Source organism: Mustelus asterias, chromosome 5 (genome assembly GCF_964213995.1).
Source record: "Mustelus asterias chromosome 5, sMusAst1.hap1.1, whole genome shotgun sequence".
NCBI lineage: Eukaryota > Metazoa > Chordata > Chondrichthyes > Carcharhiniformes > Triakidae > Mustelus > Mustelus asterias.
In genome coordinates this window covers 64,446,816-65,600,248 of record NC_135805.1, presented here as the reverse complement: position 1 = coordinate 65,600,248, position 1,153,433 = coordinate 64,446,816, and the positions used below count along the sequence as shown (strand labels likewise).

At 42.8% G+C, this 1,153,433-nt stretch overlaps 6 protein-coding genes and 1 non-coding gene across 7 annotated transcripts; 2 read left to right on the top strand and 5 right to left on the bottom strand.

Annotated features, from left to right (window-relative positions):
• Positions 1 to 393,801: 393,801 nt before the first annotated feature.
• Positions 393,802 to 512,268, bottom strand: frk (fyn-related Src family tyrosine kinase). Its single transcript, XM_078212705.1, has 8 exons — positions 511,754 to 512,268; positions 434,525 to 434,646; positions 419,521 to 419,684; positions 412,453 to 412,621; positions 410,603 to 410,761; positions 399,851 to 400,032; positions 398,008 to 398,173; positions 393,802 to 397,668 (listed from the first exon to the last, which is right to left on the bottom strand). The coding sequence occupies exons 1-8, from the start codon at positions 512,101 to 512,103 to the stop codon at positions 397,454 to 397,456; spliced, it is 1,527 nt and encodes a 508-aa protein (XP_078068831.1). The 5' UTR covers positions 512,104 to 512,268; the 3' UTR covers positions 393,802 to 397,453.
• Positions 512,269 to 559,980: 47,712 nt separating this feature from the next.
• LOC144493577 (uncharacterized) lies at positions 559,981 to 591,482 on the bottom strand. Its single transcript, XM_078212686.1, has 3 exons — positions 591,279 to 591,482; positions 591,058 to 591,147; positions 559,981 to 563,267 (listed from the first exon to the last, which is right to left on the bottom strand). Exons 1-3 carry the CDS (start codon positions 591,298 to 591,300, stop codon positions 561,466 to 561,468), a joined length of 1,914 nt encoding a protein of 637 aa, XP_078068812.1. The 5' UTR covers positions 591,301 to 591,482; the 3' UTR covers positions 559,981 to 561,465.
• A 5,906-nt stretch (positions 591,483 to 597,388) lies between these two features.
• Positions 597,389 to 1,142,834, top strand: nt5dc1 (5'-nucleotidase domain containing 1). The gene is made up of 12 exons (XM_078212694.1): positions 597,389 to 597,538; positions 606,258 to 606,349; positions 619,857 to 619,928; positions 625,784 to 625,893; positions 626,236 to 626,315; positions 643,360 to 643,441; positions 992,407 to 992,581; positions 1,029,332 to 1,029,429; positions 1,075,415 to 1,075,533; positions 1,096,273 to 1,096,437; positions 1,108,603 to 1,108,771; positions 1,140,976 to 1,142,834. Exons 1-12 carry the CDS (start codon positions 597,446 to 597,448, stop codon positions 1,141,095 to 1,141,097), a joined length of 1,377 nt encoding a protein of 458 aa, XP_078068820.1. The 5' UTR covers positions 597,389 to 597,445; the 3' UTR covers positions 1,141,098 to 1,142,834.
• On the bottom strand, positions 651,044 to 699,535 carry LOC144493924 (uncharacterized). The gene is made up of 8 exons (XM_078213504.1): positions 699,406 to 699,535; positions 696,312 to 696,389; positions 695,269 to 695,346; positions 694,476 to 694,553; positions 690,406 to 690,492; positions 686,403 to 688,217; positions 655,938 to 655,991; positions 651,044 to 652,803 (listed from the first exon to the last, which is right to left on the bottom strand). Exons 1-8 carry the CDS (start codon positions 699,533 to 699,535, stop codon positions 651,044 to 651,046), a joined length of 4,080 nt encoding a protein of 1,359 aa, XP_078069630.1.
• LOC144494569 (U2 spliceosomal RNA) lies at positions 692,048 to 692,240 on the top strand. The gene has a single exon (XR_013498106.1). It is a non-coding gene; the product is annotated as a U2 spliceosomal RNA (small nuclear RNA).
• Positions 732,939 to 749,179, bottom strand: LOC144493576 (uncharacterized). Its single transcript, XM_078212685.1, has 3 exons — positions 748,937 to 749,179; positions 737,563 to 737,634; positions 732,939 to 737,193 (listed from the first exon to the last, which is right to left on the bottom strand). Exons 1-3 carry the CDS (start codon positions 749,046 to 749,048, stop codon positions 735,353 to 735,355), a joined length of 2,025 nt encoding a protein of 674 aa, XP_078068811.1. The 5' UTR covers positions 749,049 to 749,179; the 3' UTR covers positions 732,939 to 735,352.
• On the bottom strand, positions 766,296 to 830,610 carry LOC144493923 (uncharacterized). Its single transcript, XM_078213503.1, has 7 exons — positions 830,585 to 830,610; positions 830,094 to 830,208; positions 818,528 to 818,599; positions 811,839 to 813,659; positions 779,936 to 779,995; positions 769,060 to 769,155; positions 766,296 to 768,850 (listed from the first exon to the last, which is right to left on the bottom strand). Exons 2-7 carry the CDS (start codon positions 830,191 to 830,193, stop codon positions 767,019 to 767,021), a joined length of 3,981 nt encoding a protein of 1,326 aa, XP_078069629.1. The 5' UTR covers positions 830,194 to 830,208; positions 830,585 to 830,610; the 3' UTR covers positions 766,296 to 767,018.
• Positions 1,142,835 to 1,153,433: the final 10,599 nt, after the last annotated feature.

Below are 1,153,433 nucleotides of genomic sequence, written 5' to 3'. Positions count from 1 at the left end.
GTGCAGAGGAGATTTACAAGGATGTTGCCTAGGTTGTGGAGCATATCTTATGAGGATAGGTTGAGTGAGCTTGGCCTTTTCTCCTTGGAGAGACAAAGGATAAGAGGTGACCTGATAGAGGTGTATAAGATGTTGAGAGGTATTAATCGAGTGGACAGTCAGAGGCTTTTTCCTAGGGCTGAAATGGTTGCCACAAGAGGACACAGGTTTAAGGTGCTGGGGAGTAGGTACAGAGGAGATGTCAGGGTAAGTTTTTCACTCAGAGGGTGGTGGGTGTGTGGAATGGGCTGCTAGCAACGGTGGTGGAGGCGGATTTGATAGGGTCTTTTAAGAGACTTTTAGATAAGTACATGGAACTTAGTAAGATAGAGGGTAATAGGTAAGCCTAGTAATCGCTAAGGTAGGGACATGTTCGGCACAATTTTGTAGGCTGAAGGGCCTGTATTGTGCTGTAGATTTTCTATGTTTCTATGTTACTATGTCCACATCCATCCATTGGGATATTGTCCCTATTGGGTAGATGGGAACAAGGCCCCCAACCCTCATCCGCCTCCCCCCCGCCTCCCCCCCGCCTCCCCCCTGCCTCCCCCCCGCCTCCCCCCTGCCTCCCCCCCGCCTCCCCCCTGCCTCCCCCCACACCCACAGGCCCTCGCTTCACCTCAATGTCTCCGAAACACTGTCACTCCATGCCACCCCCACCCCATGTCCCCATGTCACCCATATCCCCTCCATATCCAACATGCCATCTTAGTCAATTTAATGGTCATTTACCTATTAAGAACAAAGCTTTATCGTCAATTGCTTTATCAAAGAACATCTGTCACCTATCAAACAGCATTACATTATGACACGAGAAGTTGTCAACACCTTTTTAATTCACCTATCAAAAAGTTCCCTACTCCAGACTCTGGATCATCCGCCATGGTTCACAACCTTTGAGCTGGTGTGAATCACTTCACACAGCAGCTGGCCCAATACCATCAAAATTGTAAGGGCACTGATTTGCCCACATCTGCAATGAAGCTGTAAAGGTCAGCTATGTTGATTGCCTGTTTGCGACCTGCACCTATTTGACAGTCACTATCAGCTTTTACCAGAGGCATGATTGAGGTTGCTCAGTTGCTATGGTCCATTTTCTAATTATGCCTTCACATTCATGCAATCTCATTTTGCTGATAATCCTTATAAAAGTATAGGCTTATATTTACTTTTATTGTATGATGATATGGCTGGATTCTTGTGGCTGTACCAAATCTCGGACTTAATAAGGGCTTCTGTTCTTTCAGGAATACATCCATAGATTTTCAAATGGTGATCTTTTAAATAGTGGTCATATTTAACTTTAGCCTACAGAACCAATCAGGACCCTTTAGTCAGGAAACTTTTCTTTCAATTACTATTAAAGATAATTATTTTCTGAGATCGTTGGGGCTTTTTTGACATTTATTTCTCGATGACTGGGGTGCCCAGAGAAACCTTTTAATAAAATGTCATCTATTTCTGGTAAGATAATTTTCTGAACCTTTCCTCGTGTACTTTTAATGACATCATCATTATTACAGCTCCCACATCCATTTCAAATCCATATTTAACACTTTCGATCCAGACATGAACCACAATTCTGTTGGCTCTTTTCTGTTGTGGAATCTTCTTCATTGATTTTACCTTGTGGAATGGTTTCTTCATCTCGCTCAACAAAGGAATCAACTTGGTGGACATTAGATTTTTGTTATTTATATTTTGTTCATGGGATGTCAGTGACAATGGCAAGGCAGAATTTGTCCTAATTGTCCTTGAGAAGGTAAAGGTGCAGTACATGTGGTGTAGTTACACCCATATTGTTCGGAATGGAATTCCAGGATTTTGACCCAGTGACAGTGAAGGAACAGCAACATAGTTCCAACTCAGCATGGTATCTGAGGGGAATGTACAAAGGCTTGTGTTCCAATGCATCTGCTGCCCTTGTCTTTCAATCTGGTTGAGGTTGCGAGATTGGAAGGTGCTGTTGATGAGCTACTGCATTGTATCTTGTACATCATAGAATTCCTACAGTGCAGGAGGAGGCCATTTGGCCCATCGAGTCTGCACCAACCTCAATCTCACCTAGGCCCTAACCCGTAACCCCACATCTTTACCCTGCTAATCCCCCTGACACTAGGGTCAATTTAGCATGGCCAATCAACCTAACCTGTACATCTTTGGACTGTGGGAGGAAACTGGAGCACCCAGAGGACACGGATGACACGGGGAGAATGTGCAAACTCCACACAGACAGTGACCCAAGGCCAGAACTGAACCCGAGTCCCTGGCGCTGTGAGGTAGCAATGCTAACCACTGTGCCACCGTGCCACCCATAATTCACACTCTTACCATTCTTGATTTCTCTTGACATTATGATATGACTTGGGGCTTCCTTTTCTTCTCCCTTCCTGCAGCACTGACTGACTTCTGGCATCACCTAGCTAAATGGCCCAATTCATAGAATAATAGAATCCCTGCAGTGCAGAAGGAGGCCATTCAGCCCATCGAACCTGCACTGACTACAATCCTACCCAAGCCCTTTCCACGTAACCCCACGTATCTACCTTGCAAATCCACTAACACTAGTGTCAATTTAGCATGGCCAATCAACCTAACCCGCACATCTTTGGACTGTGGGAGGAAACCGGAGCACCCGGAGGAAACCTACGCAGATATGGGGAGAACGTGCATACTTCACATAGTCACCCAAGGCCAGAATTGAACCGGGCTCCTCGTGCTGTGAGGCAGCAGTGCTAACCACTGTGCTACTGTGCCATCCCAATGCAATTATGGCCATTAGCCTTCTTATGAAAACTTTGAGGGACGTATTTTACACAGAGGGTGGTGGGGGCCTGGAATGTACTACCAAGCAAGATGGTTGAGGCAGACATGCTAAGATCATTTAAGACTTATCTAGATAGCCACATGAACAGACTGGGAATAGAGGGATACAAACGGATGGTCTAGTTAGGAACATATGACCGGTGCAGGCTTGGAGGGCCGAAGGGCCTGTTCCTGTGCTGTATTGTTCTTTGTTCTTTATTCTTCTGTCAGCTTAATGATTATTTTTATCAAATCCCCAATATGTTTGAATAACTCTGATCACTCAAAGATAGTGGAAATTGTGGCCTACAATTCCCTAGCATACCTCTCAGCAGTCTCCATCCAAGCACTCTTTCCAGAGCTGAAACACATGTGAATCTATCTTCTGCCAATACCTCTCTAACAACTGTTCATTCAAACTATAGATCTCAAATGGACTTGAAACATTAATTTTGTTTTCTACGCCTACAGATGCTGCCATACCTGATTAGCTTTTTCCAGCATTCTCTGTTTTTCTTATAGATAAGCCTTGTTGCATTGTCAAAAATAAAAACAAAGTCATATGTTTCCTCAGTTCAGTCATAAACTGAGAAATACTTTTACCGTCACTTTGCCTCCTCTGGTTGAAAATGAACCATTTTGCAATAACATCTCAAGTTCAGATGTCAAAGAACAAAGAACAAAGAACAGTACAGCACAGGAAACAGGCCCTTCGGCCCTCCAAGCCTGTGCCGCTCCTTGGTCCAACTAGACCAATCGTTTGTATCCCTCCATTCCCAGGCTGCTCATGTGACTATCCAGGTAAGTCTTAAACGATGTCAGCGTGCCTGCCTCCACCACCCTACTTGGCAGCGCATTCCAGGCCCCCACCACCCTCTGTGTAAAAAACGTCCCTCTGATGTCTGAGTTATACTTCGCCCCTCTCAGCTTGAGCCCGTGACCCCTCGTGATCGTCACCTCCGACCTGGGAAAAAGCTTCCCACTGTTCACCCTATCTATACCCTTCATAATCTTGTATACCTCTATTAGATCTCCCCTCATTCTCCGTCTTTCCAAGGAGAACAACCCCAGTCTACCCAATCTCTCCTCATAGCTAAGACCCTCCATACCAGGCAACATCCTGGTAAACCTTCTCTGCACTCTCTCCAATGCCTCCACGTCCTTCTGGTAGTGCGGCGACCAGAACTGGACGCAGTACTCCAAATGCGGCCTAACCAGCGTTCTATACAGCTGCATCATCAGACTCCAGCTTTTATACTCTATACCCCGTCCTATAAAGGCAAGCATACCATATGCCTTCTTCACCACCTTCTCCACCTGTGTTGCCAACTTCAAGGATTTGTGGACTTGCACACCTAGGTCCCTCTGTGTTTCTATACTCCTGATGACTCTGCCATTTATTGCATAACTCCTCCCTACATTATTTCTTCCAAAATGCATCACTTCGCATTTATCCGGATTAAATTCCATCTGCCACCTCTCCGCCCAATTTTCCAGCCTTTCTATATCTTGCTGTATTGCCCGACAATGCTCTTCGCTATCCGCAATTCCAGCCATCTTTGTGTCATCCGCAAACATGCTGATTACACCAGTTACACCTTCTTCCAAATCATTTATATATATCACAAATAGCAGAGGTCCCAGTACAGAGCCCTGTGGAACACCACTGGTCACAGACCTCCAGCCGGAAAAAGACCCTTCGACCACTACCCTCTGTCTCCTATGGCCAAGCCAGTTCTCCACCCATCGAGCCACTTCTCCTTGTATCCCATGAGCCTTAACCTTCTTAACCAACCTGCCATGTGGGACTTTGTCAAATGCCTTACTGAAATCCATATAGACGACATCCACGGCCCTTCCTTCATCAACCGTTTTTGTCACTTCCTCAAAAAACTCCACCAAATTTGTAAGGCACGACCTCCCTCTTACAAAACCATGCTGTCTGTCACTAATGAGATTGTTCCGTTCTAAATGCACATACATCCTGTCTCTAAGAATCCTCTCCAACAACTTCCCTACCACGGACGTCAAGCTCACCGGCCTATAATTTCCTGGGTTATCCCTGCTACCCTTCTTAAACAACGGGACCACATTCGCTATCCTCCAATCCTCAGGGACCTCACCCGTGTCCAAAGAAGCGACAAAGATTTCCGTCAGAGGCCCAGCAATTTCACCTCTCGTCTCCCTGAGCAGTCGAGGATAGATGCCATCAGGCCCTGGGGCTTTGTCAGTTTTAATGTTCCCTAAAAAACCTAACACTTCCTCTCTCGTAATGGAGATTTTCTCTAACGGGTCAACACCTCCCTCCGAGACACTCCCGGTTAACACGCCCCTCTCCTTCGTGAATACCGATGCAAAGTATTCATTTAGGATCTCCCCTATTCCCTTGGGTTCTAAGCATAATTCCCCTCCTTTGTCCCTGAGAGGTCCGATTTTCTCCCTGACAACTCTTTTGTTCCTAACGTATGAATAGAATGCCTTAGGATTCTCCTTAATCCTGCCTGCCAAGAACATCTCGTGCCCTCTTTTTGCCCTTCTAACTCCCCGTTTGAGCCCTTTCCTACTCTCTCTGTATTCCTCCAGAGCTCCATCTGTTTTCAGTTGCCTGGACTTAACGTACGCCTCCCTTTTCATTTTAATCAGATCCTCAATTTCCCTGGTTATCCACGGCTCTCGAATCCTACCTTTCCTATCTTTCCTTTTTACAGGCACATGCCTATCCTGCAGCCTTATCAATAGTTCCTTAAAAGACTCCCACATGCCAGACGTGGACTTACCCTCGAACATCCTCTCCCAATCAACATCCACCAATTCCTGCCTAATCCGGCTATAGTCAGCCTTCCCCCAATTTAGCACCCTGCCCGTAGGACAGCACTCATCCTTGTCCATTACTATCCTAAAGTTAACAGAGTTGTGGTCACTATTTGCCACATGTTCCCCTACCGAAACTTTGACGACCTGACCGGGCTCATTTCCCAGAACTAGGTCCAGTATAGCCCCCTCTCTAGTCGGGCTATCTACATACTGTTCCAAAGAACCTTCCAGTACGCATTTTACAAATACTCCCCGTCCGGTCCCCCAGCTCTAAGCACTTTCCAGTCTGTGCCAGGGAAATTAAAGTCCCCCACTACAACAACCCTATTTTTTCTGCACCTATCCAGAATCTCCTGACATATCCTTTCCTCCACTTCCCGTGGGCTGTTGGGTGGTCTGTAGTACACCCCCAGCATAGTGACTGCACCCTTCCTGTTTCTGAGTTCCACCCACAGCGACTCAGTACATGACCCCTCTAAGTTGTCTACCCTCTGCACCGCGGTAATATGCTCCTTAACTAATATCGCTACTCCCCCACCTTTTTTAGCCCCTCCTCTGTCTCGCCTAAAACACTGATACCCCGGAATATTCAGCTGCCAGTCCTGTCCTTCTTTTAACCAAGTTTCCGTCACCGCAACCACATCCAAATTCCGCACAAGCATTAAGGCCCTAAGTTCGTCTGTTTTACCCGTTACACTCCTCGCATTGAAGCAGATGCACTCCAGACCTCCAGGCCCAGTCAGGTCCTCCTCCTCCAGAGTGCTCCTCTTCTTAGCTAGCCTTGCCCTGGCCCCCAGCTCGACCCCAGCCTCAGTATTTACTGACCTCCTGTTTTGTTCCCCACCCCCCTGCCACACTAGTTTAAATCCTGCCGAAACACTCGAGCAAAACTCCCAGCCAGGATATTTGCTCCCTTCCAGTTAAGGTGTAACCCACCCTTTCTGTACAGTTGCCATCCTGACTTGAAGATTTCCCAGTTATCTATGAATTTAAAACCCTCCCTCTTGCACCAGTCCTTTAGCCACGCGTTCAACTGTAGAATCTCCCTGTTCCGAGCCTCACTTGCACTAGGCACCGGGAGCAGTCCAGAGATTGCTACACTGGAGATCTTACTTTTTAGCCTAGCACCCAACTCCCTGAATTTCTCTCGTATGACCCCCCTGCTCTTCCTACCTACATCATTTCCCCCAATGTGTACAATCACATCCGTTTGACTACCTTCCTTTTTAAATATGCTTCCTACCCTCTCGGAGACATCCAGTACCCCGGCACCAGGGAGGCAGACTACCATCCTGGATTCTCGTTCAGTCCCACAGAAGCGCCTGTCCGTGCCTCTAACTATTGCGTCCCCCACAACTATCGCTCTCCTAAACCCCTTCTTTCCCTTCCGGACCCCTGAGCCTGTCTCCGTGGAGGCGATCTGGTCCTCGTGGCTTACCCCTGGAGGGTCATCCCCCTCCACAGAATCCAAAACAATATACCTATTGTGGAGGGGGACAACCACAGGGGATCCCTCCACAGACTGCTCACTCCCTTCCCTTCTCCCATCTGTTGCCCATCCCTTTCTCTTATGGGAGACTGCCACTGGGGTGCTTTCTGGCACATCACCCTTCTGACTATTACCCCTCCTAACCGTGACCCACGTGTCTTCCTTCCGAGACCCTGGTGTCACTACCTGACTATAACTTTTATCTATGACTCTCTCATTTTCCCTAACTAAACTGAGTTCATCGAGCCTCAGCTCCAGCTCCCTTACACGATCCTTCAGGAGATGCAGTTCCACACATCTGGCACAGATATGGACTTCCGGGAGGCAAGTTGTCTCCAGGAACTCCCACATCCCACACCGAATGCAGTATACTGGCCTCCCACTCATACCAGCCATGTCCTTTTTAGTTTTGGGGATAAAACAAAAAGGGGGTGTAACCAAAGAAAAACAAACAAACAACCTTCCTCGCCGAAGCCCTGTGAGCCAAAGCCCTTTTAGCTCTCACTCTGTCCCCTGCTCACTCCACTGCCCGCTAACGACGCTGCCCGCTCAAAGGTGCGGCCTACTTTTAAACCCTCCAAAAACTTCCCAGGCTGCTGCTGGGCCTATTTCCTGTTTAGAAAAAAAACCTCCGATTTTTTTCACTAATTTAACTGAAAAATAATTAAATAAATTAGTGCACAAACAAGCTCCCTTACCCTCAGCCTGCTCCTGTGGAACAATGAGGCTGAAACCTCCAAGTTAAGCACTTTTAAACCCTCCAAAAACTTCCCAGGCTGCTGTTGGGCCTATTTCCTGTTTAGAAAAAAAACCTCCGATTTTTTTCACTAATTTAACTGAAAAATAATTAAATAAATTAGTGCACAAACAAGCTCCCTTACCCTCAGCCTGCTCCTGTGGAACAATGAGGCTGAAACCTCCAAGTTAAGCACTTTTAAACCCTCCAAAATCTTCCCAGGCTGCTGCTGGGCCTATTTCCTGTTTAGAAAAAAAACCTCCGATTTTTTTCACTAATTTAACTGAAAAATAATTAAATAAATTAGTGCACAAACAAGCTCCCTTACCCTCAGCCTGCTCCTGTGGAACAATGTCCTTTGATGAGTTCAGAGTAACCTCTCAGACAATGATATTTTCTACATACTCAGTGCATCTTGATCCTTTGTCGACATTCACCATGATTGTTTCACATATTACAGCCATTCATTTGGATATTTTCATGAATTCTAATAACCTTTTCCTTTCTTTCCGCCAGATTGTTTCGACAGATCCCCACATTAGAAGTTGGTGTACACCCATCCCTTGTGCACATGGTTGAACTGAAAGACCACAGAAGAATAATATTATTAGAATTCATGAAAATATCCAAGTGAATGACTAAAATGCATCAAGCAGTCACACTCCTTAGCAACAGCGATTCCACATGGAAGAAATCAAAAGCAATATCAGCATCACGAAATAATATAAAAGCATAGGAATAAAATTCAAGAGCTCCTGAAACTTAGGAGAAAATTGTTCCTGATCACCATCTGAAAACATCACCATGTGGTTTACATAAGCAAATGCAAATAACACTTTTGACCCTGCAATAACATTTCAGAAGCTCCAGGACAATGGAAAGCAATTGTTAGTGTGATCTATGTTCCATACTAAGGGGCAGGCTCTCTTGCTACAGCTGTGGTACATTCTGCAAAGGACCCCAAAAACCAAGTGAACTTTCAGCTAGCAATTGGCCATTATTAGTATCAAATGATCAGGTTATGAATTATCTATGCTCAGTCATGATCAGCTTTCATTTTTTTAAACCTTTGTAAATTGAATGGCAAAGAATGAGAAAGACAAATCTCATTCTTAGCCCATGAAGGTTTTTTAAAAATTTGTTCATGTTGCGCATCACTGGCTATGGCAGCTTTTATTGTCCATCCCAAATTGCCTTCGAGAACGTGGTGGTGAGCCACCTTCTAGAACCTTTGCAATCCGTGTGTCGTAGGAAAACCCACAGTGGGGAGGGAGTTCCGCAATTTCGACCCAATGACAATGCCGGAACGCCGATATAATTCCAAGTCAGGATGTTACGTAGCTTGGAGGGGAACTTGCAGGTGGTGATGTTCCCATGCATCTGCTGCCTTTGCCCTTCTAGGTGGTAGTGGTTACAGGCTTGAAAAGTGCTGTTCATGGAACCTTAGGGAGTTGTTGCAGTGCATCATCTTGCAGATGGTACACACTGCTGCCACTGAGCAATGGTGGTGGAGTGAATGGATTTTTGTGGAAGATATGCCAATAAAGCAGGCTGTTTTATTCTGGATGGTATCAAATTTCTTGAGTGTTGTTGGAGCTGCACTCATCCAGGTAAGGGGAGAATATTCCATCACATTCCTTACTTGTGCCTTGCAGATTTTGAACAGCCTTTGGGGAGTCAGGAGGTGAGACATCCACTGCAGGATTCCTAGCCTTTGACCTGCTTGCGTAGCCACAATATTTATATGACTATTCCATTTCAGTTTCTGGTCAATGGTCCCATCCAGGATGTTGACAGTGGGGTATTTAGCAATTGAATGTCAAGGGGCGATGGTTAGATTCTCTCTTTTTCAAGATGGTCATTGCTCGGCACTTGTGTGACATGAATGTTACTTGCCACTTGTCAGCCCAAGTCTGGATATTGTCCAGATCTTGTTACAGTTAGACATGGACTGCTTCAGTGTCTGAGGAATTGTGAATGGTGCTGAACATTGTGCATCAGTGACAATCCCCACTTCTGACCTAATGATGGAAGGAAGATCATTGATGAAGCAGTTGAACATGGTTAGGCCTTGACTCTACCATGAGGAATTCCTGCAGTGATGTCCTGCTGCTAAGATGACTGACATCCATGAACCAAAACCTTTGTACTACGTCTAACACCAACCAGTGGTGAGATTTCCCCTTGATTTCCATTGACCTTAATTTTGCTAGGGTTCTTTGATGCCATACTTGGTGAAATTGGGCCTTGATGTCAAGGGCAGTCACTCTCACATCACCTCTGGAATTCAACTCTTTTGTCCATGTTTGAACCAAGGCTGAGTGACCCTGGAGGAACCCAAACTGAGCAACAGTGAGCAGGTTATTGCTGAGCAAGTGCTGCTTGATCGCCTTCTTGATGACTCCCATCCATCACTTTACTGATGATCGAGAGTAGACTAATGGGGCAATAATTGGTCAGGTGAGATTTGCCCTGCATTTTATGCACAGGACATACCTGGGAATTTTCCACATTGCCGGGTAGATGCAAGTGTTGTAGCTGTACTGGAACAGCTTAGCTTGTTCCAGGGAGGCAGCAAGCTCTAGAGAACAAGTCTTCAGTACTACTGCTGGAAGAGAGTCAGAGCCTATTGCCTTTACAGTATCCAGTGCCTTGTGCCATTTCATGATTTCACATGGAGTGGTTCCAATTGGCTGAAGAGTAACATCTGTGATGCTGGGGACCTCCAGAGGAGGTTGAGATTGATCATATGTTGGCACATCTAGCTGATAATTGTAGCAAATGCTTCAGCCTTGTGCTGATGTGCTGGACTCCTCCATCATTGAGGATAGGGATGTCTGTGGAGCCTCCTCTTCCAGTGAGTTGTATAATTGTCTGCCACCATCCACAGCTGCTTAAGGTTGGAATGCAGAGCTTAGATCTGATCCGCTGGCTGTGGGATCGCTTAGCTCTGCCCATCACTTGTTGCGTATGCTGTTTGACATGCAAATAGTCCTGAGCTGTAACTTCGCCAGGTTGGCACCTCATTTCTCGGTATGCCTGGTGCTGTACCTCGCATGTTAGATTGGCAATCTAGTTGTGTAAGATTCCTTGGAAATAAGCAACCATAATATGATAGAATCCTTCATCAAGGTGGAGAGTGACATAGTTGATTCTGAAACTAGGGTCCTGAATCTAAATAAAGGAAACTACAATGCAATGAGGCGCGAGTTGATGATGATGGATTGGGGAGTGTTCCTTGTTGGATAGGCAATGGCAAACAGTCAAAGAGAGCATGGGTGAATTGCAACAATTATTTATTCCTGACTGGCGTAAAAGTAAAATGGGTAAGGTGGCCAAACCATGGCTTACAAGGGAAATTACAATATATTAGATCCAAGGATTTTGTGTATTCATGTTGCTCCCAGTTGGAACAAGAGCACTTTAAGGGACATCACATGACACCATTGGCTGTTTGAGTGGGCAAACAGATAGTCTATCCTAACAACCTGTAGAGCAAAAACCTTCCCAATTAAAATCTTGTTTGTTTGTATCTTTGTGTTCGACAACTCTGTCAGACAGCCCATGGGAATCCCGATGCCACACTGAATGGGGCGTCAGGCAAAGATCAGATTCCCACTGATCCTGGAGGGCTCGGTGAATCGGGATTCACCTGACCCACCCCTCCGGCCTGATTGGTGACAATTATGCAAACCGGCTAATTGTAATACCGTTAAATGCACTGGGAGGGTTTTGGTGCTGGTAATGACCAGTGTGGATCTGTCATGCTGGACACCGAAGGGGGGGTCAAGGAAGTAGGTCCAGTGGGCATTTGCCCCCCTGCCACTGCCAGGCTGCAGAGGGAGGGTCCTCCAAGGATCCTGGGGGTTGCCTGGGCTCTTGTTGGGGGTAAAGGACTGATCTAGTCACTGTCCCTTGGGATGGGTGTTCCATAGCTGAACTGTCCCTTCTAGCCCTGGCAGAACCTGAAGATCTTCAAGAGTAACAGCCATAACTAAGGCAACTGTACCTGAAAACGTCAATCAACTTCATTCTTTTTTGGACTTATTAAACTATTATGGAAGGTTTGTCCCTAATACTAGCAACTATCCTTAAGCTTTTGCACAAGTTACTGTATCAAAATGGGAAATGGAAATGAGTGGATCAATGCAAGAAAGCTAAAGAGGCGCTACTGAAGTCAGAAGTCCTGACACACTTTGATCCAAATCTACCTTTGCAGCTTATTGCCTTATGGGATGGGTGCAGTGGATTCTCACATAATGCATAATGATTAAGAGAAGCTGATAGCTTTTGCATCAAGATCCTTGAACTAAGCAGAAATTAACTATGTACAGATCGAGAAAAAACTCTAAGGATCATTTTCAGTATCAAATGTTTCTACCACTACCTATATGGAAGGACATTTACTTTATTAACAAATCATCAACCACTGACAATGATCATAGAATCCCTACAGTACAGACGGAGGCCACTTGGCCCATCGGGCCTGCACCGACAACAATCCCACCCAGGTCCTATCCCCGTAACCCCAAGTATTAACCCGCTAATCCCCCTGACACTAAGGGGCAATTTAGCATGACCAATCCATCTAACCTGCACATCTTTGGACTGTGGGAGGAAACAGAAACATTCAGAGGAAACCCACGCAGACACGGGGAGGATGTACAAACTCCACACTGACAGTCACCCGAGGCCAGAATTGAACCCAGGTTCCTGGAGCTGTGAGGCAGCAGTGCTAACCACTGTGCCACCCCTTTGGGCCTCATACTGAGATTCCATTCCTGGCAGGGAGCTGGATGCAGCGATGGGCATTGCTGTTGTCAGCACACACGTATACAATAAAATTCTGTCAGTCAAATCTCCTTCGAACACTGATGGACTCTCCCAATTAACTTTACCCAATGAGTCATCAATAAACAGTTCAAGTGGAAACATTTTCTGCTTCGAGCAAGTAACACTCTGTAACCACAGGACAAGTTACGAAGTATACCAGAAATGATCCACAACTATCAGAACTTATGAATATGGTACTTTGTAGCAAGACCATGGGAGTTGAAGCCATATGTCACCCAAACCCTCAAACTATCCGTACAAACTGGTTGTCTCCTCTGGGGAATGAGGGTCATCATTCCGCTGTTATTAAGGAACCATTTACTAAACTAACCACACGAAGGTCTCTGTGGTATAGTAAGAAAGAAGGACATAGCCAGAAGCCATGTTTGGTGACCAGGGCTTGATTCCAAAATCAAGGAGAAGACATGGGAATAGCCAGAAGGGCCATGGCAAAGTCTTCATATAGATCGTGCCAAACCATTCGAAGAGTGTATGTTTCTCTTTGTGGTCAATGCACACTCAAGAGACCCGTTATGAAGACAACGTCCTCAGAAAGAACAAGAGAAAGACTGGGTGAGATTTTTGGAAGATTCAGTTATCATGAATAACTTGTGAGTGACAACGGGCTACAGTTCATTTTGCAATAATTCCCAAACTATTTAAAGAAGAATGGGATTTAACACATCTGATCTGCTCCTTATAATCCTGCTACAAATGGGCTGGCAGAACTTTTGTTCAGACAATTAAACATTTGCTTAAGGTGAATTGAAAGCAAGGTTCATTATCTAAACTATTGAGCCTATTTCCGAAGACATACACCTGCCATGATGGGATTTGACCTCGTGCCCCCAGAGCATTACTCTGAGTCTCTGGATTACTAGTCTAGCGACCATACCACTACGCCACCACTTCTTCTTGTGGTCTGAAACAAACTGTAACTGACTCCATGGTTCATATATTATGGAGCTTGGGGGAGGGAGAGGGCAACAATGTCTCAACACCCAGAGCAAAGTCTCTCTCCATGCCAGCCCACCTCACAGCCATAACATGCTGTGGTTGGGCTAAGTTGCCTGACAACGTGACTTCTATCCCTCATTGAGAAGGACGTCCTGCCCTCAGAAGCTGTCATCCTGTCTGATCGGCTAGTAGCTCCAGTTGTCCTGACAGTGCCAAGATCTCATTAGTGGGCACTGCCAAGACTACAACCGGTCTTAACAAGAAGGACCAATGTATCCTGGAGTAAAGTGGGTCTGGGGTAGGAGACTTTAGCCAGCTTAGGGAGGAGGGTGAGAAGGTTTGTTAGGTGGGTTTGGAGAGCAGGCAGGTAGGAAGGAAGGGAGGGTACAACCATAGGGGAGCTGCCCACCGAAGGACAAATGGCCCCACCTGAAGATATACCCACCCTCCCCCACTTCCTTCCCGCCCTTTGAAATCTTTTAACTAAAATTGGCCTGCCCACTCCCGGCCGATTGCCCACACATAAAATGCAAACCTCAAGTCTCACAAATTCCACAGGATTGCAAAGAATACTCCAAGATTTTATTTATTTATTAGTGTCACAAGTAGGCTTACACTAACACTGCGATGAAGGTAATGTGACAACCCCCCTCGTCATCATACTCTGGCGTCTGTTCGGGTACACTGAGGGAGAATTTAGCACGTCTTTCGGACTGTGGGATGAAAACTGAGCACCCGGAAGAAACCCACGCAGACACAGGGAGAACGTGCAGACTCCGCACAGACAGTAACCCAAGCCAGGAATCGAACCCGGGTCCTTGATGCTGTGAGGCAGCAGTGCTAACCACTGTGCCACCATGCTGTCCACAAATATTTCAACATATTGTGGGTGGCACAGTGGCACAGTGGTTAGCACTGCTGCCTCACAGAACCAGGGACCTGGGTTCAATTCTGGCCTCGCATGGCTGTGTGTGTGGAGTTTGCACATTCTCCCCTGTGTGTGAGTGGGTTTCCTCCGGGTGGTCCGGTTTCCTCCCACACTCCAGAAATGTGCAGATTAAGTGGATTGGCCATGCTAAATTGCCCCTTGGCATGATAAATACATGAGGTTAGGGCCAGGGTGGGATTGTTGTCTGTGCAGGTTCAATGGGCTGAATGGCTTCCTTCTGCACTGTAGGATTCTATGATAGTCTTCAAATCGAGAGCTTTCACTAAGAGCCTTGTCTTCCCCTCCATCTGGTATGGTACAAACCCTGCAGCAGCCTTCAGGGGCCTGAGTGGTAGATTAACCATGATAAGTGCATCACCTTTGTTTTCTCTGACCTGTTTGACTGGTTGTCTTTGCCATCATTCCCAAGTACCAGTCAAGCGGGCAGACAAATAGCTCGAAACACACTGAGAAAACCTTCACCATCTGGACTGTCTATTAGAGGACAAGAAGTATCTATATCAGCAATGCAAGGAAATATAATTCAACTAACAAGATTTGAAAAAATAAGTGATAACATCAAACAAAGTAGATTCGTAAATGAACAATTTATTGGGAAATTCTCTTTAAAAAGGTCTGTGTTTTTCCTTCCTGGCAAAGTCACAGGGGCAGAACATGTGACCATGTGACACTGCCAGAATATGGTTTCATTTTTTCGGAGGCAGGTAGAGAATTTTATGTACACTGTGCTTGCAACAGTATTCTCAATCCTGACTGGCTAACTTCATCAGGAAGGTGAGATGGCTCTGGGCAGCTGCAATAGATAAAATACTGCCGCAGGGCTTGACATGACAGATCATTTTTTTAAATGGGAGCACAGAGTCCAGGAGTCCATTTTTTAGAACAGCCTTGAGATTCTCCCATGCCTCCACTGGCATCCTTTTGGCAGAAGTACAGAGGCAAGAAGAGAGCATCTCCTCACGACAGGAGACAACAGAACTATAGAAAGGGGGTTCACATCTGGAATTAAGGATCTACTAATGACCATGAAACCATTGTCAATTGTCAGAAAAACCCATCTGGTTCACTAATGTCCTTTAGGGAAGGAAATCTGCCTTCCTTACCTGCTCTGGCCTACATGTGACTCCAGAGCCGCAACAAGGTGGTTGACTCTCAACTGCTCTCTAAGGACATCTAGGGATGGGCAATAAATGCGATGCGCATGTCCCATGAATGAATTAAAAGAATAAAAACAATTGTGGGTAAAGTTGACAGTATCACACCCACCATTTTGTGTGTGACTACACAGTGCTAGAAAAGATTTGACAACTTCATGGGGTTAACCAACATAAATGAGAATGCATCCGTACACATATAAACAACAACATCTTGCATTTCCCTTTAACAGTGTCAGCATCATACCCACATGCCCTCATGTATAAAATGCAAAATGAATGTGACAGTTAATATTCAAAAGAAGCTTCATGCTGTCCACAAGCTCCTTCACTACCGTAGCGTTGTGGCGGCTCTCAGTTCCTGAGATCAAGGGTGACATTGTGTTGTCACCAGCGAGGCACATTTCAGCCACCTCATCTGAAATGTAAATTATTCATTACTGCTATTTCTGCTTAATGAAATCAAAATGTCACAAGCTCGAATGGTTTGCTTCAATGAGCATCACTATACCTGTAAATCCAAGTACTAAAATTAACTTTCAGAGAGTTGAGCAGCAGAGATCTGTCAATATTACCGTAGAACCACAAGAAATATTTCTATAATTTCAGATACTTAGTCGAATTGTTTTCTCTCATCATTTCTGCATTAACCCCCAGTAACAAGCTTATTTTCCATGATCTCAATTTTATACGTTTTCAATAACCTGCCTTTATGTGACCCGGACTGATAACGATCATCTTATTTGATGTAATCCAATTCATTTTCCAGGACATTTTCTCGAATTTAATAAGTATTCTGTAACTGAGAGTAAAAATAAATAAACAACACAAGAATTGAATGAACAAAGATCAAACTTTGAGCAAAGTCACCCTGAAAGACTGTGAACACTCATCCACTGAAACATTGGCTGTGCTGTTTCTGATTTTCCACCCCACTCATTGCAGGATAGTCCAGTTAGTTTTTCTGTAATTATTGATGTTAATCCACTGTTAAGAGTTTGGGGCAGTCTAACTCACAACAGTTGCCACGAAAATTGATATTGCAGGATGTGGCCAAACGGGTCACCTAAAATGGCGCTTTGCAAAGCACTCTGGGACAATTGGGCAAGAACTAAAATGACAGGCTGCAGTTTAAAAGACAGAGACAAACAGGCTGCAACCCTGACGAGTGAATAAACAGGATATGTTTCATCTCCGGGACGAAAGAGACTTTCTGGTCACCCTGGGTTGTGTACCAGACATGAGGGTGCCATGGCCCCTTGTTTGGGGGGGAAGGTGTGAACTCTATGTGCCTCCAGCACCTACAGGCATGGCTGTTGGGTACACAGTAAGAAGTTTAACAACACCAGGTTAAAGTCCAACAGGTTTATTTGGTAGCAAAAGCCACACAAGCTTTCGAGGCTCTGAGCACCCAGAGATCGGTGTGGCAGCACCTGATTGGACTCTTATCGATCAAGGTGATCAAGTCCTGATCGATTGATTGGCAGTGGCCAAAAAGGGGCGTGAAACCCAACGGGGTATAAAGGGTGCTGCTCAACCAGGAATCTCTCTCTCTCTGACCCCACGAACGAGCTACAACAACGGTGACCAGCACGAGGAGAACCACCACACCTGAGAAGGAAGGAAGGAAGACCAGAGCCAGAGTGCCAGACCAGACCAAAGGACCAGACTACGCAGAGGATGACCGAGACCAACGCACAGATAAAGGCCAATATCTGCTTGGCTACTTGCCAGTCACGCAAAGTTAAGTCAAGGTCTTGTATTGGACTTGAATTCTAGTATTTTCCTGTAAGATAACTTATTGTTGGTTGGGTGGGTGATTATTGATTGTGTGGGTTTAAATAAATATTGATTGTACTAATAAGACGTCTACTCATGGTTATTTGTCCACCGTATAAGGGTTAAAACAGACTGTGCGGCAGATAAGAGTCAACAAGGAAATGACAGGTCATTTTGAATGCATACAGGTACAAGGGAGGTACTATTAACATCATACCATTAAGTCAAACCATTGAAGCAGGAACATCCATGTTGGTCTTGAAAAAGTCAATCAATTCATGAGATTGCTCCTACAACAATAAAGTTTATTTATTCGTCACAAGTAGGCTTACATTAACACTGCAATGAAGTTACTTTGAAAATCACCTAGTCACCACACTCCTTTGCCTGTACAGGTACACTGAGGGAGAATTTAGCGCAGCCAATGCATCTAACCAGCACATCTTTAGATGTGGGAGAAAACCAGAGCGCCTGGAAAAAACCTATGCAGACACAGGGAGAACATGCAGACTCCACTCAGACAGTGACCCAAGCCAGGAATTGAACCCAGGTCTCTAGCGATGTGAGGCAGCAGTGCTAACCACTGTGCTACGGTGCCACCCCAACAACAACTTACAACAGCAATAACAACTTACATTTATATAGCACCTTTAGTGGAATGAAAGATCTCAGTGCAGTTCACAGGAGCATTATTAAACTAAGTATAGAATCCAGCCACTTAGGAAGCATTAGGTCAGATGACCAAAAGCGTGTAGGTCATAAGGAATAACTTAAAGCAAGAAAGTGAGGTAGAGAAACTGGAAGGTGTAGGCTGGGAATTTCAGAGCTTGCGGCCCAGGGAGCTGAAGGCATGGCCTTCATGGTGGAGCAGGTGTAATTGGGAATGCATGCAAGAGACCAGAATTAGAGGAGTGCCTATATCCCAGAGGGTTGTGGGGTTGGAGGAGATTATAGAGATAGGGAGGGGCAAAACCAATGGGCAATTCATAAACAGAAATGAGAATTTTAAATTCAAATGTTGTTTGACCGAGAGCCAATGTAGGGGTGATAGAGGAATGGGACTTACTGGAGTTAAAGCACTGGCAACAGAGTTTTGAATGATTTCAAATTTACAATGAGTTAAATGTAGGGGACCAGCCAGGAGTTGCACTAAAATAGTTGAGTCTTGAGGTAATAAAGAGATGAATGAGGATTTCAGCAACAGATGGGCATGGGTGAAGTTAGGCAATTTAGTGAAGACGGAAATAGATGATCTTTGTGATGACATGATTACGAGGTTGGAAGCTTATCTGAAGATCAGATGTGACACCAAGATTGCGAACAGATTGGCTTAATCTCAGACTGTTGCCCGGGTGACTGATGAAGTAGATAGCTAGGGAATGGAGTCTTGAGTGCGAACTGAACATCATGGCTTCCATTTTCCAAATATTTCATTGGGGTAAACTACTGCTTATCCAGTACTGGATGTTGGATAAGTAAGCTGATAATTTAGCAATAGTGGAGGAGATGAGAGAGCTGGCAATGGGATAGAGCTGGGCGTCATCAGTGTACATGTGAAAACTTGAAACTGTGCTTTTGAATATGTTGCTGGGGGGCAGATTGCAGGTGAGAAATGGGAGTGGCAGTGGGGGGGGGGGGGGGGGGGGGAGTGTGGGGTTGTGCGGGGTGGGGGACAAGGATAAGGACACTTTTGAGGGACACCAGAGTTAACGGTCCCAGAGTAGAAAGAGAAGCCATTGCAAGTTGTTGTCTGGCTACAATTATGTAGATATGAATGGAACCACATAAGAACAATTCCACCCAGCCGGACAACAATAGCGAGGCATTGAAGGAAGATGATGTCATCAAACATGTTAAAGACGGCATACAGGTCGAGATGGACAAGGAGGAAACATTTACTTTGTCATAGTCACAAAAGATGTCATTTCAAAATGGATAAACTATTAGCTGGTTCAACTCACTGAAAACACTTATAATTAACATCAATATTGTAATTATCAATTAGTAAGCCCAATTTGATATGGGATCACATGATGCTTTTCATCTCATTAACAGCAGCTATGGCTTTGATGCTAATTGGAATCAAAATAAGCACGATCCCTACATTTAGAAGAATTGCTAAGGAAGCATAACTCTTTCAGAAACAATGACCTCTTTCCAGACAATTTGGCTTCATGATAAGATGAACAGTCACCATCGTTACACAACTATTTCAAGACAGACAGAAATTGAAGGAAAATGCTAAAACTGATCATAATACTTTGTTTATTTTCATTATACAGGTATTTGTGCAAATGAATTCCGTATGATCACATGCTGGTCCAGATCGCTCAGTATTATTTTGTGGAAGTGTAAACTCTCATCTTGCCTTTGGTTGGTGGGCAATGAAAATGTCGAACACCGCATCATACAAAGTGCTTTAGATTCTTTGTCACTGAATGTTTCAGACAGATTATGATGGTACTGATAGACCATGTGGCTACTTCACTGGATCTCTGAAATAACACTTTGAAAGGGCAATTTAAAACCCAGTTGCCATTTCATAGAATAATTATTTTTGATACCATCATTTAAACCTTTTTCTTTCCAAGAAAGATAAGACAACATTGTGCTGTGGGAGTAGTTGACAAACATAGAGCCTGTATTCCAGAAGCAAGCTAACACCCTTCAATTTTGGACTAAACGGCGATCAGCTCTTGTAGCTCACACAATGGATATAATTGTTTAATAATATTTGTACATATAAGTGTGTCAGTGACAGGACTTTACTCTTTCCGCTTTAAGTCACTACGTGTGCATGTGAACAGGAACCAAGGACAAATATAGCCACAAAGATCTGTGAGCATTTTAATCTCCTTTTCAAAGTGGAGATAGCACTAGGTAGTTCTAACTATCTGAATACAGCTCCAAATGGTGCTGTTTATTGATCAGCCAAAGCTGTTGATGTCACAAATGTGAACACATTTATTTAATATGAACAGATTTATATAGATGCTGCCAGACCTGCTGAGATTTTCCAATGTTTTCTGCTTTTATTTTAGATTTTTATGGGAATTGTGAGTGTCAGGTTAAATCTTTCTTGCCCCACAGATTGCAATATTTAAATAAAGAAATGGCTGAACATATTCCTGGTAGGATTCTGGGATTTAAGGGCCTGCAGTGGTGGGACAATTATTTTCAGAGGCAAACATTTCTGAATAATCATGAAAGTGGAAACATGATTCAGAGAGGCGCTAGTGCTTGGAAGTGCAAAAGAGGGTGACTCTGTTTGACACTCAGTGCTAGCATTCAACTGGCAGCTGCACAGGAAGCAGTGTTGCACATTAACTGAATTTTGAACTCCAAAATGATTATAGATGAGGTACAAAGTGGGCATGACTAGGCAGCTACTGTATGACGTTAAAACCTCTGTAAAGACTGATAACATTTAAAAAGATATTTGAAGTCCAGTGACCAGATTAAATAATCATACAAGAAGATTTCACATTTGAAGATTTTTACAGAAAGAAACAAGCTAAAAGGAATATTGATTAAAGGCTAATTTCAAAGGCAAATCATACTATAAACTATAGAAGCATTTCACCCTTTAACTTTTTAAGTGAGCAAAAATCCCCTGCTATGGTTATACTTTACAATGTCCCTCGATGTTCCTGATGGTCTGCTTCCATTTCCCTTTCCAGCTGGCTAACTTCTAATTCCTAAGCAGACTTTCACTGTGAGGGTCACACTGGAGACTCTTTCCACCTAGCCAAAGTTAGGCAAATCTTTCAGCCTCACATATCCTCACAAACTCAATCTTTTCAATTTGGGTGCAAGGTACATCTGCATGGCGAAAAAGAGAGTCAACATTATCTCTGCTTTGGGTGTAGGACTGCCTCTACCTCCTGTTTTCACTTTCTCTTTCAGATTCCTGCAGACTCACTTGGGAATGTGAGGTTTTGTGATATCTTAAGAAACACTGTAACCCGATACTACGATGGTTTGGTATGAACTCTTTCCTTCCCAAAGCCCACCTCGATGGCAATGTGAATCAGATGTTAATTGGCTATACTATGATTACCATATAAATTTTACTATGTTAACTATGTTTACTATGTAAGCCAGATTACTATGTAAATTTAAGGATTGCGGATAGTGTCTTGAGATGGGTAGAAAGCTGGTTAGCAGAAAGGACGCAAAGAGTTGGAATAAATTGGCAGGCAGTACTAGTGGGTTACCATAGTGATCTCTGCTCGGAGCACAACTGTTCACATTATATATTAATGATTTGGAAGAGGGAACAAAATGTATTTTCTCCAAATTTGCAAATGATACAAAGTTGGGTGGGAGGTGAGCTGTAAGGAGGATGCAAAAATGCTTCAGTGCGATTTGGACAGGCAGAGAGGGTGGGCATCTGCATGGTAGATGCAGTATTATGTGGATAAATGTGAGGTTATCCACTTTGGCAGCAAAAATGGAAAGGCAAATTATTATTTGAATGGGTGTAAATTGAGAGGTGGATACTCAGTGGGACCTTGGTGTCCTTGTGCATCAGCCGCTGAAAGTCAGTGTGCAGGTACAGCAGGCAGTGAAGAAGGCAAACGGTTTGTTCACCTTCCTAGCGAGAGGATTTGAGGATAGGAATAGTGATATTTTATTACAATTGTATAGGGCATTGGCGAGGCCACAGCTGGAGTATTGGGTGCAGTTTTGGTATCTGAGGAAGGATGTTGCTATAGAGGCAGTGCATAGAGGTAGTTTATGAGGCTGATTCCTGGGATGGCAGGACTGTCATATGAAGTTGGCTATGATTATAATCACTGGAGTTTAGAAGAGTGAGAGGGGATCTCATAGAAACTTATGAAATTCGAACAGGATTGGGAAGAATAGATTCAGAAATAATGTTCCCAATGATGCGGGAGTCCAGAACTAGAGGTCATAGTTTGAGGATAAAGAATAAACCTTTTAGGATTGAGGTGAGGAGAAATTTCTTCACCCAGAGAGTGGTGAATCTGTGGAATTCACTACCACAGAAAGTAGTTGAGGCGAAAACATTGTGTGGTTTCAAGAAACCATTAGATATAGCTCTTGGGGCTAAAGAGATCAAGGGATATGGGGGGGGAGGGGGGGAGAAGGATCAGGGTTCTGAATTTGATGATCAGGAATGATAATAATGACTGGCGGAGCATGTTCAAAGGGCCAAATGGCCTAATCCTGCTTTTATTTTCTATGTACGTTTCTACGCTCTGGATCCCCATTTCCATTCTAACTTGAAAATAAATAAACATTTTAAAGTATAATTGTTAATAAAATATGGCATTCATTGCACCGCCCTGTGTGACATGGAGACTACTAGTCTACCCAGTCAGCACAGATGCTCTCGCCATTGTCTGCCAATGCAAACATCTGATATCTACCAACCTGTCTCTTTACTTGGGTCCCATTGTCCCATTAGCAACCAAGCCACCCAGGCTTGTTGGGGAGAATTCAGAGCAGGTCTCATGACTTTTCAATTTCTCCATTTTACTTTAAGTTAAACAGACAATCCCAAATCATAACAATCTCCTAAATTTTGTGATTTAAAAAGAAGCAAACATGCATGATGGAAGGAACAACTCTGATTTGATGAAAGCCAGGTTCCAACCACCTCATATCCTATCTCGGTGTACCCGAACAGGCGCCAGAACATGCTAGTACTGTACCCACGTTCAAAATATATAAAATATGATTTGGTGAGTTTGTTGCTAAAGCTATCTGCAGACACAAAAAGAGAGGGATACCACCTTGGCATGTCTGTGTGAAGTAGTCATCATTGGCAGTCCTGCACTTGATAGGTGCTGTGTCATCAACTGGAACCTGATCTTCAGATGAAGAACATGCAAAAGAAGCACAAGATTATAAATACATGAAATGTACACGACGGGCAAGGGGAAGTCTTATGTTCTAAGTCACGAATAGGTATTTTTAGAAGTGTCTCCTGGGAGGAAAGGAGGCAAAAAACAGCACAAGCCTAATCTTTCCTCATGGGTCTGGGAGAGGCACTTTTGCCCCTTCCTGCCAAAAAACAAAAGTTTAAAAAATTGAGCTTCAATGGCTTCCTGTGATCCCCAGTCCACATCCTGCTACATTCATCATAGCTAGTTCCTCATGGGAGCTAGAGTTAAAGTTAACCTGGGCGCCTCTTTGTCTATGTTCTGCTGCTGTTCATGACTAAATGGTAACAAGAGCATTCAGCTTTGTGACTGGAATGATCCTGAAATTGCAGAATGTCATGTAATAAAAACACTTTGCCTGCTAACTGAAAGGAGCAGTTCACATGTAGGATCTAATTTTGTGATTACGAATGAGCTGCACCTTGCTGGACCGAGTGCAAACTCACATGGCCAGAAAATTGTGTTTAAAGTTTTAAGTTTATTTATCAATGTCACAAGTCCCTTCACTGCAATGAAGTTATTGTGAAAATCCCCTAGCCGCCACACTCTGGCGCCTGTTCGGGTACACTGAGGGAGAATTTAGCATGGCCAATGCACCTAACCAGCACATCTTTTGGACTGTGAGAGGAAACTGGAGCACCTGGAGGAAACCCATGCAGACACGGGGAGAACGTGCAGACTCCACAGAGACAGTGACCCAAGCCGGGAACTCAACCCGGGTCCCTGGCACTGTGGGGCAGCAGTGCTAACCATTGTGCCACCATGCTGCCCCCTTTGTGCGCAAGTCACTGCGGGGTCTCAATGATGCCCTACACTTTGGGAGATTAAAAATAAAATGCAAAATACAAAATGGAAAAAAGTGACTCCTTATGCTGCTGGTTGTTTATTGTTGCCATGACAAAATTATTCAACACAGCAAAAAAATACGTACATGAAACAAAAATATTGCTGGTGCCCCTCAGCAAGGTTGGAAAAATCCATCAGCATAAGAAAATCAGAGCTGCATGCACTCACCTTTATAACCATTGGCAGCATCTTCACCACAGTGGAGTTCGTCTGAAGATCAGTTTCCAGTTGATGACACAGCACCTATCAAGTGCAGGACTGCCAATGATGACTACTTCACACAGACACGCCAAGGTGGTATCCCTCTCTTTTTGTGTCTGCAGATAGCTTTAGCAACAAACTCACCAAATCATATTTTATATATTTCGAACGTGGGTACAGTACTAGCCAAATGCTGAACGGTTTTTAAATGATTTGTCATTCATGATATTATATGAATTAGTCAAAATGATTTCTTCATAAAGCTCAATCAATACTCAATTAGACCTGCAGTCAACTTTAAATTAGGTAAATTAATAATCAATGAACCATTTTACAAATGTATTCCTACAAGTAAAAGCCATTGCATTCTTACACAGATGTCCAACTGCTGGCTTTCTTGCGATACTGTTTGTTTCTTTTGCACTCGCAAGTATGGTAAATTACTTAGCCGTAGTCCACAAAGGACTGAGGCATCTCACCATCAGCATTGGGCAGTTGGTTAGAGATAACTTGTGGGGTACCACTCTGCAAGTCTGGGACAAAGTGAGAAGCAAGACTCCAACTACCATAGATCGTACAAGGATTGAACCGTTGCCATTGGCATTTTCCTGCAACATACTCCAGCCAATTGAGCTAGCCAACCCTGCCATTGCATTTACAACGGTGCAACCTCTACAAAGCAGCCCTAAATTATGCCTGGAGAGAATAATTTAAATAATTAAAATAAAGAAATTGACTACTTGCTTCTATCAGTAGCGTGGTATTAATTCTGATGTGCCCTTTTCCAAGTTTCAAATGATTCCTCCATTGAAAGAAAGAATGGCACCCTACCTGTAATATAAACTACAATAACAGCCATCTGCTAAATGATGGCCAGGATTTTGAGTTAAGTATAACAATGAGGTTATTTGTATCCACCATTATTATGGAGTAGATTGGGCAGCCATTTCCAGAGTCTGCATTTGCAAAATTAAACACGGAAATCTGGAGGTTTCAGCCAATTCCTCATATTCCTCCACAAGCCGCACTCTATCTCATCAGCCATTTAAATCCATGTGAGGGCATAAGGTTGTAGTTCTTATCCATGAGTTACCGACTAAATGTGCCAGAACAAAAAAAAGTTGGTGCATTCAGTGCAAATGAAATATTTTTTATTTCAAAATTCAGTTCTTGTTGGAGATTTTGAAAAATATTTTCAAAAATGTAATTTTTTTTTACTTTTATGTTTCTGTACTTTTTATGTCTTTTAATCCTATCTTTCGTTCCCTCTATTTATTATTTTGATATACGTACATGATTTTGCAATGAATTAAGTACTCCAATTTATATTTCCAGTTTCATAGTTCCTGGTTCAGATACTGGTTAGTTGAGTGAGGATTCTTCAATTGGATTAAAGGGCCATACTGTTGCTTGATCTTCTCACACACTTCATAGATCCCCTGCAGAGGGCAGCACACTGAATCAAACACCTGAAGCCAAAAACCCACGAAAGGTCCATGGGCAGCAATTAGTATAGTGAATGGCACACAGTGTTCCTTCACCGCTGATCACAAATGCTGAACCAATATCTTTCTGTTTCTTGATCATAACTAAATATTTGCCTCGGGAATTAAATGTAGGAACATGGTATTTTTAAAGTGTTTAAGAAACAGGACATTTGACTGATCTAGTATTCTAGTACATTAGGAGAACAAAATATCAGAAGATATGTTTTATCATTATGGACAGCCTTAAAGTATAGACACAGGTTTGAGTTAAGCGTCAGCACATTGTGTTGCAAGTCCAGCCGAGCTGCATTACATTGCCAGCTGCTATCGAAGGAAAACTGATCTCTGTCCATGTATGTTTGCATGAATATGGTAAAATTCCATTCAACTACAGTCAAATGTTGCAAAACTTTCATGTTAAAAGTGTGCTGGTGATTCCATCTCTGTTAACGGTAATACGATTTTCAAAAAGAATATGTATGCAGCAGTCCCACCTCAGCAACCTAAATTGCTTTTGGGTAACGTCACACCTCAATTTTACTAATCAACTGCTTTGATACAAAGTGTGACCTGTTTTATATTGATGTGAGCTGCGACACATAACAAGGCTTCATGCAGTTGTCTGATATTTCACGATATTTCATACAAAAGTTACCATTAAAATAAACATTTTGCTAATATTGAATACATCAAAGATATTGAAATAACACACATTTGCTCATTGTCATTTAACATATTTCATATGAAATTGCTTAATAAGAACATAAGAAATAGGAGCAGGAGTAGGCCATCTAGCCCCTCGAGCCTGCCCCGCCATTCAATAAGATCATGGCTGATCTGACGTGGATCAGTACCACTTACCCGCCTGATCCCCATAACCCTTAATTCCCTTACCGATCAGGAATCCATCCATCCGCGCTTTAAACATATTCAGCGAGGTAGCCTCCACCACCTCAGTGGGCAGAGAATTCCAGAGATTCACCACCCTCTGGGAGAAGAAGTTCCTCCTCAACTCTGTCTTAAACCGACCCCCCTTTATTTTGAGGCTGTGTCCTCTAGTTTTAACTTCCTTACTAAGTGGAAAGAATCTCTCCGCCTCCACCCTATCCAGCCCCCGCATTATCTTATAAGTCTCCATAAGATCCCCCCTCATCCTTCTAAACTCCAACGAGTACAAACCCAATCTCCTCAGCCTCTCCTCATAATCCAAACCCCTCATCTCCGGTATCAACCTGGTGAACCTTCTCTGCACTCCCTCCAATGCCAATATATCCTTCCTCATATAAGGGGACCAATACTGCACACAGTATTCCAGCTGCGGCCTCACCAATGCCCTGTACAGGTGCATCAAGACATCCCTGCTTTTATATTCTATCCCCCTCGCAATATAGGCCAACATCCCATTTGCCTTCTTGATCACCTGTTGTACCTGCAGACTGGGCTTTTGCGTCTCCTGCACAAGGACCCCCAGGTCCCTTTGCACGGTAGCATGTTTTAATTTGTTTCCATTGAGATAGTAATCCCATTTGTTATTATTTCCTCCAAAGTGTATAACCTCGCATTTCTCAACGTTATACTCCATTTGCCATATCCTCGCCCACTCACTCAGCCTGTCCAAATCTCTCTGCAGATCTTCTCCGTCCTCCACACGATTCACTTTTCCACTTATCTTTGTGTCGTCTGCAAACTTCGTTACCCTACACTCCGTCCCCTCCTCCAGATCATCTATATAAATGGTAAACAGTTGCGGCCCGAGTACCGATCCCTGCGGCACGCCACTAGTTACCTTCCTCCAACTGGAAAAACACCCATTTATTCCGACTCTTTGCTTCCTGTCGGATAGCCAGTCCCCAATCCACTTTAACACACTACCCCCAACTCCGTGTGCCCTAATCTTCTTCAGCAGCCTTTTATGGGGCACCTTATCAAACGCCTTTTGGAAATCCAAAAACACCGCATCCACCGGTTCTCCTCCATCAACCGCCCTAGTCACATCTTCATAAAAATCCAACATGTTCGTCAAGCACGACTTTCCCCTCATGAAAGTCGTGCTTCCCCTCACTATTTTAACAGAGGTGTTAAACTAAGTCAAGGCCTCTGTTAAAAAGTGGAGGAAAGAATTTGGTGTAATTTTAAGATCTTTTTAAGATACAAATTTTGGGATCTGTTGTTTTATTAATGTAATTTATTGCAATGGAATTATAATATGCTTGAATCTAAGATTAAATATAAAATTTGATTAATTTCAATAGTTTAGATATGCAATATTCTGAAAGTATTCTTTTTATCTGCAACTGTCTCATCCATATATCTAGTTTGCGGCATTAACTGTAGCTAGAAAGTTTAGAAAGAAGTCATATTTTAAAAGATAGTGAAAAGACTGATTTCAAGAACAAATGCTAAACCAAAAGGAAAAAATGAAGCAAGTTCAGCTTTCACTGTAATAATTTTATTTTCTTCTGAATATTAAATGGCCAGTATATGTATCTATTGTCAGGGACTGACTATTATTCCAAAAAAAATTACTTTCTTTGTGAGATCTCTTATTACTGCATTTGCATTGTTGTTTTCTTTGAGGTTTAGTCACTTCAGAACTACACTTCAAACGGCAATTTAAAATTTGACATTGAATCAGATTTTAAGGCGCATTGTTACATAAAAGATTGAGCATTAATTGAGATTCAAAATACGATAATGATTCTTCACTGAGAAAGCCAAATTGACAGTGTGAAGATTATAAAAAAGAAAGCTAGCATTTGTGTTATTTTTTTTGTCTAGCTAATAAATATGTATAAATGCAGTCATGAGTGAGGTTGGTGAACACTAACAACCTATGTGACATCTGGGGAATCATAAGCAAACCTAATTTTGACTTCAGTTAACTCCTCGAGCCATACACTTCCCTCATGTGACAATGGATAGTGGGTCGGATTTTCCGACCTCGTCCGTAGCCTAGATTCTCTAAATTGTTCATTCTCACTGGGATTGGCGGCGGGGCGTGAACGGCCAGAGAATTCTGGCCAGTGACTAAGAATGGCAACTCAGCCCAATCTCACTCCCCATCCCGTCCCCCTCAAACCAGGAATGCTGAGACCAGTTGTAGTTATCATACTATATTTTTGGTTGAGCTGTATCACAGAATCATAGAATTACAGAATTGTTACAGAGGAGAAGGAGACCATTTGGCCCATTGTGTCTGATCTGGCTCTCCAAATGAGCTATTCTACTGCTATTCTCCAGCCTTCTCCCTGCACATTCTCCCTTTTCAAGTTGCAGTCTAATTCCTTTTTGAATGTCTCTATTGAACCTGACTGCACCAACCTCCCAGGCAGTGCATTCAAGAGCCCAACCACCCACTGCATGAAAAATGTCTTTCTCATATCATTTTTGTATCTTTTGCCAATTAGTTTAAATCTGTACCCTCTCATTCTCAATCCTTTCACTCGTGAGAACAGTTTCACCCTATCTACTGTCCAGATCCCTCATAATTTTGACTACCTCTATCAGATCTCCTCTCAGCCTTTTCCTCTTCAAGGAAAACAGTCCTAACTTCTCCAGTCTATCTTCATAAATAAAGTTCCTCTATCCTGGAACCATTCTCATGAACCTCTTCTGCAGTTGCTACATGACTTTACATCCTTCCTAAAGTGTGGTTTCCAGAACTGGATGCAATACTACAGCTGAAGCTGAACTAAGATCGAAGATCATTTAAACTTTACATCCTTGCTTTTATATGCTATGCTCCTGTTAATGAAACTTAGGATATTGTATGCTTTAACTGCTCTCTCAGCTTGTCCTACCACCTTCAATGACTTATGCACAAATATACCCAGGTCCTCCCATTCCTTCCCCCTTTTTAGAATTGTATTCTTTATTTAATATTGTCTCTCCATGTTCTTCCTACCAAAATTCATCATCTTACATGTATGCACATTGAACTTCACTTGCCACCTGTTCACCCATTCCACCAACTTGTCTATAATCCCTTTGAAGTTCTTTGCTATCCTCTACAGAGTTAACAGTGTCTCCCAAGTTTCGTATCATGTGCAATTTTGAAATTGTGCCCTGCATACCGAGGTTCCAGTCACTAACATATATCAGGAAAAGCAAGAGTCTCAACATTGACCCCTGGGGATTGTTGTAAAAACCCATCCAGTATACTAAATTATTTAGGGAAGGAAATCTGCGGTCCTTGCCCAGTCTGGCATACAAAAAAGTCCAGAACCACATCAATGTGTTTTAAATCTTAACTGGCTTCTAAAATAACCTGGCAAGCCATTGAGTCTGATTCATTAAGGTAGTTCAACAGCACCTTCTTAAAGGAAAGTAGAGATGAGTAATAAATGTTGGCCTATAAGAGCTGGCCACACTCAGCGAATAAATTAAAAATCTTCAACAAAATTGACAGGACAATCAGGTGTGCAGGCCAGGCCTATAACACAAGGGTTCCGCCACTGCCTCAAATTAAAATCAGTTCTTTGGTTGAGGGGAATGATCTGCATCCAACAACAAAGACACAAGTTTCAGGGAGCAACCTTTAAACAAATGCTGAGCACTGGGAAGAATTGCATCTGTTACCAGGTTTCCTGCAAGCCATGTTCACAGGTACACCAGTTAAGCTAGAAAATCAGACCAGATGGCAACATGCAAGAAAGGTAATGGGCTTTCAGCATCCTCACTAACATTCCAGAGCCCACTGAAGCAAGGCATTTATTATTTTATCAGCATTGGAAATGTCCATGGCAGTGATCACATTGGTAATGCTCTGACACATTGTGGCTTGACAGCATTGTGCATGATTATGAAATTTGATTTGGAATTGCTAGCAGAACTGATTGGTTTTCCAGCCAGTCTGCCCACAACAATGAAACAAAACCAGCAACTCACAGTTCCACGATGTTGTGATTCAAAGCTATCTCACATCTTCTGAAATTGATTCACAATACAGGATTCTACAATATTATTCTTTGATTGGTGGGTAATCCCAAAGGTTAGCAGCCAGTGCTCTATGTATTTTCTCAAAGGAACAAAAGCACAGATTTATAGAATGTAGGCTATCATAAAACCGCTCTTTTTTTATTTCTCATTTTTGGTTGTAGAACAGCTGATTCCAACAGTGCTGCACAGCAAGAGAAAATGAAAGCTACACAGCATTAACAAAAATACCCAAAAGATTAATCGTAAGAGGACTAATATTTTGTTCAATTGCATATGACACTCTGTATACCTTTAAAAGCTCCATCACAGATGCAGCATGGGTTAGATGCAGTCAAATGTCAATTCGCAAGAAAGGGTGATATTGCACTTTCAGTGAAGTTAAATATTTTAACACAATTTGATCCCTTTCGAAATTTTTCGTGAGTGTACTCTTAGCGAGCAACCTTACCTAGATATGAAACAGTGTGCACATTGCACGTGGGCAGAATTAAACATAATTCTTGCACCTCTATTTCCGGGGCTCTGCTCACCATATTAACACAGCACAACTAGTGAATCAATTTCCAAATTTTGCCCAAAGTTTAGATTTCTTTATATTACCAAAGGAACTAATTCACCCAAGTATTTCAAACCCCAAATTTCCAGTGTGCATCACTTCCCAGCTTTAAAAGATAAAAAGGTGGGCAGAGACCCAGAGTGCCAGATCTCCACCCCTTTAGCATTGCCTCAGGTGTTCCAGAAGTGAAGAATTAGCACCTAGTTCGAGATTTTAAAATGCTTTGCTTTGAAATCTTGCCAATTATACGCCAAGGAACCAAACAAAACATTAACACCCTCGTTCATCTCCTGATCAGAAGGGTAGCTATCAAGGTCGCTTGATAGCTACCGGCTGTTCATGCCAATGGGATATCCTGGTCCAACCAATTGGCATCCCCGCCATCCGATTGACGGTGCCAGGACCAGAAAATCCCACCCCTGACCAATTTGCGCTGCCTCCTGCCGCGAGAAACACATTGCGGTGAGACCAGAGAATCCACCCCCAAGACTGCTACATGTTCTTGTGGTCTTTTGGATCCCTGATGCTGGTAATAATCACACTTCAAACTTGGAAACATAAAAGCTCTTTGTGTTTAATATTTAAAAATATTAATACTAAAAAAGGGCTGGTTTGAACTCTTTCTGTTTATGTCACATGAGTCTCTAGTGCAACTTGTGAAATGTAGCCCCTGAAACACTTATACATAATGATTCGCTCCCAGTTAATTACTTCCGAGCTCTTTATAGATATTTACAGATAATACAACAAAATAAAACATTTGATTTGACTTCATTTGATTTATTATTGTCACATGTATTAACATACAGTGAAAAGTATTGTTTCTTGCGCGCTATACAGACAAAACATACTGTTCATAGAGGAGGAAATGAGAGAGTGCAGAATGAAGTGTTACAGTCATAGCTAGAGTGTAGAGAAAGATCAACTTAATGCAAGGTAAGTCCATTCAAAAGTCTGACAGCAGCAGGGAAGAAGCTGTTCTTGAGTCGGTTGGTGCATGACCTCAGACTTTTGTATCTTTTTCCCAACGGAAGAAGGTGAAAGAGAGAATGTCCGGGGTTCATGGGGTCCTTAGTTATGCTGGCTGCTTTGCCAAGACAGTGGGAAGTGTAGACAGAGTCAATGGATGGGACGCTGGTTTGTGTGATGTGTTGGGCTATGTTCACGACCTTTTGTAGTTCCTTGTGGTCTTGGGCAGAGCAGGAGCCACACCAAGCTGTGATACGACCAGAAAGAATGCTTTCTATGGTGCATCTGTAAAAGTTGGTTAGAGTTGTAGCTGACATGCCAAATTTCCTTCGTCTTCTGAGAAAGGAGAGGCAGTAATGGGCTTTCTTAATTATAGTTTTGGCATGGGGGGGCCAGGACAGGTTGTTGGTGATCTCAATACCTAAAAACTTGAAGCATCACTCTTTCTTTAAAACTTAATGCCCCAATCAATGTCGCTATTCTCGTCATGAATTTTTCTGAACTAAAAAAGATTACCGATAAACTTTGGAAATAAACTGAACCCCTCCTAGACTTCTTAGCGTCTTCTATAAGCTGTATTTTTTCTAAAAATATTATTCAGGTACTGCTTAGTAAAATATTGTAGCTCCATCTTGTAGATTTGGCATTCATTTCTCTTGGTGGTGAGTTGGCACACTGCACAGACGATGTGTGTTGTTCCTGGTGTTATAGGGGGTCTGCTCGTTGTTGCCAATGTTGTTATTTGCTGCTAATGTTGTTGATGTTGTCTCCCTGGATATTAATATTTCTGGTGTTGCTGATGGTCTTTTCTGTTTTACCAACTCTGGTCTGGGCTGAATATGGATTCTGTTTCTTTTCATTTACTTACTGGTTTTGGTCTTAATTATGCGTCACCTTTGTGTCTCGGCTTCAGAAACAACTTTTGCTGGGCTCCGGGTTTTCATGATTGATACACCCTCTACATGTGCACTTTGTCCTTTCAACAGCTCAGGTAGGGATTTAGCATATTTGATATTTGTGGAACTGCTGCCCTCCTCTTTCCTGTGTTTCAATGAGTTGTTTTCTCACTTCCTCCAGATCATTTGGAGGATGTATTTTGCTTGGCAGAGTATTGTAATGTTTTCTTCCATTCAACAACACTGCAGGTGATTTCATGCCAGCTTTGAAAAGTGTGGATTGGAGTGACAATAAGGCAATGTTTGGATCTCCCTTTCTCTCTCAGCATTTCACAAGGATTATTTTGACTGTCTGAATTTGTCTTTCAAGAAACCTGTGTCCTTGAGACTAGTGTGGTGATGAAGTGATAAAGTTGAACCCATACTTCCCTGGATATGAACTGGATGTCATTGTCGCATATTAATCTTTCAGGAACCCCTTGCTTAGCAAACAGAAGCCATACTCCTGAGATGATTGATGTGGCTCTTAAGTCTTCTATCTTCTGGATAAAAGGAAACTTTAAGTAGTAGTCTGTGACTATGAGATAACATTTATTGTGAATAAATTGGTTCCCTCAGTATGCCTTGGACTGGATGGTACTTCTCTAGCTATCATCTCTTCTTTCTGCTGTGTGTTTCTGTACATCTGGCATACGTTGCATCTAGACATCATATTTTCAATGTCTTTGCTTATACCTATCCTGTACACATTTTAGAACATAGAACAGTACAGCACAGAACAGGCCCTTCGGCCCACGATGTTGTGCCGAGCTTACCATTCTCTACTCCCATGTTGCCTTCATGTATCTTCTGGAGAAGTTCTTCCTGCATTGATTTGGATACGATTAGCATAGACCTGGCTAACAGAACACCATCTTCTGCTGAGATGTCAGGGGCAATTCGCCGACCCCTTCAGATGGCTGGTGGGAATCCCAATGCCAATCTGTGGTTTCACTCCCTCTTTCAAGTGGTTTGCAAAAGAGGAAGTGAAACCACAGGTTGTCAATCAGGATTGGACTCTGTCTACATTGCAGTCAGGATCAATGAGGTACTTGAGGTGCAGTCAACCCTGAATCAAAATAAACACAGGTGGTTGGAGGATGATAGACATCCATTGATCTGACAGCTGAATCTTTTACGAGGTGCTGAACTTGAATTTATTATAGATCAAAGGTTTCAAATGCAATGGAGAGGGTTTCAATAATTTCTGCTTGGTGGGGAGCCACAGCATCTTCAAATCAAAGCTGTGTGTGTATATTGGGGTTGACTGCACAGCTGGGGAGACTGAACTCCCCCCCCCCCACCCCCCCCCCCACCCCCCCCCCCCCCCAACACCCCACACCCCCCCTCCAGATGAAATTGACATCTCCTCTCTGTCAGAGGACTTCAAAGGGGTCTTGCTCTCATCTGCCACTTCTGGCAGGAGAAAGGAAAATCTCTGTGACAGAGTGGAGTGCTGCAATGATTTAAAAGCCAGCCAGGTGACAGGGGGGCACGGAGATTAAAGTTCCCTGCCAATTCTGAATTTGCACAACTGACAGGCAGCAATACAGATATTGATCACAGGGCTGCCTGAAATCACCATGCTTGAAGTGATCTTCAGATCTGCCAGGGCTAGAAGGGGCAGTTCAGCCACAATACACTCATCCCCATTTAGAGTGGAAAAATTAATCCTTTCCCACAGCCTGAGCCCACCCAACCCCCAGGATCCTTGAGGGAGCCACTCTCTGCAGCCTGGAAGCAGCAAAGGGGCAAATGGCCACTGGACCAACCTCCTCGAGCCCCCTCGGGGCTACAAGCACCAGGCCAGGATGTCAGTGCCAGGGTGCTGGGGGCAGTTCCCTGGTGGCACTGCCAAGGCGCGTGGCCTGAAGTGAGGCCGGGTGGGGGGTCTGAGAGGGAAGGGGGCTGTGTGGGGGCTCTGAGGGGGAAGGGGGCTGTGTGAGGGGATCTGAGGGGGAAGGGGGTCTGAGTGGGGGGTCTGAGGGGGAAAGGGGTCTGTGTGTGGGGAGAGGTGGGCCGGGTCACCCTCATGCCTGCGTGGTGTGCAGGGGATTTAACCCATTATTGTTGGGGGACAGTGGGGAGGATGCCCTCTTTAGTGAGGGGTTGGTGGTGCTCCCCTGGTTAGTATAGGGGGCACCATTTCATTTTTTGCATGGAGGGGGGCCTGCCTCCGAGCCCGGAGATTGGAAAGCCATTTAAAAATGGCAGCCCAGTCTCGAATAGTAGGGCTTGAAATGAGTTTATTGGCATCTTTCAGGTGGGTGAATCATACCTGAAAATGCTGCCAAAGCCAGCAGAAAACATTCCCAATTTCCCGCAGGAATGGGCACTTAGCCTCAAAATGGGAGAATTGTGCCCGTCTTCTCTGCTGGACCAATACTGCTATATTGCTGGCTGTGCTTGCTGTGTATTATCAGGCCGTCCCAGGATCACCAGTTGAGAGAGATCTGTAACTCTTCTTCTTTACTGGTCTTATCTCTAATTTGACTCAGTTTCAGTGGTGTTACGTTCACTAGGTGATGAATCTGTATATCTAGATCGTCTATCTCATGTTTCTCCTGTGGTGAGAACCGAGGTACGGTATCTGCCGGCATAATTTCTAAACCTGATTTGTATTTAAGAGTGAAATCTGTAGCCTCTAGAATAACCTGTGCAGTCATGCTGGTGCTTTACACTGATTTTTCCTGCAAATTTGCTACAGTAGATGACAATCAGTCTCCACTGTGAAGCTTCTCCCGTAGAGATATGCATGGAATTTCTCACATCCTTATACGACTGCCAAAAGCTCTCTTTCTTTTGGCATATCTGGACCCAGCCGAGCTTAGAGCTTTGGATGTGAATGCTATTGGTTTTCCCTCTTCGACTGAGGCAATTCCCAGACCTTTTTTAAAAGTGTTAACTTTTAGAGTGTCAGGCTTCTCTCTATTGTAATATGACACTCTTGTCTCCTGGCTATTACCTCACTGGTACTCTGCATCTTCTTTCATCAGGTTTGCTGTGTGCTCTGATATATGCGAGATGGAGAAGCTCATTTATTGGATCAAGCCAAGGAAATTACTCAACTATCTGTCATTTCTTGGGGCTGAGGTAGCCATAATTCCTTCAGAGCTCAGCTTGGTTCCATCAGGTGTGTACACCATTCTGAAGAACTGGCATTCTGTTACTTTCATAATGCACTTAAAAGTATTTAACTTATTCCAGCTTTTCTGATTCTCTCTATGGCTTCATGTGGAAGGTAGTCAATGATCTTTATCATCCACACCGTACATCTGGATATCATCAGCTCTGCTGGCTGCTCATTTGCTTCCCCAGTATGTCCCATCAACTATCTGCTTGAAGATAAGCTGGCTTACATAAGAAAATAAGAACTCGGAGCAGAAGTAGGCAATTCAGCCCTTCAAGCCTGTACTGCCATTTTATACAATCATGGTGGATCTCATTTCAGCTTCATCTCCACTTTCCTGCCCACTCCTCATAATCCTTCATCCTCTAATAATTAAAAACCTATCTATCTGCCCCTTAAATTTATTTAGTGTTCCAGTGTCTACTGGGGTAGAGAAGTCCACAGATTCAAAACCCTTTGAGTGAAATAATTCTTCCTCATTTTTGTTTTAAATCTGCCACCCATTAAGCCTAAAAGTATGGCCCCTCATTCTAAAATGTCCAACAAGGGCCCTGCTCTACCTCCATCTTTAACCCCTTGAGGATCTTATGCACCTCAATTAGACCTCTTATTCTTCTAAACTCCAGCGAGTATAGACTTCAACTGCTCAATCTCACTTCATAAGACAAGTCCTTCATCCCTGGAATCAAGCCAGTGAACCTTCTCTGAACTGCCTCTAATGCATTTACATCTTTCCTCAAGTAAGGGGATCAAAATTGTCCGCAGTACTCCAGATCCGGTCTCACTAATTCCCCATACATTTGCAACAGCACTTCCCTACTTTTATGCTCTATTCCAAAAGTAATGAATGCCAAAATTCCATGTGCTTTACTTATTATCATCTGTACCAGCATACTAACTTTCTGCGATTCGTACACAAGGACAACCAGATCCCTCTGCACCAAAGCATTTTGAAGTTCTCTCCATTTAGGTCATAAGTTACCTTTTTATTTCTCCTATCAAAATGGATAACCTCACACTTATCCATGTTAAATTCCATCTGCCAAATTTTGGCCCATTCACCTAACCTGTCCATATCTATTTGTAAATTTCTTATTTCCTCATTGCAATTTGCTCTCTCACCTATTTTAGTGTTGTCTGCAAATTTGACTGAATCCAAGTTGTTAATATAAATTGTAAATAGTTGGGGCTTGATGATCGAATCCTGTGCCACACCATTAGTTACATCTTGCCAACCAGCAAAATACTTATTATCCCCACTCTATGCTTTTTTTTGGTTAGCCAATTCTCTGTTTAAGTTAATATCTTACCCCCAACGCCCTGGAATCTTCTCTTGTATATTAACCTTTAGTTATAGCACCTTATCAAATGCCTGATGGAAATCCAGATACACTACACCTACAGGACTCCTCTTATCCACTTTGCTTGTTGCATCTTCGAAGAACTCTAGCAAATTAGTCAAACACGATTTATCCTTCAAAAAACCTTGCTGACTCTAATGGATTGCATTTTGACTTTCCAAATGTCCTGTTACAAATTCCTTCATGATGGATTCCAACAATTTCCCAATGGCAAATGTTAAACCAACTGGCCTGTAGTGTGGGGAGGCAGTAGCTAGTGGTATTTTCACTGGCCTGGTAATCCAGAGTAATGGCCTGGAGACCTGGGTTCGAATCCCATCCCAGCAGATGGTAAAATTTTGATCCAATATTTTAAAAATCTGGAATTAAAAGTTCAATGACCATGAAACAAATTGTTGATTTCTCATAAAAACTCATCTGATTCACGAATGACATTTAGGGAGAAAAATCTGCCAACATCCTGAGTGGCACAGTGGTTAGCACTGCTGCATCACAGCACCAGGGACCTGGGTTCAATTCTGGCCTTGGGTGACTGTGTGGAGTTTGCATGTTCTCCTCGTGTCTGTGAGGGTTTCCTCTGGGTGCTCCGGTTTCCTCCCAAAGTCCAAAGATGTGCAGGCTAGGTGGAGTGGCTGTGGTAAATTGCCCCATAATGTTGAGGGAATAGCAGGGTAAATACATGGGGCTAAGGGGATAGGACCTGGGTGGGATCGTGGTCAGTGCATAATTGATGGACCAAATGGCCTCCTTCTGTACTGTAGGGATTCTATGATTCCTCCTTTCTCCCTTTTTGTATGGGGGAATTACATTAGTGTTTTTCCAATCCATTTGTGGGGTGCATACCTGATGCATGGATTGATTGTATTAATTGTAATTACAATTGCTTGCTGTGTTTGTATAGCATTATTGAGTGCCTGTTGTAAAACGGTAAAAGCATGGATTATGCCAAGTGCAAGTGTACAGGCAGAGGGGGCAGACATCCTGACAAAGGAGCAAGGCCCATTCGCCGATAACATTTGGTTCTGAATTGGTCATGGGGCCATGTTTGGACCTGGCCCGACCAAAAGGGGGGAATGAAGATGGGAATGGGTTAATGAACTTTATAATACTTAGAGACTTGTAACAGGCATTGTAGAACTTCCTTTCATGTCTGTAGAACTTGTTTTCGTGTATCCAAGAACAGATAAGAGAAGCAGCTGTCCTTACTGTTGTATACAAGCTTATGATTTTCCGAGCTAATTGTGTTCAGGAATGTGGCTAACCCAGCTAGTATAAGCTAAGCTAGAATCCATTTTGTGTTCTTTTATATTATGTACTTTGCTGTTTAACATGGTGGAGCTTACATGCATGCCTTCTGTGATCGTATAATAATAGATTCATATATATTCATTATATATTATTCATCCTCACCGATATAAATTGTTATATAGGCCCCTGTATTTCAGTTAATCTATTTGTGCAAACTTATAATCTTGTATGTTGGATAAACAAACTACAGGTGTCCACATAGAGGCGACAGAACAGATAGTCGCAGCCTTGAGATGGCCGGGGTTACATGGGAAGGACGGAACTGCCAAGGCAGCAATAATTGTGAGAAAATGCGGACGTGACCAGGGGTGAAAATATATGTATAAATATTTGCTCTCAACCTGTATTCGGGGAGAAGTCTGGAGACCGCGTTAGGGATCGGATATCTCCCACAAGCTTGGGAAAATAAACCACCGTACTTTGACTCACGACTAGTCTCAGAGGTATTATTTACCTCCAACAAATTGGTGCAGAAACCCGGGATCTGTTTACAGGACCGGTCGAATGGCCACGACCAGGATACCAGAATAGAAAACCGAACTTAATCGGGTGGGTCAAAATACAGTGGGTGATCATCTGTGATGAGAGAGTGTGAGAGTGAAAGACGTCTGAACTGAGCATATACGGACAAGGAGGCAATTGACTCTAATACGCAGCCTTAGACTGGTTGTTAAGAGGGGAAATCCCCCACGCGATTGTCAGGAAATTGAAATGGGTGTTAGAGTCTGGAAAATGGTTGCCTGAGGTGTGATGTTCAGACGTGAGTGAGAAAGAGACTGTCTGAGTGATCGACGGAGTTGAAGGAAAAGCCTTCATGTTAATTGTATAAGCGGTGGTACGGGGGGAGCTGATCACCCCTGACAGGTGTCACCAGACTCGGATAAGCAACCTAGGAGGGGAGAGCGAGAAGGGAGAATAGAAGACTCCAGGGGGTGAGTATAACCTTATCGGTGTTATGGCGGGACAAAGACAGTGGGGACCCCCGGATCCCTGATAAACGAATATCTGACTAAGAGGGACAAACTCATTAAACAGATGAGCAAAGGGGGGTGGGATTCAGCCCACTCACTAGACCAACAACGAAAATGGTTGGAAAAGGAAAAGAAAGACAGAACTAAGAAAATTGGAGTTCTCTTAGTTCACCAATTGGCTGGATTAATCGAACAGGTCTCAGTCTCGGGTAAGAAATGGACAGATGACAAAGCAAAAATTAAAATGTTGGAAACACGCAATAGAAAATTAGAAAAGAGAAACCAACATTTAGAGGACCCCGGCTGGGGATCCTTGCCTCCCTATGGGCCGGCCGTACAACCCACGGCACCCGTAGGAGACTCCGATGAGGAAGAGGTCCATGATCTTGCTCCCATAACTCTGGGTGGGACATTACAGAATCCCACTGCCCGACACAAACCCTTTACCCCAGGAGAAAGACAACAAGTTTTGGCATCCCTAGGAAGGCTCCAGCCCCGGAGTAACAATAGCAAATTTTGGGCAGAACTGGATACCATTTGGGTTGGACACCAGTTACATTTGCGGGATATACACCAGTTGGTACGGCCCGCTTGCCCACAGGATAAGTGGAGACTAATGGGTGACGGAGCGGGTCAAGCTGACGCCGCAGAACGAGCTCGGTTAGATTACCGAGGCAGAAGGTGGACGTACGCGACAGAGACAAACACCGAGATTGAGGCAATGATTTAATCGGTTTAAGGCGGAAGTCCAACGAGTCTTGGGTAATGCGCCAACCAATTGGTCCAGAATTACCAATATTAAACAACAAGGGGGTGAGGGAGCCTCCGAATTTGGGGAGTGACTATTTAGAGTATACCAAGAATGTTCGGGAATGCCCGAAACTGCCCGAACAGATAGAGCCTTTTTACAAGCTTTCAAAGACGGGCTGTCACCAGCTCACCAAAAAATCCTTAAAATGGGAGTTCTCAATACCCAGAACTATGATGAATTGGTAGAATGGGCATCTGGAATTAGAAACGGACCAGATGAGAAACGATACCCATGAATAAAACGGGAAAATGTTAGTGCAAACAGTGGAGGAGCTAAACCAAAGGGTGCGTGCTACAATTGTGGGAAATCTGGTCACTTTGCCAGGGGCTGTAGGGCTCCAAAGGGGGGTAGCAGGAAGGCCCCACCTGCCTGTTTTGCAATAAGGATGGCCGCACAGAGGCCACCTGTTGGAGCAAACACGGACTTCCTCCGCCACCACAGGAGGGGGCAAACTGACGAGCAGCCCCCGCGAGTTTGGGTAAGAAGGAGGGTAGAATCTACGTCCCTGCACGAGTAGGGGGCCAACAATGTGAAATGCTGGTGGACACGGCCATATCTATCACTGACCTACCCTTACCTATAACGAATAAAATGATCTATGTCAAAGGAATTAACGGACAGAAGACCCCTGCCTACTTAAGAGAAACAAGACAAAGAAGATAGGAGTATTGTTAATACATCAGTTAGCTGGACTAATTGAGCAAGTAGTCGTCTCTACTAAAAGGTGGAGTGAAGATAAAGAAAAGATGAGAGAGTTAGAATCCAGAGTAAGGGAACTGGAGAAACAAAACCATGTGTTAGAAGAAAAGCAAATTCTAAACCCTTCACCCAGTTTAAAGCAGAGATCCAGAGGGTATTAGGGAATGGAGCAGAATTACCACAACAAAACAGTTAAGAGGGGAATAATGCACATAGGAGAGGGATCAGTGAATGTGATAATGAGGGAAACCCTAAAACCTGGGAAATGTTGAAGTGGGAATGTGAGGAGTATGAGAAGGACAAAAGAGATAGAGCAGAACAAGAGAGACTGCAAAGGAAAAGACGAGACCGAGAAAAAGGATGAGAACAGCAAGCCGAACAAGGAAAGATAAAAAACCGGAGGTATCTGGCATGCCAATGTTGTTCCAAAATACCGATACGGATGAACAGGAGGAGGAGAATTGGTGGAATGGACCCAGTGCCGCTGCAAAGACAGAAGGGAACTCAAATCAGGTTAAATTGGTTGGTCTGAAGCGTGATAGACCAAAGAGGGGAGTAAAGGGTTAAAAGAAACAAGCAGGTTGTAAGACTCTGTATGACACAGAGAGAGAGAGAGAGAGAGGATGTAATTGTGTGATCAAGAGCCTCATGTGGTGGAATAGAGTATAGCAGATCAAAGTGAATTGCTTCTCGGTGTGCGAGTTTAATAAATTACTTTCCCCCAGTTGAAATTTTACGATAGTGCAATTGAGAGCACTTGTGGAGTGTTTGTTACAGGCAGTGGATGCAGTGCTTTGCATCTTGGTTCAGCCTCGGGGTGGGGGGGGGGGGGGTGGTGGGGGGGATGGCTGGGGAAGTGTTAAAACTGTTAGAGATTAAAGTGAGAAGATTTCTTGAATTTACTTCTGTTTTGAGCTTAATTACAGTTTGGAAGAAAGAAGAATAAAAGCGACTGTCTTAATCAACGTTCTGTATTCTTTTTAAGTGTTTTACTTTCATCCCAGTTTAAGATGTTAAGTTTGAATGAATGTGTCTGTGTGTGTATTTAACAAAGTGGTTGCGTGGATGTTTTGTTGTCATTTGCTTTAATGTTTTAATGTTAAGAAAAGATTTAAACCTTGGAAGGAACCATGTGCTCTTTCCTTTGTCTCAAAGTGAAAATCATTAGAGTTAGTTGAGAGAAGAAAATAAGTAATTTTGTGAAAAAGTAGAAAAGCAGGAACAAAAGAATGAGGTGAATATATTGTCTATGAGTCAGTTTAATGTATATCAAGTTAGTGAAATGAATCGTAGTTCTGATTACTCCAAGTTCCAGCAGGAGATTAATCAATTAAAACCTCAGTTGTCAATGCAGACAAGGAAGTTGTCGTTAAGTATTTTTAATCTGCATTTGTTACCAAACATTGCTAAACTTTGTAACACCATGAATTGTTGGAACTTGTGTTGCCATCAACTGGCCATCAGTCCTTTTACTGGTTCTAAATAACATTGGGAAATTCAAGGCTTGTATTATGTTGTTTCGTTAACATGCAACAAATTACATCGCCTAACATTGATGATTACATCGTCTAACATCTGACTCATCCAAAGGAAAACCTGACTACAGTACTAACTTCTGGAAACCAACACCAATGCAAATTGCCCAGTTAGAATGCAGTATTAAGATCCACAGAATATAGTGATTTACGAACGTCTGATAGTTTGGTATTCTGTAACTGGTTAAAATTATGCACTGCCGTTGGAATCTCATGTGCCATCTATTGATCAAAGTTTGCCAAATATAAAAACACTGCAAAGCTTAAAACCTAGCCAGTCAAGAAGCAAACCAAAACATTTCTAATCACTTAACTAATATGTATTGTACCTACTTTGATTTTGATTTGGCGCCTGTTATTTTCCTAGAGTGCGGGGGTTTGATCTGGAGCTCAGTTTAAAAATGGAAACGGCTTATATTAATAGGGTTTGGATATCATAGTTATGATTGTGTAAAGTGGCATGATACAACTGCCGCTTGATTATTATACAGTATAAGCACTGCCATATAGACCCGAGAATAAAATCAAATCCTGAAAAGCCTTAACCAATTTCACATAATATATATATTGTGTATTGATACAAACATAATTCTGTAGGAGAAAAGGCTATTTATTCCAAGCTAAATGCTGGTGCTTGGCAGTTGAATGCTCCAGGGAAATATTCATCCTGGAGTTCAGTTACTAGTGGTGTACCGCAAGGATCTGTTTTGGGGCCACTGCTGTTTGTCATTTTTATTAATGACCTGGATGAGGGCGTGGAAGGATGGATTAGTAAATTTGCGGATGACACTAAAGTCGGTGGAGTTGTAGACAGTGCAGAGGGAAGTGGCAGGTTACAGAGGGACATAGATAAGCTGCAGAGCTGGGCTGAGAGGTGGCAAATGGAGTTTCATGCAGAAAAGTGTGAGGTGATTCACTTTGGAAGGAGTGCCAGGAATACAGAGTACTGGGCTAATGGTAAGATACTTGGTAGTGTGGATGAACAGAGGGATCTGGGTGTCCATGTGCATAGATCCCTGAAAGTTGGCACCCAGGTTGATAGGGTTGTTAAGAAGGCGTACGGTGTGTTAGCTTTTATTGGTAGAGGGATTGAGTTTCAGAGCCAGGAGGTCATGCTGCAACTGTGCAAATCTCTGGTGCGGCCGCATTTGGAGTATTGCGTACAGTTCTGGTCGCCGTATTATAGGAAAGATGTGGAAGTATTGGAAAGGGTGCAGAGGAGATTTACCAGGACGTTGCCTGGTATGGTGGGAAAATCATATGAGGAAAGGCTGAGGGGCTTGAGGTTGTTTTTGTTAGAGAGAAGAAGGTTAAGAGGTGACTTAATAGAAGCTTACAAGATGATCAGAGGATTAGATAGGGTGGATAGTGAAAGCCTTTTTCCTCGGATGGTGATGGCTAACACGAGGGGACATAGCTTTAGATTGAGGGGTGATAGATATAGGGCAGATGTTAGAGGTAGGTTCTTTACTCAGAGAGTAGTAAGGGCGTGGAATGCCCTGCCTGCAGCAGTAGTGGACTCGTCAACATTAAGAGCATTCAAATGGTTATTGGATAAACATATGGATGATATTGGAATAGTGTAGATTAGAGGGGCTTTAGATTGGTTCCACTGGTCGATGCAACATCGAGGGCCGAAGGGCCTGTACTGCGCTGTAATGTTCTATGTTCTATGCACTTCTTTGTAGGTAGGGTAGTGGCATTTTGTGAAGTACTGTAATGTGGCGTTTGCACGCAAACAAATGATCAAATTAGATATAATGTAAAAATACATCACATAAAGATCAGAGCTGTATGGCATGTGATTTTAATGGGGAAAGCGATGTCTTTTGATATACAAATGAATGGATGTCCGGCTGCAGCCAAAAAGCCAGTACAAAGTGTTATTTGATTCACACTAAGCTTTCTATGGAAGGGGGATATGTAATTAAATGTATAATGCACTAGCTAAAGCTATACAAACATCGGGAAAAATGTGGACATAGGTATTGCCCACTATACTAATGAGATTAAGGGCTGCCACAAACCGGACAACTGGATTAACCCCTTATGAACTAATGACAGGACGGGCGATGCAATTACGAGAAAGCATCATAACAGGTGGGATCGATGTAGGTCCACTAAAAGACAAAATCAGGAGATATGTTTTGGAACTAAGCACCCAACTAAAAGGGATGCGCAAATTGGTAAAAGACAATCAGGAAATAAGAGACGTGGAGAGAGAGCTTGAAATGCTCCCTGACTTCCCAACAGCGGGAAGTCATGTCCTGGTAAAAACATTACCCGGAAAATCGGGGTTCGCCACCAAATGGAATGGCCCCTATGAGGTTATCATCAGTGGAGACGCTTGTGCCTGCATAGATATGCAAGGCAGGGGCGTCTGGAAACATTAGACTCAGTTGAAAGAATATGCTGAAACTAATTAGAAAAATATGTGATATACTTCAATTGCAGATATAAACAGACAATGGGCCTGATTTTACCAAAGCTTCGTGCCCGAAAACAGGCGCGAAATCGCGGTAAACTTGGGCGCGGGCCTATACCGCGATCTGCACCCAATTCCGAGCAGATCGCGGCTTTACCGATACCCGATTCGGGCGCGGGTCCGGCCCCGGCCCAACAATTTAAATGCATTAGCATGCATTTAAATCGACTTAATGAACCGCGCGCCCAACTCTACCGCCAAATCCCACTTTACCGCCTTCTGGCCCAATCCAGATCCACGCTTTTAATGACCTGGTAAATAAAAGTCTGAAGTCGTTGCTGCAGCTTCCGAAGAGCGGGCTCAGAGCCTGCAACGGCTCTCTGACCCAGGTCATCCTCTGGTTCTGTGTGTGTGTGGGGGGGGGGGGGGGGGGGGGGGGGTGGGAGAGGGCGGGGGGGGGGGAAGGGCGGGGGGGGTGGTACCCAGATCATCCTCTGGTCGTGGGGGGCGTCTGCTGCCAGTCTGCGGCCGATTGGTGGGGAGAGAGGGGGTAGGGGGGTCCGCCGCCACTCTGGGGGTGATCCCTCCTCCCCACCGGAGGAACGAATCCCTCATGCCGGAGTGGACGTGCGGCCATGCCATCCCACAAAACCTTCAGGATGAAGCGATTCCTCGCTAAGAAGATGAAGCAGAACCGGCCGATTCCACAGTGGATCCGCATGAAAACCGGCTACAAGATCAGTACAAGTCCAAGTGGAGACACTGGAGAAGAACCAAGCTGGGCCTGTAAAGAGATACACCATGACTGGTACACTACAATCTACAGATTACTCTTCCCTGCAGGGGCAAGATATAAATCAGTTGGAGACTTGGGCGGAGAGGTGGCAGATGGAGTTTCATCCGGACAAATGTGAGGTAATGCACTTTGGAAGGTCTAATACAGATAGGAAATGTACAGTAAATGGCAGAACCCTTAAGAGTATTGATAGGCAAAGGGATCTGGGTGTACAGGTACACAGGTTACTGAAAGTGGCAATGCAGGTGGAGAAGGTAGTCAAGAAGGCATGCAGCATTCTTGCCTTCATTGGCAGGGGTATTGAGTTTAAAAATTGGCAAGTCATGTTGCAGCTTTATAGAACCTTAGTTAGGCCACTTAGAATATAGTGTTCAATTCTGGTCGCCACACTACCAGAAGGATGTGGAGGCTTTGGAGAGGGTACAGAAAAGATTTACCAGGATGTTGCCTGGTATGGAGGGCATTAGCTATGAGGAGAGGTTGGAGAAACTTTGTTTGTTCTCACTGGAGCGACGGAGGTTGAGGGGAGACCTGATAGAAGTCGACAAGATTATGAGAGGCATGGACAGAGTAGATAGTCAGAAGTTTTTTCCCAGGGTGGAAGAGTCAATTACTAGGGGGCATCATTTAAGGTGCGAGGGGTAAGGTTTAAAGGAGATGTACGAGGTAGATTTTTTACACAGAGGGTCGTGGGTGCCTGGAACTCGTTGCCGGGGGAGGTAATGGAAGCGGATACGGTAGTGACCTTTAAGGGGCGTCTTGACAAGTACATGAATAGGATGGGAATAGAGGGATATGGTCCCCAGAAGGGTAGGGGGTTTTAGTTAAGTCAAGCAGCATGGTCGGTGCAGGCTTGGAGGGCCGAAGGGCTGTTCCTGTGCTGTAATTTTCTTTGTTCTTTGTGACAATGATAAATCAAATCAAACAATTCATATTTTGTTTTCATACGATTCACTCAGTTTTTTCTTATGGCGCAAATGTGGGTTGATTTTCCAAACTAGCACCCAATTAATTTAATACGCATTTGATTTAATCACAGACACTTACTGCTACCATGTTGGGTATTTTTGTTGTCTTTAGGATCTCTGCTATTAGTAATAATCACACTTTAAGCTTGAAAAGATGAGAGCTCTCTCGGTTAGCCACACAGACCCCCGCTGACTATAGCAAGATCTGCAAGACATAATAGGCTACAAGATGAAGGCATGTAAGATTGCTGGCTCCAACACACCCCACCCTGATGAACGCAATGCATTCTATGCCTGTTTTGAGCAAGAGGTCAACGAGAGCATTCTCTCCACCCTGGAAGCCCTGGATGAACCTGAATCTGGGGTCACCATTGCAGATGTCAGAGCAGCTTTCTCGAAGGTCAACCCACAGAAAGCGACTGGCCCAGATGGGGTACCTGGACAAGCACTCAGATCATGTGCGGATCAGCTGGCGGGAGTATTCGCAGACATATTCAACCTCTCTTTACATCAATCTGAGGTCCCCATCTGCTTCAAGAAGATGACCATCATCCCAGTACGTAAGAAAAACCAAGCAGCGTGCCTTGATGACTATCGGCCGGTGGCTCTGACAACCATCATTATGAAGTGCTTTGAAAGGCTAGTCATGGCACAAATCAATTCCAGTCCCCCAGACTACCTGGATCCACTACGGTTTGCCTATCGCCGCAACAGGTCCACAGCAGAGGTCCATCTCCCTGGCCCTGCACTCAACCCTGGAACACCCAGATAACAAGGACACCTATGTCAGACTCCTATTCATTGACTACAGCTCAGCCTTCAACACCATTATTCCCACAAAACTCATCTCCAAACTCCGTGGCCTGGGCCTCGGCACCTCCCTCTGTGACTGGATCCTGAACTTCCTAACTCACAGACCACAATCAGTGAGGATAGGCAACAACACCTCCTCCACAATCATCCTCAACACCAATGCCCCACAAGGCTGTGTTCTCAGCCTCCTATTATACTCCTTATACACTTATGGCTGTGTGACCAAATTCCCCTCCAATTCGATTTTCAAGTTTGCTGATGACACCACCCATAGTGGGTCGGATCTCAAACAATAACGAGACAAAGTACAGGAATGAGATAGAGAATCTGGTGAACTGGTATGATTACAATAATCTCTCCGTCAATGTCAACAAAATGAAGGAGATTGTCATTGACTTCAGGAACGTGTAAAGGAGAACATGCCCCTGTCTACATCAACGGGGATGAAATAGAAAGGGTCGAGAGCTTCATGTTTTTAGGTGTCCAGATCACCAACAACCTGTCCTGGTCCCCCACATGTCAACACAATAATTAAGAAAGCCCACTACACCTCTACTTTCTCAGAAGACTAAGGAAATTTGGCATGTCAGAAACGACTCTAACCAACTTTTTCGGATGCACCATAGAAAGCATGCTTTCTGGTTGTATCACAGCGTGGTATGGCTCCTGCTCTGCCCAAGACCGCAAGGAACTACAAAAGATCGTGAATGTAACCCAATCCATCACACAAACCAGCCTCCCATCCACTGACTCTGTCTACACTTCCTGCTGCCTCGGCAAAGCAGCCAGCATAATGAAGGTTCCGGTGCACCCCGGACATTCTCTCTTCCACCTTCTTCCATCGGGAAAAAGATACAAAAGTCTGAGGTTACATACCAACTGACTCGAGAACAGCTGCTGTCAGACTAGCTATGACTGTAACACTACATTCTGCACTCCCTCATTTCCTTCTCTATGAACGGCATGCTTTGTCTGCATAGCACGCAAGAAACAATACTTTTCGCTGTATGTTAATATATGTGACAGTAATAAATCAAATCAAAATCAAAATATTTGCCATGCTGCCTTGTACATAAAACAGGGCTGGTTTGAACTAGTTCTGTTGTACATCACAAATCTCTGGTGCAGCCATGAAATGTGATCCTCTAGAATGCTTGCACATAACAATTAGTTCCTAGGTAATTCGTTCCTAGATCTTTAGAGATAGTACAACAATGTATAGCAACGATGAAGGTGGTCTAAAAAGGGAGATAGCCCTATTTACAATGCGACCCTGAAACCTTCAGGATGGCAATCCTCTATTGTACTCTGGATTTTCATCTCCAATTCTGGGCACAGGCTCCTGCAGTTGCTAAGCCAGGCCCCAGGTCATTCCAGCAGCTGAAATATTCGGTCCAGGCAGATTTAGATCAGGAAGAGAGTCATAGACGTCAGGTAAAATATCAAACTTTTATACAATGTGGATGGAAGAGCGATTATTTATAACAATAAAAACTAAAGGGCACATTGTCTAACTTAACAGAAAATCAACTGCGCTTCTGAAATCTGATGTTACAAAAAAAATCAACAGGTAGGAAAATATCATTAGGTATAAAATGTGCATAATAGCAATAGGACATTGACATTTTTTTTTAAAAGATTGATTCTCAAGAAAGGTAACAAGGGCAGAAATCAATACTGCCAAAGTTTCCCATTCTAGGCAACAGATGTAACTTTGTCATTCTTAATCTGCGGATATGGCAAATGATATTTCCAATTTTAAAATACATCATTGAGTACCCTTGCAGCTACTTTAATCATTTACAATAATCTTGCTGATAATATTTAATATAATCTCTGTAAATATATTACATAATGCTTTTTGGAAAAGCTTTACTGCAAAGAAATTGATGTTCCAGGACAGACCAAAGCCAATTCAGAAAAATATTTTTCATTTTTTGAAAAGATGATGATTTCATATTCGCAACCTTAATCCAAGACATCACTCTCCAAGAACGTGGCAACAAAATACCTGGCAAAGTGCAGCATATCAGGTTGCCTGCAAATAAACAGCCTTGAGTTCAGTTCGCATGCTGTACTGTTGACCTACGTGATTTCATCCTTGCTGCAGCATCTGCTTGGGGAGCATCTCGGAAAAAGACCATGTAAATCAGACAATCAAGAAACGCCGAGGCAGGAATTCATCAGTCACAGTGGAGGCATGTTCCAAACATATTACAGCATTTAAAATACCCATGAAACTGCAACCTAATATCATCCAGATGCAAAATAGCACGACAATATTGGATCACAAACTACAATTTGGCTGTGTACATGCGCCAGCGCAAAGTTGGCTTTAACTTTAATTTGCTCATCACACTTGTCAAAAATCAGCAACTCTCCTACTCACAGCTGGCGTCGTTCAGAGCTCTGAAAGCCAGTCGATGGTAGTTGTGGGTGCAATATCCAGATTCTCTGTGGCTGATTTTATTCAGAGCGTGAACCTCTGGAGTATTAATCAGATGCTGTTGTCTCCCAAAGTTTGGCAAGCAGTTCATGGTAAATTTTGAAACATGGTGCAGATTTTCAGACATACAACGGGACATTTATTTTTAATTTCAGTGCTCCCGGCATGCAGTATTTTGCTGGAAATATTTATTGCACTCTCAAGAATAATTATACGTTTTCTTCATGTGCACAATTTTACTTGCTTGTCAATTTAATGCTAATGTTTGGAGACAGCCGAGTGGAACATGTCCCTTCCCATTACTGTATATGATAGGAAACTTGCAGCCTGTTGGGATACCAGACATTTTCCATCCTCCACCCTGTTTCCTTTTTATTTGCATTCTGCTCCCACCTGACCATGTGGGCCGCTCCCAGCTGTGACTCTGTGTCATGACTTAAAACTGCCAGCTCTCAACCACGTTTTCCAGCCTTCAGCCCTGCCCTTCAGCTGGATGCTGCTTTCACCTCCAGCACGCTTCTCCCACTTGTTTTTGTGGTCTCCCATTATCCATGGAGTTTTCAGTTCTGCTGAACCACTTGCAACTCTGTTCCATTACTGGAACATTCAAGCTGCTTTCTCCTGAGTAAGGGCAAAGATACCTTTCTTGGACTCATGTGGGTCGATATTAAAGCCGTTTCTCACCCCATGCTGGCTGGGAACAGGTTGGGGTGGAGTGAAATTAAATCGAACTAAAAAACCATGTCTGTGCCTGTTTCTATCTGAGCTGGGCGTTGATTATTCTGTGTAATCCACTCTGGAGAGGGGACTCTGTCATTCTAATATATAAATGAGGATCCCTCCATGAGAACATGGCAGCAATTTAAAACTAACACCTCCTGTGGGCTTCAGAAAACCCATTAGTGTCTTGTAGGCAAGACTGAACAACACTTCATTGGGATGGTTAAAGACCAGGAGCGTGATCTTACCCGCTGTTCACATTACGCTCCCGCTGCAGCGAGGATAAGAATTTGACGCCCAGCTAAATCTCCATTCACTGCAGCAGGATGGGAAAATCCCGCCGGTGTAAGATTCCAGCCCCAGAGTACCAAAATAAATAAATGCCAGAGTGACAACAGAGGGAGAAGAGAGGATAGCAGCATCCTGCCATACAACCATTGTGGCAGGAGTGGCACATAAATGCTTGCATGACTGCTGGATTGCTGTGGCATCCTAAAAGCCCCTTTTAGTACTGGTATTCACAGTCATGATGACAGGAGCCTGAGTCAACGTGGTAGAAAGCCAAGTTTACCCCTGCAGCACTGAGACTTTGGAGACTTCTGCTTGTGCTGCAATGTGAGCCAAACAAATTGGCCATCAGATGTTGCATCATAAGTGAATCCATGAGTGTGCTAATGAAATTGGGCTCCACCCTTTGCACAAAGCTGTGTGCCAGTTGTTGCCAGATTCCTCCATGTTCCTTGGCATTGACCAAGGGTTTCTGGCAGGCCTGCTGTTTTCTGAAAACTGCCCCTTTGAACTGTTCATCTGGCCCCTCTGGAGCAGATCTTATGTTCAACCTCACCCTGTGGGGAGCTGGAGCTAACGCTACCCTTTCCCCATGGCCTAGCTGCAACCCACCGATGCCCTGTGCAGATTTCATCTCTAAGCTATCCTTTAAAATACGCACAGTTTTAGCATGTAAACTGGTGGCTACAAATGTCAGAGTGCAAATACATAAAGGGCTCAATTTTACCATCACTTTGAGGATGGGCTGGGAGGCATAAGTCTGTCAAATCGACATAAGAAGGCAGTAGGTGGTGTGCCTTTGTTATTATGCCACAATGTCATTTTGTTAATGGTGAGAAAGGTGGCAGGTGGCCTGTCCAATTGAGTCACAAATGGCCAGTTAAAGGTCTTTTCCTCTCATGTTTGGTCATCATGTTTGGTCATTTTAGTGGATGAATGCTGAAGGTGGAGGAAGCAAACATAGTAGAAATCTGCAGCCCCTTCACTTTGCCCCCCGTGTATTATCTACAGAGGGTTCCTGTCCCTGCTGAAGCCTTCAGTGGAATACTCTTCTGGTCTTGGAGGCCCTTTAAAATTCCTCCCCACCTTGCTTGGTGTTGCAATAGTGTTTGGATGGCAGCAGTCCCTGCATCTTCCCAAGGTCCCACTTGCTGTTAGGAATCTCACCAGTAACCTGCCATCAATACATTACATCCCTCAACTCCCAAAACTGGATTTGGTGATGATGAGGTCAGAGCAGCAGGCAGTGTCCTGCAAGGTGAGGAAAGGAAAATCTAGATCGGAAACTGATTGTGTAAAATGGGTAATGTTGTTATATATCCACAACACAGTCAATGTGTAATTTTCCACCTGGGAATGACGGTTTGGAAAAAATATAATTGAAAAGGCCAAACTCAAATATTTACAGCAAAATAACCGCAGGGACATTTACAGCAAAAAACAAGAAAATGTTTATCCCTTGTGAAGATCTTGAACATTTCACCCTAACCCAGCTACTGTAATCCACTTTCTGTTCCTTATCTCATTCCTTGCAGTTTGCTCTCTGTGTGTCATGGCCCTGTGCTCACTGAATACATAAGGGTGACTGTGAGCTGGTTTGATAAATATATGTGTTTCTCAAAGAAAACTGCAGGCGGATGTAAAGATATAAGAGATTTAGTGGGTTCAGCAAGTCAAGGCTTTCCTAGAGCATGACAAGACCAGCAATATATCCTCACTATTTCCCAAGTCGCAGTTGCTAAATCATGATTAGAAAGTGTTAAGAAATTTTAAAAATTATTTTAACATGATAAAAAGGTTGAAGGTTTAACATTTAAGAGAACTAGTCGGATGTCTTGTAGAATAAAGGGAAGATTACATCTTTTTGAAGGCTTCTACCACCTTAAATGCAAAACAGCTAAACTTTGAGGGTAAGGCCCTTGCAATTCACAAGATGGGAAATAGACATCACTAATATAAATAAATAAATATTGTATTATATAAAGTAAATATAATATCCATTTCTACTTTCTAGATATGATATTTTGTTCATGAGCAGTAAAGCAGACGTTTTTTCCTAACAGGCACCATGTAAGTACTTTGCAAGATATATTAGATCCAAATTTCTGCAAGACTCCTAGCCCTTGTTGGAAGTAGGGCAGAAGTGTGATGAAAGGCCCCTGAATTCATAGAGTCATAGAACCAAAGAATAATATAGCACAAAAAAAGGCCATTTAGCCTAGTATCTCTGTGCAGACCCTTTGCAAAATTTGTCCAATTAGTCCTGCTCCTAATCCTTCCCCCATAGCTTTGCAAACATTACTATTTCTACAACTTATCAAATGTCATTTTGAAAATTACTATTGAATTTGATTCCACCCCTGTTTCAAGCAGTGAATTCTTGACACCACAGGGGTTCATTCCTGGGTTTTACCATTGACCAGAAACTAAACTGGATTAGCCATATAAATACTGTGGCTACAAGAGCTAGCCAGAGGCTAGGAATCCTATGACAAGTAACTCACCTACTAACTCCCAAAGCCTGTCAACCATCTACAAGGCACAAGTCAGGAGTGTGGTGGAATACTCCCCACTTGCCTGGATGGCACAGGAACACAGTTGTTAGCACTGCTGCTTCACAGCGCCAGGGACCTGGGTTCGATTCCCGGTTTGGGTCACTGTCTGTGTGGAGTTTGCACGTTCTCCCCATGTCTGTGTGGGTTTCCTCCGGGTGCTCCGGTTTCCTCCCATGTTCTGAAAGACGTGCTGGTTAGGTGCATTGACCTGAACAGGCGCCAGACTGTGGCGACTAGGGGAATTTCACAGTAACTTCATTGCAGTGTTAATGTAAGCTTTACTTGTGACTGATAAATAAACTTTGAGTGCAGCTCAAACAACACTCAATAAGCCCATCCACAAACATTCAACCCCTTCACCACTGATGCACAATGGCAGCATTGTGTGCCATCAACAAGATGCACTGCAGAAATCAACAAGACTCCTTAGCCAGCACCTTCCAAACCCATGACAACTACCATCAAGAAGGAAAAGGGCAGCAGACAGATGGGAACACCACCACCTGGAAATTCCCATCCAAGCCACTTCCCATTCTGGCATGGAAATATATTGCCGTTCTTTCACTGTTGCTGGGTCAAAATCCTGGAACTCCATCCCTAACAGCATTGTAGGTGTACCTACACCTCAGGGACTGAGGCAGTTCAAAAAGCCAGCTCAGCACCACCTTCTGAAGATCAATTAGGGATGGGCAATAAATGCTGGCATAGCCAGTGACGCACACATTTCATGAATAAATAAAAAACTTGCTGGATAAAAAACTATATTTTCCTGTTAACTGTGTTTTATTGCCAACTATCTGAAAGCTGGATCCTGTGGTTATTGACTCTTTTGTTACTGAAGCAGTTTCTCGTTACGCCACCACAACTCTTCATGATTTTCAACACCTCTGTCAAATCTGCCTTTACCCTTCTCAGATTGGGGAGGCAGTGGTGCAATGATAATATCACCAGACTAGTAATACAGAGGCCCAGGATAATGCTCTGGGGATGTGGGTTCACATCCCACAACATTCAGTCAAAAATCTGCAATTAAAAATCTGGTCTTGGTAATAGTGACCATGAAACCATTGTTGATTGTCATTAAAAACCCATCTAGTTGACTATTGGTCTTCACAGGAGGAAATCTGCTTTCTTTACCTGGTCTCGTACACATGTGACTCCAGATTCACACCCACAGCAATGTGGTTGAGTCTTAAATTCCCTCCAAAATGGCCAAGCAAGCCATTCAGTTGCATCAAACTGCCACAAATCTTACAAAAAGGAATGGAAACCCAGCATCAACCTAGGCATCATAAATGACAATGTTCTGTCAACCCTGCAAAGGATTACTAACATAGAATCATAAGAAATAGGAACAGCAGTAGGCAACTTAGCCCCTTGAGCCTGCTCCGCCATTTAATACAAACATGGCTGATCTCATCTTGGCCACAGCTCCACTTTCCTGCCTGTTCAGCATAGCCTTTCAAACCCTTATTAATTAAAAGTCTGTCCACCTCTTCTTTAAATTTACTCAAAGTCCCACTGCGCTCTGCGGTAGTGAATTCCACAGTCTCACGGCCCTTTGAGAGAAGTAATTTGTCCTCATCTCTGTTTTACATCTTTTATCTGAAAACTATGACCTCTTGTTCTAGATTGCCCTACAAGAAGAAACATTCTCTTCACCTTTTCTGTCAATTCCCTTCATCATCTTGTACACCTCAATTAGACCTCCTCTCATTCTTCTAAACTCCAGGGAGTATAGGCCTAAACTGCCCAATCTCGCTTCGTAAGTCAAACCCCTCATCTCTGGAATCAATCGAGTGAATCTCCTCTGAATTGCCTCCAATGCAACTACATCCCTCCTCAAGTAAGGGGACCAAAACTGCACACAATATTCTACATGTGGGGCCCGATTTTACCAAACGGGCACGAAATCGCGGTAAGGTTGGGCGCCAGGCCTATACCGCGATCTGCACCCGATTCCGAGCAGATCGCGGCTTTACCGACACCCGATTCGGGCGCGGGTCCAGCCCATGCCCGAATTGGGCACCCCGATGATTTAAATGCATTTGCATGCATTTAAATCGACTTAATGAACCGCGCGCCCAACCCTACCGCCAAATCCCACTTTACCATCTTCTGGCTCATTCCGCATCCGCGCTGTAAGCGACCTGCAAAATAAAAGTCTGAAGTCATCGCTGCAGCTTCCGAAGAGCGGGGTCAGAGCCTGCAACGGCTCTCTGACCCAGGTCATCCTCTGGTTGAGGGGCTAGGGGGGGTGGGGGCGGTGGGACCCAAGTCATCCTCTGGTCGGTGGGGGGGGGGGGGGGGGGGGGGGGGGGTGGGAGGGGGGGGGGGTGGGACACAGATCATCCTCTGGTTGGGGGGGGGGGGCTTCTGCTGCCAGCCTGCGGCCGATCCCTCCTCCTGGAGTGGACGTGCGGCCATGCCATCCCACAAAACATTCAGGATGAAGCGATTCCTCGCGAAGAAGATGAAGCAGAACTGGCCGATTCCACAGTGGATCCGCATGAAAACTGGCAACAAGATCAGTACAAGTCAAAGAGGAGACACTGGGGAAGGGCCAAGCTGGGCCTGTAAAGGGATACACCATCACTGGTACACTAACAGCCATAGCCATCTCTCCGGCTCTCTTGCCCCTGCAGGGAAGAGTAATCTGTGGCTGGTAGTGTCCCAGTGATGGTGTATCCCTTTACAGGCCCAGCTTGGTCCTTCTCCAGTGTCTCCTCTTGGACTTGTACTGATCTTGTAGCCGGTTTTCATGCGGATCCACTGTGGAATCGGCCAGTTCTGCTTCATCTTCTTAGCGAGGAATCGCTTCATCCTGAAGGTTTTGTGGGATGGCATGGCCACACGTCCACTCCGGGAGGAGGGATTCGTTCCTCTGGTGGGGAGGAGGGATCACCCGCAGAGTGATGGCAGACACCCCCCAACCAGAGGATGATCTGGGTCCCGCCCCCCCTTCTCCTCCCACCCCCCATCCCCCCCCCCCCACCCCCCAACCAGAGGATGATCGTCAGAGAGCCGCTCTCGCCGCTCTCTGCTTTTTTTTTTTTCGCGCCCGGGCGCTCTCTGTCAGATTTTTTTCGAACTGCGCATGCGCAGTTCAGAGCTCCAACTGATCCGCCAGCACTAAGCCCCGCCCACAGCGCGGATCAGACCGGAGCCGGCAAAACGTGTATGTGCGCGCTGCAAAGAGGATTCCAGGCTCCGATCTATTTGACGCCCAGATTCGGCACTTAGACTCAAAATGGTAAAATCAGGCCCATGGTCTCACTGATGCTTTTCACAGTAACAGCAACACTTCCCTACTTTTATATCCTATTCCTTTAGCAATAAATGCCAAAATTCCATTTGCTTTCCTTATAACCTGCTTTACCTGCACACTTGTTTTCTGCGATTCATGCATGAAGGCACCCAGACCTCTGCACCAAAGCGCTCTGAAGTTTCCCTCCATTTAGATAATAATTTGCCTTTGTATTTTTCCTACCAAAATGGATAACATCACACTTATCCATGTTAGACTCCATCTGCCAAATTTTGCCCCATTCACTTAACTTTTCCACATTCATTTGTAAACTTATTTCATATTCGCAACTTACTATCCCACCTGTTTTAGTGTCATCTGCAAATTTGGCAATGGTACCTACTATCCCTGCATCTAAGTCACTAATATTGATTGTAATTATCTGGGGCCCGAGGACCGAACCCTGTGGCACCCAACTAGTTACACCTGCGAATTTCTCTCAAAATTGGGAGAGCTGTCATGCAGATCAGTCAAGCAATAGCCGGACAAAATGCTATTCACAGAATTATACCTGACAGACACTGTCCCAAGTACCACCATCACCATCTCTGGGTATGCCCCATTCTACTGGCAGGATAGACCCAGCTGAAGAGACACAGCACAGTGGCATACAGTCAGGAGGGAGTTACCCTTGGAGTTCTCAACATTGACTCTGGACCCCATGAAGTCTCAGCGCATTAGGTCAAACATAGGCAAGGAAAACCGCTGATCACCACTTACCGTACTCTCTGCCTCCTGTCAGCTGATGAATCAGTGAACCTCCATATTGAGCAGCACTTGGAGGAAGCAATGAGATTGGACAGGGCACAGAATGTGCTCTGGGTGGGCAACTTCAATGCCCCTTCACCAAGAGTGACTTGGTAGCACCACTCCTGACTCAGCTGGCCGAATCCTAAAAGTCATAGCTGCTTTACTGGGCCTGCAACCAGCAAGCGGGGAAAACTTACTTTACCTCATCCTCACCAATTTATCTCTCACAGATATATCTGTCCATTACAGTATTCGTAGGAGTAACCATCGCACAGTCGTTGTAAAGGCAAAGGTAAATAGGTAAGATTTTGAACAGATCCAGCAACTCAGAACTGGGCCTCCTGCAGCTGCAGAATTGTATACAGCCACAATCTTTAACTTCATGGCCCAGCATATCCCGCACTCTATCATTACCATCATGTCAGAAGCAGCACCAGGCATACTGAAAAATGAAGTGTCAACCTGTTGAAGCTATATCACAGAATTACATGCATGCCAAACAGCAAAAGCAGCAAGCGATAGACAGAGCAAAGCAGTCCCACAACCAATGGATCAGATCTAAGCTCTGCAGTCCTGACACATCCAGTCCTGAGATGTATTATTAGGAACAATGTATAATTTTTAAGTTGAATTTATCTATATATATTCACATGTCAAGCCAAGTAAAAAGGGTTCCAGTTTTATTGAGGTTTTGTTTGTGAATCTTGGTGTCAGGAAATCTGGATGGACGCCTGATTGAAAAGTCAGATCTTTTGGGGTTTTTTTTGTATCTGTGCATTTTTAATGAGATTTTACAACTCATGAAGTAAATAGATGGGTTAAACGTTTAGTGATTTTGGAAAAAGAAACTGTAGTGTTGCCTAGTGTTGCCTATTCCAGATACACAAAAAGAGACAGGAGAGAGTTCAGTGTGTGTCAGAGAGAGAAGACATGAATTTTCACCTCAGATTTTTAAAAATTGCAAGGGTAGTAGGGACAGTAGTGACTTAAGTTATCAGGTATAGAACTCAGTGAAATGATCAGTTTGGCAGAGATGCTACGGAAAGATTGGGTTTAGAGTATTGTTGTTGGGTGTTTCGGAGAGAGATATGAGATGGGTGAAAAGCATTGAGTGAATGTTCAATAATCAACTGCAAGAAAACTGTGCCAATCCCAAGTGAAGTCTTTGTATGTCAAATTAATCACTGGCTTGTGTGGCTGTAAGTATATCCCTGGGGTAAATCTTCCTGTATTTGTATTGAAATCTTTCCAATCTTTTTTATTTGCTGTAACATTGTTCATTTTTCTTGTTTAATAAATATTTTATTTTTTGTGTTAAAGGTTCATCACTAAACTCCCTTGAATTTGTTCAATATTTTTTCTCTAGAAAAAAAGGTTGGCATCTATCAAGCCAGGTTTCATCCTGGGATATGACTTGTCCAGTATTACATCAGCTGGGATTCTAACAGCATGAACAGAGGTGAATCCCCATACTTCTATCAAACATCCATGGGTGTGTGATGGTCATTCCTATGACTATTGTGATGGGCTGACAATGGGTGAGATTTACTGTGCAACCCATTGCATGTTTAACCCTGGTGCTGCAGCTGAAGAGGACCCCACTATAATTAAATCACGTCTGGGAAGCTGCAACCCAAAATTGATCCACCCAATGTTGACTTTACACCCAAAGAAAGGGAGGCAGCAATGATGAATGTCTCCCCCATACACATTGCACAGAAACCTCAACCAATTTTTGCGTATTTCCATTCTTCTAATGCATGGTTAGCATTTGTCTTCCCAGCAGTTGCTCGTGACCATACGCAATAAGGCGCTCAGACTCCCACTTGGAAAGCAAGGTAGAGAGGGAATTCCAAAGCTTAGGGCTGAGGCAGTTGTAGGCATCACCACCAGTGGTGGAAAGATTAAACTTGGGGATGCCCAAGAGGCTAGATAACATACAGGGTTGTAGAGCTGGAAGAAGGTACAAGGCCATGGAGGGATTTAAATACAAGAATGAGAATTTAAAATCAAGACCTTGTTTGATCAGGAACCAATGTAACTCAATGAGCACAAGAGTGATAGGTAAACTGGACTTGGTGAGAGTTAAGAAACAGACAGCAGTGTTTTGGATGGCCTCAAATTTACAAAGAATTTTTAATGGAGGTGCCAGCCCCAAAAAAGTTAAAACAATAACAGTACTGTCCGAAACGGAGTTCCATTTTAAGATATACAAGACTAGTTCAGACAAGTAGCAATCATTTTCCAAGTTATACTACTTTCCCTTCGGGTAATTGGCATACTGGGTGGTAGTCAGGCTCTTTAAGCTGGAGGGTCAATCAGAAGCCTTCCAGCTTCAGGAAAGCAGTTGGCTGCATTGAATAGAAATGATTGAGAGGGTGCTTCAACACCCTCATATCTGGCAGTCTTTGGTTGCTCCCAGACGCAAGCAGGCAGGAAAGGCCTGGAGGCCTGCCTGGATCATTGCCCATCCACCTCCTCCCACCACTTTACCTCTGCCATGTCACTGCTCGGAGCTCATCTCCAGCCTGTTGAGCTGCCTCCTCTCCCCCACCATTTTCCAGTCGCATAAGGTGCATTTTTTTTACCGGCTAAAAAAGTTGAATTTCAAGACCCTCCTCAAAGTTCCACAAGCAGACAAAGTTAACAGAAATTTCCAGCAGTGATTAATGTGATCTGTTGGACTGGCCAGTTTTGTGGGTGGAGGCAGATTCTAGCACAATGGTTTTAAACTCGAGCAAAATATCACAGAAACTCAACTTGTCTGGAGTGCAATTCGTGGCTAGAATTCTGCAATCTCTTGAGTTAGTTTGACTGATTTGGGTGAATTGCACAGAGAGAAATCAGTGCAACCTATCAGAAACTCCTACTGCTTTGTGTCTGTTGTGATTAGAATGCAAACGTGCCAGGAAATACGATCGCATCAAACAACTTTTCTCTAAAATCATTACATTTTGCCTTTTTAAACTTTTCTATGCCTTTAAACCATCGTATTTCCAAAATGACATTCTGTGCTGTCTGTTTTCTCGAACTTCATTTTTTAAGAGTGGAATGTCATCTGATCAGATAACATCTATACAACATCAAATACTCAACATAATTACATGCTCTGCAGTTTGGCCTCGAGAATATAAACTGTGCTGTAGACATCCATCATGTGGACAAAGATCTGGAAATTATTCCGTCAAGGAAAGTATAGCATGTTGTCCTGATGACCCTTCCTGGGACCCAGTGGGAAATGATGAAGTAAGTCTGTCGCATATTGAAGGACTTGTCATGCAGAAGCCACAAGATGCCTGCCAGGGAACAAGTGATTCTATTCTGTTGGAAAACAGGAAAGGGTAGATTTTCCGATTTTTAAAAATTCTTCCACTGAACTTGGGCATCACTGGCTAGTCCAGCATTTTTATTGCCCATCTCTAATTACCCTTGAGAAGGTGATAATAAGCTGCCTTCTTGAACCGCTGAAGCCCATATTGTGCAGGTACACCCACAGTGTACCTGCACACCCTCAGAGTGAGATCTAGGATTTCGATCCCACAACGATATAGTTCAAAGCCATGATGGTGTGTGGCTCGGGGGGGGGAAACTTAGAAATGATGATGTTCCCATGCATCCGCTTCCTTTGTCCTTATTGGTGGCAGAGGTCACGGGTTTGGATGGTTTGTTGCTGTGGTGCATCTTGTGGAGGGCACACACTGCTGCCATTGCGCATCGGTGGTGGATGGAGTGAATGTTGGAGGTGGTGGATTGGGTAGGCTGCGTTGTCCTGGATAGTGTTTAGTAAACTTCTTTCATGGAATGTCTGCATCACTGGCAAAGTCAGCACTTTTTGCCCATCTATAATTGAACTGAGTTGCTTGGCTCAACTACTTCAGAGGGCGATTAAAATGTCAACCATTACGTGAGTCCTAAGTCTTGTCTGCAAGCCAGCAGATTTCCTTCCCTGAAAAACATTAGTGACAATTGATGATGGTTTCATGATTAATGATACTGGTTTTCAGTTCCAGATTTTATTTCTTTAAGTTCCACCTGCTGCCGTGGTGGTATTTGAATCCATGTTTCCAGGGCATTAGTCTGAACTTCTGGATTACCCATTCACAGATATTACCACTTCACCACCACTTACCTGTCAACCTTCCTGAGTTTGTTGGAGCTGCACTTATCTAGGCAAGTGGAGAGTATTCCATCACACTCCTGACTTGTGCCTTGTAGACAGTGAACAGTCTTTGTGGAGTCAGGAGATGAGTTAGCTATCGATGAATACCCAGGCTCTGATCTGCTCTTGTAATCATGGTATTTATATGACTGGTCTAGTGAATGTTTTGGTCGGGGGTAACCCACAGAATGTTGATAGTGGGAGATTCAGCAATTATAATGCCATTAAGTATCATGGGGAGATGATTGGATTCTCTCTTATTGGAGACAGTCATTGACTGGCACTTGTGTGTTTTGTACATTATTTTCCACATGTCAGTCCAAGTTTGAATATTGTTCATATGGATCAGGACTGCTTCAGTATCTGAGGGGTCATGAATGGTGCTCAACATCATGTAATTCCATCCTCACCTCTGGCATTATGATGGAAGGAAGGTCATTGATGAAGCAGCTGAAGATGGTTGGGCCTGGGACATTACCCTGAGGGACTCCTCCAGTGATGTCCATAGACTGAGATGATTGACTTCCACCAATCACAACCATGTTTCTTTTTGCTAGGTATGAATCCAAGCAGAAGAGAGTTTACCCCCAATTCCCATTGATTTATCTTTTGTTAGCGTTCCTTAATGCCGTACTCATCAAATGTGCCCTTGATGGGCAATCAAACTCACCTTTTGCGTTCAGCTCATTTGCTAATGTTTGCACTGGGATAAAGGCAAGAGCTGAATGGCCCTGACGGAACCCAAACTGAGGTCCAGTGAACAGGTTATTTCTGAGTAAGTGCCGCTTGATAGCCCTGTCAACAGCACCTTCCATCACTTTGCTAATGTCCGAGAGTAGACCATTCTTTTGTATCCCTCCATTCCCACTCCGTTCATATGGCTATCTAGATAAGTCTTAAACATTCCCAGTGTGTCCGCCTCCACCACCTTGCCTGGCAGCGCATTCCAGGCCCCCACCACCCTCTGTGTAAAATATGTCCTTCTGATATCTGTGTTAAACCTCCCCCCCTTCACCTTGAACCTATGACCCCTCGTGAACGTCACCACCGACCTGGGGAAAAGCTTCCCACCGTTCACCCTATCTATGCCTTTCATAATTTTATACACCTCTATTAAGACTCCCCTCATCCTCCATCTTTCCAGGGAGAACAACCCCAGTTTACCCAATCTCTCCTCATAACTAAGCCCCTCCATACCAGGCAACATCCTGGTAAACCTCCTCTGTACTCTCTCCAAAGCCTCCACGTCCTTCTGGTAGTGTGGCGACCAGAACTGGACGCAGTACTCCAAATGCGGCCGAACCAACGTTCTATACATCTGCAACATCAGACCCCAACTTTTATACTCTATGCCCCGTCCTATAAAGGCAAGCATGCCATATGCCTTCTTCACCACCTTCTCCACCTGTGACGTCACCTTCAAGGATCTGTGGACTTGCACACCCAGGTCCCTCTGCGTATCTACACCCTTTATGGTTCTGCCATTTATCGTATAGCTCCTCCCTACGTTATTTCTATCAAAATGCATCACTTCGCATTGATCAGGATTGAACTCCATCTGCTATTTCTTTGCCCAAATTTCCAGCCTATCTATATCCTTCTGTAGCTTCTGACAATGCTCCTCACTATCTGCAAGTCCTGCCAATTTTGTGTCGTCCGCAAACTTACTGATCACCCCGGTTACACCTTCTTCCAGATCGTTTATATAAATCACAAACAGCAGAGGTCCCAATACAGAGCCCTGCGGAACACCACTAGTCACAGGCCTCCAGCCGGAAAAAGACTCTTCCACTACCACCCTCTGTCTTCTGTGACCAAGCCAGTTCTCCACCCATCTAGCCACCTCCCCCTTTATCCCATGAGATCCAACCTTTTTCACCAGCCTACCATGAGGGACTTTGTCAAACGCTTTACTAAAGTCCATATAGATGACATCCACGGCCCTTCCCTCGTCAACCATTCTGGTCACTTCTTCAAAAAACTCCACCAGGTTAGTGAGGCATGACCTCCCTCTCACAAAACCATGCTGACTATCATTAATGAGTTTATTCCTTTCTAAATGCGCATACATCCTATCTCTAAGAATCTTCTCCAACAACTTCCCCACCATGGACGTTAAGCTCACCGGTCTATAATTACCCGGGTTATCCTTCCTACCCTTCTTAAATAACGGGACCACATTAGCTATCCTCCAATCCTCTGGGACCTCACCTGCGTCCAGTGACGAGACAAAGATTTGCGTCAGAGGCCCAGCGATTTCATCTCTCATCTCCCTGAGCAGCCTTGGATAGATTCCATCAGACCCTGGGGATTTGTCAGTCTTTATATTCTCTAACAAACCTAACACTTCCTCCCTTGTAATGGAGATTTTCTCCAACGGTTCAACACTCCCCTCCGAGACACTCCCAGTCAACACATCCCTCTCCTTTGTGAATACCGGCGCAAAGTATTCATTTAGGATCTCCCCTACTTCTTTGGGCTCCAAGCATAATTCCCCACTTTTGTCCCCGAGAGGTCCGATTTTTTCCCTGACAACCCTTTTGTTCCTAACGTATGAATAAAATGCCTTGGGATTCTCCTTAATCCTGTCTGCCAAGGACATTTCGTGACCCCTTTTTGCCCTTCTAATTCCCCGTTTGAGTTCTTTCCTACTTTCTTTGTACTCCTCCAGAGCTCCCTCCGTTTTTAGCTGCCTGGACCTAACATACGCCTCTCTTTTCTTTTTGACCAGTCCCTCAATTTCCCTGGTTATCCACGGTTCTCGAATCCTACCCTTCCTATCCTTCTTTTTTACAGGCACATGCCTGTCCTGTAGCCCTAACAACTGTTCCTTAAAAGACTCCCACATGCCAGATGTGGATTTACCCTCAAACAGCCTCTCCCAATCAAGAGCTGCCAATTTTTGCCTAATACCACTAAAGTTAGCCTTCCCCCAATCCAACACCTTATCCTTGGGACACCACTCATCCTTTTCCATCACTATCCTAAAGCTAACAGAATTGTGGTCACTATTTGCCACATGTTCCCCTATCGAAACTTTGAAGACCTGACCGGGCTCATTCCCCAGTACGAGGTCCAGTATAGCCCCCTCTCTAGTCGGGCTATCTACATATTGTTCCAAAGAACCCTCCTGTACGCATTTTACAAATTCCTCCCCATTCAGAGTCCCAGCTCTCAGCGATTTCCAGTCTATACCAGGGAAATTGAAGTCTCCCACTACAACAACCCTATATTTCCTGCACCTATCCAGTATCTCCTGACATATCCGTTCTTCCACTTCCCTCGGGCTGTTGGGGGTCCTGTAGTATACCCCCAACATAGTGACTGCGCCCTTGGTTGGAACTCAACTCAATTTGAAGTCCACCAGCTGGGTGGTGGACTTTAAATTAACCTGGGTATTACCAGTGATATTACCACTACGGCACTGCCTCCCTCATTGGTATCCGATTAATGGGCATGGAACTGTTGGAAAAGTCAAGGACTAGAATTTTTTTTCCACCCATTTCAGGCCTCATCAAATTTTCTAGTTGAGTCTCATACTGACAGCAACTGCGCCCTCCAAAATGTTATTAAAATTACCTCTGGAAATTGTAATTTTTACATCTAAGCAAACGTCCAGCATTTACATTCATCACCTACCTGCCTATGTGGTATGAGCAGCAAGTTGGTGTTATTTATGGAAAGGCAAAGAGTTTTAGACACCATTTGAGATACCATTGCCCAAATCACTTTTTCTCTTCCTATCTTTGTGTTTCACTTAGTTGGTCAATACATTTTGTACCTCGTGGTTCTGGCAGTGCAATATTTTTGACATATGCACAAAACCGAGACAGCAGTGGGGGTAGAATTTGGTATACATGGCACCTGATTTCTGGGGAAAAAAATCAAGATGAGGAGAACAATTTTAGACAGTATTATTCTTGTTCAATCGCCACAAGGTGTGTCTGCTGCCAAATTGGCAGCCAATAATTGCCAAATACCCAGGTGCCTGTTTAAAACAGGTAGACGGCACTTTATCTACACTATGTTTTAGGACTCTGATGTCAAATTGGAAAAAATCTAAGCCAAACATTGCAATTCCAATTCTCTTGCCACTCCTAGTGGCACACTAAGGCAGGCGATCATCTGTTTCCATAGCTATTTATTCCTAGAACAGGTCACTAGTCCATTGCCAGGAGCCAAACATGCTCCATTCAATTTTTCTGGAACTCCAGCAGCCTGTGAAGTGACTGTTGAAGCCTGTTGAAAATAAGAAGCACGTTTGTCTCCCTTGACCCGAGTGTGACCTGAAACCTGAATTTGGATGCAGCCACTCGTTCTGCAGCTGACTTGGAGGCTGTGTAACCATTTTTCCCTTGGCCATGCAGCAAACCCAGAGAAGAGAAAAACACAGAGACAACAATATTCATGTTACAAGCTGAATTATTGTCCCACATGATCAGTACTGGGCCAAGCAACGACAGCCTTACAATACAATGCTGTTCAAGGTTTACAGAATAATAGTCAGCTGCTACATGCTGCTTTGCTTTATCCTGATAAAACCTTAGAATACAGGTTGTTTACCAACATAACAAAGCCATGGAAAACAAGATGAAAATGCCTTTGGATTAACAGCAATGACAACTAAATACTCAGCACAATATTCTAATCAAATGTAATGCATTTATTTATGTCATTGTCTAGTGTATGAATGTTGGCAGCCTGAGTTTCCATTATGTGTGTCCCTTGGTACTTGAGCTTTTATTCGTAGACAAAATCACGTAGGTGTATCCAGCTTTGTTACTCTCAAAACCTTTCAGTAATCCGCAATTAACTTCAACAACTGTTTTTAATCCATTCTTTCACTTGATTCCTGACCAATTTTCTCCTCTTCTCTCAACCAGAATTTTACCAGCCCTCTGGCAAACAGGCTGGGAGGAGGAAGGACTCATAAAACAGCATCGGAAATGAAGCCCAATGTTTTCACATGTCCACTGGATATTTCCCAAGGCAGAAGCAACAGAGGTATGGCTGGCTGCCTGCCAACTAAAGTTTGGGCGGCCAACTATTTCAATCAAGTGGCTCATTCGCAGCAACTTCTTTCCTCTGCTGGCATTTTTCAGGTGTCAAGATGGGCCCCTGTCTTGTGGAGAGACCACCAGGTATAGCGAGACAATCTCCTTGTGGCTTCCCAGTGGAGGCCGGCCTTTTTCCCCAGAGGCTCCAGGGTCTGAGGAGAGGCCTCTGGTCACCGCCACAGCTCTCATACCCCTCTAATCACTGCTGCCTGCCCGGCTGGCCCCAGTACAGTAAAACAACTCAGTACGCGACTGTTTGGAGAGACCTTCTACTTTTGTCTGCAGCCTCAGCAGTTACCTCTATTGGTAGCGCTGCTAAATTGCCAACTTCTGATTGAGCCAGCAGCTACAAGGGGCATTCATTCAAAAGCAAAATGCATCAATGCTGGAAATCTGAAACAAAAAGAAAGAATTCTGGAAATGTTCAGTGGGTCAGACAGCAGCTTGGGAGAGAAACAGAGGCTCTGATTCTATTCCCTGGATTGGGTTCACCGAGTCAGGAGATCTCTCAAATTGGTGAATTCTACCTTTAGAAATAACCGCCTGAAGTGGGATTTTTGGTTGGGGGCAGGGCTGAAACAAAAGGATGGGCAAACAACCCCAGAATGAATCTGCAAACTCCTGAGCATGGAGGTAGGCAGGGCACATGACCTGTTTATGTGCCCTGGCACTGTCTTTAAGTAAGTAAATATTAATAAACAAAAAATCCTACCAGCCCTTACGTCTCACTCCCTTCCCTCCCCCCACACTCTTCCTTTGCCCCATCCATGCCAACCTATGACAATCTATTCCCCGCCAACCACCCCTCATGTCCCCCACACTCCTATGCCAAATTAGTGCATCTCTACACTCACCCATGGCCCTTTGCATTCTTATGCCAACTTAATATCCCTCTACCCATCCCATTACCCCAAAACCCTTCTGCCAACTTTGTACCAACACATGCCCCACTACCTTTTTCCTTTTCTCTAGTATTCTTGGACAGTTACTTGACAGCTTTGACATTTCCTGTGTAACCCTTCTATACATTTGACAATTTCCAGATAGCTTTGTCAGATATCATAGCTGGACAGCTCCTCAACATTTCCTTGACAGCTGGATAGTTCCTGAATGGCTGAACAGTTCCTGGACATTTCCTTGGTAGCTGGATAGCACTGTAATATTTCCTTGACTTTTGGACACTTCCTTGACAGCTGGATAGTTCCTGAACCTCTTTTCCAGCTTGACAGTTCCAATGAGTCTCTGTAAAAAGTGCATAATCATGTTTCATGTTCACATTTAACAATCTCAAAGGGTACCTCGCGAAGAGTGACCTACCTCTCTGAAAGTGTACCGTACCTCTACAAAGGTGTTTCAGAACTATATCCAAAGATATAGTCTGTGACCAGTGGTGTTCCGCAGAGCTCTGTACTGGGACCTCTGCTATTTGTGATATATATAAATTAATTGGAAGAAGGTGTAACTGGTGTAATCAGCAAGTTTGCGGATGACACGAAGATGGCTGGACTTGCGGATAGCGAAGAGCATTGTTGGGCAATACAGCAGGATATAGATAGGCTGCAAAATTGGGCGGAGAGGTGGCAGATGGAGTTTAATCCGGATAAATGCGAAGTGATGCATTTTGGAAGAAATAATGTAGGGAGGAGTTATACAATAAATGGCAGAGTCATCAGGAGTATAGAAACACAGAGGGACCTAGGTGTGCAAGTCCACAAATCCTTGAAGGTGGCAACACAGGTGGAGAAGGTGGTGAAGAAGGCATATGGTATGCTTGCCTTTATAGGACGGGGTATAGAGTATAAAATCTGGAGTCTGATGATGCAGCTGTATAGAACGCTGGTTAGGCCACATTTGGAGTACTGCGTCCAGTTCTGGTCGCCGCACTACCAGAAGGACATGGAGGCGTTAGAGAGAGTGCAGAGAAGGTTTACCAGGATGTTGCCTGGTATGGAGGGTCTTAGCTATGAGGAGAGATTGGGTAAACTGGGGTTGTTCTCCCTGGAAAGACAGAGAATGAGGGGAGATCTAATAGAGGTGTACAAGATTATGAAGGGGATAGATAGGGTGAACGGTGGGAAGCTTTTTCCCAGATCAGAAGTGACGTTCACGAGGGGTCACGGGCTCAAGGTGAGAGGGGCGAAGTATAACTCAGATATTAGAGGGATGTTTTTTACACAGAGGGTGGTGGGGGCCTGGAATGCGCTGCCAAGTAGGGTGGTGGAGGCAGGCACGCTGACATCGTTTAAGACTTACCTGGATAGTCACATGAGCAGCCTGGGAATGGAGGGATACAAACGATTGGTCTAGTTGGACCAAGGAGCGACACAGGCTTGGAGGGCCGAAGGGCCTGTTTCCTGTGCTGTACTGTTCTTTGTTCTTTGTAGCTTGATTCTCCAAAGGGGTATTCTAGCTATCCATAACCATTCATGGTTATGTTCCTGTATTAATAAAGCCTGTCTTAATGAGCTGAGAAATGAGTTCAAATCTGCACACTCCACATTCCACATTCTTGTTCTTCCAAACATCTCACTTCAATGGAGGCAGTTGCTTCTGTTAATCATGCATCATGAGCACCGACCCAATTCCGGGCAGCATGGTAGAACAGTGGTTAGCACTGCTGCCTCATAACGCCAGGGACCCGGGTTCAATTCCCGACTTGGGTCACTGTCTTTGTGGAGTCTGCACGTTCTCCCCATTTCTGCGCGGGTTTTCTCTGTGTGCTCCAGTTTCCTCCCACAGTCTGAAAGACGTGCTGGTTAAGTGCATTGGCCATGCTAAATTCTCCCCCAGTGTACCCGGACAGGCCCCGGAGTGTGGCAACTAGGGGATTTTCACAGTAAATTCATTGCAGTGTTAATGGAAGCCTACTTGTGACACTAATAAATAAACTTTAAAAACTCCAGTCCCAACCCACAAAGGTGGGAAATGCAAAATTCAGGGGCGGTATTTAGGAAATTTTGACCATTTCCAGGATTTTTCCCACAATAGAGAGGCTATTCACCATGACAGCCTGGGACATTGCCAGGCTGTTGTTTAACTATTCTGTAAGACTGCTCTCCCAGTTCTGGCACCAGTCTCCAGGCATGAGCAAGGAGGATTTTGCAATGTCGACTGAGTTATGCCTGCATTTGTTGTCCCTCAATCTGATACATCATTAGGTGCTGGTTGGTCCATCTGGTTTTGGTTTTGTCACAGCTGTTTGGTGCAACAGATGGCCAGTTAAAGTCAACCACCTCGGATATGGTTCTGGAATCACAGATAGACCAGATTGTGTAAGACTGGCAGATTTTCTTACCGAAATGACATTACGGAACCAGTTGGGCTTTTACAACAATCTGGCAGTTTTGTGGTCATCGTTACTGTGAGTAATTCTTTTTATTCTGGCCGTGGGTGACTGTCTGTGTGGAATTTGCACATTCTCCCCATGTCTGCATGGGTTTCCTCTGGGTGCTACGGTTTCTTCCAACAGTCCAAAGATGTGCAGCTTAGATGGCTTGGCCATGGTAAAATTGCCCCATAAGATTTGTAGGTTAGATGGATTAGCCATGGTAAGTGTGTTGGGTTATGGGGGCGAGCAGGGCGGGGGAGACGGTCTGGGTAAGATACTCTGTCAGAGACTCGGTGCAGACTCGATGGGCCAAATAGCCTTCTTCTGCATTGATTCTAGTAGGGATTCTACGATTCTATTCCATGTTCATTAACCTGAAAGAAATTAACTTTTGCAGTGATGGCATTTGAATTAATTTCTCAGGTCATTAGTACAGGCTTCTGGATTATTAGTCCAGGAACATAATCATAATGCTGCTGTTCTCACCAATTTAAATGTATTTCCTCTTATTTCGCTTTGAAGTGATATTCTAAATTTAACTACACAGTTTGCTATTTTTATACCTCAGTGAAATCCTCTTTGACCACCTGCTCTGTGGAATGCAGAATTTATAATTGCTGACTATGATGCAAAGGGTTAAATTAATTACCAGTTTTATAGATTATCAGATTGAGTGGTGTTATTAAGAGTTCAAATTATAATTTGAAAATTATCGTTCATCTCTTCCACAGAGTAATCCGCACACTGACATTTCTTCAATCTAACTATTCTATTCTGGAATACCAGACCTTAATTTTTCCATTCCAATGAATCTTTATACAAGGCAGTGAAAGCCAACTGAGATCCTGCAGTTTGACAACTAAGGTCCATAGTAACTCCATTCAATTGGAAGAGACAAAAAATATTCTGACAGTTTCAGCCTAGAGTAACTTCCCTGGTTCATCACTTGCAATGCAACTTTAGGTTATAGTTTCTGTGAGCACTGAAAGAGCTTCAGCTAGACACAGCTATAATTCTAGTCATTAGAAAAATCTAAATAATTTGTATAACAATGTCAATTCATAGTTGCATTAATAGTTCCTGTGATTGCATTTGCCCAACAGATTAGACCTCTTTGTCAATCACTCCTTTTTACTAATTCCTTATTTCATCTGCAGAATCTGCACCAGTTCCCTCACTGATCCCCAAGCCAAATACTTCTTCATTGCTTTTACAAGAATGTCAACTAGGTTTAGTCAGTGATCCGTATAAACACATCTGCTATCACATGAGTTAATGCCCGACCTCAAATTACCAACTTCATGCATTAGGTTCCTTGAGGCTCACTGTACGCTTGTGTCCTGGCAGCTTGTGACGATGGAGCAGTGACAATCCAATCTCAGTGCTTTGGTTGGATAACCAGTTCCAGGAGCGCTTTCATGAATTAGAAATGGCCAATTCTTCTGAACCTTCTAGCTTTGACCTTTCTTCATGGTCAACACTTAGCCTGGATTGGACTTTGTGCAGAAAGCTCACCAAAGGGAGGGGGAGTCCTCCCTGCTCATGAGGACATCATCTCCACATCATGTGGACACAACCATTTTGAATTGCTTATTCTACTGCTCAGTTTCATGGTTGCACTAAAGCTCTGTGTTTTCACCTAAACACTGCTGATATTGTGATCCTGGTTATGTGCCAACCTGAATGAACAATGTGTTGGAAGCATCAGAATGTTTTCATGCCTCTCATCAAAGATGTCTTCTTCCTTGTTGATGATTTCACCTGGGGAAGAGATCCAAGAATAACCCACTTCATTAATTCAGAGGCACAGAGGTGGCAAGATGACATGCGCTTCCAAAGCTAAGAGACCCAGTGCCCCAGTCAAGCATTCTTCCCAATCTGCTCACCAGGCTGATAGATCATTGCCTTTACACGTTGTTGGTGACTGACCTTTACTTTGGCAGTAGCAGTCCTGAAGAATTTCCTCACAATTGGCAATGTAAACTATGCTCTGTTGTGATGTGATCTGTGCCTAATCTGCCTTTAAAACTGTCCTCTGCCCTAAGACTATTATTATTCTGCAATGGATTCAGTCTCAGGGCACCTTGCAAGCTGGTCCACACCATGTGTAAGAGTTTTAACAACACCAGGTTAAAGTCCAACAGGCTTATTTGGTAGCAAATGCCATTAGCTTTTGGAGCACTGCTCCTTCATCAGATGGAGTGGATATCTGCCTCAGATATCCACTCCATTTATGGTTATGTTCCTGCCTCAGATATCCACTCCATCTGACGAAGGAGCAGCGCTCCGAAAGCTAATGGCATTTGCCACCAAATAAGCCTGTTGGACTTTAACCTGGTGTTGTTAAAGCTCTTACTGTGTTTACCCCAGTCCAACGCCGGCATCTCCACATCATGTCCACACCATGTGGCCATCCTCTACCTGTTGTGTTTCTGTCTTCTTTATGCAAGTTCAACAATCATGCATAAAGGATTGGTAAACTAAGTTACATTTATTTGAAGGCTAGAATTAATATATCTGCTGCAAGAGAGTTTAATACAAAGGCCAACTCTGGGGATTCAACATCACAACTACTACCAGTAACAGCAATAGCAACTCAGCTTGCTGGTCACATGCTGCTTCACCTCCTGATTCCGCAATGACATGTACATTGGTTCTATACTCGAAGTAATATCTTAACATTCCCATTTTTTCCAGAAATAGCAGTACAGATAGCAAGAGTAAATATAAATGCATAGCAGGATGATTGCAAAAAACTACTCACACAAACGATAGGTCCTTTCATTATATAAGAGTTTAACTATTTAATTGTAGCAAAAGATTGAAACCACTCAAGTCTGTAAATTGCTGTAACTGAGACTATATTCAGAAATAATGCTTAGGAGACATAGCACTGCTCCTACAGATTGCCTGCCTGGGACCAAGGCTGCGCAACATATTTATATCTTTTGGTTATCACCTTTACATCATAAATCCTAATAAGCAGCATTATACTTGCTGTAGCTGTAATTTAACTCACTGAAGGCCAAAGTCGATGCTTCTTATCACTCTTTTGCTTCCCCATCTTGTGGAGGTCATTAAGTTTGGGATTGTTACTTTCCCGGCTTGCTGAAAAAGGGTTCCAATAACTTATTTTAAAGATGTTAATGCTCAAAACTACACTTGCCAGCTTCAAAGCCATGAATGTTGAATTAGTTCAATGACAACACTTCAATTTACAATAATATGTGGATAAGTTATACATCCTTCTGAATCTCGTTATTATATAACCTTCCTGAGAGCAGAATTTTCCCAAAATCTGACAGGTGGCGAGAAAACTGTGCGAACAGCACTGATATGTCAGGCATGAATCAGATCACAACCATCTCACATTTAGTGCACTGAAAGAGCCCCACATGAAACGCGCCAGTATGTAGTCCCCAGACATGTGACTCACCTGAACTGGCTCACAGCTGTCCAGTGTTAACAAGGGGGAGCTGCATTTAAACGCTCCCTCTGCACTCATAGCCAATCAAGCCAGAAGGATGGCAGTGTGGAGAGCAGCACCATGCTTCATGGAGGCAGACCTCGCAAGACTTCTGGATGCAGTGGAGGAGAGGTGGGCTACCATGTGCCCCCGAGTGGGTAGATAACCCAGAAGCAGGGAAGCAAATGCGGCCTGGAATGCAGTGGCTGCAGTGGTCAGTGCCAACAGCTTGACACTGAGGACTGCCACCCAGTGCCGGAAGAAAATGAATGACCTCATTTGAGCTGCAAGGGTGAGTGTCCGTCACCTCCTGGCATCAGTCCCATCTGTCACACCTGGAATGTCCACATCAATCCACTCCCTGACACTCCATGGTCTTACAGCACCCGGCACCCAGCATCTTCCTCATATCCCTCTGTCGCTCCTTTTCCCAGCCCCTTCCTGCTTCCCGTCGAGGCATGGTGCCGACATATGACACCTATCCCCAGCCATCAGGCTCCTAACTATCCCCTTTTGTCCCCACAGGAGAAGAAAGCCCACGACAGAAAAGAGAGTGAGAAGACTGGCGAGGGAATTCCTGAGTTGCATCTCCTCACCACGATTGCAAAGTCTGGGTGGTACACTCCTCAATGGCTTGCGCCAAATCATTTCTGATGCCTTGTGGTCTGGTTAACACAATGAACCATTTAACAAACAGGTATGTGTGGAATCTAATGATACTGAATATCAGAGGTACATCTCGAATTGTTTGAATAGTTGGATTGCATTTGGGATAGACTTTTAGAGCCAAGTACAATTGGTTTTTCATCTTACATAAAGCATGCTCCCAAATCTTTCTGTGATCCATCAATGTCTAAGACCATTTTAGTATTGTGCAAAGTATGTTTCTTTTGACAATGCCTGTTTAAGTGACTTCAACATGTGTTGATGGTCCTCTTGTGAAACAAAATAGACATCCTGCCTTAAAAACTCTGTAAGTGGCGATGCCCTATTGTGTGGGGGGGGCGGCGGGAGGCGGTCCACCGTTGGCCAGCACCGCTGTCAATGGGATTTCCCATTGATTCCAAACCCCCCCACCACACCACCGGGAAACCTGCAGTGGGGTTTTGCCATTGACAGGACCAGAAGATCCCGCCGAGGGGAAGTGCCAGAATGTCACTCCCGTTGTGAATATATGGTAATAAGAAGCTGGATAATCCAAGCCATCTCTGCAAGTCTTCTCTGTCCTAGAGGTTAGGCATATGTCATACATTTTCACATTTGCCATGGGTCAGGACAGATCCCAAAACTCAAATAAATAGAATCAAGAAAATCAACCTGACCCAACAGACCAGACATTTGCTACTTTTGAAGGTCAGACATTCACAATGAGCTGCTATTGGTAAATTTCAGTCATGCTCTTCTTTGGTTGACATGACCAATATTATCAACAATGCAAATCCACCCATTTTCTGTAATGTTGTCCACAGATCTTCACTAATGGCCAAACCAAAAAGTAATCGCTAGAAGCAGTACCTTCAGCATCTTATTCTGAAAGTAATGATATCTTGAGATCCCTCTACCAAAATAATCTACCAACACCCATGTTTGGCATCCAATTTGGAGAAAAACTGTCCCTATGAATTAGGGATTTAATTCCTAACTTTTGTACATTGTGTTGGCATCTCTTTAGAGTAAGATTTAGACATCTTGGGTCAAAGCACACCTGGAATGAACCATCTATTTTCAATATGCATGTCATAGAGTCATAGAGTCATAGAGGTTTACAGCATGGAAACAAGCCCTTCAGCCCTACTTATCCATGCCGCCCTTTTTTTAAAACCCCTAAGCTAATCCCAATTGCCTGCATTTGGCCCATATCCCTCTATACCCAGTAGAGCCAAATCAGTCCTTCTGCTGATGCACATGAAGGATAATGCCATTATGCTCCATGTTATCCAACTCACTCTTAATTTTCCCCCTGTACGTGCACACTGGACTTTCTAGGAGGGTCAATCCACAGGATTGCATCTTCTCTGAAGTGTAGTACAGCATCACCTCTGAAGCTTCCTGTAGTATTTGATCTGTCTGAGGTATTTCTGTTGTAGGTCGCAGGCTGACTCAATGTGATTATTTTTGACTTCTACCATGATTAGTGCATTGGTATTCTTGTATATGGTCACGATGTTCAGTTCTGCAGATGTTGGTGACCCTGATACTGATGGTCTGCTCACATCCACCAGGTAGAATACTTGCGCTTTCCATAAGACTTGCTGTAGTTGCGTTTCAATGGCAACCGATGGTTGACCCATTGTACTCAGTCAGTTTGGCTGTTATAAGTCGTATCATCAACTCCCACCAGTGTAGACACCTATCCTTCAGAATTCTGATTGGTAAGGTGCTCATTCTTGCCCCTGTGTCAACCTTGGTTGTAAGCATGTGTTTGACACATCTTTGGACAATTGATGATAACAGTAGCAAAAGCCCCTAACTATATGACTTCATACACACATTGGGCCCGATTTTACCAATCGGAGCCTAAGGGTGGGATCCGGGCGTAATACGGATCCGAGCCCGGAATCCTCTTTGCAGAGCGCCCATACGCGTTTTGCCGGCTCCGGCCCGATGCGCGCTGTCGGTGGTGCTTAGCGCTGGCGGACCAATCTGAGTTGTGAACTGCGCATGCGCAGTTCGAAATAAATCCGAAGCAGTGCGCTCGGGCGCGAAATACAAAACAGCAGAGAGGGGGGGACGGATGGACTTGGGAGAATCTTGCAAACTGCAAATAATGTAGCATCCTCTTTGTGCTGCCTAATTATCTATGGGAAAGGTTATTAAACCACAGTGTCCTAGTGAGCAAGTAGTGACCTGTATAATACATTTGTGGTCTGTAACTGGATTGTTGATGCTCAAATGTTCAGAGTCCTGTGGTGAACTTGGCAGAATTGTCCCCATGGTGGAACTTGGTTGGAAATAAGATTCAAGGAGATTACTAAATCTGGGAAACCAACCATTGTGAAAAGAAGCGTGTATTAGCAACAGAGACGCCACGGACCCGGGACAGCGGAATGGCCGCGACTCAAGACACACGTAAGTACCGGGGAGCCTCCGAACGCAACGCAATGCGCCTACCTCCTCGCCAACCCTCACTGAGGAAGCGCTGGCTTCTGACTTTTATTTACCAGGTCGTTAAAAACGCGGATGCGGATTGGGCCGCATGGTGGTAAAGTGAGATTTGGTGGTAGAGTTGGGTGCGCGCTTCATTAAGTCGATTTAAATGCATGCAAATGCATTTAAATCGGCGGGCCGCCCGATCCGGGCACGGGCCGGGCCCGCGCCCAAATCGGGTGTTGGTAAAGCTGTGCTCTGCTAGGAATCGGGTGCGCACCGCGTTAAAGGCCCGACACCCAACTTTACCGCGATTTCGCGCCCGTTTTCGGGTGCGAAGTTTTGGTAAGATCGGGCCCATTATGTCACATTAAGAATGTGGAAAGCCTGTGTGCTTTCGAGAATCATAAACTCCCTACAGTGCAGAAGGAGACCATTCAGCCCATGGAGTCTGCACTGACTCTTTGACAGAGTATCTCTTGCAGGCTTTTTCCCCTCTCTTATCCCCATAACTCCACACATTTTCCGTGGCTAATCCACCTAACCTACACATCTTGGGACACTGAGGGAGAATTTAGCGTGGCCAATCTACTTAACCAGTGGGAGGAAATCGGAGAACCTGGAGAAAACTCTCACATACACAGGGAGAATGTGCAAACTCTACACAGTCACCCAAGGCTGGAATTGAACCTGGTCCCTAGCATTGTGCGGCAGCAATGCTAACAATTGTGCCATTGTGCCTTCTTGTTGAAGATTTCTCCACTCTGAATCTCCACCTGAGTCTGTCTTGCTGCTAACCTCATGTTTGTGCTTGCATTTATGTTGGTCTCTGACACATTCCCTGTAGTTGCTGTTAATATGCTACACATACATCTTGGTTGCATCTTTATGCAACCTGCAGTCGCACCTCTGGAACCAGATTTCCTGAATAGGCGAGCCAAATGTCCTCTTACACTGCATGCTTGCAAAAGTTATGGAACACAGGATAGCTTCACAGTGGACGCAGGCAGTCACACTTCCCATAGTACTTAATTGGTTTCTGCATCACGGCTTCTGTGACAATACTGTTCGCTGCACCCAATACTTGCAGGAATTGTCCTGCTAATCAATTGTTTCTTGTGTATGTGGCCTGTCAACTCCAGTAAATGCATTCATAAGTTCACTATTACACAGAGCATGTTCCATAATGTTCACTATTACTCCAGCATGTTCCATAATGTAATAGGATGCTTCTGCTCCTCCTCTGAGTCCTTCCTCAGTGTGCCTCAAAAAACACCCTTGGATAATGTTGCTGCTGGATAATCGCTGAGCAAGCTTCCAATTGGCACAGTCAGGTCTTTCACTCACTGAAACCATTGCCCTTCCCCATCCAGATGTTTAACCCTGGGTCGTTACAGACATACTGTTAGAAAGCACAGCATCGCATCCACCCAGTACGCAACCCATGACAACAGACTCAGTGCCATACCGTAGGGTCATCAGGTCAGCTGGCTGCCTTATGAAATTAAAGCTCTGTCCATTGCAGTCTGAACAAACACTTCAGCTCATTTACTGTGCAGTCCAAGCACTGTTCTTTTCTCCTCATTTCCAGCAAAATGTGTGTGCATATCTTTCAAACTGTACTCAGGGCAGAATTTTCTGCCAGTCCCCAAGCCACCACCTTCATTTCATTGGTCAGTGGCTACCATGCCTCTGTCAGACACTAGCTGGATATGTGAATAGCATGTTGGACTTTACAAGCCACGATGTGCCTGACTGTGGTGACCCCACTCTTCCTTCATGGGCCAAAAATCACATTTGGCTATTCACTGGGTAACCATTGATGACAGTGTGTTAAGCTGAACAAAACTCCCCTTCACCAACAGGCCAGCAGGGATAGCTATTCAGTCTGAACATCCCCTCATTTGTTGCAAGCATGCCTACCTGTTGCAAGTCACCTGCCCTTCAAAGAAGCTTAGCAACATTGACAATATCAATCAGTAGCTATGGGTTGCTAAGATTGAACATAATTGTTTACTCATCATTCAATGCAATGAACCCCTTGCCTCCTCCAGAGAATGCATCATTACTTTGCATAACGTTCTGGAAGGCCTTATCGCCACTCTCCACCTATTCATCATGTCATCTGCTCACTGATATTTCCATGCAATGGACATGGATACCTCCATTGAATGGGTCATAATTAACTGCCAAACTTGTGTCTCACCATCCATCACACTCCCCCATTTTCAAGTGATCTTCCAGAGGTGGTTAACAACTCATTTGCTGCTGACATTATCATGCATGATTGACAATTTATTTTAGTTGCATAAGACTGCGTCACTTCTTACACAATTGCTTCACACGCACCATTGCTAACAAACACAGGAACTCAAGAATTAAGAACAGGAGTAGACCACTTGGCTACTCATGGCCGCTCCGCCTTTCGATAAGATCATGGCTGATCTGACTGCGGCTTAATTCCACTGTCTTATCTGCCCACCCATAACCCTTGACTCCCTTGTTGATCAAAAATCTATCTAACTCAATCTTGAATATACTAAATGATCCAGCCTCCACTGTTTTCTGGAGAAAAAGATATCCATGGGCCAATGACCTCTGAGAGAAAATAATTCTCCTCATTTCGGACCTAAATGGGAGAACCCTAAGTTTTCATCTGTGTACCCTAGTCCTAGGCTCCTCCACAAGGGGAAACATCCTTTCAGCATCCACCCTGAGGATCTTATATATTTCAATAAGATCAACTCTCAATCTTTTAAATCCCAATGTGTATCAGCCCAGGCTGCTTAACCTTTCTTCATAAGATAAGCTCTTCATCCCAGGAATCAGCTGAGTGAACCTTCTCTAAACTGCTTCTAATGCATTTATATCTGTTCTTAAGTAAGTAGGCCAAAAATGCACATTGCACTTCAGATGTGGCCTCAGTAAGACCTGGACAGCCGTAGCAAAACGTCCCTACTTTCATACTTGATTCCCTTTGTAATAAACATCAACATTTAATTTGCCTTCTGAATCACTTACTGTACCTGCATGCTACTTACTTGTGATTAATGTACTATGGCACTTAAATGTCTCTGTACCACAGCGTTCTGCAATTACTCTCCATTTAAATAATATGCTGCTTTTTCATTCTTCCAGCCGAAGTGGACAAGTTCACGAAGATAAAAGTAAATTACTGCGGATTCTGGAATCTGAAACAAAAACAGAAAATGCTGGAAAATCTCAGCAGGTCTGACAGTATCTGTGGAGAGAGAATAGAGCCAATGTTTCGAGTCTGGTCATCGAGATGTTATGATGTGGAGATGCCGGTGTTAGACTCGGGTGAACACAGTAAGAAGTCTCACAACACCAGGTTAAAGTCCAACAGATTTATTTGGTAGCAAATACCATAAGCTTTCGGAGCACTGCTCCTTCGTCGGATGGAGTGGAAATCTGCTCTCAAACAGTGCAAACAGACAGAATCAAGTTGCTGAATACTGATTAGAATGTGAATCCTACAACCAGCCAGGTCTTAAATGTACAGACAATGTGGGTGGAGGGAACATTAAACACAGGTTAAAGAGATGTGTATTGTCTCCAAACAGAACAGCTAGTGAAATTCTGCAAGTCCAGGAGGCAAGCTGTGGGGGTTACTGATAATGTGACATAAATCCAACATCCCGGTTTAGGCTGTCCTCACGTGTGCAGAACTTGGCTATCAGTTTCTGCTCAGCGACTCTGCGCTGTCATGTGTCGTGAAGGCCGCCTTGGAGAACGCTTACCTGAAGATCCAAGGCTGAATGCCCGTGACTGCTGAAGTGCTCCCCCACAGGAAGAGAACAGTCTTGTCTGGAGATTGTCGAGCGGTGTTCATTCATCCGTTGTCGTAGCGTCTGCATGGTTTCCCCAATGTACCATGCCTCGGGACACCCTTTCCTGCAGAGTATCAGCTAGACAACGTTGGCCGAGTTGCAAGAGTAGGTACCGAGTACCTGGTGGATGGTGTTCTCACGTGAGATGATGGCATCCGTGTCGATGATCTGGCACGTCTTGCAGAGGTTGCTGTGGCAGGGTTGTGTGGTGTCGTGGTCACTGTTCTCCTGAAGGCTGGGTAGTTTGCTGCGGACAATGGTCTGTTTGAGATTGCGTGGTTGTTTGAAGGCAAGAAGTGGGGGTGTGGGGATGGCCTTGGCGAGATTTTCGTCTTCATCAATGACATGTTGAAGGCTCTGGAGGAGATGCCGTAGCTTCTCCACTCTGGGGAAGTACTGGACGACGAAGGGTACTCTGTCCACCGTGTCCCGTGTTTGTCTTCTGAGGAGGTCAGTGCGGTTTTTCGCTGTAGCGCGTCGGAACTGTTGATCGATGAGTCGAGCGCCATATCCTGTTCTTATGAGGGCATCTTTCAGCGTCTGGATGTGTCTGTTGCGATCCTCCTCATCCGAGCAGATACTGTGTATTCGGAGGGCTTGTCCGTAGGGGATGGCTTCTTTAACGTGTTTAGGGGTGGAAGCTGGAGAAGTGGAGCATCATGAGGTTATCCGTGGGCTTGCGGTACAGTGAGGTGCTGAGGTGACCGTCCTTAATGGAGATGCGTGTGTCCAAGAATGCAACCAATTCCGGAGAGTAGTCCATGGTGAGTCTGATGGTGGGATGGAACTTGTTGATGTCATCATATAGTTGTTTCAGTGATTGCTCACCATGACTCCAAAGGAAGAAAATATCATCGATGTATCTAGTGTATAGCATCGGTTGAAGGTCCTGTGCGGTGAAGTAGTCTTGTTCGAACCTGTGCATGAAGATGTTGGCATATTGAGGTGCGAATTTGGTCCCCATGGCTGTTCCGTGTGTCTGGATGAAGAACTGGTTGTTGAAGGTGAAGACATTGTGGTCCAGAATGAAGCGGATGAGTTGTAAAATTGCATCTGGAAACTGGCAGTTGACGGCATTGAGTACTGAGGCCGTTGCAGCAATGCCATCATCGTGGGGGATGCTGGTGTAGAGTGCCGAGACATCCATTGTGACGAGGAGTGCTCCTGGTTCAACTGCTCCATGTGTGCTGAGTTTCTGTAGGAAGTCTGTAGTGTCGCGACAAAAGCTGGGGGTTCTTTGTATAATGGGTTTCAGGATGCCCTCGACGTAGCCGGAGAGGTTCTCGCACAGGGTTCCATTGCCTGAAATGATGGGACGGCCGGGTGTGTTTGCCTTGTGTATCTTTGGGAGGCAGTTGAGATCTCCAATGCATGGAGTACGTGGGATGAGAGCACGGAGGGTGTTTTGAAGGTCCGGATCAAAGGTTTTGATCAGAGTGTTGAGTTGACGGGTGTGTTCTTTGGTCGGATCTGTGGGTAACTGTCTGTAGTGTTCCTCGTTGTTCAGTTGTCGGTACACTTCTTTGCAGTAATCCGTTCTGTTCAGTATGACGATGGCCCCTCCTTTGTCTGCTGGTTTGATGACAATGTTGCGGTTGGTCTTGAGAGCGTGGATGGCGTTGCGTTGTGCTTGGGTGATGTTCGGGGCTGTCTTGTGAGAGCGGCTGATGAATTTGGTGTTGACGCACCTCCTGATAGCTTGGGCATACATGTCAAGTCGAGGGCAGCGGCCTTCCGGAGGAGTCCAATTCGACTCTTTCCTCTTCGGTTGCACTGCGGATCTCTCTGTTGGCTGTTCCACCCACATTGTCTGTACATTTAAGACTTGGCTGGTTGTAGGATTCGCATTCTAATCAGTATACTGGACCTAGTTCTGGGAAATGAGCCCGGTCAGGTCGTCAAAGTTTCGGTAGGGAAACATGTGGCAAATAGTGACCACAACTCTGTTAACTTTAGGATAGTAATGGACAAGGATGAGTGCTGTCCTACGGGCAGGGTGCTAAATTGGGGGAAGGCTGACTATAGCCGGATTAGGCAGGAATTGGTGGATGTTGATTGGGAGAGGATGTTCGAGGGTAAGTCCGCGTCTGGCATGTGGGAGTCTTTTAAGGAACTATTGATAAGGCTGCAGGATAGGCATGTGCCTGTAAAAAGGAAAGATAGGAAAGGTAGGATTCGAGAGCCGTGGATAACCAGGGAAATTGAGGATCTGATTAAAATGAAAAGGGAGGCGTACGTTAAGTCCAGGCAACTGAAAACAGATGGAGCTCTGGAGGAATACAGAGAGAGTAGGAAAGGTCTCAAACGGGGAGTTAGAAGGGCAAAAAGAGGGCACGAGATGTTCTTGGCAGGCAGGATTAAGGAGAATCCTAAGACATTCTATTCATACGTTAGGAACAAAAGAGTTGTCAGGGAGAAAATCGGACCTCTCAGGGACAAAGGAGGGGAATTATGCTTAGAACCCAAGGGAATAGGGGAGATCCTAAATGAATACTTTGCATCGGTATTCACGAAGGAGAGGGGCGTGTTAACCGGGAGTGTCTCGGAGGGAGGTGTTGACCCGTTAGAGAAAATCTCCATTACGAGAGAGGAAGTGTTAGGTTTTTTAGGGAACATTAAAACTGACAAAGCCCCAGGGCCTGATGGCATCTATCCTCGACTGCTCAGGGAGACGAGAGAGGAAATTGCTGGGCCTCTGACGGAAATCTTTGTCGCTTCTTTGGACACGGGTGAGGTCCCTGAGGATTGGAGGATAGCGAATGTGGTCCCGTTGTTTAAGAAGGGTAGCAGGGATAACCCAGGAAATTATAGGCCGGTGAGCTTGACGTCCGTGGTAGGGAAGTTGTTGGAGAGGATTCTTAGAGACAGGATGTATGTGCATTTAGAACGGAACAATCTCATTAGTGACAGACAGCATGGTTTTGTAAGAGGGAGGTCGTGCCTTACAAATTTGGTGGAGTTTTTTGAGGAAGTGACAAAAACGGTTGATGAAGGAAGGGCCGTGGATGTCGTCTATATGGATTTCAGTAAGGCATTTGACAAAGTCCCACATGGCAGGTTGGTTAAGAAGGTTAAGGCTCATGGGATACAAGGAGAAGTGGCTCGATGGGTGGAGAACTGGCTTGGCCATAGGAGACAGAGGGTAGTGGTCGAAGGGTCTTTTTCTGGCTGGAGGTCTGTGACCAGTGGTGTTCCGCAGGGCTCTGTACTGGGACCTCTGCTATTTGTGATATATATAAATGATTTGGAAGAAGGTGTAACTGGTGTAATCAGCAAGTTTGCGGATGACACAAAGATGGCTGGAATTGCGGATAGCGAAGAGCATTGTCGGGCAATACAGCAGGATATAGATAGGCTGGAAAATTGGGCGGAGAGGTGGCAGATGGAATTTAATCCGGATAAATGCGAAGTGATGCATTTTGGAAGAAATAATGTAGGGAGGAGTTATGCAATAAATGGCAGAGTCACAGGAGTATAGAAACACAGAGGGACCTAGGTGTGCAAGTCCACAAATCCTTGAAGGTGGCAACACAGGTGGAGAAGGTGGTGAAGAAGGCATATGGTATGCTTGCCTTTATAGGACGGGGTATAGAGTATAAAAGCTGGAGTCTGATGATGCAGCTGTATAGAACGCTGGTTAGGCCGCATTTGGAGTACTGCGTCCAGTTCTGGTCGCCGCACTACCAGAAGGACGTGGAGGCATTGGAGAGAGTGCAGAGAAGGTTTACCAGGATGTTGCCTGGTATGGAGGGTCTTAGCTATGAGGAGAGATTGGGTAGACTGGGGTTGTTCTCCTTGGAAAGACGGAGAATGAGGGGAGATCTAATAGAGGTATACAAGATTATGAAGGGTATAGATAGGGTGAACAGTGGGAAGCTTTTTCCCAGGTCGGAGGTGACGATCACGAGGGGTCACGGGCTCAAGCTGAGAGGGGCGAAGTATAACTCAGACATCAGAGGGACGTTTTTTACACAGAGGGTGGTGGGGGCCTGGAATGCGCTGCCAAGTAGTGTGGTGGAGGCAGGCACGCTGACATCGTTTAAGACTTACCTGGATAGTCACATGAGCAGCCTGGGAATGGAGGGATACAAACGATTGGTCTAGTTGGACCAAGGAGCGGCACAGGCTTGGAGGGCCGAAGGGCCTGTTTCCTGTGCTGTACTGTTCTTTGTTCTTTGTTCTTTGTTCTATTCTGCAACTTGATTCTGTCTGTTTGCACTGTTTGAGAGCAGATTTCCACTCCATCTGATGAAGGAGCAGTGCTCCGAAAGCTAATGGTGTTTGCTACCAAATAAACCTGTTGGACTTTAACCTGGTGTTGTGAGACTTCTAACTGCATCGAGATGTTGTCAGAGCTGCTGAGATTTCCAGCATTTTCTGTTTTGTGTTGGATAAGTTCACTATTCTCCCCACTGTTGAGCCCTATCCAAATCCCTTTGTGTGCTCTTTATATCTTTTTTACAACTTGCTTTCCTTCCTATCTTTGTATCATCAGTAAATTTCATAATCATACACTCGGTCCCTTGACACTTTAACGGATACTCTAACCAGTTTACATTGGATTTCATCCACTAGGTGGTTCCCAAGCTGTGACGTAGACTGATCTTGCCCCTGGATTTTCCCACCTGATAGGAGACAAGTTGCTTCAGGAACACAGCATTGCCATTGAGCTCAGGGGAGTGAAAGACCCCAACAAAAACTCAATAGCAGAGAAGACATTAGTTAAGAAAGTCCGCCAATGCCTCTACTTTCTCAGAAAATTAAGGAAATTTGGCATGTTCGCTACGACTCTCTCCAACTTTTACAGATGCATCATGGAAAGCATTCTTTCTAACTAGGCTAACTACAGCCAGATTAGACAGGATTTGGTGGCTGTTGAGTGGAGAGGCTGTTCGAGGGTAAATCCACATCTGGCATGTGGGAGTCTTTTAAGGAGCAGTTGATAGGACTGCAGGACAGGCATGTGCCTGTAAAGAGGAAGGATAGGAAAGGTAGGATTCGGGAGCCGTGGATAACCAATGAAATTGTGGGTCTATTCAAAAAGAAAAAAGATGCATACATGAGGTCCAGGCAGCTAAACACAGATGGAGCACTGGAGGAATACAGAAGAAGTAGAAAAGAATGCAAACAGGGAGTTAGAAGGGCAAAAAGGGGTCATGAAATGTCCTTGGCAGACAGGATTAAGGAGAATTCGAAGGCATTTTATACATACGTTAGGAACAAGAGGGTTGTTAGGGAAAGAATCGGACCTCTCAGGGACAAAGGAGGGGAATTATGCTTAGAACCAAAGTAAGTAGGTGAGATCCTAAATGAATACTTTGCATCAGTATTCACAAAGGAGAGGGACATGTTGACTGGTAGTGTCTCAGAGAGATGTGTTGACCCGTTAGAAAAAATCTCAATTACAAGGGAGGAAATGTTAGGTTTTTTAGGAAACATTAAGACAGACAAATCCCCAGGGCCAGATGGCATCTATCCTAGACTCCTCAGGGAGGCAAGAGATGAAATTGCTGGGCCTCTAACAGAAATCTTTGTCTCTTCACTGGACACAGGTGAGGTCCCACAGGATTGGAGAATAGCAAATATGGTCCCGTTATATAAGAAGGGTAGCAAGGATAACCCGGGTAATTATAGGCCGGTGAGCTTGACGTCCGTGGTAGGGAAATTGTTGGAGAAGTTATTTAGAGATAGGATATATGCGCATTTAGAACTGAATAATCTCATTAGCGATAGACAGCATGGTTTTGTACGAGGGAGGACATGCCTCACAAATTTGGTTGAGTTTTTTGAGGAGGTGACAAAAACAATTGATGAGGGAAGGGCCGTGGATGTCATCTATATAGATTTTAGTAAAGCGTTTGACAAGATCCCTCGTGGCAGGCTGGTGCAAAAGGTTAAATCCCACGGGATAAAAGGTGAACAAGCTAGATGGGTGGAGAACTGGCTTAGCCATAGAAAGACCAGTTACCCCAGTCCAATGCCGGCATCTCCACATCTTAGCCATAGAAGACAGAGGGTAACAGTGGAGGGGTCTTTTTCCGGTTGGAGGTCTGTGACTAGTGGTGTTCCACAGGGCTCTGTACTGGGACCTCTGATGTTTGTGATATATATAAATGATTTGGAGGAAGATGTAGCTGGTGTGATCAGCAAGTTTGCGGACGACACAAAGATTGCTGGAGTGGCGGATAGTGATGAACATTGTCAGAGAATACAGCAGGATATAGATAGGCTGGAACTTCGGTGGTTGGTAAATTGATGGAAAAGTCCTTAGGGATGGGATTTACGACCATTTAGAAAGATGCGGATTAATCCGGGATAGTCAGCACGGATTCGTGAAGGGCAAGTCGTGCCTCACAAATTTGATTGAATTTTTTGAGGAGGTAACTAAGTGTGTTGATGAAGGTAGGGCAGTTGATGTCATATACATGGATTTTAGTAAGGCGTTTGATAAGGTCCCCCATGGTCGGCTTATGATGAAAGTGAGGAGGTGTGGGATAGAGAGAAAGTTGGCCGATTGGATAGGTAACTGGCTGTCTGATCGAAGACAGAGGGTGGTGGTGGATGGAAAATTTTCGGATTGGAGGCAGGTTGCTAGCGGAGTGCCACAGGGATCAGTGATTGGTCCTCTGCTCTTTGTGATTTTTATTAATAACTTAGAGGAGGGGGCTGAAGGGTGGATCAGTAAATTTGCTGATGACACCAAGATTGGTGGAGTAGTGGATGAGGTGGAGAGCTGTTGTAGGCTGCAAAGAGACATAGATAGGATGCAAAGCTGGGCTGAAAAATGGCAAATGGAGTTTAACCCTGATAAATGTGAGGTGATTCATTTTGGGAGGACTAATTTAAATGTGGATTACAGGGTCAAAGGTAGGGTTCTGAAGACTGTGGAGGAACAGAGAGATCTTGGGGTCCATATCCACAGATCTCTAAAGGTTGCCACTCAAGTGGATAGAGCTGTGAAGAAGGCCTATGGTGTGTTAGCTTTTATTAACAGGGGGTTGGAGTTTAAGAGCCGTGGGGTTATGCTGCAACTGTACAGGACCTTGGTGAGACCACATTTGGAATATTGTGTGCAGTTCTGGTCACCTCACTATAAGAAGGATGTGGAAGTGCTGGAAAGAGTGCAGAGGAGATTTACCAGGATGCTGCCTGGTTTGGAGGGTAGGTCTTATGAGGAAAGGTTGAGGGAGCTAGGGCTGTTCTCTCTGGAGCGGCGGAGGCTGAGGAGAGACTTAATAGAGGTTTATAAAATGATGAAGGGGATAGATAGAGTGAACGTTCAAAGACTATTTCCTCGGGTGGATGGAGCTATTACAAGGGGGCATGACTATAGGGTTCGTGGTGGGAGATATAGGAAGGATATCAGAGGTAGGTTCTTTACGCAGAGAGTGGTTGGGGTGTGGAATGGACTGCCTGCAGTGATAGTGGAGTCAGACACTTTAGGAACATTTAAGCAGTTATTGGATAGGCACATGGAGCACACCAGGATGATAGGGAGTGGGATAGCTTGATCTTGGTTTCAGATAAAGCTTGGCACAACATCGTGGACCGAAGGGCCTGTTCTGTGCTGTACTGTTCTATGTTCTATGGAACATTGGGCAGAGAAATGGCAGATGGAATTTAATCCAGATAAATGCGAAGTGATGCATTTTGGTAGATCTAATGTAAGGGGGAGCTCTAAAATAAATGGTAGAACCATCAGGAGTATAGACACACAGAGGGACCTGGGTGTACAAGTCCACAGATCCTTAAAGGTGGCAGCACAAGTGGAGAGGGTGGTCAAGAAGGCATATGGCATGCTTGCCTTTATTGGACGGGGCATAGAATATAAAAGTTGACATATGATGTTGCAGCTGTATAGAACGTTGGTTAGGCCACATTTGGAATACTGCGTCCAGTTCTGGTCGCCACACTACCAGAAGGACGTGGAAGCTTTGAAGAGAGTACAGAAAAGGTTGACCAGGATGTTGCCTGGTATGGAGGGTCTTAGCTCTGAGGAGAGATTGGGTAAACTGGGGTTGTTCTCCCTGGAAAGACGGAAGATGAGGGGCGACCTAATAGAGGTGTATAAAATTATGAAGGGCATAGATAGGGTGAACAGTGGGAAGCTTTTTCCCAGGTCGAAGGTGATGAACACAAGGGGTCACGGGTTCAAGGTGAGGGGGGCAAGGTTCAACACAGATGTCAGGGGGACGTATTTTACACAGAGGGTGGTGGGAGCCTGGAATGCACTGCCAAGCAAGGTGATTGAGGCGGACACGCTGGGATCGTTTAAGACTTATCTAGATAGCCACATGAACAGACTGGGAATAGAGGGATACAAACAAATGGTCTAGTTGGGCACATGAGCGGCGCAGGCTTGGAGGGCCGAAGGGCCTGTTCCTGTGCTGTATTGTTCTTTGTTCTTTGTTCTTTCTGGTTGTATCACAGCTTGGTATGGCTCCTGCTCTGTCCAAGACATCAAGAAACTACAAAAGGTCATGAATGTAGCCCAGTCCAGCACACAAACCAGCCTCCCATCCATTGATACCGTCTACACTTCCCACTGCACCAGAAAAGCAGCCAGCATAATCAAGAAACCCACGCACCCTGGGCATACTCTCTTCCACCTTCTTCCTTCGGGAAAAAGATCAAAAGTCTGAGGAACCATACCAACCGACTTAAGAATAGCTTCTTTCCTGCTGCCATCAGACTTTTGAATGGACCTACCTCACACTAAGTTGATCTTTCTCTACACCCTAGCTAGCTTGGTTGAAAGAGGCACAGGACTGGCAGCTGAATATTCCGGGGTACAAGTGTTTTAGGCGAGACAGAGGAGGGGCCAAAAGAGGTGGGGGAGTAGCAGTATTAGTTGGAGAGCATATTACAGCGGTGCAGAGGGAGGACAATTTAGAGGGGTCGTGTAACGAGTCACTCTGGGTGGAGCTTAGAAACAGGAAGGGCGCAGTCACTATGTTGGGGGTGTACTACAGGCCCCCCAACAGCCCAAGGGAAGTGGAAGAATGGATATGTCAGGAGATACTGGATAGGTGCAGGAAAAATAGGGTTGTTGTAGTGGGAGACTTCAATTTCTCTGGCATAGACTGGAAATCGCTGAGAGGAGGGACTCTGAATGGGGAGGAATTTGTAAAATGCGTACAGGAGGGTTCTTTGGAACAATATGTAGATAGCCTGACTAGAGAGGGGGCTATACTGGACCTCGTACTGGGGAATGAGCCCGGTCAGGTCTTCAAAGTTTCAGTAGGGGAACATGTGGCAAATAGTGACCACAATTCTGTTAGCTTTAGGATAGTGATGGAAAAGGATGAGTGGTGTCCCAAGGGTAAGGTGTTGGATTGGGGGAAGGCTAACTTTAGTGGTATTAGGCAGAAATTGGCAGCTCTTGATTGGGAGAGGCTGTTTGAGGGTAAATCCACATCTGGCATGTGGGAGTCTTTTAAGGAACAGTTGTTAGGGCTACAGGACAGGCATGTGCCTGTAAAAAAGAAGGATAGGAAGGGTAGGATTCGAGAACCGTGGATAACCAGGGAAATTGAGGGACTGGTCAAAAAGAAAAGAGAGGCGTATGTTAGGTCCAGGCAGCTAAAAACGGAGGGAGCTCTGGAGGAGTACAAAGAAAGTAGGAAAGAACTCAAACGGGGAATTAGAAGAGCAAAAAGGGGTCACGAAATGATCTTGGCAGACAGGATTAAGGAGAATCCCAAGGCATTTTATTCATACGTTAGGAACAAAAGGGTTGTCAGGTAAAAAATCGGACCTGTCAGGGACAAAAGTGGGGAATTATGCTTGGAGCCCAAAGAAGTAGGGGAGATCCTAAATGAATACTCTGCGCCGGTATTCACAAAGGAGAGGGATGTGTTGACTGGGAGTGTCTCGGAGGGGAGTGTTGAACCATTGGAGAAAATCTCCATTACAAAGGAGGAAGTGTTCGGTTTGTTAGAGAATATAAAGACTGACAAATCCCCAGGGCCTGATGGAATCTATCCAAGGCTGCTCAGGGAGACGAGAGATGAAATCGCTGGGCCTCTGACGCAAATCTTTGTCTCGTCACTGGACGCAGGTGAGGTCCCAGAGGATTGGAGGATAGCTAATGTGGTCCCGTTATTTAAGAAGGGTAGGAAGGATAACCCGGGTAATTATAGACCGGTGAGCTTGACGTCCGTGGTGGGGAAGTTGTTGGAGAAGATTCTTAGAGATAGGATGTATGCGCATTTAGAAAGGAATAAACTCATTAACGATAGTCAGCATGGTTTTGTGAGAGGGAGGTCATGCCTCACTAACCTGGTGGAGTTTTTTGAAGAAGTGACCAGAATGGTTGACGAGGGAAGGGCCGTGGATGTCATCTATATGGACTTTAGTAAAGCGTTTGACAAAGTCCCTCATGGTAGGCTGGTGAAAAAGGTTGGATCTCATGGGATAAAGGGGGAGGTGGCTAGATGGGTGGAGAACTGGCTTGGTCACAGAAGACAGAGGGTGGTAGTGGAAGGGTCTTTTTCCGGCTGGAGGCCTGTGACTAGTGGTGTTCCGCAGGGCTCTGTATTGGGACCTCTGCTGTTTGTGATTTATATAAATGATCTGGAAGAAGGTGTAACTGGGGTGATCAGTAAGTTTGCGGACGACACAAAATTGGCAGGACTTGCAGATAGTGAGGAGCATTGTCAGAAGCTACAGAAGGATATAGATAGGCTGGAAATTTGGGCAAAGAAATGGCAGATGGAGTTCAATCCTGATCAATGCGAAGTGATGCATTTTGGTAGAAATAATGTAGGGAGGAGCTATACGATAAATGGCAGAACCATAAAGGGTGTAGATACGCAGAGGGACCTGGGTGTGCAAGTCCACAGATCCTTGAAGGTGACGTCACAGGTGGAGAAGGTGGTGAAGAAGGCATATGGCATGCTTGCCTTTATAGGACGGGGCATAGAGTATAAAGGTTGCGGTCTGATGTTGCAGATGTATAGAACGTTGGTTCGGCCGCACTTGGAATACTGCGTCCAGTTCTGGTCGCCACACTACCAGAAGGACGTGGAGGCTTTGGAGAGAGTACAGAGGAGGTTTACCAGGATGTTTTCTGGTATGGAGGGGCTTAGTTATGAGGAGAGATTGGGGAAACTGGGGTTGTTCTCCCTGGAAAGACGGAGGATAAGGGGAGACTTAATAGAGGTGTATAAAATTATGAAAGGCATAGATAGGGTGAACGGTGGGAAGCTTTTCCCCAGGTCGGTGGTGACGTTCACGAGGGGTCATAGGTTCAAGGTGAAGGGGGGGAGGTTTAACACAGATATCAGAAGGACATATTTTACACAGAGGGTGGTGAGGGCCAGGAATGCGCTGCCAGGCAAGGTGGTGGAGGCGGACACACTGGGAACGTTTAAGACTTATCTAGACAGCCATATGAACGGAGTGGGAATGGAGTGATACAAAAGAATGGTCTAGTTTGGACCAGGGAGCGGCGCGGGCTTGGAGGGCCGAAGGGCCTGTTCCTGTGCTGTATTGTTCTTTGTTCTTTGTTCTTTGTTGACTGTAACACTACATTCTGCACTCTCTTCTTTCCTTCTCTATGAATGGTATGCTTTGTCTGTATAGTGCGCAAGAAACGATACTTTTCACTGTATACTCATATATGTGACAATATTAAATCAAATCAAATCAAATCATTACAGGAACTGGAGGATGACATTCTATGACACTAAGCATATGTCGGCCTTATCACATCTTTGCACCAGTTTACTGCCACTGCACAATTCAATCTCACCTTCATTTCCAAGGCCTTTCTACAACAGAGATCCCGCTGTCCATTGACAAGGTTATTGAGATTCAACATTGCCTTTACCAGGTTAATCACCCACATAGTCAGAATCTCAATGTCCCGTTCCCTCCGCAAACCCCCTCCCCCCACTCCTCCTATCCCCAACCGCCACCCCCCCGCCCCAAATCCCAGGATGTAACCAACATTGACCTCAATTAATGTTGGTGATCAGGTCTACCTTAGTACCGATTGCAATGTTTTACAGGCTTGCCAACATTACTTTGTTACCACTATTGTTGCCTACTGGAGCAATATTTGCAAGTTCACCGGTTCCCAGTTACGGAACACAGCTTAAGTCAAGAGATTGAATGCTACAAGATCTGTTCCTCCTGCACTGGGTCTTCATCCCACTCTACAGCTGGCTATGGTACTACCAGCCATGTTGAAAACTCCCCACCCATTCAGCCTGTTCCTGAATACCATAACTTATCAGTTGAGTTTCCAATGCCTTTCACAGCTCCAAGACTGTCAATACAAATTCCATAGCCTATGATGGAGCCCCGAGTTCTGCCCCAATGACTGACTTTGGGAGAGATCCGTGAGCAACTCACCACAAAGCAATGGTCCTTATCTCGAAGTCCAGTTGCAGTACCCAGCGCAAGCCTCTGTTCTGATGCAGAAATCTGATCCAGCCTTGCAGCTCAAGCAACAGATCCAAAGCACCAGCTTTTAAAACACTGGCCACTATCCACATGTACCACTAGCCTTGATCCCTCAATGTCTGGTGTGAGATGCTACATTCATTAGAAACCATAAAATCCTGCCTGAGGTCACCGGACCTTCCAATTGTCTGCCCCTCACCTGCTTCGATGCCCATGGCGGGTGGGATGGTAAAATTCCAGCCATAGATTCAAACTAAAAACAACCGATTATTCTAGGAGCTTTTGACTGTGTTGGGAGAAACTGAAATTGAAACAGCAGCCTGTGCAACACCCTAATGACATCACTATCAAATCATGTGACTAGCTCTAAAAGCAATCATGCAACCACCTAAATATGTAACAGCACTGGAAATGGCAATGGCAAACTCTGTTGACATTGCAAAGTCCTCCTTACAAATATCTGGTGGCTGATGCCAATATTGGGAGAGCTGTTTCACAGACTAGTCAAGCAGCAGCCTGACATACCTCACGGAATCATACCTTTATAGATATTGTCCCATCAGCAAGACACACCCAGCAGAAGTAGCAGCACAATGCTATATAGTTGGTTACAAGTTGCCCTGGGAGTCTTCAATATTGACTCTGGATCCCACAAAGTCTCAAAACACCAGATCAAACATTAGCAAGGAAACCTCCTGCCGATTACCCTCAGCTGATGAATCAGTACTCCTCCACATTGAACATTATTTGGAGGAAGCACTGGGGGTGATAAGGACACAGAATGCACCCTTGGTTGAGGACATCAATGTCCATCATCCAAAATGGCTTGGTAGTAGCACCACAGACCGAGCTGACTTGGTTCTAAAGGACATAGCTGCTCGACTGGGACTGCGATAGGTGGTAGGGGAATCAACGAGAGGGAAAAAGATGCTTAATCTCATCCTCACCCCAACCTGCTTACTGCAGATGCATCTGTCCATGCCAATATCAGTAGGAATGAGCATTCTACAGTCCTTGTGGAGATGAATCCCATCTCCATATTGAGGATACATTTTATAGGGTTATGTGGCACTACCCTGTGCTAAGTGGGATAGACTTCGAACAGACCTAGAAATTAAAGACTGGGCATCCATGAAGCATTCTGGCCGATCAGCAGCAGCAGAATTGTACTCAACCACAATCTGTAACTCATGGCTCGGCATATCCTCGCCCAAGCCAGGGGATTAACCCTGGTTTAATCAAGTGTGCAGGAGGGACGACCAGGGGCAAAATTGTGTACCAATCAGCAAGTTATTTTTTCAAAGCATAAATATATTGCACAGCGCTTCCTGAACTGTATAGCAAGGTTACATTCTCAGGTTTTGTGAATATAAAGACTGTCTATAACTCTCTGCTCCTTCCTCTCAATGTACAAGGTCCCTCAATTCATGAAATTACACGGAAAATTTACAATGAAGCACCCATAGTCATGCCTGTCTTTTATGATCAGCTATGTGTTCTGCTTAACTCTTGTAATTTCATTTAAAGTTAGTTTTCTGGTGGTTGCAAAAATGATTTTTCTTTTTGTTTCTTATATAAACATTCTCTTTACATGCTAATGACAAAAATGACATTCCTCTTTATTAAACAAAATTTAAAAGAACAAAATGTGTTGAAAACTTATCTGAAATAACAAAAACAAATTAGAAAAGAAAGGTCTCTACCCAGTCCCTACGTGAACTTGTAATTCGGTTCACGTCAGATGGGTAACCATAGTGAACTATGTAATGTTATTTAGATCTGATGCAAACTCAATGAGGGACCATTAGCATCTTTTTCAAATGTATTATCAGATTCAAGTGGAGTTTTCACACAAGTAATGCAAGAGCACGTATGGGTGATTGAGAAAACAAGCCAAGTAATTTTGTGCTCTGCTCATTATGTAGAGTTCCACTGAAAGAGTTTTCCAGCCAACATTCACTATTAATTGGTACCCTCACCTTCTACGCAGACCCAAAAGCTGTTGTATGTAAATTGATGGCTCAGATACTATAGCACAATAGGCCTGATATAAAGGAGCATTGGCTGAATTAGACTTAGCTCTATCAATGAGAACACTGTCGCTATGAAACCTCAATATGTCACTTTGACACTACTGTAGAATAGAATCAATACTTGACTGTAATGCACAAAACGTAAGTTTTTATTATTAGCTTTAATACTTGATGTTTGAGAGTGGTGATGGGATGTTTACAACACGACCGCAAATTTTATCTGACAGAATATTTTGAAACCACAGTTCTCATGATTCATTCAGTTCAACTCTCTAATACCCCATCTCACAAAGTTACGTGCACTGGGTTTAAAGCTGAAGAACAGACTGTTAATCAAATTCATTTGTAAGCAAAGAAATCAATGCTGCAACCAAATGAACAGAACGTCTTGATTGTGGTACGGCTGTCAGTAGAAATGTATTTGTGACCAAGGCGCAATTGTATTGTAATTGATTTGTGGCTGGCTTTTTGTGCATTAATGCTATTTACAAATTAGAAGAAAATTGCCTTTAAGAAGACGTGAAATTTGGTATTTGGCAGTCTGTCAATCCATTACAAATAACAGCCTTCCTACTTCAAGTGGGCATTTGTAGCAGAAAATGTATATTAAACATTTATTTTGAATTTAAGAAAACTGATTTGAGCATTGCAAGTATTGAGTCTGCCTGAAAAATATTGAATATAATTTTACTGCTTGGAATGATAAAATCTTTAAAGCAGTCAACTCATCCAGTCTGTAGCTTGCAACAGTTATAACTCACCTACAAGGAGAATGTTCTCTGAAATGCTAAATTAATATTTTGGGATGAAGCATATGAACAATATAAGACATCGTATGCAGTAAGCGCAGCACACTTGGAAGGAAAAAAAGGTGACTTTGGAACTTTAATGCCCAAAGCCTTCCACCACTGGGGTTTTCCTCATTTGATTTCTGGGTCTGTTACAGACCAATTGAAAAAGATTGATTGTTATGAATAATCAAAAACTCCATTATCATTGTATCATGCGGCCATCAGGATGATGGAAGGCAAATTAGATGAATCTTGATCTTTTTAATCAATGTTCCGATTCAGTCAAGCTTCAGTTTTGAGGATTTTGGTTGTAAAAATTCTCAAAATGAAATTTGAGGACTAATATAGAAATATCAATACTTTTTGCCACTGCTGAATATTCCTAAGCTTCTTCACTGGTCATTTGCAACCTTGCAGATTGTAGCTGCATAGTTGAATTCAATAAATTGTGGCCTGGATTTTGTGGTTAGTGGTGAAAAAAAGACACTCGCTGTTCATTGCATTTGTGCTCAGCCCACAGATGTTCAGGGGCACTTCATGCTGCAACTTGCAGTGGCTGGAGAGTCGAACCAGTATAGCACCTTCCACAGAGCAGCCAGGGCCTGTATAAATAGGATGAGCAATATAATGTCTTCTTAACCAATCAGATTGAAAAATGGAAGAAAACGTAATCTGTGCAAGTGACATATACACATAGCAGAATATATTCCAAGCCATAGCATAGGGCTGATCTTGGGAGTTTACATTGCTAGTGTCTGTGCATCTCAGGAATCTGTGCGCACACCGTCCTTGATGTCCTGTGCAATAAAATGAACGAGCTGCTTATGATTTACTGATATGAGCTGCTGACTAGTGAGATTTTACGTCAGCAGTGTCAACTTGGGAAATTACCCCAAAGATGTTTCTAGCTTGAGACAACATTGAGAAATCACTTGCGCTTTGCTCTCCTGAATAATATGAACTGAACCCTTTGTTATTGCTTTGCAGCAGACTTCACAGTGTGTACTGACCTGAAAATAATCGTTGTAAAGGTGCCACCATTTATTTTAAAGGATTTAAAAATGCGGGTGACAAGAGCACCGCTTTCCCATCCAGTCAGAAATTCAGATTAAAATCAGCTGAGAAGGCCATTTGTTTCAAAATTGTACCAAAGTCTGACATAATTAATGTCTTAAATTTAATGACAGCAACATCCCTCTCTCTATAGATATATATATATATATTTATATATAGTATATAGGTGGTGGCGTTGTCATCTAATACCCAGCGTACTGCTCTGGAGATGGTGAAATTTGAATTCAATAAAAATCTGGAATTAAAAGTCTAATGATGACCATGAAACCATTGTCAATTGTTGTAAACACCCATCTGGTTCATTAATGTCCCTTACTTTACTTTTAATTTGATCTGATTTGATTTATTATTGTCACATGTATTAATATACAGTGAAAAGTATTGTTTCTTGCATGCTATAGACATACCGTTCATAGAGAAGGAAATGAGAGAGTGCAGAATGTAGTGTTACAGTCATAGCTAGGGTGTAGAGAAAGATCAACTTAATGCAAGGTAAGTCCATTCAGAAATCTAACAGCAGCAGGGAAGAAGCTGTTCTTGAGTCGGTTGGTACGTGACCTCAGACTTTTGTATCTTTATCCCAAAGGAAGAAGATGGAAGAGAGAATGTCCGGGGTGCGTGGGGTCCTTAATTATGCTGGCTGCTTTGCCGAGGCAGTGGGAAATATGGATGGGAGGTTGGTTTGCGTGATGGATTGGGCTACATTCACAACATTTTATAGTTCCTTGCAGTCTTGGGCAGAGCAGGAGCCATACCAAGCTGTGATACAACCAGAAAGAATGCTTTCTATGGTGCATCTGTAGTGGACATGCCAAATTTCCTTAGTCTTCTGAAAAGGTAGAGGCATTGGTGTTGAACTTGGTCTGGCCTACATGACTCCAGGTCCATAGCAATGTGGTTGAACCTTAACTGCCCCTCAAGGGTAATTAGAGATGGGCAAAAAATGCTGGCTCAGCCAATGATGCTAACAATGCATGAATGAATTTTTAAAAAGTCAATATCCCTCGAAGTTAAACTGAGTTTGGTTTTGTCACTCTGAAGTACTCATGGCCGTAAACTCCAGGTTTCCCAGCTTTGGATTTGGAGGGTTCCCCGTAATTGTGCCATGGAATGCCTGCCAGATCTTTGCAGGTAAGTATTTGCATTACAATTGTCCAGAAGTGCTAACTTCCTCTGGACAACTACGCTGCACTAAGAACGATCCAACAAAGCGATTTAAATCACTAACTTTGGATGGCTCTGCCAAGGTTACACTAAACGTTACTCAGAAAAGCTTAGAAAAAATAAAATCTCTTCCAACTTCTGTGTAACTACTTCAAATACCCAGACCCATCTCGGCATGGGACTCACCCTGACCCCCTGGTGGACTCTCCTTCCTGCGACATGGGACCACTCACCCCAAGATAATTCCCATCCCCTGACCCCCGACCCACACAGAACTCCCATCACAACCCCCCCCCCACCCCCTCTCCACACCCCTTCCCCCCTCCCAGACATGGGCACACAACTCTCAACCCGGTTGTGCCCCAACTCCCCAACCTGTCTGGGCTCGCTGGACCTGCCAGACCCCACCCCCTCAACAACCCGGTGCCTGACCACCTCCTTGATGTCCAACCACCCCTCCATAGTCCCCTCTGAACCCCTCAATGCCCTGATGTCAGATTCTTCTCACCCTTCTGACAATGTTTGACTCCCTCACCCTCTCGAAGTCCAAAACCCTCTCCATGCCTGACTTTCCCTGATATCTGACACCCATCCACCAACCCAGATGTCCAAAACCCTTAGCCGTCTCTGAGCTCTGATACCACCACATCCCCATCCACTGACCTCTGAGTCACCCAACCTCTGAACCCCGCAGCCCACCCCGACATTTGATCCCTTACCCGACCTCCAACTCTTCACTCCCAAACTCCTACTCTTCTGACCACCCAAATCCCACCACTTACTTCAGACATTTTCCTCTTGCAGCCTGTCAATTTAACTGGGCCCTTTAAGCTTGGTTCTTAACAGCAATACAGGCTTCAAGCAGCTCTGGCCATCTGAGGCTTCAGCGCTATTGTCAAGGGCAGGTATGTGCACTTTTAAGTATTGTAATTGAAGTAGGCCATTGCTTTCCAACCAATGTTAGTGGGAAGTCATGGCCCAAACATATCCAGAAACCTATCACCAGACCCTTGCCTGAACCGTAAAATTTGAGGTTTAGTGACACCACTGGCTGACTCATTCTAACCGTTCAGTGCTGGTTTTGCCGTCCTGGAGCCAAGTCCATCTCGCAAAGACCACGGCTCCCTCCCTTGAAGAGGATCGTCACATCTTGATGATTGGGCATTTTCTGAACCCTTGTCAGGTGGACAGAAGGTACGGAACTCTACAAGAGCAACACAGTAAGCAACTGAGAGAATGATGGAGTGCATTGTCACCCTCCTCCGTGATGCAATATGAGTGCACACCAGGTAGGGGTGCAGAAAATTAGCAGCAGCATCTGACTTCCTTGTAACATAATAACAAAACAAATTGAGCCCTGAATTAATTTTTTTGCTTCGTCATGGGATGTGGGAATCGTTCGCCGGGCCAGCATTCATTGCTGATCCTTAATTGCCTTCAAGAAGGTGGTGAGCTGCCTTCTTGAACTGTTGTAGTCCATGTGGTGTAGGTACACCCACGGTGCTGTTAGGGAAGCAGAGCCTTATATTGATTAGCAATGTCCTCATAACTAACATGCAGCTGCTGTTCAAAGTCTCAGAGCTTTCAGACAGAGGTCTGCCTTTCACACAGTGAAAGGATCGATCTGGTGCAGCTTACATTGTACCAGTCTCTTACATCAGTATTCCAAACTCACAATTGAGGTTTACTCATCACTAAAAATAAAACTGACAGATCACCAATAATTATGTCTTACAACTTTACAGGTCTGCAATAGATACTTTCACAGAAATGTGAATCCATTTATTTTCCCTTCATTGAACCATCACCTCTAAAATAACAGGGAAACATTTCAAACATCTTAAATATTTATTTGCATAATTCCTCGACCCAAGTGTTTGCAGGCTTTCCAATAAATCGGTTTTAATCTGTAATATTTGAAAACATGGAGCGGGATTTTCCAGCCTGGCTTGCCCCAAAACCGGAAAAGCCCGCCCAAGGTCCATGGACCTTCCCATGTTCCATCCCTCGCCCACTCCGATTCCCGTAGCGGCGAGATGGTAAAATTCTCCCCATAGTGTGGAATGGCATGAAGCAGGTGGGGAGATGGATGCCTCTTCAGACAAGGAGGAAGGAAAAGAAGCTGATGTTCATGTGGGAATGGATGGTGCCCTTTCAGCTGCAGATACCAGGGAATGGAGCGACATACCAGACAAGCTAATGATTCCAGCCAGAATGAGGCCCCTAGTGATCTCTTAAGCTGGTGGAGGGCGCAGGAGAATGACATAATGGTTTATTCCCTGAGTTTTGTGTCTCTTCATCCTCAGAAGTGAAGCTTGCAGAAGGTTGCCTCTTCCTATTGGTTTTGCTGTGAAGACCTGCAGTGCAGAACACAAATAATTAGTTCATGCACAATCACTTTTCTGGTCAATGTTTCAGACATTACTCCTGTATGTTTAGTTGTTTACACCATACTGGAAGCATCTTCACTCAAATATCTTGAATTCCCAGCCACTCCCTGGTACACAATCGCTCCTGATATTCCCCAGCCAGTTCTCATACGTCCTCTTCAGTTGGGATCAATATGCAAATATCAGGGAAACCTCCACCAGTCTTAGAGCACTCCCTGTGGTTAGGAGATCTTTTTGTCCTGCAGGCAGAAAGAATGATTGAGAAACATCCCAATGGATGCATAACAGCTTTATGAGCATCCATGCCTATGACAAATCCCGTGTACTCACTAGTCAATGTTCCACACACCCTGTCCTGCAACTGGGACAAGAACAAAGAACAAAGAACAATACAGCACAGGAACAGGCCCTTCGGCCCTCCAAGCCCGCGCCGCTCCCCGGTCCAGGATTGAATCCTGAATCCAGGATCCCCGCCCAATTTTCCAGCCTATCTACATACCAATATCCTATCCACCGAGCTGTCCCTCACAGCTACGATGCTTTGTTCATTACAACCTATTAACTTACCCCCACCCCCCCATTCCAGACCATGTGATCTCCAACTTTCAGAATATGAAGTGTCTCCCACACTTCAGTCCATGTGTTCCACCTGCAATGTGGAGGTGCCGGCGTTGGACTGGGGTAAACACAGTAAGAAGTCTCACAACACCAGGTTAAAGTCCAACAGGTTTATGTGGGAGCAAAATCCTCTAGTTTTCGGAGCGCTGCCCCTTCATCAGGTAAAAGTGAGAGTTCTATTCACAAACAGGGCAGAAAAGACAAAAACTCAATTTACAAAATAATGATTGGAATGCGAATCTTTATAGGTAATCAAGTCTTAAAGGTACAGACAATGTGAGTGGAGAAAGGGTTAAGCACAGGTTAAAGAGATGTGTATTGTCTCCAGCCAGGACAGTTAGTGAGATTTTGCAAGCCCAGGCAAGTCGTGGGGGTTACAGATAATGTGACATGAACCCAAGATCCCAGTTGAGGCCGTCCTCATGTGTGCGGATCATGTGTGCGTCCGCACACATGAGGACGGCCTCAACTGGGATCTTGGGTTCATGTCACACTATCTGTAACCCCCACGACTTGCCTGGGCTTGCAAAATCTCACTAACTGTCGTGTCTGGAGACAATACACATCTCTTTAACCTATGCTTAACGCTCTCTCCACTCACATTGTCTGTACCTTTAAGACTTGATTACCTATAAAAATTCGCATTCCAACCATTATTTTGTAAATTGAGTTTGTGTCTTTATATGCCCTGTTTGTGAACAGAACTCCCACTTACCTGATGAAGGAGCAGCGCTCCGAAAGCTAGTGGATTTTGCTACCACATAAACCTGTTGGACTTTAACCTGGTGTTGTGAGACTTCTTACTGTGTTTTCCATCTGCAACCCAAACTCCTGTCTGGCATCCCTCTCTATTTGTACATTTACATTGCTTGATGCCACTTTAGGTGCCACTTTGCAGTGACTATGCAGAGTGTAGGCCATTGTTCATCCTTTTCCTGTGCTGGACCCAAGTTTTTGTATGGAAGTGAATCGAGACTGCCTCCCAGGGTGCCTGGGTCAGGAATATCATTGAACGGCTGCACAGCACCCTGAGTGTGGAGAGGGAACAGCCTGTGTACATGGTCCACATCATACTAATAACAGAGGTAAAAGTGGGATGTGGTCCTTCAGTCAGAATTTAGTAGGCTTGATAGGAAATTAGCAAGAATATGAAAACAATAAACTCTGGATTAGTCAAGGTATCATGCGCAAGTGAGTATAGAAACAGGATAGACCAGATAATAGCATGCCTGGAGAGATGGTGCAGGAAGGAGTGTTTTAGATCTCTGGCACATTGGGACAAATTCAGGAGGAGAGGGGATAGTTGCAGGCCAGATGGATAGAGCCCAAACAGAGCTGGGACCATCTCCTCGTAAGGTAATTTGCTAATACTATTGGGGAGAGTCTAGAAGTAGAAAGTTCAGAAGGGAATTAAAAATGCAAATAAAATAAGCCAAGAGAGAGTGTGGGAAAGCATTGGCAGCGAACATAATAGGGAATCAAAAAGTCTTCTATCGAAGGGCAGTTAAAGGAGCAGTGAAGCTGATTAGGGTCCAAAATGAAAACGTACGCGAGGAGGCAGGCTGAGGTGTTAAATAAATACACGGCATCGCTCTTTACCAATGAAAAAGATGCTGCCAAGCTCATGGTAAAAGAGGAGGTCATTTAAAATTGATAAGGAGGTGGTGGTATTTAATAGACAGATAATAAGACACTAGGACCAGATGAGATGCATCCAAAGACACTGAAGGAAATAAGATTGGAAGTTATGGAGGCACCGCCTATGAATTTCAAAAGATTCAAAAAGGATGTAAAGATAAACCCAGAGCAACATGGATATGAAATTGGCTGAGTGACATGAAACAAAGAGCAGTGGTGAATGGTTGTATTTTTGGATTCCAGCAAGATTTATTTCCAGGGATTAATATTAGGACTCCGGCTCTTCCTGGTAATTTAGACCTTGGTGCACAGGGCACAATTTCAAAATTTGCAAATTATACAAAACTTGGAAATATTGTGAACCATGATGAGAATAATGCAGAACTTCAAAAGAACCTAGGTCAGTGATATGGGCAAACAAATGGCAGGTGAAATTTAATACAGAAAAGTGTGAAGTGATTCAGTTTGGTAGAAAGAACACAGAAAATATAAAATAAAAGGTACAATTCTAAAGAGAGTGCAGGAGCAGAGGGACTCAAGTCCTAGCAGCACTGGGGGTGTACCTACACCAGATGGACTGCAATGGTTCAAGATAGCAGCTCCCCAAGCACAATTACCAATGGACAGTGAATGCTGGCTTAGCCAGTGAAACCCACATCCCTTGAATGAATAAAACAAAATGTGTGAGATTCTTTGAAAGTGACAAGACAGGTTGATAGACTGGTTAATAAAGTATATGGCATCATGCGCCTTATCAATAGAGGCACAGAATACAAAAATAAGTAGGTTATGTTAAAGCTGTATACAACACTGGTGCAACCTCAACTTTAGGACTGCGTTCAGTTCTGAGCATCATACTTTAGGAAAGATGTGAAGGCATGAGAGAGGATGCAGAAAAAATCATGAGAATTGTTCCAAGAATAAGGGACTTTAGTTACAAGGAAAGATTGAAGAAATTGTGAATATTCTCCTCGGAGAAGGGAAGGTTGAGAGGAGATTTGATAGGAGTATTCAAAATGATGAAGGATCTGAACAGATTACTTAAGCAGAAATTGCTCTCATTGGTGGCAGGTTTGCGAACATGGGGCACAGATTTAAAGTTGGCAAATGGTGACAGGTGGAATTTCTGTTTGACGCTGCGAGTAGTTATGATCAGGAATGCATGCCTGAGATTGTGGTGGAGGCAGGTCCAATCAAGAAATTCAAAAAGGAATTGGATCATTATCTAAAAAGGAAAAAAAATGCTACGGGGGAGAAGGCAAGGGAGTGACACTAAGTGAATTGGTCCTTCAAAGAGCCAGCACAGATACCACAGGCTGAATGGTCTCCTTCTGTGCTGTAACCATTCTATGATCCTATAAGTCAATGAGGTATTAGAGTGTCACGATAAAGATAGGCGCTCAATTTTTTTTAAAAACGCTTTCAAAAATGTTTTAACTTTGAATTGGAGTGCGCACAAAAAATAAATCATTTCTGCAACAGTGGCCGTATTAAGCAGTGTGGATGACAGCTATTCACTGTCATAGAGATGTATTTAATATTGTGCTGGAAGTGACACTACTAAAACATTAAACAGGAAAAGGAGAGCCAGCTACAGCAAAGTGACATTGAGAGCTTTCAGAGCCTGTTACTGTGTTCATGCTCCAGAAACTCTTAAAGTGCATTAAGTCGCAACATTCACTTTGGACGTTTCGCCATACTTGAAAATATATCAAGAAGCCATTAAGGATGTTACAAAGAGCAACGCAATGAATTTTGTAGAACAGCATTTGAAAACGCATTACGTGGAACTGCCATTGGATCAATTTGTTTTTAATGTAAGATGACAAATAGTCACTTTTTACAAACTTTTTGCAATCAAGAAGTTGCTTTGTTCAGAAATCTTTTTATAGATTTTTCAATACTCTTGGGATATGGTCCACGCATTATAAAACGCAATGAGTGGGTGCAATGAGTCCACTGAAAATCAGCTCTGTATAGTGTATTTTGGGTTCCACATGCAAATTGCTTATGTTCTTTTATAAATGTTTACTGTAGCAAAAGCCAAACAGAGACATTTTGCTCAAAGTTGGTCACAGTTTTCTTAAATCATATTTCTAGGTAAACATTTTGGCACCTCACGTTTACGTGTCAACGAAATTGGATTTGCAAACTTGTAGCACGCTGATTGCAAGCTGGAGCAAGCTTCATTATTGGAAGAATAATGAGGATGTTTTTGTTTAGCAATCAATCAGTTTGACTGTGAAGTAAAGGCCAAAGATATCATTCACATTCCCAGATGCAGACCTTCCCATTCATTGCTGCCATCGCATCTTGTGACTCTACTCACTTATATAAAATTAACATTTACCTATTTTTAAAAATGTACTTTATCTCACTCTTCAGGCACAAGAATCAAGCTTATCTAACTTCTATGTATTATCCTACTGTAATTTACAAGAAGCTTCAATTTGAACAGGATGGCTTCTATTTTTTATAACTTACGTCTTATAATTCTGAATAAGTTATCCTTCCTAATGCAATCACGTCTGTCTCCCAGCTCCAGTCACTGGTTCAGGGTGGATTGAAAGGCATGATGATGAATCTGTCATTTGGATCATACAAATCAAACTTTAATGGGCAGGAGGGTCACCACTACTGAGGTAACAAGAGTGATCTACTTTGATTTTTTAATATTTAGATTTTAATAATATTGGTAATGGGAGAATCACAACATCTTGAAGGTGGAATCAGATGACATCTATCATTGATGTCACAATTCATTCGCCATTTAAGCACGCAGTTTTAGAAAATGTTTCTTTGAGCATGTTGCATCTACAATTACAAACGTTAAAGGTACATTGTTAAAAATATTCTGGGCTATAGTTTGTGGTGTTGGTGGCAGCTTTATAGCATCTTTATGTTCATAAACAAAGTGTGTTGCCCCCACCCCCAACACATCCCCATCCCCACCACATGGAGCGAAAATTGAACCATCCAGTGCTTTTTCCACTATTTCTCAACTCAAGCTACCCACCACAGGAGTGAAATTCTGGTCTTGCATTTTAGATGGAAGACTGAAGAAAAATTATTCACTCAGTAACTTACAGGTATCTTAATAGTTGTCAATATTAGCATGATTTGGAGTTCAAATGAGCCAAATTTAGGTATTTAGTATATAACAAGATGTGGAAGCATTACTGTTTTAGCAGTGTCAATGTTACAGAGAGAACATGTACCCTAGCATTGATGTGCCACAGCGCAGTGTTGCGTTAGCTCTGGTGCCACCAAGCTGAACTACATTTTTGATTTGTGATGCCTCTACAGCATTTTTGTGCTGGTAGATTCACCATCTGAAGGTTATGCTTACTTTCAAACTGTGGGAACTTTTAAACACCATGGCCACAATTTCCCCTGTAGCCTTCACCCCACCTGATTACTGAAAGTATATCAGAAAGGGTGGCATGGTGGGACAGTGTTTAGCGCTGCTGCCTCACAGTGGCAGGGACCCAGGTTCGATTTCAGCCTCGGGTGACTGTCTGTGAGGAGTTTGCACATTCTCCCAGTGTCTGCGTGTGTTTCCCCCGGGTGTTCCGGATTCTTCCCACAGTCCAAAGATGTGTAGGTTAGGTAGATTAACCATTGTAAATGCAGGTAGTTACAAGGATAGAGAGTAGGGTGTGGGCATATGAGTGAATGAAAAATTTAAGAATCATTTATCTATTTATCAGAGGTTTTCACATTTAATTGAAAATGAAATCATGCAGTGGTATCTGCAACACATCAACAAAAATGCAGAAACCTCTTAATATAAAGGAAGCTTTACTTATTTAATTACTATAAATTGGTAATATATCACAGAATCATAGAATGATACAGAAGGAAGCCGTTGGACCTAACATGCCTCTGCCAACTCTTTGGTAGGACTATTCAACTAGTAGTTAGGATCGGCAACAAAAACAGAAAACGCTGGAAAATCTCAGCAGGTCAGACAGCATCTATGGAGAGAGAACAGAGCCAACGTTTCAAGTCTGGATGACCATTCGCCAGAGTCCAAGCTCTGTCAGACCTGCTGAGATTTTCCAACGTTTTCTGTTTTTGCTTCAAATTCCAGCATCTTCAGTATTTTGCTTTTACCTTAGGATCTGTAACATGCTGTGTAAGGGTGTGGTGGAAGCAGATTCAATCATCACCTTTAAAAGTAAGTTGCATATGCACCTGAAGAGAAAATCTTTGCAAGGCTCTGATGAAAGGCCATGGGAATGGGATGGGCTGATTTGCTCTGGTATAGAGCCAGCATTGACGCAACAAGCTGAATTACTTTTTCTCTGCTGTAAACATTCCAAAATTCTATTGATTCAGCTCCAAATACCCTTCCAAGCAGTGCATTCCAGATCACTGCATAAAACTATATCCTTATCTTTGTTGTCCAGTTCTTTTACCAATCAGTTTAAATCTCATATCCCATGGTTTCCAATCCTTCTGCCACTGCAAACACTTTCTCACTACCTACTGATGATGAGTCTGGGGAAGGGTGTGTAGATGGTTTGGGTCATGTTGAGATCAAAAAGGAGGAAGTATTGGGGTTCTTGAGAAACATTAAGGTAGACAAGTCCCCAGGGCCTGATGGGATATACCCCAGAATACTGAGAGAGGCAAGGGAGGTAATTGCTGGGGCCTCGAGAGAAATCTTTGTATCCTCACAGGTTACAGAGGAGGTCCCAGAGGATTGGAGAATAGCCAAAGTTTTACCTTTGTTTAAGAAGGGTAGCAAAGATAATCCAGGTAATTACAGGCCGGTGAGCCTTATGTCAGTGGTAGGGAAATTATTGGAGAGGATTCTTCGAGACAGGAGTTACTCCCACTTGGAAATAAGTGGACATATTAGCAAGAGGCAACATGGTTTTGAGAAGGGGAGGTCGTGTCTCACTAACTTGATTGAATTTTTCGAGGAAGTGACGAAGATGATTGATGAGGGTAGGGCAGTGGATGTTGTCTACATGGATTTCAGTAAGGCCTTTGACAAGGTCCCTCATGGCAGACTGGTGCAGAAGGTGAAGTCGCATGGGATCAGAGGTGAGCTGGCAAGGTGGATACAGAACTGGCTTGATCATAGAAGACAGAGGGTAGCAGTGGAAGGATGCATTTCTGAATGGAGGGCTGTGACTAAGTGGCGTTCATTCCCCAGGGATCAGTGCTGGGACCTTTGATGTTTGTAATATATATAAATGATTTGGAGGAAAATGTAACTGGTTTGATTAGTAAGTTTGCGGACGACACAAAGGTTGGTGGAATTGCGGATAGCGATGAGGACCATCAGAGGGTACAACAGGATATAGATCGGTTGGAGACTTGGGCGGAGAGGTGGCGGATGGAGTCTAATTTGGACAAATGTGAGGTAATGCATTTTGGAAGGTCGAATACAGATAGGAAATATACAGTACACGGCAGAACCCTTATGAGTATTGATAGGCAGAGGGCTCTGGATGTACAGATACACAGGTCACTGAAAGCGGCAATGCAGGTGGAGAAGGTAGTCAAGAAGGCATACGGCATGCTTGCCTTCATTGGCCGGGGAATTGAATTTAAAAATTGGCAAGTCATGTTGCAGTTTTATAGAACCTTAGTTAGGCCGCACTTGGAATATAGTGTTCAATTCTGGTCGCCACACTACCAGAAGGATGTGGAGGCTTTGGAGAGGGTACAGAAAAGATTTACCAGTATGTTGCCTGGTATGGAGGGCATTAGCTATAAGGAGAAGTTTGAGAAACATGATTTGTTCTCACTGGAACGACGGAGGTTGAGGGGCGACCTGATAGAAGTCTATAAGATTATGAGGGGCATGGACAGAGTGGATAGTCAGAAGCCTTTTCCCAGGGTGGAAAAGTCAATTTGGAGCTCCTCTATCAAATCACCTCTTAGCTTTTCCTTTTCTACAGAGAACAACCCCAGCCTCTCCAATCTATCCACATACCTGAAGTCCTTCACATCATCCCAGGAGCATTTTGGAAAGTCTTTTCTGCACCCTCCCTAAAGACTTTATATCCTTTCTAAAGTGTGTGATGTTCAAAATTGCACACAATATTCCAGTTGAGGCTGAACCAGTGCTTATAAAGTTTTGTCATAACTTCTTTGCTCCCTGAAGCTCAGGGACCTGTATGCCTTTTAACCACTTTCTCAAGCAATCCTACCACCTTCAAAGATTTATATATATTCAACCCCAGGACTCTCTGTTCCTGTATTCCATTTAAAATTATACCATTTAGTTTGTATTTCCTCTCCTCATTCTACCTAACCAAATCTATAACTTCACGCATCTCAGCATTAACTCTGCCATGTGTTTGCTCATTACACCACTCTCTGTCCTGAAGTTTGTTACAGCCGCCTCATCGCTTGTTTACTTTTCTAGTTTTGTATCATCTGCAAACTTTGAAATCAGGTCCTCTATATTCAAGTCAAAGTCATTAACTTATATCAAAATGAACAGTGTTCCCGACACCGACCCTGGGGAACTTCCCTCCAGTTTGAAAAATAACCACTGATTACTACACTCTGTATCCTGTCCTTTGAACTGTTTTGTATCCATAATGCCATTGTCCCTTTCATTCCATGTATTTTAATTTTACTCACAAGTCCATCATGTAGCACTCTGTCAAACATCTTATGAAAGTTCATGTACACAACAGCAACTGCACAACATTCATTCACCTTCTCCGTTACTTCATCAAAGAACTCAGTCAAGTTCCCCTAACATAAATTACTTTGAACAAGGCTGTGCTGACTTTCATTTATTGATTTTTCTTGAACTTGCACTTATTAGTGCATACTTTTCCAAATATGAATTAAGCTTAGCCTGGATTTATTGTCTCCAAAAGGTTTCCTTTCACCAACATTAAGCTGATTGGTCTTTACCTGTGACTTTATCACTATCCCCTTTGTAAGGCACATTTTGGACAATTTAAGTTGTGAGCTATGGACCAGATGGTCTTTTCCTGCCCGACAATTTTCGATGCAAGACAGCGAGGCAAGACCTAAAATAGCACTGGAAAGACAAAAGCAGATATTCAGTCAGCAGAATTGGGCATTGCAGATTAAGGAAAGTCGGTTTAATTCATTGAGTGCTGCAAGATCTATGCAAAATCTCAAGAGCCTATCCTATTTTTAGTACTAATGTTGACATTCAAATACTCATAAACATTGGCATTTAGCACTACTTAAAGAATAATTCCTTTTTAAAATCCAATGCCTGGATTTTACTTTACCTTCTTAAAGTTACTGGGCAGAAGTGTAACCCTTTATACTTTCACCTGACAAACATGCCACTCAAAACCTTGAAAAGAAAGCCTACAACTTTGCAACTAAACTTAATAGCTGTTCTTGCCACCTCTAATTCATCTACATTCTTCAGGCACAGATTTTTCAACACATTCTTTTTTAGACAAACCAGAGGAATATATACAAAAACTACCAGTCTGTTATCTAGAATAGAATCCTGCAGTGCAGAAGAGGCCACTCCCCATCATGTCTGCACCGACTCTCTGACTGATAATCTTACACAGGTCCTTTATCCACCCTAATCCTGTAACGCCACATATTTCCCATAGCTAATCCATCCAATTTACACATCTTGGGACACTAAAGGTCAATTTAGCATGGCCAATCCACCTAATCTGCACATCTTTGGACTGTGGGAGGAAACAAAACACCCAGAGGAAACACACACCGTTGTTTAAAAAAGGTTCCAAAAGAAATCCGGGAAATTATCGGCCAGTAAGTTTGACGTCGGTGGTGGGCAAGTTATTGGAAGGTGTGATACGGGATAGGATCTACAAATATTTGGATAGACAGGGACTTATTAGGGAGAGTCAACATGACTTTGTGCGTGGTAGGTCATGTTTGACCAATCTATTAGAGTTTTTCGAGGAGGTTACCAGGAAAGTGGATGAAGGGAAGGCAGTGGATGTTGTCTACCTGGATTTCAGCAAGGCCTTTGACAAGGTCCCTCATGGGAGGTTAGTTAGGAAGGTTCAGTCGCTAGGTATACATGGGGAGGTAGTAAATTGGATAAGACACTGGCTCAATGGAAGAATGTGGAGAGTGGTTGTGGAGGATTGCTTCTCTGAGTGGAGGCCTGTGACTAGTGGTGTGCCGCAGGGATCGGTGTTAGGTCCATTATTGTTTGTCATCTATATCAATGATCTGGATGATATGTGGTCAATTGGATCAGCAAGTTTGCTGATGATACAAAGATTGGAGGTGTAGTGGACAGTGAGGAAGGTTTTCAAAGCTTGCAGAGGGATTTGGACCAACTAGAAAAATGGGCTGAAAAATGGCAAATGGAATTTAACGCAGACAAGTGTGAGATATTGCACTTTGGAAGGACAAATCAAAGTAGAACGTACAGGGTAAATGGTAGGACTCTGAAGAGTGCAGTTGAACAGAGGGATCTGGGAATACAGGTACAGAATTCCCTAAAAGTGACGTCACAGGTGGATAGGGTCGTAAAGAGTGCCTTTGGTACATTGGCCTTTATAAATCGGAGTATCGAGTATAAAAGTTGGAGTGTTATGGTAAGGTTATATAAGGCATTGGTGAGGCCGAATTTGGAGTATTGTGTACAGTTTTGGTCACCTAGTTACAGGAAGGATGTAAATAAGATTGAAAGAGTGCAGAGAAGGTTCACAAGGATGTTGCCGGGACTTGAGAAGCTGAGTTACAGAGAGAGATTGAATAGGTTGGGACTTTATTCCCTGGAGCGTAGAAGATTGAGGGGAGATTTGATAGAGGTGTATAAGATTTTGATGGATATAGATAGAGTGAATGCAAGCAGGCTTTTTCCGCTGAGGCTAGGGGAGAAAAAGATCAGAGGTCATGGGTTAAGGGTGAAAGGAGAAAAGTTTAAAGGGAATATTAGGGGGGGCTTCTTCACGCAGAGAGTGGTGGGAGTGTGGAATGAGCTGCCGGATAAAGTGGTAAATGCGGGGTCACTTTTAACATTTAAGAAAAACTTGGACGGGTTCATGGATGAGAGGGGTGTGGAGGAATATGGTCCAAGTGCAGGTCAGTGGGACTAGGCATAAAATGGTTCGGCACAGACAAGAAGGGCCAAAAGGCCTGTTTCTGAGCTGTAATTTTCTATGGTTCTATGGTTCTACATGGGGAGAATGTGCAAACTCCACACTGGCAATGACCCAAGCTGGAATTGAACCCGGGTGCCTGGCCCTGTGAGGTAGCAGTGCTAACCACTATGCCGCCCTTACCCCATAAATAAGCAGGATATAAGTGAAGATATCATTGCATATTCCACCATTAGACAATGGCCTCATGCATTGAAACAATTATTATCAAAGTCTTCCGTTGCAGTAGTATTTGTCAAAATGTGATTAGCCTTTTGGAGTTTGATCCTATCCTTAGAGAATTGTAATTCTGCAGGGCAGACAGTTCTAGTCTATTCTTGGAATGAATCTGCATGCGAGACTCGCCACAATCAAGAATATTATGGCCTTAGCAACACTTAAAAATAATTAATAATAATTAATCATTAATATTCTGATGAAAGATCATTTCAAGCTAAAAAGTTAACTCTTTCTCTCCCTAAGTTTTCACTTTGGATTTCCAGTATCTGCATTATTTTGCTTACTTAGTTGTTATTAGTTTTGGAGACTGATCTACATTCCCAACAGGGATGTCTCCTTGCCTTCCATTACATATCTCCATCAGTTGCTTCTTTACATTTTTCTTGTAAAATTGTATTTGATGACGATGATTACAAAACAATTTCATTATTTGTTCTCGCTTTTCCTTTCCTTGGCTTAATTAAAAACAGAAGAAGTTTTATTTCATACACTCATTCGCCTCACCATGAATTGGGGATGACGTACATCAGAAAAACACATGCTTCACATTGTGTTCCACATCAGACCTTTATTGGGCTAATTACAGTGCACATTTTAGCCTATTTAAGGATTAACTCTGAATTACTCAAAGTTTTGGCAGGCTGGGTGAACCAGCTGGACTTTTCCCGCCTGTCAATTTTGTATGTAACGAATGATTACGTACAATTACGCACAGTGGTTAGCACTGCTGCCTCACAGCGCCGGGGACCCGGGTTCGATTCCTGGCTTGGGTCACTGTCTGTGTGGAGTTTGCGCATTCTCCCCATGTCTGTGAATTGGCCGCGCTAAATTTCCCCTCAGTGTACCCGGAGCAGGCGCCGGAGGCGCCAGCAACTAGGAGATTTTCACAGTAATTTGAATTGCAATATGAATGTAAGCCTACTTGCGACTAATAATTAAACTTTAATTTTTCTGTTTTCAGTTTGTGGGCTGAAATCTGCAGTATACACGTCCACGCGTATCTTCAATCAATGAAAAAGAAAAGCTCTGATCATCTTCATTGTGGGCGGCACGGTGGCACAATGGTTAGCACTGTTGCCTCACAGCACCAGGGATCTGTGTTCAATTCCAGTCTTGGGTCATTGTCTGTGTGGAGTTTGCACGTTCTTCCTGTGTCTGCATGGGTTTCCTCTGGGTGCTCCAGTTGCCTCCCACAGTCAAAAGATGTGCAGGTTGGGTTGATTGACCATGCTAAATTGACCCATAGTGTCAGGGGGATTAGTAGGGTAAATATGTGTGGTTACAGGGATAAGGCCTGCATGGAAATGTTGTCAGTGCATGCTTAATGGACCAAATGGCCTCCTTCTGCACTGTAGGGATCTATGATCAGCTGTGAGTTCCAACTGGAATTCTGCCAAGCATCTAAAACTGTGCTAGGGAGTCAAATGTAGATTTTCATTCTGCTGAATTAAGCATCATAGATGAAGGAATGCCAATTTAGTAGGTGCAAAGACTCAGAAAGTGGAGGTGGACTATCTATTGAACTGATGATTAGGTCCCTTCCCAGAAGCACTTGCTGCAACATGGAACAACTGACTGAAGGCCATGAGCAACCGTCAGTTACCATGGGACGGGCTGATTCACAATGCAGGCCAAGTTGATGTAGGGTCACCGGGCTCCTAGCACACTGCTGGTGCAACACGGCAACAAATTTCAGCACTCAAATGAAATCAAAGGAGTGACAAGGTTAGCTGTCACATATTTGAAACAAAACATGAGTTCCAACGGCTTGTGCCACGTCAACTGAAGCTGGCAAAATCCACACTTTGCATAATGGAGGGAATAAGTTTCCACTTTTTGACTTGGGAATTATTCTAAGTATTTATTTGTGTTTAATTATAACTGTAGTCTAGCATAAGATGCAAACAGACAGGAAGAGTTGATTGTGAAGGTGTAAGGAAATGTAACTAATTAGTTGGTTCTTGTGAAATTCCATGCTATGAGTGCAAGCTCATAAATTTTGCCTTTATAGTGTGATGCACAAACCACTGGAGAAGGTGAAAGTGGATTTAGCAGTTGTACAATCAGCAACAACTGGCTGCTGGGCCAATCCTGGAGGTTCCTGTTGTAGGACACATAAGTGGCTACCTCATGGGGCCTACCTGTAATCTAGAGTTCCTTATCAGCAGAACTTTTCCAGTTCTTTAAGAGCATGCACAGTACCTTGCAAGGAGTGTTCAGTGATGTTTAAGCGTGCAGGTTGACATTCATGCTGGAAGAAAAGAAGTTTCAAAGACCTACACAGCTCCATAGGTTGCCTGACAACTTAACGGCTGTAGAGTTCCTGCAGTTGAAGTCCTAAGAAGTCTGAAACCAAAAGAGAAAATGCTGGAAAATCTCAGCAAGTCTGGTAGCATCCGTAAGGAGAGAAAAGAGCTGACGTTTCGAGTCCAGATGAACCTTTGTCAAAGCTAAAAGGCAAAGGAAGTGAGAGATATTGGCCGGAATTTTACCGGCACGACCGCCCCGATTGGGGGGGGGGGGGCAGGCGAGGCTCGGAGAATGGCATTCTCCATTGGCCTCGGGCGGAATCGTACGAACCTCAAGCCGATATGCCAGTAAAATTCCGCCCATTATCTCACACTCTCCATGCCTTTTAGCACACAACTGCCAGAAGTTGCAGGGCTCATCACGAGAGGGTACATAGCCACAAACATTCCCAGTTATGAACCCCCCGTGGACCTGACCCTCCCCCACAGCCCCAGACCCGCCAGCAGGCTAAGCCTCCCTCCCCACCCCAATGGGCAACCCCGATCGCCGGCCTCCCCTCCCCCTCTGATCCCGACTGCAGAGTGGCAGTGGGACTCCCCACCCCCACCGATCGCTCCATCAGGCCCTTCCCCATAGGCCTTGCTCCATCAGGCCTTCCTCCATAAGGTCCTGCCCCCAAACCAATAGGTCCGCCCCCTGGCACTGCTCCATGTCCAATGGGCAGTGCCAAGGTGCCCCTTGGGCAGTGCTGGAGGCCCAGGCTGGCATTGCCAGGGTGTTCATGGCCATAGGGCACTGTCCCCGGGCGCCTTATCCTCTGGGGGGCCCTGATTGCCCCCCCTTTCACTCCAACTGACCAGCTGCCAGCTTCACGCAAGTGGGGAGCTCCTGTAAACCCTGCTGAAGTGAAACACTCCTGGCGGGGGGAGAGGCTAGTGAGCCTGGAGATTTCAGTCCCGGGCCCGTTAATTATATTTAAAATTAAATCAATCCCTGCATATGCAATGCAGCTCCGCGTCGACCTCCGGCGCTGAGCTGACAGCACCAGAAATCCAGCGCTGGGAGAGGTGCTCAGGGCCGGGTGCCCAGCGCAGATCGCGCTAATCCGGCCCCACTTAAATCTCTCAGCCTGCTGCACTGAAAAGTCAGTGCAGCGGGATGGGAGGAGAATCGCACCCTCCCCGCCCCCGCCCCCCTCACATGTTTATATACTCCACTATCAAGGCCACGATTCTCCCGAATTGGGACCAAGTGCCCAAGCAGTGTGAAACCTGGAGCGCTTCCCACTGGCATTAGCAGCGTCCATCAGGTGGGGGAGAGAACAACCCGCTGGCCAAGACCAGGCTGCCATTTTTAAATGGCGACTCAATCTCGGTGCTCAGAGACAGCCCCCCTCCCAAAAAAACATAAATGGTGGCCCTCACACTGACCAGGGGAGCACAACAAACCCTCACCAAAGAGGGGCATCCTTACCCCACCCACAAATAATGGGTAACCCCCAACACCACGCAGGCATGAGGGTGACTCAAACTCACCCCCATCCAACTCAACTCTCCTAACCCCACAGGTCCCCCACTCAGGCCCCCTCTCCCCCATGGACCCCTCACTCAGCACCCTCTCCCTTCAGACCACCCATTCAGCCTCCCTTCAGGCCAAGCATCTTGACAGTGCCAACAGTGCACTGCCCCCAACACCCTGGCACTGACAACCTGGCCTGACACATTGGGTTCCATGGTGGCTCAAGAGGATAGGTCCAGTGTCCATTTGTCCCTCTGCTGCTGCCAGGCACTCAGCCTCAATGTATGCCCACAGCTTTGATCTGAAGTTGCTGAGGCTTCCCAGCAAGCTGAAATTGTTGAAACCCTCTCCATTGCTGTTGAGGCCTTTAATCTGTAACAAGTTCAAGGTGCAGTTCCTTGTAAAAGATTCAGCTGTCAGATCAATGGAATTCTATTATCCTCGAGCCACCTGTGTTTAATTTGATTTCCTTTCATGGTTGGCTGCTCCTCAAGTACCCCATTGATCCTGACCACAATGTAGGCAGAGTGTAATCCTGACTGACAGCCTGTGGTTTCACTTCCGCTTTTGCAAACCACTTCAAAGAGGGACTGAAACCACAGAGTGCAATGCAAATATTGATCTCAGGGTCTGCCTAAAAATTGCCATGCCACGGAGCTTGAGTGGGGGATCGACAAAGAAAGGAGTCTAACTGGGGGATCTGATGGAGAAAGGGGGCTGAGTGGGATGTCTGGGAGGGAAGGGGGGAGTGGGAAGGGGGCCGGTGAGGGTCTGAGGAGGGAGGGGGCATGAGTGGGGGTTTGGGTCAGATAAACCTCATGCCTGCCTACCCCTCAGCAATGAGAGGCATCCCTTCCCCCTAGGGTATGGGGAAGGGATGAATCTCATTGTTGAGGGGTAGGCAGCGCTTCCTCAACCCTAGAGGTCCAACACACTAGGTCCTCACTTGCACACAAGCCCGCCCACTGCAGATCCTGCTGGGAGGCAGCTGAATAGCGAGAGCCATTTGTCTTGGGCTGCAAGCCCACTAATTATATTTAAATTTAGATCGGGTGCTAGTGGGCCCGGAGAATCCACCCCTTCCCCATATGTTTCTTCTACCAGGGCAGCACAGTGGCACAGGGGTTAGCATTGCTGTGTCACAGCTCCAGGCACACGGGTTCAATTCCGGCCTTGGGTGACTGTCAGTGTGGAGTTTACACGTTCTCCTCATGTCTGTGTTGGTTTCCTTGGGGTGCTCCAGTTTTCTCCCACACTCCAAAGATGTGCAGGTTAGATGGATTAGCCATGGGAAATGTGTGTGAGGTTCCAGGGATAGGGAAGGGGAGAAAGCCTGGGTAAGATAATGTGTCAGAGAGTCGGTGCAGATTAGATGGGCCGAATTGCCTCTTTTGCACTGTAGGGATTCTATGATTCATGGTTCTATGATACTGTGACAGCACCTAGAAAGAGCACACAGAATTAGAAATCCAAAGGTATTCCCTATACACTATCATTAAGGGAAACATCAGAGTGCCAAGCATGAGATGAACATATACAGGTTATTATTAGGGACATAAAGTGGCAGCACATGACCTGAATGTAACTGTGAGCTTCTGTTTAAACAGAGCCATATTAGAGTTACAGCAGATGGAAGGTGGAAATTCCCATGCTGAGTTACTTGGCTGCTGCAAGTTAAATAGCAGCTGACAATATGACTGCTATGTGAAAAGCAATTGCAAATAATTACCCCTAATCAGCAGCAGTAACTGATGCAAAAATACTGAAAGGACTTGTCTTTATCTAGTGTTTTTCATGGCTCCAAGACAGCACTTTACACATCCTACTTTAATGTAAGGAATGTAACATTAAGCAGCTCATTTGTACAAAGCACAACCCACACACAGGAGTGTGATAGAGACTGGAGAGTCTGTTTTTTGTGATGTTGGTTAAGCAGTAAGTATTGACCAGGATGTTGGGGAGAACTCCTTTGCTTTTCTTCAAGAAATGTCATGGGATCATTTATATCCATACTGCACAGGGTGGTTGGGGGGGTGGAGTGGGGGTGAGGGTGGGAGGGGGGGGGGCGGCAACAGAGGGTGGGAGCAATGCATAGTGCTACTGTCACTGGACTGGTAATCCAGGGGTCCAAGCTAATATTCTGGGGACACAGGTTAAAATCCCACCACAGCTGCTGGTGGAATTTTAACTCAATTCATGATGTGGAATTGATAACATGGAGGACTGTTTTGGTTCTCTTACCTCAAAAAGGATATCACTGCCACAGAGGGAATACAATGAAGGTTCACTAGACTTGTTCCACAAAGGGCAGGACTGTCTTATAAAGATAGATTGGGAAATTAGGTCTGTGTTCTCTAGAGATTCGAAGAATGAGAGGTGATCTCATTGAAACCCTACAAAATACTTCAAGGAAGAGACAGGATAGATATGGGTAAGAGGTTTCCCTTGTTTGGGGAGTCCAGAACCAGGGGGAACAATTTCAAAATGGGGGAGTGGGTTGCCATTTAGGACTGAAATGAAGAGAAATTTCTTTACACAGAAGGTTGTGAACCTTTGGAATTCTCTACCATAGGGGGCTGTGGAAGCTCGGTCATTGAGTGTGTTTAAAACAGAGATTGATTTCTCATTAACAATAACGCAAAGGGTTATGTGGATCGAGGCTATAAAAGGCATTGAAGTATCCGAACAGCCAAGATCGTATTAAATGGCAGAGCAGGCTTGATGGGCTGAATGGCTATTCTTGTTCTTATGTTCCTATAGCTTGTCTCAGTACTGATAACCATGGAACCATTGTCGATTGTCGTAAAAACCCATCTCGTTCACGAATGCCCTATCAGGAAGGAAATCTCCATACTTACCTGGTCTGGCCTACATGCGACACCACACCTATAGCAATGTAGTTGATTCTTCACTGCCCTCTGAAACGGTGTGGCAAGGCACTCATTGAATGGCAAAGAAGGATGGGCAACATGGCCTGATTAGTGACGCCAACATCCCATGGACAAATATATCCACCTGACAAAGCTGATAATTCACCAGTTCAGCATCTTATTTATAGGAGGCAGAATATAATAAGAAAAATGCAAGAGAAAGGTGTCCAATAAGCAAAAGAAAATAAATAAATTTACCACACAGATTTAAGACATTTTTTTAAGTAAAGGGTTAGGATTTTATGGCCCCTCCCACCTAACGGGATATTACGGTCCTGCCAAACTGAATGGAGGTTTAAATGGCTCGCCACATCCGCCGGGTGGGAGACATGCTGTGGTGGGCTGTAAAATCCTGGCCAAGGGCAAAAAGTCAGAACATACCCATTTTATTTCACTGGGTAGCACAAGGAGAGAAAGAGAACTACGTTGCTCCAAAACATTCCCATTTTGGCCACTGGAAAATGAGAAGTGTTGTGAATGTTGAACAATCCTCACTTACATTGAACAAAGCTCCACACTCTCAGTGAGCAAACCATACAAAAACAACCTTTGAATGTGAAAAGGACACATAATCAACTAATCACAAGTAATAATTTCACCCATTCATAGATGAAGAAAATATTTTTCTCTGTTCAATCTTTCCTTAGAATGAAAAATAGAACAACTTATTTTTTTACAAAATATGTTACATTCTTCAATCTTGGTCCTGATCAAAACTGAAATGCCAGAATTGGAAAATTCATAATGCTAAAGTGCAAAGGGACTTGGGAGTCCTAGTCCAGGATTCTCTAAAGGTAAACTTGCAGGTTGAGTCCGTAATTAAGAAAGCAAATGTAATGTTGTCATTTATCTCAAGAGGCTTGGAATACAAAAGCAGGGATGTACTTCTGAGGCTTTATAAAGCACTGGTTAGGCCCCATTTGGAGTACTGTGAGCAATTTTGGGCCCCACACCTCAGGAAGGACATACTGGCACTGGAGCGGGTCCAGCGGAGATTCACACGGATGATCCCAGGAATGGTAGGCCTGACATACGATGAACGTCTGAGGATCGTGGGATTATATTCATTGGAGTTTAGGAGGTTGAGGGGAGATCTGATAGAAACTTACAAGGTAATGAACGGCTTAGATAGGATGGACGTAGGGAAGTTGTTTCCATTAACAGGGGAGACTAGGACGCGGGGGCACAGCCTTAGAATAAAAGGGAGTCACTTTAGAACAGAGATGAGGAGAAATTTCTTCAGCCAGAGAGTGGTGGGTCTGTGGAATTCATTGCCACAGAGGGCTGTGGAGGCCGAGACGTTGAGCGTCTTCAAGACAGAAATTGATAAATTCTTGATTTCTCGAGGAATTAAGGGCTATGGGGAGAGAGCGGGTAAATGGAGTTGAAATCAACCATGATTGAATGGTGGAGTGGACTCGATGGGCCGAATGGCCTTACTTCCGCTCCTATGTCTTATGGTCTTATGGTCTTATGGAAGTGGAATTCTATGCAGCGGATTCCTGTCCTGAGTCAAGTTAAGACAATCAAATCTCAAATCACACGTGTTTCCTCAGGGCTGTCAGTAAGACCTGACATGAAATCCAATGTGTTGTCTTGCATTAGACCAAAATCTGAATCTTTTGTTGTGAAAGTCACTGATTGACGAATGCTTTGGTATTGATCATAGAATCATAGAAACTCTACAGTGCAGAAGAAGACCATTTGGCCCATTGAGCCTGCACCGACAACAATCCCACCCAGGCCCTATCCTCGTAACCCCATGTATTTACCGTGCTAGTCCCCCTGACACAAAGGGTCAATTTAGCATGAAAATCAACCTAAATTGCACATCCAAACCCATTTGGTATTCCAGTTGTGTGAATTCTTTGCTGAAGTTTTACCAGCAGATGTACCATGAAAGCACTTTTTAAATTTAAAAACCTAATTTTTATAGGCATGCAGGCCTGGCTACAGGCCATGCAGTGGGTGATCAGCTCACCTGTGCTACCTGTCTTATAGCTACTTATAGTGAGCGATTCCCTGGATCTGGATTCAGAACCTTACAGCAAAAATCATTGTGATGCCTGTCATGCCATAGTTTGCTGACGCTCACCTACCAGTGCCATTTAGGTCCAGTGCAGTATGACACTGTAAAACAATTCCAGTTTAATTGCAGCACTGACTATGTTTGCTTCAAATTGTCAGTTTTATTAAGTCATTTCATTTTAAGAATGCTTGCTATTCTTTTCCACATCCCTTGAAATAATAGATATACCAAATGTAAACCAAATAGTTCCACTTTTTAAAGGCATTTTTTAAAAATTCCGACAATATCTAATAAAACAAAAATAAACACATCTGAAAATTAATTACATCCCTGCAGCTTCCTTGTGAAATAACTTGAGTATGACCTTGTTTCCTGACTGTCTCCTGACCTCTCCTTCCCCCCCATCTGATTATTTTGTCTAGGCATCATTATGATTGTGTGGCATCTTGCCAGTCCAATTTGACTCAATTACTTCAGGTCCCATGAATGACTGAATCTCGGTGACAATTCTTTCCCCTCATCATATGAAGTTGGAAGTCAGCAGTGTTTCAAATGCTATGTCTTTTGCTATCCTTTTGGTTTGCAAGACCTAGATTTCCCTGCTGTAAATATGCCGAAGTATACTGTCAAGTAATGGCACAGGTCAAATAACAATACAAGTCACACCATACCCACACACAATTTTGGTCCTAATTGCAGTTTGCTATAATTTGAACATGCCTGCAGGTGTTAAACCAGGCACCGACAGGTTTAGTACTCAAATTCTGATTAGATGAAATTTTCATGGAACAGTATCTCCTGACTGGAACAGAATGCCACATTGCTAAATGGCTCAGGGACCGAGGGAAAGCTTCTCAGAGGTGACACTGAATGTTCTGGTGGAGGAGGTCCAGAGTAGGGATGTCCAGTAACATTAAAGGGGAAGGATATCAATGCAAAATACTGCAGATATTGAAAATCTGAAATAGAACAAAAAATGTAAATATCCAGTCGGCCAGGCAGCATCTGTGGAGAGAAATAGAGCTAATGTTTAAAGTCAATGGCCTTTTACTGGAACATCATCGAAAGGATATCACCTCGCCCTCTTGTCCATCTCTTCTGCTGCAGATTCTATTGTTCTGCCTAGGCTCATGTCCTCCTCTCATTCCTCTCACAAGATGTCAATGATTAAGCGTTCTGTTTTACCTGCTGTCTCCTGTAAGGTGTTGAATAAGGTAGAGTAACACAGCACTTACTCTTTTTAGGTGACGTACTCAAAGAATTTTGCAAATAAGCTTGCTAGAATGTAGCTGAAGTCCTTCATCATCCCCAGAAAGTTTCATGATGTGTTTCAAACCTCCTCTTCGGAGATCCAGTTGCAATGAACAGTGAAGTAGAAGTCAAATTACTCTGCAACATCCAGGTTATCCTCTGTTCGGAGAGGGTGTGAGATCAAGTGTTAGCCACAACAGTACCATTCAGCCACGTTAGGGGAAGCTAGAAGACAATTTAAGTATTTAAATGGCAATCAACTGCTTAACAGTCCTCTGAATGGTCAATCCTTGCACCAACTTCAACTTCTCTCTCAAGGTGGCGTCTTGCAATAAACAGGGCTGAAACCAACTTTTCAGCTTAAGATCCCATCTTGGTTATCTTGTATGCTCTTTAGTGCCTGAAGTAGCTGGGAAAATCACCTCTTTCCACCTGCAGGTCCCATCCTCACCCCATCCTCACCTGCCCCCAAACCAAACCCCACCCTGCCACTGGCTATAGTTAATTATTTTTCTCAATAAGTAAGTTACTCCTGGGAGACATTGCTTTAGTAAATTGCTGAGCACCAAGATGATTTGAGTCAGACAGTCTGTCCTTGAGCCTTTCGGTTAATAAAGGCATTTATTTTCCTCTTCAACCTTCCATTTCTGACAGGCACTGTATCATATTTCAATCCCAGCATCCAGAACACATCAAAGTTTTCTTATCCCACCACTTCATGATGACACTTCTTCCATCTCACTTACCCTCTTGTTCTCTCATTTCCCATATTGAAGCAAATAGTTTTGTTCCCCCCCAGCTCCATGCAAGTTGGGGTTGTTCTTCACCTCAGATTAACCTGAAACTTCCTTCCTGTCTTCAGTTAATGCTTGCACTCTCCACCACCACCCCCAACTTTGCCCCGCCTCATCCTCAGTTCAAGGGAAGATAATTTTCTTTGTCCCACTTCAGTTCAATTTGGTTGTTTTCTCCTCTTTCCTTCTTATTTCAAGCTTCCATTCTTCACCCCATGCTCCTCAGTTCATGCTTGTGGCACTCCTTCCCCATTTGCACTTGTATTTATCTCCCCAGCTTCTTCCACATCCTCAGTGTCACTTAGAATCATAGAGGTTTACAGCATGGAAACAGGCCCTTCGGCCCAACTTGTCCATGCCGCCCTGTTTTTACCACTAAGCTAGTTCCAATTGCTCGCATTTGGCCCATATCTCTCTATACCCATCTTACCCATGTAACATCTAAATACTTTTTAAAAGACAAAATTGTCTTTTAAATCAATCTTTATAAATACATCAACCTTTCTCTCTTGCCTCCTTCATCAGTGCCCTTTCAACCCCAGACTCCCACATTGCTTCAAGAGATTGAATGTCATTACAGTGGAAGAGGAACTCTGGATTTCACAAGTAATGTTTCCTGCACAAGACAGCTGGAGCAAAAGGAGCAGTAAGAATGGCCAGGTAATAAGAAACGGAACCAGGAACAGCACTGGTTTTTGTCTGTGAATGTGGCAATTCGGACACTTCCCTGAAAACACTGGAAATAATAAACTAGTATCAGTAAGAAAGTGACTATGAATCTGTTGGATTACCATAAAAATCAAAGTGGTGCACTAATATCCCTTTGGAAAGAAAACTGCTGTCCTTATCATTTCAGCCTATATACCATAAGACCATAAGACACAAGGACAGAAGGAAGCCATTCGACCCATCAGATCTGTTCCGCCATTCAATGAGATCATGACTGATCTGATGTGATAATCCTCAACTCCACATTCCTGCCTTATTCCTATAACCCTTGATTCCCTTACTGATAAAAATCAGTCTATTTCAGCCTTTAACATATTAAATGACCCAGCTTCTACATCCCTCTGCGGTAAAGAATTCCACAGATTCACTATCCTCTGAGAGAAGAAATTCCTCCTCATCTCTGTTTTAAATGGATGACCCTTACTCTGATTTTATGCCCTCTGTTCCTGAACTCTTCCATCAGGGGATACAACCTATCAGCATCTACCCTGTCAAGCCCCATGAGAATCCTATGTGTCTCAATATGGTCACCTCTTATTCTTCTAAACTCCAATGAGTACGGGCCCAAGCTACTTTACCTCTCCTCATAAGAAAATCCATCCACACCCAGGATTAACCCAGTGAACATTCTCTGAACTGCCTCCAATGCCAATATATCTTTCCTTAGATCAGGGGACCAAAACTGTTCACAGTATTCTAAGTGTGGTCTAGACTCAGTCTTGACCAATTTGGTGTATTTTAACTGCTCCGTGAAGTGACCAAATAAACCAGTCAGTTGCATGAAAACACTACAAGTAATTGGACTGCCACAATTGAAGATGGCCCACTATCCCACTTCAGGGCAACTTGGGACAGGCAATAAATGTTGGCCTTTCTAGCACACTCACAAACTATGAATAAATCAAGAACTATGGATCATTGATACAAAAGATCAAAGATATCTGAGGTGTCATGATCTCTAGTAATAATCAACCTACTCACACTTACAGAAAGGTTTCATGCAACTTAGAAGAGTACAACTATGTATGAATGAATAAATTAGGAGCATGAGTAGGCCATTCGGCCTGTCGAGCCTTCTCCACCATTTAATAAAATCATGACTGATCTGATTAACTCCACATTCCCAGCTCCCCCAAATACCCTTTGACTGACCAGTTAGTCAAGAATGTATCTACCTCTGCATTAAAAATATTCAATAGCCCTGTCTCCACCATCCTCTGGGGAAAGACAGTTCCAAAGACTCACAATCCTTTGAGAGAAAAAAAACTTTCTCCTCAACTCCATCTTAAATGGGAGACTCCTTATTTTTAAACTATGTCCACTCGTTTCTGGTCTTTCCCACAAAGGGAAATATCCTTTGAGCACCCACCCTGTGAAGTACCTCAGAATCTTACCTTTTTCAATGCGATCATCTCTCTTTCATCTAAAATCCAATGATAAAGGCCCAGCCTGTCCAACCTTTCATCATAAGATTACCCTCCTGCTATCCCAGGTATCAATCGAGTGAACCTTCTCTGAACTGCCTCAAATGCATTTATATCTATTGCAAGCCGAACAAACCAATAGCTTAAATGTAATAAGTGGATTTAACACATGGGGAAACCAACATTGTCCACAGTTGGATTAAACTCATTCAAATCTGAAACTCCAGCTGTCCTCTCACAGACTAACCATAAGTTGCCTGAAACAAAATTGGCTTCAACTTGAACGTCGTCCCATATTACATTTATTACGACAGTTAAATTTCCTGAATCCTGCTGGAAGTACTTCCTGCTAATCTGTGTGCGTGCTGAATAAAGGACTAATATTCAGCTCACTCGTACTAATCTCCTTTTGTATCACATGGAATTTCAAAAGACATTACACTGTGGCAACAAAATAAATATTTTGCAAGTCGTGGTTCAGTCAGACAGATTTGTCTCTGATTAAATATACAGGGTTAAATCGACAATGGATAATTCTTGCATTGTTTTGTTATTTTAATATATAGGTGAACATCAAAGCAAAAGGAATCGGAACCAGATTCCAATTTGGTCCTTTGAGCCTTTTCCATTATTCAATAAGATCATGGCTAATTGTCTATCCCAGCTCCACTTTCCCGCACTATGTCCCCCATATCCATTAATTCTCTTAATATCCAAAGATCTATCGCCCTCTTGAATTATACTTCAACACTGAATATTCACAGCACACTGGAACAGAGAATTCCAAAGATTCACAACTCTTTGAGAGAAGAAATATTTTCTAATTTTAGTCCTAAATGGCCAGCCTCATGGGTTGAATTTTCCAGTCCCTCCCACGGTGGGTTCCTCAGTGGCACAGCCAGCAAACAAAACAAATGGCCACTGACTTTGGCGGGACTGGACAACCCTGCTGGTGGCCAATGAAGAGCCGCCTCCACTGCTGAAAAACCTGCCGCTGGTGGGCCGGAAAATCCTAGCCCACATCAATACTAGGGAATAAAATGTTCTTCCATTCCTTTGCGTTGCTTGACGGATAATTTTGTGATTGTCTACTCCTGATTCAGGATCTTGTCCACTGAGAGCACATAACCGACACACACTCAGTATAATCTTCCAATCAAAATCAGGTTTTTAAAATTTGTACATGGAGATGTGTGTGTCACGAGCAGAAAATGATCCCTCCAGTGTCAGTATCAAGCACTCCTAGGTTAGGTAGAACATGAGCTAAATGGGGAGAAAATAATTCACTGCTCTACTGCACAGCGTGAGTTTTCTATTTCCTACATTAACCAGTTTTGCAATTCTTCCGAGTAAAATTGGCAATGTAGGCCTAATTAGTAATGGGTGTGACTCATTTTGCATTGAGAACACATGTCCACTTCGGAATTGTGAGACTGTCCAGATATATATTTGTAGCACAGTTGCAGCTGCTGCGCCAAAGGAGCTACCAGCCAAACAATAGAAAAAGTCAACAAGAAATGGCTTTCGTAATAATATAGATCAGCATTTTAAAAGCCAACATTCACATTGAGAATGCATAAATAAAACAATGCTGGAGCGAGAGTACTTGTAGTCCTTTTATTGAATATAAGTAACATTGATGTAACAAGTATGTAATCAGTCACCTACAAATATATAAATTTAAATGTCAGACGTGCATATTGGGAATTCAAGTGTAGGAGTCCCCAGCTCAGGACGACCCTGTTACTGAGCGGTCTAGCCTGCTGGCCTCCAAGCTACGAATATATGTCATTTGGGGGATGGGGGTAATTTCATCTCACCAGGGGAGGAGCACAGTGGCCCAGGCTGGGTTTGTGGAGCTCAGGAAACACTGTTCCTCCCATGCTCATAAAAAATGGAGATGCCTCATAAGAGCCCTGTTCTCATTATAAAAGGCCTGACTCAGGTGGGAGCTGGAATTCTTGCACCAGTGCGGAAAGATTGTGGCAGCCAAGCCAACAGCAGGATGAGATAGCAAGACATTCTCCTCTTCCTTTGTGGCTGTGCCGGCATGTTTATGCTGATCAGGACATCTCCGAAACCTCTCGAAAAAACTTTGTACTTCAGCACTGTGAGCAGTGAAGCAAATATAATAGGGCATGCCTATCAATTCAGTTTAATTAAAATCAACCAAATCTTATTCCAGGAGCAGGTAAAATTAAGCATTAGCATTTAAATTCTATACACACGTTAGTGTATTACATCATGATGATATTAGTACAGTTTTCTTTCTATTTTTCATAGGATGTGGGCTTTGCTGGCTAGGACAGCATTTATTGTTCATCCCTCATTGCCCTTGAGAAGTGGTGGTGAGCTGCCTTCCTGAACAGCTGAAGTCCATGTTGTGTAGGTAGTTACTGTGAAAATCCCCTAGTTGCCACACTCCGGCGCCTGTTTGGGTACACTGAGTGAGAATTTAGCATGGCCAATTCACCTAACCAACACGTCATTCAGATTATGGGAGGAAGCTGGAGCACCCAGAGAAAACCCACGCAGACACAAGGAGAACGTGCAGACTCTGCACAGACAGTGACCCAAGCCGGGAATCGAACCTGGGTCCCTAGCACTGTGAAGCAGCAGTGCTAACCACTGTGCCATTGTGCCTTGATGAGTTACTATAGCGCATTTTATAGATGGTATGCACAGCTGCCATTGTGCATCAGTGGTGGAGCCAGCTAAGCAGGCTGCTTTGTTCTGGATGGTGTCAAGCTTCTTGAGTATTTTTGGAGCTGCACTCCTCCAATCAAATGGAGAGTTATCCATCACATTCTTGACTTATGCCTTGTAGATGGTTGACAGGCTTTGGGAAATCAAGAGGTGAGTTATTGTCTACAGATATCCCATCTGCTGACCTGCTTGAGCCACATTATTTATATGGCTAGTCCAGTTTAGTTTCTGGTCAATGGTAAGCCTCAGGATGCTGATAGTTCATATATATTCGTAGAATGGAGTTGCTTTAAAATAATTTCCTTGCTAACATAGAAAAAGCAATTTGTGGTATTATTTATTTAGCAATTGAACCAAAAATGCAACCTCTGAGGAACTCAACCAGATTGGAGTGGTCTGTTGAATCCAAGAAGCTGTTTGTTTGATTTGGTTCCAGGATTTATAATTCAAACATTCTCCTTCAAAGACAGTCACTTTCACACTAGTACAGTCTTTTTCAATCTGAAAACACTTTAACCACCCTCAAGCACTAAAGCCAACAAGTCAACAAGCTCAAAACTACTGGACAGCCCTGGGGCGGTACAGTGGCACAGTGGTTAGCACAGCTGCCTTACAGCAGCAGGAACCCGGGTTCAATTCCGGCCTCGGGTCACTGTCAGTGTGGAGTCTGCATATTCTCCAGTTTCCTCCCACAGTCCAAAGATGTGCAGCTTTGGTTGATTGGCCATGCTAAATTGCCCTTTAGTGTCAGGGGGATTAGCAGGATAAATAAACGGGAATAGGGACCTGGTTGGAATTGTGGTCGGTGCAGACTCGATGGGCCGAATGGCTTCCTTCTGCACTGTAGGGATTCTATGATCCTTAATCATCCAATAAGCTTATATTTATTCAACCTGACTCTTATCTCTTCATTTTGTAGCCAAATCCGCTTCGTACAGGAGGAGGACTAGAGCAAAACAGTTCTTGGAATATTTGGACATTTGACCCCAAGGTTGAAGTACAGAGAAGTTCACATGGAGAATAATGCATAAATTGTGATTTATATAAATGATCTGGAGGAAGGAGTAACTGGGGTGATCAGTAAGTTTGCGGACGACACAAAACTGGCAGGACTTGCAGATAGTGAGGAACATTGTCAGAGGCTACAGAAGGATATAGATAGGCTGGAAATTTGGGCGAGGAAATGGCAGATGGAGTTCAATCCTGATCAATGCGAAGTGATGCATTTTGGTGGGAATAATGTAGGGAGGAGCTACACGATAAATGGAAGAACCATAAAGGGTGTAGAGACGCAGAGGGACCTGGGTGTGCAAGTCCACAGATCTTTGAAGGTGACGTCACAGGTGGAGAAGGTGGTGAAGAAGGCATATGGCATGCTTGCCTTTATAGGACGGGGCATAGAGTATAAAAGTTGGGGTCTGATGTTGCAGATGTATAGAATGTTGGTTCGGCCGCATTTGGAATACTGCGTCCAGTTCTGGTTGCCACACTACCAGAAGGACGTGGAGGCTTTGGAGAGAGTACAGAGGAGGTTTAGCAGGATGCTGCCTGGTATGGAGGGGCTTGGTTATGAGGAGAGATTGGGGAAACTGGGGTTGTTCTCCTTGGAAAGACAGAGGATGAGGGGAGACTTAATAGAGGTGTATAAAATTATGAAAGGCATAGATAGGATGAACGGTGGGAAGCTTTTCCCCGGGTCGGCGGTGACGTTCACGAGGGGTCATAGGTTCAAGGTGAAGGGGGGGAGGTTTAACACAGATATCAGAAGGACATATTTTACACAGAGGGTCGTGGGGACCTGGAATGTGTTGCCGGGCAAGGTGGTGGAGGCGGACACACTGGGAACGTTTAAGACTTATCTAGACAGCTATATGAACGGAGTGGGAATGGAGGGATACAAAAGAGTGGTCTAGTTTGGACCAGGGAGCGGCGCGGGCTAATTGTTCTTTGTTTCTCGTTTCAAGGCTTCATTCTATGATCATCTTGCTGGTGCCAGTGCAGAGCGAGACTGCGGATAGTTGGGAACCTGTCTCGGGGGCAGGGAATTCAGATGGTGTTCGTAAAGCAGAAGGGGAAATGAATAGGGTTGGGAAGCATTTTCTGATCTGGGCCAGTGTGATCTCCTGGACTCGTTTCGATCGCCTCAGGGGGTCGGAGAGGAATTTCCCAGATTTTTTTTCCCCATATTGGCCCTGGGGTTTTCACTCTGGGTTTTCGCCTCTCCCTGGAGATCACATGGTCTGGAATGGGGGGGTGGGGGTGAGTTAATAGGTTGTGATGAACAAAGCATCGTAGCTGTGAGGGACAGCTCGGTGGATAGGATATTAGGATGTAGATAGGCTGGAAAATTGGGCGGGGATCCTGGATTCAGGATTCAATCCTGGACCGGGGAGCGGCGCGGGCTTGGAGGGCCGAAGGGCCTGTTCCTGTGCTGTATTGTTCTTTGTTCTTTGTTGTTCTAACACGTTCCGAAAATGACCTCACTTTTCAAGGGCTATTAAACTTTCAATCAACTTAAGTCATCGTAAACATTTTCATATCTGATGAACTTTGGAGTAATCTTACCACCATTGACACAGGTGGGATTTTTCCATCCCGCCACAGTGAATGGAGATTTGGCTGCCAGTCAAATTCACCGACTTCGCTGCAGTGGCAGTATGGTGTGAACGGCAGTTAGGATCGTGCCCATCCCAGCATAGACTTTCAATCCCAGTTAGAATGGTTAAGTAAATTATGGCTGGACTTCTCCTGATTGTTTGCTGTCATTTTGTTTGCACCATTTCTCTGTAGGAACCATTGATCTTTTACCAAAGTTGTGAGCAGCACAGTGGCACAGTGGTTAGCACTGCTGCCTCACAGCACCAGGAACCCATGTTCTACTCCCGGCTTGGGTCACTGTCTGTGTGGAGTTTGCACGTCCTCCCCGTGTCTGTGTGGATTTCCTCTGGGTGCTCCAGTTTCCTCCCACAGTCCAAAAGACGTGCTGGTTAGGTGCATTGGCCATGCTAAATTCTTCCTCAGTGTACCTGAACAGGGGCTGGAGTGTGGCGACTGGGGATTTTCACAGTAACTTCATTGCAATGTTAATGTAAACCTACTTGTGACTAAAAAATAAAATAAACTTTAGATGATTGAAAGTACTCATGTGAATGTTGCAAATGGGCACGTTTTACATTTATAATCAAAGGTTGTAAATTCATGAAGATTTTATCTTTTCGCATTTGAATGTAAATAATTGCATTTGAGCAGAACACAGAAAGGAAAATTGAGCTGGAAAAACTCTACTTACACACAAAGCTTGTCCTATTTTTGGTGGCAGACCAAATGCCACCAAAAAATCAGCCCTAAAATTTTTGCTGTGTTCTTAGATATTAGCCTGCATTACGAGAGCAATAAACAAACCTGGCAACTTCCAGCAGAGTCAATCGGTCAGTGCCAAATGTAAATTGGCGTGATCTTCTAAACCAGCCCCAATACCCAAAACAAGCCCATGACTAAGAAAATGATGTGGCCATTTTATAGCCACAAGAAGCACAATTCTTTTTATTCATTCGTGGGACCTGGTGTCGCTGACTGGTCAACATTTATTGCCCATCCCAATTGCCCTTGGAGGGCAGTTGAGAGTCACTTGTAGGTCAGACCATCTGCCAGGATGGCAGATTTCCTTCCCTAAAGGACATTAGTGAACCAGATGGGTTTTTCCACAATTGGCAACTGTTTCATGGTCATCATTAGATTCTTAATTCCAGATTATTTTTATTGAATTCAAATTCCGCCATCTGCTATGGCGGGATTCGAACCTGGGTCCCCAGAACATTTGCTGAGTTTCTGGATTAATAGTCTAGCAATAATACCACTAGGCCATCACCTCCCCAAATTGGAACTCTTGAGGATTCCTTCAAATCAGATGTCAGCAATCATGCCTATTCCCCTGGCACACCTACATAATTGAAGTGTACCCTTTAACAAGAGATAAATACTGACCCTGGCTTTTTCAACTGTCATCGCATTTTGCCCTATACTCTGCCCAAGAAATATCCAAATACCATTGTAATGATATCTTTCTCTGTCACCATAAAACAAATCAACTTTAGTCCAGTGAAGTATTCAAATATCATCCAATTATGACTATTAAAGGCCAGGTAAGACCAAGGAACACCAGTATTTGTTGTCTTGCTTAAATTAAATGGATTCCTGCTTGTAACTGTCTTTCTTGGCATTTCCCATGAATCAATAGTGCAAGAACTTGCACTTATGCAGCATTTTAAAATAAATGTTCCAGGGTAAGGGAGCAGGACAAATGAAGGCTCTGGCAGAAAAATGAATCTGAGCAAAGGGTGGATGGAAATAGGGATTCAGATGTTTGGAAAGAAAGGGAGCCATTTTGGAAACCGCAATGAGGAATTGGACATTTTTGGTTTGTTTCATAACTTCACTCAGTTATTCCCCTTTGGGCAAATTGAAAGGATTAGTAGGTTGATTGTCAACCCATTTGAACCATTTCATGAAAACTCTTTTTGCAGCCAACAGGTACTGGGACTTGAACCGAGAGTTTCTGGCTCAGATGTAGATGTAACACCCACTGAGCCACAGCATGGTGAAGTGGTACATAAGATTCCATAGGATATGCTGCACAGAAGCAGGCCATGAGGAATTCTGCAGAAGGAGTGGTGATTGGGGTGGGAGGGAGGGAAGGGAACTCTGCAGAAAGGGTGGCGATCAGGGTGGAAGGGACAGAACCTTGCCAGTAGGGTTGATCAGCGGGGGAGGCTTAAGTTTATTTATTAGTGTCACAAGCAAGCTTATATTAACACTGCAATGAAGTTACCATGAAAATCCCCTAGTTGCCACACTCCAACACCTGTTCAGGTACACTGAGTGAGAATTTAGCATGGTCAATCCACCTATCCGGCACATTGTTCGGACTGTGGGAGGAAACCAGAGCACCTGGAGGAAATCCATGGGAAGAACATGGAGACTCCACAGACAGTGACCCAAGCCCAGAATCGAACCCAAGTCTCTGCGCTATGAGGCAGCCGTGTTAACCATAGTGCCACTGTGCCACCCCACTGTACCACCCGTGCCAGTTTGGTGATGTCTGTGGGGGAAGAGTTTGTGGCAGGAGATCTCCCAGTACACTGAGAGATTGGGCCACTGGCGTAATGGTGTCCCTACAGCTCAGCAGCCGGCTTTCCCAGCAAGCTCAAATGCCACCCCACCCCCCCTCCCTGCCAACTCCCCCCCCCCCGCCGCCAGCTCCACCCCCCCCCCCCCCCCCCCACCCCCCACCCCCTGGCCCCCGCTGCTGGAAATCGCATCCTGGCTTTTTTTCACTAAGTGCCATAAGATTGCGTTTTCAAATTGGCCCAAAATACCGGTCTGAAGCTCTCCCATTTTCTTGCTTGTTCAGCTCTTAGAATTTTTTTCATAAGATCACACCCGAATTACGTTTAAAAAAAGACACTGTCTCCCGAAATTGCAGTTTACCTGGGCCTAACCCCACTGAAATTTCAAGACCATCATGGGAAAATTATGCTTCAGCCATGGACACCAGTGAACTCTCTGGGCAAAGCTTTGCTACTTTTTGGCAAAGTGTTATCTCAGATGGGAAAAGCAGAAGGTAGCCTGCCGGCGGCGTTGGCAGGTTTTCCCGTTATATTTTTAAACTGATGGACAAAAGGAATGTATGGGGCAGGTTGCAGAATGTAATGCTGGCAGAGCCCGCCATGCCAGCAACTTAGATTTTAAAATGATTTAAAGGGTGCCTCAATTAAAAGAATAAAACTGAAACTCTCCCCCACTATGGAACAAACCCCCCCCCCCACCCCCATCCACCATCATGGGGCCTCCCCACACAACCCCAAACCGCACACAGAAACAGAATACCCCAACTCAAGGAACAACGCCCTCCCCCCTCCAACAGAACAATCCTCCCCTGAAACTACCCCTGTATTTTTATCTGTGTTGGTTTTTGGATCAATGAAAAATCTAATTTTGTGTTTTAAACCCAAGAAAACCTGCCAGACTGTTTTTTTCTTTGCAATCAGCAGGTAAATGGGTAAGCACACATAGTGAATGTGTGTGCTTACCTAGAGCTTTCAACCCAAATTTGCAAAAAAGTCCTGTCATACTTGGAGTGGTAGAATAGGAGAGACATTTTTACTTCTCTTCATGTAGGCAAAATCAATTAACAGCCTATCCACAGAAATGAAGCTAGAGAAACCAAGGAAGAGTAGGGGAGTGTTGGTGACGTTTCTTGCTCCATAGATGCTGCCAGACCTACTAAATATTTCCAGCATTCATACTTATATTTTTTATATATATGTATGCACATGTTGTGTCTGTTTTTTTCCAGGTATCTCATATCTGCAATACATTGTTTTTGTAGAGGAGTTTCCAACAGCATTCAATAGCTATTGCCTGAGAATTTTGCACAGTTGCACGTGCCAACCTCATGAAAAGCATGGTCCTTCTACTGATTCTGTGTAATCCAGTAAGATCAGTGCGACAGGACACTAGTGTATAGAACCCACTGGTGATAGGGTCCGCTGGATGCAATTTAGGGGATTGTGTCGTCTCTTTTTTTTTCAAATAACATATCCAATTTATGTCAGAAGTCTGCGGAAACAATGGAAGTAAAATTGCATATATTATCAAAGAAGTGGCTGGTTTGGTAAAAACAGATAATGGCAAACATTCAACTGCAGTTTCAGTTAAAGTGAGCTACCATCTGGCCCTGATTGCTACAAAATCAATCCACATACAGCAACATCTGATTTATACTGTCTGGCAGGAATTCTGGTTCTACATTGTGAATGCAAGCATATTTGCACATACAAAACTCCATTTCTTGACTGCAATGTTTTGATGTTGTGGACAGGAATACACACACTTTCAAAGTATTGTAAAAGCTCTGCTTAAGTTAAAGTTAAAGTTTATTTATTAGTCACAAGTAGGCTTACATTAACACTGCAATGAAGTTATTGCGAAAGTCCCCTCGTCGCCACACTCCGGCGCCTGTTCGGGTACACTGAGGGAGAATTTAGCATGGCCAATGCAGCTAATCAGCACATCTTTTGGACTGTGGGAGGAAACCAGAGGAAACCCATTCAGACACAGGGGGAACAGGGAGATTCCGCACAGACAGTGACTCAAGCCGGGAGTCAAACCCAGGTCCCTGGTGCTGTGAGGCAGCAGTGCTAACCACTGTGCCACTATGCTTACAAACTGCTTAGGTTTTAAGTTAATTTATTAGTGTCCCAAATAGGCTTCCATTAACAGTGCAATGAAGTTACTGTGAAAATCCCCTAGTTGCCACACTCCGGTGCCTGTTCGGGTAGACTGAGGGAGAATTTAGCATAGCCAATCGACCTAACCTGCACATCTTTCAAGTGTGGGAGGAAACCGGAGCATTCAGAGGAAACCTGCACAGACAGGGGGAGAACGTGCAGACTCCACACAGACAATCACCCAAGCCAGGAATTGAACCCCGGTCCCTGACACTGTGAGGCAGCAGTGCTAACCACTGTGCCACCATGCTGTCCATGGTTCTGTAACAGCCTGCAGAAAACTATTGAAACCTACATTGATATCAGACTGGAATTATACCCTATATGCTGTCCAGCCCAATGGATACATTGGTGGTCATCTTCCAAAATTCTGTAGATTCTGGAAAAATTCCTGTGGATTATAATGTAGCAAACGTAAACTCACTCTTTAAGAAAAGAGGAAGAGAGAAAATGGGGAACTGCAGACCTGTTAGCCTGGCAAAAATAGGAGGGAAAATGCTGGAATCTATTAGCGGCATGGTGGCACAGTAGTTAACACTGGTGTCTCACAGTGTCAGGGACCCAGGTTCAATTTTGACTTTGGGGGACTGTCTGTGCGGAGTCTGCATGTTCTCTCCATGTCTGCGTGCGTTTCGTCCGGGTACTCCGGTTTCCTCCTACTGTCCAAAGATGTGCAGGTTCGGTGGATTGGCTATGGTAAATGTGTGGACTTACAGGGATAGGATGGAGTACAGGGCCTCGGTCAGATGCTCTGAGATTTGGTGCAGACTCGATGGGCCAAATGGCCTCTTCTGCACTGTAGGGATTCTATTATGGAGGATGTAAAACTGAACACTTCAAAAATAATAGTAAGATTGGGCAATGTCAACATGAATTTATGAAAGGGAAATCATGTTTGACAAATCTGTTAAAGTTTTTTGAATATATAACGAGTAGAATTGATAAGGGAGAACTGGTGGGTGTGGTGTATTTGGATTTTCAGAAGCCTTTCAATAAGGTCCCACACAGAGGTTAGTAAGCCAAATGGGAGTAAGCAAAAAGAGCACATGATTGGGGGTAATATACCAGCATGAATTGAGGATTGGTTAATAGGAGGGTGAGGATAAAGGGGTAAAGATGTGCAGTTTACATAGATTAGCTGTACAAAATTGCCCTTAGTGTCAGAAGGACTAGCTAGGGTAAATGCATGGGGTTTTGGGAATAGGGCCTGGATAGGATTGTGGTCAATGCAGACTCGATGGGCCAAATGGCCTCCTTCTACATGGCAGGATTCTATAATTCTCCTGTTGGCAGACTGTTACTAGTGGGTCACTGCAAGATCTAATTTTCTCAGCTGTTCACAATATATGTCAATGAGTTGTATGTTTGCTGATGACACAAAACTCGGTGGGAATGTGAGTTGTGAGGAGGGTGCAAAGACTCTTCAAGGGCATTTAGACAGGCTGAGTGAGTAACCAGATGGAATACATGGAAAAATGTGAAGTTATTCACTTTGGCTGGGAAAAAAATAAATGCAGAATATTTATTAAATGGTGTTGATATCCAAAGGGACCTGGGTGTCCTTGTTCATGAGTCACTGAAAGCTAACATGCAGCTACATCAAGCAATTAGGAAGGCGATGGTATGTAGGCGAGGGGATTTAAGTACAGGAGTAACAAAGACTTGCTGCAATTGTATAGAGCCTTGGTGAAACCACACATGGAGTATTGTGTATAGTTTTGGTCTCCTTACGTAAGAATGGATATACTTCCTATAGAAGGGATGCAGCAAAGTTTCAGCGGACCGACTCCTGGGGTTGCAGGATAGTCCTCTGAGTAGAGATTGAGGATATTGGGTCTGTAGTCTCTAAAGTATAGGAGAGGTGATTTAATTGAAGGATAAAAACATCTTACAGGGTTCAACAGGGTAGATGCAGGAAAGATCTTTCACCTGGCTGGGTTGGGGGTGTGGTTCTAGAATCAGGGGCAGAGTCTCAGAATAAGAAGTAGGCTATTTAGAACTGAGATTCGGAGGAATTCCTTCACTCAGAGGATGGTAAATCATTGGAATTCTCTGTCCCCGAGGGCCGTGGAGGCTCATACTCAAGACAGAGATAGAAAGATTCTGGGATATTAAAGATATTAAGGGACATGGACAGTGTGGGAAAATGGCCTTGCGGTAGAAGATCAGCCATGAACTAGCTAAGTGGCATAGCAAGCATGACAGGCTAAATCTGACAGCATCTGTAAGGAGAGAAAAGCTTTTGACAAAGGGTCGTCTGGACTCGAAACATCAGCTCTTTTCTCTCCTTACAGATGCTGCCAGACCTGCTGAGATTTTCCAGCATTTTCTCTTTTGGTTTCAGATTCCAGCATTGGCAGTAATTTGCTTTTATGACAGGCTAAATGGCCTTCTCTTGCTTCGATGTTCCAATATTCCCAAGTGGTGTGTGCTAAGTTCCCTGAGGCTAGTGGGTGACTCAGATTAGGATCTGATTTGAATTTATAGTGTGGCAAAATAATGACTGTGGAAGATTTTGCCTAGTTGTCTGACCCTGCAGTGATCCCCACCCATTCTCCTAGGTCAGGGCAAGTCACCAATTGGATTTTCACTGTCAACAGCATTGGTTAGAGTTCAGTAGGCCTGACAAAGGCTTCATAGCCAGGCATCAGGTAACTGTAAGTCTTTATTGACTCTTAGTAAAATTACAGTAAACCATAGAATCATAGAATACCTTCAGTGCAGAAGGAGGCCATTTAGCCCATCAAATCTGCACTTACTCTCCAAAAGAGTATCTTACCCAATCCCACACATCCGCCCTAACCCCATAACCCCATCCATTTACCATAGCTAATCCCCTAACCTACCCATGTTGGGACACTGAGGAGCAATTTAGCATAGCCAATTGACCTAACCTGCACATCTATCGAGTGTGGGAGGAAACCAGAGCACCCGGAGGAAACCCACACAGACACAGGGAGAACGTACAAACTTCATACCGACAGTCACCCAAGGCCGGAAATGAACCCAGGTCCCTGGCGCTGTGAGGCAGCAGTGCTCACCACTGTGCCACCTTTCCACCCTAAAAAGTACAAGCTCGAAGCTGACTACAAGCTTGCTGGTATACACAGCTATGTCCAATATTAAATTCACCTTGGGTGTGCTCTTTTACATCAATGTGTGGATGATACTGTACAGAGTTCCACATTAACCCCATGGCTGGAACTTCAAGCCCTTCACGCCTGAGGGATTTTTCAGTCCTGCCAATGTGAATAGAGATTTCAATGGCTCGCTGGCCCTGCTGCAGGTTCACCAGCCTATATGGGCCAGACTCTCATACTTCAAAGAGATTCTATCTTTTCTGCGCCAGACACAGAAGAACCTGGGGCGAAAGTAAGGTCAAAGGCCTGATTTGGATAGCAAGGGGTTTCTCCTCTGCCTTCCGCTCAAAGTACAAGCAGTACTTACTGCCACGATCACTTTCCTCCAGGTGCTCTTGAATGGCAGGAAGGTGGATAGCTGGCAAGATAATCTGACAGGACTCAAAGCTCTGCCTCCTGTTGGTATTTGTGTTTGTCAGAGAAGAAGAATTGGCAATTGCAATCCCAGCAAGAGTAGAAGAAGAGGAATCCATTGTGGGGGAGTTGGAATAGGCCTTAGTCCGTAGATGTGTCCCATTTTCTGCTTCTATGTTCAGACAAGACAGCAGAGGAAATTTTCAGGCTGTATGTGACTATTTCTTCAATGTGAATTGGAAATCATTTAGCACTTATGGATAACTGCACCAGTATATTCCTAACATGGCTCATTTGCATATTATTACCATTCATTTAAATACTGTACAATTGCAAATTCTTCTGAGAAAGTTTAATAAGCAAGACTACAGGGGTTTTTAATAAACCTCCTGCAATAGAAACTTGGCTGAAAAGTTTTAATGACTGGGCATTTGTTCTTGGATATTAATTAAAGTCCCAACTGCTAAATTTTAATTCAATCCTAGAAAGCTAGTTAGCATAAAAAACATTTGCAAAGTAGCAACTGTAACTCAAGGCGGCTTCATTAAAAATGGTGCAATCTAATCCCATGGGACTTTTCTTTCAAACGAGCATGAGAAGCTACTGTACACTTCCCTTTTGACTCTTACATAAGATGCCATTGAAAATTCCCCATGTCTCACCCAGCGTTCAGCATTGCACCCGAGGGTAAAGTTGCTTTTGGAAATTGCAATATTATGGAGTATTTGTTTCCAATTTATGGACATATGAGATGCTGGGTAAGAAAAGACCAGATAAGTCAATGCTCACGCCATGCTATAGTGCGTCACCCTCCCTGATTGTTGCTAATGTTAACTCCGAGAGGTTATAAAATCCCAAAGAAACACAAGTTAAATATTACAGCTGTTTCCCTTTTTACAGGTCTAGATTGAGCTAAAAGATGATTGTGAACTGCTTTGGATTTTCAATTTAAAAACAAAGGAACTGTTCACAATGCTCTGCTGGGATCGATTGAAAATATGGGCTGCCATTGAAATCACAACTGTTCTACTTGAAATGCTGCATGGAACATTTCTTTGGCACCTGCCTGACCCATGCCAATAGAGGTCCATGAGGTTCTACTCCAGGATTTAAAAGATATTTTTTTTTTTATTCTTCCTGTGCTCTAAGTCACTTCTTGCTGCCATTAATCTGCCAGTCCAAGCTGAGTCTCAGGCATTAGAATGCTGTCTCAGAGAGTTACTCCTCTTAGATGTTATCCTAACTTGGAAATTTTTTTTAAATTTATTTATTAATGTCACAAGTAGGCTTCCATTAACACTGCAATGAAGTTGCAGTGAAAATCCCCTAACTTTGCCGCTGGTCCACCATTCACCTTGAAAAGATGGAGACAGACAATGCATCCCTAACAATCAGGAAACTCTGAAACATGACAAAGATCTGATGTAGCAAGGTCTTCCCCATTTCTTGTCTTTCTGCTAATCTGCCTTTTAAATTACAGCAGGAGACCAGTAGAACCTTGTGCTAGTTTACTGCCTGTATACAGACACTCAAAAGGCACTGTCACTACAAACCCTTGTACTAAGATACCGCTCACTGAAACAATGCATAAAACCCTTATATAAGCATGGTATTATTGATACAGTGTTGTGACAATTTTGCCAAATATTGTTGGGTGTTCAAAAGCTGATCATATTCCTATTCTTATTAAAGTTAGCAGAATGATTTTGTGTGACAATATAATTGCAGTCATTTGTAAGCATCAGAAATAATGTAGTTATGCTGTCAAATGCAGAATAATAATTAACTTTATTGTGTTAAAATGTGAGGAAAGAATAACTGACATATTAATTTTAGCTCTATGAGTCACTTCTGTGTTGCACCAAAGAACCTTGTTAAAAATGAATCAAGTGGTTGACATTTTTTGTGGCTTATTTCCAAACAAGGACCAGATCAATGCTCGCCAGATAGCAATGGATGTTGCAAATATGTCAAGAAAAATCTAAACATAATGCCAAATTGAACAAAGCCTATTCGTTCTTTGAGCTTGTTATGATGGAAACATTGTTGTTTTAAAATGTATTTTTTTTAAATCAAAAACAAAAATCTTTTAATTGTGCATGAATGTCGAAGTCAGTAATTATGTAGAGAAAATCTAAGTGAGGTTTACCTGTCAAAATAACAATTGGCAATAACTCACAAAGAATGGTAACTGCCCAGAAGGGGACCTTTTGGTCCATTGTCTCTGCGCGAGCTCTCAGAGGGATCTATGCACCTACTGCTATTTCCCTGACTTCTGCCAATAATCCGACATATTCATCATTTTCAGATAATAATCCAATTCCCTATTTAGTGTCTCGATTGAATCTGCCCCCACCACACTCTCAGGCAGTTCATTCCAGATCCTAACCACTCACTACTTGAAAAGGTTTTTCCTCATTTTGTAACTGCTTATTTTGTCAATGACTTTAATCTTTTGTTCTTGAAGCTTCCACTAATGGGAACAATTTCTTCCAGTCTATCCTCTCCAGGCTGCTCATGATTTTTCTACCTCAATCAAATTTCCTCTCAAACTTCTTTCTCCATGGAAAACATGTCCAAACTTCTCCGAACAATCTATGTAACCATTTTGTGAATCTTTTCTGCACATCCTTGCTAAATTGTGGTGGCTAGAAATGGATGCAATACTCCAGTAGAGATTGAACCAGTGTTTTATACAAGTTAACAATAACTTCCGTGTTTTTATACTCCGGGTGTGATTTTATGGCCTCGCTCGTCCCGAAACGGTAAAATCCCGCCCAAGGTCAATGGACAAAGAACAAAGAACAAAGAACAGTACAGCACAGGAAACAGGCCCTTCGGCCCTCCAAGCCTGTGCCGCTCCTTGGTCCAACTAGACCAATCGTTTGTATCCCTCCATTCCCAGGCTGCTCATGTGACTATCCAGGTAAGTCTTAAAGGACCTTCCCATTGTACGCCCCTCGCCCATTCCAATTCCCGTGGCAGGCAGGACAGTAAAATTCCGGTCTCTATGTCCCTATTAGTAAAGTCGATGCTGTATGATTTATTAACTGCTTTCTCAACCTGTCCTGTCACCTTCAACAATTTGTGCACAGAAACATCCAGGTCCCTCTGCTCCTGCATGCCCTACAGATTTGCAACTTTTATTTTATATTGTTTCTGTGTTCTTTCCACCAAAGTTAATGACTTCTCACTTCTCTGCATTAAATTCCATCCGCCACTTGTCCTACATTCCACCAACCTATGTTCTTTTGAAGTTCTATCCCATGCTTCTCACAGTTCACAATGCTTCCAAGCTTTATCACCCGATAATTTTGAAATTGTGCCCTATACACCAAGGTCTCTGTGATTCATAAAAATATCAGGAAGAGCAGGGGTCTAACACTGACCCCTGGGGAACTCCACTACTAACCTTCCTCCAGCTCAAAACACATTCATTGACCACTACTCTGTTTCCTGTCACTCTATTGTTGTATCCATATTGCTCCTGTCCCTTTTGTTGCATGAATTCTAACTTTGATCACAAGTCTGTTCAGCCCATTATCAAATGTATTTTGGATATCTATGTGCACTACATCAACAATATTGCCCACATGAACAACATTGCCCACATCAACCCTGTTAGCTCATCAATAATTCCAGCAAAAGTTACTTCAGCACAATTTTTCCTTAACAAATCCTTGTGGCTTTCCTCAATAAATCGGGATTCTCCCAGAAAAATTCTAAGTGTCAAATTTGAGTAAATCACGTTGGTTTTTTCAGCAGGATTTTCAAATGAATCTATCACACTCGGTGCATTGTAGAGTGCACTAACATGAATATCATTAAAATCAGGGGGCGGGGCCTATTCCCGCTGGAGAGGCCGGCAGCATAACGTTAAGTGGGCCACTGCGCATGTGCCAATCTGTCAGTGTCAGATCAGCGCATGCGCAGTAGCCCCGCACTGCCAGCCTTCCGATTGCGGGACAGTGATTGAGTTGGCCAGCCCCATGACCTCACATTGCTGGCTGTGCGATTCCCACACCCCAATCGCTGGCCCCCCCAGACATGTCCAGTCTTGACCACCCCACCCCCCCGGCCTGCGGCAGTCCCAGTCTCTTGATTCCCATCCCCACCACTGGCAGCCCTGACCAAACCGACCCCCCCTTCCCTGCCCTTCCCCGGCAGTCCCAAACCCCTCTGGTCCTCTGTACTTCCTTGCATCCTACCATTCATCGTATGTTAATAAACTTGACCCCCAAAAGACATTAAGCTGCACTCCCCATCCAGCCTCCACATCACACCCACCCCTCCTGTTTGTGCCAGTCCTCCCAGCATTCCTCTCCCCCATCTCTCTCCACCACAAAGACTATTGTTATGGTTCAGGTTAGAAACTCCAAAGTGTTTTATGAAGCCCACCTGAATCATAAATTTTGCATCTTGAATTTGGCTAGGATAAGCATGATATATTCCACTTCAGGTGTGATTCCACACTAGGAAGCTTCTATCAAACAAAGTTTATTTAAGAACATAGTTAACATGTACAGTAAGAAAATTAGCAAGAACTTTTATCAATTACAAACAAGAAACAAACAATCAATGTAATGTATAACTCTTAACAAAGATATCTACAATGTTCCAATCAAACCAAAGCTCTTACCATGGACAAAACACTTTAGCGGGTTCAATACAGCAAAGTCTTGCTCATGTGATAACCGAAATTGAGTCCGTAGGTTAAAGTCTACAGTTCTTTAGAGTCATAGAGGTTTACAGCATGGAAACAGGCCCTTCAGCCCAACTTGTCCATGCCATCCTTTTTTTTAAACCCTGAAGCTAGACCCAATTGCCCACATTTGGCCTATATCCCTCTATACCCATCTTACCCATGTAACTGTCTAAAGGCTTCTTACAAGACAACATTGTACCCGCCTCTACTACTACCTCTGGCAACTTGTTCCAGACACTCACCATTCTCAGTTTGAAAAAATTGCTCCTCTGGACCCTTTTGTATATCTCCCCTCTCACCTTAAACCTATGCCCTCTAGTTTTAGACTCCCCTACCTTTGGAAAAAGATATTGACTATCGAACTGATCTATGCCCCTCATTATTTTATAGACCTCTATAAGATCACCCCTCAGCCTTTTACGCTCCAGAGAAAAAAGTCCCAGTCTATCCAGCCTCTCCTTATAACTCAAACCATCAAGTCCTGATAGCATCCTAGTAAATCTTTTCTGCACTCTTTCTCGTTTAATAATATCCTTTCAATAATAAGGTGACCAGAACTGTACACAATATTCCAAGTGTGGCCTTACCAATGTCTTGTACAACTTCAACAAGACATCCCAACTCCTGTACTCAATGTTCTGACCAATGAAACCAAGCATGCCGAATGCCTTCTTCACCACTCTGTCCACCTGTGACTCCACTTTCAAGGAGCTATGAACATGTACCCCGAGAGCTTTTTGTTCTGTAACTCTCCCCAACGCCCTACCATTAACTGAGTAAGTCCTGCCCTGGTTCAATCCACCAAAATGCATCACCTCGTATTTATCTAAATTAAAAGCCATCTGCCATTCGTCAGCTCACTGGCCCAATTGATCAAGATCCCGTTGCAATCCGAGATAACTTTCTTCACTGCCCACTATGCCACCAATCTTGGTGACATCTGCAAACTTACTAACCATGCCTCCTATATTCTCATCCAAATCATTAATATAAATGACAAATAACAGTGGACCCAGCATTGATCCCTGAGGCACACTGCTGGTCACAGGCCTCCAGTTTGAAAAACAACCCTCTACAACCACTCTCTGGCTTCTGTCAAGAAGCCAATTTTGTATCCATTTAGCTACCTCACCCTGGATCCCATGAGATTTAACCTCATGCAACAACTTACCATGTGGTACTTTGTCAAAGGCCTTGCTAAAGTCCAAGAAGACAACATCGACTGCATCTACCTCATCTACCTTCTTGGTTACCCCTTCAAAAAACTCAATCAAATTTGTGAGACATGAATTTCCACTCACAAAGCCATGCTGACTGTCCCTAATCAGTCTTTGGACAGTTTGAAGACAAGACAGTGTTGCCTCTTATCTACCGCACAGTCTGTTTTAATCCTTATACGGTGGACAAATAACTACGAGTAGATGTCTTATTAGTACAACCAATATTTATTTAAACCCACACAATCAATAATCACCCACCCAACCAACGATAAGTTATCTTACAGGAAAATGCTAAAGTTCAAGTCCAATACAAGACCTTGACTTAACTTTGCGTGACTGGCAAGTACCCAAGCAGATATTGGGCTTTATCTGTGTGCTGGTCTCGGTCATCCTCTGCGTAGTCTGATCTGGTCTGGCACTCTGGCTCAGGTCTTCCTTCCTTCCTTCTTGGGTGTGGTGGCTCTCCTCGTGCTGGTTGTCGCTGGCGATGGTCATCGTTGTTGTAGCCCGTTCATGGGGTCAGAGAGAGAGAGAGAGAGCGAGAGAGAGAGAGCGAGAGAGAGAGAGAGCTTCTTCTGTTGTGCAGCAGTTTTTATCCCTCTCTGGTTTCGTGTCCTTTTGGCCGGTCTCCTGATTCTTGTCAATCAATCGATCAGGGCTTGATCACCCTGTTCGAGAAGAGTCCAATCAGGTGCTGCCACACCGATCTCTGCGTGTGTACCCAACGCCTCTGATATTCGGGTAAGCGTTCTCCAAGGCGGCCTTCGCGACACACGACAGCGCAGAGTCGCTGAGCAGAAACTGATAGCCAAGTTCCGCACACACGCGGACAGCCTCAACCGGGATATTGGGTTCATGTCACACTATTTGTAACGCCCACAGTTGCGTGGACCTGCAGAGTTTCACTGGCTGTCTTGTCTGGAGACAATACACATCTTTTTAGCCTGTCTTGATGCTCTCTCCACTCCCATTGTTTTGTTTCTTAAAGACTTGATTAGTTGTAAGTATTCGCATTCCAACCATTATTCATGTAAATTGAGTCTGTGTCTTTATAAACTCTGTTTGTGAACAGAATTCCCACTCACCTGAAGAAGGGGCTTAGAGCTTCGAAAGCTTGTGTGGCTTTTGCTACCAAATAAACCTGTTGGACTTTAACCTGGTGTTGTTAAACTTCTTACTGTGTTTACCCCAGTCCAACGCCGGCATCTCCACATCATGTGTACCCAACGGCCATGCCTGTAGGTGCTGGAGGCACATAGAGTTCACACTTTCCCCCCAAACAAGGGGCCACGGCGCCTTCATGTCTGGTACACAACCCAGTGTGACCAGAAAGTCTCTTTCATCCTGGAGATGAAACAACCCAGTGTGACCATAAAGTCTCTTTCATCCTGGAGAAGAAACATATCCTGTTTATTCACTCATCAGGGCTGCAGCCTGTTTGTCTCTGTCTTTTAAACTGCAGCCTGTCGTTTTAGTTCTTGCCCAATTGTCCCAGAGTGCTTTGCAAATCGCCATTTTTGATGGCCAGTTTGGCCACAACAGCTTCCCAAAACACCAGACAGACTCTGGTCCAGCCCCAACAACAGCAGATTTTTACCCTCAGGAAAACAAGATCCTGCCTTCAGCTCACCACTGGTGCCTCCAAAACAACAGGAAGAGAGGGAAAACACTTCTTTTTAGCCTGCTGTCCCTTCTAAAACTAAAAACTCAAACCTGCAGCTCCAAACTGAAAATGAAAAAAACTGTCCAAAAACACATGACCGTCCTCCTAACAATGCAGGATCATAAAACTAATCCCAGATTAAACACAAACAATCCAATTAACTCACTTAAGTAGCAATAAAAGAACATTGCCAGCCAAGCCATCAACAATGACATCACTGAAACTGTGAGCTAAGAAACCACTGAAGCTGTGAACTGCAGAAATCATGTTCAAAAAAAACCTTTCTTAAAGGGACACTAACATCACACTATCAATACACTCCATTAACAGCAGCAATCCATTAACATGCTGCTTGATTATCTATTCACTCAATGCCCCATCCTCTCGACGCTCCATCCGATGGCATTGGACTATGAGATCCAGTTCTTTGGGCACAAAGCAAAGTTTCCCAAATGTCAGTGTCAGGGGTAGAGAAGCTAAAATGGAAATTGGTGGGGGAAGTTGCTACAGAAGCACCCACCAAAGGCTCCACTGGGTCCTTATCCTGAGTTCATCAATTCTGACAGAATCAGTAACAAGATACCACGGTCAAGACGCTGATAACTGTGCTTATCCTCATTTATTTTGGCTCATGGAACTTATTGGGACTAGCTGCAAGTGTCTACATGTAAAGGTAGGTAGAAACCTTTCTAAGCTGTCAGTTTAGAACAAGCGTTATGCACCTGTGGTGACACTGACCCTCACTGAGCTCGTGCTAATTAGATACTTTCTCCTGATTCTTGCATTTCTCCGGAGGATCTTTGCTGGGGAGTATGGGAGACACAATCTTGCTGTTAAGTGCTCGGATCACAGCCTGTGGTCATTCCCATTTTGCTGCCAGATTCTTTCAGATTGCTATTTTTCAGGAATTTCAATAGTCTAACTAATTGGAAAATGGGTCAATTATACCTATCCAAATGGCTTTCAGAGCACTCATTTGCAGATCAAATAATGACTGGCAGTTTCAGCACTGTTCACCCTTATAATCCTTCCTCACCAAAAGTATCCAGAGCTTTAATCTCTCTTTTCTAAATGTGCACAACAGCTATAATCCATCTTTATCAGGTCTAATAATTTCAGGGTTGAAAAATTTTGTGTTTCTGAAATCAAATGGCTGCCCCAATAACTGTGCACATTGAATCCCAGAAAGTGAACTGTGTGTGACAAATATAGTCTTCCCGCTTCAAGTTTATCTAGGTACCTTTCTTATATCTAGGTAACCCACAGTCTAATCTCTTTAAAGGGATGAGAATTTTGTTTCCTTCATTGGGTTGTGAAAATTGTTTAAACCTCCAGAGAATACCCTTATGAGATTTTTACTGATTGTACATTTTATGAATCGAGTGGAACTTAATAACCTTATGTCAGATGAAAGATGCCCTCACTATTACTAATCATTGTTAGCAACCAGACAATAATATTTCAGCACACCAGGTTGAATTCAAATATTTCCAGAAAGATTTAAGATCATGGGCCTGATTTTACTAAAACTTCGCGCCCGAACACGGTAAAGTTGGGTGTTGGGCCTATACCGCGATCTGCACCCGATTCCGAGCAGATTGCGGGCTTTACTGACACCCGATTCGGGCACAGGTCCAGCATGCATTTAAATCGACTTAATGAACCGCGCGCCCAACTCTACCGCCAAATCCCACTTTACCGTCTTCTGGCCCGGTCCGCGTCCGCGCTGTTACCGACCTCCAAAATAAAAGTCTGAAGTCGCCGCTGCAGCTTCCGAAGAGCGGAGTCAGAGACTGCAACGGCTCTCTGACCCAGGTCATCCTCTGGTTAGGGCGGGAGGGGGGTGGGAGGAGGAGAGGGGGTGTGACGTACCATCCCCTGGGTGGGGGGGGGGGGGGGGTGGGGAGGAGAGGGGGTGTGACCGATCATCCCCTGGCAGGGGTGGGGGGGGGGGGAGGGGGTGTGACGTCTCATCCTCTGGTCGGGGGGTTCCGCTGCCTCCTGGCACCATCACTGGTACACTACCAGCCACAGATTACACTTCCCTGCAGGTGCGAGAGAGCGGGAGAGATGGCTGTGGCTGATAGTGTACCAGTGATGGTGCCAGGAGGGATCGGCCGCAGACAGGCAGCGGAACCCCCCCCGACCAGAGGATGAGACATCACACCCCCTCTCCTCCCCCCACCCAGGGGATGAGACATCACACCCACTCTCCTCCCCCTACCCTAGGGGATGATCGGTCACACCCCCTCCCCTGCCCAGGGGATGATCGGTCACACCCCCTCCCCTCCACCTCCCCCACCCCCCCGCCACCTCCCCCCCCTCACCACCTTCCTGACAAGAGGATGACCGTCAGAGAGCCGCTCTCTCCGCTTTCTGCTTTTTCTTTCGTGCCCGGGCGCGCTCTGTCAGATTTTTTTCGAACTGCGCATGCGCAGTTCAGAGCTCCGATCGGTCCGCCAGTGCTAAGCCCCGCCCACAGCGCAGATCGGGCCGGAGCCGGCAAAATGCGTATGGGCGCGCTGGAAAGATGATTCCAGGCACAGATCTATTTGACGCCCAGATCTGGCACTTCGACTCAAAATGGTAAAACTCCCCCCCATGTAGCTCACTCATCAAGCATCAATGTCAAGCACCATTTTTTCTACACAGCCCAAATTTTAACATGTTTCTCTTTAAATTGACTGTGCCTTATTTACATTTTGAAATTCAAATTTTGTCATCATCTGAAACAGATATGTAAATCCTGTACCAAAACAGAAATCACTGTGGGAAAGAGGTCATCAAAGGGTCAAAGGACCCTTTGTCAAAGGGTCGTCTGGACTCGAAACGTCAGCTCTTTTCTCTCCTTACAGATGCTGCCAGACCTGCTAAGATTTTCCAGCATTTTCTCTTTTGGTTTCAGATTGCAGCGTCCGCAGTAATTTGCTTTTATTATGTAAATCTTATGTTTTAATAGAGAAAGCCTCTAACCTTCTGCATAGCTCATACATTTTCCCCTTGGAATATCTCTTTTCTGTGTTGTCATTCAAGATTAGAACTATCTGCTCTGCTATTTGATTCCTTCCTCTATTCCGTCCTTCTCTTCCCACCTTCCTGTGACTCAATCCCAACCTCTTCATTCATAAATGTTCTATCATTTGTCCTCAGCCATCACTAAAATATCTCAGGGAGGCACAGTGGCTAGCACTGCTGCCTCACTGCGCCAGGGACCCGGGTTCGATTCCCGACTTGGGTCACTGTCTGTGCAGAGTCTGCACGTTCTCCCCATCTCTGCATGGGTTACCTACGGGTGTTCCGGTTTCCTCCCACAGTCTGAAAGACGTGCTAGTTAGGTGCATTGGCTATGCTAAATTCTCCCTTAGTGTACCCGAACAGGTGCTGGAGTGTGGCGACTACGGGATTTTCACAGTAACTTCATTGCAGTGTTAATATAAGCCTACTTGTAACATGAATAAATAAACTTAAAAGAAAATTCATTCTTAAAACCAACCATTAATCCTCAATCTACAATATTGAAACTCCACTGGCCAACATTTGTTTTGTGGTCAGCAGAAAGCTGGTGGCAGTAGATCAGCAATCCATTATATGCTTCATCTCATGCTATTTCCAATAACTTAGTTGAAAAGGAAGATCAGATAGGATATATCATAAGTGGTTAATCTCCTGCTGTCTGTTTTTTGCCAACGCTCAAAGTGAAAATCAATCCCGTTGTGAACAAAATTGGAACCAAAGATTTCTATGCCACAGTACAATACAATCATATTAACAGAACATGAATTAGACTGAAGCAGAACTGAAAGCTGAATATTCCTGGTTCCAAATATTCATGGGGGTAGACTAACGAGGGAGAAGCGTTGGCAACATTAGTCCAAGATTCATTATGGTCCAAGAACAGATGAACGATATAGGGATTTCACAAAGGCCAAAATCATTGGAATAGGAGGGGGAACTGTCTTTCTTATCGGAGCATATTACAGAGTGCCAGGAAATAAAGGAACAGATATCTAGACACATTAGATAAAAATGTTGAAATAACAGGATATTAATAATGGGTGACAAATTATCTAAGCATAGACTATGGTAAGAATAATATGAAAAGCAAGTAAGAAATACCGTTTCTACAAAGTGTTCAGGCTACTACCTAGATAGGTACAATCAGTGCAACAAGTGAAGAAACAATACCAGATCTAGTCCTGAATAGTGAAGAAGGGAAAGTATGGGATGTAACAATAGGGGAAATGACAGCAATAATATCAATACATTTGATAAAAGGTGAGAGAACAGTTAAAATTTGAAAAACAACTGTTTCAATAAGATTAGCTCAAGAAAGTTAGCTCACTTAAATTTTGGCAAATTTGTCAGTAAGCAATGATTAAATTGCAGTCAAGAAATATTACCACAAAACGTAATGGTAGCAAAAAAGAATCCCTTGGATGAGTAGATGAATGAATATGAGACTTGAAAAGAGGCACATGACAAATCTGCAGGTAATAAACAAGAAAAGAACAGAGTATTGAAAATAAGAAAAAGAATGGTTGCTTCCTCTGTCTCTCCTGGGTTTCCAATGAGCTCCTTCTCCAAAGACGTAATTCTGAGCCAATGTCAAAACTGCAGTTTTCACTATTATTAACTCTCTCCATTAAACGCTTTGTCCCAATTTAAAACTAGTGCACAGTCCTGCCAGGAGTAAAACTAACAGCAACACCTTCCCTAGATAATACTACAATAATTGTCCCATCATGCCTAATGTTATTTGGAAATGCACATTACAAACTGCAAATGAAAAAAAAGACTTTAGGTAATATACTTTACATGTAATATAAACTGTTCTTTTTCTATCTGAGCTACTCTGCTGTGCGAAGATTATTGTGCCATTATTGCCTCGTTTAAACATGCCCATCTGTCCTGTTGCAGGTGCTTCTGGCAATAGCCAGACATTACATTAGGAGATTGGCCAGATGAAAAAGTGGATGGCGATCAGACGTTACAGATCCTTACCCAAGTTTCCACTTTCCTCAACATCAGAAAAGCTTGCCAGCTGTCACCAAGGGTGATTACTGTGGAAACAACTATTGGCCATTCACAAACAAGATTCGGAATGTGGTTGCACTGAAGCTGTGTATAGAAAATGTTCATGCAAAGCTTTGAAAGCATTTTTCTTAAGGTGACAGGAATGAGGTACTTGTCAGCTGTCTGAAAGATTAAAGACATTGCAAGTGTGGGCATATTTGTGGGGTAGACAGAGATGTGCAGACCAGGATTATTATGCCAGTGACCAGAATTTCCTGAGAGCTTGTTAAATGTCCTTTGCAGCTGTCATGAGGTTCTGCTCAGACTCCACTTTCTGCTCATCCCGTTGATGCATCTGGAGACATTTCTACTTCAGGGCTTCTGCTGTGAGAGATAAAAGTCCAATAAAAGGAAAGCCAGACAGAGAATAAAATGGGCAATCGACCCACAATTGTCCATTCTCCACCACTACCTAAAGCGAAAATCTACCTTATGGTTACATTTAAATGGAAAAAATTAAAATAAAGGTTTTAAACATACAATTACTCAGCTGGATTCCTCTTCAGGTGGTTAATATATTTTTTCACATATTTCTTCAGTTGATGGTACAGCCAGGTGTGAGCTTATTTATCTGTTTGATCAGCTCTCTAATTACTGTGTTACAGGCAGATGAGTATTAGTGGCAGAATGGCTCCCTCCCTTTCCACATCTCAGTTGACCACAGCAGGTGTGTAAAAGAGAATCTGTTTGCCAATTCAGTGAGTGTTTAACAGTTTAAACGCTGTGACTGTAAAAGACACACACAGACAGGCTTTCTTGTCAGTTATAAAATAAAACGAAATACTGCAGCTATTAATTGTACTTAACAGCTGATATGCAAATATTATTTTGATATGTAAATATAATTTCCAACCACCACTGGAGAGGAGGTCCCGTCAATTGGATTGGCCAGTGCTCCAGCACTCCTGACAGCACCAAGTGCACTGCCAGGACAGCAAGCATGAGCAAGAAGACAGTCCATGGATCCTGGAGCCAGTTAAGTCCCAGGTATTGTATTGAAGCGCAAATGGGGAGGAGGAAAGGGGGAGTTACTATTTTAGGGGTGCTACACCCCAATGTATAAAGAGCACCTCTGAATATTGTAATCCCCCTACCTTTCTGCCCTTTGTAATAATTTATTTTCAAAATTGCCTGCCCGCTCCCACCTACCTGCCCATGCCAACTGCATTATGTTGTGGCTATGTATTATTTGGGTCAAGTTGCTTGTTTACAAGCTGAATTGACCCGTGGTTAGTCATTTGAACATAGCATGCAAGTTGCCAATTTCAGTGCTTGCCCACTGCACTATAGGGTGAGCCCAGGGGTTGGTAGGGTGATGGGATGGGGTACCCACTCTAACTTACGTATCTCATGCTGTAAACATACCCAGTGAGGGCACATAAAAGTGATAGAGTTTAATAGCTTGGTCCTCATCCATCTGAATAATTAGATTATGGGTGGAATTTTCCCATTCCACCCACCATGGGAATTGGAGCAAGCACGGGGGAGGGGGGGGTGGACCATGCAAAGCTCCATTGTCCTTGGGCAGGGTTTTCCGATTTTGGGGGCAAGCGCAGCTGAAAAATCCCGCCCTATGTCTGAATAATTCAGGAGATGGAAATTTACACTCAATGTTACTGGGGGCGATCTTACCAGTTTGTCCCATTGATCAATCAGCATGGCGAGCCAGTAATATTGGATGAGAGGCATAAAATCGGGTTTGTGCCTGGTTTTTCGCCTTTCGTGATGTTCTGGCCCTGTTTTGCTGATGAAATCGGGTTTGTGCCTATAAAGGGTGCAAAACCAATTGCAATACTCTTAACTTCATTTAAATATAACTAGCAAGTTCTGGACACTACCATCTGGACTCACTTGCCCTTATCTGCTCATCAGTCAAGGTCCTCACCAGTGATGATCATGCATGGTCCCCATTGGTGGGCACCATGACATGATGGCCTCACCAGTGGGACCGGAGGCCATTGAAGCCCCCCGGGTAGTCAGGGGCAGGACTGGACAGTGCCCCTTGTGCAGTGCCAGCCTAGAACCCTAGCACTGCCCACTGGGCACCTGGGAACTGCCCACCGGGTGGGGGCTTAGGGGGTGGGGCCCAAGGGTCGGGGCCTGAAGGGGACAGTGGGGAGATTCGTAGGGGAAGGAAGGGAGGAACTCTGCAATCGGGGGATGGGCATCAGCCAGGGTGGCGATCAGGAAGGGATTGATCAGCTGGGGTGGCGATCGTGGCGGGGGGGGCGCGCGGGGGGGGGGGGGGGGGTGGCGATATCCAGGGAGGGGTGGGGGGCAGTGACAGGAGATCTCCCAGTGTACTGTCTACATTGTGTGTATTGAGTAGACTGGGATATCTAGGTGCAGTGGTGCCCCTAGAGCTCAGTAGCCTGCTTCATCAGCAAGAGTAGGCTCTGCCCTGCCCCCTAATGGCTTCTTTTTCTTAGTGTGTACGATTGCGATGGAGCTCACCCAAAATATCAGCACGATTCTCTCCCATGTTCACGCTCGATCGGGACTTGGAATGTTTTTGGTAACGTCACCTCCCCACTGTCTTTGGTGAACTGTGACCCAGACAACCCATCTCCGTTCTGTAAATTGTCACGTGCAGCTATTTAGTCATTTTGAGACTCACTTCAGTCTTTTTCAAACTTATTCTGTGGTTTCAGCCCCCTCAATCAGCAAAGAGCAAAGTTTTCAGTTCTGGAGACTAAGTGTGGTAGTGAGTGGGACATTGATGTGAATCCTGCTGGGCAGCAAGATGGATTCATTGTTGCGACCGCAATTGTGTATGATTTACATAGATGATTTGGAGTTGGGGACCAAGTGTAGTGTGTCAAAATACGCAGATTGGCACTAAGATGAGTGACAGAGCAAAGTGTGCAGAAGATGCTGAAAGTCTGCAAAGGGATATAGATAGTCTAAGTGTGTGGGTGAGGGTCTGGCAGATGGAGTACAATGTTGGTAAATGTGAGGTCATCCATTTTGGTAGGAATAACAGCAAAATGAACTATTATTTAAATGGTAAAAAATTGCAGCATGCTGCTGTGCAGAGGGACCTGGGTGTCCTTGTGCAAGAATCTCAAGGAGTTCGTTTGCAGGTGCAGCAGGTAATTAAGAAGGCAAATGGAATTTTGTCCTTCATTGCTAGAGGGATGGAGTTTAAAAACAGTGAGGTTTTGTTGCAGCTGTATAAGGTGCTGGTGAGGCCACACCTGGAGTACTGTGTATAGTTTTGGTCTCCTTACTTGAGAAAGGATATACTGGCACTGGAGAGGGTGCAGAGGAGATTCACTAGGTTGATTCCAGAGTTGAGAGGGTTGGCTTATAAGGAGAGACTGAGTAAACTGGGGCTATACTCATTGGAATTCAGAAGAATGAGGGGAGATCTTATAGAAACATATAAGATTATGAAGGGAATAGATAAGATAGAAGCAGGGAAGTTGTTTCCACTGGCAGGTGAAATTAGAACTAGGGGGCATGGCCTCAAAATGAGGGGAAGCAGATTTAGGACTGAGTTGAGGAGGAACTTCTTCACACAAAGGGTTGTGAATCTATGGAATTCTCTGCCCAGTGAAGCAGTTGAGGCTACCTCATTGAATGTTTTTAAGGCACGGATAGATGAATTTTTGAACAGTAAAGGAATTAAGGGTTATGGTGAGCGGGTGGGTAAGTGGAGCTGAGTCCACGAAAAGATCAGCCATGATCTTATTGAATGGCGGAGCAGGCTCAAGAGGCCAGATGGCCTACTCCTGCTCCTAGTTCTTATGTTCTTATGTTCTTATTCTCACACCAGATCTCTTACCTTTTAGCTGAATAATTATGCATCAGCCAGGAGTTCATCAAATCTTGTGGCAGGGCAGGCAGTGATTGGGCCACCGTCGTTACCTCATGGGGGGCAAAGGTCTTGGTACTATATTTAAACAGCAGCCACACAGACATTCATTCACTGCAGCTCTACTGGAGCCACATAGCTGAGCTCCTATCACACTAATATGAGGACTTTAATGTGTTCAGTAGCGTTTATGCTTCTGGAAAGCTGCCATGGCCGGTGAATTTTCACTCCAGGGTTGAAAGGACTGCACTTCCTGGACTACCCCCTTCCGTCATACCTCCATCTTCCCCTTTCCTTCCTCTGTTCCACTACCTCACCCTCAGTCATACCTCCATCTTCCCCCTTCCCTCCTGTCTTCCATTGCCTCATGGGCACCAGCCTTGACGCAGCTTCTGTGAAGCCCTTCAATCTGGCAGTGCCACTGCAGCGTCTCTATACCTCAAAGTTGTTGATGAAGTGAAGCCCGCCAAGCGCACGCCATTTATATACAGTTGGGAAAGAGACCATTTTAATTATCTACCAGCGGGACATGTAATTTGGAGGGAGAACGTAATTCCAGCGAGGTGGCCTTTCAAAGAGCATTCATGAGATGCAAGTGAATGCAAATGTTGTTCCTGACAGGAGAGTTAACCTGCCTTTAACCCCCTATCAAAGTCAGGAGAACAAAATTCCAAACTGTTTCCCACCAGCGGGAAACAGAACTTTGTCATCATTCTGTATTTTCTGCCTGTGCCAGCTATGATTCCCAGCACTAGTGGGAGCAGAAAATTCTGCCCAAAGGTTTTTTTGATATAAAGAAAGGGCGGCACGGTGGCACAGTGGTTAGCACTGCTGCCTCACAGCGCCAGAGACCCAGGTTCAATTCCAGCCTTGGGTCACTGTCTGTGTGGAGTTTGCACATTCTACCTGTGTCTGCGTGGGTTTCCTCCGGGTGCTCTGGTTTTCTCCCACAGTCCGAAGATGTGCAGGTTCGATTGATTGGCCTTGCTAAATTGACCCTAGTGCCAGGGGGATTAGGAGGGTAAATGTGTGGGGTTATGGGAATAGGGCCTTGGTGGGATTGTGGTCGGTACAGACGCGACGGGCCGGATGGCCTCCTTCTGTACTGTAGGGATTCTATGAGAAAAAATAGATTTTTATAACAGCAGTCATTGGAATGCTTTCTTACTAAATTTATAAGTTGTTTAATTCACTATTTTGTATCTATAGATTTAACAAATCTGTTTATTATTCCATTTAATTCTGACATTAACGTATTAAAACAGGAATTTATCAAGGATTATGGAATAGTTTTTTTGTTGCAGACATTTCCTTTGTTCTAAATTGCTTTTTTAGCTTCTAATAAGATCCCCTGGCTCTTCTAACCCAGTTGATACATCATCTTTTCAGAGGCTCGTACTGTCCAAATGAATGATCCTTTGCTTGATTTTGTCGTATTCCATTTATCTATGAGTGGCCAGCCCCCTGCTTACTTACTTATTTCAGTGCAACCCTGAAGTGAATGGTCTTTCAGCACAGAGAAATGTCTCAAATTAAAAATAAAGTCAACTGCTCAAATTTTACAATGATGAGGTTGAGTTAGCCCAATGTGTAGACTTGCTTTGTGTACAATTAGGTGACTTGGCTGAGCCTTTTGATGGGAATCCCACCCTTATTTTGAATTGAGGACAGGCAGAATGCCAGCAAGGTATCAAACTTTACACTCCCAGTGTAGTTGAAAGGTCTGGTGTTAGTATTATCCTATCCACCACAGCTAAATGGCTGCACCAATACCTAAATAGGTTTTCCTAGGAACAATCATGGTTTCAGATTTAACCAAAAGGTATCCCACGCTGTTAAACTTACTGAGAGGAGTTCTAAAATTCATGAACCATCTTGCTTGGAAATTATTTGAAAAACAAACTGCTGAGAAAAGGCAAGATTCTCACTCTGTTCTGTATGCGCACAGACAATAGCAGCCCGGGAATTGCAGACACATCTTTCATGTCTTCAGCAGAGCTGGCAAGGCTCCAATCCCCCTTGTCTGAGACTGTCCCACATCATTTTCTTTTTCCGCAATGATAGGGCTTCCATCTTAAGAGGTGCCAGATGAGGCGAGTTTTCAGGGCTGATCTAGTCTGTCTCCAACAGGCAGCAAATTCTTAATTATACAGAAACATAAGTACCTTTTTCTCTTTTTGAGACAGCAGGTCAAGTATTTTGAATGTGTGGACCTCCACACAGACAGCCATTACTGTTGCTGTGGACCACCTAAATGCGAGTTGTATGTGTGAATTTGCATTCAAACGGTTTTATTTAAAAGTTTTTTTTTAATGCCTGAACTACAAGAAATTAAATACAGGCTAGACTTGTGGGACCCAAGCACTTGCAGTATTGTTTGCAGGACTAACACTAGTGAGTTGAGACTCCCATCCACCACTGACTTTGCCAGATTTAGAGTCATCAATTGACTGGCATAATGCACCAGAAGCACAACTCCCATGTAAGATGCAAATAATTTATGTGGAGAGAAGGAAGGATTGAAAAGAGAGGTCCAGAAGTTCTGTTCTTGTTGCCCCAAGAACACAAGTTCAAAACTTATTAGTGGAATATTTTAAAGTCCTTCAAAATGGACCAAATATCCTAGCAAGCTTTGTTTTAGCATAGAAATGGTTAGCGTTTCTTTTCTGTATAAACAAACTCAGCTGAACCATGAAAATCAATCATTGAAATAAGCGGGCAGTTGCTAAGTCTGCATCTAAAACAGTAAAAGATAGCATTGAAAAACTGCTGAAGCTAACTACCCTTAAACACCACGTAACATAATAAAGCAGAGATGAAGGCCAGAAGACTAATAAGTGGAGTAAACACTTCAATAGGTAGCCTCAGCAGTCATGAACCTATGCATAACGGAACATAGTCAAACAGTATGAGAATGGAACCTGTTCCTACCAGAAGGATAAAGTGCTTTTCGAACAGTCAGAAGTTGATTCATCCTAATGGTGGCTCAGGAAAGACTGATCAATAATGACAGCAAAGCTTGCATTTATAGCACCTTTCACATCATAAAATATCCCAAGCCACTTCACAAGAGCATTACCAAATAAAATTTGACACTGAACCACACAAGGACCCGTAAGGGCAAATGACCTAAAGCTTGGCCAAGGAGCATCTTAAAGGAGGGAAGGGAAGAGGCAGAGAGTTTTAGGAAGGGAATTTCAGAACGAAAGGTCTTGGCCACTAAATGCGGAGCAATTTAAGTCAGAGGTGCTCACGTGGACAGAACTAGAAGAGCGTAGATACCTTGGATGGTTTTGGGGTGGAGGAGAATGCAGAGATTGGGAGCAGGCATGAAAGGTGCAGAGAGCAAGGGTATGAAAAGATTTGAAAACAAAGATGAGGATTTTAAAATTGAGGTATTGTTTACCGGGAGCAATTCTAAGTCAGTGAGAACAGGCATTAAGGATGCAAGCAGTAGAGTTTTGAATGACCTTACGTTTACACAGAGTAGGGAATGGAAGGAGGGGGGCCATAAGGAGCTGCATTTTACCACCTAGGGGTGGGATGGGAGATGTTAAGATTGTAAAATTGAGAAGGAAAGCAGGAGGTAGAGTGCTCTTTATATTCCCACCACTGCGGCATTTTACCAGCCGTCGGAAAGGTGGAGGACCATTCAAGACAACTGAACCACTTAAGTAGACAATTAAGAACTTCTTTCTGCCACTGCTGATCTTTTACTTGGTGAACTACCTTCAGGCTCAGTGTAGAATGGTACTCCTTCAATTCAGGCACTCTGTGGTGCATGGAGGCCCCTCGCCCCCCCCCCCTCCCTCCCTCCCTCCCAACCCCCACCTCCTCCCCTCCACCTCAATAGTAAAGGCCACTCCTGTGGCTGCCCCCTTCCTGTACTAACCAAGAAACACCTTCCTTGCTAATGCTTATTTGGCTGGTCCTGGTGCACTGAACCACGTTTGTCTGGTTGGGAGTGAGGCCTGCTTCCATGGCAAGTCTCAGCCGGGTGCAGTCCCAGCTGACTGCTGCCAACCCTCCAATCGGCCAGCAGCGCCTGTTCGGGGTAGTGCCTGTTCTTTAAAGAACTAATTGGTTGCCAGGCAGACGAGAAATGCGGACAGTGGGTTGCACAAGCATACAAGACAGATTCTGGTGTGTAGGTTAATGCTGAGTGGTGCATCTAGTTTCATTTCTTACAGACTTGGTTGTGGTTTTCTACAACTGAATGGTTTGCTCAGCCATTTCAGAGGGCAATTAAGAGTCAACCACATTGCTGTGGGCCTGGAGTCACGAGTAGGCCAGACCAGGTAAGGATTACAGATTTCCTCTCCTAAAGGATATTGCAACAAGTTTTTATGTCAATTGACAATGGGTTCATGGTCATCATTAGACTTTAATCCCAGATTTTTACTGAATGTAAATTCCACGATCTGTCACAGTGCGATTCAAACTCAGGTCCGCTGAGTGTAACCCAGGTTCTGGATTATTAGTCCAATGACAATACTACTCTGCCACTGCCTCCCCTTAACAGCTGCAATACTGGAATTCTCCCATTTACAGAAAACAGAAGCATCGATGAGGGTTTCAGCAGCAGATGAGCTGAGGTAGGGTAGAAACAGACAATTTTACAGAGGTGGAGATCTTAGTGACAGTGCAGTATATGCTTACAAGCTCATCTCATGGTCAACTATGATAACAAAGTTGGAAGCAGTCTAATTCAACATCAGACCATTGCAAGGGAATGGGACTGAGTCAGCAGCTAGTGAACAGAATTTGTTAAATGTATCTTGTCAATATTTAGTTGGAGGAAATGTTTGTTCATCCCATACTGGATATTAGACAAGCAATCTGATACATGTGAAAACTGCTGCTGTTTTTTGGATGATGTTACCAACATTAGAAATAGGAAGGGGGGCAAGGATAGATCCTTTGGCAACACGAGAGGAAACTGTGAGGCAGGAGGAGATATCATTTCAAGTGATTCTCTGGCTTTGAATAGACAGATGGAAATGAATGGAACTTGCAGTTCCACCTTGCTGGACAATGATGGAAAGGCTTTGTATGAGCTTGGTGTGGCTAATAAGCAAAGACATGTCAGGATGCACAAGGAGGGATAGTTCACCATTGTCGCAACTACATAGGATGTCATTGTGACTTGAATTAATTTAAATGGGACCACATGAAGGAAACAGGTTGTAATAATTACTCTCCATTTAATGCAATACTGTAAACAATTGTGCAAAAACAATACTGTAAGACTATGTATATTAAAGCTTGTTATTTAAATTCACTCAAGCCTGAATTAAGTGGTGATTATTGTTGCAGGACTAACCATACTTTGCTTTAACCATGAACCTGGGAAATCCACAAATACTAATAAGTCTTCTTGGCCTCCACTTCTCCCTGAAATGTTTTAATGAATGGTGTGGCCATGGTAGTGGTGAGAATATAATTGGGATCCTAATGACATAATAGAACTTTGATTTGCATTTATTAATGAGGCTCTCAGCTGAGTCATATGGGCCCTCAGCCACCTTAGAAATAGTGATGGGCAGGAAAGGATGGAAGATTTTCAATAGTGATTTTAATTGCATGGTTCTCCCACCTTTGCTAGCCGCGTGGGTTAAAATCACCTCTGTTTGTGCAATTGTGCACAAACTCATGCAATTCATGAAAATACTTCAATGTGCTGCAATAACACTCAATTAGACTTTCAATCACAGCATATCAGTAACTTTAATTACATAGGATAAAAGGACATATCCTCTATCTATTGTTTTAAACAAATGGGTTCAACATTTTACTAATAAAAGTAGAGAGAAGAATTTGGTATGAATGCACTGAATGTCAGTACAATAATGCTGTGTAGCCTATATGTCCAATCAATGACTCCCATTAATGGACTTACCACCACATAGGAGACAAACTCCCTGATTAACAAACAGCAAAAGAAAGTCACAGAATTTGCAAAGTACAGGAGGCTATGCAGCCCATCACATCTGTGCCAGATGCGATGGGCTGCATGGCAGAGCAATTGACCCGGTGCCGCTGCCCTTTCTATTCTTCCTTCCAATTCCCTCATGAATGCCTCAACTGATACCACATCCACCACTTTCGGGTAGTGCATTCCTAACCATTCACTGCATGAGAAAGAGTTTCCTTGCCAATGCTTCTTTTGCCAATTACCATGGCCGGAATTCTCTGACCTCACACGTGGCTGGGACTATCCGGTCCTGCTGCTGTGAACTGAGATTTGACTAGGACGGCAGTGCGGCGTGCAAGACCAGAAAATTCCGCCTTCATGTCTTTCCTTTATTGTAGTGCACAGTACTGGTCACAATACTCCTATGAGGCTGAACAAGTGTTCTACACAAATTTAACATAACTTCCATGCTTTTAGACTATATCATCCTATTAATAAATCCTAGGATTCTGTCTGCTTTATTAGCTGTGTTCTCAACCTGTCCTGACACCTTCAATGATTTATGCACATACAAAGCCAGGTCCTCTGCTCCTGAATCCCCTTTAGAATTGTACCCTTCACTTTATATTGTCTCTCTGCATTTTCCTGACTAGAATAAATCACTTCACAATTCTCTGCATTAAATTCCATCTGCCGCTTGTCCAGCATATCCACTAACCTGTCTATGTCCTTTAGAAATTCTGCAGTCACAGTGCACAATGCTTGCAAGTTTCATATCATCCACAAGTTCTGAAATTACACCATATATACCGAGCTCCAGTTTATGAATATATATCAGCAATAACAAGGATCCCAACACCTACGGAACACCACAAACCTTCCTACAGTCCAAAAAAAATCCAAAGAACATAGAACATAGAACATTACAGCGCAGTACAGGCTCTTTGGCCCTTGATGTTGCGCCGACCTGTGAAACCAATCTAAAGCCCATCTAACCTACACTATTCCAATATCATCCATATGTTTATCCAATGACCATTTAAGTGCCCTTAATGTTGGCGAGTCCACTACTCTTGCAGGCAAGGCATTCCACACCCTTACTACTCTCTGAGTAAAGAACTTACCTCTGACATCTGTCCTATATCTATCACCCCTCAATTTAAAGCTATGTCCCCTCATGCGAGCCATCACCATCCGAGGAAAAAGGCTCTCACTATCCACCCTATCTAATCCTCTGATCATCTTGTATGCCTCTGTTAAGTCACCTCTTAACCTTCTTCTCTCTAACGAAAACAGCCTCAAGTCCCTCAGCCTTTCCTCATAAGACCTTCCCACCATGCCGGGCAACATCCTGGTAAATCTCCTCTGCACCCTTTCCAATGCTTCCACATCCTTCCTATAATGCGGCGACCAGAACTGTACGCAATACTCCAAGTGCGGCCGCACCAGAGTTTTGTACAGCTGCAACATGACCTCATGGCTCCAAAACTCAATTCCTCTACCAATAAAAGCTAACACTCCGTATGCCTTCTTAACAACCCTATCAACCTGGGTGCCAACTTTCAGGGATCTATGCACATGGACACCAAGACCTCTCTGCTCATCCACACTACCAAGTATCTTACCATTAGCCCAGTACTCTGTATTCCTGTTACTCCTTCCAAAGTGAATCACCTCATACTTTTCTGCATTAAACTCCATTTGCCACATCTCAGCCCAGCTCTGCAGCTTATCTATGTCCCTCTGTAACCTGCAACATCCTCCCGCACTGTCTACAACTCCACCGACTTTAGTGTCATCCGCAAATTTACTAACCTATCCTTCGACTCCCTCATCCAGGTCATTTATAAAAATGACAAACAGCAGTGGCCCCAAAACAGATCCTTGCGGTACAACACTAGTAACTGAACTCCAGGATGAACATTTCCCATCAACCACCATCCTCTGTCTTCTTACAGCTAGCCAATTCCTGATCCAAACCGCGAAATCACCCTCAATCCCATGCGTCCATATTTTCTGCATTAGCTTACCGTGGGAAACCTTATCAAATGCTTTACTGAAATCTATATACACCACATCAACTGCTTTACCCTCATCCACCTCTTTGGTCACCTTCTCAAAGAACTCAATGAGGTTTGTGAGGCACGACCTACCCTTCACAAAACCGTGTTGACTATCCCTAATCAAATTATTCCTTTCTAGATGCTTATAAATCCTATCTCTTATAATCCTTTCCAAAACTTTGCCCACAACAGAAGTAAGACTCACTGGTCTATAATTACCAGGGTTGTCTCTACTCCCCTTCTTGAACAAGGGGACAACATTTGCTATCCTCCAGTCTCCTGGCACTATTCCTGTAGACAATGACAACATAAAGATCAAAGCCAAAGCTCTGCAAACTCCTCCCTAGCCTCCCAGTGAATCCTAGGATAAATCCCATCTGGCCCAGGGGACTTATCTATTTTCACACTTTCCAGAATTGTTAACACCTCCTCCTTATGAACCTCAATCCCATCTAGTCCAATAGCCTGTATCTCAGTATTCTCCTCGACAACATTGTCTTTTTCCTGTGTGAATACTGATGAAAAATATTCATTTAGCGCCTCTCCTATCTCTTCAGGCTCCACGCACAACTTCCCACTACTGTCCTTGACTGGCCCTAATCTTACCCCAGTCATTCTTTTATTCCTGACAAACCTGTAGAAAGCTTTAGGGTTTTCCTTGATCCTACCTGCCAAAGACTTCTCATGTCCCCTCCTGGCTCTTCTTAGCTCTCTCTTTAGGTCCTTCCTGGCTAACTTGTAATTCTCAAGCGCCCTAACTGAGCCTTCACGTCTCATCTTTACATAAGTCTCCTTCTTCCTCTTCACAAGAGATTCAACTTCTTTAGTAAACCACGGTTCCCTCGCATGACCACTTCCTCTCTGCCTGACAGGTACATACTTATCAAGGACATGCAGTAGCTGTTCCTTGAACAAGCTCCACATTTCAATTGTGCCCATCCCCTGCAGTTTCCTTCCCCATCCTATGCATCCTAAATCTCGCCTAATCGCATCATAATTTCCTTTCCCCCAGCTATAACTCTTGCCCTGCAGTATATACCTATCCTTTTCTATCGCTAAAGTAAACGTAACCAAATTGTGGTCACTATCACCAAAGTGCTCACCTACCTCCAAATCTAACACCTAGTCTGGTTCATTACCCAGAACCAAATCCAATGTGGCCTCGCCTCTTGTTGGCCCATCTACATACTGTGTCAGGAAACCCTCCGGCACACATTGGACAAAAACTGACCCCTCTAAAGTACTCAAACTATAGCATTTCCAGTCAATATTTGTAAAGTTAAAGTCCCCCATAACAACTACCCTGTTACTTTCGCTCCTATCCCGAATCATCTTTGCAATCCTTTCCTCTACATTTCTGGAACTTTTCGGAGGCCTATAGAAAACTCCCAACAGGGTGACCTCTCCTTTCCTGTTTCTAACCTCAGCCCAAACTACCTCAGTAGACGAGTCCTCATCAAACGTCCTTTCTGCCACCGTAATACTGTCCTTGACTAACAATGCCACACCTCCCCCTCTTTTACCACCTTCCCTGATCTTACTGAAACATCTAAACCCCGGAACCTGCAACAACCATTCCTGTCCCTGCTCTATCCATGTCTCCGAAATGGCCACAACATCGAAGTCCCAGGTACCAACCCATGCTGCAAGTTCACCCACTTTATTCTGGATGCTCCTGGCGTTGAAGTAGACACACTTCAAACCATCTTCCTGCCTGCCGGTACACTCCTGCGACCTTGAAACCTTATTTGTGACCTCACTACTCTCAACCTCCTGTACACTGGAGCTACAATTCAGGTTCCCAGCCCCCTGCTGAATTAGTTTAAACCCTCCCGAAGAGCATTAGCAAATTTCTCCCCCCCAGGATATTGGTACCCCTCTGGTTCAGGTGTAGATCATCCCATTTGTAGAGGTCCCACCTACCCCAGAATGAGCCCCAATTATCCAGGTATCTGAATCCCTCCCTCCTGCACCATCCCTGTAGCCACGTGTTTAACTGCTCTCTCTCCCTATTCCTCTCCTCGCTAGCACATGGCACGGGTAACAAACCAGAGATAACAACTCTGTTTGTTCTAGCTCTAAGCTTCCACCCTAACTCCCTGAATTTCTGCCTTACATCCCCATCCCTTTTCCCACCTATGTCTTGGGTGCCTTTGTGAACCACGACTTGGGGCGGGTCCCCCTCCCCCTTAAGGATCCCAAAAACACGATCTGAGACATCACAGACCCTGGCACCTGGGAGGCAGCACACCAGCCGCGAGTCCCTCTCGTTCCCATAGAATCTCCTATCTGTCCCCCTAACTATGGAGTCCTCAATGACTAATGTTCTACTCCTCTTCCCCCTTTCCTTCTGAGCAACAAGGACGGACTCTGTGCCAGAGACCTGTACCCCATGGCTTACCCCTGTTAAGTCGTCCCCCCCAACAGTATCCAAAACAGTATATTTGTTATACAGAGGAATGGCCACAGAGGATTGTACATTGTACATTAACCTCTATTCTCTGTTTGCTATCACTCAGCCAATATTGTATCCAAGTTGCCACTATCCATTTATTTCATGAGCTCAAACTTTGATCACAAGTCTCATGTGCAGCAGTCTATCAAATGCCTTCTGGAAGTCCATGTATACCACATCAATAGCATTACTCTCATCAATCTTCTCTGTTACCTGAGCCAAAATTTTTTGCAAGTTAGCTAAACATGATTTGTCCTGAACAAATCCATGCTGAAATAACCCACGTTTTCCTAAGCGACTACTAATTATGTCCCAAATTATCATTTCTAAAAGCTTCTCAGCTACTGATGTTAAACTGATTGGTAGTTGCGGGGCTTACCTTTGAACCTCCTTTTCAACAAGGGTGTGTTATTTGTAATTGTTCAGTCCTCTGACACCACCTGAGTCGAAGGAAGGCTGGGTAATGATGGCCACTTCCTCTGCAATTTCCACTCTCACTTCCTTCAGTATCCTTGGGCGTATCTCATCTTGAAACTCTACAAACGAGAAGTTAATATATGCACTAAGTTAGGAAAATCTGTTATGCAATCTATCCATATTCAGAACTGGTTATAGCACCACCATTGGCAGAGCAATAAAGGAAACTCAGAGGTTTGGCTAATTTCAACACTGTTAGATATAGAACAAAGGTACCAATGTAATCCCATGGTTCAGGTTTTCAATGAAGTACTTAAATCACGAAATCTCTGTGTTCAACAGTGCCTGTAATGAAGGGACTGTGTTTATAACTTGAATATAATTGTAATATCCCATCCACCATTTCCCTATTGTTTGCTGAATTTGTTTATATATTTTTGTTACTGCGTATTTGGCATGTTTCTCTGTTTTTAACTTGATTACTTAGTTAATTTTCTTTTGATGCAAGTTTCACTGTAATTCAACCTTTGGGCTTCCAATGTGTTTCCTGAACAACGATACCATTAATAGATACCTGCCTGACGTTGCTGCGATTCAATACTCACAAACATCCGAGTAAAATGCATTTGTTGCCTTTCTTAAAACTGTCAGCTTTGGTGAACAAACATTTTCCCCCTTACCTAAAATTCTGCGCAAGCTGTGACTTTTGTCCCAGATAATAAATTAGTATTTATTTTAGCAATGGCTTTGTCGCTGGGAGGAAAAGAAAATGGACATATCAGTATTTTCATTTTGCAATGTTTACTCTGGGCCGAATATAATAAAACGATCACAATGTCAACGTAGATGTCATATTTCGATGGTTCGCAGCTATAATTACACTGCTGACTGATGATCCTCTTGAAGATGAAATACAACCCAAAGTTAGGCAGTTACTAGCCTGCCCTTCCTTCTGATTCACTGTGAGCCTTTTGGTGAGCGAAAAAGCAGAGGGTGAGTAAAAGCAACTCAAAATTGGTAAGTCCAGTCTGTCACTTGTCAAGCCGGGCAAAGATTGTATGTGCCTTCGAGCAGAGGTAGCTTCATTATCATTTCTTCACGCATTCAAGGATGGCACTGGTGTTGGACTGCGGAAATGAAACAGAATGACTCAGCATCATCCAAGCTATTTTGGCCAGAAAGAAAAATACACCCTACCCTGATCATCTGGAAGGAGGTGTGTGCAGTTCTGAAAGTCAAATAATTCGGTTTGACCCAAGAGTAATTAATCTCTGTCTGTGTTTATGTGAGGGACCCAAACACTTTGCTTGGCCCTCAAACTTACTTGTCTCTCCACTTTTAAAACCAAATCAATCAAGATTTCCCATGCAGGAAAATGGTGGAATAAAGAGACAATGGTGTGGAATGGAAAGAAGCAGGATTGATAGTGTCAGTGTGTTTTTCGACAGGCTTCTGTGTGTGACTCGTACAATCTCTAAGCTTCACTAAAAAAAATATTGGTGATGTCTAACCACTCTTCAAGCCACATTTCCTGCACCCCCCCCCCCCCCCCCCGCCACCCCCACTCCCCCAAAAATGCTTTATTAATGTATAAGAGAATGAATACTGATGAGAAGGAAACCATCATAGTCAAGGGCAAGAAAGACAGCAGTAAAAACATCCATAGATCAACTTCAGATGAATGTTATTGCTTTGTAATGCAAATGTGTGGTAACAAATTAAGTCTTGAGGCTGGGAAAGCTGACTAGTCAACATGTGAAATAGTGCTGAACTAAGTATCAGCTTGCTGGATGAAGACTTTTTTTCAAGATTGTCTAATTCATGCAGAAAACTTTGGTGCGGCTTATAACTAAAGCACGTATGGGGTTTGCATATGAAGAGTCATGCATGGACACTACCTGTAGGTCATGTTCGAATCCAATAGTAGAACAATAACCCAGAGTCAACTGAGCAAAAGAGATAAGGGGGCCGCAGCAAAGCCTGAAACTGAGAAACAATGCAACAACAAATGACTCCAGCTAAAACTGAGAGGATTAAAAGGGAAGCAGGGTGCCATTGATGCAAATGAGGAAACATGCAAGAAAATAAGCCAATAAAATAGCCTGACAGTAATAGATAGTGCAACAGCAGCACTAGCTTCTGAGTCTGAAGTGAGCTCCCTTGTTGAAATGCATTCCTTGTTCTGCGATACGTCAATTAAATTTCCTTGGTAGAGCAATGGGAGAAGCTGGCTGAAGTGTATGTCACATTGATCTGCGTTTGTTGACTAACCTCGGGCAAAATAAAAAGAAAGCTATGATTACCACTGAGAAATTGTCGATGCCTGTAGGAAGTTTTGTATTACAGCATGAAATAACAATGTGGCAACAGCTAGTAATCTGGCCTCGGAAGAGGCCATCATTAGAAATTATGCAGTCAGAATGCAGCAACAGAACCGTCAGTGAGTTTTTGCACCATCTGTGTCACAGCCATTACCAACTTAAAACCAAAGTAACAATAAAGAGACCAACTGGAATCATAACAATTCTCCCGTGTTTACTGGGCAACCCAAGGGACATATGAAGAGAGATTTGATTGTCTGCAGATGGTGCAAATACATTATGAAGAAAAAAAAACAGGATTCTAAGTCAATAGCGTTGCTGGCACGTGGCTAATCAAAATGTTTGTTCCATATAGACCCTTATCAGTTAGGATAATGGTTGTGATATTTTTGCCGTGATTCTCCTGAATGAATTCTAAGTGCTGCCGTCAGTGGGAAAATCGGTGTATGTCCCACTGGTGCTGGCGGCGCTACTGAGTCGGATTTAACCACTTTAAAACTCCGAAAAATACCCGCACGTAAATCACATCGGGCCAAACACAGATACGAGTGAGGCTCCCGTATAGGCGATCAGCTATCCAGCTGACACTGAATAACACTTCCTGCTTTTCCTTCTCTCAGAATAACTGAAGGAAGAATAACCCAGCCTCACATTAATGCAAGAAGCATTCCGTGTTAGATCTTTTATGAGACCAATCTTTTTGAATTATAACTGTGGATTTACCTCTGACAGTTTGTACTGCAGCAAGAGATTGAATCCCTCCATGGCAGGTGGTGGAATTTGAATTCAATAAAAAATATCTGGAATTAAGAATCTACTGATGACCATGAAACCATTGTCGATTGTCGGAAAAACCCATTTGGTTCACTAATGTCCTTTAGGAGGGAAATCTGCTATCCTTACCTGGTCTGGCCTACATGTGATTCCAGAGCCACAGCAATGTGGTTGACTCTCCACTGCCCTCGGGCAACTAGGGATGGGCAATAAATGCTGCCAGCCAGCGATGCCCATGTCCCACGAATGTGTGAAAAAACAAACCCAGCCTATAACTGGACTGTTCCCCAAAAATTGAATTCATTACAAGTCTGATTAGATATTCAACACAACGTCCATTTAAAATATGCATCAAACCTCTAGTTTTCCCCATGACAACTGCATCTCAATGGTTCTACCTTTCGCACATACCCATGCTAATAGAATGAGGTGTTGTTCTGAAATTGTACCGAGTGCAGGAGCATCAGTGTGACAGTACACTAGGTTTTGAGCTTGTATACAATAAAGCAGAGTGATATAGATTAGCACATATCATGCTCCATGGGTTTCCAATCTCATCAATCAATGGAAGGCAAACACTCTCAGGGAGGGAGAATTACCACAATACTAGCCCTTGCATACCTCCTAGTGACCAGCTGCCCACCACCTCACTCATAGATGCTGAAAATGATGAAAAAACCATCATAAAAAGACTTGCATTCTTGCATAGCACCTTATCATGTCCTTGTGGTGTCCCAGAGTGCCAATTAGTTACATAGAAATATTAACAGTTCTTAAGTAGGCGAACATTGATGAGAAGAAATCAAACTCATGTGGAAAGAATCTGGTGTTTTAATTAACAGTTTTTACATGTAGGACCTGGCATGTTTGTTAAGTGTGGTATTGTCATAACTCTAAGCTCAATTTCAAATCCAAGATAGCCCCAACAAAGGTCAGACATGTGAAACCTCTAAGAGCGAATGAAATACTAAATGAGCCAATGTTCAAAGAGATCCTGATCTCATATGTCAATGGCAGAATTATTCTGATGCATCTTATAATTAAATGAATGATCCTCCTGAGGATCTTGTTGGAATAAGTGAGGAGGTTGGCTATAGGATATATAGCTAATAATAGTGGGGAGGGAGCCATTCAGTCTATCAGATATCTGCCAGCTGAAAGAGATTCATTTTTCAGACATTGGCAGTAGTCCCGTAGATCATGGTACTTCTAATAGATAACCATGCGCTGCATGTTTTTGAAGATTTCTGCCTCTAGCCCCCTCCCCACCCCTACTCTGTGCTTAAAATAATTTCTCGTTAGCTCCTCTTTAATTCCTAAGCCTATCACTTTTAACCTATGTTGCTTAGTGACTCCTCTGCTTTTAGAAATAGGGTCCTTCCATTTCTACTCTGTCAAGGCCCCCTCATTATTTTATAGACTTAATTAAAGTTGAAGCCTCCTCCATTTCAAAGATAAAAAAAACTCCAGCCTATCCAATCGTGAAGTTTGGCAGAGTTTTTAAAAATACAGTAAGAGAAAAAAGTATAATCTGAAACTTATGGGTTTAGTGATAAGCTTTGCAGGCAAGAATAAGAACCAATGGTAAGAAAATTGTATTAGAAAACAAAGACAAAATACTGCAGATTTTGGAATCTGAAACAAAAACAGAAAATGTTGGAAAATCTCAACAGGTCTGATAGCATCTGTGGAGAGAGAATAGAGCCAACATTTTGAGTCAGGATGACACTTCATCAGAGCAGAACAGTTGGCTCAGTGGGTAGCGTTCTCACTATTGAACTGAAAGGTTGTCCCACTTCAGATAATGAAGCACGTAACCTAAGGAGATAATTCCATTAGTTTATCGCAGGTGGAGATACTGTCAAGGAGAATGGTGGCCCCATTCTCTCTCAACAGATGCTGTCAGATCTGCTGAAATTTTCCAGCACTTTCGGTATTAGAAGCATATCTGCTTTCTAGGAAGAGTCAGGAACTTGAAAAAAAAACTGCAATAGGAGAGCCCTGAGGCCTGGCAGCTACAGAGGAGCCCATGGGCACAGTTGGAGGCAGTACTCACCCTCTCAGAGACAATGGTGCCTGGTCCCCAATTGTCAGGACCAGAACTAATTGACAACTACATGACTTCCCGCTGGAGAGGTGAGAGGACATGACATCCCAGGAGGCTGCTGAATCAGGCTGCCAGCCTACTCATCTCATTCAAATATATTTTAATGAGTTCTAATCAGGTTCCCACCTGCTCAGTATGAGAACTTGCTCTAACCAAAGAACAAAGAAAATTACAGCACAGGAACAAGCCCTTCGGCCCTCCAAGCCTGCACGACCAAGCTGCCCGACTGAACTAAAAACCCCTACCCTTCCGCAAACCATATCCCTCCATTCCCATCCTATTCATGTATTTGTCAAGGCACCCCTTAAAAGTCACTATCATATCTGCTTCCACTATCTTCCCCGGCAGCGAGTTCCAGGCACCCACTATGTAAAAAACTTGCCTCATACATCTCCTTTAAACCTTGCCCCTCACACCTTAAACCTATGCCCCCTAGTAATTGACTCTTCCACCCTGGGAAAAAGCTTCTGACTATCCACTCTCTCCATGCCCCTCATAATCTTGTGGACTTCTATCAGGTCACCCTTCAACATCCGTCGTTCCAATGAGAACCAGGGGCAGCAGGCTGAGAGATTTACAATGGGTTTGATGCACAGTGAATATTGCCAGGCCAGATTCTCCAGCCGATCACTGGTGGCAGGATTCTCTGGTCCAGCCGCCAGTGCATCCCCACCTGTGGGTTTCCCGGCAGCATGGGGTGGTTACAATGGGCAATCCCATTAGCTTTGATTTGATTGGATTGGAATAATTATTGTCACATGTACTGGGATACAGTGAAAACTATTGTTTCTTGCGCGCTATAGAGACAGAACATACCATTCATAGAGTATATTGGGGAGAAGGAAAGGAGAGAGTGCAGAATGTAGTGTTACAGTCATAGTTAGGGTGTAGAGAAAGATCAACTTAATATAAGGTAGGTCCGTTGAAAAGTTTGATGGCAGCAGGGAAGAAGCTGTTCTTGAGTCGGTTGCTACATGGCCTCAGGTTTTTGTAGGCCAGAGAATCCTGCAACCAGCGAATGACACACTGCCTCCCACCATCGAGAAACATGGCTGGGAGGCTGGAGAATTCCGCCCCCTATTTGGCCCTCATGCCCAATTCAACAGGAATCCCGTTTGGAGCTAGCATCTGAAGAATCACCCTCTCCATGTCATGTAGGAACAGTGAATATCCTAGTATCTTACTCCAAAGGAGAACCACAATTTTTTTTTAACCTAGAATTTGGTGCAATATTCTGTATTTGATCCCTTCACAAATGAATTCAATGAATTCTGGTTAGATATTTGGGGCCTGATTTTTGTTACCAAGGCAGATAGCTCAAGTTGGGATATTTCCTGACTCAACAGACCTGCCTTGATATAAAGGGCCTATTCACACACTATTTTCACCCCTGAGAGGCAGGGTGGGATCAGATTGGGCTGGCCAAGCCAGAAGCAGATCAAGGGTGGCCATGCAGGCAGGCAAGTACCAGGGTGGGCTGGTCAGAAGGCCTGCCTCATTTCTCTGGGACTTCATCCCAGTTGTTTCAAAAACTGGTAGGCCCTCTAGCCCTCACACCCCCTAAATCTAACCTGTTCCCCATGCCCTCTCCATGCCTTCCTTGCCAACGCATGCATCCCATGCACCCCATGCCCCCTCAGATACCCTCATGCCACCTCCATGCTCCCTTATGCCCCCATGCCGCCTCACCCAGCTACTCACCCAGTATCAAACATGAACAAGCCTCAAGAGTCATGTGAGATGAAAGAAAGAAATTTCTAACAATCTAATAGAGCTCTCACTCATCCACATTTGATACAAAATAACGTCTCTTTCAAACAAACAGTGAGCAGGACTATAAAATACATAATGTGGAGATGCCGGCGTTGGACTGGGGTAAACACAGGTGTTGTTAAAACTCTTACTGTATAAAATACATAGACAGGCCAGTGGAATGGGTACAATACAGTTTTGCAGCAATATAAACAAGGAATGCAAGAATGCACTAAATAGAAATTGTTGAACAGAGAGAGACCAAGAGAGTGCATCATTTAAGAGTTGATTTTAACTCCAAGGGAAAGTTGACAAGGGAGACAACAAACCTTTTTGGCATATTTTAATAGTCGAGCCTCAGTTGAAAGTCATGGGTTGGAATTTTCCAATATTTCGTCAAGAGTGTCAGTTTCAGCGAGAAAACCGGCATGTAACTCTCCAGCTCCACAGCCAAGTTGTCATCCAGATTCTTTGGCACTCTGCATAGAGAATCTGGAAACGTGATTTTGCCATCACTCTGGCAGGACAGGGCTTGAAAGAGCTGGCAACACCGGCTCCACAGAGATCGGGGTGCCATCTTTAAAGGACACTCTGACCTGTGTTCGAAATAAACTCCCCCACCCTCCATGGATACAGTGGGGGGAGGGAACAGAAGCATCGTGGCACCCCCCTCTCCCCCCAAACACACAAATACCAGGGTAGTGCCATAGTGTCAGGGCATGTCCCTCGCTCCCAGGAGCTTTACTGACTTTTGCACACACTGCGGGTTCCCCTCGACAGCTTCAAATTTCACAGACTTTACTTTATCTTACTTGGTGAGCTGCAATATTGCAAATTTACAGGTTAATTACTCAAGTGCTGGAAGCACTAAGTACAAGAATTTTATACAGCATTATTTCAAAACGGATTAAAATCAAATCATTCTAATTTATGTCAATTAACTTGCAGAATCAAACAGAAATTTGGTTAATGATCTCTTTGGGTTTTCTCATTGAAGACCATGTGATGTCACATCGGCGAGGGGGGAGTTCCCTACCTGGAGGGAACATATGGTGGGGAGGCCACAACATCCATAATGTTACTTAAATGTGTTTAAAGGGGGTTCCCTGCTCATTGTGGCCGGGAACCTCATTGCATCACCAGCGAGGGGTGGGGAAAACCTGAGAATGAGATCTCATCAGTGAGATTCTCCTTCCCGCAGTCTCGTGGGAATTACCGCTGGTGTTGCCATTTTTGCCCGTGCGAACGCTGGATAAAAATCTGCCCTCAATTGCTCCTGTGTTTCAGGCAGAAATTGGCAACTGAACAGCAAGGGGCAGATGGAGATCAGATGGCCTAGAAGTTAACACCAAGGAAAGGTAGTAAAGTGAGAATGAAGGTGGCATGTGTGGGTATTGCAAGGGTCTCATAAAGGCCATAAGAGTAACCTGTGTCAGCAGAGGTTGGAATTCCCTTGTGTGACCCGGAGACAGAGTCTAAGCCACCATTCCCTCTTATAGAAAAGTGGATAAATATTTGAAGCAAGAAAAGAAACATGAAAAATGGGGAAAGCAAGTAGGGCAGTGCGATTAGAGTTTGATTGGCCTCATAAAATGCCGGGACAAACAATGGTGCAATTGACTTCTGCACTGTGAAATTCGATGGTGCTATGGTACTTTGGCTAAATTTATCAAAACAAGAACTGAACACATTCACATTGGCTGTAAAAACATGAACAATTATGAATGCAATCTTATCCGATCCCAACATTTTTTTGATAGGCACAGCCTCAGCGGGAATTTATGTCGCAATGGATTTTCTCACATATGATTGAGACAGGTTAGTGGCATTTTCATATTCTAATCTGTAGTCCTTTGTAAATTGGGCTGTTGGTGAAGGGATAACTAAATAGGAATTACTGGCATTTTGCTGCAGGAATGTAATCTCCCCAGTGGCAAACTAGTGAAATATAAAGTGAATCTGGAGCTCAGCATCAGGAGGAATAATTGGGACATCAGTATTGAAATTCCCACTTATTTATTTTACTGTGCCTTTAGCTTAATTTATTACCCGTTTTTGTTGTTCAATACTGGAGCAGTTTAAAACAGTTTATTTACTTACTTATGGGCTGCTTTAAGTCAGTGATAGTTTAATTAATTGCTTACTTAAGTGATGTGTGATTAGCTGTTCTCAGGTTGGCAGATGAGCTATTATGGAATTTCAGACCGGTTAGAACATCCAGAGTATTTTGCTTTCATTTTTTTAGATTAATCTTGTGCTGAGAGACCTAATGGAATGGCAAAAAGATCAAAACATGGGGTTAGCTTCAGCCAGAGTTCAGCCTCAGAACCCGAGTTCATTCTTGAGGTCCAGCTGGCTGAAAATTCAGAGCTAAACAGTGTGCGTTTAATTTTATTAAACTACTAAGAGAAAATTTGAGTTGTTACAGGGAAACAGCTGACGTCTGCAATGTGTGAAACATGTAAAATCTGGGAAATCTCGGATGCTTTATGTTTCTGCAATGGCAGAAAATATGACAAGTGTCTGGGTACACAAGCTTAAAGTTACTGAAATTGAGGAACATCCTGTCATATTCAAGTGGCTGAAGAAGTGTTGGAATGCACGATCCAGAAACGGTCACACCACTGATTTTTTTTATTCATGGGACATGGGTGTCGCTGGCTGGCCAGCATTTATTGCCCATCCCTAGTTGCTCTTGGAGGGCAGTTGAGAGTCCATAAGACATAGGAGCGGAAGTAAGGCCATTCGGCCCATCGAGTCCACTCCACCATTCAATCATGGTTGATTTCAACTCCATTTACCCGCTCTCTCCCCATAGCCCTTAATTCCTCGAGAAATCAAGAATTTATCAATTTCTGTCTTGAAGACGCTCAACGTCTCGGCCTCCACAGCCCTCAATGTCAACCACATTGCTGTGGCTCTGGAGTCACATGTAGGCCAGACCAGCTAAGGACAGCAGATTTCCTTCCCTAAAGGACATTAGTGAACCAGATGGGTTTTTCCGACAATCGACAATGGTTTCTTGGCCATCATAGGGTCATAGAGGTTTACAGCATGGAAATAGGCCCTTTGGCCCAACTTGTCTATGCCGCCCAGTTTTTACTACTAAGCTAGTCCCAATTGCCCACATTTGGCCCATATCCCTCTATACCCATATTACCCATGTAACTGGCTTTTTAAAAGAGAAAATTATACCTGCTACTGCCTCTGGCAGCTCATTCCAGACACTCACCACCCTCTGTGTGAAAAAAATGCCCCTTTGGACCGTTTTGCATCTATCCCCTTAAACCTATGCCCTCTACTTTAGACTCCTCTACATTTGGGATTGATGGATTGAAGTTCCCCAATGTACCTTCGGTGCCCTTGCCACCCTCAGTGCTTCCTCCAAGTGGTGTTCCACATGGAGGAGTACTGATTCAACAGCTGAGGGAGGGAGACAGTACATTGTAATCAGCAGTAGATTCTTAATTCCAGATATTTTTTATTGAATTCAAATTCCACCATTTGCCGTGGCAGAATTCGAACCCAGGTCCCCAGAACATTAGCTGAGGTTCCAGATTAATAGTCTTGTGATAATACAACTAAGCCATTGTCTCCCCACATAGGGTGACCATGCACTGGGATATGATGAGTAGACAGAATTGAAGTCCTTAGAGTGCTGAGGTGACAAATGACACTGAACATGGAAGGGGAGAAGAACAGATTAGGAAGGTAGAAAGAATTGGAAAATGGGCATGTGCTGTTTTTAAAACAATAATAGCAGAAGGAGAAAGTTTTAAAAGCTTCAAGAGCCATAGGTAGAATAAAATGATTGCCCATCCAAAAGTTAATTAAGGACAACCCGCATGGATTTGTAAAAGACAAGCCATGTCTGAAAAATGTAATCATGTGCTTTAAAGAAATAATCAAGTGTACTAATAAAGGAAAAATAAATTTTACCCATGTGGACTTTCAACAGATGTTTCATAATCACAGGATTGCTATGGTGCAGAAGGAAACCATTTGGCCCATAATGTCCACACCAACTCTCCAAATGAAACACTCCCTTGAATCATCCACCCACCTTCTCCCCATAAGCTGCAAATTCTTCCTTTTCAGATAACAGTCTTTTGAATGCTGCAATTGAACCTTCCTCCATCACACTCTCAGGCAGTACATTTCAAATCCTAACTGCTTGTAATGTAAATAAGTTTCTCCTCATATCACTTCAGTTTCTTTTACTACTTAATTTAAATCTGTGCCCTCACACTCTTGATCCTTCACAAGTGGGAAGAGTTTCTCTCTATCTACTCTGCCCAGGCCGCTTATGAGTTTGAATATCTCTAATAAGTCTCCTCAACCTTCTTTCTCTAAGAAAAACAGTCCTAACTTTTCTAATTTATCTTCATCACTGAAGTTCCTCAACCCTGGAATCATTCTCATGAACCTTTTCGGAACTCTCTCTAATACCTGAACATCCTTCCTAAAGTGCATCACAAAGAACTGGATACAATACTCTAGCTGAGGCCAAGCTAGTGACTTATACAAGTTCCACATGATCTCCTTGCTCTTGTACTCTATGTCCCTATTAATAAAGCTCAGAATACTATATGCTTTATTAACTGCTTTCTCTACCTGCCACCTTCAATCACCTATGCACATATACACCAAGTCCCTCTGCTCCTGCATCCTCTTCAGAGTTATGCCTTTTGTGTTCTGTGTCCATGTTCCTCCTACCGAAATGAACCACTTCATATTTCTCAGCATTGAACTTGATTTGCAACTTGTCCTCCCATTCCACCAAATTGTCGACATCCCTTTGCAGTGCTACACTACCTACCTCACAGTTCACAATATTTCTAAGTTTTCTATCATTCACAATTTTTGAAATTGTCCGCTGTCTGCCAGGGTCTAGGACATCAACATATATATGGAAAAGCAAGGATCCCTACACTGACGCTGGGGAACTCCACTACAAACCTTCCTCCAGCCCAAAAACATATATTAGCCACTACTCTCTGTTTTCTATTGCTCAGCAATTCAGTATCCTTGTTGTTGCTGTCCTGTTATTCTAGGAGCGATAACTTTCCTCACAGGTCTGTTGTGTAACACTGGGCCCGATTTTACCATTGCGTCGCGCCCATTTTCAGGCACAAAAACGTGGTAAAGTCGGGTGTGAGGCCATTAACGCAATCCGCGCCCGTGTCCGTGCAGATGGTCACTTTACTGATGCCCGGGAATGGCCGCGATCTGATTCGCACCCGAAACAGGTGCAACGGCGATTTAAATGCATTTGCATGCATTGAAATTGAATTAATGAACTGCCCGCCCAACTTTATCAGCATTTCCCCCCTTACCACCGCATTGACCAATCCGGAATCACGTCGAAATGGACATGCTGAATAAAAGTCTGTTTCGGGCGCTCCAGCTGCTGAAGAGGTGAGTTCAGAGCTTCCAACGGCTCTCTGATTCAGATTGGTGGTGGTAGTGCGGTGGGTGGGTGGGGTGGGGTGGGGGGGGGGGGGAGGCGGGGGGGGGAGTGTGGGGGGGTTGGTGGAGGCAGGTCAGATCATTCTCTGGGGGGGAGGGAGGAGGAGGTGGGTCAGATGTATCTCCGGTGAGGAGGGGGGGGGGGGGGGGGGAGGGGAAGGAGGGAGACCCGATCGTTGTCTGGTTGGGGGGACGGGGGGAGGGAGGCCAGATCATTTTCTGGGTGGGTGGGGGGGGGGGGGGGGGGGAGTGAGGCCAAATCATTCTCTGGGGCGGGGACAAGGGGGAAAGTGAAGCCAGATCATTCTTGGGGGGGGGTGCGGGGACTGAAACCAGATCATTCTCTGGTTTGGGGGGCGGGGAGGAGGGAGGCGGGTAAGATGTATCTCTGGTGGGGAGGGGTGGAGGCCCAATTGCTCAATGGTGGATCTCTGGTGGAGTGGAGTGGGGGAGTCCGCTGCCACTATGCGGGCGATTGGTGGAGGGGAAGGGTCAGGAAGTCGCAATCAGTCTGGGCAGCGGGGGGGGGTGGGTGGATAAGGGGGACAGTGATGTTGTGGGGGTGGGGGTGATGTGTGTGGCGGCCATCGCTCCCGGGTCACTTTATCCGCTTTTTGCGGCCCGGGAGCGATCTAACACGGGCGCGCTTTTTCAAATTTTTTTCTAACTGCACATGCGCAGTTCAGAGCTCCGATCGTTTTGGGTGTGCTAAGCCCCGCTCACAGCGTGATTTGGACTCATGATTTTTTTTTCAGACTAAGTGCGCATGGGGGCGCCTGAAAGCAGATTTCTAACTCAGATCTGAATTGCCCCAGATTCAGCACTTAGAATGAAAATGGTAAAATCAGGCCCACTGTGTCAATGCATTTTGAAAATCCATGTACACCACATGAAGAGAATTACCCTCATCAAACCCCTCTGTTACCTCTTCAAAATATTCTAGCAAGTTAGTTAAATATAATTTTCCCTTTAGAAATCCATGCTGACTTTCCTTAATTAAACCGCATTTGTCTACGTGACTATTAACTTTGTCCCAAATTACTGGGTGGGGTTTTCCGGCCGCACTCGCCCCAAGACCAGGAAATCCCGCCTGACATCAGACATCTGCATGGTTCGTGTCCCAACCACTATAATTCTTGTGGCGGGTGGGATGGGAAAATTCCACCTCTTGTTTATAGACGTTTCCCCACCACTGAAGTTAAACTGACTGACCTGTAGTTGCTGGGCTTATCTTTACACCCTTATTTGAATAAGAATGTAACGTTTGCAATTCTCTAATCCTCCAGCCCACCATTGAGTCTAAGACTGAAAATTATGGCCAGTGCCCCTGCTATTTCCACTCTTACATCCACCAGAATCATTGGATGTGTCTGATCCGATCCTGATCCTAAGGAACTGGATAAGAAGTTTATTCATAATATAAAGGAACATGACATTATTCAAGAGAGATAGGAAATTGGGTAAAGGACTTAAAATGAAGAGCGATGACTAAAAGATGTATTTGCAGCTGATTGAATGCAAACTGGGCAAAATGGGGCGGCATGGTGGCACAGTGGTTAGCACTGCTGCCTCACAGCACCTGGGACCTGGGTTCAGTTCCCGGCTTGGGCCACTATCTGTGCGGAGTTTGTATGTTCTCCCCGTGTCTGCGTGGGTTTTCTCCGGGTGCTCCGGTTTCCTCCCACAGTCTGGGACGAATGTTCTAGTTAGGTGCATTGACCCGAACAGGTGACAGAGTGTGGCGACTAGGGGAATTTCACAATAACTTTATTGCAGTGTGAATGTAAGCTTTACTTGTGACTAATAAATAAACTTCAACTTTAACTGTGGTATCCACTAGTGTTCAATGTTAGGACCATTTCTCTTCTTAATACCTATAGATGAATAAAGTTGAACAGAGCATCATAATTTACAAGTGGCACAAAAAATAAGGGGCATGGATGATTGTGAAAAGAAATTTCTGCAATTAAGTCAATCAGATAGAAGTCAGATAAAATTTAATGTGAGAAATTTGAGGCCATACATTTTAGGAGGAAAAGTAAAGAAAGAATATATAGTAATTATAAAACTCCAAAAGAAGCAGAGAAGCTTCAAAGCTCAGGTGCGAAAATCTGTTAAAAATAAAATTGTTACATAAAAGGTTATGGGGTCCGAGGTTATGTAAATATAGGTGGAGTGCAAAAGCATAGGGCGTACGTTTGTGGATGTGATAAAGGTCTTACTTGCTGGCTGAAGGGCCACTGAGAGACCCATATTGTCCTCTATGGGAAGGCCTGATGAATCACAAGCCAAACAGGCAGTTGAGAGGCCTTTGTCTGGAATTAGGACCCTGGGTCCAGAGGTCCCACTAGGAAGCTGCCAACCAATCAGAAGCTAACAGCTCTTTTGCTCAGCAGCATCACTAGTTAGGTAGTGGCTGTTTTCAGAACAACAGTCACCAAAAGTCTCAAGATCACAGAGCAACACAGGCCAAAGACAAAGAATGGCAGAGTTTTCATGGGGTAGGGGTTGCAGGGTAAGGAGCTGTAGAGGATGTAGAGGGATCAGAAGCAAGGGCAGTGGTGTGGCTCATAGTGGGAACCTCCCACTCCCCCTCACCTCCATCGCCTCCCCCCACCTATCCTTCTTTACCGATGTTAAGTCCCTCGATCCATTGAGTGCCTTGAAGGTGGGAACATTCCACTCCCCCCTTCCCCCAAGCCTGGGAGACAACTAGAAGCCCACACAGATTTGCCTGTCATGCATAACACATGGAAACAGGCTCACTCACAGCTGAGCTGTGGCAGAATGAGGCCTTTAAATGGTGCTTGATTGTCCACTTACGGGCCTCTATTAGTGGAGGGATGAGACGTTGAAAAATAAGGATGTTCATCGGCTAACCTTCCACCTGATTAAATCGCCTCCCGATCCCCAAACACATCACTGGGGAGAAAAAGGCAATTAGGCACCTTTACAAATTATTAGCAGCAGCAGCCAGAGCAGTGGCACCACAGCTGACTCTGTTGTTAAGCAGGGAGGGAAAAAGAGCATTAAGAGCAATAGTTATAGGGGACTCTATAGTGAAGGGTGCAGATAGGCGCTTCTGTGGACATGAAAGAGACTCTGGAATGGTATGTTGCCTTCCTGATGCCAGGGTTCAGGATGTCTCTGGACACAAAGCATTCTGAAAGGAGAAGGTGAACAGCCAGAGGTCGTAGTACATATTGGTACTAATGACATAGGTAGGATGAGTGATGAGGTCCTACAGCAGCAGTTTAGGGAGTTAGGGCGAAAGTTAAAAACATGGATCTCTAGGTTTGTAATCTCAGGATTACTCCCTGTGCCACATGCCAGTGAGGCTAGGAATAGAAAGATAGTGCAACACATGGCTAAACAGCTGGTGGAGGAGGGAGGGTTTCAGATATCTGGACCATTGGAGTCTCTTCAGGGGAAGGTGGGACCTGTACAAGAAGAATGGGTTACATCTAAACTGGAAAGGCATAAATGTTCTAGCCGGGAGGTTTGCTAGTGTCACATGGGAAGATTTAAATTAGTTTGGCAGGGGGGTGGGAACCAAAGCAAAGGTGAATTAACTGAAGGGAAACCAGAGAAAGAGTAGGCAGTGTGTAGTTGCTAATCAAAGAGGGTCTGGTGGACTGAAGTGTATTTGTACCAATGCAAGAAGTGTAACAGGTAAGGCAGATGAATTTAGAGCTTGGATTAGTATTTGGAACTATGATGTTGTTGTTATTACAGAGACTTGGTTAAGGGAAGGACGGGATTCGCAGCTTAACATTCCAGGATACAGATGTTTCAGGTGGGATAGAGGGGGATGTAAAAGGGGTGGGGGAGTTGCACTACTGGTTAAGGAGAATATCACAGCCTTACTGCGGGAGGACTCCTCGGAGGGCTCACACAGCGAGGCAATATGGGTAGAGCTCAGGAATAGGAAAGGTGTAGTCACAATGTTGGGGGTTTACTATAGGCCACCCAGCAGCCAGCGGGAGATAGAGGAACAGATATGTAGGCAGATTTTGGCAAGGTGTAAAAATAACAGGGTTGTTGTGGTGGGAGATTTTAACTTCCCCTATATTGACTGGGACTCACTTAGTGCTAGAGGCGTGGATGGGGCAGAGTTTGTAAGGACCATCCAGGGGGGCTTCTTGAAACAGTATGTAGATAGTCCAACTGGGGAAGAGGCCATACTGGACCTGGCATTGGGAAATGAGCTCGGCCAGGTGGTTACTGTTTCAGTAGGGGAGCAGTTTAGGAACAGTGAGCACAATTCAGTAAGCTTTAAGGTACTGATGGATAAAGAAAAGTGTAGTCCTCAAGTTAAGGTGCTAAACTGGGGGAAGGCTAATTACAACAATATTAGGCAGGAACGGAAGGATGTAGATTGGGGGCAGATGTTCGAAGGCAAATCAACATCTGGCATGTGGGAGGCTTTCAAGTGTAAGTTGATAGGGATTCAGGTCCGGCACATTCCTGTAAGGATGAAGGATAAGTATGGCAAGTTTTGGGAACCTTAGATAACGAGAGATATTGTGAGCCTAGTCAAAGAGAAAAAGGAAGCATTTGTCAAAGCAAGGAGACGGGGAACACTCGAAGCAAGTGTGGAATACAAGGAAAGTAGAAAGAAACTTAAGCAAGGAGTAAGGAGGGCTAAAAGGTGTCACAAAAAATCATTGGCCAGCAGGATTAAGGAAAAATCCCAAGACTTTTTATACATATATAAAGAACAAGAGGGTAGCCAGGGAGAGGGTTGGCCCACTCAAGGACAGGGAAGGGAATCAATGCGTGGAGCCAGAGGAAATGGGCGAGGTATTAAATGAGTACTTTGCTTTAGTATTCACCAAAGAGAAGGGCTTGGTGGATGATGAATCTGGAAAAGGGTGTGTAGATAGTTTGAGTCATGTTGAAATCAAAAAGGAGGAGGTATTGGGGTTCTTGAGAAACATTAAGGTAGACAGGTCCCCAGGGCCTGATGGGATATACCCCAAAATACTGAGAGAGGCAAGGAAGGAAATTGATGGGGCCTTGAGAGAAATCTTTGTATCCTCACTGACTACAGGGGAGGTCCCAGAAAATTAGAGAATAGCCAATGTTGTTTCTTTGTTTAAGAAGGGTAGCAAGAATAATCCAGATAATGACAGGCCGGTGAGCCTTATGTCAGTGGTAGGGAAACTATTGGAGAGGATTCTTCGAGACAGGATTTACTCCCATTTGGAAATAAGTGGACATATTAGGGAGAAGCAACATGGTTTTCTGGAGGGGAGGTCATGTCTCGCTAACTTGATCAAGTTTTTCGAGGAAGTGACGAAGATGATTGATGAGGGTAGGGCAGTGGATGTTGTCTACATGGACTTCAATAAGGCCTTTGACAAGGTCCCTCATGGCAGACTGGTGCAGAAGGTGAAGTCGCATGGGATCAGAGGTGAGATGGCAAGGTGGATACAAAACTGCCTCGATCAAAGACGACAGAGGGTAGCAGTGGAAGGGTGTGTTTCTGAATGGAGGGCTGTGACACATGGCATTCCTCAGGGACCAGTGCTGGGACCTTTGCTGTTCGTAATATATATAAATGATTTGGAGGAAAATGTAACTGGTTTGATTAGTAAGTTTGCGGACGCAGACTTTGGATTTGCAGATAGCGATGAGGAGCATCAGAGGATACAGCAGGATAAAGGTCAGTTGGAGACTTGGGTGGAGAGATGGCAGATGGAGTTTAATCCGGACAAATGTGAGGTAATGCATTTTGGAGGTCTAATATAGATAGGAAATATACAGTCAGTGGCAGAACCTTAAGAGTATTGATAGGCAGAGGGATCTGGGTGTACAGGTACACAGGTCACTGAAAGTGGCAACGCAGGTGGAGAAGGGAGCCAAGAAGGCATACGGCATGCTTGCCTTCATTGGCCGGGGCATTGAGTTTAAAAATTGGCAAGTCATGTTGCAGCTTTATAGAACCTTAATTAGGCCGCACTTGGAATATAGTGTTCAATTCTGGTCGCCACACTAAAAGAAGGATGTGGAGACTTTGGAGAGAGTACAGAAAAGATTTACCAGGATGTTGCCTGGTATGGAGGGCATTAGCGATGAGGAGAGGTTGGAGAAACTTGGTTTGTTCTCACTGGAATGGCGGAGGTTGAGGGGCGACCTGATAGAAGTCTACAAGATTATGAGGGGCTTGGTCAGAGTGGATAGTCAGAAGCTTTTTCCCAGGGTGGAAGAGTCAATTACTAGGGGGCATAGGTTTAAGGTGCGAGGGCAAGGTTTAAAGGAGATGTACGAGGCACGTTTTTTACACCGAAGGTGGAACTCACTGCTATGGGAGGTGGTGGAAGCAGATACGATCGTGAATTTTAAGGGGGGTCTGGACAAATACATGAATCGGATGGAAATAAAGGGATATGGTCCCTGGAAAAGTAGGGGTTTTTGGTTCAGTCGGGCAGTATGGTCGGTGCAGGCTTGGAGGGCCGAAGGGCCTGTTCCTGTGCTGTAATTTTCTTTGTTCTTTGTTTTTTTATTCGTTAGGGCACAGGTAGATCATCAGGCCAGTTTTGACTGTATTATCTTCGGAATAATGCCAAGTCTATGGAACGGACGCAATGGAGATTCATCGAGGTGATAGCAGGAATACGGGGCTTTATTTTTGCAGAGGGACTAAAGGAACTGGTATGCTTATCATTAAAACAACGAAGCATAAAAGGAGATCTGATTGATGTTCTCAAAATGATGAGAGGTATTTTCCTACAAAATAAATTTGAAAAACTTATTAGCACCAGTCGTTCAATCTGAATTGAAGCGCATAAGATCATCACTAAAAGAATGAAGGAAGAAGGTAGAAGTTGAAAAGATCTTTATCACACAAGATCTTTATCCCTGAAGAGTTATTAGGATAAATAACACGTCAGCTGCAATGGTGTTGGACAAAGGCCCAGAGCAGATTTTCAAACAGAAATGAGTAAATATTAGAAAATCATAATTTTTGGGAGGAAATTGGGGAGGGGCAGGGAATCGGAATTAAACGGAATGCTCACTCAGAGACTGCAGGTGGATAACCTCCTTCTTTGTTGTAATATTCCATAATGATGAATTTGGCGATTATTTGCGACATGTGACAATTAACCCAAAGGGATTTGGAAACCATGGATTCCTGTCCCAAGGAGTATGTACTGTTTTCCAGGTTTTCCAAACCACTCCTGTTAAACCTCTCAAAGTTATGGTCGATGAGCAGCAGAAATTTACCCAATATGACTCAAAATCCAGCACAGCCAGCTGAAATTATTTTTTAAAAATAGAAGACCGAACTGGGAAAATGTTGCCAGCCTCAGCAACTCCCTGCTGTTTGTAAGAGAACAGAGCACTGGTGGTGTGCATGTGTGTGAACATGTCAAAAGTGCATTAAAATTTTAAAAAAGATAATGTCTGTTAATTGTTTATCAATGGGGGTTAATTGGATTCAGGTGGTGAACATTAATTAGGGAGTCATGTGCTCACATTTAAAAAGGAACAGACTGAAAATGTGTTTATTGGTGAGAGGTGTATGATATGATGTGCCATAAAGATTCATAGAATCCCTACAGTTCAGAAAGAGGCCATTCAGCCCATTGAGTCTGCACCAACCCTCCAACAGAGCGTCTTACTCAGGACCACCCACCACCCTATCCCATAACCCCATTTACCATCACTAATTTCCTAATCTACACATCTTTGGACTATGGAAGGAAACCGGAGCACCCAGAGGAAACATACACGGGGAGAATGTGCAAACTCCAGACAGTAACCCAAGGCCAGAATTGAACCTGGTTCTCTGACGCTGTGAGGCAGCAGTGCTAACCACTGTGCCACCATGCTGCACTATAGATAAACTAAGTGTATGAACGCTAACCTCCCCAGCTATCTGATTTCGAACAATGCAGGCCACAGTTCTTTGAATTTGCCTGGCTACTCCATAGCGTAGCATACAAAGATTTTGAGTTTGGATACAATGGGGAAGAATTAGCATAATTGAAGCTATAATCAGGCCTTTTTTAGTTCCGGTCAGGAACTAAATCTGCTGGTAAGTCTGCTTTGATTCTGTTCCATGTAATTTTAGTCACAATATAAAAGCAGATATTTCTGGCATGAAGAAAATGAGGTTTAGAGGGCAGAGTGAGACATAAAAGGCATTATCGGGAGCTGTGATATGGATGCTTTCTTCTCTCTTTCTTCAGGCACATTTCCCAACAGTCAGTGTCTGTTCCAGTACTGATGTACTTCCCATTAGTAACAAATTGTCTTTTATTTGTTTTAAGTGAGTAGCTTTATTTGCTTTTAATGGGGGTTTCAGAGAAAGAGTACTTCTTTTCTGGAGCGAAGTAGGTTCTAGTTCAAAGCTGGTGAGTTGTGCGTGTATTAACATTTTGTACATTTTTATGGATAACCTCTAGTGGTTCTTGTAAACCTCCTGAAAGAAGAATGAATTCTACTGCAAGAACCTGAAGAGGTCCAAATCCAAGGTAAGTCAAGGCTGGTATGAAACTAGGTGAGAGGGAGAATTTTTATAGATTTCTTTTTCATGCTGATTTATTCAGGACAGAAGAAATCGCCAATGCTTTAGTCATATTATTATTTCCTGGGGTACGATTTGCCCCTTCTCTGGAATGGGTCACTCTATTTGATTTATTATTGTCACATATATTAACATAGAGTGAAAAGTATTATTTCTTGCGCGCTATACAGACAAAACATACCGTTCATAGAGAAGGAAACAAGAGAGTGCAGAATGTAGTGTTACAGTCATAGCTAGGGTGTAGAGAAAGATCAACTTAATGCAAGGTAAGTCCATTCAAAGGTCTGACAGCAGCAGGGAAGAAGTCAGTTGGTACGTGACCTCAGACTTTTGTATCTTTTCCCGAAGGAAGAAGGTGGAAGAGAGAATGTCCGGGGTGCGTGGGGTCCTTAATTATGCTGGCTGCTTTGCCGAGGCAGCGGGAAGTGTAGACAGAGCCAATGGATGGGAGGTTGGTTTGCGTGATGGATTGGACTACATTCAAGACCTTTTGTAGTTCCTTACGGCCTTGGGCAGAGCAGGAGCCATACCAAGCTGTGATACAACCAGAAAGAATGCTTTCTATGGTGCATCTGTAAAAGTTGGTGAGAGTCGTAGCTGACATGCCAAATTTCCTTAGTCTTCTGAGAAAGTAGAGGCATGGGGGGACCAGGACAGGTTGTTGGTGATCTGGACGCTGAAAAACTTGAAGCTCTCGACCCTTTCTACTTCGACCCTTCTAATACCTTCTAATACTCTTTTAAATTCTCTAACAATGCTTTAATGCAATCTCTTACAGATTTGGCGCTCCTTAGGACCCTGGAGACACCTGACCTGACTGACCTGGAATTGACCCGGAGCAGTAGGATCCAATAGGTTATCTATTGTAAATTAAATACATATTGTGCTTTTATATTTTGTCAGGTATATGCAGCTGCCTTCAATTTTCCTTACTCCTCAGTGACAACTCCAGAGCCTGGCTGTATTGCCTCAGCGCAGGATACCAAAGGCAATAGACCCTCTTATTTCCCTGAAAGTTGTTTACTTATATCTTAAAACCAGCGATATGGACACATCCCCAGTAGTGAACTGTGAAACAGATCTCTCCAGATAAGGCCTGCTCGCTAATTGTCCTGTCACTATTCTCACGGCACTCATTCAACCATCTCCCATCTGGATTTAACTTTTATGCATTTCCATTATCAGCTACAGGGAAAACCAGGTGAGACCAGCAAATTTCCTTTCTTAAAAGGCCTTCAGTGAACTAGTTGCATTTTACAATAATCTGTGCTTCACAGTGACTTGGAAATAACTGATCATTTGTGCCAATCTTCCTCATAATTGCCCGTTTGGATACCTCCAAACGGATTTCCACCCCTATCAGCGTACAAAAAAGACTCTGATCAAAGTCACAAATGACAACCCTTGTGACAGTACCAAAAGTAAACCATCCTTCCTTGTTACTTTCAACCTGTCAACACCCTTTGACTCAGTTGACTGTACCATCCTCCTTCAACACCTCCCCACTGTCGTTCAGCTGGGTGGGATGGCACTTGCCTCATTCCATGCTGAAATGATCTACTCGTAGGCCGGAGAGTCACTATCAGTGGCTTTTCTTCCCATTCCCACACTGTAATGCTTGAACTGTTACCAGGATTCAGATTTGAATCAAATAAATAATGACACTGGCAAAGGCAGATTACAACATTCTTGAACTAATTTGACTGAGCTATGTTTCAACAACACAAGGATATTAATAGCACACTGATAGCTGATGAACAGGCAAATAACATCATGCAGGACCGATCAATGAAAAATCAGAAGAAGTTTCAAGATTTTCTTAATGAGGTCCATCAGGGTGGTGTCTTGATAATAATAGATGTTGCACAATTGGAATATTTCCTGATTCCTTATAATTATAGATTTGTAGTCATTTTGTTGCCTATATCCTGCCTGTGGGAATTCAGCGCACAAAAATATTTCATCCTGATATTCTGTTAAATGCATGTTTCACAGAAGAATTGACCTTTATTATTTTTTCACTCCCTTAACCACGTATTCCCACAAAGATCAAGCTAGCAAATTCAACAGTGGCTGGTTTATTTTATCCAATCGTGTCTTATATACATTCTCACAGCATAACCGGCTAGCTATAAACATAATATGTAGCCTAAAATTCATCAGTTACATTGTCAATTCATGCTTTTCAGTCTATATTTTGGAGATATTCAAGTCCTCCCAACTAAAATATCTTCCCGAGAGGAGGAGAGGTGATAAGAGGGGGGAAAAGGCTTCCATGGCTAAACAAGGAAGTTAAGGATAACATAAAGACAAAAACTAAAGCATACCGTATTGCAAAGGCCAATGGCAGACTGGGAAACTTCTAAACATCAACAAAGGGACACGAAAAAAATTAAAATAACAATGGTAAATTATGAAAGAAAACTAGCACAAAATATAAAAACAGACAGCAAAACTTCTGTAAGTATATAAAGAGGAAGAGAGTAGCTAAAGTGAATGTTAGTCCTTTGGAAGATTAGGCTGGGGAGTTAATAGTGGGGAATGCAGAAATGGCTGATATACTAAATCAATATTTTGCCTCTGTTTTCATGACAGAGGACACGAGTACCATTCCAATAGGAACAGAAGAAGCAGAGGTTATAGAAAGGGAGGAACTTAGAACTATCATCATCACTAGGGAAAAAATACTGAGAAAGCTATAGGCCCGATGGCCTACATCCTAGGGTCTTAAAGGAAAGGGCATTGGAGATAGTTAAGGGAAAGGTTCTGGTGGATTGGAAAAATGTTAATATAATACCCTTATTCAAAAAGGGAGGGAGACAACGGGCCCTATTTTACCATTTTGATTCTAAATGCTGGGCGGACTTGAAACCGGAAGTGTTTCAAATCCGACTTTTAGATCCATTCTGAGGCGTCCCCATACGCATTTTTTCCTGCTGATTCTGGATGGGCGAATGCAATGGTAAAGGGGGGAGTGCCGGTAAAGTTGGGCGTGCAGCCCATTAAGGCAATTTAAATGTATACGAATGCATTTAAATGACCATCGCGCCCATTTCGGATGGGATACCGATCGTGGCCATTTTTGGGGGAACCAGCACGGAGGCGGGTGCGGATCGCGCTACTCACCTCACACCCAATTTTACAAATTTTCACGCTCAAAAGCGGGCACAATGCGATGGTAAAATCAGGTCCAACATGTAGGAAATAATAGGCCATTTCGTTTAACATTTGTCATTGGGAAATAGTTACAGTCCATTGTTAAGGAAGTAATAACAGGGCATTTAGAAAGTCAAAATGCAATCCATCAGAGTCATCATGGTTTTATGAAAGGTAAATCATGTTTGACTAATTTGCTTGAGTTCTTTGAAGATGCAACAAGCAAGCTGGATAATGGACGTCCTGTAGTTGCAGTCTATCTGGACTTCCAGAAGGCATTTGATAAGGTACCACACAATACACAAGGTTAGTTCACATGGGATTAGGGGTAATTTATTAGCTTGGATAGAGACTGGCTAACCAAAAGAAAGCAGAGAGTCGAGATGAATAGGTCTTTTCTGGGTTGCTAACTAGTAACTAGTTGGATGCTACAGGTTTTGGTCCTCAGGTCCCAACTATTTACAATCTATGTTTATGAATTGGATGCAAGGATGGCAGGTACCATAGCCAAATTTGCAGATGACATAAAAATATTGGAACTGAAAGTTCCAACAATGAAAACAGAAATTTACAAATGGATATGGGTAGGTTAAGTAAATTGTGGAAAAATTTGGCAGGCTGGAGTTTAGGCTGGATAAGTGTGAGGTTATCCATTTTGGTTTTAGGATAAGGGGTAGCAAATTTAAAACAGAGATGAGAAATTGCTTCTGTCAAAGGGTCGTGAGTCTGTGGAATTCATTACCCCAGATTATGGTGAGGGCTAGGACTTGGGGTAAATTTAAGGAAGAGGTGGACAGACTTTTCATTGATAAGCGTTTGAAGGGCTATGGTGGACGCACAGATAAGTGGAGTTGAGGCCAAGACAAAATCGGCCATGATTATGTTGGAGGAGGCTTGAGGGGCTGAATTGCCTATTCCCACTCCAAGTTACCTCTGGGATTCCCTTAAGATTTACTTTTCACTTTATTCAGTTCCTCACTCGTATGCGGTCCTTCTGTGACATCATCTGAAGATATCTTATTCACATTGAGTCCCATCTCTTTTCTCATTGACTCCTAGTTAAGGAATGCCTCAATGTTACAAATCTCTCCTGGACCTTGCCTTTTCCTATTGCTGAAGTCTCCAGGCCACAACACTCTGAAATATTCACACTCTTCTTTAATCTGTAGTCTTGCTCAACCTTTATCTGTCATACCTTTAGATCTATGAGCCCTCTGCTCTCAAATTCCTAAACATCTCCACGTCTCTACCTCCCTTTTCTCCTTTAAGCTCAGCTCTTTAACCAAGCTTTATTAGCTGACCCAATATTCTCTTTGTGGATTGGTGTTAAATTTTGTTTGATAATACTCCTTTGAATTGCCTTTGGACATGTTATTATATTAAAAGGTTCCATATGAATAGAATTTGGTGTTCCAGCACGTCAGACACTTGAGCACCAAAATCTAGACTGATACGCCAGTGTCCTATTGAGAGAGTTCTGCACTGTTCGAGGTGCTGTTTTTCAGATGAGATGGTGAATTGAGGTCCTATCTGTTTTTTAAGTTAGATGTAGAAAATACCATCACACACAGAGCAGGAAGGTTATCCCTGGTGTCCTGTCTAATATTTATCCTTCAATCAACATCATATAAACAGATTATCTAGTTGCTATCACACTGTCAGCCTTGCGCAACTGGCTGCATTATCTACATTACGACCACATTACACTAGGAGTAGTGGGGAAAGTACTTCATTGGCCATAAAGTGCTTTGAAATATCCTGAGGTTTCAAAAGGTCCCATATTTATTTATTAATTTCCAAATATTAAAATCAGACACAAGTTGAATGTTCAAGTCTGTGTGGAGTTTGCACATTCTCCTTGCGTCTGCGTGGGTTTTCTCCGGGTGCTCCGGTTTCCTCCCACATTCCAAAGATGTGCGGGTTAGGTTGATTGGCCATGCTTAAATTGCCCCTTAGTGTCCTGAGATGTGTAGATTAGTGGGATTAGTGGGTAAAATATGCAGGGATATGGGGGTAGGGCCTGGGTGGGATTGTGGTCGGTGCAGACTCGATGGGCCGAATGGCCTCTTTCTGTACTGTAGGGTTTCTATGAAGTTCTCATGGTAAGATTTAAATTTATGTTCTTTTGATTATTAACCCAGACTTTTGGATTACTACTTTAATAATATGAGCAACACACTGCCATGCCCCCTATACTGTACAATTGGTGAAAACCAGTGGTTAAAATCAGTGTTAACTGCTGCAATGGGCAGGAAATCAACTCATCAGAAACTCACTCACTCCACGTTAAAATTCACTCCTACATTTCCATATGGAAATAAACATTTAAAACTGTTAACATTCTTGTGGCCTTTGGACTGATAATAGATGGGCGCAGCTGTTACTACAACAACAGAATGCCACCTAACGCTCTGTATGGAAGCTGTTTGAAAGCACAAATATGTTGATAATAACACCAGGGTTGACAATGTGATGGGAGATGCCATCAAGTGTGCAGCTTCCTCCACAACTGATGCAGCTAGCGCACCCTAAAAAATACCCCCTACACCTCAGTGCAATTGTAATACTTGGAATATGTGCTCATGAGGTGTACAATGGTCATTAAGGCCCCTGAAAACATTTAAGTCAAAGGGTTTCTGCATATTGCAAGCTGAGTATCCTGACAATACCTGTAAAATAAAATATTGCATGTGGTGCATCTGAACGGCATTCCAAAGAAGACGCCTGAGAGAGCAGGGAACATTTGTGATCCAGACTAGCCCTCTTCTTTATATAGTGTCTCGCCCTACCATTTCTCTGGCTTCCACTAACCTGTTCTGCCATGTGGACTTTGTGCGCAATCAGTAAAATTGGCAGGTAGCTAACTTTCTCTCAATGACTAAGCTGACATTGTAGCCTCAAACTGGCCATTGTGTACACAGTGGCTCATGCACTATACATCAAGACCACCACTGGAATATTGAAATGAAACAAGCTCACAATGTTGTGCAGGTTCAGCTCATTTCCATGGAGTGCCTACAGGGCAACGGTCCCAGTAGCTCTTTACCAGAACAACATTATCAACCCATTTATTTGGAACGTCTGAGACACTAAGAGTTTTACTTCATTGGCTGGCAAGAAATTTCTTTTGTATAGATTTTAGGCTCTTTTGGAAGGGAGAAATGCACTCAGCTTATTAAATTAGGACATGCAGGAGGCAGTTATTTCCATTTACTCAAACTTCACCCTTGAAGACTGGAAATAGGTATTTTAGCCTGTGCTGTTGGCATCTTTCCGCCTATCAACAGGCAGCGAAATAGAAAATTGTGTTGAAACTAGGCATATGGCAGAAACCCAATTCCATGTAATGGTTCAAAATGTGCTTCAACATCAATTGAAATTACATTTATTTCTTTGCATTAAGAGATTTTGTCATACGGAGGCAGCAATACTGTTGGCAGTTGATAATGAAAGAGAACTGAGGAAGATTTCAAAATGCACCTTAAGAGTATCAAAAGCACATAAAGGATTTGTGCCTTTAGCAATGGGAAATTATTTATGATGGAAACAACACAAGTTGAGTGAAGGAAGAGCTGATGAATAACATTCATGCCATGCAAGTGCCAGGCAATGACCATCTCTAACACGAAAGAATCCCACCACCCCCCCCCCTCACCTCCAGCGACCAGTGCGCCCCGCATCATACCCATGCAGACTCACTGCCATGCTCTAAAGCTCTAGATACTGAGAACTAATCACTGCTACTCATCTCCCCATCACTTGCTGCACATCCAATTATAGGCTGTTTTCTCCACATATTTGCTGCTGATGTGTTGTCGCTAGTGAACCTCTTCCAAATCCACTTAGCGGTTCTACTATGTATCTTGGACAATGCTTGGCAAACAGCATACTCAAGCATGTCTGGCCAGATTCTGGTCTGTGGGCTACCAATGGGGCAAGCATGCTGTAGCACATCTTTTAGATGGTGCACACTGCTACCACTATGAGCTGGTGGTAGAGGGAGTGAATGATGAATGTGATGGAAGGGACACCAATCGAGCAGGTTGCTTGGACATTCAATAGCATTACCATCACTGAATCCTCCATTATCAACATCCTGGCGGTTACCATTTACCAAAAACAAAACTGGACCATATAAATACTGTGGCTGCAAAAGTAGGTCAGAGCTAGGAATCTGGGACGAGTAACTCACCTCCTGTCTCCCCAAAGTCTGTTGACCATCTACAAAGCACAAGTCATGCATGTGATGGAATATTCTTCACTTGTCTGAATGAGTGCAGCTCCAACAATACTCAAAGAACTCAGCACCCTCCAGGACAATAAAGCAACCTGCTTGATTGGTGTCCCTTCCATCACATTCATCATTCACTCCCACTACCACCAGCTCATAGTGGCAGCAGTGTGCACCATCTAAAAGATGTGCTACAGCATGCTTGTCCCATTGGCAGCCGAAGACCAAAATCTGGCCAGACATGCTTGAGTATGCTGTTTGCTAAGCATTGTCCAAGATATATGGCGGAACAGCTAAGTGGATTTGAAAGAGGTTCACTAGCAACAACATATCAGCAGCAAATGTGTGGAGAAAACAGCCTATGATTGGATGTGCAGCAAGTGATGGGGAGATGAGTAGCAGTGATTAGTTCTCAGTATCTAGAGCTTTAGAGCATGTCAGTGAGTCTGCATGGGTATGATGCGGGGCGCACTGGTCGCTGGAGGTGGGGGGGGGGGGGGGGTGGTGGGATTCTTTCGTGTTAGAGATGGTCATTGCCTGGCACTTGCATGGCATGAATGTTATTCATCAGCTCTTCCTTCACTCAACTTGTGTTGTTTCCATCATAAATAATTTCCCATTGCTAAAGGCACAAATCCTTTATGTGCTTTTGATAGCGGTGATTAATTCTCAATATCAGAGCACTGGAGCATGGCAGTGAGTCTGCATCGGTATGATGCGGGGCCCAGTGGACATTGGAGGTGGGGGAATAGGGCAGGAAGAGGCCCACTGGTCAGAAGCAAAAACTTCCACTACAGAAACTCACCAAGGCGTCTTTGACAGTACCTTTCAAACCCATAACCTCTACCAACTTGAAGGACAAGAGCAGCAGATACATGGGAACACCACCATCTGCAAATTCCACTCCAAGCCACACCTAGCTTCGACCTATATTGCCATTCCTTCACTGTCGCTGAGCCAAAATCCTAGTACTCCCTTCCCAGCAACACTGTGGGTGTACCTACATCAGATGGACTGTAACTCTTTATGGAGGCAATTAATGGTGGGCAGTAAATGCTGGTCTCGCCAGTGATGTCCACATCCTGTGAAAGAATTTTTTTAAAGTTTATTTCAGTACTGGGGCTAGGACATGAGAAGGCTGGGGAAATGAAACCCCTCTCAGTTTGCTGGTTGCAAAGGTCTCAGTGAAATGACTTTGGGCAATCCCATCTAATTTCCTGATGGGTGCAGGTTACAGAATAAAATTGTCTTAAACTGGCTTTGGGTCAAAAGCCACTTGTTTCCTGAAACAAAACTGTGGCAAAAAAGTTAAGCTGTACTCACTTACAATGCCACAGTGCAAACCATCTGTGTTATGGATCTTTGTTTCAGATCTGATTCAGCAATAAACACAACTTCTGCAACCAATGTGACTAAACTGCAGATGGGATCTGTACATCCTTTATATTAATGTTGAGCTGGTTTGGAACTCCCTTGAAAATTTCGAATTTATCTGGCTGCTTTTATGCTCGTCTTCCTGCAGTAGGCTGATCATGTAGAGTTTCCATTGGGAAGCCCATTGTGCAGACCTCAGTAATTCTCTTGAAATGGTGCACATGCCAAAGGCAGTGCAAAGTAGAGGTGAAGACTTCCTGAATACAAGAGTGAAAACATTTTGCAATAGCCGTGATGAATCCCAAGATACGGCCAAAATGCTCCAAAACGCTCTCCATTCAGCAGTATCCCTTTAACCAAATATTTCCACCTTGAGGAATAGGCCCCCGCACATCAGCCTTTTAAACATATTCTCAAGAGCGAAGGCAGAAGCCATTATATTTAGGTCAGGTAACACCATCACATTATAACACCATCATTTGCTGGAGCCTGCCTGTGTGTGGGCATGCACTTGTTGGAACAGACCGGAGTGTGTGCCAGTGCACATCTCCATCTGGAACCCGGGCCCATCAAAATCTCTTGACCCCCACAAAGGCTAAATTCACAGCTTAATATTAGTCCCTCTTCCAAAGGCAAAAATTTTAGGCTGTAATTTTTCCCATGGCTTTTGTTATTGATCATGAAATTCATTGAGTGGAACCCACAGCAATAGTAGATATTTCACCTTGTCTATATTTCATTGCACAGTTCCCTAACCACAAAATTGAATGGAACAACATTACCACTAGTTTATAGTAAAATTCTCAGCAATGAACGGTAATGATGATGTATGAGCATATATGGGTGTTCCTTTTCAGAATGTAACTTGCTTGAGCAATCAGTATCTGGAAATGTGATAATTGAGTGACTGATTTGACCTTGAATGCTCTGGTCAGGATTAGAGGGAGAGACCAGAAAACCAGAGGTGCACAATGGGGTTTATATTTATTCAATTATTTACAGCAATGGGTGGACCTCTTATGCAGATTATTGGCTGATGAGGATAGGTTTACAATATATGAAAATAAATTTGTTTTGCTCCAGATGTTAACAAAATGAACTGCATCCTTATTTGCAGATTTAACTTTTGTAGAAATATGAAGTGTAAACAAATTATACATCTTGGAACACAAGGGGATAATTTAGCATGGCCAATCCACTTAACCTGCACATCTTTGGGGTGTGGGAGGAAACCAGAACACCCGGAGGAAATCCACGCAAACATGGGGAGAGCGTGCAAACTCCACACAGACAGTGACCCGAGCTGGGATCGAGTCTGGGTCCCTGGCGCTATGAGGCAGCAGTACTAACAACTGTGCCACCGTGCCGCCCTTGAAATTCTACTTGAAATTTCCGCAGGGCTTTTCCCAAACCACTGTCATACCCACTGTGATGGGTAATTGGTGGAAACCCTGGGAGTGACAAGGAGGTTTAGGTTTACATACAACATCATCTTCAATGGATTCAGCATCCACAGTGGCCAAGGCCTCAACAATGTCATTCACAGTAATGGTCAGCACCGTCTCCGCCATGACAGTTTGAACATGCAGGTCCCCCTCTACCCCTCAGTTTAGTCTTTTGCTTCCTCCGGCTGTGTACCACCATCTCCTGCAAGAGAAAAAAAGTATTACGTAAATGGAAGATGTGACTGCCGTGGTTGAATAGTTGCCAGTATGTGCAAGTGAGATGCAGGTTTGAGGCTTGCAATAGTGCGAGGTGTGTAAGGGTGAAGTGAACCATATGATTTTAAATGATTTATGGAGATTGTTGGTAGGTTAGTGATGGGTTGAGTTGCATTGAATAGTGTCTAAGACAGTCATTCCCAAAGGGTGTGGCGCGCCACACTGGTGCGGCAAGAGAGGATGGCAAGTGTGGCGGGAAGATTTGAGGACAATCAAAGAAACATTTAAACATGGATTAGATATTTTTCCAAAGTAATTGTTTTATACTTTCTGGATGTCCCATGGTCATATTATAAAGTAGTTGTGTTCTATGTTATGAATCAAGCACTGCTAGGAGTTGTTTTTTTTTGTTTTTGAATATATTTCTTATCAATAAAAAATTCGGTGTGGTGCGAGCAAATTTTTATTCCGAAAGTGCGGCCCAGTGAAAAAAGTTTGGGAACCACTGGTCTAAGAGCTGGATTTTACCTGACCCTGCCGGGTGTGTTTTCAGCAGGAGGGCACATAAAATAGGGTGGGCACCCAACTAACTACCTTGCCACCCAGCCTGGAGCTTATCCCCATAACATGGTTGGTGGGTAAGTACCCAACCACAAAGTTTTAAAATAAGAGTCAATTAACTTCATTAATAGCCAACTGACCCCGATAATTTACTGCCCACACCATAAAGTTTCTTCTTAAAGTTTATTTATTATTGTCACAAGTAGACTTACATTAACATTGCAATGAAGTTACTGTGAAAAAACCTTAGTCACCATAGTCCGGCGCCTGTTCCAGTACACCAAGGGAGAATTTAACATGGCCAATACACCGAACCAGCACGTCTTTCAGACTGTGGGAAGAAATCAGAGCGCCCGGAGGAAACCCACGCAGACAAGGGGAAAACGTGCAGACTCCGGACAGGCAGTGACCCAAGCATGGAATCGATCCCGGGTCTCTGGTGCTGTGAGGTGCAGTGCTGACCACTGTGCCACCGTGGTATGGGCAGGAGGGCAGGTCATTTTTAAAAGTTTTTAAAAGGTCGTGAAAAAAAGGCAAGATACTTTGGGGGTACCTTTTGCTCATCAGGGCACCCTCCAAGTAGTAATGCCCTTCCTTCAAACCCATCTACTCTCCAAAATCACATTGACTGGCAGCTCCTAAGGGCAGGACTTCCTCCCCAGCAAGGGGCACAAGTCCCACTGTCAGCCAATTTAGACCACGTGTAGAACATTATGGTTTGGAGTGGGCTTGCAAGGAGTGGGTTGGCTTCCAGCTGAGAATCCTTCTGGATGGGCGAGCCATCTGTGCCCCCCACCCCAACTCCTTCCCCCTGTAAAATGCAACCCTAAGGCTAGTGGTGCAGTTGGTAGGGTATGCTATTTGAAGATGCATTCACTGACCTTGACTATTCATCTGAGATCATCAAATTTCTTCAGGAATTACATCAAGATACTCAGTGCTAAAGGGTCGTGGCATTGATTTCCGTGGCTATCTGTTCCAACTGCCTTCTCATCATCTGTCTGGAGGGCCACTTGGCCCTTAAGGATACAGGGCTTCTCTCCTCCTGTCCACTTCCTCCCCCTAAAACCTCCAGGGCTTCATCTGAAAACCTGGGGTCTCATGCTCTCCCAGAGACCACTCCATCTGACAAAGGAGCATTGCTCCGAAAGCTTATGGTATTTGCTACCAAATAAACCTGTTGGACTTTAACCTGGTGTTGTGAGACTTCTTACTGTGCTACTCCCATGGTAAGCCATTGTTCTCCATTTCTCAGGTCAAATGCCATCGCAGAACAACTTCCAATGCCTATTGCAGCTACAGTGCACATATTCTTTAAGAGGGGCAGCCCAGCTTAGCTTTTCATGAGGAAGGTCTTTAGAAAGTGCAAGTTTGTAGCACTATTCAGTACCGTGCTGATATTTGCAATGAGCAGCGTGGGAAATATTGGCGTACGCAGAAATTATTACAATTAGTAGGCAGCATGAAGTTGATGTGCTGCCTGCATTCCACTCACTGAGTGCATATTAACCATGCCTCGTGATCCTTGCACCTGTTTTCAAAGGCGAACCATTTTCTTGCTCCTGACTAGTACAGGCAGCCGATACATGGCAGCAGCTCATGAAAATGAAAAGCTCGAAGTGATTTGGTGTTGAATGAGAATTTAAAGGCAAGATATTTGCATTTCCATTAAAATGAGTTATGGACAATTACTTGACTTCAGATACCTCCAATTCTAAGCCTACAGTCATCCATCCTGATTTCGCACAGAATCACTTGACATTGTGACCCATATTGACTTTGGCAGATTGAATCGCAGGAATGTTTCAACACGTTTTATTAATTAACAATGCTCTGATGGTTTTGTGGGAATATAGATTTCTGGGTGTGCCAAGCCACTTTGTGCTGGAATGTCCCACATTTGATCTTTGCTCTGCGCTGAATTGACCTCCGCTGCGGCAGCAGTTAGATTACAAGTCAGCCATTGCATGCCTGAGTAAGGAAGGGGGAAACTCAGCAAGACTTTTACTCCTCGATGTTATCTAGTGATTTCTGCGCATGGATGCTTTTTCCTATCCCACACAAAGCCCTCTACATATCTTCACTTTCAAGCTGACCCTACCCCATCTCAGTATATAATTTTCCAGCTCCAAATATCCATTTTTCAGCCAGAGGACTCCTCAACATCCCTTTCCCTTCACCTCAACATCACTGGCAGAATCTAAAACTGCCTTACCCCAACTCTGTGGAATTCTGCCTTGAAACATTTGCACCTCTCTATCCACCTTTCAAAGCCTCCTCAAGACTAATTTCTTTGGTCAGGTTTTCAATCACTCTCATAAATTAATCCTTCTTGATCTGGTATCTACTTTTATGCCAATTTGTGAAATGCCTTAGGATATTTCTTTGGTTTAGCGGTGTTATTTGAATGCAAGCCATTGTTCATGTTGTTGTCGTAAATTTGTAAACAGCTATTGGCTCACTTAACTGTGTTAAACATCTGGGGATTATTAAAGGACATTTGGAGGATTGTGAAAGACTCTCAGGCATATTGTAGAATTGGTTCAATAAAACCTCAGACTTATTTTGTAGGTGCAGGTAAAAGAATTTCAAACAAAAACCTATAATCTTACTTGGCCGAACAAATTGTATGTCATTAAAATTGCACTCCATACAAAATTGCTCCAACAGATTTGAATGATAGCAATGATTTCACCCAATATTTTTAATCTAGTACATTTTGATATTTTAATACATTTTAACATTTTAAAAGGTGACCTCCTTGAGTAGCGGAAAATACATGGGATTTCGTAAAGTAAAATGCAACTGAGCAACTGACAGATTTGTTGCAGTAATGAATGAAATGTGCTCTGAAATTCTAAATATCTGACAGCATGTCAGTGGCATTGCTGCAAGCCACTGAATTAGAAAATAAAAGATTGATCGTTGCAATGGATAATCCCTTCAGCACCAATAATTCCATGTCAGCTTAACAACAAAACAAATTGTGTTAAATAATATTTGTCATATGGTATCACAGAAAGCAACAAACAAAAAATGATTGGTTAAGCAGAAGCAACTATTGCTTTTCTCCTTATTTTGTTAGCTATTAAGCAGGTTTTCAAGGCTGAACATCTTGAGAGGACAGGGTAATGATCCCCAACCATCTTGATAAGTTTCCCTTTGATTAGATCCCTTCTAAATTTCATGTGCTAGAAGTATCATACTATGTACTGTTAGATATTTATAAAATCAACATTTGCCCCTCTAATCCATTGAATAGGACAAGACCTGAAGGTATTTGCAACTAATTTTAATTATTCTGAAATTAATTAAAAGGCAGTATGTTGTCTTAATGAATCTCAAGTGGCCCCAATTTTCCTTAGGTCAATACCCAAGTGAGAACATCTCCACAAGCAACTATCAGAATGAAAAGGCCACCACAAAGTCTAATTTGCTAAACTTACATAAAAATAATTGCGCTTAATATAAATTGCCACTGCTGGCCAGCAGGGAATTATTTTCAGATTGGTGGAACGTAAGGGTTTCCTGCTTAACATCCCACATGGCTTATTTCAGCAGCTGCAATCCATGCCAACCCGTACAAGGTGTATTCATTTCGGATGCTCTGGCTCTGAGACAGTTTCAGAATCGGCCTAACTGGCCAAAATCCTTGAGGACGTCAGCATTCATTGCTGATGTGGTTTTAGGGTATCAGACTGAAAGAAGGAGGAATCTTTGAGTATATTTCATATGACAGTATTTTTCATTACTGGTATCGGTAATTTAGAATTCACACATTATTTCGGGCAGGATTTTACGGCCTCGCTCGTCCTGAAACTGTAAAATCCCACCCGAGGTCAATGGTCCGCCCCTCACTCGCTCCGGCCAGTAAAACTTTGGCCTTATAGTTGAAACACACTGTGTGAATGTACTGTGAATATCACCTTAAAATGAATTATATCCTATTTTGACCAATTTATTTTTCTGGTGAATTACGGTTAGTTCCTGTTTCTATATCACAGATGTAGAGATGCCGGCATTGGACTGGGGTAAACACAGTAAGAGTTTTAACAACACCAGGTTAAAGTCCAACAGGTTTATTTGGTAACAAATGCCATTAGCTTTCGGAGCAGCGCTCTGAAAGCTAATGGCATTTGCTACCAAATAAACCTGTTGGACTTTAACCTGGTGTTGTTAAAACTCATACTGTCTATATCACAGGCCAGGATAATGTGCTGCTTGTTGCCTGAGTGCATCATTGCTGATGCACGTCGGGAGCAGGAGTTGAGGCCTGCTGAGCACTTGTTGACCATAATGTACAACACTGCACAGGAGATCATAGAATCCCTACAGTGCAGAAGGAGGCCATTCGGCCCATCGAGTCTGCACCGACCATAATCCCACCCAGGCCCTATTGACATAACCCCACATATTGACCCTGCTAATCCCCCTGATACTAGGGTCAATTTACCATGGCCAATTAACCTAACAGCCCTATGACATCACCATATCATATGATCAGCTCTTAAAGCAATCATGCAACCAGAATGTTTTAAAGAGAGACAGAGAGGTAGAAAGGCAGAGAGGCTTAGGGAGGGGATTTGAGAGCTTAGTGCATTGTCAGCACATGACCAAAATTATTTGAAACATAGTGTCCAATAGAAATGGTTGAACAATGTTGGAGAAAAAGCACGGGAGCACAATGGTTAGCATTGCTGCCTCATAGCACCAGGGACCCGGGTTCAATTCCAGCTTTGGGTGACTATCTGTGTGGAGTTTGCATGTTCTATTCGTGTCTGCGTGGGTTTCCTTCCACAGTCCAGAAATGTGCAGGTTCGGTGGATTAGCCATTCTAAATTGCCCTTAGTGTCCCAAGATGTGCAGGTTAGGGGAATTAACAGGGTAAACAGGGTTATGGGAATAGGGCCTAGGTAAGATACTTTGTCGGAGAGTCAGTGCAGACTCGATGGGCTGAATGGCCTCCTTCTGCACTGTAGGAATTCTATGATTCTAAGGGTCTCTGTCTGATAAAAGTGACTGAAGAGGACTCAGCTATTAGATACCTATTGTGTACCTGTGAGCATTCACCTTGCAGATGAAGATGAACCATAAACTTTTACAGTTCAGCAAGAGTCTATATTATTCATTGTGTCTCGGACAAAGTCTCATTCAACATTACCCCTCTGGTCATAGGCCTACATTGGCCCCAGTTAAACAAGGCCTCATTCGAAAATTCTCATCCTTGTTTTCAATTCGCTCCCTTTCCTACCTCTTTACTCATCAGGCCTACAGCACTCTAAGGTAGCTATGCTCCTCCAATTCTGGTGTGTCTCAAATATCCTTGATTTTAATCACTTCACCATTGGTGGCTATGCCTTCAAGTGCCAAAGCCCTACCTTCTTGTTCTCCCTCCATAAATCTCTACCTCTCTACCTGCTTTTCCTCCTTTAAGACATGAATGAAACCTACCCCTTTGACCAAGCTTTAGAATATCTGCCCTAGTATCTCCTGGTGTAGCTCCGCGTCTCACTTTGATTTCTAACACTCCTGCGCAGTGACTTCCGAAGTTTTATTATGTTAAAGGTGCTGTATCAATGCAAGTTGTTATTGTTATTGTTGAGGGGAAGTACTTGATGCCAAAACTTGGCTCACTTGAACCTTCAGACATGAACAAATCCAGATTATGCCAATATTTACTCCACAAACTAAGGGTGCTCAACCAAGTGATTGACTCAACTTCATCTGGCTGTAATCATCAAATAGGATATCAAACCGCAACAACTATGCATTCATATTTCCTTATTTGCACACTTACAAGAATGCAGTTTGAAGCATCTTAGTATTGACAGACTGCTCAGGATAATTGGATCAATGTTATGAACTAACAGAATATCAAGGATATCACATTATTTAAATATATATTGAGCTCTACTGATATGAGACACACAAATATGGATTTTTCTTGGTTAACTCAGTCAAATTCAGATAGTGCAGGAGTGACCCAGCACTGCTTTCATAGAATCATGGAATCCCTACAGTGCAAAAGAAGACCAATCGATCTTCAGTCTGTACCGACCACAATTCCACCCAGGCCCTATTCTCATAACCCCACACATTTGCCCTGCTAATCCCCCTGACACTAGGGTTAATTTAGCACAGCCAATCAACCTAACCAGCACATCCTTGGACTGTGGGAGGAAACCGGAGCACCTGGAGAAAACCCACACAGACACGGGGAGAATGTACAAACTCCACACAGACAGTCACCCGAGACTGGAATTGAACCTGGGTCCCTGGCACTGTGAGGCAGCAGTGCTCACCACGGTGCCACCGTGCCACTCACTTTCCATTTGCTTCTGCTGGTGAAGACAGAGTTAACATCATCATCTGCATGAGAACAGACTGAATTGTCCCAATTACATCACATAAACTGTTGAGTTTGGAATACTTCTAAGGGAATTAATGGGAGTGGCTATGGATGTCACTCTGGGGGAGGTAAAATAATCTTTCTTAGAATCTGCTCCTTACATCTTGTTGCAATGACAATCTCCTGCCTGCCATGTTCACCAGAGTCTTCTTCGTGGCTTGACATATCTCCTGCAGTGTGTCGCAGAAGTGAATCATGGATTCCTCCAATTTATCTCCTATCACAAACAGTGTTTTTTTTTCTGTTCCCTTCACAGAAAAGAAAGCAGATTATTCATCATTTCCTGCCAGCTCCTCCCGATCACTGGTGCCCCATGTACTTGCTGATTGAAAAGGTGAGGTGCCATGATAGTGTCATGAAGATATGCTATATGGAATTAACCTGATATCTCATCTGATATACAGTTTCCCATATTAAACTATTTTAAAAACAACATTTCACCAGAACATGAAGACACTGACTTTAAATGGCTGCCAAATTGCATTGGTATAGCCACAGTCCATTTCATGCACTTGAGGCCCCAAGAGATAATGACCCCCCCCCCCCCCCCCCACCCCCCACCCCCCCCACCCCCTGGAGTTGTGAAAAATTTCCATTCTATCTCATCCAAATGGAAGAATGAGCTATTCAGGAGCTAATTGCTGGAACATTAAAAATTAACCAATTTGGCTATCACAATGGCTAAGAGGAGCTGTGCCAGACATAAGCTGATCAACTTCCCTTTAGAATATCAAACTGGCATGGAGAGAATCATGTGATACAGCCTTTTGCGCGCAGATGCTTGAATTTGGGACTTGGCAGAGATATTCCAGTTGGTGGACAGAGTGACTATCTTTTGCTCTCTCTCTATACGTTTTTCCATCTAAGCTTTGAACACTGTTTTGCTGAGTCAGAAATGTTTCTACATTGCTAGAGCAGACAGAAATTCCCTGTTGAAAGTGTTTCCAGGAGTAAAGGGACATAACTCCCACAACTTTAAATAAATAGTTAAAAGCAAAATACTGCGGATGCTGGAATCTGAAACAAAAACAGAAAATGCTGGAAAATCTCAGCAGGTCTGACAGCATCTGTGGAGAGTCTCAGAGGTTCCTGTGTCTTTGAATATTTCTAAGGCAGATGTGGATAGAATCTTGGAATGCAAGGAGGTGATAGGTTATCTGAGCTCCTCAATTGTCTGTTAGTTTATAATCCCTTACTGTACGATCCAGTTTAAGGATAGTGACTATGGGTGCAACCCACTTGGAGAATTGTATGGGCTTTATGATACCAAATCCTCCAGTCTTCCAAAATTGGACTTGTGGCATTTCTGAAAAAACGGATCTGAAACTCTCCAGTTTTCACGCTCATTCTGAGAATGTTTTTGGTAAGATCACCCCCTTTGTGTCTGGAGCATCAAGCAATATTAGACTTCTCACTAAGCTGTCAGTCTGTGGGCCCAGACTATGAGTAGAATAATCTTTCACTTTTTTTCAGCTGTTATTTCATTTAGGAACATAGGAACTTTGAGCAAAAGTAGGCAAATTCAGCCCTTTGAACCTGCTCTGTCATTCAATCAGATCAAGGCTGATCTCTCCCTGGTCTCAAATCCATCTCCCTACACGTTCTCCATAACACTTTAACCCGTTTTTTATTAGAAATATATCCATCCCCTTCTTAAACCATTTGGTTATTCAGACTCCACCGTGCTACAAAGAGGTAACGCAGCCCTTCAATATACTGTCCCTAGTTTTCCACTTCTGTGTCAAATGGTTCAATCTTTCCAATCAAAGACATTTTAATGTGCGAATGTACCTTGCTTCTTCTATGCTCAAGTCTCCTCCCCCTCTAGCTGTACTCTGTGATCCCCCAAAAATATTGAAAGCTTTTCCTTGTCACTAATGTAATAAATTGAGGGTTACTCGATGTGGCTCAAAGTATGGAAGGGTTTATTACCAAGGATAAAGTGACTTACAAACAAGGATTTGATGGAACTAACTATGCGGCGATCTGCCATTTCTTCCTGGTTCCAATTAAGGATCTTCCCCGGCCCGGGATATGCATCTATGCACCTGACTGGCTCGGCTTCCAGCCCCGATGTGCCATAGGGTCCAACCCGATCACGTGGCCCTCAGGGGCCACGCTACCACACACTGCAACAATTGTAGCATGAAAATGGTAAAAATGTTACTGTTCATGAACTTTGATTAATGAGGGTAAGCTCCACAATTTTCAACACTTTATACAGGCTTGCCTATTTTTCTAAAATGTTCTTTTACTCTGGGTGCAAAAAAAATGATGAAACCATTCTTGAAATATGTCTTTGTCCATCTATGCATTACAACTAACTGTGCAGCTCCTTTAAATGACCTAAGACGCTTAAATTTTCCAACCGTTAAAAGCTTTACTCGATGTGAACCTGTAGCATTTGCATATTTAAGCACTGTAACTCCATCTTTGCTCTGGCTGGGATTTTCCGGCCATGCTTGCCCCAAAACTGGAAGATCCCACCCGAGATCAACAGACCTTTCCATGGTCTGACCCTCGCCTGCCCTGATTCCCGTGGTGGGCGGCGGAACAGGAAAATTAGCCCCTCTGTTTAAAAAGAGTGGAACCAGATTCATTCGCACCTGCCAGGGTAGAATTCAACAATCATCACCAACATAAGCCAGTTTCATTTGCGGCATAAGTTCGATTGAGAGACACATTATGTTCAACAATGAATTTGCTAAACTATTGATAGTATTTCAGCTAATTTTTGTGCATCAGGTACATCTAACCTGCTAATGCTGTGACAAAGTTTAAAATACAAAAGCAATCCATCAGAAAATGCACATGATTCAGTCAATTTCATTTCCTCCTGAAATTGCTTTGCCTTTTCAATGAGCATTGGGCCAGAAATAGGGGCACCCTTCAAAGATTTCAATGAAAACTATCCATATAAAAAACACTGTCGAGCTGCTCTAATTTAGGTGTATATGGAGTGCAGCTTTATTTGATTTGGAACTTGTAAGAAACTTCAGCAATTGTTCTTATTGATTCCTGATATCTGACATAGTGGAGGAGTCAACATTACATTCTTTCATTAAAACCTTCTGATTCTCAGTCTTTACAATATGTCTCCCAATGTCAATTTTCTGCTTTGTTTGTTTTTTATTCATTCGTGGGACTTGACTGGATTGCCTGCATTTATTGTCCACCCCCTAGTTGCCCTTGAGAAGATAGCGGTGGATACAACTGGGTGTCTTGAATGGCTATTTCAGAAGACAGTTGCGAGTCAACCACATTACTGTGGCTCTGGAGTAACTTGTAGGCAAAGCCAGGTAAGGATGGCAGATTGTGAACCAGATGGGTTTTTCCGATGATCGACAGTAGTTTCATAGTCATCAGTAGATTCTTAATTCCAGATAATTTTTTAAAAATTAAATTAAAATTCCACCATCTGCCATGATGGGATTTGAACCTGGATCCCCAGAACATTAGCTGAATTTCTGGATCAATAGTCAAGTGGTAATACCACTAGGCCATCACCTCATTGAGTCAACAGAGTGCCTGCATTTCTGGTCTAGGCTTTTATCTGGTTTATTGGATGCCTTAATTGCAGGATAGTGTTTATAATTCACACAATAGCAAAAATAAGCAAACAGAAAGGACTACCTGCACTTATACCAGACACTTGTCTTGCCATACTGAGGTGACCTGGGAAAGCTTTGGTTTCAGGATAACTTCTGAATGACTTCCAGTTGCTAAAGTGATGAGTCACATTAGGGAAATGTCAGTAATTCTGGTTAGTAGCAAATTCCAGTTGATAGAGTGTCGGATAACACAAAGTTTACAGGACAACCCTTGAGATTTGCAGTGAGCTGCTTCTCTCTGGAAGTGAGGCAGTCAATATTGCTGTCATGCTTAATCCAATTACTATTGCGGAACAGCTCTGGTGGAAGCTTGAGAAATGTTGGACTCCCAGCATGTTGATAGGGAAGATATAAATATGGGAAATATAAAAAGATGAATGAATTGCAATTAGCTCATTGTGATGTGTATTTTGCGGTGACATTTAATACAATCAAGGGTTAGTACCACAAACCTTAGCTGATTTTGATATGTGCCACAGATCAACCAAAATGTGGGTAAAGGGCAGAGTGTCGGCCTCACCCAATGATGTGGGCTTGAATCCCACTCAGATTTCTTGGTCCTTTTATCTAAATATAGGAGATGAGCTGTTGGCACTAATCATGCTGTTTATGGGAAGTTCTCCATTTAAAAAGACAGGAAATACAGCAGGATTTCTTAAAGTTGACTTTGCATTTTTAAAGAGAACTGGCAGGATACTGAGACAGCAAGCATAGAGCTTGAGTTGCCAATCAAATGATGCATTCTCTGAGGCACAGGTGCTTTACTACTTTAATGCTTGTCAGGGCTCTCAGTCAAGCATACACAATGAAGCTTGGCTGAAAGCCCAGACAGCTGTGCCCCAGAGAAAACATTGTTTGAATGACAGCTCAGCACTCTGATCTCTGCTGACAATTTCACAATGTTTGTTTACATAAATTAAGTGGTTTAGTCTTTTGTTAATGATTCTTTAAGTGGTCTGGGTGATTGACACTTTTATTAGCTTGTGATGCATTTATTTTTTTTCAATATAGGAGAAAGTTATTGATGCATTGGCATTAGACTGTTTACAGCGGGTCAATGGGCATGGACGTGCCATAACTAAGCATAGAGGGCATGAGGGTAAATGGGAGTGGGTTGAAGGGCAGCGCTTGACCAAGGAGGCATGATGGGCCATAGGGGATGAGTGGAAGTGGAGAGCCTGGCATGGGGGGCATCAGGGGCCATTGGGATGGGCAGGGGGCATGAAGTGATATGGATGGGACATGGAGAGTTAGCCATGCAAGTGCTACAAAGACATGCTTAAGGGAAATCCAAAGTGGTGTGGCATCAAGCCTATTGAGCTAGAAGAACCAGCATGAGAAGGAACTCACTGGAGAACCCTGTTCTGTGAGGCTTCAGTCACCTTTGAAAATGATTATCGTCAACATCTTATTTCTGCCTGAACAAAGTGTCCATGTTCAGGAAAAGGGACTGTGAGGAATTTGCACAGTTTGACATTGGAAATGGGGAGATATTCCTGGCTCTGATGGGCTTAAAAATTGACAAATCCCCTGACATGGATGAATTGCATCCCAGGCAGCTGTGGGAGGCAAAGCAGGAAATTGCAGGGACTCTGACACAAATTATTAATTCCTCTCTGGCCACGGGAGAAATACTAGTGGCGTTTGCTACCAGATAAAACTGTTGGACTTTAACCTGGTGTTGTTAGACTTCTTACTGTGTTTACCCCAGTCCAACGCTGGCATCTCCACATCACGGGAGAAATGCCAGAGAACTAGAGGATGGCTAAGGTGGTTTCACTTTTCAAGAAGGGTGGTAGAGATGAACCAGAAAATTACAGTCTCACATCAGTGGTAGGGAAACTATTGGAGAAAATTCAGAAGGAGAGAATTAATATCCACTTGGAAAGGCATGGGTTAATTAAGGATAATCAGCATGGTTTGTCAGAGGGCGGTCATGCTCAACAAATTTGTGAGAATTTTTCAAAAATGTGATCAAGAGTGTGGATGAGGGAAGTTCAGTTGATTAGGTTAAATGGATTTTAGCACAGCTCCTGACAAAGTCCCACATGTGAGACTGATTGAGAAGGTTAAAGCATATGGAATTCAAGGAAACTTGGTGAGATGGATCAGAAACTGGCTTAGTAATAGGACACAAAGGATAGTGGTAGAAGGCTGTTTGAGTGACAGGGGGCCGGTGCCAATGGTGTACCACAAGGATTAGTACTGGGACCCTTATTGTTTGTTATATATATAAATGATATAGATGAAAATGTGAGGGGAATGCTGAGCAAGTTTGCAGATGATGCCAAGATTGGTAGGGTAGTTAATAGTGAAGAAGATGTTTGTAGGTTACAGGAAGGTATAGATGGATTGGTCAGATGGGCAAAGCAGTGGCGGATGTATTTAACCCTGATAAGTGCGAGCTGATGCACCCTGGAAGAAGAAACACGACAAGGGAGTACTTAATGAATGTCAGGACACTGGGAAGCTCAGTGGAACAGATGTATCTTGGGGTACTTATTCACAGACCCTTGAAGTCAGGAGAGCACGTGAAAGGAATAGTTAAGAAGGCATATTGGACACTTGCTTTTATCAGTCGTGGCATAGAGTATAAGATCAAGGAGGTAATGTTGGAGTTGTACAGAACATTAGTGAGGGCACAGCTGAAGTACTGTGTGCAGTTCTGGTCACCTCACTATAGAAAAGATGTGATTGCACTAGAGGGGATACAGAGGAGTTACACCAGGTTGTTGCCTGCGATGGAGCATTTGAGCTATAAGGAGAGACTGGATAGGCTTGGATTGTTTTCTTTAGAGTAGAGAAAGCTGAGAGGGATATGATTGAGTTTTATAAGATTATGAAGGGTATGGACCAAGTAACTAGGAAGCAGCTGTTTCCTTGGTTGAGGAGTCAATCATGACAGACATAGTTTTAGGATAGGGGGCAGGAGATTCAGAGGGGATTTGAGAAAACGTTTTCACTCAGAGGGTGCTGGGAATCTGGAATGCACTGCCGAGGAAGGAAATGGAGGCCGGAAACCTTAAAATCTTTTTAAAATATTTGTATGAGCACTTGAAGTCTCATGGCATTCAAGGATATGGGACTAATTGCAGGAAAACTAAGTGCAGGAAAATGGGATTAACATGCCTTCAGTGATGGCTATTGTGGGTGCAGACTTGATGGGCTGGAGGGCCTTTTCTGCCCTGTACGGCTCTATGTGCGGGATTTTATGGCCTCACTCGAGCGAGACCGGAAATTCCCACCCGAGGCCAACAGACAATTCCATTGTCCGTCCCTTTCATGCATTGATTCTGCGGCAGGCGAGGTGGTAGAATTCCAGCACATGACTCTATGTCACAACATTTAAGCTCCAATGCCCCAACTGTTTCCAACTCTGTGCATCCATAACCATCCCTATGTTCAGTGTTGGTGATACATCATACATCACATATATCATCTTCTTCAAATTCAAAGGACAACCATCATCAGCTATTCCCTTCGCCTTTGTATGCTTGTTCAGCTTCACTTTAAATGAATCTATACTATTCGCTTCAACCATTCTCTGTGGTAGCAAGTTCCACACTCTTACCACTCTTTGGGCAAAGAAGTTTCTTCTGAATTCCCTAATTGGATTTCTTGGTGACTATCTTATATTGATTTCATCTAGTTAAGCTCTTCTCCACAAGTGGAACCATTCTGTCTCTGTATTAACTTGAGTAATTTTAACATTTGGTCACTCCTCAGCTTTTTTTCAAGAGAAAAGGGACGTAGCCTGTCAAACCTTCCCTGTCATGTATACCCATGCATTTATGGTATCACATTTGCAAATCCTCTCTGCACCTGCCCTCAGTGAGGAGAACAGATCTGTATGAATTGAAAAATCCAAAAATTTGTTTTCCTAGAAATTGCAAAATAAAGTTAACTGGAATGAAATGTGATGGGTGCATTTTACAGTTTACTGAAGATAACTTAAGGAGCTGCGTGGAAAGAACAGAGGAACAGGTCTCAAAGAACCAGCAATGGCCCTCTTTTTGCTGCACCATTCTACAATTCTATGTAAAAGCTATTTGAACTACAGTCCTGATCCACTTGTAACATGCGCTTGTAATTTGATTAAATTAAAAGATTCATTTCTGGTTTTATGCCTGCTATTTTCTCATTGGCTGAGCATTGAAAAGTTAATTAGCTACCTGATTGAAAAGAATCCCACCCGATGTAACAGTATGTAGATACTTGACATGACTATAGACCTTGATCTGATGTTAGGCTGGCTAACAAAGGATGAAACTCAGTTTTACACCGACACTTCTCCGTGAGTACATGGAGACACGGGAGATTGAACTCTTGATATCAACATATAAAATCGTATTAAACTTGTCATTTCCGACCACTCACTACTCAGATAGTAGCTTGACTGTAATTGGAATGACATTTGATGCAGATATATGAAAAATGTAAGTTTTAAAGTGCACAGGATCATTTTCCATATCCCATTTATTTTTATTAGTTCAAAATGTGCAGCTTAGAACAATAAACCATTACAGAGTGGAGTTGTTTTATATAAAGATTTCAATGGCGTGTCTCTAAATTTCAGTAGCCTTCTTATTCATTGTGCCATGTTTATTAATATTTTGATTATTCATAGCTCAGCACCAATATTAGCCCACTGCGAGAAATGAAAGGTAGAAACTCCATGAATCAGGGTGATGGACTGGAGGTGAAGCAGGGTGCGGAGTCCTGCCATCCATTGCCTCGGTCACACCATGACAATTATCTCAAATTACAGAGACGCGATCATGGGTTGAACTGCACCTGCGGAAGCATGGCCTGCTGTGGCAATGTAAAGTCAGACTGGCATTGAGAATCAGGCTGCCAACAGTCGAAGATTGCCCCCAGGTATCTTATAATTAAAACCTGAAATTATGCTGTGCGATGTCAGTCTATGAATCCTTAATGCATTAATAATTCCTTCCCTCCACCATTTTAACAGAAGCGTGAAACAGCTCCCCCCCCTTTCCTGCGCCACCCTCCCCAACCACCCACCCCTTCCCCATCCCTTCCCCATCCCCAGCTCAGCCCTGTTTAAAATAAATGGGTTGGCTTTTAAGCTGAAACAGTGGCGAAAGGAATTTTTAAGTGTTTTTACCTCAGTATCCCAAAGTGCAATTTCAGGGCCATGGAGTGCAATTGATGGTGTAATCACGAGGCTCTTATCTAATCAAGAGATTTTAGGTGATTTTGCAAAGCAGAGGAACAAACCTAGAGTCACTTATGCATGCCATCTCAACCTGAGTATAAGAGTTCACCCTTGTAATTCTTCCCCTTTTATCTGTTGTTAGTAAAAATGTAGGAGTGATTTTGAAGAGTAATGGTTACAGAATCAGGGCGGCGCTGATTTTGAACTCACGCTCCAGCGCAGCAAGGGTCCACTCTGGTAACGATGTCTCAAAATTATGTAATTGTGACATTTTTCATAAAGCTTCCCATTTTGGGGGGAGGGGGGGTACTTTTTAGAATCTGTATGAGGCAAGCAAGCAGTGTCTATATTTCGCACTGGTTAGTAATTATTTTCTTTTCCTGTGCTTTCACTGTGCTGCAGTTCCCCTGCTGGTGGAGAGAAACACCTTCCCTCTTATCAGTGAAACAAGAACCGACAGAAAATAACAGATGGATTCCATTTCTAAAAACCGTTTTTACCGCTAGAATTTTTCAAGCACTGATTTATTTTAGGCCTTTGCAGGTTTCTAAATTGATTTGACAACTGGTAGCGTAACATTTAAAGGGGGTTATTAAAGGTGTTTGTGCGTGCACTGGTAAAATAAAATAATGAGCAGTTCATTACAGGCAAATTCTGTGCTTGTTATAAGTATTAATAGTGTACAGTGTATATATTCTACCATACATTCTGCAGGCTAATAATGTAAAGTCTAAATCACTGATAGATACAAATACTACCGTACAGGTCTAAGGTCACAAGATGAAATTACATGACATTTGCTGTTATTCAGCATTGATGGGATACAGGATTGAGTCTATATTCACTTCAGAACCTTTTCTGATATTTCTCCTAATAACATTTTGTGCTAATATGTCATATACTTGTTTGATATAATCTTCTTGATAATCTCCATTAAGTCATTTATACGCCCTGAAAGTAATTGACAATAATAATTTGAACATGTATTAAATGAGTAGTGCAATTTAATCAACAGCTTCCAGTAAGAATCTGGTGAAATGTGGGATTTTACTTCATTTTATCAGCAAACGTTCTTTTTATTTTTCCATAGTGTAGTGGAGATGCCAATTAAACCTTCACGTTAATATTGTTACTCTTGTATGAAACACAGTATGAATTCTAGACAGCTAGGGAACTATTAAACTTGAGATATACATAGGTATAATTTAACGTAAGAAGCTTTATTTAGCCTTCACATTCCAGTTCTCTACATAATTTGCTAATTTGATGGATATAATTTAGCCGCATCAATACAGACACAGACAAGAACAGGTAACCAAAATAACCTCTTTCAAATTAACACACAATGCAAATTCTGCCATGAATTATTACTTTCATCCAAATATACGCCAAAGAACTAACTAAGGTTATTTTAGAAATTTGTGTGCCCCAATTATGGGCAGCACGATGGCACAGTGTTTAGCATTGCTATCTCACAGCGCCAGGGACATGGGTTCAATTCCAGCCTCGGGTCACTGTCTGTGTGGAGTTTGCACGTTCTCCCTGAGTCTGCGTGGGTTTTCTCTGGGTGCTCCGGTTTCCTCCCACAGTCCGAAGATGTGCAGGTTAGTTGGATTGGCCACAATAAATTGCCACTTACTGTCCAGATTTTATCTACGTAGTTGGATTAGTCAGGGTAAATGTGGAGGGCTACAGGGGTGAAGTGGTAGGCCGAGGTAAGATGCTCTTTTGGAGAGGCAGTGCAGACTCCATGGGCTGATTAGCTTCCTTCTGCCCTGTAGGGATTCTATGACGCTATGAAAAACAATTGTTAGGTGTAAAAATCAATAATTAGATATCCCCCAGCCCACACACTCATACATGCCCTCCCTCCTACATAGAACAAAGAACAAAGAAAATTACAGCACAGGAACAGGCCCTTCAGCCCTCTAAGCCTGCACCAACCATGCTGCCTGACTTAACTAAAACTTCCACTACCTCCCCCGGCAACGAGTTCGAGGCACCCACCACCCTCTGTGTAAAAGATCTGCCTCGTACATCTCCTTTAAACCTTGCCCCTCGCAGCTTAAACCTGTGCCCCCTAGTAATTGACTCTTCCACCCTGGTAAAAAGCTTCTGACTATCCACTCTGTCCAAGCCTCTCATAATCTTGCAGACTTCTATCAGGTCACCCCTCAACCTCCATCGTTCCAGTGAGAACAAACAAAGTTTCTCCAACCTCTCCTCATAGCTAATGCCCTCCATACCAGGCAACATCCTGGTAAATCTTTTCTGTACCCTCTCCAAAGCCTCCACATCCTTCTGGTAGTGTGGCAACCAGAATTGAACACTATATTCCAAGTGCGGCCTAACTAAGGTTCCATAAAGCTGCAACATGACTTGCCAATTTATAAACTCAATGGCTCCTATCCCCACTCAATCCCCACTCACTCACTCATGCTCTTCCTCCTACCCCACTCAATTCCCACTTGCTCAATCATGCCCTCTTTTCCTCTCCACTCATGAATCAACTCCTCCTTCTCCACCTTTGCCCCTACATGCATTTCTCCACCTTATCCAGATGTGGGAAATCTCCCACCCCTCACCTGCCCCCTCCCACTTCACAGATGAATCAAACCTACCACCAGTCACCTATCGCTAGGCCCAGGACCCTAGCTGTACCTTTCCACCCAATTGATAGCTCAGGCCTACTGCTAGCCATCAGACCCAGGACCCTGGCTGAATGCCCCCTGCCCACCATAACACTGACTCAGGCCTGCAGCATGGATCACACCCCACTCCCATCCCCATACCAATCCCACACCTCTCTTGGCCTGGCTGCTCCTAATGGCGAGACCTATATTCCTATGTTTGCCGAACCCATACATATCCCAGTGGGAGTCAATGCATGTGGCAACCAACGTGTCTCTGCAACCCGTACAACAGCGAAAGTCAGTGTCCGTGCAACCCATACAGCAGCATGATTCCATCTCTGTGGAACCCATACCCAAGGGAAAATCTGCATATGTGGAACCCTGGCCCCAGTAACAGACTGTGTGTGGAACCTGAGCACCAGTGAGAATCAGTATATGTGGAAGCTGTGCTCCAGTGAGAGACTGTGTGGAAACTTGGCCCCAGTGAGGCACTGTGTGCAACTCGGGTCCCAGTGAAAGAGGGTATGTGTGGAACCGAGTCTCAGTAAGAGAATGTGAGCCCGATTTTACCATCAAGATGTGCCCGTTTTCGGGCGCAAAAACGTGGTAAAGTCAGGCATGAGACAAGTAGCCCGATCCGCGACCATTCCCCCTTTACCAATGGCTGAAAATGGCCGCGATCAGGACCATACCCGAAATGGGCGCGGCAGCAATTTAAATGCATTTGCATGCATTTAAATTGAATTAATGGGCTGGACGCCCAACTTTACCAGCACTTATCCCTTTACCGCCGCGTTTGCCCATCCAGATTCGGCGCGAAACAGACATGGTCTGCAAAGGTCCGATTCGGGCGCTCCTGCTTCTGAGGAGGTAAGTTCAGAGCTTCTGGTGGCTCTCTGACTCAGATCGGTGGTGCGGGGGAGGAAGGCGGGTCAGATGGCTTTCTGGTGGAGGGGGCAGGAGGGAGGCGGGTCAGATGGCTCTTTGGTGGAGGGGACGGAGGCGGGTCAGATGGCTCTCTGGTGGGGTGCAGGGGGAGGCGGGGGGGTGCAGAGGGGGTCAGCTGCCACTCTGCATGTGATCGTTGGGGGAGAAGTGGGACAGGGGCTGCGATTGGTCTGGGTAGCAGGGCAGTGGGGGGATAAGGGGGACAGTAATGTTGTGGGGGTGGGGCAATATCTGTGGGGACCAGGGGGGAGGCATTATCCGGCCCAGGAGCGATGTGGCAGGGGAGCGTTTTTCAATTTTTTTTACTGCATATGTGCAGTTGAAGGCTCCGATCGGAGCAGCAGCGTTTCGGGCACGATAAGTCCCGCCCACAGGCTTGTGCAGCGCGATTCAGAATCACTGATTTTTTTCAGGCAGAGTGCGTATGGGGGCGCTGGAGAACGGGTCTAAAAGTCGGATCTGAAAGACTCCCAGATTCAAGTTCGCTCAGCACTTAGAATCAAAATGGTAAAATCGGGCCCTGTAAGTTTGGAACCCATACTCAAGTCAAAATCAGTCTGTGCAGAACCCAGGCCTGAGTGAGAGTCAGTGCATGTGGAAGCTCTACCCCTATGAAAGTCTGTGTGTGTGGAAGTTCTAACCCAGTGAGAATCTGTGCATGTGGAAGCTCTAACCCAGTGAGAATCTGTGCATGTGGAAGCTCTAACCCAGTGAGAATCTGTGCATGTGGAAGCTCTAACCCAGTGAGAATCTGTGCATGTGGAAGCTCTAAGCCAGTGGAAGTCAGTGTGCTGCATTTTATGGGAGAAGTAGACGGCTCACGCCCCGGAAGAAAAGTCAACTGGAAGCTGACTTGTTCCATGCTAGCCAACCCTGCAGCAATATTACACTGCGGGCAAACTAAATTGACTAACAGTGGGACATACACCCCCTCACCTGCCCTATTTTATTTGCCCCCCCCCCCCGCCATCCAAAACCACATCTGGCAGGGACACAAAAAATCCAACCCGGTATCTGTGAAGCCCATACCCCTTTATATTTAGAACCCTTATCCCTTTGAGAATCTGTGGTGGTGGAATACCTGATGAAAGTCAGTGGAACCAGTATCTCAGGGACAGTCAGTGTGTGGGATCTGTACACCAAGGAGAGCCAGTGCCTTTAAATGCCATACAACAATGAAAGCTATTGTGTGTGGAGCCTTTATCCCACACTGACTCATACTGGAGTACAAGAGCAAGGAGGTTATGCTGAATTTATAGCAAGACTCTCATGTATCTGTTGCCCATGTCCTTCTAGACATTAGAAGTTACAAATTTGGAAAATACTATCCAAGGAGCCTTGGTGAGTTCCTGCAATGCATCTTATGGATGGTACAAGATGCGGTCACTGAATATTAGTCATGGAGGGAGTGAATGTTTGTGAATGGGGTGTTAGTTAAGCAAGCTTCTTCATCCTGGATAGGGTCAAAATTCTTTAGTGTTTTTCGAGTTGCACTCCTCCAAGCAAGTGGAAAGTATTCCCTCATACCCCTGACTTGTGTCTTGTAGATGGTGGACAGGCTTTGGGGAGTCAGAAGGTGAGTTACTCTGCACAGAACTCCTAGTCTCTGATATGCTCTTGTAGCCACAGCATTTATAGGGCTCGTCCAGTTCAGATCAATGGTAACACCGAGGATGCTGATAGTGGGGGATTTAGAGATGGTGATGTCACTGAATGTCAAGGGGAAATGGTTGGACTCTCTCTTGTTGGAGATTGGCTATGCCTCACACTTGTGTGGTGCAAAGTTTACCTTCCACCTGTCAGCACACAACCTGGCCAAGTTGCACTTGTGTATCTGAAGGGAGAAATTTAAATGGGTAGGTTGTGGTGTGGGAAGGGTGAGGAGAATGGTGCGTGCTTACACTGCCTCATATATCAAATAAGAGTGTGGAGTAAGGTAAAATGGGATGAGAGAAAGATGATTGGGTATGAGGATGCCGTCATGTTAAATGGTTTTAACCCCCCCTCTATAATGATCATCCTGATAACGGTCATCACTATCTCCTCCATGGGGGTGAGACATGCAGGCATACATCTGTCTACCTTCAGTTAGTTGCTGCTGTCTCTGATTGTTCACCATAGTTGTTCACAAGACAGAAAGAAATGTCCCAGTGAGTATTGTGTAATCTGGCTAATGTGTCAGTCATCATTGAATAGCTGGCAGTGCGTGCAAGCTGTAAAGTGTGAACTTGAGGTTTGCATTAATCCGAATTGTGTAAAGGTGCAGTGGAATATATGAATATCAGGTATAGTCCTGATTGACGGAGATTGTTGGTTGAAGACTGATTGGAGTGTGGTGAATTCAGCAGCGTTTGAGGTTGGTGGTGTAAATGTGATACGGCATTTGAAGATTTCCCTTCCTAACAGCACTGTGGGTGTGTAACCTCCACCAGATGGATTGCAGCAGTTCAAGAAGACAAGGGCAATTAGACATGAGCAGCAAATGCTTTCCTTGCCAGCAACATTCACATCCCATGAAATAACTAAGAAAAATGCAAGACTTGTGAGATCATTCGGAGAATTGACCTCCATGTTTATCTGCTTTCAATGTCTTTTGAGTATGTTTACAGAGGGCCTCTTTGCCCTGCAGAAATAGGGCATCTCTCCAGTTTTCTAGCTCCTCAACTAAGGCCTCCACTACAGCCAAAAGCCTTGGATACTATTCTCTCCCACATTGTGCCATTCATGTTTCCCAGGTCAGTTTCAGCTCATAAGAGATTTTCAGCACTTGCTCAAGCCACAGTGCAGCCCCTCACCAACTTTAAGAGGTGCAGGCTGCCTTATGTTCTGTAAGCTACCTTTAAATGGTGCCAGTCACTCACCACGGTCCCCTGCTCAGATTTCCGCTCAGTAAATAGTGCAGTGAGTGCTGGCTGGATGCTGCAGTCGGCAGCATGAAGTTGGTGAGCCAGCTGTTGTTACAATCTACAGACATTGGTCAACCTGGCATCACAATCCCTTCACTTGGATTCCAAGGTGATTGAGTTTAACCCATGGTGTCCCTTCCTGACACAATCTACTTCATTTGACTCAAATCACCACAATCTACAGACTTGATCTCCCTTCAGAATTATCAGTTTACCATTACTTGAATCATCCAACACTTACTGGTTTATTGCCCTCCACCACCCTAATTATTTGATTTGATGTCTGTTCTAACAATGTGGTTCCTTCTTCCTCTAATGCTTAGTTGAGTGCCCCATGAATTGAAACACCTACCTCCCACTTTGCCAGCCATGCACTTTTCCCCGCTTTCAATGGGGATGCAGGCATCGTTGGTAAAGTTAGCTTTTATTGCCCTTGAATTGAGTAGCGTACTAGACAATTTCATATGAGTGTTAAGAGTCAATCATATTGCTGTGGATATAGAGTCCAGACAAGGACCTGATAACGTTTTACAACAATCAATGATAGTTTCATAATAACTATTAATGAAACTAGTAATTTATGAATTGAATCATCTGCTGAGGTGGAACACATGTCCCCCACAACATTAGCCTGGGTCTCTAGTCGAGTGACATTACTACTATGCCACTACCTCTCCAATGACTTCCAGTTTGTTTGCCTCCATGCCAATTTGTACATGGCTCAGGTAGTAACTCAGTGATTAAGACTTTTAAAGTTCTTCTGTCTATTTTGACCCCAGCTCCTCATACTCCTCAGCAAAACCTCATTCCTAGTTCTAACTATGTTGGTTCCTATGTGGACAATCCATCTCGAGTTCCAAGTTCTCCTCCAGCACATGATGATATCCTTAACTTTGGCATTGTATAGGTAACGCAATCTTTGGTGCTCCCAGTCACAGCCACCCGTAACTGCATTGCAGCGAGTCTTTATAAGTCTAAACCAAACTAACAAAGTAATCTTCTAACATCCTTATATTAATTATCAACGTTTATTATTCATTATTTTATTATTATATTAAATTAAGCTAATGGAACAGATATGATTATTAACTCTCCACAAGGATGAAGATCGAATTGAATAATTACAGTAAGAGTACAAATGTGATCTGAAACAAATGTGTCTAATCAGTTAACGCGAGCAGACATAAAGTACATTAGTTCAGCTAACACGCCATTTTTAATGTTGCGTCTTTATTTGTATGGGAAAGGAGTTTTGAGAAATATATTTAAATCCATCTTGCTTGAGCTTTGGATGTAATGATGGTGTTTGTGAGTAAAGCTTTGAGACAATTTAGTCATGGCACTCAATGCACTATTAGATTAAACAGGCACAAATGAGATTCATGACTGCATGGGCCGGTGAGATATCACATTAGGATGGAGAATGAAGATATATTTAAGTGACTGGAGAAAGTTTCTTTCCTTTGGCACAGTCAAAGCTCTAATGCTCTTTTGATGAATAGTATGCATCTAAAAATTGCATTATGGTGTTAAAATATTAGCAATTCCTTTCCAAAATTAATATTCTGGTCAATTTCATTGACAGTATAAACAATCTAATTAACAGTTTAGGTGGTGCAACATTGAAGCATTAGCACTAAATTAATAATTGAATAATTTTTGTCCTTTTCCTCTTCCTGCTCTGAAGGAATAGTCTGTAGTTCTGTAGAAGGATCATTTAGACTCGAAACAAAATTCTCCAGCTGTTTGTGCCAACAGGATTCTCTGGTCTTGCTGCAGTGAACGGAGATTTGGCTGAGCGCCAAATTTTCCATCCTCACTTGCAGTGGTGGCAAGAATTCCAGCCCCTGTTTCTCTACTCAGATACTGCCAGACCTGCTGAGTTTATCCAACATTTTCTGTTTTTATTTCAGATTTGCAGCATTCTGCAGTATTTTGCTTTTATTTACTGAAGCAATGGTCTGCTGGGGGGGAGAGGGGGCGGAGGAGCGAGGGGACGGGGGGGGGGGGGGGGGGGGGAGTGAGGGGGGGCAGTTGGGGGTAGTCTCCAATAATCTGATTTTGTGGCAAGTGACCAAATGATAGCAAGATGTTCAACAATTCCCTGAGAAAGAGAGAAGACAACTCCCTTTTATTAGACAGCCTCAGAGATAGATATTAAAGGAGATTCTGACGAGGTGCACTCAGGATGTCATAGAAAGAAGACTGCGCTGGTCAATGTATCCTTGATCTGCTTTTAAAGATTTGAAGACATGCCAGAGCCCTGAAGGAGGGAAAAAGACCTCTATTATCTTGGACTGTCATGGAAGTTACATGTAATAATTTGCGAAAAGTGGTGCCTTTTTAGCAATAGCGCAGAGGGAATGTTTAATATTTAGGGCAGTAAATTTACCAATGTATCAGACTGATATTGGATATCAATCTTGAACAACTTTTCATACGTTCCAGCTTTCTCTCCTTTTTCCCCAAAGAAAATCATAATTATTCATCCCAATAAAAATATTCACTTGGGCCAGAATTCAACACTCCTTTCAGCCCTCACTCTGCCCAGCAGGATCTGAGGAGGGAAGGGAGTGTAAAATAGCATGGACATGTTTTTCCTTCCAGAATCTTCCCTGCCCCAACCCAAACGTGATTTTATGGCGAGGTGGACAGGGCCTCAGACAGTAAGCTTGTCCTTGCCTCTTTTAAAGCCCTTAAGTGGCCATTTATTGATCACACCAGCCTTTTCCTGCCATTTTTTGGGTTGGCAGGCAAATGATGAAAAAGCTCCAACCCTTGATCTCATGCAGAAAGGTGGTTGGGGGCACATCTCAATCGGAAGGCCCTTTCAGACGGGAAGGAGCCCTTCCATCACAAACCCTCCTCTCCCACCACTCTGGCCTACTTCCTGATACCAAGTTCACCCCTGCCCCCACCCTCCTGCTGACCCCCAGGGCAGAAGTGCAGCTCCAGGATTTAATCTAAGGCATACTGCTCCGTTACCTCATCTGGCCACTTCAGCACTGTGCCTGGATGGTTCGGAGAACTTTCAGCCAATCTGTTGGCCAATAGCTTTCTAAGGCAGGATTTCCATCCAAATGCAGATGGAGGTCCCACCTACTGCCAATCAGAGCTCAACTGAGCGTGAAATGGCAGTGGGGTTCTTGGAGTCAGAAGGGATGCATTCCCCACCGACTCTCCAGATGATGGGCGCTGAGCAGTTGCTATCCTGAAAATCCAGGCCATAACTAATGAATGAATCATTCAGTCAATAGAATGCAATAAGAATACAAATTTGGATGCAAACCAAACTTGATTGTGTGTTCTGCAGAAATCTCACACCACCGTTCACAACATTCCAACTAATAGAATTCAAATTCAAATGGTCAGGGTTTGAAGCAGCCCAGTGGTTCTCTATCAGCTCTTTTTGTGTTGCTACTAGAGATCAATTTCACCTCCATTATCCAAGCACCTTTGCATTAAATTATTTGCATCTCAGCCAAAATTTCAAAAGATACATTTCTCCAACTTCTATGTCAGCTTGTCTATTTTGTTGATGCAATCATCCTTACTCCATAAACATACTGTGGTTTCTGCATGGTGAACAATGACTCCTGCTGTTTGTGGTGAAAGATTTTGAGCTAAAGATAAAATGGAGAGGACATGTATCTGGCAAGCTTCTTTTTAAAATTTAAAGAAGAGTGCTAACTTGTCAAATGTAAAAAGTGTGCAGACATAAATCACAGAAGCACAGAATTGTTACAGCGCAAAAGGAGGTCATTTGGCCCGTCCTGTCTGCACCGGCTCACCAAATCAGTTTTATGCCTTAGTACCATTCCCCTGTCTTTTCCCCACATCTCTGTACATAATAATCACCTAATGTGCTCTTGAATGCCTCGATTGAACCTGCCTCTGTTGAAGTGGAAATTTTCCTGCTTCGTGACTGAAAAACTCAACAAAGTTCGTTCAGACAAAATAACTAGTCTTTATTTACGAAAGACTGCATGCAGTATTGGCTGACAACTTCAGTTCAGAGAGCAGTTGGTACAACTTGCTAATTCCTCCTCAAGTCCGCAATTGCACAACGAATCAGTTCAGTATTTATACATAATCATTATCAGTTTGCGTGACCAGAGCATATTCAGGAATTCGATTAGTAATAGAATCATAAGCAATGTCATTAATCATGTCGTAACTTGCTGGCCTCCTAGAACTCTTTGTCTCAACATTCATACTTTTATCTTGTCCTTTGATGTAACAGAAGAAGGTCGGTGACTCCGTCATCCCTGACCTTATCTTGTTTTATTTACTCATACGGTCTTTAAGTTATGCGGAGGCAGCCTTGCTTATATTGTACCAAATAGCTGACCAATTTTCCCATCATGCTATTCCTTAGTTCGTACAACTTCACATTTCCTCCTTTTGTCATATCATGACAACTAATTATATAGGTATATCCATGACCTGATTAAAAATGCATTTGCACAAGCAACCAAGCAATCCTAACCCCAGTAGCAGTAGTAGTAGTAACATGAAGGCCTTAAAGATCCAATCAAATAATCCGTGACCCAGCCATCCTAAGCAACCCGGTGGGTCATAATCATGAAATTCACGGCCAATCTTTTGAATTTGATCAGCCTGTCTCTTAATATGGTCGGCCAGGTTGGCGATATTTTCAGAGGCATCTGGGATATAAGTACAGCATTCCTGACCTACAATGGCACACGATCCTCCCTGCGAGGCTAACAGATAATCCAAAGCCAGTCGATTTTGTAATGCCACGGTCCGGACAGCCACCAGCTCAGCTGAGACCTCGGCCAGTGCCTGTCCAGTTGCCCTGGCTTCTGCCGCTGTTACATTTGCCAGTTGTTCCAATGCTGAGGCCATAAGAATCAGTTTGTTAGCTGCCCTGCCCCTTGTTAGATAGGTTTGCTACTGGTCCTTGCCACTCAGCTGTAAGGTTACATCTACTTTGCCCCATCAACTTTCCTTTCCCTGATTTACTAAAACATAGGGAACCTCGCACATCATTCGAAGGGACGGTAAGGGAGGGTGGGAGCAAGGCATGATTATAAGCAGGCTGATACCAAGCCAAAAACCTAGTCATTTCATAGCCAGCCGATTTCCATTCTTTCATATCTCCCCCGATCCCTGTTTGGTTTTGACGTAGAATCCATTCAACTGTCTCTCCTATCTGGAATGGGAGGGATTGGAGAGGTATTCCTTCCCTCGAATGGACGGGGATGTGGGTACAAACCCAACACTTGCTTACATTCAGTTTTTCAGCATAAATATATGACATATATAAATAGGTATTGGCATGCAGTCCCCGGGTAATTCGCTTTTTCACTACCGGGTGGCATTGAGGCCATATAGTCCAGAAAGTCCAAAAATATAATGAAGATCTTCATCCTGTGTTCGTATCTGGGTTGGAGACAATCTTCTTGCCCCTGGCAAAAACGTTAATAAAAAAAATTCCTGGTACCAAAGTCAAATCACAGGGTCCCTGACCCAAACTATTCAAATCACAGGGTCCCTGACCCAAACTAAGCCTATGTAACCCTGATCCGGATGTAAACCGAGATCAAGGGGTCCCTGACCTTAGGCTAGCCACAATCGGGTCCCTGACCCTAAATACTCTATCGGGTCCCTGACCCTAAATACTCTACTCACAATCCAATATAGATTCGAATACCGTCACCTGTTAGTGTCCTCCGTCAGGGACGAGGGGTCATAGCACCGATCCGAGAGAGAGAGAGAGACCAAGGTGAATCTTACCTTGTGCCGGCGTCCATCTCTTCCCTCTGGGTCGTGGCTCGATCACTTCTTCAGTCCCCCACGGAATTCACTCAGGGTATTGGTTTCTGCTTTGCAGCGCCAAATGTTGAAGTGGAAACTTTCCTGCTTCTTGACTGTGATAGAAAAACTCAACAAAGTTCATTCAGACAAAATAACTAGTCTTTATTTACGAAAGACTGCATGCAGTTTTGGCTGACAACTTGAGTTCAGAGAGCAGTTGGTACAACTTGCTAATTCCTCCTCAAGTCCACAATTACACAAAGAATCAGTTCAGTATTTATACATAATCATTATCTGTTTGCATGACCAGAGCATATTCAGGAATTCGATTAGTAATAGAATCATAAGCAATGTCATTAATCATGTCATAACTTGCTGACCTCCTGGAACTCTTTGTCTCAACATTCATACTCTTATCTTGTGCTTTGATGTAACAGAAGAAGGTCGGTGACACCGTCGTCCCTGACCTTATCTTGTTTTATTTACTCATTCAGTCTTAAAGTTATGCGGAGTCAGCCTTGCTTGTATTGTACCAAATAGCTGACCAATTTTCCCATCATGCTATTCCTTAGTTCGTACAACTTCACACCTCCTCCACACTTCCAAACAGGGAATTCCAGACCCGAACCACTTGTTTTGTGAAACAGTTTTCCTCACATCACATTTTCTTCTTTTGCAAATCACTTTAAATCTATACCCTCTTGTCCTTGATTTTTTTACGAGTGGGAACAACTTCTCCCTATCTACTCTGTTCATCCCTCTCGTGATTTTGAATATCTCTGCCAGAGAACAGTCCCAACCTCTCCAGTCTATCTTCATAACAAAAGTTTATCATCCCTGGAACCATTCTTGTATAGCTCTTCTGGACTCTCTCCAATGTGCTCACTTCATTCCTATAGTGTGGCACCCAGAACTGTATAGAATACTGCTGAGGTCTGTATTTTGAGGTCTGTATCTTTTGAGCTTGAGGTCTGTATCTTGTAAAAGTTCAGCATCATTTCTTTGCTCTTGTTTTCTCTATTACTAAACCCCAGAATACTATATGCTTTATTAAATGATCTCTCCACCCGTCCTGCCATCTTCAACGATCTATGCAAACATACACCCAGTTCCCTCTACTCCTACACCCCTTAACAATTTTGCCCCTTAATTTATATTGCCACTCCATCTTCTTCCTACCAAAATGCATCAATATACATTCCTTCGCATTGAACTTCATTTGCCACCCATTGGCCCACTCCACCCTTTGTCTATGTCCTTTTGAAGTTCTATACTCTCATCTTCCCAGTTTACAATACTTAAAAGTTTTTTATCATCCGAAAACTTTGAAATTGTCCCCTGAACACCAAGATCTAGATCATTAATGCATATCAGGGAAAGCAAGGGTCCCAATGCTGACACCTGGGGAACACCACTACAAACATTCCTCCTACCTGAAAAATGCGTATTTTCCATTACTCTCTTCTTCCTATTATTCATTCAATTTTGCAACTACGTTGCTACTGTCCACTTTATTCCGTGAGCTATAACTTTCCTCACAAGTCTGTTGTATGGGACTGTATCAAATGCCTTTTGAAAGTCCAAGTACAAAACATCAACAGTATTACCCTGATCGACCCTTTCTGTTACCTCCTCAAAACATTCCAACAAGTTAGTTAAACACAATTTCCCCTTTAGAAATCTATGCTGGCTCTTCCTAATCAACTCACATTTTTCCATGTAACTACCATGGATAGAATTATTTGGCAATTCTATCCAAATAATTGTTTCTCAGAGCTTGTCCACTTATATTAAACTGACTGGTCTATAATTGTTGAGGCTACTCTTGCAACTTTTTGTGAATAAGAATGTAACATTTGCAATTCCCCAATACTTTGCCACCTCCCTTCAGTCTAGAGAAGACTGGAAATTTATGAATAATATCCCTGCAATTTCCATTTTCACTTCCTCTTCCATGTTCTTGGATGCATTTCATCCAGACCCCGTGCCTTGTCAACTTTCATTTCCAGCCCCCTATTTAACACTTCCTCCTTATCAATTTTGTTACCCATCTAGGGATATAGTTTCTTTCCCTAAAAGACATTAATGAACTACATAGGTTTTTACGACAAACAATAATTTTGAATTATTAATTCCAGATTTTTATTGAATTCAAACTTGCCATGGTGAGATTTGAACCCGGATCCTCAGAGCATGACCCTGGGTGATGCTGAAAAGATGGGCAACTTCTCAGCTAAACTGCAGGACCCTGAAATCTCAAAACAAGCTACTCAACTACTGAAGTCAATGCTATTGGAATCATGAATCTCACACAGCTGCAATATTTCACCGTCTACTCCTCATGGACACATCATAGACTGATTGTATACCTTTATTTAGCTTATTTTTGGACTTCTCATTTCTAATCTGTGTGAATGCATACGCATGTGTTTTATTATATTTGTGGCGTTTAGTACCTAATAGGCTCATTGTCTCTTTAACTCAATAAAGCCTGGTTAAGTTAATTCCTTTTCAAACATTAAAAATTGGGACTGGGAAAAGGGATCCACAAGGGAAGAGATCCTTTTTGAAGTAATCTTGTTGCAACCAACCAAAGGGGTTGAATGAAGAAAGGTAGCCAGTTTATCCCTCCCCACCCGGAGCCGTAACAATTGGTGGGTATCCCATCCGGAACTCACAAATGGGTGCTTGTGCTGAGGTTTCTACAGAGGGGATGGAGAGTAACAAATTTGGGGACCTTGCCTGGGGATCAGTCGTAACAATGGCAACGGGATTGTACAGGAAGGTTACGGCCGTGATGCAGAACCCCCACTCTGTTTGTCTAGGAGACTCTTGTATAGCCTGTCCATACCTGCGGCATTGTCAGCTGACGGCAGGATTCACGCCGTCATGTGACCGCACACGTCTTCCATGCATGCTGCCAGTATTTAAAATTTTAATTGTAATCCATGGGAACCAGCAAACGGCAAGGGAACTGACTTTCTCTTCTTTTCCCAGAAAATATTCTGTTCAATATTGTCCCACTATGAGGCAAAGAAGAATAAATAAGTGGAATTTTCCCACTAAACAAACAGGATCTGTATCAGTGCATCAATTCAAGTGAGCAACCACTGATGGTAACAACGTTTCCCATCAGTGAGAGCTGGAGTCATTTGATTTTAACTCCATTGTGTTTAAGGGCAGTCGCATCTGTTCATCTGGCAATGCCAAGAAATTATGATAGATCACAGTAAAGCAATCAGAAGAGCGTCTGCCACTGAGCTGATGATGTAACATTAAACATTTCAATATGTGCTATCAGCAAAAACAAAAGGGTTTCCCTGTACCCAAGCCTCCCCTGCACATCTCATCACTCCCCATTCCCTGGCCTTGAACAGCATTCGGTCACAGTTGGTTACATTATTACTTGCCTACCGTGCTGTTCAGACACTTTGGGAGAACCATATGGTCCAACAGCAGGCTTAGACTAATCCATCTGAAGCTGACATTGAAGCTGTTAGGAAAGGTCCCAAATGTCAAGTGATCAGAGGGACAGCCCATTGAACCATCACCTAAACTCTCTGCTCTGACCTTACCTCAGGTGAAAATCCCCTGAAGGGATGTTTTGTCGTTGGCAGCCTTGTCTAATGGATAGTTTGACATCTGTTCAATTGTATGGATTAAACACATGGAGATATTGTTATGTTTTATTTTCTGAAGAAAGCCACCACAGGGTTGAGCAAAATTAAACTGAAGCTCTTACTTTATCATTTTCTGCCGTGATACAGAGGCTTTCAATAGATAGGGAATATTTTATCAACTGCACACAGATCTTCATAATTAAACTGCAACGTTGCTTTTGCCACTATCTGCTTTGTCAGTTTCAGGCTCATTTGATAATACAACTGAGCATCTAATTATTTTTACATATTTGAGTAAATTTAAAAGCTGAGAAAAACAATAAACATATTTTGTGCAATAAAATTAGATTATATATACAAAATGAAAAACTTGAACTTTTAGCACGCAAATAAAACAAGCATTTGTCCACGAATCGGATATTCTATTTTTATATGAAGATTTGACTGCTAAATCATGCCAGCTGTCTTATGCTCTTTATCTCATCCGCTTTTCCTCCGACATTTTGAGTTGTGGGCATCAACCTTTGGAGATTTCCATTATGCATGCGACAGTATAGCGCAGGCACTAATCTCATTTATGGGGAACTGGCACAAAAGCACATTAGGACCTGTTACTGATAATAAGCACTTTCAAAAGACAAAACCATAACATACTTAAAAATGTTCAACCTGGTTTAACTAGCATCACAGCATATGAGTGCATAAATCAGCACTGATCAATTGCCATTGAAACAAACTATTTTCAAAGCTTTCAAAGTTAATGCCTGGCACACAAATTCATTTTTAACATACTTTATTAATGAAACTGTTGGCTTTAAATTATCTTTTTTTGTTTTGTACATGTAGTTGTGATATGACACAAAAACCAGAAAGCCACATGCCTCATCACAGGTCTGAATCGTTTCAATTCTTGGCATGGTCCAAAATATATCATAAAGTTCCAATGAATATTTCTGTGTTTATAAATTACGTCAATGGCTCAGATTCAGAAAATCAATACAGGATGGTGTGATGCAAATACAAATTTGAGAAAGATACCAAGCTGACAGGACAGTGGAATCAAGAGACAGAACTTGCACAATGAATTGAATAAAATATGAAAGTGGGAAGAAAATTGGCAAACCATAATTAATGTAGATAATTGTAAAGTACTATGCATAGGACAAATGATTTAGTGGCACATGTATCCCAACAATGGTGTCCAAATAGATAACAATGAAAGCACAAGGACCTAAGACTCTTAGTAGATTCAACACTCAAGCCAATGCAGAACAGCAATCTCCAAAATCAGTGCATTAGAAAACAAGTCAAAGAAAGTAGTGGTCAAACTGCATATTGCTCTAGTCCCACTTCACCTTGAGTTTTGCATCTAATTCTGCTGATCAAAATTTAAGCTAAAATATAAGTGACAGGAAGGGAACACTTCTGCCTGGCAATTGTCGTGCGGTGTCCGTTCATCCGTTGTCATCGCGTCTGCATGGTCTCACCAATGTACCACACCTCAGGACATCCTTTCCTGCAGCGTATCAGGTAGACAATGCTGGCCGAGTCGCATGAGTATGTACCGTGTGCCTGGTGGGTGGTGTTCTGAGGTGTGATGATGGTATCCATGTCAATGATCCAGCACGCCAGGGAACACTTCAGCAGTCAAGGGCATTCAGCCTCTGATCTTCAGATAAGCGTTCTCCAAGGCAGCCTTCAAGACATATGACAACACAGAATCGCCGAGCAGAAACTGATAGCAAAGTTCCACACGCATGAGGACAGCCTCAGCCGGGATCTTGGGTTCATGTCACACTACATGTAAGCCCCACCATTTGGCCTGGGCTTGCAAAGTCCTACTAACTGGCCTGGCTTGAGACAATTCACACTTCTTTAACCTGTGATTATCCCTCTCTCCACTCGCACTGTCTGTCCCTGTAAAGACTTGATTACCTGTAAAGACTCGCATTCCAACCATTATCTTGCAATTCGTGGGGGCCTGGAATGTGTTGCCGGGCAAGGTGGTGGAGGCGGACACACTGGGAACGTTTAAGACTTATCTAGACAGCTATATGAACGGAGTGGGAATGGAGGGATACAAAAGAGTGGTCTAGTCTGGACCAGGGAGCGGCGCGGGCTAATTGTTCCTTGTTTCTCGTTTCAAGGCTTCATTCTATGATCATCTTGCTGGTGCCAGTACAGAGCGAGACTGCGGATAGTTGGGAACCTGTCTCGGGGGCAGGGAATTCATATGGTGTTCGTGGAAGTGGAAATGACTAGGGTTGGGAAGCATTTCCCGATCAGGGCCATTGTGATCTCCTGGACTCGTTTCGATCGCCTCAGGGGGTCGGAGAGGAATTTCCCAGATTTTTTTTCCCCATATTGGCCCTGGGGTTTTTCACTCTGAGTTTTCGCCTCTCCCTGGAGATCACATGGTCTGGAATGGGGGGGTGGGGGTGAGTTAATAGGTTGTAATGAACAAAGCATCGTAGCTGTGAGGGACAGCTCGGTGGATAGGATATTGGTATGTAGATAGGTTGGAAAATTGGGCGGGGATCCTGGATTCAGGATTCAATCCTGGACCGGGGAGCGGCGCGGGCTTGGAGGGCCGAAGGGCCTGTTCCTGTGCTGTATTGTTCTTTGTTCTTTGTTTGTTCTTTGTATCTTTGTCTATATATGCCGTGTTTGTGAAACCTACCTCTTCACTCACCTGATGAAGGAGCAACGCTCCGAAAGCTTGTGATTCCAAATAAACCTGTTGGACTTTAACCTGGTGTTGTGAGACTTCTTACTGTAATTAAGGTAAGTTTAGGATAGATATCAGGAAATTCTCATTCACAGGGAGAATGATCAACAGAGTAATGGAAAAGAAAACCTTAATTTTTTTTAAAGAAACAATTGAAGGATGCAACCGGATCTTTCGGATCATTATGGGAAGGTCCTTCACGATGGGCAAATGGTCTTCCTTCTCATCATATGAACTCCCATTCAATAAGTAAAATATTCAAGCTCAATTACTAAGACAGTGAAGAAGAGACCAGCTCTAAAATTCCATTTCAGACCTTTAAAACTACCTGTCAGAAGAGTTCAAAAGTAAACAATAACTTTGGCCCTGATTTTGCTGTCAATATAATTGTGAAGCCAATGGCGTTTATCGTTATTTATGAGCAAATAGTACAGCAACTACAGGCAAGGGGTAGATGCATTATTAAACTCAAATGTCCAAAAGCTGATGTCTGAGTTGTGTTACTTCACCATTAGATCTGCAAAAGCAGCATCTCGCTGTCTGTCTCACCAGTAAAATGCATTGAATGGCATGAAGTTGCTGTATTTGCATAGTAAATATGAACTAAACTCACCACAGCAAGTTACAGCTGATCTGAAGTGAGACAAAGAGGCTAATTGGAAATATTTTAAGGTTTGCACATATTTAGTTAAGCTTGGGTTTAGACAAAGAGAGCTTTTAGTTGTTTGTTTTCACAATGTGCTAAATTTTAATTACTGCCAATCAATTACTGACACTAAAAATTACAAGCATGGTATCTTATTCCTTCAGGTTTTAATTGGAGAAATTTGAAATTTAATTTCTTCTTACTTATCCTGCTTTTCTCCCTGTGTAATTCTCTTCTCATTTTTCTTTCTATACCTGATTTGATATTGAATTCAACAATTCTTTATGTTGTTAATTCCATAATGCTTCAGTCTAATTAAAGAGGTATGCAATTGTTTGCCCTGTTCACTCAGGTCCCAGATGTTCTGTTACACTGCTACCAACTCACACTTTCATCATTCAAGAAAAAGTAAAAACTTAAATGTGCAAGTGCCAATCTAACTAACAACAGATGCCGTTAGTCAGAGCGTCAACCCCCCCACCTTCTCCCCGATCATCAGTGCTTCCCCACTGCCCTACACAGTTGGGGATGGCACCTATCCCTCCTTCCCCCAAATCATCACCCTTCCCCCCCTCACACACCATAGTCAGAGCCAGAATTCACCCCCACCCCCCCTTCACCCTTCACCCCCCACAAACAACCATCACTGGCATTCCCTGTTCCTCATCTGCTCCAGCCCAACACCACATACAAATATGTCCCCTCCCTCCCCATAAGGCTCCCACTGGGCCTGCCCTGGGCACAGATTGGCATTGCCATGTTGGCACTGCCAGGGTGATGTGGGCCTAGTGCCAACCTGGCAGTGTCAACCTGTGCCAAACGGTCAATGCCAGCCCACTGCCTGACCAGGCCCTGTCCCCCAGGGCTACACTCAGCTTTACATTGCTGGGGGGATCCTCACAACAGGTTCAATTCTGGGTGAATCATAGAATCATAGAATCCTTACAGTGCAGAAGGAGGCCATTCGACCCATTGAGCCTTCACCGACAACATTCCCACCAAGCCCTATTCCCATAACCCCATGTATATACCCTGCTACTATGCTAAATTACCCCTGACACTACGGGGAAATTTAGCATAGCCAATCAACCTAACCCACATATCTTTGGACTGTGGGAGGAAACCGGAGCACCTGAAGGAAACCCACGCAGACATGCAGAGAATATGCACGCTCCACACAGACAGTCACCAAGGCTGGAATTGAACCCAGGTCCCTGGCACAGCAATGCTAACCACTTTAAACCCTCGGTTTAAAAATGCAATGGGGGATAGGTCAATATTTGGCAAGTGCAGGCAGAGTAGAAGCATTTAATAGCTGCTTAGCCAGTGAATGAACTATTGTTTGTTGTAAGTCCTTGTTCACCAGCCTTTGGGAACCCAGCACCTCTACATGGGGGATAGTTTTCCCATCCCATCCGGAATCATAGCCAATGGGGGGCAGACCATGCAAAGATCCATTGACCTGGTGGGGTGGGGGGGCGGCGGGGGCGGGGGGGGAGGGTTCGAGCTTTAGGGTGAGCGTGGCCGGAAAATCCCACACATGGTGTCAGGAATTGGCAGTACGGCATAAGGACTCCGCCGTCTTGACCCGTTCTTTGCATTCAATGAAAATATTGCAGACAGCTGTGCCAAATTTGAAAAGGAGTGGCATATGCCTTACAGTGCTGGTTTATCGGATCCATCAAGCAAACATCTTATTAAATCCAGTGAACCCGGAGGCCGTTGAGAAGTTTGAGTCTTTTGTATTTCAAGTGGAGGAGGAGAACGATGACCCTGAAATAATTCTGAAAAAGCTCGAGAACACTTGCACGCTTTTGACTTCTGTGCTTGCCCGCTGACAAGCAAGCAGACAATTTAGCCCATTAAAGGGCCAATTGAACACAATTTTATGTGACTCGTCTGTTGGTGGGTGGGCCTATTGGCCGGGCGGCCTTTACGTTTCAGCTGCAACTTCGATCCAGGGTGGGATGAATAGTCAGTGCGAAAATAAAATTTAAATAGATGTCTGTGGACTGAGGTTTCTGCTTGAATGTGCTGCACAGTCACTACTTGTAGCATTTTTCCAGCACAATTTATTTCTTACAGGTCAGCAGCTCCCTGAGACAGCCCCGCAGCAGCAGTCCCCCTGAGGGAGCACATTACAAGCACCAGCCCACACCTGCCCACTTCCGCCCTCCTTGACAGCTGCTTATGGCCGGAGGTGCGTTTCGAGACCGTTTCTGGGTCTGCAGAGTGTGTGCGCCAGATGGGCAAAAAATTCAGGCCAGTGAATTATCCAGTATTCGTTTTCAACCCACTGACCTGTGTGAAGGAATGCCTCATTGGACATTGATTTTGGTTTCTGGAACTCACATGAACCAATACGTAGTTGCTTTGTGGTCTCTGTACTGTAACGCCTTATTTTCTCAATCCCGTTCTTTAGTGTCTGAATCTGGTGGCAGTATTGCAACCCTCTTTTTGAATGTGTGCAATAAACTATCCCTCTTTTAGTCAATCCTATCTCTGTTTGCTGTGGGGTTGTTAATAGAATAACACAAAAACCAAGAGTTTGGGACATAGACCACCACTTGTGAAGAGGAAAACAAATCGAAGCATCTTTCTGTTTATGGATGGGTGGTGAAAGGAGAACTTAGTGCTGTTTAAATTAACCCTCCTGTCTGTAACATGTGTAACTATGTACATTTATACAGGGTATAGTCCAAGCTATTAGTGAACTCCATGCTTGCTTCCACACAGCTCTCTGTTTAGTCCACAATTGACCCTAGTCTCATGTCATTTGTCCACACTGTGGGCAGTAGTATCTCCCAGCCCCATGTTAATCCTTGCTATGTCAGATACCCTTAAATTACAGTACATACTGCTGTCACTGTGTGTCAGTGGTGGAGGGAGTAAATGTGGTGAATGGTGTGCAAATCAACTGGATTGTTTTACCCTGGATGGTATCAAGCTCCCTGAGTGTTGTTGGAGCTGCACTCATCCAGGCAAATGGAGAGTATTCCATCATAGTCCTGACTTGTGCCCTGTAGAAGATGGCCAGGCTTTGGGGACAGGTGGTGAGTTACTCAGTGCAGAATTCCCAGCCTCTGATCTGCTTCTCTCGCCAAATATTTATATGACTAGTCCAGTTCAGTTTCCGGTCAATGACTACCCCCAGGATGTTGATAATAGGGGATACATCAATAATATAGCCATCGAATAACAAGGGTTGATGGTTAGATTGTCTCTTGTTGGAGATGGTTATTGCCTGGCACCTGTGTCGAACATTGTGCCATCATCTGAGCTTATGATGGAAGGAAGGTCATTGATGGGTGGGCCTTGGTCAGAGGAACTCCTGCAGTGATAACCTGGGACTGAAGTGATTGACTTCCAACAACCACAACCATCTTCCTTGGAGCGAGGTATGATTGCAACTAGTGGAGACTTTTCCTCCTGATTCCCATTGACTTCAGTTGCTGCCTTAATGTCAGGGGCAGTCACTCTCACCTTTGAACCAAGGCTGTAATGAGGTCAGAAACTCAGTGGACTTGGCAGAACACAAGCTCAGTAACAGTGAGCAGGTTATTCCTGAATGAGTGTCGCTTGATAGCCCGGTCAATGACTGTTTTCATCACTTTGCTGATGATTGAGAGTAGACTGATGGTGCGGTAATTGGCTGGATTGGATATGTCCTGTTTTTTTGTGGACAGGACATACCTGGGCAATTTTCCCCATTGCTGGGCAGATGCCAGTGTTGTACTAGAACATCTTGGTTGGAAGCACAGCAAGTTCTGGAGTACAAGTCTCCAGCCCTATTGCCAGAATGTTGTCAGGGACCTTAGCTTTTGTAATATCCAATGCCTCCAACCATTTCTTAACATCACATGGAGTGAATCGAATTGACTGAAAAATGGCATCCATAATCCTGGGGGGAGGGTCATCTACTCAACACTTCTGACTAAGATGATTACAAATGCTTCAGTCTTGTCTGTTGCACTGATGTGCTAGTCTCCCCCTTCACTGAGGATGGGTTTTTTATGCAGTCTCCTCTCCGTTAATTTTAAAATTGTCTTCCAACATTCGCGACTGGATGTGGCAGAAGTGCAGAGCTTACCTCTGATCTGTAGGTTGTGGGATCACTCAGCTCTGTCTATTGCACGCTGCTTCTGCTGTTTGGCATGCAAGTAATCCTGTGTTACAGCTTCACCAGGTTGACATCCCATTTTTAGGTATGCCTGGTGCTGCTCCCATAATGCCCTCCTGCACTCCTCATGGAAGCAGGATTGATCAAATGGCCTGATGGGTAGATGCTGGGCCATGAGGTTACAGATTGTGGTTGAGTACAATTCTGCTGCTGCTGATGGCCCACAGCGCCTCATGGATGCCCAGTTCTGACTTGCTATATTTGTTCAGAACCTATCCCATTTAGCACGTTTGTAGTGCCACACAACATGATGCAGGGTCTGCGACAGGTAGATTGGTGAGGATAAGGTCAAGTAGGTTTTTCCCTTTTGTTTCTCACGGCCTGCCACAGACCCAGTCTAACAGCTAGATTTCTATACCCAGCCAGCTTAGACAGTAGTGGTGCTACGAAAGCATTCTTGGTATGGACATTGAAGATCTCCATCCAGAGTATATTACTGTTCCCTTGCCACTCTCAGTGCCTCTTCTAATTGATGTTCAACATGGAGGAGTACCAACTATCAGCTGTTGGGAGGCGATAAGTTTTCTTGCCCATGTTTGACCTATTACTGTGAGATTTCATGGGCCCAGATTCAATGTTGAGGACTTCCAGAACAACTCCCTCCTGACTGTATACCACTGTGCTTTTACCTCTGGTGGATCTTTCCTGCTCGTGGATCAGGACATACTCCGGAATGGTGATGGTGTTGCCTGGGACATCGACTGTAAGGTATGATTCAGTGAGTATGACTATGTCAGGGTGCTGAGTCGGTGGGACAATTCTCCCAGTTTTTCACAAGCCTCAAATGTTAGGAAGGGGGTCTTTACAGGATCAACAGGACTGGGTATGCTGTTGTTATGTCTGGTGCCCAAGTCAATGCCAGGTGGTCCATCCAGTGTTGGGGAGGCGATGGCCTAATGGTATTATTGCTAGACCGTTAGTCCAGAAACTCAGCTAATGTTCTGGGGACCCGGGTTCGAATCCCACCACGGCAGATGGTGGAATTTGAATTCAATTAAAAAAATCTAGAACTAAGAATCTAATGATGACCATGAAACCGTTGTTGATTGTCGGAGAAAATCTATCTGATTCACTAATGTCCTTCAGGGAAGGAAATCTGTCATCTTTACCTGGCCTACATGTGACTCCAGAGCCACAGCAATGTGATTGACTCTTAACTGCCCTCTAAACAAGGGCAATTGGGGATGGGCAGTAAATGCTGGCCAGCAGCGATGCCCATGCCCCACGAATGATTATAAAAAAAATTCCTTTTTGATTTTGTTGTGATTTGGTACAACTGAGTGGCTTGCTAGTCCATTTCAAAGACATTTAAGAGTCAACTACATTTTTCTAGACATTTGCATTAAGCCTGGATAGAAGTCACCATTGGACTGGAAGAGGGAGTTAAAAGAGTCAAATGATAGGAAGATCAATGTTATACTTGTGGATTGAATGGAGGTGTGGTGATTGTCCCTTTAAGGGCAACATAGCAGAGGAGGGTTACCTGGCTTGGGGGATCAATTGGGACCGAGAGTGGGTAATTACCCCAGGAGGTGGAGCCCTCTCTTGGGCAGAAGTCAAGCCGAAGACATCTAGAAGACATGTGGAAGACATGTAGGGATAGGGGCAACCGGTTATTAAATACCTTTTGTGTTCCTGATGAAGCCTGTGAGCGTGCATCACTACAGGAGATATTCAACAAAATGTTCATATATTCTGCAATTGCTCTCTTGTTCAGAGAAAATACTGCATTGCAAGCAGCAAATTCACTATACTAGAGAAGAAACAGAGATTGCAACTGATTGCCTCAAATTGAATGAATGTAGATGGCCCTGGACCCCTTCCTGAGATGATTTGGCCTTACTGGGTACAGCTTCACAGCTCCTACTTGTCATCTTCTGTTGCCTCATGCATTTCCCCACAGAAGGAATTTAAACGTATCAAATCACCCTGGGCCATTTACACTCAAACCTAGGGGTTTAATGAACTGCATCCCTGTACTCCCCATGAGTGCCCTTTCTTGCTGGTAATTTTCAATCAGAAGATCAACCCCACTATCCTAAAACCGATACTCCAAGTGAAAAAAAGTGTTCAGACTGAACAGATATATTTGTTATTAATCAACCAGGAAAAAGAACACAGAAAGAAAAAAGCAAGAGACAATGAACAGATACAAAAAGAGAAAGACAGACAGAGACAGAATATTCTTTCATTCCTATCCCTGGCAATATTGCCTTTCCTTTCTAAACAGGTGCTGCAAGTCACAGGAACCAACAATGGCTTACCTAGGGAGACAAACCTGCAATTTGCCTCCGGCTGCATTATAATTACAATGGACTGCAATTCAACGCATTTAGATGACTGAGATTGACAGGACACATATTTCACCTCCAGGATGTACTCCCCCACCAGAGTGGCAGCAGAATGAACACTGCCAGATAAAATTGAATAAACAAATTAACTATTAAAATAAACTTTAAACGTTAAGATGAAAGAATAAGATGCAGTGGGCCAAAGAATACCTGGTAAAGTACATTTAAGGAGAACCTTCAAGTGTGGGACACCATCTGGGCTGGAACGAAAGAGATGATATTGGACAGGGACTAGTGGCAAAGTCTTGTTGTCTATTGTCCCACAAGGGATTGGAGGCATCAAGCCTAAGTGTAAGAGGCAGTAACAAGCTGAGTTTGTGGATTCTAGTTTGGAAAAAAAAAGATGAAATAAAGGCCATTGCCTGATGGCAGCATTTTGTAATCATTACTTTATAAGGTAATTATTTTTTCCACAGCTTAATAGAGTTTTCAACATATAACCAGAATTTATATTACTAAGTAATTATAATGCATTTATATTATCATTGTTAGAAATAGTAAAAAGGTCAAAATGATAAATTGTGGACAAAAATATCCAATGAAAGCAGCATGAATTGTTTCAGTATCGCTTAACTGCAACATAAGTCACCTTATAAGAATTCTGTTCAAAGTGAGTATAGCCAATTACTTATGAATAAATTAGCAAATACAACTGCCAGAGCCATGCAAATGATTTGTCAGCATCCAGCTTTTCTAACACTGAATTTGTTAACAGCTTGTGGTGTAAGCCATTTCCAACACATGGTGAATCTCATCAATAGTAGCCATTTACTTCTGAACAGGCATTTGTTTGCAATATTCTTTCCAATCTGATGTGTTAAATGACCTACAGATTTAGAGAACAGCAAACAAAAACTTGGGAACGGAACAGTTCTCAACTCTTAAGGTTAAGCGCGTCGTAACCATGGTTCCTTGAACCAAACACCAGGCCTTTCCATCAGTGATGCTGCTTTGTGATCTTTCAGCAGTAGAAGACATGATTCTGTGGAAACTAGAACCCACCCTGCCAGGAAAAAAATGGAATTTCCTTTCGGTGTGCAGTCATCCTGTGAACAGCCTGCCTGGCAGACACACTGCAGTTATGGGCTCTAATCTCAGTTTATTTCTGCTGTTTATGGTTGATTTAGATAAAGGGAGGTATCTAAACTCCTTCAGCACTTAGGTGCAAGTTTATAGCTAAAACCCGACTCTATTATCTCTCATACAGTTCATCTTTAATTCTGCAAAGCACCATCACTTTAAATTATTCTTGCAAAGATCAATATAAAATAAATGAATCGTTAGACAATGGATTTCACTTATCATTTTAGGAATGTTTCCTGATGATTAATTTTAATCTAAAATGCATAATCAGAAGCTCTCTTTTGAGGATTTAAAATGTCAAAGCCCAATTGATCAATTCACTTATTTTAACAGGTCTGATCTATTTAGCAACTCGATACAGGATACAGATGGTTAACACAGGTGCCTAGTATGAAGTGTTTTTAAGCACAACTGCTGCAACATGTGACATATTAAAACTGAAATACAATTACTGCCCTTGAAAGCTATACCATAATGCTTTTGCCTGAGGAAACAAGAGGCTGTACGTTAATGTATTACTTGCCAGTTGAATTCAAATAACTAGAATTAGAGATTACTAAAGATAAATAGCCAGTATCGTGTTAATCTTAAAGCACAGGTTGTACTATGTGTCATTGAAAATTCCTTGCACAGTGATGGAGTTTACAAATTAGATATCTACTCAAATAGGAGAAATAACCCGTGACACTGGCAAGAAAAATTAAATTACAGTCACTAATAGCAGGTCAGGAGAGCCTGAGCAGAGCTAATGAAAGTGACCACAAGATAAGCAGACCAAGCTTCGCTGCAATAACTGCCTTCGAGTAACTGTGGCAGACATTCATCTATTCGACGATCAATTCACAAGCGAGACACAAACATGTTTACGGCACAATATAATGAGCAAAGCAGGACTGAATCTATCAGCGCTGGCAGGAAGCTACCCTGATTCCCCGGTGAAAGCCATTAGGAAGATCCAAGACTGTATTGGTGTGCTTCAGCAGGGCCATTCCATCATTCAGAGTCCATACTTCTCTATTGCGCTTTGAATGCCGTTTTGAACCCTTTGGTGACCTTTGCCTTCAGAGTGCTCGCATTTTGCAGAAAGGAAGAATAATCTATATCTGGGAAAACAGAAACAAGTGGCAGTATCTGAAGGGTAATGCTGTCTTCTACAGCATTTGTATAAAATATTTTTATTTGTAGTTGATGCTGGCAACTGCAAAATCTGTCACTTGTCTGGTGATTAGATGCTGATATTCTAGTCAAGGTTGCCGAGTACTTCAATGTTTTGAAATTTTATACCCACACTGATTTCAGAGCCATTGCAGCCGAGGAACTGCAAATATTCAGCCAGCTACTTAAGACAAAGCAATTTTTTTATATTCATGAAATTGCTGATTTAACATACCTTTTTAGTTCTATTTTCAAGAGCATGCAGGATGCAAATATTTTATGCACAACGGCTGTTTTTAATATTCGCAGCATTGTTTTTTTTAGCTGGTTGCAAATCATAGGGACAGACTAGCATAAAATCAATTGATTTATACCTTGCAACAGATTAACCGAGCAATAGATCCGGTGGCATGACAGCTTGATTTGATACGTTAACTTTCTATTATATCACATGCATTACCAATGCAATACCCGTTAATGATACCAGATTAGTCTATTGATGGCTTGAAGAAGATTTTGAAGCCAAGGAGGGCTTCATGTCACAGAGTATGGCAAAAGTACTGCGAGGATGACCAATTATAGAGGGCAGACATTTTAAAATCTCCCAAATGGTGCAACATTTATTAAGCTTGAAAGGATGTTTTTTATTTCCAAAATTAGGTATTTTGTTCAGATTAAAAAATAATTATAATGACATTCCTCAAAGTTGGGCACCATTGGGCAAGAGGGTATCAGCTAGACAGCACTTTCTCTTCTCATTATTTGCAAGCTGCAGAGGGCAAGAAATTGAGTCCCCCAAGGATCTGTCCTTAGCCACCTGCTCTTCTTGACTTGTATATTAGGCCTTAGTGGCACCTTCCACAGACATGGGGTTAACTTCCACATATGCACAGAGAACATCATAATCCCTCTGTTACCTCTCTCCACATCTCCGTGGCCTCTATGTTGTCAGACTGCTTATCTGATATACAATCTTTAATCTGCCATGATTTATTTTGGTTAATCATTGGGAAGGTTGGCGTTCCCAACACCTCAGATTTAAAATTCGCATGCTTACATTCCTTGATGGCTGTGCCCCTTCCTATCTCTGTGATTTCTTCCAATCTTATAACATTCCCAGAAGAGCCCTTCCCAAACTCACCTTTTGTCTGACTCTGGCTCTTTGTGCAATAATCCCACCATTTGCTGGCACATCTTAAGCTGTGTGTTGGAGTTGTGCCAGGTGGAAGATTAAAGTGTCAGAAATCTATTTCACATTTCTACCTCGCCTCCAAGCTGCCCATGTCTGCCTTTCACTGAAGCTGAAGGCCGCAGGGCAGCCAATCTGATTTATGCAGGAAAAGTGAATCTTTTATGATCTCCATGGGCGAACTATAAAACAAAATAACCAAATTTACTGAAGGACACCCAAATGAATAAATTACCATCAAGATTCCACTTTTTATAGCTTTTACTTTAACACAAATCAAAACCAATGTATATTAAACATGAATTAACAGGCAAATAACATTTCAAATTGAAAAATAAATTTCAATTTAAACAGTTGAGATGACAATAATGACAAGTACCCACAGTACTCCCTTCACTACATGCAGATTCAAAGTTCTCTAACCTGGCATCTGGTACAGGGGATCTCTCACTTTCCCACTTAATCAATTCAGCTCACAAGTTGCATTAATCGGCAACTTTATTCTATCTGAAGTCTCGAGAGATGGTTGCCACCTGAATGCCGCACTCCTTAGTTAGGTTCATGACAGTCTTGATGGCACAGAGACCCTCGAAACTGCTTTATCCATTAATAAGCCTTTAATAAGCCCATTAAATTGACCAAATCACAATGCCCTAACCCTGTCTTTGTGTCTTCGGCTTTGTGTCCTATTTAATTGTACTACACACACACATACACACACACACACACACACACACACACACACGCGCGCACAGAGCTCCTTGCAATTGTACCTTCTCTATTCTTCCCTCTGCTGCAGCTCTTCTTTGTCTGCAGGTCTCCTTTGTGTCTGCATTTGTCCAATGATCACCTTCTACCACCAGCTCCTCTGCTTGTGGCTCTCATTTTTGTCTGCCAGCCAAGTGGCTTCTTTCTTAACCTCCTTCTTGTTGACACTTCTTATTGGCCAAGGGTTCCAAGGTCATTAAGATCATTATTTCTTATCATCCAAGAAAATTAAATTGGTCGCTTTCTAGTTGATGCAAAGTCCTTTTCAAACATTGTTAAAAATAGATTTCACACAACTTCTAAAAAAATTGCAAAATTTACTTACTGCACTGCCTCTGGGTCAGATGTCATCACAATATGATGATGAGTTGGCAAGCTTTATTGTGATCCTGCTTTTGAAATTTAAATGCTGTTGGCCATACTTCCAGAGAACCAGGGATCTTGGCAGCTTCCTCAAGATGAGTGGGAAAGTGAGAGATCCCTTGTACCCGATGCTGACTTTGGAACTGCATGTGGGGCCACATGCCTGTGGGAGTGCTGCGGGTGCTTGTGGTTGTTGTTGTATCAACTATTTAAAGTTAAATTTATATTTTTAAATGGGTGGGGAATTGGACAAAATGCAAGCTTTCTAAGAAGATGGTCTGCAGTGGTTGGCGTAGCTTTATGAATTAGCATGATATGGTATTTGGGGTTGGATGTGGGTGAGGGGCTGTCGAGAATATTTAAAAGTTTGCTTGCTACTCCTAATCTTTTATTTGTGGAATTGATGCTCCATTTATTTCTTAATTTAAAGTGTAATGCGATATCTTCATAAAGTTTTGGATGACTAAAGTAGTACAAGTTGTTTTATTTTCATTACATCAATGATGTAATGAAACTTTTTATTTAAAACATATTTTAAAATTCTGAACCAATAGATTCACAGAATGGTTACAACACAGAAGACCATTCAGCCCATTGTGCCTGTGCTTGCCCTCAAATCACCTCATGCCAATCCCTTGCCTTTTCCCCGTAGCCCTGCAAATTTTTCCTTCTCAGGTAATGATCCAATTCCCTTTTGCAAGTCTGAATTCCCCCTACCTCTACCACACTCTCAGGCAGTGCATTCCAGACTCTAACCACTCACCATGTAAAAAGGTTTTTTCTCATGTCACCATTCATTCTCTGGCTAATTATCTTAAATCGGTGTCTTGTGGTTTCCAATCTTTCACCAATGGGAACAGTTTCTCTTTCTACTTTATCCAAACCGCTCATAATTTTGAATGCCTCAATCAAATCTCCTCTCAACCATCTCTTTGCCAAAGAGAGCAGTCCCAATTTGTAACTGGAGTTCTTCATTCCTGAAACCATTCTCGTTAATCTTGTTTCATGTTCTCTAATGCCCTCACCACTGCAGCAATTTCTGGCCATTCCACAACATGCCGCATTCATCAATCACTTCAGCCTAAACTAATAGACCATCATTATTTACATTATTATCTCATTTAGCTACTGGAAATACATAGGCTGCTGAGTTAATATCAATTGTAACATGGAATCAATTTTAACCCGGAGTAGCTTTCAGGTGGGTGAGTGAAATATTTGTTTGTTGACCAGATTTTAGATACAGAGTAATCTAACAGCTTCATCTTTAACAGTTGACTGATAGGTTTTCCACTCAGTTGATTTGGGAAGAGGAAACTTCCCACTTTCTGGCAATAATGTCCAGCAGGCCACCAAAGTTCTTTTTCAATTGGAGATGCACCTCTTAAAGGGAAGGTGCATTCACTTCTGGAAGATTGCCACAAAATGATTACCTTATGTACAAATGACTGAGGCCTTGTGGCACAGTGGTAGAATCCTTCTCTCTGGATCAGAGCTCTGGGTTCAAGTCCAATGATGTGGAGATGCCGGCGTTGGACTGGGGTAAGTACAGTAAGAAGTCTCACAACACCAGGTTAAAGTCCAACAGGTTTATTTGGTAGCACAAGCCACAAGCTTTCGGAGCACTGCCCCTTCATCAGGTGAGTGTGAGTTCTGTTCACAAACAGGGCATATATAGATACAAGCTCAATTTACAAGATAATGGTTGGAATGCGAGTCTTTACAAGCAATCAAGTCTTAAAGGTACAGACAATGTGAGTGGAGAGAGGGTTAAGCACAGGTTAAAGAGATGTGTATTGTCTCCAGCCAGGACAGTTAGTGAGATTTTGCAAGCCCAGGCAAGTCGTGGGGGTTACAGATAGTGTGACATGAACCCAAGATCCCGAGATGGCTATCAGTTTCTGCTCAGCAATTCTGCTTTGTCATGTGTTGTGAAGGCCACTTTGGAGAACGCTTACCCAAAGATCAGAGGCTGAATGCCCATGACTGCTGAAGTGTTCCCCAACAGGAAGAGAACACTCCTACCTGGTGATTGTCGAGCAGTGTTCATTCATCCGTTGTAATAGCGTCTGCATGGTCTCCCCAATATACCATGCCTCGGGACATCCTTTCCTGCAGCGTATCAGATAGGCAACATTGGCCGAGTTGCAAGAGTATGTACCGTGTACCTGGTGGATGGTGTTCTCACGTGAGATGATGCCATCCGTGTCGATGATCCGGCATGTCTTGCAGAGGTTGCTGTGGCAGGGTTGTGTGGTGTCGTGGTCACTGTTCTCCTGGAGGCTGGATAGTTTGTTGCAGACAATGGTCTGTTTGAGGTTGTGCAAGAAGTGGGGGTGTGGTGATGGCCTTGGCGAGATGTTCATCCTCATCGATGACATGTTGAAGGCTCCAGAGAAGATATCATAGCTTCTCCGCTTTGGGAAAGCACTGGACGACGAAGAGCACTCTGTCCGCCGTGTCCCGTGTTTGTCTTCTGAGGAGGTCGGTGCAGTTTTTCGCTGTGGCGCGTCGGAACTGTCGATCGATGAGTCGAGCGCCATATCCTGGTCTTATGAGGGCACCTTTCAGCGTCTGGAGGTGTCTGTTATGATCCTCATCCGAGCAGATCCTGTGTATACGGAGGGCTTGTCCGCAGGGGATGGCTTCTTTAACGTGTTTAGGGTGGCACAGATCCGGAGGTCCTGCAGCCTTTTCCATTTCCAGCTATTTTCAGAGGAGTGGGAAAGAAAGAGGGTTGGAAACCCCACAGACTGTTGTTTCAAAGTTGCCAGCACTATCCTGGAAGAGGGCATTTCAGATCTTCTGGAATTTTCAACAAGGTGGCTGCATTTAGGCAGCCTTTCAAAAATCCATCCAGTGAGTTGAAGCATGAACCATGGATTAGAGGCAGAAAGATTATAAAATAGTGTTGCTTACTTTTCAGTTCATCAAAAAATGCTGCAGCATGAGTTATACGTATATTTACTAAAGTGATGGCTATCAGTGCTGTGATTTGAAATGGTATTTTCATTCAGTCAAATAATGTGATTGCCAGGTTGTCAGACAATTGGCAAGGTATCAAACGAAAGAACAGCATTGTAAAAGTGGAACAGTCTTCTGATACAGACCATCCCATATCTCATAAGAGGCAGATACATGAGATGATTGACAAACCAGAAATTGGAGATGATGAGCATGGTGAGACAAAGCGGGGTACAGACCAGTTTCACACCGTCAGTCTATTGGAAAACATAGAGACTGCCACACCATCTGAAGTGTTTGCTAAGATTCAAATTATCTGCCCTAAGAAAATTAGTAACTTTTCGTTATAGGTCAAGATTGACACAGGAACAAACCCCTGCAAATTCAAAAACACATATATCCACGGACATGGAAGGCCATGGTACAGCGGTTCACTAATTCCATGCACAACACCCAGTCCTGGAGTGCAAGTACAATCAATTCTCCTGGATGTCATGGATGTTCCATATTGTGGAGACTAAAGGCTCAGAAGCCAGGTCTACCAGGAAACCATGATCTCAAACTAGTGATGATCCATGGAACTATTCAGACTTCACAAGACAGATCAAACTCAGAAACTATTCCTATCACCTCAGTTCACAACCTAACATCAAACTATCCAGAATGTTTCAACAAAACTGGCAGTTTCAAGAGAGCTGCAACATTACACAGAATGCAAGTGCAGCATCCAATTGCAAGAGAAATTGAAGGTCAAACTAGACAAAATGAGGAAAGACTGAATCACGAGAAGAGTACAAGAGCGTACAGACTGATGCAGCTCCATTATGTGTGTCACAAAGAAGGACAGAAAATTGAGAATATGCCTCAATCCACGATGTTTAAACATGCCTTTGAAAAATCGTCCTTACATTAGAAGAGCTAAGTCCAAGATTTGGAGGTGCCAACTTTCTTTTGAAGCATGATGCTAAACATGGCTACTGGTCCACAGGACCAGGCTGAGGAGAAGGCAGTTGGTTTGTTCACTACATTTATTTATTTATTTTAAGTTAAAATTGTGTAAAAAATCGGAGGTTTTTTTAAAAACAGGAAGTGGGCCCAGCAGGAGTCTGGGAAGGTTTTTGGAGGGTTTAAAAGTAGGCCGCACTTTTGAGCGGGCAGCGTCGTTAGTGGGCAGCAGAGTGAGCAGGAGGCAGAGTGAAAGCAGTAGGGCTTTGGCTCACAGGGCTTGGGCAGAAAGGGCGAGCAGGGGTGAGTTAATTCATTTTTTGCTGTTTCTACCTGGTACTGGCAGGGTATCTAGAGAGGATGGGTGTGAAGGCAGTGCAATGTTCCTCTTGCACTATGTTCGAGGTGAGGGACGACGTCAGTGTCCCTGCTGATTATACCTGTGAGAAGTGCATCCATCTGCAGCTCCTCCAAAACCGTGTAAGGGAACTGGAGCTGGAGTTGGAGGAACTTAGGATCATTAGGGATGCAGAGATGGCCATAGACAGAAGCTTCAGGGATACAGTTACTCCGAGGAATGAAAATAGATGGGTGACGGTGAGAGGGGCTGGGAAGAAGCAGTCGGTGCAGGGATCCCCTGTGGTCGTTCCCCTTAGCAATAAGTATTCCGCTTTGGATACGGTTGAGGGGGACGACATACCAGTGGTGAGCCGCAGTGAGAGGATCTCCGGCACTGAGTCCGTCCCTGTGGCTCAGGAGGGTAAGGAGGAGAGCGGGAGGGCAATAGTTATTGGGGACTCGTTAGTTAGAGGGATAGATAGGAGGTTCTGTGGCAGCAAAAGAGACTCGAGGATGGTTTGTTGCCTAGCGGATGCCAGGGTCCGTGACGTCTCGGACCGTGTTTTCCGGATTCTTAAGGGGGAGGGGAAACGGTCACAAGTCGTGGTACACATTGGTACCAACGACATAGGTAAGAGAAGGGACGGGGATTTAAAACAGGAATTTCGGGAGCTGGGCTGGAAGCTGAGAGCAAAGACAAAACATGTGGTCATCTCTGGTACGCTACCGGTGCCACGTGATAGCGAGTTGAGGAACAGGGAGAGAGTGCACTTAAACATGTGGTTGCAGGGATGGTGCAGGAGGGAGGGTTTCAGATATGTGGATAATTGGAAACGTTCTGGGGAAGGTGGGACCTCTACAAACAGGACGGGGTGCACCTGAACCAGAGGGGCACCAATATCCTCGGAGGGAAATTTGCTACGGCTCTTCAGGGGGATTTAAACTAATTTGTCAGGGGAGTGGGAAAAGGAGTTGTAGTCCGGAAGTCAGTGTTGAGGGTGGTGAGGTATTGGGGAAGGTATCAAGGTCAAGGGTGGGTACCGGTAGACAGGAAGATGGGTTGAAGTGTGTCTACTTCAATGCAAGGAGCATCCGGAACAAGGTGGATGAACTTGGGGCGTGGATTGCTACTTGGGACTACGATGTTGTGGCCATTACGGAGACGTGGGTAGAACAAGGGCAGGAATGGTTGTTGGACGTTCCGGGGTATAGATGTTTCAGTAAGTGTAGGGAAGCTGGTAAAAGAGGTGGAGGAGTAGCATTGTTAATCAAGGATAGTTTAACGGCTGCGGAAAAGCACTTTGAGGGGGATATGCACACTGAGGTAATATGGGCTGCAGTTAGAAACAGGAAAGGAGCGGTCACGTTGCTAGGAGTTTACTATAGGCCCCCAAATAGTAATAGAGATGTGGAGGAAGAAATTGCTAAGCAGATTATGGATACGTGTGGGGGGCACAGGGTAGTTGTCATGGGGGACTTTAACTTTCCAAATATTGATTGGAACCTTTGTAGATCGAATAGTTTGGATGGGGCACTTTTTGTGCAGTGTGTGCAGGAGGGTTTCCTGACACAATATGTGGATAGGCCGACAAGGGGTGAGGCCACATTGGATTTGGTACTGGGAAATGAACCGGGCCAAGTGTTAGATTTGGTTGTGGGAGAGAACTTTGGAGATAGTGACCACAATTCGGTGTCTTTTGTTATTGCAATGGAGAGGGATAGGGCCGGACGGCAGGGCAAGGCTTACAATTGGGGGAGAGGTAATTATGATGCGATTAGGCAAGAATTAGGGGGCATAAGATGGGAACAGAAACTGTCAGGGAAAGGCACTGATGAAAAGTGGAACTTTTTCAAGGAACAAACACTGGGTGTCCTTGATAGGTATGTCCCTGTCAGGCAGGGAGGAAATGGCCGAGTGAGGGAACCGTGGTTCACAAAAGAGGTGGAATGTCTTGTGAAAAGGAAGAGGGAAGCTTATGTAGGGATGAGGAAACAAGGTTCAGATGGCTCGATTGAGGGTTACAAGTTAGCAAGGAATGAGCTGAAAAAGGGGCTGAGGAGAGCTAGGAGGGGACATGAGAAGTCCTTGGCGGGTCGGATCAAGGAAAACCCCAAGGCTTTTTACTCTTATGTGAGGAATAAAAGAATGACCAGGGTGAGGTTAGGGCCGGTCAAGGACAGTGGTGGGAACTTGTGTATGGAATCAGTAGAGATAGGCGAGGTGATGAATGAATACTTTTCTTCAGTGTTCACCAAGGAGAGGGGCCATGTTTTTGAGGAAGAGAAGGTGTTACAGGCTAATAGGCTGGAGGAAATAGATGTTCGGAGGGAGGATGTATTGGCAGTTTTGAATAAACTGAAGGTCGATAAGTCCCCTGGGCCTGATGAAATGTATCCGAGGATTCTTTGGGAGGCGAGGGATGAGATTGCAGAGCCTTTGGCTTTGATCTTTGGGTCCTCGCTGTCCACGGGGTTGGTGCCAGAGGACTGGAGAGTGGCGAATGTTGTTCCTCTGTTTAAGAAAGGGAATAGAAATGACCCTGGTAATTATAGACCGGTTAGTCTGACTTCGGTGGTTGGTAAATTGATGGAAAAGGTCCTTAGGGATGGGATTTACGACCATTGAGAAAGATGCGGATTAATCCGGGATAGTCAGCACGGATTTGTGAAGGGCAAATCGTGCCTCACAAATTTGATAGAATTTCTTGAGGAGGTAACTAGGTGTGTTGATGAAGGTAGGGCGGTTGATGTCATATACATGGATTTTAGTAAGGCGTTTGATAAGGTCCCCCATGGTCGGCTTATGATGAAAGTAAGGAGGTGTGGGATAGAGGGAAAGTTGGCCGATTGGATAGGTAACTGGCTATCTGATCGAAGACAGAGGGTGGTGGTGGATGGAAAATTTTCGGACTGGAGGCAGGTTGCTAGCGGAGTGCCGCAGGGATCGGTGCTTGGTCCTCTGCTCTTTGTGATTTTTATTAATGACTTAGAGGAGGGGGCTGAAGGGTGGATCAGTAAATTTGCTGATGACACCAAGATTGGTGGAGTAGTGGATGAGGTGGAGGGCTGTTGTAGGCTGCAAAGAGACATAGATAGGATGCAAAGCTGGGCTGAAAAATGGCAAATGGAGTTTAACCCTGATAAATGTGAGGTGATTCATTTTGGTAGGACTAATTTAAATGTGGATTACAGGGTCAAAGGTAGGGTTCTGAAGACTGTGGAGGAACAGAGAGATCTTGGGGTCCATATCCACAGATCTCTAAAGGTTGCCACTCAAGTGGATAGAGCTGTGAAGAAGGCATATAGTGTGTTAGCTTTTATTAACAGGGGGTTGGAGTTTAAGAGCCGTGGGGTTATGCTACAACTGTACAGGACCTTGGTGAGACCGCATTTGGAATATTGCGTGCAGTTCTGGTCACCTCACTATAAGAAGGATGTGGAAGCGCTGGAAAGAGTGCAGAGGAGATTTACCAGGATGCTGCCTGGTTTGGAGTGTCGGTCTTATGAGGAAAGGTTGAGGGAGCTGGGGCTGTTCTCTCTGGAGCGGAGGAGATTGAGGGGAGACTTAATAGAGGTTTATAAAATGATGAAGGGGATAGATCGAGTGAACGTTCAAAGACTATTTCCTCGGGTGGATGGAGCTATTACAAGGGGGCATAACTATAGGGTTCATGGTGGGAGATATAGGAAGGATATCAGAGGTAGGTTCTTCACGCAGAGAGTGGTTGGGGTGTGGAATGGACTGCCTGCAGTGATAGTGGAGTCAGACACTTTAGGAACATTTAAGCGGTTATTGGATAGGCACATGGAGCACACCAGGATGGTAGGGAGTGGGATAGCTTGATCTTGGTTTCAGATGAAGGTCGGCACAACATCGTGGGCCGAAGGGCCTGTTCTGTGCTATAATGTTCTATGTTCTATGGTCCATACATGTCATAGAGAAGTCCCAAGAGCTTACTAGATGTTATACCATCCCATTTGAACGGTACAGATTTCAATAACTTCCTTTTGGACTATCTGTTAGCCAGATCTCTTTCAATCTCACATGGACCATATTGTGCCAAGATGCATTTGTGTCACCGACGACAATGCTGTTGTAGGCAGAACAAAGCAAGAACATAATTATAATCTGTTCCTATTGATGGAAGCAGCAGGTAATGAAAGACTGGTGTTCAACAGTCTGAAATGTGCCAGATCAATTTGTATGGCTTTATTAGTTCCAGTGCTGGCATACATCCTGGGCCAAGAAAACTAGAGCATATTAAAGCCTTACAAACACCTCAAGATGAGGATGATTGTCAAAGATGTCTAGATTTCTTTAATTTCTTGTCTCCATGTCAGACTTCTCAGTTCACTCAAAAATCATTATCACTAAGGAATTGTTGAGAAAGGATGTGCCTTTACTCAGCCATGAAGAACAGCAATACCTCTTCAAAGCACTGAAACAGTCACTATCAGAAGCATTGGCACTGAAATTTTATCATAGCATCATAGAATCCTTACAGTGTAGAAGGAGGCCATTCAGCCCATCAAGCCTGCACTGACTACAATCCAACCCAGGCTCTGTCCCCCGTAACCCCACCTATTTGCCCTGCTAATCTCCCTGACACTAAGGGGCAATTTAGCATGACCAATCAACCTAACCCATACATCTTTGGAGTGTGGGTGGAAACTGGAACACCCAGAGGAAACCCATGCAGACACAGGGAGAATGTGGCAATCTCCACACAGACAGTCAGCTGAGGTCAGAATTTAACCCAGGTTTTTGCCACTGTGAGGCAGTAGTGCTAAACATTGTGCCACCATGCCACCCCTATGATCCTAAGGAGACAACTACACTGGAGATAAATGCCTCACAGAAAGGGTTGGGCAGAGGCATATGACAAAATCTCTGTTTGTAACACAATCCAACTACTTCAACATCAAGCAGGAAAGATTAGCTTTAGTATTGTGTTTCCCTGTCTATCTGCTTGGCAAAAGAGTTGTGGGAGGGACAGATCACAAGCCACTCGAGATGATTTGGTAAAAAACATTGACCAGTGCACTGTCAAGATTGCAATGTCTCTTGATAAAGATTCAAGGTTATGACTGTGAGATTGGATACAAGCCAGGTAACTTGATGATTAAATACTCTTAGCAGATTGCCTAACCCAGCGTAAACAGAAGATATATCCTTGGATCTACATGTTGGCTTCACTGACATCAAACTTGAAGACGTTCTCCAAATTGATGTCACATTTTGCAAAACAAAAATGCCAGCAGCTATAAGAAGAAAGCAAAAGATTCCACACATCAGAAACTGTGGAAAACCATCATTGAAGGATGATCTGATTCAATTTAGCATGTCCACAAACACATGAGATGATTTCGGCATTATCATGACAAGCTCAGTATCCCTTGGGGAGTGATTACTAAAGGCAGGTTGGTGATCATACAAAATTCTTCGCAACCTTCAACAACTTCATGACCCACACATGGGCAGAGATCAGATGACAATACTTGCAAGAGGAACAGTCTATTGGCCGGGTATGAACAATGACATTTAAATTATCGTCAACAAATGCAAGACATATCAAGAACATATGCCAAGTCAGTGCAAACAACTATTCATACCATATGGAGTTCCTACCCATCCTTGGTTCAAAATTGCATCCAGAACTCTTTAATGTCCATGGAACTGACTTCATTGTCACCATTGATGACTTTAACAAATACCCCATTATTCAACACTTGCATAATACTTCAAGCACTACTGTCACATACACGCTAAGTGCTATCTTCGAGTTATTTGGTGTACCTAGAGACATAATCATGGATTTTGGTCCACAATTTATTGCTATGCCATTTCAGGATATGTGTGAGAAATGGAATATCAATAACACTACTTCTCATTACCCTTGGTCCAGAGGTAAAATGATGGAAGGGGTCATAAACAGTGCTGTCATGTGGCACTTACTCAGCAAAACGTGTTCACTGATGCTCAGTTTGGGTTCCATCATGACCACTCACTTCCTGACCTCATTACATCCTTGGTACAAACATGGACAAAAGAGCTGAACTCCAGAAGTGAGGTGAGAGTGACTGTCCTTGACATCAAGGTCACATTTGACTGAAAACAACATCAAGGAGTCCTTCCAAAACTGGAGACAATGGGAATCAGGGGTAAAACTCGCTGCTGGTTGGAGTAATACCGAGCACAAAGGAGGTTTGTTTGTCATTGTTGGAGGTCAATCACGTCTGTTCCAGGACATCACTGCAAGAATTCCTCAGGCTAGTGTCCAAAGTCCAACCATCTTCAGCTCCTCCATCAATGACCTTCCTTCCATAATAAGGTCAAAAGCAGGGATGTTCGCTGATGAATGCACAATGTTCAGCACCATTTGTGATTCCTCTGATACTAAGCCATCCATGTCCAAATGCAGCAGGACCTGGACAATATCCAGGCTTGGGCTACAAGTGGCAAGGAACATTCATGCCACACAAGTGCCAGGCAATGTCCATCTCCAACAGGAGAAAATGTAACCATCACCTCTTGGCATTCAGTGACATTACTATCGCTGAATCTCTTGTAATCAACATCTTGAGGGTTCCCATTGACCAGAAACTTAACAAGATTAGCCATGTAAATACTATGGTACAAAAGCAGGTCAGAGACTCAGAATCTTGTGGGAAGTAACCCATGCCTTGTTCCCCAAACCCTGTCCACCATTTATAAGGCACAAGTTAGGAGTGTGATGAAATACTCTCCACTTGCCTGAATGAATGCAGCTCCAACAACACTCAAGAAGCTCAATACCATCCAGGACAAAGCAGCCCATTTGATTGGTACCCCTTCCACAAACATTCATTTTCCTCTTCATGGAAGCACAGTAACAGCAATATCTATCATCTACAAGACGCGCTGCAGGGATTCACCAAGGCTCCTTAAACTGCACCTTCCAAACCCAATATCAACACCATCTAGAACAAAGAGCAAAGAACAGTACAACACAGGAACAAACTGGACTACCAAGTCTGTGCCAGCACAGATGCTTCTCTAATCTAATATTTTCTTTTCTTTTCTAGCATGACAAGGCCAGCAGATTCACCACCAGCAGTAAATTTCCTTCCAGGTAATTTCGTGACTTGGAATTATATTGTCACTTCTTCACGCTCACTAGATCAAAATCCTAGAACTCTCTACGTGGGCACGCCTACATGGAGTGCAACAGTTCAAGAAGGCAGATCTCTGCCACCTTCTGAAGTGCAATTAAGAATGGGCAATAAGTGCTGGCCTAACCAGTGAAGCCATCCTAACTGAAGGAACAAGTCACACAGTGAAATCCCTAATTCTCAAATGAAGACAGACCAGCGAGAGTGATGCCTTTATATGCAACTATTCCATCACCAGCAGAGCTCATGTTTGGCAGACTGATGCATATCAATTCACCCACACTTACCCAGAAACTAAAGAGCAACTTTTAAAACTGTGAAGAGATGGCCAACAAAATGCAGCACAAAATAACGAAGTTTACAGTTGGGACAACGAATTCACATCTATTACATCCAGGATCCCACAGAATGTATGTGGCAACCAATCGAGTTGACAAGGATGTGTTCGGAACCAAGGTCCTATGAAGTTATTACACACAAACACTCAACGGTGTCCCGTAACCAAGGTAAAATCAGATACATTCCAGATCCTCAACCATTATGCGGTTCTATTGCATCTAGGACAAATGCAACTAGGAATGACACCCAAGAATTACAATCCCACAAATCACTGTGAGCAATCAAAGAAACCTCAGACAAGGTTACCATTACAAGATCTGGATGTACTTGTAGGTTATCTCTCCACTTTCAAGATCATTGATTCATCTGTTCTATATCCTCACGTAATGGTAAATAATCATAAACATGTATTCTAAATAGTTATATTTCATTAGATGAGGGGGGAAAATATTTTTATAAAGAAAGGGGGATGTTGTAATATGCCTTTAAGGGATAGCAGCGTGCCATAATTTTAAGGAAAATGTGTCATGTGATCCACCCTCAGTTTCATTTTGGCCTGGAGTAGAACATAGACATATAGCTCTGCAGCTCTGGTGTCTTAAAGGTTTCTATCCATGCCTATATGTTGTTTACAGGTGCCCAGAATTAACAAATGAACACATAGTGTATTTGCACAATCCCTTATGAGCAATTGGTGGCTTTATATCAGAATTAACGTGCAGAATATGGCTTTAATTCATTTTTTACATAGCTTCTCAGCCATCTGTTCAGTTGTTTGAAAGTTTTGACAGATGATTGAGTTTTTGCTATCTCAAAGGCACTAATGGATTCTGCACTGTACAGTGTGGTACTAGCTCTATGCTGGAAATTTTCAGATTTATGCCATGGCTGCCTTTCAAGCTATGAATGGATTCTGCACAATGGAGTTTGCTTACACAGTTGTCCAAGGAAATACAGGCTTGTTTATATTGACATATTTATGAGCATCTAAGAATATAGCCGCTTTTTTGGTGTCAATTCAAATGATGTTAATTTTCCTTGGCAGATTTATGGGCTATTCAATAACTTCTAAATATTATTATAGGGTTCATGAGTTCTGTTTATAAAGTGGATACTAGGTGAATGAGTTAGCGGGTGTGTGGTAGCATGGGAGTTAATGGGGGAGTGAATGGTGAAGGGCTGAGGGGATGGGGCTGAATGGGGAAAGGGGGAAGGGGAGAAGGGGATGAAGAAATGTGAGGGAATAGGTAGTGAGCTGAGGGGGCTTTATGCTAATCTGCAGAATGGACCATTGTCCCTGCAAATGGAGGTGCACCTTTTAACCCTGCCATTTTGGCTTCAACCCTCCTCTGTCTCCATCTCAGGCCTACCATCTCCAGTGACAGGTCTTAGGCAAATGTATTATGATCACTATTTCCCTGGGATCTGTCACTTTGAGTTACTAATTAACCCTGTCTCATTGCACAATGCTAGAGATTAGAAATACCTTTAAACCTAGTTAGTTCCACAATGTACTATTCCAGAAAACTGTCATGAAAATATTTTACAAATACATCTTCCATACCATCTTTGCCTATTTGATTGGCCAGTCGGTATGAAGATTAAAGTGCCCATAATTATTACGGTAACTTTTTTTACAATCTCCAATTGTTTCTTGTTTAATGCCCTGTCTAATAGCATAACTATTTTAAGAGACCCTATCAACTATTGCTACCAGTGGTTTCTGACCCTTGCTATTCCTAATTTCCACCCATATTGATTTTGATTCCTTATTATCTGAGCAAGGTCCTTTCTCACTCATGTCCTTACCTCATCCTTTATTATCAGAGCTACCTATTCTCTTTTTCCATTCTGTCTGTCTTTTCAAATTGTTGTGTACCCTGGAATATTTATTTCCCAATCTTGGTCACCTTGCAACCATGGCAATTAGATCTAAACTATTTATTTCTATTTGTGCCACTACTTCACCTATCTTATTGTAAATGCTTCATGCATTCAGATCATGAGCCTATAATTTTACTTTTGTTACAAATATTAATTGTGTGTCTACATATGACAATTGGCCAAGTGGAAGTATATGAGGGACCAGATGGATCTATAATGGGGAGCCACCTGCCGTAGACTGGGTGGCCAGGAAGGAATATAATGGATGGATGACCGAGTGGGTGTATAATGGATGGCCAGGTGGGTGAAGCCAGGTGGGTGTGTAATGGTGGCCAGGTTGGTGTGTAATGGAAGCCAGGTGGATACGTAATGGGTGGCCAGGTAGGTGTACAATGGGTGGCCAGGTGGGTGTGTAATGGGTGGCCAGGTGGGTGTATAATGTGGCCAGGTGGTTGCATATTTGGTGCCAGGCGGGTATATAATGGACTGCTGGGAATGTGTAACATACAGTTGGATAGATGTATAATGAGCAGCAGGGTGGGTATATAATGGTCAGCAGGTGTAATACAGCAGTTTTCTGTCCCTATCAAAGATGAAAATAACACCTATTGTTTGTGAGCACATTTTAAAGTTCAAAAAAGAACAAAGAACAAAGAAAATTACAGCACAGGAACAGGCCCTACAGCCCTCCAAGCCTGCATTGACCATGCTGCCCGACTGAACTAAAACCCCTTACCCTTCCGGGGACCATATCCCTCTATTCCCATCCTATTCATGTATTTGCCAAGAAGTCCCTTAAAAGTTACTATCGTATCTGCTTCCACTACCTCCCCTGGCAGCGAGTTCCAGGCACCCACCACCCTCTGTATAAAAAACTTGCGCAATCAGTGATCCAAATGCACAAAGGTAATATCAACATACATGTTGATCCAACATTGATTCCACAGAACATAGTCAGGAACAAAGCTAGTTTAACATTCTATACCTCTTTCTAAATTACACATGGAAATCTTCAAAAATCACGATGTTGCAATCCATTGAATATAACCTTTTAAGACAAATTGTTTACAAAGATGCTGCAGATAGTCATATCAAAACATCAGTTATGGGTTTTAACTAACAGTCCAGCCAATTTTACGAATGGGTTCACCCATCTATTTTGTTATCAGCGAAGAAAAGCACTGGATTATAATGAATCAGTACTGAATTAAGTTCCACTTAGTTTCTCACTCTAATTAACATTAGAGGATTAATGGCCAGAATCAGTGCTTGCTCAAGAATTAATTAATAAGGCTAATGTATCCACCCACAGTAGGTCAACTTGCAACAATATCCTGGTCAATTTTATTGCATGCAATCAGAGTAAACCGGAAAGAAAAAAGGCCAGAAACAAGCTCTCGCCATGTAGATGTCCATGCTCATTTACTAGCAGATAGTAAACAGAGGCGCAAACTATCCTCTTTAGTCTAACCATCATGGACATGTAGAATATAATGCCACCTAGTGATGATGTTGGTATTTGGTTGAACAAGTCAGGAGGAAAGTGGCTAAATTTTTGATTCACAATAAGCAAATAAATGTGGGGGCGAAGACAAAGGAATTTGCTAAATTAGGCCCCAAAATTAATTCAACCATCATACAGCACCTTGGCTCAGAAAGCTGTCTTGTGGGGGGGTGGAGGGAGAGGAGGATAGAAATGTGGTAGCAACAGGAGACTCTAAGGGGATTAATAGCATCTTCTGCAGCCAGAGATCCTTGGAGGGTGTATTGTCTACACAGTTGGGATATTTCACAATGACTAGAGAGGAACTAGGAAAGGAATGGAGTAAAGCCAGTTGTTGTGATCCATGTTGAAATAAAAAACATGGTTAGGAACAGGGATGAGGTCCTACTGAAAGAGTATTATGAGTTAGGCTCTCAGTTAAAGTGGAACTTCAAAGGTATTGGCCTGAGGCATGTGAAAGTTGGCATAGGAGCAAACCGGTCCTAATGGGCAGGTATGGGAGGCAAGGCTTCTTTTCCTGGACACTGGCACTAACTCTGGGACAGGAAGGGGTTGTACCTATGGGAGCCTCCATTTGAACAGGCATGGGACCCATGTCCTAGCAGGAAGGGTAAAGGCTTTAAAATAGCAGGAGGCAGGGAAAGATCTACAAGAAATGTAAGCAGCCTAAATCTAAACACAATAGGCAGGAGAACATACAAAGAAAGTAAAAAGACTTATGGGACAGGAGTCTAGAAAAAAGGTTAAACATAGGCCTATAACTTTCTTGGGGTGACAATCAGCATCGGGTCAGGGTGAGAGCCCAGTCCAGGTTGGGTCAGGTTGGGTGGGGGGGATGGTTGGGGTTAGGTAGGGGGGTCTGGTCAGGTGTAGAAGCCCGACAGTGTCAGATTAGGGTGTCAGGTTGAGGGTGGATGTGGGGAATCAACACGGGGAGGGGATCGTGGGTTGGGAATATCGCGGGGTGGGGGGGCCACTTCATGGGCGTGTGGTGTTCCCAGAGAGGATTGGAAGTGTGCGGATTGTCTCATTCAGGGACCGGTCTGGGTGTTTTAAATAGTTACGCTCAAGTTAGAAGTGCTTTTTCTTATTCTAACTCTTTCAGAGTAACAATTACTGAAATACTGGCAGGACCATCTGGAGTAACAATTTAAATCACTTTGTCAGATGGATCCAATCACAGCATTAATTGTCCAGCAGAAGTTAGCACTCCAGGACAATTGCTGGATAAACCCTCACCTGGAAACTTCTGAAAGGGATTCCCCAGCATATTTTTGGAGTATCCCCGAATCCAATATTGAGGAGCTAGGAAGTTACGGAACTTTGGAGGGGAAATCCTGTTAAAAATAACTTAAAATGTCTGAGGCATGGCTATGGAAAAATCAGGGCTGAAAATTGAACATTGCAGGGTATAAAATATTTAGAAAAGACAGAAAGCAAAAAAAGAGCTGGAGTAGCTGTACTTATTAGGGATAACATAAAAGCAGTAGAAAAAAGGAATTCAGTTTCAGCAAGACAAAAACAGAATGAATTTGGATAGAGATAAAAGATCAATCACACTAACAGGTGTAGTCCATCCGATAGTGCAAGAGAGGGGGAGGAGAGATATGAACATAAATTCGGGAATTGAGCAAAAAAAATGGGAAAAAATCATGGGGGATTTCAACAACACTGATATTAATTGGGCAGAAGAGGTGATAAGGGGTTTCTACAATGTGTACAGGATGCCTCTCTATCCCAATATTTAAAAAGCCCAAACAGGGGAACCATTGGATCTCATAGTGGCGAATAAATCAGATAGGGAAAAGAAGCAAAACCATAGAACCACAGATTCCCTACAGTGCAGAAGGAGGCCCTTCAGCCCAGTGAGTCCAGATCATCTCTACAAAAAAGCATCTTACCCACCACCCCACCCCGCGCCCCCCGCACCTCCCCCCCCCCCCACCCCCCCACCCCTTCCCTGCCCTATTCCCACAGCCTCATGTATTTACCATGGCTAATTCCCTAAACTACACATCTTTGGACACATGTGACACTAAGGGGCAATTTAGCACGGCCAATCCACCTAACCAGTACATCTTTGGACTGGGGAACATCAAAGCAATAGCAAACATAATATAATAAATATTAAGATGATGATTGGGAAAGATATGAGTATGATGAAAACCAGGTTAATAGATTGGAGAAAAACTGATCTTGAAGGGCTGAATATCAAACTTGAGCAAATAAAATGGATAACAATACAGGGAAACAACGATATGGAACAACAATGGTAGATTATATTCCACTAAAAAAAAATCAAAATAAGCACTATTGAAACTCCATGATCAATAAGGACATGAGAGAACAATTGCAGGTTAGGAAAAATAGCATACTTTGAGTACAAAGACAGGAAAGTATTGCACCATCAGTGAGAATACAAAATGTGTAGGAGAGAAGTCAAAAAATTAATTAGGAAGGCAAAGAGGAACAATGGAATTGAATTATCAGTGAACATAAAGCAAAAGCATAAAATATTTTACAAGCACATCAATAAAAAAAGAAGGCAGCCATGGGAAGAGAATCATTAATGGGTAAATAGAATAATATCACAGATAATGATAAAGAGATGGCAGAAATATGAAATAATTATTTTGCTTTGTTATTTACAAGAGAGAAGTAGGTTGACATTGAATGGTGTGATGAAAAATGAGATAAATGCATTTAAAATTAAAAATGGGGTTTTATTAAATAAACTAAACAGATTCAAAGATGATAAATCCCAAGCCCTGGATAGATTGTGTCCATATATTTTAAATGAATTGATGGAAGAGGCATTACCATGGAGACAACCAGAAGCAGTAGTTGAGGAAAATTTGTAATTTCTTTAAAAGGCTTGTAGATCTGTGACTATATTTTAGAATGTTTAAAAATAGCGTAACTTTAAAAGTTTGCATAACTTGAAAGGGGACCTGGAGACACTTGACCTAGAAGCAGTACTTACAAGAAAGAAGTTAAGATACAGAGGCCATGTGGCTATACACAAAGGAGGCCTGTGTACACAAAGGACAGTTAGAACCAGAGGAGCTGGAGGGTGAAAGCACAGATACAGACACAAAGAGACAGACAGAGGAGCACACCAAATTCTTGTGAAGAGTAGAAACAAATCTCTCCCTGGAAGTTTTTTGCTTTGACAGAAAAGGAGATAGAGCTCTTAGAGGGCAATGTGTAAGCTGGCTAAAGAGACCTAAAACCTGGAAAGCTTTGAGAATAGCTTGGAGATGCTAAAGAGCTGGGTATTTCACCACCGATAGGTAAACTTGAAATTTTAAAGTTTATTTATTAGGGTCACAAGTCGGCTACATTAACATTGCAATGAAGTCACTGTAAAAATCCCCTGTGAATTTGGGTGTTAATAGTTGGTCAGTTAAAACAGAATTCTGGAAAGCTATATCATTATGGTGTTGATAACCCAAGAGAGAGAAAGTTCATAGAAGTGTGCCTTGCTGATAACTGTACCCGTGAAACTCAGAAATGAAAGTTGGTGTCAGACAGGATTCCTAACCTGCATTACGTGATCAAAGAAGAGAACATTGTGGAACTGTAGATTTGGAATGTCACACAAGCTGAAAGGGAATGCTTGTGGTTAGGTAAAATGCATCTTTGTTGCATCAGTTCTTTTAAAGTGAAATGTACCTTTCTACTTGAAGCATTATTTGCCTGTTCATTCATGTTTAATTGATATTGGTTCTAATTTGTGTTAAAGTAAAAGTTACAAAAAGTGAAATTGTGTTGGTAAATTTCTTTATTTATTAATGTCACAACTAGGCTTACACTAACACTGCAATGAAGTTACTGTGAAAATCCCCTAGTCGCCACACTCTGGCACCTGTTCGGGTACACTGAGGGAGAATTCAGTATGGCCAATGCACCTAACTAGCACGTCTTTTGCACTGTGGGAAGAAACCAGAGCACCCGGAGGAAATCCACGCAGACACTCATCACGAGCGCGCACTCGTCAGATCCAGAATGGTCTCCAGCCGTGAGCAGCCGCTGAGTATGATTTCATGCCGGCTGGCCAATTAATGGGCAGCCAGTATGAAACAAGCAGCGGTAAAGGTTCTGCAATGCCAGGGAGGGCGGAAGTGGGCAGGTGTGGGCTGGCGCTTGTAATGTGCTCCCTCAGGGGGACTGCTGCTGCGGGGCTGTCTCAGGGAGCTGCTGACCTGTAAGAAATAAATTGTGATGGATAAATGCTACAAGTAGTGACTGTGCAGCACATTCAAGCAGAAACCTCAGTCCACAGACATCTTTTTAAATTTTATTTTGGGTGGCACGGTGGCACAGTGGCACAGTGGTTAGCACTGCTGCCTCATAGCGCCAGGGACCGATTCCCAGCTTGGTCACTGTCTCCATGAAGACTGCACATTCTCCCCGTGTCATGCTAAATTCTTCCTCAGTGTACCCAAACAGGTACCGGATTGTGGCAGACTAGAGGATTTTCACAGTAATTTCATTGCAGTGTTAATGTAAGCCTACTTGTGACACTAATAAATAAACTTCATAAACTTTAAACAATGGCAGGCCATGGCGTGTCAGGAATGCCATTTCAATACATTTGCATCTCATTATGCAGCCTGCACATCAGAGTCATTTCCCCATGCTAGATCATCCAGGCACATCAACGTGCAATTAGAACAACGTGTTTCACAATGGTACATAAGCACCTGGTAACCTGCTCTTCACTTCTAGTTTAGTTGCCTACCTTGCATTGCACTGCTTTCATGGGCATCAGCAGTAGGCTTCGCAGACAAAACTACATCACTTTCAGGGTGGTCTAACAAGCAAGTCTCTACCTACCACACCAGCGCTAAGGCGAGGGTAGGTTTTCATGGGCTAGGGCTGCTCTGGGGTGGGGGGGAATGTGGTGGTGGGTATAAGTGGAGAGGTTGCATTTAGACACAAGACTGGGTGGAGGATGAGGAGGATTAGAATCTTCTGTACCAAAATGGGGAGAGAGAGAGAATGTTACAGATTGACAGAAGCCACTTGGGGCCTGAATTGGAGGAGGACTGAGTGAAGAAGTATTTCAGTTTATGTTGTTGAGTTTGCAAGGACTGTTCTTGTTCCAGTCCAGGGAGGGGGAGGGCAAGTTGGGCCAGAATCAATCATGCCCAGGATGAGTGTCAGGATTACAGTGCAGCGAATGAGGTCACAGAACCTGGGCTGAAAGCAGAAAATTAAAGAATCTGGTCAAAGCAATGTCATAGCAGTCAGTCATATTAGGTGGGGGTGGGGGGTGGGGGGAAGAGCATGATACATTCCCTGCACTGGTCTTCATTTCAAGGGCAAGTACTTTTTGGCACTGGAACAAAGTCTTTGAACACATTCACTGACAAGTCATTTTCAGAAAGAGGACCTTTGGAGATGAATGCTGACTCTTGTCTGCTTGTCTGTTTTTCACTGAAATTGCAGAGAGAAGGCCATCAGGAAGATTGAGTCTACATTTATCACTGCCAGTATCATTGCATTATTGTAGTCACTTTTCTCAGCAACATAAGATGCAGTTTTAGATGAAATGTTGCAGAGGGACAGAGGGGGAGAGACAAACCACTCAATCCAGCAACTAGATTATCTCTGTTTAGTTTAAAAATGTATTTATTAGTGTCACAAATAGATTTACATTAACACTGAAATGAAGTTACTGTGAAAATACCCTAGTCGCTACACTCCGGCGCAATGAGGCAGAATTTAGCGTGGACAATGCACCTAACCAGCACGTTTAGATCCCAATTCCAGCAGCCACACAAAAGATTGCATCACATGACCTCTGTCCATGTTGGTCATGTATTCCAAAGATTATAGAGGACTAGCTCATGTCTTGCACACCTTCCCTGTAGAAATTGTTACACAGCTGAGTTGATTAAGGTTTTTAATGTCCAGCCATTAAGCCATTAATTCCTAAATGATCAGATAGGAAGCAACTGTTCACACTCCGTAGGCTTTGCCTCCCCGTGCAATGGAATGTGACTTCTCAGGAAGCTACTTCAAGTCAATGTTCTGTGTTTAACAAATTGTCTTTTTTTTAAGGCTCTCTCTGTCTCTCATATATATATATTATATGCATATGACCAGTTGATGAAATTGCAAACAAATATTCCATCAGGATGACCAACTATCCCATATTTTGTAGTGTTATCCCATAATCAAGCCCATTGCCATGTGTCCGGGCTGCATGCATCCGGGATGCCCTTTTTCCTGTAATTTGGACCTTTAAACCTGCTCTGTTCCAGTTTGTGTCCTCTCACAACCCTGGCAGTTACCCCCCTCCCCCGCACCCCCCCCCCCACCCCCGCCACCCGCCCCTAATGGATTCCATCCAGAAAGCCCCTTCATTTCTCCATGAGAGTTGGTCACCCTGTATTCAGCATAGCACATCTTCCTAACAGGTCTGAGAGCCGCTATTGCCCGTACCTTTCTTCCCTGAATGGTGGTGAGTTACACAGGGTGATGTAGTTATCTACTATACTAATAGGGGAAGTTGTTGATACCTTTAATGATTAAATATTGTGTAGTAAAAATGTTCTTTAATGTCAATAACGAGACATGAAAAGTAACTTGTATGTATTTTGTTGCAATATTTTGTTATGCTAATACTTTGAAATTCATAGTTATACAACTATTTTTTGTAATAATTGTTTTTGGAAATAATCCCGAGGATAAATGCTTCTACACTCTGTAGCTAATTGGGTGATTGTGCATGAACAAATGCCATTAAAATGAATTATGTTTGAGCAGTTGACATTAAGCAAAGTAATTGCACATGTTTGAGTCAGAAACAACAATGTGATCATTTCCAGCACACATAATTGTCTTTTTCACTTAATATTAGTTTGTCGTCCCTCTACTAGATCTGTTATGTTGCCATAATGTGGATGATATAACAGATGACAAATCATTCACAGATTTTCTTGGGCTGTATTGTGCTCCAGTTTGATCTAGGAATATCATAATGTATGTTTAATTTTAGGAATAATTGCTGTGTCACATTGTTCATGAAGTTGAATTCAGCACTATCCCAAGTGCTCATATTTTTAAAGCTGTGTTACTACTTGTTGGGAAGATCTGATGGAATCGTTTGACAGGTTTGTGTTTATCAGATGCAAATAGCAACAAGTAAAGGATCTTAAAGCTTCCTTAATCAGCAACTGATAAGTCTTATTCTCCAACTGACTCCACTTCTTTCTGTACTCTTGATTGTAGCGTAGAGCAGGACTGTGGCTCGGAAATAGATTTCAGTAAAGATAACAGCAGCATTGTAGCCATGCCTGACAGCAGAGCGTACATTACCATCAAGTGGCAAACAATGCAAGGGAAAGCATAGTGTAAGAAAAAGAGACAAGTGAGACAACAGGCTCTCATCATCAGAGACTCCATTGTCAGGCACACCAACACACACTGTGCAGAAATGAATCTTTGTCCATGCGCTTTTGTGTTTACATACCTTAATGCACTTCATCCTGCACTCATCTTCACTTTCGAGATGGGGCAGTCTTATGCGCTCCCTCGCCTCCATTTGCTGAGAAATTCACTAATAGGTTCCCCACTTCTGTCTATATTATTATTATCTTCCTATTCACCAGTAAATGTAAACATGGGCATTCGCATAGCTCCATCTGCTTATTAGCAATCTTGTAAATAGGGCCCTAGTCATTTGCTCACCTTGCAATCTTGATGAACAAATAGAGTGAATTTATCCATAATTTGGAAACAAGTCATCCTCGATTCCAAGGAACTGCCTGAAAGGAGAGAGAGGCATTGGCCCTGAGTTAGTCTCTCGCTGGGTGTTGTGGAATGGAGTTGAAAACATCTCGTCAACAGTTGATTCTTGATTGAAAAAGTCTTCAAAATGTTCCCTCCAACCAGCACTGACAGCTTCCCTCTCCTTGATCAGATCTCCCCCATCCCTAGGCCTCAGTGGAGCTGGACCTGAGTAATGGGGCCATAAATGATCTTTGTGGCAGTGAAGAAGCCACAGATATCATTCATGTCAGCGAGATGTTGATTTTCCAGTCTGCCTACTGTATGTTTTACAGGTTGTGGGTGGACCTTTGTCCTTCATCCTTTGCTTGTTGGTAAGCTAACTTCTTTTGCTTTAAGTTTTGTTCATTCTGTCAGGTGCAGAATGCATTTGTAATCAATCAGTTCATTGATATCCTGATCAATTTCATCAATTATTAATATAAATTCCAAATGGCTCTTTCCAGGCATGGATGATACTGAACTTAAGGACATTCCAAGCGTTTTTTTAAATTCATTCATGGGAGATGGCTCTCTGGCTTGTCAGCATTTATTGCCCATCCTGAGTTGCACTTGGAGGGCACTTGAGAGTCAATCACATTTCTGTGGCTCTGGAATCACATGTAGACCAGACCAGGTAAGGATGGCAGATTTCCTTCCCTAAAGGACTTTAGTGAACCCGATGGGTTTTTCCAACAATCGACAATGGTTTCATGGTCATCGGTAGATTCTTAATTCCAGATAATTTTTATTGAATTAAAATTCCACCATCTGCCATGGCAGGATTCGAACCCAGGTCCCCAGAACATTAGCTGAGTTTCTGGGTTAATAGTCTAGTGATAATACCACTAGGCCGTCGACTCCCCTAATTTTTATTGATGCTTGAAAGATTTTCCCAGAAGCTACTGTTTGAATCAGTCTTTTTTGATTGGGCCCTTCAGAGATGCTACATGAAGCTTTAGTGGACATCTCTTCAGTTGCCTTGTTATTTGGGAGCTAGGTTATCGGACATAATTGAACAAATAAATTGGTGATCGGTCCAGCAGACGTCAGACTTTGTCATTACTCTGGTGGTGTGGACAGTGTTGTGATTCCAGGCTCAGACAACAAAGTGATCGATCAGGTACCAGTTCTTCGACCATGGGTGTTGCCATGATGTTTTGTGCTTGTTCCTCTTGGGGAATAGGCTATTGGTAATGACAAGCTGATGTCCTGTGCATTTGTTAAGAAGAAAAATGCCATTGGAGTTGACATTTCTATTTCCTACCGTGCCAATAGTTCCTTTCCATGGAATAAAATCTCTTCCGACTTTGGCATTCAAGTCTCCAAAAAGAATACATTAGTCCTTCTTTGGGACCCCACAGCGACCTTGACTAAGTTTGGCTCAGAAATCTTCCATGGTTCCCCCGTCTGCATCCAGAGTTGGGACATTAGCAGTGACTATGGTAGCAAACTAGTTCTTTCCAGTTTGAAACAATCATCGGAAATCTACCGCCTTGCCTGCCACGGAATCGGAATGGGTAAGGGTTGGACAGCAGAAATGTCCGTTGACCTCGGACGGGAATTTCCAGTCTCACTCGAGTGAGGCCATAAAATCCTGCCCAAAGAGTCATGAGATGCTCATTTTGTCCAAGAGGGAACTCATGAAGCTGATTCACAAGCTCATTCTTGATGACAAATCCAACTGTGAACTCTACATTCCTCTTACTGATTTTCCTTTGCAGAGAAAATGTAGTCACCTCAGAATCCCCTGAGCTGCCCCTCTCCAGCTCTTGAGGTCTCACTCAGTGCAGCAATGTTGATGTCATATTGTCACAGTTCTCAGACTATAAATGTAGTGTGGTATTCTGAATGTTCACTCGTTGGTCTGTCCATGGGGGTCCTGATGTTTCAGATCCCAAATTTTATTAATGTGTCTTTTGTGTATTTTTACCACAGAAGCTGATCTCTTCCCTAATAAAGGGCGAGTAGAGTGGACCAGAAAGAGGGCTTCTCAGTCACAGTTACAGCTGCCGAAGGGCACCTGCTGGGAAGATAAATGTAGGGGGCGATTCTTCCAAAAAAAACTAAGTGCCCAATGGGTGGGGAAATGGGAGTTCAGTGAGACAAGGTGGCTCACTGTATAAGAATCATCAGGGAGGATTTTAGGAGAAATCCAGAGACATTCACTTGTGTTCATTATCTTGTGTGCTTAAAAGGGACTTTGTTAATGAGACCATTGTAGTTTATGATGTACTTTGTAATCCGTGTTAATCTTAAAATCTGTAATTGCTAAACTAAAGAAAGAGTAAAGAAGTATTATATCATAATCCAATTTTTTAATGTTTAATTTTTTTTTCTTGTCGCTGTAACTAATTAGTGATCCTGTGACTCTGTTCCTCCACATTTTATTAAACAAAGTAAAAGTTACAGTCTTTTGATCCAGGATTCCAGTCTAGGATCTTCCAGTTATAACACCAACTGGGGTCGTACCCCACCCTTGCTTCGTCCGAGTGCTAGATGACCACGGGGCGGCACGGTAGCACAGTGGTTAGCACTGCTGCTTCACAGCTCCAGGGTCCTGCGTTCGATTCTCGGCTCAGGTCACTGTCTGTGTGGAGTTTGCACATTCTCCTCGTGTCTGCGTGGGTTTCCTCCGGGTGCTCCGGTTTCCTCCCACAGTCCAAAGATGTGCGGGTTAGGTTGATTGGCCAGGTTAAAAATTGCCCCTTAGAATCCTAAGATGCGTAGGTTAGAGGGATTAGCGGGTAAATATGTGGGGGTAGGGCCTGGGTGGGATTGTGGTCGGTGCAGACTCGATGGGCCGAATGGCCTCCTTCTGCACTGTAGGGTTTCTATGATTTCTATGATTTCTATGATCTTGTAGCTGCCACCTCTGCACCAGATCATGACTAGAAGCCAGACAACACAATCCTGCTCTTGTCACCATTTGCTGCTTGCCAAAGGGTTTGGGAGATGCACTTGGAAAGGAAGATCCATGTCTGTGACACTTTTCAGTGTGGAGAAACCGACGCATGCCAACTTCTGCACGTGTCTGGACAGAACAAAACCTTGATCCAAACGCAAAGAAACCGAAACGTTTGGAGGTTTTGTTCTGCTGCAGTCTTTGTTCACTTGAACAGCCATTGAGATGTTCCAGATGACATATCTTCCTCCGCCTTTTCTGTCGTCGAAGATTTATTTGCCGGTGGCCTACTTATTTCTGGGGTACTTAACAGGCCTTCACAGTAACCAAAGCTGCCCCAGGTCATAAGGAGTCCCACTGTACTTCCCCCTGTTTTTTCCACCCTTTCTCATTCATTGCCCATGGTTTGCAACAAGGGCAAGGGGATGGACTTTGAAACCTTTTATCTAACATCTGCAATGGTTCAGTGCAGCCTTAAGTCATTTGCTGATCTAGAATGATGGAATTACACCTTAGACTGAAAAAAGGATGGCATGTCCATCAGTACCAAAGAATACTTTTTAATAACCACTTGTTCCCAGATTAACCATCTGCCCTTTGTATCGTTATTTTAATTTCATTCTGTTAATACAAAAATTGGCTGTAATAAAGCAGGGTTAATGATAGGTATGTAACTGCATGCAATTAATACCTGTAAGCATTTTTAAAATCTGTTCTTTGAAGTTTTCAGTGACAAGGAATTGCACTCAATTAGCACCAGCTACTAATATTTAAGTCATTGACAATGTATTGGTTGGATAATAATTATATTTATTAATTATTGGCTTGCTAATGGATAACAATTTTCCCCACTCAAATCATTGGAGTGGGTATAATTCTATAGCAAAATTTGTACTCTGCTTAAAATAGTCCAAGAACAACCTTTATGAGCAATATTTTGAAGTGAATGGATGCTCCTATTGTACTGGAATGCCATATTGATTTATAATACTCAGTATATTGGTTAGTGTGCCAATTTGAGAATGCAGTGTACTTTGTGGAATCTGAGTGAGATTAAGCACTATCGTGAATTCCATTGTGTGAAATAATTTTTCAGCAACTAAGGAAATTCCTGATTAATAATCTATACACCGAGCTAATTGCCACATTGTTTTAATATATTCATCCTTTCAGTGTTCGGCGGAAAATGGGTGAGCATCTGCTTGTCTAATTAATGTAAGTAATGTCTCAATCCTTTGGATGATATTCATAACTAAATGCATATGTCAATGTACCCGATATAATATTACCTACATCTATTTAAAGTTAACAACACTCTTTTGATGAATGACCCATTAGCTGATGAGATATAAATAGTCTTATAAACCTGAATAACTGGAAACAAAGTAGGAGCATCGTCTGTCCATTTTGGGGTGTCAGCTTTATTTGTTAATCATGGATCATTGAAGCTCCATATTCTTTATTGATTTAGCCCTGTATCGATAGAGCAAAACCCCAAAATAATCCAATTAATTTTCTAACATTCCTTTTACCAAGCTTAGGCCTCCCTAAACAATAGCTAATGCTGACCATGAAACCATTGTCGATTGTCGTAAAAACCTAGCTGATTAATGTCCTTTAGGGAAAGAAATTGACTGACACGTGACTCCAGATCCACAGCAATTAGGTTGACTCTTAAAAAATGCCCTCTGAAATGGCCATGCAAGGCATTCAGTTTCAAGGCAATTTGTGCTGGGCAATAAATGCTGGCTCAGCCAGTGATGCCCACGTCCAATGAATATTAAAAAAAACTTTAGTGGAAACATGGTCAGCAAATCAGTCTCTTAAATAAGAAGAGAGAGCAATCGTACTTTTGAAGAGGAGAATAAAGCACAGAAGAGTTTAATGCAATTGTTTCAGGCCAGACAAATGGCAGCTAAGCTAAAATATGTTCACACTTTTGCATTGTCGCTAGACTAGTAATTCAGAGACCCAGGGTAATGCTCTGGGGACCCAGGTTCATATCCCACCTCAGCAGATGGTGAAATTTGAATTCAATAAAATTTTGGAATAAAAAGTTTAATAATGACCATGAAACCATTGTTGATTGTCATAAAAACCCATCTGGTACACGAATGCCCTTTAGGGGAGGAAATCTGCTGTCCTTACCTGATCTGGCCTACATGTGACTTGAGATCCACAGCAATGTGGTTGACTCTTAAAACACTCCTGAGGCCATAGCTGATTCCCATGCCTGAGGGAGCAATATGGTGGGGACTAAAAGAGGCTACATGCACCCTGACAGGCCACCTCCAGGCATGTGCCAGGTTTTGGCTTCAGCAGGTGGCCCATCTTCTGCGAGGGAAATCCCGACAGAATCACCAATCTCCTCCTAAGTGAGACCTTAGGGGTGGCACGGTGGCACAGTGGTTAGCACTGCTGCCTCTCAGCTCCAGGAACCTGGTTTCAATTCACGGCTTGGGTCACTATCTGTGCAGAGTCTGCACGTTCTACCTGTGTCGACCGGGTTTCCTCCGGGTGCTCTGGTTTCCTCCCACAGTCCAAAGATGTGCTGGTTAGGTGGATTGGACATGCTAAATTCTCCCTCAGTGTACCCGAACAGGTGCCGGTGTGTGGTGACTCGGGAATTTTCACAGTAACTTCATTGCTGTGTTAATGTAAGCCTACTTGTGACTAATAAATAAACTTTACTTTAAACTTTACTTAAATATGTAAATTGGCAGCCTCACAGTGCTAGGTGTTTAACCATTGCTGGTTTTACCCCACTTCCGGCAAGTTTGGCTGGAAGGTGGGAATGCAAACCTGATGCTCTCACATCCTACCTTGTTCCAAGTCCAGCCGGTAAAATCTGACACAGCGAGACCAGGAAGATTCCACCTATAACATGCCACAGTAACTATCCATTTTTTAAACTTTGTCACTAAAATTCATGATCAAATATTCAAACAAATAGAGACTAAAGAAAAATTGGCAAGAAAATGTAAGTAAGAATATACACGGTGTTGGGCCCTGATGCTTGTAAGAACTCATCATGTATAGCCCTGGTTTGCATATAGCCAATGCAGATGCACTTATTCACTTTCTGTTCCTGGACAACCCTGCCAACACAGGGTGGCATGGTGGCACAGTGGTTAGCACTGCTGCCTCACTGCATTAGAGACCTGGGTTCGATTTCTGACTTGGATCATGGGAATGGCTTGGCCATTCTTGGGTCAGACTGCATATTGACTATGTGGGACCATTTGTTGCAGCCATCTTCCTGTTACTCATCAACATACATTCAAAGTGGCTTGATATCTATAAGGTAAAGATGGCAATTTCAGCTGCAACTATTGAGAAGCTGCATCATTCCTTTAATTTACATGGCTTGCCTGAGATTATTTTCTCTAAAAAAAGGAACAGTTTTCACCAGTGCAGAATTTCAGAGGTTCTCAGACCTGAATAGCATCAGGCACATAAAGACTGCTCTCTGGCATCCTTTAACAAATAGTCTTGCCAAAAGAGCTGTTAAGGCCTTTAAAGCCGATATGAAGACGTTGTCTGGAGATACTTTTGAATCTCGTCTGTCCAGATTCCTTCTGTGTTACTGTGCAGAACCACAAGCTATTACTGACTCCACACCGACAGAGCTGCTGATAGAACAATGCTCATGGCTGGATTTGGTGCTTCCCAATGTGAAGGGGAAGGTGAGACAGAAACAAAGCAATCAGAAACTAAACCATGCCCTCCACACCGGTGCCCGTATATTCAAAGTAGGTGACTCTGTGTACGTGCGTAACTTTGGAAGTGGACCATTCTGGACTCCAGGAACCATCATTTCAGAAACTGGTCCATTGTCATTTTGAGTTCAGGTTGAGAAGAAATTAGTGCACAAACATGTGGATCACATTCAAGCAAGAGAAACATCCCAATGAATACAGGATCAACCTGTGATTGATGTTTTACTGTCAACATCTGAAGTTTGTGGTCGTCCTCTACTTGTTGTTCCTGACACATCCAATGAGCTTTTGAATACTGAACCACCCAGTTTTAGTGATGCATCTTATTGTGCTTCCAATAAAAAGATGGAGACAAGTGTGTAAGCATCGCAATATGTGTTCTCAATCAAAGGTACATTTATTTACACCAAACCTGCTCTTCCCTCAAATTATTACAAACTTGCTGCATAAAAAATGTTCTTCCTTCATATTCCCCCTGCATTTCTTGCCTAAAATCTTAAATCCTTAGCCCTTGTACCATGAGCTGATAGGAAGTTTTCCCTTGTTGAATGTACCTAAACCTGTTATGATCTTGTACATCTCTGCCAAATCTCACCTTAAACTCCTTTGTTCCAAGAAAAAAACCCCAGCTTCCCCAGTCTAACCTGATAGCTTAAGTCCCTCAGACCTGGAATCATTCTAATGAATCTCCTCTGCATCCTCTCAAACGTCCTCAGATCTTTCCTAAAGTTGCATTATATACTGTCTTTCATGACCTCAGGAATTTGCAGCCAATGAAGTATTTCTGAATTCCAGTCACTTCAGTAATGTACGCATACATACATTCTCTCTGCCCAAGAGGACAGCAGGGCCATTTGAAAGGAAACTCATATCCATGGCAACACTTCTAATTCTTGTGAAACTGCTATTTTTTTAAATGAAAGATTATCAAACTGAAACATTGAGCTGGATCTAATGCAGCTATAGAACATAGAACATAGAACATTACAGCGCAGAACAGGCCCTTCGGCCCACGATGTTGCACCGACCAGTTAAAAAAAAAAACTGTGACCCTCCAACCTAAACCAATTTCTTTTCGTCCATGAACCTATCTACGGATCTCTTAAACGCCCCCAAACTAGGCGCATTTACTACTGATGCTGGCAGGGCATTCCAATCCCTCACCACCCTCTGGGTAAAGAACCTACCCCTGACATCGGTTCTATAACTACCCCCCCTCAATTTAAAGCCATGCCCCCTCGTGCTGGATTTCTCCATCAGAGGAAAAAGGCTATCACTATCCACCCTATCTAAACCTCTAATCATCTTATATGTTTCAATAAGATCCCCTCTTAGCCGCCGCCTTTCCAGCGAAAACAATCCCAAATCCCTCAGCCTCTCCTCATAGGATCTCCCCTCCATACCAGGCAACATCCTGGTAAACCTCCTCTGCACCCTCTCCAAAGCCTCCACATCCTTCCTGTAATGTGGGGACCAGAACTGCACACAGTACTCCAAGTGCGGCCGCACCAGAGTTGTGTACAGTTGCAACATAACGCTACGACTCCTAAATTCAATCCCCCTACCAATAAACGCCAAGACACCATATGCCTTCTTAACAACCTTATCTACTTGATTCCCAACTTTCAGGGATCTATGCACACATACACCTAGATCCCTCTGCTCCTCCACACTATTCAAAGTCCTCCCGTTAGCCCTATACTCAACACATCTGTTATTCCTACCAAAGTGAATTACCTCACACTTCTCCGCATTAAACTCCATCCGCCACCTCTCGGCCCAACTTTGCAACCTGTCTAAGTCTTCCTGCAAACTACGACACCCTTCCTCACTGTCTACCACACCACCGACTTTGGTGTCATCAGCAAATTTGCTAATCCACCCAACTATACCCTCATCCAGATCATTAATAAATATTACAAACAGCAGTGGCCCCAAAACAGATCCCTGAGGTACACCACTTGTAACCGCACTCCATGATGAATATTTACTATCAACCACCACCCTCTGTTTCCTATCCGCTAGCCAATTCCTGATCCAATTTCCTAGATCACCCCCAATCCCATACATCTGCATTTTCTGCAGAAGCCTACCATGGTGAACCTTATCAAACGCCTTACTAAAATCCATATATACCACGTCCACTGCCTTGCCCCCATCCACCTCCTTGGTCACTTTCTCAAAAAACTCAATTAGGTTAGTAAGGCACGACCTACCTGCCACAAAACCATGCTGACTATCACCTATCAATTCATTACTCTCCAAATAACTATAAATCCTATCCCTTATAATTTTTTCCAACATCTTGCCGACAACAGAAGTGAGACTCACCGGTCTATAATTCCCGGGGAAGTCTCTGTTCCCCTTCTTAAACAATGGGACAACATTCGCTAACCTCCAATCTTCTGGTACTATACCAGAGGCCAACGACGACCTGAAGATCAGAGCCAGAGGCTCTGCAATCACTTCTCTTGCCTCCCAGAGAATCCTTGGATAAATCCCATCTGGACCAGGGGATTTATCTATTTTCAGACCCTCCAGAATATCCTGCACATCCTCCTTATCAACTGTAATACTGTCTATTCTACTCCCTTGCAACCCAGTGTCCTCCTCAGCTATATTCATGTCCCCTTGCGTGAACACCGAAGAGAAATATTGGTTCAATGCTTCACCAATCTCCTCCGGTTCCACACATAACTTCCCTCTGCCATCTATAACTGGCCCTAAACTTGCCCTAACCAACCTTCTGTTCTTGACATACCTATAGAACGCCTTAGGATTCTCTTTAACCCTATCCGCCAAAGTCTTCTCATGTCCCCTTTTAGCCCTTCTAAGCTCGCTCTTCAACTCCCTCTTAGCCAATCTAAAGCTTTCTAGTGCACTACCCGAGTGCTCACGTCTCATCCGAACATAAGCCTCCTTTTTCTTTTTAACCAACAAAGAAACTTTTTTGGTGCACCACGGTTCCCTAGCCCTACCAATTCCTCCTTGCCTGACAGGGACATACCTATCACAGACTCGCAGTAGCTGCTCCTTGAAAAAACTCCACATGTCGGACGTTCCCAGTCCCTGTAATCTCCTAGTCCAACCTATGTTTCCTAATTCTCTCCTAATAGCCTCATAATTACCCTTCCCCCAGCTAAAACCACTGGCCCGAGGTTCATGCCTATCCCTTTCCATCACTAAGGTGAACGTAACCGAATTGTGGTCACTATCACCAAAATGCACACCAACTTCCAAGTCTAGCACCTGGTCTGGCTCATTTCCCAGCACCAGATCCAATATAGCCTCACCTCTAGTTGGCCTGTCTACATACTGAGTCAAAAAACCTTCCTGCACGCTTTGAACAAAAACTGACCCCTCTAACGAGCTAGAGCTATAACAATTCCAGTCAATATTAGTCAAGTTAAAATCCCCCATAACAATTGCCCTATTACTTTCACTCCTAAGCAGGATTGACTCCGCAATCCTTTCCTCAACCTCTCTAGAACTTTTAGGAGGTCTATAAAAGACTCCCAACAGGGTGACCTCTCCTCTCCTATTTCTAATCTCCGCCCATACTACCTCAACAGATAAGTCCTCATCAAACCTCCTCTCTGACACTGTGATACAATCTCTGACCAATAATGCTACCCCTCCCCCTCTTCTACCTCCTTCCCTACTTCGACTAAAACATTTGAACCCCGGGACCTGCAGCATCCATTCCTGCCCCTGCTCTATCCATGTCTCTGAAATAGCCACAACATCGAAGTCCCAGGTACTGATCCACGCTGCAAGTTCACCCACTTTATTGCGAATACTCCTGGCATTGAAGTATACACATTTCAAACCCTGCTCCACCCCACCTCTGCAATGCCGTGCATTGCAGTCCCCATCCATGCATCCCTCACTTTCAGCCCCACTACTCAGGATCCCTCCCCCCCCCCGAATCAGTTTAAACCTCCCTGCATGGCCTTAGCAAATTTACCCCCCAGGATATTGGTCCCCTTCTGATTAAGGTGTAGACCATCCTTCTCATAGAGGTCACACCTTCCCCAGTACGAGCCCCAATTGCTTAAGTACCTGAACCCCTCCCTCCTGCACCATCCCCTCAGCCATGAATTCAAACCTTCCCTCTCCCTATTCCTCTCTAAACTATCCCGTGGTACAGGCAAGAGTCCAGAGATAACCACTCTGTCAGTCTTGGCCTTTAGTTTCCACCCCAACTCCATAAATCCCTGCCTAATATCCCCTTCCCCTATCCTCCCTATGTCGTGTGTCCCCACATGTACAATAACTTGTGGTTTATCTCCCTCCCCCCTAAGAGTCCTGAATACCCTGTCAGACACATCCCGGACCCCAGCCCCTGGTAGGCAACACACCAACCCTGAGTCCCTACCTTTAGTTCCGACCCTCCTATCTGTCCCCTTAATTGTGGAGTCCCCAATCACAAGGCCCAGTCTTTTACAGCCCCTATCACATTGGGAAACATGGCAGAGGGTCCACTTTGTCATGATGGAGACCCCATATCAGTCTCTCTCGGTGTGACAAAACTTCCTCCAACTAAGTCACAGGGAGGCGTAAGGAGCTGACACTGGATTCCCAGCCATTGACAGCAGGATTTCAATTAGCCTCATTAATGAGCTAATTAACACCCATTATTCTTGAGCCCTCCAAGATTTAGTGGTGGCTTGGGGATTAAATGGAGGGTGCATGGTTTTCCTCACAACCTTGGAAGGCCTCCTGTGGGCTTTCCCAGGAGTGGTCCCTGAAAGCCACCTCTCTGCTCTTGACTCCACCCCCCTGGGGCCCCCTCTTCTGCAACCCCCACTCTACAAATCCCTATCCTGCCATCACTCATCTTTGGTCTAGTATTCCACAATGATCCTAAACTTCTGGTGGGTGCATTGCCACTGGCCACCACTGTTCCTGTTGGTACGAGTGACATGAGGAGCTGCTGGCCTGTGATTGGCCAGAAGCTCATGGCGAGTAGGACTTCCACAACTGAGGACCTCAATCACAGGGAAGGCCCAGCAGTGGCCACGTAAGTGCCGAAAAGGCACTTAATTTCATTTGGCCTCCCCCTGGGAACTGAGTGGCTTTCCCCACCAATTCTCCATCCACCAGGTGAGACCCCTGTCGGCTGGATAGAAACCCGACTGTTAACTTTGTTTCTCTTTCCACAGATGCTGCCAAGCCTGCTGGACATTTCCATAACTTTCTGTTTTTATTTGGATGAAGTTTGGATGAAGTTTAATAAGTTATCTTGTTTCAGAACTCCTAAAAATGCAAAGTACCTGATGACATATAGCTTTTATGATATGGAATGTGCAGTTTATTTATACAAGGTGACAGCACTTAGCTTTCCAGCAAGTTCTTCTTTGGCTTGCACCAGTTCTTTATAAATTATTTATGCAAATCGATTACACGTATTCTGTATTATCATACATGAAGTAATGGTTGCCGAGTGACTTAATATCCATGGTGAATCATGATTATCCAGAAAGAAATTAGAAAGGTTGTCACCTAACTACCAAGTTTTTTTTATTTATTAGTGTCACAAGTAGGCTTGCATTAACACTACAATGAAGTTACTGTGAAAGTCCCCTAGTCGCCACACTCCGGTGCCTTTTCGGGTACACTGAGCGAGAATTTAGCATGGCCAATGTACCTAATCAGCATGTATTTCGGACTGTGGGAGGAAACCAGAATACCCGGAGGAAACCCACGCAGACATGGGGAGAGCATGCAAACTCCACACAGACAAAAACCCAAGCCAGGGATCGAACCCGGGTCCCCGGCACTGTGAGGCAACAATGCTAACCACTGTGCAATGATCAATACTACATGGACTGTGTGAATAACAGCCTGCTGCATAGTCTGGCCCCTGGGAATTCAACATGTAAATTCCCATGCAAAGCCACTTGAAGGAACACGACTCAAACTAATTTCTCTCTCTTGCATCTGGAAACTTTGGTAGAATTTTGAGCTTTATCAATACAATGGGTATGCCAACCGGCTGGAAGAGTGGGTGTAAAATTGGGCACAATGCCATGGGTGCCATTCTTAGAGCCTAGCGCCCACCCCCATCCACCCTGCTGCAGTTTTCCCCGTAGCAGGGGGAGTTGTTGGGAGGCCTTCCCCGCTCATGGGATATTTAAGGCTCCAAAGTGTCCAATTGAAGGCCACTGAATCTTTATGTTGCTCATGGGATTTGATCCATGGCAGGCAGAGAGGCCGGAGCCAAGTATGAAGCCCAGCAGCTTTCACTGCTCTGGCTGGTAGGACGAAAGATGTAATGATAAACATTAAATTTATGATTAGACAATTTTATGAATATTGATTTTATACTGTGATTGGATTACTCCATCTAATTCCAGTGATGATTTTGTTTGTAGGTGTTGTTTTAGGCATGCAGACGTAAAAATGACTGGTTTTATTGTTCCAGGTATTTTGAGAGTATTTTTCAGCTGCGATCAGGTAGGGCTCAGAAAAGAAGACATGTTCATGTTCCATTTTGGGTTGGCATTTGCCCATCATTAGTAAACATTGAAGATTTTTATAATGTCTTTCAAGTGAAGGGAATAGTGGCCATTTCTTTGATATGGGAGGGTCAATTCTGATGGTGAAGATTAAAGTAAAACTACTTGACATATGGCATGAGATATAGTGGAAGATAGTGACGCAGAACATAGGATATTGTTGCTGACAGTGATGTAGAGCCTGTCATACGGCAAGGTTATTCCTGCAGTAGTTTACACTTGTTGATATATGAGGTGGAGCGAGGAAAGTGAGAGAGAGCAAAGGAGAGTTAAAGATTCACCTCACAACAAGATAGAAGTGATACCACAAGATAGTGTTCTAGGCTGCAAAAAACAATGGCTGGCGTTTTATGCTGAGCCAGAATCACTGCCCCTCCACTGTAAATGTAGTGGGGGTGGGGGAATGAGTTCACCCAACTTGACTTTTTTTGGACAATCAAATTTTATTTTGAAAAACGGAGCATCACAAATGTTTGTTTCTTTCCAGGAGAAGATAGAAAGTTCTTCTTGGGTCTGGATCCATCCATCAATATGTATGATCCAAAGATGTACGGATTAGGATGATTGGCAATGCTAATTTTGACCCTTAATGTTAGGGAGATTTGCAGGGTAAATACATGGGGTTACGGCGATATGGCCTGGGTGGGATTGTTGTCGGTGTAGACTTGATGGGCTGAATGGCCTCCTTCTGCACTGTAGGGATCCTATGATTCTATGAATAGTCATCAAACTGTTAATTCTTTCAGGTCTAGAGCATGGGGAGGAAGTCCCCTATGACTCCAGGAATCATAGAGTCATAGGGCAATACCACATGGGAACAGGCCCTTTGGCCCAACTGGTCCATGCTGATCATGGTCCCCTCCCAGCTAGTCCCAATTGCCCGCATTTGGCTCATATCCCTCTAATCCTTTCCCATCCATGCATTTATCCAAATGCTTTTTAAATGTTGTTATTGAACCCGCATCTACCACTTTCTCTGGCAGCTTATTCCATATAAGCACCACCCTCTGAGTGAAGAATTTGCCCCTCGGGTCCCTTTTAACTCTTTCCCCTCTCACATTAACCCTATGCCCCCTAGTTTTCAATTCCCCTGCCCTAGGAAAAAGACCATGTGCATTCATCCTATCTATACCCAGGCAGAGCATAAATGTATGGAGCAGCACAGTGGCACAGTGGTTAGCAGTGCTGCCTCACAGCACCAGGGACCCAGGTTCGATTCCCGGCTTGGATCGCCGTGTGGAGTTTGCACATTTTCCGTGTGTCTGCGTGGGTTTCCTCCAGGTGCTCCAGTTTCCTCCCACAGTCCAAAAGATATGAAGGTGCATTGGCCATGCTAAATTCTCCCTCAGTGTCCCTCAGGTGCCAGAGTGTGGCGACTAGGGGACTTTCACAGTAACTTCATTGCAGTGTTAATGTAAGACGACTTGTGACACTAATAAATAAACTTATGACTTTATACATCTCATGACTTTATACACCTCAAGAAGGTAACCCCTTATTCTCCTACTTTCCAATGAATAAAGCCCTCGCCTTGCCAACCGCTCCCTATAACTCAAGCCCGCTAGTCCTGGCAACATGCTCGAGTCAGACAATCAAATGGCAACTCTAGTCCCAGCAGCACCACCAAGTGGCCCATAAAGGAAGTACGCTCTTTGCGTGCTACCAGCGAGAGCAGTGAAAGCTGCTGGGCTTCATACTTGGCTCCGGCCTCTCTGCCTGCCATGGATCGAATCCCATGAGCAACATAAAGATTCAGTGGCCTTCAATTGGACACTTTGGAGCCTTAAATATCCCATGAGCGGGGAAGGCCTCCCAACAACTCCCCCTGCTACGGGGAAAACTGCAGCAGGGTGGATGGGGGTGGGCGCTAGGCTCTGAGAATGGCACCCATGGCATTGTGCCCAATTTTACACCCACTCTTCCAGCCGGTTGGCATACCCATTGTATTGATAAAGCTCAAAATTCTGCCAAAGTTTCCAGATGCAAGGGAGAGAAATTAGTTTGAGTCGTGTTCCTTCAAGTGGCTTTACATGGGAATTTACATGTTGAATTCCCAGGGGCCAGACTATGCAGCAGGCTGTTATTCACACAGTCCACGTAGTATTGATATCACTGAAGAAACATGTGTGGATCCACAATGGTATCTGTGCTATCTGCGCCCACTTGAATCACCGGTATTTGATTTGATTTATTATTGTCGCATGTATTAACATACAGTAAAAAGTATTGTTTCTTGCACACTATTCAGACAAAGCATACCATTCATAGAGAAGGAAATGAGAGAGTGCAGAATGTAGTGTTACAGTCATAGCTAGGGTGTAGAGAAAGATCAACTGAATGCAAGGTAGGTTCATTCAAAAGTCTGACGGCAGCAGAGAAGAAGCTGTTCTTGTGTCGGGTGGTACATGACCTCAAACTTTTGTATCTTTTTCCCGACGGAAGAAGGTGGAAGAGTGAATGTCCGGGGTGCATGGGGTCCTTAACTATGCTGGCTGCTTTGCCGAGGCAGCGAGAAGTGTAGACAGAGTCAATGGATGGGAGGTTGGTTTGCGTGATGGATTGGGCTACGTTCATGACCTTTCGTATTTTCTTGCGGTCTTGGGCAGAGCAGGAGCCATACCAAGCTGTGATACAACCAGAAAAATTGCTTTCTATGGTGCATCTGTAAAAGTTGGTGAGAGTCGTAGTTGACATGCCAAATTTCCTTAGTCTTCTGAGAAAGTTGAGGCATTGGTGGGCTTTCTTAACTATAGTGTCAGCACGGGGGGATCAGGACAGGTTGTTGGTGATCTAGACACCTAAAAACTTGAAGCTCTCGACCCTTTCTACTTTGTGGGTTGGTGCTGAGAAATAAGAATAAAATCCATTCCAGAGGGTTGCCCAGTGCTGTCTCACTTCCTGGCATGTTTCCATGGTGGGCCGCTACAGGAATCAACAGGAGCATGTTCTCCTCTACGCTTCCTGAAGTCAATGCCAACCTCCTTCATTTTGTTGACATTGAGGGAGAGATTATTGTCACCGCACCAGTTCACCAGATTATCTATCTCATTCCTGTGCTCTGTCTCATCATTGTTTGAGATCCGACCCACTATGGTGGTGTCGTCAGCAAACTTGAAAATCGAGTTGGAGGGGAATTTGGCCACACAGTCATAGGTGTATAAGGAGTATAGTAGGGGGCTGAGAACACAGCCTTGTGAGACACCACTGTTGAGGATGATCGTGGAGGAGGTGTTGTTGTCTATCCTTACTGATTTGGTCTGTGGATTAGGAAGTTCAGGATCCAATCACAGAGGGAAGAGCCGAGGCCCATTCAACGGAATTTGGAAATGAGTTTCATAGGAGTAATGGTGTTGAAGGCTGAGCTATAGTCAATAAATAGAAGTCTGACATAGGTGTTTTTGTTATCTAGGTGTTGCAGGGTTGAGTGTAGGGCCAGGGAGATGGCGTCTGCTGTGGACCTGTTACAGCAGTAGACGAACTGTAGTGGATCCAAGCAATCTGGGAGGCTGGAATTGATTTGTGCCATGACTAGCCTTTCGAAGCATCATAATGATGGATGTCAGAGCCACCGGACGCTCGTCATTTAGGCACGCTGTTTGGCTTTTCTTTGGTACTGGGATGATGGTTTTCCTCTTGTAACAGATAGGGACCTCAGATTGTTGTAAAGAGAGGTTGAAGATGTCTGCCAACACGTGAATGAACTGTTTCTCCAAATGTATTTTAAAATAAGGAGAGAACTAAACAGCAGTTGTGCTTACAATATGGGTAACACTCTGCAAACATGCCACTCAGACAGATAAGTGATGATATTTGTGATTGATCATCGAATAAAATACAGGGAATCAGGCAAATTTGTCAGGTTACTAGATATGAAATGCCATATAAGGTCAGTGCAGGAAAGAGACCATTACTGAGGAAGTCGTAGCAAGAGATAGTATTTCGTCAGTCAGTAAGTGAGAGATTGCACACTTACCTTTGTTACATACGAGGGCCAGAATTTTGCCAGCCTCGCAGAAGCAAGTGAGGGTGGGTTGGTGCTGCGAAATAAGAAGAAAATCCATTCCAGAGGGTTGCCCAATGCCGTCTCACTTCCTGGCATGTTTCCATGGTGAGCCGCTACAGGAATCAACAACCACCTTCAGTCAATCAGGCAATTAAGACCCCATTTAGAAGCCATTTCAGAAAGCGATGGCATTCTCTGGCATTGAACAGGCCCCCTGCTGAGTCCAGAGGTTGGCAGCAAATTTGAGGCAGCCTTTTTATAAATTAATTTATGGGACATGGACGGCACTGGTGAGGCCAGTATTTATCGCCCATTCCTTGAGCAGGTGGTGGTGAACCGTCTTCTCGAACTGCTACAATCTATGTGGTTAAGTGCACCTTGGTTGCTATTAGGGAAAGAGTTCCAGGCTTTTGACCCAGTGACAATGAAGGAAGTGTGATATATTTCCAAGACAGGATGGTGAATGGCTTGGAGGGAAACTTCCAGGTGGTGGTGGTGCATCCATGCACCTGCTGCCCTTGTCCTTCTAGATGGCAGTGGGCTTGGAAGGTGCTGTCTCAGGACCCGTGGTGAGTTCCTTCAGTCATCTTGTAGATGGTAAAGATAAAGTCGCCTCCTCTTTGAGGGGGAGAGCTGACTGGTGGTGATTTAAACTGAGAATCACCACACCTCAGGTGTGCAAGATTGTGAAGGAGTGCCTTCATGAATAACCTCAGGCACTACAGGAATTGAATCCGTGCTGCTGGCATTGCTCCACATCACAAACCAGCCGTCCAGCAACTGAGCTAACAAACCCCCTTAGATTGTACACACTGCTGCTACTGTTCGTCAATGGTGGGGGGAATGCCAGTCAAGTGACCTGCTTTGTGTTGAATGGTGGTCAAGCCTGAATGCTTTTGAAGCTGCACACCTGACTTGTGCCCTGTAGATGGTGGACAGGCTTTGGGGTATCGGGAAGTGAGCTACTCACCACAGAATTACTAAGTCCAATTCAGTTTCTGATCAATGGTAATGTCAAGGGTCAATGGTTAGATTCTCTCTTGTTGAAGATGGTCAATTCCTAGCACTTTGGTGGCACAAATGTTACTTGCCACTTTGCAACCCAAGCCTGGATATTGTCCAAGTTGTGCTGCATTTGGACATTGACTGCTTCAGTATTTGAGTTGTGAATGGTGTTGAACATTGTGCAATCATCAGCAAACATCCCCACTTTTGACTTTATGCTAGAAGGAAGGTCATTGATGAAACAGCTGGAGATGATTGGGTCTATGACACTATCCTGATGAATTCCTGCAGTGATATCCTGGAGCTGAGATGACTGACCTCCAACAACCATCCCCCCCCCCCCCAAACCCCAACACCCCCCCACCCCCCCTGCCCCCCCCCCCCCCCCCCCCCCAACCGATTCCCATTGATTTGCGTTCAGGGCGCACACGTGGTCAACTTCCATCTTGATGAGTCTCCTGGTTGTGGGCAAGTGGGTTATCAGTGTCTCCTCTATGAGCCAATCTTGTGAAGAAGCTCCTGCTTGACACTAATGGCCCTCGCAGCTGTGGACTTCAAAGTGTCATATTTTCATTAATCTTTGAGACTGCCTCCATGTTGAGGTGGTCTTGTGCTTTGTTGTCTGTCTCCACCATTGCAGTGCTGCAGCTGGCTAGCCATTGCCACAGGCCCTCTCATTGGGCCTTCTGCCTTACAATCCTGCCCAAACGGGGCGAATGCGGAGGCAGCTAATTAAGAGGCCATCTGATGTAAAGTTGCACTTGCAGGTACCTTGACAATAAGTGTGGGCTTGGTACCCACATATAGTCCCAAAGTCACGTTGCTGACCCCTATGAGAAATCTTAGCGCTTTGACTCCTGTCACAATGATGGGAAAAATCTAAATTACCAACGGACATATTGAACTTCTAAATAAGACATTTTTTTTTAATGGACACGCAAGCCAAGGATGACTGAGAAGGTAATTTCTGAGAATGTAAATTCATTTACTTTCTGGATTGTTCTGGTATGGGTGGTACTAAGAGAGAAACAATGAAATGTCGCGCGCTGTCTCCGACAGATTACAATAAGAAGTTTCACAACACCAGGTTAAAGCCCAACAGGCTTATTTGGTAGCACGAGCTTTCAGAGCACTGCTCCCTCATCAGATTGAAAGGAAGAAGCCATGCAAACCTGAACTGCCATCTCCTGTGGACTTGTGTCAGGTGTGTCAGAGTGTGTCACAGAAACAAAACAATCAGTCAAAGACTGATTTGTACATCTTTTTAAACTTACTTTTGGACTCACTTCAGAGCTCTGTTGAAGGGTCATCTAGACTTGAAACGTTGGCTCTATTCTCTCCCCACAGATGCTGTCCAATTTTCTGAGATTTTCCAGCATTTTCTGTTTTTGATAAGAAAGTCTTCGATAAGTCTTATTTTGTTTTTGTTGGATCGGAGAGTATCTAATCCTTTCACTAGCACACAGTGGCAGCAGTGTGCAGCATCTGAAAGATGCGCTGCAGCAAACCCGCCAAAGTTTCTTTAACAGTACTTTGCAAAGCCACAACCTCCATCACTAAGGGCAAGACAGTGGCACATGGGAACACCACCAGCTCCAAATCTCCCTCCAAGTTACATTCTTCTGTCTTCAAAATATTTTGTTGCTCCTTCATCGTTATTGAGTCAAATCCCTGCAAACCCCTCCCTAATCGTAATATGGGAGCATCTTCGCTACATTGACTCCTGCGGTTCAAGATGGTGGTTCAACATCACCTTTACAAGGACAATTAGGCAAGAAACGTTCATCTTACTGACAGTGTTCACATCCTGTGAATGAATAAAAACACCATATTTGTCTCAAGCATCATTTTCTGAAATATTAGACTTACATGTGGTGAGATAACGCTGTGAAACCAGCTCATCATATGCTTTCAGCTATCGGAAATTGTCCACTATATTTGATTAGCATTATCCACACCAGCCAACTTCCTGTCCATAATTGCTTTTAGCGTAACCTTCAATTGAACATCAATATGCTCTCACTGTTGTTCTTCGCTCATTGGATCGAGCAATTGGAATGGAAAAATACAAGTTTCTTTATTGGCAACATAAAATACTGGCAATGTCAACTGCAGAAATGTTTGTAAATGAATATCTGGAATTATACCATCCATCACAGTTCTTTCTGGAAGAAACAATGATGCAGAATTTACTGTGAAAGTAACAGTAAGATTAGCAGTTACTTCTGTGCAAATCAGAAAACTCATCTGGCGAGTACCCATGCAGGAAGTTGAGGTCCAAAAATGGTCTGCTCCTCCCAAAGCTTTGTGGAAAGAGTACCTTATCATCAAATACATTGGACAGAGTGAAGTCCCTGGGACCATGTATTAGACATGGATTAAATTTGTTAAAAAGGTTTTTGGTGAAAGGAAGCAGATCTGAAACATTGGCTCCATTCCTCTTTCCAGACGCTGCCAGATTTGCTGAGTTTTTCCAGCATTTTCCGTTGTAGCACAAAAAGTTGTAGCTTATCCGTTCCAACCCAAGTCCCCTTTTTAATGATAATTTTATGTTGCTAAGAAAGAACATTCTATTTTTCCATTCAATCCACTGAGATAATTCCGATAACATTAATTATCACCAAATAACCTCACTGACATTGAAAGCTAACTTTTACAAAAGCAGAGTCTCATTCCTTCAGGTTTTAATCATTCTTGGAGATTGGGTTAAAAAAAATTAAAGTTTTTAACATTTTATTTGCTTTTTTTCCCTCTCTTTATCCAATCATTCTTTTCTCTTTTTTATTTTCCTTCCTGCACCTAACTTTATTTGGGTTCGAGGGTGGATTTTATGAAGAGATCTGCATTGCCTCTCTTGGGAATGGGTTCAGGTCGATCAGGAAATTAACAGGCTGTTGGCAGGCCTTCCATGAGATCGAGGACCCCAGGGGAGGAAGGTCCCACCTACCAGTCAGAGGTTCTTCTGTTCAGTGACATGGTGAGTACTGAGAAAAGTACACCCACTGGAAGCCAGGATCATGAGTGACCTAGGGTTGAGTGATGGCAGGAGGGATTTCACAAGTTGGGGGTTGTGGGGGAGAGTGGGCACCAAGTGTAGGTGTGTGAACCTCAGCAGTCCAAACCCCCCCATCCCACTTCCTGATGTTGGCTTCTTTGAACAGGTACTGAGTGCCTTTGAATAAGTACCCCCTCTACAAGTGAACCACAAGCAACCCACACAGGTTTATCTGTGCACTCTGCATGGAAGCTCCCCCCGCCCCCTTCCCGACATACTGCTGAATTAACACCAGTGTGGGGGATGGTAGGATGAGACCTTTGTGGGCATTAATTGTCCACTTAAGGGCCTCAATTGGCGGGGGGGGGGGAGGGAGAGAGGCAGTCGAAGGGCCTTCCCGCCATAGGCTTAATCGGAGTGGAGGTGAGAATGTGGCAAGGTCTCTAACCATCATCTTTCTACCTAATTATGAAGAGGATCTACCTTCAATTCTCAGTAACTTGCAATGCAAAATATTGCAGAAACTATGGGTAATAAAATGGTCAAATGTAATTGTAACACTCATAGTAAATTCTGACTCAGTATATTGAAGTTTTTTTTCATATATCCAGAGAATTTTTATGCCTTTTGCAACATAGGCCAAAATTTTACCAAAGCTGTGTGAGCTTATGAATGTAGCAGAACTAATGGGATGAGTGGGGGGTTGGGCAGGATGGTCATTTTGAAAGGGACATAGAAGGTAAGGAGTGCTTGCTCACAAGGAGGTAGCAAGAGAAACATTTTTGGGGTGGGCTGCAGAGAAAACACAATTTAGTGAGCATGTTCAGACCAGCCAGCAAGGGCAACACACAAAGCAGACAAGGGACTCATTGACATTCAAAAGCTCCCTTACATCAGGCAAATGAATAAAGTATTGAAGATCATTCTTTTAAATGGGAATTTAATTTCCCCTGCATAAGGGATTTAAGGGGCATTTTGATTGAATTGGCACATCCTGTAGAATTATACTAAAAGCAGAAGATATGAACTTACCAGGAACTTATCAGACTTGGTTGGGACTTCAAATTGGTCCTGCTAGTTCAAAAATTGCTTTAAAGCTTTAAGTTTGAATTTACTGCCTTCTCCGTGGCAGGCAATCATTCTGTATTAGACTGCATTAGTCCACTAAGACTAAACCAGCTTCACGCAGACAGCTTCACACAGACATACATTTGCAGCGTGGTATGGAGCTAAAGCTCATGGAAATTCTGAGTGTTGGTGAAGAAGATTGATGGAATGACTGGCTCACCCCTCCGCCCCGATTCTGGCAGAATTTTAAAATGTTGGACAATGGGGTGGGAATGCGGAATAATGGGTGTGTCCCCAGTTCATGCCTTTGCTCAGATAACAGGGCTGATGTAGCACAATAAGGTGGCATGGTGGCACAGTGGTTAGCACGGCTGCCTCACAGTGCCAGAGACCCAGGTTCAATTCCGGCCTTGGGTCACTGTCTGCATGGAGGTTGCACTTTCTCTCCGTGTCTGCATGGGTTTCCTCTGGGTTCTCCAGTTTCCTCCCACAGTCCAAAGATGTGCGGGTCAGGTGTATTGGCCATGCTAAATTGACCTCATGTCAGGGGGATTAACAGGGTAAATGAGGGTTACCGGAATAGGGCCTGGGTGGGATTGTTGTCGGTGCAGACTCGATGGGCCAAATGGCCTCCTTCTGTACTGTAGGGATTCTGTGATATCCCAAAGCACTCGGGATCTCAACCTTTAAATTTACCAGAATCTTCCAACAGTGTTGTGGCAAATCGTTATTGTTTCTGATTCTGCAAAGATGTAAAGGAATGACTGGAAGATTTATTTTCGTCTGCAGCTACAGACTACACTGAACCTATCTCAGATTCTAAACATGTTGTAACCTGGAAGGATCAATAAATCTGCATTTGTTATTTTTTGTGTGCTCATTAAATGAGGTTCCCAAATCACCAGCCAGCCATATTTATGCACTGTTCCACTTTCTTTTTTAATACTCGGGGTCTCAGGGCTCCAGATTTTGAAAAGAGACTAATCGAACTGAACTTATTTCCTGTTCCAGAGCTTTTTTAAATATCGATAGGCATTAATAATGCACAACAGTAAAGGATACAAAGGCACAATAAACAAGCTTCAATTGACGCTAATAATTTTGAAGGCGACTCTTTGTGGCTTCAAGTTATAAAGTTTATCACCAACAATGTTTATAGCACCTTCCAAACCCACGACCACTTCCATCTCGAAGGACAAGGACAGCAGATACTTTGGGAAGGGACATAGAAGGGACATACACCTGCAAATTCCCCTCTAAGCCACTCACCATCCTGACTTGGAAATATATCGCCATTCCTTCGCAGTCCTTCAAAATCCTGGAATTCCCTCCCTAATGGCATCGTGGGTCAACCCACAGCACGTGGACTGCAGCGTTTCAAGAAGGCAGTTCATCATCATCTTCTCAAGGGAAACTAGGGATGGACAATAAATGCTGGCCAGCCAGCGACGCCCATGTGCCACTATTGAATTTTTAAAAATGGACAAACATAGGTCTGACAGAACTGCAATATATATCCACTCTCTTCCCCTCCCTAGCTCCAACTGAGGTTCCTACCAGACCCAGGACATGCACCCTTGCACCCAACTGGGCAGTCTCCCATGCTGCCTTCAGTGCCGGGTTTAGACTTGGTGAGGCCCTAAGCTATATAAAGCTCGGAGGCCCCTTGTTAAAAAGTTACACCAAAAGGTCTCACAAAGTTGCGTACCAAAACAGGACCTTGGGTCGCCACAAAAATATTGAAAACATAATTAATGCCTTTTAATTATTTAACAGCAAGGTATTTAAAGTGAAAAATACAAATTATTTTCAAATGAATGCATTTACTGATTACATATTTATCATTTGGCTGGCTTGATCTCTCTCATGGATTTTGGTAATTTTGGTAATTTTTTGAGTTGCTCTTCAAGCTGGTCCTTTCTTTTTCTTTTCTGGTATCCGCTCTTAAATGTTCTCTTCATTGTAAACCTTCTGAAATTTTGTGAGGCCCCTGTGGATTGTGAGGCCCTAAGCTGTAGCTTGTTTAGCTTATGCCTAAATTCGGCACTGCCTGCCTCAGTGAAGAATCCGCCTGATGCGCGTTATCACACACGAGGCTTGAGATGCTCAGGAAATAAAGGCTTTTATTTGCTGTTACAACGAAGCTACTAATTATATACACGATCCCAGACTGAGGGGTCCCAGACAGAGCAGTGACCTGTATACCTCTCCCAGGAGGCGGAGCCCGACTGGGATGTACCACAATAACTATAATACAAGGTGTAACAGCCCAACCCTAACCCCAACAGCAACAAGTAGAACAACCCATCCCTAACCCCAACAGCAACATATATACATACTTGTAGTACTGGCCAGACCCTGGCTCAGTACTATCTAGTGGGAACCAACGATGGTTCACCACATCCACCCCTCCTTTGAAGACAAAGGCCGGCGGGGTACAAAAAAACAGAATAGTTTGTCATCAGTCTATAAGTTCAGACGGTCAGGGGGACCGCACCGTCATTGTGACCTCCTCAACACTGGCAATGACACCGGAGTAGGCACTCGTGGTGGCGTTCTCCCCAAGGCGATGTCCAACGGTTCCTCCACAGTCTCACGGGCCGGTTGACTCCGAGGTGATGATAATCCGTTGAGTTCCGATGGTGACCATCTCCTGGGCTCAGGCAAGCTGTACACGGGAGTAAAAGGGTTAAGTAATGGTCCCGATGCTGCCCGCGCCGTGTCAGGAGGGGAAACAATAGTTGGGGGGTTTCTAACAAGGAGTATGGGAGCGACAGGGGTTTCCACGTCCCCTGCTGGCGCCAGGTCTCGGATTGAGACCGTGTCCTCTCGCCCGTCAGGGTATGCCACATAGGCATACTGAGGGTTGGCATGGAGGAGATGGACCTGTTCGACCAACGGGTCGGACTTGCGGGCCCTTACATGTCGCCGCAGGAGGACAGGTCCTGAGTACGTCAACCAAGACGGTAATGAGGTCCCAAAGGAAGCCTTCCGAGGGAATGAAAACAGCCTCTCATGGGGAGTAGCGTTGGTTGCCGTACACAGGAGTGAGCATATGGAATGGAGCGCATCAGGGAGCACCTCTTCCCAACGGGAGACTGGAAGGCTTTTTGACTTCAACGCCAGTAAGACAGCCTTCCAGACTGTAGCATTCTCACGTTCCACCTGTCCGTTACCCCTAGGGTTGTAGCTCGTGGTTCTACTAGAGGCAATCCCGTATGAGAGCAGGTATTGCCTCAAGTCATCGCTCATGAACGACGAGCCCCTGTCACTGTGAATGTAGCTGGGGTACCCGAACAGGGTGAAAAGATCACGGAGTGCCTTGATAACCGTGGCAGCGGATGTATCAGAGCAGGGAATAACAAAAGGGAATCTCGAGTACTCATCAATGATGTTGAGGAAGTACACATTCCGATCTGTTGAGGGAAGGGGGCCCTTAAAGTCGACACTCAGTCTTTCGAAGGGATGAGTGGCCTTGACTAATTGTGCCCGGTCAGGTCGGTAAAAGTGCGGTTTGCATTCCGCGCATACCCGACAGCTTCTTGTTATGGACCTGACATCCTCCACCGAGTAGGGCAGATTGCGGGCTTTTACAAAGTGGTAGAGCCGAGTGACCCCAGGATGGCATAGGTCATTATGGAGAGCCTGCAAACGGTCCTCCTGTATACTGGCGCATGTTCCACGCGACAGGGCATCCGAGGGCTCATTGAGTTTCCCTGGACGATACATGATGTCATAATTATAGGTGGAGAGTTCAATTCTCCACCGCAAGATCTTGTCGTTCTTGATCTTGCCCCTCAGCGTGTTATTGAATATGAACGCCACGGACCGCTGGTCCGTGATCAGGGTGAACCGTTTTCCCGCCAAGTAATGGCGCCAGTGCCTGACGGCCTCCACAATGGCCTGGGCCTCCTTTTCCACCGCTGAATGCCGAATTTTGGGGCCTTGGAGGGTGCGGGAAAAAAAGGCGACGGGCCTGCCCGCCTGGTTAAGTGTGGCGGCCAGGGCGAAATCAGATGCATCACTCTCCACCTGAAAGGGGATGGACTCATTAACAGCGTGCATCGTAGCTTTCGCGATGTCGGCTTTTAGTTTATCAAAGGCCAATCGAGCCTCTGGTGTTAGGGGAAAAGAAGTGGACTTGATGAGCGGACGGGCTTTGTCCACGTAATTGGGAACCCACTGTGCATAATAAGAGAAGAAGCCTAAGCATCTTCTCAGTGCTTTTGCACTAGTGGGCAGGGGAAGTTCAAAGAGGGGACGCATACGGTCTGGATCAGGGCCAATGACCCCGTTTTCCACCACGTATCCGAGGATGGCTAAACGGCGCGTACGAAACACACACTTCTCCCTGTTGTAGGTCAGATTCAGGCGAGATGCAGTGCGTAGGAAATTCAGGAGATTTGTGTCGTGGTCCTGCTGGTCATGGCCGCAGATGGTGACGTTATCCAGGTACGGGAAGGTAGCCCGTAGCCCGTTCTGGTCCACCATTCGGTCCATAGCACGCTGGAAGACCGAGACCCCATTGGTGACACCAAAGGGAACCCTGAGAAAGTGATACAAGCGACCATCCACCTCAAAAGCCATGTATTGTCGGTCCTCTGGGCGATTGGGGAGTTGGTGGTAGGCAGACTTGAGGTCTATGGTGGAGAACACCCGGTACTGCGCAATCTGATTGACCATGTCAGATATGCGCGGGAGGGGATACGCATCCAGCTGCGTGTATCTATTAATGGTCTGACTATAGTCAATGACCATCCGGGGTTTGTTCCCACTCTTGACCACCACGACCTGCGCTCTCCACGGACTAGCGCTAGGTTGTATGATCCTTTCCTTGAGGAGCCGCTGAACTTCAGATCGAATGAAGATCCGATCCTCAGCGCTGTAACGCCTACTCTTAGTCGCAATGGGCTTGCAGCCTGGCACAAGATTCTGGAACAGGGAGGGTGTGGTAATCTTCAGCGTCGAGAGGCTACAGACCTCTCCCCAATTGCGTTGGGCAATTTGGAAGCTGCTGTTCTCCCACTGAAAGCGGAGGGAGTGGCCCACCGTACTGTAGGGTTACACTCTTCAAGTGGACCATGAAGTTTAGTCCGAGAAGTATTGGCGCGCAAAGGTGCGGCAACACCAGGAGCTTGAAGCGCTCGTAAACCGTGCCTTGCACCGTTAAAGTTACCACGCAACTCCCTAGCACGGTGACAGACCGGGACCTTGATGCCATAGAAATTGTCTGTTTGACAGATTGAATCTGGAGTCCACACTGCTTCACAGCATCTGGGTGGATAAAACTCTCAGTGCTCCCGCTGTCAAACAGACAATAAATCAAGTGGTTGTTTACCTGAATGTCCATCATAGACTTGTCGAGTCTATGAGGATTGGCCTGGTCCAGGATGATCGACGCCACCGTTGGTTCATGAGCGCCACTGCAGGCAGCTGAGATTGACGAGGAAGACCCCTGCTGGTCGTTCGCGGTCGGTGCCGACCAACATGGCCGCTCCCATAGGTCGCACGTGGGTGATGGCGCCAAAATCAGCGACCCCTGGTGGTCACGCATCTCCGACTCCGTCGACCGTAATGGCGTCATCCTGGCCTTGCACGTGGATGAAACCCTCGAAGATGCCGACGACGAAGAACCGGGCTCCGAGGAATCACAGGCTGCACTGCTATTCCTAGAAGCAGGTTTAGATCGGCATACTTTCGAATAGCGCACCTTCTTACCGCAGGCGGAGCACAACACAGCTTTAGTGGGACACCGTTGCCGAGTATGCTTCACTCCCCCTCAGAAGTAACACCGCGGGCCGCCCGGAGCTGCTGCCGTCGTCAGGCCCGAGTGTGGGCATGCCATCACGCAGCTTTTCGAACCCGAGGGACGAGGAGGGATCAGCGACTGCTCCTGCCATGTTGTCTCCACGTGGTCTTCAGGATACAATACTAGGCCTTTGGAGGCCGTCTCCAACGTATCCGCTAGTTCTATCGACTTAGTGAGATCGAGATTACCTTGCTCCAACAGTCTGAGTCGGATATAAGATGATCCGATTCCCGCCACAAACGCATCTCGAGCGAGGTCGTTCATATTCTGGTCTGCCGACACTGCTTTGCAGTTACAGCCCCTGGCTAGCTGTAGGAGCTCGTTCGCGTATTCTTCCGTCGTTTCGCCGGGCTGCCGTCGTCGAGTGGCTAAGAGGTATCGAGCATGCATTTCGTTTGGCGGTTTAATGTAATGCTTCTTAAGAAGCTCGAGGGCCTTTTTTTAGTCGGTGGCCGCACGGATCGTGAGGTATACGGTGTCGCTTACCCTCGCATGGAGGACCCGGAGTCTGTCATCGTCTGTGGTGACCGCTGCAGAGGCTGCCAGGTAGTCCTCAAAACATTTCAACCAGTGGTCGAAGGTGTTAGAGGCGCCCGCCGCACGTGGATCCAGTGTAAGACGTTCAGGTTTCAATATCTGCTCCATACTCTCTGTATCGTTTTTTTTTACGACGAGAGTTTACTTAACAGCAAATAAAATTGGTGCGCGTTATCACACACGAGGCTTGAGATGCTCAGGAAATAAAGGCTTTTATTTGCTGTTACAACGAAGCTACTAATTATATACACGATCCCAGACTGAGGGGTCCCAGACAGAGCAGTGACCTTTATACCTCTCCCAGGAGGCGGAGCCCGACTGGGATGTACCACAATAACTATAATACAAGGTGTAACAGCCCAACCCTAACCCCAACAGCAACAAGTAGAACAACCCATCCCTAACCCCAACAGCAACATATATACATACTTGTAGTACTGGCCAGAACCTGGCTCAGTACTATCTAGTGGGAACCAACGATGGTTCACCACACCGCCCTAATCACATGACCCTCAGGAATCATCCTCTTAACGGGGCCACGCTGTCATAGATACCCAAGTTTCTATCCAATTTTGGTGACAGATAGTTACAATTTTAAGTCCTATGCAGATCCTTGTCCTCTCACTCACTTATATTAGGCTTCTCAGGCTCAGGAGCACTGCCAATTGGCTTGACTAGATTTCCAATTCCTTTTCTGGCTCCTTAACCACGCTCGGGGGCTTCAAGCTGCCCCAAAGCTCCTGCCACACTGCCCCTCATAAGCCCTGGATTAATCCATGCTGCTTTCTCCCTCACCTCATGGCATCTGCTTCATCCCTCAACTTGTCAAAGATACTGTTCCCTGCAGGAAGGCACCCACAGTGGCCAGCCAGTTCCACTGCTTCGTGCTGTCCCCCAAAATGGTCACCTGCTGCTCGAGGCTCCCCAAACAAATATTTCAAGATGAAACTGGATAAAAAAACATTCAGGTTGGGAATGGATTGGGGATTATAGGGATAAGAGCATGGTGGTTCCTGTGCTACTAAAATGCATGGAAATGTAAAATGCAGCTGAGCAGAGTTGAATAACAAGCTGTGTGGGCATTTGGAGTTATATTGGAATTTTGTTGGATTCTCTTTCGGGGTCAGGAGGAAATTATGCAGAATTTCTTCTCAGAAATTTAAATATAGAAATCAGGATAGGGTAGATTTTACATGGTCTGTGGAAGTGTGGGCTCGTTGGACAGAAATAGCTCATAACCCTTGCGAAATACAGTTACATAGTTCCAGCTGAACGCATCCAGCAAACAGTTTTGATATGGGAGTGATTGCATGAACTGTTGACATTTTGTGAAAATATTTATGGTTGCAATTGGTATTCCGAATCATCTATTCGTCCTGGAGGATGTACTCTGGAGGAATACATTCTGGAGGATGTACCCTGGAGGAATACATTCTGGAGGATGTACTCTGTGTCAGAGGAGCCAGCCCATAAAATCTTAGAATTTCACACCACAAAAAGAAGCCATTTGGCCCACTATGCCTGTACTGGCACCAATTACTCCAACTTCCCAATTCTTACCTCACAGCTCTCCAATTCTTCCCTTTTCAATTTTACATCCAATGCAGTCATATTTGGGAAGCAGAAATGAACTGACTGGGCTGTTCTTTGTATGTTTAATAGAGTCATAAAGATACAGAAGGAGGCCATTCTACCCATTGAGTTTTACCTGCTCTCTATAGAGCAATCCAGTCAGTTCCATTTCCCCCTCTTCTACCTCTGTCACCCTACAACTTTATTTCCCTCAAATGCCCATCTAATTTCTGTTTGAAATCATTGATTGTCCTTGCTTCCATTATCCTCCGAGGAAATGAGTTCTAGTTCATTACCTCCTGCTGCATAAAAAAGATCTTCTTCATATCATAGAATCATAGGTTCCCTACAGCGCAGAATGAGGCCATTCGGCCCATTGAGTCTGCACCGACTCTCTGACAGATCACCTTATTCAGGCCCACCCCCCACCTCATTCCCCAGCTCCAATACTCTCTGCTTCCCAAAGGTAAGTGATGGCCCTAAGCCTCACATTCCCTTTATCCTCCACTCCCAAAAGAGGGTCCCTCACAGGTCCCTCTCTGCTCCCCAAATGTAAATGAGGGTCCTAAGCCTTGCACTCCCTTTATCCTCCACTTCCAGAAGAGTGTTCCTCACAGGTCCAGTGCTCTAAGTTCCCCAAAGGTAAGTTGTTGATTGGTCCCCTGAAGACAACATGGATACACTTTTGCAATTGCTTAGGTCTCTCCAGTTGTGAAGTAACAAATGAGTTATGCATGGCAAATAAGGCCACTATGCCCTGTTTAATGTAATGTTGCATCTATCAAACGGCACCATCACTGGCCTGACAAGAACCTACACAAAATGGTGTTAATCACCATTTTGGAATGTCGAATGTGAAATGTTGTCTGAAGGTGCGGTCTCCATTTTATCACAGTTTGCCTTCCTGTTGAATCATGAAAGATGAAGACAGGACTCCGCTGAACTGCTACTGTAGCTGCACCTGGGTTGTATGATATAACCTGGCCATTGGGGGATGGGCACCAGGCAGATGCTGCAACAATGTGTCAGCTTCTCCTCTTTCTCTGCGAATCCTTTATACAAATTCAGGGTAGAGTCTATCCAGGGTCAGCAATGTTTGCAGTTACAGGGGCAAACTGGTGAAAACAAAAGTGCTGCTGTAGGAGGTGTGGACTAAAATGAATGCTGAATTGAAGTAAAACAGGCTGGGATGAGGGCGGGGGGTGGGTGGGGCGGGGGGATGGTGGTGGTGTGGTTTGAGAACAGCATTGGTAAAAATGCAAAGATTTCAGTTCATAAATACACAGCAATCAGAATATAACTCACACTAACAAGTGGTGGAGTTCTTCAACAAAGTAAAGTAAAAAAGTTTATTTATTAGTCACAAGTAAGGCTTACATTAACACTGCAATGAAGTTACTGTGAAATTCCCCTAGTCGCCACACTCCAGTGCCTGTTCGGCTCAATGCACCTAACCAGCACATCTTTCAGAATGTGGGAGGAAACCAGGGCACCCGGAGGAAACCCCCGCAGACACAGGGAGAACGAGCAAACTCCACACAGACAGTGACCCAAGCCGGGAATCAAACTCAGGTCCCTGGCGCTGTGAAGCAGCAGTGCTAACCACTGTGCTACCACGCCGCCCAGAGCTGGCAAGCCTTTAGCACCCATACCTGTGCTCAGTGAATCAAGAGGTGCACTGCACAACATCAAGAGTACATCAATTAATGTAACATTTATGGGCCTGATGTACCAGAACATAAGCAAAGTGCAGATTCAGAATCTTTTAAAACTCTTCTCACAGAATCGGAAGTTCAGCACCAGGTGACTGAGGCGTATCCATCTAATCCCACGGGCTGAATATGTTGTTGACAAGGAGTCACTGCCTGAGTGCATCACTGCAAAATCAGTCCCGGAGCCTTTGGAATTCAATGGAAGAGCTTTATTCATTGATCTGGGCCAAGTACTTTGAGTACCTGCAATGGATAGCAATTAATAGATTGCCCAGTCAGCTATTGAAGACACTAATCCAGAGAATGACAGCAATGAGTCTACATTCTGTCAGTATTACCATATTAAACCCTCCTTCGTTTGACAGAAAGCAAAACACAATGCATATTAATTGACTTGACCTGCCAGAGTGAAGTGTGTATTCCTGGTCTTCACAGAAATAGCTAATGGAAATTAATATTAACCTTGCCTTAGAAATTTTGATCAAGGTCTGGAGAAAAAAACCATAATCAAATCTATTTTCCCCACTCTAAAACCTATTGGTGTTTGTCTATCTGAGACTGGAATTTGAGACAGAATCTGCGTCTTCTCACCTTTATTCAATTAGTTATTTGCTCGTGGAAGGAGGAGGGAATGGATGGTACTTCCATCTGTACCCCAATGTCAAAATTTAGGGAAGTTTCTCTTCCCACTCCAGCCTTACAAGTTTCAGGCAAACTCTAACCATGAGAGGCCTACTGAGCACCTAATAAAGGCCTAAAATGCTTACAGAGAAAATATAATTGATTCCAGAGCAAATCAATTACTTTCAGGGGATCTTCCAAGGCATTTGCTCTACCTTTCGAGCAACTTTCCAGTTGGTGGTTCCAGATGGAAAGTGCTGAAATTCTCTCATTGGTAAGTACCGTGTGCTAACTGCACATCTTCAGACAACTCCATTCACATAACTGAGGATGGAGTTTGTATCTGTCCACTCTGTTCAATTCATGTTCATTCTGTCAGATATAAATCTGCCTTAACAGAAACACATAAACACAGCACCCATACCTGGAATCAAGAGATGCATTGCACAACATCGAGAATACATCAATTAATGTAACATTTACGGGCCTGATGTACCAGAACATAAGCAAAGTGCAGATTCAGAATCTTTTAAAACTCTTCTCACAGAATCAGAAGTTCAGCACCAGGTGACTGAGGCGTATCCATCTAATCCCTGTGTCTGTTGTCGACAAGGAGTCAAATCGAGCAGGACTTTGCTGATTGTCTCCATTCCTGGAACATGGATGGCAGGACTTCTGCAGCATTCTTCCAATGCGCAGCCATTTAATGTCAGGGCTACAGGAGGGCCATCCAAGGAAAGGGTGGAGGATAAAAGTGTATCTGCAGCCTTCACAGTGGTTGCTCATAGAGAAGACTGGAAAGCAGCTCGTTAGTTGTATCTCCCTGGAGATGCTCCTGGCGATGGTTAGGGAAAGAGCAGGGGTACAATTTCCTAAGAATAGGAACAGGATGCCATTCAGCCTCATAAAGAAGGCCTGGCTTGAGGTGGCCGAAGATATGAGTAGTTGCAGGAATGTGGCATGCACATGTGTGCAGTGCCAGAAGCATTTAAATGAGCTCGTGAGAGTTAGCAAGATGAGTGACCTACTTATGTGAAATGGTGGCTATAATGTGTGTAGTGACGTGAATGGCCCATGCCCATACAGGACTGAACATGGACTCATGTGTGCATCAAGATAGAGGGTAGTGTCACACCAGAACACCATGACCAATCATTAGGCCTCACTGCAATGCCAAACATAGATGAACATGTGCAACAGACCTCCCAATGTCACAATGATGATCATTGAAAGTGGCACAACCTTGTGAGAGTGACAGGGCAGGAGTAGTACTATAATTTGTTGTAATTGCAGGGGAAGAGATTACATAATGCGAGACAGCAGAGCTGGTAGCTGATCGTGCTCCCTTCTGAGCAATTGTGTGAAACTATGCTTTATGTCAAAAAGTGATTTTGAATTTACTGGCTGGAAATCCCTGATTGATTTTTTTTTAATAATGGAAGCCACGTTCCAGTGAATTTGGATCACAATCAAAGGTGGCTGTACACCTTTCTATAATCCAATACTATCAAAATGGAGACTATCTGTCTGCAAAGCTGCATTAGGAACAATTGTCTTCAAAGAGATGAATTGGGAGCCATCATCTATCCCATTAGTAAAGCATACCGACAATCACCTGGTTATTCAACTGGGCAGAGACAAACAATTAGAAATAATTATTAGTAATATTATTTTTAGAATTATTTGGGCTCAAAGACTCTTTTCATGTGAAGCAATACTTCACATGCATCTCCTTTAATCTGGTCTATTGTATTTGCATTTCCCAATCCGGTCTACTCTACATCGGGGAGACCAAACGCAGACAGGGTGACTGCTTTGCTGAACACCTCCGGTCCGTCCGCAAGCAGGGCTCGGATCTCCCTGTCACTTGCCATTTCGTGGTTTACCTGTAAAGACTCGCATTCCAACCATTATTTTGTAAATTGAGTTTGTGTCTTTATATGCTCTGTTTGTGAATAGAACTGCCACTCACCTGACGAAGGGGCAGCGCTCCGAAAGCTAGTGGCTTTTGCTACCAGATAAACCTGTTGGACTTTAACCTGGTGTTGTGAAACTTCTTACTTGCCATTTCAACACACCACCCTGCTCTCCTGTCCAAATGTCCGTCCTCAGGCGTTTGCAATGTTCTAGTGAAGCCCAATGCAAACTGGAGGAACAGTACCTCATCTTCCGATTGGGGAATTTACAGCCTTCCGGGCTGAACATTGAGCTCAACAACTTCAGAGCATGAACTCTCTCCTCCACCATCATCCCATTTCCATTTATTTTATTTCATTTCTTCTTTTCATCTTTTTATAACTTTTTTTATTTTTCCTCTCTGAAATCTCTCTCTCCATCTTGTCGTCCAATTTTCCTGGTCTTCAGCTCTGACGAATGGTCATCCTGACTCGAAACGTTGGCTCTATTCTCTCGCCACAGCTGCCGTCAGACCTGCTGAGATTTTCCAGCATTTTCTGTTTCAGATTCCAGCATCTGCAATAATTTGTTTTTATTTTAGGAATTTTAGCGACTGCATTCTTTTTCAGTGAAGAAGTTATAGGCACAAACCCGTCACACTGCAGAATTGCATTTTAATTATGAGTTGCAAATATATTGTAAAGTGTACATTTTCCAGATTAAGATAATGCTTGCTTGAACTCTGCCATTATTACATTTTTAAGATATTAATTTTAGGATCCTTAAAGATAGCCTAAGGTTGCTAATTATGTACAAAATTAATTTGGTTCAGTAAGTACATTTTATTGAAAACTAATACATTTTAAATAGACTTTATAAATCAGTAAATCATTTTCGTTCTATTGCAGGTGACCTTTACCAGCAAAAGGATATATGATTAAGTCCTTTATAAATGTTGGAAGCTTACAGTGTCAAATCACCATACACTATTCATTCTAAATGTTAGCAACAGTCTGCTAAGAGCTATGGGGAAAAATCTATTCAGAATGAGAGAGGATCCTAGTTACACTTTTTGAAAATTAGGATGATTTAAAACTTGCCAATAATTCTGTTTATGTAATTCAGCCACCAAAGCATTAAGAGCTGAAAATATCCTTCTGCATTAGGATCATTGTATGCACACACCCTTGGTCTTTTCTATCTAGAGTAGCAAATAATAAGGAAAGACTCAACATATATTGCACAATCAGTCGTGAGAACAAATTTGTTTGTAGCAGATGGCTTTCATTTAAGAAACAATAATGGTGCAGTGAGCAGGATAACATAAATAAGAGCAAGCCCTTCAACTCTGCTCTCCCATTCAATACGATCACAGTTAAACCTTTATATCAACTCCATTTCCCTGCATAATCCCCATATAGAGGTTTACAGCATGGAAACAGGCCCTTCGGCCTAACTTGTCCATGCCGCCCCTTTTTTAACCTGTAAGCTATCACCATTGCCCTCGTTTGGCCCATATCCCTCTATACCCATCTTACCCATGTAACTGTCTAAATACTTTTTAAAGGGCAAAATTGTACCCGCCTCTACTACTACATTTGGCAGCTTGTTCCAGACACTCACCACCCTCTGTGTGAAAAAATTGCCCCTCTGGACCCTTTTGTCTGTCTCCCCGCTCACCTTAAACCTATGCCCTCTAGTTTTAGACTCGCCTACCTTTGGGAAAATATATTGACTATCTAGCTGATCTATACCCTTCATTATTTTATAGACCTCTATAAGATCATCCCTCAGCCTTCTATGCTCCAGAGAAAAAAGTCCCAGTCTATCCAGCCTCTCCTTACAATTCAAACCATCAAGTCCCGGTAGCATCCTAGTAAATCTTGAATATCTAGAATATCCCTTGATTCTTTTGGTGCCCCAAAATCTGTTCATCTCAGACTTGAGTGTGCTCATCAATAGAACATCCACATCTTTTTGGGTAAAGTTTTCAATCCTCTGAGTGAATACATTTTTCTTCTTCTCAGTCATAAATGATTGACCCTTTATCCTGAAATTTTACCCCTGAGTTCCAGACTCTGGAGCTGGGGCAACAACCTCTCAGCATTTACCCTGTTGAGATCTTTATGCATTCCAATGACATTGCCTCTTCTAAACTTAAGAGAGTAGAGGCCCATTCTACTCAATCTCTCCTCATAGGACAGCCCTCTTCTCCATTGAATCAATCTAGGGAACTTTTGTTGCAGCCAAGGGAAGTGTATCCTTTCTTAGGAAAATAGACTGCTCTCTCCACCTGTCCTGCCACCTTCAATGATTTATGCATATACACCAAGGTCCCTCTGCTCCTGCACTGCCTGAAGAATTTTACCCCTTATTTTATGTTGTCTCTCCATGTTCTTCCTACCTAAATGCATCATCTCACATTTCTCTGCATTGAACTTCATCTGTTACCTTTCTGCCCACTCCATCAACTTGTCTATATCATTCTGAAGTTCAATACTGTCCTCTTCCCATTTTACAATACTTCCAAGTTTTGTGTCATCTGCAAACTTTGAAACTGTCCCCAGTACACAAAGACCTAGATCAATAGCATATATCAGGAAATATCAGGATATATAGGGTGGCACCGTGGCGCAATGGTTAGCACTGCTGCTCACAGTGCCAGGGACCTGGGTTCGATTCCCGGCCTTGGGTCACTGTACGGAGTCTACACATTCTCCCCGTGTCTGCGTGGGGATGCTTCGGTTTCCTCCCACAGTCCAAAGATGTGTGGGCTAGGTGGATTGGCCATGCTAAATTGCCCCTGAGTGTCAGGGGGAATGGGTAGGGTAAATGCATGAAGTTATGGGGATAGGGCCTAGGTGGGATCGTGGTTGATGCAGACTCGATGGGCCGGAAGATCCTAATACTGACCCCTGGGGACCACTACTACAAATGTTCCTCCAGCCCAAAAAATATCCATTGACCATTACTGTCTGGTTCCTATTACTCAGCCAATTTTGTATTCAAATTGCTACTGTCCCTTTTGTTCCATGAGGTACAATTTACCTCATGAGTCTGTTGTGTAGCACTGTATTGAATGCTTTCTGAAAGTCCATGTACATCATATCAGCAGCATTACCCTCAGCAACTCTTTCTGCTACCTATTCAGAAAATTCCAGCAAGTTAGTTAATTTCTCCCTCAGAAATCCATGCTGGCTCTTCCTAATCTGCCCATATTGTTCCATGTGACTACCAATTCTATCCCAAATAATTGTTTCTAGAATATTGCCCAACACTGATGTTAAACTGACTGGCTTGTAATTGCTGGGTCTATCTTTACAACCTTTTTTGAACAAGGGCGTAACATTTGAAATTCACCAGTCCTCTGGCATCTCCCCTGAATCTAGAGTTGACGGGAAGATTATGTCCAGCACCATTGCAATTTCCATTCTCAGTGCCTTCAATATCCTTGGATGTATCTCATCCAGTCCAGTGCATTATCAACTGTCAGTACCAACAATCTGGGCAACACTTCCTCCTTATCAGTTTTGAACCCTTCTAGGGACAGAATTTCCTCCTCTGTCACTATGTCCTGGATAGCATCTACATCCTTGGTAAAGACAAATTCAAAGTAACCATTTAATATGTCAGTTATGCCCCCGCCTCCATGTGTAAATTCCCTATTTGTATGGTCCAGTTCAGTTTCTGATCAATGGTAACACGCAGGATGTTGATAGTGGAGGATTCAGTGATGGGAATGCCACTCAGTGTCAAGGGGAGATGGTTAGATTGCCTCTTATTGGTGATGGTCATTGTCTGCACCACTCTGGCACAAATATTACTTGCGACTTATCACCCCAAGCCTGAATGCTGTCCAGGTATTGCTGCATAACGGCACAGACTGCTTCAATATCTGAGGAGTCGTCATTGGTGCTAAACATTGTGCCATCATCAGGGAACACCCCACTACTGACCTAATGATGGAGGAAAGATCATTGATGAAGTAGCTGAAGATGGTTCGACCTAAGACACTTCCCTGAGGAACTTGTGCAGCGATGCCTTGGGACTGGGATAATTGTCCTCCAACAGCCAATCCATTTTCGGATGTGCTGACAAACTGTCATCCACACTTGAAACATTGGTTCTACTTTCTCTCCACAGATGCTGTCAGACCTACTGAGATTTTCCAGTATTTTCTGTTTTTGTTTCAGATTCCAACATCCGCAGTAACTTGCTTTTATTTATGTTCATTTGTGCTAGGTATGGCTCCAACCAGTGAAGAGTTTTTGCCTGATTTCCATTGACTTCAGTTTTGCTAGGGTTGATTGATATCAAACTTGACTAACTGCTACCTTGATGTGAAGGGCAGTCACTCTCACCTCACCTCTTAAGTTCAGCTCTTTTTTCCATGTTTGGACCAAGGCTGTGATGAGGTCATGTGCTGAGTGACCCTGGAAGAACCAACCTGCATGTCAGTGAGCAGGTTATTGCTGAGTAAATGCTGCTTGATGGCTCTGTCAATGACACCTCTTGTGACTTTGTTGATGATCAAGAGTAGACAGGAGGGGTTAATTGAAACAGCACCAAATTCTCCTCTCACCACCCATATGTAAACGGAAAGGTGCTTTTGATTTGTTTCTCTCTGTTTTGGCGGTGGCATATTTCCCAACGCCTCAGTGTTTGTGTGGTCCAAATTTCTATTAATTATCCCACAGCAAACTCATCCACTCAGCACTCCTGACTGAAGATCAAAGAACCATAGAAACAGAATCCATACAGTACAAAAGGAGGCCAAAAGGCCCATTGAGTCTGCACCAACAACAACCCCACCGAGGCCCAATATATTTACCCTGCTAATCCCCTTGATACTAAGATGCAATTCAACATGTCCAATGAACCTAACCTGCACATTTTTGAACTGTGGGAGGAAACCGGAGCACTTGGAGGAAACACATGCAGACACGGGAGAATAGCAAACTCTACACAGGCAGTCACCTAAGGCCAGAGTTGAACCCGAGTCCCTGGTGCTGTGAGGCAGCAGTGCTAACTACTGTACCGTCCCATGTTATGATTGATGTTACGATGTGGAGATGCCGGCGTTGGACTGGGGTGGGCACAATAAGAAGTCTCACAACAGCAGGTTAAAGTCCAACAGGTTAATTTGGAAAATTTGTGATTCCAATTAAACCTGTTGGACGTTAACCTGGTGTTGTGAGACTTCTTACTATGATTGATGTTGAGGGCTTTTATGTCTTTTGTGACAGCATTCTTATACTGGAGCTTTTGGCAACCAGCTGGTCTTTTGGCATGGGCTACAGCATATCCTTCAGAGTATGGCATCATCCATCTTGTGCACACGCCCAAGCCAGCAAACTTTCTTTGCTTGTTTAGAGACAGCAGGTTCAGCATATCTGCCCTAGAAAGGATTGCTTCATTGGTGACTATCCTTTCATGTGATACTGAGGATGCATCGTAGACTTCAGAGATAGAAGTTATTGAGCCTTTTCCCTTGGTAGGTGGAAGTTGTCCAGGTTTCACTGCCACACAGCAATGAGGTGAAGATATAGGCTTTGTAGATATAAACATTTTACCTGTGGCTCTCTGTTGTCTGTCTATGACCATTTTGCTAGTCAGCCAAAGTTGGTGGCTGCTTTTCCAATGTGTGTGCTGAACTCTTTGTCGAGGGACAGGTTGTTTGAGGCAGTGTGGTCACAGGCAGAGACACAACACTCTGTCCCATAACTACTGTTTTCATGACACTAATGGTGAAGGAGAATGTGACAAAAGCATGGACCAGACGATCCATGAGCCTTTGGAGCTGCCTTGACAGCTTGTGCAGCATTTCAGCAAAGAGAAGTTCTTGAAGCAGGATGTGCCAACTTTTCTCTTGTCTTCCAGTCTTAATAAGTGAGGAGTTTCTCATCTGATGATATGTGGAGGTACATTCCTCACATGCCAGGAGGATGAGAAAAAGATACAAAATGGGCTAGGGGATTTTAAACAAAGGTTAAGATTAGATTAGAAACCCTACGGTTCAGAAGGAGGCCATTCGGCCCATCAAGTCTGCACCGACAACAATCCCACCCAGGCCCTATCCCCGCAACCCCACATATTCACCCAGCTAATCCCTCTAACCTCCGCATCCCAGGACACCAAGAGACAATTTAGCATGGCCAATGCAACTAACGTGGACTGTGGGAGGAAACAGGGACACCGGGAGGAAACCAACGTAGACACGGGGAGAATATGCAAACTCCACACAGTCAGTGACCCAAGCCAGGAATCGAACCCCAGATCTGTGAAGCAGCAATGCTAGCCGTGTCGCCCCTGTACCACCGTGCCGCTCCAGGACATTTTGTGTTTGTGTAGATATATGCAAATATCAATTATATTTATTAACTCATTATTGGCAATACCAAAGAACCATTTATTAGTAGCAAATCAAAATATAGGAGGCGATTGTCCCAGCCCACTGCGCTGCTTTAGCCTAGGTCATTTAGCCGGTTCCCCGCTGGGCACCACGGCCTCCACGAGTCTCTGGCAGGTGGATTTCTGGCACCATCAGCTCCATGCCAGAAATCAGCATAAATTATTTAAATCCTGGTTTTAATATATTTAACACATGATTAGGGGGGCCGGGACTGAAGTCTCCGAGTCCGCTAGAGTCTCCCCGGCCCTGCCAGGTGTGTTTTTCTCCAGCAGGGTTTACAATAGCTCCCCACTAATGGGGAACTCGCAGCCCGACTGCGCTGGAGGAAGGGGGGAGTTGAGGCCCCCCAAGAGGTCGAGGGTAAAAGGGGTGTGCCCCCTGGGCAGTGCCAGCATGACCCCTTGATGCTGCCCAAGGGGCAAAGTGCCAATACCCTGGGGGCATCTTGGTACTGCCCATGGGGCCTAATGGGGAGGTGGGAACTCTGGGGAGGGGTGGGGGTCCTGCTGCCACTTTGCACTGTGATCAGTGACAGAGGGAGGGAGGCCAGCGATTGGGGCTGGGCATGGGGGTAGGGTGGGGGTCAGCCTGCCGAGGGATTCGGGGCTGCAGGGGGTGGGTGGGGGGAGATTGAGGCAACCCGGGTCCAGGAGTCGGGGTCAAGGCTGGCCCGGACATGTTTGGGGGGCCAGCGATCGTACTGTGGGGGGTATCGGAGGGGTAGCGTTGCAGGCTCACATGGCTGTCCAGCAACCGGGAGGCCGGCAGTGCTGGGCCACTGTGCATGTGCCGGTCTCAGCTCTGACAGATCGACGCACGCGCAATGGCGCACTCAGCACAATGCTGCCAGCCTCTCCAGCGGAAATAGGCCCCACCCCCTGAGTTTTCACGTGAATCACACTAGTGCACTCTGCAATGCAGAGTGTGGGAGATTCATTTTGAAATTCTCGCTGAAAAACCCAGTGGGATTTACTCCAGTTTTCATACAAATTCGACACTTAGAAATTTTTTGGGAGAATCAACCCCCATAGATTTTGACCAAGTAAATGGGATAATTTGCTATTATGTTTTGTGCCTTAACTCTTTTGATGCGATTTCCTTCAAAAGGACAAAAGGAGAAAATTGTACCTTCTCCCGCTACATTGATAAATTGAAAAATTATATTTTCCTTTAGCTTGGATACATCTATTTCCAGTCAGTGTTCCAGCCATAAAAGTGTGTAGAAAATTAAAGTAATCACAAGATGTCAGCTGCAATTTTTGGAAAAAAAGGAAGAAAGTGCCTTTTGAGAACAACAGCAAGCTGGTACCTGCTGAGCCTAGAACTGGCTGAGTGGCGAAAGGTGGCTGGAATATATTGTCCCAGAAATCAAATGAATAGGAGGTTAAACGGACAAATGGGGGTAGGGTCAATGAGTTTATTTCATGTGCAATGATGCTCAAATGTTGGGAATATAATGAATAATTAGCAGACAAAACCAGGTTAAAGTAGATTGCACTTAATTCAAAACACAGTAATGGAGAGTGGATTTTGTTTACTTTCAATACACTGATCCACTTTTGGAAATACATCTTTATCTTAATAGTTGTTTCATCAAGAGGTATGCTGTAAAAATAACCCTGATTTTATTACGACACACTATCAGGCAACAAAACCACAGCATTGTGTCATATATACTCCTGCCTGAATTTAAGTCAGTCACCATTTAAATAAAATGATAAATTTAAATAAAATAGCTACATGATACAAATTGTTTGTGGTGTGCTCCCCACCCATGTGATGTTAGAGACTCAGTCCATCTCTACAAAAGAGGCTGAGAGAAAGAACTGTGGAAACTATGAAGAAACATTGACAATTGTTAAAGAGCCTCTCAACAGATGGAAGGAGGCCTTCAGGTTCAGCAGTTCTTATCTGGAGGTAATACTGGGTGCCCCAAGGACAAGGAGAGTTGATCGTTCCCCACAAGTGGGTGAGTTCCAGATTCCAACCTACGTGTGTGCGAAAAAGTGCTTCCTCGTTGCACTGCTCGATGTGGTAGCTCTATTTTTAAGATCATCTTCCCTCCTCTATATTTGAATTTCCCTACAAAAGTATTTCCTTATGTACCCTATCAAAAACATTTAGAATTTTAAACACCTCACTTAAATGATCCTTGAACCATCTAAACTCAGGAAACACAAACCATGTTTATGCAACATGTTCCCATAATTTAACCCTTTAAGTCCAGGTATGATTCTGATGAATATATCCACTCCTCGGCCAGTATGCCATTCCTGAGATGCATTACCTCAAACTGAGCATAGTATTCCAAATGGGATCTGTCCAATGCTCTATGCCATTTCCTCACTTTTACATTCTAACTCCCTTGAGGTAAAAACCAACATTCCATTAGCCTATATGTTTTCTTATGCCTTTGTGTTGGGTTTTAGTGATTTGTGTACCTAAATCTCTTTGCTCCTCCATTGCTCATGTTCCCTCAACATTACAAGAATTCCAAAGTATCCCAATTGTCTTTCTCTGAGACCACCTTGCAAATCATTAATCTGTTTCCAGCCATACAACTATTTCTAGCTATACAACTTGCCATATCTCCTAACTTAGTTTCCACATCTTTCCTTGTCTATTTCATCATCCAAATCATTAATATACATGATAAAAAGTTGAAACACCAGTCTAGATCCCGATAAAAAGCTGAGACACCAGTACAGATCCCTGGGGAAACTACTTGTCACTTCATGCATGTTGGAGAATGTCCTCTTTATGCTTACTTTCTATCTCCTACCTTCCAACCAATTACCAACACACGTTACATTTTTTTCCCCAATTATTAGTTCCGATTATCTTCAATGTCAGGCGCAATATTGGTCAAGAGATCATCAGCTTGATTGAAATGAGGCAGATCTGCCCATCTAGCACTAATCCAACTTAGAGGGTGCAAATTGGTGCACATCATCCTTCTACCAGGTCTGTGTGTATCTGAAAAATCAGAATGACCAATTCAGAATATTGCATTTAAAGCTGAAGTAGAATAGCCTTGGAGATGGCAAAGCCAGAGGAGGATAAGTAAAGTGGTGAGCCATAGGAAAGTCAAGATCATACTTGGAAACCAAAGATATTCAGCAATGTGATTTCCCAGTTTGCAATTGATTTTCCCTGTGAAGAGATCATTTTGTGAGTAATTAATATGTGTATTAACTTGGAGGCAGATGTGCCACTGTCTCACACAGGAGTGTTTGAGAGCTGTTCCCACGCTAATTTCACTAGAAGTGTACTGAAAACTCTTGTTTTCACATGTACGTGGGGTTTCTGCTGCACATCTTCCCAAGTTATGTTTATAGACCATGAGCAGCTCCAAAGAATTTCACAGTCAATATGTTGATGGAAGTGTTGTACGTGAAGTGTTATTCCATAAAGTTCCATTAATAGTTCCCATACTGATATAGTTGATTGTTCAGAAATAGACATCCTACAAAATAGAGAACTTAATAAGGTGTGAAATGTTCTGTTCAATCTCATGTGACTGAATAAGTGCAATAATTTAGTCTTTGGAATTGATCAAAAGCAAATTGAATGGCAGGTGCCACAGTGATAATATTAACAAGGTATAAAATATTCTGTTTAAAGTAATACAGCTAAATCATTGTCAATTGCAGCACAAAATTATTCACTGAATTGATTAATTGAAATTCATTATGGCAGATCTTCCTTTGAATAGGAGAATTAATTGAGGCATGAAATAATGGGCAAGATTTGGACGCAATCAAAACTCTATCCACTTACATAAATATAAAGAAATGCCCATCAGTTTCCACCTTGGCAAAATTTAACATTGCAGAATGGAGCAAGAGCCAGGTTTTGAAATTCTCAAGTGGTGGCTGGGTGGCCTTCATCAAAAAGGATGTCCTTTTTAAAACTAACAGATTGTTGCTTTGAAGTCAGGAAGAATGGATCTTCATAGTGCAAGAACACACCCAACCCCTGTGGCAGATCCACACATCCACCTCCATGTACAGCCTGGGATATGATTTTCAGCCTGTTGTTGATAAGGTAAGCAGACTGAAATTCATTCCTTTCAGTGGGACTGCTGCAGGACTAGGAATCCTGTGATGACTAACTTATCCCCAACTCCCAAAAACATGTCCCCATCTATAAGAAACAAGTCAGGAGAGTGATGGAATACTCTCCACTAGCCTGGATGGGTGCAGCTCCAACAACACTTAAGAAGCTCCACACCATCCAGGACAAAGCAGCCCGCTTAATTGGTGCCCCATCCACAAACTTTTACTCTCTCCACCATTGACACACAGTGGCAGCAGTACCAAGGCTCCTGAGACAGCACTTTCAAACTCACAACTACTACCATCTAGAAGGACAGGAGCAGCAGATACCTGGGAACACCACCACCTGGAAGTTCCACTCCAAGTCACTCATCATCCTGACTTGGAAATATTCCTTCACTGTTGCTGGGTTAAAATCCTGGAATTCCATCCCTAACAGTACTGTAGGTGGACCTACACCTTGTACTGTAGCAGTTCAAGAAGGCAGCTCACCACCGCCATCTGAACGGAAATTATGGATGGGCAACAAATGCTGGCCCAATCCATGACACTCGCATCCCACGAATCAATAAAAAAAGAAAAATGATGAGCCAAGTGGCTGCCTTCTATAGTGTGACGATTCTGTGCTGCCTGGACCTCTCTGGCGGACCTCTCCATAATGCATCTTAAAGAATCTTGAGAATAGAGGTCTGCTATGTGACGCAGAACCTCACACAACCTCAGATGAGGATGATTGGAGGGATGTATCAGAGCAGGAAGGTCTGCATGTTCAGGCCTCAGGATCAGATGCCTGTGGGATGAAGGGATACGTGAGGACGGCCGCTCATTCTGAAAAGGTTTCAGAAGGCATGTTGCCTTTGAAAACCAATTGGCCCTGTGTCTAACACCCACACAGCTCTGCCACCCAACATCAAGTCACCTATTAACATCGATAAGCCACACCATCCAAATCATCAAGATGTCAATACTTCCCTTTCACCCATCCAGGATTGCCTCTTCACATGCAAGCAATTGCCCTGCAAACCAGGTTCCAATCATAGAATCATAGAAATCATAGAAACCCTACAGTGCAGAAGGAGGCCATTCGGCCCATCGAGTCTGCACCAACCACAATCCCACCCAGGCCCTACCCCCACATATTTACCCGCTAATCCCTCTAACCTACGCATTTTAGGATTCTAAGGGGCAATTTTTAATCTGGCCAATCAACCTAACCCGCACATCTTTGGACTGTAGGAGAAAACCGGAGCACCCGGAGGAAACCCACGCAGACACGAGGAGAATGTGCAAACTCCACACAGACAGTGACCCGAGCCGGGAATCGAACCCGGGACCCTGGAGCTGTGAAGCAGCAGTGCTAACCACTGCGCTACCGTGCTGCCATCCAATAAAACCATCCACTGCACAGGAATAAAGGGAACAAGGTTATGTAATAACAGTAAGATAAAGGAAAATTACTGCCGATGCTTGAATCTGAAACAAAAACAGAAAATGCTGGAAAATCTCAGCAGGTTTGACAGCACCTGTGGGAAGGGAATAGAGCCAAAGTTTGACCTGCTGAGATTTTCCAGCATGTTCTGTTTTTGTTCCAGATACATCCTTTTTGGTCTCGGCTACTGGAAGCACTGGGGTCATTGGCACAGAGGCTGAGGTGCCCACATCTGATGTTCAGAGTGCCCTGAGAGGAAGCCCCTGAAGAGGCTGGTTGGCTCTTAACCTCCATCTCAGTGCACAAGGGCAAACCCCTGTCTACCCGAGGAGGAGGTGCACCTGGAGAATGGTCCAATGCCTCATCCACCTATTGGCACACTACCTAAAACCAATGAGCAGAACGGTGCCTAGCAGTTCCAAACTCATATCCAGAATCCACTAAATATTCTGCTGGATCTGGTTCTCCATGACAGTCACCAACTGGAGAAAGCCAAGCACTTCCCCACCAGAGACATACGAGAACTCATGGTCTGGATGGACTCCGCCATCTTGCGCACATGTCTGCACTGTGGCTTTGGCATATCCACCAGATGTTCCCTTACCTGTTACTGCATCTCCAGAATGTTCCATGTGGCTTTCACCAAAGGCCAGTCATCAGACTAGTGTTCAGCATGGGCCTGTCCTCCAACAGCCCTTTGACTGACAGGCCCATTAGCTGTCACAGCCTTTTTATAAATTTATTTTATGGGATGTGGGCTTGCTGGCTGGGCCAGCATATATTGCCTGCCCCTAATTCGCCCTCCATTTCAGAGGGCATTTGAGAGTCAACCACTTTGATGTGGATCTGGAATCACATGTCAGCCAGACCAGGTAATGGCAGCAGATTTTCTTCCCTAAGCAACATTAGTGAACCAGGTGGGTTTTTACAATTGACAGCGGTCATTATTTGACTTTAATTCCAATTTTTTATTGTATTTATATTTCACCATCTGCTGTGGTGGGATTCGAATCCAGGTCCCCAGAGCATTATCCTAGGTCTTTGGATTACTAGTCCAGTGACAATAACACTACATTACTGCCTTCATCAGCTGCTCCTGCTTGCCTGTAATATACTTACCTGATTGGGACTCCAATTCTAAACATGATCACTTACCCACTGAGGTGAACAAATCTGTGCTGGTGGAGGATACAAGGGAACCATATGAAGGCATAACCTCTGAGAATACAACACCCTTCTCCTCAGAGGTGGACTGCAGGGTCATGGACGATGGAGCTGGCCGTCCCTCCAAAATGCAAAGACCTGCTTTGCAGAACACAAAGAATTTTGAGGAAGTTATTCAAATCCCTCTTCCCACTCTCGCTGCACTATAGCGCAGTGGAGTCTGAATTGTTGAATGGTTTCAAGAAGGAGATTGATACATTTCTGATTTTAAAAAGGGATAAGGTGATAAGGGGAACAGGGGGGGAGGTGGAATTGAGATCAGGGAGAGATTCAGCAATGATCTGATTGAATGGCGGTGCAGGCTCGAAGGGCTGAATTTGCCCACTTCTGCTCCTAATTTCTATGTTCCTATGAGGCATGTCTCCTTTCTTCCCAGTGGTCAACACCAAGTTTGAAATCTCTTCATTCTCTTCTCTCCACACTCTGACTTCACCATCCATGAGAATGCATCTCATCTTGATGGACACCTAACCTCTTATCAGTATGTATTCCTCTGATAGGTAATGGGTCTTCCCAGGCAACCCGTTCACACCCCTCCCACTCTCACACCATTTGGAAGTGTGGGCCTGCAAATCCTGGTTTACATGCATCCAGACTTCATGATGCATCTGCTGCTGTGCCTTACACTGCATAGTCCCTCCTGCCTGTTCCAGCCCTCACTAAAAGACATTGTTTGTTAGCTCATGAGAGCCACGTTCAACTAATGCTGCCATTCTACTCATCTGAGGCATTGCAAAGTAGGTCATTAACCCTTTCTTTGCATTAGACACAGGTGTGCACTTGAACCCCACCACTCTTAACCTCCGCTGCAATCTCTGTCCAGACCTCTGTAGTCAGGCAGGAGGGTCTCCTGTTGGGGAAGAGCACCGACCATCGTTCCTGGAGAGCCTGGAAGACAACCTGTAGGGGGCATCACTGAACCATGTATTGTCTGGTCTGAGACGTTTGCCAGGTGAATGTGAAAGTCAAGGGGATCTGTGGCAGAGAGGGAGGGAGGTTGAGGTTTAGGTGATGCTCCTGGGATTGCTATCAGCCTCTGTCACATCCAGGTTGCTGACGTGTTAACACTGGAGCCATGTCCATGTTTAAAAATGGCATCCGGGTCTCCAGCCCTATCAGCTTGCAGCAGGTTAGCAGCACCCTGCCCACCCTACAGCACAATTGGCCAGGCCCTGCATACTTAATAGGCTGGCTAATCACAGACACAGTAAGAAGTTTAACAACACCAGGTTAAAGTCCAACAGGTTTATTTGGTAGCAAAAGCCACACAAGCTTTCGAGGCTCTGAGCCCCTTCTTCAGGTGAGTGGGAATTCTGTTCACAAACAGAACTTATAAAGACACAGACTCAATTTACATGAATAATGGTTGGAATGCGAATACTTACAACTAATCCAGTCTTTAAGAAACAAAACAATGGGAGTGGAGAGAGCATCAAGACAGGCTAAAAAGATGTGTATTGTCTCCAGACAAGACAGCCAGTGAAACTCTGCAGGTCCACGCAACTGTGGGAGTTACCATTCCTCCACTGTCGCTGTGTCAAAATCCTGGAATTCCCTCCCTAACAGCACTGTGGGCGTACCTACATCAAATGGTTCATGTAAGTATTCGCATTCCAACCATTATTCATGTAAATTGAGTCTGTGTCTTATAAGTTCTGTTTGTGAACAGAATTCCCACTCACCTGAAGAAGGGGCTCAGAGCCTCGAAAGCTTGTGTGGCTTTTGCTACCAAGTAAACCTGTTGGACTTTAACCTGGTGTTGTTAAACTTCTTACTGTGTTTACCCCAGTCCAACGCCGGCATCTCCACATCATAATCACAGACAGCCAGCTGCTCCTGCCACAAGCAGGATTTGCCATTCGGAAGAACAAAATTCCACCCTCTGTGACAGACCCCATCCTTCTGCCTGGCCATCTTCTAAGGCTGAACAAGACTGTTCACAAGCTGAGTCCTAAGGTTGTGAGTTCAAATCACACACCAGAGACTTGAACGCAAAACCCATGCTGACCCAATACAGCTGAAAGAATGCTGCACTGTCGGAGGTGTCTTGTTTTAATAGGGACGTCCTCAGGTCATGACAGGTACTATATTAATGCAAGTCTTGAGTTTCTGAGTCCATCTTCTTCACAAAGACCAGCTTCTGCCACCTCTCTAATATCACCCACCTCTGCCCATCTGCTGCTGAGATCTTCACTAATGGTTTTGTCTTCTCCAGATTAATTTATTTGAATGCTGCCCCCTCTATACTTTATATTTCATTAAACAGCTCATATCAACCTGTACTGGCCAAATCCCAGCAGTCCTCAAAAACTTCCATTGATTCTGATCCCCCAAAGTCCCAAGTTAGAATTTCTTGTTTAAAAACCATAACCAATTTCTTCCTGTTCCCACTAACTCCCTCCAGCCCTGTAACATTCTATCCCCTTGAACTCTACGTTCATCTGACCCTGACTCTTGTGTATTCCTCCCTTTACCCCACCGTTAGCAGCCTTGTTTGTAGCCTCCTAAATCCCATGCTCTGGAATTATTTTCTTAACCTCTGTGCCTACATCTCCCTGTGCTTCTTTAAATAAACATTAAACCCATTTTTCCACAAAGCTTTCAGCCATCGGTCAGTCTTTGATTCAGTATCTATTTTTGATTGCTCCTCACCTTGGGACAATTTCCTGCATCGAAGGCAATATGTAAATGCAATATTTCCTTCCTAATTTAATGCGTTTTTTTTCAGCTGCAGCCAAACTAAATGTTTATAACTTGACATAAAGTTGACTGGATCTTGTACTGGCTAATGAATCGTCCTGACTTACTGACAATCCCACTGTAAATATGACACATTTTTTTATTCATTCTCAGGCTGTGAGTGAAACCGGCAAGGTCAAATTTATTGCTCTTCCCTGGTTATCTTGAGAAGGTGATGGTTCGTCATTTTACATGTACCTCTTCTAATGGGGAAAAATGCCTCAGGAAGACATTCACAAAACAGAGGCAAGCTGGTCCTTAAACTGACGTTGAACAACAAATGAGTGATGAAAATTCCATTACACGCTGAGTAAAAATATGGATGTGTACTTGATCTATTTCATCTCAGGTCTCAGATAGAATTGAAATGTGAGTCATATATTGCACAAGCAACAGGCTGAAGCAGAGCAGTCACAGGAGAGTGAATTTCATTAAAAAAACACAACAATAGAGTCAATTTTCTTCTTTCAAATATGTCAGAGATAAGTATCAGTTACCGCAGAAGGATTTGTATAAATACTAGTTAGATGCATACTGCAGCGTTAACCCTTCCATCTCCTGTTGAATTGAGCTCATGTGTTTAACTGCAGATGCTATGGAGACTGTAATAGGATGCATAGGCCTGCTCCCCTTATTTTTACATTTCAACTGTGATAAAAACCCACTGGTAATTCCCCTGCAGCCCTGACCCCACAGCAGGACAATCAGCCCCCCCATCCCCCCCACCTCCCCCCACCTGCCCCAATGGCCAGCCCCGATCACTGACCTCCCTCCCTCTGTCACTGGAATGTACAGCGTGGCTGCGGCGCCCCCCCCCCATCCCACTCCCACTGATCTCACCCCCAAAACACCCCGTCCCAGGCTCGCTAATCAGATGTTAAAAATATTAAAATTAGGATTTAAATAATTTATGCAGCTCCGAGCCAATTTCCAGCGTGGAGCTGACAACTTCGGAAATCCGGCTGCCGGAGACTCGCAGAGGCATGGCACCCAGCGGGGAGCCCGCTAAATGGCCTCCACTTGAGCCTCCTGGCCCGCTGCGCTCCTTTAGCTGGGAGAATTGCACTTCCCCCCACCCTTGGGCTTGGTTTGCAAAGTACCCATTCTCAGGAGAGATATCTACTGCGAAATAAGACCTTTTTGGGACAAAATGTGGAAATATGTTCCATACAACTAGAAAGACAACTGAAAAAGCGGCTGCAATGTGGCATCACCACATTGAGACCAAACAAGGAACAGTTAATCGTATACTCTAATTTATTTTTTCATTAACTGTAAAAATCCTATAAGCTTATCCTCTTATTCTGGTGTATCTGTACTGGTCTGTGTGTGGGCCCAGAAGAAATTGTGAGTTTGGATGAATGGTGGTTGCAATTTACGGAATTATTTTTATAATTATAGAGTCATAGAGCTTTACAGCATGGAAACTGGCCCTTTGGCCCAACTTGTCCATGCTGCCCAGTTTTTACCAAGTTAGTCCCAATTGTCTGCATTTGGCCTATATCCCTCTATACCCATCTTACCCATGTAACTGTCTAAATGCTTTTTAAAAGACAAAGTTGTACCCACCTCTACTACTACCTCTGGCATCTTGTTCCAGACACTCACCACCCTCTGTGTGAAAAAATTTCCCTTTTGCACCCTTTTGTATCTCTCCCCTCTCACCTAGGTCCTTTAGTTTTAGACTCCCCTACCTTTGGGAAAAGATATTGACTATCTATCTTATCTATGCTCCTCATTATTTTATAGACCTCTATAAGATCACTATCAAGCCTCCTACACTCCAAGGAAAAAAGTCCCAGTCTATCCAACCTCTCCTTATAACTCAAATCATCATGTCTCGGTAGCATCCTAGTAAATCTTTTCTGCATGCTTTTGAGTTTAATAATATCCTTTCTATAATAGGGTGACCAGAACTGTACACAGTATTCCATGTGTTCCTTACTATTGTCTTGTACAACTTAGCAAGACAGTCCAACTCCTGTATTCAGTATTCGAACCAATGAAACCAAGCGTGCTGAATGCCTTCTTCACCACTTGTGACTCATAGAAACATAGAAACACAGAAGATAGGAGCAGGAGGAGGCCATTTGGCCCTTCGAGCCTGCTCCACCATTCATTACGATCCTGGCTGATCATCTAATTCAATAGCCTAATCCTGCTTTTTCCCCATAACCTCTGGTCCCATTCGCCCCAAGTGCTATATCCAGCCGCCTCTTGAATAAATTCAATGTTTTGGCATCAACTACTTCCTGTGGTAATGAATTCCACAGGCTCACCACTCTTTAGGTGAAGAAATGTATCCTCACCTCCATCCTAACTGGTCTATCCTGAATCCTCAGACTGTGATCCCTGGTTCTGGACTCCCCCACCATTGGGAATATCCTCCCTGCATCTACCCTGTCTAGTCCTGTTAGCATTTTATAAGTCTCTGTGAGATCCCCCCTCATTCATCTGAACTCCAGCGAAAACAATCCAACCTGGTCAAAGTCTCCTCTTACATCAGTCCTGCCATCCCCGAAATCAGCCTGGTAAACTTTCGCTGCACTCCCTCGAGAGCAAGAACATCCTTCCACAGAAAAGGAGACCAAAACTGCACACAATACTCTAAGTGTGGCTTCACCAAGGCCCTGTATCCCTGCTCCTATACTCGAAACTCTCGCAATGAAGGCCAACGTGCCATTTGCCTTCTTTATCTCCTGCTGCACCTGCATGCTTACCTTCAGTGACTGGTGCACAAGGATACCCAGGTCCTGCTGCACACTCCCCTCTCCCAATTTACAGCCATTCAGGTAGTAATCTGCCTTCTTGTATTTGCTTCCAAAGTGAATAACCTCACACTTATCCAAATTATACTGCATCTGCCATTGATTAGCCCACTCACCCAACCTGTCCAGATCATTCTGAAGGATCTCTGCATTCTCAGCACAGTTCACCCTCCCACCCAACTTGGTATCATCTGCAAACTTTGAGATGTTACATTTTGTTCCCTCATCCAAATCATTAATATATACTCCACTTTCAAGGGGCTGTGAGCCAGTATTCCTAGATTTCTTTGTTGTATAACTCTGATGATTCAAATATCTCCGCCAGGGGACCCGCAATTTCCTCCCTAGCTTCCCACAATGTCCTGGGATACATTTCATCAGGTCCCGGGAATTTATCTACCCTGATGCGCTTTAAGACTTCCAGCACCTCCTTCTCTGTAATATACACAATCCTCAAGACAACATTATTTATTTCCCCAAGTTCCCTAACATCCATGCCTTTCTCAACAGTAACTACCGATGAGAAATATTCATTTAGGATCTCACCCACGTCTTGTGAATCTGCACATAGAGGACCCTGTTAATCCTTAAAAGGCCTTACTCTCTCCGTAGTTACGCTTTTGCCCTTTTTGTATTTGTAGAAGCTCTTTGGATTTTCCTTTGCCTTATCTGCAAAGCAATCTCATGTCCCCTTTTTGCCCTCCTGATTTCTCTCTTAACTCTACTCCGACAACCTCTGTACTCTTCAGCCTCCCGGACTACCTGGATCCACTACAGTTTGTCTACCGCTGCAACAGGTCCACAGCAGACGCCATTTCCCTGGCCCAGCACTCAACCCTGGAACCCCTAGATAACAAAGACACCTATGTCAGACTCCTATTTATTGACGACAGCTCAGCCTTCAACACTATTATTCCCATGAAACTCATCTCCAAACTCCGTGGCCTGGGCCTCGGCACCTCCCTCTGCGACTGGATCCTGAACTTCCTAACTCACAGACAACAATCAGTAAGGATAGGCAACAACATCTCCTCCATGATGATCCTCAACACCGGTGCCCAACAAGGCTGTGTTCTCAGCCCCCTATTATACTCCTTTTCCACCTATGACTGTGTGGCCAAATTCCCCTCCAATTCGATTCTCAAGTTTGCTGACGACACCACCATAGTGGGTCGGATCTCAAACAATGACGAGACCGAGTACAGGAATGAGATAGAGAATCTGGTGAACTGGTGCGGCAACAATAATCTCTCCCTCAATGTCAACAAAATTAAGGAGATTGTCATCGACTTCAGGAGGCGTAAAGGAGAACATGCACCTATCTACATCAACGGGGACAAAGTAGAAATGGTCAAGAGCTTCAAGTTTTTAGGTGTCCAGATCACCAACAACCTGTCCTGGTCCCTCCCCCACCCCCCATGCCAACATTATAGTTAAGAAAGCCCACCAACGCCTCTATTTTCTCAGAAGACTATGGAAATTTGGCATGTCACCTATGACTCTCACCAACTTTTACAGATGCACCATAAAAAGCATTCTTTTTGGTTGTATCACAGCTTGGTATGGCTCATGCTCTGCCCAAGACTGCAAGGAACTACAAAAGGTCGTGAATGTAGCCCAATCCATCACTCAAACCAGCCTCCCATCCATTGACTCTGTCTACACTTCCCACTGCCTCGGCAAAGCAGCCAGCATAATTAAGGAACCCATGCACCCCAGACATTCTCTCTTCCACATTCTTCCTCCTGGAAAAGATACAAAAGTCTGAAGTCACGTACCAACCGACTCAAGAACAGCTTCTTCCCTGCTGCTGTCAAACTATTGAATGAACTTACCTTGCATTAAGTTGATATTTCTCTACACCCTAGCTATAACTGTAACACTATATTCCGCACTCTCTCGTTTGCTTCTCTATGAACAGTATGCTTTGTCTGTATAGCACGCAGGAAACAATACTTTTCACTGTATGTTAATACATATGACAATAAAACTCAAATCAAATTTGATCCCAGCTGTCTATGCATGCAATATACCTCCTTTTTCTTTTTGACCAGGGCTTCAATATCCTGAGTCATCCAGAGTTCCCTGCTTCTACCAGCCTTGCACTTCACTCTAAAAGGAATGTGCTTACCCTGAACCCTGGTTAACACACTTTTGAAGGCCTCCCACTTACCAGACATCCCTTTGCCTGCCATCAGACTCCCCCAATCAACCTTTGAAAGTTCCTGTCTGATACCATCAAAATTGGCCTTACCCCAATTTAGAATTTTAACTTCTGGGCCAGACCTAACATTCTCCATAGCTATCTTAAAACTAATGGAATTATGGTCACTTGTCCCAAAGTGATCTCTCACTAACACTTTTGTCACCTGCCCTTTCTTATTTCCCAAGAGGAGGTCAAGTTTTGCCCCCACTCTAGTCAGGCCATCCACATACTGAATGAGAAATTTCTCCTGAATACACTCAACAAATTTCTCTTTATCCAAGCCCCAAATACTGTGGCTGTCCCAGTCAATATTGGGAAAGTTAAAGTCCCCTACTATTACCACCCTATTTTTCTTGGAGCTATCTGTAATCTCTTTACATATTTGCTCCTCAATTTCCCACGGACTATTTGGGAGCCAGTTCAGGAGACAGTTTTAATGAACTTATCTTGTTCTTTATTTAACCTATGAAAACCTGTCTGACTAATGGGTGGCATAGCTCCAGGGACCTGGGTTCGATTCCCGGCTTGGGTCACTGTCTGTGTGGAATTTGCACATTCTCCTCGTGTCTGCGTGGGTTTCCTCCGGGTGCTCCGGTTTCCTCCCACAGTCCAAAGATGTGCGGGTCAGGATGCTAAAAATTGCCCTTAGTGACCTGAGATGCGTAGGTTAGAGGGATTAGTGGGTAAAATATGTAGGGGTATGGGGGTAGGGCCTGGGTGGGATTGTGGTTGGTGCAGACTCGATGGGCCGAATGGCCTCTTTCTGTGCTGTAGGGTTTCTATGATTCTATGATAATTCTTTACAACCAAAGAGCATAAAGAGTTGAACTCTTACAGAATTGGCAAAGCACATCCTTTCTAAATTCACATAAAACCCTGTGATGGTCAAACACGGAGTGGGAGAATAGGGAAGATGTTTCACCCCACATTAAGTGGCCACAACAGGCACTGTATCGAATGCCTTATGGAAATCCAAGTATAATACATCTACTAGTTCCCCTTTATCCATCTTACTCGTTACATCCTCAAAAATCTCTAATAAATTTGTCAAACGTGATTTCCCTTTCAATAAACCATGTTGACATTGTCTGATCATACCATGATTTTCTAAGTGCATTATTAAGTCTTTCATTATAATAGATTTCAGCATTTTCCCAATGCCTGATGTCAGACTAACTGAGAACAGCAGGTTAACAACAAGGAAGCTCAGATCTGAAATGCTGAGCAGCCACAAGGGATCAACACATCCATACACCAGCAATCACTAGCTTCCTCCCTATGTTCACAGGGGAATCCAAAGGCTCCATAAGTCAGTCATTAAGCAGTACTCAATGAATGAAGGACTTCATAGTGAAAGCAGAAACACAGTTTAATCATACACAAGCAGCCATATATTACAGCAAAGATATAGATAGAATAAAGACAGAAAGTGCTAGAAAGACTCAGCAGGTCTCGCAGCATCTATGGAGAGAGACACAGAATTAATATTTTGAATCCAATGCACCTCTTCTTTGGAACCCATAGATACTCACGCCACCTTGGTATGTCCAAGTGCTCAAGCCTTTTGTTTTGCTGTGAAGATGTGCATAACCAGCCTCTGCAACTAAGGTGGAAGCAAATTGCCGGTTTCCATGCCAACTGACCAATTGTATAGGCTGTTCTCTGGTTGTCCCAAGTCTGGAGAGCCCTGGCAAGTTGAGGGGCTCTTGCACCAGTGCAGAAGCCTCTTCCGTTTCTGCTTCTGCTTGAGGGATTCAGGTCACTGTTAGAGGGGCTGGGAAGCTCCTGTCCACCATGAAAGCAGCTTGAGAGGAGCCCCAGACGTGGCCGGCTACAAATCCGCCAACCTCTCAGTGTGTGATGGCACCTCTCTGTTTTCCATAGATGGACATGTACCAGGTGGTGATGCCTACATGCACCATCATCTCTCACTGGCCCACTGCAGGTTAGTGCTCTCATACCTGGCATCCACTGCATAGTCTACTGGTTCTGGCTTATCGTGATAGTCGCCAACCTCTGCTTGGAGGAAGCCATGCACTCACATGCCTAAGCAATGATAGAAGTCATGGCCTGAATGGACTCCTCCATCGTCCACACATTTTTTGCTCAGTGCCTCAGAAAGCTCCACCAGATTCTCCACTGATCTTTACTGCAAATCCAGCAGAGTGAATGTGGCCAACACCAGAGGCCTGTCAACAGCTTAGGGTTCTTCATGGGCCTGTCCTCCAACAGTTCAGTAACTGTCAAAGCCCTTGGCTATAACAGCCTTATTAACCTGTACTGCCACCTTCAGAGATCTGTGACAAGCGCTCCAAGATCCTTCTGTTCCTCTGAGCTTCCTAGTGTCCTGCCATTCATTGCGTATTCCTTTGACTTGTTATTCCTTCCAAAGTGCAACAACTCGCACTTTTCAGGGTTAAATTCCATCTGCCATTGATCTGCCCATCTGATCAACGCATCTATATCTTCCTGCAAACAAAGACTTTCTTCCTCACTCAGTCTGCAGAGCTTCCTCAATGGTTTCTCCACATCCCTCAGAAGTGCTTGCACCTGTAAGGGAGAAAACAAACAATTAGCTCCTTCAATGCCCTACTCCCATCCATTGCTGCATGATTCTCCTTTGTGCCCAGTGGTGGCATCAAAGCTATTATCCTTTTCACTCTCTAAGTCCATCACTCAATATCTGCCTTGGATATGGAATGAGAGCACTGCCCTCCAACCTGGATGTCTGACCTCCATCTCAGTGGAGGTCAGACATCCAGGCCCTGATTTTACCAGCACATCCGCCCCAAAATAGGGGTGGGCAAGGCTCGCAGAACAGCATTCTCCATTGGCCTCGGGCACGATCTTATGAGCCTCCGGCGGGCATGCCGGTAAAATTCTGGCCTCAGTGTCTCGTACTGCTCCTCCCTTTTCTTCATCCTTTCCCAATTGTTGTGGGCCCTCTTCTCTTGCAGGCAGAAAGGGAAAGTGAATCTCCAGGTGATGAGATGGACCCCTTTTCTGCCTGTCCTCCGCCATGCCCCGTCTCTCTCACATACCCCACTGTCAAGGGGTTTGGAAGACACTGGCACAGAGAAGCAATTGTCTGTCATCCATATATAGCCATTCCTCCTGAGGCATTTGCTGCTGGGGACAAATTTACATGCAGCCGCCCTTACGATTACTTCCAGGTTTTTGATTCTTCCCTTCTGGCCCTCCCTGCAACCACAGTACACAAAGCATTCACTCAATTTCACCCTTGCGGTACAGAGTGGGTCTTTCTGCTCTGTACCCAGTCTCTTTGCTGCAACCCATAGCTGCTTACGCCCATTGGGACCTCTGTTCGGACTTCCTCAGTATGGTCTCTTCCTTCCATCATCATCTTTCCTAGACCACTCAGAGGAGGACACTCAGGGAGGCATCATGTGGGGCTCTTCTGTTTACATTCTATGACTTGTCTTAAAACGAAAGAGATAGTCATCGACTTCAGGAAGTATAGTAGAGAACACACCCCTGTCTACATCAATGGGGACGAAGTAGAAATGTTCGAGAGCTTCAAGTTTTTATATATCCAGATCACCAGCAACCTGTCCTGATCCCCCCATGCCAACACTATAGTTAAGAAAGCCCACCAATGCTTCTACTTTCTCAGAAGACTAAGGAATTTTGGCACGTCCACTGCGGCTCTCACCAACGTTTACAGATGCACCGTAGAAAGCATTCTTTCTGGTTGTATCACAACTTGGTATGACTCCTGCTCTGCCCGAGATTGTAAGAAACTACAAAGGGTCATGAATGAAGCCCAGTCCATCACGCAAACCAGCTTCCCATCCACTAACTCTGTCTACACTTCCCGCTGCTTCGGAAAAGCAGCCAGCATAATCAAGGACCTCATGCACACCGACATACGCTCTTCCACCTTCTTCCGTCGGGAAAATGATACAAAAAGTCTGAGGTCACTTATCAACCGACTCAAGAACAGCTTCTTCCCTGCTGCCATCAGACTTTTGAATGGACCTACCTCGCATTAAGTTGATCTTTCTCTACACCCTAGCTATGACTGTAACACTACATTTTGCACTCTCCCCTTTCCTTCTCTATGAACGGTATGCCTTGTCTGTGTAGCACGCAAGAAGCAATACTTTTCACTGTATACCAGCACACATGACAATAACAAAGCAAATCAAATAGTGGGTCCTGTTTACACCGTACTCTCTGATTCTGAGAGCGATGCTCATTTTGACTTGGAGCTTTCAGACCCACACTCAGTGATGCCATTCTAAAAGTTAAAGTGTGCTGCTGCGACATTCTCCTTTCTTTTTCAATTGTGAAGACTTTGAATGAATTTCAATTGTGCAGGCCGCTGTTTGAAAGTGACTCCAGTGGCTGCACACCCATGAACTGCCACTTGGCATTTCCGATCCATGGCTTCTGGCCGTTAACTGGCCAGCTGTTATACGATCGCATTTGGCCAGCCATTGGCATTCCGCACAATACTGCCACCCACTTCCGGATCCGTTGCATGAACTGCATCACGATGATTAAATTCCATCCTGAATCTTTAGATCAGACACTCACCCTTCTCCCTCTGTCAGTTCTATTTTAGTAAATAATTCATTGCTGGTTTCAAAGAAAATCATGTTGGGCTGCCTTCCATAATTGACATTTCAAATTTGAAAAGATGTTTATTTTAATTCAAAGAAATGTAGGTTGTCATATTTGAGATTTCAACTTTATATTAATTTGTTTGACCTTACTGCATTCAGGTAGACTCCTTAGTCAGTGGGTGTTGCTATAATTGAGCATTTCAGAATTTTTTTTTAATTGCTGTAATTTGCTTCTGGTATTCAGTTAAAGATGTATTATAATCAGAAGTGCCTATCTTGGAAACTAGAAATTACAGTCTATACAAATCTGTGTTACACAGATGGCCTTAGATATAGAAGCACTTCACAGGTTTTATAATAAATGAGACCTTTTGAATTTGTGTTTCCCCTGTGAGGATTATACTGTTGAACGTGGCATAAGCAAATTAATTTGGGGTGAAACTAGATTGCCACTTTTACACTGGTTGCAATACCCCTGAAGTTGTGAATTGACACAAATGTGACAATATTGTCCAGAGGTCAGGCTCTCATCAGATTTCCAATGTGTGGAAGTTATAAGACCACATCTTGACTGATGTCTGCAGCACAACTGTGGCCTTATGCAGCCAGAAACAACAGGTAGCAACGTCCCTTCAGTTATTCCTGTGATTCACAGTCCAAATTAATATGCAGCTTAATTGGAATAAATGTGAAATGGTGTTGTTCACTGTTAAAGTTATGATGAGTGGATAAAATATTCAAGGAAAATTACATGTTTTTCAATGATTTCATGGATTTACTAATTACTGAGAAAGATTCAACAATGCGACATGGTTTGATAAGGAACTATGGCTGCAGCACCTTCTTTGATCAGTATTACTTTGGCCTGTATAAGTCATATAGATCTTCATTAGATGATAATTTTGGGGGTGTTACTTGGCTATCAGTGCACTCTATCAATATACTACTTTCCATAGGCTAACCTTCTGGCAGAACGTCAGAATCAAAATCACCACATTGTAAAACCTGCACCAATTTATCTCTGAGACAATACAGGTGTATATCACTGAGACAGCCGAGCTTGTTGATCTGCAGGGAGTAACACCTCAAAGTCCTTAAAAAGGATATAAGGTGGGGTACTAGACAGGAGGCTATGGAGTGATCTATATTGGGAACCCGGTGAGGGAATTAGAAAGCACTGGGCTACCAAATAAGTAAACAGCAAGTACTCAATTTAAATGAACAGCTAAAATGTTTAAAATCGGTTTATTTATTCATATCTGTACTTGGGAGAATTGGATTTTTCCATGAAATTAATGATTTGCGTCTAAATCTTCGTGCTGCAAGATTGCAATTAAAAATATAACGATTTGATTCAACTGAAAGTCAAATTTCATGCACATTTCTCTGTTTTTAATTAAAGCTCCTGGGTAAACCATTTCTCATTAAACCATTACTGATGTCTCATGGGCAATAACATTGGTGCAGTATTTATTTCTGATGCTGTTCATTTTTGGGAAACTCGAGATAAGTAGGCAGGTATCTTGCTCATTCTAAGTTTATCACCCTATCGAGGTGCTGTTAGTAGAGGAACTTCATAATGAAAAAAGCCCTGAAGGCAATGCTTTGGTGCGTGTTATTTTGATGATTAGATATTTATCTTTACTGGATTTGATTTCTGAGGTTGCAAAAAATCCAACTTGCATTCAAAATGAGTGAATGGCAGTGTTCCCATTTCAATTGATTTGGAGTTAGAATTGCAACCTACTTGGTCACAGAATGACTGCCTGATGATGTAGGTATGCCATCTGTCTGCTCCCATGGATAATGGTATGCTCAGAGCAGCTGCACAAACAGCCCGAAGTATCTGGAATGTGTAGTGCAGATGTACAGCGTTTTACTGATGGACCTATCCCAGGCAGGGCAGATGTTCCTCATCACAATATTTGTTACCTTTTCATTAATGTATATAGATTGATCATTCTTACATCAGCAAGCAGTTGAGAAATGAAATAAAAAGCAGCTAAAATCACAGTTTCTATGGCCAGAATGTTACCACCATTCATGCCGGAGGGATTTGCCCACCCCGCTGCAGTTAGCGGAGATTTGGTGGGGCGCAAAATTCTCCAACCTCGCGGGAGCGTGGCATGAATGGCCGGTAAGATCACGCCCTACATTTCTATTGGAATTGTAGCAAGTGTTTGGATTAACAATTACTTTTCAGGTGAAGTTAGAAGTTAAAGACTTAAAAATAAGACTAAACATAATAAGGGTGATGCGCGACAATCAAGCACGAGGTACAAGGCTTCAGCGATTGAAGGCTTTTATTGACAAACAATGGAACTATTTAACACGAGTACACCAATCCAGACTGGAGGGGTCCCGCCTGAGCAGAGGGTCTTATACCTCTCCCCAGGAGGCAGGGCCCGACCGGGATGTGCCATAACAACATCCACCACAGGTATATTAATCCCACAGTGTAAACACCCTAACCCAACAACATTATAACAACCCCCACAGTGGCAACCCCCTAACCCAACAGTAACATTGGAATAACCCCACAGTGGTAACCAACGATGGTTCACCACATTCACCCCTCCTTTAAAAACAAAGGCCGGCGGGGTGCGAAAACAGGTCACATATATACAAAATTCACAAGTCCAGACGGTCTGGAGGACCGCACCATCGCTGTGATCTCCTCAACACCGGTTGCGACACCGGAGCAGGTGCTTGCGGTGGCGTTCTCTCCAAAACAGCGTCCGGCTGTCCCCTCGAGGACTCCCGGGCCGGTTGACCCTGGTGAGGCGGTGGTGCAGGGGATCCTGGAACCTTCTGTGGTGGCGCCGATCTCCGAGTCTCAGGCAAGCTGTACATGGGAGTATAACTGTTATGCACTGGTCCCGGTGCTGACCGCGCCACGTCTGGGGAAGAAAGAAGTGAAAGGGGGTTCGTGACAGGGGGTAAAGGAGCGACAGGAGTTGCTACGTCCCCTGCGGGCGCCAGGTCTCGAATTGAGACCGTGTCCTCTCGCCCGTCAGGATATGCCACATAGGCATACTGAGGGTTGGCGTGGAGGAGTTGGACCGGTTCGACCAAGGGGTCGGACTTGCGGGCCCTCACATGTCGCCGCAGAAGGACGGGTCCTGGGTACATCAACCAGGCTGGTAAGGAGATCCCCGAGGACGACTTCCGAGGGAATGAGAACATCCTCTCGTGGGGAGTAGCATTGGTTGCCGTACACAGGAGGGAGCGAATGGAATGAAGCGCATTTGGAAGGACCTCCTGCCAACGGGAGACTGGAAGGCCCCTGGACTTCAGCGCCAATAGGACAGCCTTCCAGACTGTAGCATTCTCTCTCTCCACCTGTCCGTTACCCCTAGGGTTGTAGCTCGTGGTTCTACTAGAGGCAATCCCGTATGAGAGCAGGAATTGCCTCAAGTCGTTACTCATGAACGACGAGCCCCTGTCGCTATGTATGTAGCAGGGGTACCCGAACAGGGTAAAAAGATCACTGAATGCCTTAATCACTGTGGCAGTCGACGTGTCCGCACAGGGGACAACAAACGGGAACCGGGAGTATTCATCTATGATATTGAGAAAATAGACATTCCGGTCCGTTGAGGGAAGGGGGCCCTTAAAATCCACACTCAGCCTCTCGAAGGGGCGAGTGGCCTTGACCAATTGTGCCCCGTCCGGTCGATAAAAGTGCGGTTTGCATTCCGCGCAAATCCGACAGCTTCTCGTTACTGACCTGACATCCTCCACCGAGTAGGGCAGGTTGCGGGCTTTTATGAAGTGGTAGAGTCGAGTGACTCCAGGATGGCACAGGTCATTGTGGAGGGCCTTCAAGCGGTCCTCCTGCATGATAGCGCATGTTCCGCGCGAGAGGGCATCCGAGGGCTCATTGAGCTTCCCTGGACGATACATAATATCGTAATTATAGGTGGAGAGCTCAATTCTCCACCGCAAGATCTTATCATTCTTGATCTTGCCCCTCTGCGTATTACTGAACATAAACGCCACGGATCGTTGATCCGTGATCAGGGTGAACCGCTTCCCCGCCAGGTAATGGCGCCAGTGTCTGATGGCCTCCACAATGGCCTGAGCCTCCTTCTCCACCGCTGAATGCCGAATTTCGGGACCTTGAAGGGTGCGGGAAAAAAACGCGACGGGCCTGCCTGCCTGGTTTAGTGTGGCGGCCAGGGCGAAATCCGATGCATCACTTTCCACCTGAAAAGGGATGGATTCATCCACCGCGTGCATCGTGGCTTTCGCAATGTCGCTTTTCAAAGCCTTGAAGGCCAATTGGGCCTCCGGCGTGAGTGGGAAGGTCGTGGACTTGATGAGCGGACGGGCTTTGTCCGCGTAGTTGGGGACCCACTGCGCACAATAAGAAAAGAAGCCGAGGCATCTCCTCAGTGCTTTTGTGCTAGCGGGCAAGGGAAGTTCAGCAAGGGGGCGCATACGGTCTGGATCAGGGCCGATGACCCCGTTTTCCACCACGTATCCAAGGATAGCTAACCTGCGCGTACGGAATACACACTTCTCCCTGTTATAGGTCAGATTCAGGCGAGATGCAGTGCGCAGAAAGTTTTGGAGATTCGTGTCATGGTCCTGCTGGTCATGGCCGCAGATGGTGACGTTATCCAGGTACGGGAAGGTAGCCCGCAACCCGTTCTGGTCCACCATTCGGTCCATAGCACACTGGAAGACCGAGACCCCATTGGTGACACCAAATGGAACCCTAAGAAACTGATATAGACGACCATCCGCCTCAAAAGCCGTGTATTGTCGGTCCTCTGGGCGGATGGGGAGTTGGTGGTAGGCAGACTTAAGGTCTATGGTGGAGAACACCCGGTACTGCGCAATCTGATTGACCATATCAGATATGCGCGGGAGAGGATACGCATCCAGCTGCGTATAACGGTTAATGGTCTGACTGTAGTCGATGACCATCCGGGGTTTGTTCCCGCTTTTAACCACCACGACCTGCGCTCTCCACGGACTAGCACTGGGCTGTATGATCCCTTCTTTGAGGAGCCGCTGAACCTCAGATCTGATAAAGATCCGGTCTTCAGCGCTGTAACGCCTACTTTTAGTAGCGATGGGCTTGCAGCCTGGTACCAGATTCTTAAATAAAGAAGGTGTAGTGATCTTTAGTGTGGAAAGATTGCATGCGGGGCGCTTTGGGCAATTGGGAGGCTGCGGCTGATTCCCTACTGCCAGTGAAGGGAGTGGCCCACCGTACTGTAGGATCACACTCTTCATGTGGACCATAAAGTTTAGTCCGAGGAGAATTGGCGCGCAAAGGTGCGGCAACACAAGGAGCCTGTATCGCTCGTAAATTGTGCCCTGCACCTCTAGGGTTACCATACAACGTCCTTGGATCGGTACAGACCAGGACCGTGATGCCATAGAAATTGTCTGCTTGGCAGGGAGAACCCGGAGTCCACACCTTTTTGCAGTGTCAGGGTGAATAAAACTCTCGGTGCTCCCACTGTCAAACAGACAATACACAGTAAGACCATTTACCTTGATGTTCATCATCGAACAGTCAAGCCTGTGATGCTTTGTCTGGTCCAGAGAGATCGACGCCACCGTTGGCCCCAGGGCGTCACTGCATGCAGCCGAGGTTGATACTGAGGACCCCTGCTGGTCGCTCCTGGTCGTCGTCGACCATGATGGCCGCCCCCATGAATCGCACGTGGGTGAGGGCGCCAAGCGTAGCGACTCCTGGTGGTCATCCTCCTCCTCCGTCAGCCACGATGGCGCCGTCCTGGATTCGCACGTGGTCGGGCCTCGCGGGTACTGCGACGCTGAAGGAGATTGTCTCCGCTCTGGAGGGTCACAGGCTGCACTGCCGTTCTTGGACTTCGACCTGCAGACTTTAGCATAGTGCCCCTTTTTACCGCACTGACTGCAGATCGCCGTTTTTGCTGGACACTGTTGCCGTGGATGCTTGGCTCCTCCGCAAAAATAGCATCGCTGGCCGCCTGGAGCTGCCGCCGTCGTCGGGTCGATATGGGAGCGCGAGCCCGTGGGGCGAGGAGGGATTTGTGCTTGCTCCTGCCACGTTGTCTTCGGGGTACAGAGCCAAGCTTTTCGACGCTGCCTCCAGCATCTCAGCCATCTCCATCGCTTGGGTCAAGTTGAGGTTCCCTTTCTCCAATAGCTTAAGCCGGATGTACGAGGACCCTACCCCTGCTACGAACGCATCTCGGGCGAGGTCGTACATATACTGCTCAGCCGACACAGCTTTGCAGTCGCAGCCCCTGGCAAGCTGCAAGAGCTCATTGGCGTAGTCCTCCATGGTTTCGCCCGACTGCCGACGTCGTGTAGCGAGGAGGTAACGAGCGTGAATCTCGTTGGGTGGTCTCGTGTATCGTTTCTTCAAGAGCTCGATGGCCCTCGGGTAAGTGGTGGCCGCACGAATCGCAAGATAGACCGTGTCGCTTACCCTCGCGTGGAGGACCTGGAGTTTGTCGTCGTCCATAGTAACTGCTGCAGAGGCCGCCAGGTAGTCCTCGAAACACTTCAACCAGTGGTCGAAGGTGTTAGAGGCACCGACCGCACGTGGGTCCAGCGTCAGACGCTCTGGTTTCAGCATTTGCTCCATACTCTCTTTACTGTCGAGAGTTTTGTGTTTGTCAATAAAATTGATGCGCGACAATCAAGCACGAGGTACAAGGCTTCAGCGATTGAAGGCTTTTATTGACAAACAATGGAACTATCTAACACGAGTACACCAATCCAGACTGGAGGGGTCCCGCCTGAGCAGAGGGTCTTATACCTCTCCCCAGGAGGCGGGGCCCGACCGGGATGTGCCATAACAACATCCACCACAGGTATATTAATCCCACAGTGTAAACACCCTAACCCAACAATATTATAACAACCCCCACAGTGGCAACCCCCTAACCCAACAGTAACATTGGAATAACCCCACAGTGGTAACCAACGATGGTTCACCACAAAGGGTAATTATATAATTTTGAACACACAAACCGCCGAGGGAGATAAGGTGCCTTTAAGGATAAAACATACCAGATGCAATGGCAAAAGTACAATAACAGGAAATTCAAACGTTTCAGGAATTATTGCTTAATATTTTGTTTTCAGAAGGTATTAAGTAATAAATTTTCCAATTTAACACTAGAATTGTAAGTGACAGAAGATACTAAAATTTGGGGATTGAAAGGGAACAGATTGCAATTTACTGCTCACACAATTTCCCATCCATTGTGATGGACAGAAAACCATAAGCAACAGAAATTGGGGCACATTAACCTCTGCCCCAAAATTGACAATCCATGCTGTCATTGCTCAAACACTGTGCCAAGCACACTAAATTGTCAAATTTACTCAGGAAACTTCAAAAAGATCGTTCACATCGAGGATTCATCATAGGAGTTTCTGATTCCAGCTTTGCTGTTACACGAAAGTAAGGAAATAGACCAGGCACTTCCAAAATCATTTGTGATGTTTACAAGCATTTATCACTTAGCAACTTTATACATTTAAAAGAGTTGTAAGAATTCGATGCATTCACTACATTTTTATTTTGATTAAAAAAGTATAATTATTGGCCCATAACTTCCATTCCCAGGGGGCATCATAACTGTTAGAACTTTACAGATGTGTTGAGAACATCCCACTCCACCTCCAGGCAGTCCACACATAAGGATTGCACAGCAATTGCCCAGAAAATTCAAACTTCCGTTGGACAATTGCCCTGCAATGGGAAACATCCGACACTCTGATTTAAATTGCAAACCTCAGATGGTTCCGACAGCCAGGAAAAGTTAGAGAATGCCATGACAACGGATCGTAACCCCAAATTACTTACAGACATATTAAACTTTTAAATAAGACATGTGTTTTCAAAAAAAGACATACAAGCCAAAGATGGCTGAGAATATAAATTCTGAAAATGTAATTCAGTGACTGTTTAGAAAGTTCCTGTGTGAATTATACTAATTCCCAAGAGAAACAAAGGAATGTCACACTTTTTTTCAGAAAGGGACACTTCAAAGGAAGAAGCAATGCAAAAACTGAACTGTAACCTCCTGTGGAGATAAGAGAGATGAATTACCATCTCAGCAGAAACCATCCCCTTTTATATCCCAGACTGTTAAACTTTAAAGTTTATTTATTAGTGTAACATTAACACTGCAATGATGTTACTGTGAAAACCCCATTGTTGCCACACTCTGGCGCTTGTTTGCATACACTGAGGGAGAATTTAGCATGGCCAATGCACCTGACCAGGACATCTTTCAGACTGTGGGAGGTACCCAGAGCACCCAAAGGAAGCCCATGCTGACACAGGGAGAACATGCAGACTCCACACAGACAGCGACCCAAGCCGGGGATCGAATCCGGGTCCCTGGTGCTGTGAGGCAGCAGTGCTAACTACTGTGCCACTGTGCCATCCTGGATGGTTGTGGACATGATGTGAGTTGAAAGAAAGGAGTTTCTGATGTTTTTCCCCTTCCAAGAATACACCAGAAAAGGGGTTAAAAACCAACTGCAACCCTGTGTCAGCCTGGTGTTCTCGTTCTAATGTGTTTGTGAGTGCTGTGAAAGTCACATCTGAAGGACATCCACTTGGCATCCTGGTGATTGCAGGTAAAAAAAACTCTCTGTCTCTCTCTCTCTCTCTCTAATTGCTGGAAGCAAGTCATAAGTCAGCAAAGCCACAGTCGAAAAGGAAACAGGGAAACTCCTGTCAGCTAACCTGCAGAACCTAGAATATCCAAACCAATTGCTCAACTGCCAAAGTCAGTGCTACCAGAATCACCCAGCTTCATGGCCACAACATTTCACCATCTAGTCCTCATGGACAAGTCAAAGACTGATTCATATATCTTTTTAACTTTGATTTTTGGGCTCACTTTTCATTTCTAATCTGTCTATGTGTGTATGCATTTTTTTGTGTTTTTGTAACTAATAAACTCACTCTTCCTTTAACCGAAGAAAGCCTGGTTAAATTGGTTCTTTTACAACCGAAACATATTTGGACTATGATGTGGAGTTGCCGGCGTTGGACTGGGGTAGGCACAGTAAGTAGTCTCACAACGCAGGGTTAAAGTCCCACAGGTTTATTTGGTAGCACGAGCTTTCGGAGCGCCGCTCCTTCATCAGGTGTGAAGCTCGTGCTACCAAATAAACCTGTTGGACTTTAACCTGATGTTTGGACGAGGAAAAGGTATTCATGAGGAAAGGACAAGTTTTAAATTAACCTTGTTGTGACCAATTGAAGTTGCTGAATAAAGAAGGGAAACCACTTCATCCCACCTCACCCTGGATCATAACAATATAAGAGACCTCGACCAGGGGCCAGTCATAACAAAGCATTAAAACCACTCCTAACTTTGGGTAATTATAGTACGAACCCCCTCTGACCACACTGCACGGGGCTTCCCACATCCAAGGACCCTCCACAGGACACCCACCTTGGAGGAAGAATGTCAGGTGATCTTATTGAAACATATAAGATTCTGAGGGAATTTGACAAGGAAGATGCTGTCAGGAAGTTTTTCTTCATGGGACAATCTAGAATTAGGGGGAACAATTTCAAAATAAGGACCGGGATTTTCCCAAAACAAAACTAAGCGCCCAACAGGTGTGAAAATGGGAGAGTGTCCTGCCCGTTTGTTGGGTGTACTTACCTGAATGATTCTCCGACACTCTGTGCATCACAGAGTGCCTTAGACTGATTCATGCTGAAAAGTAGGGGCAGAACCTCATCCCGCCCAAGAGGCCAGCAGCATAGTTCTGAGTGGGCCACTGCACATAGGCCGATCTGTCAGTGAGGAGATCGGCGCATGTGCACTGGCCAACCCTATCGCCAGCCTCCTGATTGCTGGCTTTCTCCAGAACTTCCCTGATAGCTGGCCTGAGCCCACTAATCATATGGAAATTCAAATTTCCACATGATAATCGGCGTGGAGCTGATAGCACTAAAAAAAGCTGGATGCCAGTCGCAAACCTCACGAAAGGCCCTCGCCGCTGTGTCTCCTGGCCCGCTCTGCTGCTCAAACAGCGCAGCGAGCTGGGAGAATTCCAGATTCCCATTTAAGACAGCAATGAGGAGAAATTTCTTCTCTTGGAGGATCATCGGTGTTTGTAACTCCCCACAGTGAGCAGTGGAGGCTGGGTCATTTAATGTGTTCAAGGCTGAATAGACAGAATTTTTGTTGACAAGGTAGCAAAAGGTTATGGGGGAAAGACAGGAAATTGGAGGTAAGGCCACACCAGATCATCCATAATCTTACTGACAAGCAAATCAGCCTCAAGGGGCCGAATGACCTATTCCTCCTCCTATTTTTAAAAATATTTTTATGAGTGACCTTTAAAAAGGTTTCAGTTCGGACAAGGGCAAGGGCACCCTAGCCTCACCCACTGCCTGTAAAATCATGGTGAGGTTGAGAGAGGGCTGGTAGGTGGCAGGAAAGTTTCACTCGCAATTTTGCAGGCTCCCCCCGACACCTAACCCCATTCACCCACCCTCCCACCACTACCCCGGCCTTACCTACAAACACACCCATAGGATAACATAAAACTCTGCCCAGAGTTTCATTATGAGCATGGCTTTTAATCAATAACAATATTCGCAGCTTGTCTCTGCAGAACAATTACTTTATCAGAAATCTGAGTTGACTCAATGCCAAAAGCACATGCAGTGACACAGTGTGTTCTGAAGTTCCACAGGACTGATGGGATTCAAATCAATTATTAATAGCAAGGTTATTTGATTCACAGAGAAGAAGAGAGAGAATTCCGTTATTATGATGCATGATTTTCCATTTAGAACAGAAAGACGCAATAATGGCATAAAACCTTTCATTATGAGGGGATGAATTTTCGCATTTCTCCCACCTGCCTGCTGTAATCAGCAGAAAAATCACAGAAACCTCCAGATTAAAACTGAATCCAGGATTTCCGCAGCACTTCCATTGAAGTTATGAAAGTCACCAGACCTCCAAAACTGAAGGTGCTGTCTTCTTACTCAAAATCACTGTGTCAGCTCACTTTATCTGCCACGAAAGCTTTTGCTTATCATCAATTAACTTAGAAGGTATGTGTGATCTCAGTAATACTTTCCCATGAGAATGTCCTTGTTTTATCTTCTCTTGTTCCAAAGAGAGAAATGGCATCACGGAAGGGGCGGCACAGTGGCACAGTGGTTAGCGCTGCTGCCTCACAGCTCCAGGAACCCGGGTTCAATTCCAGCCTCAGGTCACTGTCTGTGTGGAGTTTTCACATTCTCCCCGTGTCTGCATGGGTTTCCTCTGGGTGCTCCAGTTTCCTCCCACAGTCCAAAGATGAGCGGGTTAGGTTGATTGGCCATGCTAAATTGACCCCTGTGTCAGGAGATTAGCAGGGTAAATATGTGGCGTTACGGGAATAGGGTCTGGGTGGGATTGTGGTCGGTGCAGACTCGATTAGCCAAATGGCCTCCTTCTGCACTCTGGGGATTCCATGATTCTGAGGATAACCTGAGGAAGACCATTGTCATTGAAAAGCTGACTTTGCTGTTCTACCTGACTTTGCTCACATGCAGGACATGGATGGCTGTATACATATCAGAATCCAGCTTGAAATACACATCAGTAGAAAAGGATGTCTATTCAACATCATCCAGTGGTTCACCATGGAAATAACGTCATCCAGGTCTGTCCAAGGTACCCAGGAATTACTACCTTCAGACACTTCACCAGGCCATTGATATTAGATCCTGTGAGGAACATGACAGGATGGATGCTTGAGGACAGGAAATATAACCTACATGACCTAGGGCAAAAATTTCCCATCTGGGACTAAGGCCCACGGTGAGAGCAATGATGGGGAGTGCTTCCTGCTGCAGAGGCTGACGGGAAACCACGCCATATCTTCCATTAATTATGCATTCGGCGGTTTAGCACTGTGTTCTGTGGCAGGGAGGACTTGATTTCACGCATCCTGCCATCATATCCAGGAACCATATTTGAAAGGCGCCCAACATCATTGACCCACTGTTGAAGAAAGAAGATGGACCTCCTGTAGGATCTCCAGGAACACCCTGAGTCTGGAAGATCCACCTGATAGATGCTCCCGCTACCCACTGCTTGTGGTGTTCCAGGATCCAGCGTCATTGGCGGCCTCCATCCCAAACTCCGGAAGCAGCCCCAGGCATGCTTTAGGTAAGTCCAGACTACTGCACGCCATGTTCTGGACATGATCTGAACCAGCATCATGGATAATCGGGAAAAGGAAGAAGATTCTGGCTGTGTCTTCTGCATTCCACTAGCGGATGCAAATCAGTTTTGCCCTGGCCACCAATGGATTTTTTGATCCGCCAAGGTGGGCACCAGCAGAAGATCCCATAGGAAAGTCACACCGGCATAAAACCCAATTTTTGGTCCCCTGCCAAATTCTCCCCACCTCCACACCTGCCATTGAATCCACCGGCAATGGCATGGAAGAATTCTGTCCAAGAGATGAGGTAAAAAGTCACCAGAATCCCAAATTACTATTTGAGGGGGATAGCTGACTGATGGTGATTTAACCTGAGGTTCACCACATCTCAGGCAAGGGGCAAGGTTGAGAAGGCGGGGCCTTCATGAATAACCTCGGCCGGTACGAGAATTGCACCCATGCGATTGGCATCGCTTTGCATCACTAACCACCCATCCAGCCAACTGAGCTAAACCAGTGATGAAACCTCTTCATGGCCATACTACACCCAAGCATCATAGATAAAACTGAAGTCAGGGTACAACCAGGATTTGTGTAGAGCACATAACTGGAATGCTCCCACAGTGATTTAGTTGCCAGAGCTGTTTGGGAGGCTCCCAGAGGTATCTCCCATTAGATTTAGGGAAGATGATGGCATAATGGTAATATCACTGGACTAGTAAGCCAGAGATCCAGGCTAATGTCCTGGGGCTTGTCTTCAATCTCCATCATGGTACCTGATGGAATTTAAATTCAATTAATAAATCTATAGTTGATGTCTAGTCTCAATAATGCTGATCATAAAACTATCATTGATTGTCGTAAAAACCCTCTAGCTCACTAGGAAATTGGTCACCCTTACCTAGTCTGACCTATATGTGACTCCAGATCCATAGTAATGTGACTGACTGTTAACTGCCCTCTGAAATGGTGTGGCATGGCACTTAGTTTGAGAATAATTAGGGATGTGCAACAAATGCTGGCCTTGCCAGTGATGCCCACATCCCATGAAAGAATAAAGAAAAAAGAAGAGAGTGTCATGCATCACTGTGGTGCTCTACAACATGATGTGGAGTTGCCGGCGTTGGACTGGGGTAGGCACAGTAAATACTCTCACAACACCAGGTTAAAATCCAACAGGTCTATTTGGTAGCTCGTGCTACCAAATAAACCTGTTGGACTTTCACCTGGTGTTGTGAGAGTACTTACTGTGTTCTACAACAATAAAGAACAAAGAACAGTACAGCACAGGAAACAGGCCCTTCGGCCCTCCAAGCCTGTGCTGCTCCTTGGTCCAACTAGACCAATCATTTGTATCCCTCCATTCCCAGGCTGCTCATGTGACTATCCAGGTAAGTCTTAAACGATGTCAGCGTGTCTGCCTCCACCACCCTACTTGGCAGCGCATTCCAGGCCCCCACCACCCTCTGTATAAAAAACATCCCTCTAATATCTGAGTTATACTTCGCCCCTCTCACCTTGAGCCCGTGACCCCTCGTGATCGTCACTTCTGATTTGGGAAAAAGCTTCCCACCATTCACCCTATCTATCCCCTTCATAATCTTGTACACCTCTATTAGATCTCCCCTCATTCTCCGTCTTTCCAGGGAGAACAACCCCAGTTTACCCAATCTCTCCTCATAGCTAAGACCCTCCATACCAGGCAACATCCTGGTAAACCTTCTCTGCACTCTCTCTAATGCCTCCACGTCCTTCAGGTAGTGCGGCGACCAGAACTGGACACAGTACTCCAAATGTGGCCTAACCAGCGTTCTATACAGCTGCATCGTCAGACTCCAGCTTTTATACTCTATACCCCGTCCTATAAAGGCAAGCATACCATATGCCTTCTTCACCACCTTCTCCACCTGTGTTGCCACCTTCAAGAATTTGTGGACTTGCACACCTAGGTCCCTCTGTGTTTCTATACTCTTGATGACTCTGCCATTTATTGTATAACTCCTCCCTACATTATTTCTTCCAAAATGCATCACTTCGCATTTATCTGGATTAAATTCCATCTGCCACCTCTCCGCCCAATTTTCCAGCCTATCTATATCCTGCTGTATTGCCCGACAATGCTCATCGCTATCCGCAAGTCCAGCCATCTTCGTGTCATCCGCAAACTTGCTGATAACACCAGTTACACCTTCTTCCAAATCATTTATATATATCACAAATAGCAGAGGTCCCAGTACAGAGCCCTGCGGAACACCACTGGTCACAGACCTCCAGCCGGAAAAAGACCCTTCGACCGCTACCCTCTGTCTCCTATGGCCAAGCCAGTTCTCCACCCATCTAGCCACTTCTCCTTGTATCCCATGAGCCTTAACCTTCTTAACCAACCTGCCATGTGGGACTTTGTCAAGTGCCTTACTGAAATCCATATAGATGACATCTACAGCCCTTCCTTCGTCAACTGTTTTTGTCACTTCCTCAAAAAACTCCACCAAATTTGTAAGGCACGACCTCCCTCTTACAAAACCATGCTGTCTGTCACTAATGAGATTGTTCCGTTCTAAATGCACATACATCCTGTCTCTAAGAATCCTCTCCAACAACTTCCCTACCACAGACGTCAAGCTCACCGACCTATAATTTCCCGGGTAATCCCTACTACCCTTCTTAAACAACAGGACCACATTCGCTATCCTCCAATCCTCCAGGACCTCACCTGTGTCCAAAGAAGCGACAAAGATTTCTGTCAGAGGCCCAGCAATTTCATCTCTCGTCTCCCTGAGCAGTATAGGATAGATGCCATCAGGCACTGGGGCTTTGTCAGTTTTAATGTTCCCTAAAAAACCTAACACTCCCTCCCTTGTAATGGAGATTCTCTCTAACGGGTCAACACTGCCTGCCAAGAACATCTCGTGACCTCTTTTTGCCCTTCTAACTCCCCGTTTGAGTTCTTTCCTACTCTCTCTGTATTCCTCCAGAGCTCCATCTGTTTTCTGTTGCCTGGACCTACCATACACCTCCCTTTTCATTTTAATCAGATCCTCAATTTCCCTGGTTATCCACGGCTCTCGAATCCTACCTTTCCTATCTTTCCTTTTTACAGGCACATGCCTACCCTGCAGCCTTATCAATTGTTCCTTAAAAGACTCCCACATGCCAGACGCGGACTTACCGTCGAACATCCTCTCCCAATCAACGTCCACCAATTCCTGCCTAATCCGGCTATAGTTAGCCTTCCCCCAATTTAGCACCCTGCCCGTAGGACAGCACTCATCCTTGTCCATTACTATCCTAAAGTTAACAGAGTTGTGGTCACTATTTGCCACATGTTCCCCTACCGAAACTTTGACGACCTGACCGGGCTCATTTCCCAGAACTAGGTCCAGTAAAGCCCCCTCTCTAGTCGGGCTATCTACATACTGTTCCAAAGAACCTTCCAGTATGCATTTTACAAATTCCTCCCCATCCGGAACCCCAGCTCTAAACACTTTCCAGTCTATACCAGGGAAATTAAAGTCCCCCACTACAACAACCCTATTTTTTCTGCACCTATCCAGAATCTCCTGACAAATCCTTTCCTCCACTTCTCGTGGGCTGTTGGGTGGTCTGTTGTACACCCCCAGCATAGTGACTGCACCCTTCCTGTTTCTGAGTTCCACCCACAGTGACTCAGTACATGACTTAGCCCATACTTAGCCCATTTCACTGCTTTCCAGAATTGCTTATCTCCTTCAGTCCTTCCTTGCTCCGATAATTTTCGGAGAGGCTTTTAAAATGAAGCTTGGTGCTTCCTGATTAACCTTGGGTTTTTTTTGCTTTTATTTATCAGCTTTGAGTAGTTGACAGCATTCTCCCCTTGGATCAGGCAAATGTGGGATTGAATTTCATACCAGCACTTCAGAATAATCTTTGATAATGAATTCAATACAATGCTGGCAGAGTGCTTTATTATCAGGAGTTCCAGTTGGGGCTGATTAATTACTTGTTAAAAAGTACTTGAATTATCTAGCTAACCTCTTCTGGTAAGAAACTGTGAACTAACAGGTTAACGCAGAATAGGATTTTGGGATTAATGTATGGAATGGAAAGTGCTGAGTGATCTAATAGTAATCTGACCACAGGGCCACAACCTCATTGAACATCAGCTAATGTCTGTCCGAACCTTTAGAATGATGTTTGCTCCAATCTTTAAAAAAAATTGGATCAGCAAATAAAATTCAAATGTCGATGGGGCTGCCAATAAAGCAAAATTGGAAAGGGTAAATGGAGAAGGAATCACCCAGGCAAAGAATATTTAAGGATTGTAGATTAGGCTGCATGTAGGCTCATGAGTTCCGGAACATAGCCAACATTCAGGGCAGCTCAATTATGCATAGAGACTCACATATGGGCACCGTGATCTCTATTTGCATACATCAAGCCCAGTTAGGGATGGACAATAAACGCTGGCCTAGCCAGGGATGCCCACACCCCAGTGAATGTAAAAGTTTAAAAAATGGTCTGGATTTTACAGTGAGCAGTAAAGCAAGAGAAAGCAACTTATAGAAACTTATAAGATTATGAAGGGAATAGATAAGATAGAAGCAGGGAAGTTGTTTTCACTGGCGGGTGAAACTAGAACTAGGGGGCATAGCCTCAAAATAAGGGGAAGGAGATTTAGGACTGAGTTGAGGAGGAACTTCTTCACACAAAGGGTTGTGAATCTGTGGAATTCCCTGCCCAGTGAAGCAGTTGAGGCTACCTCATTGAATGTTTTTCGGCAAGGATAGATAAATTTTTGACCAGTAAAGGAATTAAAGATTAAGGTGAGCGGGTGGGTAAGTGGCGCTGAGTCCACGAAAAGATCAGCCATGATCTTATTGAATGGCAGAGCATGCTCGAGGGGGCAGATGGCCGACTCCTGCTGCTAGTTCTTATGTTCTTATGTAAGAGTGCTTTGGGAGAGAAAAATTTTGCTTTCCATCTTGCTCCCCCCCACCCCCGCAACCCACTAGGGTCACCTGCTACATGCCTCAGGTTGTCCTTTGACACTCTGCACCTTTGTTCTGCCATCTATACATTTCGATCTTTTAATGAGCCGCTATCAGCGCACTTCTCAGCCACGATCACCACCATTTACATTCCCTTTGTCCTTTTGCCTATGGCACCTTTGTCAATTACACCCCTCCACTTTCACCCTTACAGTATAAATCTTGTCCAATTTTCTTCGTTTTCAACTCTGACGAACGGTCATTCAGACTCGAAATGTTAACTTAATTCTCTCTCTCCAGATGCTGTCAGACCTGCTGAGATTTTGCAGCATTTTCTGTTTTTGTTTCATTGTTGAATGTGTATCATGTCCTTGTGGTGTTCCAGCATCCAGGGCCTGAAAAGTGTAGGTCAGCACCAGGAAGGCAGCAGGACCACAAGGGGCAAGTTGCAGCCCTCATTTAAATTTTCCCCACCTTTCAGAAGAGTGAAAATGGAAGCCAAATCCTCTATCTCCCTCTATCCCCATGTGACATCAAACCTGAAACAAACCATCTCATTTGTCAGTAAAGTCTGCACATAGGAAACTGATAGGATTTTAATGTTGGGAGAGGTGAAAATCTCATTGTTGGATTCATAAACAGTGCTGTCATTTGAATGAGACTCTACCTGCCACTTCTAGTAACACAGCTTGGTGTAAAGGATTCAAGTTGCTTTAGAAGAACAGTCAATTCCCCCATTTCCTGGGAAGAGTTTCTCCCTTAATTTCAGATCATATTCCAGACATTGCTATTTTTGGAATCGTACAGTGTATGCGGCTGTTGTAAAAATAAAAACAAATTCCTGCGGATGCTGGAATCTGAAACCAAAAGAGAAAATGCTGGAAAATCTCAGCAGGTCTGGCAGCATCTGTAAGGAGAGAAAAGAGCTGACGTTTCGAGTCCAGACGACCCTTTGTCAAAGCTCAAAACTTAGCTTTGACAAAGGGTTGTCTGGACTCAAAACGTCAGCTCTTTTCTCTCCTTACTGTGGTGAACCATCGTTGGTTACCACTGGGGGTTGTTATTATGTTACTGTTGGGCTAGGGTGTTGTTACTGTGGGGGTTGTACAATGTTGTTGGGTTAGGGTGTTTACCTGTTATAAGTGTTATCATGGCACATCCCGGTGGGGCCCCACCTCCGGTGGCGAGGTATAAGACCCTCTGCTCCGGCAGGACCCCTTCAGTCTGAACTGGTGTATTCGTGTTAGTAGTTCCATTGTTACACAATAAAAGCCTTCAATATCGAAGCCTTGGTTCCACGTGCTTGATTGTCGCGCATCAATTTTATTGTGTAACAGAAAACTCTCAGCTGTACAAAAAAAGAGTATGGAACAGATCTTAAAACCAGATCGTCTGGCGCTGGACCCACGTGCGGTCGGTGCCGCTAACACCTTCGACCACTGGTGGAAGTGTTTCGAAGACTACCTGGCTGCCTCTGTAGCTATCACTACAGACAGTGACAAACTCCAGGTCCTCCACGCAAGGGTAAGCAACACGATTTATCTCGCGATTCGTGCGGCTCCCACTTACCCGAGGGCAGTCGAGCTCCTGAAGAAACGATACACGAAACCACCCAACGAGATACACGCTCGTTACCTCCTCGCTACACGACGTCGGCAGTCGGGCGAAACCATGGAGGACTACGCCAATGAGCTCCTGCAGCTTGCCAGGGGTTGCGATTGTAAAGACGTATCAGCCGAACAATATATGTACGACCTCGCCCGAGACGCGTTCGTAGCAGAGGTAGGGTCCTCGTACATCAGGCTTAAATTGCTGGAAAAGGGGAACCTCGACTTGACCCAAGCAATGGAGATGGCTGAGATGCTGGAAGCGGCGTCGAAAAGCTTGGCGCTGTACCCCGAGGACCACGTGCAGTCAACGTGGCAGGAGCAAGCTCAGCTCCCTCCTCGCCCCGCTAACCCGCGCTCCCAGATCGATCCGACGATGGCGGCAGCTCCAGGTGGCCAGCGATGCTATTTTTGTGGTGGGGCCAAGCATCCACGGCAACAGTGTCCGGCAAGAACGGCAACCTGCAGCCAGTGCGGTAAAAAAGGCCACTACGGTAAAGTCTGCAGGTCGAAGTCTAAAAACGGCAGTGCAGCTTGTAACCCTCCAGAACGGAGACAATCTCCTTCAGCGTTGCAGTACCCACGAGGTCCGACCACGTGCGAACCCAGGACGGCGCCATCGTGGCTGACGGAGGAGGAGGAAGACCACCAGGAGTCGCTGCGTTTGGCGCCCTCGCCCACGTGCGATTCATGGGGGCGGCCATCATGGTCCACGACGACTAGGAGCGACCAGCAGGCGTCCTCAGCATCAACATCGGTGGCATGCAGTGACGCCCAGGGGCCAACGGTGGCGTCGATCTCCCTGGACCAGACTAAGCACCACAGGCTTGAGAATTCCATGATGGATATAAAGGTAAATGGTCGAACTGTGAATTGTCTGTTTGACAGTGGGAGCACCGAAAGTTTCATACACCCTGAAACTGCTAAAAGGTGTGGACTCCGGGTTCTCCCTGCCAAGCAGACAATTTCCATGGCATCACGGTCCCGGTCTGTACCGATCCAAGGACGATGTATGGTAACTCTTGAGGTACAGGGCACAATTTACGAGCAATACAGGCTCCTTGTGTTACCTCACCTTTGTGCGCCAATTCTCCTCGGACTAAATTTTATGGTCCACATGAAGAGTGTGATCCTACAGTACGGTGGGCCACTCCCTTCACTGGCAGTAGGGAATCAGCCGCAGCCTCCAAATTGCCCAAAGCGCCCCGCATGCAATCTTTCCACTCTGAAAATCACTACACCATCCCTCTTTAAGAATCTGGTACCAGGCTGCAAGCCCATCGCTACTAAAAGTAGGCGTTACAGCGCTGAGGACCGGATCTTTATTAGATCTGAGGTTCAGCGGCTCCTCAAGGAAGGAATCATACAGGCCAGTGCTAGTCCGTGGAGAGCGCAGGTCGTGGTAGTCAAAAGTGGGAACAAACCTCGGATGGTCATCGACTACAGTCAGACCATTAATCGTTATACGCAGCTGGATGCGTATCCTCTCCCGCGCATTTCTGATATGGTCAATCAGATTGCGCAGTACCGAGTGTTCTCTACCATATACCTTAAGTCCGCCTACCATCAACTCCCCATCCGCCCAGAGGACCGACAATACACGGCTTTTGAGGCGGATGGTCGTCTATACCAATTCCTCAGGGTTCCATTTGGTGTCACCAATGGGGTCTCGGTCTTCCAGCGTGCTATGGACCGAATGGTGGACCAGAACGGGTTGCGGGCTACCTTCCCGTACCTGGATAACGTCACCATCTGCGGCCATGACCAGCAGGACCACGACACGAATCTCCAACACTTTCTGCGCACCGCATCTCGCCTGAACCTGACCTATAACAGGGAGAAGTGCGTATTCCGTACGCGCAGGTTAGCCATCCTCGGATACGTGGTGGAAAACGGGGTCATTGGCCCTGATCCAGACCGTATGCGCCCCCTTACTGAACTTCCCTTGCCCGCTAGCACGAAAGCACTGAGGAGATGCCTCGGGTTCTTTTCGTACTATGTGCAGTGGGTCCCCAACTACGCGGACAAAGCTCGTCCGCTCATCAAGTCCACGACCTTCCCACTTACGCCGGAGGCCCAATTGGCCTTCAAGGCTTTGAAAAGCGACATCTCGAAAGCCACGATGCACGCGGTGGATGAATCCATCCCTTTCCAGGTGGAGAGTGATGCATCTGATTTCGCCCTAGCCGCCACACTAAACCAGGCAGGCAGGCCCGTCGCGTTTTTTTCCCGCACCCTTCAAGGCCCCGAAATTCGGCACTCAGCGGTGGAGAAGGAGGCTCAGGCCATTGTGGAGGCAGTCAGACACTGGCGCCATTACCTGGCGGGGAAGCGGTTCACCCTGATCACGGATCAACGATCCGTGGCGTTTATGTTCAGCAACACGCAGAGGGGCAAGATCAAGAACGATAAGATCTTGCGGTGGAGAATTGAGCTCTCCACCTATAATTACGATATTATGTATCGTCCAGGGAAGCTCAATGAGTCCTCGGATGCCCTCTCGCGCGGAACATGCGCCATCATGCAGGAGGACCGCTTGAAGGCCCTCCACAATGATCTGTGTCATCCTGGAGTCACCAGACTCTACCATTTCGTCAAAGCCCGCAACCTGCCCTACTCGGTGGAGGATGTCAGGTCAGTGACGAGAAGCTGTCGGATTTGTGCAGAATGCAAACCACACTTTTATCGACCAGACCGGGCACAATTGGTCAAGGCCACTCGCCCTTTTGAGAGGCTGAGTGTGGATTTTAAGGGCCCCCTTCCCTCAACGGACCGGAATGTCTATTTCCTCAACATAATAGACGAGTACTCCCGGTTTCCGTTTGTTGTCCCCTGTGCGGACACGTCGACTGCCACCGTCATCAAGGCATTCAGTGAGCTTTTTACCCTGTTCGGGTACCCCTGCTACATTCATAGCGACAGGGGCTCGTCGTTCATGAGCAACGACTTGAGGCAATTCCTGCTCTCATACGGGATTGCCTCTAGTAGAACCACGAGCTACAACCCTAGGGGTAACGGACAGGTGGAAAGGGAGAATGCTACAGTCTGGAAGGCTGTCCTACTGGCACTGAAATCCAGGGGCCTTCCAGTCTCCCGTTGGCAGGAGGTCCTTCCAAATGCGCTCCATTCTATCCGCTCCCTCCTGTGTACGGCAACCAATGCTACTCCCCACGAGAGGATGTTCTCATTCCCTCGGACGTCGTCCTCGGGGATCTCATTGCCAGCCTGGTTGACGTACCCAGGACCCGTCCTTCTGCGGCAACATGTGAGGTCTCGCAGGTCCGACCCCTTGGTCGAACCGGTCCAACTCCTCCACGCCAACCCTCAGTATGCCTATGTGGCATATCCTGACGGGCGAGAGGACACTGTCTCCATTAGAGACCTGGCGCCCGCAGGGGACGTAGCAACTCCTGTCGCTCCTATTCCCCCAGTCACGAATCCACTACTCCTCATTGCTTCCCCAGACGTGGCGCGGTCAGCACCGGGACCAGTGCATAACAGTTCTACTCCCATGTACAGCTTGCCTGAGACTCGGAGATCGGCGCCACCACCGAAGGTTCCAGGATCCCCTGCACCATCGCCTCACCAGGGCCAACCGGCCCGGGAGTCCTTGAGGGGACAGCCGGACGTCGTTTTGGAGAGAACGCCACCGCAAGCACCTGCTCCGGTTTCGCAACCGGTGTTGAGGAGATCACAGCGTCGGTGCGGTCCTCCAGACCGTCTGGACTTGTGAATTCTGTATATATGACCTGTTTTTTCTTGCACCCCGCCGCCTTTTGTTTTTAAAGGAGGGGTGAATGTGGTGAACCATCGTTGGTTACCACTGGGGGTTGTTATTATGTTACTGTTGGGCTAGGGTGTTGTTACTGTGGGGGTTGTACAATGTTGTTGGGTTAGGGTGTTTACCTGTTATAAGTGTTATCATGGCACATCCCGGTGGGGCCCCGCCTCCGGTGGCGAGGTATAAGACCCTCTGCTCCGGCAGGACCCCTTCAGTCTGAACTGGTGTATTCGTGTTAGTAGTTCCATTGTTACACAATAAAAGCCTTCAATATCGAAGCCTTGGTTCCACGTGCTTGATTGTCGCGCATCACTTACAGAAGCTGCCAGACCCGCTGAGATTTTCCAGCATTTTCCCTTTTGGTATGTGGCTGTTGTGTTTGCCTACATTTATATTTTCCTCAGGAAAAGATCATGGCAGCAAGGATGAATTTATTGTCCTTTCCTGATTGCTCTGGACAGGTGATGGGTGAGAGGACCTCTCCGAACCTCTTTCTTTGGTACCCTTACAATTGGATTATTAGGGAACTCCAGGTTTGGCTGCCTCAAAAGGTATCCAGAAATATTTCTAAGCAATGTGATAAGGAATGAAATGACATTTCACCTTTAAATTGAAAATCTTTGTCTTACTGTTTTAAAACTTGGCCATGTCATGAACTATGAGCCTTCGCCCTTCATACTGGTTTCTCAACATAAAGACATCAAAGCAGTAATTGTGCTAATTTTAGCTCTTGTCCTATTTTCCCAAAATCTTTACCATTGTGCTGAAGATTTCTCTAAACTGCTGTAAGATTTGCTATAGGTATCTTGTCAATTGAAAGCCTGCGACATTATCCTCATTGTCACAAACTGTGAAAAATAAGGTATTTATTGTTTCGCTAACAGGGACAAGAGAAGTGAATGAAAATAGGTTGAGCATTTTAAAGCAAAACAGATTGGTAAATGACATTGGTCGACAGAAGGTCATTTTGACTTGTAAATCCACATATATTTCTAATAATTAGCTTGTAGTAACTGGATAACAAAAGTTAATTATCTGGGTCAGGAAACAGACTATAAGCATCTTGTGGGAAGGGGAGAAATTTCACCATTTCAAGGAAGGGCAATTGGGTGCCTTTGAGACCTTGCATTTTCTAGTTGGAAAAGGTTAAAAGGGGTCTCAGAATACGATAATAACTCGAAGGAGATATTATTAGGTTCAGCATTTCAGGAAATGAAAGCTGTAATAAATGTTGTCCTTGAATGCAAAGGGTCGTAATGTTGTAAATGAGCTGGTATTTACGATAGCCAGCTCGAAGCTTTTGCTAACTTTATTCACACAAGTTAATTGCCTTAATTAGAAAAAACAAGCTGTTACAATTCTGCAATGACATGAAAGGATGTAAAAAATAATAATTTTTCAGTTTTTCTGGAGATAGAGCTATATTCATTAGGACAGAAAGAGAATTGCAAACTTACCTTCTTCCATTCACAATCTTTCCACAGATTGAAATTTTAACCTGCTATTTTGAGCAGGTAATTCAGGTGGAAAGCTATCCAGCCTTGGAGCCCTTCTTTAAACATACAGCCCAATCTTCCGGTCCCCAGATCATTGGAGACCAGATATACAACCCAAGATGCACGTCAGGACACTACAGAAGTGCCGATATACACAGATCTCAGTAGGAATTACCCAGAAAATTTGAACTTCCAATAGTAATTCCGTTGATTCCCAGGACCCTGTGTGAAAGTCCAAATCTGAGTTAGAATCAGAGATTTCAGACAGTTCCGGAATACTTACCTGAAAACGTACCCAGGAAATGTTAGACTGAAAAATCCTAGTCTAACTCTTGGATAACCAGAGAACTGACCCCCCGCCCCACAATCATTCACACTGACACTTCCCACTCCACCCTTGCCCCTCTGAGAACTACCCCAAACCCCCGACTATGCCCTATGACCCCCAATTACTGCCATGAACACCCAGAAATCCCCAGAATTGATTCAACCCAACTACCCCACCCAATCCAGTTACTCCCTGACCCGTTGACTACTTCTTTAACTCCCCAACCAACTTCCCTGACTCGACCCAACTACTAATGTGGTTGACTCATAACTACCCTCTGAAATGGCCTACCAAGCCACTCAGTTCAAGGACAATTAGGTATGGCCAATAAATGCTGGTAAAGCCACTAACGGCCACACCCTATGAACAAATAAAAGAAGCCCAACCCAATCCGCTCCAACTGCCTCACTTCCCCACCTATCCCCAGGCATCTACCAACTTAACCACCTCACCCAGTTCACTCATCTTACACCCTACCCACTTTACCCACCTGCCAGTTCACTCAACTTCGTCCTACCCACCTCCCACCCATCACCCTATCCACCTAACGCTTTACCCACCTGCCACTCTATCCACTTCACTCACCCATCTACCCATCATATCACCCTACCCATTGACTAACATTGACACTGGACCTTTCAACATACCTAGTGTCATAAAAACTCCATAATGCCAGTCCATTGCGATGGAGTACTTTGATGGACTGTACATTCTGCATTTCTGGAGAAGCTGGGCTTGGAAGACCTAGACTGAAATGCGAGACGCATTGAGGAGGAGAACAGTATGGTCAGAGCAGTAAAAGATCCAAGCCACAGATTGGCTGCCGATGACAACTTTAGGGACAGACCACAATTTTAACTAAAAGCTAGCCTGATTTTCTTTGCATTTCAAGCAAATAGTACCGGAGAAGAAGGGGTCCAGAAAGCCAAATTAATGTCAGTTTATTTTTGTTTCTTTGTGGCCAAGAAAAGCAGCTCCTGCAGCCCCAACTGAAAACATGGGGGCAACTCTGCTTTCCCCTGCCCAATCCCTCCTGAACCACCCACACACCGTTCCATTCCCCTCCACCTATACCTAATCAATGGAGACAATTCCTTCATGGCCCCAGCTGTGACCTCCTGCCGATCCAAATCCTCTCCCAGCTATCCAGCCTTTTCATGCTTCCCACTGGCTTCTGTTGGGTGATATTCTAAGAGTTAAGGTTTTCTGGGCCTCAGCTCCAATCTGCATGGTTTGCACCAGGTATTAAGACCCAGTGAGCCTATCTCTTTATAAAAAAGATAAAATGAACAAATGTTCCTGCTCCTGGTTGCTGGCACCTGGAAGTGTGTGTGTGTGCGCGTATGTTTGTACTTGTGCGTGTGTATATGTGTGTTTGTGAGTGTTTGTGTATGTATGTGCATGTGTTTGTCCATGTGTGTTTGTGTATGTGTGTGAGTTTATGAGTTTGTGTATAGTGTTTGTGCATGTGTGTGCTTGTGTCTTTGTGTGCATTTTTGTGTTTGCGTGCGCATTAGGTGTATATGTTTATATGTGCGTATTTCTGTGTGCATGCATGTGTTTGTATGTGCGTGTTTGTCTTTGTGTGTGTGTGTGCATTATCCATGACTTAATCAAAACTAACTGTGAACTTCCTACACATACCCTGTTCACATCACTGTCTAGATTCACTTATGAAAGTAAACAAGTTAAGTCTGCACATTAGTACCAGCACACATGATCCACAACAGAGCTTCACTCATCTTTTTAACCTGTCATACTCTTTCTCCTGGATCGCAGGGAAATTCACTGGTGCTAATAGGAGCCGTTTCAAACACTCAACCGTCCTTTTGGTTTCCACCCAAAATCACTCACTCAACTTACATTGCCGTCACATATGCACATAAAGAAACAAGGTACTTTCTTCTTTCATCACCAACACCTGCTTAATTTATAATGGGACATGTCTCCAGCACACTCACAGCTCTTGTCATTGTTTTCTTTCCATTCACTTGAAAAAGGATATATAACCAGAGGGTGGCAACTGTCACTGAAAACCCAGCAGACATTACAGATAAATGGATACCAAAGCTAATAGAAGATGTGGAAGTTGGAGGTTATCTGACAAGAGAAGGGTGCTAAAGGCTTGGCAAGTCTCATCATGTGCTGTTTCAGTTCCCTGTGTTTCCTGTAATCACTGCATTGTTCTTACACTTGTCCACCATTTCCTAAAAGACAAATATCGCAGTGTGCACAGTTAACAGAATTTGTCTTTCTTTTATATTTTAGAATGATTATTGCCCAGACATGTCCACATCCAGAACTGCTGCCACAATTTAATCACCTTCATCTCAGCATCTTACCTGCACAGACATTACCAGATTTTCCACTTGTGGAGAATTCATTAGCCAGACAGAAATATTGGGCTGAATGTAATGGCTACAGTGGTAACCAGAGAGTCGGTGACAACTCCAACATTGCCATTTATGGGAACTCTGACAGGATTAAATGCCGATCAGTTAACTGCCTGCCATTAGGGTTCTCGGAGCTTTGGAACCAATCAGATGGCTGACAGCTCTTCAGTCCCAATAGCGCCAACAAAAGCGGTTGCTATAGTTGGGACCATAGCAGGCCCAGGACCAGGATCATCATTGAAGGCTTAAAGTACAAGTGTGTGGAGTGGGCTTGACAGGGCCAATCAGGCATGGGAGGAGCTGAGGTCAGTGTGGAGAATAGAGAGGGGTCTCCTCATGGTGGTGACCCTTACAACCAGTGGGCCCCTTGTAGGACACAGGACGCCCGATCCAATGGGCCCTTCCTGCCCCAATTCAGCACCCTAATCAGTTAGCCATTTAAACAATTCAATGTTCCTTGAGGCAGAGACACTGTCCTCAATTTTCCCTGCCCCTGAATTAATCTGGGGCGGGGGGAGGGGGGGAGAGGGGAATGCAATGCACATTCCAGCCCACATCTTCCTGTCCGATTGTTTGGCCTCCCAATCTAGGCTGGGGGGTGAGGGGGGGGGGGGGGGGGGGGGGGTGGGGGGGGGGGGGGCGAGCAGGGGGTGCAGTGGGTGATGGAAGAAGAAATAAGATGACGGAATATTTAATGAATGGCTGGACAATGGGAAGCTCAGAGGAACTGAGGGGTAATTATTCACAGAGCAACTCAGAGGGCTGCAGGAATTTGGGATGCACTGCCTGGGAACGTAGTCAATGTCGGAAACCTGACATCCTTTAAAAAATATTTGGATGAGCACTTGAAATATCATAACATTATATGGGATAAGTACAGGAAAATGGGATTGGTGTGCCTTTCGTGGTAGATATTGTCAGTGCAGACTCGATGGGCTGATTGGCCTTTTCTGCCCTGTATGACTCTATGACTATGACTCTATGGATAGAGATGAGCATTAAATTCCAACCATTATGACCAGGTGAATCATTGAGCACTTTGAGGATGAGGAGCTGCAGGGGTTAATGAGAGAGAGAATGTCATTCCTCAGAAAGTGGGAAGAAATGACCCGGTTAACTGAGAAGCCCAGAACCCGGATCTCAGTGAGCCAGCCTTCAGAAGAAAAATGAATGATTCAGGAGCACCAATCTAACATGCTGCTACAGTTATGCTTGAAATGATGGCTAAGCAGGAGTCGTCCACTGCCCGCTTGTGTAACACATGGTTTATGATGTCATGTAGAACAGTCTAAAGGCAGTGGCAGCGCAGGACACTGCATCAACGTCAGGATGTCAGGAAACACGGCAAAGGCCATTGACAGTTCCTAGAGTGACAGTTACCAATGCTTCAATGTAAGGAATGAATGCAGATGTCACTGACTCTCCAGGATAATCTATTTCCTTAAAGACCCTGCAATGCCTTCACATGAGAGAACTGTCAGTTGTGCTTTCTCTGCTCTGAAAGCTGGCTGCTGGCTATCTTCCTTTTCACCCTTTTCATACTCTGGTCTCTCAACTGTGCTGAGTGAGTATCTATGTGAGACATGTTTCAGTAGTCACTCTAAGAGCCTCCAGCCTAACCCTTTCCCATGTGTACAACCCATCCTTATTTTCAGAGAATCAAACAGAAGTATTTCAGTTGTGAAACCCATGTTCAAAAGCCGCACTTCTTATGTTGCTTTTGACCTTTAAGAGTGAATTCTGGTCTGCTCGCTCCTCAAAATTGTAGTATTAGGGTTATCAGGGCTGAAAGCTTAATGTATGGGACTGTAGGAGAAACATTAGCACCCACATGATAATCTAAGGGAGACACAGGACTTGATGTCAAGAAGAAGCAACCTCTTGGGTTAGACTGAATAAAACTTGTAGTCTTGTATATCTGTGCATAGTTCTGTTCATCCAATAAACCAGTTATTGTTCAGACATACCTATGTCTCTGCAATCATTCCTTCGCCAGTCACAACCAATATACAACAAAAATTGACAATAAAGGGAATAAAGAAGTCAAGGTCAAGTGCTGTAAATCAGGTCATATCGAGTTAGGGGGCAGGACAAGAGACAAGGAGGCAAATTTGAGAGTAGAAGAATAATAGACAAAGCCAGGGGTAGGAGAAGAGAGGGAGATAATGGAGGGACAAGAGGGTGATGGGAGAGAGAGAGAGGGAGGGAGGTGGAGGAAGTCATGAGTGAAAGGGGAAGGGCACAGGATGATGGGATGATGGTGGGAGGCAGAGAAGAAGAGGAATCAAGAGAAGGTGAGGAAGGGAAATGAGAAAGAATGAAGAGACAGGGAGGAGAGAAGCAAGGGAGGAGAAGCCAGGGAGGGAAGATAGTACCAAGTGTGGGTTAGGAGCATGTTGTCTCTGAACGTCATAGCAATGTGGCACAGTGGTCAGCACTGCTGCCTCACAGCATCAGGGACCCAGGTTCAATTCCCAACTTGGGACACTGTCTGTGTGGAGTCTGCATGTCCCCCCAGTTGCCACACTCCGGCACCTGTTTGGGTACACTGAGGGAGGATTTAGCATGGTAAATGCACCTAAACAGCACGTCTTTTGGACTGTGGGAGGAAACCAGAGGAAACCCACATAGACACAGGGAGAACATTTGATTTGATTTGATTTATTATTGTCACATGTATTAGCATACAGTTAAAAGTATTGTCTCTTGCGTGCTTTACAAAGCATACCGTTCACAGAGAAGGAAATGAGAGTGATGAATGTAGTGTTACACCCTAGCTATGACTGTAACACTACATTCTGCACTCTCACATTTCCTTCTCTCTGAACAGTATGCTTTGTCTGTATAATGCGCAAGAAACAATACTTTTCACTGTGACAATAATAAATCAAATCAAATCAAATCAAATGTCTAAGTGAATGGGCGAGGATCTGGCAGATGGAGTACAATGTTGGTAAATGTGAGGTCATCCATTTTGGTAGGAATAACAGCAAAATGGACTATTATTTAAATAGTTAAAAATTGCAGCATGCTGCTGTACAGAGGGATCTGGGTGTCCTTCTGCAAGAATCACAAGGAGTTGGTTTGCAGGTGCAGCAGGTAATTAAGAAGGCAAATGAAATTTTGTCCTTCATTGCTAGAGGGATGGAGTTTAAAAACAGCGATGTTATGTTGCAGCTGCATAAGGTGCTGGTGAGGCCACACCTGGAGTACTGTGTCCAGTTTTGGTCTCCTTACTTGAGAAAGGATATATTGGCACTGGAGGGGGTGCTAAGGAGATTCATTAGGTTGATTCCGGAGTTGAGAGGAGTGGCTTATGAGGAGAGACTGAGTAGACTGGGGCTATACTCATTGGAATTCAGAAGAATGAGGGGAGATCTTATAGAAACATATAAGATTATGAAAGGAATAGATAAGATAGAAGCAGGGAAGTTGTTTCCACTGGCGGGTGAAACTAGAACTAGGGAGCATGGCCTCAAAATAAGGGGAAGCAGATTTAGGACTGAGTTGAGGAGGAACTTCTTCACACAAAGGGTTGTGAATCTGTGGAATTTCCTGCCCAGTGAAGCAGTTGAGGCTCCCTCATTGAATGTTTTTAAGGCAAGGGTAGATACATTTTTGAACAGTAAAGGAATTAAGGGTTACGGTGAGCGGGTGGGTAAGTGGAGCTGAGTCCATGAAAAGATCAGCCATGATCTTATTGAATGGCGGAGCATGCTTGAGGGGCTAGGTGGCCTACTCCTGCTCCTAGTTCTTATGTTCTCCCCATGTCTGTGTTGGTTTCCACCGGTTTCCTTCCACAGTCCAAAAGACGTGCTGGTTAGGTGCATTGGCCATGTTAAATTCTCCCTCAGTGTACCCAAACAAGTGCCGGAGTGTGGCAAACAGGAGATTTTCACAGTAACTCCATTGCAGTGTTAATGTAAGCCCACTTGTGACTAATAAATAAACTTTAATTTTAATGCATTTAAGCAAATCACCCACACACTCCAAAAAGCATTAGATCATTAGATGGTACATTGGTTGGGAATTCTTTCCACATAATTGTGCTGGCGGGTGGGGAGATGAGGCGCAAAGTGACAGGAAGCGTTGTGTTCAGTAGCTCATATTTTCACAGTGTCCTATCCTGGAACTGTTCCTGACTGGTGTGTGTGTGTGTGTGTGTGTTGGGGTGGGTGGGTGGGGGACTGCGAGGAGGAGTTGAATTTCAATTTAAAGTCTAATGTCAGAATTTCTGATCAATGGGAGGGAATGGGGGAAATGATAGTGGTGGAGGGGTGGGTTGATTAAGGCTGAGGTTAGGGTCTTTCCTCAGTATTTCTGTTTAGTTAGTCAGTAGAGAGTAGAAAGTGGCTTTGAGGATTTTTGCTCACCTTAAGGTTGGACCATAAATTGTCAGTGATGTCCACATGGCACATGAATAAATTACAAAAATAGAGGTCTGCTATATATTCATTCCAAGGAAAGAGTTGCTGCAGCACCACCTGGTGAACAAAGATGGGAATGATCCTAAAATTAATCGGGATATTCAAAATCACAAGGAGTCTGGACAGAGTAGAGAAGGAGAAACTGTTCCCACTCATGAGAAGCTCGGGAACGAGGGTGCACCGATTCAAAGTTTGATAAAAGAAGCAAATGTTTGGAAAAACCTTTTCAAGCAGCGAGTGGTTAAGGTCCGGAATGCATTGTCTGCGAGCGTGGTGAAGGCAGGTTTAATCGATGGATTCAAAAGAGAATTAGATTGTTAGCTGAAAAGGAACAATGTGCAGGGTTTTAGAGAGAAGGCAGGAGAATGGCACTCATTCAAAGACAGTAAGAAGTTTAACAACGCCAGGTTAAAGTCCAACAGGTTTATTTGGTAGCAAAAGCCACACAAGCTTTCGGAGCTCCAAGCCCCTTCTTCAGGTGAGTGGGAATTCTGTTCACAAAAATCACTGTGTTTACATACTGTGATACTGTGTTTACCCCAGTCCAACGCCGGCATCTCCACCTCATTCAAAGAGCCAGTGCAAATGGGCCAAATGGCCTCCTTCAGCACGGAAGTAAGAATTCTCTGATTTCACAGAAATAACAACAACTTATGTTTATACAGCAACTTATTGTAATGAAACATCCCATGACCCTTCACAGGAGTATTATAAAACTAAACAAAACAGTGACATTAGGTCAAAGCTTGGTCAAAGAGGCAGGTTTTGAGGAGCGCCATAAAGGAGGAACATAAAGGCGGGAGATGGAGAGATGTAGGGGGAGGATTCCAGAGATTTGAGCATTGGCAGCTGAAGACAAAGCCACCTATGTGGGAGCAATTAAAATTAGGGATGCACAAAAGGCCAGAATTAGAGGAGTGTAGATATCTCAGATGTTTGTGGAACTGGAAGAGGTTGCAGAGATAGGGAGGGGAGAGGTCATGGAGGGATTTGAAAGCAACAGTGAGAATCTTTGCTCATTTGCATGAGTGGGAGTCGGTATAGGTCAGCAAGCACAGGGGCGATAGGAGAACAGGACTTACTGTGTGAGTTAAGACATGGATAACCTTGGAGGATGGAATGATGAACAGCAGCCAGAAGTACATTAGAATAGTCCAGCCTCGAGGTAATTACAGGGTGGAGACGGGAGATAGGAGCGATTCAGCAGCAGAACAGCCGAACTAGTAGCAAAGTCAGTCAATGTTATGTAAGTGGAAATAAGCAGTCTTAGTGATGGCACAAATATGAGGTTGGAAGCACATTTTGGGATCAAATGAGACACCAAGCTTTTAAACAATCTGATTTAGTCACAGACTATTGGCAGGGAAAGGGATGGAGTCAGTATTTAGAGAATGGAGTGACTGAAAACAATGGTTTCACAATATTTAATTGGAGGAAATTCATCTTTATTCAATACGGGATGTCTGATAAGCACTCTGATAATTGAGCAACAGTGGAGGTCTCAAGAAGGGTAATGCTGAGGTAGCATTGGGTGAGATCAGTGTACATATAAAAACGAATGCTGTACTTCTGGATAATGTCCCCAAGGTGCTGTACACCCATGAGAAATAGAAGGGGGCTAAGGATAGGTTCTTTGGGGATTCCAGAAGTAATGGTGAAGGAGCAGGACAGGAAGCCATTGCAAGTGTTTCTCTGACTGTGATTTGATAGGTCAAAATGGAACCAGATGAATGACGGAAAAGGTATTGGAGGAGGATGGTGTGGTCAACGATGTCAAATGCTGCAGACAGCCCGTGAAGGACAAGGTGGGAAAGTTTATCTTTGTCACAGTCGCATAGGATGTTATTTGTGACTTTGTTAAGAGCTGTTTCAGTACTTTGGGTGTGGTAGAAACCTGATTGGGATGATGGGACGATTCAAACATAGAGTTCCAGAAAAAACAGTTATGGAAGGCAACAACACTGTCAAGGTCTTTGAAGGGGGGGGGGAGAGGTTGGTGGTGACGGCACGGTGGCACAGCGGTTAGCACTGCCGCCTCACAGTGCCAGGGGCCCGGGTTCGATTCCAGCCTCAGGTCACTGTCTGTATGGAGTTTGCACATTCTCCCTGTGTCTGCGTGGGTTTCCTCCGAGGGCTCTGGTTTTCTTCCACAGTCCAAAGATGTATAGGTTAAGTTGATTAGCCATGCTAAATTGACCCGAATGTCAGGAGATTAACAGAGTAAATATGTGGGGTTACGGGAATAGAGCCTGGGTGGGATTGTGGTCAGTACAGACTCGATGGGCCAAATGGCCTCCTTCTGCAGTGTATGGATTTTATGATTCCATGAACATAAAAGCATAACATAAGAACTAGGAGCAGGATTGGGCCATCTGGCCCCTCAAGCCTGCTCCACCATTCAATAAGATCATGGCTGATCTTTTTGTGGACTCAGCTCCACTTACCCACCCGCTCACCGTAACCCTTAATTCCTTTACTGTTCAAAAATTTATCTATCCTTGCCTTAAAAACATTCAATGAGGTAGCCTCAACTGCTTCACTGGGCAGGGAATTCCACAGATTCACAACCCTTTGTGTGAAGAAGTTCCTCCTCAACTCAGTCCTAAATCTGCTTCCCCTTATTTTGAGGCTATGCCCCCTACTTCTAGTTTCACCCACCATTGGAAACAACTTCCCTGCTTCTATCTTATCTATTCCCTTCATAATCTTATATGTTTCTATAAGATCTCCTCTCATTCTTCTGAATTCCAATGAGTGTAGCCCCAGACTACTCAGTCTCTCCTCATAAGCCAACCCTCTCAACTCCGGAATCAACGTAGTGAGTCTCCTCTGCACCCCCTCCAGTGCCAGTATATCCCTTCCCAAGTAAGGAGACCAAAACTGTACACAGTACTCCAGGTGTGGCCTCACCAGCACCTTATACAGCTGCAATATAACCTCACTGTTTTTAAACTCCATCCCTCTAGCAATGAAGGACAAAATTCCATTTGCCTTCTTAATTACCTGCTGCACCTGCAAACCAACTCCTTGAGATTCCTGCATACGGACACCCAGCTCCCTCTGCACAGTAACATGCTGCAATTTTTTACCATTTAAATAATAGTCCATTTTGCTGTTATTCCTACCAAAATGGATGACCTCACATTTACTAACATTGTACTCCATCTGCCAGACCCTCCCCCACTACTTAGACTATCTATATCCCTTTGCAGACTTTCAGGTCCTCTGCACACTTTGCTCTGCCACCCATCTTAGTGTCATCTGCGAATTTTGACACGCTACACTTGGTCCCCAACTCCAAATCATCTATGTAAATCATAAACAATTGCAGTCCCAACACTGATCCCTGAAGCACACCACTAGTCATTGATCGCCAACCAGAAAAACACCCATTCACCCCCACTCTCTGCTTTCTGTTAGTTAACCAATCCTCTATCCATGCTAATACATTACCCGTAACGCCGTGCACCTTTATCTTATGTAGCAGTCTTTGCTGCGGCACCTTGTCAAATGAAAGGGAAGTTGGAGATGGGATGGTAGTTTACAAAGATGATGGAGTCAAGAGTTTTTTTATTTGAGGAGAGCGGTGATAATAGTAGACTTAAAGAAGAACAGGACACACCTGAAGAGAGAATTGTTTCTGCAAAAGAAGTAAATGAAATGTAAGAAAAAACCTTTCACTCAATGAGTGGTTCAGGTCTGGAATGCACTACCTGGACGTGTGGTGAAGACAGGTTCAATCGAGACATTCAAGACGACATTAGTGATTATTTGAAAAGAAACAATGGCCGTGATTCTCCCATCGTGACCCACAACTTTTCTGGTGGGTCGCAGTGGGAGATGCTCGTCACTGACCTTGTTCCGGGATTTGCGCATGTGCCAGGAATGCATGCGCATCTCCCAGAGCCGGAGAAGAGTCAGGTCAGGCCAAGCTGGAAACCGGCAGGAAGGCAGGAAAGTAATTTGAATCTTCTTTAAATGTATTTTAAATATGTTTTAAATCTAATTATCGGGAACTTTCGGGACCTGATTGAATCTCCCGCCCCGCCAGGAGTACTTCGTTCTGGCAGGGTTTACACTAGCTCCCCACATTTGAGGAACTAGCAGGAAACCCCGCCAGAATGAAGGGGGGCAATCAGGGCCCCTCAGGAGGTCGGGCGGTGGGGGGGGGGGAGGGAGTGGTGCCCCCTGGGGCATGGGCACCCTGGCAGTGCCAGCCTGTGCCCCCGGCACTGTCCAAGGGGCAAAGTGCCCATGCCCAGGGGACACCTTGGCACTGCCCGATGGGGAGCGAGGCCTATTGTGGGCGGGCCTAGGGGCGGTCGGTGGGGTTGGGGGGTCCTGCTGCCACTCTGCAGACAGGATCGGTCTGGGGATCAGCGGGCGGGAGGGGGTAATCAGGATAGGCTGAATGGCCTTCGTCCAGGGAGGGGGTTGGGATCTGACCCCAGGGAGGAGTGTGGGGGGGTCTGCCGGGGTGGGGGGATGGGGGGATCGTCACAGCTGGGGGGTGGGCTGTGCATCAGGGTGCTCCGGGATGGGGGTGTCAGGGCTGGCCCAGGAATTGTTGTGGGGGCTGCGATCGGGCCATGGGGGTGGGGGGCTGGTAGAGCAGCACTGTGGGTGTCCCAGGCTGGCCAGCAGAAGCTGGTATAGACACGATAGGCTGGATGGCCTCCTTCTGTACCGCAACAATTCTGTGATTCTGTTTACACTTTCAGCTAACATCAAAACTCTAAGATTAGTTGATTTCCAGTCACACAAGGTTAGATAGGATGCTGCAGAGATTAATGAAACATGTAATACTATCAGACCAGGCCTGCCATATGCCAGGCCCTGAGTATCTCAACTTCAAGGAAGAGCAATGTGTCAGGTTGCATGCATTTCACCAAAGAGGCTATCACTGAGCGCAGCTTCCTGCAGCAGCCAAAACCCAAGTCCCAAACTATGGACAGCATTGCTGTGGCTGTGGATGCAGCATGTGACATCTGAGGTATCTCACGGTTTCATAGTCATTGCTTTATCAGGATGATGACCAAGATTCTCGACATCAGATGTAACACATAGGTTTTATTCCTCATAGACCAGAGAAAGCAGGAAAAGAGGACTCTCGGCTTTTCCCAAATTGGAGCCAGCCCACTGTTTAAAGTGCTGTAAAATGCACCCACATTACCTTCCTTGCTTCCCCTCAGCAGCCTGACAAGTTTCTTAGTGGAAATGAATCACCAAGCTGCACAACTGACCCATTATAATGAGATCCTATTCTTAATTTCTCGTGAGACTCCACCTCAGCTCCCGAGATACACCCTCCCATCCCTTGTCTGTCTGTGTGCCTGTTTCTAGACATTATCTAATTTTGGAGCCATAATTTCTACACAGGCAAATAAGAGACACAACAAAGCTCAAATACCTCACTAGAGTGTTGTTGTGCATTTACCTCTGGATTTCAAAGGAGTTAATTATGAATATCAAAAAAGTGTCACATCAACTGGCACAATCACATTGAACAGTGACTTCAATTCAAAGTACAGGTTTATTCTACTTCCCCAAATCTGAGTGTAATCCTTTCAATTATCAGTTGTATAGTGCAGTGCACACTGAATAGTCTCAATGCATTTCATGTGTATGCAGACAAGTCCCAAACTTATGAACTTAACTTAGACATTAGCAGTAAATATCACTAAATAATATCCGAAGGCTGCATCTGAGGCCAAGTCTATTCAAGAATTTTTCAACTCTTCCCCTCGTGTTCAACACACTCACTGGGCTGCATTGGTCCCTGGATTCCCCATTCCGCATGCCTCAGATTTTAAATTTCCATTGTGCAAAAATTGTATCACTCGCCTTCACCAATGCAACCGCCTCCTGCCCCTAGAATCCCTCATCCCAAAAATTATTTTATTTTGTCTTTAGTTTCTATTGCATTTATCTCCCTTATTACAAGATGTATGATCTAACACCACCCATTACAAGTCCAAAAATTCACACCACTGCGTGGTTTCTTGTTCCTCCTGCCCTGCGGACTCAGTTTCTCCACCTCATCTGCTCTGATGACTCTATCTACACATAGTTTTATAATATGACAGCTGCAAATTCAAGTGCAGTTTTAGCCAGCAGTAAGCTCAACTCAAAGTTGTTTGAAAACAAAAGAATTACTGCAAATGCTGGAAATCTGAAACAACAACAAAAAAAATTCAGAAAGTGCTCGGGTCAGATGTGTGGTTAAAATAAGTTAAAAAGTAAGAAGTCAAAAGTTATTGAAGTCCACAGTCTGTCATTTAGGAACATTCAACTCTCCAACTTGCAGTCTTGGAGGAAATCAATATGTTACTTTAAAATTGTTAATGCAGGTTTTATACCTAAATAAATCTTTATCCAAAAAATACACAAAACATTTGATCACAGTATTATTCTGTTTCAATTGCATTTTTCATGATTTCATTGTAAATTCACAGCACTGCAACACAAAAATATAAATAAAGCTGTCCAAAAAATATAAGAACATAAGAACTAGCAGCAGGAGTAGGCCATCTGGCCCCTCGAGCCTGCTCCGCCATTCAATAAGACCATGGCTGATCTTTTTGTGGACTCAGCTCCACTTACTCGCCCGCTTACCATAACCCTTAATTCCTTTACTATTCAAAAATGTATCTATCCTTGCCTTAAAAACATTCAATGAGGTAGCCTCGACTGCTTCACTGGCCAGGGAATTCCACAGATTCACAACCCTTTGTGTGAAGAAGTTCCTCCTCAACTCAGTCCTAAATCAGCTTCCCCTTATTTTGAGGCTATGCCCCCTACTTCTAGTTTCACCTGCCAGTGGAAACAACTTCCCTGCTTCTATCTTATCTATTCCCTTCATAATCTTATAGGTTTCTATAAGATCTCCCCTCATTCTTCTCAATTCCAATGAGTATAGCCCCAGACTACTCAGTCTCTCCTCATAAGCCACTCCTCTCAACTCCGGAATCAACCTCGTGAATCTCCTCTTCACCCCCTCCAGTGCCAGTATATCCTTTCTCAAGTAAGGAGTATTTATGTGTAGTATATGCTATTTATAGTGTATATTATGTACATGAATATAGCATTTAACAAACCTTGAAACATAACAATCCAAATATAAATTCACTTACATTATTTAAGATGATCAACGTGACAGCAAACTAATGATGTTTTCTTGTTTGCAAAAATGCTTATATCTTGACTTGAGAAGCAATTGCGTGGTGATGAGAAAGGGAAAGCAGTTAACAAAGGAGTTTTGCCAAGATCTTTCGACTTAAGGATACAATACATTGAGAAAAAATTGCTCTTCAGAAGTGCACAATTAAAATGACTTGATAGAACTCAGATCAGAAAGGGAGAGTGCAAAAACGTGTAAATCCAGCAGAAAGGGCAACACAATTAAATCTGTCAGCTTTCAGGAAGTCCCTGGCTCAGGTGGTTTAATAAAAAAATTCTGTCATATTTTAAACCTTTGCTCTAACCACTTATAATGAGCTATTAGAAAAAGGCTTCTTTTCAGAATCAGTGTCTTGTTATTAATTTAGTCTAAGCTGACAATATTACTTCTGCCTGTAAAGAAAGCTCCGATTCATTTCCCTCATTGTTATATATGGTGAAAGACGTGCAAAATATTTTGCCTCTGGGTACAAAAATGGTGAAAGCATATTCTGCTAGAAAAGGTCAAATGGGTTTTATTAAAAATTATTGTGTGGCACATAACATGCAGCAATTTATTGACATGGCAACAGCAGGCAAAGAGTTAGCCAACCTTGCAGCTGTTTTCTCCTCTGAGATCGAAAAAACATTCAACAGGGTTGAATGAATATGTTTGTTCTTTATTTTCTTGGAGGATTTATTTTCAACCATACTTAGTATAAATCAGTAATTTACACTGCCCGCTTGGTGTCATTACTGTCTCCTTCCAAAGTTGTTTACTATCACCTCTGCCATTCACCGTATCTCCGCATCCTATCGCGATTGTCCTAACACAATGCAAACCTCCATAAGGTGCTCACATTGCCTTGTACAATCCTACACTTACTACCATGCCACTATCAGTTTAAAATTCATTGAAGGATCATCAGCCTTTAAATTAAAAATGATAGAGGCTTCATGGAGACCTTGGAACTGATTTCTATGCTGAAGTTCCAATAGGAACCCCCTCTCCTCCCCCGCCCAAAGCCAGTTTGCCTCTTTACCCTTTTGGTTGAAGAATATTATGTGTTGTGACCATTGATTGCATTGCATTTGATCCAGCTCTGGTCAAATACTCAGTTACAATCCAGCTAAACTGTTGATATAGAAATCAATTGAGGTTGATGGAGAACAATTAACTGAAACATGAAACCTTTTTCATAGAAAGTAACTTACTCAAATTATAGTTTTTGCACAGGGAACATCTTACTACCACTAAAATGGCACAATGAAACTTAGACCACGTAATATATGACTGCTTTATGAGCAGGAGTTGGGATTGTTGTTATACCAGCTATACATTGCATTGACTTTTATTTTAAAAGCAAAAATATTTTTGAATAAACTTTATCAATTTGTACTTTTTTCTTATTTGTTGTGTTCACATCTAAAAATAATGCAGTATTATAGGAATTATAACTAATAAACATTGTATCCAAATTTTACCAAATGTTAAGTTTAGTGAGTTATTCTTGGCAAACTAAAATCATTAGCAGAGTGTACATATTAAACATAATCTCAATCAATTACTGTTAGAGATGATAATTTATTATAGTAGTTACCTGCCTATAAGATGTGCTGGAAGATTAGCTCTCTGTTGACTGTGGCAACAATTGAAGACACATAAAAAAATCAAGAGGTGGAATTTTTGTACCAAGTGCTGGCTCAGGTGAGAAAATCGGCATGCAACTCGCCGGCTGCAGGGTCAGCATTTCTCATCAGATGTTGCAGCACTTGGTGCAAAAGAAGATGGGGGCATGGCCAACACCATTCCAGGCAGGGCAGGCAGGGCTGGAAAAAAAACAGCAATGTCAGAAATCCTGAGACTGGGGGCGCCCTTTTTAATATGTGCCTCAATTTCCAATAACAAAAATGAGAAAGCCCCATCACCCCAAGCCCATAGAAACATAGAAACATAGAAAAACTACAGCACAATACAGCCCACAAAGTTGTACATGAAGACCTCCCAACCCAAACATGGGCAAACCCCCCACATGCACCTCCCCACCACAGTCAAGGGAATCCCCATCCCACAGATATGGAAAATATCCCTATGGAGCTCCCCAGAGGGGGCCCCCCTTGGCACTGCCCCCCGCAGGTTAACAGATGGAAACTGCTGATATCCTTGCAACTGTCGGCTGAAAAAGCAGTTTCTCTGCAGGCATAGAGTCATAGAGGTTTACAGCATGGAAACAGGCCCTTCAGCCCAACTTGTCCATGCCGCCCTTTCTTTTTTAAAACCCCTAAGCTAATCCCAATTGCCCGCATTTTGCCCCATATCCCTCTATACCCATCGTTCCCATGTAACTATCTAAATGCTTTTTAAAAGACAAAATTGTACCCGCCTCTACTACTACCTCTGGCAGCTTGTTCCAGACACTCACCACCCTCTGTGTGAAACAATTGCCCCTCTGGACACTTTTGTATCTCTCCCCTCTCACCTTAAACCTATGCCCTCTAGTTTTAGACTCCCCTACCTTTGGGAAAATATATTGATCTGTGCCCCTCATTATTTTATAGACCTCTATAAGGTCACCCCTCAGCCTCCTATGCTCCAGGCAAAAAAGTCCCAGTCTATCCAGCCTCTCCTTATAACTCAATCCATCAAGTCCCAGTAGCATCCTAGTAAATCTTTTCTGCACTCTTTCTAGTTTAATAATATCCTTTCTATAATAGGGTGACTAGAATTGCACATAGTATTCCAAGTGTGGCCTTACCAATGTCTTGTACAACTTCAACAAGACATTCCAACTCCAGTTTTCAATGTTCTGACCGATGAAACCAAGCATGCTGAATGCCTTCTTCACCATTCTGTCCACCTGTGACTCCACTTTTAAGGAGCTATGAACATGTACCCCTAGATCTCTTGGTTCTGTAACTCTCCCCAACACCCTACCATTAACTGAGTAAGTCCTGCCCTGGTTCAATCTACCAAAATGCATCACCTCGCATTTGTCTAAATTAAACTCCATCTGCCATTTGTCAGCCCACTGGCCCAATTGATCAAGATCCCATTGCAATTGGAGATAACTTTCTTCACTGTCCACTATGCCACCAATTTTAGTGTCATCTGCAAACTTACTAACCATGCCTCCTATATCCTCATCCAAATCATTAATATAAATGACAAATAACAGTGGACCCAGCACTGATCCCTGAGGCACACTGCTGGTCACAGGCCTCCAGTTTGAAAAACAACTCTCTACAACAACCCTCTGGTTTCTGTCAAGAAGCCAATTTTGTATCCATTTAGGTACCTCACCGTGGATCCCATGAGATTTAACCTTATGCAACAACCTACCATGCGGTACCTTGTCAAAGGCCTTGCTAAAGTCCATGTAGACAGCATCAACTGCACTGCCCTCATCTACCTTCCTGGTTACCCCTTCAAAAAACTCAATCAAATTTGTGAGACATGATTTTCCACTCACAAAGCCATGCTGACTGTCCCTAATCAGTACTTGCATCTCTAAATGCCTGTAGATCCTGTCTCTCAAAATACCTTCCAACAATTTACCCACCACAGATTTGAGACTCACTGGCCTGTAGTTCCCAGGCTTTTCCCTGCAGCCCTTTTTAAACAAAGGCACAACATTTGCCACTCTCCAATCTTCAGGCACCTCACCCGTGACTATCGATGATTCAAATATCTCGGCTAGGGGACCCGCAATGTCTTCCCTAGCCTCCCACAATGCCCTGGGATACACTTCATCAGGTCCCGGGGATTTATCTACCTTGATGCGCTTTAAGACTTCCAGCACCTCCTTCTCTGTAATATGTACAGTCCTCAAAGCATCACTTATTTATTTCCCCAAGTTCCCTAACATCCATGCTTTTCTCAACAGTAAATATCGATGAGAAATATTCATTTAGGATGTCACCCATCTCTTGTGGATCCGCACATAGATGACCTTGTTGATCCTTAAGAGGCCCTACTCTCTCCCTTGTTACTCTTTTGCCCTTTATGTATTTGTAGAAGCTCTTTGGATTCTCCTTTGCCTTATCTGCCAAAACAATCTCATTCTGAGATTAAGGTATTGCCAGTTAAAGATGTCAGGGTGTATAAATATAGATGTTGCCATTTTAGAAGGTTCGGCCAATCAGACTACACTGCCTGATGATCAACTTGGCATGTTTTTTATCATGCATGATTCATACTGTGATTGGGGATAGGCTCAAACATTACAGTTTATCGTGTAATCACAATCTTAGTGATGCAATCTGGACTACTGCATCAGCTTCCTTAGGGAAGAAGGATTTCCAGCAGCATTACCTGTCTGATAAAATGGGATTTTCTCAGGTACAGGCAGGTGGGCCCCATTGTCATGCGATCCAAATTGACTGTCATTCCTCATTGCTGCTTCCCTTCTCCCAAATAGGTGAGATGCCAGGAGTTCTCCAGGAAAACTCACTTGTCTCCAGAAGCAAAGCTGGAGAAAGCAGAAATAATTGATATTATTTGAGACACACACTACTGAACCAAATAGCAATGAGAATAAAATAAAATATAATGAATAAATGGTTATATTCAACATACTGCTAGCTCTTTTCAATTACCTCCAGGTTGCTTATCTCTACCAAGTAATTTAGATATCCATTTCACATAGGCATTCATCCTTTTTTGCACTAGAACAATGGGAAAAGGTAACAAGCCCCAATTAAACATTAAAATAAAACTGACTCCTTGGAAAATGCGAACCCTGCTCTTCCGGCCATGGTTCCTTTTCCAAAACGTGGGACAGATGAATAAGATCCAGACACGAGCCTCTGGGTACCTAACCCAATCTCTGCTGTATCAATACTTAAGCTGTGACATCATATCTACAGTTAAGGCTGGAATTAACAGATTTTTGGTCTCTGAAGGAATTAAGGGATGTGAGGAATGGCCGGAAAAATGGAGTTCAAGCCCAAGATTACCCTGAATGGCAGACCAGGCTATATGGTCTACGCCTGCTCATATTTCTTGTGCTATCCAGGAGGTAATCCCTACAGAACCAGACTTGCAGATTTCTTTAATCCTATAAGAATCTTAACATGTGATGGCCTTTATAATTACCATTATTTATAATTTACTAATTAATTAAAGACGGGATACAATTTTTGACATGTCATTCTAAGATTGTAACCCAGTTATTATAGAATACTCGAAAAGCCACTGCAGAGGTTCCTATTTATTGTGATCTACAGCACCATCCAATGGTACTGCTTGAAACAGCAGCACTGCCCTTCGCCAACAAGGCACCTACCTGATAAAATAAATGTAAAATCTTAACTCCCTGTCCCTTCCCACAAAAGAAAGTCAAACTGGGAGCCCAGTATACTGAAATTACACCTGTTCCTTGGATTTAAAACTTATTGATACTGAGAGAGTGAAAGTCTTCTTGCTTTAATAGTTGTAAAAATTAAATTGTCCTGAGACAATCTAAATCCAGTTCTTATTATATTTGAATCTGCACTGCAAAGCTGTCCTTACCTGGCACTGAGCTCCCAGCCTCCTTCTGACGTGCAGCTGCGGTGCTGATGACTGACGTGCCAGCTTAACACTTCCATCCATCACCACAAAGAGGCATTTGTACCTCTGAGCAGTTGAGGCTTGAGGTTGTAGCAAAATAGAATAAGACTTACTTCATTCAATTGCTGTTATGCCGAGCTGGAACGCGTAGGATGATAAGGTCGACTTTGCATATTAGTGATCAGTGTTTGATGCTTTAGGGGTCAGGAGAGCATGTGGGCAATTGTTATGGGGGATTTTAACTTGACTAATATTGACTGGAATTGTTATAGCTCTAGCTCGTTAGAGGGGTCAGTTTTTGTTCAAAGCGTGCAGGAAGGTTTTTTGACTCAGTATGTAGACAGGCCAACTAGAGGTGAGGCTATATTGGATCTGGTGCTGGGAAATGAGCCAGACCAGGTGCTAGACTTGGAAGTTGGTGTGCATTTTGGTGATAGTGACCACAATTCGGTTACGTTCACCTTAGTGATGGAAAGGGATAGGCATGAACCTCGGGCCAGTGGTTTTAGCTGGGGGAAGGGTAATTATGAGGCTATTAGGAGAGAATTAGGAAACATAGGTTGGACTAGGAGATTACAGGGACTGGGAACGTCCGACATGTGGAGTTTTTTCAAGGAGCAGCTACTGCGAGTCTGTGATAGGTATGTCCCTGTCAGGCAAGGAGGAATTGGTAGGGCTAGGGAACCGTGGTGCACCAAAAAAGTTTCTTTGTTGGTTAAAAAGAAAAAGGAGGCTTATGTTCGGATGAGACGTGAGCACTCGGGTAGTGCACTAGAAAGCTTTAGATTGGCTAAGAGGGAGTTGAAGAGCGAGCTTAGAAGGGCTAAAAGGGGACATGAGAAGACTTTGGCGGATAGGGTTAAAGAGAATCCTAAGGCGTTCTATAGGTATGTCAAGAACAGAAGGTTGGTTAGGGCAAGTTTAGGGCCAGTTATAGATGGCAGAGGGAAGTTATGTGTGGAACCGGAGGAGATTGGTGAAGCATTGAACCAATATTTCTCTTCGGTGTTCACGCAAGGGGACATGAATATAGCTGAGGAGGACACTGGGTTGCAAGGGAGTAGAATAGACAGTATTACAGTTGATAAGGAGGATGTGCAGGATATTCTGGAGGGTCTGAAAATAGATAAATCCCCTGGTCCGGATGGGATTTATCCAAGGATTCTCTGGGAGGCAAGAGAAGTGATTGCAGAGCCTCTGGCTCTGATCTTCAGGTCGTCGTTGGCCTCTGGTATAGTACCAGAAGATTGGAGGTTAGCGAATGTTGTCCCATTGTTTAAGAAGGGGAACAGAGACTTCCCCGGGAATTATAGACCGGTGAGTCTCACTTCTGTTGTCGGCAAGATGTTGGAAAAAATTATAAGGGATAGGATTTATAGTTATTTGGAGAGTAATGAATTGATAGGTGATAGTCAGCATGGTTTTGTGGCAGGTAGGTCGTGCCTTACTAACCTTATTGAGTTTTTTGAGAAAGTGACCAAGGAGGTGGATGGGGGCAAGGCAGTGGACGTGGTATATATGGATTTTAGTAAGGCGTTTGATAAGGTTCACCATGGTAGGCTTCTGCAGAAAATGCAGATGTATGGGATTGGGGGTGATCTAGGAAATTGGATCAGGAATTGGCTAGCGGATAGGAAACAGAGGGTGGTGGTTGATAGTAAATATTCATCATGGAGTGCGGTTACAAGTGGTGTACCTCAGGGATCTGTTTTGGGGCCACTGCTGTTTGTAATATTTATTAATGATCTGGATGAGGGTATAGTTGGGTGGATTAGCAAATTTGCTGATGACACCAAAGTCGGTGGTGTGGTAGACAGTGAGGAAGGGTGTCGTAGTTTGCAGGAAGACTTAGACAGGTTGCAAAGTTGGGCCGAGAGGTGGCGGATGGAGTTTAATGCGGAGAAGTGTGAGGTAATTCACTTTGGTAGGAATAACAGATGTGTTGAGTATAGGGCTAACGGGAGGACTTTGAATAGTGTGGAGGAGCAGAGGGATCTAGGTGTATGTGTGCATAGATCCCTGAAAGTTGGGAATCAAGTAGATAAGGTTGTTAAGAAGGCATATGGTGTCTTGGCGTTTATTGGTAGGGGGATTGAATTTAGGAGTCGTAGCGTTATGTTGCAACTGTACACAACTCTGGTGCGGCCGCACTTGGAGTACTGTGTGCAGTTCTGGTCCCCACATTACAGGAAGGATGTGGAGGCTTTGGAGAGGGTGCAGAGGAGGTTTACCAGGATGTTGCCTGGTATGGAGGGGAGATCCTATGAGGAGAGGCTGAGGGATTTGGGATTGTTTTCGCTGGAAAGGCGGCGGCTAAGAGGGGATCTTATTGAAACATATAAGATGATTAGAGGTTTAGATAGGGTGGATAGTGATAGCCTTTTTCCTCTGATGGAGAAATCCAGCACGAGGGGGCATGGCTTTAAATTGAGGGGGGGTAGTTATAGAACCGATGTCAGGGGTAGGTTCTTTACCCAGAGGGTGGTGAGGGATTGGAATGCCCTGCCAGCATCAGTAGTAAATGCGCCTAGTTTGGGGGCGTTTAAGAGATCCGTAGATAGGTTCATGGACGAAAAGAAATTGGTTTAGGTTGGAGGGTCACAGTTTTTTTTTTTAACTGGTCGGTGCAACATCGTGGGCCGAAGGGCCTGTTCTGCGCTGTAATGTTCTATGTTCTATGTTCTATGTTAAGAATATCCAGATATCTGTTCCTCTGCTACCATTATTATTTTCTCTTCATCTGCAATTCACCAAGAGCTATCTTCCAAATGTCAGCAAACGTACCCTGTGAAATGTGCAGCTGAGGTGGAGTTTGCAAATGCTAATGAGGTGGACTTGGGTGATGTGAGCTCCTGTCTTTTCCTGATGCCAGCTTAAGATTGTTTTTTCGGGTCCTCCTCAGTTATAGAAAAGAATATATTTTAGAATGATAGATGCATTTTCATTTCATTTCGGGCGGCACGGTAGCACAGTGGTTAGCACTGCTGCTTCACAGCTCCAGGGACCTGGGTTCGATTCCCGGCTTGGTCACTGTCTGTGTGGAGTTTGCACATTTTCCTCGTGTCTGCGTGGGTTTCTTCCGGGTGCTCCAGTTTCCTCCCACAGTCCAAAGATGTGCGGGTTCGGTTGATTGGCCATGCTAAAATTGCCCCTTAGTGTCCTGAGATGCGTAGGTTGGAGGGATTAGCGGGTAAATATGTAGGGATGTGGGGGTAGGGCCTGGGCGGGATTGTGGTTGGTGCAGACTCGATGGGCCAAATGGCCTCTTTCTGTACTGTAGCTTTTCTATGGTTCTATGGTTCTATGTAAGAAACATGTTCAAGCAGAACTTTCCTTGAAATATACTGAATGGTAAAGTTGTCTGAGGGCTTGACATGGGGTTGTTACTGGTTGATAGACAATTAACCATTTGGTATTACAGAACTGTAGTACTGCTGAAGCTTGCACTCATCAGGACAATCGCAAGAATACCAACATTGGGGGAAACAACAGCATTATATTAACATAGATGAATACACAGAGCCTTGCTCTTTACAGACAGAAAGAAGGTGGTTGTTGTGACAGTCATACCCATCCGCATAACTGTCAGTCACCAATAACTGGTATGTTCTCCATGGTAACACTTCCACCATCAGAGTCCATGTGCCAACCAATTAGCGACCTCTTTTCATACAGTCATAAAGTTATTCTTTCCCCACATATTGGTACTCTTGAAACCATCCTGATGAGTGCAAGATGAAAAGCTTTGTCAAAATGTCTTTTAATAGAAAATATTGCATGGAATACATTACTGATGCACAGTACAACAAGATTTCTTAAAGTGCCTATGTCCCCAACTCCTGGAGGTACTGCACAAGATTGAACCTGACTGTCAAATCCTGCCAGCTAGAATTCACTGCAGTCCTCTGAGGAGAATACCTTGGAATAACAAATGTGCAGCCACCTCATGCACTTTCATTTCAGTAACCATGAGACAGAACTGTCAACACACTGTGGGGGCAATTATCAACTGCCAGCAATCTGTTTCAGACTTGAGAAATGGCCAAGTGACTATTGAACATTGAGGGGATGGTGTCACACCAGTCCCACCTTGCATAACTGAGTCCTGCTTTTTGCACTTATTGGGGCAGCCTTTAAATATGAATTCTGCAGCCTGTTTTAGGCAACTGCCAACACGCAGTCCTTTGTTGCTTGTATATTCAAGTGCAAGTGGGCTGAGGGCAAACAGCACATGTTCCACCCATTTGTATCAGCTGGTGAGCAGCCTAACCAATGCTTCTTAACGGGGTAAGTGTTGGCCACTCCAGAAAGGGCTCAAAATCTTTTGAGCAGAATTATTGTGGAGTCAGGCGAAAGAGGGATGCTTCAACTGACTACAGAAAATATTGTGGCTCCTTTCCAGCCACTTTTCTTCTGTCTTTGCTGCCTCACGCCCCCGCCCCAAGAGGTCCAATTTGCTGGTTGGCTCACTGTGAGTATTGAACAATTTCTTGTTCCTCCCATAACCAATGAGCAGCAGTTACAGTCAAAATGAACTGCACCCCCGAAAATGGCTGAGGCCTCCCAATACCAGCTTCAGGCAGACAGCAACACCTCTGAGGAGGAGCTTTGCCTGTTTCAGTTCATAGAATCCCTACAGTTCAGAAGGAGGCCATTCAGGCCCAATGAGCCTGCACCAGCAACAATCCCACCCAGACCCTGTCCCTGTAACCCCACATATTTACCCTGCTAGTCCCCCCTAACCTACACAATTGTGGACACGAAGGGGCAATTTAGCATGGTCAATCCACCTAATCTGCACACCTTTGGACTGTGGGAGGAAAACAGAGCACCTGGAGGAAACCCACGGAGACAACGTGCAAACTCCACACAGATAGTCACCCGAGGCTGGAATTGAACCCGGGTCCCTGGCACTGTGAGGCTGCAGTGCAAACTACTGTGCCACCATGCTGCTGTTGGTAGTGGGAAATGCCAATCCATGTGCCTAGGTCCATCACACGCTCACTTATCCCATTTCATGCTCCCACAATTCTCTTCCTAGCCAAAGCAGAATCTCAAAACTTCCAAATGTGCATTTTCAAAATGTACAACCTTTTTCTAGGTTCTCCCATTTTGTGATTCTAAAATTAGTGATAAGCCACTTAGGAGTGAAATCAAGAAGCACTTTTTCACACAAAGAATAGTAGAAATCTTGAACTCTCCCCATAAAAGGTCTGGACCCTAAATCAATTGAAAGGTTCTAGACTGAATTTGATATCTTTTTTGTTTGGTAAGGGTATGGAATTGAGACACAGATGATAATTAAATGGCATATAAGGCTCAAAGGCCTACCTCTTCCCTACTCTGGCCTTTAAGTGGCCTCATCTGTTTGAATATCAGAGCAACATTTTAATAACTTCAGTTTCACATGGTTTTATGTGCTCTGCCCACTTTAACAAACTCATTGAGAAATATGCATGAACCCTGCTTATGTTAAGATAATTTTTTCAAAGATTATCTTGGGCCAATCACTGCCCTCTTCGCCCAAATTCCTACTGTGTGAACCTGTTTTCGGCAAAAATAAAAGGACTTGCATTTCTATAGAGCCTTTCATGACCTCAGGACATCCCAATGCTTTCTGACCACTGGAGTACTTTTAGCCCCAGCTGTGATGTTAATATAACAAATCATGCAAAGGACAGCACCTCTGATAGTGCAATCAGCCCAGATCGAGTCTTCAAGTCTTTGACCTTCTAACTCGGAGACAAGAAACAAAGAAAAATTCTAAGAAACCCTTTTGTGTTAATGACTCACCAGATAAAAATATGATGAGGTATGTTGCATCAGGATGAAACTCTCTTCGTTTGATTACCTGACACGGAGGAGGAATCATCATATGTACATTGGCATTTACAGATTCCAGCTAATTTCCTGCTAACAATAGGATAAAGGTTGTATTAAAACAGAAAGTCAGTTACAAAGCTTCGGTTAAATAGCAAATGATGAACAGCCAGGAGTGAATGTATGACAGCAGTCTCACTAATAAAGCTTAGGTGATGTCACAAGCTGCCACAGCCAAGCTCAGCAGGTCATGACCATCATTGGGAGCCACAGATGAGATTACAGGCTTGAAATTGCTCAAATGTAACTATTAATTTTATATTTCATACTATGGAGTTCACAGCTTTATTTCTATCCCCAGTACTTCATGGCAAGAGGTTAGCATCAGCAGTTAATGGTTCTAAAAACCCACACTGCAAAAATTAATGATTGTGATGTAATCACTGTAAGGGACTTAAGTGATCATGCAAAAAATGCACTCTGTAAATATTATGCTGTAATTAAATAAAACATACATAAGGCTATTGAATTTGTTAAATGTTTGGTTATCAATGCACACACCAAATCCCAGGAAGCTAATTTTCAGAAGGAAATCTGTCTGGTAAAAGCAGATTAAGTGACTTTATGAAGTCAGTGTAAAATCTAATGAAGCATTTTAAAGTTATTCATGTGACAGGTACTTATATTTGAATGGCAGTCTGGGAGTGCTAAAACAGTTTCTCCTGCATGACTGAAATCACAATATTTTAAAATTACTTTGATCTTTGATTTATGAAATAGTTCATCTAAATGTGATACCTTTCAGGTAACCTGAAGAGTGATTAAATCTTTGGCAATTAAAAATAATTCAGATGTGGCTTTCCAAATTAATTTCAACAATGGCTATAGAAGTAACGAGATCATAATTCAGTTGTTACTGGTAATATACTTCACACCATCTTCAAGAGGGGTTCGGATTCTTTCAAAGAGACAATTGTAAATGAGTGGTTAAAATAAAGCTGCTACCTTATGAAGGTGGAGTCAATTGCTGTTTTAATGAGCAACTTGCACTGACATGTATCATATTTCTTAAAATAAACAGCGACTGGAAACGTTTCTGGTATTGACATGGTTTGAGATAGAATGGCACTTTGAAACATTTCTAGTGAATGTTTAAGTTTCTTGGGTGTGGCTATTGATATGCCTTCAAGTCACATAAAGACATATTGAAGTGAATTGTCCACTCTTGAGCTTCAATTGTAGGGCTGTTCTCCATTTTGTCTTGATGTGGAGATGCAGGCATTGGACTGGGGTAAACACAGTACAGTACTGGGGTAAACACAGTCAACACAAACTCAAAGTTTGTGTCTTTATATGCCCTGTTTGTGAACAGAACTCCCACTTACCTGATGAAGGAGCAGCGCTCCAAAAGCTAGTGGCTTGTGCTACCAAATAAACCTGTTGGACTTTAACCTGGTGTTGTGAGACTTCTTACTCCATTTAGTCTGCCAGGCAGTGGTGCTCTTGTGGACTTAGTCAATTTTTTATCTGATTTGATACACCAATATTTTTCCTTTCGAGAAAGCAACTTCATCGAGGAAGGGAGAAAAAACAGACCCTTTTTCACTGTTGCTGAAAAGTCTACAGCTTAGACAGTGGTTTCCCCACAACTGAATGAGGGCAGAGAAGTGAACTCGAAAACTGTAAAGGCTAGAAATGTGTGCCGGAGAAGTTGTAAATTTGAAACACATTACTACAAATTTAAAAAGAACTGGTAAAATATCATTTTAGGCATTCCCACAGGAGCAATGGCCAGAAAATTATACGAAGGCGGTGGTATCAAATTCCACGTAAAACTCCACCCATTGTCATCAGTTTCAAAGGCTGACTAATTGCCAAGTTTCAACATCTACCCACTCTTGTATCACTGAAAACAAACTTAGCATTAACTATTTTGCTCTTTGAGCGTTTAATTCTGTGATGTATTACTTCAAAAATAAGGTGTAAAATCAGAAAATCACAATGTTGACAATGTTATTCAATAACACAGATGCTTGTGGAAAGATATTGTTCATAATAAAAGTATTATGTCAGATGTAGTTAAAAAGTTTCACCAAACTAGTTCACTGACCGAGTGCAGCAGTAATGAAAGAACTGATTTCTTCAAACCTTTCACTTTATTTTTGTTTTCACCATATTTCAAATGTTGCCAAAATTGCACACCTCTTGTGTGTGTGACACTTCCTGTTGCAGCTTCCATGCCACATTTTTCCTGTCACACTTTGTCCCTGATATTGCTGTGAACAGTGTATCGCCTTGCTCACTGTGACCAACTCTACAGAGAGTTGCTGGTTTCTTGACATATTTGTAGGGTAGATATATTCTAAAAGCCTGTCCTAGTTGAACAGTGGAAAGGTTACAGAATGTTCCTTTTTATGGTAGGGCAAGGCAACTATCATACTGCAAATACGTTGCTTGGCAAAAAAAAAGACAGGTCTCCTTTGGGAGGGTGAACTAAGTTTGCAGCAAGAGTGTTCACAGCAGATTAGTCATCTGCATTTTTGTATCTGGTACAAAATTGGCTTTGAACATTCCATGAAGATTGTTGTACACTTGAGGCGTCGTCTTTTTGTAGTTTATCAATCAGATATAGTTGATATTGTAACTATCAAGGAGATACGAATGGGAGGCGATGATTAGAAAAAAGATCCTTAATATTCTTAAATTGCCTCTTAGTGTCAGGGGACTAGCTAGGGTAAATGCACGGGGATAGGGCCTGGGTGGGATTGTGGTCAGTGCAGACTCGATGGGCCAAATGGCCTACTTCTGCACTGTAGGATTCTATGATTCTATGTTGGGCAGGTTTCTCTGATCTCATCCATTCCAGCTCCACTTCCAGCGAGAAAGGAGAATTTGGCACTCAGCCAAAACTCAATCAACTGCAGCGACACCGGAGAATCCCAGCTGTAGATGAGGTTGGAGGTTTCCAGCAGGTGTCTCTTTGAGTTGCGATTATGATGGAGTTGGAGCTTCCAAGTGTCTGACCTGAATTTTTGAAAAGACCTGAGGCGTGATCATACCAGCTGATTACACCACGCTCCAGCTGCAACAAGGTCAGAGAAGGGGGTGGGTTGCAGTTCACAGAGGCAGCTGCCCATATAAAACAGCTACCGCTTCCAGTCATGTCGAACTAGGGGTGGGAAACATGATGGGCAAGATTCACCAGCCTCCCAGCCGTATGTTTCTTGCTGGCGGGAGGTAGCGCATTGTTTGCTAGCGGCGGGATTCTCTGGTCCGGCCACTGTCAATGGGAATTCCCATTGACATCACCCCACACCAGCAGGAAACCCACGGGCAGAGGTGGGCTGACGGTGGGACCAGAGAATCCTGCCAGCGTGAGCGGCTGGAGAATTCTGGATGGCGTGCAGATTAAATCTGATAGGAGCAATTCTAAACTTTGAGGAGTTGCTTGAATAGCAGAGGGAGGTCAGGTGCCCTTTGGGATTGTTAAACATAGATCTGAATATGCATAAAAAGTGCATAAACTCATTGGAATTGTCAATCTCATTGGAACGGGCAAAATGAATTGTCAAACTGAACCATCAAGCCATCGAGGCATTGAAAACTCCTGTATGTAAATATTTGCAAAAGCAAACGTTGTCAGCAGTCTTTTTAAAAAATCAGTACTTGCTATTTCCCTCTATCTGTTGACATAAGCTGAGAGCTTTCATGATTGAATATTTGCTGGATGACTGAATTCATAATCTTCCATTATGAGAGTGGGTTGCTCCTCAGTTCACAGTTTTATTGCCAGTTCCAAGTTGTCATAACCTTTTTGAAGTGGGACCATGAATTCCAGTGCATGTTTTTAAAAGGGATTAAGGAAGTTAAATGAGGTGGATAGGTTTTCATCAGTAAAAATGATTTTTTTTTGGAAATAGTGAATTATTGAAAGGACATTAAGGAACTTCATTTTATCTCATCACAGCATAGTCCCAGAGTTCGGCCTATGGTGAATGCAGGGTGAGTTGGCATGGTAGGTGTACGGGCAAAGGGTGGTTGTTGGAGTACATGGGTTGGCATGGGTTGGCATAGGGGATAGAAAAGGCCATGTTGGATTAGAGGGGCATAGATAGGCATGGGATATTAGGGGCCATATGGGGTTGGAAGGGCCATGAGCTAGCATGGATAGGGCAAGGGGACTATGTCGGGGTGTCAGGGGTGGAGGGCTGTTTTATGTTCTGTTGTTTTTCGAAGAACTTCAACACAATGCCAGTGCACCAAGATAGGCCTTCTGCCCAGCTCACCTCCTCAAGCAGCAGCCATTGCATTCTCTCCGGGGTTGCTTGGTACAACTCCCATTTTCACCCACTCCTTTAGCCTAAAGATTCAATCTTTTGGGGCAGTCCCCTGGTTGGGTTTGCGGTACATGAGATTGTCCTGACTCTGTGCTCCCAACTTGCGAACAAAATTTGTTAGCCTTTCCCAGATCCATTTCCTTCTGTCAATACAGGCATTTTTAGTTAGAGTACTGAAATCTCTCAAGCATAATCTTTCAAAAAAGTGTTTTATAAACTGTGGTAAATATCACTGATTGCAAGCTTATGGTTTAGATGGAGTGCATGCCTGTTCATTAAAAAAAAACTGCTGCAAAGATAAGCAATATTGCAAAATATTGACTCAGCCACCTATTCCAAAATTTAGGCCAGATCTTTCAATGGAAGCAGTAGTGAATGTTTGAACATTCACCACTGTTGTGTAATGGGACCTTGCGGATGTTCCAGGTATTTAGCTGGGAAGTTTAAACTTCTGATGAGCAAGATTATGCTGTCTGGACTCCCCAAGAATGCCTCTATAATTTAGCTTAGTGTAGGAGACATGATGCATTATACTTTTGTATATATTATTCTCATCCTATTCCCACTGTTAATCTCAGGTGTAAGACAATTAAACACTTACCCCCCACACCCCCCTCCGCTACACCCCTTACAAAGTTCATTCCCCATGCCCGAACAATGCTCAATCCCCCTCTACCCTCAAACATCTCCAGCAATGCTGAGGAGACCCTCCACATTCCTGTAAATGCCCAACCCCACTTCACCTCCCTCACAACTATGCTCATCCCATTTCCATCGATGCTCACATCCAATCCACCTCCCAACTGTGTTCATTTCCATCCCTTCCAACAATGATAAATGCGAGGTTATACACTTTGGAGGAAATAATAACAAATGGGATTACTATCTCAATGGAAACAAACTAAAACATGCTACCGTGCAAAGGGACCTGGGGGTCCTTGTGCATGAGACGCAAAAGCCCAGTCTGCAGGTACAACAGGTGATCAAGAAGGCAAATGGGATGTTGGCCTATATCGCGAGGGGGATAGAATATAAAAGCAGGGATGTCTTGATGCACCTGTACAGGGCATTGGTGAGGCCGCAGCTGGAATACTGTGTGCAGTATTGGTCCCCTTATATGAGGAAGGATATATTGGCATTGGAGGGAGTGCAGAGAAGGTTCACCAGGTTGATACCGGAGATGAGGGGTTTGGATTATGAGGAGAGGCTGAGGAGATTGGGTTTGTACTCGTTGGAGTTTAGAAGGATGAGGGGGGATCTTATGGAGACTTATAAGATAATGCGGGGGCTGGATAGGGTGGAGGCGGAGAGATTCTTTCCACTTAGTAAGGAAGTTAAAACTAGAGGACACAGCCTCAAAATAAAGGGGGGTCGGTTTAAGACAGAGTTGAGGAGGAACTTCTTCTCCCAGAGGGTGGTGAATCTCTGGAATTCTCTGCCCACTGAGGTGGTGGAGGCTACCTCGCTGAATATGTTTAAAGCGCGGATGGATGGATTCCTGATCGGTAAGGGAATTAAGGGTTATGGGGATCAGGCGGGTAAGTGGTACTGATCCACGTCAGATCAGCCATGATCTTCTTGAATGGCGGGGCAGGCTCGAGGGGCTAGATGGCCTACTCCTGCTCCTATTTCTTATGTTCTTATGTTCTTATGATAACCCTCCCCTGAGCCCCTGACAATGCTCACTCATCTCCCAGCAGTGCACACCACGTCCCACACATTCACACCCAGCCCCACAATCCTGACAGCATTCACCATCCCCTCCCCTGACAATGCTCACCCTCTCCCAACATCCAAGGATGCATGGCACTTGGGAACAGTGACGTATTTACTCCAAAGTTTGCTCATTTTTACAGAGACAATTCTTCATCTCTAAAATCTACATAACGCGGCTTAACTGAGGGCCATGGCTCTCATGAAAGTTTGAACTTTGTTGACACAGCCTGGAAGATGGGAAACTTTACCTCATTGACACCTTTTTGATTTTTTTATTTATTAATTCATGGGATACGGATGTCACTGGCTATAGCAGGTTTATTACCCAACCCTAATTGCCCTTGAGAAAGTGGAGGTGAGCCACCTTCTTGAATCTGTACAGTCCATGAGTTATTAGGAAAGGAGTTCCAGGACTTTGACCCAGCAACAGTGAAGGAACAGTGATATAGTTCCCAGCCAGTGTGGTGTGTGTCTTGCAGGAAAACTTGCAGGTGATGATGCTCCAATGAATTTGCTGCCCTTATCTTTCTAGGTGGTCGAGGTACAATTAGCTATTTTTTCAGTGAACTGTTTTGCCAATGGATCAATGTTTATTTGCACAAACTAAAGAGGTGATCAGGTGCTGTAGCTTCTGATATTGATACTTTAAAGGTCTGGTTCATTGACACTTTTTGGATTGTAGCAACAGTACGTTTTATTTAAGAAAATTATGCATGGGTGTTTTTAAACAGTTCCATGCATGCCATTCTACCAAGGAGTTCATGGGCTGTGTGTAGAGTGTATACTGGGTGAATAGACATGCAAGTGTCATGAGTTGGCATGAAGGATATGTGGGGCCTTTGGGGGCATGGGTCAGCATGAATTAACACGAAAGTAGCATGAGGAATGGGTGGGGGTGTGAAAGGTGACAAATAGAGGGCTTAAATATTAACAAACTATTGGGACCAGAGAAATGGAGCAGGCCTTTCAGTCTGTCTTGGCACTCAGACACCTCTGTGTCCACTTTCAACCTGTTTCAGGGGGAAGCGGGCCCAACTTTATCCCACACCCGCCCCTCTCCCTCCCCACCTTCCGAGTGAAAATTGGGTCTGACAGGCCACAGAGGAGGGTCTGCCAGGTCAGGAAACTTCACAACTCCAGCTACCCATCTCAAAGGTGAAAATCCGGGCCATATTCTCCATTTTCACTTCCCCGCCACACTTTCTTTATTCCTCAGGATCATCTCAAGTATTGTTAACCTTGAGTAGAAGTTTATCCCAATCAAAAAGAGGGATTCCAAGAGAAAGAGGCAAAACCCATGATTAATAAAGAAGGTCAAGGATAATATTAAATTGAAAAGCAGTTTATACAAAGTGGCAAGTGAGGTGGGAAAAATATACAGAAGAGTACACTTTAAAAATGACTGCCTGGCACATAAAGAGTTAAGACCACAAACAGGCACTGACTCTTAGCCCAGACAATTACTTAGGATTAAAGACACTCAGACTACTTGTAAATTAAAATATGCAGGAATTAGATACTGCAGGAAGCCAGTGGAAATAGGGACAAAAGGGTCTGGTAAAGAGATTAGCTATAGGTGGGATCGGGAATACAAAATGCAGGAAAACCAATTACTGTAAACTACTGTATGAATAGACCGAAACTAAAGTCATTGATAGTCACTGACATAGGAAATGTATCCATTCATAGAACAATGCGATGTTAACATGCTTATGTCTGTATCTGTCTGTATTTGTCTATAACGATGTGTTTAATGAACAATCACCTACTTGATTACAACGATGTGATAATGGCTAGATGTCCGGTCCATCTATTGTGTAAAGGGTATAAAGATGGGCTGCTCCTATTGTCTCATTGAGAGAAGGTAGCTGTCTAGAAGCACTGTGGAGTGCCAGTGCCTTTTCTCCACAAAGCTTCGTTAAAATAAAACTGTATTGTTGAAACCTTCAAGCCTGACTCACAAAGTGGCATTTTTCCCACAACACAAGGGATAGTGATTGACCAGAGGACTGGGAAGATTTTTAGGATCCAGAAGCAAACAACTAAAGGGAGAACATGAATTTTGAGAGAAAACTTGCATACAGCATAAAAACAAACAGGAAGAACTTCTATGGATATATAAATAGATAGCAGGCAGCTAAGATAAATGTGGGATCTCTACTGAACAAGGCTGGTGAATTGGTAACAGCAAACAAAGAAATGGCAGAAATGCTAAATAAGTTTTTTGCATCAGTCTTCACTGCGGAAGACATTACAAATGTCCTTAACCTATCAGAGAGGCTGATTTCAAATAACATGGTAGACCTTACAAAAATCCCAATCACAAGAGATAGAGTATTAAAAAAACTCAAGGGGCTAAAGGTGGACAAGTCGCCAGGACCCAATGAACTGTACACTAGTTTTAATGGATATGGCTGCAGAGATAGTGTTGAAATTTTTCATAAATCACTAAATTCCAGGATGGTACAAGAAGATTAGAAACAATGTAACTCCCTTGGTCAAAAAGGGAGATAGGCAGAAGGCAGTGAACTATAGGCTAGTTAGTTTAACATCTATTATTGGCAAGATACTGGAATCAATAATCAAAAGAAGAAAAAACCTAATCATTTAAGGAAGCTGGATATAATCAAACCTAGTCAACATGGTTTTATGAAAGGTAAATCGTGTTTAAGAAATTCGCTAAAAATCTTTGAGGATGTAATAGGGAGAGTTAATTGAGGGGAACCTGTAGATGTGGTGCATTTAGATTTCCAAAAGGCATTTGACAAGGTGCTGCAAAAGCAGTTGCTGCATAAAGTAAAAGCCCATGGAATTGATGGGCGTGCGTTAACATGGATAAAAAATTGGCTGTCACATTGAAAACAAAGAAGCTTGGAATAAATGGATTCTTTTCAGAATGGGAAGATGTAACTAGTGGAGTACCGCAGGGATCACCTCTTGGCCTGTAATTGTTCACTATTTACATTAATGACCTAGAGGAAGGAATAGCATGAAAGGTTTTCAAATTTGCTAATGATATGAAGATAGGTGGAAGGGCATGTTGTGATGAAGGTTGTGGTGAAGATATTGTGGTTCTTCAATAGGATATAGATAGATTGGGCGAGTGGGCAAAAACCTGGCAAATAAGTTTAATGTGGGGAAGTGTGAGGTCATGGACTTTGTTAGGAGGAATTAAAAGGCAGATTATCATCTAAATGGAGAGAGACTGCAGGTGAGTGAAGTACAGAAAAATCTAGACGTTCTACCGCTTAAATCATAGAAAGCTGGAAGGTCCAACAAGTAGTTGAGAAGGCAAATCACATTTTGGCCTTTATTGCAAAGAGGTTGGAGTTCAATTAAAGGGAGGTTTTGTTCCAATTGTATAGGATATTCGTGAGGCCTCATCTGGAATACTGCATACAGTTTTGGTTCCCTTACCTCAAAAAGGATACAGTAACATTGGAGGCAGTCCAAAGGACATTCACCAGGCTAATTCCTGGAATTAGACCATTGTCCCATCAAGAGAAACTAAATAGTCTGGGTCTGTATTCCTTGAAGTTTAGAAGAGAAAGGGGTGACCTTATTCAAACATATAAGATCCTGAGAGGGCTTGACAAGATAGATGGTGAGATATTTTCACCAGTGAGAGAGTCATGAACAAGGGAATATAGCTACAAGATATAGGGCTGGTCATTTAAAACTGAGGTGTGCAGAAATTTCTTCTCGAAGAGTGTGGTGAATCTTTGGAATTCTCCGCCCCAAAGAGTGCTTGAGGCTGGATTATTAGAAGTATTTAAAGTGGAGGTGGATAAATACTTGATCGATTGAGGAACAGAGAGCTATGAGGAAATGGTACAGAAAAAGAATTGAGGCTGGCATAGATCAGCCATGATCACATTGAATGAAGGGGCAAGCTTGAAGGCCCTGGTGGCCTCCTCCTGCTTCTATTTCTTGTGTGTTTTTATGTTTGTAAGTTTATTCATGAAATAGAGCTGTAACTCAGGAGGGGTGGGATTTGAAAGTTGTAAGGCCTGCAGTGGGCGGCAAACTCGCTGGCTCCTATGGCATGAGGGCTGGGTAAATTTAACTCGGGCCCTTTTTAGATATGCCCTGAGTTTTCATAGAATCCTTACGGTGCAGAAGGAGGCCATTCGACCCATCGAGTCTGCACCAACCACAATCTACCCAGGCCCTATCCCCCTAACCCCATGTATTTACCCTGCTGGTCCCCCTGACATTACGGAAAAATTTGGCATGGCCAATCAACCTAACCCGCACATCTTTGGACTGTGGGAGGAAACCGGAGCACCCGGAGGAAACCCACACAGGCAGGGGGAGAACGTGTTAACTCCACACAGTCACCAGAGGCCAGAATTGAACCCGGGTCCCTGGCGCTGTGAGGCAGCAGTGCTAACCACTGTGCTACCATGCCGTTTGACTCCTGCCCATAGCTGGGAATAAAGTATCCAACTTGCAGTCAAATGCACGGGTATTCTGAGGGACCCACGCTTCCAAGATAAGTATGGATTTGAAGGAGAGGTCTGCAAGTCTGTTTCTACTGTCCCACCCGAAATCTTTTTAAAATATGCTTTCGGCCTCTTCTGGACTGGGTGCTGCCAAGTGGTGCTGAGGACCAGGACTGTAGGGCCTTTCATCACAGCCACAGCTAAAATAGTGGGTCTATCTCAAGAGCATCAACAGCCTTGTAAATCAGGTTCCAATTTCTCTGGGGAAGGTGGTTTTCCAGCTGCAGATTTCATTTCCTGTAAATTCTACAAGTATCTGTGAGTGCAGAATCGCAAACAATATAAAAATTGTTGCTGCCAAATCCCCTGAACAGCTACTACAGCACTCCAATATTCTGCATCTGTGCGTGAACTCCCAAAGGTTACCCACTGAACAGGCAGGAGCAGCAACAGTGAAAACATGGAATGAAAAGGACAGTCGTTAACAAGTTGCGAACGGCTTGCTGTGCACAGTTTCAGCCTTGGGAGTGCTCCAGTCAGAATGTTTACTCTTCTATTCCTTTACTTAATCACGGGAAGGGCCACTGATTCAGTGACTGAATGAGTCAAATTCTATTTTTATCACAATGGGACTCGCTGGTGCTTTGTGCGCTGATCCACATAATCATAACAAAATGATGCACTTGCTCGACAATTATACAAATTTTGATGACCAAAATGAAATGCAGTCCACTGGAGTTTTAATTTGCAGAGGCATATAGAACGTTTGAGAAACTGCTGAAATTGTCTTCGACCTTGAAGAATAAATATCTTAAAGCTACAGAGAATCCATTAATTGAAATAGTTTATTGGAGAGGAGAATGTATGAAGGTATCAGATCATGTAATTGAAACTATTAATAATTTAATGCTGTAACATTTTTAAAAAGTAAACATACTCAATAGGAACAAAATCTTATTCACCAGTCACACTGTTGGATATAAATGAAAGATTTAATATGATATGATTTTGGGCAAGCTGCTCTTTCTTCCAATTTTGATAGTTGATTTTATTAAAGTTAATTTAAACTTTCACACGTATTGTGAAATACGTGTGTCCAGAAATGGGGAAAAAATACTTTTAAAATAAAACAGAGGCAATCCACTCCATCTGATCATCATCCAGGTGGTGAGATGCAATCTACCCCACTCTTTGCCCAAATGGAAATGAGAAAATAATGTCAGTGTCATAGCCAAGAAGACATAAAGAAAAAAAAATCAAAAAGAAATGTTTATCTTCCATATCCTCTTGTTTAAATTATGTTTTTTTTTGAAAAGGACAAATGGTTTGGGTTGATAAAATGTTTTCAGCTTATCACAAGATGACAGTTCCAGAAGTTTCTGAGCTGGTTAAAAACAAAGGCTAACCCATCAAATTCCTGGAATATGACACTTCTTGCATTGTACGAACGTTCCAGCCAAGCCAACGCAAAGAACTAGTGGGCAAGATGCCTACATTCTAGCCAGCTCTGGATATAAATATCTGATAGATCGAGGAATAGAAGAGGGCTGTGGGGAAATGGCACAGAAAAGGAGTTGTGGCCGGCATGGGACAGCCATGATCGTATTGAATGGCAAGGCAGGCTTGAAGGGCGTGGTGGCCTCCCCCTGCTTGGCTGGAATGGTTTTCAAATCCTTGTTCCATTTTCATCAACATAAATCACCGATCAAATGCTGCTAGCTTTGCCCGAGAAATTCCACAAAAGCCAGACTCAATGGCCAGAATTTTACCGGCATGCCCACCCCGATTCCGGGGGGGAGGCAGGCAATGCTCGGAGAACGGCATTCTTCGTTGGCCTCAGGCAGGATCGTACGAAACTCAATCGGACTTCCCAGTAAAATTCTGCCCAGTTTCTTTCTTAAATATCTAAGTTTCTGTCTGTAAGCATCTGGCACTAACTCATAAACATTGAGAACAGTGGTTTTCACTGCTTCATAGTGACCAGACTGCTGGTCTGAATGAAACGAGTACACCTTCAAAGATTTCCTCGTGGGTACACACTGCAGTGAGACAGTCTAATTTTCTTTTGACCACTGCAATTTGGACACCATCCCTCCTTCCTTCCCCACTCCCCCATAATCACACCATCAAAGCCTTTCTCCGTCCATTCAAACTATCTTTCTTACCTTTCTCTCCGGAGATGATGGTTTTACTTTTCTTTTCCCCTTTCTATTTTTAACTTTTTCTCTATTTCAAATTCAAAGATTTCCTTTCCTCTTGGTTTCTGGACCAAGTTGTTGCATTTATTTTCCTTCTTTTTCAAATTCAAGTTTTTTCATTTCTCTTCCTTTCACAAATTCAAGTTATTCCATTTATATTTGAAGTTTAGCTTGAGTGCTTTCAGGATCATCCTTAAACTCCTCAAGGTTCAAGTGCTGAGCCAGTACTTCAACAATCTCTGCTGCGTTAGACACCGATTTCATGTCAACCCCTAACTTTTTTGCCACTGCTTTCAAATTAATGTTTGTTAACTGTTGTAACTAACAGATATTCTCTTTCCAGAAATGTCTGTGCAATATTCAACCATGAAAGTAAATGTGAAACCTTGTTTTTTAAACTTTGGAAAATTCCATTTTACAGCCTTTGGGTTTTAATCTCCCAAGAGCTCCCGATTTGTTATGATCCCCATGGAGAGCAATACTTTCAAACATAAACTAGTTTCCCTGCAACCGATAAAAAGAACTTTCCACATTTTAAGTATTTTACTGGGACAAACAGACCACAATCAACAAAGATCAACTGTTACATAACATGCAACTAATACATCAAACTAAATAAAATGTACTCCGAGGTTAACTAATCCAATCAAAATACGGCTTACAAAACATTTTAATACCATGCCTCCCTTCTGGCAGATATGTAACATTACAGGAACTCCAGTTGCTCCCCCAGCTCTCCCAACAGGCTTATTTCTCCCTTCCATGCCAGGTCAAAACTGTGCGTGTTTTGACTATTGCTCCTGAGTTTGCTGGATCCAATTATCATGAGTAAGGCATATCTCGGTGACACTCCATCCCTTTTATCTTTAAGAGCCTCATCTTTTCTTTTCCCTTTCTTCTGAGCAGAGTCCAAACTCTCAACAGCATCTTGCTTGGTCAGCAACACAACACACCACACCTGCAGCTTCTTTGTTTCTGTATCTCCACAGTGGCTGCCTGTGAAATCCTATAAAAGCTGTTAAAAGCAGCACCAGACACTTCAATGTTCAAGTTTCTCTGGCAGCCAAATGACTTGAATATGTCTCCTAACAGAGAGGCATTTCATTATGACTCTACCATCCTGCACTCGCCCCAAGGCCGGAAAATCCCTCCTGAGGTCAATGGACCTTTGCATGGTCTTGTCTGGGAATCGTAGCGGGTGGGACGGGAAAATTCCGCTCATAAAACGGACTTGAATCCACAACCTTCTGACTCAAAGACGAGTGCTACCAACCGAGTCACACCTGACATCATGGGCGGGATTTTCCACGTAATCCACTGTGAACCAGCCTGCCATTTGATCCTGCTGTTGTCAATGGGTTTCCCTGTTGAATGCATCCCTCTCCAAAAGGAAACCAACAGTGAGGTTTACCATTGGTGGGACTGGTAGATCCCACTAGCGTGAACAGCCAGATAGTTCCCGCCCATGTAATAAATATATTAGCAATGGGGAGAAATGAATGACCCAATATCCATCAAGTGGATAATCAATAACAGATGTTCAATCTCCTTTTACGTTATACTCTAACTCATTTTTCTATTTTGATTTTCTTATAATGTGGTAAATTGAAAACATGACTTTTCGGTTGGAAAGAAAAGTTCAAATCCTAAATGCAATGTGCTTGGAGTGTGTAGACATAAAGGTTATTATCTTAATAAAAGCTGAAAAGAGACATGCTGCTATAACCATTTATCTTGCACTCAAGACAAACGTAAGAATGTCAAATTTAAAATAATCACAACAATTTATACTACAGCCAAAAAAGATGCTAATTGGTTGGCAAGTCGACTCTGATTGGCCAAGACATTGCCATGGAGAAGGCAAAAGGGAATGACAGGCTCCTTAAGCTCCCAGTTAATTCAAAAAAGACCCAAGGTTTGAACACATTCCTCTTGTTTGCAGGGGACTAGTCCCTGCGTATGAATGTATATCGCTTCCAACAAGCATTAGTGAGCTTGACTGATTATCTTAAATCAGTTGTTAATGTAGTTATTAGCACACACAGGATTGTTCAGGAAATGTTGACCTTTCACAAAATTACATTTAATGGGAGACAACTTATTTGGGTTTTGCAATCACGGGCTGGCTGAGTATAGTCTGTACTCTGCTTATTACACACAACCGAAGGAACATGCTCTAATCAGTTTGTGATGTATGACCTATGTATGTGGCACCACACCAGCACTGAAATTCATACATGACATTGCTCAGTTGTGTGGTGGGGGGAATGTTTTTTGAACTGATGGCAACATTCTGTTGGCAGAAAATACCACTCACGTAGTCATTGCACAACAGCAACATGGCACGGCTTTAACCTGTCATTCAATGTTTTGAGGTACTTTTGCATTTCCAGGGAAATTTCAGGCCGAAGATGTCAATGTTGAGCCAATCTGTGAATTTGCATGATACATGGATGATACTTCAACAATGATTTTTTTAAAATCTCTTTAAATCCATTTTTATTAAAACTGACATGATAGAAATTCTACAATTTTTTTCATTTGATACATGTGTTCATTTCCAGCATAAGTGATAAAGTACTCAGATTTTATAAACAAAATCATTACAAAAAAGCAATTTTCAACAGCCCTTATCCAAGTACAAAGTTCGTTGGCAAACTGCACCCATCACAGACGTGAACAAATAATTCTAAAAATAAACTTCAATATAACATTACACAATATAAAAAAACAAGACTATATAACATCCTTCTTTATCATAACAGTCTGGAATTTAGCCTGGAGATGAGTTCTGGGGGTGAGGGAGGAAACTGTTGCAGGGTTTTGAAGCTCAAGACCAGGTTTCCCAAATGTCCTGCACAATTTAACTAGGGCTACTTGAATTTGTTTTTCTATGAAAACTCTGTATATGGCAGCCTGATTAACAGGCTGGAGCCTGCAAGTGTGGGTAGATGTTTTGGGGATGTGAGATTAGTGATTAGTGAGGGAGGCAGTTGCCCAGTTTGCAGATGAAGGGTTGGATCATTTTCCAGGGTTTCCCAATCATGGGGGTGAGAATCCGATGGTCATATGGGCTTTACAATTGTTTGGCACGTGTCAGGAGTGGAGGGGGGAATTGGCATCCGATTTTGGTCAGGGTCACGAGCACTGAGCAGTGTGGCAGCTATCATGTACTGGGTAACTGGTTAGGCTGCACCAAGCACTCTTGGACCACTGCCATTGGTGTTAAGGTATATCCCATACATTAGGCCCTTCTAGTCTATTTAGCTGCCAAGTTTTGAGGCTTGGGAAACACAGTATCCTGTATTTAAAAATTGAATGATTTTTACATTGAAGGCACGTAGTCTCATGTTAATATTTTAATAGCCAACACATTTCCCAGCAGCAGGCTGAAAGGGCTGAATGGCCTCCTCCTGCTCCCATTTCTCTACATATCTTCCCTCTATGTATGCTCCTTGTCCAAACGCCACTAAAACCAGAGTTTGGTGCATTTGGTTGCTGTTCCAGATTTTTTGCATTTTAACTTCTGACTAAACCTCAAACCACTCATTTTTTTGAGAATTAAGATCCAGCCCAAATGATCCACAAGGCAAGTGAACACAAAAATAATTTGTCACATAGTTGGGTCAAGTAAATAAATCATAAAAGCATTAAATAATCCAACCCTACATATCACTTTTAACTAAAATATTCTTACATGCATTGAAGAATTTCTTTAAATTATAGAAACTAGAGCTTGATATTGCAATGCCCATGTGTTATCTAAACTTCCCTTGCTATTTAAGTGGATTACATTAATCCATTTAAATTGCACAGCTCCACTGAAACAGCTGAGAAAGGAATTTCAAATGAAGATATTAAGTTTTCATACACAGTAGTCCTACAGAATAATCTTAGCGCTCTAGTTAATTTCAGAACAGATTCTTATGGTAAAATTTAATCATGTAAAATTGTAAGTACCATGTGGTACAATTCATGTACAAAATTGTTTGAATATAAAGTCCTACCTGCAATAAAATAATTTGGTATTCATGGCACAAACAGCTAATTTAGCAATTTTCACTTTTTACAAAAGCATTACTTATAATTTTCATGTAAAATTCCTGATAATATATCATGAGAAAACAGACTAATGCATTATTCAAGCAATTTTGGGCACATGAGAGTACAGTCGTGCTAAACTAATTAGAGGCAGGATAAGTGAAGGATAAGACTGAAGGTCAAGGCCATCAATCATCAAGCAGATCCTTAGTTTAGTAAGAGAGTACATATAGAATCCATTATTGGTATCTTGCCACAAGGAGGCTTATTTTCCAGTTAATATTGCAACATAGAAAAATAATCAAGGATATTGTTTACAGAGTTCTGTCATGTCCATGGTTGAATCTAGAATATTAGCACGTTACAAATATTATTTTCATTCCACATCACTTGTCTGGGGGTAACGATTTAAGGTTGCTTTCAATCAGATTTAAGTCTTCTAATTCCATGAGCATTTTGCTCCAGTGGCTGATTTAGCAATTATTAAAAGTTACATGAACATTGAAAGATGAAACTGTCAGAAAATAGTTTAAGATATGAATTAACCCAAAAGGGAGAAGTGATGATGTGGTAAGTATAACTTACTTTTGTTTCCAAACTTATACATTCAGAACCACATTCCCTTTTTTGGCATTTGGTAATCGAGCAATTGCAATTCAACAAAGGCACTTGTATAAACTTTGGGCCAGATTTTACTGGTGTGGGACATCTCAAGCTGTGTCCCATTAATTATCCTTACAATTGCACATTTAGTTTTTTAAAAAAAATATTTGCTCACAAAGTTACTGAAAGTGAGAGTTGATAGTAGCACTGAATAGGATGGATAAAGGGGAATCAGTAGTTGTAGTGTATTTGGATTTCCAAATGGCAATCGATTATATGTCACATAGAGGTTATTGCATATGTTAAGAAATTGTGGTGCTGGGGGTAAAATATTAGTTTGGATAGATTAGTAGCAAGCTCATAAAAAACGGAGAATGGAGATAAGTGGATTATTTTGAGGTTGGCAAACTAGTAACTAGTGGGATACCACAGGGACCAGTTCAAATCATAGGCCTCAACCATTTACAATCTATATTAATAACTTGGATGAAGGGACCAATGCATCATGGCCAGATTTGCTGAAAATACAAAGGTGAGTCGGAAAACAAATCATGTGAGGATACAAAGAGTCTGCAAAGGGATATAGATACGTTAAGTGGCAGAAAAAAATTGGCATATTCGGTATAACGTGGGAAAGTGTGAGGTTATCCACTTTGGCCGGAAGAATAGGAAAACAAAATATTATTTAAATGGAGATGGCAGAATTCAATGGTGCAGAGGACAGAAAACCTAAACTTCAGCATGGAGGTGCAGCAAGTAATTTGGGAGGCAAATGGAATGTTGGCCTTTATTGTGAGGGGGTTGGAGTTTTAAAGTAGAGAAATCTTGCGACAATCTTAGGCATAACTCATGAGACTACACTTAAATTACTGCCTAGAATTTTGGTCTCCTATTTAAGCAGAGATGTATCTATATTGAGGATGTTCAGAAAAGGTTCATTAGGTTGATTCCTGGAATGAAGAGGTTGTCTTATGAAGAAAGGTTGAACAAGTTGGTCCTCTCCTCACTGAAGTTAAGAAGAACGAGAGGCGCTATTATTGAAACATAAAATGTTCTAGGGTGGGGGGAGGGGGGGGTGGGGGTGTTGGCTTGATAGGGTAGATACTGAAAGGAAGTTTCCCTTCGAGGGGGAATCTAGAACTGGGGCATAGTTTCAGAGATTTTCTATTTAAAATCAAGGTGAGGAGGAATTTCCATTCAGAAGGGTGCTAATCTTTGAAATTTTCTACGTGAAAGAGCATTAGAGGCCGAGTTAATGATTACTTTGAAGGTTGAAATAAAGATTCCCGAACAATAGGAAATCAAGGATTATGAGGAACAGGCAGGAAGTGGAGTTGATACCAAGATCAGATCAGCCATGATCTTACTGAATATTGGAGAAGGCTCAATGAGCATTATGACCCACTCCTGCTCCGATTTCTTATGCTGTTAGGGTGCAAAAACTGGGCTTCTGGGAGCTTAGTGAACCACTGGACATCAGTATACCTCCTTAAACAATAAAATTGAAGAATTGAGGAATAAATAAAGGGAAGAGTGAGACAGAAGATGAATTAGAGTGGATGAACTTGATGTCAAATCAGATAGAGAAAGAGAGGGAAAGCAGGATTTTTTCCCAAGAGAGACAAAATAAAGGAAAAGCAAGAACAAGTGTAAACATTTAAAATTCCACTTTTAAAAAATCTCCAACAATTTACAGAAACTAAAAGCAGTAATAGGGCATTCGGGCCTTCAAGCCTGCTCTGCCATTCATTATGATCATGGCTGATCATCAAGTTTAACATCCTGATCACAATTTAAAGGAATGCCTAGAAAAGACAGGGTGATTGACAGTCATCATCAGTTATCCTGTTAATTGCTAGCTTTAACTTTCTGTGGCACGTTTAGTTGAAAATTAATATACAAATAGAACCATTTCATGGGACGGTTAAAGGTGGGTACGTTTTCACAAACCTAATGGTGGAATGTGGACAAGTTGTCCAGCAACTAGCAGTGAGTCCCTACTCACAGGGCATCTCTTCCCCTTCACAAGTTGCTAGTCACTGTTGCTCATTAATAATAGCATGCATTATTCAGACGTTATCTTATCAGCAAAGTCTGGCCCAGTAATTTCATTTAAAATTCAGCATGAATTTCTACAGTATATCTGCTGTAAAGTTGGGTAATACTGCTCTTTGGTTCTAAATGTTAAAACCAGCCTCCAAACATTAATGTCTTGTGGAAGTGAATCTCCGACAAATCACTCTGAAAACGGTAGATAGTTTTTTAAAAAGCTGAATACTCACATTCAGCTGTACAAGATCAGACAATTACCAAATATTTCCCAGGTTAGTCACAGATTTAGGACGAATCTGAGCCCTAAATCAAACGTCATGAATTGGGATGAGTGTGGATTGTAATATCTCTACATCTTAATGCACCAACTGGAATAGTCCAAGGTTCAAGTCATTTTCTTGGTCAAAATTTACAAAGCATACAATTAGTTGCAGCTTAATTTTCATCAATTATATCTAGCTTTATATACATCTCAATTCCTAGCAGCACAATAAAAATAAATTGAATTCTGTATCCACATGGAATGTAAAATCATGTACACATTATGAAAGTATCATTATGACTATATGGAATGTAGTGAGATTTGATTTTGATCACAAAGTAGGTTGCTGAGGATGTGCTCCAGTGCTTTGGTCCTGTGAGTATAGTCCTATATTTGTAGATTTTGTGTTTATTGAAAGAGACAAGTAAGTTTAGCAAGTTACAAAAAATACATTGATGAGTGAGAAATATATGCCAAAGGGCCTGACATGATTATCTATTTCTGTGACAATCATTTATCTAGCTCGAATATTTATAGAACTAATGTGTGAATCTCAGGGGGACAGTGAGGAGAGAAAAGAACAAAAGCTGACAACTATCATTTGAATACAGCTAGGCACAACTGGTGAAATATGTTACATATAATGTGCATTATGTAGTATCACCGTTGCATACAAAAGTTACTCCTATTTTCTTACATATTCTGAAGAAAATAGAGATGAAGCTGAATTTTGGTTGGGGTACAAATTGGGTAAGAGTGGATTGGTCACCTGTCATGTAACCCCACTCGACTTTCCGCTGTATTCCTCTAATTTAGATACTGATGTCAGAATAGGATGCTGCAGGTGCATTTCATCCCCAGCAAAAAAAAACACATACATATGACAACCAATGTATTTATCATCCCTTGTCTATCTCTTCTGAAGGCACTGCCTCACATAAAAGTACAGCTTCATGGCCAAGGGACACTTTCTGGTTGTTCATCCAACTGGTCACTGTCTTGCACATTAACTATCAGTAATAGCGAGGCTATTTGAACTCAAGAAACATCACAGCCAACCCCAATCCTGTTCTGATCCCACATCCGTACGTAACCTTTCCAGCCAGAATTCAAATTGATCAATTCCTCCCTAGCCTTGGAACGGTGAAAGTCTTTGAACAACAATAGCCTCTTCATCCACTTCCAATGATGCCACACCAGGCATTTTCGATCTACATACATTATATAAAATCATGTTCAGATTAAGGTCAGTAACATGGAATTTGTTGCAGCCTTTGTGCTCATGTGTGAACTTATGGCTAAACTGCTGGGATTAATTATACTTATGCATTCAGCAATAAATTAAAATGAGCCTAGTATGTACGTACGTATACACCAGTCCTAAATTGATTAATAGCTGAATGTACATGTATATAATTTAACTGCTGGGATAAATTACAAGAAGTATCAAGATGTGAATGCTAAATCAATTCTGATTGGAGCAGGTAATAAACTATGTACATTAGCTCACAAAAATATTAGCATCTGTATAGGCTGAAAGATCAGTCTCAAAGAAGTCCTCCAGCTTCCACTGCAGTGTTTCAAATGTTGGCCGTTCAAAATCTGTGTCTTTCCAGCAATCTAACATGATTTCATACAATGCTGGGGGGCATTCTGAGGGACATGGCATTCGGTATCCTCTCCCCAATTCCTGGATAACTTGGTAATTTGTCATCCCTAAAAAAAGAAAGCCAAAATATTACAACATGTTACATTTTAGTTCCTATACATTCATGATACCAAAAAAAAACTCTTCAAAAAGACCCCTTAACAATTCTGTCTAATGCATCACTAAACTGTCATCTCCCAAAGGTAACTGCCACTTGCATTTAATCTGTCCTCGGTAATATTTTGCATTTCTGATAAAACTGTCATTTGCCTGAACTATAATGATAAACACCCATACGAGCTGTACCTCAGCTTCCAACTTTGGTACCGGTTTTCCACAGCTTAAGTAGAAAAATGAAACACTAGTGACGATGTGATTCTAAACATGCCCAGATGTAATAAACTAACCTGGATATGGCATCTTTCCAAAAGTGATTATTTCATACAGCAGTATCCCAAAGGACCAAACATCAGATTTGATGCTGAACTTATTTGAATGGATGGCTTCAGGTGCTGTCCATTTTACAGGAAATCTTGCTCCTTCCTTAGCTTCATAAACATTTTCATCATCTGTCTAATGGTGTTAAAAAGTTTATAATTAAAGACAGCTTGAATGATATAGTCACAATTCCTTCAGGAAAATAATGGGTATACATTTAAATTCAAACCCCTTTTAAAACAAGCAATGCCATAAATATAAACACAAGTCTAATTGCACAACGATTCACAAACCCTGCAAGAGGTAACTTTCTAAGTTTCATTTTTAAACTGCTCTCTTTTATTCCCATATTTTGCATTAGGTAGTTACCACACCCCCAGAAAACCTGTACACCAACAATTGCTTTTTGCATTTGTGAAATGATTTTCAATAAACTCACATTTCATGATTTCATAGGATGCTATTCAAAATTGAAAGTTACATCAACTACAGGAGCCTGAGAACAGCAGTGAGGTAGCTCAACCAGTTGTTGTTTTAAACTACGTATTGATATAATTTCAATTGACAGATTTAAGACCAACACCCCAATCTCAGATATTAACTCTTAAAGAAAAAGTTCACAGATCATTGATTTCTTTTGTTTTCTTTAACTCCACTGTTCAGTGCAGGGAATGTAACTTCTTGTTTGAAGTGGGGCTTGAAAGCTTAAGAAAGTAAAGACCAAATGATATCAATCCTTGAAAACAACGCTTTTTCTCCAGAGTGATATTACGGAACCCACAATACATTTCAATCTGCTTCAAGTCTTCATTAATCTGCATCACAGCCATTAGGGTAAAGCAATAAGTAGTTAAGCCATGGTCCACAAAGGACAACTTCTTCCATTAGAGAGAGACAAATGAATAAAGTTGAAAGTTTATTTATTAGTGTCACAAGTAGACTTACATTAACACTGCGATGAAGTTACTGTGAAAATCCCCTAGTCGCCACACTTCTAGCGCTTGTTTGGGTACACGGGGGGAGAATTTAGCATGGCTAATGCACCTAACCAGCACATTTTTCGGACTGTGGGAGGAAACCGGAGCACTTGGAGGAAACTCATGCAGACACGGAGAACGTGCAGACTCCTCACAGACAGTGACCTAAGCCAGGAATTGAACCGGGGTCGCTGGTGCTGTGAGGCAGCAGTGCTAACCGCTGTGCCACCGTACAGCCCTTATATGTAGCTCGAGGGGTACCACTCCATAAGTAGGGGTACATCAAGGAGGAGGGTCACCAAGAATGACCACAGCCAGTAGGGGATTTGAACCTGCACAGTTGACGTTATTTTGCACTGTACTTTATCCACCTACCCAATTCAGCTAACCAACCTTACTTTGGTGAAGTGAACATGTCAAAATAAAGGTTTGGAAATCAGGAAATTGCCGAGAAATTAAGATAGCAAAACAGTAATGCTGAATTTAATACTACATAAAAAGAACATCATTTTGATGGCAATATTAAATCAAAGCAAAATGCTATATTAATTTATATTTAAACACAACTTGTCCCATCTTATCACTTTCATATAAAACCAAAATATTTCCCAAAATTGCCAAATCTCGTATAATGCCCTAGCCTTTATTGTCACCTGGTTATATTCTAGCTAAACTGATCTCTCACCTGAATCACAACTTTCTTGGTGCCTAGGCTGATAAACATTCCACTATTTTTATTTTAAAAGTACTTAGTTGACCAAATGCAGAACAGGCGATGTCCCTTTAAATCTTTAACAGAACAATTACACCGATGGAAAATAATTATTAGTCTTACTCTAAAAACTCGGGCAAGTCCAAAATCAGCTACTTTACAGATGTTGTTCTCTCCAACCAACACATTCCTGGCAGCTAAATCCCGATGGATATAATTCTGAACTTCCAGATATGCCATGCCTGATGCCACCTGTGCAGACATTTCCAGCAGGTCATTTATGGCCAAAGCCATGCCCTGGTTTTCTGTTGAAATTAATACATTTTGTAAATGTTAAATTTCGCAAGTTATTTCCATAATTCAAAAAAACTTGTAATCTGGTAAAACATAACTAAAGGAAAGTCAGTTTGAGCCTCACTTCACTGAAGCAGTAATGATAGCAGTAAATTTCAATGCATGATTTACCGAAAATGGGAATGAACCCACAGTTTCAGAGTTCAGAATATTTCTTTTGTTAAACTCAAAACGAATGAAGAAATTTGCATTTAGCATCCAGAATTGTTCTGCATGTAATGACTCTGTTTTATGGCAGGAAAGTCTCAAGTGACTTATGCCATGCCACAATTTCCTGGAACATATGTGTTGCTCTGGTGAATACTTAGCTGAAGCAGTTGAAGGTTAACTGTAAAGTCAATCACAATTGCCAACTTGCTGAATTTAAACCATTTTGACCACCACTGCCACTTAAGATTGTTGCAGAATGAAGCAGATGAGCTCAGACATTTGACAAAAGCACAGGAATAAGAATAAGCATGAGCAATTCGGTTTTGAAATGCAAAATACTTCCCATTATTTGAATTAACCAACTCACATGGCAAGTCCATATTAGATTATCAACCCCCATACATACATTTTTAAAATTGACATGATATTGGAAAAATACACGATACTGTACAATAGTATACAGAATTTATAATCTTGCTCAACAATGGTGTTAACAAACATTTATTACATTTCAGAAAACGATACATATATCTTTACAACTTGAGTGAAAATGAATGCATAATCATTGCTAAAATGTACAGAACCAATTCAAATCAGAATCAGTTTGCTGCTATCCTAGTGAACCAAGACTGTGTTGCACCTTACAGATCCTACAAAGGCCAGCTAAAAACACAACTCTCTCTGGCTGGCACTGACCAACAGGTGTGGGAGCGGCACAGTAGCACAGTGGTTAGCACTGTTGCTTCACAGCTCCAGGGACCTGGGTTCGAATCCCGGATCAGGTCGCTGTCTGTGTGGAGTTTGCACATTCTCCCTGTGTCTGCGTGGGTTTCCTCCGGGTGCTCCGGTTTCCTCCCACAGTCCAAAGATGTGCAGGCTAGGTTGATTGGCCATTCTAAATTGCCCCTTAGTGTCCCGGGATGCATAGGTTAGAGGGGTTAGTGGGTAAATATGTAGAGATATGTGGATAGGGCCTGGGTGGGATTATGGTTGGTGCAGACGCGATGGGCCGAATGGCCTCTTTCTGCACTGTAGGACTCTATGATTCTATGAGCCAGAGGTTGTTAAGCAGACAACTGGCACACAACAGCCAGGAACTGAACTTACAAGCTTGAATCAAAAAGCCACAAGTTCACTGAAGAACGGCACAATGAAAGGAATCTGTTTACATCAGAGTCCGTCCAGACCAAGAGTTGCTGTGTCCCGTCTGTTCAGAAGCCAGCAGATCAAGGATTAGCCTCTTCAGTCACCAACAACGGAACAGACTGCCACAGAGATCCCATGATCTTCGCTTGCAAAGAATACACTTAACCGTAATCCCACATCATCCCAGTGAATAAAAAGTGAAGCAATTTTTATTCATTTGAAATCACCAGATACAAAGAGCAATTGTCTAAACATGACTTGGGAGTATGACTTCCATTTTGGATATCATGGCAGCCTAAATATTTAGTTAGTATTGTATTTAATATTTAAGAAAATGATCACATTTAAGCAAATGACGGCTTCAAAAAGTAAAAAATGCTCAACTTTTATGGTGCAAGTGCCTCAGCTGTACACATGGCTTTTGTGTAAGAAATTTCTCATGGATTGATTTAGCAGGTAAATGGCTTTCACTCAATGGCTGCCATATAAATATACCAAGGTGGAATAATAGAACATGAGAATGCATAACAGCACAGCACAGGATTTGGCCCTTTGCCTACGATGTTATGCCAAACATGATGCCAAATTAAACTATAATATCAAGGGTAAGCTCTTAGCAGTGTAGAGGATCAGAAGGACCTTGGGGTCCGGGTCCACAGGACTCTTAAATTGGCCTCGCAGGTAGAGGAGGTGGTTAAGAAGGCATATGGTGTGCTGGCCTTCATCAATCGAGGGATTGAGTTTAGGAGTCGGGAGATAATGATGCAACTTTATAGGACCCTCGTCAGACCCCACTTGGAGTACTGAGCTCAGTTCTGGTCGCCTCATTGGAGGAGGGATGTGGAAATGATTGAAAGGGTGCAGAGAAGATTTACAAGGATGTTGCCTGGATTGGTTGGCATGCCTTATGAGGATAGGTTGAGGGAGCTCGGTCTTTTCTCCTTGGAGAGACGAAGGATGAGAGGTGACCTGATAGAGGTGTACAAGATGTTGAGAGGTATAGATCGGGTGGATTCTCGGAGGCTTTTTCCCAGGGCTGAAATGGCTGCTACGAGAGGGCACAGGTTTAAGGTGCTGGGGAGTAGGTACAGAGGAGATGTCAGGGGTAAGTTTTTCACTCAGAGGGTGGTGGGTGAGTGGAATCGGCTGCCGTCAGTGGTGGTGGAGGCAAACTCAATAGGGTCTTTTAAGAGACTTCTGGATGAGTACATGGGACTTAATAGGATTGAGGGTTATAGGTAAGCCTATATATAAGCCTAGGTAGGTAGGGACATGACCGGTGCAACTTGTGGGCCGGCGGGCCTGTTTGTGCTGTATTTTTTCTATGTTCTAATCCTTCTGCCTTACCTTGGTACATATCCATCTATTCCTTGCATACTCATGTGCTTATCTAAAAGCTCCTTAAACGCCACTATTGTATCGGCCCCCACCACCATCCATGGCAGCACGGTCCAGACATCTACCACTCTGTGTAAAAAGCTCGACCGTCACAGCTCATTTGAACTTTCCCCCACTCACCAAAAGTGCATGCCCCCTAGTATTAGACATTTCAGCTCTGGGAAAAAGACTCTGACTGTAAACCCTATCTATGCCTCATAATAACACAAAATTTGCACATAATAATACATTTTAAAAATGAATCAGGGTTCTTGTGTTAGATGCCTTTGTCTTATGTGGGAGAGCACTTTGGAGATAGTGACCACAATTCGGTGTCTTTTGTTATTGCAATGGAGGGGGATAGGGCCGTACGGCAGGGCAAGGTTTACAATTGGGGGAGAGGTAATTATGATGCGATTAGGCAAGAATTAGGGGGCATAAGTTGGGAACAGAAACTGTCAGGGAAAGGAACTAATGAAAAGTGGAACTTTTTCAAGGAACAAATACTGGGTGTCCTTGATAGGTATGTCCCTGTCAGGCAGGGAGGAAATGGCCGGTGAGGGAACCATGGTTCACGAAAGAGGTGGAATGTCTTGTGAAAAGGAAGAGGGAAGCTTATGTAGGGATGAGGAAACAAGGTTCAGATGGCTCGATTGAGGGTTACAAGTTAGCAAGGAATGAGCTGAAAAAGGGGCTTAGGAGAGCTAGGAGGGGACATGAGAAGTCCTTGGCGGGTCAGATCAAGGAAAACCCCAAGGCTTTTTACTCTTGTGAGGAATAAAAGGATGACCAGGGTGAGGTTAGGGCCGGTCAAGGACAGTAGTGGGAACTTGTGTATGGAGTGAGTAGAGATAGGCGAGGTGATGAATGAATACTTTTCTTCAGTGTTCACCAAGGAGAGGGGCCATGTTTTTGAGGAAGAGAAGGTGTTACAGGCTAATAGGCTGGAGGAAATAGATGTTCGGAGGGAGGATGTCCTGGCAGTTTTGAATAAACTGAAGGTCGATAAGTCCCCTGGGCCTCATGAAATATATCCTAGGATTCTTTGGGAGGCAAGGGATGAGATTGTAGAGCCTTTGGCTTTGATCTTTGGGTCCTCAGTGTCCACGGAAATGGTGCCAGAGGACTGGAGAGTGGCGAATGCTGTTCCTCTGTTTAAGAAAGGGAATAGAAATGACCCTGGTAATTATAGACCGGTTAGTCTTACTTCGGTGGTTGGTAAATTGATGGAAAAGGTCCTTAGGGATGGGATTTACGACCATTTAGAAAGATGCGGATTAATCCGGGATAGTCAGCACGGATTCGTGAAGGGCAAGTCGTGCCTCACAGATTTGATAGAATTTTTTGAGGAGGTAACTAAGTGTGTTGATGAAGGTAGGGCAGTTGATGTCATATACATGGATTTTAGTAAGGCATTTGATAAGGTCCCCCATGGTCGGCTTATGATGAAAGTGAGGAGGTGTGGGATAGAGGGAAAGCTGGCCGATTGGATAGGTAACTGGCTGTCTGATCGAAGACAGAGGGTGGTGGTGGATGGAAAATTTTCGGATTGGAGGCAGGTTGCTAGCGGAGTTCCACAGGGATCAGTGCTTGGTCCTCTGCTCTTTGTGATTTTTATTAATGACTTAGAGGAGGGGGCTGAAGAGTGGATCAGTAAATTTGCTGATGACACCAAGATTGGTGGAGTAGTGGATGAGGTGGAGGGCTGTTGTAGGCTGCAAAGAGACACAGATAGGATGCAAAGCTGGACTGAAAAATGGCAAATGGAGTTTAACCCTGATAAATGTGAGGTGATTCATTTTGGTAGGACTAATTTAAATGTGGATTACAGGGTCAAAGGTAGGGTTCTGAAGACTGTGGAGGAACAGAGAGATCTTGGGGTCCATATCCACAGATCTCTAAAGGTTGCCACTCAAGTGGATAGAGCTGTGAAGAAGGCCTATAGTGTGTTAGCATTTATTAACAAGGGGTTGGAGTTTAAGAGCCGTGGGGTTATGCTGCAACTGTACAGAACCTTGGTGAGACCACATTTGGAATATTGTGTGCAGTTCTGGTCACCTCACTATAAGAAGGATGTGGAAGCGCTGGAAAGAGTGCAGAGGAGATTTACCAGGATTCTGCCTGGTTTGGAGGGAAGGTCTTATGAGGAAAGGTTGAGGGAGCTGGGGCTGTTCTCTCTAGAGCGGAGGAGGCTGAGGGGAGACTTAATAGAGGTTTATAAAATGATGAAGGGGATAGATAGAGTGAACGTTCAAAGACTATTTCCTCGGGTGGATGGAGCTATTACAAGGGGGCATAACTATAGGGTTCATGGTGGGAGATATAGGAAGGATATCAGAGGTAGGTTCTTTACGCAGAGAGTGGTTGGGGTGTGGAATGGACTGCCTGCAGTGATAGTGGAGTCAGACACTTTAGGAACATTTAAGCGGTTATTGGATAGGCACATGGAGCACACCAGGATGGTAGGGAGTGGGATAGCTTGATCTTGGTTTTGGATAAAGCTCGGCACAACATCGTGGGCCGAAGGCCCTGTTCTGTGCTGTACTGTTCTATGTTCTATGTGGCAAAAGTAAACTTTTCCACCTTGTCCTGCTCAAACTGTCTACAGCCTTTAACAAGGTTGACCACATCATCCTCCTCTTACACCTCTCCACTGTCATCCATCTGTTTGGGACTGTTCTCACATGGTTCCATTCTTATCTATCTGATCATAGCGAGAGTATAATTTCTCTTCCTGCTCCTACATCATTTCTCCAGTGTCCAAAATGATCTATTCTTGATCCCCTTCTTTTCTTCATCCAGAATCCGCCTCTTGATGATATCATCCAATATTCTAATTTTACAGACAGCAATTGGAATAAACATTTTATAAATTCATGTCAGAACTGTACAATTAGTATACAATTACAGCATTAGCTTTACACACGCTGATGACATGCAGCTTTACCTCACCACCACCTCTCTCGACTCCTCCACAGTAGCTAATCCGACATTCAGTACTGGATTTGCAGAAACTTCTTACAATTACTTATCAGGAAAATTGAAGCCATTGTTTTCAATCCCCACTCCAAACTCCACTTCTGAACTACTGACTTCATCCATCTCCTTGACAACAGTCTGAGATTAAACCAGTTTGTTTGCAACCTTGATATTACATTTGATTGAAGTGAGCTTTCTGCCATATTCATGCCATCACTGAAGCCATCTATTTCCGCCTACTTAATACTGCCTGACTTTGCCCCATCTTCACTTATCCATTGCTGAAACTCACATTCATGCCGTTGGTACCTCTGGACTTGACTATTCCAATACATTCCTGCCTACTCCCCCACATTCTACACTTCATAAACTTGAGGTTATCCAAAACTTTTCTGTATGTGTCTTAACCCACACCAAGTCCGTTTACCTGTCAACACTGCGCTTTCTGAACTACACTGATCTCCAGACAAGCATCATCTTATTTTTGAAAAATCTCCTCCCTTGCTTCAAGTTCCATTCTGGCCACGTCTCTCCCTGATTGATGAGGGTAGGGCAGTGGATTTGGTCTACATGGACTTCAGTAAGGCCTTTGACAAGGTCCCTCATGGCTGACTAGTGCAGAAGGTGAAGTCACATGGGATCAGAGGTGAGATGGGTGGTTCGATCATAGAAGGCAGAGGGTAGCAGTGGAAGGGTGTGTTTCTGAATAGAAGACTGTGACAAGCGGCATTCCTCAGGGTTCAGTGCTGGGACCTTTGCTGTTTGTATATAAATAAATGATTTGGTGGAAAATGTAACTGGTTTGATGAGTAAATTTGCGGGCGACACAAAGGTTGGTGGATTTGCGGATAGTATGAGGACCATCAGAGGATACAGCAGGATATAGAATGGCTGGAGACTTGGGCGGAGAGATGGCAGATGGAGTATTGATAGGGGCAGAGGGATCTGGGTGTACAGGTACACAGGTCACTGAAAGTGGCAATGCAGGTGGAAAAGGTAGTCAAGAAGGCATACAGCATGCATGCCTTCATCAGCCGGGGCATTGAGTTTAAAAATTGGCAAGTCATGTTGCAGCTTTATAGAACCTTAGTTAGGCCACACTTGGAATATAGTGTTCAATTCTGGTCGCCACACTACCAGAAGGATGTGGAGGCTTTGGAGAGGGTACAGAAAAGATTTACTAGGATGTTGCCTGGTAATGGAGGGCATTAGCTATGAGGAGAGGTTGGAGAAACTTGGTTTGTTCTCACTGGAACGATGGAGGGGGTGACCTGATAGAAATCTACAAGATTATGAGGGGCATGGACAGAGTAGATAGTCGGAAGCTTTTCCCCAGGGTGGAAGAGTCAATTACTAGGGGGCATAAGTTTAAGGTGTGAGGGGCAAGGTTTAAAGGAGATGTACGAGGCAAGTTTTTTTTTTACACAGAGGGTGGTGGGTGCCTGGAACTCGCTGCTGGGGGAGGTAGTGGAAGCAGATACAATGGTGATTTTTAAGGGACATTTTGACAAGTACATGAATAGGATGGGAATAGAGGGATACGGTCCCCGGAAGGTTCAGTCAGGCAGCATAGTTGACACAGGCTTGAACGGCTGAAGGGCCTGTTCCTGTGCTGTAATTTTTTTTGTTCTTTCTTTTATGTCAGTAATCTCACCATCTCCCCAGCCTCATAACCCTCTGAAATATCTGCATTGCTCTAATTCTAGCTTCTTCAGCATCATCAATTTTACGTGCTCGATCATTGGTGGCCATACCTTCAGTTGCATTGGCCCTAAGCTCTTGAATTCCTTCCCTTTGCCTCTTGATCTCGCTTTCCTCCTTGAAGATACTCCATAAACCAAACTTCTTGGATGAAGATTGTGGTCATCTAACTTAATAACTCCTCATGTGGCTGGGGGTAAAATTTTACTTCATAATGGGACATTTTATTACATTAAAGGCACTACGCAAAAATAAGTTGGTGTGTATTTAAATTCCACAAATAAACATTACTGTTCAACTGTGGTCAGGAACTCATTTATGTAAAACTTCCTTTTGACCCAAATGAGAGTGGCATATTTAACTTCATATTTGATCAGGATTTCACAGGAAAGTAAAAGTGATGTAAACATACAATACAGAACAGTGAACTAAATATTATTAGGAGGTGCAATTTTTTAAAATGCGAATCTCTATAAATAAATGCTTTTGAAAGTGTGTAAATATCCTTCACTACCTAGCTTCTGGATATAAATGATGCACAATGCAATCCACTGAGTCATTTGGGGGCAGCAGCCATTTCATTTTTGAATGTACCTAAACGTCATTGAGCAACTTAGAGAAAACGGTCTGTAAAATGATATATGGAACATGCCAGCACCAGACACCAATGTTTCCTGAACTGAACACCAAGTCATAGTAAAACTTGAGTCAGCAAGCAGTAACTTCAAACATTTCATCCCATTAAAAGCAACTGAGAAAAAATAATTGTGATGTTCCAAACAAAATTGAAAACCAAGTAATTCAAGCGACATTATGATCAATTCTGAACACTAAAATATACTCTACAGTAGGTTGAAGCTAAATGCTACTGGCAACTCTCACAAGTTGCCAGTCTGTCAGGCAAGTCTCGGATACATATACATGTTAGAACATAGAACATAGAAAAAATACAGCACAAACAGGCCCTTCGGCCCACAAGTTGCGCCGGTCATGTCTCTTCCTACCTAGGCTTATATATATGTAACCCCCTGCTGACCACTATATGGGGCTACTATTTAAATATTCAATCACCAGGATCCCGAATTCCTAGCGGTTGATGTTGATTTGGCTAATTCCCTGTTTACCCATAAATGTCAGTACTGTAATCGGGATATCAAAAATAAATTTAATAACACATATCATTAACAGACATAAAACAGTGAGCTCTGATCTATAACCGTTGGGGGCCATCCGTTGGTGCACACATGGGGAAACTCATCCTCAGTAACACATTTGTAGATACTGATCCAGTTGGACTGTATAGTCCCCACCAGTTACTCATGACACCCACTCACAGTCCAGGAGAGACACACGTGTGGAAGATGATGCCGCAGGAGGCAGAAGTGCCGCGAGCTATCCGTGCAGCAACATAGGTCGAGTGCGCTGAAGGCTGTCCTCCTCGTCGGTGATGAAAAGAACAGGCAGGGGAACGCCTGGCTGCCTCTCACTGCAAACCGAATTCTCCCTGCCTGGAAAAAGCTCTCTCTCTGTAGCTGCTTCACTTCCTGGCGCCTTTTTTTCCTCCCGCCCCCAGAGCAATCCCATTGGCCCAGCCCACATCACTCAACCAACAGCATCCTGTTCACAGCACCCGCCCGGCAAACAGGACACTGAAACCCACCAGGGACAAAGAACACTGGTAACTGTCTTCCCCACAAATTTTCCTCAGTCCCTTACATATAGGCTTACCTATAACCCTCAATCCTATTAAGTCCCATGTACTCATCCAGAAGTCTCTTAAAAGACCCTATCGAGTTTGCCTCCACCACCACTGACAGCAGCCGATTCCACTCACCCACCACCCTCTGAGTGAAAAACTTACCCTGACATCTCCTCTGTACCTACTCCCCAGCACCTTAAACCTGTGTCCTCTCGTAGCAGCCATTTCAGCCCTGGGAAAAAGCCTCCGAGAATCCACCCGATCTATACCTCTCAACATCTTGTACACTTCTATCTGGTCACCTCTCATCCTTCGTCTCTCCAAGGAGAAAAGACCGAGCTCCCTCAACCTATCCTCATAAGGCATGCCAACCAATCCAGGCAACATCCTTGTAAATCTTCTCTGCACCCTTTCAATCATTTCCACATCCCTCCTCTAATGAGGCGACCAGAACTGAGCACAGTACTCCAAGTGGGGTCTGACGAGGGTCCTATAAAGTTGCATCATTATCTCCCGACTCCTAAACTCAATCCCTTGATTGATGAAGGCCAGCACACCATATGCCTTCTTAACGACCTCCTCTACCTGAGAGGCCGATTTAAGAGTCCTATGGACCCGGACCCCAAGGTCCTTCTGATCCTCTACACTGCTAAGAGTCTTACCCTTGATATTATACTCCTTCATCCCATTTGACCTGCCAAAATGTACCACTACACATTTATCCGGGTTGAAGTCCATCTGCCACTTCTCCGCTCAGTCTTGCATCCTATCTATGTCATGCTGCAGCTTCTGACATCCCTCCAAACTATCCACAACACCACCAACCTTCGTGTCGTTGGCAAACTTACCAACTCATCCCTCCACTTCCTCATGCAGGTCATTTATGAAAATGACAAACATCAAGGGCCCAGAACAGATCCCTGGGGCACTCCACATGTTTTTGAAGGACTTTGCTGGAATCTACCTTTGACTAAATATGAAGGCTACTTTTATTGTAATTATTTTTATATCATCAGCTTTAGATAGTCACAACAATTTAAAAACATCTAAAATAAGTAAAATGCAATTAAAGGGCCTTAAGTTTCCCTTATTAAACGCTTTTGTACCTAAAACAAAATTATTGACCATATATTCATTTTAAAAGCATCACAAACAGATGCTGTCAACATCATTTCAACCCACTGTAAAAAAAAAAGCTGCTGGTCATCAACATAACCAAATAAAATGGCAGCATCCAGGGATGTGTTCATGGCATGAAAGAGCATAAGCTCTTTCAAAATGGCCACCAGGATAGACAGTCTCATCTACATAGCAAGGGAATAGGTGGAAAGTGCTAATCTTCTACTGATCCTTTCCTTTCGGAATTAATTGCACAGTCCTTATCTTCTTGATGAACTATTGCTGTACACTGTTACAATGTCTTGCTGTGAGCTAAAGCCCAGCTGATTGTGGAATGTTACTATACTTACTGTGTAAGTAATCAAGCAAGCTCCCATTTTTCATCAGTTCAGTAATAATGTAAATTGGTTCTTCTACAGTGCAGACAGCGTACAGCTGAATAAGCTTGGGATGTCGCAACCTCTTCATTATTTGTGCTTCTCTGAGGAAGTCTTCTTTGGCCATTGCACCTAAAAATGGGCATAAAAAACAAATTTATTTATGCACTCTGATCCAGTGACATTCACAATTAAATCTAACAGGACGGCCGTAATTCATATGTAAGGAGTTAATAGCATTATTTTGGTGTGGCCCAAAATTTTCAAATCTCTATTCCATGTCAGCCTGGTTCAGTGATAGTATTCTCATCTTCGAGTCAAAGGCTACTGGGTACAAGTCCACTCCAGAACTTGAGCCCATAACCTAGGCTGATTGAGCATGCAGTACTGATGGAGTGCTCATGCTGCCTAAGTGTATGATAGGCAAGTATATGATAGCTTAACTAAGGAATGTAACTTTAAGACCCTGCATGACCTGAACTAGAAATCATGCCTTTTGCATGTGCTTTCACATATGTCCTTCCCCAACATATTGAAGGCAAACTGAGAAATGTAGTCACTGAATCACAGAATGGTTACAGCACAGAAGTGGCCACTTGACCCACACAATTCATTCCAGGTCCCTGAGAAAGTAATTTAGCTCAGACCCACTCCCCCGTCCTTTTCGCATCGCCCTACAATTTTCTTCACTGCAATTGCTTATCCAATTCCCTTTTGAAAGCCTTGACTGACTCCGCCACACTCACAGGAAGTGCATTCCTGATCAGAACCATTGCTTAAAAATTCTTCCCTCATTGCACCTTTAGCTCTTTTGCCAATCGTTTTACATCTAGTTCTCTGATTCCCAACCCTTCTGTTATCAGAAACCGTTTCTCTCTGCTGACTCCCATGTAGACCGCTTATCATTTTGGGCACATATCAAATTGTTTCTCGAACTTTCTCAGGAAAACAACTCCAATGTCTCCCATTTATCCAGAGATGGATTCCTTCAACCATGGAACCACTCTCATAAATCTTTTCTGCACACTCTCGTGGCAAAACCAAAGTCAAATACAAATTGGTAAGCTGCTTCATTTTACAAATAGTAAAGAAACATACAGGGAAATAGTCAAAGTAAATTCTACTTACTTAGCCCAATCACTTTTCTATCATCAACAACAGGGGAACAAACAATTAATATCTTGTCCCTGCCCTTTTTATTAGATGAACAATTAACTGTATTGCCCCCAACCCTTTTGTCAGCTCCCCAGTGGATGGAATTTTTCAGCCCTTCCCATAAGTGGGATCTGTGAATTGTGCTGAAGTTGACCCCTGTTCCGGGCTCCCCGGTAACATGATGAGCGAGCGATGCAAAACGCCATTGACCTTGGCATGACCAAAAATCCCACCGGCGGCCAATGGCAAACTGCGGGAAAATTCCGGCCTCTGTTACTGGACGCAAACCAAAAGAATGGGTTTGCTTTTCTTACTAACTGGTATAAGCATTTTAATGCCCAAACTTTCATATCTACATATCAAGGGCCCTCTGCTTCACTATTCAGTTTAAAATCTTACCAAAATGCATTATTTTTCACTTTACTGAACTGAGCAACGTAGCTCAATGCATCTGCCCATCCTGCCTGCCTACCTATCAAGGCTTTCAGAATCATCACCATTTTTTATGTCCTCCAAATGTAACACCACTCATTTATATTTTTCCAATCTCACATTTATTTCATCACCATATTTGAAATTGAAACTAGTAGCAATAAACTTTAATTGTTCATTTTAAAAGTTAATTTTGTTAACAGTAATTGTTAATTTGATCGAAGAAGCGAACGTACCAGTTTTGAGTGTTTTTATTGCAACTTGAGTTCTGTCATTCCAAACGCCTTGCCATACTTCTCCAAATGTTCCAGCACCTAATTTCTTTATCAGTTTCAGAGAATTGCGAGGAATTTCCCATTGATCCACAGTGTTGTAGGATAATCCAAAAGTTACTGGTGTTTCGAGCTGATAATTTAAAACAGAGTCAAACATTTTGTATGTTTCAATACCGTATACAGAGCCAAATGATAGAATTCATTAGATTATGGAATAATTAAAATAAAGATTCACATCATAAAATCTATAAGAAATTCTTGCCCTGACTTTGGTATAAATGATAAATATGTATATTTGGTATAAATATGATATAAATATGTATATTTGGTATAAATATGTTTAAATGTTTGGAGACAATACACATCTTTTTAGCCTGTCTTGATGCTCTCTCCACTCACATTGTTTTGTTTCTTAAAGACTTGATTAGTTGTAAGTATTTGCATTCCAACCATTATTCATGTAAATTGAGTCTGTGTCTTTATATGCTCTGTTTGTGAACAGAATTCCCACTCACCTGAAGAAGGGGCTTAGAGCTCCGAAAGCTTGTGTGGCTTTTGCTACCAAATAAACCTGTTGGACTTTAACCTGGTGTTGTTAAACTTCTCACTTTGGTATAAACACAGAGCTAACACAGAAACACAGGGCGGCACGGTAGCACAGTGGTTAGCACTGCTGCTTCACAGCTCCAGGGACCTGGGTTCGATTCCCGGCTTGAGTCACTGTCTGTGTGGAGTTTGCACATTCTCCTCATGTCTGTGTGGGTTTCCTCCGGGTGCTCCGGTTTCATCCCACAGTCCAAAGATGTGCGGGTTAGGTTGATTGGCCATGCTAAAATTACCCCTTAGTGTCCTGGGATGCGTAGATTAGAGGGATTAGCGGGTAAAATATGTCGGGATATGGGAGTAGGGCCTCAGTAGGATTGTGGTCGGTGCAGACCTGATGGGCCGAGTGGCCTCTTTCTGTACTGTAGGGTTTCTATGTTTAAAGCAACATTTTATAAGGGATTAGGCTGTGTGATGGATTTCTCAAAACATAACAAACTTCATTTCTAATATTCTGGGAGAAGCCAAGTGATAAATATTTCTACTGATGGGTTCAAGTATACATACCTGTGCTCTGTTTCTGCTGAAATTAGAATGACCCACAACAAGGTAATAGAATGTAGTGTGGCACGGTGGCACAGTGGTGAACACTGCTACCTCACAGTTCCAGGGACCCGGGTTCAATTTCAGCCTCAGGTGACTGTGTGGACGCTCTCCCCGGTGTCTGCATTGGAGCACCCCGGGGTGCTCCAGTTTCCTCCCACAGTCCAAAGGTGTGCAGATTAGGTGGATTGGCCATGCTAAATTGTCCCTTAGTGTCCCGAGATGTGTAGGTTAGATGGATTAGCCATGGTAAATGTGTGGGGTTACAGGGATAAGCTGGGGGAGAGGGCCTGGGTGAGATACCCTTTCGGAGAGTTGGTGCAGATTCAATGGGCCAAATGGCCTCTTCTGAACTATAGAGCTTCACTGATTCTACGATAACTCACATCTGCTGCCTGAGCACCACATTAAAAGGAAAATCAGAAAGAATTTGCATTTATATAGCACTATTCATAAATTCACAATGCTCTGAAGTGCTCTACTAAAGGAAAAAGCTCCTTCCTATCTAGCCTATATGTCCTTCATAATTATGTATACCTTGATCAGGTCCCCCCTCATCCTTCTTTGCTCCAAGGAAAACAAACCCATCCTAAGCAGTCTCTCTTCATAGATGAAATTCTCCAGCTCAGGCAACATCCTGATGAATCCCCTCTGCACCTTTTCTGGTGCACTCACAACCTTCCTATTGTATGGTGACCAGAACTGCACATAATAAATAAATAGTACTCCAGCTGTGGCCGAACAAGCATTTTATACAGCTCCATCATAACCTCCAGGCTCTTGTATTCTATGCCTTGGCTTGTCTCCCAAGGAATACAACCCTCAATTACGCAATCTCTCTTTGTAGTTTAATTCTTAGAGTCCAGATATCATTCTAGGTCATCCATATTGCACTCCCTCTAAGGGGAATGTATCCTTCCTATAGCGTGGTGCCCAGAACTGCTCACAGTACTGTAGATGTGGTCCAACCAGGGTCTGTATAAATGTAGCATGACTTCTAACCCCTGTAAGCTAATCCTCTTGAGATAAAGGCCAGCATTCCACTAGCCTTTTTGATTATTTTCTGAATTTGTCCATGAAGTTTAATGATTTAAGTACCCAAGTCTCTTTGGGCCTCCATTTTCAAGCTTTTCATCATTTAGAAAGAACTCTTCAATTTTTGCTGATAGTATTTTATGAAGGGCACCACCAATGCCTTCTTCGAGTCCATATAAATAACATTCTTTTTAGGTCTGACCATTTACCTACACTGAAATCATTTTGCCACAGTTTTGACCATTAGCTTAATCTAATAATATATTTTTGTAATTTTAAACATTCCTTTGCACTGCTTAAAATGCTACTAGCTTTATGCCCTTGGAAATTTGGATGTGTGGTTATCAATCCAATCATCCAAGTAGTTAAAGAATACAATGAATAATTGAGGACCAACACACAGACTCTTGCAGGGCACCACTAGTCACTTCCTGCTAAATAGAGTACTTCTCCATTATTCCCACTCTGTGGCCAGAACTTGAAAGCTAGTTACACTGGCGGGATATTCTGGTCCCGCCAATGGTGCATCCCCACCGTGGGTTTCCCAGAGGCAATGGGAAAGACAGGAAATACGAAACATGCCACGGGGGAGGCCAAAGAATCCCACCCTGAGTGTCTCTTTCCACTCAGCTAGTCTCTTAACCAGGGTCAAATATTTGCCTTTAATTCCATGAACTCCAATTTTTGCTAATAGTATTTTATGAAGGGCATCATCAAATGTCTTCTTTGAGTCCATATAAATAACATCCATAGGCATTCATTTGCCTATTATTTTTGTCACTATCTTTTACTTTAAACTCCAGCAATTTTCCAAAAACAGATACAATGCTAACAGGGTCTATAATTCTCATTTTCTTTCTCACCTTTCTTAAATAGCAAAGTGACATGCACAATTTTCCAATCTAAGAGAATGGTTCCTGAATTGAGGGAATTTTGCAAGATTATAATTAGGACATTTGCAATGTTCTCACTGACTTCCTTTAAAATCCTGGGAGAGAAACCATCTGGTCCTGGGGATTTGACATTCTTCAGCGTCATTATTTTCCTTGTGGAAAATGTATGAGCTGTTCAAAAGACCATTGACTTCGGTGGAACGGTAAAATCCTGCTGGCAGAAGGGGCTGGAAAATTGCACCCCTAGTTTTTACTTAAATGCACAAAAGCCATCTGCTGTGGCTGAGTGGCTAGTACTCTTGCAATCATTTTGTTTTTGTTAATTTTGAGGAATTCCAACCCTGATTCAATATTAGTTTCTGAAAATGACACTTGCAACAAGCAGCACGCCTTCAGCATTGCACTGGAGTGTCAGTCTGAATTATGGATTCAAATCTCGAGTGCAGAATTTGAATCAATGAACTCGGACTCAGAGGCAAGAGTACTAACCAGTCAGCCACAGCAGATGGCTTTTGTGCATTTAAGTAAAAACTAGGTGCAATTTTCCAGCCCCTTCTGCCAGCAGGATTCTCCAGGCCCGCCGAAGTCAATGGTCTTTTGAACAGCTCACGCATTTTCCATCAAATTCCACCCTTGATGTCCAGGAGAGGACAGGCAATAGAATGAAATGGGAGCAGAGCAGAGGTGATAAGTAGAATGGGAGAAGATTCACATGAAGTACAAAAGTTGACATTGATCAGTTGAGCCTGTTGATTTGATGTAATTCTGCATTATTCATTGATTGCAGTGTTATAGGAGCTTTCAAAGTAAGTTATTATTTACATTTCCTTGAAGCATTTTAGTACTGTGGCTGACATACAAGTCAAAAATAATCATCTTGAAACTGCTTAGCCCACAGCTAAAACAGTGTGTCCAGCTTGGCCATCCTACTGTGCGAAGGATGTCAAAGTCACATAGAGGATGCGGAAATGATTTATTAAGATAACACCAGAGAAGGGGGAGTCATAAGGTCAGACAGTAGAAACAGGGCTCCTTTTCATTAGAACAGCAAGGTCAAGACAAAATATGATCAAGGTATTCAGAATAATGAAGATGGTTGCGTAAGATAAATAGAGAATAATTATGGCCAGTGGTAACAAGTCAATAACTTCAAGCATAACAGCAGCTTACATGTATACAGCACTACTACCGACTTCAAACCATCCAAAGGAACTTCATCAGGGTGATTATCTAACAAAATTTGACCATCGTGCCACACAGAGGAATGTTAGAGCCAAATTGTTGTCAAAGAGGTGGATTTTAAGGAGCATCTTAAAGGAGAAAAGTGAGATTGAAAGGCTTAGAAGTATAGGGAGAAAATTCTAGAGCTGAGGGCCCAGACAGCTGAACGTATGGCTACCAATGGTGGGGTGTATAAGAGGTTAGAGTTGAGAGAATGTGGGTGTTGGAAAACCGTAGAGCCGGAGGGGTTTGCAAAGACAGAGAGTCCAAGGCCATGAGCAGACTGGAAACAAGTATGAGAATTGTAAAGTTGAGGCATTGCCAGCTAGGAGACAATGTAAGTGTAAGAATGATGGGTGAAAGACTTAGAACATAGAACAGTACAGCACAGAACAGGCCCTTTGGCCCACGATGTTGTGCCGAGCTTTATCTGAAACCAAGATCAAGCTATCCCACTCCCTATCATCCTGGTGTGCTCCATGTGCCTATCCAATAACCGCTTAAATGTTCCTAAAGTGTCTGACTCCACTATCACTGCAGGCAGTCCATTCCACACCCCAACCACTCTCTGCGTAAAGAACCTACCTCTGATATCCTTCCTGTATCTCCCACCACGAACCGTATAGTTATGCCCCCTTGTAATAGCTCCATCCACCCAAGGAAATAGTCTTTGAACGTTCACTCTATCTATCCCCTTCATCATTTTATAAACCTCTATTAAGTCTCCCCTCAGCCTCCTCCGCTCCAGACAGAACAGCCCTAGCTCCCTCAACCTTTCCTCATAAGTCCTACCCTCCAAACCAGGCAGCATCCTGGTAAATCTCCTCTACACTCTTTCCAGCGCTTCCACATCCTTCTTATAGTGAGGTGACCAGAACTGCACACAATATTCCAAATGTGGTCTCACCATGGTCCTGTACAGTTGCAGCATAACCCCACGGCTCTTAAACTCCAACCCCCTGTTAATAAAAGCTAACACACTATAGGCCTTCTTCACAGCTCTATCCACTTGAGTGGCAACCTTTAGAGATCTGTGGATATGAACCCCAAGATCTCTCTGTTCCTCCACAGTCTTCAGAACCCTACCTTTGACCCTGTAATCCACATTTAAATTAGTCCTACCAAAATGAATCACCTCACATTTATCAGGGTTAAACTCCATTTGCCATTTTTCAGCCCAGCTTTGCATCCTATCTTTGCAGCCTACAACATCCCTCCACCTCATCCACTACTCCACCAATCTTGGTGTCATCAGCAAATTTACTGATCCACCCTTCAGCCCCCTCCTCTTAAGTCATTAATAAAAATCACAAAGAGCAGAGGACCAAGCACTGATCCCTGCGGCACTCCGCTAGCAACCTGCCTCCAATCCGAAAATTTTCCATCCACCACCACCCTCTGTCTTCGATCAGACAGCCAGTTACCTATCCAATCGGCCAACTTTCCCTCTATCCCACACCTCCTCCTTGGCACGTTAGGATATAGGGAGCAGAATGGGTGAGAGCAGGTTTCTGGAAGTGAGTGGTGATAGGCCAGCTAGGAGAGCATTGGACTAATCAAGTCTATAAATAACAAGGGCATAAGTGAAGGTTGCAGCAGCGGATCAGCTGAGGCAGGAACAAAGATGGGTGATTTTACAGAAATGTAACAGAGGATCAGACTCTGGGAGCTCAGCTCTGGGGCAAACAGGATGCTGAAGATGTGAAGAGTCTGATTCAGGCCCAGAGTGTTTCCTGGGAGAGGGATTGAATTGGTTTGGAAACAAATTTAAGACCAACACTGAAAGGACAAAAGGGAGAGGTTTACTGTTCAATTTATGCCCTTTTTCCCTCTATTTTATTGCAACATTGCAAAAATCCTTACTTATCTGTGGAGTCACCCACCTAAAATGTTAACTTTTCATTTATTTTTCTATTTGAGTGGCTGGATGCATGGTTTGTTTAATTCAGATTTCCAATTTATTAATTTTCCATAATCTAAAAATTCACAAACTTTCATAGAATCCCTAAAGTGCAGAAAGAGGCCATTCAGCCCATCGAGTCTGCACCGACAACAATCCCACCCAGGCCCTATCCCTGTAACTCCATGTATCTACCCCTGACACAAAGGGGCAATTTAGCATGACCAATCCACCTAACCTGCACATCTCCAGAGTGTGGAAGGAAACCAGAGCACCCAGAGGAAACCCACGCAGACACGGGGAGAATGTGCAAACTCCACACAGTCACCCGAGGGCAGAATTGAACCCAGGTCCCTGATGCTGTGAGGCAGCAGTGCTAACCACTGTGCCACCCATGAAGGTTCATCCGGGATTTGAACCTGGGGCCTTGCACAAACTCTACGACTGCAGCACCCAAAGCGAGAATCATAGCTCTATACCAATGAGCCGACACTTTTCTGCTTGGTGGAAAGAGTAATCATTAACCTGAGCTTTTAGCCATTGCTGAATATTTACATGTATGGTGGGGCAATATGGCAATGAAATAGTGGATTATCCACCAAAACAAAAATAGATCATACTAATGAGAAGAATCCTTTGTTTCATTGAGCACCTCTCAAAAGCCTTTACAAACCACTGAACTACACAGCTCATACCTAACCATTTGCAACTCCCAGAAGGTTTTTGATTTACTCTGTATCAATATTATACCGAAAAATGAATGAATAAAGGAGTCAATATAGTAAAATAAAGTTTTTGATCAAATTAAACATTCAAAGTCACACATCACGTCACCTTCCGGCATGGAGCGTTAAGCTTTGTACACAAGCCATCTTGATTTTGCAAGTAGTGGCTGACGAGCTCTGACAAGTTTTGGAATGTTGCTCTTTTTGTGATAAAAAATCCACCTCCGTCCAACCGTCTGATTTTATAATGTTTCACAGTGTCTTCATCACGAACTATAAAATATATATTAAATGCACAAATAAGCAACATAGCACTCAAAATGCATTTTATTCAAAAAGAGTGAAAATATTAACATGGTGGCACAGTGGTTAGCACTGCTGCCTCACAGCGCCAAGAACCCCGGTTCGATTCCCGGCTTGGATCACTGTCTGTGTGGAGTCTGTACGTTCTCCCCGTGTCTGTGTGGGTTTCCTCCGGGTGCTCCGGTTTCCTCCCACAGCCTGAAAGACGTGCTGGTTAGGTGCATTGGCCATGGTAAATTCTCCCTCAGTGTACCCGAACAGGCACCAGAGTATGGCGACTAGGGGATTTTCACAGTAACTTTATTGCAGTGTTAATGTAACCCTACTTGTGACACTAATAAATAAACTTTTTTTGGGTGACTGCTTGGAGAACAGGAAAGTGAATGAAATGGCATTAAACCTAAGCCGCTTTGATTTGAACTGTGCCTAAACCAAAGATGTGCCTCCTCATAAGGGAATGTCAGCTGAAACAAAACTAACCAACCAACACAGAAAATAAAAAAATTACAAAAGTAAAAAGAGTAGTTTGATGGAGTGGGGTTGTGAGCCTATTCATGCATGCTTGTGGCAGGACAACCCTCACTTTGGACTCTGCCTTTGACTTTCATTACAGTAGAGTAAAACAGGTTCAACGACATTCTTAAACTTCATAAATGAAGCAGAACTAATTCAGGGTGATATTCTACTTCTTTTCTTGGACATTTGTATTTTCCACCCGGTGACAAGTTAGTGTGGAGTCACCCACCTAAAATGAAAACTTTTCATTGATTTTTCTATTTGACTGATTGGATCATGGTCTGTTCAATTCAGATTTCCAATTTATTAGCTTTTAATAATCTGCAAAAATTCACTAACTTTCATAGAATCCTTAAAGTGCAGAAGGAAGCCATTCGGCCCATCGAGTCTGCACCGACAACAATCCCACTCAAGCCCTATTCCTGTAACCCCACGTATCTAGTCTGCTAATCCCCCTGACACGAAGGGGCAATTTAGCATAGCCAAATGCCTCATTTAATTCTTCAGGTGGTGTCCACATTCATAGTGACTGTTAGCAAATGAGCAGCATTGGGGGTGGAATTCACCCAATAATGATAATACTTAAAAGAAACTTGTATTTCTTAAAGGTGGAGGTGTACTTTGTCTTTGCTGCAAAGTCCTATGCTGTAATGAAGACACAGTGGCTGGAATTCTCCGCCATTCAGGTCAGCAGGATTCTCTGTCCCGCTGGCAGCCATAGGCTGCTCTCCCCTTTGAGGGGGAGAGCTGACTGATGGTGATTTAACCTGAGAGCCACCATACCTCAGGCAAGGGGCAAGGTTGAGAAGGTGGGGCCTTAGTGAATAAGTAAGTTATCTGTTAGCCGGTACGGAAATTGAAGCCACACTGTTGGCATTGCTCTGCATCACTAACCAGCTGTCCAGCCAACTGAGCATTTGCGGGTTTCCCAGCGGCATGCGGTGCCTTCAATGGGAAATCCCATTGACAGCAGTGGGACCGGATAATCCCACCACCAGTGAATGGCATGTCACCTTCCACTGCCAAGAAGTACACGGCTGGGAGGCCAGAGAATCTCGCCCATGACGACAGCAAAGATCCAAAGATTTGTGCCATGAAGATCCTTATGCAGAAGGTCTGCAGGCAGAAGAAGCATCTCTTCACAGCTGATGGCAGATGGCTATCAACTGTAAACAGAGGTGGGCAAACAGGAGAATGTTTACAGCATCACAGAGACCAGGCACCAGTTCAATATTTGCTTCAGTACTCACTAGCCACTTGCACACTCTGCACCTCATTTTCCCATAACTGCTTCTTTCTCTCTCCATCCAACTATGCTTTTCTAACAAACACATCCTCACAACTTTTCAACGTGTTATATATCCCCCAATGCACTACAACCTGCTTTCCCTTTTGCAAACACCAGCTCATAAACTGACACACCATGGACAACAGTGTTGGTTAGAGGAGACTACACATGATGGATCAGCAAGCACAAGTGAGCTGGAGAAAGGGCAGGAGGAAAAGATGACCCATGAATCAGCTCTTTGGCGGACTTGCGCGAAAATATATAGCACAAGTAAAGCCTTTCAGTGGCCAGCCATGCACAAGCAACTGCTTGACGCATTGGACAGCCAGAGAATTTCTGCACCATGACAGATAGTTGGAAGGAGCCCAACTACAACTGATACGGGACCTTCACATGCAGCATCAATGCAATATAGTCACAACTGGAGCATGTGTTCATCTCTATGCACACTACGGCCTCAGTTAGAGAGAGTCAAATGTCTCTATGAAAGGATAAAGCTTCTATGCAATGTACATCAGATTTCAATCATGAAACCATTACCCTTTATAGTTCATAAGATATAGGAGCAGAATTAGTCCATTCGGCCCACTGAGTCTGCTCTGCCATTTGATCATGGCTGATATGTTCCTCATCCCCATTTTCTTGCCTTCTCCCCATAACCACTCAACCCATTACCAATTAGAAATCTGTCCAACTCCTCCCTAAATTCATTCACACCCATGCGGGTGATGATTCCCGCATCCACCACACTTTGGGGTAGCAAATTCTACAGATTCATAACCCTTTGGGAGAAGTAGTTTCTCTTCAACTCTACTTTAAATTTGCTACCCCTTATCCTAAGTCTATGACCTCTCATCCTAAAATGCCCCACAAGCGGAAGCATCTGCTCCATGTCTACTTTATTATACCTTTTATTATCTTGTATACCTCAATTTGATCTCCCCTCATTCTTCTAAATTCCAGAGAGTATAGGCCTAAACTGTTCAATCTCTCTTCATACGACAAACCCTTCATCTCTGGAATCAAACCAGTGAACCTCCTCTGAACTGCCTCCAATGCCACTGCATCTTTCCTCAAATAAGGGGACCTTTGATGAACTATTTCCTTCATTTCTTGGAAGCAGTGGGCAATGCTTCTGGAAAGATATAAATGAGTTCAGTTAATTTATAGAGGACTTTTATTGAGGACTTGCAGTAACTGAAACCATGGTCGACCCATTACTGTTCCTACGTTGTGAAATGTAAAAAAAAAATCGAATAATTTAGGAGCAGAGGACAACAAGAATTGTTTCACAATAATATTTAATGATTGTTTAAATGACCAAAACTACTGTGGTCTATACAATGGAATTCTCAGTTGGAATTGTTCCACCCTTCAATTATCTGATCTAATTGTGAGCATTGCTACTTCATCGTCATGTTGTCATCCATTCCCGGACTTGCTTTCCCCCTTTCACAGCAAGAATATTAAACATCACCAGCTTAGAAAACCACGTTTGTACTTTTGAAAAGAATTATGAGATCAACAATGCATTAAAATGTGTGGATAATTCATGAATAATGCATTTGGAGATTGTTTGCAAGGCAGACAAACATGCACATGGAAATAAATATTAGTGATGCTGCTTTTCATGTTACAAGAGTGAACTTGGATCATAAGAGTACAGTTTTGAATATTGTCGATGAGAGAAAACACAGCAGCATGGTAAATAGTGAGCGCACGAGGGGCAGGTTCAGGAGAACATAAACAGAGCAGTGAAATGGGCAGACACATAGAAGCTGCGGTTTCACATGGATAAGTGTGGTGATACATTTCGGGAGAAAACCTGGAGAACCAAAATAATACAGCTCGTACTTTAATTGGACGGGAGAGGAGATGCAAGGTAATTAATGAATATAAATTATTTATTTGCATTGCAACTCAAATTGTCAGAGTTGTGGTTCCTTTCAGTTCTGTTTTTATGTCAGGTATCCCTATGCAAGGATAAAGCTCCTGTGCAACTTTTACCGGATTTCAATCAAGAAGCTATTCTCCTTTAATAAAATATCTGCTAACATTGATTTGGCAACGCCCCAATGCTGGAGATTGATATTCACAAATCTTTAAAAGTGGCATGACCTCAGCTGGAATTCTGTATACCAGTTTAGGAAGGATGTCAAGGCCTAGAAAGCCTTTGGAGTAGATTTATCAGGGTGACGCCAGGGACAAGGGAGTTCAGTTATATGTAGAGACTGAATCAGCTGGATTGTTCTCCTTCATGCAGATGAGGTTAAATAGAGATATACTTTTGATGGAGGAAGCAGAGAGAAACTATTTAGTAGGTCAGTAATATCGGGTCATAAATTTAAAATACTTGGCAAAAGGACTGGAGGGTAAACGAGGGGAAATTTCTTCACAGGGGGAGTTCTTATGACCTAAATCGCATTACTTGAAAGAGAGTCATGGAGTCATAGAGGTTTACAGCATGGAAACAGGCCCTTCAGCCCAACTTGTCCATGCCACCCTTATTTTTTTTAAAACCCCTCAGCTAATCCCAATTGCCCGCATTTGGCCCATATCCCTCTATACCCATCATACCCATGTAACTATCTAAATGCTTTTTAAAAGATAAAATTGTACCTGCCTCTACTACTACCTCTGGCAGCTTGTTCCAGACACTCACCACCCTCTATTTGAAACAATTGCCCCTCTGGACACTTTTGTATCTCTCCCCTCTCACCTTAAACCTATGCCCTCTAGTTTTAGATTCCCCTACCTTTGGGAAAAGATATTGACTATCTAGCTGATCTGTGTCCCTCATTATTTTATAGACCTCTATAAGGTCACCCCTCAGCCTCCTATGCTCCAGAGAAAAAAGTCCCAGTCCATTCAGCCTCTCCTTATAACTCAAACCATCAAGTCCCGGTAGCATCCTAGTAAATCTTTTCTGCAATCTTTCTAGTTTAATAATATCCTTTCTATAATAGGGTGACCAGAATTGCACACAGTATTCCAAGTGTGGCCTTACCAATGTCTTGTACAACTTCAACAAGACGTCCCAACTCCTGTATTCAATGTTCTGACCGATGAAACCAAGCATGCCAAATGCCTTCTTCACCACCACCTGTGACTCCACTTTCAAGGAGCTATGAACATGTACCCCTAGATCTCTTGGTTCTGTAACTCTCCCCAACACCCTACCATTAACTGAGTACGTCCTGCCCTGGTTCAATCTACCAAAATGCATCACCTCGCATTTGTCTAAATTAAACTCCATCTGCCATTCGTCAGCCCACTGGCCCAATTGATCAAGATCCCATTGCAATTGGAGATAAATTTCTTCACTGTCCACTGTGCCACCAATTTTAGTGTCATCTGCAAACTTACTAACCATGCCTCCTATATTCTCATCCAAGTCATTAATATAAATGACAAATAACAGTGGACCCAGCACTGATCCCTGAGGCACACCGCTGGTCACAGGCTTCCAGTTTGAAAAACAACTCTCTACAACCACCCTCTGACTTCTGTCAAGAAGCCAATTTTGTATCCATTTAGATACCTCACCCTGGATCCCGTGAGATTTAACTTTATGCAACAACCTACCATGCGGTACCTTGTCAAAGGCCTTGCTAAAGTCCATGTAGACAACATCAACTGCACTGCCCTCATCTACCTTCTTGGTTACCCCTTCAAAAAACTCAATCAAATTTGTGAGACATGATTTTCCACTCACAAAGCCATGCTGACTGTCCCTAATCAGTCCTTGCGTCTCTAAATGCCTGTAGATCCAGTCTCTCAAAATACCTTCCAACAATATACCCACCACAGATGAGAGGCTCACTGGCCTGTAGTTCCCAGGCTTTTCGCTGCAGCCCTTTTCAAACAAAGGCACAACATTTGCCACTCTCCAATCTTCAGGCATCTCACCCGTGACTATCGATGATTCAAATATCTCGGCTAGGGGACCCGCAATTTCCTCCCTAGCCTCCCACAACGTCCTAGGATATACCTCATCAGGTCCAGCAGATTTATCTACCTTGATGCGCTTTAAGACTTCCAGCACCTCCTTCTCTGTAACATGTACACTCCTCAAGGCATCAATATTTAATTCCCCAAGTTCCCTAACATCCATGCTTTTCTCAACAGTAAATACTGATGAGAAATATTCATTTAGGATCTCACCCATCTCTTGTGGATCCACACAGATTACCTTGTTGATCCTTAAGAGGCCCTACTCTCCCCCTTGTTACTCTTTTTCCCTTGATGTATTTGTAGAAGCTCTTTGGATTCTCCTTTGCCTTATCTGCCAAAACAATTTCGTGTCCCCTTTTTGCCGTCCTGATTTCTCTCTTAACTCTACTCCTACACCCCCTATACTCTTCAAGAGATTCACTTGATCCCAGCTGCCTATGCATGTCATGTGCCTCTTTCTTCTTCTTGACCAAGGCCTCAATATCCCCGAGTCATCCAGGGTTCCCGACTTCTGCCAGCCTTGCCCTTCACTCTAAGAGGAATGTGTTCACCTTGAACCCTGGTTAACACACTTTTGAAAGCCTGCCACTTACCAGACATCCCTTTTCCTTCCCACAGACTCCCCCAATTAACTTTTGAAAGTTCCTGCCTGATACCATCAAAATTGGCTTTGCCCCAATTTAGAATATTAACTTTTGGGACGGACCTATCATTCTCCAAAGCTATCTTAAAACTAATAGAATTATGGTCACTGGTCCCAAAGTGATCCCTCACTAACACGTCTGTCACCTGCCCTTCCTTATTTCCCAAGGGGAGGTCAAGTTTTGCCGCCTCTCTAGTCGGGCCATCTACATACTGAATGAGAAATTCCTCCTGAATACACTCAACAATTTTCTCTCCATCCAACCCTCGAATCAGATGGGTTTAGATTCCATTGGGAATTCCAAAAAGAAAGTGGACGTCCATTTAAAGAGGATGAATTTGCAGGGTTTGGGGTAAAATATACTCTTGGGATAAAATTGGACATCTCTTTCAAACAGCTGGCATGGACAGAACTGGTCGAATGGCCTCCTTCTGTTTTGCAAGATTTTATGATTGCTTTCTCTTTGGTAATATCAGACAGTCTCTATATAAAACACATTTCATAAACAACTCACAAGGATTAAAAGGATTAAATGCCAATGAGTATCCAGACAATTTTGAAAAAAAACTTCAAATGCTGAAAATTGGAAGTACCCTGGAAACTGGCTTTGGAAAGGATAAAGGATTGATTTTTTTTTTAAAAAGCAGTCACTCTTTTGCCAGAACATTGAAATGATGTACAGTTTCAGTGTCACATGCACAGACATTCAGCATTCCAAAGTAAATTGTGCAGCCTCACCTGAACACACAATGCGATTTCAGATTTGCATGTGACTAACCAAATGAATTTCAAATATTCAGTGTCAGCATGAAGATTGGGGTAACAATTATAGGTCATTAGTCAGTGGTGGAAAATAATTTCACTTTGAAACAGCACTTTACATTCCAGAACAAACTGGGCACTGTATCTTTTTAAAATCTGTATTTCATAAAATGTAACAAATAAGAACAATGCAAAGGAGTCAAATGTTCTTGATCACACAATCGGACCACCACCATAATACCACGGATCCACTGCACTGGTTAGAAGAGAGACCAGCGCCAGTAATGCTCGCGATTCCAACCTTCATTTCAAATTCTGGTTCAGGCTAGTAAGGGGTGGAGTCTCAGACACCCTTTAAAAAGCAGCTTAGTTGGAAGAGGAAGTATCAGTGGTTCCCTTCACTGGCAATTCCTGCTTTCTCAGCCCGCAGGGACTGAACATATCGAAGCAGGATGTTAAACCCAGGGGAAAGAGGCACATAGGACTCAAGAAAGTTGCAATGTCCTGCACCAAGCATTCAAGCCACGCCAATGGCCTGGACACATATAGTATTGGGCCATTTCTTAATTGATCCCATTCTCTCTCTCCCTTCATGTATTTATTGCCCTTGTCGACTGAGGATAGTTCCTTAGGGCTCGTTTCTGTGCCAATCACAATGGGGCAAAGAGAAGACACGGACCCCAATGACTACCTTAGCCAGGACAGGGACAGAACCCAGCTGTTGGTATTGTTGTGCACCACATTCTAACTAACTGAGCTAACCCTCCCTCTTTTTGATACTATTACACAGGAGAAATAAGGGCTACAAAGCATGGGAATATCCAGGTTGGGCCCAATCATAGCTGGACTTTGGAATTTCTGGCAGTTAGGGCAGGACCAGTGGCACAGTGTAAATGAGCAGCCTTTCTAATCACCCTGAAAATGCTGATTTTAAAAGGGTAAATGCTGTAAAACAGCATCAGAAAAATGAAATGAATGAGTCAGTATTACGGGGCACAGGAGAGTATTGTTGCAATTATACAAAGCATTGGTGAGGCCGCACCAGGAGTATTGTGCACAGTTTTGGTCCCCTTATTTGAGAAAAGATGTAGCGGCATTGGAGGCAATTCAGAGGAGGTTCACTAGATTGATTCCAGAGATAAGAGGTTTGCCGTATGCAGAGAGATTGAACAGTTTAGGTCTATACTCTCTGGAATTTAGAAGAACGAGGGGAGATCAAATTGAGGTACACAAGATGATAAAAGATATGAATAAAGTCGACGTGGAGCAGATGCTTCCTCTTGTGGGGCACTCTAGGACAAGAGGTCATAATCTTAGGATAAGGGGTAGCAAATTTAAAACAGAATTGAGGAGAAACTATTTTTTCCAAAGGGTTGTGAATCTGTGGAATTCTCTACGCCAAAGTGCGGTGGATGCTGGGACAGTGAATAAATTTGAGGAGGAGTTAGACAGATTTTTAATTGGTAATGGGTTGAAGGGTTATGGGGAGAAGGCAGGAAAATGGGGCTGAGGAGCATATCGGCCATGATCGAATGGCAGAGTGGACTCGATGGGCTGAATGGCCTAATTCTACTCCTATATCTTATGAATTTATGAGTTTAATTCGGGTGTAACTGCCAGGATTACAGCAGTGGATTTTTAGGATCAAAGTGCTTATACCTCCCCTACCTTATTGCAGTGACACTGACTCTGCATCCACGGCTCTTAAGAACATAGAACATAGAACAGTACAGCACAGAACAGGCCCATCGGCCCACGATGTTGTGCCGAGCTTTATCTGAAACCAAGATCAAGCTATCCCACTCCCTATCATCCTGGTGTGCTCCATGTGCCTATCCAATAACCGCTTAAATGTTCCTAAAGTGTCTGACTCCACTATCACTGCAGGCAGTCCATTCCACACCCCAACCACTCTCTGCGTAAAGAACCTACCTCTGATATCCTTCCTATATCTCCCACCACGAACCCTATAGTTATGCCCCCTTGTAATAGCTCCATCCACCCAAGGAAATAGTCTTTGAACGTTCACTCTATCTATCCCCTTCATCATTTTATAAACCTCTATTAAGTCTCCCCTCAGCCTCCTCCGCTCCAGACAGAACAGCCCTAGCTCCCTCAACCTTTCCTCATAAGACCTACCCTCCAAACCAGGCAGCATCCTGGTAAATCTCCTCTGCACTCTTTCCAGCGCTTCCACATCCTTCTTATAGTGAGGTGACCAGAACTGCACACAATACTCCAAATGTGGTCTCACCAAGGTCCTGTACAGTTGCAGCATAACCCCACGGCTCTTAAACTCCAACCCCCTGTTAATAAAAGCTAACACACTATAGGCCTTCTTCACAGCTCTATCCACTTGAGTGGCAACCTTTAGAGATCTGTGGATATGGACCCCAAGATCTCTCTGTTCCTCCACAGACTTCAGAACCCTACCTTTGACCCTGTAATCCACATTTAAATTAGTCCTACCAAAATGAATCACCTCACATTTATCAGGGTTAAACTCCAGTTGCCATTTTTCAGCCCAGCTTTGCATCCTATCTATGTCTCTTTGCAGCCTACAACAGCCCTCCACCTCATCCACTACTCCACCAATCTTGGTGTCATCAGCAAATTTACTGATCCACCCTTCAGCCCCCTCCTCTAAGTCATTAATAAAAATCACAAAGAGCAGAGGACCAAGCACTGATCCCTGTGGCACTCCGCTAGCAACCTGCCTCCAATCCAAAAATTTTCCATCCACCACCACCCTCTGTCTTCGATCAGTCAGCCAGTTACCTATCCAATCTGCCAACTTTCCCTCTATCCCACACCTCCTCACTTTCATCATAAGCCGACCATGGGGGACCCTATCAAACGCCTTACTAAAATTCATGTATATGACATCAACTGCCCTACCTTCATCAACACACTTAGTTACCTCCTCAAGAAATTCTATCAAATTTGTGAGGCACGACTTGCCCTTCACGAATCCGTGCTGACGATCCCGGATTAATCCGCATCTTTCTAAATGGTCGTAAATCCCATCCCTAAGGACCTTTTCCATCAATTTACCAACCACCGAAGTAAGACTAACCGGTCTATAATTACCAGGGTCATTTCTATTCCCTTTCTTAAACAGAGGAACAACATTCGCCATTCTCCAGTACTCTGGCACTATCCCCGTGGACACTGAGGACCCAAAGATCAAAGCCAAAGGCTCTGCAATCTCATCCCTTGCCTCCCAAAGAATCCTAAGATATATTTCATCAGGCCCAGGGGACTTATCGACCTTCAGTTTATTCAAAACTGCCAGGACATCCTCCCTCCGAACATCTATTTCCTCCAGCCTATTAGCCTGTAACACCTTCTCTTCCTCAAAAACATGGCCCCTCTCCTTGGTGAACACTGAAGAAAAGTATTCATTCATCACCTCGCCTATCTCTACTGACTCCATTCACAAGTTCCCACTACTGTCCTTGACTGGCCCTAACCTCACCCTGGTCATTCTTTTATTCCTCACATAAGAGTAAAAAGCCTTGGGGTTTTCCTTGATCCGACCCGCCAAGGACTTCTCATGTCCCCTCCTAGCTCTCCTAAGCCCCTTTTTCAGCTCATTCCTTGCTAACTTGTAACCCTCAATCGAGCCATCTGAACCTTGTTTCCTCATCCCTACATAAGCTTCCCTCTTCCTTTTCACAAGACATTCCACCTCTTTCGTGAACCATGGTTCCCTCACTTGGCCATTTCCTCCCTGCCTGACAGGGACATACCTATCAAGGACACCCAGTATTTGTTCCTTGAAAAAGTTCCACTTTTCATTAGTTCCTTTCCCTGACAGCTTCTGTTCCCAACTTATGCCCCCTAATTCTTGCCTAATCGCATCATAATTACCTCTCCCCCAATTGTAAACCGTGCCCTGCCGTACGGCCCTATCCCTCTCCATTGCAATAACAAAAGACACCGAATTGTGGTCACTATCTCCAAAGTGCTCTCCCACAACCAAATCTAACACTTGGCCCGGTTAATTTCCCAGTACCAAATCCAATGTGGCCTCACCTCTTGTCGGCCTATCCACATATTGTGTCAGGAAACCCTCCTGCACACACTGCACAAAAACTGCCCCATCCGAACTATTTGACCTTGCATCAGTGACCAGCAGCACAGTTGTCCATCTGACCAACTGTAGTAGTCTATTTGTTTGTGGGCCTTCCAATCAGCTGTCAAATTACAACCTCCCTCTTTGGCCTTCCAAACATGCTTAAATATTTCAGAATCATCAATCAGTATGTTTAGAGAAGCTATTCGCATGCTACAAAACTAAGCAATCCCATAACCAACTGTTCAGGTCCAAGTTTTGCATTCCAGCCACATCTGGTTATGAAAGAATGAAGGCGGCTCATGAACATCCTCACCCACAACAATGGCAAAGGTCCAGTACATCAGTGCACAGGACAAGGCCAAAGCATTTGGACCATCTTCATCCAGAAGTGCAGGATGCAGCTCCCACGTCAGCTTCTTCCTGAGATCATAGTCACAGATGCCAGTCTTCAGCCAATTGGATTTACTCCACATGAGCAGGACAAATCTAACCCAGCCAATTACTGCACCATCAGTCTACTCTCAATCATCAGCCATGTGATGGAAGGGGTCGGTGACAGTGCCATCAAGCTGCACTTAATTAACAATAGCCTCCTTACTGATGCTAAGTTTGGCTTCTGCCAGGGTCACTCAACTCCTGACCTCATTACAACCTCAGTCCAAACACAGTGAGAGTGACTGCTCTGGACATCATCAATGCAGCATGTGAACAAGTGTGGCATCAAGGAGCCCTAGCAAAAATGAAGTTAATGGGAATCAGGGGGAAAACTTATCATCAACTTATCAGTGATACCTAGGACAAAGGAAGATGGTTGTGGTTCTTAAAGATCAACCATCTCAGTCCTGCAATATCACTGCATGAGTTCCTCAGGGTAATGTTCTAGGCCACTTCCAATTGCTTCATCAATGGCACTCCCTCCATCATATGATGAGAAGTATGAATCTTTGGTGACAATTGCTTAGTTTTTCATTCCTTAGTGTTTAGTTCCATTCACAATTCCTCAGTTCATGCCAATATGCAACAAGATCTGGACAACATTCAGGCTTGTGCCAATAAGTGAGAAGCAACACTCACAACACATAGGTGCCAAGCAATAACTATCTTCAACAAGACAAAGTCTAACTATACACCCCCCCTCCGACATTGAATGCAGTGCCACCACTGTATCCCTCACCACTAATACTGGAGGAAAGCGGAAGCAGGCCTGGAAGAAATTGGGAGCACTGGTGAGAAGCTAAATTGAGACTCAGACTCAGAGTCTATCAGTTACCCGCGGAGAATTGGAAGTTTGAGGTATTGAAAAAAGTGTGGCATCACAGAAGGCTGCGAGTTGAGTATAGCTGCTATGTTTCCCTTTCTCCAAAGTTAGAGAGTTAGTCTCAACAGCTGGAATCTTTTTTAGAAAACTAAAAGTTAAGTAAAGCATTCAGCTATCTCATATCTAACTGGCATCAACAGAAGAAAAGTGGGTAACTGGTGTGTCTCTCTCTTTTTTAAGTCATAACATTTAGTAAATGTAGTAAGGTTGACAAGCAGCAGCAAGGTTTATTACCTAATAGATTGAAAAATGGCAGGACAACTCTAACCTTGTGAGTACATATCCTATGCTATGTGGGAACTCCAGGACATCTCCCATGTTTTGGATAACCGTATTTGCAGGGAATATCATTCGGTGCAGAAGCTTGTGCAACAGTTGGCATCACTGCAGCGCATCCCTAAGATAGCATGTGGACAGCATGTTTATAGATGTGGTCACCATGCAGCTTAAACGTATGCTGGGGGACAATGCAGTAAGGGAGTCAAGAAGAACCAGACAAGTAGTGCAGGAGTATACTGAGTACGTCTCCCTCTCCAACCTGAATTCAGCTTAGAATGCTGCTGGAAATGATGGTTCATCTGGGGTTGGCAGCCAGAGCTAAGTTCATGCTCCCAGAGTGGCTCAGCCTCAGCTATACAGGGTGCACAAAGACTGAAAGAGCAATAATGATAGAAGGTTAATTGTGATGGGAACAGAGAGATGTTTCTGCAGTTACAGACATGAAACCAGGATGGTACGTTGCCTGGCTGAACTGTAATTCCTCTGTGAAGGAACCCTCACTGGACTCTGACTTTCTAGCCTCTGGCAATCATGTGAACTGTTATCTGTCCTTATTTGATCTGGTCTGTATGTGGCTCCAGACCCACAGCAATATGGCTGACTCTTAACTCCCTTCTGAAATGGCCTAACAAGTGGAAGGGCCATTAGGGACGGAGAACAAATACAGGCCCACATCACATGAAAGAGTAACAGAGCTCTAGGTATCTATAACAAAGCCAGGGGTGAATCTCCAAGGATCTGGGACTGGATACATTTCAGGTGATTTTATCAGTTTCATTGACCTCACAATTTCCTCACAGATTTAATAAATATGATACAACTTGAGTAAATACTTTTGTGTGACCTTTGGAAGATGCAGGTTTGATAAGCTAAATACGATTTCTGCATTCAATGATAATTTATTCATCTACATTGTCACCTTAAAAATCCCTGCAGGTATATGTTTATATCCTTGTTCTTTAGTCCTCTGTAAGGCCACCCTTTGATCTTTATTAGCCCACTAATTAATCAGTAGAAGAACAGCAGCAGCAATGGATAAAATCAGAAGCAAAATTGAAGTACGTTATTACCAAACACATCATATTCTTGCATTGTTATCAAGGAGTTAACAGTTTTGCAGTGAGCCAATAATGGGTTTGTCTGAACAATAAGTGGACATGCATTTTGTAAAGGGGCAAAATACAGCAGAATGGTCATCAATTGCACCGGGGATTTAGATCCACAAATGGAAATCTAAAATGAAATGTTGCAAAAGTTGAACAACTTGAGACTGGGGGGCTTAATTTTCAATCCAGAGTCAAGACCCCACACCGTAATCATCAAACGTAAGTGCCCTAATTGAGCGATATGGTGGCCAATTAGTGACACTGAGTATTTGCAGGAGATTGGAGCTGCCTGCAAAAGAGGCGGAAGCACTTGGAGGGCCAGCAGCCTCACTGCAGACAAAAGTGGATAAACAGCCAAAAGATAAAGCAGACAATCCAGCTTAATATTGCCCTGCTCCAAAATGTTTTCAGCATTAAAAAAAAACTTATTTCTTCCTCCATTGAGCCCGATAACCGTACAGTAATATGCGGGAAGCAGTTAAGGTTCAGCAATTTACAAATTGAAAATTGCTTTCTGACCCTCCCCTCCTCAAGGAACTTAAGAGGTTGCTACTTGGAGGTGAGCAGGTGCCCAGCTCCCCCACCTCAACCCCCACAACCGTTCCCATTTAGAGAGGTCGGGACACTGATGCACCATTCAGGTGCGCTACTTGCAAAGCATGCCCACTTGCGTTCTCGTCCCCATGGACATCGAAAAACCCTGGCCTAAACGCGAACAAATGATCTTAACCATACACTTCAAAAGACAATTGGCAGATAACTCAATAAGATTCTGGTAAAGCCACAGATCAGCACTGAAATCAATAGCATTACAATTAAGAGCAAAAGATTTTATAAAGTTAATAAGTATCGCAAGTATATACCTGAGAGTGAGAAGTCACCCATCTTGCTTTCACTTTCCCGGATTATAAAGAAGCCATTTCCATTCCCGGCCATTAACAGCTGTTTCTCTGCATCAACTCGTTTGATCCCTCCAAAGAACCATCTGCAATGCAAGAGAAAAACATTTTTAATGTGAGCTGTAGGTTTTAGAGAAAGATTAAAGTCCAATCTTCCTCTGAAACAAAAGGGGAGACTTTAAAAATTATGTAATTGAAGTTTTCAGATGAGGAAGGGTATTGGTGAAATTAAACCAGGCAGATTGCCCATGTTAAAAGGTTCAAGCACTGGAGGCCATTAAAAACCGAAAAAGTTACGAACAAGGAGGGGCAGGCAAAACTGTTTTACCCACATGAGTAGCTTATTCCAAAACTCATTCAGCGTAAGCAACAACAAATTGTCTTACTGGAGAAATAAGCAGATGATGAATGGACCAGTCAGTGCAGCTTATCTATAAGAGACAAGGCTTTGAAATAGATGGATGTACTTTGTTGTTACTACAATAAAATGGGAGAAATCAGTTGTACGTTCTTACATGAAATCTCAATAGAGCTGAAGCAGCTGTAATTGCAAGATTTCATTGGTAGCAGCAAGCGCTGCTGTTTTCTACACATTATGGGGGAATATTCATTAGTGCCACAGGTGTACATACATTTTACAGGTCGGCTGCGAAACTGAACAGGGTTTTCAAACCACCTTGTAGGAATCATTGCTCAAAGCGGCCATGTGGACACAACACTTCCTGCTTGCCAAAACCCAGTTAAGTTAAACTTGCAGGTTTTCCAACTGATTTGATGATCCAAATTGTATTGATCAGTATCAGGCGGTTGCACGAATTAAAATGGACTGGGAAGAAAGTGGTGATGCATTATTCATCTTTTCAATATTTTCTCTGATGGAGCATTGACAGATAATACAGCATTTAAATAGCTGATGCAGTGCTGAAGCTATCATAAAACATACGGAATGTGGAATGACCAGCAAGCACTCCATTCCAGCTTTAAAAGATTACCTAAAAGTTGAACTCAAGCTTCATGGGAGTATAACAAAGAATAAAGAAAATTACAGCACAGGAACAGGCCCTTCAGCTTCCAAGCCTGCACCGTCCATGCTGCCCATCAGAACTAAAACCCCCTATCCTTCCGGGAACCTTATTCCTCCATTCCCATTCTATTCATGTATTTGTCAAGGCGCCCCTTAAAAGTCACTATCGTATCCACTTCCACTTCCTCCTCCAGCAGCGAGTTCCAGGCACTCATCACCCTCTGTGTAAAAAACTTGCCCCATACATCTCCTTTAAAACTTGCCCCTCACAACTTAAACCTATGCCCCCTAGTAATTGACTCTTACACCCTGGGAAAAGCTTCTGACTATCCACTCTGTCTCTGCCCCTCATAATCTTGTAGGCTTCTATCAGGTTGCCCTGCAACCTCCATCGCTCCAGTGAGAACAAACTAAATTAGATGCTTGCAGTGCTACTCAGTTGTCACTTGTGAATTATTAGTCACTTATTCAGTTATAGTGCCTATTGGGGAACTTTCCATATTGCTCACTATAACTGGATTCCATCATAAAAACAGAAAAATCTTGGTTTTTATTACCAGGCCTACGCAATGGCAGCTTGTAAATATGGGGCCTTCAGTAAAATCCACCAAAATGCATAAATATTGGATCAAAGTACAGTATTTAAAGATACTATCAACAGCTTGTATTACACAGCATATTTAATGTCATAATACATCCCAAGGCACTTCACAGCAGAGGTATAAAACAAACCTCTTTCAGCTCCTTGGAAACACCGCTTAAAATCTACCTGTCTGACAAAGCTTTTGCTCATGTATCTTAATATCTCCTTATGTGGCTTGGTGTCAAATTTTGTTAGATGATGTAATTGTGAAGTATCCAAGGACATGTTATTAAGCTACAAGTGTTTTTTTTACATTCATTCGTGAGGCATGGGCATCGCTGGCTGGCCAGCATTTAGTATCCGTCCCTAGTTATCCTTGTAGGGCAGTTGAGAGTCAACCACATTGCTGTGCGTCTGGAGACACATGTAGGCCAGACCAGGTAAGGATGGCAGGTTTCCTTCCCTAAAGAAGATTAGTGAACCATTAGTTTTTCCAACAATCGACAATGGTTTCGTAGTCATCGGTAGATTCTTAATTCCAGATTTTTTTTAATTGAATCCCGTGGAATGGTTTTGAATTCAGGTCCTCAGAACATTGGCTGAGTTTCTCGATTAACAGTCTAATGATAATACCACTAGGCCATCGCCTCCCACTTAGAGAAATGCCAAAAGAGAAAACGCTGGAAAATCTTAGCAGGTCTGGCAGCGTCTGTAAGGAGAGAAAAGAGTTGACATTTCGAGTCCAGATGACCCTTTGTCAAAACTCGAGAAATGCCAGTTGTTCTATTCCTTTATTCCTCCTGTGTTTATCTAATTTCCCCTTAAACACATCTATGCTCATTCCCTTCACTACTTGTGGCAGTGAGTTCTATATTCTATTTTTTCCTCATTTAAGAGGTTAAATACTGTGCACAGTAAGCAGGGCGAGGGTGGCGTCTTGAGTTAGTTTTGATCGACAAACGGATTTTGCCAGAGGATTTTTCCAGATTTTGCTTTCTCTTAATTTAGCTTAGATTGCTGATCCAATTTTCTTTTCACCCCTCCCAAGAAATTACATGGCTTCTTGTTTAAGCAGAGTGTATTGTCATACACAATAATTTGGAGCTGTGTTGAACAGTCTCGATGGGCCAGTGAGTCATCTTGTGTCATTGTAATTCATAATTTTTGTGGCATGACTACACTTCAGGATTTTCACACAATGAATTCTGTACATTGCCCAGTGTGACTTTTGCAAGACAAGACTGGTTTGTTGACATCTTCAGGTTTGAAATAAAAGTTGACAAGTATTTGTACTGCTGTGATTTGATATTGGAACAAAAATGCATCTAGCATGATACAGCACAATAGGGGGTCAAATGCTTGTCCCAATTCTTTGAAAGAATTATCCAGCCAGGCTCATTCCACAATCCTGGATATGTTATTCATTCAAGTATTTATCCAGTTCTATTTTCAAAGTTACTCTTAAATTTGCTTCTAACCACACTTCCAAGCAGTGTACTCCAGATCACAACAACTTGCCACACAATTGATTTCCTTATGTCACCTCTATTTCTTTTATCAATCACTTTAAACCTATTTCCCCTGCTCAGTGGTTAACACCTCTGTGTCACAGCACCAGGGACTTGGGTTCAATTCCCACCTTGGGCGACTGTCTGTGTGTTTACGCGTGTCTGCATGGGCTTCCTCAGGGTGCTCTGGCTTCCTCCCACAGTCCAAAGATGCGCAGGTTAGGTGGATTGGCCATGTTAAATTGCCCCTTAGTGTCCAAAAATATGTAACTTAGGGGGATTGGTGGCGTGAGTGTGTAGGGTTACAGGGATAGGGTAGGGAGGTGGGCCTGGGTAAAATACTTTGAGAGAGAGCTGGTGCAGACCTGATGGGTCAAATGGCCTACTTCTGCACTATAGGGATTCTATACCAACTGGTCTTAGAATTAGCATGATCCATTGGAAACCATAAAACAATACTCAGCCAAGTTTCAGTAAAGATATGACGGTTCAATATCACAGAGTGCATGTACCCCTATCCTATATTCAGTGCTGGCACAAACATTTTGGACTATGGTAATGGTGATAGGTCACATGTTTCAAAATAAATCATGAAAATAACTGACACCTGTGCAGGCAGTAAAATGTGGAAGATATTATTCTTACAAAATAAGCAAGATGTGTGGATCAATAAAATTATTGTCCATTTTTCCTTGTAGAATTTCAATTGACTATTTGTTTGAATAAATGGGTTTGTAGTGGTGGAGAGGGTTGCAGATGTTAGGAAGGGGGCGGCCATGGAGGAATTTAAAGAGAGGATGCATTGAATTAATATTTCAGAAAATACCGAGGGGTATACAATTAAATGCACAAAACTGCTATCACTGGGACGGAAGTGTGGGGCTGTGAACAAGGCAACCAAAATGCTGACAGCATGTTCCGATTGTGAACTTTTGGCAACTATGACTCAAACTGTCAAGGTGGGAGAAAATATGTAAGATGGTTTGTGTTCTGATATCATCAATAGTACAGTTTTGCAATAGCTCCCCCCCCATGACACAAGATATGCTCAACGCACCATCTGATCCCAGAAACAATGCAGCCAATTAACATTCTAAGAGAGCCCGAACTGGTTCCAAGCAAAATGCAACACTTGAATTAATCACATTCAATTGGCTGCATAAGACCAAAATTAATTGGTAGATGCCTCCTGCACATTCCAACATTGCTGAACAGCAAATGGAGGTTCAATGATGCAGATCGTGTACGCAAAGCACAGACTATATAGAAAGGCATTCATCTAAAATGTTGTCTCACCAGCACCTGGACAGCTGATTTCAGATGAGATTTTAGAACAGGCCAGAGCACTTATTCACCTGAATTTCATGTTGCAGATGTTTAAATTGAGCAACATGTTCCTGCTGACCAGATAAATGTCACACCATGATGAGACAAATCCACTATTAAGCTCCTGTCAATTCAGTCATAGGAATGTTACTGTGGTGGAAAGCACCCTCCTACTGGTGATTGTTGAGCAATGAGAAAAGAATGTCACCGGTGCAGGATATTATGTCTTCCTGGTTGTCAGCCATCCTAGCATTAACCTTTACAAAAATCCAAGGTAGCTCCATATTCATCCATAAAAATGTAGCCAGTCAAAACAGCACAAATCCATAGTACTCATAGAATCATAGAATCCTACAGTGCAGAAGGAGACCATTTGGCCCATCGAGTTTGCACCAACCACAATCCCACCCAGGCCCTATACTCATAACCTCATACATTTACCCTAGCTAGTCTCCCTAACACTACGGGACAATTTAGCATGGCCAATCCACCTAACCTGCACATCTTTGGACTGTGGGAGGAAACCAGAACACCCAGCGGAAACCCACGCAGACATGGGGAGAATGTGCAAACTCCACACAGACAGTGACTCAAGCCGGGAATCGAACCCGGGTCCCTGGTGCTGTGAGGCAGCAGTGCTAACCACTGTGCCCCGTGCCGCCCTGAGGTAGAATTACTGAGATAGAATTTACCGGGCATGCTTCTCCAGGTCTCTCTCCATCCTTAGAAGGCTCCTCAAAATCCTGCCAATGATTGCAGTTTTTTCCACTCACACAGACATACGAACATCTTCTGCTTTCTAATCTTCTACTTTCCAGTTGACTAGCCATTTTCTTTACCTTCAGATAAACGTCAACATGGAAAGAAATCTCTTCCAGTGCTTCGTCATTTTCTTTTGCTGACCCTGAATCCTGCAAGTGGACAGTTTCTACTGGTGTGTTTTCTGTGAAGGGCAAACCTCTGTCTGCCAGATCAACAAACAACAATGGGCGGCACAGCGGCACTGCTGCTGCCTCACAGTGCCAGGGACCCGGGTTCGATTCCCGGCTTGGGTCACTGTCTGTGTGGAGTTTGCACTTTCTCCCCATGTCTGCGTAGGTTTCCTCCGGGTGCTCCGGTTTCCTCGCACACTCCAAAATGTATGGGTTAAGTGGATTGGCCATGCTAAATTGCCCCATAGTGTCAGGTGGACTAGCAGGGTAAATGCTTGTGGGGATAGGGCCTGGGTGGGATTGTGGTCGGTGCAGACTCGATTGACTGAATGACCTCCTTCTGCACCGTAGGATTCTATTCTAACTTGATCTACCATTCATTTGTCTTCCTTTAGTAGTAGCATAAGTACAGCAGTAAAGGAGGATTCTGTTTGGAGTGAATTCTCTGAAATATTAAACTGTTAAAGAAAATTGATGGCAAGCAAATCAAACTGAATGGACAAATCGATTATTACAGTCATCCTGCTTTATTGCACAGCAGTGCAGAAAGCTGAACTGCTAAGAACTGGGGAAATCGACATATAATTGAAGACATATGCCCTGATTATACCGACACGCCACCCCGAAATCAGGGTGGGCGAGGCTCGCAGAACGACATTCCCTGTGGGCCTCGGGCACGATCTTACGAGCTTCGGGTGGCCGTTCTGGTAAAATCAGGGCCATATTGTCCTGAACCATGGGTCTCCCTCTAGTAGTCATCTTCAAGCATAAAATTCTTGAACAACATGCACACGAGAACTGTGAACACCCAGCAATTTAATGGGAGAAACAGACATTTGGGCCTGGACTTTCGCATAGGTGCACATTGTTCAGACATTTCCCAGCTCTGCCAACCAAACCCTGGGAAAAGAGGACCACAAGTCGGGACTTTTGTCCAGGTGTTTGGGGGGGGTGGGGGATGAGCAGGCCTGCTGCCTTTGTTGCCCTTGGTACTAATGTGGAGGCTGCCAGGTGTGGAAGCAGGCTGATCAGAAGGCCCATCTCACTGCCCCAGCACTTTGTTAAAATTAACAAAATTATAAAAAGAATAAAATGAAAAACATTCCCCCAGCCCTCATCTTACACATCCCCTCAACCCCCACACACTCCCCATGTCCCAATTTATATTATTTCATGCCCCTCTAACCACTCCCACATGGCCTCTCAAACCCCAAGCTACCCCATGTCTCTCTTACCACACCCCACACCATCTATGTCAACCCATGTCCCCATTCATCCCCCGGCCCTTTACAGCCCCATGTCAACTTAGTGCTAACTCATACCAACCTATATCCTACCACCCCTTTCCCTTATTCCCTCTGTGCCAACACACTGAGTACCCACTGTGGGCAAACCTCAGGAGATATGCTGCCATGGGGTGTGAAATGCAATTTATAATTACCAAACCCTCAGACTACGGGGGGGATAGAATTTCAATCCAGGAACCTGATGCCAGGATCTTTTCTGTGTCTCAAACCAATGCAACATCTGTGTTATTAACGCAACGCTGTTTTAAGATGCAACATTGGAGGGTTTGCATATTAAAACAGGCAGGCTCGGCACATGATTATTGGGCGTCAGGTGCTGCCTGGAAGCAAAAACTCTGGAGTTGCAGTGTCCAAAGACAGATGGCAGCCATGGCTAGATTTGCCATTGCACTGCCTTGTAGATTGGTGCAGGCAGGAGAACAGAGGAGTCAGCAGGCTCATGGAGCATACAAGTGGCCAAATCTTAATCACAAGGTACTTGGCCCCACTCTGTTCAAGTGATGGCAACAATGTGCCATTGCTTGAGCACTTCAGTTTGACTAACTCTTTAATTCTGCAACAGCAAATTATGGCACTCCACATTGCTCCCGAAATGTGTGCACTAACATCCCAGACTATTTACTCTTCCCGGTCTCTCCTTTGAAAATTTCCTTCTCACCATCTCAAGGCTGCTAACAATGAGCTGAACAGTCAGTTGATTTGAGGTGAGCAGGTTGCCAGCTCCTCACCACCCCAACACCGTGCCCCTCCACCAATAGCCCGTCCTTACTTTAGAAAATTGTAATGTATTCCAGAGGTGTCAGAAGACTGACATACCAACTGGGAGCACTTTTTCCATAGTGCAACCACACCTGACATCGTCCAACCACACCTGACATCGTCCCCACTAGCATTTGAAAATCTGGTCCTTGGTTTTAGGTACTCCTGCAGCCTCTCCCAATAAGATCATGGGTGATCTGTATTCTCATTCCATCCAATGACCTTGGCTCCAAATGCTTGGTTAGCAAAGATAGAGTGATCATAGATTTGAAGTTTTTCCAACTGGGCTAGCATCTACTGTTCTTTGTAGAAGAGTTCTCCAATTCTACCACCCTTAATGTGAAGATGTGTTTCCTAACTTCTTTCCTGAATGGCCTGGCTCTGCTTTAAAGGCCACGTCCCCACCAGCAGGAAAGCTTTCTCTCTATCTACTCTATTAATTTTTTTACAAAATCTTATAAAATCAATCACATCACCCATTAACCTTCAAGGGAATACAGGCCTAGTTTATGTGATCTCTCATCATTAGCCAATGCTTTGAGCCCTGGTAACAAGTCTTGTGAACCTGCACAATCACACTCCTTCCAATGCCAGTATGTCTATCCAAGGTACAGTGCCTACGACTGTACCGAGTACTCCCAATGTGGTCTAACCAGGGCTCCATATAGCTGTAGGAAAACCTCCTCCCCTTTATATTCTTGTCCTTTAATAAAGATTATTGTTCCATTAGCAGATCTGGCAGCATCTATGGCAAAATAAGTAGTTAACATTTCAAGTCAAGTAAGACTCTTCTTTGGAACTGAAGGGAGGGTTTTTTTCAATTATTTACTACTGTCATAAGTAGGCTTACGTTAACACTGCAAAGAACTTACTGTGAAAATCCCCTCGTCACCCACTCCGGCGCCTGTTCGGAGACACTGAGGGAGAATTTAGCATGGTCAATGCACCTAATCAGCACGTCTTTCAGACTGTGGGAGGAAAGCACAGCACCCGGAGGAAACCCACGCAGATATGGGGAGAATGTGTAGACTCCGCACAGACAGTGACCCAAGACGGGAATTGAACCCGGGTCCCTGATGCTGTGAGGCAGCAATGCTAACCATTGTGCCGTAGGTAGAAACATGGTGAGTTTAATGCTGGGGTGTTGAAAAATGAGAAGATCTGGGTGGGAAAGGTTAGAGGGCGGGAGAGATTAAATAACAAAGATGCCATGAATAAAAGGCAAAGGGAGTGGTAACATTTGTACTAACGAAACAAACCATTGGCCAGAATGAGTGTGAATGGCAGAGTAATTGAACAGCTGTGTCTGAAAAATGTGGGGAAAAAAAGACACAGACTGGCACTTGGAAAGAAAATCAAAAATCAAAATGGAGAACAGAGCTCAGGATCTGAAGTTGCTGAACTCAGTGTTGAGCCCAGAAGTCCATAAAGTACCTAACTGCTGTTCCTGAAGCTTGTGTTGAGCTTCACTGGAACAGTGCAACAGGCCGAGGGCAGAAATGTGAGTGAGAGAACAAGGTGATGAACTTCACAAGAAACGGAAGGTGGGGGATCATGCTTGCAGACTGAGTGGAGGTGTTCCGTAAAGCCATCACCCAGTTTGCATTTGGTCTCCCCAGTATAGAGAAGACCACATTGTGAGCACCAAACACAGTGCTAAACTGGCAGACGGACAAATATATCGCTGCTTCAGTGGAGCCCTTCTGCTCAAAGTCACAAAGAGTTTTAACAACACCAGGTTAAAGTGAAACAGGTTTATTTGGTAGCAAATAAACCTGTTGGACTTTAACCTGGTGTTGTTAAAACTCTTACTGTGTCTACCCCAGTCCCACGCCGGCATCTCCACACAAAGTCACAAAACCAGAGTATCTGGTCATTATGGTATTATTATTTGTGGGGCTGGTTAGGTGCTCTGGCCATGTTAAATTCTCCCTCAGTATACCTGAACAGGCGCCAGAGTGTGACGGTTAGGGGATTTTCACAGTAACTTCACTGCAGTGTTAATGTAAGCCTGCTTGTGACTAATAAACTTTACTTTGCTGTGTGCAAATTGGCTGCCACATTTCCTTGACTACAGATCAAAGTGCTTCATCCACTGAAAAGTGCATTAAGATATCTGGTAGTCATGGAAAGCACTACATAAATCCAAGTTGTTCTTTCTTTTCTGTGCTGTTTAATACTAGGCATTGTATTTATCACTGAGTCACTGTTTCTTCCTTTTAAACAAAATTAAATAAACACGCCCACACATAGACATATTTCTTAGGAACCCAGAAACTTGATATAATATAAATATCTGACTAAAACTGTATTCACAACAATCATATTCTGCCTTTGAACTTGCAGATAAATTATTATAGATTCCAAAACCATACTGCATCACTGATTAAATGCACACAAACATTTATTCGCAAATAACTTCCTGTTCTGGAATATTTAATTTGCAGGAACAATAATTACACACAATAGCACATACGAGATGTCTTTTTTAATTCTATATTCTCAGGCTAGATCACCCAGGAACAAATGGATAGCCAAAAGAGATTAACAAGGCAACGGGCTAACTCATAGATTTTTGTATTCACTCCAAAATGTTACATGTACAGGTAGATTTGATTTTGAACAATAGCCAGTTGCTTCAGGCAAGTAGAGAGAATAAAAAAGTGCTGGTCATTTCATTTGGCTGTTTTTTTTTTAAACTGGGTCACACTAGGCCTCAACACGCAGAGCTTGTAAAGCTGCTATCAATCAAAATAAAGATCCCAGATTTATTAAAATGACAGCTGGACCGCCCACACCCAGTAACTTCAGGGATGCCAACACTTTCACAAGGCATGCATAACAGAGGCCAATTACACTGGCATGTAGCTCGCACATCATTAGAGTAGCAACAGTGCTCCAGATCATTCAACAGCCACAGAATCTAAAGCTCAATAAAAATAAAATATCTTTTAAAATTGCGAATGCTTCAAATTTGAAATAAGGAAAGAAAAATGCTCAAAAAATATGAGGATCCGGCAGTATCGAAATAAACAAGAGAACAGAACAGATGTGTTGTCGTTCTGGATGAAGAAGGTAAGACTCAGTTTTACCCTTGTCTTGGCAGAAAAAATTGGAAGGCGTGTTCCCGACTCCAATCTGGATGTATCTCGCATTGCTGAGACAACTGCTGGCTATGACTTTCCCCACCCACCTGGCGCAGGCAAATATTGCTGGGGACATGGATACCAGGCTTCAATGGGAATAAAAAAATCAGATCATGTGTGTAGCAATCAACCGACAACCATGACCTCATTGAGTTCAGATCTGCATACGTACATGCAAACATATGAAATAGGAAAGAGGCCATTCGACCCCTTGAGCCTGCTCCATCATTCAATAGATCATGGCTGAGCTGTGTGTGTTGAATTCCACATTCTCCATCTACCCCCATAACCTTTGATTCCCTTGCCCAACAAGGATCCATCTACCTCTGCCTTTAAAATATTCAATGACCCTGCTTCCACCGCCTTCTGTGATGTTCCAACATCACACAACCCTCAGAGAAAAAAAATCAACTCCTTGCTGTCCTCTAAGTGCAACTGCTAATTTTAAAACAGCACCCTCTAGTTCTGGACTCACCCACAAGAAGAAATATCCTTTCAAGGTCTTTGTCAATACCATTCAGGATCTTATATACTTCAATCAAGTCATCCCTCACTCTTCTAAACTCTAGTCAAAACAAACCTGGCTTTTTTAACCTTTCCCCATAAGACAACCCACTCATTCCAGGTAGCAATCCACTAAACCTCCTCTGAACTGCCATGCTGCCAATGCATTTATATCCATCCTTAAACAAGGAGACCAGAACCACGCACAATATTCGAAACGTGGTTTCAACAATGCCCTGTATAACTGAAGCATAACACGGCACGGGGTGACACGGTGGCACAATGGTTAGCACTGCTGGATTAGCGCCAGGGACCCGGATTCAATTCCGGCCTTGGGTCACTGTCTGTGTGGAGTTTGCACTTTCACCCCATGTCTGTGTGGGTTTCCTCTGTGTGCTCCGGTTTCCTCCCACAGTCTGAAGATATGCAGGTTAGGTTGATTGGCCAAGGTAAATTGACCCTTAGTGTCAGGGGGATTTGCAGGGTAAATAAGTGGGATTACAGGGATAGAGCCTGGTTGGGATTGTTGTCAGTGTGGGCTTGATGGGCCGAATGGCTCCTTCTGCACTGTAGGGATTCTATGATTCTTATATTCAATTCCTCTCAGAATAAAAGATAGGATTCCATTAGACTTCTTGATTACATGCTGCACCTGCATGACAACCATTTGCGACTCATGCATGAGAACACCTAAATCCCTCTGTACCTCGGAATTCTGCAGTCTTTCTCCACTTAAGTGATACTCTGCTTTTTTATTCTCCGTCAAAGTGAACAACTTTACACTTTTCCACATTATACTCCAACTGCCAGATTTTTGCCCATTCACTCAACCTATCTAGATCCAGCTGCAAGCTCCACACCTTCTTCACAACATACTTTCCTACCTATCTTTGCAGCATCTGAAAATGTAGCTATCATGCCTTTACTCCCCTCATCTAAGTCATTGATGTAAATTGTAAAAAGTTGAGGCCGCAGCACAGAGCCTTGCAGGACTCCATATTCAGCCAATCAGACAAAGACCCATTTATACGTACTCTCTGTTTTCTGCCAACCAGCCAATCTTCAGTCCATGCTAATATGTTACCCCCTACACCATGAGCTTTTTTTTTTGCAATAATCTTTGATGTGTTACCTTATCAAATGCATTCAAGAAATCCAAGTACAGTATATATCTGCAGGCTACCCATGATCAACCACACGTTACTCCTTCAGAGAACTCTGGTAAATTGGTTAAGCATGATTTCTCTTTCATAAAACAATGCTGACTCTTTCCAATTACCTTCAGCTTATCAACATGCCCAGCTATAACCTCCTTAATGATCGATTTGTACACCTTCCCCATGATAGATGTCAAGCTATCTGGTCTATAATTGCCTGTTTTCTGCCTCCCTCCCTTCTTAGCTGAAGGGGTTGTATAAATAAATACTTAAAGTAAGCCAGCTTCAAGAGGGTGCATTTGGCCGCTGCTCCAAAGATTAAAAAGGTTAAATTGAAAGACAGGAGCAACATTGGCTGGGTCAAACAATCGCTTGATTTGATCTTTCTACCCATCATCCTTCCACTTCCTTGTCTCTCAAAGCCATACACACAAGCATGATTTCTATTTTCTACTTGGCACATTCTGCATCCTTCAGATTTTAAAATAACAACGAGGAAATCAAAGACTAGATTCTGGGAACCGAAGGAGATCTTGCCGCATTCCATATGATTCATCATCCAACTATCGGCGGTTAGAAACATGCTGTCGCCATACAATGGCACATTCAAACAATCATTGTAATATTACACACACTTGTCAAAGAACCAAGAGTATTCAGCAGTACAGAGGGAACGATGTGAGAAAAATAATGGAGAAAAGTGGCAGCAAGAGTTGTGTTTACCAAGTAAAACTCTGCTAAAGAATAGTGTGATTCATCGTGAACTAATAGTTGCTTAACCATAGGTATTCTATTCAGCTGATAACTAAGTGGCAGTACTTCCCAAATTCCATGATAAGGGTTCAATTTCTAGAGTAAACAACTTAAAAGGTAAAGCTCAGGAAGAAGTCAGGTACCTGATTGGTAATATTTTAAAAAGCACTCACATTCAAATGATTCCTTGCACCCAATAGCAAATTGTAAGATTTTTTTTTCAGAGACACAGATAAGATAAATGAAAGAAGACCCATACTGATATGTGCACTCAGCATAAAATTTGCAGTTACCATTTGTCATTTGTGATAATAATTATAAAACAGATCATTTTCATTTGTAGGAAGGGGAAAAAATTGGTCAAAAAATATCAGCTGCTCACTTTACACTTCATCCAAATGTTCCTTTTTATTTTACTTCCATAAATGTAAAGCAGAGATTGACTATCTTGTTCTCAAAATAAGACCTGAATTTCTGACAAATTACACTGCCTTAATAACTCTGAAATGATCGTGAAAATGGAGTCCATTGTTGACTGCATAGACACCAGGAAGTTTGTGCTTCAAACAGAGACAACCTTTTGTTCATTCATTTTATGAGATTTGGGCATTGCTGGCTAGACCAGCATTTATTTCCCATCTCTAGTTGCCCTTGAGAAGGTGGCAGTGAGCTGCTTTCTGGATCTGCTGCAGTCCCTTAGGCATAGGTACACCCTCAGTACTGTTAGAAAGGGAGTTCCAGGATTTTGACCCAGCGACAGTGAAGAACGGCGATATATTTCCGAGTCAGTATGGTGAGTGGCTGGGGATGGGCAACTTCCAGGTGGTAGCGTTTTCAGGTATATGCTGCTCTTGCCCTTCTAGATGGGAACGGTCATGGGTTCGGAAAATGCTGCCTAAGGAACCTGAGTGAGTTCCTGCAGTGCATCTTGTAGATGGTACACACATTTGTCACTGTTCGGTGGTGACGGTGAGAATGAATGCTTGTGGAAGAGGTTGCAACCAAATGGATTGTTTTGTCCTGGATGGTGTTAAGCTTCTTAAGTGCTGCAGGTGTTGCACTCATCCATGCAAGTGGAAAGTATTCCATGCACTCCTGACTTGGGCCTTATAAATGGTGGATAGTCTTTGGGGAGTCAAGGGGTGAGTTACTCACGCAGGATTCCTCACCTTTGACCAGCTCTGGTAGCCACTGTATTTATATGGCTCATCAAGTTCAGTTTCTGGTCAATAGTGACACCAGGAGGTTGATAGTGGGGGATTCAGCAATGGGAATACCATTGAATGTCAAGGCATGATGGTTAGATCCTCTCTTATTGGAGATGGTCATTGCCTGCCACTTGCATGGCACAAACGTTACTTGCCACTTGTCAATCCAAGCCTGCATATTGCCCAGGTCTTGCTGCATTTGGGCATGAAACTGCTTCGGTATCTGAGGAGTCGCAAATGGTGATGAACATTGTGCAGTCATCAGTGAACATCCCCACTTCCGACTTTATGATGGAGGGAACTGAAGATGCTTGGACCTAGGACATTACCATGAGGAAGTCCTACAGTGATGTCCTCCCTAGATTCGGCTGGTTGTTTCCTCATCATCACCCTCCCCATTGAACAATTCACCTCATTGTGGTGTAAATTGAGAGAAAGCCTCCAAAGCCAAACTGGATAGCTGCCACCCTTGTTCAACAGACCAAGAATAAGAAAATGAGCCATAACACTCTACAAACTAGCTTTACTAGTTTTAAAATAGAACTTCAATGCAGGAAAGTAAAAACAACCACACTAATACGTGCTTTGAAACACAACATTAAGCATTCTTCATTTTCAAATCCTTTCCATGAAAGAAATAATGTGACAAAAATCCCCCAAAAGGTTACAGCGGGACATTAAATTGTTTACTTTCAAGGCACATCAGTTTATCCAGATAAAAGTATGCGGTTTGAACCATACACAATTAGTCATGCCTGTACATGTACCCGGCCTCCAGGGTGGCAGTCAGAGAGGAAATCAGAAGGGGGCTTGCATGCTGAAACACGTTGGTTCCCGAATCTTGAACCTGAAGCAAAAGTGCCACCAAGACCTTGTTTGGTTGACAGACCTGGAACTAGCCAAAAGTGGTCTGATCAGCAACAGCTCTCTCGCACCAAGCTCTTGGCCGCAGACTCAGGAACAATATGCTTCGACAGGCACCTATTCAGGCAACAGGCTACAGGCAAGGCAAGGCCACTTCGGACTCCAAGACCAGGAGTATGTTGAACTTTGCTAGAAAACACATTGTTGCTGTTTTCTTCTTTTTTATATATATATATTTTTATTGAAGATTTTTCCCATTTTTACAAACAATGCAACAAACTCTCAAAGATTGGTACAGTCCAGCTTAATCATTTTTCCACATATACATGCAGAAAAAGACAAGAGAGCACCAACCCTTTGGTTCGGATTATTCATTATAAACAGAACCCCCAAAGTTATAAACAATGAAAGAATGTTTCAGAGATTGAGGGAAAACAGGATAAAGCCATGAGTATGTGGCATTATGGTCCACACCCTCACATACAGGATACTAGAGATGGAGCCACGTCATTTACATTCCAGGATTTTCAAAATAGCTACTGCCATTGTGTATTCAGCCAAGGAGATTATCGGATATTGACACAGGTATAGAAAAGGCTGATCAACCAAAGATTCTCGCACCACATTTAGGCACATACCAAAGCATACTTCCTCAACTCTAGCTATATCAGGGGTGCCACTGATATCAAACAGTGTCTTTTCCCAGGATATGTGAGTCCATTTACAAGAGTCCATCAGAGATTCTTCGACCCAAAATAACAAAAGCACAGAAACAAACTACACTAATAGTTTTTTTTGGGGGGGGTTCCTCACCAGCTCTGAGGACATGTTGGGCAATACCCACGTCTTCATAAGCCCACCCACCTAACACCCCACAGTGGTGTGACTCATATTAGCCATGACAAGAGTAAAGGACACCATATAGTATATAACATTATAAATGCAAGGATTTTAAGAAAAGATGGATAAAAATTGCATAGCCCCCGTGCTATACAAGCTGTCCTGCATGCTCCCCAACACTCTCAAGCTCTTTAAGGATATTAAATCACTAGAATTCAATTTTGACACAGGTAGTTCCCTGTGCCATCTTGCACCCCTGGTGTAACAAGCACCTGACAGAGGGTAGCAGAGGGATGACAATGAGAGGAATTCTGGGAGACGTCGGCGCAGTCACCACGACTGAACAGCAGGTCTCGACAAGATGCTTTCCCCGGTCAACATGAGGAAGAGCAGCCTACAGATGGTGGCAGAGGTACATCACTGAGAGGAAAAATAAAAGGAAGCAGGAATGATCCAGGGAATTAAAGTAAAGTAAAGTGAAGTTTATTTTTTTAGTCACAAGAAAGGCTTACATTAGAGTACAATGAAGTTACTGTGAAATTCCCCTAGTCGCCACATTCCGGCGCCTGTTCAGGCCAATGCGCCTAACCAGCTCGTCTTTCAGACTGTGGGAGGAAACTGGAGTATAGACACACAGAGGGACCTGGGTGTGCAAGTCCACAGAACCTTAAAGGTGGCAGCACAGGTGGAAAAGGTGGTGAAGAAGGCATATGGCATGCTTGCCTTTATTGGACGGGGCATAGAGTATAAAAGTTGGCATATGCTGTTGCAGTTATATAGAACGTTGGTTAGGCCACATTTGGAATACTGCGTCCAGTTCTGGTCACCAGAAGGACGTGGAGGCTTTGGAGAGAGTGCAGAAAAGGTTTACCAGGATGTTGCCTGGTATGGAGGGTATTAGCTATGAGGTGAGATTGAGTAAACTAGGGTTGTTCTCCCTGGAAAGACAGAGGTTGAGGGGCGACCTAATAGAAGTTTATAAAATTATGAAGGGCATAGATAGGGTGAACAGTTGAAAGCTTTTTCCCAGGTCGGAAATGACAAACACAAGGGGTCACAAGTTCAAGGTAAGGGGGGCAAGGTTCAATACAGATATGCGGGGGATGTATTTTACACAGAGGGCGGTGGGGGCCTGGAATGCACTACCAAGCAAGGTGGTTGAGGCAGACACGCTAGGATCATTTAAAACTCATCTAGATAGCCACATGAACAGACTGGGAACAGAGGGATATAAACGGATGGTCTAGTTAGGAACACATGATTGGTGCAGGCTTGGAGGGCCAAAGGGCCTGTTCCTGTGCTGTATTGTTCTTTGTTCTTGAACCGAGTAAGAGCAGAAGGATTTTTTTTCATTTAGTTAGAGTATCATGATCGGCACAGGCTTGGAGGGTTGAAGGGCCTGTTCCTGTGCTGTACTTTTCTTTGTTCTTCAAAGGTGTAGTAGGATCAAATCTGTGTCTTAAGCTTGGAACAATTAAAAGGAACATGCTGAGGGATACATTCCATTATAAACAAATAGATGTTCCTGGTTTTCAAAGGATAACAGGCAAAATTCACCTCAGCCCTCATATACTAGATCACCTCTCGCTACATGATAAATAACATCACACAATCAAAAAAGGAACGTAATGACAAGAGGCAAAGTCCAGGATTCGCTGCAGCTTATGTTTAAAATTGTTGCCACCCACGGTGTTTACAGAAGCCAAATCCTTCATAGGATTGTCAACCAGCCTTAAGGATCTATTAGATGCCAGCTTCAGGGTAGCAGGATAAAGCAGCTTTACCCGAGCTCACCATCAGCTCCTTCTGGAAAGACAACACACGGACACTCTTCCTCTGGCCCTGACTCTCCAGATCGATCAGGATATCTGACATACCATGTAACTGATTTTCCAAGGATTGGAAGCAGGCCTCAACTGAAGAAATTTCATTCACGGTAATGAGAATTCTTTCCTCCGCTTCATCCACCTTCTTTTCGGTATTCTGCAGTTTTGTTTTGTTCATTCATGGGTTTCTACGATCATTGACAATGGTTTCATGGTCATCACTAGACTTTTAATTCCAGATTTTTATTGAATCCAAATTTCACCATCTACCGTGGTGGGATTTGAACTTGGGTCCCCAGATCATTGTCGTGGGTTGCTGAATTTTTAGTCCAATGACAATACTACTATGCCACCACCTCCTCTAAGTTCAGCAATATGAGCACTGAAATTGTGTGCCAAACCGCCAAGTTTGTTGTCTATAAACTTAATCATATGGGCACTCATCATCTACAATGCCTTTGACATAATCAGGTCGAGAGCCCACTGCTCACTGACCAAATCACCATATTGAGAGCTTGGCCTCCGACGGGATTTTCATGACGTTACTCAGCACTTTGTCCCAAAACATAACCAGAAATCTTCCAGGGACATAGCGAAGAGCAGCACGGTAGCACAATGGTTAGCACTGCTGCTTCACAGCTCCAGGGACCTGGGTTCGATTCCCGGCTTGGGTCACTGTCTGTGTGGAGTTTGCACATTCTCTTCGTGTCTGCGTGGGTTTCCTCCGGGTACTCCGGTTTCCTCCCACAGTCCAAAGATGTGCGGGTTAGGTTGATTGGCCAGGTTTTTAAAAAAAATGCCCCTTAGAGTCCTGAGATGCGTAGGTTAGAGGGATTAGCGGGTACATATGTGGGGATAGGGCCTGGGTGGGATTGTGGTCGGTGCAGACTCGATGGGCCGAATGGCCTCCTTCTGCACTGTCGGGTTTCTATGAAGAGCTTTCACTCCAGGATTAGGTACTTATGAGCTGTGCATGAGGATAAATTAAAGGATTAAATGATGAGTAACACTTGAGAACACAGCCATTCCTGCGCTCAAATCACAGGACCTCCAATATTGGTTTCAAGCCTTTGCTGGAGCTGGAATCAGGACTTTCCAAAGCAGTTCCCAACACTGTCCCTTGCAAAGACAGGAGGCAGCCAGCTGCTGCTGAAGCTGCACAATCTCTACCAGTATCATTGCACTAATACACTCAAATCTAAAGGGAGCGTTGTGTGCTTCTCAACAAGGCTACTTGTGAGAAGCTCCTAGTTCTTGCTGTCCATCAAGCAGGGCCTTCGATCCACATTTGTGTGTTCTCTAATAACCGGGACTCCCATTGTCTCTACAGAATTCACCCCAATGTTAACAATTGCTCAAACTGTATCTTGTGTCTTAAGCTCTGTGATAAACTCTGCACAACACAACCTTTTAGAAGAGTTTAATTACATGTTAAAGAGAAAAATGTGCTTACATCAACATATCAATATATGTGCATTGTACTAATCTAAGTCACATTAAAAATAAACAGGAGGACCTTGGATGGCAATTTGCTTAAACCTATCAGTTGTGATCAGGAATAGTCAACTGTGTTAAGCCTGTTTCGAAAATCAAATTAAGATATTAAATTGATTCATACATCTGAATGATTCATGGCAATACCATTAACAACTCCCTTCTACTGTACAAATTAAATAACTACAAACTGATTTACCGTTAATATGTTATTAAAATATTGGTCTGGACCTTGCTGAAGTGAGGCATCTTGTGGCATACATTTATAGCTCAATTTCTTTTCTGCATCCTTCAGCTAAAAACATTAACAGCATAGCTTGTTGGATATGTAACCAATAAAAGCTGTCTCAAAGACATTGGGTCAACTGGGCAATGTTAGGAAGAGAGATCCAGGATTTAGATGAGTGGCAGTGAAGGAACAGCAATAAAGTTCTAATTTAAAATGGAGATGTGGTGAAATCTTTTCTCTCAGAGGGTCTTAAGTGTTTGAGACTTTCTTCCCTCAAAAGGTTGCAGAAGCAGTCTTTGAATATTTTTAAAGTAGATTGATTCTTGATAAGCAAGGAGGTGATAGGTTATTGAGGGCAGACAGCAAGCAGGACAGGTTTGAGGTTACCATCAGATCAGCCATGGTCTTATTAAATATTGAAACAGGCTTGAGGGGCTGAATGGCCTGCTCCTTGTTTGTATGGGAACCCAGTGAACAGTGGGACCACCAGATAGCCACCAGGCTATCTCCTTGAAAAATTTGAAAGAGCCAGAAAGAAGTAGGCATAATGGAGAAGGATGGTAAATCAGAATCAAACCAAGTACTGAAGGAGAAATAAGAGGAGGCAAAAATATTAGATTGAGAGAGAAACCAAACAGAAAGACGCAAGGATCAGCAAGAAAAAAAAAGAGAAAATGCATTTTGAGTCAGCTCTCACAAATGCAGGAGTTCAGATTTTTATTTAATGTATTCTTTCACAGAATGTGACATCGCTGGCGAGAGAAACATACATTTCCCATTCCTAATTATTCTTGAGAAGTTGGTGGTGAACCATCTTCTTGAAGTGCTGCAATCTATGTGGTGTAGGTACATACACAGTGCTGTTGAGAGGAAAGATCCAGGATTTTGACCAAGTGACAGTGAAGGAATGGTGATATATTTCCAAGTCAGGATGGTGTATGGCTTAGAAGGGAAATTCCAGGTGGTGGTGTTCCCAAATGTCTGCTGCCATGTCCCTCCAAGTGAAAGAGATCGCAGAGTTTCGAAGGTGCTGCTAAAGAAGTCCTAGGGAGGTACTGAAGTGCATCTTGAAGATGGTGCACCCTGTTGCCACTATGTGTCGGTGGTGGAGGGAGTGAATGTTTAAAGTGGTGGATGAGGGTACCAATCAGACAAGCTGCAATATCCTGGGTGGTGTTGAGCTTCTTGAATGTTGTTGGAGCTGCACTCATCCAGTCAAATCAAGAGTATTCCATTAGACTTGCCTTGTAGGTAGTGAGCAGGCATTGAGAAGCCAGGAGGTGACTAACTCACCACAGATTTTCAGTCTCTGTCCCTCTCTTGAGGTGGCAATATTTATATGGCTGGACCAGTTTCTGGTCAAACCCTCCATGATGCTTATAGTGAGGGATTTATGGCAAAAGTAATGCCAATCAATGTAAAGGGGAGGTGCATAGATTTGCTCTGTTGGAGATGGTCATTACCTGATACTTGTATGGCACAAATGTTACTTGCCACTTATCAGCCCAAGATGAAGTGAGCAGGTCTTGTTACATATGGATATGGACTGCATTAGTATCTCTGGTTTGCGAATGATTACTGAGGTGTGCACATAGTGGATCCATTGGTTACAATATTCAAACATTCTCCAATTGTGGGAAAGGTTCCAGTGGATTGGAAAAATGCTAACATAACACCCTTATTCAAAAAGGGAGGGAGGCAAAATGTAGGAAACTAGACAAATTTGTTCAACATCTGTCATTGGGAAATTGTTAGAATCCATTATTAAGGAAGTTATAACAGGACATTTAGAAAGTCAAAATGCAATCCCTAAGAGTCAGCATGGTTTTATGAAGGGTAAATCATGTTCGACTAATTTGCTCGAGTTCTTTGAAGATGTAACAAGCCAGGTGGAAAATGTCAATGTAGTATACCTTGGCTTCCAGAAGCATCTGATAGGATGCCATGCAGAAGGTTTAACACAGATATCAGAAGGACATATTTCACACAGAGGGTCGTGGGGGCCTGGAATGTGTTGCCGGGCAAGGTGGTGGAGGCGGACACACTGGGAACGTTTAAAACTTATCTAGACAGCTATATGACCGGAGTGGGAATGGAGGGATACAAAAGAGTGGTCTAGTTTGGACCAGGGAGCGGCGCGGGCTAATTGTTCCTTGTTTCTCGTTTCAAGGCTTCATTCTATGATCATCTTGCTGGTGCCAGTACAGAGCGAGACTGCGGATAGTTGGGAACCTGTCTCGGGGGCAGGGAATTCATATGGTGTTCATGGAAGTGGAAATGACTAGGGTTGGGAAGCATTTTCCGATCAGGGCCATTGTGATCTCCTGGACTCGTTTCGATCGCCTCAGGGGGTCGGAGAGGAATTTCCCAGATTTTTTTTTTTCCCCATATTGGCCCTGGGGTTTTTCACTCTGGGTTTTCGCCTCTCCCTGGGGATCACATGGTCTGGAATAGGGGGGTGGGGGTGAGTTAATAGGTTGTAATGAACAAAGCATCGTAGCTGTGAGGGACAGCTCGGTGGATAGGATATTGGTATGTAGATAGGCTGGAAAATTGGGCGGGGATCCTGGATTCAGGATTCAATCCTGGACCGGGGAGCGGCGCGGGCTTGGAGGGCCGAAGGGCCTGTTCCTGTGCTGTATTGTTCTTTGTTCTTTGTGAATGCACAAGGTTAGTTCACATGGGGTTGGGGGTAATCTATTAACTGGGAAAGAGGATTGGCTCGCCAACAGAAAGCAGAGTGTCGGGATAAATCAGTATTTTTCTGGATTTGCAAGATGCAACTCGTGGGGAGCCAGAGTTCGGTCCTCAGGCACCAACTACTTACAACCTATATTAATGACTTGGATGCAGGGATAGCAGGTATCATAGCCAAATTGTGATCACGAAATAAAAAAAACTTACAAATGGATGTGGATAAGTTAAGTGAATAGGACAAAATTTGGCAGATGGAGTTTAACGTGGATAACTGCGAGGTTATCCATTTTATAGGAAAAATACAAAGGCAAATTATCTAAATGGAGAGAAACTTGAGAGTACTTCAAAGCAGAGAGATCTGGGTGTCCTTGTGCATAAATCACAGAAAATTAGTATGCAGGTATAGCAGGTAATAAGGAAAACAAATGGAATTTTGGCATTTATTGCTAAAGGAATAGAATATAAAAATAGGGAAGTGTTGCTGCAACTGTACAAAGTATCAGTGAGACCACACTTAGAATGTTGTGTACAGTTTTGGTCCCCTTACTTGAGAAGGGATGTAGTTGCATTGGAGGCAATTCAGAGGTGGTTCACTAGATTGATTCCATAAGGGGAGGGGTTTCTCTTACGAAAAGAGATTGGGCAGTTTAGGCCTATACTCCCTGGAGTTTAGAAGAGAAGAGATCTAATTGAGGTGTACAAGATGATAAGGGGGATTGACAAAGTGGATATTTCCTATGGTTGGGCAATAAGAGGTCATAGTTTTAGGATATAAAACAGAGATGAGGAGAAATTACTTCTCTTAAAGGGTCATGTGTCTGTGGAATTCACTACTCCAGAATGTGGTGGACATTGAATAAATTTAAAGAGGCGGACAGATTTTTAATTAACTATGGTTTGAAGGGCTATGGTGAACAGGCAGGAAAGTGGAGTTGAGGTCGAGATGAGATCAGCCATGATCATATTAAATGGCAGAGCAGGCTTGAGGGGCTCAATTGCCGGCTACTGTTCCTGGTTTTTATGTTCTTATGAATGGTGCTGAACATTGTGCAACCATCAGCGAACATTCCCACTTCAGACCTTATGTCAGAGGGAAAAATCATTGATGAAGCAGCTGAAGATGGTTAGACCTAGGACACAGTCTGAGGAACTCCTGCAGTGATGTCCCAGGACTGAGATGATTAGCCTTCAGCAACCACAATCACGGCTCCAACCAATGGAAGATTTCCCCTGGATTTTGTGGACAGAGTAAGAAGTCTCACAACACCAGGTTGAAGTCCAACAGGTTTATTTGGTAGCAAATACTGAGACTTCTTACTGTGTTCACCCCAGTCCAATGCCGGCATCTCCACATTTTGTGGACAGGACATACTTGGGCAATTTTCCACATTGTCAAATAAACAAAGAACAGTACAGCACAGGAACAGGCCCTTCGGCCCACCAAGCCTGCGCCAATCACGTTGCCCTATCTGGACCAACTGCCGGTATCCCTCTATTCCCCGCCTGTTCATGTGTCTATCCAGATAAGTCTTAAATATCGCGAACGTGTCTGCCTCAACCATCTCTCTTGGCAGTGCATTCCAGGCCCCCACCACCCCTCTGTATAAAAAATTTCCCTGCACATCTCTACTGAACTTTCCCCCCTTGCCTTGAACTTGTGCCCCCTTGTAATTGTCATTTCTGCCCTGGGAAAAAGCTTCTAATTGTTCACCTTATCTATACCCCCCATAATTTTATAAACTTCTATCAGGTTGCCCCTCAGCCTCTGTCTTTTCAGGGAGAACAATTCCAGTTTATTCAATCTCTCCTCATAGCTAATACCCTTCATACCAGGCAACATCCTGGTAAACATTTTCTGTACTCCCTCCAAAGTCTCCACATCCTTCTGGTAGTGGGGCGACCAGGATTGGACAAGAGTATTCCAAATGTGGCCTAACTAACATTTTATATAACTGCAACATAATTTGCCAACTTTTATATTCAATGCCGTGGTGGATGAAGGTAAGCATGCCATATGCTTCCTTCACCACCTTTTCCACCTGTGCTGCCACTTTTAAGGATCTGTGGACCTGTACTCCCAGATCTCTCTGTGTGTCTATGCTCTTGATGGTTCTACCATTTATTTTATCACTCCTACCTGAATTGGATCTACCAAAATGCATCACCTCGCATTTGACGGATTAAATTCCATCTGCCATTTCTGCACCCAAATTTCCAGCCTATGTCCTGCTATATTCTTTAACAACCTTCATCACTATCCGCAATTCCGCCAATCTTAGTATCATCCGCAAACTTGCTAATCAAACCAGCTACGTTTTCTTCCAAGTCATTTATATATATTACAAACAGCAGAAGTTCCAGCACTGATCCCTGCAGAACACCACTAGTTGCAACTCGGCCAACGTTGTCTACCTGATACGCTGCAAGAAAGGATGTCCCGAGGCATGGTACATTGGGGAAACTATGCAGACGCTGCGACAACGGATGAATGAACACCGCTCGACAATCACCAGGCAAGACTGTTCTCTTCCTGTTGGGGAACACTTCAGCGGTCATGGGCATTCGGCCTCTGATATTCGGGTAAGCGTTCTCCAAGGCGGCCTTCGCGACACACGACAGCGCAGAGTCGCTGAGCAGAAACTGATAGCCAAGTTCCGCACACACAAGGACGGCCTCAACCGGGATATTGGGTTCATGTCACACTATCTGTAACCCCCACAGTTGCGTGGACCTGCAGAGTTTCACTGGCTGTCTTGTCTGGAGACAATACACATCTTTTTAGCCTGTCTTGATGCTCTCTCCACTCCCATTGTTTTGTTTCTTAAAGACTGGATTAGTTGTAAGTATTCGCATTCCAACCATTATTCATGTAAATTGAGTCTGTGTCTTTATAAGTTCTGTTTGTGAACAGAATTCCCACTCACCTGAAGAAGGGGCTTAGAGCCTCGAAAGCTTGTGTGGCTTTTGCTACCAAATAAACCTGTTGGACTTTAACCTGGTGTTGTTAAACTTCTTACTGTGAACACCACTAGTTACAGACCTCCATTCAGAAAAACATTCTTCCACCACGACTCTGAATCCATCTAGTTAGTTCACCCTTGATCCCATGTGAGGTAACCTTTTGCACCAGCCTACCATGAGGGACCTTGTCAAATGTTATACCAAAGTCCACGGAGACAACATCCACGGCCCTTTCCTCGTCAATCATTTTTGTCACCTCCTTAAAAAACTCAATCAAATTAGTGAGATATGACCTCCCTCGTACAAAACCACGTTGTCTGTCACTAATAAGGCCATTCAGTTCCAAATGTGTGTAGATCCTACCCCTAAGAATCTTCTCCAACAATTTCACCATCACTAACGTCAAACTCACTGGCCTATAATTACCCGGGTTATCCTTGCTACCTTTCTTAAATAACGGGACAACATTGGCTATCCTCCAATCCTCTGGGACCTCACCTGTGGCCAACGAGGTAACAAAGTTTTCTGTTAGAGGGCGGCAATTTAATTTCTTGTCTCCCTCAGTAATCTGAGATAGATCTCATCTGGCCCTGGGGATTTGTCTACCTGAATGCTTTTTAATACACCTAACATTTCCTCACTCATAATGATGACTTGCTCTCGAGGGTTTACATACCCTTCACAGACATGATCAATCAACATATCCCTCTCCTTTGTGAATACCGATGCAAAGTATTAAGGGTCTCACCCACCTCCTTTGGTTCCACGCATAATTTCCCTCCTTTGTCCTTGAGTGGACCAACTCTTTCTCTAGCTACCCTCTTGTTCCTAATATATTTATAAAATGCCTTGGGATTCTCCTTAATCCTGTCTGCCCAGGGCATTTCGTGACCCTTTATTGCCCTCCTAACTCCTTGTTTGAGTCCTTTTCTACTTTCCCTGTATTCTTCAAGTGCTTCATCTGTTTTTAGTTGCCTGGACCTTATGTATGTTTCCTTTTTGACTTGACTCGCAATTTCCCTGGTCATCCACGGTTCCCGAATCCTGCCTTTCCTGTCCTTCTTTTTCACAGGCACATGCCTGTCCTGCACTCCAATCAACTGCTCCTTAAAAGACTCCCACATGCCAGATATGAATTTACCTTCAAACAGTCTCTCTCAAGCAACAGCCTCCAAAACCTGCCTAATCTGGTTGTAGTTCGCCTTCCCCCAATTTAGCACCTTAACCCTAGGACAACACTTGTCCTTTTCCATGAGTATTCAAAAACATATGGAAGAATGGTCACTGTTCGCCACATGTTCCCCCACTGCAACTTTGATGACCTGGTCAGGTTCATTCCCTGGTACCAGCTCCAGTATAGCCCCCTCTCCAGTCAGACTATCTACACATTATTCCAAAAAATCTTCCTGGACACACTTAACAAATTCCTCACCATTCAGACCCCTATCCCGAAGAGATTTCCAGTCAATAGGAGGAAAATTAAAGTCTCCCACTACAACAACCCTATTTTTCTACATCTGTTGAGAATCTCCTTAGATATCTGTTCTTCAACTTCCCGTGGGCTGTTGGGAGACTCTTGTACACCCCATCACAATGACTGCCCCCTTCTTGTTGATGCCAGTGTTGTAGCTGTACTGGAACAGCTTAGCTAGGGACATGGCTAGTTCTTGAGCACAAGTCTCAAGTACTATTGCCAAAATAACATCAGGGCCCATCGCCTTTGAAATGCCTTCAGCCATGTCTTGTTATCATGTGGAATTAATTGAATAGGCTTATGAACGAGTACTTTGCGGGGTTAGCAGGCATGCCCTCGTCATTTCTGATGTCTCAGTTGATAAGTGGTCTGTCTGGTTTCATTCCTTTTTTGCAGTGGATTGATAAAAATGACTGGTATGATGAGAGCAATTAAGAGTCAACCACATTACTGTGGCAGATTTCCTTCCCGAGACATCAGTGAACCAGATGGATTTTCTACTCTCATTTCATGGCACCATTACTGAGACTAGCTTTTAATTCCAGATTTATTGGTTGAATTTAAATGCTACCAGCTGTCATGGTGAGATTTGAACCTGTGTCCGCGGGTTATCAGCCTGGCCCTCTGGATTTCGAGAACATGACCATGACGCCACAGCCTGTCCTTCAGATAGCAATGGATGCCAATGAACTCAAAAATATAAATCTGCAAAGCTGAACTTGAGACTGTTGCCTTTATTATGAGTGTAACGTGCAAAAAAACAAGGAAAATAACCATAGAATAATTCTAAATTGAAATTAATTCTCCAAACTCAAATGATTTTATCATTTTCATATTAAGGGCAGAGTTAATAGAATTAAAATCTTCCACAGAACATGTGATCTTAAGGATACACTCAATTAAAACTACACTTTTACAGCAATTACCAAAAATATTTAGGCAGACTAAGGTATGGTTCTTCAGCTTGTCACCCACATATAAAACTGGCATTTCAATTGAAATGGAAAGCATAGTGGTTCCTATAGAGCTGCAACAAAGTTAAAAATCTATTCCAATCCTTTTAGAGTTGATCAGGAAAATTTTATAGAGAAGATGAGGAGAAAACCTTTTTCAGTCAGACTTCTCAGAATTTGGAATGCTCCATCTAAAAAAAGTGTTCAGTGCTGATTCCAAACTAAAATTAAATGGTGTTTAACAGATTCTTAAGGATGAAGAACTTACATGTTTACATAAAAAGTGGAGATACAGAAATAAACACAATTACGCTGTTTAAGGGACGACACAGACAATCAGCTGAAAAAGCTCCTTAGAATCATAGAATCTACAGGGCCAAAGGAGGCCATTCAGCCCATCGAGTCTGCACTGACCACAATCCCACCCTGGCCTTATCCCCATAGCCCCATGCATTTACGCTAACTAGTCCCCCTCACACTAAGGGGCAATTTAGCATGGCCAACCCACCTAACCCGCACATCTTTGGAGTGTGGGAGGAAACCAGAGCACCCGGAGGAAACCCATGCAGACACGGAGAGAATGTGCAAACTCCACACAAACAGTGACCCAAGCCGGGAATCGAACCTGGGTCCCTGGCACTGTGAGGCAGCAGTGCTAACCACTGTGCCACCGTGCCAACCTTCTGAGCGGTAAGTTACTATCTTTCTACAATTACAAAATTATCCAAAAATTTTGACAAATATCAGTGGCTAGATTTTCATCTTGGTGGCAGGAATCATGAATTGGGCCATTTTAGGACAATGCGATCCCACCTCCTTCCCAGCAATGCCAGCTATCCTCATGGTGGGATAGAGAGGGTATGCTGGAGTCTGGGCTACCAGCTGCGGAAACAGACCCAAGGCAGAAATGGAGGTGGGTGGATGCTAAGGCAGACAGGTCAAAAGGCCCACATTCGTTCAGTGGGATCTTGTCCCAGTTCTATGGAAAGGCCCTTGAACTCACATCTCCGAACACCTCACCCTCTCCATTTACCCTCTCCCTCACCTCCATACCCCCTCCACATTGAATCCATGCCCCCTTTCCCTATACCCATTCACCCAGTGACCACTTTGTACATAACTCACAAGCCCTATAATAGCATTACACAGTCACTGGGGTGCTCATAAAACTGTTGGGATAACACAGTTATACAAACATCATTTCATGATTTCATTCCTCTATTAAAAGGTCAGAAAACTATGAAAATAACCAAACAGTCCCCTTAACAGCGGTATGAATAACTCTTGCTGAGTTGAATTCATTTGTGTTTGGAGCTCAGCCAAGCATTGATAATAAGAGTCTATCGCACAACTATATCAACAAAATCTTCAGGGCTGGATGCATTAAAGCCTTTTAAGTTATGAAACAGATGGGTGAGCTGTAATCCAAAGTTCTCAGACATCTGTTCAAACTTTGAAGCAGTGAAAGAGATGTCAGAGTTGAAATTTAATGGAAAGAATAAATCACAAAGGCTAACTGACACAGTAAAAGCTGAATTGAAATTATTCAATTGCAGGTGTCATGGTGGCACAGTGGTTAGAACTGCTGCCTCTCAGTGCCAGGGACCCGCGTTCAATTTTGGCCTCAGATCTGTATGGAGTTTGCACATTCTCCTCATGTCTGCATGGGTTTCCTCCAGGTGCTCCAGTTTCCTCCCACAATCCAACGATGTGCGGGTTAAGTTGGCCATGCTAAGTTGCCCCTCAGTGTCAGAGGGATTAGCAGGTAAATGTGTGGGGTTACGGGAATAGGGCCTGGGTAGGATTGTGGTTGGTACAGACTCAATGGACCAAATGGTCTCCTTCTGTACTGTAGGGATTCTATGATTCTAGAAGAGCAATTTGTCCTGTGCAAAATGTACTCAAATGCATTTGAAGACTTTCAAAATGCTGGTCACTTCAATGCTCATTAATCTTTTAAGAACAAAACCCTATCATCAATCAAAAAACTCTTACAACTCATGACAACATTTTACCACTTTTTGAATTTATCAGTGAAAAGGCTTCTCATTCCTGAACAGGATTCCCCCATGGTTCACAACACCTCTAAGTTGGTATAAAACATGTCACCTTCAAAAGCGAGCTGGACTCAATGAAAATTGCGGGGGTTCTGAATGGCCCAGTTTTGCAGGAGAAGATCCTTATCCTGTGCCCTTCAAAATTGCTGCCAATGGAATTGGGGACAGGAATGCCAGAATCGGGTCCCTCTCAACAGTTTTAACGCTCACCTGACATGGGTTTGCCCAATGTCAGGACAGGAAAATCTGGCCCTAGGTTATAAAATCTTTAAGGCCTTACAATTATTCTTCTGAAGAATCTTTCCTGTGATGGACAAAGAAAGGAAGAGGAATATTGGATTAACATAGATGGAACACTCAATTTTTGAGATATTCAATGTCGTCAAGATATAAAAATGTCTTTAGGGCATTGAGATTCCTTCACATTTCAATATTTTATTGTATTATCTTGTGCCCATTAGAAGATGAAGATTGGTAGATTCACAGAAAACAGGGATTTAGTTGCAGATGCAATGCAAAGGAGGAAGTCTAATATACGTAGGATAGATCATTACATTCTCAACTCCAAGACAAATGCAAAGCAGAGGAAAAGTTAACTGTGTTTTGCAGCATATATATAATTAAAAAGATTCTCAATCAAATTACAACAAATGTTTCAACAATGTGAAATGGACGAGGAGCAAAAGAATGACAGACAACACAATGAAAAATGAAACGCAATTACAAAAGAACTAATTTCTACAGCGGTTCATGACGAACTATCCTTGAATTTTGTAAAATACAACCTTGAGGTAAATATTACCATTTAATTTGCTCCAAGAAGTCTTAAAGTGCATCAAGGTAGATAAATCTCCGGAACCTGATGAAGTATATCCCAAGACGCTGCGGGAGGCTAGGGAGGAAATTGCAGGTCCCCCAGCAGAGATATTTGAATCATCGACAGCCACAGGTGAGGTGCCTGAAGATTGGAGGGTGGCAAATGTTGTGCCTTTGTTTAAGAAGGGCTGCAAGGAAAAGCCTGGGAACTACAGGCCGGTGCACCTAATGTCTGTAGTGGGTAGGTTGCTAGAAGGTATTCTGAGGGGCAGGATTTACAGGCATTTAGAGAAGCAAGGACTGGTTAGGGACAGTCAACATGGCTTTGAGAGTGGAAAATCATGCATTGCGAATTTGATTGAGTTTTTTGAAGGGGTAACCAAGAAGGTAGATGAGGGCAGTGCAGGCAAAATTATCTAAATGGACTTTAGCAAAGCCTTTGACAGGGTACCGCACGGTAGGTTGTTGCATGAGGTTTATTCTCACAGGATCCAGGGTGAGTGCAAAATTGGCTTGATGATGGAAGAGGTGGTTGCAGAGGGTTGTTTTTCAAGCTGGAGGCCTGTGCCTCAGGGATTGGTGCTGGGTCCACTGTTGTTTGTCATTTATATTAATGATTTGGATGAGAAGTCAGGAGGCATGGTTAGTAATTTTCCAATGACACCAAGATTGGTGGCATTGTGAACATTGAAGAAGGTTATCTCGGATTGCAATGGGATCTTGATCAATTGAGCCAGTGGGCTGATGAATGGCAGATGGAGTTTAATGTAGATAAACACGAGGTGATGCATTTTGGTAGATTGAAACAGGGCAGGACTTACTCAGTTAATGGTAGGGCATTGGGGACATTTATAGAACAAAGAGATCTAGGGGTACAGGTTCATAGTTCCTTGAAACTAGAGTCACAGATGGACAGGGTGGTGAAGAAGGCATTCGGCATGCTTGGTTTCATTGGTCAGAACATTGAATACAGGAGTTGGGACGTCTTGTTGAGGTTGTACAAGACATTGGTAAGGCCACACTTGGAATCCTGTGTACAGTTCTGGTTACCCTATTATAGAAAGGATATTATTAAACTAGAAAGAGTGGAGAAAAGATGTACTGGGATGCTACTGGGACTTGATGGTTTGAGTTATAAGGACAGGATGGATAGACTACGACTTTCTTCCTTGGAGTGGAGGAGGCTTGGAGTGATCTTATAGTGGTCTATAAGATAATGAGGGGCATTGATGAGGTAGATAGTCAACACCTTCTCCCAAAGGTAGGGGAATCTAAAAGTAGAGGGTATAGGTTTAAGGTCAGAGGGGAGGGATCCAAAAGGGTTTAGAGGGGCAATTTTCTTCACACAGAGGGTTGAGAGTGTCTGGAATGAGCTGCCAGAGGTAGTAGTAGAGGCGGGTACAATTTTGTCTTTTAAAAAGCATTTAGACAGTTACATGGGTAAGATTGGTGTAGAGGGATAAGGGCCAAACGCGGCTAACTAGGACCAAATGGTAAAAACTGGGTGGCACGGACAAGTTGGGCCGAAGGGCCTGTTTCCAACATTCTATGATGAATATATTTCCAACATTGCTCAATTGACTAGCTTCAGCTGTTTTGTGCTCTGAAATTAACATTTATCTGAGCACCCACCACAAAACAGATGGTACATTAGTTACAAATCATGGAATGGAATGTACCAAAAGCAACAAAACGTGTGACAACACTGCCATCACCACTGGTTACACCACCAACTAACTGTGCACAGTTTGAGAACAGATTAATTAAAGGTAAGATGCACTGAATGTAAAAAATAAAAATCATTGTACACAACTGTATTTTCCAAACATAACTACATGAAACACTAATTTGTCCAGTTTTCTTCACACTATAAAATGTTATTATTGCAGCTCATTGTATTCTGGTCTCATTTGCAGTTCACAAACTAAACTTTCAACATGGTTTATAAATCTCACCTTGCAGTACATACATTCTCATTTTGTGCTGGTTAATTGACAATAAAATGTAGCTGCTATGTTTGAACAAAGGACAAAATCAATTTTTAGAAAGAGTATAAGGGTACAATAAACTCCTCGCTTTCTTAAGATCTGGAAACCCTCAAGCCGTCCAGAAACCTGATTACATCTTAGCAAACACTATTCTTTGGACAAAAGGTTTTAACTTGTATCTTTGACTCTAACAACAGCTTTAAAAGGCAGATTGGAAATGCACTCTAAAAGGAGGGACGGGAAAATTACCTGAAAGCTTTGGGCAGAATTCCCCCATTTTGAGACGAAGTGCAGTGGCGGGCGGCTATGACAGTGCCTGTCCCGCCAACCAGAATGGAGGAATCCCGCGCCACATTCCGCGCTTGGAGCCTCATTGATTTTGCACAGGCGAGATCCCTTCCAACCCTCCTGGCAGGCTGGCAGCTGATTTGCCGCCCCACCTTCAGCTGGCAGGTTCGAAGGTCCTTGTGCCATCTTAATTACCAATCCAGCTCATATCACTGTCTCCGGCCCACCTGCCTTCACCAAATCGTGCAGGGCATCAGCAACCCAGAAGAAAAAGGCTAGCAGCCTCAGGAAGATGTTTGTTCCTCAATTTATCCGCCCTCCCTCCAAGCCCATCACCTGCGAGGCATGTCTACCCACCTCATCTGGAGTCTTTCTACCTCCCCTCCAGTAAACAATGTGATATTCCTTTGACCCCTCCTTATTAGTGAGCTTTTCGTGCAGCATTGTCAGATTCCAGCTTACCTCCCCTCAGTCTTTGCTCTGCCTTGCATTGTTTGTTATCCTCACCTTGCCCCTCTGCCTGCCATCGTGCCCTTATCCTGCCCCCTCCTTGTATAGTCTCCACATTGCCCCTCCTTGTATTCATTACACAACAATCTGCCCCCGACACCCTCCCCCCCCCACCCCGACACCCCCATTAACTGAGCCCCCGCACCCCTGTCTGCCGTCCTTACCTCATATCCCATCTCCGGTCATACTTCAGGCCATTGTAATGGTGGCTGCACGAGTCCCGTAGCACAGTGCTGTCCAGATAGACACTGGTGTATGGCACTAGGGGGAAGAAGACCCCTGTGCTCCCCAACCACAGTCACAGCACTGATCTGAGATGGTGACACAGGAATGTCTGTGGTTCCTGCAGCATGTGCTGTCCCTGAAGACCAGCTCAGCATGGAGATAGGGGACAGGAACCGGTCTGTGCCAGTACAGTAGTGTACAACGTATCAGGAGCTGCACAGCACTATGGCTGAAGTTGTTGTGCGCACCCCAAAGTCTCTGATGAAATGAGGACCACCTTGTCCAAGCCATTCATTAGCATTTGCATTTGACACCAGCATAATTTCCCACTCACGTGATGCAAGATTGGCAGACCTCTTTGGATGCCAGCGCGCAGCTGTTTCAATCATTCTTTTTTATTCATTCGTGGGACATGGGTGTCACTGGCTGGCCAGCATTTTTTGCTCAACCCTTGTTGCCCCTGGGAAGGTGGTGATGAGCTGCCTTCTTGAAACGTCACAGTACGTGTGCTGTAGATTGACCCCAATGCCATTAGGGTGGGAATTGAAAGATTTTGACCAACTGCAAACGAACAGCGATATCTTTCCAAGTCAGAAGGGTGAGTGGCTTGGAGGGGAACTTGCAGGTGGTGGTATTCCCATGTGTCTGCTGCCCTTGTCCCTCTAGATGGAAGGACAAGGTGCTGTCCAAGGATCTTTGTATTTCTGCAGTGCATCTTGTAGACAGTACACACTGCTGCTACTGAGCATTGGTGGCAGAAGGAGTGGATGTGATGCCAATCAAGCGGGCTGCTTTGGCTTGGATGGAGTCTAGCTTCTTGAGTGTTGTTGGAGTTGCACCCATCCAGACAAGTGGGGAATATTCCATCACAGTCCTGACTTTTGCCTTGCAGATCGTGGACAGACTTTGGGGAGTCAGGAGATGAGTTACTTGCCTCAGTATTCCTGGTCTCTGACTTGCTTTTGTAGTCAGTGTGCTTATGTGGCAAGTCCAGTTGAGTTTCTGGTCAATGGTGACCCCAAGGATGTTGACAGTGCGGGATTTGGTGATGGTATCACCATTGAATGTCAAGCGGCGGTGTTTAGACTGTCTGTTATTGGTGATGGTCATTGCCTGGCATTTGTGTGGTGCAAATGTTACTTGCCACTTGTCAGTCCATCATGAGGTGCAAATTAGTGCAGGTGGCATTTGTGCCACCAGCCAGCGGCCATTACCCCAGTTCTGGGAGAATTACAACATGATTTTATGCCAGCAGGTGTCTGACCTTTTGCCTCTCGCCACATTCGCTGCACCCACCCGCTACCGAACCCACCAAAGGTGTTTTAGGAAAATTCTGTTCTTTGTCAAACAATGGTTTTTCCAAAGGTTTTTAAGAAGCGGAAGTGACTGATTTAGAGAGAATGATACAACCAATTCAGCTGGCACCTCTGCCACCATGGAAGGGTGAAGGGAGAGGAGATGGACAAGAAACTGGAGGCAGATGAACGGTGGGATACAAGGCTGAAAGTGATCACAAAAATTAGAAGGGGCAGGGTTAGGAAAGCATTTCTGGACAAGAAAAGCACAATCAAGCGTCGGATCAAGCACAAGATGGGGTGCAATGCCTCATCTTGTCAGCTTGAATCTTGTTTGTCTTCCTTGTGGGGACCTTGATTTGGATTCAATTGGATTTTAAATTTGGTTTTTGGAGCAAGCAAGGAACGAGTTTGACTTTGCACAGTCCATTCCGAGCATTGGTTTTGTAACTTTAAGAGTGGAGTAAAAAAATTTTTTTAAAAGGACTGCAAATTGAAAATTAAAAACACAAACAAAACATGATAACTTTATTTCTCCACTGCCCTACTTGTGTAAATACACTTCAGAGGACTGACAGCTATAGCCCATGTCAAACAACTTAGGTCAGTGGGTTCCCAAACTTTTTTCACTGGGCCGCACTTTCGGAATAAAAATTTGCTCGCGCTAGACCGAATTTTTTATTGATAAGAATTACATTCAAAAACAAAAAAAAACAACTCCTCGCAGTGCTTGATTCATAACATAGAACACAACTACTTTATAATATGATCATGGGCCATCTAGAAAGTATAGAAGAATGCTTGTTTAAACCATGTTTAAATGTTTCTTTGATTGTCCTTGAATCTTCCCGCCACTCTTGCCATCCTCTCTCGCCGCACCAGTGTGGCGCGCCGCACCCTTTGGGAACCACTGACTAAGGTGAACACGCTAATCTGGTGTTATCTGGAGTGGAACTGTGGGCTGCAGACAAATAACAGCACACATCTGAATTCTTTGATATCTTTGCACATTCATTGAAGGCGAAAATTGCTTTAAAAAGGAGGAATTTAATCATCTGTGATGACTGTAAAAATTAAAGCTGAACAGGGCTCTTTGAAAGCTTCAACTATCAGATAATTAACTGCATCAAATCATTTTCTTCAAAATGTTCAGACTAACAAAGGGATAATGCAAGTGCAGTACTGCGGCATTTGCACTGTTCATGCTAATCACAATACAAACCGAACAATGAGATAAGTGCTGAAATGTTACAATTGGTTGTGAAAGGCTGATTACAGTGGAAATGTTTAATGGAGCACAGATAAAAATGGTTGTCCTCCTTTCCAGAATGTAAATAGAACTTATGCAACGTTAGACCAATTTATTCATTTTCTGCAGAAATTGTCAGTTCCACAAATGATTCACAAAACATCATTTGTGTGCGTGTTTAGTTTCCGTAAGTCATTTAAAATATTTTAATTGCAAACTGCTCTTTAAGTTAAAATATATAAACTCCCAAAGTCCCAGGTCCCACTGTAAATCTGCTGTGAATACTGTTTGGGATTCGTGCTCTATCAGCTGGTTAGCAACATTTAATGTTGCTAGGTGGAATAGAATCATAGAATCCCTACAGGGCAGAAGGAGGCAATTCGGCCCATCGAACATGCACCGACAACAATCCCACCCAGGCCCTATCCCTGTAACCTCATGTGCTTACTCCACTAATCCTCCTGGCACTAAGGGGCAATTTAGCATGGTCAATTAACCTAACCCGCACATCTTTGGACTGTGGGAGGAAATCGGTGCACCTGGAGGAAACCCACACAGACACAGGAAGAATGTGCAAACTCCACACAAACAGTCACCTGAGACTAGAATCAAACCCAGGTTCCTGACGCTGTAAGGTAGCAATGTTAACCACTGTGCCACCATGCCATCCTAATAAATACACCAAAAGAGACTGGAAAAATTCACGATGATGTTTGGTGAGGGAGGGTGTTTGTTGAAGAAGATTTGTGAAGCTGGAGATGCTGCACTTCAAACTCAAATATTTTTAAAGCCCTGCCTGCCTGCAGAGAAAGGAAGAGAAAGCCTGAAATCAAAGAATCACAGAACTGCTGCTTTGAAAAGGAGGCCATTTCACCCATGGTGTCTGTATCAGTCTCCAAATTAGCAACACACTTTGTGCCATTCTCCCGCCTTCGCCCTGCAATCCTGTAACTGCAACATTCTTCCATTTCAGGTAACAGTCTACTTCCCTTTTAAATGCTTCAATCGAGCCTGCCTCTCCCATACTCTCGTGCAGTGCATTCCAGACCTTAACCACTTTCTGCATGAAAATTGTTTCTCATATTGCTTTTGCTTCTTTTGCCAATTACTTTAAATACGTGCCTGCACAGTCTCAATCCTTTCACGGATAGGAACAGTTTCTCTCTATCTGCTCTGACCAGATCCCGCATGATTTTGAAAACCCCAATCAAATCTCTTCCCAGCCTTCATTTCTCCAAGGAAAACACCTTCATAAGTAACATTCCTCATCCCAAGAGCCATTCTCATGGATCTTTTCTGCACTCTCTCCAATGCCTTCACATTTTTCCTAAACTGTGATGCCCAGAACTGGATGCAATGCTCTAGTTGAGGCCAGACTAATGTCGAACACCAGTTCAACCCAAGACTGAAAAATTGTGGCTTGTGCCTCTGCAATTTCCACTCTCACTTCTCTCAATTTCCTTGGATACATCTGTCTGGTCCTGGTGCCATATCAACGTTTAATTACAGAAAACCTATCCAAAACCTTCTCCTTAACCATTTTGAACCCTTCTAGTGTCTGAATGGCCTCCTCTTTCACATGGCAGGGTTAGCATCTTCTTCCTTAGTAAGGGCATATGCAAAGCATTCATTCAATACATCGTCTTTGCCCTTCTGCCTCCATGTGTAAATGCCCCGTTTAGGTCCCTAATTAGCCTTAATCCTCCTTTTGCCACTTATTTTACTCTTTATAAGGTTACTGAAATCTTCAAGATTCCCTTTTATGTTCGTTGCCTGTCTCTTGGTGTCTACTTATTGAAGTCCATGTTGTCTACATGGACTTCAGTAAGGTCTTTGACAAGGTCCCTCATGGCAGACTGGTGCAGAAGGTAAAGTCGCATGGGATTGGAGTGAGCTGGCAAGGTGGATACAAAACTGGCTCGGTCAAAGAAGACAGAGGGTAGGAGTGGTAGGGTGCATTTCTGAATGGAGGGCTGTGACAAGTGGCGTTCCTCAGGGATCAGTGCTGGGACCTTTGCTGTTTGTAATACATATAAATGATTTGGAGGAAAATGTAACTGGCTTGATTACTAAGTTTGCGGACGACACAAAGGTTGGTGGATTTGCAGGTAGCGATGACGACCATCAGAGGATACAGCAGGATATAGATTAGTTGGAGACTTGGGCGGAGAGATAGCAGAAGGAGTTTAATCTGGACAAATGTGAGGTAATGCATTTTGGAAGGTCTACAGATAGGAAATATACAGTAAATGGCAGAACCCTTAAGAGAATTGATAGGCAAAGGGATCTGGGTGTAAAGGTACACAGGTCACTGAAAGTGGCAATGCAGGTGGAGAAGTTAGTCAAGGCGGCATAGAGCACGCTTGCCTTCATCGGCCGGGGCATTGAGTTTAAAAATTGGCAAGTCATGTTGCAGCTTTATAGAACCTTAGTTAGGCCACACTTGGAATATAGTGTTCAATTCTGGTCGCCACACTACCAGAAAGATGTGGAGGCTTTGGAGAGGGTACAGAAAAGATTTACCAGGATGTTGCCTGGTATGGAGGGCATTAGTTATGAGGAGAGGTTGGAGAAACTTGGTTTGTTCTCACTGGAACGACGGAGGTTGAGGGGGGACCTTATAGAAGTCTACAAGATTATGAGAGGCATGGACAGAGTGGATAGTCAGAAGCTTTTTCCCAGGGTGGAAGAGTCAATTACTAGGGGGCACAGGTTTAAGGTGTGAGGGGCCAGGTTTAACAGAGATGTACGAGGCAGATATTTTACACAGAGTGTAGTGGGTGCTTGGAACTCGTTACCTAGGGAGGTAGTGGAAGCGGATACGGTAGTGACTTTTAAGGGGCGTCTTGACAAATACATGAATAGGATGGGAATAGAGGGATATGGTTCATGGAAGGGTAGGGGGTTTTAGTTAAGTCGGGCAGCATGGTCGGTGCAGGCTTGGAGGGCTGATGGGCCTGTTCCTGTGCTGTAATTTTCTTTATTCTTTACATGCTTCCTCTTTGCTTCTCTTTTTTGCTTTTTTCACCTCCCTTTAGAACCTTCTACACTCAGTCTTCTTCGCAATTGTACTTTTCTACCTGACATCTGTCATAAGCACACTTCTTTGTCTTAATTATTGCCTTTTTTGTTATCCAGAGTGCTTGGATTTGATTGATCTTCCCTTTTGTGGAAAACTGCCTTGACTGTGCTCAAACTATCTCTTCTGTGAACGCAGCCAATTGCTCAATTACTGTTTTGCTGCCAACCTTTGACTCCAATTTATTTGGCCCAGATCCATTCTTACCCCAGTGAAGTTGGCTTTCCCCAGCTCATTACTCTTACCCTGGAATGTTCTTTGCTCTTTTCCATTGTCAGCCTAAACCTTATGATGGAACGACCACTGTCCCCCAAGTGTTCTCCCACTGACAGATACTTGGCCCACCTCATTCCCATGAACCAGGTCAAGCAGTGCCTCCTCCCTCGTTAGACTGGAACTCTTATACCCTTACACTGCTATTATCCCAGTCTATATTCGGCAAATTAAAGCTCACTATTATAACTATTTCTTATTTTTTGCACCACCGTAATTTTCTTGCAAGTTTACTTCTATATGCGTCACAATTATTGGTGGCCTAGAGACTACGTCAAGTAATGTAATTACAATTTTTTTGTTCCTTCAACCTCACCAAGTAGACTCCGTCCTTGACCCCTCTGGAGTGTCCTCTTTATCCAGCACTGCTATGCTCTCCTCAATCAATATCGACGACACCCCTTTTCTTCCTTTTCTATCTTTCCTGAATACCTCATATCCAAGAATATTTACCATCCAGTCCTGCCCTTCTTTGAGCCAGGTCTCTGTAAGAGCCACAACACCATGTTTCCACATGGAAATTTGCGCCTATATTCAGCAATCTTATTTAGCACCTTTTGTGCATTCACACACCTGCACAGAAATCCTGATTAAGGCTTTATTACTTTCTTCCTTACTCTGACCCCACCTCATAATTTACTATTCCTTATTCTAGTGCTATCTACCTCTCCCGGAATTCTGTGTACCTTGGCATTCTTCTCTGGTCTTATCTTCTGGTTCCCACACTCCAGCCAAGTTAGTGTAAACCCTCCCCAAGAGCACAAACGAAACAAGTACAAGCATAGAACTCAGACCCTGTTCTATTTAGGTGCAGCTCATCCAGAAATCTCTCAGTGTGAGCCTTAAATATAATTCTGATTGAACTTCAGGACAGGAGTTACAAATAGTGGAAGTGATTGCCAAGGGACCTGCCAATTAGGCCATGGACAAGGAAGTGACACAGATGGTAAGCAACAACTCTTTAAACTCCTGGACCTTCCTCTCATGCAGGACAAAGCATAAAGACCTCAAGTTCCGAAAAGGTAAGTATGTATGATGGCTGAACCTGCTGTGATTGGATATTTATGCATTTCACAGAGCAGGTTTAAATTTGCCCTAAATGTTTCACCAATCCAAAAACGCCATCTTGTGCAATAATAAATACCCTGTCATAACACCTACATGTGGAATACTTCAATTAAATGGATAGAGAACCCTGTAATACCTGCATTCCCATTGAAACCTCACTATTTTGGTGAGAATTGCATAAGAGGTGATGAGAATTGCCAATTTATTGTGAAATTCAACAACCTGTGACCAACTTTTCTTCCCTCCATTCTTTTATCATGGAGGGAATCAGCGTGCAAAATTCGCTCCATCAACAGCCAAGGGAGAGGACAAAGAAAATCCTGTGATCTGCTGAAAGGAATAGAGGTGGAAGAGTCTGCACCCACAGACAGAGAGTTGTGCTGACCAGATGCACGCTGCCAAAAATCAGAATTAATTTATTTTACTTGAAAGACACATGCTTAAGAGGACCTAACAGGATGGAAATAATAGGCAGCAGGAAGCTCATTACACTTCTCATTCTTCCAGAAGTAAGAAAAAGGCTGCAGAGAGAACAAATCAGTCGCGAACCCCATCATATGAACGCACCAGCTCAAGTGGGTTAACTTAGGGTGACGTAGATGAAAAGTTGACATAGGGTAACCCACAAGTCATGAGGAAACTTGAGAATGATGTATTGCATAGGTTGATCTAAGGTCCTGACATGAAAAGACAAATGCTTATAAGAGTATCAAGTCCATATGAAGGCACTGCAAAAAACCCTCTAAAAATGTACAGCAAATGACAGTCATTTTGAAGAATCCAATACCATTCTTTGTGGTCCTATCAAAGAGATTACTCTATATCATTACATCATTACATCATTAAGAAGTGAATGACAGCTCCAGGAACATCTGCATATGTCCAACAAAACACAAACCTTCTCAACAAATAAACCCGTGAGCATATTTAGAAAAGATCTGGTGATTCATATCAACTAAAGACTCTGGATCTCCTGCATAGTTCCTTAGGAAAATTGCTTTAGGTTGCTTTCTGTTCCTCCTCCTTTTCTTTCTCAAACAACTAAATGATAAAGAAAGAAAATGAACGATAACTTAAAAAGTGGCACAAAACAGACATGTTTTCTGAAGTATCAAATTCCACATCAATACTCAAATCGACCTGCCAGATGTACACCTACCAAACCATCAGAACTTCAGGCCCATTAATGTTTACAGTATTCATTCCTAGATGTTCCGTAAGTGCTGAGTTTCTCTATTAGCTATCTCTCTATCTTTCTTCTACCATATATCTCTTATTCTAAACTGGTCTTTCCTCCTCTGCTTCTCGTCTGACAACATTTTTCTTTTTTTCCCTTTTATCTCTTCCTCACTTCTTGTCATATTTCCTTTTCAGTGGAGGTGCTGGGAGGCACAGCAAGGAAAGCTGCCAACCAATGGCTGTAGACTGCATTTAGGTGGGTACTTTGGAGGAAAAGTGGTCTTCAATGGCTCCTTTCCCCTCTCTTCCAATCCCTTTTTTTTTTCAATCTCACTCCGATCAAATCACTTACCCCTTCAATCTTTCATTACATCTTTCCCTTCTTACATTTCTCTCACTCCCATTATTACTACAGTGCTTTTATGTTGATCTAACTGTTTAAGTCTTATGTCCTATCTTACTATCTCTAGTGTCATTCATCGCATTTACGCCCATTTAACTATCAAGACCAATTACACATAAAAAGACATTTGAACTTCCAATTAATAACTGAACAGGACAACTCAAAACTTCACATTTTAATACTTTTTCTGCAACAAATGACTAAAAATAATTAAGCACTATTTCTGTAGGAAACTCTACTTTAAACTACAGAAAGGAACATTCCTCTTGTATAATTAGTACACACTGCACTCTCTGGCATCAAATAGGTGGCACAGTGGCACAATGGTTAGCACTGCTGCCTCACAGCGCCAGGGACCCGAGTTCAATTCCCGGCTTGGGTCACTGTCTGTGTGGAGTCTGCACCTTCTCCCCGTGTCTGTGTGGGTTTCCTCCAGGTGCTCCGGTTTCCTCACACAGTCTGAAAGACGTGCTGGTTAGGTGCATTGGCCGTGCTAAAATTCTCCCTCAGTGTACCCGAACAGGCGCCGGAGTGTGGCGACTAGGAGATTTTCGCAGTGACTTCAGTGCAGTGTTAATGTAGGCCTACTTGTGACTAATAAATAAATTCTATGGCATAACAGTCCTTACATAAGGAGTTTGCAGATGGATACAGATAGGTTGAGTGAACGGGCAGAAATCTGGCAGATGTGTGGGGATGTGGGAAAACGTGAAGTTGTTCACTTGGCAGGCAGGATAAAAAAAAGCAAAGCATTGCTTAAATGGGGAATTGCAAGTTGTGCACAAGTCACAAAAGTTTAGTCTGCAGTTGAAGTACGTAATCAAGAAGGTTAATGAAATGCTATCTTTTAAAATTATGCTTTGGCTGTCCAGGGCAGTGGGAAGACCACATCTCAAATACTGTGTGCAATTTTGGTCTCCTTATTTAAGGAAGGATGTAAATGCAATGGAGGGAGGTTAGAGAAGGTTTATTTGATTCAAAGGCTTGACTTCTTTCCATTGGAGTTTAAAAGAGCCAGGGGTGACTTGATTGAAGTATACAAGATCCTGAATGGTCTTGACAAGGTGGATGTGGAAAGGGTAGTTCCTCTGGATGAATCCAGAATGAGGGGGCATGTTTTTAAAATTAGGGGTTGCCCTTAAAGGACAGAGATAAGGAGAAATTATTTATCTTAGAGAGTAGTCTGATTTTTGAACTCTGTCTCAGAAGGTGGAATTATTGAATATTTTTAAGGCGAAAGTGGATAGATTCTTAGGGTATTGAAGATGACCAGGGGTAGATGGGAATGTGGAATGGAACTCAAAGCACAAACAGATCAGCCATGACCTCATTGAATGGTGGAGCAGGCTGCAGCGGCCGAATAGCCGACTTCTGCTCCTATTTGTTAAGTTCATATGTAAACAGCCCGCTGTCACTTCCAGCTTCATTCTCCTGATTTCACAATTTGACCAAATAGTAAATTCAAGTTTTCAGTCTCCAGGTTTTCAGTCCCACATTCCCTACCAGCAGTAAAAGCCACCCTGATGGTTCTTCTTCCCCAGGCAACACCAGGATGTACCTCCCGGATTCCCTGGATGACTGCAGAATGTATCTCTTTAATTAGAGACAGCCTGTCTCCCACATCTGGCTTTGATTGTTCACAAGAAGCTGCAGTCTCTTCTCTCTGCTGACCACACAAACTGTTCTTTCCCTCTTTTTCTTTCTGGCCCAAAAGCTTGGAGTCAGCAAGTCTATTAACTGTTAGCATAGCTGCCCTTGTCCTTTTTTTTTGCAGGCGTGAGATCTTGGCACCTTGTTCAGCTTGTCCTTTGATTAAATCAGGAACGTCATCAGTCAGAATTCAGGGTAGTCACATGGCCCCCTTCACTTTAACTTACTCCGAAAATCTGTGTCCTCATCCAGGTTGAGGCTAACCATACCCTCAAGCAATTTTGTTAATGTTTTCCCTTCTGTTTCCCTCAGGAGAATCTGCTGTTTTCAAAATGTAACTTCTTTACAATTCACGGTTGCACAGTGGTTAGCACTGCTGCTTCACAGTGCCAGGGATCCAGGTTTGATTCCCGGCTTGGGTTACCGTCTGTGCAGAGTCTATACGTTCTCCCCGTGTCTGCTTGGGTTTCCTCTGGCTTCTTCCCACAGTCATAGAACATAGAACATAGAACATTACAGCGCAGAACAGGCCCTTCGGCCCACGATGTTGCACCGACCAGTTAAAAAAAAAACTGTGACCCTCCAACCTAAACCAATTTCTTTTCGTCAGTCGGAAAGACATGCTGGTTAGGTTCACTGGCCATGCTAAATTCTCCCTCAGTGTACACGAACAGGCGCCAGAGTGTGAGGACTCGGGGATTTTCACACTAACTTCATTGCAGTGTTAAATGTAAGCCTACTTGTGGCATTAATAAATAAATATTGTGAAACGAAAGAAGTTACCTGCAAGCTTTGTGTGTATTTGTCTTTATATCTGTCACTACCCTCTTCTGTCTCATAGCTATTAAAAATTAAAATCTCAACTAGCAGTTAGAATTGATTAGCATTAACATTGTGAGAAAACAGCTTATTGTGCATATCATGACTTTAGTATTGAAAATACTCATCACAGGATCGCCTTTAGGGATAACAGATACTTTTGAGCTTTCCCTAAAAAAAAATGCACACTGCACATATCAAATTTAATGCAATAGTTTACATGTTACAGCATTATAGATTATTAATTCCTGGAATGAGAATATTGCTGGAAAAGCCAGTTTATGTGCCCAGCATCTTCCACAGCAGCTTCTAAACCTCGTGACCACTACCACCTGGAAGGACAGCGGCACCAGACACATGGAAAAAAATCACCAACTGCAAGTCACACAACACCCTTATTCGTGACTATATTCTAATTCCATCTCAGTTGCTTGGTCAAAATCACAGAACACCCTCTCTAATAGCACTGTGGATCCCAGAGGTCCAAAAAAGGCAACTCACTGTGTTAAGGACACGTCTTGATGGTAAATACAGAGTTGTTCAAATTCCACAAGGGGAACTTGAAACAACTGCCCTCAGCTGCGGGTTGAATTTTATCGCAGTGGGATTTTCTGGTTCCAACAAATTCAATGGACTTTTCAATGGTCCGCCGCATCTTATGGCTCCATCCCATCACTGCAGGGCCATAAAATTCTACCCTGTTCTCCTGCAGTTTGGCATTTCATGAGGAAAGGTTTTAAATCCATAAAATGACATCCCAGACTTTGTGTGATGCTTTTAATAAAATAAATATTTATTAAGAACTAGAACAACAATAAAGTAAACTTAGAAGTACGCCTAACTAAGACAATGTCTATACACAGCATTATTAATTTATCTTATAATCTTAACTATCTCCAGAGCGAACTCTCCCCAAACCGTTCCACAATAACTTATAGAACATAGAACATTACAGCGCAGTACAGGCCCTTCGGCCCTCGATGTTGCGCCGACCAGTGAAACCAATCTAAAGCCCATCTAACCTACACTATTCCAATATCATTCATATGTTTATCCAATGACCATTTAAATGCCCTTAATGTTGGCGAGTCCACTACTGCTGCAGGCAGGGCATTCCACGCCCTCTCTGAGTGAAGAACCTACCTCTGACATCTGTCCTATATCTATCCCCCCTCAATTTAAAGCTATGTCCCCTCGTGCTAGCTATCACCATCCGAGGTAAAAGGCTCTCACTATTCACCCTATCTAATCCTCTGATCATCTTGTATGCCTCTATTAAGTCACCTCTTAACCTTCTTCTCTCTAACGAAAACAACCTCAAGTCCCTCAGCCTTTCCTCATAAGACCTTCCCACCATACCAGGCAACATCCTAGTAAATCTCCTCTGCACCCTTTCCAATGCATCCACATCTTTCCTATAATGCAGTGACCAGAACTGTACGCAATACTCCAAGTGCGGTCGCACCAGAGTTTTGTACAGCTGCAACATGACCTCCTGGCTCTGAAACTCAATCCCTCTACCAACAAAAGCTAACACTCTGTTCGCCTTCTTAACAGCCCTATCAACCTGGGTGCCAACTTTCAGGGATCTGTGCACATGGACACCGAGATCTCTCTGTTCAGCCACACAACCAAGTATCTTACCATTAGCCCAGGACTCTGTAATCCTGTTACTCCTTCCAAAGTGAATCACCTCACACTTTTCCGCATTAATCTCCATTTGCCACCTCTCAGCCCAGCACTGCAGCTTATCTATGTCCCTCTGTAACCTGAAAAACCCTTCCGCACTGTCCACAAGTCCACCGACCTTAGTGTCATCTGCAAATTTACTAACCCATCCTTCTACGCCCTCATCCAGGTCATTTATAAAAATGACAAACAGCAGTGGCCTCAAAACAGATCCTTGCGGTACACCCCTAATAACTGAACTCCAGGATGAACGTTTCCCATCAACCACCACCCTCTGCCTTCTTACAGCTAGCCAATTCCTGATCCAAACCGCTAAATCACCCTCAATCCCATGCCTCCGTATCTTCTGCAATAGCTTACCATGGTGAACCTTATCAAACGCTTTACTGAAATCCATATACACGACATCAACTGCTTTACCCTCATCCACCTCTTTGGTCACCTTCTCAAATAACTCAATAAGGTTTGTGAGGCACGACCTACCCTTCACAAAACCGTGCTGACTATCCCTAATCAAATTATTCCTTTCTAGATGATTATAAATCCTATCTCTTATAATCCTTTCCAATACTTTGCCCACCAACAGAAGTAAGGCTCACCGGTCTATAATTACCAGGGTTGTCCCTACTCCCCTTCTTGAACAAGGGGAGAACATTTGCTATCCTCCAGTCTTCTGGCACTATTCCTGTAGACAATGGCGACATAAAGATCAAAGCCAAAGGCTCTGCAATCTCCTCCCTAGCTTCCCAGAGAATCCTGGGATAAATCTCATCCGGCCCAGGGGACTTAACTATTTTCACACTTTCCAGAATTGCTAACACCTCCTCCTTATTAACCTCAATCCCGTCTAGTCCAATAGCCTGTATCTCAGTATTCTCCTCAACAACATTGTCTTTTTCCTGCATGAATACTGACGAAAAATATTCATTTAGCGCCTCTCCTATCTCTTCAGGCTCCACGCACAACTTCCCACTACTGTCCTTGACTGGCCCTAATCTTACCCCAGTCATTCTTTTATTCCTGACATACCTATAGAAAGCTTTAGGGTTTTCCTTGATCCTACCTACTAAAGACTTCTCATGTCCCCTCCTGGCTCTTCTTAACTCTCTCTTTAGGTCCTTCCTGGCTAACTTGTCACTCTCAAGCACCCTAACTGAGCCTTCACGTATCATCTTTACATAAGTCTCCTTCTTCCTCTTCACAAGAGATTCAACTTCTTTAGTAAACCACGGTTCCCTTACTCGGCCATTTCCTCCCTGCCTGACAGGTATATACTTATCAAGGACACCCACTAGCTGTTCCTTGAACAAGCTCCACATTTCAATTGTGTCCATCCCCTGCAGTTTCCTTCCCCAACCTATGCATCCTAAATCTCTCCTAATCGCATCATAATTTCCTTTCCCCCAGCTATAACTCTTGCCCTTCGGTATATACCTATTCCTTTCCATTGCTAAAGTAAACGTAACCGAATTGTGGTCACTATCACCAAAGTGCTCCCCTACCTCCAAATCTAACACCTAATCTGGTTCATTACCCAGTACCAAATCCAATGTGGCCTCGCCTCTTGTTGGCCCATCTACATACTGTGTCAGGAAACCCTCCTGCACACATTGGACAAAAACTGACCCATCTAAAGTACTCGAACTATAGCTTTTCCAGTCAATATTTGCAAAGTTAAAGTCCCCCATAACAACGACCCTGTTACTTTTGCTCCTATCCAGAATCGTCTTTGCAATCCTTTCCTCTACATCTCTGGAGCTTTTCGGAGGCCTATAGAAAACTCCCAACAGGGTGACCTCTCCTTTCCTGCTTCTAACCTCAGCCCATACTACCTCAGCAGACGAGTCCTCATCAAACGTCCTTTCTGCCACCGTAATACTGTCCTTGACTAACAATGCCACACCTCCACCTCTTTTACCACCTTCCCTGCTCTTACTGAAACATCTAAACCTCAGAACCTGCAACAACCATTCCTGTCCCTGCTCTATCCATGTCTCTGAGATGGCCACAGCATCAAAGTCCCAGGTACCAGCCCATGCTGCAAGTTCACCCACCTTATTCCAGATGCTCCTGGCACTGAAGTATACACACTTCAAACCACCTTCCTGCCTGCCAGTACACTCCTGCGAGACTGAAACCTTATCCATGACCTCACTACTCTCAACCTCCTGTCCACTGGAGCTACAATTCAGGTTCCCATCCCCCTGCTGAATTAGTTTAAACCCTCCCGAAGAGCATTAGCAAATTTCCCCCCCAGGATATTGGTATCCCTCTGGTTCAGGTGTAGACCATCCCGTGTGTAGAGGTCCCACCTACCCCAGAATGAGCCCCAATTGTCCCGGTATCTGAATCCCTCCCTCCTGCACCATCCCTGGAGCCACGTGTTCAACTGCTCTCTCTCCCTATTCCTCTCCTCACTATCACGTGGCACGGGTAACAAACCAGAGATAACAACTCTGTTTGTTCTAGCTCTAAGCTTCCACCCTAACTCCCTGAATTTTTGCCTTACATCCCCATCCCTTTTCCCACCTATGTCTTGGGTGCCTTTGTGAACCACGACTTGGGGCGGGTCCCCCTCCCCCTTAAGGATCCCGAAAACACGATCCGAGACATCACAGACCCTGGCACCTGGGAGGCAACACACCAGCCGCGAGTCCCTCTCGTTCCCATAGAATCTCCTATCTGTCCCCCTAACTATGGAGTCCCCAATGACTAATGCTCTACTCCTCTCCCCCCTTCTGAGCAACAAGGACAGACTCTGTACCAGAGACCTGTACCCCATGGCTTACCCCTGTTAAGTCGTCACCCCCAACAGTATCCAAAACGGAATACTTGTTATACAGAGGAACAGGGGATCCAGGGGATCGCTGCTCTGACTGCTTCTTACCCCTTCTAGCTGTCACCCACGTATCATCATTTCTATGAGTAGCTACCTCCCTGTAGCTTCTATCTCTAGCTGCCTCTGCCTCCCGAATGATCCTGAGTTCATCCAGTTCCAGCTCCAGATCCCTAACACGGTCTTCAAGGAAATCATAGAAATCATCATAGAAACCCTACAATAGAGAAAGAGGTCCTTCGGCCCATCAAGTCTGCACCGACCACAATCCCACCCAGGCCCTACGCCCATATTCCTACATATTTACCCACTAATCCCTCTAACCTACACATCTCAGGACACTAAGGGCAATTTTAGCATGGCCAATCAACCTGACCCGCACATCTTTGGACTGTGGGAGGAGACCGGAGCACCCGGAGGAAACCCACGCAGACACGAGAAGAATGTGCAAACTCCACACAGACAGTGACCCAAGCCGGGAATCGAACCCAGGTCCCTGGAGCTGTGAAGTAGCAGTGCTAACCACTGTGCTACCGTGCCGCCCCCTGGAATTGGGTGCTAAGATCGATGACAATCCAGTAACTGTCACCACACCGTGCAGTTACATCTCTTGGGGTTGCTTCTGAGGTAAACCAGCAGCTTGCTTTTCAAATCAGGTTTTCTTAACATACATTGCTTGCAGGAAGTGAAAACAACTACTCCTGCTGTTGATTGAAATCTCCAAAACAACAGCTCCCTGCATAGGTTTAGGAATCTTCTTAAGTGTGTATTTCCCCTCTGATATTTCCCTTATCTGACATAGCTTCTTTAGAATTACGCTTCCCCAGACTTACTTATCTTCATCTCTTGATTATAGCATTTGAGAGTCTAAAAACAAAGTGAATTCACTTTATGAACCTATGACACCTCTTCTTCATGACTTGTATCCCTTTCTTTTGAACTCTTAACAACTTATTTAACTTCTTAGGGACCAGATTAGAAATTCCAAGGTATATTATTAAGTCAGACTAGACCCCAACTATTTTTGATTTTGACATTAGTGTGAGCATAAAGTATTTCACTCCAAGTGTGATTTTATTCACCCACCAGGGAGCTTTAATTAAAACAAACTTTATTTAACAATACAGTTTAACTACAACAAAAATAATATGCAGAATTTTTACCAATTGAAATACTTAAACATGACAAGGCATAATTCTTAACTGCTAGCTATCTCTATTAGTTCCAATTTGAGCAATATTCCTAATAGAAGTAAACTCCTCTTCAGAATCCGTTTGCAAAAACATATAGGCTAATGTGAGTTGCTAGTTCTCCAGCCTTTTAATACCTCTGGACAGAGATACAGAGACACACCGGTCTTCTGACTCTCAGACAGCAGCCTCCAGAGAAAAACCTGTCTTCAAACAGCAGAATTCCCGAGAGAGAGTGAGGGGGGAGAAAACACCTCTTGCAAACCTCTGCAGAGAGATAGCTATTTTCTAGCAGGTTCAAAGCTTCAATTTCCAGAGAGAGGGAGAGACAAAGAGAAAGAGCTGCTCCTGCTTTCCCCTCTGCAAATCTAGCACCGTCCATTCATATGATTTTCTCATCTTGTCAATCAACCCAATTAAACCTGACCTTGAAACTCCAGAGGATAGCCCTAAAAATTACAAAAATGTATTCGCTCAGATTAAAACACCCCAATAACTAGGAGCAATTATTCTTCTGCACTATCAGCATGTGAGCTGCTAGTTGTAGACAATTAACACCGTAATCAGAGCTGAAGGATAAAACAGTCCCCTCACAAGAAACATGGCACAAATACATTTCTTAAAGGCACAGTATCGTCACAAAATCTATACATGTTCTGTCCCCCTAATCTACCTTAGGTGAACATCTGTTTTCAGTGTTGTGGGGCTCATCAACATATCAAAAGCACCAGTTCCATTCGTAATGTCATTCTGTTTCTGCTTTATTTATCTTACATTTTCACACAGTTTAAAATGTATAACTGAACATTACCAGCACAAAATACTCCAATTTCTTGGATTTTGCTGATATTTTCATGACACCAATATTTTCCTGACAACTGCCACCTTCTCACAGGAACTGAGAGATGGGCAATAACTACTAGCCTTGCAGGCAACACTCACATCTCAGGAATAAATGTAAAGAAAATGATGCTGACGTGTGAAATATACTGAGTGGCTAGAATTGTGAACAATGTGTAAATGATTCCAGCAAGAACTTGCATTGTTGTATTCTGCTGTGTTATTCACTGTGCCAGCTTTTGTTTCTAAAATTCACATAAGGGTGGATAAAATTTCCATCAGCGTTCTCAGTCTCCCGCTGTTTACAGCTCCTCTCTGCTGTTTCAGTTGCAGCTACAGCCAGATTGTGGTATGGGGTATCGCTGTAGAAATAATCTCAATGTAATCTGCTCCTATGCAGAGCCAGCATAGACACGATGGGCTGAAGGGCCTCCTCCTGTGCTCAAACAATTCTGCAATTCCATTATCTTTATACCCATCTCAATTTATGGTTGATTTTTTGGAATACTCTTTCGTTCATTTTTCAGACTAATTTCCCCCATCCGATACCCATAACCCTACACGTTTACCATGGCTAATCCATCTAACATAGACATCTGGGGACACTAAGAGGCAATCCATCTATCTTGCACATCTTTGGAGTATGGGAGGAAACCAGAGCACCCAAAGGAAATCCACGCAGTCATGGGGAGAATGTGCAAACTCCACACAGACAGTCATTCAAGGTTGGAATTGAACCCCCCGGGTCCCTGGCACTGAGAGACAGCAGTGCTAACTACTATGCCACCATGTCACCCTTGGGTCATTGTTCTGGTATCAGGCTATATGTGGATGGTTTTGCATTTTTCACTTTTTCCACTGAGACAATGTTGAAATTATATTTTGCATCTCCCGAGGGACTTTAAAGTGACTCATTTCATTTCTAATGATTTGGCAATTCGTATTCAGTGTGGGTAGAATACTTGCCAATCCAACACAAATATTAATTAAAAATAAAGTAAACAAAACTACAATGCATGAGGGAAAAACATGTGTACTAACCGGCTAAGTCACTTGATTCATTATGTAAATAGAAATTTTTACAATAATGCATGAGATCATAACAAAGTTGGAGGATAATCAAGAGGTTTGGAACACAACATGAATAAATAGCGTTCTAAAGTGGGAAGGTGATCAGCCAGATGTCGTGGTACACATCGGTACCAATGGTGTAGGAAGAAAGAGTGAGGAAGTCCTGAAGAATGAGTATAGAGAGCTTGGAAGGAAGTTAAAAAGCAGGACCCCGAGGGTAGTAATCTCAGGATTGCTACCTGTACCACATGCCAGTGAGGGTAAGAGTAGGATGTTTGGACGGATGAACACGTGGCTGAGAAACTGGTGTAGGGGGCAGGGTTTCCAATTCTTGGATCATTGGGACCTCTTCTGGGGCAGGTGGGACCTGTACACGAGAGACGGGTTACACCTGAACTACAAGGGGACCAATATACTTGCAGGGAGGTTTGCTACTGTTATTGGGGAGCGTTTAAACTAGGTTTGCAGGGGGATGGGAACCAGAGTGCCAGAGCAGATAGTGGAGCAGTGGTGAAAAGACAGGTTAGTTCAAGCAAAATCACAAATAGGAGGGTTGAATGTGGTGGAAATAATCTTTTGAGGTGTGTCTATTTCAATGCCAGGAGTATTGTGGGGAGGGTAGATGAGCTGAAGGTGTGGATAGACACATGGAAATATGACATTATAGCCATTAGTGAAACTTGGCTACAGGAGGGGCAGGACTGGCAGCTCAATGTTCAATGTTTCAGGCGTGATAGAGGCAGAGGGATAAAAGGTGGGGGGGGTGGCATTGTTGGTCAGGGAAAATGTTACAACGGTACTCAGGCAGGATAGATTAGGGAACTTGTCGACAGAGGCCCTATGGGTGGAGCTGAGAAACAGGAAAGGTATTTTGACCTCATGGTAGGTTGGTGCAAAAGGTTGGATCTCATGGGATAAAGGGGGAGGTGGCTAGATGGGTGGAGAACTGGCTTGGTCACAGAAGACAGAGGGTGGTAGTGGAAGGATCTTTTTCCGGCTGGATGCCTGTGACTAGTGGTGTTCCGCAGGGCTCTGTATTGGGACCTCTGCTGTTTGTGATTTATATGAACGATCTGGAAGAAGGTGTAACTGGGGTGATCAGTAAGTTTGCGGACGACACGAAAATGGTTGGACTTGCAGATAGTGAGGAACATTGTCAGAGGCTACAGATGGATATAGATAGGCTGGAAATTTGGGCAAAGAAATGGCAGATGGAGTTCAATCCAGATAAATGATAAGTGATGCATTTTGGTAGAACTAACGTAGGGGGGAACTATACGATAAATGGCAGAACCATAAAGGGTGTAGATACGCAGAGGGACCTGGGTGTGCAAGTCCACTGATCCTTGAAGGTGACGTCACAGGTGGAGAAGGTAGTGAAGAAGGCATATGGCATGCTTGCCTTTATAGGAAGGGGAATAGAGTATAAAAGTTGGGGTCTGATGTTGCAGTTGTATAGAACGTTGGTTCAGCCGCATTTGGAATACTGCGCCCAGTTCCGGTCGCCACACTACCAGAAGGACGTGGAGGCTTTAGAGAGAGTGCAGAGGAGGTTTGCCATGATGTTGCCTGGTATGGAAGGGCTTAGTTATGAGGAGAGATTGGGTAAACTGGGGTTGTTCTCACTGGAAAGACGGAGGATGAGTGGTGACCTAATAGAGGTGTATAAAATTATGAAAGGCATAGATAGGGTGAACGGTGGGAAGCTTTTTCCCAGGTCGGTGGTGACGTTCACGAGGGGTCATAGTTTCAAGGTGAGGGGGGGAGGTTTAACACGGATATCAGAAGGACGTATTTTACGCAGAGGGTGGTGGGGGCCTGGAATGCGCTGCCGGGCAAGGTGGTGGAGGCGGACACACTGGGAACGTTTAAGACTTATCTAGATAGCCACATGAACGGAGTGGGAATGGAGGAATACAAAAGAATGGTCTAGTTTGGACCAGGGAGCGACGCGGGCTTGGAGGGCCAAAGGGCCTGTTCCTGTGCTGTATTGTTCTTTGTTTGTATGACCACATTAATGGGGTTGTATTATAGACCACCCAATAGTCAGCGAGAATTGGAGGAGCAAATTAGCGGAGAGATAGCTGACAACTGCAAGAAACACCAACTTGTGATAGTAGGGGATTTTAATTTTCCACATATAGATTGGGACTCGCATACTGTTAAAGGTTTAGACGGGGTAGAGTTTGTAAAATGTGTTCAGGAGAATTTTCTACATCAGTATATAGAGGTGCCAGCGAGAGAAGATGCGATATTTGATCTCCTATTGGGAAATGAGTTAGGGCAGGTGATGGATGTGAGTGTGAGGGAACACTTTGGTTCCAGTGATCATAATGCCATTAGTTTCAACCTGATCATGGATAAGGATAGATCTAGTCCTCGGGTTGAAGTTCTGAACTGGATAAAAGCCAAATTTGATGAAATGAGAAGGGATCTGGGAAGTGTGGATTGGCACAGGCTATTCTCTGGTAAGGATGTAAATGGAAAGTGGGAGGCCTTCAAAGGAGAAATTTTGAGAGTGCAGAGTTTGCATGTTCCTGTCAGGATTAAAGGCAACGCAAATAAGAATAAGGAACCTTGGTTCTCGAGGGAGATTGTAACACTGATTAAGAGGAAGAGCGAGTTGTACGAAATGTACAGGCAGCAAGGAGCAGATCAGATGCTCGAGGAGTATAAAAAGTGCAAGAAGCTACTTAAGAGGGAAATCAGGAGGGCTAAAAGAAGACATGAGGTTGCTTTGGCAGACAGAGTGAAGGAAAATCCAAAGAGCTTCTATAGGTATGTTAGGAGCAAAAGGATAATGAGGGATAAAATTGGTCCTCTTGAAGATCAGAGTGGTAGACTGTGTATGGAACCAAAAGAGATGGGGGAGATATTAAATGTTTTTTTTGCATCCGTGTTTACTGAGGAAACGGGCATGGAGTCTACGGAAATAGGGCAAACTGGTAGGGCGGTCATGGAACCTTTACAGATTAAAGGGGAGGAGGTGCTCGCTGTCTTGAGGCAAATCAGAGTGGATAAATCCCCAGGACTGGACAGGGTATTCCCACGGACCTTGAGGGAAGCTAGTGTTGAACTTGCAGGGGCTCTGGCAGACATATTTAAAATGTCAGTATTCATGGGGGAGGTGCCGGATGATTGGAGGGTGGCTCATGTTGTTCCATTGTTTAAAAAAGGTTCCAAAAGAAATCCGGGAAATTATAGGCCAATAAGTTTGACGTCGGTGGTGGACAAGTTATTGGAAGGTGTGATAAGGGATAGGATCTACAAATATTTGGATAGACAGGGACTTATTAGGGAAAGTCAACATGGCTTTGTGCGTGGTAGGTCATGTTTGACCAATCTATTAGAGTTTTCCGAGGAGGTTACCAGGAAAGTGGATGAAGGGAAGGCGGTGGATGTTGTCTACCTGGATTTCAGCAAGGTCTTTGACAAGGTCCCTCATGGGAGGTTAGTTAGGAAGGTTCAGTCACTAGGTATACATGGGGAGGTAGTAAATTGGATTCGACACTGGCTCAATGGAAGAAGCCAGAGAGTGGTTGTGGAGGATTGCTTCTCTGAGTGGAGGCCTGTGACTAGTGGTGTGCCGCAGGGATCGGTGTTGGGTCCATTGTTGTTTGTCATCTATATCAATGATCTGGATGATAATGTGGTCAATTGGATCAGCAAGTTTGCTGATGATACAAAGATTGGAGGTGTAGTGGACAGTGAGGAAGGTTTTCAAAGCTTGCAGAGGGATTGGGACCACCTAGAAAAATGGCAAATAGAATTTAACGCAGACAAGTGTGAGATATTGCACTTTGAAAGGACAAACCAACGTAGAACGTACAGGGTAAATGGTAGGACTCTGAAGGGTGCAGTTGAACAGAGGGATCTGGGAATACAGGTACAGAATTCCCTAAAAGTGGCGTCACAGGTGGATAGGATTGTAAAGAGTGCCTTTGGTACATTGGCCTTTATAAATCGGAGTATCGAGTATAAAAGTTGGAGTGTTATGGTAAGGTTATATAAGGCATTGGTGAGGCCGAATTTAGAGTATTGTGTACAGTTTTGGTCACCTAGTTACAGGAAGGATGTAAATAAGGTTGAAAGAGTGCAGAGAAAGTTCACAAGGATGTTGCCGGGACTTAAGAAGATGAGTTACAGAGAGAGATTGAATAGGTTGGGACTTTATTCCCTGGAGCGTAGAAGAATGAGGGGAGATTTGATAGAGGTGTATAAGATTTTGATGGGTATAGATAGAGTGAATGCAAGCAGGCTTTTTCCACTGAGGCTCGGGGAGAAAAAAACCAGAGGGCATGGGTTAAGGGTGAAAGGAGAAAAGTTTAAAGGGAATATTAGGGGGGGCTTCTTCACGCAGAGAGTGGTGGGAGTGTGGAATGAGCTACTGGATAACTTTTAACAGAAGAAAAACTTGGATAGGTTCATGGATGAGAGGGGTGTGGAGGGATATGGTCCAAGTGCAAGTCAGTGGGACTAGGCAAAAAATGGTTCAGCACAGACAAGAAGGGCCAAAAGGCCTATTTCTGAGCTGTAATTTTCTATGGTTCTATGGTTCTAAAGGTTTGACCTGAATCTTGCAACCCCAAAGCTATTTCCTCAACCTTATAATTTGCAAACACTTTAAACTATCAAGCATTACTATTTTCAGTCACGGCTACATGTCTGGAAGCTGAACGAGGTAGGTGTGCTCCTTCTGTGATGTAACCACCCTCTGATTTTAACTGTGCCTGAACTTATTCAGTTTCAGTAAGTAGTCTCACACCAGGTTAAAGTCCAACAGGTTTATTTGGTAGCACAAGCATTCGGAGCGCCACTCCTTCATCAGGTGACTCACCTGATGAAGGGGCAGCGTTCGGAAAGCTCGTGCTACAAAATAAACTTGTTGGACTTTAACCTGGTGTTGTGAGACTACTTACTGTGCCTATCACAGTCCAACGCCGGCAACTCTACATCATGGCTTATTCAGTTTGGTAGTTTTTCGTTCCACCAGATTTTAAGTCAAATTGCTACAATGTTACAGTTAGTACTGCCATCAAAATGATTCCAGCTTTGTCCCAATTGATAGGTATACTTGCAATCAATACATTGTAAATCAGTGAAACATTCTCATTTTCACTGTGGGCCAAGTCTGTTTGCTGTCCTGGTGTTTGACAAACAAGGATATATTTTACAATCAGATCGTGAGTGCCAGGATCCAAAACTCTTTGGCAATTTCCAATTTTATTTGCAGTTAAATAATATTTGTAACAGGAAGGTCAGAGGATAATCTGAGATTCAGCAGCGTGGTTATCTCTCATTACCTTGAGCACAAACTCACTGACTATAATCTTCAAATCACCTTTAATAAACCACTTTGCTGCAAAAAAAAACTGCAACGTGGAGAAAATAAGTCTCTGTATAATTTAGGGATTGATTCAACCTTGCAGTTGACAGAAATGCCATGTCATTGAGCATGGTACAAAATCAATCCAGGCTAGGTGCTGAGATGCGCTTCATTAAAATAAACACACAAGATGTGTTTCTGCTCTTCAGTTCATCATCTTCACAGCTGATGTAATAACATTAGCTGAAATGTGCAATTTACACAAGATGAGGTTTCATTAAGTACACTGCCAAGCAGCTACAGTGAATGATGCTGCCAAGACAGATTTAAGCAAGAAGGCAATTTTCTTGATAGGTTAGCTGTAAAGCATTTGAAGGTATCAAAATCCTGCTTGCAATAATTCAGTGGAAATAATAGAGAATGGTTTATAGATTGTAATATGACTTGTCAGGTAGAGATTTAGTGCGAATTGAACTGCAACAGCAAGATTGAAGTGCATTTTATTAACTTCCATTAGGATGTAAATCAGCTGATCCCAAATGTTGTTGCAGAATGTGAAGATGTTACAAAATACTTTTGAAATCTTAAGTCTATTGGTATTCTGCCAATTTTCTGGCATAGATTGGTGGGAGACAGTGGGGCGAGACCAAGTAACCACCCCCAACCTCGTGCCTCCACTTTCCAAAAGTGGCAAGAGGTGTCGAATTTTCCCATCACATTGGGCAGGAAGTCACCAGTATGCACGACCAGGTGAGAAGAAGGGAACGGACTCCCCTTCATTCAGCCTCCCCGGTTGCTCACAACAAAGGTTTCTAAATTGCTTTTCCCCGTAGATGCTTTTTTCACTATCTATGCAGTGAAAAATAAGAAGCCAATCGACACAACTTTCTGACATCAAAGGAAGAGCAAGTTTATTCGCCACTAAACCGGAGAGAAAAGATAAAAGACACAATGTCACATTCATTCTGGTGTCAGAAGTAGGAACATTAGAGTCTAAGTAAAAGTTAGATGAGAATACAATTAGAAGTCTTTTACTTGTCTTCAAGGCATTCATTATTAAGCATCCAGCTGATTAAAGTTATCTATGATGTGGAGATGCCGGCGTTGGACTGGGGTAAACACAGTAAGACGTTTAACAACACCAGGTTAAAGTCCAACAGGTTTATTTGGTAGCAAAAGCCACACAAGCTTTCGAGGCTCTGAGCCCCTTCTTCAGGTGAGTGGGAATTCTGTTCACAAACAGAACTTATAAGACACAGACTCAATTTACATGAATAATGGTTGGAATGCGAATACTTACAACTAATCCAGTCTTTAAGAAACAAAACAATGGGAGTGGAGAGAGCATCAAGACAGGCTAAAAAGATGTGTATTGTCTCCAGACAAGACAGCCAGTGAAACTCTGCAGGTCCACGCAACTGTGGGAGTTACAAATAGTGTGACATAAATTCTGATCAGAATTTATGTCACACTATTTGTAACTCCCACAGTTGCGTGGACCTGCAGAGTTTCACTGGCTGTCTTGTCTGGAGACAATACACATCTTTTTAGCCTGTCTTGATGCTCTCTCCACTCCCATTGTTTTGTTTCTTAAAGACTGGATTAGTTGTAAGTATTCGCATTCCAACCATTATTCATGTAAATTGAGTCTGTGTCTTATAAGTTCTGTTTGTGAACAGAATTCCCACTCACCTGAAGAAGGGGCTCAGAGCCTCGAAAGCTTGTGTGGCTTTTGCTACCAAATAAACCTGTTGGACTTTAACCTGGTGTTGTTAAACTTCTTACTAAAGTTATCTAGTCCTTGGAGCAGGTATATGTAAAAGATGGGGCGGCATGATGGCACAGTGGTTAGCACTGCTTCCTCAGAGTCAGGCACCCGGATTCGATTCCTAGCTTGGGTCACTGTCTGTGTGGAATCTGCACATTCTCCCGTGCCTGCTCTGGTTACCTCCCAAAGTCCGAAAGACATGCTGGTTAGGTGGATTGGCCGCGTTAAGTTCTCCTTCAGTGTAACTGAACAGGCTCTGGAGTGTGGCGACTAGGGGATTTTCACAGTAACTTCATTGCAGTGTTAATGTAAGCCTATTATGGGCGGTACGGTGGCACAGTAATTAGCACTGCTGCCTCACAGCGCCAGGGACCCAGGTTCCATTCCAGTCTCGGGTCACCGTGTGTGTGGAATTTGTATTTCTCCCCGTGCCTTCGGGGCTCCAGTTTCCTCCCACAGTCCAAAGATGGGTGGGTTAGGTTGATTGGCCATGCTAAATTGACCATAGTGTCAGGGAATTAGCAGCGTGAATGTGTGGGGTTACGGAAAGCGAGTCCGGGTGGGATTATGGTCAGTACAGACTCGATGAGCCAAATGGCCTCCTTCTGTCCTGTAAGGATTCTATGAATCTATGTTATAATCCTTGCTAGATCTTGGTTTGTTGGTAGTTCTTTGGTAGACGGATTTTGGGAGGAAAAAAGAGATATCAACTTCTGCCTGTTTCTCTGCTGCAGTCTTTTTCCCAAAATCTCTGACGGTGTTTGTGTCGGCTTGGTAAAACCCAATTCTTAAAGCCCAGCTGTCGGTATATATTCCAAAGCAATGTGATTATTCTGTCTGTGGTAGCCATTGTTGTACAACAAGTCATCACATTTTGATGTTTTATCTCAGAAACATTGGACACATTTCAAGACAGTGAAAACGATCAAGAAATGGAGTTCTTTCATCCTTCACAGGAAGTTGAAATATCGGCCGGTTGTATATTTTGTCTGGTTAGCAGTTCCACATTGTCTTGACAAATCTTTTCGTACTGGGTCATGACACCGCCGCCCCCGCAGGTGCAATCCACATAGTAACTTCTCAGAAATGGTCCATTTCCAATTCCACACATCAGGTGGCAGCCAAATTTCGGGCAGAGTTTTCCCTTGTATTGTAATGAAAAGATCTGCTTTAAACAGTGGTGAAGCCATAGGTAGCTACCACACAGTCACGGTTTCCCACGGTTGTGACAACACCATGATGGCACTTGTGCCCAGCTGTTACACATAAAGGAGCTGCCCTCTTGCTACCCCAGCAAACTCTAGCTGGTTGGCATTGGAGAGTACAAGAGCGCCCTGAGGGATTTCAGCCCGTGTATTAGGTTCTAAAGTGATTGGCTTTGGCACTTGGTATTCTTTCTTTCCAATTTAGCAGTGCCCAAGGATAATTGTTGTAGTTCTACTTCTTCCTAAAAAGGACCTTGCTTATGTCAATTAGAAAGACTTATATTTACAAAACACCTTTCATGGCTTCAGAACACCCCAAAGTACTTTGCAGTCAATTAAGTAGTCACTGTTCTCAGGTAGGAAACATGACAGGTAGGGCGGCATGGTGGCTCAGTGGTTAGTACTGCTGCCTCACAATGCCAGGGACCTGGATTCAATTTCGAACTTGGGTGACTGTCTGTTTGGAGCCTACACGTTCTCCCCATGTTTGCATGGGTTTCCTCAGCGTGCTCCAGTTTCCTCCCACACTCCAAAGATATTCAGGTTAGATTGATTGGCTGTGGTAGATTGCCCTTTCATGTCAGGGGGAATTGCAGGGTAAATATATGGAGTTATGGGGATAGGGCCAGGGTGGGATTGTTGTCGGTGTAGACTCAAGGGGTTGAATGGCCTCCTTCTGAATTGTAGGGATTCTATGACACACAGTTTGCACACAGCAAGTATCAACACAAATATCACAAGTATCAACATGATGGAAACCTGATATTCTTTTTTGCTATATTGGTTGAGGGAGAAGTATTTGCAAGGACTTCCCTGTTCTCCTTCAAAATAGTACCATGTTATCTTTTCGATCACCTTTAATGTCTGATCTGAAAGCTATCACCTCTGACAGGATAATATTGCACTGGAATGTCAGCCAGGATTGTGTGTCAAACTGTCTGGAGATGGACTTGAACCTAGCACTACTACCTCACAGCGCCAGGAACCCGGGTTCAATTCCGGCCTTGGGTCACTGTCTGTGTGGAGTTTGCACATTCTCCCTGTGTCTGCGTGGGTTTCCTTTGGGTGCTCTGGTTTCCTCACACAGTCCAGAGATGTGCAGGTTAGGTGGATTGGCCATGCTAAATGTGTGAGGTTACTGAGATAGGGAGGGGGAAAGGGCCTGGGTAAGATACTCTGTCAGAGAGTCAGCGTAGACTCGATAGGCTGAATGGCCTCTGCACTGTAAGGATTCTATAACATTCTAATTCAGTGGCAAGGGTGTTACCAATTAGGTTCTCCATAGCCCACACCTATAAAAACCTCCCCTACACAACAGTGAGACACGTAATGAACTTATATTGGTTGACAGCTACAGTATTCATAACAATGCAAGTTCTTCAGTCTTTAGCAAGGGTTGGTCTCACTTCTCCCTGTATCTTTAACCTCTGCAATCTAATTGTATTCTGGTCACTGCTGCTGAAACTTTTCAAGCTACCAGCAAGTATGGAAGGTGTTCAATTACTCAAGTATTTGATGTCACTGAATACACATTCTGTAGAGGTCAGAAGTCGACAATATTTATTCAAATTAAAACCAAAAGATTTTCAATTACCGTAAGATTTTTGTGAGTGAGAAATATATTCACGCTCCTCCTCTTAAAAAACGTAACAGAAACTTTTCTCCTTTTGTGCATCATGCGGAAGTCACTTTAAGAATAGTTGGTTAGCCCAACCAATATCTGTTCCAATGGGCTGGGTGTTACCAGCCATCTGGGAACAAGCTAGGAGGAGGGAGTTCCTGAAAAATGGTGGTGGTGGGGTCCCATTGTTTTGCTGCTGCCATGCCATCTCACCAATGGGTGGGTGGGGAGGGGGATGAGGGGGTGGTGGCACACAGTCCTCTCACCCTGTGGCCAAATGAGCCACAAAAGTGGCCAATTAAGGGACTCTTCCCATCTCCACTGCCATTTATCAAGTGGTGAGAGAGGCCCTCCTCTGCTTGAGGAGGCCACCAGGGTTCCAGCAGTTTTGTGTTGCAAGTGTCTCTCATTTCTGGACACTCTGGCCCATGGATGAATGCCCTGGCGAAAATGACCAACCCTGTGTTAACTGTGCCATCACCCTTCGCCTGTCCCCACCTGCCTGACTGGCCGCAGCATCCCCAGACTCCACTTCCCTGGTTCTGAGGGCACGTGTTCATTACTGCATCCACTTCCTCCAGCCCCAGCAGTAACCTCCCTCCCAGTGGCAATGCCGAACGTGCAGAGCTGCAAGCCCAATGATTGGTCAGCAGCTCTTGCAGAGGGCTTGTTGTCTTCAATCCACTCAATGGCAGCAATTAACTGGCTGACACTGACAAGGTACCACCAACCCCCAGTCCCAAAGACAGCCGAAGCAGGTTCGCTCCGCACCACACCCCCGCACCTTGCTTTGGGCCCAGTGGCAGGACCAAATCCACCCACTACTAAATTCATCTTAATGGGTTCATGTTCAGCCAATCAGTATCTCAAAACTGCATTGGGATCCTGTTAACTCGTTACTTGAAATGAGTGACTTTTGAGCCAGGCTGGGAAAAACGCCAATGAAAATACTAGCAAGTGGGGACTCAGCAAAAAGGGTCACGATGATTTTTGATGCAATTCCATCCCGCAACCACCAAGCAGAGACCCTCAAAAAACAGGCAATGTCCTCAATTAAGAACCACATAAGCTCATTTGCTGCCAGCATTCCTGATTAGTTTTTCAGTAACCTTTGGCTACTTCTGTTTCAGTTCACTGTTCTCATCCCCTGCTGAGATCAGCTCGCAGACTGATTATCCATCCCACATTCAATATGCTGGCTTATGAAGCCAGTTCTAGCTATAAAATGGTAAACATGCACACAGTGGGGGGTATAATTACGTTTTAGTAAATTTTGATTCAATTCTTACCGAGTTTAACAGTGCTGCCAGTCACTGGCCTAATGAACTGCGGAAACGTTTACATTGCACACAGTATTCCTTCCAGGTTCAGGAAGGTAATTTTTGCATGTTGCTTTTCTGCATTTGGGAAAATTGGTTTGAGCGACTGGGTTCTACTTTTCGGACAAAATATTACCAGGTAAAAAGTGAGAGACAGGCTCTCTTCCTTTCCATTAATTGTGAAAATCCATTTCCTCATTCAATGGCAGAACTGTAGTTTCACATTTTTCTTCCATAAATCATTTCTTAATCTCTTCTGGAGGAGGTAAGGCCTTGAGGCAAATACAGAAGGAAGCAGTGCTCGATATTTGAAGAGTAACACAGAAAACTGAAAAAAAGTAGTATTCCTAATGGAGAGACTAGATTTTATAAGAATACCAAGGTGAACCATTTAAAAGGAACAACTGTCAATCAGGACTATCCTTGCACATATTGTTTGAGAATGAACTTTAATAAGAAAAGTATACACCAAATCACAAATTGGTTCTTTGACGTTTTAATTTGAGTCAAATAAAATGTTCCCTGCAATCCAATGCAGAAACACTATGCAATAATGCTCTAAGCTATTGCCAATTGTACAGAAGAAGCTCCTTAATGGGAACACCCAGTGTTAAGCAACATGTTCTTTTTACTTAAACATTTCTTTCAGCAAACACTGCCAGAGCCATTGTTTGCTATTTAAGCCTGCTAATCAAACAATCTGCTCTGTGTTCTCCATGAAAGACAAGCTGTGGACTTCCATTCATTTAACATTACAGCATATGAATGAGTAGTTCCGTATGAGAAATTTAGGAAAAGAGCTGTTTTATATTTTTAGTAAAAATGTCATTAAGCTCACAAGGGATACAAGATAATGACTTTGTCTTTGATCTGTCAGTGTCATCTGACATGCAAAAGATGAAAGATTCTGGGTTGTACATCAGTAAACGAGGACAACTGGAATCATAGCATATTTTATTATGGTGTGTTCCTCAAATAATTATAACTGTTTTCTATGTTTGTTTCCATGGGACACCCTGCTGCAGAATAAAATTACCCTTGCGTCGCTCTAACTTTGGTGAACTTTCACTTCCAAATGCGTCAATATGATTTTAATTTTATTCATTCCTCACAGCAACCTTCCTTTGTGGGAGAGGTACTGGCTAACATTTGGCCAAGGCAACAATTCAAATGTCACAGAAGAGACAGAATGTAATGGTTTAAAACATTTTACTCAGCCAATAATTTGAATTAAAATGATTTTGAAATAAGAGGCTACTTGTTGGAGGCTCTGCATGTCAGATTGAAATAACATCTTTCCAGTTATTTCATTCCTAACTGTAGTATTATATGTATTGCACAGTATATGGTAAATGTTGCAGTTACCAGTTTGCAATAACTGACGATTAAGGGACTAACAACAGTAAGGGTTTAATAACAGTTCTCAGCAGCTCTTGTATGCAGTGTTTGCCCGTGCCCAACGGGGAACTTCTGCGCTTCTCTCACGTGACTTCCTTTGAATCCATGTCATCCCAGTGTCCATGTGACTACCTTAAATGTGCAGGAATGTAATATCACAAAAGATCTGTATCCATAAGTAAATTTAACGTTATGATTGACATGAAATCACTAGAATTCAACTATTATCAACCACATTGAAATTTATAACTTCTACACATGCTATACCTTCTGGTACAATCTATGCCTCCTTTTGCACTGTAAGGATTCTGTGATTGGTCATGCCCAATTGCTCAAGCATGATAAGAATTAAGTTCTAGCAAAGTGTATTTGTCCTTTGCAAAGCCTCATCACTATCAAGTTAAACACATCCCTTCATACCCATTTTCCAATGCTATAAATCATCAAACAATTATAATAAATAGAATGAAAGTGTTTGAAGCAAAGGTTAGCCATTATTTTTGAAAAGCCTGGTAGTAATTCGACACATGTTGACATTTTAGTTAAGTTTATAAAATTGGACTGGGGAGATATTGTTGAATCCCACATTGAAACTAAATGCAAAATAACTGAAACTGAATTGATAATTAAGATATCAAGATTGCGGCAAGACATTTTATCAGATATATTGGACTTGGACTTCCTTGGAGTGGCAATCAGCATGATATTGTCACTCTATGGCCAATTTCTCTGGTGTTTTTTTACCCCAGCATGTCTCGTCCAACCTTCCAACTCAGGTTGGGCAAGCTCCCAGCAGTGCAGGGGGTGCCTAGAGCCCACATCGAAGCACAGGACAATTGGAGTGAAGAGGCCATGAATGATTTTTTATGCCACTAGTTGCTTTAAACCAGGGAAGTTGAAAGGTGCAGTGAAATACCAGGCCAGGGAGCAGCTAAGTGTCTAAAATAAGTGAAAGGGATTTGGGGGTTGGGAGAGGGGGGATCCAATGTCTGGGGAGAGTCAAAGATTGGGGTGATCAAAGCTTGAGGGGTAGGTGGTCAGGCCTTGGTGGGAAAGTGGGGGAGCCTCAGCAGGCGGGGTAGTTACACATTGGGGGGGGGGGGGGGGGGGGGTGGATGATGTTCAGCCTTTGGGTCCAGCCAAAAACCATGATTCTATGGAATAATTGTTCTAAACGATACGCTAAGAACCAATTATTTGCCAGGCTTTAACAGCAAGCTGTGTTGAACAAAAAAAGGTGATGAGATGGAGCATGTTTTTCTATTAAGATGAAGGGTGATGCCCATTGTGCAGAACTTCAAGGTTGAAAGAAAGGATACAAATCAGGGAACAATATTTTGGTGACACCAGTTTGCATGTTAAAACCCTGATAGGATGGAGTGAGAGAGAGTACAGAAAATTGTTCAGAAATGTTCTGTCCATAAAAGAAACAGAACAAATTCAATTGAAAAATTACTACCTCCATTGATTTACTCTCAGTCATCACTAGCAATGCTATGATCCAGAGATTACAACCCTTGGGGTCTTGTTCTTTAGCTTAGCTTCTTGCATTCTCAAAACAGAACCTCTTACCTATCCCTCCAATATGGACCACAATCACTGGATCCTTTCCCTCCAATATGTTTTCACATCAGTTTAAGACATCACCCTGGCACCAGATAAGCAACATACCCTGTGGGATCATGCTTCGTAAGGATGCGATCTTTCCTCCTAATTACTGAAGCCCCTATAACTATCACTTTACATTCCCCTTGCACTCCATATTCTCCCCTTTGACAGCTTCCTGTTTCAGGATGTCAATGTCAGCAGTCTCCCTGTCCTTCTGAAAGTCTTTATCCTTGTTCTCAAAGGTAGCAAGTACATTATACCAGTCGGATCGGATCAGTTTCTGTGGATCCTCACTCACTAAATCACCCGAGTGCTATTAATCAAACCAACCCCATTCGGAACTTGACCTCACTACCAGGTATGAGTGAGTTCAGGAATAAACTCTCCAGATACTACTTCACCCTTACGTATCAGAATATCTCAAACTCAGCTTAGTAATTCTGAGCTGGAGACATTTACTGCAAATGCATTCCCTCAGGTCAGCCTTACTATCCACATACTGTGATGCAAACATAGACTCGGCTGCACCATATCTTAGTTTAGCTTACTTCTACCTACTTTTTAAAGTTTGTTCTACATCATAAGTTGCATTAAATGTTAACTGCTGGATAAAATTTTAAGTACTTATTACCTCAAGCTTAGTCAAATCACTAAGTATTAAAGGCAAAAAGCAGCACCGCCTTACCCCCCGCATCAAATTCTCATTCACACCATATTACCAACATTTCATTCCCTTTACAATAGGTTCCTTTAATGAACATTCTGTGCAGCCATTTGTAATGACCTAGCTTCCTTTCAAATACATCAAAACTGTTCACCTCAACCTTAGCGACTACTCTGTTACATTTCAGGGTTCAAGATATTTTGCCACTGCATCTTTGACAAAGATTTCAGTATCTTTCCTACCACTGAGTTTAGAAACATCCCGAATTATTCTGGACTTTCCAAGAATTCAAGATTATTCTTCTGGAGGTTCTTGTGAGCAAGGCAGCTGGAGATGGAAGATCATTGCTGAAACCTTCAGGAATACATTTAATCAGAGTTGGCAACTGGACCTCAAACATTCAATGTGTAGAAAGTTCCACATTCTACTTTCTCCAATGCTTCTATAATCTTAATATAATATTCAGAACAAATCTGTGCACAATACTTTAAATGTGGTCTAAGCAAGATACTTAGCAAGTTTAACATTAACTTGTCTGTTTTTGAATTCCATCCCTTTAGAACTTAGAAATTAATTCCAGTGCTTTGTTGGTAATTTTATGACTTTGTTAATCTGTGTTGCTACTTTTGAATGATTTGTAAATCTGTATCCCGCGATTTCTTTGTGCTTGTACTCTATTGAAACTATATTCCAAATAGGTGGCCTGCTTATCCCTCCTAGGATGTACCATTACAGAATAGTTACAATAAAATTCATTTTCCATTTATGCATCCATTCAGCAAGCATGTTAATGTCTTGTATTTCGTCACAGTCCACCTCAATATTAACTATGCCTGATAAACGGGCAGTGCTCCGAAAGCTTGTGTTACCAAATAAACCTGTTGGATTTTAACCTGGTGTTATGAGACTACTTACTGTGCCTACCCCAGTCCAACGCCAGCAACTTCACATCAGAATGTCTTATAATGGATGCTTTGCTAATAGTGCCTTGCCTGATGAATCCTTCTGGAAGTTAGTTATTTTTAGTTCAAAGTCAACGTGCACCCTTAATTGTTCTTTTATAAGTTTCTTGCTATATAATAGTGAAAAGACTTCCGACTGCTGCCCTTGGTACAGCTAAATTTCATTTGAATTTTCTCTTTATCCTTCTGATTATTATTAATTTGGATTTTTTGGGAGGTTCAATTCCAGGCACGTTTCCTACAATCATCTGACCTTAGTTTCTTCTGCATCCTGTCTGTCCCAGTCATCCTCACTTGGCAGCAGAGCTTTCAGCTGTACACATCATACTTCTGGACCACATCTTACCTACTTTACTTTGTTTTACCTCTGGGTCTTTGAGACATTGTTCAAAATCTTATCAATCCTCCTCACTCTTCTGCACTTGCTTAGGCTGCTTATCCCTCCCACCTGAAACAGCTGGTCATCTTTAATTACATTTGAACAGTTTTTTTAACGTATATTGTTGTTGGCTCTCAAGTAGTTTCTCTCATAATTTTCCTCACCTGCTTGGTTTGTTTTTCTTACTTATTTCACTGTGTGTCTTGTAACTTGCTGCAGAATAGTGAAACTTTGGATTCTCACTTGTATTAACACCAGAACCTGAAAATCATGAGGTGCAACTCTGAAAGAGGAGTCTCACTCTCTCAGAGCACGGTTCAGGAATGTGGCAACAAGATTTATGTGCATCACTTCTATTTCTCTGGCCAATTTCAGGTATAATGTAACCAATAAAAGAAACAGCAATTGAATCAAGAAAGGTTACATGGTAACAAGCAAGAAAAATATAAATCTAACCAACAGCTAGTGCCTTGTTTCCTTTGTGAAAAGTACTTTTTCAACACCGATATAGCTTTATATAGCAACAATTCCAGAGAGATGGATACACAATTAGTATTTTGTCACCAGCTGTGCAACATGTTTATAATATTTAATTGGCTTATGCAATTTTAACCTTCTATTCAAACAACAATATTTTGTTCTGTACTCTCGTGTTAACCAATCTGGAAGCGTGTTTCTAAGCGGGGCGGCGGATTTTATGGATCCTGCAAGAGCAGGAAATGTAGCGTGTGGGGTGACTGAATTAGGCAGGAGCTAAAATATTGATTTCCCAATGGCAGTCTGAGATGCAGAGATTATGCCAGTGATGTGTTAGTGGCATGTCAGGCCTCACACTGTTCAATGGCAGCTTCCCATCTGTAATACATTTGCATGCCATGAATACTTATTAGCTTAAAGCTATTTTTAATTACGTCCCACCTTCAAGGTCAAGTCAGCAGCGCAACAAAATCTGTGGCACACGGTTCAGGTTTGTTTACTTGTGGCATGCAACAATTGGCTTTGCATTTCCCTGTTGAACTCTGCGGTACAAAGGCAGGGAGCAGGAGAATGGCAACTTGCATGGAGGCTCAGCAAGATGAGGGGTGTGGTGTGTGGAGTGAGGATAGGAGCATGGAGAAGTGGAAGAGGGAAGAGCCTCCCATCAGTGTATGGTGGGAACAGCCAGTCGTGATAAGAAAATGAGGGGCAGGAAAGACAGAGTCAATACAATCCACATGTGGGCCCATCTCAGGGTGTTGATTGGCAGATTCCTATAGGGATTTCAGTTTACCTATCACATTTCAAATACTTCAGTGAGAGAGTGATCTTGGGCAATATCCCTTAAAATGTACAGAATGGAGGGCCAGCTGAGTGTGTGAGTTCAGCCATGTCCCACAGAGTATAACAAAGAATAAAGAATGAATGCAAAAACACAATCATTTCTGCAGAATAACGCAATGACCCTAACTTCCCTGAAACCATTAATTTATGCCAATGAGATGTGCCAGGACATTTTGCTCTCTGACTAAGCTAGTCTCAACAAATAACCATGATGCATGCTTGAATAAATTGAAGCAATGTCATTATTTTATTCTTTCAAAGACGTGGGCACCCCTGACTAGGTCAGCGGTTATTGCCCATCCCTAATTGCCCTTCAGCAGGTGGTGGTGAACACCACCATGGGGCAGATGAGCTGAGCTCCCCCTTCATTGAGGATAGAGATATTTGTGGAGGCTTGTGTTAGTTGTTTAACTGTCCACATTGATGTGGCAGGACTGCAAATCTGATCTGTTTGTTGTGGGTTCACTTAGCTCTAAAGTGCTGTGTTGTAGCTTCATGAGGTTAACACGTCATTTTTTATGCCTGGTGCTTCTGCTGTGCCATCCTGCACTCTTCAACAAACGTTGCTTGAGGATAATGGTAGAATGGGAGATATGCTGGGCCATGAGGTGATAGATTGTGTTTGGATACATTTTTTGCTGCTTCTGATGGCCCACAGCACCTCATGGATGTCCAGTCTTGACTTGCTAGATCTGTTCACAATTTATCCCGTTTTGTATGTTATTATTTCCACACAACCATAATGAAAGATATCCTTAATGTTAAGACAGGGATTTCTTTATCTCCACAAGTACTGTACAATGGTCACTCCCACCAATACTGTCATGGACAGATGCAGCTGCAACAGGTAGATGGGTGATGAAAAGGTCAAGTTGGCTTTTCCCTCACCACCTACTGCAAACACAGTCTAGCAGCTATTTACTTTCACACTCAGCCAACTCAGCCAGTAGTTCTGCTACCAAGCCACACTGGGTGATCGATACTGAAATCACCCACCCAGGGTACACCCTGTATCCTTGTCACTCAGTGCTTCCTCCAAGTGGTGCCAACACCAAGGAGGACTTGGCAGGATCATGTGGCTGGATGTGCAGTTGTTGTTTCTGGTGCCTAGGTCGAAGCTGGATGATCTGTCCAGTATCATTCCTTATTGACTGTTTGTAGCAATTTGATACAAATGAATGGCTTGCTCAGCCAGTTCAGAGGTCACCTTGGTCCTCCAGGACTTTGTCCCAGTTGTTAAAAACATAAACAGCAAAATCAAAAACAGCCCACAAGCCCTCGCTTCTCACACCCTCCATACACTCTCCATGCCCCATCCCTGTCAACTCATGCCATCTGCACTCCACAAAGCCCCTCCTACCTTCAGTGCCAACCTATCCCCCTCTACCCAGCTTCCATGGCCCCTCATACCCTACGTGCCAATTTAATGACAACTCATGTCAACCCATGATCCCCCAACCTTTTATATACCCAATGCCAACCTAGTGCCAACTCATGCCAATGCATGCCCCCACTCACCACCCATTGCTCTTGCACACTCCATGCCAACTCACTTGCTATCCACCATGTGCAGACGTTAGAAGCAATGGTGAGATTAAATAAAATAATGTTCTAAATGTTTAAAGTGCTGATTATGAGGAGAGGCTGAGCAGATTGGGTTTGTATTCGTTGGAATTTAGAAGGCTGAGGGGGGGATCTTATAGAGACCTATAAGATAATGAAGGGGCTGGATAGGGTAGAGATGGAGAGATTCTTTCCACTTAGAAAGGAAACTAGAACTAGAGGGCACAGCCTCAAAATAAAGGGGGGTCAGTTTAGGACAGAGTTGAGGAGGAACTTCTTCTCTCAGAGGGTGGTGAATCTCTGGAATTCTCTGCCCACTGAAGTGGTGGAGGCTACCTCGTTGAATATGTTTAAATCATGGATAGATGAATTCCTGATCGGTAAGGGAATTAGGGGTTATAGGGATCAGGCGGGTAAGTGGAACTGATCCACTTCAGATCAGCCATGATCTTATTGAATGGCGGGACAGACTCGAGGGGCTAGATGGCTTACTCCTGCTCCTATTTCTTATGTTCTTATGTTCATTACAGATTTCACAATATTAAAAAAACACTAACTGATAAAGACTCATTCAATATATTTAAATCACTTGGAATAGTTAATCCCTTAGAAAAATAAATATGTCCCCCAAGTACTTAATCTCTTATAAAAACAAATATTTCTATTCATAGCCCCACAAAGATCTTGAAGTTGATGTTCAGGAACAAATAGTGAGCTCTATTTTTCCAGAATTTTATTGAATTAATATTGAGCTTGGGTACTAGAGAGTGAAATACTTTTAAAAATGAAAGGCAGGACAGTTTGTTTTAATTCAGTTGTCAATAAGTGATTAAAGTTTATAATAATACTGTATGGAGTGAAATTACTAAGCATTTGAAAGAACATAAGTTTAATCAGTATTCAGTGGGAATTTCCCAAAGGCACAAAATAACCTTGTACAATTTTTTGAAGAAATAACAGATGATACTTAAGGCAATATGATGGATTTGGTCGCTAATCATTTTCATAAACATTTCATAAGATCAAAGAGAACATAAGATTAAGGGGAGTTTGGCAACATGCCAATCATTGGATGGTTAAAGAGCAAAAGGCAAAGAATGGTGTTCCACCAGAGTCAGTTTTGGGATGTTCTTACTTGTCATAATGCATCATCATGTAAATGATACGACTACAGAAGCAAAACAGTTGATCCAGCTATATCACAAGGTGGCTGGTAGGGTAATTCAATGGAACAAAGTTCATTATACATTTTGAAATAATAATGGAAGTAAACAGGTCTTTAATATAAAGATTTTAAATAGTATGGAGGAATAGAGAAAGCTTGACATGGGAGGTACTATTACCTATATATGCTGCTGTCTTTAAAGGCATAAAAATTTGTGTACAGAGGCTTAGAGGGCAATGTTGATCTTCTACAGACCTTAGTGCAGCCACTGTTTAGCACTATAGGAAGTTGTCATGTCAAGCAAACATGAAGATATTATAAATTGTTAAAAGCTATATTTTCTCTTAAAAATGGTCATTGTTGGACTTTTGCATTGGCTGCTACAGATCACCTGGGTGGATTAAAATGATGTGGAGATGCCGGCGTTAGACTGGGGTAAGCACAGTAAGAAGTCTCACAACACCAGGTTAAAGTCCAATAGGTTTATTTGGTAGCACAAGCCACAAGCTTTCGGAGCACTGCTCCTTCATCAGGTGAGTCACCTGGTGAAGGAGCAGCACTCCGAAAGCTTGTGCCTTGTGCTACCAAATAAACCTATTGGACTTTAACCTGGTGTTGTGAGACTTTTTACTGGATTAAAGTGCCCAGAGCCTTGTGGAATGCCACACTTAACATTGTCAAGACTCACCCCAAAACCACAGTAAGCCTCAGATGACCTGTTTCCAGAACTGCAAGGTAACACAGGGGAACTAACTAAACTGATTTATGCACAAAAAGTTCTAAGGACTCATTTCTGCCTCCACTGTATATCAATGGCTTTGACCAAGAGAGATGGAAGCTTTTTCATTAATATGAGCCGACTATTGATTGCTTCAGAAGGTCTTGTGGCACAGTGGGTAGCGTCCCTGCCTCTGAGTCCGAAGCTCTGGGTTAAAGTCTCAACCCAGGACTTGATGGGCAAGAAAGGGGTGTTCATAATACGGCCAGAGTGAGAGTCAACCTGCAAATCTTTCCAACATGCCAATGGTTGGTGGTAAGAGTGGGAGAGACTCCTGGTCAGCCCTGCTTGTTGTAGAGTGGTGCCCCTCAAGCTGTAAGGCTCTGCCAACAGACTAGTAACCCATTCCAGGAATTACCAGCTATGGAAACAGATGAAAATCTGCCTGAGTGCACCACTAGGTGCAGGAAGAAATTTGGAATTGGGAATTGATTGCTTCCCACTGTATATCAATGGCTGAAGTTCTTTCATCCCTGAAAGCCCTTTTATGACATGTCCTACTTCTTTGCATACACATAGGCAGCATGACAGAATGGCGACGTAACATCACTGCAGAAACCTGGCTACAACATCTAGCCTTTTTTAACTAAGCCACAAGTTTAAGGTCTCCTCGAAATCTGTTTCCAAAATATCCTAAAAGTTGCCTGCTAAAGTAAACAGGTCCTCTGGCTACAAATATTATCAAGGGTGCCTCTCTCAACTTGCTGCACATCGCTTATTCTGAAGTAAATTTCACAATATCCTTTATTCACTTACTTGGACTCGCCTGGATTAACAGCTGAGTGACAGGATCCCTCTCGCTGGATTCTGATAATAATGTGAACTGTGAACTAGTCTGTGTGGTTTTAATATTCACAGAAGTGAAACTCTATTCTCTTACTGTATTCTTTCTTTTGCATATAGTATGTGTATGTAGTAGTAATAAACCTTTTCCAAGATAGTGGATTTAAAAATCCAAGCAAGTGTACTGCTCGTGATTTTGTAAAGAAAAACAATTGTATATAAACAGGGTGTTGGAAACATCTTTCTGCCTTATCATAATTAAACCACTCATTACGGACTGAAGGTTCGAAGAATTAATGGGTGCAGTCTGTCTCTGTCCCTTGTCTGTAACAAAGTACATAAATGCTACAGAAAAGTTGCAGTATAGATTCACTGAGAAGTTAGCAAGTGTGAAGAATTGCTGTCATGAAAAGAGAGTGGAGAGACTAAGGATGTTTTCTCTGCTAAAGCTAAGAAAGTTATCTGTAGCCAAAAGGAGGGCATGATAATAAGGAGGGATAATTTCGAATAATGTGGAAATTAAAAATATTTAGAATTTACAATTAGAATGTGGAATTCTCTGTCTCAAGCTGTAACTACAGCAATATCTGTGATTTTTTTTTAAAAAAGAGGATAGCTGCTTGAAAAATATTAAAATATTATGCAAGCCAGCAGAGGAGTGGGATTAGGCAATGTAGTGCAAAGGGAGATAAACAAAGCATTTAGCATTAGTGTTTATATGCTGTAGCAACCTGCAATTCTCTTTCAAATAAATTGGGATATTTTGAGAGTGAATTGGTTAAGTTTATCAAGTGATGTACTCTGGGTAATCACAGACTCTTGAAACATGTTTATAGAATCAAGGCAAAATTTCACTCATTTTCTCACTAATAATTTCCATTGCTTCTTTTTGGACTCCCCCAACAGTTAGCATTACCAATGTGCACATTACCAGTGCTACCAGTGCTCATAAGGTTACAAGGTGGTCTTGTGGTGCAGTGGATAGTGTTCCTCCTTCTAAGCCTGAAGCTACAGGTTCAAGTCCCACTCAAAATCTTGATGGCCAAGGAAGGTACATTCATAACATTGCCAAACAGGTTGAGTATCAACCTGCAAACCCTTTCAAAACACACCAATGCCAAGCAGTAAGAGCAGTAGAGATTCCGGGTGAGGGAAGGAAAATTGGAGCTTGTGCCGTCACGACAACATGAATGTCAAAGTGCATGTTGCCATAGCAACTAGGACTCGCAGTGAATTGTAATACACTGCATAACCTATAGAGTGAAACCTGATGAATCTATATTTCCCTTTACCTTGATTATGGTATGAGATATCTACCACCTTCAGTAAAAAGAATGTAATCACTGATCAGCACGGACTGACAATTACCAATTTTGGCAATGTATTCTAACTTGCTCACACAGTCATGGAAATATTCCTAATCACTCCATGAGTCATTTGTTAAGTAGTGCTTGAAGGCAAATGAGCTCCTGTAAACTTAAGACTTAATCCTCATTAAGGAATATCATATGTGAAGAGGCAATTGAGATGACAAAACAGGGCACATTAAAGCAGCCGGATTTGTAATAGCTAAATCTCTCTCTCTTTCACCCCTCTAAAATAGGATTATACATTTTTATAAGTAAAAGTGCAGAGGAGAATAGGGAAATATTTAGGACACCCTTATCAATGGTTTTAGGTCATTTTAAAATCAGAGATGCAATGTGGCAAATAAATATTAGGCAAGTCCCGGGCTTGGACTTAATACAATGTGGCAAATAAAAACAGGCAAGTCCCAGGCTACAATCGACTCAAATACTTGTTGCGGTACTTATAATGCAAGAACACAAGACACAGGAATAGGAGTACACCACATAATCCATCAAGCCTGCTCTGCCATTCAATAATATCATGACTGGTCTTAGGTTTCAATGATGGAACATCCTCAAACCTCTGTGGGAGACATGATGTGGAGATGCCAGTGTTGGACTGGGGTGGACAAGATGAGAGGTCACACAACACCGCGTTATAGACCAACAGGTTTATTTAAAATCACAAGCTTTCGGAGTTTATTTGAAATCACAAGCTTTTGGAGTGCACCTGATGAAGGAACAGCACGCCGAAAGCTTGTGATTTCAAATAAACCTGTTGGGACTATAACCTGGTGTTGTGTGACCTCTCCCCTCTGCGGTAGAGAATTCCAAAGATTCACAACACTTTGAGTGAAGCCTTAACTAAATACTGGATAGGTATTGATTTAAATTATCTCAAGTTTGTGACAATGGATACTCTTTGACTTAGCTCTAAAGTGACTATCAGAAGTGTTTTGCAATGCGACTGCATATATAGAAACATTCACCCACGTGCCAGGTTAATTGTTTAAAATATATCCTCCCACTTGTTTCCAATTATTGCCCTTTTTGTGTACCTTCCTAATTATTTTCCCTAGTTTCACAGTCGTCCTCATGTACCTTCATAACTTACATCTCATTATATGGAGCTTTAACAATCACAGCCAGAACTTCAACAACAAGTCCCCTGAAATGTTTGGTTTCTGACACTTAATTGACTAATGCATGAATTTTTTAATTGTAAGCTGAGCTGCTAGCGTACTGAAACATGTTAGTATCTGCCTTAAAATAGCAAAGGAGTCCCATTCAAATATTAATGCAATTGTGTACTGACGTTTGATAATGCAAACGCTCACTAAGTCCCAATAGACTGCAACTACAGCACATGATCCACCAACTATTTTGTTTATTTCCAGCGCAATACAACTTAACAATAAATCATGCAATTGCATTTGTTAGAGAAATCAAGAATGACAAAGAAAATATGTACCCAGATAACAGTAGTTCATAGATAACATACCCTTTGTGTGAAAATTCATTCATAACTAAGTCAATCAAAAGATTCATTGTTCAGAACCACAACTTGTTGAAATGCAAATCTAAAAAAGAACCATGCAAAGTAAACCGTAGAGGATAAAGTTATCCAATGGCACTCCAATACCGGATTTATGTGGTGATGAAGCCCAGGGAGTGAATTTCAACAGGTCATTTATTACACCACAGGGATCAGAACAATTTTCTAAATGTAATAGTTATTGATCAGGATTCAGAAGCCTGGGTGATGTCCAGGACTATTCTGATATCCTGATCTGCTCTTTGGCAGAGGTCAGCTAATCGGGCACAGACCCAATATTCAATCAGGAGGCGAGTGGAGCTCAGGACCCTATGCTGACGTTTCTGTTAACAGGGACTGAACGCAGTGTTGTCTACTCACGGTTCTGCCTCGATGCTGCTGTCGGGCGCAACATAGTTGCTGGGAATGTAGCCTTGCCTGCCGTCCTCTCGCCACAGTGACCGAGCCAGCCACCAGTTGTCCAACGACTGGTCGGTCACCTCCAGCCTTTCCCCGGCTTCGAAGCTCAGGTCCTCGGGAGTGCGAGCCGAGTAGTCGTACAAAGCCACGTAGATCTTGCGCTGCAGCGCGGGTTCTGGCGGCAGCGGCCGGGACGGGATGGTCATTTTGTTCTCGACCACCCGGTCCGGCTCTTTGGGCTTGGGCGTGTCGAAGACACAGGGACAGATACACCTGAGACACACACAGTGAGTCCGTATGAAATTGCCCATGACTGCCCCTCCTCACTCGGTCCGCTCTATTCTCTCTCCCAGGGGGAAGACATTCGTAAAAAAGAAAAGCAGCGAGCAAAGATCTCTTGAAAGTCTTTCAATAGGATAGGGATAGACCTGAGACAGGCTTCTGCCAGTTCCCTTCGCTTTGTTTCTGGGCGCAAACCTTTCCCCTCTTGGAACTGGAAACAGGAAGTGTTTCTCTCAAAATCAGGTGCCAGAGAATCCGCACTGAAACTTGGTCCCAGTGTCGACACAACCTAACCCAGATCAGACAGGTCCTGTAAACAGAAACTGCTTTCATTTCCTGGTCCTGGGTTCCACCGAAAGCTCAAATCATTGGAAAAATTGCATTTCAATCGGTGAACCTTTTAAAATACTCTTTTTACGTTTATTGTCACTCGGATTGAAGTTGATGGCGGAAGATTCAAGTAATAAGCTTAAATGAACTTTATAGGCTCTGCCACCTAACATCCACACGTTGTTAATATCGCAATAAATTAAAATATATGCTATTAATTTTAAAAAACTGCGTACCCCTCCCCCCCCCTCCAAGGCGGCTTCTATAAGTATTTTATTATTAATGATAATCCGATTGGTCTTTGATTTTTTTTCCCCTTTGGGGAGATTACAGCTGTTACGATTATCAAGTATGATTGATTGCAGGCTGAAAAATGCTTCTGCTTTGAAACTTGAAAGAATTCAGTGATGCAGGTAAGTCTGAACAGATTTTTATGAAAGTTCCGAATAAAATTTTACTTCATTCTAGAAAAGCTGTCGGGTTATTTGTTTTGGAACAAAACATGCTGTTAAACTCAAATACTAATTTGTGGCATTGCCTAAGCTTCTCCATCTCTCCTTATAAGATGTTCCCTGAAACTAAATTCTTTGACTTAGCATTTAGTCATCTGTTGTGACATCTTGTTACAAGAAGGCAGCTCATCACCACCTCTGGGCAATTAGAGATGAGCAATCAATGCTGGCCGACCCCGCAAAGTCCACATCCCATGAACACAAAAAAAGTCACATTTTATTTGATAGTGCAGGAGTAGGCAACTTGGTCCTTCGAGTCTGCTCCACCATTCAATATGATCATAGCTGATCTGATTGTAACCTCAATCCCACATTCCTGCCTACCCCCAATAACCTATCACCCACTAACTCATCTGTCCATTGACTTTCAGCAAGGCCAGATGACCCCCGTGGCAGGCAGGGCCGGAAAATCCCACTCCCTGTTTCTCTACTGTTTAACTAGCTAGACTGTGGGGTTTCCTTTGTCCAACGGTTTACCTTCTACTCTTAAAATGTACCTGTGCTGCACACAGAGTTCAGACTACTGCACCAATCTGGATTGCTTTCTCAAGGGTTAGATCTTCGTTCACTTGCAACATGTCTGAGTGTGTGTCATCTGTTACTCCTACAACTATCCTATCCCTGTTGGTTGCAGATTTTAGGAGGAGGTGATGGCCTAGTGATATTATCGTGAGACTATTAATCCAGAAACTCAGCTAATGTTCTGGGGACCCAGGTTCGAATCACACCACGGCAGATGGTGGAATCTGAACTCATAAATATCTAGAATTAAGAGTCTACCAATGACCATGAAACCATTGTCAATTGTCAGAAAAACCCACCTGATTCACTAATGACCTTTAGGGAAGGAAATCTTCCATCCTTACCTGGCCTGGCCTACATGTGACTCCAGGACCACAGCAACATGGTTGAATCACAACTGCCCTCAGGCAACTAGGGATGGGCAATAAATGCTGGCCAGCCAGCAACGCCCATAAAAATAAAATATTTTAAAAATTCAAAGCTTTCAACAGTCCTGCACAGGTCATTAACATACAAGGGGGAAGATACTAGGAATGTAAAAATAGATAGCAAGAGTTTCTACTGGTAATTAAACAGGAAAAAAGGTAAGTAAAGCGAATGTTGATCCTTGAGAGAGTGAGAGTGGGGGGTTTATAGTAGATAATAAGGAAATAGCAGATTAAACAAACATATTTTGCTTCTGTATTCGCTAATGAGGATACAAGAAACATTCCAATAATAGCTACAAATCAAAGTGAAACTTGGTGAAATTAAAATAATTAGGGAAGGGGTACTGAGGAAACTGATGGAGCTGTAGCCTGACAGACTTCATGCATGGGTCTTAAAGGAGGTGATGAATGTAATAGTAGATGCAGATAGTAGATTGTTAATTTTCGAAAATTCATTAGATTCTGGAAAGGTTTCATCAGTCAGAAAAGTAGCAAATATAAGCCCACTATGCAAGAAGGGAGGGAGGCAGAAAATAGGCTAGTGAGCTTGACACCTATTGTGGAGAAAATGTTAGAATCAATCATTAAAGAGGTTATAAGGGGCACTTAGACAAGCTTAAGGTAATTGGAAAGAATCAGCATGGTTTTATGAAAGAGAAATCATGTGTAACCAACTTGCTAGAGTTCTTTAAATGAGTCACATGTGCTGTCATGAGGGAAGCCTGTAGACACAGTGGATGGGATTTTACAGCCTCACTTGAGCGAGAGAGTACAAAACAGAGAGTACGCATAAATGGATCTTTGTCTGATTGGCAGAATGTGATGAGCGGAGTTCCGCAGGGGACTGTGCTGGGGCCTCAACATTTTACAATTTATATAAATGACTTAGTTGGGGGGGGTGAAGGCATGGGAGCTAAATTTTCAGAGATTTGTGAATCTTGGGAAATGTTATGGTTCAGGTCAGAAATTCCAAAGTGTTCTATGGAGCCCGCCTGGATCATATGTTTTGCATCTTGAATTTGGCAAGAATAAGCATGAGATGTTTCACTTCAGATATGATTCAAGTGATCCACTAGGGAGCTTTTATCAAACAAAGTTTAGTTAAGAATATAGTTAACATGTATAGTAAGAAAATTAGCAAGAACTTTTATCAATTACAAACAATCATGATAATGTATAACCTTTAACAAAGATATCTACAATGTTCCAACCTAACCAATCCCATAGACAAAGGACCCTTTTCACTGTTTTAACACAACACAGAGTAATGCTCACATGTGCTGGAAAAAGAGTCCTTTGGTTGAAGAATTGAAAACCCTCGGTCTTGATTCACTCAGAACAGTTTGAAGACAAGACGGCTTCCCAAAACACAAGAGAGACTCTGGTCCAGCCCCCAACAACAGGACGTTTCCACCCTTCACGAAAACAAGATCTTGTTTTCAGCTAACCAACAGAATTTTCAAAACAACAGGGAAAAACACTTATTTTTAGCTTGCTGTTCCTTCTAAAACTGAAACTCAAACCTGCAGCTCCAAACTGAAAATGGAAAAAAACTGTCCAAACACAATGCAGGATCGTAAAACTAATTCCAGAGTGAACACAAACAACTCCATTTAAGCCACTTAAGTAGCAATAAAAGGACATTTCCAGTCAAGTTGGCAACAATGACATCACTGAAACTGTGAGCTAAGAAACCACTTAAGCTATGAGAGCTGCAGAACTCATAATTTTTTTAAAATCTTTCTTAAAGGTACACTGACATCACAGAATTCAACAACTCGGAGGGCTGTGGATGCTTAGTATATTACAGGCAGATATTGGTAGATTTATGGATTCTAAGGGAATCAATGGATTAAGTAGGAAGGTGAACTTGAGTTAGAAGTTCAACCATGATCTTATTGAATGACTGAGTAGGCTTGAAGGCCTTACAAACTACTCCTCTTTTTGATGCCCTCGTGAACTGTGGTCCATGTGATGTTCTCTAGTGGAAGCTATGGGCTAGGTCTATGACCCTGCCCCAGGACCAGGAATTAACCACATAATCTGTCAATGACACCAGTCACTGATAACCTTAATCAGTCACCTATGATAGGCTGTCATGCAGAAGTGCCAGAATGTGATCACAATTCCCCATATTGCCTCAGAACCTTGATGGAAGGCTTATCAAATTAGAACCCCTTGCATGAAGAAAGGGTAAGTATCTCATTCTTTTCCTTTAGCAAAACCGAAGATGTTGAACCCTAAATCTTATTTGATATCAAAAATTCCTTTGACTTAATATCATCATTTTTACATAAATGATAGTAAACCTCTACCATCGCCTGGGGTATGACATCTCATTTAGTGAACAGTTGTATGAATAAAATGCAGAGTGTGAAGATATTCATGGATATATCACGGTGTCACGTGCGGAGAGGTAATAAACAGAAAAAAGGCAGTCAAAACGCTTTACCCAGTGAATTTTACTGACAGATTCAAATTTTGTTTGAAAAACGACATTTCCTGCAGCAAACTGGCAGAAAAAAATTGAGAGAAGGAACAATGCTAATTGTTCTCTTTCATGCTTTGGGAAGGTCACCGAGAATAATTGGGGCAGTAGTGAAGTTCCTTCTACGGCTGTTATAAACTCTGTTATTGCTGTGATGAAATTGAATGAGCAAGAGTGTACTTTAATCATCAGATCCATCAGGAACTTGGCACCCTTTGAAAAGGTTCAGTGAATTTAACAATTTTAGTCCATTCACTGACTGCACACAGCTTTGATTTTGATTGTGGATTCACCAATTCTCTGGTGTTGAGCCTGTTTTAATTTCAGCACAGTCATGGAGACAATGATCTGTGGAGGGTTGGGGTGGGGTGGTGGTGGCGGCGGCAGCAGTACTGCACTGAAAGGCATACCTCGATCCTCCAAACATGGTGTTTCACGATGTTCATGACATGCTCAACAACTATCTTAGTGGTTGCATTGGCTTTGTTGTATTTGCTCCTGGCTGCTGTATGTATGCCTTTACTCATCAGTGAAAGGGAACGTATTCCTTTCAGTCTTCCTTGATTTTCAATTAAGTCCGGAATGAATGATTTTGAACAAAATTAAAACATTGGGAGAACTGCCTTGAAAAGTAAAATTTAACCTACCTGATATGGTGAATGCCTTTTCTGCAGATCGCTGTCCAATCCAACTTACAATTAGACAAGTGCTAATTTAGATCCAGACCCGATGTGCATTATTGGTACCATTCCTAATTCCATCCCAATCCTGAATTTCAAGCTGAATTGCGCCGCATGAGCCAGCACATCAGGGAAACCAAATGTTGCTAAGTTTAAATGTCTATTTCCTATTATATAATCATTAAAATTAGCAGCACAAGGGGAAGCTTTTGGCTCCACAGTCTTGTGGTCAGTTCTCTGAAAGATCGATCCATTCTATCTCCATGTGCGTTCCTCATATCATTAAACTGTTCTTTTCCAAATAATTAGCCATTTCCTTCAAATTCCTTTATCATTGTCCTGTGCAATCAGTCAGGGTAAGTTTTACATTCAGAGTGACGAAAGGTCATCCTGACTCGAAACATTGGCTCTATCACTGTGGTCCTTAATGGGTTCTACTCTTTCCCTAGTTATCCTTTTACCCTTAAGGTACTGATAAAATAACTTGGGATTTTCCTTTGTTTAACATGCCAGTGTCCTTTCATGTTCCCTTTTTGCTCTCCTAATTGCTATTTTAAGCTCCATCTTACGCATTCTATACTCCTTTAGGGGTTCTGTTGTTTTGAGCCCGTGATGTCTGCCATAAGCATCATTCTCACAATATGGCCAAGAACCAATGCCTCATATGACTGAGCCTCACATGATAGAGGTCGCTGCTAAATTCTGCTGCCTCCAGGATCAAAGCTTCTTTTCCAATGAAGCAAGTGGGTTGCTTTGAACCGTCCAGACATCTCCCACCAAGATTGCATGCTATATTTTCCTGCAAAGAGAGAAAACAGAAAGATGAGAGTTTGGTCATGGAGGGAGAGGAATGAAGGCCACCATTTGTGGAGGATGACTGAGGCATAAATGCAAAAGATCCAACCTAAGTATAAATTTGAGCATTGGTCGTTCAAATTACAGCCTTGTTTCACTACACCAGGTTAAAATCCAATGGGTTTTTTTGGTGTCAGGAGCTTTCAGAGCACTGCTCCTTCATCAGGTGAGTGAAGGAGCAGCGCTTCGAAAGCTCATGATACCAAATAAACCTGTTGGACTTTAACCTGGTGTTGTGAGACTTCTTACTGTGCCCACCTCAGTCCAACGCTGGCATCTCCACATCACAGCCTTGCCTCAAGCATGAGCTGAATGCCAGAGGTGAAGTGAGAATGACTGTCCTTGATGTTAAGGCAGCATTTGACCAAGTATGAATTCAAAGAGCCCTAGAAGAACTGGAGTCAATGGGAATCAGGAGGAAAACCCTGATTCATACCTGGCACATAGGAAGATGGCTATGGTTGTTGGAAGTCAGACATCTCAGCTCCTGGACATCACTGCAGGAGTTCCTCAGGGTAGTGTCCCAAGCCCAACCATCTTCAACTGCTTCATCAATGACCTTCCTTCCATCATAAGGTCAGAAGTGGGGATGATTGCTGATGACTGCACAGTGTTCAGTACAATTTAGGACTCCTAAGATAATGAAACAATCCATGTCCAAATGCAACAAGACCTGGACACTTTCCAGGTTTTGGCTGCCAATTGGTGGGTAACATTTGCACCACACAAGTGGCAATCAATTACTATCTCCAACAGAGAGGATTTAACCATCACCCCTTTACATTCAATGGCATCACCTTCACTGAATCCCCCATTATTAACATCCTGGGGGTTACCATTGACTAGAAACTGAACTGGACTAGACATATAAATACTGTGGCTACTAGAGCAGGTCAAAGGTTGGAATACCATGGTGAGTAACTCACCTCCTGACACCCCAAAGCCTGTCCAACATCTACGAGGCCCCAGTTGGGAGTGTAATGGAATACTCTCCACTTGCCTGGATGAGTGCAGCTCCAAAAACACTCAAGAAGCTCAACACCATCCAGGACAATGTAGCCCAATTGATTGGAACCCCTTCCACACACATTCAATTCTTCCACCAACGACAACCAGTGGTAACCGTGTGTACCATCTACAAGATGCAGGACATCACCAAGGATCCTTAGGCAACATCTTCCAAACCCACTGCCACTACCATCTAGAAGGACAAGAGAAGCAGATACCTGGGAACACCACCCGCTGGAGGTTCCTCTCCACGTCACTCACCATCCTGACTTGGAAATAATTGCTATTCCTTCACTGTCGCTGGATCCAAATCCAGGAACAGCACTGTGGACGTACCACTCACCACTACCTTCTCAAGGGCATCTAGGAATGGGTAATAAATGCTGGCTTAGCCAGCGATGCCCACATCCTGTAAATATTTTTTTTTAATGGTGATGTGAGATGCTTGCGAGAGAGGAATGAATAGTGCTGCAAGTTGTACTGTGATGGAGGAGGAAGCTGATCAAGTTAGAATGTGGGTTTGACACACAAAAGTGAAATAGGTGAAATGCTACTCACCTTTCCTGTTCTGCTGAGGTTTGAAATCCTCTTGGTGCAGTCTCCAGGTTGGAGGGGCTACACTTTTACTGTTGACTTCCTCGGCCGCTTTCCTCCATGCCTGCTTGGTTGGAGAGGTTGTCCCCTTCGTCTGAATTCCCCTCATTGCAGCAACTTGCAGCATGCCCACCAGGTAACAGAGCTGAGGCATGGGGGAAGCAGGAAGTGGAATCTTACCATATTTCCTCTCCATTCCTGTGGTTGCTGCAGCTTCAGGAATTCAAGTGCACTTTTCTTTTGCAGGTGTGATCCCTTTAAATAGAAATCCTTCTTTTGGCAGAGTGGATACATCGTCACAGCCAGCATCCCTGATTGAGCAAAACAATTGACATTCAGATAAGAGTTGCTATAGGGACTTGTGCGGTTAGAGTCCATCCTCTGAGTTCAAATTCCGCCGTGACCATTTGAGAGCTGAATGTTGATTTAAGAGAAATCTGGAAATCAAAAACTTGTGTCAGTGAAAGTAATCATGGAGTTGTCACATTGTCAAAATTTCATTAATTCACTAATGTCCTTTAGGAAAGAAAACCTAGCCTGCTTATTCAATCTCGGGTATATGTGTGTATCTGACTTCCTTCCAGACCAACATGATTGAAATTCAACTGTCAATCAAAGTGGCAAAACAAAGCCACACGGTGATGCCAAACTGCTACAGCAGTGTTCCAAGAAACCCACCAGTCTTTCAAGGCAATAAGTACCAGCTTTGCCAGTGACGCCCACATCACCAGGCTTTGTATTTAACAATGTCTTTCCAGCATCCTTCTATCTATGAAAGGCAATGGACATGCAGCAAACAAATCCACCTCAGGTGGGGTGTCTACACATTGCACGCCTTTACTGATGGCTGGAGAGGCCAATTGGTGAGAGGTATGTTCTGCCACAAGTGTCCCACGTGAAGTGACAAAGTGCTGTTATGGATTTTGTTTTCACTGTTGACAGTTGCCAAGTCAGTGTAGCCACAGGTCATATTGGTCGTCAGCTACTGCCTCCCAGGTGAGATAATTCATGTTGAGGACCTACATGTCATGCTTGCAAGCATCCTCTAAATAGAGCTATGGGCATCCTACTGATCATCTTGCTCCAGCTACCTCACTATGTAGGAATGTCTTGGGTATGCGATCATTTTACATCCTGTGGATGGGTCTGAGCTAATGAAGCCAACTTTGTTTGATGAGTGCTAACAAACCTGGAAGCTTTGCGTTTACGAGGATTGATGCACTTGTGATTTTGTACTGCTAGAATATATCCTTAATGCACACCGCAAACAGTGAAGTGGAAATTATTGAACTTCTTGATAGTGTTCTCGACACCAACTGAAGATTTAAGAGCTTCAAATACAATGGTCCACCACACATTAACATCTCTTGCACAGGCAATGCTGCCAATACCAGCAGTTTGCATTGTCACTGGAAAAAATACTACCCACCACAGGTTTACCAAGAAACATCAATACTAGTATCGATCAATGAAGCTTGGAATCTATGAAGCAGCAATTTCTCAAAGGCAGAATTCGCAACAAGGATTGGTTTAATGTTAGCATATGCATTAGGAATATTGTAGCCAACAAATAGGTTAGACCAAGGAGAGCCAATGGATGTTATCTATCTTGACTTCCAAAAGGCCTTTGACAAGGTGCCTCACGGGAGACTGCTGAGTAAAATAAGGGCCCATGGTATTCGAGGCAAGGTACTAACATGGATTGACGATTGGCTGTCAGACAGAAGGCAGAGAGTTGGGATAAAAGGTTCTTTCTCAGAATGGCAACCGGTGACAAGTGGTGTCCCGCAGGGTTCAGTGTTGGGGCCACAGCTGTTCTCTTTATATATTAACGATCTAGATGACGGGACTGGGAGCATTCTGGCCAAGTTTGCCGATGATACAAAGATAGGTGGAGGGGCAGGTAGTATTGAGGAGGTGGGGAGGCTGCAGAAAGATTTAGACAGTTTAGGAGAGTGGTCCAAGAAGTGGCTGATGAAATTCAACGTGGGCAAGTGCGAGGTCGTACACTTTGGAAAAAAGAATAGAGGCATGGACTATTTTCTAAACGGTGACAAAATTCATAATGCTAAAGTGCAAAGGGACTTGGGAGTCCTAGTCCAGGATTCTCTAAAGGTAAACTTGCAGGTTGAGTCCGTAATTAAGAAAGCAAATGTAATGTTGTCATTTATCTCAAGAGGCTTGGAATACAAAAGCAGGGATGTTCTTCTGAGGCTTTATAAAGCACTGGTTAGGCTCCATTTGGAGTACTGTGAGCAATTTTGGGCCCCACACCTCAGGAAGGACATACTGGCACTGGAGCGGGTCCAGCGGAGATTCACACGGATGATCCCAGGAATGGTAGGCCTGACATACGATGAACGTCTGAGGATCGTGGGATTATATTCATTGGAGTTTAGGAAGTTGAGGGGAGATCTGATAGAAACTTACAAGATAATGAACGGCTTAGATAGGATGGACGTAGGGAAGTTGTTTCCATTAACAGGGGAGACTAGGACGCGGGGGCACAGCCTTAGAATAAAAGGGAGTCACTTTAGAACAGAGATGAGGAGAAATTTCTTCAGCCAGAGAGTGGTGGGTCTGTGGAATTCATTGCCACAGAGGGCTGTGGAGGCCGAGACGTTGAGCGTCTTCAAGACAGAAATTGATAAATTCTTGATTTCTCGAGGAATTAAGGGCTATGGGGAGAGAGCGGGTAAATGGAGTTGAAATCAACCATGATTGAATGGTGGAGTGGACTCGATGGGCCGAATGGCCTTACTTCCGCTCCTATGTCTTATGGTCTTATGGTCTTAATTGTGGTTAGTCAGTGATTTCCATTGGACATTGTGTTACAATTTGATTGAATGACAAATGGGAAGAGCTATTGTCACATTGCAGTGGAATGACACTATAACATGATACACAGGAGGGTATATAATCAGAGAAGTTATACAATTCAAAAACAATATGTCACAAATTAGCCACCACATTTGCTCACAAAACTAAAGTGTCCATATATTTCAGAAGTAATTCAGTAATATGACACATTTTAAGATTTTCTGGGGATGTAAAAGACACAATAAAAATAAAAATCTTTTTGTACAGGTCTTTAAAGGTGTAGTAACTGAACTGGTTGCCCCACCCTCCTGTCAATCAAACATCAGGGTATCATTCGCAGAGTGGCTTCTGGTAGAAAGATGGCGACAAGCATGTGTGCATCATAATGTGTCTTCTCAAAGGGAGGCAGTGGCACAGTGGAACTTTCACTGGAATAGTAATCCAGAGACGCAGGGATATGCTCTGGAGACCCGGATTCAAATCCCACCTCGGTAGATGGTGACATTTGAATTCAATAAAAATCTGGAATTAAAACTCCAATGATGACCATTGTCGATTGTCATAAAAACCCATTTGGTTCATTAATGTCATTTAGGGAAGGAAATCTACTGTCCTTACCTGGTCTGGCCTACGTGTGACTCCAGGCCTACAGCAATGTGGTTGACTCTCAAATGCCCTCTGAAATTGAAGGCAATTAAGAATGATCAGTAAATGCTGGTCCAGCCAGTGACGCCCACATCCCATAAAAATGAATGAAAAAAAAGAAGTTAGGTTTTTCTACACCAAAGCTGCTCCTCCCTCAAGTTATTACACTGGCAACAAGTTGAAATTCAACTTAAGCTACATACTTAAGTTCCCTACTTCTATCAGCCTTGCCCTTCACTCTAAAAGGAATGTGCTTATCCTGAACCCTGGTTAACACACTTTTGAAGGCCTCCCACTTACCAGACATCCTTTTGCCTGCCAACAGACCCCCCCAATCAACTTTTGAAAGTTCCTGTCAAACACCATCAAAATTGGCCTTTCCCTAATTTTAACTTTTGGACCAGACCTATCATTCACCATAGCTATCTTAAAACTAATGGAATTATGGTCACTTGTCCCAAAGTGATCCCTCACTAAAATTTCTGTCACCTGCTCTTCCTTAGATACCAAGAGCAGGCCCCTCTCTGGTCGGGTCATCCATGAACTGAATGGGAAATTCCTCTTGAATACACTCAACAAATTTCTCTCCATCCAAGCCTCTAATACTATCATTGTCCCAGTCAATTTTGGAGAAGTTAAAGTCCCCTGCTATTGCCACCCTATTTTTCTTGGAGCTATCTGTAATCTCCTTACATATTTGCCCCTCAATTTCCCACTGACTATTTGGGGGCCTCTCGTACAATCCTATCAAAGTGATCTCTCCCTCCTTATTTCTCAGTTCTACCCATATAGACTCAATGGGCGAACTCTTGGATATATCCCCTCTTAGTACTGCCATGATGTTCTTCCTAATCAAAAGGGCAACACCCCCTCCTCTCTTACCTCCTGTTCTATCTTTCCTATAGCATCTGTACCCTGGAATATTAAGCTGCCAGTCCTGCCCCTCCCTTAGCCATGTTTCAATAATAGCTATAATATCCCAGTCCCACGTACACATCCATGTCCAGAGTTCATCTGCCTTGCCATTCAGCCTCTTGCATTGAAATAAATGCAGTTTAATCTAGACTTCCCTTGCTCTCTGCCATGCTTTCTCAGATCATCTTGCCTGTCATGTTATGTACACACTCTCCTTGTGTTTTATTTCTCTTAGCTTTACTGGACCCGTTGATTTCCCCACAGTCTCTGTACTGCGGACCTTTTTTTGTCTTTTGATTTTTGTCTTTGGTTTCTCTGCCTTCCACGTTTCCCCTTACTGTCTTTCGTTTCTGTCTCCACTTTACTTCCCTCTGACTTCCTGCATCAGTTCCTATCCCCCTGTCACATTAGTTTAAACCCTCCCAACAGCACTAGTAAACACTCCCCCGAGGACATTGGTTCCAGTCCTGCCCAGGTGCAGATCTGGAGTCGCTCGCCTGAGGTTACTGTCTCCAACAATAAAACAGTTTTCACCAGTGTAGAATTTCAGAGATTCTCAGATCTGAATAGCATCAGGCATATAAAGTGTGCGCTCTGCCATCCTTTGTCACCTTTGTCAAACGGCCTTGCTGAAAGAGCTGTCCAGACCTTTAAAGCCGAGATGAAGAAGTTGTCTGGAGATACTTTAGAATCTCGTCTGTCCAGATTCCTTCTGAGTTACGGCACAGCACCACAGATTATTACTGACTCCACACCGACAAAGCTGCTGATGGAACAATGCTCATGTCTGGATTTGGTGTTTCCCAATGTGAAGGGGAAGGTGAGACAGAAACAAAGCAATCAGAAACTAAACCACAGCCTGCACACCGATGCTCGTACCCTGTATACATGCGTAACTTTGGAAGTAGAGCATGCTGGACTCCAGGAGCCACCATTTCAAAAACTAGTCCATCGTCATTTTGAATTCAAGTTGAGAAGAAATTAATGCACAAACGTGGATCACATTCGAGCAGGATCAACCTGTGATTGATGTTTCACTGTCAACCTCTGAAGTGTGTGGTCGCCCTACTGCTGTTTGTTCCTGACACATCCAATGAGCTTTTGAATACTGAACCACCCAGTTCCAGCGACGAATCTTTTTGTGCAGCTTAAGACTCCATTGTTTCTGTTCCAGAATCTCCCCCAGTAAGAGCTGCGTCACTCTGACCATTCCCACAGAGCATCTCAGATACTTCATTTGTAAAAGAAGAGAGAATGTTCCGTTCTTTGTTTATAAGACAAGTTAAAGACAAGAGACATTACAAATGTTTTATTCGTTTTAAGGAGTGCTTTTGTAGTAAATGTATAAGGAACTTAAGGAGGTGGAAATGTTGTACTTAGATTGGTTGTCCCTCCCTCCCGTCAATTAACCGGGCGGTGGATTTCAATAGTCCTTGGAGAGAAGAAGGCTAAGAAGAGATTTGATGGAGATATTCAAAATCATGAGGGGGCTGGACAGAGAAGATAGGGAGAAACTGATCCCACTCGTAAAGGGATCAATAACAAGAGAATTTGAATGTCAGTACAAATGACATTGTTCGCTCTCCCTCCTTTTGTAGTAAATTAAATGCAATGCAGTCTCCTATCATTGATGAAATAAATAGATTAATGAACAAAAAATATCCAAAGGGAGCAAAAATGTTGGATCTATATAAACCCAAAAATTCAAAAGAAAAACAAGCATACCTCACAATAGTTTCATTGCATTATTTTGAAGAAGGCAGGCCATTCATTTGGATAGTAGCTATTATCCCAGCCTTCCCTTCTTCCAAAAACTGGGATAAAGTTCACGATGTATTTATCCTGTTCATAAAATCAACCGAATAATGTGCAAGTATGATAAATAAATACCCCTTTTTGGCCAAGTATTGTTTCCAGTGGGTTCTAGTAGACAGTTGATTTAATTATCCATTGACAGATCTCACTATACCACTGTCAAGCTCTATTAGGCTTTACTCTGCACTACTATAACTATTCACAACTGCGGAATTATCTTTAAGGGAAATGATAACTCCAGACTCCTCCTTTCTGCTACTTGTATCTCCTTAAATACTTCTCTCTGTCAATTCCATCTTCACCTCTAATAACATGTGAGAGAGAAGTATTCATTTTTTTGTCATCAAGTTCTATTCTGCTGCTTATCTCACCCTGTCAAGGATAAGCTGTTGGTCAATTTGTTTCCTTCTATGGTTCGTTGTGCATGCTTTGAGTAAACACGGGACACTTGATTAGAGGATACTGAGCAGACTTTATTCATACACAGCACAGAGGAGTGACCTAATCATATGGGCAGAGGAAAAGAGAGAATCTTTTTGGTTTCTCTATGTTTGAGCTCTTCAAATTACTGTTGCTCTTTTAAATGCCTTAGTTTGCCTGCATCAAAAGATACATCATGTCATGATTTATCTGCTTCCAAATTATTTGAAAACCATCTATTTACATAACCAGTCATAGATGTTTACTTCAAAGATGCTTCTCTCAAAAAGACTTTAAGTGTTCTTGAATCCTTTGAAAAGTACTGTAAGTTCATTACAATGCATCTTTCTGTATTTAACTTCAATAGTTAGTGAATCCCTATGCCTATTTTTATTCCACTAGCCACCAAAGTTATATTTTAATCACCAATAGTTAATTTTATTTACATATCTTATTTCCTTGCACATATCTCATAGATATTAGAAGTGGAAGATGAGGCTTCTCATAGCCCACTGCTATCTTGTCTTTTTCAGAAAGCCTGTTGCTCCAATGTATAAGTTCCATTTTTAATGGATAACTCCCCAAGCTGTCCAGCATATTCAAGAGAATGGAACATTATCTGAAGAGGAAAATAGTACAGGCTATAGGGAAAGGTGAGTGAATGGCACAGGGTGAAATGCTCATGCAGACAGCTAGCACAAACATGAAAGACAGAATAACCTCCTGTGTTGTAACCATTCTATGATTCTATAGAACCGGGTTGTCCAGCAATAACCCTACCCACAAATGTTGACACCATTTTTGCTTTCAATGGTCTCAATTGCAATTTGACATAAATAGTTCTCATTTGGGATGAACTTGGTACCAAATTTGATATAGTGCTCAAAGCTATCCAGCGCACTCAAAGTTATCAAATACACTCAGCTACCTGCATTGAAAAATACAAGGAAATCAGTTACTTAGATAATATGATTTATTCAGTTTATCATTTAGTCCAAAAGTATTGTTCCTCTATTCAGGACATGCTTGAGAACATCACCTGATCCCCATTGGTTAATTCATTTTATTCTCCGGATCTAGACTCTCCTCCCACTCCCCAAGTCTCCGGGTCTAAACATGCCCCTCCCACCTCCTCCCTTTCTCCCTCCAGTTTTTATGCTCGCTCCTCACTCCCTCCAGTCTCTGTGCTCACCCCTCACTCCCTCCAGGCTCTGTGCGCTCCCCCTCACTCCCTCCTGGCTCTGTCCTCTCCCCCTCGCTCCCTTCAGTCTCCATGCTCTCAACCCCTCACTCCCTCCAGCCTCTGTCCTCTCCCTCTCACTCCCTTCAGTTTCCATGCTCTCAGCCCCTCACTCCCTCCAGCCTCTGCACTCTCCAAAGTTTTGTAGCTGACAGTTATCCATGTTAAATTGTATTTCCTATTTCACTATCTATTCTGCTAACCTGGTTTGTTTCCCAGAAGTTTTTGAGAGGCCTCTTTACTGTTAGCCAAACCAACATTGGTGTCATCAGTGAATTTCCATATTATGTTCCCTCGAGTTAAGTCCAAATTAACTTTAGGTACTGAGAACTGAAGTAAACACAGCACTCATCTCTGGGGTACATTGGTTCCAATCCATCTGCAGTCAATATCCTTTCACCTTAACTCTTTGGGCCCTATTTTTTCATTTTCATTTTAAGTACTGGGTGGACTTGAAACTGGGAGTGTTTCAGATCTGACTTTTAGGCCTGTTCTGAGGTGCCCCCATATGCACTCTGCCTGAAAAAATATCAACGATTCTGAATCGGCTTGATGCACACGAAACCCTGCAGCTCCGATCAGAGCCTCCAACTGCGCATGCGCAAAATCAAATGATAGAATGCAGCTCCATGACACACCCCTCCCGGGTTGGATAATTCTTCCCTCTGGCCCCCATAGACATTGCCCCACCCCCCAACATTACTGACCCTCTTATCCCCCCACCCAGAACAATCATGGCCCCCTTCCCGCCACCAATCTCAGGCAGATAGGTAGGAAGAGGGAAGGGGTCATGAAAAGAGAATATAGGGAGTTAGGTAGACAGCTGAGAAAGAGGAATGCAAAGGTAGTAATCTCGGGATTGCTGCCTGTGCCGCGGGAGAGTGAGAACAGGAATCGGTGGAGAATGAATGCGTGGCTGAGGGACTGGAGCAAGGGACAAGGATTTGGGTACTTGGATCATTGGGACCTCTTTAGGGGCAGGTGTGACCTGTTTAAAAAAGACGGGTGGCACTTGAATCCCAGGGGGACCAATATCCTGGCGGGAAGGTTGGCTAAGGCTACTGGAGAGACTTTAAACTAGAAAGGTTGGGGGGAGGGAATCGAAATGAGGGGACTGAGAGCGAGGAGGTTAGCTCGCAAATAGATAAGGAATGTAGACAGGGTAAGAGGGAGGTTAGACGAGTGATGGAGAAGGGAAGTGCTCAGGCTGAAGGTCTGAGATGTGTCTATTTTAATGCCAGGAGTGTAGTGAATAAAGTGGATGAGCTTAGAGCGTGGATTGCTGCTTCGAATTGTGATGTGGTGGCCATTACGGAGACTTGGATGTCTCAGGGACAGGACTGGGTGCTTCAGGTGCCGGGTTTTAGATGTTTCAGGAAGGACAGGGAGGGAGGCAAGAGAGGGGGGGGAGTGGCACTGTTGATCAGGGATAGTGTCACGGCTGTAGAGAAGGTGGACACCGTGGAGGGATTGACTACGGAGTCTCTGTGGGTGGAGGTTAGGAACAGGAAGGGGTCGGTAACTTTGCTGGGTGTTTTCTATAGGCCGCCCAATAGTAACAGAGATGTTGAGGAGCAGATGGGGAAACAGATCCTGGAGAGATGTAGGAATAACAGAGTTGTCGTGATGGGAGATTTTAATTTCCCAAACATAGATTGGAATATCCCTAGGGCTAGGGGTTTGGATGGAGAGGAGTTTGTTAGGTGTGTCCAGGAGAGTTTCCTGACACAGTATGTGGATAAGCCTACTAGAGGAGAGGCTGTACTTGATCTGGTGCTGGCTAATGAACCTGGACAGGTGGAGGATCTCTCGGTGGGTGAGCATCTTGGGGATAGCGATCATAATTCTATCTCCTTCACGATAGCATTGGAAAGAGATAGGATCAGGCAGGCTAGGAAAGTGTTTCTCTGGAGTAAAGGGAAATACAGTGTCATCAGGGAGGAAATTAGACGGGTAAATTGGAAGGAGGCATTCTTGGGGAAAAGTACCGAAGGAAAGTGGAGGATTTTCAAGGAATGTTTGTCTGGAGCTCTGCATGACAACGTTCCGATGAGACAGGGGGGTGTTGGTAGGGTACGGGAACCGTGGTGCACAAAGGTTGTGATGAACCTGGTGAATAAGAAAAGAGAGGCGTACAGAAGGTTCAGAGAGCTAGGAGGTGTTAAGGATTTAGAGGAGTATACGGGATGTAGGAAGGAGCTTAAGAAGGAAATTAGGAGAGCGAGAAGGGGTCATGAGAAGACCTTGGCGGGTAAGATTAAGGAGAATCCCAAGGCTTTCTACAAATATGTCAAGAGTAAAAGGATGAGATGTGAAGGCATAGGACCCTTAAAAGGTGAAGGGGGAAAAGTTTGTGCGGAACCATTAGAAATGGCGGAGGTGCTTAATGAATACTTTACCTCGGTATTCACGGTGGAAAGGGATCTGGGTGGTTGTGCTGCTGGTTTGCGGTGGACAGAAAGGATCGAGCATGTGGACATAAAGAAAGAGGATGTGTTGGAACTATTGAATGGCATCAAGGTTGGTAAGTCGCCGGGACCGGATGGGATGTACCCCAGGTTACTGTGGGAGGCGAGGGAGGAGATTGCGGAGCCTTTGGCGATGATCTTTGCATCGTCGATGGAGACGGGAGAGGTTCCGGAGGATTGCAGATGTGGTCCCTATATTCAAGAAAGGGAACAGGGACAGCCCGGGAAATTACCGACCGGTGAGTCTAACCTCAGTGGTTGGTAAGTTGATGGAGAGGATCCTGAGAGACAGGATTTATGATCATCTAGAGAAGTTTAGTATGATCAAAAGTAGTCAGCACGGCTTTGTCAAGGGCAGGTCGTGCCTTACGAGCCTGGTTGAGTTCTTTGAAAATGTGACCAAACACATTGACGAAGGAAGAGCGGTGGATGTGGTCTATATGGACTTCAGCAAGGCGTTCGATAAGGTCCCCCATGCAAGACTTCTTGAGAAAGTGAGAGGGCATGGGATCCAAGGGGCTGTTGCCTTGTGGATCCAGAACTGGCTTGCCTGCAGAAGGCAGAGAGTGGCTGTGGAGGGGTCTTTCTCTGCATGGAGGTCAGTGACCAGTGGAGTGCCCCAGGGATCTGTTCTGGGACCCTTGCTGTTTGTCATTTTCATAAATGACCTGGATGAGGAAGTGGAGGGATGGGTTGGTAAGTTTGCTGACGACACCAAGGTAGGTGGTGTTGTGGATAGTTTGGAGGGATGTCAGAAGTTGCAGCGAGACATAGATAGAATGCAAGACTGGGCGGAGAAGTGGCAGATGGACTTCAACCCGGATAAGTGTGTGGTGATCCATTTTGGCAGATCCAATGGGATGAAGCAGCAGTATAATATGAAGGGTACCATTCTTAGCAGTGTAGAGGATCAGAAGGACCTTGGGGTCCGGGTCCATAGGACTCTTAAATCGGCCTCGCAGGTGGAGGATGCGGTCAAGAAGGCGTACGGCGTACTGGCCTTCATTAATCGAGGGATTGAGTTTAGGAGTCGGGAGATAATGCTGCAGCTTTATAGGACCCTGGTTAGACCCCACTTGGAGTACTGCGCGCAGTTCTGGTCACCTCATTACAGGAAAGATGTTGAAGCCATTGAAAGGGTGCAGAGGAGATTTACAAGGATGTTGCCTGGATTGGGGGGCATGCCTTATGAGGATAGGTTGAGGGGGCTTGGTCTCTTCTCCCTGGAGAGACGAAGGATGAGAGGTGACCTGATAGAGGTTTACAAGATGTTGAGAGGTCTGGATAGGGTAGACTCTCAGAGGCTATTTCCAAGGGCTGAAATGGTTGCTACGAGAGGACACAGGTTTAAGGTGCTGGGGGGTAGGTACAGAGGAGATGTCAGGGGTAAGTTTTTCACTCAGAGGGTGGTGGGTGAGTGGAATCGGCTGACGTCGGTGGTGGTGGAGGCAAACTCGTTGGGGTCTTTTAAGAGACTTCTGGATGAGTACATGGGATTTAATGGGATTGAGGGCTGTAGATAGGCCTAGAGGTGGGGATGTGATCGGCGCAACTTGTGGGCCGAAGGGCCTGTTTGTGCTGTGGCTTTCTATGTTCTATGTTCAAAGTGGCACCACCCCCCTTCTCCCTCACCAATCTCAGGCAGAGTGACAGCGCCCCCCCCCCCCCCTTAACCTTCACTGATCTCAGGCAAAGTGACAGTGTGATCCCCTTCGTCCCCCCCAACCCGGACCCTCCTGCGCAAGGCCCCCATCTCCCCCGACTGTGATGGCTGTATGACACCTCCCTCTCTCTCTCCTGTCCCCAATCATTGAGACACTGATCAACCCCCCCACCCCCCCCCCCCCCACACCCACCCATCCACCATCAACACACCTGTAAGTGCCCACTTGCCTTCCCCTCAATGCTAACAAGCAAACTGCATGGAACTTGCTGGAATGCTCTGCCAAACTGCCTGCAGCTGATCTGCCCTAACGAGGGACAGCTCCATATAAACCCAAAGGATGGACAGGCAGGCAGGCAGTGCATGAAAAAGATGACCACACAACCAGCCCCCAGATTCACTGACGGTGACCCCAGGAGGCTGTTGGATGCAGCAAAGGTGAGGCGGGACACCGTCTTTCCCCCAGCAGGACACAGACTCAGGGAGGCTGACAGCAATGCAGCCTGGGATGTAGTTGCCGCTTCCGTCAATGCCATGGCACTGGTCCCCAGAACGGGGAAGCAGTGCCGGAAGAAAGTCAAAGACCTCATCCGGGCAGCAAGGGTGAGTGCTGAACCCTATCTAGAATCTTCCCTCAAATCGCCCCCAGATCCTCCCATCCTTCTAACAGAAATCTTTGTTTCTTCATTGGACACAGGTGAGGTCCCAGAGGATTGGAGGATAGCAAATGTGGTCCCGTTATTTAAGAAAGGTAGCAAGGATAACCCGGGTAATTATAGGCCAGTGAGCGTGACGTCTGTGGTAGGGAAATTGTTGGAGAAGATTCTTAGAGATAGGATCTATACACATTTAGAACTGAATAGACTCATTAGCGATAGACAACATGGTTTTGTATGAGGGAGGTCATGCCTCACAAATTTGGTTGAGTTTTTTGAGGAGGTGACAAAAATGATTGACGAGGGAAGGGCCGTGGATGTCATCTACATAGATTTTAGTAAAGCATTTGACAAGATCCCTCATGGCAGGCTGGTGCAAAAGGTTAAATCTCACGGGATCAAAGGTGAACTAGCTAGATGGGTACAGAACTGGCTTGGCCATAGAAAGAAGTCGAACAACACCAGGTTAAAGTCCAACAGGTTTATTTGGTAGCAAACGCCACTAGCTTTCGGAGCGTGCTGCTCCTTCGTCAGGTGGAGTGGCAGATCTCCCACTCCACCTGACGAAGGAGCTGTGCTCCAAAGGCTAGTGGCGTTTGCTACCAAATAAACCTGTTGAACTTTAACCTGGTGTTGTTAGACTTCTTACTGTGTTTACCCCAGTCCAACGCCCGCATCTCCACATCTTGACCATAGAAGACAGAGGGTAGCAGTGGAGGAGTCTTTTTCTGATTGGAGGTCTGTGACTAGTGGTGTTCTGCAGGGCTCTGTACTGGAACCTCTGCTGTTTGTGCTATATATATAAATGATTTGGAAGCAGATGTAGCTGGTCTGATTAGTAAGTTTGCGGACGACACAAAGATTGCTGGAGTTGCGGATAGTGATGAACATTGTCAGAATACAACAGGATATAGATAGGCTGGAAAATTGGGCGGAGAAATGGCAGATGGAATTTAATCCAGATAAATGCGAAGTGATGCATTTTGGTAGATCTAATGCAGGGGGGAGCTATACAATAAATGGCAGAACCATCAGGAGTATCGATACACAGAGGGATCTGTGTAAGTCCACAGATCCTTAAAGGTGGCAGCACAGGTGGAAAAGGTGGTGAAGAAGGCATGCTTGCCTTTATTGGATGGGGCATCAAGTATAAAAGTTGGCATATGATGTTGCAGTTATATAGAACATTGGTTAGGCCACATTTGGAATACTGCATCCAGCTCTGGTCGCCACACTACCAGAAGAACGTGGAGGCTTTGGAGAGAGTACAGAAAAGGTTTACCAGGATGTTGCCTGGTATGAAGGGTATTAGCTATGAGGTGAGATTGAGTAAATTAGGGTTGTTCTCCCTGGAAAGACGGAGGTTGAGGGGCAACCTAATAGAAGTTTATAAAATTATGAAGAGCATAGATAGGATGAACAGTTGGAAGCTTTTTCCCAGGTCAGAAATGACAAACACAAGGGGTCACAAGTTCAAGGTAAGGGGGGCAAGGTTCAACACAGAAATGCGGGGGATGTATTTTACACAAAAGGTGGTGGGGGCCTGGAATGCACGACCAAGCAAGGTGGTTGAGGCAGACACGCTAGGATCATTTAAGACTTATCTAGATAACCACATGAACAGACTGGGAACAGAGGGATACAAACGGATGGTCTAGTTAGGAACACATGATCGGTGCAGGCTTGGAAGGCCGAAGGGCCTGTTCCTGTGCTGTATTGTTCTTTGTTCTTTGTTATCCCCAGCACCTTGCATGCTGCCTGCTCCTGACCCCAAGCACCTCCTTCCCATATCCCCCCCTCCAAGAGTAGCCCTGCGCTTGCCCTCCAAGGGCCACCACCTGATACTCTGCAGGAGTCACGCCACCATTTCTTTCATGGAGAAGGCCAACCATAACACCCGGGAGAGGGCGAAGGCAGGGGGTGGTGAGTCAGACCTCCCCGGGTCCTCAGTCCCTTTGAAGAGTAGGCGCTGGAGCTGTCCAGGGAAGAGGAGATGTGGTCTGTCAGTGTCAACATGGTCGGGCTGGAGTCAAGAAGTGAGCACCAGTCATTCCTCCACTCAATTTGAGGCAACTTTTGGGGGACATGGGTTTGGGTTTGAGGGGCAAGGTTTAAAGGAGATGTACGAGGCATACTTATTTGCACAGAGAGGATAGTGGGAGCCTGGAACTTGCTGCTGGGGGAGGTCACGGAAGCAGATACAAGAGTGACCCTGAAGGGGATCTTTACAGCCACCTGAATGGGATGGGAATAGAGGCAGATGGTCCCCAGAAGGGTGGGGGGGTGTTACAATTCAGATAGGCAGCCTGGGTCGCTGTAGGCTTGGAGGGCTGAAGGGGCTGTTCCTGTGATGTAATCTTCTTTGTGCTTTGCTCTCTGGTCAATGGAGGAAAGTGAATCAAGTTTTTTGCATCCTGTATTCCTCTCCCTCCCTTGCACTTAACCTTGTGTCCTGTGTTGGAACAGGTACGGATGCCCTGGGGCCTTCTGGCATCATAGCCCCCATGGTGGCTCCCGCCTGCCTTGCTCCAGACAGTTCGGACGAGTCCTCGGAGGATATGGGTGAAGAGACCTCCAAGGGTGCCACTGTTTCGGTGTCAGCTTCCACCTTGCAGTCCACCATCCCAGGTACTGACACTTCGGTAGGTCCAGTTAGTAGTTAGTCTTCTGGTGGGCATGACACATCTTCTGATGTACATTGGGTGGAGGAGGGAACGTCCGAGGCCTCTGGCACGCGGGGGCCTGCCAGAGGCAAGGACTCAACTGGCCCCAGGCGACATGCTGGGCCTCTGAGATCACTTCTCCCTCAGCTGCTGGAGATGCAGCAACAGAGCCAGCGAATGCAGGAGGGGCTGAAGGCCACACTGGACCAACTGCGAGGCTACTGGGAGGAGTCCCAAGGCTTTCAGATGGACCAGCTATTGCCTGTCTCGCATGCTTCCCAGGCCAACACTGCAAGGGTAGTGTCCGCAGTGGAAAGCCTGGGGCAGGGAATCCTCACCATGAGTGGCAGGCTCCAAGCGATGGCCGAGTTACAGCAGGCCACAGCTGTGCTCCAGAGGAGCTTGGCTGAGTCACAGCGGGCCACAGCTGGGGGACTGAACAGGATTCTCCAGGTTCTGCAGCCCATGCCTGAGAGGCTCAAAAGCTTGCACGAGACCCAGAGGGACAGCGCTGAGACACAGCAGGCTAGGGCAGCAGCCCTTGAGAACATGGCCCAGTCTCAGAGGGCACTTGCTGAGGCATTGACAGGTGGCCCCCGACTCAGGTGGCCATCACTGAAGGCTCGACCACCATGGGTAAGACGCAGGTTGTCCTCCTGGAGCTCACTGCAGAAGCACCACCGTCCCATCAAGTGACCCAGGGGCTCACAGGAACCCCAAGGAAGGAGGAAGGGCTCAAGCCCATGCCGGGGCCTTCCAGCCAGGAGGCTGTGGCTGTGGCTACACCTTCTGACTCCCCACTTCCTGACATTGGGGCATCGCAGGGGCAATGGGATGAAGAGGGTGTCACAGAAACGTCCCAGATACCCAGAGGCCGGCCAGGGCCCTCAAGGTCCAGGGCCTCCAGAGGACCTCCGCCAGGCACATTACAGGCAATGGGGCATTGTAGGCTGCTGGCCCCCTCCACCTCCGATGTGCATTCTGGGGAGACACTGAGACGTAGTGGTAGGCCACGTAAGGTTAGGAAGTTATAGTTGCACTGAGATGGCACAGGTGAATGGCTGCACTAGTTAGATAGATCTTTAAGCACCTTAACGTTTTCCGTTCACACATTTTTATGTTAGAACTTATGATTTAAACACATTTATTGTAATCATTAAATGTTTTTTCACCACCCACCTGTGACCAATTTGTCTCAGATTTGTCTCGAACAGGCATCCTCTTCCATTGATGATCGCCGGAGGGATGCTTCATGTTGATGTCAGTTGGGGAGGCCCCTCAATGCTGTGTCACTGAGAAAATGAAGCCATTTGTTCCCCAGAACCCACGAGCAATTCCCTCCCCTCCCCCATCCCACCCACTCCAGGGCCCTGTATGGGGGTTTCAGATCTCTTACCCACTGCTCAGACGTGGGCCCAGGTGCCAGCGTGCATGCGGAGCTCAGATAGGAGTCAGACTAATCACCAGAAGATGACACCAGAAGGTCTAATACAGATAGGAAATATACAGTAAATGGCAGAACCCTTAGGAGTATTGATAGGCAAAGGGATCTGGGTGTACAGGTACACAGGTCACTGAAAGTGGCAATGCAGGTGGAGAAGGTAGTCAAGAAGGCATACAGCATGCTTGCCTTCATCGTCACTTTGACACTTTATAGAACCTTAGTGAGGCCGCACTTGGAATATGGTGTTCAATTCTGGTCATCACACTACCAGAAGGATGTGGAGGCTTTGGAGAGGGTACAGAAAAGATTTACCAGGATGTTGCCTGGTATGGAGGGCATTAGCTATGAGGAGAGGTTGGAGAAACTTGGTTTGTTCTCACTGGAGCGATGGAGGTTGAGGGGAGACCTGATAGAAGTCTACAAGATTATGCGAGGCATGGACAGAGTGGATAGTCAGAAGCTTTTTCCCAGGGTGGAAGAGTCAATTACTAGGGGGCATAGGTTTAAGGTGCCGGGGCAAGTTTTAAAAGAGATGTATGAGGCAGATTTTTTACACAGAGAGTGATGGGTGCCTGGAACTCGTTGCCGGGGGAAGTAGTGGAAGCGGATACGGTAGTGACTTTTAAGGGGCGTCTTGACAAGTACATGAATGAGATGGGAATAGAGGGATATGGTCCCCAGAAGCGTAGGGGGTTTTAGTTAAGTCAGGCAGGTCGGTGCAGGCTTGGAGGGCCGAAGGGCCTGTTCCTGTGCTGTAATTTTCTTTGTTAGAAACATAGAAACATAGAAAAACTACAGCACAAACAGGCCCTTCGGCCCACAAGTTGTGCCGAACACATCCCTAACTTCTTGACCTACCTGTTACCCTCCATCCTATTAAGCTCCATGTACTCATCCAGGAGTCTCTTAAAAGACCCCTATTGAGTTCGCCTCCACCACCACTGACGGCAGCCGATTCCACTCACCCACCACCCTCTGTGTGAAAACCTTACCCCTAACATCTCCCCTGTACCTACCCCCCAGCACCTAAAACCTGTGTCCTCTCGTAGCAGACATTTCCACCCTGGGAAAAAGCCTCTGAGAGTCCACCCGATCTATGCCTCTCAACATCTTATATACCTCTATTAGGTCTCCTCTCATCCTTCGTCTCTCCAAGGAGAAAAGACCGAGCTCCCTCAGCCTATCCTCATAAGGCATGCCACTCAATCAGGCAACATGCTTGTAAATCTCCTCTGCACCCTTTCAATCTTTTCCACATCCTTCCTATAGTGAGGCGACCAGAACTGAGCACAGTTCTTTGTTCTTTGTTCTTTTATAGGAGTCACCAGGGCATCATCATGATGGTGCCTAGTGAGTCGTCATCACCCTCCTGCCTGCCAAAGAAACTCACTAACACAGAGTACCCAGGCCCACCACTCTAGTGTGACAATGTTGTAGGAGGTAGAAGAACTTGGTTGGGGGGTGCGGGGAGTGGGTGGGAGAGGAGTGGTGGAAATGGAATCCACGTGCACAGTCATAACCCCCTAGTGACTGAAGCGCCTGGTGATCAGGGCCCTCCTAGCTGCCCTCACCTGCCTCATTCGAGCTGCCAGCCCTCCAGTGCCGGGGTAGTGTTGCTCAGCGTGCTCTTCCTCTTCTTCCTCCTCCTGCTGGGTGGCCTCCTCCCCAGTGACGCCCGGCTGGTTGGCCTCCACGTCCTCCTCCTCCTCCAATAGATCACCTCTCTGCTGCGCCAGGTTGTGCAGGGCACAGCACACCACCACAATGCGGGAGGAGATCGGGGGCTGGATAGCAGGGCCTCACCAGATCAGTCCAGGCACCGGAATCGCATTTTCAAGAGCCCCATACACATCTCCACTATCACGCGAGTGGCTACATGGGCCTCATTATAGCGGGTCTCCGCCTCAGACACAGGCCTCCGCACAGGCGTCATCAGCCATGTCCGAAGCGGGTAACCCATATCATCTACAAGTCACCCACACAGCCTGGGCTCTTCTTCAAAGGCGTCCGGTATGTCAGAGCTCCTGACAATGAAGCTGTCATGTATGTTGCCAGGGTGTCTTGCGCAAACGTGCATAATGTTCATATTATGGTCACACATCAGTTGGACATTTAGGGAGTGGAACCCCTTTCTGTTGACAAATCTTTGTGGATTCTGCAGCGGGGCCTTGACGGCGACGTGGGTGCAGTCGATGACCCCCTGTATGTTAGGCATCTCCGCAACGGCCACAAACCCTGCAGCCCAGGCTGCCTAATGGGCCTGGTCCAGGTTAAACTTGATGTACTGCCCAGCTCGGGCATGCAGGGCTTCCTGACCTGCCTCACACAGGTATGCACAGCTGACTGGGAAATGCCACATACATCTCCACTAGGGGCCTGGAAGGAGTCAGTGGCGTAAACGTTCAGAACGGCCATCAATTTGACAGCCACCGAGAGTGTGTGCGTCCCTCCACCACTAAGTGCCAGGTCCTGCAACAGGTGGCACAGGTGTTGCACTGTCTCCTTTCGGAGGCAGAGCCATTGGCGGCACATGGTGTCTGACATTTGTTCAAATGATACTTGTGCACAGAACTGCCGGGGTCTCCACTCCCTCCTTCTCCTGCGTCCCCCCTCGAGGCGAATGGCGGCCACTTCCTGCCTCTGGTGGCCATCTCCCTCTACTCCTGCAAGTGGTAAGACCTGAAATTCTTCTTCCAGCTCCTCCTCCTCAGCTCCAGCAGCAATCAAAAGAACAACAAGATCAATCAATTGCATCACAAAATCCATCTCATCACTCTGAAGGGGGGGCGGGGGGAGCGTGGTTGGAGATGGAGAGGAACACATGTAGAGGTTAAGAAACGCTGCTTGTCCCTAGCCCAGCAGCACACACTGTCCAGACTGAACATTCCCCCACCCACATGCTCCCCAGCAATGCAGACCCCTCCATTCCACACCCACATGCCCCTCAGAATCACAGGTCCTTGAAATGTTCTGAGGCTGCAGCAGTGCAATTTGTAAGGGCTTTGTGCACATCCTTCAGTGCTGAGTGCACTAGGACCCAGCAGCATCCATAAGACCCGAGGTCAGTGCTGAGACCCGGGCCCAGGCTGCGAATTGGACATTGAGCACCGTGCTGAGCAATAGCCCCCCCACCCCGTCCCACACACTCGCAGAGCCCCCCCCAGACCAAAAAAACAAAATGGCCACAACAAAAGGACCCCCATAAGCAACACAGAGCCGTCGGACGTTGGATACTTACCTCCTCACTGACCATCACTGATGGACCGCCCGAATCGCACTTTTATGGAGCATGTCTGATTTGCGCCGATTCCAGATTGGCGAACATGGTGGTAAAGGGAGACGTGCCACTAAAGTTGGGCATGCAGCCCATTAAGTGGATTGAAATATATGCAAATACATTTAACTGGCCATCGCGCTCTTTTTGGGCATGTTCCCGATCGCGGCCATTTTCAGGGCTTGGTAAAAGGGGGAACCGGTGCGGAGATGGGCGTGGATCGCACTACTCGCCTCACATCCAACTTTACCAAGTTTTTGCACCTGAAAACAGGCGCAACACGATGGTAAAATTGCCCCCTATGTTTTCACTTAAACAACCTAACAGCTTCCCCAAAACTGATATCAAACTACCTGGTTAAGAGTAATCCAGTTTATTTTGCTGGCTACTTGAAGAAGGCTGTTACATCACCATCCATCCCCTTGATAATTTTTCTCTGCTCTGTCTTGAGATCTCACTTTCTATCTCGTAACTATTTATCCAACAATACAAACTGAGAATTATGCCAATTCCCTTCCTATTTTTAACCTAAGCATATCGAGTCTGACTTGATACAACCCTCTAAAATGTCCTTAGACTCTCATTTTTAATAGAATTCTTTGCTAGCATTACGGCACCATCACTTGTTTTTGCCTCTATTCCTGTTGAAAATGCCACAATTTGGATGATTAAGTCCCCAGTCCATTTCAAACTTTAGGTAAGTATCCATTCTCGCAACAGTATCATATCATTCCTTATTAATGCTACTCACTCTCCAATTTTATTTTAATGCTTGGCTTCATCGCATACGTTCCACTCAATCCTGACTCCAATTGTTTGAACATATTCTAGCCATAGGATATATTATGAATCACAAAATATAGAACAAGTGTAGGCACAACAGCACACCACAGGTGCAAATTTAGAGTACAACGTCATTTAATGTAAATAGGTTATCATGTATTTTTGCACTTTGATCTGAAAATGGTTTGAAAGAGCGATACCTCTGTTGATCTTGGTCTGGTATGTAATAGTTGTGGCCTGGGTTCATTGATAAAGCTGGAGGCGATACTGTTAGCAAACTTTATCTTTTATCTAATCTTGTGCCAACTGTTTACAAGGTAGCCTCTACACAATGTCGCACATAGAACTATCTCTCGCTATGCTCCTTTACACTGTGATCTTGTGTCACTGGCATAGACTATATATTTATATATTCATCATTAACCCTTTATACTGCCTATTCCCCTAAGTCTCTAACTCAGGAAATATCATTTACATAATCCTTCATCTCTCTCTATCCCCCTTTCATTGCACCCCCACTCCCAGTGTCTCTGGCTTCATCACAAGTTCACGAGCTTGCAAATCTTCAGAGACTAATGGGGTCAGGGGCGATTCTCCCATCCCACTGCGCTAATTTTTTAGCACAACGGGCCGGGAGAATTGCACGTCAGCCAATTCGCGGGTTTCCCGTGAGCATTCGCGCCGCGCTTGCATCTCCCAGGCCAGGATTTCCAGTGGCGTCTGTGTAGCACCGGAAATTGGCTGGGAGGTGGGGCTAGCATTTAAATAGTATTTTACATACTATCTAAATGCTATAAGTAGGCCCGGGACTCAATTCTTCAGGCCCGCTAGCATATCCCACCCCGCCAGGAGTATTTCACTCCAGCAGGATTCAGATTAGCTCTCCACTTTCGGGGAACTAGCGGGATGTCCCAGCTGGAGTGAAGGAGGGGGAGGGCAATCAGAGCACCCTGGGGATTGGGCGGCGGGGGCTGGTGCTCCCTGGGCATGGGCACTCTGGCAGTGCCAGCCTGTGCCCCCTGGCATTGCCCAAGGGGCAAAGTGTCCATGCCCAAAGGGCACCTTGGCACTGCCCACCAGGCATGGGACAGTGCCTAAGGGGCAGGGCCTGTTGGGGGGCAATTGGTGGGGTGGTGGGCCCCACTGCCACTCTGCATCAGGGCAGGGGGGAAGCCAACAATCGGGCAGGCTGGGGGTGGGGGTGGGGATGGGGGTGGTCAGCCGAGGTGGTCTGCCTTGGGGAGGAGGGGGGGGGTTCGGCCCGAGCAGCATCTGCACTGCGGCGGTGTGGGGGGATTGTCACTGCTGGGGAGGCGGGGGGGAGGTACTGGAGATCAGGGCAGGCCAGGATGGGAGGGCTGGTTCAGGGCTGGCCTGGGAATGGTTTCGGGGGGGGGGGGGGGATGGCTGTGATCGAGCTGGCCAGCAAACAAGAGACTGACACTTCGGAGCCATTGTGCATGATCAGAGGCCCACTGGTTTCAGCCTCTCCAGCATGAATCGGCCCCATCCCCTGAAATCTAATGAGGCTGGTGGCCTCTGCAGTGCACAGAGTGGGAGATTCTAGTCTGAACTCCCACTGAAAAACCAATGTGAATTACTCCAATTTTTCCACAAATTCGACACTTGGAATTTTTTTAGGAGAATCCCCCAATCTTGTTGATATGGGGCGGCATGATGGCACAGTGGTTAGCGCTGCTGCCTCACAGCGCCAGAGACCCGGGTTCAATTCCGGCCTCAGGTCACTGTCTGTGTGGAGTTTGCACATTCTCCTTAGGTTTCCTCCGGGTGCTCCGGTTTCCTCCCACAGTCCAAAGATGTACGGGTTAGGTTGATTGGTCATGCTAAATTGACCCTTGTGTCAGGAGGATTGGTGGGGTAAATGTGTGGGGTTGTGGGAGTGGCCTGGATGAGATTGTGGTTGGTACAGACTCGATGGGATGAATGGATTCCTTCTGTACTGTAGGAATTCTATGAATCTATGATTCTATGAGTGTCCTTCTATTTCTTCTCATTATCCCGTTCTCTGTTTCAGAAGATAAGATGTCAGACTTTATGTCTTTTCCAGTACTTCACTTCTATTCTGGACTCTAATCCAGACTGCTTCACCTGGTTGGAGTTCTGATAACACCTTCACTCGATACAAATGGTTGTAATTCTTTATCTGATTTGCATGATACTCATCCTCCTCCCCCTTACTCTCTAACAAATGGTGAAGAACAAGAAGTTGTGTGTGTAATTTTCTTCATGACACTAGTTCTGTTGGAGCTAATCCATTCTGTAGCAGTGTGGAATGGAAGCACAACAGTGCTAAATTCAAATCATTATTCTTTTTCAACAAAGCTTTGACTGCTCTTACCCCTCTCATTGCTTCACCATTTGCTTGTGGGCACCTGTGCGAATTAGTTGTGTAGACAAACTGTGGCCCATTGTCTGAAATTATAAGATCTGGAATGTGTGGCGGAAAATTCTTTTGGTGAATTGTTGACTGCTTCTGAAGTTGTTCCGCAAAGACATTTACCCTCAGTCCATCTGGAGCATTCATCAAAACGATGAGGAATTTCTTCCCGTTCTGTTCATATCAGTCCATTCTTAGACATTCCCAGGGTCCGGATGGGAATGATGATACCATTAAAGGTTGTTTCTGCTCTTGGCAATGGATTGCACATGTGATATGGTTCAAAATCATATCCACTAGGGACTTTAAAGTTCCTGGCCACAAAACTGAATTTCACACACTAGCACATTTTGTAATGCCTAGGTATCCCTGGTGTATTCTTTTAAGGATTTTAAGTCTGAGAGCTCTTGTTATGACCAATCTCTTATCATGGATTAATAGGTCATCCACCATACTGACATATCTGTGTTGCTCAAAGTACTATTTTAAGATGATATTGTTGGGAAAATAATCTGGCCATCCGCTTTTGCAGTATTCTCTGATTTTAGCACCATTCTTTCTCTATTTTCTGTGCTGGGCATATTTCATTCAGTTGTGCGGTTGCTGGTAAGAACTCTAAATAACTCTACCTCCTCAGCAAGATCTCTGTCCTCTTTTTCAGCCTTCCCAACAGGAATGTGGGTCAATGCATCTGATGTTATTTGCTGTTTGCCTTGTACATGTTTGTCTGGTTCCTTCCCCTGCTGTTCCAAGGAAACCTTTTGCCTGATTTTGTCTAGTTTTTTTCAATTCATCTCCTTTAAAGATAAGCTGTAGATCTATGCAAGCTTTCTGGTTTAATAGTGGACATTCTTGAGTGTTGATCAAATATAGGGTTTCTGTGGTATCTCTTCCTTTGAGTTTAGCAGTCAACTGTCCATTGACTTTCAGCTGAATGCCTCCTGGACCATGGAGACTTATGGTCGATGGCTGGAGTATCTCTGGTTCTAATAGTGGAACTGGCTCAAATGGCTGGACAGCCTATTCCGGTTCCCAGATGAGAGGAGGTGATATTCACCACTCTTTACCAAAAGTCTACAAATATATTTTGGGAGACAATCTGCTCAGCTTGGTGGGTGGAGGTGGGGAGGAGCAATTGGATCCAGGAAGTACAAACTTCCGTCAGACAACACCACCAGCAACCCAAGATTCTGCCTTCTTAGAAACAGGATGTTGGTGCATGTCTTCAATCTTGTCATTGTCCAATATTTTGCCCAATTAAGAGGGTTACTAACCTTCCCTCCTGCTAGTACACAATGTTATTCTGGCTTGGTGGGGTCCATTCCACCAAGAAAATTAACTCCCCTCAACAAGATGTGAGAGAGTTGCTGTGAAGACATTTCCTCAAAAATGTCTTCCGGGTGGCACAGTGGTTAGCACTGCTGCCTCACAGCGCCAGGGATCCAGGTTCAATTCCAGCCTTGGGTGACTGTCTGTGTGGAGTTTGCACATTCTCTCTGTGTCTGCGTGGGTTTCCTCCACAGTCCAAAGATGTGCAGATTAGGTGAATTGGCCAAGGTAAAATTGCCCCTTAGTGTCAGGGGAACTAGCAGGGTAAATACATGGGATTACGGGGATAGGGCCTGGGTGGGATTGTTGTCAGTGCAGGTTCGATGGGCCAAATGGCCTCCTTCTGCACTGTAGGGATTCTATAAGATGTGACACCAAATTCAACTCATCAGCACTCAAGTATAACACATCTTTAGCATTTGGGGTGTGATATTGCTCCCACAGAGAAGAAAACCTTGTGCTGTGGATGGGTGAGCATTCCAGCTTGTGAAACAGCGGCAGACAGGTAATTCATGTCAGACATTGACAGCTGGCAGAGTGCGGAGAAGTCAGCAACAGCAATTTGCATTTATCCAGTTCCTTTAAATTAGAAAATCTTTTAAGGTTCTTTGTACGAGCACAATTAGACAGAAAACATCACCGAGACGATGAGAAAAAATAGGAAGGGTGACTAAATTTTTTTGAAGTATCGGAGAGGAAATTCCAGAGATTGAAGTCTAGCTGACTGAATGCAGAACTACCATTGTTGAGGCCAAGGTAGTCAGCGTTAAAGCAGTAGCCCTTCCATATTGGGACGAAGGTGCTGTGGTACAAAGAGTTAGAGGATCACAGAGTTCTTGGAGGTAGTAGGGCTGGTCTAGGGCTGGCAAAGGTTACAGAGATAGTGGGTGGCATTCTCTGCGCTACCCACTTCGTGTTTTGCGGTGGTGGAGGTGATCCGCCATTGGCCAGCAGTGGGATCCAGTTATAACATAAAATGACAGCCAGATAAAACTTATCAGAGAACCGGTTATTCTTAGCTGCTTTCTAAAAGGCTTCCTTAGCAACAGAAAATATTCTCTAATTGACCCTGTGGAAGTCTTGACACGTGGACTTATGTGGGAATTGCCCGCGAAGTCTCAACTTCTGAGGGGCAATTACCCCGGTCTCCAGGAACCTCCGCGAATGCCTCCAGTTATAGACCAATGATATTTGTTTAAAGTAGACACAGTGTGAGATTTAAGATACCTCATAATAGAATAAAGCCACAAGATTCCATGAAGTTTAAACAAACAAAGCTAAACTTCACTGTGCAAAGTCAGAAAGATTAAACAATTTACAATTTCTATCTTATACCCTAGCATTTAAGGTAAGCATAAGCGATGTATGAATTAATAGGCAAATTGTGATCAGATGCACCACACGACACAGTGATGTGACCAAAACAGATTCCATGGATTTCTCAACAACACATCCAGGCATTTATCACAGTTTGAGTCAACCAGTTTCACTGAAAGTCAATCTCTCACACAAGGGTTTGCCTTGGAATTCTCTCCAAAGGTCTCTCCAACTTGGATGGTTTCAATAATGACGCAACTTACAGGGTTTCAATTTCGTCATCTGAAATTCTGTTCTACCTGGATTCCCAAATACACTCAAGCATCACCTTATGGGCATGATTTCAGCTTTTTGGCCATGCCAAGCAGAACTCCACTGCTCCAACAGACGGCAACATGGAGTCACAAACATTTGGTTACCTTCCCAGATCATCAGGACTTCTCTTGAGGTCTGTTTGATTACCTGAATTTCTCCTGAGTCCACTTCACTTAGTCTGCTCCCCATAGCCCTTACTCCAGTTTGGAGTCTGTTTCCCTGGTGCTCCTTTTGAACTTAAATTAACCGGGGTATGTCATTGTCCCCCGCCTTTGTCCCTTACCTAGGTCGTTCTTTTGGGACCTCTCAGTGTCTCTCTCCCCATCCCTCTCTCTGGGCCACTTACTTCTGTCCTCTCCCTTCACTTGTCCCTCACTCTGGGCCACTTCATTCAGCACTCGCCCTCTCCCCTTCCTTGTCCCTCTCGCTGGAACACTTACTCTGACACTCTGCACCCGTTCACATGACATGCCATTTTTATCTGTGTGCAGGAGCATAGTGCCTGTCCTGAGTGTGAAGAAGGCAAAGATATCAAATTGCACATGTGAAGACCATTCCTGACCTGCGCATGCACAAGAGGTCTGGAGAATGTCAGGACTTGGGGTTCCTGACTGCCATTCCCAACGGGTAAGTATACTTACCATACTGCAGCTAATGCCATATAAAGGAACTGGGTCCTATCTTTCCCCAACTCTGCTCCGCTCTGATGGAGTTCCCCAAGGAACATTGTGCTGCACATTTCTGTGAAAGCCAGGACTGGAAGACCACGGAGAAATGCACAGCAGTATTGAGTCGGGAAAAGAGGACCTGACGACAATAACCACCACTTAGAGTAACCACCACCTAGAATAGTGGATGAAAAGAGGACCTGGAGACAGTAACCACCACCTAGAAGAGTGAGTAACCGACAAGTGTGGTGACAATCTGCTTGTTATTGCCACTGCTCAGAGGATTCAGACCTTTGAGTTTCATGTTATGATGCTCACTTCCTCATAAAACAGCTTATCATCTGATTTGGTGTGAGATCCAACAGTATTGACTATAATTTTTTATGCTCTCAATAAAACAAGGCACATCTGCAACCAGCTGCATATACCAGGACTGAACAATAGCATTTTGATTCGGAGATATTAATTTAGGGCCAGTGCTCAGTTTGTTATCTGTTTGTTTAATAATGTTGGGATTAGACTCCATTTTAAAATATTGCAACAAACTCAATGCAGCATTGTATTATAGCCCCATCTGGTGGTGTGCGTGCTGCATCCATTTGAGTTCGAAACTTCCACATCATTTTCAAGTTTGTTTCCACGAACAACAGGTACACAATTCAAACTTGTTTCTGTTCCACCCATTGGTCACAATTGTAAAGAAAGATTGTAGTTTCAAAGAAACTACAATGATTCAGAGAGAATTAAGGGAAGATTCAAAGGATATTTTCAAAATTATTAAACATATTGCGTGCGGAGACACAGGATTGTTTCTGCTGGTTGGCCAATCAGAGAAAATTTACAAGAAGGTGAGAGGAGGAAGTTAGAGAAAAGAATGTTAACACAGGGGGTTATTCGAATCTACAAAGCATTACCACATGATGCAGATATGGTAACATCACTTAACATGGAATTGTAAAGGTATTTGAAAAGGAATTAAAAGATGTTTTAAAAATTACAGAAAAGGACAGGGGATTTGACTGAGACTGGACTAATCCACTTTAAGGACTAACTCTGGCACAATTGGCCAAATGGCTACCTGTTGCGTAATTTCTTTGCAGCGTATCTCTTCCTCCTCAGCATTCCTCTCGTGACCTGTGATGTTTCGTCTTCTGCACATTCCTCACATTGCCTTCTCTCATTTGTTTGGTTTGCTTCATTTTCATTTACCTTTGCTTCTCCTCTCTATGCATGAGACATTTGTCTTCCTCATTCAAGTCTTTCCAAATCTTCTGCTTCCCATCACTCCATCTCTCGCTGATTCCTTTTCCTCCCCATACTTTAATCTCATTTTTCTCACTTCTCATGTCCTAATCCCCCCATGTGTTTTTGCTTTCCATTTACTTGAATCAGCATAACTGTCATTTACTTTAATTTTTCTAGCTGACCAAATGTTTGGAGTCAAATGTATGCCACCATCATTCGGATATTTATATTTGTTACTGAAGTAGTGGGGGTTGGTTAACTGAATTGGTTCGATGGCAAGCAATGAATCAGGTTAAGTCGATAGCATGACGTTCAAAAGAGAAAGTGCTGGAAAATGTCAGCAGGTCTGGCAGCATCTGTAAGGAGAGAAAAGAGCTGACATTTCGAATCCAGATGACCCTTTGTTCCCCTCCAAGTAACTCATCTGGACAAAGGGTCATCTGGACTCGAAACGTCAGCTCTTTTCTCTGCTTACAGATGCTGCCAGACATACTGAGATTTTCCAGCGCTTTCTCTTTTGGTTTCAGATTCCAGCATCCGCAGAAATTTGCTTTTATATAGCATGACGTTCAATCATTGTTCCTGTTCAGGTTGGCTTGGGTCTTGCCTCCCTCATTACACATTACATAGAGAACACTCAGTAAAATTATTAAAATTCAAGCAAGTTCAAGGACAATCAATTTCAGCTCAACCATCTTCAGCTGCTTCATCAATGACCTTCCTTTCATCATAAGGTCACAAGTTAGGAAGTTTGCTGATGCCTGCACAATGTTCAATGACTCATCAGATATTGAAGCAGTCCATATCCAAATGAAGTAAGACCTGGACAATATCCAGGCTCGGGCTGACAAATGACAAGTAACATTCATGCCACACCAGTGCCAAGCAATGACCATCTCCAACAAGCGAAGATCTAACCATCGCCCCTGAAATTCAGTGGCATCACTGTTGCTGAATCACCCATTATTAACATCCTGGGGTTATCATTGACCAGAAACTGAACAGAACCAGACATATAAATACTGTGGCTACCAGGGCAAGTGAAAGGCTAGGAATCCTACAGTGAGTAACTCATCTCCTGACTCCCCAAAGTCTGCCCACCATCTATAAGCACAAGTCAGGAGTTTAATGGAATACTCTTCACTTGCCTAGATGAATGCAGCTCCAACAACACTTAAGAAACTCGACACCATCCAGGAAAAAGCAATCCACTTGATTGCTATCCCTCCACAAACATTCAATCCCTCCCATCAGTGATGAACAGTGGCAAACGTGTGTCCCATCTACAAGATGCAATGCAGGAAGTTTCCTTAGGCAGCACCTTCCAAACCCACAACCAGTACCATCTAGAAGGACAAGAGCAGCAGATACCTGGGAACACCACCACCTGGAAGTTCCCCTCCAAGTAACTCATCATCCTGACTTGGAAATATATCACTATTCATAGAGTCATAGAGGTTTACAGCATGGAAACAGGCCCTTCGGCCCATCTTGTCCATGCCGCCCTTTTTTTTAAAACCTCTAAGCTAATCCCAATTGCCCGCATTTGGCCCATATCCCTCTATACCCATTGTACCCATGTAACTATCTAAATGCTTTTTAAAAGATAAAATTGTACCCGCCTCTACTACTACCTCTGGCAGCTTGTTCCAGACACTCACCACCCTCTGTGCGAAAAAATTGCCCTTCTGGACACTTTTGTATCTCTCCCCTCTCACCTTAAACCTATGCCCTCTAGTTTTAGACTCCCCTACCTTTGGGAAAAGATATTAACTATCTACCTTGTCTGTGCCCCTCATTATTTTATAGACCTCTATAAAGTCACCCCTCAGCCTCCTATGCTCCAGAGAAAAAAGTCCCAGTCTATTCAGCCTCTCCTTATAACTCAATCCATCAAGTCCCGGTAGCATCCTAGTAAATCTTTTCTGCAATCTTTCTAGTTTAATAATATTCTTTCTATAATAGGGTGACCAGAATTGCACACAGTATTCCAAGTGTGGCCTTACCAATGTCTTGTACAACTTCAACAAGATATCCCAACTCCTATATTCAATGTTCTGACCGATGAAACCAAGCATGCCAAATGCCTTCTTCACCACTCTGTCCACCTGTGACTCCACTTTTAAGGAGCTATGAACATGTACCCCTAGGTCTCTTTGTTCTGTAACTCTCCCCAACGTCCTACCATTAACTGAGTAAGTCCTGCCCTGGTTCAATCTACCAAAATGCATCACCTCGCATTTGTCTAAATTAAATTCCATCTGCCATTCGTCATCCATTAAACTCCATCTGCTATTCCTTCACTGTTGCTGAGCCAAAATCCTGGAATTCCCTCCCACACAGCACCATGGGTGTACCTACACCTCAGGGTCTCCAATGGTTCAAAAAGGCAGCTCACCACCACTTTCCTTTGGGAAATAAATGCTGGCCTGGCCAGCAATACCCACATCCTGTGAATGAATAAAAAAAACTATACCTTCTTAATCAATTGACATGTACAATCAGTAGATCTTAAAGTGTGTATGTAGAACAGTGTGTTAAGCAAATAGCCCCTCATTTACATGTGTTTATCAGCTTTTGTACTTTGCTTCACAAAAAAAATCCAAAACACTTCGAAATGCAGACTTACTTTGTTCATTTCCTTGTGTTTCTTTTTGTCTGAAGATGCTTAGTAATGTCACCCGACTGCCACGAGCAGGGGAAAATCCGTTGCACATGTTTGACATATAATCCGGGTTACCTGATTGTTGTCCATTATGAAAAGGTCTTTCTGTATGTCATCATTTAAACAGCGGGCACATTTTTGAAACATTTCAAGAGAAAAGATTGAATTAATTGCATGTAGTTATCGGGTTTAAATCTTGATGGCCCTTTCTTCCAATGCTTTGCATCAGCACTGATTCAGGTTGTCCAAAGCAACTGCCTCCAATGCCACCTGTTACACTGATTTTCATGCAGCAGTGAGTGATGTGGCATTGTGGATATACATGTGGATATACACATGACAATCTAATTCCTAAATCACTTTGGAAACAATCCCATGTTGACCCTTTGTTTCAGAAATAGTAGCCTTTTGGCAAAGTTGGATATTATGAAATGGGATCGACATCAGGAAGCACAGGCAATTTGTTACTTGCTAAGAAAACAAATCAGGATATCTACAATAGGGCTTAAATATGGGATTGTCCCTTTAAAAATGGGATATTTGGCCATCTATATATGAAAGCAAGTTGAATAAAGTATTGATAGGTAAAATAAGGTTCATGCAGTGTGGTATTTATGATACACTCAAACAGATTAGTATCCTTTATGCATTGCTCTCCACATTTTGTGATGTTCTGCTGCTTTTATTGTTGCTTTGTTGGAGATCAGTTTCTAAAGTGGAGGCCGTGCGTGCTTTTTCTTTTTTTTGTTCTTTCACAGGATGAGGGAATCATTGGCTAGGCCAGCATTTCTTTCCCATCCTTAGCTGCTCCTGGTAAGATGGTGGTAAGCTGTCTTCATGAACCGCGTAAGAAGTTTAACAACACCAGGTTAAAGTCCAACAGGTTTATTTGGTAGCAAAAGCCACACAAGCTTTCGAGGCTCTAAGCCCCTTCTTCAGGTGAGTGGGAATTCTGTTCACAAACAGAATTTATAAAGACACAGACTCAATTTACATGAATAATTACATGAATTATTCATGTAAATTGAGTCTGTGTCTTTATAAATTCTGTTTGTGAACAGAATTCCCACTCACCTGAAGAAGGGGCTTAGAGCCTCGAAAGCTTGTGTGGCTTTTGCTACCAAATAAACCTGTTGGACTTTAACCTGGTGTTGTTAAACTTCTTACTGTGTTTACCCCAGTCCAACGCCGGCATCTCCACATCATTCATGAACCGCTGCAGTGCATGTGGTGTAGAAACACATATGGTGACATCAAAATCATGACATACTAATGAGGTTTCACATTAATGTAAAACAATACTGCCCAAAAGTTCAGGAAGAAATTTCTCCAAATAGTTTGCACAGTTGAACCCAGCACACACATTGGAATCAGTATGTATAGAGCAAGCTACAGAACTGGTTCCATAAGTTTGATTAGAACATGCAAGAACATCTAAATCTAATTGGCCATGCAGATTTCCATCTCCTGACATGATAGGATTGGTAGGGTTCCTGTGCTTTCTATTTGTCTGTGCTACTGTCAAGAGTACCATATACCAGCCATCAATAGTACTCTCTGGAGAGAACTGCCTGATACTCATAATAAAAGGGTCAGAATTGCTGTGAGTATTATTTAGAAATTATTTATGTTAGTAACAGTGAACTCTACATATATTTTAATTTCAGTTAAGTAGGTACGTTAGAATTTTATGACCCTACATCAGAGAATAAAGATTTATCGTAAGACAATTACGCATCCACAAGGCTTCTTCTCATATTTGTGTTACTGAATTCTGTCTATGGTTTTGCAATAGAATAACAGCTAAATTCAACTGGTAGATAATGATCTTCTGAAATCTGATCAATAGAGAAATTACTGTATTGACAGAAACTTTGCACTCTTACAGCATCTTATCAGATCTAAAAGTACTTCATGCATAATGGGGCTGAAATTCAGAGGCTTCTTTGGCAATAAAGTAATGTAGTTCTGACCTATTAGCCAAAATATGGGGTATACTTCAGGTAAGGTCGAGTTACAAATTACAAAATAATCACTGGAAGTGGCGCCATTAGAAAATGCACCCAACGTCAGTCCTTTTCTAGAAATTCCACAGCTCACATCAGAATTGAATCTGACTTAAGTGGAACTTTTAGAAAAGAGGACATAGAGGTATATTTCATTAACTCGGAAGTAGTTGATGTTCATAGGCTATGAATGTCCACAATCTTTATCCGAAGCATCAGTTCTTATTTGAGTGATTGGAAAAATATTTTCTTCAACAGGCTTTTAAGCAAGGATTCTTACCTCCAGACATTGAATTGTTGTAGTCCTGCTGCTGGCTTCATTAGACATTGTCAAGTTGTGCCGGACAACCTAGATTTGTGATACTGACAGTAACTGATTTAAAATTAATGGATCATCACTGTGCAACAACCAAATAAAAGGCATTTCCTCAAAGCAGTTTTTCAGCTGAAATTTGTGTGTATATGTTGCTCCTTTAATTTGTGAGTAATTCAGTTTAGAAAATAACCCAGCACTCCAGCTTTATTCCTAAACAAAATAAAGGTTAGTTTCTTTTGAAAGTATCACTGAACGTTACTTAAGTAAAAGTGGTGAAATTATTAACAGTTAAAAGATTAAAATGCAGATAAAGAAAATAAGATACTTGATGAGATTTCCAATCAGTCTCTGCGGGCTATCATTGCTTGAATTCCTTCTTTCCAAAGTGAAGGTTTAAGTTTGAGGTTCGGATTAGCAGCTGCAATGCCTTCTGCAGTCAACGAGTTGGTGTTTGCTTTTTTTCAGATGGGCTCAGCAGGCCAAGCAGGCTTTGGGACAGAGGGAAAGTTTCTTGTTCCTTCCTCACTAGTTCTGTGGTTATGTCACTTGAAAACTTTCTAGATTATTCTCAGCAGGACAGCAGTTAATTTCTGGATAATCTTCCTTCTTGACCCTCGATGTCAGAAAAAAAACCCACTGATGATGCCTCTCAGAGTTGTTCCTGGGGGCTTCTTCTCACATGGCTTTCACAGCCTGTCTTTATCACAAACGAAAACCAAATGGCTAATTTTGATGAATCATTGTTCCACCAAGCAAATAAGTTAAGTACATTGGGTCCTTTGAAGTCTCTTCCAGTCTGCTCTTCCCTTAGAAGTAAAAGGGTTTTTGCACCTTTTAAAAGATTAAATGGACATCCCTGGAAGAGTTTTGTATTTTTAATGACCCTCTGTAGCCAACTCAAGAGATATGTTTCTGACAAGGCTTGAACAAATGCAATGTGGTGCCATGTTGGCTGTCCGTACTTCCATTTTGAAAAAGGCTATTAATTCAATGTAAAGGTTAGAAAACAGAAATGTACCTTTTAAAACAGTTGTCCTTAGCAATGTGAAAGTTCAGGCTTGACAGAGCGAAACTTGGTATGGTTTGCAGTAAATTCTTAAAATAAAATCCGGATTGGAAAGAGTCAGTCTTGATTACTATACAGAGCGCTGTTTTACCACTTCATCCAGTTCTTCAGAGCCCACAAAAAGTGACAGCAAACATTGAGAGAGTTTTATGTAATGATCAACAGTGTACAATTTTTATAGTAACATTTATTCTCCTGTGATTTTAACATTGCAACAAACAGTAGAGTGCCTGAAACTACTGTGTTTCATTTTAAAACTCAAAAGTAGCAACTATAGAACTACTGCTATGGTGTTTAAAATGTAGATGCTGTGAATGTGTCAACCGGAAAAGGAGAATGGTGTATTATATTTTAATGAGGAAAGGTGATAACATTCATATACTTATAGTGTAACATTTATATATCTGTAGTATAATTCATCAAGCTACAGATGGTACATTGAGAAAAAAATTATTAATTCGGAGTGGAACTACAATGAATTTCAACATTGTTTTAAGAGGGATCTGGGTTACATCCTACCTGAATTGTAAGTTAACAGATTTTTTTTCTCTGGCAACTCTATGAAGGGAGTATAAATCAATGCATCACAGATTCTCATGCGCAAGACCCACAAAACAGAATTCTGCCCAGTTAATTTTGGGGCTCATACCTGAAAAGTTCATGACTGGTTCTTTGGCCCAAAAGTGACTGAGTTTCCAGTCCATTGAACAAAACACTGATTAAATAAATGAGATCAGCTTCCTCCATACGAAAGGATACAATAATTGCCACGAACAAAAAGTGTGACCATTTTTATTTTAAATATGTAGTACCACAGAATTCTGAACAGGATACTTTTATTTTCTTAAGAGTCCAGAAGCTGTAAAGAAGTAAAGGAATTAGCAGAAAGGTTAATGAAATGTTAGCCTTTAACCCCAGGAGATTGGAATTCGAAAGTAAGAAAGTGATGACTCAGTTATACAGAACCTTGTCAGATCCCCTTTGAACACTGAACCTAGGGAAAGCTATGTTGGCATTGAAATAGGCACTGGAGCAGTGTCTCAAAACTGGCAACCTCGGGATCGAGTTGATGCTGGATTTCAGATCTTGCCAGTTTTGAGTCGGGCTGTTTGGGCCAAGTCAGGTCCAGCAGATCAGGCCGAACTTGGAAGGGTGGGGGTCAATCTGACGGGAGAACCCATAACAAGATGGCACAATCATCGGGTTCAATCTACATCATTCAGGAACAAAATCTGGAAGCACCATTTCACACACAGGCTGGGGGAAATCTGGAACTCTTTTCCCCAAAATGGATGATCTTGCCTCCATCTATTGTTTGAAAACCACCTTCTTCCAGCCCACCCTGTAGATTGCAACTAATCCTGTCTCAAAGGATACACAATTTATCATGAAATTAACCTCCCCATGAGAGTGGTGAATCAAGCAAACCAAGCAGTTCTTTTCAGGACCAAAAAATTACATCTTGGCACAATCACCCAAATATACTAATTTAATAGTGAAGGCATGTATTGCTCAGAGGTTGCAATAAAGTTAAACATTACACTACAGCAATATGATTAAGAGAGCTAAAGATCACCAATGTCAACAGTACACCACTAATGCAGTGGCCTGAGCCACCGCTGCCTCCTGGTCAACACCCATCCTTCCATTCATCTCGAAGATGCTAATAGCCAATGGGGCTGGAAGAAGTCAAATCTGATGAAACAGTAATTGTACATGGACTCCACTAGAGAATAAAATGCTTCTTGATGCCAAATATTGAGATGCATTCCAATTGACGAGGTGGTACAAAGATCTAGGTTTCCTCTCCAAATGTATCAAAGAAGAACCAAGCATTGCTTCCAGTACAATACTTGTGGATTTTCCCAACATTCAACACAAGCCCTCATTTATGGATATTGGTGCACATCAACACCAGAGTCACGCAATAGAAACATTTGAAAAGTCTCAGGATAGTGTAAAGCCAACAAGAGATGGGATCTTTCACACTTCCCATAGGGCTGATTGTCTTTGTTTCACCATCCCACTTGGTGGAATGTAAGCTGTATATTTTAGCCATCTGGACAGTCTCCATTGTCTTATATAGGATTTCAGGTTTTTTTAAAATTCCATCCAGAAAAGAAAAGTAGGAGTGGTATGTTTAAAAAAAAGCACATACTCATAACGCATTGCTTGATTCAATGTATAGTTAACATGAAATATATATATATATATAAAATTTAAAATTAAACATTTGGATAACTTATAAGTTCACTGTTCACATGGAATTTCCGTGAGAGTGCTGGATCCAAAATTCATCCTCCAAGAACAAGATGCAAACTTGCACATTGCTTTGTGTACCCAAGGGCAAATGCTAATGCAGGTTTTAATTTCTCCACATGTGCACTCTTTACTGTTTAGTTGATAAATTCTCAATTCCCCCGAGGTTTTTGCTCATCAGTGTGCACTAATGTATTTCCTGGTAATTCCATCAACGTCTTGTATAAGTAGTTCATCTTCCCTGAAGGAATTAAAGGTACTGCCCCAGTGAAATGGTACCATTGAATTCCATCAGTCACACTGAGAATTCACATTCGTTCAGTATTTTCGGCAAGAAAATGTTAACCAAATAAAATCGGGTAGTCTGACAGATGTGTTAGAAGGATAAATTTGACCTATTCAAGGGGAAAGAGAGAAGGAAGGTGCAGTAAAATGTGTGGGTATGCAGTTAGGGCTGGTAGACAACATTGTGGAAGTTTTATTCATTGGTCTTGTCAAGATGTGTTCTCATAACTCAAAGTGGTGTGCACCCTTAACTAGAGTGAATGATTAGCATTTGAGTGTTGCTTTAAGAGAATTAAAAGTATGATGATCCCTAGTTTATGTTATATGGTTACACATTTCACCTAATACATTAAAACTGCCTTGCACATTCCCAAACAGCTTCCTTCAATCTAAGATGTTCACTTAGCCCAGCATCTTTGTGCTCCTGATGAAGCAGAGAATATATAAGGTGCATGTTCCATGGTCTCCTTTTTGAGCTACCTAGTTTATTGAGGTTAATTCAGACAGCTCTATCAGGGGCTACAAAAAGCAGTGACAGATGACAAATTGACACAGATTCCATGAGTGTTTCCAGAAGGAAAGCATGTGATCAGCTTTCAGAAAATCTTCCTCTTAGCAAAAAATGACAGTCACTTATGTCTGAAGCCAGCTCTAGTCTTTTCTTTTATAGTTCTTAAGCATGATTATGTAGAATGAAACCCTTATCCCAAGAACCGAATGCAAGAGGGCGGGCAGTATTTGGACCAAAAAAAAATCCAAGCAGCTTTTTTGGCCAAACCATCTGCAATTAGAATGGTCTAGTTTGGACCAGAGAGCGGCACGGGCTTGGAGGGCCGAAGGGCCTGTTCCTGTGCTGTATTGTTCTTTGTTCTAATTACTTAAGGGTGGACCTTTCTCCATTCTAAGGCATTCAGAACTCTGGTAATAAAATAGATCCATATTAGGGATTGGACAACATCTAGGCTTGGATAGAGTTGTCTGAAATGGCTGCTGCTCTGATTCAATTTTAATGCATTTGGAGGATCATTGTTATACTTCGCTCAATATTTCTTATATAATATGTCATGTTTTCAAAGAGAATACAAGCTTTATAATGGTAAATATGTGAGTTTACATTATTTTTTATCATCTTTACTCTCCAAGCAATGATAATGATCTGACATTAAGCTCTGGGATAATAGGTATGATTTTGCTTTTCTTTCTATTCCACTCTCACCATTTTGCAGTAAGCGCTAATGCCCTCTTTAAAATAGGGAAGAGAGCAATTTGAGGCAAATGTGTTAAACATTTGTGACACAGTATTTCACATTATCATCTCGAAGTTAATGTTTAGTAATAGATATAGCATTTTTAATTTTAACGTTACATAACAATATATTACAAATGCAAACACAAATTCATTAGAGATTCCACAAGGTTTGTAGTTCACCACTGCAAATTACATTATGTAACACAAGATTCATAGCTCAGTCTTGCAAAATTACAAAAAAGAAATAATATATTCATCCTTGAATGTTTTTAATTTGCTTGCAGAAAGTGATAGGTGCAGCTGAAGGACTGTGTAAAATGTGCCTTTTATATTAATTTCAATATACTCAGTGTTATCGAAGTAAGGCTGGAATATAAAGAGTTGTGTTGAATGGTGATATTGCATCTTCAGGTGCATCTGTCATGCAGAAACATTGGTCATTTCAGTTTGGTTCACATGTGAGCATTGTAATAGTCGAAATCTGACGTTTTGAGTTGGCACATAGCAATAAAGTGAAAAAAATGTATTCTGAAAGTGACATTCCATAGAATCTAATGACATAATCAGCATTTATCATTGAAATGAGCAGATCTGGAAAATCAACCTACTCACCACATTGCTGAGTACTGCTCTTTCCTGAACTTCGAATTCAGTAATTTGTTTATATTTATGATATTAATCTGCACAGTGGAGAAGTTGAGATTATGTGAAACAAGTGTGGCTGTATAACATCTGATAATGGTCGCTTGTTTAGAAAATTAGAACTGGCTCCATCATTTGTCTATTCTGTGCACTTGTTATAAAGCTACCGACCATTAAGTACATTTTTAAAAATTTAATGATGACTTATTTACAAAACCGGTTTGGATGTAAGTGCATGGATGCACTTTCAACTATGCCAAGTCTCAAGGCTGATTGAGTCCGTGCAGCAAAATTTTTAATTTGTCTTGCTGATAATCTCAGTTTCTCATACCGCACAGTGATTATTGATACTCCTTACAGCCCAGGTTTTCACCATGACAAAGAGCCTCACCATCATGTTGAAAATCTCAGAACTGGCCAGAAATTCCAAGTCCTGCCCCGATCACAGCATATTCCATTTTCACAAGGATAGGAGTCCGCGGAGCCAGGCTAAGGATTGCACATGCACAGTTTATGGAGCCAGCTGATTATTTAAATCACCAGCTGCCTCCACTGAAGTGGTGGTAGGCCAAGAGTGCAAAACCCAAAGTTTGTAGACTAGATCAGGTAGGAGGAGGTCTGAATTTGGTGGATTCATTTTGATAGCCAGGGTATCCCTTTGAAGAGGTAAGGTATCTCTTTGGATAAGGTTCCATGAATGCCTCTGGGAGAGTTAAAGTACTTTTGGGGGAGGGAAGGCACCCTTTGGGATTATGAATAGTAAAGATGATTATGTGTAAAAAGCACACAAGCTTATTTGAACTGTCAAGCTGTCAAGGAACTGTCAAGTTGTCAAAGAACTGTCAAACAACCATAGTGCTGTGAAGGAGCTGTCAAGTTGCGAAGAAAATGTCATGCTGTCAAATAACTCTCAAAGCTGTCAAGGAATCATCAAAGGATACTAGGTGAGCAGGCAGAGTGTGGGTAAAGGGCAAAGGGTAATGGGTGGGAGCATCGGTTGGCATGAGTTGGCACTAAGTTGGCATTGGGGCAATAAAGGACCATGAGAATGTGAGGATATAGGGAGTATGAGGGGCCATTGATGAGTGGATGAGGAGCAGGCAGTGCCATAGGTTGATATGGTTGGGATATGGAAAGTGTGTGTGTCTGTGTGTGTGTGGAGGGGGGACATGAGGGCTTGAAAGCTGTTTTCTTCTTTTTAACGCACCCAGCAGCTTCACCACCATTTCTGGGGCAACAGATCTGACTTCCAATCCAGCATCATCCCTCTACCCACTGCCTCCCTCCCACCAGCCACCAGAATGCAATTCCAACCTGTTGGTGACCATTTTTAAATTACCTTAGTTCTGCACACCCGATCCAGGAGCAGAAATCTGGACCTAAACGCACTCATTTTAAAACTCTTAGGGCAGGATTTTTATCTCTCTCCCAGGGCAGGAAAGGAGGCAGGGTCAGCAACAGGTGGATACCAAAAATAGCACCATTGATCAGCACACCAGTTTCTTACCTCCATCCCACCCCTAGGCCATTTTCTGGAAGGTGGGATGGCGATTGGGAGGGCCACAAGAAGTGTGTAATCAATTGAGAGGCATTTGAAACCAGTTGTCAGAGACTTACTGGGATTTTCCAGTCGGCCTCCAGGTCCCTGCAAACAGCAACAGACAGCATGGCTGCCTGAAGCCTGAACTTCTCAAAGGGAGACCAGGGAACCAGTGTTTCAGGCAGGCTTAAAGGCCTTCCCTGGCTGCCCAGATGCAGTAGCAACTGCAGTCCGCCCTGTGCAGAGGCTTCCTGCCAACTGTGGTGACCTGGTTTTTTTTATTTGAAATTTGAAAAGGTTGTAGAGACATTTTAGTATTCCCTCGCCCTCACATACAGTTGGAGAGAATGGATGAACTGAGTCTTCCAAGACCATTTCGAGCTTCAACAAAAATGGCTTTGTTCAACATGCATGAGAGAGAGCAGAACTCAGACTGTAATTCCAGCTTGCTTCCGAGCTACTCTGTTAATCATCGGTTCTTACATACTCCTATACCCTTTTCTTTACATTACAAAGCATTACATTTACATTAGGCCATCATATCATTACTTTGAATTGGTTACAGTTCTGTTTCTGATCACATATGGATCCATTGTCCTGTGTGCTTTAGCTTCAACTGTTTCCTGGACATTTCCTGTCTACCTGTTTACAATATCAAAGTGTTGTGTTTGTCAAATCAATTTCAATGGTTTGTTAATTGTTCCCATCTCCCTGATACTTGATTCGTTTTCCAGAGGCACAATGGCTCCTCTAGGCTTTTTGGAGCCTTGGTAAGTGATATCGATCCTCTTATTGTTGTGTAATCTCGGAAAGATTTCACCTGGGTTGTGACTGTTTTAATGCCATCTGAGATGTAGCTATTTGTAATTTGTCATGTGTCTGCCTGCAGTGAGTGTGGATACTCCAGTGTTGTCTACAGTGGATACGACAGTGCTGTCTGTTTAACCCTTTCCATTCATTCCTCTCCTGTTGCAGGCCACATTCCCTGGCTTTGCCCTCTTACACTTACCATGGGACTTTGCTGCAGCTTAAAGAGCCCAGCCTTCTGCATCCTCCATTGAATGGAAATCCTGGCCTCTTGCCACTATTTGGCTAATTCTAGGACAACCAAGGTGAGTAACTTTCCCATACAGTATTGGCTTCTGACCCCCATTTGAACTTGGCAGTGAGGTCTTGCAGTCCAACAGAAAACCCTTGGTTTAGGAAATGATTGAAGAGGGAGTTGAATCACCGTAGCCAGAATTGAGCAGTAAATCTGTTCTCGGGAACGATAAAAATGTAAACTTTCAAGAGGTCAGGGAACGAGAAATTCAATCCTCATAATTATTGTTGAAATATAGCATTGCTGAGACATGTAATAGAATTTTGAAAAATACAAATTCTCATAATGGAGCTGAAGATATTAAAAGCCTCTTGCGTGTTTGTAATAATAGAGAATACAATTCATATGTTAAAATGCAATAAGATGTAAAGTTATTATATTTTCTAGCATTTGTAGTACATTTGAAGGTGTTCTTCCAAATATGGCATTTAACTTATACAGGATTCCTCATTAATTTTTCTCACATGTGACAGAAATGTTCTTTTTGATAGTTTTCTGATGAGTATTTTTTTATGTAATGAGTAGCATACACATGAGCACAGGTACAAACTGCAAAACAGCAATATTTTGTCTGAAATAAATTCATTTACCATATAACTCCAGTACAAAGCCATATTAAGTAAACAAGCTGCTCATTAAGTGACAGTTCCACTATGTATCAATCCATCCTATCCTATCCTGTAAGCCTGTGCATTCATATTTTATTTCCTAATCCTTTATTATCATTCAAAGTGTCCTGCATTGGACCAACAACTCACAATTCAACTTATTCCAATTGATTGGTTCGGTGAACCAGAAATCCTGAGAAGGATGATTGCATTCTATTGGAGGAATATAAACCAGTAAACTGTTCTGAAGGTAACTGTAAATAAATTTTATCTATTTCCTGGAGCTGTAGTACAGCACTCCCTGAAGCTTGATCAATCTTTTTTTCCTTGTAGTCATCATATGTATATAGAACTGGTTCACCATTTTTATACAACGCAATGTGAACACTTCTACCTTTGACATGGATGTGATACGAGAAATAGTAGATGCCTGGTATTTGACATGTAAAAATGCCAGTTTCTGAATCATAGACATTGGCTTGATTGTACAGTATTCTGTCAAAAACTATTGGCATTCCTGTTGTAGAATATGGTGTGGAGAGAATGGCTTTAAAACCTTGATCAGCATTTGACATTGGCTGTATTACAGCTTCCCCTGGTGGACCTGGTGGACCCGGCGGACCTGGAGGACCAGGGATGCCTGGAGATCCCTGGAGTTCTACAACACTAGATTTTTTCTTATCTCCTTCCAATGGGGTTCCAAATAGGAAAGGGTTAAAAGGACCTGGTGGTCCTTGTTTTCCTGGATCTCCTCTGATGCCTTTTTGTCCTGGGGGACCTCGAGAGCCACTTGGACCTTGTAGGCCAATGTTTCCAGGAGGTCCAGTTGGTCCATTATTGCCTTGAATCCCCAATGGTCCTTGGAAACCATGATCGCCTTGTATACCAAATTCACCAGGTCTACCACTGGGACCTTTATCACCCTGTGGACCAGGTGCGCCCTGTTTTCCAGGTGTCCCTGGAATACCTTCTTCTCCTGGAATTCCTGATTTTCCTGGAGCGCCTGTTGGTCCTTCATCGCCTTGTAACCCAGAAACTCCAGGCAGCCCTAATGCACCTGGTTCTCCTGAAGATCCTGGATTGCCATCTTTGCCTGGGACACCTTGCAGACCTGATGAACCTGTTGGCCCTGGATATCCTTTGGGTCCTGCAATACCAAATTCTCCATTTACTCCTGAATCTCCTTTCTCTCCAACATTGCCATACATGCCTCTGGAACCAGGCTCACCCTGCAGACCTGGGAAACCTGGATTTCCAATAGCCGGTGGACCATGTTTACCCGGCACTCCTTTTGAACCAGGAGGACCCTTGACCCCAGGAATCCCGGCAAGACCTGGTTCACCATCTACTCCTGGCATTGAAATTGACATACCAGGTGGACCATGTGAACCTCTTTCACCAGGTAGACCTGCAGCTCCAGGTCTACCAGATTCTCCATTTTCACCTTTCTCTCCTGGTGTGCCATGGATACCAGGAACCCCTGGTGGACCTGCGATCACTTCTCCAAGAGGTCCTGTCTCACCTGGTGGCCCTGGATAACCTTTTGCTCCTGTTAATCCAGGGGGGCCATTTTCAACGTCACCCTTTTCCCCACGCAGACCCAGACTTCCTGGTTCTCCAATTGTTCCACTTTCACCTTTTGACCCTGGAGAACCTGCTAATCCTTGGGAACCAGCCTCACCATCAACAGATTTTGTACTGACTCCAGGAGCACCTACAGATCCTGGAGGCCCTTGTATTCCTTGCTGCCCTTGAGGCCCCATGTCACCAATTAGTCCACTGAATCCTCTTGCACCCTTCTGTCCTGGTATTCCTGGCATTCCCGGCTGTCCCATATAGTTAATTCCTGGGATTCCTGACAGTCCAGGTGATCCACACATGCCTGGAAGCCCTGATTTGGCAGCACCTGCTGCTCCCGGTGGGCCTCTTGGTCCTGGTAATCCCCGTGGACCTCTGATACCTATGAAACGAAAAGGGCAATATTTACATCGTGACGCCAATAATATGTATTCCACATCATGTAACATTATTCTCCCGAACTTTACTAACTCTTACTGTTTTAAATCCAATAGGGAATTCAGGAAAAAATGCCTGCCCAGAGAATGGTTAGAAAAGGGAACCTGCTATTATTTCATAAAATGTGGGCATTAGAGACAAGGATATATATCCAGTGTATGTTAGCATAGTGGATATGTTACCGGTCCAGTAATGCAGAGGCCAGAACTAATAGTCCAGAGTTCAGGTTTCACCACAGCAGCTGGGGAATTTAAGTTCAGTTACTCATATAAATCTAGAATAAAAACAAGTATTGGTAATAATTGTTATGTAACTACTAGGTGGTGGTAAAATCTGTTTGGCTCACTAATGTCCTTTAGGGAGGAACCTTGCCATCCTTACCTGGTCTGGTCTATATGTGATTATAGACCCCAGCAATGTGGTTGCCTCAACTGCCTTCTGAAAGCCTTTCAGTTGTATCAAAACCCAGGAATTGCAGTAGTTTAATAAAGTGACTCACCACCATCTTTTCAAAGGGCAATTTGGGTAGAAAGGGGAGTGGGCAGCAACCGATGCTGACCTTGCCAGTGATGCCCACATCCTATGAATGAATAAATGAAAAAAATGCAGAAATACATTTAAACTAAAGTTGAATAAACACATGAGGTAGAAAGAAGTAAAAGGTTATGCTGATTGCATTAGATGAAGTGAAGAGTGAGGGGGGGTCAGGGAGAGCATAAACAATAGACACAGACTAGTTTGTCTGATTGGCCTGATTATTTCTGTGCTATAAATTCTACATCATTCCAAGCCTGTCAATATGTTCAGCCTGTTTTTGTCAATACACTTGCCAGGTATCATGCTCGGCTGAACTGTTTACACAGATACAAAGGAAACAGCTGGCTTTGTTTTATTGGCAGTTTTGAGATTGTAATACGTTTCACTGAAGTACTTTTTAATGCCTTGTTTATTTGGACAAGGTTAGATGTTAATGGATTGAGGTTTTATTTCCAATAGGACTTCCACTAACTGTGTTTGATTGACAATTTTATGAGCTTGCAAGGCGGTGAAACTTTTCAAAGGGAATTTTGAATGGTTGTAATTGCATGAGTATTTCAAAGTCCCGCCAGTTTTATTATATGGTTCATTAATTTTTTATCTAGTGGCTACTGGGGCAGTGCTTCAAAGTCTCAGAAGATGTCAAGATGTGAAAACCAAAGCATAGGGTCCCTTTTTACATTCACATCTGATTCTCCAGACTGTAGAATGCAGAAGAGAACTTTATCCACTGGAAAAGTATTCAAATGCATCTGATCTCTTATGTAATGATTGTCAAATTGTCTCTTACCTTTTAAAAACTCAGCTCTTTCATCAATCACTGCATTGATAAGATATTTAACTTTCAATTCTGACAGTTGAAGTTGTCAAGAGCTTTTAAACTTACAAAAGGTTCCTGACTCCACCCACCTTCCCCCAAGGTTCAGAAACTGACTTAGTTGGTATGGATTCTACAGCCTTCTGGAACCCAGTTCCCTCCACAAAAATAGTAACCTAAGAGAAAATGGAATTTGGAGCAAAATTTTTAAATTGCGACCCAACGTTAATGACGAATTGCAAGTCGCCTGCCAGTGGTGAATTTCAAATTTTCCAACCCAGTGAAAATGATGGTAGTGAAATTACAACCGCACATGCATAAGACCATAAGATAGAAGGAGCAGGTGTAGGTAATTCGGTCAATCAAAGTCTACTCAACCATTCAATGAGATCATGACTAACCTGATATGATAATCCTCAACTCTACTTTCCCACCTTATCTCCATAACCCTTGATTCAATTACTTCTGTCTGGTCCTCCTGATGTGGGTTTGCTCAGCATTGGGAGATGAAAATTTGGCCCATTGTCCAGTCAAGCATCCCTGATGACCTATCCAAACCCATGTCCTTTACCTACTCACACATGCATTTGTACCCCAAGCCACTGTGCCCCAAGCCCTATTCCTGGACAGTGTCATTGTACAGACCTGGTAGGCACTTACTGTTCACAGTCAGCTGGTGCCCAACAATACAGCCTACCAGGCATGCTATGAGAGGTGGACCACCATGAGGATCATTAAATTATGCATTAAAACCGAAGCAGAATACCACAGACCTTCCAAATCAGAAATAAAAACAAAAACTGGTGGAAAAAGCATTTTCTGTTTTTATTAAATTAGGCATTATCTGGCAATGATATTCCCATTGTTCCAGCCTCTGGTTCCTTTGTCACCAACTCGAATATTGAATCATATTCTGGTTACTGTGACACAAAGAGTACATTCAAATTCTTGTAGCTATTATATAGAGCAAAGTTGATCGCCAATGATAGAGAACTTGGTTGGGAAGAAACTTGGAAGGAAATTGGACAATCTGATATTATGTATGACAGATGTGGTACAGAAAAGTTAGACCTAGAACATTACCTTAAACTAGAATTATTATAGTGGGGACGAGGATACAAATTCAGAATAATCAAGGATAAGCTTAGGACTGATGACTCCAAAAATGTGCGGGTTAGATTGATTGACCATGCTAAATTGTTCCTTACTGTCAGGGGGATTAGCAGGGTAAATATGTGGGGTTACGGGGATAGGGCCAGAGTGGGATTGTTGTCGGTGCAGGCTTGATGGGCCAAATGGCCTCCTTCTGCACTGTTGGTATTCTATGACTCAATGATTCTTCTATGATGTTCTTGTTGATACAAAAAGTAATTAAGATAATAAAAGTTCTTCTGGATAACAGTTGAGGCAAAAACTTGAGTAAATAGCAGGAACAGTTGTACATGGTAGCTGAATTAAGAAATAGCCCTCTCTTGAATTTGCCCTTTTTCAAATTATTTGTTCGTGGGATGTCAGTGTTGCTGGCGAGACAAGCATTCATTTCCCATTCCTAACTGCCCTTGAGAATGTGGTTGTTAGTCACCTTCTAAAACTGTTGCAGTCCATGTGGTGCAATAACTGGTAGCAAGGGAGTTGCATGATTTTGATCCAGTGATTTTAATGGAGGGGCAATATAGTTCCAAGTCAGGATGGTGTGTGGCACTAAGGGAAATTTGAGCTGGTGGTGTTCCCATGCATCTACTGCACTCGTTCTGCTAGGTAGTAGAGGTTTTTGGTTTGGAAGGTGCTGTTGAAGGAAACTTGATGAGTTGCTGCAGTGCCTCTGGTACACACAGTTGTGACTGGTAAAGAAAATAGATGTTGAAGGTGGTGGATGGGGTCCCATTCAAGCTGGCTGCTTTGTCTTGGATGGTGTCAGGCTTCTTGGGTGCTGTTGGAGCTGCACTCATTCAGTTAGGTGGAGAGTATTTCATAGCACTCCTGACTTGTGCCTTGTAGATAGTGGACAGCTTTAGGGGAGTCAGGAGGTGAGTTACTCTCTGCAGACTTCCCAGCCTCTGACCTGTTCCTGTAGCCATAGTATTTACATAGCTGGTTCAGTTCAGTTTCTGGTCATTGGTAACACCCAGGAAATTGATAGCAGAGGATTCAGCAATAGTAATGCCATTGAATGTCAAGGGAAGATGGTTGGATTCTCTCTTGTTGGAGATGGTCATTGCCTGACACTTGTCTGGCATGGATGTTACTTGCCATTCTAAGGCCAAGCTTGAATATTGCACATGTCTTGCTGCATTTGGACATGGACTACTTCAGTATTTGATAACCGCTAAACATTGTGTAGTCATCAGTGACCAACCTCACTTAGAATTCCTACAGTGCAGAAGGAGGCCATTTGGCCCATCAAGCCTGCACTGACAATGATCCCACCCAGGTCCAATCCCTGTAACCCCATATATTGACCCTGCTAATACCCCTGACACTAATGGACAATTTATCATGGCAATCCACTTAACTCGCACATCTTTTGAGTGTGGGAGGAAACAGGAGTACTCGGAGGAAACCCACGCAGACACGGGCAGAATGTGCAAACTCCACACAGACAGTGACCCAAGCCGGGAATCAAACCCGGGTCCCTGGCGCTGTGAGGCAACAGTGCTAACCACTGTGCCACCGTGCCACCCTTCTGACCTTATGATGGAGGGAAGGTCATTGATGAGGCAGCTGTAGATGTTTGGGCCTAGGTCACTCTGAGGAAGCCCTGTGACAATGAACTGCGACTGAGCTGATTGATCTCCAACAATCATAACCACCTTCCTTTGTGCCAGGTATGACTACAACCAGTGGAGAGTTTTCCCCCTGTTCCCCATTGACATCATTTTGCTACTTTGTCCCTGTTGAACCAAGGCAGTAATGAAGTCAGGAGCTAAGTGACCCTGGCGGAACCCAAACTGAGCATCAGTGAGCAGGTTACTGCTGAGCAAGTGCCACTTGATGGCACTGCTGTGACCCCTTCCATCACTTTACTGATGATTGAGAGTCGACTGATAGGGCAGTAATTGGCCAGGTTGGATTTGTCCTGTTTCTTGTGTACAGGGCATACCTGGACAATTTTCCACATTGCCGGGTAGATGCCAGTGTTGTAGCTGAATTGAAACAGCTTGCTTAAGGACACAGCTAGTACTGGAGCACAAGTCGTTCACACTATTGCTGGAATGTTGTCAGGACCCATAACTTTTGCAGTATCCAGTGCCTTCAGTCATTTCTTGATAGCATGTGGAGTGTATCACATTGGCTCAAGACTTGCACATGTGATGCTGTTGACTTCAGGAGAAGGCTGAGATAGATCATCCTCCTGGTACTGCTGTCTGGAGATTGTTGCTTCAGCCTTTTCTTTTGCAGTGATGTGCTAGGCTTCCCCATCACTGAGAATGGGGATGTTTGTGGAGCCTCCTCTTCCAGTTAGTTGTTTAATTGTCCACCACCATTCACACACAACTGGACGTGGCAGGACTGCAGAGCTTTGATCTGATCTGTTGGCTGTGACCAAGGCTGTAATGAGATCGGGAGCTGAGTGACCCTGGTGGAACTAAAACTGAGCAACAGCGAGCAGCTTATTGCCAAGCAAGTGAAAGATTACTAATCCAATGATAGCACTATGACGCCACCGTTTCCCCTTTGTGAATTTAGAAAACCACTCTCATGTATGCTGGAAAATCCAGTCTCTTCACCCCAACGCATTTGAGAGCCACGTGAACATTGTACCAGCTTCCTTAATTCCTGTTTTTTGTTCTTTCAGGTCTTTTGAATGATGTGGGCCCACGTGATCAAGTTAGATATTTTAAAATCGAACAGTAAGTAGGTTTCATACACCACGATAAAAAATAGGCACATGAAAAATGTACCACAACAGAGAAAAATACAAAAGGAAAGGAAATCAAGAGAGCAAAGGTTTTCTTCAAGTTAACACGGAAACTTGGGAACAATCATTAGTACTGGCTTTTTACCAGCAGATGATGCTGTTGTGCTTTATTAAAATTCAATGTCAATTTTATTTCACACGCGTCTCGATTCCTCTATCTTAAAGTGATTGAAGTTTCTAATTATACACGACCCAAGTATTTGCCCCTCTTTTAATCACGCTCTTTTTGTGCTGTTTGGGAAATGATCTTAGTCCTATCCTGGGAATACTCAACAGGTCACAGGAAATACAGGAACATTGGACAGGTTGGTGCTCTGCTCCTGCTTTAGTTTGTCAGCATCACAGGTTTAACATCCATACTCCGACATTTAAATGCATAGCGCTATATAAAACAAGCATGGCCCGCTGAAATAGTAGTCCTGATAATGAAAACCTTTAAATGGAAATAATCTAAAGGTGGGTCTTGAAGATTCACATGATGGAGCTGTGACTGTTGTTTGGCAGCTTGTTCCATTGTGGGATTGTCCCTGTGAAGATTGTTGATATACTGTCTTGGGGACAAATGGTCTTTATAGATTGTGTGGATGGCTACCTTGGTGTTTTGACATTGCTGGAAGGTACCAGGGTACGTGCTTCTGCCAATTCCTACCAGTCCAGTCCATATTTTGTAGAACATAGTCGACTTTTTTACCTCCATTTCTTTAGTGATTCCCATTCCAAGTCTTTGATCAAGGATGTGACACTGGTGTATTTCCCATATTGATTTGTGCAGACGTGCATTGGATCACTTCAATCTTATTTATACCTCTCACTATAAAATGATCCCACACAACTTACATACTCCGTGATTGGACGAGCAAGTGTTTGGTAAGTTATAACTCTGATATTTTTAGTGCAGGACCAAAGATTCCTCACTGCCCTGGTGAAAATCATCCTATTTTCCATTTTTCATTCTGCTCAGACAACCTAGTATGGCAACGTGCAGGAACAGCAAAATGTTCCTAATATACATGAATCAAACAATGGTTGCCCATAGTTTTCTGAGGCACAACTCTGGATTACATAATTGTAAAATTAATCTTCTCATTAATAAAATATATTTTTCTTTTTAAAGGTTTGAACATTTTGTGTGGTTCAGAAGTCCATTCTATTCCTCCTGGCCCCACAAGGAAAATCAAAAGAAGTTAAAACATGAACCTTTTGGGGCCTCTTACTGCCCTAGATTCTCTTCCTGTGAGGCTGACTTGGTGGGAAAAGCTTCACCACATAGGCCTCTGATTAAAATAGCAGTCAATCCCTGCTCACATAATCAGAGCTCGACTAACTTAGTTAAAGAAGGAGGCCGGCTGTTATTTGGTGGATGGCCCACTCATTTGCTTGGAAGTGAAGTTAAAATCGGAAGCTGCAGAAAGGGAGCGGAGTCCTTGACAGGTAAGTCCCAAGGGTAATTTAAGCTATCCATGTGTTTGGTTTTGTTCCAGGTAGCTAGAGTTAAAATGACCCTTTTGCTGTTACAGTAAAACAACACTTATGTGAGGGATCAATGTATTCTGCATCTGTTTTGGTGCACAATTGTCAGTGCGAGTTTCAGTATCAACTACAAAATGTATACCAGATTTATGTTGTTAACTGTGTTTGGCACAGCCGATGGAGATTGTATACAGGAGCTGAACAAGCTAATTTTCCCCATGCATTTTCAGGACTTGGTAAAATAGAGTGACAAGACACTCTTCCCACATATTAACTAAATAAACTTGGGTGGATTGCCAAGGGAAGATTTAGAACAGCATGAATTGAGGTCTCCCACATGGTAACCATGAGGGGAGAGAAATGTGCAACAGAAGACAGAAAATTATTTGAAAGAAAGGGATCGGAAAAGTAAAATTCCATGCATCCATTTTTAAAATTTTTTCTGGCCATTTTTTCTGGGCAATTAACTTCTATCCTGGATAAACAGACTCTTTGAGTATTATTTTTAAATGCTTTCTTATACCTTACCCAAGTGAGCACTCATCACTTTGGCATCGAGCTGGTTATTCAACCACAGTGAGCATCACAGCTCAGCTTGATTCTATTCTTCCTAACATTCTTATACATGTACAATTATCTTGGATTTCTGGTTGCCGATCAGAATCCTCAATCAATTTCTTTCTCTCTCTAAACCAGGGGCACCAAGGCCAATCGTTGGGCTACTATTCCTATCCTAGCTAAGGTAAGCATACTTAGTACAGAACGAGAATTAAAAGTGAAATGTTCCTTATCTGCAAGGACTTACAATTGCATTTAAAAATGTTACAAACAGTCCTATCTATTATTTGGCAAGTTTAAAATACTAGGAACATATTCATTGCTTGTTTCATATGCGCTTCATCAGCAGTTTGAGCAGACTTCCTTTGAAAAATTAGATCAATGTTTCATGTCAAAAATCTATCAGAGAATCAGTGTACAATCAGGAAAAATAGGATCTGTTTTAAAACTTCAAATTAACTGAAAGCACATGATTTTAAGTCAAAGGATCTCTTCAAGTTTTTATAAAAGATTCGAGTCATAGAATTTTACAGCACAAAATGAAGTCCTTTGGCTCATTGTGTCCGCCATCAAACACCTATCTATTCAAATCACATTTTCCAGCACATGGTCTGTAGCTTTGGATGCTATGGCATTTCAAGTGCTCATCTAAATGCTTCTGAAATGTTGTGAGGAAGGCAGCAGCTTTTATTTTTCTCTTTAAATTTTATCAACAAACAGTGTGCTTAGTTTTCCCTAATCTGTTATTTGAGAATCAAGGTGAGTTTTCAAACTCTTTCCTGATTAGTTTTGCAGTAGCTTATTTTATGTCATTCAATGCAACTCCATTCTGAGGTTCATACAGTGGGTGTGATTTTTTTGGCCTCCCTGCAATCTGTTTCTCGCAGTGGGAGGCAGTGTGATCCGATAGGATCTTCTGGTCCCGCCACTGTTAATGGGATTTCCCATCAGGAAACCTATGGCGGGTATATGCTGTTGGCAGGACCAGAAGATCCCGCCGACGTGAACAGCCAGTGAATTCCAGTTCATTTACATAGGAGCATAGAACAGAAGTAGCCTCTCAAGCCTGTTCTACCATTCATTTAGATCTTGGTTGCACAGAACATAACTCCATTTTCCAGTCTCTGTTTCATCTTTCTTGACCCCTTCACCAAACAAAAATTATCATTTCCAGTCTTAAACGATTCAATTAATGTATTGTCTGTCACATTTTAGGAATTCAGTACAAAATTTCCATTATCCATTGCGTCAAAAAATGCTTCCTGATTATAAAAGAGATATGAGAACATAGATCATAGAACATAGAACAGTACAGCACAGGAACAGGCCATTCAGCCCACGATGTTGTGCCGAACATGATGCCAAATTAAACTAATCATTCCGCCTGCCCTTGGTCCATATCCCTCTATTCCTTGAATATTCACATGCTTATCTAAAAGCCGCTTAAATGCCCCTATCATATCTGTCTACATCACCATACCTAGCAGCACGATCCAGACACCGACCAATCTCTTGCTTTTATGTCATTCAATGCAACTCCATTCTTAGGCTCATACAGTGGGTGTGATTTTTTTGCCTCCCTGCAGTCTGTTTCTCGCAGTGGGAGGCAGTGTGATCCAGTGGGACCTTCTGGACCTGCCACTGTCAATGGGATTTCCTGCCAGGAAACCCATGGCAGGGATATGCTGTTGGCAGAACCAAAAGATCCTGCTGGTGTGAACAGTCCTTCACATCTCCTTTGAACTTTCCCCCTCTCATCTTGAGTGCATTTCCCCTAGTATTAGACATTTCAACTCTAGGAAAAAGATTCTGATTGTTAACTCTATCTATGTCATCATAATTTTATAGACTTCTATCAGGTCTCCCATCAGCCTCCACCTCTCCAGAGAAAACAACCCTAGTTTGTCAAACTTCTCCTTATAGCTCATACCCTTTAATCCAGGCAGCATCCTGGTAAACCTCTTCTGCACCCTCTCCAAAGCCTTCACATCCTTCCTGTAATGTGGTGACCAGAATTGCATGCAATACTCTTTTAAGTGTTACGTAACCAAAGTTTTATAAACCTGTAACATGACATCCTGATTCTTGCACTCAGTGCCCCGATTAATAAAGGCAAGCATGCCATACGCTTTCTTTACCAGCCTATCGACTTGTGTGGCCATTTTCAGGGAGCTATGGACTTGAATCCCAAGATCCCTCTGTACATCAATGATGTTCAGCATCCTGCCTTTAACTGTATACTTTTGATCTCCCAAAGTGCAGCACCTCACACTTGCCCCAATTAAACTCCGTCTGCTATTTCTCTGCCCATATTTCAACTAATCTATATCCCACTGTACCCTTTGACAACCTTCTACACTATCCACAACTTCACCTATCTACAACTTCACCTATCTTTGTGTCATCTGCAAACTTACTAACCCACCCATCTACATTTTCATCCAATAAAAGCAAATTACTGCCAATGCTGGAATCTGAAACCAAAAGAGAAAATGCTGGAAAATCTCAGCAGGTCTGGCAGCATCTATAAGGAGAGAAAAGAGCTGATGTTTTGAGTCCAGGTGACCCTTTGTCAAAACTAAAAGGCATAGAAAGTGGGAGATATTTATACTGCAGGGTGAGGGAATGAAAGATGAGCCATAGCCACAGAAACCAGGGAAACCAGCTTATAGCTGTCCACAGAGAGAATAAAGGGTGTGAATGGCCAAACGGCAGAGAAGCTAAAGTGAAGATGTTGGGGGTGGGGGGGGGGGGGGAAGGAAAACGGATGGGACAGAGGTAAGATTTAGATTTAGCTCCTTTGCCTCCGCCGCACCTGTTCCGATGATGCCACCTTCCAAAGAGGTGCTTCTAATATGTGCTCCTTTTTCCTCAACCGTGGATTCCCATCTACAGTTGTCGACAGGGCCCTCAACAGCGTGTGATCCATCTCTCTCACCACGACCTTCACCCCCTCCCCTCCCTCCCAGAACAAGGATAGAGTCCCCCTTATTCTCACATTTCACCCCACCAGCCTCCGCATGCAAAGCATAATCCTCCGTCATTTTCGCCAACTCCAGCATCGTACCACCAACAAACACATAAGAACATAAGAACATAAGAAATAGGAGCAGGAGTAGGCCATCTAGCCCCTCGAGCCTGCCCCGCCATTCAATAAGATCATGGCTGATCTGACGTGGATCAGTACCACTTACCCGCCTGATCCCCATAACCCTTAATTCCCTTACCGATCAGGAATCCATCCATCCGCACTTTAAACATATTCAGCGAGGTAGCCTCCACCACCTCAGTGGGCAGAGAATTCCAGAGATTCACCACCCTCTGGGAGAAGAAGTTCCTCCTCAACTCTGTCTTAAACCGACCCCCCTTTATTTTGAGGCTGTGTCCTCTAGTTTTAACTTCCTTACTAAGTGGAAAGAATCTCTCCGCCTCCACCCTATCCAGCCCCCGCATTATCTTATAAGTCTCCATAAGATCCCCCCTCATCCTTCTAAACTCCGATCAGGAATCCATCCATCCAACGAGTACAAACCCAATCTCCTCAGCCTCTCCTCATAATCCAAACCCCTCATCTCCGGTATCAACCTGGTGAACCTTCTCTGCACTCCCTCCAATGCCAATATATCCTTCCTCATATAAGGGGACCAATACTGCACACAGTATTCCAGCTGAGGCCTCACCAATGCCCTGTACAGGTGCATCAAGACATCCCTGCTTTTATATTCTATCCCCTTCGCAATATAGGCCAACATCCCATTTGCCTTCTTGATCACCTGTTGTACCTGCAGACTGGGCTTTTGCGTCTCATGCACAAGGACCCCCAGGTCCCTTTGCACGGTAGCATGTTTTAATTTGTTTCCATTGAGATAGTAATCCCATTTGTTATTATTTCCTCCAAAGTGTATAACCTCGCATTTCTCAACGTTATACTCCATTTGCCATATCCTCGCCCACTCACTCAGCCTGTCCAAATCTCTCTGCAGATCTTCTCCGTCCTCCACACGATTCACTTTTCCACTTATCTTTGTGTCGTCTGCAAACTTCATTACCCTACACTCCGTCCCCTCCTCCAGATCATCTATATAAATGGTAAATAGTTGCAGCCCGATACCGATCCCTGCGGCACGCCACTAGTTACCTTCCTCCAACCGGAAAAACACCCATTTATTCCGACTCTTTGCTTCCTGTCGGATAGCCAGTCCCCAATCCGCTTTAACACACTACCCCCAACTCCGTGTGCCCTAATCTTCTTCAGCAGCCTTTTATGGGGCACCTTATCAAACGCCTTTTGGAAATCCAAAAACACCGCATCCACCGGTTCGCCTCCATCAACCGCCCTAGTCACATCTTCATAAAAATCCAACATGTTCGTCAAGCACGACTTTCCCCTCATGAATCCATGCTGCGTCTGATTGATCGAACCATTTCTATCCAGATGCCCTGCTATCTCCTCTTTAATAATGGATTCCAGCATTTTCCCTACTACAGACGTTAAGCAGACCGGCCTATAGTTACCCGCCTTTTGTCTCCTTCCTTTTTTAAACAGCGGCGTAACATTAGCCGTTTTCCAATCAACCGGCACTACCCCAGAATGCAACGAGTTTTGATAAATAATCACTAACGCATCCACTATTACCTCTGACATTTCTTTCAATACCCTGGGATGCATTCCATCCGGACCCGGGGACTTGTCCACCTTCAGTCCCATTAGTCTACCCAGCACTGCCTCTCTGGTAACATTAATTGTATTAAGTATTTCTCCTGCTGCCAACCCTCTATCGTTAATATTTGGCAAACTATTTGTGTCCTCCACCGTGAAGACCGACACAAAAAACTTATTTAAAGACTCAGCCATATCCTCATTTCCCACTATTAACTCCCCCCTCTCGTCCTCCAAGGGTCCAACATTCACTCTATCCACTCTATTCCTTTTTATATATTTATAAAAACTTTTACTATCATTTTTTATATTAGTTGCTAGCCTAGCTTCATAGTCTATCCTTCCTTTCTTTATCGCTTTCTTAGTCTCTCTTTGTTGTTTCTTAAATTTTTCCCAATCACTTGTTTCTCCACTATTTTTGGCCACTCTGTACGCAGCTGTTTTTATTTTAATACTCTCCTTTATTTCCTTCGTTATCCACGGCTGGTTCTCCCTTTTCTTACAATCCTTGTTTTTTGCTGGAATATATTTTTGCTGAGAACTGAAAAGGATCTCCTTAAAAATCCTCCACTGTTCCTCAGCTATCCTACCTGCCAGCCTGCTCTCCCAGTCTACCTTAGCCAATTCATCCCTCATCCTATCATATTTCCCTCTGTTCAAACAGAGGACACTGGTTTGGGACCAAACTTTCTCCTCTTCCATCTGAATCAGAAATTCGACCATATTGTGGTCACTAGACCCAAGAGGGTCCTTCACAATAAGATCCTTAATTCTACCTACCTCGTTACACAATACCAGATCCAAAATAGCTCGTTCCCTCGTCGGTTCCGTAACATGCTGTTCAAGGAAACTATCCCGACAGCATTCTAAGAACTCTTCCTCCATTCCACCCTTACCGACTTGAGTCTGCCAGTCAATGTGCATGTTGAAGTCCCCCATGATTATTGCCGTTCCGTTTTTACACGCATCCCTTATCTGCTTGTTTATAGCCCTCCCTACCTCAACATTATTATTTGGGGGCCTATATACCACACCTACTCGTGTCTTTCTCCCTCTACTATTCCTCACCTCTACCCATAATGATTCCACGATTTGTTCCTCAGAGCCTATGTCATCCCTCAGTACTACCCTGATATTATCTCTTATTAATAGCGCGACCCCACCACCTTTTCCTTCCTGTCTATTCTTCCTAAACGCCTGATACCCCTGGATATTCATCTCCCAGTCCTGGTCACCTTTCAGCCACGTTTCTGTAATGGCCACTAGATCGTACCCACTTGTGCTGATTTGCACCATCAACTCATTTACCTTGTTCCGAATGCTTCGTGCATTCAGGCAAAGTGTCCTTATTCCAGCTTTTATCTGGACCCGCTTTGATGAGTCGCGAGCACCCTCTCCCTCTACTCCCTTATCTAAATTACCGCCTTCATTCACTTGCACCCTCTCCTCTACCATTAATTTTGTAATTCCCCTTACCCCTGCATCCTCCCCCCCATCAATTAGTTCCTTGATCCTAGTCAACTCTTCTAGCTCCCCTCCCCCCAACCTATCCAGTTTAAATTCTCCCCAGTAACCTTAGCCAACCTACCGGCCAGGATATCGGTCCCCGTGTGATTCAAGTTCCACCCGTTTTTTGTATACAGATCACCCCTGCCCCTAAAGAGGTCCCAATGGTCCAGGAACCTGAATCCCTGCCCCCTGCACCAGTCCCTCAGCCACACATTCATCTTCCACCTCACTCCATTCCTGCCCTCACCTTCCCGTGGCACAGGCAGTAATCCTGAGATTACTACCTTTGCTTTCCTCTTTCTCAGCTGTCTCCCTAATTCCCTGTACTCCCTTTTCATGACCCCTTCTCCCTTCCTACCCACATCAGCGGTACCAATATGTACCGCTACCTCAGGCTCCTCTCCCTCCCACCTCAGGATTTCCGGGACGCGACTAGCGACATCCTGGATCCTGGCCCCAGGGAGGCAGACCACCATGCGAGAATCCCGCCTACCTCCGCAGAAACGCCTGTCTGTCCCCTTCACCATCGAGTCCCCGATTAATACCGCCTTCCTCCTCTTTTCCTTAGCCCTCTGACTTACAGGGCTGGACTCCACTGCGGAGACACGGCCACTGCTGCTTCCCCCAGGCGGGCTGTCCCCCCAGCAGTACTCAAGCAGGAGTACTTGTTGTGCAGGGGCAAATCCACTGGGGTGCTCTCAACCACCCTAGCCTTACCCTTCCTGGCTGTCACCCACTTGGCCTCCTCCCGTGGCCCTGGTGTGACCACCTGTTGATAGCTCTTGTCTATCACCTCCTCATTCTCCCTCATCAGCCTAAGATCCTCGAGCTGCAGTTCCAGCTCCCTAACACGGTCCCTCAGGAACCGCAGCTCGACACACCCCTCACAGATGTGGATGTCCGGGAGGCCAGAGGCCTCCCTTCACTCCCTCTGTCAGCATTCCACAGAGACCGTTCCCTCCGGGATAACCTAGTCCACTCCTCCACTATACCCAACACTTCATGGCACCTTTCCATGCAATCGCAGAAGGTGTAACATCTGTCCCTTTACCTTTCCTATGCTCACCATCCAAGGTCCAAAACATTCATTCCAGGTTAAGCAGCGTTTCACTTGCATCTCTTTCAATTTGGTCTATTGCATTCACTGCTCCCAATGTGGTCTCCTCTATGTCGGAGAGACCAAGCATAGACTGGGTGATCACTTTGCTGAGCATCTTTGGTCTGTGTGCAATCAGGACCCTGACCTTTCGGTTGCTTGCCATTTTAACACACGATCCTGCTCTCATGCCCACTTGTCTGTCCTTGGCTTGCTGCAATGTTCCAGTGAAGCTCAACGCAAACTGGAGGAGCAGCATCTCATCTTCCGGCTAGGCACATTACAACCTTCCGGTCTCAACATCGAATTCAACAACTTCAGATTTTTTGCTCTACCCCACGTTGACCCCTTTGTTTTCATTCTATTTTATTTAATTTTTTACTGTTCTCTACCTTTTATTTCTTTATTGTCTTTCTTCATTTTTCTTCCTCCCCCCGCACTTTTTCCCCCTACTTTACGCCCCTTCTCTTACCTTTTCTCCCCCTTTGCTTCTCCTTTTCTAAATCTTACCTCTGTCCCATCCATTTTCCTCCCCCCACCCCGCAACATCTTCATTCTAGTTCTCAGCTGTTTGGCCATTCACACCCTTTATTCTCTCTGTGGACAGTTGTTAGCTGGTTTCCCTGATTTGTAGCAATGACTCATCTTTTACTCCCTCCCCCTGTAGTATAAATATCTCCCACTTTCTATGCCTTTTAGCTTTGACAAAAGGTCGTCTGGACTCGAAACATCAGCTCTTTCTCTCCTTACAGATGCTGCCAAACCTGCTGAGATTTTCCAGCATTTTCTCTTTTGGTTTACGTTTTCATCCAAGCCATTTATATATATCACAAACAATAGAGGTTCCAATACAGATCCCTATGGAACATCACTAATCACAGACCTCCAGCCAGAAAAACACCCTTCCACCACCACCCTCTGGCTTATATGGGCAAGTCAATTCTGAATCCAAGTAGCCAACTCACCATGGGTCTCATGCACCTTACTCTTAAAAACACTATAAACGCTGTAGAAAGTACAAAAAAGATTTACTAGAATAATACCAGAACTGAGAGGATAAACCTATCAGAAAAGGGTCCCCTTCTCTAGAAAACAGAAGATTGAAATCAACATAGGACTTCACAATTTTGAACGAGTTTGATAGGGTAAAAGTGGAGAAGATGTTTCCACTTACAGGCATGACCAAACTGAAAAGCCATAATTATCAGACAGTAGCTAATAAACCCAATAGGGAATTCAGGAAAGAATGTTTTTACTCTTGCAAGTGGTTAGAATATAGAACTTGCTGCTACAAAAAATGTAATTGAGATGAATAGCACAGATGTATTTGAGGGGAAGATGGATAAGTGTTCACAAGGGAAATAAATAGTAGAGTATGAAGTTAGATGAAGACGGTTAGAAGGAGGCTTATGTGGAAAATAAACACCAGTATGGGCCTGTCGAGCTGAATGGCATGTTTCTGTGCTGTAGGTATTTTTTTTTACAAAGGTTTTTAATTGTATTCCTAAATGGCCTAGCTCTAATCTTATGTTTATGTCATACTTGTTTGAATACATAAATGAACTGGCGGAAAATGTAAGGGGTCTGATTAGTAAGTTTGTGGATGACACAAAGATTGGTGGAGTTGCTGATAGTGCCGGGGATTGTCAGAGGATACAACAGGATAGGGATAGATTGGAGACTTGGGCACAGAAATGGCAGATGGAGTTTAGTCTGGACAATGCGAGGTGAAGCATTTTGGAGTGTTATGGTGAAATCAAAGTGATGGACACAAAATGGTTACCTGGCACACAAAATGGATTCTGGGAAAAGATATTAAGAGGCAGTGACTTTAGGCACAGACAGTTACACAAAGAGTTAAAACCTGTAGTGTCAAAATTGCTGCAGGAAACTGGTCAGACCTTGAGGCACCCTAAGACTTGAGATAAGAGCAGACCCAGAACAATGAGTTTGATAACAAGATCAGCCACTGATGGGGACATAGAACATAGAACATAGAAAGCCACAGCACAAACAGGCCCTTCGGCCCACAGGTTGCGCCGATCACATCCCCACCTCTAGGCCTATCTATAGCCCTCAATCCCATTAAATCCCATGTACTCATCCAGAAGTCTCTTAAAAGACCCCAACGAGTTTGCCTCCACCACCACCGACGTCAGCCGATTCCACTCACCCACCACCCTCTGAGTGAAAAACTTACCCCTGACATCTCCTCTGTACCTACCCCCCAGCACCTTAAACCTGTGTCCTCTCGTAGCAACCATTTCAGCCCTTGGAAATAGCCTCTGAGAGTCTACCCTATCCAGACCTCTCAACATCTTGTAAACCTCTATCAGGTCACCTCTCATCCTTCGTCTCTCCAGGGAGAAGAGACCAAGCTCCCTCAACCTATCCTCATAAGGCATGCCCCCCAATCCAGGCAACATCCTTGTAAATCTCCTCTGCACCCTTTCAATGGCTTCAACATCTTTCCTGTAATGAGGTGACCAGAACATAAATGCATAAATGTAACGAGATCAGCCACTGATGGGAACATAAGTACATAAATGTATATATCGAAACCAGTCATTGATAGAGGACATAACTGCATAAATGTATACAATGATGTGTTAACTGGCAATGTGCGTACCTGTCTGCTTGTAACGATGTGTTAACTGCCGATGTCCGTATCTGTCTACTCAACTTGTAACAATGTGCGAACGGCTAATGTCCGTACTGTCTATTATCTAAAAAGTATAAAAGATGCTCAACTACCATTGTGTAGTTGAAAGGTGGCTGCCAGTACTGCGGAGTACCAGCGCTTCTCCCAAAGCTTTGACCAAATAAAACTGTTTTGTTGAACCTCCAAGTCTGACTCCAAAGTGGTGAATTTCCTATAGCAAATTGGCGTAGTCAGCAGGATCTCACTACTGGTGGTAAGTTCGATCGATTGGCCACGATCGGAAAACCGGGGTAGAGATCGTTGAATCTATGGGAGTCAGAGTGGGTCAATAATACAGTTTAAAAGGGGTTAAAAATTAAAGGGTATTATAGAGATAAGTACTGATTGTTGATGGTATAGTGATAAGTATTGATTGATGTTACTTGTGCTAACCGACTAGAGGACAAGGAAGTGCCTGTCTCAAACGTGCAGCCTTAGACCGGTTGTTAAGATGGGAAATCCCCCTCGCGAAGGTTAAGACCCTGAAGTGGGCGTAGAGGCACCAAGGGCACTTAGGGTTGTGAAGCACAAGTGACAAAGGTCGGTTAACATCAAACTCTGTAGTGGTGAACAAACGCACAGTTTGCCACCTGTTTGCATGAAAGTTTGTATAGTTGGGTACTGGACTGTCAATATTGTAAAGCAGTGCAGAAAAGGAGCTGATCAACTCTGACCTAGAGCCGGACTCCGGTGGAGAAACACGTTGCCGAGGTGGTAATAGTGGCCGTGAGTATAAATAGAAACCCTGAGATAGTAGAGAAACACGGTACTAGGATAGTAATAGTGGCCGGGGGTAGTGAAGTCCCTACGGTAGAGAAACACATTGCTAGGAAGTAATCGTGGCTGTATGGTGCCTAAAACACGTTGCCAAGGAGACAATAGTGACTGGGGGTAAGTGAAGTCTGCGAGATGGCAGATAAAGAAGTTAAGAGAAGACCTGCAGGATCTCTTATTGAAGTGTACATGACAGACAGACAAGCGTTAATAAAGAGGATGCAAAGGGATGGCTGGGATGCTTCTCAGACCTTAGAACAGCAGAGAAAGTGGATAGATGGGGAATAGAGAAACAAGACAAAGAAGGCAGGGGTATTATTAGTACATCAATTAGCGGGACTAATTGAGCAAGTAGTCGCCTCCACCAAAAAGTGGCGTGAAGATAAAAAGAAGATTAGAGAGTTAGAATCCAGAGTAAGGGAACTGGAGAAACGAAACCGAGTTTTAGAGGAGAATCGATGGAGAGGGGAAACTGCTCCTCTACCCCCTTATAACACGACAGGGACCAACCACTCCTCCAGAGGAATGGGAAGCGCTAGAACACAACTTAGCGCCAGTAACCCGAGGGAGAACAGATGCGCAGCCAAAAGCAAATTATAAACCATTCACCCCAGGGGAAAGGCAGCAGATAATGGCTTCCCTGGGTAAACTACAAACTAGAAGCGCAAACATTAAATTCTGGGAAGAATGAGATACAGTTTGGGTAGGATGCCAACTACACCTGAGAGACATACACCAACTGGTCAGGGCAGCCTGTCCAGCGGATAAGTGGAGGCAGGTAGCAGGTGGACCCGCCACTCCTCCAGCACAAGATTATAGTGGGGGACGTTGGACACATGTAGTCGCCCGAACAGCAGAAATAGATGCCCAACAGGCACCCTTCGCCCTGTTTAAAACAGAAGTTCAGAGAGTTTTAGGAAATGCTCCTACTAACTGGAGCTTAATTACAATGACCAAGCAGCTAAAGGGGGAAGGAGCTTCTGAGTATGGGGAACGGTTGTTCCAAGTATACCAGGAATGCTCAGGGCAAGGGAACCCAGGCCGTGGGGATCGAGCATTCATCCAGGCTTCCAAGGATGGACTCTCTAGTGCTCACCAAACCATCCTAAAAATGGGAGTGATTATGTCCCAGGATTATGATGAACTAGTAGAATGGGCTAGTGGTGTACTGGGAGGCGGAGAGGAGAAATCTTAGTTTTTGTATTTCAGTGTGGTCTGGTTGCTTGTTGAGTGTAAGTGGTTATTGTTGCATTAGATTGAGAGCAGGAGTTGATGAAGCCTGTTTGTTCTTGTGGAATGTTTGTTGCGGGCAGTGGATGCGGTGCTTTGCGCTTTGGTTTAACTTCGGGGGGGGTGCTGGGGAAATGTTAAAACTGTTAAAGATTTAAGTATAAGATATCTTGAATTTACTTCTGTTTTTGAGTTTAATTACAGTTTGGAAGAAAGAAGAATAAAAGTGACTGTCTTAATCAACTTTCTGTGTTCTCTTTAAATGTTTTATTTTCATCCCAGTTCAAAATGTTAAGTTTGAATGAAAGAGGAAGTGCCGTGGAATGAATGTTGGAAGCTTCCATGTTAGTCTGTGTGTGTTTAACAAAGTGGTTGCGTGGATGTTTTTGTTGTTGTTTGCTTTAATGTTTTAATGTTCTTCCCATAATTGTGATTTTACAACAGTGGGTTTGATACAGAGTTTAAATAAAAATTGGAAAGTAAATTGAAAGTTCAAAATCAAAGTACATAAATTGAAGTTTGAAATAACCAATTTGAATTTTGAATAATCCTGGGTTCAAATTTTGTTAAGAAAGGATTTAAACCTTGGAGGGAACCATGTGCTCTCCTTTGTCTTGAAGTAGAAATTATGAGAGAGTTAGTTGAGAAGTTAGGAGAAGAAAATAAGTAATTTTGTGGAAAGGTAGAAAAGCAGGAACAAAAGAGTGAGGTAGATATACTGTAAAATTATGTACTGCCATTGGAATTTCATGTGCCATCTATTGTTCAAGGTTTGCCAAATATAAAAACACTGCAAACCTTAAAATCTAGCCAGTTAAAAAATCAAACCAAAACGTTTCTAATCAATTAACCAGTATGTATTGTACCTATTTTGATTTTGATTCGGCGCCTGTTATTTTTCTAAAACGCAGGGGTTTTAATCTGGAACTCAGTTTAAAAATAGAAACAACTTAAATTAAAAGGGTTTGGATATCACGGTTATGATGTGTAAAGTGGTATGATACAACTGCCGCTTGATTATTTTTATGATACAGTATCGCACTGCCATATAGACCTGAGAATAAAATAAAATCCTGAAAAGCCTTAACCAATTTTATATAATACATTTATATATTACATATTGTATATTGATAAAAACATAATTCTGTCAGAGCTTCCTGTTTTCCTCCATGAAAAGGCTACTTACTCCAAGCATTTAACCATTCTTTGCCATAATTTGTAATAACTTGCACAACACTGCTAAATGTTGGTGCTAAGCATTTGAATGCACTTCTTTGTAGGTAGGGTAGTGGCATTTTGTGAAGTACTGTAATGCGGCGCTTGCACGCAAACAAATGATCAAATTAGATATAATGTAAGAGTACATCATATAAAGATTGGAGCTGTATGGCATGTGATTTTAATGGGGAAAGCGATGTCTTTTGATAGGATTATATACAAATGAATGAATGTCCAGCTGCAGCCAAAAAGCCAGTGCAAAGTGTCATTTGATTCACACTAAGCTTTCTATGGAGGGGGTTGGGGGGGGGGGGGCTTCCGAGTACTGAATACATACTGTCCCTCTCCCTGACACTGGTAAAAGTGATCCACTTCAAATTTAAATACTGGGGGTTTAATCAAGAATTGTACAGAGCTAGAGAATATTTCTTTAAGTTATTATGCGAAGAGCAAGATTTTATAATTAAGTTTTACTTCAGTGTTCAGTATTCTAAGGGTTAATGTGACTTGCCGTTTCTTATGTCTGAATCTGTAACTTTTCAAGTTTTACTGTCCTGGCTTTGTACTTTGATAGAAGAGGAATGGGCAGAGAGAAGAGGCTTCATATTCTGGTCTAATCAGAGCCACCACAAACCGACAACCGGATTAACCTCTTATGAACCAATGACAAGATGGGCGATGCAATCACCAGAAAGCATCATAACAGGTGGGACCGATGTAGGTCCACTAAAGGATAAAATCAAAAGATATGTTTTGGAACTAAGCGCCCAACTAAAAGGGATGCATAAATTGGTAAAAGATAATCAGGAAGAAAGAGACGCACAGAGAGAGCTTGAAATGCTCCCTGACGTCCCAACAGTGGGAAGTCGCGTCCTAGTAAAAACATTACCCGAAAAACCAGGGTTTGCACCAAAATGGAATGGGCCATATGAAGTTATAATTAGTGGAGACACCTGTGCCTGTCTGGACATAAGAGGGAAAGGTGTATGGAAACATTGGACCCAGCTGAAATTACACAAGGAATGAATGAATGAATTAAAGTGACCAGAGTGCTTTCCCCAAAACAGGTGATGACTGCAAGCAAGAGTAACTGACGCATTCGGGTTGACAATATAACTTTTGGAAAATTGTATAACTTGAAGTAATAAGATTGATACTTGCTTGTTGCGGACAAGCATGAGATCATGTATGTAACTGTATCACTTTGCGTTGTCGCGACTGTAAACTTGACTGGGCTAGAGGATAACCTATTTTACAGGCCCATATGCATTTACACGGGAACCGAACTGTATGTTACCCATTAGCCCAATCGGTAGAAGCCCTATTTGTGGCCACCCCTGGGTGGACCCCCCATGACTTATATACAGTAGATACATCAGACACACCCTATAAGGGACAAATTGGCAAATATAAAAGGGGTATACAGGGAAGATGTGTGGAACTTGTAAATCCCACAGATCCTGAGTGCAAGGGGTGGGAGGAAGAGTGTGCTCTGATAATGCAAGCTATTCGCTTTGTTTTACGGGGCAGGGATGGGGATGTGCATATGCCTTGGTCCCCAAGAATGATTCCTGCGTACAGACGCAGTGTGTCCATCAGCACTGTCGGGTAAATAGGGGTCAGTTTACTTGCACCTGTTATAAAGCAGAAATGCCTAAATATAACCGCGGGGAGACAGCTCATTTGTGGACAGTGTAATGGGACGCATGTCAGGTCAGCTGAATGGACATACCCGTTTGATACTTACCAGGTGGTGGGATCAAACGGGGAGTCAAGTAAACCGGGCAACTGGCGGTATTCACAAACCAATAATCAGGACACTAAATGCTACCAGGCTAAGAAGGGATTTATATTCCTCTTCAATGGCACCTACACGACAGCAACACCAACCCTCCCGATCCTTTTTGCAGTAGGAACAATAGGACCACTCACTGTTCCATGCCCTCAGAAGGGGCATATCCGGAGAAAGATAGTAACCCGGGCCATCAGCAAAGAATTCTGTGCTGATTGGGAAACCCCGGGCACAATGGGATCATCACTGGGATACGGGTTCCTTGGAGCCCTATCTCTGGGGTGTGGGGGGGGGGGGGGGGGGGGGGGCGGGCAGCAGGAGTAATTAGTGCAATAAATGGGAATCATATTATCTGTGGACTAACAGTCCTGGGAAACAGTACATCAAAAGCACTGGAAGCTGTCAACCAAGAAATGGCTGAATTGAGATTATATGCACAGCAGACCCGATATGCAGTAGACTACCAGCTAGCACAACAGGGGGGAGTATGTACAATCATAGGAGACAAATGCATAACCCATGTCACAGACGAATCCTATAACATCACCCAAGTCATTAATAACATCAGAAAACAGCTTGATGATTTCAGACAAGGACCCAAGAAAGGGAGTAGCTGGCTGGAATGGCTAGTGGGGTGATCCTGGGGATCCTATTTAATGCATGGACTGATCATTCTCATTGCAATAGTAATTGTCTGTTGCCTAATTGTTGGATGCCTTAATGTCTGTTGCGAAGTAATGGTGACACGAATTGTGCCAGGGGCCAGTGTAACCATCGAGGAAGAATACATGATGGGAACCTCTGAAGACATCGAGAGCTACGAGGAAGGAAAGAAGAAGATGGACATCTACCTGTAAAGATGCTGCTGTTGTTGGTCTGTGGATTATTAACTAATAATCCTGACCAAAAGGGGGAGTTGTTATGGTGAAATCAAAGTGATGGACACAAAATGGTTACCTGGCACACAAAATGGATTCTGGGAAAAGACATTAAGAGGCAGTGACTTTAGGCACAGACAGTTACACAAAGAGTTAAAACCTGTAGTGTCCAAATTGCTGCAGGAAACTGATCAGACCTTGAGGCACCCTAAGACTTGAGATAAGAGCATACCCAGAACAATGAGTTTGATAACAAGATCAGCCATTGATGGGGACATAAATACATAAATCTATATATCGAAACCAGTCATTGATAGAGGACATAATTGCATAAATGTATACAATGATGTGTTAACTGTCAATCTGTGTACCTGTCTGCTTGTAACGATGTGTTAACTGTCGATGTCCGTATCTGTCTACTCAACTTGTAACGATGTGCGAACGGCTAATGTCCGTACTGTCTAAAGTATAAAAGATGCTCAACTACCATTGTGTAGTTGAGAAGGTAGCTGCCAATACTGCAGAGTACCAGCGCTTCTCCAAAAGCTTTGTCCGAATAAAACTGTTTTGTTGAACCTCCAAGTCTGACTCCGAAGTTGTGAATTTCCCACAACAGGATCAAATTTAGGTGTGAATTATACTGTAAATGGTTGAACCCTTAGGAACATTAACATACAGAGGGATCTGGGTATGCAAGTTCACAGTTCCATAAACGTGGCAACAAAGGTGGCCAAGGTGATTAAGAAGGCATATGGCATGCTTGCCTTCATCAGCCAGGCCATTGTGTACAAGAGTTGGGAAATCATATTGCAGCTATATAAAACCTTGTTTACGCTGCATTTGGAGTATTGCATGCATTTCTGGTCACCACACTACCAGAAGGATGTGGAAAATTTGGAGAGAGTGCAAAGAAGGTTCACCAGGATGTTGCCTGGTCTCGAGAGTGTTGACTATGAGGAGAGGTTGAATAAACTAGGATTGTTTTCACTGGAAAGATGGAGGGTGAGAGGAGACCTGATAGAGGTCTACAAATTATGAGAGGCATAGACAGGGTGGATAGTGAGAGGCTTTTTCCCAGGGTGAAAGTGTCAATTACAAGGGGGCACAGGCTCAAGATGAGAGGGGGAAAGTTTAAGGCAGATGTGTGGGGAAAGTTTTGCATGCAGAGAGTGGTGGGTGCCCGGAACTCACTGCTAGAAAACGTGGTGGAAGTAGACACATTGACAACATTTAAGAGACATCTGGATGGACACATGAAAAGGGAGGGAAAAGAGGGATACGGACCAAGTAAGGGCAGAAGGTTCTTTTTTAGTTTAGTAGTTTATTTAGGGCATCATGATTGGCACAGACTTGGAGGGCCAAAGGGCCTATTCCTGTGCCGTACTTTTCTTTGTTCTTTGTTCCAGACTGCCAGAGCAGAGCTTATCTCTATCGGCCCTGTTGAATTCTTTACATCACCCTTCTATCTTCTAAATTGAAGGAACGACAAGCCAGATTGATTCAACCTATCCTCATAATTTAACTCTTGAAGCCATGATATTACTCCGGTGTATCTGTTATACCCAATCCAAGGGCAATTTACATTTCCTGGGTTTCAGTGCCAAAAACTGAGCATAGTACTTTAAAAAATCATAGACTAAGGGGGGAATTTTCCCGTCCCATCCGCTACGGGAATCATAGCGGGTGGGGGACGGACTATGCAAAGGTCCGTTGACTCGGACGGGATTTTCTGGTTTTGGGGCAAGCACGGCTGGAAAATCCTGCCCTAAGTAATCAAGTTCAAAGCATAGAAACACATGATATACATGTAGTAACAAAAATAGACAAACACATTTAGCAAGGAACAAGCAAGTGGTGGATGGGTTATTAAAAAAAGTAATATTAAATTTGCATTATATTCAAATTACAAAGCGGTAAACCATTCCTACATTACAGGCACTGAAGGTCATATAGATTCCATCATCAAGTACTTCACTGAGGAGCCATGTAAAAATTTTCTGGGGTGAAATTAGTCGGCCATCCGACTTGTCTTTATTACTCTGCCTGTGGTAAGTTGTATAAGGGATTTTACAAACGTGGTACAAATATTAACTCTTCTTGTTTGTAGAGTTTCAAGCTTTGTGTTATGAAGGGTACTTTTGTACAGATGGTACTGAGGGCCTAAGATCAATCTCTGTGCAGCATCTGTATTCTTTCAACCAGGGAAGACGATGGCCTAGTGGTACTATTGCTAGACTATTAATCCAGAAATTTAGCTGATGTTCTGGGGACCAGGGTTTGAGTCCTGCCATGGCAGATGGTGGGATTGGAATTCAATTAAAAAGATCTGGAATTGAGAATCTACTGATGACTATTGTCGATTGTTGGAAAAACCCATCTGGCTCACTAATGGCCTTTAGGGAAGGAAATCTGCCATCCTTACCTGGTCTGGTCTTCATGTGACTCCAGATCCACAGCAATGTGGTTGACCATCAACTGCCCTCGGGCAACTGGGGATGGACAATAAATGCTGGTCAGCCAGCGACACCCATGTCCCACCAATTAATAAAAACAAACTGAGGGATTTGTGCATGTGTGGGACCAGAGGTCCACATGCCCTAAGGCATCATATATAGTGAAAAGATCAGACCCCAGTTTGTATCACAGGGTAATATTGTTTGTCCCATCCTGTCAGTCGGAGAATATTGGCTCCCTGTCTCCAAACACCTAACCAATTACCAACCCATGTTACAAGGTTATTCTATGCACTTCTATTTTCACAACTAAGCTGCAAAAATATACTTGCGATTCATATTATTTTCCCTGATATTTGGTGAATACAGAAATGATCATTAGTAACATGAAATTTACAGTCACTTAATTACTTAAAAACTTAAATTTCTACCACTGGACTTGTAATATTTTTAGACTGTAGCTGTCAGTGTAACACCAGTCAATTAGAAAATCAATTTGAACCTGGCAGAATCTAATTAACGCTGTCTGGCTGAATGCCAACTGAGACATATTGAGACTGGAGAGGGAGTAGCCATACTTTCAAAATCTTTAAAACAATATGATTATTGAGTGCTCAAGGGAGCCCCAAAGTAGTTTTTTCAAACAGGGTTAACACCCACAGAAGAGTCATAGTCTGTGTGTCATAGCCAAGCAAAGGAAGACACCTTCCCTCCAGGGGATTTGTACACTGCTGCCCCCTGGAAACAAATTAGTGCCTGGTTCTGGCGAGTCAGACTGTTAATTTTACATTGCTGTACTGCAAAGCAGAAATGTTATTCATTTCATGGGCATAATTGGTAGCTAGATGGAATAGAATAGAGAGGGAAAGTGACAACGAGGTAAAGATAAACCAGACCAAAGGTGTCTTATCTTCTCTCCAGTGAAAGGTTGGGATAGATAAAGAAGATAAGGATAAAACCACATAAAAACATAAGGAAGCAAGGGAGTCATACAAAATACATTGTTTGTTTATAGATACAAGCAAAGGTCAGTTTACCTAGATCTGTAGATCTGTGCAGTACACGACAATGCTGAATCATCTTGGGAGCAGCAAATACTGGAAAACCAAAGGGGCAGCAGGGATGTGATGGGGGCTGGGTGGTTGGAGGGGGGGAGGGAGGGGTGAGGAGGGTGGGATGGGGAGGGGGGGTGTTGGGAGTGGAGGTTGGTGTGGAGTGGGGGTTGCTGCTGCTGCTGCTGGTGTTTGAGGTACATACTTTGAAAGGAACCAACATGACATTCCACCAGATGAATTCAGTGTGCCTGGATACTGACCCAGGAAAATCCCTATTTCTTTTACAAAGCAATTGTTCAAATACCATGAGTAGCAGAAAAAATGAAATTGTTCCTTAAGAATTGAAAAGCATAAAGTAATAGCAGATGATGCTTATTTTACCTCTAAGATGTGGTTCTTAAATCATTTCAGCTCCATGATACCTTCCCTGTCCTCACCTTTGGAGTTTGTTGCAAACTGTCTCCTGTTGTTTGTCACCCTCCCACTCCGTATTTTGCACTTTCTTTATCAGAATTTTACAGTCTCAGCCCCTTAAATTGTATTTTGCCCACATCATAAATTTTAGAATTGGATTATTATTGTGGTGCTGCCAACTAATGCCTCCTCTCAGGTAAACCGAGCTTTTTCAGAATAAAAATACTCCTCTCACAACACATTTACTTACATAAGGAGTTTGTTAAAATTGAGATTAACATTGTAGAATATTATTACTTGGCTAGCAGTTTGCAATTAAGTGAACAGAAAATGTCTCCAATTAATTTCTTCCCACTGATGATGTCCCATCTCCCTTTTAATTTTGTGGTGGGGGGGCGGGGTGCAATCTAGCAAACATTTTCCATGTTCCCAGAATAGATAGATATGCCACAGAATCAAGATATTTCTAATGTATTCTTCGGTTTCATTTCTTCTAATTTTCCAGCAGTTTCAAGTTAGGAAAACCATCAGGAACTCACATGAGTTGCATGATATTAGAGATGGACTACAAATGTTGCCTTTGTCAACAATGATCACATACCACAAAGAAAATTAAACAGCATGAAAAATATTATTTTGGAACTATAACATACCGCAATAATATGTTCCAGAGATGATGTTCACAGAAAGCAGCAGCAGAATTGAACTGATTTCGTTCCGTGCCATGTTTACAGGATCACCTCCTTAAATGATTCATAGACATTGTCACAATGCAATTAAAAACAATACTTTCAGTGAAAACTGGTCAAATGCACCAAAGGTTACATAAGTATAAGGCTGTAAGAAAGTAAAATGATCACTAGTACAGTAATACCTGTGTGAGAACGAAAAAACATCTACTTCCCACTTCAGATTGAGGACCATACAGATCATAGGCAGGAGAAAGGTTGTATCGGATCGCGAGGCAGGTTAATGTATTTATACACAGCTTATTCAACAAGTAATTTAGTAAGTAAATCACAACGAATCTTCTTCACCATATAATTATGAATGTGCTGAGCATGTTGCTTTTATGAACAAGTCATGTCAGGTGAGTACACATTTGACCAAATTGACTTAACACCTTGGCAGCAATTCTTAGCTTGCGCAAACCCCAGCCTGAAGAATTTGTCATTCACTCCAATCATGTCTGGCTGCACCCTGTCGTAAGCCAGTTAATGTGCTATGGTGTTGCTCAAGGTAAGATTGAGTTTATTCTCATTTACAATGCTGAGCATTCCAACATGCATGTCTCATCAGCTGCCCCCAAATCTTGGCTTTTTGTTTTCAAAGTCAGGGTACTCAGCCCGATTCTGAGTTTCCTTTCCGCATTAATGGTTTGCCCTTTTGGGTTTTGCAGGTTTGGAAGTTGAAAAAGAACTATTTTTAATAATGCAACCTCATTTGCAAATGAATATTAATTATCAACAGTTAGATCTGTCAGTAGCTGTGTCCTTAGGTACATACAAATTAGTGAGAACTTGGATTTTTTAAAATTCATTCATGGGATATGGGTGTCGCTGGCTGGCCAGCATTTATTGCCAATCCTTAGTTGTCCTTGTTCAGAGGGCAGTTGAGAGTCAACCACATTGCTGTGGCTATGGAGTCACATGCAGACCAGAACAGGTAAGGATGGCAGATTTCCTTCCCCAAAGGACATTAGTGAGCCAGATGGGTTTTTCCGACAATCGACAATGGTTTCATGGTCGTCAGTAGATTCTTAATTCCAGATATTGTTATTGAATTCAAATTCCACCATCTGCCATCGTGGTGGGATTCGAACCCAGGTCGCCAGAACATTAGCTGAGTTTCTGGATTAATAGTCCAGTGATTAATAGTCCAACCAGGCTATCGCCTCCCCTTTAAAGCCTGATGTGGATGGTGTGGCAACAGGCCGAAAATGACAGCAGCAATTACCACCCTATTCTTGCTCCCGATACAGTCATTCTAATTTCCAACCTTTGTTTGAAATGGGCAGCCACAAACTGTCAGTTTCAGTTGGGAGCCCATGTTAAATATGTAAACATATGCTCTATCCTCATTTACATATTTTAAATTACCAACTGGCAGATTGTGCACACGAAAGCTCCTCATGGCTCCACGTAAATGTTGTAGCCTACTACTGACCTGCCCATAACCCAGCCCCTGCTGCACCCCACAATTACCTCCTACCCGTTAGCATGAAACTTCCAGCCTGGCTCCATTTGCCACAAAATGGTAGGATGCTATTAAAATGAACGTTTGTCTTTACAAGTAAAATCTGTTCCAATTGATTTACAAGTAAATCAGTTTGGAACATCCTCACACATCACATCAGCTGGGTTTCATAACACAACGAGGAGGCCCTGGGATTGCCACCAGTCCTCCTCTCTCCATCAACCGTAAGCAGCCTGTGAAAACTGCATAGGCAATAACCAAATGAGGTCAGTCCCTCAACATTGGTTGCCTCTGCAAGAATTTCAGGTAGGTGTTAATACATAATTGGAATAAAAACCGGGGTGGGGGAGGGCGGGTGGTGGTGGTGGTGGTGGGGGAAGAGGTAGCGTAAAGGGTTAACACCAGAAGCGCATGATGCTAATGTTCGAATATGTATATACTAGCTGTGAATAAAAAGTGATGGTTTTAACAGACTTGTCTCAAGCAACTTATTTTCCGAGAGAAGATGAACCCTGATTAGACCCTGAACACACAACAAAACAGTAGGCAGTGGAGGTGGTGGATCTCATCTCGAGATGGGGAGCAGAAAACCCTGGGCCACAGAAAGTCATCAAGGGACTGGACTGGGAAAGGGCTTCAAGACTTGGAGAAGAGGTCAGGAGGAAAATTGCCTTCCCATCCAGAGTTGGCCACCATCCACAAAGCACAATTCCAGCTGACAGGTGGGGCTCACCATCATAGAAATCATCATAGAAACCCTACAGTGCAGAAGGAGGCCATTCGGCCCATCGAGTCTGCACCGACCACAATCCCACCCAGACCCTACCCCCACATATTTACCCACTAATCCCTCTAACCTACGCATCTCAGGACACTAAGGGGCAATTTTTAACCAGGCCAATCAACCTAACCTGCACATCTTTGGACTGTGGGAGGAAACCGGAGCACCCGGAGGAAACCCACGCAGACACGAGGAGAATGTGCAAACTCCACACAGACAGTGACCCGAGCCGGGAATCGAACCCGGGACCCTGGAGCTGTGAAGCAGCAGTGCTAACCACTGTGCTACCGTGCCGCCCACAAAGTAATGGGAGGGAAATAAGAGCTGTCATTGAATGAGCGCTGTGTGTGAAAGTGAGCGAGTGCATGTGTGAACGAGTGAGGATATGTGAGAGCGAGCAAGAGAGTGTGAGCGCAAGCAAGTGCGTATGAGAGTGAGCACGTGTGTAAGAGCAAGTGAGCGCAGATGCAAGTGCGTGTGAGAGTATGAAGGTGTGAGAGCGAGAACATGTGAGAGCCAATGAGTGCCTGAGAGTGAGTGAATGTGAGAGTGAGCAAGTGAATGTGAGAGCGAGCGAGTGCACGTGAGAGCGAGCGAGTGCACGTGAGAGCAAGCGATTTTGTGTGGGAGCAAATCATTGTGTGTGAGAGTGAGTGAATATGCGAGAGAGCAATAGAGTGTGTGAGGAGAAGTGATTGTGAAAGTGAGTGAATACTTGTGAGAGAGAGAGTACGTTTTTAGTGAGCAATTGCGTGTGCGAACGAGTGAGCTCAAGTGACAGCGAGTGAGCACGTGTAAGAACAGGTGCATGTGAGTGCGAGCAAGTATGTGTTTTAGCGAGCGAGTATGTGTGAGTGACATTGAGTGTGTGAGAGCAAAAGAGTACATGAGACTGAGTGAGAGCAAGTGAGTGCGTAAGAGAGCGGGTGAATGTGTGAGAAAGTGAGTACATGAGAGAGTGAGTGAGTGAATGAGAGCGAGTGAGTGTTTGTGAGAGTGAGCGAGACTGGGAGCGAGTGTGTGTGAGAAATAATGATTGTGTAAGAGCAAGTGAGAGTGAACCCTGAGTCTGGGAATGAGCTGGCACACACACAGACACACACACACACACCTGCCCCAGTCCCCTCCACCTTAGCTGGTGACCAGAACTTGAAGCTGGTTTGCTTCTTTCTCGCTCTACTCATGTGAAAAGGCAAAACATAGAATTGTCGAGCGCAGAAAAGGCCTTTCGGCCCATGGAGTCTGCAGCAACAATAACTACCACTGAAGTCATGCTAATCCCATTTTCCAGTACTTGTTCCATGTCCTTGAATGTTATGATATTTCAAGTGCTCATCCAAATACTTTTTAAAGGTTGTAAGACACCCAGCCTCCATTACCTTCCCCGGCAGTGCATTCCAGATTCTTACCACCCTCTGAGTGAAATTTCTTTTTCTCAAATCATCTCTGCCCCTCACCCTAAAACTATGCCCCCTCATGATTGACCCCTCAGCCAAGGCGAACAGCTGCTTCTTATTCGCCCTGTCCAAACTCCTCATAATCTTGTACAGCTCAATTATGTCCCCCCTCAGCCTTCTCTGCTCTAAAGAAAACAATCCAAGCCTATCCAGTCTCTCCTTATAGCTCAAATGCTCCATCCCAGGCAACAAACATCCTGGTGAACCTCCTCTGTATCCCCTCTAGTGCAATCACATCCTTCCTATAGTGAGGCGACCAGAACTGCACACAGTACTCGAGCTGTGGCCTCACAAACGCACAACCGTTTTATCAGTTATCTCTGCTGCTTGGCACTTTTGAATGGTCATTTTTATTAATTATTCATTTTGAAATTATCAATGTATTGCTTTGACATTGACTTATTTTGCTGAGCAAATTGTTTTTGTGTTTTTCATACCCTAATTTACAGAAAAATCACGTTTAATGTTGTGCCAAGCCAGATCTCAGACAGTTGCTGCTGGGTTTCTTGATGAGGCAAATGAGAAGCTCGTAAGAGTCTGATTGATTTTTAGGGGGCTGACAAAAGGACTAATTGTTGCTTCACAGCAGAAACAGGAAGTGTAGGAAATGCTGGTCTGGTGGCATCTGTGCAGAGAGCAACAGAAGTCAGTAACCCTTTGTCCGAACTAGTGCAGATCATGGACCTCAATCATTGAAACTTTATTCTTTCCATAGATATTACCTGGCCTGCTGAGTATTTCCAGCATTTGTTGAGGTCTATCCCCAGGTTTCCAGCACCATCTTCCCAGGTGCCCAGGTTCCTCCCCAGAGGTGCAGGCCCCACTCCCAGATTTTGAAGCTGGCCACCAGGTGTCAAGACACTTCCTCCTGATCCCTAGGTCCTGTCCGCAGGTGCCCAGTCCCTCCCTAGGTGTCCAAGCTTTTCTGCCAGATGTTCAGGGCTCTCTCCCAGATGTCCATGTCCATCTCATCAGGTGCTTATGCCCTGTCTCTAGGGCTGCCTCTCCCCAGTTGTTGAGGCCTAGCCACCAGGTACCCATATTTCTCTCCCACAAGTTGCAGCCATGCCCCAGATGTTGGGGTGTTAGGACCCTACCGCAGTTTGAAGATCTCTCCATACGTTGAAGGTCCCAACAACACGTGTCCACCCCCTTGTCCTGGTGTCCAAGCCCTGTTCTCAGGTGCCCAGGCCCCTTCCCCTTTTGTTCAGGTTACAACCCCAGTATTCAGGCTCTGAACCTGATGTCCCTGCCCCAGGTGTCCGGGCTCCTTACCCAGTTGCCCAGGCCACTTCCCAAGCAGCTGAGACCTGACCACCAGGTGGCAGGCTGATCCCTCACGTGCCCAGGCCTAAACCCTAGGTGCAGAGCCTCTATCCCAGTGCACAGATGTCCAGGCACCATACCATGTGCCCAGGCCCTTCTCACAGGTGCCAGCCACACCCCCACCAAACAGGTGTCTGGCCATTTCCCCAGATGTCCAGGCTCCTCCCTGAGCTTTTCATGCCCCTCACGGCGTAGTCCAACCCACTTCCTGGTACATAGGACCCGAGCCCCAGATGACCTGGCCCGTCCCTGACATGTTCCGACCCATCCTCCACAGATTATCTTCCCCAGGTGGCAAGGGCCTGTCTTTCAGATGCCCAGCACTCCACACCTAGAAGTCATTTGCACTCCTTCAGGTGCTCAGGCCCCTCCCACTGGACACCCAGTTGCCCAAAGTCTTCCAGGCCTTAGCCCCCAGTGGCTGAAGACCCTTCCCTGGGTGCCCAAGACCCATCACCCCATTACAAAGACCCTTCCCCAGTTTTCAATGGACTCCCAGGTGTCCAGGCCCTAGCCTAGGTCCACTAGGTTCCTAAGACAATCCAGTGATATCCAGACCTCACCCTCATTTGCCCAAATCCCTACCCCAGGCCTTCCCTCAGATGTCCAGACCCTAGATGTTCTGGCCCATCCCTCACATGTCAAGGCCCCTCTGCTTATGTCCATCCCCATCCCTAGGTACCGAAGACCCTTCACCACATGTCGAGGCCCCTCCCAAAAATGTCAATGCCTCTCCCTCAGATAATCAAGCTCCTCCCCAAGGTGCTCAGGCTCCTCTCTGTGTCAATGACCCATCCCATGTGCTCAGGCCCCTCCCCCATGTGCTCAGGCCCCTCCTCATGTGCTCAGGCTCCTCCCGCATGTGCTCAGGCTCCTCCCCTGATGCTCAGGCTCCTCCACCGATGCTCAGGCCCCCTCCTCGCCCAGATGCCCAGGCCCCGCCCCCCGGCGCTCAGGCCCCTCCCCAGTGTGCTCAGGCCCCTCCCCCGGCGCCCATGCTCCTCCCCCTGGTGCTCAGGCCCCGCCCCGGGTGTTCAATCCCCTCCCCCAGGCGCTCAATCCCCTCCCCCAGGCGCCCAGACTCCTCGTGTGTGCCCATGCCCCTCCCAAGGTGCTCAGGCCCCTCCCCCAGGTGCCCAGGCCCCTCCCCCAGGTGTTCAGGCCCCGCCCCGGGTGTTCAAACCCCTCCCCCAGGTACCCATGCCCCTCCCTCCCGCTGACGCGGTGCTGCGGCAGACGGCAGTTGGAGGGAAGGTTGGTTGTTATCGTCATCCCGCTGCCATGGCGGAGCACTTCTCGCTGGCGGACTGCGATGTGATCGGCTTCGACCTGGACCATACCCTGTGCCGGTACAACGTGAGCGACACCTTCGCGGTGAGTCGTTAGCGGGCGGCCCCGGGATGGATGGGTGAGCCAGCCGGCCGGCCGGCGGGGAGGCCTCCTGGAGCCCGGTTGCAGCAGCAGCGAGCGGGGCACGGGGGTGGCGGGTGAGGCCGGGGCCCAGCGCCGAGCTGTCGCCGGGCCAGCTGGGCTCAGTCTCTGCTGGGCCAAGTGTGCTCCTGAGATGCTGCATTGTAACCACCCCCCTCCCCCCGACTGAGTTCAAATAATAAACATCCCTCAGACACCAAAACATTTCAGTCCCCAAAACATTACAGCTCCATCACACACTGGCCATTCGGCCCAGCTGCTCCATGCTAGCTCCCAGAAGCTCAATCACAGTTATTTACTTAGCAATGAAATTGATAATGTCCAAAAAATCTCTTCCCTCCCCCCGCCAATCTCTTTGTACGCAGGGTCAGTCCCTTAAAAAAACATTCTTCTCCCTCTGCCTCCACCTGCTCATTTCTAACCATCCTTTTGAGCGAATGTGGATGTAAAGGCTGGCTGGTGCATTTATTTCATTCCCTTCACGTCCCCGGGACAGCCCATGCTTACATAGGATTTAGGGGCAGAAGAAAGCAAATGCAGCCCTTCCAGCCTGTTCCGCATGCTTCATTTCATTTGTAATGACTGAATTGTTATTGTTAGGTGCACTCCTTAAACACAACAGACAAGTTACACACACATCACAAGGTCACACAGACCGCAATGATCAGGATTGTTGACCAGTACTTCGAGAAGTGTTTTGTGCAGATTGGAACTGAACCTAATGCATTTCTCAATCCTGTCATCTGCAACAGATCTCTTAAACAGTGAAACAAAACAGAAAATGCTGAAAGAACTCAGCAGGTCTGACAGCATCTGCGCAGAGAAATAATAGAGCCAATGTTTCGAGCCAGGATGACTCTGCTGTCAGATCTGAGTTTTTACAGCATTTTCTGTTTTTGTTTCAGGTTCCAGTTTCCACAGTGTTTTGCCTTTCTCTTAAAAAGTGAGTTATTCTCTTGTTAGACACTTGGTGGATATCTGATCAACAGGGCCATCCTTCAGTCTTTTTAATCACATGAAATTATAGGAATTGTATTCTGGTTTTTAAAGTTATGTCTATAATGGGTCTGCTGGTTCGTGAGGATATGGCATTTTTGGGTGTTCTTCAATTGCTTCCATTTTTCTATGAAAAATTATTGTGATGCTCAGCAGCAAACTGCACAGGTTTATGAAGAAATTTGTGGGATATATATTGTGCTGCAACAGATCACTTGTCCTGGTTGAACACACATTTTTGGGCCAAAGATTATTATTCCTGGCAGTAAAAACAGGAAATGCTGGGGAGAAAAAAAACTCAACAGATCTGACAGCATCTGTGGAGAGAGAAACAGAATTAACGTTTCCATAGAATTCCTACAGTGCAGAAGGATGCCATTCGGTCCATTGAATCTGCACCAACTCCAAAAGAGTACCCTGCCCTATCCTGGAAACCCTGTTTATTTACCATGGCTAATCCACCTAACGTGCACATCTTTGGACTGTGGGAGAAAACCCATGCAGACACGGGAAGAACGTGCAAACTCCACACAGACGGTTACCCAAGGCTGGAATGGAACTGGGGTTCATCACACTGAGGCAGCAGTGCTAACCATTATGCCACTGCTCTGAGCCCATATGACTCTTCAGAGCTAAAGAGAGGGACAATATAATGGAATATATGCTGTACAAAGAGGGGTGGAGCAGCTGGAGCAGAGTAGAAGGTCAGTGATAGGTGGGATCTTGGCGAGGTTGCAACAAAGGTATGTTGGACTCCATAAGACACAAGACAGGAAGCATTAATGGTGAAAGGCTGAACAAGGTTCTGATAAAGATAATAAAGGCATAAAGGTAAGATAGCAGAATGTGTCAATGGGAGAACAAAGGTGGAAGCAAAACTAAAGAATTATTAGATTTATTATGCTTAAAATAAACATTGTCAAAAATACAGTACAAATTACATTAAGCAATCAGTGAGCTAGAGTGTTGGAATTATAGGGTTCATACCTTGAACAGACAATCATGCAACAATTATTAACTTTTTTGTGCTGGGGGGATGAGGTGGGGGGAAGGAAATAAAGGCCCTTGACTTTTCTAAAGTGCGAACCGTTGCAGAAGATGATGATGTGGAGATGTCAGCGTTGGACAGGGGTAGGTACAGTAAGAAGTCTCACAACAGGTTAAAATCCAACAGGTTTATTTGGTAGCATGAGCTTTCAGAGTGCTGCCCCTTCATCAGGTGAGTGGAGGATTGGGTTTACAAACAATCCTCCACTCACCTGATGAAGGGGCAGCACTCCGAAAACTCATGCTACCAAAATAAATCTGTTGGACTTTAATCTAGTGTTGAGATTTCTTACTGTGCCGACCTGAGTCCAACGCCGGCATCTCTACATCATGGCTACCACTGACACCATAAACTGCGACTCAAAGTGGAGAGGATCTCCAAGAAGATCGTGCATATCGACACAGACATCAAGTTTCTACAAATTGAGTCTGTATCTACATATACCTTGTTTGTACACCCAACCCTCCACTCATCTGCAGCACTCCGAAAGCTTGTGCTACCAAATTAACCTGTTGGACTTTAACCTGGTATTGTGAGATTTCTTACTGTGCAAAAGATGATGATGAGGATCTGGCCTTCTCAAACATATGTGATGTTGAATTCCTGTTTTCATAATTGTGCATCAGTGGAGGTTGTATCCAGGCAACACAGCAAGCAGCATTTACACGAAAGAATATGAAACCATTCCCAACACTTGCAATAATCAGGGATTGGTGCAAGTGAACATTTAATTAAATTGTTCCCCACAAGCTACATTGAAAATATAAATGACATGCAGCCATTATTAGTGTTGTATTCCTGCATATCTAAAGTCCTCTTATAGGAAGTGTGCATGTTTGTTTTTAAAATAAGATTTTTAAAATGCAAACCTAAATCTCTCTGACTCCTATCTAAAGGTATAATCATTAAGGGGTAATAACTTTTAGATTTCTGTTACATTCCTGAGAATAGAATCCCTACAGTGCAGAAGGAGGCCATTTTGCCCATGGAGTCTTATCGACTGTCTGACAGAGCATTCCGTCCAGGCCCATCCCTCGCCCTATCCCTGTAACCACATGCATTTATCCTGCTAATCCCCCAAATATACACATCTTGGGTCACTAAGTGGCAATTTAGTATGGCTAATCTACCTGACTTGCACATCTTTGGACTTCCATAGGATTTTGTGGTAGTAACAAATGCAGCAATTTCTAATTGCAATCGACCAAGCCACAACAACTTGTATTTGCGTCTTTAATGTAATCCAACCTCCCATGATGCTTCACAGGCACATCCCACAGGAGCTTCCTAACCCACAGGTCACAATCAGTAAGGATAGGCAACAACTCCTCCTCCATGATCATCCTCAACACTGGTGCCCCACAAGACTGTGTCCTCAGCCCCCTACTATACACCTTTGACCGTGTGGCCAAATTTCCTTCCAACTCAACTTTCAAGTTTGCTGATGACATCACCATAGTGGGTCAGATCTCAAACGATGACGAGACAGAGAATCTGGTGAACCAGTGTGACGACAATAATCTCTCCATCGATGTCAACAAAATGAAGGAGATTGTCATCTTGTCATTGACTTCAGGAAGCGTAGTGGAGAACATGCCCCTGTCTACATCAACGGGGACGAAGTAGAAATGGTCGAGAGCTTCAAGTTTTTAGGTGTCTAGATCACCAACAACCTGTTCTGGTCCCCCTGCCGACGCTATAGTTAAGAAAGCCCACCATGCTTCTACTTTCTCAGAAGACTAAGGAAATTTGGCATGTCAGCTACGACTCTCACCAACTTTTACAGATGCATCATAGAAAGCATTCTTTCTGGTTCTAGCATAGCTTGACTGGAGCCCAGTCCATCACTTAAACCAGTCTCCCATCCATTGACTCTGTCTACACTTCCCACTGCCTCGGAAAAGCAGCCAGCATACTTAAGGACTCCATGCACCCTGGACATACTCTCTTCCACCACCTTCCGTCGGGAAAAAGATACAAAAGTCTGAGGTCACGTACCAACCAACTCAAGAACAGCTTCTTCCCTGCTGCCATCAGACCTTTGAATAGACGTACCTCGCACTAAGTTGATCTTTCTCTACAGCCTAGCTATGACTGTAACACTACATTCTGCACTCTCTTCTTTCCTTCTCTATGAACGGTATGCTTTGTCTCTATATCAAGAAGCATGCTAATACATGTGACAAATCAAATCAAAGGAACGTTATAAATCAAGATATGACATTGAGCAATATAATATATTAGGTCAGGTAACTGAAGTCTTGGTAACGGAGGTAGGATTTGAGGAGTATCTTAAAGGAAGAAAGTGAGGTAGAGAGTTGGAGATGACAGTAGTGACGGTATTCCAGAGAATGGGGCATGGGCAGCTGAAAGCAGCGCCACCATTGGTGGTGCGATTAAAATGTGGGATGGTCAAGAGGCTAAAATTCGAGGAATGCAAATATCTGAGGGTTGAGGGAGAATTAGAGATGGGGAGAGATTTTAAAATAAGGATGAAAATTTTAAAATCAAGATGTTGCTTGACTGGGGACTGATGTAGATCAATGTGCATGAGGGTGATAGGTGAATGGGACTGATGCAAACTCGAACATGGTCAGCAGCATTTTGGTTGACCTCCAGTTTATGGAGGATAGAATGTGGGTGACCATCCAGGAATGCATAGCAGTAGCGAAGTCTAAAGATAATAAAGGCGTCAATGAAGGTTTCAGCAGTAAATTAACTGAGGCAGGGGTGAAGTAGGACAATATTATAACGGTGTTAGTGATGGTATGAATATGTGGTAGGAAGTTTATCTTCAAGTTAGATACGAAGATTGTGAACACAAACGCAAACTAAGTAATCATTCATTTATAGTGATGTCTTTTTTTAAAGCTGATTGCTTAGTTCTTGTGAAAAGCCCCTTTTGGATGAAGTGGAGCTACTACTCCAAGTTACAATTGTCTCTTCCATGGCTGTAGTTATTGGAACTCAGAGCGCAGCATTCAAATGTAACTCAATGTTTTCATGCATTTAGCTAAATTTCTATTTAAGGTTTCATGTATGTTGGCAAAAACAACTTTAAAGGGGTACTGCAAACCTGACATTTCTGTGTAAGTCACTTTGATACAGTGTGTACTTCATAAGCCTAAATGTTCATCTGTTATTCAATGACAATTATTCAGGCTGATTCCATGGTCGAATACATTTAGGGCTGGAATGGACAATTTTTTGGTGTCTCAGGTAATATGGGGAATGGGTGGGAAAATTGAGTTGAAATCCAAGATCGGCCCTGATCGTATTGCATGCTGGAGTGGACTTGATGGGCTGTATGGTCTACTACTACTCCCATTTCTGAAGTGAAATGATCTTTATATAGAAGGCTTAATGTGAAGATTTATTTGTCTTGACTCAAGGAGTGATATGGGGAAAAATTGCAGTTGACTTATGTATGTGTTGGGAGCTAATGTTACTGCTCAGGCTCTTCATGGTACTGTAAATGCTTGCAGCCCAGACTTTCCTGAGCGAAACGTATGTTTAATTAGAAGCAAAGGAAATGTAGGTTTGCATTTTAAAATCTTATTTTAAATGTAAACATTATGCAGAATACAAAAGGTACAATGTGGATGCAGTGGGTAGACTTTGTTTAATTTGGTAAGTTTTATTCTCTTTTGCCTGTGTTGATAGGATGAGGATGTCAGTGCTTCATCAGTGTTAATCTGAGTGTGAGTTGAATATTCCTTGGTTTAGACAATGACATCCCTCTTCGACTGTACCAATGCTGTCATGTTACGTTGAGAAGATAGCCCGCAGTTTGAATATTCCCTGTCCTTATGTTCTTTGAGTGAGATTATCATTTCGTCCCTGTTTATCACAGAAACCTAAGATCATTTCAGATCCTTCTGCAGCAGGCCGAGAGAGAAGAAATTCATCAAAGCAACCTTGGTTGAATTTGAATGAATGCAGTTTCCAGGAATGAAAGTACTGTGGCACAAGTTCTTATAACTCCTGGTTGCATATTTTGATTGAGATTTCAAGGATCTGTTGGTATGGATGTCAGGACATCGTAAGAAGTTTAACAACACCAGGTTAAAGTCCAACAGGTTTATTTGGTAGCAAAAGCCACACAAGCTTTCGAGGCTCTGAGCCCCTTCTTCAGGTGAGTGGGAATTCTGTTCACAAACAGAACTTATAAGACACAGACTCAATTTACATGAATAATGGTTGGAATGCGAATACTTACAACTAATCCAGTCTTTAAGAAACAAAACAATGGGAGTGGAGAGAGCATCAAGACAGGCTAAAAAGATGTGTATTGTCTCCAGACAAGACAGCCAGTGAAACTCTGCAGGTCCACGCAACTGTGGGAGTTACAAATAGTGTGACATAAATTCTGATTCTAGGATCGCATGATAAAGACTCAGGAGGAAAAAAGCAGAAATATTTATGTGAAATAGTGTGACATAAACCCAATATCCCGGTTGAGGCCGTCCTTGTGTGTGCGGAACCTGGCTATCAGTTTCTGCTCCGCGACTCTGCGCTGTCGTGTGTCGCGAAGGCCGCCTTGGAGAACGCTTACCCGAATATCAGAGGCCGAATGCCCGTGACCGCTGAAGTGCTCCCCAACAGGAAGAGAACAGTCTTGCCTGGTGATTGTCGAGCGGTGTTCATTCATCCGTTGTCGCAGCGTCTGCATAGTTTCCCCAATGTACCATGCCTCGGGACATCAACAGGTTGTTGTAAAATTGAGTGATCGTGGCAATGTGCATTTATGCTTCAGCATTCTTAGTCACATAAAATATGATTTCTAATTGATGATTCCATAAACATTGAGTCCAAGACCTCTTAAATATTGCAATGAAGTCAAGCAGATTTTAGAACTAAAGGCATTTCTTTGGATGAAAAAGATCAGAGAACCTTTTTATGAAATCTAAGGATATTACTTTAATTGGGTTAAATATTCCTAATAGATTTGCAGATTCATAACAAGAAACAAGAATTATTTTTGTCAGAACAATTGACAGTTACCAAGGTAGAGGATTAGGACATGAGAAGACATGTAGAGATTCAAGTTGGTAGTTTTTTTATTTCATGGGAAGTGAGTGTCATTGGCTTTGCCCATTCCTAACTGCCTTTGAAATGAGGGCATTTAAGGGTCAACCACATTGCTGTGAGTCCTAGAATCGTACAGTGCAGAAAAGGCCCTTTGGTCCATTGAATCTGCATCGACAATAACTACCGCTAATCCCATTTTCCAGCATTTGTCCTATATCCTTGAATGTAATGCTATTTCAAGTGCTCATCAAAATACTTTTTGAAGGTTGTGGGATTTCCAGCTTTCCCTACCTTCCCAGGCATACATTCCAGATTCTCACCACCCTGTGAGTGAAATTTTGTTTTCTCAAATCCCCTCTGAATCTCTTGCCACTCACATTAAAACTATGCCATCTCGTGATTGACTCCTCAAGAAAACAGTCCACGCCTATCCAGTCTCTCCTTATAGCTCAAATGCTCCATCCCAGGTAACATCCAGGTGAATCTCCTCTGTACCCCTTCTGGCGCAATCACATCCATCCTATAGTGAGGTGACCAGAACTGCACACAGTACTTCAGCTGTGGCGTAACCGATTTTCTGTCCAGCTCCAACATAAAACCCTTGCTTTTGTACTCTATCAGACTGAAAAAAGCAAGTGTCTCATATTCCTTGTTAACTACCCTATCCACTTGCTCTAATGCCTTCAGGGATCTGCCGATAAGTGCCCCACGCTCCATCCTTTCCTCTGAGCTTCTTAGTGTCCTACCTTCGTCTTGTTTCCTCTTCCTCTTCCAACATGCAAAACCTCGCACTTATCAGGGTTAAATATCATCTGCCACTGCTCTGCCCATCTGACCAGTCCATCTATATCTTCCTATAACCTATGATGTTCACTATTAACCACCCTACCAATCTTGGTGTCATCTGCAAACTAACTTATCCTTCCCCCTGGCATTCTCATGTATATCATTTATGTATATAACAAACCGCACTGATCCTTGTGGTATGTTACTGGATACTGGCCTCCAGTCACTCAAACAACCTACTAACAGCCATCCTTTGTGTCCTGTTACGAAGCCAATTTTGGATCCATCTTGCCAAATTTCTCTGAATTGCACGTGCTTCAACCTTCTCAGTTAGTCTTCCATGTGGGACTTTGTCAAAGGCTTTGCTAAAATCCATATAAACTACATCAACTGCACTTTCCTCATCCATATACTTGATCACTTTTTCAAAAAATTCTATCAATTGTCTAACAATTCTATCAAAAATTTAGAGTCTCATGTAGGCCACAGCAGGTAAAAACGGCAGATTTCCTTCCCTCGGACATTAGGGAACCAGATGTGTTTTTATGATGACAAACGTTTCATGGTCATGGTAGATTTTTAATACCAGATTGTTATTGAATTCAAGTTTCACCATCTGCAGTGGTGGGATTGAACCCAGGTCCCCAGAGCATTATCCTGGGTCTCTAGATTGCTATCGCCTTTCCATAGTGTTCCTCTGTTGAAGAACTTTTTGCACTGTGCATTTGGCTCTGTTATAGAGGAATAATAATTTTGTTATTTATTGTAAACTAATATTTTATTTCTGTTTGAATTTTTCAGCTGATATATGATAGCTTTGCTCAGTTCTTAGTTGAACAGAGAGGCTATGATCGAGAACTCATGAGCGTGACTCCTGACTGTTGGGATTTTTGGTGAGTGAGTCTCTTTCTATGTTTCTTGATGCAAAAAATTGTATTTGTCTTTTTAAATTTTCAATATTTTTAATATTGGTGTTTAAAAAACAGGGTCCAGTGAGACTTTTCTCCCCTCTCCCTTCAGCTTGACAATCGTTTGTGCTATAAATTGCTGGAAGTGCAAACTGATAACACAGTGGCAAGATCAGCAGGGCATCTGGGACCCTGATGAACAATGGCACCATCAGACTGGGGAAAGAAACGGAAGTATAGAGAAGGAAGCAGGGTGACCTGGAGTTAAATTTGGGAGAGAAGGAGAAATATTAACAAGAGGGAAAGAAAGATTGATGTGGGGAGAAAAGACAGAAAGAAAAGTAAGAAAGACATTAAAACATTTAAAAGTTTAATAATCTCTAGGAATAGTTTACCACTTGAAAGAATGAGACTATATAGTTTCAGTTGTTCCTTATCTGGGCTGAGCAAGTTGATCCTGCATTAAGAGGAACATAAATCCCAATAAAATTCTCTTGCCAGCCCTGTCATTCATATATTTCATATTTACTCTGCAAATGCAGCCATTTCTTGAAACCCATGGGTATGTTGACAGAGAGCTGACACTTCTGCAAGATTAACAAGGGAGTTTTAAAAAATTATTTTCATGGGATGTGAGCATCACTGGCAAGATCAGCATTTGTTACTCACCCCAGCTCTTGAAAATGTGGTGGTATGCCACCCACTTGAAGCATGTAGGCTGTGTCCTCAGCCCCTTACAATACCCCTTATACACTTATGACTGTGTGGTCAAATTCCCCTCCAACTTGATTTTCAAGTTTGCTGATGTCACCGAAGTGGGTCTGATCTCAAACAACGATGAGACGAAATATAGGAAAGAGATAGAGAATCTGATGAACTGTTGTGACGGCTATAATCTCTCCCTCAATGTCAGTAAAGCGCAGGAGATAGTCATTGACGTAAGACAACGTAGCGGAGGACATAGCCCTGTCTACATCAATGGGGATGAAGTGGAAATGGTCGAGAGCTTCAAGTTTCTAGGTGTCCATATCACCAACAACCTGTCCTGGTCCCTCCATGCTGACACTATAGTTAAGAAAGCCCTCCAATGCCTCTACTTTCTCAGGAGGCTAAGGAAATTTGGTATGTCCACTATGACTCTCACCTATTTTACAGATGTACCATAGAAAGCATTCTTTTGGTTGTACGGCTCCTGCTCTGTCCAAGACTGCAATAAACTGCAAAGGGTCGTGAACGAAGCCCAGTCCATCTCACAAATCAGCCTCCCATCCATTGACGCTGTATGCACTTCCCGCTGCCTCGGAAAAGTAGCCAGCATGATCAAGAATCCCGCACATCCTGGACGGACTCTCTTCCACCTTCTTCCGTTGGAAAAAGATATCTAAGTCTGAGGTCACGTACTAACCGACTCAAGAAAGGCTTCTTCCCTGCTGCCATCAGATTTTTGAATGGATCTATCTTATATTAAGTTGATTTTTCTCTTCACCCTAGCTATGACTGTAACACTACATTCTGCACCCTCTCCTTTCCTTCTCTATGTACGTCATGCTTTGTCTGTATAACGCACAAGAAGCAATATTTTTCACTGTATACTAATACACGTGACAATAAATCAAATCAAAGTAGTCATCTGATGTAGGAAATGCCTACAGTGCTGTTAGGAAGGGATTCCAGGTTTTTGACTTAGTGACAATGAAGGAACAGTTCCAAGTCAGGATGGTGTGTGGCTTGGAAGGGAACTTGCAGGTGGTGGTGCTGCCATGCATCTTCTGCCCATGTTCTTTGCGGTGGTTGAAGTTATGAGTTTGGAAGGTGATGTTAAAGGAGCTTTGCAGAGTTGATGCAGTGCATATGTATATGGTACTGGGGTACTGATCAAGCATGTTGGTTTATGTTGAGCTTCTTGAGTGTTGGAGTCATAGTCATCTAGACAAGTGGGGAGAATTCTCTCACATTCCTGACATGTCTTGTCGCTAATGGACCTGCTATGGGGAGTCATGAGGTGAGCCTTTTTTCTCTTAGGGTGTGGATGTCGCTGGCTAGGCCAGAACCTAGTGCCTCTCATTGCCCTTCAGAAGGTGGTGGTGAGCTGGCATTGTGAACTGCTTCAATTCATATGGTGTAGGTACACCCTATCCACCACCTTAAACATTCACTCACTCCTCTGCCACTTAAGCACAGTGGCAGCTGTGTGTACCATATATATATGCACTGCATCAACTCTTCAAAGCTCCTTCAACATCACCTTCCAAACTCATGACCTCAACCACCGCAAAGAACATGGGCAGAAGATGCATGGCAGCACCACCACCTGCAAGTTCCAAGTACATTCTGGAAAAGAGTTCCAGGATTTTGACCCAATGACAGTGAAGGATTGGTGATTATAGATCTGTGTCAGGATGGGGTGGCTTGGAGGGAAATTGTAGGTGGTTCCCATGCAGCTTCTTGCCAGAGAATTCCCAGCCTCTGATCTCTTCTTGCAGTTACAGTACTTATATGGCTAGATCAATTATTTTTCTGGTCCATGGTAAGTCCCACAATATTAATGGTAAACCCAAGGGGAGAAGGTTTCAATTCTCTTGGTGGAGATTGTCATTGTCTGGCACTTGAGTATGAATGTTACTTGCCACTTATCAACCAAGCCCGAATGTTGTCCAGATCTTATTGCACACACAGGCAGATTATTTGGCATCGAAGAAGTTGTGAATAGCACTGAACCTTGTGAAATCATCAGCATACATTCCAGTTCTGAAATGTTTTAATGGAGGAAAGATCATTGATGAAGGAGCTTAAGGTGGTTGAGCCGAGGAAATCGCTGTGAGGAATTCCTGCAGTGATGACCTGGAGCTGAAATGATTGGCCTTCAACATCCACTGTCATCTTATTCTGTGCTAAGTATGACTGTAAGAGTTTTAACAACAGGTTAAAGTCCAACAGGTTTATTTGGTAGCAAATGCCATTAGCTTTCGGAGCGCTGCTCCTTCGTCAGATGGAGTGGATATCTGCTCTCAAACAAGGCATACAGAGACACAAAATCAAGTTACAGAATAGTGATTAGAATGCGAATCTCTACAGCCAACCAGGTCTTAAAGATACAGACAATGTGAGTGGAGGGAGCATTAAGCACAGGTTAAAGAGATGTGTATTGTCTCCAGACAGGACAGCCAGTGAGATTCTGCAAGTCCAGGAGGCAAGCTGTGGGGGTTACTGATAGTGTGACATAAACCCAACATCCCGGTTTAGGCCGTCCTCATGTGTGCGGAACTTGGTTATCAGTTTCTGCTCAGCGACTCTGCGCTGTCGTGTGTCGTGAAGGCCGCCTTGGAGAACGCTTACCCGAAGATCAGAGGCTGAATGCCCGTGACCGCTGAAGTGCTCCCCAACAGGAAGAGAACAGTCTTGCCTGGTGATTGTCGAGCGGTGTTCATTCATCCATTGTCGTAGCGTCTGCATGGTTTCCCCAATGTACCATGCCTCGGGACATCCTTTCCTGCAGCGTATCAGGTAGACAACGTTGGCCGAGTTCCATCTCCACATCCTAAGTATGACTGACCAGTGGAGAATTTTCTCCCAGATTTCCACTGATAGTTTTGTCAAGGTTCTTAATGCTGCGATTGGTCAAATGCTCCCTTGATGTCAAGGGCAATCACTCTTATCTCACCTTGAGTTCAGCAATTTTGTCCATATTTCGATCAATGCTCCAATGAGGTCAGGAGCCAAGTGGCCCTGGCAATGAGTAGGATTTGCTATCTAAGTTCTGCTTGATAGCACTGTCAACAATGTTTCCGTAACTTTGGTGACTGAGAAGAAATTGATTGGGTCGTAATTGTTGGATTGGATTTGTCCTGCTTCTTGTGGACAGTACATTTCTGGTTAATTTTTCACATTGTGGGTAGGCGCCACTGTTGTAGCCATTCTGGAACAACTTAGTGATGTCGCTAAGCTAGAGCATGTCTTCAGTATATTTCTGGAATGTTATCAGAGCCCAAAGCTCTTGCTTATCCAGTGCCCTCAGCTGTTTCTTGATTTCATGTGGAGTGAATTGAATTGCCTGCAGACTGGCATTTGTGAGGCTGGGGATCTCAGGAGGAGGCCCAGATAGATCATCCATTTGGCACTGATGGCTGAAATAGTTAGAAAGCATTTCTCCTTGTCTTTTACACAGGGCTCCCCCATCATTGAGCATGAGGATATTTGTGGAGCTGCCTCCTCCAGTTAATTACTTAACTGTTGTTATGAACCTCGCTGATATTTAACGCGAGCGCATCCCAAATCCCAGAAGGGAAACTTGGAATGCTGGTTCTTAACTACTTTTGCAATTTGGAAACAATGTGAGAGAAGCAATGAAGCCTGGTGAGGAAACGGATGTCTTTTTGTAAATTATTCAAATAACAAAACTTTTATTAAACTTTAAAACACACCAAAGGCAACAGTAAAGAACAACATTAACAATTAACTACAACAATGGTTGCTCATACAGTATGCTTAAATTATTCCCCCAATTTAATCTGTCGACTTCCCTAAACTCCAAGAATACACCTTCCCCAAAACAGCATCTCCTTGGTTTTAACACTATAAGCCAAATTATCATACAGGACCCGCAGCTTTCTTTAGGCAATCTTTCTTCTAGTTTAGAGGAGAAAATATGGAGTCTCTCACAGACTGATTATTTCTGCACAACAGCTTGATTCTCTGAGAGCGTTTTTCTTTGCAACTGGCTATGATCTAGGCCCCTATTCTGCTTGTCTCTACTTTGCTCAACAAAGTACTTATGTTTTTTTATTCATTCGTGGGACATGAGCGTCGCTGGCTGGCCAGCATTTATTGTCCATCCCTAGTTGCCCTTGAGAAGGTGCTGGTGAGCTGCCTTCTTGAATCGCTGCAGTCCATGTGCTGTAGGTTGACCCACAATGCCGTGAGGGAGGGAATTCCAGGATTTTGACCCAGCGACTGCGAAGGAACGACGATATATTTCCAAGTCAGGATGGTGAGTGGCTTGGAGGAGAACTTGCAGGTGGTGGTGTTCCCATTTATCTGCTGCCCTTGTCCTTCTAGATGGAAGTGGTCGTGGGTTTGGAAGGTGCTGTCTAAGGATCTTTGGTGAATTGCTGCCATGCATCTTGTAGATAGTACACACTGCTACTACTGAGCATCAGTGGTGGAGGAATTGAATGTTTGTGGATGTGGTGTCAATCAAGCAGGCTGCTTTGACCTGGATGGTGTCAAGCTTTTTGAATGTTGTTGGAGTTGCACACATCAGGCAAGTGGGGAGTATTCCATCACACTCCTGACTTGTGCCTTGTAGATGGTGAATAGGCTTTGGGGAGTCTGGAGGTGAGTTCCTAGTCTCTGACCTGCTCTTGTAATGTGATGAGTCCAGTTGAGTTTCTGGTCAATGGTAACCCCAAGGATGTTGACAGTGGGGGATTCGGTGATGGTAACATTGAATGTCAAGGGCTACTATTCTAATCTGCATCTCTCAAATCCTCAGTGCAGTTAAATCCCTATAGTTTCTTTTTCATCCAATTCTTTACTTTTCATTTCATTCCAACTTCCTAACACTATCTAACACTATTCACAACAGAATGTAGCAGGATTGTAGGCTTTAACTCTGTCTATTGCATGTTCCTTCCACTGTTTGGCATGCAAGCAGTCACCAGACTGACGCATTTTCAGATATGCCTAGTGAAACTTCTAGTGTGCTCTCCTGCACCTTTCATTGAATCAGGGTTGATCCATTACCTTGATGGTAACGGTAAAATGAGGGATATGCCAGGTCACAAACCGACTGATTCTGGTACTGCTGATTGCCCACAGTGCTTCATGGATGCCCAGTTTTGACTTGCTAGATTTGTTTTGATATCTATTATATTTATTATGATGAGAGTGCCGCATAATAAAATGAATGGCACCCTCAGTGTGAGACAAGACTTTGTCTCCATGAGGACTGTGTGGTGCTCACTATTACCAATATTGTCACGGACAGATGCATTCGAGACAGGTAGAGGCTGAGGTGTTGCAGGATTTTCTCTCTTGGTTCCCTCATAGCAGGTCTCAGCCAACTTGGATCAGTAGCGGTGTTGCAGAGCCAACTTTGGTGATGGGCATTGAAATCTCTCACCCAGAGTACATTCTGTGTCCTTGCTACCCTCAGTGCTTCCTCCATGTGCTGTTCAACATGGAGGAGCACTTATTTATCAGCTGAGGGAGGGTAGTAGGTGGTAATTGGCCATGTTTGACCTGATGCGTGAGACTCCATGGCATCTGGAGTCAATGTTGAGGACTCCAAGGACAGGGCTCCCTCCTGACTGTGTTGTTGTCTCTGGGGTGTCCATTCTGCCGGTAAGGCAGGATATTCAGGGATAGTGATGGAGGTATCTGGGACATTAGTTGAAGGTTTCGTGAGTATGACTGTGTAGGATGTTGCTTGACTAGTCTGTGGGATAACCCTCCCCAATGTTGATCAGGAGAATTTTGCGGAGATACCGAACGTGCTGTGCCATCGTTGCAGTGCCTAAGTCAGTGCTGGCTGGTCCATATGGATTTATTTTCTTTTTGACTTTAGTGGTTTGGTACAATTGAGTGGCTTGCTAGACCATTTCTGAAAACCTTAAGAGTCAACCACATTGCCCTGGGTCTGTAGTAATTTGTACCAGGCTAGGTAAGGACGGCAAATTTCCGTTCTTTTAAAGGACTTTGGTGAAGCAGGATAGTTTTTACAACAATTTAATAGTTTCAAGTCACCATTACTGAGACTTTTATTTTATTCCAAATAAATTAATTGAACTTAAATTCCATCAATTCTTGTGGTAGAATTTGAACTCTTTGTCTTCAGAGCTGGGTCTCTAGATTACTAGTCCAGTAGCATTACTATAAATGTCCCAGATGCGCAATAATTTGTAGACATGGTGCATTTATGGGATATTGCATCGTCGTTTTACACACTGGCAACAACTGTTATTTTCCCACCAAATCTTGGGCCTCTCTTTGACTTAAGGATGAATTACAAATATTTTGGAGTTCCAAACTTTTTTATGGTTTTAATGATAAATTAGCATAATACTTTTCAATAAATTATCCAAATAGTTGACTGAACCTGCTTCATGTTTGCACCTGATATTCTTAAAATGCTAAAATACATATTTAGTGGATAGTATTTGGATGCCAAAACAATTTTTATTTGCCTTGTCGGTACAACAGTTTAAGCTTTATTGATCTTTATTGATTGATCTTACCTTTGGATTTAGGTTACTGATTTAGGATTCAGTATTTTGTTTTGACTCTGGAATCCACCATACATTTTAGTTGGTACCTCCCAAATATTTGGCCATCTTTCCCAGAAATCTATGTTTAAATGACTCCAGTCAGTATTCCATCTCTCACTACCAAACAACCTTTATCAAAATAAAACTTGCATCACGTGACGATAACTATGATAAACAATCCCTTCTCATCTTTCTCTGTCTGCAGCCTTTGATATGATCTGAAGCAGTACAGAGTTAGTGATGTGCAATAGGCCAGAATTGGAAGAGCACAGATATTTTGTAAGGCTGAAGGAGATTGCAGAGATGAGGAGGAATTTGAAAACAAGGATAAGGATTTTAAAATTCAGGCATTGTCAGAATGAGAGCCAGTATAGTTCAGTGAGTACATGGGTGATGGGGGAAATGGATCTTGGTTTGAGTTAGTATACGGGGAGCAGAATTTTTGCTGAACTCAAGTTATGGAGGCTTGAAGTTGGGAGGCCGCCAGAAGTGTGCTGGGATCATCAAGTCCAGAGGTAGCAAATGATTTAACAAAGGATTTTTACCAGATGAGCTAAGATGGTGCAGAATAATGTTATGGAGCTTGAAGTAGACACTCTTGGTGATGGAGTGAATATGTAGTTGGATGTTCATCTTGGGGCAGGACATGACATTAGAGTTGCAAGTGATCCACATCTGCCTCCACAGTGCTGGAAGGGGAATTGAGACTGGTTAGAATTAGAATTTCTGCAGGAATCGAAGACGGTGGCTTTGATCTTGCTAATGTTTAGCTGGAAGAAATTTCTGCTATCTAGTGCTGGATGTCGAACAAGCAGTCTGACAAGTTAGTGACAGTGGAGCAATCAAGTGAGTTGACAAACTAGAGCTGGGTTTTCTCTTTATACAAATGGAACCTGTGCTAGATAGATAAGAATATAATCAGCGAGTGCAGTTCTGTCCAACTGGATGATGAAGATGTTAGAGGATAGTGTGGTCAACCATATCAGAGGCTGCTGACAGAAGGATAAGAATTGGGTTGTTTACCACAATTGCAGTCACGTGTGATGTAATTGTTGACTTTAATAAAGGCTGATTTGGTACTGTGACAAGTGGAAACCTGATGGGAGGGATTCGGGCATAGATTTCTGGGAAAGATGGGCAGAGATTTGGGAGGGAAACTGCATATTCAAGAGCGTTGGAGGTTCATCAACACTGCAAGGATGTGGAAAAAGGATTGAAATTTCTTGACTTAGCAACATTATATTGATGTATTGACTGCTTGAGTATATTCTATGCAGGCTAACTAATTTTGTTGAATTACTAGGGCAGAGTGCAATCGATTGATTAGCTACTGCGCTTATATTTATTAAGTTTTTAGTGAGGTCAAGTGAAAAATAATGAATTATTAAACCTGGGAGAACTAGGAATAAGCAGTGCATTTCTGTTTATGAAAAATCAATAAAGCAGCTAACCATAGTGAAATTATAAATGAACAGGTAAGGAAGAATTAAACCACCTTTTTGAAACCTCACTCAAAGCTGAGGTGTTTGTGATTTGAAAACCCACCAGGAGACCTCATTGCTGCCAACAGAGAATTCTTAAAGGAGAATTCCAAATCAACACCACTGTCTCTCAGAGAAAAGAGAATCAACCAGCCACAACTGAATCAATGAGAAACACAGAAAGTGACCCTTCAGCTGCAAACAAGCATCTGGACAATCTATGAATATTTTTTCTGATATTAGCTTTTACTTGGCCAGGTTTTAAGATCTGATACTCTGCAGAGTTTTTTTTTGCATGCTTCAGGGAGGGGGGTGTTGTTTATGTGACTTTTTGCATGAGTGGGTTGTTGGACATATTTGTCCATTTTAAATATTTTGTTAATTATTTCTGCCTTTTTACCTGAATAAGTTTTAGTAATAAAACACATTCTTTACTTGTTAATTTAAGGAGCACGGCTGGTTTATTTTATTTCTTACACTGAGCTACATACAGTGAAGTATATATATGGAATTAGCAAGATCATCTTTGTAATTCAAACTCTTCGTACCAACCCAACAGTAGGGCAGAGAGAGGAGTTGTTCAACCCTCCCAACCAGATCGCAGCACAGTGCACAAGTGTTACAAATTTCTGTGTTACACTTCCAAAGAAAATATCTTTAAAAAGCAAGTAATTTAATATGAAATCGAAGCCGAAGTAGGTCATTTGACCCATGGAATGCTTCAATCCTGAGTAACCTTGCTCATCCTGGATTGGAAAAAAAGCTGTTGTCATGACATCCAGTTTGAAGACGAAGTAAAACTCTGACAACAGTTGCACCTTGTGGTCTCAATGGGGAACAGCTGTGTCTTAACAGAGGAATAACATAACCTTCAGTATGACATAGTCCTTCTAAAGCAACAATTCATCCAACTTAGCATGTACAATAACACTGGGAAGTGTGTAGTAAAAACAGTTTGGGTTACAGCTTTTACAGTTCATTACAGATGCACAATCATCTTAAAATCCTTTGTGTTTCTGAACTCCAGCATGAAACTGAAGGCTGTGTTTCATTCTGTACCCTTCCCTGCAAAAACCAAAACAATGGGTAAACTCAAGCTGAGTTCAGATATGCCAAAGGGCCATAGAAATTATGCAGCTTAGAAGAGGGCAATTCAGCCTATCTTGTCCATGGCGACCCAAAGACACTCTGCCCTTTCTAATCCCATCTTCCTGCACATGGCTCATAGCCCTGCAACTTACAGCACCGAAGGTGCAGATCCAGGTACTTTTTAAAATGCATTTGAACATTGTAACCATAGAGGAGTGTGCTTAAATGCAGATCTATACCAGCAAAATAATGTCATGTATTGTAATAATCCTGATTTTCCAATTGTGAGCAACACCACAGGAAATCAGCAATTTTGAAATGAAAATTAAAAATGTGAGTTATTCAGATGTGACTTTTCATCAGAATTCAAAGAAAATACTTAAAATACGAAACTACTTTTCGATCAAATGCCATCATATTCTGAATTTCTAACGTTCAATTATTTCTCATTGTTTAATTTTTTGGGTTTTTTTGTACCAATGCCCTCAAGAAATAAAGAAAATAATTGAAAAAAATTAAGGGAGTTGTTGACGTTTGGCAGCTTGTAAGACAAAATGTATCTTTTTCTTATTAGTGGTTTAAACCTGGATGTTTATAAAGAAGAAAGACAAAGCATCACCATAGACTTTTTTGTACCTAAACATAAGCCAACATCAAAAAAGAAACAGATGGAACATTTAAACTCATGAGGGGCAATGAAAGCGAAGAACAATAGCAAAGGAAATGTGTTACAAAATTACCAACTTACGAAAGAGGGAACAGTAACAGCTTAATACTTCGTCGATTTGATAAACAACTAAAGTAATAGAAAACAAATTCCAAAACGACAAAGGACAGAATAACAGGTTTCAGCTGAAAGGAATCAGGCAACAAACATAATTTGTAAATGTACACTTGTTATGCTATAACTGCCCAAGTGATTCAATAAACATACAAACACGTGAAGAACCTGATCATCTGTTAACTAAAATCCTGACTGATCTGATCGTAACCGTAACTCCACATTTGAAGAAATTGTTGTGTCAGATCTGGAATGAAGCTTTAACATGTCCCTGAAATAAAGCAGGGTGAGATTTTCATCTCCAGGGATATTCTCTCTTAGTCCTGGCTCTGATTTAAACAAAATGAAATACTTTGCAGTAGTGTTATCAATATACAAATGTGGCTTTATTGAGCTCAGTTAGTTGCAGGAATCTGAAGTCCCACTGCCAGGGTCAAAAGTGGGATCTTGCCCTGCTTTGCTAGGTGGTGGGACACCAAGGTGATATTTTGCTGCTGCTGGCTGGGACCACCGTTCAGTTGAGTATTGAAGTGCATCCCCTCAAGCTGCTGGCCAAATCAGAGGGCTTGCTGCTCAGCAGTCTTGACAGTGTCATTGCTACTGGTGGATACTGTTGAGGCTGAAACTCCAGGATAATAGCATCTGTCTGGGTGGACTGTGCCCTGGTACATGTTACTTGTGTATTGAACATCGTCTCTTGTGGCTGTCGAGGCTGATTCGTGAGTGACAGTCAGTTCTTCAGCTGGCAGAGAGAATAATGTTGGCTTGAGGTTAAAACAAAAAACAAAGAAAAATACAGCATAGGAACAGGCCCTTTGGCCTGCCAAGCCTGTGCTGATCATGATGCTCTAACTAAATTAAACAAAAAACCTCTGTCCTTACTCGGTCCGTATCTCTCTCTTCCCTCCCTATTCACGTACCCATCTAGATGCCTCTTAAATGTTGCTAATGTGCCTGCTTCCATCACCTCCTCTGGCAGCACGTTCCAGGCACTCATCCCTCTTTGCATGAAAAACTTCCCCCGCACATCATCTTCAGCTTCCGCCCCCCATCGCTTTGAATCTGTGCCTCCTTGTAATTGACACTTCCACCCTGAGAAAAAGCCTCTGATTACCCACCCTGTATATGCCTCTCATAATTTTGTAGACATCTATCAGGTCTCCCCTAAGCCTCTCTTTCCCAGTTTATTCAACCGCTCCTCATAGTCAACACCCTTGAGACCAGGCAGCATCCTGGTGAACCTTCTTTGCACTCTCTCCAAAGCTTCTATGTCCTTCTGGTAGTGAGGCGACCAGAACTGCATGCAATACTCCAAATGCAGCCTAACCAAGGTTTTACATTCATCAGCCAGCCAATGTTGGCTGATGAAGGCAAGCATGCCATATCCTCAATCACCTTGGCCACCTGTATTGCCTCTTTTAGGGAACTATGGACCTGCACGCCCAGATCCCTGTGTATGTTAATGTTCCTAAGGGTTCTACCATTTACAGTATAATTGATCCTCCAAAATGCATCACTTCGCATTGTCCGGATTAAACTCCACCTGCCATTTCTGTGTCCAAGTCTCCAATCTATCTACATCCTGTTGTATCCTCTGACAATCCCCAGCACTATCATCAACTCCACCAATCTTCGTGTCATCTACAAACTTACTAATCAGATGACCCAAATTTATCTCTAGATCATTTACATATACTACAAACAACGGAGGTCCCAGCACTGATCCCTGCGGAACACCACTCGCTCCAGATCTCTATTCTGAAAAACACCCTTCCACCTCTATTCTCTGTCTTCTATAACCAAGCCAGATCTGTATCCATCCAGCCAGCCCGCCCCGAATCCCATGTGATTTTAGTTTATGTGGGACCTTGTCAAACGCCTTACTAAAGTCCATATGAACTACGTCTGCAGCTTTTCCTTCATCATATCTTCAAAAAACTCAATTAAGTTGGTGAGACATGATTTTCCCCGTACAAAACCATGCTGCCTGTCAGTAACTAGTCCATTTTCTTCCAAATGTCCTTATATCCTGTCCCTCAATATCTTCTCCAAAAGCTTTCCCATTATTGACATCAGGCTCACCGTCCTATAATTTCCTGGATTATCCCTGCTTCCTTTTTTAAACAATGGAACAGCATTGGCTATTCTCCAGTCCTCTGGAACCTCGCCTGTGGTCAAAGAGGATGGGAAGATATCTGTTAAGGCCCCAGCTATTTCTACCCTTTCGTCCCACAGTAACCTGGGATAGATTCCATCGTGACTGATGATTTTTCCATCGGTGGATTTTTTTTTCTTCATCTTTAGCATAAGGGTGCTCGATGAAGAGGTGCTGTCAAAGATCAGGTGGATATTTGCAGGAGGTTTTCGGCAGGTGTGAGTTTGGGGGGCATTGATGGCGGGGTGGGTTATGATGCATCAATGCAATGGCATTGGTGCTCAGATGTGACTACTGGGCCCCACAAGCTAGGAACACATGGGAAATTCACTAGGCGGTCTCCCCACATGGCGCTCCCAGTCTGGGTAGACTACAATTTGACCACCTGTGGCTGAATTAGTCCCCATTGCTACAAAGGATCTCTCTGCTGGCAATATGCCGTGGCAAGGGGAGGATATTTGACTCTCGATGCCTTCCTGGTCATACTACCTGCCCTCCTGTCTCCCTACTGGACTTCAGTGGGCAAGGAAAATTCAACCCCTTGTCAATACCATTCATAGCGTGATTGCTGGTCAAAAGAAGTTTGAGAGTGTGCGCAATGCAACTCTTCAAAATATTGAACACTCATATTGACAGGAGTAAACAGCTAAATAAATAAATCTCATGATTGAATGTCTGAATTTGTGTTGTCAGTCTTCAGTATTTCTTGTTCTTTTGATAGTTTCAAAGGCTTGCTGTTGGATCTGGAAGATGGAAATTTACTGAAATTGGATGAAGATGGGACAGTTCTGAGGTGAGTATTTTAGTTTTTTTTCATTTTTCATTTGTATTATAATACAAGTCTCCAAACAATGAAAGAAAAATAGAGAGGGGCAGATCTGCGGGGAATCACCAATATTGCAAAAACTATAAAGTGGTGATATTGGGAGACTTTAGTTTCACAAACATAGATAGAGATAATGTTAGAATGAAGGGAAAAGAGTAGGAGGACTTTCTGATGTGTAAAGCTGCACCTCCTTGATGAGTATGTTGCTGCATTTGACGCTGGGAATTCAGGTGCACCAAGTGTGTGGAGGGTCACGTTTGGTTACAAATGATTATCGTATTATAAGGCTTAGATTAGTAATGGAGGCGAGCAACAAACACTCCCTAATATAGACCTTCTAAATTGGAAGAGGGATAACCTCACTGGGATGACAGAGGATCTAGCCAGAGTAAAATAGAACCACAGACTTGCAGGGTAAAATCTAATTTAAAATCACAGAATCTTTGCAGTGCAGGAGGAGGCTGTTTGGCCCATCAAGTCTGCACTGGCTCTCTACCTACTCCCATCTTATCTCCGTAACAGTGCACATTCTTTATTTTTAGAAAGAAATCCAATTCTCTTTGAATATCTCAATTTGAGCCACCTCTCAGGAATTCTGTTCCAGACTCCAACCACCCTCTGGGTGAATTTTCTTCCCCCTCATCACTTTTACTCCTTTGTCAATTATTGTGAATATGTGCCCTCTAGTACTTGATGCTCCCTTGGGTGGGAACAATTTCTCACTACTTACCCTGTCCATAGCATTAAGGATCTTGATTACCTCTACTCCGTCTTCATTTCTCCAACAAAAATAGTCCCAAACTCACCAGTCTATTCTCATAGTTACAATTTTTTAATTTCTGTAATCATTTTTGTGGATCTCTTTACTCTCTCTAGTGTCTTCACATCTTTCATCAAATATAGTGTCCAGAACTGGACACAGTACTCCAGAGTGTCTTACACAAGTTCAACATGACTTACATGGCTTCCTTACTCTTGTATTCGATGCCCCTATTGATAAAGCTTAAGCTACTATGTGCTTTATTAACTGCTCTCAACAGGATCTCAACATGTGACCCCTATTGAACTCCACTACAAATCTTCCTCCAATCTGGAAAAACAACCATTGTCAATTTCTGATGCAAGTGTCGACTTCCCATTTTATTTTGTTCACAAGTCTGTTGTGTGGAACTGTATCAAATTCCTTTTGAAAATCCATATACACCACCACGTCAACAGCATTGTCCTTATCAACCTTTTCAACAAAAACCACCAGCAAGTTAGTTAAATATAATTTTCCTTAATGATTCTATGCTGACTTCCATTAATTATCTTGTACTTCTGAGTGACCACTGATTTTGTCCTGAACTATGGTCTCCAGATGCTTCTCTACCATTGAAGTCAAACTGAGTATTCTGTAGTTGCCAGCTTTATCCTTGCACCTTTTTTTGAACAAGGTTGTAACATTCGCAATGCTCCAGTCAACTGGTACCAGCCCATGTCTAAGGAAGACTGTAAGATTGTCACTGATGCCTCTACAAGTTCCACTGTCGCTTCCCTAAGTACCCTTGGATGCATCTCATCCAGTCCTGGTACCTTATCAATTTTAAGTATAGATCGCCTTTCTAACACCACATCCTCATCAATTATAAATTTTTCCAGCGTACCAGTTACCAACTCTCTCATCTCAGCCTGCATATGTTACCCTTCCTTTGTAAAGACAGATGCAAAGTACTATTTCTCTTGTGTAGCACAGTAGTTAGCACTGCTGCTTCACAGCGCCAGGGACCCGGGTTTGATTCCTGGCTTGGGTCACTGTCTGTGTGGAGTTTGCATGTTCTCCCCATGTCTGCGTGGGTTTCATCGAGGTGCTCTGGTTTCCTCCCACATTCTGAAAGACGTGCTGGTTAGGTGCATTGATCTGAACAGGCGCCGGACTGTGGCGACTAGGGGAATTTCACAGTAACTTCATTGCAGTGTTAATGTAAGCCTTACTTGTGACTAATAAATAAACTTTTTACTTTTACATATGCAAGTCCCCTTTTTATCTCTAGTCAATCTTACTTTCTGTTATCACCCTTTTATTATTTATAAGGCCCTGGAATTCTCTTTTATGTTAGTTAGTTTCTTTGCATGTTCTCTCCTTGCTTTTCGTATTAGTTTTTTCATTTCCCCGCTGGTCCTTCAATATTCATCCTGATTCTCCATTGTATTTTCTATCTGACATCTGTTGTACGCACATTTCTTCCTTTTCATCTTCACCTTTATATCTTTCTTGTCAAGAGTGCTCTGGATTTATTTGTCCCAGTTTTCTCCTTCAGGTGACTAAATCTTGACCTTGCCTGAAATATCTTTTCCTTGTAAGTGGCCCCTTGTTCAGCCAACATTTGATTCCAACTCACTCAACTCAGATGCATTCACATCCATCGAAGTTGGCTTTCCCCCAGTTACTTATCCTGACTCTGAATTACTCCTTGTCCTTTTCCATGGCCAACCCATACATTATGATACAATGATTGCTGTCCTCTAAATATTTGATCCACTCGGATCAACTCATTCCCCAGAACCAGGTCTAACAGTGCCTGCCCTCTTGTTGAACCGGAAACACACTGGTGCAGAAAATGACCTTGAACACATTCCAGGAGCTCTTGTCTCTCTTATCCTTTTGCATTATTCCTATCCCAGTTTATATTTGGCTAATTCTGGGCAGCATGGTGGCACAGCGGTTAGCAATGCTACCTCACAGCTCCAGGAACCCGGGTTTGATTCTGGCCTTGGGTGTCTGTCTGTGTGGAGTTTGCACAATTCCCCCTTGTCTGCATGAGTTTCCTCTGGTTGTTCCGGTTTCTTCCCACATACCAAAGACGTCCAAAAGTTTGGTGGATTGGCCATGGTAAATTACCCCTTAGTGTCCCAAGATGTGTAGTTAGGTGAATTAGTCATGGGTGGGGTTACGGTGATAAGGGGGGTGCGGGGCACAGGACCTTGGCGGGATGCTCTTTCAGAGAGTCAATGCAGACTTGATACGCTGGATGGCATCTTTCCCCACTGAAGGTATTCTATTCTATGGTTAATTGAAGGCCTTCATTACAATTAATCTGTAATTCTTGCACCTCTCAGTAATTTCTGTGCAGATTTGTTTCTCTACATCCCTTCCACTAGTTAGTGGGAAATTATTTATTGTCTCGCCTAAACAATTGTATCCAGGGATATTTAAAACCCAGTCCTGTCCTTCTATGAGCCAAGTCTCTATTGTTAGGATGCTGGACCTGAACCCCAAGTTACGTTAGAAAGCCAGGCTAGATCCCAATCATTTTTTCTTTTTGGCATAAATTAGAGGATAGGATATCTCTCTCCAGGAGTGATTCCACTGGCAAAGTATGTATCTTTTATAGTAAAACAAACTTTATTAAATAACACAGTTTAAAGATGACTGTAACAAATCAATCCGCTTAACCATTACCAATATTTAAAAACAAACAGAAACAACTTTACTTTCTTTTGATTGCCCCAGTTCCATTCGTGCATAGATCAAACCCACTTTTGAATAAATACAGTTAGCAAACCCAAACCTACTGGCTTTAAAATTTGTTGACAGTCTTGAAACTTTCAGAGAGAAATAGAGTCCCAGAAACCTGCAAAATCCTTCTAACCTCAACTTGGTGTCAGCTGCAACTAATTACTTACTGCAAAGGCTTTTTTATTTTCCATTGACCCAATTCTGCTCATAAACCACATCATCACTTGATGCTGTCAATCACTCTAATCAGAAATCCCAGGGGAATTCAAGTAAACAAAAGTCCGTTAGCTCTACTTAAAATAAACATTGGCAAGGCTGAAAGGAGTAATTATCCTGCTCTTGCAAAATCTGAGCTGCATTCCCTTCAGTCATACCAACTGCCTGCAGAATGAAGCTGCATTTTTAAACATCTTCCCTCTATCGCAAATATTTATTTGTGCAAATCTGTTTGTGTATTTATTCGCAGTTTGTGTTTTTGAAAATTCGCTCATCCGAGATTTAGCATATACTAGTGCAGGAGACATTACAATAAATTGCCTAATTCAGCAAAACACACAAGTTAAACACACCAATGACTCTCGTTTTACGAGGCATGTTAGAGCATTAGCAGAAGGAAGGTTAAACTCTCATCTTTCCCATATCTTTCCCATGTGGAAAACAGGCATTGTGCATGTGCCATCTCTGCACATGTGGAAGTTCACCCTTTGCAAGTTTTCCTCCTTGCGAGATTTCATGGGACCAGGATCCCTGCAAATGATGAGAGTTGACTCTAGGGCTTTGGTGACATCACACCTGGATTGCTGTGCCCAGTTTTGACCGCTGTATGTAAGGAAAGATGTAGTTGCCTTAGAGGTGGAACAGCAAAGGTTCACTAGATTGGTACCTGAGGATGTCAGTGTTGTCCTATGATGGGAGGCTGAGTAAATGGGGCCAATCATAGAATCATAGAAACCCTACAGTGCAGAAGGAGGCCATTCGGCCCATCGAGTCTGTACCGACCACAATCCCACCCAGGCCCTACCCCCACATATTTACCCGCTAATCCCGCTAACCTACGCATCTCAGAACTCTAAGGGGCAATTTTTAACCTGGCCAATCAACCTAACCTGCACATCTTTGGACTGTGGGAGGAAACCGGAGCACCCGGAGGAAACCCACGCAGACACGAGGAGAATGTGCAAACTCCACACAGACAGTGACCCGAGCCGGGAATCGAACCCGGGACCCTGGAGCTGTGAAGCAGCAGTGCTAACCACTGTGCTACCGTGCCGCCCAACTGTGCTACCGTGCCGCCCATACTCTAGAGTTTAGAAGAATTAGAGATGATCTCATTGAAACATATTAGGTTTCTTCCAGATTGTGGAATTTAGTAAATGGAGCACAATCCCAGGTTAAGGGGCTGATCATTTAGGAATGAGATGAGAAATTTCTTCAATAAGAGGGCTATGAGTCTGGGGAGTTCTCTACGCCTCCCTCCCCCAATCAGTCCCCTAGTATGCTCCATTGTTGAATATATTTAAGGCTGGTATAGAGCAATTTTGGTGTCTCAGGGAATCAAGGGATAGGGAGAGTGGGCAGGAAAGTGGAATGAAGAAGATGATCAGCCATGCCTATAATGAAAGATGGAATAGGCTCAAGAGGCTGTATGGCCCACGCGTGCTTCTTTGTCTTATGTTCTTATGTATTGCTGCAACAGCCATCCAGAATACTGTCAGGACTCGGAACATTTCGTTGTGTTCCCTTCTTGTTATTTAGAGAAAAACCAACGTGCTGGATTTTGCCATGCTAATGATAGGAGCTGTGGGCAGGTGGAGTAGAGGGCATGATTTCCTACTATCCATTTTTGGCTGACAGCATTTCCAAATGTTTCGAGTCGGGTTCGGATCTGAAAAAGCCCGGTATTAGATCCTTGGGAGGAGACTGTTGCATTGCTTCAGTTTGACTTGTAAATGGTAACATGAATGCAGGCAAATTGTAATGGTTTAATTGTGGGTTGTTTTGGTACTAACCAAAATATATATTGGCAGTTTTCTAAGTTGATCGTTTTTTGTGACGCAATCCCAGGTTAGATCTGAACTATGTTCTTGACTTCAGTCAGACAAATATTTCAGTGGTGCTAAATTAAAGATATGCCTCAAAGTTGCAAGATTTTGAAATATTTGTTCTAGTTAACATTAACATATGGCATGCCATTTATTTACTTAGTTGTGTATTACAGATAACTTCACAGATATTCTAAAAACAGGTGGTCACAGAATTTCTAATGAACTGCTTTTATATAAGTGTAACTTAACGAATCACCGACGTTTGATATTTCGATTAGAGCAAGTCATGGCACAAGAATTTTGACAGGAGAAGAGATATTGGAAACCTATGGAAAGAAGAGAAAATGGAAGCACTTCAAAACTATCAATGGAACATTTGCACGTTCAGGTATGGAGTAAAAGATGGGTAAAACATTAAGTTGGGTTACTTCATTACAATTAGCAATGCTTCTATATGTGTGAGTCCTTCAGATGCTGAAATGCTATTTTTTCAAATAATTGGGTTATTGATTGGAAGAAAATATATTTACTGATGTACAGTTCTGGAATAATCATAAAAATGTTGAATTTATTCATTGGATTGTAAAACTTGTTAAGAAATAGCACTGTACCATAGCTGTCAAAAATGTTCATCTGGTAAACCAAATGTTAAATCTATCAATTGTATTTTGTAATAGCAAAACAATACAGTAAAGACATTTTAATTGACCTTTTTCTTCTTCTTTGCCAGGCAAATATCATTTCTATGACAATTATTTTGACTTGCCAGGAGCTTTGCTATGTGCTCGCGTAGTGGATCTGTTAGATCAGGTAAGACAATATTAATTTTTGACCTATAAGCAGAAAATTTAGAGCAGAGAAGTCATTTATCCCACTGCATTTATTCTGGTTATTAATTCTGAATGGAATTATTGAATTTCAATCCTCAGTGGTATCTCTGCATGAGATTTTCTTCAGCAAAGACTAAATGGTAATGTCACTGAACCCAGGTTAATGCTCTGGTAGCGTGGGTTCAAATCTCACGTTGGCAACTGGCGGAATTTGAATTAAATTAATAAATTGGGAACACAAAGCTTGTTCAGTCTCAGTAATAGTGATCATGACAGCCAATGATTGTTAAAAATCCATCTTATTCATTGATGTCCTTAAGGAAAGGAAATCTGCCATCCTTCCCTGGTCTGGCCTAGATGTGGCTCCAGATTCAAAGCAATGTTCCTGCCCTCCAGAAATGGCATAGCAAGCCACTTAATTAGGGATGGGCAACAAATGCTGGCCTTGAGAGTGGCACCCTTATCCCATGAGAGATTTTTAAAAAAGGCAGTGTTTGATTTGCTATAATAGTTGATTCCGTTACAGCAAAAATTCAATCAATTCTGCAAATTAACTCTCAAAGTGAAACATAGATTGTTTTTGCTAAACATTTGATAAGTTTAAAGTTTTATGCACAAGCAAAAGTAAAAAATACTGCAAGCTGAAAATCTGAAACAAAAACAAAGCTATGGAAACATTGAACTGGTCAAGTCCATCCTTGAAATGTTAACTTCTCCATAATGTCTATTTCCAGCATTTTCTATTTTAATTTCAGGTTTTGGAGGCAGGGCAGCCAGTGTTGTAGGTCACCGATTATTTTGATCAAAGAGCTAATGGTGACTAAGTAATTTTAAAAAACAGCATGAAAATGATGATAATTGAAGTCTGCATAATAGAATTGTCTCAGCTTTCAGAAACTAAACACAATTTTAATTCTTATAAGGCTTTGCTTTTAATAGTCATTCTGCTCAGTTTTATGAACTTGCATATTAGATATTACTTGAATCTGCTAGAATTTGATTTGGTTGAGTTGAAATCTGGAATGCTGTAGCTTGAACATTTTTAAGTGATTTTTTTTTACCCAAAAAGGATATTCATATGAAACAATTCATTGTGGTGTAACCCCATATTCGCAGTTGCTAAAAATGTATTTCAGTTCAAGAAAAGATATTTTTCTTGCAAATGAACACTGAAGAAAACAAAAACAGGGAAGTGGTTAGAGACATTTTAACCACATTGCGGTGATGAGGATTCCACTCTGCCTCAGTTTTCTAAAAGCTTCTGTGAATATTGTTGGTACAGTTGAATTGAGCGAGTCCACATGGACGAGTGGAGATTTTTCCAATCAGCATTTCATTATCCCATTTGGTCCCACATGTATGTGAGGAGTGGGTTGATTGGCCATGCTACATTGACCCTCAGTGTCCCATGATGCATAGGTTAGAGGGATTAGCGGGGTAAATATGTGGGGTTACGGGGATAGGGCCTGGGTGGGATTGTTGTCGGTGCAGACTCGATGGGCTGAATGGCCTCCTTCTGCACTGCAGGGTTTCTATGACTTCTATGTTTTAACATAGAACATAGAACAGTACAGCACAGAACAGGCCCTTCGGCCCACGATGTTGTGCCGACCATCATCTGAAACCAAGATCAAGCTATCCCACTCCCTACCATCCTGGTGTGCTCCATGTGCCTATCCAATAACCGCTTAAATGTTCCTAAAGTGTCTGACTCCACTATCACTGCAGGCAGTCCATTCCACACCCCAACCACTCTCTGCGTGAAGAACCTACCTCTGATATCCTTCCTATATCTCCCACCATGAACCCTATAGTTATGCCCCCTCGTAATAGCTCCATCCACCCGAGGAAATAGTCTTTGAACGTTCACTCTATCTATCCCCTTCATCATTTTATAAACCTCTATTAAGTCTCCCCTCAATCTCCTCCGCTCCAGACAGAACAGCCCCAGCTCCCTCAACCTTTCCTCATAAGACCGACACTCCAAACCAGGCAGCATCCTGGTAAATCTCCTCTGCACTCTTTCCAGCGCTTCCACATCCTTCTTATAGTGAGGTGACCAGAACTGCACGCAATATTCCAAATGTGGTCTCACCAAGGTCCTGTACAGTTGCAGCATAACCCCACGGCTCTTAAACTCCAACCCCCTGTTAATAAAAGCTAACACACTATATGCCTTCTTCACAGCTCTATCCACTTGAGTGGCAACCTTTAGAGATCTGTGGATATGGACCCCAAGATCTCTCTGTTCCTCCACAGTCTTCAGAACCCTACCTTTGACCCTGTAATCCACATTTAAATTAGTCCTACCAAAATGAATCACCTCACATTTATCAGGGTTAAATTCCATTTGCCATTTTTCAGCCCAGCTTTGCATCCTATCTATGTCTCTTTGCAGCCTACAACACCCCTCCACCTCATCCACTACTCCACCAATCTTGGTGTCATCAGCAAATTTACTGATCCACCCTTCAGCCCCCTCCTCTAAGTCATTAATAAAAATCACAAAGAGCAGAGGACCAAGCACTGATCCCTGCGGCACTCCGCTAGCAACCTGCCTCCAGTCCGAAAATTTTCCATCCACCACCACCCTCTGTCTTCGATCAGACAGCCAGTTACCTATCCAATCGGCCAACTTTCCCTCTATCCCACACCTCCTTACTTTCATCATAAGCCGACCATGGGGGACCTTATCAAACGCCTTACTAAAATCCATGTATATGACATCAACCGCCCTACCTTCATCAACACACCTAGTTACCTCCTCAAAAAATTCTATCAAATTTGTGAGGCACGATTTGCCCTTCACAAATCCGTGCTGACTATCCCGGATTAATCCGCATCTTTCTAAATGGTCGTAAATCCCATCCCTAAGGACCTTTTCCATCAATTTACCAACCACCGAAGTCAGACTAACCGGTCTATAATTACCAGGGTCATTTCTATTCCCTTTCTTAAACAGAGGAACAACATTTGCCACTCTCCAGTCCTCTGGCACCATCCCCGTGGACAGCGAGGACCCAAAGATCAAAGCCAAAGGCTCTGCAATCTCATCCCTCGCCTCCCAAAGAATCCTAGGATACATTTCATCAGGCCCAGGGGACTTATCGACCTTCAGTTTATTCAAAACTGCCAATACATCCTCCCTCCGAACATCTATTTCCTCCAGCCTATTAGCCTGTAACACCTTCTCTTCCTGAAAAACATGGCCCCTCTCCTTGGTGAACACTGAAGAAAAGTATTCATTCATCACCTCGCCTATCTCTACTGATTCCATACACAAGTTCCCACCACTGTCCTTGACCGGCCCTAACCTCACCCTGGTCATTCTTTTATTCCTCACATAAGAGTAAAAAGCCTTGGGGTTTTCCTTGATCCGACCCGCCAAGGACTTCTCATGTCCCCTCCTAGCTCTCCTCAGCCCCTTTTTCAGCTCGTTCCTTGCTAACTTGTAACCCTCAGTCGAGCCATCTGAACCTTGTTTCCTCATCCCTACATAAGCTTCCCTCTTCCTTTTCACAAGACATTCCACCTCTTTTGTGAACCACGGTTCCCTCACTCGGCCATTTCCTCCCTGCCTGACAGGGACATACCTATCAAGGACACCCAGTATTTGTTCCTTGAAAAAGTTCCACTTTTCATCAGTGCCTTTCCCTGACAGTTTCTGTTCCCATCTTATGCCCCCTAATTCTTGCCTAATCGCATCATAATTACCTCTCCCCCAATTGTAAGCCTTGCCCTGCCGTCCGGCCCTATCCCTCTCCATTGCAATAACAAAAGACACCGAATTGTGGTCACTATCTCCAAAGTTCTCTCCCACAACCAAATCTAACACTTGGCCCGGTTCATTTCCCAGTACCAAATCCAATGTGGCCTCACCCCTTGTCGGCCTATCCACATATTGTGTCAGGAAACCCTCCTGCACACACTGCACAAAAAGTGCCCCATCCAAACTATTTGACCTACAAAGGTTCCAATCAATATTTGGAAAGTTAAAGTCCCCCATGACATCTACCCTGTGACCCCCACACGTATCCATAATCTGCTTAGCAATTTCTTCCTCCACATCTCTATTACTATTTGGGGGCCTATAGTAAACTCCTAGCAATGTGACCGCTCCTTTCCTGTTTCTAACTGCAGCCCATATTACCTCAGTGTGCATATCCCCCTCAAAGTGCTTTTCCGCAGCCGTTAAACTATCCTTGATTAACAATGCTACTCCTCCACCTCTTTTACCAGCTTCCCTACACTTCGTGAAACATCTATACCCCGGAACGTCCAACAACCATTCCTGTCCTTGTTCTACCCACGTCTCCGTAATGGCCACAACATCGTAGTCCCAAGTAGCAATCCACGCCCCAAGTTCATCCACCTTGTTCCGGATGCTCCTTGCATTGAAGTAGACACACTTCAACCCATCTTCCTGTCTACCGGTACCCACCCTTGACCTTGATACCTTCCCCAATACCTCACCACCCTCAACACTGACTTCTGGACTACAACTCCTTTTCCCACTCCCCTGACAAATTAGTTTAAATCCCCCTGAAGAGCCGTAGCAAATTTCCCTCCCAGGATATTGGTGCCCCTCTGGTTCAGGTGCACCCCGTCCTGTTTGTAGAGGTCCCACCTTCCCCAGAACGTGTTCCAATTATCCACGTATCTGAAACCCTCCCTCCTGCACCATCCCTGCAACCACATGTTTAAGTGCACTCTCTCCCTGTTCCTCAACTCGCTATCACGTGGCACCGGTAGCGTACCAGAGATGACCACATGTTTTGTCTTTGCTCTCAGCTTCCAGCCGAGCTCCCGAAATTCCTGTTTTAAATCCCCGTCCCTTCTCTTACCTATGTCGTTGGTACCAATGTGTACCACGACTTGTGACTGTTTCCCCTCCCCCTTAAGAATCCGGAAAACACGGTCCGAGACGTCACGGACCCTGGCATCCGGTAGGCAACAAACCATCCTCGAGTCTCTTTTGCTGCCACAGAACCTCCTATCTATCCCTCTAACTAACGAGTCCCCAATAACTATTGCCCTCCCGCTCTCCTCCTTACCCTCCTGAGCCACAGGGACGGACTCAGTGCCGGAGATCCTCTCACTGCGGCTCACCACTGGTATGTCGTCCCCCTCAACCGTATCCAAAGCGGAATACTTATTGCTAAGGGGAACGACCACAGGGGATCCCTGCACCGACTGCTTCTTCCCAGCCCCTCTCACCGTTACCCATCTATTTTCATTCCGCGGAGTAACTGTATCCCTGAAGCTTCTTCTTTGGTACTGGGAAATGAACCGGGCCAAGTTTTGATTTGCTTTGAGTCAAAAAACTTTGCCAATCTCAGCCTTGAATATACTCAAAAGATTGAGCACTCACATTCCTCCTGGGTAGAGAATTCTAAAGAATCAAAACCTTCTGCGTGAAGAAATCTCAGCCCAACGTTGCTGTCCCATTATCCTGAGAGTATATCCCCCACACTGGTTCTCGACTCTCCAGCTAGAGTAAGTGTTCCCTGAACTTCAGCTCTGACCCCCTCAAAATTTTAACAAGATCAAGTCTCATTTTTCGAAACTGCAGAGTATAAGACCATAAGACGTTGCAGAATTACACCACTCGGCCCATCGAGTCCACTCCGCCAATCAGTCATGGTTGATATTTTTCTCATCCTCATTCTCCTGCCTTTTCCCCATAATCCCTCATCCCCTTATTGATCAATAACAGATCTATGTCTGTCTTAAAGACCCTCAATGACCTGGCCTCCACAGCCCTCTGCGGCAAAGAGTTCCACAGATTCACCACTCTCTGGCTGAAGAAATTCGTCCTCATCTCTGTTTTAAAGGATCGTTCTTTTAGCCTGAGGTTGTGCCCTCTGGTTCTAGTTTTTCCTACTACTGGAAACATCCTCTCCACATCCATTCTATCCAGGCTTCGCAGTATCCTGTAAGTTTCAATAAGATCCCTTCCTCATCCTTCTAAACTCCGAGTACAGACCCAGAGTCCTCAACCGTTCCTCATACGACAAGCTCATCATTCCAGGGATCATTCTTGTGAACCTCCTCTGGATCTTTTCCAAGGCCAGCACATCCTTCCTTAGATTCGGGGCCCAAAACTGCTTACAATACTTCAAATGGGGTCTGACCAGAGCCTTATACAGCCTCAGAAATAAATCCCTGCTCTTGTATTCTGACCCTCTCAAAATGAATGCTAACATTGCATTTGCCTTCCTAACTGAACCTGCACGTTAACTTTGAGAATCTTGAACAATGACTCCCAAGTCTCTTTGTGTTTCTGATTTCCTAAGCATTTTCCCATTTAGAAAATAGTCTATGTCTCCATCCTTGCTTCCAAAGTACATAACCTCACATTTTTCCACATTGTATTCAATCTGCCACTTCTTTGCTCACTCTCCTAACCTGTCCAAGTCCTTCTGCAGCCCCCCTGCTTCCTCAATACTACCTGTCCCTCTACACAGAACATAGAACATTACAGCGCAGTACAGGCCCTTCGGCCCTCGATGTTGCGCCGACCAGTGGAACCAATCTAAAGTTCCTCTAATCTACACGATTCCAATATCATCCATATGTTTATCCAATAACCATTTGAATGCTCTTAATGTTGACGAGTCCACTACTGCTGCAGGCAGGGCATTCCACGCCCTTACTACTCTCTGAGTAAAGAACCTACCTCTAATATCTGTCCTATATCTCTCACCCCTCAATTTAAAGCTATGTCCCCTCGTGCTAGCCATCACCATCCGAGGAAAAAGGCTCTCACTATCCACCCTATCTAATCCTCTGATCATCTTGTATGCCTCTATTAAGTCACCTCTTAACCACCTTCTCTCTAACGAAAACATCCTCAAGCCCCTCAGCCTTTCCTCATACGATTTTCCCACCATACCAGGCAACATCCTGGTAAATCTCCTCTGCACCCTTTCCAACACTTCCACATCTTTCCTACAATGCGGCGACCAGAACTGTACGCAATACTCCAAATGCGGCCGCGCCAGAGTTTTGCACAGTTGCAGCAAGACCTCCTGGCTCCGAAACTCAATCCCTCTACCAATAAAAGCTAACACACCGTACACCTTCTCAACAACCCCATCAACCTGGGTGCCAACTTTCAGGGATCTATGCACATGGACACCCAGATCCCTCTGTTCATCCACATTACCAAGTATCTTACCATTAGCCCAGTACTCTGTATTCCTGTTACTCCTTCCAAAGTGAATCACCTCACACTTTTCCACATTAAACTCCATTTGCCACCTCTCAGCCCAGCTCTGCAGCTTATCTATGTCCCTCTGTAACCTGCCACTTCCCTCCGCACTGTCTACAACTCCACCGACTTTAGTGTCACCTGCAAATTTACTAACCCATCCTTCCGTGCCCTCATCCAGTTCATTAATAAAAATGACAAACAGCAGTGGCCCCAAAACAGATCCTTGCGGTACACCACTAGTAACTGAACTCCAGGATGAATATTTCCCATCAACCACCACCCTCTGTTTTCTTACAGCTAGCCAATTCCTGATCCAAACCACTAAATCACCCTCAATCCCATGTGTCCGTATTTTCTGCAAAAGCTTACCATGGGGAACCTTATCAAACGCTTTGCTGAAATCCACATGCACCACATCAACTGCTCTACCCTCATCCACCTCTTTGGTCACCTTCTCAAAGAACTCAATAAGGTTTGTGAGGCACGACCTACCCTTCACAAAACCGTGCTGACTATCCCTAATCAAATTATTCCTTTCTAGGTGATTATAAATCCTATCTCTTATAATCCTTTCCAATACTTTGCCCACAACAGAAGTAAGGCTCACCGGTCTATAATTACCAGGGTTGTCCCTACTCCCCATCTTGAACAAGGGGACAGCATTTGCTATCCTCCAGTCTTCTGGCACTGTTCCTGTAGACAATGACGACACAAAGATCAAGGCCAAAGGCTCTGCAATCTCCTCTCTAGCCTCCAAGAGAATCCTAGGATAAATCCCATCCGGCCCAGGGGACTTATCTATTTTTACCCTTTCCAGAATTGCTAACACCTCCTCATTATGAACATCAATCCCATCCAGTCCAACAGCCTGCATCTCAGTACTCCCCTCGACAACACTGTCCCTCTCCAGTGTGAATACCAACGAAAAATATTCATCTTGTGCCTCTCCTATCTCTTCAGACTCCACGCACAACTTCCCACCACTGTCCTTGACTGGCCCTAATCTTACCCTCGTCATTCTTTTACTCCTGGCATACCTATAGAAAGCTTTAGGGTTTTCCTTGATCCTGCCTGCCAAAGACTTCTCATGTCTCCTCCTGGCTCTTCTTAACTCTTTCTTTAGGTCCTTCCTGGCTAACTTGTAACTCTCATGTGCCCTAACTGAGCCTTCACGTCTCATCTTAACATAAGTCTCCTTCTTCCTCCTCACAAGAGATTCAACCTCCTTAGTAAACCACAGTTCCCTCACACGTCTGCTTCCTCCCTGCCTGACAGGTACATATTTATCAAGGACGCATAGTCGCTGTTCCTTGAACAAGTTCCACATTACAATTGTGCCCATCCCCTGCAGTTTCCTTCCCCAACCTATGCCAGCTAAATCTCGCCTAATCGCATCATAATTTCCTTTCCCCCAGCTATAACTCTTGCCCTTAGGTATATACCTATCCTTTTCCATTGCTAAGGTAAACGTAATTGAATTGTGGTCACTGTCACCAAAGTGCTCACTTACCTCCAAATCTAACACCTGGCCTGGTTCATTACCCAGTACCAAATCCAATGTGGCCTCGCCTCTTGTTGGTCTATCTACATACTGCGTCAGGAAGCCTTCCTGCAAACATTGAATAAAAACCGACCCCTCTAAAGTACTCGAACTATAGCTTTTCCAGTCAATATTTGTAAAGTTAAAGTCCCACAGTACAACTACCCTGTTACTTTCGCTCCTATCCAGAATCATCTTTGCAATCTTTTCCTCTACATCTCTGGAACTTTGCGGAGGTCTATAAAAAACTCCCAACAGGGTGACCTCTCCTTTCCTGTTTCTAACCTCAGCCCAAACTACCTCAGTAGACGAGTCCTCATCAAATGTCCTTTCTGCCACCGTAATACTGTCCTTGACTAACAATGCCACACCTCCCCCTCTTTTACCACCTTCCCTGCACTTACTGAAACATCTAAACCCCGGAACCTGCAACAACCATTCCTGTCCCTGCTCTATCCATGTCTCCGAGATGGCCATCCTTGTATCATCTGCAAACTTAGCAACAGTGCCTTCAGTTCCTTCTTCCAAATCATTAATTTATACTGTGAAAAGTTGTGGTCCCAGCACCGACCTCTGAGGCACACCGCTAGTCACTGGCTGCCATCCTGAAAAAGACTCCTTTATCCCCACTCTCTGCCTTCTGCCAGCAGCCAATCCTCTATCCATGCCAGGATCTTACCCGTAACAACATGGGCACTTAACTTATTTGTTTCTTATTTGTAACTTATTGTAACTTATTCCAACCATTATTTTGTAAATTGAGTTTGTGTCTTTATATGCCCTGTTTGTGAACAGAACTCCCACTTACCTGCCGAAGGGGCAGCGCTCCGAAAGCTAGTGGCTTTTGCTACCAAATAAACTTGTTGGACTTTAACCTGGTGTTGTGAGACTTCTTACTGCACTTAACTTATTTAACAGTCTCCTATGCAGCACCTTGTCAAAGGCCTTCTGGAAATCTAAATAAATCACATCCACATGTTCTCTTTTACCTAACCTACTTGTTACCTCCTCAAAGAACTGTTAACAGATTTGCCAGACATGACCTCCCCTTGACGAAGCCGTGCTGACTCAGTCCTATTTTATCATGCTGTCTTGCTGACCTTGACTTCCCTCGTCAGCCATGGATGCCTCGTCCTCCTTTTAGCATGTTTCCTCCTCCTTGGGATGAATTTTTGTTGTGCCTCCCGAATAACCCTCAAAAACTCCTGCCATAGCTATTCCACTGTCTTCCCTGCTAGGTTCCCTTTCCAATCAACTCTGGCCAGTTCCTCCCTCATGTCTTTGTAGTTACCTTTATAGAGTGTATAGATTCATTCTGCGCAATATCTCCTGAGAGGAAATCCTCTTATTCCAAGAATCAACCTGGTTATCTTTTGTTGCACCCTCCTTTAGACAAATATATCCTTCCTTGGGTACAAAAACCAAAACTGCCCACAGTACTGCAGGAATGGTCACACCAGAGACCTGTGCAGTTGCAGCAAGGCTTCCTTAGTCTTCAACTCTAGCTACCTTGCAATGAAGGTCAATATACCATTTGTGTTTCAAATTTCTAGCTATACCTGTGTATTAACTTTGTGCTTTTTCTATAAGGGCACCTAATTTCTGAACATCAATATTGAATGGCTCTTCATCCTTAAAAAATTGATTTTCCATTATTCTTATCAAATTGAATAAGCTCACATTTTCTTGCATTATAATTCATCTGCCACTATCTTCCTCAGTATTTTAATATGTCTGTATCCCTTGCAGCCTCCTAGTGCCCCTTTATGGCTTATTTCTCCACTTAGCTTTGTATTGCCAGCAAAGTTAGATATATTACTCTCAGTTCCTTCAATGAAGCAATTAATATCGATTGTAAATCACAGAGCCCCCGACACTGATCCATTAGTATGGCCTGCCACCTGAAAATGGACCTTTTCTTCCTGCACTTTGTTTTCTGTCCTTCAACTAATTTTCTGTCCATACTAATATTTTACCCACAATCCGTCAAACATTTATCTTGTGCAGCAATATTTGGTGTCGCACCTGATCAAATGCCTTTTGAAAATCCAAATTTGTTATATTCGCTGGTTCCCCTTTATTTATCCTGTTAGTTATATTCTCATCTAATACTTTTGTCAATAAACAGTTTCCCTTTTTTAAAACCATGTTGACTCTGCCTAATCATATTATGATTTCCTAACTGCCCTGCTACCATTTCTTTAATATTGGCTTCTCACATTTTCCTGATGTTTCCATTGCCTGTATTCCATTTTGCCCCTCTTTCCTTTGTTGGAGAGTGTTGTTATATTTGTTACGAGTCCACTGGGATCCTTACAAAATTTTGGAATATCGCAACAATGCATCCACTATCTCTCTTTTAGAACCCTGCTCTGTAATCTGTCAGATACGGTGGATTTGCGGACTTTGAGCCCTATTAATTTCTTAGGTAATATTTCTCTGTTATAAACTGGAGAATAAGCAAAGGTGTTTTTGAATTATTTTAAAATAGGCTGCTTGTGTGGTCCAGCTTATTAAGTAATGTGCAACACGTTTGATTAATTCAGAAGGTTAGTTTATTTTACATTCAAACCCTGGTATGTGTGCGCACACACACAGGTGCACATGCATGCACATCCACACATACATATACACACACAAATAGGGAGACAGAAAAGAGAAAATTTTACAACCTATGGATAGCAACACTACAAGAATCACAGAAATGAATGTTAGTTTATGTGATTTTCCGAGTCCAGCTAGTCTAGTCCAGAGGGTATTTCCTTCTGTGGCAAAGCTTAGTTTAGAGAAGTTCTTGGTGGGAGATAGCAGTGTGAAAATCCTTGAAACAAATGACGATACAGCACAATGGGATTTCTGTGCTTGGACAGTCAGAGACTTTTAAAATCAAACAGGCTTTGAGGAGTTGAGACAGGATGACCAGCAGTTGGTCAGCTGTGAGTGCTGCTGAATGTCTCTTCGGTTGCTGCTAATTTAGCAGACTGCTTGTTTCTCAGTTATTAAATGAATTTAGAGATTTCAAAATAGTCACTCGTGTTATATGACCTGCTTTTTCCACAATGATTTAAAAAGGGATGTCTGGTGTCTGGCACAGCCTTTGTTTAATGGCTTATAATGTCCCAATCATTAGCCTCTGAAAAATTGCCATCCATGTTGAGGATCTTGTTTCAGGAAGCCACTATCTGGGTAGACCACCTGACTCCACTAGAGAGTAGGCTTATCAAGATGCAAATTATGTCCTTTGTCCCCTCACTGGTCCCAACTCTGTCGGGGTAAAAGTTTCAGTTCTTGTTTCGTGATTACAATGTTCTTAACATGGAATGTAAGACTCAACAAGGATGCAAGAAAAACTCTTTTGATCTTATAACTCCTGTCGGAAGCATTCAGGACAGATAGCCAATACTGAGTCGTGACCTTGAGCATTCATCTCTTAGGGAGTGAGGTAGCAGATTGCAAAGCAGGACCTCAAAGTTTGTAATTTCTGGATTACGACCTGTGCCATGCGTCAGTGAGTCTAGGAATAGGAGGATAGAACAGATGAATGTGTGGCTGAAGAGATGGTGCAAGAGGGAAAGCTTTTGTTTGCTGGATCACTGGATCTGTTTCTGAAATAGGTGGGACCTGTACAAGCCGGATGGGTTGCACCGGGACTAAAATGGGACCAACATACTTGAAAGGAGGTTTGCCAATACTGTTGGGGATTGGCAGGGGAGGGGAGTTAAACTCATTTGGCAGGGGAAGGGTCTGAGTGTGGAGGTATAGTGGGAGCTGAGGGGGGGTGGGTGCAATGCACAACCTAATATAGAAGAAAAGTCAAGTCAATTTGGAAGGCAGTGCAAAGAGAGACATGTTAAGGCACAACAATATGGCAAGGCTGGATGGCATTGTTTTAATGCAAGGAATACTCTAGGTAAGGCTGATGAACTGATGGCAGTGATTAACACAGGTATGATATTATTGCTATCACAAAGACATAGTGGTGGGAGGGGCTGGACTGGCAGCTCAATATTCCAGGGTACAGAATCTTCAGACGTGTCAGGGAGTGGGGGGATGTAAAAGAGGATGTGGTGTTGCAATATTGATCAAGGAGTCAATTTCTGCAGTGAGTAGGATGATATTGCAGCAGGCTTCTCAATTGAGGATATATGAGTGGAATGTAAAAACAAAAAGGGGGCAATCACATTGCTGGGAGTGTACTATAGGCCTCCAGACTGTCAGGGAGAGATAGAAGAGCAGATATGTAGATAAATTTCAGAGAAGTGTAAAAATAATAGGGCAATAATAATAGGGGATTTTAACTTCCCCAATATTAATTGGGTTAGGCAACTTGTGAAAGGTTCAGAGGGGGCGGAATTCTTAAAGTGCATCCAGGAAAGCTTTTTGAGTCAGCACATAGAAAGTCTCATGTGAGAGGGAGCAGTACTTGACCTAATTTAGGGAATGAAATCGGGCAGGTAGTAGAAGTGCCCAGTGGGGGAGCATTTCAGTGATAGTGACCATAACTCGGTAAAATCTAAGGTAATTATGGAAAAAGACAAATGTGGACCAGAAAAAAGGTTTCTGAATTGGAGGAAGGCAGATTTTAATAGGATAAAACAGGAACTTGCTAACCTGGAATGGGAGTGGCTACTTGTAAGAAAATTCAGTTGGAGCCACTCAAAAAAGAATTAGAGAGCGTACAAAGGTAACATGTCCCCATTAAGAGAAAGTTTGTGACCAACAAATCGAGGGAACCCTGGATGTCAAGGGATATACATCATTGGATTAGGGAAAAAAGGAGTCGTATGGCAGATTCAGCGAGCTCAAAATAGTAGATGCCCAAGGGCAATATAGAAAGTGCAGGAGGGTACTGAAAAAATAAATTAATAGAGCAAGAAAGGGGCATGAAAAAACATTGTCAGGCAAAATGAAGGAAAATTCCAAGGTGTTTTATAAAGTATATTAAGAGGATAACCTTTAGGGACCGAAGTGGCAACCTGTGTGTGGAGTCTGAAAGGCATTGGTGAGGTATTAATAGAGTACTTTGCGTCTGTATTCACTATGGAGAAAGACAATGTATGAAAAGCAGGAAGGGGTCTGATATATAATTAAACAGATTAACATTGAGAGAGAAGTGTGTTCAAAAGTGGATAAATCCCTAGGCCCAGATGAAATGTATCCTAGGCTGCTGCAAGAGGCAAGAGAGAAGACTACAGGGGCTCTGACGCTAATTTTCAAATCCGCTCTGACCACAGGAGAGGTGCCAGAAGACTAGAGGACAGTCAGTGTAGTACTATTATTCAAGAAGGGAAGTATGGAAAAACCACATGATTATAGGGGAGTAAGTAACATCAGTGGCAGGGAAATTATTGGAAAAAATTCTGAGGGACAGAATTAATCTCCACTTGGAGAGGCAAGGGTTAATTAAGGATAGTCAATGTGGCTTTGTAGGGGGGAAATCATGTCGACCAAATTTGATTTAATTTTTCGAGGAGGTGACCAGTTGTGTGAATGAGGGCAGTACATTTGATGTAGTTTACATGGAATTCAGTGACACTTTTGACATGGTCCCGCTTGGGAGACTGATCAAGAAGGTAAGAAAGAGCCCACTGAACTCGGGGCAATTTGGCAAATTGGATCCAAAATTGGCTTCGTGGCAGGAGGCAGAGGGTAATAGTCGGAAGTTGATTTTGTGCATGGAAGCCTGTGTGCAGTGGTGTATCGCAGATATTGGTGCTGGGTCCCTTGCTGTTCGTAATGTAAATTAATGATCTTGACATGAATGTCGGGGCTATGATCAGTAAGTTGGCAGATACACAAAAATTGATGATGTGGTTATTAATGAGGAGGAAAGCCTTAGATTACAGGATGATACAGATGGGCTGGCCAGATGGGCAGAAGAGAAACAAATTGAATTGAATGCATTTTGGAAGGCAATACACAATGAACAGTGGGACGTGAGGAAGTACAGAGGACCAAAGGGACCTTGGAGTGCATGTCCAAATATCTCTGAAGGCAGTAGGACAGATAGATAATGTGATTAAGGAGGCATATGGGATACTTGCCTTTATTGGATGAGGCATAGAACCTAAGAGCAGGGAGGTTATTGTGGAGCTGTATAAAACACTGATTAGGCTGCAGTTCTAGTCACCATATTATGGAAAGGGTGTGATTACACTAGAAAGGGTGCAGAGGAGATTCACCAGGATGTTCTCTGGGCAAATGGATGATGACTTGAAACAACATAGCATACAAAGAAATGGACCAAGTGCTGGAAAAGGGATCAGAACAGATAGGAATATGATCCTGGCACAGACACGATGGGCTGAAGGGCCTCTTTCTGTGCTGTAGAACTCGATGGACTTGATCAATTGGGCCAGTGGGCTGATGAATGGCAGATGGAGTTTAATTTAGATAAATGGGAGAATTTGGTAGATTGGGCCAGGGCAGGACTTACTCAGTTAATGGGGAGAGGTACAGCACAAAGAAACCTCGGGGTACAGGTTCATAGTTCCTTGAAAATTGAGTAACAGATGGACAGAGTGATGAAGGCATGCTTGGTTTCATTGGTCAGAACATTGAATACACGAGTTGGGACGTCTTGTTGAAATTGTACAAGACATTGGTAAGGCCACACTTGGAATACTGTGTACAGTCCTGGTCACCCTGTTATAGAAAGCTTATTATTAAACTAGAAAGAGTGCAGAAAAGATTTACTAGGATGCTACCAGGACTTGATGGATTGAGTTATAAGGAGAGGTTGGATACACTGGGACTTTTTTCTCTGGAGCGTAGGAGGCTGAGGGATGATCTTATAGAGGTCTATAAAATAGAGATCTATGAAATAATGAGGGGCATAGATCAGCTAGGTAGTCAATATCTTTTCTCAAAGGTAGGGGAGTCTAAAACTAGAGGGCAGAGGTTTAAGGTGAGAGGGGAGAGATACAAAAGGGTCCAGAGGGGCAATTTGTTCACACAGAGGGTGGTGAGTGTCTGGAACAAGCTGCCAGAGGTAGTAGTAGAGGTGGGTACAATTTTGCCTTTTAAGAAGTGTTTAGACAATTACATGGATAAGATGGGTATAGAGGGATATGGGCCAAATGCAGACAATTGGGACTAGCTTAGGGGTTTTTAAAAAAAAAAAAGGGCGGCATGGACAAGTTGGGCCGAAGGGCCTGTTTCCATGCTGTAAACCTCTATGACTCTCTGACTGTATTTTCCTGTCCCGCCTGCTGCGGGAATCGTAGCAGGTGGAAAACAGACCATTGCAAAGGTCCATTGACCTGGGGTGGGATTTTCCGGCATTGGGGCGAGCATGGCCAGAAAACCCCGCCCTACGACTCAATGACACGTTCCCAGCTATGATCCTGGAACTACTTGAAAGCTCCAAGTGCTCACCGAAATGTTACTAATTGAGTACTAGTGCGACAAACGTGTTAAAGAACGAAAACCTCCCCAGGTCACAACTGGGAATGGAGATGTTGAATCAAAAACAGAAAATCTCAGTAGGTCTGACAGCATTTTTGGAGAGAGAATAGAGCCAACATTTCGAGTCTGGGTGACCCTTCAGAGCTCTGACGAAGGGTCATCCAGGCTTAAAACATTGCCTTTATTCACTTTCCTCAGATGCTGTCAGACCTGCTGAGATTTTCCAGCATTTTCTGATTTTGTTTCAGATTCTAGCATCTGCAGTATTTTGCTCATATCTTAATGGAGATGTTGAACTTTACTCGAGGGAGTTTGTGGAAACCAAGGAAAGAGGTGAATTGGAGAAAACTGTCTTGTCGCTGCAGCTGAAAAGTAGGGAGAGGCAATAGAAAGGCTAAACCACTGTATTTTGCAGTTATCAAGCTGGGACAACAGTTTTGTCGTGCCCTCTATCTAAGAGTTGGCCTTATGACGAATCAAATCAGGCTTGCATTGAATAGTTAAATCCTCAACATTGCAGAAGTGATGTATTTGGAAGCACAGGAAGTATGCATGATACACGAGATTTAATATGATTCAACGATAGATACTTAAAAATCAAGTACACACTGCACTCAACTGTTGAATGTTGTAATTTTTGAATTTCAGAATAATTAAGATGCCCTAACTATTTTTCAGAGCAGTAATTTCCATCTTTGTGTTTTCCAGAGCATTTTACCACACATATATATTATATATATATATATATATGTATATTACCTATGGAATTACATTGATTCTAGCTGCATTTATGACTTTTATGTTTTCTTAAACAATTGAACTGATGTGTTTTGGGGTACTTAAACCATTGTTCCTTCACAGAATAGAAATGTGAAGAAATATGAATTCTGGAAAGATGTGATTGCTTCCATTGAATACAATTACAAAGCATCTGCCTTCAAAGGTAAGTCATCATTTAACAATTCTAGAATGCACAGTGTGATAGTAATTAGCATTTTGGTTTGCCAATTCTTAAAACAAATTGCACATCTGGAACCTCAACAACTGCAACTATTCCTTCGAATACTTGTAGGCTATTTGAAGCTTAATTGTTGCAGCTGATTTGGATTTTCTTCCGACTATTTGACCTTTATTTGGGACCACTTTTGAAAATGGTATGCTTCGAATTTCTTTGACCATTTGTATCACATCTTATTTGTGCTAAAGCTGTTGTGATTATGGACATATCCACTTTGCAAACCATTGCCACAGTACTTGTGCTGTTCTTTGTTCAGGATGTTATTAAAGTATGAAACTTTAATTGTTGGAAGGAAGAAATATAAAGTTTATTTTTTCATTCTATTACTAGTATGCAGGTGTAACACTAGGGTGGAACCTCTCAACAATTTATGCCAGTGAAACAATGTAAGAAGGGCACAATACCCGCTTGTAGTTGAAAGTTGGTGTAAATTCAGTTGTAATTGATTTACATCTCTTCTTCTACTTCTATATCTTGTATAGCTGTCTGAAAATCCCTCTGCTTAAATGCATTGTAGCTCATGAATGTGGCTCTGGTCCCATGCTAAATCGCTGTTCACATGGTTGGGTCCTAAATCTTTGGTCAAGCAATAATCAAAATCATTTTTCTGGTTTAAGATTGATAATTTGAAAGCTATTTTATTTGCTATTCCCTTGAAGAACACTGGACTTTCTGTTTCTTTGACTGTACATTTATGGAATTAGTATACATCACAAAATTGAAAAGCTTCCATAATAGTGTGTTTTTAAACATGCTATGTCTAATGTACATGAAGGACAGTTTGCACCCTTGAATCTTTCATTTTCATACTGTTCAAATGGTGTGAGTTCAGTGCTTGTCTTGAGCTCCAATTGTTTGTATTTTATTTTTTCTGGTGGTTTACATTCCCTTCGTGAATTTGGCAGAAAATATCAATGTAAATAAACATCGACGGAAGGGCTATAATTTCCCCATCACATTCCCTAAGGCAATTCCACTCAGCATATTATTTAATGTTTAAGTGTGCTAGGTTAGTTTTAAACTAAATTTACTCTATTTGCTACCTTGTTTTTCAATGTGAATGAAATCCAGCAATTATAGACCAGTCAGTATAACTTTAGTGGTAGGGAAACTTCTGGAAAAATTATTCAGAATAGAATTAGCAGTCGCGTGAAAACGTGGATTGATTAGGAAGAGCCAGCATAAATTTCTGAAGGGGAAATGGTGTTTAACTAATTGCTGAGGATTTTGAAGAGGTAATAGGGTTGATGAGGGTAATGCTGTTGACGTGGTTTGCATGAATTTTCAAAAGGCATTTAATACAGTGCCACACGATGGACTTGTGAGAAAAATTATAATGAAACAGACAATAGTAATGTGGATACGAAATTGGCAAAGGAAACCGAGGAACAGTCAATAGATATTTTTTGAGCTTGAGGACAGTTTGTATTGGAGTTCCCCAGAGGTCAATATTGGAATTGTTGATTTTCCTGATATATATTAATGATCTAAATCTTGGTGTGCAGGGGACAATTTCAAAGTTTGTGGATGATGCAAAACTTGGAAGCAATGTAAACTGTGAGGAGGACAATGTAGAATGACAGAAGGACAGAGACAAATTGAAGTGAATAATAGGTGACAAATGAAGTTCAATGTGGAGAAGTATGAGGTGGTGCAGTTTGCTGGGAAGAACATGGACAGACAATATAAAATAAGGGGTAAAATTCTTAAAGGATTGCAAGAGGGACCTGGGTGTATATGTGCGCAGACCATTGAAGGTGGCCGGACAGGTGGAGAGATCATAGAGTCATAGTCATAGAATCCTACAGTGCAGAAGGAAGCCATTCGGCCCATCGAGTCTGCACCAACCACAATCCCACCCAGGCCCTATCCCCAAAACCCCATGCAACCCTAGCTCGTCTCCCTAACACTGAGGGGCAATTTAGCATGGTCATTCCACCTAACCTGCACTTCTTTGGACTGGAGGAAACCGGAGCACCCGGAGGAAACCTACGCAGACACGGGGAGAATGTGCAAACTCCACACAGATAGTGACCCAAGCCGGGAATTGAACCTGGGTCTCTGGCCCTGTGAGGCAGCATTGCTAACCACTGGACCATCGTGCCATTAATGAAGCATATAGTATTTTGGGCTTTAATAATAGGGGCATAGAGTATAGGATCAAGCAAGTTATGCTGAACTTAGATAAGACACTAGTTAGATGTCAGCTGGAATATTATGTATAGTTCTGGGTACCACACTATTGGAAGGATGTGAACACATTGGTGAGAGTGCACAAGAGGTTTACAAGAATGGTTCCGGGGTGAGAAACTTCAGTTATGAGGAGAGATTGGGACTGTTCTCATTGGAAAGAAGGCAAAGAGGATATTTGATGAGAGATGTTCTAAATTATGAGGGGGCTGGATAGAGTAGATAGGGAGAAACTGTTCCCCCTCGTAAAAGGATCAAGAATAAGAGAACAGAGATTTAAAGTGATTTGCAAAAGAAGCAAATGTGATGTAAGAAAATCTTTTTCACACAATGAGTGAATTGGATCTGGAATGCACTGTCTGGAAGTATGGTGGAGGCAGGTTCAATTGAGGCATTCAAGAACGCATTAGATGATTATTTGAATAGAAACAAGCAGGGGTATGGGGAAAAGACACTCATTCATGATGTTTGTTTGGAGAGCTGGTGGAGACAAAATTACCTCATTCTGTGCCGTACCAATTCTGTGATTCTATGGTATATGTTTACTTTGATCAGCCGCAACAAGTTGGCTGATAATTGTGGCGGTTCAGACTAGAATGATAATGCATTCTTTTAATGGACTTTCTCTTGGATATCAAATTAAAAGTGATGAGAATGTTTTCTAAAATTAGGGCCGGGATTCTGCCGAAAAGATTCTAAATGTCAAATTTGCATGAAAACTGGAGTAAATCACGCTGGTTTTCTCCGTGGGAGTTTCAAAATGAATCTCCCACACTCTGTGTATTGCAGAGTGCACTCGTCTGATTCACATTGACAAGCTGTGGGCGGGACCTATTCCCGCCCAGGAGGCTGGCAGCATAGCACTGAGTGGGCCACTGCACATGCACTGATCTGTCAGCGCCGAGATTGGCGCATGCGCAGTGGCCCCTGTCTGCTGGCCTCCTGATTGCTGGTCAGCCCTGTGACCCCACAACGCCAGCCCTCTCAGCCCCTCATGGCCCTATCGCTGGCCCCCCCATGCATACCTGGGCCCAGCCTCATTCCCCGCTGCCCCGGCAGCCCTGATTTTCCCCCCTCCCCCGGCCCCAGCAGGCTGCCCCCTGCCCTGATGGTCAGCCCCATCGCTAGTCTTCCTCCCTCTGTCATTCAGCCCAAGTGCAGAGTGGCAGCGGGACCCCTCTCACCCTCACAGATTGCCCCTAGACCCCCCTCCCCATGGCACTACGCTATGCTTTGTGGGCTGTGCCAAAATGCCCCTGGGCATTGGCACTTTGCCCCTTGGGCAGTGCCAGGGAGCACAGACTGGCACTGCCAAGGTGCCAATGCCCAGGAGGCACCTCCCCGGCACCTGACCTTCTGGGGGACCCCGATTGCCTCCCTTCACTCGAGCAGGGTTGGGCCACCAGCTCCCTGAAAGTGGGGGGCTACTGTAAGCCCCACTGGAGTGAAATACTCTCTGACGGGGGAGAGGGGAGAGGCTAGCGGGTCTGGAGATTTCAGTCTTGGGCCCACTAATGACATTGAAAACCTTATTTAAATAATATGTGCAGCTCCACGCCCATTTCCGGCGTGAAGCTGACAGCGCCGGAAATCTGGCGCTGGGAGACACGCTTGGGACCAGACGCCCAGCATGGATCACGCTAATACGGCCCCACTGAAGTCTCCCATCCTGCTGCGCTAAAAATATCAACGCAGCGGAATGGGAGAATCACCCCATGATCTTTGGTCTCATCTCTTTATCCCAGACAGGAGAATGCTGCTATACTGTTCTGATGAGAATAAAGGTTTGACAGTTTGTAGGTGAGATAAGAGCCTGGATATGATTTGGGAGCTGCCTTGGGATAGATATGATATGGTGTTGATTCAGTGGCTATCTATGGCTGCTGTGTTGCTCACTTCATGGAGGGATTTGATTCTAGTGGACAAGATCAACAAGAATCAATAATTAAGAACAAACAAAATCTTCTTACAGTATTTATGAATTTCATAATTTTAACACTGTCAATGCATTTGTCAGGGTTGTCAGAAACTAAATACCAAGTTGAATGCAGCAAATTCCATCTATATTTGCAGTATGGCTATTTCGTTCGACCCAAACATAATCTTGAAGTACATGTATTGTGTCTCAACTACCTCAAAGCAAAAAAAGGTACAAGGAATCACATTAAAGGACTATGATTATAATGGAAATAAATTTTGTGCACAGCAGTGAGATTGTTTTTGGTTTATTGATGGAAGAATTTTGATCGAAGTACAGTAAGAACTTCTGAATTACTTGGAACAGTGTCAGGGACTTTTAATAACAGCATTTCCACTGGTTCAATGATCCAGAGACCCAAGGTAATGGGTCTCTGGGAACCTGGCTTCAAATCCCACCATGGCAGATTGTGAAATTTGAATTCAGTACACATCTGGAATCAAAAGTCTTAAGATGACCATGAAACAATTTGTCATAAAAAGCCATCTGGAAAGGAATCTGCTATTCTTACTTGGTCTGGCCTACATGTGACCCCAGAGCCACAACAATGTGGTTGCTTCTTAAATGCCCTCTGAATGGCCTAGAAAGTCACTCCGTTCAAGGGTATTTGGGGGATGAGCAATAAATGCTGACCAAGCCAGCGATGCTCACATCCCATGAACAAATTTTTAAAAGATCACGCCGAGAAGGTGATACTGCACTCCTTCAAGATACTATTTTTTTGTTTCTTTATACTTAAAATCAATTGGGCTTTCTGTAATTTTGCGAATAATCAGAATGATAGTAAAATCAATAATTCCATTTGAAATTATAATTAACTATAGCCCAACTTAATAGGTTATCTGCAGGTCATATGCTAAGCATGTACTTGAAAATATCTTCATTGCTTAGTGATACTTAAAACCTCAAAACATTTTCCTAACCTAAAGGTAATTTGATCATTGTGTCAGTCTGTTGGTGCCAAAAGTTTTGGACAAAGTCTTTCAGCTCCTTTACAGGAGTGGCTTTGATTAGACGTAAATTAGATTATTGCATATAGTTTTCTGGGTGGAGGTGGGTTGTGGATGGTGAGGTGAGGGTTAAAAGACCACTACATGTTAGCAAAAACTTAGATGACAGTCAATTGGGACAAAATGCAAGCAGTAGTGACTTGGATAAGTTGGCATTTTTCGACACTGGAGGCTGGAATATTATTTGAGTATGAAGGCTTACAAGAGAACCTGAGAAAAATTGAATCTAAAGATGATAAAAGCCTGGCTAAAGGCTGAGGCAAGCATTGGGAGTGGATAGTAAGTAGAATCAGTTGTAAGTGATGATAGATAGATTACTTGGGCCACGTTAAACCCTGGATTCAATAGGATACTGAGCACTTTCCAAACCTGCAACTCGACCACCCTCGAAAGGCAAGGGCAGCATATGCATGGGAACACCACCCCTGCAAGTTTCCCTCCATCCTGATTTGGGTCTATATCAGTGTTCCTTCCCCATTGCTGGAAGAAGATCCTTGAACTCCCTTCCGAACAGCATTTTTGCTGTACCTACACTAGATAGATTGCAGTGGTTCAAGAAGGATCTCATCACCTTATCAGACAATTAGGGATGGTGACTGCGCCTGTGATGCTCACATTGCATGAACAAATAAAAATGACTTGTTCTGTTTTTTAGCTTTGTTAACATTGAATGTTGTGATGTTGCTGTATTTGTGGGATAGATAAAAACTAACTTCAATTGCAGAAAATTAATAGCATATTGAACCAGGCCGATTGAACCAGGGCAGGACTTACTCAGTTAATGGTAGGGTGTTGGGGAGAGTTACAGAACAAAGAGATCATGGGGCACATGTTCATAGCTCCTTGAAAGTGGAGTCACAGGTGGACAGAGTGGTGAAGAAGGCATTTGGCATGCTTGGTTTCATTGGTCAGAACATTGAATACAGGAGTTGGGATGTCTTGTTGAAGTTGCACAAGACATTGGTAAGGCCACACTTGGAATACTATATACAGTTCTGGTCACCCTATTATAGAAAGGATATTATTAAACTAGCAAGAGTGCAGAAAAGATTTACTAGGATGCTACCAGGACTTGATGGTTTGAGTTATAAGGAGAGGCTGCATAGACTGGGACTTTTTTCTCTGAGGTGTGATCTTATAGAGATGTATAAAATAATGAGGGGCACAGATCAGCTACATAGTCAATATCTTTTCCCAAAGGTAGGGGAGTCTAAAACTAGAGGGCATAGGTTTAAGGTGAGAGGGGAGAGATATAAAAGTGTTCAGAGGGGCAATTTTGTCTCACACGGTGGTGAGTGTCTGGAACAAGCTGCCAGAGGTAATAGTAGAGGCAGGTACAATTTTGTCTTTTCAAAAGCATTTAGACGGTTACATGGGTAAGATGGATATAGAGGGATATGGGCCAAATGCAGACAATTGGGACTAGCTTAGGGGTTTAAAAGAAAGGGCGGCATGGACAAGTTGGGCCGAAGGGCCTATTTCCATGCTGTAAACCTCTATGACTCTGAGAATTGATACCTGTGAGTCCTTCTAGTACTGAAAATTAAGGTATTAATTGTTGTGGGTTTTAAAAATGTCAAATAAAACTTTTCACTTTTCCTATTTCTCTGTCAGTACAATCCTTTTTTTTCCTCTTTTCCTTCTGGGCTTGATTTTTCATTTTATTCTACCCTGTTCTAATTTACAATATTGTCTATTTCTCAATCCTTCAATTTGTTTGGTTACGGATATGCCCTGTTGTTTGCCCTGTTCACTCAGGTTCTGGACGCCCTGATTGCCTTGCTGCCATATTATCAGTTTGCACTTTCACAAAACTAATGAGGAAAAATGTGTTGAGCTGAAATGGAAGGCACATCCAGCTGATGGTAGATACTGTTAAATACCCTTTGCCCATTCCTTAAAAATTTGATCCGGGTATGTGTAAATTCATTCAAGGCACTATCCGTTATTAGTAGACTTTTTACAATTAATTTTGGTGTGTAATAGAGTAAAAACTTGTTCACCTCAGCAACAGGAAGTATTTATTTAACTGCAGAAATGCCAAGTTCACAGTACTAATACACAAAATTATTTATTGTTAGGTCTTTGTCGAAAGATGTGCACATTTAAAAATTTCAGTCTGATAGCCAGAGAACTTTGTTTCAAGTAATTTTATTGACATGGATAATGGCATCTGAACATTTTCTCTTAAACACACAATTCTCTGCTAACGCACACGTTAATTTGACCTTTTATGCTTGTTATTTTGTTTCTAAGTATGATCTCTAATCCAAGCTCTATGTTTTCCAATCACATTACAATTCAGTCCCACCATCCATTTCAAATTGCACTTTCTTCAGTTGATGGTCATCATGATGGAACAATTAGATATCCTGAAAAAGAGGAACTTTTCTCTTCAGATGAATATAAACCATTTAAATCTTCTGAAGGTAACTGAAGGTAAACTTTGTCTTTTCTACGTAGCTTTAATATAGCACTCCCTGAGGCCTGATCAATATAATCTTTTTTATAGTCATCATATGTGTACATTACGGCTTTGTCATTTTTGTATAATCCAACCCAAACACTTGCTCCTTTGACGTGTATATGATAAGAAAATTGATAGATGCCAGATATTTTGCATGTAAAAATCCCAGTAGACGGATCATAATTATCATTTGAATTGATTAAAATTTTGTCAAACACTATTGGTTGGTCTGTTGATGAAAATGAATGAGAAAGGATGGCTGTAAATGCTGGAACAGAAACATCATCATTGTCATGCACGGTCGTTTTTCCAGGTGGACCTGGTGGACCAGGAAGTCCTGGAGGACCTGGTGGTCCTTGCCGTCCAGGTGAACCAGGTAGGTCGCCTGAAATCTTTCCATAATAATTACCCGGAGGACCAGGAGGACCAGGTTCTCCTTTTTCTCCAGGATATCCAGGAGATCCTTCATGTCCAGGTTGCCCTCTTGGACCCTGTGCTCCAGTAGGCCCGGTCGGTCCTTCTTTTCCAGGGTATCCAGGTGACCCTGGAGCGCCTGAACTACCTGATTTACCAGGTGACCCAGGTTGTCCTGGGTCACCCTTACGACCAGGAAGTCCTTGTTGACCCTCTGGACCTGAGCTACCTGGTTGACCTGGAGATCCTGATTTTCCTGGTGCACCACCTGGACCTGGCTGGCCCTTTAGGCCTTGAAATCCTTGTGGACCTGGTGGTCCTGGATTACCTTTTGATCCAGGTGTACCATTTAGTCCTGGATGTCCTTTTGGACCCATCTGGCCTGGTGGACCAGACCGCCCACTTGGCCCTTGTGCTCCAGGTTGACCTGCCTCTCCTTTTTTCCCAGTTTCTCCAGGATAGCCATTTGCACCTGCAGAGCCACGCTCTCCCTTCGGACCTTGGTTTCCAGGTTTTCCAATGCCTGGCATTCCTGGTGCTCCTGCTGAACCTTGTTGACCCTGTGAACCCTTTGGTCCAGGCAATCCTGGTGATCCTGGTTCTCCGTCAGCTCCAGGACTTCCAGTTCTTGATTGCCCAGGTGATCCTGGTGACCCCTTTTGGCCTTGTGCTCCTGGCTTTCCTTGTGAACCTGGGCTACCCTTTTCACCATTTGAACCTGATTTTCCGGGTGGACCTGGTGGCCCAGGTTTTCCTATTCCGTTTGATCCAGCTGGACCTGGTGGCCCTCTAGGTCCTGGAATGCCTTTTTCACCTGGACGTCCTGGGGCTCCAGATCCTGCTTCTCCCTTGGATCCTGGTTGACCTGGACTCCCTGACTTTCCTTTTGCTCCGGGTGGTCCTGCTGATCCTGGACGACCTGGTGGCCCTTGGGAACCTGCTTTACCAGGGACTGACAATCCAGGTGAGCCGGGTGCTCCTTTTGGTCCTGCACTGCCCTTTTCTCCTGGTTTCCCAGGAGCTCCTCTATCACCTTTTTCTCCAGCGGATCCTTTTTCGCCTGGCCTTCCTGATGCTCCTGGAGCACCTGATTTTCCTGTAGATGACTGGCCTGGTGGTCCTCGTGGCCCAGGGCTACCAGGGGCCCCTCGCAGTCCAATTCCTGGACTTCCTGGTGGACCTCGTGGCCCTGGAGGACCTGGGCGGCCACGTGGCCCACGTTTTATTCCTTTGTTAAAGAGAAAGAGAATATAGTTTAGTTGCTTTTGATAATGCTAGTTCTTTTCATTTTGACCACTTTTCTTGTATTGATCAAGACGGTAGCAATGGTTAATGAAGCATGTTTCCAAAAATAAATTCTCCCGTTCTGTCTTAATATTATATCATAACCAGAAATTTAGTACAACTCTGGCTTGATACTGGTAGAGTGATCTAAGTACATTGATATCACAGCCTGCCTACCTGCATATAGATTGCTAATCACTCTGAAGCAGGACTGTTTTCTAGTGATGGAACATGTTTTAATGATAGTCTGCAATTTTAAAGATTTTCTTGGCATTAGATTATTGCCAGATTATTGGAATTTTTCTTTGTTGAAGTTGCCATATAAATACAAGTTGTTGAGAGAACATTGCTAAGTTAAACTTAGTTGATCGACAGTAAACAAAATTCTATTACATCTTCTGTCCCTGGCCTCTATTGGCCAAAATTGTAAATGGTGCCCTTTTTTCAGAAACTGTCTCCTGTCTCCATTTCAAAATTACTGCCACTTCATGTTTATTTAAAAAAAACCTTGACTGCTCTGTTCTTGAATACTGCTGCCCCCATCTCCAATCTGCTTTACATTTTCAAAGAGGTTGTTATATCTCAAATCCATGTTCACCTTTTCCTCAGCTCTTATGTTTGAATCTCTCCAATCAACTTTCTGTCCTTTCCACAGCACTGACATGGCTGCAACAAAAGTAATAAATGCCTGTGTCCATGCTCAGTTCACCTTCCTAAACCTCTCCACAGTCTTTCAACAGAACTAAGCATCCTCCAAAGCCACCTTCTGTTGCCCTGCTCACTTAGGCTACTTTTTGTTGGCTCCACAGCAGTAACTTCCCTTTCCCAACCTGTACTGTCACCATTTGAGTCTCCCAAGGATCTATCTTGGGTTTCTCATCCATGTTCTGCATCTTGGGAATTTTACTTAATATTAATAATCTGTTGTGAGCCATATGATTCATTCCTCTGTTCTTATACTTCACATTTTGTTGCCTGTACTGGAATAGTTGAACCTGCAAATAATGCATATCTTGATGGAATAGCTTCATTATGAGATGCTCCATATTTTTCTTCACACTAGATAATTATCTGTTATATATTAAAAATAATAAATGGGTTTCAGCAATTAACGCAAACTACAGTGGAAAGTTCCATATCCAACTTTGTCAATGGTAAAACTCGCTATACATGTGTCAGCATTTAACTACTATACTTGCAGTTGAAACAGCCATTGTTTTTTTTTAAATGTCACACAGCGTTGGCTGCTAAAATGATAACTGTTGCAAAACGCTGACAAGTTGTGGGGTAAACAAAACTGCCTGTGTCTGCTTACATGGTTCTGACAGTAAGAAGTTTAACAACACCAGGTTAAAGTCCAACAGGTTTATTTGGTAGCAAAAGCCACACAAGCTTTCGGAGCTCTAAGCCCCTTCTTCAGGTGAGTGGAGACTCACCTGAAGAAGGGGCTTAGAGCTCCGAAAGCTTGTGTGGCTTTTGCTACCAAATAAACCTGTTGGACTTTAACCTGGTGTTGTTAAACTTCTTACTGTGTTTACCCCAGTCCAACGCCGGCATCTCCACTACATGGTTCTGGCCATTGAGTGCTGTGTTGGGGCAGGCTACATCTCTGTACCACTGTTGTATAATTATTAAGCATATTGCTAAAATTGAAGCTTAGTAACATCTTGTTTTTTTTATTTTGCTAATGGGATTGCATTTTTATTTAATTTCTCTGTTAGAAGTTCATTAGTTTTCCTCCTGGAGGCTCATCCTTTAATTTTGCTGCTCTGCAAAACATATCAATTCATTAACCTTGTGTGGTTACTTCATTCATTTTCTCCAGGTTTTTAAATTTATTTGATTTTTCCTATCATTGTCAAGTTGCCTTATTTAATTTAAATTTTAAAATAATGTATTTTTCATCCTTATTTAATTTTTATTTGAGTTTAATTTTTATTTGTCTTCAGTCCTTTCCTAATGTCATATGGTAGAAACAAATTCACACAATTCTCAACAGATTGAGGGTAGTTTTTTTCTTCTTTGTTTAAGACATTAGCTTTTACATTTTTAGAATTCAGGAAGCAAAATGACTGACAAGAAATATATCATGCTGTTTCTTCACTGTCGCTGGGTCAAAATCCTGGAACTCCTTCCTTTACAGCACTGTGGGTTTATCTACACCTCAGGGACTGTAACGATTCAAGAAGGCAGCTCACCACCACCACCTCAAGAGCAACTAGGGATGGACAGTAAATGCTGGCCTAGCCAGCGATGCCCACCTCCCATAAATTAATACTTTTTTCAAAACTTCAATTTTTATTTTTACTTGTGAAGAGGTTATTTTTTATTGTATTTTACTTTAAATGGATTTAGTTTGGGAAAATCTAGCATGTCTTGCACAATTGTGTGAATGAGTCAACACAATGCATGTAAGTATAGAATTCTAATTTGCTTTTGAGTCATGGGATGTAGAAGGCCTTATTACTTAGTGTGTAATTCCAACACAAATGATCTGGTCCTGTATCATGTCCTAATCAATTGTGGGAACAGTTAAATCTGGTATCTCACCAAATCCATCCATAGATCCACCAGAGTAATTATTCTGCCTATTGTAACAGGATGTTGTAAAAAGTTACACTTGTTAAAAAATTCTTTTTTTTCCCTTATCTCCCATGTCAATAGTAATGTTGGTTACGTGCATTGCATTATACTGAAGTATTCTACAGTGAATTAATTGAGCTAATATTTTTACAATACATTTTCCTACACGTTCAGCATTAATATCAAATTAGTACAAGATTAGTTTTATCCTCAGCACATCATACCTGAATAAATTTTAGTCTTTGTGCAGTACACGGAACATGTTAATGGCAATTGCTATTGCCACATTACAATTTAGTTTGTGAAATAAATTTGATGAAAGCAACCCGAGTTAAAACTTACTATTTTTCTAGAAATATTTCGGTGTTTGAAGCTAATAGGGAGAATATACTCTCAAATGTGTGTTGAAAACACTGTGTGGTTGACTAATTGACAGCTCTGCATCTAAATACAAATTGTTTGCATGAGATTCCAAAATGTCATTCCACTTAGTACCTTCTGAACTGTATGAATCATCTCCATCTGAATCGATTCCATCTGAATCACTCCCTATTTTAGAAAAATAATAATAAATATTCAAATAATCTTGACTTTTTAAAAAATTACATTGAAAATGAACATTAATTTTTCACAGGCCTCATGATCTGCATTGTAAATTTCAATATAGAGCATAATTACAATATGGAAAATTCAGTTACATACTCTAATTAGTTGCACTACTGTTTGCACATTAGATACGTAGAAAGCTTTAAGAAATGGCATAATAAGGGCTAAAAACTAATACGTGAAAACAGATACAATTCAAATAACAAAACAAAATGAACAGAATATAGCACTTGACTAAATTCATGTTTTAAGCTTCTTTTTGAATGTACTTTTTTAATTAACAGTTACTTTTGGTGGCACATTCAATGGAAGTTTTCACATACACCATAACCAAACAGCAAATTGCCTTTATTTATAAAGCCGAATAAACTGTTTCCTTGATACTTCGATGTACAATACTACTGGACCTAAAATGCCAGAATGGATCACTCTTGTAGGTTTTAGTTAAAATTTAATTGGTTACACTAATTATCTGTACACCAATAAAGCTGATGCAACTGGAGATTGAAGATTTATTTTTTCTTTTTTGTGAACCAGTGCCTCCTCTACTATGGGATGGGTTGATACAGGTTAAAGTTCTGTTATAAAGCTAAACAGTTCTGAAGAAGAGTTATATTCAACCTGAAATATTAACTCTGTTTCTCTCTCCACCGATGCCAGACCTGCTGTTTTCTGTTTTTATTTCAGAATAAAGTACCGTGTCCCAGCAATATGCCTGACCCCCAATCTTCATTGAACAGACATACAGAGACCATCGTTGTAAATATTTCTATTTCCTATCCTTATTAAATCTGAGTGAATATGTGCCCTTTTGTGCCATTGAGATATCATTTTTCAGAAAATAATTGAGACTAGCTAAACTTATTTTGCATAAGACCTTTTGAAGAGAGTTGAAATGAGTCTTTGATCTCTCTGGGCTAGATTTGACTCAGTAGTTAGGACTTTGTCACCAGTTTGGCAATTACGGCCCCCGCCTTTTATAACATTTGTTACAACTATTGTAAACTATACGTTTTGATTGAAGACAGATAAAAATTGAACTTAGTGGTCCTAAGTGTGGATGTGTAAAAGCTTTTGATTTTTAGAATATTAACAGATTATTGCCATAAAATGTGGAACTTAATATGGAATTAAATTAAATTATCTTTATTAGGACAAATGTCATTTTAAAAGATGATTTTGGACCTCAACAGTTCAAGTTTTTCTTTAGGATGGTAGCCAAATATCTTTATCTAAGCAACATTATTATTCATTCAGTTTCATAAATCAGCAAATTTGTCATTCAATAGTGTAAATACTCAGTATTTCTGTAGATATTAAACTATCTTGAATTTCTTTCTGTTAGCAAGTGTTCTTGTGCAATACAACAGAACACCTGGTGTGGCCATCTGTTTTAATGAAGTAATTCAACCTATATTGTCAAGGTGTAATGTGTGAATGTTTTAATTATTCATAAAATCTATAACTTTTTTTGTAGAAAGTTATTGTAATCTAATACATTGTGCCTAGATTGGTGCTGTGTGAGTGACTCTAGTGGGTCTCTATCTACCTAACTCATCCAGCCATTTAATGGAGGAAAGATTGGAAAGCAAAAACTTGTCTGCTGTTTGGGTGAACTTTGTTAGTGGCTAGTTATGCAGGAGCATAAACAAAAGGTAAAATGAGGTTAACTCATGCATGTAGTTGTTACAGGCATTGACGGCATTACACCGGAAACTTGAAAATTGGATGGTGACTGCAACAAATGGTAACAGAATTATGTGATGCTAACACTGCTTGCACAACAAGGATGCAACCACAATGTCAGCTCCCTCAACCACTCAACACCATGTCTAAACTTGACAGTCCAAGGTTTAGCTCCATCTAAGTCACCCGTTTGCCTGTTCCCAAGTACTCAGAACCTCTTTGCTTTCAAGATCTGGTCGCCTGCCCATCTTGGTTTCAGGAAGACTACTGTATAGTATGGAAATTCAGTGGATATAGGCTTCTTCTATTCCTATTTTTCTCATCTAGTTGTGGCTTGGAAACTTTGATATTTGCTGTCAAACAATACAAATAAAGTGATGACAGCTTTTATTACCTGATGTTGAGTGTGTGCAAGGTGACCAAGGCTGACTGAATATCCAAGGGTTTTCAACATAGATAAAAAGGGAAAGGGAGTAAGATGGTTTTGTTAGTTAAAGATGAAATCGGTGCAATAGCACAAGAAGATATTGGCTCAGAAAATATAGATGTAGAATCAGTCTGGATAGAGCTAAGAAGCAACGAGGGGTGGAATGCATGAGTGGAAGTTGCCTATAGGCCTCCAAGTCGAAATGGGAAGATAGGGGATGGTAATAAACAGGAATACGGATGCACATGACAAGAGTTCTGCAGTAACCATGGGTGACTTTAATCTGCATATCAATGAGTAGCAACCGTACTGTTGCAGGTGAATTCCTAGAGTGTGTACAAGATGGTTTTTAGACTGGTATGTTGAGGAACTAACGAGGGAATGTGCTATCCTTGATTTGGTATTATGCAATGAGAAGGGGGTTAATAAATAATTTTGTTGTGCGAAGTCATTCAGGGAACAGTGACCGTAACAAGACAAATTTCTTCATTAGGTGGAAAGTGACGAAGTCTGATTTGAAATGACTAAATCTAAACAAAGGAAGCTGCAAAGGTATGAGGTGCGAGTTGACTAAGATGGATTGGGAAACTTCTTATAAAAGGCATGATATAGATTGGCAATGGCTAATTCATTGCAGAATTCTCTACCACAGAGGGCTGTGGAGGCCACATCACTTAATGTATTTAAAAGGGAAACAAATAGATTTCTAGACGTTAAAGGTGCCATTGGCTTTGTGGAGAACGCTGGAGTTTAGAATTCAGATAGAGGATCCGCTATGATTGTATTGAATGGTCTTGAAGGGCCTTTTGACCCATTTCTGCTTCTATTTTCTTTGTTTTTATGTATGATATATTGTGTCTGGTGGAAAAAGGACATGTCATTTAATGCTAGTGTGTATGTATACACACTCTTGTGTATATAAAATACAGTATGTGTTACAGTATTGATGTAGTTTTCACAGATATGTACACATTTTATACCATAAATATAACCCTATAATTTGTGTATATGAATGGTAAGTGTGTGCACATATCTGTGTTGGGTAAACCATGGGGACACAGAAAGGGAGAAAAATAATGATAAATGGTGATTGTTATTTGAGCACATCAGCAAGGAAGCGAGAAGGAGGAAAGAATTGAAGTGGGAGACAGACAGAGAAACTGTAGATAGAGAAGAGCAGCTGATTGCAATTGTCTGACCACCCCACCTGAATTTTAAAAATATTGCGTATGTAATAAATATAGACATATGTTTAAAGAATTTAAACAATAAAATACGAGTAAAGCCAACTTCAACATGTACTTCACTCATTTTCCAGCTTTATCTTTTACAGACCAATGTGAATGCCAGTGATCTTAAATGAAGTTCAAACTTACCACCATAACCTTTCTGACGTTGGCGTGCAGCATTGTACCCCATTCCATAGATCAAGTTCAGTGTGAGCAATAAGAGAAGCACGGTGATTTGTTTTGAAACCATGGTTGTAGATCAGATCAGATCTGTAAAGAGTAAATAAGAATTCTTACAATCATTAATGGAAAGAAACATAATTTAAATTTATTATTCAGTACAATTTCAAGAATTAGCACTCGAGTGGAATGATTTAAGTTATTGTGGAATTGAAATGCCTATGTACTGCAACAAAATATTTTTACTCTGCATTATGTATGACTTTCAAGGTAGTTATAAGGCCTGGTGTAAGAAATTTTCTGTTACTCAGACCATATCTTGTTTGATATGTAGATGCTTTACCAATAATGTCTCTGCATCCCATAGCTGAGTAATGTGGCGGTGTGTCATATATACTGATGCATTTGTTGTAGCATTCTGTAAAAAAACAAACTGGTGTGATAAGTCACTACAAACCCAGAACAATTGATCTGTTTGAGCTTTAACCAATTAAACATTATTGTGAAGTTGATGCCCACACATACCAGCATATTTTGATGTCAGAGCCTTGCTTCAGTCCAGTATCCCTCACTGGTTACTCTCTGAAATTATGCAGAGAGTGATGGAGTGCCTTCAAAACAGTGTCTGTTGTCGTATTTATATATGCAAGATTTTAGCTCTGCACTACTAAAATTTGTAACTCCTCCCTTTCAGAACACAAGTGCTCATTATGCATTTTATATATATATATACTTTTTGTGTCAAAAAGTTAGGTCAAGCTAGTGGGTTGTTTGTGGTTAAAGCTTCCTTGCCATCTTTGGGATTGGTACCTATCTCATGTTGACAGTTTCAAATCCAAATGTGGAACAGATAATTTATGTCTCAATATTTAAGAAACAAAAACATTTTGTTTTTTAATTCATTTAAATCATTCATATCTGACAAACTTGGAGTAACATTTTACTCATTGTCAACATAAAGCAAAATTTCATGTATTCAGTCAGTTTTGTAGAATTGACATTTTGCCATTTGTCAACTTGATATTGCTCAGGCAGAAAGGAACCAGCAAATATGCAAACTGTTTCATTCTTAAAAATATTGTAAACTAGAAAGTACTTTTAACAAAAGTTTCTTGAGTTTCGGCCAATCCATGGATTTTGTTTTCTCTGATGGTAAGGTTGAATGCTCAGCACAGCATGGTTGCAGAAGAGAGTGCGTTGCACAGTGGAAAAGTTGTGAATTTCGTGGAATGGGAACTAAGGTGCAGTGGGGGAGGGGGGGGAGACAAGTTGCTTTTTTATCCAGTGCCTTTAATGGTTCGTGTTACAGTTAAATATTTAATTTAACCGACTTGTAACTTAAACCTGACCAGGTAATTAGTTAGAAATCAAGAAATAAGAGAAGCTTATGGCAAAGGCAATGCAATATTTGCCTGACACTTCAATTTTCATATATGTAGCCTGTATATGTTAGGTCAGACACGTGCTTTACCAAAGGCAAGACTAAACCAGTCATATAGAAATCAAAACCACACCATTTATTTGGATGTATTAACTATGTGGATATACAGTAAAGACTTAATATACTTCAACTGTACGTTCCATTATCAAAACTTTATCCATTAAACAGGTATGCAGACATTATACCTTTACCTGTGAATGGTCAAGCCCACATCATACAGTCATAGAGGTTTACAGCATGGAAACAGGCCCTTTGGCCCAACTTGTCCATGCTGGCCTTTTTTTTTAAAACCCGTAATCTAATCCCAATTGCCTGCATTTGGCCCATATCCCTCTATACCTATCGTACCCATGTAACTATCTAAATGCTTTTTAAAAGACAAAATTGTACCTGCCTCTACTACTACCTCTGGCAGTTTGTTCCAGACACTCACCACCCTCTGTGTGAAAAAATTGCCCCTCTGGACACTTTTGTATCTCTCCCCTCTCACCTTAAATCTGTGCCCTCTAGTTTTAGACTCCCCTACCTTTGGGAAAAGATATTGACTATCTCGCTGATCTGTGCCACTCATTATTTTATAGACCTCGAAAAGATCACCCCTCAGCCTCCTACGCTCCAGAGAAAAAAGTCTCAGTCGATTCAGCCTCTCCTCATAACTCAATCCATCAAGTCCCGGTAGCATCCTACTAAATCTTTTCTGCACTCTTTCTAGTTTAATAATGTCCTTTCTATAATAGGGTGACCAGAATTGCACACAGTATTCCAAGTGTGGCCTTACCAATGTGTTGTACAACTTCAACAAGACATTCCAACTCCTGTATTCAATATTCTGACCGATGAAACCAAGCATGCCGAATGCCTTTATCACCACTCTTGTCCACCTGTGACTCTACTTTCAAGAAGCTATGAGCATGTACCCCTAGATCTCTTTGTTCTGTAACTCTCCCCAACGCCCTACCATTAACGCCCTAGAGGTGGGGATGTGATCGGCGCAACTTGTGGGCCGAAGGGCCTGTTTGTGCTGTGACTTTCTATGTTCTATGTTCTATGTTCTATTAACTGAGTAAGTCCTGCCCTGGTTCAATCTACCAAAATGCATTACCCCGCATTTGTCTAAATTAAACTCCATCTGCCATTCGTCAGCCCACTGGCCCAATTGATCAAGATCCCATTGCAATTGGAGATAACTTTCTTCACTGTCCACTATGCCACCAATCTTAGTGTCATCTGCAAACTTACTAACCATGCCTCCTATATTCTCATCCAAGTCATTAATATAAATGACAAATAACAGTGGACCCAGCACTGATCCCTGAGGCACACCGCTGGTCACAGGCCTCCAGTTTGAAAAACAACTCTCTACAACCATGCTCTGGCTTCTGTCAAGAAGTCAAGAAGTCCCTAATCAGTCCTTGCGTCTCTAAATGCCTGTAGATCCTGTCTCTCAAAATACCTTCCAACAATTTACCTACCACAGATGTGAGGCTCACTGGCCTGTAGTTCCCAGGTTTTTCTTTGCAGCTCTTTTAAAACAAAGGCACAACATTTGCCACTCTCCAATCTTCAGGCACCTCACCCGTGACTATAGATGATTCAAATATCTCGGCCAGAGGACCCGCAATTTCCCCCCTAGCCTCCCACAACGTCCTGGGATACACATCATCAGGTCCTGGGGATTTATCTATCTTGATGTGCTTTAAGACTTCCAGCACCTCCTTCTCTGTAATATGTACAGTCCTCAAGACATCACTATTTATTTCCCCAAGTTCCCTAACATCCATGCTTTTCTCAACAGTAAATACTGATGAGAACTATTCATTTAGGATCTCACCCATCTCTTGTGGATCCGCACATAGATGACCTTGTTGATCCTTAAGAGGCCCCACTCTCTCTCCCTTGTTACTCTTTTGCCCTTTATCTATTTGTAGAAGCTCTTTGGATTCTCCTTTGCCTTATCTGCCAAAACAATCTCGTGTCTCCTTTTTGCCCTCCTGATTTCTCTCTCAACTCTACTCCTACACCCCCTATACTCTTCAAGGTATTCACTTGATCCCAGCTGCCTATGCATGTCATGTGCCTCTTTCTTCTTCTTGACCAGGGCCTCAATATCCCGAGTCATCCAGGGTTCCCTATTTCTGCCAGCCTTGCCCTTCACTTTAAGAGGAATGTGTTTACCCTGAACCCTGGTTAACACACTTTTGAAAGTGTGCCACTTACCAGACGCCCCTTTGCCTTCCCACAGACTCCCCCAATTAACTTTTGAAAATTCCTGCCTGATACCATCAAAATTGGCCTTGCCAATTGAAGTCTTATGAGCAACTGACCAAGTCATTCTTCCTTTGGCTGCATCAAAGTCACTCTGGTTCTTCAGACTTCTGTGTAGTTAATGGATGGGGAGAGGCCTCCACTAGTGATTGTTCCACCCACCACTGGCCCCAAAGCCAACACTCCAGGTGCCCCAAGCCTGTCATGTAGCCCAGTGGTTCCCAACTTTTTATATGTTCCGGTACATCTCTATACTACAAAGAAGTTTTGAGGCACACCTCCTATTTTCTCTGAACAAAAGACTTTTTTGGGGCAATTTTCAGCCCGTGTTCGCTGTCCAAGAGAATGGTGACGCGGGTTGAAAATCCGGGGAGAGAATCGGGAAACACGTGTCCATGTTTTACTGTGCATGTATGAATGCCAAATGTCTGATTTCACCATAATAATGCTGAGCACTAATAGTTTCATTTCTAACTATCACAAAACCTGTTGACTTGGAAAAATGTAAACAATACAATATAAATGCAAACTGTACAAAGGAAACCTTGACTTAAAAACACAGTTCATAAATATGTTATCCAGTTCATACAAGATTTAATATTTTGTAATGATTATCAACATGAATGTTGACTTTTTTCCACAGACACTGCCTGATTATCTTTAGTTTTTCCAGCATTTTTCCTCCTTATGCCAGATTTCCAGAATTTGCCGTATTTTGCTCTTGTATTAATATTTTGAGTACTATTACTTCAAGTAGAAAAATAAAGTATGAGAAAAACGGTAAAATAATTTAAAAAGTAAGAGGAGGAAGCTGAAGTGCAGGACAGAAGTCTCGAGCATAATGCTAATCTCATATCAAGGTATTAGCTAAACATAACTATAGATACAAGTTATTGGCATTGTTTCAGTATTGTGATTTTGGGAACAGCATATACCATGTTTTACCCGTCACTTCTCCCAGGGTTTTTGTGCCCTTTTTGAATTTTCACTTTTAGTGCAGGCGCATGTGGTCTTTGTCTTTAGCTGCAAGTCCTGTTGGTTATACACATGAGCTCTTTCATGGTCGGCGCATGTGAGGAAGGCCTGAGGTGGTTGGGTCTTCGTGCCGACTACTGAAGGTGAAGGTTCATTGTAGTGTAATGACATGAATTTTTAATCATTTTGAATCTATTTTTGTGGCACATTTGAGGCACACTTCAAAGGCACACTAGTTGGGAACCACTTGTTTGCAACTCTTGGCAATTGGTTGAACCTCCTTGGACCCAACAGATGTTTTTACATCAAAACAGAAAATGCTGGAAATACTCAGGTATGGCAGGGCATCTGCAGAGAGAAAAGCAGAACACAACCATACTGAAAAGCTGTGTTAGGGTTTTCATTTAACCTTGCTTAATCAGTTTGTTGAAATAAAATACTTTACTGAATAACTTCATGATAGAGCAGTTTGATAAGAAACAAGGACATTGGGCTAAATGTCCATGAATCAATAGCTTGTTAACAGGCCTTCTGAACAGCTTTAGATGTGGGTAACTGACAGTTGAAGGTGCAAATTGTGAAACTTCTGCAAGTTAGCTTTAAAGGCTGAAATGGAATGTTTCTTGGGAGAATGGAACTAGCCATGGGGAATGGCTTAAGATGAGATTGGGAAAGATTGATGTAAGGGTTTGATTGATCAAAGACGGACAGTTATGTGCGAATGGTGGGTGAATAACATTAAAGTTGGACCTTTCAACTTGAGGTATAGACAAAGCTTTCAACTTTTTAATCAGACATTTCAAAATAAAGTTGGTCATTAGAGGATGAAAAGCTCTCATCAATCAATCCGGGCCTACCTCTGAGAAAGGGTATAAAGTAAGAGACTTTGGGAGACCTCAGTTCAATCGGTATTGGAAGGAAATTCCAAAGGATGGATCCATACTAACACTTCTTGGTAGTTTGAGAAGTTGAAGATGTGAGGCACCAAGAAGAGGAAGACTGGTCACTTTGAGACCCACCCCTTCTCTAGCAGTAATGCGCAGACTGTCTCAGTGTGCACCTCACACGCTGACTTGTTTTTAGAATTTAGATCTAAATTTTCCACAACTACACTATATTTTTGCTGTTCCTGTTGTTGGTTTATATCCTTCCAGCTATTCTCTCTCTATCCTTAAATTGTTTTATTCACTTTCCAGACACAGCTCTTTTATGGACCACCTCATAGAGTCATCGCGGTTTACAGCCTGAAAACAGGCCCTTCAGCTGAACTTTTCCATGCTGCCCAGTTTTAACCATTAAGCTAGTCCCAATTGCCCGCTTTTTGCCTATACCCCCAATACCAATCCTACCCATGTAACTGTCTAAATGCTTTTTAAAAGACAAAATTGTATCCGCCTCTACTACTACCTCTGGCAGCTTGTTCCAGACACTCGCCACCCTCTGAGTGAAAAAATTGTTCCTTTGGACCCTCTTGCATCTCTCCTCTCTCACCTTAAATCTATGCCCTCAAGTTTTAGACTCCACTACCTTTGGGAAAAGATGTTCACTATCTACCTCATCTGTGTACCTCATTATTTCGCTCTCATATTTCTCATGTTCCTAAGAACCAATCCACTGCAGCTTCTCTATCACTTGCTCAACTCCTCTATCTCTTTTCTTAAACAAATCGTTTCACACACACCATTTTTAAATTGCTTCTATTAGACCATCAACCAGGTTACTTTCAAAATGCTTTTTTACAAATGAGCTCCTGTGTTTCTTTGGTCATAGAAATATGGAATTAGGAGCAGAAGTAGGCAAATTCAGCCCCTCGAGCATGCTCCGCCATTCAATCAGATCAAGGCTGATCTCTCCCTGATTTCAAATCCACCTCCCCACATGTTCCCCATATCCCTCTTTCCCTTTTTTAATGTCAATCATTGGTTACAGGACATTTAGAAAATTGTGATGATTAGACAAAATCACCATGGTCTTGTGGAAGGAAAATCATGTTTATTAAATCCATTAGTATTTTTTTGAAGGTGTAAACTATCAGAATAGATAAAGGGGAACTAGTGAATGTCATAAATTTGTATTTTCTAAAGTTATTTGATAAGTTGCCACATGAAAGGTTGCTGCGCAAAGATAAAGGCTTGTGGTCATAATGTCCTTTAGGGAAGAAAATCTGCCATCCTTAGCTGTCTGGCCTACATGTGACTCGAGAGCCACAGCAATGTGGTTGACTTTCAACTGTCCTCCAAGGGCAACTAGGGATGGGCAGAAAATGTTGGACAACCAGCGACGCCCATGTCCCACAAATGAATAATTTAAAAAAATCATATATTAACATGAATAGAGAATTGAGAAAGGAGAGGACTCGGTGATTTTTTTTCAGGTTGGCACGCTGTTAATAGTGGAATGCTACAAGGATCAATGCAAGACATGTAGCTATTTACAATCAATATTAATGTTTTAGACGAAGGATCTAAGTATATTGCATCAAAGTTTGATACAAAATTAGGTGGCAAAATAAGCTGTGCCGAGGGTGAAAAGACACGGATTTAGACCATTTACATTAGCGGGCAAAAAGGTGGCAGATGGAGTATTGTGTGGGAAATTGGGAGATTATTCACTGCTGGTGAGAAGAGAAAAACTGAGTACTTTTTACATGTGAGAAACTATTAGATGTTGTCGTTCACATGGATTTGGTGTCACCGTACAGTAAACACAGATAACATACAGATGCAGCTAGCAATTAGAATGACAAATGGTATGTTGGCCTTTATTAAAAGAGTCAAGATATATTACTTCATTAATAATGGGTGGCACAGTGGTTAACACTGCTGCCTCAGCACCAGGAACTCCGGTTCAATTCTGACCTAGTGTGACTATGTGGGTTTCCTTCAGGTTCTCCGGTCTCCTCCCACAGTCCAAAGATGTGCAGGTTAGGTGGATTGGCCATGCTAAATTGCCCCTTAGTGTCAGGGGGATTAGCAGGGTAAATACATGGGGGTTACAGGGGTAAGGCTTGGGTGGGATTGTTGGCGATGCAGGCCTGTGGGCTAAATGGCCTCTTTCTGCACTGTAGGGATTCTATAAATTCTACAAGGCTTTTGATAAGACCATCCTTGGAGTGCTGTTCAATTTTTGCTTTCTGCATGTCAGGATGGACGTATTTGTCATTGAGTGTTTGCAACTAAGGGTTCACCAGATGATTCCTGGGATGAGAAAGTTATCTTGGGAAAGATTGAGTTGAATGGTCCTAAATTTTTTGCAGAAGAATGGAAGATACATGATTCTGAGAGAAAGTTCTTAACAGAGCAGATGCTGAGAGGTTGTGTCCTGTAGCTGGCAAGTGTAGAACTTGGAAAAAAATCTCAGGATAAGGGGGTTGAGATGAGGAGCAAATTCCACAATCAGAGTTGGGAATTTTTGAAATTGTTTTACTGCAGAGAGTTGTGAATGTTCAGACAATGAATGTATTTCACACTGATTGATTGACAGATTGGGGTTGCCATTTAGCCATGATTTTATTAAATACAGGAGCTAGTTTGAGAGTTCATCGGAGCTACTCTGCCCCCTGTCTCTTATCATTTTATTTTATAACAGTGAAACACTGCAACATACTGTACTTGATATCTGCTATTTGGATACTGGAATCAATGAAATGCTGGAAAATCTCAGCAGGTCTGACAACACGTGTGGAGAGAGAATAGAGCCAATGTTTCGAGTCTGGATGACTCTTCATCTTTGACAGATGCTGTCAGACCTGCTGAGATTTTCCAGCATCTGCTAATGGGAGTAAGGTTATGCAGTTACTTGCTTTTTTGAGACTTAAATTGCTATTACTGAATTATCTGTTGTCAGAACTTGGGGTGTTATAGCTCCCCGTTGCTTTCTTCATGGCAGCATCTTGGCCAATCTGAGTTGACTTGTCAACCAATCAGCGTCTTTATTGCTGTATTATAAATTGTGATTGTTTGAAATTTGGCATTCTTATATTTATCCTGATGTGTTTAGGGCAAAAAATTTAGGCATCATGTCTCTCATTCCAGTAATATTCAAAATCTGTATGAGCTTATGCCAGGAAATCTCTCATGGTATTATTTTAGTGAGTTGGAAGGTATACTAACTTGGAAAATTTGAAATGTGATCAAGCAATATGCACTATATACAAGGTTTCTAACACGACAGGATGTGTATAGCGATTATATATAATCTGGCTAATTCAGAATGATTGCCATTTGATTACGTCGATCTACCAGAGTAATGAGATGTTTTGATTGTGTTGTGCCATCTTTCGTTTCCCTTGTTTTTCAGTTCTTGGCTTTTGTTTCTTGTAATGCTGCTATTTGCGTTGTATAATGATCCTTTACAATGCAGGAAGACGTTTTGTGTTATAATTGTTAAGTTTTCTAAATTGCTTAATTGCACTGGACGTTGTTTCCGTTTTATAGCGAAAAGAGGGTTGATTATAATGTTTGTGTTGAAAGTAATCAGAGTAAGATACAAAGGAAAAGTTGTTTTGTTCACTACTGTTGTATGGCAATTTTGACCCAGGTACATAGCTGGCAGCAAATAATGCTGCTATTAAATTGCAGGTAGGCAATGCTTCAGAGACTTTATTGCCAACTCTGTTGTTCCCAAATTGGGGGAAATTGAGCTCATTGTGTGTACTGTAAATCTGATCATCAGAGATTGCAGTATAGAAGTTGAACTAACGGTAAGATTTTTGTTGGGAACTATATATGCCTAAGATAGGCAGTCGTGCAATTGTAAGTAATTTTAAGGTAGTTTATTAAGCAACAGTTTAGATATGATGGATTAGCTAAATAAAAAGGTAAAGTACTTTTATTGGCTATCTCTCGTGAGCAAAGATGATCTTCCAAGAGTTCGAAGCTGGCTGAGGCCAATGTGGGATCTGCAGATTTTATGTCACTTAGGGCATTTGTTGCATTGTGAGATATCTGGTTGTGTATTATCATTTTGGGTCATAGTGTGATATTTTTGCCACTTTTGTTTTTTCTCTTCGTTTTGTCATTGTTCTCAAAATGCTGTGATCCTTCCCATAGTCTCTGCTGTCATCTGGTTTAATCCAAGGTGATGGCCTCCCAGGAGTTGCTGTCATTGTTGCGTTTCTTTATGTTGGCTCTCAGCACATTCTAAATTGTTTATTTTGACCTTCTTTGGTGCGTCTGTCCTGACTGAGATGGGAGAAGAAGAGCTGTTTTGAGAGGCTGGTATCTGACATCCAAACTGCATGACCAACTCAGTAAAGCCTGATCATTGCCTCCATGATTGTGACTGCCTGTGAGAGGACACTGCTGTTCAAGTACCTGTCCTTCCACTCAATATGCAATTTTGCAGGCAGCATTGATGGTATGACTTGTTTTTGAGATGCCTCCTAAATGTTGTCCATGTTTGCAATCCATGCAATAAGGTAGGGATCATGACTGCATGGTAGACTATGAGCTTGCTTTCAGTTTTGATGCTGCAATGGCCAAATACTCCCTTCCTCCAGTGGTCAAAGGCTGCACCGGCAGATTTCAAGTGATGCAGATTTTCCTTGTCAATGTCAGGCTTCTGTGAAAGATAACTTTCAATGCACTGGAAGTATTCTACATTTTCCAAGCACTCATCATTAATCCTGATCAGTGGAGCTGGGGCATCTACATTTGGAGCTTGCTGATGGAGGACTTTGACTTTCAGTTCAGTGCAAGTCCCATATTCTCATATGTCTCAGTAAAAACGTAGATGAGGTAGCCATACATTCTTCTGGAAAGGAAAATAGAAAGAAAAATGCAGATTTCACAGTTGGATTTGCCATCAAGAATGAACTTGTGAACCAGTTTCGTGAGTTCCCTCTTTGAAGAAATGAGTACTCATGAATGTCTCAAACTGGCAAGGAGCCAATTCCTCATCATGGTCACTACTTATGCCCCAACATCGGATGTCGATGACAAAACAGGAAAAGTATACAGCCCCTGACAGTTGAAAGCAGCGGATGATCGCACGGTTGACACAGTGTGTTGATGTCAGTAGCTTGTGATGGCAGCACTCTGCTTGATAGTTTAAGTTTTCGGGAACTCCTGCTTTGGTTTTCTTCCAGCTTCCCTGGTCCATCCTCCATCTGAAGAAGGAGGCTGCCTGATGAACTTGACTCCCTATCTCTGTCCACTTGTTAATATACTTCATTTCTAGGGGCTGATTGTTTAACCTGTATCAGTCACTCATTTGAACCTTTCTAATCATTGTATACATGGCGGATGTTACCTCCCTGCTGTGACATCGAGATTACTTTTTAGTTTATCTCTTCCTGAGCAGCATTTCTAGCCATTGCACAGCACTCGTATAGATAGAAGGGTACAGAAGGTACCATCCTACTACCTTAGAAATGTCAACATGGAAGCCGGAACCAAAGGACTTTGACGTTACTAGGGACTTTGTGTTTTCCTGCTGGAATAGCCGAATGGTATGCCTAGCAATTCCGTAAGAATTTTGTATTCATTCTGAAAAGTATAATTTATTTAAAGTTGATTCCCGGCTTGGGTCACTGTCTGTGTGGAGTTTGCACATTCTCCTCGTGTCTACGTGGGTTTCCTCCGGGTGCTCCGGTTTCCTGCCACAGTTCAAAGATGTGCGGGTTAGGTTGATTGGCCATGCTAAAATTGCCCCTTAGTGTCCTGAGATGAGGTTAGAGGGATTAGCGGGTAAATATGTAGGGATATGGGGGTAGGGCCTGGGTGGGATTGTGGTTGGTGCGGACTCCTGGGTGGAGGCAGAGAGATTCTTTCCACTTAGTAAGGAAGTTAAAACTAGAGGACACAGCCTCAAAATAAAGGGGGGTCAGTTTAAGACAGAGTTGAGGAGGAACTTCTTCTCCCAGAGGGTGGTGAATCTCTGGAATTCTCTGCCCACTGAGGTGGTGGAGGCTACCTCGCTGAATATGTTTAAAGCGCGGATGGATGGATTCCTGATCGGTAAGGGAATTAAGGGTTATGGGGATCAGGCGGGTAAGTGGTACTGATCCATGTCAGATCAGCCATGATCTTATTGAATGGCGGGACAGGCTCGAGGGGCTAGATGGCCTACTCCTGCTCCTATTTCTTATGTTCTTATGTTCTTATGACTCGATGGGCCAGGTGGCCTCTCTCTGCACTGCAGGGTTTCTATGATACTATCCATTTCTTACACCGCATATAAGATGGCCCAATGTTTTGAGCGCCAAAATTCAAGTTTAGGCTTATTCTTTGCATATAAATGGAACCCCCACCCCTCGCACCCTGGCTAAGAAATGTTATATTCACATTAGGAGTTAGATTCGATTTTTCACCTCCGAAATGCATGTCGGTGCCTTGGATGAAGCAGGTGATATGGGCCATGTGGCATGAGTTTGAGACGTCAGTGAAAGGGGGAGGGCTAGGAAGAATAAAAGGGAATTGTCAGAGATAGGATAGAGAGGAGGAGACATTAAGTAACAAAGGTTTTAATGTTGTAAAAGTAAGAGTGGTAATGGGTATAGCAAACAAACAAACACTGTATTTAGATTACAATTTTTTTTATTGTTTGTAGTAGTTTTCAAACATAAAACCGTACCTAAAATCAGACTCCCTACATGTTTGTGATAGCGGTTGAATGGCTGAGGACATAATGAAGTTATGAGTTGATAATGTTTGGACTGAATGTCCAGGTGCCCCATGCAAAGAACGCAGCTTATTGGCATGGGGCATGTTCAGATTCATATAAACTGAGATCTAGATGTGCCTGTGAATAAATAACACCCAAATTTCATTTATATCAAAGGCATTGTTTAACCTTTTGGATGTATGCCTCAACATGCTCTTCAAGGATCAAGTTCATGCTGAATGGAATAGGTGTCTGAAGATAAAACATTTATAAAGAGTGGGAATAAACGTGCTGCCTCGCTTGATATTTTATTATCAGATGATGGGAGGCCATTAATGCACAAACTGCCGTCAGATCATCAAGAGATATGGAATATGCAATTCAGTGGATGGAGAGGAAGATTTGTTATGGAAGTATGAAATATGATCCACATTGGGATCTTTACGATGGTGACTCAGAATGAATTCAATTAACTCTTTGAATTGGATGCCTAAGATGATGAATTTGATGATTTTTAAAATGTTTTGATTGTACTTAAAGTTATCCTTGTAAGATTAACATATTCAATAATATGTGCCACATTGATTTAATTTGAATTACTGGTGTTGTGTGTTTTTCACATTTCAAAAGACAACCACCTAACCAACACCAGCAGTCCACATTTCCTACCCTGTGTATTTTGGAAGGATTTTTCAAGGCAACAAAGACCACAATCTACTTCAATGTTTGCAAAAATGTTTGCATGTTTCTCGAGATCATGTTTCTCGAGATCAAAAACACAGCTAACCTACTGTTTTTTATGGTTACCTAACATTAGACTTTACAAGGTAGCCAGCAGACCATATAGGAATGCTTAAATTTGAATTTGAGCAATTATAATAGATTATCTCGTCACTTAGTCCATTCAGGCATTAACTGGGGCTCAATGAAAGCACTCATACAATTTAATCAGAAAGCTGTGGGTTCAAGGCCCACTGCAGAGTTTTGAGCACAAAATGTAAGTTAATGCTCCAGTGCAGTACAGAGGGAAGACTATATCATGTTTCTCGAGATCAATTTGTATTCAGGAATTTTTAATGGTTTCTTATTGGTACTTTTCCATCCCCTTTTTGTTTTGCTGCTGTTTTATTTTTGACTCCATCAACAAAGTGTGATAGTATATAAAGAGCACATAAAAGAACTTCATTATAAGCGTGCTTGGTGCTTCATTAACAACATATTTAATACAATTTGTAGTTATGAGTCAACATAAATGTTGGTTAGTTTTGTTATATTGGAAGTATGAATATGGTTAATTGTACCTCTTCCAGTCAGATTTAAATAACATGGTCGTTTTGATTTATTATTGTCAAATGTATTAGCATACAATGAAAAGTATTGTTTCTTGCACGCTATACAAACAAAGTATACCGTGCATAGGGAAGGAAAGGAAAGAGTGCAAAATGAAGTGTTACAGTCATAGTTGGGGTGTAGAGAAAGATCAACTTAATGTGAGTAGGTCCATTCAAAAGTCTAATGGCAGCATGGAAGAAGCTGTTCTTGAGTCCATTGGTACGTGTCCTCAGACTTTTGTATCTTTTTCCCGATGGAAGAAGGTGGAAGAGAGTATGTCCGGGATGCGTGGGGTCCTTGATTATGCTGGCTGCTTTTCCGAGGCAGCGGAAAATGTAGACAGAATCAGTGGATGGGAGGCTGGTTTGAGTGATGGCCTGGGCTTCTTTCATGACCCTTTGTAGTTTCTTATGGTCTTGGACAAAGAGGAGCCGTACCAATCTGTCATACAACCAGAAAGAATAGTTTCTATGGTGCATCTGTAAAGTTGGTGAGCGTTGTAGCGGACATGCCAAATTTCCTTAGCCTCCTGAGACAGTAGAAGCATTGGTGTGCTTTCTTATCTATAGCATCCACATGGAGGGACCAGGATAGGTTGTTGGTGATCTGGACACCTAAAAACGTGAAACTCTCTACCATTTCGTCCCCACTGATGTAGACGGGGCATGCCCTCCACTATGCCTCCTGAAGTTGATGACTATCTCTTTCGTTTTGTTGACATTGAGGGAGAGATTATTGTCGTCATGCAAGTTCATCAGATTCTCTATCTCCTGTACTGTGTCTCATCATTGTTTGAGATCCGAACAACAGTGATGTCATCAGCAAAATCAAGTTGAAGGGGAATTCGGCCACATAGTCAAAAGTATATAAGGAGTATGGTAAGGGGCTGAGGACACTGCCTTGTGGAGCACCAGTGTTGAGGATGATCGTGGAGGAGGTGTTGTTGCCTACCCTTACTGACTGTGGTCTGTGGGTCAGGAGGTCTAGGATCCAGAAGGAGGAGCCCCACAAAGTTTGGAGATGAGTCTCGTAGGAATAATGGTGTTAAAGACTGAGCTGTAGGAAATGAATGCGAGTCTGACATAGATGTCTTTGTTATCTAGGTGTTCCAGGGTTGTGTGTAGGGCTAGGGAAATGGCGTCTGCAGTGGACCTGTTGCAGCGATAGGCGAACTGTAGTGGATCCAGGCAGTCTGGGAGGCAGAGATTGATTTGTGCCATGACTAACCTTTCGAAGTACTTCATAATGATGGATGTTAGAGCTACCGTTCGATAGTCATTAAGGCATGCTGTCTGGCTTTTCTTTGGTACTGGAATGATGGTCGTTGTCTTGAAGCAGGTAGGGACCTCAGATTGGTGTAAAGAGAGGTTGAAGATGTCTGCAAATACCCTTGCCATCTGGCCTGCACAGGACCTTCGTGCTTGCCTGGGTACCCCATCTGGGCCAGTTGCTTTCTGTGTGTTGACCTTCGAGAAAGCTGCTTTGACATCTGCAATGGTGACCCAAGGTACAGATTCATCCAGGGCTTCCAGGGTGGAGGGCATAAAATGCATTGAGCTCATCAGGGAGGGGTGCATTGGAGCTGTCGATTTTACCTGCCTTCATCTTGTTATGTCTTGCAGACTTTGCCATAGTTGGCAGGAGTCCGTGTGGCTAGCCTGGGATTCTAGCTTGGTCCGGCACTGTCTTTTGGCATTTTTGATGAATCTCTGTAGATCATATCTGGCTTTCTTGTATAGATGTGGAGATGCCGGCGTTGGACTGGGGTAAACACAGTAAGAAGTCTAGCAACACCAGGTTAAAGTCCAACAGGTTTATTTGGTAGCAAATGCCACTAGCTTTCAGAACAGGCTGTTCCTTCGTCAGGTGGGTGGGAGTTCTGATCACAAACAGGGCACAAAGACACAAACTCAGTTTACATGAATAATGATTGGAATGTGAGTCTTTGTTAGAGGTCCCCGCATATAGACTTGCTGTAACATGCAGGTGCGGCGGTTCCTTTGGTTTCCAATACAAGCTTCCAGGTGACTGGAAACTGTCCTTGGCTGAATTACTACAAGAGGATTGTCCTGTGAGCAGAGATTGAGTAGAATCAGGCTATAGTTTTGGGTTTAGAAGAATGAGACATGATCTCTTGAAAACGAATAAAATCCTGCAGTACTTCATAGGGTATGGGCTGTTTCCCCTGACTTAAAGACTCTTGTCTCACGGAAAAGGATCAGCCATTTAGAACTGAGATGAAGGAAGTAGAGTTGAGGCCAAGAATCAGCTATCATCTGATTGAATGGCAGGCTTGAGAGCCTGTGGCCTTATTCCTGCCCCTGTCTTTGTCATTTACATCTGTAAAATTATACTTGTGCTTTACATCTGTAAAACCTCCATGATGCATAAATCTGAAAGGTGCACTTGTTGTGATGTGTATATTATTAATATTTGCAGTACTCTTGGGGTGTGTATTTGTTGCTAAATATTTAAGTCGAGAACAAAGTGCATTATTGCAGCATGTGTGCTAATTTGAAAATTAATCATTGGCACGTGGCTGAACAAACTTTAATCTGTTACATTAGTTGGATGGTACACTGAATTGCTGGAAATGTTTTGTCATGGTATTTATGGAATTGAATTCAACCGAGGTGAATTACTGTGTACCTAGTTTGAGTTCACAATATCTGTCATTGGAGGGAAAGGACAATACCATCCCATGTGAGTAAGTTTTTAGAGATGCAGAGACTATCACGCAAACCAACCTACCATCCATTGACTCTGTCTGCACTTCCCGCTGCCTTGGCAAAACAGCCAGCATAATTAAGGACATTCTCTCTTCCACCACCTTCCTTCGGGAAAAAGATACAAAAGTCTGAGGTCACGTACCAACCGACTCGAGAACAGCTTTTTCCCTGCTCTTGTCAGACTTTTGAATGGACTTGCCTTGCATTAAGTTGATCTTTCTCTACACCCGAGCTATGACTGTAACACCACATTCTGCACTCTCTCGTTTCCTTCTCTATGACTGGTATGTTTTGTCTGTATAGCGCGCAAGAAACAATACTTTTCACTGTATGTTAATACGTGTGACAATAATAAATCAAATCAGATCAATTGAAGATTTGAGTCCAAAAGGAAACATTTCTTTTTCAAAAAAAGTATGAGAATAAAACTAAGAATGCTGAATGCTTTGTACAATGTTTTTGATGTCTGGGAGTGCATTGAAGCTGTGACATGATAGTCAGAACCACAAAGGAACCTTTGACTTGTTATGGGTAATGCCAAGCATGTGTTGAATTATTGCAGTCCTGTACTTTAGATGACAGTTTCATTTATTTTGTATTGTACCATAGCATTATTGCATTGTAGTAATGAGAAGTTATTCTATCTATTATCCTCTTGCTTGAAGCTCTTTTTTTCCAATGCTGCATTTTGGAAACAAGCGTCTGATTTTGTTTCGTTGTTTCTGACCTTTTTGTTATCTTCCAACAAAAGGATGGCAATACAATTGCTTTGTAAACAAGCACTTTGTATACATTGAGGATATATTGGAGATCTTAATAGAATGGTTAAAACACAGAAGGAGGCCATTTGGCCCATTGTATCTGTGCCAGCTCTCTCCATGAGCGGTGTACCTGGTGCCATGACCCTGTCTTTTCCCATTGCCCTGCACATATTTTCTCTTTAGATAATGATTTATCATGTTCTTTCCTTTAAGTTAAATAAATAGTTTTTTTCTAAATTGTTACAGACAAGAGGTAGCCCAGTAAAATAACTTCTTTTGACATTATGCAAGAAAATTTAACCCCGAGTTAGTAAGGTTTCATATGTTGGGGAAGCATACTCACTTGGTTCTGATAATTTAGTATTTTCCTTTACAGCTTTAACCTGCAAATTCTAGACCAAGTATACGGTTTGTGAAATTTCTCGGGAGCTGAATTTGAAATATTTCAATTCTGTTATTATACTCCAAATAATGTTTTGATTTATGAAGCATTAAACTATATTCCACAATGCCTTGTTCCAAACAGGGAACTGCAGTGCATAAGTGAAGACTGGGCTACAATATTATTCCACTGATAGACTGACTTATACCTCCTGTAAATGTAGGTTCTTGCTGTGAGAGTGGGATCATAAGATTATCCCTGCAGACAGCTTCCTCCTTCCCCAGTAGATCATACCTATTAAACATTCTTCAGTTATTTGTTACATATTAATCCATAAAGATAGTTGCATTCACAGAGTAATTTTAAATTGCTTCCAGAAATATTTCATGAGAAATCGTCAATTTCTTCATGACCAAGATCAAGACTATCCTGGCTGCTGCCCACATGCCATTCTTCTCTTCGCTCCAAGCTCCCAGATAATCCCCGAGCTTCTTTTCCACTTTCAGGGACCTGTAAAGTACAATTAAAGTTGCCATAGATGACCATAGGCTATTCTCCCCTTTAAGGGAGAGAACTGATTGGTGATGATTCAACCTGAGGATCACCACACCTCAGGTGAAGGGTAAGGTTGAGAAGGCGAGACCTTCATGAATACTCACTAACCAACCATCCAGCCAACTGAGCTAACTGACTCAAAGGGACTTGTAATATTTCGACAGTATCCCTTCCACATCTCCTCCTTTGCTTACTTTACACTGTCCAAGATAATTTTGTCCATCGCACCCATGTTTTGCTCTCCTGTTCCCTTTGACTGGTCATTGTATACTGAGCCAACAAGGAATGTGGTTTGTACATTTCCTGGAAACCCAGCAGCAAATGTTATTCTGTATGATTAAAATTCCGCTCCTTCCTCCATCAAATTCCTAATCCTGAATTTGCCTCAAGTTTAAAAAAAAGATATTGAATAATGTTCATTTTTTTTAATGCCTGGAGAACATAAAATCTTTTTAGATCATTGTGCCCGGTTATTTCGATGCTACTTAATTGACCACATTGAGTTTAACAGAATGCAGAAACAGCATGTCTATTTTTAACTTTTTAATTATAATTTACAGCATAAAGTAATCAACAAGTGGTATACAACTGTATCATGTACCCCTTCATGCCAGTATGTTAATCGTCCATGAAAGCAGCATCATGTGAAGGCCAATCCAAAAGCAAAAATCATATTCACAGCCACCAGAACAACAGCAAAACCACCATCATGAACCTAGAAAATCAATCAGAGAGCTGAATCATTCAAGGCAACTCAGAGAAGACCCAGCTGGACTGAACTAGTAGATATTGTTATCCTGCATTGACATAAGAGACGCCAGCCCATTATATGTAGCGTATGTTTTGTGTAATTGGATTAGGATGCTAGTGGTGGTTAGTTCACACCTCATGGTAGCATATATGAATTTAAATGAAATATATCTGGTAACTTATAAACTAGTTACAGGAAAAACTAGCATCATAAATGTAGTCTAGCTCATTAATGTCCTGGCCAATCTGTACTGCATATCACTAATGCTATAAAATGTGTTTGACCCTTAATGATCTTTTAATGACAGCTGAGATTCATAGAGAATTCCATTGTCACCTTCTCAACATCCGCAAAGGATGGACATTACAGTGTTGTTATCCAAAAAAGGATGTTCAGCTCTGAGTATGACATACCCAGAAATGTGGGAGCATGGGTCTTAAGTTTGGCAAAGTGCAAATAGCAAAACAGACAAAGGAGAGAAAGGTAAAGCAAGCCAACCTGATAGTTTTTCTCTTTAAACAGTAAGATACTGTGCTGAAGTGTGCAAATGATAAAATGCCAGGTTTTACCTGCATCCTCGGCTGGATTGCTGGATCTCAACCAAAGCTGTAGCTGGGGCACAGCAATTGTTTTCTGAGCCCATAGGGTAAGAATGATAAAACTATCTGTAATGGTGGCTGGATTGCTATCATTGATTCTAACTGTGATTCTGCTTATACTGACTGCTGTACCAGCATATTGCAGTTATATAGCATATTTAAGACAAAATGCCACTAGGTGCTTTTTAGGAGCATTATTAAACAAAAAAGACACATAATAAGATATTCAGAAAGGTAACTAAAAGCTTGTCCAAAATTAGATGTTTTAAATATCTTAAAAGTTGAGTGAGTCTCACAGATATTAAAGGAGATAATCTCAATGCACAAGGCCTAAACACTGAAAACTTAGACACCAATGGTGGGACAATGAAAAGCAGTTTCAATTAATTAGGTTCAGCAATGACATATCATGGGCCAGGTACTGAAGATCTATGGAGCCATATCCCAGCAAGAATCAGGACCTTTAAAGAGGAGAAGAGAAAAAATCCAACCTATTCATCTTTGCTTTATCTTTAACTTGTGATTGGGAAATGGCTGCTCTTTCTTCTGGAGAAATATTTAAGAATGCAGTCACAAAGTTTTTTTTTCCTGAAATGGAAAGATGAAAGCCCTTTCCAAATAATCAATTTCCAAAAATTTGGTAGGATGTTCTTGAATATCGTTATTGACCATCTAGGAAGATTCTACAGAGGGAGAAGGAGAATGCCACTGGAAAAAGATCTGAACACTTAAAAGTGTTGTAATGTCAGGTGCAGGTGAAGTTGGTTTTCTGGCTACTGATTAGTTCTGGCCATCTGGAGCAGGAATTCCTAAACATAGAGAGGGACGTCTTAAAATATTTGCTTTGCCCCCAGGATCCACAAGGGATTTTTCCCAGAAAATACAATAGGAGGAAGAAAGTCTCTCCTGCTGCCTTATTTGTGTGGCTGTAATAATGGATCTTGCCTGGCACCAGACACATTTTGCTCCCTACATCTGTACCTCAGAAAATCCAGGGCTATGCTAAAATCGGAACCCGATAAACTGGGGAAAATGGGGCAAAGGTCAGAAAAATCGGATAGAGAAAAGAGTGGCAAAACCGATCAAATTGACTTTCAGTTGATGATTTTTTTTCAGAGCAAAAGAATGAACTGTGAGAAAACTAAAAGACATTTGAAGGTGGGCCAAAGCAAAGTGTATGAAATGATAAATGATGCAGGTCAAGTATCTTTTATCCGAAAGTGGAATTTTGGTTTTTGGATATCTTATATAAACTTTTGTTATGTTGTGTAAGCCTCGGCTAGCTATAGTCCAAGGTAAATAAAATGGCTGGAAAAGTCAGAGGAATACCAAAAGGAAAGGTTGGAATCCTGGATGTGGACCCCTTGGGTTAAGGCATTTGAGAGAAAGTGTTGAATGGGGAGAAGATATGAAGCGTGTTCTTCAAGAGAAGAGTTTGGAAACCCTTGTGTGAACGCCAGAGTTCCAATGAGACAATTGGCTCACAGTGTGATAAGCATTTGGGGGACTTCATGTGAAATCACAGAGGTTATCTTGGGAGATATCCGTCACTTGGTTTTAGAGTGTGATGTGTCAGACCTCATTTCACCTATTGGTTTACACTGACTGTGTGCTTACTGCAAACATTAGAGTATAAGATTTTTTGTAACTTGTATTATTCTTACAAATCTGTATATATCTGTAAGGTATATTTGAGGTGAAGGAGTATATTATAGGAGGAAGGAAGGAGTGCATTACATTTAATCTTGCTAAATAAATGTTCTATTCTTTTGTTATAAGTTAATCAGTCTTGTGACTGTTTATCCACATCTTGAAACAAAAAATAAAACTTAGGATCTATCAAGCCAGGTTCCTTCCATCCTGGGATCTAACTGCTCCAGAAGTAACATCAGCTGGGAAAATAACAAGACAAAACAACTAGATTTTCCATGATAAATGAGATTCAAAAAAAAGTGCAGTAATTGGATGTGTTTAGTTTTTAGGTTATAAATAAATGATACTCGATCTGTACTGATCAGCAAAACCTAAGTTATTACTTAGTTAAATTAATGCTTAAGGACAAAAATGAAATATGGTTGAAAGGCAAATCTAGAATCAATATAAGGAAAAATATCTTTACTCAGAGTAGTTTGGAAGATATGTTTGAAATAATCTTCTAATTAAGGAAAAATACCTGAGTGGTTTTTGGTCTGGTATTAGAGGAATGTGCCCATGGCTTTTTCTTAGAAAAACCTGGTTTTCCTCATTTTCAACCACAATCAAACTCACAGCATTCTTTGTGTGCATTTAGGCAGCAAAAAGCAGCATTTCATTCATGGATAGATTTTCTCCAAGCAAGCTAAAATCCAAACTAGACAGGTGATTTTTGTTTTTCATGCTCGATGGCCTGAGTCTTTCGAATCATGTAGTAGAGAAACAGATATTCAAGGGCCAGGATTGATGTTATCCAGTAACTGAGATTTGAAAATGAAGGCACAGTCAAAATCTCTTTGCACATATAGAGGTGGTGGGGGAATAAGTGGATGGTGATGGTGAAACTGTGTCACAAAGTGAACCTTCTACTGTTCATAACTTCACACGCTTCTTCCTAGGAGAACGGTGTGAAATAGTGGAAAGATTTTGCAGGCTGACTCAGAACCTGCGTTGAGCCTCATGAATGCTCTTTTTATCACCAACAAGTCCTGAAGTAAGACTTGAACTCGAGCTCTTCTGAATCAGAGGCAGAACTGCTACCAGCTGAGCCACTCACGTGCAGAAAATAATGTCTTAAGAAAGATAAGGGCTACAGAGAAATCCTGCCATGGGAATGAAGTAAGTCTTGTCACATATAAGCGATTGATATAAGCATCTGCTAACAGTGCAAAAACGATATCATTATGCAAGTGCAGAGGATGTAATGCTGACAGTAAAATAGAAAGCCAGTGACTGTGAAATAAAAATAGAAAATGATGAAAATGCATAGCTGGTCAGTCAGGATTTATGAAGAGAAAAGTTAGGACAGATTGATGGCACTTACAAACTATTCAAACTTATATTTTCTCTTCATTGGCACTATTTGAGCAGCTGTGAATTTCTAGTACCTTCTGTTTTAATATCATCCTAAGAATTCTGTCAAAATTTTATCAAATCCCCGAAGCAAATGTTGATTAATTTAGTTTGGTAAAGCAGCATAAGCAGAAGGTTAGAGATATAATCTAAAGAATAACCTGATTTCTCCAGAATGATGCAGTGGAGGCAACCCACAGACCTGATAATATAATCCATTTTTCAGTAAAACAACCTATGAGATAAGAAAGCAAGGGTTAACCATGGAAAACCAGTTGAAACTTTAAATATGCAAAGATCACTGACAAAAGGGATCATGTTCTGTATCCGTCTGAGAAATTAGGAATAAGTTAACATGTCTCTTTCATTTATAGTTGTAAACTATTAATATGCCACACAAATAAATGAGTCATCTTTGCTTATGGAGGCCTAACCATGACCTTTAGGCATCCTATTTTATTTGGCCTACACATGACTCCATTCCCAAATATGTGGTTGACTCTTCATCCATGGCACAAATAAAATAATTGGGATCGATTGACTGTATGGTTGGGGGTGGAGTGGTGTGGTGAGAGCAGGTGTTAGGGAGAGAAGGAAATGAGGCTTGCCTCTATTGGAAAGGTTTTCAGATTTTGACATTATGCCATCTGTACCAGCTTACTCAACATTCACTTAACAATGAGTACTAATAATCTGTGATGACATATCAGTTGAATTTATAGGATTACACCAGGCATGTGGTTGTGCATGCATCGAAATGGGCAAGTTGGTTTGATTGATATTAAGATGAGAAAAGTGCAGCACGTCCCAGCCCATATTTGTATTTTCTTGCAAAATGTTTTAATATTGAATGGTCCAAAATTTCTGTGTGAGATAACTGTGGAAATCTTGTCAACAGAATGCAATATCCTCAACTCCTACATCTGAGAAAGATTTTTCTGCTCTGCCTTGAAAAAGGTACATCTTGTCACAAAGCTCATTATGCAAGAAGAAATATTTTTAGCACTTAATGATCATGTACATTTCAAAAGACCTTTGGTACTCAAAAAGGTTAATCTGCTCTGAAAGGCCATAGACATAACAAATATTGCCAGAAGGTTCATGATTATAGTAACCAGAATTAATTTGGAATTAATGTAAGGGCATAATTGTCCCGCAGGAACTTACAAAATTTAATCTGCCTAATTGATATCCCCATTTAACCTTCCTTTGTGAGCCATGTTTAAAATGACTGAGTGTTGGATTTTTTCCAGCTATTCACTTGAATAATACATGTGATGACTATGTCTATATCATGGAAGGCAGACATTGTTCAATAGGTTTTTTGTTGCAATGCATTTTTCATTGTTTTACTTTTCGTCTGATGAAAAATAAAATTCTTCTTGATTTGCATCGATTTTACATGGAACTTTCAAGATGGAAACAGATCTTTTAGCTCAAACAGTTCACATTGATGTTTATCGTCCACATGAGCAGTAGCCCAGTCCCATGTTCCCACTTTGTATTCATATGTCCTATTGTTTGACTTTTCCTTCAAATATCAATCTAATCTAACCTTGAATGTTACCATGGTCTCCAAACATTCCGCGATGACTATGGAATCATTGGTTGTGAAGATTATGCATTGGGAAAACAGTATGCAAGATGGTCTTTGATAACTTATGAAATTGCACCAGTGTGATTATTGATTTAGGTAACAAGTTGTTCTGAGTTGGCGGGAAAATGGGTGATACTGGTAGATAAGCCCAACAGGAAAGTATTTCTGATACTGCTGATATTACTGTCATTTCTTTATGGTATGATGTTCCACTAATTTTTACTGTGCTTTTAAATTATTCCACTCATGTTTTGTTACTCAAGTTATCTAAATGTAAAAACTTTAATTTGTGAGCTTTTGCCTTACAAGTGTTCAGATTGCAAAAAAAAAACGTGCATTTCACATGTTGGTTGCAGACTCTCATATTATGGATAGCATAATTTTTTCAGTACCACTTTTTCAGAAACTGGCAACAATTTTAGCTATGATCTACTTTTTTATTGATAGAGGTATCATTTGGTTGAATTTCACAGAAAAGGGGTGGTGGTTTCTCTGGTGGGGGGAAAAAGGGTTTACTTAAAGTAAATCACTGAACAAAATTTAATGAACTAGAAACTAGAGTGTATCTTGTGTTGTTCCTTGATGACATGAACATTTGACTCACTCCATAACCATAATTACAAGTATCTTTTCTCAATCATGTGTAAGGAGCTAATGTGTAACACTATTTCTCCAAGCACATTCGCTGGACTTGACAACTTGGTGACAAAGATCTTACAGCTGACCTGGAGGTGTAGGGTCTCATAATCCCAATAACTATTTTTATGTTAGAATTTTGTTATACTCGATTTGTTTGTAAAGGTTGAGCAAATAATGAAGGAATTGTGCCTAATGTAGCATACATGAAAAAACATTTTTGCGCTGCCCCCCTTCCCCCCCCCTCCCTGGCCAATTCCACATGCTTCCTCTCATTGACTTGACATGGAACTCTGTTTTAGAGTTCAGTCATTTTAAATTTTCTGGCTTTCTGTATGATAATTTTACTGTGTATTTGGAATACTTGTTGCTTTAAATTTCATTGCTTATTTCAGACAAAGATGGCTTAAAATGAGACTGCTGCAGACAGATATATATAAGGAGATTTCATATGCACAAAGGTAGTAAGTAGCACTGGTAATTTTACTCGGTGGGACACTGAAGGATTTTATGCCTATATGTGATGATGCAGGGCACTTTGTGCACTCTTGTAAATGGGAAATTCAGAACCTAGAGGATAACAGGGCAAAACGTTAATCAGAAGAGAACTTGAAACTGCTGATCACACACCTATCTCAAAGAATAATTATTTTCAATGAGGTTATAACGTGTTATCTCCATTAAGGAAAAAAAGGACTGTATTTATAAATTATGAAAACATTTTATCAAACTAAAGTGCTAATTAGTTCAGTGGATTGTTGTGGTACAAATCTTAAATGGAGGGTTGAACCCTACATGGTTTAACTTCTAAATGAAGTAACACAGCAAACACAATACTGCTGCAACATTTATGCCAGTATGTACTCAGAAAAAAAAGTTGCAGATCTAAATGACAGCATCTCTGGTCATTTCCAATTGGTGTCAAGAACAAATTGGTGAAAGGTAATCTGTTCTGTGAGATCAGTATCTTGCTCAGCATTTTGTTCATAGGCTTATAGTTATACCAAGTGACCATTTTGTCAAAATGTAGTATAGCAATTCAACATTGTGTTATGATATCTAACATGTTCATGTTATTATAAAATCAAATATAAATATGCTCAATATTATTAAGTTACATACACTTCTGCAGGCAAGGATAGTCAGATATAAACAAAGTTATATATGGCATAATTTATTTACACACAACTTTTCTAATTCTTCATTAATATCATCTGAAATTTTAATAAATGTTTTCATTTCAAGTGTAATCATTAAGAAAAATCAAAGTTTGCATTTGAATGTTTATTTTGCTTTTCAAGAAAAGGCAAGTTATAAACAGAACAATGGAATCATTATATTAATATTTATTGATCTTGAAGAAATAGTGGTGTTAACTAAAACATGGAAATCATACAACATGTTCGAATCCCTAAAGTTCTAAAACTTCAGGTATTATTTTTAAAATAATGGATATTGCAAACTGTTTTTAGTTGGAAGACAATAACAGTTTAAGACTACACTTGAGGCTGTAGTTACACTGTAACTAGCATTTGCGCAAAACAGTTTTGCTTCATGCCAACTCTAAAACTGCAACATGAATCTAGAATCTTAGGTTTCCCTACTTTTGGAGCAAAGTTGATGTGAGACTTCCAGATTTGCACAACGACTTCAAAACTGCTTTTCACCAATGCTGCAATTGGAATGTAAATGCAGCTCAAACTGGCATTTCATGCAGCTGGAAACATACTTTTCACATTGACATATATTGTTTGCAAAGATGCTAACAAGGTGAATATCCTGAGACCATGCAGTCAAGCAGAATAGCATTATAAAATGACCAGTGTTTTCATGAAATATTCTTCAGTCAAAAATTTAAAATGACCAATTGTCAAGAATGCACATAATTTCTGATATAATTTGTGAAAAGATCAGTTTTTTAGCTGTTGGACCTGTATGCACACAGAGATTTTAAAATCTTGTGGTCAACAAACGTGCTACTTTGATCAATGTAGTAATGTTCACTTTCCTGGAAGGCATAAAATACTGCAGTGATTTGTTACATTGACATTTGTTGGATATTTATGTTATTTTTCATAAATTTCCTTATGATCTTAACTGACTGAGTCAGGTTTAAACTTTCAGCTCCATTTTTAAAGTTGACATACATCATGATGGTGTTATTAACAATCCAGAAAAAGATGAATACATATATTCGGAAGAATATACGCCATTGGACTTTTCCGCAGGTAGTTGGACATAAACTTTGTCATTTTCATCCAAATGTAAGATAGCAGTTCCTGAGGCATGATCAACATATTGCGGTGTATATTCATCATATGTATACATTACAGGTTCATCGTTTTTATATAATGCAACCCAAACATTTGCTTCCTTGACATGTATATGATAAAAGAATTGGTAGATGCCGGATATTTCACATGTGAAAATTCCTTTTGATGGATCATAGTTGTTATTTGAATTAGTCAGTATTTTGTCAAACACTATTGGTTTCCCTTTTGTAGGATAGGGCTGAGAAAGAATGGCTGTAAATGCTGGAACAGGACTCACCACATCACCTGAATCGATGTAACCATTATAGCCTGCGTACTTTCCTTTTGTTACCATCATTTCTCCTGGTGGGCCTGCGGGGCCAGGGGCTCCAGGAGCACCTGGTGGACCACGTGCTCCTTTGGGTCCAGGTGGACCACTTGGCCCCTTAACAATACTTCCATCAAATTTACCTGGAGAACCTGGTGGACCTGGAACCCCAGGATTTCCTTTAACTCCTGGGTGTCCTGGAGACCCTGGAGACCCAGTTGAACCAACTGAACCAGGCACTCCAGGAAGCCCTTTCTTTCCAGGTTCGCCTGGATAACCTTGTGGCCCTTGAGGACCTGGAGGACCTGGACTACTTACTTTTCCACGTGGCCCAATAAGCCCTTTATCACCTTTTTTGCCAGCTGGACCTGGCTCTCCTTTTTCACCCTGTTCACCTGGTTTTCCTGAAGATCCTGACTTCCCTTGCTCACCTTTTGATCCAGGCTCACCTTTAGGGCCTGTAGGTCCATGTGGACCCACTAGTCCCGGATGACCTTTTGCTCCTGGTGCACCGACATTCCCTGGTGGACCTTTTATGCCTCTTTGTCCTCCTGGCCCAGGTGGTCCTGCATTGCCACGATGTCCAGGTTCTCCAGGTGACCCTTTCTCTCCTTTATCGCCAGGCTTTCCATTCAAGCCAGGAGAACCTGGGTGTCCTTTCAGCCCTGGCAGACCTGGCTTTCCGATACTTGGCAATCCCGGTGAACCTGGCAAACCTTGCAAACCGGGGTGCCCTTTCATACCAGGAACTCCTCGTGGTCCCTGCATTCCTGGTTTTCCAGTTCCTTCTTTTCCAGGAGATCCTGGTGGACCAGTTGGGCCTTGTTTACCTGGATGGCCAGGTGTCCCTGGCAATCCCTTTTCCCCTTTGTGCCCTGGTTCACCTTTGTGACCAGGTTCTCCTTTGTGTCCTTTACCTTCTGCACCAGGTGGTCCTTGTGGACCACGTGGTCCGGGAGCACCTTTATCACCGGGGCGCCCTGGACTTCCAACTCCTCTGTCTCCTTTTGGCCCAGGTAGACCTGGGTATCCTGGGTCCCCTTTTCTTCCAGGAAATCCAAGTGTTCCTGGAGGACCTGGTGACCCTTTAGCTCCTGGTTTGCCAATAACAGATAACCCAGCTGGTCCAGGTGGTCCACTGGGTCCTGGAGGGCCTCTTGGTCCTTGCATCCCCTGAGCTCCTTTATCGCCTTTTCGTCCAGGAGCTCCTGGTACACCTGACTTTCCTGGTTCTCCCGGACGGCCTGCTTTTCCAATAGCTGATAATCCTTGTGGTCCTGGTGATCCAGACTTCCCAGGATGTCCTGGCAGCCCAAAGCCTGGCTTTCCTGGGTATCCTGGTGGACCATGTGGTCCAGGTGGACCTGGCGGTCCTGGTTGTCCATATTGTTCTTCTGTTAAAAAGAAATAAAGGTCATTCAGATTATCATGTGAGGAAGCAGTTAGTCTGCGCTGTTATGTTGTATGCTAATGAGAATTAAATTCCATTGTTTTAATTTTGTACTTATTCATATGTAACACATGAAGTACCTTGGGAACAGAAACTATTTGCCTCGAAAATATGTTTCTCCATATTTTTACCACAGATGTATAATTTACGATAGGTAAGTATGACTGCAAGTGTCAGAGAGTGAATAATGAGATGTTAAACTGACCTTTTTGGATGAACAATGCAGTATCATTTGTTGAAGTAGCAGTAAAAAAATCTGCTTAAATAGATCAGGCTTTCATATGAATAGGAAATGTGTGGCTTTACCATGATATTCTTCAGCAGATTGTGAACGCGGTATAAGTTTAAAAACAATATAGCAAAGTACTGAGTGTTTACAATACTGAGTCCTAAAATCACCTCTGATTGACTTATTTAAATGCACATGAATCTTTGTATTACTAAGATCAATACTTCCATACAGACATGATGATATCTTCACACCACAAAATAAAACCAGCTATATTTATCTTTGTCTTTGATCTATCAACAGAATGTATATTTTTGTAATATATATGTATTGTTATCTCTCATTTGCAGCATGTACGTGATCAAGGTGGCTGTTTGGGATCCAGCATATCATTGGTCCTAAATTACAGACTCAACAAAAGTTTGATCAGTACAGAAGTGCAGGGAGGATCTATTGATTTAACAATATTAGAAGTCAGGTTGTAACAACTGGCTGTATTAAAGCAAATCAAATTTTGGAAAGGAAAGAATTGAAACCTTCTGCCAGTCACCCTGGTGGAAATCTTAAAGACTTGGGTGGTTTCCCCCCCGGCACATTATCAAGGTGCATTTTGGGCTTTTGCCTTTTCACACAGGCAGGAAAATTGTCCACTTATTGTGATGAGTGTAGTGTTGGTAAAGGAATTGTGGGTGGTGTGGGAGAGGTGGTCTGCCTGAATCCCCAGAAAGGAAACAAATATAAAGGAAAAAAGCTAATCTTTTAAATATCTTTCAAGGATGGTCTAGGCTGTGGTGTAGGCTTGGACCCCAAGCAGGACACACATCTGCTATCTAGCACACCTGCTGTTGAACCTGCTGGCCTTTCAGTGGCTTGGAAACATGAATCTTCTGTGTTTAATAATCCCCAGTCTTGTCATTCCTAGGCTACTTGTCTTGTTTGAAATCTGCACTCACCCAATTTAAAGTTGTTATGCAATATATTTATGTTCTGTTCACGTCGGTTTTTTGTGGCTGGAGTTTGGCAAAAGTGACATGGGTTTTTAGTCCCATTATTTCAGAACAGGATTGAGGTTAGGGGAAGGGGTAGTGGTAATTATTGCACAGTGGGTTACCACATTGTTTGAAAATTGTCAAAATTTCCATGAAGGGATCCAAAGTGAAATGAAACTAGGTATTCTCAATCAGGAGCCTATTAGATAGGTAGGTTAGATTCCCAACTCTCATTGTCTCGATCACAGATAATACCACTCTGATCACTTCATTGATATTTATTTCCTCTACCCTCTTTCTACCCACTTCCTCCTACGTCTTCCCTGAGGGGCTTTGCCCCCTAGTTCTAGTTTCACCTGCCAGAAGAAACAGTCTCCTTGCTTCTATCTTATCTATTCCCTTCATAATTTTACATGTTTCCATCAGATCCCCCCTCATTCTTGTGAATTCCACTGACTATAGTCCCAGTCTACTCAGTCTCTCCTCATATGCCAACCCTTTTCACTCCAAAAAATCGAAATTGTTTGCAACTTTTCTTATTGCTGCTTTGTAGTTTTAATTAGACTGTTCAGTTTAACATTTAGTATTTATTTTACTTCTAAATATTAATTGTACTTTATTTCCATGTCTCCATTCTTGATCTGGGAACAATGGTTGTAAAAATATGTTTCCTGGTTGGCTGAACATTATGCTCAAAACACAACTGAATTGTGAAATTGTTGAATATTGACTGTCACGCAAGTGGCCAGCTAAATCTTGACAAGTTTCCAGAATGAAGTGGATCCTCAGACCTGCATTCCAAGTTAATACATGAGAATGGTGAGCAATAAAATAAATTATTGACATGGCTTATATAGTCTTGATAGTGTTTTAAAACCATGCTGTTCTCTATGTAATAATTTTGTATGGCCCACCTGAAGAAGAGGAGGAAGAGGAAGAGGAATAATCAGAGTCATTGTTTTCCACAATGTCTTCCAAATCATGGCCATTAGATTCATCACCTATTTTGGTAAAGATTAAGAGTTTTTAATCACATTGCTAATGTTGTTTTCAATGAATGTCTTTTTCTGCCTGCATCATGGTTTTCGCAAAAGGAAGTTATGAGCACAGTTGCAAAATCTCAGCCAGGTAATAAAATTTGAATTGATATTTTTCACACAGACATCAACAGAGTTTGCTTCTGCACTGGTCAGTGATTAGTCAAGTCCAATCTTGACCAGTACAAGGCACGGTGGCACAGTGGTTAGCACAGCTACCTCACAGCGCCAGGGACCCGGATTCAATTTCGGCCTCGGGTGACTGACTGTGTGGAGTTTGCACATTCTCCCTGTGTCTGTGTGGGTTTCCTCCAGATGCTCTGGTTTCCACCCACAGTCCAAAGATGTGCATGTTAGGTAGGTTGTAATGCTAAATTGTCCCTTAGTGTCAGGGGGGATTAGCAGGGTAAATATGGGGAGTTACGGGGTAGGGCTTGGGTGGGATTGTTGTTGGTGGGATTAGCAGGGTAAATATATGGAGTTACAGGGTAAGGTTTGGGTGGGATTGTTGTTGGTGCAGACTTGATGGGCCAAGTGACCTCCTTCTGTACTGTAGAAATTCTGTGATGATTCTATGAAGTATAAAGGAAAGATGTGTTTTTCATGGAGAAGATAGAATTTATCAAGATAAATTTTGAAAAGTTGTTCCTTCACTGCATCTGAATTTTGAGCTGACAGTAAATAAAACAATGTGATTTTAGACTAAAATTTCAAATTATTTGAATTTGATTCCCCAGAATTCATGAGAATTTGTATCTTGATCATGCCTCACCTAAAGTATGGTTTCATGTTCTAGTTGCCAGAATGGATGGCCATAATGACCAATGCAGGCTGTAGGTGTGATGCAGAGGAGAACAATCTTCAGTGTTACAAGGAACAGTGGTGGAGGATAAAGTGATGAGCTATAACGGTCTTGGAAAGTTGAGAAGAGTCCCCATAGAAGTATTTGATATTTATTGAAGTAGAGATAATGGGTGTAGAAGCCATGGTTCAGTGGTTATGGTACAGGATGAATAATTCATTGGCAATGAATTAAAAATTTGACCATGGCACCTTGTGAAACTGAATTAAACGAATCTGGTTATTGTAATCAATTTCACAAGTTCTGCAAAAATAAAATAATAAAAACCTTTTAATCCTCCCCAATAATGTTTAGTGGGAACTGGGTGAGCAGTGCACTTATTAGTCGAGCAATAACCTGAAAGTTGTGCCCTCAGAAGTATATTTTATCTGTCAACTTGGCCTTCTCCATTATCATCATCAACCCTGAATATATTCTGTTCTAGCAACACATTGGTATATAGTTGAAAATCACCAAGTTTCACTCAGGACCTCATGTAGTTTCAGGTCAAACAAGGAAAAGAAAATTGTCAATTAATTACCACGTATGGCTGATGTCAGTGATACTTTTCCTTAAATATGTGAAGGGAGCAAGTGTGCAGATTGTCCACATCCATGAGGAACGGCTAGTACAATGCTGACTGTTTCCTTGATATCTTAATTGCCAAATTGCACCTGTTTCGCTTCTCGGCCTTTTGGCTAAGATCAAGTGTAGTATGAAGAGGATGCTGCGCTTGGTTGAGGCCATTAGGTTACATTTAAGCTTCATATTCATATGAAGCAATTTTTAAAAGCGGCATCTCGGCCTTTTGGCTAAGATGCAAATGAGATCAAGCCTTGGAGGAGGAAACCTCCCCCTCCTCCAATCAGCTTGGCTCATATAGATCAGGCCCAAGACAGGTGTGAAGGCCCTGTCTTGTCAGCTTGGATCGGAAATGTCTCAACTTGTTGAGACTCTGAATTGGACTTCATTTGATTGAATTGGAAAAGTATAAAATAAAAACATGTTGCTACTTCATTGTTGTGGCTTTATCAAGTTGACACTTTATTCTTAGCTGCTTCTGCAAAACTGCTGACGTGTTCTTCTAAATTTGCCAGAGAACCAGAATTCATGGTGATGCAGGGGTGAGGGATTTGCCAGGCCAAGTTAACAGATTGTAATACAATGCAAATTTATGACTACTCAAGGGTGCCCTGCTTTGAGTGACTAGATCTGTTATGAATTGATCCAACACAGCACTGTGGTGGTTCCACAAAACATCATGAAGGGTGTCCTCCATGTAAAGCCCCAGGACTTTGGGAGAGACTCCGGACAATTTCACCCCTGGTCTCCACAATGCTGTGCGGTGGTTACTCCTATTAATTATATCACCACTGACACCTTTGCAACAGGTCGATCAAATAGGTTGTTCCCTTCAGTTGGTTCTTTCACCATCATGCCTAACCCTTAAGGACTTTGCTTTGCTTGGTACGACTCAAAGAATCCCTACAGTGCAGAAGGAGGCCATTTGACCCATCGAGTCTGCACTGACAACAATCCCACATAGGCCCTATCCCCGTAACTCCACGTATTTACTCTCTTATCCCCCGACACTAAGAGTTGATTTAGCATGGCCAATCAACTTAACCTGCACATCTTTGGAATGTGGGAGGAAACAGGAGCACCCAGAGGAAACCCATGCAGACATGGGAGAACATGCAAACTCCACACAGACAGTGACCCAAGGCCAGAATTGAACCCAGGCCCCTGGTGCTGTGAGGCAGCAGTGCTAGGCACTGTGTCGCTGAGCTGCTTTTGGAGACTGACATTAAATTCCTCCACCAGAGTACGTTCTGCTCCCTTGTTGCTCTCGATGCTTCCTCCAAATAGTATTCCACAGGAAAGAGCACTATTTCACCAGCAGAGGGACTGCCATACATGATATTTGACAGATCTTCTTCAGAATGGAGACTTTATGTTAACTGTTTCTCTCCACAGCTGCTGCCAGTCCTGTTGAGTTCTGTTTTTTATTATACGAAGTTTGCTTGCCCAGTTTGACTTGTACTTAGGACACTTCATTGATCGGGTGTCAATGTTGAATATTCCCAGGGCCACTCTCACCCAGTTATATATCACTGAACCCACATCTCTAGAGGATTTACACTGCTTGTTGAGCAGAACATTTATGGGGATGGTGATGGAGAAAACTGGGACATTTACTGATGGGTACGATTATATCAGGCTGCACTTTAAATAGTCTGTGGGATAGATCTCCCAACTTTAGCTTTGGTCCCCAGGTGATAGTGATGAGGGCTTTGCAGGGTCAACCTGACTAAGTGTGCTTTTATTCTGCCTGCTATGATGCCTGCCTAGCTAAGTGGTCCAATTCTTATTGCTTGTAGTACAACTAAGTGACTTACTACGCCAGTTACAAGTTTATTGGTCAAAGATGGGACATTTCTTTCAGCCAGTGGGTTTTATATGATGATCCTACGGCTTCATGATCATGATTCAGTTCTAAGGTTTTCAAGTGGTCCATTTAATTTTGAAATGCTGCTTTATTCTGGCTGAATATATGTCATGGCCAAATATATTGAGGTGACAGGCTAAAACAAGATATAAAACATGAAATTTGCAGCATCGAAGTAGGCAATTTGACCCACTGAGCCTGTGAAGCTTTGAAAGAGCTATTCACTAAATCCCTGTCATTTTCCATCCATTAAAAACAATCCAAATAGTTATTTTCAGAGTTATGGGTTCTACTCCTACTTCTGTTTCTTAGTTGCATTTTTACTTTGTGCATATAAATAATGTTGTTAAATGAATTGCCTCTTTTTAGAAAGAGGAAAAGGATTCTACTGCAGTTTATCCTGTTGATGGATTACCATCAAAATATAATGATTGAACAGTTTGGGTTTCAAAACAAAGTAATAAAATGTGCTTCGTTTTTGTGCTTTGTCTGAAAAGTTTAAAATCCCTTTTATATAACACATGTGAAAACTGCCAATGCCTAAAATTAGCAAATAACATGCTATGTCAAAGAATGAAATTTTACGATGGATTGTATGTCTTTGTTCCCTACTTCAAAAAGATGAATTTTCCTTGTGTATTAAAATGCATGGCTTACTTGTAGAATTGGCATCATTATCTTGTTCACTTTCTTCAGAAGATGATCTCCTTGAATACTGTCCCTTGGTCTGATGACCTGTTTTGAAAATACAATAAAATCAAACTTAGTGAATCTACTTTTTAGTTTGAACAATAGTTATTGCACATAACAAAATCATTAATTCCTGGTCTTAAATATGACTTCACCAGAAACTATTTATATCTGAATTTTACAGAGGTAAATTTAACTACAAGTTGTAACTAACATCCATCCATTCTAATTAATAGACTACGACTGAGCATTGAATTATCCTATATAGCCTGCAGAGCAACTCTCCCAACGTGGCCACCAGCTCACAGATTTTGCAGGCTCAATTAGAGTAAGATTGCTTTAGTCTAAATCTATTATATTAATGGGACTGTTATTCACCTGTCCATCTGCTAAATCATTTATTTGTTGTCAATTACTTATGACTGAGTAGCTACATTGCAGAATATTAAAAGTCAGCCACATAGCATAAGGACTGGTTTCACTGGTACGCTACATTGAGTAAAGATGATACTTTCCGTTCCCTGAAAAAATTCTGTGGCCTAGTTGGATTTTCACAACTGTCTGGATTAATTGAATTCCACTTCCCAGTTTGCCATCAGAGGATTTGAACCCTCAACATGTGGATTAACAGTGTCCTTAACTCCACCTTCATTCTATACAGGTTGCGAAGTAAAGATGTCTTTGCCTCATTGCTAAGCTAGAAATATGCACAAACTGGTAAAAAACAGCGCTATTATACAGTAATAAATGACTTGCTTACTGCCGGAATCGTGATCGCCATTCTGTTCATTTTCTTCGGAGGAAGATCTCCTTGAATAATGTCCCTTCACCTGCTGACCTATTTTGAAAATGAAAAAATAAATGAACTTAATGAATCCTCTTTTTAGTTTAAATATATGTTAATATACACTACATAAAGTAAAATTCTTAAACTAAAACATAGCTGATGGTCCACCAACAACTGTTTATTTCTATCATGAGTTTTACAGAGGAAATTTAAAGTATAAATGTACTTGTCCTTCTACTCTGACTTTCGCCATGCATTGAACTTTGCATTTACAAGTCTGTAGGGCAATTCCACCAACTCATAGACTTGGCCAGGTGGACTGAAGTGAGATTGTTTTAGTCTTACTCTGGTATGATAATGGATCTGTTGTTCATCAGTCTATTTGATTTTATTACTCAATTCCATGGCAATTACTGACTATAACTGAGGTGCCTGCTTGCCCACTTAGAATACTAAGACTCGGTTCACCTGTATGCCACACTGAGGATGATATCTCCCTTCCCCAAAAGAATTCCACGGCCCAGTTGTGTTTTCACAACAATCTGGATTAATTGAATTCTGTTTTGTAGGGGATTTGAACTTTCAACATGTGGGTTAATAGTGCACAGTCCTTGACTTGACATTTATTCTGCACAAGTCCATCTGATTTTACTGCTAAATCCTTTACTTGTTGTCAATTACTTATTTCCGAGTAGCGATGTTGGAGAATATTAAAAGCCAGCCACATAGCATAAGGACTGGTTTCACTGGTACGCTGCACTGAGTTGAGATGATACTTTCCCTTCCCTGAAAGAATTCTGTGGCCGAGTTGGATTTTCACAACCATCTGGATTAACTGAATTCCATTTCCAAGTTTGCCATCAGAGGATTTGAACTCTCAACATGTGTGCCCTTAACTCCACATTCATTCTATACAGGTTGCAAAGTGAAGATGTCTTTGCCCTATTGCTAAGCTAGAAATATGCACAAACTGGTAAAGAACAGCGCTATTATACAGTAATAAATGACTTGCTTACTGCCGGAATCACGATCGCCATTCTGTTCATTTTCTTCGGAGGAAGATCTCCTTGAATAATGTCCCTTCACCTGCTGACCTATTTTGAAAATGAAAAAATAAATGGGCTTAATGAATCCTTTTTAGTTCAAATATATATTAATATACACTACATAATGTAAAATTCTTAAAACATAACTGATGGTCCACCAACAACTGTTTATCTCTATGATGAGTTTTACAGAGGAAATTTTAAGTATAAGTTGTACTTGCCCATCTACTCTGACTGCTATGCATTGAACTGTTTCACATTTACAAGTCTGCAGGGCAATTCCACCAACTCATAAACTTTACCAGGTGGATTGAAGTGAGATTGTTATTTTAGTCTTACCCTTGTATGATAATGGAGCTGTTGTTCATCAGTCTATTTGATTTTATTACGCAATTCCATGGCAATTACTGACTATAACTGAGATGCCTGCTTGCCCAGAATGTTAAAAGTCAGTACATACTCGGTTCACCTATATGCCACACTGAGGATGATTGTCTCCCTTCACCAATAGATTCCGCGGCCCAGCTGTGTTTTCACAACGATCTGGCTTAATTGAATTCTGCTTTGCAAAGGATTTGAACTTTCAACATGGGTTAATAGTGTGCAGTACTTGACTCCACATTTATTCTGCGCAAGTTTACCACTGTTACAAAGTGAAAACTTTGTTGCGCCATTGCTAAATTTGTAGTCTGTCTGCACTGATAAAGAACAGAAATAAAGTGACTTGTTGCTTACCACCAGAATTGGAGTGACTATTCTGTCCATTTTCTTCAGAAGACCTTCGTGAATATTTTCCTTTTGTTTCAGGGCCTTTTTTTGGAAAGACGAAATAAGCATGATACTGAAACTTTTCATGGACAATTACATAATTTTACAATTACGTAGTTATTTTACAATTAATATAAGTTGTTATTTTTGGAATGTATACTTTCATAATAGAACATCCGAAACACGGTTATAAAATGTAAATCCCGGTAGCACTTTTGGCTGTTATGTGTTTTAGATATAGATAACAGCAGCTTGCATCTTTGTAAGTAATATCCTTAAAACTATTAAAATTTTTACTTATACAGATTCACGGGGATTTGTGAATCCTGTTAAACAAAATGATTTACTAATTTTTGGTGGTCAGGAAATAATCACAGAACTTTTATAGAGCAGAGGTAGGCCATAGGGTCCATTGTATCTTCACTGACTCTCTGAACGAGAAATTTACTTAGTACCATTCTCCTGCTTTCTCCTATTCAAATAACAGTCTAATTCCCTTTTGACAGCCTTGATTGAACCTGCATTCATCACATCCACGAGACACAGCATTCCAGACTTTGACCACTCACTGCATGAAAAAGCTTTCTCCCTTATCGCTTTTGCTTCTTTTGCTAATTGCTTTAAATCTGTACTCCCTCATTCTGAATCCTTTCATGAGTGGGAACAGTTTCTCCCTATGTACTCGGTGCAGGCCCCTTATGATTTTTCGCACCTCAATCAAATCCCTTCACAACTGCCTTTTCTTCAGGGAAATTAGTCCCTACTTCTCCAGTTTCTTTTTCAAAACTTAAATTTCTCATCCCTGGAGTAATTCTTATAAACTTTTTCTGCCTTCTCTCCGATGCCTTCAAATGCTTCCTAAATAGTGTAGCAAACAGAACTGAACACAATACTCCAGCTGAGGCTGAACTAGTGCCTTATACAAGTTCAATATAACCTCCTTGTTCGTGTACCATGTGCCTCAATCAGTAAAGCCTAGGAGATCATACACTTTCTTAAAATCATTCTCTCAACTTGTCCTGCCGCCTTCAATGATTTATGCTTCTACACCCCCTTTAAAGTTATACCCTTTTGTTTTATTTTTATGTTAGGAAAATAAAGTAACTTCTCTGTTGTTTTAACATTTCATACGCTAATTTGGACTCTTCTGAGATCTCATCTAACTATACACCATTCCCAATGGCGAAGGTGAGAAAGCAATTTCCTTCCTGGATTCTTCTTTTGCTCCTTTGTGAATGTGACCAAACTCTAAGATGGGCAACAGTGATTTTGGCTGAGCCACTTTCCAATTTCGTCTATATTCCACTTTGGCTTTGCTGAGATGGGATTAATATGCAGAAAATTACCCGGGTCAACAGCAATCCCACAGCTTTATTGCTCAAAAGACTGAGCCCAAGACTCTGAAATTAATAGCTTTGAATGCAAAATGTATGTAATTGACTATACGCAAATAGTCATGTATTCAATCTGGCTAACAAAATACTCTAACGAATGTGCACTGATTATTTGTTATGCCTGCCATATATGTTATTGACCATTTGGATGGATGGGCATAACGATCGGAAAAAATGAGCAGCTTTTGCCCACAGCAGTGTAGAGCACTTGAAGTTCAATTTTCTGCTTCTGTAAGTTTGTGCATGTGCTGTGCTCAGTTTTCTGATCATTTTAAAAAAACAGCCAGGAAATAGTGTACAGTGCATCTCTGATTTTTGATGCATGCTGCAACTGTGGGAGATTCCTCGACAGAAATACAAAGTTAGAATATGACCCCCGGCGCATCCATACTGAAGCTGCTTACTACTTAGGACTGTGAAAAAGTTCAGATGCAGCAACTGTGTGCAGAAAACATTTTGTGCAATGTGGATTTTAGAACAGTACTTGCACTATTTCAAATATATTTCTGAGCAGGTATAGGAAGCAATTGAGAAATTGCTATAGATGCAAGGCTTTATTTAGTTTGTTTCAGAAAATGAAATTAAAAAATGACAAAATGGAACAGCATATCTATCATATATTTTATTAAAAACAATCACAGGCAATTAAATTATGGGTAAATGTACCACTTTTGGTATGGTACAACATTTTAGGAATCAGCAATGTTTGTTGTCTGCTGAATTAGTAAATCTCAACTAACAGAGCAGAATGGATGTTACTTTTTATCCAGTCAGCAAAGGGAGTGTACCATGCAGGGTTCCTCTTGCTGGACACTGACATCTGCTGGAAATCATGAATGTTTGTCTGCCTAACAAGATCTGTGATGAGGCTGGAGTTGCAATCTTTCGAATAAACATTATACTAAATTTTTCTAGAGCATACATTATCACAAATTCTTGGACATCATTTATCCACTCAACCAACATGACTCCACAGCGCAGGAACTTGCCGAGTGTTGCTTGTTTGTCATGTTTCTCTACTTCAATGACCATCTACCACCTCGCCCGCCATGGAACCTGAGCGGGTGAGGGTCTGACAGCGGAAATCAGCATTGACCTCAGGTGGGAATTTCTGGTCTCGCCCGAGCGAGGTTGTAAAATCTCGCCCAAAAATTATTTCAAATATACCTCCGTGATTGTGAAGCACTTTGGGATGTTTGGAATCTCTGAAAGATGCTAAATAAATACATATTATTTCTTGGACGAACAGGCAGGCATTTAAGGAAGATGCCACAAATGCAGCATATAGATCAAGGAGGACGAGGAAGGAAAATGCACTGATCATCGTTACATGATGCCAGGCAGGACTTTGACAAAGGCTGTTTGATTGCTAAAAAGATGAAGAAGATGGACTGGAAGTTGAAACAAGGAATTTTAGGACATAAGGGCATGAAGATCGGAGGCATTAAAGAACATTAGAGAGGAAAGCGAGGTTGATGATGAGGTGTTACCCTGAGAAGGGGGGTAGACAATGCAATTTAAAGCAGACAAATATTGGGAATTTAATTGAAGTGAAGCATACCTCAGACTGAGCACATGGAAGCCAGTAATATTTTAATGTGGTTACTTACATTGTAATGAAAACAAAGATATAAAATATGGCTTAAAATATTTGGAAAGATCTGTTGTAGCATGTTTATTGTTCATGTTGCTCATTATGGTTAAATTACTGGACTCTGCTGTGCAAATTTTTGTTTTTAGATGTTGCTCCAAAACATCTATTAAAGAATTAATTAAAAGGAAATATAAAAATTACAGTCAAGTTGTAGCACACATTTCTTCTGAATGTTATGTTGTGGGTTGCATTTTTACTAACCAGACGGACTATATCTGCAGCGTAGCTATTCCTCCCTGTTTCTTTTGAAAGTTATTCAACTGCCCTTTTATCAATTTTACTTTGTCGAATGTTAAGTCCTTGTTTGTTCTCTGCAAGAATAATTTAGCTCATCCCACTTTGCTGCTCTTCCCCGTAGCCCTGCAATTCTTCCTCTTCAGGTGCTTAAAATCATTTTGAAAGCCATGATTGAATCTACCTCCACTAGCCTTTTAGAAAGTATAGTCCAAATCATAATCATTCACTCCATTGAAAATAAAAGGTTCTCTTCCAATCAAGTTTGGTTCTTTAGTTAGTTACCTGAAATCTCTACTCCATTTTGCCAACCCTTCCACCAAATGGCATTAAAAATGCCAATGTATTCCTGCCTTGTGCTCCTTCTCAGCTGCCACACATCCTGCTCTCTGGCATGATGTGCAAGCTGTTGATCATGTGACCATGGACCTCCTGTTTTCCACTCAGCCCTTCCCTTTCTGATTTTCTGCTTTCAGGCACTCAAGAATCCAGGAGAAAGAGAGGGTTCAGCACAGGTTGAGCTGCTGGCAGGTCTGGCAAAAGGATACTCTGCATGCCAGCTGTACTATAGAGGACTCTGATGTGGATTTCAATGGGGTGACATGCAGGAGAACTATAATGTGAATGTAGACTGAGATGTTGGGTGTATTGACCAGCCTGCCAGACAGTCTCCTGTCACTAGCAAGGAATGTAGATGATTCTGACTCCACTTGACAGCGAACATCACGCAGAGATTTCCCCCCTCAGGGTACAAAAACAAGAAGGGAGCTTCAGTTCGGCACATAGATTGAAGAATTTGGGGCTGTTTCTGGATGAGAAGATTGAGAGGTGATTTGATAGAGGTATTCAAAATCATGAACGGTCTGATGAGAGTAGATAAGGAGAACCTATTCCCATTGGTGGAAGAATCAAGAACCTGAGGATACTGGTTTAAGGTGAAAGGCAAAAGAAGCAATGCTAAGATGAGGAAAATCTATTTTACGCAGCAAATCGTTGAGATCTGGAATGTACTATCTGAGAGTATGGTGGAGGCAGATTCAATCATAGCTTTCTAAAGCAATTTACACCACTATCTGAAGAGGAAATAAATTGCAGTCTATATGGATAAGGCAGGAAAGTGGCACCAGGTGCATTGCTGTTGCAGAGAACCTGCACAGTAATGACTTCATTGTATGATTCCACAGCCTCTGGTCCATTTCCCTGACATGTTGCAGATTGAGAAGTTCTGCAATACCAGCCCTGTTGCAACTTTTGTGTGAACAGATCAACAAACCCTCTACCCCCTCTGTAAACAAAGAACAATACAGCACAGGAACAGGCCCTTCGGCCCTCCAAGCCTGCGCCGCTCATGTGCCCACTAGACCATTCTTTTGTATCCCTCTATTCCCAGTCTGTTCATGTGGCTATCTAGATAAGTCTTAAACAATCCCAGCGTGTCCGCCTCAATCACTTTGCTTGGCAGTGCATTCCAGGCCCCCACCACCCTCTGTGTAAAATACGTCCCCCTGATATTTGTGTTGAACCTTGCCCCCCTCACCTTGAACCCGTGACCCCTTGTGTTCATCACCTCCGACCTGGGAAAAAGCTTCCCACTGTTCACTCTATGCCCTTCGTAATTTTATACACCTCTATTAGGTTGCCCCTCATCCTGCGTCTTTCCAGGGAGAACAACCCCAGTTTACCCAATCTCTCCTCATAGCTAAGACCCTCCATACCAGGCAACATCCTGGTAAACCTTCTCTGTACACTCTCCAAAGCCTCCACGTCCTTCTGGTAGTATGGCGACCAGAACTGGACGCAGTATTCCAAATGTGGCCTAACCATCGTTCTATACAGCTGCAACATCATATGCCAACTTTTATATTCTATGCCCCGTCCAATAAAGGCAAGCATGCCATATGCCTTCCTAACCACCCTCTCCACCTGTGCTGCCACCTTTAAGGATCTGTGGACTTGTACACCCAGGTCCCTCTGTGTGTCTATACTCCTGATGGTTCTGCCATTTATAGTGTAGCTCCCCTTTACATTAGGTCTACCGAAATGCATCACTTCTCATTTATCTGGATTAAATTCCATCTGCCATTTCTCCGCCCAATGTTCCAGCCTATCTATATCCTGCTGTATTCTCTGACAATGTTCATCACTATCCGCAACTCCAGCAATCTTTGTGTCGTCCGCAAACTTACTAATCAGACCAGCTACATCTTCCTCCAAATCATTTATATATATCACAAACAGCAGCGGTCCCAGTACAGAGCCCTGCGGAACACCACTAGTCATAGACCTCCAACCGGAAAAAGACCCCTCCACTGTTACCCTCTGTCTTCTATGGCTCAGCCAGTTCTCCACCCATCTAGCTAGCTCACCTTTTATCCTGTGAGATTTAACCTTTTGCACCAGCCTGCCATGAGGGACCTTGTCAAACGCTTTACTAAAATCCATATAGACTACGTCCACGGCCCTCCCTTCGTCAATCGTTTTTGTCACCTCCTCAAAAAACTCAACCAAATTTGTGAGGCATGACCTCCCTCGTACAAAACCATGTTGTCTATCGCTAATGAGATTAGCGAATTAGATTAGTAAAGAGGCAGCAACTCTCCTTGCCAAATCCAGTATCTCAACTCACCTGCAAAAACATTCCACAATCGTTCCAGAAACTTTGCATAGCATGTGTTAGTCTATATTACCTTGTCTTCAGGTGTGGTGCCTGGATTTTTAAATAGAACTCGTGGTGGTGCTTGTTTCAGCTGTATGACTGTTTTTTGGTGAGTGACAAACCAATTTATTGAGTGGGCCTACATAGCCCAAATTTCTACTGGGTGAACTGAAGTCACAATCTCGCCAGTTGAAAACCTCTTCCACATGTATGGTTTCCCCATGTGAATGCCCATCCAGCATGGCTGCTACGAACTCAACTGGGAGAGTCTTAGCTTCCATAGCGCTGGCTCCAATAACACTCTGGAGCTTAATTTCTTGACCACTGCCTCCTATCTCTTAACTAATTGTAGACACATCACAAGGCTACCTCCAATCCCATGTGCTCTCACTGTTATTGATCACTTTTGCAGAATCTTATCATATACTTTTTGGAAGTTGGCAAGGGCGGCATTCGTAGACACTCTCCTATCCATCATGCTATTGGTCCTCAAAAATAAATTGTACGACTGTCAAACTTTGACCTACGCCTCACTGATATTGTAAATGCTCAGTTGCCCTTGTCTTTGATGATTCCTGAACTTCCTTACAATAAGTGTTAAATTGGCAGGTTCGTCGTTACCTGAATGGTCCCATTTCTTAAATAAGAGGGTTGGAAGATTGTGAATGTAATTCTAAGCTACAATTCCTGAATCAAGAAAGTTTTGGGAAATTGATTAATGCATCTGACACTTACACCTGACATATCTGGGGTAATCAGAGGTCATCTGCTGTAAATAATCCAGTCAGTTGCTAACCTGAAGAGGTAAGCAGGAAAAGCAATGCTATCCAGTCACTTTATACTCTTAATGGGATGTGAGCACCGCTGACAAGTTCAGTATTTGTTGCCCATCCCTAATTGTCCATGAACTGGATGTCTTGCTAGACTATCTCACAGGACTTGAACACCTGTTGTCTGTACCAGCCTAAAATATATGTCGATCTCATTGATTCAGATATTATTTGGAGAATCCACGTCTGGACCTGAGGTTTAGCACCGTATATGCCAGACCAAGTATCAGGATGCCTAATTCTTTTTATTCATTGGACATGGGTGTTGCTAGCTGGCCAGCATTTATTGCCCATCCCTAGTTGCCCTTGAACTGAGTGGCTTACTAGGCCATTTCAGAGGGCAGTTGAGTCAACCACATTGCTGTGGCTGTCGTGTGCAGGCCAGACCGGGTAAGGATGGTGGACTTCCTTCCCTAAAGGACGTTAGTGAACCAAATGGGTTTTTCTGACAATCGACAGTGGTTTCAAGGTCTTAATTCCAGACATTTTTATTGAAATCAAATTCCACTATCTGCCGTGGTGGGATTTGATCCTGGGTCCCCAGAGCATCAGCTAAATTTCTGGATTATTAGTCTAACGATAATACCAATAGGCCACCGTCTCTCCTACAATCTGTTATATAGTGGCTGACAAAATGTTGGCAAAGGAAGGAAAATCCTAATTAGGAAATGCATTCTCCTTAGCCTTTCAACTTCTGATATTAGGGGACATGTCTGGAGTAGCTGGTGGTTTGACCCCAAACAAACCCTCCTGGAAACTGGCAAGTAAAGCCAGGATCCATAGCACACAGGAACTTGACCAATTTTTCAGCCCTTGCACGAGGCTCCAGTCAGACTTGCGGCACTAGATTGTGGGTTTATCAGGTTGGGTTTTCTAATTTCATATTTAAAATTGATAATTTGAGCTTTAACCAGTGAATATTCTCAACTTAATAAACCTGTTATGATGCGTAAAGATTAAACTGTACGTACTGGCAGAATTAGAATCGCCATTTTGTCCATTGTCATAAATCCTCCATGAATACTTCCCCTTTATTTGATGACCTATTTTGGGAAAGAATAATAACCATAAATGCCCCACAAAGTTTTGTATTTTGTACAAGAAAATTAAGCTGTTGATATAAATATTGTAAGAAGTATTGGCATCATCACTGAATTATAACTTCTGAATTCACAGTATAAGAGTAGCAATAAAGTATTGTTATTTGCATCGTTCATTTAATTGTCTTCCATGTGAACGTTGAATAAAGCTTGTGAATATTGAACAGAGCTTACTTGCAGAGTTAGAGTCATCATTGCTCGGTGTATCGTGCCCTTTTACTTCTTTACCTGTTTTGAGGAATTAAAAAGATTAAACGCGTTTGAATATTTTAACTTTTTTGGCCATGTTACAACATTTGAGGAAAGCTTAGGAAGAAATTCTTAACATCCTATCTTCTTCACAGATTTTTAGGAAAGGAAGTTCTGAACACAGTGGCAAAGCAATAACAGAAAGAAGTCTTATCTAATTCGTAACATTGCTGCAGATATTGGATTTAGTAGGAAAGGAAACAATCATCCCAATTCACGTAGTATCATGATTTGTGCATAGTTTGAGAAGTGAACTGTAATTGAGGTGACTGTAGAATTGTTACTGGGGAAAGAAATATAAAAGTAAACATTTTGTCCTGGAGTTTCTTTCTGCCTTCAGTATAACAAAGAAGTTAGTTAGATCTATGTACCCCAATCTCATTGGAATATGTCCAAACTTCGAAGAGCATACACCAACCTTCAAAGAGCAAACACCAACCTTAATAATCAGGGCCCAAAGAAACACTGAATACACACCAGTATATTTTGTCATTGAGCCATAAATCTTTAAGTTGCAATTTGTTTAACCAAATGACATGCATGTCAGGCATTCAAGTTTAAGAATCTGTAATCAAGGAAACATCTCAGTTTTTAAAGTGACTTAAGCCATCAAAATCCATTAAAAACAGAGCAGGTCTCAGAGGAGACGTTTTGAACACTCAAAAATTACAGTGAAAAGATTAGAAGAATCCTGATCCTAAAAATATGGTTAAAAAGTTGAGAGATTTTCCAACAATTTGAGGATTCTTGCATTTGAGAGTTGGGAACGTCATTAGTTTAGTAGGCAGAGGTTCATTCAAATAGGGAGTTTGATCCAAAGGATATCAAAGATTTAGGAGATTTGGGGGTGGATTTTAATTATGCATGACTCATTTGAGCCTAAAGTTAAATGGTTATTTAAGCTAAATAATCTTGTGCCAACATTACAGGTGTAAGTGAGTGAAAATCTCAAGGGAGCTTACTCAGTGACAATTAAAAAATGATAGTTATTCTTTTCTTAACATCTTAACAGAAATAGGTCTCAATGCAAGTCTTCAGTGAGAATAGGTCTCTGTGATGATAGTCAATTACTATGTGTTGGTTTTTTTATGTTTCTGTAGAATGTTTAAAATTTCAGCCTTATTCGACAGGTAGTCAGTGTGTCTGGTAAACATTTTGCTCAAGTTTTGTAAAAGCAAGTTAATTATCATTTCAGCTAGATAGAGCTAATGGACTTTTGTTTACACAAAAGATTCCTTGGAAAGTTGATTGACAGGGTCAAGTGATAATGTGGTTAATGTGCAGAGTGGCTCTGTAGTAGAGAGAAAGAAGTGCTTGCAGTTTAGAATTGGAGTTTTGGCTGAAAATTGATTGAATAAAGAGGCTTCTGCAAGTTACCCTGAAACTCATCCATCTCATAAAATTCCAAATCTATCCACATTTATTATAGCAAGTTTATTTGTGATTGCCAACTATATTTAAAGTGGCCATTAAGTTTGTAAGAGGAATGTTGCTTATTTGGAACTGGAATAGTCATAAACTAGAAAATAAAACGGTTTCCTTTATTTTTAAACGTTGTTCAACTGTTAATAGTTAAGTAGTTTCCTATATTAGAGTTAAATTTAAACTCTGTTATGAATAAAGATTGTTTTGATATTAAAATCCCTATTTTGTCAGTGGAATCAATCCTGAAGTGAAGTTTCCTCACATTTGTGCCAAAAAGGGAGAATTGTTGGGGTCTAGTCTGGCTTCCTACTATATCTTGGGGTTCTGGTCCAGTACCCCAACAGTCTCAAAGGACAGATACCAATAACAGAATGGATGCATTTATTAGCAAAGGAAGACAAAGGTTTGTCTTGTTTTGTTTGAAGAGATGGATATGATGAAATACAATGGTTTTCTGAAACAGTTTTCAAGGACAGAGCATAGACCTTCAGTGGGAGAAACCATCTGAGAAAAGATAAAATGTCCCATCTCAGAAAAGCAGGTCTCCTAAAGATCTTAATTGAAACAGAAGATGTCCGAGTCTTGGTTTGTGTAAAATTAATTTAAACTGTCCCAAGTATTTAGGGGAATGAGAACCATCTTTCATCTTGACTCAATTGGCTGTGAGAAAAAGCTGTAGATGTCTCGTTAACATGGAACTATAACACACTTTGGCATAAAGTAGACCAATAAAGGGCTGAAGAATGCTTCTTTCATGCCATCCCTAGTTGCCTTTGAGGAGGTGGTGATGAGCTGCTGCCTTGAATCGCTACAGTCATATGCTGTGGACCCACAATGCTGTTAGGGAGGGAAATCCAGGATTTTGACACAGCGACTGCGAAGGAGCAGCGATATATTTCCATATCAGGACGGTGAGTGGCTTGGAGGGAACTTGCAGGTGGTGGTCCTGTGTATCTGCTGCCCTTGTCCTTCTAGATGGAAGTGGTTGTGGGTTTGGAAGGTACTGTCTAAGGATCTTTGGTGAATTGCTGCAGTGCATCTTGCACACAGTACACACTGCTGCTACTGAGCGTCAGTGGAGGGAGGGAATGTTTGTTGATGTGGTGCTGATCAAGCAGGCCGCTTTGTCCTTGATGGTGTCAAGCTTCTTGAGTGTTGTTGGAGCTGCACCCACCCAGGCAAGTGGGGAGTATTCCATCATGCTCCTGACTTGTGCCTTGTAGATGGTGGATAGGCTTTGGGGAGTCAGTTGGTGAGTTACTCACCGCAGTATTCCTAGCCTCTGACCTGCTCTTGTAGCCACTGTGTTTATGTGGTGAGTCCAGTTGAGTTTCTGGTCACTGGTAACCCCAAGGATGTTGACAGTGGGGGATTCAGTGATGGTAACACCATTGAATGTCAAGGGGCGGTGGCTAGAGTGTCTGTTATTGGTGATGGTCATTGCCTGGGATTTGTGTGGCACAAATGTTACTTGCCGCTTGTCAGCCCAAACCTGGATCGTGTCCAGATCTTGTTGCATTTGAACAAGGCCAGCTTCAGTGTCTGAGGAATCGCGAATGGTGCTGAACATTGTGCAATCATCGGCGAACATCCCCGCTTCTGACCTTATGATGGAGGGAAGGTCATTGATGAAGCAGTTGAAGATGGTTGGGCCTAGGATACTACCCTGAGGGACTCCTGTAGAGATGTCCTGGAGCTAAGACAACTGACCTTCCACAACCATCTTCCTATGTACCAGCAATGACTCCAATCAGTGGAGAGTTTGCCCCGATACCCATTGACTCCAGTTTTGCTAGAGCTCCTTGATGCCACACTCAGTCAAATGTGGCCTTGATGTCGAGGGCTGTCACTCTCACCTCACCTTTGAGCAGTGAAGTGAGAGTGACAACTGTGAGAGTTTATGACGCAGTTGAAGACCAGGATAGCCCAGGCTCATTCTCTGGGGCACCAAAGCAAGTGGAACTTCATAAGGATTGGTGCATGGGAGTCTCGGTCTGCAGAGTTCCCAATTAATTGAATTTTCCAAAAGGTGCAGCTGGCAAAGAGGAAATGATCCTGGAGCGGATGAAAGTGATGCAATGAGTTTTTACATTTTGGCAATGTTTTGAAGTTGGAGTGTGGTGGCTTTGACAGTGGATCTGAAGTGGGGCTAAAGACTCAACTGAGGGTTGGACTGAAATTGAGGTTGCACACCTTCAAATTAGAGCAAAATGAGGAGCAAAGAACGTGGAAGAAGTCAGAGCTGGAACCATATAGCTGCCACTGCCAATAGACAAGATGGTTTCCGTCATGAAGAACGTTTTGATTAAACAGAAATGTTTGCCTTCCAAACGGTCATGTTATACAGCACTAGCCAATCGTTGTGGTGCCGGCATAGAGTTGGGTCTCAACAAGACAGATAATTTGCTATTCGAATAAATGAAAAGCATTGCTATTAGAACACTGCTCCGGTGCTCTTTAACCACAAGATACACAATGGGTCTGACGATAGTTGATTTGCCTTCCAGTTTCCCCTGCCATTCGATATTAGTTTTAGTAACATTGGAACATCCTGTGGGGGAACCCACTCTAGTGAGCTCAGATTCCGCTGCAGCAGTGTGATGTGGTAAACTCCCAGTGATTTCCAAAAAAGGAAATGGTGATGAAAGTGGTTAAATGCATTTGTGCCACAGGCATTATTTATACTGGCTTAGACATAGGCATCAGCTACCACTTCCCAATTTGTGTTCTGTTCACACAGTAGCTTGAGTATGAAAAGCATTCCATTTTTAGACAGTTTAAATACTTATGCAGTTTCTTCCCACAAAGTACCTTAAAATCAACATAAAAAGGCACAAATAATTCAAATGCTCTCTCAAATGTATATTTTTAAATCAAATATATCAGAACATGCAAAACACACTGGGAACTTGTGATTTATGAAGAAAACTCTCCTTTCCTGACAGTTTAGGAAGGAAACAAGTGTTCTGATGGTGGCCAATTGGAGACTTAAGTCACCAAATATTAACCACCAGTGTATATACTGTAGACGTTGAATAAATCAGGATCTTGTTGACCACTGTTTACAAAATAAACCTGTTGACCTAACTTGTTGCAAAAATATTTTAACGCTCAATATTTTTCCATACTACAGACATTTGTGGGTAGTGGAGTTATGTAAAAAAAAAATATCTACTTTGTTAGTCTAATTTGTTGAAATTACATCTCGTTACTCTACTTCATTAATGTAGTTGACATCGTTTGCTACCGATAAATGACATTGCTTTAAGATTCTTTTTCCCTGACAAATGGCATTCTCCTCGGATTGACTGTTTTCTAGCATCTGGTTGTGAGAGCATTGGCATCTTCAAAGATGTGCAGGTTTGGTTGATTGGCCATGCCCCTTAGTGTCAGGGAGATTAGCAGGATAAATACATGAGGTTACGGGGATAGGGCCTGGATGGGATTGGTGTCAGATAAGGCTGGAATGGGCCACATGGCCTCTTTCTACACTGTGGGGATTCTATGATCTTCCAGTTTCTTGCCCAAGTGGCTGTCATCCACTGTGTGAGCCTTGAGAGTAAATAACAGCATAAGGGATTTGAGTTGGAATAAGATGAGGGACTGGGAAAGCTGATCAACTGTTAGATTTTAGGAAGGTGGTCATAGATGCAGCACGATGGATGAGTTGAAGGATACATTTCCAGAATGCATGGTCCAGTTAACTACAGGCTGTGCTCATGGCGGAGAGGGGAGGGAGAACATTTAGCAATTAGCAGGATGGAGAATGTGTGCAGAGAAGGGGAATGCAGAGATTTGGTAAAGAGAGACTGTAGAAAAGCATATATGTGACAGTAAGGATTTTAAGTATCATTACGTGGTGGGGAGGGTGGGTGCATGGGGCAACATGAGCAAGACGTAATACAAGACAGAAGTGAGTGGTCAAGCTGTATACGAGTTGGATCTTCGGATGCAAGTGAGAATGCTGTTGGAAAAGTTAGCTCCAACACTGACCAAGTCACAACTGTATGTTTCAGGAGTGGTGGAGGTGAGCTCACAGGAAAGATGATTTTAAGATGAGTTCAGTCAGAGGGAGTAGCAGGGAAAGGAATGGAATCAAGGGTCAAAGTATTAAATTTCTAGAAGGAACCAAACTGGTTGGCTTTATTCTTTCGGGTGTTAAGCCTTATCAAGATCTGGCTTGCCCATGATTTAATGTCAGAGAAACAATCCTGGTAATATAAAGCTGAGCATCATTTTGTATGCGCAGAAGTTTTCTTTGCAATATATTTTCCCAGTCCATGACGATAGATTCATAGACCCATAAAGGTTTGCAGCAGATGAAGAAGCCATTCAGACTGCCATGTCTGCACCGGCTCCATGCTAGATCAATCCAAAACCAATCCCACTGCTCGCCAACTCTTATTCCCCTATCTTTGTCTGCTTCAAATATTTATCCAGTTTTCTCCTGAAAGATACAGCAGTCTCTGCCTCATCTATATTTTTCAAAGACTTGGATTAAACAAAACTGTGCATCTCTTCATGTACCAGCTGTATCTTGTGTTATGCATTCTTAGAGTTTCCCCACAATGAGGCCAGATTAACTGCTGCAGGAATGCCCAAACAATTGTTTTGAATGTGCCCTCAAAATGGGTTCACTACTCAGACAATTTCTTGTCTTTAATAGAAAAGAAGCCATTTAAGATCACAGGAGCGCAAACACTTTCTGCATTACCTAGAACTCTGCGTGAGTCCTATTTTGCAAAGACTTGAAAAGCTAGGGTCTTAATGACTGAGCTGGTGTTTAAGTACCAGCATTTTATTGATTTGGGTTCATCAAGTGTACCAATTGAGTTATATGATTGACACCCAGAAGGGTTGAACTTTTCCAACATATTTAAAAGAACAAAGAAGTTATAAAAGCTAGCACAATTTATATATTTCAAGAGGCTTGGGGGGAAAAAACACTAGAAATCTGCTACTCCTTTCTGACTTGCAGCAAGGTCAGGATCATATAACTTTGCTTGGAGTCCTGCTAACCTTTGCAAATGTTGAGGAATATGGACTTTGTTAACAAGCATAAACATTTTTTTATTAATGTTTGTAAACCTATATTTGAAAGGTCGAGCTAATGCTGATCATTAGTCCTTCATCGGTTTCTAATTAAATCTAGTTAGAATGATTATACAGGAAAATAATTCTGTGCTGTTGCGTGAGAATAACAATCATTTTGATAAGTTGCATCGAGGGCATTACCTTCAGACAGTTTAAAAAATATATGATTAAACATTAGAATTATTTTCATAAATAAAGCACAGTTCAGCTCTCCAAAAACTCTGCTGCCTAAAATACAAACAGTCAATGACAAGGAGATGTCATCACATGTAATTTTAATTTGCATAGTTCCATTAAGCTTATGTCTGTTTTAAAGAGCAACACTGTCCTGTGTACAAATGCTTTATATGGCTTACTTGGAGATTTTGAGTTGCTGTTGTGCCCACTATCTTCATTGCTCAATGAATGAGGAAAGTCCACTTCATTACCTATTTTAGGAAAAATAAAATGAATTAATGTTCATTTTATTCCTTGTTGTAGAAGTCCCATAACCATAGGTTGTGAAAAGTTTTGGAAAAAACACCAAAAATCCTTTGAATTTCTTTTTTTTTCAGTTTAGAGTCGGGAGTATGATGATAAAACAGCTTAGCTACTCTAGTAGAATTATTTGGTTAGATTAAGGTGTGACAATTTGAGTTTTAATCTCAAACAATAAAGAAGCATTTTGCAATGTAAATGTTGGCTTGTAGCCTATCCAACAAACATAGAGTTAAAATCCCAGAACATGATGCAAAATGTTGCAATAAATTTCAACTACATTTTGCATCTTCCGTTCCAAGTAGTACACTAAACAAAAGCAGGCAACAGCTTTATTCCTCCATGTTGCACACCATTGGAAGGAGCACTGAAGACAGCAAGGGCATAAAGTATACTCTGGGTGGGGGATTTCAGTGTCCGCCATGGTAGTACGACAGATGACTGAGCTGGCTGAATCCTGAGGATATCAAGGTCAAATTGCATGGATGCAGCACTCAGAATACAGCCTGTGACATCCCAGATGATATGCAAGAGAAATGATGGTTCATATATTTTCCCATTTTTCTCTATCTTCAAATGATTTACATTTGAGAAAAATCATATTCTAAAATTTGTCAGAGTATATCGGGGTAAGTTTTATATTGGTTGCACCACAAGTATCACCTCTGATTATTCACTCTTCCTGACGTGTGCTCTGTTCACACAAGAAATTTGGATGAAAATAAATTATTCAATTTTTCCCTCACATGCAAAATTACTAAGATGAACCAAGTAAGCAAAAACCTAACCCACAATCCTTTGGACAATTAATTCAACCTGTTAAAGTAAATGGAACAGACAATTGGTATTACATGATTCCTGAAAACTTTAAGCACTCTTGTTTTGGGGAAAAGTGCATTCTAATATTTAAGTAGATACAACTTGGATAATGGGACTGAATATATGGTTCGTAAATTTAACAATGGCACCAAAATATGTAGGAGAGTAATTTGCCAAGAGGTGGTAGAGAGTCAACAAAGGAATATAGAGAGGTTAAGTGAGTGAACAAAGGCAGCTGGAGTATAGTGTGGGGAAATGTGAACTTGTCCATTTTGGCAGGAAGAGTAGAAAAATTGAGAGAGATTGCAGAACTCTGTGGTACAGAAAGATGTGAGTGTTCTAATACATGAACCACATATGGGGAGGTGATGGTGTAGTGGTATTGTAGCTAGACTATTAATCCAGAAACTCAGCTAATGTTCTGGGGACCCAGGTTCGAATCCCGCCATGGCAGATGGTGGAATTTGAATTCGATAAAAAATATCTGGAATTAAGAATCTACTGATGACCATGAAACCATTGTCGATTGTCGGAAAAACCCATCTGGTTCACTAATGTCCTTCAGGGAAGGAAATCTACCATCCTTATCCGGTCTGGCCTACATGTGACTCCAGAGCCACAGCAATGTGGTTGACTCTCAACTGCCCTGCAAGGGCAACTAGGGATGTGCGATAAATGCTGGCCAGCCAGTGATACCCATGTCCCACGAATGAGTAAAAAAAACACAGTTGATATGCGAGTGATTAGGGAGGCAAATGGAATATTGTCATATTTTGCAAGGGGAATAGAATATAAAAATGGAGAAGATTTACAGTATAGTATTTTACTGTACAATTTACTGTACAGTCGTACAGGGCCTTGGTGAGACCACATCTGGAGTACTGTGTACAGTTTTGTTTCCTTATTTGAAAAGGGATATAATTGTGTTAGAAGCAGTTCAAAGAATGTTCATTCAACTTATTCCTGGGATGAGGTGCTCATCTTGAGTGGTGATTTTATTGAAACATTAAGATTCTCAGAGGACTTTGATAGGCTGGGATGAGGTGCTGAGCTTATGAAGAAAGATTGGGTTTATGTCCATTGGAGTTCAGAAGAATGAGTGGTGATCTTATTGAAACATATTAAGAATTAGGGATTTGATAGGTTGGATACTGGGATGAGGTTTCCTCTTGTAAGTAGAACTAGAGGACATGGTTCAAGAGTGAGGTATCTCCCATTTGAGGCAGAGATGAGGAGAAATTGCTCCCCTTAGTGTTGTTTGTCTGGAATTCTCCCCCAGAAAGCAGTGGAGGCTGGATCATTGAATTTATTCAAGGCTGAGTTAGATTTTTGACAGAAAAAGGAGTCAGTGTTATTGGGGCAGAGAAGAAAGTGAAGTTGTGACCACAATCAGATCAGCCATGATCTTATTGAATGGTAGAGCAGGCTTGGAGGGCTGAATGCCCGAGTCAACATAAAATTTGAAATTCTGCAGGTGTGTGGGAATCTCTTGATCGTTTACTATAATATCAGCACATTTACAGACACTCCAGAGAAAGGGCATGAAAGCCACTTCTCTGGGTTGGAGATAATAATCGAGAAACTCCTGTAAAAACTAATGGCAACAAACTACCAGGTAGCAACTATAGGCCTGCTATAATAATCATAATAATCTTGTATCTGTGTAACATTTTGCTGTAGTTTCTTGCTGTCAACAAATACAGGCGTAAAATTTTCTGTATAAACGCACTCGAGTGGTTACACGATTTCATTCATGTGTCAATTTTACCAAATTACACTGCAATTTCCTGTGCGTCGAGATAAACAGCGTCAAAGCATTAAAACAAAACCTAATTGCATTAGCTCAGAAATTGTGTGATGTGAGTCGGATTTTTGCCCCCCCCCTTATTCCTCAGATTGCGACACGTGACACAAATTTCTGGACAATGTTAGCTGATAACAGCATGATGAGGACCTCATAAACATTGGGAGTAGCATTTTATAACCAATGAAATTGAATGATAGAAAAAGAAACAGAGCAAATGACAAAAGTAAAATGGATGAATTTGAGTTAAATTAAATATTAAAAGGAAAATGAAGATAGGGGAATTATAAAAACGAATTAGCAGAAAAAGACAGGAAGGGAAAATAAGAAAAAAATATAAATTAAAAAATCCTTATGACCAATTTACCATCTATGGAAATGAGATTTCATAGCTTCTGTTGTTCCCTTTCTTAGCCTCCGAGATTAAACAGCACCAAACCTCTGCTGGCAACAACAACAGCCTGGTACATTTAGTATATTTAACGTGCTAAGTGTCGCGGGATGCATCACAGGAATATTATAAAATAAAATATGACACCAAGCCACATAAGGAGACATTCTCTGGAATTTACCGCCCCCTTCCCGCCGCAGGAATCATAGCGGGTAAGGGGCGGACAATGGAAAGGTCCGGTGACCTCAAGCGGGATTTTACGATTTTGGGATGAGTGAGCCGTAAAATCCCACTCATTATGTCTGATGACCAAAAGTTTGGTCAAAGTGATAGTTTTAAGGAGTATCTTACAAGAAGAAAGTGAGGTGAAGGGATGTAGGGACAGTCTTCCAGAGAAATCATAGAAACCCTACAGTGCAGAAGGAGGCCATTCAGCCCATCCAGTCCGCACCGACCACAATCCCACCCAGCCCCTACCCCCACATATTTACCTGCTAATCCCTATAACCTACACATCTCAGGACTCTAAGGGGCAATTTTTAACCTGGCCAATCAACCTAACCCGCACGTCTTTGGACTGTGGGAGGAAACCGGAGCACCCGGAGGAAACCCACGCAGACACGAGGAGAATGTGCAAACTCCACACAGACAGTGACCCGAGCCGGGAATCGAACCCGGGACCCTGGAGCTGTGAAGCAGCAGTGCTAACCACTGTGCTACTGTGCCGAGCTTAGGGCCAAGGCAATTAAAGAAAGGGCCACCAACTTGGAGAATTTAAAATTTGGGATTGTCAAGAGGTCAGAATTAGATGATGGTTGTGGGCTAGAGGAGATTGCTTCTATAGAGAGGAGCAAAACCATGATGATTTCAAAGCAAGGATGTGAGTTTTAAAATCAAGACTTTGAAGGGGATCCTGTGAGAATAGGTGCTAATGCTGTGAAATGAAGTTGCACTAATTTTTCCCGCAAATTCTGGGCTTATGTAGCAGGCACAATGTTTTAATTAACTGTGTTGCAGATTAGTTACATACCTATCTTCCTATGGTTTTTGAAATAAAAATACCTTAAAGGTAACTTGAGGTGTGGAAAGGATAATGTAGGAATATTAGTTGTAAACACAATTTTGGTTTGGAATTCAGCTTTGTTGAATATGGTTGTTTTTGAAGGTTAATCCCAAGTGTCTTGATCATTGGAGACCGCCATCAATCTTTAGATCACCTCGTGAGGACAAATGGGTGCTCACATAGCCCACGCACAGCAGTAGTACAGAATTAAGTACATACTCAGTTTTCTTTGTTTTAGAAAGACATCTTTGCTGTTTGTGAAACAGACAAGCCTGTCAACACTGGTTGAGCTAATGGATGAATAATGCATTTTGCTTCCAGTGATCAAGGGCTGCCACGCTGCACCTACATAATACATCAGCAAAGTTTGGGTTCCTTTTGTAACTGGAAAAATCAGCAGACAGTGTCCTACCAAAAATTAAATGCCCCACCCTTTAAGTTTCAAATGAAAGGGCAGCTATTTTTGTGGCAGGGGCCAATGAGTGCTATTTCTGGTCCACCTAAACATAAAGAAGAATATAGAAAGAAGTCTGCATTTGACCAGTGGAACATATTGTGGTTCCCTGTTTTTAAGCAGGGCCATGATGCTAAATCTGAATTGGACAAAATTTAAGTTTTAACAAATTGAACTAAATTGAAACTATTTAAAGTTACTTTGGATTTTCACCTTTCATGTATGTTAGAAATTGCATGCTTACTTTAAATATGGAAAACATCAGACTGAAGCTTCAAGTTAAAGTTAAAATTAATGTCATTTTACAGAGCGCTAGACATTGTTAATTATAATATTTTAACTTGCACCAGTCAACTATTTGTGAGTTCAATGTTGTGAGTTTGTTGAGAAAAAAAATCTATGCTTTATCTCGTAATAAATCCAAATATTGCTGTAGGTTTTGTAAGTTGTTCTGACTTGCATGATTTATTCTGATGCTTCTCAGCACTTACTTCTCCAAGGGGAAGGAGAGTCTTGGTGGGATTACTTGCTGTTCCAAATGCTTCCACAATGGTTTTCTTAAAAGAAAACATTTTTCTTTTGAGAAAATGTCTCCTGACAGAAAATTTTCAAATTTTAGCGGGAGTTGATCCAAAATGGTTTGTGGAATTTTGCTTAGTTTTATTTGCAGGAAGTTATGTTTTCCTACCCACATTCTAATAGCTCACATGTGCAAACAGCCACAATGAGACCACGAAACAGCATTATTATGTTGCAATGTTCTGAAAAACACATTTTTATAAACATGAGTTGTATCATGCTTTTTGCTCTTGAGTATTAGACATTGGATTTAGCTTGTACCTCCAGTTCAGAATGCTATCTTTCTGACAAACAATGCCATATTTAGCACACTGGTCTTTCACCTCAGGGACACGGATATATTACTGTAACTGAGATTCTCCTGTTTGGCTTTCTGAGACCCACGTGCAATGAGTCTGGGCACCTTTTGTGGCATTAAGTTAGCAACTTTGTTCCAATAATATATGTGGACAATGCAAAATGCCATATAGCTTTCGTAAGCATTGCTCTTGTGAAGTGCATTGCTGGGTAAAGTAGAAGGAGCTTTGCTCTGCATTAAACCATGCTGCTTCCAGTTAAGGTGCTGGCAGTGAACACCTGAAATGGAAAAGTTCCATTTCAAAACATTGATATTTTTCATTTTGAGGAGCCCAAAATCCTTCAGAAATAATGGATTTGTGATGTATATTGCAATCTATGCCACTATAGCTGTGAATATTTCAGGTGAATGACATAAGAATGTATGAAACATATTGCTGAAAAAGAGAGACATATTGCCAATGTTTCAGCTTGCACTCATCAGATCAGAAATGTCAAATCGCAAAGGGTGCACCCGTTTATACTGTATGATTGAAGAGTGCCGATTTGTTGGCAAGCCGATTCTGATCACGGCATTGACATAGTGAATACACCAGGAAACTAATGTTCGTTTCCCATGATTTTGTTTAGTTCAAAAAATGTACAATGTCTCTTTTGCCTGTGTGATAAAATATATATATGGTTTGAAGCTGTGCAAATTTTGTGTGCCTTAGCAAAATTAATCTCGTAATAAAGGTTTTTAAAAAAATACTACTGATTGTCAATTAAACAATATTTTGGTTATAAAGATCAGTTTTGCCAAAATAATGACCTGGGTTTCATGGTCCACAGCAAAACAAGAGTGACCACTGCTGAGCTTGAAGAAAGCTGTGCTGAGAGATAGTGACCCTGTGGCAAGAACTTTACATCTCTCAATGTGTAATTGATTGAAATATTCTTTAATAGGGATTTCCAACATCAGGTTGCAGTGATGTCATCCCATTACCCAGGCAGCCGTTCACTTTAGAGAGCTTTCACAGAAGGCCACAAATGAAATGAAAAGCACGTGTAATCAAATTGCTTTTTAAAAATTTTACAAAGAGTTCAATAAAGATTGGGGCATATACATGGGGTAAAGGTAGAAGCTGAAATATCATGGAAAGAATGGAAATTTAAAAATATTAAAAATAATATTTTCAAAATCTAGTCATTGTAATAGAAATATTTAACAACATTTGGCGTCAGATCAGTTGGTTACCTCTAGTTATCACTCAGACTGCTCTTAAAAACCCAGTTACACCTCATTGCATAAGTGATTTTGCTGATTGCTGGTTTGGGGTGGGGTGGACTTAATAGCACAACATGTGGGGAGGAGTGAAGAACAAGACACAACTTCAAGACTTCTGTGTTAATCTATGGCTTCTGCAAAATCCTGAAAAACAAACTGTCTCAGATGTCTCCTGAATTTTGGATTAAGAAATCTTGGATATTTTTAGATCGAGTACATTATACATGCAAATGATCTAAGCAATTATGCGACATTTTTATAGCCTGCATTTCAGAGTATCTGAACAAAGTAATCTGATAACTATTGTTGCCAAGATTTCTTTAGAGCCATAGAGGTTTACAGCATGGAAACAGGCCCTTCGGCCCAACTTGTCCATGCCGCCACTTTTTATAACCACTAAGCTAGTCCCAATTGCCTGCGTTTGGCCCATATTCCTCTATACCCATCTTGCTCATGTAACTGTCTAAAGGCTTTTTAAATGGCAAAATTGTACCCACCTCTACTACCTCTAGCAGCTTGTTCCAGACACCCACCACCCTCAGTGTGAAAAATTTGTCCCTCTGGACCCTTTTGTATCTCTCACCTTAAACCTATGCCCTCTAGTTTTAGACTCCCCTACCTTTAGGAACAGATATTGACTATCTAGCTGATCTATGCCCCTCATTATTTTATGGACCTCTATAAGATCACCCTTAAGCCTCCTACGCTCCAGAGAAAAAGGTCCCAGTCTATGCAGCCTCTCTTTATAACTCAAACCATCAAGTCCCGGTAGCATCCTGTTGGAAATTATACAAAAACAATAAGTTAAAATTTAAAAGTATTTTTCACATCTTCAGAATGTCCTGAAGCCCTTCTCAATCAGAGTTAACTTTTAAAATGCAGCAACCGTTGTTTTGTAGGTAAATGATAGCACTGACTGAGGACTAAAGGTTGACCCAGACATCAGAAAAATACCACTATCCATCTTTTGCATCCATCCAAATAGGCAACTGGAGCCTAATTATAACCTGTAATCCAAAAATAAACACTGCTGACTATGCAGCGTTTCCTCAGTACTGCTCTGTTTGGTTGTGTTCTCAAGCGCTTGAGTCGGGTTTAAACTGATTGCTTTCTGACAGTGATGTGAATAATACCATTTTGTCAAGTTGACACAATGTTGTTGGGTTGGTTTTTGGCATTTGGAAACATTCTGCATGACTTTTAAATCAATGTATGGTGCAGAATTACTATTCTAGCGCAGTAGGTTAATGACTTGAGGCGATGAACCATGAGGCATTTTAACCTTGGATCATGAGCCATGATTTCCCACATGGTGAGGACTTAGTTTCAGCTGATACTGTCTAGCAATCTCTTAAAATGCTTCTGATGGAATGCATGTTGGAGAGCTTGGTAACCAGTGGTGCTTACGTTTGCACATTGAGTCATTTTGACATGCTTTTGTTCTATTTTTCTTCCCTCAAGCTGGAGGAGTGTTGCCTGCTCTTTGACTGAAAGACCTTATAATTTCATAAAGTTTAACCATGCTTCAGTGATCATCTTATCTTGGACTGAGTGTCTGTTGGTGGCATTCCATCATATAATGCAAGTTGCAACTATCTTTAATAATTATTTCAGTGCAAAATATGAACTTACCTCCATAGCTTTTTACATTATAGGCTGGATAGACATATCTGATAAAGTCTGTTCCATAAACTAGGTTCAAAGGCAGCAATAACAGAAGTGCACAAATTTCTTTTGAAACCATGTTGCATCTGGAAGGTAAAAAAAATAGCCACTGTTAGAATAAATATTGGAAAGCAAGATTCATGATTATTGATTTTATTTGATGAGAAGTTAAAATGAGTGCAGCAATGGAGTAGATTTTCCTTTGGTTTTTCATTCATCAAAATGACCATTAAATGAAAATAGTTTTCTGCTTGAAGGTTGTAATGAAACTTTCACTTACATCTTTGACAAGAGGAAAACATTCCAGATGGTCTGCTTTAAAGCTTTGGATGGAAAACTTGCACAAAACGTGTTTGTTCCAATATATGTTGCCCTTTTAAATATCAAATTATATTCATGATCATAGCTGAATGGTGTTATGCGAGATGTTTAGTTTTACAACCTGTTTCTCAGACTGCTTCTTGCTAAATAGCACGATCTCAAACTTGTAAAAGAAGAGAAGTCTACAATCCATTGTTATCACAAATTTGATTATTTCTCAATTAAACAAGGCAGAACGTCATTGCTGGCAGAGAGTTTGCCCTCTGGTTTCCTCATTCTTTTTTTTTTGTATGTCAACACAATTCTAAATCAAACATACCAGTGTATGTTGTCTTCAGGTCCTTGCTTCAGTAATGATTTCCAAACAGATTGTCCTCTGAACTGGTAGAGAGTATGTCAGTAGTATACTTTCAAATGATGAATACTGCTGTATTTATATGAAAGGGATTCCATAGATATCTGTAAGTTCAGTGGCTCCTCCTTTTAAAAAGAAAGCATTAATTATGCAGTCTGTGCTTTCTTTAAAAAAAAGATCAAAATGTTATATCAGGTTAGGGAGTTCCTTGTGGTCAATGTTGTCTTGCCTCCTTTGGGAGTGGCCTTTCGCAATTGCAGGAAGTTTCCAATCCAAATGCAGAAATGTATATTCTGATAAGCTTTTTAAAAGCTAAACTTAATATTTGATTTTTTTTTCATTTGGATTCAAAAGCAGGCTAAGATAAAAAATAAGATGAAATATTTTTGCTGACTGAATTGATCTGTTTTGAATGATGATGTTTAAGCACTTCTCAGTTATACCACAGGAAGTTCCAATTAACTAATACATTCCTGCATTCCTTTATTTTTCTTTTATGAACATAATTGTGATCCAAACAGTGTCAGTTATTGCACATATCAGTTAGCTGCCAAATTGGGGATTATTTTATGGACTGTAATTGGAAAGTGTACTAAAATTCTCAACATCTTTAGGCTGGCAGAATTTATTTCCCTTTGTAGAGAAGTAGTGGGTAACATGTGTTGCTAAAGGGACAACTGTGTGTAGAGTTATAGATACATATAGCACACAAACAGGCCCCTTCGACCCAACTCATCCATGCTGACAGATTTCCTGAACTGAAGTAGTCCCATTTGCCTACGTTTGGCCGATATCCCTCGAAACCTTTCCTGTCCATGTACCTGTCCAAATGCCTTTTAAGTGTTGTAATTGTACCCGCCTCTACCACCTCCTCTGGCAGCTCATTCCATATAAGCACCACCCTCTGTGTGAAAAAGCAGTAAAGATTGAAGATGGTGCCATAACATTGTAGATATGTTCCTTTGATGTTGCCATGCTATTTTCCAGAATCCTGGAATTAGGTTTATGGAGAAAGGGGTGGGGGAAAACATTCATTCAGTGCGATGACCCTATTAAAGTGTATAAATAATTAGATCACAATCTGAATTATTTTGATTTATATATTTGTAAATTGGCCATTCCTTAGATGTTTGACATGCACATGATTCACATACATCCCAAAGCCAGTGATCTGTTGTGCCTTCTTATTAAAGGGATTCCTTCTATTTGACGAAACATGTAAGGATGAATGTTACTAATTCATAGAAGTGAAACAGAGCTTCATGTGCTGGAGACTGCATCTTGGGAATCCGTGTCTGGAGACCAGAGTGCTTTGCACAATTTTTAAGTTAGTGTGCAGAAAGTTTTGCTGACCTGTGCGCCCAAGGTACTGATATACCTTCCTGGTTCATGAAGCTCAGCGCTGGCCATGTGAATTTGTCAAATTGCCCCTGCGCCAAACATTCCTAACTATAAAAAGCCTTTGGCATTGGCCCTAAAACTGGATTATAAAGTGAATCCCGTATAGAGTGTATCTGGTCAAAGTGCGGAGTATATCGAGTTACTATATACAACCTGTTGCAGTATTTGTTTCTCTTCCGAACAAATTAAAGACAAGTATATTAAAATGTTGAAAAGCAAATGATAGACGAACTGGTTCTGCTGCGCACAAAATATAGTGTTTATAAAGATTACACAGTGTATCCTATTTGGAGCTTAATTTCTAAAGTCTGATGTTCTAGTTTGTGATCCAAAGTTGTAAATTAATACAAAAACAAATGCAGTTTAATTTGATCTTAGAAGTGCTCACCTGAATTATCATTTGAATGACTTTCTTGTGAACATTGTTCTATACTTTTAAAGCGACTATATATAAAGGACAGAGATTAATATTTGTTTCTACTAATACTGTTCAGCTATTTTTATGGTCAATTTAATGATATCAGATATCTATAATCTTATATTTTACCAACTCCCTGCAATTATAACGATACAGACTTCATGATTGCACTGCCCAGAATTAATTTTTATTTTTTATTTGAACTTTGCAACCTAAAATGGACAACACTTGGAGGAGCCCCGATTTTAAAATAAAACTGAAAAGTAAGTGTGGTAATTGTTTCTGACTAGCTAGACACCATTAACTGTGCTGACAAAATGGCTAATGGACTGTTACTGCCTGTCATGTAGAATTCATAGTTTCAAAGCTGTGCTGTCAGTAAGTAACACCGAATTGAAATGTTCAATCAACAGTGATTCACCTCTGATTTATTGACTGCAATTGAACATGCTATAGAACGTTTTCCATACCTACTTATAACTTGCCAGTGGGGTTACAGATTTTCTGTTGATATGAAGTGATGTGGACGTTGCATCAAAACAAACTGTGTAATGCAGATTACCAGAACTGGATGTGAACAAGCAGTGAGATTCCATCAAGAGAGCAGTATATAGAACTCTGTTGCAGGCATAAGTTGAAAACTTCCACTACAGTCTAATAGGCCTTGATTTCAATCTTGCAAATGGTGGTAGAGAATCAACTTTCAAGGCAAATACATGTTTGATTGTCCCTTGGCTTTAAATTCTAAATATATTTGAAGACCATATGGAAAAAAAATGCAATGAATTTTGAAGTATTTAAACCAACCAATTAAATACTGGGAATCCTCAATTATAGTAGCTGGAATTTCAATCCCAGATAATTTTAGTGGGATTTTTTTGCTAGATACCTAGCTTGGTGTGAAAAATGTGCACCAATAAAACACATCATAAAATCTTAAAAGTTAAAAATATTTATGACTATTTTTACACAGGAATTAAAAATGACTTTTAAATTTTGGATTTTTATAACCAAGTGAATCAATACAAATTGGAAAAGGCACTGGTATAGCAGGAAGAGATAGTTTCGACATTGCCCTAAAGACTAAATAATATATAGTTCATTCACCTGCCCTGAAAATTGGTAAATACCTCGCACATAGTGTTCGAATGACCCCGTTCCTTTCTGGTTGTGAATGGAGTATAATAACAAACAAAGAAAAACATGTTGGGCAGACAGGTACAACACAGGTTGCAGAGTTAATCAGGTGTTGAAGAGGAATGCTTACAGGCAAGCTTTGGTGAAGTTAAAAGAAGGATTATTAAGAGCAGTAAAGCAGTTTATTTTAAATTCATGTAAAATGAGTCACTGTGGCAAAGGGTAATATGTTCATTATTTTGTTCTATTGCATGAAAAAGACTGCAGATTCAGATAAATTAACATGTTCACAATTGTTTCTCTCTTCACGTGCTGTGAGATAAAACAGCTTAACCAGTTGTATTTGATCTTGTCATATACTTTCCCAGTCTACCTTCAATGAAATTAAAGCACACAGGTGAATAACATGAATGTCTAGCTCAGATCACAGAAGGATAATTTTGTGTATTCCTATCAGATAGTTAGAAACTGGGCTTTACGGGCAAAGCCCTAAATGTAAGTTGCCGAGAACAGTGAAATGCTAGTGCCACTTCCGCCAGGAGAATAGTGAAGACAAAAAGTAAACATAGAATCATTGGCATTCAACTATAAATATACTTGAAGTATTAATAACAATTTCCACGCCATTTTGTGGTGCACACAAGCTCAGATAATTGCCTTTTGATCTTTTAAAGGTCCAATTGTACTACAGTGTTAGTATCAGAGAAATACTTTCTGCTTTGCAGAATGCTAATTCTACATAAATCTGGGATAAAGCAAACTCAGACTGCCTCCATTGCTGTGCTTCACTCTGTCTAGAGTTTAGGCAGGATACATCCAATAACTTATGTTAACTGTGACACTTTCTCACTTTTAGATTATCACTTTCACAGTTTTACGAACATGTAAAGAAGGACCAGGATGAAGCCAAATGGCCCTTCGAGCATGCTCTGCTGTAAAATAAAATCATAGCTGATCAGATAGTAACCTCAAATCTGCCTATCCCTGATAACTTGCCACCAACTTGCTTACCAAGAGTCTATCCACCTCTGCCTTAAAAAAAATATTTAAAGACTCTGCTTCTACCACCTTTTCAGGAAGAGAGCTTCAAAGACCCGCAACTCTTTGAGAGAAAAAGTTTCACCTCATCTCTGTTTTAAATAGGTGATGCCTTATTGTTAAAACAGTGACCGCCTGTCCCAGGAGGAAACTTCTTCACATCCATCCTGTCAAGTACCCTCAAGATCTTGTATGTTTCCAATCAAGTTGCCTCTTACTCTTTGAAACTCCAGTGGCTACAAGCCTAACCTGTCCAACCTTTCCTCATAAGACAACTCGCCCATTCCAAGGATTAGTCTGGTGAACCCTTCCCTGAACTGTTTCCAACTCACTTGAATCCTTTCTTAAATATGCTGGACTACAGCAAAGCCTTTGTCAAGGTCTCATATGGGAGGCTTATAAAGAAGGCAAACGCACATAGGATACAAAGTAATTTGATAAAGTGGATTCAAAATTGGCTCATTGTGTGGCTTTTGCTACCAAATAAACCTGTTGGACTTTAACCTGGTGTTGTTAAACTTCTTACTCAGTTGTAGGAGACAGAGGTTGATGACAGAAGGCTGCTTCAGTGACTGGAAGCCAGTGTCCAATGGTGTACTGCAGGGATCGGTGCTGGGTCCCCTACTATTCATCATTTATATAAACGACATAGATGTGTGGGATGTAGGCTTAGTAAGTTAGCAGATGACACAAAGATTGGCCGGGTGGTTAACAGTGAGGTTGAGTGTCTTGGGCTACAGGAAAATATAGATGGGATGGTCAAATGGGCAGGCAAGTGGCAGATGGAATTTAACCCTGAAAAGTGTGAAGTGATTTACTTTGGAAGGAGTAATTTGACGAGCAAGTATTCAATGAATGGCATGACACTGGGAGGTTCTGAAGAACAAAGGAACCTTGATATATTTGTCCATAGATCTCTGAGTTAAAAGGACATGTTAGTGGGATGGTGAAAAGCATATGGGACACTTGCCCTTATCAATCGAGGCATAGGTTACAGAAGCAGAACTTTGGTGAGGCCACAGCTGGAGAACTGTGTGCAGTTATGCTTGCCACGTTATAGGAAGGATGTGATTGCGCTGGAGCGGGTGCAGAGGCGATTCACCAGGATGTTGCCCAGGATGGAACATTTAAGTTATGAAGAAAGGTTAATGAGCTTGGGTTGTTTCTGATGGAGTAAAGAAGACTGAGAGGTGACCTGAGCGAGGAGTACAAGATTGAGGGGCATGGACAGGGTGGATAGGAAGCAACTGTTCTCCTTAGTTGAAGGATCAGTCACAAGGGGACACAAGTTCAAAGCGAGGGGCAGGTGGTTTACGGGAAATGTGAGGGAAAACCTTTTTACCTAGATGGTGTTGATAGCCTAGAATGTACTGCCTGGAAGGGTGGTAGAGGTGAGTTGCCTCACATCCTTTAAAAAGTACCTGGGTGAGTACTTGATATGTCATAACATTCAAGGCAGTGGGCCAAGTGCTGGTAAATGGGATTAGGTAACTGGGTCAGATGTTTCTCACATTGGTGCAGACTCGATGGGCCGAAGGGCCTCTTCTGCAGTTTGATTTTGTGATTCTGTGAATATTGTACAAGGTACTCCAGATGTGGTCACACTAGTGCTCTGTATAACTGAAGCATAACCTCCCTACTTTTGCATTCAATTCCCCTCACATTAAATGATATTCTATTAGCTTTTCTAAATGCTTGCTATACTTGCATACTATCCTTTTGCGATTCATGCACTAAGACACCCTGATCCCGCTGCACCTCAGAGCTCTGTAATCTCTTACCATTTAGATAGTATGCATTTCTTTCACTCTTTCTGTCAAAATGGACAATTCACATTTTCCTCATGATACTCCATATGCCAGATTTTTGCCCACTTGTTTAACCTATCTGTATCTTTTTGTAGCCTCTTATGTCCTCTTCACAGCCGACTTTCCTACCTATCTTTGTGCCATCAGCAAATTTGGCATCCATCCCTTCTTCCAAATCATGGATATGCATTTTAGTGAGGAGAAATTTAAATAGCTAAGTGTGCTTTGATTTTGCTTTCAATATCACCTGCCTCTGTTTTCCTTGAATACATTTTCTTGAATACCATAAGAATATTCATTGTACTCTTTCCACCAGACGTCTTCATATGTCTGCTTCAGGTTATTATCCACTATAAGTTCTCCTCAGAAAGTATTTGAATTTTATGTTTATTTCTGGTAACTAATGTCGGACAAACAGGTGATCCCAAATGAGGGCCAGGAGTTCAATTCTTTTTTCAGATCTACCAATGAATAGCAATTACAGTCACATCCCTTCTTAATCCCATGTTTGATATTCTCGGTAAAGTGCATGGTGGATGGATTTTGTTGGCAAATTAAAATGTGGAAAAAGTACATTAGAGGGTGGATAGCAAAATGACAGATGAACCAGTTCTATTTGGCACAAAGTATAATATTTACAAAGATTATACGGTTGTGTGCTCTTAGGAATTTCATTTTGATGACTCATGGCCCACCATTGTAAATGTTAATACAAAAAGAGATTCACTTTTCTTTCACCATTTCACAAATATGTGTTTTGCAGTTTAAATAATTATAACACTGGGGATACAGTAGAACCTCATTAGTTGTACTAACATTAACTGCATTCTCAATTATCTGTGGTAATTGCCAAGTGGATTCAGTTTTAGTTCTGTGTAAACAAGTTTTTTTAATTCATGTACCGCACACTTTGTGTTCTAAGTCCCGCAGAATGTAATGTTTTCATATGGATGTCCTATGATTGTTAATGGGTAATGGCCATACAACTCTGATACTTAGTTTTGCGTCAGGTCAACAATGTGAGTTGTGGTTTTGGAGCTTTTACACTAAAGTTGGGGCAATAAACACTGACCTTGCCAGCAACGCCCACATCTCATAATGAAAAATAAATTAAGAGCTGAGCCTTTATTTTAATCAAGAATATTTTTGTACCATTTATATTCACTCATATTATCAGCTTTTGATTTGCGTTCAAAGGCGATCATTTTCACTGTTGGACCATAGTGGAGAGGTTTGACATCTGCAGTGCATATCAAAGTTCCGTAGCTCCAAATTTCCAATGTGTATTGTCAGCTTTAAGGCTTAGGCACAAAGTGACAAACATCATAGCACAGAGATGCTCTTTTGGAGAGTCCGTGGGCTGAATAGCTGCTTCTGCACTGTAGGGATTCTATGGTTCTCTTTAAGGGGAGGTGCAGAGCTTTTGTTTAAGTGAATCAGTGCTGTACATTGCAAATGGTAGATAGAGCTAGTGCTATAAGCCTGTAACTGTGGGAACCTGCTCTTCTGGAGAAGTCTAGAACACTGCTTCCATGGGCAATCTAATGGATTTGTACTTAATGTGAGGAGTATATCAATAAGCTTTGATACAGCACTGTGCTACAAATTTTCAGACGTTGCTGATGTGAATTGTTGCAGCCTTGAATGATCCTAAGGTAGAAGTATTCAGGACCATGGGCGCTTTTTAGCGACAAAGGCTTCATTTGTGACTGGATCATGTACTCTTCCCTTCTTCACCAACACCTCCCAACAACCCATGGTCCCAGAATTCCTGACTTCTCATCATTCAGTGCCAATGTCAAACTGAGCAGCTTGTCTAAATCATCAGAGTGTATGATTTTGCAAAGTCCCCTGTGCAAGGATTGTCCTGGAACTCTAATTTATGGTACTTCATGTGGCCACCGCTGCTCTTCGACAGCTGTTTGGGATGGCTAAAAGGAGCAAAGGAGCTGCTTAGATTACAGGATCCCTGATCTGAAATTCAGAGGCTGTGTTTTGATTTTACACCTGAAAAATGGATGAACACAAGATGAACTTTTGCCTCTGTATGGCTACAGTTTTCAAACTCTGTTTATTTTCCCCAAAAATATACATTATTCATGAACTGATATTTGACATGACATGAAATGCAATTCAGATCAGTTTCTTTCAATGCAGTTCGTGAGGTGCCTCACAACACTTGCCTTTGCAGAATATATTTACAATGCACATTTCCACCTCAGGCCAAAGGTTCCCTGGTGGTAACAATCTGAGGTTTTACTCTCCTGCTAGGTGCACTGCAGGTCTGATCAGGATGGATCACCAACCTCAGAGTAGACTTGACCCAATAGGCAATGACCTTGGACAGAATTTTGTAGTCCTCGTTAATTATAGCATTAGAGATCATAAGGAATTTTTTTGTGTGATACTATTAGCTGAAAAAGTTGGTGTGGATAAGGAATGGTTCTTTTTTTATACTTGCTGTAACTTTTTGATTAGATTAGCAAAAATAGGAAGAGTTTACTTCTAGATTATTGAACGTTTTAATATGAAGAGGCAGCATTTTTTTTTCAATTTGTGAATTACATAATTTGACATCACCCTTGCTTTAAATTGCTCCAGAACTACCACCGTGCTAGTTGGGATGGACTTCTAACAGATCTAGCAACTCAAGACTGGGCATCCACAAGATATGTGGGCTACCAGCAGCAACAGAATTTTATGCAATTGCAATCTGTAACCTCATGGCCTGGCATATTCCCCACTACCAATGAGCCAGGCTCTGGTTTAATGAAGAGTTCAGGAGTGCATGCCAGAAGCAGCACCAGACATATCTAAAAGTAAGGTGCCAACATGGTGAAGCTACCACACAGGACTACTTGCATTCCAGACAGCAGAAATAGCATGCATTCAACAGAGTAAGTCAGTGGTTCCCAAACTTTTTTCACTGGGCCTCACTTTCCGAATAAAAATTTGCTCGCGCCACACCGAATTTTTTATTGATAAATACATTAAAAAAAACAACTCCTAGCAGTGCTTGATTCATAACATAGAACACAACTACTTTATAATATGATCATGGGACATCCAGAAAGTATAAACCAATGCTTGTTTAATCCATGTTTAAATGTTTCTTTGATTGTCCTTGAATCTTCCCGCCACTCTTGCCATCCTCTCTCGCCGCACCCTTTGGGAACCACTGGAGTAAGTGATCCCACAACCAGTGGATCAGGTCGAAGCTCTGCAGTTCTGCCACATCCAATCATGATTGGTGCACACACCACCTGACTGAAGTACACAACTGTTCCTTGTCATTTTGCCAAACTCCTGGAACTCCCTTTTTGCACCATATTGACTGCAGAGTTATAAGGAGAAATTACATGACCACCTTCTCAGTGGCATTTAGGGATGGGCAATAAATGCTGGCCTGGCCAGTGACACCCACATCCGTTGGATGAATATTTTAAAAACACAGAAACATTTGATCAATTAAACGCATCACAGCAACAAGCTATCTTGTCAGATTTCTAATTTGTTTGAATGGATTCATAATCTTGTATGTCATGTTTGAATTTTTTTGCATGTCTTGCTAAATCAGTTGTGGTTATTTGATAATTTTTCATGCTTTTCTTTACTTTTCTCCCATTCTGTGTCCATTGTTACTGTCCACATCATGACCAATAACTTGTAAAAAGAGTTGAATTCCCCAGTGACCAATAGAAAGCATTGCATGGCAAGATTTATTGCTTTAAGCCTTTAACTGCAACAAAGTGAAATCAACATTAACTAAACATGCGCAGGCAGCGAATACACTAAATTATAGAAAGATTATTTTCCCCATTAATTAATTAACCAGAACTGAAAATCCCACCAACACTTCTATACTTTATGCCACATTCTCAGCAGTTACACAGCCTTCTGATAGAGTCCCAAATGTCTTTGTGATTCAGCCGGCTCTCTTCTCCCTGCCATATCAGGAAGTGTCTTCCAAAGTCCTTTTCTCCTGAGTATAATTGAATTGATTTGCAGCAAGGCAGCCACTGACAACTACTGCATCTTTAAATCTCCGCAGGTTCCATCTCTTCAACAGGGAACCCATTTTCACTGACATTCGCACAAAACAGTATCATCCACTGCTTGACACAACAGCAGCTTCCCTGTTCCTTCACCCAGTAGCATCTCTCTTGTCTGTCTGCCTCTCACCAGATCTCTCTGACTATCTGAGACTGTGCATCTTTGTCCAACAGTACCCGTTGTCCTTCTTTTGTATCAAATTGTGAAAGCTGACAGTCCAATTTCTATGAGTTTCAACTTGGGTCTCCATTCCCATGGTAACATAATCACATGGACCTGTCTTTGGGCAGATTTAATCACTATTACCAATTGCCATTCCAGGATATTCAACCTCCCTTTTAATTAACAGAGACAATTTAAAACATAACCATCTTCTAAACACCATGATATGCAGGTCTATGATGAACTTCCTCAAGTGCTTTTTGCAAGTACCTCTTGTGTGACAAGGAGCAAGTGTTGAGACTGAGGACTCCTAATACACAATGCGATGGGAGTGTACGGTAGGAATCTGGGCATCTCTATTAATGATCTAGATCTTGCTGTGCAGGGGACAGTTTCAAAGTTTGCCGATAATACAAAGCTTGGAAGTATTGTAAACTGTGAAGAGGATAGCGTAGAACTTCAAAAGGAGATGGGCAAGTTGGTGGGGTAGGCAGATAGGTGGCAGATGAAGTTCAGTGTGGAGAAGTGTGAGGTTATGCATTTTGGTTGGAAGAACATGGAAAGACATTATAAAATTTTAAAAGGGGTGCAGGAGCAGGGGAAATGTGTGTATAGATAATTGAAGGTGACAGGACAGATGGAGAGAGCAGTTAATAAAGCATATTGTATTCTGGAGTTTATTCATTGGGGCATAGAGTACAAGAACCAAGGAGGTTATCCTGAAATTATACAAGACACTCGTTAGATCTCAGCTGGAATATTGTGCACAGTTCTGGGTGCCACACTATAGGAAGTATGTGAATGCATTGGAGAGAGAGATTTACAAGAATGGTTCAGGAGATGGGAAACTTCAGTTATGAGGATAAATTGGAGAGGTTGGGACTGTTCTTGGAGAGAAGAAGGCTGAGAGGAGGTTTGGTAGAGATATTCAAAATCATGACGGGATTGGACATAGTAGATAGGGAGAAACTGTTCCCACTTAAAGAATCAACGACAGGGCACTGATTTTAAGGCAATTTGCAAAAGAAGCAAATGTATTGCGAGAAACAATCTTTTTTACACAAGAAGTGGTCCAGGTCTAGAATGCACTGCCTGGAAGTGTGGTGGAGGTAGGTTCAATCAGGGCTTTCAAGGGGGCATTAGGTAATTACTTGAACAGAAATAATATGTGGAGATGTGTGGAAAAGGCAGGAGAATGGCACTAAGTCAGTACTCATTCGGAGAGCTGGTGCAAACGTGATGGGCCGTATGGCTTCCTGCACCATAACAATTCTGTGATACAGGTTTGCATATCTGACTCATGGCTACAATTTTGATCTGTGGTGTTAGCTTGGTATCATTAAATATCAGCAGGATATCCACCCAGCAGGTTAAATGTGCACGCACTTGTGCTCAGCATCTACAATTGTAACTTGCTCAGAAAATCCATTGGGAATTGAGGTCATTTTGCCATCGTGTTTGGTGATAGTTTGCACTTCGATTGGTCTGTTAATTATTTCCAATTACATTTTAATATCCTTTAATCAATCTCTTGGGTTACTTATGGTTGTTTAACACAAATGGTGTCCAACATTGCCCGGGTCTGATTGGTGCAGTGAGCTGTGCTTTAGGAGTCTGACCTGAAGACTGCACCTCATTCCAGATTCTTTTCATCTTTTTTCCATTTCTTCTCGTGTTTAATTCGGTGTTCGTAGATCTTTGTTGCAGGTGTTTGGCCATTAAGCTTTTGTTTAGATTCATGAACATTAACACCGTGGATTCTCCTAAAAAAATACCACTGCATTTGTGCTTGTTTTGACACTAACCAACACAGTTAAGTAATTTTTTTATATGCTGTTGACTGAAAAATTAAGATGGAGGGACATGTTTGTGGAGTTTGCGTGAGACCTGACCCACTGGTATTCCTCCAACTTAATCATCCCTGACACCACCTACAGTCTCCTTGCAGTGTAAGTGATTCCTTCAAGACAATATTAAAATTCTCATGGTCCTTTTCAAATTCTCCAGGCGTTGCTTCTCCACTATCTTTCTCGCTTCCAATCCTGCAACCCCTCTGTGAGATCTTTTCTCTGCCAATTCTGGCATTTTCTTTTTTTTATTCATTTGTGGGACATGGGCATTGCTGGCTGGCCAACATTTATTTCCCATCCCTATTTGCCCCAGGACAGTTGAGAGTCAACCACATTGCTGTGGCCCTGGAGCCACATGTAGGCCAGACTCAGTAAGGAAGGCAGATTTTCTTCCCCAAAGGACATTAGTGAACCAGATGGGTTTTTCTGGCAATTGACAATGGTTTCATGGTCATCAGTCAATCCTTAATTCCAAATATTTTTTGTTGAATTCAAAATCCACTATCTGCCGTGGCAGGATTTGAACCCGGGTCCCCAGAACATTTGCTAAATTTCTGGATTAATAGTCTAGCAATGATACCAATAGGCCACCTCCTTTCTGGATCCTTTTATGTCACTGCTCCATCATTGGTGGCTGTGTTTTCATCTGTCGAGACTCTAGCTCCAATGTTCCCTCACAAAACTTATTTATTTCCCTCTCCATTGTTCCTTTTAAGATCTACTTCTTTGATCAAGCTCCCATTCTAATACCTGCTTTATGTGACTAAGTGTCAAATTGTGCTTGATAACCTTTCTGTGAAGTGTCTTGAGAAATTGTTACTATGTCAGGGAAGCTATCTAAATGCAAGTTATTGCATTAACATGAGCACAATAGGAGACCTAGCTAAATTGGCAATGTTAGATTGCATGGCTTCCAATGCAAGATTGGGAGCAGAGAGAGTTCATGAGTTATGGTGGAATCTCATTTATCAACACAAATCTGCAGGACGATAAGTGATTAAGCATTAGATTTCTACTTTGGATGAAAATTTTATACCGAGAGCAAAGACGGGATCACAGAAATCTCACTAAGAGCGATTCAGTTCAGGAATACAGATATGTACATTGATATTGGTCTAAATCAAGGACAAAAGCTAAATATCTTGTTATTTTTGATGCTATAAATTAAATGTTTGCTGTAAAACAATATTTTTATTCATGCATCTCATGCAAGCTAAATCTGGACTGGCATTGCAAGGTCACAGGATCCAATGCACACAATGAGGTGTATTATCGATATCCACTCTCTCTTCCACTTCCAACTAGGTAATGTTAGCATTGAACTAGATATTTGGCAATAAAGGTATCTTCCTGATCATAGAGGATGTGAGGCCAGTTTTTATGCATTTGTTCACATGCTAAACCTGTAAAAATATTCACTGTAGACTTGAAATTTGTAACAATCACCATTTATTTAACTGCACCATAACAAAAATGCACTCGTGATATTGCATTATTTGAGAAACTCATTCTGTGACAGATCAACTTCATACAGAAATATTCTGTGATTTGCTACAATATAATTTATGTGTCTGCATTTTGGAGATGTATATTTTTGGAGAATACATACATTATCAATGTCAGTTAGATTGATCTAGCATTAATAATGTGCTCTTTTTACAAATTGAATAGCAAAATAAGTAACGTTAATTACTATTGAAATACAAAAAACAATGGGAATAGACCGAAGTTGACACGAAGGGAAGTGATTAACCATTGAAGTAGTTGAATTTCAAACATGTCATTAAAAGTTAATTCACTGAATCAGGTTGAGAAGGTTAGTTGCTTGTGATAAATACCTATGAAACAGTAAATACCAAGTGTCAAAATATATTTTTGCACAAATGTTTTCTGCACACAGGGACAGCCAAATTTTAAATTGGTAATACAACAGCGGAGCTTTTTTAAAAAGAAAATATCAGGGTAACATTGTGAAATATTTTATCAGAAGACCAATTTCATCTCTGTTATCTGGGTACATGTCATGAAACTGAAAGATTGTGTTTCAAGCAAATAACATTTAGTAAATGACGACAGCACTGCAGTTTGTCGATCTGCTTTGTTTCTTAATGTAACAATAGCTACCCTTCTATTGGACAGTTGCCCATTATTACTTTTTAAATTTGTTCCATTAACTAAATTGTGCTGCTTGTCACTCCGAAAATAACATGGATCATCAACTCAACTCCATATTTCAAACTGATGCACATCATGAATGGACAATTAGAAACCCTGTGAACGATGAGTGCATGAGCTCAGAAGAGTATAAGCCATTGGACTCTTCTGTAGGTAACTGTACATAGACTTGGTCATTTTCGTGTAGATATAATGTCGCAGTTCCTGAAACCTGATCAATATAACCTTCTGTGTAGTCATCGTATGAATACATCACAGCCTCATCATTTTTGTACAATCCAACCCAAACATTTGATCCCTTAACTTGTATTTGGTAACTAAATTGATAGATGCCAGATATTTCACATGTGAAAATGCCAGTAGATGGGTCATAGTTGTTATTTGAGTTGGTCAGTAATTTGTCAAACACTATGGGTTGCTCAGCAGGGTAATATGAATTGGAAAGAATGGCTGTAAAAGCTGGATATGGACTGAGTAACCCAGCTGTAGGCCCTCCTGACTTGATGTAACCATTATAATCATATTTTCCTGGGGACATAATCATTTCAGCTGGTGGGCCTGGTGGTCCAGGAAGGCCTGGTTGGCCTGGAAGTCCAGGTGGACCTTTTTGTCCAGGTGTACCAGGTGAGCCACTTGTCATTTTCCCGTAATAATTTCCAGGAGCACCTGGTGGACCAGGAGGTCCCACATCACCCTTTTCCCCTTGAAACCCCTGAGTACCTGGAGAACCAGGTGAACCTCTTGGACCAGGTGATCCTGCACTACCTCTTGATCCTGCTTCCCCGGGATATCCTGGTGGTCCATGGGGACCAGGGGGGCCAGAGCTTCCTGATTTACCTGGTGAGCCAGGAGCTCCCATACTACCTTTAGGACCGCTTGACCCTCGTTGTCCTTCTGGACCTGCTGTACCTGGTAGTCCTGGAGATCCTGATTTCCCTGGGGCACCACCAGGCCCTGGTAAACCTTTGGATCCTGGATATCCACGAGCACCAACAGGTCCTGATTGACCTTTATCTCCTGGTGCACCGTTAAGACCTGGTGAGCCTCTTGAACCTCCTTGTCCAGGTGGACCTACTGGCCCTACAGACCCAGGAGCTCCAGGAGCCCCAGTTGCTCCTGCCTCCCCCTTTTCTCCTCTGTAACCAGCCGGGCCTATAGGACCGGGCTCACCTTTGAGTCCTGGTAAACCTGATTTTCCAAAACCAGGTATTCCAGGTGCACCTGGCATACCTTGTGGACCAGGGGCCCCCTTACCTCCAGGAACCCCCGGAGACCCTGGTTCACCTGGGGCCCCAGACTTTCCAATCCCTGGGCGACCGGGAATTCCTGGTGGTCCTTTTGGGCCTGTAGCGCCTGGATATCCTGATTGACCTGCTGGGCCCATTTCCCCTTTCTCACCTGGTGCTCCAGGACGGCCAGGGGCTCCAGTGCTTCCTAATCCTGCTGGTCCAGGCGATCCTACGGGCCCTTGTGGTCCTGTTGCCCCTCTGCTACCAGGCCGCCCTGGGATTCCCACTCCTGCTTCCCCTTTTGCTCCAGGAAGACCCATGTGCCCCGGGATTCCTTTTTCTCCAGGTTGACCTGGTGCTCCTGTGAGACCTGGTGCCCCTAGTGCACCTGGTTTACCAACAACAGCCAATCCTGCTGGCCCAGGGTATCCGGAGGCTCCTGGATTGCCTTTAGGCCCTGGCAATCCTCGAGATCCTCGATCACCTTTTTCTCCTGGAGCTCCTCTTTCACCTGACTTTCCCGGTGCTCCTGGCATTCCTGATTTCCCCATTCCTGACAATCCTGGTGGTCCTGGCATTCCAGGCTTGCCAGGGGCCCCTGGCATGCCAATGCCTGTTTTCCCGGGAGCTCCTGGTGGGCCTCGTGGACCAGGTGGACCTGATTGTCCACGTTCTGCTCCGACATCTACAGTTCAAAAATTAAGTGTAATTTAGATTATGACATTTTGAATTGTGTTCCACGAAAAAGAAACCTGATACCATCCGGTGATCTTTTCCAGGTGTCCAATACAGAGAAATACTCTGGCATTACAAAATATTTTAACCGCAAAATAATCCTAATTTAGAAATTATATTGAAAGTTAGGCAGTTTCTGTAAATGGTGATCAATCTGCAACTCTAGTTTTATGCCTGAATGGCAAGCTTGATAATCTAACTTCAGTTCAGTAAAACTCTTTGTTGACAACTTTGAATTTAATTTCCACATTTACTTTGCTACATTAGAGTTTTTTGACAGTAATCCCCTTCATATGTACCAAGGTTGCATGTTGCTCACCTCTGCTTTCATCATTTTCTTCATATCCTTCATCTTCAGAGTTGTGAGAGTCATAGCTTTTTACATTGTAATCTGTTTTTTAGAAGTACAATGAAAGTAAATGGTGATTAATTGGAGCATTTTGGAAAACTTGGTGATTTCTAAAAACAAAGAAGTAAATTGCATTTATATAGAATGTCCCAGGTTATCCCAAAGTCATTCACAGTCGATTAATTACTATTGATGTCTAACTATTGTCATGTTGTTGGGAAATGTGGCAGCTACTTTGTGCAATACTGACCAATGAACCTTCTCTTCTTTGAGAATTAATTTTGGCTAAAACGTTAGGGAAACTCCCTACTTATCTTCACAAAGTGCTATGGGATACTTTTTTCATACAGGAGTTTAGTATCATGAAAGTGGCACCTCTGGTCATGTCACACTCCCTTGGTATGACGCTGTAATGTCAGCTTAGATTGGTACTCAAGTTCTGTGTGGGTGAGCCCTCAACCGTCAGAGCCATATATGTTCAGCAAAATAGTAGGTGGAAAACTCAGCTCTGCTTTAATTAGTGGAATAAGTATTAGGTAAATTATATTTGGGTAAGTCTAGAAGAAGCATCATTAAAATACTACCGGGGGGGTGGGGGGGGGGGGGTGGGGGGGATCACAGGTTGGACAGGGTAAATGTTGGGAGGATGTTCCCACTCATGGAAGAGTGTAGGACCAGAGGGCATAGTCTCAGAATAAAAGCATTCTCATTTACGATAGATTTGGGGAATAATTTCTTCTCTGAATGGTGAATCTTTGGAATTCTTTACCCCAGGAAGCTGTTGAAATCTATACGTTTTCAATCAGTAGGGGAATTAAGAGTTATGGAGAGAAGGCAGGAAAGTAGACTTGGTGTGTGTTAGATTAGCCATGACCTTATTAAATGGTGGAGCAGGCTTGAATGGCTAATTTGGCCGTCTGTTACTATTTCTTATGGTCACAGCTGATCTGATTATGGCCTTAACTCTACTTTCCCATCTGTTCTCTATAACCCTTTACTACCTTGCCTAACTCAGCATTGAATATGATCATGCAAATTGTAAAGGCACCATGTTCAATTTATAGCCTGTGCTGAACTAGCCAATAATAGGTTGGACAGTCACTGTCATTGACCCCATATTCCTGCCTTTGTTACTTAGCTTTTTTCCCCATTTTTCCAAAATGCAGTGATTAAGATTAGAAACCTTGGGTTAACTAAGACAGAGTATAATATAAATGATGCACTTTTTTTGTATTCTGTGCAGCATTCCTGTTTCTGGAACACTAATTGAAAATTCAGGTCTGGAGGTAGGAGTGACAATTGGTGGCCTGAGTTGAGACTGCATCTGAATTCTCGTTGGCAAAAGTTGTGTTTTGCAAGTGTTGTTGCAAAATTTTACTTTGTCATTTTTATCACATGATAATTTAGAATAGAATGGAATAGAATCATGAAATCCTACAGTGCAGAAGGAGGCCGTTAGGCACCCATCGAGTCTGCACCGACCACAATCCTGCCCAGGGCCTATCCCCATAACCCCATGCATTCACCCTGCTAGTCCCCCTGATACTAAGGGGCAATTTAGCATGGCCAATCCACCTCATTGGACTGTGGGAGGAAGCCGGAGCACCTGGATGAAACCCACGCAGACACAGGCAGAACGTGCAAACTCCGCACAGACAGTGACCCAAGGCTGGAATCGAACCCTGGTGCTGTGAGGCAGCAGTGCTAGCCGCTGTGCCGCCCCAAATTTTTGAACAATCCACTAATTCATGACCACTCCTTTGGTTGATGTTATGATATGGATGCCACATGTCATGTCTTCAATGATATTAATGCTAAGAAAAAACTTCTTTGGATCTTTCATGACCTCTGGATGTTCTAAAGTGCTTCACAACCAATTAATTAATTTTGAATTGCAGTTGCTGCTGTATTGTAAGGAAATACGGCAACCAATTTGTGCAATGTAAAGTACCCCACAGAGATAAATTGGCAATTAAACTGTATTTTGATGCTGATGTTTTGGTTGGTGAATGACTATTAGCCAGGATAGCAATGAGAATTCCACTGCTTCATAGTGCTGTACATTTTAACTGCCCACCCGAGAGGGCAGACTTTATCTGAAACACAGCATCTCCTGCAGTTCAGCATGTCCTGAGTACCTAAATGTCAACTGAGATAATGGCCCGGATTTTGTGAACAGTTGCAAAGCTGAGGCACTTGCTGTTGACCTCGAAGAAAGATCTGTGGTGAAGATTTGAATATCTGGACGCCATTTTAAATCTGATGTCAAGTCCAGGGGAATTCCAGTCAAGCACCGATGTCAGCAAACAGGGTAAGCAGCCAATCACATTGAAGTATTCTTACAGACAGCAAACTAAGAAGTTAAAAATACTGAAACTCTTAACTTTAAATTTAAAATTCCATGCAGCAAGATTCTGATTAAATTAAGCCAGAAGCTAAAGTATAGATACACTTTAAAATAGTGATTAAAAAAATATATATCAGAATGATGAAGTTTAACTTTCTTTTTCAGGGCTATGGGGGGTTAGTATTTAAAGTTGGTACACTGCTGAAATCCAATTACGCCTCATTCAACAACCCAGCAACTTTTTCAAAGATTGTTAAAGGGAAAGTAATAGTATTTGAGGGGCAACACTCGTCATGTCAAAGCTTTCCCATTAATTGTAGTCTGGAGGAACCTCATCAATGATGAGGTTAGATGAGGGGAGCAAAAGCATTGCTAATTTTACAGATAACACAAAAATAGGTAGGGAAGTTTTTTGTGAAGAAGACAATGGCCGAAACTTGACCACCTCACCTGCCCCGAAATCAGGGTGGGTGAGGTTCCCAGAATGGAAATCTCCGTTGGCCTTGGGCGGGATTTTCCAACCCCACCCGGGCAAGGCTGTAAAATCCCGCCCAAGGACTTTACGGATGAATATAGATAGGTTGAGTGAGTTGGCAAAACTCTGACAGATGGAGTATAATGTGGGAAAATGTGAAGTTGTTCACTTGACAGGAAGAATATAAAACAGGGTATTAAGGAGAACGACTGCTGAATTCTGAGATGCTGAAGGATCAAGTTGTTCTCGTGCATGAATCACGAAAAGTTAGTATGCAGGTAAAGTATGAAGGCTAATGGAATGTGATATTTTGTTACAAGAGGAATTGAACATAAAAGTAAGCATGATATACTTCAATTATGATGTGGAGATGCCGGCGTTGGACTGCGGTAAACACAGTAAAAAGTCTCACAACACCAGGTTAAAGGACTTTAACCTGGTGTTGTGAGACTTCAATTATACAGGCATCGGCTAGACCACATCTTGATCATTGTGTGCAGCTTTGGTCACAAGAGGAGTTTTACTTGATTGATACCTGGAATGAGTGGGATGTCTTACAAGGATGGATTGGACAGACTGGGCTTGTTTCCACTTGAGTTTCGAAGAGAAAGGAGTGACTTGATTGAAGTATTTAAGATCCTGAATGGTCTTGACAAGGCAGACATGGAAAGGATATTTCCTGTTGTGGGTAAGTCCAGAACCTGGGGGCACTGTTTTAAAATTAGGGCTTGCCCTTATAGAACAAAGATAAGGAGAATTTTTTTTCTCTAAGAACTCCCTGCCTCAGAAGGCTGTTGGGGGCAGGGGGATGTCACTGAATATTTTTAAGGCAGAGGTGTATAGATTCAGCTCTGATGAAGAGTCATCCAGACTGGAAACGTCAACTCTATTCTCTCTCTACAGATATTGTCAGACTTACTGAGATTTTCCAGCATTTTCTGTTTTTGTTTCAGATTCTAGCATCTGCAGTATTTTGCTTTTATCTTATGCATTTATATATTCTTGTTAGGTAAGGGAATTAAAATTTATTGGGGTATGTGGAACTCGAAACACAAGCAGATCAGTTATGATGGATGACAGAGTAGGCTTGGAGGGCCGAATGGCCTACTTCTGCTCCTATTTCATATTTCACATTCTATAGAATTGCTGACAGCAACTTGTGGATTTCTACGTTATTCTGCCCATGTATGAACTCCAAATCATGCATTTTGTTTTGGTGGAGTAATGACAGGATAAACCATCTCTTTTGTTTCGCTATCATTATCACTGCAAAATCCAAGCCAGTGTGCTTGTGTTGTTTGAAACCTTGACGACCTGACACAGACAAGAGTGCTACCACTGAGCCAGATATGACATCTAGAAACCTCTAGGCTAAGTGCGCCTCAGTATTGCCTCCGTTGTGACTGAGCTGCCATTCCCAACCAATGCTGAACTATAGTAAAAGCAGAAAATGCTGGAAAGTCTCAGCAGGTCTGACCAGCACCTGTGGAGAGAGGATAGAGCCAACATTTCGATTCAGGATGACCCTTCATCAGAGCTGGATTATAGGTCAGTAATTGAAAACTTACTAATTTAATACTGTTGCCTCCTTTGACTTTTGTTGCATCTGAGAGCTTAGAGCTTTCTTTCAGTTGCAGAAAGTAGTGCCAGCATTCTATGGGCAAACAGCAACTCTGCAATAAATGCTGACGCACAAAATTCTGATCCATAACTACTGTTAAGTCTCGCATGGGCTCCTTGACAGAAGTGCAAAATAATTACATCTGCAGATCTTGCATTGTTGTACAGGTTCAACTCCTTTTCGCTCAGATGGTTAGACCATTTACAGTCCCTTCATTATTTCCAGTCAAGTTGGCTTATATTCAATAAAAGCTGCCTATTTAAGTGCAAAGGATTTAACCCAAAACATATGACAAATGGAAGAACTTGGCAGGCTGAAATTTGCTACAAGTGTGGCAGTTGGTTATCAAGTTCTGCAATTGTATTTTCGACATGGTTGTTTAAAAGCAAGTTTCAAAAATGTTGCTGGATTGTTGAGCTGGATTTTGCAGTAAAGGTTCATTGTGGGGATGGGGCACCATAATGCTTTTAGTAGGTGAGACCTATTTTATTCATTCGTTGATCATGGGCGTCATTGGCTGGCCTTCATTTATTGCCCACCCCTTGTTGCCATTGAGCTGAGTGGCTTGCTGGGCCATTTCAGAGGGCAATTGAGAGTCAACCACATTGCTGTGGGTCTGGAGTCACATGTAGGCCAGACCAGGTAAGGACAGCAGATTTCCTTCCATAAAGGACATCAGTGAACCAAATGGGTTTTAAGACCCTGAAAGAATGAACACAGTTTTCCAAAGAATCAATATTGGCATCCTTGCTGTCGTACTGTTCTAAATGATCTGGGTTTGCCTACAGTGGATAATGCTATTGTTGTATTCAACAGGGAAATAGTGGATGGAATTTAATGCCCCCGGCAGCGAGTTTGGTGTTGGGGGAGGGCATAAGCAGGTAGGATGATGTGAGGTGGAGGCCCCGCCACCTTCCTGACTCCACCCGATTTCATTCCAACTCTGGAGACAAGTTTGTGGCCTTCCAGACTGGAGGCTTCAATTACTGCCCACTTGAGGGCTACATCCCATTGCTGCTAGTACTCAACAACATGCGGGGGAGTTACTGTGCAAGGAACCTGAAAAGCAAACTCTGCCAGATTTGCTTGCAGGCTTCCAAAGGGAACCCCTTATTCAAAGGTACTGAGTGCCTGATATTGAGCTTGGCATTGGAAGGTTGGTGCTTACTGAGAAGCAGCCTCCTCCCCTTTCTTACTACCCGCTCCCTGTGACCTCCTTCCCATCCTCACTCACCTGTGGCCTAGGCCCCTTGTCAATCCTTGGCCTCTGGTTGATGCATTTCTGGCAATGCCCACTGCATCTGGTGGCACTGATATACAATGAACAACTGTCTGCCTTTGGCCTAAATCCCATGAATGGCCCAGTCCTGCCTGGTTAAGTGTCCAATGGGCACGGAATTCCGGCAGGGCTCCCCAAAGAGAGAGGTGCAGGCAACCTGCCGGTTGTCTAGCGAGCAGGCGAGACCCCATCATCTGTGCTAAATTCTGCCCAGTGTGTGTAATTAACTGTGAACAGGACAATAAATCACTTGAGGAAAACATAGGTTAGTAAATTGAGTAAATGTCAGAACAAAGAAGTTGGAATGATATATTTTGAGAAGAATAAGGAAATACACCAAATGGTGAAACTTTAAATGGAATATAAGAGCTGAGAAACTGAGAGGTACAGACACAAATCTCACGGGTTGAAAATAAATTTAGTATATGGGATCATTTATTTTATAAATAAGGTGCTGAACATGAAAATGTAATGACAATACAATTGTTGGCTAGTTTGCAGTTAGAATATTATGTCCAGTTTTGGGTAAATGTGTAGTAAAAACTTCTAAAATGGTCTTGGGGAAGATACCAAAAAGCCAATGGAAACTGGGGCTCATTTTATTAGAACAGAAAACGATTAAATGAAGATATGAAAGAATTGTTCAAAATTATGAGGAGGTTAGTCAAGATAAATCAGGAAAAATATTTTCCACTGGCTGGTGAAATGTCACTTGAGTTAAAAGAATAAAAGGGGGGATGGGTGGGTTAATAGATTGTCACCTTGCAGAAGGTTCTTTCAACATGAATGTCCTCTCAAAAATATTAGTGGAAGCAAAATCTATAAAAGGTTTTAATAGAGAAATCCATAAATGCGTGGAAAAAGAATTAAAAGGATATTAGAATTTGAATGAGTAACTAATTTCAGAGGCAGTACAAGTCCAACTGGCCTGCTATGCTTTAATACTCTATGATTCTATGATCTAGATAGACAGTCAATTGCAGGCTAATCTGCAAAGTGCTCTTGTCAGACCAGACACATTGTGATCACTGATGCACAGGATACACATTCAATCCTGAAGGTGGCACAGAAGAGCCAAAGGACTGATTCAGAATGTTTATGGACAAAAGACTGAAAAAATTATGGATAAAATTGGCATTTCCAGGGGTGAAAGTGGGTAATTAAGAAATGATCCCAGGGGGATGCATTAAGTAGTAAATGGCATTGAAATGGTAAATCAAACAAAAATTTCAAACTGAATCATCAGAGTAGGACATGAGGATAAAGCTTCAAAACTAAAGAGAGAACATACATTTCATATTTTAAGCTTGTGGCAAAGGGCCTTTACTGTTACCTTATAATTGGCTTTCACTTAATATGAAAGGTCAGAGTATAATGAAGAAACACTTATAGAGTCATAGAGGTTTACAGCATGGAAACAGGCCCTTCAGCCCAACTTGTCTTTGCCACTCAGTTTTTACCACTAATCTATTCCAATTGGTCGCGTTTGGCCCATATCCCTCTATACCCTTCTTACCCATGTGACTGTCTAATTTTTTTCCAAAAGACAAAATTATACCCGCCTCTACTATTACCTCTAGCAGCTTGTTCCAGACACTCACCACCCTCTGTGTGAAAAAATTGCCCCTCTGGGCACTTTTGTATCTTTCCCCTCTCCCCTTAAACCTATGCCCTCTAGTTTTAGACTCAACTACCTTTGGGAAAAGATGTTGACTATCTACCTTATCTATGCCCCTTATTATTTTATAGACCTCTATAAGATCACCCCTAAGTCTCCTACGCTCCCAGTCTATCCAGCCTCTCCTTATAACTCAAAGTCATCACTTATGTAAGAAATTTGATTGACAAAAAGTGGTTTCTGGTGGAAAGGTCATTCAATTTCTATGTCAGTGATTTCCTAAGCACATTTATCAACCGTGCTTGAAAATATTGATTGTTTAAAGTAGATTTTATAATATTAGCATGTAATTCATATCTACAACAATACTGAACAAGAACTATGGAAGATTACAGCTTAGCAGGTGGCCATTTGGCCCATTACGTTTGTTACATTAGAGTACTGCATTTAGCAGAACCATCTAACTATCTGTAAGCAACTTTCAGCTCCATAAGTTAACAGTCCCATTCATATTAGATAATTCTAATCTGGATGATTTTTTTGTCAGCCATTTCTTTATTAGTTAATATTTAATTTAAGTCTCAACATTTAGTTTTAAATTCTTGTCTCGTTTATGCAGAATTTTATCCAGTCTTATCCAGTTGCATTCTACATTACATTTGCATCTGACATTATTGTCTTGAAATTTGATTCTTTGAAGAAAAAAATAACTTGTGTTTAAATAGCACCTTTAATGACCTCAGGGCAGCCTAAAATGTGTCATATCCACTGGAGTACATGTAAGGAAATATAGCATCCAGTTTTCACACAGCAAGCTGCCATGAGCAGCAATGAGACAAATGGCCAAATCATCTGCTTTAATGCTATTGGTTGAGAGATGGGTATTAGCTAAAATATCAAAAGATCCTACTGCTCTTCTTCAAATGGTGTCAAGGAATTTTCCATTAACTTGAGAGGGCAAACAGGCTAATGCCCCATCCTCAGGACTGTACTTTTGACCATTCACCACTTGTTTAGCACTGCACTTAAATGTATATCTAGATTATACTCCAACCCTGGAGTGACGCCTCACCTTCTGACTTAAGAGGTCGGATGCTATTATGGGGTCATAGAACATAGAACAATACAGCGCAGTACAGGCCCTTCGGCCCTCGATGTTGCGCCGACCTGTGAAACTAACCTAAAGCCCATCTAACCTCCACTATTCTAATATCATTCATATGTTTATCCAATGACCATTTAAATGCCCTTAATGTTGGCGAGTCCACTACTGCTGCAGGCAGGGCATTCCACGCCCTTACTACTCTCTGAGTAAAGAACCTACCTCTGACATCTGTCCTATATCTATCACCCCTCAATTTAAAGCTATGTCCCCTCGTGCTAGCCATCACCGTCCGAGGAAAAAGGCTCTGACTGTCCACCCTATCTAATCCTCTGATCATCTTATATGCCTCTGTTAAGTCACCTCTTAACCTTCTTTCTAATGAAAACAGCCTCAAGTCCCTCAGCCTTTCCTCATAAGACCTTCCCACCATACCAGGCAACATCCTAGTAAATCTCCTCTGCACCCTTTCCAATGCATCCACATCCTTCCTATAATGCGGTGACCAGAACTGTACACAATACTCCAAGTGCGGCCGCACCAGAGTGTTGTACAGCTGCAACATGACCTCATGACTCCGAAACTCAATCCCTCTATCAATAAAAGCTAACACACCGTACACCTTCTTAACAACCCTATCAACCTGGGTGCCAACTTTCAGGGATCTATGCACATGGACACCGAGATCTCTCTGCACATCCACACTACCAAGTATCTTACCATTAGCCCAGTACTCTGTATTCCTGTTACTCCTTCCAAAGTGAATTACCTCACACTTTTCCGCATTAAACTCCATTTGCCACCTCTCAGCCCAGCTCTGCAGCTTATCTATGTCCCTCTGTAACCTGCAACATCCTTCCGCACTGTCCACAACTCCACCGACTTCCGTGTCATCCGCAAATTTACTAACCCATCCTTCTACGCCCTCATCCAGGTCATTTATAAAAATGACAAACAGCAGTGGCCCCAAAACAGATCCTTGCGGTACACCACTGGTAACCGAACCCCAGGATGAACATTTCCCATCAACCACCACCCTCTGTCTTCTTACAGCTAGCCAATTCCTGATCCAAACTCCTAAATCACCCTCAATCCCATGCGCCCGTATTTTCTGCAATAGCTTACCGTAGGGAACCTTGTCAAACGCTTTACTGAAATCCATATATACCACATCAACTGCTTTACCCGTATCCACCTCTTTGGTCACCTTCTCAAAGAACTCAATAAGGTTTGTGAGGCACGACCTACCCTTCACAAAACCGTGTTGGCTATCCCTAATCAAATTATTCCTTTCTATTGTCTCTAATGTTTCTAATGTCTTGTTTCTAATGTGGGACTTCCGGTACACGAATGGGCAATGGTAGAGTTTTCAAGGCTGTCTGATTGGTAATGTCTGGCAATGCAAGTTTGAAATCATATGTCTTATATTGCTGCAACATTCTAAACTTCTTGAAGTTCCTGATGTTTGTATTTAATATAGCTTTTTGCTGCTCTTGAAGTTCATTAAAAATTTCAGTTACTGTAGATGAATACATTGGAAAGGGAACATATTATGTTTATTCTGTAAAAGGAAGCAGTATTAAAAGTCCATAATTCTTTGCCCTAATTTCAATGCTTTGCAATTTTAGTATGAGTGATGGTACATAAATGAGGACAGGCAATTTGTACTAAAAAAATGGCGAGATTTCACAAATGTTAGAAGTGACCATCTCCATCAATATACTTTCTCTTGAAACATTGTAAAACAGTGCTTCAATAAGTGAATGCCTTTACACGTGCTTCCCATGTGGTCTGCTCTCTACATGTTGCCAAGACAACAACAGATGCTCATTCAGGAAATGCTATTGGAAGACAGGATTATGCTCGCCACTCGCAACAAGAAGCTTGTCTAGTTTCATGATATAGATTATTGAAGGACTTTTTTTGTTGTTTGCAATTAAAAAGGGGCAACTAATGTTGCAGCATTAATAAGTATGATAATTGCAAAGTGAGTTTTTAACTGTTCTCTACAACATTTGGATAGAGAATGTGCATAACCAGTGCTCCAGGAACATCTACAAGATAGGCAAGATTGATATTCGCAAATCTTCTGAAGATTTTCCCAGTTCTCCATCAAATTTCTGTGCACTCCAAAAGTTAAGCCTTCATGTTTCTTTAACCATTTTTGTACACACTTCAGTATTTATTTTAACCCCCTTAATAAAGAATTGAACAAGTTCTTTGTTGATTTTTAAATAGAAGATGCACATTTAATCTGAAAATTCTCCAAAATAGATAAATACTTAAGTTGCTAAGATTCAAAATTATTTTATTTACATGACTTATCTAAGCACTTCACAGTATCTTTGCATACATGTTTTGTACTGCAATACTTACCATGCGATACATGTTGCAAAATGGTAGACATGTATGTCTAATATGTTCTTAAAGAATATAATGTAATCACAGACATTTAAATGTATACCACATTGAATCTGAATACAATATCATCCAGGCATTGAATTTTAAATACATCATGATCTAGACACAGGCATAGTGCAGGTCTGCTTTCATGTGCTACCGCAAAGCCAAAAAAACAGGTTCTTAGCTGTTCTGAATTTTTAGGATGTATTCATTGCATTGGAACTATCTGAGTGTGACATAAAATACGCCGGAGAAAAACTGCAGAGAAAATTGACACTTTCTGCTGCCTCCCCCGAAACCAACCAGTTTCCAATAAGCTAAACTCGTCTCCTTTCTTCGGCAGAGGAAGAGCATTGTCGCCAAAAGGACAAAAAACAAATCTGGTTGTGGGAAATAAATACTTTCAAAAAGAATTGTTCAAGTTTTGTCTGTTGGTCTTAAATTTCATGTAGTTTACTTTAAGGTGCTGCAAAATTTTAGATGAAATCTTTAAACTTACCTCCTTGGCTTTTTACATTTTTCCGTATGTAGGCATATCTATTAAATCCTGTTCCGTAGACCAGAGTCACGGACAGCAATAGCAGAAGAGCACAGGTTTGTTTCGAATCCATGTTCGGTGTTCAAATCTGTAAAGCATCAATAACAACCATTAGCAACATTGGCAGAAAGATATTCTTTTGAAGCCACTTGAATTGTTCGTAAGCGCATGAAATTAAAATAATTGCAAGGTTTAATTTTTTACACTACCTGGTAAAATTCTAAACACTAATGATTTCAGTCAAAACTGAAAAGCTTTTATATTTAATTACCAGTTAATTTTACACAAGGTGTTTGCTTAATAATACTGCAGCAAGTTGATTTGTTAAGTTTGCAAGCTACAACTAAAGTGGATGACTAAATTTGATATAAGAATTAAGAAAATAGTGAAGACCAAGTGTACTACGAGTGGAATGAACCCTGGTTGCTCATGAATCTTGATTGCATGTTAACAGGATTGATTGTAAATAGAAGCTCAAACCTACCAGCATAATTTGCCTCCGCAGTCAATGTAGTATCCCAAATGGATTATCCTCTGGATTTGTGGAGTGTCAACTGAAGCAGTGCTTCCAAAACGATGCAAGCTGCTCTATTTATATAGCAGACAGTTCTTGACATATCGCTAAATTTGACAACTCCTCCCTTTTAAAAGTGCAAGTGCTAATTATGGAATATATTTTTTTTGACATGGAAAAGTTAAATCAGGTTAGTGGACTTCTTGTGGTTTGAGCTGCTTTGCCTTCTTTGGCATTGGTCTCCACCTCATGCAGACAGTTGCAAAACCAAATGTAGAACAGAGCTTCCAAAGCAAATCCTGATTGTTTTTTAAAAAACATCCGTGCTTTTTACTCAATGTTACCGTAAACTAAAGTTGCAAATATGTATTTTACCCAAGTCACAGATGATGTGATAAAGATATTAATGTTTTCAAATTGCATTTTTTTTCTTGATTTATATCTGTTGAATCGAAGGATTTCTTGTTTCTCAGCAATGTAAAGATTTCTTATAATATTCAGATAAACTACAATACATAGGGTAATTAATTTCAATATTACTGTGTGGTGATGCATCTTGGTAAGAATAATAGAGAAGCCACATACTCCATGGAAAATAGGAGTCGAAATAGGGTAGAGAAGCAAAGGGATCAAGTGGTGTAGATTCTGCAAAATCACTCAAAGTCGTCAAATTGTACAGTTCAATAAGGCCATAAATAATGCAGACAAAGATCTGGGGTTCATTTCTGCAGGGATAGAATTAGAAAGTAAAGGAATTACATCAACTTGTAGATCAGACAAAATTGAAATACTGTATACAGTTCTGGTCCCGTTTATTATAAAGGATATCGAGGCACCCGTGAAGATGCCAGAAAGATTGACAAGGATGATATCAGAATTAGGGAGTTATACTCATCAGGAAAGATTGAACAAGCTCGGGCTCCTTTTTCTTGATGGAGAATTATAAGATAATGAAAGGATTTAATAGGGTAAATGTAGAAATATTTTCACTTATGGAAGAGACGCAAGGACAAAGGGTCATAAATGTAAGGTAGCCACTATGAAATCCAACAGGAAATTAAGGAGACCGAGGATGGTTAGACTGCAGAACTCAATACCACAAAGTACATTTGAGGTGAATAGCTTAGATACATTTAAGGGGCATGGAAGCTCAGTAAAAACACAAAGGAGAAAGGACTGCAATGGGGATAGATGAAAATAGTGGATAGGATTAGATGAAGAGGGTTGATGGTGTTAGAGGAGGAAGGTTGGGGGAGGCTTGAGAAGCATAGTTTTTTTTGTCCTTTTAATCTTATGCAAGTCTGTGTAACTTAAAGAACAATAACCACTTGCTGCTTTCTATAAATCACTTTCTCCACAAATTGTGGCAATGACGAACAATGAAAAACTTCCTTCCCACTAGAATTTCTTTCCTCCAATCCCCTTCTCTCATGATGTTGTGGCTAAATGGGTTGCTGCTTCATCAGTGCTGAACGCCTCAAGGATGTTGCCCCAAGTGGCTTTGAAAAAGGAAGGTTGACATTCTTGAGTGTGCTAGTTCAGCAAAATATTGGAGTCCAAATAGCACCAGAAGAACCTTAACAGTTTCAGCAAGCTGTTTGACTCTACGGTACATTAGTTACACACGATTACAATATAGCCGAATCCCAATCTCACCCAACATCTATGGTTGTCCATGGCAACCAGTACCAGATAATACAGATGGCAATTAGGAGAGGAAATTAAAATGACCCCCCCCCCGCCACAATCACAGCTTTGCAGGGACCAACCATAGCACTGTGTCACCTGATTAATAATTTAACTGAGCTCGCCTAATGCAACAGTCTGATAGGGACCTTCATGATCCTATGGCACAGCAACTCCTTGAACAAACTCATTGAATAATTGATTGCTCATGTAGCATTAAATCTTCAGAAAACTTTCCTTGTATAAATATGAAGTTACTGATAAATGTATGAAGAATAACTCTAAAGGCTCTTTAACCTTAAAAGTTCAAACATCCAATAGTGTGCAGGTTAGGTGGATTAGCATGGTCAATACGTGGGGTCAGGATAAGATGCTGTCGGAGAGTCGGTGCAGACTCAATGGGCCGAATGATCTACTTCTTCATTGTACGGGTTCTAGGATCCAAATAAATCGCCGACACTTGTGTTTCTTTGGGTTAGATTTATAAGAGTGTCATCCATTGAAATAATGCTGCTGTTATTTTTATCTACATCTTTATGCTACTTTTATTTTTTTCCTCAATGTGAAAATAAACGTGAAGGAATGATGAACAAGAGTTAACAGTGCTATTCTGGATGGGCTGAACATGTATTACATGGTGGAAGCATGAAGTTTGCAGTAACACTGAAAGTAAACAATTTTTTATATTGTCATTTTCACTTCCTTCGCAATATATTTTTGTAGAGAAATTCTAAATGGCTGTAATATCATTGCATGTCACCAGAAAATACACATTGTAAGATATCTGAAATGTTGCTATTGCTTTCATCCCATTTCCTTCATTTTCTGCACAACAGTGACTACAGTTAAAATGTAATTCCTTGGCTGTAAAACACTTTGCGAGGTGGGTGGTAGTGAAAGTCCCCATACAAATTCAAACCCTTCCTCCTCCTCCTGCTTTTTATAGGTTGCCTAACATGGCATCTTCTGAATACACCATCCTTCTGTCTCACTGCTGGTGGAAGGGTAACATTATTTTTGTTGGAAGTAATTTGAGTGCTAGCACCACATCTTAAGAGAGAGGTGCATGAGAATAAAATTAAAAGGATAGGATTTTCAGCATTGATTTACATGATAAAGGCAGTTCTTATTTTGGAAATTAGTGAACCACTTTTCAGAACACAACTTTAACGTGAATTGGTGCTAAAATGCTACCTTAGGATTATCTGAAGGCAGTAAATAAAAGGAAACATGGATTTAAAAAAAAAGGTAGATGTGCTTGTCATCACACAAACACAGAAAGCATAACATTTGCAAAAAAATACTCTCTTTCCCATTCAAAATTTAATTTCTTAACTCAGATGTTTTATAGTTCAAAGCTCTCAACTCATAATGGTGTGTATTTTCATTATTGTTTTATTAAAAGTGTAACTGTTGTATCATTCTAGCTCATGTTTTGAATAAATAAATGTTTTTATTTTTTTCTATTAATATTTTGTGGTTGTTTTTATGGTCAGTTGATTTTGTGACATCTATATCGAGGATGTTTCGACACCGTATAATTACAGTGTATCAGACATTATGACTGAATACTCCAAAAACGAGGGATGTTGAATTTCACTTGTGTAATGTAAGAAAGAAAACACTTGGTGGTGCCCTTGTTTTTTCAAAAAACTGAAAATTACATAAAATCATATTTTATGGTATAGTGACCTAAATGTACTTACTAAATATGTTGTGATTCTAAGAGTAGTGTTGCTCAGTAGTTAATGTTGAGTCAAGTTCAGACATTGAAGTAAAATTGAAGCTGTATTGATTCTAATCGGACAAGCATGCAAAATGTTTCAAATTGTTTTTTCTCTGTTGTTGTCACCAAGTGTCTCCCACCAGCTTCACTATTTTAATCAAGATGCATATCTTACAGAAAATAAAGGATTAAAACATGAGCACAGGAGTACGGCCATTCAGCACCTTGAGCCTGTTTCATCATTTGATTCAATCAAAGTTGAGTTGTCATTCCATTCCCATAGAATTCCTAGAGTATAGAAGGAAGCCATTTGGCCCATCATAAGATCTTAACAACTTAAGAACTAGGAGCAGGAGTAGGCCATCTGGCCCCTCGAGCCTGCTCGCCATTCAATAAGATCATGGCTGATCAGCTCCACTTACCGACCTGCTCACCATAATCCTTAATTCCTTTACTGTTCAAAAATTTATCTATCTTTGCCTTAAAAACATTCATCGAGATAGCCTCAACTGCTTCACATGGCAGGGAACTCCACAGATTCAAAGTTCTTCTTCAACTCAGTCCTAAATCTGGTCCCCCTTATTTTGAGGCTATGCCCCCTCGTTCTAGTTTCACCCGCCAGTGGAAACAACCTCTCCGTTTCTTTCTTGTCTACTCCCTTCAGTAATTTTATATATTTCTATAAGATTCCCCCCCTCATTCTTCTAAATTCCAATGAGTATAGTCACAGTCTACTCAGTCTCTCCTCAGAAACTAACCCTCTCAACTCTGGAATCAACCTAGTGAATCTCCTCTGCACCCCCTCCAGTGCCAGTATATCCTTTCTCAAGTAAGGAGACCGAAACTGTACACAGTTCTCCAGGTGTGGCCTCACCAGCACCTTATACAGCTGCAACATAACCTTTTTTGAAACTCCATCCCTCCCGCAATGAAGGACAAAATTCCATTTGCCTTCTTAATTACCCTCTGCACCTGCAAACCAACTTTTTGTGATTCACACAGGACTTACTCAGTTAATGGTAGGGCATTGGGAAGAGTTATAGAACAAAGAGATCTTGGAATACAGGTTCAAAGCTCCTTGAAACTGGAGTCACAGGTGGACAGGGTGGTGAAGAAGGCATTCGGTATGCTTGGTTTCATTGGTCAGAACATTGAATACAGGAACTGGGACGACTTGTTGAAGTTGTACAAGACGTTGGTAAGGCCACACTTGGTATACTGTGTACAGTTCTGGTCACCCTATTATAGAAAGGATATTATTAAATTAGAAAGAGTACAGAAAAGATTTACGAGGTTGCTACTGGGGCTTGATGGTTTGAGTTATAAGGAGAGGCTGGATAGGCTGGGACTTTTTTCCTTGGACCGTAGGAAGCTTAGAGGTGATCTTATAGAGCTCTATAAAATAATGAGAGGCATAGATAAGGTAAATAGTCAACATCTTTTCCCAAAGGTAGGGGAGTCTAAAACTAGAGGGCATAGGTTTAAGGGGAGAGGTACAAAAAGGTCCAGAGGGGCAATTTTATCACACACAAAATGGTGATTGTCTGGAACGAGCTGCCAGGGGTAGTAGTAGAGGCTGGTACAATTTTGTTTTTTAAAAAGCATTTCGACAATTACATGGATAAGATGGGTATAGAGGAATATGGGCCAAATGCAGGCAATTGGGACTAACTTAATGATAAAATCTGGGAGGCATGGGCAAGTTGGCTGAAGGGCCTGTTTCCTTGCTGTGAACCTCTATGACTCTATCCCAGCTTATCTACCTGTCCTGCTGCCTTCAGGGATCTTTGGTCATGCATCCCAAAATCCATCTGATCCTCTGTACTTCCTAGCGTCTTACTGTTCATTATACATTCCCTTACCTTGTTGTCCCTCCCAAAATGCATCACCTCACACTTCAGGGTTAAATTCCATTTGCCACTGACCAGCCTGCCAATATTGCCCTTTAGTCTAAGGCTTTCCCCCTCACTATTTACCTTAAGACCAATTTTTGTGCCATCTGCTAACTTACTGCTCATACTGGCTATCAAGCACCTTTCAGTATATGCTGAGTAGCTGAGGAGGATGAGGAAGTGGGGAAAGAGGCAACCAACACATCTGCTTGCATGTTTAGTTTGTGTTAGGCTCATATGACTGCGGTATTCATGAATACAACCTTAAATCATCATTTTCCCACAATTTGACACCATACCATTCCTGTTACTGACCAATCAGGATACCACCTAGGTAACGATGCTGAAATAATTACCCACAAGACAGCAAACATTTTAAACCAATTTTTATCAAACAGACCATCCAGAATTGTGTACAAAAGCCAACTAATCTCCTAATAGCCATTGTGAATTCTGAGTGACTATCTTTCATGTGTCATTGATTGATCCAATGCTGCATCTGTTACACCAGTGACTACAATGTGCCGAGTGAAAAGCCTACGCACTTTCGGTGGAACAGACTGCAGATGGCCATGAAGGTCGATCTCAAGCTGTTCTGGCCCCCAGGCTTTGGACTGTGCCACATCAGCAAGAGTCAACAGTCATTCAAGGACAGACTTATGGGACTGTTCTGAAATCCTGCAAGTCCCCTTGTGCACTGGTGTCTGCAGCTGATGACAGAGGTCTGAACTTTCACTGCAGCACTCCGAAGTCGGGTGGCATCTGCTGTGTTGCAGTGGAAGCTGGGATATTAGTCAGCGTATACTGCAGCGTGGTCGGGTCCAAAAGTGTGCTAATGAATCTGACCACCACTTCCATGTTGGAAAGAATGCTCTGCACGAAGCCCTGTGTCAAATTGGTGCCGAGTTCCTCCATACCATCTGACAGTTACTGCTATCTCTGTGGCAGGCCTGCCAATGTATCGAGCATTTCAATGTATAAACTCATCAGCCTTTCACTGTAGGCTTCCCTATCCAAGTCCTCAGTGACAGAATATGTTTGCAACCTCACCCACTGGCATCTGGTACTCCTTTTACCCAGCCCTTGTTGCAGATCTCCTCAAAAGTGTAAAAGGGTGAAGCGGGCATTTATAAATATTGCTGACTTCTGATGAAAGGTCACCAACTTGAAACATTCACCCTGTTTCTCTCTCCATGGGTGCTGCCTGACCTGCTAATTATTGCAAATATTTTATGTTTTTATTTTATGAGTGATGCATTTGTGTTATGCTTGACAGTTGACTGATAAGGGGATGATGCATTGGGCAGAGTGTGAGGCTTGTCAGCTGGTTGGTGGGATATGACATTTAATAATGCATTTACTGACCTTCATCAATCGTGTAAGTTCACTGAATTTTTTTGTGGCACTGCATTCAGGTTCTTGCAGGTAGACCCCTGGCATTGACCACCACAGCCATGTAATCATGCTGGTTTATGCAAAGTTTGTCTGGAGGGCTACCTAGCTCAAGATAGAAACATAAAAATTAGGAGCTGCTGTGGGCAATTCAACCCGTCGGGTCCGCTCCACTGTACAATGCGATCATGGCTGATCTCATCTAGGCCTCATCTCCACTTTCCTGCTGTTCCCAAAAGCCCTTCACTTGCTACTATCTCCTGCTTAAATTTGTTTGGCGTTCCATTTCTGTTTTAAATCTGCCACTCCTTAGCCTAAAACTGTGGCCTCTCATTCCAGAATTTTCAACAACGGGAAACTCTACTTCTACTTTGTCAATCACTTTAGCATCTGATAGTCTTCAATTAGATCTCTCATTCCTTTAAACTAGCGAGTATAGACGTAAACTGCTCAGTCTCTCTTCATAGGACAAGTCTGACATCCCTGGAATCAATCTAGTGAACCTTCTCTGAACCATTTCTCATGCATTTACATCCTTCTTCAAGTAAGTAGACCAAAACTATGTGCAGCACCCAAATACGATCTGACCAATGCCCTATACAGTTGCAACAGCACTTCCCTACTTTTATACTCTATTCCATTCGCAATGAATGCTAAAATCCCATTTACTCCCTTCAATGAGGAGAAATGTCACCTCTCCAAGTCCTGTGCCAATGCCTTCAGTGCAGAATTGGAAAAACTTGGCGTCTAATCTGTGACATTTTGTGCTATCAATCTTTGCTCTTCTCACTTCTCTTCCCTTTTGCCACCACTTCCAGCACCTGCTGCAATCAGAATGGATCTCCTTTAGTGTTGCAAGTTGACCTTAAGAAGTGCAGGCAAGATTCAATTGCCCCATTTAATGTGCTGCCTGCCTTGGAAACAACAAGTGCTGGGTAACTGCGTATTGTGATGACCATATCTATTTTCGACCCTTATTGAATTTTGCAGCCATTTAACTGCATCCGGGATTCATTAAGAGAATGCTGGGTGGTTATGCAGTAACATTTCCTGGCATGTTTTCCAGCTTATTGTGACTGATAGCTTATCACTGATTATGTTCATTTAATAAGTGGTTATTGTTGCAACAACCAAAGGTGAGTAATTATCAGCAGCATGAGTTTATGATTTTAAAAAATTGAATTGTGCAGGTATTTCACGTTCAAATTAATTATTTTGACAGAGGTTAACTGTTTCTTCGACATAAACCTATATCTGCTACGCAGTTACTTATAGATCTTTGAGCCCTTTGAAAACATAAAATCAGTAAAGGAAAGAAAATAAGAATGAACTTGCAGTCACAGACTGTGCAAGATGCGATTTTAGTCATAGAAGTCATAGAGTCATAGAGGTTTAGAGCATGGAAAAAGGACCTGAGGCCCGACTTGTCCATGCTGCCCCTTTTTTTTTAACCACTAAGCTGGTCCCAATTGCCTGCGTTTGGCCCATATTTCTTTACCCATCTTACCCATGTAACCATGTAACAAAATTGTACCTGCCTCTACTACTACCTTTGGCAGCTTGTTCCAGACACTCGCCACCCTCTGTGTGAAAAACATTGCTCCTCTGGACCCTTTTGTATCTCTCCCCTCTCACCATTTTGTAACCATAAATAATTTTTTTCTGCAATATTAGCATTTTTGTTGGGTAAGAATTTATTCAGTGGGAGATCGGCAGAACCTGTGGAGAAACAGAATAAGCAGATATATCCTGTTTTCCCGAGTGTTTGCATTGACGTTGCGGTCGAAGTTCAGGGGAGCCCTGTATAAATTCAAGGCAACTGGTCACACATAACATCCCAAAGCATTTCACACACCCTGTTGAGTCATTGTTATTAATGTGGATAATCGTGGTTGCTAAATTGTGCGCGGCAAACTCCCACAAGTAAATCTGTTTTTGCTGGTGTTAATTAAGAGTCAAATGTTAGCCAGAAAGCAGGGAGCCTTTCCTGTTTTTTTCCTATAGTTCCATGGTGAACAGGCAGATGGCATCTCCATTTAACACCCATCCAAAAGGCAGCGTTTGCTTGGTATTGCACTGACTGTATGCTGAACTCCTGCAGTGGGGCTCAAACCCTCAACGTTCTGACTCAAAGGGTAGAGAATGTAACCCAAAGATTCATTGATGCTTTACAGTGCAAATAACTGCTTTTTGAGATCAGCCGAAATAAATGTAACTTGTCTAAAATGTTAGTTACTTGGCATAAGAACTATTCCAGCTAAAGTGCCCTGGCAACTTAAATATGCAAAATGTTTTTTTTTTAAGTTTGCTAACTATGTTTTTAACTTTTTACAGATGCCACCTATTTTTAAACCAAGTTGTTTGAGTTTGTGGTTAGAACATAGGGAAGTTAGGAACACGAACATCAAATTTGGCCTCAAATGCACACCCCCTTTTAGTTAATCTTGGCCCCCATCTCCTTACCTTCTATCCTTTCTTTCATCCTCCCTTTCTCCAGAACATATTCAAATGCCTATTGAACTCAATTAGGGAGTTTACTTCAATTACGTTTTCCTAATGATATTCTCCAGAAATGACTGTTATCCTTGAGTGAAATAGTTGAACCTGAATTCACTATTTTCTCAACATTTTAAACTACATTTTTAAAGTCGCAGAATTGTTACAGTGCGGAAAGATGCCATTCAGCCTGTCATGTCTTCATAGGCTCTCTGAATGAACCATTTACTTAGTGCCACTTCCAAATTTTTCCCTATAAACCTGCACATTCTTCCTTTTCAGATAACAGTTTAATTCCCTACTGAATGCTTCCATTGAACCTGTCTACACCGCACACTCAGTGCATTCCAGGCCTCCTTCACTCACTGTATGTAAAAGATTTTCCTCATGTTGCCTTTGCTTCTTTTACCAATTACTTTCAATCTGTGCCCTCTTGTTCTCGATCCTGTCATGAGTGGGAACAGTTTCTCCCTATCTACTCTGTCCAGAGCCTTCATAATTTTGAATACGTTTATCAAATCTCCCCTCAGCCTTCTTTTCCACAAGAAAAACAGTCCTAACAATGTATCATTGTAACTGAGTTCCCCACCTCTGGAACCATTCTCATGAATCTTTTCTGCATTCTTTACAATGCCTTCACATCCTTCCTAGTCCAGACTGGGTGCAGTACTTAAGATGAGGCTGAATTAATGTCTTATACGAGTTCAACATAACCTCCCTGCTCTTATACTCTATGCCCCTATTAATAAAGCCTGGGATACCGTACGCTAATAACCACACTCTAAATCTGTCCTGCCACCTTCTATGATTTATGTACATTTACAGTGGAGTTCCCCCACTCCTGCACCCTTTTTGAATTGTGCTCTTTATTTTGTTTTGTTTCTCTTTGTTCTTCCTACTAAAATGGATCGCTTCACATTTCTCCACACTGAACTTCATCTGCCACCTGGCTGCCCATTACACCAATATACACATCGCACTGGAAAGGGTGCAGAGAAGAATCACCTGGATGTTGCCTGGGCTGGAGAGTTTTAGTTATGAAGAGAGACTGGATAGACTTGGAACAGACAAGTCTGAGGGGAGACATGACTGAGATGTATAAAATTATGAGGGACATAGAGTAGACCAGAAGAAATTTTATCCCTTGGTGGAAGGATCAATGGCTAGGGGGCATAGATTTAAGGTAAGGGGTAGGAGATTTAGAGGAGATGTGAGGAAAAACCTTTTCACCCAAAGGGTGGTGGGAGTTTGGAACTTGCTGTCTGAAAGGCTGGTAGAGGCAGAGACCCTCATAACATTAAAGAAGTATTCGGTTGCGCACTTGCAATGTCAAAGCATACAAGGCTATGGGCCATGCTAGAAAATAGGATTAAAATAGTTGGATGTTTTGTTTTTGATCAGCAGACGTGATGGGCCAAAGGGCCTTTTTCAGTGCTGTATACCACTATGACTATTGTTTATGCCCTTTCGAAGTTCTATTATCCTCCTCTCAGTTCACAATTCTTCCAAGTTTTATATCATACTGCAAATATTGAAGTTGTGCCCTGTATACGAAGGTCTAGGGTAATGATACATATCAGGAAAATCAATCCCATCGCTGACCCCTGGGGAACTCCACTATAAACCTCCCTCCAACCTGAAAAACATCCATCAACCACTATTGTCTGTTTCCTGCCACTCAACAAATTCCAAATCTAAGTTGTTACTGTCTTGCTTATTCCATGAACAATAACTTTGCTTACAAGTCTGTTGTGAAGCATTGTATCAAACGACTTTCAGAAGTCCATGTGCACCATGTTGACTGCTTTGCCCCAATCAAGCCTCTCTGTTTCCTCTTCAAAAACCACCAGCGTGTTAGCGAAACATGATTTTCCCTTAAGAAATCCATGCTGGCTTTCTTAATTGACCCACATTTGTCCACATGACCATTAATTTTGTTCCATGTTATTGTGTCTGGAAGTTTCCCCACTACTGAAGCTAAACCAACTGGCCTATAGTTCCCAAGGCTTGTTTTTACACCCTTCTTTTAAACAACTGTAATGCCTGCAATTCTCCAGCCCTTTGGCACTACCCTAGTTCAAGGAAGACTGAAAAATTATGGCCAATGTTTTTGTATGAAAGTTGCTTCACTTCAGGCTCCATCCTTTGTTTTGAAGATGCGTTTGGGCCATCTGAAACATTCTTTATAATTACAAAGATTGAAAGCCGAATTTCTTTTGGCTTGATTGGGTGACTAATAGTTGCGTCATATGACAGGCAAGCCAGACCTTAGTGGGGAAAAATCAACTATAATTGACTCAGCCCAGTTTCCTCCTGGCAGTGTATCCGAGGCAGAGACATAATGCTAGGTTCCCCATACCAACAGCTAACACCCTGCTTGTCAAAGCATACTAAAATACTTTAAGGACAAGAACATCCTTTTATTTGGTGAAGTATTGTACACAGTACTTCACTGAGGTTTTGGATGGCACGGTGGCACAGTGGTTAGCGCTGCTGCCTCACAGCGCCAGGGACCTGGGTTCGATTCCCGGCTTGGGTCACTGTCTGTGCAGAGTCTGTACGTTCTCCCTGTGTCTATGTGGGTTTCCTCTGGGTGCTCCGGGTTCCTCCCACAGTCCGAAGACGTGCTGGTTACGTGCGTTGACCATGTTAAATTCTGCCTCAGTATACCTGAACAGGCGCCGGAGTGTGGTGACTAGGGGATTTTCGCAGTAACTTCATTGCAATGTTAATGTAAGCCTACTTGTGACACTAATAAATAAACTTTAATCAGTACCTTACCCGGTAGAAACATTGTGTCCTTTGATTTGTGTTCTGGTCTCTTTTTCAATGCAAATTTGCAATTTCACCACTATCCTGATGCATCATTTAGATTCTTGTAGAGCTTTTAAATTCACCAGATGAAACTACGCTTTTGTTTCCTATTTTTAAATTTCTTTGATCACTGATACCGTGATTAACCACGGCCACTAATTCCTGATATAAAATATTGGCCAAATGATTTTGAATATTGAAATGTGTAAGATCCACGACATTCTTCCTGCTTATCTGGTGATTGGAACCTTCCTGTCACATGTTGGTTTCGTCAGTCATCAGCAAAAATGCACCATATGAATTTATTCCATCCCAGCTGATTTGCTGCATGTTCATCATGTAGATGGTTGTCAATGATCGTACAGCCTGGAAATCAGAATCATCAAAATGGCCAACGTCTTACTTTTAGCTATGTTTATGGATCCCTTTTCTTTATCTTTGCCACTCGTTGAATCTTTGTTGAAATACATCTCAATTTTTGTCATAATTTCTGCAATGTCTAGCTCTGATTACACGGGTTTTCATTCATATAAATAATTTCTTGCTTATTTCATCATTACATTATGTGTGAGTTGCTTAGAAGAAACACAAATCAACTTGCATTCATCTCATTTTGTTTCATTAACGGTCAGAAGGATATTTACACTAATAATCAGTAAAACTTACAGGTGTCTGTTCTTATTAAACAAAAATGTTCTCACCATGTCATAATCTTTTTCTGTGCTTCCAGCATTTTATTTGTTTATCTTATACTTCCTGTAAGATTAATATATGGCTGCCATTGATATCAACGATCAATGTACTCTGTCCCACAATTACCTCCCCAACCAGATCATTGGTTTCTTTTTCTACCTCTACACATTGAGTTTTGCAATCATCCAACTATTTATCCTTTACCCCTCCTGATTCTCATGCCTTCTATTCCTTTGCAATGTAATTCACACACAAGGGAGTAGCCCACGCATGTACACCGGTGACACTCAGCAGAAATTCTCGACTATTTCTCCTGACTTCTCAGTTATCTAATACTCAGTTGTGGGTATGCTGTTACTTCCTGCAGCATTAACTGGAACAGTTATCCACAACCACCACTATAAATTCTGTACCCTTGCCAGTAACTCCAATCTCCTACCCAGCCACTGATTGAGGATGAGCCAGCAGTTTGCTATTTTGATGCTCTGTTCAAGCCTGAATTGTTTGCAAACTATGTCCTCTCTTTCACAAAGATCTCCTACTTCAATCTCTAATATCTGCTGTCTTCACTTATACATTCACACAAGTATTTTGGCTGCTTACAGATTTGATTATTCCAATGTTCTTGTGGTTATTTCCCATCACTATCAACCACACACGGTGGCACGGTGATTAGCACTGCTGCCTCACAGAGCCAGGGACCGATTCCCAGCTTGGGTCACTGTCTGTGTGGAGTTTTCATGTTCTTCCCCATGTCGGCGTGGGTTTCTTCTGGGTGCTCCGGTTTCCCCCCACGGTCCAAAGATGTGCAGGTTAGGTGCATTGACCATGCTAAATTCTCCCTCAGTGTACCCAAACAGGTGCCGGAGTGTGCCGACTCGGAGATTTTCGCAGGAAGTTCATTGCAGTGTGAATGTAAGCCTACTTGTGATCAATAAATAAATAAACTTTAAACTAAACACCCATGTCCTATAATGCAGTAATTTGCACTCAACCATTGCCCCCGTCCTCACTGGCCTATATGGGTCCCCAGTCTCCAAAGCCTCAAATTTTAAATCCTCATTCTTGTGTTAAAATCCTGCCATAGCCTTACCCCTTCATAATCATCTCCAGCCACCTTCATCTCTGCTGCACCCCACTGGACTTCCATGGAGTGACAACAGGAAACAGGCAGGACCTCTGTAAATTCACCTCCCTCTGCTCCTGGCATATTTATATCTCCTGTTATGTCCTCCTCTCATTAGTGATTGTAGTTCAGTCTCTACTCTCTGAATTTCTTCTCTAAACTCTGAGCCTCATTATCTGTCTCCTTCTTTAGGTATCCCCATGAAGCCCATCTTTTAGCTATCCTAATATGTGTTCTTTGGGTTAGGGCCTGCTATTCTTGTGCATATGATGTACCTTGGAAAATTTTGTATGTTACATATACAGTATAAATGCGATTTTTGTTTCGTTCATGGGATGTGAGCATCGTTGGCTGGACCAGCATTTACTGTCTGTCCCTCATTGCCCTTAAACTGAGTGGCTTGCTAGGCTATTTCACAGGGTACGTTTTAAGAGTCAACCACATTGCTGTGGCTCTGGAGTCACATGTAGGCCAGACCAGGCAAGGACAGCAGATTTCCTTCCTTGAAGGACATTAGTGAACACGATGTTGTTCTACAACAATTGACAATATTTACTGAAGACAAATAGAGGAGAGAGTGATGTAGTAGTATGTTGTTGGACTAGTAATGCAGAGACCCACATGAATGCCCTGGGGACCCAAGTTCGCGACCTACCATGGCAGATGGTGAAATTTGATTTCAATAAAAATCTGGAATTAAAAGTTTAATGATGACTATAAAACCATTGCCGATTGTTGTAAAAAAGAAACCTATCTGGTTCACTGATGTCCTTTAGGGAAGGAAATATGTTGTCCTTACCTGGTTTGGCATATACGTGACTCCAGATTCACAGCAATTTGGTTGACTCTTAAATGATAGTCCAGCCAACAATGTCCCCATCCCATGAACGAATTTAAATAAAAATGTAGGTCTCTTGCAGTTCAAAACAGGAGAATTCTGTAGAGAACAAGCAAATGGCAGAGCACTGAAACAACCACTTTAGTTCTGTTTGTGCTATTCTGCAGTTATGTTCCAGAAGTGACATGTGGGCTAAATGTAGTTAGCTAGTTGAAAAGTCTGGGCATTTTTGCTTTGAGGAACTTTGTGGATTATGAACCTAAAATCCATAATTGGACTTGAATTGTTCTGTTCTGTTGAGACTAGTTATTTCTAAATTTGGGAAGGATAAAGATTTTGGATTCCAATATGAGAGCACAGAAAGTGGTGGTAATATAATATAGCAACAAAACATTGACTTTATTTAATTGAGAAAGTGTGCGTTTTCCTCATCTCTTCCTCTTCTAAGGAAATTAAATCCTGCTGGGATCAGAAACAAATATCTGCCTAACTGACCTTACTACATGAGCTGAGGCATTGTGTGCTGGCAGTCTGTTTATCTCGGGGGCATTATTGCTGAACACAGTTCAGTACATTTAATATCTATTATCCAAGTCCAGTATAGTTCCACTTTGTGAACCTAACTCTATCAAATATAGTTATCAATACAATATAATATCAAATTACCCTGAAATTTCACTGTGGTTTCACTGGACTTCCATGGAGTGACAACAGGAAACAGGCAGGACCTCTGTAAATTTTCAAGACCGTAAACTTAATTATAACTAAAATATGCTGTGTTTAACGTCTTCATTCAGAGACTCATGATTTGCTCGTTTTATTGTAAAAAGAAGTTTGGCTATTTGTGCCATATAAGCACAAACCTGTTCTTTACCAGTTTCAAAAATTTATTTGACAGAACACACTAAAGGTTTATGTAGTAGTAATACAGTACGATTTGATATCCAATTTCTTACCATTGATTTTATTCCTTGCTAAAAGAAGACCTTATGTCAAAGCTTTCTGTCTTGCTCTCACCAGCATCATCACAAGAATACCACTATCGGGGAAAAAACAACTTTATACTGTATGAGAAGAGGGTGCTGATTGGATAGCAGGTGGATTTTGATTGGTAGAAGCATTGCCAAGGAGAATGCAACAGTCGATGGTGACTGACATGTCACTGCCAAGCAATGTTTGAAATTTAAGCCAGGCAGCTTGATTCTGATTGGTCATGGCACACACATGTGTGCTAAAGATTACGCCGCCAACCACCTGAAAATTGTCAGTTGCACTCACAACATGGCGTTTTTGTGTGTACTGGAAGCTACATATATTAATACACAAGGCCATGTTCTTTACAGACAGAAAGAACAGGTACACACATTGCACCTCTTTCAGGTAAACAAAATAAATGCTTGGCGTTAGCTAGTTCTTCCCAGAGGGCAATGTCTTGATCAGGCAGAGTCAAGCTGCCTGGATTAAATTTCATCTGATGAGTGACAGTGTAATGCCAAGCATTGTTTGAAATTTAAACCAGGCAGCTTGACTCTGCCTGATCAACGCATTCTCCATAGCAGTACCTCTCTCAATCAGAGTCCACTTGCCGACCAGTCAGCACCTTTTTCTCATACAGTGTAAATTGTTGTTTCCTGTCATTGGTATCCTCCTAATTGTCATGAGTGCAAGTTGAAAAACTTTGTCAAAATGTCTTTGTTCAGCAATACTCAAGTTCTGTACTGCCAAACAACTCATTGATTTCATGTGAAAGGTGTCCATCAAAACAGTATTTGTATTTCAAATGTGTTTAGTGCAAGCTTCTTGTTCCCACTTTTCTCTCATCCACGATACGGTTTCATAGATGTCAGTGGTTCTTTGATACATCAATCAATTGGTCTTCACCTGTGTGCTTCTGGAATATACAGTTTGGCTCTTTTGCTGGGTTGACACTAGTTCAGCCTATTCCTGTGTCCTGCAGCAGTGTTCACTAGAATGCTGCTCCAGATTAAGATGCCTGCTGCATTTAGATTCCACTGAAGATTGCCACTACCTGGCCCACCCACCCCCACCGTCACCCAATCACAATGAAACTCTGAGGTCAATAGTGATGCATTCGTTGCCAAGCTGGCTGAACAATAATTGCATGGACCATGGATCAAACCTTGGACATCCCAGGTCTGTATGGTTTAATAACATACAAACATAAAGAACATGTCTATACAATGAAAAATGTTAATCATTAGAAAAAAATATTTACATTTTCTTTTGAATAAATATGTTTAAAATACTCTTACTCTGAACAGCAGTTCTTAATGATAAACCGCTTAAGTAAAATTTATGAACACTAAAATGGTACACACCAGTGATGAAATAGAGAAAAACAGCATTGCTGTAATTTTGAGCATAGGCTTGGAAATGGGGAAGATTGCAGGCTCTTTTTGGATAGGAAACAATACAGAGGGTTAAAGATTAATTCCATATTACCAAAATATATTTTCTTGCTTTGACATACTTTCTACAAAGATGCTGATACAGAAATTAACCATGTCACGTAGATTGAAATGCTTTTTTGCTGATAGAAGATGGAGAACACAAATTATTGCTTTTTGGAGTTAAAAAGTTACAAAAATACATACATTTATTCCTGGTACAGTATGTGTCATCACACCCGTGTATTGTTGTGTTTGCCATGTTTATATGGTAAACATAGAATAGATGATTCAGGGACATATACTTAGTGTAGCAAGATAAACAGTGGTTGCACGGACATAGGTGTGCATTATGACTTATGAACTTGGCATTTCTTTCAGGCAATCAATTAAGATACATCCTCAGAAAGGCTGGTCAAATTCATTGCTCAGAGTTGCTTCTCTTCACGTGGTGTAAATCATGAAGGACTAATTAAAAACCCTGAGAAGGATGACTGCTTCTCATCCGATGAATATAAACCATTAGCTTCCTCCGAAGGTAGCAGGACATAGACCTGGTCATTTTCACGGAGATGTATTATAACACTTCCTGAGGCCTGGTCAACATATCCTTGTGTATAATCATCGTATGTTTGCAGTATGGAATTTCCATTTTTATGTAACGAAGCCCAAACATTTGCCCCCTTGACTTGTAGATAGTAACTAAATTGGTAAAGACCTGATACTTCACATGTAAAAATACCAGATGATGGATCATAGTTATTATTTGAATTGGTTACTAGTGTGTCAAACATTATTGGTTGTCCTACTGGTGGATATGGCCGAGAAAGAATGGCTGTGAAAGCCGGAATAGGGCTTAACAATCCAGGAGGTGGCTGTACAGATTTTTCTGGTTGCACAAAAATTTCCCCAGGGAGACCTGGCGGACCAGGGAGACCTGGTAGACCTGGAGCACCCTCTGCTCCTGTCCGTCCAGGTGCCCCTGGTGGCCCCTTAGTTATTTCTCTGCTGATGAGACCCGGAGGGCCTGGTATTCCTGGTTTTCCTGGAACGCCATTTAGTCCAGGAGGTCCATGAACTCCTGGCAACCCAGGCAAACCTTTATGGCCAGGCACTCCAGCTGGCCCTCGCAATCCTACTGCACCTGGAAAACCTAATGGACCTTGAAGACCAGGAGGACCAGGACTTCCGTGTTTCCCAGCTGGGCCGGTAATACCAATGTCCCCTTTTTGGCCAGGTGAACCAATTTCTCCTGGTAGGCCTGGTGAACCTGATTTTCCGGGAAGCCCTGATAGTCCTGGAGCACCAGATAGCCCTCGGTCACCCTTGGATCCAGGGTACCCTTGTGGACCCATGTGCCCTGATACACCTTTTGCTCCTGGTGCACCGGGAATCCCTTGTAAACCTCTTGGGCCTTGTGATCCTGGCACCCCAGCTGGTCCCTCCAATCCCGGATCTCCTGGCTTGCCAGTTGGTCCCATTTCTCCTTTCTTCCCAGGGTATCCAGTATAGCCTACAGGCCCAGGTTCTCCTTTGGACCCTGGCATGCCTGATTTTCCAATACCTGGCAACCCGGGTGCCCCCGGCAAACCTTGTACGCCAGGGTGACCTTTAAGACCAGGGGGCCCTGGCATTCCTGGTATACCAGATGATCCAGGCTTTCCAATTCCGGTTGCTCCAGGTGGTCCTGGTAGTCCTTTGTGGCCTGGTGCACCTGTAAAACCAGATGGGCCTGGCGGTCCCATGTCCCCTTTTTTACCTGACACACCAGGAAGACCAGGCACACCTGATTGACTTAATCCCGCTGGTCCAGGGGTTCCTTGTGGCCCTGGTAGTCCAGGTGGCCCTTTATCACCAGAAATCCCAGGAATTCCAATTCCTTTATCACCCTTTTGTCCAGGGAGGCCTGGATAACCTGGGTGTCCTTTTGCTCCGGGTAATCCTGGTATTCCTGGAGGACCTGAAAGCCCATGTGGACCTGATTTACCAACAACAGACAATCCAGCTGGTCCCGGATTTCCTGGAGATCCTGGAGTGCCTCTTTGCCCTTGTATCCCTTGAATTCCTTTATCACCTTTTGGTCCAGGATATCCTATTCTGCCTGATGGGCCTGGTGCCCCTGGATTCCCCGGTACTCCCTTCAAAGTCAGTCCTTGTGGTCCTGGTTGCCCTGGGTCGCCAGGAGGTCCGACCAACCCAACACCTGGCTTTCCTGGATATCCTACTTGTCCTGGGGCCCCCGGAGGGCCTGGAGGTCCAGGTGGTCCTGGTAGTCCTGGATCTCCTCGTACTGTGAAAGTAGAAATATATTCCTTACGTGGCAGTACAGTGTTTTTCAGTTGTAGCATGTTAAATACATTGTATTTTTGTTACAAAAACAGGTTGATTATTATTCTCACCATAATACATTGAAAAATGAAAGCTATTAAGCCAAGTCCTATTTCGTATGTGCACATATAATATTATATTGGCCACTGTAAGTAAATTAAAAGCACTTACCTTGTACTGGCTTGAGTAGGTAAACATGAAATGTTAGTATCACCGTTTTAAGTAGGGTAGAAAAGGCAGGAGTTTCTGCTATGTTGTGCTGGTTTTCTCAATGTCATTCACCCAAAATCAAACAAGCAACAACAACTTGTTTATTTCATGCCTTGTGCCATTTAGAAATGTCACAAGGTGCATGACATAGGCATTCTAAAGCAATATATGACAGTGTCCATGTAAGGAAATATTAGGGCAGATGATCAAAACCATGGTTAAAGATGTAGGTTTCAAGGATTGTCTTGAAGGAGGCAAAGGGATTTAGAGAGAGAATTCCAGAGCTTGGGATCTAGGCAGCTGAAGGCGTAGCAATCAATGTTGGAGTGATTACAATTGGGGATGTTCAAGAAACCAGAATTGGAGGAGCGCAGGCATCTCAGAGGGTTGTGGTGCTGAAGGAGATTGCAGAGAAAGAAGGGATGAAATCATAGATCATAGAAATCATAGAAACCCTACAGTGCAGAAGGAGGCCATTCGGCCCATCGAGTCTGCACCGACCACAATCCCACCCAGGCCCGACCCCCACATATTTACCTGCTAATCCCTCCAACCTACGCATCCCAGGACTCTAAGGGGCAATTTTTAATCTGGCCAATCAACCTAACCCGCACATCTTTGGACTGTGGGAGGAAACTGGAGCACCCGGAGGAAACCCGCGCAGACACAAGGAGAACATGCAAACTCCGCACAGACAGTGACCCAAGCCGGGAATCGAACCCGGGACCCTGGAGCTGTGAAGCAGCAGTGCTAACCACTGTGCTACCGTGCCGCCCATGAGAACATGGAGGGCTTTGAAAACAAGGATGAGAATTTTAAAATGGTCATTGATTAATTGGAAGCCAATGCTGGTGATCGAGCACGGGTGATGCTGATGGTGAACGGCATTGGTGTGAGTTGGTGAAGGGAGAGATTTGGATGACCTCAAATTTACAGAGGGTACAATGTGAGTGACCAGCCAGGGTGCATTGGAATAGTCTAAGTCTTGAGGTAACAAAGGCATGGATGAGAGTTTCAGCAGAAGGGGACCTAAGGCAAGAGTGGAGATGGGTGATGTTTCAGAGGTAGAATTAGGCGATCTCAGTGCAGATATGTGCTCCCGGAAGCTTCTCTTGGAGTCAAATATTGTGATAAACATTGTGGTTCAGCCTCAGACAGTTGCCAGAGAGAGGGATGGAATCAGTGGTGAGGAAACGGAGTTTGTGGTGGGGACTGAAGCCAATGGTTTCAGACTTCCCAATATTTAATTGGAGGAGTTTTCTGTTAATCCAGTAGTGGATGTGGGATAAGCAGTCTGATAACAGCAGTGGAGTAGTTGAATGAGCGAGTGATGAGAGAGAGCTGTATACACATGGAAACTGACATTGTGTTTTTGGACGATATCGCCAAAGGCAGCAAGTAGATGAGAAATCCAAGGGGTAAAGTGTTAGATCCTTGAGGTCACCGGAGGCAACTGTGCAGGAATGGGAAAAGAAGCCACTGATAGCCATTCACTGAAGGAAAGACAATTTGAACCAGTATTCTTATTTGCCCATTTTACTGGTGTTGCATTTTGAAGTATAAAAGACCAGTTCAGACCAGTATTGTTATTTCCCCACTTTACTGTTTTTTTCCTTCTGGGGGGAATTCAATTGCAAATTACATTCAGTGCAAATCAATGTCCACAATTATCTGTGCTTGTTTTTAAAATATTGCTCTAGAAGCCGGTCACGCCACCAGATCAGACTGATCATCATTGCGATTTTTTGTTAGCTGTGGTTGCTTGTGGACTTTCAAGGATGTTCTTTTTTTTTTCCTAAAGGTTCAAGGACTCTTGAGTACATTTTGAAAGCATTTTACTTGTTTTAATTCTGAAGAAACTGACTCCTGCAGACCAATGTACCTGTAAATTGTTCTGCATTTTTAAAAAAGTAATTTTCAATTAATAATTATCAGATTAATCACAGATGGTGATACACTCTGATTTCAAATGCTATTTTTGTGACAAAGCCATTTTTAGTTGTATTAAAATTGGTGCCAAGTCATGCAAATCAGTTTGAGCAAATAAAAGTACTGCTTGAAACTAATGTAGATCTGAGCACAATTTGAATCTGTATTATCGATTGTAGCCAAAGTGGAAACACTTAGCCGAGTGTACTTCATAAGTTTAGTCTTTGGTTAAAGATTATTGTGATAATGTTCCTTTTAAAAATGTCCTAATTAGCATTTATTTAGCTAAATCTCTAAAAGATATATAGTACTCAAGTTCAGAAAGCTGCACTTGAATCCTGAAAACTGTGTTTGTAAGAGATTTTTTATGTTGACATTTTAATGGATTGATATTTGTCAGATGATTTGGTAATTTGTAAATTGTGATAGTTCTTGCACTTACCAATTATAATTTTGTAACGCATGTTGTAATTTCTGTTGGAACTGCAGGGTATATGAATTATTATATTATTAGTCATGTGGAAAATCAAAACTATTGGCCATAAATACTGGTGGAAAAGTATCAGTGCTGAGAGTCTTGATTCCTCTGTATTACCCATTTAGTTAATAAGTTTCAGATAATTGTCTCTACCTTTGAGAAAGTATGGAATTCAAGCGATTATAGTTGTTACTGCTTAGGGTTAACATAATTATATTCTACAACAATGAAAAATGTTGAATTTAGGAATAATTTGTGTGAGAGGATCTGAAAAAAAAAAATTATTAATTGATTTTTGTTCAACTCCATTGTATATTCTCCGTTAAAACACTCAAATTTGATTGGAAGTGAGACAAAGTGGGAAAGTACCCTTCTGATCCACTTTGCACTGATACACATGTGCTTTCAGGGTTAGCAACATTGCATAATGGAAGCAAACTTCCAATGTGAAAAATGCCTGCGATTTGGAGCTCGGAGCTTGAAGCTTTGTGGTTTGGAAGGCAGCACCATTGTTGGGAACCATGTCTGTTCACACTTAAAGAGCACACAGAACACCCTGTTTCTTCAGTTAGCTCTTAGGAATTTTGATGGATGAAGTGAGACACTGGAGGACTCTATTTGGGTAGTTTGTTGTAGGTCCCGTAGGCAAACTGTCCAACAAGAGTAGCAGAGGCTGCCAACCAATGCGAGTGTCATAACAACATACCACATACCTGGAAGCAATGTGGGAACAAATTCGGTGACTCTTACAAGGTCAGCCAAAGGAAAGAAACATACTTCCATTCCCTTAATTCGGTGTATTAAGCATCCATGACAATTGCAATCACCTCCTTCTGACACTATTTATAATTTGTATTGTGGATGTCTATTAATACAAGGTAAACTTAGCACCAGCAGTTTTGTCTTGGAAGTTTTTCTTCACTTGCATCCTTGGATGCATTCCAGCCGAAGCAGTCCTCCCATCTAAGATAAGACCCACGACCATATCTTTATTTGTTCTCGAGATAATGAATGATACCAGTCAGGCTGTGCTAAAGATAATACGTACTGTGGCCATTGTGCACCAGTAATGTATACTGCAGTGATGAGTACCAGTCAGGTGACCAGGCCTGTTGTGAATGGGGTCTTGAGTATTCCACCACACTCCTGACTTGACTCTTGTAAATGGTGGAGAGACTTTGGGAGGGCTGGAAGGGGATCACGGTGTTGATACGGTTGATCCAGTGAAGCTTCTGGTAGTGATCCCAAGACTTTGATTATGTTTTGGCATCCTTCCATTAACAAGAGCATGCAGCAAACAATCCATTTAGGTTGAGTGTCTTCATTTGGTGCAGCTTTGCTGATGGCTGTGAAGGCCAGTCCTTGAGAGGCAGGTCCTGCCCCAAGTGCCACACATGAAACTGTGAAGTGGCATTTTGGGCTGCTGTTTTCAGTATTGATGCCTGTTGCCAAACTACTGTAGACACTGCTTGTCATGGTATTGCACACCAACCCACTGGAAGTGTAACCATTTCGCTCCTTTGCCAGTTGCTGACCTCTGGGTGCGATAGTCAGTGTTTAGTCCCTTCATGTCATGCTTGCAAGTATCCCTGAAGTAGAATCTTGGACATCCCATTAGTCATCTGGCTCCAGCCACCTCACTGTACAGAAAGTCCTTGGGTATGCAACCATCTTAAGTCCTGTGGATTTTCCTGGTCCACTGAAGTGCCTCTGTTTGATTAGTGCCAGTACATTCAGAGCTCTGCCTTTGAGAGGCCTGTTGTATTTGAGATTTTTTCTGTCAGGATATACTCACAATGCAGCTTCTTTCCCGGGCAACTGTAAGTGGAGTAAGAAGTCCACAACATCAGGTTAAAGTCCAACAGGTTTATTTGGTAGCATAAGCTTTCGGAATGTTGCTCTTTCTTCAGGTGATCTCCACATCACAACTAAGTGGCTCATGCTTCACAGTCCTATAGCAAGGTGCTGAGAAAACAGGCGTTAAAATCAGCTTTGTCTTGATGTTATTTCATGAGTTGACCAAATGTGCAACTGCTTTCCTATGCATGTGGTGAGCTCTGCATCAAGGGTCAGATTGTCCATCACTGTGGACCCAAGATAACAGAATTTGCTTATCACTTTCAGTGAGGTGTTATTTCTTGTAATCAGGGGCGGAGATACAGCACCTTTTCCCATGACCACAGTTTTCTTGATGCTTGTAGTCAAGGAGAACAAGTTCCAGGCATCCAGATAATCCAGGAGTTTTTGAAAGATGGTTATATTTGTGCTGTTCAAGGTCAAGGAGACATGACTGAGCTTTTTTTCTGGGAGATAATCAATGTCAGGCACTTAAAGTGACATGAAAAATGAAAATGCTATTCTGCCAGACCTGGCGAATACTTCCAGCATTTTCATTTTTTGGTTTCAGATTTCCAGCATCCATTGAATTTTGCTTTTGGCTTGTATGACATGAGTGTTACCTGCGAGCTGTTAGTCCAAGTTTGGATGTTGTCCAAGTCCTGCTTTTTGCTGGCATGAGCTGCTTCATTATTGGAACAGATGTAATGGAGACAGCGGAATTGTCAGCGAACAGCACATATTAGAGGTAAGACCATTGGTTAAGGTAGTTGAAGATGTTTGGACTAAAGATGCTACCCTGAGGAACCCCTGCTGTCCTAGAGCTGTGGTGGTTAATGTCAGCTAAAACTGCATTTCTTTCTGTCATGCGATTCCACTGACCCCCATTTGCATCAGTTTTCTTTGGGTATTTTTTTTGGTGCCATACCTGGCCAATTTCTTCCTTACTGTTGTGGACAGCTATTTTCATGTCTCCTCTGACATTATCTTGTGTCCATATCTGGACCAAAGCTCTGATGAGATTTTGTGCCAAGCAGTTCTGGCAGAACCTGAACTGAATGTCAGTAAGCAAATTAATGGTGAGTCAGCTAGCCATAAGTACACAGCTTTGCAGGATGTTTATTCAACGCTGCATGGAGTGTATGGATTCACCAATGCCAGCGGTTCGAAGGACAGTCTGTGATTTCTCACAAATGTTTAAATTTACCCTCTTCCTGCTCCCCTTTTGGATCCAGAAGTGACAAAAGCTTTTAGAAAGGTTTGGAGATGAGGCATGGTGCAGGGGAAGATGATATTGCAAAGGTGGAAAGAGGTGGCCTTAATGATGAATTAGGGTGTGGAGTTTGAAACTCAGCTCTGGGTCAAACAGGATGCCAAGATTATTAAACTGTCTGGTTCTGCCCGAGAGTCTGGCCAGCGGGAGCTATGGAATCTGTAGTAACAGAGAGGAGTTTTATAGCAATGACTGAATATATGATGTCTTCAGTAGTCCCTGTGTTCAGTTGGTGAGCTTTTGACTTTACCGCAGTTTGATGTTAGACTAGCGGTCTCAACAGCATAATGATAATGATGTGGTTCAGACAAGTAGTGGGCAGGTAGATATATTTGTCCGCGCACACATAGAAGTCAATGAAACATTCCTGTGGATAATATCCCCAAGGTGCATGTAAATGGATGGGAAGGGAGCCAGGGTGACATCTTTGGAAGAACCTAAGGGTATATATGGTGGCAAAAGAGAAGCTTCTGAAAATGAGCTTGTTGCCTCTGGAACCGATGGAAGTGAAACATAACAAGGGCAATCACATAGCATTGGAAGCAGAGAGGCGATGGAGCAGGGTGACACATTTGACCATTTAAAAAAAATTTATACATGGACATGGGTGTTGCTGGCTGGGCAGCATTTATTGTCCATCCCTAGATACCGGAGGGAAGATGAGAGTTAACCATGTTATTGTGGATCTGGAATCTGGTACCTTGGAATGCTTTAAAATAAAGACATTATGACAGCAAAATTGACTTTAATCAGACTTTAGCAAGCAATCCTTTCTGATCCTTGTAGATAATGAAGCATGTAAGACCACATATATTTTTGTGATTCATTTATGGGACATGGGCATAGCTGGCTGGCCAGCATTTACTGCCCATCCCCAGTTGCCCGATGGCAATTGAGAGTCAACCACATTGCTGTGGCTCTGGAGTCACATGTAGGTCAAACCAGGTGAGGACGGCGGATTTCCTTCCCTAAATGACAATGAATCAGGTGGACTTTTCCGACAATCAGCAATGGTTTCATGGTCATCAGTAGGTTCTTAATTCCATATATTTTTTATTGAATTCAAATTACGTCAACTTCCATGGTGGGATTCGAACCCAGGTCCCCACAACATGAAGTGAGTTTCTGGATTAATAATCTAGCGATAATACCACTAGGCCATCACCTCCCCAGAGATGGTGGCATTGTGGCAATATCACTGGACTAGTAAAGCCAAGGCCCAGGCTAATGCTCTGGAGTCATGGGTTCAAATCCCGCCACAGCGGCTGATAGAATTTAAATTGAATTAATGAATCTGGAATATAAAGCTAGTCTCAGTAATGGGGACCATGACAACTATCAGTTATTGCCATAAAAATCCATTTCATTCACTAGTGTCCTTTTGGAAATGAAATCTGCCATCCTTACCTATAATAATGTGGTTCAGACAAGTGGTGGGCAGGAAGATAGATCAGCGCACACATAGAAGTCTCCTACGGGACTGCTTGGAGTCAGTGGACTAGTCAGTACTTAAAAACTCTGCAACCAGTCTGAACGAGTACACCACGATAGTAACTGACTTCATTAGTGTCTAGAAGACTGCGTGCCAAAGGAGCAAATCCGCATGTTCCCCAACCGGAAACCAAGAATGAACAGGGATATCCAATGCTTGCTGAAGTCCAGGTCTGAGGCGTTCAAGTCAGGCGACACTGACCTTTACAAGAAAGAGTTTTAACAACAACAAGTTAAAGTCCAACAGGTTTATTTGGTAGCAAATACCATTAGCTTTCGGAGCGCTGCTCCTTCGTCAGATGGAGTGGAAATCTGCTCTCAAACAGAGCATACAGAGACACAAAATCATGACTTTACAAGAAAACCAGACATGATCTAAGGAGCTCCATTAAAGATGCCAAAAAACAGTACCGGACCAAGCTAGAGTTCCAGGCTAGCCACACAGACCCCCACCGACTGTGGCAAGATCTGCAAGACATAACAGGCTACAAGATGAAGGCATGTAAAATCGCCGGCTCCAGCGCACCTCTCCTTGATGAGCTCAATGCATTCTATGCCCGTTTTGAGCAAGAGGTCAGCGAGAGCATGCCCTTCACCCTGGAAGCCCTGGATGAACCTGTGTCTGGGGTCACCATTGCAGATGTCAGAGCAGCTTTCTCGAGGGTCAACCCACGGAAAGCGACTGGCCCAGGTGGGGTACCCAAACGAGCACTCAGATCCTCCGCGGATCAACTGGCGGGGGTATTCGCAGACATCTTCAACCTCTCTTTACAACAATCTGAGGTCCCTATCTGCCTCTATAAGTCGACCATCATCCCGGTACCTAAGAAAAACCAAGCAGCGTACCTTAATGACTACCAGCCAGTGGCTCTGACATCCATTACTATGAAGTGCTTCGAAAAGCTAGTCATGGCACACAAATCAATTCCAGCCTCTCAGACTGCCTGAATCCACTACAGTTTGCCTACCGCCACAACAGGTCCACAGCAGACACCATCTCCCTGGCCCTGCACTTAACCTTGGAACACCTAGATAACAACACCATTATTCCCACAAAACTCATCTCCAAACTCTGTGGCCTGGGCCTCGGCTCCTCCCTCAGTGACTGGATCCTGAACTTCCTAACTCACAGACCACAATCAGTAAGGATAGGCAACAACACCACCTCCACGATCATTCTCAACACTGGTGCCCCACAAGGCTGTGTTCTCAGCCCCCCACTATACTCCTTATACACCTATGACTGTGTGGCCAAATTCCCCTCCGATTCGATTTTCAAGTTTGCTGACAACATCACCGTAGTGGATCAGATCTCAAACAATGATGAGACAGAGTAGAGGAATTAGATAGAGATTCTGGTGAACAGGTGCGGTGACAATAATCTCTTCCTCAATGTCAACAAAATGAAGGAGATTATCATTGACTTCAGGAAATATAGAGGAGAACATACCCCTGTCTGCATCAACGGGGACGAAGTAAAAAGGGCCGAGAGCTTCAAGTTTTTAGGTGTCCAGATCATCAACAGCCTGTCCTGGTCTCCCCATGCTGACACTATAGTTAAGAAAGCCCACCAACGCTTCTACTTTCTCAGAAGACTAAGGAAATTTTGCATGTCAGCTACGACTCTGACCAACTTTTACAGATGCACCATAGAAAGCATTCTCTCTGGTTGTTATCACAGCTTGGTATGTGTCCTGCTCTGCCCAAGACCGCAAGAAACTACAAAAGGTCGTGAATGTAGCCCAATCCATCACGCAAACCAGCCTTCCATCCATTGACTTTGTCTACGCTTCCTGCTGCCTCGGCAAAGCAGCCAGCATAATTAAGGACCCCATGCACCCCGGACATTCTCTCTTCCACCTTCTTCTGTCAGGAAAAAGATACAAAAGTCTGAGGTCACATACCAACCGACTCAAGAATAGTTTCTTCCCTGCTGCTGTCAGACCTTTGAATGGAACTACCTTGCATTAAGTTGATCTTTCTCTGCACCCTAGCTGTGATTGTAACACTACATTCTGCACTCTCTTGTTTCCTTCTCTATGAACAGTATGCTTTGTCTGTATAGCGCGCAAGAAACAATACTTTTCACTATGTTAATACATGTGACAATAATAAATCAAATCAAATCAAAAATCAAAGTCGCTGACATCCATTCCTATGGATAATATCCCCAAGGTGCATGTAAATGGTCTACATGTGACTCCAGACCAATAGCAGTGTGGTCGATTCTTAACTGCCATCTGAAATGGCCAGCAAGTTTCACTGTTTAAGGTAAGTAGAAATGGGCAACAAAAACTCGCCTTGCCAACAGCGCCCACGTCCCATGAAAGAATAAAAAGAAATCCATCACTATAATCCTTGGGCCTTCAAGATTTCTGCCATTTGGCAAAATTGCACAACCTTCTAAAGCTGCTGGTTGTCTGCAGACAAGGTGAAATTGGCCCTTGAAGAAACAGGGCGTCAACAGCATGCCTGAGGCATCTGTGTACTGCCTATGGCCGTGGATGTTGTCAGTAGCCCCTTTGAAGAATTTGGAGACATCAAGCTTGTGAATGAGTTTGGCTGCAGGTCACTTTTGCAGCATTTGACATAACTCTCTTAGCCTTTTTGATGAATGAGAGCTTGAGTAAGTATTGCTCATGAGCATTTTAGATGGATGCACCTCAGTTGGTGCAGGCTGCCTCTAGTCCAATCCAACCCTCCTTGGATCCCTTTGCTGCCCAGTCTCTTCCATCAAAAATATAGGGAGATTTTCAGATATTGTGCTATTGATGCAAAGAAATTATTTTTTACATTTTCCACAAACACGTGAATGAATTTACTTTAAATTGTGGGGGGAATTTTCTTATAGCATTCTTTACAATCGTTTTTATGTATGTAATCAGTCCTTAGCAACCCTGGATGCTCATTTTACATGGGCTGGGTAGGCAAATTAGTGACAGAAGTGTACATTTGACCAGACATCATCAGTGAGAATGCTAATTAAAAACTTCTACCCACCCTTGTTGCAAATTATAAAGTTCAAAAACATCTGAAAACTATGCACAATATCTTGAATGTTGTTATTTCAGTCCAATTTCCAAACCATAAATTCACAAGAAGTTTTGTGTATGTCTAAATGGTTATGGTAAGTACAGCATTGAAACTAAAACACAGTACGCGCGCCCATCAGATTTCCAACTAGAATTACATATGATAAGACTATATGGACAGAGATCTGGCGTCACAGAGATCCATTTCTTTTTCTCATAATTATCTCTGAATTATTCCTCAAAGTTGATGACGGGAAAGTCTTGCAATGTGCATTTATTTCTTTCCGTCTTTTTCTGTCTGATCGGACTAATGAATAATACAATCTCTCTGATATTCAGTTTTTTATTTGTTTATGGGATGTGGACATCACTGGCTGGGCCAGCTTTTATTTCCCATCCCTAACTTCCCTCCATTCCAGAGGGCATTTGAGAGTCAACCACATTGCTGTGGATCTGGAGTCACACGTAGGCCAGACCAGATAAGGACAGCAGATTTCCTTCCCTAAAGGGCATGAGTGAACCAGATGGGTTTTACGACAATCAACAATGGTTTCATGGCCATCATTGCACTTTTAATTCCAGAATTTTATTGAATTCAAATATCATCTGCTTTGTTTGGGATTTGAACCCGGGTCGCCAGATCCTGCCCAGGTTCTCTGGATTACTCATGCAGCGACAATACCGCTGCCTCCCTATGTTGTTGCATGGAGGATAACTCAACAATGTTTCTCCCATCCCATGATAGATTAAAAGGAAAGGTTGATATTTAATTCCCATAGAAACCTTGCAGCTTCTTACCTGTGATACCTTTTGGACTTTCCTCAAGACTTTGATAATGAAGACCTTTCAATTCATAACCTGTTTTGGTAAAACAAATTCTAAGTTGCATGAAAAATAGTTTTTCCAAAATTATATTTCTTATAAATATAGGATTAAAACACATTTTTGTTATCACTTTGGAATTTTTCCAAATAACTTGCATGTGGTTATGTATATTGATGTTATATTATCTTTCTGTAGATAGATATTCCAATTAATATAAAACATTTTAAAAAACAAAGCCACAGTAGAACTGCAGTGCTGAGTGAAAATAATGTGTTTTATTTGTTTTACATCAAACTGATTGTGTTATATTGCATTAGGATTTTGGAACCCTTGCGACATTTTGCTTTTAGTCTCATTGATGAACAAAATGTTCTCTTCCATCTACGGGACTTAACATTCTCCATTTAACAGACAAGCTTGAATCTCACTCATAACTGCCTGTACTGTTCTTGAACAAGTTTCCAGAAAATGTGCATGGATAGTTCTGTGTGAATTAATAGAGAGGGTTAGCATCTCAAAAGTTGGGATGTGGGAAGGGTACATCCCAAGATGTGGCATATAAGTTGTCTTTTGTTTTTGAGCCATCTTTGTTCATATTTTTTGGTTAAAAATCAAAACTGTGGGATAGGCAGTGAATAAACTGGATATCATGTTGTTAATGCCAGCATCATAGAAGCAATGCTTGAAAAATGGGCATGTCTGTATATTCCCAGACAGCTAAGTGTATGATGTGTGTAATGACTTTTCTCTTCCTTGTCATTGAGAGCAAGTGTATCATTCAGCTGCTGTCCTGACTGAGATCAGCAAATTCCATAAAGAATTGCAATCTCACTGGTTCAGCTGCTCTTTGGGTAAACACTGAACCATTTTGTTGCAGTTCAATTATACCATTATGGAATGAAGGAAAAATAACAGAAATAACACAATTTCATAAACTTCTGAAGGATTTCTGTTTACATAATGATGGTAGGTCATTTTCTTAGTTTGAATGCAATAGAACATATCAATGATTCAGAGAAAGGCTTCATTCTCTGAAAGACCTGAAATTACTGCAAGTTTCCATAATGTTGCTTGTGTGAGGCTCATGCCATTTTATCTCCTGGGTCTCATTGAGATTTGTCTCCCCTGCACAATCAGGCAGTCAACCCACATGGCGATTTTCCTGACTGTACCTAAAGCAAGATTGAATTCCCCGTTTTTGCTTTCTTCAAAGGTCTTGCCAACCCAAGAGACTTCTGTGTTGGGACAGACCTTGAAGGAGGTTAAATCCTCTGTGGATGTACTGTCAAGTTTTCCACTCCTCCAGATACCAGACCAAGCACTGGCATGTATCTAGGTAATGAGCTGCAAAGTTCTGTGTCAAACACTCAGAATCAGCAGCTGCTATAGGTTTGAGAGATGGCCCAGAATAGAACTCGTCAGAGGTGAGGCCCTCTCCTTACTCTGAGGGGACGGAGATGAAGACTTTGATGGCACAGCATGAAAATTGCTAATGTCAGACAAATAGCTGTGAAGGCTATTGGAAGCATTGCCATGGAATTTTACCACCACAGTTGAGTGGGTAGAAGTCCACATTCAGCCTTTGTTGTATTATTTTAATGTCACGGGTATATTAAAGTTACGTGAATTGTCTGAAGGCACATGAATAAGAACGTTGGCTTTTTGAACTGACTGCTTAGACTCAGTGATAGCATAAGAAATGGTGGGTGAAGTCGGCAAGGAAGAGTTGACAGTTAAGGAAGAGAGAGATAATATGGAGTATTGCATTCATCAGTCCACTCATTCAACCCAGACCTCCAGAAATGCTGCAGCAAGACTTACACAGATATCACATTTCAGTTTTAATGAAACTGCCATGGAGTCTGTAGGCGACATAATGGAGAAATTAGTGGGTCAAATAATTAGGGACGCTGAAGGGGTCTGTCACCTTCGGTATCCTGCTCTTCCATGGATCAGTGGAAGTTATGAACTCTGTCCCAGTGGGAGTGGCAGTGGTGTGATAAGTGCAGTACCTGCTGACCTCCTTTGGGTTGTCAGCACATCTGCACATTCACCCTCACTTTCAACCAATTTTTGCCAGCAGCTGACTTGGAGCAGTCTGCAGTCAGGTTCTCTGTGAATTGCGCAACCAGTGGTCATGATTACAGGGATCCTAAAGGTCCCACATGAGGATCAGCAACTTTTTGTCACCTCTTCGAATTTATTTAAAGTTGATTTATTAGTCACAAGTAGGCTTACCTTCATACTGCAATTAAGTTACTGTGAAAATTTCCACACTGTGAAAGTCGCCACACTCCAGCACCTGTTCGGGTACACTGAGGGAGAATTTAGCATGGCCAATTCACCTAACCTGCACATCTTTGGACTGGGGGGGGGGAAACTGGAGCACCCGGAGGAAACCCATGCAGACTCGGGGAAAATGTGCAAACTCCACACAGACAAGGACCCAAGCCTGGAATCGAACCCGGGTCCTGGTGCTGTGAGGCAGCAGTGCTAACCACTGTGCCACCGTGCCGCCCCCTTACCTCTGGCCAGGTCAGCAGTATGGTACCTTGTTGAATTAGGAAACCTCCTTTAGATAAAGTATTGTGGGTTGATCACACGGCTGAGAAATGTTTTCTCAGAATATTTATTATGTTTGACATTAAATAATTCAATTTTTCCCAGGGACCATACCACAAGTATCATTGTCTGTGAAATGCTCTAAGACATCCTGAGGTTGTGAAATGGACTTTATAATTTATATACAATTTATCAATTGAATGAATGAATATCACATTTATGCACATCCTGACATGGTCAGAGCTCAGAGCCATTTACATTAATTTGGGGTATCTATAAGATTTAAATAAAAAAGAAATATATGATTCAGGCTAAAAATAAGCTAGGAACTTCATCCAGCACTGTACGACAGGACACACTTGTCTCACTTTATTCATTGCAGTTAATGCAAACCACAGCAATCTCAAATAATTGTTTCCAAATGAAAAGAAAACTTACCCTGGCTTTTTGTATTATATGGTGATTGGTTATATCCTTTATATCCTATTCCATTCACCAGACTAAGAGACATGAACACCAGAAGTGTACCAGTTTCCTTCAAAATCATGTTTGCAGATAGAATCTGTAAAAGTTTTACCAGAAGTTTATGTTCTTTAACAGAAGGAATGACGCAGATAACTTTGACAAATATTCAGTCGAATATTAAATTCATTATTAAATCGCACACGTCTGAGATAGCAAGACATTGAAAACAGCTCCCTTTGTTTGACAACCCCTGAGATAGTTATCTTGAAAATAACTGACATGTCTTGAGTAGGCCACATTTAAGACACATCACTGGACAGTGCCATGAAACATGCCTTTCTTAGTGCCTCCATGTTTCAGATCAAGAACATAAACAAACACTCAGAGAAGTGCTTAAGGAGAACAATACAAATCTAATAAGCCATGCAGACAAAACTAATGGAAATCTGGCACCAAGCTCCCTTGTCCCTTTGCCTGCTAACATGATTAAAAATTGTCAGACAACATACCAGCATATTTTGCTTCCCGAACTGTTTTTCATCCCCAATAGATTATCCCCTGAAATCGTGGAACATCTGATGCAGAAGTGCTTTCAAAAGGATAAATGCTGGTATTTATATATATGAGAGACTCCTACATAGACAGCTGTAAATTTTAAAACTCCTCCCTTTAAATGGAAGTAATAGCTATGCTGATTTCTTTTAACTTTTAAAAATGTATCAGGTTGTGGTTTTGTTGCGGTTAGTTGTCTCCTTGCAGATTGATGTTCAACATGACCTTGCAGACAGTTTATAAAACCCAATGTGCGATAAATCTTCTAAAATAAATTCCCATCATATTTAGGAAAGCTTCTAAGAACATTTTCGTTTTGTTCAAATTCAGAACTATGAAGGAACAATTAAATATTTTGGTTCAATAACAGTTTTGACAACATTCTGAAGTTTTTGACCTTTTTCTTCTCCACAGATGTTTCAAAAAACACATAGCAACTTCAATATAGCGTTTACACTCTGTATGAATACTTCAAAATAAACTACCTTCACTCGCATTTAATTTTGCTACATTTTTGTTTGATTACTTTAGAAAAACTAAAATTCTGTAAATTAGCGATTTAAACAAGTCACAATAATAAAGTAAAGAAAGTTTGAACAGTGTTCCTTATCGGAAAAGAGAATGCAGTGCTACCCCTAATTTCCGACATATTAACTGATCAAAAATGGCTAAATTTTAGCCTTGCATTTATGGTAAAGCATTTGCTTGGAGACAAAGAAGACGAGTACAAAATAAATAACGGGGACTAACTTAGTGGTTAAAAAAAAAGGGGGAGACATGGACAAGTTGGGCCAAAGAACCTGTTTCCATGCTGTAAGCTTCTATGACTCGATGACTCTAAATTTAATCTAATCATTTTAGGGCTGGCAAAGTTGTGTTATCTCGAACCGAAGTTGGTCAGCCGTGCAATGAGGTGACATATTATGCAGGGCTTCACCTCATGAGAGATCTACCTTATAAACAGGATGACAGAACTGTCCAACAGGTCATGAAAAATCTATTGAGATAAATGAAACAATAGGGAGTGCCATACTGTGGGTGAACTCCCAAGTGGTTGTCAAAGTCATAATTGCATTGACGGTTGTCAAAGTCATAATTGCGTTCATAAACCCCCCAAGTTATCTGTTCTGTTATATCAAAACATTTATATGGCAAATAATGATGGCTGGTAGTTTATTACAACCACCAATGGTAGTACAATTTAATATTTTTGTTTATCCCAAAATGTATGTGGTCTACGTTATCTGATTGCAAAACCTCCAAATGAATTATCTTTGATGGTACAATTGAAAAGTGTAGGGGCATAGTGTCCCATTTCCAGTTTCATAGTGTTTACGTTGGAGTAATAACCTTGGATTCCTGTGCTGTAGCAGTCGTCATCATTATGGTTACTGCATTGTCCTATGCAGCACTGCATTTTGTGTCAGGAAACATGGTCTTGTAAAATTAAATTTTGGACTAGGGGTCTAATGCAGCAAGATTATAGGATGGGAGTGTAAATGTTTTGTTTTTCAGAGTTTCAAGCCTAAAAATATGTCATATGGGCACTGAGAATTATTGCTTCATTATAAAGGAAGCATAATAGAACAGTGAGATTTCACCATCAATGCATGTGTAACTGTTTGCTGACATTTCTCATCTTGTGCCTGTGCTTTTAATCCACATTTACGGAGTTTTGTTTCCACATTTTAATTGTTTTATTTAGGAGCGTAGGACACTAAAAAGGCTGAAAAATGTCAAGGAGAAAATAGTAAACCAATAAATATTGAGGTGTAATGCTAAGATTGAAAGTTAAAAGTCTGAAGATTGCTGTAGATAGGAAAAGCTGAAATCTGAAGAACCTTAAAGTGCTGAGAAATATTGAGCTAGAGTTAGAAATGTTGTGATTCATCTTTAATTCAATGCAGTGAAGCTGTAGAGAGGAGAAAGAACAGTTAGAATAATGTTTTCAAGGAATGTTTTGGGGGAATAAGAAAGAGAAGCTTAGCATTCCAAAGATGTACAGGTCCGATAGATTGGCCATGCTAAATTGCCCTTTATTGTCCCAAGATTTGTAGGTTAGGAGGATTAGCGGGGTAAATGCCGAGTGTTATGGGGATAGAGCGGGGTGTGGGCCTGGGTGGGATGATCTTAGAGAGTCAGTGCAGACTCGACGGGCCAAATGGCCTCTTTCTTCACTAAGGATTCTATGATTAATCATATTGGTTTCATAATCTTTACTGAAGTAAATTTGAATACCGTTACAAGAATAAAGCTTACAAATTTTCAAGTGCCTTCAACTCAAATGTTCTATCAATGCAAATCCAAAGAAGAGTGCTACAAAGATATATTTTTCAATTTACAAAATACAGTATTAACTTAATTTCTAAAATATAAGCTGTGATATCTTAACCAAGTAAATCTACTTCCAATTCCTGTTCATATGGTTGTAAATTGGTAGAGGAGAGTGTGCAGTGGGACCTGGGTGTCCTTGTGCACCAGTCACTGAAGGTAAGCATGCAGGTGCAGCAGGCGGTAAAGAAGGCAAATGGCATGCTGGCCTTCATTGCGAGAGGTTTTGAGTACAGGAGCAGGGATGGGTTGTTGCAATTATACAGGGCCTTGGTGAGGCCACACCGAGAGTATTGTGTGCAGTTTTGGTCTCCTTTTCTGAGGAAGGATGTTCTTGCTCTCGAGGGAGTGCAGCGAAGATTTACCAGGCTGATTCTGGGGATGGTGGGACTGATGTATGAGGAGAGATTGACTAGGTTAGGATTGTTTTCGCTGGATCTCAGATGAATGAGAGGAGATCTCATAGAGCCTTATAAAATTCTAACAGGACCAGACAGGGTAGACGCAGGAAGGATGTTCCCGATGGTGGGGGAGTCTCGAACATGGGGTCACAATCTGAAGATTCGGGGTAGACCATTTAGGAAGGAAGTGAGGAGACAATTCTTCACCCAAAGAGTGGTGAGCCTGTGGAATTCATTACCGCAGGAAGGAGTTGATGCCAAAACGTTGAATGTACTCAAGAGGGGACTGGATATAGCACTTGGGGCGAATGAGATCAAAGGTTATGGGGGAAAAGCAGGATTAGGTTATTGAGTTGGATGATCAACCATGATCGTAATGAATGGCAGAGTAGGCTCAAAGGGCCAAATGGCCTCCTCCTGTTCCTACCATCTATGTTTCTATAAAATTGTGATCGAATATATAGTTTAATGTGAATTTAAAATGTTATCAATAACGATTCCCAGATGATTGACTTTGTTTTTATGTGACAATTCAGTGCAATGAGATCAAATGTTATTGTATCAATAAGATCAAATGTTATTATGTTGCCATATCCTAACCTGGGATTTGGGACTAAGTCCACACAACTCGCTTGAATGTGACTTGGTCGATAGCACTCTCACCTCTGAGTCAGGTCCTGGATTTAAATCCCACTTCAGAAACTTGAGCAGAGGAATTAAGGCTGACTCTTCAGTGCAGCAATGACGAAATGTTGCACTGCTTTTCGTTGAATCGTTGAACAAAGGATTCTTCTGCCCCACATAAAACTGACTGCCCTTCTAGGCAGATCGTAAAGATCTTTTGGAACTAGTTTGGAATAAAAATCATAGAGGAGCTGTCTTCAGTTTATTGGGAAATATTTATCCTTCAATCAACATCACTAAAACAGTTGGCCACATTGCTGTTTGTGGGAGCCTTGCTGTGCACGCATTGGCTGCTGCATTTCCTACATGACAGCAACAACAACACTTCAAAAGTATCCCATTGGTTGTAGAACACTTTGAGATGATCTGCAGTCATCAAAGACGCTATAGAAATGCAAGTTTTTTCCAGCCAGCTGGATGAAAATATCTTCTCTTTAATGATGCAGAAGTTCAAAGTATATGGGTTTTAGTTGCTTTCAGTCAGTTCTATGTGCAAGAGTAGATACCAAATTACTGATAATTTGGTCCTGAATTAGCAGTATCACTCTGAGACACCACAAGTATGTCTAGTGTGGCAAATGAAATTGCCACATGGATGCAGTGGGTGGTGCAGTTTGAAGTTGGGGTAATGGAAGTTATTTTATTGTGGAGGGAACTTTCCTTTGCTTCAAACTTTATTCGCTTGTGTTAAATTCTCACTGTAAAATGACTGTTCCTCTCAATTTCCAATCTTAATCCTGAAAAATATCTGTCACTCGGATAGAAGGTGCCATATCACTCATCATGTAGTCCCATAAAATGTGAAATTTGATTTTAATGCTAACTTTCAGCATGCTTTTGTCTTAGTGCAAAATGCAACTGAAACGTGAAGACAAGGCTGGAATGAAATTTTCCTAAAAACTGAAGAACATTGTGACCCATTTTTGGAACTCCTAAAATTGATTTTGAGAAAATTTGAGCTATTTGAAAGATTGTCATGTGTTCCCATCGTTTTCAGGTACACAAGGAGACAACATAGTGCATAGTTGGTAAAAATTGAACAAAGGGCATACTTGGTGGCAATGGGGAGAATAAAGAGAACAGGTGTAATTAAGAATGAAGGTTACATATTATGCAGAAAATGAATAAAGTAAATGTTTTCCTTATCGTGGTGGGGCCAGATGTTTTGAGGTAGTGTCTAACCAATGTTGCCTGCAAGACCCCAGTATTAGAACAACAAAGAACAAAGGACAGTACAGCAGGAAAAGGCTCTTCAGCCCTCCAAACCTGCGCTGATCACGATGCCTGCGTAAACTAAAACCGTCTGCACTTACAGAGTCTGTATCTTTCCATTTCCATCCTATTCATGTATTTGTCTAGATGCTCCTTAAATGCCGTGATCGCACCTGCTCCCACAGCCTTCCCCGGCAGCGCGTTTCAGACATTCACCACCCTCTGTGTAAAAACCCTGCCTCGCCGATCTCCTCTCTAAACTTTTCCCCATGCACCTTAAACCTATATCCCCTAATACTTGACTTTTCTACCTTGGGATATCTGTTCATGCCACTCATAATCTTGTAAACCTCTATCAGGTCGCCCCTCATCATGCATCATTCCAGTGAGAACAAGCCGAGTTTATCCAACCTCTCCTCACAGCTAATACCCTCCTGACCAGGCAACATCCTGGTAAACCTCTTCTGTACCCTCTCCAAAGCATCCACATCCTTTAGTAGTGTGGCGACCAGAATTGTACACAATACTCCAAATGAGGCCTAACTAAGGTTCTGTACAGCTGCAGCATGAGCTGCCAATGTTTATATTCAATGCCCCGACCGACGAAGGCAAGCATACCGTATGCCTCCTTGACTACCTTATCCACCTGTATTGCCACTTTCAGCGATCGGTGGACATGTATGCCCAGATCTCTCTCCCTGTTAATACTCCTAAGGGTTCTACCATTTACTGTATAATTCCTACATTCATTGAACCTTCCAAAATGCATTATCTCACATTTGTCCGGATTAAACTCCATCTGCCATTTCTCCACCCAAATCTCCAACCGGTCTATATCTTGCTGTATCCTCTGACAATCCTCTTCACTATCCGCAACTCCACTAATTTGTGTGTTGTCTGCGAACTTACTGATCAGACCATTGTTATGGACTAATTTGAAATTAATGATATTCTGGACTGATATTCAGACAAGAGATTGCCTAGGTAAGAATGTATTTGCCCAAGGAGTTGCATTCTGTGAGATGAAGCAGTTGGCAAGTGAGACTTGCAAATGAACTTCATGAATGAAAGAAACTCGTCACTGTCGGTATGGCCTGAACTTGGAAATCAATTTTAATAGACATGTTTGTAGAAGGCCTAAAGGACAGTAAAATACAGGCCAAGTTTTTGAGCAAAGGCATTAAGCTGATATGGAAGGAGGTCTGCAATGAGGCTACAGTGATGGAAATGGCTGAAAGAGATAGTTGCACATTGCAAGGGAGTTGTTTATCTGAGCCAGCTAACAAACTCCACCAGATTTCAGTGAGATCTCGAGTCACTGCAGCCAGGTTCACAGTCTGAGTCCGAAATTTAATGCTACCATCACCTGGAACCATCAGTTATTTAAATGTCTCTATTTCCAGTCAGAGTGGTATGCTTGTGGGAAAGTCTGTCATATCCTGAAGGCATACAGGAGTAGAGGAAACATTTAAGTTTGTGATTGCAGCCAAGTCAAGGTTATCATAGATCTAAAAGCAAGTCCAGGAGTGTGTAGAATGTGTAGAAACAAAAGTTGATGTTATTAAGCAGGAAAATCAAGTGTTATTCTCAGAGCCAAAAAAGCAAAGCTTGGAAGATGAGAATTACAGGGCTGAAGATAAAATTCCAGCACCCACAGTAGAAATAAAAACCAGAGATTTACAGCTTATTTTTCTTGTTGATTCAGCTGCAACTTTATCTGTTATCTCATAAAGAGGAGGTCCCTTGATTGCATTCCCTCAGCAAAACTTAATTGTCCCAAAGTGAATCAGGTGCAAAGTGCGAAGAAGTGTTTTGCTTTTGGATGACATTCTAATAAGCAGTAAGTCAAAGAAAAAGCACATTGTAAGATTAAATGAAGTCATTAGTTTAATTCAAGAGTATGGCATCACAGCAAAAAGCTCAAGTGTTGCCTTGTTCTGTCAAGGGTATCATACCTGAAGATATCCATCCAATGCAGGAGAAGGTTGACAGATGTCGAAAGGAAAGAGACCAGACAAAAAGTAACTTAGAATAATACACAACAACCCCTATGAATGATCTAAGTTCACCTAGCTAATACATCCACTGTAGGGTATCAACTGTTCAAAGATGGAATAGATTGGGAATGGTCTGCGGACTTTCAGGAAGCATTTGAAGAAATGAAGAAAGTACTGATTAGTGATGTTGTTTTGACCCACTGATCTGAAGGAAGCATTGGTTTAGCGTGCAAAGCCTCACCACAGGGGTTGGATGGAATGTTATCTCACATAACGGAAGATGGCATGGAGAAATGTACTTTAACAAAGTCAAAGCAAAATACTCAAGATGAGAAAGAGGCATTAGAGAACATGTATGGTATTACCAGATTCCACAGATACTTGTAAGGAGTTTGTTAACTGACCACCAAGCTCTCATTATCATATTTGGTTCAAAGAAGAGGTTACCTTCCCTTGTGGCAGCACAGCTTCAAAGATGGGTGTTGATGTCCTGTCAATATAATATTAAATATTGTAAGTCAGCAGATTATGTCAATGCGGGCATTCTTCCAAGAGTTCCAGTGAATACTGATTCATTTCTAGCCATCGAGTTAGCTGTGAATTACTTTATTAACAAATTACATATCAGTGTCTGCCAGACATTGCCAGAGAAATTAATGAAGAAACTCACAAGGATGTCATGCTCAGTCAACTGCTCAGTTATGTGAATAATGACTGGCCTGAAGAGGGTGGTGATGAGAAATTGCCAGTGTGTTTCACAAGTAGAAATGAACTAAGTGTGAATCAAGGCTGTGTTCTGTGGGATTTCAGAGTCATTACTTTGCCAATATTCCGAGAGTTTGTTGGAGGAACTTCATCAAGAACACACTGGGATAATCCGAATGAAAGCAGTAGCACAAAGCTATTTTGGGTAATCATAGGTAGATAGAGATATTTCAGAGCAGGTTAAAAGTTGTGACGTGTGTCTCAATGAGAAATATTCCAACCGAGGTTCCTTTCATTTCATGGTCAAACACAAGAAAACCACAGGACGAGTACATGTTGATTTCTTTGAAGTGGAAGGAAAAAAATAACCTTGTTTCGGTTGATAACAAGTGGATAAAGGATGAGAGTATGCCCAATACCGTAAATGCCAAAACTTGAAATTTTGAGTTAGTTTGCAATTTCTGGTTTGCTGGGGGTATTGGTGTCAGATAACGGCCCACAGTTTACATCAAAATAGTTTGAAATCTTTGAGTCAGAATGGAGTCAGTCACATTCAAATACCACCATATCACCCAGTGGTACTGCAGAACGTGTACAGACTGTGAAGAGATCTTTATAGAAGTATTTGCTAAGTGACAGTAATGTCCATGTTGCTCTTCAACACAGGCCGGACAATTTTCTGTTCTCTTACACAATAACTCCACAGTCTACAACATGTTTCTTATTTTACGAGTTGGTGTTTAAACACGTGCCAAAGGCAAAGTTTAGGTTAAAGTGACAGGAAAGCAAGACAGAGTGAAGATGAGTCATGATACATGAGGCATATGACCTCGAGAGTTCAGTGCAGGTCAGGTCACGATGATGAGGCGAAGTATGTGATTGGAGTTGCTGTAAAGAGACTGGTGCATTCACATATCGAATGAACATTGAAGCGAGTCACATTCAGTGACGTGTAGATCATTGCTTGAAAGAGGAAGTCTAACAGTGAGAATGATAAACCTCCTCTAATCCAAATTTCTCCAATCATCCAAACTGAAAGCTGGAAAGAAAGTGAAAGTTAACAAACTTCCAGTTTCTTTTTATGCAAAATCCACCAGTACAGCAAGGTGAGTCAGCATCTTTGATTAAGACAAATCAATCAATGTCCCACCTATTAAGTGGAGTTGGTGGTCTAAGTCAAAGTTCAGGTTTGACACAGTCAAAGAGATTGAGAGAGCAGAATCAAGCGAATGGAAATAGAAGGAGCTACCCAGACAGAAAAAGAAAGAAGTCAGGTTAATTGAAAGTATAATAGGTAGTAAGAAGAAAAAAAAGTTGTTATTTCCATTATTTCTTGTCAAATGGTATTTTTGTTAAACATTGTCATTTGTCCAATTTGGGGATGATGTCCACTCAGTATCACAATTTTGTTATATTGCCCTCTCTGCTGACTAGTAAATCCCTTTGGCACTTAGAGGCTTTTTATCCTTTTCATAAAGAAAGAAAGGCTTGCATTTATGTAGCATTTTTCAAAAAATTGTGGAGGTCTCAAAAGTGCTTTACAGACAATCAAGTATGGTCACTGTTGTAAACAAGAAGTGCGGCAATAACCTACACTATGATGCTAAGTTTGGGTTTCGCCAGCGCCACTCAGCTCCTGACCTCATTACAGCCTTGATTCAAACATGGATAAAAGAGCTGAACTCATGAGGCAAAATGGGAGTGACTGGCCTTGACACCAAAGCATTTGACCATGTGTCAAGGAACCCGAGCAAAACGAGTCAATGAGAATCAGGAGGAAAAGATGATTGTAGTTGTTGAAGGTCAGTCATCTCAGCTTCGAGCTATCACTTCAGGGGCTCCTCAGGGTAGTGTCCAAGGTCCAACCATCTTCAGCTGCTTCATCAATGAGCTTCCCTCCATCATAAGGTAGAAGTGAGGTTGCTTGCTGATGATTGCACAATGTTCAGCACCATTTGTGACTTCTCAGATACTGAAGCAGCCCATATCCAAATGCAGCAAGACCTGGGCAATATCCAACTTTGATCTGACAAGGGGCATATAACATTTGCACCAGTATGGAAATGTCTGTCTTGATTCTAGCGCTCAGTCCTGGAGCGGGACTCTGGATTCTTCAAACCCAGAGACAAGAGTGCTACCAGCTGAACCACAGCTGATACTTATAGTATCCAGTATGCATTTTTATTATATCCAGAAGTGTACACAGCACTCCAAGTATGATTTAACCAAAATGTTCAGCATAACATCTTGAATTTTTATTTCTATCTATCTGGAAATAAATCCTATTGCTTGATTTGTTTTTTCAGGCCTCATCAATTATGTTGCTACTTTAGTGATTTGTGTATTTGTTTTACCCCAGACCCCTTTGTTCCGCTACTTCATTTAGATACTTATTTTCTATGTATATGTAAGCTCTTTATCCTTTCTCATAATGTAATACTTAACTGTGCTTTAAAGTAATTTGCCAGTTATATGCACATCTGCAAATATATTAATCATTCCTTATAATATTTCATATTCCTCTTTAATGTTTTCTATTCCTGCAAATTCGGTTTCAACTGCAAATTTAGAAATTGTGTCATAAATTCCACAGATTAAAATTGTGAACAACAGCAGTGATTCTTGAGGCACCTCACTTTCTGCCTTCTACCACTCTGAATAGCTACCCTTCCTTTGCTGTCTCCATTCTGCTTTCTGTCTTTCTGCCAGTTCGCTGTCCAACTTGGAGGTGTGGGGGGGGGGGGGGGGGGGGGGGGGGGAATGGACAGGAGAGAACTGCCCCTCTGACATCTTTCCTGCTCAGTGATTTGTCAACATGGCTGCCAATTAAACAGGTTACCACCTCTCTTTGACAAACTCCCCATGTTCAACTCAAACAAATGAAAATTATCCCAATGGTAATAGGTGTGGATGTTTGTGAGAAGTCTGAAATGAGACAGTAAATGATCTATTGCCCCTCATTATTGTTAAACACACCTTCAATCCTGGCTCATTAACATATATGAGCACTATTTTTGCTCAGCAGCGGTAGCAAAGAGCTGAAAGAAGAATGGTAAATCTGTGCAAACATACCACTTAAATGTACTTAGGTTCCAAATCCTTTTGGTGAAAACTGGCAAAAACAAATCCTGATGGCAAGTTTCGAGATACCAGAAACATTGTTAATGTGTTTATTTCAAGAATAAATTAAATTATTGCCTGCAGTCATTGAATATAGTACTGAGTCAAGAAGGGAGCAATTATGATGACTGAATGCTCAATCAGAAAGATGATTTATTGTAATTTTAAAAAGCAGGGGCAGTGAAGAAACCCAGGATGTTTAAATGGCCATTAATGAGAGACGGATAGAAGAGAATACCCAGAGGCAGCACTCCAGTCTGCAGGAGTGAGTTCTGGACTGGAAGAGATTATAGGGATAGGTTGGGGTGAGGTCAAGAAGTCAGTGTAGGTCAGGGGAGCTAGATAACCTGGATGAATGGGATTTAATCTTCAATAGATTATGCTCATGAGTTCAACAGCAGGTACAAAATTCATGTTAAAGATCATTGTGAATCTTCACATTGCTTGATGTTCTTAGACAATTTAGTTTCTTTTATCCTGTGGGCTTAGCATTGATTAAGACGTGAGGAAACAAATGAATGTGCATTAATGGAAGAGGCAGGGTGAAAAGATGGGAATTCTTTAGCAAAAAGTAAAAGTGGGTGTGATTTGGGTGGAGGTATTATGCACTGTGATGTTGTGTTGTATATGACTCATTATATCCTGTGTGCAACTGAATGATATATATTTAATAGATAAAAATATTTAACATGTTTAAACAAATTAGTAAAGTTAAATAAAATTAATTTGTTCGATTTTTGTCTACCTTACCTTCAAAATGAAAATTTCTTAAGCATTGAAGAACATTCAATCAAGAATGACAAAAATTATTCTCTTACTCCAAACTGTAAATTATGTGATTCGGATGGTAGATTTGAACTTGTACGAATGGAAGAGAAGATGGCAGCATCGGTCCAAGGTAGTCCAAGTCAGTATAAGAAACATTGCTGTCTCCATTAAACTGAAGATCTGGGCCATTGTGTCCATCTCCCACAGCAGACACACTGTGGCTTTTCTGGGAGATGTTGCCAAATAGTTGCGAATTAGGGTGGATTTTACTGCCCCCTCGCAGCGAGGGTGGGGGCAGGGCAGTAAATATGGCAAGTCATTCAAAAATGCATTGACTTCAGGGAAACCAGAAAAACCCACTGGCGAGAGTGGCCGTAAAATCCCACTGACGAGAGGGGCTGTAAAATCCCACCCTGAGAGATTCGTGTTGAAACTGAATTGATTGATGCTTATTTCATTTTCTTGCCATCAGTCTGGCCAGAATCTAACCTAGACCTCAAAAATTGCTTCAATGCTAAAGAAAGTATGGGTAAAATATACTTCATGAATTTTCCTTTTTCTGAGTAATGACACCTGAGAATGTTTCATCTAATATGTCCAAAGTTTCTACAGATTTTGTTAGTTAGAATGTAATAACAACAACTTTTGGAAAGAGCATCTCACCTAGCCACCCTCTCCCCCTCTCCCCCCCCCCCCCCTCACCACCACCACCACCCAAACTTCACCCTTTCTGTAGTGCTGTGCATTTGCCATAGCTAATCCATCTAACCTGCACATCTTTGGGCTTCAAATCCTTCCCTTGACTGCCCTAAAACTTGTCCCTGCTCTGTTGCTAGATCAGATTCTGTTATTAATTCCTTCCTACAAGGTTACAAATCCTTTGCATTTTCATTTTCCTCCTGCAAGTGATTTTTGTTTTTTCTCTCCAGTTCATCATTTTTCAAGAATAGATTTTTTTTCTTTTAGATAGTAAATTTCTTTCTCTTTTAGACTCCAGTGAATATCATAGCATTGTTATATCTGACCACGCCACCGCTATCGATGAAACCATGGTTTCCTGAAGATAGTAGGCCCTCTTAATATACTTGATGTTTTGATCCTCTTCTCTCTAATAAAGTATTTATTAATTTTGTCTCCTCCCAGATTGATTTGTTTTTAGATACCAGCCCCGTGATATAACTGTATCCGCTGTCAGGGAGACATTGAAGGCGTATATCCATGATCAGATCATTTCATACACTGCAAGAATCAATAAGTAGTGCTCAAATTCCTATCTGAATTAGTCAATCTTATATTCCAAATTAACCTGGTACACTTTTGCTCTAACTTCTGAGCTTTATAAGGAAATACTCAATTTCCAGGCAGAATTTGCCCTTCTATCTACCAACCAGGCAGAACAACCTTTTCTGAAATCAAAACCAGTTTTACAAGCATGGTGAAAAAAAACAGCAAAATTCTTTCATACCAACTTCACAAGTCAGTGACCTCTAATCCGATCACGGAAATTTGCACTACACTCGATCCTAAGCGTATAAACAATCAATTTAAGACTTTTTATTCTACTCTGTAATCCTCTGTGGCTGCAGACAATTCTAGTTTACTTTCATTTTTTTGACAAGCTTGATATTTCAACCTTGAGCGCCATTAGTAAATCTGTGTTAGATAATTCCTTCTGCCTCTTTAGGGTGGCAAGGTGGCACAGAGTTTAGCACTGCTGCCTCACAGTGCCAGGGACCTGGATTCAATTCTGGCCTTGGGTCACTGTCTGTGTGGTGTTTACACGCTCTCCCTCTGTCTGCGTGGGTTTCCTCCCGGTGCTCTGGTTTCCTCTCTCAGTCCAAAGATGTGCAGGTTGTGTGCATTGGTCATTAGTGTCCCAGGATCTGTAGGTTAGATGGATTAACCATGGTAAATGTGTGAGGTTATGGGGCGAGGGTGGGGGAACAGGTAATCTGCTAGTAGGCCCAGCTATTGTAATGGTAACCTTGTCTGGAGGCTTCTTTAATTGCTCACAGTCATCTTTGGGATTGTCATCCTTGGATGTTGTTCTTGGTTGCATTTGGGACCTAGTCCTTGATACAATAGGACTGCATGATGTTTGGGGAGCTGGAATGGATCTAATATATCCTCAGTTATGCCCCAGTGTTGTGCTATTGTATGTAATGACTTCCTAGGACCTTGGTTCTGAACAAATCTTTGTTAGCTCAGCTGGTTGCCACGTAACGTCTGTTGGATCCTGGATGCAAACTTGTTGCCCCAACTGCAAACTTGGCAATTCTGTACTTGCATTTTTATCATGCATATTGGTCATGATACTTGCAGTTTTAAAAGTTGCTTTCTAGTTTCTCAGAAAGTTGTTTTCTAGTTTCTCAGAAAGTAGAATGGATAAGAGTAGGTAAATTGGTGCGTACCAGTCTGCCAAATATGAGCTCTGCCGGTGATGGACCAGTTGCACTTAAAGATATCACTTTCAGTTGTAACATTGCAATGTATGGATTTTGCTTGGTCAGTCTACATTTGAGAATTAGGGATTTCACCATGTGAATCTTCATCACGTCAATTATCATTTTCTGGTTTGTCAGTCACCTCATGTATATGTTTCTGACAGGATATCGGGTGATCATTCTTATTGCTGAAGACATCCATTGTATATGGTCTGTTTGAATCAGCGCATGGCCCTTTGCAACTGCATTAGCTTTTTTTCTAGTGAACTGCCATTGCCACATGCTTTGCAGAATTGAAGGAAAGTTGGACATTTGCTTGGTACAAGCAGAAGGCCACTCTTCCACATGTCTTGCTCGGTTTAGGTTCTCGAGTTAGTGCGCCAACAATTGGGATGGTACGTAGGACATGTAAGCTTCATCGACCTGCAAGGATCACTTCATATTTACCTCCATCCTTGAGTAGTTCTTTGATGCTGTATGTTCTGTGCTTCTTGAGCAGATCTTGCTTGAATATTTTAATTAAAATGGATATAATCACCAGCTCATAAATTCGAAGTTCTAGTTCTGTATCTGAAAAACCTGATTCTGAATCGGTCTTCCATTGTTAGTCATTCTTTACCCCTTCTGCTGTTTATCCTGACGTGTTCAGCCTGAGTAGACCTTCATTCCCAATTCCTAGTGAATTTTTATGGCTTCTTTCTCTGGATCAGACACACCTGAATCAAGAAACAATAGCTCTGTATTCTATTTTAAAATGTTGGCTTTAGTTAGTGGGTCAGCTGAATCCCAATTCAAACTGAGGAATTTTGTGAACATTCTGACAATTTCCCTTTGATTTTCCTTCTACTATGGTACCTGGGATGAGCGTCACTTGCTGTTTCACGTGCTTTTCTGAAGTTCCGCTCATTATAATCACAACCTTCTCTGGCCCAATTTTAATGGCATTTTATTTTGGTTTGATTCTCCTTTGCTCACCATCTATCGGCTCCATACCCGGTCACTCACCTTTCCTGACTGAGCTAACCTGATGTTGGTCCTCTCAACCCACTGTCCACTAAGAGCGGACAGGCAATGCACTGCAATCTCACCATGATGGATCAGTCTGCTTACCAGGTCTTTACCCTGAGCACTGTGTCTTCCAAACTTTTCTATGCAGTCAGCATGCTGCATTGGCAATACTCTCCAATGCTGTGACTTCCCTAGGGATCTAGAGAACATTGAGGATCACCTCATCTCATGTAGCATGATCGAAGATCATTTACCATGTTGTACCTGAACTTAATCTTGCTGCCAGACTGTTTGACCATCGCTGAACCCCATTTCATATTGTCATAATGTTTAAGACAGCACTTGCTCACGAGATTGTATAAACACATTGTGGGTTCATTTGTTGAGAATAGACGCATGAAAACATTTATACATAGGTAGGAAGATTGAAGACATCGGCAGCACAGCTGTGTGTGTGTGTGTGTGCTCCACTCAAAGTCTAAAGTGAAAGTAAGACTGGATTGCATGACACATTTCCCTTCCAGTGATGTCCTGCTGTGGTCCCTTAAAGGCATATTACCATAGCCGATGTCTGCACACTAATATCCTCCTGAACCACTTTGCCTCACCAACCATGTCTTCTTTAAGACAGTGCTTAAACTGCCTTTTTGGCCAAGTCAACCACATTTTCTTTTTCTAGTCTCTGTAGTTTGTATTCTGTAAAATTGGTCAAGTGCAACATGCCCCTTAGAAATCTGTTCACTCTGGTTTATCCAAGTGCAGAGTGCAGATTCATGTTGTTGACTCTTAAGGTCCTTAAGTCCAACGGTCTTTATTCTTATTGTCCAGACCTTTTCAGCTTGGTGACCTTTGGCGCTGGGTTTCCATGAAGGTACCAGCACTTGTCATTGACCTTGCTGCTATCTGTCAAAATGTGGTCAGGGCTTGAGTGGCAACACAGCCTTTGAATCTAAATAAGACATTTGGCTGCCCGTGACGAGGATCTTGCACACTGCCTGAAACACATCTGTTAAAATGGTTCAGGCACATATGCAATGTGTCTCCAGTGAACAACGTACTTTTTAACCTCCCATTCCCTGCCGTGGTTCAGCACAGCAGGCTTAAAACTATTTGGGCAATGCCGCATGAAGTAGCTTTATTATTTCATAAGCAGTTCAAGTACATGAATTCTGATGCTGATAAGATTGTGTGTATTTTTCAGTGCTAACAATTGATATTGCACTCTGATACTTTTCATTTAAGTATCTACAAAGTGCTGTTTCTTCTGAATCTGATGTAGCTTCCCTCCTCATTGCTTCTGCTGCTAATTATAAAAGAACTGTAAAGTTCCCTCAAATAATCAGAAATCATCTTTCTTGAATAAAAAGGTGCATTTCAGTTACCTGCATGATTTACAAGTGTAAATATACACATATATGTTTTCTTTTATATGTTGTTGAGCATGTTGCATTCATTTTTATATCACATGTAGCTTTGCCCCCTTCACCTACTTGTTTATTTTTTTGTAAAGCTTTGAAATTTGACTGAAATAGAGAAAAAACCAAGTAACATCGAGATACAACATGATGCAGTGGAATGGGGATAAAGTCATGGCAGTTAGGCAGGGATTCCAAAACATGCATAAAATCTGAAACTTGAAGGATTATTAATCAACGGAAACTGGCTAATGAACTCCAGAATGAAAATCATGAAAGCTCAACATATGCGCAAAATGTTTAAATAACTAAAGTGTTGTGTAAATCCACGCAATTCTCTGTCATAATTTAATCCATTGAACCAACAGGGCACATCTCAAAGTCATGGATTTGCATTCCATTAAAATCATGGGCTGTGCTCCCACAATTTTCAGAAATTCCGCTGTACGGGAGATTAGAATGGTTTCTGATTGTATGACAAATGACACAGGTAGACTGTTACAGCCCCCTGAGAGACTGGTAACTAAAACAATCATTTGAATTTCCGGTGCCCAACTGAAAGGAGTCACACACGATTTCAAATTTTAAGACTTTTACTATAACAAACGAACAAAATAAAATAGACTAAACAGCACTTAGGGTGACTAGTATTCTAAAATACTCTAAACTATAGAAAAGACATCCCTTATTTGTTTCAGCACGCTTGAAAACCCGACGCTACATTTATACTTTTCAACATGCTCTCCGTTGAATTGAATAGCATCCAGTGGCTGCCAACAGTCCTTTTTTCAGTCTCCTGAGGAATCTCAAACTGACCTGCAGTAACAAGCTTACTCCACTGATTCTTTCACCCCAACCCTTGGCCTGCAGGCCATGCCAGGTCAAATCTGCCAGGGTCGTTAACTTTCCACATGTTCCATCTCTTTAACCAGAGAACATCTTCACACTGGGAATCTGTCTGAAAGTTAAGAGAAAAACAGCTTTGTCTCTCTTTTCACCATAGCAGTTGCCTTTCTGTCCTTCTCTCTGGGATACTCTCTCTTCTCTCCTCTCTCTGTTCGAGGTTTTCTAATCAGACTGCATTGGAGTTTAAGTCTACACAGCAAGAACAGTGACTCTTTATTTCTGTTTATGTGTGAAATATGGTGCTTAGGTCTCAGTTAATCTTGACCTCGGCCCTCTTTTCCCATGGTAACCATCACCTGACCTATTGCTGGGCCCAGTTCAATACAACTTTACAACTTCCCCTTTTTCCAGGGCATTTTGTTTCACCTTAAAAGAGACAGTTTAACACACAGCCATCTTATGACACCCGCACATTTATAACAAGACCTTGTCAAAAAGCCCAGCAGTTGTCACAAGATGCTTTTTTCGGGCAGTGGGACAGGGAAAAAATAATAATTAATTGATCCATTCGTGAATTAAGGGACATATAGGAGAATCTAAAAGAGGTAATGAAGTGCACCTAAATTGACAGAGATTCTCGTCATGAATTTAACTCATGAATTTATCGCTATAACTTATATTCGCATCATGAACCATAGAAACCCTACAGTGCCATTTGACCCATCGAGTCTGCACCGACCACAATCCCACCCAGGCCCTACCCCCACATCCCTACATATTTACCCGCTAATCCCTCTAACCTACGCATCTCAGGACACTAAGGGGCAATTTTAGCATGGCCAATCAACCTAACCCGCACATCTTTGGACTGTGGGAGGAAACCGGAGCACCTGGAGGAAACCCACGCAGACACGAGGAGAATGTGCAAACTCCACACAGACAGTTACCCAAACCGGGAATCGAACCCAGGTCTCTGGAGCTGTGAAGCAGCAGTGCTAACCACTGTGCTACCGTGCCGCCCATGAATTTACGAATTTATCGATATAACTCAATTTAAGAATAATAGAGCTTGTAATCCATTCGTGATGAGTGGGTGATCGGATAATCTGCCATTTATTTGTTTAAAATATTGTGGTGCTCATTGTCTTTACATATTGTGAGTATTCAACAAATCAGCAAAACAATATTTAAAATGTTATTTATGAGAAAATTGAGAACAGTATGTGGGAATTTTGCAGATTGAATTAAACCATCCAAGCTTCCTTATAGAAATTTTTAGAGTGTGATAACAGTTTGTTAAATCAGTGTTTCATTTTATGACTGCGTTATTTTAATTATGTAATTGCTGTAATGTCAGAAAGACGACAGATGGTGGCGTCCTAGGTTTTTTAAAAAAAGTCAAAGCCTGAAAGTTTACATTTCTGATGCAGGCATTGCAGGAAACTCACATAGAATGTTCCAGATAATTTTAGTTTTATAGCGTATTTTTGATTATCAATAGATTTAGGATTTATTTTTATTGGAGTATTCTACTTCATAGATGATGAGGTCTCAACGACCAACAGAAAGTGTAATCATAGGAACAGCTGAGCAGAAATGAATTTGTGTTCAACAATTCAGTGTTGCTAAACGCAGTGAAGTCAGCAGTTTTCTGCTGTTGAAGTATAATGTTACAAATTCTGTTGTTGAGTTTAGTTAGGTAATATATTCATGAAATAGCATTTTGCTTCCATGAAACATTATGTATATGCGTAACAGGTAAAAAATCTTTTGCAAGTATTTAAGTATTTTTTGCTCACTTGACATGATTACCTAATCAGCAGTAAATAAACCTGCAAGTTTGATTAAGTTAAGGCTTCTGCCTTTTTTTGTGCTACTTGTTTTCAGATATGGAAATCAATCTATTTAATATGTTGGTAATTTGTAAACAAAAGTTGCTTCATTGTAGTTCATTCTTCCTCGTGTAGTCCTCACCATTTAAAGTGGGCAGGTTGATATTGATACAATTTGCTGGCTATATGTGACGGATGGAAAAACTCAAAATGTATGTGGCATCATATTATTTTTAATCACCATTTGGCAACTGCTTCTCCTGCTACTTAAAGATACTCGAGACTAATGAGGTGTAAACAGCTGATTGAATCTGTTGAAAACCCCTGACTTTGACTGTAAGCAACAGAGTCTTTTCACTGGGTAAAAGTCCTAAAATAAAAACAAATGGCTGGAAAAACTCAGCAGGTCCGGCAGCATCTGTGGAGAGAGAAACAGAGTTAATGTTTTTGAGCCCAGTATGATTCTTTGTGTAAGTTTTAGGAGTTTTGAGGTATAAAACCCTTACACTTAAATACCTAGATTCCAAATTTTTTATTTCAAACAATGTGGTCCTCAGTTGTGCCTGAGCTAATAACATATGACTAACTAGAATTGGTGGATCAAGTAGAATTTATTAAGCAAGATGTTACAGATACTCAACAAAAGGTTATTATCCCTCAAGGGCCTAGGATTTCTCGAGTGCTCCCAGCACAGGTGATGCCTTTTTACTTGTGTCCCTGAAGTGGTGATACATTGAACTGTCACAGAAGGATCATACCACAGAAGCCAGGGTAAAACTCTGACAACAAAGACTCTAGTTTTCCCATTTTTATCCCTGATTATCGCCAGCCCTCTTCCTTATTTGCAATAGTCCATATTAATCTCTTCCATTGGTTTAGAGTGAGGGTCATCTGTCCTGATCCCTCCATGCCGATGCTATAGTTAAGAAAGCCCACAAATGCCTCTACTTTCTCAGGAGGCTAAGGAAATTTGGCATGTCCACTGTAACTCTCTCCAATTTTTACAGATGCACCATAGAAAGCTTCTTTTCTGGATGCCTCACAGCTTGGTATAGCTCCTGCTCTGACCAAGACAGGAAGAAACTACAAAAGGTTGTGAATGGTTGGAGACTTGGGCAGAGAAATGGCAGATGGAGCTTAATCCGGACAAGTGTGAGATAATGCATTTTGGAAGGTCCAATGCATGTCGGAATTATACAGTTAATGGTAGAACCCTTAAGAGTATTGACAGGCAGAGAGATCCGGACGTACATGTCCACCGATCACTGAAAGTGGCAATACAGATGGATAAGATAGTCAAGAAAGCACAAGACATGCTTGCCTTCATCGGGTCAGGGCATTGAATATAAAAATAGGCACGTCATGCTGCAACTGTACAAAACCTTAGTTAGGCCTCATTTAGAACATTGTGTACAATCTGGTCGCCACACTGCCAGAAGGATGTGGATGCTTTGGAGCGGGTACAGAAAAGGTTTACCAAGATGTTGCCTGGTCTGGAGGATATTAGCTATGAGGAGAAGTTGGATAAACTTGGTTTGTTCTCACTGGAATGATGGCGGTTGGGGGATGACCTGATATAAATTTATAAGATTATGAGTGGCATGGACAAAGTGGATAGTCAGATGCTCTTTCCAAGGGTAGAAAAGTCAAGTACTAGGGGACATAGGTTCAAGGTGCATGGGGAAAAGTTTAGAGGAGATGTGCGAGGCAAGTTTTTTACACAGAGGGTGGTGAATGCCTGGAACGCGCTGTCCGGGGAGGTGGTGGGAGCAGGTATGCTGGCGGCGTTTAAGGGGCAACTAGACCAATACATGAATAGGATGGGAATGGAAGTGCATATGGTTTTAGTTTAGGCAGGCATCATGATCGGCACAGGCTTGGAGGGCCGAAGGGCCTGTTCCTGTGCTGTACTTTTCTTTGTTCTTATATGTTAAGCTAATCTTTCTCTTTCTCACTGTTTGTAACTGTAACACTATATTCTGCACTCTCTCCTATCCTTCTCCCCTATATAGTCTATGAACGGTATGTTTTTGTCTGAACAGCTTGGAAGAAACAATACTTTTCACTATATCCCAATACATGTAACAACAATAAATCAAATCAAATCACCTGGTTTTACGCCACCTCTAACTAGAGTCATGTAGACTGAAGCCAAACATCCATCCCATATTCCCTGGAACTACATGGTATTGTGAACAAATGACATATCCTTGTAAATATCCTTTTATCAGTCACGCAACCCATTGTAAAAATTCATGTCTACAGATTTTACCCATTCCTATGGATGACAGGGTAATTAAGAATAAATGTTCCACCATAATGTCAAATAAAGAAATGCCTTTCTTTTAAAATAAAAGTGTTTTGTCCTAAAGATATTGTTAATTAATTAAGGCATTTAGTAAATCAAAACCTATGAAAACATATGGCTATTGTTTAAAGATAAGTTGTCATACTAAGTTCCAGCTGCTGAGTTCAACCATTTTGTTCTTTTAAAGTTGACACACAAGCCCTCAATTACATAGTGTAATTAAAAAGAAATACAATTCTTTGAATCCACATTTAGTTCCTCATAAACAGGCTGTTCCCTGGCTGCCTTAACTGTAAATTACCCCACTCGCAGAAATTCAAACTAGACTATTTAATCAAGATAAAATCAAGATAAAATCTTGATAAAATCCATAACTGTTACTTCAAACCAAAATAAAACGCTAGGAGTTTGTGGTAATATCAAAATCTTACGTTCAGAACTGGGTCAGTAATATTGAACGCTAATACATTACAAATTGTTCCTTTGTAATTGTCTCGTACTGAGGCAGGTACCCATGCTGAGGACAATGGCTTAACTGATGGGGATGAAATTTCTAAAATATATGTACAATAAAAAGGATAACTTTTGAAATTTGAATTAACCTTTTTACATATTGTTACGGGCAGAAGAGCACAGTTCAAACTGCACTGATTTCCTCTTACGACATGTCCAGAAGCAAAAGGTGCATTGAATTAGTTTTCCCCCAACATCTCGGATTTTACCAGTAATCTTTGGCAAACGCAAGTTAGGATTAACTCAGAAGGTTAGTTTATTTTATACATTTAATATCTATGAAAGGAGTGGTCACCACATCTTTTTACGCACATTCACAGAGTAGAAGTGGGGGAGAGATTAAAGAGGTTTTACAGTATAAAGACCACAAAAAAGTGAAGGTTTGTTCACATGCATTTCAGAGTCCAATGCCGGAATCCAGAGGATGATTTCTTCATAGTGGGATTCTGTTCGGCTGAGTTTCTGGTTGGTTAAACATTATAAAAATCCTTGAAATAAGCGCTGCTGCTGCTGCATAATCGGCTTTTCTATGTTTAAACTACTTGGCAGCTATTTATCAGAGACATTTAAAATCAAGCCAAATTTGTGGAGATGAGGCTGTGTACTCAGCCTGGCTGCTGGTGTTCTGTCCAGTTGATGTTAAAATGACAGTCAAGCTGTGATGACCGGAGATGTAACATTAAACTGTCCAAAAGTCTGGAGGTTTGGTTTATGTGACCTTCTTTCTTCACAATTACTTCGAAAGGGGTGTTTATCCAACATCTGGAATTAGCCTTGGTTTCAGGACTGATAATGTCTCAGTCATAAATTGTTGAGAGGGGCGCATCTACGTTGAAGGTCTAGTGTTTGAGATGCCATTGTCTCAGCAGACACGTTTAGGCTTATCCAATGCAAATGACATCCCAGTAGCTCTCTTTGAAATGGGTCTGAACAGTCCCAGGTGTGATGAGACCTGGTAGTAGCTTTCTAAGCTTCACAGGATGTGAGATTCCACAAACTGAGAAAATAACTTTTTGTCTTTGAAACTCCTGAGGATAGCTTCCACACAGAGGGCCAACCCTGTGACCATGTGACTCAGCAGCCATCTTAATTTTCTTTTTTGTTTTTCATGGGCATTACCAACAAGGACAGCATTTGTTGCCTGTTGCTCATTGCTCTTGAACTAAGTGTCTTGCCACACCATTTCACAGGGCAGTTAAGAGTCAACCACATTGCTATGGGTCTGGAGTCACATGTAGGCCAGACCAGGTAAAGAGAGCAGATTTCCCTTCCTAAAGGGCGTTAGTGAACCAGGTGGGTTTTTACGACAGTCGACAGTGGTTTCATGGTCACTGTTACGAAGGCTAGCTTTTCAATTCTATTTTATTTATTGAATTCCTATTCCATGGTGGGATTTGAACCCGTGTCTCCAGAACATTAGCCTGGGCTTCTGGATTATTAGTCCACTGACATTACCACTACACTACAATCTACTCTTCACCAAAAAAAGGAGCACTTTTCGAAATAAATAGAAAGTGCTGGGTTTTTATCCATGTCATAGGAACCCATTAGTATACAGATTGCATTTCTTTCCTGTGGTCATAAGAGATTCAATGTAAATGCTCAAATTATTAAAAGTAGTGATGCAAGGTAATAAGGCTATTAAAGGAAACCAAGCACTGGGATTCATTTCTGGAGGGATAGAATCGCAAAGCAGAGATTGTTAGACTTGTACAAAACTTTGGTTAGATCTCACTTGGGAGTACTGTGAACACTTTTGGTTTCCACATTATAAGAAAGAAAGAGGCATGAATGGCAGCTCTCTAAGGTAGGACTTCCACCCAAGTGCTCTCCAGCCAATTAACACTGGTTGGAGCATGAAATCATTGCAGGACAGGCAGTGTTGGTGGGGATGTGAACCCAGTGACTCTTCAGGTGATGGGAAGAGAGACTCCACCATCCTAAAAGTCCTTGCTCTACTCGCGTTCAGCAATCACTCCTGGGAATATTGAATTCTGTTATTTACCATTCCTCCAATGCATCCGATTTAAAAACTCTGATACACATTTTCAAACCCCTTCACCCTGTCTTCAGTCATCCAGACCCTCTAATCTGCAATTCCTTCCCAGAACCTCTCCTCCTTTAGCACCTCAATATAACTTGGCTATTTTTAACAAGCTTTTTGTCATTCCACCAATTTATCACCACCTTTGTCATGGGAGCCAGTTTTGGGAAGCATCTTCAGATGTTTTATTGCAGTAAAAGAGCTTCGCAAATACAATTCATCTTTGTTGTGGGACACATATAGGAACAAGATTTTCATACCGCAAAGTATTCACTCATTATTCTGCAAGAAGACTAAAATTTACATGCATTTATGTTCTCAAGTCTGACAGAAGTTGCATGTGAAGTGGATTGATTTGTGTGATGAAGATAATGGAGTCCTGTGAAACCACTGGGTTTATGAAGAAAAGAGTCTGAGGATCAACTAGATCACAGTGCAGATGTTGGAGTGACTTCGAGGAAAATAAATAGCCATGAATGTATCTTCAGTATGAGACCATGTGATGTTGAAATTTTTTTTTGTATATCACAACTGGACACAGATCTGAGGTCAAAACAATGCGGTGGATTTTATCAGTTTGGGAACAGGACGGGAGATTGAGTGGCAGGGAACTCATAAAATTGCACAGGGCAGTAGTGAATGGAGTTCCATACCTTCATTGCAGTAGTGGGGAAGGTAGTTGGCAGCTCTCGAAGCCAGAGTTTTATGTACCACTTAAGGGGCCAATGTGGGGGGGGCCAATTGTGAGGTTGGCCAGCTGAACTATGATGGCCTCCTAGCAGGCTCCGGGGATGGGGAGAATGGAGAGGACGCTTTGTTTCACAGAGAGGCCACCTGATGGCAATGGTGCCCACACAGCAATGGTGATGCTGCACTCTCAGCCCCTGTGCTGAGGCCTGCAGGCTTGACCCACTGCCTTTAGACCCCATTTATCTGATTGTGAGGTGCATGTCCTTCGCTGTGCCAGCCTCTTCTTAAGTGCAGTCCCAGCAATGGCCATTGCTCCCAGTGACATTATTGGGCTGCCGGACCTGTGATCGACTAGAAGCTCTTGAGGATGGTGGCTCTCCTCAGTCCTGACCACCCCAATTGCATTGCAAATTGGGGTGGCACAGTGGTTAGCATTGCTGCCTCACTGTACCAGGGACCCAGGTTCGATTCCCAGCTTGGGTCACTGTCTGTGTGGAGTTTGCGCATTCTCCCCGTGTCTGCGTGGGTTTCCTCCAGGTGCTCCGGTTTCCCCCCACAGTCCAAGAGATGTGTGGTTAGGTGCATTGCCTCAGTGTACCCGAACAAGCGCCTCAGTGTGGAAACTAGGGGCTTTTCACAGTAACTTCATTTCAGTGTTAATGTAAGCCTACTTGTGACTCATAAATAAATAAAGATAATAACTATGTGGCCTTGGGTCAGGCCCTTCAGTAGGACTCCTGCTGCCAGCACTGAATTCAGCCCAGTGTGTCTGTTCACTGTGAATTCCCAAAACTATTTTGGTCAATGGCCTGAGTGCATTAATTGTATTTATTCTTGCATAAGATGTGGGTGTCACTGGCTAGGCCAGTATTTATTGCCCATCCTGAACTGTCCTTGAGGAAGTGGTGGAGAGTTCCCTTCTTGAACTGCTGCAGTCCCTGTGGTGTAGGTACACCCACACAGTGCAGTTAGGAAGGGAGTTCCAGGATTTTGATTCAGTGATAGCGAAGAAACGGCAATATGTTTCCAAGTCAGGATGGTGTGTGGCTTGGAGGGAACTTGCAGTTGATGATGTTCCCGTGTATCTGTTGCCCTCATTCTACCAGGTGGTAGAGACCACAGGTTTGGAAGTTATTGTCAAAGGAGCCTTGAGAATTGCTGCAGTGCATTTGAGGTTGCCACTGTGCGTAGGTGGTGGAGGGAATTGATGTTTGAGGTGGCAGTGGGGGTGCCAATCAAACAGGCTGCTTTGTCCCGGATGGATGACTATTTCAGATAAAAAGATGCTAAATAAGCATTGCTTTAAAAAAATGACTATTGGGCTACTTTAGTGCAAGAACAGGATCATGATGTTGAGTTTGAATGAGGAGTAATAAAGGGATATTTAAAAACATGTTTCTTCTATAATTGTGTTTAAAGACGGAATTAAGATGTAGTATTATTTGTTTGTGCTGTCAGGGAAGAACCTTTGCATGTTACAAGCAAATGGCGGGAACTTTGACAAATGCTGGCCTTCATCACAATTGTGGGGCTGCAATGTGACTAGGTTCCCATTCCTGGCACAGGGAGCTCCGTAAGAAGTCTCACAACTCCAGGTTAAAGTCCAACAGGTTTATTTGGTAGCAAAAGCCACACAAGCTTTCGGAGCGCTCGCTGCTCCTTCGTCAGGTGAGTGGGAGTTCTGTCACAAACAGGGCATATAAAGACACAAACTCAATTTGCAGAATAATGGTTGGAAGCTCCTAATAAATACAATTAATGCAGGGAGCTCCTGTCAGAGCTGTAAGTTCATAAAGTTACCTATTGTGGTAGAAAGAATAATATTTGTGGTTTTCTGTATATTTTACATTTTGTTCGTTCCTTCTGCTTTTATGGCTTTCCTGTGTATTACTCCATTCTAGAAATTAAACATTTAGGACTACATTGCTGCATCCATGCTGTGCTGCTGATGTGCAACAAGGTGAGCATTTGTTTAGGCTCTTGACTCTATTTCATATACCAAAGATGCAGACATTTTAATATTTGAGTCAAGTCATCCAAATCAGCGGACAGCTGCTCACTTTAGTCTGAGGTGAAAATTGGAGCAGTTGAAGTTTATTTATTAGTGTCATCAGTAGACACTAGTCACGAATACTTGACATGATTATTGAATCAGCATGAAATAATCCTGCAAGTTTGATTAAGTTAAGATTTTTGCCCTTTTTTGTGCTACTTGTTTTCAAATATGTAAAACAATCTAGTTAATATGTTGGTAATTTGTTAACAAAATTTATAAGATTTATTTATTTATATTTATTAGTGTCACAAGTAGGCTTACATTAACATCGCAATGTAGTTATTATGAAATTCCCCGAGTTGCCACTCTCCGGTGCCTGAGGGAGAATTTAGCATGGCCAATGCACCTAACCAGCATGTCTTAACCCAAACCTTGCAGAGATTGCTGGCTTTAGCTCGACACCTTTCTAGGGTCACACATTGTTTGTTCAGGCTTCAGATTCATTGGGTCTAAGAGAGTGTACTTGTAACTAATTTATTGGCTATAAAGTGCTTTGGGATGTCCCAAAGGCTGTGAAATGTCTTTTTCTCTTATCCAATGATGTTTCCAGAACTCCCCAAGTTGCTGCTGCAATGGGCTAACACTTCTCTGAGTCAGAAGTTGAGTTGCAGGGAAAACGGGATGAAAAAGTCAGTTCTACCCCTGTTCCTCACAAGCCCAGTTTGCAACTTCTCCTCAGAAAGCATGGGCCCACATCCTACCATTTGAAGGCAGCTCAGTACTAGCCGCTATTTTTCACAAGTCCGGTTGAGTAGAAGTAAATGACATTTAAAACAGCATCATAAACAGTTTTATTAGTTTTTTTATATATAAAATACAAACTTTGACATAATGAACAGCTTCATAGCTATAAATGCATTTCATTACAACTTATCTTCTAAATCATGTGTTTTCTGACAGGAGAACTTTGGGTTTATACATTGACTTTGTAGTTCACGATTCAATTTTGAAACATTGATTCCTGTTGCTCTAGTCAATGCATTAGCATCATATGAAGTAAAGTGCCTTCTCATGAATTAATTGTGGCATCATTGCTTTGTGGGTTTAGAATTCATCACTTCTGTCAGATAATTGTTGTCATATAGGTTGGTTTTGAGTAAGTTCATGTGAAAATCAGAAATCAACCAGCTTTTTACGGTTCCTATTTATTTTGTGACATTTTAATACATAAGATAACAGAATATGAGAAAACCTATTTGTCACAGTCTCTTTCATAAAATTAGCACTTATTAGTGTGAACCACATTCAACATGAGACTTTTATTTCCTGACTGTTACCTAAAGGGGCTGTATGTTATATTTCTTTGGTAAGCACTTTTGGGTTTCATCAGAAGGGGCACGGATGCTTCCCCTTGAAATTGACTGAAATAATTCATTTTGTGAAGTAGTTGCGGTCAGCTAATGTTTGATAAAGAATTCTAAACTCTTCAAGCGATAAATTTGACCCACATCATTCATAATAATAAGAATTTTCAGTTCTTTTTCTCTCGGTTAAGATGGGGGTGACTGACCCGAAATCAATTTGAAAATTGCAGTATGTGAGTGGCCAATGCATATTTCTTACACAATGTACTTTCTACGAACTACAGTTACACAGTGCAAATCCTAATGCCAAAAAAGCCAGAGACAGTAGTGTGACAGTTTGATAAGGACTTTGGCAACATGTTTTAACTGGAGCACACACTGGACAGACAGGTGGTCGGCAGGGCTAAAGCTATATCTGTATGACGGTCTCAACAAGAGCTCCATACTACCTTTGTCATCGGGCCTTATTGAGACCTTTTGTGTGAGCTGCCAGCGCTCAGCAGGAGTGCTGTTGGTAGCTCGCTTCTAGGGTAAGGTCAGGGAGGATTTGGAGGGAGGGGGTGGAGGAAGGTGGAATGGAGATTTATCAGTGTGATTGATGTACATCAAAAAGCTTGACTAATTAAAAACCCAGAGAAGGATGAGTGCATGTAATCAGAAGAATATAAACCATTGGACTCTTCCGAAGGTAACTGAACATAAACCTGGTCACTTTCACGTAGCTCTACTATAGCACTCGCTGAGGCTTGATCAACATAACCTTCTGTATAATCATCATATGTGTACATTACTGGTTCATTATTTTTGAACAGTCCAACCCAAACGTTTCCTCCTTTGACTTGTATATGGTAAGAAAATTGATAGATGCCGGGTATTTGACATGTAAATATCCCAGTTGAAGGATCATAGTTATTGTTTTGATTGGCTACTATTTTGTTAAAAGGTATGGGCTGCTTTACAGGCGGAAATGCGTCTAAAAGAATGGCTGTGAAAGCTGGGTAGGATCTCACGATGTCCGGGGTGAAATGACCATTAGGATCTCCGTATTTTCCTGGGTATACACTTCCTCCAGAGGGCCCTGGTGGGCCAGGGGGTCCAGGTGGACCTGGGGGGCCTTGTTCTCCTGCTGAGCCTGGTAGTCCATAAACCTCTGTTTCATGAAAACCAGAAGAACGACCCGGTGGTCCAGGAGGGCCTGCAGGTCCTGGGTCTCCTTTTTCTCCAGGGAGTCCTGGCGGACCTGGACGCCCAGGGGGACCATTTCGACCTGGCGGACCAGCGGGTCCACTTAATCCACCTTCACCTCGGAATCCTGGTGGCCCTGGAAGACCTGGAGGACCATGAGCACCTGGCTGACCAGCTGGCCCAACAGGTCCAATAGAACCTTTTTGACCGGGTGGGCCCCTTAGTCCTTCTGGACCTGCTGTGCCAGGCTCTCCTGGAATTCCTGATTTCCCTGGGGCACCCCCGGGGCCTATTTCACCCTTTGGCCCTGGGTACCCTGGGTTACCTCTTGTACCTGGTTCCCCTTTTGCTCCTGGTGCACCTGGCACACCAGTTGCCCCTCTTAGACCAGGTGATCCAGGTGGACCGGATGGCCCTATCAGTCCTGAGCTTCCTGGGATGCCAGGTTCACCTTTCTCTCCTTTTCCTCCAGGATATCCTGCTGCGCCTGGGGCACCGGTGTCCCCTTTAAGTCCTGGTGGCCCTGGCCTTCCAAAACCAGGAAGGCCAGGTTCGCCTGGTGCACCTTGTGACCCCGGTAGGCCCTTGAGTCCAGGAGGTCCTGGCAACCCCGGTGTGCCATCTGCTCCAGGCTTTCCGATTCCAGACGGCCCAGGTAACCCTGGGCTGCCTCTCTGACCTGGTTGACCGGAAATTCCAGGTGGACCTACTATGCCCTTTGCGCCTTTCTCTCCTGGTGGACCAGAAAGGCCAGGCACTCCTGGTTTGCCATATCCTTGTTCACCACGGATTCCCTGTGGTCCTGGTAGACCTGGAGGACCTCTTCCACCCGGACGTCCTGGAATTCCAACTCCTGTTTCTCCTTTAGGCCCCGTGCGACCAGGGTACCCTTGTTCTCCTTTTTCCCCAGGTGGTCCTGTTGCTCCTGTAAAACCAGCTGGACCAGGTGGACCCGGTTTACCGGGAAGAGACATTCCGTTTGGCCCAGGATATCCTCTAGATCCTGGCAGGCCTTTCTGTCCTTGCATCCCCTGATGTCCCATGCTACCTTTCGGTCCAGGAAATCCTTTTTCGCCTGACTTTCCAGGTGCTCCCGGCATTCCAGGTTTTCCAATTCCTGGTGCCCCTTGCAGTCCTGGCTGCCCTCGATGACCAGGTGCCCCTGGACTCCCCACTCCTGGTTTTCCTGGGTATCCTGGTGGGCCTGGTGGACCACGGAGCCCTGGAGGACCTACTGCTCCACGAAACACTCTAACTGTTAAAGTTAAGATTAAAAAAAAGAAAAGAGATGAGGTTTAGATTGCAGTACGAGGGCATTATTTAAGTTAAGCGTTTCAAAGTTTCCTCATCGTAAGGGCATAACTGATTTCAGTAATATCCTTTGATATTTTTCAAGGGTACACAGTTTGAAGACTAAATAAAAGTCATTTTGAAAAATGTTATGGGTTTACATCAATTAAAAATTTGGAAATATGAGCTACACCAGCGAGTGAACAATAAGGTATCAACAACACCTTGTCAATGAATAATGGGAGTGATGTGAGTTTGAATTTGCAAAGTTCAGTTAAAGCTACCTGATAGAATAGGGTTCCATGGAAGTAGAGTTAAATTCATGTTTTAAGATTCATGTGGGATGAGTTTTGCAGATATGTAATTAAACACAATTAATTGCATATTGGTTTGCTTGCTTGTACAAGCTACTGAAGTAAACCCAGATTGTGTATTTGTTTTATTTTGCCAATAATGAGAACATATGTGCTTTTGTTTTGTGGTTGCCAAACTTGTTGGAGCTCACAAATTGAGTACATTTTTACACAGAGAAAAGTCAATATTTTCATTCACTTGTCTGCTCCATTCGACAGGTTTTCCTAACTTACCTATTGTTTGTAGTTTTACATTAAAAATATTTTGCTTACAGAGAAACAGTAAATTGTTGCTAAAACCAAAATGCTGCGGATGCTGGAACCTGAAACAAAAAATAGTTAAGTGCTGGGAAATCTCAGCAGTTCTGAAAGCCTCTGTGGAGAGAGAATAGATGTGGAGATGCCGGCGTTGGACTGGGGTGAACACAGTAAGAAGTCTCACAACACCAGGTTAAAGTCCAACAGGTTTATTTGGTAGCAAATACCATAAGCTTTTGGAGCGCTGCTCCTTCGTCAGATGGAGTGGAAATGTGAGATACCTTCCTACTGTCTGACATTCTTTGGATTAATATATGTATCACTTAAATCCAAAGAGAGCCAGTCCCAAAGTCATGAAGGTATTGATACATCAATGCTTTCTAATTGGGACTCCACCATGTGGATTACTGCAAATAATATAGCTAGATCGTTTCCTTGAAGTTTCAAATAAAACTGTCCCATTAAATGATGGTGTTTATGTCAGAAGCTTAAGGAGGCCATATCTCGCTTGGATTAAGTCCAAGTGGGAGATGGGGACAATTTCCACTCCATCTGACGAAGGAGCAGCGCTCTGAAAGCTTAGGGTATTTGCTACCAAATAAACCTGTTGGACTTTAACGTGGTGTTGTGAGAGAGAATAGAGCCAACGTTTCAGTTCAGGATGACCATCAGTATGACGAAGGGTCATCCTGTTGAGTTTTCCAGCATTTTCTGTTTTTATTTGAGAGTAAATTATTGCATTGAGTTTTGTTGAGTGAACAGCACAAAAACAAGCTGTTTAGACCGACTGGTGCGAACCAATGTTTATGCTCCATGCCTCTTCCCAATCCCCTTCATCTAACCCTTTGAGCATTATCCATCTATTCCTTGCTGCCTTGTGTGTTTTCCTAGCTTCCCCTTGAACATGCTGCACTATTTGCTTCAACTACTTGGGGTAACACATTTCACATTCTTACCACTCTTTGGGTAAAGGGGGTTTTCTGCCCCACCCCCCTCCCCCCTTTCCCGTTGGATTTATGATTGACTGTCTAATTGTCTCCTCTCGTTTTGGACAATTATCTTAAAGAGCTTTATCATGTCACCTCTCAAACGTTCTAGAGAATAAATCCCAAGTCAGTTCAGCTTTTCCTGATAAGTATAATCTCTTGGTTTTCGTATCATCATTGTGAATATTTCCTTCATGTTCTCCAATATCTCTATATCCTTTTTCAAAATATAAAGATCAAACCTGCAAAATTCTCAAATGTGGCCTAGCCTAGGTTCGCATGCAGGTTTAACAAAGCTTCTGTACCTTTCAGGATTCTCCCTCCAGGAAGCAACCAAAGTACTTGTTTTCTTTGAATCATCTTCCTAACCTGCTCCACCACTTTCAGTTATTACTGTATCTATAACCGTACATCCTTTGTCCCTATCTCCCACTTGGACTTAATCCAAGCGAGATATGGCCTCCTTAAGCTTCTGACATAAACACCATCATTTAATGGGACAGTTTTATTTGAAACTTCAAGGAAACGATCTAGCTATATTATTTGCAGTAACCCACATGGTGGAGTCCCAATTAGAAAGCATTGATGTATCAATACCTTCATGACTTTGGGACTGGCTCTCTTTGGATTTAAGTGATACATATATTAATCCAAAGAATGTCAGGTATCTCTTGTATCCAGATATTGCAGGGAAATACTGAGACCATACAGTATTGAGGGATGGAAGATTCTGAATACGGTAACATTGGAGAGTATGTTGGAAGTATGGGACGCTAATAGGATATTAGATTGTGTCAAGACTGGGGAGTTGGAAGCCTGGAGTCTGATGGCAATAAAAGGAGAGGTAGATGATCTTGAATGACTAAACTGATTTGCCTACTTTATTCCTTTTGGAGATTTTTATGATTTGGTCATTTCTTAGTTATTTGTCATTGATTGTTGTCTCGTTGCTTTCCTATATTTTGATTTGCACATCCCTTAACTCGTTGATTTGTTGCTTTGAGCCTGTCAATAAAGAGTTTCAGAAAGACACAGAAAGGTGTTGTTATACAATGTGCAAAATATTCTCAGGACCACTATCTTATGCTGATTGAATAAGTAAAGTTGCATTTTTATTACAAAGTTTGGGAGTTTTAGTGAAACTTTTGGCTTTGTACTTCGATGGTGAATATATTGGGATGGAAACTGCGAATCAATGGCTCTTTTTCTCTCTACAGATGCTGCCAGATCTGCTGAATATATCCGGCATGTTCCGTTTTTATAATCAAGGGCTTTGTTTAAAGGATATTCAGAAAAGGATATTCAAAAAATATTCAGAGAACGATGGTAGGAAAAATGCTTCAGATCTCAGGTTGAGATAAATGTGTTGCAGTGATTGCTTTTGAGAGCAACATGGGTTCACAATATTGGGAGAAGGGTGGTGGAGAATGGCAGCCAGAGCTATGGGACGCATGGGTAAGCTAATGCAAAGAGGTTGTTATGGGAATATGCAATGAGGTTTCAGAATCTGAGAGCTGTGGGAGATGATTTCCAGGGTATGACAGCACCAAGTAGGGTGCGGAGAGTTCTAGAATGTGAAAACTTTGGAGCGGGAATGTGCTGGTTGTTGCAAGGGATGAGATTAAGGTTGCATGGATGAAGCTTACATTTCTGGAATAACAGATGATTAAGGGGTGACCTAATTGAGCTGTTTAAGATAAAGGCTGGGATAGATGGAGAGAAGCTATTCCCTTCGCCGGGAAATTGGAACCAGGCTGTTTGGGAAATACTGTTTCAAACAAAGGAGAGTGGAATCCTGGAATTCTTCTGCTGATGCCCAACTGACCCCCACCCCCGAGGAAAGGTCAATTAAACTATGCCACTGGAAAATGTCCAACTTGAGGTGATAATTTTTTTTCCAGATAAAGATATTAAGGGATACAGAACCAAGATGATTAAATGGAGTTGGGATATCGATTAGCCATGATCCAACTGAAATAGTAGGGCAGGCTAGACTGGCTGAATGCCTAGAATTGGTCCTAAGGGAGTACCAGGAAGGGTCGCAGGCTGCTGTTGGTAAAAAGGCAATGGTTATGGGGGGCATGTCTTTTTTACACATTTAAACAAATTTTTATTTGATGATTTCTTGACTTTCCCTCTTTCCTTGTTTCTGTGATATGATTGAACTTCACTTTTCTTTGCAATCAAAAACTGAAATGGTTTGAAGGGTGGCACGATGGCACAATGATTAGCGCTGCTGCCTAACAGTGCCAGGGACCCGGGTTCAAATCCGGCCTCGGATCACTGTCTGTGTGGAGTTTGCGCATTCTCCCCGTGTCATCATCGGTTTCTTCCGGGTGCTCTGGTTTCCTCCCACAGTCCAAAGATATGTGGTTTAAGTGGATTGGTCATGCTAAATTGACCGTAGTGTCGGGGGATTAGCATGGTAAATGTGGGGTTACGGGTATGGGGCCTGAGTGAGATTGTGGTTGGCGTAGACTCGATGGCCGAATGGTCTCCTGCACTGTAGGGATTCCATAATTTTAACATTTGTGGATTAGAACTCGGGGTTTTTTTAGCAGGAGGTGGTCTGGGTCTAGTTACAGTGAGGATGGATCAGGTTAACGGTGGTGTCAGAGTAAGCCAGGCAGTAGTGCAAAAGGGCGAATTAAAAAGTGTTGTTGAACGATGTTAAACCTGTATTACTTAAGATAACGCCCTTCTGCACAAAAGTTACGTCCCTGACTATTTTTGGGAATCTGTTTTAGATTCTTCAAGTACATTGAACACTTGTAGAATCAGCACTGGCTAGGTAGGTGTTGCAGGAAGGGAAATGATTTGTGATTCGAAATTCAGCTTGCAAAAGGAGGAGGAAGTGGCAGTAGTGGGAGTTTGAAGTTGTGGTGGAAAGATTCAGGTGTTGTAAGGAAAGGTAATGGTAGAAAATTGATATTGGCAAAGGGGCAATAAGGGAGGGTGGGATTTTGAGATCCATGGTGGTTTATGATAGCATAGACATAACTAGGAATCTCTCACTTTAAAACTCACATTTGAAGAACTCATTAAGAGGGAAGTAAAATGAATAGGTAAGCTTAATTATAACAGGCATAATAGAAATGAAGGTACGACAAAGAAGTGCCACAGAAAGTACGTGCGACTTGGAAAGAAGTGTGTGCATACACCAGATTTATTAGTCACCTACTCTTTCATATTGAACATTAATGTTAATTCTGTTTGTAGAACTATCCATTTCTCACCTCTAGTACCAGAGATGACAGACACTTGATTTTCTTCTGAACTTTCCGCACTTCGGTCTCTGTTTTGATTACCTGTTTGGGAAAAGTCAACAAAACAGTGTGGAACTTCCAAATCTTTGATTTGTTATTTTGGGTTCATGTGCAAGCACAAAAATACAATCTGAGAATGCTGGTTGCCACAATCAATTTTTTTTGGAGGGGGGGGGTAGAGGGGAGTGGTGGTTGGGGATCTGCTGCAATAATTTAAGCAGAAGGTTATATTCAGTCAGGTTCTAAAGAAGAAATAGAGTAAGCTATGGATATAATGGCAAAGGTTTCTCAGTTGTACACAAATAATAAACGTCACTTTAAGAATTCATGTTTTGTACACGATTAGAAGCAAAGTAGAATTTTTGTTAACAGCTAATTCTGATTTTTGTTGAAGCATAAAATGGGGAAAAAGCAAAGGCAATGCCGAATTTGAAAAAAAGACAAATAACTTGCTTTTATAAATTTGTCATGTTTGTCACCGAGGATTCTTAACTCGATGGAGTGTTAGTGGCGCAGTGGTAATATAACTGGACAAGTAATCCAGAGGCCCAACCTAATGCTTTGGAGACACAGGTTCAAACCCCCACTATGGCAGCCATGGAATTTATGTGAAACTATCATCGTTTGTGGTTAAAAAAAACCCCATCTGGTTTACAACTGTGCTTTAAGGATGGAAATCCTTACCCGGTCTGGACTAAGTGTGACTCCAGACGCACAACAATATGGTTTATTCTTAACTGCCCTCTGAAATGGCCTGGAAGCCAACTCCGTTCAAGGGCAATTAAGGGTGGGCAAGAAATTCTGGCCTTGTCAGTGAGGCCCACATCTCATGAAAGAATATATTTTAAAAAATCTTTCCTCTTGAAGTTGGTTGCCACAACTTCTCTGGTGGGAGATTTTGTTCTTACCACATCCTTATTTAAGAAAAACCTACAATGCATTGAATGATTAATCATAACCCTTCCTTTTTTATTAAAAACATGTTGTGTTCATTTTTAATCAAGCTGTATATGAATAAAAAGTAAGCAAAATTCAAGACACCCACTCATGTTTTTGATGGCTATCCTCAAAACAGTAAGAGTTTTAACAACACCAGGTTAAAGTCCAACAGGTTTATTTGGTAGCAAATACCATTAGCTTTCGGAGCGCTGCTCCGAAAGCATAAAGGAGCAGCGCTCCGAAAGCTAATGGTATTTGCTACCAAATAAACCTGTTGGACTTTAACCTGGTGTTGTTAAAACTCTTACTGTGTTCACCCCAGTCCAACGCCGGCATCTCCACATCATGACTATCCTCAAAACAGGCAACTTTGAAAACAGACCTTTCGGCACAGTTCTTAAGATGGGAAAATAGCCAAAATGGACCAGAATTTAGGAACTGACTTTTAGTTTATCTGTACGTAAGAGTTTGAACCTGATTGTTTTTTAAAGAAATATGTACTTATTTGCAAAAGGCAGGGAGCTGTAACTGCGAACAAGAAGCTGTCTTTTATTTCTGTAAAACAAGGATATGGTTGAACATTCAGTTTTCAAATATTTTGGCACTTGTCCTAAATAAATATTTGTTAGTGTTTCAGAATCCTTTCGGTGATAATTATGCAATGGCGTAAACATGTTCTAAGACTTTTCTTTATTTTTGTCTTAATAAAAGCCATACTTTGGGTTGAATTTAGCATAGAAAGGAAAACATCTCAACCACTGACAATACCACTTTCGTTTAGTATTGCACTGGACTGTCTGCTTTGACTGTGAGTTGTAACCCACAGCCTTTTGACTCAGACAAGATTGCTACATACTGAGCCTCGCCAGCACCATATTGTAATGCTTTAAATAATAGCAGAAGAATGACTTGCCCCTGGTTTTCTGAAAATTATTTAATTTCTATTACTGTTTTATTTGTGCCTTATATTAGTTAATAGGCATGGTGGAATTTTAAAAAATGTTTCGAGTATTAGTTCAAGTAGCTACGTCTTTCAGGCACAAAATTTTACTGTTTTCTGCTCCTGAATTGAATTATTTTGTGCTATTTTTACCAGCTATTTGAAACCCATAGGATTTTTTAAACTACAATTAAGCAGCCATACTCAAGTTAAACTCGAAAAGACATTCCAACATTACATTTTTATAATCACAACAAATGTTTGCCATCTAAATCAAAAATCGTATTGAAGTAGGTTTTAAGTACTTGGCACTACATTTGAATTAATTTATTTTTCTTTATTAGTGCATATCAACTTAATTGGCAGAGGCTTTTGGAAAAAAAACATTTGGCAGACCTCGATGAAAAACTAAACATCTAGGCAGGAATTAAGGTTGAGGAAAAGGTAAGCGAAGAAGTAGTGATTAGGTGATGCCAGCAACAATAATTAGAACCATTACTCAGAACAGAGAACACATTTAAATTAGAAAGGTCCTTAAAAATGAGTGTCACAGCTTCCAGCACAATTATTTTTTGGTTCTTTATTGCAAATAAACTATATCTGTATATTTTGTGCGAAGTCACAGTCAAGGGATTTGTTTTGTGATTTAGCTTGTTCCTTGTGCTAATTCTTCCATGGCAGTTTCATAACTGCTTAATACTTGTTTGTTGGTAGATTCCCTGTCTGATTAGCTGGAAGTTGTTGAGTCCATGCTGTACAGAATGGCATTAACTTTGAATAAAACACTTGAGTTGTTAACAGTTTTGAGGAATGACGTGCTAAAATCAAGTCTTTTATTTATGTAGATCACAATTGTAACTTATAATATTTGGAAAATCTAGCTGTTCAGTGTATGAGATTTTTTTCATGCAATTTCTCCCTTTTAAGTATTCAATGTCTGTTCTGTACCTTTACTTTGATGACATAGGAGGCATTGAGAACTAGCTGTACATGGATGCAGGTGAAATTGTTTACTCCTATAGGTCACCACTACAAAGCTCTGCTGAATGACAGTGTTGCCCTATGTAACAAATATCACATGGGACCAAATTTGTATAACTGGAGGATTCATAAGGGAACATCCATTACACTTTATATCCTTCAATTAGTCTTCCCTGATAACTCAAAGATAACAATGTGCTGTTGTAAACAACATAGTACATGACCTCTCAGCAGGTATTCTGTTTATTTTGTGTTAAATAATTAATTTTAAAAACAGTTTTAAGTGCAGAAATGTAATTTTAAGTGGGAATTAACTAACAGAAAGGAGGCGATTCTCCGGCCTCGTTAGCCCCAAGCTCAAATCCTGCTGGACCGGTGAATTTGGTGAGAGGCCTGATACGGGACTGGTGCCGGGCGTGAAACAGTTTCTGATGCTGTCAGTCCGTTACACCCGGCATGATCAGGATCTCACACAGAAAGGGCGAAAACTTGATCCAAACTTACTTGCATAGATTTTAGTCTCATTAGCGAGATCAAAGTCAAATGCAGTGGGCTTCCTGGTGTGCATGTTTCAGTGCCTCCCCCCAGCACCAAGTTACCCGAGCGCCAAACATTACTGATCCCTAAAAGCGAGGATCAGGTGCCATGAGCTCCTGAGGGGGAGCAAGGGTATGAGTACCACTCAGCTCCAGGGTGCCCATGAACAAAGCATCTGCTGCCAGGGTGCAGAGCGGAGTCCTTTAAGGGGTGTTGAGAGAGCTCTGGTTGGACTGGAGGGGTTTAGGTCAGGCATCTCCCCTGGGATGGTGGCCATGTGGCCAGTCTTCTCTCTGTAGTTTTTAAAAGATTTTAACTATCTCTCAGCATGTCAGTTTCAAAGATCTGTAAGGTTACAGGGAGTGGCCATTGCTCTGTAGCTTTCAAAAGCTTTGAAGTGCTCTGTTCACATTCCATTTCATTTCCCATTAACTTTTACAGTCCCCTTAAGTAGCAGTTCCTGGCTCTTTCAAAAGGGAGATTAAGAGTGTTTATATAGCTCTTGACAGTCCATTAACTTTTACTACCCCCCTTGAGTGGCAGCTCAAAGAAGGGATTATCATTGTTGATTTATATAGCCCTTCTCTGTCCATTAACTCTGAAGTGCTTCATCAAAAGTGCAGCTGTTCAGTCTGAGCTCAATTCTGAAGTGCTCTCCAGAAAATGCAGGGGTACAGCCTGAGTTCATTTTTTTAGGAGATTTTTTTTTCTAACATTTGTGCCTGACAACATGCCCTTATTGAAGGCTGGTTCTAACCAATACAAGCACCTAACACCACTCGAATATTCAAGTCCAAAGGTTCCTCAGTGAGGATCTTCTCAAGGTACTGTTGAATTCTCTGGATAGGCGTGATGACCACAAGGCGGGGGGGGGCGGTGCTCGGAGGCCATTGTCGCCTCTGGGTGATCAGGGACATAAAGTCATAGAGATATACAGCACAGCAGCAGGCCATTTGGACCAACTCGTCCATGCTGACCAGGTTTCCTAAACTGATCTCGATCCATTTATCTGCGTTTGGCCCATATCCCTCTGAACCTTTTTTCCTATCCATGTACCTGTCCAAATGTCTTTTAAATGTTGTAATTGTACCCCTACTACCACCGCCTCTGGCAGCTCATTTCATATATACACCACCCTCTGTGTGAAAAGGTTGCTCCTCAGGTCTCTTTTCAATCTTGCCCCTCTCGCCTTAAAACTATGCCCGCTAGTTTTAGACTCCCCTACCCTGCGGAAAAGACCTTGGCTATTCACCTTATCTATATCTTGGCTATTCACCTTATTTAGGCGGCACAGTAGCACAGTGGTTAGCACTGCTGCTTCACAGCTCCAGGATCCCGGGTTCGATTCCCGGCTTGGGTCACTGTCTGTGTGGAGTTTGCACATTCTCCTCGTGTCTGCGTGGGTTTCCTCCGGGTGCTCCGGTTTCCTCCCACAGTCCAAAGATGTGCGGGTTAGGTTGATTGGCCAGGTTAAGAATTGCCCCTTAGAGTCCTGGGATGCATAGGTTAGAGGGATTAGCGGGTAAATATGTGGGGATAGGGCCTGGGTGGGATTGTGGTCGGTGCAGACTCGATGGGCCGAATGGCCTCCTTCTGCACTGTAGGGTTTCTATGATTTCTATTTCTATGATCTATGCCTCTCATGATTTTATAAAACGTTGTAACCCCTTGTCACCCCTCACCTTCCTACGCTCCAGGGGAAAAAATCCGAGCCTATCCAGGTTCTCCTTATAATTGAATCCCAGTAACATCCTTGTAAATCTTTTTTGCATTCTTAGGAGAATGCCCTGGCACTGTCACCAGCACATCAGCAGTGTACCAGTTTGGTACTGCCAGCTTGGAGATGTCAGGGGGCAGTGCCACGTTGATATTGTCAAGAGATGGACCTTGGGGAGGGGGGTGGTGGTGGGGGCCTGAAGGGGATGGGACTTCTGTGACCCTATTGCAGGGTGTCATTCACCTCGGGGGCGGAGGTGGGGGAATCCTTATGCCCTAATGCTGGTGAGGATAGATCGGGTCACCCTGTGTGGTGCGTATGTGGGAAGGAACCTGAACATTTAGTGGTGGAGAGGGTGGTTGTTCCTCTGTGGTCAAGGGTTGGGGGTGCCACGCTTGTCCATTCGTTTGTATTCCTCCATTCCCAGGCTGCTCATGTGACTATCCAGGTAAGTCTTCAACGATGCCAGCGTGTCTGTCTCCACCACCCTACTTGGCAGCGCATTCCAGGCCCCCTCTGTGTAAAAAACGCCCCTCTGATATCTGAGTTATACCTCGCCCCTCTCACCTTGAGCCCGTGACCCCTCGTGATCGTCACCTCCGACCTGGGAAAAAGCTTCCCACTGTTCACCCTATCTATGCCCTTCATAATTTTGTACACCTCTATTAGGTCTCCCCTCATTCTCCGTCTTTCCAGGGAGAACAAGCCCAGTTTACCCAATCTAAAGTCTATGGAGGGGTTGGGGCGGCGGGTGCGGGGTGGGGGTGTTGTGATGTCCATGGTGGGGGGAGGGGAGCTGTGACTGTCACTTTACTTAGAGAGATCTCTGAGGAGCCGGTCTTGCCGGTGTCTTTTAGACCGGCACAAAAAAGGTCTAAGTATGGGTGGATTGTGATGGGGATCCCAGCGACCCACCCAGCGGGAATTGCACCAAGTTTCCCGCCAGAGACCACACTTTGAAATTTTTTGGGAGAAATGAGCCCAAAGTTTTAGGAACGTTGATGCTCGTGGAAATTCTTTGTCCTCACAGCATTTTGTTTTGAGTTGTACGCTGTGCATTAAATTCTCATTGGCCTGGAACTCCATGAAAACTGCCAAAAGAACATCACAAATAGTAATGATTTTTGGTACAAAAGAAGAAAGAAAATTGGTGGTAAGGGTCTCTCTTGATATTTTGCCCCAATTCTGCATACCCTTCGCTGAAACCGTCTGCTCTTCATTAACCTAAACAAAAACAGAAAATGCTAGAATATCTCAGCAGGCATGACAGCATCTGTGGAGAGAGAATAGAGCCAGAATGGAGAATAGAACTCTCTGACCAAGGGTCATCCAAACTCAAAACGTTGGCTCTTTTCTTACTCCACAGATGTTGTCAGACCTGCTGAGATTTTCGTTCTTGTTTCAGATTCCAGCATCCGCAGTATTTTGCCTTTATTCATTAACCTAACTCTCTGCTTCCAATGATCAAGTGTGAATTTCCTGAATTTAGGCTAGTCTGGAAGGACAATTTAGACACACAATCATATTCTATGCATTTTTAAAATACTTCTCTTTGATGAGGCCTACAATGTTTATCTGTATCTTGATCTGCATCTTTGTGAGATTAGGAATGGTTTGCATTCAAAATTTGATGATCCGATTTTCTTAAAATGTTGCATTTAATTTGAATAAATGATGGTTTGACAGCATCAACATTTAATTTTTATGCATGAAGAGAGACTTAAGGAAGGGATATGGCATGGGTTCGATATTATCCTCAATTCCAATATTTCACATGGGTTTTTACATTTGATAATTCTCTGGAAATTTGGGGAACAAGAAGATCAAGAACAACTTTTTCCATCATGTATAATCTAACCTCATTGGAGAATTTATTTATTTAGTGTGGATATAATAATTGGATCATTGGACATATGGCATATAGTTGGTGACCTAGCTGCTTTTCTTTTAAACAGGTAGATAAATGCATATTAAGTGTCAAAATGTAATAGGAATACTCATTAAAGTCTGATCTCTTTTGCATCCCCAATTTTCATCATTTTATCAACGATGGCCATACCTTTAGCTGCCTGGGGCTTTGAGCTCTGCAATTGTTTCCTTGAACCTCTCTCGACTCTCTTCATCTCCATCCCTTTCAGGATGCTCACTAAGACCTATCTCCCTGTTTGTAGCACAGGGGAACATTTAGGGAGAAAGTGCTAGAGAAACTAAAAGGTCTGAAAATTGATAAATCTCCGGGCCCAGATGGGCTACATCCTAGAGTTCTAAAGGAGATAGCTGAAGAAATAGTGGAGGCGTTAGTTATGATCTTTCAAAAGTCACTGGAGTCAGGGAAAGTCCCAGAGGATTGGAAAATCGCTGTTGTAACCCCACTGTTCAAGAAGGGAACAAGAAAAAAGATGGAAAATTATAGGCCAATTAGCCTAACCTCAGTTGTTGGCAAAATTCTAGAATCCATCGTTAAGGATGAGATTTCTAAATTCTTGGAAGTGCAGGGTCGGATTAAGACAAGTCAGCATGGATTTAGTAAGGGGAGGTCGTGCCTGACAAACCTGTTAGAGTTCTTTGAAGAGATAACAAATAGGTTAGACCAAGGAGAGCCAATGGATGTTATCTATCTTGACTTCCAAAAGGCCTTTGACAAGGTGCCTCACGGGAGACTGCTGAGTAAAATAAGGGCCCATGGTATTCGAGGCAAGGTACTAACATGGATTGACGATTGGCTGTCAGACAGAAGGCAGAGAGTTGGGATAAAAGGTTCTTTCTCAGAATGGCAACCGGTGACAAGTGGTGTCCCGCAGGGTTCAGTGTTGGGGCCACAGCTGTTCTCTTTATATATTAACGATCTAGATGACGGGACTGGGAGCATTCTGGCCAAGTTTGCCGATGATACAAAGATAGGTGGAGGGGCAGGTAGTATTGAGGAGGTGGGGAGGCTGCAGAAAGATTTAGACAGTTTAGGAGAGTGGTCCAAGAAGTGGCTGATGAAATTCAACGTGGGCAAGTGCGAGGTCGTACACTTTGGAAAAAAGAATAGAGGCATGGACTATTTTCTAAACGGTGACAAAATTCATAATGCTAAAGTGCAAAGGGACTTGGGAGTCCTAGTCCAGGATTCTCTAAAGGTAAACTTGCAGGTTGAGTCCGTAATTAGGAAAGCAAATGTAATGTTGTCATTTATCTCAAGAGGCTTGGAATACAAAAGCAGGGATGTACTTCTGAGGCTTTATAAAGCACTGGTTAGGCCCCATTTGGAGTACTGTGAGCAATTTTGGGCCCCACACCTCAGGAAGGACATACTGGCACTGGAGCGGGTCCAGCGGAGATTCACACGGATGATCCCAGGAATGGTAGGCCTGACATACGATGAACGTCTGAGGATCGTGGGATTATATTCATTGGAGTTTAGGAGGTTGAGGGGAGATCTGATAGAAACTTACAAGATAATGAACGGCTTAGATAGGATGGACGTAGGGAAGTTGTTTCCATTAACAGGGGAGACTAGGACGCGGGGGCACAGCCTTAGAATAAAAGGGAGTCACTTTAGAACAGAGATGAGGAGAAATTTCTTCAGCCAGAGAGTGGTGGGTCTGTGGAATTCATTGCCACAGAGGGCTGTGGAGGCCGAGACGTTGAGCGTCTTCAAGACAGAAATTGATAAATTCTTGATTTCTCGAGGAATTAAGGGCTATGGGGAGAGAGCGGGTAAATGGAGTTGAAATCAACCATGATTGAATGGTGGAGTGGACTCGATGGGCCGAATGGCCTTACTTCCGCTCCTATGTCTTATGGTCTTATGGTCTTATTAAATAATCCTCTAAGTGAATGTTGAATTGTAAACAATATGCAACTCACACTGGAATATAATATTGGTACATATGGCTTTCAATTTTTAAACTTTTCAATCTTTGTAGTCATTTAAGGCGACAAGTCTGCACAAATGAAGGGTTGCTAAATAATTTTTTAAGTGTTTGAAGAGAGCTATTTAAGATCCTGTTGCATTCATTTGTGTTCCTTGAATAAATTTAGCTGTAACTTAACTCTGTTGCAAATATGTTTAGGGTTGTTTTCACAATCTGTTCCCATTGAACAGTCAATTTTCAAACCTCCTTTTTTGCCATTCTTATTTTGTTAAAACTCAGCCATTTAAACAATAAAGCCACTCTTCCAAGGACCGTGTTGAACAACAGTGACTTGTATTTATATTGCTCCTTTAACAGAGTAAAAGTAAAGTGCTTTCCAGGAGAGTTAGCAAACAAAATTTGACATCCAACCACACTCAGAGATATTAGGAAAGGAGACCAAAAGCATGGGTGAAAGAGATAAAGAACAAAGAACATACAGCACAGGAAACAGGCCCTTCAGCCCTCCAAGCCTGTGCCGCTCATTGGGCCAACTAGACCATTCGTTTGTATCCCTCCATTCCCAGACTGTTCATGTGACTATCCAGGTAAGTCTTAAACGATGCCAGCATGTCTGCCTCCACCACCCTACTTGGCAGTGCATTCCAGGCCCCCACCACACTCTGTGTAAAAAAACGTCCCTCTGATATCTGAGTTATACCTCACCCCTCTCACCTTGAGCCCGTGACCCCTCGTGATTGTCACCTCCGACCTGGGAAAAAGCTTCCCACTGTTCACCCTATCTATGCCCTTCATAATTTTGTACACCTCTATTAGATCTCCCCTCATTCTCCGTCTTTCCAGGGAGAACAAGCCCAGTTTGCCCAATCTCTCCTCATAGCTAAGACCCTCCATACCAGGCAACATCCTGGTAAACCTTCTCTGCACTCTCTCTAAAGTTATAAAAAAAGTAGAATTCCAAAGTTCAAGGCCAAGGCTGCTCAAGGCATGGCCACCATTGATAGAGTAATGAAAATTGGGGAAGTACAAGAGGCCGGACATCAGTGAGTACAGAGGTCTTAGAGGGTGGTAGGGCTGATTACAGAGATAGGATGAGGTGATGCCATGGAGATATTTGAAAACAAGAATAAGAATTTTTAAATCGAGCTATCGTGTATTAGGAAGGTCAGTTAGCTCAGTTAACTCGATGGCGAGCATGTGATTTAGAATAACACCAACAGTATGGGGTTTGATCTCTGTTCCGATGGCTGAAGTGGACTTGGAGCCTGCCTCCTCATTTACCCCAGTCCAATGCCGGCATCTCCACATCCTCATTTTGCCCCATAGTAAAATCACAGCATAAGTCATGGTTTGCCAACTTCCAAGCAATTGAGAATATTGCTTAGAGAAGAAGCAACTTGTGGACTGGGGATGAATGTAGGCCCGTGAGCCCACAGTTTAACCTTCTCAAATGTAAGCTCCCTTCATCAGTGCTCTCAATTCCAAAATATCCAAAAACTCCAGAATATCTATTTAACTTCCCATTTCCACTATTTGACACAAACTAGTCAGCTGCTCCCCACAACCGTACATCTTTCTCCCTATTTCTGACTCCCAACAGTACTGTAATCACTGTTGCAGGCTTTGAAAACTATTTTCACTGGAATTTAAGTTCACAATAATGTTTTGTTTGCATACTAAATTATTTTAAATTTTATTGAAATTTACATTTTATGATCTAGCATAATCTAGGAGGTTTGTTATAATGTTATCTTAGAACACCCACAATAAAACAGTGCATTTATTGAGATTGATTCATTTCTGAGGAAATATTCACTAGTTCACTTGGACATAATCCACATTCCATAGGTTTAAAAAAGTCATGATGATGACAATGCCTATGTGATAATTAATGTTCTGTGACTTTCTTGAGGATTGCACATTTGTTTATGATGCATACGTCTGATTCAACAGAAGAAAACTGATTTCCCTCCTGGAATCTTGGTCCATAATCATAATGCCCCATGATTTACTGTATTAATTGTGGTGACCAAATATGTTGTTCAAAATGCATTGTCTGCACTCTCAGAGAAGATTGCAATTAGGTAGCACTAGGTATGGGTTCACGAAGCAGTGCACCAGCATGTTGTGCCAGCTAATAGTTGACTGCAAGTTCGAACAGGACTGTCCTAGTCTCACCGTGGTTTGTCTGGGGAGTTTTGTAAAGGATTCTCCTTTGGGAGGGACAGAAAATTGAAGAGTACATCAACCTGTGCCCTTCTTTGCATTCCTTACTGTCTGGAAAAGTGAAATGATAGAGGTGAGAATGGATTGCCCACTTTTAAAGAGTGATGCAAGATGTGGGAACTTTACGTGGAGAATATTGAAAAAGCAAAGTGGGGGGTATATTAAAATTAATTATGTTATCAGTATTAAAATTGGTTGTCTGAAATTTAGTTCAAGCTAAGGTGAAACCAGCAACAAATGTCTGAAGTACATATCAGAGCTGCCCCGTCTTTTCTGTCGACTTAGATCAACACATTAATTGAAACTCATAAGGATCACAACATGGACACTTACCAGCTGAATGATGTGCATTTATATATCTATAATATCCAAGTCCATTGACCAAGGAAACAGACAATAGCAACAGAAGTGTACCACTCTCTCTTAGAGCCATGTTTGTAGTTCAGATCTGTAAAGTATTGACAGGATTTTTTTCTGAACAATGGTAGAAACAAAGATATGAGCTAATATAATAATTTGAAAGCGACAGTGCCACTGTCAATTTAAAGGGTAAAATTATTGGCAGAATGTAGACTATCAGCAACAAAATATTACTTTTTAAATATGAAGAAACATAATATTAATCTTAACCTCATTTAATTTTTCATACCATAGCACTACAACACTACAATAGTTTGTCCGTGATGAAGTACAGTATGCATGTAAGAAGAATGTCAATGCCTTGACATGCCATTAATAAATGATATATAAAGTACATTGCAAGCAAAATGACAATAACATTTGATCTCATGCTTATCTTAATTCAAATTGAAATTCAAACATACCAACATATCTTATCTCCAAAATCTTGGTTCAGTGTAGCTTCCCAATAATTTATCCTCTGAAATAGTGGGGTGTCTGATGAAGAAGTGTATTCAAAAACAATACATGTTGCTATTTATATATGAGAAAGCTTACTCACACACTGCAAACTCAATAGCTCCTCCTTTCAAATGAGAGTACCAATTATGCTGTTTCATTTTGCACATTGACAAGTTGTATCAGGTTAGTGGTTACTTCTGGTTTGTGTTGCATTGTCTTCTTTGGCATTGCTCTCCTCATGCAGACAGTTTCAAATGCAAATGTTGAACAGATTCCTGAATTGGGTTTTAAAAGACATGCATGGTTTGTTTTTTATTTGCTTGGATTTAGAAAACTGACAATAACAACAGTGAGCAGTATTGCAAATCTATTTTATTAGTCTTATTTTTGAATAATTGCAGTTCCACCATTAGATACTTGCATCTACAGAAGTTCAAAATCAGCTGATCATATTTGGGTGGTACACTTTTCAGCCACCTAGCTCCAAAATTTGCAGCAGTGCTTGCCATTAAAGAAATTGTCAAAGATGACAAAACTAAGAAACACAAAGGAATGTACTTGCATGTGTTATTCAATGTAGAGCAGTGATGGGTGGATGGAGTGTGTAAAAACTAGCAGAGGTATATATTGCAGAAAATAGAGTGCTAAGATTCACAAATATATTCCTTCAGTGGCATTTAAAAGAACGTATGATTGGTATCAGTAATTTTTGTACAAATAATGAAATAACACATGATGTTGGTCATAGAATAATTTGAAGTTGTTCAGATAGTAAGAAATAATTTGAGTTTTGATCTTCTAGTTTTAACTATCATTAAAGCACTGTGATAAAATTACTTTTCCTTCGATTGTTTTGACATTTGTTTATTGTGGCATTTTAATAATCAAATGTTGTGATACTGAAAATTTGAATTCAAGTACTGCAATTAGGAGATTTAAATAGGTTAATTGTCTGTGGATTATTGATTTATGCATTATGTTGGACGATTTAAATGTTAGAAGTAAATCACAGGAGGAAAAATGAACTATGTATCAATTTCATTGAACACTTGAGGTATACAACAGTATAAAACATACTGTTGGGTGAGATAGCTTTTATAATAATGCCAGGGTTCTGGTTCAACCTGAGGCAATGACCAGAAGGCAGGAGACGGCGGCAAAACAAAGGAACAGGATTAAATTCTCGAACATGTCCTGCCATTCTACATTCTGCGCCCTCTTCTTTTCTTCTCCCCTATGTACTCTATGAACAGAATGCTTTGTCTGTATAGCGTGCAAGAAACAATAATTTTCACTTTATACCAATACATGTGATAATAATAAATCAAATCAAAAAACCATTCAATCCAATTATGTCAGATTAGGGCAGAGTTACAAAAAACAGAGAGTAGTGATTAATGGATGTTTTCGAGACTAGAGGAAGGTTTGTAGTGAAGTTTCCTGGGAGTTGATGTTGGGATGTTTGCTTTTCCTAATGTATGTCAATGACCTAAACTTTGGTGTAAGGGCATAATTTCAAAATTTGCAGATGAACAGTGGAGGATAGTGTAGAACTTCAAAAGGATATAAGTGGGTAGAATGGGCAGACAAAGTTTAATGCAGCGAAGTGTGAAGTTATTCATTTTGGATGGAAGAATGCAGAGAGACAAAATACAATTAAGGGTGCAATTCTAAAGGGGGTGCAAGAGCAGAGGAACCTGGGTGTATATGTGCACAAATTGAAAATCAAGTATTATGTGAGTAAAACATACAGCTTTCCTATGAATATTTAAATGAGGTGGAGAGTATAAACGCAAGGAAGTTATACAAACTTGTATTGAACACTGGTTTTGCCTCAGTGGAGTATTGTGTCCAGTTCTGGACATCACAGTTTAGGAAACATGTGGAGGATCTTTTACCTTTTAGGGGTATGTGCCAGCTTGTTAACATACAAATACTTATTTGAATACTTACCCCTGTTGTACAGTTAACCATTAACATTTTGTCTGGTTTTACTGTGGTTAATTTATTTCCCAACCCTTAAAACCTTTCCTTACTTAAATTTAAAACTGTGGTTGTGACTCTCCCCTTTCTCAAATCTAATATAAAATTCATTTGCATCTTCCCACTACTGTAAGATGTTGCCTTACTGTCAGATTGCTGACTAATCTTGGAATCAGTGGTATTGGACAGAGTTTTGTATTGTGGTTTCCGCCTTCTTTGTGGTCTTTAACTTGGGGAAATTGTGATCTCTCTAAGACCGGGTGTTGGACAACAAGCCTGGTAGCATAAATAGAATGAAAAATAATCAGCCGCTAGCACATCTAGAGTGAAAAAAAAATCAGCTGTTACAACAAATAGAGTGGAGAAATCAGGATAGGTGATGGTGAGGTGTCCTCGATGTGCGCTTCTTCAGTATTAGCCAGTGGGCAGCATGTAAATCAGGAAGAGGCTATGGGACCAGGAATAGAATCATGTAGGCCTTTGGAGGCGATGGTGCAGGGAGAGGAAGTGAAGATATTATTGATGAACATCAAGGTAGGAGTAAAGCCAAGTGAGGGCCATTCTCCTGAGCTGAACATCAGAGAAAACACTGTTAGAGAAGGATGGTGTGTGAATGATCTTAAGGCGGCAGATTAAACATGAAAAAAATGTACAGTGGTCACCTCACATAGCATTTTGCTTATATCTTTGGTTAGAGCCATTTCATGGAAAACTGACTGTTAAGATTCCCCCATGGGAATGATGGGCATGGATTTGAGATGACAACTTGTTTGAGGACATTGGAGATGAAATGGTAGTTTGCAAGAAAGGGGAGGCGGGGTTTGTTGAGGGTGGTTTTGTTTTGAGGAGGTTGATAATGGCAGTTTTGAATTTGAATGATGGGGGCGGTGGGGAGGTGTGTTAGGGCAAAGGGGTTTAAGAGGATGATTGTTGATTGAGAAAAGAAGCTGGATATTCTATTTGCTCACCAGAATGATTCTGGGATATTGTGTGGCTGAAGCAGACAGGCATGGCATTGCTGGATGTGGACGAGCAGATCCAATTTTGTATCCTCACACTATTTTGTGGAGATCAGAATGAAGTGATAGTCAGAACTACATGGTAGGAGAGTCTTATGGGTTCTCATGACATATCCATTGAGAGGTTTTGGGAACCAATCGGATGCAAGTATCCCATCGATTGACAGTTTGGATTTTGAGTTGGAACTCTGGTCTCCCTCACCAAGATTGTCAGGAGTGGGATTTGAACTCCGCTCCCCACAACAATGCGAGCACTAATTCAAAAGCTCACTCTGTCAGATTTGATGACCAGTGCCTCAATCCGATGTGTCCGGGATATGCTCAAATCTGTATACCTTAAATTTGAGGAGGAAAATATTTGGGCCCCAACAGGGAGAACAATCAGCATGGAAGAGAGTAAATGTTTTACTCAGGATAAATCTATTGACAGTGTAGGTGGGGCAGATCAACAGCTGCAGAAATGGCGAAAGATAGACCAAAGGCTTGGTCGTTGGGAATTTGAAAATACAAATTATAAATGACTTGGATTTGAGGCAGTTGCACATGCGAATGGAATGATGGAAAGGGGCCTGGAGATGTGGGTGGTGAGGGAAATCTGTGATCAAAATCTTGGAATTAGAGAAGCCATGTGAGATGATGTTTTGTAAAGAGCCTGAGAAAGAAAACTTGGGGGAAAAAAACAGGCATGGGTTTCCGGGGTTGGGTTTTGGGGGTGACAGGGTGGGGAAACATTAGAGAATGAGGATTTTAAGGCAAGAAGAAGATGCATGCAGGAGCTGAAGATGGATTCCAGGGGAATATGGAGAGAGGCCGACGTGTGATTAGATGATGCGGGACATGCTGCCACTGTGCTGGTTTAAAGGGGACCGGTGATAGAAAGTATCATCAGACAGGGCAGTATCAGCAAAATATTGCCCGATAACAGAATTTTAGACACAAGAAAACTGAATGGATCAGAAATCTGTCTAGACTCAGAAAAAATTGACTCAGACACGTGTAATGATATTCTGGCGGTGTAATTAACTTTGCACATACTGGAAATCTCGTTAGGAAAATGAGTGTTTTTCTTTAATTCTAGAATAGTGACAATTCTGGGAAGGCCGCATTTATTACCCATCTCCAGACACTGTGAGTAGGTGTCTCCCATGTTTGAATCACTGCCATTCATATGGTAGAGAATCCAGGACATTGTCACTACCAGTCATGAATCATGACAGGAATATTGGTCCATTGCATAGGAAGTGAATAATTAACTCATTCAAAATAAAAACTAAAGGCATAATGAGTAAGCCAATCAAGTCTTTTTAATAATATAGAAAAAGACAAATGCAGCATACCTCAGACTTGGTATCATTTTGACTTGTCACTTCTAAAGTCAGTGGAAAGGATAACGGACTGCACAAGGGGTGAAGGTAATGTGGGGCTAAGAAGGGAGAAGACAGTGAGGGAGGGAGAAGGAAGGGGAATTGTGATCAGAGTGGATAAGGGGATCGAGACATGTAATGGCCAGCCTTTGGGGAGGGGCAATATAACGTCATGGGAGGGTGCAAGTGCTGAGGATTGGGAATACCGTTGAGGATTTTTTTAATAAACAAAAAAAAATGGAGTTTAGTAGTAGCATCTGAAAGCTATCTGCTGCCAATGGAGGACTGGTGGAACAGAGGGATGGAGGTGATTGGCAACAGGTAGGTTGGAATGCAGCCAGTAGGCGACGGAGTCCAGACCTTTGCTCATTGGGGCCTGAAAACTTGTTCTTTTGTGGAGGAGGTTGCAGCATTCAATCTTGCTCAGAATATTGAAAATCTCAATTAGATTTTCTTAGACCACTTGCATGCCAAACAGTGAAAGCATTAAGTGATAGACAGAGCTAAGTGACCCCAATGTGCAGGTATAAGCTCTGCAGTCCTGCTCAGTGCATCCGGTACAAAACGTCTGGGTCTGGGAGCTTGGGGGACCTTGGCTTAATGCTGTAACCGGAGTTCTCATCATCCAGCCAGAGCTTCAAACCTGAAAATCCAGCTTTTAAAAAAAAATTGGATCTGTCAGTCCTGATTTATTTTAAGCCATTCAGTCACAAAGCTGCCCAAAGGTTGAACTGACAGCAGAGCAGTGGTTGGAGGAGTAGCAAGTGGGGGTAAGACAGGGCTGCTTTTCCAATCACAGATCATACCTCCTAGTTTTGCACTGACCTCCAAAGTTCTTCTGATAACCTTCAGCGAATATAGATTTTTTTTCTCAGTCAATCACTGGCATTTATGCATTCAGCTCATTGACTAAAAGGAAACAAGCATGGCCAGAGAAGGAGGATGTGCTTTTAGAGGTGTTAAGGTAAGAGGAAGGGTGGGTTTGGGGAGAGAGCGGACTGTGGAGCGGGGGATGTGTTGGAAACAAAGCCTGTCTATAATCACATTGGCCCTGGCAAGCTGGGGATGGCCAAAGGTTAAAGTGGAAATTTGTGCAGGGACAAGAGGCAAAGCAGCAAAGAGTTCTTGGCCTCTCAGGTTGGGCAGATATTCTTTGGGAGTGTGGTTAACACAGCTGGATTCAAAACTACTTTCTTACAGGTTTCAATGGAAACAGGGAATCTGATAAATAATTGTATTTTCGAACTTAAAAATACATCAAAATAAAGCTAATATTTTTGAGGGACCAGTGCCAGGGAGATCTGCAAAATGGCATTTCTGTTGGCGTAAGTAATTGTTTGTATACCTCGAGTTTTTCAGCAGCGTCAAATTCACAGAGCTAAAAGGGTAAGAGATTTTACTCTGCTCTTTTTAGCTAACATTGGTGCAGCAAATCAGAGGCGCTGTCCATCTGCACACATTAGATATCTTAAAAATATCAGCTGTGTGTCATTCCTAACAAGCTCTTCTTTAAGTTGGAAATTTGAAATTTTATTTTTGTAGATCCTAGCAGTTACAAACACTCCTGCTCTATAATATTAGAGCATTAATTTCTTTGGGAAGGATGAAATAATGCACTCTGTAGCAGCAAAAGTATTGATTAGCACCAGTGCTCCTTATTGTTGTATCTTTAATCCTTTTGGCTTTTCTGACAAATCATTACTAACAGTATTGATCAAGGGGTATACTCGTTTCATGGAACTTCTGTATCTACAGAAAACCCACACATACTGACAGCTCTTTGCATTTCCATTCGAATTGCCATCCCACAGTTTTTTTTATTTGTAACGTGAGCGTCGCTGGCTGGGCCAACATTTATTGCCCATCCCCGAGGGCATTTGAGAGTCAATCACATTACTGTGGATCTGGAGTCACATGTGGGCCAGACTCGGTAAGGACAGCTGATTTTCTTCCTTAAAGGACTTGGGTTTTTACGACAATCGACAATGGTTTGATGATCACTTTTAATTCCAGTTTTTTTTATTGAACTCAAATTTCACCATCTGCCATGGTGGGATTCGAACCCAGGCCTCCTGAGAATTACCCTGGTTCTCTGGATTATTAGTCAAGCGACAATACCACTATGCCACCGCCTCCCCTGACTGAGTAATGACTGAGGTCCTCTGCTTACTGGTAGATAGGATGCTTTCTTTCTGGGGAGGCAAACCCGTCAGTGGAACAGGCACCACAGCACAGTGAGGAGATCTTCCAGAACACTGGTCACTGGGGTCACACTTAATCTGAGGAGAAAATTTATCACCTTTATCAAAGTAAATCTGCATCCTGAGCTGAGAAAGCTCACTTTGGACACACATGGGGCTGAGAGTGGACTTGGTCAGGACCATAAAACAGGAGGGATTGTTTTTGATTCACATTATACCACATGCCTGTTAGTAGGATATTTATTACGGAAATAAGTGGGACTGAATAGGAAATGCCGTGTATAACGGGAGACTCAACCCCAAACTCTCCAAACACTGCAAGTTCTTTTCTCATCTTTTATACCAAAAGCAGTCCTCCTCCCAGGGGCACATGGAGACCACCTCTTAGAAAAGTACAATCCTGTGAAATAAGTCAAACGACAAAATATGTAAGTTGTGGATATCATCTTTATTATTGTGGTTATTTGTTTCATCTGCAGCTTGTAGGTAACTGTAGTTTTAGGTGATAAGAAGTGAAGTTCAGGGATTCCACCACACCATCAGCTCTTACTCAGTTTCCATTCAGGTGCTGTGTCTTTATACTGAACATGCAAGCTCTCACCATATAAATGATCAATGTTTTTTGTAAAGAATTGCAGTAATACTTAGTGTCCTTGAAACCTGACGTAGTTCAATCAGGCCTGTTGATGCAGTCCCGACTGCTTCTATCCAGTGAAGGTTGAGGCTGTTTGCTGTTATGATTCACTGGACCTATACAGGTTCTTCCATTCTTTCTTTGAAGTTTGTTGATTTTCTTCTCAAGTTTCTTTTCCAGTTGTTGTGCAAGGTGCTATCTATTCCTCGCTCCCTCAGACACACAATAGGTCAATAAAGTTAATCTAGCAATGCACTTCATTTTATATATGAAAAGGAAACAAATAAACTTCAATGTATGAACAGATCTGCAGGTGTGATTGTACTGCCGACGTCTTTCTTTTGAAACTCTCATGTTATCTTCCCCTGAAGTTGCTAAGACGTGTTGATTGGAATTTATTGGTTAACTGGATAAGACAAGGCTGTGCATTCACTGCTCAAATTACTCATAGCTCCTCCAATCTTGCCACTCCTCCAGAGACAGAACATATCATTGGAGGAGCAGCAAAGGTGGGAGAGAGCTAACCTGTGATTGGAGGAGCTGGTCACAATGTAGGTATCTTTCAGCTGCATTGAACAATTTGTAACAACATCTTCCCGAGGCCAAGAAGAAGCCGGAGATGAAAGAACAGGAAGGAGTCTCTGCCAGTACCAAGGCTGGAGCATGGTCAGGGGTGCTGTCATTCAGCCTCATGCCATGCCAGACCTGGCTGTCAACGACGGCCTCAGTATAAGCCTATCCTCAGGCATTGGAACATCACTTCTCATGATGCTGAGTCATCTTGAGCGAGGTGAGTGAGTGCTGTATCAGTGTGTCCAGGGAGGGAGGAAGCAGCTTAAGCAGCAGCAAGTTAATGGGCCTGCCCTCTCTCCTCCTCCCCTTTGTCCTACCCTCCTTCCTACAACTCACCAATGAGTAAAACAAACTGAGCTGCAGCAGAAGACGGTCTTTCTTTACCATACAGAATAGTTATCAAACTATATAAAACAAAACCTTAAAGATTTTCTTGCAATGTGGCTTGCAAATATTGGACCTTTCTCATCTGGTACAAATGTGCAGAACATATTAATGAGGCAGACACCAAAACCAATTATCTAATAGGATGTTTTCCTGACAAGTTAACAATATTGCATGATGCTGTTAAGCTAAAGTTTGTACTCTGGTTTGTTTAATTGTCACAGTGGGATCAGACAAAATAGCATTGCATAATATTGTTGCTGCTCTTTCATTAATAACCCACGCCACATATATATTTGGGAATTATCATTTTCCTGGGGCCTGCAATTGTTTGGTGAATTAATTGCTGACTCTTGAAAGGAAAAAATCACTAGCTTGCATGATTGAGTGTGAGGGTTAAGGGGCCTGGAGGGAATAAGGAGCCCAGAAACAGGTAAAGTACCAGGGCCCAACATTTCTCTCCTCGTCCCCATCTGCCACATCCAATCGGGAATGGTGGTGCATAATTAAACAGTTAACTGGAGGAGAAGATTCCACAAATATTCCCATCCTGAATGATGGAGTAACCCAGCACATTAGTGCGGAAGACAAGGCTGAAGCATTTGCAGCCACCTTCTGCTAGAAGTGCTGAATGGATGATCTGTCTCAGCCTCCTGAGGTCTCCAGCATCACAGATTCAAGTCTTCAGCCAAGTTGATTAATTGCACTTGAAATCCAGAATCGGCCGAAGGCACTGGATATAGCAAAGGCTTTGGGCCTTGACAATATTCCAGTAATAGTACTGAAGACTGCAGTAGTACTTCAGTACTGAAGGCTCCGGAACTAGATGTACCCCGAGTCAACACAGCTACAACACTGGCATCCACCTGACAATGTGGAAAACTGCCGAGGTATGTTCTGGATATAGGATATTTTATACAAAAAGCAAAACAGATCCAACCCAGCCAACTCCTGCTCCATCAGTCTACTCTTAATCATCAGTCGGGTGGCACAGTGGTTAGCACTGCTGCCTCATAGTGCCAGGGTCCTGGGTTCAATTCCGGTCTTGGTTGACTGCATGGAGTTTACATGTTCTCCCTGTGTCTGTGTGGGTTTCCTCCGGGTGCTCCTGTTTCCTCCCACTGTCCAAAGATGTGAAGAATAGGTGGTTTGGCCATGCTAAATTGTCCCTTAGTGCCCCAAGATGTTTGATTTGATTTATGATTGTCACAGGTATTAGTATATAGTGAAAAGTATTGTTGCTTGTGCGCTATACAGTCAAAGCATACCGTAGATAGACAAGGAAAGGAGAGGGTGCATAATGCAGTGTTACAGTCATAGCTGTGTAGGTTAGGGGGATTAGCAGTGCAAATATGAGGGGCAATGGGGATAGGGCCTGGGTGGGATGATCTGTCGGAAAGTCAGTGCAGACTCCCTGGACCGAATGGCCTCCTTCCGCACTGTAGGGATCCCATGATTCTAAAGTAATGGCCGGGGTCATTGATAGTACTAACGAGTTGTATTTACTCAGCAATAACCTGTTCACTGACATTTTGAGCTCTGATGTGGAGATGCCGGCGTTGAACTGGGGTAAACACAGTAAGAAGTTTAACAACACCAGGTTAAAGTCCAACAGGTTTATTTGGTAGCAAAAGCCACAAGCTTTCGGAGCCTTAAGCTCCTCCTTCAGGTGAGTGGGAATTCTGTTCACAAACAGGGCACATAAAGACACAAACTCAATTTACAGAATAATGGTTGGAATGTGAATACTTACAGCTAATCCACTTGATTAGCGACAGGGTTCAATTCCCGGCTTGGGCCATCGTCTGTGTGGAGTTTGCACATTCTCCCTGTGTCTGCGTGGGTTTCCTCCGGGTTCTCTGGTTTCCTCCCACAGTCCAAAGATGTGCAGGTTAGGTGAATTGGCCATGCTAAATTCTCCCTCAGTGTACCCGAACAGGTGCCGGAGTGTGGCGACTCGGGGATTTTCACAGTAATTTCATTGCCGTGTGAATTTAAGCCTACTTGTGACTAATAAATAAACTTTTAAAAACTTTTAAGGTCAGAAGGGATGTTTGCTGATGATTGCACAATGTTCTGCACTATTTGCAACTCCTCAGATACTGAAGCAGTCCTTGCCCATATGCAGAAAGACTTGGTTAACATTCAAGCTTGGGCTGATAAGTGGCAAATAACTTTCGCTTCACACAAGTGCCAGGCAATAACCATCTCCAACAAGAAAGAATTTAACCATTGCCCCTTGACATTCAATGGCTTTCTCATCACTGAATTCCCCCTCTATCAAAATCCTGGTGGTTATCATCAACCAAACATTGAACCAAACCACATAAAAACTGTTGCTACAAGAGCAGGTCAGAAGCTGAAAAGGCTGCAACGAGTAACTCACCTCCTGCCTCTCCAAAGCCTGTCCACCACCTACAAGGCTCAATCATGTTTGTGATGGAATACTCTCCACTTGCCTGGATGAATGCAGCTCCAACAACACTCAAAAAGCTGAACATCATCCAGGACAAAGCAGCCCGCTTGATTGGCACCTCATCCAAAATCATCAATATTCACTTCTCCAACAACCATGCACAGTGCGAGCAGCGTGTATCATCAACAAGATGCACTGCAGCAACTCACCAAGTTGGACAACACCTACCACCCAGAAGAACAAAGGCGACTAATACATGGGGACATCACCACCTGGAAGTTCCCTCCAAGCCGCTTTGCATCAGGACCTGGAAATATATCGCCATTCCTTCACTGTCACTCGTTCAAAATCTTAGAAGTCCCTCTCTATCAGCACTATGGGTGTAGTTCCACCACGTGGCCTGCAGCGGTTCAAAAAAGGTGGATCACCACCACTTTCTCAAGGGCAATTAGGAATGGGCAATAACAGCTGGGCTCACTGTGACTCTCACACTCCATGAAATTTTTTTTTAAATACTAATATATAAATCTAATGAATGCAGGCTCTGCTATTTGGCTCAATCTTGCTCTTCAGGGAAGAGATTTGTATGCAGCCAATGTGTATTGGAATGTGAGATGTGTGTTGCCCATGATTTTCTGACCATTTTTAATGGTGGAAAATTACTGGACAGCGTGCACCCAGATTTCTGGTGTGTGCTCCAATTGATAGGGCTTGCTCTGCTCACCACAACTCCCTTATGCATCATGTCTCTTGACTGCATGAAATCACAACCAATAGGGAATATTATTTGCATAAAACTTCCTGCCTCTGGATTGTCAGAGGTGGGATATACATTGAGCAATGTGCCTCAGCCGCTCACAGAACTTTGGACACCAGACATGTGTGGGAATTTCCTGGGAAATTTAAACTTTCCTGCTGCCAGGGATCCTCTCCAACAACTATTTCCAACCCTGAGCTTAGTTTGGGGCTAGATACCTGCAACTTATCTCAATATTTAACCAGGAAATGTCGGACAATTTAACAGCTGGTCTAACAGTTGGGTATCTCCACAATCAATCCTGCTCTTCATCATCCTTCAAACCAACTACCCCCTTGACCATCCAACTACCCCTTCCAACCTGACCAACATCCCCAACCACCCAACCAGTCTGTCTGCCAAACGACAACCCCCCCCACCTGACTACCTACCTCACGTTTCACTCACTCACCCATTCACTAATTCATTCATTAAAAATACGGACCTTTAAAACTTACCTGAATACAGCAGTGACTGTCATTAAAAGGAGACATGGCCTTTCCATTCTCCAATTTTACTACACCCGCTAAACTTACCCAGGAGACAGTGCGCTGCCTATTTCTACTGCAGCTGGGAGAAATGGGAAGTATCGTCAGGTTGGTAAAATCTCACACAGGCATTGCAGCTGAGCTGAGCGGAAGATTTAGGCCATTCTAGTTTGAACAACCGTGTAACATTTTAATGCACTTTCTTAAAAAAATAGCTTCCAAGATGTAAACAGAATTATAGAATGAGCTAATTTAGCACAGTGAGTTGCCTTGTGACCACTGCTGCAAACTTTGAGAGGTTACACACATCTGTTTGATATTGTGCTGATTGTTCGTGGTTTGTGAAACTGCTGGTTTATGGCATCTGGGATTCTGTCTTCCAAGGACATGGATAGTAGATACAAAGTAGGGAGTCATTCTAAAGCAAGCGTGTGCATATTTCTATCCAAATTAATATTTTATTAATGTTTCCATACTTCTGATAAAGGTCATTATTAACATGGAAACGGCTTTAATACTTCCAGTTTTGTCATATTGGTTGGGATTCCCTCCACCAGATATGACGAGTTGACATTTTTTTCTACTCTGCAGAAATTCCCCCAACACATTATGTACACCATTCCTTGGGTAAGCGAATGGCAGTTGACCAGACTCTACGCAGTTTACATTAGTTATACATACTAACTCAGATTTCTTGTCGGGAATTACAAAGTTGTCACTTAGAGGCAAGATCGGAAATTTGATTAACACACATGCTGCCATTTTATTCTAACATCTTGAAAACCCTCCAAATGAGGAGAAAATGTTACATTCATGAGATCAGATCTGCAATACACACAATGATTCAATCATAGTTCTGGTGTGAGTATTATCTTCCTGGTAATGAATGCTCCTGACATTCTGGCCAGTGTTGGCCCTTCAATCAACAGAAATCAACAGAAAAACAGACTAATTAGCCATTAAACTTGGTGCTGATTGTTGGATCTTCCTGCAAATAAAATAAATGTTATGCTTGGATACATTAGCTGTTTTTGAATTTTGAATCATTTCATGTGAAGCATTTTAAGACTATTCCAAGATGCAAGATAATATGATGCTCTATACATATAATCTTTTTGTGGCTAAGCAATCACACAAAAGATTTCTAAATTTGCTGCTGGCCTTTTGAGATTCATTGAAATAGTTTAAGTAGTATTGTTACTATTAAAACATTTAAATACAGCAGATTTAGAGCAGTATTTGGAAAAGGAGACGTTGTTCAAGTTGGATTAGACCTCTCACATTCCAACATATCTGGTTCTGTATCTATCAATAGTTCTGTTATATTTCCTGAGATGGTGGCACAGTGGTTAGCACCGCTGCCCCACAGCGCCAGAGGCCCGGATTTGATTCCCGGCTTGGGTCACTGTCTGTGTGGAGTTTGATGTTCTCTCCGTGTCTGCGTGGATTTCCTCCAGGTGCTCCGGTTTTCTCCCATAGTCCAAAGATGTGCAGGTTAGGTGAGTTGGTCATGCTAAATTCTCCCTCGGTGTACCCAAACAGGCACCGGAGTGTGGCGCCGAGGGGATTTTCACAGTAACTTCATTGCAGTGTTAATGTAAGCCAACATGTGACTAATAAATAAACTTCTACTTTTTTCTTTACCTTTTCATACCTCTGCTGCACTTCCTAAGTAATTAAGTCCCCTCCCTCATGATCGCAGCCATTATCAAAGTCATGGGGGGGAATTTTCCCATCCTGCTCGCCATGGGAATCACAGTGGGCAGGGCAGACCATGCAAAGGTCTGTTAAACTCGGGCAGGAGTTTCTAGACTTGGGGTGGGCACGGTTGGGAAATCCCACCCATTGACACTACCAGAATCTCTGATAATCTTAGAGCTACACACCAAAATTATACCATACTTGAATGTCTCTATTTCTTAAATATTATCGAAATAATGAATATTCCAAATCTAATCTTTAAGAATCATTGATACTTTTGAATATGATTAGAAATGTCTGTATTTATTTAATGTAAAAGGATGTGGTGCTTCAGAAAGGCTGTAGTTCCAGATATCAAGACGAGTGAAATTTATGTGTCCTCATTTTATTCACTAGGAAATTCACAGATTATAAGAATCAAATGAAAATATGATCCAAGAAAACTCAGCAGGTCTGACAGCATCTATAAGGAGGGAAAACCGAGTAAATCCTCTGTCTTTGTTTCAGATTCCAGCTTTAGCAGCATTTTGCTTATTTTTATGAAAATATGATTTGAATTGTCATTGGTCAGAAGTTACTCTTTGTCTGATTTATAGAATGCGCCACAGCATTTCTACCATACATTTTTTGGAATAAATAGGATGATAGGGAGTGGGATAGCTTGATCTTGGTTTCAGATAAAGCTCGGCACAACATCGTGGGCCGAAGGGCCTGTTCTGTGCTGTACTGTTCTATGTTCTATGTTCTAAAATAGTGCACTCTTCCTGGATGAACCACTGGAAAACTGTTGGAAAACAAAATTGAGATTTTTAAAAACAAATTATAACCATCACAGTGTTCTTTTTCTATATGCAACTTGGATTTTACATTTGTTACTTTGGTATCTCCTCCCTCCTTCCTATTCTTTGAAGATTCTTTTAAAGCCACGTTGTCCACTCCTGATAAACTGCCCAAGCTAACCATTTTATGGTGTGGGCAGCATATTATTGTGATCGATAAGGTAGTTAACAAACCTAATTGACTCTTAATCATCTATTTGAATATGGTGGATTGGCTGCCAGTTTCAGTGCCTCCCACTATATTATGGGGTGAGCTCAGGGATGGGCAGGGAGGTGGTGGGCTTGGCACTCGCCCTATCATATCTGCCCTTCCAGGCCGCAAACATGTCTGGTGGGGCATATACAGTGCAGCCCAATGTATCAGGTTGATGGCCTTTTATCAACTTTGCCTGACATGCTGAATATTTCCAGCATTTTCAGTTTTTAATGCCGATTTCTTGTTTTTCCAAATAAACTACAAGAGAATCCTTTAGCAATGGGTCCAAGAAAGTGGCTCTTACACAGATATACTTATTGGAAGTTAACTCTCGCTTGTAGATCCTGCCCTCCCAGGTGGCAAAAAGGAAATATATTCCACTGCCTAATATTACAACGTGTTCAAAGGAATTTCAATCTCATACTAAGTTTTCAACCTATCTTTTGCATCTCTTTCTGACAGGCTGTGAATTGGAATTGCTTTGCTACACAGAGAATTAGATTTTAGTCCTCTTTTGGATTGGAACAAAAAGTTCTGCAGTAGGCTGGAAGGAGCTCACTTGACTACTTGAGGTGCAATTCTCTTATAAACCCAATATCCTCCACTACAATTCCTCAGTGTGAGCTTATTATTGTGTTTATGTGTGGTAGTTACATTTCTTTAAAAGGGAGAAGGAAAATAAGCCGTTATTCTGTTACTGTCATTGAGAGGTAATCTGTTGCTTGTTGCCTGGTCAGAACCCCCTCAAATCATTAAAGTTTTGGGAAGTCGCAATTTAATCCTGTGCATTTACCTCTTCATAAAGAGCAGAGACAGTTGTATTTCTTCCAAAGGTTGAATCATTGCTATTATAACAGAATACAATATTTTGCTTATTCTACATACTACATTTGCTTCATGACCAAGAATAGAAACACAATTATGACACTGTATCAAGAATTTTAATCCATTCTGCACATTTAATATGTGGGCAGTTTGATAGTGGGAAGTCTATTGAGACCCTATTATGTCAAGTTTTGATTGGGACGCATTCAGTTTTCAAAGTGTAGGCGTTTATTACAGTGAAAATAATACGAAGTTGTTAAGTGGTATAATTTTAAATACTGATTCACGATTCTCAACTTCACTGGTACTTTCTGGAAACGCTCTACGTACTTTAACTGAATTTATTAAAAACATACAGCTGAACGCTTAAATTAATGCATAATATCCAAATACTGACTTTTTTTAAGCTGCATGAATAATTGAGGTTGAAATATAAAATTTCTTCTTTATTTTCCTTGTCAATGGATTGCGAAATAAAACAGAGATATTCTGAACACTTCATATACAGCTAAGAAAGTAAAGGTACTAATTCGTATATGAAGGAATCAGCTACGTAATTATGTTCGAACATGCTAATTGTGTTCTCATAAATTAAATGATTACGCCTGACTTCAGACTAATTTTTCCAACTGCAAGACAATTATATTTACCCTAAAAGACAAAAAAAACAATTATATTTACTCTTCATCGTTGTTCAAAGCAACAACACGACAAGAGGCATCTGTACTGATCATTGATTTTAAAGCTTTTATTTAAACAAAACACAAATGGTGCTGTTGAAAATAACTGGTCAAGTCTGTTTAAAATATGACTTAAATTTTCGGGATGTTGAGTGCTCGGTGCCCATCATCCGGAGAGTCGGTGGGAATTCACCCTGCCGACTCCGACAGCCCCCTACCATTTCCCACTAAATGAACATTGATTGGCAGCAAACGGGACTTCTGTCCTCACTTGGATGGAAGTCCCACGTGGTGACAAAGTAGGAGCAGCACTGTTGCCTCACATCGCCATGTACCCAGGTTCGATTCCCAGCTTGGGTGACTGTCTGTGTGGAGTTTGCACATTTTCCCCGTGTCTGTGTGGGTTTCCTCCGGGTGTTCCGGTTTCCTCCCACAGTCCAAAAGATGTGCGGGTTAGGTGGATTGGACATGCTAAATTGACCCTTAGTGTCAGGGGGACTAGCTAGGGTAAATGTATGGGGTTGTGGGGATAGGGATTGTGGTCAGTGCAGACTCGATGGGCCGAATGGCCTCCTTCTGCACTGTAGGGATTCTATCGACAGCTCTCCTGCCTGTCCAGGCATGGCACAGCAGTGACTGGAAGAGGTACTGTAGTGCCATGCCTGAGACAAAGGGCGAGATGTTCCTGGGTATCGGCAAAGGCCGATGTAAGGTGGAAAAAAAGCGGCATTGAAGCCACCGAGGCTTTCTCTGTGATTGTGGCTTTCTCTGCATTTCAGTCCAGGTCTGACAAAAGAAAAAAAAATCAAAGGGTGGGTCCCATGACGTATCACTGACTGGGCAGCCTCCGATTTTTCCCTTCCCAAGAGCAACTTAGAAAAGAAAGGATGGGGATGTCATTTTTAAAGGCCAAATCTAGTGCACAGCGAACAAGCGGGTTAATCCTGGCACCCACATGGGCACCCCACCGGCATCCACCCAAGCATTCCCAACATACACCTGGGAACACCGGCATTGCCCAGCAGTGCCCATGCAGAACCAGGGGCAGTGCCCGGAAGTGCTGGGGCAGTGCTTGGGCATGGGCCCTTCTCCCTCCGAGCGCTGCACTGGCTTGAGCTCCCTGGGACGTCCACTCGCCAGGTGCACACCTTCGGAGAACAGTCGGGCTTCACCCTGTTCTGCCATCATGAATAGAACTTTTGACTGGGGTGGGTGGGGGGGGGAATAATTCCTATATAAGGGCCTCATAATTACAAGGTAATTTATTCAATGAGGTTCAAATGTCGAGAAATGCACTCCATTACTGGGCAGGGAGGGACAATCACATCATGCATTTACACCAAGGTAAAATGCAACTTTGTGCACTTCTTGTGATATTTTCCGCTCTTGTCGCTGAACCTGTCTGACTCGAACAGGAGCGGAAAATCCTGGCTGAATTCCCGGGACCGCAGTGCTGGAAAGTTTCAGGGGTCCAGGGGAGGGTAGGTAGGGGATGTCCTGGGAGGTTGCGAGGATATTGAGGGGGGGGGAATGGGGTGTGATCTTGCTGTCAGGGTGGAAGGCCTGGGGGGTGATGGGGGAATGACTGGCAGTTTCCAGTTAATAAGGGGAGGGCACCTGAGTGTGAAGGGGTCTTCCGGTGGGGGCACCCCCACACCCCCCACCTTCCCATTGAGGTTCTGTTTCTGTTTCCCATTAGGCACCAGCCAGTCTATAAATAGAGATTAGGTGGGAAAAGACCCCGAAGTAGCTGTTGAAGGCCTCTAAATGGAGCAAGGGCAGCCTGCCCATTTGGGGGGGCCTGCCCGCATCAGCATCAAATCGCTGCCAGATTGGGGTGGACTGGAGCCCAGAGAAAATCTTGTCTATTCACTGCCTCAGAACGTGTGGCATGGCGGGTGGGAGCATGAAATTCTGCCCTATGTGTTGGGGCCCCCTTGTAAATATATTGATTTGGTATTTTGTTATTTTGCAACAATGACTGTTGCTTTCCATTCCAATTTTAGCTTTTTCTTAAGAGCTGAACATATGTATTGGTGGTCAAAAGAGAAAAATAAGCATTCTTAAACCACAAAAAATGTTTGGCTCTTGCTACTTTCCTGTGGTTTAACTCGAAGGTCTTTTGTTGCTCTAAAAGGCTGATGACCCTGACAGTGAATAATTTTAGCTTAGTGTGAAGAAACTCCAGAATAAATACGATTCAAATTTGTGCCATGCAAAAATCCCTGTTCTCGGGATATGTTATTTAATTTATTATAATTATTTTAATTGATTCAGATTTTATTGAAGCCTTTTTTTTGATACATCTGTGACACAAACAATATATAGTCGTAAGAATTGTGTATATTATTGAATGTAATATTTTACAGATATATTGAAACTGATGGAGATCAGAAATAAATTTCCTTCATTTCTATGTTACGACAGTGACTACACTTACAATGCTTTCAAGAAGAGTAAGAAGTTTAACAACACCAGGTTAAAGTCCAACAGGTTTATTTGGTAGCAAAAGCCACACAAGCTTTCCGGCATCTCCACTTCAAGAAGAGTGGCAGTACAATACGGGAATCGGGTTTCAATTTGGACCCCCTCCTCCAAACTCTGCAGCAACTTATAATTTGTTTCTTGGAGTGCATTGCTGACTTGTGTACTGCCTGTGCAGGAATTTTTGGTCAGCTGAAGAACTTACAAGGAACATTGCTCTGAAGCACACTTAAAATTGAGGATTGCATTGCAGACTCCAAAAGCTCCAAGACACTAGGTTTTGCACTGTTTACAATGTAACTACAGTGTGGGGTAAAGTTGGGATTAAAAATGTGCTCCAGAGCCATTTTTTAAAGGTATTTATTTGTCACAAGTAGGCTTACATTAACACTGCATTGAAGTTACTGTGAAAATCCCGTAGTCGCCACACTCCGGCACCTGTTTGGGTACACTGAGGGAGAATTTAGCATGGCCAATGCACTAACCAGCATGTATTTCAGACTGGGAGGAAACCAGAGCACCCAGAGGAAACTCACGCAGACACGGGGAGAACATGCAAACTCCACACAGACAGTGGCCCAAGCCGGAATCGAACCTGGGTCCCTGGCACTGTGAGGCACAGTAAGAAGTCTCACAACACCAGGTTAAAGTCCAGCAGGTTTATTTGGTAGCAAAAGCCACTAGCTTTCGGAGGCTGTGAGGCAGCAGTGCTATCCATAGATTTCAGTTCAGTCTTTTAAAATCTGTGACAAAATGGATGTCACTGCACACTCTTTCGTAAGATGAAAAACAAAGCCATAGTGGCACACTTGGATCGAACTTTCTCTCCTGGTTGTCAGTGTACGCTGCAACTAGGTGCAGCCTGCAATATACATTCTGCCATGCCTGCCAACTTTGCAATCTGATGAGGCTAATAATGCTGCTCAGCTGCACCCAGGTACAGATTGAGTGTCAGCAAGCAAACTGCTTGTAACCAAGCCATGGACTGTGCTGCAAGCAGATTGGGGCTACTTTTTGAATCAGTTATTATAGTTTTACAACTATGGCATTGTTAGTCATTATTGCGTCCTCCTTAAACCAGAGCTCACAAATTGAAAAATGGTTCTTGGGCATTGACATGAGCTGTTGTTAAGTATAGCAATGATCTCCCTGTTAAGATCTGGAATAGAATTTGCTTTAAAAGATTATGTCCTCTGGTTACTATCAAAAAAAAAGTGACGGCATAAGTGACATAGACATGTCTCAGTCAGTCGTCTGGATCAGGCATACGTAGACAGCATGGTTTGTTCATTTGTAAATTATGGAAACCACACCCTCATGGAGACCAACTTGTACAGGCTCAGAAAAGTCTGTCTGCAAACCTCAACCTGCTCAGGGTTTTAAAATGTTTCAGAATGCAATAAAATAGTAATGACATATGATCCATAAATTACAGAATACCTTTTTTGTAACCAGAAAATTATATAAGACCCAATTTTCCAATCTTGAGAACAAAACACAACATTAGGTTTGCAACCTCATTATGCACATCATAATTGGAATATAATGGGTGGGCATAACTGAGGAAATGGGAGCATTTTGCAGCAAGTCAAAGAGCACTTGTAATTGGCAAATCTTATATATCTATTGCAGCTGTTTTATAGGTCACAAAATTGTTTAAAATACCAGAGGACAACTCTGCATTATTTGTCACATATATATTGCCGAAAAGGGAGCTTTTTGTCTTGCACTCATCTGGACTTTTCTCAAGAATATGAGTTTAAGGGGCAAACAATAATTTGTACTGGATGAGAAGAGAATGGGGATTGGTTGGCAGATGGACTCTGGTAGAGCCATTGTCACTGAAAATGCACTAGGTAATGGTGACTGGCAGATAACTGCCAAGCATTGTTCGAAATTTAAATGCTAGCAGCTTTACTTTGATTCACCAAGGCATTACCCTGGGGAATAAATCAGCAAATGACTGTCGCTTATTTTGTTCAGCTGAAATAGGCACAATGTGTGTACATGTTGTTTTTGTCTATACTAATATTAATATGCAGGACCCTGTTCTTTGCAGACAGAAAAATCATTGCACCTGTTTCGGCTCAACAAAATAAGTGATAACCGTTTACTGATTTGCTCCTCAGCCTTAACCAGTTGGGGTCAAGATGCCTGCTTTAAATTTCAAACAGTGCTTGGCAGTTAACTTCACTCACCACCACCTTGTGCATTCTTCATGGTAACAACTCTACCAATCAGAGTCTGCTTCTCATCCGATCATCGCTCTATTCTCATACAGTATAAATTGTTGTTTGCCTCTTATACTGTTAATCTTGCAAAGTGCCCTGATGAGTGCAAGACCAAAGGGTTCAACATGTTTCATTTTAGAACAATATTCAAGTTCTTTATTACCAAATGACTACATCATATATGTTCGACTGATAAAATGGATGCAGGTCTTATAAAGCCATTCTGGCATATAAGGGGGCATTTATGCAAAGAGAAATCAAATTAGTTTCATTCCTCCACTCCATCACTTAGCTCTGAAAGTTTGTGTTCTCAAGGCCCTGTCCAATTTCTGTTTGAAATCATTGATTGTCTTCCCTTCCACCACCCTGGCAGGCAGTGGGTTCCAAGTTATCACTACTCGCTTCACAAAAAGGTCCCTTTCCCCTTTAGCTCTTGACCAAAATTTTAAATCAGTGACCCCCTAATCCTTATACCTTCAGCTAACAGCAAAAGATTTTCTTTGTCTCCCTTTTCTAAACCTGTTGTACACCTTTATCAGATCTCCCCTCAACCTCCTCCACTGCAAGGAGATCAACTGCAGCTTCGCCAGCCTAAAATGAAAGCCAAATAATGCAGATGCTGGAAACCTGAAATTAAAAACAGCAAGTGCTGGAAAAGCTCAGCAGGCTTGGCAGTGGCAGCATTTGTGGAAAGAGAGAAACAGGGTCAATGTTTTGAGTCAAAGATCATAGCATGATAGAATCCGTACAGTGCAGAAGGTGGCCATTCGTCCCATCGCGCCTGCACCTACAACAATCCCACCCAGGCTAATCAACATCTTTGCAAGAGTCACCAAAGAAGATGACTCTTTGTTACTGAAGAGAGTTAGAAATGTGATGGGTTTTATGCTGTTGATAAAGGGGGAAGGGTGAGGTAGAACAAAAGGACAGGTCAGGGATAGGTTAGAAGGTGGGGGAAATTCACCGGCAAAGATGTCATGGAATAAAGGCAATGGGAGTGATAATGATTGTAGTTAGGAAACAAGCATTGAATCAGAGTGAGTGGTAATGGCAGAATGAAGAGCAGCTTTATCTATTTTTTATTCCTTTCCTCTTCCATTTTTCTCATTTTATGGCATTAATTGGATGAGTCATGAGAATCAGCTTTGAATGCATGAGAGGAATGGACTCCACTTGCTAATTGGTGCGAACTGGATACTATGAATGGAAATAACTCTGAGTGTGAATTTAAAGCAGGAGGCTCAGGAGTATCGGATACAGGGGTTTACTCGACAGCATATGGTAGAAATATTGAGAATAAGTCTCGTGTAGAAGCAAAGGAGCCTGAAATTTAAGGCCTAGTTGGATATGGAGCAATGTATATTAGGACAGTTAGGTAAAGAAAACGTTTGGTGAAGAAAAAATAAGGGCAAAGGTTACTGAGAAGTTGATGCGCGACAATTAAGCACGTGGAACCAAGGCTTCGATATTGAAGGCTTTTATTGTGTAACAATGGAACTACTAACACGAATACACCAGTTCAGACTGAAGGGGTCCTGCCGGAGCAGAGGGTCTTATACCTCGCCACCGGAGGCGGGGCCCCACTGGGATGTGCCATGATAACACTTATAACAGGTAAACACCCTAACCCAACAACATTGTACAACCCCCACAGTAACAACACCCTAGCCCAACAGTAACATAATAACAACCCCCAGTGGTAACCAACGATGGTTGACCACATTCACCCCTCCTTTAAAAACAAACGGTGGCGGGGTGCAAGAAAAACAGGTCATATATACAGAATTCACAAGTCCAGGCGTTCTGGAGGACCGCACCGACGCTGTGATCTCCTCAACACCGATTGCGAAACCGGAGCAGGTGCTTGCGGTGGCGTTCTCTCCAAAACAACGTCCGGCTGTCCCCTCAAGGACTCCCGGGCCGGTTGGCCCTGGTGAGGCGATGGTGCAGGGGATCCTGGAACCTTCGGTGGTGGCGCCGATCTCCAAGTCTCAGGCAAGCTGTACATGGGAGTAAAACTGTTATGCACTGGTCCCGGTGCTGACCGCGCCACTTCTGGGGAAGCAATGAGGAGTAGTGGATTCGTGACTGGGGGAATAGGAGCGACAGGAGTTGCTACGTCCCCTGCGGGCGCCAGGTCTCTAATGGAGACAGTGTCCTCTCGCCCGTCAGGATATGCCACATAGGCATACTGAGGGTTGGCGTGGAGGAGTTGGACCGGTTCGACCAAGGGGTCGGACCTGCGAGCCCTCACATGTCGCCACAGAAGGACGGGTCCTGGGTACGTCAACCAGGCTGGCAATGAGATCCCCGAGGACGACTTCCGAGGGAATGAGAACATCCTCTCGTGGGGAGTAGCATTGGTTGCCGTACACAGGAGGGAGTGGATAGAATGGAGCGCATTTGGAAGGACCTCCTGCCAACGGGAGACTGGAAGGCCCCTGGATTTCAGTGCCAGTAGGACAGCCTTCCAGACTGTAGCATTCTCCCTTTCCACCTGTCCGTTACCCCTAGGGTTGTAGCTCGTGGTTCTACTAGAGGCAATCCCGAATGAGAGCAGGAATTGCCTCAAGTCGTTGCTCATGAACGACGAGCCCCTGTCGCTATGAATGTAGCAGGGGTACCCGAACAGGGTACAAAGCTCACTGAATGCCTTGATGACGGTGGCAGTCGACGTGTCCGCACAGGGGACAACAAACGGAAACCGGGAGTACTCGTCTATTATGTTGAGGAAATAGACATTCCGGTCCGTTGAGGGAAGGGGGCCCTTAAAATCCACACTCAGCCTCTCAAAAGGGCGAGTGGCCTTGACCAATTGTGCCCGGTCTGGTCGATAAAAGTGTGGTTTGCATTCTGCGCAAATCCGACAGCTTCTCGTCACTGACCTGACATCCTCCACCGAGTAGGGCAGGTTGCGGGCTTTGACGAAATGGTAGAGTCTGGTGACTCCAGGATGACACAGATCATTGTGGAGAGCCTTCAAGCGGTCCTCCTGCATGATGGCGCATGTTCCGCGCGAGAGGGCATCCGAGGGCTCATTGAGCTTCCCTGGACGATACATAATATCGTAATTATAGGTGGAGAGCTCAATTCTCCACCGCAAGATCTTATCGTTCTTGATCTTGCCCCTCTGCGTGTTGCTGAACATAAACGCCACGGATCGTTGATCCGTGATCAGGGTGAACCGCTTCCCTGCCAGGTAATGGCGCCAGTGTCTGACGGCCTCCACAATGGCCTGAGCCTCCTTCTCCACCGCTGAGTGCCGAATTTCGGGGCCTTGAAGGGTGCGGGAAAAGAACGCGACGGGCCTGCCTGGTTTAGTGTGGCGGCTAGGGCGAAATCAGATGCATCACTCTCCACCTGGAAAGGGATGGATTCATCCACCGCGTGCATCGTGGCTTTCGAGATGTCGCTTTTCAAAGCCTTGAAGGCCAATTGGGCCTCCGGCGTAAGTGGGAAGGTCGTGGACTTGATGAGCGGACGAGCTTTGTCCGCGTAGTTGGGGACCCACTGTGCATAGTACGAAAAGAACCCGAGGCATCTCCTCAGTGCTTTCGTGCTAGCGGGCAAGGGAAGTTCAGTAAGTGGGCGCATACGGTCTGGATCAGGGCCAATGACCCCGTTTTCCACCACGTATCCGAGGATGGCTAACCTGCGCGTACGGAATACGCACTTCTCCCTGTTATAGGTCAGGTTCAGGCGAGATGCGGTGCGCAGAAAGTGTTGGAGATTCGTGTCGTGGTCCTGCTGGTCATGGCCGCAGATGGTGACGTTATCCAGGTACGGGAAGGTAGCCCGCAACCCGTTCTGGTCCACCATTCGGTCCATAGCACGTTGGAAGACCGAGACCCCATTGGTGACACCAAATGGAACCCTGAGGAATTGGTATAGACGACCATCCACCTCAAAAGCCGTATATTGTCGGTCCTCTGGGCGGATGGGGAGTTGATGGTAGGCGGACTTAAGGTCTATGGTAGAGAACACTCGGTACTGCGCAATCTGATTGACCATATCAGAAATGCGCGGGAGAGGATACGCATCCAGCTGCGTATAACGATTAATGGTCTGACTGTAGTCGATGACCATCCGAGGTTTGTTCCCGCTTTTGACTACCACGACCTGCGCTCTCCACGGACTAGCACTGGCCTGTATGATCCCTTCCTTGAGGAGCCGCTGAACCTCAGATCTAATAAAGATCCGGTCCTCAGCGCTGTAACGCCTACTTTTAGTAGCGATGGGCTTGCAGCCTGGTACCAGATTCTTAAAGAGGGATGGTGTAGTGATTTTCAGAGTGGAAAGATTGCATGCGGGGCGCTTTGGGCAATTTGGAGGCTGCGGCTGATTCCCTACTGCCAGTGAAGGGAGTGGCCCACCGTACTGTAGGATCACACTCTTCATGTGGACCATAAAATTTAGTCCGAGGAGAATTGGCGCACAAAGGTGAGGTAACACAAGGAGCCTGTATTGCTCGTAAATTGTGCCCTGTACCTCAAGAGTTACCATACATCGTCCTTGGATCGGTACAGACCGGAACCGTGATGCCATGGAAATTGTCTGCTTGGCAGGGAGAACCCGGAGTCCACACCTTTTAGCAGTTTCAGGGTGTATGAAACTTTCGGTGCTCCCACTGTCAAACAGACAATTCACAGTTCGACCATTTACCTTTATATCCATCATGGAATTCTCAAGCCTGTGGTGCTTAGTCTGGTCCAGGGAGATCGACGCCACCGTTGGCCCCTGGGCGTCACTGCATGCCGCCGATGTTGATGCTGAGGACCCCTGCTGGTCGCTCCTAGTCGTCGTGGACCATGATGGCCGCCCCCATGAATCGCACGTGGGCGAGGGCGCCAAACGCAGCGACTCCTGGTGGTCTTCCTCCTCCTCCGTCAGCCACGATGGCGCCGTCCTGGGTTCGCACGTGGTCGGACCTCGTGGGTACTGCAACGCCGAAGGAGATTGTCTCCGTTCTGGAGGGTTACAAGCTGCACTGCCGTTTTTAGACTTCGACCTGCAGACTTTACCATAGTGGCCTTTTTTACCGCACTGGCTGCAGATTGCCGTTCTTGCCAGACACTGTTGCCGTGGATGCTTGGCCCCACCACAAAAATAGCATCGCTGGCCACCTGGAGCTGCCGCTGTCGTCGGATCGATCTGGGAGCGCGGGTTAGCGGGGCGAGGAGGGAGCTGAGCTTGCTCCTGCCACGTTGACTGCACGTGGTCCTCGGGGTACAGCGCCAAGCTCTTCGACGCCGCTTCCAGCATCCCGGCCATCTCCATTGCTTGGGTCAAGTCGAGGTTCCCCTTTTCCAGCAATTTAAGCCTGATGTACGAGGACCCTACCCCTGCTACGAACGCGTCTCGGGCGAGGTCGTACATATATTGTTCGGCTGATACGTCTTTACAATCGCAACCCCTGGCAAGCTGCAGGAGCTCATTGGCGTAGTCCTCCATGGTTTCGCCCGACTGCCGACGTCGTGTAGCGAGGAGGTAACGAGCGTGTATCTCGTTGGGTGGTTTCGTGTATCGTTTCTTCAGGAGCTCGACGGCCCTCGGGTAAGTGGGAGCCGCACGAATGGCGAGATAAATCGTGTCGCTTACCCTTGCGTGGAGGACCTGGAGTTTATCACTGTCGGTAGTGATAGCTACAGAGGCTGCCAGGTAGTCTTCGAAACACTTCCACCAGTGGTCGAAGGTGTTAGCGGCACCGACCGCACGTGGGTCCAGTGCCAGACGATCTGGTTTTAAGATCTGTTCCATACTCTTTTTTTTGTACAGCTGAGAGTTTTCTGTTACACAATAAAATTGATGCGCGACAATTAAGCACGTGGAACCAAGGCTTCGATATTGAAGGCTTTTATTGTGTAACAATGGAACTACTAACACGAATACACCAGTTCAGACTGAAGGGGTCCTGCCGGAGCAGAGGGTCTTATACCTCGCCTCCGGAGGCGGGGCCCCACTGGGATGTGCCATGATAACACTTATAACAGGTAAACACCCTAACCCAACAACATTGTACAACCCCCACAGTAACAACACCCTAGCCCAACAGTAACATAATAACAACCCCCAGTGGTAACCAACGATGGTTCACCACAGAAGTACATTCTATCACTGGCACAGTACTGCTAGATGCTGGGAATTCAAATTAGAAACGGAAAACGCTGGGAATACTCAGCAGATCAATGACCTTTCATCAGAACTAAAGTCAGATATGTGGTATAACCTTGATAGAAATGTGGTTTCAGCTGGCTGGAGTGAAGTGTAAATAGTTTTTATAAAGTTTTTATATAGTTTTATGAAGATGTCAGGAGCAACCAAGAAGAAAGATTGGAAGAGAAGTGATCTTGTTAATGTTTGTTGGTAGTTAGGCAGAGTCTGGCACGGTTGAGCTAACAAATCATAAGAAATATGGTACCATATTGGAAGTGGACAGGGAACCACTGAATAGTGGGCAAGGAGTTGAGGTTGGGCTCTGTTGAAAGTGAAGGGAAGTTTGGATTAGTGACAGATTTTTAATAGCAGAGGACTTTAACCAAAATGGACTGGCACAAGTCGAAAGCTGAGGTTAAAAGGAAAGGAATCTTAGAATGCATTCTTTCTCTTTCTTGATGAGTATGTTGCATGTTTACCCAATTCTACAGTACTGGACCTGGGTGTGGATAAACCTGAAGGCAGGAGAATGCTTGGAAAATAGTGAGCAAAATCTAGTTAGATTCATGTTGAAATTAAAAAATGAAAAGGTATGTTCTCTGATTACCTGTTAATGCCTTCTGAAATAGCTAATCAAACTGTGCAGTTTGTGCCCACCCGCACGTACTCAGGCCAACTGGAGATCGACAGTAAATACAACAAGACCAGTTTTGCCTATATCCCAAGAGCAAATTGTTGTTTTCAAAAATGATAGACCAAAGAGTTGGCGATATCTAAATACGGGTTGATTAAGATAAAGGTTAAATAGTCTTCAATAAGTAGTAAAGAAGATTCATCAAAAGTTGGGTGCTGTGAATAAGTGAATGGATTAGATCAAATGAGTCATGTGATGAAATTAGGTGTCGGTAACAAAGATAAGAACTGAGAAATAAGTATAGATCGGTAGCAAAAGTAAGATATGGAAGATTAAGAAGGAGAATGAAGAAAGATTTGACCAAGATAAAGGAAAGTAGCAGCAGCTGCTTGAAGCAGATGAGTAATGAAGATTGTCAAGGAAGCAGTGGGTCACTTGGAGGCAAAGAGTCCTTGGAACTGACAAGATTTCTTAATCAATTTTATGCATCAGTATCCACAGAGAGAGGTTAGAGATGGACTCTGATAGAGCTGAAGTCATGGTACTGAAAGTAGGAGAGTCAGTAGGCCCAGGTAACAGGCTCAGAATATTTAATGAGATTTGACAGGCGAATGCAGAGGTACTCACCTTAATTTTACAGAAATCTATGGAAATGAGAATTATGTCAAACCTTCTGCTCAGGAGAAGGCATTTGATTTGTTAGAATAATTATGGGGGTGCAATGACCTAGTTGTATTAACGTTAGATTATTAATCCAGAAATTCAGCTAACGTTCTGGGGATCCTGGTTCAAATCCCATCACGGCAGATGGTGGAATTTGAATTCAATAAAAAATATCTGGAATTAAGCATCTACTGATTACCATGAAACCATCTGGTTGTATCACAGCTTGGTATAGCTCCTGCTCTGCCCAAGACCGCAAGGAACTACAAAAGGTCGTGAATGTAGCCCAATCCATCACGCAAACCAGCCTCCCATCCATTGACTCTGTCTACACTTCCCATTGCCTCAGCAAAGCAGCCAGCATAATTAAGGACCCCACGCACCCAGACATTCTCTCTTCCATCTTCTTCCTTTGGGAAAAAGATACAAAAGTCTGAGGTCACGTACCAACCGACTCAAGAATAACTTCTTCCCTGCTGCTGTCAGACTTTTGAATGGACTTACCTTGCATTAAGTTGATCTTTCTCTACACGCTAGCTATGACTGTAACACTACATTCTGCATTCTCTCGTTTCAAGGAACAAAGAAAATTACAGCACAGGAACAGGCCCTTCGGCCCTCCAAGCCTGCACCGACCATGCTGCCCAACTTAACTAAAACCCCCTACCCTTCCGGGGACCATATCCCTCTATTCCCATCCTATTCATGTACTTGTCAAGATGCCCCTTAAAAGTCACTACCGTATCCGCTTCCACTACCTCCCCCGGCAACGAGTTCCAGGCACCCACCACTCTCTGTGTAAAAAATCTGCCTCGTACATCTTCTTTAAACCTTGCCTCTCGCACCTTAAACCTGTGCCCCCTAGTAATTGACATTTCCACCCGGGAAAAAGCTTCTGACTATCCACTCTGTCCATGCCTCTCATAATCTCATAGACTTCGATCAGGTCGCCCCTCAACCTCCATCACTCCAGTGAGAACAAACCAAGTTTCTCCAACCTCTCCTCATAGCTAATGCCCTCCATACCAGGCAACATCCTGGTAAATCTTGTCTATACCCTCTCCAAAGCTTCCACATCCTTCTGGTAGTGTGGCAACCAGAATTGAACACGACATTCCAAGTGCGGCCTCTCTAAAGTTCTATAAAGCTGCAATGTGACTTGCCAATTTTTAAAGTCAATACCCGGGCTGATGAAGGCAAGCATGCCATATGCCTTCTTGACTACCTTCTCCAGCTGCATTGCCACGTTCAGTGACCTGTGTACCTGTACACCCAGATCCCTTTGCCTATCAATACTCTTAAGGGTTCTGCCATTTACTGTATATTTCCTATCTGTATTAGACCTCCAAAATGCATGACCTCATATTTGTTCAGATTAAACTCCATCTGCCATCTCTCCGCCCAAGTCTCCAACTGATCTATATCCTGCTGTATCCTCTGATGGTCCTCATCGCTATCCGCAAATCCACCAACCTTTGTTTTGTCCGCAGACTTACAAATCAACCCAGTTACATTTTCCTCCAAATCATTTATGTATATATATATTACAAACAGCAAAGGTCCCAGCACTGATCCCTGAGGAACACCACTTGTCACAGCCCTCCATTCAGAAATGCACCCTTCGACTGCTATCCTCTGACTTCTTTGACCGAGCCGGTTTTGTATTCACCTTGCCAGCTCACCTCTGATCCCATGCAGCTTCACCTTCTGCACCAGTCTGCCATGAGGGACCTTGTCAAAGGCCTTACTGAAGTCCATGTCGACAACATCCACTGCCCTACCCTCATCAATCATCTTCGTCACTTCCTCGAAAAACTTGATCAAGTTCGTGAGACACGACCTCCCTTTCACAAAACCATGTTGCCTCTCACTAATATGTCCACTTATTTCCAAGTGGGAATAAATCCTGTCTCGAAGCATCCTCTCTAATAATTTCCCTACAACTGATGTAAGGCTCACCGGCCTGTAATTACCTGGATTATCTTGCTACCCTTCTTAAACAAAGGAACAACATTGGCTATTCTCCAATCCTCTGGGACCTCCTCTGTAGCCAGTAAGGATACAAAGATTTCTCTCAAGGCCGCAGCAATTTCTTCCCTTGCCTCTCTCAGTATCCTTTCCTTCACTATGAACAGTATGCTTTGTCTGTATAGAGCGCAAGAAACAATACTTTTCACTGTATGGTAATACATGTGACAATAATCAATCAAATCAAATCAAATCAAATTGTCGATTGTTGGAAAAACCCATCTGGTTCACTAATATCTTTTAAGGAAGCAAATCTGCCGTTCTTACCCGGTCTGGCCTACATGTGACTCTAGAGCTACAGCAATGTGGTTGACTCTCAATTGCCTTCCAAGGGCAACTAGGGATGGGCAATAAATGCTGACCAGCCAGCGATGTCCATGACCCACGAATGAATAAAAAAAATTAAGGCATAATGTATTAAAGGAAAGCTAGAGGCAGAATATAGAGTCAGGACCTTTTTATGAATTTGTGTGATATAGGTACTAGGCTGAAACATCTATTTTCTTTTCCAATGATTCACAATAATTGTTTTTAGATAGTTAAGTTTTCAGAATTCTCAAACAGCAAACCAGAAGGTAAAATATATTCATTATCCTTTGCTACGATCTCTGTAGCGACCTATAACTTTTAAAGAAAAGAATTGAACTTCTAAATAATTGCTAGAAGGATAACATGACCAAATTTCACATTTTAAGATGATTAGTGTAACAAACGACTAAAAGCACTAATGACTAAACAAACTTGTACTTTAAACTATAGAATAGAACACGCCCTTTTTCTATCTTTAGCACAACCAAATAATACATTTTGCAGCGTAAATGTTACACTGTCCTTTAAGTAGGTATTTAATTCTCCAGACTTAGTTCAAAATGTTATTTTCCTTTCTTAGCCTTCTAAATTATAATCTCTGAACTTTCCCCCAAGGTAAGTGTATTATTGGAGATCTTCCCTCTAATGGAAACAAGGCAGATTTGTTTTAACTCCCCATGAGTTTGCTTTTTCCAATCTGAGCATTCTGGTGAATGATAGTAACTTTTGGCCTTTCGCTTAACTATTGCATTACCACACTTTCTCCTCTTGTGCAACAGAGCCAACTGCGGTGTAACAAACTGGGCTGTTACTGATTTCCCCTGAAGGCCATTCCCCTCCAACTGGTATATCTGTTCTGCAGGGGAATGGCCACCGTAGATTCCTGCACTGCCTGTCGAGTCCACTTACTCTGCCTGGTGGTCACCCATTCCCTTTCTGCCTATGGAATCTTAATGTGGAGATGCCGGCGTTGGACTGGGGTAAACACAGTAAGAAGTCTCACAACACCAGGTTAAAGTCCAACAGGTTTATTTGGTAGCAAAAGCCACTAGCTTTCGGAGCGCTGCTCCTTCGTCAGGTGAGTGGGAGTTCTGTTCACAAACGGCATAATAAAGACACAAACTCAATTTACAAAATAATGGTTGGAATGCGCGTCTTTACAGGTAATAAGACCATAAGACCATAAGACATAGGAGCGGAAGTAAGGCCATTCGGCCCATCGAGTCCACTCCACCATTCAATCATGGTTGATTTCAACTCAATTTACCCGCTCTCTCCCCATAGCCCTTAATTCCTCGAGAAATCAAGAATTTATCAATTTCTGTCTTGAAGACGCTCAACGTCTCGGCCTCCACAGCCCTCTGTGGCAATGAATTCCACAGACCCACCACTCTCTGGCTGAAGAAATTTCTCCTCATCTCTGTTCTAAAGTGACTCCCTTTTATTCTAAGGCTGTGCCCCCGCGTCCTAGTCTCCCCTGTTAATGGAAACAACTTCCCTACGTCCATCCTATCTAAGCCGTTCATTACCTTGTAAGTTTCTATCAGATCTCCCCTCAACCTCCTAAACTCCAATGAATATAATCCCACGATCCTCAGACGTTCATCGTATGTCAGGCCTACCATTCCTGGGATCATCCGTGTGAATCTCCGCTGGACCCGCTCCAGTGCCAGTATGTCCTTCCTGAGGTGTGGGGCCCAAAATTGCTCACAGTACTCCAAATGGGGCCTAACCAGTGCTTTATAAAGCCTCAGAAGTACATCCCTGCTTTTGTATTCCAAGCCTCTTGAGATAAATGACAACATTACATTTGCTTTCTTAATTACGGACTCAACCTGCAAGTTTACCTTTAGAGAATCCTGGACTAGGACTCCCAAGTCCCTTTGCACTTTAGCATTATGAATTTTGTCACCGTTTAGAAAATAGTCCATGCCTCTATTCTTTTTTCCAAAGTGTACGACCTCGCACTTGCCCACGTTGAATTTCATCAGCCACTTCTTGGACCACTCTCCTAAACTGTCTAAATCTTTCTGCAGCCTCCCCACCTCCTCAATACTACCTGCCCCTCCACCTATCTTTGTATCATCGGCAAACTTGGCCAGAATGCTCCCAGTCCCGTCATCTAGATCGTTAATATATAAAGAGAACAGCTGTGGCCCCAACACTGAACCCTGCGGGACACCACTTGTCACCGGTTGCCATTCTGAGAAAGAACCTTTTATCCCAACTCTCTGCCTTCTGTCTGACAGCCAATCGTCAATCCATGTTAGTACCTTGCCTCGAATACCATGGGCCCTTATTTTACTCAGCAGTCTCCCGTGAGGCACCTTGTCAAAGGCCTTTTGGAAGTCAAGATAGATAACATCCATTGGCTCTCCTTGGTCTAACCTATTTGTTATCTCTTCAAAGAACTCTAACAGGTTTGTCAGGCACGACCTCCCCTTACTAAATCCATGCTGACTTGTCTTAATCCGACCCTGCACTTCCAAGAATTTAGAAATCTCATCCTTAACGATGGATTCTAGAATTTTGCCAACAACTGAGGTTAGGCTAATTGGCCTATAATTTTCCATCTTTTTTCTTGTTCCCTCAAAGGTACAGACAATGTGAGTGGAGAGAGCATTAAGCACAGGTTCTCCGCCTTGGAGAACGCTTACCCGAAGATCAGAGGCCGAATCTTTGGGTAAGCGTTCTCCAAGGCGGCCTTCACGACACACGACAGCGCAGAGCAGAGACTGATAGCCAAGTTCCGCACACATAAGGACGGCCTTAACCGGGATCTTGGGTTCATGTCACACTATCTGTAACCCCCACGACTTGCCTGGTCTTGCAAAATCTCACTAACTGTCCTGTCTGGAGACAATACACATCTCTTTAACCTGTGCTTAACGCTCTCTCCACTCACATTGTCTGTACCTTTAAGACTTGATTACCTGTAAAGACACGCATTCCAACCATTATTTCTAAATTGAGTTTGTGTCTTTATACGCCCTGTTTCTGAACAGAACTCCCACTCACCTGACGAAGGAGCAGCGCCCCGAAAGCTAGTGGCTTTTGCTATCAAATAAACCTGTTGGACTTTAACCTGGTGTTGTGAGACTTCTTACTATAGAATCTTAGCCTGTGGTGTGACCACCTCTCTGTACATGCTATCCATGATGCTCTCAACTTCATAGATGCTCCACAATGTTCCCAAGTGCCATTCCAGCTCTGAAACCCAGGCTCCCAGGAGCTGCAGCTGGAGACACTTGCTGCACACATGCTGGTCCGGACACTGGAAATGTTCGCGGCTTCCCTCATGGAGCACAAGGAGCACACCACGGCTCTGAGCTCTCCTGCGATGACTTACCCCTTTGAATTAAACCTTTTAAATCATTTACTATAGGGCCCTTCTTTCCTGATCCTCGTTACTACAGAATACACAAGTATAAACCACAAAAATACCTTCCAAACTATAAACGCTAAAAGTAGTAAACACTTACCCGACCCCTCCCACTACTCAAGAGTCAGCTCTCTCCCTTGGAGCCTCTACCGCTGCAAGAGGGCAAGACCATTCTCTGAAGATTTAAGAAATTAGAAAGCAAAGAGAAAGATGCCAGTAGTATGTGTTTCCCTCCTTCACTGAATTCCCACTGTGATCCAAATTGCCAATACCCACACTCACTTTAGTTGTGTCTCACTCAGGAGGAGGTCTCCCCACTACTCGTGTGTTTAGAATGCTAGAATTTAATAATCAGTTTGAGAATGAGAAACTTGGGTCAGAAACAACAGTGTTTAACTTAAAGGGAATTACAATGAAGTGAGAATAGAGTTAGCTGAAGTGGACTGGATGGATACATTAGCAGGAAAGACAGTAAGCGAGCAGCGATAGATATTTCAGGGGATAATTCATGATTCAGCGAAAATATATGCCAGTGAGGAGAAAAGATTCTCATGGAGGGATAAACCACCCATGGCTAACCAAGGAAGTTAAGGAGGGTATTAAGTTGAAAGAAAAAGCATATAAGGGGCCGCACGGTGGCACAGTCAGCACTGCTGCCTCACAGCGCCAGGGTCCCGGTTCGATTCCAGCCTCTGGTGTCTGTGTGGAGTTTGCACGTTCTCCCCGTGTCTGCGTGGGGTTCCTCTGGGTGCTCCAGTTTCCTCCTACACTCCAAAGATGTGCGGGTTAGGTGGATTGGCCATGCTAAAGTTATTCTTAGTATCAGGGGGATTACCAGGATAAACACATGTTATTACAGGGATAGGGGCTGGGTGGGATTGTGGTCAATGCAGGCTCGATGGTTCAATGGCCTCCTTCTGCACTACAGGGCTTCTATTATTTCTATGATAAGGAGGCAGAAGGAGCGATAGCCCCGAAGACTGGGATAAATTCAGAATGTGGAGGTGCCGGCGTTGGACTGGGGTGAACACGGTAAGAAGTCTCACAACACCAGGTTAAAGTCCAACAGGTTTATTTGGTAGCAAATACCATAAGCTTTCGGAGCACTGCTCCTTCGTCAGATGGAGTGGAAATCCGACATCCCGGTTTAGGCCGTCCTCATGTGTGCGGAACAGTCACGGGCATTCAGCCTTGGATCTTCAGGTAAGCGTTCTCCAAGGCGGCCTTCACGACACACGACAGCGCAGAGTCGCTGAGCAGAAACTGATAGCCAAGTTCCGCACACATGAGGACGGCCTAAACCAGGATGTTGGATTTATGTCACATTATCAGTAACCCCCACAGCTTGCCTCCTGGGCTTGCAGAATCTCACCAGCTGTTCTGTCTGGGGACAATACACATTTCTTTAACCTGTGTTTAATGTTCCCTCCACCCACATTGTCTGTACCTTTAAGACCTGGCTGGCTGTAGGATTCGCATTCTAATCAGTATTCTGTAACTTGATTTTGTCTGTTTGCACTGTTTGAGAGCACATTTCCACTCCATCTGACGAAGGAGCAGTGCTCCGAAAGCTTATGGTATTTGCTACCAAATAAACCTGTTGGACTTTAGCCTGGTGTTGTGAGACTTCTTACCATAAATTCAGAATCCAGCAATGGAGGACTAAAAAGATAATAAAGAGAGAGAAAATAAACTTTGAGGGCAAACTAATGAGGAATATAAAAACTGAGAAGAGCTCCTTTAAATATATAAAAAGGAAGAAAGAGGTCAAAGTAAACATAGGCCCCTTAGAAAATTAATCTGGGGATATAGTTACGGGGAACAAGGAAATAGCAGAGGATTTAAACAGATATTTTGCATCAGTCTTTATGGTGTAAGATACTTTGAACATCCCATTAATCTTAAAGAATATGGGGAAAAATCACCACCTCTAGAGAAATAGCATTGGACAAACTAGTGGGGCCAAAGACAGGTAAGTCCCCTTACCCTGAAGGCTCGCAGCCTCTGACCCTAAAAGAAGTAGCAACAGAAATAGTAGATGCATTGGTTGTAATTTTCCTTGTATTCTGGAAAAGTACTAGTGGATTGGAGAACTGTCACTGTGACACCCTTTTTCAAAATGTGAGGGAGGCAAAAAGCAGGTAACATCTGTTGTTAGAAAAATGTTGAAATCAATTTTTAAGGAAGTAATAGCAGCACATTTGGAAAATCACAACCTAATTAAGCAGAGTCAGCATGGCTATATGAAAGGGAAATTGTGTCTCACTAATTTATTAGAGTTTTTCAAGGAAGTCTTAACTGGAGTGATAGATGGGAACCAGTAGGTGTGTGGTATTTGGACTTCCAGAAGGCATTTGACAAGGTACCTCACATAAGGCCAAGTTATACGATGAGCCGCTGGTGTTGGAGGTAGCATATTGGCATTGATAGAGAATTGGCTAATGGACAGGAGACAGCAAGTGGGGATAAGGAGTTCTTTTTCAGGTGGTGACCTGTAATTAGTGGGGTTCCAAAGGGATCAGTGCTGGGACTGCAACTGATCACAATATAAATGATTTGGAGGAAGGAACTCTTGGCAAATTTGCAGGCAACACAAAAATAGGTAGAAAGGTAAGTTGTAAGAGGGATACAAACAGTTTACAAGGAGTTATTGATAGGTTTAGTAAGTGGGCAAAAAATTGGCAAATGGTGTATAATGTGGGAAAATGTGAAGTTGTTTGCTTTGGAAGGGAGAACAAAAGAACAGAGTATTAGTTAAATGGAGAAAAACTGCAGAAAGTTGCAACACAAAGGATCTTGCGGCATACTTGTGCATAAAATACAAAGTTAACACACAGGTGCACCAAGTAATCAGGAAGGCTAATGGAATCCTTATCTCAAGGGGTTGGAGTATAAATGTTGGGAAGTCTTGCTGCAACTGCACAAGTACCGGTGAGACCATATCTGGAGTACTGTGAGCAGTTTTGGTCCCCTTATTTAAAGAAATATATTATTTAATTGAGGCTTTCAGAGAAGGTTCACCAGGATGATCCCTGGTATGGAGGGATCGTCTTGTGAGGAAAGGTTAAAACAGGTTGGGCCTGTATCCATTGGAATTCAGAAGAATGAAAGATCTAATGCAACACATATGTTTCTTAAGGGGCTTGACAGGGTAATTGTTGAGAGGATGTTTCCCCTCATGGGAGAGTCTAGGACCATAGGACATAGTTTCAGTGTAAAGAGGCACAAATTTAAGACTGAGATGAGGAGGAATCTCTTCTCTCAGAGGATTGTGAGTCTTTGGAGCTCCTTGCCACAGAGAGCTGTGGAGGGCGGAGTCCTTGTGTATATTTAATGCTGGGGTACATAAATTGTTGATTAGTGAGGGAATTAAGAGTTATGGAGAAAGGACAGGAAAGTTGATGTGAGGAAAGTTGGATCAGCCATGGTGGAGCAGGCTCAAGGCCGAACGGCCAACTCCTGTTCCTATTTCCTATGGTCTTAAAGGCACAGTCCCCCAAACTGAATCTTATAAATCCCCTATTTGTAACACCTTCACTTTCTATAAATTTTTACAGACAGCGGAATAAAAATTTGGACCTGCACATTAGAAGCTGAAAGATCATAAACTTAAAAATATGTATTTTGAGCCATGGAATTTTTTCATAATGGAAAAAATTGACATCACACAAATAGAAAATTAGCTTCCCAGGGCTAGTGAGATTGTTCAGAAGTTAAGATTTAGTACATCATTAAAAATCCAGTTTTAATGGCAATATTACAACATAAGGGTGAAAGGAGAAAATTTTAAAGGGAATATTTGGGGGGGGCTTCTTCACGCAGAGAGTGGTGGGAGTGTGGAATGAGCTGCCGGATAAAGTGGTAAATGCGGGGTCACTTTTAACATTTAAGAAAAACTTGGACGGGTTCATGGATGAGAGGGGTGTGGAGGGATATGGTCCAAGTGCAGGTCAGTGGGACTAGGCAAAAAATGGTTCGGCACAGACAAGAAGGGCCAAAAGGCCTGTTTCTGAGCTGTAATTTTCTATGGTTCTATTTTTCTATAAAAGGGAAACTTATTACCAATTCAGTAATTTCTAGAAATTGTCATTTCTGGAGATTTCAGCACACCCTTCGATGTGCAAGGTAACTTCTGAATTTTTGTATTGTTCGGTCATTTTCACACTTCTAACGATGATGTATGCTGACCTCCTTGACATCTTTTGAGAGCTCGTGAAAGATCCTTTGGCACTATTTCGAACAAGAGTAAGGGATCTATCACTGGTGTCTTGGCCAATATTTATCCCCTCAACCAACATCACAAAAAAAAACTTGTCATTACCACCTTGCTATTAATACTGTGGACAAATTGGCTGCCATGTTTCCTACATAAGAACAGTGACTATACTTCAAAAGTACTTCATTGGTTGTAAAGCATTTTGAGATGTCCAATGGTTATGAAAGTGCAGTATTTCTATTACAACTGCAAAATTTGGACTTTTAAAAAATTCATTCGTGGGACATGGACTTCGCTGGCTGACCAGCATTTATTGTCTATCCCGAGTTGTCCTTGAGAAGGTGGTGGTGAGCTGCTTTCTTGAGCAATTGATACAACTGAGCGGCTTGCTAGGCCATTTCAGAGGGCAGTTGAGAGTCAATCACACTGCTGTGGTTCTGGAGTCACATGTAGGCCAGACCAGGTAAGGACGGCGGATTTCCTTCCCTAAAGGACATTAGTGAACCAGATGGGTTTTTCGGATAATCGACAATGGTTTCAAGGTCATTAGTAGATTCTTAATTCTAGATTTTTAAAATTGAATTCAAATTCCAACGTCTGCCGTGCCGGGATTTGAACCAGAGTCCCCAGAACATTAGCTGAATTTCTGGATTAATAGTCTAGCGATAATACCAATAGGCCATCACCTCTCCTTGACATACTGATATTAATATTACAACAACCACCAACATGTCACTGAAGTGTCCTGTGAAAGCCAATATGCTATTTTTACAATGGTACTTGCACAAAATTCCCAACAGCTTCGCTCCACTTACCAACTTCGATTGCCTCCCATTCCCTTCAATTTATCAACTTCCGAATTTTTGTCCCCAGTTTTTTTGATAATACTGCATCATCCTCCCTATAATTGCAGCCATTTCCAGCCCTTTCACTAGCATGCATTTTCCATTTCTCCTGCATCTGGTGTTCTTCTATAGCACCTTACCTTTCAAATGATCATGTCGGAAAATTTAGCGTGAGGTCAGTGAGACCCAAACCTTCATGTTGTGAATATCAAGGTTACCATCACCAATTATATAAACAGAGCTGATTGACTCATGTATCATAGCTGAAAACAAAAATCCAGCATGGTTCTCCTGATCAGATGACAGACCATTGGCAGAAGTCTGGCACACAAACCCTTTTTTAATCTAGATTGATCTTTCTAAAGTCATGGTGAGTGAACAGAATAGGGCAAAAATGTCTGCTGGGTTTCCACTCATATTTCCTATCCAACCATTCTCATTGAGTAATATGAATAAGGACATTGACAAAGACCTTGTTACTTACAGTTGACTTTCTTTAAATCTCGCTTCTTAATGTATCACCCAAGTGCTTTCAGAACCTAAGCACCCTAAAGACTAGGTTGTTCTCAGCCATCTCAGCTGAAGGTACCAGCTATGCCTGTGAACACATTGACGATGACCACATTTGAAGAATGGGCAGATGGATATGGGAACAGAAAGCTGCCAGTCAGCATGTGACCATACAGCAGGAGGAGGAGACAAGGAAGGGACAAGAGATGTATCCATTTTTGCTTGAACATGTGTTATATGAATAAAGAGATGCACATGTGGTTAAATTCACCAATGGCTTCTTTCGTATAATTAAAAGCTTAAATATTCTGTCTCTTTTGGTTGGTATAATTGACCATTAAACCATCTGGATTTTTCATTTCTATTCTAAACTGGGAGAAAAAACACAAAATCTTGTTTAAATAATTCCAAGAAAATAGAAAACCATCAACACAGCTGCCTAATTATACTTACGCCCATCTCACATTCGCTTATAAACATCCCTAGGGGTATGTTTTCCAGACATACTGGGTTATTCTGTGGGATTATCTACATTTAACACAATACAATTGAAAAAATATAAACAACCACTTAAATCTGTTTCTGGAAAAATTTATCTCTGCCTTTTTCAGGATAGTAGGGTATGCAAACCTTTGGCTGAGGAGCTGTACAGAATCACTTGAATCATTTCACACCAGAAGTCATATTAAGAGCATTAAACATTCCTTTTTGCCTGAGGCTGATGTCTTCGCAAGTAATTGGAAGGCTTCCGTTTCTAAACTGCTAATCTTCTCTTTTTAAAAAAAGTTAATTATTTAAAGAAATCTGTGGTTTCCTGGAGTTGTTGAGTTGAAGAACAGTTTATTTTCTTTTAACTAAATGTTGTATGTCGAGTGTGTGTTTTTACAGGGATGACAGTATATCCATCACACTTGGAATCATTATCGGCAAAATTATAATTGACCAAAAAAAAATGGTTTTCTGTGCCTCAAGTGCTGTAAGGAAATAGCAAAGCTATCTCCCCAAAAGTAGCAAGGGGTAAAAGGAAGATGTGTCAGTAAGCAAGCAACAATCAGGACAACTGCCGAAACTGCACAAAGTATTGCAATAATCCTTCAGCTACCAAAATGGTTCTTCAGGAGCCAGAGATATGGTGTAAAAAAATTCATACACAATAGATAATTAACAAACTAATTAAATTCATTGTTGCACTCTTCTTCTGGATCTAGCCTGGAGTTTTGATACGTTTCTATATCTTGCGATGTCTTTCTTCCTGAGAGGACAGGTGAATCAGATGTCAAACACATCAAACACAAGAATGCATCAAGTGTTACTCAGTATTGTGTATCCTAGAGTGCACCAGATATATTCTATCAGACAGCCATGTGCATATCTTCCTGATGGGACTGCTTGAACCAAGCCCACCTTGGCTCTCTGGAACTTTGTCCTAGCTGTTAGGCCGTTCAGCCCTTGCAGCAGGCACCCCTTCCACCCCCAACTAATCCCCGAGAAATTTGGGACAGAAATTGAGGGGAGAAAAAATTAGATTAAGAGTTCAAATTAAGAGACCCAAAGTAAATTAAAAGTTGTAAAATTTTACATTCTTACAATCTCTACGAAGAATTTGCTACATGTAGGAATGAGCCTCAGGTTAAATAGTTCCTTTTCTGGGCCAGAGAGGTTAATTGATACTGCATTAACAATAATCAGATTGTTAAAAGGGTATTTATGCTGATAAGCAGGTGCCCTAGGTGAATTTAATATAAAAATTCTGCAATTCTAAGAAAAATCACAGAGAGGTTAAGGACGAGCTGCATTTTTGTGAGTCTGATGGTGGAGCGGTGCAAATAATCCAGCAATTTGCAGTGATTCACAATTCACAGGTATTTCTGCTGACTAATTTACACGTTCAGGAAGATTAGCGCTATTAAACTCACTATTTTTTCAGCAAATTCTGAATTGTTACCAATGCACACCTGTTGTCTTGACTAGATGCGATAATTCAAGATGTTGAAAACTATTGGAGTAGCTCTAAACAGCTGGTTTTAAATTTCCAAAAACCTTGATTGACAGTAAATTGAAACTATTGCAAAAAGCCTCGGTGATGATGCGTAGATCAAATTATCTGTTGGAATGCATTAAAAGTTCAATATTCAACCTCAGCAGTGAGATAATCCTGCTAACACATTAGTTAACCATTCGAGCGACTGCCATATAATACTGTGTACAGTTCCAGTTGTCACACTACTAAAAGGATACTGCAGCTACTGGTAAGATATCATAAAGGGCAACCGGAATAATTGAGAGGATGGCAGGATTGGATTGTGAGGAAGGATTAAATAAATTGCGTGTGCTCTCACAGGAAAAATAGAAATGCGAGACATGATACAATTGCTACTTTTAGGATTTGAAAGGGACTAGATAATGTGGACCATGACAAGTGGCTTCATCTTGTCTCGAACAGTAGAACTAAAGGAAATGGTCTACACTTGAAAGAGTGGTAAATTCAACACTAATCTGTGAAAACCATCGAAGGAGGCCCTTTGGGCCAGTATGTCTATGCCAGCTCGCTGTTAGAATAATTAATTAATGCCACCCTTCTGTAACCCTGCAAATTGTTCCTCTGTAGATATTGATCCAATTTTGTTTTGAGAGCCACGAACGAATCTGCCTCAATGATGTCAAGCAATGCATTCCAGATCCTCGGCACTTGGGCAGCACGGTGGCACAGTGGTTAGCACTGCTACCAGGATCCCAGTTCAATTCCTGGTTTGGGTCACTGTCTGTGCGGAGTCTGCCCATTCTCCCCCTGTCTGCGTGGGTTTTCTCCGGGTGCTCCAGTTTCCTCCCACAGTCTGAAAGATGTGCTGGTTGGATGCATTGGCCATGATCAATTCTCCCTCACTTTATGCAAGCAGGTGCCCGAGTGTGGCAACAAGGGGATTTTTACAGTAACTTCATTGCAATGTTAATATAAGCCTATTTGTGACACTAATAAATAAACTTTAAACTTTTTTTTGCTCTTCATTTCGTAAGTAGGGAGGGAGGTATGCCATTCAGTTCCTCGAGTCTGCTCTGTCACTCAATAAAATCATGGCTAATATGATCGTGGTCTTAACTCCACTTTCCTGCCGGCACATGTAGCCCTTCACTCTCTTGTAGATCAAAAATCTGTCTCATTCAGCCTTGAATATATTTAATGACCCAACCTCCACTGCTTGCTGGCAATGAGAGTTCTAAACACTAATGAACCTTGAGAAGAAGTTCCTCCTCATCTCTATAGAGCCATAGAATCCCTACAGTGCAGAAGGAGGCCAGTCAGCCCATCTGGTGTGGATTGACTCTCCGAAAGAGCATTTTACCCAGACCCATTCCCTCATCTCCCCCCTCCAAATCTCTGTAACCCCATGCACTTACCATGGCCAATGCATTTAACCTTTGCATCCGCACTATGGGAGGAAACCAGGCACCCAGAGGAAACTCACACAGACAGAGCGAGAACATGAAAACTTCATGCGGACATTCACCCAAGGCCAGAATTGAACCCGGGATCTGGCGCTGTGAGGCAGCAGTGCTAACCATCATGCCACCCCACCTTAAATGGGAGATCCCTTATTTTGAAAATCCCTAGTTCTAGATTCCCGGCAAGAGTAAATATTTTCCCAGTAAACATCTTCCCTATCAAGTCCCCTTGGAATTTTATGTTTCAATAAGATCACCTCAATCTTATAAACACCAATGAGTATAGGTCCAATCCCCTCAATAAGACACACTCCTGATTCTAAGGATCAGCAGAGTGAACTTTCTCTAAACTGCTTCCAAATGCAATCCTTAAGTAAGGAGACCAAAACTGTACACATTAATGTAGGTGTGGTTTTAACTAATACCCTGTACATTTGTTGCAAGGCATTCCTGCTTTTAAACTCCATTTCCCTTGCAATAATGGCCAACATTCTGTTTGACTTCTGAATTATTTGCTGCACCTGCATGCTAGCTTTTTGTGAATCATGTACAAGCTCTTCCAGATCCCTTTGTACTGCAACCTTCTGTTTTTTCTCTCTGTTTAATCAATCAATTTAACTGAAGTTACTCATTCATGGAACCATTCTCATAAACCACTGAGCAGGTTATCCATCGGCTTCCTCAGGAGAAGCAGATAATGATGCATTCAAATGCAAATCAGATAATTTCCTTCAGAAAGTAATACTTTAGAATATAGTACATGAATAATTTGAGGCATGGAATAGGAAAGTGCAGCATGCTCAGCAGAAACAAGTGCTTTACCCCATGGTTTTCACAGCTTCTTATCAGAGGGGTCTTCCTTGGCCTCACGCCTGGGTCTGACTGACTGCCACAATTCCATTAATGTTGTCCCTTTTGGCCAAGCTGTTAAACGACAAACTAGATGTATTTTGGTCTTTTTTGTTTTGCAATTTTAAGAGCATTTTACGTAAAAAGTGCTTGCCAAACTCTATAGGTGGGATTTAATAGCCCCTATCGCAGTGGGGGCGGGCTGTAAAATGCGGTGAGCTGTTCAAATGTTTATTGACTTCAGTGGGACCTGAAAATACATCATGTTGTCAGTTGTGCAGAATATCATCATGGCAGAAACAATACACAGTCTCCTGACTCTCCTCACTTCAGCAAAAAAAAACTATTTTATTTCAGAAAACAGATCCTTCAACTACTAAAAATCCAAATATATATTTTGGTTGTGGTTGATAGTGGATAGATGGGCGGTAAGATACATCTGTAATCTGCAGTCATATCGGACCTACAGCAAAAATGTACACACTCTTAACAACGTGCACATGAGTGAGGTAAGGATTTATCCAGGACAGATATTCGCTGAATAATGAGATTGCACCTGCACTATAGTGAAGCTTAATCATCAGTGACAGGAGTGGAAAGTTAAACTGGTTGCATATTATGCTGCCACAATGTGGGATTCAAAATAGAAGTAACACAGGATAGATTTTCCTGCATGGGCTCTCACTCAGTGTCAAATCAATACAGTATAGCTCAGATGCACAGTGCCTTCAGCTGTCAGAAGGAGCCCTGTGCTTGATATTGTTTTAGTTTCTTAACCATCCCTTATTCTCTCAGAAACATCTCAAACACGAGTGGTATTTGTGAATTGTACATTATTGAATGCATTCTGTTTGACAAATGCTTTCAGCGAATGCCACATTGTGTCAGAACAATACAGTTTTGTATGCAGTTTAACTTTTGAAAATAAACAATCCCATTTTAGTATCAACGTGAGACCGGGAGCTTAATCACAAACTATTAGATTAACACTATCATTGACGACTTAACAAAACAGCTAGCAGGAATACATAGGCAACAACACAAACCTGCACTCAGCACAACATAGCGAAGGTTAGAGGTAATAAGCTTAAAACATTATTGTACTACTTGTGGATACTTATTGTCAGAACATTTGCACAACACATAATTGAAATAGCTAATTTCAGATGTCTATTTGTTGTATCTGATAAAAATAAAGGTAATTGTGCCGGTGATACTATGCCGGTCATATTTATTAATAGCTACAGGTTGGTTTTTGTGTCGTTCTGTTCTTCATATTTTGTCTTCTATTCTGTTATCTTAGTTCTGATTAAGGAATGAGAAAAGGAAAACAAAATAATGTTGAATTGTAGTGTGGTTGACAAGTACTCAGGATGAGATTATAATAAATTAAAGTCCTTACATTTACATATTGCCTTTTGTGTTTTGCGATGTGCCCAAAAGAGCTTCACAGTTAGTAGATTACTTTTGGAGTGTTTTGTTTACAAATACAGCAGTCAGTTTGTGGACAACAAGGCTCCACAGACAGCAATGAGATAAATGACTGGTCAAATCTGCTGAGGGAGGAATGTTGGCAGTGATGCCAGGAGTTCTCCTTTCTCTTTAAGAAGCAATATTTTATATCCAGGGGAATAAGCAAACAGACCCTCCACTGAAAATTGCACCTCGAACAATGCAACACTCCCTCAGTACTGAACAGAGGTGGCAGCCTACATTATGAATATAAAAATTTGACTCCATTGTCAAAGTTCCAGCAACAGATACTCGATAAAGAAAAACTCTTTCAACCAACCTGCTGCAAAAAAAAAGACTCAAACAATGATGTATATCAAGGTTGTGCATCAGCAGCATGAGTGGAAAAGGTGTTGACGGAAGATCAGAAGCTCACATGGTTCCAGTTTGTCAACCACTTAATATGAAATGATAGCCTCTTCTTTGTGTTTCTTAGCATTCTCATTTATAAAAATAAATGTTTGTAAACAAACTTTGCTTGAAACAGAACTTTTAACCAAGTGAAAATTTTTGATGAGTGCCTTCAGCTTTCAAACAGCGACCGCAGCATGGTCATTGATGCCCGAATCTAAATAGAATTTGGATGGTTAATAATTACATGTTTGAGACTGAGCATGGTATTTGACTCTAGGGCAGTATCCAGCTGTTTAATATTACTCAGCTAAGTAGGAAAAACAGATCTAAAAATATCTACTGTTCTGCTAAATATTTATGCACAAATGAAGGAAATCCAGAGTTGCAGAGATGAAAGTCGGCTTTTCATTGCAACAGATATTTGGAAAAGAAAACGATGCACTAAAAACTATTTTTATTTTTTTATCAAACTGTTGGAATGGGATTTTTAAAAAATTAATTCTTTCAAGTCAAGTCTTTTTTTTCAGCTTTCATATTTTAAAAGGAAGATGGAATAAATCCAGGGAACTATAAACCAATTAGCTCAAACATCCATGGTAGGAAGGTTAATGTAACTTTTATAAAAAACACTAAAAACTACAAATATAACCAATTATTTGGTCACCACAGATTTCAAAAGGTAAGGTCATCCTTGGCCAATCCAAATTATTGTAGAAGTTACAGAATGAGTGGATCAGAATAATACAACAGAGGTAATAGTTGGAATTTTCCAGCTGTTCACACCCCGCTGCAAGTGAGGACGGAAAATTTGGCAAACAGTCAAATCTCCGTTTACTGCAGCAGGACCAGATAATCCCATCAGTGTGAATGGCCGGAAAACTGCACCCAATATGTTTAGGTCTGTTGAAGGCCTTCACTCTAGACTCATAGCTATGGTCAGGACGTGTAGAGTGAGGGTACACGTTGCAGAATAAATATTGCAAGATGGCTACAAAAGAGAGAACAGAGGTAGGGATTAAGGGTATCTGCTCCAACTAGCAAAACGTATTGTGAAGTAGTATGCCACAAGGATTGATGCTGTTGTCCACCATTTCCATAGTGACTTGGATTAAAGAATTGGAGGTTCAAATTCAAAATGTGAATGAAGCCAATTTGGGAGGTGTAGTTAATACAGAGGAGGACTGCGACAAAACACTGGAAGGCATTTTAAAAATTGACACACAATTTACAAATGAACTTTCTTTTAGTAAGAAAAATAAGGCAGCCACATACTCCTTGGAAAATAAGTGTCTAAATGAAGTAAAGGAGTAGAGGAATCTGGGGATATGGATACACAAGACACTAAAAGTAGCAGCACAGATTAATGAGGCCAAAAAAAGCAAACCAAGCAAGGGGTTCATTTCTAGAGGAATAGAATTGAAAGGCAGTAAAGCTGTGTTAAGCTTGTATAGGACCTTGGTTAGACCACACTTGGAGCTCTGTGAATAGTTCTGTTCTCCAAATTATAAACAGGATATAAATGCACCGGAAAAGGCGCAAAAACATCTACTAGAATGATACAAAAATTGAGAGGTTATAACCTGCACGAGAGATTGAAACAACTACACCTTTTTCTCTGGAAAAGAGAAGACTGAGAGAAAACCGGGTAAAGGTGTTCAAGGTCACGATCAAGTAGACTTGGAGAAGGTGTTTCCATTTGCAGGGGAGACCAAAAATAGGAGCCATAAATATAAGATGGTCACGACTAAATACAACAGGGAATTCAGACGAAGCTTCTTTATCCAGTGGGAATTATAGTATAATAGGGATTTATATGCTACTCCCTGTGGTAGCAAGTTGAGTTGAGGCAACTGGTATGGGTTTTTAAGATAAAGCTAGATGTCCAGTGGAGCATTAGGGGCACGGACCTGATGGGTTGAATGACCTGTTTTTAGGCTGCCTGTTTCTGTGCTGCAAATATGATGAAATGCTGTAAATTATGAATGATGAAATTATTAAAGAATGCCTGGCTGCCATTATGATGAACAGAAATAATGGCAATCTGCCTCTATATGCGTCCAATAATGTCACCATATTTCATGTGTGGAGTTTTGGTCTCTTTATTTAAAGAAGGATGTAAATGCATTAGAGGTGGTTCAAAGGAGGTATATTCGATTGATACCTGGAACAAGTGGGTTGTCTTATGAGAATCGCTTCTACAGACTGGGCTTGTTTTACTAGAGTTTAGAAGCGTGAGAGATGACTTGATTGAAGTATTTAAGACATTGAATGGTATTGACAAGATAGACATGGAAATGATGTTTCCTGTCGTGGGTGAGTCCAGAACAAGCAACGCTTTTAAAATCGGGGGTCACCCTTATACGGCAGAAATTAGGGGATTTTTGTTTTTCTTTGAGGGTTATGCAACTTTGGAACTCTTTGCCTCAGAATGCAGTGCAAGTGAGGACACTGAATATTTTTAAGGCAAAGGTAGATAGATTCTTGTTAGGCAAGCTAATTGGGAGTAGATGGGAACTCAATGCAAACAGATCAGCCATGATCTTATTGAATGGCAGAGCAGGTTCAAGGGGCCGAATGGCCTATCTCTGCTCCTATTTTGTGTGTATGTAAGTCTGTAGGCATTGCTTTATTGATCCTGACTTTCTGAAAACTTACTGCTGATCAACTTATAAACATTTTTTCCTGAAGTATATGAGCGCCGTTCTCCCCTTTATCATCATCCTGTGTCTACATTTAGTTTATTTTGTCAAAAACTGTGGCTACCCATGACTTGTTTGCAGCTCAGCCTCGTAAAACTTCTTGATTTTAGAAACTGCTCGCCCAGCATTTTATTTTGTGGGGGATGGGAGGTTAACCTGAGGCCCCATCTGCTCACCCAGGTGGACATATAAGACCTCAGGGTACTATTTTGCAGAGCAATGGCGTTCTCCCCAGTGTCTCAGAGACAATATCTTCCCCTCAACTGGCCGCCATTCAATAAGATCATGGCTGATCTTCTTGTGGTTTTAACTCTACTTTCCTGCTGACCCCCCCAGTTTTTCTGGACTTATTTGTAGATCAAAAAAACTGTGACTCAGCCTTCAATGTATTTAATGACCCAGGCTGCACTGCCCTCTGGAGAAGAGAATTCCAAACACTACCAACCTTCTGAGGGAAGAAATTCCACCTTAACTCTGTCTTGAATAGGAAATCTCTTATTTTGAAACTGTGCTTCATTGCTCCTCCACAAGAGAGCACATCCACTCAGCATATATCCTATCAAGCCCCCTCAGAATCTTATATATCTCAATAAGATCACCTCTCACTCTTGTAAACTTCAACAAGTATAAGTCCAAGCTGCACAACCTATCCTCAAAAGGCAACTCGAAGAATCTGCCTAATGAGCCTTCTCTGAACTGCTTCCAACACAAATATATCCCTCCTTATATTAGGAGTCCAAAACAGTACACAGTACTCAAGATGCAGCCTCACCAACCTTCTTCCAGATGTTTTTTGCTGCTTGGACCGGGAGCCTGGTGGCCAGGGTTGGCTGCCCTCTTGACAGCATTAGGTTGGAGGTTTTCTGGTTGGATAAGTTACATTAACTTGCAGACTACATGAATGTTGCTGTCTAACTTCCATTCCATTCTCATTGACATGGAGAACCTCAAAGATAAACCCACACACTCAAACTGAAATTCTGTAGTTCCTACTGGAACACACTCCGCACTCTCAATGACTCCTGGCTGAGTGTAAACATCATCAACCACAACCTGGTAACTGACTCCAAGTGAAGTCCCAGGTTCCAACTTTAATACAGAAAATTTGGACAATGCTCAGCCACCTGAGGATAAGCCTGGGAAGATGATGCCACTTGCTTCTATGTGGAACGGCTCAAATTAAAACTGTGGCCATCCACGTTGTACCTTCACCCACTTACTGAACTTCTGCCCTGAGAAATGCAATCCTGATGGCATCACAACCATTCATACTGCATCAGCTGAAACATAGAAAATAGGAGCAGGAGTCATTTGCAAGGGCCATTCAGCCCTTCAAGCCTGCTCCATCATTCACTATGATCATGGCTGATCCTCCAACTCAGTAAGCTGTTCCCACCTTCCCCCCAAATTCTTTGATCCCTTCAGCTATATCTAACTCCTTGAAAACATATAATGTTTTGGCTTCAACTGCTTTCAATGGTATTGAATTCCACAGGCTCATCACTCTGTGGGTGAAGAAATTTCTCCTTATCTCAGTTCTAAATGGGTGACCCCTGATTCTGGACTCCTCAACCATTGAGAGAACATCCTTCCTGCATCTACCCAATCTAGTCCTGTTAGAATTTTATAGGTTTCTCAGAGATCCCCCTCATTCTTCTAAACTCCAGTGGAAATAATCCCAATTGACTCTATTTTTCCTCATATATCAGTCCTGCCATTCCAGGAATTAGTCTGGTAAACCTTTGCTGCACTCCTTCTATATCAAGCAAATGAATGGATTGTGAACCTTGACATTGAACTATAACTGCTTCCCAGCTATACAAATAAAACAAAAAGGCCCTGTGCAATTTATAGCAAGATTCCCTATTTTTTCTACTCCATCTCCCTTGCTAAAGGCCAACATCCATTTGCCTTCCTAACCATCTGCTGTACCTACAAAGAAATGTTTTGTGGAGATGTTTTGCGGACTGGAGGCAGGTTGCTAGCGGAGTGCCACAGGGATCAGTGCTTGGTCCTCTGCTCTTTGTGATTTTTATTAATGACTTAGAGGAGGGGGCTGAAGGGTGGATCAGTAAATTTGCTGATGACACCAAGATTGGTGGAGTAGTGGATGAGGTGGAGGGCTGTTGTAGGCTGCAAAGAGACATAGATAGGATGCAAAGCTGGGCTGAAAAATGGCAAATGGAGTTTAACCCTGATAAATGTGTGGTGATTCATTTTGGTAGGACTAATTTAAATGTGGATTACAGGGTCAAAGGTAGGGTTCGGAAGACTGGAGGAACAGAGAGATCTTGGGGTCCATATCCACAGATCTCTAAAGGTTGCCACTCAAGTGGATAGAGCTGTGAAGAAGGCCTATAGTGTGTTAGCTTTTATTAACAGGGGGTTGGAGTTTAAGAGCCGTGGGGTTATGCTGCAACTGTACAGGACCTTGGTGAGACCACATTTGGAATATTGTGTGCAGTTCTGGTCACCTCACTATAAGAAGGATGTGGAAGCACTGGAAAGAGTGCAAAGGAGATTTACCAGGATGCTGCCTGGTTTGGAGGGTAGGTCTTATGAGGAAAGGTTGCGGGAGCTAGGGCTGTTCTCTCTGGAGCGGAGGAGGCTGAGGGGAGACTTAATAGAGGTTTATAAAATGATGAAGGGGATAGATAGAGAGAACGTTCAAAGACTATTTCCTTGGGTGGATGGAGCTATTACAAGGGGGCATAACTATAGGGTTCATGGTGGGAGATACAGGAAGGATATCAGAGGTAGGTTCTTTACGCAGAGAGTGGTTGGGGTGTGGAATGGACTGCCTGCAGTGATAGTGGAGTCAGACACTTTAGGAACATTTAAGCGGTTATTGGATAGGCACTTGGAGCACACCAGGATGATAGGGAGTGGGATAGCTTGATCTTGGTTTCAGATAAAGCTCGGCACAACATCGTGGGCCGAAGGGCCTGTTCTGTGCTGTACTATTCCATGTTCTATGTTCTATCCTTCCGTACCACAAAGTTCTCTGGTCCCTCTCCATTTTAAGTAGTTTTTCTGCTTTTCTATTCTTCCTGCCAAAGTGGGCAACCTGAAATTTTCCCACAATCTACCAGATTTTTCCTACTCAAATTACTTCTATCCCGGCTTGGGTCACTGTCTGTGTGCAGTTTGCACATTCTCCCCGTGTCGGTGTGGGTTTCCTCCAGGTGCTCTGGTTTCCTCCCACAGATGTGGAGATGCCGGTGTTGGACTGGGGTAAACACAGTAAGAAGTCTCACAACACCAGGTTAAAGTCTAACAGGTTCCTCCCACAGTCCAAAGATGTGCGGGTTAGGTGGATTGGCCAGGCTAAATTATCCCTTGGTGTCAGGGGGGCTAGCTCAGGTAAATGCATGTGGTTATGGGGATAGGGCCGGGGTGGGATTGTGGTCGGTGCAGACCCGATGGACCGAATGGCCTCCTTCTGCACTGTAGGATTCTATGATCCCTTTACGGACTCTTTGTATCCTCCTCAAAATTTGCTTTCTCATCTCTCTCTCTCTATCATCAGCAAATTTGGCGACTAAAAAGTCGGTCCCTTCTTCCAAGTCATTCATATAGATTGTAAATAATCAAGGCCCCAGCACTGATGCCTTTGGCATCCACCCGCTAACAGTTTGCCAACTTAAAAATTATCCACTTATCTCAACTTTGTTTCAGAGAACCACAGAATTCCTATAGTGCAGAAGGAGGCCATTTGGCCCATAGAGTTTGTACTGACTATCCAAATGAGCATCTTACCCAGGCCAACCCACCACCCTTCCCTGCCTTATCCCCATAATCCCCTGCATTTACCATGCACCGAACCTACACATCAGTACTAGGGAGTGATTTAGCATAACCTGCACATCTTTGGACTTGGGAGGAAACTGGAGCATCCAGAGGAAACACACGCAGACACGGGGAGAATGTGCAAACTCCACACAGTCACCCAAGGCCGGAATTGAACCTAGGACCTTGGGGCTGTGAGGCAGCAGTGCTAACCACTGTGTTTCCTCTTAGTTAATCAACCCTCTATCCACGCTGATATATTACCCCTTCTGGGATGTCTTAATTTTGTGAATGGTGTTAGAAAGAAAAACTTGCACTTATATATCATTCTACAGGCCTGTAATTGGATCCCTATTCAATTTTGGTAACAACCACCAAACCATATTTACCCCAAGCAAACTAGGTAATTATATTTTTCAAAAATTTTGATTTCACTCAATATGTATTACACACATTGCTTTACACTGTTCTGTGAAAATCGCAATTTAAATATTTAGTGACACTCGATTAACTTGAAAGATTAACTCAAAAAGCAAACATAGAGGAGGTGCAGTGCCTGGTGTATATTTTATCATAATCTCATTGATTTTTATTTTATTATCTCATAGTACCTGATTTAACCAAGTACTTAACCAAGAGAGACAGTTAGTTGGCTGTGAAATTAAGATATATGGCAGACTTTCCTTAAAAATGGCAGTGTCAAGTTCTGACTGCAAATCAAGTGTTTCCCCAGAGAAACACAGTCAGGTTTTCACTCCAGATCCTACGACATTGTCAAAAAAAAGCAGTGGGGGGTGGTGGTTTGCCCTGTCATTCTTGCAGGGCCTGATAGAGTCAGCAAGGCCCGGCTTTGCAGAGATTGGACTTCCATGCAGGCACAAACCCCCTCCTCTTCCACTATCAGCCCCCCAACCCACACGTAATGGGAAACCACTGCCCCCAGGGTGACACTGCCCAGCCATGCCCATCACCACCCAGGGGCTACACTCACCTCCGCGCCCCAAGCCCGGTCATTGGAACTGATTTCTGTTTTTGGAAATCAATGGTGATTCCTGCTGGCATGACATCACTCCAGTGGGGAGAGCAATCAATGGCCTTAAGCATTTAATGACATTGAAACGTATTCAAACTGATGCTGGATGTGAACCTAATCCCGGGAACATCTCACTCGCAAATCTCACCTGCACAAATCCTGTTATGGCCCTCTTGTGAGATTTAGCGACCATATTGGGACTTGCGAACCTGCCTGTAGAATCATGGCCATGATGTTCTCAACTTTGGGCTTATTGGATGCCACAACAACTGGGTGCAGAGAGACTGCTGTCAAACACCTGTGTCTTAAATTGGATAATTTGGTCGCAAATTTTGCTACCAAATAAACCTGTTGGACGTTAACCTAGTGTTGTTAGACTTCTTACTGTGTTTACCCCAGTCCAACGCCGGCATCTCCACATCTTAAATTGGACCCACGGATCACTACACTTTCTTATTGAACAGAGAATGCAAACCTATCTGTTTTGTAAATTGGACGTGTTCAAGAATGCCCACCTGATTTGTTCCATGAATGTGGTGAAAATTCCTTCTCAATGTCTCAAATAACCAGATCATTTGGCCCATCAATTCTGCAGCGATGCTTCTTCATTCTTCTGAATGCTTAATTCCTATACCTTTCACTATTATTTTGTTTCAAAAATATTGCTGAAGTTTATTTGAAAAATAACTTTTGGGTTGGATTTTAACCGGTCTGAAGGAACAGCCTGGGAAGTGGGAGATGGATGTTGGCGTTACAGTAGGAGGGGATGGAAAGCTAATTTCGCTATCAAAGACGTGATGATCATTGGCTCAAATGGACAGGCAGGATTGGGGGACTGTAAGGAGTTTGTAACTCTACAGAGCTGTATGAACAATAAATGAAAACAAGCTGCTGTGTTATTTCACCACCGTATACTGTTACTGATCTTAACAAAGTGACTACTGATATACAGTATGCATGCAACTGCAGAATGATGCCAATTTTGTAATTAGGTCCAAAATTAATTTCTAAACAGCAGTACTTGTGGAAATTATGACCGAATGAACCGAATAAATTAAGAATGTGCATATGTCTTGCACCTCATTGCAACTTTCAGAAATGCCTACCTTATATCAAGTTGATCTTTCTCTACCCCCTAGCTATGACTGTAACACTACATTCTGCACTCTCTTCTCTATGAACGGTATGCTTTGTCTGTATAGCGTACAAGAAACAATACTTTTCACTGTATATCAACATATGTGACAACTCAAATCAAAGTGCTTCTCATTCAACTGGTTATTCATTTTGAATCCCTTGCTCAAAAGAAATAAAGAGCCTCAACTCATATGCAGTAGTATTGAAATGCTTCATCTACATTATGGATTACGCTGAAATAGAGTGACACGGTAAATTCATTTTGAAAGATGTAATTTTAGTACAACAGTTAAATAATCTATATTCATGTGAGTAACATCCTATTGATAACTGTTAAATATAGTCAGGTTGTAATGCTTCAATAGTGCAGCAATATATCCATTATTATTTGTTTTAAAATTATTTACATAAAAAGTACATAAGATGGTTGAAGAATTTTACCAGAACCTAGTTAGTCAGAACATTCTCTGGAGTAAGGCACCATTTTATTGTGATAATTTACCATCGTGCTTTCCATCCATTGAATTATATTGCAATTATTTAATCAATGTCATGTGTATCTTATTATTAAGGGATGTTATGTTTTCACCTCTCCTTTATTGCTTTAGTTAATTTATTGGATGGTATTGTAGCAATGGTGTATTGCTGGCTCATTTAGACTGCACTGTGGTAAATACAAGAAGCTGCTCTCCACATCCCAGACTGCGTGTGATGATTACCACAGGAGATCTGCTAGTTTATATGAATTTAACTTCAGCCAAAGGTTTTAATACTATATTTAACTTGCCCTCAGGCAGTTTTCTGGCAAGTGACAAGTCTATCATATAATGTTCCATTTGTGTTAGATTTGTGGGCTAAACTGAAATTTGTTTTCCCCTTCCGTTTTTTGTCTGCCAATTGATGTCAGGCTAAAAACGTTTAAATTAGATTGTGCTTTACATGTAATTTGATGGCACTGCTGTGATTTGGCCTACGTGTAATCTTGTTTTGTCAACTCAACAGTTGTATTGCTTTTTTTTTGTACTTATGTCCATACAAAATCAAGTTGACTAACTGGTACCAAGTTGTCTGAGAATGCTAACTTGGGAATTTGTGTGCAGTATAATGCCTCATACATTTTAAAAGTTATTTTATTATTTGGTGGAATTTGAATTCAATAAAAAAATCTGGAATTAAGAGTCTACTGATGACCATGAAGCCATTGTCGGAAAAACCCATCTAGTTCACTAATGCCCTTCAGGGAAGGAAATCTGCTGTCCTTACCTGGTCTGGCCTACATGTGATTCCAGAGCCACAGCAATGCCCTCGGGCAACTAGGGATGGGCAATAAATGCTGGCCAGCCAGCGATGCCCATGTCCCACAAATGAATTAAAAAAGGCAATAGTTGAGAAGTGTGATTTCCAAAGCACCTAGGCCACGCCAGTTACAAACAAAGTACAAATATAGGCCAAACCTGCTTCTGCTTCTTCACTTGTGTGATTACAATATGTATGGAACACAATGGCAGTTCATAAAAGAACAGTTCATACTCTAATTCCCGTAGATTATGATATGAAAACATAAATTATCGTGAATGAATCTGTTAACAAGCTCCAAGTTAATGTGTGCTTTTGAAAGTTTGTTATTTGGCAAAAAAAACACGTTACTTTAATTCCAGGACCAGATGCATCTTGAAGAAACTTTCTGCCGACAGATATTTTATTCTGTTGAAAAAAACCTCAAAACATTTCAAAATTGAAATGGCTGAAATTAAACATGTTACTGAGTCTACAGTTCAAAGAAAACTTTTAATTTCACAGGGAGATGAGGATACTGTACATGTGACAGATATGTATAGTTTTAATTAGGACATGCTGAAACCTACTAAATTACAGTCTGGTTAAAATTGCATGCTTTACAGTCTGTGTCTGGGAAGGAGTTTTGCAACTATAATATGAAATCAGGGAACACAAAATAAGCTCTGCTAACAACACTTCCTGGATATATATATTAAAAAAAGTCTAGACGATTTTTTCCTTCAACTCAACTGCTTTTTTTTCCCTGTTGGCATCACCTAATGGCCACTGTAAATGGAATATCAAAATATATTCTTTCATGTGGCATGGTTTTATTATAGCAAAACTTTTATAAAAATAACTTGCGTACATGTGGCACAAAGAGTTTTTCATGTACTCACCGTGCTGTTTGGATTTTATTAGCAATGCTTTTAATATTTGAATGATGTTTTGTAAAATGGCTGTGTTCAACCTGTAGACATGTAAGTCAATGTTATTTTATGTACTTTGGTCTTGCCTGGTTTTGAATGGATGTCTTGAACATCACTAGCTAAAAGCTCTTTCTTGAAACATCCTATGACAAATTTGACTCAGTCTAACCTGTTTGCAGGTTGAAGAGCAGATAGCTTTCATCTTAAAGATTTGGTATCTGTGTAGAGCATCTATTTTAGTCAAAGTCAGAAGCATTTAGCTTTTTAACAAACGATATATTTTTAAGAATGTTTACAATGCACACTATTTTTAAAAAGGCCACTTTTGGACTTGATGGATCGAGAAGATAAAGTTGCCTAATGACCTTTTATTGCTAATTTTCTGATAACTTGCATTTGGTTCCCCAAAAAAACTATTCCCGCACCCATCATAATATAACGCCCATAATGATATAACAGTGTCATGTCTTGTCAATTAGTAGGGTGGGGTTTGGGAGTCATGGGTGAAGGGGGTGTTGTTCGGGGTTGAGGCCAAATATGGAATTAATTTACAAAATAGAATTTATGAAACAGAATTAATTTACGTGCAGAAGGGGGCTATTTGGCCTATCGAGTCTGCACCGACTCTCCGACAGAGCATCTTACCCAGGCCCTATCCCCGTAACCCCACACATTTACCCCACTAATCCCCCTAACCTACACATCTTGGGACACTGAAGGGGCAATTTAGCAAGGCCAATCCACCGAACCCTATCCCTAATATGACTTGTCCCTCATTTTTCCTCACTGTTTAAATGATCACTTTTCTAACTGCAATTAAGAGCATCACTGATGATTTCAGCAGCCTTGAGTTAGTGAGGATTCCTGCTCCAGAATACCATCACTCAGTCATCCCACCTATTGACACACCAGCACACCCATACTTGAGAGACACTGTTCACCTGCTCCGAGTGTGGGAAAGGATTCACGCAGCGAGTTCACACATACCTACAGTGACACGATTAATGATTTTCTGTTAATCATATCTGGAGTCTATTTCTGTTAATGTTAATAAACGCCAATGGAATTACACTGGTCAATATTTTGTATAATAGTCAAATAAATCAGCTTCATGTTTTAAAAAAAATTCTATCCAAAAACCCTTCCAATAAAGATCAGCTGTGCTTTCTGCTCCTGAACACCCCAAAAACAATCAGCCAGGGCTTCTGGTCTGAATACGATCAATAACCCTCATCAGAAAGGATATGTTAACTTTGAGATCAGATAGGCAGAGTAAAAAGAATAACAATGCGGCAGCACAGTCGTACAGTGGTTAGCACTGCTGCCTCACAGCACCAGGGACCCAGGCTCAATTCCCAGCTCGGGTCACTCTCTGTCCAGTGTCTGCACGTTCTCCGTGTCTGCGTGGGTTTCCTCCGGGTGCTCGGTTTCCTCCCACAATGCGAAAGATGTGCTGGTTAGGTGCATTGGCCATGCTAAATTCTCCCTTAGTGTACCCACCACGCGCTGGAGTGTGGCGACTAGGGGATTTTCACAGTAACTACATTGCAGAGTAATGTAAGCAGATTTGTGACACTAATAAATAAACTTTAACCTTGATCACAACAATCATTTGCAATTGATATGGTGCCTTTAACAACAACAACAACTTGAATGTGTGTAGCCCCTTTACTTTAACAAAAGGTCCTCTGCACTTCACAGGAATGTGTTACAGCAACATTTGACACTGAGCCACATAAGGAAATATCAGTGCAAGTGACCAAATGTTTGATTAAAAATGTGTGTTTTAAGGAACGAGCTAAAAGGAGAAAGTAAAATCAAGAGGCAGAGAAGTTTAGGGAGGAATTCTGGGGCTGAAGACCTTGGCGACTGAAGATATGACCACAAATGACAGAACAATTAAAATCGGGGATGTACACGAGTGCAAGTTTCGAGGAGCACAGATTTCAGGAGAGTTGTGGGAGAGATTGCAGAGATCAGGAATGATGAGATTAGTAAAAAATTTGAAAGCAAAGATGAGAATTTTGGAATTGAGACATTGTAGGTGATTGCAGAGATTGCAAGGATGAAGCCCTGAAATTCTATAAACACAAGGATGGGAATTTAAAATTCAAGCTGTTGAGGAGCCAAGGGCCAATGTGAGTTTGTGAACACAGGAATGATGGAATGCAGGCAGCACAATTTTGAATGAGTTTACAGAGAATGGTCAAACAGCCAGTCAAGCATTGGAATAGCTAAAACAAAATTGCAAAACCCATGCCGAGGGTTTCACTGGCAGTTGGCAAAGGCAGAGGCAGGAAACGTTAGGGAGGTGAGAGTTGGCCATCTTAATGATAAAGCTAAAAGGCTAGATTTCACAAGGCGTCGTGGACTCTGCCTAACAGGTCAGCGGGGATATATCACCACCGCATGCACGCACATACGCACTAAACATTGGGAGCAGTGTTAATTGCTCTAAGACAAGACTTTTGCCCTTATGGGAAGATGCCGCACCTGAGAGAGCTGCCGGTCAATTGGATTGATGGGTGGATAGACTACCTGAAGTGGATTATAATCCTAGCTTCTTTTTGGGACTATTCCAGATCGGGCATCTAGGTTGAGAAAGAGAGACAGCCTGCATCATTTAAATTGGTCTGAAGAACTGATTTCAGTCTCCCTGAAGGAAAGAAACCACCAGAGAATATTACCGAAATCCAGACAACCTTTTTCACAAGTTTTAGCTAGATTAGCTAGATATTATAAAAGTCTGGGTACCCCTCCTCAACAATGTAGCTCTTCATTGAAGTATGTACAGTGTTAGGTTTGAGAGTTTGGATACATGGGATAACATATTTTCCAAATTACATAAAAGTTGATTAAGTAATCGAACTTGCAATTCGCTTTTGATGGTAATTGCAACATTGATAGTTCGAGAAAAAGTAAGTTATAATCTTGTTTCTTAAAGAGAATCCAAACCTTATTAATGTTATTGGGAGATGTTTAAGATATGCATCAGTACTTAAAGTAGTATTCACTTCAAATCACCGTGTAGGAAGCTATCAAATCTGGTAATATACCTCTATCCCAATTTAGGGCAGAGCTACCATCCATACACGACAGAAGCCATCTTTACCTTGAGAAATGCTGGACTAAATCAATCTAAATCAAATGAATGTAAAAATCCTATTGTGTAGTTCCAACATTTATGCCCTAACACAGCGAAATCAGCCAAAAGCACGTTGAAAACTCATGCTGGACAACATGCTTGTTTTTTTTGCCAATATCCTAAAATTAAAAAGGGTACTGAGGGATAGAGGTAGTGATCACCCAATTTCCACGATTCAGTTAGTAAGTTATTAAAAGTTATTTGTGGGTTTTCCTTAAGGTTTGTGGGACTGTAGTACAGTGATGGGCAATCTAGGCTGGTGAGTGGCCCTCCTTCAACTCAGCGGGCTGCAAGATTCAAATTGGGGTTGTTTATACATGCCAAATATTTCATAATGAGTTGCAAGAAAAATGCTGAATTAAATATTAATATAACTATCAACTTCAAATGGTAAAGACAAAAGAAATATTTACACTTTGGATGAAGAGGGCGCTCACGGCTCTCACAGGCAACGTTACGTGTAATCAGCATGCACCCCACTTTCCTTTGCTTTACATGCTTATCACTTCAATCATACTGGTCGGCTAAACCTGCATAGCAGGAAATCAGTGGAATGTGGCAACCCTGTGTGTGGGCAGCAATCACACAAAATGTCTCATGGGCCACACTCAGAACCCAGATGGGCCGCATGTGGCCCCACCGGGCCAGAGGTTGCCCGCTGCTCCTGTAGTATCTATAATTTGATTTGATTTGATTTATTACTGTCACATGTATTAACATGCAGTGAAAAGTATTGTTTCTTGAGCACTGTACAGACAAAACATACCGTTCATAGAGAAGGAAACGAGAGAGTGCAGAATGTAGTGTTACAGTCATAGCTAGGGTGTAGAGAAAGGTCAACTTAATGCAAGGTAAGCCCATTCAAAAGTCTGACAGCAGCAGGGAAGAAGCTGTTCTTGAGTCGGTTGGTACGTGACCTCAGACTTTTGTATCTTTTTCCCGAAGGAAGAAGGTGGAAGAGAGAATGTCTGGGGTGCGTGGGGTCCTTAATTATGCTTGCTGCTTTGCCGAGACAGTGGGAAATGTAGACAGAGTCAATGGATGGGAGGCTGGTTTGCGTGATGGATTGGGCTACATTCACGACCTTTTGTATTTCCTTGCAGTCTTGGGCAGAGCAGGAGCCATACCAAGCTGTGATACAACCAGAAAGAATGCTTTCTTTGGTGCATATGTAAAAGTTGGTGAGAGTCATAGCTGACATGCCAAATTTCCTTAGTCTTCTGAGAAAGTAGAGGCATGGGGGGACCAGGACAGGTTGTTGGTGATCTGGACACCTAAAAACTTGAAGTCATTTACCAATGGGGATGAGGTGATGTAAAGGTTCCTGTTTTTTTCAGAACTATCTTGTGTTAGATGATATGCCATAGCATGTTGTTGTACTTGTGCTTGTAGTTTTGTCCAGGCATGTTTATAAACTTTTAAAGCTTGGCCTGGCAGATGAGCTCTGCTTTTAATTTTTAATCACTGTTCCATGGGAGAATCTCTTTTTAATCTAATTACTCTGTATTCACAGCTAGATTCACCCAGTGGGTTTTGTGTATTTCCTCTGCCTCCTTCAAACTTGCCAGAGGGGGAGTGCAAAACCCAGCCCAGGGCGTCGGAAGGTTAGTTCAGTGTCAAGTTGGGTAACAAGACTGTGAATGTTCTTGTTCAACAAGAGGCAGTGGCCAGGAGGGGGAGGGGGGGTGCTGAAATCAGTGAAACAGTTAACAGGAGGAGATTGTGGTGTGTCCATTGCCAGGCATTAGACAAGCAGCATGCCAGCACATAGGCACAAGGTAGTGAAAGCATGGTACATGTGGAAGCTCACCCTATTTTGTCGAATGGCATCATCAAGGATCAACATTGTAAGAGAAATAGGAAAGGCCAATGGTCAATTCTTGGGGGATTCCCAAGGTAATGGTGTTAGGGCAGTCTATGGAGCTGGACTATGGGTGAATGACATTGGGTGCAGTCAACTCTATAAAAGATTCTGTCAGGGAAAGTGAGGAGAGAAAATTAGCCTCTCCCAGTGGGTGTCATTAGTAATTATGATTAAGGCTGCTTCAGTGGGCTTGATTTTGATGTTGTCCACAGCTCTTATTATCTGAGGTCAAAGATAGAGATAGCCTTTTTGGATGAGATAGCAGAGAGCTGCTTACACCCATTGTATCCTGTCAGAGTAGGGTCCAGAAAGGGTCGATTATTAGTAGAAACATTAGGCAACCCATGTCACTGATTAAGATAACATTCTGCATCATAATATCACTATTTTTACTGCAATTAAATAGTTCCAATGAAGTAAATTTTTAAAATATTTGTATCCTGTGGTAAGTAAATATCTAAAGCTATCAGTATTGAACTTGACTTATATTTATTGGTCATACATTTTAAGGTTGGGGAAATCCTACTTTATTGTTACTAACCAAACATGTAGCTGTATGATTGTGTGCAAATATTATTGTGTACGAATGAAGATATCATTTGCCAAGTATTATAGTTTCTAACAGAAATATTCCTATGAATTAGTTATCAGAATATCTTGTGTATACAGCTATTCATATCACATCAGGCTGAAAAATTACTAATTTGCAGTTTTAATTAAAGGACTAAATGACAATTTGAGTAGAGTATATTCTGTGAACTTCCCTTTAATTTCCCTTTAAAATCATTGCAGACGAGACAAGCTTTTTTCTTATTCTTGTATTCTGTCAAGCAAACTCATAACCTCACTGTTGTGGGAAATTTACCACTTCGGAGTCAGACTTGGAGGTTCCAACAATACAGTTTTATTTCGGACAAAGCTTTGGGAGAAAGCACTGGTACTCTGCAGTACTTGGCAGCTACCTTCTCAACTACACAATGGTAGTTGATCATTTTTATACCTTTTAGACAATAGGCAGTACGGACATTAGCCGTTAACACATCGTTACAAGTTGAGTAGACAGGTACGGACATCGATAGTTAACACATCGTTACAAGTAGACAGGTACGGACATGGACAGTTAACATATCATTGTTCATAGAATGGATACATTTATGCAGTTATGTCTCTATCAATGACTGGTTTCGATCTATACATTCAGTGGCTGATCTTGTTACATTTATGTATTTATGTCCCCATCTGTGGCTGACCTTATTATCAGACTCATTGTTCTGGGTCTGCTCTTATTTTAAGTGCCTCAAGCTCTGACCAGCTTCCTGCAGCAATTCAGATACTGCAGGTTTTAACTTTTTGTCTAACTGTCTGTGCCAAAAGTCAGTGCCTTTTAATGTCCCTTCCCAGGTAACCATTTTGTGTGCCAGGTAACCATTTTGTGTCCATCACTTTAATTCTACCATAACCCTCACTGAACCTCACGTTATTTTTTAACGTGGTTAAAATTGCACCCAGAGGAACTGTTGGTTTGCGTAGGATCAGACATGTCGAATATTGAGGATAAGTGAACCATTCCCCACTAGGAAACCGTGTATTCTGTTTTAGCCAGTGAATGAGAGGGTCATGCAGTCGTGCTGGGTTACATGCTTGGTTAAGCCAACTCACTGTTTCTCATCTACTGAGGATGAAAGATTTTTCAACGTATGATGCAAGCAAAGAGGAAAAATTGCATATCTGGTAGAAAGAATATATAGTTTGAGAAGCTCCATCCCAAATCTCTTACACAGTTAGTCAGGCCGGTATTTGTTTTGTCGCCATAGCTTTGATCCAGTATAGGTTCCTGTGGTCCAGTTGGTTTTGGAAATATTCCAGAATAGCATCCAAACCAGCTGCTGTGAATTATGGGTATAGCCTAATTATGTTATCCTTTTTAAATTTTAATTAGCTGTATTCTGTATTTGGGGTAAGCAAAAGTATGCACTTGTATCAGAATTAGATAGTGGTGAGGGATACTTAGAAGACATCATTATCGGGAAGTCTATATTCGTTGCTGTGAATTGTGCAAAGAAAATCAGGGCCTATGGTTTTATTCTTTTCCACCACTGACTACACGTTGTCTGCCTAAGTTGCACCAATGGCATTGTGTAACTGGCGAGAAGAAGTTCCACAAGAATAAACTCATCATATTTCAAAGTCACTTCATTCAGTTTACTTGATTGCACTTTTTTTTGTAATGATTTTCCAACTTACTATGTTATGGGGAGGCAATGGCCTAGTGGTATTATTGCTGGACTTTTAATCCAGCAATTCAGCTAATGTTCTGGGGACCTGGGCTCCACTCCCACCACGGCAGGTGGTGGAATTTGGATTCAATAAAAAAAATCTGAAGTTAAGAATTTGCGGATGACCATGCAACCATTGTCAACTGTCGGAAAAACCCACCTGGTTCACTAATGTCCTTTCGGGAAGGAAATCTGCCGTCCTTACATGGTCTGGCCTACATGTGACCCCAGAACCACAACAATGTGGTGGATTCTCAACTGCCCTTGGGCAACTAGGAATGGGCAATAAGTGCAGACCAGCCAGCGACGCCCATGTCCTACGAATGAATAAAACAAAATGAGTTTCCCAATTGAAATTTGTTTTGCGCAAAAAAAACCTTAATTTTCGGGAGTGGATGGTAGCAGCAGTTTGTGACCTTTTCCATATCTGTTTGACACCTTCACGGACAAAAGGAGCATTTTACTGCAGGGGATTGAATATACAAGGTTGTTGTAGGTTTGGAATCTAGAGCCAGGCTATTCTCTGGTTTTGTGCCTCAGCCACACTTGTAAAATAGATTTAAGTCCCAGCTTTACCTACAAAATTCAATTCTGAATTTAATGCAGCTGTAACCTGTCAAAACAACAATCACTGAATTGTTTTATTATTGGTATGGGTGTCAAGGGATATGATCAAAGGTGGGTTTGAACTATGTATGCAGTGTTGCTGTGAGAGGTTCATTTCGCAGGAGAAAATTACATTAGCGCAATAGTCTTTAGGGAAGATTTTTTCCTCCCAGATACACTGGTTTGTCTACGTCCAGTGAATTTCAGGGACTCAGGCTGGTTTAACTATAGAAAGATAGAAGCAGGACTAGGCCATTCGGCCCTTCAAGCCTGCTGTGCCATTCATTTTGACCACGACTGATCATCAAATTCAATATCCTGATCCCCCCCCTTCCCCCAATATCCCTTTAGCCCAAACAGCTTTATTTAATTTCTTCTTGAAATCACACAATGTGCCAATAAAGGAACCTGCCTGTTTTTCATCCCATTAATTTAATATTTACAGCATTCAAGTAATCTATTGAGCTGGACACAGACTGGGGGAAATTGCACCATCTTGTCTTTTACTCTTCCCACAAATATTCAGGGGATTTCAGTATAATTGTTTCTTGACAGCCTGGACCCCAGATTTTCTGTTCTGTACACATCACATGCCTAATGGCCTCCTTTATAAGGAAATACAGTGGACATTTTGCAGAGTTTTAAAATGTGTGTTGTATTTCATTTAAAATTTATTCATTTAAAATTATTTCTCAACCCTTTTAGATTATTTCTTTCACCGTATTTTTACCTTATTTCCAACCCAGGAAAGTGTGCAGGAAGCCTACACCTGATGGAAAGGCAAGTTGCAAGAGGGATACACACAGTTTACAAAGAGACATTGATAGGTTAAGTAAGTGAGCAAAAAGTTGGCAAATGGAGTATAATGTGAGAAAATGTGAAGTTGTTCATTTTGGAAGGAAAAACTAAAGAACAGTATTATTTCAATGGAGAAAAGCTGCGACACTAAGAGACTTTGGGGTCCTTGTGCATGAAACACAAAAAGCTAGCACACAGGTGCAGCAGATAATCAGGAAGGCTACTGGAATATTGGCCCATATCTCAAGGGATTGGAGTATAAGAATAGGGAAGTTATGCTGCAGCTGTAAAAGGTACTAGTGAGACCACATCTGGAGTACTATGAGCAGTTTTAGTTCCCTTATTTAGAGAAATATATTATTTAATTGGAGGCAGTTCAGTGAAGGTTCACTAGGATGATCCCCGGTATGGAGGGATTGCCTTAAGAGGAAAGGTTAAACAGGTTGGGACTCTACTCATTGGGGTAGGATTCTTAAGGGGGTTGGCATGCTGAGAAGATGTTTCCCCTCATGGGAGAGTCAAGGAGCAGAGGGCATAGTCTCAGAATAAAGGGGTGCCAATTTAAGACTGAGATGAGGAATTTCTTCTCTCAGAGGGTTGTGAATCTTTGGCACTCCTTACTAAAGAGAGCTGTGGAGGCAGAGTCCATGTGTATATTTAAGGCTGAGAATAGATACATTTTTGGAACAGTAAGGGAATCAAGATTTACGGGGAAAAGGCAGGAAAGTGGACATGAGGAATGCGGGATCAGCTATGACCCTATGACTGGTGGAGCAGGCTCGAGGGGCCGAACAGCTCGAGGGCTGAATGACCAACTCGTTCCTATTTCTTATGATCTTATCTCTAAAGCCATGGTACTTTATTTCTAGCTGCGAGGGAGTATGTGCATGCAAAATGGGTTGACATAATATTAAATATACCCCCATCCATTGTGAAATGACTGGCCTTTTGTAATGTTCCGATTGTTCAGTTGAAACAATGTGATGTTTGAAAAGATAGCACATCTTTTAAAACCCAGTTTGGAATTTTATTTGCCATTCATTTTATTGTAAATTCCAACTAGAACTAATTAAGCATACTCCTGGCAATCAGCAATACTGATATAAGTTCATGGGCACTCATATTATTTGACTTTTATTATTATATAATGAGGTTCATTCATTTGAATAGTTTGTGAAGACAGTAAACTTAATAAGGTTGATGGATGGAATGCACTGTGTTAAACCAAAAGAATTTCAGTGCTATTCACCAATGTTATCCAACTATGAATGTAAAGACTGTAAAAAATATACAGTGTGGATTCGACTGTGCGACCATTGATTTATTGCAAAATAAACCTCTAGGCATGTTTACAGTGTTTTTTTTGTGAAGATATTCATCTCTGTACCATTGCTGTAATTTAATGTCTATCAGCAGTTTTACTCTGACCTTTTAATTTTGCCAGTGTAAATATTTATTTTCATCTTTAGACAACTGAATATTTAGCTTTTTATAATTCTTGGTAACAAAAACCACTCAAAATTAAGTGGTTGCACTTGCGGGGGGTAACTAAAAATAACAAGCTATTTTAGGTGCGAAAATTAAAGGGGCCTACAATAATCATGGAAAGTTCAAAAAACCAAAACCATATTGTCTCCACCTGTTTATTTACAAGTGGCAATCAGTACTTTTCATGGCAAATTTTAATTTACTGTTTACCACCCAGAACCTTTTTTGCTAAAAGGAGGTGCATCTGCAGGACTGATTTAATACAATTTTGCAAGTCGTGGACATGAATCTTCATAAGGAGTGGGGTGAATTGTCTTTACTCGTTTTCACTTAGAGTAACCCATTTGTGCCAAGGAAAATGTGTTTACAACATTACAACAGTGACTGGACCTCAAGTGGTACTTCAAGCTATAAAGCTCTGAGAGATGTTTGTGAAAGGCACTTGGGCTTTTTTTTCTTTTTACCTTGTGATTTGCAGCATCCATCCATCAGTTTCCTAACCTCGGCAGTGTGTTTTAACATTTTGGTCACCATAAACAAGGTTTCTTGTCCAGGCTCCATCGGACTCTGAACAACGCAGATATTAATCCTCTGATGCGCAACAAATATTTTTTTTGGGGTCATGAGGAATGCACAAAATCATGAAGGAAGACAAAAAAACTGGAGAGAATAAATGAATGATGCTTTCTATCACTGTAGGCTTACACTTGTAGGTAAATGTGATCAGAAAGTCTTTGTTGAAATGAATAGAGAAGATAAAATTCTTTCTTAAGCAAAATTCTTTCTTAATCAAAAATCAAAGGCTCAGCATGGTTATCCATGAATATAGTGTAGTTGAGAAATTTCTGATCTATACATTTTCAGATTCAAACCTTCTCCATGATGTATTTAATAATCTTACACAGAGTAGATGAAGCTGGTACATCTAACTAACCTCAGCATTGATGCTCAGTCATCTCCATTGGAAGTCTGCAACATTACACTCTGGTTTCTCTTGATCCTATATTAACTGTGTTGCCTTCAGCAAATAGATGGTTAAAATAAACTTTGCTGATCAAAGGAGTTGACCTACTCCAATCTCTCTCGACCATACAGAACTTTTGAGCCCATCTCAGTGCTTCTAGCTCAAGAAATTCTGGCTTTTATTTTCTTTGGTTTCAACTTCTTTATTTTATATTGTTGCGAAATGGTGGATGAAACATTTCATCTCAATACTTGATCATTTCCACATATAATACAGGCCAAGAGAACAAGCATCTTATTAATGTATGCCAGTGGTTAGTCATTGACCAAGTTTTCATCATTTTGCTCGGTTTAATTACAGTCTGTAACCATCTCCTGAATGTGAATGCTACTGTTGGGGGGGGGGGAATCTTGAACTCTATGCAATGTTGTTAATGTCAGAATGTTTTGTACAAAGATGGATAAATCACTCTCCTCTGTTTTTTATGAAAAAGTATTGATCTTTATAAATTTGTGAACGATGTCAGTATGAAATTACAGCGCAGTAGATTTTGAGCTGTATTATTATCAGATTAGTTACTTAAGTTTCGGAAGGTTTGACGTATTAATTTGAGCTGAAGAATTAAACTAAACTCATAATTTTGTATTTGTGATCCTCCTCCTGTCTCTGTAGCACATAGATTTGTCTTGGAACTGCTCACCCTGATGTCATCTTCCTAAGGGAGTTTCTGCCTTGGTTCAGTTGGGAGCGCTCTCAGTTAATTCCGCGTCAGAAGGTTGTGGGTACAAGTCCTACTCCAGAGACTTGAGCACCAAATCTGGTCAGAAAGAAATATGAAAACCAACCTGTTTTCTGTGTCCTGGTTTGAGGCTGCTGCAGACAGAGAAAGGAATGTGCACAGGCCCCTGCCAGTGCTTTACTGCAGTAAGAGTACGAAGCACAAAACGTAAAGCCATCTGATACCGGACAGTAGAACCAGACAGTCCAGTATAAAACAGATGAATGGTCACTCTAACTATGGCACCCAGGTATTTGAAGGTGTTGTTTGTCATTGGGATCAGCTGGCATATAGATTCGGGCAGAGCAGCAACTCCATGCTCAGACTTTTGATGAGGTCTTGGGGCATTAAAGTGATCATGAATAGATTCAAAGTAGGCCATTTTACAGGTAAATTCAGTGGCACAGTGGTTAGCACTGCTGCCTCACAGCACCAGGGACCCAGGTTTGATTCCCGGTTTGGGTCTGCACATTCCCCCCGTGTCTGCGTGGGTTTCCTCCAGGTGCTCCGGTTTTCTCCTACAGTCCAAAAGACACGCTGGTTAGGTGCATTAGCCATGCTAAATTCTCCCTCAGTGTACCCAAACAGCCATCGGAGTGTGTTGGCTAGGTGATTTTCGCAGTAACTTCATTGCAGTGTTAATGTAAGCCTAATTGTGACACTAATAAATAGTAATATATTATGAAGGTGCATTTTCAATTACCTTTTCATTATGTTCGTAATCTAGCAGAGTAAGGGGCAAACAATTTCCTGAGGGAATGATCAGATTAGAATTGAAAATTCTTGTAATTGTGTTCTCATGGAACCTGCAACAGGCAGGCTAAACCAACAGGAACATTAACGCAAAAATAAAAGCAAATTAATGCAGATGCTGGAATCTGAAACAAAAACAGAAAATGCTCTTAAAAATCTCAGCAGGTCTGACAGCATCTCTGGAGCATCTATCATCCAGACTTGAAACATTGGCTTTATTCTCTCCCCACAGATGCTGTCAGATCTTCTGAGATTTTCCAGCATTTTCTGTTTTTGGAACATTAACGCATTTAAATGTACCATTGTGTAAACACAGTTAATGTATGCCCTTACACTGGCTCATTTACACTTAAAACAAGGAGGTGACATTTGGAAAGCCAATGGATGTATAGGCAGCGGAACCATACAAAGGGTCACAGATTTTCCAGAGCGGTGCTTTATACCATTTAAAGGCTTTTTTGTATTTTAATTTCTTTTACTGCTGGCGCTAAGCTTTACATTATTTATCCCTTCACTTGACTGAGAGCTGGCCGGCAGCAATCCGCAACATATTTGGAGGAAGAGGGTGAGCTGTGTTTATATACCTGACACAGCCTTAAAGATGTTCCATGCACTCCTGGTGGCATTCGCACACCCTGAAGAGAGACATAACTTAAGTTGCCTTGACAGATGTTATCCCACCAGCAGCCCCTTGATGTTACCACTGTGATGTGTTAATTCCTGATAGCTAGATGGTTGTTGAGAAACACCCATTCAGAGCAGAGCATACTTTACTTGGTACAGGATCCCGGGAGAATCACGAGCCAATATTGCTCAATTCCTGTGTACACTGGCAGGAGAGAATGACTGACTAATAATAAAGAAATCCAGTGTCTATGGCAGCAGTCTTATGCTGATTAATCATAACCAGATCATCAGGGAGTGGTAGAGCTGATTGTTCATCACATGGCAAGAAAGGACAGCTTTTAGCTGAATCCCTAAGTAGACTCCTATATGCAACCTTTTTGTTTCATTCTGCAACAAAATATTATACCACAGCATGTTGGAGCCAAATGATTAGGTGGGGTTTTCTGCCCCCAACCCCTCCCCCAGTGGGATCTTCCGGTCCCACCAAAGGTCACCCCCCAATCTTGACCCTCAGCGGGTTCCCCCGCGGCAGGACGGGCATGCCACGCAAATATTTTGTGGACATTGGCAGGGCTGAAGATCCCGCCGGCAGTCAATGGTGAGCCATTTCTGCCACCAGAAAACATGCAATTAACAATCTCCAATGAGGATTTAATTTTATGCATGAGGCGGCACGGTGGGACAGTGGTTAGCACTGCTGCCTCACAGCATCAGGAACCCATGTTCAATTCCAGCCTCAGATCACTGTCTGTGTGGCGTTTGCATGTTCTCTCCGTGTCTATGTAGATTTCCTCTGGGCGCTCTGGTTTCCTCCCACACTCCAAAGATGTGCGGGTTAGGTTGATTGGCCATGTTAAATTGCCACTTTGTGTCAGTGGGATTAGCAGGGTAAATATGTGGGATTAAAGGGATCGGGCCTGGGTGGGATTGTTGTTGGTGCTGGCTTGATGGGCCGGATGGCCTCCTACTGCGCTGTAGGGATTCTATGATCCTATTCTATGAATTGTGTAGATTATTCAGCAGCATTCAAACTTTGAGGAGATCTCAAGACTAAAGTGAGGATTTGTGAAGCTTCAAATATCCCTGTGTACTCAGCCTGTTGAGCAGTAATGGATGTTTTGGATAGTATGAGCCAGTTCTTCCACCTCTCAACCCTTTCACTTAATCTTTGCAGAATCAGTTCAACAACTACATTTTTAGAGGTTTTAATGCAACAACCATCTCAAATTGCATCACATTTGGGCTCAGACCCAAACAATAGTGGGTACAGGTTGAGGAGATGGCAGAAGCTGTTGGGGAGAGAGGGTGGAATTCAATTTGGAAGTAGGAAATTCCCCCTGGAGAGGCTGAGGATCCCTATGCCAACCATGTAAGTGGCTGTTGCGGCAGCTGGGATTGGTAGCAGTGGAGTTGCCACCAGCTGTGCAACTGCTGGAGGACCCACCGCTTGGCCACTAAATTCTGACCAGAGTTTTAAGGCATTGTAAGCCAGTCAGATTGTGTTGGTGATGAGATTCCTGAGTGTGGGGCAAAGCTGCTGAAGGCTCTTGGACTGATTGTAGGGGAGCTGAAAAACCCAGAGGGCATGGGCAGGAACAGAGGGCTAACTGAGTTTACATAATAAGATCATGGAGGAATTGAAGTTGAAGGAAAATAATTTTGAAATCAATACACTGATGCATCTGTAGAGATGGGGGAGGTACTTGAGTAGAATTTGACTACTGGATAGAATGTGGGTGGTAGAGTTTTGGACAAATTTGAGGTTCAGTGAAGTGGAATATGAGAGCCTAGTGAATAAAAATTCAGGTTGCTGGCAACCAAGATGAGAATGAGCATTTTGATTACAGTAGGGGTGAGGTAGGGTCTTAGAGGTGGTGTGTTTGAGCCAAAATTTGGAGGCTTTTGTCATAGACTGGCTGTAAAATTTGAAACCTTATTGTCGAGCAAGAACCCAGATTCTCAACATAGGGGCAACACGATGGCACAGTGATTAGCGCTGCTGTCTCACAGCGCTAGAGACCCGGCTTGGGTCACTGTCTGTGCGGACTGTGGGAGGAAACTAGTTGCTCTGAAAGACGTGCTGGTTAGTTGCATTGACCACGCTAAATTCTCCCTCACTGTACCCCAATAGGCGCCAGAGTGTGGCAACTGGGGGATTTTCACAATAACTTCATTGCAGTGTTAATGTAAGCCTAATTGTGGGGTAGGTTTTTCACACAGAGGGTGGTGGGCGAGTGGAATCGGCTGCCGTCAGTGGTGGTGGAGGCGAACTCAATAGGGTCTTTTAAGAGACTCCTGGATGAGTACATGGAGCGTAATAGGATGGAGGGTTATAGGTAGGTCTAGAAGGTAGGGATGTGTTCGGCACAACTTGTGGGCCGAAGGGCCTGTTTGTGCTATAGTTTTTCTATGTTTCTATGTTTCTAATAAATAAACTTAAATCGCATTGAACTTCTGCAAAATTGAAAAAGGGGGTTGGGTCAGGGATTATGGTACAAAGTTTCAAACAACAATAACAATAAATTAATTAATAAAGTAATTCTGCTATTTATTTTTAAAGCACCAAAGTTTTGTGAATTAACTAATATGAAATGAATTGAATTGATTTATTATTGTCAAATGCATTGGGATGCAGTGAAAAGTATTGTTTCTTGCGCACAATGCAGACAAAGCATACCATACAGAGAGTACATTGGGGAGAAGGTAAGGAGCAGGTGCAGAATGTAGTGTTGCAGTTACAGATAGGGTGCAGAGAAAAATGAACATTCTTTGTAATAGTCAGAAAGTGGAAAAATTGATCCTTGTCGGTTGTGATGCCATATTTACTTTTATATTTTCATGAAATTTGTTATCCAGTTTTGGGCAGAAACTTTTAAAGAAGGACATGTTGTGCAGCTGATTTATTATTTATACTTAAGACAAATGTACATACACAAATTAATATCCCTGCTTCAAACAACACAGGTTGGGGGATAGATGGAATCATTGCTATGTTTCGGAGTCTTTATCTTCTATTTCTCCAGGATACAGTTTGGGAGTGACCTGTGTTGAAGAATGGTGTTTCAAACAGTGAATTTGCAGGGTTTTTTTACCGAAAGTAAAAGCCACAGGCATTAAAGATGTGTATTAAAGCCAGATGAGCCAGCTTCTGGGATGTCTCAGGGAGCACCAAGAAGCAATGACCTCATCTGGTGTTTTCTTTAAACCCACACCACAAGGGGGCGGGGGGTTATTGGGAGGGGAGAGCAGGGGTAGCCAGTTTTCTTACTGATTAATCATTGGCTGAGAGAGGAGTCAGGAGGGCAGCCCTGCCTCCGACTGGGCAACAGAGAAACTGAATGTCGCAACACATGAGAAATCAATCAGTCATTGGGCTGGGTCTCTGGAGGGTGCCTGGCTCAGAGAGGGGAAACATATTCATATTAAGCTCAAAGCCATGCAGCACAGGAAGGCTGCCTGATGAGCTGAACAATGGGGATCATGTGGCAAATTTTAATACATTTTTTTTATTCTTGCAGAGGGTGCGGTACTTAGTTGAACCAGGAGCTGTTTCTTTGTGCTTTTACTTGTCAGTAACATAAAAGAACTTAACATTTTAAGCCATGTCTCTCTCACTCGGTGTTTTCATTCAAAGATTGGAAAAACACTCAGAAAAAGCTACAAAAGTCCCAGGCTGCAGAATTGGATAAAGCTGCCTACTCATTTTAATCATTCCTAAATCCGGCCAGCACAAAGCACATTGCTTTGAGTAGATGAATGCCTGAAGCTGGGGGTATAAAATCCTAAGATTAGCACAAGTTAAAGTCAGCCTGTACCGCTTTTTTAAGGTGCATTTGACTGAAGTAATTCTTGGAAGCTGTTTTAAGAGTGTATTTGTCCTGGAAAAGACAAAAAAAATGGGTCAACGTGGGCAGAAAACTGACTTGAAGGTTCACCACCCTACCCTTGTCCCCTTCCGCCTCACCTACTTTCCAGCAACGTCTATCAATGACAAAGTGTACATTTGCTTCATCTCATCATCAGGCCTCACAGACACGTCTCACAGCACACTCCACATATATTGCTGGCTATTCAGTTGTGACAGCAACTTCAACCCAACCACACTCATTGATGCACTTCCCTCTTACAGGATGAGGTGGTGCACAGCCACTGGCAGCAGAACTTAAGCGTCAGTGGGAACAGGCATTCTTGCACATTTGTGCTGTAATGGAGGAGATGGCCCCACCATTGTTGAGGCCATGATCAGTGTGGAGTTGAAATTGGCCTGGCAGAAAACCTACAGTCACTATCAAGAAGCCTGGAGTGTCGGCACCAACCTTGCAAAGAGCTTTGTGTCTACTCTTTTTCTAGTATTGAATCAGTGGCCAATTCCATGTGAACACCTGCAGGTGCAAGCGTGATGCAGCAACTATTGACCGATTTCTCAGCTTCCTTTGCAGCACAAGCCTATTATGTATTTGTATTAATTATTATTGGCTTACTGAGCTCTGCTGTGTTGATTTATTCACCAGAAGTGACTTCACAAGGCCCTAGCGTGGGAAACAGGCAGACAAAAAGGGGCCATGTAAGAGGACACACCTGTAAATAAAGCTCCATTTTTTGGTCACCTTTGGTGCTCCCCAGCTTCATTCTCTAATATACAACGAAGCCCATGTTGCACAAAGAGTGCTGCAGTGGAAGCTCAGGCTGAACTTGTGCAAGCCCAGCTTGTTGCCATGCAACCCCAGCTGCTGCCATTAAGGCGTTTGCCGATGATCACAACAGTCTAGTGGGCTGTGCTCCAGTGAATGACTTAACCAAAGTTTCATTTGATGTTGTCTATACCAAAAGTGTATACCTGTAGAACAGACACCATTTTGGATCCCAAACAGCACTCGTAGCCCCGAAACTGAACTTGGATGCCACAATATACATTTTGGCATAGTGGTTAGTGCTGCTGCCTCACAGCGCCAGGGACCCAGGTTCAATTCCGGCCTCAGGTCACTGTCTGTGTGGAGTTTGCACTTTCTCCCCGTGTCTGTGTGGGTTTCCTCCGGGTGCTCTGGTTTCCTCCCACAGTCCAAAGATGTGCGGGTTAGGTTGATTGGCCATGCTAAATTGACCCTAGAGTCAGAGGAATCAACAGGCTAAATGTGTGAGGTTGCGGGAATAGGGCCTGGGTGAGATTGTGGTCGATACAGATTTGATGGGCCGAATGGCCGCCTTCTGTACTGTAGGGATTCTATGAATATCCAGTTGGATCACAACGGGTTCCTATTATTATGCACTCAGGTTACAGTATTGCCTAATTAGATACTGGACAATATGGGCACTCTACCGAATGTAACACCCTGGGACCGCCTGAAACAACCTCAGGAAATATCAAAAGCAACCTGAACTTGGAGTAGTCTCCTTATACGCAGCTCCTCTCCTCCCTCAAGTGGATAAGTTGTTGGAAGGTATTTTGAGAGACAGGATCTACAGGCATTTAGAGATGCAAGGACTGATCAGGGACAGTCAGCATGGCTTTGTGAGTGAAAAATAATGTCTCACAAATTTGATTGAGTTTTTTGAAGGTAGATGAGGGCAGTGCAGTTGTTGTTGTCTACATGGACTTTAGCAAAGTCTTTGACAAGGTACCGCATGGTAGGTGGTTGCATCAGGTTAAATCTCACGGGATCCAGGGTGAGGCAGCTAAATGGATACAAAATTGGCTTGATGACAGAAAGAAGTCTCACAACACCAGGTTAAAGTCCAACAGGTTTATTTGGTAGCAAATACCATCTCCACATCTTGATGACAGAAGCCAGAGGGTTGTTGTAGAGAGTTGTTTGTCAAACTGGAGGCCTGTGACCAGCGGTGTGCCTCAGGATCAGTGCTGGGTCCACTGTTAATTGTCATTTATATTAATGATTTGGATGAGAATATAGGGGGCATGGTTAGTAAGTTTGCAGATGACACCAAGATTGGTGGCATAGTGGACAGTGAAGAAAGTTATCTTGGACTGCAACGGGATCTTGATCAATTGGGCCAGTGGGCTGACGAATGGCGGATGGAGTTTAATTCAGATAAATGCGAGGTGATGCATTTTGGTAGATTGAACCAGGGTAGGACTTACTCAGTTAATGGTAGGCCTTTGGGGAGAGTTACAGAAGAGAGATCTAGGGGTACAGATTCATAGCTTCTTGAAAGTGGAGTCACAGGTGGCCAGAGTGGTGAAGAAGGCATTCAGCATGCTTGATTTCATTGGTCAGAACATTGAATACAGGAGTTGGGACGTCTTGTTGAAGTTGTACAAGAGATTGGTAAGACCACACTTGGAATACTGTGTACAGTTCTGGTCACCCTATTATAGAAAGGATATTATTAAACTAGAAAGAGTGCAGAAGAGATTTACCAGGACTTGATGGCTTGAGTTATAAGGAGAGTCTGGATAGACTGGGACTTTTTTCTCTGGAGCGTAGAAGGCTGAGGGGTGATCTTATAGAAGTCTATAAAATAATGAGGGGCATAGATCAGCTAGACAGTCAATATTTTTTTCCAAAGGTAGGGGAGTCTAAAACTAGAGGGCATAGGTTTAAGGTGAGAGGGGAGAGATACAGAAGTGTCCAGGGGGGCAATTGTTTCACACAGAGGGTGGTGAGTGTCTGGAACAAGCTGCCAGAGGTAGTAATAGAGGCGGGTACAATTTTAGCTTTTAAAAAGCTTTTAGACAGTCACACGGGTAAGATGGGTATAGAGGGATATGGGCCAAATGCGGGCAATTGGGACTAGCTTCGGAGTTTAAACAAAAGGGCGGCATGGACAAGTTGGGCTGAAGGGCCTGTTTCCATGCTGTAAACCTCTATGACTCCCCATCTCTCCTCCAATTCCGGCCCCTTCTGTATTCCCGATTTTTATTGCTCCTTCGATGCCCCAGGCTGTTGGCCGTCAAAGCCTTAAACTCTGGAATTCCCCCCTAAACCCTTCTGCCTCGTTCCCCCCCCCCCCCCCCCCCTTTATGATTTCTTTAGAAGCTGTTGCTTTGGCCAAGCTTTTGGTCATCTCTGCCTTGGTGACAGATGACCAAAAGCCTCGGTGTTGGTTCCATTCAAAATGATGGCAGCAGGGAAGAAGCTGTTCTTGAGTCGGCTGGTACGTGCCCTCAGACTTTTGTATCTTTTTCCTTACGGAAGAAAGTGGAAGAGAGAATGTCCGGGGTGCGTGGGCTCCTTAATTATGCTGGCTGCTTTTCGGAGGCAGTGGGAAGTGTAGACAGTGTCAATAGGTGGCAGGTTGGTTTGAGTGATAGACTGGGCTTCGTTCACGGCGCTTTGTAGTTTCTTGCAGTCTTGGGCAGAGCAAGAGCCATACCAAGCTGTGATACAACCGGAAAGAATGCTTTCTATGGTCTTCTGCACTGTTGCGATACTATGCATTCTTTATCCCTTTGCAGCCTCCTTATGTCTTTCTCACAGCTCAGTGTCCGAGCTATATGTATGTTATCAGTAACTTGGATACATTCCTTTCAGGCTCCTCACCTAAGTCATAGATTGTAAATAGCAGAGGCCTAAGCACTGCACCTTTCAGTACCCCACCAGTGAAAGGCTCCTATAACCCAAGAATGATGATTTTATTTTTACTCTCTATATTCTGTCTATTAACCAGTCCTCAATCCCATGAATCTAATTTTGTGTGACATCCTCTATGTGGCATCTGATTGACTGCCTTTTGAAAAAGACAATATATATATATTGATCCATCCTCCTTTCTAAACTGTTACACCCTTAAAAACACTCATCGATTTGTCAAACACCTTTTGCCTTTCATAAAACCAGAAATCCCTGTCTGAAGTTAACGGACCTTTGACTGGTCCTTCAAAGTTTTGGCCTTGCCCTGCGATGATACCTGCCAAAGGCGAAAAAAATCTTGGTCTATAATTTTCCAAGTGCCCTGTTACCATTATCTTAGTAATACATTCTAGTATTTTCCCCGCTACTTTTGGATAGAAAAGGACATCCTACTCACTGTGTTGGGTTCAAGGAAATTATTCATAAATTCCAATTCTCTTGACAACAAGCTGGCCTTTTTTGAATAAGTAAGAACCATAAATGGTTTAATCACTTTTTTCTATTGAAATTGAGTAATAATGGGTTTTATCTTTTATATTTCTTGTCATGAAACAGCAGGTTTATTTTCCATATTAAAAGTAATGGGTTGTATTCCTCTTTGTATTTTTGGCTTGAATTGAAACATTGAGTTTAAAAATGTTTGAACTTCAACCACAAATTATAGTTTTTGTTTGTTTATAGTGAAATTCTGTTAACCTTCTTCCCATCAAATGATTTTCCAATATGGTTTTCCCTGTTCCCAGAATATTTGGCGAGTTTAATCTAAGTTGGGTGCCAAGAAAACTAAAAAATAATTTTTAAAAAACCTTGCGGCAAACCATCGCTTACAGTTGTGTATGTCAGATAAGGACAGGATAATGCATTTTTGTGATGTACCCACAGTTTAATAAGCAAAGGATAGGATTTTGCAGTGATGCACCCATAATTACATAACTAGTCAACCTACCTTGTTCAGGCTCATGTATGAATAATGACTAATTTGGCATGGTTTTGTAGCTTTGGAAAATATCAGCGCTTACACGAGAGGAGGTGTGGAATATAACAATTTAGATCAAAACAATGAGAAAAAGGGAAATAATTGTTACCCTCTGTAAACCAACAATCACCCATGTGCTCACTGGCCTACATTTCATCCAGGTTAAGCAATGCCTCAATTTTAAAATTCTCATCCATGTTTTCAAATCCTCCTCCCCCATGGTGTTATCTCTCCCTATCTCTAATCCTCTTCAGTCCCACAACCTTTGGAAATTTTTGCACTTCGCTAATTCTGGCCTCTAATGCATCCCTAATACTCCACCTTTAATGGCTCTTCAGCAGCCAAGCCATAACCTCTAGAAATCTCTCCTGAATCTCTCTAGACCTCTCAGGAGCTTTCTCTCTCTCTCAAGACACTCTTAAAACCAACCTTCTAAACTTTTGGTCATCAGTCCTAATAACTCTGCATGTGGATTGGTGTTAGATTTTCATTTATAGTGTTCCTGTGAAGTACCTTGAGACATTTTATCACATTAAAGATACTATATAAATACACTATATATGTTATTGGAGATCATGAAGCTGCTTTTGTCAGTATTTGTATTATAACGTAGTAAATAGAGTCCATTTTGAGGAGCACCTGTAAATTATATCAATGAGACAGTGCACTATTGGAACTTTTTCAATTTTGGAACATGAACAGAAAATATTAGAAATGCTGAGCAGGTCAGGGAGCTCAGGGAGCTGTGGAGAAACGAGAGTTGACAATAATGGGCGGGATTTTATGGCCTCGCTTGAGCAAGACCGGAAATTCCTGCCCGAGGTCAACGGAGATTTCCGTTGTCAGACCCTTGCCTGCTCCGATTCCGTGGTGTTGGAGTTCTGGCAAATGTCTCCGACTGATAATCTTTCATGAGAACCCACAATGTTTTGAGTGGCATCTTTTTCAACACGTTCTACAGAGGATCTGTGCGTGTTGGAGCAGGGCATTCAGTACTATGGTTCTTCACCCAGTCTGATTGAATCCTCATAAGACGAGCTGAGTCCGAAACAGTAGGCATAAATTCGATTTAGCTATGTACAAAAGGCAAAATAAAGAGATGAAAAGAAAAATGGGATTAAGGGAGAGGGGAGAATTAAATATAAATCCTTCAACACAAATTAAATTTTGAAGAAATAAGACTCAACATTTATAAAATTAAATCTTCAGGGCTAGAATTTGCTGATAATTAAGACTAAAAACACCCTGTGTTTTGGGGTAACTAGTACGCCCAACTTCACACCCTTGCAAAAAATTCAAGCGCAATTCTATCTGCAATGTTTGGTTATAGTGTAACCCATGGAGCAGCAAGTTGACTTGGCCTCAGCTTCCCGATTTAATATTCATTTGCAGATATTGGACATTATTAGTCTGTAATCTTGCTGAGCAGCAAAAATCTCATGATTTTTCTCAGCATAAAATCTGGACCATTCCTTACACGTTTGATAACATTTTGTTTATCATTTTTTCTCTTGAAGTATGTATCCTCTGCTTGTTAACTTAATTGAGGGAAAAATCTTTTCGCTAGCATTTAGGTGCAGAGTATGCATTTAATCCAAAGCTATGAATATTGCAACAACTGTTTCCAAGTTTTCGTCTTTTTCCAATGTATTCCCTTGGTGCATCCATGGACAATAGCTAATTTAAGTTATAATAATGATGAAATGTATTGAGAAAAGACAAAGCATGCCACATCATTTACTACAATGGAAGTTAATATAATTGGTGCAGTTCTTTAATTTTGGTTTCAGGATTGGACTTTGCAGCAAGATTTAGGGAGCTCACTATGAAGATCCAACATTGGCTTCTGAGAGGGTCTTAGCAACCAATTGAATGACAGACGGGTTTGGTAGGCAAACCTCTCCAAATGACACCGAATGTTTTGCTGACATTTTATCTGTTATTTGGGAGCAAATGGTGGGAAAGGATTGATGTGGATGAAGGAGTGAATTTGAGGCCATGAAGATGTAAGATAATAGCTTCACAAACTACATTATAAACTTGCAGCTGCCATGAACTAAATGGCGATTGGAGGCATCAGTAGAAATCATTATCCAAATTAGTTTAGTTTACTTTGTCGTTTTTAAGATGTTTAAAAAATACTCCGTTGATTTTATCTCTGTATAAGAGTTATTGTATGAGAGGGATGCTTTTGAAGGACCAGATGATGCGGTACATTGTTCACCTGTTTTAAAACCCATTTGATTTCATTCCGTCGAAATTGAGAGGGTTCACTTATAGGCAGCAGCTGTCCATGTGGTTATGACAATACCTGCTACTTTTCTTTCTGATTTCTCTCATGACATATATCGAATTCAGTAACTTCCCTATCATATTATCAGAATGCTATGATAGGGAAGTTATCAATAATATGCTGCGTCTTCCAAGTTGAAGTTCTGTATGTCACAGACTCAGACTGAAATGTCCATTCTTTATAGCCAGGCATCTGTACTGCGATGTGTGTTTTGTTTAAAACCCAAATTCTAACCATGAACGTTCTAGGGAGGAGATGGTTTTTTTTCTGAAGGGAGACCACATTTGGGCTTTGGCCAGAGCATGGCACAACTCAAAAATAAACATCAGATGTTGATCCTGTCTTTTCTGTTGCACTAAAACAATCCCAGTACATAAATAATTAAAACAAAAGCTTCATTTAGAGTTGCTGTTCATTTTTCTATTTGATACGGATTTGTCAATTTGATTAATTGGCTTTTCTCCGCTTATTGGTCAATCTTCTTCTCATTGCGTTGTTAAATTCTGGCAGTTCTTCAAATTTGTTCAGGTTATTTCATATCTGTGAGCCATAGAACCCCTACAGTGCAGAAGGAGGCCATTCAGCCCATCGAGGCTCCACCGACTCTCTGACAGAGTGTCTTAACTAAGCCTTCTCTCCTGCCCTATCCCGTAACCCCACACATTTACCATGGCTAATCCATCTAACCGACACATCTTGGGACGCTAAGGGACATTTTGCCATGCCAATCCACCTGATATTGTGTTTTCTTCCAAGGAAAATTCGACTTGCATCTTATTTTGTTTTTGAATGGCGAACATTGTTGGATTGAAGACACATGGTTTCAGTGATCCAAAATGCCCAATTTCTTTTTTGTTGTCTACCTGCCCCATTAAGAGAAAAGAACAAAATCCTGCTGAGAAATTGATCATTGATACACAAATGAGCCTACGTATAATAAATTGACTAGTAAAAGGAATGCTACATCCATGTCTAAATGGAACAAAGTTCTTATTGCTGTAAGAGGGAGACTCTGAGCCAGCATCAGTCCAGTTATGTTTGAATGGTTGTAACAGTACAGTTGCAAAGCACAAAGAATTTATTTCCTTTATTATTCTTTCACTTTCACCGATTTATAACTAATGCTCAGCAAAATTTGGGCAGCACAGTGGTTAGCACTGCTGTCTCACAGTGCCAGGGACCCGGGTTCGATTCCCGGCTTGGGTCGCTGTCTGTGTGGAGTTTGCATATTCTCCCTGTGTCTGCATGGGTTTCCTCCGGGTGCTCCGGTTTCCTCCCACAGTCCAAAGATGTATGGGTTAGGTGGATTGGCCATGCTAAATTGCCCCTTAGTGTCAGGGCACTAGCTAAGGTAAATGCATGGGGTTATGGAGATAGGGCCTGGGTAGGATTGTGGTCGGTGCAGACTTGATGAGCCGAATGGCCTTCTTCTGTACTGTAGGATTCTATGATTCTATGAAAATCCAACACTGGCTTCTGAGAGGACCTTAGCAACCTATTGAATGACAGACAGGTTTGGTAGGCAAACCTCTCCAAATGGCACCAAATGGTTTGCTGACATTTTATCTGTTATTTGGAAGCAAATGGTGGGAAAGGATTGATGTGGATGAAGGAGTGTATTTGAGGCCATGCAACGCAAGGTAATAGCTTCATAAACGGCATTATAAACTTGCAGCTGCCATGAACTAAATGGAGATTGGAGGCATCAGTAGAAATCATTATCCAAATTAGTTTAGTACCAACCAGTAAAATCTGGTTCAGTTTCCCGAAGGCAATGTATAAATCAACATGTTTGTGGTGATATTTTTCTTGTTTCTTTTGCAGTCTATAGTATACGTTCTGCCTGGCCCACTCACTGTAAATAAGTTCTTACTTGCTGTCTCAGCCCCATTGATTAATAGCCATGTCTCGTTAATGTTAAATCGGTTTTCGTTTTCACTGTCGGTGGAAACACAGAATCTTCAATTTCACCAACAGTCTTGAAATAAAAAACACAATGACATTGGGGTAGATGTTAGTTTGTAGCAGGTTCCTGGTGGGGAGACCGCACTGACAGGTTCATTTCCCGCCTGGCTGGTAGCCAGTCTACTGCAGAATGAGAACGTGGTGATTTTTACTGCTGCTGGCCAACCATCCATGTATTTTGTTTGGGAAGTGGCTTCAGGGCTGTGAAGAAAATCAGCCAACCAAAGGCCACCCTCCATCACTCGACTTAATTGTTGGTATGAAGGTTCTGAAGGGAACCTCATTGTAGGGAAATGGAGGGAGTCCAGTGAAGAGGAAGCCAAAAATTTGCTTGTCGGTCCTTGAAGACCACTCCTGCTTCTCCTGGCCTTGCAAAGGAAAATAAAACAAAACTTTTAACCCCTAAACTTCCAATCTCCTCCTAAGAGGCCTTCACCCGGCAGAAAAATCACAGCACTCTCCTGATGTTTCAGCAGGGGTTACAATTACAGTCGAGACCAATCTTCAGATCCCAATCTGCATATTTAAAGAAAGGCCCCATTTGCTTTTGGCAGGCAACTTACCAAAGTCCAGAAGTTGGGCTGATGAGTGGCAGAAGCAGGGCCTACACAGTGAATGGTAGGGCGTTGGGGAGAGTTATAGAACAAAGTGATCGAGGAGTACAGGTTCATAGCTCCTTGAAAGTGGAGTCACAGGTGGACAGGGTGGTGAAGAAGACATTCAGCATGCTTGGTTTCATTGGTCAGATCACTGAATACAGGAGTTGGGACGTCTTGTTGAAGTTGTACAAGACATTAATAAGGCCACACTTGGAATGCTGTGTAAAGTTCTGGTCACCCTATTATAGAAAGGATATTATTAAACTAGAAAGAGTGCAGAAAAGATTTATTGGGATGCTACCAGGACTTGATGGTTTGAATTATAAGGAGAGACTGGATAGACTGGGAGTTTTTTCCCTGGAACGTAGGAGGCTTAGGGGTGATCTTATAGCAGTCTATAAAATAATAAGGGAAAGGATAAGGTAGATAGTCAACATCTTTTCCCAAAGGTAGGGGAGTCTAAAACTAGAGGGCATAGGTTTAAGGTGAGAGGGGAGAAATACAAAAGGGTCCAGAAGGGCATTTTATTTCATTCAGAGGGTGGTGATTGTCTTGAACAAGCTGGCAGGGGCAGTAGCAGAGGTTTGTCTTTTGTCTTTTAGACAGTTACAAGGGTAAGATGGCTATAGAGGGATATGGGCTAAATGCAGGCAATTGGGACTAGCTTTGTTGTAGAAACTGGGCAGCATCGACAAGTTGAGCCAAAGGGCCTATTTCCATGCTGTAAACCTCTGTGACTCTATGACAAAGAATCAGAAATGGTGAACTCTGGGCAGTAAATGACCCAGAGCATTTAAACTGTTTACCTCTCTGGTTTATGCTGGTAGGTGGTGGTAAAAATCCATCATATGTTTTTTTTGAGTGTTACCAAATTGTTCAGGTTTGCTGATGACCTTCCACTGTAGCCAACTGGAATAATCTCTTCCAGTGCTGTTGGGCAATAGATTTGGGTGGAGTCAGCAGTGGTCAAAACTAAATTGCTTAGGACCGCAAGTTGGTATGGGCAAGTTAGCTTGGGGACATAAACTTCTCTATGTACTTGGAGTCTAGTTTGGGCTTCAGTGAATATGATTAGATGCAGAACTCCATTGTTTTACATCCTTCCAATGTTTGTTTGTGATTCCGGTATGGTTGATGCCCTCGGAAAATATCAGGCTTAGCAGATTTCTCTGGGTTCCAACATAGTTTCCATTTTCTTTTGAATGTTTTTCTGCTCGTTATTTTGAGTGAATTGAGCTGTACTTTTGAAGTGGGTGACTTTTTAACCCAAGTCAAATTATGATCAGGCCTTCACCGCAGTCCAGTGGGAATGTGCCAGACGAGAACGCCAATTATATTAAAATACCACAGTTTTATTGTCTCTATTTTTATCCTGTATTGCACCTCTAAAGAAGTGGAATATCATCTGGTTATATCATGCATCAGATGATTTACAGACACCATTCTTTTGAATTTGTATTTTTTTTAAATATTTGAGCATGCTTATCTTTCATAAATCATAAATATTTTGTCTTCACCACGTGGACAATAATTAATGGAATGAAAATTGGGAAGGTTTTATTATCGATAGCCAATCCACTTTCTCAGATTACTGCCATGTGGGCAAGATGGAAATTTAACACCCAGCATTTTTATCGGAAAGGTTACTAATTGATCTTTTATCATTGGCAATGAAAGAGCTTTTGAGTTTTTTTAAGTTTATCAGTATCACAAATAGGCTTACATGAGGTTACTGTGTAAATCCCCCAGTCACCACACTCCGGCGCTTGTTCGGGTGCACTGAGGGAGAATTTAGCATGGCCAGTGCACCTAACCAGCATGGCTTTTGGGTTGTGGGAAGAAACTGGAGCACCCAAAGGAAACCTACGCAGACGCCGGGAGAACTTGCAAACTCTGCACAGACAGTGACCCAAGCCGGGAATTGAACCCGGGTGCTTGGCACTGAGAGACGGTAGTGCTAACCCGGAGATAGAATGAATGGCCAGGAAGGGGTAGAAGAGTTCCATACCTTACGGAGAGCGAGGAGGGAGAGTGCAAGTGTGAGCTGGGCAAGGGGTGTGAAGTGTTAGAAGAGTTCCGCTTTGAGCAGGGAGATTTGGTGAAGATAACCATCTAACAAAATTGGTAAATTGGCTAGATGTCTGTCTGAACTGGGTCTGGAGGGGAAGAGTTCCTTGGTGGATTAGCTGCAGGAATAGGACTATTGAGGTAATTTTGCAAAGTGGTGCTGTGGTTGCCTTGTTGAAAATCCAAATGTCATCTAGTTGTTCTGAATTAAAAATCGAATAATGACGAAGTGACAAAGTTCTTAAAACATGCCACAGATGTTGTACTTTCAAATTTAGGTTTCCCTTTTATATGTTTTTAACTTGCAATACTAGCGAAAGAATTGTATAGTGTAGCTTAAGTAACACACCTCTGTCATATAGAAAGCTTGAATTCCCAGCCTTTTGAGGTCCAAAGCTGGTTATTTTTGAAACCATGAACAGCTTTTGCTAACTTTCTTAATTGACATGTATGTTTCTGGCCCTCATCAGAATGGATTATTATGTTTTTTCAGCTTAATATTTTGCTGATATTGGAGTTTCATAGCCTAGCAATCAACTTCCATTCCTTATTGTCAATCACGTGCTTGTTTAAACATTTCCAACTGGGTCATGAATTCCATTGCACCCTATGGGGGCATGAGTAATATAGTGGAAGCGGAGTTGAGTGGCACAGTGGCTAGCACTGTTGCCTCACAGCGCCAGAGACCCAGGTTCGACTCCAACCTTGGGTGACCGTGTGGAGCTTGCACATTCTCCCCGTGTCTGCGTGGGTTTCCTCCAGGTGCTCCGGTTTTCAAGTTAGGTGGATTGGCCATACTAAGTTGCCCCTGAGTGTCCAAAGATGTGTAAACGAGATGAATTAGCCATGGTAAATGTGCGGGGTTAAGTGGATAGGCTGGAGGGGAGTGCCTCTGTGGGATGTTCTTTTGGAGGATCGGTGCAGACTCGATGGGTCAGGGGTGGTACAGTGGCACAGTAGTTAACATTGCTGCTTCACAGCTCCAGGGACCCGGGTTTGATTCCCGGCATGGGTCACTGTCTGTGCGGTGTCTGCACGTTCTCCCCATGTCTGCATGGGTTTCCTCCGGGTGCTCTGGTTTCCTCCCACAGTCCGAAAGATGTGTTGGTTAGGTGCACTGGCCATGCTAACTTCTCCATCAGTGTACCCGAACAGGCACCAGAGTGTGACGACTAGGGGATTTTCATTGCAGTGTTAATGTAAGCCTGCTTGTGACACTAATAAACTTAGTTACTTACTTCTGCACTGTAGGAATGTGGCCTTCCTGATGGTCTGAGAGCAATGAGTTTCATTTGACTCAAAATGAGGATACGTTTAGATAAAACACTTGGTAGGAAAAAATTTGTCAAACACCTAAGAGAATAACAGTGACGAGATGAGTGACCTTCAGTAACTGGTAGAGAAGGTGACCAGGTAGTTCTTGATTTGTGCATTTAGAGAGAGCACAAGAAGGAGCAACACCTGTCCTAATGCTCACTTTGGGATTCTGAATTCTAGAAAAAAAGTTGCTGATCAGATTTGAGATGTATGAAGCAACAACAGTGCACGTTTTGGATACAGCAGTGAACGCCCGCTTCATTTACCAGCCGCCTCATTGGCAGCTGCCCACAAAACTCTTCTGGGCTTTCAACGGAGACTTGCTTAAATGCAACATCTGGTACAGCGCCCTCTACAGTGGATCTGTGGTGTGTCTAAGCAGGGCAAGAAACACCAGGGCTCTTCAATCAGATTGAAGAATTTCTCACTCACTACAAGCGAGGAAATATAAAACAAGAAATTACATTTACACTTAATTCATGTACAGAAAGTGGAATAAAGTTTGGAATTGAGAGAGAGTTAAAAGACGGACAGAAAATCTTCAACACTCGTTAACTTTTGAAGGATTGAGACTTCACACTTGTAAAAGTAAAATTTTAGGGCCCTAGAAGTTATTAGAAACATAGAAACTAGAAGCAGGAGTAGGCCATTCAGTCGTTCGAGCCTGTTCTGCTACTCATTTTGATCATGGCTGATCATCGAATTCAATATCCTGATCCCTCCTTCCCCTTATATTCCTTGATCCCTTTAGCCTCAAGAGCTATATCTAATATAGAATCTAATATATTCAGCAGTACTTATCAATGTTACACTGTTGGAGAATTACTTACTCCTGTGTGCACCATCCCTTTTTTAGCACCTTTAGTGTCGAGCTAGTGGGCAAGTATCACAGTCCATGCAGATGTATGTTTCAATGTCACCTTTATAGGTGACGACTGTTAGAACACACTTTGTGGAAGGATTTCTGCATTTTAAATGTGCATATGCCAGAAGTTGTCAGTTTTTCTTTCTAATGACGGTTAATGTTGATAGACCCTCATTATTACTCTCCGCATAAAATCCAGATTGATGTATTGCAATGGATCTGAATATTTTCATTCCAACCTTTTTTTGAAGTCTAGTCAGTGTTGAGTGCTGAGACTGCAGATTCACAGATGGTGTGGCCATGTGGTTATTATTCTCTCCGGTGAATTCTCCCTTGTATGGGGTGCAGGTGCATGGATCATTTTCTGGCTTTGTGAACCCGAGTCTGCCAAGTGTCCACATCAGAAATTTCAAATTCAGTTTTCTTGCCGTTTGAATTAATGGTTAGAAAATCATACATTGTGCGCGCTGAGATCTCACAAAGACAGTCCTGACAGGTGTGTTCATCCACTTGGGTGTGTAAAGATGGAAAAATATCTTGCACTTATAAATATGCTGATGTCTCCTAAAAGAATAGTGTGTAACAAAAGCAGAAAGTGCTGAAAATACTTATCAAGTCTAGCAACATCTGTGAAGAGCAAGAGACATGTTTTAGATTGATGACCTGTCGCCAGGTATTTTCTACTTTCCATGGTGAACTTGAGTCACGCAGTTATTTTAAAGGTAAAATTCAAAGGCTGTTGCATCACCCTGAGGAGTTAGTCTTCTCTAAGTAAGGATGGTCATTAACAAAATAATGGTGGCCCTTGGGCACCATGTGGCTTTTAAATAATGAAATACAAATATCACACTGAAGCAGGGGAGAATATTCTTCTGTGGTCGCATTGATGAACATTGTCGGATGAAACTTTACTCTGCATATAATTCTGCACATGACCTAGATCCCCTGCACTGCCCCCCTCCTCCCTCATCGCCCCGGCCATTTGAGATGCGCTTGCATGGATGTGTCCAGGGCCCTGACTGGGAGTTGTATTATTCTAGCCTCACCCATACCCTCCCTGTACTCACCCCCATCCCACTTACCATAAAATGACTTGCCTGCCCACACTATCCAGACTGCCTCTTGAAAACAGGACCTTGGGTGAGGCATGCTGATGAGCAACACGGGGAACATTGCTGGTAGTGGGGAAGGATAATCAAATATGTAATTTTATACTGGAATTGGCAGTTTCCACTTAACTATTCTATCAGTAATTTTAACCAACAGAAATGAGATGATTTTGTTTCTTTGTCAATAAGTTATCCCAGCTCAGAGCTTTGTACACTGGGAGCAGCTATTGGGCGTGCGAGCATGAAGCTTAGCGTGGTTAGATTCCTGCCATATCCTCGCATTACTGAGCCTGCAGCTCCACACCCAGCAGTGCAATGCCCAGTGGACAACACATTAATCTGTTCCTTCTCCACAACCATCTCTAAACCCAGACATTGGTTTGTGGTCTCTCCACACTGGCTCCATACTATCTAGAGGTCCACCGCAGGGATTCAGACCTCAACTTTGGACTTTATGATATTGCCTCCTCCCTGTCCTCTGTTAATGACCAGAATCTCTGCCATGCCTATGTAACCTGCGTGCATACATCTGCTGCTCTGGTTCCAAGACCATTCTTCTCTTGACCCATGGTTCCACCTTTTCTGTCAGTCATGCAATCTTTAACTTAATTTGGCCACTCACTCCATCCAATACCTATCCCAACCCATTGTTAATCATCTGTCTAACAATTCTCCTGCTCTGTCTCAGATTTGAAAACACTCAAAAGGCTAACCTCAATGTCACTCTTTTGAAAGGCACACCTCGCTGCTTCTTTACAAGTAAACCCCAAATGCACAGTCCTGCTCTCTGACAGACCTTCATACTCAGTGAGATGTATGGGCTAATTTCATCAACCTTCATTCCATCTTCTTTGAATCAGTCGTAAGAACATAAGAACTAGGAGCAGGAGTAGGCCATCTGGCCCCTCGAGCCTGCTCCACCATTCAATAAGATCATGGCTGATCTTTTCGTGGATTCATCTCCACTTACCTGCCCGCTCACCATAACCCTTAATTCCTTTACTGTTCAAAAATTTATCTATCCTTGCATTAAAAATATTCAATGAGGTAGCCTCAACTACTTCACTGGGCAGGGAATTCCACAGATTCACAACCCTTTGTGTGAAGAAGTTTCTCCTCAACTCAGTCCTAAATCTGCTCCCCCTTATTTTGAGGCCATGCCCGAGTTCTAGTTTCACCTGCCAGTGGAAACAACTTCCCTGCCTCTATCTTATCTATTCCGTTCATAATCGTATATGTTTCTATAAGATCTCCCCTCATTCTTCGGAATTCCAATGAGTATAGCCCCAGTCTAGTCAGTCTCTCCTCATAAACCAACCCCTTCAACTCCGGAATCAACCTAGTGAATCTCCTCTGCACCCTCTCCAGTGCCAGTATATCCTTTCTCAAATAAGGAGACCAAAACTGTACACAGTATTCCAGGTGTGGCCTCACCAGCACCTTATACAGCTGCAACATAACTTCGCTGTTTTTAAACTCCATCCCTCCAGCAATGAAGGACAAAATTCCATTTGCCTTTTTAATTATCTGCTGCACCTGCAAACCAACTCCTTGTGATTCTTGCACAAGGACACCCAGGTCCCTCTGCACAGCAGCATGCTGCAATTTTTTACCATTTAAATAATAGTCCACTTTGCTGTTATTCCTACCGAAATGGATGACCTCACATTTACCAACATTGTACTCCATCTGCCAGACCGTTGCCCACTCACTTAGACTATCTATATCTCTTTGCAGACTTTCAGCGTCCTCTGCACACTTTGCTCTGTCACCCATCTTAGTGTCATCTGCGAATTTTGACACGCTACACTTGGTCCCCAGCTCTAAATCATCTATGTAAACAATTGCGGTCCCAACACCGATCCTTGAGGCACACCACTAGTCACTGATCGCCAACTAGAATCACCATATACCCCCACTCTTTGCTTTCTGTTAGCTAACCAATCCTCTATCCATGCTAATACATTACCCGTAACACTGTGCACCTTTATCTTATGTAACAGTCTTTGGTGCGGCACCTTGGCAAATGCCTTCTGAAAATCCAGATACACCACATCCACAGGTTCCCCACTGTCCACTGCACATGTAATGTTCTCAAAGAATTCCACCAAATTAATCAAACATGACCTGCCCTTCATGAACTCATGAAGTCATGATCTCGTTGAATGGCGGAGCAGGCTTGATAGGCCAAAGGGCCTACCTGTGCTCCTACGTCTCATGGTCTCACTACTATCACCTTGGGTTTTGCCAGTCAATCAATTAGCAATCCTATTTTCAAAGAACAAAGAAAATTACAGCACAGGAACCTTTGGCCCTCCAAGCCTGCACCGACCATGCTGCCCGACTGAACTAAAACCCTCTACCCTTCCGGGGACCATATCTCTCTATTCCCATCCTATTCATGTATTTGTCAAGACGCCCCTTAAAAGTCACCATTATATCTGCTTTCCACTCCTTTCAAACACATACACTTAGAACAATGGTTATGTTCTGAAATGACTTTACTGGGGATGGTTGCACTGACATCCTCATCTTTACTTAAATTTACCTCACAATTGATGACATCTTACCAAATTTGCTTGCCTACTATCTCCCTACATAAATGTTGTGGTTTTGTTCGACCTCTGATCACCAATTCGCAGATTGGGCTCTGACCCTACACCTCTGTTTCTTTAGCCTGCAAATACCTTTCGCGTCTCCTATCACCTTAGCACCATCCTGACTGCCTTCAAAAGATGTCCTTTGTTCCTTCCACCTCAACCTCGCTAAACAACTCTTCCTCATTGATTTCAGACTTTATCTCAGTTCCACTTGCTCTCTCCTCTGAAAATGCACCACTTCCATCTTCCCGACATCCATTCAAGAAAATGAGCTCTTCCACCCAGTTGATCTTGGCATCTCTAATGTCCTCAATCATGGACAAGGCCACCTCTAAACACCTCTTTTTATCCTTCACCAACAATATTCCTCTGTGGCTTACCAACCTTTTTTATTCAGTTTTCCCTGAAAAACAAACTCTCCCGCAAGTCATTTACAAGTGCTTTTTCATAATCATTTACCAAATATTTCTGCCATTGACTATTTGCACATCCACTCCACACCTTTGTTCCCACTGTCCTCAGCAAAACCTTTACTCCATTTCATCCTCATTGTCGGTCCTGTTTTGCGCCTCTATCTTTGCTTGCTTATGTCTTAAGTGCATGTTGACACACAGCTGGTTTAGCTATCCACCAACAGATCTGGATGGACTAGGTCAAACCCTTTAAGTCTCACTCTCCTCCGTCAAAATTGTTTTTAACTCTAGTGTCATTCTGCAAAGATAAGGATCCCAGCTGCTTTCCTGCTCTGAACTCTTAATATATTTTTAACATGAAAAATGCAATCCCAGGTCCATCACCTGCACATCGGAGTAAAATACATAATTGAAAGTAGAAATGTGATATTTAACAGTAATCATCAAATTGTGTTTTTACTGAAATACAATAAAGCAGCAACAGTACAAAGTTTTGAAGAAAAAACAACAAGTTTGACAGTGTTGGGAATGATGGGATAACTGATGAGAAAGGAGAAAAAAACCACACATACTTTTAATGCTTGAGGAAGATGAAAGTTACAGATGTTACAAATCTAAAAATGCTATTTTAAAGATAGAGGTCAGTAAAAGGCAGTGAAATTACTTAGTGGTTTTATTTCGGGGAAAGCCATAAACTGAAATCTTAATTTGGCTGTCCATGATCTTGTTTGAATATGTTTCATACAATTACATTGCATAATATGTCGAGCCAAAAGTTTTCAGTGGTCATCTTCAATATTCAATTTAGTTGATATATTTAAAATCCTAGGATTATTTCATTATCGATGTGACATCAGTTATATTTAACTGTTTCTTAAATATAATGCAAATACATTATTGGGGATTAACTTGGCAATAAGAGATTTATTTAAAAGTTTGCGTAAATGATCCAGCCCCATACATTGTATCATACAGTAGTGAAAGGTAGATTTGAGCTTCCCACTGCAGTGCCATCAGCCATACCATTGTGAAGAGCGCAATGTTTGGACCTTGCTTAGAGCAGAGTACTAGAATACATGAATATAGGTTTAATCCGAGCATTTGACTGAGAAAAGACCATGGCCAAGAAGTGAGTTCCATGCTAAAGATGAGCAAGGCTAGAATGTGCAAAGACATTGACAAGAGCATTGATCAAGATGGGCCTCTGGTTTTAAATATACATAAACCTGGCTGTGGTGGTTGGGGTGAGGGGTGGTGGGGGAGAGTAGCGGTCGCTGTATTTATTGAGGCTTGGTTCCTTACTAGCAGTGTCTGAAGAGGGATGCAATGTTATAGACCAAGGGGGCTGGCAAATTTATCGATCCTGATTGCTTGTGATGTGTCACTGCTGTTATTGTACTGGGTCAGGGAGGGTCAATGATTTGCCAAGTTTAGATAATGGTTTCCCTTAATTGCAGATCTATGTGGGAGAGTGTTTATCCCTTGGATGTTGGAGATCCTCATTGTTTGAAGTTCTTCATAGCTAAGAAAAGTGTAACTGCAAAGTCTCTTGTAGTTCAATACCTCCAGCAGTTCTCCAGTGGTATAGTTGACAGGCTCAGGAATAGATTTGCAAACTCGCTTATAGTCAGTTTTTCAATAGTATATTTTGTAAAACTAGAGCATTTTTATTCTTGCATAGTTCAAGATGTTCTTATATAAAAATGTTAATCAATGTTTCCATTATTATTTCTCGATCTCTTCTTTACATCTGTCTACCCTGTTCTGTTTTCCACCTCTGTTACTCCAACAAATTCCAACTGTGGTTTTCTCACCAAGTCATTTCTGCTATGGGGTTTAACAGCTAGAAGGTGATAAATTGTGGGCCCTGCATGCCCAAAATGAAAATAAAATTTGTAATTATACCACTGCCTCTCTGATGGGGCTCTTGGACTTTGGCATCCGTTGTTTCCACGTTGAATATAGACATTCACCATGGCGAGTTCTGTATTGTCCTGTCATTTTTGAAAACACATTGGCTTCAGGAGACCGTGTTGTGATAAAAGTGGAATAAGTTCGGGGAAAGTATGACTTATCTATGACTAACAAAAAAACGCACCTGGTCATTGCCAAAAAAACATGTTTGCACTTCACTGCTGTTATAAAATTGTTTATAATTATGATATTTTACCAGATGACTTAAGACGCACGCATTTTTTGTGCATGCCTGTAATTTTTATGTTTTGAAGTCCAGACAAGACATGACCTCAGTGAAAATACTTCTGATCCTTGGCAACAGTTAAGATGGTGATCTGAATGGTGGAGCAGCATGAAAAGCTCAAACAAATTGGAGTCCAATGGCGAGCCCTTTACACAAATGTTTAGGCATTAGGTGATGTCAATCACCGTGTTACACTGAAGAAGTTTTATAACATTCCAATTTCATATGAATTGATGACTCCATTTTACTTTTCTCCCAAATATCATTGTTCAGATCTGGTGAATTATGCCACTTTGTTTCTGTACACAGTTAACCTGTCCTTCCTATGAAGGCAGACATTGCTGAGATCTTTGAATAGCTGGTTGGTAGTTTTTTTTGAAAAAGGACAAATTCCTGGTTTATTTTCTTCTGGTGCAGTTGGTGGCATTCTCACTTCTAATAGCAACGACTTGTATTTAGTTTGTGCCTTTAATGTAATTAAATCTCCCAAGCATTTTTTTAAAATATATTTTTATTCGCGTTTTTCCATTTTTACAAACAACACAACTCACGCTCAAACCGGGTACAGTACAGCTTGATCATTTCTCCACATATAAATATAGAAAAAGACAGGAGGAAACCAACACAATTGACTCAGTATATTCAGTATACCCAGCACTCCCGCATATACAACAAAATCAAGAGGACAAGTAACAGGATGGGAACTGGGACATTTGAAAACAAAATATGATACAATCACGTAAAGAGATATTAGGCCAGACGATCAAAAGTCTGGTCAAAGAGATAGATTTCAAGGAGTGTCTAAAAGGATGAAGGCCAGTTGGAGAAGAGGAGAGGTGTACGGGAAGTAATTCCAGAGTTTAGGGAAGTAATTCCAACGCTTAGGGAAGTAAGTCCCGGGCTTGTGGCCGAGGCAACTAAAAACAGGGCCACCATTGGTGATCGATTAAAATCAGGTGTGGATGAGGCAGATATGTCAGATGTTTGTGGGGCCAGAGGAGATGACCGAAATCGGAAGGGAAGATGCCCTGGAGGAATTTAAAAACACAAATAAAAAATGTCAAAACTAAGGTCAGCGAACATAGGGATGGTGGGAAAATGGAACTTCCTGCAGAGTTATGAAATGTGGATGACCTTAAGTTTACAGAAGCGAAAACTATTTTGGAATGTTTAAATTTATAGCTAGCGAAAGCATGAATGAGGGTTTCAGCAGTAGATGAGCTGAATGGGTGTCACAGACATGGGAATAGACAGTCTTAGTCATGGCATGATATTGCATTCAGAAGAACTTCTCAAGGTCACCAAAGTTGCGAACAGACTGATTTCATCTCAAAAGTATTGCGAGGGTGAAGGATGAATTCAGTGGCTAGGGAATCCAGTTCGGAGGAGTAACTGAAAACAATGCCTTCATTCTTCCCAATATTTATTTGGAGGAGATTGCTTCTCATCCAGTACTGGATGTTGGGTAATTAGACTGATAATTTAGCAACAGTGTAGGAGTTAAGAGAGGTCTTGTCGAGCTGGGTGTTGTCTGTGTACAAGTGGAAACAAATGCTGTGCTTTTGGATGATGTTTTCAAGGGACAGCATGTAGATGAGAACTATGAGGGAGCCAAGGATAGATCCATATGTAATGGAGCAGGAGCAGAAAGAGAATGCACTGCTAGTGATTCATTGGCTCCATTTAGTAGATAAGAATGGAACCAGTTGAGAGCCGTCCCACCCAGCTGGATAACAGTGGGGAGGCTTTCGAGGAGGATGAGTGGTCAACTTGGCGAAAGGCTGCAGACAGGATGGGGAGGAATCATTTGCCTTTGACATGGCCAGATATATTTGTGACTTTGATAAGAACAGTTTCAGTACTGTGGCAGGCACGGAAACCTCACTGGAGCGATTCAACTAAGTTCTATGAAAGATGAGCACAGATTTGGGAGGTAACAACATATTCCAAGACTTAGAGGAAAGGGAGGTTGGAAATGGGGCAGTAGTTTGCAAGGAAGGTAGGATCAAGGGCTGTTTTTTTTAATGAGGTGCAAATAGGGCCTTGGAGTAGAAGAACAAGCAGATTACGCTGAACTTATGCCAAGACACTAGTTAGACCTCAGCTGGAATATTGTGTACAGTTCTGGGTGCCACACTATAGGAAGAATGTGAGCACATTGGAGCGAGTACAGAAGAGGTTTACAAGAATGGTTCCGGGAATGAGAAACTTCTGTTATGAGGATAGACTGGAGAGGTTGGTACAATTCTCCTTGGAGAGAAGAAGGCTCAGAAGAGATCTGATAAAGGTGTTAAAAATCATAAAGGGGCTGGACAGAGTAGATCAGGAGAAACTTTTCCAGCTCGTAAAGGATCACGAATGAGAGGGCACAGATTTATAATAATTAGCAAAAGAAGCAAATGTGCTGTGAAATAAAACTTTTTCACAGAGCGAGTGGTTCGGATCTGGAATGCACTGTCTGGAGGTGTGGCGGAGGCAGGTTCGATCGAGGCATTCAAGGGGGCATTAGATGAATATTTTTTCTGTTCAATGTGCAAGGGTAGGGGAAAAAGGCAGGAGAATGCATAATGCTTATTCATAATACAAAGTCATAATGTTCATTTAGAGAACTGGTGCAGACACGATGGGCTGAATAGAATGGCCTCCTTCTGCGCTGCAACAATTCTGTGATTCTATAGGGATAGCAGGAGGAGAGTGGAACAAAACTGGGGAGAGAGAATCTTTAACAATATTAGTTAAGGCCAGGAGGAGATGTTGGATAGTGAAAATTGTCCATAAGCACCTCTCACGTTTTTTGTTGGAAGGGTGGAGGAGACTGGGGAGAGGGATTGGGGAAGATGGTTTTCAGGAGGGAAAAGAAACCAGGGATTTTTTTTGCATGCTAGGATGTTCCTGGACATTGAGCCAGAATATGAACGTTTTTAGCAAATGAAAGCAGGACCCGATGGTGCTTTATGTGGTGCAGCAACGTCTGGTGGTGGATGGCTAAACCAGTTCTCTGCCATATCCTTTCAAGTCTGTGTCACTTGGACATAATGGAGCAGAGATGAGGGCTGCTCTAGTGTAAGCAAGGAGTAATGATTTTATTGAAGGCTTGTGCATCAGGCATAAAGGTAAGGATACAATTGAGCAAATCAGTAGCTGGCGAAATGTTGTAGTCACCGGAGGATCAAAGGCTAGGAGTTTTGAAAAGATTTAAAGAGTGTCTGAAAGGAGAAAAGTGATGTAGAAAGGCAGCAAGGCTTAAGAATTCCAATGCTTAGGGTCTAAAATCAGAGATGCTCGCTAAATGGGTCGAGACTTTTTTTAATGGTTGGGCCAGCATTTATCTAATCTCTAATTGCCCTTAATGTCTTGCTCGGGTCATTTAAGAATCAATCGCATTGCTGTAGGTCTGGAGTCACATGTAGGCCAGACCAAGTGAGGATGGCAGATTTCCTTCCCTGGTTGGTAATCGACAATGGTTATCATTAGACTCTTAATTCCAGATTTGGGAATCTGTTGGGATTCGAACCCAGGTCCCCAGAGTATTACCCTGGGTCTCTGGATTAATAGCGCAGTGACAATACCACTATGCCACTACCTCCTGATATCCCTGAGGGTTGTGAGGCTGGAGGTGATCACAGAGATAGAGCTGGGTGAGACCGTAGGAGGATTGAAAACAAGCATGAGAATTTTAAAATCAAAGCATTGTTTAACTGAGAGCTAGTGTAAGTCATTGAGAACAGGATTGAGAATGGGTAAACAGGATTGAATGTGAGTTGGGACATGGACATCAATGTTGTGGAGGATCTCAAGTTAATAAAGTTTAGAATATGGGAGGCCAGCCAGCTTAGTTAATATTCTTTGTAATTGTGTTAAAATAGTCAAGTCTAGAGGTAACAATCTAGAGATAACAAAGGCATAGCTAAGGTTTTCAACAGCTGATGAACTGAAGCGGCAGTGAAGACTCATGATGTTACAGAGGGGGAAATAGGTGGTCCCTTGATGGCTCAGATATTTGGCCAGAATCACATCTCAGGGTCGAATATGACAACAAGGTTTTGAGCAGCCAGGCAGAGAGGTGGTGTCGGTAGCAATGGATTGGAATTTGTGGCATGGACTGAAGAAGATGGCGTCAATTTTTCCAATATTTAATTGGCAAAACGTGTTGTTCATTGAGTATTGGGTGTCAATCAAGCAGACTGATAATTTAGAGTCAGTGGAGGAGGTAAGAGAAGTGGTGAAGTATTGTTGTCAGGATTTTTGTGGCAACTTGTGCTTTTGGTTGATGTCATCAAGGGATAACACATTGATGTGAAACAGGGGAAGCCCAAGGACCGAAGACTGGGGGCACCTGAGGTAATTGCAAGAACAGGACGAGAAGCCATTGAAGGATATTCTCTGGTTAAAATGAAATAAAAGGGGCAGAACCCTAGGAGTTTCGGGAAAGATGAGAAGCGACAGCAAATTCAAGGACTTTGGGGATAAAAGAGAGGTTAGGGATGGAAGCAGTAGTTTACAAGGACAGAATGTTCAAGAGTTTTTTCAGGAGAGGGATGATGATAACAGATTTGAAGGAGGATAGAACATGAGGAGATGGAAAACTCAACCATTATCAGCTAATGTGGGAGGCAGGAAGAGAAATTGTTTGGTTACTTTAGGGGGGAATACCGTTGAGAGAGCAATCGCCATCATATATGGTGGTAAATGAGGTCAGAGTGTATGAGGTGAGATAGGAGAGAAATTAGAGTTGTGATCTCGGGTGATGGGAGAGGGCATTTGTCCCATTGGGCTCGTGAAAGGGAAATAAATTACTGAGGAGGCTGATTAAAGTGACAACAAGGCCATAAATGTCTTGCGAGATGATGGTGGAGGATATGGGGGAAAGGGGTCTCACAATCAAGAAGTGAGATCAGAGATTATCTTTGCATTTCAGGATGACCCAGACAAAAGTAGGACCCCAGTTGTTTTGTGTGCTCCAGCCAGTTCTAGCAGTGAAAGGCTAAGGCAATTGTCTTCCATATATATTCAAATCTGCATCCTTGGACTTAAGGGAGTAAAGATGAGGGACATACCAGGGGAACAACCAGGGTATATCAGAAGGTTTTGTGTTAAAGCTCCAATGTAAGAATTCAGCTTATAGTGCAGCACTCCAGTGCAGTTCTGAGGACGTTTTTCACGTGCTGATGGTGGGAGCAAGGTCCCAAATGCCTATTTGGGCAGATGTTAAAAATCCCAGAGCCCTTGTTGAAGAAGAGCAGCCTGTTTTTCCCCAGTGTTACTCTCAACAAACACTGTCAAGAACATTCCGTTCATTGCCGTTCACAAGATTTTGCTGTGTGCTGACATAAAAAAGTGACTTCTTCGAAAGGCAAGCTGTCTGAGATGTTTCTCAGATTGACGAGATGCTTTATAAATGCAGGTATGTCTGCTCATTTTGCTATTAGCAGACTCAGCAAAAGGACTCGTGGTGCTTACATCAGTGCCCTGAAGATATGGGAGTTAGAAGTTGCTCTTCACACCCCATGTTATTACCCTCATTTTCATTTGCACCACAAATTACTTAAAAACGTTACATTCTATGCAGCGTGCATGTCCTGAAGTGCTGAGACCGCAGCTTGCTTTGTTATTCTTCACATTGATGGTATCATTCGGTACAAACTTCCAAATTGGTGGTTGTTACAATTGTAAGAAAATACTAAGGAAAGGAAAAAGTGATCAGGTGGGTTTTTTTTTCAAATTAAAGAGATTGTTAAGTAAACTGGATGCATTACTTGATTGTTTAAACCAGGTTAGTTGTAAAAGATTAAATATTCCTGCAGCGTACAATGGGCAGGGTGGAATGGAGTGGTCATGGTGGTGGGGCCATCCACTGGCTGAGGTAACCCGCTGTAGCTATTCCCAGACATGTCAGTATGATTGAACATTAAATAGGCACCTACCCGTTCAGCATTGGGGTTCCCAGGCCCTGAAGGAAAGATGCCCCACCTCCAAGAGCTGCTGACCAATCAGCTGTTCATTACTAGCAGCACCACTAGAAGCAGTGGCCACTGCTGGTACTGCAAAGAAATATCGTACCTTTCCAATGCAGTCGTACTGTTTGGTTCCACACAAAGTACACATTTATTTTTGCAATGTTGGGACAGCCAATTACAACATTAATACTGTCTTTATTTTGTGTTGTAATTTAATGCCTTAATTAATTGTGACATTAGGGCTCTTTTTACAAAATTACTGCCACAGGACAGAGTTTCACACATCAGTAGCATATAGTAGAAATTCCTTTGATATTACTGAACGGGAAAAACATTGGAAAGTATGCACCTGAATTGTCAATAGGTACTCTTGGTGGCAAGGCTCTTACCGAGAGTGCATTTGAGTAAACTTTGCCCAATACCCCGTGCACAAGCACGATGTTTAAGAGACTGCTCACACAGTTAGTTTGGAACTATCTACTTTATTGTCTAACTGCCAAGGATGGTAGCAGCTACAGTTTTCCCACTTAAGGCAATGCAGTAAGAAGCTACCACAAGATAATTGCAGCATTATCCTGTTGTTAAAATTAGTCTATAATTATACTAATTGCAAAAGCTTAACAAAATAGGCCAAAGTTTTCCAAATAAACAGAGTATAAATGAAAACTTTTGCAATCTGATGTCAAAGACATCTCCTTAATAATTAAGTGTTAAAAAGCCTGCCTATTGCAGAATAGGGAAATGAACTAAATTGCACTTACCATCAGAAGGATCGTCTTTCTTTATTTAACCTCCATATGCAAATGGGAATTTACTGGATTCTTGCCCTGAGAGGGGAATATCTCATAAGTTATTATCATTTCTCCACCATAAAGAAGCCATGTAGCGGTCCATTCTCCTTTTACCATTTCTGGTCATTAACAGCAATGCCTCCTAATTTCTTCTACATTAGATAATGCTCATTGATATTTTGCTTCACAGGCAGTCTTCGACATTGATGTTTGAGTTCCGATGATCAGAATTTACAATGTTTAAAAATTGGCACCCTGTTTTGAATTTACGACACCAGCTTCGACTTTATTATCCGCGCCGATCCATCTTTTATATTTTTATAAATTTGATGTGTTTTTAACAAGCCCGGGGAAGTTGGAAAACCTCCATCCGAAACACAGGGCCCCCGGAACTCTTCATTCACCAGGCCGTAACTCCAGGCTGGAAGGTCAGGACCAGGAGAACAGTCGCTGTGGCCTCCAGCAGTGCACTGCCTGGCTGAGATGGAGCCCAGAAACCAGAAAACTAATCTTGAAAACCAGGAAATGAGGCCACTATTTGCTGGTAAAAATTATGCCTTGCCCCACTGGCTGATTTCCCATTGATTACAGCGGGACCTTTCACACCGGCAGCCAAAGCCTTTTGATCGGTCAACCATGGAGAGCACTGGTAAAGTTCTGAAAGCACCAGGATGAAAACATGCGGGAATTGAGGTCACAAATTGAGTTTATTTATTAGTTTCACAAGTAGGCTTACATTAACATTGCAATGAAGTTACAGCGAAAATCCCCTAGTCGCCACACTCCGGCGCCTGTTCGGGTAACACTGATGGAGAATTTAGCACGGCCAATGCAGCTACCCAGCACATCTTTCGCACTGTGGGAGGAAATGGGAGCACCAGGAGGAAACCCATGCAGACACGGGGAGAATGTGCAGACTCCATACAGACAGTGACCCAGCCAGGATTCGAACTGGGTCCCTGGCGCTGAACTGATTCTAATGCAATTATTTTTTTGTGAAAAGGGAGATATAAACTGAACACAGTTTTTCAGATGAGGTATCACCAAGGCCCTGTAAGGCTGCGTTAAAACATCCCATCTTTTATATTCCATTGCCCTTGTTATAAATGACCACATTCCATTTGTGTTCCTAAACATTTGCTGCACCTGCACACCAACATTTTGTAATTCACATACCAGGACACCCAGATCCCTCTGTACCACTGACTTCTGAAATCTCTCTCCATTTAAATAATATTCTACTTTTCTATTCTTCCTGCCACAATGGACAAGTTCACATTATACTCCCATCTGCCAAATTGTGGAAGAAATGTAGATGCAGTATCTTGTCACCAGACAGCCGCTATTCACTTTCAGTTTAAATAAGGAAACACTTTAGTATTATGGTGCCAGAGTGAGTTCAATGCCACAGTGCAGTGGCATGATCAGGCTTGCACCCCAAATTCACAATGTAGTGGGTTCCTGTTATCAGTTGTAGATATTTGGACAAATACCAAACAATAGTAATCATGTTTTTATATGATGGAGGAGGCTTTCTCTTGTATTGATCATGTTAAATGGTTTCAGAAAGGAGTCACGTGGGTGGGTTACTAGAAAATTGGGGATGAGAAAATGAGCAGCGTATTGCATTTTATTATCTTCAAATCTTACTGATGTATTATTTGAGCAGAAGATGGCTTTTTCTTTTGTTCAAGCATTTTCCCTCCTTTCTCTATCTTGGATCTTCACTCAGTTCATACAATCTCAGCTGGGTCGGTAACCAGCAAGTGGCCGATGACATGATTCTCGTAAAGACTATTCCATTCTGCATAGTGGATAAATAGCTCCGATATCCTGCAGTGCTGCCCACAGGAATTGACTGATCAGTGAAGAGGCTGCTTCAAGTGGATTAATGAAAGATCTGTGGTAATGAGGCCAGCAGGAGGAACCCCAGCAAACTGGTACCAAAGTGGAATGTAACATGAGGCAAAAAGGAGGACAAGAACATAAAACGGAACATTCCCTGAAGTGAATTGGCAAGAGTCAATGGCTGGCAAGATAATACTTGATTTTTACAAAACCTTTACAAGTCTGACTTTTCTTGGGCAATTGGTTCTTTTGCCATGTTGATATGATATGCTTGCAGGAATTTGCAACGAGACATTTGAGACCTATACAGGGCTAGGTGTGACTTATCTGTGCTTTCCCAATCTGTAATGTCTGGTAGAGTCTTAATTACATGTGGATGTTTGACACGACAGTGACATTTCCAATCAGACAAAAAACTGCAGCACAGTAACAATACTTTCCATCTAGCATCAGTCATAGTTCTGGAGTTTGGTCTGTAGCAAGCTACATTCCACTGGTTTCGGTAATACAATGGCATGAAAAATCATTTCTGATGTGGGTTTAATTTGTTATGATATCATTGATCAAAGCATTGCACATTGATGTGGTACCAGAATAATCCTTTGATCTATATCTGTATCCTAAGCAACAAAGGATACCTTGTTATGACTAATGTTCCACAGGATTTTCCGATATTGAACTAATAGCCATTGTAAATGCAGTGGAGTCTCGCTGACTGCCAATAAAAATTTAGTATGATTGAACTGAGACTAACCTTTAAATGTCTCTTGAAATGAAGCTGGTTCATAGATGGTGGGGCATTGTTTAGGCAGGAATGCACAAGTGACAGAATTTGCACCAAACCAGTTCAGACTTTTGACACGTGGAATTGCTTCAGTGAATTCCCCCCAGTAACCTTCTCCCATCAGTCCGATTTTACCTCTGCGTAAAATTGAGTGGAACAACATTTCGACCCTTACCCACAAGCCTTGTGAAATAGTTCAACTTTTATTCATTTTTTTCCCCCCAATCAGCTTTTTGAACTGTTTATCAGTGAGCAGTTTATGCGGATTGAGTATTATCAGTTCCCCTTCATTTTGGAAATTCCATCACATAATCTCATTTTCGAAGAGAACTAGCCCTTAGCCATTATTCATAATTGTAGAAACCGATTGGGTAGGACCTATTGTGGTAAGAATAATGATTAGACTGAAAGCGCGCATGGTTACTGAGGCAGAAACTGGACAACTTCCAATAATCGTACATGAGCAGTTAAATGTATAAATCTGGAAGTTGCAGCACCTCCAAGAACTGTGTTAATGGTATCTTTCTGGTTATGCTAGAACGTGACTTTGAAACAAGATTTTCAGTAATATCTTGTGGTAGAGTGGCCAGTTATACTTTACAATGTTTGGTGCTGATACAATTGGCATTCAAGCCAATCAACTGGTGCAAGTGAGGCCTGCTGGATGGTCAAGCTCAGGATTGGTATGTGAACTTCCTTAAGAATTATTTAAATTATTTTAAGCGAGGCTTCTTTAGGTGATAGACCCGAAACTGCCAAAGCAATATTTAGGGACATTTCTCTGACTCCATGAACTTGAATAAGAAAATAAGTAATAGGAGCCAGTGTCGGCCATTTGGTTCCTTGAACCTGCTCCAATATTCAATAAGATCAGGGCTGACCTGATTGTGGCCTTAATTCCACTTTCCTGCCTGCCCCCTAAATCCTTGACTCCCTTGTGATTGAACAGTTTGTCTAACTCAGCCTTTATATATGCAATGACCCAGCCTCCACTGCTCTCTGTGGAAGAGAAATCTAAACACTAAAGAACCTCTCCGTCTTACATGGGAGACTCCCTTATTTTGAAACTGTGCCCCCGGTTCTAGATTCTACCGCAAGAGGAACTATCCTCTCAGCATCTACCCTGTTAAATCTCTTCAGAATCTTATAGGTTTCAGTAAGATCGCCTCTCATTCTTCGCAACTCCTGTGAGTATAGGCCCAAGCCGCGCTAACTTTTCTGCCTCAGACAAACTCTTCATTTCAGGAATGAGATGAGTGAACCTTCTCTAAATTGCTCCCAATGCAAATATATCCCTCCTTAAGTAAAGTGACTAAAACTGTCCACAGTACTCTGGGTGTGGTCTCACCAATGCTCGTTGATGAAATCTGCTTCAGAATTTAGTGGTGAACACCTCTTGGCCCTTATTGAGGCGTGCCTCCTTGGGAAGTCTGGGCTCAGCAAAATTTAGTCGAATTGTAGAAATGCTCGTCTCTCAGGCAGTGTGTCTGCTGATGTTCCTGACCCTGTCACCAACAGATTCATTATTTCGCAAGGTGGACTGAAGATCATGACTGAATAACACATCTAATGAATGTTTTATTTACAAAGGATTTATTGACTTAGAACGTTCATATCAAGGGTAAAAGGCAAATGATTTTTCAGAAGTATTCACTATCTGCCATTAACTGATTTTGGCAATGTGTTATCCGTAAATTGGAAACTGCATTGTGTTAATGACAGGAAAGGTGCTATAAGGTTTGTGTTGGAATGGAATCAGCAGTCCTGTTTATGCTGAAAATCCAAGCTGAAATTTTTCAGCTTTAAACACTGGAATAATATTGCGATTGGTAGTTAAGATTTGGGTATGACACAGACTTTGTATTTGTTAATTAAATGATTAAACGTCTTCGCTTTTAGGTGGAGTCCTGTGCCTAATTAGACTGGGCATGTTCCCATTCAAAGTCTGCTTTCTGCAATAGGAATTTGTGCAGTAGTAAGTTGTTAGAAATGATTGCAATGACTGTACCTTTCTAGATTTTACTGTTTACAGATTAGAAATGCTCACCAAGATAGTCCAGACGGAACAAAGCTTTTCACATATATTCCCCATTAGGGAACACCTATTCTGAAGCTATGGTGTCGAGGTAAAAGGACTCTGCATTCAGTCTATTTACTGCTTCAATCTGGAATGTTGCTGTAACCGCATCTTATAGTCATCCATTTATAATATCATGCAGACAGTGAGACATGTGCCCAAAGTATTCATTATGAGTCTAGGTTGCAGTTCATTTTTTTTTTGCAATCTAGTTAATTAACATGTCTGATTTTTTTTTGTCATGTTTACTGACAACCATGCTGTAAATATATTATTTTACTCCACCCTTTTATAAAAATGGACACAGACTTTTTTTGGGATGGACGAGTGGGAGATACTTGTCCAAAATGTGTTCTGTTACCATGGAGTATCTAAGACAACAGATTGTGTGTGCTTTTTGTGCCCTTTGAACAAGTAAATCTCCTCCCCCGTGCACTGTTTTTCTCCTGTTTGCCTTCCCATTATCTTCTGTGTACTTTTCATCTCCATTTGGCAGAATAGAATAGTTTGCTGAGTCACAAGTGGGATTTCCCCTTTGTTCTCACCCAAGTCGGGTGAGATCATGGGAAATTAATGGGACGGGGGCTGGATGGCCCAATGCCAAACCCGGGGTAGAAATTGGTGTTGTCAGAGTCACTGAAATCTGGTTGAAATCAAACTATGATGGGGGAGTTTCATGTGGTGTAGGAAGAATTGGCAAAGTAAGGGAGGAGGTTGAGAGGCACTGCTTGTTCAAGTTGGACCAGTCATAATGGTGTTGGATGCTGGATTAAACATTGCGTTTCTTTGACTTGAACTGAAGGACAGTAAATTGGAGCACAGTCAGTCACTGGAATGTGCTGCCAGTCACCAAATAATCAAAGACAAGTTGTTGCAGTTTTGTGAGAGATGGTAAGACAGATTAATGCCAATTTACCGACTGGAGTACACAATGGGGACAGTCTGAGTGAGAGTGGCAATATACTGAAATTGCAAGGGACTCATTTTTTAAAAACTGTATTAATACACATACGAGGTATTGCAATATTGGATTTCATTCCATAAAGGGAGCCAATTCACCTGCCCGCCATATTTAAGCACCAGTAGAATACATTTGAGTCATTCTCTCCTGCTCACCTGTCACCAAACGATCATGATGTGGAGATGCCAGCATTGGACTGGGATAAGAACAGTAAGAAGTCTCACAACACCAGGTTAAAGTCCAGCAGGTTTATTTGGTAGCACAAGTTTTCAGAGTGTTGCTCCTTCCTCAGGTTCACTCACCTGAGAAAGGAGCAACACTCCGAAAGCTTGTGCTACCAAATAAACCTGTTGGACTTTAACCTGGTGTTGTGAGACCTCTTACTGTGCCAAGAGATCATGCAGGATGTCCAGAACCCAGAGGCAAAAGGCCAGCAGCCTCAAAAGAAGTCTGCACCCTGATTCAACTGTAATGCCCTCGAGGCCTTGATCAGAGGAGTGTGGTTACAGAGGCATGTCCTCTACCCAAGGAATAGCGCCAGGAAGCACACCAATCTCCAGCCTTGGAGGCTGTTGCCCAGACTGGCAACAGTATCAGAAGCATCATGCAATGCAGGAAGCAGATGAGTGATTTCTCTCACCTTCCCGGTGGCACAGTGGTTAGCACTGCTGCTCACAGCGCCAGGGACCTGGGTTCGATTCCTGGCTTGGGTCACTGTCTGTGTAGAGTTTGCACGTTCCCCCCGTGTCTGCGTGTGTTTCCTCTGGGTGCTCCGGTTTCCTCCCACAGTCGAAAGATGGCCCATCGAGTAGGCATTCTATGATTCTATCAAACTCTCAGCATGGCATCATGTACTCAAACGGTAACTCTCTCATGGACCTCACATACCCATTAGCAGGGCCCAAATGTGAATACAAGACTCATTCTCTCAGTGATGGTTCATTCATCCCTGAGATGATAGGGAATGGCGTGGAGGGCTAGGGGAGATGTTTCCAGGTTACCTGACTTAATTTTACTTTTCCTGGAACCTGTCGGCATTTAGGATATCACAGGCAGTTTCCCCTCTGCCGTGGCATCAGTATATACTCATAGTGTCCCTGAGCAACCCCCGAGCTTCCTGCACTTTTTCACCTTCAAGAAGCTCTGGCTCATCTCCAGTTCACCCCCTGTCCAAGGCTCACCTCTTTTGCATCGGCAGATTGTGAAGGGCACAGCAAACTTTGATCGTGCAGGAATTCCTCTCCAGTGCGTATTGCAGAGAGCCACCTGAGTGGTCCAACCATCTGAATCACATCTTCAGAAGGCCTATGGTCTGCTCAATAAGGGAGTGTATGGAGATGTGAGCAGTATTGTACCTCTCCTTGGCACACACCTGGGGCAACACTCCAGAGTCATCTGCCACTATTTAAATGGGTAGCCCACATTCTCCCCACAACCATCCCTGCAGACTTTCTGGCCCCTCGCAAATCCCAGGTACCTGGGCATGACTGAGGATGTAGGAGTCTTGGCATTTATTTTGAACAAGTCTAGAAGCTTGAATATACTTTTTAACAGATATTAAAACCATATATCAACATAGTTTTTCTTTTAAAACTAAAATAACATGTGGTGGTGAAGACAGTTATGAGTCATTTTAGCCATAGAGCAAGCAAATGAATTTATTTGCATTTATTTAGAATGGTTTACTTTAGAGTGATCATTATCATGGAAGCACATTTATTTTGCAGGAGGCCACACAAGAGTTACTACTCTAATGTAGTACAGTATTAATCTTTGAAGACATATTGCCTGAACTTCATTGACCAATTTTAGATGGAATTGATGAGCATTAATTGTAAAAAGTGCAATTCATCCAGTTTAATCATTTTATATCCTTGCTATGAGTAAACACCATTTTATAACCAGAATCTTCATGATTAGAGTCATAGAGTCATCAAGGTGTACAGCATGGAAACAGGCCCTTCAGCCCAACTTGTCCATGCCACCCTTTTTTATTGAAAACCCCTAAGCTAGTCTCAATTGCCCACATTTGGCCCACTTCCCCCTATGCCCATCATACCCATGTAACTATCTAAATGCTTTTTAAAAGACAAAATTGTACCGCCTCTACTACTACCTCTAGCAGCTTGTTCCAGACACTCACCACCCTCTGTGAAAAAATTGCCCCTCTGGACACTTTTGTATCTCTCCCCTCTCACCTTAAACCTATGCCATCTAGTTTTAGACTCCCCTACCTTTGAGAAAAGATATTGACTATCTAGCTGATCTGTGCCCCTCATTATTTTATAGACCTCTATAAGATCACCCCTCAGCCTCCTACGCTCCAGAGAAAAAAGTCCCAGTCTATCCAGCCTCTCCTCATAACTCAATCCATCAAGTCCTGGTAGCATCCTAGTAAATCTTTTCTGCACTCTTTCTAATTTAATAATATCCTTTCTATAATAGGGTGACCAGAATTGCACACAGTATTCCAAGTGTGGCCTTACCAATGTCTAGTACAACTTCAACAAGACGTTCCAACTCCTGTATTCAATGTTCTGACCGATGAAACCAAGCATGCCGAATGCCTTCTTTACCACTCTGTCCACCTGTAACTCCACTTTCAAGGAGGTATGAACATGTACCCCTAGATCTCTTTGTTCTGTAACTCTCCCCAACACCCTACCATTAACTGAGTAAGCCCTGCCCTGGTTCAATCTACCAAAATGCATCACTTCGCATTTGTCTAAATTAAACTCCATCTGCCATTCGTCAGCCCACTGGCCCAATTGATCAAGATCCTGTTGCAATTGGAGATAACTTTCTTCACTGTCCACTATGCCACCAATCTGCACACTTACTAACCATGCCTCCTATATTCTCATCCAAGTCATTAATATAAATGACAAATAACAGTGGACCCAGCATTGATCCCTGAGGCACATTGCTGGTCACAGGCTTCCAGTTTGAAAAACAACTCTCTACCTTAGATACCTCACCCTGGATCCCGTGAGATTCATTTACAAAATAAACACAGTGATGCAGGACAAAAAAAAATACAGATGCCCTTGTGAGAGTTTCAATTTTTTATGATACTTCTGTAAATTGGACTTTTTTGGTGCAGCTTACAACCCTAAATTTGCTGGATTCCCTGTGGGGTATTCAATGACTACATGGGACTCACCTTTTGCATTACATTTTCTCTTATCTACGTGTGCTTCACATCACAACAACAAAACAGAGTGCCGTGAGTACACTTTGTCTATGTTAGTCATTCAATCCAGGTCCATAATTTGTCAAGTAGATGCAATGTTCTGGTTGCCAGTGGTTGCAGTAGCAACTGAGAACATATGATTTAGAATGTTGATGAGGATTATGGTTTCCAGAGCGACCAGAGTGTAAAAATAAACTACCTGGCATGGATGGGCAAGCATTTTTTCCTTTCATCTTGGATCTGCTTATTGATGCCAACCATCTGCTAATTGTTGACCTTTAGTTGTCCTTTTTGATAGTCACTGCTCGCAGTTGCTGTGAAAGTAAGTGCAGCCTTTAATTTCTATTTTGCAAACACCTTCCAGGCAGCAGAGGATGAGTTGATGAAAAGATCAGTTTTTTGTGCTTGGACAGATTGGAAGTAGCCTGAAGTGTGCGGGATAATTAAGTGCTCTTCCATAGTCCAGAGGACTATAGATATCTTCATGTGTTAAGCAAACAATTCATGGTCCAATGTTATGAGGTTTGTACAGTTGCACAATTCTGTTTGTGAAGAAAGATGTTTGGTATTGTCTTTAGGGTCGAGATGGGGTTCTTTAGTGTTTGATTCTTTCCCTAAGAAAGTTTCTTAAGACTGTATTTCAGTTACAGGTCAATGTACATCTCAGTAACTCTGCACAAGGTTGGACTTTTCCTTCCCTCCAGATGTTACTTAGTCATGTGACATTGCATCCTAGTTGTGTCAGTATCAGGTGTTTTGGTTTACTCTGCAAAAGTTACCTTGATGGTAGTGTGGGAAATCGGAAAAGTTGATCATTGCTTGTGGGTGAAAAAAAACCTGGAAAATGTCTGTTCGTTCAGTGATAGTATTCTTAAATAAAACATGATTAATAGACACCATAGGGTTGACACCATGTGATCCACTGTGCAAATATTTGCACAGTATACCTTATGTATGTATGCTTTTATTGGTAAGATGAAAAACAGCATTATATTATTTTTTTAATCATTGAGAGGATGGCATAGTGGCATAATGGTAAGCACCGCTGCCTCACAACGTCAGGGATCCGGTTCGATTCCAGCCTTGGGTGACTGTGTGGAGTTTGCATGTTCTCTCTGTATCTGCGTACGTTTCCTCTAGGTGCTCCAGTTTCCTCCCACAGTCTAAAGATGTGCAGGTTGGGTGGATTGACCATTTTAACTTGCCACTTAGTGTCCCTAGTGTTAGGGACAGTAGCGAGGTAAATATGTGGGGTTAAGGGGATAAGGCAGGGGAGAGTTGATGTGGACTTGATAGGCCAAATGGCTCCTTCTGCACAGTAGGGATTCCATGATTCAATGAGAGTACTTTACAAGGGCAGCACAGTTACCACTGCTACCTCAAAGCGCCAGGGACCTGGGTTCAATTCCCGGCTTGGGTCACTGCCTGTGCGGAGTCTGCACGTTCTCCCCGTGTCTGCATGGGTTTCCTCCGGGTGCTCCTGTTTCTTCGCTCAGTCCAAAAGACTTGCTGGTTAGGTGCATTGGCCATGCTAAATTCTCCCTCAGTGTACCTGAACAGGTGCCAGAGTGTGGCGACGAGGGGATTTTCACAGTAACATCATTGCTGCGTTAATGTAAGCCTACTTGTGACACTAATAAATAAACTTGAAAACTTACTGCCTTGGATATTAAATAATATCTGTTGAATTAACATTAAGTAATTTACTTGTACTGTATTGTGTGAATGTATGTCATGTGTTTATCACTAAAATTAGAATGTGTAGCTAAAACAGTTCTGTTGTAGCCATACCTGTGGCCAATCAGTGATTTATATTGGGCAATAGAAATAAAAAGAGGGAAAATTGTCCCCGTTTCCTGCTCTAGATTGTTATGCAGCTGTGTGGTATCAGATGAGACCCGGAATGGGCTTAGCTGTGATGTTCATGGTGAAATAGCCTCAGGATACACAACTTTGGCATAAATATTTTGTTTTATTCTTTCTTATGATGCAAGTGTCACTGGCAAGGCCAGAATTAGCTATCCATCCCTAATTGCCCTTGAAGAGCTGCTGATGAGCCACTCTGCAGTCACTTCTGCAGTGTAATGAAAGGCAACTGCTTAAGAATCAAAATCCTTGTTTTCTGTAGAAAATAGGAGGAAAGAAACTTGAATAGAAAGAACATGACCACTTAAGGTGTCAATTCTTGTAAGTCAAAGTGAAAAGAACACTCATTAAAAGATGGAAATCCTCTATGAAACATGAATATTAAAACAGGAAAGGCTTCAAAAACCTGACGCTGCCTCTAAAAGCTAACGATCAGGGCAGTTGTTAATCTATGACACACACACACACAGCAAGAAGAAAGAGCTTGCAATCATACAGCATCTTTCAGGACCTGAGAACTACTGAGAGAGCATATGGAGAGTCAGTTTTCCAATTTCATCTGATCGTCAATGTTGCCAAAGTGCAATCCTCCCCGAGTACTGAAATATCTGTCTAGTTGATGTGTTCAGGCTTCTAGAGTAGACTTTGTACACACAAGCTTCAGATTAAAGGAGAAAATGCTACCATTTGGCCAGGTAGTTAAAAGTGCTCATAACTTACGCTCAGTACACCCAACATTCCTTTACTTGTATTGTCCAGGGGAACAAGGACTAGCGAATGATTAAATATACATAGATACACATTTGGAAATTACCACATTTTCTCATGTTGGCTGGAGGCATGACTTCAGAAAATTTTAACATATGACACATTAATTAGCTCCAGTAAGTTAGAACCGAGGATGGAAAAATGGATTGCATTTTGTTTCTTTTTCAAAAGGAGCAACAGCAGAATTTCTTTTTGCAAACAACCTTTTCAGATTAGAGAATGAACTACTGTCTCTAATTTTCCTGTAAATAGCAATGACAAATACGGGATTTGTACCCTTTCTTATTGAGCATCAGATCAGATGGGACACTAAATTTTGGATTATGCCTTGCCCACTGCAGTGGAACATTTCTAGAAAATCCAGAAACATTTTTGCATTAATAGTAATGCATTCTGGTTAAGTGCAAACAATCCTATGCTTCACAGTGGATGCCTTTTTATTCTGAATAAAAACCATCTGAAGGAAGAACCAAACATTGCTTTTCCAAAATTCTGCTGCAACACGCGCAAACCCTCGGCTCACATGTGAACTGAACTACCTCTGGATTCAGTTAACAGAAGCCCAACCTGTTCTCAATCTCACAATTCACTTTGGTACTCTTTCTTCTCTAACGCAATTCATGCTGCCATTCTCCTTCCCGCTTCAGCCAATCTACTCAAGATCATGTTGGGTCTCTACTTTTTTCTCCCCCTTAGCTAATATTACCATTGTCCTTCTTTCCTTACTCACCACAAGGTGCCCACCCTGGCTTCTGGCTTCTACCTTCCCCCCCCCCCACTTCCAAAATAACTGCTCAACTGCTTTCCCACACTACCCAAGACGTCAGCCTTGACTTTTCCTCTCTTTTCCTGCAAAGTACTCATGTGATCTTACTGTTCCATGCAAATTGCTTCTCTGAGATTTCCTATCTCCTATTCCCCCATTTATCTCTGCTTCCATTATATATTTTCCTCCCAGCACCGTGATTAGTCACCTGTTTGAAATTATTCCAGCTCCTGAGTACTTTGAGTAGGAATTCCTGTTCTCCAAATCAGATCAGGAATTCCCATTCTCACTATGGCAGTAATAACTGGGGGGGAGGGGGGGGAGGGGTACCTGGACCACATGGACGGCATCAGTTCAAGAAGATGGTTCGCCACCACCTTTTCAAGGGCACTAAGGGATGGACAATAAATGCTGATCTAGCAATATTTTATATCCTGTAAAATTTATTTTTAAAAATCTCGATCATCATGCAGTTGCAGTAGGACTCCGGTGGTAGGGAAAGGGACTAGTCTGTGCCGATTTGCTTCTGTATACACAAATCAGATCCTCAATGTTGACCTTACTCTGATACGTTGGTGGAGCAGATTTGCATATGGCTAATTTTGCGACAGTATTCCAAAACTGTCAATGAAAATGTGACACTGATTCTGAAGCGAGGGCCCTGAATCTTAGTAAAGGAGACTACAATGGTCTAAGAACATAAGAACTAGGAGCAGGAGTAGGCCATCTGGCCCCTCGAGCCTGCTCCGCCATTCAATAAAATCATGGCTGATCTTTTTGTGGATTAGAACAAAGAACAAAGAACAGTACAGCACAGGAAACAGGCCCTTCGGCCCTCCAAGCCTGTGCCGCTCCTTGGTCCAACTAGACCAATCGTTTGTATCCCTCCATTCCCAGGCTGCTCATGTGACTATCCAGGTAAGTCTTAAACGATGTCAGCGTGCCTGCCTCCACCACCCTACTTGGCAGCGCATTCCAGGCCCCCACCACCCTCTGTGTAAAAAACATCCCTCTAATATCTGAGTTATACTTCGCCCCTCTCACCTTGAGCCCGTGACCCCTCGTGAACGTCACTTCTGATCTGGGAAAAAGCTTCCCACCGTTCATCCTATCTATCCCCTTCATAATCTTGTACACCTCTATTAGATCTCCCCTCATTCTCCGTCTTTCCAGGGAGAACAACCCCAGTTTACCCAATCTCTCCTCATAGCTAAGACCCTCCATACCAGGCAACATCCTGGTAAACCTTCTCTGCACTCTCTCTAACGCCTCCACGTCCTTCTGGTAGTGCGGCGACCAGAACTGGACGCAGTACTCCAAATGTGGCCTAACCAGCGTTCTATACAGCTGCATCATCAGACTCCAGCTTTTATACTCTATACCACGTCCTATAAAGGCAAGCATACCATATGCCTTCTTCACCACCTTCTCCACCTGTGTTGCCACCTTCAAGGATTTGTGGACTTGCACACCTAGGTCCCTCTGTGTTTCTATACTCCACTATACTTTCTATACGCTGTGTTCATCTCCACTTACTCGCCCGCTCACCATAACCCTTAATTCCTTTACTGTTCAAACATTTATCTATCCTTGCCTTAAAAACATTCAATGAGGTAACCTCAACTGCTTCACTGGGCAGGGAATTCCACAGATTCACAACCCTTTGTGTGAAGAAGTTCCTCCTCAACTCAGTCCTAAATCTGCTCCCCCTTATTTTGAGGCCATGCCCGAGTTCTAGTTTCACCTGCCAGTGGAAACAACTTCCCTGCTTCTATCTTATCTATTCCCTTCATAATCTTATATGTTTCTATCAGATCTCCCCTCATTCTTCTGAATTCCAATGAGTATAGCCCCAGTCTACTCAGTCTCTCCTCATAAGCCAACCCTCTCCACTCCGGAATCAACCTAGTGAATCTCCTCTGCACCCCCTCCAGTGCCAGTATATCCTTTCTCAAATAAGAAGATCAAAACTGTACAGGTGTGGCCTCACCAGCACCTTATACAGCTGCGACATAACCTCGCTGTTTTTAAACTCCATCCCTCTAGCAATAAAGGACAAAATTCCATTTGCCGTCTTAATTACCTGCTGCACCTGCAAACCAACTCCTTGTGATTCTTGCACAAGGTCACCGAGGTCCCTCTGCACAGCAGCATGCTGCAATTTTTTACCATTTAAATAATAGTCCATTTTGCTGTTATTCCTACCAAAATGGATGACCTCACATTTACCAACATTGCACTCCATCTGCCCGACCCTCGCCCACTCACTTAGACTATCTATATCCCTTTGCAGACTTTCAGCGTCCTCTGCACACTTTGCTCTGCCACTCATCTTAGTGTCATCTGCGAATTTTGACACACTACACTTGGTCCCCAACTCCAAATCATCTCTATAAATCGTAAACAATTGTGGTCCCAACACTGACCCCTGAGGCACACCACTAGTCACTGATCGCCAACCAGAAAAACACCCATTTACCCCCACTCTTTGCTTTCTGTTAGTTAACCAATTCTCTATCCATGCTAATACATTACCCGTAACACTGTGCACCTTTATCTTACGCAGCAGTCTTTGGTGTGGCACCTTGTCAAATGCCTTCTGAAAATCCAGTATTCCACATCCACAGGTTCCCCAATGTCCACTGCGCATGTAATGTTTTCAAAGAATTCCACCAAATTAGTCAAACATGACCTTCCCTTCATGAACCCATGCTGCCTCTTACCAATGGGACATGAGGCGCGAGTTGGCTATGATGGATTGGGAAAATGTTACTTAAAGGTGGATGAGCAATGGCAAGCATTCAAAGAGCACATGGGTGAACTGCAACAATTGTTTATTCCTGTCTGGTGCAAAATTAAAATGGAAAAGGTGGACAAGCCATGTCTCACAAGAGAAATTAGAGACAGTATTACATCCAAGGAAGTGGCAGACAATTTGGCCAGCAAAAACAGCAGACTTGAGGATTGGAAGCAATTTAGAATTCAGCATAGGATGACCAAGGGATTGAGTAAGAAGGGGAAAATTGTACGAGTAATCTTACGGGGAACATTAAAACTGACTGAAAATTTCTATAGGTATGTGAAAAGACAAAGATTGGTGAAGACAAATGCAGATCCCTTGCAGTAAGAAATGGGAATTTATAATGGGGAACAAAGAAATGGCTGACCGACTAAATACAAACTTTAGGTTTGTCTTCACAAAGGAGGACACAAATAATATATCAGAAATGTTGAGGAATGCAAGGTTTAGTGAGGGGGAGGAACTGAAGGAAATCAATATTAGTAGAGACATGGTGTTGGGGAAATTGACGGGATTGAAGGCCGATAAATCCCCAGAGCCTGATACATCCCAGAGTAATTGAGGAAGTGGCCCTAGAAACTGTGGATGCATTGGTGGTCATCTTCCAATATTCTATAGTATCTGGAACAGTTCCAATATATTGGAAGACAGCTAATGTAACCCCACTATTTAAAAAGGAAGGTAGAGCAAAACAGGGAGTTATTGACCAGTCAGACTGAAGTTGGTCAGAAAAATACTAGAGTCCTTGATAAAAGATTTAATAGCAAAGCATTTGGTAAACAGTGGTAGGATCAGAGAGAGTTAGCATGGATTTATGAAAGGGAAATCTTGCTTGACAAATCTACTGGAATTCTTCGAGGGTGTAACTAATACAGGGGGAGCCAGTGGATGTGATTTATTTGGGCTTTCAGAAGGCTTTCGACAAAGTCCCACATAAGAGATTAGCGTGTAAAGTTAAAGCACATGGAATTGGGTTAATGTATTGAGATGGATAGAAAACAGATTGGCAGATAGGAAATAAAGAGTAGGAATAAATGGGTCATTTTCCGGATGGCAGGCAGTGACTAATTGGGTACAGCAGGGACCGGCGCTAGGATCCCAGCTAATCTCAGTATATATTAATGATTTAGATGAGGGAACTAAATATGATATCTGCAACTTTACTGATGACACAAAGGTGAGCTCTGAGGAAGATGCAAAGATGCTTCAGTGTGATTTGAACAAGTTGAGTGATTGGGCAAATGCATGGCAGAGGCGGTGTAATGTGGATAAATGTGAGATTATCCACTTTGGTAACAGAAAAAGGAAGACAGATTATCATCTAAATGACTATAAGTTAAGAGAAGGAAATATGCAATGAGACCTGTGCAACGTACACCAATCACAGCAGGTAAGCATGTAGGTACAGCAGACAGTAAAGAAGGCAAATGGTATGTTGGCCTTCATAGTGGGAGGATTTGAGTATAGGAATGGGGTTGTCTTGTTGTTGTTAAAAAAGTGAGGCCACAGCTGGAATATTATGTGCAGTTTTGGTCTCTTTATCTGAGGAAGAACGTTCTTGCTATGGAGGGAGCACAGCAAAGTTTTACCAGACAGATTCCTGGGGCAGTGAATGTGGAGAGATTGAGTCGGTTAAGATTGTGTTCCCCAGAGTTCAGAAGAATGAGGGAGATCTCATAGAAACCGATAATATTCTAACAGGACTAGACAGCGTTGATGCACAAAGGATGTTGCCAATGGTGGGGGTTGTCCAGAACCAGGGGTCATAGTCTAAGCATACAGGATAAACCTTTTATGATTGAGATGAGGAGAAATTTCTTCACCCAGTGAGTGGTAAACCTGTGGGATTCGCTGTCTGAGAAAGCAGTTGAGGCCAAAATATTGTATGTTTTCAAGGAGGAGTTAGATATTGCTCTAGGGGCAAGGGGGATCAAAGGATATGGAGGGAAGGTAGAGATCAGGCTCTTAAGTTGGATGACCAACCATGATCATAATGAATGGTGGAGCAGGCTCAAAGGGCCAAATGGCCTACTTCTGTTCCGAGTTTCTATGTTTCTATTTCATCTGTTTAATAATTTAAAAATTGAGGTCTTGGTGACAATCTTTTGAGTCCATAATTTTAAAAGAAAGTGTTTACATGTAGGAATTTGTTGTATATTTTACATATTCTCTATAACGAAATGAATGATCACACTAAAAAACTGCTTCTGAAGGCATTGGCTTACCAGGATCGTTCATACACACTGATAATCAATAAGCAGTGATTTCAGATGGCAATAATTTTATAACACAGTCCTAATTGTAACCTTCCTCATTCGCAAAGTTATGATTCATGCAATATATTTGCAATGTTTTCTTTGGGAAGAATTTTGCAGAAAGGGCACAATAATGCTTTTGAACTTGAAGTAATGAACTCTAGGCTGTGGAACTCCATGGTTCTGTATGAATGTGCACTGCACCATTTCAATTCCGTTGCGATACCACCAATATTATCATCATTTTGGTGACCATGTGTGGAAGACTTTTGGCTCAGACTTAATTACATTTCTCGGACGGCAATCATTGAGACTCTTTCACAGACACCCGCGGTACTGAATAAATATAGTTCACATTTAACATAACTTTGGTTGTGACTAACAGTTTATGTAGAGTCCACAAAGCTAAACAAAGTCTAAAATCAGCATGATGGCGAAATAAATGGCTGGGTTCTTTCTCATCAAGCTGCCTACTTGTACTTATTGTTTGTGGAACAAGTTGAAGTTTTGCTGATGCTTGGGGTTGAAATGATTGGGAGGAAAAGGAAGGATAAATCTTGGATGAGAGTGATCAAAGGTGATCCAAGATAAACCAAAATAGAATAGGTTAGGAGGATCAGGAAGACTATACTTTTTCAGGCCTCCCATTCTGCTGAAGAGGAACAGAAAAGATCATTACTGAGCTAAATGTCAAAGTTCAGAGATAGCATAAATTTCTCCTTCAAAATAATTACCTTAATTTCAAAAATTATATAGATTCTTCCTGCAGGCATGTTGCATATTTATAGTAAGTCAGGTATAAATGTTTAAAAAGCAAAAGAGTTAACAAAGTCAATATTGGTCCTGTGGCAAGTGGGTCTGGAGATTTGATAATGGAAAACAAGGAAATGACAGATTAATTGAATAGGTTTTGCATCAACCCTCACTACAGGGGATACAAGGAACATCCCAGAAGCAGCTATAAACCAGGAAATGGAAATCAGGGAATGAATTCAGGAAAAGTACAGTCACCAGAGAAGTAATGCTGAATAAATTGTTGCTACTGCGGCTGATGAGAGCCCGGGCCTTGATGGACTTCATCCTACGGTCTGAAAATAAGTATCTAGTGAGATATTTGGTGCATTGGTTCTGATTTTCCAAAGCTCCCTAGTTTTGCGGAAGGTCCATTAGAGGAAGATAACGAATGTAACTCTCTTATTCAAAAGGGAGGGAGACAGAAAGCGGGAAGCTACAGACCAGTTGGCTTAACATCTGTCAGAGGGAAAATGTTAGAAGCTGTTGTTAATAAAGTTATAGCAGGGCGCTTGGATAAGTTCAAGACAATCAGGCGGAATCAGCATTTTTTTGTGAGCGGCAGGGTAGCACAGTGGTTAACACTGCTGCCTCACAGTGCCAGCGACCTAGGTTCGATTCCAGCCTTGCGTGATTGTCTGTGTGGAGTTTGCACGTTCTCCCCATGTCTGCGTAGGTTTCCTTCGGGTACTCTGGTATCCTCCCACAGTCTAAAAACGTACAGGTTAGGTGGATTGGCACTGCTAAATTGCCCCTTAGTGTCCCAAGATGTGTAGGTTAGGGCGATTAGTGGGGTAAATGTGTGGGGTCACGGGGATAGTTCAGATGCGCTTTCGGAGAGTCAGTGCAGAACTGATGGGCCGAATGGCCTCCTTCTGCACTGTAGGGATGCTATGCTATGCTATGAAAGGAAACTCCTGTTTAACCAAATTATTGGAGTTCTCAGAGGAAGTTACATGTACTGTGGATAAAAGGATGTTACTCCACTTGGATTTTCAGAAGGCATTTGATGAAGTGCCATATTAAAGGTTATTGCAGGAAAATAAAAGCTCTTGTTATAAGGGATAACATACTGGCATGGATAGAAGCTTGGCTGGGAGCAGAGAGCAGCCATAAATGGGTCTTTTTCACACCGGCAAAATATAATGAGCTGTGTGACACAGGGATCAATGCTGGAACCTCAACTGTTTACAATTCATATAAATGACTTGGATTAAGCAATTGAAGGGATGATTGCCAAATTTGCTTATGTCATAAGGAAAGACAGGAAAGTAAGTTGTGCAGAAGAGGTTATAGATCAATATAAATAAATTGTGTGTGTCAGCAACGATCTGGCAAATGGAGTATCATGTGGGAAAATGTATTTTGGCAGGAAGAATAAAAGAAGCATATTATCTAAATGGTGAGAGATTACAGAGCTCTGAAGTGCAGAGGGATCTGAATGTCTAGTGTATGAATCACAAAAGACTAATATTCAGGTACAGCAAGTAATTAGAAAAGCTAATAGACGTCATTGTTTATTCTAAGGGAGTTGATACAAAAGTGTTATGCTTCAGCTGTACAGGGCATTGGTGAGACCACATTTCAAGTACTATATGCAGTATTGGTCTCCTTATTTAAGGAAGGATGTAAATGCATTGGAAGAAGTTCAAAGGATGCTTATCAGACTAATACTGGAACAGCTGGGTTGTCTTACGAGAAAAGATTGGACAGGCTAGGCTTGTATCTGCTGGAGTTTAGAAGAGTAAGGTGACCTGATTGAAACATACAAGATTTAAAGAGGTCTTGACAGGGTGGATGTTGAGAGGATATTTCCTCTTGTAGGAGAATCTAGAACGAGAGATGATAAGCCATTTATTTGGTAGATGGTGCCATTGTTTTGTTCCTTCAAGTGTTCTGTTTTCCTCATACCAGTTTCCAATGAATTTAAATACACCATTCATTGGACTCTTGCAGGCAAGGTGCACCACTATCCTGTGAAATGGGTGGCTTCTTGCACATGAAGCAGCTCCTTCACATCAATTGTCAAACTGTAAATTGCACTGGATTCCATTTTGTGTTTTGGTGAATAGGAGGGGTGTTTGACCAGTCTTGGAGATTCCAGTTAGCTGGAGGTAAACTTGTTGAGCCTGGAGAAACACCAGCTCGTCCTAACCAACAATCAGTGTTGCAACGACCCTTCTCATTTCCTCTTACCTCCTGGGTTTTCTGAGGCCCAAGAACCCTTGTCTCTACTTTAAAAAATAAAAATGGAGTCAAAAATGAAAATGCACAGATTTCACCAACCAACCCACCTCCCTTGTGAACCAGAAGTGGACAGGTTGGGATCAAATTTGATTTAACCTTCTTTATTCCACTCCCCCCTCCCCTCCTACCCCTCCATCCCAACCATCATTGGAGATTAAGGCCGAATTTTACCGTCCTGCCCGTCACGGGAATCAGAGTGGGTGAGGAGTGGACCATGGAAAGTTCCATTGACATTGGGTGGGATTTTGCGGTTTGGGGATGAGTGAGGCTGTTAAATCCCGCCCAGTATCTCTCCCCTTGGTCTTCAGAAAAGCTGACGTATTTAGAAACTGTTTTCAACCTTTCTAAAGGCTTTAGGAAATGTTGCCATCATTTGGTTGGTTATCCTTAAGCTGTCCCCCATCACTGAACAATAGTGCTTTAAGCGTTCCTGTTTTTATGGGCTTCCCTGCAGAAGGCTTGAGCTCAGTGGGAAACATCATGAAGTTATTTAATGAGCTGCTCCCTCCCATGCTCAATGAGGATCTCAAGACACTCCAGCATTGCAGCTGCAGATGAAGCACTAGAATTACATCACCTCAATTCCCCCCACCCCCAAACCAGGGGAATCAGTCTCTTTATCTTTCAAGCCTATCTCCTCGTAGGTTGTAAGTTAAAAGTAGTCTGATTTCTCACTTCAAGAACGGAACAATTTCGCAACCTCTCCCGACTTAATTGACCTGTCAAATTGAGCAAACTCAGAAGTTCAAATCTGCCATCTGAATGTTAATCCAGCCTCAACTTGATTTCAATAATATACAGCAATTATACCTCATAGCCATGCAGGGAACTCCAATCTATTTCATATGGTATGATGTTCATGCCATTATGAAATAGAGCTTTTTCTGACTTGCCATGCTCAGGATTCCAGAGCAGTGATGCCTTACCTATTTTTACAAATGAATAACCATTCAATGCCGTGACAGAGTTCAATTTCAAGTAGATGTCAGCCTCTCATAATTGTATGGCTGATTCATACTGAAATAACAGTCCTACACTATTCATACTACATTGCTCTTGTATCACATGACCCATAGGGTTCTGATGCTGTGTGTTATTTTCAGGATGAATTTGTACAGTCTTTCAAAACTCGACAGAAGCCAAAAGATTTAAATAATTTCTTGAAGTATTTTATCACTAATCTTTTCGCGGATTTTTTTTTGCATGTGTTGATAAAACATTTCTGATCACAATGGTGCGATGGCATAGTGATTTTGCTCTGGGGACCTGGGTTCAAATCTCACCATGGCAGATAAAAAAGGTCTGGAATTAAGCATCTAATGATGACGAATGTGGTAAAAACTCAATGTTCACTAACGTCCTGGAGGGAAGGAAATCTGCCATCCTTGCCTGGTCTGGCCGAAATGTAACTCCTGATCCACACCAATGAGGACTCTTAAATGTCCTCTAAAATGGCTAAGGAACCCTCTCAGTTGAAGGGCAGTTAGGGATGAGCAATAATACTGGTCCAGCCAGCAAAGCCCACATCCCATGAATGAATAAAATAAATACTAGTTTTCTTCTCCATATGTAAATTTAGACATTTGTGATTCTGCTTCCCTTTCCAATCAATTGGAAAGTGGCCAAGTATTTTCCTTTCACTTGTTTATGCCATTTATTTCATACCTCATTCTTTAGACATCTTGGAGTGTAGGTTGCATCGTCTTCCCAATGATCAATTTTACTTTTCAGTTTATGCCTTCTGTTTATATATTTTGGTGCTTGGCTTGTGATGAAAGTCCTTCCTGATGCTGAGCAAACCCACTAAACTCAGCAGGATACAGCTCATGCCTTCATTCAGGGCATTTTCAAAAATAGTTCATATCTTGTTCTCATTTGATTGGACTTTTAACCTCATTGCATGCAGTACTGAATAATACATTCTACATTTTAATTGTGACAGCTTATACGTGCCATAACTGCAAAACTTGGTCAGCTGCAACAAAGTACACAGTTATGAAATAATAACTCAAAAAGCACCTGTTACATTCTTAGGATGTCTCAAAACATTTCACAACTAATTAAACACTATTGTTAAGTGGACATATGTGGGCACCCAATTCACATGTAGCGAGATCCCACAAGGAATAATCTCATTTGTTTTTTGTTGATTAAAGGATATTGCTGGTTTATTCTTGCACTTCATAATAGTACCACGGTTCATAAGTTATAGGGGCAGAATTAGGCCATTCGGCCCATCAAGTTTGCCCTGCCATTCAATCATGGCTGATAAGTTTCTCAACCCCATTCTCCTGCCTTTCCCTCGTAACCTTTGATCCCCTTACCAATCAAAAACCTATCTATCTCTGTCTTAAATACACTCAATGACCTGGCCTCCACAGCAATGAATTCCATAGATTCACCACCCTTTGGCTGAAGAAATTCTTCCTCATCTCGATTCTAAAGTGTCATCCCTTTACTCTGAGACTGTGCCCTCGGATACTATTCTCCCCTACTAATGGAAACATCTCCCCCACGTCCACTCTATCCAGGCCTTTCAGTATTCTGTAAGTTTCAATGAGATAATGGGTGGAATTTTCCCATCCCATCCACTAGGGGAATGGTAGCAGGCGGGACACAGACCATGCAACGGTCCGTTGACCTCGGGCGGGATTTTCTGGTCTTGGGGCAAGCACAGCCGGGAGATCCCACCCAATGAGTTAAACTGTTCATATATATTTTCACTCGCACAGTTTGGTGTGGCCTTTCATTTTATGTAACATAGGTAAGATTCTTACAAATGTCATAAAAATGGATACTTGTCCAAACAAAATCCTTAAAGTAGAACTTATGTAAAGTTGGTGCAAGCATAAATACATGAATTCGAGCTGATTAAACATTTCCTTCAGTTAGCCTGGATTGTGGAATGGCTTATGTGCTGTGTGATGTACTTTGACATCTGGCAACATTTCACCTCATGTACTATGAAAACCAAGAGCCCAACTGCAGAAATCATGTGGAGCTTGGGCCAGGTACAGTGTTTGTTAGTGATAATAACCAAATTCAACAAAACCTCTCCAAATTCTCAATAAATGTTATATACATTCAAAATATTTAAACTATGAATCCAAAATATGTCATTTTGTAAAGCCAAGATAAGCCACCATTTGAAAAATCATTGGGTGATTCCTGCTATAATGAGAATTACAGGCCCTGAATTTCATGATGGACTCCTGCCACGCATCCAGATCATGCTTGACTCTCCTGGTTTTAACATGGTTTTGTTTGGATCACATCTTTCGTTCATCCGAAGCAATGTTGGAAGTTCCCTCATTCCCCTTTCTGAATGATGATCAGCATCTTTTGGAGCCCAGTTTGAGGTCTGGTTTTGAGTTCTTAAGAGCTAACATACACGTCTCGTGGCGTGTACACCTGCAGCGACAACAACAGAGGTTCCAGCTGGCAGGACCATCACTTAGTGTCTCGGCTGCTCTAGAATTATATTGAAGAGCTGACTGACCAAATCATGAAAGTTATTTAATTCCCAAAATAACTAATATATGGCAATATTTTTTTTTGTGGATAACACTGGAACGGTGGTGGCACCAGTGTCTTTGTTGCACTGTGAACTTATTCCTCATTATAAGACTTGACCAGTTTCACACCAGACTGGGAGACCTTTGCGTTCCTTGACTCAAACTGAAAGAACGTGAGTCAGCCTGACACACCTTTCAAGAGACAGACTAGACAGGAGAGGAAGGCAAAACATTAAGGTGACTGGGTGATAGGTTTTGTAGGAAAGACTTGGGGAACATCCAAAAGGATCAGAGGCTGTGGGACATTACAAGAGAGACACAAACTTTTATCATATATAAGGGAGTTTCACAACTTTCTTGGTAACAGTTATCCTATAAATACCACGGACTGCTTGAAAACATTAGACTTTAAGAAGGCTTTGTCATATCAGAAGACCAAGTTTGCTGAAAGATGAACACAGTCATTCAGAGTGAGATCACTCCAGTGAGGCATTTCCATTTTTACAATTTCAGAGTTTTACATTATCTAAATGAGAATAATCTATGACTGGTGACATAATGGTCAGAATGTAGCACCTTACCCCTTCCCTTGCATTGTAACAATAAGTACATGTCACATCCTTGGTACTTTACTGGTTATGAAGTGATTTGAGACCTACAAGGCACTACGTAAGTTCAAGTAAAATAAAAGCAAATGCCTCATAGAATGGGAACAGGAGGAAAAAAATACATAATCGCAATTTGTTCATACACAAAATAGATAGAATAGAATCCATAGAATCTCTACAGTGCAGAAGGAGGCCATTGAGCCTGCACCGACAACAATTCCACCCAGGCCCTACCCCCGTAACCCCATGTATTTCCCCTGCTAGTTCCCCTGACAAGGGGCAATTTAGCATGGCCAATCGACCTAACCTGGACATCGTTGGAGTGTGCGAGGAAACCGGAGCACCCGGAGGAAACCCGTTCGAACGCGGGTTCCTGGCACTGTGAGGCAGCAGTGCTAACCACTGTGCCACCATGCTGCCATAACTTCAGCTAAAGCCATTATTACCATCTCAAAGAGTATCTTCAACAGGGCACTGCCAGGAACAGTGCATCCTATGGAAACAAAAGGAAAAAAAAACAGAATTCACTCTTAATTCTTCCATGTAACTTTTAGATGAGGAATGATAGGAGTGTGGATTGTGACTTGTATACTGAGAATAAAGGGTGGAATTATCCTAAAAAATGGCAAAGTCTTCTGAATGAAAGCCGGCATGTTATTCCCAGAGAAGCAGGCAGGTTTTTGCTCTAGATCTTGTGACACTTTGTCATTTTATAGCAGGGAACCGTGTTTTACGGTGTCATTCTGGGGGGGCAGGGCCTAAAGACACCGGCAAAGCCGGCTATACACAAATCTGAGTGCTGTTTATAAAGGGCGTCTAATCTCAAATTAATCCCCACTCCCCCACATTCTAAGATCCCCCCCGGCACAATTCTTGTTCCGGCCCTCTCACAAGAGTTTCTGGCCATATTGAGATTTGTGTCTGCCGCAAATGAGGCCAGAAAACATAGAACATAGAACATAGAAAGCCACAGCACAAACAGGCCCTTCAGCCCACAAGTTGCGCTGATCATATCCCTACCTCTAGGCCTATCTATAGCCCTCAATCCCATTAAATCCCATGTACTCATCCAGAAGTCTCTTAAAAGACCCCAACGAGTTTGCCTCCACCACCACCGACGTCAGCCGATTCCACTCACCCACCACCCTCTGAGTGAAAAACTTACCCCTGACATCTCCTCTGTACCTACCCCCCAGCACCTTAAACCTGTGTCCTCTCGTAGCAACCATTTCAGCCCTTGGAAATAGCCTCTGAGAGTCTACCCTATCCAGACCTCTCAACATCTTGTAAACCTCTATCAGGTCACCTCTCATCCTTCGTCTCTCCAGGGAGAAGAGACCAAGCTCCCTCAACCTATCCTCATAAGGCATGCCCCCCAATCCAGGCAACATCCTTGTAAATCTCCTCTGCACCCTTTCAATGGCTTCAACATCTTTCCTGTAATGAGGTGACCAGAACTGCGCGCAGTACTCCAAGTGGGGTCTAACCAGGGTAAAACCATCCCAAAGCATTTTTCATGAACATTGTCTGAACGTGGTGATAGTTCAGTGCATAAATACACCACACCGTGGGGTAATAGGACGCAGTGTTGTGACCGCATTTCCCCAGGGTGAATTCCTGAACTCTGGTATGATTTTGAAAGACGATACCAATTCCAACATGGACACTTTATCATAGGGGAACAATGTCTAAAGGGAGGTCACCTCCAGCCAGAACACCACTGACGAGGCTTGGGAGACATCAGACTGAGCGGTTTCTGTTTGGCCTAGTTTAGTGCCACCTTGAAACAGCACTATACTTTTAAACCTTGGGTGCAAAATCCAAATATTTGCTAGATATCTGGCAGTTTGGTGTGTTGGGAACTGGCGGAATTAAATTAAAAAGACAGCATTCAGAAACAGTAGAAACAAAAATAAACGGTTCCATGGCTGGATGTGACCTGTTTTGTGGGAAGCCGGCTTGGCTGCAAACAGCCTGTCCTCCTGATGGCACATCAATTGTAAGTACCAGAGCCCTGCTTCTCCTGGCTCTGCGAGAATGTTTCCTAAACTTTCCATGATGCCTGCAAAAGAATCACAAGCCAAGCAGGCCGAATACAACAAGGTCCAACTTCTAGCCCTATTTGGGCATAATGTTTACCATCTGTTATAAGTAAAAACCGATGGTGTATTCAGTCAGGATTTTGGGGTGGGATTTTGTGGATCGGCAGTGGCCCCTCAATTAGCGGGAAAGTTGGGGGCAGCCACTGCTGAGACTGCAGGTAGGTAGGACCAGCAACATGGAGCAGGCCGAGGGAGTTGGTGAGGACGGGTGGGTGTTTCGGAGGGAGTGTCCTCGCCGTGGAAGGGGTCTTCGTGAGCCACGGGTGCCTGACCAGGAGGATCCCCAAGCCAGAACCAGGGTATATCTGGAAGTCTCCCCACATGGCAAAGGGCTCACCTAAATACCAGCAGATATGTAAGGAGGCTCGTGAAAGACTTGCATGTATACAACCCTTCTCTTGACCACTAGATGTCTCAAGGCACAGCCAGTGAAGTACTTTTGAAGTGCAGTCACTGTTGTAATGCAGAAAAAAGAAGGCAATTTTATGCACAACAAATTCCCACACACAGGAATGTGATGATGACCAAGATAACTTTTTTTTTGTGATGTTGCTTGAGGGATAAACTTTGGCCAAGACACTGGGCAGGATTTACCGACCAACTCTTTGCATGTTTCAAAGTGGCAGGTGACGACCTGCTATTGGCTGGTGGGAGGATCTTCTGGTCCGCTGTTGTCAACGGAGTTTCCTGTCGAATGCACCCCTCGCCGCCGTGAAACCTGCAGCCAGATGATTCGGCCAACATGAATGGCAGAAATGGTCTGGCCATTGGGGGTAACCCTCCCCACCTCCTTTTCTTCAGAATAGTGTTTTGGGATTATTTGCATCCAGTAGAGCAGGCAGTGGGTTTGATTTAACATCTCACCTAAAAGTTAGCACCTGTGACAGTGGAGCACTCCCTCAGTGCTGCACTGAGGTTTCAGCATGACTTGAAACCAGAACCTCATGACATATAGTGAGTGCACTACCGACTGAGCCACAGCTGACAGATAATTAATTGGTCACCTAGGGGCCAGATTTGCCTCAGGATGGGTGGAACATCCACCACCTTCCCTGCCATTGGTAAATTGCCAGTGGTGGTAGGAAGGTGATGGACACACTCTGACCTCACCCTCCCATCTGATTTTTCACTCCGATGCCTTGGTTTGCAACTCAGTTGTCATATGTGGTATGTTACATTCTTTGGTGTGAGGAAGTCGATAAAGTTAGGAGTGGCAACAGTCAAGTTGCACATTTTTGAGAGTCTGATTTCTTCTAAACCTGTAGCTTATATTTTCATTTTTACAACAACTCACCACGTGTAGTGGTGTGTTTTCTTGGCATTCATTGGAGTATGTACCACTCTTTGCTGCTTGGAGATTGTTTTGCATTTATGGAGGTGTTTCTTTCCTTTAATGAGCTTCAATAAAACTATGCTGTAAAGATTCTAATTTTTCAGGGAGAATTGATTGGATATAATATTGGGCCTGTAATTTGAATATGTTCTGACAATTTCTTCCGTTTATCTCCGTGCATGTAGATTTCTGAGCACACATGACACATGAGATTTACTTTATACGTAGAATTAGGTGGCTATGATGGATAATACATTTTTGCTTCCACAAGTCGAGTGTTAGCTTGGCTCGGATGATAGCACAATTGTTTCTGAGTCAGAAGAATGTGGGTTCAAACACATATTCAAGGCTAATGTTACAGTGTAGTAACGAGAGAGTGTTGCATTGTCTGGATCAAGGTTAAACTTTGCAGCTCAGAGGGACAAAAGTTATCCTACGACACTCTTTGGAAAAAGCTAGTATTCTTCAGGCAACTAAATCCATTACAAGCAGGTTATCTGATCATTCATTCATCTATTTGTGATTCCTTATTTTGCCCAAATTTGACTGTTTGTCCACGTATGAACGATGATGAAGACTCAATTGTCTTTAATTGGCTGTGAAATGGTGTGGACCATTCTAAGGATATGATAAGACACCAAATAAATGTGTTTGTTCGTTTTTCGCTCCTGATGCCTTATAATCACCTACTAGCTGTTTCACATATAAACTCTCAGAGCAACATTTAGTAAAACCCTGTGGCATCATCCACTTTTCGTAGGAGTAAAGTATGCATTTTTATTTTGTACAGATTATAACTGTGTAAATGAAGCTAAAAGCCAGTTAGGGATCTTCCAAAATAGCAGTAAACCACAGAATTTAGAGGACATATAGGACCATACCCAGAATTATTCACTCCTTGCTTAGTGATAAACATTACTGATTCATCTTAATGTTTACATAGTTACCGGCGACGAGCAGTGCCTCAGGCTTGGGATTTCTAACTTAAATATACTGTTTTGGTGTAGTAACTGTTTTGCAAGTGAAAGACTGATGACATGGGTTTTTGCAGAATAATCCTGTGCTACAAGAATCTAACAAAATATTGTTTGTGTTTGTCATGTTTAGTATTATAAGATCATTTGTAACAGTCGTGATGGAGTTCGTTTGAATGAATGCAGATGGCAATCAGATCTTGAATTGAGAAACATAGCACAAAGTAACGGAACATACCTGATGGACAGTTATTTGCCATCATTGTTGTCTCAGTGCTGTGTCGAGTATTGTAGACACTCAACACAGACTTTCTGATTATAGCAATAGTGGATGAACTCGTTGGAGTTCTGGTTCACACCAATATCAACGTTGTCTAGCCGTCTTTTGCAGTCGGCCGCTTGTCCTTCTTTCATTGATCCTTCCAGTGGTGATTGGGTATTCCAACTCTTCTGCACTGACACCATATCCAAAGAGCTCACATTTGTCATCTTTTGATATTATTTAAGAGTTACTTTGTACTTCCGGCCTCACTCAGCACTTCTTCCTTCGTTCTTTTCTCCACCCAGCTTACTCTTAAGATTCTTCTTCAGAGCCACATTTCAAAGATGTCGATTTTCTATTTCTCTTTTCCAAAGCTCCAAGACTGCCCAGACGTAACATGAGAATCCATGTACTAAAATGTTATCGGGGTGCAGTTATTCTAGTTTCTGCATAATGTGTTGGAAGGAAGTGATGGGGGTGATATTTATCACTGGGTTCTACATTATTTACATGTGTTTGTTGACTTGTAAATTGAATTTTGACCTGAGATTAGGGTAGACATGCTGGCTCTCCAGTTGTTTTCTTTGGGGACTCAGGGCGACCTGTTCAAAAGGAGTTTCGTGCTTTTATTGATGCTACCAGAAATTGAATTGTAAAATTTAATTGGTACTGCCCCCAATGCCAGTTGATATACATTAATTTAATCCTTTAGAGTTCCAGAAAAGGGCTTTTTAGTTCAGTTATTTTTAATGTTTTTAGCTGCTGGACCTGATGCTAACACAGCAATAATATTACTGCAAAAAGCTATGCACGTGCCATGAGTAGATTTATTTCTGTAATATTCACTCTGAAGAACAATGCTAGAGAAATATTTTGTGATTTTATTTTTGCCATTCTTCCTTTCTGCTATATCATTTTAAAATTACTTTTACACCTTTTCAAAAATCAGTGTAACTTATAGATCTGCATTTTCAGTCAGGTATTGGCAACCACATGTGGGGGCTAGTTCCAGGGCCTGTTTTCATGCTTTAGATATTCTCAATACAATCTTTCAATGTCCCAGCCAGTTAAAGACAGGGAGCAGGTCCTTCATCCTGTCAGGTTTGATGGGCCGGTTCCTGATGCTGGAAGGCCAACGGAAGGCCCTCCAGCACTCAGATTGACAACTGAGGATATACAGAATCTAAACACAGATAATGATGGAGAGAGGGCAGAAATATTAAATAAATCTTTTGCTTCAGTATTTATGGGGGGATAGAAGAGGGAGACCTGACATTGAATACCAAGATGAGCAATGTAAGAAGTCTCACAACACCAGGTTAAAGTCCAACAGGTTTATTTGGAATCACACGCTTTCGGAGCACTGCTCCTTCATCAGGCTCACCTGGACTTTAACCTGGTGTTGTGAGACTTCTTACTGTGCCCACCCCACTCCAATGCAGGCATCTCCACATCAAGATGAGCAGTGAGATGGCTTCATTTAAAATTTACCACGGGTGATGTCCAAATGGATTGCATCCAAGGGTTTTAAAAAATCTATGGAAGCATTAACAGGGGAACTACTAAATAAATTTAATAATTCTAAGAAAAGGGTGTAGTGCAAGAGAATTGGCAGAGAGCTAATGTCATTCCAATATTAGCAGGAGACAGACCATGCCGAGGGAATTATAGACCAGCCAGTTTATTATTGGTGGCAGGAAAAATAATGGAATCCTTACTCATGGAGAGAACAGAAGACCATCGAGAAACATGAAATATAATAGTGAATGGATATCAGAAGGGAAATCTTGCTGGACCAACTTCATTGAATTTTTGAGGAGATAACAGAGAAGGCAATGGCAATGCAGTCACTATAATTCATTTGAATTTTCAAAAAGCTTTCATTAAGGTGCCCCACAATAGAGATATATGCATGTATGAATTAGGAGTAGGTGTGGGCCATTCAGCCCTCAAGCCTGCTCCCCCATGCGGTACCACTATCCTGCATATCTGTGATGCATTTTGATTCCCTTGTTAGTCAATAATCTATCTATCTACCTCTGCCTTAAAAATATCCAGTGATCCTACCTCTACCAAATAGACAAATAAGTAAGGTCTGAAAATGTAGTCAAGAGGACAAGTGGTAAAATGAATTGCTAGATTGAAAGTGGTGAGTGGGAGTAAAGGGTGGATTTTCAGAATGGCAGAAGCTGAGAAGTGGTGTTCCACAAGGATCAGTGCTGGCATCACTGCTGTTCACTATTTATGTTAACAGTTTGGACTTTGGAATCAAAAACACAATTGCTAAATTTGCAGAAGGCACCAAAATAGGAGAGAGAGTCCATACTGAGGACTGCAACCAATTACAAGAGGACATTAATAAACTTACAGAAGTGACAAGTGACAACGCCTCTACTTTCTCTGAAGACTGAGGAAATTTGGCATGTCAGCTACGACTCTCTCCAACTTTTACAGATGCACCATAGAAAGCATTCTTTCTGGTTGTATCACAGCTTGGTATGGCTCCCGCTCTGCCCAAGACCGCAAGGAACTACAAAAGGTCGTGAATGTTGCCCAATCCATCACTCAAACCAATCTCCCATCCATTGACCCTGTCTACACTTCCTGCTGCCTCGGCAAAGCAGCCAGCATAATTAAGGACCCCACGCACCCCGGACATTCTCTCTTCCACCTTCTTCCGTCGGGAAAAAGATACAAAAGTCTGAGGTCACGTACCAACCGACTCAGGAACAGCTTCTTCCCTGCTGCTCAGACTTTTGAATGGACTTACCCTGCATTAAGTTGAACTTTCTCTACACCCTAGCTATGACTGTAACACTACGTTCTGCACTCTCTCGTCCCCTTCCCTATGAATGATATGCTTTGTCTGCATAGCGCGCAAGAAACAATGCTTTTCACTGTCTGTTAATACATGTGACAATAATCAATCAAATCAAAAAAAGAAGTTCAGCACAGATAAATGCAAGGTCAACCATTTTGGTGGGAAAGATAGGGAAGTCATTTCACTTGGAATGTGTGAGTCTAAATAGGTTAGAGGAACAAAAGAGATCTTGGGAGTATAAATACACCAGTCGCTGTAAGTCGTGCCACAGGTTAGCAAGGTCACAAAATAAAACAAACATGCAATAGTTTATTTCTAGGGAGATAGAATTGAAAGGGAGGAAGTTTTTCTGAAACCTGTATTGAACTTGGTTAGACCACACTCGGAATTGTGGCCACCAGATTATTGAAAAGAATATAGAGGCACTGGAGAGCATGCAGAGAAGATTGACAGAGATGATACATTATCAGGAAAGGATCTTCAGACTGGATCGCTTTGATAAAAAGGTGGCTCAGGTGTGACCTTCAAGATTATAAAAGGTTTTGATGGAGTGATTACAGAGAAAATGTTTCTTTCTGTGGGTGAAAGCATAACTAGATGCCAGTAATGTGTAACAGTCACCAAGAAATCCTGTGGAGAATTTAGAAGAAACTTCTCTACTCGGTGAATTGTTGGAAAGTTTGAATCACTGCCTCAGGAGTGTTTGAAGTGAATGCCAGAGATACGTTTGAGGGGAAGCTGGACAATCACCTAAGCAGGAAGAGAACTTGTGGGCCGAAGGGCCTGTTTGTGCTGTATTTTTTCTATGTTCTATGTTCTAATAGATGGTTCTAATGGTAGCTTTGGATGAGAAAAGATGGAAGGAGGCTCAACTGTAAGATACACAACAGTATGGACTGTTGGGCCGAATGGCTTGTTCCTGTGCGGTATATGTTATGTAATTCTATGTAATCTACAATTAAATATTGTGAAAACCACAAAATGTTCAACACTACTAGCTGTACAGTGACAGACTGAATATGTTGCCATGTATTCAATCTGATTGGTGAAGAAGATGACACAGTTGCTTGTCCTGTTCACACAGGTACTTAAACCCCTGTAGAAGGTGCAGCCTCTTTGGGTTGGTTGGTTGACAGTAACCTGCCTTGTAAACACCTATAGAAAGTGTCTCGATAAGTGAAGTAATAACGAATGACTGGTTCTGACCATTCGCCGCTGAACTGGACTGCAGTGATTCAAGAAGGCAGTCCACCATGACCTTCTCGAGAGAAATTCAAGATGGGCAACAAATGCTGGTCTCGTCAACAGGAGCTACATCCCACAAAAGAATGTAAAAAAATACAAAATCCAGCCCATTGAGTGTGAGAGAATTGGAAAATAGTGTTAACTAACAATGACTAAAACAAATTAAAAAGGCAGTTCAATAATGTAACAGTAATTCAGCAATAACTGGTTGGCTGATCAATTTACAGTCAAGATCAGTGTTTCAGATTGATATAGATTGTTTTGATATCTGGCACGTTAGCAGCATTAGATGGCCAGTCTTTTGGATAGATTGATGTGACATTGTTTCCAGAACTTATACAGTCTCCTTTATAGCACCTGGTATAGTTGAACTCCATTTCTCACCTTACTCTGAGGCAATGATGCTAGCCTTCTGAGAAACTGGGGTAATGAACCATCATGTGTTGAAGTATTATCCGTTCCTCTTTGATTCTCTTATCCTGGTTAAAATCCACCTCCCTTGATTTCAGGAAAATTTGTACATCTAAGAACATGCAGTGTTCATTAATATCTCTCTCAGAGATACTCCTTCCGATGTTTTATGATATTCAAGGTTTTAATTCATATTGACTTCTTTAGTTACCCATTGTTCAATCTGACTGCTGACTCTGTTTGAAGTAATTCTCAAGGCACTTTGTTGAAACTGCCTTTATGGGCCTCTCTACCTAGTCTTGCAGCCTCTCCAATCTGACATATGCAGACCTGCAAATTGGGCCCTGAGGTTACAAACTCCCCAATCAATGTGTTGTGAGCGAAACCTTTCTGACCCCAGTCCCTCTGAACTCAAGGGCTCTTCAGCTGATGCCTGTGACGTTAGCATGTACTCCAGGGTACACTGCAGTTACATAGTCCTTGACATACTGCTGTTGAGGGGCCAAGACTACACTCTCCATAGCCCTTTCATGGTGTTCACCCTCTGAAAAGCCTGTTGACCATCCATTAAATACCAGCAGAAGAGGACCAAATGTAGTGAACAAACACCTGAAGCCTCCTCATCCAGCTCATTTTCTTCAATGACTGCCTCGCTTGACATCCTCCCCAGCCCCCCTTCATCCCATCCCATTTATCAATCACCTGCTTCAGCTCCTTACACTTTTTTCCTCTGTGGGGCATTTATTACAGTAAGAAGATTTACTTACTGTGCCCACCCCAGTCCAACACCGGCATCTCCACATCAGGGCATTTATTAATGTGAGAAGGAGGAGCGAACCACAACATTTTGTGAAGTCAGTCTACCCTGCCAGCCCAGCAAAATTGAGGCTCATTAGTCATGAGAGTAAACCAAGGGTAGGCTATTAGCTCCATTTCAACAAGACAAGTTACTACATGTTCTTCAGTGTGCCATCCTATATCTATAAATGTTAGAAATGCTTATTTTGTGGCTTTCACTGTGTTTGGTCTGGTGCAGGTGTTCCGATGGACAACAGCAGGCAACAGGTCCTGCAATTGAACGCTTTCAGCAGAATTTTCCATTGTTGAAACTAAGGCCAGAATTCTACCGCCCCGCCCACCACAGATTCAGAGTGGGCGAGGGGTGGACAATGGAAATGTTCATTGACCTCGGGGCAGGAATTTCTGGTCTCGCTCGAACGAGGCTGTAAAACCTCGCCCTCAGTGCGGTAGCAGGCAGCTCCTATGGCGCCTTTCCCACTGGCTAGAATGGCAGGATCCCACACCAGATTCTGCACTTGGAAGCTTATTAAGTATTCACAGGCAAATTCCCTTCTGACTCTCCTGGCAGGCAGGCAGGATTCGTCAACCTGCTATCAGCTGGTGGGTTCAAAGATCCCAAAGTCATATTTAAACATCAGCCCAGCACACTCGTATCACTCTCTCCGGTCTGTGTGCCTTCACCAGACCGTGCAGGATGTCAGCAAGCCAGAGGAAAAGGCTAGCAGCCTCAAGAAGTCGTCTGTTACTTGATTCAACCCCCACCCCTTGCCAAGCCCATCACCTGTGTGGTGCCCATGCAGCACTTGGACCTCTACCCACCGCATCTGGAGTCTTAATGCATCCCCTTCCAATCAGTGACGTGATATCCCTTTGATCCCCTTGTTTATGAGCTTCTCATGTTGGGGTCCAGCTTCCGTCCTCTCGGTTTTCCCTCTACCTTCCATTGTTTGTCTTCAATCGCCTCCTAGTCCCTTTGCCTCCCATTGTCAGCCCCCCCCCCCCCCCCCACACCTGCACAGCCTTTCTTCTACATTGGCTCCCTAGTCTTCATCAGGCCACAACCCATAACCTCACCCTGGGATACCTGGGCCTCACCTCGCACTCCGCCCCCAGTCAAACTTTGGACCATTGTACTAGTGGCTGCATGAGTCTTGCAGCACAGTGCTGTCCAGATAGACACTGGTGTGTGGCACCAGGGGTAAGATGACCCCTGTGCTCCCCAACCTCAGGTGCAATAATGATCTGAAATGGTGACACAGGTGGGTCCATGGGTCCAACGACATACTGCTGTCCATGAAGACCAACTCAACATGGAGATAGAGGACAGGAACAGGTCTTCCCGGGCAGAGTGCTGCACAACACATCCGGAACAGCGCAGCACAATGGCAGAAAGGCTTTGTTACACTCACCTCCAAGCTTCTTGCAAACTGAGAACTGCCTTGTGCACACCACTCTTCAGTAATCGGGTTGTAGATTGACTTAATTTCATGCTGGCGTGACACAAGATTGGAAGGCCTGATGGGACACTGGAGGGCAGCTGTTTTAATGAGCATTTTTGAGATGCAACTGTTGTTTCTACCACCAGCCAGCAGGAAGGCCGACCTGCCATTGGGAACATTGCGATGTGATTTTATGCTGACAGGTTTCTGCCTATTTGGCTCCCACTGAACTCCCGCTCCTGCCTACCACCAAACCCACATGGGCAGGTTGGGAGAATTCTGCCCTTTAATTTGTAAAAATAATGTTAGGGAATTATGCTTGTAACAGATGTTGAGGGGAGCGATAGCTTCCAAACACAGATAATTCTTGAGGTGAAATCATTTGAATATCCATTTGTCCCAAATGCAGATTCAAAACAAAGACATGGAATATATAGTTTTATGAAGTTAATATAGTATGTTTATATTTCAAGTTAAATGTATTATTGGAAGTATAGCAGATAGTTTTAGTCAGAGGAACAAATATGATCCTGGGAATTAGGAGCAGGATTAGGCCATTCAACCCTTCAAACCTGCTCTGCCATTTGATAAGGTCATGGCTGACCTGATTGTGGCCTCAACTCCACTTTCCTACCCGCCCTCTTTACCCTTTGACTCCCTTGTTAGTCGAGACTCTATCTAACTCTGCCTTAAAAGTATTCAATGACCCTGCTTCCATTCTCTGGGACAGAAAATCCCACAGACTTATGGCCCTCTGAGAAAATATTTCTCTCATCTCCATCATAAATGGGAGACCCCATAATTTTAAACAGTGTCCCTAGTTCTAGTCTCTCCCACTAGGGGAAACATCCTTTTAAGATCACCTCTTATTCTTCTGAACTCCAATAGATACAGGCCCAACCTGTCCAACTTTCCTCATAAGATAAACATTTCATCCCAGGAATCACTAGAGTGAATCTTCTCTGAACTACTTGTAATACACTATGTCTGTTCTTAAATAAGGAGACCAAAACAATTCTATGCTTCTATGATTCTAAAACTGTACACAGTACTCCAGTTACGGTCTCACCAACACCCTACATGACTATAGCAAAGCTTCCCTACTTTTATGTTCCGTTCCTCTTGCAGTGAACAACAACATTCCATTTGCAATCCTAATCAGTGTTTTTTGTGATTCTTGTACCAGGACATCGCTCTGTACCACAGAGTTCTGCAATCTCTCTTCAATTAACTAATATGCCGCTTTTCCAATCTCCCTCCCAAAGTGGACATGTTCACATTTTCCCACATTATACTCCATCTGCCAATTTACTGCCCACTCATTTAACCTATCTATATCCCTTTGCAGATTCCTTATGTTCACTTCACAACTTACTTTCCTTCCTATCTTTGATTCAGCAAAATTAGCAACCTTTCATTAGGTCCTTTCATCCAAGTCATTGATAAAGAATATAAACAGTTGAGACCCTAGCACCAATCCCTGTGGCACGCCACTTGTTACATCTTGCCAAGCTGAAAATTACCCATTTATGCATACTCTCAGTATTCCTGTTAGCTAACCAATCTTCTATCCATGCTAATATGTCACCCTGACATCATGAACTTTTATTTTTTGAAGTAACTTTTGATGTGGCACCTTGTCAAATGCCTTCAGGAAATCCAGGTACACCATACACAGGTTTCCCTTTATCCATGTTGCACTTGTTATTTCCTCAAAGAATCATAGAATCCCTGCAGTGCAGAAGGACGCCATTCAGCTCATCAAGCCTGCACCAACAATAATCCCACCCCGTAACCCCATGTATTTACCCTGCTAATCCCCCTGACACTAAGGGCAATTTAGCATGGCCAATCAACATAACCCACACATCTTTGGAGTGTGGGAGGAAACCGGAGGAAACGCATGCAGAACGAATCTAATAAATTAGTCAAACACGACTTCTCTTTTACAAATGCACGTTTGACTCTGACTGAATTGAAAATTCTCCAAGTGTCCTGCTATAACCTCTTTTATAATAGATTCCAACAATTTTCCTACGACAGATGTTAGGCTAACTAGCCTAGATCATAGAATCCCTACAGTGCAGAAGGCCATTCAGCCCATTTGGTCTGCACTGACTCTCCAACAGAGCATATTACCCAGGCCCACCCACTGCCCTAACTCCATAGCCCCATGCATTTGCCTGCAAATCCCCCTAACCTACACATCTTAGGACACTAAGGGACAATTTAGCATGGCCAATCCACCTAGCCTGCACATTATTGGACTGTGGGAGGAAACCAGAGCACCCAGAGAAAACCCATGCAGACACCAGGAGAATGTGCAAACTCCACGCTGACAGACCCCCAAGGCTGGAGTTGAATCCGGGTTCCGGGTTCCTGTGAGGCAGCAATGCTAACCACCGGACCACCATGCCTGTACAAGATTCCTGCTTTCTGTCTCCCTCCTTTCTCGAATCGAGGAGTTACATTCATTATTTTCCAATCTGATGGAATCTAAGGAATTTTAGAAAATTAGAAGCCAATGCACCGACTATCTCAGCTTTCTGGATGTTGTGCTTTCCTACCCCATTTCATCTCTGCTATGCACAATCCAATGGAAGTTATTAATCAGTGCAGGCATATTACTTCAAAGGAAATAAAACCACCATTTCAGCACCAAAGTCAAGATAATTATGGGAGATTTATCTGTCAAAATCAAAAATAGCAATCTTGACGTAAGTAATACATGAAGGTCAGCTGGAGTGCTTTTAGAGGGCATTTCTTAGGAATCATTCCTTCTCCTGTATGGTTCAATCATTTATTTTATCTTCAGCCCCCTTTGAGTCTCTGGGAGTTTGCAGCATTCCTTCACCAGGGGATGGACATTGACAATGAGCCAATCACTACCCTCGGATGAGGGAACTTCCTGAGGGAAAGCGAGTGGATTCTGCTTGATTCATTTCCCTGTGAACTGATTGGGGAAATCTTGATATTAGAGGAATACTGAGGACAGGAGTCTGTACTTTTGGACAAAGTAATCTCCACTTTACCTATAAAAACAAACATAGATTTTAAACACCTTTATGGCAGATAAAAAATGATATGAACAGAAAATAGAGAGGCGTAGTGCACTGATCTTAATACTCGTGAGCAAGATCGACATTACACATGGGTAGCAGACTCACCAGTCTTCAGTTATCCCACTTCTATTCATCACTGTCTCTGTTGCTATATGGTTTAGTTTCCACAGAACACAAGGTGACCCAACATTTAAAAAAGTTGTAAAATGGATGATCAGCTTAACATAGCTGCACACAATGAAGAAGAGAGTTATACATACTGCTCTAATGTGCCATCAGACTGCATTACTATGAGTAATGATTACTGCCCTATGTTTTACACAGCACAAGAGCACCATCTGCAGTGTTATCACTGACAGTTTCTGAAAAGCACTCATTCCTCACGCGAGTGGGGACTACAATACTGCGGTGAACTCTCACTTAGTCATGGTGATAGTGCCATCTTGTGGAAATACTGAATTGCCTTTGTCAGTGCCTGCAGACAGTATAGTTAGTAAGAAGTCTAACAACACCAGGTTAAAGTCCAACAGGTTTATTTGGTAGCAAACGCCACTAGCTTTCGGAGCGCTGCTCCTTCGTCAGGTGGTCTCCCACCTGACGAAGGACTTCTCGTCAGGAGATCTCCCACTCCATCTGACGAAGGAGCAGCACTCTGAAAGCTAGTGGCGTTTGCTACCAAATAAACCTGTTGGACTTTAACCTGGTGTTGTTAGACTTCTTACTGTGTTGGCCCCAGTCCAACGGCGGCATCTCCACATCATGACTACAGTATAGTTTCCAGAGGCTGGATTTCCGAAGCTGGATGAGAGTGGGATCAGAGGCAGGCGGACAGATAAATTGCCATGTGAGAGTGGGGTGCCTGTTTGTCAGCATCTTCCAGCCTCTGGGTCACTTTGAAAGAGGCTGGGTCAGAGGTGATGTGGCAATACATCTGCAAGTGGCAGCCAAAATGATGACTATAGTACAAACACATGGGGTTGAATTAAGTAAGGCCTGACTCCACCCCAACAGTTGATTTATAAATTACCATCATGGGGGTAATGTAGGGTGGGATGGGGTTCCCCTCTACAATGATGCCTTTGCAGCGATGGCAATTTTTAATGTCAGTAACTTTAAAAGTACTGAGACGGCACCTCCATGTTGAGACTCTCTTTCTCTCCCTTACTGGCATTGGCAGGCTGCAGCTCTCTCAGCACCGAAAACCTTTTATTGGCCCTCCGGCATTGGGAGCCCACTGCTGTCCTTGATTGCACCGTGATTCCACCCACTACTCGTTGGCAAATCCTACAACATTTGTGTCAAGTGACTATTCCCGACATGGTGCGGGGGAGACCTGTATTTGATCCCAACGTTGGTGTCCCTAACCAAAATGGAAATTTCAGCCCCATGTGTTTGAACTGTCGTCATCATATCGGCTGAGGAGATGAATGTCCTCAGAATCATATCTACTCCCTACATTCAGCACAAGACAGAAGTCTTGAAATTTTCCGTGTCTTTTGTATTGTTCATTTTAAGTCTGAGTTATTTCTGTAATTTGTAATTTTACAATGAAGTGTTCACCACCCTGTCTGAAAACTATTCCCCTCATCGTTTAAACACAGTCAGTCATGTCATGAGTCAGCCATCCCCAGCAGGATTGGGCCTCACCACCAGGGCACAGTGTAACTCGTAAATGTCCAGAACGGTTCTGCTTGTTCACATAAATATCTTCTTCCTTGTTGAAATGATTCAATGTTTCAAACTTTCCTTCATCCCTATCAAACCTTTCGCACTTTACCAAGGCAGGATGAAAGTCAGCTACCGTACCAAAGTCTAAAACGCCTTAAATAGTTATAAACATTCTTTGAATAGGTAAAGAAGTATTATGCCTCAGTGAAACAGCACTGTTTATCACTGTGTTTCCATCGCTGTGTCATAAGTACACAGTAAGAGTTCTGCCTCAGTAAAACAGAGCTGTTCTATGTATGCCGGAGTGTAATCGTTCAGTAAAACAGAGTGGTTATTAATATCAGTGAACCAGAACTGCTGTATCTACATGGTGGTCTTATACTTGGCATTTATAGCTAAAAGAACAGAATATTAAAGTGAGGAATTGTTACTGCAACTATACAAGGCATGATGAGACCGCAGCTGGAATACTGTGTACAGTTTTGGTCCCCTTATTTGAGGAAGGATGTAGTGGTATTAGAGGCAGTTCAGAGGAGGTTCACAAGATTGATTTCAGAGACGAGGGGGAGAATTTTCCCATCCCGCCTGTCACGAGAATCGTGGGGGGGAGGGGGGGCAGACAATGCAAAGGCCCGTTGACCTCGGGCAGGATTTTCTGGTTTTGGGACGAGCGTGGATGGAACATTCTGTCCCTGGGGGTTTGTCTTATGAATAGAGATTGAGCAGTTTAGGCCTATACCCTCTAGAGTTTAGAAGAATGAGAGGAGATCTAATTGAGGAATATAAGATAAAAGGTATTGACAAAGTAGACGTAGAGCTGATGCTTCCTCTTCTCGGGCGATCCAGAACAAGAGGTCGTAGTTTTAGGATAAGGGGTAGCAGATTTTAAAAAGGGATGAGGGGAAACTGCTTCTCTCAAAGGGTGGTGAATCTGTGGAATTCACTACCCCAGAGTGCAACGGATGCTGGAAAGTTGAGTAAAGTTGAGGAGGAGCTGGACAGATTTTTAATTAGCATTGGGTGAAGGGCTATTGAAGAATAGGCAGGAAAGTGGAATTGAGGCCTAGACCAAATCAGCCATGATCATATTGAATGGTGGAGCAGGCTCGAGGGGCTGAATTGTCTACTCCTGCTCCTAGTTCTTATGTTCTATGTTCTGTAAGCAGTGCACTATAAATACAAAACTAGTTTATCTCAGTAAAAGAGAGTGTCACAGAATTTGATGGTGCTTGCCCAGTTATGAGGCACGAAATAGGCCGCCAAGCATCAATATGTCAAGTGTGGCATGCGATCACGTTGTACGAGTAAATGTGCCATCCACCATATTGATGAGGGCAAAACAAAGGATGTACAAGACCTGAGTTTAAAATAGGTGTTAGGCCCATCGTATTTCCCTATAGGATGCTTAGCATCTGTTTGAGATCGCCTTTGCCAAATTAAACTGCTCTGATTGCATGCTTAGCTGTGGGCCAGCTGAATTCAAGAGACCATGGCCAAGCATCCTAACCAATGGTCCTTAAAGCAACTGCCATTGCTGCTGCTGGAAGGTGCATTTTAAAACAAAATATTTACCCAAGTGTGGAGATGGAAGTTACAGGAGAGTGTCACCTGGCTCCACTGCAGTGTTGAAGATTGGTGTTCACCTCCAATCCATCTCCATTTCCTGCTTTCGCAACCTTCCCCCCCCCAACCACCCACTGTTTCCTGGTCACCACTCACCCTCCCTCTCCCCACCACCCCCCCCCCCACCCCATCCAATTACTTTCACCCCTCCTAATTGTCACCTGCACATAGCGTGAATCAATTTTTTAATCAGTAAATTATGAATGCAGGAGTTCTATACCTATACAATAAAGTACAAGTACAAGAGTAACCTACTTCAGTAGCACAATGAATTCTAAATACACAGTGGTCTTTGCAGCTTCAGAATTGTGCTGTGTGGTACCGGTAGTTTTAATGTTAATCAAGCCATTTCAGTGCCAAGAGGCATCCGTGCCACTTCCACTCACTTCCTGCGTAACCCGTGCTGAACGCCATCTTGGTAAGGTCACTAGCCAGGATGTTATGTGCATGTGCTTGAAGAATGCAGAGTGGGCAGATTTTCATGTCAGTCAGCGTCCATCACTGATTTGATACCAGTGCTGCCATTTTCATACACAGCAGCACAAGGGATCCACCCACCAACACGATTTTAAGGGATCATTAACTACCTGCAGATTACTGTCTCCGACTCTGAATTTGTGGAAGTGCTGTGTGTGTTGATGAGTGGTTTGATAAGGCCTACAGAGAGTGGTGCATGTGGGAATGACCTTGCTGGTGACTGTATGGACTGTTCACAGAAGGAGGATCCAAAGAAGAAAGAGATGGCTTTTTAGCAAGAGGCTTTCTCCAGCTGGGGTCTTGCAGGAGCAATCCCCTACTCCACCGAAGCCAAGAGCAGTGTGTCCAGTGTCTGAAATTCACCAAGGAGGTGCTCACAGAGCTCAGCTGCCTCTTGGAACCTGCAATCTCGGAGCTGTGTGAGGAAGGCACAGTCAGTCACTGTGGAGGTGACTGTGGCCATCAGCTTCTATGTGTCAGGATTTTTCCAGGCTGAAACAGGCATTGTAACCAAAATCTCAGAATTCGCTTTCCATCACTGCAGCGGGGAGCCCAGGAGAGGGGTCATCTTCTTCATCTCTCTAAACAGGGAGAAACAGAAGAGTGGCTTTGCCAAGATTGCAGGTTTCCCAAATATATGGGGTGGTGTCGACTCCACACACTTGTGAGTGCCACATCTCAATGCCATAGTCCCAGATGACCATAGGCTGCTCTCCCTCTCAAGCAACAACCTGACACAATCATACTCCCAGACTCGCACCTTGCATATTATGTCCCAGACACTGTGCTTCAATCCTGGTTCAATGAAGAGTGCAGGAGGGGGTCCAAGCAAAGCAAAAAATGAGGTGCAAACCTGGTGAAGCTATAACAGGACTACTTGCGTGCTATACTGCGAAAGCTAAACAATCTCACAACCTCCGGGTGCTCCGGCCTCCCAAAGATGGATTAGGTGGATTAAACATGCTAGTTCTGCGGGGTTGCAGGTCTATTGGAATAAGGTGGGCCTGGGTAAAGTGTTCTTTTGGAGAGTCGGTGCAGACTTGATGGGCCAAATGGTCTCTTTTTGCGATATCAGCAAGTCACAGAAGACACTGAATACTGCAAAAGCTATTGGCCCTGATAACATTCTGGCAAAAGTACTTGTTGTGTTCCAGAACTAGCTGCATCTCCAGCCAAGCTGTTCCAGTACAGCTACAGTACTGGCAATGTGGAAAATTACCCAGATATGTCCTGTCCACAAAAAGCAGGAACATCCAACCCAGTCAATTGCCGCCCCATCTTGATCATCTGCAAAGTCATGGAAAGTGTTGTCAACAGTGCTATCACACAGCACATACTCAGCAATATCAGCGGTTGGTTAGCTCAGTTGGCTGGACAACTATTTAGTGATGCAGAGCAACACCAACGGCGTGGGTTCAATTCCTGTACTGACTGAGGGTATTCATGAAGGCCCTGCCTTCTCAACATTGCCCCTTGTCTGAGGTGTGGTGATTCTCAGGTTCAATCACCACCAGTCAGCTCTCCCCCTCAAAGGGAAAGCAGCCAATTGTCATCTGGGACTATGGTAACTTTACTTAGTTTAGTCAGCAATAAGGGGAGGTGATGGCCTCGTGGTATTATCGCTAAACTATTAATCCAGAAACTCAGCTAATGTTCTGGGGACCTGGGTTGGAATCCCACCACAGCAGATTCTGGAATTTGACTTCAAAAATAAAAAAAATCTGGAATTAAGAGTGTACTGATGACCATGATGACTGGCTTGTGAGACAGCTCTCGCAATTTTGGCACAAATGTTAGTAAGGAGAACTTTGCAGAGTCCACAGGGCTGGATTTACCATTTAAATTTCCATGCCTCGGTCAATGCCCAGTGGTCTGTCCAGTGTCATTTGCAGTGGTTTTGATACAACTGAATGGCTTGAAGGCCATTTCAGAGGGCATTTAGGAGCCAACCACATTGCTAAGGGTCAGGAGTCTCATGTAGGCCAGACCAAGTAAGGACAGAAGATTTCCTTCCCTAAAGGATCAGGTGTATTTACTGAGACTCAATTTTTAATTCCTAATTTATTAACTGAACTGAACTTCTACCAGCTCCCATGGTGAGATTTGAACCCATGTCCTTGGAGCATTAGCCTGGGCCTCTGAATTGTTAGTTCAGTGACATTGCCACTACCTCCCCCGTGTAAAGAAATATTTTTCTGTAGCCTGTCTGTTCCCCAGATGGCAGACTTTATTTGACCAAATAAAACAAAATATTTATTTGCATGGTTGTGACTTTGTGAATGCAATCACTCGCTGCACACCAGTGAAAATTAATGTATTTTAAACTTTTGGCATTAATTCTTCAAGGGCTGCAGAAATGTATACCGGGTTGTATTTTTTTTGTACAGAAGGTGATGAAAAGTTGGACTGAGTTGTCAGGAAGTGTGGCTGAGGTCAAGACACTGGACTCGCTAAAACAACTAAATGCTGGAATGGGAAGAGATGTTTTGGGTGGATCAAGGTTCCGTCCCCTATATGCCCACCCTCCGCCCCCGAAGGCAAGTCCGAGCCAAGGCCTAGCATATCCTGGCCTCAGCCTGATTTCTGGCTCTTCTGTTGCATTCCTGGTGGATTGGAATGACTGGCAGGAATCAAGGGCTGATTTTCCTATGAACTGTGCACTGTTTATCTGGCCCTTGGTGGTTTCCCTGTATATGTCTTTCTGGGTTCAAAATATGTTAACAGTTTAATCATCTTTATATTTGTCACTGCAATTTGATGATGTAGACAGCAAAATGTGCAGGAAATATTCTGCAAGAAAAGTCTGATCATGGCAACACTTCGATAGTTCTGCCTTGGTAGCTTATGTCCTTCTATTCCCTGTAGGGTCTCTCTTTCTATTTTTGATTGATTAAAATGAGTCAATATTTGAGCAGAGAAGCTAGGCTGACACTGCAATGCAGTACCAACTAAGTACTGCATTGTCAGTGGTGTCATTCAGATCAGACTTTAAACTGAGGCTCTGTTTGAGTGTTCAGCTGAATGTTAAGGATCCCACGGCACTATTTGAAAATCAGCAGCAAATTCCCTTGGTGTGCATGTCAACATTCTTCCTTCAACCGAGACCAAACTAATTCACTGGTCTTTTTTGTGCAACCTTGCTGTGTTCTGCACTTACCAACAAAGCAACAGCCGCTGTGCTTCACAAGTATATGTATCGACTGTGAAGCACTTTGCACAGAGGGCTTGAAGGTCATTATATCAATCCCAGATCGCTGGCCATGACCATCTTTGAATATCTCCACTCAGTTTTCTGCCAGCACTAAAATTGACTTAACTAAGGATACAAGCAACATTCTTCATGACCTTGACAATGGTATTTCACCCTCTTAATCTTTTTAACTGCTTTATAAACTTTGATGCAGTTGACTGCACCTTCTTCCTCCTTTGACTCTCCTCTGTTGCCCAGCTTGGTGGGCCTGCTCTTACTGAATTCCATCCTTATCTGCCTGAAGACCATCTTCAGCAATGGCTTCTTATTCAGTCTCTGCATCATTACCTCCCGTGTCCCTAAGGATCCATCCTTGAACCCCTCAGTTTTCTCCCCTGAGTCCTGCCCCTTGGCAATATTATCTGCAGACTTAAGAGCATCTTCCACCTGCAAGCTGATGATGCTCAATCCAATTTTACGCCACCTCAGTGCTATCTATGTACACATGTCCAGCAAACAGTTTTAGATGAGCCACAATTTCTTCCAGTTAAATACTGAGAAGGCTTGTCTTTACCCTTGTCTTTACCCTGTACCTATTAACTCCGTACCCTAGCCATTGATTTCACTCACCTCTCTGCCCACTGCCGCAACCTGAACCAAACTATTCACAACTGCAGCATTTCATTCTATTCTGTGTTTCTCATCCCGTATCCCATCCATCACAAAGTCCACATACTTCCAGCTCCATGATGTACTCCACTCCTGCACACCATCTTCTCCCATAATAACCTGTTTGTTCAAAACTGTCCTTCACCCCACCCTCCATCAGTGTTTTCACAGTTCTATATCAGCATCTGTAGAATCGTAGAATCCCTGCAGTGCAGAAGGAGGCCACTGGGCCCATCGAGCTTGCACCGACAACAATCCCACCTAGGACATATCCTCACAACCCCATAAATTTAGCCTGCTAATCCTCCTGATACTAAGGGGCAATTTAGCACGGCCACTCCGCCTAAGCTGCACATCTTTGGACTGTGGGAGAAAACCAGAACACCTGGAGAAAACCCACGCATCCACAGACAGAACGTGCAAACTCCACATAGACAGTCACCTGAGGCCGGAATTGAACCCGGGTCCCTGGTGTTGTGAAGCAGCAGTGATAACCACTGTGCTACCTCGTGACTTGAATGTCTCCATTTTAAATTGTATGTTTAATCTTGGCAAGTCCTGGCCTTCTCCCTATTCGGGAGCCTTCTCCAGCCTTAAAACCCCTCAGCAGAAATCTCAGTTCTTCTGGTCTCTTATCCCTTCCGCTCTGATCCCTTCCTGTCTTTAGTGCTGTGCCTTCAGCTGCTGTAGCTCCAGCCTCGGGGATTCACTTTCTAAAACCTTTCCCCTCTCCCATCAACTTCTCCTTTTTAAGACCATCTATCAAAGCTAACTCTTTGACCAAACTTTTCACCCTAATTTCTCCTTTTATTTGGTGTCCATGTTTTTATAATGCCTCACTAAAGACATTATATAAATGTAAGGGTTTATTTTTATTTTCTGAATGTGTGCGCGTGCAAGGCATTTCCAACATTTTGTCCTATTCTCTCAGGACTGCCTAGAAGCCTCAACTTCCTGTCTTGGCAAAACAAAAAGTGCCACCAGGCAAACTGACACTTCGTGACAGAAAACAAATGTGTTTTAAAGCAACACAAGTGTTGAAGACATTAAGCACATGTTGACTGACCAGATGTGGTTCCTAAATCAAAGTTAAGCCTAGCGAAGCAGGAATGCCAGTACAAACACCACTACTACGAAAAGGTCTCCTATCAACTTTTTTTTTGTTGTTTTCTCAGGCTTTAATTTCCTTTATACTTAATCTCACATATGGCAATCATTTGGTGAGAGAGAAAAAAAAAGCTGGTTGCGCCTTTGCTTATATGACTGCTATTTAAGACTTGAAAATCACTCTTTCAGGGGATTTTAGCAAATTATGAAATTTGCTTTTAGTATTTGTATGCTAGATGTCATCTGATACCTATCAGTCCATTGTATAAAATGTTATATTTTTGTTTTTTCTGAAGGGTGTGTCCTTGTTTTGGGCATGTATGAGGGTAAATTTGTAAATGTAATATAATGTCTAATACAATGTCATACTCTACTTTTAACTTTCACAATCTATGCTTCTAACTCTCTTTTTTAGAATTATTAAAACAGTTTTGACCTTCTGCCCCTTAACACCTGTTTGAAGCCCCCTCTGCAACAGTAAGTTGCCCAGTGTGACTTACAGGTGGTAGTTAAAGGGACCACTACAGGCCATAATCAACAAGGTGCATGTTTAAAATGTATTTACATGAATGTGTAGCTGGGGAAACAGGAATGCTTCACCTGATCCATGTTGAAACTATTTGAACGGCTATGGTCATGTGAATACCCACCCAGTTACCACGTGAGCACCACACAATGCTAGCACTGCCGCCACCATCACAGACTTAGGCATCTATACGATCTACTCTTGAATGCTTCTCTCTTTTCCCAGCTGCCTTCCTCCCTGACTTTTAAGGACTTGCCTGAAGGTTCCTGTTCTCATTGCTAGCTGCCTTGATGATGAAGAGAGTGAATATTGTGCGTGCCTCAGGCTTATCTATTCAGGCGCAACGATTGTTACCTTGCCTGGCAGTTTTTTATTTGTTTCTCTTCCCCACACCAAGTGGTGCACAAGGAGGCAGATTGTCATCTGTTCCCATAGCAAGTTTTTTCCTGGAACAAGTCGCAACCCTGTTGCCAGAGGCTTAATTATAGCTTGAGGGGCACACTCCACATCAAGCATAGCTGACCAGGATTCTGACCAGGACTTTGACCAGGACACTTTCATGATCTTGTCACCTGCCACTGGCGTGTTGGAAGAAATTTGCAGGTTGACAATCAACCTGTTTGACCACAGATGCGAACCTGGAGCTTGTGGCACAGAGGCAGGGAATGCTAACTACAATGCCACAAGACCTCCTGTGGCCATTTTTGGGGGCATGTAAATCTCTAGGCCATTGCTTTCCAAAATTTACACTCGTGTGATGTTGCAGATGATACAAAGATATGTAGAGGGACAGGGTGTATTGAGGAAGCAGGGGGGCTGCACAAGGACTTAGACAGGTTAGGAGAGTGGGCGAAGAAGTGGCAGATGGAATACAATGTGGAAAAGTGTGAGGTTATGCACTTTGGAAGGAGGAATGGGGGCATAGACTATTTTCTAAATGGGGAAATGCTTAGGAAATCAGAAACACAAAGGGACTTGGGAGTCCTTATTCAAGACTCTCTTAAGGTTAACGTGCAGGTTCGGTCGGCAGTTGGGAAGGCAAATGCAATGTTAGCATTCATGTCGAGAGGGCTACAATACAAGAGCAGGGATGTACTTCTGAGGCTGTACAAGGCTCTAGTCAGACCCCATTTGGAGTATTGTGAGCAGTTTTGGGCCCCATATCTAAGGAAGGATGTGCTGGCCTTGGAAAGAGTCCAGAGGTTGTTCACGCGAATGATCCCTGGAATGAAGAGCTTGTCGTATAAGGAACGGTGAGGACTCTGGGTCTGTACTCATTGAAGTTTAGAAGGATGAGGGGGGGATCTTCTTGGAACTCACAGGATACAGCAAGGGCCTGGATAGAGTAGACGTGGAGAGGATGTTTCCACTAGTAGGAAAAACTAGAACCAGAGGGCACAACCTCAGGCTAAAGGGACGATCCTTTAAAACAGAGATGAGGAAGAATTTCTTCAGCCAGAGTGGTGAATCTGTGGAGCACTTTGCCGCAGAAGGCTGTGGAGGCCAGGTCATTGAGTGTCTTTAAGACAGAGATAGATAGGTTTTTGATTGATAAGGGGATCAGGGGTCATGGAGAAAAGGCAGGAAAGTGGGGATGAGAAAAATATCAGCCATGATTGAATGGCGGAGCAGACGCGATGGGCCGAGTGGCCTAATTCTGCTCCTATGTCTTATGTGTAAGTTCTACACAACACCGGTTTGGACTGAGTTATTGAAAGACTTTGACTTAAAACAGTTCTGAAACTGAAGTAACTGAAAGTACTTTAAAGCCAACTGTACTTCGACATCACACAAGTTCCATTCTGACCAAACTCCATGCCTTCTTCCCCTGCTCTTGTTGCAAATCCAGACACTTGCTTGCTCATTGTATTTAAATATTCTCAGAAAAACACAATCAGCATGTATATTTATTTATTTTGTGTCACAAGTAGGCTTACATTAACACTGCAATGAGGTTACTGTGAAAATCCCCTGGTCGCCACACCCCGGCGCCTGTTCAGATACACTGAGGGAGAATTTAGCACAGCCAATGCACCTAACCAGCACATCATTCGGACTGTGGGAGGAAACCAGAGCACGCAGAGGAAACCCAAGCTGGGAATTGAACCCAGGTACCTGGCGCTGAGAGGCAGCAGTGCTAATCACTGTGCCACTGTGCACACACCTTTTTGTGTGGGATGTAAGTACCCATCTCCTGGACACAAAGAACCCTTTTTTTTGCCCTTCTTAGCAAAAGCTCACTCCGTTGGTATTTCATTTATCTGATTGCTTGTAACTCTAAATACCAGGACGATAAAGTGTGTGCATTCCCAGTGAAGAAAATGGAGAAAGACCTTTGGATGGATTTGGGTTTTTTTTCCTGACACCACTGGGCTCAGTGTTCATGTGATTTTATTCTTAATGCAATTCTGAACTTCATTGTGCAGGAGAAATCAGCAATTTGTGATCATTCTATCAGGCACTAAAAATCTGTGTCTTCAGAGTTCAGAAGCAGAACAGTCAACCGTCAAGTTCAGCCGAGCAGACAGGTGAGATTCTCACCTAGAGTCATAGAGGTTTGCAGCATGGAAGCAGGCCCTTCGGCCCAACTTGTCCATGCCACCCAGTTTTTACCACTAAGCTAGTCCCAATTGCCCACGTTTGGCCTTGTAAAAATGCTGGGACATTCAGTTTAGTTTCAATTTCTGACGCTGCGATCTCCTAGTCTTTTGATACCGCTGATTTAGACAGCAAAACTGCATAAAATTGTATACCATAAATCATAATCTGTATGCAGGAGCATTTTTGTGGGCTAAAGGTATTAGCACCAGTGATATTGTAGCTGACTTGAAAAATAATGTTCAATACAAGACCATCGTGAAAGTTGCCTTGTTTGGGATGCCACAGTTCAGTTTGGGCTGGCTGGCAACAGCAAACATTGTGCACTTTTGGAATTGGAATAGCCCAAAACAAAAGAAGTCTTGATGTTTAGCACCATCCTCAAAAAGTGTGATATCAGCCTGTTGTTAGCGAACAGTTTCATAATGAAGAGAAAACAGAGAAGCCAGACTCAATTACAGTTAGTTGAGTTCACAATTTCTGTGTTCTTGACAATTCAATAAAAGTTTAAAAAGTCAAATGTATGTATGTTTTCAGGCTGAGAGTTTGATCTGAACCTCATTATGTGCTTTGCTGAAAAGATTAAGGCCAGAGAGCCTTTTCTTTATTTGAAGTGAAATCAGTATGACTATGAAATTCCCCAGTGTCTCTGTGGGATGAATGTATCTGCAGTCCTGTATGGATAGGTTTATAACTTGGCTAATGAAGCAGATAAAGTGTTACAAATGGCCTCAATGCATGATAGCTACAAGAAGAGGAAAATCAGTCATGGGACATTCTGTTATGTCAAATTCTGTTTGTTCTGGGCATGACTATGCTTACTGCACTAAGAATGATCTCAAAAAATGTTTCCTCTACGCCTGCCCGCTCAGTAATTCAGATCATTGTCAGCAAAATCTGAATATTATTATTATTTTTGCAATGTCACCATCACATTGTCAGATACTGGGAGACAAGCTTGTGGGGGTGTGACTGGTTTAATTGGACTGGAGACAGATCAACTGCAAAGGTGAAACATCAATGGAGGGGCTATGGAGTCAAGTGTTTTGATACGGTGATAAACAGAGAGCCAGCACGGCTTGAATGGTAATTTAAGCAGGTAAAATAAGAGATTTGAAGTTGGCTGTTGTATTTCAGTAGGAAACATATACAACTAGAAGATTGTAAATAGATGAAGCATAATAGTGTAAGTTTACTTTTTAAAATATTGTAGCCATGAGGTAGTTCTGGAAGAAGAAACTTCTAAAGGATTGTAGAAAACAATAGTGTGTCATATGAAAGGGGGCAAACAGATTTAGGGAAACATTGAAGACTGTGGGTGGGTGCGTGCTTGCTGTACATCAGAACAATTTGACCTGTGCCACCGTGCCAACAATGGTTAGCACTGCTGCATCTCAGCGCCAGGGACCCAGGTTTGATTCCCGGCTTGGATCAACGACAGGGCGGAGTTTGCACGTTCTTCTCTTGTCTGCGTGGGTTTCCTCTGGGTGCTCCGGTTTCCTCCCACAGTCTGAAAGACGTGCTGGTTAGGCCTTGCTAAATCCTCCCTCAGGGTACCCAAACCGGTGCCGGAGTGTGGCAACTGGAGGATTTGCGCAGTAACTTCTTTGCGGTGTTAATATAACAAGATCATTCAACTGCAAAAAAATACCACAGTTGTGATTAAAATCTGTGCGAGGGACTAGCCAAATGGGACATTCAATTATTCAAAGTGCTTTTCTTGTCACATTCTGTTTACCAACTTGTATAATTGCACATTTTCCTGGATGCACACACATCCGCTTCTGCAATATTGTGCAGTTGCTTGCTTGTGCAGTTACTTGTGACACCAATAAATAAACTTAAACTGTTAGTGTCAGCAACTTAAGATGTCTGCTAATCAGTGCTAATGTGTATTTGAACATTGTATGTTTTGCTTGTGATCTTGGAGACAAGAGATTGGGTGGCCCACGCTAATTCAGGAAACAAGAAAATACAATCGTGTGTGGTGTTCACATTTTTCCCAATGGATCACTTTGTTTTAGCAGTGCATATAATGTCCCGCTGAGCTGTGATGTGGAGATGCCGCTGAGCTGTGATGTGGAGATGCCGCTGAGCTGTGATGTGGAGATGCCGCTGAGCTGTGATGTGGAGATGCCGCTGAGCTGTGATGTGGAGATGCCGCTGAGCTGTGACAGTGGGGGACAAATATGCTTGTTCTTGCATCATTATGTGAATTTTTCAAAAAAGGCTCTTGCACTTTGGTCACTGCCTTCAGAAGACAATAGAAAAAAAATTCCATAAAGTTTTCTTGTGATGCCTGAGCTACCCGATTATCTATAGCCCTGAAGTAAGTTATTGCAAGCAAAATAATAATTTGTACACAGGTACTCCAGCATTTTCTATGTTTCTCTAGCTCTTGGGGCTAAAGGGATCTAGGGATATGCGGGGGTGGGGGGTGAGCCGAGATCAGGATATTGAATTTGTTGATCAAAATGAATGGTGGAGCAAGCTCAAAGAGTCAAATGGCCTGCTGCTGCTTCTATTTTCTATGTTTCTATGTTTATGTTCTGCCTCATTCAACTGCAAAAAAAACCACAGTTATGATTAAAATCTGTGTGAGGGACTAGCCAAATGGGACACTCAATTATTCAAAGTGCTTTTCTTGTCACATTCTGTTTACCAACATGTATAATTGCACATTTTCCTGGATGCACACACATCCGCTTCTGCAATATTGTGCAGTTGCTTGCTGCTATCACAGGCAGCTTTGTAGTTTAGGCTCATTACCACTGTGGGGCGCTCCAATTGCATACAGTTTCTTTAGAGGTAATGTAGTGGATATCAGTTTGTAAGCTCAATACAGTATCTGCCACATCTACTCTACACAACTGGAGGGACAGAAGGAATTTAATTTAAAAAACACTTGAAATCACAGCTGCTCTTGGGAGCCCCCCAGCATTAGTCTCCACAGATTAGATATTGATGATAATTAGCATGTTTTTCACTATTCCTTGTCGTAAAAGGGCCCCTCTCGTATGATAATGCAGTAGTTCCCCCTTGAGGTTTCTGGAATTATCATTTAGCTATTGGACTGATGAGAGATGACTGTAGTAAGCTCCCAAATTTTTAAGAGCTTGAACTTATTAAAAAGCATGTGTGAATGCAATTTATTCCCATCAAAAGTTGGAAATATAATAGTTTGATGCTGCATCCTTGTGGATTTGTTGTTTTGCTCTGGCTTCACCCTTCGAGCATTCTTCATGCTGAAGGTTGTCAGGGTCACATGGAGAATGTGCCTTGGAAATAAGACAATAACAGGTGAGAGGCCTCAGTTGTCAGGACGGGCAAGAGAAACTAGAGCCCTTTTCACTCATGCAACTTAATTTTGATTGAGGAGATCTAATATGGGAGTTCAAAATTGAGGGCGTGAGACTTGATACACTAAATTGAGGATGATTTTTTTCCACTAGCCAGTGTTAGTAATTTAAAAGTCACCAAAAGAATGGTGACAGAGGTTAAAGGACTTTTTTCATCCAAAGGGTTGTCAAGACAGAGAATATCCTGTCAGAAGTAGAGTAAAAGTAAAGTTTTTTTATTAGTCACAAGTAGGCTTACATTAACACTGCAATGAAGTTACTGTGAAAATCCCCTAGTCGCCACACTCCGGCGCCTGTTCAGGTACACTGAGAGCAAATTTAGCATGGCTAATTCATCTAATCAGCATGTCTTTCAGACTGTGGGAGGAAACCGGAGCAGCCGGAGGAAACCCACGCAGACAAGGGGAGAACGTGCAGATTCCACACGGACAGTGACCCGAGCTGGGAATTGAACCCAGGTCCCTGGCGCTGTGAGGGAGCAGTGCTAACCACTGTGCCGCCCTTGTAATGCATAATAGCTTTCAAAAAGGAAGTGGATAAATGCCTGAGAATAAATACTTAAGAGGATATGGGAAAGGAAGAATAGAGTGAGACGAAGTAGATAAAGAGAGTAGCTGCTCTAGTTTTACAGCGCTGGAAAAGGTTGAATGGCCTCCTTCCATCCTGTAAAATTCTTTGATTCTAAGAATTTCAAAAGGTAAGAGTTGCCATGTTTGATCCCCAATCACAGCATCAGACACCCAGATGAAAGACAGCAGACTGACGCTGTGTGGTACCATCTTGCATGATATCTCAGAAGAAAACTGGAATGAATTTCCACTGTGAATCTTTACACTTCACACCAACCATCATGCGGCTTCCCTGAGTGACATTGGTGATTTATTGTCACCTTTCTTATGTGCACACCAAAAAAATTGTTTCACTTTGGAGCATGTCGATGACAAAGTGGACATACTTTCATACAGTCCGCCTAGATTTGAGCACAATTAAAAAAGATACCCCCATAATGAGATTAAATTGGCTTGCCTTTGTCATGACTGGACTTGCGGATAGAGCATTGCGGATAGAGCATTGTCGGGGAATACAGCAGGATATAGATAGGCTGGGAAATTGGGCGGAGAGGTGGCAGATGGAGTTTAATCTGGATAAATGCGAAGTGATGCATTTTGGAAGAAATAATGTAGGGAGGAGTTATACAATAAATGGCAGAGCCATCAAGAGTATAGAAACACAGAGGGACCTAGGTGTGCAAGTCCACAAATCCTTGAAGGTGGCAACACAGGTGGAGAAGGTGGTGAAGAAGGCATATGGTATGCTTGCCTTTATAGGACGGGGTATAGAGTATAAAAGCTGGAGTCTGATGATGCAGCTGTATAGAACGCTGGTTAGGCCACATTTGGAGTACTGCATCCAGTTCTGGTCGCTGCACTACTAGAAGGACGTGGGGGCGTTAGAGAGAGTGCAGAGAAGGTTTACCAGGATGTTGTCTGGTGTGGAGGGTCTTAGCTATGAGGAGAGATTGGGTAAACTGGGGTTGTTCTCCCTGGAAAGACGGAGAATGAGGGGAGATCTAATAGAGGTGTACAAGATTATGAAGGGTATAGATAGGGTGAACAGTGGGAAGCTTTTTCCCAGGTTGGAGGTGACGATCACGAGGGGTCACGGGCTCAAGGTGAGAGGGGCGAAGTATAACTCAGATATCAGAGGGACGTTTTTTACACAGAGGGTGGTGGGGGCCTGGAATGCGCTGCCAAGTAGGGTGGTGGAGGCAGGCACACTGACATCGTTTAAGACTTACCTGGATAGTCACATGAGCAGCCTGGGAATGGAGGGATACAAACGATTGGTCTAGTTGGACCAAGGAGCGGCACAGGCTTGGAGGGCCGAAGGGCGTGTTTCCTGTGCTGTACTGTTCTTTGTTCTTTGTTTGTTCTTTGTTCTTTGATGTTAGCTCCCACTCAAAGTTTATCATTGGGCAGTAATGTAGAGCAGAGGTTTACGCTGTGGGCTTTGGTAGAAATGTACTGGCTTTAGACTCATGTCTGCCAATTGCAAAATGAGCATCATTATTATTTTGCTGGTTGGCTTCTAGCTAGGAGCAGGTGAGCAGTGAGTGTTGTGGTTGCCAGCCTGGGTTAATCCCAATGTCTCTCGGCTCTCTCCTGACATTTGGTATGTGCATAGTTCCAGGTGGGGGCAGGTCCTCGACTCCAAAGTGGGAAGGTGTTGGGCCTCCCTCTCTACGGTGTGTTCCACAGTGGGAGATGGCAGCATGTTGGTGGCGGGACCTTATGGTCCCACTGTTTTGGTTTCCCATTGAACACGTCCCTCGCTGCCGGGAAACCCGCAGTGGCGGGTGTATCACTGGCAGGATCATAGGATCCCACCGGCGAGACCGGCAGCAAGATTTTTGTGCTACACAAAAATGAATCGGTCGTAGTCTTGAACGTTTCACCTGACCCAGCAGTCTTTTGGGGAGAAATTTCTAGACTTCCACTTCTCTTGGTGTAAAAATGTGTTTTGCGATTTCCTTCCTAAATGATCTGGTTCTAATTTTAAGATTGTGAACTTTTACCTGAATACCCCCATCAAAGGAAATGGTTCCCCTGAATCTAGCCGATCAAAATATTTTAAGAACCTCAGTTACCATCACTCCTGCTCCTCCCGACCACATGAAGGAAAGAAGGGTGGACAATACAAGCCAGATTTACCAGCCACACCTATATCCCAGGAATTAATTAAAAAATAAGTACTGCTTTTGGTTCATGTGAGGATTGCCTTCCTAAAATACGAGAACTTTGTCGCCTTTGTTTCCTCATGTCTTTCTTTATCAGACCATTTTCCCACTCTCTTTGCCACTTGGTGCAGAATGAACCAGGCGGAAGGTTAGAATAATGCTGCCAAATATACTACATTAGGACCTTGTAATTCAAATCAATTTTTAATTTCCTATTGGTCTGAATTGTGATTTTACTTATGAGCTATGTTTCACCACATAAAATATAAGATGAATTATGAGAAGTAAAATGGCCATATTTTGAACATAATTTGCATGGTAAACCTTACAAACGTGGGTTCTCTGCATGTAATTACAATGAATGTGAAGTTAACTTTTCACTGATTTAATTATTTTCTTCATAAACCATTGGACAGGTATTTATTTCTTCTTCTCAGAATGACACAGAATGACATAATATGATGCTACAAATAATGCTGCATATGGACTGATTCTATGTTGCTGGTAGTGCGTATATTGTGTGTTAATCCAAGTTTAAGATTATAGTGAGATCACCTGGGGCCCTTGCAATATTTTGCAATCATGACCTGTAAAAAATATATTATGTCAATAAGGAAAAGGTCCGAGATCCTCTGAGTGATGTCTCTACATTTAACGTATAATCCTGTGGGACTGACCGGTGTAGAGCAGGAACGCCCCAGATTCACTGCCAAGCTGGTTGATCTTGTAATGAGCCATAGTCATCATGTAATGATTGGGCTCAGTAATCATGCACCCAGGAGCTTGGCAAAATTGCCTCCTGCTGTAAAGTTTGTGCGTGTGAAAATTGGCCACTTGGGTGAGGGCAGATTCCACACTTATAGTGGTGATCCAGCATGTGCCAACAGCTTCATAAGTAGACAAAAGAATGGACATGAATTTTTAATGAGAATGCTCTTGACTTGCTGTCTGCACCTCTCAGAGCGTTATCGACTTAGACCCAGAGAAAGGGATTACCTATCTGCCTAACTAGTCAAAGCACTATTTGGTCTGAGGAGATTGACGGACTAGGAGCAGAAGCAAACAACTTGGAGACAGTGTAGTTTGTGATTTCAGAGGAGGAACAAAGAAGAAGGAAAATGGATATATCATAATGCTCCAGTTTTATTGCCAGCCTGGTTTAAAAGTTTTCATGAACTCCATTATCAGAACCATATTGGAAGACAGTTGGTTTGGATATTAGCCAGCAGAGCTCACTCATACTGATGTTCCAGAAGAAATGAGAAAGCCACTGCCTGTGACACATCAGGAATCTAAAGCACAACCAAGTGTGGCTAATTATCTCCAGAATTCCAAACAGCATTCCCAGCCAAAGAGGAGACAGCCACCTTCAGCTTTTATCGTATGTGGTGCACAGCCCTCCCTTAGGAATCTTTACGACACTGCATCGATGATTAATAAACACCAACGCCAACTGGTTGGACCAAACAGTGTGTTTCCTTCTTGCCATTTCTACATGGTTGGCATGGTGGCACAGTGGTGAGCACTGCTGCCCCGCAGCGCCAGGGACCTGGGTTCAATTTCGACCTTGGATTAAAACTGCCTGTGTGGAGTTTACACATTCTCCCTGCATTTGCGTGGGTTTCCTCCGGGTGCTCTGGTTTCCTCCCACAGTTCAAAAGACATGCTGGTTAGGTGCATTAGCATGCTAAATTCTCCCTCAGTGTACCGAACAAGTATCGGAGTGTGGTGACTCGGGGATTTTCACAGTAACTTCATTGCAGTGTTCATGTAAGCTTACTTGTGACACTAATACATAAAACTTTAAAAAAAGATTTGCGGGTTAGGTTCATTGGCCATGCTAAATTGCCCCTTAATGTCAGGCGGATTAACAGGGTAAATACGTGGAATTACAGGGTAAGGGTGGGATTGTTGTCGGTGCAGGCTTGATGGGCCAAATGGCCTCCTTCTGCACTGTAGAGATTCAATGATAATTCAAATTATTATTCAGTTCATGGTCACTATTTTGTGCAATGTCTTTGAATACATTTTGAAAATTAATCAGAAAACCGTGTAATGAAAGGATTAGATATTAAGTTTTCCACGCATACATTACACTACATAAACCGACATCAAACCTACATCATATTCTCCCCGTATCCGCGTGGGTTTTCTCCGGGAGATCCGGTTTCCTCCCACAGTGCAAAGATGTGCGGGTTGGTGGATTGGCCATGCTAAATTGCCCCTAAGTATCAGAGGGACTAGCTAGGGGAAATGCATGGGATTATGGGGATCGGGCCTGGGTGGGATTGTGATATGTGCAGACTCGATGGGCTGAATGGCTTCCTTCTGCACTGTAGGATTCTATGATCTAAATGATCCAGAGTTTGCAGCACAGAAACCGATCATTTGGCCCAACTGGTTCATGCTGGTCTCTAAGCTCCACGCAAGTCTTCACCCACTGCACTTCATGAAGCACTATCAGTATAACCTTCCAGTGTAGAAGCAAAATAACCTGAACGTCTGGGTGGGTTGAATAGCCCTTTTTAGCCTTTCACAAATGGGAGAAAATGAGCATGAAAGCCACCTGAGCTCATTCAGCACTCTAAATATTACATTTTAACTACAAGACTGGGAGAATTGGAGATCCAGCTAAGTAGACAATGTACTGCCTAACTGGAACTTAATGAATGAACAGTAATCTGATGAGCAGGGAGCACAAATATATAGTTTGCAGATGTCGGTGTCACAACTGTGATCACTGCCATTTACGAATATATAGTTTGCAGATGTCACAACTATGATCACTGCCAATTACTTTCCACAAAGTTGCTGCTAAGATCGCAAAACATCAACAACTTCAGAACCTAATGAATTTATGTTGTTTTCCATTTGATGGTGTTTTGCATACAATCAAATTCCTTATGAAAGGTTATTTTTGATCTGAAGCCAAACCTTCTCGATGAACAATGTCTGCCCAGAGACACTCAGCGACATGCCAGTCTTTTTCCGGCTGGAGGTCTGTGACCAGTGGTGTTCCGCAGGGCTCTGTACTGGGACCTCTGCTATTTGTGATATATATAAATGATTTGGAAGAAGGTGTAACTGGTGTAATCAGCAAGTTTGCGGATGACACGAAGATGGCTGGACTTGCGGATAGCGAAGAGCATTGTCGGGCAATACAGCAGGATATAGATAGGCTGGAAAATTGGGCGGAGAGGTGGCAGATGGAGTTTAATCCGGATAAATGCGAAGTGATGCATTTTGGAAGAAATAATGTAGGGAGGAGTTATACAATAAATGGCAGAGTCATCAGGAGTATAGAAACACAGAGGGACCTAGGTGTGCAAGTCCACAAATCCTTGAAGGTGGCAACACAGGTGGAGAAGGTGGTGAAGAAGGCATATGGTATGCTTGCCTTTATAGGACGGGGTATAGAGTATAAAAGCTGGAGTCTGATGATGCAGCTGTATAGAACGCTGGTTAGGCCACATTTGGAGTACTGCGTCCAGTTCTGGTCGCTGCACTACCAGGAGGACGTGGAGGCGTTAGAGAGAGTGCAGAGAAGGTTTACCAGGATGTTGTCTGGTGTGGAGGGTCTTAGCTATGAGGAGAGATTGGGTAAACTGGGGTTGTTCTCGCCGGAAAGACGGAGAATGAGAGGAGATCTAATAGAGGTGTACAAGATTATGAAGGGTATAGATAGGGTGAACAGTGGGAAGCTTTTTCCCAGGTCGGAGGTGACGATCACGAGGGGTCACGGGCTCAAGGTGAGAGGGGCGAAGTATAACTCAGATATCAGAGGGATGTTTTTTACACAGAGGGTGGTGGGGGCCTGGAATGCGCTGCCAAGTAGGGTGGTGGAGGCAGGCACGCTGACATCGTTTAAGACTTACCTGGATAGTCACCTGAGCAGCCTGGGAATGGAGGGATACAAACGATTGGTCTAGTTGGACCAAGGAGCGGCACAGGCTTGGAGGGCCGAAGGGCCTGTTTCCTGTGCTGTACTGTTCTTTGTTCTATGTGTTAGTGGATGATTAGTGAATAGTGCCTAGATCTTATCTTTGTAAAGAGACATCACAATATTGCTGCAAAATAAGTAATCATCCACTATTAAATCTGTAAGCTTTGAGCAGAGTGTGTGCATTTTATATTCAGTTACAAAGTTAAATAGCAAGCCAAAGTCAAAATAAGATAAATATAGACTACATGAATGAACCAATTGGTGATTCACATTTTGAAATTCATTGCAATATATAATTTAAAACATTGTCAGACTTTTGTCTGTTTTCTTTTTATTCATGCAGAAGACTCTGGAATATATTTTCCATCAGTGAAAAAGGATCCAGGAAAATATTTGCTGCGTTGCTCTGAATCAGTGAAAGATTGGCTGAGGAAACTGAAGAATGCTGGGAAAGTTCTGCTGTTAATTACCAGCTCACACAGTGACTACTGCAGACTGCTTTGTGAGCACATCCTAGGGTGAGTGCAACAGCATAGTAAAGTAACTAGAAATGGATTCCATGCAAATCGTAACTTGATATAACGTTCAATTTTCTTTGTAGCTTAAAACTTCAAAGTTCTTTTCACTTTATGTCAGAAAAACCTCCATCCATTTATAAAAATAAAAGTAAAGTATTTAATTTCATGGAAGCCTGATAGATTAGGTCTCCTGTTCACTGTTAGGATGTTTCAGAATGTCACGAAGAGATAGACCAACATCAGTGAATTCACGGGAGGTGTTAATTTTTAAGTTGCCCTGAGGTCTGGTCAGGAGCTGAAAAACACTGGGAACTCAAACCTCAGCTGGATATAAAGAATATACAGCTGACTTGGAATTTATTTTATCCTTGCTCAAATTATCTATCCTCCTGATTAGCAATCAGTATTTGTGTTAAATAGTCATAGAGGTTTACAGCATGGAAACAGGCCCTACGGCCCAACTTGTCCATGCCGCCCTTTTTTTTTAAAACCCCTAAACTAATCCCAATTGCCCGCATTTGGCCCATATCCCTCTATACCCATCGTACCCATGTAACTATCTAAATGCTTTTTAAAAGATAAAATTGTACCCGCCTCTGCTACTACCTCTGGCATCTTGTTCCAGATACTCACCACCCTCTGTGTGAAAAAATTGCCCCTCTGGACACTTTTGTATCTCTCCCCTCTCACCTTAAACCTATGCCCTCTAGTTTTAGACTCCCCTACCTTTGGGAAAAGTTATTGACTATCTACCTTGTCTATGCCCCTCATTATTTTATAGACCGCTACAAGGTCACCCCTCAGCCTCCTACGCTCCAGTCTATTCAGCCTCTCCTTATAACTCAATCCATCAAGTCCCGGTAGCATCCTAGAAAATCATCTTGTTGCTGAACCTAATAACAAGCATCAGCCTCATAGTCCAAAAAGAGTTCAGTTTGTTATTGATGTTCTTTGATTTTTTCACTTGGACATCTGTGGTATTTCATACCATAGAAGCAGAACTAAAATTTGGAGGTTTTTAAGTTTATTTATAGGTGTCACAAGTAGGCTTACATTAACACTGCATTGAAATTACTGTGAAAATTGCCTAGTCGCCACATTCCATTTCTAGCAGATGGTGCAATTTTCACTTTGGTCCTTGACTTCCCAAACCCTTTAAGTTTAAATAAGACTAAATTCATGATAAACAGCATTGTGATCTCAGTGACCACAATGATGAAATGTATTGCCACAAAGGACGATTCTGAACTTTGTAAGCTATGTCATTGCCTAGTGGGTGTTGTTGACAATATTCCTGTTGAAAAAGATATGCTGTTACCTTCATCTATCTCACATGACATTCATTATCAGAGTGATTAATGAAAACCAAGTCTACAGTCAAAAATATCTCTACATTAATATTGCTTTCTGTGACACTCACCCATATTTATCTTGATGCCAAATGTCACTTTTTCAAGCAAACACTTCTAGTTTCACATCAGTATTAATAATGCTTTTGAACAGTAGCAAGCATTCCATCTGGATCTCATCCTTGAAATGTTTTTCAAACCTTGAGAAATAGATGACAAAATATTATCCTTTCATTGCTGGATCTGGGGTCTACCCAACACATATTATGAAAGATTCCGAAGTCAGAATCTTGCATGAAATATCTCTGTGTTGCTTCAGGTTTTTAGTAAGTAGCAGTTTACAGCACAAATTTAGTTTTGCATTGTCATTCAAAGAAGCTCTCAGAGTTGTTAGTATTGGAAACATCAGTGTCACTCCAGTGCAAAAGGGATGCTATGAGAGAAAGATTAAGGTGCAATGTTGCAGATTAGAGGAGCTGAACACTCCATCTGACTGTGGATTATCTGACTTCAGCTGAAAACTTGTTCAATACCTGAGTGCTGTTTTAGCTGTTCCATTCTTCAAATGTTCCCAAACTATTGCTGTCATCTTTCTTGGATCTTGAGCTTATTCAAGCCAATGTTTTGTTGCATCATTCTTGCAAGTTTAATCCTTCTTTTGATGAGTTCTTTACAACTGTTATTCTCTGGCACTAACCCACCAAGTCAGTGGCAGACTTGCACTTCATGGGGCCCTGTTCTTAACTTCATTTCTGCTCCCCTGCCCCCATGATGCCTCCAATGATATGATGCTCCACCCCCCAATCATATGATGCCCCGGCCCCATGATGTCATTCCTCTGTTGCCAATGTTCACCCCTGGCGTGAACAAATTATGATGTGGAGATGCCGGCGTTGGACTGGGGTAAACACAGTAAGAAGTCTCACAACACCAGGTTAAAGTCCAACAGGTTTATTTGGTAGCAAAAGCCACTAGCTTTCAGAGCGCTGCTCCTTCATCAGGTAAGTGGGAGTTCTGTTCACAAACAGGGCATATAAAGACACAAACTCAATTTACAAAATAATGGTTGGAATGCGAGTCTTTACAGGTAATCAAGTCTTACAGGTACAGACAATGTGAGTGGAGAGAGGGTTAAGCACAGGTTAAAGAGATGTGTATTGCCTCCAGCCAGGACAGTTAGTGAGATTTTGCAAGCCCAGGCAAGTGGTGGGGGTTACAGATAGTGTGACATAAACCCAACATCCCGGTTGAGGCTGTTCTCATGTGCAGAACTTGGCTATCAATCTCTGCTCAGCGACTCTGCGTTGTCGTGTGTCGTGAAGGCCGCCTTGGAGAACGCTTACCCAAAGATCAGAGGCTGAATGCCCGTGACTGCTGAAGTGTTCCCCAACAGGAAGAGAACACGCTTGACTGGTGATTGTGGAGCGGTGTTCATTCATCTGTTGTCGTAGCGTCTGCCAGATTACCTGTAAAGACTTGTATTCCAACCATTATTTTGTAAATTGAGTTTGTGTCTTTATATGCCCTGTTTGTGAACAGAACTCACACTCACCTGATGAAAGAGCAGCGCTCCGAAAGTTAGTGCCTTGTGCTACCAAATCAACCTGTTGGACTCTAACCTGGTGTTGTGAGACTTCTTACTGTGAACAAATTATGCCAGAAAATTGAAGGAGAATTCAGTACATGGCCTTTTAAATTTTTTTTTTAAATGGTCAAATGCATCTAATGCTAGTTTAAAATATATTGTATCCCAGACAAAGTGCAGCCTGCAGGTGGTTTCAAACTCATCCTTTCAGTTTATCTGCTAACATAGTACTTCCTGCCTTTTCCAGCTCAGTTACATAATCAACAACGATATCACTGGAGTCAGTTTGAAATAAGACCAGAGAACACTTAAACCACAGATAGCCTCTCATTCACTCAGCCTAACCTGAAAGTAACGAGATTGGTACAAAGGGCCCTCTCATGATTATGTATAATTAGCTGGTTCTTTCCTCTGTGATGCAAACACTACTCCCCTAGAAATGTAATACAGAGAGCTGAAGAAAACCAAAATGCTGCGCGGTTTTTACTCACCCTTGCACTAAGGTGCATTTTAAGCATTACAAGCCAATGTAAACTTAAAGTAATTTTTAATCACTTACAAATGAAATTGAAAGCCAGGATGACCTCCTGAAAGATTCCAAACCAGACCACTCTTTACTTTCACTGTCAAGCCATGAATCTTGCAATGCTCCCCGTTGTTTTAATCACAACATCACACGTGTGGCGACACTGTTGGCTTGAGTTTGGCCACATGTTTTTTTTAAATTCAACCCAGAACTTGATGCATTTTTGTACATACTTTAGACCACAATCAACTAAGCTTTTATGCACACTGCCCCTCATACACTGCTTATCCAGCAATTTCCTCTAATTAAATATTGGGAAGATTCAAGCCATTGTTTTAGCTCCTCCTCCAACCTTCATTTCCTAGATGACTCCATCAGTCGCCCTGACAATGGTCTGAGATTAATCCAGGCTGTTCACAACCTTGGTTGTCATGTTTGATCCTTAGATGAACTTCAGACCTCATATCCGAGCCATCACTATTTCCACCTCCGTACCATCACCCAACTTCGCCGCCTGTTTCAGGTCATTTGCTGCCGAAACTCTCATCTGTGCCTTTGCTACCTCAAGATAATCATTCCAACATCTTCCTGGCTGATCTCCCACATTCTACCCTCCATAAACTCCAGCTCATCCAAAACTCTGCTGCCTGTTTCATAACTCGAAACTAGTTCAATGACCCTGTCACCCCAGTGCTCACTGACCTACACTGGCTTCCGATCAAACAATATCTTGATATTAAAATTCTCATCCTTGTTTTCAAATTCCTCCTTGGCCTCACCCCCCTCCCCACCTTTGTAATCTCCTTCAGCCCTCAACCCTCAGAGATATCTGCTTTCATAGAAACATAGAAGATAGGAGTAGGAGGAGGCCATTCGGCCCTTTGAGCCTGCTCCGCCATTCATCACAATCATGGCTGATCATCCAACTCAATAGCCTAATTCTGCTTTTTCCCCAATATCTAATTCTGGCATCTTGAGCATTCCTGATTTTAATTGCTCTACAATTTATGGCTGTTCTTTCGGTTGTCTAGGCCCCAAGCCCTGGAATACTCTTCCGACACATCACCACCTCTCTCACTTTCCTCCTTTAAGACAGTCATTAAAACCACCAAGCTTTTGGTGATCTGACCTGATCTCTCCTTATGTGGCTGGGTGTCATATTTTGTTTTAAAATGCTGCTCTGAGGCACTTTGGAATGTTTTATTATGTTAAAGGTGCTGTGGAAAAGTTATTTTCAGTAAATGAAATTTTGTAATCTACATCGTTCGTGGATATTTATATCAGATTATTTCCAATAGCAAATCAGATATAGAAAAAATTGTTGCCGCAAAAGGACAGACCTCCAATATCATCTTTTAGTGCAGAAGTCATTGCTGTTTCCATGCCAGCATAAAGAGATTAGGTAACAGTGTGCATCCTTGTTTCTTTGCCAATTGTTAACTTCAACCATTCCACACATTTCTTACCAACCTGAACAGCACTCAAGAACTCATTACAGATATTTCCTCAAGTTTTTGAGGAATATAAAAAGGGAATCCCAAAGTTTTTTATAAACATACACATGCACATACATATACATGTAGAGCGGCACGGTGCCACAGTTGTTAGCACTGCTGCCTCACAACGCCAGGGACCCAGGTTCAATTCCCAGTTTGGGTCACTGTCAGTGCGGAGTCTGCACGTTCTCCCCATATTTGTGGGTTTCATCCAGGTGCTCTGGTTTCCTCCCACAGTCCGAAAGACGTGCTGGTTAGGTGCATTGGCCATGCTAAATTCTCCCTCAGTGTACCCAAACAGGTGGCGGAGTGTGGCGACTCAGGAGATTCTCACAATAACTTCATTGCAGTATATTGTAAGCCTACTTGTGACACAAATAAATAAACTTAAACTTAAATGTAACGAAAGGGTGGTTAAGGAGAGACTCGGCCAATTAGGGATAGAAAAAGAGAACTTACAAGAAGAGACAGGAGAAATAGCAGGGGTATTAAACAAATACTTTGCATCTGTCTTAACAAAGGAAGAAGATACTACCCAGGCCAAGGTGAGAGAGGAGGTAACTGGTACATGAGAAGAATTTACAATTGAGAAAGGCTACCTTTACTTAAAATAAATAAGGTACCAGGACCAGGTTGAGAAGCATCCAAGGATACTCAGGGCAGTGAGAGTGGAAATTGCAGAGGCCCTGATAATTTTAGACACAGGAGTGGTGCCAGAGGACTGGAGAACTGCGAACATTGCATGTTTGTGCAAGGATAAAGCCAGCAACGATTGACCAGTCAGTTTGACTTGCATAGTAGAGAAACGTCTGGAAACTACAGTTCAGAACAAAATCAATCGGCACCTTGACAAGTACAGGATAATGAAGGAAAGCCAGCATGGATTCATTAAAGGAAAATCATGTTTAACAAACTTGCTGAAGTTTTTTGAGGAAGTAACAGAGAGGGTTGATAAGGGAAATGCTGCTGATGTGGTGTCTATGATACAGTGCCACACAGCAGACTTGTGAACAAAATTCTGTCTCATGGAATAAAGTGGAAAGTAGGCATTTGGATAAGAAATTGGCTGAGTGACGGGAAGCAGAGTAGTGATGAATAGTTGCTTTTCAGATTGAAGGAAGGTTTGGAGTGGAGTTGGGACCCTTGCTTTTCTTGATATATGACCTAGACTGTGGTATTCAGGGCATGATTCCAAAATTTGCAGATGATACAAAGATTGGAATGGTTGTCAACTATGCTGAAGATAGTCTTGAACTTCACAAGGACATAGATGGACAGACAAATGACAGATGAAGTTCAATGCAGAAAAGTTTGAGATAATTCATTTTGGCTGGAAGAATATGGAGAGACTATATAAAATAAAGGGAGAGACTCTAAAGGAGGTGCAGAAACAGAGAGACCTCGGTGTTTATGGTATATAAGTCATTGAAGATGGCAGGGCATATTGAGAGCAGTTAGTAAAGCATATAGTACCTTAGGCTTTATTTATAGAGGCATTGAGTGCAAGGAGTGTAAGGAGGTCATGTTGAACTTGTATAAGACACTCTGGAGTACTGCATCCAATTCTGGGCACCTTTCTTGAGGACACTGGGGAAGAGTACAGAGGAGATTCACAAGAATGATTCCAGGGATAAAGAACTGTAACTATGAAGGTAGGTTGAAGAGGTTGGGACTGTTTTCCTTTCAGAAAAGGAGGCTGTGCAGACACTGAATAGATTCAAGATCCTGAGGACTATGGACAGGGTAAATAGTGAGGCATTGTTCTCACTCAAGAAAGCATCAAGAACTATTGGTTGTAAATGCAAAATAATTGGCAAAAGGAGTAAAAGTGAAGCAAGGGGGAAAAAAATTATCCAGAGAATATTTGGAGTCTGGAACAAATTCCCCGAGAGAATGATGGAGATGGGTTCGATCGTAGTATTCAAAACTTCAAAAGGGAATTTGACTGCTATCTGAAAATAAATCATTGCAAGGCTGCAGGGATAAGGCAGGGGATGGGACTAGATAGAATGCTCTTTCAGAAAGCAGGTACAGACCTGATGGACCGAATGGCCGAATTCTGCACAGTAAAGATATATCCTCAAGAAGTGAATCCTCCATAGGTTGTTAAAGGTTTGCTTAAGATTTATGAAGTGGTAACAATAAATGTTGTGTTCTGTAAATTTCTTCAAAATCTGTATTGCCACAAACAGTTGACCTGTTGTCCTTCACGCTTGTCCAAAACCAGCTTGTCCTTCATGCGGTAGCGCCTCTACTTCACTATTCATTCTGCTCCACTGTGTCTGCAAATATTTTTCTGGGTATAGTCAGCTAATTCCTCTGTAAATTCGCTGACTCTTGACCCTTTTTATACAAACATATGGATTAGGGACAGGAGAATTTTTGAACATTTTATATTGTCATCAGTTTTAGCTACTTGTTATTATTCTCTACTTTTGTTAAACAGCCTTTGCATTATTTGTACGGTATTATCCTCGCCTGCCTGCAGCATCTCTAGTTATATTATTACCCTCTAAATGCAGATCATATGGGATTCCAGCATATTCTTGCCGCCACATGGAGAGACTGAAGTAAATAGCATCTTTTTTATTGATTCATGGGCATGGGCATCGCTGGCTGGCCAGCATTTATTGCCTATCTCTAGTTGTCTTTGGAGGATAGTTGAGAGTCAATCACATTGCTGTAGCTCTGGAGTCACATGTAGGCCAAGGTAAGGACAGCAGATTTCCTTCCCTAAAGGACATTAGTGAACCAGATGGGTTTTTCTGACAATTGACAATGGTTTCATTGTCATCGGTAGATTCTTAATTCCAGATATTTTATATTGAATTCAAATTACCATCTGCTGTGGTGGGATTTGAACCCGGGTCCCCAGAACCTGAGCTGAGTTTCTGGATTAATAATCCAGCGATAATACCACTCGGCCATTGCCTCCCCTAAATAGGTGCCTTAAAAGAAAAGTTGGATAAGGGCATGAGGGACAAAGGAGTAAAAGGATATGTTGAGAGGTGAGTAGAATGGAGGAGGCTAAAGTGGAGCATAAATACTGTTTCAATGCTGTAAATTCTCCTGAAAGCCAGAAAATTCCACATCAACAGACTACTGCGTGTTAACTAGTTGATCAACTTTATTTACAGGTTAATTAATGCACATAAACCAGACAATAGAGCAAGCTACTAAACTCGTACATTGCTTACCAGACATTTGCATTAGAGTCAGACTTGACTCTCAAGAGTGTGTGTGTGTAAGATGAGAATCTCAGCACGTACATTTCCTGCGAGAACTAAAGCCTATTAGACTAAGAGAATTGCCCAATACTTCTCCAGTCTAGTATTCTCCAATATCACAACTGACAACCAGCCAGTGTCCAAGGCACAGTAGTGAGAATGTATGCCAAGAATGCTGACGATCAAATGCTCATACATGATCTAAAGTCCAAATACCTGTTAATGTCCTGACCATGTAAAGTTTAGTTTTATATTTAAAAATAGGTTAGACAGGTGGTTGAAGAAAATGGGTTTAAATGGATGTGGGAACAGGACAGCCATATGGGAGCCACTACTCACCAGAGCATCAACACTGACATGAACTAGTTAGGCCAAACAGCAAATACTATGATGTAGCTTATTTGCTACTCTAAACCCTGGAGCATTTAAGTGGAGGGTCCTTCCCAGGCTGTTAATGGAAGCAAAGCACTTGGGTATGCTGGTCTATCAGAGTGCTCAGGGGAAAGCTTAAATGGAAAGTCTGCCTGGAAAGGAGTTAGCTACTCAGGTGTATAAGGCAAGCTGAGATCTCAAATTTCAGCAAATTGAGCCAAGTGCTGTGCTCAGAAGTATTAATTGAAAGGAAATAAGCAGCCATGGACCAGAGAGATTGTGGAGAGTAAAACCAAGGGCTAAATCTTCTGAGGAGCAACAATCGCTGTTGGACTATCAATCTGCAGAGCTGGAGCTCCACACTCCTCACTCGGATTGTGAACCAGATCTCTTCATAAATCTGGAACAGAACTCTATTCCCGTAGTCCTTCTTTGTAAGGCAGGATCATCGGGAGAAGGCAAGCCATGTCCTCTTTTTGCCACACTGTATTCTGGTGCGTCCAGAAAAGTTCTGACCTGTTAAGAAGGGAGAGCAGCCAGAGAATTTCTTGTGATAAGATCATGTGTTTTAGTGCAACTGAAGTCATTGTGCTGTGTGTTTCTGGGGAAAAAGAATAAATTTGCAAAACATTTCTTTGTGCTGCTTCTTTAAGTACACAAATAATGTTCCAGTAGTTTCCCCCCTCAAGCTATACCCCCTATTAAATCCATCAGTCATACACATGATGAATTTTGTCAGTTTCTGGTTTTACTATGAAGCAGGGCACCTCTCCAGGGGAGGAAGTCACATTGCGTTATGATGAATAATGCATGGAGCAGAAATACTGCAGAGCAATGTTGATGATGGAAAGAGCAGATGTACCTGCAGCGTGATCTGACAACTAAAATTGAGCATACGGAGCCTCCTTGTCGGGAATTTCTGATTCATCGGCCATTTCAGAAGAAATCAAAGTTGTGGTGGGGTGCGAATTGAGCACAATTTTTATAATTGGAATATTTTGGCAGAAAGACCGCTACATGCAAACATACATAATGTTATGGACAGGAAGTAACCTACTGGTCTATCCAGCCTGTTCCCCACAATTATGATGCCCCCATGTAATGTCATGAGGAAGATGAAAATCAGATTAAAAATCCAGGCCAATTAGGGGGGATTCAATGCAAACTGGAATATTCCTTCTCTGACTCCCCTAGCTGATCAACACAAGTCCATGTGATTGCATTCACCCTGATTAACATTACACATACCTCTGCATGGTAGAGATGATCTCTGCCCCAATAGAAACAGGTCCAGCACTTATTTCAAGGAATACAGTGATTCACCATTCACTGCACAAGCTGCCAACATATTTCACAGGTCCACTATTCACTGCATGGAGGGCGGGTAAGCACCTAACCTATTCAGTTGAAATGATTGATCCATAACTCATCCCTTAATTATTTTATAAACCTTCCTCAAATCTACCTTGAGACTGCACTTTTCTAAAGTTTGCAAACACTTCAAACTGGCATTTTCCACTCATGGATGAGACAAACTCATATCACAGGTTGGTGGAGATTGGAGAGGAATTAAAATTCAAGCTAGAATGAACAGAAAGATTTGGCATGGTGATTTAAAAGAAATCATGGGATGTAGGCATTACTGGCAAGGCCAGCATTGTTGCCCATCCCTCATTGCCCATGAGAAGATGGTGATGAGCTGCCAGTTTGAACCACTGGAGTCCGTTTGATGTAGATAAACCCACAGCACTGTCCAGAAGGGACTTCCAGGATACGAACTCGGCAGCAGTGAAGGAACTGTGATCTAGTTCCAAGTCAGGATGGTGTGTGATTTGGAGGAGAACTTGCAGGTAGTGGTGCTCTCATGCATCTGTTGCTTTTGTCCTTGTAGATGGTAGTGATTGTAAATTTGGAAAGTGCTGCCTTGGTAAGTTGTTGCAGTGCATCTTGTTGATGGTACGCACTACTGTCACTGTGCTCCATTGGTGAAGGTAGCAGGCTGCTTTGTTGTGGATGGTGTTGAGCTTCTTTGGGTGTTTTTGGAACCACAACCAGATGGGCAAGTGGAGAGTATTCTATCACACTCCTGACTTGTGATTTGTAGAGGGTCAAAGGCCTTGGGGAGATAAAAGGAAGCAAGGCAACTGAAGGGACGATCAATACGTTGATGGCAAAGAAATCCATGAGTTCCTTACGCTTCCTACTGGAGGTCATGAAGGATGCAAGGAGAGGGATTGGAGGAGATTCGTGGTCATGGGAAAACAAGAAGTCAAAGATCATCTTTGTTCAGCAGACTTATCCTAGAATAGTATGTGGTTTTAACAAACCAGAGCTGGATCTGGTGATGGATGGCTAAGCAATTTTTGTGCTAGATATACTTAGGTCTGTGCCATTTGGGTGGAGATCGCCAGGATATACCATGCAAAGGGGGATGACTTGAATAGAAAGCAAAGATCTTACTTGGGACCAAGGAAGGAAAGATGAAAATGACAAGTCAACAGCAGCAGAGGGCATCTGGAAAGGTTGAGCTCAGGGGAGTTCGAGGTTTGATGAAGCCACAAGTCCAGGAGCACACAATGAATGGGTTGTCTTGCTGTCAATAGAATGTTCTTGAAGTTGTGCAAATATTCTGAGAGCTGTTTCCTACTAGCTTCCATGTTTTCAGTTGATGTTGTTAAGAAGCTGAATGAAATTAAGGTTTAAATTTCTCACATAATTACAGATATCTGACAAAATAAATCGCTTTGACAGCTTTGATTAGTTCACCGTTTTATTGCTAGCTGTTGCTGCCCCCTATTTCATTTTTTTTTTAATTTCATAATTTTTGATTTTCATCCTTGTATATGTCACTTTGTGGTGATTTGTACATGAACGATACTAATCTGTAATTTTACCAGCTAATCAAGCATTTACTGAACTGTTTAAAAAGAGTTTTATAAAGATGAGAAAATACATTGACTAACTGACTAAAGATGACTGCCACAAGTCACCTGACATCAGGTGCCAGTGGCCAACTTCAGGAAGATTCTAATGTGTACTTACAATTTAAACTCTGCAATTTGAAATGAGACAGAACAAACTACTTGAAAACACAAGGCCACCTTCCAAGGTGAAGGTGAAAAAAACAAACAAGACACCCTCAGGGAGTGTGAAGATGGAGACGTTTCCTATATTTCAAAGATCCATCACAACAGGAAGAGATTGAAACAATGACTGCCACACTCAGACCCACTCAAAATCCCTTGGAAATACACAATGGGTGAAGTATAACAGGCTAGGCTGCAGACAATGTGGAGAGAGATTGTAGGCAAGCATTCAGCAGAGGAATCAAGCTGAGAGTTGCTGCTCTTCCCTCTTTCTTTTGGAATAAGTGTATTCATCGTTTTAGGAGGCAACTTTACTAGTAATCTACAAATGAACCGAGATGTTGTAACAATTGCAATATTTTCTACATCTGACCACATGCATGAAACCAGCTAATCCAAATTAGCTGCAACTTTTAACAATCTACAAGCAAAGGTCACTTCACCACATATTATTTTAACATTATTTTTGTTGGACTTTTCTGACACGTGTGTGCGGTTTTCTCCCTCCTGTTTAGTGGTTAATAAATTTGTTCTTTTTAACTTGTTTGTTTCCTTATTGTTCATTACATAAATAGTGTCCACAGAGGGTATGGCGGGCGGCGGGGGGGGGGGGGGGGGGGGCAGAAATAAACCTTTGTTGTGACCAATTGAGGAGGTCTTCCTCACCTGTTTGTAACACTTACTACTTGGTGATTGCTTTGTTCAGTTGTGGTTTCTCACTATTTTGTGAATAAGAAGTTTGAGCCCATTCAGTTGCGTGTATGACAATCAATCTGCGCACAGGAAATTGAGATGCCTCAAGAGTTAAGGACCAAATGAGCACATGACATTGAAATGGATAATGAAAGACTGACATAGTTATCTGAAAAGCTTATAGGTATAGCCAAGCAGAGCAGCTCCATGTTGAGGTCTTGCATGCACTAACAATGGCATCAGGCCCACATCGCTGCTGTTTGCTTGGATTCCCTGAAATCTTCTGCTGTCTCGAAAACAATTCATGATAGTTCTCTGAAATATATCCTTTTTAAGGAAGGGAAAGGATTTTTTAAAAATTGAGCTGTTGAATAAAATATGGAAACTGGACCTACGCTGAATGATCCATGGCTTGCTAATACTAAAAGGATTTTGTTCAGACAGAGCTGAGTTCAGATAATGGAAATGCTGAAAGCATCTATTTTGGTTCAGTGAGACATCTTGGCTCTATATACTGGTTGCATACATGCACTGCATTTTTCTCCCATCACAGATTATCAGCTTAGGTCTCTTCAAACTATTGAAGGTCAGTAATTGCAGTAATTAGTTTTTCTTCCTGAGATTTTAAGTCACCTGCCTTAAATTCCTTGACGATCAAGTTAATTTTGCATCGTCCTGCAGATCATGTTTTGACAATACAGAAAGCAGCTTGAGTTCAATCAGTGGTGAAGGAAGTAATAATCTCCAAGTAGAACATTCAACTAATGATTTTACAACTTATATTTTCAGTGTGGGTGATAATAAAATGTGGCAATACAGTATATAGCTATGTTCATTGCACTTTGTTCTGAACTGTTTTAAATTTCCAGTATGTTAATAACAAACCTGAGGTAAAATAATGTTCACAATGGAAATATAAAACTATTGCTCCTGCTGCCAAGAAATAGTTCTATTGATCAGGCTTGGCCAAGCAAATTTAATTTTTTCCTATTGAACAATGGTTTCAGACAGCAAAGGCGGCAATTTTTATTCCCAGATGAAAACCTAGCCGAGCATGCGGCTAGCCTGTCCCAATGACCTGATCTCATTGATCATTCTGAAGGACAGATTCTGCCCAAATTTAATAGGGATGACAAGGAAGCCAGCAGGTGGGTCTGGGATATCAAGTGGCAAGTGATTGATGTGGGAGGCAAGGCAATGGTCACCACCACAGGTTCAGTGGGAGGTGACTAGGTACAGCTCAATGTTGTTACAGTACAGGAGGAAGCTGACTACGTGGCCAGGATTTTGCCACCATGCAAGTCCCAACATAGGTACAGTGTTTAGAGGTGTTCACTGCGGAGGATGGAAGGGAAGAGCGAGGTGACCCCTGCAACAGCAGTGTTGGAGCCGCACGGGCAGTCATTGCTGCCAGAGCTCCCCTTTCCAGGGCATGAATCCTCTGAAAACCAAGCCTCTCTCCTTCCCAGGAAACCATTGAGAGGTTGACTTCATACAGCTGACATCCCTTCCTCCAATGGACTGGTCAAATGCTGGCCCATGGGGTAGCATAGAGCTAATGAATGGAAGAGGTCCAAGGATTCTTGGAGGCTCCATACACAATAATGCAGGACCAGGAAGAGTAGCATTTCTTTAAATATTCTTTTTAGAGTTGGATAGAAGTAAGTGGAAGGTGATGGCCTAGTGGTATTATCACTGGACTATTAATCCAGAAACTCAGCTAATGTTATAGGGACCTGGGTTTGAACCCGCCACAGCAGGCAGTGGAATTTGAATTCAATTTAAAACATCTGGAATTAAGAATCTACTGATGACCATTGTCGATTGTCGGAAAAACCCATCTGATTCACTAGTGTCCTTTAAGGAAGGAAATCTGCCATCCTTACCTGGTCTTGCCTATATGTGACTCCAGATCCACAGCAATGTGGTTGACTCTCAACTGCCCTCAGACAACTAGGGATGGGCAATAAATGCTGGCCAGCCAGCAATGCCCATGTCCCACAAATAAATAAAAACAAATGTGGAATCATCTGAGTGAATGAGTGGTAACAACATTTGTAACAACATTTAGCTGTACCTAGTCACCTTTTGCTGGGCGGCACAGTGGTTAGCACTGCTGCCTCACAGCGCCAAGGACCCAGGTTTGATTCCTGGCTTGGGTCACTAACTGTGTAGAGTTTGCACATTCTCCTCGTGTCTGCATGGGTTTCCTCTGGGTGTTCCGGTTTCCCCCCACAATCCAAAGATGTGCAGGTTAGGTGGATTGGCCATACTACATTGCCCATTTGTGTCAGGGGGACTAACAGGGTAAATACGTGGGGCTACGGGGATAGGCTGGGTGGGATTGTGGTTGGTGCAGACTCAATGGGCCAAATGGTCTCCTACTGCACTGTAGGGATTCTATTCTATTATTCTATGAAGTCCCACTGAGTTAAACAACAATGGGGAGGTGTCAGAGGATAAGGTTCTGGTTGACAGTGTCAGAGGCTGCAGGATATTCAGTCATTCAGGCATTACTAGACACAAGTGCACATATCCAGCAGAGACAACACACAATTTGGAAAAGAAAACCTGGTCAATTATTCTCTCCATGACCGAAGTCAATTGTTGCAACTTCTAGTTTAGCTAACACAGCACAAAGCACAACAGGGGTCAAATATAAATTCCCTAGGTCTTTGTCTCAACTACTCAGTTAGAAAGATCATATGTTCAGTTTCTGGTCTTTAACAATCTTATTAACCACGGTGGGACCGGGTGCAGTCGGTAAGGAAAAGAAAAGTTTATGAGGGAACCTTCTCCTGGTAACCAAAGGATCTCACACATTCAGTCTTACTCATTGAATTGAGTTCTGGATCTATGCAGCATTGCTCTTGGCCAATTCTCACTACTGAGTCAGAAGGTTATGGATTTAAATCTACTTGAGTACAGCATTTAACATTAAAGTCTATTGCTGATGGACTACTACACTGCTAGTGGTACTTCCTTCCAGATGAGATATTTAACTGAAGTGTCCTCTGCCCTCTTGGGTGGACATACAAGACCTCAAGACACTGTTTGAATAAGAGCAAGGGAATTCTTCTTAGTGTCTGAGTCAATATTTATCTTTGAACCAAAATCACTAAAACAAATTATCTGGTCATTATCACATTGCCGTGCGCAAACTGGCAGCTACGTTTTCTACAACAGTGAATTATTTTCAAAAGTACTTAATTGACTGTGCAAAGCATTTTGGACCATGGTGAGGTTCTGCAAGGCCAAGTTTTGCACATGTTTTCTCAACACAGTGTGGATACATGGAGGCAATAATTACCAACTCCGAGAACTTGAAATTCCAATTCCACAGTATAAGCATTGTAACAGCCTATATACATAGCAGACTTGATGTAGCAGAAAAACTCTTTTGAAATGGAGTTTGGCATCAAAATTGTTCATTAGCTCTCTCAATGACTTAAATGATTAAGGCTGTGCGTGGCTGAATCATACTGAGCACAACCCTACTCTGGCAAGAAGCTTTTACCTTCTGTTCTTCGTTACAAAGGAAGAGGAGTCGGCCATTCAGATCCCAAGTCTACTGCACCCAAGTGATCTGGAGCTTTATTCCAAGCCTTGGTTCCATAAATCTTAATAGTCTTGACTCGCAAAAATCTATCAATTTCAGTTTTGAAATCTTCAACTAGTCTAGCCTCAACTTCCAAGGCACTTGGTATCTAAACTGGTTATTGCATTATCTTTCTTATATTATCTCTTCCCACTATGCCTTCCTTACTCTGAGCTGCCGTTAGCTACTCGCAGGAGACCAATAAACTATTTCCACAACTGCCACCTTAACTTTTCTATTGTTTTTAACTCTATCCAAACTAATTATATGGTTAAAGAAAAGACACTTGTTGCAAAACCTAATATTAAAAATGCAAGCATTACACTACCAGGCAAAACATGAGACAGGTTAGCAATCAAGTGGAAAAAGAAATGCATTCAGTAGTACTACATTATGCTGTTGTTGTGTGACTAGGAGTCAGAGGGTTGCAATGGTGTTTATTTGTCAGTCTGTGATGGATAAACAGTTGCTAATGCCAACCTGTAATGACAAACTCAGCAGCAAGCTAAAGTGTTATCAAATTTACATGCAGTGATAGAATGAAAGTCAACAAGAGTGAGGATGTAAATGATACTTAATTTGCCTCCATAACCTTGTATTTCAGACTTTTTCCTCTGGATGTTTACCTGGAGAAAGTGTTTGATAAGTTCTATCAAACTTTGGAATGGAGTGGGAGGATGGTTGGAGGGGCACGGAACAAAGGAATCACGTGAGGGCAGATGTGATAAATCAAAGAGGAAAGACAAGGCAGTACAGGGTGATGATATGGATATTGGTGACAAGAGTGTGACAGGAAGGGACACAGCATGTTATCTAAAGCTGCAGCAGCAGATAAGGCCAGAGTTTATGAGTATGGTGAAAAGATGGATTTAAGGGCTCCATATCTGAATGTGTGCAGCACATGTAAAAAATACCATTGAATTAATCGCGCAAATAGAAATAAAAATGTACGACCTGATTTGGTTGCAATGTCACCAAGGCTGCTTTACAAATATTCAAGCGTATTTGACATTTCAGAAGGACAGAAAACTAGGAAAAGACATTGGGTAGCCCTGCTAATTAAGGATAACAGTATAGTAGTGTGAGGTTACCTTAGTTGAGAAGATTAAGATAGAGGGTGGGATTTTACACACAACCCACCACTTGTTTTGCAGTGGTGGAGCTGGAGGTGGCCCGCCATTAGCCATTTTGGGATCTTCTCGTCCAACCCTTGTCAATAAGGTTTCCCGTGGAACGCACCCCTCTCTGCCATGAAACCTGTGGTAGGAGTTTGCCGTCGGCAGGACCGGAAGATCATGCTGTTGTCAACAGCCACAGAGTTCTGACCGTAGAATTAGTTTTGATAGAGTTAAAAACAACAGCAAAGTTAAGAAGACACTTGTGGAAATAGTTTATTGGTCTCCTGCGAGTAGTTACACTGCAGCTCAGAGTAAGGAGAGATAATGGAAGAAAGGTACTGCAATAATCATGGGTGATTTTAATCATAATATAGATTGGAAAAATCAGATTGCCAAAGCTAGCCTCGAAAATGAGTTGATAAGAGTGTATTTGGGCCAATTTCTTAGAGCAATACATTGTGGTGCCAACTGGGAAGCCGGCATTAGACCTGATAATGTGCAATGAGCAGGATTAATTAATGACATCATAATACAGGATCCTTTAGACAACAGTGATCATACCATGATTGAATTTCATATTTAGTTTAGATTGAAAAGTGTGGGTCTAATAATGATCCTTGGCCAGACCCTGGGTCATGGTGGGAGCTCTAGTTAGGGACCAATAATGTTTTGTTTAAAGTAGATAAAGTTTAAGATTCAAGATGCTTTCTCAGTGAATAAAGCCACAATATTCCACAGGTTTTGAATAAACAGAAACAAGCTTTACATGTTCAGAAGGATAAAACAACTTACGTTATCTATCTTGGTGATAGAGACAGGTGAATGGTGGTCAGATACACCACACTACAGAATAGACGACAGATGAAACCAAACCAGATTCCATGGATTTAGCAATCCACCCAGACATTGGGCTCATTGTGAACCCATCCAATTTCTCTAAGATCTTGCCTTGGACTTCTTTCCAAAAGTTGTAATCACTTGGATGGGTTCAACAACAACCTTGCAGGATTTCAGTCTTATTTCCTGAGATTATTTTCCCCTGGATCTCCGAGCGCACTCGAGCTTCAACTTCCATGCACACTCTCAGATCTTTGACTGCTGAACAGAATACCCCTGCTCCAAAAGGGTACCTTTGCCCCAATGGCCCAAAACACAGTCACCAACTTTTGATTGCCTTTGCCTTCACGGTTCTTCAGAATTTCTCTTGAGCCAACTATGCTTAAAGTCTGCTCCTTCCAGTTCTTTCTTTAACTTGGAGTTTATTTCTCTGCTCCTTTCTGTTACCTTAACTTAATAAGACCTATCTCTGTCCCATATTTTTGACCCTAACTGGGGATTTCCTTTTGGGACTTTTCTTTGTCCCTCTCCAGTGTCTGGTTCCCTGGAACACTTACTAGATAATGACACTTAGTATCAGGTAGTCTGACCTTATTTTTGCGCCATTCTGTTTATTTTCTTCTGTGCAAATGCGCAGGACCAGTCCTCAGCCAAGGGAATCTAAAGCACACGGGGTGTGCATGTGCAGCCAGTGCATGCACAGGAGACCCAAGGCTCATCAGGAACCAGAGTTTCCAACCTCCAAGTTTGACTTTCTTCATACTAGTGTCTTAAATATAAGTAGAGACAATTGCAAGGGTATGATGACAGAGTGGCTGAAGTGAATTGAATAGAAGTACTGGGAGACACTAAACGATATTTAATAACTCTGAGAAATTAGCACCACGTGAAGAATGCACCATCCACAGCTAATTAAGGAAGTTAAAGATAGTATCAGATTGAAAGAAAAGGCATGCAGTGCTGCAAAAATTAGGTAGGCCAAAAGATTGGATGGATTTTAGAAATCAGTAAAGAATGAGTAAAAATGATCATGGATGTGGAAATTAGAATATGAGAGAAAGCAAGCTAGAAATATGAAAACATATAGTAAGAACAAGTATTTTAAGGGAAAAGAATAACTAAAGTGAGCATTTGCCCCTTCCAGGACGAGACTGGGTAATGAATAATGGGGAAAAAAGGAAATGACCAAAGAGTTAAACGTGTATTTTGTGTCTGTCGTCTTTGTAGAAGACAGAAAAAAGCACTAAGAATATTTGAAAATCAAGATGTAAAAGTGAGGGAGGAGTTTAAAACCGTCACAATCACTGGAGAAAAATTATTGGGAAAACTATTAGAACTAAAGGCTGCCAAGGCACCTGGACCAGAAGGCTTGCATCTTAGTATCTGAAAAGAAGTGGCTGCAGAGGTTGTTCAAGTATTGGTGTGATCTTCAAAAATTCCCTAGATTTTGGAAAGGTCCCAGCAGATTGGACAATTGCTAATGTAACACTTCCATTCAGAAGAGACTGAAAGCAGGAAACTATAGACCAGTTAACCTAACACCTGCCATAGGGAAAATCCATTATTAAGAATAAAATGGTACGACATTTACAAAATTCGAATGCAGTTAGGTAGAATCTACATGGTTTTCTGAAAGAGAAATTATGCTTGACTAATTTATCGGAGTTCTTTGAGGATGTAACATGTAATGCAGATAAGTGAGAACCTGGAGACCTGGATTTCTAAAAGTTTTTTGATTCAGTTCCACATCATAGGTTACAACACAAAATAAAAACTCCTGGTGTATGGGATAATATATTGTCATGGATAGAGGATTAAATTTGCTAAGAGAAAGCAGAAAGTAGGCATAAATACAAACATTTGGCAGATGGTGTATTGTTAGGAAACAGATATTGTTTCAAATAATTTATATTTGTATTTGTTTAGAAATGAAGTATAGCTTTAAGCTTAAGCTTAATTTATATTTCTTCAGCTTTAGTTTGAGTTTTTGAAAGTTGCCTGTAAGTCTGTGGGTTTGTTTAGATGCTTGCATTGTAATGAGGTTTCATTGACTCTAAAACAAACACGGTATTAAAAACTTGAGCCCACACTGAGGGAAGCTGAAACAACTTGAGTCCATTAGAGGAAGGAGAATTCGAGAGAAACTGCTAGAACAGGCAGGATAATACACAGGGACAGAAAGCACATACCACAAGCTAAAGAACAGCCAATCCCAGAAACAAAGGAATGGGACTGAAGAAAGTTCCAGGAAAACTTTGTAATCACGGTAACACGGTAACAGTGGTTCGCATTACTTCCTCACAACGCCAGGGACCCAGGTTCAATTCCAACCTCAGGTGACTGTGGAGTTTGCAAGTTCTCCCCGTGTCTTCGTGGGTTTCCTCTGGGTGCTTCGGTTTTCTCCCATAGTCCAAAGATGTGCGGGTTAGGTGAATTTGCCATGCTCAATTGCCCCTTCGTGTCAAGGGGATTAGCAGAGTGAATACGTGGGGTTACGGAGATAGAGCCTGGGTGGAGTTGTTGTTGGTGCAGGCTCAATGGGCCAAATGGCCTCCTTTTGCACTGCAGGGGTTCTATGATTCAAGAAACAAAGAACAGGAATCTAGGAAAAGGGTTCAGTTCAGTAAAGTTGACAGTGAGGAGCTTAGAGGCTCCAGATTAAAAGACAGCTGGCTGCATGGTGCAGACCGAGGGCAATGTCAGCATGTGAGAAGGCAGAGATCCATGGTAACTGGAAGGTTGATGCTTCCTTATTGCAGGCCTGTGAAGGAGTGGTGTTCTGTTGGTAGCTGAGTATCTGAGAGATTGCGTGGGAGCTTGAGTACACATGGTGATCCAGGCCAGAGAAATACCAGAAGGAGAGGTGACAAGCATCTGAGGGAATTGATGAGAAATCCATAGAAGTGGTTGTGGGTGGCAGCTGTCACTTGGTACTGACTGAGAATATTAGAATATAAGATCGATCCTGCAACTTGTGTTATCCTTACAAATCTGTATATATCTGTAAAGGTATAGTTTGGGTGAAGGAGTAGTGTAATATAGTTCATCTTGTTTAATAAATGTTTTATTATTTTGTGAAAAATTCATCATCTGACTGCTGTGACGGTTCAGGAGCTACCTTCCGCTATCTGCACAAAAAATAGAAGTTAGGATCTATCAACCCAGCTTCCACCCTGGAACCTGACTTGTTCAGTCGTAACATCAACTGGGACTCGTAACAGTATAATGTGGGAAAATGGGAACTTGACCACTTTGGTAGAAGAATAGGAAAACAACATATTATTTGACAGGAGAGAGACTCTACAGTACAGAGAAATCTGGATGTCCTGGTACATCAATCACAAAAGGTTAATGTGCTGGTAAAGCAAGTAATTAGAAAGGTAAGTGGAATGTTGGTGTTTATTGCAAGGGAATGTGAGTATAAAAGTAGAGAAGTGTTGCTACAGGCCCTTAGTTAGACCACGTCTGTGTACTGTTTACAGTTCTGGTGTCTTCTATGGTTCTATGGTCTTTAGTTACGAAAGGATATATTTGCATTAGGAGCAGTTCAGAAAAAGTTCACTCGTCTCATTCCCCAGGATGAAAGGGTTAACTTATGAGGAAAGGTTGAGGGCTATACCCATTGGAGTTTAGAAGAACATGAAGTGATATTGAAACATATCCAACATACTGTTATGAGGCTGTGCTCTTTTCTTTTGAACATATGATTTTTCGACTTTCAACTGAATGGAAATTTTGCAATTTTAACTGAGACAGAACAAACAATATAAAAATGCAAGGTCACAGTCCAAGGTGAAAGTAAGAATCCAACAATTTGCCCTCAGGGGTGTGTGAAGTGAGAGACATTTCCTGGGATCCAGACACCAATTGAAACTCATAACAGGCTAAGGAAGAGACTAAAAAATGCAAGGCACTGAATATTGCAGCAATGGCTGCCACAGACAGACTCACCCAAAACCCTTTGGAATACTTCCCCCACTGTATATTTCCAAGGCAAGGTTGCCAACCATTAGAGGAGATTGCAAGTGCCACAGGCAGTGTCAAAAAAGTCTTCAGCAAACGAAACAAGATGAGGGCTGCTTTCTTTCCCTCTTTCTTCTGGAATAAAAGAGTCGCTCAGTTCAAGAAGCCAACTCTACCAGAAACCTTCCAGCAAACTAAGATCTCGTGATAATTGGAAGACCTTCTACATCTGACCCCATCCAAGAAACCAACTAACCTAAATCCGCTGCAGTGTTTAAAATCTACACCTCAAGGACTCTAACTCCCCTTATTACTTCCCTTATTTCTGATGCGAGTATGTGTGTGATTGGTACCTGATTGTTCACAGTTTAAATAGTTAAATAAATTATGATTTGGGAACGGCATAGCCCAGTGAAGAAGAAAAGTATATCTTTGTTGTGACCAACCGAGGTGGTTGAATAGAGGGGAGCAATTAACCCCTGATTGTAGCAATACTTACAGCAGAATAGCCACCCCCTCCCACTTTTGTTTTAGCACAACTGGTAAAACATATTACATAGGTATATGGGTGATTGTCTTTTTAAGTAGACATTCAGTTCCCCTGCAATCAGTTCGAATTCTGATCTTCTAAGAGTTAACTTCTGTTCTTTTCATTTCCCAGCCTGTTAACTTCTAACCCCGGAACTGGTCTTCACAGTAAGAGTTTTGCAATAGATCCTTCCTTTTGCCCAAGTTAGGTGAATCTTATTACTTCCCTTATTTCCGGTTAGGGACAGCTCGGTGGTACAGTGATTAGCACTGCTGCCTCATAGTGCCAGGAACCCAGGTTCAATTCCGGCCCCAGGTCACTGTCTGTGTGGAGTTTGCACATTCTCCCCCTGTCTGCTTGGGATTCCTCTGGATGCTCCGGTTTCCTCCCACAGTCCGGGTTAGGTTGATTGGCCATGCGAAATTGACCCTAGTGTCAGGATATTTGCAGGGTAAATGTGTGGGGTTACGGGAATCGGGCCTGGATGGGATTGTGGTCGGTGCAGACTTGATGGGCCGAACGGCCCCCTTCTGCACTATAGGGATTCTATGGAATCTTCCAGCTTTGTTTTATCTCCTCACAAATTTTGGGGGACAATTCTCCCAGCCCGCTGCGCTGCTTTTTGAAGCTTGTCTCCGGCAGCCAGATCTTCGCGCCGTCAGCGCTGCGCCAGAAATCGGTGCGGAGCTGCATAATTAATTTAAGTGCCCCTTTAAATCCTATTTAAATATCATTAGCGGACCCGGGACTGAAATCTCCAGGCCTACTAGCCTCTCCCCACCCGCCAGGAGTGTTTCACTCCAGCGGGGTTTGGTATAGCTCCCCACTTTCGGGGAGCTGTGCGGCCCGACCCCAATAGAGTGAGAGGGCGGGGGGGTGGCAATTGTGGCCTCCCCCCCCCCCCCCCAGAGGGTCGGGTGCATGGGGATGGGTAGGGGGTGCCCCTGGCCATTGTCACCTTGGCAGTGCCAGCCTAGGCCCCCAGCACTGCCCAAGAGGCAAAGTGCTAATGCCCAGGGGGCATCTTGGCACTGCCCACCAGGCATTGGGCAGGGCTTAATTGGGGGTGGGGCCTAATGCGCTGGGGTGAAATGGGGGGGCCCCTGGAGGGAAATTGGTGGGGGTGGGGAGTCACACTGCCACTCTGCACTGGGATTGCAATCAAAGGGGGGAGCGGGCATCAGGGTTGTGGTGTGTTGGGGAGAGGAGGAATGTCGAGAGTGGCCTGAACATGTTCAGCTCTCAGCGATCGGGAGGCCGGTCACTGTGCATGCACCGATTTCAACACTGTCAGATTGCTGCATGCACAGTGGCTCTGTTAGAGAGGCTGGCAGCTACTGACTTTTTGTGTGATTCATGCTAGTGCCCTCTGCAGTGCACAGAGTGTGGGAGATTCAATTTGAAACTCCCACTGCAAAAAACAGTGGGATTTACTCCAGTTTTTACATGAATTCGACACTCATAATGTTTTTGGGGAATTACCCCCCCTCCCCTCTTCGTCTTTCCAATCCAAGCATGAGCTCCCACTTGCATTCTTGTGCGGTTTGCTGCCTGTAGCTGCACTCCCTCTCTGCTTTCTGGCAGTTTTTAGGGATATCTCAACAATCCTTCCATCATGTGAATAACATGGGCCTTTTATGAAAGTAGAAATGCTGATTAGATACCCCTGAGAGCCCAACTCTCTCTCATCTTGGAACTAAATGGACAGTTTAATGCACAGCTGTTTGCAACCTGATATTCTTAATGGAACCACCATTACTGAGTTAAATTATCAACATCCCGGGGTCACCTGCTCACTCCTCAAAGCTTCCCCACACTGCATGGTTGAAGTTGGCAATAACTTGGAATACTACCGCTCACCTGGATGGATGAAGCCTTAACAACACTCAAGAAGCTCAAAACTATCCAAAAGCAAAGCAGCTTGTTTACAAAAGACTGTCCAGTGGACTCAGTGTCCACCTTCTCCACACTTAGCATTTCTTTTTCTGTTTCTGGATGTGCTACAGGATGGTGTAATTACATTGTGATAACTCTAAAGAAAAAATTATCGTTATAAATGTGCATCTAGAGAATAAGAAGGTAGACTGGAAGTGCAAAACGTAAAGACAATATGTGACCTTATGGTGGGGACTGAATTATATCTGCACGTCCAGCCTCAACAGATCTAAAACCTTTAATCCTGTTTCATCTGAAGGTCTTGACTCCCATGGGCAGAACCTGTTCCTTCACGAAGGTGATTCACCTTCAAAACCAAGAAGATTGGCTGGAATAGCACTGAGAATCATGGAATCCTCACAGCAAAGAATACTGAGTAAAAATTAAATTCCCTGACATAGTACTGAGAAAATGAGTCAATCTGGGTTTGGGTTTCAGCTGAATCACTTAAGTATGCAGCATAAACAGAAAATTCAGCAAATACTCAGGCCACACTGTAGTTGTGGAGAGCGAAGCTGCGTTATTATGGGATGCAAAGGTTGGCATGCTGGAAGTGAAATTATTCAATCCATATCAATCCTTGATAAATTGCCCAGTCAAAGCAGCAAGTGTTGTTTTATCTACATAAATGTTTTGACCACACGCTGTGCACAAAATCCTTCCTGTTCCACCACACACACAAAGATGTATTTTGGACACTTCTTTTCTGTTGAAACTAGTTTACCCATTTAAAGAACTTTTAATCCTTCCATGCTAACTTGCGGAGTATTGAATTTCTTTTTGCAGCTGTTTCCTATCAAAAACTATTTGTTAAAAAGACTAATGATATATTACAGAATAGAAAATGAGAAGTACAATCAAATAGAGAACTGAGTCACTGGATACGCTGCTTCCTGTGGCTTTGAATTCAGTTTTATTTTTATTGAAACTTTTTTACACTACAAAGTGTAGAGCAAAATACCAGACTGTGGAAGTAAGTCTACCTGACATGTAGGAGGGAGATGGGGGCATACTGGACTAGTAATCCAGAGGCTAAGGCTAGTGCCCAAGGACATAGGTTCAAATTCAACCATGGCAGCCACTGGAATTTAAGTTCAGTTAATAACATCTGGAATTGAAAGCTAGCCTCCGTAACGGTGACTGTGAAACTATCGTGGATTATCATCATAATGTCTTTTAGGGAAGGAAAACTGCCATCCTTAGCTGGTCTGGCCTGCATGTGACTCCAGACTCTCCGTAATGTGGTTGACTTGCCTCTGAAGCAGCCTAGCCGACCGCATCGTTCAACGGCAATCAGGGAAGAGCAACACATGCTATCCAGCAACACGTGATGGGGTTCAGGATATTGAATTCGATAATCAGCCATGATCAAAATGAATGGCGGAGCAGGCTCGAAGGGCCTACTTCTGCTTCTAGTTTCTATGTAACACCCTTATCCCATGAAGGAAAAAAACACAGAGGGAGATCATCTTCGGATTTTCAGACTGGTGAATGTTTTCAATTCTGCAGGAAAGGAGGAGTTGTGCGTTCTGCAGAATTGGTGGAACAGTACAGGGACTTTTGGACCACTGAGGAGGGGCTCATGCAGTTGGAAAGGCTCACTATACTAAATCTTCTGGTGAGGTCTTGAACCAGTAAAGAAAAATCAAACCTATCCAGTCACTGGGAGGGTTGATTAAGTGGCGCCAGACTGATGGAAACCAAAATAAATACTTTCTATTTCACCGCTCATTAGCAGGAGGAAATTAAGATTCAATTATGACATGATACTGGAGAGACTACATTGGGTCACTGGTGGAGACTGAGAGTTCTGGTTGGGTATCACCAGCACACACTTCTCCGACTCCAATTGTCCTTGGACATGGGAGGTGTTGCCAAAGACCGGGGGATTACAAATGTTACATCCTGTTTAAAAAAAGTAGAGATAAACCTGGCAACTACAGGCTGCTCAGGATGGAGTTTATAGAGCAAGATTTCCATGCAACCCAACCATGCAGAGGCAGCCCCCCCGCCCCGATTGGCTGGCAGTGGGATCTTATGGTCCCACCATTGACAGTGGTGTTTCCCGTTGAAGGCACTCTTCACCGCCTGGAAACCAGTGTCAGGGTGTGCTGCCATTGGGACTGGAAGATCCCAGCAGCGTGAACGGAAAATTCCATCCATAGAGTTTTACAGCTTGGGTCCATCGTGTCTGTGCGGCCATCAAGCATCTATCTATTCTTATGGTGGGGAAACTTTTAAAGAAAATTATCCAGGACAAAATTGGTTTGCATTTAGCAAATATGGGATAATAAATGAAAGTTAAGACAGATCTTTGAAAGGTGTTTGGTGAATTGGATTGAGCTGTACAATGAAATAATGGAGAGGGTTGATGAGGTAGTATAGTTGATGTTATGTAAATAAGCTTTCAGAAGACATTTGACAAAGTACCACGTAATAGATTTATGAGCAAAATTAAACCGCATGGGATTACACGTAGAGCGGCAACATGAAAACAAAATTGCCTAAGAGCCTAAAAAGAGAGTGTAATGGTAAACAGCTGCTTTTCAGAGTGGACGAAAATATATACTGGTATTTCCACAGCCCCGGTATTCACACTGCTGCATTTCTTGATATATATTAATGACCTTGACTTGGGTATACAGAGCATAATTTGAAAGTTAATGATTCAAAACTTTAAAGTGCAGTAAGCAATGAGACAGATTGTAATAGACTTCTAGAGGGCATAATTAGTAAAATGGCAGGTGAAATTTAACACACAAATGTAAAGTGATAAATTTTGCTGGACAGAATGAGGAGAGGCAATATAAGCTCGACGCTACAATTTTAGAAGAGGTGCTGGAACAAAGAGGCCCATCTGGCGCACTCACGGCAGGTAAAACATAGGTTAGAAACGGTGTAAAGCACCCTCTACGTTACTGCGAAAGCAAGTAGAACATAGGTTGGATACAGACTATGTGACACTATCAAACGTTGCTGAGGCAGGAACAGCACAGGGTTAGATACAGAGTAAAGTTCCCCTACATTGTCCCATCTAACACTCCCACAGCAGGTACAAAATAGGCAGAGGTGGATTTACAATGAAACACATTCGGCACAAGGCCCGAACCAATGACGGGGGGGTGGGGGGGGTCTAATCGGAGCCTGAGAATCAATTAAGAGCAACATTGGGCGCTGATTGTTGGAGACCCCTTCAAGCAAGAAAATTATGTGCAAGATCATTCAGAGTTTGGTGACTTTAGAGGAGGGAGCAGCAGTAATGAGGATTTCTGAAGAAAAAAAAACAGCAGCAGCACAGGTATCTTAACCAGGGCTGAGGAGGCCAGGTAGGCAGCCTGAGCCAACAGTGAGATTGTGAGCTTATCTTGGAGGATGTGAGCTTGCGAGGGCCAAGCAAGGCAGACACTGGCCGGCAGTCATTGAAGGGAGCAGCGGGGTGACTCGTGACCCCCACGCCAGGGCTGAAGTGGGTGGTTGGGCAACCTAAATATAAAAAAGGCAAGTCAGTTTCTGACCAGGGTTAGGGGTCTAAGGAGGCCAGAGCAGCCTGAGCCAACAACAAACCCGATTCAGGGATGAGGAAGCGGCATTGGCAGTCCTCAAGGGGAGCAGCGGGTTAACTTGACCAGTCTGGCTGAGAGGGCTGGTGGGCAATGAACCGAGGGCGAAGGCAAGGTAAGGCCAGGCTAGAGGCGAAGCAGGGGATGAGTGAGTGAGCCAACACTTTTCCCAAGGTTGTCGTTGAGCAGAGGTTAGGTGTGGGGGCTGAGAAGGTGCTGCCAGTTGTCAAGGAGAGCGACAGGGCGACTCGACCAGGCAGCAAGGCTGAGAAGGCTAGTGGGCAACGAGCCACGGGCAAGGTGAGGCAACCAGTGAGTGAGCTAGAATGTCTCCTGCACTGTAGGGATTCGATGAGACGTGTTGAAGTTCAGCAATACTGATGATTGAAAATGCATCCTTTCAAGATTTTATCCATGATGTTGTTATTGCTGATTTTGTGAAGAAAGGGTGCAGAAGAGGAGGCGATGGCCGAGTGGTATTATCGCGAGACTATTAATCCAAAAACTCAGTTCTGGGGATCCGGGTTCGAATCCCACCACGGCAGTTGGTGGAAATTGAATTAAATAAAAAATATCTGGAATTAAGAATCTACTGATGATCATGAAACCATTGTTTATTGTTGGAAAAACCCATCTGGTTCACTAATGTCCTTTAGGGAAGGAAATCTGCTGTCCTTACCTGGTCTGGCCTACATGTGACTCCAGATGCACAGCAATGTGGTTGACTCTCAGCTGCCCTCAGGCAACTAGGGATGGGCAATAAATGCTGGCCAGCAGCGATGCCCATGTCATAGAATCATAGAATCCCTACAGTGCAGAAGGAGGCCATTTGGCCCATCAAGTCTGCACTGACCACAATCCCACCCAGGCCCTATCCCCTTAATCCTACTATTCCCCCTGACACTATGGGGCAATCAACTTAACCCACACATCTTTAGACTGTGGGAGGAAACCGGAGCACCCAGAGGAAACCTACGCAGACAGGAGGAGAATGTGCAAACTCCACACAGACAGTGACCCGAGGCCGGAATTAACACAGGTCCCTGGCAGCGCTGCTAATCACTGTGCCACCTGTCCCATGAATGAATAAAAAAGCAAAGCTGTGTAAATTACCATGGATTGCAAACAACTGATGAAGCAAGGGAATCTTAAAATTATATCCCACTTCCATATTCCCTTGTTTAAATTCTGTTTTTCAAACATGTGCACTATTTGCTGGTCTGATATCATGGCTGTCACGTGCAGACAGTTATAACCAGTGAATAACTGCCATCGCTCTCAATACTGGCCTTCAGAAAGTGTCTTTTGGACAAGGAATGGAATCCTGCCAGTCAGTTGCCAGCAAGCCACTGATATTGGATTTGGACTCACTGGACTCCACTTAATTGGACTTTTCCTGGCCTATTCTGTCCTGCACTGGCCTGTGCTGCAGTCACATCATCGGATGATTTCTCCATCTTGTTGCTCATCGGCAAGTTCCATGTTTGTTCACCTCAGGAAACACAGATTGCAATATTGGTCATCTCTACCCTCCTGCTGACAGCATGTAGACTTGGATTTCATTTGATCAATAACAGATTTGTTTTCATAAGTTAAAAAAGCAGTTAGGCAGTGATTTGTCATTTGTGCATTCCCGTTTGTATTTTTGCGGCTTGCATTGAAGATTTGAATTTGAATTCATTAATTACAGGCTTATTTTCATCATTTACAAAGCACTGAAGGAGTGAGCAGTGATTTGTGTACTTTATTGGGTTCCTGTGGCTTGCATTATAGATTTGAATTCATCAACTACACACTTGTTTTCATAATTTCAAAAGCACTGAAATAGTGATTTGTGTACTTTTATGTGTGACCTGAGAGTGGGCTTGGTCAGGAGGGCAATAATGTAATTTGGAGGCAGGACGTGACGTCATTTGGTCAGGGTGTGATGTCATTTGTGGTGGGGCAGGGTGTGACATCATTTGGGGCAGGGGCGTGACATCATGGGGAGGGCCGTGGCATGGAGGCAGAATGCGGGGCCCCCAAAAGTGTAAATTCACCTCGAAACATGGATAGATACAGATTAAAGTTCCTTCTACAGTGCACTATCAAACATTCCTGAGGCTGATATAACAGGAAGCTGGATACAGAGGAAAGTTCCCTCTCCATTGTCCCATCAAACACTCCCAGGTCACTCCCAAGTGATGTATATCTTGAGGTTAGATACAGAGTAAAACTCCCTCTAACCTGTCCCATGAAACATTCCCAGGCAGGTACAATACCAGTTAGATACAGAATAAAACACTAAGTTTGAAATCAGTGTGGCTCAGCCTCAGACAGTTGCTAGGGAGAGGGATGGAGTCAGTAGTTAAAGAAGAGGAAAATAAATTACTGGCTCGGGAGAAAGAGTGGGACAGTGGAATTAATTGGATAGCTCCACCAACGAGCTGGCACCAGCACATTGGGCCAAATGGACCAATGGCAGAAAAGAAAGTAATTAGCCCCTCCACCACATACCTGCCCCTTAGATATTTGATTCTAGCTAGGTGCTGCATATAAAAACTTGCAGGGAATGGAACCCAGGAATCTGCTCGATTTCCTCTGTTCCACGGAAGCAGTGACCTCAGGGACTGCCAATAAGATGTGATGTTGCAGCATGTGGAAGAAGTGCAAGAACCCATAGAACCTACCTCACCAATGTAGGCCTCAGTCCAGTCTGAAGCCTGAAACCAAATGTCAGAGGCTGAACTTTGAGACTGTTCTGCCCCGTTAAATTTGGGCTGCTCTGTTGTGATGTGATAGCAAATGTTGCATTGCACAGCACTTTGCATCTTCCTCCCAACAGGAAGTAGTAGGCTCTTGCTGTTAAGGATCTCACTGGGAGAATACTCTGCACATCTAAAGACCGGTCACTGGAAACAAAATGGGATTAATTGAATAATTTTACAAAAGAGCTGACGCAGGCACAATGAACGATGTGGCTCCTTGTGTACTATATTATTCTGCGAGTTGAACTTGAACGCTGGTTGCAGAAAAGGTTAGCAAGGTGTAGTGCGTTAATAACGGAGAAAGGATTGAGGATGAAGCAGTGAGGCACAGTACAGGTGACTGCTTAGGCACGAGTGAAGATAGAAGAAACTGATCCAGGGATGAAGTGGTTACATTGTGAGAAATAAAAATAAAGCCACAACAGAACCTTGGAGGAGAAGTAGTGGAGAAGAATTGAACGATCAATAGTGCCTGAAGCAGTAGAGAGGTAAACGTAAATGAACTGTGTGGTAGCAATCACACAAGATGGCAGCAGTAATTCCTATTCGAGCACTCTCAATGCTTTGGCCAGATTGGAAATCAGAGTGATTTCAGTAGAGTGGTTGAAAAAGTGCAGAGTTAGTTGGTAATATAAACACTCCTTCTGATCCATCTACGTGGACAACTGTATTTCAGTACAGCTGCTGTTCAACAATGTATGTTTATTATGTTGTTCCCCCAGAATCCATTCAAATTACTTGAATTTTCCATAGCTCGTCAAAATATCTATTCAGAGGAATCCGAGGCAAAAGTGATAGACTGTTATGCTCTTTGAAGGACTGAGGAATGTGCACATTTAATACAAATTTTGATCTCTCCCTTATGAAAGCTGTGCAGCCAAGGAATAATATCAATGGTGGAAGGGTTTTTTTTTTAGTTTTAGAACTATAAAATCCCTACAGTACAGAAGGAGGCCATTCGGCCCATCAAGTCTGCACCAACTCTCCAAAACAGCATCTTACCCAGCACATTTACCAAGGCTAATCCACACCTTTGGACTGCGGAAGAAAACTGGAGCACCCGGAGGAAACCCACGCACCCATGGGAGAACATGCAAACTCCATACAGTCACCCAAGGCCGGAATCAAACCTGGGACCCTGGCGCTGTGAGGCAGCAGTGCTAACCACTGTGCCACCATGCTGCCCAAATTTCACTGAAGCTAACCCAAAGGGACTAGGACATTAAGAACATATTAAATACAACAGGGCTGTATCTAAGTTTATATTTGAAGATACGGCTGCTAAATACCCAGGAGGATCTGGATCTAATTCCAGCACTGACCTGTTTTTTTCAATTCTAAGAAACAACTGATTAGTTGAGATCAGATATGTTGGTTGAAAACTTACAGGTTTCGGTTCATGGAGCCTATTAAATGGAGATTGAAGTATTTTTCATTATGAGGAGGAAGTAGCCAGTACCATCTTACTCTGTTTCAATAAACACACTGTGGAATGCAAATCCTGAACTTCCTACTACACCATTGTGGGACAACCATCAGAGCGAGGGCTGTAGTGATTCAAGGAGAAGATTCATTCCCACCTTCTTAGACTGACCAGAAACCATTCTTGTTATTAACTCATCCCCAGTATACTTATCCGCACTGCTCTCCAAATTCTTTTCTGGCAAGTCATGCAAATAGGAGAATGCACAGTGGCACAGTGATTAGCACTGCTGCCTCACAGCAGCAGGGACCTGGGCACAATTCCCAGCTTGGGTAACTGTGTGGAATTTGTACGTTCTCCCTGTGTCTGCGTGGGTTTCCTCCGGGTGCTCCGGTTTCCTCCCACAGTCCGAAACATGTGCCATGCTAAATTCTCTCTCAGTGTACCTGAACAGGCGCCGGAGTGTGGCAACGAGGGGATTTTCACATTAACTTCATTGCAGTGTTGATGTAAGCCTACTTGTGACACTAATAAATAAACTTTAAAAATCTTCAGGAAGTGGGCTGTTTCTGGTCAGTCTAAGAAGGTGGGAATGAATCTTCCCCTTGAATCACTACAGCCCTCGCTCTGATGGTTGTCCCACAATGGTGTAGTAGGAAGTTCAGGATTTGCATTCCACAGTGTATTTATTGGAGCAGAGTAAGATGGTACTGGCTACTTCCTCCTCATAATGAAAAATACTTCAATCTCCATTTAATAGGCTCCATGAACCGAAACCTGTAAGTTTTCAACCAACATATCTGATCTCAACTAATCAGTTCTTAGAATTTAAAAAAAAATCAATGGAATTGAAACAGACATCTTCTACAGTGGTGACTGAACAAGAAAGATAAGAATGTACCAATTTATATTTGTTTGAGTTCACTATCAAATGCAGACGATTTGACAACTCGTGCTAATCAGTTGTTCAGTTTGAGTGATGATGGGGCAGTGCTAGCTAACGAGTCGTGAAAATATTGAAAATTGTCAGAAATTATTAAAATATCAATTATAATTTTGACCCCTTCCAGCAATGGTCTACCTTCCTACATGACAACATCAGTGAGATTTAAATACCCATGCATGAATCGGAAGATCTCTAGCCTTTCTTGTTTATTCCAGTATGCGTTATCTCTTCTACTTTGTCACCCAGTGGCTATAGTTATCCTGCAAATACTAATCTCAGTCAAACATGGAACTTTTGGAGTCTTACTCCACATTTTTTTCATCATTTAAATGCCACAGACTAATTTCTGTTCAAAAGCACTGGTTTCCTCCATGACGTGGACATGTTTCCTCGAGCATCAGAACATAAGAAATAGGAACAGGAGTTAGATCATACAGCCACTCGAGCCTACTCCACCAACCAATAAGATCATGGCTGATCCCCAGCCTTAACTCCACTCTCCCGCCTGCTCCCCATATCCCTTTATTCCCTGAGAGACCTGCCTATCTCAGCCTTAAATATTTTCAGTGTTGGAACATCCACATCCCACTGGGTTAGACAATTCCAAAGATTCACAACACTTTGAGTGAAGAAATTTCTTAACAGGGCCCCCATGTCCTAAATTCCCCAGCCAAGGGAACAACCTCTCAATATCTGCCCCATGAAGCCATTTCTCAATCTTGTACATTTCAATGCAATCCTGTTTTATTCTTCCAAACTCCAGAAAGTATAGGCCCAATTTATTGAACCTCTCATCATATGGCAACCTCTAATCACAGGGACAGATCTATAGTCTACTTTCACTGTACTGCCTCGAATGAAAGCATATCCTTCATTATTATAAGGAGACTAAAATGGCACACACTACTCCAGATTTTATCTTGACCAACCCCGACATAAACAGAGAAAGACTTACTTATTTTGTACTGATGCCTCAGCAGTGAATGCCAACTTGACATTTGCCTTCCTAATTGCTTGATGCTCCTGCATGCTAACTTCGTTTTCCTTATACGAGTCCCTTTGAACATTAGCATTTACAAGTTTCATGCCCTTTCATAAAATACTCTGCTTTGCTTTTCTTCTGGCCAAAGTGAATAACTTCACACTTTCCCATATTATACACTGTGTTACCCATTCACTTAAGCTGTCCAAATCTCTTTGCCACCCTCTTTGTGTCCTCCTCACAGCTTACATCCCCATGTAGTTTTGTATCTTACTCTTGGTCTCTTTATTTAAGACACTGATATAGATTATAAGTAGCAGAGGTTCCAGGATTGATCCTTCTGGCACTCCACTAGTCACAACCTTCCAGTTTGAAAAAGGATCTTTTATCCCTAATCTTTGCTTCCTATCTCGAAACATTCCACAAACTCATGTTCTAAGACCACTTTTAGCATTTGGATTGGTCAAGCCTAGGTTAAAATTGAAGTCCCTGCAGCATTGCATTGTCATCTGTTACATTCAAAGTATTTCTTGCTTAACACTCTGCCCAACAGCATATCTACTGTTTGGGAGTCTAAGACTCTTTGTTTCTTAATTTCTATTAATATTGATTCTACTTCATGATCTTCTGAGCCGGGATCTTTTCCCACTACGACTCTTGGGAAGTTGGTAGAATAAGCACTTCACTAAACTTATTTTGTCTTACCACTTACATGCCTCGCGCCTTTTCAGAAAGCAGGCAGCACGGTGGCACAGTGGTTAACACTGTCGTCTCTCAGCGCCAGGGACCTGGGTTCGATTCCTAATCGGGTTACTGTCAGGTTAGAGTCTGCACATTCTCCCCGTGTCTGCATGGGTTTTCTCCGGGTGCTTCTTTTTCCTCCTGGAGTCCGAAAGACATGCTGGTTAGATGGATTATCCATGCTAAATTCTCCCTCAGTGACCCGAACAGGCGCCAGAGTGTGGCGACGAGGGCATTTTTACAGTAACTTCATTACAGTGTTAATTTAAGCTTACTTGTGACTAATAAATGAACTTAAAATAAAACTAAAGCGGTGGAGCCAAAAGTTCCACTGGATCGTGGGTTAGGCTGTAACTGCAAAACAATTTTTTAGAAGTGAAAATGGTTAAGTGAAGAGTAGTAATGACATACAAGTGAATCAAGTGGCAACAATGAGAAATAGCAAGTAACAGTCCCTTTTAATATGTCAGATGGCAATGTAAAGTGGTTCCACCCTAAATTTCCTGAATTAACCTTCCATTTTGATTTACTGCTGATTTATCACTCAGTCAGATTCTATAATTGGAACAGAACAGGCTGAGCTGTACTCTGAAAATTTACTGGGAATAGAAATCCATCTCTTAAACTCAAGCAAAGCAGCTAAGTAAACATATATTCAACCCTGTATGCACTGTGAGAAAGGGAAACAATCTAATAACGTCGTCCTTTATCTTAACTTTGTATCACAATTTTTTCATTTAGGAGTCTGACTGAGATTGCTGGCTCCAAGTCAAGCATATACAGACACTCTGCACATTTAGGGGCGGCACAGTGGTTATCACTGCTGTCTCACAGCTTCAGGGACCTGGGTTCAATTCCGGCCTTGGGTAACTGTGAACTTTGCATGTTCTTCCCATGTCTGCGCGGGTTCCATCCGGGAGTTCTCGTTTCCTCCCACAGTCCAAAGATGTGCAGGTTAAATGGATTGGCCATGCTCAATTGTCCCTTAGTGTCCCAAGATGTGTAGGTTAAATGGATTAGCTATGATAAATATATGGAATTTCAGTGATAGGGCAAGGGAGTAGGCCTCGGTAAAATATTCTGTCAGTTGTTGCAAACTTGCATGGCCTCTTCTGCACTGTATGAATTCTATGGTTAACTTGATGATACATATATTCATGACTGTATATCCACGTCATAACTAAAACAAACATTAAAAGTGTAATTAAAATATTTTGTCAGAACCTGCAGGTGATTGACACAAATTACTGTAACTTGTTCAACAGTGTTTACTGCAGTCCTTGGGATAAGGTGGCACCGTGGCATGGTGGCACAGTGGTTAGCACTGCTGCCTCACAGCGCCCGTGACCCAGGTTCGATTCCCGGCTTGGGTCACTGCCTATATGAGTTTGCACAGTAAGAAGTTTAACAACACCAGGTTAAAGTCCAACAGGTTTATTTGGTCTATATGGAGATTCCACTATATGGAGTTTGCACATTCTCCCCGTGTCTGCGTGGGTTTCCTCCGGGTGCTCCAGTTTCTTCCCACAGTCCGAAAATGTGCTGGTTAAGTGGATCAGCCATGCTAAATTCTCCCTCAGTGTACCCAAATAGGTGCCAGAGCGTGGCGACTAGGGGATTTTCACAGTAATTTATTTGCAGTGTTAATGTTAGCCTACGTGTGACTAATAAATAAACTTTAGCTTTAACTTTAAAACTTTGTGCCTCAAAAAAGGACGAGGGAGGTGCAGAGAGAAATCCGTGCGCCTAAATGAATAGGCCAAAGTGACACCTTATATTGGGTTCAAGCCTTATTATCGTTGAACCAGCAAAGCTGCAGTTGCCTAATAGGTGTTTCCAGACAGCTTACTGGAGGGAGTTATGATGGGAGACGCCCACAAGTTTTAAATGTGGAGTTGGCACGTTTAATTTCCAATATGCCCACCAACATATTATCCAGCGATCAGTGTAAACCTGATTCCAATTAAGTAAAGAATTATAACTAAATCTGTTTGAAATGTTTGCTAATGATTAACTTTTTGTTCCCTTTTTTTTTAGGGAAGACTTTGAAGAAATATTTGATATCATAATCACAAATGCTTTGAAGCCCGGTTTCTTTACACAAACACCACAACAAAGACCCTTTCGGACTCTTGGTAAGTTCCAAAATCCTCTGAAATTAATGAAATATCTTGAGTAAAAGCATGCTGAGGAAATGACTTCATTGGGTTGCTGCTAATTCAAACCTAGTGTGGGGAGGGCATGAGGTCTGCTGATTGCTTTTGTGAATTTTTTATGTCAGCTTTCACTGCCTCTTTCAATGCAGGATTCTTGATGTAAGTGAAATGATTTCAGGGCTGTATCTAAGGTTTGTTAGCCAAGGCGAGCTGGGTATGTCAGGCATACGTGAACCGAACCCTGTGACTGGAGGAGTTGCAGCACAGTGACGAATATAAGCTGCTTTCGAGTGTGTCTGAAATGGAATGCCACGAATACCAGTAAAGCTGAACAACATGCTCCTAGATCAACAGCTGCAGTTCAGCCGCCTTTGTGACCAACAATTCCACCGAATTAAAAGGCAGCATTTTTTTTTGTTGCTTTATTTTTCCTGACACATGATTAACTGTCCATTCGTTGGTATAAAAGGTTAAATCCACTCCCTTGTTTGTCAGTATGTCATTGGTTATTGCGTGTCTTAGAAAAAATAAGTTGTATGACACATGGTATGTGAAACACTATTCATTCAACCAGAAATTTTTTTTAGTAAATACATTTGACTTGGTTTCCTTCATCAACCTTACCCCCTCCCCGCTCCGCTCCCCCCCCCCCCTCTCCCCCCCAAGACTTATCATTCCGCGCACCTAGTGGAAGGCAGGCAGCTAGGTCTGATATGCAATATAAAGGAGCCTTACTGTGTTTCTACTTTTGCTACAGGATTTACCTGAAGGTAACTGGAGGTTTCCATCTGCAGTGATATAGGTTCTTTCCTGGTCATTTTAGAGCTACACACTTGTTCGACAGAAATTGTTGGTTTATTCATTGTTGGTATGAGTGACACAGTGGATAGCACTGCTGCCTCAGAGTGCCAAGCGCTCGGGTTCGATTCTAGTCTTGGGTGACTCTGAGCAGTGTTTGCGTATTCTCCCCATGCCTGCGTGGGTTTCCACCAGGTGCTCCAGTTTCCTCCCATACTCCAAAGATAAAAGTAAAGTTTATTTATTCATCACAAGTAGGTTACATTAACACTGCAATGAAGTTACTGTGAAAATCCCCTAGCTGCCACACTCAGGCGCCTGTTCGGGTACGCTGAGGGAGAATTTAGCATGGCCTACACACCTAACCAACACGTCTTTCGGACTGAGAGAGGAAACCGGAGCACCCTGAGAAAACCCACGCAGACACGGGGAGAACGTGCAAACTCCACACAGATAATGACCCAAGCTGGGAATCAAACCTGGGTCCCTGGCGCTATGAGGCAGCAGTGCTAACCATTGTGCCACCGTGCCGCCCATATGTGCAGGTTAGGTGGATTGGCCATGCTAAATTGCCCTTTAGTGTCCCAAAGATATATAGGTTAAGAGGATTAGTGGGGTGAATATGTGCAGTTACAGGGATAGGGCCTGGATAAGATGCTCTGTCGGAGAGGTGGTGCAGAGCCGAATGACCTCCTCCTGCACTGTAGGGGTTCTCTGATTCAGGTTTCACCAGCTCAGGTCAAGAGAGCAAACAGTTTATTCTCCAAATCTCAAAAGCAGTGTCTGTACTGGTACAACAGGCTTGTTGTTCAGGATGTTTCTCGGTAGGATTGAATCTCCAGTGATCATGCAGATTCCTTCCTAACCTCCCCTTTAGGACACTATGGGATAACCTTCTCCCTAATATATTTGAAACAGCTTTAATTGTTTCTTCGCTACCAGTGCATGCCAAGCTCATTCCTGTTTTTTTTTAATTTTAATCCTATGGGCTTTGGATGGCTTTCCACAGGCAGAAGGTTTGGGTTTGGGATAAATTACACATGCACAGGCCCAATCCAACACCACAGCACCTTGTTATCGGCAAGGAAACCTCTTTGTCTCAGGGATCCTGCCATTTAGTGCAATACAAGCTTTGTATTCTTCAATACCTGGTGTCGGCATGTTGAAGCATCACCGGTAGGATTCAGTTCACTTTGTATCACCTTCAGTCTACAAATTATATTCAAAGATCTAATCACTTGTTGCCATGGAAGCAATTTTTGGAGTGTCTGCACTAGATATTATGTTATTTTCAATGTAACCAGTAACTCTCTTGAGGAGACCTCACATTCCTGATGATCTGGACTGATGAACCGCCATCTATTTAGTTGATGGCATGAATTGAGATTGTAGCACACAACATATTAGGTAACCCAAATGCAGATCCCTTTGTACACTGGCCGTTAAAAAATTATACACGCTGGAATAGGAACACTCTCTTTCCCAAGAATGAGTTTGTTTGATTAAAAAATAGGAGGGCCTGAAATTTGTGGCCACCGGGCCTGCACACTCAGTGGATGCAAAATACATTTTTGTCTCTGGAACGTGATTTTACACGAGCTGGTCAATTAAAGAACAGCCAGCATGAAACAGGAGCTCAGAGAGGCTCAGTACTTCTGAGAGGGGGTGCGAAGAGGGTGCGCACCGAGAAAAGAGAGAGTGCAGGCTAATGCTTTTAACAGGCTCCCTCCAGATGGACAGCTGCTGCGGAGCTATGTCGGGGAGCTGCAAACCTCTACAAATTTAATGTGATGAACTAACTTAGCAAACTGTGTCCGGGCAGCGCATTGACAGCAGAACTCAGAAAACTTCAATCCCCGTACACCTTTTTACATTTTATTTCAGCCCTGACATCTCATCCTGTCTTCGTTGAATCAAGGTTGTAGCCAGAACGTGAAGGCATTTGCAGCTGAACTGTAAAAGTAGATGGGCCACCCGAAATCACTTTTAATTGACTCCTTAATGGGCCAAATTGGCTGCTTAATTGCCGGTGGGTGCGCGCAGGAGTCAGAAGTGAGCCCACTGACTAAAATATCGCACAAGTGCGCAATGACATCAGGATACGCCCTTGATGTCTTTTTGCACAATTTCATTCGCTTCCAGGTCAGGGGTGTGCCCCTCTAAGCATCGTAACATTCTGGCCAAGAATGAACTATGCAGTTTTCACAATTAAAATCATCAATTCTACACTCCTCAGTTAAGAAAAATAATAAAGATGCAACTTAGTATCGCCTGGAAAATTTGCTTGCTTTTCCACTTTTCAAAGATAAATTGGTTCAAACGTTTAAACATGGACAGCTTCTGGCTCGTGCTGCAAAAATATAATCACTCTGTGGGTAAGACAGAGAGGATGAGCAAAATTGTAAGTTGATGAGATGAGTGATTCAGCCTACAGAACCATCAGTCAAGTTTATTACACTGAGACGAATGTCAATGCTCCCAGCATTTCTGTGTGTTGAATCTCTCTCAGGCAAATTATATAGAAAGACACCTGAACCCTGAGATTTTCTGAGAATGATTTGCTGACAGTTGCTCCTAATTTTCTAGATTGTACCCAAAACTCATTCCTTAAAATAGAGATTTAATGTTCCAAATTACGATGGTTACCAGTCTGGCTTGTTACTGGAAACATTTTGAATTTAGTAATTATAGCAATTTTTTAAAAATCCTTTCATGGGATGTGGGCATCCCTAACTGCCCTTGAGAAGATAGTGATGAACTGTCATCTTAACTGCTGCAATCTGGGTGGTGTAGGTACACCCACGGTGCTGTGAGGTGTTAGAGGGAGTTTCAGAATTCTAACCCAGCGACAGTGAAGGAACGGCGATATAGTTCCAAGTCAGGAAGTATCTTTTACTCTCAAAGCTTATACAGTAAGTTGCCTCCATATAGGCAAAACTGATAACTTTTTTGGCTTTTGCCAAAACTTCCTTAATCCTGACTCCATTGCTGTCCTCAATTGCATGCTATCCTTTTACAAGATTGTTCACTCTAATCTCTGCAACATTGTTATCACTACCCTTATATCTCTGACATTGATATCTTTCTTTATGCTTTAGTTTTCTCATTCCTAAAGTCTCCAATCTCGTCCTTATGATTTCGCCAGTCTCATCCAAATATTTCATTTCAAAACCTTTTGTAATTTTGAAAAACAATACCTCCTTTAATTTTTGCTATAAATAAAAAGCTGCTTTTGCTGCTATCTTATCGGAACAGTTGCAGGTGCCCACACAGCACCCACTCCGTCCGCTGGTGCCTGCGTGATCACTCCCACTGCTGATGTCACTTTGTTCACCCATTGTCCGTGCCACCTCACTCACCACCTTGCTCCCACCCCATTTGCCACTCCTCTTCCAACCTCTCGTCACCTCGATGACTGCCACTCTCCTAGGCCCTCGCCACATCGTTCATCATGGAATGAGGCTGTGAGCAGGGTGAAAGGGAGGTGGTGAGCATGGTGTCGAGGGGAGAGCGGTGGGGTGGGGGGTACAGTGAGCAGGGCGGTGGATGAGCAGTGAGGGGGGACAGTGAGTGGGGCAGGATAACAGGGTGCTCAGTATCAACATCAGTGTTGGTGAAACGGTGCATGCACCAGCCACCTGAGTGGATGCTGAGCGATCATTTGCCTTTTAAACCTGAACTCCCCTTATAAAGATCTGTACTGCCAGATCTGTCTATTCTTTTGCACTGTTTATAAAAAAAACTTACCATTTAGGCCAGGTTTATTTCCATTATTTATTTTCCTGAAATGTTTTATTTTTCTACATTGAATTGTTTCTGCGACCATCCTGGCCACTCTCAACCATGTGTATTTTCTTGCATTTTTACTCAATTTTCCATGCTCAGAAGTTAGAGTTCATCAAATTTCAATATTGTTCAATTATCCTGTTCTGCCATTGTATAAAATACCTGGATGTGAAGGGAAAATTAAAAAACCTCAACAAAGATCCCTGGAACACAAAACCATATTTCAAAATTCCAAAACATATCTGCTCAGGACCACTCTCATCTCTTTGTCCCCAGTCCATTTCTCTATTCAAGTGCTTTATAGTGTTATTTGAGTACATAAGAAAAATTCAAGTATTTGTTTTAAGTTTACTTTGGGTTAAATTTTAACTTTTTGACCCAGTGTGTGAGAAACCAGAAAGTCTGGGTTTCCCTGCATGCTGTGGAGTACAGCATTTGTCTTCCGTCATTCACAGATTCCCACCTGGAAATCAGCCTGGTTGGCAGACTTGGCTTCCAATTCTGGTGGGGAGCATTCTGCAGAAGGCCGCAGGACCAGATAGGTTTAATCCCCAAAGAACTGAGTCCTGATCACATAATGCAATCCAATCCCAGATGTGGCAGGTTTTGGAGGATGGTGTGATCCAATTGTTGCGGTCATGGGGGGCTCCGACGTTGTGATGAGTGTTACCTGATGGTGGGTTAGCTTGGGAGTTGAGAGAAAGAACTCCTGCCCCTCTGGCCGACAGGCTGTGTCCTAAAGAAACTTTGGCACTTACTTCCTCCCCATGGCTTTCTCGCTTTGCAATGTGGGTTCCTGAGCCATGGAAACCCAGCAAGTCACAATTAAACCTGCAAAGTAGTTAAAACCTGCAGCTTCCAATCACATTAGCGTATGTAAAATACCAACTTGCCCTCCTGGGACCAGGTTGCCTTCCCACCCCTTGACCTTTCTCAGTGAAAGCCAGAAGTCTGCGGGTTGGCTTCCCGGTATACTCAAAGTTTTTACCCACTTAATCCACTCTACTCTCACCCAAGCTCATATCTCGCACTAAGGTAATCTTTCTCTGCACCCTTGCTATGACTGTAGCACTACATTCTGCACTCTGTCCTTTCCTTCTCTATGTGGCAGCACAGTGGCAAGCATTGCAACAGTGGCGGCACGGTAGCACAGTGGTTAGCACTACTGCTTCACAGCTCCAGGGACCTGGGTTCGAATCCCAGCTCAGGTCGCTGTCTGTGTGGAGTTTGTACATTCTCCCTGTGTCTGCGTGGGTTTCCTCCAGGTGCTCCGGTTTCCTCCCATAGTCCAAAGATGTGCGGGCTAGGTTGATTGGCCATTCTAAATTGCCCTTAGTGTCCCGGGATGCATAGGTTAGAGGGATTAGTGGGTAAATATGTGGGGATATGGGGTTAGAGCCTGGGTGGGATTGTGGTTGGTGCAGACTCGATGGGCCAAATGGCCTCTTTCTGCACTGTAGGATTCTGTAGGATTACTGCCTCACAGCATCAGGGATCCGGGTTCGATTCCTGGCTTGGGTGACTATCTGTGTGGAGTTTGCACATTCTCCCCATGTCTGCGTGGGTTTCCTCCGGGTGCTTTGGTTTCCTCCCACATTCTGAAAGGCGGGTTGGTTAGGTGCATTGACCCGAACAGGCCACGGAGTGCGGCAACAAGGGGAATTTCACAGTAACTTCACTGCAGTGTTAATGTAAGCCTTACTTGTGACTAATAAATAAATTTTAGGGTGAATGGGATCAAATTGGGATGAATGGGATCAAAGGTTATGGGGAAAAGGCAGGATTAGACTATTGAGTTGGAGATCAGCCATAATCGTAACAAATGGCGGAGCAGGCTCAAAGGGCCAAATGGCCTCCTCCTGCTACCTGCTATGTTTCTATGGACTGTATGCTTTGTCTGTATAGCATGCAACAAACAAAACTTTTCATTGTCTATTAATACATGTGACGATAACAAATGAAATCAAATAAAATCAAATGCTCAACAATGTTAAAATTCCCTCCCATGATCTTCAGTTGATGCCTTTGATCCTATTAGCCAGTCTTGCTCTGAAATAATATCCTGGATTTTCCTGACCTGTACTATTTAGTATTTAACAAACAATATAAATTCCTCCTTTTGATATTGTCTCTCTAGATTAAGTTGGTCTCTGATCTTTCCATATATTTCATTTATGCTCTCTACAACCCTTTTTATGGTGAGGATACCCTGAATCCTAATGGAGAAAACTAAATTATAGAAAATAACTAAAAAAAGGTATATATTTGCCATTTTTAGTAGTTTTCATTCCTTAATGCATATATGACTGGAACGTCGGTGGGGGGTTGTGAGGGTGGGGGGGGGAGAAAGGTGATACGCAACACCATCCAGTCAGTCACCTTGAAAGGATGTTCAGTAGCTGGTTAAAAGCCAGCAGATGGCAGGACAAGGCCTTTACTTAAAGTTTCAATTGACCCATGAGTGGGCAGGTTTCACAATGCCTATTGCAAAGGGGCCAGGGACAGATGGGGCGATGGCAGGCTTGTTATCCAAGGCATTTTACAGACCTCCCATGCAACCTGCAAAACCCACAGTCGGGGAGCCATAAAATCCAGTATTCCCATGTACTCTGGCTGCTCTCCCACATTCTACTCTCTTCAAACTCGAGGTCATCCAAAACTCAACTGCCCATGTCTTAATTCACTGAAAGTCCCATTCCCCTATCACGCTTGTGCTCACTGGTCTATATTGGCTGCCTGTCAAACAATTTCTTGCTTTAAAATTCTCATCCTGGTTTTCAATTCCCTCCATGGTCTCATATCACCCCTATCTCTGTAATCTGCTCCAGACCCACAGCCCTCTGAGATACCTGCACTAATTGTGGCCTATTGTGCATCCACAGTTTTAATTGCTGCACAATTGGTGACCGTGCCTTCAGTTGTCTGGGTCCCACACTCAGGATTACCTTCCCTACACCTCTCTGCCTCGCTTTCTTCCTCTCAGACTCTCCATAAAGCCTACCTCAATACCAAGCTTTTGGTTACCTGACCAAATATCTTCTTTTGTGGCTTGTGTCATACTTTTATAATGATCCTGTGAAGTATCTTTGGCACTTTTTATTACTGCAAATACATTACATAAATATAATTTGGTGTTATCCTCTATGTGTAAACTATTGGGCCAAAAACAACTGACTTCCCAAGCATCAAATCGGGGGGTACCCAAAAACTATGCTGGGGAATCCTTCTTAGAGGTTCACAGATAAAGGTTGGCATGGCAATTGCCCAGAAATGCAAACATTCCCCGGACAATTGCCCTCCACTGTGAAGCATCCGAAACTGTGATTTAAATCACAAACTTTGGATGGTTCTGTTTGGATTGCACCAATAATGATCCAGAAAAAGTTAAAAGAATTCAAGCCACAGCTGTCTTCTGGGTAACTATTGTACAGGTCCACACCGAACTCCCATGGGACTCCCCTCTATACCCCGAACTCCCCATGGACAGCCTCCCTCCCCAAAACTCCCCCACTACCCCCGGCTATGCCACCCACAGGTCACCCCTGATCCCCACCTCCCCCCACCCCCAGAAGGCTGCCCAGCTTCCACATCCCCCACAGAACTCCCCACCCACAGGATACCCCACACCTATAAGGGACTCCTCCCCTTTATCCTGCTCCAAGGCCCAAAAACCAACCCTACCTGTTCCAATCCAAGGCATGACACCTACTCTCCGCACCCCCCCGCCCCCTCCCCCTCTCCGCGGGTCTTCTCTTTGCCTCCCTTAGGCCCAACCCCACCCCCCCAGATCTTCGATCCACCCCTGAACTCTGCTATTCCCAGCCGATGATGCATCCCACCTCCCTAAATCGTCCACACTTGCTTCTCCTGGGCCTGCCAAGGTCCTTTAAATATCAGTGGCCTTTTATACTTACCTGGTTTACCACAGTTGGTGCTGTAAAATGGGTTGCATCCTCTGCACTTCAACTCTTCTGCACACTAGGACCCTGGGACTGGCACTGCCTGGATCTCACCCAGCCTGCGTTGGCATGCTGGGCCCCTGGGACTGGCACTGCCTGGATCTCACCCAGCCTGAGCCAGAAGGGAGGGCGAGATAGCATCGAAAAACATTGACATCGGTAATTGGGCACAGAGTGGTAATCAGATGCTGATTGCCACTCAGTGGAAGTTCAAGATGAATTAGATTCTAATTTCAATGTACACCAAGGAACCAGAGAATATAAATTTAAATTACAAAATTTAAAAGACAATGAAGTGAAATGAGTTAATTGATGTATTTGAGCATAAAGAGTCAGTGGGCTGCCTTGCTCCTGAATCAGCCTCTTAACATAGAACATTACAGCGCAGTACAGGCCCTGCGGCCCTCGATGTTGCGCTGACCAGTGAAACCAATCTAAAGCCCATCTAACCTGCACTATTCCAATATCATCCATATGTTTATCCAATGACCATTTAAATGCCCTTAATGTTGGCGAGTCCACTACTCTTGCAGGCAGGGCAATCCACACCCTTACTACTCTCTGAGTAAAGAACTTACATCTATCCTATATCTATCACCCCTCAATTTAAAGCCATGTCCCCTCGTGCTAGCCATCACCATCTGAGGAAAAAGGCTCTCACTATCCACCCTATCTAATCTTCTGATCATCTTGTATGCCTCTATTAAGTCACCTCTTAACCTTCTTCTCTCTAATGAAAACAACCTCAAGTCCCTCAGCCTTTCCTCATAAGACCTTCCCACCATACCAGGCAACATCCTAGTAAATCTCCTCTGCACCCTTTCCAATGCTTCCACATCCTTCCTATAATGCGGCGACCAGAACTGTACGCAATACTCCAAGTGCGGCCACACCAGAGTTCTGTACAGCTGCAACATGACCTCCTGGCTCCGAAACTCAATCCCTCTACCAATAAAAGCTAACACTCCATATGCCTTCTTAACAACCCTATCAACCTGAGTGTCAACTTTCAGGGATCTATGCACATGGACACCGAGATCTCTCTGCTCATCCACACTACCAAGTATCTTACCATTAGCCCAGTACTCTGTAATCCTGTTACTCCTTCCAAAGTGAATCACCTCACACTTTTCCGCATTAAACTCCATTTGCCACCTCTCAGCCTAGCTCTGCAGCTTACCTATGGCCCTCTGTAAACTGCAACAACCTTCTGCACTGTCCACAACTCCACCGACTTTAGTGTCATCCGCAAATTTACTTACCCACCCTTCTCCGCCCTCATCCAGGTCATTTATAAAAATGACAAACACTAGTGGCCCCAAAACAGATCCTTGCAGTACACCACTAGTAACTGAACTCCAGGATGAACATTTCCCATCAACCACCACCCTCTGTCTTCTTACAGCTAGCCAATTCCTGATCCAAACCGCTAAATCACCCTCAATCCCATGCGTCCGTATTTTCTGCAATAGTATTTCATGAAGGGAAGGTCATGTTTGACTAATTTGGTGGAATTCTTTGAAAACATTACATGCGCAGTGGACATTGGGGAACCTGTGGATGTGGAATACTGGATTTTCAGAAGGCATTTGACAAGGTGCCACACCAAAGACTGCTGCGTAAGATAAAGGTGCACAGTGTTACGGGTAATGTATTAGCATGGATAGAAAATTGGTTAACTAACAGAAGCAAAGAGTGGGGGTAAATGGGTGTTTTTTTGGTTGGCGATCAGTGACTAGTGGTGTGCCTCAGGGATCAGTGTTGGGACTGCAATTGTTTACGATTTATATAGATGATTTGGGGACCGAGTGTAGTGTGTCAAAATTCGCAGATGTCACTAAGATGAGTGGCAGAGCAAAGTGTGCAGAGGATGCTGAAAGTCTGCAAAGGGATATAGATAGTCTAAGTGAGTGGGCGAGGATCTGGCAGATGGAGTACAATGTTGGTAAATGCGAGGTCATCCATTTTGGTAGGAATAACAGCAAAATGGACTATTATTTAAATGGTAAAAAATTGCAGCATGCTGCTGTGCAGAGGGACCTGGGTGTCCTTGTTCTGTTCTTCTGAATGAGTGTTTCAGCTGTGTTTATCCCCACCTTATTTTGGCGTTCCTTTTGCAAGCATCTCAAAGATTTTTATAATGACCTCATAAAAGTTATTCATTTTAAAAAGTCACTTAACAAAGGAACCTAAATGCTCTTTGTTGTTTAGGTGTGGCACAGTGGTTAGCACTGCTGCCTCACAGCTCCAGAATCTAGGTTCTATTACAGCCTCGGGTGACTGTGTGGAGTTTGCGCATTCTCTCTGTATCTGGTGGGTCCCCTCCGGGTGCTCCGGTTTCCTTCCACAGTCCAAAGATGTGCAGGTTAGGTTGATTGGCCATGCTAAATTTCCCATTAGTGTCAGGGGGATTAGCAGGGTAAATACGTGGGGTTACGAGGATAGGGCCTGGGTAGGACTGTTGTCAGTGCAGGCTTGACGGGCCCAATGGCCTCTTTCTGCACTGTAGGGATTCTAGAACAGATCAGTTACTCGGCAAGTTTCTCGAAACAGCATGCAAAGTTTTCCAACAAAATACTAATATGAAAGGCGTGATATGATGATATATCAAGGGAAATTGCTTCCAGAGTGAAACATCTGCAGATTTCTTATTTTAGAAGCAAAAGTAACTTGTCAGTAATAATCTGAGAGACCTTTCAGTGGGACAATCCTGGGCTTTACAGGGCACAGTCGATGCTGTGCCAACATTTTTACTGAGCTGCTGTCAAAAAGATAAAGCTAATGATGCAAACCAGCAGTAGAACAAGCACAAATACCTCCAAATAGTCATCTCACTTTGACTTCACTTCATGTGTTTTTCAGAATGCTTTCAAAAGTTTTGTTTTTAATTCTGGTGGTGCAGTGAACTTTTCTGTAGCTTTTGAGAAGAACAGGTTAACCCATCAGTTGTTCTCAATGGAGTGCCAGCTAGCCGCTGGAAGCCGAGAAAGGAAATAACAGGAAAGACGGGCTTGTTTTTTATATAACGTCTTTCAGGACCTCAAGAATCTGTTGTCAGTGCAGGCTTGACGGGCCAATCATGCACCTTTCAAATATATTTACTGCTGTCATACAGCAAGTAGGTCTCCACTTCCAGTGTGTGACTGACCCGCCCCCCCCATTTTCTACCCTCTATAAACTCGAGGTCATCTATTACTGCTGTCTGTGCCCCAACTCACAAGTGAGCCCTGTTCATCAATCATCCCTGTGCTTCGTGGCCTACACTGGCTCCCAGCTTAAGGAATACTTCAATTTGAAAATTCTTACCCTTAACACCACCGTGACCTCACCACTCCCTATCTTTCTAATCTCCTCCATCCCCACAACATGCCAAGGGATGCTCCTTCAATTCTGGCCTCTTGAGCACGCTTTTTGTTTTATTCATTCGTGGGACATGGACTCGCCGGCTGGCCAGCATTTATTGCCCATTACTAGTTGACTGAGGGCAGTTGAGAGTCAATCACTTTGCTGTGGCTCTGGAGTCACATGTAGGCCAGGCCAGGTAAGGACGAAAGATTTCCTTCCCTAAAAGACATTAGTGAACCAGATGGGTTTTTCCAAAAATCGACAACGATTTCATGGTCATCAGTAGATTCTTAATTCCAGATACCTTCTATTGAATTCAAATTCCACCACCTGCCGTTCAAAGTGCTGCATAAATATTATTGATTATAAAACAATTAAGTCCCTATCCCACCCCACCAACCAGACCCCCCCCCCCCCCAATAAAAAGGGTAATTCCGTTAATATCACCACCTTTACTTTGCTAAAATAGAGCTATTCTTAGGAGAGGCAATTTAACAAAGTTCCAAGGTAACTCTTTTAATTGTAGTTTATGTATGTATTTTCATGTTTCAATTTTTTAATTAATCTTCACTTCTGCCCCTAGCGCCTCTTGAAATCATCCGCGCCACTATTTAACTGCATTGCAGCAAGAATTATTTTTGTCGGCTTTACCTGAGGGGTGGCTTCCAGGCAGAGTAAATGACTGAGATTCCTTACATCAGCTGCGGTGCACAAGTCCCTGTGGATGGTTTGGGATAGCTGCCTTCAATAATAACTAGAGGCTTAGTTTTGCAAAGTTTACGCTTTTATTTTCTTAAAAATAAGACTTTGGAATTGACATAAATTGGCAAACATTTTAAATTACAGTAAATGACGTTGTAGAAGTTAACAGATGGGTACCAGTGCGTGTTACCATGTTTTCACAAGTGGTGATCCAACCACATAACATAACAATCGGTCAGTGGTTGTGAAACTGTGGTAACACTATGGTAACTGTCTGTGTACAATTTATACCATGAATGTACTGGGAAATGTCAGCATATTTGTGGTGTTTAATCATTGTGTTACTTTCTTTCAAAATCAATAAAATCCAAGTGTGGTACTTCTACATGGACAAAGGGGCTCCTGGTACAATTCTGTAAGTTGATAATTCATTCACTATTGGGATACAGTACCACCTAAAGCCATACATAAATGACATCAATGGCGCTTCACAGCATTAAAATACTCTGCATTAAAATCGCAATTTGGATTACAAATGACTTATTTCACATTGGATCCCTAAAGACTATAAAGTAAGTTATATCCGTACTATTGTCTGGACTGGATTTAAAGCAAAATCCCTGTCATGAAAGGATATTGTGGCAAACCACATATCACCCAAGTTTGATTATTTATTTAAATTTAACATTGCAATAATACCTTCAACTTCTGTTTTTTTTGTATAAAACTACCCTTTCAATCTGAAGGTAGAAATCTGCAGAATGGAACAGGTATTTCACATATTTACTCCAGCTGTTCTGACCTCTCAACAGTAACAGGACTGTCTGCTGTGAGGAGCTTGTTGACTTTCCTTGTCTCCAATTTTTACTGATTAACTTTACTTAAAACAGTACGGTTTTATATTTCCAAAATGATCACAGTACGGCAAATGTATCAGTGAAAAATCTATTGTCTCTTCTCTGTGTGCCTTGAAACAGGAAAGAACATGATCTTTTGGTCAGCCTCGATACTGTTATTTATGACTGCATTTATATTTGTTTTTTTAAATGTTGGGAAGAATTGCAGGTAGATGGTGACTTTTGAAATGCGAGTTCAGAAACTCAACTCCTGGTTGTTCTGAGCAGAGATCAATGGTCAAATTCCGGCACAGTAGCTAAAATGGCAGTAATTCTTATCTATCTCAACCTTGCCTTCCATTACAGTCTCAGCTGCAGTCTCAATTAACTGGTCTTTGCCCTTTGTGCATTAACAACATAGACCAAGCCAAACCAACAAGTGTATAAAAAGGCTCACAGTTAGATATTCAAATTAACCCAAAATAGTTAATGTAAGTCACTGAACTTGGAATTTGATTCCTTGCAAATCTTTTGTTGTGAATCTTGTGCCCATTCAGAGGACAAATAGAATAATTCCCATTTCTGCCACCCACTGATAGCATTCCTCAGGCAAGGGCAGAGTAAAACTTATTTCTTCCATCTGTATTACAGTACTGTGAATGATTCCACCTCCCACATCAGCTGTCCTGTGACTTTTATGAATGGGGTGATAATTTAATATCAGTTTAATGCAAAATCATGGTAGTGTGGGGCTGTGTCCACCAGGAACCAAATTGCGAGTACCCACATTCATTTCACATTGGATCCCTAAAGACTATAAAGTAAGTTATATCCGTACTATTGTCTGGACTGGATTTAAAGCAAAATCCCTGTCATGAAAGGATATTGTGGCAAACCACATATCACCCAAGTTTGATTATTTATTTAAATTTAACATTGCAATAATACCTTCAACTTCTGTTTTTTTTCTACAATTCCCAGATACCTCTTATTGTTGTGTCAAGCAGCAAATGGAAATGGTCTTGGAATGACTCACTCAATAATTGCTTTCCATCCCAATGGAGAGTTTCCTCCCTCCATGGAAACTCCAATTCCAACACATTCCAAGGCCATTTAGAGTTAATTAATGTTACTCTGAGAAGTTTAAAAATTGGGAGGTGCTAGGAAGTTTTCCACTATTGTTCTGAAGAATAAAATTACTTTTTCATCACTTTGTGATTTTGGCATTTTAAAATTGTGCACTAGGTGCAACACCGAGTTGAGACTGCACACTTGATGGAAAGCAAGAATGGAATGCGTAACTCGGCACTCGAGTCAAGGGATGCTCCAACCCTGCACCCCTTTGCTTCATGCTAATGCTCTTCAAACTCAACCTCAGAATCATATCTCCCTCTGCATCCTCTACAAAATTCAGACTGGTGCCCCTTCAACAATAAAAAAACAATCCCAGTTGTTCCCACATTGATACCCATGTTTGTTCTGTGGACTTAAACCCAGTTGAATTTCTAAAATGCATTTTACAGAGGATTGCAAAAAACAAGAAATCAAGTGGGCATCCTTCCTAAATTAACAGTCATCAATCAGGAAACTGTTGACACTGACAGGAGCATTTATGTGTTATTGAGATATAGCAATCATAGCCAGATGGAAATATTGAATGTTTTAAAACTATAATTACCTTAGATTTATGATGCACATTCACTTGAGTGTTAATGAAGAATTTGAAGAAAATAGATGAAAAATATTAAAATAAATATGCAATATGCAGCAGAAGTCAGATTGTGATTAAGGGGCAATATTTACCAGGAATTAAGCAAATAATTTCGAGTAATAGAGAACGAGCACTGCCCCATTGGCCTGTATTTTTTAAAAAGGAAAAAGCAGGAAGAGTTAATGTAAACATAACCACCGGAGAATTGCCTATTATTACTTCCAGTGGCATGCATTGGAGGAGTTCTGATGAAAAAATGGCTTGAAATTCTCAGTGTGAGGTTCAGAGTAAAGACTGAACATTTAACAAGGCTTACTTTTTTGTTAATACATTAAATGCGTCCATATTCATAGACAGGAAATATTCCTGTAATTTATAAATATGAGCTGACCTTTAGGTTAACTTGGTTAAAGCATACTGACCACAGATAGAAACAGAATGTACCATATGGTGACATTTCCTGAGAAGAATAATGTCAAAGGCATTTGATGCTTTTGAATTCCTATGAAGATAATGGATGGAAATACTTAAGTGTGTTAAAAATTGCAGTGTTTTCAAAGCAGTGCCATTCATCAGATCGTATAACCAAACCAAAGTAAGAGTAATCCAATTTTAAGCTATCTTCCATTGAAATAGCAGTCAAGTAGATGAACTGAATGTCTGGTGAAACACCAACTGCAACAGAAACATGGTAGCCCCAAGCAAATTATTGTAAAGTCTTACTTTCTTCATTTCCATGTTCAAGTCAATCTAGAGCAAGGCTGGCTTTATCGCCAAACATTAGTGGTTTTTGCATTTTGGAAAATATGGTGTTGTTACAGTTGATTGGGTCTGGCTCCAAATAATTGCCTAAATTGATTATTTTTTTACGTCCACTAGCAGTAATCACACTTTGTTAAATCTACCTTGGAATGTTTGGAGTAAGTTAACAGCAGCTAAAGTACCTTTACATTTATACTGCATTCCTCCACGTGACAATAAAATTGCCAAGAATAATGTGCTGAAGACCTTAGTAAATTTGTGAACTATTTTACTAATCGCTGCTTTTGCTCTTCGTGGACTGACTGTTACAGACATAATTACTGCTGGGACAGGCAATCTAATACTTACTCAGATTTATAAGCATCAGATGAAAATGTGCAGTTGGACTAAACTCCACAGCAGACTCTTAATTGTTCACTGATGACCAGAAGCCATGGCTCAAAATAAGTAAAGCATGCTATAAACGAGGAAATTAAGCAACACATCTGTAATCAGAGCAGTTAATTGTTCAACTCGCTAGAGAGCCAACATTCCATGTCGTACAAAGAGAAAATGCTAGACATACAACAGCATCATTCCTTTTGGTCATATAATTTCTCCTACCTTCCACCCAACCCCCTCCCTCCCGCCCCCCCCCCCCCCCCCCCCCACCCCTTCACCACCTTTGCACTTTCTTCAATCAGTCATATTTCTAACTTGTTGCAGTTTTGTTGAAAGGTCATTGACATAAGACAGGGACATTTCCCTCTCTCTCAGGTTTTGCCTTCCCTGAGTATTTTGAGCATTTTCTCTTTCAGATTTTCAGCATCCACAGTAATTTGCTTTTGTTTCTGTAACACACAGCTGGTTAATCTATCGAAAATGTCTGTGTATCCATTTCACAGTAAGAAGTCTCACAACACCAGGTTAAAGTCCAACAGGTTTATTTGGTAGCAAATACCATAAGCTTTCGGAGCGCTGCCCCTTCGTCAGATGGAGTGAAAATCTGTTCTCCAACAGTGCACAGAGACACAACATCAAGTTACAGAGTACTGATTAGAATGCAAATCTCTACAGCCAGCCAGGTCTTAAAGGTACAGATAATGTGGGTGGCGGGAACATTAAACACAGGTTAAAGAGATGTGTATTGTCTCCAGACAGAACAGCTAGTACGATTCTGCAAGATCAGGAGGCAAGCTGTGGGGGTTACTGATAATGTCCCATAAATCCAACATCCCGGTTTAGGCCGTCCTCATGTGTGCGGAACTTGGCTATCAGTTTCTGCTCAGCGACTCTGCGCTGTCGTGTGTCGTGAAGGCCGCCTTGGAGAACGCTTACCTGAAGATCCAAGGCTGAATGCCCGTGACTGCTGAAGTGCTCCCCCACAGGAAGAGAACTGTCTTGCCTGGTGATTGTCGAGCGGTGTTCATTCATCCGTTGTCGTAGCGTCTGCATGGTTTCCCCAATGTACCATGCCTCGGGACATCCTTTCCTGCAGCGTATCAGGTAGACAACGTTGGCCAAGTTGCAAGAGTAGGTACCGTGTACCTGGTAGATGGTGTTCTCACGTGAGATGATGGCATCCGTGTCGATGATCCGGCACGTCTTGCAGAGGTTGCTGTGGCAGGGTTGTGTGGTGTCATGGTCACTGTTCTCCTGAAGGCTGGGTAGTTTGCTGCGGACAATGGTCTGTTTGAGGTTGCGTGGTTGTTTGAAGGCAAGAAGTGGGGGTGTGGGGATGGCCTTGGCGAGATGTTCGTCTTCATCAATGACATGTTGAAGGCTCCGGAGGAGATGCCGTAGCTTCTCCGCTCTGGGGAAGTACTGGACGACGAAGGGTACTCTGTCCACCGTGTCCCGTGTTTGTCTTCTGAGGAGGTCGGTGCGCTTTTTCGCTGTGGCGCGTCGGAACTGTTGATCGATGAGTCGAGCGCCATATCCTGTTCTTATGAGGGCATCTTTCAGCGTCTGGAGGTGTCTGTTGCAATCCTCCTCATCCGAGCAGATCCTGTGTATTCGGAGGGCTTGTCCGTAGGGTCCGTAGGGGATGAGTCCGTAGACTCATCGATCAACAGTTCCAACGCGCCACAGCGAAAAACCGCACCGACCTCCTCAGAAGACAAACACGGGACACGGTGGACAGAGTACCCTTCGTTGTCCAGTACTTCCCCGGAGCGGAGAAGCTACGGCATCTCCTCCGGAGCCTTCAACATGTCATTGATGAAGACGAACATCTCACCAAGGCCATCCCCACACCCCCACTTCTTGCCTTCAAACAACCACGCAACCTCAAACAGACCATTGTCCGCAGCAAACTACCCAGCCTTCAGGAGAACAGTGACCATGACACCACACAACCCTGCCACAGCAACCTCTGCAAGACGTGCCGGATCATCGACACGGATGCCATCATCTCACGTGAGAACACCATCTACCAGGTACACGGTACCTACTCTTGCAACTCGGCCAACGTTGTCTACCTGATACGCTGCAGGAAAGGATGTCCCGAGGCATGGTACATTGGGGAAACCATGCAGACGCTACGACAACGGATGAATGAACACCGCTCGACAATCACCAGGCAAGACAGTTCTCTTCCTGTGGGGGAGCACTTCAGCAGTCACGGGCATTCAGCCTTGGATCTTCAGGTAAGCGTTCTCCAAGGCGGCCTTCACGACACACGACAGCGCAGAGTCGCTGAGCAGAAACTGATCGCCAAGTTCCGCACACATGAGGACGGCCTAAACCGGGATGTTGGATTTATGTCACATTATCAGTAACCCCCACAGCTTGTCTCCTGATCTTGCAGAATCTTACTAGCTGTTCTGTCTGGAGACAATACACATCTCTTTAACCTGTGTTTAATGTTCCCTCCACCCACATTATCTGTACCTTTAAGACCTGGCTGGCTGCATTCTAATTAGTATTCTGTAACTTGATGTTGTGTCTCTGTGCACTGTTGGAGAACAGATTTTCACTCCATCTGACGAAGGGGCAGCGCTCCGAAAGCTTATGGTATTTGCTACCAAATAAACCTGTTGGACTTTAACCTGGTGTTGTGAGACTTCTTACTGTGCTTACCCCAGTCCAACGCCGGCATCTCCACATCATGACTATCCATTTCATCCACTGCAGGATTATTTTGAGTGATTAAGGAAGCTACTTCAGATGCTGGAAACCTGAAATAAGAACAGAAAATGCTGAATAAACTCAGCAGGTTTGGCAGCATCTGTGGAGAGGGAGAAACAGAGTTAACTTGAGTCCAATATGACTCTTCTTCAGAACAATAATTATACTCAGCTTTGATGTGTGTTCCCAGGGTAAAGTGACCTACATGGATTGGTTACTGTTGCAGTGCTGCTTGAGCGCCAGCCACTGCTCAGTGCTTTCTGCATGCCATTGGTGGATTTTCACAGTAACTTCATTGCGGTGTTAATGTAAGCCTACTTGTGACACTGATAAATAAACTTTAAAACTTATGTTACATTATTAATAGTTTCAAAATTTTAACCTACTTTGCACAGCTGCGCAATATTTTCCTCTTCTATTTTGGAAATATGTCAAAGGGCACGATCTTACTGGCCGTTCACACCACAGTCCCGCTGCAGAGAGGTCGGAGAATTTGGCACCCAGCCAAATCGCCATTCATTGCAGCGGGATGGGAAAATCCCACCAGCACGAATGGCCATAAGATTCCAGCCATCATGCCCATCTCCCGCTCCTTCACCTCATCAGCCCACCCACCCCCATCTCCCTCATTGGTAAAGTTGATGAAAAGACAGTTGGGACGTCTTGTTGAAGTTGTACAAGACATTGATAAGGCCACACTTGGAATACTGTGTACAGCTCTGGTTACCTTATTATAGAAAGGATATTATTAAACTAGAAAGAGTGCCGAAAAGATTTACCAGGAAGCTACCAGGTCTTGATGGTTTGAATTATAAGGAGAGGCTGGATAGACTGGGACTTTTTTCTCTGGAGCGTAGAAGGCTGAAGGGTGATCTTATAGAGGTCTATAAAATAATGATGGCCACAGATCAGCTAGACAGTCAGTATCTTTTCCCAAAAGTAGGGGAGCCTAAAACTAGAGGGCATAGGTTTAAGGTGAGAGGGGAGAGACACAAAAGTGTCCAGCGGGGCAATTTTTTCACACAGAGGATGGTGAGTGGAACAAGCTGCCAGAGGTAGTAGTAGAGGCGGGTACAATTTTATCTTTTAAAAAGCATTTAGACAGTTACATGGGTAAGATGGCTATAGACGGATATGGGCCAAATGCGGGCAATTGGGACTAGCTTAGGGGTTTAAAAAAAAGGCAGCATGGACAAGTTGGGCCAAAGGACGTGTTTCCATGCTGTAAACCTCTGTGACTCTATAACATGATTCCTAGATTTGTCAGTCACAGTTAAAAGACTTCATTGTTTAATTTAGCAGGGTGAGACTGATAAAAGTTTGTAGATGTGTGAGGAAGGTTAAAAGCACATTGTTAGTAACAAGAGAAAGTATCTAGTGAAACTGTAAGATTGGAAGGGATAAAGTCCCGCTTTCCCCTAAATAGAGTTGTCCCTGCACTCTAAATTCCCCAGTAAGATGAATTGTTAAAATAATGTTTCCCAAACTGTGGGTTTACGAGATGAAAATTTGGCGTCGCACATTTCAAGGCAGCAATGGCTGTCCTGAAGCTCTTTAAATCCTCGTGCTTTTATTGCTGGTGAGTGTGGCCTAATTGGACTGCTCTCTGAGGCCAGAATGCTGCTGTTGGAAAGAAATCACCTCACAAAGTAGTGGTTTGATTTACTTTTGTCTGAAGCCTGTCTTTTCATCAACTTTACCAATGAGGGAGATGGGGTGGGGGGGTGAAGTGGGGTGGGGGGGGGGGGGGCTGATGAGGTGAAGGAGCGGGAGATGGGCATGCTCAACTTCTTTCTCCAACCTCCACTCCCGTTTGACAACGAGAGCCTCCCACTGCCCCCCCTCCCAGCTCAAAACTCTTGTACCTCCCAAAGCTTTCACCCTGGGGTTGTACAAATTCTGGGACATTAAAATGAGGTCATAAGAACTAGGAGCTGGTGTAGGCAATTCAGCCCTTTGAGCCTGCTCCACCATTCAATACAATCATAACAAATCTCTCCTCCTTACTGCCCACTCCCCATAACCCTTCATCTCGCTACTAATTAAAAAGCTATCTGTATCCTCCTGAAATCTGTTTACTGCTCTGGCGTCACTGCGCTCTGGGGAAGAGAATTTCAGATTCAATAGCACCTTTCCTGAACTCAGGATGTCCCAACGCACTTTACACCCAATGAAGTACTTCTGAAGTGTAGACACCTTTGTGATGTAGGAAATACAGCAGCCAATTTACACAAAACAGGCCCCCACAAGGAGCCAGAAGTTGGAATGGTCAGATAATCTGTTTTGAGGATGTTAATTGAGGGATAAATATTGACCAGGCCTGATCATCTTCAAAATAGTGCCATAGGATCTTTTACATCAACCTGAGAGAGCAGGTGGAGCCTTGGTTTAATATTGTATCTGAAAGATCGCACTCCTTTGACTCAGAAACTTAAGATGTGAGTAGCACAACAATTCAAGAAATAAAAGTAAATGGTAAAAGTCGCCATAGTCCCAAATGACCATAGGCTGCCCTCTGCTTTGTGGGGGAGAATTGACTTGTGGTGATTTAACTTGAGGATCAACACACCTCAGGCGAGAGGGGCAAGGTTGAGAAGCAGGGCCTTCATTAATAACCTCAGCCAGTACGGGAATTCAACCCGCGCTGCTCATGTTGTTCTACATCACAAACCAGCCATCCAGGCAAATGAGCTAACCAACTCCCAAATGGTAACGTTCTACTGACAGTTTTACCAGACAGATATCCTTGCGTGTCATCAAGAGACTTAAAGAAGTGGATTTATCTAAATAAACCTGACATGTGGAGCTACTTAATTGTTTATACATTTTTTAAAATATTATCACAGCTGTGCTTTAGAAGCATTGGTTTGGCTTTGCAAGTTTGTCGTTATATCTGGAGTTCTGTCTGCTAAACTTTTCAATTTATTTACTGCCTTCCACAGCTCTATTAACAAATTGCATGGTGTCAGCAATGTTACTTTTGTTGCAGTGTTTCCTTCGACTATCATTGAATTTCTACAGCTGCTTCAGCATACTTCCAAAGACATTAAGTACTTGAGTACATGTAATTGTCATATGCTTATTGCTTCCATGAATGCACGTGAAGTGCATATTATGTGATGAACCTGTCTGATTATTTATAATGGTACCTTAATGATGATCAAAATGTAAAAATATCTTCAATTCCATTCGATATGCTCCTCTTACCTTGATTGGAATGACTTTAGCATTTAAAGCTACAAATACTTTTCAAAGTTTTGAAGCTTGACAATAATTTCATTAATTGCCAACATTATCATTTTAAATTTCTTGGTTTATTTTGTGCTATGAACTATGATCCTTAAACACCCGTAGATGCAGTGATAATAATTCTGCAGTAACTTTTTGGCTTAGTGATTGACAGAGGTAATACTGCAGCAGAATGCCAGTGAAATCTGTATACACTGTGTTAGATTCTCTAAAGATTAAAATATTTCTAAAATAATATTGTATCCAACATACTTTTTGGTGACCAACATGCTACATGTCAAACTCATCCTCTTTGTTTTGGGTAGTTGTAGCCTTAAAAATGAGTGGAACTATAACATTTATTCCACCAAGTTGTAATTATTCAATGAAAGTAAATAAATAAGATTTTTTTTAAATTCATTTGTGGGACATGGGCATTGCTGGCTGGCCAGCATTTATTGCCCATCCCTAGTTGCCCTTGTTCAGAGGGCAATTGTGGAGAGCCAACCACATTGCTGTGGCTCTGGAGTCACATGTAGGCCAGGATAAGGATGGCAGATTTCCTTCCCTAAAAGACATTAGTGAACCAGATGGGTTTTCCCGACAATCGACAACGGTTTCATGGTCATCAGTAGATTTCTATTTCCAGACATTTTTTATTGAATTCAAATTTCACCATCTACCATGGTGGGATTTGAATCCGGGTCCCCAGAATGTTAGCTGAGTTTCTGGATTAATCGCCCAGCGATAATACCACTCGGTCATTGCCTCCCCATGTGAAATTGTTTGGGATGAATAAATAATATGTTTTGCTTTCTAAAATCTATTTACCTTGTGAAATTTTTGCCATCCATGTTATCTGTCGGAAGCGGTATTTAAATGTTACTGAAACACGCATCAATACTAATCCTCCCAAATTTGTATCAAAAGTCAATAATCTGGATTGATCTGATTCTATCGAACCATGCTTAAAGGAACAAAGCACTTCAATAAATATGCAATCAGCCTCACTACTTTTAATCAGAAATTACATTCCCCACATGATCACGGTGTTCGTAGCTCTGCTGTGTAAATTATGTAAAGAATTCCTCCCAAATTTATATCAAAACTCATATCAAATCATAATTATTCAGTTCAAGTAAGTAAATAAGCTATAAGGTTGTTGCAATGAATAAATAATATGTTTTGCGTATTTTAGTAACATCTAAATAATGCTTTCTAGAGATAACGTTGATGGCAAAAAGTTCACAAGGTAAATAGATTTTAGAAAGCAAACCATATTATTTATTCATTCCCAACAACTGCATAGCTTATTTTTTTTACTTGAATTAAATAATTACAATTTGGTAGAATAAATGTTCGAGTTTCACTCATTCTTACGGCTACAAAACAAAGAGGATAGGTTTGACATGAAACATGTTGGTTACTAAAAAGTACATCCAACGGGTACAATGTTATTTTCGAAATATTTTATTTTTTAGAGAATTTACAGAGCATTCGATACTGCAGTAAAAATACTGAATGGGTAATTTTCCAAACTCTCACTCCGCGCGGAACCTTGCGCACCACGAGACCAACTCAAAGATTCTGGCATTTGCTTCCAACCATTATTTAAAATAAGTGGAAAACTATGCACCGCGTACAGCAGAATTCCTGGTCTGAAGCCTCAGCAGGCAAGGCTCCCAGTGGGAGCACAACATCAGAGATTTGTCACTTAGGTAAAAATAACAAAAAACTGTACCACCAGTTTTTTTTAGAAAGTGTAAATAAATTATTACTGCTGTTCCGAAACTCGATATTGCTTTTTACTGTACTGGTGCATAGTACTTACATTTGAGAAAGAGAATTTACCTTTCACCCTCAAGGCATCCTACTTCAACTGGGAGAGCAGTAAGCAGAAAACACACTCAGTGCCGACAGTCAAAGCATGTCATTCATTGCCTGCCTGTTGGGGACATGTTTGTTGCATTTTAGACAGTGACGATGATTATTCTAAATTTGGCCTTATGGAAGCGTTTCTTGTTCGGTTTTTGCAGCAAATATTGTTGTTTATGTGTCATTTGCAACTTGGTCGCAAATCCTGAGAAGAGGAAATATTCACCCCATTCCCCCCTCCCACCATAGAGGCAAAAGCTTTCACCTGGTATTCCAGGTGACCTACTGCATATGTTTGTACATGTTGCTAGTGGACATGAGTGTCAAGCAACGTTGTAGAACCAACATCACAAAAATGATCACTTTATCCATGTTTCTATGATCTTATTGAATGGTGGGGCAGGCTCGAGGGGCCAGATGGCCTACTCCTGCTCCTATTTCTTATGTTCTTATGTTTTCCTTTTATCTGTAAGGTTAATTTCTATTAACTCCTCCTTTCCACAGAATTATATTACTCTTGCAGGACTATGAAGATAAAAAATAATAATTTGTAACAAGAGGTCGGATATTTGTGAATACGTCACCTGAGAAGGCCATTACAGTAAATAGTATGATAGCACATGAGGTGCCTGTGCCTCATGGATTTGGGGGCAAGGAGCTCAGCATTTGCTGCCAAAATTTAGCACAGATTAGACCATCTGCTTCCAGAGCCGATTGATGACCCTATATGATGGCAGTAGAGGCTGCAATTCCTGTAGTTAATGTGGGAGCAGCAATGCTGGGAGGTGACAGAAAAGAGGGGGATGAGAGGTAATTTGCCCAAGTTTAATGCAGCAACATTGAGGAGTCTCAAACAGCCCATCATAAATGGAACAGGTTGAAGCATAACAGAGATTTTTCTTCTAAACAGGGACAGGTATTTACAATGTCAGTTTGACTTTAGTAGAATTCAAGAGTTTGTGTTTGTAAATATTTTGGGTGAAGCAACACAAGTAGCAGTGACCATATCTGATGGTTTATCCAACACATTCTGGAAACAGAGGTTACATTGCAATTTTTCAGTGAAAGGTGGAAGTTATAGCAGTGAAAGTGAATAATTACAATGTATAGGTTTACAAGAATGATACCGAAACTGAAAGGTTATACCAATGGGAAAAGATTGAATAGGCTGGGACTCTCTCCTCCAGAAAAGTGAAGGCTGAGGCTTGAACTGATAAGAGTTGTTCAGGGGATCACAAATATAAGATAGTCACTCGTAAATCCAATAAGGAACTCAGAATGAATGACTTCCCCAAACAGTAGTCAGAATGTAGAACTCACCCCTACGGAAAGTGAATGAGGCAAAGGTAGGCTTGTGGAAATGGCTTGGAGATCAGCCATAGAATCCCTACTCTGCAGAAGGAGTCCATTCAACCCATCGAGTCTGCACCAACCCTCCGACAGATCATCTTACCAAGGACCAGCCCCCACCTTATCCCCATAGCCCCATTCGTTTATACCACTAAACCTACACTTCGTGGGACACTAAGGTGTGATTTCACATGGCCAATCCACCTAACCAGCACATCTTTGAACAGTGGGAGGAAACTGGAGCACCTGGAGGAAACCCACGTAGAGACAGGCATGAATGGAGAGAAAGCGGGAGTGGGATACTGAAAGTGCATGATCAGCCTATCTCCTGCACTTATTTTCTATGTTTCCATGTTTTTATGTTTCTATGTTTTGAATGTTGGAAGTGGCTTGAGGGGCTGAATGGCCTCCTGTTCCTTCCTATGCAGCTGTATGTTTTCACATGTCAGGATCATCTTGAGTTGTCAGCCTTGCAGGGTATGTGTCAATTTTTGTGATGCTTATGGTCGGGTATTGGTGTCTCTAGGTTGGCAGGTGATGGGTAAAAGACCTTTCTGAAGAGAGATGATATTGAACGACATGATGACAAATCAGACAGGTTGATGCTGAGATCAGTTGTAAGAGTGATAGGATTAATGGCCACTTCCCATTCAGAATCATTTTGTTAACCTGACATTACATTTCAGACATTACTTGTAACTGACATATCTGAATTATAATGCAGACTTTACCTTAATTGAACTTAGAAACAAAGGAGCTTTTTGCCGTATCGGCTGTTAATTTTTAATGTTATTGGAGCACAAATGGCAGCAGAGTTTTCCAAGTAATGTTAAATGGACCCAAGGTCACTTCATCAGGCTTGAAATCCTTTTGGTTCCATTGGTAGAAAGGAGCTTTTGGCTGCCTTGATGCTGAACCTGCAGTAAATTGCAGTGTTAGCTAGGTTACTTATCCAGGGGTGTGCAGGTTATGAGAGTCAGAAGGAAAGGGGTGAATGGGATGAAGGGTAGGAGGTAGTGTCCGGAGAATGCCTGGGATAGATTGGTGCAGCAGCAGAATAACAGCAGTGCCTAAAGAAGTACAGTACTGGCAGCAGGCAACCTGAGGAATAAGAGTAACAGCTAGATGAAAGAGATGAGTGACAGAACTTCAGGGACCTGAGCTGAATGCCCTGCAATGAGTTGCAGAGCAATCGGGAATGATCTCTTTGGGGCCAGAGGCTGGAAGTCTACTGAATGTGGTGCCTATTCTGTGTCACCTTCTTTAACTCCAGGACTCATTTTCTATGCAAAATGTGGTCCAACACCCTCTTCAGAACAGGTCAGATAAACTACCTGTCCCTATCTCTTTTCATGCTTGGCATTCTTTAATTCATTTGGAACATGCATAATTCGAGTACATCTGACTCTATAGCAGAACAACACCATTTCTGCACTGCAAAAAGTGGGATTTCACACTTGATAAACCTCCCAGAAGATTCACTTGATCATCCGTTAGAGATGATTTTATTTATTGACACAACCACATTTGTGTCTGGATACTAAAAAAAGCACCATATAAATGCAAGTTGTTGTTAAGTCTGTCTGTATAACCATAACTTCACATTCTTATTATTGATATAATGAATACAGATGGTTTCACACTTAATGCTTCTAATCTTTACCAATATAACAGAAGTGACTAAACTTCACAAGTTTTTAATTGGACCTGAAGTTCTTTAAAATGCTCTATTAAGGTGCTGTATCAACGGAAGTTTGTTGTTACTTTCTAATTAATTGGATTGCTAAAATTCCAAAATGTTATATGTAATGTATGTAGTTTGGAATGTTAAATGAGTAAAATGGTTCAAAAAGGTTCCCATTAAAATGTAGTTAGTAATTACAATTTGCTTTGTTTGTAGAATTGAATGCAGGAGATATAGATGTAAAATGTTATGATTTTCCACATCTGGTCAATTTTAACATAAATATTTACCGACAATGTACCCCGTCAAGTTGTCAATTGTATGAGCAAAATTCTTCAAATGTTATGCCATAACTGTGGATCGAGATCAGTTGAAGTGCCTTACCTATGGCATTGGCTTTCCATTATCATGATCAAAACTTTGGTTCAATTTTTGATGTTTAGCAGGCTTTGGTGTCAGGCTGGCTGGAAACGGAAGTTTTTAAAAAAAGAGGAATTGCAGTAGTGCTGGAATGGATTTGGATAGCAGAGGGAGGAGTGAGACTGGAATAGCTCTCAAATGTGCAAAAGTCAGAGGCTGGGTGAAAACATTAATTCACCTGAAAGACAGAATTTACTTCTAATCTATCAAAGAATGTTTGGTTCACTGCCATATTTGTCCGAGTGATCTAACCTCCACACTGTAATTTAAAGCAGGTTTTGTGTTCACATTGAACTGTTTGAAACACATGCTCTACAGGTTTTAGAGAAATGGCAATAGTGGATTCCGGTCTGGTGAAGTGGAGTGTATTTTGTCAGGTATTGATGTCATCAATAGCGCACAGGTCTTTTAAGTCTCTTTCTGGAAATAAATCAGAGAAATAATTTGAACTAATGTGTCATATGTTTTTAATGAAAAAATGTAATATCCTGCCACAGTCTCCTTTGAAGCTATGTTTTGCGGTGTACAAGATTAAATACGTTAACTTAGAATACTGTAAGGATGCAGCTTTTCTTGTACTCTTGTATATTTGTATTTTACAAACCTTGTGAATTATATTTCTAACAGTTACTTGTGTGAGGAGACATGTCGAGTTTCTCTCCGTCATCTTCAACATACCGTATTAAAAAAATGAGAATTTTCAGAGTTTCTTTTTCTCTCCCATTCAATCTCTTTACCATATACAAAATTCAGTAGTGAAACTGTATGTTCACCAACTTGGTTTGTACCTTCTGCCTGCCCCCATGCACTTTTGGATTTCTTCAATTATTAAATGAATTTTGAACTAAGGATGTTTCCAGACCAATTCCCCTTGCCGTTTCCTTGAGCTATTTGTATCCAGACTCAACATGCAAGTAAACCAGTGGATTATTTTACCATCTGATTTGTGTTTATAGTTCCTGCATTTCATTTCCATTTGCTTTACTTATGCCCTCCAAACCTGTCTTCATAATATATAACAATGGCAAATTTTCAGGTTGAATTCACCCCTACCTGCCCCGCTCCCCCCAGCCTCACCTGTCAGGAGTGGATATTGGAAAATTACATTCGAGTCCCCCATGATTTTCTGAACCAAGGCTGGGACTGCTGAATTCTAGAGGAAGGTTCTGTGCTGCGAATGCACCGATAGATAATTTGCCCAAAATTTACTATGAATTGCAATCAAATATTGCATGAAGACAAATCAAAGCCTATTTAAATTGCTACGGATAAGATAGAAACAATTGACCGCAGACAAAGCATTAGATAAGTAATCTTATGCTTTCACTACAAGCATAATCTTGTTTTTGTTTCAGTACTTCAGTGAATTACATTTCTGTACCCCCATGGGAAATGTGGGAGACCTGCACTGGTTCTTGTTGTAAGGTTTCATTATTGTAGTGAACCACACAATATTTCCCAGTCCTTGAAGGAGTTTTACTGAAAAGTGAAAAAACGAGCCCTCTTCACTCATCTGTAATTTTGTTTGTCATCTTCCTGTCATTTTGGCTGCTTTGTGTAGCTGGTGTTAGAGCTTAAGTTATGGGAGCGCAATGAAGATTGGTTTCCATTGTGGAAAAGAAGATCAGGGCATCCTTTAAAGATAAAAAGAACTTGCAGTTATGTAGTGTCTTTCATGACCTCGGGCAATGTAGGAATTGGCTGCTACGTTTACTATATCAAAGCAATGACTTCACTTCAAAACTATTTCATTGGTTGTGGAGCATGTTGTGACATCCTGAGGAGCGAAATAAATAGTTGCTCTTTCTCTCAAAGTGCTTTCGAGGTAATGAAGTCCTGTTAAAGTGTAGTTTCTGGTTTAATGTAGGAAATGGGTGGCATGGTGACACAGTGGTTAGCACTGCCTCACAGAGCCAGGGACCTGGGATCGATTCCTGGTTTGGGTCACTATCTGTGTGGAGTTTGCACGTTCTCCCTGTGTCTGCGTGGGTTTCCTCTGGGTGCTCCGGTTTCCTCCCACAGTCTGACAGACGTGCTGATTATGTGTATTGACCCGAACAGGCGCCGGAGTGTGGTGACTCGGGGAATTTCACAGTAACTTCATTGCAGTGTTAATGTAAGCCTTACTTGTGACTAATAAATAAACTTTACTTTAAATGTCGGAGCCATTTTTCTTTTTAATCCTTATAACTAAATTATTTACATAAGTTTCACACAAACCATTAGGTGATACAGAAAACAGCTATTTTAGGTCCACATTAAAACTGACCATTTGTCAAGATTTTCCCAAAAGATTTAGCTGCCCCTTCATTTCGTCTCAGAATGCCCGATGGCAAGAGGAGCCTGAGAAAAGAATACCAGCGATCTAGAGTCCAAGGATCAATCCCACCTCCCAGAAACACCTGTCAAGTCTGCAGTGGGAGATTTGGCTCCAAGATTGGGCTCCTCAGCCACACAAGGACCCGCAGAACCCATGTTCAATGACACAGAGTTTCTTTGGTGGACAATTATATCTATTAGAAAGTGATCGCCAAAGAAGAAGAGCCTCAGAACAGCAGCCCCCACTTGAACCAGCCTGAATAATCTCTTTCAGGATTGATAGCGGGCAGCACAGGAAAATTTGGAGAACAGCCAGAAGTCTCCAAATTTTCACATCCCTCCTGTGACGATGCCCCTCGCTGGCTGGACTGGAAAATCCCAGCCCAAGAGTTTTCATTGAGTGAGAAGGAAAAAATATTTATTCTGGGAAGCCATTGATAATGAAAATTACCACCAGAAAAATGAGAAGGCGAGGAGACATTTCTTTGCACAAAAGATGGTTGTGTAACTTTTCAATCCCATGATCTTTGATCTTATTAACCAGTCTATTATGTGGCACTTGGATCAAATACTTTTTCAAAGTCCATACATACATCAATTGCACCACCCTCATCAACCCCCCCACACTCTTGCAGCACCCTCTCCCCACCGGCCCGAAACGCAACATATCCTTCACGAAACAACCCCCTCTGAGCAGCATGGAACAGTTTGAAAGCAGAGACTTGCCCCTTCGCTCACCCTCACTGATCAAGCACCTGAATGCGACTTTTATACTTGAAGTGTTTTCCTGACCAATCCGTCCTGACCAATCCGGCTGCAGTGAACGAGGTGGTTAAGACAGGTGAGCTGGGACGATTGGGAGTGAAGCTCACTAATGACGTTATGATGAATGCAAAAAAATGCAAATTGACATTTCCTGATCGTGCCAAATTTCTTTCGTAAAATGGGAATGAGCCCAAAAACAGGCGCCATTCCTGCTCGTCGCCCAATTTTACGACATTTTCCCGCTGCAAAACGGGCGTGATGAGGTCGTAAAATTCCACCCACAATGTCATACCTGCGAGGTGTCAGTGAAATATTCAAACAGAGATTCGAAAAGGAGATAGGAAAGATGCAAAAGGTTGAATTTTAATCTCCTGTGGTAGTGGAGACAAAGTATTGATTGCGTGCCTCAGCAGACATCCACAATCCATTTCCTGTGATGTATATCTCAGACTGTGTTAATGGCATGGAAAAGGAAAGAACATGGACTTGGACTCGGGGTACACAGGGAAATGGGTTGAAAAGATTGCTGCAGACCTGAGGTGGGTTTCTTTGGCCTCCCTGCAGCGCGTTTCTTTGTGGTGGGATGCAGCACGCCATTAGCCAGCAGTGGGGTCTTCTAGTCCTGCTGCTGTCAGTGGGATTTCCCATTGACTGTACCCCATGCCACCGGGAGACCCAAGGTGGGGGTGTGCCGGCGTGAATAGACGGAGAATTTTGGCCCTGATCTGTGTCTAGTGGTGTGCTGGTGTGTCAGAGTGTGAATGGCACACAAACAAGGAGACTTTGGCAGGAAAGCATCATACAACATAAAGTGGAAGCATCATTGTCTCAACTGTTGAAATTTATCAGTGTCATGTTATGCAGATGGTTAAAACTTCACACTTGTGTGTTTGTTTTGGCATTGAAAACGGCACCGGTGCTGTTTAGCACTCTATGGGATGACAGATAACATGCCCAGAGAATTTTAGTGCATTGAGTATGGCGAGTATTCATCAGCAAGCTGGAATTATTGCACATTGCCAAGTAGGTTTAGTTTCTTTGTTTAATAGAATCATCGAATCCCTACAGTGCAGAAGAAGACCATTCAGCCCATTGAGCTTGCACCAATAATAATCCAACCCAGGCCCTATCCCTGTAACCCCATGTATTTCACTATGCTAATCCCCCTGACACTAAAGGGCAATTTAGTACGGTCAATCAACCTAACCCGCACATCCTGGACTGTTGGAGGAAAACAGAGCACCTGGAGGGAACCCACACAGAGATGGGGAGTCTGTGCAAGCTCCATACAGACAGTCACCGAGGCCAGAATTGAACCTGGGTCCCTGGTGCTGTGAGTCAGCAGTGCTAACTACTGTACCACCAATTTAATGGTTTAAATATTCGATACTATGAACATTCTAAGTCCAAGAAATGTTGCACTGAGCCGAACTAACATTTTTTCCACAGGGGGCTGTGAGGCTGCATTAGCAGAATTAGTGGTTTGTCAACATTTAATAATTGATTCCATAGGTGATTGAAGGAAGAGGGAGTAAAGTGTTAAGGGAGATAGCTTGACACAAGGCATGAGGACTATCAGATGGAGGATAAACATCAAGCACGCTACTTATTGGTTTGGTCAACTGATTGGTTTCCATTTTGTAATTTATATGTAGCCCCTCTAATCTACCTCACCACAAACCCTGGAGCATCCTGTAGTGTATTAATGTCTCATTTCCCGCGCCAGCTGCCCCGAGCTGATTAATAATGCACTAGACTCCATTTCAGAAGAAAAAACACTGATGCTCATTTCCCTTCTGACTTTACAGCAAGCAGACATTTAGTTCCATCTGAGTTGAATTTGAGCACAGTTTCCAGGTACTATACCACACAATCTTTCCCCCTTCCCTTACATGATTATTATAAGGTACACTGTAAAACAAACTAACTTAATTAAGTGTGCATAAACGTTGGCATGAAAGCCACTTGTGTTATTTCAACCGATCCTCTGCTGAATTTCCAGTTGATAATCAGGAGATTACCAAAAGCAAGGCGGTTAAACCTGTAACAGACACTGGTTCAGCCCCAACTAGAGTATTGCGTCCAGTTCTGGATGCCACACTTTAGGATGGATGCAAAGGCATTGGAGAGGGTGCAAGATAAGATTAACAGGAATGGTTCCACAGATGAGGAACTTCAGTTACGCGGAAAAATTACAGAGGTTGGGACTATTCCCCATGGAGAAGAGAAAGTTGTGAGGAGATTTGACAGAGTATTCAAAATCATGAGGGGTCTGGATAGAGTCGATAAGGGAGAAAATTCCCATTGGTGGAAGAATCAAAAACCAGAGGGCACAGCTTTAAGGTAATCAACAAGAGAAGCAATGGCAAAATTAGGGAAAACCTATTTTCGCAGCGAGTGGTTAGGGTTAGGAATGCACTGCCTGGGAGTGTGGTGGATGCAGGGTCAGTTGAGGCTTTGAAAATGAAATTGAGTAATTATCTGAGAGAGGAATATTTACAGTGCTATGGGGAAAAGGCAGGGGAGCGGCATTGGTGAATTGCTCCTTCGGAAGGCTAGTACAAATACGGTAGGCCGAATGGCCTCCTGTGTTAGAACAATCCTATACTATATTTAGGTTTAGGTTATAGAACATTTAGCTGGCTGGTTTGTTTTCCCAAGTTTCTGAAACATTTCTTCATTATTGTGATAAGTTGATATTGCCTTTGTTACAGCATGGACTTTGGAGATTTGAAAAGCCTTCCTAAGTATTGCACTGCTATTCATAACAAGTCAACGTGCTGGTTTTCACTACTAGCTTGTTTGGTCACCTTGTTTATGTCAGTGTACACGTCACTCTTACAAAGCATAGCTGATATTATGACAAACTTTGAACCAGAAGCACTGCAATAAAGAAAATTTATATTATCCTTAAATTTTTTTGTGCAATCTGCAATTGTTTTTAAGAATATTTGAAAAAAATGTTAAGCATTTGCATTAATTGTAAAGGAATCAATTGTAATTTCCTTGGATAAGAAGAAATAATGGTCCAAGTAATCTGGTGACCCTTAACCTGGAAGCAGTACCAGCAGGGAAAATGTTAGGAACAGAAGCAGTGTGGCTGACAGACACAAACTGCTACAGGCAGAGGAGCTGGAGGGAGAAGGCAATCAATGCACAGATACAAGGAGAAAGCAGGCGGAGACAGGGAGAGGAACACAGAGAATTCTTGTGAGAAGAAGAAGCAAATCACTCTTGTGAGGAGCTAAGTTTTTCTCCATAGCAGAAAAAGAGATGGGAGCTCTTGCAGGCAATGTGCAAGCTGGCTAAAAAGGTCTAAAGCTTGGAAAACTGTGAATAGCTTGGGCATGCTAAAGACCTAGCTGTTTTCCCAAAAGTGGGAAACCCACAAAACCAGGGTATTATTAGTTGGTCAATTGAAAAATAACTCTGGAAAGCTACACCATTAGGGCTGTTGTAACCTAAGGTAGAGAGGGTTCACAGTAGTGTGTCTTGCTGATGATTTTTTCAAGTTTTGTCCTTCTAGAATTCAGATTTTTAATCATTCAGTTCCTCAGGTTTCCCTCCTTCAGTATATTTTTTATGCTGGTAAATCACTATTATTGTACAGAAGAAAATGTTACGACACATGATACAATGGAAAGATGATGTCATGGAACTGATCTATACTTTTGCTGAAGTATACAATGTTCTCTTTACACTTTGTCCAACAATCCTTTTGATCTTGAGAAGCAGTTACGGATTCTGAGGCATGATTTATTTCATTTAACAAAGAAGGAATCAATTTGGTTCCTTTACTTCCTCAGTAAAATGATCTCGGGGGGGTGGAGTTTGGGGGGAAGTGGGGGGAGTCGTCAATGAAATAACCAGATTGGAAATTCCATTGCCTGTAACTTTTATATTCTTTGCACATTTGTAAATCCAAGACAATGAAGAAAGCAAATGGGATTAACGTATGTAAGTGAAAATATTCAAGCAATAAATTGGAATTCAGGTGAACATATAATCATACTTCAATATGTGATTGTATGGCATAGCTTCAGAGGTTGACTCACATTTAAAATGGATAATCTTTTTTACAGTAGATATGGACTGTGCCAGGGTTACGTACCATGTACTGGAAAATGAGATTGCGGGGGGGGGTTCTTTTTCAACCTCTGTCACTAATTTTTCTATGTTTTCTGACTTGTCTAAATATCTAAAAAAGAGGAATGTGCAGCAATGTGGGGGGAGGAGTGGTAATACATGAATTGCTCCTTGAGAGAACCAGCACAGACACAATGGGCTGAATGGCCTTCCCTGCTGTAACCGTCTTACAATTCTCTGATTGTGTTTTACATTCCTTCTCGTGCCATAAGCGAAAGAGAACAGAACCAGTCTCTGCCTTGTAGAAACACACCTCCTGTCATTAACAGATTGGCAGCCAAGGAAAGTATTAAATTCTAACCTTCCTGACCTGCTGACTGACAGAAAAGCATGACAGGTTTCACAAAATCAGGGCTCCAATGTTTGAAATGAAAATATATTTTAACAAATTCAGATATCTTAAACAATCTTCTGTAGTTCACAATTCATTGGAAGCCCGCTTTTTAAAGATCCAGAATTATAGTACCCTTTTTTGGTTTTCATTTTATATGTACTGTGTATAAAATAGAATGCTCTTTTTGGGAGGATACTTTAAGGGAAAAATGATCCTTAGCTTTGCTCTGGGACAGTGTGAGGCTCTCTAACTTTATGTTCAAATTCAATGCTGCCAAACTGAGATAGTTTTAACAGTTCTTTTTAAATAAAGTGAAAATGAAAAGCAAACAAAGTATCTATTTCAAATCTTTATCTCTTTTGTTTCTTAGCTTCTGCTCAGATGTAAAATTATTTATCGTCCACATGGAGAAGTGGCAAAATCTGGCTTATTAACTCTCAGGAATGCGCCTTCTGCTCATCTCACTATCTCTCCAGTGTACTAGATTATTATAGCAGATGTTATTCAAAGAATCTGAGGTGTTCGGTGAGATGGTCATCATTATGCACAGCCAACAAGTGACAAAGTTAAGCTGATCTGTCTCTTCAAGAATTTAGAATTTTGGGGTGTTGCTGCAATTTTTATTAAGGTGGATGAATTAAAAAGCTAAGCTGATTTCTGTGTGCTCTGTAAGCAAAATCAATTTTCAATATAATTTGTCCAATTTTATCTTCATTAAGTTCTCATGCTGCGTTGAGAGGTAGAAATTGTGGCCCAGATCTCCAGGGGAGCAAACCCAGGAGAGCAAACCCAGGAGATACCCAAGATGTGTTGGGAATTCCCCAGAATCCCTCAAGCAAGTACTGCATGGAAATCAGCCACAAAGTTCAAACTTCCGACGGGTAACTACCCTACACTGAGGGCCGTCTAAAACTTAAATGGGAAACTTTGGGTGGTTCTATCTCTCTAAGTGGAATAATTACCCAGGAAAAGTTAGAAGAATTCAAACTGACCCATCCTACCCTCTCAACGCCCCCCCCCCCCCCCCCCCCCGCCCAACCCCAGCCCATCCTATCCATCCTAACTCCTTCCTCATCCTGACCTATCCTACTGCCATTCCCATCCTATCCCATCCCACCCATTTACCTTATGCACTTGCCTTTTCCGCAAGATGGATAGAACTTTAAACCTACCTGTTTTGCAAAGGCTAGTGCCATAAAAAGAGGGAGTGGCCTCACTTCCTCCAGAACTGCTGCCCTGCACTGAAGGCCTCAGGAATCCACTTTTCTCACCAGGCCCTGGTTGGAAGGTCATGTGGATCATTGTTATAGTATCACTTGCAATGGTTTCTCTTCTCACTCCTGCACCATTAGCTCAGGTGTTCGTCAGAGATCTATTCTTGGCTGCCTCATCTACATCTGCGATGTCATCCAAAAAACACCGCATTAATTTTCATATGAACACTGACAACACTTGGCCCGACCTCATCACCACCTTTCTTGGCTCCTCCATTGTTGGTAAATTATCAGACTGCCTATCTGACATCAGGTACTGGATCGGTAGAAGTTTCTTCCAATTAAATACTGGGAAGACCAAAGCCATTGTTTTCAGCCTCCATTCCAAGTTCTCCATTCCCTAGCTACCAACTCCACTCCCCTCATTGTCAATCCTTTTTACACTTAATCATCACTTAAGGGTCTAATCCTGCCCAGCCTCGATCTTTAGGCTGGCGGGTGCAAGGTGAGAAAGTAGCATTTACATTTTTCCCCATCTCGAGGAGGGGGGTGGGGCACAGCACCTCATTAGCCGACAGCTCCTGTGGGTGGGACTTCCTTCCAAGAGTGGATGGATGTCCCACCCACTTCCAATCAATGCTCAAGTGAGCATTAAATGGCAGTGGGAGTTTGAGAGTCGGTGGCTGCATGTCAGGTGCTGACTTGTTGGATGGCAAGTGTTGACCGCTCCCCATCATTAAATTTCTATGCCAAGTTATTTTGTTCACAGGATATTTCCCAGTAGCAGGGATAGCTCCAGTTTCTTAATAAGATTCCACCCAGTGTCAAGAGATTCCGATATAAATGCAAATCTGAGATAACCTGAAAACATTTTACACAAGTAAAGCTGCAGGCATATTATTTGTCTCTAATTGTAGATTTTTGATAGACTGACAATTCTCATAAAATACCTATGGAAGATAGCTATAAATTTAAACAATCTAAAGAGATAAAGTAGACCTAGGCAATTAAACATTTGTTGGTCTTGTGGTTCAGTCCCATGTAAAATAATTCAATCCGTTAACGGGATAACTTGAGGACGATCACAACATCATGGACGGCATGGTGGCACAGTGGTTGGTGGCACAGTGGTTAGCACCACTGTCTCACAGCACCAGGGACCGAGGTTTGATTCCCGACTTGGGTCACTGTCTGTGTGGAGTCTGCACGTTCTCTCCGTGTCTGTGTAAGTTTCCTCCGGGGGCTCCAGTTTTGTCCTACAGTCCAAAAGACGTGCTGGTTAGATGCATTGGCCATGCTAAATTCTCCCTCAGTGTACCCGAATAGGCGACTCGGGAATTTTCACAGTAACTTCATTGCAGTGTTAATGAAAGCCTACTTGTGACACTAATAAATAAAATAAACATCAATCTATTGAACAGTAAGAAGGTGCTTCCTGATTAACTTCTTCCATTTCTTTGAAGAAGTGGAAAACCAGGTAGACTGTTGTGCGATCTCTGCTGCTTCCCATTTGCATCAAGGTTACATCAACCTGATGCAACTTAGTCAAATTGCAGGAGATACTAAACTTGAAGAGGCACTGGAATAAGGGCTGGAATTTTCTGACCTCCTCCGTGGCTGGGATTCTCCAGCCCTGCTGCAGTGAATAGAGATTTGGCTGAGCGCCCAATTCTCCCTTCTTGCTGGCAGCGGTGGCTGGGCGAACGAGATCGGAGAATTCCAGCTGAGAAATTACAAAATGAACTAAACAAGGTGAATGGGCTGAAGTACAGGAGCGACACGTGACCCATTAATCAGTGTACTGAAACTGTGTAAACAAAATTATTTCTAGACACGAATGAGCGTATTGGATTTTATCTTCGGTTCTACTCACTTAGCATTCTTAAACTCTTCACACAATTTCTGGTACTTTGGATGGCATCATGAAGATTAGCTGTAACAGTATCCTGGCAAATCACATTGTCGATATTGTAGCACATGTACTCTGCAAGTCAGAAGCTGTGATGTTAAACAGCTGTTGTTATCTGCTTGTTTTAGGCCTGTCCCCCTCTGCCAATATTTATGATGTTGTTGACCCTCAGCTGAACCTCTCTGTGTGTCAGCATAAAGAATGTAGGCAGTAAGTTCACTGGTGAATGTCACTTTTTCCATCCAATTTTTGTACTGATTGCCTTACACTATGCACAGTAAAGGTTTGGCCCTTTTTAATGCATTTTTACAGGCCGAATTTAAATGTAAACATCTTGAATTAAACAGAAGAACTGAACTTCTACTTAAGTTCATTCGTACCATTCTTTTCATTCCAGTAAATTGATCCAATGCAAAACAAAGAACATCATAGTGCTTCTGTAAAAGACCTCCGTTAAGCCCCAGTAGAACACTGTATCTTGTAACAAAGAACACACTTTTCTGACCTACCTCACTGCACTAGCTGACTGAAGCTAATGAGTTGAAAGCATATATTGCTGACTGTTACTTCTCATGTTTATATCTTAGGCTTCTTTATTTTGTTTCTGAAAGACACGCTGGTTAGGTGGATTGGCCATGCTAAATTCTCCTTCAGAGTGTGGCGACTAGGGGATTTTCACAGTAACTTCATTGTAGTGTTAATGTAAGCCTACATGTGACACTAATAAATTGTCTGAAATAAAGAAATGGTATATACGTTATGGGAGCTAAGTAATGCATATTTAGTGCAGAACTCGTAAAAACTGATGACATTTACATCTGTACCCAAATTAGCCATGTTTTGACTTATTCCAGCTGTCGCACTGAAGTCTAGACCATCTACACTGTTGCTATTCTTAAATCTAAAAGTTCTATTACACAGCTGTACAAATGGACATATAGTGACCTCATGTCGCAGCATGGATGTGTGCCTGTTTCCTGAAAACCAGTCCAACATATCAAATGCCAGCTCTTTTTTTCTGCCAGAGCAGCATAGGCTTTTATAACAATACAAAACTCACCAGTAAGGATAAGGCACGATTGTCATTGTTAAAGTTAACTGTGCCAAGGCTCACCAAAGGCAAATCCATCTTACTGCAGTGGTTCAAGAAGGTCGCTCACCACTACCTTCACAACGGCAATTACCAATGAGCAGTAAGTGCTGGCCATGCCAGCGATGTCGATGTTCTTTGAATGAATGAAAAGAAAAGATTTTTATTCATGCAGCACCTCTAACATGCCACAAGGTGCTTCACAGCAGCATTATAAAGTTTGGGTAAAGAAATAGTTTTTGAGGAATAATAAAAACAGATATTTGATTTATTATTGTCACATGCATTAGTATAAAGTGAAAAGTATTGCTTTTTGTCCACTATACAGACAAAACATATCATTCAGAGAGATGGGAAGAATGCAGAAAGTAGTGTTACTAAGGTGTAAAGAAAGATCAATTTAATATAAGGTAGATCCATTCAAACGTCTGATGGCAGCAGGGAAGAAGCTGTTCTCAAGTCGGTTGGTACTTGACCTCAGACTTTTGTATCTTTTTCCTGACGGAAGAAGGTGGAAGAGAGCATGTCCGGGGTGCGTGGTGTCCTTGATTATGTGGCTGCTTTCCGAGGCAGCGAGAAGTGTAGACAGTGTCAATGGATGGGAGACTGGTTTGCGTGATGGACTGGGCTTTTTTCACAATCCTTTGTAGTTTGTTGCAGTTTTGGTCAGAGCGGGAGCCATACCAAGCTGTGATACAACCAGAAAGAATGCTTTCTATGGTGCATCTGTAAAAGTTGGTGAGAGTCATAGTGGACATGCCAAATTTCCTTAGCCTCCTGAGAAAACGGAGGCGTTGGTGGGCTTTCTTAACTATAGTGTTGGCATGGAGGGACCAGGACAGGTTGTTGGTGATCTGGACACCTAGAAACTTGAAGCTCTTGACCATTTCCACTTCATCCACGTTGATGTAGACAGGGGCATGTCCTCCTCCACGCTTCCAGAAGAAGGTGCTGGAAATACTCAGATGGCAGCATCTGTGAAGAGAGAGTTAATGTTTCAAGTTGAATATGACATTTTGTTTGGAACTGAATAGCTTTTATGACATTGAAAATGGAGAAGAACAAAAGGCAAGGTCTGGGCTAGGGTAGAGGGCAGGGGTGATTAAATGACAAAGATGTCATGGAACAAAAGGCAAAGGGAATGGAAATGTTTGTAGTAAAGAAGCAAAGCTTTTGTCCAGAGTGAGAGTGAATGGCAGAATAATGAGCAGTTCTCTCTAAAACCAAAAACACAAAAATAAGATTCTGACAGTAGTGTGGGAAAAAAACAGAATCAAAATGGGAGACAGCTTTCATGAAATTGTTGAACACAGTGTTGATTTCTAATGTAAAGTGCCTCATGGGAAGATGGGGTTCTGTTCCTCAAGCTTGCAATGAGTTTCACTGGAACAGTGCGGAAGACCAAAGATAGAAATGTGAGCATGAAGGCAAGAATTAAAATGGCAAAGAACCAGAAGCTTGTGGACTAAATGTATTTCACAAAGGTGGAACTGAATTTGAATTTGGTCTCCCTAGTGTTGAGACGACATTGTGAGCAGGGAGTAGAGTAGAATAAATTGAAAAGAATACAAGTTATCACTGCTTCACTAGATGGTGAGGACAGAGTAGTAAAAAGGATAGGTGTTACACCTCCTGCAACTGCACGGGCAGGTGATGTGCGGAGGGAACAAGATGTTGAGGGTGATAGGGGAGTGGACCAAGGTGTCCCAGAGGGAATGGTCCCTTTGGAGTGCTCACAGGAGAAGGAAAGGGACAGTGTGTTTGGAGCTGGCAGCAATAACGGAAGATGATCTTCAGATTGTGGAAGTTGGTGGAGTGGAAAGTGAGGACCCTGTTGAGGTTCTGAGAGAGAGGGAAAGCAATAGCAGAATTAGTGTGAGAAATGGGTGAGACACAATTGAGAGACCTGTCAAAGACAGTTGGGGCCGTTGGCGGAGGTGAAAGGAAGACTTACCAGAACCACTGTTATGGCAGGTTGAATCTTCAGAACAGATACAATGGAGAAACTGGGAGAATGGAATGGAGTTCATAGAATCCGTACAGTGTGACAGGAGGCCATTTGGCCATAGAGCCTGCGCTGACAACAATCCCACTCAGGCCCTAGCCCCTTAACCCCACATATTTACCCTGCTAGTCCCCCTGACACTAAGGGGCAATTTAGCATTGGCCAATCAACATAACTTGCACATCTTTGGACTGTGGGAGGAAACCAGAGCACCCAGAGGAAACCCACGCAGACACGGGGAGAACGTGCAGACTCCCGCACAGTCACCCAAACCGGGAATTGAACTCGGGCCCTTGGCGGCATAAGACAGCAGTGCTAACCACTGTGCCATGGTGCCATCCAAAGTTGTTATAGGAGGCAGGATGTGATTAAATATAAGTTGAGGTGGTTGTAGGAATCAGTGGGTTCGTAGTGAATATTAGTAGATATCTATCCCCAGAAGTGGAAACAGAAATCAAAGAAAGAAGAGGAACTGCCTAATATGGACCATATGAAGATAAGAGAGGGGTGGAAATTGGCAGCAAAGTTGAAGAAGTTTTCCACATTCCCTCGATCCCAGAAAGATCAAGCAGATCGGAATGTAGCAAATGTTGTTGAGAAAATGCTGAAATCTCTTATTAAGGAAGTCTCAGCAGTGCACTAAGAAATTCATAATATGTTCAGAGAAAGTCAGCGTGATTTTATGAAAGGGAAATCTTGTTTGACAAATGTATTCCAGTTTTTGAGGATATAATAAGTAAGGTGGATAAAGGGGAACCAGTAGCTGTGATATATTTGGATTTCCAAAAGGCATTAACAAGGTGCCACACAAAAGGGTAATACACAAGATGTGGGCTCGTGGAGTCGGGAGGAATATGGATAGAAGATTGATTAAAGGACAGTAATCAGAGTGTAGAGATAAAGGGGGCAAGTTCAGGTTTGCAGGCTGTGACTGATGGAGTGCCACATGGAGCGGTGCTAGAACCTCAGCTATTTGTAATTTGTATTTATGACTTGGATGAAGAGATCAAAAATAATGTATCTAAGTTTAATGATGATCCAAAACTAGGGTGAAGTATGAGCTGTAAGGAGGACACAAACAAGAGACATGAACAGGGCACATGTGTGAGCAATAAGCTGGAATATAATGAGGGTGAATGTGGGGTTATTCATTTTATTGTAAGAATAGAAAACCGAATACTTAAAAGGTGTGAAACTTGTTAATGTTTATATTCAGGGAGACGTGTACTTGTACAAGAAACACAAAAAGTTGGCATGCAGGTAAAACAAGCAATTATGAAGGCAGATGACACGTTTGGTCTTTATTGCGAGGTGATTGGAGTACAAGAATAAGGAAGTCTTGGTACCCTTGTACAGGGTCTTGGTGAGACCGTACTTGGAGTACTGTGTGCAACTTTGATCTCCATTTTTAAAGAAGGAGGTACTTGCATTGGAGGTAGTACAGCAAACCAGATTGGTTCCTGGCATGCGCGGGTTGCCCTACGATGAGGGGCTAAGTCAGTGGAGCTGATGCTCTCGAGTTTGGAAGAATGAGAACTCATTGAAACATACAGATTATTTTCACTGACTGCGGAATTGAGAGCAAGCAGGCACAGCTCCAAATTAAAGGGCTGATCATTTAGGACTAAAATGAGGAGAAGTGTTTTCACTGAGAGGCTTGTGAATCTTCAGAATTCGCTATCCTACAGGGTTAATGCTCTATTGTTGAAAATATTTACAACCTGAGATAGGCAGGGGTTTCTTTAGCTTCTCAGGGAATTGAGAGATAGTGGAGTGGGCAGGCAAGTGCAGTTCAGGTCTGTGATCAGCAATGATGTATTGAATGGTGAAGCGGCCTTGAGGGATTATGTCTTGCTCCTGCTTCTATTTCTTATTTCTACATTTATAGGAGGGATTTTGTTTTATTGAACTGAATTGAATTGATGTATTGTCACGTACTGGATACAGTGAGAAGTATTATTTCTTGCGAGCTGTTACAGACAAAGCATACCGTTCCTAGAGTACTAGGGGGAAATAAAGGAGAGGGTGCAGAATACAGTGTTGCAGTTACAGATAGGGTGAAGAGAAAGATCAGCTTAACATATGGTAGGTCCATTCAAAAGTCTGTTGGCAGTAGGGAAGCAGCTGTTCTTGAGTTGGTTGGTGTGTGATCTCAACCGAATGGAAGAGTATGTCTGGAGTGCGTGGGGTCCTTGATTATGCTGGCTGCTTTCCTGAGGCAGCCGGGAATGTAGATGGAGTCAATGGACAGGAGGTAGGTTTGTGTGGTGGACTGGGCTACATATACAACCCTTTGTAGTTTCCTGCGGTCTTGGTCAGAATGCTATTACCACAAATGCAGGGGCCATACCAAGCTGTGAGAAATCCAGAAAGGATGCTTTCTACGGTGATCCTGTAGGTTGGTGAGAGTCATATATATCACTGCATTTGATTCTCTCTCTGCAAACAATGATTGGGATATTTTGACAAATTTCTTAAAATTCTGCAGCTGACCCTGAGGAGTTTATCATAAACTTTTATTTGTGCCGGCTTTCTCACTGAATTAATAGATTTTTATTTATACATTATGTTCACCTGGTGGAGGAAGAGGTGAAATGCAAATGTATCTTCAGTTAGTACCCATTTTATCATTCTGCATTAATAAAATGGTTACAAGATAGTTATTTTGAAACAAGGATCTTTAATCTTGCATAGTAAATGAATGTCGTTTAACAATCAAGATGTCTTAAAAAAGAAATTTAGTGTTTTGTTGGTTTTAGAAAAGACCCACGGTTACTTTATTAATATTGAAATTTTGGGAGCACTGTGTACATCTGTAGACATGACTTTCTTTTCTGGAACTATCAGTACACAGCTGACACAATACCAGGGGCTGTTACATTTACAGAGTGCTGTGACATGAAACAGATGTGGAGTCACACCTGCCTGTCCTTAAATGTATTATTATAATGAAGTGGTGATTTGAAGCAGGCACCACCTCCTCACATGGAGCAAAGGAGAGTCAGGAAATGTCACCCTTGGCATAAATCCTGCAAGCTAGTTACGATGCAACATTGACAGAAGCTACAGAGCAGGTTATCCATCCTCCAGTACAGGAGCAAAGTACTGCAGTTCAGGAAATCTGAAATAAAAACAGAAAATGTAGAAAAAACTTACCAGGTCTGGCAGCACCTGTGGAGAGAGAAACAGAGGGTTGAATAATTTTGGGAGAGAGGGGGGAGATTGGCCATGCTAAATTCCCCCTTAGTGTCCAAAGATGTGTATATTAGATGAATTAGCCGTGGGGAATACACAGAGTTACGGGGAAGGCCTGGGTGGGATGCTCATTCAGAGAGTTGGTGCAGACTCGATGGGCCAAATGGCCTCTTTCTGCACTGTAGGGGTTCTATGGCTCTTTGGAATGTTTAGGTTATGCTTTTGGCCATCCCAATGCGCAGCAAGCTGCATCCTGAGCAGTAAATAAAGTCTCATTATTTGGAAGGAGCGCAACTAAATCTGTTTCTCCTGGAAAGAGTGTTCTTGACCTTTGATGGTGGGATGCTTGAAAAGATGCTTTATGAAATGAAGGCAATGTTGGGCAGTGGACCAAGGTGTCCCAGAGAGAACGCTCTCTTCAGAATCCTAAAAGGGGTAGATACGGGAAGAGTGGTTGGTGATGGCCACATCTTGATAGTCAATGGGCTGCAGGTTTCTAAGAGTTCCAGGTCTGAAATGTAGGACAATATAGTTAACAAACCTATCCCACCAGTTATGCAAACAGAATGCTACATTTGTGGAGCAGCATTCTGAAGAGATCAGACTCCATAGTTGTAATGCTTAGAGAATTTCTTCTCTCAAGTGAGAATTGAATACAGGAGTTGGGACGTCTTGTTGAAGCTGTACAATACATTGGTAAGGCCACACTTGGAATACTGTGTACAGTTGTGGTCACCCTATTATAGAAAGGATATTATTATTAACTAGAAAGAGTGCAGAAAAGATTTATTAGGATCCTACCGGGACTTGATGGATTGAGTTATGAGGAGAGGCTGGATAGACTGGGACTTTTTTCTCTGGAGCGTAGGAGGCTGAGGGGTGATCATATAGAGGTCTATAAAATAATGAGGGGCATAGGTCAGCTAGATAGTCAATATCTTTTCCCAAAGGTAGGGGAGTCTAAAACGAGAGGGCATAGGTTTAAGGTGAGAGGGGAGAGATACAAAAGTGTCCAGAGAGGCAATTTTTTCACACACAGGGTGGTGAGTGTCTAGCACAAGCTGCCAGAGATAGTAGTAGAGGCAGGTACAATTTTGTCTTTTAAAAAGCATTTAGACAGTTACATGGGTAAAATGGGTATAGAGGGATATGGGCCAAATGTGGGCAATTGGGATTAGCTTAGGGGTTTAAAAAAAGGGCGGCATGGGCAAGTTGGGCTGAAGGGCCTGTTTCCATGCTGTAAACCTCTATGACTCTAATTGTGTGGAGTGGAAAAACAAAAATAGAACGGAATGCAGAGACAAAAGGCACTTAAACCGTCTACAAGATACAGAATGCTTTTCTAATGTTGGTGATATTTATTATTCAAATTAATGAGGAAAATGTGAAGCCTTTTTGATGAACTTGTTTAATTTATTCACAGTTAATGATGAAGAAAGGGAGCCACTTCCCTCGTTAGAGCAACCTGGCTGGTACTCACAAGGTAACTGGAACCACCTAAACGAACTACTGAAAAAGATAACTGGAAAATCAGAGCCAAAGGTATGCTGAGAGGTTATAGTCTTTATATTAGACTGATAACAGTAAAATATTCACTGCAGGCTTTTTTGCTCCCGGATTTTTTATGCCATTTTCAAGATATTCCTGACGAGGTAAATCTCAAAGGAACAAGAAATAAATCAAGTTGACTCTTCATAAATTTGTACTAAATTATGGAAAAACCTGGATATTGTTCTGATGTGATTTACAATGGTGCCAATGATCAATGTCTATCTGCAGATGGATAAATTCATTTTATTTTAATGTCTGTCCTATTTGTTTGGATATATTAGTAGTTTTGTTATAAAAGACCTGTGGTGGGATTTTCCGGCCGCATTCGCCCCAAGGCCGGAAAATCCTACCTGAGGTCAACGGATCTTTGCATGGTCCATGGTCCCGCCTGCCATGATTCCTGTGGCGGGCGGGAAGAGAAAATTCCGCCCTCTAGTGTTTCGGCTTCAAGCAATTTTAAAAGCGACGCACATTTTATTGATTGATGATCGATTCAAAATACCAAAACCTGCTAAACGGAGGCAACTTTTATGAGAGCGAAGACTGAAAGCACAAAGTATTGCTAAATCAGCTGAGGATTCCAAGACTGGCCTAGATCCCCAAATCCAACCTAAATCTCATCTGACGTTGGGATGCTTCACTGGGTTGTTGGGTTGTTCCAGTCGCAGCCAAATGATCATTTGTTAGTTGGGTAGTTGACAGAGTAACTGGAGGGAGGAGGGCAGGAAGAGAAACACCTACGCATACGGCTCGTGATTGAGCGATTTAATGGAAACAAAATTTGTTGTTGGGTAGCACAGAGTATTGCTGAAAAAAGAGACATTTTTGTCAAAGCTTTTCATCTTGCACTCATCAGGACAATTCACAAGAATATCAAATGTAAAGGGAACAACAACTTATGCTATATAGAGAAGAGAGTGCTGATTGTTCGGCAAGTGAGCTCTGCTTGATAGAACTGCTTCCATGGAGAATGCAGTTGATGCAACTGTCGAGCATTGTTGGAAATTTAAACCAAGCAATGCCTTGACCAATCCGAGTGAGGTTGCCTGGTTTAAGTTTCATGTATTCTCCATGCCAATGCTTCTATCAATCAGAGTCCATTTGCCAACCAATCAGCACTCTATTCTCATACATACCTACTAATATCCTCCAGGGAAGGAAATCTGCCATGGTCTAGCCTGCATGTGACTCCAGACCCACAGCAGTGTGGTGGATTCTTAACTGCTCACTGAAATGGCCTAGTAAATCACTCAGTTGTACCAAATCGCAACATCGATGAACCACCCAACATTGACCTAGGCACTGGAAACAACAACGGCAAACCCAGCCCTAACCGAGCTGGCCGGTTCCTAAAGGACACTTAGGGGAGGCAATAGCCGAGTGATATTATTGCTAGACTATTAATCCAGAAACTCAGCTAATGTTCTGGGGACTGGGGTTCGAATCCCTCCACGGCAGCTGGTGGAATTTGAATTTAATTTTAAAAATCTGGAATTAAGTATCTACTGATGACCATGAAACCATTGTCGATAGAAAACCCATCTGGTTCACTAATGTACTTTAAGGAAGGAAATTTGCCATCCTGTTTTGGCCTACATGTGATTCCAAAGTCACAGCAATACGGTTGACTCTCAACTGCCCTTTGAAATGGCCTAGCAAGCCACTCGATTCAAGGGTGGCTAGGGATGGGCAATAAATGCTGGTCAGACAGCGACACTCATGTCTCATGAATGAATTTTAAAAAGGCACTCACCATCCTGACTTGGAAATATATCTCTGTTCCTTCACTGTCACTGAGTCAATATCCTGGAACTCCCTCCGTGCGTGTACCTACACTACGTGGACTGCAGCGGTTCAGGAAGGCAACTCGCAGCACTTTCTCAAGAGCAATTAGGGATGAACGATGAATACTGACCTAGCCAACAATGCCCACATCCCATGAATGAATGAAAAAAATATATACATTGTTCATAGAATCATAGAATCCAACAGTCCAGAAGGAGGCCATTCGGCCCATCAAGTCTGCACTGACAACAATCCCACCCAGGGCCTATCCCCGCAACCTCACACATTTACCTCACTAATCCCTCTAGCCTACGCATCCCAGGACACTAAGGGACAATTTAGCGTGACAGATGCACCTAACCCACACATCTTTGGACTGTGGGGGGAAATCGGAACACCTGAAGGAAACCCATGCAGACACAGGGAGAACGTGCAAACTCCACACAGATAGTCACCCAAGCCAGGAATCAAACCCAGGTCCCTGGAGCTGTGAGGTAGCAGTGCTAACCATGTGCCACCATAACTCCCTTGTTGTTCCCATTACATTTGAAATTCTTGCAAATTCTCCTGATTAGCTTCAACAAAAATTCTATGTTTTCAGCAACATGCACAAAAAACTCTTAAACTTAAACAAAGACAATTACATAGATATGAGGAGAGAACTGGCTGCAGTTAATTGGGTAAATAGACTACAAAGTATGTAGTCAAATGAGCAGTGGGAAACATTTAAAGAGATGATTCAAAATGTTCAACAAAAATACATTGCACTGTATAACAAAAACTCAACAAGTTAGATCCTTCCATGGCTCAGGCAGGAAATTAAATTTAGATTAAAAGTGTTAGATTAAAAGAAGAGGCTTACAATTTTGCAAAAAAAAGTAGCAAGTCTGAGGATTGGGAGTGTTTTTGAAACCAGTGAAGGACCACCAAAAATGTATCAAATGGGAAATATAGAATAAGAATAAACTAGCCAAGGATATGAAAATGGATTGAAAAAACTGTTATAAGTGTACAAGAAGGAAGAAAGTAGCTAAAGTAAATGTTGGTCTGTTAGGAGAAATGATCATGGGGAGTGAGGTAATGGCGGAGGCAATGAACAAATACTTTCTCTTCACAGTGGCAGACACAAGTTCCATACCAGAAATAACCGAGGGTCTAAACAGAGTGAGAAAATTAGGGAAATTAATATCAGCAGAGACAAAACATTGGAGAAATTTTAGGAACTAAAATCCGACAAATCCCCTGGACCAGTTTGCCTACACCCTCGGGCTCTAAAAGAAATAGCTGCAGAGATAGTGGCCTAAGTTTTCCAGTCCTGCCGGCTGAATTGGCACAGGCAAGACAGAAGATTTGACAAAGTAGCAAAAGTTCCATTGACTTAGGGTGGAAATTTCCAGTTTCATGGCAGGCAGGACCAGAAAACCCTATCCAATGCCTAAGGGTGGTACAGTGGTTAGCACTGCTGCCTCAGCGCCAGGGACCTGGATTCGATTCCAGCCTCAGGTGACTGTCCGTCTGTTGTTTACATGTTCCCCCGTCTCTGTGTGGGTTTCCTCTGGTTTTCTCCCACAGTCCAAAGATGTGCGAGCTAGTGGATTAGCCAGGCTAAATACGCAGGATTAAAGGGGAGGTGGACTTGGATAAAGATCCTCTTTTGAAGAATCTGCGGAGATTCAATGGGCCAAATGGCCCCCTTTGCACTGTAGTGATTCTATGGATGTGGTCGCTATGATTTTCCAAAATCCCTTGTTTTCAGGAGTGGTCCCACTGGATTAGAAGTTGGAAAATGTTACACAGCTTTTCAAGAATGTGCCTGGAGAAAAAACAGTGAACCACAGGCCACTTAATCTAACATCAGTTATTGGGAAAATGCTGAAATCTATTATTACAGTAATTTTAACAATACACTTAGAAAAGCATAGTATGCTGAGAACTAGTCAACACGGTTTTACTAAAGGGAAAACCTGTTTGACAAATTCATTAGAATGTTTTGAGTATGTAACTGATGGGGCAGTTAGAGAACCAGGAGATGTAGCACATCAGGATTTCCAAAAGGCAATCAATAAGATATCACACAAAAGGTTAATAGGTAAGAAAAGGGCTCATTGAGTTTGGTGCAAATTATTTATTTATTAATTATCATCACAAGTAGGCTTACATTAGCACTGCAATGAAGTTACTGTGCAAATCCCATAGTCGCCGCACTCCGTCGCCTGTTCGGGTACACTGAGGGAGAATTTAACATGGCCAATGCACCCAACCAGCACGTCTTTCAGACTGTGGGAGGAAACCAGAACACCCGGAGGAAGTCCATGCAGACACAGGGAGAATGTGGTGACTCCACACAGACAGTGACCGAAGCCGGGAATTGAACCCGGGTCCCTGGCTCTGTGAGGCAGCAGTGCTAACCACTGTGCCGCATGTGTTAGCATGTATCGAGGATTGATTAACTTATAGAAAACAGAATGGGCATAAGCAGATCTTTTTAAGTTGGTAGGCAGTGAGTCGTGGAATGCCACAAGAATCAGCGCTGGGGCTTCAGCCATTTACAATCTATATTAATGACTTGGATGAAGAGACTGAGACGAAACTTTTCTGTCTGGGCAGCACGGTGGCACAGTGGTTAGCACTGCTGCCTCACAGCACCAGGGACCTGGGTTCGACTCCTGGCTTGGGCCACTGTCTGTGCGGAGTCTGTATGTTCTCCCCGTGGGTTTCCTCCAGTTGCTCCGGTTTCCTCCCACAGTCTGGAAGATGTGCTGGTTAGGTGCATTGGCCATGCTAAATTCTCCCTCAGTGTACCCGAACAGGCGCCGGAGTGTGGCGACTAGGGGATTTTCACAGTAACCTCATTGCAGTGTGAATGTAAGCCTACTTGTGACACTAATAAATAAACTTTAAACAGCTGGTATTTTCCAGTGTCGTTGAAAGTGAATGGAGTTTTGGTTGGAATGCCAAATTTGCCATTCTCTCTTGCAACGAGTCCCACCACAGTTGAGACTGGACTTTCCCACCCAGTGTGTAACGTATTAAAATTTGATGATACCAAGCTGAGTGGAAAGGTAAGCTGAAGGCGGGGACACGGGCTGTAAAGAGATGTACAGGTCAGGTGAGCAGATAACAAGATGGCAGATGGAATGTAATATAGGGAACTGTAGAGTTGTTCACTTTTGAATGAATAAAAAAGCAGAATACTTTGAAAACGGTGAGAAACGTTGACATCATGAGACTTTGGTGTACTTATACAAAGAACACAGAAAGTTAACATGCAAGTACACAAGCAATTAGGAAGGCAAATGGCATGTTGGCTTTTATTGTAAGGGTATTACCGTATAAGAATAAAGATGTTTTGCTACAGTTGTACAGGGTTTTGGTGAAACTGCATCTGGAGCACTGAGTGCAGTTTTGGTCTCCATGTTTAAGAAAGGATGTACTTGCATTGGAGGCAGTACAGCAAATATTCATTTAATTGGTACATGGGATGAGGGGTTTATCCTATGAAGAGTCGTTGAGTAAATTGGGCTTATATTCTCAGGAGTTTGGAGGAATGAGAGGCGATCTCATTGAAACCTATAAAATTCTGAAATAGTTTAATAGGGTGTGTTTTGAAAGTTTGTCTCCATTGTTTGGGGAATCTAAAACACAGAGTCTCAGGATAAAGGATTTATTATTTAGGACTGAGATGAGGAGAGATTACTTATTTCAAAGAGTTGTGAATCTTTGGAATTCTCTATCTCAGAGGGTTGCTCCATCATTGAATACGTTTAAGGCTGGGATAGACAGATTTTTGATCTCTTAGGAAATCAAGGGGTATGGGGAACGGATGGGAAAATGGAGTTAAAGCCCAAGATCAGCCATGATCATATTAAATTGCGGAGCAAACTCAATATGCCATGTGGTCCACTCCTGCTCCTATTTCTTATGTTCTTATTCTTAGCAGTGCTATTACTAAAGGAACTTACTACTAGAGTTCTTAGACAGAATATTTACCCAAGTTTTGGAAGATACTCAGTATAGTTACCATAAATTAAGCAAAATTTGTTTACATCAAATTCAAATTGACCATTTTAGTGGATAAGGTTTTTGGTACGATGCCTGGTCAGTCTTGAGTTTTGACTTCCCTTCAATAATTCAAGTAGAACAGGGTGTAATTGCTCTGTAAACTTTAGTTTGCAGCCAACAAAATTTGTATTGGAGCCAAAAGCCTCTGTCGCCACAGTATAAATCATGCCTCACAGTATAATGAGTCGGTTGGTACACTGACACTGCAACATGTACTAAGAACTGACAGATAGCTATTTGTTCCTCGGTTAGAATTGCTGATATCTGGCTGCCCTGAAAAATGGGTCCTCTCCTTAAACCACAGCAGGTGTGACATGATGGTATTCTTGCTGTAGTGTTAGGGAATTTCAGGATTGGGTATGACTTGAAGGACAAGTTGGAGATGATGGGGTTTCCACAACATTGTTGCTCTTGATAGAAGCCTTTTGGGAGCGAGGGGCTGCTGAAGTAACCTTGTTGCAGCAAATCCTGCAGTTTATGAACCACAGTGCAGAGGTTCAGGAGAGGTAGATATTAATTCCAATACAAAATCATCAGTCAAGTGAAAGGTGTTAAATGTTATGGTTCTGTCCATTTATGTGAGTGATGATGATTCCACCACACTGTGACTTAAACCTTGTAAATAGCAGGGAGGCAAGAGTTGGGCAAATAGCCATTCATCTCAGAATACCTATCTCTGCTAATTCTTGTAGCTATAGAGTTATGGCTGGTCCAGTTCAGCTTCTCCTAACTAGTGATCCCCAAGCTGTTGATGGTGGGTTTACCATTGAAGCAGGGGGAATTGTAACTCCTGGTACACGAGTTAAATTCAAGATTGGCCCTCCTTGCTTCCCATCAGCAATTTTGTTGGCATCCTACCAGATTGAGACCAGGAGATTTAAGAATCCATGTATCAGAATCCACAGACATTCTTAGGACCAGTATTAGCAATTGTGCACAAAAAAGGAGGCCCAATAAGGGAAATGTTTCAGTTATACTAATGAGGCTCAGGAAGAGCAGAATTCGTTCCACAAAAATAATTTGAGTCACTGCCCCTGGACCATTCCCACTTCTGCAATCGCAACCATGCCTTTCCCCTCACTTTACCCTTTGCCTGGCTGGCGAGCATGCTCGTTTGGGACAAGCTGCTCACCTATTGTATGTCACCTATCCACCCAAGTCTGCATGTTATCCAACTTTCTGCTATCTGCTGGCATGATCTGTTTCATTACTGGATGAGTATTGAATGCAGCTTGGCACTGGAATTGTCAACAAACAGCCTTTTTCCTGACCTTGTGACGTGGAGAAATTCATTGATGAAGCAGCTAAAGAATATTGAACTTAGGACATTTCCCTGCAGTGATGTCTCGGGCTGTGACGACTGACCTTTGATAAACAAGGTCTTTTTCCCTCATCTTTGTCGCCATTGGCAAACTTTCCAGGTTTTCTTAATTGAGTCAGTTTTATGAAGGCTCCTTCATATCACACTCAGTCAAATGCTACCTTGATATCTAGTGCAGCTATTCTAAGCTCTCCCCTGAGATTCATCTTTTGTATTCCTGTTTGGATTAAGATTATGATGTCTGGAGCCAAATGGTTGGTAAGAGGTTGATAATTGGTAGTAATGGGCAGCGGAAACACAGGATGCTGGATTCATCCAACTGACAAAAGGCCATAACTTGATAGATTGGGCGGGATTTTACAGCTTTGCTCGTCCCAAAACCGTAAAATGCCGTCCGATGCCAACCGACCTATCCATGGTCTGCCCTCGCCTGCTCCGATTCCCACGGCGGCCGGGATGGTAAAATTCCAGCAGTTAACTCTGTTTCTCTTTCCACAGATGCTGCCAGACCTGCTGAGCATTTCCAAAATTTTCTGTTCCTCTGTTAAATTTACAGGCATCCACAGCATTTTCCTCTGTCAAAATCGGCTGGGTTAGATTTGCCCTGTTTTTTTTTGTACTGGGGCAGTTTGGCTGAGGAAGTGTTTAAAAGTTAGTGACGCACAGATCTTCAGCACTACAGCTAAGATGCTACCACGGCCTATGCTTTGAATAGCCGTTTTTCCAATTAGTCTGGGCTAGATCCCTCCCTATCCCTCTGAAATCTAGTCTATGCCTGGACCTCATTTGCTTTGTCTGTTTTCAATGTGAACCGATTACGGTTTTAGCCACTATTTCCTCAATATTTGTCCACCTGGAGCTACCCAAAGCTGCATCCAGTGCTGCATATTTCATTTTCCGACCCACATAATTATCACTGTAAATGCCAAAAATCTCATCCGCGATTTCTTCCCAATTATATGAAGTGGTTTATAATGTACTTCCAAAATGTTGACAGAATTCTTATTATTTTTTAACTCAACCCAGCAGTCTCATCTGTGTGCCACTATTATTTCATAACTTTCCTTTCTATGGGTGAAATTAGGGCCAGCAATATTCCTTTTTTGATTTGATTTGATTTATTATTGTCACATGTATTAACATACAGTGAAAAGTATTGTTTCTTGCATGCTATACAAACAAAACATACCGTTCATAGAGAAGGAAACGAGAGAGTGCAGAATGTAGTGTTACAGTCATAGCTAGGGTGTAGAGAAAGATCAACTTAATGCAAGGTAAGCCCATTCAAACGTCTGACAGCAGCAGGGAAGAAGCTGTTCTTGAGTCGATTGGTACGTGACCTCAGACTTTTGTATCTTTTTCCCGAAGGAAGAAGGTGGAAAAGAGAATGTCCGGGGTGCGTGGGGTCCTTAATTATGCTGGCTGCTTTGCCGAGGCAGCGGGAAGTGTAGACAGTGCCAATGGATGGAAGGCTGGTTTGCGTGATGGATTGGGCTACATTCACAATCTTTTGTAGTTCCTTGTGATCTTGGGCAGAGCAGGAGCCATACCAAGCTGTGATACAACCAGAAAGAATGCTTTCTATGGTGCATCTGTAAACGTTGGTGAGAGTAGTAGCTGACATGCCAAATTTCCTTAGTCTTCTGAGAAAGTAGAGGCGTTGATGGGCTTTCTTAACTATAGTGTCGGCATGGGGGGACCAGGACAGGTTGTTGATGACCTGGACACCTAAAAACTTGACTGCTTGACCACAGGGCAAGTGACCTCGAGGGTCCCTGTCTTGAGATTGCGTTATGTCTTGTTTGAAGCTGAACCTCTATTGATCCCAAACCATTCCAGTGACATTAAAAAGGATGGGATCAGGAGAAGGAATTCCCTTTGTTCTGATCTCTCTTAATACCCAGCAACTTGGACATTGAAATGAGCTCAGCCTCTGTAGAATTTGAATAGCCCACCTGGGGTTCCAGATCTTCATGCTATCCCGGGCCCCGGTAAAAATCATTATCCTGATTGATGGAAGCAGCACGATGTGAACTTTTCTCAACCTCCCCTTCCTCTGTGAAATGCCCAAGGTGTACCCATGGTAACATTGGTGACATCAACCTCATCCATACACATGAAGTGACCTTCCCTAACCTGCAGTCTGGTGAGTGTGGCACCAACCATACCACATTATGGTAACATAGGTGACCAGAACATTGCACCTCCCTTTCTACTTTACTTTCTTCTGAAAAATTTATTTCACTTCCATTTTTATGGTTCCTTCATTTTCTTTCTAATGTCTTACCAATTCACATAGAGACACTGAGACCATGATACATTAGACTGACTGCCAGTCAGTTTAATGAATCCCATTCCATTGGTAATGATTTTACCTGCCTTTTCACAGTATTTTGTAAAGCTGAAACACTATTTTCCATAACCTCTGTCAAACCATGCATTGTTGTACTTAATTTTCTTCTTTGTAATTAGTCTGGTACACAGTGGCACAGTGATTAGCAGTGCTGCCTCACAGCGCCAGGGACCGGGGTTTGATTTCCAGCTTGGCTCACTATCTGTGCAGAGTCTGCACCTTCTCCCCGTGTCTGCGTGGGTTTCCTCCAACAATCCGAAATATGTGCTGGTTGGGTGCATTGGCCACCCTAAATTCTCCCTCAGTGTACCTGAACAGGTGCCGGAGTGTGGCGACTAGGGGACTTTCACAGTAACTTCATTGCAGCGTTAATGTAAGCCTACTTGTGTCACTAATCAATAAACTTTACTTAAACTGAGTAGCATAAGTAATGTTGTCTTGGCAGTTCTACTGTTTAATCCAATACCTCTCTCTCACCAAATGCCCTGAAGTGGCACTATAACATTGCATAGCATGCAACATCAACAATTTGCCATGGAAACCTTTTTGAGGTGACATGTAATTTCTGCCATCTTTATCCATTTTAGATTGGCTTTCTGGGGGAAACCAAGTTCATTAATTATTCTTGTATTTTACTACACTTTTAGTTGCCAAGGAAATGTACAGAGAAACAGCTGCTTTTGTTTAAAAAAAGCTGGAATGCGCAAAATAGAAATCAAAATAGTTCCATGAAACTCATTCAAGATGGGTGTTACTTCACAGTGCTGAATAACACAAATGATATAAATGCTTTGCTCCATTTATATTGACTGATATAAACTTTAAAAAGAGTTAAACTTTTTCTAAATTAAATTCAACTTGGAGTCTTCACATATTATTTTTATTTATATATACATCTATATCCTATACCACATTTTTAACTAAAACTCATAGAATCAATGATATGTGAAGCATTCAACATTTGAAATGTTGTTTTGACCGATTCAACCTATTTAAATAGAACTGCCTCAACCTACATGTCATAAATTAACTAGGTACCTGTTCATAAAGGATATATGTTCCAAATATATTTTTTCTCTATTTTTCCCCAGGTTTTAAATCACTTTGTCTTGAGAGACTATGTGAAAACTGTAATGTTTTTTTTAAATCCTGGCCTACACTTGTCCCTCAACCATCACTACTAAAACGGGTTGTCTCATAATAATTGCTTTTCTGTTTTTGGGGTTTTGTTTTATACAGATTAGTTGTTGTGTTTCCGACATTGCAACAGTGATTCCTCTTCAAAAAGCAGTGCAATTAATGTGAAACACATGGGAATGTCCTGAGGCCATGATAGGTGCAATAGAAATGCGAGTCTTTCTTTTGTTTTCATTATGAGCTACCTTTACAGTTGGGAATCGTAGTGTGGCGTCACAGTAGCGTGGAACATTGTTGGAAAACAGTCAAGTCTGAGTTGGGGGTAAAATTAGAAAGAACTCCTGGCGTCACCAGCAAGGATAATAATGCTTGAACAAACTGAAGGTATCTCACATTTCCACTTTTAGTGTTGTAACACTTATATCATTTTAAAGATTTTTATATAGCCTCAATTTTAGTTAGCATTAAGTCTATGAAAAATGATTTTTTGAGTTCCTCGGATGTAAAAGTATCCTTATCTAAATTTGTTAATTTAATTATGCAAATGTTTTGATATAAACTCTCCCACCCATATCCACAGCCATCTCTTAACCTTGACATCCGACATGATCTCATAACTCTTGGTCAAAAATAAAGTCATCTTTGATGACTTCTCACCATCACTCAGAATCAACGTTCCCCCTACTTGCTGCCAGTCTCACTTCCTTCAATGACTTTTTTCACACAGAGTGTCTGGAACAAGCTACCAGAGGTAGTGGTAGAGGCGGGTACAATTTTATATTTTAAAAAGCATTTAGATAGTTACATGGGTACGATGGGTATAGAGGGATATGGGCCAAATACGAGCAATTGGGATTAGCTTAGGGGTTTTTAAAAAAAAAGGGCGGCATGGACAAATTGGGCCGAAGGGCCTGTTTCCATGCTGTAAACCTCTATGACTGCCCCAGAAAGAACTATATCAAGTCACTCACAGCTCAACTTTCAGAGTCTCCCAGTGCTTTAGCCTTTGGTGTCCCATTCTCCATAATATTTCTACAGCTGCCAATCTGCTCAACCACCATCCACAATTAATACCCTTGCGTTCAGTAAAACCTTTACCGTCTCCCATCATTGTTCTTACTCCTGATATACATCCCATCTTTGCCCCCTCAAGTCCACGGGGTGTAAACATGAATGTGTTGCTGCAGATCTGGTTCAGGTATCCATAACTAATGTATGATGGACCCTACCTTAAATATTATCAGCCATTGCTCTTCTCTGCCAAAGGGCCCATCACTCTACTTTTGTACATTCTCCAAGCTTATCTTGCCCACAAAACCCATCCAGAGTTCCCTGAATTCCATCACCATGAATTGGCCGACCACCCAACTTCTCTTTATGGGTTGCATGCTATCTGACTTTACAATAGTTTCCTCTCCTTTCAAACAGCTGAGATCACACTCTCTTAAAAAAAAACTTTTACCCTCTCTGTCCTTACCTGATCTGCAACCTTTCACCTCCAAGGTTCTTAGCTCTCTTGTCTGCTCACAACTCCATGTTCATCTTTCCCATAACCTCACATTTCAATCTCTCCTATCAGGTTTCCACAGCTGTCACCGCACTGAAATAGTCCAAAACAGTCACAAATGACCATGTTCCTTAATTCTCTTCCTTCATCCTCTGTGACCTATATGCAGCCCTTGAACTGGTCAATGACAGCATTTTCCTCCTAAGCTTTTCCTCTGTTGTTCAGCACAGTTGGACTGTGCTCACTTTTGTTCATATAGCCACAGTATCTTCACCAATTGCTTTTCTGCCTAGCCTGCGCCTAGTAATGGAAGCCTTCAAAGATCTATCCTTAGACTTCTCCTTCTTCTCATCAACAAACTAGCCCTTAGCAACATGATTCCAAAGATATAGGTTCAACTTTGACATGCATGCAAGCACTGTCTTCCCCACCGTATCTTAAAGGTTTATTATTTATTCGTCACAAGTAGGCTTACATTCACACTGCAATGGAGTTACTGTGAAAATCCCCAAGTCGCCACAGTCCGGCGCCTGTTCGGGTACACTGAGGGAGAACTTAGCATAGCCAATTCACCTAACCTGCACATCTTTAGACTGTGGGAGGAAACCAGAGCACCTGGAGGGAATCGAAGCACCCAAAGGAAACCCATGCAGGCACAGGGAGAACGTGCAAACTCCACACAGACAGTGACCCAAACCGGGAATCAAACCCAGGTCCCTGGCGCTGTGAGGCAGCAATGCTAACCACTGTGCCACTTGTCTCTTGACTATCCAATTGCTGGGCTATCAGACTTGTCAAGCATCTAGTCTTAGATGAGTTGCAATTTTTCCAATTGAACCACAAACTCTCTAGCCCTTCTCAGGCCACTATAAAAATATAACAAGTAGGAGTTGGAGAAGACCATATGGCCTGTCGAGCCTACTCACTATGATCATAGCTTACTTTCCTGTATGCTCCCTATAGCATTTGATTACCGGAGAGATTAAAAATCTGTCTAACTTAGCCTTAAATATATTCAATGGTGGCACATGCACAACCCTCTGGAGTAAAGAATTCCAACGGTTCACAAGCATTTGAGTGAATACAGTTCTCCTTGTCTCAGTCCTAAACGATTGTCCCCTTATCCTGAAATTGTATTGTCTTGTTTTAAATTTCCCCAACCAAACAATGTCTCAGTATCCACTCTGTCAAGCTGTTTCATGATCTTGAAAGTTTCAATGAGATCGTCTCTCGTTCTTCTACACAGCAGAGAATAGAGAAGAGTCATATCGGACTTAAAATATTAACTCCTGTTGCTCTCCCCACTGTTTGCTGCCAGTCTGTGCGTTTTGCAGCTTTGATTTTATCCAGTAACTGGAGATGCAGTTTACTCAGCCTCTCATTGTAGGACAACTCTCTCATCCTCGGGACCAATCCAATGAACCTTCATTATACTGTCTCCAAAGCAAGTATATCCTTTCTTATATACGGAGCTCAAAATGCACACTACTCCAGGTGTGATCCCACCAAAATCCTGTACAATTGTAGCAAAGCAACCATGTTCTTGTACTCTAATCCCCTTGTAATAAAGACCAACATTCAATTTGCCTTCCTAATTGCTTGTTGTACCTGCATACTAACTTGTGTTGCTTGTACGAGTGCACACAAATCTCAGAATATCAACATTTATGAATGCCGCACCTTTTAAAAAATATTTTGCTTTTTCATTCTCACTTTAACTTCACATTTTCACTCATTACATTTCATATTCTTCCTTGTTACCCACGTACTTAACCTGCCGCTATCTCTTCACAGCCTTTTTCTGTCTTCCTCACAGCTTGCAATCCCATCTAACTTTGTATTGTAAGCTAACTTAGATACGCTACTCTCTGTTTCCTGTCTATGTCAGTAATTTAATATAGCATTGATCCTTGCGACACTCCATTGATCACAGCTTGCAAACTTGAAATTGCCCCATTTATCCCAACTTTCTATTTCCTGTCCATTAATCAATCTCCTATCCATGTTAATATATCACTCCAACTCCACGAGTGCTTACCTTTTGATCTTTTATATGGCAATTTATTGAGTGTTTTGAAAATTTAAGTATATTACATCTACTGGTTCCCCTTTATCTACCTTACTTAATGCGTACTCAAAAAAGCTCCAATAAATTTGTCAAACAAGATTTCCCTTTCCTAAAACCTTCTTGACTTGTTCTGATCATACCATGTGCATTGTTAAGACTTTCTTAAGAATGGATTCCAGCACCTTCTGCACCCATGCTCTTGACTGCATCTATCCCCCTTAATATACTGTCCCCTGATACAACTATATTCCTTTTTACTTCCACCACTTGAATGGCTCCCTGCACCATGATGCCATGGTCCATCTGCTCATCCACCCTGCAGTCTGTGCGTTTATTCACAAGCCGCAAAAACCTTGAACCCGTTGAACAATTACTGGGGCTGCCTCCTGGGTCCCCATACCTGCCTCAATCGCAGTCACACCTAACTGTCTCTGACCATGGACCAAATCAGAAGTATCTAATTGAAGGATTGTGACTGTCTCCTGGAGCAAAATGTCCAGGTAACTTTCTCCTTTCTGCAATCTACCGGCAGAAGCTTTCAGGGACAAAATATCAACTGAGGCATCCAAGACCATCATGGCTGATGAAATGTTTTCTTTGCATCGACTTGACCTACTGGGGATAAATCTATCCAGTTGAGACCCACAATGTAACTTTCAGTCAGGGGTGCCAAATTTGTGGACTGATAGTCCAAATAAACTAAGAATAGATGTCATGGGGAAGATGTATGATGTACCTATTTTAATTAAAGGATGGAAGTGGCGCCATTGTAACCCAGGTTAGGAAGACATGGGGAGGATCGTCCTGCAACTGAGCTCAGCAATTGTTACCCACCTCAGAGGGTGGGAAATATGCAGGAGATGGTTATGATTTCAAACAAGGAATACCCGCCTCTATTTCCTGCTTTGACAGGACCGAGTAACTTGATTGCTCGTGAAGCATGTCCTTAAATAATGGCAATGAGGCAACATGCCTCAAATTTTAACAACCTTTCAGATATCAGGACTTGGGAAACCAGGTGGCTGAGAGCCTCAATCCATTGACAAATTGCTTTTCCGGCACAGCTTATTCACGAAGAGGGGCAGACAGGTCTCCACCCAGCTCCCACTACCTAGCCCTGGCTACTCCAATCCACAATCCAGTCTCCCAAACCCACACCCCAATCTCCTGAATTGTCCAACCATCTCCCCCTAACCCATAATCTTTGTTCAGATATTGACGCATTTGAGGAAATACACAAAGGGGAAAGTCCTAAAAGAATTAAGACTGTTTTGATTTGAATCAAGCAGATTAAGGAGTGATTTGTTTGAGGTTTTTAAAATTGTGATGGGATAGATTAGATGGAAACACAAGTTTGTTTCTGGCTGTGGGTAAGTCGAACCATAGAAATGATGCAGAACAGAAAGGGCCGTTCAGCCCATCTTGTCCCTGCCGACCCAAAGACAACCAGGTGCCATTTCTAATCCCATCGTCCTGCACATGGCCCATAGCCTTGCATAGCCCTCAAAAGGGATATAGATTTAAGATTCAATCTTAAGAAATTGCACTGATGGTGTACTGACACTTACAGTGCGGAGAAGTGGAAGCAGCTCCAAGAAAATTCTCGCGCATTTCAATGTTTAAAAGTAGGTTCGCTTTGGGTTGAAGAAAAGAGAAATAAAGGAATATAGGAGCTGGAGTGGATTTCTGGGATTAGATCTACTGGTCTTGTGTAGGATAAATATTAACATGGACCAAACCGTGTAATTCGAACAATAATGTGGCAATGACGCACTCAAGGTTTCAGTTTATATCCATTTTTTTATGTCGGTAAAGAGGAGAGAAAGGCAAGGATTGTCAGAATTACTATTCTGAGAAAGAAAGTGCAGAAAATGACAGAGGAACAAAGTGAAGTGAAAATGAGTCTAAGGAGCCAAAGGACACAGAGAGAAGAATGTTGGTAATTTGTGCGGAAGTCAGTGTACGTGCACCATTGTCTGAAAGCAATTCCAAGAAATAAAATAAAGGATTTGCTTACATTTGGCACTTTTCACAAATTCTGGATAGCTAATTAAGCAGCCAATTAAGTATGCTCGCGGTGTCGTCAATATTGTAATAGTGTAAACACAGCAACCAATTTGCCCATAAGCAATGGTGAGCTATCTGACCAGATAGCCTGGTTTTAGTTGTGTTGGCTGAATAACACTGGCTGAACTCTCCTGTGTTTCTTCAAATAGGGCCGTGATATTTTTTCTGTCCGTCTGGGAAGGCGAACAGGATTTCAGTTGAATGTCCCAACTGAAAGATAGCATTTATGACAATGCAGAACTCCCTCAGTATTGCAATAAAATGTCAGCTTAGATTATGTGTTCAAGTCTCTGGTGTGGAGCCAGAACCCACGACCCTCTGACTCTGGGGTGGGAATGTTACCACCATGCCAAAAAAAATGATGTAAATACCAGAAAACATGCTTACGTGTTGCCAAGTCTGGACTTAATATAGTGTGCTCTGTTGCTTAGTCTTAAGACACTGAAATGTGAACTCAAAACGTGAATTCCTAGTTTATTTAATCAGAGACACAATAAAAACATTTCCTTGATATGTGTTTTCTAACATCTCCTCCTATGATGTGTTGAAAGTTTTGGTCTGATTGTGCTCCTGGGAAGCACCTTGAGATTTTTTTCTTCATGCTGAAATAATATTGGTTCAGAACTTCCAATCTCCAGGGGTGTTGCATTCTGTTACAATTAGTGTCAACAGAATGCAACACTTGTTATTGAAAACTATGGGCCAGAGTTACCCCAGAAGATGCAGTGGGGGAACCACACAGAGGTTTCCACATGAAGACTGCACGGCAATTACCCAGGAAGTTTAAACTTCCGAAGGGCAATTACACTGCTTTGGGAACCATCTGAAACTCCGATTTGAATTGGAAAATTTGGATGGTTTCAATTCTCTAACAAGTTACCTAGGAAAAGTTTTAACTCTTGGGTAACTATGCTACTGATGCACCCCAACTCCACCCCCCCAGCCCCCCCCCCAGTTAACCCCGACCACCACCCCTCAGCTACCCTCCCTCACCCTGACTATCTCCCCCACCCCAAACTATCCTCTCAAACTTCCCCAATCCCTGACTACCAACTGGTTCTCCCCCTCCATCCCAACCATGACCCTTTCCAAGTCCCCCTTGATCAGCTCCTTCTCACCGCACCTCCCCCCAACCACCTCAGCTTCGCTTTGCCTGAAGCTGCTATGCTGGAAGAGAAAGCTCCAGCTTCAGACTAAGGTAAGTAAGAAGGAGTGGAATGGATATCAGTGATTGCCATTCCACAAAAGTTCTGGCCCATAGTTTTCAATAACAAGTGTTGCATTCTGTTGACACTAATTGTAACAGAATGCAACACTTGTTATTGAAAACTCTTCTGGTTATAAAGCAGTACATCAAACCTCCTGGCAATATGTGCTGATGGATTGCCCTGTTGTAGTCTGGATTCCAGGAATGCAGTGGGTTGTATTGCCATCTTGATGTGCAACCCAGTTCCCTGCTACAACTTAGATATTCTGTTAAATTTTGCAAACACCTTCAACATGTTATCAATTTATGTCATTCTAAGACCACTTGGAATATAACTTGTGGAATGCTAAGCAGTAGGCAGACATATCCCTGCACCACGATAAGCATCAAATTAAGAAAACCTTTTTAATATTTGGCATTGCCTTTGGGCCTGAGTTCTATCATCAACGCAAGATCTTGGAATCTAAAACTTAGCTTTTGCTCTCGGTATAATTTGAGATTTTGTGATGGGCAAGGCACAAGTCTTCCTGTCAGCTGTAACAACAATCAGTTGCCATTTTTGTATTTTCCCGTAGTGCATTGAGGTTCCAGAAGGAGTACATGCCACAGTGGAGATATTGTGCTACAACAGTAGCTAAGGCGCTATACTATTTCCAATCTTCCTTTACTATGTTGGTTCAAGCATTTCTTCTGGCAGACTAATGAGCAGTGATTACCATTTAGTTAGTATTGCCCTTGCCAGTTTGATTTTAAAGTTTATTTATCAGTGTCACAAGTCGGCTTACGTTAACACTGCAGTGAAATTACTATGAGAATTTAGCATGGCCAATGCACCTAACCAGCACGCCTTTCAGACTGTGGGAGGAAATTGGAGCACCCAAAGGCAACCCACACAGACACAAGGAGAACGTGCAGACTCTGCACAGACAGTGACTCGAGCCGGGAATCGAACGCGGGTCCCTGGTGCTGTGAGGCAGCAGTGCTGACCATTGTGCCACCATGTTTAAAGTAGACAAGTGGCTGCCAGTGGGAAGTGGAAACAAAATGTGACTCATTCACCAATCAGATTGAGAGTTTGTGAAATTGACAAAGAAAATCTAAAATCTAAATTCTTTCTATTCTTTCTATGAAAGTTTGATCAAGGAAGTGTAAGTTAGGATGGTGACATCAATGTCAAAAAGGGTATTGAAAGAGAGAGAGAGAAGGCGAAAAAGGAGACAGGAATTAAACTAGACAAGCATTAACTTTTTGTGGCGAGTTTACTTCATACATTACTGAAGGAATTTGAATGGGCAACCGGACAACAACGAGTTACTATTTTCGCAAATTAACAGCAGTATCTCGAACAGCATCTATTGGGATTCTGCATTAAACCACTTAGGTGCCCTAACCTCCAATGACATTTGCACATAAATAGCAGCACGTGCTTTGAGCCGTGGCATTATTTTGTCAGCATTTTGGGCCATTATATTTTGGGTGTGCCATGTTGTGAATGTACTTTGGTCCAGATCTTCTGATCTCCAGATTGTCAGAGACAGGACGTAGGACCCAAGGTGCAGCTCAGAACCCCACAGAAGTCCTGACACACTGAATTCCGTGGGAATTGTCCAGGAAGTTTGAACTTCCGACAGGCAATTTCCTTGTTACCCAGACCCTCCGCAAAAGTCCGACTGCAATTTAGAATGGGAAACTTCAGACAATTCCGATTTTAAAAAAAATTTATACTCCATTCTTAAAGTTAGAAAGCCAATGCTCAAAACGGACCAAACAAACCCAAATCCATTCCTTGCTTGCTCCAAAAATCAAGTTCAAATTCTAATTAAATCCAGTTCATGGTCCCCACAAGCGGGACAAGCAAGATCCAAGCTGACAAGATAAGGAATTTCACCCCATCTTGGGCTTCATCCGACACTTGATCGTAGATCTCGGCCTTTTGGCTAGGATCAAGTGTAGTATCGACATGCTGCGCTTGGTTGAGGTCATTAGGTTACATTTTAGCTTCATTTGAAGCAATTTTTAAAAGCGGCATCTCGGCCTTTTGGCTAAGATGCAAATGAGATCAAGCCTTGGAGGAGGAGCTATTCCTTCTCCAATCAGCTTGGATCATGTAGATCAAGCCCAAGACAGGAGGTGGGAGCCCTGTCTTGTCAGCTTGGATCGGGAATGTCTCAACTTGTTGAGACTCTGAATTGGACTTGATTTGATTGAATTGGAATAAAAATACAAAAAAAAGGCCGAGAAGCGATAGTCCCGATTCACTTATCTGAATAGTTACCCAGGAAATAAGAGAAAAAAATCCTCGTCAAACTCTTGGGTAACTATTCAACTGACCTTTCAACCATTCATACTGACAAACCCTCCCGCATTCCAACACAACTCCCCTCCGAGACGCGCTAATTTCCAACCACTCTTTGCTGCTCTCTGCGTGGATTTTTGCATTGAACGAGATCTTCAGGCTGCTTTGGAAGTTTAGATGTTTACAAATATAATCAGGTAAATACGCGGTTTTCTAACTGATCCGCACCGAATGCAGCAGTTCCAAAGTTGATTGGAAGACTTGGACATTTATCACAGTTTAGTTGAGTTAGTTTTCTTATCTTTTCCAAATGCATAAGCTCCTTTGTTTAAACATTTAGTTTTTAAATTTTAGTTTACCCTAATTGGGCCTACTTATCAGATAATCACAAGCTTGCTTTTGTGATGACTTAAAGAAGTGCTGTTTATCTTTACCCCACTTCCAACAGCAGAACAACCCCTTTCACTCTAGAGGTACTGAGCATTTTTCTAATTATCATATATTGTTGTCACATTTATTAAATTCCACTCAGTGATAGGCAATTAAGATAGCCAAGTGTTAACTTCATGAATCTTTTATATTCATGCATTTGGTGGGCATTCAATTTTTTGACGTATGATTAATAGCATATTTGCTAAAGTCGAGCAGGAATGCAGGAAGATAACTTCAGGAGGCTTTTGAGACAACATAATTTTTATTCTTGAAAATCTTTTATCAGGATCCTTTCAGTCACCTTCATGACAAGCCACGAAAAATTGCTCAAATTTCTATTCAGAAGAGTGACCTTATCTATCTGAGTAATCTGAAAATATGCGTCTTTCTCTTTTCTCCTTTATATTTACATTTTATAAATATCTTTGACCTATGCCTTTGGTCTGATCTTAGTCTGGAGAGAACTTAGCATGATGTCTGCTATTTAACCCACAGGTTGTTTACTTTGGTGACAGTATGCGCTCGGATATATTTCCTGCTCACAGCTATAATAATTGTGAAACAGTCCTGGTGCTGGAAGAGCTAGAAGTTGAAGCCAGCCAACAAGTTACAACAGACAGAAAGGACTCTGAACCATTAGAGAAGAAAGGAAAATATGAAGTAAGTGTTCATAACTGCTTATTATAATCAGTCCAAACAAATTAGCTAATGGAGTTGCAGTTTGCATTTGAAGATAATAAAATGTACAATGTTTATTGGATTGTCAATGGCAACAGATGTGAATCGTTATTGACGAACTTCGCTGTAGCAAATTCTTAAAACCAGCTTTGACACAAACAATGCAACTTGATTGATCATGTGTACAAGATAATATTGTAAAATAATCCATGGGTGGGTGTTGGGGGCGGCGGTGGGGTTAGAAGCAAAGGTAGGGAACTGTTAATTGTTCAGTGAGTTTGTGGACATTTTGAGGCCTTCTCAATGCAACCTGTGCTGCTAATCACTTTTAACCCAGGTCCTACACCTATAATTGACAGGTGTGAGTATCGTGGGGTAAATTCTGGGGTAAATTCCAGATCTATGATGAGAGGATCTGCCCATCAGAAGGTTAAATTTTGCATGCAAGTATTGCATGTCTCGACTTCCTCTGCCCCCAGTCACACAACAATGGCGAGTATCTCAACATTGAGTGCTAATTCCATCAGACAATTTGGGGCCATTAATTTTATCCTAAGCTTTTCTGTCTACCCTGCAAAATAGCACGGTAATTCATTGGCTATAACGTGCTTTGATATGCCCCATGGTCATGAAGTGCCCCAGACAAATGAAGTCTTCCCTTGCCTCTTCTTAAGCAAGGTTGTATTTTAACCATATGCGTGGGAATGTTGTCTTTCAGTAAAGTAAATTCTCTGTACACCACTGAAACTTTGCTTTAAACATCCTCATCCTTCAAGTGCAAATCTGGCATGGTGGACAGATTTGTGTGTTTATTTGATGCAATGTAGGACATCGCTGGAGAGTCCAGCATGTGTTGCCCATCCCTAACTTCCCGTGAACTGATTGTCTTGCTAGGCCATTTCAAAGAGTAGCTAAGTGTCAACTGTGGATCATCACTATGGATTTGTAGTCACACGTAGTCGAAGGGTGACAGATTTCCTTCCTAAAGAGTATTAGTGAACCAGAGGATGTTTTTACAGCACTCATTACTGATACTAAATTTCAATTCTAGATTTTATTAATTGAATTTAAATTCCATCAGCTGCTGTAGTGGGATATGAATCAAAGTCCTCAGGGCATTAGCCTGGGTCTCTGTGACGTTAACATTATGTCACCATCTGTCCATGAAGGATGAAAGTCTGTCTCTGATAGAAATCAAAGGTTGAACTGCATTAAGTTTGACCAGCACATTCCCTTTCCAGAAGACAGCTCTATTCATAGCGCTGTAACAGAAATATTAATAAAGCCCAAATCCTCATTTTGCACAATTCACCTTAGAATGGCTTTTTGCATATTAACTTGCGGTACAGAGGAAGAATTGCACTATTGGAGGTGCCACCTTGACTAAAACATTAGGTCCATTCTGCCTGATTATGGCATTCAGGTGGATATTTGCAGTTGCATGGTAATAATGTGAAAAAGTGGAATGGGTTCTGGGCAATTTAGTCCCTCAACCAGTAGCTCAAAAGTAGAATATCTGGCCATTCATCACTCTGATGTTTGCATGCTCTTGCAATCTATTGTATTTGTCTACATTAGAAACAACCAGCACACTTCAAAAAGTAAGCAATTGTAAAAAAAGCTGAGATGATCCTGAGGTGCATAAAAGATGGTGTCCAAGTGCAAATTTTCTTCCTCCTTGCTGTTTGTTGTGTAAATAAAAATTAAGTTCAAAATCATTAACTGTACAATGGATTATAATTTTTCCTGATCCTGGTAATTCTTGTGTTTCTTGCACCAGCAGTTGATGAGTTTGTGGTGATTTGCTGTACCTGTTAATTCTCAGATACTTTCGACCAGTTTGCTTACTCTAAGGTTTTACCCCGGTGTCCTTATTTGCAAGATGGACAAAAGACAAACACAGGCAAAGGTTCAACAAGTTTATTAATAATAACACTATTAACCCTTAAATTACCCACATAAAACAAGAGGATACCCCAGATTCAAGTATACTACCCGCAAATATGGTTTGGTTAAACTGCAGGCTCGATTCTCTGAGCCCCTCTGGTCTGCCGTCACGAAGGTGAGTCTCGATGGCAGCTTCTTCCTTCCTTCCTTCTCTGGTCAGTCTTCCGGATGATCAAGGCCACCTCCCTCGTCAAGCCTTCACTCCTGGTGTGTCTGAAATGTGTTCCTTTATCCCTCCTGCCTGCTTGCCTTTCCAGAAACTTCTCTGGCTTCCGGCCAGTGAGGTCCCAGGAGGGGGTTCCAATACCCAGTGGGTTTCTTGATGTCTGCCTGACAGGACACCAGGGTCCGCCCTCAGGTATCCATCTCTATGCTGTTGCTTACATGTAACTTGTTATCAGATAAGCTAACTGCAGGAACTCTCAGTGTCAGAAAGTCTGGCCCGATCTGGGCTTCTAACAATAGGCCGGTGCATTTCAATGGGGTGCAATGATCTCCTGCTAAGTGTCAGTAGAGTGCAACGACCTTTGATGGGTCAGGCCCAGACATGTTTGTGTATTTGTACAATTGGCCTGCCCGAGGTTTGACTGTTTGATTTTAATATGCCCAATTCTTTAATTTAGGATATCCAATTTGATCAGCCTTAAAACTCGGCCCTGATTATATTACCACAGATTGTTAGATTGATTGAATGTCATTTGGAATGACACAGGTGTTTTTAACATCCACAAAGATAGCTGTTAACTGAGTCCTTAGATATTTCTCAATAACTTAATGAATAGAAGAACATAAGAAAGCATATTACAAAGGAAAACGATTTAGCCCATGAGCCCATTACCTTCACAGACTTGTTATAACTTGCTGTTTCATGGACTCTATCCTTATCCACATTAAGATTCAAACAACGTTCTATATCTTCGTTATTCTCCTGTATCATGGATTTATGGAAAATTTAGGAATATTAAGCAGATGCCTACATATTCTATAATGTTTTCATGCCTATCGTGTCTAAATTTAAATCCTGGGCTTCCTTTGAAAAAAATTACCTCACCTTTTTTATAAATTTCCAGAGTTTGAAAAAGGGAATTGGAATTTTTCAGCAGCTTTTATTTCTGCAATGTGACATGAAGAATTAAAAAAATATTTTCAGGCACTCCCTGGCTTCTACTCCACAGGGGTGGCTCAGTGGTTAGCACTGCTGCCTCACAGTGCCAGGGACCTAGGTTTGATTCCCAGTTTGGGTCACTGTGCAGAGTCTGCATGTTCTCCCTGTGTCTACTTGGGTTTCCTCTGGGTGCTCCGGTTTCCTCCCACAGTCCGAAAGACTGGTTATAGTTACATTGGCCATGCTAAATTCCCCCTCAGAGTACCCCGAACAAGCGCCAGAGTGTGGCGACTACGGGATTTTCACTGTAACTTCATTGCAGTGTTAATGAAAGCCTACTTGTGACACTAATAAATAACTCTGATCTGCATTAAGTAAGCAATGTTCCACAGCAAGAATGTCACCTTCCAAAGTTAACTGAAAGCTTTCAGTCTGTCAACTGGCATATCTGTATTTTTCTTTTGAGGTGAATTTAGTTCATTTCTTGGTTTCTTAACTGGAAGTGTGCCAGTTTCACAATAGCTCAGCCCTGCTTCAAAGTCAACAACATCAGTGTTTTACACAGTGCTTTGACAAAGAATCATCTGGACTTGAAATGTCAGCTCTTTTCTCTCCTTGCAGATGCTGCCAGACCTGCTGAGATTTTCCAGCATTTTCTCTTTTGGTTTCAGTGTTTTACAATCTCAGTTTCTGCCCACTGATACAATGGGCCCTGCCTGGCCACCTGAGGAATTGGCGGGGACTGCAATCCTGCCCAATCACAGCAGCCCAGAACCAAATAAGGCTCGTAGGACTTTAATTGACAAGAGATGGAATTTTTGCCCCTCAATCTGATTGGCGATCAGCTCTGTAGTCTCAGCAATGCCAGAGGCAGTGGTGGCCAAGACTGGGACCACAAACAGCCCCTGGATTCTTACATACCAGAGCCCAGGACCGGGTAAGAACAGGGACTCTCTCGGTGGTGAGGGGAATAGGGAGAGAGGGATAGGATCTCGATGGAGAGGTCAGTGAAGGAAGCACCCAGAGGGGGCAGACCTAGGGCCTTTCATAGTTTTTAATCCTTCCATGTTTAGTATCATCTGCAAACTTTGAAACTGTCCCCTGTACACAAAACCCTAGATCATTAATATATGTCAGGAAAAGCAAGGATATCAATACCAGCTCCTGAGGAACCCACTACAAACTTTTCTCCAGCCTGAAAAATATCCATAGGCCGTTACTCTCTGCTTCCTATTATTCTGCCAATTCTGTATCGAAATTGCTACTGTCCCTTTTATTCTATGAGCTACAATTTTGGGATATAAATGTAATATGGCCAGGCAGTCAGTTCACTGCCCTGAACCATACCACGAGCTGCTAGCATTTAAATTATGGCTCCAGAATTTTCTGAGGAACATTGTAACTTTGGTGTTCTAATCAGAATTATTATAACCCCAGGGTTAAAGCATTTGTTGCCAGTATCGCTGGCATCAACCTGACAATGTAGGAAAGTTGCCCAGGCATGCCCTGTCCATAAATCCAAACTGGCCAATTATTGCCCCATCAGTCTACTCTCGTTCATAATCAAAGTAATAGAAGGTGTTGATGACAGTGCTATCGACCTGCACTTACTGAGCAATAACCTGTTCATTGATGCTCAGTTTGGGTTCACTCTGCTCCTGACCTCATTACAGATTTGGGCTAATTGTAGTCGAAAGTGCTGAAGAGATGAGGTTAGAATGACTGCCCTTGTTAAGGCAGCATTTGACTAAATGTGGCATCAAGGAAACTGAGCAAAATTTAAAACCAGGAGTAAAGTTTTCAAGCGGTTGGAGTCATATATAGCCCAAAGTCTTTCATTGTTGGAGGCCAATCTTCTCAGCCCCAGGACATTGCTGTAAGAGTTCCTCAGGAGTGGAATGTTCACTCCTGATTCCACATTGTTCAAAATCATTTGCTACTCCTGAGAGTGTACATGGGAAACACTCCTTGCATGATGGAATGATGGTACATTGGGGAAACCATGCAGACGCTATGACAACGGATGAATGAACACCGCTCGACAATCACCAGGCAGGAGTGTTCTCTTCCTGTTGGGGAGCACTTCAGCAGTCACGGGCATTCAGCCTCTGATCTCCGGGTAAGCGTTCTCCAAGGCGGCCTTCACGACACATGGCAGCGCAGAGTCGCTGAGCAGAGACTGATAGCCAGGTTCCGCACACACGAGGACGGCCTCAACCGGGATATAGGGTTCATGTCACACTATCTGTAACCCCCACAACCTGCCTGGATGTGCAAAATCTCACTAACTGTCCTGTCTGAAGACAATACACATCTCTTTAACCTGTGCTTAATGCTCCCTCCACTCACATTGTCTGTACCTTTAAGACTTGATTAGCTATAAAGGCTCACATTCCAATCATTATTCATGTAAATTGAGTTTGTGTCTTTGTGCCTTGTTTGTAATCAGAACTCCCACCCACCTGACGAAGGGACAGCCTGTTCCGAAAGCTGGTGACTTTTGCTACCAAATAAACCTGTTCAACTTTAACCTGGTATTGTTAGACTTCTTACTCCTGAGAGTAGCAGACCTTGTCTGAATGCAGAACAACCTGGATGACATTCAGACTTGGGCTGATAAATGTCAGGTAATGACCATCTCCAACAAGAAAGAATCTGTCCATCTCCCCATGACTTTGAATGACTTTATCATTGCTGAATTCCTCATTATCAACAACCAGAGCATCACCATTGAACAGCAATTAGTGTGGACCAGTCACATAATTACTGTGGCTACAGGACCAGAACAGAGGCTGGGAATTCTGCAGCAGGCAACTTGCTTCCCCAAAGTCTGTCCACAAGACACAAGCCAGGAGTCTAATAGAACGCCACTTGCCTCTTTTTTTACTTGCCTGATGAGTGCAACTCCAACTCTCAAGAGGCTTGATGCTATTGAGGACAAAGCAGCCTGCTTGATAGGCACCTGATGTACCTCTTTAAGCATTCTGTCCCTGCACAGTGTGTACAATCTACAAGATGCCAAGGATTCTTCAACAGCACCTTCTAAACTTACGACCTCTACCATATAGGAGGACAATGGCAGCATGGGAACACCACCGGCTGCAAGTTCCCATCCAAGCCACGCACCTTTTTGACTTGGAACTCTTGCTGTTCCTTCACTGTCACAGGGTCAAGATCCTAGATCTCCCTCCCTAACAGCATACTGGGTGTAGCTACACCACATGGACTGCAGCAGTTCAAGAGGACAATTCACTACCACCTTCTGAAGGGAAATTAGAGATTAATAAAAAATCTTGACCTAGTGGCACTCATTCCATGAATGAATTTTAAAAATCTCTTTGTCAGGTCAGCATCAATACTAAAATGATGTCAACTGGAAAAGTGAGCTCAAGGATTTCTATTGCTACATCTCAATGTTCTATACATCCCACAAAGAGGTAAAAAGATATCAGGATGAACAAATGTGCTTTAGATGTTTAATTTTGCTGGTATGATTTTTGAACTGAATGCTTAAACGGTGGCTGGGGAATCATATTTTTCCATGAATCTGTTGGCAGGCTCAGGGTTAAGATAAATATGAAAATGAGCACAGTTTCAGTGCTATCTACTTGGCAATTCAGCCATGTCAGTGCATCACCAATTGCCATTAACCCATTTCTGTTTGTACACGTCATAGGATGCATTGCAAAAATCATTGTTGCTGCTGTTTTAAATTTACAAAGGAGAGCGATTATATACACAGCTAACGTCTTCTATTAGGCCAAGCATTTGAAAGATCAGTTTCTTAAACTTTTCAGAGTTAACAAAAACAAGTTCTTTGGCAGGCCCAGTTTATTCAAGTAGTTTATTTTATGGGTCTAACTTCATTTATCCCTAATGAGATGGAAACAGTTGAGGTCTCCATTAGTTTCAATGGCATACTTTAAATACCTTGATATATTCCCCACTGAGTAGTGCCACAAAGAAAACTCCACATTCGCTGAGCTAACAATTTGAGACCTGTCAACGAAGCCCAGTCAAATATTATGCTGAACTCCCATTCCCTCCTAAAACACCCAAGTTTAATTCGCAGCTCTTTTATATTTTCATATTCGTGTTGGATAAAGCACCATGTAAACTTTCTGGTTGATTTTCATTTAATCGATAAGTTTGTAATTATTTTTACGTTCAAAGTAAAAAAAAGTTCAAAAATCTTGCAAATGACATGCATTGGTAGAAGAACAGTGCGTCAAAGCAGTGCATTTTATCCGTCACCAGCTTTGCCTAGTTGTTTGGAGGAGATCCGTTTTTGGATGATTTGGGGTTTTCAGCGATCTGTTTGCTGGAAGCTTTGCCCGATAACTGCTGTCAGATTTCTAGTTCAGTAGATTCAAACCACTATCTCATTTTCAGGGGAAAAAGGACTAATTGCAGTGACACACTCTGGCATAATGTTTCAATTACTCTTGAGTTGTACTTTTCACTCTCTCTTCACAATGTTCTCTCCTCGAGGTGGTGACACCCCACTGGAACACAAGTCCTCTTTAAAGCATTTGTTATGCCAGCATCGTATTTTCTGCAAGCGATGACAGTCCCTGGATACTCTCTGCATTCTTTGTTGATTACTGTCCAAATCAAGAAGCGTTATTTTCATCACTACCTATCTTTTGAAAACCAACTGCTCCAACCTGCTTCAAATTGTATAAATAAATATATTTATTTATACAAACTTTAGTATTTTAGAAATGTGAATTACTGGAGCTTCAGTCTCATGGTGACAGCATAGAAAGCCTTTGTTGCAAAAGCTAGTCAGCCATGGATGCCACCTTGGGGTTAGTGTCTTCTCAATCCTGTCAGCAGTCCACACATCTTAATTTTATGGCAGTGGACTCGCACTACCCTGTATCTGGTCATATGATAGCCCCAGAGAACAAAGAACAAACAAAGAACAATACAGCACAGGAACAGGCCCTTCGGCCCTCCAAGCCCGCGCCGCTCCCCGGTCCAGGATTGAATCCTGAATCCAGGATCCCCGCCCAATTTTCCAGCCTATCTACATACTAATATCCTATCCCCGCGCTGTCCCTCACAGCTATGATGCTTTGTTCATCACAACCTATTAACTCACCCCTACCCCCCCATTCCAGACCATGTGATCTCCAGGGAGAGGCGAAAACCCAGAGTGAAAACCCCAGGGCCAATATGGGGAAAAAAAAATCTGGGAAATTCCTCTCCGACCCCCTGAGGCGATCGAAACGAGTCCAGGAGATCACACTGGCCCTGATCAGAAAATGCTTCCCAACCCTATTCATTTCCACTTCCACGAACACCATATGAATTCCCTGCCCCCGAGACAGGTTCCCAACTATCCGCAGTCTCGCTCTGTACTGGCACCAGCAAGATGATCATAGAATGAAGCCTTGAAACGAGAAACAAAGAACAATTAGCCCGCGCCGCTCCCTGGTCCAAACTAGACCACTCTTTTGTATCCCTCCATTCCCACTCCGTTCATATAGCTGTCTAGATAAGTCTTAAACGTTCCCAGTGTGTCCGCCTCCACCACCTTGCCCGGCAACCCATTCCAGGCCCCCACGACCCTCTGTGTAAAATATGTCCTTCTGATATCTGTGTTAAACCTCCCCCCCTTCACCTTGAACCTATGACCCCTCGTGAATGTCACCACCGACCCGGGGAAAAGCTTCCCACCGTTCACCCTATCTATGCCTTTCATAATTTTATACACCTCTATTAAGTCTCCCCTCATCCTCCGTCTTTCCAAGGAGAACAACCCCAGTTTCCCCAATCTCCCCTCATAACCAAGCCCCTCCATACCAGGCAACATCCTGGTAAACCTCCTCTGTACTCTCTCCAAAGCCTCCACGTCCTTCTGGTAGTGTGGCGACCAGAACTGGACGCAGTATTCCAAATGCGGCCGAACCAACGTTCTATACATCTGCAACATCAGACCCCAACTCTTATACTCTATGCCCCGTCCTATAAAGGCAAGCATGCCATATGCCTTCTTCACCACCTTCTCCACCTGTGACGTCACCTTCAAAGATCTGTGGACTTGCACACCCAGGTCCCTCTGCGTCTCTACACCCTTTATGGTTCTTCCATTTATCTTGTAGCTCCTCCCTACATTATTCCCACCAAAATGCATCACTTCGCATTTATCAGGATTGAACTCCATCTGCCATTTCTTTGCCCAAATTTCCAGCCTATCTATATCCTTCTGTAGCCTCTGACAATCTTCCTCACTATCTGCAAGTCCTGCCAGTTTTGTGTCGTCCGCAAACTTACTGATCACCCCAGTTACTCCTTCTTCCAGATCATTTATATAAATCACAAAAAGCAGAGGTCCCAATACAGAGCCCTGCGGTACACCACTAGTCACAGGCCTCCAGCCGGAAAAAGACCCTTCCACTACCACCCTCTGTCTTCTATGACCAAGCCAGTTCTCCACCCATCTAGCCACCTCCCCCTTTATCCCATGAGATCCAACCTTTTTCACTAGCCTACCATGAGGGACTTTGTCAAACGCTTTACTAAAGTCCATATCGACAACATCCACGGCCCTTCCTTCGTCAACCATTTTGGTCACTTCTTCAAAAAACACCACCAGGTTAGTGAGGCATGACCTCCCTCTCACAAAACCATGCTGACTATCGTTAATGAGTTTATTCCTTTCTAAATGCGCATACATCCTATCTCTAAGAATCTTCTCCAACAACTTCCCCACCACGGACGTCAAGCTCACCGGCCTATAATTACCCGGGTTATCCTTCCTACCCTTCTTAAATAACGGGACCACATTGGCTATCCTCCAATCCTCTGGGACCTCACCTGCGTCCAGTGACGAGACAAAGATTTGCGTCAGAAGCCCAACGATTTCACCTCTCGTCTCCCTGAGCAGCCTTGGATAGATTCCATCAGGCCCTGGGGATTTGTCAGTCTTTATATTCTCTAACAAACCTAACACTTCCTCCTTTGTAATGGAGATTTTCTCCAACGGTTCAACACTCCCCTCAGAGACACTCCCAGTCAACACATCCCTCTCCTTTGTGAATACCGACGCAAAATATTCATTTAGGATCTCCCCTACTTCTTTGGGCTCCAAGCATAAGTCCCCACTATTGTCCCTGAGAGGTCCGATCTTTTCCCTGACAACCCTTTTGTTCCTAACGTATGAATAAAATGCCTTGGGATTCTCCTTAATCCTGTCTGCCAAGAACATTTCGTGACCCCTTTTTGCTCTTCTAATTCCCCGTTTGAGTACTTTCCTACTTTCTTTGTACTCCTCCAGAGCTCCCTCCGTTTTTAGCTGCTTGGACCTAACATACGCCTCTCTTTTCTTTTTGACCAGTCCCTCAATTTCCCTGGTTATCCACGGTTCTCTAATCCTACCCTTCCTATCCTTTTTTACAGGCACATGCTTGTCCTGTAGCCCTAACAGCCGTTCCTTAAAAGACTGCCACATACCAGATGTGGATTTACCCTCAAACAGCCTCTCCCAATCAAGAGCTGCCAATTTCTGCCTGATCCCACTAAAGTTAGCCTTCCCCCAATCCAACACCTTACCCTTGGGACACCACGCATCCTTTTCCATCACTATCCTAAAGCTAACAGAATTGTGGTCACTATTTGCCACATGTTCCCCTACCAAAACTTTGAAGACCTGACCGGGCTCATTCCCCAGTACCAGGTCCAGTATAGCCCCCTCTCTAGTCGGGCTGTCTACATATTGTTCCAACGAACCCTCCTGTACACATTTTACAAATTCCTCCCCATCCAGAGTCCCTGCCCTCAGCGATTTCCAGTCTATACCAGGGAAATTGAAGTCTCCCACTACAACAACCCTATTTTTCCTGCACCTATCCAGTATCTCCTGACATATCCATTCTTCCACTTCCCTTGGGCTGTTGGGGGGCCTGTAGTACACCCCCAACATAGTGACTGCGCCTTTCCTGTTTCTAAGCTCCACCCAGAGTGACTCGTTACACGACCCCTCTGAATTGTCCTCCCTCTGCACCGCTGTAATATGCTCTCCAACTAATACCGCTACTCCCCCACCTCTTTTGGCCCCTCCTCTGTCTCGCCTAAAACACTTGTACCCCGGAATATTCAGCTGCCAGTCCTGTCCCTCTTTCAACCAAGTCTCTGTCACCGCAACCACATCCAAATTCCTCGTGCGCATTAAGGCCCCAAGTTCGTCTGTCTTACCTGCTACGCTCCTTGCATTGAAGTATAAGCACTCCAGACCTCCAGGCTCAGTGAGGTCGTCCTCCCCCAGAGTGCTCTTCTTCTTTGCCAGCCTTGTCCCAGCCCCAAGCTCGTCCCCAGCCTCCACTCTTATAGACCTAATAGTTTGATCCCCACCCCCCTGCCATACTAGTTTAAACCCCCCCGAACTGCACTAGCAAAGCTCCCAGCCAGGATATTTGTGCCAATATTTGTGCCAAGAGGTGTAACAATCAAATTTTCTTGCAAAACTCTCCAAGTAGTCACATTTTTGACATCCATTTCTTCAGTCGCCTCAAAAATGGTCAGGACTTAATGCAAATTGGCTTCATTTTACAGCAAGTGAATACACAGAGAAGCAATTAGAATCAGATGCACTTATTCGGTCAGTACAACTTGCCTTCATATCGCAATAGAAAAATATGGTACATCACCTAAAATCAATGAGTTATCTTGTTTGACTTAAATAAATAACATCTCATTCCCTTTCCTTCTTGGAAGCTTGCTCTGGGTCTTACTGCTTTATAGCATCCTAATAAATTTTCAGATGTTTTGAGGCTTCTGCTAAGCTCGCATGACCAGCCACTCAACACAATGGGTGTGAAGTTTTATCATTTCATCAATTTTTTTAAAATTATTTATGGTCTGTTGGAGACAACTTCAGAAATGGTACTTTCGCACATTAACTGCATTTTGTCTTGGACTGCATATCGTTTTGGATGCGCTGTGCTTTAAAACGCAGCATTTAAAGTAGCTCTTTTCCAAATTCTATCTGTGAGAAAAAGAATTGGCGAAAGATCCTAACACATGACAATCATTTCTTATGAATTTGTGACTCCTTCATCCTTTCATATGTCTGTCTTCATTTTTTCCAGAGCAAGAGGCAGACGATATGGCCGGAAGTGTCAGAACAATGGGGTTCCTATTTTGTGGATGGTGTCACGGGACCGGAGGGTGAAGGTGAAACTCAGGTGCACACATGGTGCACCAGCAACATTAACACTTACAGCACCATCGCCATTCCCAGCCTGCAGGCTATCGCAGGTAAGGAAGAAAGGTGGAACAACAGTTCAATGTAGAATCATAGTATGGGGGGAAGCTGAGAAATACAAAGGACAGAAAATGCTGATGTAGTAGTTTATAGTCACCCTCCAGTAGTTACTGTATTGGACATCAGATTAGAGAAACGTGTAACATATGGTAATGCAATAATTGTCGGTGATTTTAAGCTTCATCTCCTGGCAAAACCAAATGAGCAAAAGTAGTTCGAAGGATGAGTTCATGGAATCTATTCAAGACAGTTTTCCAGAACAATATGTTGAGGAACTAACTAGTGAACAATCTATTATAAATCTAATGTTGTGCAATAAGACAAGAGTTAATTAGTAATCATTTATTAAAGGATTCTTTGGGAAAGAGTGATCATAATACAATGCACTTCCGCATTGCATTTGAGGGTGTTGTGAGCAAAACAAAGGACTTCTATTTAAATAAAGCCAATTATGCAGATATTGGGTAAGGAGATACAGGCTAAGGAGATGGTGAATTGTCCAAGGTAGGTTTGAAAATTAGTTTCAAAAACATGAGGGTAAAAAAGTAATAGCTTAATAATCCTTAACAAACAAACATTCCTTTGAGGAATAAAAATACCAAAAGAAATTTAACCAACTGTAGCCAAGAAGAAAAGTTAAGGATTATACTAGATTAAAAGATTATGTTTACAACATTGTCAAGATAAACAGTAAGCCTGAGAATTGAAAGTTTTTTAGAAACCAGCCCTCTCATATTCCCCTCGCACACACTCACACTCTCCCCCTCACACGCACAACTCACACTTTGCCCTTTCATGCACTCATTCTTCCCCTCGCACACCCACACTCTCACTCTCCCCTCTCTCATACTCTCACACTCCCATTCAGTCACACACTCCATTCAAACACACACTCTTCTCTCTTATACGCACACACACACATTCTCCCCTTGCTTGTACATTCACACAAGTACCCTCCCCCCTCCTCTCACGCACACACATACTTTCACACTCTCCCTTCTCAACCCTTACTCTCCTCTCTCTCCCTCTTTCTCGCACACACACACACTCTCTCTACTCTTAAACACACATTCACACTCTCTCCCCTCGCACCACACATATACTCACACTCTCCCTTCTCACACTCGCACTCTCCCCTCTCTCCCTTTCTTACACAGACACACTTGCACACACACACTCGACTCCCAAACACACATTCACACTCTTCTCTCCCTCACACACAAGTGGGCTCCACTCCCCGCTCTGGCCCTCCAGGCACTCTCACTTTTGCAATTGAAGTGTTCTCCACCAATGTTTGGGACCCTGTTTATATCATTAGGTTCTGATGTGCATGGTAAAATAAATTGATGTGATCCCTCGCCTTCCACCTAGGCCTGACCTGGAGCCGGTCAGCATGCCACTTCCCCACAACCTGAAAAAAATGGAGGCCTCCCAATGCTGGCATGAAGCAGCATTTGGAAACAATACTTCCAAAGCCTTTCACCTGCACTCAGATCATTGGTATGCATTTGACATTTACTTGGCTGGATTTCTGCGTGAGCTTTTCCACAATCAATCCTTGATTGTCAGTATTCTTCTGCTTCAACACTTTTAATAAGCTCAGAGAGGGGCTGCCCAGTGGTGGGGTCAGATGGGCAGAATAGACTCAAACAAAGCATAAACCTGAAAAAGACTTGGGCCTGACGAAGAGTCCATTAAAGCTGTTAAAAGGAAATAGAATATTCCTGAAAAAGAAAAGTTTCAAAAGCATGAAATGACAGAGGAATACAACTAAGCGTATAAACCTTTTGGAAAGCTGGCTTTGGCCAAATGGTGTGATCATGTGCTGTAAATTTCCATGATTCTGTGAGTACCTAAACAACAATCAACATGACATCCCAGATTTCATTTCCAGTCTGTTTTAAATTAATTAATCATCGCCGGGCTTGCAATTCTGATGCTGCAGTTCACTGCAGCCGCTTCCTATTAAAAATGAAAGAGGATTAACAGAGCTAAAGTTGCCAAGTATTTGTCAAGCCTAGTGAGTTTAAAATTATGTCCCCAGACCATTAACCTCGAGGGTTCTCACTCTCTGGCTTCTAATTGGGTCGGCTGAAGTTCCTCACTAGAAATATGCATATTAGCCCATTGATGAATTGTAAATGGCACCCAGCCATCAAAATTAGAGTGAAAGCTTACCCTTTTTATGACTGAGACACTTGCTTAGGGCAGCATGGTGGCACAGTGGTTAGCACTGCTGCCTCACAGTGCCAGGGACCCAAGTTCAATTCCGGCCTTGGCTGGCTGTCTGTGAGAAGTCTGCACATTCTCCCTGTGTTTGTGGGGTTTTTCTCCGGGTGCTCCGGTTTCCTCCCACAATCCAGCGATGTGCAGGTTAGGTGTATAGGCCATGGTAAATTGCCTCTTAGTGTCCAAAGATGTATAGGTTAGATGGACTACCCATGGTAAATGTGTGGAGTTACAGGGCTAGGGTAGGGTGGGGTGTTGGGCAGGTAAGATACCCTGTCTCAGAGTCGGTGCAGACTTGATGGGTCGAATGACCTCCTTTTACACCATAGGGACTGTATGATTCTTACAAAGTCAGATGCAACCAAATAGACGCAAAGAACTGTAGATTCGACAGTTCTATCATCAAAGGAATTAAAAGAATAAAATAAAAAATCCTATCAGTTATGATAAATGAGCGATGGCCTAGTGGTATTATCGCTGGACTATTAATGCAGAAACTCAGCTAATGTTCTGGGGACCCGGGTTCGAATCCTGCCACGGCAGATGGTGGAATTTGAATTCAATAAAAAATATCTGGAATTAAGAATCTGCCAATGACCATGAAACCATTGTCGATTGTCGAAAGCCCGTCTGTTTCACGAATGTCCTTTAGAGAAGGAGATCTGCCTTCCTTACCTGGTCTGGCCTACATATGACTCCAGAGCCACAGCAATGTGGTTGACTCTCAACTGCCCTCCAAGGGCAACTGGAGATGGGAAATAAATGCTGGCCAGCCAGCGATGCCCATGTCCCACAAATGAATTTTTAAAAAATACCTTTGCCTTCCTGAGTCATCATTTGGCTGGGTCATGTTAAAGACAAATGAATGATGGCCATATATCTAAAGACATGCTCTGTGGCAAGCTTTCTAGTGGCACGAGACCAACAAGTTTCCCGTGTCTGCAATACGAGGATGTCTGCAAGCTAGACTTCAATTTGACCGGGACCAGAGTTGATGCATGGGAATTCCTCACTGCTGGCCGGAGTTCCTGGAGATGAGCAGCCAGAGAGGATGTGGCAATAGCCGAGAGCGAAGGTGATGACCGGATTGCGAAGCAGCGAGCCTGCCGGAAGGAATAAAAACATCAGTCGACCACCAGCCAACGCTATTCGCCTGTGCCAGCTGTGGAGGGAATTTCACTCGTAAATCAACCCGTACAACCACAACAGACGATGATCAATATAGAAATGACATTCGCCCTAGGCACAGTCCATCAGCTCCCAAGATATACAGGTGCTTAACTAACAAGACCTAACTGAAGGGGCGGCACGATGGCACAGTGGTTAGCACTGCTGCCTCACAGCGCCAGGGACCTGGGTTTGATTCCCGGCTTGGGTCACTGTCTGTGTGGAGTTTGCACGTTCTCCCCGTGTCTGCGTGGGTTTCCTCCGTGTGCTCCGGTTTCCTCCCACAGTCCAAATATGTGCAGATTAGGTTGCTTGGCTGTGATAAATTGCCCATTACTGTCAGGGGGAGTAGGAGGGTAAATATGTGAGGTTACAGGGATAATATAGGACCTGCGTGGGATTGTGGTCGGTGCACTCGATGGGCCGAATGACCTCCTTCTGCACCGTAGATTCTATGATATTTAAAGGCTATCCCTGGAATGGTGATCTGAAGTTAAATGCACAAGAGCCGAGGATACCAAATTTCTGTTCAAAGTCGTCTCAATTCATGCAGGGCCTGCCATCTGGCTTAAAACAGGGGCCACGCCATCATCAAAGTGGGACAAATGGAGGGAATTTTCTTGTCCCCAACCTCCCTACCACTAACCAACTTGGACACGAGATTGAACCAACAACCATGGACATTTCGGTTAAGTTGCAGGCCTGTTTCTGAACCAATTGCTTGCAGAGAAAAAAAGTCTTCACCGGTAATGTTGACTAGTCAGTAAGAAATTTGTTTAAAGTTTAAAAGTTTATTTATTAATGTCACGAGTAGGCTTACATTAACACTGCAATGAAGTTACTGTGAAAATTTGCCAACTGTCCGGCCAGCCATTAGATGTCTGTCCCTGTCACTTTAGACTTGATCCTGCCTTAATCCCTGATAGTCTGGCAGCTTCAGAAGGAGAGATCACCAGTGCCACACTCGCACAAATGGATGGCAAAGCAGGGCAGGGAATTTTTTGTCCCACAAATACGGAATGCACACCCCGGTCAGAAATTCTCAACACAACATAATCATGAAAATTCCTTTGTTTCAAATATCAATCCGTCGACAGACTTCCGATAGACCAACCTCCAAACATAAAAGCTGGGATCCTCTTCCCCCGCCCACCCCACTGCAGTGGATTTTCTTGGAGATAGAAGATAACCAGGGTGTTTGATTATCATTGGCTCCACATTCCAAACTTATCATATTCTCCAGTCCCAGTTTTGTGTAAAGGATTTCTGATTTTCTTGGCATCTTAACTATTGTACATTGACAGAGGGGTCTCACCATCCGCTGATTAAGTTTTGTGAAATGTTAGATTTCACTGCTGCAGGCCAGCACCATTTGTTTTAAGTATAAACTGTGGTTTCAGCATGTTGCTGTGAATTCTTTGTACCTTTTAGATTTTGGAAATATTTCAGTAAAGTGAAAAGTCCACATTATTTTCTTGTTCCGTCATGTCTGTTCAGATGTTTTAACTCCACTTCTTAAGCATCTCCTGCATCTGTTAGGCCTAGAGGCATGTCATGATGATTTCTAGCTTTCTGTCAAGATCGCTAAAGATAAGGTACCTTATTTCTGCTTGTCATAAGTAAGGAACACAAGAATCCGATTACTGATCGTTCAAACTGCTTAAAGAGACATTGGCCCAGAAATTTAGCCCACCCATTGTGGATGCCTAATGGCACAGGTAACATTCCTTGTGCCTGAATGGTTGTGACATCTGATCTTGGGTCTCAGGGCTCACTTGCATTGAAATGGGAAGCTACCAAATGCAACAGGCAGGTTGCAGGAGAAACGTGATTGAAAGCCACCAGGTATGTGAGGAAGGAAAGGCGATCGAGTTGGGAGGTAAAGGTGTTGCCCTGGCATCAGTAGTCAGGCCACTTTTAAAAAATATATATCAATGATTTAAAATTAGGGGCACAAGGCACAATTGCAATATTTGCAGATGACACAAAATTTGGAAGCACAGTGAACTGAGAGGAGGAGACCAAAGACAGACTGATGGAAAGGACAGATATACGACAGATAAAATGTAATGCAGAGAAATGCAAAGTAATATATTTTGAGGAATTTTGAAGAATAAATGTAAAATAAAGGATGTGATTCTAAAGCAGGTGGAGGAACAGAGAGACCGGGGTATATGTGCATAAATGGTGCAAAATGGGAAAGCAAGTTGAGAAAGTGTTTAGAGAGGAATACAGTATCATGGGATGTACAAATAGAAGGATAGAATCCAGAAGGAAGAAAGTAGTGATGATCCTTTGTAAAACATTCGTTCACTCACAATTGGAGAATTGTGTCCAGATCTGAGTACCACGATTTAGGAAGATTATGAAGGTTTTGGAGGGAGGATTGCAAAAGGATTTAAAAGAATAGCTCCAGGAGTTCAGGTACTGTGACAGAAAGGAGAGGCTGTGTTGTTCTTCTTGAAAAAGCGAAGATTGAGAGAAGATTTCATAGAAGTTTTCAAAACCATGAGGTGTTCAGACAAAGTAGATTATTAGTAGATTATAGATAGAAACTGTATGCATTGACAGAAGAATTGAGAGCAAGTTGAGAAAGGACACTGATTTAAGGTGATTGGACAAAGAACCAGAGGTGGCATGTGGAAAAATCTTTTTAACATGATGAACGGTTATGATCTGGAATCATAGAATCCCTACAGTGCAGTAGGAGGCCATTCAGCCCATCGAGCCTGCACTGACAACAATTCCACCCAGGCCCTATCCCTGTAACCCCCTGATCGTCCCCCTGGCACCAAGGGGCAATTTACCATGGCCAATCCACCTAACCCGCACATCTTTGGACTGTGGGAGGAAACCAGAGCACCCAGAGGAAACCCACGCCGACACGGGGAGAACATGCAAACTCCACACACACAGTGACCCAAGCCGGGAATTGAACCCAGGTCCCTGGCGCTGTGAGACAGCAGTGCTAACCACTGTGTCGCCCTATGCTGAGAGTGTGCTGGAAACCAGTTCAATTGTGCCTTTCAAAAGGGATAATTACCTGAGAGATGAAGATTCGGAGAACTGCATTGTTCTTACAGAGAACTGGCATGGGAGTGGTCCGAATGGTTTCCTGCTATGGTATAACAATTCTTTTATTCTACGAGACATTACTAATGACTACATGTAACAGGATGGGGAGCAATGAGGTGTACAATAGAACACAGCACATCCTGATTATAATGTTTGCAGTACCTGAGTCATGTGGTACCAAAATCATTAATATAAATAGTGGGAGGGAAGGAGTTCTCTTCATAAAATGTTCTGAATGTTCTTATGTTTTCCTGGCACTTGAATCGCGTGTTCTCAGTGAACTGCTGGCTTTAAAGCATAGGATTTTCACCAGTCTTATCCATTTGCTAATAATATTTATGTTTAAAACAGAATATCAGGTTCAGATGCTAGTTTCCCAATAAGAAACCACAAAACAACTTTATTTTATCAATATCTTTGCTTAAAAAGGATTCTTGCTCTTAACAAAGAAAGCTGACAGGGACAGAATAATTTGTGGTACTTTGGGAGAATTTTTTAAGTATTATTAAAAGTTAACAAACCTGGCAGCAGTTTACATGTCGCTACAGGCTTTCCTCCCGTTTAAACTGTGTACAGCGGAGCATGCTAGGACTTGTCACATGGTCTACGCTTGCTTGCAGTTTTGTACTGCTGGGAGGCAGTTCCTTGTAATGGTCTCCTTCTCCCCTGCAACAAGGGTCCTTAAAAGGACATTCCTTTTAAACAGTGCCTGGGTCTCCTAGTGTGCCAAATTTTGTTCTTGATGAGATTAAGTTGATCCTGGTATCCAATGGATTAAACTAATCACAATTTGGACCCTTAGTCGGCTCAAATTTTACAAAATGGAACTTAAAATGATTCTCAGGAGTTACAAAATTGATTTTTTCTTACATAATGGAACACTGAATATAATGTAACATAATCCCATTATAAATGTTAATACAGTACGACAGAATGTCAAGTATAATTTCCTTACAATTGCCCACCTTGAAGGTGAATTCTCCTGAACAAACTCTCATTGATTACTTCTTGATTAAGGTAACCCATTCTAAATGGTTGGCTTGTTTCTGCAATTTCTTGATCAAGATTTTCAAATAACAGAGCATAATGACAACTGTGAACACGATTTAAGGCTTGTTATGTAGGTACAGTTCTGAGCCAGAGATGTCCCACATTAAAAATAATTTTGCACCACACATGCCCACCTCGCTGCTCAATTGCATTCTCTCTTAATCATTTATTCCATATCGCCATTATCAAATGTACCTGTGAGGTGAATGCTCTCTCTATGATTGGTTTAAACCTTAGGGAGAAAGTTGGTATCGTGCCCAAATTTAATGACAGCCTTAAGGGCTTCATTCCGCGTGGATACATCTACCCTTAATTCTGTAATATTGTAACGCTTATCACCTCACTCAGTAACATTCAAATAACAGATCATTGATGGACCTAAAAGACTTGCCAGCTGTCACCTTGTGGACCAGTCTTGCTAAGCATTATTTCTCCCTAGCCCTTCAATTGTCCTAATCCAATTGCTATGTTGGTGCCGCTTCATGCTCTCGGCTGGACCTGGAAAAATTTATCAGTTTTGCTTCCAATTTCCACCCCTCTATCATCTTCTCACGCTTCTTTTCTTTTCCTTTCCCCTCTGTCTCCATTTCTGGTGATAAACTGTGCACCAGTATCCATTACAAGCCCACCGACTTCCACAACTACTTTGACTGCAGCTCTTCGCACCCCACATCCTGTAAGGACTCCATCCCATTCTTTCAGTTCCTTCACCTCCACCACATCTGTTTTGATAATGCCGATTTCCAAATAGCGCTGCCGATATGTCTTCCTTCTTCTTCAATTGTGGTTTTCCACCCACTGTGGTTGACAGAGCTCTCAACTGCACCTGAACCACTCCCTGCCCCTCTCTCCCAGAACCAGAATAGGGTCTCCCTTGTCCTCATTTTTCACCCCACCAGACTCCGCATTCAGAGGATCATCCTCTGCCATTTCCGCCAACTCCAGCATGATGCCACCACTCAACACATCTTCCCCTCATCCCACCCGGTCCCCCTGTCAGCATTCCACAGGGACTATTCTCTCCGTGACACTCTGGTCCACTCCTCCATCACACCCAACACCTCACCCCCTGCCCATGCACCTTCCCATGCCATCGTAGAAAGTGCAACACCTGTCCCCACATCTCTTCCCTGCTCACCATCCCAGGGCCTAAACATTTTGTCAGGTGAAGCAATGCTTCATGTGCACCTCCTTCAATCTGCTCCATTGCATTCGCTGCTCTCAATGTCTACTCTACATCGGGGAGACCAAACGCAGACAGAGTGACTGCTTTGCTGAACACCTTCGGTCCGTCTGCAAGCAGGACCCAGACCTTCCTGTCGTTTGCCACTTCAACACACCATTCTGCTCTCCTGTCCGCCTGTCTGTCCTTGGCCTTTTGCAATGTTCTAATGAACCCCAACGCAAACTGGAGGAACAGCATCTCATCTTCCGATTGGGCAATTTACAGCCTTCCGGACTGAACATCGAGTTCAACAACTTCAGAGCATGAACTCTCCCCTCCACCGTCATCCTATTTCCATTTGATTTCATTTCTTCTTTTCATCCCATTTTATCATCCTTCATTCTCACTTCCATTTTTCCACTTCTCCATTCTCGCTGTCCATCTTGCCCCCAAACCACCCCGCCCTTTCAGAGCAACTGCCACATTCCTCAGGCAATCCCTTAACAATCTGTACCTCTGTTCTGCCATTCGCACATTCTGATCACTTAATGGACACTTTTAGCACCTTTCTCAGCCTTCTTCATTATCATTTACATTCCCTTTGTCCTAATACGGCACCCCCACTCCCACACACCTTGATTATATAAATCTTCTGATTTTCCTTGCTCTTAGCTCTGACAAAAGGTCATCCAGACTCGAAACGTTGGCTCTATTCTCTCTCCACAAATGCTGTCAGACCTGCTGAGATTTTCCAGCATTTTCTGTTTTTGTTGCCATGTCCCACTGACAGTTAACAGTATATTTAACTCTTGGTTATTTAAATTTTGGTTTCTTTTTGTCCATGCTAGGTGATGCCTCACCCACCTGCCACACATTACTCATTTTATGACGTGCTGTTATCAAGTAACTAAGCATGTCTGAGACCTGTTCTTCAGTGGAAATTCACCAGGCATATTCATGTACATTAATTACTTCACACATTATAAATCACATTTACACACACACACACACACACACATACACACACGAGTATCTTGATATCATGTCGCATGTGTAATTCAAGTAAGTAATTTGGCAACTTTCAGGTGATCTTATGAAAGGTTCAGGAGGCTCTGGCGATATCCATTTAAGAAATATCTAGATATCCATCTGGGGATTTCCATTAAAGCTTCCATAGAATCCCCATAGTGGAGAAGGAGGCCATTTGACCCATCAAGACTGCACCAACTCTCTGAAAGACCATCTTACCCAGGCCCACTATTTCTCCAGTTAGAGAGTCTAGGCTTCAGGGTCATAGTCTTAAAATTAGCACCAGACCTTTCAGGAGTGAAATTCGGAAACACTTGACACATCAATAGTAGTAAGCGTTTGGAGATCTCTTCCGCAAATGGCAACTGATGATAAATCAATTAGTGATAGATGTTTGTTATCCAAATGCTTACCAGAATGCTGCCTGGTTTGGAGGGTAGGTCTTATGAGGAAAGGTTGAGGGAGCTAGGGCTGTTCTCTCTGGAGCGGAGGAGGCTGAGGGGAGACTTAATAGAGGTTTATAAAATGATGAAGGGGATAGATAGAGTGAACGTTCAAAGACTATTTCCTCGGGTGGATGGAGCTATTACAAGGGGGCATAACTATAGGGTTCGTGGTGGGAGATACAGGAAGGATATCAGAGGTAGGTTCTTTACGCAGAGAGTGGTTGGGGTGTGGAATGGATTTCCTGCAGTGATAGTGGAGTCAGACACTTTAGGAACATTTAAGCGGTTATTGGATAGGCACATGGAGCACACCAGGATGATAGGGAGTGGGATAGCTTGATCTTGGTTTCAGATAAAACTCGGCACAACATCGTGGGCCGAAGGGCCTGTTCTGTGCTGTACTGTTCTATGTTCTATGTTCTAAATGTATTAAGGGATATGAAGCAAAGGCGAGAGTATGGAGTGAGGTCATGAATCAGCCATTGAATAGTGGAATAAAAGCAAAATACTGCTGATGCTGGAAATCTAAAGTTTAAAAAAAACATATATGTATATATTATTATTGAATAGTGGAACAGTCTTGAGGGACTCATGGTCCACTCCTGTTCCTGGTTTGTACAGACAAAGAGCATTTCTCCATGTTTTGGAGGCAGTACTGATGAACATTAATTTGTAAAATTGTTTGATTTGGCCAAACTAGTATCAATCTTTGTGGCGATAATTGGCAATATTGTGCCCAGATTCCTGATCTTGTCACAGTGTGCATTTTATTTCTGCTGTCCTGGAGCGGGGGGAGAGGAAATTGAATCCAAATTCTGTGACCTAGAGCTCTCCTATTAACTCAGTGTCTGGATGCACCTATGGTGGGATACTTAACCAGCGCAGACCAAGAGGGGCCCAGCTTTGATCCCTCATCTGCACTAAGTTAGCAGTCTCAGCAGTTGACCTCCACATCTCTAGACTGCGTTTTTACTGGTCTACTCATTTTCAAGCCACACATTTTTGTGCAATTTGCCTTTCAGAGTCCAGTGGGTAATGATTTTTGACAGAGTCAATAGACTGCAAATTACTGCTAATGATAGTCGTGGAGATATTAGACTTTCCTCTGACTTTCTTTTAATTGAAGTACAGTGCATCAGCCAATTTTTTTTTACCTGCAAAGTCGCATTGAAGTTCATGCCTCTACTTTTATTTTCACCTTTAAGTCACCTAATGTTTCCAAGAGGAACTTGTTTTGGCTTAAAGTGGAAGAAGTGCTGGAAAATGAACAAAGGAGAATGCCAAACATCAAAACATTGTGGTGTTAGGGGGAGGTGCCGGGCAACATATAAATAAACAATTTTGCACGTTCAATCCTCACATCCTCTTTCCTTAATTTCTGTATTTGCTATTGCAACAAGTTACACTTTTATGTGTCAATGATTCACATCCCACTGTACTCTAAGCTTTTGTTCGTTTTCAAGTTTGACATGTACGCGCATGCATTCAATTCTCACACGCACTATGGCTTGGATTCAACCAGAAAAGCCAATATGTTCCTGCTAAAAACAAAACCTGATTAAATGTTCCTTTCTCTTCAGGTCATTTGCCCGATCTGTCTCGGCATTGAAACCAGCCTTTAAAAAGGTGTTTGAAATGATCTGCAAATTTGATACAAGTCTTTGATAAAGTTGAAATCAAGAATTGCATACAGACATTTTTGTGAAACATTACTGCATGGATCAGAGAGCTTATCTTTTTTTAGTGTAATGGATTAGTATTGTGCTGCTTAATAATTTGCTTCATAAGAATGTTTCAGTGGTTCGCGACTTTTAGTCTCAGATAGCTACAGACCTGAAGGCTGTCTGTATTCAGGCTTGAATGATCTTGCTGCATTCAGATTAGTTACGCTTTGTGAAATTTGGTTTAAGTAGTAAATGTAATGCAAATAGTATAAATTGTCCAGTTTTGATGTTTGAACATGTTTTTTGTGTCATTCTTTTTAGCAATCTCTCCATTCCTTTTTAAAATTTAGTGTATAAATGTCCTATATTAAGTGAAAGAGATGAGGATCAGTCTGAAAGCATAAGGTTTCCAACAATGAGTTTGCAAAGTCGAGAACTTATGTGGAATACAGTAGTGGGTAAATAAACCCAGACTCGAGTGCTATTTGAAACATTCAATCCTGTCTATGATGCAGTGTGGCATTTACAAGGTGAAATCAATTTTGACAAATTATGAGATTGATGTAGGAGAGAAACCCAGTAATTTCTGCAAGTTTTAATATAATAAATCTTTGATTACCTTGCTGCTTTTAGTGCCTGCAGCCATAAATAAACTCAGACAAAACAGTTATAAAAATGAACCTATATTGATAGAAGAGACTTTTAGTGTGCTTATGGTACTGCAGCTAAAAATAATCTGTTTCCCATATGGTATTCACTAATCTAAAATTTACAATGAAACATGAGCAATTTCTTAGATATTTAATAGCAACAGAATTTGTTCACACTGTGACACATTTTATGTTTTCTTAATTCAATGCTTTTTGATAGATTGTTGGAATAAAAAGTCATGCAAAAAGGTGATAATTTGCAATCCCAGACATTCTGGGCCACAATTACTCCTGTGGTGTGATTATGTATGATTCTCTGAATTTGGGACAAATGGATACACAGCTTCCAGGATGGGATGGCAGGAAGTTGAAGGTGTTGCCTCATAAAAAGCCTTGGTATGAAATTCTTCAGTTAATTGCATGTGCACCAGCTGAAAAACAAACCTAGTGTACGTCAAAACAAGAACAACTTGCATATAGCATCCCTCTCAATGCACAACTGAGTAAAACAAGCAAACTATGCATGCACGGCATTGACAGCAAACACAACCTTTAAGGAATGTCTTAAGGGAGGAAAGAAAGGTGGAGAGGTTTAGTGAGGGAATAGTTGAATAGACCTGAGAAGTGAAAGCAAGAGCACCTCACATCCTGACTCCGCAAAGCCTGTCCACCGTCTAAGGCACAAATCGGGAGTCTAATGGAATACTTTCAACTTGTCTGGATGACGGCAACTCCAACAACACTCAAGAACCTTGATACCATCCAGGACAAAGCAGCCCGCTTGATTGGCACCCCATCCACAAACATTCAATCCCTCTACCACTGATGAAAAGTGACATCATCTACCATCATGAACCATCTGCATGATGTTTTGCAGGAACTCACCAAGCTTCCTCAGAAAGCACCTTCCAAACCAATGACCACTATTAGCATAGAATCATAGAACCCTTAGAATGCAGAAGGAGGACATTTGGCCCATCGAGTCTGCACCAATAACAATTCCACCCAGGCCTATCCCCATGACCCCACATATTTACCCTGCTAATCCCTCTTACCTACGCATCCTGGGACACAAAGGGCAATTTAGCATGGCCAATCAACCTAACCCCACACATCTTTGGACTTCTATCTAGAAGGACAAGGGTGGCAGACATGTGGGAACACCACCACCTGGAAGTTCCCCTCCAAGTCACTCAACATTCTGATTTGGAAATATATCGCTGTTCCTTCATTGTCCCTGGGTCAAAAATCCTGGATTTCCCTTCCTAAAAGCACTGTGGGTGACCTTACACAGCAGGGACTACGACGGTTCCAGAAGACTGCACTCTACAACCTTCTCGAGCAATTCAAGATGGGCAATAAATGCTAGCCTCGCCAGCGATGCCCACATCCCACGAATGCATGTAAATAGGTTACGTGGACATTGTGATTTGTAGGGTGCACAGATGAATTGAAAGTCTGAGACTCAATCACAGTTACACAGGAAGGGCCAGTAAGTTGCTGACAGACGTTCTGTCCTAGCCTGCAGGCCAAAACGCAGAGTTTCAGTTAATCATAGCAAGTAATTTTACAAGGATCAAGATAATTCTGACAAGGTGAATCCTCTGTGTGGATTTGAGTGACAAGTTCATTAATAAGTACATGCTGTGAAATTTAGCAGCTGAGAAATTCATGTCTGGCTTTGTTTCATTGAGTATTCGCTCAATCTATCTGGATTGAATTAAATCGAATTCAATCTACCTTTGGAGATATTGAAGAAGTATACATGCCAAAGACACAACTGCCTGGTCCAGGTCACTTCCCTCATTTCACCGCAATCCAGTGTGCTTTTCCCCGCTGCCCTTTCTCCTGTCCCACCTTGCTGCCAACCATTCTGCCACTCGCTTCTCAATGCTATGCACTGCCCCTCCCCTTGTGCGTACATGCATTAGTGACCTACTTTATATTAAGTTGATTTTTCTCTACACCCAAGCCAGGTCTGTAACATTATATCCTGCACCCTCTCCTTCTCCCCTATGTACTCTTATGAACGGTAGGCTATGTCTGTATAGCACGCAAGAAACAATACTTTTCATTATCCCAAAACATGTGACAATAATAAATCAAATCCAAACCTTAATGCAAGGTCTTTATAGAGGCTGTTTTGCAGTTTAATGTATTTATTAATGATCAGCTTTTGTGGGAGACTGCACTTGCTCTTCTGCATCTTTTAGCTTCCAATGTCTGAACATTTGCACTGTTGGTGCAGAGTTGCATCTCTCTCATTATCTGTACTCTGCACATCAGAATTAACCTAATTATCAAAGTGATAATCACAGCTATAATCACAATGATTACAGTTATGTTCAATAAAATGGCATTATTTATCTCAGCATTTCAGCATAGCACACTCAGCTGGATTCAATTTACGATAATGAGGTCAGAATTACAGTGGGGACAATGGGCCTAACAGAAATGAGGCAGAACTGAGGCTTCCAACTTCCTGAGCTGGGGTTATTTAAATATGGGCGGGAGATGTCACAATCTCAGAGCAGCAATTTGCTGCTGTAAAGAGGACAGGGCGGAGAACAAAACCTACTGTGACGAGGGATATGCAAGTAAAGCCTCTATCGTTGATCTTTAAAAACAAAATACTGCGGATGCTGCAATTGGAAACAACAACAGAAAATGCTGGAAAATCTCAGCAGGTCTGACAGCATCTGTGGGGAGAGAATAGAGCCATCGTTTCGAGTCTAGATGATCCTTCGTCAGAACGGTTCTGACGCAGGGTCATCCAGACTCGAAACGTTGGCTCTATTCTCTCCCCACAGATGCTGTCAGACCTGCTGAGATTTTCCAGCATTTTCTGTTTTTGTCTTGTTGATCTTTCCTGGACTCCTGTTAATGTCAAAAAGTTGTTTCTGCCCTGGAGTACACTGGTCATTATGTAAGACCCAATTTCTGTCTGCCGCTCTTTTGTAATATTTCAAGTATCTTTAATGTTTCCTGCCCTCCCACTGCCCCACTGCTGTGACTGGACGACTTCAGCCTCCTGCCAAGCCTGTGACTGGCCACTAGTTGACGTGGAGAGGATGTTTCCACTAGTAGGAAAAACTAGAACCAGAGGGCACAACCTCAGGCTAACGGGACGATCCTTTAAAACAGAGATGAGGAGGAATTTCTTCAGCCAGAGAGTGGTGAATCTGTAGAACCCTTTTCCGCAGAAGACTTTGGAGGCCAGGTCATTGAGTGTCTTTAAGACAGAGACAGATAAGTTCTAGATTAATAAGGGGATCAGGGGATATGGGGAAAAGGCGGAAGAATGGGGATGAGAAAAATATCAGCCATGATTGAATGGCGGAGCAGACTCGATGGGCCGAGTGGCCTAATTCTGCTCCTATGTCTTATGGTCTAGTTCGACTGTTTTTTTAGGTTCAGACTGTTCCTGGCCGGAATGTCACAAGAGCAATGATACAACAGCAAGAAGGTGCAGGAGCTGGAAATCTGAAATAACAAGAAGAAGTGCTGGAAATAATCAAACAGGCCAGGCAACATCCAGCACTTCACCTGACGAAGGAGCAGCGCTCCGAAAGCTTGTGATTTCAAATAAACCTGTTGGACTATCACTTGGTGTTGTGTGACCTCTCATCAGCATCTGTGGAGTTTAGCAACTTAACTTTCCAGGTCGATGACTGGATGCTGCCAAGCCTACTGAGTATTTCCAGCATTTTGTGTTTTTCTTTAAAAATCAGAAGAGTAATCCCCTGCTGATTTTGGATGTCCTCCAACTTTGACATTATCTTTCTGTCCTGCAGCTGCATCTGTACACATCCTGAAACTTTATTTCAATGCGGAGAGGCCAACTGGGGAAAAAAAAGGGGACACTTGACCGGAGGATGGGTTGGAGTTTTGCTTCAGGAGAACAATGTGCCCAGCATTGAGGTTGAGGATGCTCATCTAAAAGAGTTTGCCCATCACAATTTGTAAAATTCTTTGCTGACATTCTGCCTCCACTACCCTGTCAATGCTCCATCTGCTGCTTCCTTGAAGATCCATGCTGCTCCCCAACATACAAATGTGTGCACACATACCTCTGCCCAAATGCTCCGATGAATATCCCGGCATCTCGATGCAGCACGGTGGCACAGTGGTTGCTGCCTCACAGCGCCAGGGACCCGGATTCAATTCTGGCCTCGGGTCACTGTCTGTGTGAAGTTCGCACATTCTCCCCGTGTCTGTGTGGGTTTCCTCTGGGTGTTCCAGTTTCCTTCCATAGTCCAAAGATGTGTGGGATAGGTTGATTGGCCATGCTAAATTAACCCTAGTGTCAGGAGGATTAGCAGGGTAAATATGACGTGTTATAGGAATAGAGCCTGGGTGGGATTATGGCTGGTGCAGACTTGATGGGCTGAATGGCCTCCTTCTGCACTGTAGGGATTCTATGATATATTCAGAATCCCCTCTCCTCAACCCCCCCACCCTTTTCCCCACTCACCTTCAATCCCCTCAGATCTGCCTGGATCCTGCCACATGGGTGTGCCTGGATCCCCTTGGCCCCGGGCTTGCACTCGCCCTGAATTTGCATCTTTCTCTAGTTTCTCTCCTTTTTCCCTCATGCCCTCTCCGAGCTCATCTTGATCTCAACATGAGATTCACCTCCTGTTCCTTCAGCCCTATTCCTATTAAGTTGCTGATCACGCAACATCCCCTCCTGCCCCCATGTCAACAGACATCATAAATTGATACCATCAACAGTTCTCTCTCTTTAAACCTGTCATCATCATCTAAAAAAATTCTTGACTCTGCCATCCGTTGCAATCTACTATCCCATCTCCAACCACATTCCTCTCCAAAGTCTTTGATGGTGTTGTCGCCTCTCAAATCCACTTCCATCTTTCGCGAACCCTCAGTTTGGTTTCCACAAAGGTGACCCCTCTCCTCACCTCATCACAGCCTTGGTTCAAACATAGACAAAAGAGCTGAATGCCAGAGGTGAAACAAGAGTGACTGCCCTTGACATCAAGGCATCATTTGACCCAGTGTAGCATCAAGGAGCCTAGCAAAACTGGAGTCAGTGGGAATCAGAGGACAACCCTCCGCTGTTTAGAGTCATATCTGGTACAAAGGAAGATTGAAGGTCACTGCAGGAGTTCCTTGGCCCAACCATCTTCAGCTGCTTCATCAATGACCTTGCTTCCATCATAAGGTCAGAAGTGGGGATGTTCGCTGATAACTGCACAATGTTCAATATCATTCACGACAACTCGTATTGAAGCAGTCCGTGTCCAAATGCAGCATGACCTGGACAATATTCAGGCTTGGGTTGATGAGTGGCAAGTAACATTCACACCTCACGACAAGAAAGGATCTAACCATTATCCCTTGACATTCAATGGCATTACCATCACTGGATCCCCCACTACCAACATCTTGAGGGTTACTATTGGCCAGAAACTGAACCGGACTAGCCATATAAATACTATAGGCTACAAGAGCAGGTCAGACGCTAGGAATACCTCCTGACTCCCCAAAACCTATTCGCCATCTACAAGTAGTAGGTCAAGAGTGTAATGGAATACTCTCCACTTGCCTGGATGAGCTCCAACAACTGTCAGGAAGCTTGACGCCATTCAGGGCAAAGCAGTGCACTTGATTGGTTACCCCTTCCACGTTCAATCCCTCCACTACCAACGAACAGGGAAGACGTGTATACCATCTACAAGGTTCCTTAGGCAGCACCTTCCAAACCCATGACCACTACCATCTAGAAGGACAAGAGCAGTAGATAGCTGGGAACACCACCCCCACCTCGAGGTCCCCTTCCAAATCATTCACCACCCTGACTTGGAAATATATCGCAGTTCCTTCACTGTCCCTGGGTCAAAATCCTGGAATTCCCTCCCTAACAGCACTGTGGGTGCACCTATACCTCCAGGGGCCGCAGTAGTTCAAAAAGGCAGCTCACGCAACATCTTCTGAAGGGCAACTAGGGATGGGCAATAAATACTGGTGTAGCCAGTGAAGCTCACATCCCATAATGAATTTAAAAAAAGAATCCCCAATCTGGATTCCACCCCTGCGACAGTGCCTAAACAGTTCTTATCATAGTCACAAATGATGTAGGAGCTACCGTAGGCCATTCGGCCCCTCAAGCCTGCTCTCAACTAGATCATGGCTGATCTCCTATCTCAATACTATTTTCCAACACATCCCTTGATGCCTTTTAATATCTAAAAATTGGCTGATCTCTGTCTTGAATAGACACCCTGTGAAAGGTAACATTTTTCCCATCCTGTCTGCAGCCTTTGACACATTTGGCTACACCATCCTCCTCCAGCGCCTCTCCACTGCTGTCCTCTGGGGGTGGGACTGCTCTCTCACAGTTCCATTTTTATCTACTTAATCCTAGCCAGACAATCACATGCCCATGAATTTTCTTCCTGTTTCTCTTCTGGGGTTCCTCAAGGCTGGTGTTCCTCAAGGATCTATATTTCTCATCTACATGCTGCCCCTCGATGACATCATTCAAAAATGCAGCATTGGTTTTCACACGTACATTGATTGCACCCAGCTCTACGTCACCAACTCTTGACGCCTCCACCGAAGCTAAATTATCAGGCTGCTTATCCAATATCCAGTTAAATGCTGGGAAGAGTGAAGCCATTGTTTTTGGTCCCTTTTCCAAGTTCTGTTCACTAGCTATCGACTCCATGCTTCTCCCTGGCAACAACCTGAGATTAAGCTAGTCTGTTTGCAACCTTGGTGTCACATTTGATCCTGAGATGAGCTTCCAAACTCAATCATGTCATCACTTAGGTCATCTATTTCCACCTTCACGACACTGCCTGATTTTGCCCCCTGCTCAATTCATCTGCTGCTGAAGCTCTCATTCATGCCTTTGTTACCTCAAGACTTGACTATTCCACTGCACTCCTGGCTGGTCCCCAACATTCTGCCCTCTGTAAACTTGTGGTCATCCAATGCTTTGCTGCCTGTGTCGCTACTTGCAGTAAGACCCTATTCCCCTATCACTCCTGTGTTTAATGATCTCCGTTGGCTCCCAGTTAAACAACATATTGACTTTTAAATTTTCATTGTTGTTTTCAAATCTCTGCATGCCCTTGCCCCTCTCTATCTCTGTAATCTCTTCTAGCCCTGCAACACACCAATCTAATCCTAGCCTCGTTTGCTTTCCTAATTATAATTACTCCTGTTGCTGGTCACGCCTTCAGCTATCTAGATCCCAAACTCTGGAATAGGGTAGGGAGGTGGATTTGAGACCAGGGAGAGATCAGCCATGATCTGATTGAATGGCGGAGCAGGCCTGAAGAGCTGAATTGTCTACTTCTGCTCCTAATTCCTATGTTCCTAAGTAATACCCTCTGTACACCTCTATGCCTGTTTATCTCGCTTTCCTCCTTTAATACATTGCTGACTCCCACTTTGACCAAACTTTTGGTTATCTAACCTGGTACTTCCTTATAGGACTGAATGTGATACTTTGTTTTATAATGTTCCTGTGAAGTACCTTGGGACGTTTCATTATGCATAAGGCACTATATAAATATAAGACCAAGTTGAGCTGAAGGGCCTGTTTCCATGCTGTAAACCTCTATGATTCTTTAAGATATTCTTGTAGTTGTGAACCCAGATTTAGAAGCAAGCAATTGTGGTTTAGATTTCTGCCTAAAGGCACACATATGGCCCTTAATGTACACATACACCCGATTCCTTTCAAACATTCAGTGCACTCCTATCTTGCTAACAGAATACTTGCATCAAAATACATAATAAATTATTCCAGCAAAGCTTTAAAAAGGATATTTTGTCTGCTTACCTCATAGACTTGTTGGAGGACAGCCCATGTGACACATTGGACTAGTTTTCTTTAATAAAGTGTAGTGTTATAGGTACTCGTTCACAGACTAAAGTCTACGAGTATCCAGGCACGAACATGGATCATATCTTGGCTAAAGGAAGGAAGCAGAAGGTAGTCATAGGGAAGTCTAAATGGAGGGGAATATTGTGTGGGGTATGCCAGGGAACCTTTGAAGCCCTTGCTTCCAGTAGGTATAAATAATCTGGATTTGCAGATTACACCAAACTACTGAAGTTTGTGGACTTGGGTAAGGTGACAAGATCTTCTAAAGTGAGCGTGGCAAGCTTTATACTTCGGCTGAGTAATGACACATGCAAAGCATTATGTGTTTAGAAATGAAAATAGGATGCACATGCATCACTTTGGTAGAATAAAAACAAAGCAAAAAATATGCTTGGTATATTACCAAAATGTGTACAGTTTTGTTGTGAAAGCAAAATGCTGCAGATACTGGAAATCTGAAATAAAAACAGAAGCATGCTGGAAAGACTTAGCAGGCAACATCTGTGGAGAGTGAAACAGAGTTAATTGGCACGATTCTCCCATTGGCTCTAAGTTCTCCTGCTAGCGGGAATAATGGAGTGTTTCCCACTGGCATTAGCAGCGCCTGTCAGGTGGGATTCACCCACCGTTAGCATTTAAAGATATGCATTACCTGAAACATGCTGGCCAGCCCAGCATTCCGGAGAAAGGGCACCCCAGTCTCGGCACTGAGACATAAAAGGGGACCTCTCCAGTGAAACTCAATTCTTGCTGTCTCTCAAAGCACTTCAAAGGGTTCAGGCTGCAGGTGCAGCACTTTCAATGTTAAAAGCAGATCTTCCCAGATGAATCTGACAGTCTGCTGTCCATCAGAGCAGCTGGGCCTCATGAGAGAAAGCAACGGGATCTCCCTGGTGAAACTGACAAGTCCTTTCTATAACAGCATTTTAAAGAGGTCATTTAACACCTCTGGAGCTTATGATTTGATTTGATTTGATTTATTATTGTCACATGTATTAACATACAGTGAGAAGTATTGTTTCTTGCAGCTATACAGACAAAGCATACCATTCATAGAGAAGGAAACTATGGGCGGCACGGTAGCACAGTAGTTAGCACTGCTGCTTCACAGCTCCAGGGTCCCGGGTTCGATTCCCGGCTCGGGTCACTGTCTGTGTGGAGTTTGCACATTCTCCTCGTGTCTGCGTGGGTTTCCTCCGGGTGCTCCGGTTTCCTCCCACAGTCCAAAGATGTGCGGGTTAGGTTGATTGGCCAGGTTAAAAATTGCCCCTTAGAGTCCTGGGATGTGTAGGTTAGAGGGTTAGCGGGTAAATATGTGGGAGTAAGGCCTGGGTGGGATTGTGGTCGGTGCAGACTCGATGGGCCGAATGGCCTCCTTCTGCACTGTAGGGTTTCTATGATTTCTATGAGAGAGTGCAGAATGTAGTGTTACAGTCAGAGCTAGGGTGTAGAGAAAGATCAACTTAATGCAAGGTAAGTCCATTCAAAAGTTTGACAGCAGCCGGGAAGAAGCTGTTCTTGAGTCGGCTGGTATGTGACCTCAGACTTTTGTATCTTTTTCCCGTCGGAAGAAGGTGAAGAGAGAATGTCCGAGGTGCGTGGAGTCCTTAATTATGCTGGCTGCTTTGCTGAGGCAGTGGGAAGTGTAGACAGAGTCAATGGATGGGAGGCTGGTTTGCGTGATGGATTGGGCTACATTCATGACCTTTTGTAGTTCCTTGCGGTCTTGGGCAGAGCAGGAGCCATACCAAGCTGTGATACAACCAGAAAGAATGCTTTCTATGGTGCATCTGTAAAAGTTATGACGTTAATCAGGGGCAATCTCTCCTATGGGATGAAGTTCTGCAGGGATTTTGAAGGCTTCCAGGTGTTAAGGGGGCATGGTTTTTAATCTGACCAGGTCGCTTCAAAGGACAGAGGCAATATTGAATATCTGTATCAGAATTGTGGCGGAAATCACCAACCTGAGCACCACTTTTACCAGGCAACAAGGAAAAGCTCAGCCACTAGACCACCATCCTGGGGGATGGTCCTGAGATCAACCCCCCACCCCATGGGTGAACGGACCTGGAGAACCCAGCCAGTGTTTCAGGTTGAAGTCCCTTTGTCAAAACTGAAAAACCTTAGCTGTAAGTGCAGAGCCAGGGAAAGGGAGCAGGGGAGGGAAGAATAAAAGGGAAAGGTATGTGTTAAAATTGAAGGCAGGAGAGATTAAATGACAAAATAAGGGTAAGATGCTCTGTCAGAGAATCGGTGCAAACTTGATGGGCTGAATGTCCTCCGTTTGCGTTATGGTCCTGTGTTCAAAAAGCTTCTTCGTTCAAACCGGTGTTGTATTCCAATGTTTCCAAGATGCTATCTGGCGATTTTAACAATTTTAAATGAAAGGTGTTTGGAAGTACAGGATTGTCCCAATTGCATTGTGCATTTTAATGCCATTTCTCAGTTTTTGATTTTAAGCAGTCAACATGTTGGTTACTTCCTGTAAAGCTCTGCAATTTTGACATATACAGATAGGACATACTGTTTGAATTACATTTTGGTTTAACTCAATCTATCATTGTTATCAATGAGCGAATGCTCATGGTTTCAAGCTTCTCTCCAGTTTGTTTTTAACTCTAAGCGCAGGATGGAATTAACTCTCTCTCATTCTTCAGTTGTTTTGGTATATAGTGTGAAACCTTTTGTTGACACTAAAACCGAACTATCCTTGAAAACTATGTAAAACTCTTTAAGAATGCTTTATTGGAATTTATGGTTCAATTGACATTTCATAACTTAACATTCCTCTGTTCAGTTCAAATCCAAAGGTGCTTCTGGCGATTGGGCTGGCTCTTTGTGGTGCTAGGCGCTATTACGCCTTTTCTGTTACCCAATGAGTCCAATTCCAGGCCTGGCTACTGAGTGTCATTTAGAATTGGTTAAAGCAAGGGAAAGGTCAAGTTTGAAAATGAACGACGATAGTGATTGCACCGTTTGTTTATTTATTGCCACTGTGGCACTTTTTACTTTCATTAGCATCAGCCATGACTCAGTTGGAAGCACTGACACCTCTGAGCTACAGGGTTTTTGGGTTCAAGTCAGATGTCTGCAAGAGCACAATCCCACTTGCCTGTCCATTCTCCATGACCCTGCAAATCTTTTTCCTCGGGTGCTTATCCAATTCCCTTTCGAAACCCGTGATTGAATCTGCTTCTACCACACGATCTTGAATAATGCACTCCAGGTCATAACCACTTTACTGCTTGGAAAAGTTGTTTGTGTCATCTTTTACCAATTACTTTAAATCAATGTCCTCTGGTACTCAACCCTTCTGCTGTGAAGATTGCCAGAGAATAGCTATTCAACAACCGTCTATTTCTTTCTTTAATTTGCAATAATGTCTGCACTTTCTTTCAAAGGACCCGCGTCACCATTGGTTACCCTTTTACTTCTGATTTAGTTGTAAAAATGTTTGTGTCAATCTTTATATCCCTTGTAAGTTTCCCTTCAAATTACTTTTTGCAGCTCTTATAATTTTTTTCTTCCTTTGCTGTTCTTTGTATCTTTGCCACCTGGACCTACACCTTTCTTTTGTATGCCGTTACCTTTTAGTTTTATGTCAACTCTCATTTATTTTCTAGATTATGGTCAGAAACTTTCAATGCCCATGTGGGCACCCGCCAATCCCACCGAGGCCATCAATTGTGTGATGATGATGTTGGGAGGGGGTTCCCATGCAGACACAGGCAGAATGTCACCCACGGTCAAAATCGAACCCGGGCACTGTGAGGCAGCAGTGCTAATCACTGTGCAGCATCAGAATTGGGCCCACCATCAATTACGGGGCCTGCCAAAGGGGCTGATCGACTCCAATTTTGAGAGGCCCGTTCATTTTTAGGATTGCCACATGGGCAAAATGAGCTGTCAGTAATCACATATTTTTAACATTAAGGATCCAGGGCAGGTTGCAAGGGCCAGAAAGAATCAAGAAGTGAGGAGGTAGGAGTTCAAAAGTGAGTGAGAGTTTGTGCATTACTGATTATTTATTGAAGCATCTTGTTCATTTACTACAGTTTGGGAGGCTTAAACCATTTCAGAAGCTTTCTGCAGATAGTTCTCTTCATAATTCAGGTCAAACCTCTGCCAAACGTAAGGTTTGAGATGGGCATTATTTATTCTGCTAAAGGGACTTTCTCAGATGAGGAGGAGAGGGCAAGAAGGGAGAGGAAGCCAGTCTAAGCAAGACCTCTGAATGGGCAAACATAAAGGATTAGTGCATATCACCTGTCAGTCTTACACCCATTCACCTTCATTCTGCATACCGTCCTCCCAATTTAATCTGTTTCCACTTCACTCTTACCCTCCTCTGAGATCCCTGCCGTTCGGTGACCAGTGGATCTTGTTCCACACTCACATGCCAGCTCCAGAATTTGTTCTTCCATCGGAGTTAGCAATGCCAGATTTGTTACTCCATCACCAGTTTGGCTTCGCTCCCGAGCATTGTGACTCCGCTTCTCCTGTTAAGACAATAACGCTTTTATGCGTCACCCCTCTATATGCCTGGACATTGTGTCCTCCTCCTTAGTATCATGAGTTTAAGTGCCCAGCACATTGCGGGAATGTGTGTTCCATACATGCCTGCTATCCTGTCTAGTCCCAGCCAGTCTTTAAGGGCACAGGAAGATGTGTCAATTTAAGCTCTTGGCTTTACATCTGAGAACCCCATCAAGAACAAGCTCACACATAAGCATTTCTTCAAGGTTATATGGGGCCTCAGTGCTTTTTTTTTATTCATTCGTAGGACATGGGCATCGCTGGCTGGCCGGCATTTATTGCCCATCCCTAGTTGCCCTTGAGAAAGTGGTGGTGAGCTACCTTCTTGAATCGCTGCAGTCCATGTGCTGTGGGTTGACCCACAATGCCGTTAGGGAGGGAATTCCAGGATTTTGACCCAGCGACTGCGAAGGAACAGCGATATATTTCCAAGTCAAGATGGTGACTGGCTTGGAAGGGAATTTGCAGGTGGTGGTGTGCCCATTTATTTGCTGCCTTTCCCCTTCTAGATGAAAGTGGTTGTGGGTTTGGAAGGTGCTGTCTAAGGATCTTTGATGAATTGCTGCGGTGCATCTTGTAGATAGTGCACACTGCTGCTACTCACCTGTGCAGTGTGGAAAAGGTCACTGACCCTCTTCCAGCATAGCATACAGGTCTTTCGGAAGACCATCCGGCTGCTAACTAGTGATGCTACCTCTGACCAAACCTCCTTCATTAGCTGTGGAGGCCTCCTTTTGCCATCTCGTGGCAGCATTATCTCCGGTCAATCACTGACAGCATTTGTTAGCACTCACAGGCAGGTATCGGAGAGGCATGGGGCTGATTGGCTTTTGGCTCCTGAGGTCATTGCTACTTTCCAGGCACACTTTCTTCCTCACTTTCAACCTTCAGTTTAAACTGTGAAGTTGCACACCACTCTCTCCCACAGTTCTTCCTCAGACACATGTTTTCCTTTATCTGTTTTTCAACCTCCTGCCCACAGCCAAATAGATTCAGGGGCCTGCCACACACCCCCCCCCCCCCCCCCCCCGCCATGCCCCAGCAGTGCTGGCCCTCTCTCTGTGTGAGCTTCGCTCTGGCCAGCTGTTAATTGGCCAGCCAGCGTGTGATTGCCCTCGGGGGTTGACCGCAAACAGGAATGGATTTCACATTCACTTTCAGTCCTACTGATCAGGCTCTTCGACAACCTAAAAATTCAGGCTTATCTTTCTTTTATTTGGTTGTGTCGTCCTTACCTGGTCTGGCCTACATGTGACTCCAGAGTCACAGCAATGTGGTTGACTCTCAGCTGCCCTCTGAACAAGGGCAACTAGGGATGGGCTATAAATGCTGGCCAACCAGTGACGCCCATGTCCCATAAATGAATTTTAAAAAGCCGAGCTTTTTTCCTTTTTACTGGTTCTATATTAAGATGGATTATTTTTGTAACCCCTCCCACTGTTCATCTATCATTTTACCCAATAACTGTCTCGAACCATTTGCTGTCGCCATTCTCATCCTGTTGATGTACAATTTTAGTAACTGTATTAAGTTTCTCCCTTTGAATGAAACCTAACATTGAATTTGATGATAGTATACTCACCAGATAAACATTCTCTTACAATTTTAAATTATGAACTACATCTAGCTCATCACTCATTATGAAACCTAGGTATGGCCTGATCTTTTTTGGTCCAGTAAACTATCTTGAATGAACTACTCTCTGACTTGAGCTGCTCCAGTCTTTCCAATATTTATGAAAATTGAAATCCCTCAGTTAAAATTGTTTTGGCTTTGCTTCAAATCGCTCTCATCTCTGAATTAATAGATTCTGCCACTTCATTTTTTTGCCCTCAGAATACCTACAGACACCTGCTAACACAGTTCTATTTCTGAATTTTAACCATAGAGCCTCCTCTCTGACCAATAATGTAACAGTACCATTGATAGATAAGACTACAGGAATAGCACATGAATGGTGCAACGTATCACCTTTTAATCTATATCAGATTAAGATTCGAAACCTGTCATGAGAAACAGCTTTTGAAGTTGTTGGTTTGTGTGAGCTATTTTTTCCACTGCTGTTTACACTATGTGGATTGTAAAGTTAAGGGCTGGAATTTCCTGCCCCGCCTCCCACTCCCCGTGGCAGGTTTTGCGGCGAAGGGGATCTTCTGGTCCCGCCAAAATCATCGGCCATTTGCATTGCTCACCGAGTGCTGGGGAACCCACCGCGGGAAGGGCAGGAAAATTATGTCCTGAGAAGCACCACGTTTTGGGAGTTTGTGATTTTTCCTCAGAAATGTCAGTGTAGGACAAATCATCAGTTTTTCAATCATGAGACAGCTCCATATTTGATTTACTGCATTATATGTCCATTGTGGGTTGCAAAGATTCCCCTTTTTCTGCCTCTAATTGCTGATGGGATTGCAATGAGTAGCTAATTTCCTTCAACTATTGCTCTTTTTGATATATATTCATGCCTTGGGCTTGACCTTGCAGGCATAATTTCAAAGTTTGCAGATGATGCAAAATGCAAAAATGTATTAAACAATGAGAAGGACAGTAACCGAGTTCAGGAGGACACTTAGTGGGAAAATAGCTGGATTAGATTTAATGCAGGTTTTTTTTGAAGGAAGAATGAGGGGAGGGAATATAAACCAAATGGTACAATTTTACAGAGGATACAGGACCAGCGAGACCCAGGGATTTACTTACATAGATCATTGAAGGTGGCAGGACAAGTTTGGAAGGCTACCGCAAAGCCAATGGGGTACTTGGAGTGCAAAAGCAAGGAAGCTATGCTTAACCTTTTAGAAGTTACTGGTTAATCCAGCTGGAGTATTTTTTGGGCCACCACACTTTAGGAAGGTTATTTGAAGCCTTAGAGAGGGTGCTGAGGAGGTTTACAAGAATGGTACCAGGTATAGAACAAAGAAAATTACAGCACAAGAACAGGCCCTTCAGCCCTCCAAGCCTGCTGCCCAACTGAACTAAAACCCCTACCCTTCTGGGGACCATATCCCTCTATTCCCATCCTGTTCATGTATTTGTCAAGACACCCCAAGAGGAACTTCAGCTAGAGACATTGGAGAAGCTGATTCAAATGTATTTGATGATATTCCTGACGTTGAATAATTGCGTCACACTTTTATGTCGGTGTGAAATGCAGTTTGAACAGCCCGCGAGATTTTCCACTCTATCGCTGAACCCACCTGACGAAAGCGGAAGCAGAAAATCCCCCCCCCCCCCAACTCTGTTTGGGTGGCACGGCGGCACAGTGGTTAGCACTGCTGCCTCACAGCGCCAGGGACCCGGGTTCAATTCCTGGCTTGGGTCACTGTCTGTGTGGACAGTGTCTGCGTGGGTTTCCTCCCACTTAGTCTCTCCTCATATGACAGACCTGTCATCCCAGGAATCAGCCTGGTAAACCTTTGCTGTACTCCCTCTATAGCAAGGACATATTTTGTCAGATAAGGCCACCAAAACTGCACACAATACTCCAGGTGTGGCCTCACCAACGCCCTATACAATTGTAGCAAAACAATTGTTAGGTGGATTGGCCATGCTAAATTGCACCATAGTGTCCAAAGATCGCAGGTTAGGTGGATTAGCCATGGTAAATGTGCGGGTTATGGGGTAGAGGCCTGGATACAATGCCATTTTGGAGAACCGGAGCAGACTTGATGAGCCAAATGACCTCCTTCTGCACTGTGTGAATTCTATGGTTACTCCTAATGTTATTCTCCTGCTGGTGATCTGATTTTAGGACGAGATAGAGCAAGTGGGGAGATGAAAGGATTTGCAACTGACTGCATGCTTTTTACCTGAAAACACTGGTGTTGAGCAGAGGAGAATCTGTTTGGAATTGTGGACACTTACTTGCCTGCTTGATGGAAATTTTAGCCAAACCTTTAAAGGGATGGCCAAAACTCCCAGCCAAAATCAGTCTGCCTACACATGGAAATCAGGAAACCTTGCAGTTTTCTTGAGGAACCGAGGGGGCGTAGTTTTAGGGTGAGGGGCAGGAGATTCAGAGGGGATTTGAGAAAAAATGTTTTCACTCAGAGGCTTGTGGGAATCTGAAATCTACTGCCTGGGAAGATATTCGAGGCCGGAAACCTTACAACCTTTAAAAAATATTTGTAAGAGCAGTTGAAATATCGTAATATTCAAGGATATGGGACAATTGTAGGGAAATAAGGTTAACCCACCTTTAGTGGTAGATATTCTTGGGTCAGACTCGATGGGTCGAATGGCCTTTTCTGCACTGTATGACTCTATGGAAATGATGGAACGCAATGATGGGTTTTTTTTGGAAACCACTCAAGACCATGAGGCAAAGACACATATTGGTTTCCTTTAAATATTTTTGTAGCGCCAGGCAGAGCCTTGATACTCCTTTTGGGTTCACAAACATCATCTGACCTGCCAGCACCCAATTTTCGCTTCCTCCAGGGCTCAGTTCCAAATCCAGCCCAACCTCCCATTGCTACCAGAGTTTGCAGTTAAAATGTAAATGAGATCTGAACATGTATAGACTGAAAAGTTGAGGAGAAATTGATTTTGGAAGACATCATCCCTGATGCTTACCAATGATTGCAGCCAAGTTTTCTGTAACTTAGCTTTAAATTGAGGGGTGATAGATATAGGACGAATGTCAGAGGTAGGTTCTTCACTCAGAGTAGTAAGGGCGTGGGATGCCCTGCCTGCAGCAGTAGTGGACTCGCCAACATTAAGGGCATTTAAATGGTCATTGGATAAACATATGGATGATATTGGAATAGTGTAGGTTAGATGGGCTTTATATTGGTTTCACAGGTCGGCGCAACATCGAGGGCCGAAGGGCCTGTACTGCGCGGTAATGTTCTATGAAGAGGGTTCTGGCCTTTTGAGGATGACTTTGGGTGGAGCATTACAGGGCCACTACCTCTAATGCCATCATTTTCGCACTCAACATCTCTTTCTTTATTTTTCGGCTTAAACTACAACACAATTATAGCAAGTTAGCCATCTAAGAATTTCAGTGATAATTTTGCAGCAAAATAATACCATTTTGTGTTTGTGAAATAGTGATGTACGTTCTTTTTTACTTCCAACTAGGATGTGTATCTCCTCCTAGGACTATAAGACACTGGCAGTTCTCCACAAGTAGGATGATGACTAATGCTGAATATATTTGAATATTGGTCACAAATGTTTCCCCCTGCCAATTCCTTTTTGTGTGGTTGGAAGATTTTTAAGAACAGCTGCACTTAATCCTAAATTTCCCACTTGTTTTCAAATGACAGACTAGATATGGCAACCATAACAATTTACTTTATTAAAGTATCTAATCCAGTCGTTTTTTATTTAAACAAAAACATTCATCTACATAAACAATTTAGAATTGTCCTTTGTAAGTTTGCTTGATGTTTACTATCAAATCTTTGGGCAGAATTCTCCCAACCAGGCCGTGGCGGATTTGGTGGTGGGTCAGCACAGAGAATCTGGCAGGAGCCAAAAAGACGGAAACCCACCGACGTAAAATCCTGATGCAGTTTTCTCAGTTGGGGGATGGCAGGAGGGTGGGGGTGGCGGGGGGGGGGGGTGGCAGGGGGTAGTGCAGGTAACGGCGGGTCACTCTTCCTGCTGGTTAGTGTTGCAAACGCCTTTTCGCATTCATTTGCATCTCATGAATGCTCAGTAACCAAATACTTTGTTTCTTATTTTGCAAGTTTCCTGTGATTCACCACAGTCTACGTTGCATCGTTATCTGACGGAAGTGAGAGATAGATGTTTCTGTTGCTCATGATACTTGGAAATTATTACATCATTGAGAACTACGCTGGTTTGGTAGTTTTAACCTCCTTTGTGTATACTCAAAGAAGATGATTTTATTTAATGGTGCAAATGATGAAAAAATATGCGGTGTTATTTACAATTTCCGATCAGATTTGAAAGGTGACCGTGGCCATTTATGATTTCTGCAAGTATTTTTTTCTAATTTGCTTAAAACGCCATTGTAAAGTACCAGTAAGGTGAGTTCATTTCACATGGAAAATCATCTGAGTCATTGAGGGTAAATTATGCAGTTGGTATCTTAATAAAGTAGCAGCAACATCATGGCACTGATGTAGCGACATATAGTTTCAGCAAGTTAGCGGGAAACACCAAAGCATTGGTTGGAGTTTCAATGTACATTTCCATGTGTGATATAGACATATACTCTGCTGTTGTTCTCACATAACGAGGGCGATTCTGCTATCAAGAGATTCCAGCGGCGCCCGATGAATGAGATCCGTGCCAGGAGTCCCCCCCTTCTAGCATCTCCCAGTGCCAGATTACTGGTGGCGTCACATCCATGCTGGAAGTTGGCGGGGAGGTGCATAAATTATGGAAATAAGTATTTCCATATAATTTAAATGTAATTCGTGGGCCCGGAGACATCAGCATCTCCCGCCCTGCCAGAGTATTTCACTCCAACGGGGTTTACAGTAACTCTCCATTTTCGGGGAGCTAGCGGCCCAACCCTGCTGTCGTGAAGGGAGAGCAATCAAGGCCCCCCCATAGGATGAAGCAGCGGGGGGGGGGGTTGGCAGCATTGGCACCTTGGCAGTGCCAGCCTAGGCCCCTGGCATTGCCCAAGGGCCAAGTGTCAATGCCCAACGGGCACCTTGATACTTCCCATAAGGCATGGGGCAGAGCCAAGGAGGCGGGGCCTGATGAGGGCAAGGCCTCCTGGGGGCAATCTGTAGGGGTAGGGGGGTCTCGCTGCTACTCTGCATAGGGATTAGTGGGGGAGGGAGGCCAGCGATCAGGGATGGCCATCGGGGTGGTAGGGGGATCAGTCTTCTGGAGGGGGTCAGGATTGCGGGGTTTGGGGAGGTCGGGGCTGCCGGTAGGGGTGGGATCGGGAGGGTTGGGGCGAGAGACCGAGGCTGCGGGGTGGGGTCAAGGCTGGGCATGAGCATGCTTGGGTGGCGAGTGATCAGACCATGGGAGGGTGGAGAGCTGGGAGGTCAGCAGACAGGGGCCACTGTGCATATGCTGACCTCAGCGCTGACAGATGGGTGCATGCGCAGTGGCCTGCTGAGCACTATGTTGCCGGCCTCCCAGGCGGGGATAGGCTGTGCCCCCTGAATTTTGGAGTGAATCACGCTAGTGCTCTGTGCAGTGCACAGATTGTGGGGGATGCTTCTCTGAACTCCCACTGAAAAAAACTTGATTTTCTCCAGTTTTCATGCAAATCCGACTTAGAATTTTTTTGGGAGAACCCCACCCAACATCTTTATGTGCAAATATTGAATCTATTGAAGGTAACTTGTCAAGTTGTCCCTAAGAATGTTTTTTTTTTCTTTTTGCAGATTTGTCAATTGACCACAAATTCCCCAGGTTTTGTCCAGATAAACCAAGGTTCACAGGTTATTATCCAAGGCCTCCGGCAGCCCTGATTCCAAGGCCCAGTGAACCAATAACACAAGAATAAGCATGCAAGAGCTGTTATCTCAGCCTGTGAAGAAAAGCAAGACCCTCTGCAAAGGAACACATGTTTTGTCTCTAGTGTGGCTACTGTGCGTTACCTCCGTAAGAGAAGTTTCTGTACTGTTTAAGTGCATTTAGAATCAGCTATACTGATGGTTTTATTTTTGAAAAAGCTGTTATTTCTTTACTTTTTTAAAATTCCTCTTTTAGTGTTATTGGTTGTAGGGGTAGCATTAATCAGTCTCAATATTGTTCGGGCCTGTTGATTGTGACATTGGTGGAAGTAACGTCATTCCATTGATTACAGGGCACTGTGGTAATGAAGGATGTTTGAGAAACCTTTATTTTTTGTTTCAAAAGGGAGAATAGTCAGAAGAACTGTGCATCATTTGGTTACAATAAAGTCAGACACAAGTAATGCAATGATGTGTTTTGATGTGATTTATTTAATCATGCTGTATGTTTGTTAAAATTTTTAAAAATGTTTACCCTGTGTTTTTTCATGAATTGAACAAGCAAAGTTCTACAGTCTACTTGTATTTATATACACTGGAACCAAATTGATGTCCTAGAAATGATGCCCGATAAGCCATATTACAATGACCCAATTAAGTTGCATCAGCCATGTATTGCCATGTGGTTGATGACTGGGTTACATATAGAAAATAGGAGCAGGAGTTGGTCATTCAATATGATTATGGCTGATCCTCTATCTCAGCGCCATATTCCCACACTCTCCCCATACCCCTTGCTGCCTTTTGAGTCTAGAAATCTATTTCCTTCTCAAATATATTCAGTCACCTGGCCTCCACAGCCTCCTGTGGTAAAGAATTCCACAGGTTCACCACCATGAGTGAAGAAATCTCTCCTTAATTCAATCCTAAATGGCCTACCCCATATCCAGCGACTGTGACCCCCTTGTTCTGGACCACACCCGCCCACCCTAGCCAGAGGAAACATCATCCTTGCATCCAGTCTTCCCAGCCCTGTCAGAATTTTATATGTTTCGATGAAATCCACCCTCCTTCTAAACTCCAGTGAATACAGGCCCAGTCGACCCAATCTCTCCTCAAACTGACAATCCTGCCATTCCAGAGATCAGTCTGGTGAATGTCTATGTCTAAACCTGCTACACTGTTGTATGTGTTAGAGATATGCAACACCAGTACAAAATAAAAATCTCATGTTGAGCACAGCTTTAGCATTGGGGACAGGAAAATAGTTTTGCTGATTCTATCCTGTAGCTGATACAACTCTTTAAGAGCAGCAAAAATCAATTGAGTGTTAATTGTTGAATTTCCCTGACACGACTGCTGGGGAAAATGTGTAATCAGTTATGTCATAGCATCTTCAAGCTTATAGGCATGGGAAAAGGACAGTAGTATTAAAAGGGAACAAAATCAACACAAAACAATTGTATTGTGTAACGTAAAAAAAAGTTTGCAAATGTTGATTTTGGACATTAATAGAAGTATTTTTCAATATTTAGTGAATAGATCTGATGAACAGTTGATTAAATTGAAATTATAGTATTTGTAGAAAAATGTTGACCTCTATGGTTGTTGGATGCACATATTGTACTCTGCTTCAGTTCTCAATAACTGCATAAATCTGGACATGTTCAATGACATATTGTAGATCCTACTTGGATTCAGATGTACTTTGTTAAAGTGATGTGGGCTGTGAGTCAATCAATAATATGTAAACATCAGCTTCATCTTTGGTTTTGTACGTTAAAATAAAAACCAACAAAAAAAATGTGTTTCTTTCCTCAATACTTCAGGAAGAAGTCTTTACAGCTCTTCTTTAATGTACAGTTTTACAGTTTCAAAGCTCAGGTCTATTTTGTTTCCATTCAGACCTTCAGAAAATTAATGTATGGTTCATCTGCAAAGTCGAGCAGAAAACGGAAACTCAACTACAGGCTTGAGAGCCCACTTCTGGCAACCTCCAATAGAACACTGATCACCCTGGGTTGGAGGTGGAGAGGGGTCACTAAATATTTGCTTGCTTCCCCTTTGGCATGCCTACAGAGGTCCAAAGATATGAAAATGTTAACAGATATCTTCAGGCTCCTCCTGCCACTGAAGCACCAAGTCGTTGTAGTCATCAAAAAAATCCCATGAACTCTGCGTCCTACTTCATTTATACAGAAACGCGAGGTCTCCAGCCTAGTTACTGGTCGTGGGAAAGACCCTGAAAACTCTAGGGCACTGCAATGCAGGCAGACCAGATACAATGGACCACTTGTCCCCTTTGCTGCTTCACTGAACTTTGGACAGAGGAAAGTCTCCCTTAGGGAAAACAATTTCTAAATGGACCCTTGTTTAATGTTTTAGCTTCTTTGGCAAATTTCTGATTGAACAATGAATTTGCATATAGGATTCCTGTAGAATTTACACAATAGAAACCCATGCATATACCACATTTTGCCCATCTCTGTGAGTAGCAGACTTCTAACTGAACTTGGGAACACTGCAGGAAGGATGGGCCCCTTTTGAGTAGATTTGTTCCGCACACTATTCCCCTGCCCCCACATCAACTGCTCCCAGCACCACAAACAAGACTGCACATGTGAAGGAAATCTCAGACCAACCAGTGAATGTAGCTCAGAACTTCAGAGTGTGCAGAGAGAGCGCACAATCCCCAGAACCTCCATTCCCCCTCTCCCTTCAACCCAACTTACTTTCAACTCCTTCATGATCAAAGCCCATTTCTGTTGACCATGAAAACATTCAGGCTTGTCAAAAATTAATGATATCAGGACGGTCAATGCAGTACACAAGCCATGCACATCTAAATAATGCACAATCTATACCACCATGTATATCCAGTATTATACCCAACCCAATAATCTTTACACTTCAATAAAATACAATTTTAAAAACAGAAATCATTCTCAGGAAGTGAGTGTCCATGGAAAAAACACATTACTCACCCCTACTGTCCGTCGAGAAGAATGTGGTGAGCCATCTTGAACCAAAGCAGCCATGTGGTGAAGATGCTTCCATAGCTCTGTTAGGGAATTCCAGGACTTTCACCAGTGACAATTAAGGAACAGAATTGTATGACCAGGTTTGGATGGTGTATGATTTATTTGGATGAGAGCCTGGAGGTGATGGTGTTCCCATGTGCCTACTGCTATCGTCCTACGTGATGGAGGTCACGGGTTTGGGAATTACTGTCGAATTGCCGCAGTGCATTCTCTAGATAATTTACACACTAGCCACATTGTGTTGGTGGTGGAGGGAGTGGGTGAAATTTTCTCTGACATTGGCAAAGGCTGATAGTGGGCGTTGAAACTGCTGGTACCAATGGCAGTTTTCTCTACCATGTCAGTCATGACTTAGAAAAAAACAGCAAGGGGCAAGTCCCTCAATGTCACGCTGAAGGGGTAAGTTCTGATTGTGCCCATTCCACCAGCAACTTAGTTTTTTGAAGATCGGAGCACCATTTTTAAAGGCCACCCCTATGCACAATAGCTCACCAACCCGCGCAACCACCTGGGGGCAGTTTCTGGGTAGTGCCCAGGCATGACTTCCCACCTTGAGTGATGCACTCACCTCAGCTCCTTTGGGAGGTCTACTCACCAGGTGCAGCAAATTCTCTGACCTCGCTGCAGCAGGAGCATGGCGTGAACGGCTGGTAAGATCGCGCCCAATATCTTTTTCTATTCTTCTGGCTGAGTACCTCTTGATGGGTTTCGGGTCAAAACGACTCTTCCATTATTAAGGTCGAGCATCTTTATTCAATATGTAAGAGGTCTGGATTCTCTTTTCAAAATATGGCTACTTCTTGATGAGTTTTGAGTCATAATGACTCCCCCATTGTTAAGGTCAAGCACCTCTGCTCAATATAGGTCTGGGCTGTTGGCTTTTGACCTGTGGTAACCTTATCCTGCCCGAGCTCTATCAGGCTTTTTGTTTGCAGCTGTGTATTAATTTAAAGTGTCTGTTTTATGTTGGCCTCAGCTGCTTAGGCCATTGGCCACTTGGCCACAAGTTTCTGTTCAATGGCATACCCCAAAATCTTGATGGTGGCAGATTCTTTGATGATGACACCATTGAATGTCAAGAAGTGGTGTTTGGACTTTTTCTTGTTGGAGACAATCATTGTCTGCTGTTATGTATTTGTATTAATTTTTATTAGCATACTGAAGCTCTGTTCTGTTCATGTATTCATGTATTCCTCGAAAGTGACATCACAAATCCCTCGCGCAGGAAACAGGCAGAGAAGAAGTAGCCATGTAAGAGAGCTGACATTTATAAATACAGCTCCGTGTTTAACCCTCCGAGCTCCCCTGGTGTGTTTCCCCAATATCCAAAACCTGGCAATTCTTTCACAGGACTTGATGTCACTGGATAGGTCAACATTTATTGCCCATCCTGATGCTGCCTGCCACTTATCAGCCCAAACCTGGATATTGTATGGGCCTTTCCACATGCAGGTATAGACTGTTTCACTGTGCGAGGAATTGCAAATAGAGTGGAATGTCCAATTACCACTACTTCTGACTTTGATGATGGAATGAAGGTCATTGGATTTGAAAATAGTTGGGCCTAGGATGTTGCCTTGACAAAAATGTCCATACTAAATTCCATCAAAATAGAGAAAATTCAATGCCACAAAGCATTACTTTATCATGAGCCAATATACAATGCCACAGAGTGGATTTAGAAATGAACCCATGTTTGCCCAGTTGGTGAAGGAAGACAAAATAGAGGCAAAGTGAGTCTCGAAGAAGATTAGGAAGAGGAAAATTACTGAGTGAAACTCTATCTTAATCTTATGCTCTTGCAGAATACCCAGCCCCTGATGGTCAAGATGCTGTTTGTAATCACCTGGCAGCAGATTACCTTACTGCCATTTAAAGATGAGGTAAAGAGGAAGAGAAAATCAAGTAAAAAGCAAAAATTTACAGAAATTAATAGGAAAGTTGGTGCTTTTTAACAACTTATTAATATTGTAAAAATTCTTGTTCACCAGTTAAGGGAAAAACAACAACATGTTTATTTATAGGTAAAGACTATACAGAGGCTTGTAGCCTTGTGGCTGCAGCCAGCTCCCGAGAAGGCTCTGGGACAGGAACCCGAACTTACCAAGGGGGAATCCCCCACCTTGCTACATGATTGGTTCCCCAGGTCATGTGACCCCACCCTGCAGATGATCCTTTAAGGGACAATCACCACATCCCTCCCCCTCTACATCCTTTTATCCAAATGTCAATACTCAATTTACACAGTGCAAGATCATTAAACATTTAGTAAATGAATTTAGTTAGTTATAAATTAAGTCTTTCAGTGGGTTTCCGAATCCTTGTGGAGCAGCGTAACTCCTCTGTTTTGGGCACTTCCACAGGATTGCTGTCAGCTGAAACCGCAATGACAGGCAGTTCAGTTCTATCTGTTTCCATGGAGACGTCGGTTGTGCCTATCACAGGATGACCAGGTGCTTCAGTGTTTGAATAGCCGACAACATTCCCAGATGGTAGTTTGATCAACCAGTTCAACTCAATGAATTGGGAGAAACAGTCACATTTACAAGTTACATAAGAGTAGAACTAGATTGGGTGTTGGGTGGAGCTTCTGTTCTGAGAGAAGAGCGGACCTGTGGAGCATATTGGCCGCTTATGCGGTGAATCACTGTATTCCTTGACGTGGATCCCTCTACCTGCTTCAAATCTCCATTACATCAATCAGTGTTTATTTAGTCCACTTATTAAAGCAAGGAGAACAAAGTGCCTCTCTGTGAAATAATTAAGTAGCTTGTGCGCAGAGTCAGGATTCTGTGTTGTAATCCCTGGGCTTTGCCATCATTTGTCCAGAAATAGGCCATGTTAGGAAATGTCCTGGATCATAGTGAGTGGAAGGTCTGCTTATTGGAGTGTCTAGAAATGCTGAAGTCAAGAAAAAGTATAGCATAAAAACAAAAATATGATCGTCAGGTTGAATTGTATGAAGCTCAGCCACGAGCGTGCTACAAACATTTTTTTTTAATGATCCCCTTCTCCAAAGCATTATTCTGAACAGCCAATGTAATCTTATACACTGCACAGAAAATATGAAACTGAAATTGGAGCAGGGCAGTAGAAAGCTTCACTAGAAACCAAGGAATTTTCCCCCACTAATCACCAATGAAGGTTACATAATGAACCCACCAGCATTTCAGAAAGTTTTAATTCCCTTGTAAGTTGTGTAATTCAATGGTTGCAGTCAGGAAGAGATTCCTGCAATCAGTCCACTCTTAAGGTATAAAACAAAAACAAGTCATTATAAAACAAAAAAGGGTTTCAAAGAAGACCCATTACTCATTGAAGTCTATCACTAAATTATTTTACTGCCAACCAGCCGGTCCAGAATGCCCTCCAGTCATAATCTGAAAAGTGACCATAAATGAATGATGGGGGTGATTGCCTCTACTTCATCAAAGACGACTGTCTTTCATGTTTAGCCTGTGGCTGAGCAAACTGTCTTGCGCCAGATAATAAGAGGTCCACTGTCTGGCTTTCATCAGAAATCTGTTACTATTTAATATTTTGTATAAGCAGGTAATTGTCTGCCCAAACACTAATAAAGTGCTTGTTGTTTGATGCTGCTATTCTTCAGGCTAGGGAATGTCACAATCAAAAAGTAATAAAGTTGGCAGTAAGTGATGAATCATTAGCTTTGTAAGCACTGCTTGGGAAATGGTGGGAAGAATCTAGTTTCAAAAATGCTAACAAACAATCCGTCAAATCTTGGTTAAAAAAAACTCCCGAGTTTCCGAGGATATTCACAAACCCTTGGTTAGGAAGCTTCAAGTAAATTATTCGTACGTGCCTATTCTCTGTGATTTTACGCAACTCATCACAACTGTGAATAAATAAATAAATACTTTTTAAGGTTTTATTTCAATATAGTTTGAGTTTTACCAAGCTTAGCAACCTTAGAACTTCCAGTGAGGTTTTCATTCAATAAAATGACGATAATTCATTAAGATAATCCTTATTTTTAAATTTTCTTTTTTTTTGGTTAACAAATTAATCCGTTTTCTCTATAACAGAAAATGGCCCAGATTTTGCAATAGCAAAGCATTTTAATGGTGGCTGCTATTAATCTTCCGCTTGCATGTTCAGGTCGTTCATTTTCTTTGTATGGCAAGTTTCTGAAAGTGTGAGCTAGTAAGGTCGCAGTGGAGGACTCATGCAGCTGGGACCTGAGCAACTAGGGGAAGCAACTTTTTATTTTCTTGCCAATCAAATAGAAGAATTGTGAACTTAACAGTGTAAGGACTAAAAGGCTACTGATTTGGACGATCAGCCATGATCGTGATGAATGACAGAGTAGGCTCGAAGAGCCGAATGGCCTCCTCCTGTTCCTATCTTCTATGGTTCTATGTTTAGAATATACATCAGAATAGGTGAATTTAATTTCAAATCAGGCACAGAATGATACTTAAAAAAGGGAATTAAAGATTGGATAGAGAGCTTAAAAATAGACAAAGGAAAAGTGAGAGAAATGTTTGATTTTATCATATTGTTACAAGGATGCAGATTTCAAATAATTTGACTAAATTTTTTGGTGCATGTAATTCATATCTACCATGCAACTATGGCAACTTCACAACATTTAGTGTATGTCAATGTAAGTAGGGCCTGGAAACATCATGGATGTTACTATACAAGTAATTCAGAAGCCTGGACTAATGATCTGGAGACATAAGTGCAAATTCCACCACGGCAACTAGGTAAATTAAATTAAGTTACTTAAATAGATCTCGAATTAGATGTCAGTAAAGGTAAGAGTGATGGTGTAACTATGAGATTATTGTAAATTTGGTTCACTAATGTACTTTATGGAGGAAAATCTTCAATCCGCATTCAATCTGGTCTATATGTGACTCCAGACCCACAGCAATGTGGTTGACTCTTAACTCTTAACATTTTGGTTGACTCTGAAATGGCATAGCAAGCTATATCAGTTGTCCAGAGATGGACAATAAATGCTCATGTTACTAATGGCGCCTAACCCTTGATTTAATAAAAGAATGGTGAGGAAATCAGCAAGAGGTCGGGTCCGTAGGTTCCAAGTTCCCCAACTGGGGAATCCCTCTCGGAAGTTTACAGCTAAGGGTTTGCATGGCAATTGCCCAGAAGTACAAACTTCCTCTGAGCAATTGCAGCAGCTATTGTCGTGGCGTAGCCTCCTCGAATCCGCCAGAGGTGGACTGAGCTGGGGACTGCAGGAACTCTTTCAGTGCAAGCCCCAAGCAGCTCCGGTGATTGGAAGTTTCAGCACAGGTAAGTGAGCATTAAATTCCAATTCCTGCAGCCCATCACTTTCTGATGGTAGTAGAAGATTATGGCCTGTAGCTTTGTGAAACTAAAAGTCGAGCAGCAACTTTTAGCTATCCACTCTCAGGAATGTATCTGCGCCTTCTCTGAAGTAGCTGTAACATTTGTTTATAAATAATGGAAAACACCATTAGCCTTCCCATTATTTTTCACAGTAAGATCTGGGAAACCATTACAAACCTACAATCTTCAACTGGTAGTTTGATACCCACTTAAAATGATTTTAAAATAACATATACAAGGAATTAGGCTCTATTTGTGTTGAATATCTTTAGTTTTATGTTACAATCATATGTGAATCATATAGTGTGGAATAATCTGAATGTGTCATAAAAAGAAGCAGTATTCCTTCAACTGTGGGAGTCAATTTTGAAAATATGCAACCAGAATGATTTCATTTTTCTTTGATTTCTAGAGGTCTTCCAAATTGTATTTTAAAAAACTACAGTTACAAAGATGTGTGGATTTTGTCTAACTGGGAAGGGTGCATCGATTCAATATATTCTAACTGGGAATACAAAGCAAAAGTTAAATTTGCTGTCAATTCATGACCTGCACTCTCCTGGCAGTTTTCCGATAGAGCTGTTCTCATACCTCCAGAGTGTGAAACCACCAGACTTGCTGCAACTTCCCCTCAGACTCTCTCTATACAGGGAGCTTTTCCAGACCAGTAATTCACCCTTCATTATCTTGTCACTGACCCGTGTTGGAGACATAAAGCCCTGGCACAGATTTTTGATGTACTTTTAAAAATCTTTTGCAGGGTTTGGGCGTTGCTGACTAGGACAGCATTTACTTCCCATCCCTAATTGTCTTTGAAAGCGTGATGCTGAACTGCCTTCTTGAACCGCTGAAGTTCATGTGCTGTAGGTGCATCCACTGTGTTGTTAGGAAAAGAGTCCCAGAAGTTTGACCCACTGACTGTGAAGGAATGGTGATATATTTCCAAGTTAGGATTGTTGTTGCGCCTGCTTCACAGTCTGTTTTAACCCTTATATGGTGGACAAAGAATTGCAAGTAGACCTTTTGTTAAAGCAACAATATTTATCTACACACCCAATTATTAATCACCCACCCAATCAACAATAAGTTATCTTATAGAATACTAAAGTTCAAGTCCAATACTAGATCTTGACTTAACTTTTGCGTGACTGGCAAGTACCCAAGCAGATATTGGCCTTTATCTGTGTGCTGGTCTCTGTAGTCCTCTGCGTAGTCTAATTTTTTGCTCTGGTCTGATACTCTGGCTCTGGTCTTCCTTCCTTCTTGGGTGTGGTGGCTCTCCTCGTGGTGGTCGTTGCTGGTGATGGTCACCATTGTTGTCGTTCGTTCATTGGGAGAGAGAGAGATTCTTCTGTTGCGCAGCATCCTTTATACCTCATGGGTTTTCGTGCCCTTTTGGCCATTGCCAATCAATCAATCAGAACTTGATCACCCTGATCGATAGGGTCCAATCAGATGCTGCCACACCGATCTCTGAGTGTGTACCCAACAGCCATGCCTGTAGGTGCTGGAGGCACGTAGGTCACATACCTCCCTCCCAAATAAGGAGTTAAGGTGCTCCTATGTCTGGTAAACAACCTACTTTGACCAGAAAGTGTCCTTTATCCTGGAGATGACCTATATTCTGTGTATTCCAGCTCTTGCAGCTGCAGCCTGTTTCTCTCTGTCCAATTTCTTTTGAGACTGCAGCCTTTCTGTTTCAGTGCTTGTCCCAGCGTGCCCTTGCAAACCACCATCTTAGGTGGCCCGTTTGGCCCCAGTCCCTCCTGTTGATCCTGAACACAAAGCATGATGGATCACAGACTCAGGACTAATATCTGTCTGGAATTCCCCAGTCACTCAACAGTCAAGCAAGGCTCAGGCATTGGCAGGCAAAGTAATAACACATCCCTACAACATATTTACATTCCAGAAGCTACAGACAGCAAACATCCTACAGATACAAACAATCACATATTCTAAAATACCATGTTACCATAAACCAATTACGAACAAAAACATTCAAACATTACAATAAAGTATGCACGAATCCGGTATACATTCTGATTTTAAGATTTTCAACTGTCCCTTAGTGCAAATAGCAACCCAGCAGGTTTCCTGTAAACATTGCTCTACTGAATTAGAGGGGACCGTGATTCAAGGGTGAACCCTACGTCATGCCTCCAGGTGATCCTCTTTTTCCATCGGCTGAATTGGACTGTGAGGGTGATTAGATATACCAGGGTGAACAAAATCAGTAATACCGCCAGATGTGATATTATGCGAACGAGTGGGTGGATTTAGATGTTTGAGCCCCAGTCCCAAAGATCATTCCACCATGAGGTGGCCTTACCTTCTTTAATTTTCCTTTTCACCTCTTGGGTCTGCTGTATTACTTTGGCGAAGGTTCTGTGGGTTGTAGCCAATTTTATCCGAATCTGGTTCAACTCCTCCGGTAGGGGTTTTAGGCTTGTGTCATATTTCTAATGGTACTCCCCTAGGGTCTTTTGGAGCTCGTCAGTGGTGTTTAAATCTACCCTCTCCCTCTTGTGAATGTCTATTAGTTGAATGAGACCCACCCTGGCTGGTATGTCTGGTTTGATGCAGAATGTAATGTTAGTAATGTTGCAATGTGTCGTGCCATACTGATATTGTTTCAGGGAGGTGAATGGACGGTATTTCCCTGCTCCCTTGTAAGCCACCCGAATTATGTCTGTGTCCAGGCTACGAGCTTCTACCAAGCAATTTAGGCTAGTGTTTGTTCTGAAGCCACATAGGGCATGCTCATTTAAGTAATTTGGGTACAGGCATGCGATTATTTAGTCAGTTTGCTGACATCTGTCCAGAGTAGTGCCTATGAATCTCCCTTCTTTCTCCGCTGCGTATGGTAAAGTGGCGTCGTACCCTATCCAGATATCCTCATGGATAGTCCCTATATTTTCTACTTCAAAGACCCTCAGTCCAACCCGGTTGTCAGTGATTATGGGGAGGCCTAATGTCATTCCCAGGGTCTCCCCTGGAGTCCCTTTGCAGTCATCATTGAACCAGACTTTGGTCAACTATCGCATCTGGCAGCCAGGTTGATGCGCGATTAATTCACTCGAGAGGCTAGATCGTACTCGGGAAATAAAGGCTTTTATAAGCAACAAGAATAGAGCATACTGCTTAACAATACAATCCTAGACTAAAGGGTCACTAGGAAGTGCAGTGACCTTTATACTCCTATAGGAAGGCGGAGCCAACCGGAGTGTACCACAGAACAATACCAACAGGTGGAACACCCCAACCCTAACCCCAACAGTAACAAGAGTAACATATGTACAAGTGCCCATAGTGATAACCATCTATGGTTCAGTGCCCATAGTGATAACCATCTATGGTTCACCACACAGGTAACTTTGGGTGTTTCTTACCCCTAAATAGGTGTTCCATCTGCTCGTCACTAATCCAAGATGGAACCTGTCAACTGCAGACCTGCTCTAGGTTTTCCCTTAGCTGCTCTATCATCCACTGTCTATATGCACTACACAAAGTGGTTCTGTTTTCGGTCATCATCCTTCAATTTTTCCCTAATAATTTGATTGATTGTCCTGGCATGTCCTTCTAAAACAGCGACCATGTGGCTGCTGGCTGCGTTCCCAGTCAGTTCCCCTTCAGTGTCTTGCTAATTGTCCTCATTACTGGAATTTAGTGTCTGTTTAACCTGTAGGGTCAGAATCCTCAGTTTATTGCCCAGGTCGGCAAAATCAAGGGTGCTGATGGTTACTACCCCTGCCCTGTATGCTATGGCCATGTTGTTAACGAACACTCTCTTGGATATTTCCTGTCTTTTGTCCATTCCTATCTTCCATCCTAACAGTCTGCGAGTCAGGTGGAGGTATAATCGCTTAAGTCGGGGAGAGCACCACTCTGGCAGTTGGGTCCCAACTATATCCACCAGCACAGGTACCAATTTGTGGTGGATGTTGTCATACAGGGTTTTCCCTGTGTGTTTTAGTGTCAATCCATTCTGTGGTCCGGGGGTGG

Coding starts and splice junctions, on each gene's coding strand:
- frk (XM_078212705.1), bottom strand. CDS start 512,103: ATGGGCAATTTCATACGGACTCACTGTGTGTGTCTCAGGTGTATCTGT. Junction 398,174..399,850: donor GACTTGCCCGAGTTTTTAGA/GTAAGACTAATA, acceptor TAACACCATTAG/ACAGATGATGAAAATGTTTA. Junction 397,669..398,007: donor TGGAAAGATGCCATATCCAG/GTTAGTTTATTA, acceptor TTCTTTTTTTAG/GGATGACAAATTACCAAGTT.
- LOC144493577 (XM_078212686.1), bottom strand. CDS start 591,300: ATGTTTTTTCGTTCTCACACAG. Junction 591,148..591,278: donor GTTTTTTCGTTCTCACACAG/GTATTACTGTAC, acceptor GAATCATTTAAG/GAGGTGATCCTGTAAACATG. Junction 563,268..591,057: donor CTCTGGAACATATTATTGCG/GTATGTTATAGT, acceptor TTCGTTTCATAG/GTATCAGAGGTCCACGGGGA.
- nt5dc1 (XM_078212694.1), top strand. CDS start 597,446: ATGGCGGAGCACTTCTCGCTGGCGGACTGCGATGTGATCGGCTTCGAC. Junction 606,350..619,856: donor CCTGACTGTTGGGATTTTTG/GTGAGTGAGTCT, acceptor TTCTTTTGATAG/TTTCAAAGGCTTGCTGTTGG. Junction 992,582..1,029,331: donor CTTTGTGAGCACATCCTAGG/GTGAGTGCAACA, acceptor CTTTTTTTTTAG/GGAAGACTTTGAAGAAATAT.
- LOC144493924 (XM_078213504.1), bottom strand. CDS start 699,535: ATGGTCATTGAAGTAGAGAAACATGACAAACAAGCAACACTCGGCAAG. Junction 688,218..690,405: donor CTCTTCCTCCTCTTCTTCAG/GTGGGCCATACA, acceptor TCTTTTTAACAG/AAGAACAATATGGACAACCA. Junction 655,992..686,402: donor TTTTTCTGGATTGTTAATAA/CACCATCATGAT, acceptor TTTCTAAAATAG/GGAGTGATTCAGATGGAATC.
- LOC144493576 (XM_078212685.1), bottom strand. CDS start 749,048: ATGGATTCGAAACAAACCTGTGCTCTTCTGCTATTGCTGTCCGTGACT. Junction 737,635..748,936: donor AAATGTAAAAAGCCAAGGAG/GTAAGTTTAAAG, acceptor TCTAAAAAACAG/ATTACAATGTAAAAAGCTAT. Junction 737,194..737,562: donor AGAAAATGATGAAAGCAGAG/GTGAGCAACATG, acceptor TTTGAACTGTAG/ATGTCGGAGCAGAACGTGGA.
- LOC144493923 (XM_078213503.1), bottom strand. CDS start 830,193: ATGGCTCTAAGAGAGAGTGGTACACTTCTGTTGCTATTGTCTGTTTCC. Junction 769,156..779,935: donor AAGTCCAAAAGGTATCACAG/GTAAGAAGCTGC, acceptor AATGACATTGAG/AAAACCAGCACAACATAGCA. Junction 768,851..769,059: donor CCTACTCAAGCCAGTACAAG/GTAAGTGCTTTT, acceptor CTACTTTCACAG/TACGAGGAGATCCAGGACTA.